Raw genomic sequence first — 1,136,809 nt, forward strand, 5'->3', positions numbered from 1 at the left:
TCAATTACCTGCATAAGCTTTCTATAGTTTTCAGCATACAGATCTTTTACATCTGTGGTTAGATTTATTCCTAGGTATTTTATGCTTCTTGGTGCAATTGTGAATGGGATCAGTTTCTTTATTTGTCTTTCTGTTGCTTCATTGTTAGTGTATAAGAATGCAACTGATTTCTGTACATTGATTTTGTATCCTGCAACTTTGCTGAATTCATGTATCAGTTCTAGCAGACTTTTGGTGGAGTCTACCAGATTTTCCATGTATAATATCATGTCATCTGCAAAAAGCGAAAGCTTGACTTCATCTTTGCCAATTTTGATGCCTTTGATTTCCTTTTGTTGTCTGATTGCTGATGCTAGAACTTCCAGCACTATGTTAAACAACAGCGGTGAGAGTGGGCCTCCCTGTCGTGTTCCTGATCTCAGGGAAAAAGCTCTCAGTTTTTCCCCATTGAGGATGATGTTAGCTGTGGGCTTTTCATAAATGGCTTTTATGATCTTTAAGTATGTTCCTTCTATCCCGACTTTCTCAAGGGTTTTTATTAAGAAAGGGTGCTGGATTTTGTCAAAGGCCTTTTCTGCATCGATTGACAGGATCATATGGTTCTTCTTTTTTGTTAATGTGATGTATCACGTTGATTGATTTGCGAATGTAGAACCAGCCCTGCATCCCAGGAATGAATCCCACTTGATCATGGTGAATAATTCTTTTTATATGCTGTTGAATTCGATTTGCTAGTATCTTATTGAGAATTTCTGCATCCATATTCATCAGGGATATTGGCCTGTAGTTCTCTTTTTTTACTGGGTCTCTGTCTGGTTTAGGAATCAAAGTAATACTGGCTTCATAGAATGAGTCTGGAAGTTTTCCTTCCCTTTCTATTTCTTGGAATAGCTTGAGAAGGATAGGTATTATCTCGCTTTAAACGTCTGGTAGAACTCCCCTGGGAAGCCATCTGGTCCTGGACTCTTATTTGTTGGGAGATTTTTGATAACCGATTCAATTTCTTCGCTGGTTATGGGTCTGTTCAAGCTTTCTATTTCCTCCTGATTGAGTTTTGGAAGAGTGTGGGTGTTTAGGAATTTGTCCATTTCTTCCAGGTTGTCCAATTTGTTGGCATATAATTTTTCATAGTATTCCCTGATAATTGTTTGTATCTCTGAGGGATTAGTTGTAATAATTCCATTTTCATTCATGATTTTATCTATTTGGGTCATCTCCCTTTTCTTTTTGAGAAGCCTGGCTAGAGGTTTGTCAATTTTGTTTATTTTTTCAAAAAACCAACTCTTGGTTTCGTTGATCTGCTCTACCGTTTTTTTAGATTCTATATTGTTTATTTCTGCTCTGATCTTTATTATTTCTCTTCTTCTGCTGGGTTTAGGCTGCCTTTGCTGTTCTGCTTCTATTTCCTTTAGGTGTGCTGTTAGATTTTGTATTGGGGATTTTTCTTGTTTCTTGAGATAGGCCTGGATTGCAATGTATTTTCCTCTCAGGACTGCCTTCGCTGCATCCCAAAGCGTCTGGATTGTTGTATTTTCATTTTCGTTTGTTTCCATATATTTTTTAATTTGTTCTCTAATTGCCTGGTTGACCCACTCATTCGTTAGTAGGGTGTTCTTTAACCTCCATGCTTTTGGAGGTTTTCCAGACTTTTTTCTGTGGTTGATTTCAAGCTTCATAGCATTGTGGTCTGAAAGTATGCATGATATAATTTCAATTCTTGTAAACTTATGAAGGGCTGTTTTGTGACCCAGTATATGATCTATCTTGGAGAATGTTCCATGTGCACTCGAGAAGAAAGTATATTCTGTTGCTTTGGGATGCAGAGTTCTAAATATATCTGTCAAGTCCATCTGATCCAGTGTATCATTCAGGGCCCTTGTTTCTTTATTGACCGTGTGTCTAGATGATCTATCCATTTCTGTAAGTGGGGTGTTAAAGTCCTCTGCAATGACCGCATTCTTATCAATAAGGTTGCTTATGTTTATGAGTAATTGTTTTATATATTTGGGGGCTCCGGTATTCAGCACATAGACAATTATAATTGTTAGCTCTTCCTGATGGATGGACCCTGTAATTATTATATAATGCCCTTCTTCATGTCTTGTTACAGTCTTTAATTTAAAGTCTAGTTTGTCTGATATAAGTATGGCTACTCCAGCTTTCTTTTGGCTTCCAGGAGCATGATAAATAGTTCTCCATCCCCTCACTCTCAATCTAAAGGTGTCCTCAGATCTAAAATGAGTCTCTTGTAGACAGCAAATAGATGGGTCTTGTTTTTTTTATCCATTCTGATACCCTATGTCTTTTGGTTGGTGCATTTAATCCATTTACATTCAGTGTTATTATAGAAAGATACGGGTTTAGAGTCATTGTGATGTCTGTATGTTTTATGCTTGTAGTGATGTCTCTGGTACTTTGTCTCACAGGGTCCCCCTTAGGATCTCTCGTAGGGCTGGTTTAGTGGTGACAAATTCCTTCAGTTTTTGTTTGTTTGGGAAGACCTTTATCTCTCCTTCTATTCTAAATGACAGACTTGCTGGATAAAGGATTCTCGGCTGCATATTTTTTCTGTTTAGCACACTGAAGATATCGTGCCAATCCTTTCTGGCCTGCCAAGTTTCAAAAGAGAGATCAGTCACGAGTCTTATAGGTCTCCCTTTATATGTGAGGGCACGTTTATCCCTTGCTGCTTTCAGAATTTTCTTTTTATCCTTGTATTTTGCCAGTTTCACTATGATATGTCTTGCAGAAGATCGATTCAAGTTACGTCTGAAGGGAGTTCTCTGTGCCTCTTGGATTTCAATGCCTTTTTCCTTCCCCAGTTCAGGGAAGTTCTCAGCTATAATTTCTTCAAGTACCCCTTCAGCACCTTTCCCTCTCTCTTCCTCCTCTAGAATACCAATTATGCGTATATTATTTCTTTTTAGTGTATCACTTAGTTCTCTAATTTTCCCCTCATACTCCTGGATTTTTTTTATCTCTCTTTCTCTCAGCTTCCTCTTTTTCCATAACTTTATCTTCTAGTTCACCTATTCTCTCCTCTGCCTCTTCAAGCCGAGCCGTCGTCGTTTCCATTTTGTTTTGCATTTCGTTTAAAGCGCTTTTCAGCTCCTCATGACTGTTCCTTAGTCCCTTGATCTCTGTGGCAAGAGATTCTCTGCTGTCCTCTATACTGTTTTCAAGCCCAGCGATTAATTTTATGACTATTATTCTAAATTCACTTTCTGTTATATTATTTAAATCCTTTTTGATCAGTTCATTAGCTATTGTTATTTCCTGGAGATTCTTCTGAGGGGAATTCTTCCGTTTGGTCATTTTGGATAGTCCCTGGAGTGGTGAGGACCTGCAGGGCACTTCCCCTGTGCTGTGGTGTATAACTGGAGTTAGTGGGCGGGGCCGCAGTCCGACCCGATGTCTGCCCCCAGCCCACTGCTGGGGCCACAGTCAGACTGGTGTGTGCCTTCTCTTCCCCTCTCCTAGGGGCGGGATTCACTGTGGGGTGGCGTGTCCCGTCTGGGCTACTTGCACACTGCCAGGCTTGTGGTGCTGGGATCTGGCGTATTAGCTGGGGTGGGTAGGCAAGGTGCACGGGGGCTGGAGGGGCAGGCTTAGCTCGCTTCTCCTTAGGTGATCCACTTCAGGAGGGGCCCTGTGGCAGCGGGAGGGAGTCAGATCCGCTGCCGGAGGTTTGGCTCCGCAGAAGCACAGAGTTGGGTGTTTGCGCAGAGCGAGCAAGTTCCCTGGCAGGAACTGGTTCCCTTTGGGATTTTGGCTGGGGGATGGGCGGGGGAGATGGGGCTGGCGAGCGCCTTTGTTCCCCGCCAAGCTGAGCTCTGTCGTCCGGGGGCTCAGCAGCTCTCCCTCCCTTTGTCCTCCAGCCTTCCCGCTTTCCGAGCAGAGCTGTTAACTTATGACCTCCCAGACGCTAAGTCACGCTTGCTGTTGGAACACAGTCCGTCCGGCCCCTCCGCTTTTGCCAGCCAGACTCGGGGGCTCTGCTTGGCTGGCGAGCCGCCCCTCTGCCCCGGCTCCCTCCCGCCAGTCCGTGGAGCGTGCACCGCCTCGCCGCCCTTCCTATCCTCTTCCGTGGGCCTCTCGTCTGTGCTTGGCTCCGGAGACTCCGTTCCACTAATCCTCTGGTGGTTTTCTGGGTTATTTAGGCAGGTGTAGGTGGAATCTAAGTGATCGGCAGGACGCGCGGTGAGCCCAGCGTCCTCCTACGCCGCCATCTTCCCTCCCTCCTTGTTCTTACAGGCTGGGTTCTTTAGAAACAGATGCCAAGGCAGAGTTTGGGGTACAAGACATTCATTGAGTAGTAACATGTGTCAAAGGCAGTGCCAGAAGCAGAATTAAGCAAAGGGTCTAAAGTCTCAATTCACAATTTCTTTAACTTTTTCTTATTCTGTCATGGTGGAAAAAAAGTATCATAGATTTGTGGGTTTATTAATTGCCACATTTACATACCTTTGTATCTTATCATTCTCCTCTGCAGACACTTAGATTTCTCTTACCCTGGGAGAAGTCCATACATCTATCTGTTCATATTCCATATTCTAATACATTCTTTACTATCATTTTCTTAGGGCTTCAATTCTATCCTCTGTATAATTTATTCAAATTCCTTCATGTGTAACATGATACTAATCTGTGCCATGACCACAGCATATAGATTTTAGCAGATCATATATTGATTTTAGCAGATCATATATTTAATAAGATTGGTGAACTCTCATGTGAAGTATGAATAAATTGTACTATTTTTCAGTTGTACTCAACTCTACTTTTTTTAGTTTCATTTTGGAGACAGATACTATAAGAACTCTAGCTGCAGAGAAGCACAAAGGAATGACATTTTAGAACACACTGAGTGCTAAAGTAGTGTTGGACTGTTTCAAAGAAGAAACAAACAACTCACTCACATTAAGATTCTTAAAAGCATCACCCAAGACAATCTTTCCTCCATACTTGAGTCAAAGGTCTAGTTTAAACATAACAAAATCTGGGCCACCTGGGTGGTTCGGTTGGTTGACAATCTGACTCTTGACTTTGGCTCAGGTCATGAGCCCCAGGTTGTGGGGTAAGGCCAATGTCAAGCTTAGCACTGAGAGTGGAGCCTCCTTAAGATATTCTCATTCTCTCTCTTTCTCATTATCTCCCGCCATCCCTCCCTCTCTCTGCTCATGCTCTCTCTAAAACTAAATTAACAAAATCCTAAATATTTTACCCAGATACTTATCACCTAGTAAAAGTAAAACTTGGCTTTCATACTGTAAACCCAGGTTGCAACTCATTCTTACCCACATGGTAATTGCTAGTCTTCATAATTCAGAATTTTCTCATTTCTGAAATAGGAAACTAATTTTATGGAGTAGAAAAGGAAGATTGTATTTCAAGAACATTATATAAAATTAAATTGTAGAAGTTTGGAAAGGAGTTATTTTATCCATAAAATTGTTGATCTGTTCAATCTTTCTTCTACTGCCCATAGATTCTTGTAGGATTGGAAATTGACAAGCCTATAATCAGAATATCTTCTATTATATTTTTCCTTTTATTTTTTTTTTTAGTATGTCACATTTCAATGTTGCATTTAAGTGGTCTTGGTGGGCTTCCTTTAACTGTTCCTATTTTTAAAGTAACGATTATACTTTTCTCCAATGCAGATATCGTTTTTTGCATATTTTTCATATGCTTTATTAGATAAAGGAAGTATCCTTTAAACAATACACATAAGCCAATTATAATGTTATACACTAGAAATAACTTCTACAAAGTATTTTTTAAAAGATACTACATGCAACAGTAAAAAAACCTAACAAAAATATGTAAGATCTCTGGGAAAAATTATAAGAATTATAAAGAATAACTATACAGATGGCATATTAAAGGATACTTATTAGTATAACTTACTATTGTATGGATTCCAAATGTTCTATAAATTCAATGTGATTCCAATAAAAGTCTCAATAGGAATTTTCATAAAAACTTAATTCAAAAATTCTACAAATATTAATGGCCAAGAATATCAAAGCCATTTCTAAAAAATAAATATTCTTACTATAGTATCATACATACTATAAATCTACAGTAACCAATACAGGATGGTATTAAAACAGAATTAGCTAGGGGCGCCTGGGTGGCGCAGTCGGTTAAGCGTCCGACTTCAGCCAGGTCACGATCTCGCAGTCCGTGAGTTCGAGCCCCGCATCAGGCTCTGGGCTGATGGCTCGGAGCCTGGAGCCTGTTTCCGATTCTGTGTCTCCCTCTCTCTCTGCCCCTCTCCAGTTCATGCTCTGTCTCTCTCTGTCCCAAAAATAAAAAAAATAAAAAAAATAAAAACAGAATTAGCTAGTGGAACAGAATAAGGATCTCAGAAATAGAATGAACCCATACTAATACAGGTGGTGGATCTTTAATATACAATAGGAATAGCACAGTAAGGTATATCAGTGGAAAGGAGTGATAATGTAATAAATACGCTGAAAAAAATGCTTGTCTAAGTAGAAAATTAAAACTGGGCCTTATGATTTATCAAACACCAAAGAAAAAATAGAAACTAGTGGTTAATATCTTAATTTTTTATTTATTGAAGGAAATCAAACAACTCCATGGACATTAACTCTAAGAGAAAATTTTAATAAAATCTAAGAATTAATTATTAACTTCTCATCAATAACTTTCCACCTTGATATTGGAAAGACAAGTTATATACTGGGAGAACATATCTGCTGAGTAAAGTTAGGGTCACCTGGGGGCTCAGTTAAACATCCAACTCTTGATATTGGCTCAGGTTGTGACCTCACGGTCAGGAGATAAAGCCCTAAGTCAGTTTTCATGCTGAGCATGGAGCCTGCCTGGGATTCTCTCTGCCCCTCCCCTGCTCGTGCTCTCTCAAAATAAACATGAAGAAAAAAATTTAGAATCTGTGACATGATTTCCTAAAAATCATAGAAGCAATCTAGAAGTCTGAAAAGCATATGAATAGCCATTTTATAGATTAATATTATATTACTAATGTTAATATCTGGCTAATAAATTCTTTAGCCCTATTAATGATCAGAAAATTACCTATCAGGACCACACAGTAAAACATAATTTAATACACACTCAATTGGTAAACATTAATACATGCAGTAACATGAGTGAATTTCATAAATATACAGCGAAATCATACATATACTAGAGAATTCTGTGTCAAGTTCAAGGTGATATAAAACTAACATCAGTTTATAGAACACAGACCAGCAGTTACCAACAGGTAACTCCCAACAGGTGCCCTCCTCAATGCCCATCACTCGCTTTCCTCTCTTCCCCACCCCCCATCAACCCTCAGTTTATTCTCAGTATTTAAGAGTCTCTTATGGTTTGCCTCCTTCCCTCTCTGTAACTTTTTTTCCCCCTCCTTCCCCCCACTGCCCCGGTCTTCTGTTGAGTTTTTCAGGATCCACATATGAGTGAAAGAAAACATATGGTATCTGTCTTTCTCTGCCTGACTTATTTCACTTAGCATAACACTCTCCAGTTCAATCTACGTTGCTACCAGTTTATTGTTTTTATTTATTTTTACTTAATTCTGTAAGAGCATGCACGCACATGAGAGAGAGAGAGAGTGTGCAGAGAGGGAGAGAGACACAGAATCTGAAGTGGGCTCCAGGCTCCGAGATGTCAGCCCAGAGCCCGACATGGGTCTTGAACCGATGAACCATAACATCACAACCTGAGCCAAAGTCGGAGGCTTAACCAACAACCACCCAGGTGCCCCTAAAGGCAGTTTAAAAAGCCAACTTTTAAAATGATTTTTTATCAATAGATAACTAAATCCCCCACATACATAATAGAACAAGAAACAATCTAATTTCAACATGACTGAAAAAAAAAAAACATATATTACTTCTGGCCGTTTATTATTTTTTGGTATGGTATTATACACATACAGTGAAGTGCATGGATCTTAAAGATACAGTTCAATGAAATGTGACAAATATACCCACCGGTAAAACCTATAACCCAGTTATACAGCATTTCATAAAAAAGGAGCTTTCCTGAGTTGATCATTCCATACTCAATTTATCAAAAATAAAATTTTAAATAAGTGAACCTCAGAGGTAAATGGGATGTCAAACTTGTGTCACTTAATATCCCCTTGGATTATGGGCAGGCAAAAACAAACAAACAAACAAACAAACAAACAAACCAAGGAGCAGGGAAGTCATCTTAGCCTTCAACTTTTTCAGTGAGGAAAAATTCCAAATTCACATGGAAAGGGGTGTGGATACAGGAAGGGATGATATTCAAGGCCATTAATGTACATTTAATAAAAAGAATCTGAACCACTGTATCTTCTAGTATCAATTTCAGCCCATAATTCTTCACTTTTTTTTTTTTATTTTATAAATTTTTTTTAACGTTTATTTATTTTTAAGACAGAGATGAGACAGAGCATGAACGGGGGAGGGTCAGAGAGAGGGAGACACAGAATCTGAAACAGGCTCCAGGCTCTGAGCTGTCAGCACAGAGCCCGACGCAGGGCTCAAACTCACGGACCTCGAGATCATGACCTGAGCTGAAGTCGGCCGCCCAACCTACTGAGCCACCCAGGCGCCCCATTTCTTCACTTTCTATTACATGATGCAACTCTGTGTCTTTAGTCATTCTAAACTTTCATGAGTAACAGGATGAGGTGAGGGATTTTTCTTAAGGAAGTGATGAGTAAGATCTTATACCATAAATTAAAAGGGCTAGCAGCACAGCATGAAAAATCTCAATATACACACGAGAGGTTTCTACAACATAAGTTTCTTAAGACGTTTTATCACTCTACTCCTGCCCCCAAACACCAACCAAAATAAAAACAGAAAGCGAAGAAGTTTGTAGTATTTGGAGTCATCATCTATTACCATGTTAACACAATGTCCCCGGTGAGAGGTGATACCCTCCTCACATGGGGGATGGGGACAGAGGTGGGAGGAGTAGGCATGGTTTCCTTATTTGATAACAAAGGGCTCCAGAAAAATCACTCCAAACTAAATATTGGGAATGCCACAAAGAAGACTGAAGTGTCTCCCATTTGGACATCTTAGATCTTGGTGTACTGCATCTGGGACTCAATGACCAGAAGAAATATGAAAAATAGGACGGGGATATAAAAGCAGGAAGAATGAAGGGGGAAACCTACATGACTGTGTTACCTATAGAAAGCATGAGGGACAAGTGGGTGTTGCAGAAAGTACCTGGGGTTGGGTCATCTTGCTAATATCTTCACCAAGAAGGCTGCTTACCAAATGAAGGAAAGGAATAGGGTGGATTGCTCTGGCAGGAGCTAATGGGAGAACAGGCTTAAAAGGAGTTAGTTCAGTCACACCATCCAAGTATATAGTGGGAAGACCACAGCATAGAGTCCTTCCTTAACACTTATATAAACACTCTCTTCCCAGAAGAACACCAACACTAAATACCTTTTTTACTCAGTGGGAATCAATGTTTCATCATTTGTAGGTAGACCAACAAGAAACTGAACAAACAGCTAATAGGAAAAAACATGGTTGTCCTTACCTAGCACCCTGTACCTGTCATGAACAAAGAAAAGGTCTCAGAAACAGACTATATATGCCATTCATTCCATATGCCAGTAGTTGTGAATCATCACAGTAAATGCCTTCCCCAAGCCTCCAGATCTACCAAGCAGATGCCCAGTCTACACTAATGAGGACCTGAAGATACTTAAATAGATCAGAGTTTCAACTGGCACTAGACCAGAAAGAAAATAGTAAAAACTGACTGGTTCTTATGAGAGATACCAGGTTGTTATTAAGAGAAAATGGATTCCCAGAGCACATTTAAAACAATGATGTGAAATATAAAACCACCTTAATGAGTTTAAAATGCTTAATAGTGCCCTCAGTCAACAGTGAGTTTAGTAGTACTTTCCTCTTAAGGATTTAGGGGTATATACTTGGGAAATTATCATGTCAAGTTCTCCAAGACTATTAGACACTATATCTAAAATGATATCACAATCCAGTTTCAAGGTATCACCATGGCCCCCTGTTAGCATGGCAGAGTATGGAGACTAGTTGATAAATGAAATTATGATTCAAGTCTAGCTCATGGGAAACTCAGTGACCCAGTGGATACACTGTTCCCAGGCCTGACTTTCTAACTGTGACAGACTCAGTGATAGCTGGCACAACACTAACAGATTCCTTAACCTGTGTGGTTAAGACCTATCTAGAGGGGAAGGCAAATTGCAATCTCCTCCATTGTATTAGTTTGCCAGAGCTGCCATAACAAAATACCACAGGCCACATGGCTAAAACAACAGAAATTTAGTTTCCAGAACTGTAAGAAAATAAATATCCAAGATCAAAGTGTTGCCAGGTTTATTTCTCCTGAGGCAAGGACATCAGTCACAATTAGGGCACACCCTAATGACCTCATTTTAACTTAATTATCTCTTTAAATGTCCTATCTCCAAATATAGTCCCATTCTGAGGCACTGGTGGTTAGGGCTTCAACACGTGAATGGGGGTGGGGGGACATAATTCAGTCCATAACATCCTCCATGACTAAACTAGTAAATCAAAAATATATGGCCAATTAATATCCAACAAAACAGGTGAGCAAATACAATGGTGAAAGGATAGTCTCTTCAATAAGTGGTATTGGAAAAATGGATCCACCTGTAAAAGAATGAAACTGGACCTTTATATCATGCACAAAAATCAACTCAAAGTGGATTAAAGACATGAAACCATAAACCTCCTCAAAGTAAATATGGACAGTAAGCTTCTTGACATTGGCCTTGGTAATGGCCTTTTTTTTTTTTTTTTTTGGATTTGACACCAAAAGCAAAGGCAACAAAAGCAAAGATAGTCAAGTGGTACTATATCAAACTACAAAGTTTTTTCATAGCCAAAGAAACTGTCAATGAAATGAAACGACAATGTATGGAATGGGAGGAAATATTTGCAAACCACATTTCTGATACAACGTTATCAGAAATACACAATGAAGGGGCGCCTGGGTGGCTCAGTCAGTTGAGCATCTGACTTCAGCTCAGGTCATGATCTCACAGTTCGTGAGTTCGAGCCCCACATTGGGCCCTGTGCTGACAGCTCAGAGCCTGGAGCCTGCTTCAGATTCTGTGTCTCCCTCTCTCTGCCCCTCCCCCACTCATGCTCTGTCTCTCTGTCTCTCAAAAATGAATGTTAAAAAAATTTTTAAAAAAAGAAATACACAATGAAATCATACAACACAATAGCAAAAACCCAATTTTTAAAAATAGAAAGGACCTACACAGACTTTTTCTAAAGAGATACAAATGGCCAATGGGTATATACAGAGGTGCTCAACACCCCTAATCATCAGGGAAATGTACATCAAAATACATCACCTCACATTTGTTTTTATGCCTATTATCAAAAAGACAAGCAATAACATCAGAGGGGGGGGGTAAAATAGGGAATAATGTCATGAGCACTGAGTGAATCATACTGTACATCTGAAACACATAACAGTGTATGTTAACTATACTAGAATTTAAAAAAAAGACAATAACAAATACTGGTGAGGATGTGGGGGGAAAAAAGGAACTTCTGTACACTGTTGGTAGGAATGTAAACTGGTACAGCCACATGGAGAACAGTATGGACGTTCAAGAAATTTAAAACAAACCTACCATGACCCAGTAATTCCACCTTTATGTATATATCCAAAGGGAACAAAACCATTATCTCAAAGAGGTATCTGTATTTTCATGTTCATTGCAGTAGTCACAGTAACCAAAACATAGAACTATCCTAAATGTTCACTGGACAAATGGATAAAGAAAATATGGTACGTATTCCCAATGGAGTATCATTGTGAAAACATGGGTGGATATTGAGGGCATTATGCTAAGTGAAATAAGTCAGACAGAAAAACATTAAGTACCATATGATCTCACTTACATGTGGAATCTAAGAAGCAAAATCTGAGCTCGTGGTTAAAGGGAACGGACTGGTGATTGCCTAAGGCAAGAGATGGGTGAAACGGATGAAGGGGGTCAAAATGTACCAATTTCTAGCTATAAAATAAATCATGAGGATGTAATGTACAGTACAGGGACTAGAATTAATAACGCTGTATTGCTTATTTGAAAGTAGCTAGGAAAATAGATCTTGAAAGTTCTCATCACAAGAAACAAATTTTATAACTATATGGTGACAGATGTTAACTGGACTTATTATGTTGATCATTTTGCAATATATACAAATATCGAATCACTACCTTGTACACCTGAAACTAACATTATGTCAATTATACCTCGTTGAAAATATGAACAATATGCTAACTCCTCAAATTCTTTGATTATCTCAAGGGAAGGAACTATAATTTACTTAACCATATTGTAGAGAACTCACAGGCAATAGGAAATAATTCACAGATTGTAAATTTTCCATGCCTTAAAGAGAAAAAGCAACCTCTAATCTTTATACCTCCTGAACTTGGCAAAAGCATGAACATCAGCATTAGAAGTAAACGTGTCAATCATTTGTTTTGTGCTGTGTGGAGTACACGCAGGCATGTTATGAAGCAGGCCCATGATCAGCCTGGGCTCAAAAGAACAACTTGGGTTCTGTTCACTTCAGAAATGCCTGAGACCACTCCAGAAAAGCCAGAGTATGGTCATCCATAAGACATGATCATGCTTATTTTTGGTTTTCAAATCTAGCCTGTATCAGAGGCCCTGGATGTGGCAAGATGTGTTAGTCATGTAGTTTTCCATCTGGTTTCTCACTGATGTGACTCCCAAGTTGATAAAGTGTTCACACCCATTGGTTGCTACCCAGAATGAAAAGGATGTCTGGATTTCTCATTTCTAACCACAATATTGTTATACTCCAACATTAAATTTACAGTTTATCTAAAATTTTTGAAAACTTGTATGTGACAGGTAGGTTTTTTAAAGGATGCTTTTAAGACTAAAAAAGCTAACAATTTTTAGTTGGAGACTCATAGCAGTTCATCAAGTGACATTCATCATGTTCCATAACTTGCCCATGCTTATTCTTATCAAAATTCTCAACTCAAAATCTCTATCTTTAATGACAATTACAAAATACATATTGAAGTGCTTCTGAGAATTAGATGGAACAGATCTGTTTAAAATGGAAGCTGAAGAAAAGGTATCCGAGACAAAAATTTTATTGCAGTAATTCATTTTTCCTTTTTTCTTATGGCAGGAACCTGATTTCCACTGTTTAACAACGCTATAGATTTTACATGTACGTGTTTTCATCGATGTATTGTTGCAATTTATTGAATACCTATGTTAGTGAACACCCATCAAAGGCCAAGGCTTGAGATGATGTTATTTAGCATTATAGGACATTATGTCTACCTCTTCCAGTCTGTGGGTTTATCTGGTGTCCTTAGCACTCAGCAGTTTCCAGAAGAGCTCTTTTTCCTTTATGATGACTTTGTTCCAAAGCTTATCAGTAGAATAAAAGCAGCGCAAGATAAATAAGTTAAATTGAAAACTTGAGGCATTATATTAGGAAATTGAGAAGGCACATAACTCTATGCATTTTGGTGAGTTTGACAATACAAATCCTTTTAGTGGTAATGGAAAATTCTTTTTTGGGATAGCCATTATCATGATTTTTTTTTATGCTCAAATGGACTTATTTATATGGACTCAGTCAAGTGTTCACACTGACTCAAGTACTGGTTTTGCCAACAAAGCTTTAAAATATACTGCCTTAAAATGCATTCGTTCTTGCTGCTTCTGTTATACATATTCTTCATGGGGGTCTCGGATTCTGCTTCTTGCCAACTCTTCGAAGTCCCACATATCCATATTAACCTCAAATGTCAATACTTCCTGGATGTGCAACATTGTGTAACTTAAGGTCTCTCACACTCAGGTTCTCTGTCCATACAACAGTTATCATAATACTACTTCCCTCAGTAGGTGTCAAGAAGGATTAAATGAGAAAGTGCAAATCAGTTTGAGTGTTCAGTAACTTCCTTAGTGATGGCACAGCAAATGATGAATGGCTTTTACCCAAAGAAATGTTTACTAGTCTGAAGAACTCTGAGGAAATGCTAATAACTGCACTTGATGTTTCAGGAAATAATAGATCTTCTGGTGAAAGACCTCTACAAAATATTACCTGTGTAGTTTACCTGATTCTAGGTCATTCCACAATCAACACATATTAAAAGTCATGAAGGAAAAGAAATTATCACAAAACCAATCACTGAATTTTAATTACAAGATAACCAGGGCATCCCTTTTGCAGTTACTATTAAAATCTACAACATGTATTTCAGGAACGTTAAATCTGGTCATAGTGGTTACAAGGATAGTGCTTAATGTGTGACTTTTATTTTTTTATTTTTTTAAGAATTTTAAATTTTTTTTAATTTTTTTTTTTTTTTTTTTTTTTTAAGGAGAGAGAGACAGAGCATGAGCTGGGGAGGAGCAGAGAGAGAGAGAGACACAGTATGCGAAGCAGTCTCCAGGCTCTGAGCTGCCAGCACAGAGCCCGATGTGGGGCTCGAACTCACGAGCCGTGAGATCATGACCTGAGCCGAAGTCGGATGCTCAACCGACTGAGCCACCCAGGCGCCCCTAATATGTGACTTTTAAACTTATCACTAACAGTGGAAAGAATAGAACATTTGGATTACTTAGGCTCCAGCTCCAGCTTCTTTGCTGGCCAGATATCTGGTTATAAACAAATCCCTTATCCTCTCTAATCTCCAATGTCCTCATGTGTAATACAAGCACAACACCCTGTGAGTATATTTATGACACAAAAAAATCTGTGGGTTTCCACCATGATGCTGCTGGGGAGTCCTGCCCTCTCCATATCTATACTATTATCCCTTATTCTGCCTCTGTAGCTAACTTGTTTATTTCTGACCATTTCTCTATGCCTGTTTCTATGTTTAATCTGTCTCTGACTCCAAACCTGTTCTTTCCCTGGGTGGAAGGTCTTCCCTGACTCTCCTACACCTACAAACTGGCTCAAAAATCTAATCCCAAATATAATGACTTGAAGTTAAGCTAAATACAGGTACCTTCTCTCTCTTCTATCAATGTAATGTAAGGTTTCCTTCTTTTCTACATAAGGGAGTAAATTCCTATCTTAATTTTTTCAAGATCAAATTCCCATCCAAAATCTTTGAATTATTTCTGGATTATTGTAAGTTTCTTAAAATAAAAACATTACATAGAAGCTGCTTTTTGGGAAGTGAAAAAATTCTGGAGTCGCTTAGGGAATAGAGAAATTCACTGAAGTTCATGCTAGTTCTGTGGGAAACATGTCCTGCCAATTGAAAGAAAGTTTACATTATGTTATAGTTTGGCATAAAAGGGATTTCTGATGATCGAACTGGCATTTGAAAAATGGATTTATGTTCTTGATGTCCAACTAAAAGGGTAAAATCTTATTACATAGTCTCTATACAGACTTAAGTATATGTAACTATAGTCACATAAATTCCTCAGGAGGAGAAAATTCTGGGATGAGTTTAGAAACTAAAATAGATTTGCTCACTCAAATCCGGAACAGGAGCATATCATGGTGGCAAATGGGTCATTTGTGACATAATCATCCAAAGACCTTAGGTTTTCCAAAAAGCACGTCACATTTATAGTGCACCTATTACAAAATAGTTTCAGCCAATGTAACCGATTCCCCTCAAAATAACATTTGCCTTTCCCTTTTAAAGGAAATACCTTCTTGATCATTAATGGGTCATCTAAGCCTCTGTTAATTCCCTGTTAGCTGGAAGTCCAAAGACCCATACTCCCTAAGGAGCAATCCAGAGATGAAAGGGCCTAAATATATTGGTTCCTTAGATGCTCATCTTTGATACACAATGGAAGACCGACCAGGTTATACGTTGTAAAATAGAAACAACTAAAATGATGAGTTGGCACCAAACCGATAGAAACCTCATTCACATTTAAAGCCAATGCTCGTACATTTTGGCTGTGGCAACACCACTTACCATCTAGCACATTCTCGCAATTCTGATTACAGATAACTCATTTATGTGCCCTGACACCCAAACGTTCTCTACCAATGTTCAAAAACTAGAGGTTATGGTGGGATGGGGGGGGAAACATGGGCAGTATATGCATGTCTATTATCAAACCAGTGGAGATTTACCGAGAATTTATCACACGCCTAACCTTGTATTACGTGAAACAGCAAAAACATAGAAGGCATCTTCCCTTCCCAACTTGGTAGTTTAACCTACTTGTGCAAACAAGATCTACATTCATCAAATTACTAAGAAATACGAAATAATATATAAAATATAAAATGATGAAGAAAGATCTCATGGTTACCCTATGTATGTACAAAGCCATTACTGTATGTCAGGTACTGTACTATAGCATTTAAACCCATTGTGTAATGTATACAATAATTTGCTTACTTGCACATTTTGCAACTAAAGAAACGTCTCCAAGTTTACACCACTAGTATGAAGTAGACTCAAGATATGTACCTGTTCTGTCTCATAAGATTATACCTTTAAGTATTATAATTTTTAGGATTATGGAAGAATCCAAAAGAAATGATAAAATAGAGAAATGTACAGGGCACCTGGGTGGCTCAGTCAGTTAAATGTCCGACTTTGGCTCAGGTCAGATCTCATGGCTGGTGACTTGATTCTCACGATGGGCTCTGTGCTGACAGCTTGGAGCCTGGAGCCTGCTTCAGATTCTGTGTCTCCTCCTCTTTCTGCCCCTCCCCCACTCATGCTCTGTCTCTTTCTCAAAAAAAACATTAAAAAAAATTAGAGAAATGTGTGAAATACATTCTGCTAATGTGCATGTTGTGTATGTGTGTGCATGTAGGTACATACATGCAGGGTGTCTTGCCATCAATGTTATGGTTAGATGGCAAAATCAGGGATTGCCTGGAGTTCTTTCATCTCCAAAGTACCAAGGACCTCCTTTGTCAGGAATCCTGGGAAAACTAGTCCCAAGAAATTTAAAAATGTGTTTAGTGTTTGCCAACATGAGTGTCTCAATGCACAGATCCATGGGAACCCCGGTAGCTCTGTCAGAAGCCCAGGAAGAACAAAAGCTCAAAACATCCCCAGGTCATTTCCACCGTCAAGTTACCATATCTTCACCCACAGTTAATTCAATACTAAAGAATATTTACTAGTATTTACTTGGTGCTACAACCATCTTGTTCCTCCCAAACACACCCCAAAAAGCAACAGTGGTCTCCTTCCTCTTCTGCAGGATTCTACTGATCCACACAACTGGTCTCAGTCCCAGAGAGCTATCCATTACTTAAATATTCTTCCATCCAAGCCCTGAATTCCCACCTTCCTGAGAGAACACTTCACCTTGTTCTGGTGAATGTGGTTGCTAGTTCCAGGATGAGAGTCAATGGATGTCCTAACCTGCCTCATGTCCATGGCCACCACAAGTAAGGCAGCTGAATGCAGCCTTAACAACCTCACTGAATAATCAAGATTCACCTGCCACTCTCACAAACTAAAGCTGAAATGTTTTCATTTGAAAATCTTAGGAAACAAGAGGTGGAAGGGGGCTGGAAAAAAAACAGATCATAAGCATCTGCCAAATGTATGATGATGACATGGACATTTATTTCCCTTGTTTTAAAAATAAAAACTTAAAACTCAAGCGACCAATTACTTTGTGACTCAGGCACCTCAACGTCAAGAACCGTTTGGCCAAAAATGATGCTTGCACCTGATGGCGGAAGCAAAGCAGGATTCTCCTCCTTTGTACATCTGATGAAATGGGAGAAAATTGATGGGACTAGCAACCACAAAGGGGCCCTTGAGAGCTGATGAGACAATTTAACCATCTGCCCTCCAGGCAGGTCTGCAGCAAGATCTGTATGTTGTGCAACTATTTAGGAAAATACTGAAAATATAGTTAACCTTCGGGGATTCCATCTATTTGACATCCATCATCTATAGGTTTTAAAAACTCACTCCTTTTTTTCCATCTCAAGATTTCTTTTTTCCTATGCAGTCCCTTTACCCAATTATTGCAATGGTTGAAAGACTAAGGTATTTAGATTCATTGGAACTCTAAAATAAGAATTCTGCTGAAGAGAAATTCCTGTTAAAGTTATTAAGGTAAAATTCATTTCCCCAGTTCTTCAAATATCCAGATGTTTGGCATCCTGTAAGGAAGAAACATCACAATAACTGCCTACATTTTCCCCTAAATAACACATCCCTTATTTAACCCATTCAAATAAAGGTTACCTGTCAAAATCTGAGACCCAAACTTTTCAAGATATCAGAGTCTGAGGTTAGAATGACTACTTCCTTAGGGAAAAAGAATATATAACCCTTGACAATAGGAGGCTTACCAAGCAATTCCTCCTCATTCAGAATGTTATAGTCCCCCAGGTAGTTAACTTTTTTTTTTTTTTAACCAATGGAGAGTGTAACTGAAGACAGGAAATGGTAGATTTTCATCCTCTTACATTAAACAGTTTGATATTGTCTCAAAATTATTAATTGGCATGATTTTCGTAATTTAAAAAGTAAGCACAATAAAAAAGTGATAGCTTTCTTTAGAGGTTTCCATTAACTATGATAATCATCAAGGACGACTAATGACTGATCTAATCATCTGGCGCAATGACAAACTGGATCAGATTATATCTCAAGTCCACTTGATAGATAATAGCCAGGAATAGGACATCACCTAGCAGAGATTAGCTCCATCTTTAACCCACAGGCCCCAACCCTATCCTGGTCTTAACCCCATCTCAATCAGGGCAGGACCCTTTTAGGAACATCCAACTTGTGGGTGTCAATTGTATAATGCTACCATTAGCTTATATGTGTTGAGCTTGGAGAAGCCCTGTATTCTTGCACACCCACTGAACCATAGCCTTCTCTATATCCCTATTCTTTCCTTCTTGACTTGTCTTCTGCCATACTTCCTGTTTAGCCCTTCATTTCCCTGCTAAGAATATATTTTTTCTCTGAAAGTCAGAGTCTGTGTCTCAATAACCTATAAATACTCTTAGCAAACCCCTCCCTGGCAAGTCGGACTTTATGGTAACCTGCTCTTGGTTGCCTTTTAGTCTAGAATATTTCATCTCATCTGATTTTGAATATTATATGTACATATACTCTAAGCCTGCAGCATCCACCAATTATAAACTCTTGAAAAAATATCACTACCTCAGTGAAGTCCAGGTTGTTTGTGCTACTTTGCACATGGTATTTTTGGAATACTTTAAAGGCCAAATCAATGCCAATATCATTTCCATACTCTGCTCCACGTCCTTCCTATTTTGTTTCATTTATCACCAGCCTACATACATGTGTAAAGAAGTTAGGTGACCACAAGATCAGAAAAGGAGATAGTAACAGGAACAAAGAAAAACTTTGGTTTAAAATATCCAAATTTAATCTGCCTTATGTAAACATAATTAAAAATATTATTTTATAACAAAATACTTCAGCACTATGATAGGCTTAGACTGTAAAGACCAGCCATATCACTAAGCCTGTCCCTCTAAGCCTGTCTCATTTGGTGCTGCTAGCCACCCATCCTCACTTACCAAAGACACAGATGACTTTGGAAGATCCGCAGCACATCCATCTATGAGTGGCTGTTGGAAGTTCTAAATAAGTAACTTCCCCATCTATAGATTAGGGATTGCTTCTGGGGGCTTTTAACAAGCAGTGAACATGAAAATCACCTGTATAACCTGGATGTACATAGAAAAATGATCGGGGTTGCCCACTGCAGGCTGAGACCCTTTCATCCCTAGGTTCCCTTGCCAGCTAGCCTCTCGTTGGAGGTCTGGCCAGTGGAAAACACTGGTAAGAGATTGGTAAGATGGGAGAAGCCATAATAGGAACACCCATCCTTGCAGCTTTATTGCTTCTAAATTGGCATCCTAATGCTTAATTCAAAGTTCAGACGTCAGGACCCACCCTAAGGAGACAAATCAACATGGAAAACCAGTCTGCCTACATCTCATGAGCATCTCTGGATAATATCCTTGCAAATAGCTGTGTTGTCTCTGGCTCCAGCTCCTGCTGGACAGCCTCTAATTCTTTGATGTCAGCTTCCACAGTAAAATCTCCACTGAGGTTCTAGCTGCCTGGACAGTCCTAGCCTCTGGGCACTGCTATACCACCTCCTATTTGTCCTGCTCTTACTAATTCATCTCTGGGTGCCTTGTTTTGTCCTATTTTTCACATATTACTTCATTAAGTTTCTTCTATTTGAAACATTTAAAGTATATTCTATTTTCTTAGCCAGATCCTGATAAATAAAGCTTTTCTACAGAGATTTTTATTCAGGAGGCCTACAATGGGATCTGAGTTAAAAATCAGTGAATAAATCAACCTCCAGTTGATCTTCCTGCTCTAAATTATGAGTTATAATGAAGTTGTAATTTAATGGCCACTTACTGAGCCTTTACTATGTACCATACAATGTCCTATGCTGTTTAGGAAATACAGAAGTTTTAAATAAAATAGAAGAGAAATAAATGCCACCATTGACACTGATGTAGCTGTTTCCCTTAGAAAATGATCACCATTGACAGAAAGATTCTTCATGCATACCAGCTTCCAGTTAAAAATCCAGTTCATTTCTGGGATGCCTGGGTGGCTCAGTCTGTTGAGCATGTGAGCACTTCGGCTCAGGTCATGAACTCCGGGTTCATGGGTTCAAGCCCTGCATCGGGCTCTGTGCTGACTGCTCAGAGCCTGGATCCTGCTTCAGATTCTGTGTCTCCCTTTCTCTCTGCCCCTCTCCCACTCATGTTCTGTCTCTCTCATAAAATAAATAGATAGATAGATAGATAGATAGATAAATATTTTTAAAAATCCAGTTCATTTCCAACTCATTTCACATCTGTTCATTTCCAACTCATTTCACGTCTCAGTATAGGTCACTTGACCATGCTCCCTCCCTATTTATATGAAAGTTGGGGGTGGGGGAGGTAAGGAAGGGGTGGTGGGGGGTGTGATTTCCTTAGGTTGGCCAACATCAAATAAGATCCCTTTTCTCACAGGTATTTTTAAACAACAAATTATATTCCTAATAAATTTAATCACCCACCAAAGGAAGAAACCAAAAAGTTTTCTAGCTATGAATCTAGCATAGACTCCAAAAATAGAAAAAATACAAACACTCCTGGCCTTTAAAAATGCTGATTCAGTAACTTACATGGGACCCAGGCATATACATTTTGAAGAAGCACAATGGTTATTATGCTTCAAATCCCTACTTAAAATCCATCATACCCAATGACCTTTAAGCATCCTCCCATCTCTCAAATGGAATGACTTGAGGTGCCTGGATGACTCAGTCACTTGAGCGTCTGACTCTTGTCTCAGCTCAGGTTGTGATCTCATGGTCATTAGATCAAGCCACACATCAGACTCTAACCTGACCACGGAGCCTGCTTGGGATTCTCTCTCACCCTCTCTCTTCTGCCCATCCCCTGCTCACACACTCCATCTCAAAATAGACATTTTAAAAATAAAATGGAATGAGTTATGAGATTATAAACATTCATATAAGTCTACAATTCCATAATTATGAATAAAAAACAAATATCTTAGAATATAGGAAGTGTTTAATTCAAGAAATGTACTGACAGTACACAATCAGTATTGAATTCCTTCCCTTACTACTCAAATCATACCCCAAATTTTGCTCCAGCCAGCATCTCAGATGGACATGACTCTTTACCTAATTTGATTCCTTGAGAATTAATCCTCTGGATTATTCTGCTGGTGAACATAGATTTAATCATTTATAAATTTATGAATGAACCTGTCAAAATTAGGAGATCTAATGAATCCCTAAATTTTTCATTTTTATCCCATCCTGCTTTTTACCAGTTGCATAAGAAGCTACACTATTTCTACTTGAGGATAAAGATTAATAACTTCAGCTAATCCCATAACCCACCCACTTTTTATCCTTCATTTACCAGTTGCATAAGAAGTTCAAAATGTCAAGATGGATGTTTGAGCTTCCATTTCACGGTGAGCACTGAATTTTTCTATGTCCCTTGGGTGCTTAAACTTATAAAGCAATATAGTCTAAACTTTCAGAAGAGGAAAACAAAATATTATGTCATTCTGCCATTTTTAAAGCCAGTAGTTTCTGGGTGATTGAGAAACCAAAGAATCACAGAAGCATTAGCTTACTATCTTACTACTTTTTCATCACAATGTGTTTCCTATTATGAAAACAGCATTATTTATTAATATGACCCTGTATTTTTCAGTAAGCCTATTGTTAGATTTGGCAAAAGGTAATAGGCAGAAATAAATGGAAATGTATATATGAATGACTATTCCAGAAATGATAAATCACTGTCCCCTCCATCATAGAAGGTATCCCATGTAATAAACTTGTCATTCCCTTTATCTGTTTTCCATGACCTATTCTAAGTAATTAGAATAGTGCCTGACACACAAGTATCACATTGAATGAATAAATGAGGAGGGCTCCATTTACATGGTTACTTGATATCTCATCAACTTACTATTCTATACTAGGACCCAGCAGCAAGCCACAAGCTATTATTTCTTAGAAGGGTGACAGCTACTTATGCTCAATGAGAATAACCTAGCTCCAGGGTTTTTAGAATGATTTTCCCCCCAATGGACCAGCTAGTAAACCAGCTTCATTAAGCATCTTGCTCCACCATAGACATTTGGAATATTATAGTATTAGTTCATAAGGCTGAATTGTAGAACTGTTTACATTGTATATCTTACATTTGGATGTGCTACTTTGAACTATTTACCATGCCTTTGACGGCTGTTGACTTTGAGTGTTTTCCAAATTAAAGAAGAATCTCCAATTGTAATACATGTTACGTTCATAGTCTAAAATGTTTCAAGAAGTACAGCGCCACAAATTGTTTTTCACATTAGAGAGAAACAAGGTCTCAAACCTCACAAAGCAAAGCTGATTTCACGGATCAAACTCTTGGTGGCCACCCAAAGAGATACATTTTCATCCAACTCACAAGACAGCTTAAGCTACTGCAGATGGCAATGTCTAAGATAGTTCACGTGGCCAGTTTTAGCTCTGCCTTCCCATTGCCTCTTGGTTTATTCATGACAGAAGGAATGACATGGACAACCTGCAAAGAGGTCCTCAATATCCTTACAAGGCTCTAGCCTAAGGAAACTGCAGTCACTGCCTCTGCATTTCACCTGTAGAAATCCATATGATCCAGCCTATGTTTACCCCTATCCTTGCCTCCTGATGAAATTTAACAGTTCTGTGCTGCCCACTTTGTCCCATCTGCTGTAGTTATCTCAACAAATCCAGAATTACTACATGATAGACCAAGTCACCTTGAAATAGAAAATCCACCCAAATTTCCAGCATTCACATGCCTTAAGTGTGAAACTCTGTTCAATCTTTTTTGGAAGATGAATTTCCCTGTGAGATGGTTTTGGTGAGAGTTAACACAGCCCTCCTTAGCGCAATGTATCATTAGCACAATTTCTGTTTTCTCCAAGTTTCCAGTCTTCTACACCTTGTGAAAGTTAATAAAGGGAAACCTCACTAAAATGGAGTCAAGAAGCCATGAGGGACAGTTCTCATGCCCTACCACTCAGTCAATCACATATCCAACAGGAAGAGATAGACTTTGTAGTTAGATACTATTTTGTTACCCTAGCAGGAGGAAAGATTTCCTCCTTCCCCAGCAACAGCCCAGCCAACAAGGGATAGCCATAGCTCAACCACTGAGAGGCCAATGTACTTTAAACTGCCAGTTTACTCCATTGGACTTTTTGTTAATAACAACCCCTCCCAACCCACACTTTCCTCTACAAAGGAGCATTCCTCTCCTTTATTTTCTGGATTTACCTATGGTTTTGCCATAGCTTGCTTCCCATGGATTGTAATTCTCTGCTCTTCCCAAATAACCTTTAAAAAAAAACCTGCCAGTTACTTTTCCAAAATGAGTTTAATAACCTTTACAATCACTTTTAGACAGACATTTTTTAAAAAAGAAAAAAAGTAATATTCTGCAATTTAACATTTCATTTTTAACTATGACCCACTTAGGGTCAGACACGGTTCAAGTTCTACCTTCAGGTCTCTACTTATGACTGAAGGAGATGTTTTGGTTTGTACAAGCTGGAAATAATCATTCTTTCCTTCTATCTACCTACTTAGCCCCAGACAAAATCCATAGAATCAAGCTTCCCTTTTGGCAATTAATTATCCCCAGATTTGCTTGCTATGCATTGATGGCCAACCATCTGACTGATGCATAACTAGGGAGTTTCCTGGAATTCAGGACTCTCACCACGAACACCAGGATCATCCTGGGAAAACTAGGTCAAAGTTGGAAACACTAGGTCCTATTCACCTTCTCAGCAGTGGTTTAGAAAATCTGACCCATTCTCACCACAAAATTGATCAGATAAACTCTACTTATGAACTTTACCAAGCAAGAGTAGCCAGATTCTGAAATACCTGGCATCATTTCTGAAGTGGTCCCTGCAAGTTTCATAGTTCATTCTAGTTAACTGAATAGAAGCTAGCCTTTCCTTTGTTTCCTGTTTTCACATTTAAGAAGTTTCTCTTTAGCTGGGCACCTGGGTGGCTCAGTCGGTTAAGCATCTGACTTCAACTCAGGTCATGATCTCGCCATTTGTTAGTTTGAGCCCCATGTAGGGCTCTGTGCTGACAGCTCAAAGCCTGGAGCCTGCTTCAGATTCTGTGTCTCCAGGTCTCTCTGCCCCTCCCCTGCACACACTTTCGCACTCTCTCAAACACTTAAAAAAAAAAAAGTTTTTGTTTAGCTATTTACCTATAATAGCAAGTCTGTTTTTATGTGCTTAATTACTAGTGAAGTTAGCCTGTTTTGGTGTTTGAATCAAGATGATCCAAACACAAATGGAGTTTCAGTTGTGGACACTAGTGTGCACTTTCCAGATCCCCAATTCAAGACAGAGACACTCATACCCCCACTGCTAGCTGTTATTGGCTATGGACAGTACACGGCGGAATCCACCTTTAGAAATTGACCGAGGGACCACAGATTTGTCTCATTAAACATCATACCACAATCCCAGGGGTAGCCCATAGGCAATAATTGACTAATGATAAATTCAAAGGTCCAGGCCCCTTGCCTCAGTTCAGGACAACTTAGCCTCAGCTGATCCTTTAGGGAGCTCTGGAACATGGGTGGTTCTTTAGCTTTGCAACTCTATCACAGTTCAACGTCTTTGCCTGATGTTTTCTTCACTTTCCTACACAGGTTGAGCCTACAAGCACTCCATAATGAAATTACTGCATGTGATTCTCCATCTCAGGAAGTGGCTTTTGATCAAGATCCACAGAGTGACTATTATATCTTCAGACTCTAAATACATGCATAAGTAAATGGCGGCCCAGATACTTGGGGGTGGGAGGTTGGTTAGAGATTATAAACACTTCCATCCACTTTCTTCGTGACTTCCCATGAAAATCGTAAGATAGAGCAAAGTTGTAACATGCAAAACATAGCACAAATCATGCATTTACAGGTTTGTGCATTTGCATTAAGACAAAAAATCTTACTGTATAACCTATACTTTAGTTACCAGATACAAATCCAGCATGAAAATTATAAATTATTGCGTTTAAGTGGGACAACTATCCTACATTGCCCACTTGTCTCAACTTACACTTGTCTGGAAATTATTAAGTGTGCCCCTTTCATTCTCAGAAAGATCCCAATTTGGAAAATAAAAGGTATGATCACCTAGTGATAAAGAACTCTCCTTATTTTACAAATAAATGAGAGCTTTACATGATACAGGGGAGAGGTGGATCAGGAAAAATTAATGTGTACTGACCATCAAATCACAACAGTAATCTAAGAATCCCTCTCCACAAACATCAGCAAATGAAGACAAAGCAGCATAAACTCAGCGACTATTTCAGGATTAAAGATTTAGATACATCTTGAGCAAAGTTGGGGTCCCCTGCATGCCACTGATATTGTTTTAATAACAGAAAAACCTACCAGTTGCCTGTGATTTTAATAGCATTGGCAAGCTTTTATTTCAAGATCAACTACACCATTTGAAAGCTATTAATATGTCACCAGTATATTACAGTTACTTGTGAAGCTGTTTTTTAGAAGTTACAGGATACGCTGAATTTTTCCACAGAACTATTGATCCTTTTGGCTTTAAAATGACTGACTTTGATATTTAGCTTCATTAAATGCTCAAAGACAAAAAAATAAATTAATTTAAAAGAATAAATGCTCACAGACAGGAAAATTTTGTATCACTGAGGACAGGGGAAAAAAATCACAAAAATTACTATTCCTCAAAAGTGAATACAAATGAGTATCTAACATGTGATATCAAGACAGTTTTAGCTTTACTGACAATGCTAACAACTGGCCTAGAAGAGGGAGGAGTATGTGCTGGGGAAGAGGTAATCAGGGAACAAAACTGTCTTCAATTACCTCTACCTTTCTACCTGATGACCACCAATGAACGGTGGCTATTCAGTTATGTTTGCCACTGTGGAATATTGGAGAGCAACTGGGCAGATTAAGTCCATGAGCAAGGGCAGTGGGAAGAATAAAAATAGAGGGTTCTTTTTTTTTTTAACTAAAAAAAAAAAAAAATACTCCAAGGGCACCTGGGTGGCTCAGTCCATTAAGCATCTGGCTCTTGACTTCAACTCAGGTCATGGTCTCACAGTTTGTGGGTTCAAGCCTCATTTCTGTCTCTGTGCTAGCAATGCAGGGCCTGCTTGGGATTCTCCATCTCTCCCTCTCTCTGCCTTTCCCCTGCTCACAGGCTCAGAATAAACTTAAGGGGAAAAAAAGACTCCAGTAAATAAATGGGGAAAGGGGAGAAATGCAAAGAGTTTCTAAAACGTCATCTACCCCTGCAAATCAGACCCAAAAATGTTTGGCAGCTGTGAAGGAAGGGAGCGGTGAGGCTCCAGCTGAAGCTGACCCCAGTAGTGCCCAGCATTCAGCATGGACATCACAGAAAGCGTACTGTCCTCTTGTCCTCAAAAACCAAACCCAGGCAATGACTCTAGCATAATGGGGCAAGCCAGGAAGAGTAACATCTCAATGGATGAAAAGATCTGACTTTGTGATAATTACCATGAGAAATAAAGATGACACAGTCTGGAGGCATCGGAATTCCCTGAAGGAAAGACCCCCTAATATTTCTGATCGCAATGAAACCCAGAAGGAAAGCCTTTGCAAATCTTCATCTGGGATCCTTTGTCTAAACTTACATTTTCCACAAACTAGCAAAGTAGGAGTTTGAGCACCATTACGAGAATAATTGGGCACATAACAGTTCACTCTTTAGGAAATTGGAGAAAGTGTTAGTAAGCGCTGTCATCCAGTGAGACCGATGTGTCCATTCAAGTCTACCTGGCATCAGCTCAAAGAAGTTCCTTCAACCTGCCCACAGCCAGAGAGACCACACACACTGTACAGAAGAAAAGAGTCTAAAAGCTTGGCAAGGGACTTACTCAGTCATCGAGGCTAGCTCCTGCTGAGGCTGAGTCATCTTTTCAGAAGACCCACAAGAATTTCACTTATCATTTTTCTGAAATTATTTTAGACGAAATTTACAATTCAGTGAAAATAGCATCTGACTTAGTGGCATTACACTCGTACCTAAGTTCTCTGGCCCTTTTTTTTTTTTTTTGACAGGCTTTGGGACAAACTTTATGATATTAGCAGCTATTACATTATTACGATCATTTTCCCTGTTAACATAAGTACCGTTTAATCACTATGTAGCATGTTTCTATGTCCCATTGTGCTAAGCACTGTATGCATATCATCTTATTTAATTCTACGATGTAGCATTATCATCCTCATTGGCCACACAAGGCGACTGAGGAACAGAAAGTTAATTAATCTTCCTGAAGCCATGTAAATAAGTGGATTTGCCAGAATTGAAACCAAGGCTACCTGCTCTCCAAGCTATTTTCCTTGTCTAATCTGATGATCTCAACAGGTGTAAAACAGTTGTCATTCAGATGTTAGATATTAATATAATTACAGCAAATAAAAGTAAAAATACTGTATTCAAAATAGTACAGAAGAACCAAATGCCTAGCATTTATGAGTACAGTGGACCAGGCATTGGGCTGGATACATGTGATTGCCAACCTCATAACCTAATTCTTCATTACAACTTATTTAGTTACCAAATAGGGTACTTTGGAATAGAGAACAGGAAAAGTAATAGGACCTTCCCATTTTCACACTGCTAAAGGGAGAGGTGAGAAAATGACATCAAACACAGCATTTCCTATCTTTCCTTTACATTATCAAGCATTAAAGTCTACTTTTGAGTGGCAACAAAATCCTCATACTTGAGAAAGGATATTATTATAAATGGCAAATGCACTGTCACACTCCAGTAATAAAAATCTTTACTCATTAAAAGCTTTTTCCTCTCTAACTAATCCAAGTGGTAGGATAACTTTTTCATCAACAGAGAATTACCCTTACAGCTATAATTTATACATCAAAATAATACCCAAATTTTAGATGTATAAAGCAGTTATTATTTTGATATGTATATGGGGACACATGCATGCTCCCCCCCAACACACACACACACACACACACACACACACACACACACACACACACGTGGAAGGGACGGTGAGCTGAATAGATCTTCAGAAAGCTGCACAATGCTAGAAAATACTGGAGTCCAAGAGTACGATTTGGAGAAACTTTGCTGAATACCCCCAGGTGTTCAGTTGGATTCCAGAAAGGTTGCACTTTAAGATGAAGTCTATTCTGGTCTCATTAGAAAAAGGAATACTATAGACCTACCCCAATAAAGCCTGAAAATTTATCTTGGCATGTAATTAATTTGCCAACAAATCAGTCTTATCCTGCTAAGGGTACACACAAAATCTCTGAAAGAAAAGGCCAGACACCCAGTAATGTAGCAATTACAACATTACCCATGCAATAAGAAAAATTGCTTAGATATTGCACCAAAAAGGCAGGAAATTTGTCATAATTTGGAAGGGAAAAATCCTGCTTTAACACAGAAATTGGAATTGACAGGAAATTTTAAGTACTATGATAAGTATATTCAAAGATAAAAACCAAAAGATAGACATGAGTGAGAAGGAAAATCTCAGCAAGTAAATGAAAAGCATAAAAGAAAATCAGACAGGAATTCAAAGCCAAAAAAAAGGTATCTGGAATGAAAAATTCACTGACAAGTCTTAACAGATCAGATATGCAGAAAAATAAATGTATTTAAAACAATAAAAGCAATGCACTATAAAATGTAGAAAGACTTTTTTTTTTAAATAAATCTCAAAAACACTACACTGAACAAAATATTCTGACACAGAAGTACACATACTGTATGGTTCCATTTATATGATCATCTAAAACAAAATGGATTTATAGTGATAGGAATCAGAAAAGTGCTTATCTCTAGTGAGGAGTAAAGAGACATATCTGTCATATGGACACATTTCTCAAAATTCAAACTTTGTTCTCGAGGTCTGTGCATTTTACTGTATGCAAATTATACTTGATTAAAATTTTAATAAGGGAGTAACAGGGACTGGAAGCGGTCCCATAAGTTGAATGGTTTTAAAGAGATAGAATGTTTTGATCATTTCTGAGCAATGTATACTTTGATGAGGAATTCTTAAGTCCCCATTTGACAGAGGAAATGAGTCTAATACCAAACTGAATATATTGGTAGGTGGGGCTTGCCTTTGAAGTCATTGTGTAGCTTCCAGACAGATGAGGGACTGGGTGTGGAGGGAAGTGAAGTACTAGCTTTGGAATCTCCATCTGCTCCCCACTTGGTGTCCCCAGAAGCCCAAGAGGGGGTTTGGCATCAGACTGACAGCAGATAAGAGGGAAGCCCTGAAAATGCTTTGTGGGGAAACAGGGTGAGGCTTCTTAGCCCTACACTCAAGATTTCCATGATAAACCACAATCTCTTTAGTCAAGTTTCCCCCTTAAAAGACTCCTTTGTGCAGTCAATCCTTTGGCATGATTCATGATGTCCTCCATCCACTACTACCCTTCATAATGATGTCTCAACTCCATGACTGGGTTAGTGCCCAACAGGCCAGATTCTCAGGCTCTAGAACAGTTCTGGGAGAACCCAGGATGGAATGGAGGCCATGTTGACCGTGCTGATAGCTGCAAATCTTTGTCCAAATGCCTGTGTCAATTTTAGGGCTCCCACATATTGTGGGTGGCCAGGAAATACATTCTTCTGTGGTTGCTGAGCTAACTGTAGGATTTCCCACTAAAAGTTATCTCTAGAGACCCTGAATTGGACACATGTAGACTGAGCTACTGTAAGAAAGCATAGCTGCTGGCAGCACATCACCACTAAGACCACGATCCACAGGAATTCTGTAGTTCAGCACAGGGGTTACCTGCTAGCTCAACTGGCTGTAGCTGGGCGGCAATACTGATCATACTTGCAGAGCGTGTGCCGGCTCAGGGAAAAGATGGATTCATAGTGATCTCCATGAGGTCAAGTAGTGAAAAACCTAATAGTATACTATGCTACCTGTCACCTCTGGTACCACTGAAAAGACTTAGGACCCAGCCATAAAGAGACATGAATTCTCATCCTGCACCTAACACTAACTAGCTCTGTGGCATGGGTAAGTTCTGCATTCTTGTGGGTCTTTGAAGAATAGATTACGAGTAAGATAATAGTTGATCTCCAACCACCACTCCACTGATACTCTGTGAATCATCAAAACTATGCCGCTCCCCTCCTAGTGTTAAAAAGAAAGCCACAGTGGGGCACCTGGGTGGTTCGGTCACTTACATCTGATTCTTGATTTCAGCTCAGGTCGTGATCTCATGTTTGTGAGATTGTAATTGTAAATATTATCAAAAAATTATCAAAAACGTCCACATATCATGTTTCATAAATGAACATTCTATGAACTCTTTCTCAATGATAATATTGCCACACGCTTCCTGGTTTGCAAACAGGTTTGGAGAAATGAAGCCCTTTGCTCTGACTGATCCATTCAACTGGAAACGGCAGTGTTGTGGCTGGTACTAGAACACAGATCTCCCTTTTGGCTCACCTGAATGTTCTCTGCTCTGTGAGGACAAGATTTCAAGTCTTCTAACTTCACAATGTTCTCCCTGTCCCTTCAGCTGCATCAATTGGTTGAAAATCTAAAACTACTGGCCATACACCTGGAGTGATGGAGACTAAGGAACAATGGGGTAGGGAGAGAATAATGGAATTCAAGTACTGAAAGAAGGGTCAGAATGGGTGATCTTTTAGGCATAGTCAAAGTCTGAAATATTATCAGCCCAATGACAAAAATATTTTCTTCCCGGGGCACCTGGGTGGCTAGTCGGTTAAGCTGCCAACTTCGGCTCAGGTCATGATCTCGCGGTCCGTGAGTTTGAGCCCCGTGTCGGGCTCTGTGCTGACAGCTCAGAGCCTGGAGCCTGTTTCACATTCTGTGTCTCCCTCTCTCTGACCCTCCCCTGTTCATGCTCTGTCTCTCCCGGTCTCAAAAATAAATAAAACGTTAAAAAAAAATTTTTTTTAATATTTTCTTCCCATTTTGTCCAGGCGATTTTAAGTTTTTCTTGTTCTTTGCTTTTCGGGTTTCTTTCTCTGCATCTGACTTTCCTACAAGGCAGAGAAAGATAAATTCAAAGACTAATAATGTGGAAAAGCTTGGTTGCTGGTATTGACCATTCCCACAAAATAGTACAAAGTCCCCAAAGCTTCCCAATTTGTTTGTGGATCCATCACCTGTCCTACCATCTGCCCCAGGGGTCCTACCCTGAGGACAAAAGCCTTAGCCTCTAGAAAGAAGATTTTTGTCTGTATGATTGAAAGGTAGAGAGGAAGGGTCATTTAGAAGTACTTGTTGTCACAATGGAACACAGAAGGAAAGAGGGAGTCAATACAGGAAAAATAACCCACCTTCTATTCAGTATTTTATAAATACTGTATGGTGCCGTTTCTCTGGACAAAATCTCTATAACTAAAATGGCTGGGACGTTAGAAGAGTTTTAAATGGCTACTGCAAATTATTGTTTATGTGCTTGGGCATGGGGCAGGTCGGGATCTTTTTCTCCTCCAGAATAGCCATCAGATGGGAGCATTAACTGATGTGAAGAGATACAAAACAACTCTAAGTTGCCATTCTTCAAATGTCCAATTAAGATATTAGGTCTGAAAAAGAAAATTTCTTAAATCTGGTAAAGATACACTCAAGAGGAGTCACTCTGCCAGGAAGGAAAGAAATAATCTCTTCTGGCAAAATACAAAAGTGACAAGTCAGAATGCCAACAAAGACCATTCTATAAGAACAATGGAAAGGTCCAGATGTGTTGAGACCAGTTATCATTAAGCTATAATCCAGGGAGAGGTAAAATGTGCAAAAAATATTTATTTTTCCACATATAAAGTCCATGCCTACACGATCTCTGTATTAAAAGCTGACTTCTATTTTAACATGATTATAGATATTGTCATCATACGTGCCAGTTTTCATAGACAAAGCCAACTTTAAATATTATGTTATGTTGAATGAACCATTACGAAAGTTTCAGTATTTCAGCAAAATGTAACTGATCAAAGTAATACAGCAAACCTTTAAATGGAAATAAACTTAAATCAAAAAGATTAAGAGCCAAGAAAAGGAGACACATAGCTTACAGAAATATCCATTTTTCAGACATGTGTTCACAATGCACACACACAATAGCTATATTGTATATGTTTCTAATTTTAAAGTGTGTGCAGGTAGCATAGCTCAGATCTTATGATTAGAAAAATACGAAGTATAAATATCCTCACAGTTGTAACTTCAGTGATTGACTTAAGTGAAATTATAATACTGGTGACCTTAACAGTGCTATTCTATTTACTTTAGCTCCAGTTTAAAATTATTTTAAGTAATTTGAAACATATTTAACTAGAAAGTCTCATTTTATAGTCCACATGAGTACAAAAAGAAAAACAGTGTATCATCAGTAAGGATTTTCAAATGTATTATCCTTCAAAGAATTGTGGAGGTCCACGGGGAACATTTTTACACTTATTGTTGCAATGGAATGAACATTGCTCAGCCTGAGAAAAATATTATCACATCACATAATCAAAGACATGCAGTTATCTGACAGCTCTAGAACATCCAGAACTCCATGACTTTTTTTTTAAAAAACGTATAAACGAAGCATTATTTGAATAATATTTTAAAACTCAAAAAACTTCATACCTTCAATTGCATCTTGAGAGAAAAATAGATGAGGAGAGGCACCTGGAAAGGTAGTGAGAGCCAAAGAATGGGGAATGTTAATTATCATAAATAAATGTGTGCTTAATACTTGTCATTCATCAAAGATTTATTGACCACCTGCTATGTGGCAGGCACTGTGCAAGGGTGTTGAGGATACACTCTTGGCCATCTTCTTCTCACTTCCTGCTCTCATGAAACTTTCCAGTACAGACATATTCCAGTGAACTAAAGAGGAAGTAATGTGGGTATAGAGAACTCCTACAGGCAAATGGAGACCATAAACATGTTTTCAGCATAAAAAGAGGAACTACTAAGAGTTTGGAAGTGACTACTAGAACCATCCTCCCCACTACCAAATTCAGAAAGAGCTGAAAGAGACACAGGAGACAAACAGAATGAGAATTTCAGCTTTTCTCTGATAAATCTGCCATGATGAAGTAGCTGAACCAGGCCCTGCCACTGGACTTCCTAAGATCCCTCCATCTATCCAGTGTTACCCCTGTGCTCCTGCTGTTACTACCAAGCATCCATGGACTTGTTCTTGGAGCTCGGCACTTTCCCCAAAAGACAAAATCATCTACCATTAAACCCTTAATTTGGATGTCACTGGCTTCGTAATTTTTATTAACTCACAAATTTACTTTGATCTTATAGCCATTTAGGAACTATAAACACGTTTACAACTAGTTATATGAACATGAATAACATAAAAGTGAAAAAATTCCATCAAGTCTGTGAGAATATTTTTGTCCTCTTAAATGGCAAATACAGGACTTGTATTTAAAAACGGTCACTCAACTCCTCAACACCTCACAAAAAAACATCTGTCTCATAGAAAATTCCGAAAGTAGTTGGTGTGGTTTCTGAAGAAGTGACTAAAAAAAAAAAATTTTGAGATTTTCATTTGAGGCTTATTTTAATAATAATGTAAGAAATGCAAAACAATAGTATTGAAGAGTGATATATTAGTAACTGGAGCCAGATGCCGTGGTTACAGGCTAATGTAAAAATGTACTGCATGATAGAGATTAAATGTAATTGACTCTCATATTTCTAGTAAAGCAATGATATCAAGGTTAATAAATATCAAAATGATTAATAATTGCTTTTAACTGCTCATAGAACAATAGAATAGGCTTCTGTGGTTCCTCCTGAGAATTAGATCACCATGTAGAAAGGGCTATGAAAACTATACTTAGTTTCTTAAAACAAAATATGTTCCATGTCTTGAAACTAATATATGTTTATGTTTTTTATACATCTATGCATACATCCTATGCATGAGCAAGAGAAAGCTACAAAGTAAGATTTCTCTGAATCTCACCATTCTCCAGGAGTGTGCTTATCTGTTGATAGGCTGACAGCCCAGCACCCCACTTCCATGGAGTATTTTTAAAGACAGAGTGAAAGAGTCTAAACTACCTACAAAAGAAAATCCTGGTTTCACATCAAGTACTTTTGTATCTGGACAGCCAGGCAATCACTAATTCTTGCTTTATCTCTCTATTCCAACGAACAATCGCTAGCAGAGGAGATAGAAGTCTGGGGTGAGGGGTGGCAGGAAGAAAACCAGGCTAGCAGAAATGGCACCTGGGAAAACCATTTGACAACGTTCTGAAAAAATAACTTGACGCCACCCAACTTTCCAGGTACGCTGATCGGTAAGTTGAAATCTAACATTAACCATTAATTATCTAGCATGTGCCAGATTTATAGCCACTCCAAAATGACTAAGAATTTTAAGATAGCTATAAAATTAACCAAAAAATACTTACAAGGGACAATCAGATTTCTAGCTTTGAAAATCTGTTTACTCATTGAAGCTTTCCACATCTGATGCAATACAAGAGAATAATGTTTTAATTATTTAACGTAAAACATTAATAACCCCCAGGATGCAATGCTTATATGAAACATTTGACAGGTCAAAATAGGAAGAAAGAATGCCCCGTTCTTCTGCAAAATAGGAACATATTAACAATCAGTATCTTTGATGGGGTTACTTGGATGGTTTTCTCTAAGGGAACTACTTTGACAACAGCCTTTGGCTGATGGGTTTTACTGTCCTATCGAGAGCTTGTTTCTCTTCCTGGGTCTGAAGTTTCATCATCCAAACTCATCCACCATTTGCTCAACAACGGGCAACCCCAGACACTGAGCATTCTATTCCCAGTGGGACTGTGGGCAATGACTATTTCCCAAAATCCCAGAATCTGAAGTCATTCATCAAAGCACCCTTGGGGATTTCCAAACTTGGTAGCTATCCACAGGAAGCTATATACCAGCCTCTAGGCACTTCGCCAAATCAGTGGTCTCTGTACATTGTGATGATGAAGAGCTCAAACCTCAGGCTCACACAGGCTTCAGTTTTACTCCTGGTGTACTAACCACACAGCCAGAAGAGATTAAACAAGTCACTAAGGTCTCTCAGCCTCAGTATCTTTATCATTAAGATGAGAATAATAGGGGCACCTGGGCAGCTCCCTTGGTTAAGCATCCAACTTTGGCTCAGGTCATGATCTCGTGGTCTTGAGTTCGAGCCCCGCTTGGGGCTCTGTGCTGACAGTTCAGAGCCTGGAGCCTGCTTCCCATTCTGTGTCTCCCTCTCTCTCTGCCCCTCCCCTGCTCTCTCACACTCTCTCTCACCAAAATAAACATTTCAAAGAAGTTAACTGAGCGTAATACCAACTTGCAGGATCAATACAAGTCTTAAGTTACCTATGGAAGCACTTCAAGTAGCTAACATAGGCCATCTGAAGGACGGAGGGCTGCTGGTGGCCAGCTCCAGCTCTGCCTGCTGGTTAATGCAAAGTGCAGGTCATGGCACATGGTTCTATTCCACATGAATCTATTGCCCAAGATTTGCCATTCACACTACACACCAAAATGAAAGCTAAATCAAGAAACGTAAAACCTCCAATGTGCAAAAAGAAGAACTTTCAGGTGGATAATTATGTGATCTCTAAGTGGTTTTGAGATTCTAGGAAGGTTTTTTAAATATGTAATTCCCTAGATTTCACAGTTTTCCATAATACATTTTTAAAAATTTTTTAAGTTGAAGAATTAAAACGCAAAACCACTACCAAAAACACAGATTATGGAGAAATTTTTTAATGTTTATTTTTGAGAGAGAGACATGGGGCAAGTCGGGGATGGGCAGAGAGAGAGGGAGACACAGAATCCAAAGCAGGCTCCAGGCTCTGAGCTGTCAGCACAGAGCCTGATGCGGGTCTCAAACTCACGAACCATGAGATGATGACCAAGTAGGAAGTCCGACGCTTTACTGACTGAGCCACGCAGGTGCCCCATATGGAGGATTAATTTGTACAGTAACCTTTTTTTCTTTTCTATTTTCCTCATTTGAGAAAGTTCTGATGTATATGCATTGCTCCATTATCTGACAGAGTAGCCAGGTAGAGTTTTCGCTATTCTAGGTCTATTCCTTCTCTGCTCCCTTGCATGGTCATGATCTTTCTCTATTCATTCCCTAGACAGGGAAGCAAATACACACGACTCTAACCATACATTTTTCATTGGCCTCAGGCCTCAAGTAACCATGGAAAAATGGCAGTGGTGGCTTCTTTCTGCCAAGGCCCTCCACATATACACAGTTCTGATCTGATGTTGAAATTTTAATTGTGAAATCTGCTTTCATCTACAATAGTCCTGTATTTGGGTAAACCCTCAAGCTTTCTAATAGTTGATTGGAACTCAGAAGTATTTCTGACAGTGGTGGCAAAACTAAACCATCTTTCCAGGTCTGTATTGAAGCTAGGTACAGAAGGCTAAAATCTCTATACCCCTAATATCAAAAACTTGCCAGAAAAGCTTTGGGGTTAAGCACTTCCCTATTCAGGGGTTCTCTAGGAAAAGCATGTCAGCACAAGACACACAGTACTCAAAATATCTGTGGTCATGTGTGGACTATAAAAAATTTCTATCTTTGTTTATAACACTCTCAGGTCTATGTTTTTTTCTGAAATATGTGGTTATTGAGAAGATTAGGAATCTAAGATTTTATCCAACCTTGGAATTTATTTCTTTTAATGTTTATTTTATTTTGGGGGGACAGTGGGGGAAGCAGAGAGAGAGAGAGAGACATAGAATCCAAAGCAGTTTCCAAGCTCTAAGCTGTCAGCACTGAGCCCAATGCAGTGGGGATCAACTTCATGAATCATGAAATCATGACCTGAGCTGAAGTTTGACACTTACTGACTGAGCCACCCAGGTGCCCCTCCAGCCTTGGAATTTAAAAAGATAATGGATGGTAGAGTAGAGAATATGAAATTCTTATAGCCACATCCCAAAAATAAAAGTATCATACTAACATATTTATCATACTAACATACTTCTAATTGAACATTTTGAGTAGTTCTCTAGTTCCGGTAGTATGGTTGCCTTTGGACAATTGAAGGTCCATTAAAATAAATTGGTGAAATACAGAATGCACATACATACATACATCCATATACACATACACATATTAAAGTGTTGATGGGTGAGATTAAATAGGTAACACACACACACACACACACACACACACACACACACACACACACACACCCTGACAACCCAGTGAAACTGGAGAACTGTGAAAAAAAGAAAAGGGATTTTAAAAATAGCCAATGTACAGATCACCTAATATCTATTGGTTACTATACTGATAGCCAACTTCTCAAGAGCAACAATGGAATCCTGAAGATTATGGAATACTGTCTTCAAGGAGCTGAAGGAAAATAACTATATACTAAGAAGTCTACACTATATACCAAGAAGTCTATGTTCTGCAAAACTCAGAACAAATTCAAAATACAGATAATTCAAAAGGAGATATAAATACAAGAATGCAAATTAAAAAACGGTTATTTTTTAATATTGTAATTATTCACATTATGTTTATAAATAATTATAGTCCAAAGTCAGTGCTGGCTTTGCACAATAGTGCAGGACCATGAAAATGACTATGCAAGCAAAAATCTTATAAAGTGATCTTAATGGGAAAAATTACAATTGTTCCATGACCTTTAAAATTGGTCAAAACATTAACTACCTTCTTCCTATCAGTTATAAGGAAATGAAAAAAATATATACATTTAGTAAAGTGTTAATTGAAACATTAGAAACAATGAAAAATGAAGTGTCATTTCTGGTAAAAACTTAACCAAAATTTACTTAAGCAATACTTGCTTTTTCATTGTATGACTTCTGGAGTGAACATCTTCGTAACACCTTGCCAACTTGTAATACTCGTGTGTCATTGTGGGTCAAAATTCAACATTGCTTCTGGAGTTGCTCTTTGCCAGCCTCACCTCCTGGTTCAAGCTTCACCTGAAGCCTGGTCATTCTTTGTCTCTGTTGCAATGTCACCCTTATTGGCCAGTTTCCTCTTCGGGTTATTTTCTTTAAATGTTGCATGAGTTTATTTATCACTGAGAGAAATGAGGAAACAACTACATGCTTTGCTCCCTATAAATGAACCTGAAGAGATGTGCTGTGAGCCATCACTTACAGACTTTGAAAGAGGTGGTAGGACTGGTCACTAATCATAAGTTCACACTTAGTATTAACAGTTACTTGTAGAATTAAGAGCTAGCAGTAAGTTTCTATTTTGTGCAATTATTCACAGTTAATACAACATGGTAATTGAAGTGTGAAATGTGTTGATGGGAGACGTGTAAACCACGATTACTGAAATTTTCCATTTCAAAAACATTCAAAGTGAAAATTGCCTACAAGTGACGATATGTATTTTCTATAACATTTTCTATATTTTCTACAATGAACATTAATTTTGTGGTAAGTGAAACAGTTTTCAGACCAAAAATTGAGAGTATGTACCACCAACAGTCATTCGGAAATGTAATCATAAAGGATTGTCCTCATAGAAAAGAATACCAAATAGGAAAGAGGAGATATAAGATGGGAAGAGAAAACATTGTAAATGTGTGCATATGTTTTTTTTAAATGAGTTTATTAAAATGTATGTGAAGGAACATGATAGAATTAAAACAAAAATTGTTATTTTAAGAAAGGTTGTCATCAGGGATAAGTTGTTCTAATATCCTTATCATACAAAAAAATAAAAATTTGATCATTTTGTTAAATGTTGTATGAATGTTAAAATGGCTGGAGTGGGCACTAAAAATAGATATATAGTGTGTACATGACAAAAAAAAAATAGGGGGAGAAAAACAGGACAAATTAGAAACAATCTAAACAATCCCAAAAAAGAAGGGGATAAATATAAACAGAAAATAGGAAAAAACATAGTAAAATGGAAAAAGATTTCACAATGCATGAAGATTAAATGCATATAAAAGTGAAAATTGTATTACAGACTTCTATCAGGTATTTGGTAAATGTAAGTTTAATCTGAATCAGGCAGTTCATCATACATCTACAAGGATCTCTCTGCTTTCATAGATCAGAGATAGAACTTAGAGCCAGATTAAACTTCAGATTAAATGAATGCCATATTTATTCTACAACAATAGAATGTGCAATTTTGAGGAATAAGTTCTCTGTACCATGTAGAGTTTGAATTTAGTATAATTACATTTTATGGAAAAACAAATTGGGGTGAGGTCTAATAGAACCCCTGATGCTCCAACTGGCTGGACATGAGAATACTAAATTCTTTAAGTTTTTTTTTTATGTTTTACTTATTTTTGAGAGCAATAGAGACAGAGCAAGAGCAGGGGAAGGGCAGAGAGAGGGAGAATCCGAAACAGGCTCCAGGCTCTGAGTTGTCAGCATAGAGCCTGATACGGGGCTCAAACTCACAGACCATGAGATCATGACCTGAGCTACAGTCAGACGCTTAACCAAACTGACCCACCCAGGTGCCCCAAGAATGCTCAATTCTTAAAACACATAAAATTCTGGCTCTAAAAGTCACCACTAGAACTCCTTAAAGTGTGGGATGCGTACCCAGTGGGGAAATACATATACAGTGCCTATCTGCCCTTTTGTAAGGTCTGCAGTGAACAAAGTTTTGGTCCTCCTTAGTTAATGACTGAGGATTCCTACCTTAGTCCAGTTATCAGATCTAGTTAGTTTACGTACCCTGTGCTCAGAGTGAGTTTCTAACAATCATTCAACACAGTAGACTGGGTTAGAGTGGACAGCTAGTATAAGGCCCAGGGAAAGTTAAAATTATTAAGTTTGGGGAGGAATAGTTGCCATGAGATACACATGAAGGGTCAGCATGGAATGTAAGAATTAATATAAATTCTAGGGATGCCTGGGGTGGCTCAGTCGGTTAAGCATCCGATTCTTGATCTCAGCTCAGGTTGATCTCAGGGTCAAGAGTTCAAGGCACAAAGATTAAATATAATGAATATAAAAAAGTGATAATTGTATTCCAGACCTCTATCAGGTATTTGGCAAATATAAATTTAATCTGGATCAGGCAGTTCAGGATCATGAGTTCAAGCCCTGCACTGGGCTGCATGCTAGGCATGAAGCCTACTTTAAAGAAAAAACAAAACAAAACTCTCCACCCCCAGAAGACTGCTGGCCAATATAAGCTTTTCAGTTTTGAGAATGTCCACAACAGTGATGTTTATAAGGCAATATGCATAGATTCCCCAATGTATAAGTGAGCAAAAATATGATCACCAAGATAAACTTCTTTCTCTTAAGACTTTTAGGAAAAAGAGAAGAACTATTTTTTTCTTCAGCACCTATTTATTATGTGGCAAACTTTGTCAGATAAGATTGGGACATATTTATATTTAGCCATGTCTGTATGTGACGAATATGTTTATGGATAGTGTAGATATGTGTGTATATATATATATATATATATATATATATATATATATATATATATGTAATTAAGCTTCAAAGCAACCCTTTGAGAATGAAGAATTTCATCTTACACTAGAGGAAATGCAGAATCAGATGTAGCGCTTAGCACTTCCCTGAAGTTCCTACCATGGCACAAGGGAGACTCCAGGACTCAAACTTAAGTCCCTCTGGTGCCAGTTCCTCCACCCCATCCTGCTGGTCTGGGTCATGAGCACACTATGAAGCACACACACCAGTTGTGTCTTTCCACAAAGTCAGCTTTATTTAACCATAAAGGAAAGTGAATCACAATTATAAAGCAGGTTCAGGATTCCCAACTCTATGACATTTCACCATGTGATTAAACTTGGCTTCTCACACAGCACACAGAGAACAGAAGACAAACAAGACACACAACAAACAAGACAAGCCAAGGGTGTAGGAAGTTAACGAAGGGAACACGCAGTCAGTCTCTGGGAGTGCACTTGAGATAAGGCCTCGGTCCGGTCTGGGTCAGCTCTCAGTACTTACTGCTTATTATGTTCAAGCAGTGAAGGGTCTCAGTTCTGTTCAGAGATCCACTGGGTAAAGGCTTTGGTGGCAGTTGCCTTTAAGTGGTCAGAGAGGTCATGTCTGAAGAGTCTGACAATTTGTTGCAAAAATCCTTCCCCTTTAAAAGGGATTTAATTGGTCTTGGGCCCCTGAAGACCTCTGGTTCTGCTGGTTATCAGTTCTGGGGTGTCAGCTGATGCTGATCCTGGCGAGATCTTGTAGCTGCAGTACCTCTGACTACCTGCTTCATTGCTTGACACAGGTCCCTGCTTGACAGGAGACTCTTCATTTTGCTCTCTACAGGTTGTTTGGACTGATCTCACCAATTTCCCAACTTGAAGTGAGAGGCAGAGTAGTGGACAACCTAAGCTTTCTAAATTTGCCCTTAAGATTCTTTCAGTACAGGAAGCAGCAAACATTTTCTGTAAAGGTCAGATAGTACTTTACACTTTGCAGGCCATGTGGTCTGTGTCACAACTCTACTGTTGGATGAAGACAGCCATACAATCGTAAATGAACGAGAATAGCTGTGTTCCAAAAACTTATGGACACTGAAATTTGAATTTCATGTGATTCTCAGGCATCTTTTCTTCCCACCCCCATCATCTAAAAATGAACAAAACATGCTCAGTTCACGGGCCATGCAAAAAAAAAAAAAAAAAGGCAATGGATTGAATTGGGTTCCGGGACCATAGTTTACCAGGCCCAGCCCTGGGAAACACGGACAGGAAGGCATTGGCCTCTGCAGCTTTTAATGCCCAGTTTGTGGAGAACCAAAGCAGTCCTCCCTGGTAAAACAGTTTAGTGAAATCAGGGCTAAAGCCTGTTGGAAACCAAACTGTTTTAATGAATAGTCTCCCTTTGTCTGAGCCAGGCAAGGTTGTTTTCAGTCAGACATGTTCTTTGAATTGAATTTAGCAGTTAGAGTGTAAACATACTAAGCATCGGTTCATTAGCTTCCCAATAAGAATCTCTTAGCATCAAGGATGCAACAGTCTGAAAATAGCCACTGGCTAGAAAGAATGAGAAACTGGTCTTTAATCCTAAATTCTTCTGAAAAAATAAAATGCCTGTCTAAATAAATATAATTGAGAAACCTCCTGTCAAAGATTAAGATTTCTGGAAACATGAAATTCATGAAAATGAAAGTTTGACAAGTGTGGACATTCTTGATCTTGCAGATTTAAAAGCAGGTGGATCTGGGGACCTGGGTGGCTCAGTCCGTTGAGCTTCTGACTTTAGCTCAAATCATGATCTCATGGTTCATGAGTTCGAGCCCCGCATGGAACCCTGTGCTGACAGCTCAGAGTCTGGAGCCCAATATTCACATTCTGTGTCTCCCTCTCTCTGCCTCTCCCCCACTCGTGCTCTCTCAAAAATAAATAAGCATTATTAAAAACAAATTTTTAATAAAAATAAAAGGAAATGGATTATATTTCTTAAAAGGTTTGGGGATTAAGAGAAAGGTATCATCATCATCAATATTAGAATCAAAATTCTCAATGGTTTCTGATGAGGGAGCATGGGGCAAGTTGAAGACAAAATACAGGCTAATAGCACCCCCCCCCCCAACCCACGACCCCAGGTGGAATATGTGTGATATTCCTCAGACACTCCTGGCTGCCCAAGAACAAAGGAAAGGGGTTTAAATGTTTGTCATAGTAATATGGGAAACTAAGGCAAATGAAAAATTAAATTCCCTTACTGCTTATGGCCCACTGACAAGTCCTTGAAAAAGGCAGAGTGATCTCCCTCTAGGAGCTCAGCTGCCCGGATGATGACACTTTCCTACAGGCAAAAGAGAACTTTAGCTTAAATCCTTTAAGTCTACTTCCTTTTCCTCAACTGCCCCAACATATATGCTGGCAATCATATTCCAAGCTTATGGCCCCCGAAATACATCTGAAGGGTCTTGTGACTGAGGTTTTATTAAATAGTAATGGTGTTTCCCTAGCAACAACTAGGCCCTCAAGGTTTCCTCCTAGAAACCTTGCTTCCAAAATACCTTAGAGACTTACTGTCCCTGACCCCCTCTCAACCTGAGGGTATAAAATCAGTTACTCGCCACAACCCCAACGCAGCTTTTCCTGCCCATGGGTCCTGCTTTAATAAAATTACCTTTTTCCACCAAAGACATCTTCAAGAATTCTTTCAGCTCCACAACCCATGAACCACCCCCATCACCCCAAAACTTCCATTTCTATCCTTTCAGTACTCATTCAAACAAAAGTTGAGACCAATGATTCAAGCCCTGTGGGGTTTACAGCAGGAAAATAGCCATTATAATTTTAGGTTTACCAGTTCGCTCCTATCTCAAAAGTTTGGCACGAAATCCTACCATAAATTCCCAACTGCTACTTAAGCTTCCACCTGCTGAATAAAAGCATCTACCAAGGACAGCTTGAGATTTGCTGCTTCCTCTAAAATCAGAGTCCTGACCCTAAACCAAAGTTTTTATTCAACAGCTACCAATAGTAGCAACCCTGCTAAGGAGGCATGGAGCTCCCTATTGCTTATGCCTCTGGCAAGAGGCAACAGGTCATTATTGGCCTTAAATATCCCTGCCATCTATTCAATAAAAATTTGTTGAACATGCATTGTGCTACTACAAATGGGTAATACACTTTATTACTGTAATACAAGTAGGCCCTTTTTTCATTCAGGTGTTTAATATATGGTCTAAATGAAGGATTCAATTAAATGAGGGAATTAGTAACTTCCCAACAAAAGATTTTGTTGCCAAACCTAGATATTTGGCAAGGGTACTGTCAACATTGGCTTGACTCCTCTTCTTGTAGGAATTCTTATGCTTATAAAATCACTAGCAATACTCGCTAGCACTTCCTTTGTGCCAGAAACTCATTTTCCCTATAGAAGTGCTAATGTGATTCTGATTTTACAGATAGGCAATTGAGACTGAGAAGATAATTGGCTAGATTGCACAGAAGGGACCCAATTAAACCCCAAATGCATTTGTTTGACCGAAAACTCTGTGGACTTGGCTACCACTCAATGCAGCCTCTTAGCCCACAGCTGTTAATGTTCCTCACTGGAGAGTCGACCAGAAAGTGATCACCTCCAACCAGTTCATGGATTCTCCTTCACAAAGCCCTACTCCCTTTCTACTTCAGGGAATCTCTAGAGAAACAGGGGATTCTCAGAAACATTCTCAAATCCAAAATCCAGGAGAATAAAAGCAACTGAACTAAGCCTTCAGGTAAACAAGTCTCCAGAAAACCTCTTCACTTTAACTTTTTCCTTCTCTGGTATTAACTATATAAGGGCTCCATTCGTTAATTTCCAGCCCTGCTCTGTCCTTCCAGCATTTTCCAAGCATGTCTGTTGCTGCCTCCTTGGCGTTTAAATCTTTCTTCTGGGTGGTAGAGGGAGAATTGGTAGAGATTGAAGAGGAAGAACAAAGATTCATTATGTACTCAGATGAGAACTTGCCAAGACTAGGATCAAAGATGCAAACTTGTGGATTGGCCAAACATGCGATACATTTGAAAGCAAAAGCTCCTTATGTTGAGGGTGGAGTGTGTAGGGGAAGGCAGTAAATGTCTCCTCTGTTCATGGGCTTTTTTTTTTTTTTTAACAGAAATCAAATCATTATCTGTGTAAGAGTGTGCTTATTAACTAGGTGGGGCCAATATATCCAAACACAGATAAGTTAGGCACCAAAAAGTATACAGGTGCAGCCAAATACAACATTCAATGGCATTCCAATTTTTAAAGAAAAAATAAAAATAGCACTCCCTAAGTTCAGTTTGTTGTCCTCTGAATGTTTTTTCTTAGATGTATCTCTTGTATAGAATCTATGTGTTTGTAATTGCCCATTCTATGGGGTTTGGATCAGATGTTAAAGTAAAAACAGTCTTTCTCAACAAAGTGCACAGTGAATGATTGTACTGTCATCAACTAATTAGGTAAAACAGAGCATACATTAGGAACCCATGGGCCTGTTTTAGATAATGAAGTTTATATATTTATATTTATATATCTGAGTTTCTAGTATTCAAAAATCTACATAAAATTCAGTTCATTGCCACACAGAAACCATCATTAGAGATCTTCTTTTTGGGCCCCAGTCAGGTGAAGCTGAATGGAGCTGGCATCCTATAGACATAATGTATATAATCCAGTTCAGCAATATGCCCAGTCTGGTGAACAAATGTACTTCATGTTCCAGGCTCTTCAAGAATTTCACTTTACAACGTCTGATGCCAAGAAAAGTTAAGGACTATTCACAAAATTAAAACTCCATCTGGGGAGAAAAGAAATCTTTACAATTTTAGAACTTGAAATTTTACATCATAGGAGAGTTTCTCCCCATGCCTAACCTTTCCATATTAACTCCCTAAAAGTTACTTCCATTAAGAGATCATATCCTTTGGGTTTATAGGAAAAGCCTTAGCACATCTATCAATACTTGAGTCAGCTAAGAAGGTTGATTGCCTGTTCTATATTCAGAAAATTTATCTCAAGGATCACTGAATATAGATAGTTCAGTTTCACTACTGGTCTACACTGGCAGCTCTCTGGCAGTTAAGAAGATTGAGCACTTTTTGTGCTGATTCTAACACTGGGATAGTAACTTCTGTATGATGAAAGAGCAATGGTTTGGAAATGTTTAGAACATAGGAAGAGTTCTCTTATAGAATCTTGTGTAGTCTAAATGTCAAACAGATAAACACAAAGCTGCTTTGCTTGAATAGGAGGAGGAATTTCCCACCTCTCCTAGAACATTTGGACAATACCTAAAAGGCACAAAAAATAAGAGTGAGAACCATGGGAAAAAATTATGCTTTCTGGTTTGTCACTTTCAGCTCTAAATATCTATACTTCCTTGACATTGGGATAACATCAGTTTCTCAAAGTCCTCTTACTGGACCTACTACCTTAGGCAGCTAACTTAATATCTGAGTTTCTTTCATTAAAACAAAAAAGGATAATAAGATCTGTCTATAATGCATGCGCCCACACACACTGTATGTTGTATATTTGGGGCTTCTTCTCTCCCCCATTATCAGCCTAATATATTCAGATGAGCCTGACTCCATCCCCTGATTCCTAATGTGACAAGACACAGGCTGAAGCTAGAAAAATCATGCCAGGAGCTTTCAGTAAAGTGCTGCTTAATTTGGATTACTGAGCTAATAGAATATAGAAGATCCAGAGTTATTTGTATGCACTTTTGTCACTAGGCAACAAAAGGCTACCTGAGAATGATTGTAAGAGAGATCAAATCAAAGCAGAGGAAAGAAGGAAATCTCCCTGGTTCTAATGCTTCAGCATCTGAACCCAGCTATGCCCAGGCTATCCCACACTTTAGGGGAGAGTCTTTATCCCCTGTGGTTACACAGGCCAATAGATTTTCTTAATTTAAAAGCTGGTCCAGTTGGAGTTTTGTCATTTGCAATCAAAAGTGCTAATAACAGGGTCCTAACTATGCAGTGGCCCTAAAGATTGAATTAAGCCCTGTAAACGAAAGTCATATGTAAGTTAAGTGCTAGTATTAGTTTCCTCAAATCAGCATTTTGAGAATTCCATCATTTTCATACAAAGACAATTTTCACCTTTTACCAAATTTCATGGAGATTACTTTTTCAGATTTAAGATGAGCCAGAAAACATTATGTCTACTTACATAATTGCTGTTTGCTCACAAGTCACGGTTATTTCAGCTTCTATTCAGTCTTTTCATGTAGAACTATGAACAGGAGCAGGTGTGCCAATACACTAGATGGAAATTCACTACCAGTGTTCGCTAACAACAAGAGTCCCAAATTCTAGATCCCTGGACTTTTTCATGCTCCTTTTGATTTGCTAAATGCCAAAGATCACTGGATTTCTGACCCAGAAAAGTCATATTGTCAGGATTCTGCTACATTTAAAAGTTTATTTTTTAATGTTAAGGTTTATTTTTGAAAGACAGGGATAGAGTGCAAGCAGAGGAAGGGGAGACACAAAATCTGAAGCAGGCTCCAGGCTCTGAGCTGTCAGCATAGAGGTTGATGCGGGGCTCAAACTCAGGAACCACAAGATCATGACCTGAGCTGAAGTCGGATGCCCAACTGACTGAGCCACCCAGGTGCCCCAGAATTCTGCTACACTTTAAAACACAGAAATAGACAAGATCAGGAAGAACATGGGATAGAATATGGAAAAAAAAAAAGTAAGACAAAACCTGATTACTTCAGGGGTAGATAGAGAGTTGTGAAGAATTTGAAATGCAGGAACATAGGTCATAGAACATAACGGAGGGGACTTCCAAGAATTTCAGAAGTTACAGAAAACACAAAGGTATGAAAATAGGAAAAATATCCACTGGTTGGTGAGCTAGGCTAGAACACATTCAGTAGAATTAGGGAGGGGAAGAGATCAGAATGAAAAAAAAGAGGAATAAGCAGAGGCAGTGATTGACTATGATTTTGGAAGTCTGAAGATGGGGGAAAAATAATGAGAAGACTAAATTCAAAAGAAAAACATTTTTAAATGAGTGAACTGAATGAAAATTGTTCCATGCCCATATATTACTCTAATTTCTTTTTTTTAATGTTTATTTTTTGAGACAGAATGTAAGTGGGGTAGGGGTAGAGGGGTGGGGGACAGTGGATCTGAAGCAGGCTCTGTGCTGACAGCAGTGAGCCAACATATGGCTCGAACTCACGGATCATGTAGGGTTTGATCTCACGGATCATGACCTGAGCCAAAGTCAGGTGCTCAACCGACTGAGCCACCCAGGTGCCCCTCTAATTTCTTATACATAGTACAATTAAACTAAAAATTGGAATGTCAAACCAGCCTATGGACTGACCTGATAATTCATGCATTTAAACAGACTACTGGTTTCTTGAAGCTAACAGTATCTTCCAATTCTTTGAATTCTCCACATTACCTGGCTCTGTGAATGGGATAAAGTGGCTACAGGTTCAAAATAACCATGTGAACAAACAAAATAAGAATGCTAATTTTGGGGCACCTGGGTGGCTCAGTCGGTTAAACATCTGACTCAGTTTCTGCTCAGGTCTTATCTCATGGTTCCTGGGTTAGATAGAGCCTTTGTGGGTTCAATCCCTGTGCTGACAGCATGGAGCCTGCTTGGGGATCTCTCTCTCCCTCTCTGCCCTTTCCCTGCTCACTCACACACTCCCTCTCTCTCAAAATAATTTTTAAAACTTTTTAAATAAAAATTAAAAATGCCAATTTGGTCAGTTAATAAAAACATTTCAGATTTTATACCTTCTGTATGAGAAATATAACCACTGAATAAACTGGACTCTTCAAATCTTCTATTGACAAAATGATTCAGAAGAACATAAGGATCAGTTATAGTAATGGCATTAATGGTTATTGCTTCTAATTTAACAGTTGAAGAAAAAGACAGTAGGCTAAAATGAGTGTTCTTTTAAAGGACAAAAACTCTGAACTAATCAACTTGGAAGAAATTTTTTTCTGGTGCAGCCGCTCTGGAAAACAGTGTGCAGGTTCCTCAAAAAATTAAAAATAGATCTACCCTATAACCCAGCAAAAGCACTGCTAGGAATTTACCCAAGGGATACAGGAGTGCTGATGCATAGGGGCACTTGTACCCCACCCAATGTTTATAGCAGCACTTTCAACAATAGCCAAATTATGGAAAGAGCCTAAATGTCCATCAACTGATGAATGGATAAAGAAGTTGTGGTTTATATACACAATGGAATACTACTTGGCAATGAGAAAGAATGAAATTTGGCCTTTTGTAGCAATGTGGATGGAACTCGAGAGTGTCATGCTAAGTGAAATAAGTCATACAGAGAAAGACAGATACCATATGTTTCCACTCTTACGTGGATCCTGAGAAACTTAACAGAAGACCATGGGGGAGGGGAAGGGGAAAAAAAAGTTACAGAGAGGGAAGGAGGCAAACCGTAAGAGACTCTTAAAAACTGAAAATAAACTGAGGGTTGATGGGGGGTGGGAGGGAGGGGAAAGTGGGTGATGGGCATTGAGGAGGGTACCTATTGGGATGAGCACTGGGTGTTGTATGGAAACCAATTTGACAATAAATTTCATATTAAAAAAAGTAAGTAAGATTTTAAAAATAAAAATATAGGGGCGGCTGGCTGGCTCAGTCACTTGAGCATCTGACTTCAGCTCAGGTCATGATCTCAGGGCTCATGAGTTCAAGCCCCGCATCGGGCTCTGTGCTGACAGCTCAGAGTCTGGAGCCTGCTTCAGATTCTGTGTCTCCCTCTCTCTCTGCTCCTCCTCCTCTCACACTCTGCCTCTCTCTCAAAAATAAGTAATAAAAATAAACATAAAAATTAAAAAAATAAAAATATAAACTACTTCTGCAAAAAAAAAAAAAAAAAAAAAGAATGGATGTGGGCTTGCTACTTTACATTAGTTCACTCAGCCTTTCTTCTATCTTCATTCTACTAGTGAAGGTGAAAAGCCAAAAACTGTATTTCCCTGACTTTCTTTCAGCTAAGGTTCTGTATTAGAAATAGGTTCTATGATATTTGGACAGTGGAAATGAAGTAAAGAAATCTTCCTGCAGCTTTTGGCTATCATTGCCCTCTAGCAGAATCATTTAAAAAACGTTAAGTATGCCCCGAGCAGAGTTGTGGATTATATTCTCCAGCTTTGCACAGGTCAAAGAGTGTCAAAAAGAATAAAATACTTAGGAATAAACTTAGCCAAGGAATAAATTTAATCGAAAGGGCAGAAGACTTATATACTGAAAACTACAATTGATAAAAGAAATTAAAGATACAAATAAATTCTGTATAAATGGAAAGACATTCCATACTGTTCAATTGGAAAGCTTTGTATCATTAAGATGTCCACACTATCCAAAGCCATCTAAAGATTTAATACAAACTCTGTCAAAATCCCAATGGCATTTTTTTAGGAAAAAAATCCTGGAATATCAAAGGACTTCAAATACTCAAAACAATCTTGAGAAAAACAAAGGCTTCACACATCCCGATCTCAAAACATATTGTAAAGCTACATTAATCCAAAGTGTATGAAACTGGCATAAAGACATAGACCAATTGTACAAAATAGAGAGCCCAGAAATAAATGATCATATATGTGACCAAATGATCTTCAACAAGGGTGCCAAGAATACACAGTGGAGAAAGGATGGTCTCTTCAAGAAATGGTGCTGGGAAAACTGCCTACCCACATGCAAAAAAGTGAATTTGGGCCCTTACCTTACTCCATATACAAATATTACTTCAAAATGGTTTAGACACCTAAACTAAGACCTAACACTATAAAACTCCTAGAAGAAAACATAGGGGAAAATCTTCATGACACTGAATTTTTAGGGAATGATTTCTTAGATAACAAAAGTGAAAATAAATGAGATTATGTCAAATTAAAAAGCTCTATCTAGTCAAGGAAATGACAGAATGAAAAGGAAACTTACAGAATAGGAGAAAGTATTTGCAAGCCACATACCTGATAAAAGGCTAATATCTAGAATATGAAAGAACTCCTACAACTACAAAAATTTGATTTTTTTTAAATCGGCAAAAATCTTGAATAGATATTTCTCCAAAGACATATAAATGGCCAATAAGCATGTAAATAGATGTTCAATCTATCACTAATCATGCACATCAAAACCACAGTGAGTTATCACCTCACACCTTCCTACTTAACAATACCTAAGGTAGTTTCTATTTCCTGGCTGAATGTGGAATAGACCTTGAACAACAGTTCAGCCAATACATTTAACAAATATTACTGAGAATCTATTAATGCCAAAAATCTATTCTATGAATTAATCCTACAGTGGTAAACAAGGCAAGGCAGAATCTGTGTTTTCATGAAGCTTATACCCTATGGGTGAGAGTCAACAAATAAGTATATCATATAGTGAAAAGTGCTCATAGGCAAAGGTTCATAGGTTGATCAGGGACATAGGCTTCATCAGTCTCTCAATCTAACTCATATACATGTAATGATGCTTGGGTCTTAAAGAAGAAACAAAGCAAGGGTATTATGATTCTCATGCCAGTCTCTCACATGCATAAAAGGCCCAGGTTTAAGAAATCAGGGGCAAGTATGTATCTCCTTCACCCTGAAGGTGATGGACAGGGGAATTTAGTACCAGGAAACTTGACTTTAACAGCCAGGTAACTCTCCAGACTGATCAGTAAACTTTGAAGTCTGGTGAAACCTTTGTAGTTATAGAGAATGGGAAGCATGACAACAAAGTCCAGGTGAAGCAAGAAAGGAAGAGGATAAGTTAGAATGGAAAAAAGGAGGAATAAAGAAGAATCTGAAAAAAAAAAATGATTCAAAAGTAAATAGGTAAAGAGAAGAAAATGGTTGTCTGCAAGTCATGAAGCTCCATCTACTGATTGGAGAAGGATTTACATTAAGTATTTATAGAATCTTCTCTTTCTGTAGGTAGTAAAATAATCCAACAAAATAATTGGAATTGGTGTCTGGGTCCCTATATTTCACTCATATATACAGTCTCAAGGAAATCAGGACTTCAATGAGCTTCAGTGGTAGAACCATTGTAGCCCTACCTCCTAGAAAGGATCAGAAAGCATGAGCTCCAGTGGTATGTACAGAACCTATGATAAATAAGAGAAGTGGGTGGTATTTCTGTGCCATTCTTCTGTCATTCTAAGACTTTTCGTGGTGCTGTTGGTCCCAGAAGAGCCTTTCCCCCAAGGCAGAAGTACCTATTTTGTATTCTGAGCACCCAAAGTTGGGCTCCAATCTACTCTGTTCCCATTCTCTCTCAATTCTTACTGCACTTATAGCCATGGCACCATATAGCATTTAAAGTTATTTTTCTTTTATAGTTTAAAGTGGATTGTGGTTAGGGGTGCCTGGGTGGCTCAGTCAGTTGGGTGTCCAACTTGGGCTCAGGTCATGATCTTGCTGTCTGTGAGTTCGAGCCCCGCATCAGGCTCTGTGCTGATGGCTCAGAGCCTGGAGTCTGCTTCGGATTCTGTGTCTCCCCCTCTCTCTGCCCCTCCCCCACTCATGCTCTGTCTCTGTCAAAAATAAACATTAAAAGAATTTTTTTGAAGTGGATTGTGGTTAACTTTCATTCATTGATTATAGTCCATCTTGTTTCATAAGTATTTCAAGACTGCTCTGAAAGCCCTACATAATAAGTGAAAGCATAAACTTAAAATATAATCTGAGAGTGGAAGGTAAACCAGGAAGAGGGACATTAGAATCAGGAATGAGATTAAGAATACCATGGCTCTCATGCTTTTGGTTCTAAGCTTTCTGTCCGATTTATGGCCCACCCATTTCCCAAAATGGTAAAACTGTCCATGAAGCTATAACAATTGCCTATTAGAAAGACAGCCACTCTTACTTTTAAGATCAGACATGAAAATCATGCTAGAAAACACAAAGAAATAGCGAACCACCTTGAAAGATACCTAACAGAAGTTCTTATTATAATCTTAAGTGTAGCCTGATATATCATGCTTAAATCCATTCAATAAAACCAATTCTGGGATGATGGGAGCAGAGGGAGAGAACAATTCTTCCATGTATATTGGGATCCTACACACTCAGTTGAAAATTTTAAGGTCACATAACAGTACTTGGAAAAAGGTTTTGCAATAAGTTAGTTCTGGATTTAAATACTATCCTTCATGGTAAATTACTTTGTGATTATAAGTAACTTTTTAATGCTACTAAGCCTCGTTTTCCACTTATAAGAGTAGGTGCCATATCCTAGGATTAAGTGATGTACAAGAAAACTATTCTGGTGCCAGTCACATAATAAATTCTTTTTTCCCTATATCTTCTACCATGTCTAGCTCAAGTGCTCACCAATGGTAGGCACTTGATAAATACTTGCCCAACTGTATTCAAGCCTCTTGAATTGAAACTCTATTCTGTCCCTAAGGCTCAGGCAGACTCAAAGCTAAATGCCTAGAACCAACCTCCAAATTCAGATTGTTCAATTTTTCTTAAGCACTGATACAATGAAGGCAATGCTGAAGATTTCAGGGTCCCTATGATAATCAGTTTCTGAAAGAGTCCACCATGACCCCTATACCTCCTGTTATTCATACCCTTGTATAATCCCCCCACCTCGAGTGTGCACTTTACCCAGTGATTTGTTGCTGGTGAACAGAACACAACAAAGGTGATAGGATAGCACTTCTGAAATTAGGTTATACGTGGCTGAATTCTGTCTTGTTAACAATCTCTCCCTCTTGCCTACTTGCTCTGATGAAACAAGCTGCCTTGTTGTAAACCACCGTGTGGGGAGGCTCATATGGTAAAGAACCTAGAGCTACCTCTAACCAACAGCCAGTAGGATACTGAACCCCTTAAATCCAATAATCCTCAAGGCATTGAATGCCACCAAAAGCCATGTGGGTGAGTTTGGAAGAAACTGATCTTTCCCTAGTTGGGTCTTTATAGGAATGCAGCCCCAGTGGCTTGACTATACCCTGTGACAAACCCAAAAGCCAGTGACCCAGTCGAACTGTATCCAGACCCTTGACTCAAGGAAACTACAACATGGTAAGTATACTTTATTGTAAATGTTTTTTTTTTTTTTTTTTTTAATGAAGCAATAGAACTACTATAGATCCTTTACTCCAATGAGTACATGCCCTACCCCTGGATCTGACCTTGATCTCCCTGCCTCCTAATGAAGACAAGATAATCACAGACAAAATAACGGCAAACAATACAATATAGCAAAACTAATTTGTAATCTGCAGTCTTCTTGATTTTATCTGGTGTCAAAGGCAGTAAGGAAAGCTCTAGGATTAGGTTTAGAGGCCCTGACCTTGCATTCATAGGTGTCTCCCAACAGGACTAATGGGAGTTGGTCTTCATTCCATTTCTCAGTGGTCTTCCTGCCATTCTCCACCTAGAGCTACCTGGCAAAGTCATTATGATGTAGCACAAGCACCATAGGCCTTTAAAGTATGGCACTACTGTTAGCCTTTCAAATGACAGAATTCCACATGTTAATAAAAATCAATCCTCAGGCCAGTCAATAAAGCAATCTTTGAGGAAAAAAGTTAAGAAGTTTTGTGCATTTCAGTAATAAACCACTGTTTCGTTCCTCCACTCTGTGGGGCCTGGAATGATGCATCTAGATCTCTTCCTGGTAATTCATTGCCACCCTATCACACCCATGTTGGTCCATAAAACACAAACACACACCTGATATTTTAAACATGGGCAAATAACCATTATAAAAGTTGAATTAGCCAAATTGACATTGCTTAAGACCAAAACCAGATTAAAATTGTCCCCTCAGGAGAAATGAATTCCAGTCCTTGCCCCTTGCCAAAGGTGCCATAACCCTCTGTGCCATCTTGAGACCCTGGCTGCACCTGGGTCAGTGCTGCACTGGAAGGGAATCCACTGAATCCTGATAAGGTCCAAGTGGCCAAGTGTACTTTCTCCAAGGATGATTTTTTTATTAAAATAAGGACAACAAACTAGATATTTACCTTCCTATAATTTCTAAATCATATAAAGGATTGTAGGTTCCTATTTGTGATTCAGTATCTTGCTACTTTTTTAGTTGAACAAATGCTTCTGTGTATTCTTACAGCACTGTATAGGCTATATCCCTGTTTAATTGATGAATATAATCAAGCAGAGAGAAGTCCAGGCCTACGCACCCAACACACAACATTGGTTCCCTGAAATCAATCATCTCTCTTTGTGGCCACAAGGTAGATTTCTTAGATTCTCTTAATGGCCACTTGAGCTCTTCTGCAAAGATGGCTTTCTCACATCTGCACAGATATTCTAGTCAATTACCTTTCTCATTAGTATTCCATCAAATATTTCCTATACTCACTTTTGTATATCATGAGAGTAAGTTTTATAGTAAGTCAGAAAGGCCTGATGACTTACAGTCTCTTGGCAATGCATTCTGGCAGCAAAGTTGCCTGAAGACTTATCAAGTTAACACGTGTGTTTCTGAATACCTCCATTCCCACTCAGAAGGGGAGATCTATTCCCATGACCATGACCATGACTATGTGTACATTAATACTGAATTAATTTGTAGGCACTTACCTTTCTAGGCAAGGGGATGAGTAAAAAAATAAAGGCCCAGAAAATCCTATTACATCAGCAGTGTGCTTATAGCATTGGCAGCCTTGGTTTATTTTTTTAACATACGTCTAAAAAGACTGTTTTCCTCATTGAGGAAGGTTGAATGAGTAGGTGTCTTTGAAGCTAGAGACCTAAAACTCCTTGCCTAACACAGTCAATGCAGACCAAAATACTACTGCAAGAAAATGAAAAGCTCTCATCATTTTAGTTCTTTATTAACCTTTTGAAATGGATATCTAAGTGTAGACAGTAATCTTCTTATTTTGCTACTGAGTATTTGGTCTTTTCAGGGAAGAATACCCAAACATCATTTCCTACCATATCCCAGATTTAGGTGTTTTCTTATCAAATTTACTAGCCCAAGTGGACAAGTCAACCAAGCTTTGTAACCCTGACAATTCTGAAGTTTTTAACATAGTGAGAAACTTAATAAAAAGAAGATGAACAGAAGTTTCTGTGTTGCATTGAAAAGGGTTTCAGGACATGATGCATGTGTCACTAATCCTCTGAGCTGCCCTATGGACATTGACTCTAATAATAAAGGTATATGACTAAAATCTCATTCTGTTCTAGAACAATCCTATAAATAAGGAATTAACATCCCCATTTTATAGATAAATGTAAGCTGATGACCCCAACTTACAGTTAGTATGGTACAGGCACCCCATTAGAATTAAGGAAGAGGAGAAGAAAAGAACAGATAGACAAGTAGTTCTAATCTACTCTCCCACCACCTTGTCTAACTGCAGCAAATTGAGGTGTACTTAATTTGGTCTTCCTTTTCCTTGTTCTGTCCCTAAAGTAGGTGCTATTTGATAATGAAATAATCTAAAAGGCAACAGGATCAAAAGGAGGAACACTATTCCAGAATAATCCAGTGGGGGTGGGGAACCTTTCTAGTGTTAGCATGACAGTAAATGCCCCTTTTCTTTTTGTTGTGGGTGGTTTAAGTTTATTTTTTCTTTGTTTTTTACTTAAATCCAAGTTAATTAACATATAGTGTAATAATGATTTCAGGAATTTAGTGATTCATCACTTACATATTATACCCAGTGCTCCTCCCAAGCGCCCTCCTTAATGCCCATCACCCATTTAGCCCATCCCCTTTACCCACATCCCATCCAGCAATCCTCAGTTTGTTCTCTATATTTAAGAGTTTTTTATGATTTGCCTCCCTCTGTTTTTATCTTATTTTTCCTTCCCTTCCCCTATGTTTATCTGTTAAGATTCTCAGATTCCACCTATGAGTGAAATTCTAGGATATTTGTCTTCTCTGTCTTATTTCACTTAGAATATACACTCTAGTTCTACCCACATTGTTGCAAATGGCAAGATTTCATTCTTTTTGATCACCAAGTAATATTCCATTGTGTGTGTTTATACACACACACACACACACACATATATACCCATACCCCACATCTTTATCCATTCATCAGTCAATGGACATTTGGGCTCTTTCCATACATGGGCTATTGTCAATAGTGCTGCTATAAACATTGGGGTGCATGTGCCCCTTCAAATCAGCACTTCTGTATCCTTTGGATAAATACCTAGTAGTGCAATTTCTGGGTCATAGGGTAGTTCTATTTTTAATTTTTTGAGGAACCTCCATACTTTTTTCCAGACTGCCCATACCAGTTTGCATTCCCAGCAACATTGCAAAAGGGCTCCTTCCCCTTTCTCCACATGCTTGCCAACATCTGTTGTTGCCTGAGTTGTTCATTTTAGCCATCTTGACAGGTGTGAGGTGGTATCTCATTGTGGTTTTGATTGGTATTTCCCTGATGACGTTGAGCATCTTTTCATGAGTCTGTTAGCCATCTGGATGTCTTCTGTGGAAAAGTATCTATTCATGTCTTTTGCCCATTTCTTCCCTGGATTATTTGGTTTGGGGTGTTGAGTTTGAGAAGTTCTTTATAGATTTTGGATACTAACCTTTTATCTAACAGGTCATTTTCAAATATCTTCTCCCAATCTGTCACTAGGTATTTTTTTTAAACAGGCACTATGGTATAGAGAACAATAGCCAGCAGACAGAGTCCTCATTTTTCTTATTAGCAACTAGCAGTGTGACTCTAAGACTGTAACTTTTTTAGTTTCATCTGTAAAATGAGATTTCTGGGATGATTTTAAGATATGGTACTGGTGAAATAGCTTGTCCAACAACTGCAACCATGCTTCCATGAAGTTCAAATTTGAGAAGTACTCAGGAAACTTTAGTCATCATCATGATCATACACCAGGACCAAAAGATTCTGGGGTGCATTTTAAAAATGGGCAAAGAGTACATGAAACAAATAAGAGTTTGGAATTTCTACTTCCAATTACATAGGGTTTGAATCACTGGTCTGGTTTCTGCATTTAGCCTTCTTCAGTCCAGCCACAATGATATTCACATGCAACCAAAGGAACAAGAGGTATCTTGACAGAAATTTCCCTTGGTTCACACAGGTTGTATTCTAGGGGCAGAGACCTTTGCAGACAAAGATATCAAAGACTCTGCTTCTAGCCATGCTGAGTAACTGAAAAGATTCTCAACATTGTTGGTCATCAGGTAAGTGCAAATTAAAACCACGAGAAACCACTCCATATCCACTAGGATAGCTAAAATTCAGAGAAACAAACAAACAAACAAACAAACAAAAAAAAAAACACAGAGCAGAACCAGACTTATAAATACAGAAAAGTGACCATTGCCAGTGGGAGGGGGAGTGGGAGATGTAGACTTCCAGTTATTGAAAAAACAAGTGATGGTAATAAAAGGTACAGTATAGGAAATACAGTCAACGGTACAGCAATAACGTTGTATCGCGCCGATGGTAGCTAAACTTGTGGTAAGCATAGCATAATGTGTAGAGATATTGAATGACCATGTTGTACACCTAAAACTAATATGAGATGATGTTTTTTTTGTTTTTTTTTTTAAACTTTTTTTTTTTTTTTAATTTTTTTTTCAACGTTTATTTTATTTTTGGGACAGAGAAAGACAGAGCATGAACGGGGGAGGGACAGAGAGAGAGGGAGACACAGAATCGGAAACAGGCTCCAGGCTCCGAGCCATCAGCCCAGAGCCCGACGCGGGGCTCGAACTCACGGACCGTGAGATCGTGACCTGGCTGAAGTCGGACGCTTAACCGACTGCGCCACCCAGGCGCCCCTAATATGATGATGTTTTAACTCTGCTCCAAAATCTCAAAAAGTAAATGGCTGGTATCTCCAGACAAGAGAGATTTTCTTCTCTCTTGGTTTGGGGCATACTATTTGAATTTTTCATAAAAATAGTTAAGTATATTTGATTAAAAATAAACTATCAGTAAGATTTTTTAAATGTAGAACTCATACCTTGCTAATGGAGACATAAAATGTTACAACTACTGCATAGTTTTTCTTTGCAACTAATGAGCAATCAGAGAAACACTTTAAGACCATGCGAACATGTTGCTCTTATAAAAATTTCTGCCTACATTAATTATTCATTGATAACTCTTGCCTAAAACAATCTTTACTATGATGACACCAAGATTATGATTAACCAACACCTGCACTTTCTACATTTACCATTAGACACAGCATTCACGGTTAGAGCTCCCTTGTATGCCATCTTTCTATTATCAGAATGCAATCATTTTTTCAATGATTGATAAATAATTCAATATTGTCAATTATCTTGTATTCAAATTGTCCCAGCTTTGGTCAGTAGTAGTATCTTCAAGTGGATTCCTGTGTGCTTGGGATATACCCCATTTTTTAAAAAAAACTTTATTACCTGTTGACTCTTCAAAACTTTTAGAAGTAAATCCAGTAGAAATGTACCCCCCTTCTGTTTGTGAACTCCTTAATATCCAAATCCTCCCACAGCCCTCATTCATGTCAGTCTTCAAGTTTTAATTCCAGTATAGTTAACATACAGTGTTATGTTAGTTTCAGACGTAGACTACAGTAATTCAACAAGTCTCTGTATTACTCTGTGTTCATCAAGTATACTCTTCATCCCCTTCACCTACTTCACCCATCCCCCAACGCACTTCCCCTCCGATAAATATCTGTTTGTTCTCTATAGCTAAGAGTCTTTTTTGCTTTGCCTTTTTTCCTTTGTTTCTTGAATTCTACATGAGTGAAATTATATGGTATTTGTCTGACTTAGTTCACTTAGCATTATACTATATATCTATCCATGTTACAAATGGCAAGGTTCCATTTTTTATGGCTGAATAATATTCTATTGTGTGTACACAATAGACACACACACATACACACACACACACACACACACACACACACACACACAGGATTTCCTCTATCCATTCATCTATCAATGGACACTTGGGCTGCTTCCATATTTGGCTACTGTAAATAATGCTGCAATAAACATAAGGGTGCATGTACCCCTTTCAAATTAGTGTTTTCATATTCTTCAGATAAATATCCAGTAATGCAATTACTAGTTCATAGGTTAATTCTATTTTTTTTTTTTGAGGAACATTCCTCCTGTTTTCCACAGTGGCTGTATCACTTTGCATTCCCACCAACAGTGCACAAGGGTTCCTTTTTCTCTCTATCCTCGCCAAAACTTGTTGTCTTGTGTTTTTTTTTATTTTAGCTATTCTGATGGTTGTGAGGTGGTATCTCATTGTGGTTTTGATATAACATTTCCCTGATGAGTGATACTGAATGTGTTATGTATCTGTTGGCCATCTGTATGTCATCTTTGGAAAAATGGTCTCTTCATGTCTTCTGCTTTTTTTTTTTAATTGAAATATTTGAGGTTTTTGGTCTTGAGTTGTGGAAGTACTTTCATGTCTGTCCTAGCCCCCCCAACCAGGCCGACAATATCCCAGAAGGAAAACAATCTTCTAACTCTATCCTCAGTACCCAAGGCACAATAAGCACTATATGCTCCTACACACAAACTTCTCTTCCTTTTAAACAATTAGAAATATAAATATAAAAAATAATCATGTCCCTGGTTCCCAGCACAGTGCTTTTCATAGATCAAGTGCTCAGTAAGCATCTCTGTGGGAAAAAATAAAACTACTACTCAGAGAGGGGCACCTGAGTGGCTCAGTTGGTTGGGTATCTGACTTCGTCTCAAGTCATGATCTCACGGTTCATGGGTCAGGCTCTGTGCTGACAGCTCGGAGCCTGGAGCCTGCTTCAGATTCTGTGTGTGTCTCTCTCTCTGCCCCTCCCCCACTCACACTCTGTATCTTACAAAATAAACATAAAAATGAAAAAAAATTTAAACTACTGACAGAGAGAGAGATCTGAGCAGCAATTCATAAATAGATCAGCAATGCTGAGCAATGAGGTGTAGGGTATGACATTAAAAAACCAAAATTCAACATGTGGTTTTTCTAATCAGCTGTCCTTTCTGTTCTGTCTTTTGCATGTGGTAGTAACAGTGATTTCTGGGGCCAATGCCCAAGTTTCCTGAGTGACTCAGCCTTGTTGCTTCACATGTTGCCAAGAGCTAATTGCCTTCATGCCTTCATGCTCTGCCTAATAGCCGTGACAACCACCACATACTGAGTGCATTTTAAGTGCCAGGTACTGAGATGGGTGGTGACCCTCCTTCAGTCTGTTCCCTAGACAGTAAAAGGAGCCAAGGAGTATACCATCATGTGGCCCCAAATTATTAGCACTAAATCAAATTCCACCAGAAAGTTCTGATCACCTTCCATGGAGCCGGTTGTCTTCCCTAGTTAACAAGTTGAAGTCAATGTGGTAATTTGCCAGGTGTCTGCTAATAATCAGTATCCTCTCCACTGTTCTATGCTCTCTTGTACCATCAGGTATAGGCTGCCTGGAGAACACACATCCCTGATCCCTTTGCCAGGAGGGAAGTTACATTCAGACAATGAGAGACCCTTGTGTGAAATTTGAAGGTGGAAGAAAAGGAAATGCTGCCACTCCACTGCCAACACCTCCAACACACACACACACACACACACACACACACACACACACACACACACACACACTCCATTCCCTAGGGGCAACGTTTTCATTGGCTTGATTCTTCCATTGCCAGGCAGCAAAGTCAAGTCCTAATGATTACTGGATCAACTGCTTTATTTTACTAATCAGGGCAAGTTTTCTAAATCAAAACATTCTGGCTGGGACACATGGACTTTTAACAAAGTGATCTTTGATTTATGACATATTTTAAGCACAAACATGCTTGCTGTTTGAAAAAATAAAGTTTATACAAATGTTTAGAATTCAAAGGAGAAAATAATCACCACCAAGGGAATTTGACACAAATGTTAATGTCTGCTTTACTTTTTTTTCTCCTAAGATTAGAGAATCACCAAAATCCCAAACATTTGAACAGGTAGATGGAGAATTAGGACATTTTAGACTTAGAGACTATCCTGACTAAAGGCATGGTGAACAAGGGGAAAAAATGGAAGGTTTTGTTTTGTTTTAAGATGCAGAGAATAAATGTGCAAATACAATTCAATTAGGAGTTCCATTCTTCCGACTTATGGCTCAATTGAATATTGTAGTATTTCAAAAAGAAAAACACAAACACAAAAACAGTTTTTAAACATTCCTTGAACTCAATAGTCTACAGTTAATGTAACTAACCACACAGGTTTGACTGGAATGGAGGGGTTCCGAGGACACAAAACTGAGTACTGAAACCAGGTAAGCTCTAGGCAAACCCAGACAACTTGTTTACCCTAAGCTGCAGGCATGAAACAAAGACCTCATCATGCCTTATGGGTTGTGTTTTACTTTACTGTAAAAGCTAGAAGGAAATCTTCTATTCACATAATCCTTTTTAGTTTGAACGTTTTCATACACATTACTTATTGCCACAGCCCTTAAGATGCGAATTCTTAACCTCAATTATGTATTAGGATCACTTTGGGAGAGATTTTAAAGGCTGGGTGCCTGGGAATTACCCCCACACAAATTAAATCAAGCATCTTCTTTTGTGGAATTCCCTGCTAAGTACAATATGCAGCTGAGTCAGTAAAAACACGATTTTGGTTTATGTCTGAAGAGTTCTATTTTACAGAAGAATAACGTGGCATTTTGAAGTGACTAAGGTCACCCCATTATTTTGTAACAGAGTTGGAACATGACCCCTCATCCTCTAGAGGGATGCAGGAGCTACAATGACACCTGAAACTGTTCTGATTCAGAGGAGAATCAAAATCTCTCCCCTGACAGACTACCGTTTGTCTGAGGGGTAGATTAAGACATTAAAGAAGGAAAACAATTGGAATAATAATACAGTTGAGCCTCATGGTTTCATGTAGACTTTCTCCTTTGGAGGAGATTTTGCTGGACACATAAGTTGTGCGCTTGGGGTAAAAGAATGAGATGCCTACCGCCTTTCTTGCTACCAAAGGGCATACATCAAGGAAGACAAGGCATTACATTTTGGCTAATGAGGTTTGGGTGTTACTGCATGAGGGGCACAAGTTTAATTCAAAGCTGACTCACTCCCACAAAACTAGTTTTTAGGAGGAGCAGCAGCAAGCAGAAGCAGGACAAAACCTCAGAGAAAAACGCAAAGGTAACAGACATTAGAGAAGATCAAATTGAGAACCTGATTCTACTTCCCTGTTTTCCTACAAAATCTTTAGTAAAATCTTCCCTTTTTCATGAATTGTGCATTTAAATTAGATTTAGAAGATGGAACTATGTGAACAGGAGAATTGTCCCATCTGGGTTATGTTAGGAATGCTTAAACACCTCTGTATTCATGTAGTAAATATTCACCAAGTATCTACTATGTACTAGAAACCAGGCTAGTATCTGAGGATAGAGAGAAGGCATGTTCTCTGCACGAAGGTTATAAACAATCCAGGGTTTGTGGTCTTACCTTCTTAGTGCAAATTTAGTGTCTGATCAATCCATCTGAAATGAAACTCTTTTAAGGACTGTGCCATCATTTGTGATAAACCAAACACAGCTCAAAATGAAATAGTGTCTCATGGTCTTATTTCTAGGTGCTTACCATGAACCATTGGAAAGAATCAGGACCTCAGCCAATGTACCCACTGAGGTAAACATTGGCCCACTGAACCCAGAACTTGCATAGGTAGCCTGGGAGAAAGAGAGGTACACTCACCTGGAGAGCAAATTTCAAACAGACCTCCCTGATAAGACAGCCATGGACAATTGTATAGTCTGTTCACTAGGCAAATGTTGAACTTCAACCAGCACTCTGCTTGGAACTTTGGTACCCTGGAGAAGAACTGCATCCAACAGAAAAAAAGACTGTTGGTTTTGGAGGTGTGGGTGGTTGGTTGGTTTTCAATGAATCTGATTTGTACCAAAGCTCAGTTTATTCTCAGTAGTTCCTGGGCTCTGGTTGGATATGCTGTAGCAAAGCATGTCTCCCGTACAACTCCCCCGTAAAGTTGGAACAGCACAGAAGAGACATTTAAGGAGCACATTTGCCAGTGTTAGAAATACATCTGAACTCTAGAAATCATCTCATGGAGTTTAAAGGTTATTTGGGAGAAGCTAAGAATTCTTTTCTAGGACTCCAACATTATTGCCACAAAAGAAAGTCTTTAACTATGTAGACTGAAAACAAGAGCAAATTTAAGAGTTATAGTCTTTAGGAACCTCCCAAAAGATACAAGCCTAGGAGCACCTGGATGGCTCAGTCAGTCAGTTAAGGGTCAGACTTCAGCTCAGGCCATGATCACCAGTCCAGGACTTCCAGCCCCACACATCGGGCTCTGTGCTGACAGCTCAGAGCCTGGAGCCTGCTTCAAATTCTGTCTCCCTCTCTCTGCCCCTCCTCCCCCTCCCTCTCAAGAATATAAAAAAATAAAATTGTTAAAATAAAAAAAATACAAGCCTCTGATTTTTCAAGATCAACATGTACACTTTAGGGGGTACCTAGAAATGGAATCCAAATTAGATACAGTCTTCAAGTTTGCCCAGTAGTCAACAAAGCAACCACCTTAGGATAAGGAGTTTGGCCAAGATCCTGAAATACTATGGTCACATACATTTTAAAGTCTAGCTATAGGGAAAGAAATTCTGGAATTTACCAACCCTACCAAGACTACATCCATGACTGAAAATACGCCATTCGACAAAACCAGACGCTAATCAGAAGAGACTACATACAACAGTATACTGGCAGAGGAGGTCTTTGGTGGTCCAACTTGCTTATATTATGTTCAAAAAAATTGTTTTATAGAGGGTGAGTCCATAAATTAGGAAGAAAAAAAAGAATGCTTTAAAACTCTAAAAGGAAAAATTGAGCCATAAAATTGAGAAGTGGAACATCCCCAGCAATGTTCAAAAATAAAGCACCACAGTAAGAAGAGCTTGAGTTTTAACTTAACTGCTTTGCTGTGAGTATAGCCGCTGGGTCTCAGTTTCCTCATCAGTTAATGCGGGATAAAATCTATAATAAATTTCATTCTTTAGCTCAGCTCCAGACAAATTTATAACAAACAGAAGCTATAAGCCATTGAGAGAATTAGGAGACAGTTGGCTCAGGTGCTGGAGGTGACCAAGCCCTGAGTTAGCTGTCACTATTGGTAGGTGGTGAAAAGATTTGCAAATACTTACACACCAGGTCAACAAATTCTACCTATAGCTGGTCTATATCTTGTCGTCAGGGAGTAAGTCAATGTCCTAGTATGAAGAAAGATTGGTTTCAATAGTTCTGAAGACCGTTACGCTTGAGACTAAAACGTAACTTATAGGAAGCTAGTTTAAGTCTTTGTCATTTAAAAGATAACTGTGGTCATAACAGGTGGACTTGACCTACCAAATAGGCTATAACTGAGTCATTAACCATGACCTTGAGATTTAATTATTTCAACCAGTAGGCAGATGCCTTGAAAATTAGGAACAGAGTTGAAGACCATTTCTGTTTGTGAAAGTTTATTTTTAGGGGCGCCTGGGTGGCGCAGTCGGTTAAGCCTCCGACTTCAGCCAGGTCACGATCTCGCGGTCCGTGAGTTCGAGCCCCGCGTCGGGCTCTGGGCTGATGGCTCAGAGCCTGGAGCCTGTTTCCGATTCTGTGTCTCCCTCTCTCTCTGCCCCTCCCCCTTTCATGCTCTGTCTCTCTCTGTCCCAAAAAAAATAAATAAAAAACATTGAAAAAAAAAAATTTAAAAAAAAAAAAAAAAAAAAGAAAGTTTATTTTTACAAGTAAAATTAAGTGCCCCTAGTAGACAAACTTTAAAACACAAAGTCTCATTTTGCCACTAGGCGCCATCCTTAGGCTGTTCTAAGAATTAGATGAGATAAAGGGTGAAAAGTCCCCTGGGGTTATGTTACCATCATGTTGGCTCCTCCACTACAGTGTTCTCTCACACCCCACTGCCCCAGATCATCAAATCTCCCTCTTCATTACACCCATCGTTCTTTACTCTGATATGTTCATTATCTAACCCTTAGTTTCATGAAAGTTTTGTTCACTCCTATAGTTGCATTTCTTAGCACACAGCCTGGCATGTCATCAGTGCTTAATACATGCTAGACTAGTAAAATACTGAAATAATCAAATCAGACTATACAACAGCCAAGCCATTTCCTCATCACAAGAAGAAAGGAGCAGGGTTTGCAATTGGGCCACTATGTCGGGAAGATGTGGAATTGTACAGACTCATCTGAAATGGGCTACTTTCAAAGTGTCTGGTTTTCATTCTCAATTAGCTTCTCAGGTTCTGCTTTCTTATTTGAATTGAAAATTGTGCCTCCCTATGTGTCTATAGCACAGACCCGTGTCCTGTTCCCCCACCTTCTGGTTTTAATAGGAAAAATTCTTGCTCAGTTGGTAACCTTTAAAGAGTTTCCTGGGGGCTAAGTAGTACAGCCATCCCTTCAAGAAGTGGATCTATCCTGCTCTCAGTAGAGCACCCATTCACTCATGGTTGGCTTCTTAGAGGTCTCAGGGCTGTGGTGATAAAGTTCTTGGGAAGATGCTCTAGCTTCTTGCCACTCTCTAGAAGCTTACACACACTATTTAACCCTGCTTATGTGCTGAAGGTGTTTGTGCTTTCATTCCTTTACTTACTCCCACTGCTTATTATGTTCTATGTATAAAACCCATGAGGGAAAGGAACGCTTTTAAGATCTAGTCTTGCATATAGCAAAAGAGCCAGCAAATATATAATTTAAGATTGTAATACATACTACAAAGCATACAGGGCACACTAGAAGAGAATGACACAAGCTAAGACAAAGGATGCAAATAAGACCTTCACGCAAAGACCCCCATGGAGAGGAGAGTGTGGAACAGTGTTCAGGCGGAAAACCTCCATGTGCAGAGTCCCCCATTGGGAAAGGGCTAGGTTATTTGAGAAATGGATTGGAATGGAGTGGTCCAGGAAGGGGTTAGTACCAAACGATGTCAGAGACATCACATAGAGCTTTGTAGAACAGGGTGAGGATTTTTTTCCCCTCAATTTTAAGTGTAATTGGAAACATTTAATGACTTTAACCAGGAGCATTTTGTAACCAGATTTGTATTTTTTTAAAAATCACTCTGGTCGCTGCACAGAAAGTGAGCTGTTGGAAAAAAAATAATTCTGTTAGACAGCAAATTTGACCGAAAGTCAGTAGGAACAATGGGTTTAACATGTGTTCCCATCATTTACTAGAGAATTCTTAAGTCAAATCTCACATCCAAATGGGAAAGGAACTGACAGAAACATAAACCCATGGGTAGCTCATGTCTATATCAATGTGTGTATTCCAGAACTGTTGAGTAAGTAAAGGAATTATAATTCCTTTTCATTCCAAGGGGCAAAAAGACTCCATTTCCTCTCCATGTTCACTACCCCATGAGAATTGGAGGAGAATGGACTGCTGCCATACTCTTTCCTTTGAATTCTGGAATCAGAAGAAATGGGGATTTACAATAGTCACATATGCCATTATTACAGACGTTTTGTGTGCATTCCAGGGGGGAACAATGAGTAGTAACATTGGATACAACTAAATGACTTATTATTAATCACCAGAGATTCAAAATATATGTGTCAGAATCTGTACTTTTGGTTTCCATGAACTACAGTTTTCCAGTGCATAATGACTGTTTTGCAATTAAGTCTATTGAAGGAACAGTTATAGGAATCATCGCACATACCTACAAACCATGCAGATCCTGGGTTCCAAAGTCAAATATAAACTAAAATATTCTACTCATTAAGTCTTGAGCCTCTCTAAAGTTTGTGATTTCATCTTTTTGGTACTAATTTTATTGAGAATTGACAATCCTCACTTTTTTAAATTTTTTTTAATGTTTATTATTTTTGAGAGAGAGAGAGACAGAGCATGAATGGGGGAGGGTCAGAGAGAGGGAGACACAGAATCAGAAGCAGGCTCCAAGGTCAGAGCTGTCAGCACAGAGCCTGACACGGGGCTTGAACTCATGGACCGTGAGATCGTGACCTGAGCCGAAGTCTGATGCTTAACCAACTGAGCCACCCAAGCACCCCGACAATCCTCACTTTTGATTTCGCATTTATCTTTGTCCTTAAGGAATCAAGGGTTCTTTTATGTTGGGTTTAATTGCGATGAATATACTTATACTAATTATTATCTAAGTAACACCAGAATGTTTGAGCATTAAACTCAGCACATACATTCTTTCTTCCAGACTTGAATAACTGAAACTTGTGATGGTATTTGAACACAGTGTCTCTCCTTAGTGGATATATATGCAATATTTTATTAGTGCAAGTTTTGATGTTGACAGAGGGCAGCATAACTGAATTTACACATATGGCCACGCCAAAGAGAAAAAATCAACTTCTCACTTCTTGTACAAGCTTTGGCCATTAACTCTAATGATGAATTAGGGAGAAGAATCACACAATAGTTTGTTTCTTCTACAAAATTCCAAATCTTAATAGTTTTCAGAAGTCACTGATAGACCACAAAAACTTAATTAGTACTCCAACAGGCCTTTGACCACTTTTCCAATGATTCCTGTGTGTCAAGCATGAAACCTGACAAAATTATTAGAAAACTTCAAAAAAATCAGAATTCCATTACACTGACTTCCTTTTTCTTTTTTTGACTAAATACAGTAAGAATTTTTATTTTCAAGGACAACTTCACCTTCTCTCTGTTGGTCACACTGACACAATCATTCTATCACAAAGAATTTTTAGTTGACACTAACAATAATACCTTCTGGTTATATAAAATCACTTAAATCCAAGTTAACTTTAGGATCCAGTTTGTTAAGAGAAATATCTAAGAAGTTCTGATTTATCAATTTTTCTTTTTCTAATTGCTTGTATCATGGACAACAGTGGGGGGGGGGGGAAGAGAAGGATGAAAAGAACAGGACGGTAAAAGAAATTAGGAAGATATATAGAAACTCGGTGGGGGGGGTGGGAATTATTTGGGCCATGTGGCTATCTAAAACTAGCCAGAAAGATTTCATTAAAAATGACTTTGATACTAGTCATAATTAAGAATAAGAAAGTTTTAAAAAGAAAAACTCAGCAGACAAAACTTTAAGTCAGCGAAACTATCACAGATACTAAAGAACATACTTGCCAAGTTATTAGGTTAGATACTAACATTCTATATATTCTAACTGGCCTTGCTGCTTTGGAGACAAAAGTGAAAAGCCAACTTACTAATAATGTGTTAGCAATAATCAGTTCAGAGTAAGAACATTTCACATTAACATTCTTACAGCATAAACCATTACAGGAGAGAGGAATAAGATCGATGCAAATTATTTCCAATCTAGGTGCACCTTGAAAAGGCTTGTCACCAGAGGTAATTTTACTGTCTAACATTGATAGTTTTTGTTGGCAAGCAGTCAGCATTTCCTTCCCAAACAGCCATGAACCTATACAACAGCTCACTCACTCAGAAAGATCAATTCAATTGTTAGAAGTAATGTTCTATTTTGATTTTTTGTAACAAAGTTACTTTAAAAATATTTGAGACCCTCATCTGATGGATAATTATGAACATGGGAATCCAGAAATTTATATTGGAATGAGAAAGACATGTGTTTTTATAAAAGTTTTGGAATGACCATAGTTTTTTTACATTTGGGCTACATCTTGCCAAGCTTTATTTCAAGATAAACACGGCTGAGATTAGAACAGCCTGACATAGAGGGCACTTGCTGAGAGCCAGGGGCCTAGAGTTCAGTCTATGGTTATTACGAGGACTTGATATATGGCCAGGGCATTTCCTCATGGAAGCTTTGACACCACCCTTAAGATAGAAATCCAAAGGGAATGTAATAGGATAATGACTCACATGAATAAGCCCATCAATCATGGGCCGGTTCATTTTCTATCAGGTGTGACGTGATAGTTTTTAATGAATTTTGCTGTATCCAAATAAACTTTTCCCTATTTATATAAAGTTTATTCCTTATATCGCTATGTATTTGCTCTTACTACAAAAATAGTCATCCCTTTGAGAGTGGAATGGCTTGGTTAAAATCAGTCACAGAATAATTCATTTTGATTTTGACCCTGTCAAACTTCAGCGATTAACATTTCATCATTTGTTCCATTGGACAATTTCTCTATATTCAAATACAAGACCTGGAAATTGGACTTGTCAGCCCTCCTTTTAAGCTTTTGGCATAGCTACAATTCTATGGGTGTGTTGGGTAAAAGGAGAATGTTCTTCTAACTCAAGGTAATACTAGAGCCCTTTGAAATAAGGACTCCAACATGTGTTCAGACTTTCCTAGTATGTGGAAACAACTGAGGAAACTCCCAGAACTTCAGTTTCCACATCAACCTGGTCTTTCACAAGAACTATATAGGAAAGCTGATGAAGGCACTTGCCCATTTTCCATTGTTGGTAAGGCCCTAACCAGAGATTTACTAAACCCCCATTATGCAAGTGATCACATAAAAGAGAAGGGCAGTGTGGGATGCTTTGTAGTTTTTTCGTATTAATTCATTTAGTCAAATACCTTGAGCTCCTAGTAGCTGTCAAGTGCTGGGTATGGCCTGGAGATAGAACAATGGACAAAAGTTCCCATTCTTGCAGATTATATAGTCTCACAGGGTAGGGAGATAAATAGGCAATTTTAATATTAGGGGATAAAGGTGATAACAAAGTTCAAGAGTAACCAGCAGGAATTTTAACCCAGTCTAAAGGTGGCAGTGAGACCTATATATATAGTTGATCTTTGTTATCTTCATTATCAGGATTCTTTCTTTATTTGCAAAATTATCTGTCACTAAAATTTGTAACCCCAAACATCAATACTTGGGGTGCTTTTCTGGTCATTCACAGACTGGCTCAGAAAATGAAAATTTTGAGTGTCCAGCCTCACACATTCCCAGGTGAGCTGAAACAAGATGGCACTCTGCCTCCCCATTTCAGTGCTTGGAGATGAGCAGAGGGTGGAGGCTTCAGGGGAGGGACTGTGTGAGACCATGCAAGACATTCTGACACCAGCAAGACCAGGTTTGAACCCTAACTCTGACACCCGTTAGTGGGGGACCTCAGGCCACACACTGAACACTTTCAAACCTCATTTTCTCTTATTTAGTATAGAATCAGTAACACCTTAGCTGTCTAACCACTAGGGTGTTTCTAAAGGGTTAAGAAAAATTATGAACTTCTTTTGCAAATGTCAAAAGTTCACAGAAAAAGATTGGTTATCAGTACAGACTACCTTTTCCTTCTTCTAAGCCGTAAAAATTGAGAAAGATTCAGGCAGATGATTACTGCAGGTATTAACATTTGCACTAAATCAACCTGTTCAGGAGACTTGCCATCCATTTTAAGAGACATTTAAGCCTACCACAAGATAAACCCATATCATGTTAAAACTGTGTTTGCACAGAACATCTAATTGGTTACATGAGGGAAAAAAAATCAACAATGGTTGATTTTTGTGAGATTTTTTGTGCTTCTGGCTGGCAAAATACAAGATTTGAGGATACAGAAGGCCTTATAGAATTAACAGGATAGATGTTTGTAGGAAGTGCATGCTTAAGTGTGGGCAGGAACTGAGAATGCAGGAGTAACAAAAGCTTTAGCCCTGGTTCTGCTGGAGAATGCTACAAGTTTCTGCTGCCTACCACCACCTAACTATTCATCCTAACTATTCATCCAACTATACATCCTAACTATTCATTCTATCACGGTTTCAAAACCCAGGTGAGTGGGTCTAAGAGGCAAGGCAAAATGACATGCCCTCACCCTGGCCACCAGAGGAAGGCCAAGAGGGGCTCCTCTCTCTCTTATGGATAGGTGGCACTGCCTTCCACCAAGACATTTCAGAACGGCAAACTTGCCACAACATAGGAAGGCACACTGGATTTATATGCCCAAAAGTAACAAATGTCCAACACATCCATAAAATGTGGAGAAGAAAGAAAATACTAAGTTACTAGTGAAAGCAGTCCCTTAAAAGAGAAGGATAACAAGTCAACTATGAGACTATCTCCATGTCTCCAAGGTTTTATGTCCTAGGAAACCAAAGGCTCTTTGGTCCAAAGAAAAACTGGAATAAGCACATGCTTTATTCATCAGCTACTGTCTATGGGAGGACACACTAAGGCATCCTTGAAGAGCTATTTCCAATTCAGACACAAAGATAAATATCTTTAATGCCAATGAATGCTTTATTGACATAACCTCACTGACTAACAGGTCCCTCTCACTTTACTAAAAGCTACTTTTTCTTCATTCTCTTCTTCCTTATCTCCCATACCTCCCCCCCACATGCCCATTCCCAACCCCAGTCAGCAAAGTCTACATTTTCAACTAGAGTTTCTTGAGTACTTTCTCTATATCAAGAACCAGATTTGTTAAAATGCTTGACTTTTTTATGCAAACAGTAGCTCTAAAATGCTCAAAGGAAACATACTCTGTATTTTTTAAGGATGGAGTAAGGAGGTTAAGTAACTTTCCCAAGATCACGTAGCAAGCATATAGGACACAGGAATTTCACATCTAGATCTTCAAAAATTCCAAAGGTATTTATCATCAACAACTTACAATGCCTTCTTTTTGTTCTTTTTTTTTTTTTTTCAACATTTTTTATTTATTTTTGGGACAGAGAGAGACAGAGCATGAATGGGGGAGGGGCAGAGAGAGAGGGAGACACAGAATCGGAAGCAGGCTCCAGGCTCCGAGCCATCAGCCCAGAGCCTGACGCGGGGCTCGAACTCACGGACCGCGAGATCGTGACCTGGCTGAAGTCGGACGCTTAACCGACTGCGCCACCCAGGCGCCCCTCTTTTTGTTCTTTACATCATGGGCAGATCTGAGAAAAGTGATTAATTTCTTAGGTTCTGTTTTAAATAAACTAGACAGGAATTTCATTGCCCAAAGTTTCAGAGTCCTACTTACAACTGTACTTAGAACTGGTTAACGAAATTGAAGAGGTCCTTTAGCCCTCCCAAGAAACAGAAGTTCTCCTCTACTTTCTCTTACTTACACTATTCTAGAAGGTAAAGATTCCTTTATTCTTTCATCTGCTTCCCAAGCAAGTTTCTCTCCAATCACTATCAGAGGCTAGATTAGTTTTGGCAGCTTCCTCCCTAGCTCAGTGCACTCAGGAAGCTACCTGTTTCCCACGTGTCTCAGCAGGATAACATGTGTGAAATGGAGGTAATTATCAAAATATTCAATAGCAGGGGTTTCCAGATTGAAAGAACTATATAATTGTTGCCATTCATCTCTGAACTCTGCCAATGGAAACAAAGACTGAGGTACTGTCACTCCCTCCAGCAAGTGGATGCTTTTCTGGTTTCCCAACTACTAAGGAGAATAACTTAATTAAAGGGTATAAAAGAAAAAAATCACCAAAATGCACTTCTGGAAACTATGGTTTGTACTATCTCTTAAGAGAGTAGCCTTTACCCTAGACTGCAAAACATGACTTATCTCTCATCTTTTCTTCCCTTCCCTTGAATCTTGTATCACATCTTCTCTCCTTACTGGACTCCGACCCTTATCACATTCTGGAGTATCTTGACTATGAGGCCAACGGGAGCCAAAGAAGCACAAAATGCACATAAGTAGATCTCAGTGTCAAATATTGATTTCGGAGATGGTACACAACTGTACAGAGCCAAACACAGGAGGGAGGTTATACACCAGCAGTGGGGGGGGGGGGGGGGGGGGGGAGGCAGCAGGGGAGGAAGTCTAAATAGCATGGACCATTAATAAAATCCCTCTCTTTCTCCTGAAGTTCCTATTAGGAATTATCATCTCCTCTTAACAGATGAAGAAATTGAGCAAGGAAGGGATTGGCTTGACCTTGAACTATGCAAGTGATGCAGGCTGATCATTCAGTTATGTGTGAGTGGGGGCAGGGAGAGCTACAATGGACAGGCCATAGTGCCTCAGGGCCAGAGCCATTCCTCAGCACCAGCAGTCTCTGAGAATGAGACTTATGACTTCCCAAAAGATTGCTATCTGAATGTGAAATAGTCTAGGTGTACTCTCTAGGAGCCAATGCAGCTGACCAACGTGGGACATTTGCCTTCCATAATTGAGACAGAGCAGATCCAAGCCTAGAGCATATCCAAGCCTAGGACTCCAGTCTTCTGGCTCTGGACCTGGTGTATTCTCCTTACACTACACTCTCAGCCAAATGCTACACCACATGTGTATGCGTAGAAGGTGAAGACAGGGCAGCCAGATGGTAGAGGGGCCTAACAAGGCAGCTCTACCAAGAGGCAGGGAGAGAACAAAAGAGGTACTTATTAAAGAAGACATTTTAGACATGACTGTCATCAGCAATGAGGTTAACTCCTCACATTTTCTCTCAACAAGATTCCTTCAACTTGATTTACTTTGGAGAAAAAGTACATAAGAGAAAACTCTTGGTTTCATGTCAGTTGAAAATCCATAGTAAAAGTCATTTGGGGACAGAAATCCAACTGAAAAGTCAGGTATATGAGGCCTTTTATTATGGATGTTTGGGGTCTCCATTTGCTCATTCAGTGCCCAGTTACTGTGTATTTCTTTAAACTAGGCACTGGGCTTGATGCAGGCAAGCTTATATGTATATTTAAGAGACTTATATTTAAGAGACTCATGCTTTAATGAGACCACAGTCATTAGAATACAATGAAAACTTCTATGAAAAATGTTTGTACTATGACCGAGACAGCCTTAAAGTTTCCTTCAGCTTGACTCACCATTAGAGTAGAGGCCCTTCACCTCCCTTTTCTTAGAAGGTTTAAGAACTTGTTCATTAGAATGTCTAGGACCCCTTGAGAGGTCAATATTCTCCTAGCTTCTTACAACCCGGAAGTATCTTTCTCAAAGACTTGGGAGCCATTCCCCTGAAATGCAATCATCAAGAGAGATAGCATATCTCCTGGCTTCTAGGGGAGGATAGGAGCCCAGCTTCAATAAGCAGCTGTTAGCAAACAGATGACCTGGTCACCTTGACAAGTCCCTTCCCACAGCATCTTCCAGTACTGTCCAGTGCTTAAAAACCTCCCCATCTTTTCAGTGGGGCTTTCAATCTTGTTCCCCTATTGCAATAGCCTTAAATAAAGTCTTCCTTGCCCATTTAACTCTTCCAGCATGATTTTTGACAGCTACTGGCTTGTGAACATGAAGGAGAGAGAACTAAGTCATTGGTAACTGGACTTCATATTAGTGGCTATAAGGAAATTTTGAAAGACAAATGTGAATTGCATTCAGACTGAGTGGCCCAGAGGCACAAAAGTGGCAGGCATGGAAAACAGCTTGAACTAAGCAGTGGGCTGTCAAAAAGCTGAAGTTATCATGGTCAAAGCTTCTGCAACTCTTACTTCTGCTCTACTTCCCAATTCTAGACTGAAGTTGGTTTTAATAGTTATCCTAATTTTTAAAAATCTGACTCTGCAGTGGGAGACCATCTCAGCAGGAATCCATGTAATTTACTAATTAAGCTACTGTTTATGGAGTGCCTACTATATGTCAGGCAAAGAGCTACAGATGCCCTTATAATAAAAAGGTTTAAGAGCATGGTTTCTGCACCAGCTCTGTGACTGTATGACCCTGGGCAAGTGACTTGGTCTCTCGTGACTCAGTTTCCTCATCTGCAAAACACTGTACATGATTTTCTTAGTTATAAAGATTAAGTGAATTAGAACAGGAAAAGCATTTGTAACGATGCCTGCACACATTACTTAACCAGTATCAGGTATTATTTGACATTTATTAAAACCAAGTTTAAGTCTTACTTATGGCTGGCTAACACATAGTTCCTAGAGCATTATTACATAATGGAGCCCTACGAGAAGGCACTACATTTTAAAACTGCCTTTTACGTACCTCCTTTCTGAATATCATCGCAATAGAGGGAGTCCTCTGCCAACGAACATCCCTAACTCTCTATTCTCTCACCAAACACACCCAAGGCAAGCTCTGGTGCTCAGTGTATCCATTTCACCCAACTCTTCTAAAGGTTTCCTCAGCGTCACTAAATTGGCATAGCCTTGCTACTTGGCTGCCAGAGTTAATGAAGGAAATGTCTGTTATTTAGCCTTCTTTCCTCAAGACCTATGAAATGGACTATCTTCATCTTTCGCTTCCATTCTGCAATGGAAAGAGGAGAAATAGAAGGGCGTGGGGAGAGCAGAGAATGTGCATGGGCAAGCAAGGGCAATCCCCTGATTAGCCTGGGATCCAGTCTTGCATCATGCTTAGAAGCTTAGCCTCTGGAGCCAGGAAGCCTAGTTTAAAACCCAGGCCCATAAGCCATGTGACCCTCAGCAAAATGATCTATGTCTCTATTCCTTAGATTTCTGATCTTTAAATCACAGAAGATAAAAGTACCCACACATTGCAGGGTTACTACAAAAAATACATTATATCACAAAGCACTCAAAACTGAACCTGACACATGTCGGCTTTTATCATTCATCTAATTAGAGTTGTCTGCCAACATTCTTCCCTTTTTCATTCTATGCTTCCCAATTCCTTTCTGATGAATTCTTCATTTGAAAAGAGTATCTTGTCTGAGTGCTGTACACTTAACTGAAACTTCTGATCCTCTTACAAACCTTGACACATACTGGAATGGATGGCTCCTTCCTATTCATGGTTCCTGCTGCTAAACCCCAAGTTCTTTATTAGACTGTGCAGTCCCACACCTGGCACAGACGTGGTAGGTCAGTAAATGTTGACTGAACTATGGACTGATATGAATACAAGTTACTTTCTAAACTTAATGATGCTGTTTCCTATGTGACATGATAGAGATGTTCACTATCGCTGTGGTAGTAATCATATTGCAATACATGAATCAAGTCAGTGTGTTCTATACCTTAAATTTCTATAAAGTTATAGGTTAATTCTATCTTGATTTAAAAATGCCATTTCAAAAATATTTCAAAACATTTCAGATTTTAAAATTTTAGACAGTAATATAATACATAAAGCAATTTAATTCCAAGAAAAATCTCAACAGAAACTGTATGCCTGAATGACACAAGGATGCGCATTTAAATTTAACATGCCCAACAAAAATGCTTGATAGTTATTAGTCTAACACAATATGGGAAGGAAGACTATACCGTTGTCCTTCCTGTGTTTTGTTGATTCCAAAGTTTCTGTTACATTTAGATATTAGTGGAGGCTTTTCTCCAAAGTTTTGTAAAAGACAAGGGTCAGCTTTGCCACCATGATTTGAGAAAATGAGGGCTGCTTTCAGAGTTGTCAGATTCCTGTTGAAGGCAACAAGAGGCACACTTGCTACACAAAAGTAAGAACGTCCTAGAGATACAGTCTTGTCTATTAGAACCACGACCTCAGCTATGAATAGTCCATCTAAAGAATGGAGAGTAGCATCTCCAGATACTCTTGAAATTAACAGAAGGGCCAGAAATACATGTGATTAGTTATTCAAATGGTCTCAGTTGGCAGAGCTGAACAGAAGATTCAAATCTAGTGCTTCCTCCTCACTGTCTGTTGATTTGGGACTTTGGGTAGAATCAGAAAGATAATGAGCACTGGAGAGGCTTCAAAGTGCAATAATGAACAAAGAATTGCAAAGATATGCCTATGAAGAGAACTTCAAAAGGATGGCAGAGAGCACAATGAACAAGCAGAAGTGGAAGAGTCAAAAACATCTGGATGAAAAGTAAAAACTATGGTCAGACACCTGAAAATTATTAAAGATGAATTTATATTTAAGGAGACAGAAGTACACGTGTGTGTGCACGTGTGTGTATATATAGTTTAAAGAAAATAGATATGAAGATTATAAGATCTACTGCACACTGGATCATGCAAATTTCTTCTTTGAGACTCATGAAAACAGATGCTGCTTTTCACCAACTCAGTACAACTCACCAATACCAGTACAATTTTTCAAAGAAAAAAACTTAAGATTCAGCTTCATGCACCTGTCAGTTTTTTGTTCATTTCCTTAAATAATGAGATACAGAGGTAAAGTTATGAGATATAAAAATAAATCACTCTATCATTTTTTTCTATAAGATAAGGAACTCCTTATAATGAAATAAAATTGCTTTGTATGTTTATCTAATTTTTAATGTTTATTTTTGCGAGAGAGAAAGAGCAGGGAAGGGGCAGAGAGAGAGAGAGAGAGAGAGAGAGAGAGAGAGAGAGAATCTCAAGCAGGCTCCACACTGTCAGAGCGAGCCTGAAGCAGGGCTCAATCTCACTAACTGTGAGATCATGACCTGAGCTGAAATCTAGAGGTGGATGCTTAACAAACCAAGTCATCCAGGTGCCCATTTAATTCTTAGTTTTATAAGGAAAAAATATAAGCCGGCAATTTAGAAAGTTAAGTCACCTCTTGATCATTAAAGTTATTCATGGGAAGCCTACAACATAAATATTTAAGAGACTTAGATTCTATCTTTTTAGACCACAACAAAGGATTGGACTACAAAACTGTCATTTTTCCCCAGACTTATTGAGTTTCTAAGACAAGAAGTTTGCTGTGCCAGGATTGAGTATCATCTACAAACAGACAGAACTTTTCCCTCATAGAGTTTATATTCTAGTGACAAGACAAAAAATACCAAGTACACCAAGAAAGAACTGCATAATTCAGACTGCATAAATGCTATGTTTATAATAGTTCTGAAATGGAACACTGGGGTAGATATCTACTTTGAAGAATCTGGAAAAGCTGCTATAATTTAAGCTTGGACCTAAAAAATAAGAAATAATGCATATCAAGGTGCAGAAGGGAAAGCTTTGAAAAAGTCTCAAAGACAAGAAGCAACTTGGCCTCAACAAGTTGGAAAACTAGAAAAAAGGTGCATTTGACTAGAATCTACCCATGTGGAGCCTCATGGGCCAATATAAGGAGTTTCTATTTTTGTCCATGATTTGTCAAGTGATTTAAAGCTTTAAAGTTACTTGGTTACATTCACTTCTGTAAGAGAACACTCTGGCACTGTACAAGAAGGAATGAGCCGAGAACAGAAGTAAAGAAGTTTATGATGAGGCTTTAGCAAGTTTGGAGGAGAGAAGTTAGTGTGAACATGGCGGGGGGGGGGGGGGGCGGGCAGTAATAGAGATAAAGGAAACCAAACAGATTCAAGAAGAGTTACATAGGTAGAACCAGAAATTTTGATAAAATAAATAGTGGGAGTGTGAGGGAAGAATCCAGGACTTCCTGATTTCAGTGTTGAGTGGAGGAGTCTGAGACCATTGATTGAATTGAAAACTGGGGAGTAAAAAGAATTCAAAGGCTTAGCTTCAGAGGTGGTAAGTTTGCTATCCACTCAAGAAGAAATGACTAATTTCCAACTGGGAATGTACAAGTCTGAAAAAGGGGCTAGATTACAGACTGATTTTGAAGTCTGTTTCTAAGTCTTCAAATGGATAGGATCATCTCATGAGAGGGTGTACAGAGAGATCAGCTTTGAGCTTCGACGAACAGCAACATGAACAATTTCTTCCACTTTTTCCCACCACATATCCTAACTTCCATTGCCCCCATTACAAGTTGTTTAACCCTACCTGTGAATATTAAGTTTTATTTCAAAAGCAAATAAACATCTTTTTCATTTCAATCCTATGAATTCAGTTTCAGATAACTAGGGTATTTCTGGTAAAGAAGATTACTTTTGTATTACAGAATATAAACAAGAAATGTTCATCTTAAATATTTTAATAGCATTTATTGAGAAACTGCTTTTGCACCAGACACTGTGCTGTTTTTCACGATTAGTTTCTCATAATTTTATCAGTAATGTAACTATTATCCTGCGCATACAGATACAGAAGTTGAGAGAGATTAAGGAAGGTTACTTATGATTTCCCAGCTAATGTGAGAGCAACTACAATTAAGTGAATGAATTATAACTGCAGAACCATATTTCACCAGTGATCTAAATCATTTTTTAAGTTTTATAACGTTTATTCATTTTTGAGAGACAGGGAGGGGCAGAGAGTGAGCAGGGGGGAGCAAAGAGAGAGGGAGACACAGGATCAGAAGCAGACTCTAGGCTCTGAATTGTCAGCATAGAGCCTGATGTGGGGCTCAAACCCATGAACCACGAGATCATGACCTGAGCCAAAGCCGGCCACTTAACCGACTGAGCCACCCAGGAGCCCCAATTGTTAAATAACTTATTTTGAACTCTAGTTTTTCGAAGTGTTTTCATATAACCTTCTAACCACCTGGAGAAACAGGAAATAGAGGATATAGATTTTTTTTTCTTTTAAGGTGCCCAAGTGCCAAGCATATAGTGTCAGAGCTGAAGAGAATACGTGCCTACAGTGATGCTTTGTATCCACACACAATTGGGCAAAGACAAGTATAGACTTAAGGTACATCCAAGAAGCACAATGAGTTTATGACTGAATCAGTGATGTTTCATACTACCTCTGTATTACAAGAAAATTCAAAGGCCTACCCAACTAAACCAAGGTTTTCTCATAAGCCTAAATATTTACACATCTCCCTACTTTAAAAAGGCCTGACATATTTCTGACTTACAAACAACTATACTCCCAATAATGGATGATGAAATGAAGAGATGAAGAAAGGGAAGGGTGGGAGGAAGGAAAGAGAAATGCTTGTATTTGCTTGATTAGAAGATTCTGCTCCTAAAACCAATATTGCACTGTATGTTAACTAAAATTTAAAAAAAAAAGAACAATTTCATACATATCCCTTACTTGTAATAATCAACTTCACTTTTATTACAACACAGTGTTTCTCAAAGAAACAAGAAAAATGGACATTTTTCAATAAAAGTCTCATCAAAGGGTTGTTTGGTCTATTGAAGGCCAAATAACCAGCTGATGAAAGAATTCTTCAGATATGCTTTATTTATTTAGGATTGTTCAGACTAGTGATCTTTATTGCTTTTGAAATTTCAGCTTCAAATAATCTTTCAGTTCCTTAAAAAATACTTTTACCTTAATTCATAAAAAATCTGTGGGTGAAATTTTACAACACGCCTGGAAACCACTAGAAGCAACAACAGATTGGGAAATCCCTGCTGTAGATGCAGCCTGAGTCACTCTGTTTTTGCTGTTGTATAGCCATTGCCTTTAGGGTCAGTGATGGATGAGTGATGGAGTCAGCCTGATTCTTTACAAAATCCATGCCTGAAGTGGCAGCCAAGGTCAAAAGACAAAGCTGGCTGGATCTTTGCACCTAGTGTACTGTTCCTGTTCTTTCAAGGGCTCTGGGGAGGCCTTTCAATGTGGAGGGGGGTGGGAGGCTGGCAGGTTTAACATGAATCCACTCTTTTCCTACTCCTCTACCCAACACACATTGTTACCTCTTTTCCACGATAAGCTCCTATGTTCTAGTTGCCATATCAAACATGCCACCCAGGTTCAGTGCCAGGATAGAAAAAGTGATTTTGTTTGGCTGAGGTAATATGAATCTATTCATAAAGCCCACATAACAAATGCAGTCTGATTCAACCACTCCATTTCTTCCTAGTCCCATTTACTGAGAAGTATACTTTGGCTCAAATGTGTATTAACACGGAAATCTATGTTTGTGGTGACCTGCTCTGAATGAGCCCCATTCTTACAGAAACTCTTCTATTATACCAAGGAAAAAAAAAAGCCTGATGGGTTGGGGAGAGTAATTCAGAGAGAAAGATGTGCTGACAGCTCTGAATGAATAGCTTTCCCCCTCTAGGGCTCCAACTCCAGTAGGCCCCCAGGCGAGGGAACTTACTCACTCACCAGAATCCCAGAACGGCAGTCACATCCAACCAAATCCTGGAAGTGATTAGAGAAGAGACCTCTTTCCTGAAAAAGCAGCCTTTCAACTAGCTGCATGCAATATTTTTTTTAAGTAAGGAGTAGAAAAAGATGAAGTTTTCAGGCCAGGTTTCACGAAGTCTCTGATTTCTCTATCCACAATGGCTTCCTGTGTTGTCTGTGTGATAAGCCTAATGGAGCTGCCATATTGGAATAGTTATGAGCTATTCAAGAGCCTATAATGAATAGTGATTCAAGGTTATCAAGTTGTTTATAATGGCAACAAAGCAGAGGGATAGAGGATGCAAACATAATTAAGCATAATGCAAACATAACATTTTCCTGGATGGGGAGAAGTCCTGCATTCAAGTTCTACTTATGGTCAATAACTCTGGGTGACACATGACAATGTATTAAGATCATCTACATCTTCTAACATCTTATTTCAAGGGAGAAAACAGATGGCTCCTTGAATCTAAGCAGCTGGCTTTCATTTATTTTATTATTTTATGTTTTAAAGAGCATGTACAACAAAAATAAATTTGAATGCTATAGGATGGTAAAATCATTCCTGTTCTCCAAAGGCCCCCACCACTGCCTTTTGGATTTTACCCATCCCACCCATACATTAAGTTTTTAAGTTTTTATTGAACATCTCTTATGTGTCAGGCACTACCTAGGCACAGGGCATTCAGCCATCTCTCTCTCTCTCTCTCTCTCTCTCTCTCTCTCTCTCTCTCTCTCTCACACACACACACACACACACACACACACACACACACACGACAAAATCTCTCCTCTAATGGAGCTCCTATTCCAGTAAGAGGAGGATCAGATTATAATTAATAGATAAGCAAGTAATACATCAGATAGCTTAAGTGTTACGGCAGAAATAGAACAGGGTGAATGCTGGAGAAAAGGGTTGGGATTTCAAGATAGGGTTCTTAAGAGAAACTGACCAACACACAGTCATCCTTTCCACACGAAGCCTCAAATTCTCTATCAGTCCTAACATCAGAAAGAAAAACCCTAAAGCAAATTCTCTTCCTGCAGGTCACAGGGATTTTCATTCCTTATCAGTCTACTCATATGGCAGATAATCAGACTAAAATTTCCCAGTTTCCAAGAACTTACCATGAAAGACATTTCCATTGGCGTAAAGATGAGAGGAAGAAAGGCAAAGGCCAGTGTCATATACTGATTTGTTCTGTTACTCATCCTTGGGCTTTAACTTACTGAAAGAAGCTTCTCTACTGAAAGAACATTTTCTTGTAAAGAACTCAGTTACAGAAAGAGCATGTCCCTGTGCAAGTGTTGAATTACTATACTGTACACCTGAAACTAAAATATCACTACATTAACTAGAATTAAAATAAAAAGTCAAAAATTTTTAAATGAAAATTTAGTAGTAAATGAAAACAGCATATTCTCACTTATGCCCAACTTCTCACCTAAAGGATACCCATTTACAGAATGCCCTTTATAGATTCACAGAATTTCCCCAAGCTCTGTTCTGGAGTTTAGGTGAACTGTCTCCACAACCAGTGTAATTAAGCTACGTTCAAGTCCTGCTTCTACCTGTGTTCTGTCAGGACTCATCAGTGCCTCACACTTTGTCCTAGGTATAATTTATATGTTCTCTATTCCCTTGACCAGTAACCCAACCATGGATTCTGCTCCTTCTGGTAACCACTCTTTAGGTCCAACTGAGAAAACGTCAACATATCCCTGCACTGTCCCAGGTCCCTGAACTCTCAGGGCATATCTGCACAGGAAAACAGGGCAAAGTGCCAAGCACAGCTCAATTCTTCCTGGTGCTCAAAATGCAGCAACATTCATCCTGGTGAGTAAGAGAATTCCACAGAAAGTAGATCTTAGAAATAAGAACTCACCTGGGAAAAAAGTCTTTCAAAAAAGGTTTCCATTTTTATCAGATGTACTAAAAGCAAAGAGATGGATTTTGGCAGGTAGATTTATCACCTGATTCCAGACAAGCAGGTAATCAGAGTGTAATGGACCAGGGCAGAGCATCCCCTAGATCTGTAAGATGAAGACAGTGAAGGGAGTGTACAGAGAGGAGATGCTATCTAGGTAGCCATCCAGATAATTTAGGGTCCACTGCAGGATAGTGCTCATGACTTCACACCTCTTTGTGTGTTTAGGCTTGTGTTCTGTAAGGCAATTCTTCAAAACACTATTGACTCCTTCCTATTTGGGCTTTGGATGCGGCTGAGATCTCCCAAGTGGAGGTGGTGTCCTGAAGGCAGAAAGGTACATGACCAGAGCATGGGCTGCAGAGTCAGCTATGAACTGGAATCCCTTCTCTGCCCCTTACCCGTATGGCCCCTGGACAAGTCACCTAACTTTTCTGAGCCTCAGTTTCACCTTTTACAAAAAAGGGATAATCGTGTCTACTTTGCAGCAGTTTTGATAGACTTACAAGAAATACCTATGAAATCCCTGGCACTCTATAGAGAGCTATTATGTAAAATTAGAACTATTTATAAGAACAGTGGCAGTCATTAAAATGTACATAAATCTTTATATCTTGTTCTTAAAATATACATTTTAGAAATATACATTTTAGAGCAAAATAAATGCCAATATGTAGCCATTATTATTCACTAGATCCAAGCAGTCATTCTCTGCTCAATGAAGCACAGCTATCTCTCCAGCTTAGACTAGAATTTTCTCAACAGAAGTTTCTTGACTTGGAGAAATCTGGGATTCTAGCACACAAAGGAAGGAATTTCATGTAAGATTCTAAGTTTTAAGAATACATTTCCATACTTTTTCCTCAGCTATGTATTCTTCACTCCTCTACAATTTTTAGACCAATCACTAATACATCATTCTATTCCTTCAGAATTTTCTTTCCCTGGACTAAAACTATCAGAATTCTGCATTTTTGCAGAAGGATACATTAAATACTTATAGTATCAAAACCTCGGGGCTCAAAGCATGCTGGGTATTTGTTTACCAGCTAAGTGGGGTAGTGAGAAAGCATACTTTATAATCCATTAAGTCCTTTAACTTCAAAATTTGACTGAGATGTGGCAAATTTACTGAGAAGGGTTTCACATATAAAGTTGCATATGTAAAGTGAAAGCCTCATTAGTGCTTTTGTGAACTTACGATTTCAAATCAGCATGACTCCAATTACATAAAGTATGATCCTGTTGATTCTATTTGGGGAGTTTATTTTTTCCTACAGATATTCCTGAATTATGTCAGAAGACCTAAAGGGTAAAACTTGCTAGACTCATGACTGAAATGTGTCACCCGCTGAGCAGACACAAGGCAAGAACACTTTCGCACATCCTTATGTCACTGCTACATCTTGCCTATTATCCCTTCATTTAATTGAATTGTAATTTAACATTTGTTATGTCTTAACTATGCACCAGGTACCCACCAAGTACCTTCACATGTATTGTCATAATACAAGATATTCTTATGATGTAAATGAACAGATTAAGTTACATAACCAAGATCACACATGTAACATGTAGTAGGAAAGATACTTAAACCCAATTCCCCTAAGTTCTGTTTTTTTTTTCTTCCAACATCCTACATAGCTCAGTGCCATTTGTTTACATATAGTTCTATCCAGAAATGGGCTTTTGGGTAGGTAATAGAATGAATAAAGAGAAAACTATAATAAAAAGCAGTTTTGAAATCAGCATAGTGTGAATTTTTAAATAACACGTTGATTAGGAAGAAAAAATTTTCAAGTTGGTTCTGGTTTAGTCCAGGAGTTGTGACAAAGTGGTTTCTTGTGCGGAAAAACATCAGTGCGGTATTTAAGTCAGGTATTCAGTGCATTTTGTTCATTGGTGGTGGGTCAGTTGGCTAATCAATTGGCTCATTGGTGGGTGAGCTGTTTTAAACCATTAGATTAAAAATTGCTATCTTTAATTCCCAGGGCTTTCTCAGGATCCCAGAGATTACTCCATTAGGAGAATCAGTCCTAGGTGCCCCCTATGTCCTATGGGGGACACAGCAGAAAGCAGGAACAGGGCTCTGTTAGTGGTCACTTTCTACATAACCTTCCCTTTTCACATTAGGATATAGTCCTGGGTAGTCAAAGCCAGCATTTTATAATGGTACCACGCTGTTTCAACCCACTCATTCCAAATAACCCTCTTAGCCTAGCCCCGTGTGTTGAATCACTTAGGTGGCCATTCTAGGTCACCCAACAAAATCATTCTCCAAAGACCATGTGCAGAAGGTAGGTACGGAGAGAGCAGTGCTACCACATGCACAACTCCAGGGAGTGATATTGGCATTGTAACCAGTGTTGCTGCAGTTGTGCACTACAGAGCTCACACAGTCACATGCGGCACTATAGCCTCGTATTGGTCCCCATCTCATGACTCCAAGAGAACACTACAGATTAGTAGAATCTTAGATCTAGAAAGGATCGTGCTGATCAGTCCAATCGCTAAACCTAACAGCTAAGAAAATGTGGCACAGATAAGTTAGATTCCTAAACACAGGCATACAACAGTAGTGAAAGGGCTGAAACCCATACTCTGGTGCCATATTCCTCCTGACTCACATAATGCCTTCGTAGAGCAACAATGAACAGTGAGTGTTTTATCTATTATTTTATTCTGAGCTTTTGGGAAGCCTTATTCTTTAAGTACTAACGCATTGTGGCAATTTAATTTGATGAGCAGCTGAGGCTGTTCTACTTAACTATAATATGGCATGATGGTTAAGAGCATGGAATATTAATCGAGTCATACAGACCTAGGTTTGAAATGTGTTTCGGCATTTACTAACTCTTACCTTTGACAAGTTCAACCTGAGTCTTTGTTTCCTCATCTGTAAAATGGGATAACAACAATACTGGCTAATATACCTCTGAAGAGGTCTGTGAGAATAAAATTGCTTAATATGGTTAAAGTGCTTAACACTCATCTGCATTATTCATCTACTCATTAACAGCAATAACTGAGAAGCTCCTATGTGAGGCCTTGGGATAGAACAGTGAACAAAGGTACAGTTGGTCCTCTCATGAACAGTGCCAGTCTGATGTACTTGGCACATGAGGAACTCATAACTTCATCATGATGAGGTCTTGAGCAAAGATATTCTGCCCATCCTGTATGAAATGTGTAGCTCCAATCTGCCACAACTCTCCAGCTCTATGGCCACCCGGTTCAAACTTCCTTCTCTCATCTGGACTCTTCCACTAGCCTCCATCCTGTACACAGAAGCCAGGATGTCCCTTGGAATGGGTTATTCTACTTTTTAAAACTCCCCAGAGAAACAACACACAACAACACAACTCTCCAATGACTGCTGCATTCAGAGCAAATCAAATTCTTTACTTGCTTTACAAACCCTGGATGGCCTGAACCTTTCTTGTATCTCCATCTTCACACACTCCTACTAGTTACTTCCGCCCTCCCACACAGCTACTTGTTACCTCTGCCCTTCACTGGACCTTGTGTTTATTGATTTCCTGTCTTATTGTTCATCTTAGAGGTTTTACGTGTGTTTGATTTTGCTAAAAAATAAAAAGTTCTCCACCTTCCCTCGATTTTATAAAAGTAACACCTTCCCATCCTTCAGCTGGGTCTTCCACCTCCCAACCCAAAGATGCTCTTCATTACATCTCCTTGGCTGCCATGTACCTCGTGCAGATTGTATTCCTACAAAAAGGCATTTAACTAAGGGAGCAGGCGTCCAGCAGGAGTTGAACTCTGTCTGCTCCCCAAGCTCTGTGCTGCTGCATGCTCAAAGAAGATGCTATTCTAATTGGCACGAAGGCACATAACAGGCCACCATCTAATTTCCTTTTTAAATTTTTCCATAGTTTTTTATTGTGGCTTTAGTAAGCTGTTTCCTTATTAATTTGTATGCCTATTTAAATCCCCTGCAAGCAAATTAAAAATAGGTCCTATGTTTCATTCACCATTGTTCCAGAATGGTCACGAGGGTGATAGTGTTTGACAGAAAAATTCCAACACACACAGTAAAATTCCTACCATGGAGGAAACATGGCACAAAGATGGCCACACACAGCAAGAGGCACAGAAGCCTACAGCTAGTGAGAGGACCAAGTTTCCCTGGCCTCGGTGTCCCCATGAGGATGCAAAGCTGCCAATGATATGGTTTGAACAAGAACACGATCTCCTTCAAACAACTGCCAAATATAACAGTACATTGTGCGCTTATTTATCAGATCCAGAAGGTTTTTTATCACCACCAACTCCTTACCCAACCCCCCCATAGAGCTCCAAATCCCTTGCTGTGGTCTTATCAGGGCATCCCAGCCCCCTACTCTGCAGCAAGGCCACCCAATGTTTTTGTTGTTGCTGTGCTTTGAGTCTTCCTGCTTTGATACTACTAGCCCCGTTACAGCAAAGGAAAAAAAAAAAAAAAAAAGCACGGTCTTTTTTAAGTCCTTCTTTGAAATCACAGCTTACCTCCTCCCAAGCCTTAGTTCAGAACAAACTTGCAACTAGAAAATACATTCTGGAGATCTACCTTACAGTAATTGGTAATGTATTACAATTATTATAGTGAACAATACCAGATTATATATTTCAGAGTTGCTGAGAGTAGGTCTTAAATGTTCTCATCGCAAAAAAATGACAATTATGTGACATGACAGATATTAACACTACAACGGTAACCATATTGCAGTATATAAATGCATCAAATGAACAACATCAAGCTACAGAGTTTCAACTTCTAGGATGTTATAGGTCAATTATATCTTAATTAAAAATATACCATGAATTTGTCAACATCTCTTGGTGAGATGGGGTGTGTTAGAGAAGTTTCCATATTCTTTGCCATTAAAGACACTTTATGTTCTTCAACCCTGTCTGTGGTCACCCTTCTGTCAACACAATTGCAAGTTCTTCGTGTACTCTATACAGGTTTGTGGAATGAGTAGAGTTCCAGGTTTCCTGGACTGGAAGCATGATGCACAGGACTTCCACCCACACTCCATTGGTTACAACTCAGTCATATGGCCACATTAACCACAAAGAATGCTGAAAATGTCATCTAGCTGTATTCCCAGGAGAAAAAAGATTTTGGATCAAGAGCTAGAGTTATGCCTGGTTTCACCTTCAAAAATCAAACAGAAGGTTTTTAACTATTTAATCACCTTGTTCCATCAAAAAGTTCATCTGAGAAACTGGAATTTCCTAAACTACATCAAAGGATACATAGGTCAACCAAATTGGGAAAACAAGCCCTCTATTTTCCTTGAACCAAAAGAATTGGTGAGAAAATTACAACTTTAAGGTGCTAGAGGAAAAGTAGATAAAGGTAAATGACTCTAGACTAGATACTAATCATAGAATGTAGTTTCAGAACTTGAAAAGAAATGACATAAAAGTCATTACCAACATGCCCTTGTCCTCTGACACATGTGCACAAAAATTTATGAGGAAGATCCATATGCTTTAATTGTTTACTTAATGAATCTAGAAAACAGCATGGAGATTATGTAGTTTGCCTAGGCTACCTCTAGCATATGGGTCTAAGGAAAGATTGGCACATTTTAAGCATGGAAAATAAGACAAAATGGGAATTATCTCATAAAAATCATTATTGTGACTTTCAAAGTGATTATTTTTAGTTTATTTTGAGAGAGAGAGAGAGAGAGCGAGCGCATGCGCGTGAACAAGCACCAGGCAGGGGAGGGGCAGAGAGAATTCCAAACAGGCACCGCAACATCAGTGCAGAGCCGGATGCAGGGCTTGAACTCAAACCATGAGATCACGACCAGAGCCGAAATTGAGTCAGATGCTTGGCCAGCTGAACCACCCAGGTGCCACTCAACAAAGTGGTTTTAAAGGGAATATACCTCAGTCTGATAAAGGTTATATATGACAAGCAGCTAACCTAATACCCAATGGGGAAAAAATAAAAGCTTTTCCTCTAAGAATCAAAAACAAGGATGTCCATTCTTGCCATTTTTATTCAAACTAATACTAGAAGTTGTAGCTGCAGCAGACAAGAAACACAAGGCATAAAAATTGGTAAGAAAGAAGTAGAAGTATTTATAGGTGACTTAGTACCATATATATGTGTGTGTGTCTGTGTGTGTGTGTGTGTGTGTGTGTGTGTGTGTATATATATATATACATACACATACACACCCTGTAAGTATATACACATATATACATACATATATGTGTGTACATATGCGCATACACATATATACATACCTATGTGTATATATATGACCCTATATATACATACATATATACATATGCATATATATACATATACACACGTATATATACATATACACATGTATATACACATATACATACATATATACATATACATATATACATATACATGCATGCATATATACATGTACGCATATATACATATACATGCACACACATGCATGTATACATACACAAACATGCATGTATATATACACACATATACATGCGCATATACATACACACATACATAGATGTATATATGCATACACATACATACATGTATATACAGATATAAACACATACATACATGTATATACATGCAGATATACACACATGTATATACACATATACATACATGTGCGTATACATGCATACACGTATACATACATGTATGCATACACGTACACATACATACGTGCACGCGTACACACATATATACACGTACACACACGTACACACACATACACACGCACGCGTACACACACACAACATACACGTACACACACGCACGCATACACACATCTACATACACGTACACATATACGCACACATATACATACACGTACACACATACACATGTACACACACATACACACACGTACACACATACACACGTACACACGTGCATACACACACATGTACACACACATACACACGTACATACACACACATGTACACACATACACACACATACATACACGTACCCACACATACACACACACGTACACACACGTGTACACACACGTCGTGTGTACGTGTGTGTGTGTGTGTGGGTACGTGTATGTATATGTATGTACATGTATTACACACGTACACACACGTACACACGTGCACCTACACACACCTACACACATGTACACACACACCCTATGTATGCATACATATACATACATATGTATATATGCATGCTTATATGTATATGCTTATATACATATATACATACATACATGTATATATACATATATACCCTAAAGATTCCACTAAAAAATTACAGTAAATGAGTTCAGCAAAATCATAGGATACAAAATATACAGAAATCCATTGTATTTTTATACAATAAAGTAGAAGAAATTTAGAACACAATCTCACTTGCAATTGCATCAAAAAATACCTATGAATACATTTAACCAATCAAGGTAAAAAACCAGTACTCTCAGAGTTCTAAGACACTGATAAAAGAAACTCAAAATTACACAAATGGAAAAATACAGTGTGCTCATAGGTTGGAAGGGTATTGTTAAAATGTCCATACTACCCAAAGCAATCTACAGATTCAACAGAATCCCTATCAAAATACCAGTAGCTTTTTTTCCCACAGAATTAGAATAATCCTAAAATTTGTATGGAAACACAAAAGACCCCAAATAGCCAAAGCAATCTTGAGAAACAGAACAAAGCAGGAAGTAAAGATATACTACAAAGCTGTAGTATTCAAAACAGTACAAACACAAACACATAGATCAATGGACCCCAGAAATAAACCCACACTTATACCATCACTTAATCTATGACAAAGGAGGCAAGAATATACAATGAAGAAAAGACCATCTCTTTAATAAATGGTTTGGGGAAAACTGGACAGCTACATGCCAAAGAATGAAACTGTACCCCTTTCTTACACTACACACAAAAATAAATTCAAAATGGATTAAAGGCTTAAATTTAAAAGACCTGAAACCATAAAACTCCTAGAAGAAAATATAGGCAGTAATCTCTTGGACATCAGCCTTAGCAACAGTTTTCTGAATAGGTCTCCCTGGGCAAAGAAAACAAAGGTGAAAAAACTACTGGGACTACATCAAACTGAAAAGCTTTTACACAGTTAAGGAAACCAGTAAAACAATAAGGCAACCTACTAAATGAGAAAGATATTTGCAAAGGATATATCTAATAAGGGACTGATATCCCAACTATATGAAGAACTCCCAACAATTCAACACTCAAAAATAAATAAATAAAATAAAATCCAATTGGCAGTGAACCTGAATAGACATTTTTCTAAAGACCTACAGATGCCCAGATACATGAAAAGATCATCAATATCAATAATCACTAGGAAAATGCAAGTCAATACCATAATGATGTAAGTCATTACCATAATGAGATGTCACCTCATGCTTATGGCTGGTATCATTAGACAAGAAATAACAAGTGTTGGCAAGAATGTGAAGAAAAAGGGAACCTTGTACTCTGTTGGGAATAGAAATTGATGCAGCCACTATAGAAAACAATATGGAGGTTCCTCAAAATGTTTAAAAAAAACCCTACAGTCTAGCAATTCCACTGCTGGTTATTTACTAAAACAAATCACTAATTTGAAAAGATATATGCACCCCTATGCTTATTGCGGCACTACTTACAATAGCCAAGATATGGAAGCAACACAAGAGTCCATCATCAGATGAATGGATAAAGATGTGGTTATATATATAATGAAATGTTACCCAGCCATTAAAAATGAAATCTTGCCATTTGTCACAACATGGATGAACCTAAAGGGTATTATAATAAGTGAAACACGTCAGACAGGAAGAACTATCCTAGGATTTAACGTAGATGTGAAATCTAAGAACACAAAACAAATTAACAGAAACTTATAAATATTGACAACAAACTGATAGTTGCCAGAGAAGAGGAGGTGGAGGGATGGGAAAACTAGAAGGAGATCAAGAGGTACAAACTTCTGGTTAAAAATAAGTCACAGGAATGCAAAGTACAGCATAGGAAATACCATCAATATTGTAACACCTTGTATGGTGACAAATGGTGACTACACTTACAGTGATGAGCACTGTGTAATATATAGAATTATCAAATCACTATGTTGTATGCCTGAAACTAACATTGTATGTTATCTATGCTTCAATTAAAAAGTAAAAAAAAAAAAAAAAAAAGAAGTAATTGTGAAAAAAACCATATGGGTCAAGTAGATAAGTCAAACTCAGTTCAGTGATGAGATCATAAAGCTGCCTGATTGGACTCCTATAGATCCCAGGCTTTCCTAGTAGAAACAAATGATGAAGGAAAACCATCATGCTTTCAGTGAGGTGTTAGATTGTGAAATTATCTTGCAGCAAGAATCATGATGGAAACCCCAAGGATAACACGATCAGGAAGCAAGGAGTAACAAAATGGTGTGCAGAAAGCACTAATCCAGAAGAGACATAAACTCGGGCCCATATTCCTACTCTTATTACATCTCTCCTTCCATGATTCCAAGAAGATTTCAGCCTTCTTGGGGCCCTCTAAATATAGAAACTACTACCTTACATGAATAAATGAATCTAGTCATTGTTGGTTTGTGCAAGGTTACTACTGTATTCCTGAAGTAATCTTGTTCAAATGTATTATTTTTTTAGTGTTAATTTTGAGAGAGAGAGAAAGAGAACATGCATGCGTATGAGCAGAGGATAGGCACAGAGAGGGAGAAAAAAATCCAACCAGTGCGGAGCCTGATGATGGTCTTGATCCCACAACTGAGATCATGACCCGAGCAGAAATCAAGAATCAGATCCCCAACTGACTGAGCCACCCAGGCACCCCTCAAATGTATTATTAGATGTTCAAAATGTTTGAACAGAAGACAAAGGACAGATCAATTATGGAATACTATAACATTAAGAAAATAATCCAGAAGAATTTTCTATACTAGGAAAAAATAGATGTTCAAATACCACACACACGCACACACACACACACACACACACTGAGTGCTGAATTAGATTCAGAAAGTGACATAACTATTGCAAGAACTAATTGTAGCCTAATAACAGTGTCTTAAAGTCCCTGATTCTCCATTTCCTCATGCTTAAATTGGTGAAGGGGAGCAATAGAGTAAATACAACCATATCCAGATTAGCCAAGCAGCATCGGAACCAAGATGGGATTGGGCACACAACCCCATACAATGCTTTTGTGTTTGAACATTGAGGAATCACTGAGCTGAAGACTGAAAAGTCTATAAACTGTGTTAAGATTTTCTGTCTTTAAGATAATCAAATCTATAATAAAATCTAGGGGAGTGAGGAATTATAAATTGTACCTGTTCTCCTTCAGAGTTGACCCTATTTGTTTAGTCTAACAAATCATCTAATAGATGTGTTGCAGAGTGATTAAAGAATACCTCCATATTAGTGTGTATACATGTATAATTGTGGGAAAGGGCTATCGGTAAGTCTAAAATCCTACCATTTAAGGCATAACTATCTGCCTTTCATTTAAATTTGTCCAGGAAATCTTTAAGGAAACAACTTGGAGATGGTAAGTAAATAGCCCAAGTCCACACCAATAGTTACAGATCTAGGCTTGGTGTCCAGGTGCTAGTACCCATGCTTTAACCTCCACACCATGACTATTTTTCTTGCTCCTGAGATTTAGCCTGGCATTAAAAACACAAGCTCAAGTAACAGATGGAGGAAAGACATAGGTACTACTGAGGACACCCATAATTGTGATCTAGAACCACATTTGCTGCAGGTAAAGCTGCCCCTTTGGGAAGCAAACCACAACCTATCAAACTGATAATACTCCCATCTCTTTCTGCAACTGAAGCAGAAGCTTACCCAAAGATTCCAGAAACTTTTCAGAAGACCAGATCCAAAGTGTGAGTCGATCCAAAGACCCTCAAGTCACCTCATCATTCATCTGGGGAATTTCTTGATTGCAAAGATGACAAAACCTTTGGTCTACTGGTAAGGTTTATAGAAACGAAGTACCTCTTCTACTTAAAGTTTAGTTTTAGCAGAGTACAATTTTTCTTCCCTAACTACCAAGAGGAAAGCCATCTTAACAATGAATCTGTTAAAGACTACCCAAAACTACAGCACTGAAAGAATCCTTATAAATTGATAACATTCACTGGTACAACTTAAGCCTATCAAGCCAAGATTTTCTCCATCAGTTGTTCTTTCTGAAATGTGTAGGACAAAAGTAAAACAATTTTTGTTTTTGCAATTATGTTCATAATCTGTTCATCATGACTTTAGCAAAACCTCCCAACTACAAATGTGCTGCAATTATAGAAAAAGAAAGAAGCAGACAGTTCATTATACTGTGGAAATGCCTGGTTACTCCTCAAAGCCAGGTAAACGAAAGAGACCAAACCTGCAATGTCCAGATCATTCTGTTTTTGCTTGGGGGACAACGCAAGTTACATACAATGCAAAAGGAGAGGCATCATGTGAACAAGAATGAAATTTCAGTAGATCTCAGACTACGTATAATGACTATTTTCTGCATCTGCATACAGGGCTCATGACCTAAGAGGCTCACTTAAGGGAAGACTTAAATACCTGGGTTCTCACCCAGCTTTATTTTTTCATGATAGATGGGTCACCTTGGGCCAGTCATTTAACTACTTTGTTTAGTTTTCAAGTTAAAATATCTTCCTATGTTATAGTTTGTCAGAACCAAATGTAGACTTAAGAGTGCTTTGAGAGTTCTGATACAGAATGTAAACTAGCCTGTCCTCCTCAATGAGGGAGAAGAGGAAGGGGAAGGAAAAAAAAAAAAAACTTTTCCAAGGTTTGCCATCCAGGGATCAAAGTGTTCTCTTTCCTCCCCATCCCACCCCCCAGTCTTTTATCCTTTCTTTAAAAATCACATGTTTCAATGAGCCAGGGCCATTCTAGCAAATCTCACCTCACTGGCACCAATTCTTTTGGCATTCCCAGACTCCATTCTAATGTGGCAGGGGAGCACACAGAACACCAAGCAATTCCCAGACACCCTGCTGGTATTGGAGAAATCAACTCAATTCTGACACTATCCACCCACAGGTAGTATCAGATCCCACAGGTTAAGACTGCCCCCCAAACACTCCATACCTCAGGCAACAGTCACAAGCTATAGGCTGTTCACTTAGTCTCTAGCTGGTTGGTCAGAAGCACAAGTTCTAATGACCATTCATTTGCTAGAGTGGTTCACAGAGCACAGGGAAACACATTTACCAGTTTGTTAAAGAATATGACAAAAGACCAATTAATAGCCAGATGAACAAATAGGGTAAGGTATAGCAAAGGGGCTAGAAGCTTCCAGGTGTGCCACTGTCTTCACATGCTAACCAACACAGAAGCTCTCCAAATCCAGTTTTGTTTTGTTTTGTTTTCTAATTCAAGTTAGTCAACATACAGTGTAGTCTTGGCTTCAGGAGTAGAACCCAGTAATTCATCACTTACATATGACACTTAGTGCTCCTCCCTGAAATTGCCTTCCTTAATGCCCATCACCCATTTAACTCATCCTCCCAGCTACCTCCCCTCTAGCAGCCCTCAGTTTCTCTGTATTTATGAGTCTCTTATGGGTCATTTTTTTTATAACTTTTTTATTTTTGAGAGCAAGCAAGGGAGACAGAGCATTAGCCAGGGAGAAGCAAAGGGAAATGGGGGACACAGACTCTGAAATAGGCTCCAGGCTCTAGCTGTCAGCACAGAGCCCAACAGGGGGCTCAAAGCCACAAGCAAGGGAGATCATGACCTGAGCCGAAGTCAGATGCTTAACCAACTGAGCCACCCAGGCACCCCCAAGAGTCTCTTATGGTTTTTAAAGGAAGCTTTGTTACACAATCATGATTGACTAAGTCACTGGCCAGTTGGCTGATTCAACCTCCAGCCTCTCCCCGCCGCACCCCAACAGAGGTCGGAATGTGGGAAAGTTCCCAGCCTTCAAGTCACGTGGTTGGTCTTCTCAGCAACCAGCCCCCACCCTTAGGTGACTTTTGGACTCTACCCTCATTAATAATAAGACCCCCATTTCACCTCTATGGCTCTGAAGCATTTTCAATAACTGAATGAAGACAATATATCTGAGAAATATAATTCAGTCATCTTAATGACCAAATATGTATTTCTTATAAGTTATTACAGTTGACCCTTGAGTACAGGTTTGAATTACGTAGGTTCACTTACACTTTTTTTTTTGTAACAGTACTGTGAATGGGTTATCCTTATGGTTTTAAGGTTCTCTTTTCTCATCCTTAGGCTTGTCTTAACATTTTCTTAGGTTAGGAATACAGTATAGTAGTTGTCAACTATTAGAGGAGTAAGGCTTCCTAACAGTAGACTACTAAGTTTTTGGAGAGTCTAAAGTTCCATGCAGACTTTTGACTGCATGGGGGTCAGCACCCCCTAAAGACCCCCCCACAATGTTCAAAGGTCAACTATATATCTCAGTCCACCCCCTGGTCTTCAAACATGGATTCCTTGTGGCAAAATGATCATATCCATCATAGCACTTACATTTGGTGTAGGTTTTTTAGGACAGATATAGCAATAGCACCAACACAAACAGACCTAACATTTTGGAGAGGTCACTATAGGGTAGGGGTGGATTTGACAAAACAGCTCATTTGTCCTATAAAGCCATAAGATTTTTATATTCTATTAGTTTATTATTCTTTCCCCACCCCTCATCTACTGCTACTTGTATCTTGTGATAGATGTAGCACAGGGATTTAGTACAGAAAGCAGCTGGTGACTAGAAAGATGCAGTTCCTCCTTGGGCCAGTCATCTTCCATAAATATTATATCCTGCGGCAGCTTTACCTTAATCTCCCAATATATTTGATCAACATCCCTATAAACAAAAGACTTACTTACATGTAGTCAAATCTTACCAAAGATGCCAGTATTACAATATGTCACAGTATGGTCATGGTGCAATTCAATTTCCTTACAGAACAAATCCAGAAAAATTACAGAGGTGTTCACTTTGCCTTCCCAACTGAAGCATATACCAGATATTAATGACAGGAGAATTGCTCATATACCAGATATTAATGACAGGAGTCATTAAAATTGGTCATGATTCAGTTAGTTCTAGATCACACGTCAGCTGGGGACAAAGCCAATCATCTCACAGGTCTGTTTGGAGACTTGTTTCCATTGTGTGTTATATAGTAGCGCCCACCCTCTCCTATAGTGAGGACACAAATGATCTATATATCCTTAAAAAAAAAAAAAAAAGGAGTCAAAGATACTGGCACATCACTAGGGTTCCAACTAGTCATTGACAATTAGTCAAGTTCATCAACATATCCGATGAGGATAAGGTCTCCCAGAGCAACGTCACTCGGGTTTGCAGGCTGCCATTCAGTCTTGTCCAGCTGCAAAAGCAATGGTGGTCTCAGCAAACATAGCTTCATCCTTCCAAGCATCTGGTATGCTGCAGATAACATTCACTCTGAGCATCCCTCGAGGTATTAATAAAATATTGGATTCCCCCTGTTGCACAACCCACCTACCCATCCCTTTACCCTCAGCTATTTATCCTTTTCTCTATCTGTCCATTATCTTTAGCCAGGCTCTTCCATCCTTGAAAGGGACATTCGGTTTGGCCACTGTGTGGACCCAGAATGCAGCAATACAAGCCTAGCAAACATCAGAACCCTCCCACTCACACAAGGTAGGGTTGACACAGGTACAGAACTAGTGTGCTGTCCCAATCAGGAGGCATCACAGCAGCATTCACTGCCAGCAACAACTCTGCCAAATGGCAAACAATCCACCCCATCAGACGCTTAGGAATTCTGACAAAGATTTAAGGGTATTATCATGGTTTCTTGCTCAGTAATCATCCTGCTTCAGGAGGCCACAGTTTCATGCCTGGCTCTGGGACCATTGCATCAGGTAGAAAAACAGTTGCTGTGATGTTGGACATAGTTTCACTATCATCCTCCCCCACCCCACTTCCCCAGACCCCCAACAAAGATAGAGGAATCTATCAATGGGGACCCTCCCTTAGCTCCCCTCAGGTTCAGTGTGAGCACACACTCTTGAAGGCATGTAAGCCAGACCTCTTGCCTTTATCTCCCCCCTTTTTAGATAACAAATATTTAAACTGCCCATTCCAGTTTTCTATCCACTACTGTAAGGAGAATCTGACCACGGTCAGACATTAGGGACTGTAGACAGAGTTCCGTGATCTGAAGAAACAATGGCGGCCATGCATGGTTGTCTGTTCTGGCTTCTTTGTAACACCAAGTAGTTGCATCTACTACAAAACCCAGTCCAGAGGCAGTATCTATTCCTATCAGGACCCATTTGGAGCCCCCCTCTCTGGGGCCACCAGCATCAGTCTGAGTTGCCAGCCATGTTGAGGGCCTTCCACCAGGGAATCTGCCACATAGCTACCTGCAGTCTTTGTTGAGGAAACCATTCTTGTTGGCATTTTGTATCCCACAGGGTACAAGAGGAATAGATCTAGATTCAGTCCATCTCTACACTGCTGCAACCCTGTGGCCATTCATTTCATGGACACGGCCACTTCAAGGTAATGCACCAGAAGGTCCACTTGGTGATTCCAATCACCTTTTGAACCTGGAAGATGGGGTGGTCTTCTGATGGGCATCATCATGTCCTACTTTAATGTGCCCCTCAAGTACCCAGAGTGATTTCCACAGGGCCATGTTTCACACAGACAACCCCACAGTAGTCTAGTTTTCTACTTCCCATCTACCTAACAAGACAGCCAGGCCACTGGCTATATCCCATGAGCCAGCAAAGACCCAAGCAGAAGGACTTTTACCATTGCTCAATTCTATCACTATCAGGGAAACACCATGCAGTTCAGCCTACTGAGCCAATTTATTCTTTCCCTCCTCAGGGAATGTTATTCACTGGTGTTAGTATGACAGCTTTCCAAGCAAGATATCGTCCATTCATCTTAGAACAGCCATCCGTAAGTCAAACAGGTGTCTGTTCAGTGAATAACTTCATGGGGCAGTGTCCACATGGCAGTTGGTTCCAGCAGTTCCTCAGGTGCCTCAAAAGTTGATCCTAGAGGAAAAGAGGCTACTTGCTCATGGATACAGTGTCTCCTTTCACTACCCTAGAAGTATTCTCCTGTACAAACCATATCTATTTCATTATGGAACTCTTCTGGGCACTGCCTTCCTTACTCGAGGGTTTCTCTGGCATCACTCAAGACATGAGTACCTCAGGTTTCATAATTATTTCATGTCTTTCAGCCTTGGAGGCAGTGTCAGTGCCCAATATCAGGCTAATTATCATCCATCTGATAATTTTCTGGTCCCAAATCTCATCAGTTGCTGCTTGCTCATGGGCTCTTGCCACAAGCCCAGTCTACACGAGCATGGGTGGCAGACACTTCCAAAATTTTATTGGGGGTTGTAAGGGCCCAAAAGGCATTGAGAAAGCTACCACCTTTTATAATTCAGACATGGCCTGTTTTTGCAGGTCACCACTCAGATACAGCTTTCTCTCAGGTGGCCTTATAGTTGGGAGCTAACAATATTCCCCGATGTGGAATATGTGCTCTCCAAAATCCAAATAAACCAGCCAAATTCTGGGATTCTTCTTTGGTCTTTGAGGTGGACAATGACCTAAGTTTACTTTTCCTTACTTGTGGGATGTCCCAGGTGGCTCCTCCCAAAGTTAGTACTGAGAATTTCACTTTTTGGGCAGTCCCTTGGATCTTTGCTGGATTAGCAAGCCCCAGACAGTCAGGTTTATCCTCATCACATTCAGATCAGTCCTCACTTGCTCTTCAGTTTCTGATGTTATCGTGGCATACAGCATATTACACTTGAGACATGCATTAAGTCCAAATCCCTGACAAAATAATCTGAGTTCAAACAACCTTGGGGAAGCACAGAAGTAAGCTGGGATCCCTCCCACATGAAGGTAAATTGTGATGGCTATTTTCTGAGAAAGAGTAAGATCAGTCACAGAACACTGGCCTTCTTTAGCCTTCCATATTTTGGTTGAGACTGTATCTGGAACTGCTGAGGCTATGAGCAGTACAACTTGATTAGTCGACTATTAGTCTCTATGAGCCATCTGGCTTTTACACAGGCCATGCAGGCCAACTATATGGCAAATTTCTGTATTGCTTTCAGTTAGCCACCTGTGTGGGCCTAGACACTTCTAATGGTTCCCACTGAGCATGCCCAATTAAATCTAGCATGAGGGTAGGCTTACGTGACCTCTGTTTTACAATCTTAGGCGGGGGAGCAATCCCCAGACATAGTATCCATCCCAATAATACATTCAGGTGAAAGACATGCGACCTCACACAAAATCTGTTCCAAAACCCCATTTTCCATCCAGACTTGTATCTTATCCCATCAACCATTATACCTCTGTATCTTCCCAATGTAAACTTAACCCCTGCTGATACATCACCAACAGGTTGTAGAATCACAGTGCACTGGGCTCCTCTATCAAATAGTCCCAAGAAAGTTTCTTCTCCTCCCCTGTGGGCCAGTTTACCCACATGTGTGCATATGGCTTTGAGTCCCTGGGTTGGGGGGTAGGGTCAGAAGATCATAGCCGCTATATCAATCTTTACCCTGATTAGTCTTCCTAAGCATTGTCCCAGGGCATTCCTAGTCAGGTTTATCATTGTAATCTTTTCCTTCTGGCTTTTTAAATTCCTCAAAATTGGGGTTAATAGAGCACACTTGTTTGGGGCCCTTTAATGGGAGTCCTGATGGTCCAATTTCTGGTAGTGCCACATCAATGCATTTGTTTGAACTCCATCAATGTCTGCATTTACTCATCCCATTTCTCAATAACCAACTGAAGTTTTCAACTTTGCTAGGTTGTGCCACTTAACTCTCCCCTTGGTCTCTATTTTCTTAATTACTTTAATGTCCTTGGTATCACTAAGACCCATACAGGGAAGCTGAGATAGCCAATCTGGTAAGGCTTCTGAAACTACTATTTAATTTTATAGCAGTAAAGTTACATGGGGAGCCTATACAATAGAGGCCTCCTTAATCACAGCGTTTACCATAACCTGGGTAATGGGCATGTTCAAGGGATAAATACTCCAATCATCTGGGGTATTTCATTTGGCATTTATAGGAGGAATTGGGCAGTCCCCCACTCAGGATAAATACACTTTATAGTGGCCCTGATCTACTCCACCAGGCTGACTATTCCCTCAGGAATAACCTCCCATGTATCTGAATCATGTACAATCATCTACAATTGTTCAGTAGTGAACTACAGGACCTGCCTCAACCCAAACATGCTAACATGCTCCTCTACTCTGAAGAGCCATCTGCCTTTTCACAAGCCATGCAGGCCCCAATTGGTTATTCTCTCAATCCATTTCAGGAAAGATTCTTTAGGAAGATGATACTGGATCCATGAAATGAGCCACTTCCTTTAGACTACAGGCATACCTTATTTTACCGCATTTTGGATATTTGAGTTTTTTTCATTTTTACAAATAGAATGTTTGTGGCAACCCTGCATTGAGCAAGTCTATTGGCACCATTTTTCCAACAGTCTTTGCTCATTCTGTGTCTCTGTATCATGCTCGGTTCTCAACATTTCAAACTTTCATTTGTCGTAGTGATCCATAATTATGACTTGCTGAAAGCTCAGATGATGTTTAACATTTTTTAAGCAATAAAGTATTTTTTGATTAAGGTATGTTCATTGTCTTCTAGACAAAATGCTGTTACACTTTAGAGTACAATTAGTGTAGATGAATGTTATATACACTGGGAAACCAGAAAATTCATTTGACTCACTTTATCATAGTGGTATGGAACCAAACCCATAGTACCTCTGAGGAATACCCGTATATGTCCTGGTTTCAGTGGTTTCTTGGTTTTGTCCTTCCCCTATTTTAAACACCTTCTTGGTGAAAAGAGGTCTTAGACATAATTAGTACTTAAGTACTTAGAGGTTCTACTGCCCCTGCATAATTTTTTCCCTTTCTAGGCAGCTTTGCAGCCTATAGCCAAAGTTCAGATCAAACTAAATGCTGGATCTTGGTTCAGCATCAAGGCCTGCCCCAACATTTTAATTTCATTTTGGCTATGAGCAGTGACAATAACTAGGACATTGTATAATCAGCTTGTTATTTTGCATTTCCTTATATATACACACAATGAACCAACTCTTCCAGAGTCTGTTCTGCTACCATTTCTAAATTTCATTGGTAACATTCACCTTTAGTAACTGATAGCACCACAGCTGCAGTTTCATATCTTGGGGGACTAGGAAGGTATCCAGGGGTCAAAGGTTCCTCATCCCCCACCTTTTATTCTTTTTCAAAAACCACATGTCTCTATGAGCCAGGGCCATTCTAGCAAATTCCACTGCACAGACACCAACTCTTTTTTGGGTTTCTGGACCCAATCCCAATGTGAGGAGGAGGTCCCCAACACATAACAGCAAACAATTCTCAGACACTCTGTTGGTATTGGAGAATTCAATTCCATTCTGATACTATCCACTTAGGGATAGCATCAGATTCTGCAGGTCATAGGTTTAGTCCTACTAGACTGCTCCCTGCACTCCACCTCCCACTTCAGACACCAGTCTCAAGCTCCAGAATGTTACCTATGTTTCTGACCAACCACCTACAGATTGGATATCCAGGTGACCTCCTCCTTAGGTTCAATTCATTTGCTAGAGTGGCTCACTGAGCACAGGGAAACAAATTCACTGATTTGTTAAAGGATATGATAAAGGAGACAGATCAAGAGCCAGATGAAGAGCTAGATAGGGTGAGGTATAGGAAAAGGGTTTACCACCCTCCCCACATCTTCACATGCTCACCAACCCAGAAGCTCTCCAAACCTAGTCCTTTTGGATTTTTAATGGAAGCTTCATTGCATAGTCAAGACTAAGCCATTGGCCACTGGCAGATTCAACTCTAGCCCCAGGTCACAGGGTAGGACTGAAAGTTCCAACCCTCTAACCCCTGGTTGGTCATCCTAGTAACCAGCCCCTGCCCTTGGGTAGGATCGAAAAGTCATTTTCATTGATAAAACTCCTATTTCACCTTTGTGGCTCTGAAGCATTTTTAGGAATTATGGATGAAGGCAAAATATAGAAATACATGTTTCCTATAAATTAAATTGTAATTAAAAAAATCAGGATATTTCACATAAAATTTAGATTTTAATTCTCTTTAAGAATCAAATGTTTTAGCAACACCAGCCCATATTCCTGTATAACAAAGTTGTTTGGAAATGAGTACCAGCCACTGACACTCAGTTTTATTCCCTGCAGTTCCCTATAGTCTTACTCATGAGCCATTTCATACATCCATATATCCCACTAGGACCCTAGAGTATTAAATTTACTTGGAAAACAAGAACATAAGGGAATATTAGGGGTTAAAACCAATAGTCAGTAAGTATCAAGAGGAAATGGCTTAGCACACAGTTATGACTTCTTATTTTGGATTGAGGACTTCACTGAAGAGGTTCCCATTAGCTTGAAAAGATGAATCTGCAAACCAATCTGCAACTCCAGTCTCTGAAATTAGTGCCATCCTCCTTTCAAACTACTGCTACCATAGAATTAGTCCATTTGACCAGGTCCAAATGTTCGTAACAACTATTTATCTGGAATTACACTGACAGGGTTAGATTTTAATTCTGAGATAAAGAATCGTAAGAGGTAATCCTATATCACACCTTGGGTTATGAAAAGGGAAAGCCCAATTTAGACAAAAGGAAAAAAAAGGACTTTTTTAAAATGTATTCAGGCTTCCAAAAAAAATATTAGGAGACTAAATATTTTGCCAATAAGCACTGCAACCACTTTTACAAATTTAACTGCAATGGTCTTTAGGGAGAAAACATAAAAGCTGAAAAACACTATGTACTTAGAAAATTACTTTAAATTCCTATGTAAGAATTCTTAAAGCAACCATTAAGTTTCAATCAGTAAGAACTTTTGGCTTTGAATTCTTAAATCACAAAATACTGTTCTAGGCAATCTAATCCCAAAGGTTTTTGTTGTTTTTCAGTTGCAAATAATGTTTTCATCTTGGATATAGTAATTAACTCTTCTTCAGTGCCCACACCAAACCCTTTTGACTACTTCAAAGGCCGGTGAAGTTGTTTACACAGCAAGTGCGCACCAACGAAATGGTAAGCCTTTGGCTTATAAACCAAATTAATTAAAATATATAGGCATTAAGTAAATAAGATATATAGATGACACTAACTTATCTAGTGGGATTTCTTGGTTCTATTTTTTACTTTTTGAGAGCGCAAGCCGGGGAGGGGCAGAGGAAGAGGCAAAGAGAATCTTAAGGAGGCTCCAAGCCCAGTGCAGAGCATGAAGTGGGGCTCGATCCCACCACCCTGGAATCATGACCAGAGCCAAAAATCAAGAGTTGGAAAACAACTGACTGAACCACCCATATGCCCCTGTTCTATTTCATTATTAACACTGTTGTCAATACTCTCAGTTCTCAAGCTTCCAAATGTCAGTCTTCCTTCCATTTGTACCAACTATGCTACAACAGCCCAAGTCTACCTTCTGTGAGAGCCTCCTTTGCCACTGATGCTCCTACTGGAGAAGCTATTAATGAGAAGCAGCAATGAACAGAAGCCCTTTCCTGAAATCAAACAGCAAGCTTCACCTGATTCCAGCTTCTTTTACAATCTCAAATGAACACAAAGACTCAACCACTTTTCTGTTCTTAAAGTGTGTTTGTCCAGAAAGATAAGCACCTGTTCAGACTCCGTGAACCCAAACAAGTCAGGAGAGACCTTAACACAGACCTCATGATCTTTCCTGGATTAAATTCAGTTGATTTTCTGCTGCTTTTCTGGTGGTGGGTAGGTTGTTTCATTAATTGGCAATTTAGTACCACAAGAGCTGTTCTGGCTATACATGACCTCCAAGTTGTTTCCCCAAGAGAAAAATCCCAAAGAGAATATAAAACCTCTCCCACTACTAATGTGTACTCCACAAAGTGAGGAAATAGTGAGAAATGCACATCAGGAAGGGAAAAGAAGCATCAGCCTTAAACTTCAAGTTCATTTTGTAGAATACATACTCATTCTTGAGATCTGGGGATCACAAACACACAAGGACAATGAAGAAACTAATGAGCCCTCTTCCTAAGAAATGCAAAATATTGGGGCATATAAGAATTCCTGAACCCAGTCATGGGACTTAAAAAGGTACAGACTGCAAACTAAAACCCACAGTAAGGAATGAGAATAGAGATTCTTCTGTTTTCAATTGAAGGTCTTGGTAAGAACGTTAGTTACACAACACAGCTAATAGATAGCCTGTAAGAGATCTTTAATTACCAACTGAGGCTCTGGAAATACAACTTGAACTCAAAGCACTGGTACACTGAAGTGATTATTATTTCCAGGTCATAAGTGAGAACAGTGAGGCCTACAAGGGCAAGTACACTCCCAAGTGTACTAGCTAGTTAAGTAGTAAAGCCAGGGCTCTAATACAAGAATCGAGGCTAGTAGATGGGCCCACATGTGTGACTTTCACCCCAAAAATATACTAGTACATACTCAAAATATATCAACATGATCCTCTACATAGAAAACCCAAAGACTCCACCAAAAAATTGCTCAAACTGATACACAAATTCACTGAAGTCGCAGGTACAAATATCAACATACAGAAATCAGGTGCATTTCTTTACACCAGCAATGAAGCAGAGGACATTATAAGTGGGATTGTTTTCTTAATTGTACCAAAAACAGTTTGACGTAGGAGTAAACCTAACCTTAAAACTATAAAACAGTGATTTATAGATGATTTATAGTGGTGAAAGAAATTAAAGATGACACAAAGAAATGCAAAGACCTTCCATGTTCATGGATTAGAAGATTATTAAGATGTCTATACTACCCAAAGTAGTCTAAACACTTAATGCAATCCCTATCAAAACTTCAACAGCATTTTTTTCACTGACATAGAACAAACAATCCTAAGATTTCTATGGATCCACAAAAGATCTGGAATACCCACAGTAACCTTGAAAAAGAAAAGCAAAGCTGGAGGCATCACAATTCCAGACCTTAAGTTACTTTACAAAATTGTAGTGACCTAAGCACTAAGCAGTATGGTGGTGGCACCAAAATAGACACATAGATCAATGGAACTGAATAGAAAATCCAGAAGTGAACATAAAACTATATGGTCAATTAATCTTTGACAAAGCAGGGAGAGTATCAAAGGGGAAAAAAACATCTCATCAACACATGGTGTTGGGAAAGCTGGACAGCAACATGCAAATGAAACTGAACTACTTTCTTATACCATACACAAAAATTCAAAATGGATTCAAGTCCTAAATAGGAGACCTGAAACCATAAACATCCTAGAGTATAACAGAGGCAGTAATCTCTTTGACATTGGCTGTACCAACTTCTTTCTAGATAGGTCTTCTGAGGCAAGGGAAACAAGACCAAAAATAAATTACTGGGACTACATCAGAATAAAAAGCTTCTGCATAGCAAAGGAAATAATCAACAAAACTAAAAGGCAACCTACAAAATGGGGGAAGATATTTCTAAATGAGGTATCTGATAAATGGTTAGTATCCAAAATACATAATTTATAAAACATATACACATACACATATGCACACACAATGGAATATTAGCCATCAAAAAAATGAAATTTTGCCATTTGCAATGACACAGATGGAGCTAGAGTATTATGCTAAGCAAAATAAGTCAGAAAGACACGTAAGATTTCACTCCTATGTGGAATTTAATAAGAAAAATGGTGGGGGAAAAAACCAGAAACAACAACCAAAAAAAGAGGCAAACCAAGAAACAGACTCTTAACCATAAAGAACAATCTGATGGTTACCAGCAGGGAGGTGGGTGGGGGTATGGGTTAGTAGGTCATGGGGATTAAGGAGTACACTTGTTGTGATGAGCACTAGGGGTCACATGGAAGTGTTGAATCTCTATGTTGTACACCTGAAAAAATATATATACATATATACCAATACATACTCCGTGGTGTCCATAAGTAGCAACGTTTTCTTTGATTTTCAAATCACTTAACCTACACATGACATTTTGTATCTACCTTAAAGGTCATGTGACATCAAAAGGAATAAGGTAACTAGAACAAGAGAGTCCATTTTTTCTTCAATTAAGATAGGAACACCATTAACTTCTTTAAAGTGCAGCCCAAATAGGAGATAGAATGGAAAAAGCACTTGGGGGTCTAGATTCTGGAGATCTTAAATTTCATCAGCCTGTAGCTAAATAACTTATCTGAGCCTCAATTTCCTGCTCGATACATTGAGGGAATTGAAGTAAATGTTTCTACAGGCCTGTGATTTCAATCTATTAGAATGTTGGAAGGCAACACAAACTTCAGGGTTCTACTAAAGTATCATTCCAGGGAGTAGTCTTTGATCATCCAGGACTGGGCAATGTGCCTCTCCTATGTATCCCTGGACTCCTTTAATTTTAACAGCACTTATTACACTTTTTAAAATCCTCCACTTATCTACCTCATTAAACAGGAAATTCTCTGAAGACAGGGGCCTGAGTCTTTTTACCATCTATTGGAGAAGAGCATATTAGGTAAGATCAGACTCTGAAGCCATACTACTTTGCATCTCAGATTGCTTTGCGTGTCCTTGGGAGAGTTACCCAACCACTGTGTGCTTTGTATTCCTCATATGTAAAGAGACAACAGCACATGACACACAATCATTGAGATTCATGTAAGGCAAGCCAGGTAAAGAATTTAGAAGGCTAACTGACAAATAATGCAGTCAGGTATGTTCACCAGTATCTGTTTCTGGCATGGAGAAGATGCCCAGATCTCTAAGTGAAAGATGGATTGATAATCATGCCCACAACCTTTAAGATCTAAACCTAAAACAGTTCAAATTAATGGCAAACACCAGTGACTTGGCAGTTTTAATCCAAAATGAGTTGCTTTTCTTATCTAGATTCAGGGTACTTGGCATTATTTAGGATGTATTTGTGCGAGCTATTGAATATGAAGTCAACAGGCTCTTGTGGCTTGTTTCCCTCCAGTGAAGCTTTCCTCAAACGTTACACATTAGAGATCATAACACAAGGAATTCTCCCCGCGCCCCCCGCCATTGCCAACCATCCACCTTAGGATATATTACATGAGCAAAGCCTATAATAGGATAGGCATATAGATGAGAGATTTGGAACTCGGTCAAAGAAAAAAAAAAACATGCTGTAATTTTCACACTGAAGCACAGCCTCAACTCTTCTACATAACTGGATACTGAGCCTTCATTTTTGGTTCCCATCTTGGTACATACCCCTATCATTTTTCACTGAACATTCCACTTCTGTTTCTACTTTTGTTACTAGGTATGTAATACCACCAACATTATGGTGCTGGCTCATTTTTAATAAACTTGTCTAGAATGCATTTGGCATGCAGATTATGTTTTGGTACACTGCCTCCTTAGACTTATATACACACAAAATTACTCTTAGAAAAATGTCTTATAGCACCATTGGGATAGATAGTTCATTTTAGTTTATCCATGCTCAGAAAAATAATCTTAATGGCAAGTGCCTATTCTTTCATGAATAAGGATAGTCCTTTAGGAAGGAGTTTTAAAAAAGTATATCTGGATAACTGTCTAAGAAATAATTGTGCTAGGTTTATTAGCTATTATATAAAGAAAATTTTGTTCCATGAACAAACACTTTCAGTAAATGTCTGAATAGGAAGGTCACCAGATAGGCACAGTACCACTCCATGGAGGCACAGACTGTTGGTTATGTAGGCTTCTTACAATTTCAGCCTGAAATTAGAGAAGATGACGGAAAAGGATATGAAACGGAACAGTTTGAGCAAGGGTCTCGCCCTCTCTGGGCTTCAGAGAGGTAGGTAACCAGAGGGCTACCAACTTACCATTCCACTATAGTCCATAATCCCATAATTTTACCACTCTCTAATGACCACATCCTGGATGTAAAAGGATTTACTTTGTCTCTCAGTGATTAGCCAACTGAACTGACAAAGTACACTGCATGCATTTTAGCTTTGAAATATTGTGCTTCCTGCATAGTTTAAAATAGTGCTAAAAGCAGCTTAATTTGTCAGTAAGTTGACATTAAGTTGTTTTCTCAGCTGTTAAATGACAAGAATCAGTTCCACATGTTTATCACCTAGCCTATGATTTATGATTCTCAAAGTGAACTTGCTGTTTTCTTTCGCTGGGATACATTTTTAAAATTTTAATTCTGAGGCTCTTGGAAGAAGGTATTACTACTTCCTTAAAAAGCTTCCTTTTTGATTCCTACCTTTTTATAGGAAGGTAGGAATCAAGTCTTCAAATATATGCTACTTCAAAACCTGTTCTTTCCAGTAAGAAAACTGGCAAAACTGCTTTAAAAGAAAAAATGCTTTAGCAATTGGTTCTGCACACTGTCACCAAGGCAACACCAAATGCTAACAGCCAAAAATACATTGTCTTTCTGTGTGAGCAGATTTTAGATAACCTTAACTGTAAAGGAAATTAGATCAGAGTCTGATTCAGTGAGAAAAGGCAGAACTGCACCCAAATTTCCCCATGCGGTGGGATGTGGTCTGTCTTCATAAGCTCAACAAGCCCTAGCCTTTCATTCAATACTCACCATAATGCCCTACATGACTTCTATTTATCCCAGAGGCCACCAGAAACTATGACAATGTGTGACTAGTCCATTAAGAAGTGAAGCAAGAGGCCTGGTGAAATCAGATGGCTAGACTAAAGTAGAATGTTCACAGACTCTCTCAAGTAAACCCTTTTCATTAGATTTTCAGACCTTTCTCCAGGGCTAAGGAGGACCAGATCCTATTTTTCAGAGAGAGAGACAGAAACTGAGAGACAGAGGTTTAGTTCGGCTACCAACACATGTAGTGGTTGAAAACAGGGAAAGGCAACAGAAGTCGACACTGTTGAAAGTAAGACCTTTACAATAATCTATAGAACATGTCAGGGTCAAACAGTTTTTTTGTTTGGGGAGGAAGAGGGGTGAAAAACATCAGTTTTCAAAGTAGGCTATACAGTTAGTTTTTCATAAATATGTTCTCCGTCCTAGAGCATGATGCTAGTGTTAACACACGGAACTCAACAGGTTGAGAGTAAGTTCTTTTATCATTGGTTTTGTGGCTATATTTACAGTTACAATCTATTTGAATGTGAATTAGTTATTCTGATGTTAGAACTAAAAGCAGTGGCTCTCATTTCACATGTTGTGAACATTATAGATTATGAAGTATTTGTTGAATAATGAAAAACTAAACCTATTTATCCAAGTTATACCTAGGTAATGTCTGCAATCTCAGATTATTGTCAAGGAACATGATGCTGATAAACACGTTCTTAAAAGAGCACACCCATGGGAAAATTCCCAAAACCTTACACATAAGAACAGGGGCAGGAGGATAAAACTGGACCACTGAAGTATTGCACAATTCCCATTAGTCTATGGTATTTTACAAGCGGTAACGTCAAGATAGACACATTCAGGATTATCTGGATGGAGGAGAAGTCATCCCTTCCTATATGAAGATGAAATGGCATTAACGGTAGCTGGAAAGTGAAGGGATACCACTAAAGAATTGTCCATTAGCCTGAGAACCCAGTAACTTGTTAATGGCTTACATGTGAATGCTTACATTGAAGCAGACATAGTGTTAATGCTTGTTCATATACTGTTTGATTCTCATAAATGTTTTGTCAAGTATTATTCCTAGTTTCTATGAGAAATTGAGTCTAGACGTAGTAATTTCTGGGAACTTATATAACCCATAAGTGGCTGAACTGTGATAGAAGCCAAGTCCAATAGAATCATATTTGTATACATATTAGCCTCTGCTCAAAAAAGAAAAGCATATACGAGATCTTAGATATTTTAGTTTTTAATTGCAATTTGTTTTTCAATAACCAATTCTTGTCCTTGGTTTTCCCAAAGCCAAGACTGAAGCAATAACATAAGATGGAGCAAATATTCTAACAAAATAAAAAAAAAAAAAAAATCAAACAGTGGGTAATACATTTGATTTGTAAACAGAGGGGGCTTCACTTGCCCAAAGAGACTTAAAAGAAAAAAAGACCCCACAAGGCATGACATAAAATGGACAAGATTTTACTCAAGACTATGAAGTGGCTCTAAACCACAATATCAACACAGAGAGAAACTGTTGAGTCATCTGCCCTTCTTAGAAGAAAAAAAAAGTTAGATCAGGTTTGGTACATGGCGAAAAATTCACGAACAGAGGAATCCAGACAGGCCACTCATGGCTGAGGCAGAACTCCTTGATCAACACAGGAAATCAGGCAAACTTCAGTATCTCAAAAGATTAAGTATTTTCACATGGGGATAGAGTGTTCTGGAATTAATTCATGTTTAGAATTTCCCCATCACAACATTGAGTTCAGTGAGAGTCCTTTTCTTTGGTAAACTGATTAACCCTTTTGACCAAAAATCAAATGATTCTTTTCAAAAAAAGAAAACAAAAAAAAAGGGCTAAGTCTTCCCTAATATTCTTGCCCAACATCTCAGAAACGGATATAGATTAAGGAACAGATATCTTCCAATCATCTGTGTAAACTGTAGAATTTTGTTTGGTTCCACTAAGACAGGAGCTTTCTTCTCAGCAAGCAATGGAAGAAGCCTCTGTCCATCTGGATACTTCACTCTCTTCTCCAAGTGAAGAACACTGGTGAGTGCGAGACGAAAATCTGAACGTCTTGCTCAGCAGCCTTTCCCTTCTATTTTGCAGTTTACCTGTTTGTGGAACTTTCACTCCAGAAAGTAAGAACTCATGGGTTACCGCTCACCTTAGAGGCTTTTCTTTCTGTCAAGTCTTTCTTTTCTTACTCTATTGGAGCTTCTAAGCTAAAGTAAGGTAGTGATTCTGCTGGTCTTCTCTGCAGAACTGGACTCCATTTGCTGGGTTTACCCAATGTCTAGAACTGGGGAGGTAGCAAAATTAGAAGGCCCTATTTCCTTGGTGAATCTAGGGAATATTCTACAATTCAGCTATACCAATCATAGAGCATTTTTTTTTAACCTTCATGTCAGTGACTCCTTTTTATTAATTTGTTCTAAACACAGAGAGGATAGAATTATCATCCCCCCCCCCAAAAAAATAATGTATCCAACACGCAGATTCAAAGTTAAGTGTAGCCAATTTAAAAAACAGGGTGGGGAACCTGGATGGTTCAGTCCGTTGAGTGTCCGACTTTGGCCCAGGTCATGATCTTGCACTTCACAAGTTCAAGCCCTGCATTGGGCTCTGTGCTAACAGCTCAGAGCCTGGAGCCTGCTTCAGAGTCTGTCTTCCTCTCTCTCTGCCCCTGCCCTGCTCGTGCTCTCTCAAAAATAAATGTAAAAAATAAAAACATTTTTTAAAAATTTAATAAAAAAAATAAGGAAAAGAAATACCCTTGGGTTTTTTTTTCCATTTATACTTGGATTCGTATTTTGTCTCTACCTCTTAGTGTTTTTTAATACACTGCCTTCCTTTTCCTGACTTTCCTTTTCTCATTTATAAGAAAAGGATAATAATTCCTGCCTCAGAAGTTGATTAAATTCAGCTAAGCACAATTAAGCATGCTTCATTAGGGGACATAATTGAGCTGAGCAGTGGCTAGCACATGTTAAATACTGGGTACCTGCTATTAATAAAGTGTTTCATCTGAACAAATATTCCAGAGTCCTCCCAGTGCCCCAACCCCCCCCCCCCACCAGGGGTGGAGGTCAACTACAAGCATTACTAGCACATTGAAGGCAAACAAATCAAGTTTTAAAACTGCCCTCAGTAATTCACCCACAGACCATTAAAAGAGGACTAGATCTGGGGCGCCTGGGTGGCTCGGTTGGGCATCTGATTTCAGCTCAGGTCATGATCTCACGGTTTGTGGGTTTCAGCCCCACGTCGGGCTCTGTGCTGACACCTCGGAGCCTAGAGCCTGCTTCGGATTCTGTGTCTCCCTCTGTCTATGCCCCTCCCCAATTCATGCTCTGTCTCTCAAAAATAAATAAACATTAAAAATTTTAAAATAAAAAATAAATGAGGACTAGATCTACACCAGAAAAAGATGTCTATTATTTCATGAACGTTTCTGGGACTCTGATAATGGTAAAGAGAAAAGAGGCCTTTACAGTAACTATAATGCACAGATTCTTAGTTTTCTTTAATAAGTATGAGGAATACTTTTAATATTTTAGACCAATTGATCTAAGGTACAGTGCTATTAAATCCAAAAGAGTTGATTAAAACAGATAGACTCAATAATTTGAATGAATTCCAAGTGCCAGTTACTGTTCTAGGTGAAGATTAAAACACTGCACAAGATACACATGAGTGTAACCATATTTGGGTTTTATTCTAGGCACTGGAGATGAAAGATTAAGTACCAAGACAGTACCAAGCAATAAGGAGTCTAATGATAAAAATAAGATCAGATGATGAAATAGACAACAGTAGAGATGCTGGTCCTTTAGACCATATTGTTAGTTTTTCTGAGGAGAGACCATTCAGACAAAGTGAAGAACAAGTTCAGGTGTCCTCAGAAGAGGACAATCTCAGGGTGTCTGTTGGAAGAAAGAAGGCCAGTGTGTACATCTTAAGGTACAAAGAAGGGAGTAGGAACAGATGGGGAGAAGTCATGGGAAGTTTAAATTTTCTTCTATATGTGAAGAGATAGGAATTTGAGAACAAAGCTTCAACAAGATACCTAAGAAATCTGAAGTGAAATAAGTTTTCAGTGGCCCATCCTTATAAACCAACCTCAAAACTCTGTAAAACACACTACCTACATTGGTTTCACTCCAGCTATTTTCAAGTCCTTTGAAGTTTAGAGATAAGCAGCTCTTTACAACCTAGGTCTTCTACTGATTCCTTACTGTTGTGAACCACCTTTGTTCAATCCTGAGCCATTCATCTGAATAGGAAAGTGATTACTTAAGGGGATACTATCCCAGCTACCTAAGGAGAACAGAGTGTCATCAATAAGCAGACAGGTAGAGAGGGGACAGCTGCCCAGAGAAACAGGAAGATCCAGGCTGGGAAGCCATGGTAGGCCACTATGGAAAGGGAGCGGGGTGGGGGCACGAAAAGTGAAGGAAAAGCACACAACAGTTCCATGTGGGACTTAGGAAGAGGTGTACTGGCTATAAAACACCAAAAATCTAGAGGAGCAAAATTGTTTTGCTAGTAACATGGGAGAGTGGAGTCTTGATCAAGTGAGTACATGACAGTCTGTACAATGGTAATTGCTTAGAAAAACATGGGATTATACTACTAATTAAATTGAAAGGCAGTACATTTTCTGTTACTATATTGCAATCCAAATAGGATTTTATTTGGATTCAACTCATAGTATAAGAAATCTGGGCAAGCTGTACTGCAAGCATCAATCCCTTATGCCTCCAGTATGTGAGAGTGATAATGGTTTAAGTTATCAAAAAGAAGTAGTGGACAGGTGATTTGGAAAGCCTAGCTTCACTACATACCCCTTGACCCACAAGGCATTGTGATAGGAGACGGTAAATGCCGCACAGGACTAGGAAGACAAGCATTCACTGCCCACTTTGACAATGGGTTACCCTGGCAACCAATACATGACCCAAATAATTAGACTGTACTTTAATTAAAGGAACCCTGAACTCCGGAGGGCTGGAAAAACACTGAAGAATGGGACAACAGTTAACACTCAGACTTTCATTGGCAAAAATGGGACCTGCCCTGCAGGATTCATCTGACTTTCACCAGGCAGGAACTCCATGACGATGGTGGCGGCAGCTACTAGCAGGAGCAGCAGGAGCAGCAGCAGCAGCAGTAAGGATATCCACCAGTATTTACTAAGGATTAGTGCTCACTGGCACTAGAAGTGCCCACTTCTCCTAGGAAGCAAACGTTATTGCATTATTGTAAGATGGGAAAACGGAGGGTCATCAAGTAGTCCGCCAATCCTACCATGAATGGGAAGCCAAGATTCAACTAGGACTGATTCCAGACCTTCACCATTCAAATTTCTTATACTAAGTCAAGGAAAAGAGAAGGTTTTCTGAATTCCACACCTCCTCTGCCCCCAAATGAAGCAGTTAACACAGAGCCCAGACTTTGAGGAGACCTCAGGACCCATGTGCCATCTAAGACAGCCACTTTTTCAAATTCATTCAACAAGCTATACTAAACACCTATTAAATGCCAGCTACCTTGCTATCCCCAGTTCAGTACAGTATGTATTATCTGTTATCATTCCTATCCCTCAGACTCTGAAATTATGTTTGTGAGATCAAGGAGATTCTGCCAACTTCCACGTATAGCCTTTACTGTCATGCTGAGACTACAATGTTCTCAGTAGTTCCAGACCTCACGTCTTAGCAACGTTTAAGTAAAGGAAGGTCTTTTCTTCCTGTGGTTCTTCCTTTAAAAGCAAATAAACTTACGTGACCCAGCTGATTTCCTCACCAGTCTCATGGTCTTGAATGAGATCATATGTCCATCCCAAATGAATCCCTTTTATACAAGAAATGTCATGCGATGATTGGTTGAGGAATCCAAGCTTAATCAATTAGAAAGGTGAGATTATCCTAAAGTTACTCAGACTCACCTCTCAAGTTGTACAAGGGTTAGCTTCCCTTGAGTGCTAGAACCAAATGGCCTTCTAGTATGGAGAAAAAAGAACAGATTCAGGCTAAGTAGCCAAGTCCACTAAACCTTGATTCCGTTGCAAACAGCTTTGCAACTCATAAGAACATCAGCTTAATAATTACTGAACATTAGTTCAAATATTTCAAGTTGGGAAAACCGTAGACCAATACCTATTTTCTCATGAAAAATACCTGGGCTCCAGCCAAGTGGGTCTATGCTGGAAAAGGCTTTAGACTTAAATCAGAGAGATGGCTAGTTGGAACTGTAAACAGAGCATGGAGAGAGAGAGAGAGAGAGAGGGAAGCCCCTAGAGGCAAAACTAAAGATGAATCCAGTATCAAGTCCCAAGGAAATAGATAAAAGTTAGAAGAGGAACAATCAGGTAAATCCAAAAGCAGAACGGCAGAGAAATGCAGCTGGGAATAAAAGCAGAACATCTAGGACTACAGCCCTTAACAGGGTTGGGATGTCTTCCTAGAGCTTGATGCTTCCTGGTTCTGGCACTTCATAGATGTGGAATTTAAGGTAATACAGACACTTTAGCTGTGAGCAACTCATTCCTCTTTACCCTGTCCATTTTGAGATCCCACAGGTGCAGAGTACTAGGTTTCCTTGAATCTACCATGCATCTAACTGACCGAGCTCTGTGAATTCAGCTCCAAAATAGAGGGGCTCTTCTAGTAATACTATCCTTATAAAAGATTCACCATTGAATATCCTTTCAGCTAAGGCAATGACGGTTATTAAAACAAATACTGTAATGTCCTCACTGATACCATGCCCTTAATAAGCAGTGGCCATGTGTAACATGTTGTACTGGGGACAAGAGATCAAGTGGCAGTCATGGGTGTTGCTTGGATATTCCTTCAAGAGAGAAGCTGAGGTTAGGATTGGAGTGAGCTGACAGCGTAATTACTGTACTCTGATGCACTGGGGTGCTCACATGGAGGGCATGCTTTCCCTCAGCTACCCCCAGTCAGCTGGTGAGCACAGCAGGAATACTGTAGCCAGGTCATTCCTGCCCAAAACGGGACTCCTCTAGCAGCTGACCTTTGCTCTGGGGTTCCCCATCAGCCCACCCGAGACATTCTCAGAGCTGCCCTGTAGTCAGACTCTTCCTACTCAGTCTCCCTTCCCTTTCTCCCCCTTCACAATGGTCAGACCTGTCTCGTTATCCAAGCCTCTCTCCAACTATTATGTGACCCTACCCTTTATCCTTCGCAGGTGTTTCTAGTTCTTAGTGTCTGTTTCCTAGAGTATCCTAACTGACACAGATCAGAGATGTTAAGATCTGTTGTGTATTCCAAGGCCCTTAACATCTATAAGAAAAACATCTTAAGAGTTTGAAGAAGCTCGAGGTCCTCTCAACCTCCTCATTAGCTCAGCATCTTCCCTATAGTATTGACAGGGGGGTATTTGAGCATTTCTGAAGATTGGAAGTTTCACCCTCAATAGAATAGTTCACTCTGGGCACCTTAGCTTCTCCCTACAGAAAATGCTCCCGTTACTCCTCTCCACTGCTTCCAGTTTTGTCCCCTGGGGCCATTCTGAATTTATATCCTCTTCAGATAGTGACCCTTCAAACACGGGAAAACATACCTGTCTAACCATCAGATCTAACACCCAATGTGATGTACTTGCTATGGTTTGCAAAGTCATGATCACTATGCTTGCCCCTCTTCAGACACTCCAATTTCTCTTTGTGTCTTTGAAAATATATCACTCGTAATTGCAAATAATCATTTTCTACTCTGCATGTCCCCTGTCACTATAAGCACACAAGGGCAGACAGCAAATCTCTACCTTTGTCACATACTTATTAATACATGACAGTAATTCAATGTACATTTATTGAATGAAGAAATGAAATGAGGATACTGGTAAAAAAAAAAATTCACTAGACCAATATTCCATCTACCAGACAGAAGTCTAGACTCCAGTCCTAGGAGGAGTTGAAAAAGATCCTAAGCAGGCATTCTTGATCAAGTGAGAGTGAACCTTCCAGATTCCTGCTAAAGGTAGACAGTCTTCAGATAGACTCCCCATCTCCTGGGTAACTGTAGGATACAGTAATTTGAGTCCTTCACATGCACATTTTATAGCTAGAACCTATGTGAGCTACATAGAACCCTGAATTGATTCTATCAGTAACAATATTCATGCTCTATTTTAGAAAGAAAATTCAGAACATTTCCTAACCTGTGACCCACAGAATACTAGTTGCATAAGCTATCAATACGTGTTGCCTTCTAAAATAAAATCCCTAGTCAAATATGTTTGGAAGAGTTAACAAAGTTAAGCTATCATGGTTTTTTTTCCTGTGGCTTTTTAAGACCCATGAAGCCCTGAGAGTTACCCCAGGGCACTTGCACTTCACTAGGTGTGTGCAACAGCAATTAGGATACAAATCAGTGGAAGAGTAGACATGTGTTGCTGAACGTAGTTGAGGAAGAAAAGTGGGAAGGACTGAACTTCATGTAGTCATACATGAAGAGAAAACCATGATTAGGGAATTATCTACTCTAAAACATAAGTGCCCAGTCTGCATAAATCTCATCCTGGACATATGGGAGATGACATCTGATACAGGGGGTCAAAGACACCGAATGATAGGCATAAAGACGAAGGGAACCCAGACTAGAGCCAAGACCAGGGATCCCAGCCAAGCATTTGCCAAATGCTAAGGGCTTTCTCTGGCCCCATGAAATAGAGGGAGCACCACAGCTAGCTTCCATTCAAGGGTTACAATAAGACACATGGACACCCTTTTGAAAGTAGATACATTGTAAAGCCTACGCACTTAAATCTGATCCAAACCAGATTCACCTGATTCCAACTGCCAGGGGCAATCATTCTATCAAAATGGTTATGTCCGTTCTGAGAGCACTTCATATTTGTCCATTTTTCCCCCTAGTATATGTTTCACGTGAAAGGTTTAGGGCCTTTTCTTCTTTCTTTACTTTTTAGGCAAATTCCATCCTTGGCAAATTAACTCAACAGGAAAAAATAAATAAATAAATTCATCTCCCTTCCTCTTACCCACTTCTCATAGTTCTGACCCACATCCCTACTTCCTTGCAGTAAGTGTATACACCACAAATTCAATATATGAGGAAGGCTATAGTACGACTGTTTTTTTCTACTGCTCGAAACTTTCCAGTGGCTTCTCTCCTTATGCTAAAAAAGGAGGGAGGGGATCCAAATGCCTTACTACAGCATCAAAGTCCTACAGGACCTGGCCCTCCCCTTGCTTCCTTCACTTCAAGGACACTGGCCTCCTTGCCACTCCTCCACTAAGCATGCCTCTGCTTTCAGCCTTTGCACTGATTGGTGTCCCTACCTGGCATGCTCTGCCCACAGAACTTTATACTCTTTTTCCTTTGTTCAGGCTCTGCTCAAAGGTCAGTTTATCAGAGGGGCTTTCCCAGACTGCTCTAGATTAAGTGATATTCCACTCTAGTCACATACTTATCCCTTGATATAATGTCTATTTGTGCGTTTGTCTCTCTACCCACGGATTAGAACTGTTTGGATCACGGAGTCTACACATAGCAGCTGAATTTGAATTGTTGAATGAAAGGCCTCTAATTCTTTCTATGTACATCATACTTGACTCACTTCTGCTATCCCTGTAAGTCACACGCAGGGAAACTTAACCGCCCCCCGCTAACCCACCACCACCCCCATCCCAGACATACACACACACACCTGAGGACAGGCCAATGGAAGTTAGTCTGCCCTCACATTATTCAAAAATCTCAGAGGGTTCCTGCCTTACATTTGTCCCCAAGATCAGACATTCTTCCTGCCCAGATCTCAGAGCCCCATCTTGCCAGCAGGACCCTTCTCCCAAAGATTCCTCACTTTGCCCACCCCGAAGTAATAAACTTTTGAATTAGTTGCATTCACCGACCTTTGTGTGGTGTGTATGGATGTGGAATACCTGAACTTGAAACAGAGGGAAGGGCAAACCCTGAAACCAGTCAGTGGGAACCCTAACACCCTGCCTCGTTCACGGTGCCCCTCCAGGTGAAGGAACCAGATGATTCCTCCTTCATCACCCTGAGTCAGAACACCTCTCAGGAGCCCTTCCTAAATCTGGACTTTCTTACTTTCAATCTTCTCCACTGCTAACCTGATTTTTCACCATGTTATTTTCTTCTTGCCTCTCCCTCAGAGAAGATGTCTGCTTCATTCACTCCTCTCAGGAATGAAGTTTGTTTCACTCACGCCCCTGCCATGGACCACATGTGATAGACGCTGATTGGGGTTTCAGTTTACCAGCACCCCAGGGAACACTTCCTTTCCCCAAAGGAACTCTACTATAAGAGGACAAGTGGAAATTTCTAATTCCATAAACAGTAACTATCTTCAGCCTTTAGTGTAGGTTTTGTCACTCAGTTAATGTTCTTTTCTAATGTAGCATTGAACTAGAGAACCCCTCCAGGTATTTCAGTGGTCAGAAATTCTAACCTCTAGCAAGCAGGCAGGTAGCCTAGGTTTTAAAAGCTGCTGGGTAGAACAAATTGTGGTCCGTGGGGCCAAAAGGGAGTACGAACCTTGTCTGAGGGCTTTCTCATTCAATGTACCTGACACCATCCTACGCTGGCCAAACAAAACAGATCTCTGGGCTGCATTCAGTTCATGGGCTCCTAGATTATAACCCCTGAGATATGGTTAATGAATGATACCTAGATCAGGGCGGGGGGGGGGGGGGGGACTAGTTATTCTGACTAAGATAGTGTTTCTCAACCTTGGCCACACAATCTTTAAACTTTAAGAGGAAAAAAGGGAAAAAATGCTAGGATCCTATCCCTAGAAATTCTGATATAATTGCCAGGTGTAGCTTGGGCACCAGGCACTTGGAAAGATCCTGAATGACGCTAACATATATACACCCAAGTAAGCACCAAGGGTCCTTTGAAGGAAACTTCCTATGCTGCTGGTAGCACAGATGAAGTCCACAAGTACAAGTCTCACTCCTAAAGTAGTAAAAGTATTCTTTTAAATAAAGAATATCATCCACTTGGAAGAAAAGCCAGTTGATTGTAAGAAACCGACAGCAAGTATTTAAGGGACAAGAGATTTCACAGGAATATAGAGCAGCATTAAATTCATAATGTAACAGCCAATTTCTAACCCAAAGTCTTCCAACAGTGCCTTAGAACAACATGCTTCAAGCACATAATGTACCCCTCTCATTGCATATCCAAATGAACTGGTATTATTTCAGGAACAACTCATCTCTAAGGGTCTGAGCAATGTTTCTGGAATATCTTAACATTAAAAGAAACCATGTTTTCTTTAGAAGACTCATGGGCATACATACCACAAGGTTCATTTCAATCCAAGCCATGGATTTACCCACAGATGTTGTAAGCATCAACCCCCTTATTGCTTTGTGGTAAAAATGATGAAACAGAAATTCTTCAACAGCCAAAGGAGAAGGAAATTTCGCTCTTCTAATGGAGTTGTGGAATGGGAGATAAAATGAAGTCCATGAACCCATAAAAGCTTTGTTTACCTATGAATCCCACATTCTTTGCAAAAAAAAAAAAAAAAAAAAAAAAAAAACAAAAACCCACGATTTGTAACAATGTTGTCCATAAATTCTCAGGACTTAACATTCTTAAAAATTGCTACATTCAGATTCCTGAATCCCTTAATTCTGGGTATTCTAGTGCCTTTTCAATCAAGCTAACTTCATCTAGAAGCAAAGAGCTCGGGAAGCAAGAAGTAGGCCATCACTCCTTTAATGACAGAAATCACTCCCTTGCCTAGATCTACTCCGTGCAATTATTAAAGGTTGTCTTAAACAGAATAATGTGAAAGAGGATGTTCCAAAGTATCCTCCGTGAAGTGTTCTCACAGTAAGGGACGTGTGAGGAGAGAAGTTTAGGAAAGGTGTGCACTATTGTCCTTTCGTAGATTCACAAGGCTCATTAGAATGAAGGGAAAGAAGGAAAAAAAAAAAAAAAAAAAAAAAAAGGTTTCCAAAACAAGAATACCAGAGTTCCTGTAAATTTGATCAGGTATCCTATTCCATGGGATTAGTGTTTTGAGGTGGGTGATATACTTTTGCAAACCTATGTTTCGTGCGGAATATCAGGCTCAACAGCAGGAAGCCAAAGATCTGGTTCCATACCCAACACTTACAGTTACAGAACCTTGAGCCAACCACTTAGGTGCTCCCCTTTCAGTAAGAGAAAGAATTCTGACTCAAATTCTAACCTGGACTTTGGAAGTTTCTGGACTCCAGTAATTTATTTACCATTCAATGTTACTTCGCCTCTATAATCCCTTACCCATAATTTCAAAATACAAAGAGGCTCTGAAAACCAGAATGTAATTTAGTACCTAAACTTGGCTTAAACCATAAGCCTGGTTATGCACTCTTCCCCACTTAGCCTACGTGTTCATCTGTTTTGGGCTGCAAAACTCAATAGGATTACAGTGTGTCCAGACCCTCCTGTAGCTATTAGGTATAAAATTTTTGCCTATAACCTTCCTAAAGCTGAAAAATTCTGAATTCCAAAACATCTGTCCCTCAGGGTTTCAGATAAGAGACTGTGGATCTATATGAACACTTTTGTCATGTACCAGGCACTGTTCCAAATGATTTAAGAACATTAACTCATTCCTCATAATAACCCTGTGAGGCAGAAACGAGCATTATTTCTATCTTCAGATGTTAAAACAGACACAAGGAGAAATAAGGTTCTCAGAGTAACACAGGTAATGCGTGATGGAGCTAGGATTCAGATCTAAGCATTGTATCCATGGTCTAGCTTTCAGACCACAATCCTAGTCTCTAAGAATTTGAGTCTCATTTAAACAACCTTTGATTTCTTCATCTGTAAAAGTAGTATTAACAGCTACCTTTCAGGGAAAACTTAAGGCCAACTCTCAATGGCTTTTGCAAAGGACAATCCATGGAGTAATCTGTAACTTCCACAGGATATTTTATTAGTCATATCCAAGACTGCAAGTGGAGACACAACTAACTGACAAAGGGTCCTACACAGGGCTGGATACTCATTTTGATCTAAAGCATTCCCACTCTCCTGTGTAATTTAGACACCTACATAAAAATGGTGCTATGCCCAGAGGCACATAACAGATTACCTAAAAGCACACTGCAATGTGCCATTTAAAATTTAAATGAAACACTATATAATCTCCAAAGTGGTTTAATATCAGGAACTGTGAAGTTTGGGAACAGACATATAATGAAAGCATTGAGGGCCCTTTTACCAGCAGCTGCTCTAGCAGGCAACCCCATGATAAACACCTAAAAATCATGCCTACAAACAGGCTACCCAAGCTGGGAGAACAGCTGGACAAGCCACCAGGGAAGTGGAAAGGCAATAAACTAAATAAGCTTGATTTATTTTTATATCTCCCCAGGGTTCTCTATATTTTAGGGTTCAAGTATATTTTGCCTTCCAGGTGCACTTGGTTTCCATCCTTGGGTCTAATCTTTGAATCCACTCTAGTCTTACCCTCTTATTTCCATACTACCTTTGCCCACAGTCTGGTTAGCATTACCCTCCTGACCTTAGGCAGATTGTCTTCAATTAAGCCCAAGGATTTCCTCTTTCTGGACCAAAGTCAGGTTACAGAACAAGAATAATAGACTGAATAGGATTCTACTGTCATAGTCAGGGCCCAGTGTCTAACTTTTGAAAACAACCTGACTTCAGATACCCCACCCCACTGGGGGACAATTATGGCAGCATGGCTGTCTACCAGTTGGGGAGAACTGGTATCTGTGCCACAAAGTTTCTTGAGGAATCTAGTTTCTCAGTAAATAACTGAGCAAAGGGAACTAAGAAAAAAGTGGCAAAGTAGGATAGGTTATAAAAAAAAAAAAAAATCTATCATGATTCATCATAATACATGGTCATTTAATGTGTTTGGAAGAAATTCAGAGCAAGTAAGTGCACTAGCTCTTAACAAATATGGACTCTAAAAGATAATGCAGAGCAATTAAGATTTAAGAGGTTCAGTAATATTCAACTTAAAAGGTATAAGGAAATTGTAATTAGAGTCCCTTATTATCATTAAAAGTAGAATCTGTGTTTTTAATAAAATCAGCATGACCAACTATCTAGGCCTTCCTAAAAAGCAATGAACAACTTAGCGGGGAGTATTTTAAATGATGTACATTTGGATATTGTGGAAAACACTCAACTATCCCATCAGTAGAAGTCCTCACAACGCTCCTGGCAAATAGGCCAACAGAAGAGTTTCTACTCTGGTTGTGACTATTAGACCAGCAAATCAGGGGTGCCTGGGTGGCTCAGTCGGTTAAGTGTCTGACTTTGGCTCAGGTCATGATCTTGCAGTCTGTGGGTTCGAGCCCCGTGTCAGGCTCTGTGCTGACAGCTCAGAACCTGGAGCCTATTTCAGATTCTGTGTCTCCCTCTTTCCCTGACCCTCCCCTGTTCATGTTCTCTGTCTCAAAAGTAAATAAATGTTAAAAAAAAAAAATTTTAGACCAGTAAATTAAAAGATGGCCAGCTTTGACCATGAGCATTTTATACACAATTTTTTCTCTCCCTTCTTTTACCCATTCCAACAAATTAGGCTACCCACCACCTCTGCACCCTTACCCTTTGCTGCCTATTTCAGTATCATTCCGGGCTGAACAACACATACTTCTATATAATCAAGTTTTTCTTTGCTGCCAAAGAAGTATACATCCAGCCTCAAATAGGACTGATTCTGCCCATCCTGTGCAGTACCTGTAGTAAGTCACACCCTCCCAAGCAGTATGGCCGCAGATTATAGAACCTAGCCACTAACGGTGTTAATACTTTGGTCTGTGGACTTCGTGCTGGTTACATCTGTCTTTTTCATCCCTGATCTCTCCATTTTCCTGATGCATTAGCCTCTTAGTTCAGACTCCCATAATGGTACCATAACCTGGGTAGCTTAGACAAGTATTTGTCACAGTTCTGGAGACTAGGAAATCTAAGACACTGGTAGATTCAGTTCTTGTGACAGCACCCTTCCTGACTCGCAGATGGCCTCCTCCTTGTTGTGTCCTCACATGGTGGGGACAGCACATAAACACATGCCAGCACTTTCATGTCTCTCCTCATAAGGACGCTAATCCCATCATGAGGGCTCCCCTGTCATGATCTAATTACCTTCTAAGGCACCACCTCCAAATACCATCACCGCGGTTAACTAGGGCTTCAACATATGAACTTGGGGTTACAAACATGCAGTCCATAACTGCCTCCTCTGTTTTGGCCCTACTCGGTCAAATCTCTTCGTCAACTACTGAGCAGATGGCCTGGTTTTGAATTTTTTTTTATATATATTAACCTTGGCACCCCTTCATGAACCAACTTCTAGTCTCTACCTTTGCATGATGAGACATATCCTGCCCCCATGCCAGCCCCAGCCTCTGCATTACTCTCAAGCAGACTTTATCTCATTAGGACCCTGTCTAAAGGGTATCATTGAATCTTAAAGCTGAAAGAGACTCTCTTTGAAATGGGCTGGACTTTTCTGTTCCCCGTAAGGATGTCTGCTGTCACGAAGTTCACAGATACCGAACCATTAGGTACCTAATTCACTGATACCTAACCATCAGGCAGGAAAACTTTACCAATTTATTTGCCCTCATTTCTATGACAGTAATTCTGTCTCACCATTTCCCTTCTCTACTTTCTCCTGACTTCTAATATACTCATCTAGAGGACTGAAGTCCAACACTGATAGGGAGTTAGCTTAAAATTTACTCTAGAGTTTTAAAATGTGCACGTGTAGAATTTTATGTAAAATACAATCTATAATCTTCAAACTGATCAGCAGCTTAAGAAAGCCAACCTGTCTCAGTGCACAGTTTTAAAAATTTCAGATTCAGCTTAAAAGATACCTATTCCCTGATGCTTTTTTAATCTTTCCATTCTAAATATTTTCTTGTTTACTTCAACTAGTCCACAAAGTCAATTAATTTGGATGGACAGATGGATGATAAAATAAGCTATTGAGAATGGCAAGCCCTCAGGTACATGGGTACAATTTCTTCTATTACTAGGGTACACTGCAGACATGTGCAAGGACACGATAACACATGGCTCTGCCTTGTCAGGATAACTGTATGACCTTCACTATATAGGTGGTAAGATTTAAGTTGCTACAGTATAAGGGTAGCTGCCTAACTCCTGAGGGTCAATCAGAATTACCTGCCTCCCTATCCCCACTCCCTTCATCAGTTTATTGGTCAAGGGGTGGGCACCAATCCTAAATTAGATCATAGTTTTTCCTCAGGATTTTTAATTGGTATTAAACTAACACTGTGGCATTAGCTCTAAGACAAAAAAAAAAAAATTAAAAACTCATGAAGTTACTGGTAAGAGAAAATACTGATGCATGGAAAGCAGCAGAAATGAGGGACAGAGTTCCAATAGTGAGATCTGTTTTCTATTATTCCCATTCCCAGCTGTTTCCAAAGCCCTGTCCCTCTGACTCTGGTTGTTGAACACTCCTTTGAGTCTAGGAGACTATGAATTCTTCATTTTAACCTATGTAAGTCTACATTTGGTTTAGGGCAGTTAAAATACAGTCTTTTGAATATATAAATACTGCTATGTAACAAACGATCCAAAATTCATTATTTACAAGTTAGGTTTTTCTGCTCTCAGCTGGGCCTTCTAAAACTTGAGACAACTGCTTTGCAATCCCCAAACTGACAAATGAGCAAAGCAACAATGGGCAGTTAAAGCTCAGCCTCAAAGGGAAGAAAAAAAAAAAAAAAAAATCAACTTCATGGCCATCACACTCCCTGTTAGAATATCTAAATGGATTAAGGCAATGGTGTGATGAACTGGCTCATACTAGCTCAGTAAGAGCTAATGGCTACGTTTTTTAAAAATTTTTAAGACTGTTGTTAAATATAGCCATTATTTAAAACAACATGTTAAAAACAAAGATAATGCTCAAAACTCACTGTCTAGTTATTTTGTGATATTTTGCTATATTATCTGTGCTCTTGAAGTTATTACTGAATTTCTGGAGGATATACTATATAATCAGTGATTGTATTATTCATGTTGGTAGCTTGAAATGGGTCATGGTGGGAGTACTTTTACCCTAGAAGTCAGCAAATGCTATGATAGGACCTAAATATTTGTGCCCCCCACAATTCATCTGTTGAAATTCGAATCCCAATATGATGGTATTTGAAGGTGGGGCCTTTAAGAGGTAAGTACGTCACAAGAGTGGGATCCTCATGAATGGGATTGATGTCCTTAAAAGAAGGGGCCAAATAGCTAGCTCTCTCCCCTAAGTGAGGGTACAGGAGAAGATGGCCATCCGTAACTCAAGAAGAGAGCATTCACCAAGAACTCTACCATTCTGACACTCTGATCTTGGACTTCCAGCCTCCTGAACTGTAAGGATTGTTTAAGTTCATGGTAACTTGTTAAGGCAACCTCACCAAAACATACTACAAATCAGGGCTTCTTCTCCAATCCACTCCACCATTACAGAACCACCAGATTAAGTTGTTTCAAAACGTTTATCAGGTACTACTCTTAAAATGTCTTAGGGGAAATAGACATCTCCACAATTAAGTGGAGAGAGAGAAAAAGAAAACAATCTAAGGAGTATATTTGTAAGAGAACTATAGCCTCTATCAGCTCATGGAGCTGATAGAGCTTCTTAATCTATTCAATCTCCATTTGAGAGAATTATATTGCTAAAAGAACCACCAGTGTGGATTATAAAGCAGCTGTACTGTTTTAAAACTTAAAACCAACTTTGAGTTTTTCAATTATCTAAATACCATTTTAGTAGGCTAACACAGCACTCAGCTCTAGAGTAGGCCATATTTTCCAATGCCTTCTTCAGATGTGTCCAAAGAGAATGGAAAATAAACCCATAGATGTGAGAGCTCAAGTTCATTAGTAACAGCTAAGATGGAAAAGGACGATGATGACCACCACCACTAAAAGAACTTTCACCACCAATGTAGGAGATTTTCAGTGTCTGCCCAGTGGGACTTCAAAACCACTTCAGAGAAGTGACTACTGTATCTTTCTTATTCTTCCCCTATATGAACAAAAGGATAGTGTCCCTGTTATACCCTTATCCTTTTTATTAAGGGGATGGGGGAAAGGGAGGGCAGAACAAGTGGTCTCTGGATCAAAAGGAACTACAGTCAAACCTGGTATAAAGAGGTCACTACACTTTCCCCCCAATGAAAAGCCACCTTACATCATCTAGCAATCATGCCTTTCAAGCTGGATGCAGGGAATGGATTGAACTTGTGAGTGGATTCCTCTGTGGAGGAGAATATGTGCATTCTCTTTATTATGTGCAGAGTATTTTGTGAGAAGCATGTGGTGGCAACTATCATTTCTGTCTAGCAAACATCCCCATATTTTCCAGAAATGTAATGTGATTGTACTTCTCCAAAACCTTGAAGATGGGTGTGGCCGTAGGACATGCTTTGGCCAGAGAAATGGGAGCACCAGTGGTATGGGTAACTAAGAGCAGTAAGCAATTTATCACTTCTTTTTCCCCTCAACCACAATGACCAGGAATGTTTCTAACAGTGACTATTCCATCAGCATGGGTCCTGGAGAGAGGAGGACGTGGAGAAAAGCACTCAGCCAACCTGGAAGAACATGTAGCATGAGCAAGAAATAAACTATGTGGTTTTAAGTCACTGAGATTTTGGCATGATCTACCCACTCTGGTACAAACACAATTCCATATTTTCTGGCCAAGCACACTCACAAGTATATGCAGTTTTGTTACATTTGATTACTGAAACACATGCCAAAGGATTTCCTATCGCATATCAGGCAATGCAACTGACAATAGGAGAAGTTGCCAAATCAAAGCAACGAAGTACCCGTGTGACCAAGTTATGCATCATTCAGGACCGCGTTATCCTGCCAATTTCAATGTGTCAAAACTTCACTGACTTTAAACAAACTGCTTAACTTCTGGCTGGCAACATGGGATTCAACCAATGGGGGGGGGGGGGGGGGAGTGGGGAAACAAAACAAAAACATGGGAAAATGCCAATATCAAAATTGAAGAACTAGCGTGAGCAACTTGAATACAGAGGATCCTAGTAGCAAAACAAATACGGAGTTTTAAAATGATTTAAAGGATATGGATGAGAAATGTGGTTTTAATACCTTAATGATATTTAATATAGTTTATTGCTTATGTATATAAAAATGATAGGACACACATCTCTAAGTCAAAAAAAAAAAGCTTAAGAATTCATCAAAATTTTAAGTGCTTGGAAAGCATTAAGTTATAATTACCAGCATCTTTTCTTCTTTTGGTAGTACAGAAAAAGTCTTTAAAAAAAAAAAAAAATCAATGGTATCTTAGAATCAATGAAAGTGTAAATAATGATCATAGGATATCGCTGGGTAAAGACAGGACATATCCAACTGAGAAAAATCAATATATTTTTCTTTATGAGAATAAGGCCACTCGCAATTAAAAAACCACTTCTCCATAGAACTGTGCTCCGAGAATATGCATACCCTATGTGTATAAACACTCACATATATCTGTAAGATGGAATTCATTTTGGATTACTTTTTCCAAGTGATTAATGGAGAGAAAGGCTCTTGTGATCAAGATATCCTCTTCAAAGTTACAAAGGAATGACATTGGATTGGCAAACCTGGCACCTCAATTTTCCCAACTATGAAACGGAAATGAGGACGACTATAATTCCTCCCAGGGAAATTTCTAAGCAAATGTGATGAAATGCCTTTGAAGGAAAAGACAGAATCATCACTGAGTCAGAGGAGGTGAATGGCCCCTAGAGACCTTCCAGGGTCCTATGTGCTGACACATAGCCTATATTTTGACTTTGGGACATTTGCTCTGAGAAGTGGCCAGAACTTGGGTGGTCTCATACATTGTATATATGATCTGCAGAGCCAAGTGTGAACTGGAAATAAAGCCAACTGGTTTTCTAAGATACTTGCTTCAAGTGGCTCAACCAACTGTGGAATTTTCTTTTGTCACTACAGGTTTCTTGGATTCCCTTCTCTGAACTTTGGGTCTCCAAGACTATGTTCTGTCCTTTGATATCTACTTTACTCCTGTGTTGGTTTTAAACACTAATTTCTCACCTGCTACTCTCCAATAAGATAAGTTCTTGAGGTTACAGAAGGAACCCACGACTACATGGTCAATTAATTTTCAACCAAGCAGGAAAGACTGTCCAATAGGAAAAGGACAGTTTTTCATCAACAAACTGTGTTGGGAAACCTGAACAGCAACATGTAAAGGAACGAAACTGGACCACTCTCTTACACCATACACAAAAACAAGTTCAAAATGGATTAAAGACCTGAATGTAAGACCTAAAACCATAGAAACCCTAGAAGAGAACACACACAGTAACTTCTGACATCAGCTATGGAAACTTCTTTCTAGATAGGTCTCCTGAGGCAAGGGAAACAAAAGCAAAAATAAACTAGGGACTTTATCAAAATAAAAAGCTTCTGCACAGTGAAGGAAACTATTCACAGAACTAAAAGGCAACCCACAGAATGGGAGAAGATATTTGCAAGTGACATATCTGATAAATGCTGCTGTTCAAAATATATGAAGAACTTCTAAAACACCCAAAAAGTAATTAATCCAATTAAAAATGGGCAGAAGACATGAAGAGACATTTTTCTAAAGAAGACATACAAATGTCCAACAGATGCATGAAAAGACATTAAACATCACTGATCGGGGAAGTGCAAATCAAAACTACAAACAGATCACCTCATATCTGTCAGAATGGCTAAAATTAACACAAGAAACAGGTATTGGTGAGGAGGAGCAAGGGCAACCCTTGTGCACTATTGGTGGAAATGCAAACTGGTGCAGCCACTCTGGAAGAACAGTATGGAGTGTCCTCAAAAAGTTAAAAATAGAACTAGCCTGCAATCCAGCAATCACACTATTAGGTATTTACCCAAAGAATACAAAAATAGTAATTCAAAGAGATACACGCACCCTGATGTTTAGATCAGCATTATCTACAATAGCCAAATTATGGCAACAGCCCAAGTGTTTATCGATTGATGAATGGATAAAGAACATATAGCGTGTGCGTGTGTGCGCACGCATGCACGTGCACACACGGAGTATTACCCAGCCATCAAAAAGAATGAAATTTTGCCGTTTGCAACAAGGATGGAGCTAGAGAGTATTATGCTAAGTGAAATGAGTCAGAAAAACAATTACCATAGGATTTCACTCATATGGAATTTAAGAAACAAAACAAACGAGTAAAGTGGACACAAAAGGCAAGGAAGTACTCTATAGAAAACTGATGGTTACCAGAGAGGAGGTGGGTGGGACTGGGTTAAATAGGTGGAGATTAAGGAGTGCACTTGTGATGAGCACCAAAGGATATATGGAAGTGCTGCATCACTGTACTTTACACCTGAAACTAAAATTACACTAGGTTAACCCATATTTAAACAAAAACCTAAAGATGTAAAACAAAAATTAAAATTCTTGAGGGTTTAAAACTTCAGCTTATACTTCAAACCTGGTATTAACAGTAATAACAGCTAACATCTACGGAACATTTACTTTGGGAGTTTCACTGGGCGTGGTTTTTATGTTTTCTCTTGTCATTTCCATAAACTTAGTCATGCAGCTGTTTAGGGTCTCCCAACTATGTCCCACTGTACTATACTCACACCCAGGCAGCGTCATTTCATACGTAAAGTCTTGATATAGGTCAATGAACATTTCAATGCACACATGAACTTGTACCAATATTAATAACTTTCCCTAACACATACCACTTAGTCTGCCACTGTGGACACTAGGCGCCTGATCTGAATACATATCTTACAATACTCTGAGTACCTTTTAGCTCAGAACTTTATCATGCCAGCAATTAAAACAATGCACTTCAAATGGACTCAACCACTACTACAGAACTAGAACCATACAGGAACATTCAGTGTACAGCTATTTGACTTACTATGAAAAAGTAAAAAGAAACATTGACATGGGGATTAAGAAAACCCTGGGGAGCTGGGAGATGAAACCACTGGAATTTACAGGCACCAAGTTAAATGCAGCATCAGGTATGTGCCTATGCTTGTACCGAACCATCACAACGTATGGTACAGGTGCCAACTTCCGACTTGCTCCACACCATACTCCCACTCTTTGTAAGCAATGTGTGCAAGTGTTAGCAAGGGAAGGTCCACGTGCCATCCACATTAGACTCACTCACGTCATTAAAATGTCAACTCCCAGGCACCACCCAAAATATCTGGTGTCTCAGCTTGCATTCCCAGCAGCAGATGCTGAGACCAGAACTGGTAAGGGATCATGAGACAGGGATGGAAAGGAGCATACACTAAGCAGGTTAATGAGTAATTCACTGCTTTGACATCCAGGGCCAAATTTCTCTAAGTCTAGGAGATGGTTTAGAGCCATGATCTCAAGTTATTTGGTCTCAGAACCCTTTATACTCTTAACACGTTATTGGAGCACAAGCCACACTTTGTGTGAGCACAAGCCAGTCTCTCTCCTCTCTCTCTCTCTCTCTCTCTCTCTCCTCTCTAACCCCTGTGGGATTCTTGCTTTCTTTCTTCCTCTGCCCCTTTGTCACTTGCACCTCTCTATCCCTCCCACCCCCCAAAAGAAGATACTAAAAAAAATTTTTAAGTATTCTCTAAACCCAACATGGGGCTTGAACTTCCAACCCAAAGATCAAGAATCACATGCTCTACCAACTGAGCCAGCCACAGGAATCCCATCAAAACTAATTTTAAACAAACTCACAAGCATACATTCCATTAGCCACCATAGGAGTGACCTTACTAGCTCTAGGAGACTCCACTGTACCCTTAGGGGTAAAAAAAAAAAAAAAATCAGCAGCAATGGAGATAATAATATCCTGGTAGTAGTTCAAAATAATTTTCAGCTCTCAAACTCATAAGAATTTAGGGTTCCCCAGAGGGTCCTAGAACATACTTTGAGAACCACGAGGATAGCCGGATCTCAAAGTTGTGTACCATTTAAAGGTTAAGGAACCGGGTTATGCTCCAACTCCCATTCCTGATGGTTTTGAGAGCGCACTAATTCCCTGGAATTTTCCAGCCTGCTGTGCATGCAGGTAAAGATGTCCCTTCAGCCAGAAGGAAAATCCAGGCAGAGAGTGGTAGATGCTTCTGGTATGGGGTCTCTGGGGGAAAACAGGAGGAAGAGGTGCCTGGGGAATACATGCAATGTACTGACAGCATCTGCCATAACTAGACACCTGTACTTTAAACAGATTCCCTCCATATTTGATGCACATTAAAACACTAGTGCACTAGGAGCACAGTCTCCTAGGTCCTAGGAGAATCCTCTCCAGCTCCATCCAACCAGTATTCCTTTTTGTTTTGATCTTTCTAGTCTGCGTTGTGATGGTTACTTCTGTATCTGAGCATTCAATACTACTTTTAGAGAACTGTCTCCCAGACTGCAGTTGTTTGAAGCTCATACTTCATTAACTACAGGGTCATTCTCAAATGTGTTTTTTATAAGTCTTTTAATGAGGTTTTGATTTCTGCAAATATGCTCTACAAAAATTCTATCACCTACCACTTCCAGTTCCAGAATTGGCTGCTTTATTCATTCGCTACTAAAACAACACGTCTCTCCTGCTTCAGTATTCAGTAAGCCATGTGTATGTATCTCTGCTATGATGCAAGGGAAATTTCCAGCCTCTGGTATTTGGGTAGATATACTATCTTCTGGATTGGGCCCAAGAAGAAAAGGATTCATTAAGAAATATTGTTGTCAGCTTCTAACACATTACTGTTTGTCCCAGAGAAAAGTGAAGGTCTCTGAATTCTCCCAATCCACTTCACCAGAGTAGTCAAGGAGACACTATTCAAGTCAGGCACTCTTTGACTAGAAGTAAGAGTGAATGTCTGGGTTCAGGTGCCACTGGCAGGCTCCGTGCACCTAAGCATGGGTGATGCTGCAGGAGGGTAAGGGGAAAGTATGTGCTGGATCCTACTTGCACCAACTCACATGAGTCGAATGTGCACACTTCTTTCCAACTCTGCCATCCACAAGGTCTCATTGGTAGCTTGAAACTAGCCATAGAAGGAATATTGCAAATATTTACACTATGAAAATTCCAACTTTTTAAAAAAGAGATCCAGTTGTTAAACACTTACCAGCACACCACAGGTAAGGAATTTCAAGAGGAGGTGGCTTCACTGGCATGAACAATGGTCTTCTGCTTGTCCGGGTAGCTTCCCCACGCTTACACACTACCCCATCTACCACCCAAAACACAGCTCCCTCCAAGGTTTTGAGATACTAGAATGGTCTGGTCCTAAATCCTTTAGCAATGCCCACACTGCTGACACCCTGTTCCAACAGCTCCGTGTACTTAATACACAGATGCTTTTGGGATCTCCTCCCATGGCAACACCATCCTTCTCTTGGTGGTGGTGGCAGGGGGTAGGGGGAATCCTACCTGCTGCTCAGGACCTAATATAAAACCAAATCTCCCCACACTTCTCATCTTTTGGGGGAAGGGGTATCCCTTCCCACCCCCCAAAGAAATCCATCCTATTTATCCTAAAACAGGAAGGGCATCTCAAGAGTCCCCAGTTTACTTGATCAGCACAAGATGGGGATGGTGGAGAGTCAAGCCTCTGTGCTGGTTCTGATAAAGGAATTCATCATTCTCCTCATGCCTGGGACAAACTTCTCTCTTTGCACATCTGTGACCCATACACTTGCTCTTTTTTTTTTAAGAAAGGAAGCCTAGAACTCAGAAAACTGACTGTAGATTATCAGGAAAGCTTTATGTTCTATCCTCTCTCAAATTCTCACCATCTCCAACAGATGCTGAGACCTAGAGAGATCATCAGCAGACATAATGTTGAAAAAGAAATGTTGAGAAAGTCCTTGAGCAACAAGATGGCACATCACTCAGCAGCTGCACGGTAGCACAGAGTATGATAAAACAGGACTAACTTCATCCTCAAAATGAACTACAATTTTATATCCCATAGCGGATTGGTCCTTCTGGAGGAAGGACAATGTGGTTTAGGAGTTGTTCTGCAACTTCTAGCCCTTTGGCTTGTCACAGAACAGAAAATCAAAAAGGTCCTGAACAACACATTTTAGGTCATTCTCAACTCCTAACTTGTCGTATGCTTGCCTGGTTGTGTGATGAGGAATGGCTTACGTCTGCAGAACTTGCAGTCACCTTGAAAGTCAGCCTTGACCAAAACAGTGGCCAAACCAGTTTTTGGAATTCTCCCCCTGACCTGAACCATTGACACAGCCTCTGTCTCCCTCTGTAGGCCATTCCCTCACACCCAGACACTGATCAACAAACAGAGATCTATACTGAACAAGGGCTGCTAACAAAGTCGTGGAACTAGAGCCTGCCAAGGGAAATCCTAGGTCCCTAAAAATACAGAGCACGACCAGGTCTGCACTAGCTCTTCATATGAAGCTATGATTCAGAAAAAGTAGCTTTTCCATCAATGGGCAGGATCTAAAAGATCAAACAAAGCATGAAGCTTGAGTCAGGAGAAAAAGCAACAAAATAAATTAACAGGTCAGTCTCAGGCTGAATGGCTAAATACACAATTTATCCTACCTTGTAGACTCAAGAAAAAAATATCTGCAATCTCTGGGCAAAAATGAGGTCTCAGTAAGATCCCAGTTCTCTGATCACACTCCCACTGGCTTGTTACATTGATGTAACATGGAGCTGATTTTAGTCTACACTGTAAGACGACTCCGTGTTGCCTGCCTCCTCTCTAGCCTCAGCGATCGATCACAGAAGCTGCAGCATATTGCGGCGCCTTCTCCTGACAGCAGTAGCCAGAAACTAAATACAGCTCTGCAGATGCATTTCACATGGTGTATTCTTGCCTTACGGAGGGAAGAGTCTGCCAAACTTTCCTGCTCCAGGTCTGAGAGCTGCATCCACCAAGTCCTGAGACCCTAAAGCTGCTCCCTCTAATCAGTCCAGACAGAACAGAAGGAACCAAGCACCTCAGAGGCTTGCCCTAAATGTACAGGCTTGGGAGTCTCTGGATTCTTGACATTAAAGCATTCAAGAAAAAAGTTCACATGCAGATGGATAGATTCAACCCTCCAACCTTTTCTCTAGACTTCCCCACTGTCTCCATCATTGCAACACATACTCTTGAAACCACAAAAGGGATTTCCCAAGGCAGTGATTCATTCCTTTTCAAATCATATTTAAACACATTTCTGCCCAAAAAGCACTAATTTGGATAATTCTCAGAGTTGACTAAAACTTAGGGAAACAGCAAACAGTTGACAAGAACTTACTGAGTCAGCCCTAACAGAGAAGAGTGGGGGCAGTGTTGTAGTCTTGGAGAGCCCAGTCAGAACTGGGTTTGCAAGCCATCTCTGTTACTAGTTGTGGACTTCGGTCAAGGAATTTAGCATTTCCATGTCCCCATACCCCCAGTAAAAAATAACACCTACTCCTTGGTTTGCTATAGGAGAAATAATTTCATGCATGTGAAAACTTACCACTTGGCCTGAGTGTATTTAATAAATGTTGTTGTAGGTCATACACTCAATACTCAGAAATGAATAGAGAAATGTCAGGGCTCTTGAGAATTGAGACTATCATAACAATGGTCTGTTTCATTGCATGAGGTCAGGTTAGAACCTTAAGAAGAGACTGAGTGAAATACTTTTGTGAACAACTTTTGGAGTTCTCTCCCCAGCCTCCAGGACCCCATCCCACTCACTAGCATGTCCTCCAACAGTCCTATCTATACCACCCAGTTCTTCCTTCCCAACTGCAGCTTAATCAATGCAGTCAGTCAGAGGAGAACACTTGACCCAGACAAAGACAATGAGTTTTTGTCTTCTAGGAATTAAAATCTCAACCAGTGTTGAGTAAGTCTCCATGGGTGGCCTGGAACAATAGGATGTTGGCCTAGGAGAAAGCATGTGGAATAGAGAAGAGAAATCTGGTCTTCAGAAGGAGAAAACTCAGCAGATATGAAGGAAATGAGATAAAGGTGGAGAAACTTTTTTTCATTCCTGAAGCCTGATTGCATTTAGATTCCTTGAGACAAGCCCACACACAACACTTGCCTTTTTCTTGTTAATGCCAGACCAAATAGGTTTCTAGTACTCCCTCGAGGAGAAGATCAGGTGTCAGGTTTAGTCCCTTTTGGTCAAGGAAGTTGAAACAGGTGCCCAGGAGGCTTCAAAGCGCTTCAATGCTTCTAGTCTTAACCAGATAGGTTGTTCATTCAACTCCCTTCAATACATTAGACCTTAATATGCCCATGTCTCCCAAATCCAGGCCGGACTTGCCTAAACTCCATTCCTGTAAATCCAACTACGTATTAGAATTAACCTAAGAATTCTTCACTGAACCATCTACTGGGGAACAAGCAGAGCACTAGGCATTTTACACACAATTGCTTAGTATGTAGATTATTCTCTTTTTACTTATATAGAGACAAAAGGTTAAGTGACTCACCCAAAGATTTACAGAAAGGAGAAGAGCCAAAGACTGTTTAACTCCCCCACAAAGCTGAGGTTCTTTTCTAATTACACCCTTTATAGCTCCTCATAATCAACAGATTAAAAATGGACTGGACGTGGCATGGGAAGACCAGGGTTCGAATCCAGTTTTGTTTCTTCACTGTTACAAGATCCCAGGCAGTCACTTCAAACTCTTAGGCTTAACTCCTTAATTTCTTTATCAGCAAAGCCAGTGCAAGAACAGCAGCCCTGCCTACCTACCCCAAATTGTGGGAGGATGAATACATATGTGGAAAGCACTGCATAAATACTGAAGAGTTACACCAATAATCCTGCTACTCAGATCATTTAGCCTTTGTGCTTTCAGCATTTGTAGGATAAAAACACCTGATCTACATTTTGTCCAGTCTTTCTGATGCTTAAATAAGATACACATGAAACTTATGAATTCTAAAGAGCTATGCAAGCTTAAGGGATTCGCATATTAAACTGATACAGATATGGTCCATGACCTCTTAAAGTATGTAGTTTTAAAAGAAGGCAGAAAGTTTAAGAAAGTAAGGGCAAGTAGGAAGCTCTAAATACAGAATCAAGTTTCTATTATTAAGTGTCCTGATCTGTCTCTATTACTGATCTCTGACCTTACCTGAGGCCTTCCCGAACCCGTGGCTTGATGTAGCCACTACTTATGTTCTCAAGTGCCTGCATACTCAAGTTTTGTATGTAACTAGCTACCTGACAGGTATCTGTTTACACCCCTGTGCTCCTCTCTAGACTAGGCTTGGAGAGCAAGCTGTAGCGTAAAATGCCTGACAACTGGCTTGATGGTAACAAAAAGCTTTTGACTGCAGAACACCCACTTGAAAGACCCATTTCCAATCAACACACTTCCAGTCACACAACTCTGAAGAATCAGCTATCCCACAGGTGAAGTCCCCCTTTTTATAAAGTCCTAGGTGACCTACGTAATTGACCTTCTGAGTGACCCCACTTCTCCCGCTTTAATTCCTGCTTTTATGTTTTTAGTTTGCCAACAGCAGAGCTCCACCCACAGGGCCCCCCCCCCCACGCACCCCTGCTACCCGCGGGCTGGGGGTGGGGGGAGACACCAGCCCACAGGCCCCTGCTGCCCAAGGCCCAGCGAGGGTGGTGGGGGGCACAAGCCTTCCCTGCTGCCCGCGGCCGAGCGGGGGACCCAAAAGCAGACCCCACCTGCTACCCACTCAGCTACAACGATGTAGCTACAATACTAAGAAATATAACAAAGATGTTATCTTACACTTCAGCAGGTCCGAAGTCCAACACGAGGTCTCACGGAGCAAAACTCAAAGGTGTCAGCAGAATTCCATTCTTCTCCGGAGTCAAATCCATTTCTTTACCTTCTCCAGCTTCTAGGGGCCACCCACGTTTCTTAACTCATGGTCTTCTTCCATCTTCAAAACCAGCCACGTTACAGCTCTCTGAGCTTCAGGTACCCACACCTTCTAACTGAGCCTCTCATGCCTCCCTTTTCTCTTCTCCGCCGCCGCCCCCACCTTTAGGGGTTTGTGATTATGTAATACACCTGGATAACCCAGGCTACTCCTGCTAAAGTCAGCTGATTGTGAGCTTAATTCCATCTGCAACCTTAATTACCCTTTGCTGTGTAACTTAACATATTCCCAGTTTCCAGAGATAGGACTGAGCATCTTTGAGGGTTATTACTTTGCCAAAGTGACACTTGAACAAAAACCTAAAGAAGATAAGGAAGCAAACCTTGTGGAAATTTGGGAAGAAGAGCTTTCCAGACAAAGAAAAGTGAAAGCCACGCCATTTATGTGTGTGTGTGTGTTCTGAACTACTCAAGACTTGCATAGACAGTTAGTGTTGAGTAAATACAAACACTATAGGGAATGAATTTTTTTAAGTATAATAAATTAGAATATTAAAGCATTGTTTTGTCCAGAGAGGTTAAACTATTTTATTCTCATCGCTGAGAAAGAATGGTAAGCCTGAAGATAACTACTTAAAATTCATAGATACCAGAACAATACTGGCTACTTGGCCATTTTCCTGTAAAATCTCACAGAATTGCAGATTATGATTGGAAGAGACTTCAGCAACCATCTTGTATCTTTTTTTTGTAATTTTTTTTAATGTGTATTTATTTTTGACAGAGAGAGAGCATGAGTGAGAGAGGGGCAGAAAGAGAGGGAGACACAGAATCCGAAGCAGGCTCCAGGCTCTGAGCTATTAGCACAGAGCCCAACACGGGGCTCGAACCCACAGACCAGGGGATCATGACCTGAGCCCAAGTCGGACACTCAACCAACTGAGCCACCCAGGCGTCCCAGCAGCTATCTTATATCTTAATCAATTAGTATATGACACAGAGTAGCTGCTCAGTAATTATTTTCTGAACACCCTCAGATTAAATGTGAGAACTGTAACACCATCACCCCTTTACCCTCTTCCCCTGTTCTCTTATTTCGTGGAAGCTGCCATATGTCCACGTGACCTCATGCCTCAACCCATAGATTATCCCCACCGTAAGCAACCAGCCCAAGCTGGGCCCATCAGAGCTTTTCCCTGAGATCTTGAACTTGGCACCCCAAAGCCGTCTCTGCTGACTGGCAGAAGTTTTAAGGTGTACAATTTGGGAGCTTTCCTGAGACAATATAAGGCCGATACCCAGAGAGAAACAAATGCAAGTCAGTGGCATCTTTGAGCACCTGATTCTAATATTTTCTGAGGCTCTGATGAAGTTTCTGTGCTTCTAAAGTCGTGTTATTCAATGTTTTCTTGGGATCCATGAGCCAATTAATTCTCCTTAGTTGTGCCTCTTTCACTGCCTAAGGACTTGCAACCTTAGACTCACATAGGGAGAATGTGGAGAGGAGAGAAGGTGAAGTCTTTTATCCACAGGTAATATCCACAGTTAGTGAAAGATCCAGGGCTCAACAAAGGTTTCTCCCCCACTGAATCCCCTTTGTGATCTCCCCACTGAGAAATAGATCCAAATGATGGACTCTGCCTTCACACCATTTCCTACATTTATTCATTCATCTCCACTTCCACAGCCACCTTGCTAGTCCAAACAACCATCATTTCTCACCTGGACTACCATTTCCTATTGTACCAAGAGGGGAAAAAAGAAAAAAAACAAAAAAACAAAAAACATGCTCTTACATTCCATGCAATGCTCTAGAATGCTTGCTTTTCTAACCCAAACCAGTCCTCCCTCCACCTCACTCCACGTGGTCTAACCATGCAGGCCTTCTTTCAGTTCCTAAACCTCAAGTCTTTTCTCTCTTAGGAGCCCTTATGTAGCTATGTCCTCTTTCTGGAAGGTTCTTCCCTGACTCTACATACCTAACTCCTTCTCACCTCTCATCTCCCTGCCTTCTTCTGAGCACCTATTAAAATAGGCTCTTCTCTTCCTTTTGTGTTTTCCATAATACTTTACTTACTGTAAACAATTTTGAATTTGGGATTAAAACAGTGTTTGCTTTTTTAAACAAATTGCTCAGTAGACTGTTAGTTCTACATGGGCAGGAATTTATTTGTGTTACTCACAACTCCACACCTAGGACTCAGCCAAAGAACCTAGCATTCAACATGATTCTTCACTTTCTCTCACACACTACATCCAACCCATGAGCAAATCCTGTTGTCACCACCTTAAAACTTTTCCAAATATGGCCACTTCCAATGTCGTCCTCAACAAAATAACCTCTTATTTCAACTAAAGTATGTCCTCCTGGAAGATCCTCCTGCTTCCTCTATTGGTCTCCTGAAGTCTATCACCCCAAAGCAGAGATCCTCCCAGGAATTCTCTTACAACATAAATCGTATCATGGCATTCCCCTCTTTAAAACCCTCTATGTCTTTTTATCACTCAAAAAAATATCTAGGGGCACCTGAGTGGCTCAGTTGGTTAAGCATCCCACTTCGGCTTAGTACATGACCTCACAGTTCATGAGTTTGAGCCCTGCATCAGGCTCTGTGCTGACAGCTCAGAGCCTGGAGCCTGCTTAGGATTCTGTGTCTTCCTCTCTCTCTCTGCCCCTCTCCTGCTCACACTCTGTCTCTGTTTCTCTCTCTCTCTCTCTCTCTCTCTCTCTCTCTCTCAAAAATAAACATTTAAAAAAATTTTTAAAAATATCTAAAACTTGGAAATAAGGCAAGATGTTCTTTGGAAATACTATGTTCTTTCAACATAACATTGTTTAACAGGTTTACCAAAGAAATGTTTAATTACCAATGAGAAGACACCTTAATTTGTCTTTGCTATTTAGTTTTTAATTAGAGCTCAGTCTGTGAAGTTCCATGTTAACGTGTACATTTCTGTCTGCTAGAAAAGATGACACCAAAGGTGTCGGTTGCATTGTTCTGTAGGATATGAACCAGTGTATACGAAATTTACTTCACCATTTTCATTGAATACTTGACTATATAAATCTTCATTTTTTTCCAATTTTCTTTTGAACAAGGTTTATCATCTTACCAGTTCCCTCATTAATTAATAAGTTGCGTAAAATATTAGATACATATTCATTTCACATGTGCCTAAAAGTCATCTTTTTAAAGTTTTGAAAAATTGAACTTGACAGTTTTGGATGTCTCACCAAGTTGTCCAAGTGGACTCATCTGTTGGAGCCAGTTAAACTGTAATTGCCCCAAAAGGCACCTGGTAAGTATTTTAAGCCCACACACATTTTTTCCCTCCTGAAATGATCCCTGAGAAGCACTACTCTTAGTCTAATTCTACTCTAACGAAGTATGGTAGACGGGGTGACTTATAAACAACACAAATGTATTCCTCATAGTTCTGGAGGCTGAGAAATCAGAGATCATGGTGCCAGCAAATGTGGCATCTGGTGAGTACCTGCTTTCCGGTTCACAAACCGCACCTCCTCACAGTGTCCTCACATGATGCAAAGGGTGAGGGATCTCTCTTGCACCTCTTTTGTAAGAGCACTAATCCCATTTCTGAGACTCTGTCCTCGCAACCTAATCACCTCCAAAAGCCCCACCTCCTCATACCATCACCTTGGGAGTTGGGATTTCAACAGATGGATTTTTTTTTTTTAATTTTTTTTTTAACGTTTTTATTTATTTTTGAGACAGAAAAAGACAGAGCATGAACGGGGGAGGGGCAGAGAGAGAGGGAGACACAGAATCGGAAGCAGGCTCCAGGCTCCGAGCCATCAGCCCAGAGCCCGAGGCGGGGCTCGAACTCACAGACCGCGAGATCATGACCTGAGCTGAAGTCGGACGCTCAACCGACTGAGCCACCCAGGTGCCCCTCAACAGATGGATTTTGAGGAGACACAAATCAGTATACAAAACATTACAAAAGTATTTTTGTCGTTTCTTTTTTACTTTTGTGACTCTGTGGTTTTTTTGTTTGTTTGTTTGTTTGTTTTGTCTTGTTTTTGTTTCTAATTCTTAGCCAGGTTTGGTTCTGGTTTCATGATGCCCTATCTTTGTTCAGATGGATTAGTTCAAGACTGAACCTCTGGAATACAAGCTTAACAATGAATTATTAGAATAATAATAATTGTATTAATAATAATACTGTCTAACTTCTGTTGAATGTTTATTATGTACATGTATGAATTATTTAATCCCCATAACAAACTCCATCAATAGGTATTGTTTTTTTTGTATTTGACAGATGGAAACAATACACACATATCATTTTATTTGTTTACAAAGCAATTATGTCATAAATTTTTCATTTCACCTTGAGAAGGATTCTATAAAATCAGAAGTGGAAGAATTCTTATTCCCATTTTGCAGATGGGGAAATAAACATTCAGGTGTTAGATGGCTGATTCAAAGTCTCAAGTTTTCTGCCTCCAAACCCAGTTATTTTTGCTTCCAAAGTCCACCCCCTTAATATAAGAGAGCAAAATTTTGTTTTAAAATGACATCAAAATGAAACTAAAAAATAAACACAAAAAATTTTTAGGTAGTATACCCAGAAGGGACATTACCTTATAATAAATTACCCAGAGCCAATTCCAAATAAAATAAATAATGACAAATGATAAGATGGGGAGCCTGGGTGGGTCAGTTGGTTAAGTGCCAGATTCTTGATCTCATTTCAGGTCATGACCTCATGGTTCGTGGGTTCAAGCCCCACATTGGGCTCCACACTGATGGTGCAGGGCCTGCTTTGGACTCTCTCCCCCTACCCCTGCACCTGCCCCACTCGCTCTCTCTGTCTCTCTCAAAATAAATACAATTTTTTAAAAATTCAAAACTAAAAAAAAAATGCTAAGTCCTTTCCACAAAACTGCTTCCTACATTTAAAACAAAAAAACACAACATACACATTAAACCAAAATATTTTAAAAGATCTCTTTATTTTACTTTGGACAGCATAAAGATGTTTTCTAAACGATTATATGTTTAAAATATCAGTAGTAGTTTTTGGTAACCTCTGAAGTGAACCAAGAGAAATCATTCTTTTTTTTTTTCAATATTTTGACAGGCTGAGACTATTCCTAAAAGTTATTGCTCTAACTTGAGACAGCGCCAAAGGGGTTTCAATTAAACTAAATTTCCCTTTGTAGGACTTAAAAATGAATGTTCACCAGACTTCTTGCCAACTCTCCAGGAAGACTTAACTAAAAGGTCCAAGAATATGCTGAACATCAGATCCAAGGAATGTGTCAGTCTGAATGGAGTGCATATCATAACCCAAGAAAATAGAATCTCAATGACATTGGGAGAATCTATAAATCCACTAAGGAATTATACCTACTGTACACTGTCATCATAACTGAGATTAAGAGATTCCCATAAGGGCAAAGCTAGACTTACAATTTCAGAGTCCTAACACTAAGAAGTGCTTGTATTTATCAAGAGTGGAGTTGAAATTCACTAAAATTGGAGTGATCTCAAATGGTTATGAACCTATGAATCTACCAAATTCTCTTAGAGAAAATACCAGTGAATGGTGAATGGCCATATACTCAAATGGTGATCATCCTTTGATTTTTTTCCTCTCTCAAATTATATACTAAAATGCTTCTGCTTTTTTTTCCAAAATATTTTTTGCCTATGGTGTTAAAAGTCCTTGGTGCAATATCTTCCTCAAATTACAACTCCATCACTCTGCTTACTTATGTATGCCAGGCATTTTTTTACTAGATTCAGGATATTTAGAAGGTCAATGTATTACTACTGCCAGTGAGCCCACTGGTGTATTATGAAGGAAACAGATGTGTTGGTACACATAACCTCACACCCATATAACAATTTGTGATAAATGCTAATTCCTATTCCTTACAGAGGTTTTCTCTGATCTTTTCACAAAACAACCACCACCTTCTCTTCTTAGAAAACATCTTTAGCTACACTTCTATTTAATTAGTACTTATCAGACCTGTAGTCACTTTTATGGCTAAAAGTTCTAATCAATGTCACAAGTGATGCAATGGAGGCAGTGGGGAGTGTATGAAAGAAACTAAGGCATCACCAAGACTAATATCAGAAATTATATTTTTATTGGGAGCAGAGGAAAGAATGGAGATCTGTTTATAAATTTGTTGTCTATGGCTTTACTTCCCAAACTTAAAGAACAAAGATTTATATTCAAACAAGCCTGCGTTCAAATTCTGTTCTGCCTCTTACCAGTAATAAGATCTTATAAAAGTCTTTATTCTCCTAGCCACAGTTTCCTCATTTGTCAAACAGAGAGAATAACACTTGCTGTGCAGTGTTGAAATATCAAATAATGAGACAATGCATGTAGGGGGCTTGGTGAAATGCCTAGCACATAATATGTATTAGTTTTACACACAATCTTGGGAGTCTTGTAGACTCTCCAAAAATAACCCATGGTCTCCTGACTCCCCCCAAAAAATCTATGAAACCTACATAAGAACTCCTGCTTACACTTTTACGAAAAATCCTCAATTACCCTGCAGGTCACTTTTATAATTCAATAATCCCATGAGTTTCAGCATAAGGATGTCCTGAAGATGAAGAGTACAATTCAGACCTAAGAATCACTGGCTCAGAGAGGCACTGACAACAGTTTATGCTGGGCTGGTAGCCAAAAGAATCAAATTTAAGGGAAGAAAAGAGGAGTTTTATATAAACTATAGGGAAAACGACCTATAACTCGTTACTTTTCTCATTCATTTAGTGCAAATCAACCGGCCACAGAGTCAGTGTTTAATTTACTCTCCTATCAGATGACCCATCTTTATAACCCCATGCTCATTACTCCAAATCTAGATGTGTGGTTTGGCTGTGTATCAAGGCTGTAACCATAAATGTCAATGTAAATAGACATTTTTTAGAAGGGCGATAAAATCAAAACAATCTATTTTCAGGAAACCAGTGTGCAAATGTATCATAATTTTTTTTCTACAATTTATAAAACTCTGGTCAAAGTACTTGTCAGGAAAAAAAAATGTTTCTTTTAGCCCCTCAGTCCTATTCCAAGCACAGGTAATGGCAGTGTTTAGTTACTGGATATTTTAATTACTGGAATAATTTGAAGTTCTGGAGCACTAAAGGTTAACAGTAGCAACACAAACTCAAATTTAGCTTACCCCTTGATGAGACCAGCTCAACCCCATACCTAATAACAGCCATACAGAAAAAAGGGCATACTCATTTCTGAGCATAAATGTTATTTATCTCAGTCTCTGTACTTCTCACATGGTGTGCAGCAATGAATCAAAATTAGGAAACACATTAAAAACAAAAATAAACTAACAAACAACAACAATAACAAGAAAAGAAGGAAAAAAAAAAAAAAAAAAAAAAAAAACCACCACTGTCAAGAGATAAAGCAATCAACAGAACCAGACTCAGATGACTCAGATGTTGGAACTATAAGGCCCAAACTTTAAAATAACTACCACTGATATGTTAAAGAATATAGTGGAAAAGTTAGAGCACATGCATGAATATAAGGGGAATTTCAGCAGAGATGTGATATAAAATAAGAATCAAATGAAAATGCTAGGATTCAGCAACTGAAGGGGTAATGAATTAGGTGATGGCTGAGCTGCTTTAACCCTGACATTCTATGATTCTAAGACAACCACACCTAGAAGGTAAGTGAAGAAAAATCAAAATAAGGAAATGCATGGTTTACATGCAGAAAATATGGGGCAGCTGATAATTTCCCAATGGGATTGTTCCTTCACATCTGCAATTTAAAATATAAAAAGAAATGAGGAATTACTGCATGCACCTCTGGTTAGGAAGTAAATTCTATCAACATAAAAAAAAATGCCTACTGGGATGCTGATATGAGCCACTAGGCTCTCTCTTCTTTAACAAAGGCAATTCATGAGGCTGTACCTAAAAGCAGGGTTGAGTCTGTACTGGTTCTGTTTAGATGAAGGCTTGGAGCATCCAAGAGGTTCCTTTAGGGGTCTATATTCCAAAGATAGAACACCCCAATTCAAAGGCCAAAGTTGGGACACAGTTACAGATTCAGGGTCTTAGAACAGGAAATGACATGGTGGCTTCAAGAACAGAGAGATGAGCTAACCCAGAAATCAAACATAGTCATCAAACATAGTCATCAAAATCCAATTATTAAATACAATCAGTAAGAATGAAAATTCCATAAAAGACAAGACATGGTTGGGGCGCCTGGGTGGTTCAGTTGGTTAAGCGTCCGGCTTCAGATCAGGTCATGATCTCACGGTTTGTGAGTTTCAGCCCCACGTCAGGCTCTGTGCTGACAGCTCAGAGCCTGGAACCTGCTTCAGATTCTGTGTCTCCCTCTCTCTCTGCCCCTCCCCCGCTCATGCTCTGTCTCTCTCTCTCTCTCTCTCAAAAATAAATAATAAACATTTAAAAAATTTTTAAAAAAAAGACAAGACATGGAAGTTGAGGTTGGGTATACCCAAAATTTGGAGAAAAGGAAGGGATTTAGTTAGTAGTTCTAAGTATAAATAGTGAGAGTAGTAAATTGACCCTAGTTGTAAACACTTTTTCAGTTTTTTCATGGAGCCCAATCCTTGAAGCTAAGGCTGACAACAGTGACTCCAGAAACTAAATCCAAAACAAAAGAATTTTTCAGATAAGACACAATGATGACCTCTACCTACACCTGCCAAAAAAGAGAACTGAAATGATTATCCTGTTGCTAACAATTTAAAATGTTTAAAAACAACTAAAGAACATGTCCAGAAAGTAAATGCATAGAAAATGCCTTATTGTTTCTCAACTAGAGGTGAAATTACCCCACTGGGAGGAGTTTTGGACAGGTAGGAAGAGGGCTGGTTATCATTAAAAACCAGAAAAATGTACTATTAGCATACAGATGGTGCATGCCATGTACTATAAATGCCCTACAGCAGGTAGGGGAGGAGAGGAAAAATGATTTTCCTACTACCCTCCTAGGTTCAATGCAGGGGTCCATGAACTGAACTGAAAAAAGACAGGTTAACAAGGAAAAAAAAGTTTTATGTTTAAAAAAAAGAAAACAACACATCCAAAATGGAGTCACTTGTGTTAACCCCATTTCAATAAAGCAAGACTTAATACCTAACCTAATTGCAATTTCAGCCTCTCCCAGGAATGTAATCTTAACCAGTCACTGTGGAATTACCTGGTCCATACTATGAGGTAATCCCCCAAAGAAAGGTGGCCTCGCCTGAAACAATCAGCACTTTGCTGCCTCCTCTTGCCCATACTCTTTAAAGCTTCATTCTATTTGCTAAATGTGATGCTGCCTGTCTCATGAATCATTGAATAAAGTCAGTAAGATCTTTAAAACTTTAAATTTTATTTTTTAACAGTACACACAGGAGTTCACAAAGAAAGATGTGGCTCAAGATGCTTTTTACCATGTTAGGCTAAACAAAGGAAAAGGGGTTTGAGGCTTCTGAGAGGGGGAGGCAAGTCATGGGAAGTTAAAGGGAGGAAAGGTTTGGTAAATAGGACTGTCTTGCTATGCAGGTGAGAGTCTCCCAGGTGATAAGAGTTGCCTCCAGGGTGTAGATCTCTTCCAAAAATGGAGCCGTTTTTACAAATGGAAAGTTCCTTTATGAATGTACATTTCCTTTAAAAGAGGGGAAAATTATACTCTATGTTAAGCAGTTAGTGGGAAATAAAGAGCTTTTCCTGCATTTGCTGGTTCTCAGTGGCCCTTACCTCAAAATGATCCCATGAAATGAAAAGTAGTCCAGCCCAAAATGCCACTATCATCTCTGTGAAGAAATCAATAGGATTGATTTGGGACTCAAGGCATAATAAAGAGGGTAAGAACAAGAGAGACTATTACCTGCCTTGGTGACTTATGAACAAATTAGGAAATGTAAATGTTATGTTGAAAGGTGGCTAATCATTAAAATTAAAATAATTCCTGATCAGGGAAGCCTTTCTTCTGGGGTGCCTGAATGGCTCAGCTGGCCACACACATGCTCTCTCTCTTTCAAAATAAATAAATAAAACTTTTTAACAAATTAATATAAATTGTTACCTAACCTCTGTGCCTGTTCCCTTATCTGTGAAATGGGAATAATACCAACTACCTAATAGGGCCGTTAAGATTTAATTGAGTTAATATATTTAAACCATTTTGAACAGTACGTGGTACACAGCAATTCCTAAACAATATTCTTTTTATTATATTATTTCTAAGAAAAAAATCAAACCACAAAAATTTCCATTAAGAAAAATTTTGTTTGAATAGCCTTGACTCCATAATGAAAGGTCTTCCCCATCAATATAGATGCTTTTCTCCTCTCTAGCTCCCTAAACCTACCCATTCAAGGAAATATATAGTGAAAGTCCTTTCCACCAAACCCCAATGCTTCTCCAAGCAGAGACTGCACAGCCCAAGGAGATTCGGAAAGAACAAGTCTCTGCCAAAACCTATTTCCCAGAAATCATGAGACTGGCACTGGCCCCAGCTATATTCCAAGGTCACAACTAACAGGTAATTAGCAGCAGCCTTTGCCAGTCCAGTAATTATAAGTCCCATTCCTCATGCTGTGCTGTTCAAAGAGCCTTGTGAGTCAACTCTGATGGCACGAGGTACAGTCTTCAATTTTGTGGAAGGTTCTTCGTTGGGTTGGTGGGGGGCACTCACAAGCAAGGTTTAAAGGGGGCTCAGCCCCACCTACCTGCACCCCAATGGCCTGGGTGTTTCCCACACTCTGTTCTCATCCTTTAACATTTCCTAGTGATGAAGTTTTGGGGTGATGGTGGGGTGGCCCAGAGCTGAAAGCCAAGAAAGAATTCTTGAAGATGTCTTTGGTGCAAAAAAGATGATTTTATTAAAGCATGGGGATAGGACCCATGGGCAGGAAGCACTGCACTGGGGTCATGATGGGTAACTCATTATATACTTTCAGGTTGGAAGGTGGTCAGTGATAGAGTAAGTCTCTAAAGTATCTTTGAAGCAAGGTTCCCAGGACCTTGAGGGGTTAGGTGTTGCTAGGGAAATGCTATTTATTACCATTTAATAAAACCTCAGTTATGAGACCCTCAGATGCACATCAGGGGGCCATAAGCTTGGAGTATGATTGCCAGCATATATCTTGGGGCAGTTGAGATAAAGGAAGTTGACTTACAGGATCCTCAAGGTTGGGATAATGTTAAGCTAAGGTTCTCTTCTGCCCCCAGGAAAGTGTCATCCTTGAGGCAGCTGGGCTCCTAGAGGGAGGTCACTCTGCCAGTCTCAAGGACTTGTCAATGGGTTATAGGCAGTAAGGGAATTTAATTTTTCATTTGCCTTAGTTTCCCACATTAGGATGGAAAGCACTTAAACCCCTTTCCTTTGTTCTTGGGTAGCCAGGAGTGTCCGAGGAATATCACACACATTCATCCTGGGGAGGGGTGTGCCAGCCTGTATTTTGCCCTCAGCTTGCCCCAAGCTGCCTCATCACTAGGACACTGCCTGCACCACTGGATGTTTCCGGTGCCCACTGCCCTTTCTCACAGAGATGCAGTCACTTGCATCTTACATGACTCTTCGGCTTCATTTTACCACAAATGAGATGATTTGGAAGATTGAAAGTCTAGAGACAGTTTGGGAAGTCAAATAATTTATATGCTGATTATGTCTTGATCCCTGGGCCCGGATAGGCAAAAGCATACCATAGAAAGAAGAGCCTAGTTTATAACCCCAGGAGCCTAACTGCAAGTCAAAACAGCAGTCCTAACAATCAGGAGTTTAAAGGGAACTGAATCCAAGGTGGAGAATATTTTCTGAATTCTGCTATAGGTTCTACCTCAATCTGAGGGGGAAAAAATTCCTGACTCTATAGAATAAATATTTTCTTCTAATTATACGTATTAGTGAGATAAAGTAATTAAACACCCAGATAAGGGTTTGAATCTTGACTCTACTACTTATAGGGGACTTTTTGTAAGTTTTTCATGTCTCTGAGGCTCAATTTCTTCATTGTTAATGATAATAGTATTGATGGGGTTTCAGAGTAATGGAGATTTGGAACTGACAGCCAAGGAAGAATTCTTGAAATGTCTTGGTGCAAAAAAGTGACTTTATTAAAGCACAGGGACAGGACCCATAGACAGGAAGAGTTGCACTGGAAGAGTGACTGGTTACAGACGAAGGAGGTCGGGGAGGTAAAGACAAGGGGAAGTTTCATATGCTAAAGAAGGATTTTCATATGCTAAAGAAGACTCACAAGATACTGGAGGCCTTAGCTATTGTCAGGCTAAGGTTGTTCTTCCCTCTAGCAAAGCTTTAACATTAAAATAGTTGAGAGTTCCCGGAAAAATGTTTTACTCTGCTGACCGCAAGTATTTGTCAATGAGCTGCAGGTTATAACGAAATTTAGTTTTATCTGCCATTTCCACATCACTTTGTTTTCCACATCAGTATTACCTACTTCATAGGTTTCCTGTGAGGATCAAATGTTATAATGTATTTAAAGCACTTAGGAAGTTCTTGGCATATAGAAAATATTCAATAAATGGTGGCTACTATTACTACAATTATTACTTTAATTAGCATCACGACCATTAATTACTGTATTGCATTGCTCCTCAACCAAATTGATGAAGGAGCATAAGGCAAGCTGAGAGCAAAGCACAAGCTAACAACACCCCCCAGGTGGGATGTGTGTGATATTCCTCAGGCACTCCTGGCTGCCCAAGAACAAAGGAAAGGAAAGAAAACATATGGTTAATTGATAGAGATCACAGTCATGCAGGACACAAGTCTCCATCAGTTTACAAATATCTTAGTAAATTATAAGAAAAAGCAGTCTTATCAATAGCCTAATCTCCAGAAACCTACAGACTCCGTTTCCTGGAACGCCTAATATCACGCTCTGCTCCATAGTGATGCAGGGAACTAACACAAGAAGGAAATGGGAGGTAAAATTAAATGTCCTTATAACCTGCAGCCCATTTACAAATACTTGAGGTGAATACAGAGTATACCATTTCTCCTGGAACCCCCCACTGTCCTAATGTTAATGCCTTACGGGGGGGGGGGGGGGGGGGGGGGGACAACTTTAGCTTGACAATAGCATGGCCTCGGGTATCTTAGGAGTCCTATTTAGCATATCAAACTCTTTCCAGAGGCCTCCTTCTTGCCTTTACCTCCCCCCAACTCCACAGTATATAACCAGTCACTCTTTACAACTCCAGTGCAGCTTTTCCTGCCCAGGGGTCCTATTCCTGTGCTTTAATAAAATCATGTTTTTGCACCAAAGACATCTCAAGAATTATTTCTTGACTGTCAGCTCTGAAACCCCACCACTCCAAAACCTCATCAAAATAATGAGAAGCTTGCTATTAGGTATATTGACAAATAGTTCTTGATCTCCTACTATGTGCTAGATATTATCTTAGGGACTGTACATAATGCAGAGAAAGTTTCTCCCCTAATGAAGTTTACATTCTGCCATGTTGTGTGTATTATAATTAAAAATAATATTTGGTCTTTGTCCCTGGTTCCTGGCATGTAATTCCCAAAACCCTTGGATTTCCTCAGTGGTAGGATTGTGTTCTGTTATTCATAATGATTCCCTTTTGACTATAACTGAGTTTATGCTAAGGAGGTGACTCAGGATTGGGGCTGGTCACCAGAAAAAATCAACCACAAGATTAGAAGGTTAGAAATTTCAGCCCATACCTGAAGGATAAGGTGGAGGGGGCCGGGGGGGGGGGGGGGGGGGCGTTGCTGAAGATCAAGTTCAGTCACCAATAGCCAATGATTTAATCAATGGTGCCTACAATAATTAAGTTTCAGTAAAAATTCTGAAATGATGCAGCTAAGGGAGCTTCTGGGTTGGCGAACATGTCAATGCTGGCACAGCCTATGCATCTCCTCCATTTAGCTATTCCTAAGTCATCATATCCTTTATAATAAGCCAGTAATTATTAAGCAAAGCACTTTACTGAGTTCTGTGAATTATTGAACTTGAGGGGAAGCTCATAGCAACTCCTGAATTTGTACTCAGCCAGGCAGAAGTGTGTGTAGCCTGGGAACCCAATTTTCAGCTCTCATCTGAAATAGAAACAGCCTCATAGGACTGAGCCCTTAACTTGTGGGGGTCTACATTTACTCCAGCTACTGTCAGAAATGAATTAAATTATTAGATACCAGTTGGTATCAAGGAATTGGAGAATTAGTTGGCGTTTCATAAAAACCACAGTGTGTATGTGTAATTGTAGCAGGATTCTAGCACAGGGAGACAGGACACTGAGGCTTTTCTGTCCAGGAAACAAGTTCATTCATTGTGCTGGTACGGGCTCAGTGGGTTCATACCCAAAAACCTGAGCCCTGACCACAGCGGGGTGTAGCCTTTTATACAATTTCTACTTTTTTGTCTCCCCTATATGGTGACATATAGTCTGACTGGACACAGTCCAAGTTATAGAATCGTGTCAGAGCTATGCATACGTTATAGGAGCTGATTGAGCCACGTTGCTTCCTTTGTTCTGAGGAGACTGCCACCACATTCCTCAGGGAGGGACTCTACCACATTATGGGGGGTGGTGACAAGATACAATAAACAGTGAGATGGACAGACAGATAACAGAGATAGGACTCACTCGTTTCAGATAATGGTAAGCCCTCTGATGAAAAGGATAGGGTAGTGTAGGGGAGGAAAAGAACTTTCCCTCTACCCTTGTCAGTTCTTATTTGACACCCCTGTAATAAAAGACAGACTTACAAAAGCAAATCAAAGTATACGTGAGAAATACCCAGGGACTAACTCCTTGACGTGGCTTAGAATTCAGACTTAAATACCATCTTCATGGGGAAAGGAGAGCAGGATATAAACTTTTTAGAGGAGAAGAAACAATGTTTAGGAAAGATAAATGGGGCCTTAGAATAGATGGGAGGTATGATAGTTTCTGTCAAAGTCTGGGTGTGGTGTTGACTTCTAAACTCCTCTCCTATCAGTCAACCTTCCCTGGTTGATGAACCTCCTAGAGAGAGGATTTGTAACAATCAAGATCCTTTGGAGGATCTGTCTGTAGGTAGGTGAGCAGAGTTCAGAGAAAACCTGTGCCTGCACTGGCTGTTTGTTAAGTGCCTACACTCAATCGATATACCAGAGTGGTATGTTTTGAGGTAGCATGCTCTGCTGTTGTTGAAGAATAACAGGTGGTGGCCACATTTGACAGGTTCATTGGGGGAGGTCTCTCAGAAGAGGAAACACTGCTAAATGCAGCAAGTATATGGCTATCACTGAATCCCTACACACCAAGCAATATTTTCTTCATTTTATAAAGAGAGATATGGGGGCAGAGTGAGATTAAATCATGTGCGTGGCCACCCAGCTCTTAAGTGGCAGACGTAGAATTCTTACCTCGTTCTGTCTCACCACCCCAACATTCCTTACCTATTTCAATCTGGTTCTTGCTGTCCAATAGAACGTTCCACAGGGACAGAAATGGTCTGTATCCGCGCTGCCCCCACAGTCTGTATGTGACAACTAAGTACTTAGAATGTGGCTAGGGTGAGAAACTGAATTTTTTATTCTATTTAATTTTAATCATTTAAATGTAAATAGCTATAGGTGCCTCATAATTTCTATCTCAGACCGTGAAGGACTAGGATGTCTCCATTGTGTGACGGCTTGCATCACTTAGGTCTATTTTGCTGACAAACCAGCACATTTTGATCCTACCTTCCTTCTGAGAAAGATGTTGTCATCTGGCAGCAAACACACCTGCTAAAGATTAGCTACAGTAAACCCTCCATAGGCCTGTGTCATTCTAATTAGTCACTGTGTCTCAAAAATACAGGATATTAATTCTGTCTTTATTTCTTTTTATATTTTACATACATGTTTTTTAATGTCGAAAAAAGGCCAGTGTTTCAGGCACACCCAAATGCCAGAAGCCTATTAAACCAAAGGTGCAAAGGAGAAAAGCTGATTGAGACCACATGGCATTTTCATAGAAAAAATCTTAGAGAAAAGAAAGGCAGCATGAAGGAAAATCCTCTGCCTTATCCAATGGCTGCAACTGTAGCAACTCAGGTTGTCAGGTAAACTCACAGACAGCGACCATGGATGAGTTGACCTACTCTTTCGGCACTAAAACCTAAAGCAAAAAGACCAGTGTTGCAATTAAAAACAACAACAACAACAGCATAGTCTAAAACCAAGCTCTGGAACCTTCTCCATTCTGACGGACTGACATGAGTCAAGCTATGGGGACACCAGAGCTAGCTCAAGAAGTGGTTAAAAATACATGCTATGGGGTCACACAGACCCGAGTTTCGGATGCAGCACTCTGCTCCTCCCTAACCCCCATCTCCTCCTGAAATCACACACTCTGGGACATTGCCACATTTTGCCATTTTAACACTAATCCTTCAACATCAGATTGCTAATCATTTACCCTGGGGGATTCCAAAAAAGGGAAGGCAGGTCCTTACTCTTGAGAAGCTTTCAATCTGGTTGACAGTATGTAGCCAAAACACAGCAAACAAGCTGAGATTAAATGTTCGCAGGCAGTGTGGATTTGTCGGTAGGAACAGGCATTTAAAGACAGGATCAGTACAAGGGATAGTTTAAAACAATAAACATTTTGTAAGTAATCTTGTTTCTCTTTTTCACCCTAGCTGCAGAAAAGCTCAGAACCAGATCCGAAGTTCAATTATTTCAAATACAATATCCCATGAAGTATGCATGCTTGTGGTATCACCATGCCCTTGGAACTGTGATTTTGGGGGCGGGGGGTTAATTTTCAATTTCCATTTTATATTTTTGCTATTATTTGTTCTCCAAGTAACAGACACCTTAATGAAATTATCTGAGATATAAATAAATGATAATATAGACAGAAACTGAGAGGCTAAGAGAAAAATTACCAGGTGTACTCACAACTGCAAAGAAAAGATCTTCCCCCCACCCCCGCCGTTCCCGAAACCAGCCAGGGCGTGCCCAGTTGTAGTCTGACATAAAGGCGGGAACCAATCAAGTTCTGCTGAATGGTTTGAAATAAAGGCGGGAACCAATCGAGTTCTGCTGAGCGTTCAAATTTAAATGTTAACCAACAACAGCTCTGTAACCTCTAAAAAAATCCCTAACTTGTTTGTGCCTGTCTATAAAAGAAGCTGTAAGATCCTTACTTGGGGCCTCTTAGCGTCACCGGCAACGAGTGCGCGGAAGACCGGGTTCCAACCTGCAATAAACGACCCTTGCCGCTTGGCTTTGACTCTGGACTCTGGTGGTTTGTTTTCGGGGGGTCTTTCGAATCGGGGCATATCAAAACCATCAGGGAATACCCATCTTTCAATTTATATACTTAAAAGGTATACTATACTTATGAAATGTTTGAAGACACTCATAAAAGTGCGCACACTCCAAAATCTGACACTTAGGCAAAAACACAGAAGAGGAATTAAGTAAAGAAAGCAATGGTAACAGAGATTTCCCGGTGCGTGAGAATAAGAAAATACTGTAATTGCCCAAAATGTATTCTCTAAATTTGATAGCAGCTCATATTTGAGAAAAGAGAAAAAAGGAGGGGAAATGCATTATTTTTCAAAGACCATATATACCAATATGGCCACCCCATACCAATCTCAGTGAGAAATCTTTGAGCACATATTGAATACCCATGACAGGCTGAAGAAGAAAATTATAACTCGTTACACCAGGAATTCACAATGAAGCAGAAAATTCGGCAACTTACATAAGCAATAATACAGTTTCAGTGCAATAGCACTACTCCTCTGAGAGGCAACACACAATTACTGAAATTTCCATGACCCCAGTCTCCTACTTTACCTGTTTTCTGTCATGTAACCCTAGCAACCAAACGAGGGGATTATTTCTCTTCCTCGTTTCCCAGAGTAGCTATGGTGGTTTTCACCGAAAGAAGTGCCGTGGGACTGGGGTCCGAAGGGATGAGTAGAAGTACCCAGTGTGGGATATAAGAAAGATATTCCTGAGGGGAAAATAGCCTGTGCTATTGCCAAGCACAGACATTCATAAATCATAGCATTTGTGGAAAGCATGTCGTGCCCTGCAGCTTAAAAGTACAGAGTATGAAGGAAAGTGGTAGAAAAGGAGATTAAAAACAAAGAAAATCATGATGTGTTATATTTCCTTGCACATGTATTGACTTCATAGTTCAACAACGACACAACAGTTATTGCACATGTCAAAAATCAACATTTGAAATCCAGAAACCAGAGGAAAAGACTAAAATATACTCATAAAATAATTCATTGTACTAAAATATTCGCCATATATGTATACACACACAAGAGATGAATATCCATAATAAAGTGTTTCTCATGCGTACTTATAGGCAAACTATCCGAAGAGGTAATTCGCAAGTGTACCAACTGCCAGCTAATACATTAAAAGATAATCAGCCTTATTAGTAATCATACAAATTTAAATTCAAACAATTAGAAACTCTTTTTACCTAATAGATGGACCAAAAAAATAAAAGATTAATATACCGTAGGGGAGGCAAAACTTCAGCTCCACCCATCTTAAGTTTTTAAGCTGGGGCTCTTTAACGAAGTGACAAATCAACAAGAGAAAAACATTTATTAACTCATGCAGTGCACATCTCCTGGGAGGAACTTAGAGGAACTCAAAGAGGCAGCCCAGGATTTCAGCATATATAGTATCTTCAACTAAAAACAATAATGTGTAGGGAAATGATAGGTCCAAGTTTTAGGCTTCCCCAATGACAAACTGTGGGATGGTGAATATGTGGGAGGAAACGAATGAAGTAAAGTTTGTTTGCAGATTCCTCTGGTGCCCTCTCTGGACTATAAGAACCTGTCTCCAGTAAAAGGAGAGTTTATATCTTGCCTCTACACAAAGGGGAGCTTTGCTCCCTTTTAATTGCCTTCAGCTCAAACAAATTTTTATGTCAAAGAGGCATATTTTGGGGTGACATATTCTGGTTTTCTTCAATATTATTTTCACAAATATTGTAAAGAAAAGGTCACTTCCTTTTTTTAAGTTTTATTTATTTGTTTTTGAGAGACAGACAGAGAGAGTGAGTGAGGGAGGGACAGAGAGAGAGGGAGAGAGAGAGAGAATCCCAAGCAGGCTCTGCACTGTCAGCACAAAGCCTGATGAGGGGCTCGAACTCACACACGGTGAGATCATGACCTGAGCCGAAACCAAGAGTCGGACTCGTAACCGACTGAGCCACCCAGGCACCCGAGAAAAGGTCAGTTTCTTTCACTGTTGGTGAAAATATAAACTACTTCAATATTCTGCAAGAGTGCTTGACGTTATTCATCAGAATTTACAAGGTCGATCCTGTAAGATGAGTAATTCAACCTCAGAGAATCTGTAAAATCCTTCCTACCAAAATACTTTCACTTGGGCACATAAATGTATACATAAGGATGTTTGCTGCAGCATCATTTACAACAGCAATAAGATAAAAACAATGGAAATACTTATAACTCATGTTACAGTCATGTTACAGCTACACTATGGAATGCAGTGCAGCCTTGAGAAGAAACTACCTTTTAAAATGAAGAACAACAAGAACAACAAAAAATGAAGAACATTTAGGGGCACCTGGGTGGCTCGGTCAGTTAATCATCCAACCCTTGGTTTCAGCTCAGGTCATGATCTCACGGTTTCCTGGGTTTGAGCCCCACATCAGGCTCCATGCTGAGACAGTGCAGAGCCTGCTTGGGATTCTCTGTCTCCCTCTCTCTCTCTGCCCCTCCCCCACTCACACTGTCTCTGTCTCTCTCAAAATAAATGAACACTTTAAGAAAATAAATAAAATAAAATGAGGAACATTTATATGTATCATCCTATGTACATTTATATGTATCACTACAATTAGTGCTGAATGAAAAACACTAATGAGTAGTATTTATAGAATGAATATACTCATGGTTCTTGAAAAACTAAATGTGTGTATATTTACAAATGTAGGCACAGAAACTAATGAAAACAAGTATGGAAGAATAGATAATGAAAGGTAAAGTCCCCATCTCTGTGGCAGGAATTAGCTGGGGAGCCCTGTGAAATGGTGCATAAGGCAGAAAGAAGAGCAAAGGGAAAAGAAAAAAGACTTTACTTTTATTCTCTATGCTTTGAAAGCACGTTAATTTTTCTATGATTAAAATGCATTCATGGATCTTACTTTTCAAAATAAAAATAAATTAAAAGTACTTATATCACAGCGTGAACATGTCACCATCATGGTCATCCTGGATTACCAAGGCAACTGCATTGCCCAGACTGGCCAGACCTCATTCTGATTTAGCCATCCCAAAGAAGCTCATCTAAGTACTTCTATATCCCTTAAGAACCATAGATTCTCAGAATTCTAATGTATTTGAAAAGCCATCTACTCACTCTCTTATTCAAGTGCTGGAGGCCCCTCTTGAACATCTCTGATCTCCCAGCTTTTACTAGATTCCTCTTCTAGTGACAAGAACCACTGCTTCCCATGGCCTCCTATTCCATCTCCCAGCATCTCTGCCAGAAAGACCTCCCTTGTATTAATCCAAAATAAGTCTCCATCCCTAATCCTGTGTGCTCTTCTGAACAGCTTGTAAGTCTCTCTTCCCTGAGGAGGAGAGAGGAGGTCAACACTATCTTCCCCAGGTGAATTAGACGAGCTTTCTCTATACTTAATGTTTGTCACACCACTAAGCATGCTGTATTATAATTGTCTGTACACAAACAGACTGAAAGCACTGAACATCAAGCACCATATTCCAAGTACCGAGATCAAGGTCAGGCTCATGGGAGGTTTTCAGGAAATACTTGACAGATATGAGGATGGGTGGATGAATGGATGAATGGATAAATGGATGGATGGATGGATGGATGGATGGATGGGTGGATAGACAGATGGGTGGATGGATGGATGCATAGATGGATGGGTAGATCGATGGACTTTTTAAGTTATTGTTTATTGAGCACTAACTTTATGCTTGGAACTCACTCCATCTGCTAAACAAACTATGAAGTAGGTATTACTATAATTATCTCCATTTTACCACTCAGGAAACAAAGGCTCAAAGAGTTTTGTTCTTTCTAAATAAGGCCCTATATTTAGCAAAGTTGGAATCTGAAATTTGGATGGATGATTACAAAGTTTATACTTTGAACTATTTCATCACAGTACCATGAATTAATGAATGAATGAGAGAATGAGTGAGTGAACCAATCTACCAAACAATTTCTTATAGAGTCCCACTGTTTCAAAAATTCTCCATGTGCTTTGGAATTGTTGTAGTTTTCAAAAGGACGTACAGCTTTGATTGGGCTAAGAACGCTTGCATTCAATCAGTTCAAAAAAAAATTTTTTTAAGGAAAAAGCCATCATCAACCAGCCATTACTCTCTATTTTTATAGGAGGTGTGAAAGTAGACAGGATTTATCTCTAGCTCACCACTTTGAATTTGGAACAAACCTCAAATCTCATCGGTGGGAATCTGACAGGTACAGCAGTGGAGTGTTAAAACTTACATGAACTTTATTTAAACTTCATTTGGGTTCCTCCCTTATTTTGGAAAGCTTTACATCAAATTTTATAACAAAAGGAGAACATGCAATTTAAATTAAAGAGTTGGCGGAGGTTTGGGTACTTTCCAGCCTGAATTAGCAAACCCCAAAGGCCTCTAATTAGCTTTTCCCTCTGTTTCTTCTTAGTCTGATCATCAAAACCATGGATGAGAATAAAGCAAATCAGCTAAACTGCCTACTCCTCCTTCAAGATGTAAGTCTATTATAGACGAAACATATCTTAAAGGACATTTTGCAAATACTTCCCAAATCTACTGGGATGGCCTAATGATCTTTATTCTAGTTTGTCCCATTCTTATAACCAAGCACAGTAATTCTACCCACAAAAACGTAAGATAATTTTAATATTGCACAGATCCTACCTTGAGAAGTGGCTTTCTTGTCTCCAATAGTGGCTGTTCAAAGTATACTTTTTGTATTCCTGAAATACAGAAAGATAAGAAACGATTTACTAATTTCAGCCCTGTATTCATTCTAATGGACACACTAAAAGATACATTTGGGGCAAGCAATGAAAAGCTGTAGTTTGGAAATTCACCTAAAAGACCTATAATCACTCTCTTAAAAATTCATCATTGGTTTTGTTTGTTTGTTTGGCTATACCTACATGGCACATACATATCTGACTTTCTCTAGAATGTCCAGGAGTCTCATTGTCTAGTGAAAAATACACAGATGGGCTCTTGGTGCTTCTAGTTCTAGGCAACATAATAGAGATCAGATTATGTGTTTGCCTCATTTTTCTTATCAATGAAATGGAGCTTCAGTGACACTCAGATTGGGATAAAGATGACTACCCTAAGACTCTCCTTCACTGTGGGTTTCCATAGTGGGAGCCATGGGCCCTGTATCATCGTCCCTATGGTTCCCTCACTCCTCTACCACCTGTTCACTATCAACCACACTAGCACGCCAGAAACAGTTATACTGGAAAGGGGAAAGTCACTATGCTGGCTCAGGGAAGCTCATCCAAGCTCAGGGAAGAACTGAATCAGTGGATTACAGATATACCTGCCTCTATGTGCCATATGTAACAGATTAAAGCAATTCATCATGTATTTATCAATACTTCTAATTGGCTTATGTTTCATACAAATTTATAAAAATTATTTTTATGAACTATATTATCATTTAAATGCTCTATGATAGCTAACTCTTCACTGGATCCTATCTTAAAATTTTTAAAAGGCAAATAAGGTGGTAAAATAGTAATGTATCAAAGTCAAATACCTCTATATAACTCAATGGGAATGTGACCACCAGGTAAAGAAGAAAGAAACATGCTTCCCAGGTCACAAATTAGTTCTGCCTGTAAAGATTCTGTTTCTTCATGATGAAATAAATAATGATGACATAACAAATGGCATGATCTAACATATAATAATTTAAACCATGGCATTTTATCATTTAATCAATCGAGACTCTCAACAGTATTGTGTAGGTTTACAGAATAGGTGTATATGTTGCAGATAAAGAAACAGAGTGTATCAGAGTGGTTAAGGGTCTTGCACAACAACAAGTGGTTAATAAAATCCACTCCTACTATTTCAAGACCAGGACTTCTTCCCCAATGTCAATATTCTACCCGCCCCGCCCCCACCCCATCAGGAGAGAATCTGATTATGGTGCTATCGACCAAGAAAGGACTCTTAAATCATTCCCACCTTCCAGGAATGATTTTAGAAACATTACAAAAAAAGATCAAGTTTAACTAGCTTGTCTGTTCTGTGCTGTTGCCTCTTCACATAGCTCCCACATTTGAAATGAAGAAATTGAGGCTTAGAAATAATAATTTTCTGGAGATCCCACAGGTTATATATACTTGTATATGTGTGAATTGGGTATCAAATCCAATCTTACTTCAAACCTATCTTACTTAAAACCATGCTGAATAAAATGTAGCAGAGAGCTGGATTTTGAATCAAGCCAATTTAAAACTCCAGCTCTACCAACTACCAGCCATGTGACTTTGGACTCCTAAAAGCCTCAGTATCATTTGCCATAGATATTAAATGAGATGGTGTATACAATATAGTACCTGTGGGGAAAAGAGTAGCTAGTATTATAATTGTGATACATCAAACTGCTTTAAAGGAATGTATCATGAACCACAGTATTTCAGGCACCAGATTTGAGATGGAGCTGAGGGGTCCTCTCAAAACACCAATATGCACATCACATAAAAAAATATCTCTTCTGTAAGAAGCAGTGAGGGACAGAACCATAAACACATCTCCAGGTTCATTAAGCCACCACCGTGAGCCACCATCTCCTGTCCTGGAGCCCAGCTTCTTTCCTGTTTAGCAGTCCAGTGATTTGCTCTATCATGAAATCACTGCTCTGGAACATGTGTAAGGCTACCAGTTTGGGAAGGAGGTTGAGAGGTGGGGGAGAGTGGTAAGCATAATAGTGCATACCAAACCAGTCCCTACAGTCAGGCTTTATGCTTGAAGATGAAAGCTTTCCTCTGAAGAGGTCACCAGAATGGCTATTGGCACTAACAATCAAAGGATAGTCTCATAATATGGGATACACAATGATAGAAGCCTGCTGTCAGAACACAAGAGGACTCAAAGGGAAGGGTGAGCTTCCTCCCAGGCTCCAGAGTCCCCAAAGTAAGAATTAACAACAGGGAAGAAGTTCCTCATTATCACTTGTTCCTCCTACATCCTTAACAGCTAAAGGCAACTGATGCCGATTCATCATGCCAGGAAAGCCTTGCCATGGTCATCCTCCAGCCTCTGATGGAAATGGAGAAAGCTCTCACAGATTTGTGTGGGAATCCCAAGATGTGTTAACTTGGATGAGTAAGCCCTCTAAGTCTCAAGCTTCATTTAGCAAAATTTGTAGTAAAAATATACTACTATTATTACTATCCACTGTTACTATTCATATTATTTTTATTATCCATACTAAAAGAGACATATTGCTCAAAATTGATTTCTCTACTATAATGATTAGAATATCTCCTACATTGCCCATTTGTACCTCAAGATCCACCCTCAACCCTTCTACTTTGCCCCCCCCCAAAAAAAATCCTCTATCAACTGTATCAACATGTTCCCTTGCTCTTAGCTTCCAGTTTTGTTCAACCAAAGTTGAAAGTCGGGGGGATCATAATATCAGACACAGAAGAGAATGAGGTTGGGCTGTTTAGTCTCCTGACATCCCCTCTGCCAAGCCGCTGTGAGTTAGCTATATTCCTCTCCCAAAAGCCACAATTCCTATCAGGCAGCTCTTTCCTTACGTCTCTCTCTCTCTCTCTTTCTCTCTCTCCAGGTTATGGTACTCATTCTTTTCCCTTTTGCCTTTTCATTCCTGGGAATGGTGATAGCTCCACGCCCTTGGTAGCCAAAGATCCTGCAGTATCCCTTGTTGTTTCCTTAAACGCTGTTTACACCTTTATAAACAGTTTCTGTATTAAATGGTCCTCAATTGTCCAACTGGAATGAGCCATCATTTTCCTATTTTCCTACCAGGGCCTTGACAAATACAAACATTAACTGGCTAATTTGCATAATATAGCAGTTCATCTTGCTAGGGCCAAGATATGGAAGCAGAGCATCAATAATTGACCTCTGCTTTTTTCATAATTCCCCTCTTCTAAGTCACCATCCACTAGTTCCTTTCAGTCATGGAGATCAACCTTCTGTCCCCTAACCATGGCCCAGACTCTAAACTTCTGTTCAGTTAACTTTAGCCTAAAATGTGACTTAACTTTTTGTAGTTCAATCATCTGTTGTATCTCTTTTTTCTTTCTTTTCTAAATAGTCCTTCTACTTCCTTCCATCTGTGCTTGCCTATGCTAGCCATTCTCCCCTTCTCCCTTGTTAATAGGACTCCAGTTTGGTGCTGGTATGAGGCACTGGTATACTCAGGGAAGATGGTTCCAGATGGATGGATCATGATTGGCCTACTCCAGCCATTGTAACCCCTTTCCTCTCTTCCAGTGACTGTTAAGGTAGTGGCCACGTGACAAGATCTAGACTATGGCAATTGAAAAAAAAAATCTGCAGAGGAATAAGGGAAGCAGTATTTTAGGAGAGATGTTCCTTCCTAAGAGAAAGAAACACAGGAACAAATGTTCTTTTCCTTCCTTCTTTCCTTCCTTCCTTCCTTCGACTTTGATGTTGTTATTGGAAGATGGACATTTGGAGCTTAGTCAGCCATCTTTTTTACTGAGAGGGGAAGTCAACACAATGGGAGAGAAGCTGATCCAGAACCTTGACATCACTGAGCTTCTGAATCAGCCATCCTCAAAATTTCTCATCCTCTTCCAAATTTCTCATTACATGAGATAATAAACTTATCTACATTAACCACTTTTATTTGATTATTCTGTTACTGATCACCAAAAGGATATTAAATGACATTCTACACCACACTAGCTGAATTCCCACTATGCAGGCATATTCCTCTTATCTATTTCCTCTATTCAAGGCAGCTGGCAGTTCCATAAAACATCAAATGTGTCCTAAAATTCCTAAGAAAAAGAATAGCAGTGGGGGACCCATGGGGAGTCTCCTTTATGCCAGAACCCACAGTCCCACACAGGTAAGACTCTGGCTTCCTATTCCAAAGTTCAGTATCTTCAAATCCTTTATCTTTCCTTTTGAGAAAATACAGATGAGACCTTTCTGTTCTGCAAATATTAACATCATACACCAAAATCAGGGGCCAGCAGTGGCTTCATATGATTTTATCTACAGGTAGCATTTAGAAGTTTTTAAATAACTAGAAGGAACTCATCACAATGGGTAAGATTAGAAAAACAGTGGACTAAACAAAATAGAAGTGTATCTCCTTTTCATGTGAACAAAGGCATGTGTGGAGCCTCCATAATTGGTAGGCCCTCCTAAGTTCCTTCTGGCTGATTGTTCTGTTATCTGCAACATGTACTTTTATCTTGCACTCTTAAGACTTCTGTTCCAGTTCCAGCCACAATTTCTGAGTTCACAGTAGGAAACAGAGAGATAAGCAGACACATCCTCCTCCTTTAAGGACACTTCATAGAGTTGCAAATCCAGTCAAAGCTTCACTTCAGGGCTGGATATTTTCTGTTTGTTTCTCTATCACATCCACTCTCCACCCTTTTCTACTCTGTTTTGTGCCTTGAGGAGTTTACCTGAATGGATGACATCAATGGGCTCCCTTGCTCTCTGCCTTTTGCTGAATGTAGCCAATGAGAGATACACTTAGGAGATGATAAGGTGGAAGATGAGAGGTTGAGGGAGCGATTTCCCCAGTTTGCTTCCTTCCAAGTGGCTAGGGGTTGGCTCTCTCCCTCCCATATAATGCATGAGTGGGAATTGCAAACACTAAAGGGTACACTGTCTGTAGGGAATATAAAAGCCATAGTAAAACCAACTAAAGGTCAACTTTTTATTATGACCGTGCACAATTCTAAACAATGCCAATGATAACACACTCTGCCTGCCAGGACAGACCACTCCCACCATCACTCCTCCCTCATGATAGCCACCGCCTCTCCCAAAGGTCATGGCTCCTGTCAATCATCCCTGTCCATGGTGATTTTCTCTAGGTTTGGTAACCTAGGAGTGGCACTAGTTGTCTGCATATGCTCCTCTGAGTTTCCAAAACTCCTACGCGCAACTTTGTAACAAATAGTCACTTTATTAATTTGGCCAATTCCCCAATATGAAGGTGTCATATATTTATTTCTCGCTGGCACCCTGGCTGATCCCACCCAGAAATAAGGGAGTCTTTATTCTGAAGGAGTCATGAGCCAAGATAAAATTTAGAAGTTCTTCACTGAGAGAAAAGGATAAACTAGATATTGGGAAAACAGCCTCCACCATCCTCATTAATGCTTTTTTCCTTATTTGAACTTGGAGATCACAGATCTACAAGATAAAATACTCTTATGATTATTCCCAGCCAAAACGCTCATTCCTCTAACCACTTTTTCTGCTTCCCTCCAAGGAAAGTTTCAAGAAAACAAGCTAGTTGGGAGCAACAGAATCGTACCTGCAGATAGCTGTCCTAAAGCCAAGTAGAAGGAATCTGATTCAGTCCTGCTTTCCATCTACAGGTGCCCTTCAGTAGAGGCTATACTCACAGCATTGAACAACCAGCCTACCAATGAGAGTGGAACCCTGGCCAAGTGGAACAGACACTGTCTTGTGTGCTATTCCCATGCATATCTGTTGGATATCTGTACTTTGCCTAGGAGAGCTAAAGGGATGGCAGTTTGGCCTCATCCCTGTACCCACAGACTCTGGGCACCTTCTAATCCCCGTGTCTGTTTTATGAAGTCAGGCCTGTCTATACTAGCCCATCCTTGGATCCTGGGCTGGATCGGCTTCACAAGAGGAAAGCCAACTTGACAGCTCCTATTTCTTAACCATGAATTCCAGCCAGCCCTCACTTTTAGCTTGTCAGCATCCACATAGCCACTTCCTTGCAGTACTGGTCTTATTGAGGGAAGACAATGTTTACAGGAATAAAATGGCCTAGGATGAACAATTAATTGGAGAACTTTTGTCTCCCTTCTTAACCCCCAAATACGGTAACTAGTAAATTTGGATTTCATTGTCTTATTACAAAACAGTCTGCCCTGAGAGAGCATTTGAAAAGAGTCTCCACAGGCAATGAGATATGCTTTTCAAAGCCTTGTGTCACTGTCATGGCAATCAGCAGACAGGCCTCTATTGTGCAGGAGCCCTGCTGCAGGGCCCAGGGAGCAGGACTTCCTGGGAGTGGGCTGCTGTTGTTGGCTTGTTGCTACAACAAAGCCTCTGAAAGAACTTCCTGGGGGGCCAATGTTCAAAGTCCTCACAAGTTTGAATACAGGTCTCCATTCTCCTCCCTGTGCTTGACTGGAAATTCCTAGCTTTTCTGAAAGAGAGACAAAGCCTTACATGGGGAAATGTGGAGGGTGAGTTTTGTTTGGGCTGGTTGTTTTCCATCTCTGTGCCAGATACTCCACACACAAGGTTCACCTTGAACGTTCAGAAAAGCCCAGCAAAGTAAGCGTGACCATCCTCATCTATAGAAAAGGAAACTGAGGCTCAGAGATGTAAATAACCATGTGGCCCCTCAGAAGCCGGGAAGCAGCCGAGCAGTGACTGGATCTCAGGCTGGCCTGACTCTAAAGCTCCAGTCTCCATCTCTGTTAGCACCTTTCCCAGAACTGCTCAGCAAGCCAGGGGTGAGACCCCATGAATACAAACCCTCAACTCTGGCCTCCACAGCAGACCAAGTTGCTGCCTTGGAGTGGAAGAAGATCATATTATCATGGTAGCGGCATGACAATGCAGGCCAGTTGCCTGGGCCGAGAGCAAGGTGATCATCAGCAGAGGATGGGGTCGTGGGATAAGATGGGTTTATCAATTATCGTTTGCTGTATGACAGCATGCTTCACAACTTAGTGGGGTAGAACCACCACAGTTGATTATTTCTTGTGATCCGTGCTTTGACTGGCAGTGCTTCTGCTCCTTGCCATGTTTCTCTAGCATCACTCAGGCATCAGTATGATGTCTGGGGTGATCTGGAAGTTCCCAGAGGCCTCTCTCAAGAGTCTGGACCTTAACGCTGGCTGTTGGCTGTGGGGCGGCAGTAGTTTGTTAGGTGGTTGGTATTTGTGTGTGGAATTTCGGCCTCCAGTATCTCTGCACATGTCCTCCGTCTCCAAGAGGACATAGCCTAGACTTCCTTACAGCATGGTGGCTCGTTCTAAGTGAATGCAAGTAGCAGCAACCAGCTCTCCTAAGGGCTAGTCCCAGAGCTAGCACAATATCTCTTCTGCCACATTCCATTGGTGAAAGCAAATCACAGGCCAGCCCAGGTTCTATAAGAGAATTAGACTCCATATCTAAGTAGAAGGAGAAATATGTGCAGAGATAAAAGAGAGGACCTACTAGCAGCCATCTTGAGAGAAAATCCACCACAGCGAATGTATTTAAGATTCTCTTTCAGGAGAAATACGCTCTGCCGAGGCAATGGAGAGAAGTATTTCTTTGCAGCTGTGGTGAACGGGCGCCAGCTAGAATGCCAACGCTGATTGGTCATGGCTGCCTGGGGTTGGTGTGCATGGAAGAGGATTCGGAGGTAGCATCTGGGTCCAGTAGGAAAAAGTCCCTCAACTGAATCATCTATCCATCCATTCCTCCTTTGTTTCGAAGATATTTACTGAGTTCCTGCCATGTGCCAAGGACTCTTCTAGGTGATGAGAGCAAAGCAGTAAAAACACACACAAGCACTACATCCTTTCTCAAGGGGTTGACACATCTGTGGAGGAGACAGGCAATAAATAAATAAATATAAAATATGTTAGGTAGAAATCAGTCCTAAAAAAGAAAATAAATGTGTATGAAAAGTAATAGGTGTATTAATCATGTCTTTTTATTTTCTGTGTTTCTAATACTTGACAATTTGGAGCCTGGTTGACCCTGGAGAGACTGTTCTTTCCTAGTCTAGCCAATTCCTGGACACAGTAAGGGACTGGCCCAGGGGCATGCCTTTCATATGCAAACTCACTCATCCAGAGCCCACAGGCTCGCCTCCCCACCCCCACCCCACTCAGGTACCAGACAATCGGGGAGAGCCCCCACACTCCAGAGCCTGCTGAAATTATTCAAACTAGCCAATCCTAAACCTGATGACCTTGCCTCACCTGTTCCTTCCCATGGAAACCACAATAAAGGTTCTGGCTCACATTTCCCCTACTCCCCCTGTCTCCTACCCACCCTCATGATTCCCAAGCGGCCTTGTATGGCATGGCATGCCCCTTCCTCTTGAAAGCGATAACAAAACTTCTTTTCAATGGCAAGTGTCTCCTGATCTGTTGATTTCACCACACCTGAATAATAATAAAACCTATATTTAAAATAAAACAATAAGGATCTTTCTAATAAGGCAATATATGAGCAGATGCATGAAGACAAGAATTCAGCAATGAGGGTAAGGTGGAGAAGAACATTCCAGAGAGAATGGTAAATGCAAAGGTCCTAGAAGACATTCTCAGGATATTTGAGGAATACTGTGGCTGCAACAGAGACAGCAAGGGGGAGTGCTGAGAGATGAGACCTGGGAGGCAGCGGAGGCAGAGAATGAGGCTCAGCCATGGGGAGCGAGGGGTGTTTCAAGCTACTCTGTGCGGGCGCTGTCCTGTAGAAATGCAGGGTGAGCCGTGGATACGAGCCACATACGTGATTGAAATTTTCCAGTAGCCACATTTTAAAAAGTAAAAAGAAACAGGAGCAAACAATTTCAATAGTATATATTATTTATTCCAACATATCAAAAATATTATCACCTCAACCTATAATCAATATAAAAATTATTAATGAAAAATCTTACTCTTCATACTGAGGCTTCAAAATCCAAGTGTGCATTTTATCCTCACTGTACATCTCGCTTCAGACCAACCATGTTTCAGGTGCTTGATAGCCCACACGTGACTAGTGGTTACCACACTAAACCACGCTCTTCCGTATCATCTAGACCAGTATTTCCTAAACTGGTCTGTCCCAGAAAACTGTTGTTATTAATAAATACATTGAGAGAACAGACAATTTTCTCTGTGCTCGCTATAAACTGAATATCTGTGTCCCTCTGCCCTAAAACTCATATGCTAAAATTTAATCCTTAATGTGACGGTATTTGGGTGGGGCCTCTGGGAGCTTATTACATCATGGGGGTAGAGCCCTCATGAATGAGATCAGTGCCCTCATCAATAGATGAGAAGGCCAGCCTTCCTAGGTGAGGACACAGTGAAAAGACAGCTATGAACCAGGAAGAGGACTCTCACCAGACAATGTATCTGTCAGCCCCTTGACCTTGGACTTCCCAGCCTTCAGAACTGTGAGAAACACATCTCTGTTGTTTATAAGGCACCAAATCTATGATATTCTGTTTTTTAAAGATTTTATTTATTTACTTTGAGAGAGCGAGCATGAGCGGGGGAGGGGCAGAGAGAGATGGAGAGAGAACCCCAAGCAGGGATTCTCTGCCAGTGCAAAGCCCAATGTGGGGCTCGAACCCATAAACCATGAGATCATGACCTGAGTGGAATTCCAGAGTCAGAGAATTAACCGCTGAGCCACCCAGGTGCCCCTACAATATTCTGTAAGTGACTAAGTGCTCAAACGAATAAAAGCAGAGAAAACACTAGTTAAACAAATTGAAAATTTTTCTTTGAAAATGATTTTCAGCTGAAAAACTGGGGCTATGCCCCCTTGTTCACTACACATTAGACAGACCCAGGATTAGAGTCCAGCCGGACCACTACTAGCTGTGACCTGGGTGATCCACTAAACGCATCTGAACTGTACTTTCCATGTATCTAATATATAGACCTTAACACCTATGCCACCAAACTGCTCCAGGGTTATTTGAGAAAGTGTCTCCCTAATCTCAAAACATTTTACAAATGTAAGAGATTGCGTGCCAGAGACAGAAATATTAACCTTACACAACAGGCAAGCTGTCCACGCCAAGGGGAGTGGGGTGGAGGAACCGCTAAGCTGGGGAAAGTGCTAAGGAAAGAAGCATCTGGACGCTGATGCCCAACTCACATCAGTGGTCTCTACACACTTACGTTGCTTACTGTACCAGTCAGGGTCCCAGAAGAAAGCGGCACACTCTGAATCATTTGAAGACAGGACCGTTTTCAAAACGTAGCATGTAGAGAAACTACATGAGGAAACGCAGTACCCCAGGACTAGGGGCTGTGAGGGCTGGTACCACCCTTAATCCTGAAGGCACACAGGGCAGGGGCAGTAGATAGAATCTGGAGGCAGAGGGAGCCGCGTCGAGAGACTCGCTAGATGTGACCCTCAGTTCAGGGACACAACCAACCCATGGGAACATGTCAGGGAGGGAGCAGATGGAATGAACACCCTGACCTCGCTCCCTTTCCTCCCTTCGGTAATCTGCCAGGAATCCACACTGGCCAAATCCAGAAATCAGAGGGCAAGGAAATATCGACACGGTTCGTGCAGAGGCACCTCCCAAGGCAGAGTAGAGGAGGGTTCCTCCTTCTGGAGGGCATCTCTGGAAAAAACACAAAGGGCATCTAGCACCGTCTCTCCCATATATAGACAGAACGCAGGCACATTTGGAAAGGCAACTGCTGCTTTTCTGAGTCCATGAGCTCAAAGGAATTTGAAAATCCTGGGGCTCTCTTGCCACCATAGGGGAAAAGCCTATCTGAGAACGAGAACAAGCAGGGGTAGGCAAAGCCGAGTGATGGAGGAAAAGAGAACTCGGATGACACACTCTAAACCCCTGAATCCATCCATACATGAAGCCACACAACCTACAGTGAGCCATAACTGAAGCTAGATTCACCAGTATTATAGGCTGATAGAGTATATTTTTCTTAAGCTAGATCACATCGCCTTCTATCACTTGAAACTAAAAGATTCCCAACTGACACTTCTTACTGTAAATGAAGAAACCGAAATGCCAAGAAACCAATTAACTTGAAAAAATTCACATGTACACTAAACGGCAGAGCTGTGATTCTATTCCAGTTGAGCTCCAAAGTCTGTGCTCTCCCCTGCAGCCCACAATGCCCTGGAGCCTCTTGTTCTCCCGACCCCTGCCACGGACGGTGATTTTCAGACATGCACGATTCTACTTGGGCCACAAATGCCTCTAGATTACAGACCCCACTGGAGCTAGAATTCCCACGGCTCCTCCACCCTCTCTGGCTTCTCGCACTTCTTTGTCATGCACCTTACATCGTCCTCCTCTCCAAAAGCTGGTCTTCACAATCTGAACAGCTCAAAGAAGAGAGCTGTGACTATGTCGTAAAGAGAGGAAAATAAATCTCGCTGATTCGGGATACAACTCAAAGGCAAATCTCCACAATAGCCCTTGGAGTAAATGACAAGATCCATTCTCACCGATGGCAGAATGCCATGTTTTGACAATGGTTTCAACATGAGCAGTCTGCTGGGAGGGCGGTCTTGGTGATGCTTCTTGAAAAATCCTTTTAAAAGATGCAGTATGCTTTCCCACATGCCCATTTGTTCAGAAAAGGGAGAAAATGTCACACAGGAAAACTGAGATGACTTTTGAAAACCTGAACAATGACAGCCATTGATAAAAGCATGAATGTAGTAAAAAAAAAAAAAAAAAGTAACACTCCCTTCTCCCTTGGTAGAAATTTCAAAACACATTATGTTCTTGGCCGTGGAGTACACTCTGTCTTGGTAACTGGATCCTCACCTTGTAGGCAAATCAGCCAGACAAGAAAAAGACATAAAACAGAGTGGGGAAACAACCCCTAAAATTCCTCCCAACACACATGCACACACACATGCACACACATGTACACACACAATCATATACACACACACCAGGAAACTTACCCAAATGCAGCAGAAACAGAGAGTGCACTGGCTTTGGAGACAGAGAACACTGGGTATGAATCTTGACTCTGCCACAATACAGTATGTGAACATATTTAACCTCCCCAAGCCTCATCTGTACAATGGAAATAATAACCTACCGCTTTGGCTTGAAGATTGTAGATGGCTATATAGATTCAGTAAGATGACATAGCTACTGACCCATAAATCATAGTGATTGTTAATTACTCTCCTTTGGAACTGCTCAGGTCAGGTCTCCCTCATAGGTCTTCAGGCACATCATAATGGTGAAGCTTTGGTTTCAGACAAATCAGGGTTCCAATCCTGATTTAGTCAACTCCTAACTGTGACTTAGCACAGTTTACCGGTTAGCTTTTGCTGCTTAAGAAACAACCACAAAATCTCAGTGGTATTCAGCAATAAGCACTGATTTCTCCTGAATGGCTATGGGTCACCCAAGAGTTGGCTACTCCAAATTAGACTAGGTGGCTCTTCTTCTTCCCATAGCACTTGCTCACACACCTTCAGGTTGGCCAGGAAAGCTTTTCTGACGTGGCTTTGCTCCACACATCTCCCTTTCCACTCCTGGGATCAGCAAACTATATTTATCAGCATCTGGGCACGTTTTCATGGCAATGGTAAAAGAACCAGAAGGCAAGCAAAAACACACAAGGGTTCCACGGTCCTAGCTAGGTACTGGCATGCCATCACTTCTGCCAAATTCTGTTAGTCAAAGTTGGCTCACACCCAGACCCAAGATCAAGGGGCTTCAAAATACTCCTATCCCTTTAGTGGGAGGAAGTGCAAAAGTTACAAAAGGGTAAAGAATCAGTGAGGATAATGTAATCTGCCTCAGAATAGCTACATAACCTGTCTTGGTTCCTGAATCTGTAAAGTACAGAGCGGATTCTATATTTTTTTGAGAGAGAACAGGGGAGAAGCAGAGAGAAAGAGAATCCTCTCTGGAGGCTGGGGGTGGAGCCTGACATGGGGCTTGGTTTCAGGACTGTGAAATCATGACCTGAGCCCAAATCAAGGGTCAGATGCTTGGGGCACCTGGGTGCCTCAGTAGGTTAATCGTCCAACTCTTGATTTCAGCTTAGGTCATGATCTCACAGTTCATGAGATAGAGCCCCACTTCAGACTCAGCACTGACAGCACAGAGCCTGCTTGAGATTCTCTCTCTCTCTCTCTCTCTCTCTCATTCTCTCTCTCTCCCCCTACCACACATGCTCTCTCTCTCTCTCTCAAAACAAATAAACATTTTTAAAAAATAAAACAAAATGAAACCGGCTTTAAAAAAAATAGTCGGCCACCCAGGTGCCCCAAAGTAGATTCTTTTATATATTAATGATGTATGTGTGGGCCACACAGTGTACAGCACAGTGCCAAGCTCATAAAGAACACTGGATAAATGTTGGCTAATAATAGTAATCAGTGTAGTGGGAGTAGAGTGATACCCTGTCCCCAATTTTCTATAGTTTTCTGGCCTGCTTTACCCACTCATTCATTTATCAACTCTAAATAATATTTCTTGACTACCCATATAATTACCATGTGCCAGAAACTTTCTCAGTTTGCTGACCACACAATAGAGTGATTTCAATTAATATTTTTATGGCATTTTCACACCCACAGTCTTATCTGATTCTCATAACTACCCTTTGCTGTAAGTCTTATTATCCCTATGAAATAAAAGGTGGTCAGCACCTTAGCTCAGGCTAAGTATCTCAATGATCTTTGGCAGACAAGCAGCAGACAAGAGGTCACAGCACCATGAGGTCAAGATTCTGTGTCCAGGCACTACCAGGCTTACTTCAGGATGGGACTGCCACTTGGAATCCCCTTCTCACCCAGAATTCATGGATTCTAAAAGGTTCTAAGCAAACATCACAGTATCCTGTGCCACGTGGTGGCATTTTTTTCTCTTATTCACTTACTTATGAAACAGTTAATGTCTGGCTTATGTTCTGAAGGATGATGGGCTTTATCCTGGAGAAAGAAGAAATGGGAGATCAGAGAAGGACTGGGCGTTACAGACAGAAGTACAGCGTAAGCAGAGGCAAATGCTGGGAAACTTCAAGGTATGCATGAGAAAGTGAAGAAGTTTCATGAGAAGGCATTCATTTCAAGGCTGGATGGAGAGAAATGACATCGGAGAAGTAGTCTGGCATTTGGTCAGAGAAGGCCATGTAGGTCATGCAAAGGAGCTTGGATGTTAGATTATAAACAGTGAAGAGTGGCTTGAAGGCTTCAAAAAGGCGCATGATGGAGACAAGTCTGAACTTTCCAACAGGCTGTGTGCCAGCTGTGCTGGTAAGAGCTCTGAAGAGTATCCCATCGTCATAAGAAAACAACCGGCAGGTATGCCACTTGGCTACACTGGAGAAATGAAGTGGATGGAAGAGCTGGTAGGGTTGGGGTCGGGCCCACCCTTAGCAACATAACAGGTGAGGGGACTAGTTCTACAAGCACGAAAGAGGGAGGGGCCTAAAAAATCAGAGTTGCATACAGCAGCCCTGAATGGCCCCACTGCAAGGAACCCTGGAAGGCATTTCACCACCCCTCTCCCTACAGGTGAGAAAAATCATTGCCTACAGAGTACATACTCCGGTCCCACAGGAGCTTCCTCAATGCCAGCCCTGTGCCTGCCTCACCCCGTCCATACATCCCACCTCCTCTCAAGTCACATAGGGCACCTGAGTACCTATGGTGTGCAGGTACTTCAGAGGTCAGAGGACCAGAGACCTTGGGACATCCTGTTACTAAGGAACCCCTGTCTGTCTCAGTGACCCCAGAAACTACGAGTAGCAGCATCACTGCTCCTCTTTCTTGGCATGGCCCCCAGCAAGCCCTTCTCTCCTTGTACTCCCTGCACTCTGGGCCCCCATGCAGGCCAAGGAGACAAAGACACCAATGGCACACAGAACCAGCATCAGCTGTCCTAAGAACAGATCCCAGGATCCAATGGAACATCTGTGAGTGAGGCTAAGGCTAATCTTCTAGGAGGAGATACTGAGATAAAGAGAATGAAAGACCTCAGGAAACCAGACAAAGAGTGGCTAAGGAAGCCCAGCCTAACCTTCCAACCTGTCCAATGGATACTACCTTAATGGTCCAACCCTTCCTGTCATAGCTTTAATCCTCACACATCTTAAAAGCCCCCTGGAAGCTGTCTTCTGCCTTCTGATCCGAGTCTTTACTGAATGAAGGAGTCTTCAGTCTGACTCTGGTTCATACTTAAACATCAATATGTATGACTTTGGCCATGCATTTCAAGGTCTCTAGGACTATTTCTCATCACTAAGGTAAAAGGCTGTTAACATCACCAGCCCACTAACTCATTCACACAATTCTCCAACACCCTTAGCAGAAACTGCGCTTAAAATATACCAAAGGGAGGCTACTTGCCTCTAGCAAAATGCAATTGTTTTCATAAATCAGAAGAAAATGGAGGAGATGATTGACAGGATAAATCTAAAGGAATACATCTGGGGTTCAGGGTCTGTTGGCAAATAATTTTGTCTCTTTCCTCTCAGAGGTCTATGGGGAATAAGGTGTATATTATTAGAGGAAAAGGCTCTCTTCAGAGAAAGATCAGCTGTGAAACAGGTAGCTCAAAAGACCAAAGGCAGGCACAGTGCCCTCTGTTCTAGCACTGAGGTGCCCCATGCAATTAATGTCACCTCTGCGGGCTGTGAGGCTCTGCTCTGGAAATAGAGGGAATCAGACAGGGTGATTCTCCAGCTCTATGATTTTAACCTGAAACCAGATTGAGGAAGATTAGAAATCAAAGCTCATGACCACAGGGGAAATCAAACAGAATCCCTAGGCTTAATTCAGTCTCTTTATTGTTTCTTTGTCTAGCTTCTGGTTTTTCTTCCTTATGGGCAATCTATCTTCCCTAAAGCTTAAAAAAAAAAAAAAAAACCTTGTTTAGTAAAAAAATAAAAAAGCTCCCAGAGGGAGGTCTGTGGGTTTGTGGGAAAATGGGACAAGGACGAGCTGTCCTAAGGTAACAGAGACAGAGAATCTAAGCGGACTCCCGCTCCAGGCCCCCTTCCAAGCTGGACATGCAGGGCAATTACAGAACATCTTGGAGGAGCCTGGGCCTCAGAACCACCCGCAAATCAGCCCCAGGACTGCTCTGGCCCGTCTCCTGCTGCTAGCTGGCTTGGCATCTGCTGTGTCAGTTGAAGCCTCGTGTGGTCTGCACGGCACACGGATGCAGAGCCAGGCTGTCACTCAGACTCTGTGACGCTCCCTTGGCACGTGAAACCCAGGGAGCCACCTCACAACAAATGCAAAATACAGGCTTCTGCTGGGAGCTTCAAGGGATGTCAAATTTTCTGCGGCTTATTTTGAAATCCATCTAAAAATCATTTTTGTTTTCCACAAAGATACCTTAACAGACCCCTCCAATTGGTTAGACATTTAGGTTTAGAGAATTTTGACACTCCAAGGTTAGCCACAAAAACTGAGTAACTGGATATTACCTAAAAGCTACAAAGATTGCTCTTACAGGAAGGGAGCTCTTATTTGCAGTGGAATTTATATGTTCTGTGCTAAGCATGTGACCCTCACAGTTGTCTCTAAGGAAGCATTTTGTTATTGTCATTAGATTTTTTTTTTTTAGCAATTTTAAGGTTACAGAAAAACTAAGCAGAAGGTACAGTTTCCATTTCCCCCTTACCCCCCACCCTGATCTCCCCTATTGTTAACATCTTACATTAGTGTGGTACATTTGCTTAAATTGATGAACTGGTATTGATGCTTTATTCTCTTTTTTTTTTTTAAGAGAGAGGGTGCAAGTGAGCCAGAGAGAGAGAGAGAGAGAGAGAAGAAAAGAAAAGAAAAGAAAAGAAAAGAAAAGAAAAGAAGAGGCTGGATTCACCAGGGACTCATGTTTCTACCCAAAGCAGGGCTCAGGCTCACCCGGTGTGGGACTTGAACTCACCAACTGTGAGATCATGACCTGAGCTGAAGTCAGATGCTTAATGACTCACCCACCCAGGTGCCCGACACTTCATTCTTTACTAAAGTCCATACATCACATTAGACTTCACTCATTGTGCTGTACATACTACAGGTTTTGACAATAATGTATAATGACCTGCAACCACCATTAGTCTCATACAATAAATAACCTCTGTGCTCTGCTGATTCATCCCTCCCTCCCCACTAAGCCGCTGGCAACCACTGATTATTTTACTGTCTTAAGGAAACATGTCCATCTACTTTCAAAGATGAGGAAACTGGGCCTCAACGAAGTTAAGAAATTCACTTACCAAGTTAGCAGGAAGTCAGAGATCTACTATGTGCCACATGATTCCAGAGTAAGGCCTACCACCATGCATTCATCCACCCGCCTGCCACTTTCTGAATACTCTTTTAGGTGCCAGGCACAGAGCATGTGCTGAGAACAACATGAAGACTACAACAGCAAAGCTCTACTTGTATGCGAAGCAGACATTAAACAAATTAATGGGAAGTCCAAATAAATATAAATAGTGACAAATGCTTAAAGGAAAACAATAAGACATAAGGTATACTAAGAATGCTCTACAGGGAGACCTAGCTTCTGTTGGAAGGTTGGGGTGGGGGTTCTCAGGGAAGATCTCTCTGAGAAAGGATGAGAAGCAATCCTTTTGGGGCAAAGCTGGAGGGTGGGGAAGAGGGGAGTGAGTGTGTTCCAGAAACAGCAGTTCTCACAAAGACCACAAGCCAACAGAAATTGGCTCTTTCAAGAAACTTGCCCTTCCCCAGACAAAGTGATCTAAAGTCAGTTTTCCAAATTTATAACTAGTCAAGAACACCTTTAAACAGATTTCTATGATCTAGAAAGTTCAAGAAAGTTCCATGAAAACTTATCCTTACTCCCCAATACTAGGAGAGATGCTAACCATTAATATTCATGAAGAGTTTTACTACAAGTTTGACAGGTTCAAATTTTATTTTTATCCCCATTTTACAGAAGAACAGAGACCTGGAGAGAAGTAATTTTCCAAAGATCATGAAGCAGGCACTGTCTACAGACCATGTGTCCTCTGTAGTGAAAGAATACCCTTCTAAATATCCACTCCTACATCAAGAAATAAGTGAGGAATGCAGTGCCTGGCACAAAGTGGTCATCCAATCAATATTTGAAGAATGAAGGCATGAATGAATGAATGAATGAATGAATGCCACTGGTATCCAAGGGCTGTCAAGAAGGTAGGTTGATAACACAGAAGGAGCAGTGGTTCTGGACTCTGTCACCCTGGCAGGCCATCTCTCCTCCAACAAATAACCTTGTTTGTCTCTTCAGCCTCAGTATCATCATCTGCTTTTTAGGAAGTATATTATTTAAAATCAACAGATGCCTGGGTGGCTCAGTCGGTTGAGCATCCAACTCTTGATTTCAGCTCAGGACATGATCCCAGGGTTGTGAGATGGAGCCCTGCATCAGGCTCCACACTCAGTGAGGAGCCTGCTTAAGATTATCTCTCTCCCTCTCCTTCTACCTCTGCCCCTCCCTTGTTCACACTCTCTAAATTAGTTAATTAGTTAATTAATTAAAAAATAAACCTTTAGGGGCACCTGGGTGGCTCAGTTGATTAAACGGCCAACTTTGGCTCAGGTCATGATCTCGCGGTCCATGAGTTCGAGCCCTGTGTCGGGCTCTGTGCTGACAGCTCAGAGCCTGGAGCCTGTTTCGGATTCTGTGGCTCCCTCTCTCTGACCCTCCCCCATTCATGCTCTGTGTCTCTCTGTCTCAAAAATAAATAAACGTTAAAAAAAGTTTTTAAAATAAAATAAAATAAACCTTTAAAAATAATAATAAATTACAACTGAAAAGATAGCCAACACATTTTTAAAAAATTAAACATAATAATGAACTACCAAACTTTGGAAAGACAAAGGAAGAGGGGAGGGAAGGCAGCCACAGGCTTATCTGGATTCCTACATCTATGGATTCACGGTTCACTCAGTCTAACACTGCAAATACTCATACACAGTCACCTCCCCTCATGGCAGACATTACTAATCAATCATGACACGCTTTCTCACTGAGCCCATATGAAACCTCTGAGCACAGTGCTCCAGGAAGCCACTAGGACACATCAACAGTGACTCACAGGATGAAATCTATTTGTGAGCACTACACCAAAAAGAGACTTCTTGATTAAGAGCAACCCCCAGTGAAAAACTGGAGACTAAGACTTGGATCTTACTGGTGGAGCTTTAGCAACTCTGAAATTCTCCACTTGGACACAGGTCTTCATCCATGTCTCAGCAGTACCTAGGTTTTCCCTAACTTTACAGCACTTTCTGTTTTCAAGAGGGTGGCAAATTAATCAGTTAAGACATCAAACATCCCCCTAGTTTGAAGTTACTAATGATCTAAATCTTGTAGTAAAATTTCATTTCCCTAGAACTGGAAGTTCCCCTCTCTGGGACTCTTCCTCTCCTTCTTTCCCTGGTCAACCACTACCTCAGAGTTACTATGCAGTCTTTCCTTTCATGTTTTGTATTCTGGTGTGTCTGTCTCCCTGTAAAACTTGGGCAGCACTTTTTACATATATGCAAAATATCACATTTTGGAGATCAATCCATGCTGATTGATACACAATAGATCGAGTTGATTTATTTTTATTTCTATAAAATGCTCAACAGTGTATAACACAATCTACTTTCCACTGTTTTGTTGATGAACTTTTATACTACTCCCAAATTTTCTCTATTACATTAACACTGCACTGAACAACCCTGCACATGTTTCCCTGTACATATGTGCAAGGATTTCTCCAAGATGTGTACCTACAAGCAGAGCAGCTGGGTCACAGGGTATATACAGTTTCAACTATACTAGAATTTGCCTAAGTTTTCAACTTGTGATTATTTCTTTACGAGTCTGCCTCCTAGATTGTGAAGTCTTTAAGTGCCTGGAATACAGTAGTAGGCACCCAATTAATATTTGATGTATAAAATATTACATAAAATAAGAGCGTAGTCAATTCCCCTAAAAGCTTATCATTCCCTCTCCACTGAAATGATTTTAATATTATTATGTGCATGTCGGTCACTGTTCTAAGAACTGGAGATGCGTCATAGAACAAAACAGACAAAAGTCCCACTGTACATTCAAATGGTGGCTTGTGGGTCAGGTGGGAAATGCTTAGGATCAAGACTAAGGCCGTATACCTGGGAATGAAGAGCAATAAATCTTACTTGACTGTATAGCTTTCAATGCAGTTGTAACAATTCATATGAAAAAATGTGTCCAGCGACCAACCCACCAAGTTCCACCCAAAGATACTGGAATACAGGAGGGTAGAGTGGCCAACGGCAGGTCACTTAGCACTCATATCAGCAATGCCATTAAAAATATAAAACAGGGGCACCTGGGTGGCTCAGTCAGTTAAGCGGCAGACTTCAGCTCAGGTTATATTTCCTGGTTCGTGAGTTTGGGCCCCGCGTCAGGCTCTTGGCGGACAGCTTGGAGCCAGGAGGCTGCTTCAGGTTCTGTGTCTCCTTCTCTCTCTCTGCCCCTTCCCCGCTTGTGCTGTCTCAATCTCTCTCTCTCGAAAAATAAACATTAAAAAATTAAAATATATGTATATATATTTAATAAAGCCCCCACTATGCCTCGGAATTACCTGGGGTGTTTAAATTACTACAGTGCAGGCCATGCCCCATGGATTCTTATTTAATTGGTTGAGAATCAAGCACTAGTTTTGTTTTGTTTTTATTTTTCAGGTGATTCTGGGGCACCTGGGTGGCTCAGTCAGCTGAGCATCTGGCCCTTGATTTCGGCTCAGGTCTTGACCCCAGGGTCGTGGGATCAAGCCCTGTGTCAGGTTCTGCACTAGGTGTGCAGCCTGCTTGGGATTCTCTCTCACTCTCTCCCTCTGCCCCTCTCCCTGACTCATGCTCGCTCTCTCTCTCTCTTTCTAAAAAAAATTAATTTTTCAGGTGATTCTAATGAGCCAGCATATTGAGAACCACTGTATCAGATCTCCCTGTATTGCAGACAGCACTAGCCAATCAGATATCAAATACAGCAGAGGCAACAGTGTCTATAAATAAAGACTTCACTCCTAAACCATGGAACCGTTGAGTTCAGAAATATCTACGTTCCCGGGTTAGAGCATCTACAGTCTGTAGACTATTCTAGCAACAAAAGGAGTCAACATTTGCTTTCATAACTACTTAAAATACTCTAGCCTAGGATTTCTGTCACTGATCAGGCAGTTGAACTTTAGAATTCAGTAACTTTTAGTTATTTGTGATATGAATTGATACAGATGATATGTTGCCATTTGGAAGTAAATATATCTAAAGCTATGTTCCTTAAAAGCAAACTTTTTCAACATGAAATACCCAGAAACCTTTCAGTTAGGTCAAAATCTCATCAAATGTTATTAAAGTTATTTTATGGTCCTTGTTTTTCCCCCAGTTTGGAGAAAAGCTCTTTGGAAAGTAATCAAGATTGTTTCTGCCATGTGCCAGGAAATGAGCATTCTTATTCCAGTTCTCATTGGCAGGAATGATTTTTTTCTAGTTGTGATTTGTTGACAGTTTCAGGGATCAATGATTAGAATGGACCGATTCAGAGGAGTGGGTAATTTTTTTGGCATGGCAGTTCTTCTTTCCTGTCAAACAAGTTAGGTGGTAATGAAGTGGAAGTCGCAGGGGAAAAAAAAGTATTTTATATATTATAAAAGAAAAATCCTTCCCTCTCTGTTGTACACCCATAGTTAAACATGTCAGCCTAGTAAATAACAACTAGCCTGTAAACTGGGTAGTGACCCATCAGTAAAAAATGCTTGACCCATGTGAGCTCATTGGCTCAGACCTGAGAAAACCTCCTTAGTGTTTGGATACTACTTGGGGAGCTTGTTTAATTACATCTGTCCTTTCTCACTTCCCAGGTTGGACAGGACATAGTCACAAAAATAAAAATGAGTATCACCAACACACACTTTAATTTTCTGCTGTCTTTATCTTACTTTTGACATCTGTGTATATTCCAGGAAAGTTCTGGCCATTGCTCCGTAAGAATGATACAACAGAGATGGATAAGGTCCAGAAAAAAATTAAACTAATGATCAAAAGATTTGGCAAGCTGCCATATGAAGACAAAGAGTCAAAAAAATAAAACCAAAACAAAACAAAACAAAACAAAAAAACACCTCACAGGCTGAGGACGGATATGGTTGAAATCTATTAAACCATCACAGATGTGGACAAAACAGCTACATGTTCAGCAGATCCCAAGTACCAGTATTAGAGAACACTCACCTTGAATCCCTAAGGAACAGATTCTAATGAACTGTATAGGAATTCCTGACGTACAAAGCAAGAATTTAGTAAAAGTGGGTTTTAGTTCCTCCATTTCACAAATAACAAACCTGAAGGTAAGATTTTAAGTGACATATGAGGTGGCACCGCTAGTGTATATGAATGTAAATAATAATAATAATAATAATAATAATAATAATAGTAACTAACATTTTTTAGGTAGTTACTATGTGCTGGCTACTGTGCCAGGCATTTTCATGCATTTTCTTTTGCCCTTTTATTTCCTACAACCACTCTTTGAATTAGGTATTGCTATCACCTGCTTTATAAGTGAGGAAGCTTAGACTCTTTAAAGAACCATATAAATATCTCAAAACTCACAGCTGGGATGTAGTGGAAGGAATTTCATAAACCAGGCCATCTGATTCCAATATTCACACTGATCAGACCAACTAACTGCAAATCCCCTGGGCCATGTTACCTCAGTGTATACACACATCCTTGTATGTATCCCCAAAAAGATTTGACTGTAGAAATGCAAATTTAGTAAGTGGCCACCCTGAGATTACAATTCAAGTCATCTGAACCAAGTCTGGTTGTTTCCTCTAAGCCAGTTACTTTATTTTGAACAAATAAAAGGGAGTTTTTACATCATAGGTAGTAAAAATCATGAGCCTTGGGGCTCTTGGGTGGCTCAGTCGGTTAAGTGTCCAACTCCTGATTTCGGCTCAGATCATGAACTCACTATCATGAGACTGAGCCCCGGGTCCTGCTTGGGATTCTCTCTCTCCCTCTTTCTCTGCCCCTTCCCCCCACTCTCTCAAAATAAATAAGCTTTAAAAAAAAAGTGAGCCTTATTAACTCCAAAGAAATGGTTCAGGCTAACATATCAAGTCACTTCAGGAAGAGTTAAAACCTATTCAGTTTGACACAGTTTATCAAGAAAAGTTAGAAAACTAAGGCACTTCTATTACCTAGGACAGTAACATCCAGGAAGACAGCTATGCCCCACCCTACCCCTTGTCAGAGACATAATACTAAACTGGGGAGCTTATGGGTCCAGCACAGAAAGCAGTTCTCATAGCTCTGAGGAATCAAAAGTCAGAACTGCACAAAGCAAAATGGAGATATGGGCCAATGTAGTTAGCTCAGCCTCTAGATGGGATCTGGTTTCCAAATCACCATGTCAGGAATTATCAAAACCCAAGATCGATGAAAATTATACAACCTTCCACTTGATCCAGTTTTAAGACTTCCCTGAGAAGAAAACAAGAGGCCCTCGAGCTCTAAAGGGACTAAGTATTCTCAAAGCTTATGCCTATACTTCCACTCCCGTCTTGGACAACTTCGTTCCTTTACCTCTTTTGATTGGTTAACTCAGGGCCACTGTCCATGTCTCCATCTTCTCATACTTCTTTCTGTTCTTGATTTCTTGGTAATTTTGATGGCTGGCTCTGATTTCTCTTTTCTCATATCCAAAAGGACTGCAGAATTCCAAAGGGCTTATGAACCACAGAAAGCCAATAAATACAACAGCTTGAGCAAAAACAATTTCTTTCATCTGTGGCTCTTGAATTTAAGGTTTATGTTAGGCACAGTTTCAGGAAATACATTTATCCCTTGAAAACATCCATGGTTTTTAGAGCAAAATATTGTCATTGACAAAAATATATAAGACCCCCCATTGAAGCCATTTGTTTCCTCAACAATAACCTAGAGAACACATCATGTGCCATGCGCTGGAAAAAGTACCATAGAAATATGAAGATGAACAAGGTATGATCCCTGTCCTCATGAGAAATCCTGCCTTGAGTAGGAAACACTCAAGTGTTTTCAGTGCACAAGTCACTAGAATATGGCCTAGAAAGTGCCAACAGGCAAGGCAGTCATGCTACCACTCTGGTGCTGTGCTGAGTAAACGTATGTAAAATTTAGTGCTACGGGAAGTCGAAGAAGAGCATGCACCATGAGAGACAAGGATGATAATCCCAGTTGTAGTGGGAGTGGGGGTGGCAGGAGGAGATTTCGAGAAGCCATTTTGGGACATAATCTTCCCAAATGCAACCAAGATGAAGAAGCTCATAGTTTCCTAAAAATTATAATTTTTCCTATCTTCACGTCTCTCCTAACTCTGCCACAATCAGTCTGAAAGGCCCTGCTATCTTCTGGAATCTTGGCCTGCCGTTAAGTGAAGAATTCAATGGGACATGCCTAAAGAATCGAGAGGTTTAACAGGAGAGAACATCAGTCATTTAAGAAGGTAAGGTAGAGGTCTTTGTAGAAGTGTTTTGCCTAGAGGCCCAGAATTTGAAACACCACCACTACTTGTAGCCTGCAACTCACAGAACAGGAAGGAAGGGTGCGTGCCAAAACCCAGGCTCCAATAGGCTCTACCCCCTTACCGCAGGCTGGAGCATTTTAGGATTGGTGTTCACCAAACATCATTCCTTCCAGTATGTGTTTTTCTCAGCTCAAGTCCTGATACTCAAAGATCTCAAAGGCCTGGAGACACCCTTAAATTGGACTGCTGGCTGCAGTCCAATGACATCAGCAAGCCCTGGACAGAAGCCCAAACTATAGCCCAAACTATAACCAAGAAGAAGAAATGTTTGTATGCAAAAGCCATTCCCCTCCCTGTCTCCTCCCTCTTCTAACAAAATCTGGCCTTCAGTATCCAGATATCCAGACAGGAGACCTGAACCATTTGGTTATATTTGTTCCTTTTCCATGTAATTTCAACATCTCCACCTTGGAGATAAGAAGAAATTCTGGAAGCAGCAACAAGTCTTTCAGCAGGGCTTCATCAGCTACAAACAGTCCTCATATACACTTCACTTCCCTTTGGTCCATACAACACTCCTGTTGGGTCCGTTTTATTCATCCCATTTTATAGACGAAGATCTGAAGCTCAGAGAGAATAATGGACTTAGGGTGGTGTGGCATTCAAATCCTCTAACTCCAGACCTCACATCCCTTTTCCGTACCCCAGAGCCTCTCTACCAACATGATTCCAGTCGGGTGGAAAGGCAAATTGAACAGGTCAGGAAGTCAACTCTTCAAAGAGAAATAACTCAAAAAGCTAAGAATTATATACACTCCTTAATATAGTATCAGTAAGAGGAGACAGCAAATGAGAGGAATATAGAAACCCTTTGGGGACAATAAGCTTCAAAGAGTTTCAAAGACTATATAATGGATTCTCACTTATTTCTCCCCTCTCTCTCCTTCTATTCCAAGACCTCAGTTTCTCCTCAAAAATATTCACAAAGGAAGCACTCGGCTGAGGAGACCACTGCAAGCTGGCTGTGTGATTCCATGCTCTCTCAAGGTGGTAATCATCATTTTTTGTATGAAAAGTTAGCCTTCTGGAGGCCTCACGGTAAGAGCCACCATGAATCAAGGGTCTGCTGCAGGCCAGGCGCTGGTAGAGAGGTTCACACATTGGCTCACGTGTCCACCTGATGGCTTTGTGCCCACCTGTCAGCAGCCTTTCACGCTGCCTGTGAAGTGGCTGAGCTTCGGAGGATGGCAGTTCAGCATGCAAGACAGCGAGGCCTGCAGGCTACGGTGCTCCCTGGACCGTGCCCACCGGGTCACCTCACCAGCTGTAGACACCCTCCCGTCTGCAACTTCTCCAAGAGAGGATCTTAAACCAATGGGCAACGCATCGGCCCAGAAACCCAGATATCCAGTCTCGTCGTGAGAAAAACAACAGACAAACCCAAATTGAGGGTCATTCTATAAAATGCTTCACCAGGACTCTTCGAAACTGACAAGGTCATGGAAAATAAGAAAAGACTGAAGAACTGTCACAGACCAAAAGAGGGAAAAAAATCGTGACTAAATATAATGTCACATCCTTGATAAGATCTCAAAAGAAGAAAAAAGACTTTGGTGGAAAAGCTGGTAAAACCTGAATAAAATCATTGAATTTTAATAACCATAATGTAATCCTCTAGCTTTGACAAATATGCCACGGTAATAGACATTAATAGGGAAAACTGGGGGAAGGGTATGAAAGCTCTCTGGACCATCTTTGCTACTTTCCTGTAAATCTGGAAGTATTCCAGAATTAAAGTTTATTTAAACAAACAGTTTTAAAAATCAATGCAAAAACCTACTCAACATCTACTCAACACCAGGCACTGTGTAAGGCACGAGAGTCACAACAGTGAACAGGAGAAGCTCTGCCCCTGCTGCCCAGGGTCAGAATCTCATGGAAAACAAGCACAACCCTAGCAACCTCAAGCACCCTGGCCTTCTAGGTCAGACTTTCCTTTAACACGGAAGTAAAATTGTTCAATTCCCACCCTTCGCTGGCTTCAAGAAATTCAGTCCCCTCACAAATATTTCTGAAAACTTTGGGAAGAGGATGAGGACACAGTGGTGGTCACCTTTCATCCATTTTGCTCCAAATTCCAGCTCAGGCTACTCTTTGATCATCTCTGGTCTCTTTGGTACCTGCTCCTTCTGGCTGCTGCCCCCCCTCTGTACTGTTCTGCATGGATACAGCAGAACCCATCCGCTTCCTTTCCCACAGTATTATTAACTCAAGTGCTAATTACCAATATATACAACTGTCTTTGCTGATAAAGAAGTGAATGACAGCACAGATCTGGAAACTCTACTATGGGCTGCAAACATCACCGTGATTAGACTACCCAACAAGGGGGGTGCCTTTCTTTCTCTCTCTGTCTCTCTGTCTCTCTGTCTCTCTGTCTCTCTCTCTCTCTCTCTCTCTCTCTCTCTCAGGTTGGGTTATTTCCCTCTAGGGCCTAGCATACCACTTGCTGCTAGATCCTTTCTCCCTGCACCAAGCCCCTTCCCTATCTAGCAAATCACCTCTCTGCCCAGCTGCCTCTGCCTACCAGGAGGAGAAGAAATGAAAATCCCTATGGTTGATTACACAAAAGGATTTTAACACTTGCTTTGTTACAACCATTGGTAACTAGACTCCCTCTGGGGCTTGTCATGGAAAGCATGACAGCTTAATGTTGTTTTCCTAAATAATGGAATAGTTCTCTCTCCAGAGAATTTTTCTCTGCCCCAATGTTAAAATCTAGGCAAGCATATAATGGTCTTTTGGTTGGTTGATTTTTGTCTTCCAAATGAGCACTTGTTCTCCATTGTTAACATTACAATCTCAGAGGTCATTAAAAGTTGCTACTCATTCATGGAATTTTCTACAGTGCATTCATAAACACGACTTCAAATATTCCTCATAATAACCCATGTGAAGCACATTTGTTCTTATCCTCATTTTACAAAAAAAAAAAACCCACTAGCGTAAGTGATTTTTCTGAACTAATGCACCTGGTGAGGGGAAAATCCCGGATCGACTCTGGGATTTTGGATTCTAAGGCTAATGTTTGTTGTACTGCATGCTTGCCGTTAGTCACATAGAAACTTGGAAATCCCAGAGTTGGAAGCCATAGTAGAGGCAAGCTATCCCTTTCAGCTGCTCAATACGCGACATGTCCCCACAGTGTCCAGTTCATACCACTTCCTGAGCTTCTCCATAAACAACGCCATCAGAGGATGCGCTCCATGACTGAGCGCTCTCATTATTAACAATAATAATCAGTATTTGGATGGTTCCTTACATCCAGGCTACAATGTGTACTGACCTCTCAGGAAATCCTCACAATCTCCTTCTACCTGGGTATTATTCAATAAACAACAACAAATATTTGCTAGCCCCTCTTGGGGCAGGCTTTGAAGCCACTAAGGTGGCTGAGTCTCACCGCCTCCAGCTACATGTTTGAAAAAGGCTTTGAAGGATAAACAAGAGTTCACCACACAAAGAAGAACTTTTAAGAAGAAAGATGGAGGGGCGCCTGGGTGGCTCAGTCAGTTAGGCGGCCGACTTCGGCTCAGGTCACGATCTCACGGTCCGTGAGTTCGAGCCCCGCGTCGGGCTCTGTGCTGACGGCTCAGAGCCTGGAGCCTGTTTCAGATTCTGTGTCTCCCTCTCTCTCTGACCCTCCCCCGTTCATGCTGTGTCTCTCTCTGTCTCAAAAATAAATAAATGTTAAAAAAAAAAATTAAAAAAAAAAAAAGAAGAAAGATGGAGTACAAATGCCTAGCCTAATCCAAGTAACACAACATAATCCTCGGCACTGTAATCTGTTGCCTTATACACATTATTTCGTGGAGCCCCTATAATAGCCCTCTTATTTAAGTATTATTAATGCTGTTTCATAGATGTGAAACTCGAGGAACTTGGAATTTACCCAAAATCAGAGAGCTAAGGAATGGCTGGGCCAAGATTTAAGCCCAAGTCTGTATGACTTTAGACCCCCATCTTTCAGCTTTATGCAGAAGGCTTCTCATGCTTGAATTCTGCCAGGCATGAGAAACTCAGGGCGGATAAGATCCCGCCCTTAACCTCAAAGACTTACACTCCAGGCATCCTGAGAACTTTCCTCTAACGTGTACCAAGAGATGTTTTACTCCCTGCACAGAAACACAAGAAAAGACCAGAACCACTAATTCTGGCTTTTCCATTATCCATGTTCAAAAGATTTATGCCTGTGTTCGTCAGTGGCATCACCACATACGCAAATAGATTCACTGAGAAGTCAAGAGGGAAGACAGGAACAGGGATTCCTGTAATTCAGAGCTGCCAAAGAGGATGCTGTAAACATAACCCACAGGAATATTTAGCTTAAACTTGCGAGGGGGATCTCTAGGAGATCACTTGAGGCTTAAGGCTTCCTCTTTCACACAGCACTTTCTTGGCCACGAGAAATCATGTTCGGGTAACAAGAACGCTGAGGCTCAAAATGTTGAGAATTGGAACCAATGAGGAAATCCAGGAGAGGGCCTTACATCTCCAGGATGATTTTTAAAATGGTACCAGGAAGTTTAACAGACATCATTACTGTACATGATGTTTGTGCAGAGTCCTGGACATGCAAGAAGGCAGGAAGCAAATACGAGAACTACCATGGGGCTTGCTAGGGCACGTGCAAGAGAAGAAGCTCCTATTGCTGTTTCAAAGAATAACATCTTCTGTTTGGTATGCATGTGCTAATTCATGAAACTATTGTAAATATGAAGTAATGCATGGATGGAATAATCTTCAGTATTATCTCATTTGAACATGTGAATGCCAAAGCCAAAGTATTTCAGTTGTCCCCATTTTCAAGATGAAGGAACTGAGGCAGGGATCTATAGCTACTAAGTCTTGAAACTGGCTCATTTCCCTCATAATGGTTCCTTTCCTGAGACTTCCTTTCTCTGTGTCTTTCCTAACACTGGGCACTGTTGGACTCTTTGATAACACTTTCTTTTGCTCAAATACAGGAGTTTAATGGGTTCAAACTGGCAATCAAACTCACAAGATGCAAAGACTATTAATCTAGTGCTATTTTTACTTAGCTTCATGGAACAATACTGCACAGAATCTTCGGCTCAGCGAGAAGCCAAGCAGCCATATGCACGTCCACAGCTGTTTTCCACCCTCATCCACACAGATGAAAGCTAAAGAGGGTGAGGGCCACCTTGACCAAAGAAACTACAGCCTACATTTCCCACCATTTCTTTCTTTAGTGTTCTAGTCACAGAGGCCCAAGGCCTATATGCTACCTCACCACTCCGCCAGACCAGGGGCTGTCCACTGAACTGCAAAGAGATGTGGCATTCCACATGTACCTTAAATCAGTAGTTTCCAAGGACTCAGAGCTGTAAGAAAGTGAAGACCAGGTCATTCTCTGAGACAGGCCTCTGGATAAGCCCACACCTGATGTCAACACTTTACTAAGAATCTTACTGACATAGAATCTCTTTTTTTTAATTTAAAAAATTTTAATGTTTATTTATTTATTTTGAGAGAGAGAGAGAGTGGCAGCAGGAGAGGGGCAGAGAGAGGGAAAGAGAGAGAATCCCAAGCAGGCTCTGTGCTGTAAGTGCAGAGCCTGACACGGGGCTCCATCTCATGACTATGAGATCATGACCTGAGCTGAAATCAGATTCTTAACCAACTGAGCCACCCAGGCACCCCTAGAATCTCTTTTTTGTATTTGAGTTCTCAATCAAGTGAGAAATAGGACCAAAGAGACTGCAGATGGGGAACTAAAGTAGCATCATTACCAACAGCATAATATTGGAAAGAATGGCTCAGATCTGCAGGCAAATGAACTCAAAGCCCTGAATCTTAGAATTAGAAAGACTTAGCCAGCAATAGCTGCTGAGACAGGACATGCCATGGTAGGGCAAGTGTCCATGCTGCAGAGGCAGAACAGCCCGGGTGCTCACTAGGGCAGGCCTACACACAAGATGAGGAGGAAGAATTCGGCATCCTGCAAGACTTCCTTTGTATCTACACAGGCAGGTGGTCAGCAGCTCAGAAGAACACACAATAATGATGAATGAGTGAGCAACGCATCTCTCTACTTAAAACGATAAAAAGTAGGAAGGGCTAAAGTAATTAAACTATTTCTCATGCATATACTCATTGACCCCACAGATCTTGATTGAGCCCCCACTGTTTTCCAGACCCTGGTCTAGGTGCTGTGACTACAACAACAAGCAGGGTGGACAATGTTCTTGACTTTGTCAAACTTGTACTCTCACTGGGGCAGCAGACAATAAACAAATACACAATTAGAAGACCAACATGCTGACATGCAGCAACCAGTTCCATGTCAGGGATGGGAAGAGACAGACGGAGCGTTCAGAGAAGACCTCACTGGGAAGGTGATGGGGTCCAGCATTCACACACACACACACACACACACACACACACACACACACACACCTAGAAGAAGAGCCTTCCAGGCAAAAGGAAGAGGGTAGGGGTTGAGACAGGAGTCTTGGGGAATGGCTAGGAGGCCAATGTGCCTGGAGCTCAGTGAACAAGGGGGAAAAAAGTCAGAGGTGGCTAGAGGCCAGGCCAAGTAAGAATAGACGATGGTCGAGGCTTTTCTCTGCTCTCTGCATGCTGCAGGAAAAGAGAGACAAGGGGACTGAACAAACAAGCATCAATAATCAGAATACAGACAACCTGGACACTCAGCATTTTAGTGGCAATTTTGAAGAAAATTGGTACATATATATTTTTTTAATGTCATTTCAATGGAATTGAAAATGTGGAATTCTTGAGGTTTGGGTATATGATGTAATTCAGAACTGAAGAGACAAACGAGGTCTCCCTGCAGTCAAGAAGGAATCTGATACTATGGGTTATTAAAAGCCATCCCTTAAGTCTAAACTAAATTCTTCCTGCTGTCACTTAGAGCCATTTCTTCATATTATGTCCTGACAGCAGGTAATAAACCAGTGGATTATTTGCAAAATACCTTCTGAAGAACTGCATTTCCAAGAGAAATTCTGCCAGGTCACATATAACAAAAGAACAGAGCAGTCCATTCCCCATATACACCCCCAGATGCTCCCAAAGATACACATATATAAATACATCCATGCACAGGCACACACACATGTGCAATTGTGCACACACATAAAACAGCGCCAACAATGACAGCAATGAATGCCAGGCTGTCTGGCTGGGTGCTCAGTTCCTCTTACCTAGCATGTTTTTAGCGCCTTGCATAACAATCCATAAAATAGAAGCTCTCTCCTCTAAGAACCTTCACCTCCTCCCACACCCCCACCCCACACTGCTTCTCTGGTAGTGCCACCTCTGTTCCAGGTCAACAACTCAATTGCTCAAGGGCTCCTGACCACAAATCCTAAGAGGGAACAAATATCCACATACACATTCTACCCATGAACTAAACACAGGACGTTATTCAGTTCACCTGATGTAGGTTTAAAGCATTCCAGAGTCGTTCCCAGGTCACCTCCAATTTTCACTGGTCCACCAATAATTAAAAATTCTCTTCTAAATCCAACACTTGGAGGCATTCTCTTTTCTTACTAATTTTATCCCTTTTAACAACTATGTGTGCTGGTTAATCTTCACTTATGACTCCAGGTTCATTCCCCACCTCTCCTACCCTACTGGCCCAAAGAGACTGACACTCTTGGGGGGCTCTATCACTCAGTTCACCCACCCTTTGGCTTTCCAGTGAGTTTGGCTAAAAGGGGCACCAGAAGGAGGAGACAGCAATAGCGCATTTCTCCCCTATCCCTTGTCCTGCCGTAACTCTGGAGCTGCAGCCAAACATTCCCTCCTCCATGTTCCCATTAGCTTTGCCAACACTATTTCCCCCCTTTTTTCCTTCAACCCTAGAGGTGGTAACAGCTTCCCATTGGTGCTAGCCCCTGGGTACAACATCCTCTGCTGATTTCCTCAACCCTCATCACACTGCGGCAGGTTGTTGTTTTATTAAAATGTGTTCAGGCTAACTATCCAAATAGGATTCTGTTTTCTTCCAGAATCCTAGGAATATACCAGACCTAATCTATTTTCAGTTCCTTCAGTCCCTGGATACTTGTTCACTTTTCCCACTACACAGAGTGTGATTCTATTTGCCTCGCCTCTAAGTCAATGTTCTTGACCATATTATTTTTTCCCTTGGCTTGATATTCAGCTTCATCCTGAGCTTCTCAGAAATTATTCATTCACTTCCTCAAATAATATTTACTGAACATATAAGGACGTCAAATAGTATAAATGCAATCATGAATAAGACACGGTCCCTGCTTTCAATTAGTTTGCTGTCCAGAGAATAAAAAAACAGGAATAAACTAGAAAAATATTAATAATAATAAGGAAGACAAGAATAAAAGGAAGAACATAAGACTCAATAAGAGGGACAGCTAATTTAATCTTGGAGAGCCAAGAGAATGGATGCCCAATGTGAGATCTCAAGAATAAGAAAAGTTGGGGCGCCTGGATGGCTCAGTCAGTTGAGTGTCCAACTTTGGCTCAGGTCATGATCTCGTGGTCCATGAGTTCAAGCCCCAAGTCAGGCTCTGTGCTGACAGCTCAGAGCCTGGAGCCTGCTTCAGATTCTGTGTCTCCCTCTCTCTCTGCCCCTACCCCCACTAATGCTCTGTCTCTGTCTCTGTCTCTGTCTCTCTCTCTGTCAAAAATAAAAAAAACATTAAAAAAAATTTTTTAGGGGCGCCTGGGTGGCTCAGTCAGTTAAGCATCTGACTTTGGCTCAGGTCATGATCTCACATTCCATGAGTTCAAGCCCCGCGTCGGGCTCTGTGCTGACAGCTCAGAGCCTGGAGCTTGCTTTATATTCTGTGCCTCCCTCTCTCTCTGACCCTCCCCCATTCATGCTCTGTCTTTCTCTGTCTCAAAAATAAATAAACATTAAAAAAAATTAAAAATAAATAAATAAAAATTTTTAAATAAAGAATAAGAAAAGTAAAGAGTAAGACTGAGAAGAACATAAGCAAATGCTCAGGATGTGGTAAGAGAGGGTATTGAGTAGGGCTGGAATAGAGAGCAAGAAGAGATAAGACTGGGAGAAAAGATAAGGCATCTCACAGAAGGCCTTGCAAGCCTTTCATAAGAGTTTGGGCTTTATCCAAAGGTCGATGTGCAATCACTGAAGGGTGTTAAGCCAAGAAATACCATAACTAGATATGTGTTTAGGGAATTCCCAGACAGCTGTGAAGCAGAGAACAGATGGAAGGGAGTAAAACTGGGCATAAAACGGGGCTGACCTGGCATACACAGTTTCAGTGAAGACTGGAAGAGGTGGGCATAATTATAAAAATGTTTAGATGTTGGGATTAATAAAACTTGGTGATTATTGGGATGGAGAAGATGAGGGAGACGGAGAAATGGACAGACACGTGCAAATCTAAGGCTTAAGTAAGAGTATGCTGGTACCACTCACAAAGGTAGGATACATAGGAGGAGGGCAAGGGCAAATATTTTTTAATAGCTCAACTGACTTCGAGGTCCTGGCTGGCCTTCCTGTGGGGGTGTATCTGTAAGCAGCTACATGCACAGGTCCAGGGCTGAGCAGGGACATGTGGGCTAAGTCATGCATATTGGTTGGCCTGTTACTCAGAGCCCTCACTCTCTCGTTTCCTCCTCTCTTTGCTCTGAATGAATTTTCAGTAGTTACCCCTGGTTCTTCTCTCACCTTGAGCTTAATCAGGGTCCTCAATACTTTCTAGACACATGGTTTTCTTTTAAAATGCTCACATCCTTTTCCAGAATGCCTACAACTATAATTTATTTAAAATACAATTTGGGACATAACCAACTTGCTTCAGGGATTCCTTCTCTCCTCACCCACCCCCAACCTTTACTTTCAGGCTGGCAAGGGACTCCTATCTTCCAAGCCCAAAGGAGCAACCATTTCCCCCCTCACACATGTAATTCAAGGTCCATCCCTGACTTTAGCCAAGGTGATGACCCCGGGTCTCCTTTAATGTTTAAGTAGGAGGTATTTTCAATAACCAAGGCCATGAGTAAAAGATAAACATTCCCACCCAGAGGCACTATCAATCATTCATTCAGAAAGGCAAGGGCTCCTGCTCAGAGAGTAAAACATTATGAAAAGCAGAAGCATCTTAGGCTAAGAGCAGGTGTACCTAAGCTTCCAAAAAAATACCCTCTCCCCCTTTCCCATTGAGCTCAGCCCCCAGAGGCCCAGGATAAATCTAAATCAACCTTCCTCCAGCCAAAGCCAAATCTCTGCCAAGAGGTAACAAACATATTCACCGGCCAAAGCTAAATCTTCAGCTCTGCTTTTCTCATCAACTACAAACTGCACCTGGGGCTGAGCCCTTGATCTCTCCCCAGTGAAGGAATGAGCAAAGGAACACACAGGTCCTTGGAAGCTGGACATCGGTGTTCTCCCACCCTTGTGGGCCAATACCTCTTATTTGCTTCACTTCAATTCACCACGCATTTATTGAGCACCTTGTGTGTTCCAGGTTCTGCGAATAGCCTTTCACACACACGCTCACAAAAACATATGTATAAGTTACCATCTCTCCACTTGAAGAGATTACTATTTGAAGAGGGTTGAAGGTGTATAGTAAGTAATTGCAACATATGATGATAAATAGTAACTGTTTAGCGGGGCGCCTGGGTTTCTTAGTCGGTTAGGTGTCAGACTTCGGCTGCCTGGGTTTCTTAGTCGGTTAGGTGTCAGACTTCGGCTCAGGTCATGATCTCAAGGCTTGTGAGTTCAAACCCTGCTTCGGCGTCGGGCTCTGTGCTGACAGCTCAGAGCCTGGAGCCTGCTTCTGATTCTGTGTCTCCCTCTCTCTCTGCCCCTCCCCTGCTCATGCTGTTTCTCTCTCTCTCTCTCTCTCTCTCAAAAATTAAAAAAAAAAAAAAAAAAAAAAAAACATTAAAAAAATTAAAAATTAATTAAAAAAAATAGTAACTGTTAAATGCCAGGAATAAATTCTCCCTGGGTTGATAGAAGGTAAGGTAGAGAGAGCTGGGGAAAAGTAAAAGGAAGGATGAAATTAATCAGATGGCAAAGGAAACAATATTAACGCACTGCGCCTGGAGCAGAGGACAGAAGGGGCTTCATCTGCCATGAGGAGGAATGTGATCTTCAGTCTATAAGCATCAAGAGCCCTTAACACAGGCATTCTCAGGCAGTCCTCAGACTTACAGAGCAGAGCCACGCAGTGCGATCCACAGACCACAGCCACAGAGATGTGGCCAGGCCAGTCCACCAAGATGAGAACTGAGAATGAGCCTTTTCAAACTCGACACTGATATGCAAGCATGTGATGAGAGGAGTCGTATCAGGGTACTGACCAGCTCAGATGTGGTCATACTTGTGGGAGAGTCTTAACCGGTGTGAGCTGGGAATAAGGATCGATTTGTGACAGATTGAAATTTTGAAAAATAAGTAAAATCTTGTCCTTTGCGACAGATATTTCAAGGATCACTGTCCCTAGAGGGGGTTGTTGGTTGGACTTTAAAGTGTCTTTGGCATTACATGTAAAACTGTGTGCAATTTGAGAGGTTCTTCCTCTCTTTCTTTTTGCTTTTTTTTTGTTTGTTTGTTTTTGAGGAGAAGTCTCATAGCTTTTACCAGATTCTCACATGGATTTTCAACATTGAGAAGGGGACTCGGGTTTGTTCTGTGTGTTCGGAAGACCCCTCCTGGCCACCAAGAGTCCGGACTGGCCTGCCCCCACAGGTGGGAGTCCCTCAGCCCCTGCTCGGTAGACGGCACCACTACTGCCATCGCCAGTCACCCAACCTCTCGATTTATAAATTAAGAATCAAATATAATGATAATAACACATCTCCAGTGTTTTATACATTTTTCATGCCTTTTTATCCCTTTGCTTTTCTGTCTGCCAAGATCTTCCTTCCCTCCTACCCTCCTGGCTGCCTAGCAAATCCTTACTCTTCCTGAAAGACCCATTTCTGGTATGGCCACCTCTGAGGAATTTCATAACACATCTCTTTGCTGTGCTCACTAAAGTCCAAGTACATACCTTTATCGTAACCATCACCGTATCTTCTTGTAATTATTTTCCTTTATGCCTACAGCCCCCACTAGAAGACTTTTGAGGGCAAGATTTGGGACGCACTCATCTTGTATCTCCAAAGGCTGGTATAAATATTTTCTTGATCCCAAGAAGGTGGATCCGATTGACTAGCCCAGGTCATAGTACTTTGTGTCCTATGATGGACAAGAGTCCTAGGAGGGTCAGAGCACCAGCGGGCACGACCTACATCAGCTGCCCTAGCTGTGGGGCATGATCAATCCTGTGGCTGTGGGGGATGGGAGGAGACACAACGACTAAGAATGGCCTGGAGGGGCGCCTGGGTGGCTCAGTCGGTTGAGCGTCCGACTTCAGCTCAGGTCACGATCTCACGGTCCGTGAGTTCGAGCCCCGCGTCGGGCTCTGGGCTGATGGCTCAGAGCCTGGAGCCTGCTTCCAATTCTGTGTCTCCCTCTCTCTCTGCCCCTCCCCGTTCATGCTCTGTCTCTCTCTGTCTCAAAAATAAAATAAACATAAAAAAAAAAAAAAAAAAAGAATGGCCTGGACACGAGGCAAGCTCCCTACAGCAAAAGCAAACTGCTGTCATCAGAGGACAGAGAGAATCCTGAGCATGAAAAACAGCATCTCCCTACTGAACCTGTTCTACTCATTTATAAAATGAGATAATTAATTTTAAAGAATTAATCACCCTATAAATTTTTGTAGGAATCTAAGTACTGTGCCACCTTTCATACTTCCTTTGAAAAGAAACCAAATATGTTTGAGTGTGGAGAGAACAAAGGGGGTGTGGGGCGAAGACTGAAGACACTGCTGAGACACATTTCATCCATGGGTAGAAGGCTGCAGTGTTTTATTGCACATCAAGAAAATCGGTAAAAATCTGGATTGGGCTTCTATCTAACCAACCGTAAAACTGTATACAGCCTTGCATCACTTATAGTTATTTCTGAGGCATTGTTTACAATTGTCTGTATCGGCTGGCCAGTTTCTTTGGTACTATTGATTCCAAGGTTGTATCATTTACCACTCATAATCAGGGTTTCTCTGTGATGCATAACAAGGGCTGTAGCAGATAAAAGGAAAATCCAGTGAATGCTGAAAGCTTGAGAAGAAGGCAAGAGTCTACATTTGATGTTTTGGCTCCCTTTCCATGGACCACGTGCTTGTCACACTCTTAGATGTGTCCTGTGAGGGCTGGGACTCACTGTAGAAGCAGTAGGAAGAATATCATAAAATAAACGTATCTCTCCTCTCCTTCTGGGCACCAGGGTCTGAAAACAATGAACAAATGTCACCTATTTCTAACCTATTTCTAACTTCCTGAGAATAAGGACCTTTTCTCTCTTACTTCCTCTTACATCCTCGGTTTCTTATCTGGTCCTTGAAACATAGAAGGCATACCTTTTTTTTTTTTTTTAATTTTTTTTTTTTAAGTTTATTTTTATTTTTGAGACAGAGAGAGACAGAGCATGAATGGGGGAGGGTCAGAGAGAGCGGGAGACACAGAATCGGAAGCAGGCTCCAGGCTCTGAGCCATCAGCCCAGAGCCCGACGCGGGGCTCGAACTCACGGACCGTGAGATCGTGACCTGAGCCGAATTCGGACGCTTAACCGACTGAGCCACCCAGGCGCCCCAGAAGGCACATCTTAAATATGTGAATGAATGAATGAATGAACAATTTCTAAGAGTTCTATCCTCTTTTGTAAAATAATCAGGCAAGAATTAAAATCATACTATGAAATTAATCAAATGTGGTTCACCGGGAATAGCTATAATATATAAATACACATAGCTTACCACATGTACCGGTGATTCGGCTACAGCTATAGAATGACTGGAGCACTACCTAAGGTGCTAGAGAAGACTTACCTAGGAATAATGAAGGTGACATCTAGTTTGGCTATGCATGTCTCATGTCCTGTAATCCACTGCCTTATTGGCTAACAGTTTGGATGCCATGGGCCAAGTAGAACTTACCACCCACCAGCTGGGATCAGAGCTGATTGCCATGTGCATTGACAAGATTTCTCAGATTGTAATCTTGTGGCTATTCAAAGTTTAGTCTTTTTTTCTTTTTATTTTGTTACCATTTTTTTTAAAGAAATAACATGCTCTTGAGAGAAATTTTATAGCCAATGGGAAGTACAGAAAAGCAGGGAAAGTATCACTTGTTATTTCTATTATCCATTCAACAAATAATTCTGAGCATTGTTCTAAGTGTCAGGGATATAAGTGTCAGGGATATATAAGATAAATAAAATCTCTGTCCATGGGGAGCTTATATTCTAGGGGGTGAAGAGGGGCAATAAACTGGCAAACAAATACAGATGTAATTATGAGGGTGGGGCTAAGGACTAGGAAGACAAATACTGAGAACTAAGGGCTTGGACAAAATTCATAAAGGGCCCTTGGAGAAGGCCCTTCTCCTCAAGGACATGTAAGTGGAAAACTGAAGGAAGGCCCAGGGAAAGCATTCCAGCTGGCAGGAACAGTAAGCACAAAGGTCCAGAGGCAGGAGCATTCCTGGCATGCTTTTGAACCATGGAGGAGGCCTGAGTGGTTGGATGTTAGGGGCAGGGTACTGGAGATGACTGAGGAGAAGTTGAGGGCCCATGGCCACTGGAAAGATTTGGGGTTTTACTGTGAGAGTGACAGAAAGCTACAGGAGGATTTTGAGCCATTTTATCTTCAAAATAATCACTTTGGAAGCTGTAAAAATAAGATCTTACAGGAGACAAGGTCTTCCAATTTGAAAGCTATTAAAATAGTCCAAGTGGGAAGAAATGGTGGCTTGAGCAAGGGGGCAGCAGTGAAAGATTGAGCTAGCTAATGTACGTAAAGCATTTGGCACAGTGTCTAGGACAAAGAAAACCCACAATATCCAGCAGCTGCTATTATTACTATTGTTTCTAGAGCTCCTCTTGCCAAGACCTGCAGATGAAAATCCCACAGATGAACTATTGGTTCCGTGGGGCCTGAATGAGCCTGCCATTTGCTCTATCTTATGTGTTCTGTTTTGTTTTGTTAATTTTTTAAATGTTTATTTGTTTTTGAAGGAGAGAGAGACAGAGCATGAATGGGGGAGGGGCAGAGAGAGAGGGAGACACAGCATCTGAAGCAGGCTCCAGGCTCTGAGCTGTCAGCACAGAGCCCAACGTGGGCCTCGAACCCAAGAGCTGTGAGGTCATGACCTGACCCGAAGTCGGACACTTAACCAACTGAACCAGGCGCCCCTGTTTTGTTTTTTTTTATGTATGATTTTGGTTGATTAGAAACCTTTGCCTGATAACAACCCGTTATTTATCACATTGTTGGAACGAATGCCATTGTAGTGTTTCTAACCAGAATTAAGAGTGTGATCCCTAGGAAGCTGCAGTTTTTTTCTTCTGGGCTGAGTGTCTGTGTGTGTGAGTGCAGGGGTGTGCACATCCAGCCCAGGACTGTGCCACAAACACCCAATAATCAGCAGAAGCTGCAGCCAGCTTCTATTTGCCGGAGCGGCCAGCATCACTGATTTCTCAGTTCCCGTTCTCATCTGTGAAATTCCATGGACTCTGTTTCGTCCACTCACCTCAGTTATCCCTTTGCCAGACACATTAACTCAGACTCACATAGCAGGAGAAACTGTCCAATCCCCTTTCCCACTTCTTGCTTTTTAGCTGTCCCACTAAGCCAGGAATGTTGCTCTATCCATCTGGTGCATAATTCCCACTCACTTTGATGTCTTCCAAATGTTATCTCATAAATGTTGAGAACCCATCTGGGCTCAGGGAAACCTCTCTGGGAAGATGCTGCTTAAGCCAATGCGGAGTAGAGAAGACTAATGACTTGCAGAGGCACTTGCTCAAAGCTATGGGCTCTGGCTTTGGGGTCTGCTAGAGAACCATGCTCATTTAGACGTTTATTTATTCTTGAGAGATTGAGAGAGAGAGAGAAAGAGAGAGAGAGAGAGAGAGAGAGAGAGAGAGAGCATGAGCAGGGGAGAGGCAGAGAGAGAGAGAGGGAGACACAGAATCCAAAGCAGGCTCCAGGCTCTGAGCTGTCAGCACAGAGCCCAACACAGGCTCGAACTAATGAACTGCGAGATCATGACCTGAGCCGAAGCCAGACGCCTAACTCACTGAGCCACCCAGGCACCCGAATCATGCTCCTTTTGATCCCCCAATCTTTTACGAGTGAATTCTTTCCCCTTCTGAAGCTGTCTAAAGGTAGTCACACCCCTGTGACCTTGTTTGTGGCCTTGTTTTGCAGCGATGTTTGCATGGACCCTCAGAGACACACAATAAAATGGGAATGATCTGGGAATGAATCTACTTACAGCTAACTCTGAGCCCGGCTCCCAGTGCCCCCCAGGAGAGCAGAGAGGAGAATGACATTATCAGAGGATGAAACGGAATCGATGGATAGAATCGTGGCATTCCAGCTGGGGAATGTGAAACCCAACGGGATGTGAGTCAAAATAAGTGAAATGGAGTCCTGGTTTCATTCTGCTGTCTATTAGCTGTGTGATCTGTATTAATTGACCTAACCCGCTTGAATCTGTTTTTCTCAGAGCTCCTCATATGTATGCAGTGCACCGGTGTGGGATCTCACAGACAGTAGGTGAGGCGCTATTTGGTGGGCCAGTGCAATGGTCTGTCAGCACTGGCTACGTGCTTGCACCTGCCTCTCCCCGAAGGGAGCTCTTGCTTAATCATCCACTTGGTTCTCAACAGTGACAACATTAAATTTGTCATCAAAAACCTTCCCATAAAGAAAACTTCAGATTCTACTTCTGAATTCTGTCAAATATTTAAGACAGAAAAATGCCAATCTTACCCACAAACTCTTCCAGGAAATACAAGAAGGGGGAATGCTTCTCCAACTCATTTAATGAGGTCAGTATAACCCTGCTACTAAAACCTGAAAAAAAAAAATTATAAGAAACCACATTACCACCAAGAAATCTCATGAACTGGCCATAAATACATGGGTACGGTTATTCATCTCCACTGTGCAGGTGAGCAAAGCAAGGCTTAAAGAAGTTAGGAGTTTGCCCAAAGGCACAGAGCTAAAAAGTGGGAGATGTGGAATATAAACCAAGATCTCTCAGACTCCAGAATTTCTACTCTCAACCAGCATGTTACAGGTTAATATGATGTAAATATGTTAATATAATGCGTACTGAACAGGCCTGAAAGAAAAAAAGAAAAAAAGAAAGAAAGAGACAGAGAGGAAGGAAGGAAGGAAGGAAGGAAGGAAGGAAGGAAGGAAGGAAGGAAGAAGGAAGGAAGAAGGAAGAAGGAAAGAAGAAAAACAGGAAAGAATTGAATGGCTACAGATAAATTTGGCCTCTGGGAGGTGAATGAGGGAGGCGTCTTGGGCCCTGGACGTGGCAGCCTCCTCCACTTGAGCATTGCATCTAACGGCTCCTCCCTTGTCCCCAGTCTTGCCCTTCCTTGTTCCTTTAAGCTCCTCTGCCTGGCCAGGACATGCCCGCCACCAAGAGACAGACTCTGGGCTTTCAGAACTGCAGAAACAGCTCAGTTAAAACCGCCAAAGTCACCACTGTTTAAGAGTTTCAAAGCCCTGGAGACACATGTGTTCTAGAAAGGCCCAGCTTGAAGCCAAATAAAAACTGAGGTGGTTTGACACACAGCCAGAGCATGTCTCGCTCATTAATGACACAGAGTCCTGCGTGCAGAAAAATGAGTGCAAGCAATGAAGTCTCATGTGCTCTGCTAGATGTGCCTGGAGTTTCATCGCCACGGCCCCATTCCCGGCCTGGTCCTTCAGGTGCCCTCTGGAGCAATCTCTCTCGAACTCCAGCAGGGAAGACAGAGAGCGGCAGAGGATTTTGGAGATGCATTTCCACAGAAGTGCCCTTCGGTTGAAGAGTCCATCACTGACCCATGCCCAGAAGCAGAATGACACCCACCCTCTTCTGCCCAAGCCTGGAAAGCCCCTCACCAGAGCAACTTTTTACCTTTAAACCCACAGAACCTTATCAGAAGGTGTCAGGAATGACACAAAATTAATAACACCCAGTTCCCAAAGCCACCCTCAATTATCCACTCACAAGCAGAAGTGAGAGGGCACTTCTTTTGCATCAAGGCAAGAAATTATCCCTAGAAGATGAGCCACTCTGAACTCTAAAACCGGTAGGGAATATGAGTCTCCAAAGAATTCAACAAGATGCCAGGACAAACTTTCATTCACTTATGTATTCCTTTTATAAACATTTGCTAAGGACCCATGCTAGAGCTTTCTCCTAGCCCATTACCCACCTTTGTATGAATTCCTAGAGTGCACCGTCCCTCCAGGCTTGCCCAGTGGAGTAGGTACCCACTCCAGTGCCTAAAGGTCTCAGGGCCCCTCCCCAATCCTCCTTATCCCAAGCAATCATAAGACTTGACCTCCAGACACTTGATAATCGAAAGCAACTGAGTCTAAAATGCCTAGGGGCGCCTGGGGGCTCAGTCGGCTGAGCATCCGACTTCGGCTCAGGTCATGATCTCGCGGTTTGTGAGTTCGAGCCCCGCGTCGGGCTCTGTGCTCACAGCTCAGAGCCTACAGCCTGCTTCATATTCTGTGTCTCCCTCTCTCTCTGCCCCATCCCCACTCATGCTCTGTCTCTCTCTGTCTTAAAAGTAAATAAAACATTAATAAATAAATAAATAAATAAATAAATAAATAAAATGCCTAATCAAGGAACAATTCAAAGCAGAATCTGATAGGCCCGTATTAGCAGTTCAGAGAGAAAATAACAAAGGAAATCCATATTAGGTGTGAACTTAATAGCAGGTTAAATGGCAAAAACAGGGCCTGTGTTGAACGTGGTAACCAGTCCCCAAGAGGGTCACCAACCATCCCTACCTCCTGGTTTTCATGCACTTGGTAGCCCCTCCCACATTTCAATGGTGCTGACTTGTGAGGTCAACAGGACACTGAGGAAAAGGTGGTGTGAAAGCCTTCCAAGGCTAGGTCATAAAAGGGCACTGAGGTTTCTGTATTTCTCTCTTAGATCACTCACTCTGGGGAAAGCCAGGATGGAAAGAAAGTTGCCACCACCCAGGTACCCAGAGTTCTGGGGCTAAAGCTTGCCTGAATTTGGAATCCAAGAAGAATTTGGTCTGACTCCACCTATACAAGATCTAAAAGAGAAGAAACCTTCACTTCATTTTGAGATGGTTAACTCGGAAAATAAGGCCAGGGGTGGTGGTGTGGGGGGGGGGGGGGGTGGGGAACAGTCAATTAATCCAAGGTTTTGAATTTCTTTAAAATATGCCTTAATCATCTGATACCTTTTAAATATATAAAGTAATATTTTATGAATGTCAGCATTTTTAGTTTAAACTGGACTATGATATGTTTACTAGTTGATTGTTACAGGAAGCCAGATTTACTTACATCACACATCATGGCCTGGCTACCCCGTGTAATTGGTAGGCAGCTAAGGTGGGGCGGGGCGGGGGGGAAGAAGTGGGGACAAAAACAGGCTACAAAGTCCAGCAGTGCAAACCTACAACTGTGCTGAGTCAGCACAGGTCACACAAACTGACCCATATGGTGTAGGAGTTTGAGCTAGTCAGGCCATCCACGTTCTTCCCCATCCCAATGCCGTAAAGACTGAAAAATCACATTAGGACAACTCAGTCATCCTCCATTTCTGGAAAAGTATTCAGTAATCTCTGAAGCCAGCAGAGAAGTGCCCAACTGCCCTGTAGGGGGTGGTATGACTCGGGGAAGGAGACTCACGTGTGGAGGGAATCGTAAAACATCAGATATTTCACTACAATCTGAAGGATCCCGATATATAAGACAATTATAAGTAACTCTCAGTCACTAACATGTGTTACTCACTGAATGGTTTCTTAATATTAATTAATTAGTGGCAGATTATATGATTGTCAAAATACTCACTCCCTCCCCACTAGGTCTATCCCTATCAGAGGATTATACCTCCCACCCCAATGGCATCATCCATGAAGATGTGACTCAGTTTGGCCAATGAAATATGAGTGAAAATCACGTGCCACGTGCCACTTTTTTTTTTTTTTTTTAGAGAGAGCACAAGCTGGGGAGAGAGTCAGAGGGAGAATGAGAGAGAGAGAGAGAGACAGAGAGAGAATGAATCTCAAGCAGACTCCACGCTCAACACAGAACCCGACTTGGGGCTTGATCCCACGACCCTGGGATCATGACCTAAGCTGAAATCAAGAGTTGTTTTGTTTTTTGGTTGTTGTGCCACTTCTGAACAGAATCTTCTGGCTCTGCATCCTGTCTTCCTCTGTCAAGATACCAGCAATATGCCTGATAGGAGCTGTCCTCCAGTCTGGGTCTCTGGGTGAAAAGCCAAAGCCAGATCAATAACAGAAATACAAGATAAGCCCCAATAAAAAGGCAACCGTCACTGAGTTTTTGAGTCATTTGTCATAGCAGAATAATGCAGCCTAAAGTGCCAGACTAATTCCTGCCTTAGGACACTAACAAAGGAATAAAGGGAAGTGAACACGTCCCTGAGCCAAATACAACTGTAATGTTAAATGTGTGGCTCCCTCCTCAACTGTGAAACACAGAATAGTCAAACTCCCAGGGCTTGTGGATTGCTTAGCAAATTTTACAGCATTTCCTAAACTTCAGACATTCTTTTACCACCTTCATAATTGTTGCATATCTGTGTACCAACCACGCTGCTATTTAATTAATATTTTAATTTACTCATGGTCATATTCTAAACATGTCAATTTAAAGAAAACTGTAGCGTTACAATACATGAAACACTACTGACATTTATCTTTTTAAATAGTTATTTTTGAGAGAGAGAGCACGTGCCCACGTGCGTGAGTTGGGGAGGGGCAGAAAGAGAGGGGACAGAGGATCCGAAGCCGGCTCTGTGCCGACAGCAGAGAGCCCAATGCAGGGCTCGAACTTATGAACTATGAGTTAATGACCCGAGCTGAAGTCAGAGGGTTAACCAACTGAGCCACCCAGGCACCCCAACACTACTGACACTGATCTTAAATAGAGGTGGAAAAATAAATATGTAACTAGTTAAAAGAATGCACCTGTGTACCATTTTGGCTATTTGCATAGCCTCACGGCCAATCTTGTGTGCTTCGGGAATCATTGCTGCAGTGGGCCAGGCATCAGGGGTCAGAGTCCCGGGTTCCAGATGATTACACAGAGGGTAATCTTGGCCAACTTCCTCCGGACCACATTTTCTCAACCATAAGAAGGATTTATACCACAAGGTCCTGCCTAACTCTAGCATTACATCATCTGCTGTCCTGAACTGTCGGACCTCCTCTTGCTACTGTGCCTGAGAACAATCCATATGTGTCAGATCACTAATAACCCTCATGGGGGGAGGGGGGAGAATTTCGCTACTCTACAGAAGGCTCCTAGTTATGCTAAGAATATAATTCTTCACCAAAGAGATCATCTCAAAACGATAAAGCCCAAACAAGGGCAAATCTTAATCTTATTTCATCTCCTTTTGTGTTATGCCAACAACTTCTACTGGTTAGAATTTTCTCATGCTTCCAAAATGGTATCTCTCCCATCCTTCCCCCAGGGTGACTTTGTCTCCCCCTGTGGCTTAGAGGAAGGAAGGAAGGAAACCACAATTTCATGCAACAGGCAGTTGCTGGCTAGCAGTCAGCAGTACATACCAACCTGCTAATGCAAAGCAAAGGAACAGTTGTCCATTTGAAGAGTAATATCCCTTCTACTAATTCCAGACCTTGAAATCCTTTTATTGCCCAAGTTCAGCAGATTCCTATTCTTCAAAAATGAACATATGTAAAACAGGCTCCCATGAAATTTACAGATTTTGGAGCCCAGAAGGAACCCTGTATCATCTGGCTCAACCGACTTGTTATACAGATGAAAAAATTAAAGTCTCAGTCATGCAGCTAAGAAGAAACGGAGCAGGAATAAGATCCAGGCTCCAAGCTCACAGGGAAGGTGATGGTGCATGCTGGAGTTACAGCCTCTGCCACCTTCAGTTTGTCGGATGTTATTCAAGTCATTCGCTTCTCCTGGCCTCAGTTTTTTCATCTGTAAAATGGGGGCCACATTATCTATCTTTTAGGGTTATTCTAAGACTCAAATGAGACACACCAGTGGGTCTCAAATCTTAAAGTTCAAAGGAATCACCAGATTCTTAGACCCCTAGAATCACTAGAATCATTAGATTCTACCTAATTCAGTAGCCAAGTTTTGGCATTTCTAACAAGCTCCCAGTTAATGCCAATCTTCTGTACGAGCAAGAATGGCCTCAAAGTGACTCCACAGGAAGGTTCATGAATTGCTGCTATCATTACTACAGCTGCTACTGCAACTGGGGTTAGGGCAGGGTGGGGAAGGGCCACCAGCGTTAAGGGTGCCACAGAAGAGATGTCACAGGGCTCTAGAATGGGGCCACTTTTCAGCCCAGACCCCAAGCAGAAGATTCTTCCTTCTGAGGAGGGAATAATGCATTTCTAACAACCCCATAACAAGCAGATACGCTGATCTTAACAGTGAGTAAAGAGCCAGGATCCCACCCCACCCTCCTCCAAAAAAAACGGAGAAAAGATGAGAAGGGAGGGGGGATGAGAGAAAGATAGAGAACAAAACTGACTGTAGCACCCTACAGTCAGCTATCATTACCTAACAAAGCAAGCACACACCATTCTCCACAGGACGAGTATTGGAGAGTGATAAGGACTAAATGTGTCCCCAAAATTCATACGTAAAACGCTGACCCCCCCCCCATGTGATGTGTTGAAATCCTAACCCCCAATATGATTGTATTTGGAGGTGGGGTTTCTGGAAAATAATCATCTAAACGATGAGGTTATGAAGGTAGAACACTTATGATAGAATTAGTGCCCTTAGGAAAAGAAACACAGAGAACTTGCTCCCTTGCCTGCTCACTGTCTCTCACTCTCGCTCTCTCTGCCATGTGAGGACACAGCAAACAGGCAATCATCTGCATACCAGGCAGAGTCCTCACCATATACGGAATCTGCCAGAGCCTTGATCTTGGACTTTGCAGCCCCCAGAACTATGAGAAATAAATATCTGTTGTTTAAGCCACCAAATCTGTGGCATTTTGTCATAGCAGCCCAAGCTAGGGCAGAGGGGAAAACATTTCTCTAGTTATAAATTGGTAAACATTTGGGGTTTAAATGCTCCGCTGTGGACAAGTGCAGGCTCAAAACCAATCATCATCAGGTGAGGGCACCCAGCCGGGGGGACGTGTTTGACAGTGAAAGCGGTTGCTACTGAGTAAGTCAGGACAACAGGAGCCAACTAATTAACACCGCCCTGGGCAAAAAGGGCCATCTGTTCACCCTATAGAAAGAATACAGCTGGGAAGACTTCTCCTGGAACTTCAGGAAGAGCAGAAGAATTTCATAAGTGTTAGAAATGGAACAATATCTACACCTATTAGGTCTGAACCCAGAGTCTGAAACGGGTATTATATTAACCAAGAGGCAGCGAGCACACTTGTGAACACCCACAAGGATCAGCAAACTTTTCCTGAAGATAATCCGATAGTAAATACTTGAAGCTTTTCAGACCACATACAGTATCTGCTGCATATTCTTTTTATTGTTTTTAACCCTTTAAAGATGCAAAAAACATTCTTAGCTCCAACGTCATACAAAAGCAGGCTGCGGGCTAGATACGATGCCTGGTTAACAACAGGGGCTCTGTACTGAAGTGGCCTGGGTGTGAATCCTGGCTCCACCCATTACACATCAGCTGTGTAAGGAGCAAGTCGCTTAACTCCTCCATGCCTCAGTTTCCTCATCTATGATGGGCAGATAATAACAGTACCTACCTCACTGGGTTGTGAGAAACAAATGAATATAAGCAAAGCATTAGAATAATGCCTATGTATATTACTTGTTATTGTTATTACTTTTGAGAACATGTATATGCTACATGTGTATACACACACACACACACACACACACACACACACAATAAAGACTATTCAGAGGAATTCAGACAACTTCCAGCTCCTCTTCTCCAGTGCTAGTGTTTTACGAAGGAAAAGGAAGCTGCAACTTTTATTTCACCCAGACTCTTCTGGAAAGTTCTGGAGATCTTTGCCTGGTGTGCTCTAAAGTGCCCTAGTCCTGTCAATATAAACAATCACAAATCGTAACCACAAATTAGGTGATAGGTCATCACTGCAGTGTGTATGATATGAGATCACATGGAAACAAAATGGATTTTCATGGATGGCTTTCATAAATAAGTTGTGTCACAAATACATTATCCCCTATCTTATGCACATAATTAAGTTAAAACGTTGCTGATCAGAGGAATGAGTAAATAAACCAATTAATTTAACGAAATGACTGCACCATGGAGGGAGGGAAGCAATCCATTGCTTTGTTGTGTTTATTTTAATTTCGTGAACAGGATGTTTCATACTGCACGGCTGGCCCAACAAGCCATTTGGGGCATGGCTTCAGGTCAAACACATGCCCTTCATCTATCAGAAGACAAGAGAGGGAGCACGTAGAGATTTACTGGCACCTGAAAAGATGCCTGCTCAGATAAGAGTCCCTGTGCACAGAAAACCCCAACTATGGAAAGTGCCATTTTCTAGGTGATGAGATCACCAGGGAAGGTGAGATTAAGGACACCATGGTTTTTGCCAGTGATGAGTGCTTTCAATTTGGGGCCTTCCTTCAGCTCAGGAAAAGTAGTTTTCAATTTTCTTTGATTGCTTCTCTAGAACTATGACTCTCACCTGGGTTCCTTTTAACACCTATAGAATTAGGGAGGTTCTTCCCAGATCTCCTCAGTCAGATTTGCCAAAAAGGGGGCCCCGGCTAGGCATGTTCTTAAAAGCTCCCATGATTCTGATGTTTTAGGGTTGAAAACTGATGTAAAAAGTTAATGAAAGAAGAATGACTGTCTAAACCATCCTGGATTTTTTTTTCAATCATGAGACTGAAGAAAAGCTTACAAGCATCAAGGCATAGCACTGAAACTGATTGGGATGGGGCAAAGCTCAAGATATACTACTTTAGGGGGTGCCTGGGTGGCTCAGTCTGTTAAGCATCCAACTCTTGATTTCAGTTCAGATCATGATCTCACAGTTTGTGGGTTTAAGCCCTACATCGGGCTCCGCATCGATAGTGTGGAGCCTGCTTGGGATTCTCTCTCTCCCTGTCTCTCTGCCCCTCCCCCACTCTCTCTCTTTCTCTCAATCAATAAATAAACTTTTTAAAAAAGATATAATACGTTAGGATTGGTGAACCCAGCACAAAACAGGTAAATTCTTGCTTGATAAGCAAACTGTCTGGCCTAGTGAGCAGGCTACGCTCTCATAAATTGATCTGTAGGAATTTCCTGAAACCAACAGTTAAGTTATTCATAGTCTTGTATTTCCCAGGCAAAGCTTTCTGGAACAACCAACTATGTCATGTTGGCATAAGTAGCTATCTCTCTCTATCAGAGTGCCCAGCATATGGTAAATGCTTATACCAGTTTAGCTACTGCTGCAAAACTGCTATATAACAGAGCATCGTAAGATTCATTTGCTTAATAAATTTTCATTTACTGGTAAGCTTGCACAGGTGTGGGTTGAACTGGATTCAGCTGATTTCAGCTGGGCTCACTCATATATATTTACCTATGAGCCAGGCTAGGGGTCCCACATAGGCTGGGCTTGTTGGAGCAGTTCCACTGGACATTCTCTATGCCTCTTCTAGGACCAGTGGCATGACCAAGGCATGGCCTTCTTATGACAATAATAGAATAGAAGAGGGAAATCAGAAATTTCAAGTCCTCCTGAGGGCAAGGCTCAAAACAGGAACATATGTACTTCTATCTCTTACTTTTGGTCAAAACAAGTCACATCACTGAGCCCAGATTCAACAGGCAAGGAAATAATCCCTGCCTTTTAAGTGAGAGGAGATGCAAAGACACATGGCAAAGAAGGAGTTACAGACAGTGGTGAAACATGGGTGCTATTAATGCTCTAAAACACAGTGCTTAGTAAAATAGTCATTGAATAAATAATCAATTGTATGGTTTGGTTTGGAAATTTGGATTTTTTTTCTTTTATCTTTATCTTTTTTCTTTCTTTTCCTTTAGATATTTATTGTATGCCATTATTAGCCTCATGCATTAAAGGTGATGATGCACACATATAAGACTGGTGATTCATAAATCATTCAACTCAACAACAGCCCCTCTGCCATGCCCTGTGCTAAGAGCTAAGCATACAGTTAAGAACAAGATAGGCATGGTCCCCATTCTCATGGACCTTTCAAATCAGTCAGAAAGACTGACTTACTTGTGTGATGAGTGGTAAGAACACCAAAGTTGAAATGGTTGTGGAAATAGTGGTCATCTTCTTGTGCACAGAATCTGTTTCTAACCAGGATCTTCAAGACAAAGTGTTCTGTGAGTGGGAAGTCTACCATTAAGTCATCAGACCGGGAGAGGACATGCTGTCTCCTCAAGTCTCAAGGCTCCCACCCTCCATGACCTGTGGACATCCTGGAGACTACGGGTGTCCCTCCTAATTCACTCCAGGTCCAGAGAAGAGACAGAGTTACTCTCCCCACATGTTTCTCAAGTGCTTGACATTGTTCATCATCCAGCTTGCTAACTGTCCAAGGCCTCCCTGCCTGCTGTGAGGTTTAAGACAAGCAAGAGGCAACAGGGAGAGAACGGTCAGACCGGCAGAGACTCATCCTCATACCCCTGAAGTTGACTCACAGTTCCAGCCCCGCAATCTGGAGGCCATTGAGGTGGTTGTTGGATGAGCGTGTGATTGTTTCAGGAAAGCAGAACCCTGAGAGGTGAAAACTTAAACAAGCAAAAGACATAGTACCCAATTTATATTCCAACATAAAAGCTTTGGGCTAAGAGCCAGATGACTTTCTTGAATTTGACTTTTTTCTCAGACTCCTTAACTTAGCCAACTAGAATTCTCATTTTAAGTATCATCCTCTGATTTTCATTTGGAAATGAAGGATTTGCCGCCAGTAAAAATGGAATGTAATGTCCTTGGCTTTGTCAACTCCAGCACAAACAGGACTATGTAGGTTTATGTGATAGGTCTGGCATGTAGCAAATGTATAGATTACAGAAAATCTGTCAGAAGTGGATGACTGGACTCCTGCTGAGAAACAGATTGAAGAGCAAGAAACACCAAGCTATGTTCCCGCAGGTTATATGCTAGATACTAAACTTGCTGTTAATAAGAAGAAGATGGTAAGCAGGAAATTATCAGTCCTCCAGTGCCCCCATTCAGTCACTGCACTAATATTTATCATGTGCCTCTTGTTACCAGGAAAAACCAAAAAGGAGGGAATAGACGAAAAACAGCAAAGTAGGAGTGAATAATGGACAAATGCACGCATGACTAAGCCATCTTACACATTTGACTTACATTACTACATTTGGTCCTCACAACAAGGTCCTGAACTGTTGAGAATTGCCCAAGGTCACACAGTTGGTCACTGTCAGAGGTGGGACCCCAACTCCTGCCTTTGGATTCCTTTGCCCTCATCCTTTTTTCTTCCCACGTCTCAGATGGAAAAGGGTTCAATGCTGTGACTCCAATGCCACTGAAGAGCCAGAGAACAAGCTATGAAACCTGGGTGGGAGACCCCGAGTCCTGAAAATCATAAAGGCTCTAGAATTGGTGACCATTGACCTTAGGTGTGACTTCTGGTTATACAAACCAAGAAACATGCAAAGAAGTAAAAAGATACACTGCAGGGTGACTGCAGAAACCAAGCCAGGAGGAAATGAAAAGTTGCTTACTGTCTCTCCAACTGACCTCCCTACTGCAAAACTTCGCACCCTGGGCATTAAATATTCATTCATTCATTTACTCACCCAAATTTCTGAGGGCGTACAAGGAGCTTTGGGATGAAGATCTGCTCCATGCCCTTGTGGAGTTTACCATCGCTTAAACCAATAATCACACAATTAAAGGCATTAAATATAAGCTGCAGTAAGTGCTTTGAAGGAAAAGTAAAAGGTACCATGAGAGCTTATTTGGGGGGACCTGATTTAGATCATCATCAGGCAAGGTCTCTCCAGGAAAGGACATTATAGGCTGCCTCCTGAGAGCTGAGTAGTACTTTATAGGAAACATGAGAAGAATGGTCCAGGCAGAAAGAACATGGTCCCAGATGGTCGCTCACTTGTCTGATGGTTAAGTGACTGCCAGTTTGAGTGACAGAGGTGGCTGGGTTGTGTCTCTCTCATTGTGCAAAAAGCTGGTAAATGTTATCACGCAGTGGTGGTGTAGACAGCAGGAGAGGACAAACTCCAAAGTGCAAGCATTTTTTCAGGTCTCTACTGGTGTCACACTTGCTGATGTCTCACATGGCCAAGTACACAGCCAATGTGAGAGGACACTGCCTGAAAACAGGACACCCAGGGCCTGGAGACAGAGAGATGTGAAGAGATTGGGGGAGTTCGCTGCAGCAATATACCCTACAAGACCAGAAGGGAGGCTTCGGTCCTGCCTGTGACTACAGGTGAGGCTTCCCAGAGGAAAGGACACTCAAGTGTGTGAAAGCACAATCACCCAAGTGTAACGTGAAAGAATGGATAGGAATTAGGGGAGTGGGAGGCAGAATACTCCTGGGACCGCCATGTTCAAAGGTTTGCAAGTGAAGTCAAAAGGCTGGGTAAGGAAATTAGAGATGTTTAGTACTGCTCAGTAGTACAGCGGAAAGTGGAAGTGGTTGAGAAAGATAAAAAGAGACCATAACAGGCTTTAGTAACATTATCAGATTTACGTTCTAGAAAGACCTCCACTGTCTCCATGTGAAGAGGTAGGGAAGCCCAGTAGAGGTATCCAAATGCAGGAGAAAGATAACAGTGGCCTCACCTGGAATAGGAGCAGTAAAGATCAGGAGAAGTGTTCAGAATTTAGACATAATAAAACGTAAAATTAATAGGACTTGATGAGCAAGTGTGTGTGGAAGGGAGAGTCAAAAGACAGATTCAGATTTCTGCTCCAGGAAACAAAAAATAGGAATGGCACTCACTGTTAGACGTGGTGGGAAGAGCAGACTAACTGGCTGGGAAGATGAGCATCACTCTGGATATTCTGAACTGGAATTTTCTATGGGACAACAAAGTGTTTTGGAAAAAAAGTTAGACCATGCAGGTCTGAGTCTTAGCAAATATGAGTGAGGGACTGTGTCAGTTTCAATTAGCACCAAGGAGGTGGGCTTACCAAGGCAAGTGCCCGAGAAAAAGCCTGAAAAAATGCCAGTCTTTGAGGCATAAGTTAGCAAGATGAGCCATCAAAGGACTCTGTGCCTTTGTCACAAAGGTGGTGAAAAAGCAGAGGGGATTGGTCACAGGGTGACAGAGGAAGAGAATGCTCCCAAAGGAGTGTGTGGGAAGCAGCACGTGCTGGTGGGCCTGAGGGGCCAGTAGGCTTAGGACTCAGTGGGAGACCCTTGGGCTAATGACTTTGGACGCGGCAACCCTAGTTGGTGTTTAGGATGAGAGGTAGGCTGGAGTAAATGTACAAGGAGGAAGAACTGGGGAAATGTCAAAAGCCAGTTAGAGAATGATTTCAACAAGTTGATGGGGAAGAGAAAAGCAGATGACAGAAGAGACTGGGGGATGGGAGGAGGATTACTTTTTTTAAGAGGAGAGAAATCTGAGTGTGTTCAAATGCTGACCAGAAAGATCAGTAGCAAAGGAAAGTATAACACACAGAAGAGAGAATGATTATCACTTTAAAGAAAAAGGATAATCATCCAAGACTTACTCCCTCCTGGACCCTTCCCTGTGGGCTTTGTCTCCACCAGTCTCAGGCAGACTGCCAGGTCTCGCCGTGAGGATCCCTGGGCAGGGTGACTGCACACTAACTATGCCTGCCATGACCTCCCGGCATGGACAGCCCCACCCCAGCCACTGGACACTCACTTCACTGAGCTCACTGATCACGTCGTTCTCATTCTGTGTGATGGGAAGGGCTATTTATCACTCTTAAACCTTGCAATGCGGACTTGAAGAGAATGGCTCTCTGACAAACTGCCCCAAGAGAGGCACCACCCAAAGAAACAAACAACCTCCACTCCCATCCATCCCACCCCCCATGATTCCTCCTGTTTTCATCACTTGAAGGCAGCCCAGCAGAAACCACACAGCAGCATTAAAGGGCTGGACAAGAACGTTTGGTTGTAAACAGGGTACAGATGCCAAAATACGTTAACCCTATTTGTGTATAATGAATGAAGACCAGGAACAGCCATCATTGTCAAGCAAAGAAAAGGAAGGAAGAAGGAAAGTGCATTTCCCAATATGCATGTGTGTCTTGATTGTAATTGTTGCTTCTCATTCTGGCTGTTTATGAATAATAGTGATCTTTGTTTCCTTAAAGACAAACTGAACAAAATGACGCATCTTGAAATGATCGCCCATTCTGCAGAAAGGGAACATGATAGAAACCTAAAAGCCTGCCGGATTGCCTTTATTCCAACCTCTCTTTGTATTTAAGAGTATCTGCCAAAACATATTTAATCCTATAAAACCCCGAAATGTACGTGCATTTTTTGGCTCACATATAGACAGTCTTACTCTATTGGAAAAAGATGCTATACATCTTCCAATTCCAAACCAAGCTTCTCAGAATGGCCTGGCTGGGCAGGGCTAGAGGAAAATCAGAGAAGGGTTGGGGGATCTTTACTGTAGTGCAAGGCTGAGGATGAGGTCAAGTTGAAACAAATCCTGAGAAATGGCAAAGGCTATTGTTAGCATGATAGCCATGGGCTCTGCCCAAGGAGATCAGGGCTCCAGGAGGGATTCGACACCCTAGAGGGTGATCCAAATCACAGGGCCAGTGGCCCCTGACTTGGAAAAGCTTCCACATACCTCCCATGGACCTGCCACCAAGGCACAGGGGAAAATCCCTTAGGCTGATTAGTTAACCCTGCTCAGATTTCCCTCGATCATCACCAGAAGTTGTACATGGCTGTAACTTCCAAATCACTTTAAGTTCCCTCCATACGGCTGGTGGAGAGGAAGGCTTTCCTCGAGCCCTGCTGAATCTTTATAGAACTTTAGTTTTCTTCTTCTCTTCTTTTTTTATCCTGAGGTTGCAGCTTCTTGGACATTGGAGAGACCACCTGCCAATGGTGGACCCTGAGAGGTGACAATGCAGGTACTCTACCCTTCCTTCTCTCCTTCTCATGTACATGTCTTTTTGCCAAAACATCCTTTTTGTGTGTCCTTGATCTTGGGAAAGCCCCTTAACCTTCTCATCTGTGACATGGGGAAATAACTGTCCCTGCTTCACAGGGCTGTGGTCAAGTTTAAATAAACGTGTGCATCTAAAACCCTTAGCACAGTGACTGACACCACAAAGTGCTCTATGTTAGCAGTTACCTTTTTTGTTATTTTTATGTTGTTGCTGCTGTTTTGCCCTGGGAACTTCAAGCTTCTTGAGGGCAGGGATTCTATTTTGTTCTTTCCTGTCCATCCCCAGGAAATGTGACAAGCACATTGTGACAAGCACAATGTCTTATGGATTCATGTCAAATATAAATGCTGTTCAAAGGAGAAGGAGGGGAAGCAGGAAGAGGAAAAGGGAAGAAGCGGGTCAGGAAGTAGGGAAGGGAAGGAAAGGGGAGAAGGGAGAGGGTGGGTAGTGAGACCAGCTCATATATACAACAGGGGCAGCAACAGGAAGTGTGAACTCTAGACTCATCAAAGCAAAAACCAAATAACCAAACTAATGGACAGGACATTTACACACAGAATAGGAGCAAGACAGAGATGGAGGTGCTAGCTGGCACTGCCACTATCTGATTGTACAAACTTGGCCAAGCCCCTTCTCTTGGGTAGACTCATTTTCCATATCTCTAAACAAAGAAGGGTGAGCATGATTTCTAAGATTCCTTCCACCTGCAAACGTCTTGGCTTTAATGCTGCCGCAGCTTTCTTGAAGTGGACACTGACCTAGCAGAGAATCCAACGGACAGCACATGGTCAATATGAATGCTTGTGGGAGATGGGCAGGATGGGGCAAGTATGGCAATCACAGGAGGAGGGGGAAAGGCCCATAGGTGAGGCACAGGGAATGAGAATTGACTCAATCCAACTTCAGGAAGAGCAAGCTGATATTCACTGAGCACTTACGATGTTCCAGCCACTGTGCAAGATGTTTTCATGTGCATTTTTTAGAAGCCAGACTGAAAAAGTCCCCGTCTGAGAAAGAGGAGGAGAAAAGAACACAACCAATGTTTCAAAGCCAGTAGTACAGATGGGAAACGAAGAGAAAATAGGAACTAGAAATCCACACATCTTTGATGACTTGGAAATAGAATAAGGGAGAAGGGAAGGGCTGCTACAGGTAAAACCATCATGGGATCAAATGACAGCTGTTGGTGGGGACTGATAAGCTGAATTATAGAGCTAGAGCTCTTAGTGTAACTAGATTATTGATGAGTTTTGGTGGAGAGAGCCAAGGGAAATTGAAAAGAGATTGACTGAGAAAGCTTTGTTTTCCTCCAAAAAAAAAAATCTGATAACTAAAATCTAACCTTTATACATGACTCTAATATCTCCCCACCTCCTCCAACCCCTGCCAAGGACCAATACCACTCTCTAAAACATAGATGGGGCCACCTTCTCTGGCTTGTAAATTCTAGCAGTCCTGGCCTCCCACCCTTTGCCTTAAAACTGTGTTCTTTTCAGTATTCCTCACTTTCTTCCCAGCCCTTCCAAATTCAAGATTGACTTGAACAGTCCGTCAGAGGCCACCTTGAATTTTCCTGTGGGCACCACATCCTGTAGCCCAACCCCACAACCAGCCCAAGCTCTCAGCAGACCTTTCATCAGCCAAGACTCTAGGCTCCAAGCTCCTACCAGGTACAAGAGTGTTTCACAAACTTCTCATGAATATTGTCATCTCATCTGGGGGTATGAGCAATGTAATGAATAGATGAACTAGGCCAACAAATCCTCATGTGGTTTGATTGGATCCTTGCCCAGCATCCAACAGTAGGAGCAAGGAGGCAAGCTTTCCAGTGGTCATTCACCCTGGGAGCAGGGAGACACGTTTTGAGCCCACCCCCTTCCACTCAACTTTTTGAATGGAGTCTTTACTCATGTACTTCCTTTTTTCTGGAATGTTCTAGTATCCACCTTCATTTATCGTTTACCTCTAAATTACCCATTAAATCCATCCTCAGCATCACCAGCCCAGGGAAACTTCCCTGACTACCAAGTCTGAGACAGACTGGTTTTCAGTACTGCATTCTTTTATTTCAAAGGACTCATCTCAGTTTGCAAATATTTATTCATCGATATGACTATTTGATACCAATCACCTCCCCACTAGACTGTAAGCTCCATCAGGAGAAGGACCTGTTTTCTTGCTAAATAACCCTGCACACTGCCAGACACACATGGTTTCAACAAAGATTTGTTGAATGAATGAAGGAACTAGAGAGACAGAGAAGAAGTATCTAAGTCACTCTCAAACTGACTGCATCACCATGCTGTCCTCAGGATGCAGGACTGAAGGGACAATAGTGGTTACCTTGTCCATCCCCCAGTTGAAGCGGGAAACCCTACCACAGCACTGACAACCCCTATCCAAAGGTTCCCCATTCACTCAACCCCAGAGATGCATGCTGAAACACTTATAACATAATATCCAAAGAGCTGGGTGTCTCTAAATAGAACTGTCTAAACATAAATTAAAATCAATTTTAGAATGCTATAAAGCAAACAACCTTGACCATATGAGATAAAATGCCTACAACTCCTCAGAGAATGTCATCAAAGTAGACTATTAACGTGGAACAAAGGACTCCATCAATGCCAGCCCTACACATTTTGATCTTTCCCAGACATCCACCAAAGGAACAAGATGCCTATAAATACCAATACTTCCGAGAGTGTTTTCACAATAGCACTAACATCAGATAAAGAGCTGTGCCAAAAGAAACACTTGATTCTCAGAATGCTAGGGATAATGGCTAAATTGTATGATTTATTGACAGGACAGCAAACCACAACAGAGCTAAAATTAGTCACTACCAATGAATGAAAATTATGTATATCAAGATAAATATACATTGAATAATCTGTAGAGAATCTGAAGAGTGCTTAACACCAACCATGCGGCCATCCCCATCAAGCCACAGTGGTCAGCACGGTAGTACAGTGTACTAGGCATTTTTACGATCAGCAGTTACACAGCTCTGTTGCTCTGATGGAACCTCTGAAAAGATTTTAGAAAGGATTTTAGAAATATTTTAGAAGCATATTATGTTTCAAGGAACACAGGTTTGGGAGTCATAATGAACTGGATTTGAATTTCAAGTGTGCTGCTTCCTAGTTTTGTGCTATTATCTCTTCAATAAAACATAGGGTCATATCAGGGATTGGTTAACTGTGGCCCTTGGGCCAAATCTGGCCCGCCACCTACTTTGTAAATAAAGTTTTATTGGGACATAAAAAAGTTTCTATGGCTATTTTCGTGTTTCAATGGCAGAGGAGCTACAAAAGAGGTCAGATGGCCCACAAAGACTAAAATACTTACTGTCTGGTTTTTTGCAGAATAGGTTTGCCAGCCTTTGGTGTAGACCGCACACATACTGTTCCCTGCTTGAAATGCATTCCCCTGTCTCCCTTCATCTGGCAAATATCTTCTCACCTTTCAGGATCATTTCTTGAGAGCAGCTTTCCCTTAACACCCAGGTAAAGCTAAATCTCTTGCTCTATGCTCCCATAGCACCTCTTTGGATAAGACTCATGACATTTGTAAATATCTGTTCACTGTGTGCCTTCCTAACTAAACTGTTAGCTATAGAAAACTCGAGATGATGCCTGCATCCTATAGCCTTACTCAGAAGATTTAAATAAGCATCTTAGGTGAATTCTACACAATCCTACCCTTCCATATCACTTCCAAATCTTCAGCACTACCCTTCCTGTAGTGATCAAAGTTTTACCTACTACAGAAAAATCCTGCTTCAAATGAAAGTCTTCAGAATGGAAGAAAGTTCAAATTCCCTACTACAATTAACAACACTGGGGATACAGGCAGTGAGCCAACACTGTCACTAGGAATATACAGCTTAATGGGCTCTTCCTAGAATCCAAAAGTCATTTCATCAAAAATACTTGCCAAACATCTGCTCTGTGAAGACACCATGTTGGTACTGTGGTACAAAGGACTATAACCCAATCGAGTCACGTCTAAGCCAAAGCGTGCTTTGAACTCAGATCATGAGGCTAAAATTTCATATTAGAATTTCCTTTGGGGGACATTATGTCCTCCCAATTAGCATACCATTTCCCAAGCAAACTAATACCACTCTATTTCCTTTAAGAATATATTACATTGTGGGGTGCCTGGGTGGCTCAGTCGATTAAGCGGCAGACTTCGGCTTAGGTCATGTTCTCACAGTTTGTGGGTTCAGGCCCCGCGTCCAACTCTGTGATGACAGCTCGGAGCCTGGATCCTGCTTCAGATTCTGTGTCTCTCTCTATCTCTGCCCCTCCCCTGCTCTCTCTCTCTCTCTCCCTCCCTCCCTCAAAAATAAACTTTGAAAAATCATTTTTTAAGTAAAAGAATATATTTTATTGTTTCCTTGTTTGAGCACCAAATGAAAGAACCAGCTTGCCTACAGAGACCATAACATGTGAAAACATACAACTCTAAATGACAGAATCATACCCAGTATGGCAGGATGGGAAATCAACTCACCAATAAGAAGATTGATATCACTCATGGTCCTCTTATTCCATGGTATGTGCTCATTGACAGAATGAGAGTGGAATTGTCCACATTGTTTAAATCTCTCTCAATCTCTCTCCCCTTCAAACACACATGCTCACATACTGCCAAAGATATATCCCTTAACTTACATAAATTAAATGTCCCTGTGATGTTACTCTACATCCATTCTTCCCCATCCAGTTATCCACCATTGCATGGCAAACTGTCCCAACACTCGGTAGCTCAAAGCAACCCTTTTGCCATTTCATGATTTTGTGCATCTAGAATTCTGAAATAATTCCATCTGGGTGTTCTGGCTGAGAATCTCACCAACTTCACAGTTTAGAAATTGTCTGGGTCTGAAGGCTGATGCCCAAAATATCTCACTCACATGGCTGGCAGCTGACGCTGGCAGTAAGCTGAGAACTCACTTAAGACTGTCAACCAGAGCATCGCCACATGGCCTCTCCATGTGGCTTGAGGCTCTCTCAGCATAAAAACTGGGTTCTGAAGGTCCCCATAAGTAGTGTCCAAGAGGTCCAACAGCAGGGGTTCCAGTGGGCCCGTTTGGAAGCGGCATGCCTCCTAAGCTAATCTCTGAAGTCATACAGCACCACTTCTGCACATTCTGTTGGTTGTAAGTTAGAAAGCCCAGCGCAAACCCAAGAGGAGGAGAATTAGACCCCACCTCTCCCTGGGAGAAGAATTTTCAGACATCCATAATCAGCGTAGGGACATTCCACACGTATAACCTTTCTTCCCTTTGGAAGCTGTCAGTGTGGAGCCCACCTCCAGGGTAGGATGGGGGAGTAGGTGGGACCCCCACCGTGTCTACTCTGCTGTGCCGAGAGTTCTCTGAGCTTTATCTCAATGAATCCCTGCAACAATTCTGTTGCTGTTCCTGTTGTTGCTATCTCCATTTTACAAAGAGGCTACTGAAGCTCAGAGAGATTAAGTAACCTCCCCAGGGTCGCACAGCAGATACAGGTCGGCCTCATTCCAACTTCTATACTGAACTGCCTCTGAGAGGCCCAGAAAGGGTAAGTGACTTGCCTGGAGCCCCCTAATAAACATCCATGCCACTATCAGATATAAAAGCATCGTCACCTTTGGCTTGTCAGCACGTTGTGCCTGTCTGTCCTCTGTCACTGAGCTCTATGCCTGGCAAGTGCAGAGCCTAATGAACAGCTTAACCAAAAACACTTGCATGGTTTTTGACTCAGCAACACACACAGTGCATGCTGTAAGTCAAAACACGTGTCATCTGTGCTATATGTTAAGAATCCCCCCAATTAGGGGTGCTCTTTTCTACCCCCAACTGTGTGGAAACAACCCAGAAGGAATCTCCTCAGAATCAGGATGTACTCTGGATACATGGAAGAGAAGGGGGCAGGGAGCACACAGACTCAGCCAAACACAGCTCTGCCATGGGCTTCACTTTTCCTGGAATTCTACTTAAGAGCCGTAGCACTGGCTCAGCACCACAGATGGACAACCTAAACAGAGAGACTGAGCAGCAGCCTGAGTCACAGGGAGAATGTTTACTGGAGAACAAAGCTAGACCCCAGAGAGTAGCTCTCGTGAAGGGGGCGGGGGGAAGTGTGGGAGTGCCCTTGGACAAGTGGGTAGATGAGCAGTTGGAAAGCAAACCAGGCAATCAAGGTAGAAAAGAACTAACACTTTTAAGCCATAACTAAGTATTCAACCCATCCCCCCCCAACTCTGAAATACCTCTTATCATGCTCATTATAAATGACTGTCATCTGATCAGTCACTTGAACAGGATCACACTGCTAATGAGATCAGAGTCCAGATTTAACCCCTCCAGAGCAGGACCGATTCCCAAAATTCATTGCATGGCCCCCATCAGGTGCTTAATGAGCATCTAAGCAGTACACCAGATCGAGCAAGCCATAGGGTGTGCCTCTCCCGGATAGGCCTGTCGCTTATTAGACATCATGTATTCAGGGCCTTGACACTGAGTTCCTGGCCCAGAATAACTCCTTCTGGAGTGGCCAGGGATTTCACAGGGAGACTAAAACCTGCCTGCAGAACCAAATGTATATAACCATATTGGAGTGGTAGGGCCCCAGGCACAGGAAATCACTGTTAGGCTTTCACAGAGAAGATAGATCTGGAAGCAAGTATAGGAGTTATCATGGGTGAGGAGATCCAGATAGAGGGACCAAGATCCAGGCTTAGGCATGGGCATGACATAGTCAAAGCTCAGTGAATAGGCCCAGCTGGCTAGACTCCGTGCTTTGTATAAAGGAGAAACAGGAAAGAAATGTAGACAGGTTGGCTGTAATCACTCTTCTCCTTGAGTATCAGGTTACAGATTTTGGAAGGCTTAGGAAATAATAACTAAAATCTAGTAAGAACTTCCCATGTGCCAGACACTGCTTCCCAGCCTACAGCAGGATTTCTCAACATTGGCCTTACTGACATTTTGGACCAGAGAACTCTTTGCCGTGGGGGACAGTCCTGTGCATTGTAGAAAGTGTAGAGTGTTCCCGGCCTCTACCCATCAGCTGCCTGTAACACTTCTGCCCTCTGGTTGTGACAACCAAAAATGTCTCCTGACATTGCCGGAAGTCCCCCCCAGAGGCAAAATCATCCCCAGTCAAGAGCCAACATTCTACATGTATTAAGTTATTTAATTTTCACAACTCTAAAAGACAGTTGCTATGATTCGCTCTATTTTAGGGGTAAGGAAACTGAGGCATGGAGTAGTTATATAATGCAGCCAAGTTCCCTGGGTTTATAAGGGGCAAGAATCAAGACACTCAGCCAGGGAAGACTGATTGAGATCCCATGACTTTATTCACTATGCTTCATTTAACATGTTGAAATATTACATTTAAAAAATGTAAAATGCAGTAAGTCTTGTGTTTGCAATTATGGGGAAATCTCTAACAAGCTGCATGACAACCAATAATAGTACACAAAAATAGCATAGTAATATAGGTTTAAATCACAGGGGTGAAATCATGGGAGCTTTATTTCTTTCTATAATAGTGTTAAGTCATATTTTTTAAATGTAGGTGGAGGGTTTCATAGACTCCAGGCAAGACTTCTAACCTTATTTCTATCTCATTTTCAAGAAGAATTGGCTGAAATTAGTTCACCCCCATTCATTCTTTGAGACTCTCGGCTCAGGCACTACCTCCTCCTGCAGGAAGACCTTAAAACAGTGTGAGGCATATAATAAGCACTCCACAAATGGTCTCTGCTATTGTTCCCTCCTGCTTACAGATCAGGAACGGAGGAAACCAGGATTCAAGACATTGCTCTAAAACTTATGTTCCTTTTGTCATTCTGCCCCCTAAATGATTCACCCACCAGATTAAGTATCAGAAAGAAGGGAATGAGTGGCTACCGCACAGGGTTAGACCCAAGTCAGCTGGCTTCAGGCCTCAGCTGGATCCCGCAGACAGAACTAAGGAGGAACCCGCTGGGTCTGGGAGAGAAACCGATGCCTTGTGCTTTGGTGCCCTCTGCTGGTCAAGGACTCAGCTGCTGGGAAGGCGCACGTGAATTTGAGGAGCAGGAGAGGAAGAGTGAACCCGTGCAGCAATTTGCAATAAAATCTCCCTAATACCTACGTCGATTTTCTCATTTTTTACAAAGAGGAGCAGAAATGTCAGGGATTCCAAAGCTGAGTAGAACACAAGCTTTAAGGGAAGAATATTTTAAAATGTTACATTTAAAAGAAAACTATTCAGACATTCCTCTGAGCAAGGTGCTGTGTAGGGTATCGTCACATCCATTTCCCTCATTTAACCCGATTTGGGCTGGCAGGGAAGGGATGTAGGCAAAAGGGCAGTGGACTTTGAAGCAGAGAAGGAGCTGGAAGAACAGTGGTCGTCGCACACTCACTGCACACACACACATACACACCTAGTCTGGTACACTAATAAATGGACTCATTAATGTTTAGGAATAGCAGCGTTCTAACACCCTAATGTTTGAGCTTTCACATCAGAGAAGTGTTGGATGGTTGTTATTAAGGCACCAAAACGGAAGAGGAGTTAACGTCCACTGAGGGTGCACACTGGGGCAGGCCCTTCACATGAGATATTTTAAAACCCTGTAAGGCAGGAATTATCATCCCCATTTTGTAAAATTCTAAACAGTTAAGTAACTTGCCCACAGCCACCCAGCCGGTGCGTGCGTAAGCCAGGTGCTGGCCCCCCTGAGTGCACATGGTTACCCCAGACTGGCCCGATCACAACGGAGGTGGGGGTGGGGGGCGGATTTTGACCAGAACCTGCAGCAGCTCCGATTCAGACAATCGTCTTGGAGCCCTTAAGGAGCAGTCTTAGCTGCGGCCTGTCAAGGAAAAGAGCAGAACACATCTTGGAAGGGGAAAAGCTGGATGCTGAAGATGAAATCAGATGAGCTTTCCTGGGGTGACTGGTTGTTCTGAATCATCCAGTGAAAACAAGCGTTTTGCCATCTGGTAATTACCTTGGGGCTGCAGTGTCAATCCCCTCGCCTTCATCCTGCCCTCCCTAGGAAAACACTGGCCCCTGGGTGGTCCAGATGGCCAGAGGCCTGAGCACAATGAACAGAGGCTCCTGCTCCACGTGAGCCTGTTTGCCACGGGAAGTCCTCCCATGCAAAAATACGTTCAGGCAGATTTCCCTCCTCCTGAATGGCTCGTTAGAGAGCCAACGACTTCGGGAAGGAAAGCATTCAAAGACCTTGGGAACTCTCTGTGCACCCCTTCCCCGTCTCCTTTTTATTAACGAGCCGAGATGCTACCATCCTCTGGCCTTACCAGCAATATGTGTACTCACGTGGGACAGCCTCAAAGGGGCCAGCTCCTTCACCAGAGAAAAAGGAAGGAGACACTCCTTCCTGTCAGTAGAAACACCCTCTAACTGGACTTTGCTACAGCCACCCGGGGATCTCTGACTCGCCTCCCAAACCGGAGAGTCCCTACCAGCCCTTGGGAGGGGGGAAATCCAGTAGAAGAGGACAGAATTCACCACAGAGTGAGGGACAGGTTTGATTACCCCTGATTCTCCACATCACACAGCAGTGAACTTGAACAGGATCCTCGGAAGTCCTAGACTGCCTCCTGCTGGTCATTTTGCTCAGAACTTCTACTGCCACCTAGAACTAAGGTGATCTATTAGGTCTGGACACATATTCTAGCAGACATGACTTAGGACTCAACCTCCCCGAGCCTTGTTTTCATCACACCTAAAAAAGGTAACTATATTTAAAAGGGATAAAAGTAACTATGTTTAAAAGGGATATTGTAATGATGAAACCCATTAATACATCTGCTTGGTATTTGGCAAGCTGCTCATTCAGGTTTTTGTATGACATCATATTGATATTAACATTGATTTTATCATGGATAGCCATTGCTATCGGCATATTATCAACATCAATATTACAAAGGTCAAAGAAGTACTCATATATATCTTTGAGCGCAAAGTATACAGTTTATCCTCTGTGGTGATAATTCTCAACCTCAGCACTACTGACATTCTAGGCTAGAAGATTCTTCACTGTGAGGGGCTGACCTGTGCATCACAGTATATTTAGAAGCATCCCTGGTTTTACCCACTGGATGCGAGTAGCACCTTCCTGCCAGTTGTGACAAACAAAAATGTCCCCAGACACTGCCAATTCAGTGTCTCCAGGTGGGGGCAAAATCATTCCCTGGCTGAGAACCACTGATCTATTCACTGTGCCACTCCTTCAACTTTCTTTCATGGCAAAAGGGAAAGAAATTCTATTTATCATTCAAATGATGACTAAGTGACAGATACTTGAATTGTTGGCTCACTTTTTTCCCTCCATGCTGTGTGCTAGGCCCACTTACAGATGAAGAAATTTAAAAGTCCAAGCCCATTTCCCTGCACAGGTGACGAGACGTAAGGGAAGGCCAGGTGTGATACCACCGGAGAAAGGAGAGCACAGAGGTTCATTAACAGGTCTTAAAGAAGCCAGAACAGGGGCGCCTGGGTGGCGCAGTCGGTTAAGCGTCCGACTTCAGCCAGGTCACGATCTCACGGTCCGTGAGTTCGAGCCCCGCGTCGGGCTCTGGGCTGATGGCTCGGAGCCTGGAGCCTGTTTCCGATTCTGTGTCTCCCTCTCTCTCTGTCCCTCCCCCGTTCATGCTCTGTCTCTCTCTGTCCCAAAAATAAAATAAACGTTGAAAAAAAAAAATAAAAAAAAAAAAAAAGAAGCCAGAACAAAAGCAGAAGTCACAGAAAGCAAACAAGAGAGTAGACTAAATGTCACAAAACTAAAAGAGACAAGGGCCCTCGGCCCAACTGGCATGTGTTAATCCAGAGGACAGGATCTGCAGGTTCTGGCCAGAGGCTCAGTTAGAAGCAAGTAACCAGCTTTGGGGGTCCACAGGGTTCTTTTAACCTAAAACTGAAGAGAACACCCTCACACTACAGAAGGAATCTTTCAGAGTCTATGAAGGTGAGTGCAACCGGCTGGAGAAAAACAGGTAGGAACCAAGCAGAGACTTCAGATAAAATCCACTGTCATTCCAAGAGAAGTTTAGGTCTAAGCCAGGTACCTGTGTTCACCTGCTTGCATGGGATTTTCACCCTGAAATCCGTTCTGCTGGAATAAAGCAGATTATACACACTGACCTATTCACTGAGACTGGTATTATTAGGTGACTCACCATGTAAAAAAAAAGAGATGGAAGAGAAAGAAACAGACCAGAGTGACTGTCTCAGGGGAGAGCAGATGAAAACAGGGATGCTTCCTGTTGCTTTAGTCATAAACATCTTAAGTGCTAAATGGGGCCACCTGTGTGACTATTTGCCCGGTGCAGAGCAAAAACTGTGGGAATGGGGGTTCAGATGAAATAGTCTGAGGGCCTACCTCTGAAACTGACTAGCTAGGCAACCCTGGGTGGCTCATTTTTCTCCTCTGAGTTGCACTTTCTTTCTTTTGGAGTCAAGTAACAGCAGTTGCCTTGATTAGCTTCCTGCGAGGCGTGGAGGAGAGAGAATTGCGTGAAAGCCTTAATAGTGACCTCAGTGGAAGCAGAGAGAGTTGTGGGGCTCTCCTCCATCACTAAAGCAATGAGACAGTGTGAAGGGCCTGCCACCTAGATTCCCAGTCTTTCGCAGAATCAACTGGTCAACCACTTCACCTAATGTGAACTTTTGCTTATAGAGTCTCCATTATTGTCTTCTGATTCTGAGAAGTTCCCTCTGTCCAGCAGGTTTATTGGAAATCTACCTTCCCAGAACAGTTTCTTGAGCACAATTCTATATCAAAGGAAGAAATAAAGCCCAACTCTAACTCAACAGTCTCCACTATCATGCCTCGAGAACCCCACATCTGTCAGATTCTAACCCCTAGTCAATCCACCCCACCCCCAGCCCCCAGCCAAAGACTGACATGGCGAGGCTTCCACCAGCCTTGCCAGTATGTAGGGGACAGAAGAGAAAGACCAGTCTCCCACTGGCTCCAGAGAATAGGTCCAAATATGTTATGGTGTTCAGAAAAATATGGTGCATTTGGTTAAGCATATTCCCCCTTCCATCTCTGAATCCAGGAGTAGCCACAAGGGACATTGCATCCATATGTTTCTCATTCATTCAAATGTAATTCACTAAAACACTGCTAAGCAGTGCAAGGCCAAGATGGGTTTGTGTGCTGTATCATTTATTAATTTTGTTTTTACTCCAGAAGCAGTAAATTATATTTTCCTGAGATCAAACACTCTCAACCCTCAAAATATTTACATTTGAGCCAAGCACAGAACCTCCACACCATACATGGTTGAATCATACAGAAACATATATCTCAGCCCTGAGTGGGAAAGGATTCTCTATTAAGTAGTTTGAAAAAAAAACATATCTAATAATTATAGTGGAATTTTACAGTTGAAAAAAAGTGTGTTTCCATGATACAAACTACAAGACTGTAAGCCACAGAAGTTGACAATATCCTTTTGATTGTTGGAAACGTACAGAAGATGTCATGACTCACAAGCAGACAGGGGGACTATGTCAGAGTTGTTGTGGAGTGGACATGTTTATGTTCATCAAAAGAGGAACTGAAATTTGAAAAACACTGGTATAGAAGAGAAATATTACCTTTTGTCTTCCTCGAGAAATTTCAAATATATTTAATATTGATGAGTTTGTTTCCTGCTTCTTAATTTTGCAGTTAAATGTTTGATTTATAAGTAGAAAATTATTTTTCAAAAGTTTCTACTGTTATTACTGATATCAAATTAGATCTTTAGTCTCTGCTTAAGTAGTAATTCTTATTTTCTTCCTTAAAAGTGTACTCCCAGGTTAGGAAAAGAAAAATCAAAGAAACTATTGAGCCAATAAGGATTCAAGCTCAGTTCAACCACTCCCTAGTTTAGATAAGTTGTTCAATCTTTTGAAATCTCAGTGGCTATATCGGTCAAATCCTTGTCATCCTCTTCCAGTGCCAGAAAATTTGTTAATCTTCTTAATGCCTTTAACAATGCATATTCTCCGAAGGAGAAAAAGATTAACCTGAAAAGAGGTAAAATCAAATATGTGAAGCAAAGGCTAAGAGCACAGACCTAATAGACCAGGACACAAATCCACATTTCCCCCACATTTCATGGTCTCTCTCAGAGTTGATGGCTCAGGTTATTATTGCTGTGGCTTATTAAGTAATGGGAAACCAGAAAGGGACATAAATTCCTAGGTTGGAGTGGTAGAAAGAATAATGCAACATCACCTCCCCATGTCCTAATCCCTGAACCTCTAAATCTGTTACCCTGTGAGCAAAAGGAAATTTGTAGATGTGATTAAGAATCGTGTGTGTGTGTGTGTGTGTGAGAGAGAGAGAGAGAGAGAGAGAGAGAAGAGAGAGAGAGAGAGAGAGAGAGAGAGAGAGAGAGAGAGAGAGAGATTGTGCTGGATTATCCAGCTGGGCCCAGCATAAGGGCCTGCATAAGTGAATGAAGGAATGAAGGAAGCAGGACAGTCCGAGAAAAATTTGAGGAGACCCTGCTGCTTGCTGTGAAGATGGAGGAAGGGGTCACAAGCCACAGAATGGAGGTGGCCTCTAGAAGTTAGAGAAGATTAATGATCAGGGTAAGGAGAGAACCTCAGTGGATGGGGTTTATTCCAGGAAAATTCCACCAGGAATATGTCACATCTTGACTGATTTACTCCAGTCCATCAATAGCTTCATTCATGTTAGCAACAATTTTGAACAGCGTAATATTCATCATTAAAATCATAAAACCGGGGCACCTGGGTGGTTCAGTAGGTTAAGCGTCCAACTTCGGCTCAGGTCATGATCTCAAAGTTCATGAGTTTGAGCCCCACGTCGGGGTCTGTGCTGACAGCTCAGAGCCTGGAACCTGCTTCAGATTCTATGACTCCCTCTCTCTCTCTTCCCCTCCCCCCGCTCATGCTCCGTCTCTGTCTCTCAAAAATTAAATAAACGTAAAAAAAAAAAAAAAAAAAAAAAAAAAAAAATATATATATATATATATATATATATATATATATATATGTAATCATAAAACCATTCACCATCTTACAATTTCTGACCAATAAAAATATTCAAGGCACACAGCAATTCTTGGTTTCACTTTGCCATCTCATGACATCTAGCTGATCCCCAAATTGAAACGAACCATGAAAGACCTCTGACACCCCAGAAATCATCAGATCCAACCAACAAACTGTTTGAAGGTGACTTCAAAAGATGAGTTTCTGATGTGTTTCAGCAAGCAGTGGTGTGGTAGGGCCACTGTACGGGGTCTAAAGATAAAGCCTTGGAAGGGGATTAATCAAGTAATGTTCATTGTTCAATCATATGTATTTATTCCATTAGTCATCAAACTTTTGTTAATCACACCTATCATAGGAAGGAGATGATGAAAGGCAGAAAAGTTTCTTATTTGAGTGGAAAACAACAGTTTCAAAGCAGAGTTCATCTCCTGACATCAAAAGGGTGACTCCCAATGGCCTAGCTAGAAACCATATGCTGGTTTGGGCACAAATGCTGCCTGATCCTTCTGTGTTATGCTCTATTTTATCTGGAGACTAAAAATACAGATGAATGGATGGATGGATGGATGGATGGATGGATGGATGGATGGATCAGCCCATGATATGGAAGATGAATATTTGTGGTCAGGAATGCAATTAGGGCAAAGACAGAATGAGACTTCATCACTGCTGTCAAACCGTCTTACAAAATATTCAGCTAAAATCATTAAATTTAAAATCACATTCACATTAGCATCACTAAGTTTACTAATTTGGCCTGTGCCTCTTTTACTAACCCCCCTGCCTTACAAGCTTTTCCTGCTTCCTCAGCCACGGCAGAACATTCTTCTGTCCTACTCACCTTCTTCCCACCCCTTTCCGCTCTACCCTCACCATATAAAAACTCAACTGAAGATAGCTAAGGCATTCCATTTATCTCTACAAATTGCCTGATGGAATGTTGAAATTCAATCACATCTATTTCACTTTGTAACTTACATCCTTCCTCTTTTCTTTTGTCTCAATGTCAGATTTCAGTTTTATCAAACACATTGTACACATATCCTCCATTTTATGCCTCAAATCCATTTGGAGAAAAATGACTGTTAGAATGACTGGTTAAGTTCCTCCAAAATACCATGGTCCTTGGAGTATCTTCAGCCATCACAATCAATTATGGATTTTTTTGGTGTGTTTCTTCAACTTGGTCTTATAAGTGACAGGCATTTATTTTTTCTAAGCACCAGACATCTGTACCATGCCCCTGTCCCTAGCACAAAATCTCTTCCCCTGCCAAAGGCCTTAGTACAGTAATAATTATATCCAGCATATATGGAATATTCACTGTGTGCCAGGTTTTGGACTAAGCACTTTCACACAAATTACCTCATCTAGTCCTCATCATGACCCTTTGAAGAAAACACTATTATTAAACCCTACTCTAAAGATCAGGCACATTGAGATTAAGTAAATTTTCCAAGACCCTAAGACTAATGAGTGATAAACCAGGACTTGAAGCCTGCTGGCCCAGGCCAGAACCCATGCTCTTGGCCAGGACACCACATGTCCTTAAAAGAGGAGTTGGAGGAGGAATGTTCTTCCTTTCTCAGACCAGTTCCTCTTAGCATTCATCATTTCAGTGAGTGTGAATGGAACGCTTCTTTTTTTTTCAAGATTTTTTTAATGTTTATTTTTGAGAGAGAGAGAGCACAAGCTGGGGTGCAAAAGCAGGGCAGGGGTAGAGGACAGAGGACCTGAAGTGGGCTCTGTGCTGACAGCAGCGAGCCTGATGTGGGGCTTGAATTGAGGAACTGTGAGATCATGACCTGAGCCAAAGTCAGATGCTCAACCGACTGAGCCACCCAGGTGCCCCTGAATGTAACATTTCATATGCCCAACGACCTTGAATTTCCTCCACTTCCTCCCATCCCATCCAAACCTAGTAATGCTGGTATCTGAAATTCACCCGTTGGCCCTAAAAGATTTTTAATAGTCCAGTATGTTTTTATTTTGTTGAAATTCTCGATCACTGACTATTTAAAACTATACCTTTTGGGAAAGCTAAAGATGGAAGCTTTATGATTATATGAATATTATACTAGGTAATTTGAAAAGTTCATCTGTAACATCTAACTGGACAATAATGGTCTCTCCCTCCTCCCTTCATGTCCCACTTGAGAACATCAGTGTTTGCAGTGGAAAGCCATAGTAGGAATATTGTACTCAAAAGTGAGGGAGGCCCAAGAGCAAGAAATAAAAGTAGAGAGTTTTAGTTATATAACTGCGATGTAGCAAGAAATTAAGAACCTGAAATATTAGGTTCAGGTAAACATTAGATAACATGGGCTGGCCTGTCCCCAGTCCTGCCTGTCTTTAAAGGATTAAGTTAAGTGGTTCTAGGATCCTCTGACCTGACTGAAGCCCATGCTCTGTTTGAGGAACTAAAGAGTTCCCTAGAAGCCACATCCCCCTACACCATCATGCATCCTGGATCTCAATCATGTGCTTTGGACCACTAGGCCACTATTTGGGCAGAATGAAGTAAAAGGAACCCAGCCAAGTCTGGTCTTTGTTTTTGTCAATGCTCAAACCCAGAGCAGCCTTCATGATCTAACCTAAGATGCTTAGACAAGTATACTTTTGTCAATGTTTATGCAAACACATATACAGTCATTTTCTCTCTAATCAAAATGGGGTCACACTGAATAATAACTACTGTTTTATAAACACGGAGTTGGGGCTAGCTTAAAGGTAATTATGCTAAATTCCGCATCCTCAGTTGGATTTTCCATGTCACATTAGGACCGACATTACAGACGAACACTCAGTCCTCCAGCCACCATGTATGGCACCCTCCCATGTACCCAGCTAGAGAGCTAAAGGCTTAATTTCCCAACCCCCTTGCAACTAGCGTTTCCCATGTGACCCAGCTTCTCCCAAGCGATGCCCTGTGAGAAATGGAGGCAGAAAAGGCAACCAAGCAGCAGAGTTGATCAGCATCTCTGACACACACAATAATGGAGCAGTTGGGTTTCCCTGTGGCCACTGTCACAGGGGTGCTAGTGTCCATGCCCAACTGTGTGGCAACAGATGCAGCAGAAAGAGCCCTGTTTGCATTCTGCACATCCTTCAAAACGTCTTTACCGTCCACACTCTCCACCCTAAAATTTGCATTAATTTTCTTGATTTGGTCAGTCATATCAAACTTGACCTCTTTCAAGCAAAACGCATTGTAGTGCCCATGGGTTCTGGACAGCTCCTTCGCTGGAATCTCATTTCTGAAGCCACCACCCACCTCCCTAAAGAGTCAAATGCAAACTAGGGAAATGTGGATTTCTTTTATTGATCTCAAAGTCACTTTAGAGTTAAGCCTGTTGAAGTACAGATTTCTGAAAGAAACAAGAATAGTGATCACTTGTGTATCATTCATTATTCCTTTATTCAAAAACATTTAATGGATGACTCTGCGAGGTGGAGGGTTATACTCCCTCCTCTTGAGGAGCTCCCAGTTTACTGAGGGAGACTAACAAGAAAATAGGAAACATTAAGTAGGAAGGGCAGAGAGCAATGAGCTCCCAGCCTAGCCTTGGGGGGGTCAGAACAAGTTTTCCCTGAGGAAGGGAAGACTAAATAGTGGCAGTGAGGCAAAAGTTAAGGAGGGCTAAGAAAAATCGTTTTAGGCACAAGGAACAACATGTGCAAAGGCCCTGAGGTGACAGGGTCAAGAAAATGACTCACTCAGTGTTCAAGCTGTCCAGAGTATGACATGGCTGTTTTATCAAGGCCAAAGCTGTTAGGCAGAGTCCAAATTATTGAATTTTTTGGACAAACTTGGTTTAAACTTGATCTATTTCAATTTGAAAGAAGAATTTTCTGGCAGAGTACATTTTAGTAAGGGAAGAGCAAGTGTAAGCATAACGTAAGAGCAGATAGGAGAGTAAACAGAAGACTGCCAGGTACTTGAAGGCAGGGAGGGAAGAAAATATTCCAGGAGAGATGAAAACTCCAACAAGGAGCCTACTGGGGTGTCATACCAGTTTGCACAGAGATGGCCCCAACCTTCTGGGGTGAAACATGGGGTCCAGACTGGTGCATAATTTCAGAGGAACCAGAATGCTCCTCCCCTCTTCATAAATCTGCCACATGATGCTGACCCAGGAGAGTGGGGGACTCAGTAAATGTTCCCCTTGCATAAATAACTTGCCCAAGCAGGGCAGAAAGACAGGTATCTGAGAGAGCAGGAAATATGCAACATGTGCCCAGTGGGAAGAGCTGGTGCTGCCCCCTGGGCCTGGTTCCTGGTCTCCCCAGGGCCTCTCCAGGCCCCTGCTGGCTGCAGCCTGAGTGACTAGTTAAGGAAGAGAAGCTCCCATCTGAGTGGTGAGAAACGAAAACCCAACACAGGGTGCTGAGTGGGAGAATTTATGGTTCATCAACTCTCTGTTCTCTATTGAGATAAATGTCCCCACCATGGCTCACGCAAAGGCAGAGTCCACACCACCGAATTGAAAGTGATGTAAAATTTAAAAGCCCTTTTTCAAAGATCTCGTTCCAGAAAGCCAAAGCCAAGTAAAATACACGATTACTTCCAAGATGAATGCCTCTCCTGGCAAGCTTTCCCGCTCTCCAGCTGTACGTTGGGGTTCCCTGTCTCAGTGCATTAATTGACGCTTAAATCCAAATTTTATTGTTCCTTGTATGAGGAAACATCTCCCAAATTTAAAAGAAAAAATTAAAAACTCCCTTGCATACAAAATGCAGCAACAACTTTGGGCCCGAGGAATTCCAAAATCGAAAGAATATCTTCTTTTAACCCCTGGCAGTTCTGGGGGCAGGCTGCATTCCTTAGCTAGGATATAAATCAAGAACATCACACTTGCAAGGAGGCTGCTTTGGGCTTGAATCCCAGCTCTGTTGCTTACTAATTGTGAGCTCTTAGAGACTCCTTCACTTCCCTGAGTCTTGATTTCATTGTCTTTAATGGAGATGATAATAATCCCTCTTTTTGGAGTATTTGTGTGGCTTCAAGAAACAGCTCTGCTGGTGCCAAGCCCAGGATTCAGCTCACAGAGAGGGCTCAACACACAGGGGTTGGCTGTTCAGTGGATCGGCTATTTCCCTGCCCGGGGAAGAATGAACTGACAAAGGCAGATGCAAGAAGAACCTGGCAGGTCATAGTCCACATCAGATTCTGATTCCCGCTTGCCCACCAGCTTCAGAGATGTTGGGCCACCAACCTCCCAAATGGTACTCACAGAAGGGCAAACAGATAGAAAATCCAAGAGCAAATGAGAGTAGTATCAATCTACTATGTGTTGCTGGTTGACAAAAGACTGGATGACTTAAACAACAGACATATTTCTCACAGTTCTGGAGGCTGGAAAGTCCTAGATCGAGGTGCCAGCACATTCACTTCTTGGTGAAGACCCTCTTTCTGGCTTGCATATGGTTGCCTTCTTGCTGTGTCCTCACATGACCTCTTCTTATAAGGATACTGGTTCCTTTATAAAGGGGACTCCACCTTCATGACCTCATCTAAACTTAGTTACTTACCTTCCAAAGGCCCCACCTTCCAATGATGCTACACTGGGAATAGGGCTTCAACATATGAATTTGAGGGGCGGGGACACAAACATTCAGTCCATGATACCATATATTAATGTATTTATGCACTGCTTTAACAAATCCCAAGGTCACTTGCAAAGGCCATAAAAGTTAACACAAGGAGAGGACAACAGCACGGTGCCTGGCTATGTGGCTGCCAATGTGAGCCTCTTCTCCACCTCTCCAACAGGGAGCTATCCTGGCAATGAGTCAGAGGAAATTCCAAGTGCTGTCATGAAATTTATAGGTTATTGCCTTCTTTTCCTATGTCAATTCAACCCTGGGCAGTTATCCTGATATAAATTGTACATCCTCCCCTAGCTACCTTCTCCCCCCTCCCCCCAAATACTGGTAAAAGGATGACAAAATTTCCTGGGGGAAAAAATTCTATAGAGGGCTAGAGTAGGTTGTAAGTCTGAGCTCATGATGTTAGGGTTCACGAGGTTTGGCACAGGCTCCTGGATATAAGGGAGAACCCTCAGGTTCATTTTTTTTCATCCAGAAACTGTGGTTATAAAGAAAGTAGAGCAGTCCCTAGCTCAGTACCTGGCACATGATAGGCTCTGCATAAATGTTTTCAACTCAGCTAAATTAGAAAATGGTTTCCAAATGAGCTCTATCGAAATATACATTCATGCACGTGCACACATACGTACATGCACACACACACAATAGGCACACACACACATACATACTCCAGCACATCATTTAAAAGGAATGAAGTACTGATAATGCTACAATGTGGATGAAGCTTGAAAACATTATGCTAAGTGAAAGAAGCCAAATTAAAAAAAGATCACATATTGAATGATTCCATTTAGATGAAATATCCAGAATAGGTAAATCCATAGAGACAGACTACAGACTGATGGTTGCCAGGGGCTGAGGGGTGCATGGGAACAGGAAGTGCCTGCTTAATGGATACCGCTCTCCTGTGGAGTGTTGAAAATGTTTCAGAACTAGATTGGGGTGGCCGTTGCATAATACAGTGAATGTACTAAATGCCACTAAATTGGACACTTTAAAAGGACTAATTTTCTGTTATGTGAATTTCACCTCAATTGAAAAACAAAAGTCTCCAGCCTAGGTTTTTAAGACCTACAATAAGTGTTCCTGGTCCCCCAAGCCTTCTTCTTCACCATTCACACTAATCAGACCCTTCAAAGAACATTTTCCTAATCCCTACAACATTTGACATAGGGGAAACTCCTTTAGAGGCAGATCAGGTTTTGGGAACCTGAGGCTTATAAAAATCAGGGAAACCATTTAAGAAAAAGAATGCAAGATTATGATACAGAATCAGGTACAAAAATATTTAATTAGCATTAGAAAAGAAATTACAGAAAAGTGCAAGTTTTCAAAAGCTAATACTACAAACTTCACAAACCCCACTGAAAAGAAAGCATGCTTTCATTAATTAATTGCCTGGCATATAGCTATAATAGTTTTTCTCCTAGATATTTTATCTGCATACCTTTAATCACCTCTATTTTATAATATTATCTGTACAGGGAATAGAAAGATAATTCAGGGGGCTCCTGGGTGGCTCAGTCGGTTAAGTGTCCAACTTTAGCTCAGGTCATGATCTCGCAGTCATGAGTTCGAGCCCCAGGTCGGTCTCTGTGCTGACAGCTCAGTCAGAGCTTATAGCCTGCTTCATATTCTGTCTCCCTTGCTCTCTGCCCCTCCCCCACTCATGCTCTGTCTCTCTCTCTCTCTCTCTCTCAAAAATAAACATTTTTTTTTTAATTTTTAAAAGAAAGATAATTCAGTCTTCATCTGGCATGCTGACTGAAAATTTTATTTTTATTGATAGTTTAGAAAAGTTCCTTTCAGCTTCTCAACCCAGCATTGGTAATATTATACATTTGGGGATTGTGCTGAAATCTGGGAAAACCTCTATTAAGTTTACTTCATGTATGAGTTGTAAGACTTCAAGATTTTAAGTCTTCTTGCATAGTGACTAAATGTAGATACCCTCACACAGCTCCTGTGCAAGAAACCCTAGGACAAGTTCAATTGTGAGACCACCTATGCCCCTGAATTTTGTGTCAGGACACCTCGTGAATCAGCCCAGATGGTAGGGTATTCCTGGAGGCCATCTCAATGGTGGGACAGCCAGTGAAAACAAAATCACACACAGAAGTGGCTGAGAACTACCTAAATGGATCGTAGTAAGCACAGAGCAGAGGGAGCCCCAACTCAGTTCCCTTAACTGGACCCTCAAAATGCGTGAAACCCCTCAAGCAATGTCCTATAGGGGGAAATGTGACAGAGGGGGTAATCAGAGTGGGAAAAGACAATGGTCTTAATCCACCTGAGTCCAAATACCTTAATTTTGCAAATTTTGTAAAAATCAATGGCAAGCGAACATTGCAGGGGCCCTCTAGGCTTTGGCAGATGAGATTTTAGAAAATTAAGCTCCACTGACTTCACTGTAAACCCACCCCTCTTCTGGATAGAGACAGGGAACATGAGGCAGCTCACCTTTTCTTTTGTTCTTTTTTCTTTTTTAAGAAACATTAAATTTATAAGAAAATAAAACATGTACATAGAAGCTTAAAAGCCAAGCAGTACTTAAGTAAATTACAAAAAGCACGTGATCTGTCCTCCTCCTAACCTACCCCCAGTCCTAGTATTCATGGTCCCCCAACTTAGACACTATATATTTTCTTTCTATTGTTGGAAATAAAAATTTAATTCTCTTTCACCAGTAAATCACCCTTTCTTCCTCCTCCCTCCATGTCCTCCATAAACCAATGACTTTTCACCAGACTTAGAATCCAAGCTACGTTTTCCTACGTGGTCTAGCCCCTGCCTTCCTCACTGGCCTCATCTCCCACCACCCACCTCCTTGCCCACTCCGCCAGCCACATTAGCCACCTTTCAATTGTTCCTACCCTGTGGCTTCTGCATATTCCTTCTCCCTGATCCTATCTCCCATTTCCTGATCTGAACATTCGTTTTCCTATACTTAGTTGTATTTGAACATCCATTCTTCTCTTTACTCTATTGCATTTTTTTTTAGAAATTGACCCTAATTTTTCTTGGAACAAGTTGATATCCTCATTCATCCATTTAACAAATATTTGCTGGGGCTTAAACTAGGTACAAGGGACACAGTGATGAAGAAGGAAGACATGTTTGCCCTCACAGCCCCTACATTTTCATGGAGAAAACCAACAGAAAGAGGAATTAACATGGGGTATGATGAGTGTCATGATGGCAGAAGTTCAGGGGAAGAGTCAAGGAGTCCCACCCCAGTCCAGGTCATCAAGGACGGTGTCCCAGAAGGAGTGGCATTTACACTGAGACTTGGAGTTGGAAAAGAGCCCAGCAAAAGTAGGCTTGGGAGGAGGGTGTTCTAGGCAGAGGGAAAAGCAAACCCAAAGAAAGAAACAGAAGAGTAGTGCAATCAAGGTATTGATACAGGTCAGCTAAATCTTCAGTGTGATATTCCCCCTGGAGAAATGAGACCGGTGCATTTTCCAGCTTATGGTTGGCAGCAATAATTTATTAATATGTGAGCCTTCAGTAAAAGCCCTCATCATCAACACTCTATGAAATAAATACACTACTAGATACCAAGAACATACCTCTGCAAGGATGAGACCCAAATCTGAGTGAAATAATGCATCCCTACACATTAAGAGATCGTTCAAATTAATCATCCTGTCTACTTGCCTTTAGGAAATAAACCATCATATCGATTGGGGCGTGAGTCTAGCAGTTTTTGTCTACCAGGAGTCTCAATGATGATACGATAAAAGCAATATTGATACTAGCGGAAGGTACCAATTTCTGAGTGGGAAGACTTCAATATTTTTCAATAAATGGCATTGCCATTTCACAATAACTCTACAAGGTAGGTGTTATGATCCTTATTTTCAACATGGAGGAAACTTGGCTCAGAGAAGTTAAGTGATTTCCTTAAGGCCACACTGCCAAATATTCTTAGCCAAAGTCCAGTCCATGATACCCCACTGGCCAAATGGGTCTTCTAGATACCTCCATTCATCTTTCTTAAGGTCCCTTTATGACCCTCTTGCAGGCAGACAGTGCCTTCGTGCTGATCCTGCTTGCTGCTATTCTAAGCAATTCCCGAAGCTCTGGAGCGTGCCGGTTTGGGGGGTAAGGAGACTTTCTCCCCATTTCTTTTCTTCCTTCCATCAAAATATACCTGTCCTTATTTTCATTTCCTTGGGACCCTGCTTGTAAAAGCAATGTAAAAAAGTATAGTGGGATTAGGAATCAGGAAACTGGAGTGGATGATGTGCATTTCCCCCTGCTAAAACACTCAATTTCTACATCTGCAAAATAAATTCTTGCGCAGATTTAGACGGGACAATAGATATAAAAGCTCTAGAGAAATCAGAGTGAGGGAGCTGATGTGATAAGCTCATTCAAATAAGGTTTTAATGGCTGCTAATGTTTTAATTATGTTTGCATTTGAACGAAGAGCCTTCAATGCCTTAAGGGGAAAATTCAAACTAGCATTTCAGACTCCTTGGCAAGCCAGTCTGGGACATCTTGGGATATATGAGGGAATTAAAGGTGTTCTATAAAGAATCCCTCAAATAATCTATAGGGAAATCAGTCCATTAACAGGAACAACCCCGGTCTACAGAGCTGATCTACACCCACACAGAAACTTCCACCCAGGGAAGATCTTCTAAAGCATGTGATTCCCCATGAGGGCCATCAAAGCACAAAGGGTTAAGGAGTCAGCAAAGGGATGAGGAGGTAGAGATTCAGGCAGGATTCAGCTATCTCATTTAAAAAAAATTTTTTTTTATTTTTTTTACTTATACTTGAGAGAGAGACAGAGTGCAAGTGGGGGAGGGGCAGAGAGAAAGAGAAACACTGAATATGAAGCAGGCTCCAGGCTCTGAGCTGTCAGCACAGAGTCCGACCCAGAGCTTGAATCCACAAGCAGTGAGATCATGGCCTGACCCGAAGTCGGACATTTAACCAACTGAGCCACCCAGGTGCCCCTCAGCTATCCCATTTAGATAATACAAGTGAAATAGTCCAGGTTAGTGCTGGGTTTACAGAATGTCAGAGCTGGAAGATACATGACATGTCATCTGACCCAGTGCCCCTTTTCATAAGAAATTAAGACGCAAAGAGATAAAGCAAATTGGCCAGATCCTTCAGTGACAGAACTGAGGCCAGGCCGAGCAACAATCTCTCCTCTCTCACCAAAGCTCTTTTTATTAATCTTGTTGCCTCGTTAAACCTCAGAAAATGTCAATTCACCACCCACAACCCATCAGACTTATATTTCATGAGTGCCTCCCTCTTCCAGGTAGTTGGACAATTATTTTCCAACACACTGACAAGCCAATCTAGTTCGTCAAGCTGCCAAACACTCAGGGTTTCACAAAAGACCAAAAGAGCCCATAGTCTATTTCATGTGTAACTCTAACTGGAAGAACCCAGGAAAGCATGATTAAACCTTCAAAAAATACAGAGACCAAAATGCTTTTCATGGTTTTATTTGCTTCTTGGGTCCTCCCATCGTTCTACAAACATTTATTGTGTACCCTCTATGTACCAGGCACTGTATTTGGCCCTGGATATGCGAAACTGAAGAAGACACAACTCCTACCCTCCAGGAATTACCAGACTTTCAAAGAAGCCCAACACTTAAGAGCAGTTCCCTGTTGCTTTTTTTTTAACATTTTATTTTATTCTTTTGAGAGACTGAGAGACACAGAGCATGAGCAGGGGAGGGGCAGAGACACAGAATCCAAAGCACGTTCCAGGCTCTGAGCTGTCAGCACAGAGCCCAATGTGGGGCTCAAACTCACCAACTGTGAGATCATGACCTGAGCTGAAGTCCGACGGTTAACCGTACTTTTCAAGAACCTGTGGCAATGTAGTGTGGAATAGAAAGGATTTCTTTCATTCATTTGTTCAATAATGACTTCAGAAAGGAGCTAATATGTGAGCTGTATCTGAAGAACGAGCAGGATTTTTCCAAGTAAGGAAGGTGAAGAAGGCCACTCCTGGCATGAGAGTTTTAATGTGTTTAGGAAACTGATGGTAGTTCCATGTAACTGGGGAGTGGGTCGCTTGGGAAGATTGATAGGAGACTGTTGTCTGTTGCTGAGCAAGAAATTACCCCCAAAACTTAGAGGCTTAAAACAATTATTTTTACTATACCTGACAACTCTGTGGTTCAGGAATTTGGGCAGAACTCAGCTGGGAGATTCTTATGCTCCAAATGACATCAGTTAGGGTCACTCATTGATATCGGTCTTTTATACTAGCCCAAATGGCTTCACTCAGATATTAGTATGCAAGGTAGATAGAAAAGGTAGGCACCACTGAAATCAACAACAGAACATCTATGCCCTTTCAGGGTAGTTGGACTTCTTACACAGCATCTCAGAGCGCTCTGAAAAAGGAATAATAAAATATCCTAAGTGGCAGAAAATGGAAACTGACATCTTCTTAATGCATGGACCAGAAATAGGCAAAGGGTCACCTCCAACATGTGACCATGGTAAAAATAGTCACAAAGCCCACTCAGAAACAAAAGGAGGGCACACAGACCCCACCTTTCCATGGGATGAGTGTCAAGGAATTTTCCACCACCTTTAATTTGCTACAGAGATGACTTTGGAGAACTCCAGGACCAATTTGAGAACCATACTAAGGGGTTTATATTTTATCCTGTTTGCAATAAACAGAGAGATTTTTTTTCCTAGGCAGAAAAATAAGTTTCCTAGAATTTTTAGAGGACAATCATTCCCAAGTCATGGTAGATGAGTGAAAGAAGAGAGTCTGTTGACCAAAAGACCACTGAAGAAGCTACTGCAAGAATCCAGCTGGACTCTTTCTTCCTAATTCTCAAGTTAACCCTGAGGCCTATTAACACAGGAGGAAGAAGGACTGGCTTTGAGCAAAGCAACCAGCTGTGAGCAACACAATCCATGAACAAGATTTAGTGATCACTTGGAATGGAAGGAGAAAAGAGGAGCAAAGGAGGAATCACAGATACCTCTAAGGTTTATAGCCTGGGAGACTAAATAAATGATGATTCCATTAACAGAGATGGGCATCTACTGGTAGTTTATTATTTTGAAGGCTGACTACTCTTGGTGGGTTTGTTGCTCCTATAATGACACTCCACTCTTATGAATGCCTATCTCTTATTCCTCCCTACCATCATTCGTTCACTTCCCCATCCCTTTCCTTCCTTGTGTGTAAGGAAAAACTCATATATGTATACGCATATGTATACATATATATATATATGCATATACATATATATACGTATATATATATATGTGTGTGTGTGTATATATATATATATATATATATATATAAATTTATGTGACATTCTCTGTGCTACCAGCAGGTCAGCACAGTCCCTTATTCATTCTCTCCAAACCTGTCCATCCCTCATTTCACAGAGAGTTTAAAACCTTCCTGCATAAAAATCAGCCAGAGGACTAATGAAAAATTCCAGTTTCTGTTGGCTACTCCTGTGGATTTTGACTCAGTGGACCACAGAGGCTACCAGGCTTAGGAACCGCCATGGCAAATGACTGATTACACTGGAGAGCAACAGTGGGTAACAGAAACACACCCAAGGTGCTGATAGAAATGGAGCCCAGCCCTGTTGGAATGCTTCTTAAACACCCTCTAGTAACACAGAGCATTTGGAAATGCAGAGCTTGGTGTTTGATGAGAAACAGGACCTTGCTGTGCTGGTTTCTTTCTAGTCTTTAAATGTGATCTTTTATCAGAGGCACATATGTTTTCTATACCTTCACATGTGGCTGCAGTTAGGCAGGAAACAAATTCCCTACTAGTTGAAAGGTTTGGCCTCTCTTTCACGCCCACCAAGCATCATTTCTATCCTCTGCTAGGGAGACCCCAGGGAAATAATTAATCAGCTTGCCTGCCTGCAACACTTCCAGGATTTGGGTCATAAGAAGTACACTGGTCCCAACAGATGGCAGAGAAACAGCCTGGACATCACCGTTCTCCTCCAGCTGCCACCACCCCTGTGGTCAACAGTGCCCAGCTGCTTCCATAAACCTCCTCCCCATATGGCTCTGTGGCTCCAAGGAGGAACTCCCTCCCCCACATATCCCCAGGTCTTCTCTCTGGTCCTGCTGGATAATTCGTGTTTCAGCTCAAGACCCAGTGAAGCAAGTATGATGGGCAATTTCATTTAAACATCCATAGCCTTCGGGAGTAGGCACAGATTTGCCTCCCGAGTGGCCAGGCCCCATTAGCTGCATAGGTTTGAGCTAAACGAATGGCACCTGGAAGCTTCACAGGCATGCACGTCGAAGCCCAGACCCTACTGGAAATCAAAGGAGGCCCCAGACGGTGCCATAATTTTAAGATCCCAGTATATTAAAAAGTGACGAATTGCCAAAGCAAGGTGGCACATCGACAGTTACCTGAGGATGCATTCTTCTTTCATCCTTGTCAGTGTGACTGCTCACATCAGCTCACCTGCAAGGATGATCATAAGTCCAAAGTGAGGCTCTTCATCACATAAATGCAACCAGTTCTCTGGTCTGGCCCCCTCTTGTCTCCCACTAAACTAGACTCTGCCTAGAAGCTCCAACATAACCCTGTACCCAGGAAATTGGTGGTTCAGGAACAAGAGATAGCACTTGGGTGGAAGACCTTATGTTTGATTTGACATTCAGTCGGAAACTCAAAGACTACCCTAAAGAGGGCTGCGTCCCGTTCTTTTTTTTTTTTAAGAGAAGTCTAAGACATATTTTTAATTACAAGCAATTGTGAAATGTCCTGTGGTAAGTATCTCTTGTGCTTGGTGTTCTGTGGGCAGTTCGAAAGCCCGGGGGACTGCCTTGCTGGGCAGGAGTTACCACTGATGTCCATGCCCTTGATTCTGCACACTCAACACCTTTTCCCTTACTACTGGAAGCCCTGTGTGCCCAATTGGTTAGCATGACTGTTATTCCCATTGTAGAGATCCTCAAGCTCAGACAGTTTGCAGAACTCAGCAATGCCACAGTGCTTGCAAAACCTGAACCAGGATTCGAACCCAGGCCTGCCTGACCACCAGCCTGAACACCACCCTTAACTGCCTGACCTATGATAAGGACTCCTAACTGGCCTGCTTGTCTTCGGTCTTGCCTCATAAATCCACCCCAATATGGAGAAATAAATGTCCAACGTGATGTATTTATTGTTCAAAGTCACACGGCTAATTAAGAACACGTGTATGACTTGAATTTCCTTCAAGTGTTCCTGCCATTGTCCTCTGTATTTGATCAGTGTGGTAAGTGATACTGAATAAATTAAGATCCTCAAAAAGACTTGCCTTGGCTTTGTGTGCAATGAGAAGTTAACTGCTTAGGGACTGATTATGAAGGTTCACCATCTTATTAGCAGCAACGTTATGGATCCACAGAATGTACTTGGGCAGAGGAGAAACTGCTGTTTGACATGAGAAGGCAACAACATCCCTCTTTAAGATTTTTTTTTTCAAGTTTATTGGTTTATTTCGAGGGAGAGAGAGAGTGCACACACAGCAGGGAAGGGGCAAAGAGAGAATCTCAAGCAGGCCCTGCACTGACCGTGCAGAGCCCAACGCAGCATACTGTGCGATTGTGACCTGAGCTGAAATCAAGATTCGGATGCTTAGCTGACGAAGCCACCCAGGCATCCAACAACGTCCCTCTTTAAATCCTTGTGGTTGTCGACATAGATGTCAAAGGTGGTGAGGGTGGGCCCAGAGGGGAGGACTGGGGCGCAAGCAACCCAGGTCTCTTGAATACGTGGCATCCGTGTCCACAATATGGTGCTCATGATTTTTCTTTTTGTTTTTTCTGTAGAAGACAATTTACAGCTTTATGTTGTCACAGAACAGTAGAAGCAACGGCTCAATTTCCCCCAATCTGCATGGCTAGGTCTGCCATGTGCTTTGGACAGTTCTGTCACATTTCCAACAGTCACAAAAAGCTTTTCTGGTAGGAAAGTGAGTCCCTTCTCCTCCCCGCTCCACCCCCACAGCCCCACTGTCACTAGGCTCGTGGCCACGGACTACCTTGACAAGATCTGGAAGGAAATCAAAGGAAAGGAACCCCCCGCTGCTCCTGGCCCCCAGTGCTTGCCAGCACATGTCCTTCCAGCTTGCAGGCTGGCACTGGTAATCACAGGAATGCTTCTGCTTTGACGACCCCTGACTTCTGCAGGAATCTCCTCTGAAATTTGTCCAGGAAAGGGAGCCGGAACCATGGGCTTAACTTCTATCCCTCCCGTACAGATTTCATTTAAAAACCCACTTGAAAAGTCTCCTTCTGATGAATCCACATACAAAGGCAGCAATTGAACCTCATGCATGGAAATCAAAGCCTGGATTACTGAATATCAAAGCTCACTGCAAGGCATTCACTGGCCCTCCAGCCTGCCCCTCACCTCATCCCCAGCACTGCCTCCCATCTGGCAGCTTCCACCTGGACTCCCGGACTGGTTTCCCACTCATAATGAAATTCAGAATGAATCTGGCTCATGAGGGACCCTCAGTAACACTTTATTCAACACCTGTTTACTGAACACCTACTAGGTACTGGGCATTCTGCTTATCTCTGAGGATTTAAACATTAGTAAGACCCTGTCCACCCCTGCTGATAGTCTAGACAATAAGAGACAGGTACATGAAAAATGACAATGTTGTGCACCGTCACCATGCGACTTAATAAGAGCTATATCAAATCTGACATGGTATTTGCTTTTCCTAAGTCATTAACTGTATGTGTGACCTAAGGGCTTGGGCTTTCAAATTTTAAAAAGAAGCATTGGAGTCTCTGCTCTGCTACCCATTAGTGATACAATATGAGGAAAATTGCTTAGTGTCTCCAGGCCTCCACTTCCTCATCTCTAAAATGGACATCAGAATGACACTAAGTGAAGAGTCCATGTAAAACTCAAATGAGGTCACATCTGTGAATGCCGTTTGTAAATCCTGAAGGATAATATAATTGCATACATCAGACTGGACGTGCCTCAAGGTCAAGGACTGAACCCTTATTCGCCACTGCAGTCCCAACACCCAGCACTATCTGGATGGTGTCTCTGGTCTACCGTCTGGCTCATGCTGCAGATTTGGGACTCACTGGCCTCCATAATCACATGAGCAAATTCCTTATAATAAATCTCCTTATATATGTATGCTATTGATTTTGTTTCTCCAGAGAACCCTAACAACTGGCCTTGGAGACAGAGTGGTTCTCACTGAAACGTGCTTTGTGCGGCACCACAGGAGAAAAACGAGCTGAGCTTGCTGAGTGTCCACACCAGCAGAACACCAGAAACGTGCGGAAGAGGGTGTGGCAGTCCATTTCCCACAGCAAGCAAAAAGACAGAGGTGTGTGTGTGTAGCAGGGGTTCTAGACTGAGCCTATGCTCTTCTCTTCTTATAGGTCTGCATACACCTGGAGGATGGGGCTGGGGGAAGGCAGCTCTCAGTCAATTTTGTGAGGGACAGAGAAACTCCCCGGAAAGAGATTCACCATCTCTAGCAAGACAGGCACACAACTTGGGTCCAACATGCAGCTGCCCTACACTGAGACAGAATTGAAGGGGAGTGACCCAAGAGTGGAGAAGGGGGAGTCTCCCCACTAGGCTGGGGACTCAGCAAGGCTTCTGCACCCCAGCTATAGCCCTGCAGGCTCAGCAGGCTGAGCAGCGTTGGCCCAGCAGTGGCTTTGATGGTAAAGCCATCAAACAGCCTCAGAGGTCTAGGCTGAGGGTATCACCTCAGGAATGCAAAGCCTAAACCAAGATTCCCAGAGACATGCAATTCTCAGGGGGCCTGGAGGCTCCACTTAACCAAGCAAGTCCGAGCCAGAAAAAAGGACTGTCCCTGCCATTATTGTGCCTTGGTTTTATACCCTCATTTCGGGGGTAGCCCAAGACACCCAAATTGAAGCTATTTACTCCTAGATGTATTAAGAGGGCATTCCTGGGGACAAATTTGTTGACTTGTGAATTCCATACCTGGGAAGTAAAGGGAAGCAAAAGAACCCCCAACATCCCCATGTTGCCTTTCCAGGCAAAGTAACAGGTGAGACCAAATACCAGGAGCCTAGTGCAGTGGCAGAGGAGGGACACAGAGGAACTCTGAGGCAGAAAAGACAAGGCAGGACTGGGAGGTAGCCACGCAGAAGGCAGCCCAGAGACAAGAGTGGGGTCCCACAGGAAGAGGACCTGGAACCGACAAAGAAGAGAAAGGCAAGGGCCTGGATGCACTTGCTTTTCCAAAAGTGCTCTGAAAAAATTCAACTTTGTATCTCTACAAGGGAGAAGACGGCCCATGGGGTTCACAGATACCAGCAGCACAGAGCACGGGGTCTCTTCACCTGCCCGCCTGCGGGAGGAAGCCAGGCATCGCTCTGCTGGCTCACGATTGGGCTCTTGTCACCTGGCTCTGGCTGGAAGCAGAGATCTGAAGGAGCTCATGCTCTGGGCATATTCCCTTTGAGCTCTCATCCCACTGTCCAGCGTCAGACATCTGAGCCTTCAGAAGAAGACAGACTGCCAGGAGGAGTTGGCCAGAATGCTTTAATAGCACAGGAAGCCACAAAGCCCAGCTATCAGCCAAGCACCCAGTTAGTGCTGATTCTTGCCTGAAGTCTGTTCAAACAGCTCCCTTTCATTCTTGATATAGAAAGGAGAACTTCTTTCCCCCATTAATTTCTCTGCCTTGTAAAAAATAGGAAGTCTTTCTTTTCTCAACAAAATGGAAACTTTCTTCAGACATTTGCGCAATAATGGAACCCAGCTCAGACAAGGCTCACGGTGGGCCTGTGATTAGAAGCCAGGTACTCAAAAAGGAGTCTGCTCTGCTCACTGCAGAATAGTTGCCCCTGAAATATTTTCCTTTCCTTCCAGAACAAAACCCTCTTCCTCTGAAAGAGGAAAAGCCATGGAGTCCAAGGCCCCAGTGAGTGATCTGCCTTATCTACTTCCATTTCCCTATAGCTTGTGCACAAAGCTCTGCTCAAGAATGCCTGTGATATTGAACTAAAAGAAGAAGAATATAAAATAATGATCAACTAATCTTTGACAAAGCAGGAAAGAACACCCAATAGAAAAAAGGCAAGTCTCTTCAATGAATGGTGTTGGGAAAACTGGACAGTAACATGCAAAAGAATGAAACTGGCCCACTTTCTTACACCAGACACAAAAATAAATTCAAAATGAATGAAAAGACCTAAATGTGAGACAGGAAACCATCAAAATCCTAGAGGAGAAAACGGGCAGCAACCTCTCTGACCTCGGCTAGAGCAACTTCTTGCTAGACACATCACCAAAGGCAGGGGAAACAAACGCAAACATATTGGGGCCTCATCAAGATAAAAAGCTTCTGCACAGCAAAGGAAATAATCAACAAAACTAAAAGGCAGCCCACTGAATGGGAGAAGGTATTTGCAAATGACATGTCTGATAAAGGGTTAGTATCCAAAATCTATAAAGAACTTATCAAACTCAATACCCCAAAAACAAAAAATCCAGTGAAGAAATGGACAGAAGACATAATACTTTTCCAACGAAGACATCCGGATGGCTAACAGACACATGAAAAGTGCTCAACATCACTCATCATCAGGGAGATACAAATCAAAACCAAAATGATATACCACCTCTTACCAGTCAGAATGGCTAAAATGAACCACTCGGGGAAACAACGTATGTTGGTGAGGATGCAGAGAAAGAGGAACCCTCTTACGCTGCTGATGGGATTGCAAACTGATGGAGCCACTCCAGAGCATACAGAGTATGGAAGTTCCTCAAAAAGTTAAAAATAGAACTACCCTACAACCCAGCAATTGAACTACTAGGTATCTACCCAAAGGATACAAAAATACAGATTCAAAGGGGTGTGTGCACCCCAATGTTTATAGTAGCATTATCAACCATAGCCAAACTATGGAGGAGGCCAGATGTCTATCAACTGATGAATGGATAAAGAAGATGTGGTATATATACATACAATGGAATATTATTCAGTCATCAAAAAGAATGAAATCTTCCCATTTGCAATGATGTGGATGGAGCTAGGGCGTATTATGCTAAGTGAAATAAGTCAGTCAGAGAAAGACAAATAACTATATGATTTCACTCATATTTGGAATTTAAGAAACAAAACAATTGAACATATGAGACGGGGAAAAAGAGAGAGGGGGGGAAAACAAACCATAAGAGACTCTTTATATAGAGAACAAACTGAGGGTTGATGTAGGGAGGTGGGTGGGAGACAGGCTAAATGGGTGATGGGTATTAAGGAGGGCACTTGTTGGGATGAGCCCTGGGTGTTGTATGTAAGGGATGAATCACTGAATTCTCCTGAAACCAATATTGCACTGTATGTTAACTAACTAGAGTTTAAATAAAAATTTGAAAAACAAAGCAAAACAAAACAAAGAATATAAAATATTCCGGAATAAAGGAGACATTACATCCTTCCTATTTCACCTCAAAGAGGTAAAGTCCTATGTCAAGAGTCAGCAATATTTCTGCAAGAGACAGATAGTGAATATTTTAGGTTTTATGGGGCCAGAGGCAAAAACACAACATTATGGGATATGTACATAACAAAAGAGAAAAAATTTCCACAATTTTTTTCCAACGATTTGAAAATGCGAAAACCATTTTAGCTGCTGAGGACTGTAGAAGAAAAGGCAGAAAGCCAGCTCTGGCCTGTGGGCCACAGTTTGCCAACCCCTGGCCTATGTTCTAGGCTACTGGTCCATCTGCCTTTTTCATGTTTAAACGTCTACTTGACTGAGCTTTGTCTGATCAAAGCGGGGGAGGATAAGACACAATGATGTGTCACCAATTTAATTTCCAATCATTAAATGCTTTTGTTCATCCCCTGTTCAAATTATAAGTGCAAACAGCCAACACATAGGGAATTAAATTCAGCTCCCAAGCCATGCCAGCTATAAATGTGCTTTAAAATGTATATAAAACAATTGTAAACTACAGAGTTTTCACCTAAGGAAAGGACACTGATCTTTTTGGAAAGATTCTAAGTCATGATAATGCATCAGGGGGAAGAATCACCCAGAACCACATCCACAAACCATTAAAATAAAGAATAATGAAGAGGTAGGGTGGTCTTGCTCTTTAGAATCAGATACACTTGGATTCAAGAGCTGACTTGTCCCTTATCACCCGTGTTGCCTTGGGCAAGTTTCTGAACCTCACTGTCTTCTCTGGTAAAAAGAAAATAACAAAACGATCTTACGGCAAGATTTAAAATAACATGGGAGTCACATTTTAAAAGTTGTAAATAGGGGTGCCTGGGTGGCTTGGTCAGTTAAGCGTCCGACTTTGGCTCAGGTCATGATCTCACGGTCCGTGAGTTCGAGCCCCACGTTGGGCTCTGTGCTGACAGCTCAGAACCTGGAGCCTCTTTCAGATTCTGTGTCTCCCTCTCTCTCTGCCCCTCCCCTGTTCATGCTCTGTCTCTCTCTGTCTCAAAAATAAATAAACGTTACCAAAAAAAATTAAAAAAAAAATAAAAATAAAATAAATAAAAGTTGTAAATAAAAAATGTAAATGCATTTTTATCAAGTACTTATTAATTAATTTATATAATTAATTTTTTAAAATAATATGGGGAAAGCAGCAGGCCTGTGGGCATTTACTACATGGTTGCCATCATTTACACTGGAGTTTTAGTAGTGAGGACACTGGGGAGCAAATGGCCTGCATCTTGACAGGTTAGACGCCTTCCTCCAGGATAGAATGTGAGAGGTGCTTGGACAGCCCCACACCCCCCCCACCAAATAGACTTCCCCACCAGCATCCTAGGATGCCAGAAACCTCCATGTTTCTCAAGACTTCAGGGGAAGCATTAAAAGCAAACTCCAGCTAAGCATCACTGATTTAATGATAAATCCTAATAAGAACTCTTGTTTACACGATCTCATATAATCCTCCCTGAAACCCTAGAAATTGGTCAGGGCAGACATTATTATTTCTATTTTATAGACCAGAAAACAAACCGAAAAATTGAACATGGAGTCAGAGAACCTGAGGTAAAATCCCAAATGTGCTATATGAGTTGCGTCACCTTGAGTTTATTTGACCTCTCTTAGCCTCAGTTTTCTTATCTGTAAAATGGGTGTTTGGCATTATGAGAGATTTGTATTTGACATGCCTGACACAGCATCTGGAACATGGCAGAGGCCAGTAAATATTAGTTTAAACTATATGGCAAGATGACAAAAATAATACTTAAATGGTGTATATTGACGTAAGCCTCTTCAGGTCATTTGTGGCCAAATGCATCAGACAAGATGACCTAAAAGTCTCACAGTCTGCAAAAATGGCTCTCAGGGGGTTGGTAAATTCTTTGAGTCTCCAATGCACAAAATTGCTGCCAAATCCCAGAGCCTGCTGACCTATTGGAATGCCTTGGTCAAATTAACAGTCTTGGATTCTCACCATCTCCCCCTTGCTTCATTCAGATCTGGAGGACTAATGCTTCTATATCACGCTACCCAACGTGGTCTAACTCCATTAGTGACCTGCAACTCAGGGGGAATACATAAAAACAAATGCCCGATCTTCTCCCATTAATGCCTTGTAGGAATGTATCCAAAAAATCACTTCCTTATTCAGCAAAATATTCCTGAGCACCTATGACATACCAGGTATACATGTTAATGACTCGAGGCTTTTACTCTGCAGGACCCAGGCTGCAGGCAGCATAGTGACATGACACGATCTGATTTTAGGAGATACCACTCTCTCCTCATTTTCCTCCAACTCTCAGATAACCTCCCGATGTCCAGTCTTCCTCCTCATTTAGATATCACTATTTCCCCACGGTTCTATCTTCAGGCCTCTGCTCCTCTTTCTCAGGCTTCAACTGATACCTTATGCTAACAATTCCAAGTTAATATCAGTGACACCGATTTCCCTTGTAAACTCCGGATGTCTATTTGTAACTGGTGAGTGGTCCTCCCTATCTCCTCGTTGTCATTGTTATTGGCACCCTATCCACACAGTTGCAGGATCCTAGGAGATTCCCTAAACTGTCTTCTCTTGGTCCCCACAATAGATCAGTTACCGTGTGCAATAACTTTCCTGTCTCTTAACTATCTCTCTGTGTCCTCTGCTTGCCCAGAATGATCAGCTCTTACCTGGATTACTGGAGTATGTCCTCAGTGGTCTCTGGGTGTTAGAGATACAGCACAAACAAAAACCCCTGCTATCAGAAAGCCTACGTTCCGGGGAGCAGAGAAAGTTACATTCCAGGAGGGTTTTACACTACTACATGGAGGCTGAGACAGAGAATCTGAAGTGTAAACTGTCCAGTCCATTCATTTGTTCCCTCATTCATTCATTCTTTGGCACCCATTTAATGAGCAACTACTCCCTGTCAGCCACTTTATTTAGACACCACACACACACACACACACACACACAAATACTGGCTTAGTGTCTGTGTCTCCTCCCCACTCCCATGCCCTCCAAAAATTGTAAGCAATGTGAATTGCTTAGTAAATATTTGTTGAATTCATAATATTTGAACAGATGGTTAACTATGAAAGGCTGGGCAGCAAGGCACAGTCTGCCCCTTCAATATGTTCTGATGTATATCAATTTGTAAGGAAAAAGTCAGAAACAAAAGTAACTGCTTGAACAGTAGCTGCCATTCTTCAAGTGCTCTCGCTTAGAGAACAAAGGAGCTGCCTACTGGGCCAGATTTGTTTCAGCAAGCAGGGCACGTCAAGTTTGCAAATGCTTTGCCCACTCTCTTCTTGAGTCCTAAAACGAGTCATATTCTCAAACCTCCCTTCTCAGAGACAAGATAAGAGCTTAAAAGGACAAGATGAGCCAACATGGCTCCTTCGCACAGAAGGCAGGGACCCTGCAAGGCCTGGATGGTGCATGGGGTCAGCACCAAAGGAACTCCAGTTCTCCATAGGGCCCTGTTCTCTAGTGAACTCTTTCCAAGGGGAAAATTCCTCAAGTTCCATCTCCTTTCTGGAAACTCTGGCACTGAATTCTGCCTGTCCCTAAGGGAGACATATGTCATTATGATCCCATGGATCCTCATCTGGGGTTTCAAATGCCCTTCCTGTGGGAGAAGAGTGACTGGAATCCTCCCAGCCCGGGGGCTCTTTGAAATTGATGGGAAATCCATATCTAATTCCAAATTCCTCCCGAGGGCTGCTCCATTTCCCCACAACTGTTCTGCCATTCTCTAATCAAGGACAGGTAGCTAAGGCTTACACAGAGGACAGGCAGCCCGGAGGAGGAGCTCATGTATTTCTTAGAATCAAAGGCTCTTAGAACTGGAAAAATCTTAAAGATCCACAAGCATCCTTTTTGCAAAAGATAAGAAAACCAAATTCCAGGTGTATTAGTCTGTGAGGGCCGCCATAATAAAAGCCATAGACTGAGGGGCTCACATAACAAAACTTGGTTTTCTCACAGTTCTGAGGCTCAAAGTCTGAGATCAAGGTGTTATCAGGGTTAGTTTCTTCTGAGGGCTCTCTCCTTGGCTTGCAGATGGCCTCCTTCTTGCTGTGTCTGCACATGGACTTCCCTCTGTGAGCATACACCCCTGGTATCTCTTTGGGCATCTCTTTGGGCATCTCTTTTTATGAGGACACCAGTCACACTGGATCAGGGCTCACTCTACTAGCCTCACTGTAACTTAATCACCCGTTTGAAGACCCTACCTCCAAGTAGAGTCACATTCTGAGGAAACAGAGGATAGGACTTCAATATATGAATGGCGGGGGAGGGGAGGAGAGAATACAATTTGGCCCATAACCCCAAGCCTCAGGTGCCTCGAGCCTTCCCACAGGTATCTCCTTGTCAGCATCCCAAGTCCAGAGTAGCCTTCTCTGGCCACCGAATTCAATACTGACCCCCTCCATCATTTTGTCCCCAAGACTATTTTCTTTTCTTCATAACCCTTATCATTTTTCCCCATGAGAACAGCCACATGGAAGCCACACAGAAGGGAATGCAAATTCTTTCTCTTGGCTAACAAAGCCCTGACAGGATACAGCCCCTGCCATCCTCTCTGGTGTCACTTCCCTCCCCCTCCACACTCCAAACACCCTGACCTTCCTTCTGTTCCTCAAAAGAACATCCCAATTTCATTTCCATCTCAGGGCCTTTGCACCTGCTATTCTCTTGGCCTGACATGCGCTTTCCTCAGATGGCTTCCTGTCATTCAAATTCAGTCATTAATATGAGTGCTTTATTTATTTTAAGTTTTATTTATTTATTTATTTATTTATTTATTTATTTAGAGAGAGAGAGAGAGAGAGAGAGAGAGCACGCACACACACAAGCAAGTGTGGGGGAGGGGCAGAGAGACAGAAAATCCCAAGCAGGCTCTACACTGTCAGCACAGCTCGAACTCATGAACCGTGAGATCATGACCTGAGCCAAGATCAAGAGTCAGATGCTCAACCAATTGAGCCACCCAGGCACCCCTAATATGACTGCTTTATAAAGGCTTCCTATGATGAGCCATTTTAATGCAACCTCCAAGTTACCTATAATTGTACCAACGCATCTGAACCTTCCACAGAGCGCTCAATACCACCTGACAGTTTCCTTGTTACTAATTCATTTTCTTGTTAATGTCCAACTCTCCTTCCTCTCCACCCTCCACTCTACACCCAAATATAAATGACATGAGAACAAGGGCTTTTTCTGTCTTCTTTCTCACCATACCCTCCATGCTTAGAACAGTCCATCATAGGTACCCCAAAAGCTTGTCGAATATGTGATAAAATGAATGCATAAATGAATAAGGTACTGGAACAGGGTTTGTTAACTTCAGTACTATTGACAGTTTAGGCCAGATAGCGCTTTGCCCCATGCACTGTAGGTTGTATAGCAGCATTCCTGGCCTCTACCCACCAAATGCCAGCCATGACCAGCAAAAATATCTCTAAACCTCACCAAATGTCACCCCAAATCACCCACTTCAGAGCCATTCCCTACGCTGTGGGCTCCCAGATGAAAGAAACTGTATCAGAAACTATCAAATACATAATATCTGCATAGTAGTTCCTCAATAAATGTTTCCTGATGAAAGATTAGTTTCACCCGTTGCTAAAACTAGATCAAGAACTGTTCCTGAGCTCATTCTTCAGTAGGATTTGGCCATTTACTATTATTGTGATCTTAAGAAAGTCATTTAACTTTGTCATGCCTCTGCTCCCTCGTCTGCTAAACAGAGATATCAAAACTTCCTAAATTGTCATCCTGCTTTCTAAACCATAAAGTAGGATACAAATGTGCTATTAATTATTTATTGATTCCAAAGCTGTGCATTTTTAACTTCACCTCTCACTAACTCTCGCCTGAGATAACTTCAAAAGAAACTACTTCCTTCTGATTGCCAAAGCCTGGCTTTAGTATTTACCCGATCGCTCCTCTCTCAGCATGTGGGGGCACTTCCTATGTTTTATAAAGTCCCGTCCCTCCCTCTCACCTTGTTCCATTTCAGTTCAGACTCACAAAACAAGGTCTTCTCATCTGCCTTGAGCACTGTTATCACTGGACAACCCGGGTTGTTTGCACTACTCCTATTTCACAGACTTCAGAAAACGTACGTTCCACCGTAAGTATTATCCTTTCTTTGGGCCCCACTGATGTCTCCATTGTCCCTCAAGGAGCTTCCAAGCAGAATCAACCTCCTCCTCCCTCAAACAATGATACACTCTTGTTTTTCCCTCACCGTCTACCTTGTGTCACAGAGTGGGTGGATCTTCACTTCCAGCTGGACTGTGAGCTTCTTGGGGATGGGGTGAGACCCAGGGGTGTTTGAGCAGAGAGATCATAACATGCACCCTACCTCTCCTTGTCACTGCATCCCAGGAGAAGAAAAGAAGGGAGTTATTACAAACGTAGACATTTCTCTGGGAATCTTAAAAGTACATGAAATCTGCTTTTCAGATTAGGAAAGACAAATCGTATTTCCATGAATTCTAAAACAGGATATAGTTTACAGTATGCGTTTTTAATCAAAGGGAAAAAAAAGGCACACGGGCGCACATGAAGACAAGCTGTGAGCACCACCTCATGGACAACTCACCCTTCGCCCCATCAGTATATGCCCTTCTGTTCATTCTCTGGCCTCATCCAAGGACAGTGGGGGCGCAGGGCACGACTGCCCTGACACACTTTTCTTCATACACACACAGACTTGTTGGCCCTGTGGCCTGATGCCACAGTCAACAATGACAGCTATGCCTGTCACAGTCAACTTCAAACCCTCATGCTCTTGTCCAGATCAGGCCAGCAGTCCCGCAGCAACATCAGGCAAGGTCTGAGGTGAATCTTGTTGCCTATAGTTGACTAGATGATGCTGGGATGAACCTGGGCTCTCCACATGACCCCTAAACCACAGAAGCTTAACTCCAGCCACCGTAGTTTATTGTGGCCATTCCTTAGGCCCAGGTCCCCTCTCCATTCAACCTTTCCCTGACCCTGAGCTTTGGGAATAAAAACCCATACCAGTGTAGCTCACGCTGACTCCGCCCTGCTCAGAGCCTGCTGCCCAGAACCCCTAAGGGCTCCTGAACCCTCCCACGGCAGCAGGGAGACCTCACTTTCAGATGGAACCTCCCTGTCCAAACATACACCTGCACAAACACACGAGAACTCACCACATTCACTGGACATCTTGGGGCCATTGCTCCTGCAGGTTAATTTTCCCCTGCACCCATCTGCTAAGTCAGGCTTTCTCTCGGGGTCATGCTGTCACAGCCCCAACTGGCCTCACACGTGAGCCCATATGAGCTCCTGCACATCCATCCAAGTCTAAGACCCCAATGTGCCTTATGTTTGTTCTCTAGCCAGTTCATGGTAACAGAGGAGACACTTGAGACTAGGAAAGGCACAGTAGGCATATTTGCCTAGAAATTCATTTGTTCCCAGCAAATCAAATGATCATGCAACGTCCAATGATGAGGAAGTCTTACACGTGATCATGAAGAGCAATGCTGGACTAAGGATCACAGACTCAAACACCTCCAAGTCAGGAAGATGAGTGAATGAATGGTTTGGCTCAGGTGTCAGACATGAACTTCTATGTCAACTTGTCGAGATATATGGTTAGACATTATTCTAGATGTCTTTGTGAAGGTGTTTTTTGGAGAAGTTTGCATTTAAATGGGTAGACTTTCAATAAAACAGATTGGTCTCCATAATGTGAGTACACTTCATCTAATTGGTTGAACAAAGACAGACCCCCCTCTAGCAAGAAGGGACTCTGCCAGCAGACAGCCTTTGGACTCAGAGCCCAACTCTTACCTGGGTCTCCAGCCTGCTGGCCCACCCTGTAGGTTTTACACTTGCCAAGCCACCAATTCCTTAAAACACACACACACACGCACACACACATGCATGCACGCACACATATACACCTTGTTGGTTTGGTTCCTCTGTAGAACACTGACTAATACACCCACCAGCTATTACTCAGATTCAGCTAATCCTGGGGATCAAACAAATTACCAACTACCAACCAGCCTGGGAGCCATCAGTTAGGATGTCTGAGCTAGAAATGACACAGAACCAGTGCTATTCTTAGGCAAAATTGCAGCATCTCTGCCCATCCAACTCAGACACATCATACCCTCCTGCACCCATACCTCCTACATGCCCACCCTTCCTATTCCCCCCTTCGAACCATGGTTCTCCCACCTTTCCTCAGCACTGGTTCAGGAAAGAAAATAGGTAGCATAATATTTATACAGGCCAGGAACATAATGATCATGATAATCCTGTGCAGTAGACACAATTATCCTCCTCGGCTGACAAATAAGCAACAAGCTTAGAGAAGTTCGGCAGTTTGGCCAAGGTCACACAGCAAACAGAAGAGCAGGCAATCAGACCCTGGACTGTCTGGGTCCAGAGCTCAAGGCCTACCAAGCTGGCTTAGTGGAGACCTTCTTAAAAACATCCATTTTCCAGCAACTCAGGCTGGTTTGCTCATCTTCAGTAAAGGTGATAACAGCCTTCTGCCACAAGCCAGAGGTACTGTCAGTGTTCACCGCATAAAACAGGCAACACACATGTGAAACTCATTGGGTCTCTCCAGCAGAATGACAACTTTATCACCACAGTGTAACCGGAACATCCTCCACACAGCTGTGGCCAGAGCAGTAAATCTGAAACTGAAATTTGATCCTGACACCGCCTGTTTAAACCCTTCCTGTGGCTGAAACACCTCCTGCTTCTCATCGGCATTTGCCCTGAGAGCCAGAATGGGACTGAATCTTCAGATGGAGATCAAAGTGGCCATAGCAGAAGGGATAAGAGGTGATGCAGAGGCTGGGCCAGGTAAGCCACGGGATCAGGAGATTTGAAGGAGAAGGATAGGTGACCATCTTCCTTCGTTGTTCTTCTTGCTAGTTCTGAGGATGGGCTGTGGCCTGGCTCCTCTGTTCTCTGTCCCTTTCCCAAGCTTCCAGATGTAATATTCCATCACTCCCCTTCCAGGAGGATAAAGCCACGGGGATTTACCTTACATTCCCCAAAAACACAGGTGGGGAGAGGTCCTCTATCTCTACATGGACCTTGTTTCCCATTTTAGGTGGAAGAGTTAGTCCGACCCAAGCCCGTTCTCAAGTCTGGCCTCATGAGACATCACAGGCCCTACAGGTTGGCTCCAGAGTGATTTTTGGCAAGACAGGACTAAAGGAGGCCAGGCTTTCTGCCAAATTCTGTTCTTGTGAAAAATCAGTTAGCCCATTCTGACCAGACATATAAAATAGTCTGTAATAAATGTTTCCTGAAAATGTCAGGGGAATTTTTCCATCTTTACATGCTAAGGTTATAAGAGAGTCATTGAAGCACAGAATTAGTCATGCAGGCTGTGGAAACCAGCTATCTAATCAAGCCAAAAAAACAACAAGAAAAGAGAAATGCCCAAAAGCTCTGTTCCCCTTCATCTATGTTCCTTTCTAGTTGTTGCAAAGGTCAAAGAGTAACTTCATAAATCTGTTTGATATGCTGAGATGAGAGTGCCACAGAATCTAATTGCCTGGAAAAGATGGTTTGATTGATATCTTCAGAAACACATACAGCTTCAGTTAGACAATCATTTCCACCCCCAGAAGGATGCCTGGAAATCAGACTATGGGTGCCAGAAGGGCCTCAGCATTGTCTGAAGCAGGAGGAGACTGAGTCCCTTGTGGTTAAGTAATTTATTTACGGGAATATAGCCAGTTATGAGCAAAATGAGGTATTCTGATATTAGGGTCATTTTTCTTTTCCAGTTACCAGTGGTCTTCAGACTGTCATTCACACGACAACCTCACGAGGCATATATGGGCACAAATGAGCTCATTTTAGGAGAGGCAAGTTTCAGATCCCCAATTTCCAAATGTGTATTCTATAAAATTGAGCTATGTAAGAAAGCACTTTGAAGCAGCATGTCTATTCTTTCTTACTCTCCCTCTCCATTCTTCGCCCCTTCAGCAAAATTGAACAAACAAAACAAAACAAAACAAAAACACAATTTTCAGCCATACGACGGATGCAGCAAACACAAGGTGCTAAAAAAGGGACAATTCAACATTCTGACATCTTCAGAGCTTCCCTGAATAGGGAAATATAACTTCTGCCCCGTATTTATCATTAAGAGAAGCATTTCCAGGGGTGCCTGGGTGCCTGAGTTGGTTAGGCATCCAACTCTTGGTTTCAGCTCAGGTCATAATCTCACGGTTCGTGAGTTCAAGCCCCGCATTGGGTTCTGCACTGTCAGTGCAGAACCTGCTTGGGATTCTCTCCCTCTCTCTCTCACCCTCTGTCTCTCCCTCTCTCTGCCCCTCCCCACTCATAACGTGCGTGCACTCTCTCTCAAAATAAATAAATAAACTTTAAAAAAAGGAGAGAAGCACTTCCAATAATATTTTACTCGTATGACCAGTATTTATTAAAATGTACAGTACACACACATATGTTACTTTGATCAATTGTGAACCCATAATAATTATAATGATAACTCAATCCAAGAGAAATTTGTTTTGAAACTTAGAGCATTTGGAGTCACAGGCAATAATTTTTGTTTCAATGTTTCAACATATTTTTGTTGCAGAAAAATTTTATAGGTTGATCAATAAAAGACCTCCAACATGAAAATATGTTACAATCAAAAAAAATTCTTATTGTGACGGAAGAAGAACAGAAATGTGATTTTTAAGGTAGAAATATGTGAAAGAGAATTTTCTGCTGTTAAGTAAAAGCCTGTTCGTATGTGCATTTCTTTGTTTCATTAGAGGATAGTGGGTATCAGGTGACTGTGGGATCTATGCCATTGGATTAATTTAAAAGAGTAATGCATTATTTTATATTATTTACAATATGTTCAATATTTATAATGTATATGTGTACGTGTATACAAACATACACACAGCATTATACACAACATACATATGTGTACATATAATAGTTGTGTCCTCTGCAATTATTTAAATTTATGAGAAAATACTTGTAAGTTAACTTAAGAAATATGTAAGGGGGTACATAATTCTTCAAAATACTTTTAGGGCATAAAGGAGCAAAAATCAGAGCACCTGGGTGGCTCGGTGGGTGAAGCGTCTGACTTCAGCTCAGGTCATGATCTCACAGTTCATGGGTTCGAGCCCCACATCAGGCTCTGTGCTGACAGCTCAGAGCCTGGAGCCTGCTTCGGATTCTCTGTCTCCCTCACTCTGCCCCTCCCCTAATTGTGCGCTCGCTCGCGCCTGCTCTCTCACTCTCTCTCTCTCTCTCTCAATCAAAAATAAAGAAGTAAACATTTAAAAAAAGGAGCAAAAATTGTTTATGACAATTGCTTTTTACTTTCTTTTTGGATGAGCAGTAGAATAGGTAGGAAAGAAAGAACACTGGCTTTGGAAGCATACCGTGCTATTGGGCCAGTATGTCAAGCTGAGTAGGCTGTTTGTCAACAGAGACCAGCTAGATTCCCAGCAAACCATTTCTTCTTCCTGGAGACACTGCTAAACCACATTTCCAACACTCTACATCTGGGTAAAAAAAAAAAAAAAGGTCTTTTCTATATGGATAAATTCATTTACTTGCCTAACAAAGTTAGACAGAAATTTGCCTTTTAAAAAAGGACCTTTTCAGAGCCTTCAATAGGCTAATATTTAATTAAAATCCTAGCATCCCACTAAGCTTATGTACAAATGGCACCCTTTTCCCCAGAGTATATATTTACATGTGCAGACAGCTGGATTCCTCAGAAGCATCTGAAGATGCCCCAGGCTGTCTTCTCTCTAGACGTTTCCTGCTGCTGCTCCCTTTGTAGTGAATGCACCTCCATTCTCCCGACCTGTCTCCCTGGGTCCAACACTTCCCTGTCCTTCAAGGTCCCTCTCTATCTCGTTCATGCAGCTGACCTTGGAGCCTCCCTGCCAGCCCCAATCTAAACCCGCCACGGCGCTGCTCTGCCTCCCACAGCATCTCCGTTGGAGCCTTCCTCACATTCTACCTCATCTAATTGTGCCATCACATCTTATCTCCTACACTAAGTGGCAAGGTTTCTGAAAGCAAAACCAAGTATCATTTATCTTTGTAGCTACTCCCCCCCAAACATTTATAATACAACATATGCTCAATAATTGTTTTACTGTAACGACTGACACTTGAAAACATAAATCAACCCAGCTAACTTCTAATGATCTACCTAACACATATGGTCTGACTTTTCCATTTATTGGGTGACCCTAAAATTTTGCAACATTCAGTACATGCTGGCATGCCATGATAAGGCCAAGTTTCCTTGAGCAATCACTGGCAAGTAATGCCTTGGAATATAGGTGAAAAAAAATGTCATTGCCTCATTAATTCAGCTAAATATGTTTCTGGCCAAGAAGTCATTTCTTGAGTCACAAACCTCTTTCTTATGGCACCAGTAGCCACCTTACCCAATGTACTAATGAAGAACTGTCATGTGAAGCAGCAACAAAAGAAAGATCAAGTTCTGACCCATGCTGAGTTTTTGGAACAGTTAGACTTCCTGGAAGCCAGGCCCACATTGCTGGGAATGTTTGTTCTGGCCCCAACTACCCAAGTCTTCAAAAAGAGGAGCTCAAATTTTCCCCTGCCCTTCAATCAGTGTAATGGTTTAACAAATGTTCTAATTCAATAACCCAGTTGGCATTTTCTGAGCATCTGAACAGTTAACTATATGCCCAGCACAATCACCTGTGACTGCTAGCTGCTTTTTAAGAAGGGTGATTCTAACACAAATAGTCTTATAAAGAGATATGCAAAGGGCCCCTGGGCAGAGGCCATCACTTGTCCATAATAAGCATTTTCCCCTTCCTCATTAGAACAACGTCCCAATTTTATTGAGGGCAGAAATGTACCCAGCTAAAATTCTAGATTTCCTGACCTCTCTTTCAGCTATATGTGTCCATGAGACTAATTTTGGCCAAAGACAGTCAGCAGAAATATGGGGTCTTCCAGCAGGATTGCTTAATAGGAGCTGACTCATCCAGGAAGCTCACCCCTTTTGCCATTTCTTCCCTCCTCTGTCCTGGCAGGACTTGGGATGCTGCTGTAATAACTAGCACTCCAATACCCATCTTGAACCATGGATGACTCTGAGATGGAACCATCTTGAACCATGAGATGACCCTGAGATGGAACCATCTTGAACCATGAGATGACCTTGAGATGGGACCATCTTGAACCATGAGATGACCTTGAGATGGGACCATCTTGAACCATGAGATGACCTTGAGATGGGACCATCTTGAACCATGAGATGACCCTGAGATGGAACCATCTTGAACCATGAGATGACCTTGAGATGGGACCATCTTGAACCATGAGATGACCCTGAGATGGAACCATCTTGAACCATGAGATGACCTTGAGATGGGACCATCTTGAACCATGAGATGACCTTGAGGTGGGAGCCTTGGAGCAGAAAGATAGAAGGATGCTTTCTCACTCCCAGATGATCCTATAAGGACACCATACCAGGCCCATCACACCTATCTCTCATCTTCTTTAACATGAGAAGACAAAACCTTTAAGACAAACTATTGATTGATGGTTTCTGTCACAAAGAGCCAAACTGAATTCTTGGCCTTGGTCTGGGAGTCCCCCAATGATTCAGGTGAGGAAAACTTTCCAATATAGCCTCCAGCATGATAAAAACCCCATCAAATAAGTCAGACCTTTTTGCCTAGATAGCATTTCAGAGGCAGAAAATCTAGACGTCTCTGGATTGACAGGCAGATGCCAGAGCCATCACATACAGTTGTACAAGTTACACACTGCACCATTCAGGTCATATTCTATCACATGTGTATGAATGGTCTATGCTGTATAAGTGGCCCTGTACTCACTGTTTAGGGGACAGTGATCAAGAATGGGAGGAGTAAGTGCCAGTAGCATGCAGGCTTGATGGCCCAGGTACATATGGATAGTGTGGTTCCTAATGCAGAGACACCTGAAATAAAGTGTAAGTGTAAGCCTCAGGACCATCTCCAGAAAGGTTCTGGACCAGGGCCAACTAGATTTTAACCTCAGAATACTCACACCTGCCCTCCTTCTTCTCCCTTCTTCCTACACCCTCCAAACACTCACAAACTCGTGTACACACACACACACACACACACACACACACACATACACACACACAGTTTACTCCTAAGAAGTCAGCCTAAATGAGCAAACAAAGGTCAGGAAAATCTTAAGAGCAAGCAACTTACACAAAGATTATGTGTAGAAGGAGACGTGTGCGAACACTGGACCAGGGTGGCTCTCCCAGCTTAGCCTTTGTTCAGAGCTTATTAAAGAAAAGAGGATTTTTTAAGGAAACATTTTTATTGGACTTGACAGGGAGCCCCAGGTAGGCCAGCAGAGCAAGAGCAGACTCTGAGATCTGAGAGGCCCCTGAGGATTGAACAGCAGAGTCAGAGCTATCACACAAACAGCACTAACATTTGCTCCAGCCCAAATCGCACAGCTCAGCCTGAAGCTAGGACCCAGAGAGCACATCGGGACAAGAGGAACAAGGCACATGAGGTCTCAGAAAAAATGTGTATCAGCCCAGGTCTCTGTCTTTAGCAGTTCTTGGAGACTGTCTTGGAGCATGTCTTGGAGACATGGCCTTTGTCACCACAGACCTTTTAAAGGTCATGGTCCAATCTCATCCACCAACCAACCCACCATTCCCGGGGGGGAAATGAGCTCCGAAAAGGTGATGTGGTTTGTTCAAAGACAATGCATGGTAGACTCGTAACCAGAAGTCAGAGTCTTAAATAATTGCGAGAAACCTACTTCCTCCCCCTTGATAACTGCCACCTAGAGATGCCACCCAGCTTTTTATGACTGCTCAGCATGTGGAGACTGCCATAGACCAGTGTCTGAGACAAGACTGGGTGTGGCTGCACATAACAGAGAAGCTACAAATAGGAGTGCATATTGCTCAGTGCTATAAAAGAAGTCAAGAGTAGACAGTCTAGGGGTGGTATGGAAGCCATGCAAAGTTGTCTGGAACTCAGGCTCCTACCAGCTCACCACACCACCATCTCTGGAATGTAGCTCTTGTTCCCATGATCCAAGATGCTTGCTAGAGCTCCAGCTTATACCTTTGACAACAGAATGGAGGAAAAGTGAGAAAAAAGATCCGTATGCTTTCTGTAAGGACATTTCTTGAATTCGCTCACAAAATTGATTTTGTTGGCCAAAACTTCAGTCAATCAAAAGGCACCTTCCCAGCTATAAGGAGACTGAGGAAGGCAGCCATTTAATCATTGGCAATATGCCCATCGTTGGCAATATGCCCATCTCCTTAATGATGAAGGGAAGACAGATATTGGGGACAACATGGGTCTATGCCATACCCAGGGCCAGTCATTTAAGTCCCCAATGGAAGGGAATGGGTAAGAGAAGCCACAGGAGTAAATCAAAGAAGACTCTGCCCTAATGGCATCTAAAGTGAGAAGAACAAGAATTAGCAGCAGGGAGAATGGAGAGAGCTTTTCATGGAGGAAATCTCACAGGCAAAGGCCCAGAGGAGGGGATATTAAAAGCTAATGCAGGAACACCTGGGTGGCTCAGTGGGTGGAGTGTACAATTCTTAGTATCAGCTCAGGTCATGATCTCACAGTTGTAGCCCTGCATTGGGCTCTGCACTGAGCATGGAGCCTGCTTGGGATTCTCTCCCCCTCTCTCTCTGCCTCTTCTTTGCTCATGCTCTCTCTCTCTCTCTCTCTGTCTCAAAATACATAAATGGACTTTTTTGAAAAAAAAAAAAAGCTGATTCAGTAGAAGAAATAATTCTTAGATCAATGGCAATGGACAATAAGCTGAGGAACAAGCTGGGAGGTAGGATGGAGGGGGCATTTGTAACTTTTCGAGACCTAATACCAATACCTAATTTTAATCATCCATTCGACCAACATTTATTAAGAACCCACTGTGTGAGAAGACCTCTGCCTACTTGAGGAAAAGAATGAAAAAGACACTAGCCTCATGGGTCTTAACACTCCAGAAGAAAAGAAAAACAAACAAACAGGTCATTATAGTACAGGCTGATGAGGACTTTACCAGAGAAAGTTCTGTGCTACGTACACAAGCACTGAGAAGAGGCGCCTAATGCAGGTGCACCTTAGAAGAGGCACCTTAGAAGATCGGGGAGGCAGAGGCCACCTGGAGGAAATCTTTAAAAAGCCCTGTAGCACAGGGATAGGGGTACAGGCTCTGCATCTGCTTTTCCACGTTCAAATCTTGGCTCTACCTTTTATATTAGCTGTATATCCTGGCAAGGCATTTATCTTCTCCGAACCCCAACCATCTGACAGACAGATGCTAATGATGAGAGTAGCACCTACTTGCTAGGGTGGCTGAAAGGATCAAATGAGATATTCCCTGTGAAGCCCATAGCATGGCATCTGGCATATAAATAAGTGCTCTGTATAGATGAGCTATTAATAACATGACTATGACCAGTGTTAAGCTAAGAGTTAAGGGTAAGTAGGAGTTGGTGGAGAAAAAAGAAGTAGATGTCCAGAGAGAAGAGATAAAAATCTTCGAAAGACCTGAGTCCCAGAGGGTCAGGAGGAAAGGGCGTCTGTGGGGAGCACTAAGCGAGGAGAAAAGCCAGGCCAGCTTAGGCGGGCCAGGTGAAGGCATTTGGACTTTAATCAAGAGCCGTAGGGAGCCATCAGAGCAAGAGAGCTGATGTAATCAGGCTGTCACCTTAGAAAGATCACTCTGACTGCTATGTAGTGAATGGATTGACCAGACGCAACACTGAAGGTCCTGTGCCAATCAGGAGGTGGTAATCCTTATGACAGATAGTGGCGGCTTGAACCAAGATGTTAGCGATGAAGGTAAAACGCACGGATTCAAAGGATGCCAAGGAAGTGGAATCTATAAGATCTGCTCATGATTATATCCCACTTGACGCATGCCCTTGGTACAGCCCCTTGAACAACTGAACTCCTGCACAAAGCTTGGAAGTTGTTCCAGTACCTGTCACCCTGGTCCTTCTCATCAGAAAGAAGAGTGTCACCTAGAAACAGCGCAAGTCTTCAACAGCAAAGGGCACGTGTAATTTCTAGCCAGTAGAACTAGATAATAACCAATCGGATAAAAATGATTCAGGAATTTAGAAATACACTACTGGGAGATGAACCAAAACAAATCCAGAGAAAAATAACCCTGTAACAGCCCTCCATGCCTAGGGAAATGCTCCACTTCAGCCCCTTATGGCTTCAGATGAATAATAGCATATATGTGTATATGGGATGCTACTTGGTGACACCATCATTTATCCTCCAGACTAGGACATTTTTAAGAATGGAAGTGGTCTCTTTGATATTACATCAGGGCAACAGACAGAAAATGGGGCTCTCTGCCAGCCAAATCTAGTTTTCCCCGCTACCCAAGTGTGGAGCATTCCTAAGAACTCTTTGATAAACCCAAATGGCATAAAACCAAGAAGCAGTTTCCATTAATTTATATGGAAGCATTTTTGAGCATTCTCAGACCCCAAAAACAACCTCTCTCAGACTTTCCTGACACCTTAGGACGCATTTTGCTAATAAATACACAAAAATACATTGAGATACGGCACAGACGCTCACCAGACCAGGTCAGAGCTCGGGCGGCTGGAGGCCGAGACAAGACCCTGCCTCTCAGCGCAGCTGCGGCTGCGTCTATCTCTACGTGTACGACGACTGCTGCAAAACCGACGCTGAACACGATTTTCGCTTTTCGTCTTTTGTCGTAAAAATGAAACTCTCCTTTGGGCTTCTTTTCATTACGGAAAACGGGTACTAACACAGGTCCTTCCTAAAAGCGAAGTGGCATAGCGGGAACTTTCGAAAAGCGGAGGATACCTGTAATTGCTCTCCTTTTTGGCTGCCTAATATTCACCACCCCCCAGCACACACACACACACACGCGCGCGCGCGCGCGCGCGCACACACACACACACACACACACACACACATTTGTGTGTGTGACAACAGTTCCTAATGTCCTTATGAGGAATTACCTATCTCCAATAGCAAGTGGTTTTATTGGAACTGTCAATGCAGTTGCCAGGGAGTGGGCCCATAACGCCAAGGTAGGCCAGCTGAACTCAGGGCTTTGAACTTGATCAGAAATGGAACAAAATATAAAACACCAGAAAAAGGCATACCCACATTCCTTCTATCATCATCTCCTAGTGAGGCCATTGAAACATTCCTGCTTCCAGACCCCTGGTGCCCTGAATATCTGTCCTTTGATGAGCCTGTTCTCCAGTCCTTCCCATCGATTCTGTGAGTACCCGATGCCATTGCAATAAATTCCTTTTCTGTTGTTAAAAATCCTAATTGATACAATTATCCTTGAGTTTTAGAACACATAATTCTGACTCTGAATTTCACATCTGGCATTCACTAACTCTGTGTCTTTGGCTTTAGTTTTCTCATCTCTCAAATAATATTATACATACCTTATAAGTTAGTTTTAGAAATATATAAGATATTATATGCCAAGCACTTGGCTCAGTACCTGGTTCAGTAGTAAGCCATTGGCTAATATGAATTTCCTTCCAACCTTTCTTTCTCTCAGCTAATGTTACGTAGATTTGGTTTTGATATTTCATTTCAATATTTAGAGATGGGGTAATTTCACAGTTTGTGAGATCAAGCCCTGATGCAAGGAGACAGCGTGGAGCCTGATTGGGATGTCTCTCCCTCTCTCTCTGCCCCTTCTCCCCTCTAAATAAATAAATAAATAAGTTTTTAAAAAGTATAAGAAAAAATGTAGATGAATGGGACAGATATCTAATTTTCCTATCAGTAGGAATAGAGTAGGTTCTGCTGTTGTAACAAACAATGGCTTTTAACAACAAAGGTTTATCTCTTACTCACTCTACATTTCCAGTATGAGTTGGCTGAGTTCCTGCTCCAGTTCATCCTCACTCAGTGTATTAGAGAAAAACAAAGAAATGGAACCAATGGGATATATACATAGAGATTTATTTTATTCTAAGGAATTGGTTCACATGATGGTGGGGCTGGCAAGTCCAACATCTATCTGTAAAGCAGGCCAATAGTCTATTCAGATAAGAGTTGATGCTTGTAATCTTGGGTAGGAATTCCACAGGGCAGCAGGCTGGAAAACTCAAGCAGGGTCTCTATGTTACAATCTAGAAGAGAATCCCTTCCTTTATGAAAAACCTCAGTCTGCTGTTAAGAACCTCAAGTGATTGGTTGAGTTCCACCCACATTATGGAGGATAATCTGCTTTACTCAGAGTCTCTTGATTTAAGTGTTGATCATATCTTTAAAAAAATACCTTCACAGCAATATCTAGACTGGTATTTGACCAAACAACTGGGCACCATTGCCTAGCCAGGTTGACATATAAAATCAACCATCATACCCAGTCTAAAAAAATTATCCACTCTCTCAAATGTTGCCTGACGCTGTGACAAAGGGAAAGAGAACATGGCAAATCCTACTAGCTCTTAACATTTTCTACCAGAACTGATATATATCACTTTTCACTCCCCTTTTATTGCACACAGCACATCACAGGGCCATGCCTAGCTTTCATGGGAAGTACAATCCCACCGTGACCCAGAACAGAACCAAAATATTTATGAACAGCCTTAATGAACACCACAGGCTTATAATCTCATCCTCTTGATTTTTACAAAGAATACCATTGTCCTTAGTCCTTCCCTTCCTGACTATACTGGATGAAGCTTTCTGCTATCATAGTACACCGAGATCCCCTAAAGGAAGACAGGACAGGGACAGCCATTATTAATATGAGCATGTCTTGTCGGGTGCCTGGGGGGCCCACTCACTGAATGGGCCCAGAGCCCCTCCAACTTCGGCTCAGGTCATGATCTCACAATATGTGGGTTTGAGCCCTGCATCAGGCTGTGTGCTGAAAGCTCGGAGCCTGCTTCGGATTCTGTGTCTTCCTCTCTCTCTGCCCCTCCCCCGCGCTCTCTCTCTCTCTCCCTCTCTCCCTCTCTCTCAAAAATAAACATTAAAATTTTTTTTATTTAAATTTAAAGAAAATATATGAGCATGTCTCATTAGACTTCTTACCACAGGGTTATCAGCAATCAGAAAAGGGTCCAGGAGGTTTTGGATTGTCCACCGTGAAGCAGTAATACCTCTTACTCTATATACCATTCTGGAGTCTTCTAGTGCTTTGAAAATCCTATAAGAAAGAGGGTCATATTTCTTGGCAGAAATGGGACAGATGGGAGAAGCATCTAAGTTATGATTTCTGAAAGGATTTTCAAACATCTTTATCCTGCTCTAGGACTTGTGCCAGATTTCCCTCCTGCGTTCATCTAGAGGAATTTTCATAGACAATTTATATGAAACAAGGATCTGTCTCTTGGTGCACAGTCAGCTCAGAAGTAGCCTCTTTCCCACCTTCTGCTTCCAAAAAGTGGATTGGTTGATTTATTTTATCCTGCTGAGGCAGCCAACCCTAATTAGCATCATTGGTTTCAAATAATCTGTGTTTCTCTTTAAAAAGAAAAAGGTCATCTTGCTACAAAATGTATGCAAATGTTGGGCTAATCGTTTTTTGCTTGACCCCCTTGTTGGCAATAGGTGACATTGATAACCCACTGCGAAGGGTAGATAGAGGTGATTCCTCTGCCAGTGATAACATGGCAGTGACACCTCCACGCCATAGGGGTGCAGTAAGGATCGAATGAGCTAATGTTTGTGAACGGCTTAGCACAGTGCCCAGCTGCAACCACACTCAGTGGACAGCTTAGGTTCTTATGGGCACTTCCGCTGTTTTCCTGCAGGCGGCTGCCTGCTCAGGGTTCAGCTCCTAGAGACAGATAATCCAGAGTTTGATTCCTGACTCAGCTGCGCGGTCGTCATGAGACCTGGGCGTGTTACTTAACTCTATGCTTCAGTTTTCTCCTCTCTAAAATAGAAGTGAGCATAGAAAATACCACATAAGATTATTATGTGGATGAAAAATTGATATAAGCAAAGCCCTTAGCATAGGACTGGCCCAGCCTATGTGCATAATACATGCTATCAGCCACAACTAATAAGGGAATCAGGCCCCCGGGTGGATTGTGGTCCCTCTGCTCAGTTCTTTTCAAAACAGCGTCATCCTTTTAGGGGCAATGGCTTTCAAACTCTGCCCAAGGAGCCTACGCCCCACCCCCAAAGGAGGAAGAGGAAAGAGACCATAGGGTTTCACTCCTCCTACAGGCAGAAAAGTTCTTCTTTTATCTGTTCCAAAAATTGAGATGCGGCACACAGTTTCTACTATGGAACAGTATTTGAAGATATGTTCTCCTCTGTCACGCCTCACCTTCTCATGCTTGGGTCAGATCAACAGAAATAATAATTTGTATTTGATTCTTGTACTCATCCACTTATTTATTCATTGTTTTCATTCATTCATTTGTGCCTTTTTTTTTTTTTTTTTTTTTTGGCCACGTCCCCAGAGTTGTAGCCATGAACAAATAACACAGCTCTGGGGTGGGGCACGCAGCCCACTTTACAGCAGGAGAGACAGGTAAGGAAACAGGCTGTGATGCCCAGAGTTACAGGAATCATGATGTAGACAGGTATGTGATATCGAAGGAAAAGAATACCCAAAAGCCTTTGGGGTCAAGAGACACTTCTGAGGGGAAGACGCCTAAGGGTGTATGGCAGCAGAAGAGGTGGCACATTTTCTAGCAGAGACAGAAAGGCAAGAAAGAACATGGAAATTCAGGAAATGCAGGCTGAGCAGCAGTTGTGAAGGCCAATAGGTAGGACAAAGGAGAAACAAAGTACTTCCAAAACCCAAGGCCAAAGCCCTGCCATCAGGATGGACGCTTCCTGGGGCGCCTGGGTGGCTCAGTCAGTTAAGCGCCCAACTTCAGCTCAGGTCACGATCTTACAGTTCATGGGTTCAAGCCCTGCATCAGGCACTCTGCTGTCAGTGTGGAGCCTGCTTTGGATCCTCTGTCTCCTTCTTTCTCTGCCCCTCCCCCCCTTGCTCATGCACACATGCTCTCTCTCTCAAAAATAAATAAACATTAAAAAAAAAAAAGGATGGATACTTCCATTGCAGCCGATCAAGTATAAATTCACTTAATGACTTTAGCCAAGGATCTGGCATCCCAACATGTCCCTTCCAGGGAGCAGATTCCTGAAAGATTCTTAGTCTCTTTAGCAAAAGGACACTCTTTTGCAGCTTGGGTTTAAAGGCACACTGTGGGAACAGACAAGGACAGGCACCCTGGGAGAACGTCTCCTGAGGAGACACGGCTGCAGCTGACACAGCTTTCTCCTGCCTTTCACTAGAGTCCCCGCTCCCAGCAGGGCCAGGTCCTGAATGAAGTCACCGGGCCACTTCGAAGAGGCCTTTGCAAGACTTTTCAAAATTGAGCTGTTCCCAGCACACAGACCAGGGCTGAAAATGCAAAATTTGCTGGATGAATCCAAGCCTCTCCAAGCAGGTGTGACAAGTGTGAATGTTCTCAGATTGTGAATGAGGCCATGACTAATTCTCACTTCATCCACCCAGACTCCCAGCCAAGAGTCGAGAGGTTCACTTCTTCCTGCGCCTCGGTGACAAGCAAATGCAGGCCACCCCTTGGGAAGGAACCTGGGCATGATATCAAGGTGGAGAAGTGTTGTTATCCTAATGATGTTGAGGTAATAATAATTACAATAATAGTAATAACTAACATTCACCAAGCACATACTCTGTGCCAGGTGCTGTAATAAGCACTTAGCATAAATTAAATTAACTCATCACAGGAACTCCATGGAGCCAGTAACACCACTACCCCAATTTTACAAAAGCAAAACAAAAACAAAAACAAAAAGATGTCCGGAAAGAATAAGCATAGATGGTGGATGTAGGAGGTAGAATATTACAAAGAGTTTGCAAAGGCTCTAAAACAAAATAAACAATATCCATGCGTTACAATGCTAGCATTTTTTTACCAAAATTGACTGCACAGACCTCAGATTACCCGTCACACAGGAAACTACCCAGAGGCACCTATAACATATCAGGGGAACCTGTATTCAAATGAGCAACTATAAAATCCATGAGAGACGTTCAAGAACAATGCTTTGGCTTTCAGAGAGAATCTATCCAGCTAGAAGCATTAGGGAAGGTTTTAGGGCAGAGGTGACCTCTGAGATCTTAAAGAACTGGCAAGATGTCATTCCAGGTTAAGGAACAGAGAGAGAGAAAGCAGGGAGGGGCAAGGATGGAGTATGTCCCAGGAAGAGCAGAAAGTGGATTGTGGGTAGAGGCATGGTTCCCGGGGATTCCAAGCACACCCTCAGAGCCACAGTAGTCTCTGAACCCACTCCCCCTTCATCTCAGCCTTTTGTTTATTTTACACATTGAGCTTCTACATCATTTGAAGAAACAGGTCAGCTGATTTCCATTTTCAGACTACAGCACCAAAGGGTAGGGAAAGTATTGAGGAGGAAGGGAATGGTAGGTTGAGGAAAGAACACTAAGGGCTTCAGTATGAACATCAAGCCGACTTCATACACGCCACCCCTCTCCATTCTCCACGCTCAGCAGACTAGTGGAACATGTAATTCTTTCCCACTGTTCCCAGAGACTCAGAGTCCTTCCGTAACCAGCACCCCAGACACCAGGAGTGGCACATCATACAGCTAAGCAAGGGAACGGGGGCTTTTTTCTGTAGACAACAGAGAACCATATAGTTTTGAACCATTGTCCCTAAAGGTTCACTTAAGGTATTGCGATGGGGCCATGAATCTGTGGCCAGGCCCCACCTGTAGGCAGACCTTATCTCAGTGAAACCTGCATAGGTGACTTCCTCAGTTCCTTGAGCTCCCCCACAACAACATAAGCTCCGGATCCACAGCAGTGGAATAAGAAGTGAGAGAGGGCTTTCACAGTGTCCGAAGACCCACCTGGGTGTGATTTCTTCAATTATTAGCACACAGTGTGAAGTGTTCCTCCATTTATCACATGGGTACCAGGAAATTTGGGGATCCAGGAGTGGAGGGGAGTAAAAGCATCGGCCTCATGGCCCATAGATGGCAGCTGAGTGATAAGACCCCTTTGGAGGAGGGGTAGGAACCAGGGTGACATGAGCAGTAAGAAAGGAGAAAGGACTGCATTAAATACAAACTTCACCCACTCCCTTTTGTAGAAAGAACAGGTTCTGGAGATGTAACTTTGCTCTGCTATATATAGCTCTGTGGCCTTGGGTGAGTCACTTCACCTCTCTGGGCCTCAGCCTTTTCATTTATGCCATGAAGGTAATCATTTCATTTACAGGGAACATTTGTTAGTTATTCTCCTTTCTTCTGTCAAGAGCATTCAGATTTTGCTTTGGATACAGCCTTGAAGGACCTGTACATCAAGATGCCTCAATATTCCCCCAGTCAAGGAGTGTCTATGTGCTCCAGGCTCAGCCAATCAGACACCCTCAGTCTGGAACAGGGAGCCTAAGCAAAATAACATACTGGAAAGAGTGCAAGACAAGGCAGAACAAAGGCAGAGACCTTTCATCCCTATTGTCTTATCCCAGAGCCGCTCTGGGTCCTGTCATGGTGGGACCCCACCTGCCCCTTTCTAAAAAAGTCCTCTCAATGCCCAGGTGAACCGGAATCACCTGGAACCCTGGCTGATACAGGAAGTGTCAGATGAGGAGAGGGTATGTGGGAAAGTGCTTAGAGAATCTAAAGGAGATAGACAATGCTAGGTGGTGTTTTCTAGAACATTCCGTAGTGTCTGCTACCAAACAGTTTCATTACATGATTATTGAACCAAGTTTGTTGAGTGTGCCTCCTGTCCTTGGACACAACCTTCCAGAGGGCGGTTTGTTCTGTTTTGTTTTGTTTTGGGGGGCCTTGTGTTCTCCTGGACAGACCTACTCATCATTTTCCCCTTTGCATCATTTGCAGGCCACAGGGCACTGAGTCACCAGAACGTCTTTATCACACAATGGTCAAAACCCTCTGTCTCTTCTCTCTCTGCTTTACCTCCTTTATTCCAGACACTTCCTTGGCAGACTAATATAAAATGAACGGCCATGGGGAAAAAAACACTTTCACCTTCAGTTCACACCAGAAGTCTGTGGGATATTGAAAAGTGATGACCAGATGCCTTTGGGGCTTTGTTATTAATCAGCTATGTGACAAGGCAAGTCATTTGCCCCTCCGGACCTCAGTTCTCTCGTCTGTCAAATAAGAGTTCTAAATGAGAAAAATCTCTAAAGATTCCTCTCGAGCTGAAGGTCTGTGAAATGATTTGGCCCCACCTGGCTTTCATGCCCCTTCATTTCATGTGCCCCATCTTCGGTGCAGAGTCCAGGAACCCCGTCTATGCCTGTGCCATTATGGATCTATGCCAGTATTTCTAAAACTTCTTTAAGTTCTGGAATACTATAGATGTTTCACCGTAGATCTTTCCTCAAGGAAAAGATCATATCTTAAAAGAAATAAAACCTCTACAATAAAAAGTAAATCAAACGATTTAGAGATCATAGAAAAGAAATATAGAAAAAATCAGATTTTATTACAGAAAACATATAACTGAGAATTTTCCCAAATGCTGGTAGCATATTTGCAAGCTGTTCAAAAAAAGAAAAAATGTCCCACAGCACAGAGTTGAGAAATAATAATAAATGGAACTGTCCAACGTTTCACAAATACATCCATCCCTCTAAGACGCCTTGTCAAAATAGATCATTCTATCTGTCTCAACAAGTCAGGCTGCCCTAGTGAGAACCACGTCTCCAGTTCCTGTTGCTGTAGAAAAGGAAGCACTGAGCTTTGAATGGCCTCACACTGAACCATCAAAGTGGTTGGGGGCCCCTGATTTTAGAGAGGGAGAGAAGGGAGCAGAAGATGAAGTATCCTTTATTTACTAGATCTGCATTTCGGGGCTTCCCGTGTGACACCAGGGCAGCCTCATCACCAGGTGGCCAGCCCTTTAAAACCCCTCTCCTCTACTCCTAGGACAAACCCATATGTCAGCACCGCAGGAACAGCCGGGGTCCCAGGAACTGAGCAGTCCTGGCCCCACAGGAGTGGAATTTGCTACCAAAGCCCTGACTGTAAAAGCTGCATCAAGCAAGGCAAGAGCAGAACCAGAGCTATACTGGGATGTGAGCCCTGAGGTTGGCGGAGCCAGTGCTGACCCCTCGTGAGGGCTGTGGGCTGGGTTGCATTATCTTTGGAGGGCAGGAGAGGTTTTTCCTTTGCTTTTGGGTCCCCCTAGTGGAACACTGGCTGGGTCTCCTTAAAGGAGGTGTGTGGGGAGATGGAACCGCCTGGGAAAGTTAAAACCAGCCGCCATAAACTTACGGCTGCCTTTCCCACCACCCTCTGGGCTGTGAAGCCAGCCAAGCAACCAATCAACACATAATTTACTCCTGCTGTTTACCCAGCAGTGCAGGGTGAGTTAAGTGCAGGAAGAATGGGGCATCATCCCTTTCTCTCAAGGTACTCATAATGTGGGGGAAAGAGACAACAAAACGATAACCAGCAAGACAATGACCAGCAAACACTATTACACCATAACCCATAATGGCAGACATGTACAGAAGGTCACGTTATAATAGGCGACTCAAAATCAGACTGCCTGAGCTCCTATGCTGGCTCCTTCACTCACTTAGCACAGTGAACTTGAGCTTGTTTATTCAACAAATACATACTGGGCACCTAATCTATACCTACTACTGATCTGGGCACTAGGGATATAGACAAATAAAAATTATCCCCCCAAAAAAAATCCCTGCCCTATGGACCTTACATTCTTCATCCGCGAAAGAAAGGACATACAAAGCTCCTATCCCATAATATTGTGAGGTTAAATAAAATAACCTTAGCACTTATGCCTGGCACATGATAAAATCTCAGTAGTGCTTGCTCTTGTTATCATCCTGTTGATAGACCCTGGAGTCTTTATTTTGCTTCAGGGTCCTTCCAAAGTTGTAAGTCAAGGGGGAAGCCATCCTGGGCTGGAGTTGAAGCAGCTCAACTTCTTAGGAGTCATGAACCCTAAATGTCTAGAGGTCTCAATTTCCTTATAAGTAAAATACAAGTGGTCAGAGGAGATGCTCAGCAGCCTGAGCAACACTTCTCTAGGAGTGGTAACCTGGTGAGTCAAGCTCTCAGACTTTTCTGGGCCACACTTAGTAGATGAGGAGTTCCCTGTGTGAGAATACATTGTGCATATATCTGTCTGTCCAGCTCACTTAATCCCAAAGTCCCCCCCCAACCCCCGTCTGTCCTGGTTATGAGTCACAGTTATATTGTTCCTCTCCTCATATAAGCATGCTGACCATGGTTCCTGACCCCATTAGAGTGGACATAGTGAAGTAAGATCCCAACATATAGATTTGAACTTGTTCTGAGGTGGGAAACCCCACAGCCTAAGCCTAATGTGTGAGCTCTAACAGAGCTTTGCAGGAGTCACTGTCCCAAGTCATAACAAGGTCGTATCATTTAGATATTTCTCACCTTCAGAACATCACTGGGAAGAGGATTAATTGAATTGGCAAGATCTAGCATTTCTGGGTCCAGTACTCAAATATCATTACACATATTTAAACCCCATATCTAACCTTAAGAAAGGAATTGGTCTCTCTCTGATATCTTGAGTCCCTTTGAGGCTTTATACTCTAAGACCCAATGTTAAGAGGTCAGGCCTATAGGCAAGAGAAAACAGAAGAAAAGGATAGAGAGCATAATTGTTTTTCAGGGTAGGTTGAACATTAGAAACTGGAATAAATGTGGATAGCTTTCTGTATATACTTAGTAAAAATTAAAATATGGGTCACAGAGAGGCATCTGGCTGGCTCAGTGAAGTGGATGACTCTTGATCTTGGGATCATGAGTTCCAGCCCCACATTGGGTGTGGAACTCTCTTTTAAAAAAATGTGAAACAAAGAGTAAAATGTGACCATTTTAATCAGAAATTGCCATTGAAATCAGAAATCTAAACTCAAGGGGCACCTGGGTGGTTCAGTCTGTTAAGCATCTGACTCTTGATCTTGGCTCAGGTCATGATCTCACAGTTCATGAGACTGAGCCCCGTGTCAAGCTTTGCACTGACAGTAAGAAGCCTACTTGGAATGCTCTCTCCTTCTCTCTCTGACCCTTCCCCACTCGCTCATGCTCTTTCTCTCTCAAAAATAAATACACAAGGAAGGAAGGAAGGAAGGAAGGACGGAAGGAAGGAATGGAGGGAGGGAGGGAGGGATCTAAACTCAAGACCTAATTCTGCTTTTGTGGTAGAAAATAGAGCTACTCACCTATGTTTCCATTTCTCCTTCCCAGAACATTGGGGAGATCACCCTTGCCTTCTCCCTTGAAGTTAGACGAGGTCATGTGACTTCTATGACCAATTAAATGTGGGTGGAACAAAATGATTCATTACCTGATGAAAGCCTTGAAGAACCAGTGCACGATTCTGTATGTTTTCTTTTCTCTTCTGCAGCAACTGCAAAAGCAATATAGATATATTTTTATAAAGGCTGAAATTCCGAACCATCACATGGAGAAGAGCTTCTCCAGCAGGTTTCCCAGACCTACAGTGGATTTTACAGAAGTAAGAAATAAATTTTTATGTTGTTAAGCTACTGAGATTTTTAGGATTATTTGTTACTAAGCATAACTTAACCTATTCTGACTGATACAGGCTCTTACCATAACCATATGATTTCAAGTAAATTACTTACCTTCTCTAAGGTGTCCTAATTCATAAATGGGGTAATAATAGTTCTTAGCATTCTTATGAGAATTAAGTGTTAAATGTATCTTCCATGACTTACTAAACTATCAAACATTATGCAAATTAAATAAATTAATTTAACTGAACACCTTCTGTTGTCCAGATACCATTCTAGACAGAGATAAGTGAGATCTCAACCCTATAGGAATTCACAATCTTTGTGTAAATCACTCTGCTTGTTCTCCAAGTATCAAAGGCAGAAATACAGTCTTGGAAAGCTCACGGTCTCAGAATAAAAAAAGACAAGAGGAATCCCTCTCTCCCACCAAAGAATCAAAGGAATAGAAGTGAATGGTATCATTCTGTCTGGTGTATTCAGACCTGCAAAAGGATGCACAAATAGCGTAGCAGCTGCCTGCAAAATGTGCAACAGGTCCATTTAAATTTATCCTTGAACTCCATTCTCTATTTTTACCTTAATCTCATTGATTCTTTTTCTCAATATATGTCTCTAACCTGTAACTCTTTGGCAAGATTCGGGCAGATGATCCTAACTACCAGTTTGACATTGCCAACTGGATGTTTAAGAGCATCTCTAGCTCAGCAAATCTAACACCAAGTTCAGCATTTAGCCCTGAGATTCTAGCTCCTCTTCCTCCTCTGTTCCCATACATCCAGTCTCTGATATTGGAAAACTCATTGTCATCTTTAATTTCTTGTTTTCCATAACCCGAGTCCAAATAATTTTCCAAGTCCCAAAAACATCACCTCCAAAATCTTTTGCTGAGGGTGACTGCCTTTCTCTGCCTATCAACAGACACATCTCCATACAAAAAAGAAAGAGTCTCACTTTAGTGCACTCTACATTCTTCTCTAAGTACAGCCCTGATCTTCGGTTATAAAATCTTTAATAATTTTGAGTTTCTTACTAAATTAATTCAAACAGCCTGTCAAACTCAAATCCCTCTACAATCCATTCCTGACAATGTTTCAACAAATATTTATCAATTGCCTTGTGTGCCAGACCCACCTACTGTCTAAGCTCCAAGGATACAGAGCAAGACCAGTCCCTGTCTTTAAAGAGCCTGTAGTGTCCATGGCAATACAGCTCTCCAATCTCCTTTGGGAGAACGAGAACCTACTGCAAGGAACATAGTTTCCCTCCATGGATACTGTGAAACCCAAGGGTACTCCCAGCCAGTGGCCAAGCATAACTGGGGTACCAGAGCCAGCCCATTCCTACGCAGTGTGGGGTTCTTCTAGTGAGCAACTGTGGCTCAGCATTCCTCCATTGGCCTGGCCAAAATTCTCTCAGAACCATCCTATGGTCTTTGGCTTTTTCTACCCGTCCTTCCCTCCCTCTCTCCTTTCAATTTGCAATGGTGGGTACTGTGTGAGAAAGGCAGGCACAAAGTGATATAAAGGAGAAGAACCTCAAACTGAGTCCAGGGAATGGGGACTACAGGGACACTAGGACATGACACCAGACTGAACCATGAAGGATGCAAAGTTGATTTCATTTTCCTCTACTTTGTTACTAGCACCCTACACTCAAATATAGCTTATAAATGAAGAGGCTGAACTTTTGTTCCATATACCCACAAATTTCCTCTACCATTGTTGACATTTTGAGGGAGCAATAAATAGCTCCGTGTTTCCACATTTGAATTCTAAATTGGAAAATAAGAGTTCTAGCTGAGAGTTCAAAATACTCCCTCTACAACTAAAAAGATGGGAAAATGAAGCTTCCTGTGAGAGCCAAATGGATCTGCTGGCTGTACTCTCTTCCTTTGGGATCTCCTGAGACCAGTGGTGGACACCACCGGTGGTAGACAGTTTAGGTTTTACTTCCAGAAGTTTCTGAAATGGGTTAGAAAAAAACGTGAGTGAACCAAGTGAACCAAGTGGACGTATCCATCCTAATGCAGCAGCTGGGGTGGTTAGGACAAACCTTCCCCCAGAAAAATTAAGAGGAATACCTGCTGCCTGAGGGAAGCTCATTCCCAAGGGGAAGAAAGGTAAATATGACCCAGACATGCCCAGTTCATTCTTCCCACAGCTCCCAGTCAGACAAATCACCCTGCCTCCCCCGCAGCAGAGAGAGAGCAGAAATCCAATTGAAGTTCTTTTAACACAGAAGGAAACATCAGAAGTGGGGAAGAAATGTTCTCCCCTTTCTTTAGCTTTTTGCTCTCAACTCAGCCTGCTTCATTGTTTAGAAAAAAAAAATTATGTTTTATTTATTTTTGAGAGCAAGAGAGACAGAGCACGAGCGGGGGAGGGGCAGAGAGAGAGAGAGGGAGACACAGAATCCGAAACAGGCTCCAGGCTCTGACCTGTCAGCACAGAGCCCCATGTCGGGCTCCAACTCACAGACCGTGAGATCATGACCTGAGCTGAAGTCGGATGCTTAACCAACTGGGCCACCCAAGTGCCCCCAGCCTGCTTCATTGTTAAGTCAATAGTCAACTACAGTGTAGCAGTGGCCCTCGGGAGGAGATCACCATAACAGGAGACTGCACCTTCAGTACCAAATGGCACTCCTGGGGACCACAGATGAGTGGTTTACACATTGCTTCCAGAAGGCTCTGAAATGTATCAGAACAGAACCAAATTCAATCAACGCCAGACCCAAGGCTAAAAATTCCCTCTCTGTTCCATTTTCCAAATCACAATATGTGCAGTCATGCTGTCCAACACAGCATATCCAAGATTCAACAATGAGATTAAATGACACCCTTATAATGCACCAATAATGAACTACATGAAGACACTCACATAATGAATGATTATAACCCAGAGATATCCCATTATCAAATTCTTAGAAGAAATACACATTCAAAAATCAAATCCTCCTAAAAAAGATCAAGTCCTCCTGAAAGTTAACTCTAAAAATGTTCAAATCCAAAGGAATTAATATCCAAAACCAAATTATTTTGTTCTTGGGTGTTAAAAGCCTTGTCTCCTTGATTTCTATTATACTGGGCATGTATATTTCTAGCACCTGACATGCGTCTGTCACCAAGACATCAATAACATTTTGTTTCATAAATTTATGAAATGAATAGGTACTCACTGCTATAGAACCAACCTAGCTAACTTCCACAGCAAGGTAAGAGCAACCAACAGAATGGTAACTGAATGGCATTTCTGTTTATCCTTCTCTCATTAAATTTAATTATTTTAGGAACTGCTTCTTTGATTATAATCACTAGCAAATGAAGCCAGGCTGCTTAGCATAGCTCCTGGCATATATTAGATATGCAGTGTTATTTGGATTGGATTCTAATTTCACAAATCTTATATTAGGTAGAAGCAATAAGCATGATCAAAACCTTTCACCATTTAGAAAAGCTAAAGCTACTTGCTTTTCATTTTTGCAGCTCCAGGGGGTGGGGGGGGGAATGATTTTTTACATCAATAACCAAGAAAATAAAGTCAGAGGCTTTTGCTTCTGCCTGATCCTTTCCTCGGGCCACCTCTTCAGCTTTCACTCTTCCCTGTCTCCCTTGCCCTCTGAGCAGCTTGCTCCTCGCTGGCCTCATCCCTCTGCCCTGGCACCTGCCAGAGAAGGAGCAGATGCTCATCTTGGCCAGTCATGTTTGACCACAGCAGGCATCCTGCTCCTCTCCCCACCCCCTGCAGCATGTGCATACCCAGCCATGACATCAGGGAACTCTGGGAGCTAGAACAAACCCTTCCCGAGTCAGTCAGATGTAGGCAGATCTCCAGAGAGTCAGTCCCAACACTCTGGCACCTTCTGGTCTTCTGCACCCAGGAATCCCCACTCACATGCTACACTGGCCTCTTCAGTGTCCTCAGACCTCTGACTGCACATTTTCTGTTCCCTCCTTGCTGTGGGTAACCCCCACTACCTCTGCAATATCTCATGAAGGCCTCTGTCCCTCCATCTCTCTGGCTGGGCTGTTTCCTTGGAGAGGACAGTATAAACTGAGAGCATTAAGCATGGGAAGCATCTCTTCTGAGGAAGAGGCATGAGCTCCCTCTGTCTCAGGAGCTCCACACTCCCACCTGTGCTCCAGCCACCTCTTCTCCCAAAGCACAGCCTTCCCTCCTTTTCCGAGCAAGCTTCCTTCATCCTTTGCCCAGGCTTTCCATCCTCTCCTCTAATCCCAGTACCATTTCTACCTCTCCAAATGCCTACCATCGACCAAATAACCCCTCCCCTGTAATCCCACAACAGTTTGCATTTGTGTATTGATCAGGTTCCTGGAAACAGATTTTGAGATGGAAATTGACATGCAGGAAGTTTTTTGGGGTATGCTCCCAGCATCGACACCTAAAGGAGTCAGGACTGGGCAGAGGAAGAAGCTGACCTGGCCATTCAGATCTGTCCCAGTTTGAAACGTGGGGACCAAGCCTTTGTAGCTTGTATTGCCCAGTCATGGGCTGCCCTTGGAGACAGAATATTATCTTGAGTGAAGCTGCTTTCTTCCACAGAAGGCAATTTTTGGAGAGAGTCTCAGCTGAGAGCCACCAGCAGCCAGCACTCCCAAGAGGGAGGAAAGAGTGGCCCGGTCCTGGAGGCAGATCTCCGTAACACACACTGCTTCCACTGCACACTTACCACGTTAACATGCAGCATCTTCCCCCTTTCTTTCATTCCACAAATATTTATCAAGCATGCAGGGCCTTGGAGATGCACCAGTAGGAGCTCTCTCTAGACTGACAGTCCACCAAGAGCGAGAACCATCTTTTTTCTCTCTGTCTCTATGGGGCCTGTGCCTGATACATAATGATCACACAATAAATGGTTCCTGCTAAGCGAATAACAATGGGATTGAAGAGGGCTGGGTAAATGAGACTTCTTTCCCCACCAAGGTTCCAAATGATTTGAGAGCTGGATGAGATCAGACCTAGGGAGGCTGAAATATCACCTTTATTACTAACAACAGGAACTACTGGAGAATGTGGGAATATATAAGAAATAGGAAATAGGTAATAGGAAAACTCAGAGGTAGGCAGACTTTTCCACCCAGTCCTGGACAGTATTAGAAGACCACAGGCCTGCCCCCAGGGACATGGAGGGACAGAGAAGGGCGATCTTCAGTGAGAACCAAGGAAATAGAAAGGCCGAACTGAGAACAACACTGAGTTGGTTCTCCCGGAATTTATGATCAGAAATAAGTGCCCTCCTTGCAAACTGAAGGACAGGGAAAATCCAGAGTATGAGCCTAGTGATACCACCTCCATAGCTAAGCAGGCACCAAGATTAGGGAAGCTTTTACTCCTAATGTATAGGTATTGAGTGGACTAAATTCTGAAAACTTTCTAGTCCCTGATTCCAGTTATTATGAAAGCCAGGTTCATCCATGACCCTCCCATTTTCCTGAGCCGATAAACTCTTTTGCTGGTAAGCAAACACTAACAGGGTTCACCTGCACACTTGAGTTCTCATGAAGATAAGAACTTTTTAAAAATGTAAACATGGAAATAGAAAATCACATGGTTAATTAGTTTAGGCTTAAATGCATGGGTAGTGAATTTGCAGTCAATGATTGACCCAGCCTAAGTGGTTACTTTAGCAAGAAACACTCCTCCAAGTTCCTGTACTGGGTACTGGGTACTGGGTACTGGGAACAGTTTCTCTGCGACCCATGTGAATCTCTGGTGTGAGGCACATGGCCAAATGCCAGGGAGGGCCACCTTCACGGCAGTGATCGTATAATACTCTTGACAGTATTACAGGATTGAGAATTGGCAATACTCAAATCAGAATTAAACAGAGTGAATTCAGTTTGTGTGTCAGGAAAAACAAAATCAGATTTCTCCCCAGCACTGTACCGGCGACCAAAGGAGCGTCACTCGGTCCCAGAAGAATGAGAAAATGAAGTTTGTACAAGGCCTGGGGCAGAGCAGGAAAGCAACATGGTTTCTAAGCACAGTTCCAAGCCTGAGGAGAATCTCAATTTATGGACTCATGACAATGGCTTCTCTGCTTACAATTAAGGTTGGCAAAAGTTAACGTTGGCTTGGTTCAATGTTTGGGGAAAGCAGGTAGTTTCACAGATTGTTCGCTTAAATGGCAAGCTAGAGCTTTCATTTCCCAGAGATTTGGTAGCATTCACATTCCGGTACTTTCAATTCTAGCTGGAAGAGGAACTTCTGGGATTTACATTGCTCCTTGGCTCAAATTAAATCAATCCAGGCCTATGACACCTACTAGTTAGAAAGCTCCCTGTGGCACACAGCTTTCTAGAGAATTACACACAGAGGGGAAGGCTACACCCTTGTACCTTCAGGCAGTGTGCTGAGAGAATTAATATGACTACATATTAATAAAGTGCAAATTAAAGTGAGTCACATATTTCTGTCCTTATGGTGAAAGACCATACCGCACGCAATCTTCTCTCGGCATACTTGTCCCCTTCTGGAACCTGGTTCTAACCATGACCGTGTCTTGAATTAGTTCCAAAACCTTTGGGCAAATTGCTCAGCCTCTCTGGATTTCTCATTTCTACCATTTATAGCATCTCTCTGACAATGATAGCTCAAGTCTTTCTATTCTAATATATTTTTTAAAAGACATGAGATGGGGTTGTCTCTCACTGAGTATAACTACTAGTTAAATGAAATAATGAATAGGTGAAAGGAAGAATGATTGGAGGAACAAATACCTTACTAAATGGAAGCTCAGTAACTTGAGAAGAATATCTCTGCCCACATAGCCATTCTCCGTCAGGTTTCTGTAAGAGAATTAAGGCTTAATGTCCTAAGGCATCCACTGTAGCAGTGAATTAATTTCTCTATATTAACTTCTCCATCTATAATGGTGCTAACTACATACCAACTTTGGGAGAATTGAGAAATAGTCATTCACATCATTGTCCACATTCTGTAGTCCAGTTGAGAAAGGTTTTATGATTGTTGAATAGCCAACAAATTTCTCAAGGAACCAGAATTTGCTGATAAGCCCAGGAACATGCTGAAATCCCCCATCACCAACTCCTACACGTGCTATAAGACCTGCAGACTGGTCCTCCCACCAGCTCCATGGTACGTAGCATGGTACATAGAGAAGAATGTGGGCTCAGGGCACAGAAAGTCTGGGATTTCCCATCTTTGTCCTCCCCTGCCCAAGATGTGCAACCCCCTCAAATCACTTTGTCTCTTAGAGCTCTAATATCCTCCATTGCCCTAGTTTTAATATCCCCCCATTGTCCTCCAAACAGAAACCCCAAACAAGGATTTTGGTGCAAGTAATTTATTTGAGAGCGAATCCAGGAAAGCATGGCATAGCATGAGTTTCTCAATTTTGGCACTATCGACATTTGGGGCCACATCATTCTTTATGGTGGGGGACAGTCTTAATTGAGCCGTATCGAATGTTTAGCAGCATCCCTGGTCTCTACCCACAAGATGCTGGTAGCAAACACCCCTCTAGTTGTAATAACCAAAAAGTCTCCAGACAATGCTAAACGTCTCCTAGGAGACAAAATCACCCTCAGTGGGAACCACGGGTATGGTGGTTAATATGGCATATGGCCCAGATCACCCCTTCAGGACCCATTACCCCAGCAGCTGGGAATGTTGGATGCTGACTGCTGACAAAGGCACCCCCCTCTAGAGATTGTCCTTGGTCAAAAGACCTGCCTCACCCTTCCCCCTTATACCCACTCCCCAGGGCCAGCCTATATCCTGTGACTGGTCAATGCAAGGGCGCAAAGGCCTGACTCCCTTTCTCCAAGGCAGGACAATCATAAAATGCCACCCCAGCTCTGGAGCTTGCTGTATGATTAGGAGGTACTCTAGTACAACTACATCATAGCTGATGCTCTCCCTGTGCCCAGTTCTGCTCCCTAGCTTTTCTACAGGTGCTATTCCCAAATGCATTTTCCAATAAAACTTCTACATGCATATCTCCACATCAGAGTCTATTTCTGGGGAACATGAACTAAAACTTATTGTCAGGAGGTGTCCTAGGAAGTTGATTCCAAAATGAAATTTGGGGAGCTGGACCCCCTTCTAGCTAGCTGACAAAAAGTACCCCATCAGCAGTCATCAGTGGAGAGTACTGGGAGCCCCAGCATGTTGGAATTGCAGTTGTTAAACATGTAATTGCTCCAAATTGGATGGGATCCCTCCAGAAGGGAATGTGCTAGCTGTGAATATATAAAGCATTCAGCCTGCACAGGGCCAGAAAAGTAGTCATTCTAAGTACAGTGGACTCAGATGGCTGCTGCTCCTTGCTAAAAATGCATTAGGGAGAGACAAGGAAAGGCTGAGGTGATTCATCATCATGAAAAGGTAAGGAGTGAGGGTCATAGTGCCACCCTGGCATCAAGTAAAAGGAATCTCATCTCCTGCCCTCTTTCTGCAGAGGGCAGAAAAAAACTGAGCATCAGGCCCAGGACTTAATTATAAGGTTGGAATCCCAACCGCAGCAAGGCTGCTGCGTCCAGGTTTGTGCTCTGACTGGGAAGGAATGGGACCTTACACTTGGGTGGTGACAGCTGGACCAGTGCACCCAGAAACCCTGAACCATCATATCCTCCTGAAGCCTCTGGGCCTGAAGAAGTAGCCCATCCCTCATTACACACCCGCAGCCCTTGCTACAAGGCAGCTTGAATACAGAGGTCTTCACTTGCAAGACAACACATGCCTTCCCCGATCTCACCCCACCTCCTCTGCTGGCCACCAGAACAATAAGTGGCATCCAGCCACCATACTGTCAGCCCAGGGAAGGGCTGAGCCTGCTACAAGAGGCGCACACACCAAAGAAGATGCCGGAAGTAGCCAAAACTCACCAACACAAGCCAGGAAGGTAGGCAGAGGATTGGAACACTGAATATGTCCGAAGGGGACGGGGTACAGAGCTGGATAAGGAAGAGTTTATTGACATGGCGAGATGGTTTAACACCCTGACAAGAGCGGTAGGGGATGGCACAGAGGTGCATCTTGGATGGCTCTCGTAAACTTGGGGAAAGTGAGGTAGTGCGGCAGAAATGCCAGAACTCCTGCAGCCGCGAGCAGAGGCAGGCATAAAAGGCTCAGAGAATCAGGCATGTGTGGGGGGGGCAGTTCTACTGCTTACGGTGGCACACCCTAAGGTGACCCCAGTGAGGCACACCCTTGTATAATCCCCTCCCCTAAGCACAAGCAGAAACTGCAACTTGCTTCTAGCCAACAGTGTATGGCTGGCAGAGGTGATGGGACAGTCACTCCAGTGATTCTGTTAACATATAACAGATTCTGATCATATAACATCGTCTCAGCGTCTCGAAGGGAGAGGTGCCACTGCTGGCTTGACAAAGGGAGCTGCCCAGGCAGCGAGGAAGTGCGGACCTCCAGGAATTGGAAGCAGGCCCAGATGACCGCCAGCGAGAAAATAGGGACCTCGGTCCCACAGCTGCCAAGACTTGGATTCTGCCCACTACCAAATGTCCTAGAAGAAGCCGACAGCTTGCCTGCAGCCTTGTGGAACCTGGAACCAAGGACCCAGTGAAGCCATATTCAGACTCCTGCCCCTCAGAAACTCTGAGATAATAAATGTAGGTTGTCCTAAGCTATTCAGTTTGTGGTGTTGTTATGCAGCAATAGATTACTAATACACTCAAGGCTGGGAAACTCACAGCCAGTGATGTCCCATAGGAGGACCCAGAAGACACCTCATTTACCAAAGCAATAAGAAGTATGTGGGGCAGGGCACCAGCATTGCCGGGAAGCTCGATAGTGATTATCCTCTATGGGTCATGACTGACGCTGCGACAGACCCCTTAACTGCCAAAAAATAAATAAAATAAAATAAATTTGACTGAGTCTTGAAAAACGGAGGCCATGTGGCAATGTTGAAGCATTAAAAGCAAAGCAGTCACAATTATCATAATGAGTGGCAAAGTTGAAATGTCACCCTCTAAATATTCCCCTCTGCTGGCTTTTTTTTTCCTTCATATAGGTAGAGAGGAAGGAAGGGAAAGATTTCTAAATCAAATAGCAAAAGGATATCACAGCCCATAAAAGGTAAAATTTACCAGTTAATATGCGCATGCAGAAAATGTTATGGAGGCATCCTCCTCACAACTATTAAAGAGGCAGTTAACAAATGATATCTGCAAGGCAACAATTCTTCTAACTCACCCAACATAAATAGCACTTGCCCTTGCGACTGAGCAATCAGCTCTTTGCAAGACTGTATCATAGCAACATTCAGCCAGAGAACTTCCAAGAGTATTGAAGCGTCCTTCTGGTGGCTACAGTCGTCCTAGGAGCGAGATGGAACAGAAAGAAAATTCTCAGCCAAGTGGTCAGAGTACTAGATCTCAGAGGCTTGAAGCTACCACTAGCTTGATGCATGACCTTGACCAATCTCTTGATTTCTCAGAGCCTTGATTCCCTCACCTATAAACTGAGCACTTGAACTTCATTCATTCATTTATTCTTTCATTCAACAAATATTTGCTAAGCATCTGCTAGACCAGTTTCAGAGCCACTGTGCAGGAAAGGAAGGGGGTCTTTTTCAAGGTCTTTTTCAAATCTAACCGGGAATTTGAAATGGCACATCTATAGAGATAAGGGCACATTTCCCCAAATCAGTATCTCTTGCACATGCCATCCACATGCCATCTCATAGCCAAACCCTTGATCCTATTGTTAATGACCCTTTTGCAACACTGTCTTTCTTGGTAAAAGAGAACACAGTTCAGAGTCCTCCCCTTGCCCACTGAGAAGAGGTCACAGGGGAAAGGAGCAAGGAGGGAGGCATGTTTGACAGAGTTCACTGAGTCAGCTAGACTCCTCCTGTCCCTCCCCAGTCTGGGCTCCTCACCTTCCTCTCTTCTCCAGAGAGGCACACCCCCTCTGCCACTCTGCTGGCCATGAAGCTGATTAGCATTTTGCACTCCAGCAAAATGAGCTTTGGAATCTCACTTGTCCTCTCAGCAAAATATCAGATGGAAGTGGAGCAGATTTTAATGCAAAGGACGATTACATAATTTGCCTAAGTCCCAGCACAGAAATGCCACATGACTATTTGCTTCTTCCCTTTTGTCCTTTTCCCTAGCAAGCCCCAGAAAGTAATTCCACAGCCTAGAACCAAGCCCATGCATAACCTTTGGGCAGCTGAGGATGCTTTCTTCACATGCTGGGAGATTGCAACATAGCTCCAAAACAAAATTCCTTTTGCTTCTCGTCACTACATTAAGGGGTTGAGATCGTGAGATATAGATAGATAGATAGATAGATAGATAATTATATCACTATATATATGTTTAATTGTGGCCCCCAAATGGCCATCATTTTATTTTCTATACCTGACTTAATTTATTCATAAGCCTCATTCTACAAGGGTGGAGGAACTCACCAGCTGAAGGCTTCTCAAACTCCTCCAGTTGAAAATAGCATCTTCCGACCTGAGCCCCTGGAGGGCAATGCTGGGTCTCACAGGCTTCCTCCTTGATGGATGCCATCTCACCCTGACTGGAAAGGAACATGCACATCTTCCCTAGGGGAACTTCTGGGCTAGGCTGGAACCCTGGAGCCCAGCATAGATATGTCCTCGGGCACAGGAGTCCCTGACCATCCTTTGAGGCATTAAGCTGCCACAATGTCCTGAAGTCTGTGATCATGGCCCTTTGCCTCCAGTTGAGAAGTCTCTAGGTCATTGGTCCTGAATCCAGGCCTCTGCTGGGCCCACAGTTTTTTCAGGCTCCACTTCTCCCCTGCCCTGTTAGTTTCCTAGGGCAAACCAGGTGGCTTCAAACAATGAGGTTTATGCTCTCATAGTTCTAGACGCCAGAAGTCTGAAATCAAGGACCACACTCCTTCCAAAGCTCTAGGCTCAGAGGGAGGAATCCTTCCTTGCCTCTTTTAGCTTCAGGTACCAATGGCCTCCTGGGCCTGTGACTGCATCCCTCCATCTCTCCCTCCCTTCTCAAGTGGACTTCTCTATTTGTCTCAAACCTCCCTCTGCTTTCTCTTACAAGAACACCAATCACTGGCCCACCCTAAATCCAATATGATCTAATCTCTACATCTTTAACTTGATTATATCTGCAAAGACGCTGTTTCCAAATGAGGTCCCATTCACAGACACAAAGGCTAGGGCTTGGACATATCTTCCGGGGGCCACAATTCCACCCATTGTGCTTTCCAGAGGCTACCTGAGAGCTAGCAAATCTCTCAGTTACTCCCTTTGCCCTATTCACAGGCCACAGAGAACCAGGGCTGCAGACCCCAGTCATCTGTGGAGACACTGCCCCCTGTTGTTTTCCACGCACACCAGGTGCCATGACGAGGGTGGGCTTCTCTGAAAGGCTGTGCTCTCCAAGAGCACACTCTGGACAAGAGTTGCTTCTGCTATGAGAAGACGAAAAAGCCATCTGGAGTTTCTAGCAAACCCTCCCATGCCTGTTTCTCTGTCCCTCATCTGCCACCTTTCTTCCCTACACTGAGGCTGAGATAGGGAGGTGGAAGGGCATCCCAGACGAGGCATCACTTAACAGAGTTTTGAAGTAGAGTCAGGAGTTAGACCGGAGTTGGGCGGGGAGGATTTTCACTCAGAGAGCAGCCTATACAGACATGAAAGTGGAAGAAATTATGGCAAGAGGTTTGTGCAGCCAGCGCAGGGGCTGTAAGGAATGGAGTTCTGCGAAATGAGGCTAGCCAGATAGGCAGGGGCAGGCCAGCAAAGGCCTTGAATGCCATGCTAGGGAGTAGCCTGAAACCTTGGGGACCCATGAGGGATTTCAAGCAGGGGGCTTTAAACTCTGCAGTAGGTCCCTTCACATAATTCATCTTGAGGCTGAGAGCTTCCAATGATGATCACCAGTAATTCCTTGCCTCTGTGTGCACACATGATGTACTCCCCACAAAGAGGTGGGGTCAACCTCCCTCCCCCTTGAATCTTGCCCAGTTTCATGATTTTCCTTGTCCTGTAGAGTATGGCAGAAGCAATGCCTTCCAGTTCTGGGGTTAAATTAAAAAATACCAAGACAGCTTCCTCTTTGGCCCTGAGAAGCCAACTATCACCTTTAGAGAAGCTCAGCTCCCTAGATGAGAGGGAGCTTCCTTTGTGGGAAGAAAGAGGCCAGGTAGAGGAGCCAGTCATGTATGTGTGTGTGAGGCCTTCCTAGACCTTCCAGCCCCACCCAGGTGCCAGATGGATGCAGCTGAGTGAGCAGCCCCCAGCCCACACCACGTGGAGCAGAAGGCCCTCCGAGCCAAGCCCTGCCTGGATTCTTGACCCACCAGTCATGAGAAATAATAAATCATTGTTGGTTTAAGCCCCTCGGTTTTTGGATGATGGGATAGATAGCAAAAGACCATTGAAACGCATTTCATTTCATTTTGAAAATAACCACACAAGGAAATCATCTTCTCTTTTTTTCACATACAAGGAAAATCAGCCTTAGCAAAGCTTGAACTTGCTCAAAGACAGGGAGCTACAAGGGATTCTAAGAAACAACAAAGATCTAACTCAGCTTTGACCAGATACAGGGCCCCTGTTCTTTTCACTAAACACGGAGAACTAGCCAAGTATTCAGCTAAAATGTTGGGTACAGACAGCCTCTATTCTGATTTGTCTGGTGTTTGTTCCAATTAGTCAAGGTTTATTCTTTACCAGATATTAAATATTTGGAAGACTGCCCTTGACTGGGAGCACACAATCATAAGAGGTAAGCATCACAACCAACTTCGGAAAATGTTGGAAGTGTTTCAAGTTTATAGAAAATACCCCCCAGCCTTGCTTTCCTGGCCTTACCAACCTGGCTTGCTTTGGATGTATCAGTACCTGAGGCCAAGGCACAGAAGTGACATCTGGTCCTCCCATGTGTCCGTGGTGAATTTCATGCACAACCAGAAACAGTTTTCAGCAGGCATGCCCCACAGACTGAACAAAAATGCATGTGGTAACATGTGCACACTTCCTTTTCCTGTGCATATCCCCCTTTTTCTCCCTTGGTTTCATAGTTTTTGCTTTCGGGTTTATTACTTTGGAATGCCCCTTGGAGTATTGTTCAGAAGCAAAATTACCTCATTTAATTCAATGTATTGCTCTTGGAAGCAGGTTTTATTTCCTGTACTTGATGCAGGACAGTAAACAAGATGCTTCTGTTTTTTCCAATCCTACTTCTCTGCCCACCCCCCACGCCTTGTGTCTCCATGGTGAAGGGGACTATCATTTATAACGTGCCCCATCATTTATGAAGACTTGGCCTGGAGCCTGGATGGAGAGAAACAGAGAGATTTCTACAAACATTTCTTCCACATACTCACAGAAGAAAAGGCAGTGAACCAGTTATGTTCAGGTGGTTGTATTAAAGTTTTTAGGGAGTTGTTTCTCCATGCTAAGTGACTCAAAGAATAAGGTACAAATTCTTTAATTCCCTGACATTTTAGACAACTCCATTCTGTACATGAGAACCTTCCATTCTATGTAGTAAACCAATGGAGGAGCTAGACTTTGAATCAGAAGGACAAGTGTACTCTTCCCCACCCATTCCAATACAGCTTTCACCCCCAGGTCTCCAATGACATGTCAAAGTCACCAGTGTGTGCATCTGGCCAAATCCAACAATGGATTTTAATTCTCATCTTAGTATCTCAGTAGCAGTGACACCATCGATTCTTCTCTTTGTGAAACACTCTTTCCCCTTGGCTTTTGGGCCATCCCACATGTTTTCTTTCCCTCCTCCCAATTTGGATATTCCCTGTCTTTTGCTGGGCTCTCCCCTTCTTCCTGACCTTTACATGTTGGCACTCCCTCCAGCTCAATCCCAGCCTTCTGGTTTCCTCTGTGTGATATTCTCCAGTCCTGTGGCATCAAAGGCAGCCTATATGTTGGTGACTCCCAAATTTTAACTTCAACCTTGACATTTTTCTTATTGGGAACCTCAAATCCAATGTCTCCAAAATGGAATTCCTAATTTTTCCTCTTAAAGCTACCCCTCTTTTAGTCTTCTCCAACTCAGCAAATGACACCAAGGTGTTCAGACCAAAACCCTGGAATATTTCTTAACTCTTCTTTCTTTCATGCTTCATATTTACTGAACTAGCGAGTCCTCCCAACTCTGTCCCAAATATGAGTTCTTTTTACATCCTGGACTGCTACTATTTTTGCTAGCTTCATTTTTGCATTGATTATTGCAATAGCCTCCTGTGGTAGACAGTTCCACGGTTTCCAAGCATTCACCACTCCTCATGGTGGAGGATTATACTTCCCCACTCCACTGATGTCAGGCTTAGCCACATGACCTGATTTGGTCAATGAAATGTAAGGGAAGTGATGTGTGTCATTGTCAGGCAAAAGAGCTCATAGTTAGCATGTGATTCACCGTGACCTCTTTTGTCTCAGATATAAGACCAGCAATGTTCCAGATAGCGGAGATGATGTGTGGAAGAGCGGCAAAACATGAAACATTTTTGCCATAGCATAACTCAGCCCATTCTGACTCATACAGTTATCAGCTTGACTCCATAGTTCTATGTCCTGGCCCTCCCCTGCTACCTGCCCAGTAAATTATCCACATAGTAGACAGAAGCCATTGTGAAAGAGTAAATCAGCTCATGTCATTTCCCTTCTCAAAGTCCTCCAAAGGCTTCTCATTCAACTTAGAATAAAGTTGTTTATTATTCTCATCTTGTTCCCTAAGCCCCTTTGTGGCCGAGTCCCAGCCCATCTGACAGCATCTCTTGCCAACCTGCTTCTTGCTCACTTCTCTCAGTTCACACTGGCTGAGATGATCATGTGTCAACTTGACTAGATCACAGGATGCTCAGATATTTGGCTAACATTTCTGAGCGTGTCTGTGAAGATGTTCCTGGATTAGCATTTTTTAAAGTTTATTTATTTATTTTGAGAGAGACAGACAACACAAGTAGGGGAGGGGCAGAGAAAGATGGGGAGGGAGAGAATCCCAAGCAGGCTCCACATTGCCAGCACAGAGTCTGATGCAGGGCTCAAACCCATGAATCCATGAGATCATGACCTAAGCCAAAACCAAGAGATGCTTAACCGACTGAGCCACTCAGGCATTCCCCTGGATTCGCATTTGAATCAATAGACTAAGTAAAACAGATAGATTGTTTTCCCCAGTATAGGTGGGTCTCATCCAATTGATTGAGAGGCTGACTAGAACAAAAAAGGTAGAAGAAAGGAGAATTTGCCATCCTCTGCTTGACTATTGAGCTGGAACATTGGTCTTCTACCCTTCAACTGGGATTTACACAATTGGTTCGGTTGAGTCTCAGTCCTTCAGACTGAGACTGAGTTACACCACAGGCTCTCCTCAGTCTCCAACTTGTGGAGAGAAAATTGTGGGATTTCCCAGCCTCTAAAATCACATGAGCTGATTCTTATAATAAATACATAAACATACATATATATGATACACATATAGAGAAAGAGATCCTGTTGGTTCTGTTTCTCTGGAGAACCTTGACTAGTACATTTCCTTTCCTGATGTTGCTTAAATAAAATATATCTACTCCAAGAAGAAAAAAAAAACAAAAACAAAAGCAAAAACAGATGGGCTGACAGGAAAATTCTCCTGAAGAATCAAACCAACCAAACCACCTTACCCTTTACAATTCATTCTAATGAAGTCCATGATTAACAAGTTCCACCCACACACACAGAGCTTCCGGTTAGCTTTTAAGCGTCCTATTTTAAAATGTGAGCATAAGCCAGTGATCACCAGACCCCCAAGGAAATTCTCTAACCTGAAAACTAGAGGTCAAATTATTGGCGGTGTGTGGGAGGGGGGTGGGATAAAGAAACTTATATAAACCTATGGAGGAAGATAACAAATTGAGAGGAAATTATCATTAACATCCTCAGAGAAGTAGAAGTTATAGTATTATAAAAACAATTCTATCAAAAATAAAACAATTATAGACCAAAAGAGACTTCTTAGAAATTCAGTTAAATAGAATGAAAATTTCAGCAGAGGGATCAGAAGATATAGTTACGAAAATTTATTGGAAAGTAGAGTGAAAAGTCAAAGGGATGGAAAATATGGTGGAGAAGAAACTTTAAAAATCAGTCTAAGAGTCCATCCTCTGAATAAGTAAGTAAAGTTTCAGAAAAAGAGAATATGGAAAATAGAAGAAAGGACAATGCAACAAAAATAATTCAAGAAATTTCCCAAAACTAGAGGGCATGAGTTTCCAGTTAGAAAGGCCATGTTAGATACCCAGAATAATAGATAAAAACAAGTCCATACTAAAACTTATCATCATAAGTTTCCAGAACAATAGGGACAAAGTAACAATTTTAAAGGTTTCCAAAAAAGTAAAAAGTGTCACTCAAAAAATCAGAATAACTATGGATTTCTCAGTAACCACGCTAGAAGCAAAAAACTAATGTAGCAATGACTTCAGAGTTCTATAGAAAAAATCATTTCTAGCTTAGAATTCCACATCCAAAAAAGTTATCAATTCAGTGTTTGGGTGAAATACAAACACTTCAGACATGATAGGTCTCAAAACATTTACCTCCCATGTACCCAATCTCAAGAAAATATTGGGAAGTTCATCCAAAATGAGAAAGTAAACCAAGAGAGGGGAAGATATGGCATCTGGGAAATATAAGCATCCAAGAAAGAGCCAAAGGAATCTCAGGGATAAAGATGAAGGGAGATCCAAGAAGAACAGCTGCACACTGAACCTAGAAAGAAAACAGTCCAGATCGGAACAGCTTAGAAGAGCACAGGAGAGAAGACCAAACAGATGGCCTTGTAGGAATAGAATACCTGATGTGAGTGAAAGTACCAAAAGGAGATTTAAACAATTAAGGAGAGAGTTTGGGATGACTTGGTGTTAGAAAACAAAGCAAAGGTGGAAAAAAAAAAAACAAAAAAAACAATGTAACTGTTAACTCCAGAAAAACCTAACGGTCATACAAGAAAACAAAAATTATGTCCAGCTGTGAAGCGTGTTTATGTAGATGGATGATATACACACTAATATTAACCTAAGAAAAATTGTGAAGTAATAATAGTGAGATAATGGGAAGGTGGGAAGTCAAGAATTATACACGGTAGAGCAGGGCAGGGGTGGTAAAAGAGAGCTGTCATAGTGGGAAGCTAATAGATACTGCCTGAAGCTGAAAAAGAAAAAAGAGTGTAGTATTGTAATCATAGTATAGAGATAAGGAGATAATATCAAAGTAAGCAATTAAAATCATTAAACATGTTGATTCTAGAAAGCAGGGAAATGGTAGAGCAAGGAGGAGCTACTTCATTTTAGAGTGCCTTGTGAAATTATTTGGCCCCTGCTATGGACTGGATGTGTCCCCCCAAATTGATGTGTCGAAGCCCTAATCTCAAATGTGATAGTATTTGGAGGTGGGGCCTTTGGAAAGCAATGGTTTGGATGAGGCCATGAGTGGGAGGGTCTCCATGATGGGATCAGTGTCCTCATTTAAAGAAGAAAAACTAGATCTTTCTCTCTCTCTCTCTCTTTCTCTCTTTCTCTCTCTCTCTCTCTCTCTCTCTCTCTCTCTCTCTCTCTCTCTCACCATGTGAGGACACAGAGAGAAGTGAAGCCAGAAAGGAGCCATCATCAGGAACCAAATCTTCTGGCACCATGATCTTGAACTTCTCAGCCTCCACAACTGTGAGAAATAAATGTCTGTTGTTTAAACCACCCAGACTATGGTATTTTGTTATGGTAGCCCAAGCAAACTAAGACAACTCCTAAAATTATGTAAGTGCATAACTTTGATGAAAATGAAAACTACATTTTAAAATGATCATGCATCAACAGTGAATTAAAAGGATGGTTTTAATTTGGCTTCCCTTTGTTATGTGCACACATAGACACATAGCACCATTTGGGCAATACATTTTGCAAAGCATCTAAATGCATGAAAATATTTCAGGGAAGTGTTAATGATGGCCTGGGCCAATCTGTCTGTTGTAAATAGTTCTCAGGAAAGTATACTAATTAGAGCTAGGATAGGCAAATGATAAAACAACCCATCAATCAACAGCACTTGCTGCTCAACTATTGAATATGTAGCAATGGATAGTCAACATTCTGTGGGGTAAACAACCTAGTGAATGATAGAGTTTCTGGCACTGAAGATTTTATTATTCAGGGAATGACACAGGACATAAACTTCTGTAAAGTTAAATGACAATACAAATTTATAAATAATGTTTCATTAAAAAGCAAAAAGATGTCACAAGATAATGCATGACCTTTGTTAAATATATACCAGAAACTATAGATGTGTTATTGTTTACAAGATGTGTTATTGTTTATGATGCAGGGAAGGAATCTCAGAGGAAAGATTAAAAGTAGATCTTGAGGGATGGGCTGGACTTGAATGGACAGGGGGAAGGAGTAATTCAAAATGTGGGTCCAGGAGAGCAAGATGTGGTCTGGGAACTGTGCAGAAATTGCAGGGTCTAGAGCCAAGGCATTTGAATGAATCCACTAACTAAACTGTGAAGGCAAATTTTAGCCTTTAGCCTAAGCAAAGCCACATATTCAGAAAAAAATAATTCCATCACCACAGTGAGGACAAAAATCCAATCCAGTATTCTGCTAGGAAGTGTATCCGTCATTTCATGAGATCAAAAAACCCCAGAGATGGTTTCTGATCCATGTTATAGGCCCGAATTCCCCGCAAACAGAAATTACCTCTTATAAAAATCATTAATTAGGACATTGCCTCAATTCTATTGTGAACAATGAAAATATGTTCATGGACCTGTGTACTTGGATTAAAGCACCAGGGTATGATTTATTGGGAAGACTATTCTCCAAGGGAACATAAAAATGTAAGGCTTGCATTTTTATAAAGTTCAAATGCATTACCTCTTCAATGTTGAAATAAACTAAAGTGACCTCCATTCAGACAAATTAATAAAATAGCATGCAAATTAGCAAAAATTAATGTTCTGCCATTTATGCAGCACTTGGAGCCTACAATGAAAAATATATAGAACAGTGGGAAGTCAGAAGCATTTTCTATATGTAGCTGTTACCAGACAAACCTACACATATGGTTGTCACTCAAAAAAAAAAATAACAACAACTTCTGCTTTGATTTGTTAAGTAATTAAGGGAGACCTAGGGGCAGATATTAGAAGACAACCCACAGCACATCATGAGGCTGAGACTAGTTTATATCCAGTTCCAAAGAGCAGGTAGCTGTACCCACTAGTGCCCAGAAGAGGGCAGACAAGAGCTGCTCAGGTGGAATCTTCTTTAGAGGGACACCCAGTTGGTACCAGTCAGGGAAAACCATCCTCTCCACCTGCACAGGGAAGACCAGAATCAGCCCAGAACTGACTGGTGAAAGAGGTGAGGCAGGAGAGAAGCAACGGTGGGTAACATGGACCAAAGTAGCTGAGATAGATGAAGAGCCAGGCCAAGAAGAATCATGGAGAAGCCAAAGAATGGAAAATAAAGACAGACAGTGGCCAGGGGTCAAAGGATCTAGACTCAGGACACAGCAACTCGAATCATGCCACTCCCTGGCTCAACGGCTTTCAATGGCTCCCTATTACCATAAAACAAGCCTGAACTCCTTAGCCTAACTTTCAAGGTGACCCTACAATCTAGCTCTAACCCACCTTAGGATTTACTGTTTTTTATAATCACAGACCCAAGATTCCAAGCAAACAAGAGGTGACTTCCCTCCTCTACATTTTTGTTCCTGCAGTCCCTTCATTCATTCATCCACACACTGAGTGGACACGACACAGTAGTGATGGGAGGGATACAGGATCAGTAAAATGAAGTGTCCACTTTTGAGGAGCCAGAGGCTCAGTGAGAATAAGCAAGGGAGTCAATGGGGTGGAGAGAGGAGTGACTAAATCAGACCATCAGGCAAGGCTTCCTGGCAGAGGGGACTATCTCCCTGAAAATGCCTCTCTCTCCTTTCCCCTTGCCTAAACCTTCAGTGCCTGCTAGAGAGCCATCTGTTGTTTTCACCTGCTGCCCCACCTTTCCACCCTCTTCTCCTTTGGAAACTGCTTCTCATTCTCTTTTCCAGGTGAGCTTAGGTGGCACAGACCTGGCCAATCATATGACTTCATCCTGTTGTCCATTGTCATTGAGTTATCAAGTCTCCTCCAAACCAATCACATTTCTCCCCTGGATTTTTCCCTTCCCTTTTGGCAACAAAGGGGTAGCTCCCTCTTCCTCCTGGATTAGAAACTGTCAGATTGGATTCCAGAGCTGCTGGTGCCATGTCCCTTGTCCCATTAAGGATTCTGAAAGAATGAACTAGAGAGAAGACAGAGAAACCCAACACTATGAAATCCCAGAATCAAGGTACGCTAAATCAGACCCGACCTGTGTTTAACTGCTTGTAATAAGAGCCCAGCTCCAAGACTTAACCAAAGAGGAATTTATTTTTCTCAGGTGACACCTGACTGAAAGGCTGGCAAGAAAGATCCAGTTTGCAGGCTCCGTGGTGACAGCAGAGACCCTGGCCTCTCCTGCCATTTTACTCCACTGTCCTCATCACCTGGCCATCCTTCTCATCTGCCAAGATGATTCCTGCATCTCTGGGTGTCATATCCACATTCCAGGCAAAAAGGACGAGCCTCATATGCCAGCTAAGTGTCAGGATTCCCAGAAGTGCCACCTGTACATATCTGCTTAAAATACAGAGAACAAACTGAGGGTTGACGGGAGATGGGTAGGGTAGAGGGGAAAATGGGTGACGGGCCTTGAGGAGGGCACTTGTTGAGATGAGCACCGCGTGTTGTATGCAAGCGACGAATCACAGGAATCTACCCCCAAAACCATGAGCACACTGTATACACTGTATGTTAGCTAACCTGACAATAAATTATATCTTAAAAATAAAAAGTTAAATTAAAAAATGAAAAGAAAAGGGTCACATGAACACCCCTAGCTGCAAGGGAGCCTGAAGAGCTGAATGCTTTCAGTTGGGTGCACTGAGATGATAGAGAGAACGTACATTGGGTAGGCAGCTGGCGGTGTCTGTCACGACTCCCCAGTCACCACGTTTGCCTAAACGTTTGCCACAAATCCTCCTTTTTCCTTAAGCGAGTTTGAGGTAGGTATTCATAACTTTCTAAAAAAGCCGCGGTTAATATGCCTGCCAAATGCCACCACCACCACCACCTGATCCAACTATATCCGAATAATCTTGCCTTCAATATACAGTTATAATAAATGCTTTTCCCACAGTAGCCTGACGAAGGGCAATCACGGGGACAAGGTTAACCCCACAGACAGTCAAAGCAGGCAGAAGGACCCTACAAGCATGATGGCTGGAATGCAAAGTCCCTCCCCCTTTGCTTGGCCTGTAGAAGATTCAGGAGGCGGCCATCTTTAAAGCCAACAGTGTGATGAACGTCTACCTAGGCACTGCTATTGACCCTGTTCCCTGAGGGCTGCAATGCTACCCAGGGCATTGCTAGTAACAAAGAGGTGACAGCAACAGCCCTATTTGCCACTATAATGCTTAAATACAATATGGGACATCTAATTTCTATGTGATGGGACACTATACCACAAAGAAGAGAATGGGGGGAGTTCTGTATGTGTACTGATATAAAACACTTTCCAAAAGGCATTACCAAGGGGCAGGGGGAATTGCAAAATGACATATATAGGAGGTAATCATTTGTGTTAAAGGAAGAAAAAATAATATATGAATAAATATTTGTTCCTGCCTAAAGTATCTCGAGAAGGACATATAGTGCAAGAGATTGGTGCCATTAGCTGCCTCCAAAGTGAAGGACAGGGAGCCTCAAAAACAGGAGGGAGGCATTTCTTTTCCCAGCCTTTACACCTTTTGAATTCTGGACCTTGTGGAATCTATCTAAACCTACTTGTACCTGTTTGGATCCTGTGAGCCTATTTGAAAAAGAATGAAAATATGTTTCTTAAAATAAACACATTTGTGGTCTGTGGTGGTAATGCCTAGTCTTTGATTTGGTTTGGTCTGGTTTTTCAAGGCAGAACAACAGGAAGAAGGAAACGGGCAGTCAGGGCTCGCAAAGAAAAAAAGAAAATGAGCAACCATTTAACAATAAAATAGAAATAACGTATTTTGATTAATGGATGTTTTTTTCACATTATTCTCAAAGCATTTACAGACTTTGGCTCACTCATCCTCTCTCTGTTCCTCTTCTACAAGGTGTGGAAAAATTGATTCAATTCCTTTCCGTTCAGAAGTGAGGAGAGGCGTGAGGAGCCCAGGCTGGGAGCCTGGCCTGCTACTCTGTCCTGGAATCAGGACACCAGGCCTTTGCCCCCCACTGCTGCCTGTGTCCCGAACTGCCTTTCTTCAACTCTTTATTCCCAGAAGCCACTCCCGTGTGCTTCTCTATTGAAAATAGCTGTTCCTTCCTTTAGAACAGGGGCCAGAAAACTTTTTCTCTAAAGGGCCAGATAGTATTTTAGACTTTGATGGCCACTCGCTCTCTGCAACTACTCAACTCTGCCATTAGGGGGCGAAAGCAGCCTCAGACATCACACAAACAAACAGGCCTGCTGTGGGGCCAATACAATTTCATTTACAAAAATAGTCTGTGGGCTGGATTTGGCCCACAGGCTGTTCTTTGCGGACCCCTCCTTTGGACCCCAAGGAAATCTGCCATCAACTAGCATCATGCTGTGCATTACATTTTGGTTAGCGGTTTACCCTTCTGTCTTCCCCCAGATGCAGACTCCTTGAGAATGAAGACTTTTGTCATCCTGGTGTAATGCCCATCCACTAGCCTGAATATCCACTGAACTGGCCCAGAGTCACTCAACCCACCTGCCGAAGAGAGAATCCAGCTCATAGCTTACTTTTCCCGGGGCACGTCTGTCACAGCAGACGCCAAGCACTCGCACCCCACTCGCTGTCCCCAGGCCCTCAACAGCAATGTCACTGTCTGCCCCACTGCGCTGGGTTCTCTGGACCCAGAATAACTCAGAGACCCTTCTCTAAATGTTTGGTTGCATGTCTGGATTAAATAACGTTTAGGGGCACCTGGGTGGCTCAGTCGGTTGGGCGTCCGGCTTCGGCTCAGGTCGTGATCTCACAGTCCGTGAGTTCGAGGCCCACGTCAGGCTCTGCGCCGACAGCTCGGAGCCTGAAGCCTGCTTCGGATTCTGTGTTTCCCTCTCTCTCTGCCCCTTCCCTACTCACACTCTGTCTCTCTTTCAAAAAAATAAAATAAGGACATAAAAAATAAATAAACAAATAACGTTTAAAGCTATCAAATTCAAAAAGCAATGTTGCTGAATGTGCCAGGTTTATGATTTTGAACATCATGAAAAGACATTCAAGGTTGGGGGACGGGGGATGGATGCCTGGGTGGCTCAGATTTCCGCTCAGGTGATGATCTCCCGGGGTGTGAATTTGAGCCCCAGCTGGGCCCTCCCCCCCCACCCCCCCCCAGCCCCCCCGCACTGACAGTGTGGAGCCTGCTTTGAATTCTCTGTCTCCCTTTTCTCTCTGCCTCTCTCTCTCTCTCTCTTTCTCTAAAAAAGATAATACTAATAAATGTTTTTTAAAAAGTGTTTTTAAAAGACATTCGAGGAAAGAAGAAAAAACTTTTACTTTCCATTGTAGAACCTTGAATTTTTGGCCATTACATTATTGCTTCCAGTTTATATTTTCGAAGACTCACTGAAGGGACTTAGTATGCCATTTTTTAAAATGTGTATTTCAGGATTCCTAACAAATAATTGTTGGCTAACTAACTCTAGAGAAATACAAAGTTGTTTTGAGTTTGGAAATCACAGAACTTTATTAAATCATCTTACCCTCATGTTCTCCTTTTCTTTTTGTTTTCTTTTTATTTCTTTTTAAGTAAGCTCTACAAGCAACTTGGGGCTCAAACTCGCGACGCTGAGATCAAGAGTTGCATGCTCTAGGGACTGAGCCAGCCGGGTGCCCCTCTTACCCTTGTTTTCTAAGATTCATTTCTGCACTCGCAATCCTATGCTTCCAAAGTCAGGGACCTCTGTGTTCTGAGTCTTGAGAACCCATAAAGGATCCAGCCTTTCTTTGGCCCCCGCCTGCCACACTCCACCGGACCCAGACCACTGCCTCCTGGACTTGAAGGGCAAGTCTACGAAAGGCAGCCTCCACCCAAAAACACTGTGGCCTCTGCAGCCAGGCAGGACTGCTATTCCTTTGGCTCCAGGTAGGAGGAGGAACTGTTCCCTCCTTCAGCGCCGGGGGCCTCCTCAGCCCCCAGCTCTTCTCTGTGGTCCCTAGACCTAGGAATCCCTCCCCAGAGTTTCAGTCGTCCGTGTCCCCCAGCAAGACATGGCCGACTGAGTTTCCTGCTACCAATGAAAATGCAAAGAAATGAAATTCCGCTGCAGACTGTCCTGGAAGTCCGCTGAGCCGCCCACTAGGACTGCCATCCGCCTTCAGCCCCTAACGTCTTAAGGAAACTTCATTGAGTGCAGTGTGTATTTGGATAAGCAGAGGCGATGAGTTGAGGCTTCCCCCAACCTTGAGAGCCACTGGGCTTTCTTCCCTGATCCAATCACTTCTTCCCTCACCTCCCAGCCCACCTTCTAGAGCCTGCATCGGAGTTGAAAAGTACACTTGAGCGACTGGTGTGACTAGGAACCGAGTTTTTACTTTCTTTAAACTAATGTAAATTTACAAACTGATACTTAATTCAGTTACTGAAAAACTTTAAGTATGTTTGCAACTACATAGGTGGGTAAATCTGTTTTTTCAACCGCAAATTTCATGAAATTGAAATACACATCAAGTATTTTCAATGAAAATTGAGTGTCCACATTGAGATGTACTGTAAGTATAAGATACATGTCAAACTTTGAGTGCTTCGTACAAAAAAGAAAAAAAAAAGAATGCCAACTATCTCATTCACGATGGTTTACATTGATTGCATGTGAAAATGGTATTTTGGCTATCTTGGGTTAAAAAAATATATTATCAACATTCATTTCAACATTGCCCTTTTTTCACATTATTTTTCTATCCGTCAGCACTGTTCTAGACCCTCTTTCAGTTTTCCTTTGCACTAGGAAACTGTCCAGAAAGTCTGGCCACCCCCTGGCAGGGCTGCCCTCCTGGTGTTCGCAGGATGGCGTTTTCAGAAGAAAGTGCTCACCTTTCTGAGGCTCATTGTGATGAAAGAGGAGAGAAGGGTGGTCAGCAGGTAGAGCTAGCTGGGTCTGACTTCCTGTAGAAAAGCCAGCTCGGAGGCCAGTGTGGCATCCCACAATGGGATGATAAAAGCTTGGCTCTGGCCCTCCAAAGACACAGCTTGGTGGCGGGCTCCCGCAGCGGAAGGCTGAGTGCAGTGGCATTGGTACACGCAGGAGCATCTAACTCAACCTGAGGAGCAGGGAACTCTCCCCGGGAGAGGTAGCGTTGCAAAGCTGGAGCAGATTCAGATATCTCTCTGGCTAGCCCGTGCGGTGGCTCTGCGTGGCCTCAAGGTGGCCACACCTATTGCTGAGACAGATGCACGGACCCGGGCATCATTACCCTCTCTGAGGCGTGGTTTCCATCCTGTCCAAGAAGAGGGTTTGAGCAGACTCTACTGCGAAATGCAGTCATTCAACACAACTGCCTGTTTTGTACATGGTGTTGGCAGAGAAGCAGGGCGCAGTCGGGCCGAGGCCAGGCCTTTCTTTACCTTTCTCCCATAGAGTAGGGCTTCCTTGGAGTCCATCTCCATGGCCAGCACCAAGCCCAGGTCGCTTCAATGAAGAGACACAGAAGGGAGGGTGGCTGGGACCGGTAGTGCCAGCCCTCCTCAGCAGGACCAACGTGGGGACGGCAGCTCTCTGTAGCTACAGCCCTTGTCTCTGGGGAGCACCTCCCCTCCAGGAGACTTTGACTTGGAAACACACAGGATGGATTTGGGCACACAATCCCGGCTGCGAATGCCAGCACTTTCGGAATACCCAGCAAAGTGCTTTCCGGGCTTCTGGAAACACCTGGGAGGAGGGGGTGAGAGAGCCCTGGAGTCAAAACCCAGAAACCCAGCCCTAATGCTGACTCAGCCAACAACTAACTCAGTGCCTAGAGTCATAACAACAGCAGCAGCAGCAACAACAACAACAACAACAACGTGGTATATGTGTGTGTGTGTGTGTGTGTGTGTGTTACTCACCATGTGCCAGGGGAAACAGGAGTGTAGATAATATGCAATAGTGATGAGAGATGACCTGTTGACCTCCAGTTTCAGGGATCGGGAGGGACTTCCTGACATTTGGGAGACGAAGCAAGTGCAAAGCCTGAAAAGAGAGGCCACGGAGACTTCAATGAGGCATGTCTCCCCTTGCTGACTGCCAAGTTCACTGTCCATCTACCTCCTCTCAGACACCCCCTGCAGCAGTGAGCTGAATCATCTCCACTCTCTGAGACAAAAAGCTTGTCCAATACAACTCAACACTTGATTATTCACACTTACTGTTATTATATTTATTACTATCAAGAACATCTCTTTTTTTAAATCTTTACTTATTTTTGAGAGAGAGAGACAGAGAGACAGAGTGCGAGCGGGAGAGGAACAGAGAGAGAGGGAGACACAGAATCCTAAACAGGCTCCAGGCTCTGAGCTGTCAGCACAGAACCCAACGTGGGGCTCAAACTCACAAACTGCGAGATCATGACCTGAGCCGAAGTGGGATGTTCAACCAACTGAGCCACCCAGGCGCCCCACTATTAATATTTTTGATGGTCTACTGCTATCGTGCTTTGTAAGTGGCTTGTCTCTCCAACATCACAGTCAGTGAATATGATCGATACTTTCTTGTATTGCCTGCCAGCCTGCCACACAATCTCTGGATTGGAAGGGAACCCAAAGATCATTCTATCCAGAGCCCCACTCTCCTCTCTCCCCAACATGCCTCTGCAAGACCGATGTGCATACTGTCTACCTCTTTATTATGTTTGTGAAAAACAGAATGTTGAAAACAGGTTCTTTCTGCTTCAGTATCAGCTGATACTCCAAAACAAGAGCTGACTGCTTCCCACCTCAATGACAGGTCAGACCACCAGGACTTAGGGTAAGACAACCTGACTTAATCAGGTTTTAAAAAGCCAATCCAGGGGCACCTGGCTGGCTGGGATGGTAAAGCATGAGATTCTTGATCTTGAGGTCGTGAGTTTGAGCCCCACATTTGGGGTAGAGTTTACTTTAAAAAAAAAAAAAAAAAAGCCCAATCTACCCACCTGTGGAAGCTTAAAGTTGGAGAGGCAAGATAAGGGTTGGGGTTAGGTAAGGATTTGGGGAGAGAGCTGTCAGTGTCTAGGCTCACACACTCCCTGTGGGGGCTCTGTCTTCCCACCAAAAACCAAGGCACAGGGGCTTCAGTGATACCTCTTAGAGGCTTCGGTGCATGTTCCCTGGAAAGTGCAGAACTCAGTAGACTGGTGTCCGATCATGCTGAGGAATCCGAAGGGCTAGTGACTATGGCTGACTAGCTGCACTGAGGGTGGAGTAAGGAGTTGTGTTGAGGGTGGCTTTATTTCCCCAAGTCGTCAGGGCAAAGAACGTGTGAAGGTTTCCACAAGCCAGAACTGACCCAGGAGGTGTGCAGCCAGGTGCTGGGGCAGCAGGGGAGGGAGAAGCGCAGGAACAATCAAAAGAGACACAAGCTCTTGGTCAAGCAAACTGCAGGTGCCCACCAGGAACAGGAGGGGGCTGGCTGCAAAGGACCCATGAAGGAAGGCTCGAGAAAACCCAGGTGGCTAGGACAACACCAGTCGAGTGAGTCTTTTCCTGCCCCTTTCTTTCTCTCTCCCTCTTCCCAATTCTGGGGGAACCAGAAGAAGCCCCGAGAGTATGGGGGAAAGGAGCAGAGCACCCAGTGAAGAGAAAGAGACACAACAGCCCTCTACCCCTTCTCCCCTCCACCCAGCCTGATGCAGCTGAGGAAGAAAAGGGAAGAAAATTTCATCTGCGGTGAAAATTGGAGAGTTTGAGCTCTTACACTAGAGTGGGCACGTTAATTACTAAGTGGAGACCAGGTTTTCTGAGAGCAGTGACTAGATGACTTTTTCTTAGATAAGAGTGACCAAAGAAAGCCCTGGGCCTTGCCCCAGTTTTCTCAGGGTGCAAGATAAAAACTCCAGGATGAGCTTGATAGGACAGCAGGAGACCAAGAATACAATTCATTTCCACTGCATCCTGCAAGTACCTTCTTGTCCAGTATGATGATGAGATATACCATTTCAAAAATTCGGATCATACTCTATATGGTATCCAAATGTTTTTTCTTCAAAGGATAATATATCATGAAGGTTTTTCCCTTGGAAGAAAATATTCATCTATGAGTTGAACATTCCACCATATGGACATGCCGTAATTTATTTATCCAAGATCTATCCAATGTTTGCTCTTGCAAATCAAGCTAAAATCAAATACCCTACGCATAAATCTTTGTTCACATATTTGCTTCCTTCCTAAAGATAAATTCCAAGGAATGGAATTGCTAGACTAACAGAAATTTGTAAGGCATTTTAGCTCAATCACCAAAGAGCACAGGGTCCAGAAATACATTTTCGCTGACTGGATTGAGTGTCCAGACCAGCCCTGCAGAGGCTGAGGACTTCCTACAATCTGTGTATCTTCCCTCACGTGACCAGGGAAATACTAAATGTGACTATTAGAGGAAGTTCTTCTCATGCACAGGGACGTAAGGGGAGCAAGCATCACATCTGAACAAGCCTATTCTTTTTTTCTACCCTAACACACACACACACACACACACACACACACACACACACACAGAACTCATTGCATATACTTGTGTAGTGTCTCCCTTCCTGGCTCTCTCATGGGATTAATTTCTTGGGGAAGCAATATGGAGTATGGCCAAAAGCATGGATTCTAGAGTTGGACTTGGCTCTTCTGCACAGTAAATGTGTTACCAAAGCAAGTGTTACTTCGCCTCTGTGTCCTGAGTTTCCTCATTCATAGACCTCGTATTATGACTGAATTGTGCCCCCCTCCATTCATGTTTGAACTCCTGACTGCCAGGACCTCAAAATGTGACTGTGTTTAGAGAATTGGTTCTTAAAGGGGTAATTAAGTTAAAATCGGGTTGTTAGGGTAACCCAAAATGATGACCGTCCTTAAAGAGGGGTTTAGGGTACAGACAGCACACAAAGAGGAAAAGCCTTTTTTTTTTTAAGTAGACTTCATGCCCAGCGTGGAGCCCAACATGGGGCTTGAACTCACAACCCTGAGATCAACACCTGAGATGAGATAAACAGCAGGAAATTTAATCAACTGAGCCACCCACGTGCCCCAGAAAAGACCATCTGAGGAGATAACCATCTTCAAGCCAAGGAGAGAGGTCTCAGAGAGGTCTCAAGCCTGCTGACATGGTGACCTCAGACTTCCAGCCTCCAGAAGTACGAGAAAATAAATTTCTGTTATTTAAGTCACCCAGGTTGTGGTACTTTGTGATGGCAATACTAATACTAACACTAATATTAGTTTTAATACACCTTCCAAATTAGATTAATTCCTAAAAGTACTTAACAAAGAGCCTCAAATTCAGTAAAATGCTTCATAAATAATATCATTAGTTAACATTTTCTGTTCTCACCTTCCCGAAAAATTGAACCGGGTTCTCAACAGGGAGTGATCGTTGGCAATGTCTGGAGACATTTTGGTTGTCACAAACCGGGGAGAGGAGTGTCACCAGCATCTAGTGGGCAAACACCAGGGATGCTTCTAAACTTTTATGGCCAGGACAGGTCCCACAACAAAATGTCAGTATCACTGAGGTTGAGAAGCCCTGAGCTAAACCAATCCTGACATTCACCTGAGTGCCAGCTCTTCCATCCAGATAAGCCCCACATCCCTGTTTTGGGGGATCCTGCTTTCGTGTGGCATTTCCCTCACATGATCTCGGAGGCCATCTGGTACCCCAAACAGGTAGGCTTGGCCATACCCCCAACCCCCACCATAAAACATGCACAGTGTGACATTACAGAGAGGAACCCAAAGACCAGGCATATTAGCAAGCTTCTACCACGATGCAGCTGCCTGACAAACAATTCCCAATCTGTGAGGCAAAGAAAATACACATTTATTTATTGCTCACAGCTTTGACAGGTGGCTGGGGTAGTTCTGCATCCACCTGTGGATCAAGTTCAGGTCTGCCTCGTGCATCATACCTCATGCCTCATGCCTCATTCTGGAGCCCAAATTGAATGAACCCCCAGGAACTGGGGCATGTCCTTCCCATGGTGGAAGGTCCCAGAGGGGCAAGCGGAAAGAAAGGTGTCTCCTTCGGCTCAGAACTGGTCCACTTACCTCAGCCCACATTCCATTGGCCAAAACTTGCTGCTGGTTCCTGTTACCTACAGGATAAAGTCCAAAGTCTTAGGCTGTCTTCAATTTTGTATTGAAATCAGATAGACTATAATAGAAAAGCATTTTTCAGATGTTCGGCAGCACAGGAAAGGGCTTCGTTGTCCAGCTCTTTAGCTTTCCTCTGGTTATGCTTACAGTTTTCGAATGGGTCCATCATACTATTTCACACCAACAGGACTTTGCGGATGCAGTCTTCCCAGCCTCCCACCCAGAATGCCTTTTCCCAATCTGCACTTGGAGAATTCCTCATCTCCATGTCCCAGTTCACGTGTCTCCTTTTCTGCAAAGCTCCCCAGCCCAACCAGAACTAATTTTTTTTCCTTTGGCTATCACCGGACGTAGACTCATCTATCAGGTCACTTCCCACATGTCATTGCCCTTATCTCTGCACACTTAGGGAGCATTCTACAGGCAAAAACAGTGTCTTGTTCATTCTCAGCTCCCTGGGACCTAAGTACTCAATATTTGTTGAATTAATGAGTGAGAAAGCAAACAAATGACTCAGTGAGTGAATGAATGCATGCATGCATGAATGAATGAATGCTGTGTCCCATTTCAAAGTATGTGCACTTATTAATTTACTCAGACAGGGAATCACCTCCCAAAAGCCATTCTCCCCTTCTTCCTTATGATCCAAAACCTAAATTTTAAACTGAGAACATTATCATTCACTTCTCAACCTCCCTTGCAGTGAGGGTGTGCCTATGAAACTAAGTTATAGTCCATGATATATAAGCTGAAATATTGTCTGTGACATCTTGAATGGCTTCTTAACAGGAAAAGGACAGCCTTTTTCCATTCCTCCTTCCTGCTGCCTAGAATTTAGATGTAATGGCAGAGCTTTGGCAGCCATCTTGGACCATAAGAATGGAAGGTACACATGACAGAGCAGAAAAATAGAGGGCATGTGGGTGCCTGACAATTCACGGAGCTGTCTTAGCAGCCCCCCACTACTTACCTCCAAAATTCTTTTACATGAGACAATAAATTCTTATATGTTCTAGCCACTGTAGCTGAGCCTCTTATTAATAAGTAAAATGAATTCAAAAGCACATTCAGAGGTTCCTGAGTTTTCACTGGTTAAACACATTTTTATCTCAGTACAATAGACATTCACTTTCCTATCAGTGGTTCTGGCATTCTCTACACAGTCGTAAAGAACTGTCGCAAAATGAAATCCTCTCGTATCCAGCTCAGTCTTTGCATTGCTGCTACCGTTCCCTCTTTCTACTGAAAACTCGGGGCGGGAGAGTGGAGTCAAGTTTTACCACGAACATATTACCAGGAGATTCTTAGGAGTGCAGTTACTAAACTTTCTGGCAACAGGTAGATTCGGTCACCTTTTTTCTGAGCAATGTTAACATTTTACATATGAAACCAAAGTCCTTGAGCATGGCTGTCATCCTCCACTGTTTCTCTAAACACCTCCCTATCTCACATAGAGGACAATCCTTTACAGCCCACACTCTCTGCAGACTTTGCACGCATAGAGGTCCTTTGTCTGCGGGCCTCTGCCTACTTACTCTATGCCGGTCTCCTCTGGCTGCTCTCCCACTGCAAGGCCTCCCTACTTTCTGCACCAGCCTCGATGCATCCAGCCCTTTAATCACTGACTCTCACTCCCCTTATCAGCACCTGCCCTGTACTAATCCAGTATCGCCGTGGGAAAATTAGGCTTCCAAATAAAGATAATTTCTTCTGCGGCCTCTTCTCTCCATGGACAATGGACTGATAGATAAAGGTATAAAATAGGGCAGAGGTCACAGAGTTCATCCAGAGCAGTGATTTTCAGAGTATTTCTATTTTAAGCCTGGAAGTCTTTGTTCGTCTGAAATCTTAGGGGGAGCCAAATATGCAAAGCAGATAAAGTTAGAGCCACTTGAAATGGGAGGGTGATTTGAGAGAACCCAGAGACCTACTTGCTTTCCCTCCCCACCCAGCAGTTTTGGGGACCTCTCAGAACCCCTGGTCTCTACATCTCCTTCCTTTTGCCCAAGTGTGCCACCACCAGGTGTTTGCATGGATCATCCTCACTCTCCAGTTGAGTCCCTGAGCAAATGTCACCTCTCCTGAGGAGCTTTTCCTGCCACTTATCCAAAGTAGCTCCAACCCCAAGTCACAGCCTCCTCTTTCAGGCTGCATCAGTCTTCTGTTAGCCCTGGTCCTCTAAGAAACAGATGTCAAGATGGAAGAAGGAGTGCAAACTTATCAAAGGGAACGTACGAGAAAGTAAAGAAGGGGTGTGGGATGGGCTGGCAGGCTGCAGTGAAGGGCTGCGCCTGAGAGAAAGAGAGTGGGGAGCCGGGGTAGGCAAGAGAAAGAGATGGCAAGAAGTCTTAGACCAGGGTACATTTCTAAGAAAACTTGGGCAAGACCATCAGAGAGTATCCAAGTACAAGTGGAGTCCTACATCTATGTCAGTATTTCTACCATGCTCAGTTATTGGCGGGAAGCGGTCCCAGAGAAGCATGGTCCCCATCAAACACAGTGATGGATTTCAGAATATAGTGACTGAGGCTCTCTCAGTCACTTACACACCCTGCAGCATGAGATCAGAGAGGCCCATTCGTGTGGCTGCCACAATTTTTCTTCATAGCACCTTCACCATCTGACATTACATTTAGTGTTTGTTTATTGTTGTCCCCCAGCTAAAATGTAAACTCTATGACAATAGGGACATGCCTGGCTTGTTCACCACTGTATCCTCAGCTCCTAGAAAATCTGTGGCAGACAGAATGTGCTCAACAAATATTCATTGGTTGGTTGGATGGATGAATGGATAGATCGGTTGGTTGGGTGGATGGGTGAGTGAAGGGATGGATGGAAGTTGGGTGCATGGGTGCACGGGTGGGTGAGTGGATGGATAGATAGATAGATAGATAGATAGATATAATGGGCCACAAAGGAGGTGTTACATGAAGGGAACAGTATAAATATCTCAAAGCTGTGTTGTTGATCAAAGAAAAAAAAAAAATCTTTCCATTATGGGTTACCAGGGGAATTGGAAGAACAGAATGATATTGAGGGGGCTTCAAGAATATTGTTTCCTCGGATAAGAAACAAAATTCAGGGAAGCCATACAGGTGAGGGGAATTCAGCTAAGAGTTTAAGAATACAGGCTAGTTTGTTGGCCATGGGTTGGAATTCATCCGGGCTGAGAGACTTGTATTTATTTCTCTGAAGATAAAGGGAAGCAAACTGATGGACAGGAAAAAAATGAAAATGTAATCTAACCTCCTCTCCTTAGAAGACACACACCCCACAAACACTCAGACACTGGGCTTCTCTTGTATGTGATCGTTAATGGCACACGTCCCCCACCACCATAACATTGGTGTTGTATAAGTCGCTTTCCTGACTACAGAGGCTCCAAACTCCAAGACTCTGTATCACCTGGGAGCTAACTCCACTATCTAGATTTCAGTCAAGAAGATCTGAGGAGATCAGGCTTAAGGTGTCAGCATGGATGTGAACATGTGAAAAGTGGAATGGCTTCTCAGTGAGTCAATACTGAAATCTAAAGTGATTTTCCTCCCTTATTGGTAAAAACAAAATAGCACACACTCCATAAAAGAATACCTGATCTTAGTTTACGGGGCTTTCCAAAATACATGGGCTTTCTCTGATATGACAAGTTCAACTGATTTGTGTAACAAACCATAAAATTAAATGTATGTACTTAGGGGACTGGGGCTGCCAAATGGATCCTCCAAAGTAACTCTGCCTTTTTGATTCACTGCACCATTTTTAGCTAAAGCTGGTATAATGCTCTGAACACTTCAATAAAAATGGAATCTCACAAACCTCCAAGAAGCTAAGGGCAACCTCCAACTTCTAATAACAGAGTTTAGGCAGCCACTAAGGACCAAGAGAAGTCCACAGGGTTTGATGGATTTGAGTTTATGAAAGCAGCTATCATTTTTGTCCCATTGACTCAGGGATGGGGTCAGACAGGGGCCTAAACGACCACAGCAGGAAATGAGAAGCGGTAGCATGAAGGAGGGGGCTGTAAGCCCACACCATCCCTTTCCTTCTGCAAGCAATGCACCACACTTTCCTCTGACATGCACACTAGGCTTTGTAGTAACTTTTCATATGGCCCAAATCAACAGTGTGAATAGCACTAGTCACTGAGATGATATAACATTTGTATCAGAGCCTTTGTTCCCGTAAATCCCCAGGGGTTACTCATATACGATTCACTGACATATTTCTCACTCCTCAACACTAAAGAGCTATATCCTAAATAGAACACACAATGCTTGGCACACACTGTTTACTGTAGCTCTTGGTGGAAAAAGTTATGAAAAATAACTACTATTTCGATGAACATTTATTGAGTTCTGACCCTGTGCTAGACATCAGGGATATACAGATGAGTACAGGATCATCCCTCCCCACAAATAACTTACAAAATAGAGGAGACACAAAGGCAACATGATGAACATATATTGAATCATTTAGGATGTATTCACCTGAAAGTAACAGAATATCCCCCAAAATGTGACTTAGGCAACAGGGGGTTCTTTCTGGATCTCACATATCAAAAAGGGTAAGGGAGAAAGTTCCTAATGTGGTTCTGCAGCATTCCTTCAGGATGGGAGGGATTTGTTTCCCTCGTTCTGTGATTCTCTTGACTTTTCCCTCATAGTTGCAAGATGGCTGCTCCAGCTCCAAACATCACTTCTCACAGAACTGCATTCAGTGGCAGAAATGAAAAGGGAGAGTGTTCTCTGCATCACTCTTTTGTTGTCATGGAGGAAAATCATTCCCAAGAATCCCTTAGTAGATTTCCTATCCAATCCTTTTAAGTAAGATTGGATCACATCCCAGACCCTACCTACGAGGCAGGCTGGAAAAGAAAATGTCAGGATTTTTTTAGCCTTTGTAGGGAGAGGCAAATTCTGCCAGCAAGTCAACAGGAGAAGGACCCATTGTGGGTGAGCAACCACCAGGGTCTGTCAGGCACAATGACAAAGAAGTCTAAGTCCAACTAGGGGAGCATGGAGGAAGCACACCCGTCCCACCAAGAGGAGAATCCCTGACATGAATATGAAAGAATAAATGGAATTTAGCAAGGTGAAGATAAAGATGACGATAAAAAGGATGGGTGGACCAGGGCTCCAGGCAAAGGAATGACATGAGCAAAAGCACTGAATCCTGAAGGAGCGAGATGTCAGCACCAACTTAGCAATACTAGAGCATCTAGCAATAGGACATGAGTCTTAACGAGTGTCAGAGGCTTGGTCACTAAAGCTGCCTGGGTTTTAGGCAGGAGCTTGAACCTGCAATCTAGGCCAGAAATTGCAGATTCCACAGCCAGGGAGGCCAAACCCCACCTCCAGATGTGTTCTCTTTGGCAAGCACACAGCGTCTGCGTTCTGAATACAATGGCTACAGGCAAGGCTCTCACTTTCCCACCGAACCCCTTTCTATTGTCTTCCACCTGGCCTCCTTCCTTCATTTACATTGCTTCCCTGTTCCCTTAAGAATTTTGAGCTTGTCTCCCCTGAGCAGGCTCTGGGGAGCCATCAAAGATCTTGACTAGGGAAATAGTAGTGCCATTTCTGCATCTTATATTAATCCCTCTGAATGCAACAGGGAAGTTGTAGTTACGAGAACCATAGTGGAGACAGGAAGAGAGTAGAAGGTATATTGTTCAGGGTTCTTGGTTGCAAGTGTCAGAAACACAACTCAAACCAGTGTAAATTATTTAAAAGGATATATTAGTTCACACAACTTTTTTTTTTTTTTAAGTAAGCTCTACACACAACGTGAGCCTCGAACTCATGACCCTGAGATCAAGAGTCCCATGCTCTACCCACTGAGCCAGCCAGGCGCCCCCCCCCCCATCTTTTTTTCCCCTAAACCAGACAAAATCAAATTTAATAGGTAGGCCAGACAGGGAGTCCACACCAACAAAGAATTCCAAATTCAGTGAGGCAATATGAAGCTTATATGAGCTAAGGAAAAAGAGGAGAAAACTCATTAGCAAGAGAGTCAAGTTTGGAAAAACAAGATTGTTCTGTTATGCAGATGAGTTCCTTGGTAAAGAGGGGGCAATGTTAACGATTCTTTTCCCACTGCAGGCTGTGTTTTCTGATGTAAATTTAGGCAGTAATGGGAGAAGCAGGACCTTTCCTGCATCTGCTGGGTTTTTATTACTTTTCACTCGAAATAATCTTCATGCCAAAGTGGCACATTTGTGGGCAGCCTGCCCCGGGCCCCTACAGCTCCCCCATCTGGAACTTCTCTGGAAGTTCCACATATTAAAAATTGAGCTAGTAAATTATTCCATCTCATTGAGCAAGTCTTAGAACCATAAGTCTATGATTCAAGAAATCAGGTATTAAACAAGAGGTATTTCTTTAGACACAAAAGAAAAACCTTGGTTAGTGATTAGGTCATAATATAAATCAGTCTTTGAGTCCTGAGGATGACTGGTGGAGATTTCTAGATGTTAAGCCCGAAGCATCTTCAGGCAGTGACAGTCAACAGATTTTCCTGGTTTGTAGTTCAAATGTCTGAAGATCTTTGAACGTCCCACACAGCAACAGGCACGAAGACAGCCTACATGTAAGCTGTTGTGGTCCTTTCTCTGAAGTTTACCACCAAGTCATTCATATTCAGTCTGCAGGCCTTCAGGGAAAAGGGCACTTTTAGTTCTCAAATTAATCCAGCTCAAGGGTGGCAGAAAGATAAGAAATGTTAGTTTGGAGAGTGGTAGTCGGGTTCCAGAAGAAATCAGGATCTGGTCTAATTTGTAACGAACAGTATTAGAATCTAATATTTACTCAGATGTGTTATTAAAACATTTTTCTTTATATAATCACCCTCATTTTTACCAAAGATAGCCATATTAATATGTTTTTGCAAGATAAGTCTAGTTTTTAACAACTTGGTCTAATTATATGCATAAGCACAGCAGGAATAGTGATTGGCCATACGAGTTCCTTTAAATCTGCTTTGCTAGAATTTTTCACAAGGAATTTTTGGATTGAACTTTTAAAAGCCTCTCAAAGCTAGAAGCCAAACCAATACTTGCATCAAATGCTTGCCAGAGTTTGCCTACTATATCTATAGATTTGGATGAATTCCTCTCTCTTCCAGGTCCCCAACATATCCTGAGGCTCCTGCACCTGCCAGGAAATGACCTTCTTTACGTACCTGGTAAGGCTGCTGGAAACTGTAAGTAAGGTATCAAGCCAACATCTCCAAGGGGTTCTACTGGCCCTGTAAAGTCAACATTAGTCCCTTACATCTGTCTGGTCATATCTGAGTCTATACATGTCTCAAATAGCACATTCCAGTAAAAGCCTTGATAATATAACCAATGTTTCCAATGGTTACAAGGAGAACAGATTCTTACTGAACTAATATAATTAAGTATATTGCCATAAAAATATAAGGACACTAAATATATATATATATATATATATATACACACACACACATATATATATGAATGCTCACTGAGGGACACCTGGGTGGCTCAGTGGGTTAAGCAACTGACCTCAGCTCAGGTGATGAGTTCAAGCCTGTGGGTTCAAGCCCTGCATCAGGCTCTGTGCTGACAGCTCAGAGCCAGGAGCCTGCTTCCAGTTCTGTGTTTCCCTCTCTTTCTGTCCCTCCCCCACTAGTACACTGTCTCTCTTTCAAAATAATAAATAAACCTTTAAAAAATTTACAAAAATACTCACTGAGCTTTTGAATTCTAGAGAATTCAGGTAAAAAGAAGAAAAATGTTTCAATTCTGCTTATAATGGTATAATTTATCAAATTGCTATAGGTCAGTTAAAGAGAAAAGATTTCCTTACATCCACACAAAAAAAGGAAACATTTTAAAAAATCATCAATGTTTTAAAGTCATAACAATTACTATTCTCCTCTTTAGTTTATTCAGTCCCATGTTATTGATTGTTGTTTTGCTTGAATCCAGATTTTTCATTAGTTTCAGAAATTCTTTAAGTCAGTTTTATGATCTTAAGGTTATTAGAAACTGGTACTCAAGAGTTTTTTTTTTTCCTCTAAGTCTCACTGAAGATAAAACACATTTGTAATAGTATCCATGTAAACAGGAAAGTAAAGGACAAGACTTAAAATGGCCATGGTTGGGGCATCTGGGTGGCTCAACTGGTTCAGTGTCTGACTCTTGATTTTGGCTCAGGTCATGGTCTCATGGTTTTATGGGTTCCAGCCCCGCATCAGGCTCTGCACAGCTCTGCACACTGACCGCTTGGAGCCTGCTTGGGATTCTCCCTCTCTTCCTCTCTCTCTCTGCCCCTCCCCCACTCTCACTCTCTATGTCTCTCTCAAAATAAATAAATAAACTTTGAAAAAATGGCCAGGGTTAAAGATTTTTTTAACTTTTATTTATTTAAGTAATCTTTACACCCAACATGGGGCTCAAACTCATGACCCCAAGATCAAGAGTTACATGCTCTTCCAACAGAGCCAGCTGGTGCCCCAAAGGCTAAAGATTTGATATGAGTTCATTATGATGCAATTGGCAAGGAAATTTAGTTATTTCTATGGCATACAACACTCAAAATAATAATATATCAGGATATTCAATTTATAGTTTTATACAGTTTTTAGAACACTTATTTTAATTACGTATCTACACAAATATAATCTTCACAGAGATTAGTATCACTTATTTGACAATGCTTCCTATTTAATTTAATGTACCAGATATGTCTAATTTTTCATAAAACCTTTGAAATCTTCCAGGAACTCTGGAACAGCTCAGAATGTGCTCAAAAGATTTTATTCTATAGAAAAGGAAAGAAAATTTCCAAATTTATTCTATGAGGCCAGCATTATCCTGATACCAAAACCAGATAAAGACATCACAAAAAAGAGAGAGAGAGAGAGAGAGAGAGAGAGAGAGAGAACTACAGGCCAGTATTTCTTTTTTTTTTTTTTTAAATGTCTTTTTTTTTTTTTTTCAACATTTATTTATTTTTGGGACAGAGAGAGACAGAGCATGAACGGGGGAGGGGCAGAGAGAGAGGGAGACACAGAATCGGAAACAGGCTCCAGGCTCTGAGCCATCAGCCCAGAGCCTGATGCGGGGCTCGAACCCACGGACCGCGAGATCGTGACCTCAGGCCAGTATTTCTAATGAACATAGATGTAAAAATTCTCCATAAAATACTAGCAAATCATATCCAATAGTGCATTAAAAAATCATTCACCACAATCAAGTGGGATTTATTCCTGGGTTGCAAGAGTGGTTCCATATTCACAAATTAATCAACATGATACATCACCTTAATAAAAGAAAGGGTAAGAACCATATGATCGTTTCAATAGATGCAGAAAAATAATTTGACAAAGCACAACATCCGTTCATGATAAAAACATTCAACAAAGTAGGCTTAGAGAGAATATACCTCAACATCATAAAGGCCATATGTGAAAAACTCACAGTTAACATCATCCTAAATGGGGAAAAACTGAGAGCTTTACTTCTATGGTCAGTAATAAGACAGGGATGTCCACTCTCACCACTTATATTCAACATAGTAGTGAGAGTCCCAGCCTCAGCAATCAGACAACAAAAAGAAGTACAAGCATCCAAATCAGAAAGAAAGAAGTAAAAACTTTTACTATTTGCAAATGACATGATACTATATATAGAAAACCCAAAAGACTCCACCAAAAAACTGCTAGAAATGATCAACTAATTCAGTAAAGTTTCGGGATACAAAATCAATGTACAGAAATCTGTTGCATTTCTATACAGCAATAATGAAACACCAGAAAAAGAAATTAAGAAATCAATCCCATTTACAATTGCACAAAAAACAAGAAGATACATAGGAATAAACCTAACCAAAGAGATGAAAGACCTGTACTCTGAAAACTATAAAACACTGATGAAAGGAATTAAAGAAGACACAAAGAAATGGAAAGACATTCCATGCTCATGGATTGGAAGAAAAATGTTGTCAAAATGTCTACACTACCCAGAATAATCTACACATTTAATGCAATCCCTATCAAAATACCAGCAGCATTTCTCACAGACCCAGAGCAAGCAATCGTAAAATTTGTATGGAAGCACAAAAGACCCTAAGTAGTCAAAGTAATTCTGAAAGACAAAAACAAAGCTGGAGGCATCACAATTCAAGTTCAATTACAAAGCTATAGTGTTCAAAACAGTATGGCACCAGCACATAAATAGACACATAGGTCAATAGAACAGAATAGAAACCAGAAATGAACCCACAATTATATGCTCAATTAATCTCCAACAAAGCAGAAAAGGATATCCAATGGGCAAAAGAATGTCTCTTCAACAAATGGTGCTTGGAAAACTGGACAGCAAGATGCAAAAGAATGAAAGAAAAATTCAAAACGGATTAAAGACCTAAATGTGAGACATGAAACCATAAAAATCCTAGGAGAGAACATAGGCAGTAAGTTTTTAAAAAAAATTTTAAATGTTTACTTTTTTTATTTTGAGAGAGAGAGATTATAGCTGAATAATATTCTATTGTATATATATATATGACATCTTCTTTATCCATTCATCAATATGTAGACCCTTGGGCTGTTTCCATAATTTGGCTGTTGTAGATAATACTGCTATAAACATCAGGGTGCATGTATCCTTTGAATTAGGATTTTGTATTCTTTTTTAAAATTTTATTTAAGTAAAGTCTATCCCCAATATGGGGCTTGAACTCATGACCCTGAGATCAAAAGTCACAGGCTCTTCTGACTGAGCCAGGCACCCCAGGGTAGTTCTATTTTTAACTTTTTGAGGACAGTACATATTGTTTTCCAGAGTGGCTACATCAGTTTGCATTCCCACCAACAGCATAAGAGGGTTCCCCTTTCTCTACATTCTTGCCAATACCTGTTGTTTCTTGGGTTGTTGACTTTAGCCATTCTGACAAGTGTGAGGTGATATCTCATTGTAGTTTTGATTTGCATTTCCCTGAAGATGAATGATGGTGAACATCTTTTCACGTATCTATTGGCCATCTGCATGTCTTCTGCCCATTTTGTAATTGGATTTTTTTTGCGTATCAAGTTTTTTAAGTTTGTTTGCTTTTTTATTATTTATTTGTTTGTTTGTTTAATTATTTTTAGTAAGCTCCACACCCAATGTGGGGCTTGAACTCATGATTCCAAGATCAAGAGTCACATACTCTACTCACTGAGGCAACCAGGCACCACCGAGTTTTATAAGTTCTTTTTATATTTTGGATATGAACCCTTTATCGGATACGTCATTTACAAATATCTTCTCCCATTCCACAGGTTGCCTTTAAGTTTTGTGGATTGTTTCCTTCACTGTGCAGAAGCTTTTTATTTTGATGTAGTCCCGATAGTTATTTTTGATTTTGTGTCCCTTGCTGCAGGAGACATATCCAGAAAGAAGTTGCTATGGTTGATGTCAAAGAAATTACAGCCTGTAGAGGTGCTTGGGTGACTCAGTCAGTTAAGTGGCCTACTCTTGATCTTGGCTCAGGATATGATCTCAAGGTTTGTAGGATTGAGCCCCATGATAGGCTCTGTGCTGACAATGTGGAGCCTGCTTTGGATTCTCTCTCTCCTTCTCTCTCTGCCCCTCCTCTACTCATGTACTCTCTCTCTCTCTCTCTCTCTCAAAAATAAGTAAACATTAAAAAAAATTATTTTTAATTTTTTTAATTAAAAAATATTTTTTTAACATTTTATTTTAGAATTTGATTTTGAGAAGTATGTCCAAAAAATCAAAACTTTTGATTAAATAGGATCACAGATTATTATAAAAGAACATGTAATTATGCATTTCACCAAAGTGACAACAAAAGATATCAAAAACAAACACATAAAGTTACACACTTAGGAACAAGATATAGTTGGGATTTTTTTGTTGTTATTGTTCTGTGTTGTTTTTTAAGTAAATCAAAGTCCTGATTAAACATAGGAAATTATTTTGGCAAATCAGATTCCTTGCTTTTTAGGCAGATAACATTAAAGAAAACAATATTTACAATTTATTATTAAGAACAGATCAATAGTTTTTTTTTTTTTAACTTTATTCTTTTAACAAAGAGAAAACAAAAATTTTAATTTTTGCACCAGTGTATTTTTTATATTAAAATTAATTTACTTACTTAAATGTATTCTAATTTTCACCAGTGTAGACCACACACAGAATTCCCTTTTAAAGATTCCTTTCCCAGAAAACTTCTGCAACTTTCCTGTTTATACTCAGTTTGTCCTAAGCTTTTCTTCTTTAAATAACTAGTCTCATTTCACTTTCTTTTCCCTCAACAAAAACGTATTCCCATTCCACATATTTTTCCCCAAAACACATATCTTACTTGGCCTGTATGCAGAGTTCTCTTATTTCTAGTGGTCTCAACTTCATTTATTAGAATTCGTCACACTTAGGAACCTTCATTTCTAGTGTAAACTAAATAGTGAATAATTGTGAATCGTTTCTCATACCAGTATTTTTGGTTAGCAAATTTATGAGTATATTTTATAATTTCTAAAAATATATATTTTCCATAATATAATTTTTTAATAAAGCACAAAGTTTACTAATAGAACTATATTCATCTTTTTTTTTATAGAAATCTTTTTTTTAAATTTTTTTTCTTTAACATTTACTTATTTTTGAGACAGGGAGAGACAGAGCATGAACGGGAGAGGGTCTGAGAGAGAGGGAGACACAGAATTGGAAACAGGCTCCAGGCTCTGAGCTGTCAGCACAGAGCCTGACGCGGGGCACGAACCCACGGACCGCGAGATCATGACCTGAGCCGAAGTCGGCCGCCCAACCGACTGAGCCACCCAGGCACCCCTAGAACTATATTCATCTTTAGTTTGTTTGCAATAAGCCAAAAAACAGACAAACCTATGTTTAGTACTTAATATTTCATTATTTTATCTTATTTAGAAATGATCTAGCTATTCACACTCAGCTCATCATTTCACTCAGCAAAATGCCAAAATTTCAGGTTACCACCCAAAAGTTTACCTATAAACATTTTAATCTTATTTACATCTATTTAATCTACTTGTTCTTAACAATTACGTTAAGATTGCCCACAAAATTTCATGAGGCATTAGACAAAGTCAACCATTATCCTAATTTTTTGTGACAAATTTGCAACAGAGAAAATAAGAACCCATTTGACCTTTGTTAAACATGGGTAAAATAAAAGCCTTACATGTTAATGCATAACTCTAAAGACAATTTTATTTTAATTAAACCAACAGCCTTAAATTGGCTTTGGTACCAAATACTATCCCAGATTCATGTGAACTTGAAAAGACATTTGGGTTAGTTTGACTTTTGGAATGCCAGATTCTTACAAGGTGTTGCCTTCAAACCAACTAAATAGAGCTCTTATACACATGAATTTTAGCAATAGCATCCAGAGGTAGAAAAAATATAACACAGATAGATACACATACAGACGAGATGGATGGAAACACAGATGAGATGCAAATAATCTTCTAGATTTTGTTTTTGCTAATATTTGTGGGAAAGACATTAAAAGCTCAATTTCCAAGTATCTCCCTTTCTCTCTCTCTCTCTCTCTCTCTCTCTCTCTCTCTTTTTAATGAAAAATGTTTCACCAAAGTTCCTAATCCTTTTTATTTCAAAGAATTGCTCTTAGGCCCTCTAAAAGATGGGGGCAGAAAATTTACATCACCAAGGCAGAGAGAAAGCATCTACATTTTATCCAAGGTAAAGATTTGGAGCATATCTGTCTAAGAGATGCTATTGTCTGGCACAAAAGCCATTCTAGAAGTTAGTATTTTTTGTAATGTTTATTTATTCTTTGAGAGAGAAAGAGAAAAAGCACGAGCAGGGGAGGGACAGAGAAGGAGACACAGAATCTCAAGCAGGCTCTGGGCTCTGAGCTGTCAGCACAGAGCCCAACGTGGGGCTCAAACTCACGGACTGTGAGATCATGACCTGAGCCAAAGTCGGACGCTTAACCGACTGAGCCACCCAGGAGCCCCGAGTTAGTATTTTTTTTTTAATTCTTTTCCCCTTTTATTTCTTCAGTTTCAGGTAGTTTTCTTTTTAAAGATGTAAGATTTATAGTTTCATGGCACAGAAAGAGTGCAAAACAGTTTTTGGGTTTGTTTGTTTTTTTCTCAGAGTTTCAGGGTAATTGCGATTTAAAGTTCACCTTCCTTTCTCCTAAGTACAGGACAATTTTGTTCCAATCTTGATCTTTTTTACAATATCCACAAACATTTAAGAGGAATAGGCAAGTTTGGGGATTGGTAAATAGGTGGGACTTGACTCGTTTCTGTAGTTCCATTTGGGTCTCATATAGATTTGCAAGACAATGAGTTGTTTTTAATTGCCCAAAGAACTAGATTACAGCCTGAGTATTAAGCGATTGGCCTGTCTTTTTAACAAAACCTGCTTCCCTATATTAGAGAGATTTTTAACTAAAATTGGAATCAAAAGGTTTTTGTCTGTATAAAGCATTTCAGTAAGAGCTTTCTAATTCAACCTTGGCTTCTATTAGTCCGTAACACTGGTCTTTTCACAGATCATTTGTAGGAGGGACGAGGAGAAATGTTGGTCCCCTTTTCCTCTGAAGGGAAAGTAGTGAATAAGTCATTAACCTTTCAAATTTCTCTCTGCATTTTGTAGGACATTTTAAAAGTGGAAGTAAAAGGGCTTATAATTTAAAAAGATATCGCCACTCTCCAGGAGACACAAATTCCTTGGCACCGGGGGGTGGAAGGGTGTCTAGGATGCACCTGCAAAGGGCATCGCATATGAACGTCCAAAGCTGGCAGAGCCCGATTCTCAATCCCTGGAAGGTAGGAGCCAGTCTCAGATACTTTTGTTAAATTTATTTCCTGGCTTTCAGCGTTTACATGAGCAACCTGTACACTTTGAACCTAGAGATTAGGGCTGAGTGCTCCCTGTAAATCTCATAGGGCAGATGAGGCCCTGTAGGCAAATGAGGCCAGATTTTAAGGGAAATTTACATTGGATATGGACATTTATTTCTGAGTCTTAAGCCTAATTTCTGTCATTTTATCTCGTCAAGGGAGTCCCCAACGCTAGCCAGAAGAATCTAAAAGGTGGGTATGATGACAGATGTCTCTCAGAGTAAAGTTAAATATTCTCAGTGAAATATCTGTCAAAAATAATTCAGTGTGGACATAAAGGCGGCCTTTATTTTACCTAACACAACAACTTGGGTCACCTTGTCAATGAAAAAAAAATCTCTATAAAACTATGATACAGTTCCACAATCCAAAAGTTCATTCCCAAAATTAGCCTAAGAGAGCAAATATCTTCATTGCACAGATGGTAAGAACGATGTGGTGAAAATGGTGTCTCAGGTCTCACAAAATTGTGAGATGCCTCCGGTCACAGACTTGCTAACCTGTAACACCAGGTAGGCAATACTGGAATGGGACTTTCCAGCACTAACAAGCAACAAAAGTTTAGACAACAAAGGTTCCTATGGGCTGGAACCTCTCATGACAAACACCCCTGAGAGCTGGCACAGTTGGACAGAAAGAGAGAGAGAGAGAGAGAGTCAGAGTTGGTTCCCTAGTCTGTTTGGCCACCAAAGTGCACCCCAGTAAGTACACCCTACAATGGTGGAAAACGAAGAGAATATTCTCATTGGTCACAAAGCCAAGCTCTGAGGATATAGAATGAGACAAAAGGAAAATATATGCATATCAACAGTCTTGGTCAAGCCTGAGTCTCTTGGAACCATGCTACTACCTAAAAGGGATGTGCCAGGGGGTTGGAGACTGTGTGATGTTTTACAGCGTACCTTGATGCATGGAAGTTTTCTTATTTTTCTTTTTTTTTTAATGATATTTTGGGATTTTTAAAATAAGTTTTAAATATTTTTTTAAATTTTAAACACAATCTAACCCCCAACATGGGGCTCAAATTCATGACCCTAAGATCAAGAGTTGCATGCTCTAGTGAATGAGCCAGTCATGTGCCCCCACAGAAGTTTTCTTGAGGTTGGTAGGTGACCTAGTGTCAACCTAATCCATTCCACGACCAATTTATCCTATGACGGGAGTCTTCTTGAAGTGGTGAGCACTCTAACAGCTTTTAAGTTCTTGACCTGTGCCCACCAATTTTGCAGCTTTGGCTTCCAGGATGGCCCTTTGCAGTAACCTTTACCTCATGTGCACATCACATGACACAGACAAAAAAATACAAAGACCATATCTGGGAGGAAATGGATCAGTAACCAAAAAGTACTCTACCAAATTTGGCCAAAGAGTCACTAGGCCCAAGGAACTAGTTCCACAAATATTTTCTATTGCTAACCTAAATCTTGAAAGAGAGAAAAGGACTCTCACCGTTCTTGCTCCTTTGGATTCTGCAGATGGAGATTCTTGAAAGCTAACATGGTGATATGGTACGAAATCTCACCTTCTGCCAGCTACTTGTCAGATGTCCCAAGGATCTCTCAGCTCCAGCAGAGTCCAGGGTAAGTGGTGTCCAGCAAGTTAACATCATCCTGCCAACTCCACCGACTGTCTGGGAGGCAGAACTTCCTCTGTCCTATGGTCCTTCTAGCTAGACTTAGAATCAGGTTGACATGATACAGATTAACAGGCAAAAATCAGGGTTTGACTGGTTCAGTCAGTAAAGCATACAACTCTTGATCTTAGAGTTATGAGTTCAAACCCCACACTGGGTGTGGAGCTTACTTAGATTAAAAAAAAAAAAAAAAAAGAAGAAAGAAAAGGAAAAAATCAAATTTAATAGGCATTCGTACAGGGAATCCACACAGACATGAAATTACCAGCTCATACAACTTTAGAGTCAGGATTAATTTAAGCCTCAGATATGGCTAGATCCAGGGGTACCATGATAACAACATGTCTCTCCACTCTGCTTTTCCATGTTCTGACTTTATTCTCAAGCAGGCTCTCCTCCTAGAGAAGGTAGTCTCTCACAACTCCAGACTAATGTGATACTTAAAGCCAACTGTCTCCAAAAAGAACTTGCTTTCTCCATAATTCTAAAATTCCCAGGAAAGTCTTTAAATGTATCAGATGCTGGCAGGACTCCCTATCTCCTTCATTTTCACGGAGGCTGAAGAAATAGGAAGTTTGTCCAGCATCTGATATATTTATTCTTTCCTGCATTCATTTATTCATTCAACAAATGTTATGAAGCCACTACCTGGCCAGGCACCAGTCTAGGTTCCAGTGATCCAGCAGTGAACAAAACTGACAAACAAAATCATGGGTATTAGATGCCCCTGATACATGAGTTTGGGCTCTCCTAGGGAATCTGAGCTATGCACTTGACTCCCAGCTCCTTCTGGGCCCTCAGGCAGGTGTTCCTGGACACTGGGCCCCATCTCTGGAAGTTGAGAGGTTAGTCCCCTAAACCTCATAGCTGGCAAATCACTTACCCGTTAGCTGAGCAAAGAGAGAGATAATTTCTGTATTATCCCTTCACAAACTTTTTTCTCTTCCTTGTAGAACCCAGAGGAGGTCAGGGAAAAATAAAATTTCCCCCATCCTCAGCTGCCAGTAGTATTCCCAAAATAAGATAAACTTCTCCAGGGGACTCACCTAAAAAACAGTCCAGACTTCTGTGCCCCTGAGAAAAACAATAATGAGTAGCTATTATTCTGGGCTACAGGTGGAGATTAAAGATGGACATTCAGCTTAACAGGGGCCAAGAGTGAGCGGAGAATATGAACTTCAGAGTTCCAATCCTGGTATTCCCACTTAGCAGCTTTGACACCTTGAGCAAGTTACCCTGCCTGAGGAGAAGCCCACCCATTTGCAAGTGGCAGTAACAATAATGATGGCACCTATATCCAAGAGCTGTGCGCAGGAGATGCAGTCATTCACTCAAGTGACCACAGGGGCTGAGGGCCGGGTGTGGTGCACTGTCACATCAAAGTTGGGGGCTGCAGCCAAAACGGAAAGACAACGAATGTCACAAAAGCAAACATCCAACGCTGTGAAACAGTATTTACCTAATAGCTCACCCTCCTTCCAAACAGCTCAGCCTGGACAGGAGAAGCAGGAAGAATAAGATTTCTTTGTCTGCTTCAGACACCGAGGCTGGTACAATGTGTACTTAATTCTTCGTTCTGGGGCCAATTGGCTTATGTCATATATTTAAAGAAAATCTATCTTTCTCTTAAAAACATAACTTGGTGCAAACGTTAGGTCAAAATTTCAGCTAAAGATTGGTTTCCTGCAAAATGTCAAGTAAAGTGTCCTACCATTTATGACAGGACAGCTGTTGCCTCTTTTTCCAAGAAGGAATTAAAGGATCTTATTACCCTAAATGAAAATGACTAAAGCATGATTATTTTCCTTTTAATCTTTTTTTCCCCAGTGGAAATTTACATAAGATGGAGTTGTAATCCGTTCCTTTCATGCCAGCAGTGTGTCAGAAAATCTCTACACTTGTAGTCCCCGTGGCAGCAACCCTTCACCTGAGCTGAGGCTGCGTTTGCCTCATGGAGTAGAGCTGGCTTTTATCTGGTGAATGCAATCAATGTAGACAAGTGCATTGGATGACTCAAACTGGAGATTATTTCGGGTTTTGAATTCCATGTGTATTTTGGCCCTCTTCTTTGGCTAAATCCACTGAATGAATTCAAGTCTGTTTGTTACTTGATGTTGTGGTGAAATGGCCTGAGAACCCTCCTGACATTAGGAATGCTGGCTTTCATCACTCCATACTGGTGATGGTGCATTTTCCAGTTTTCTAAGAAGGGATGATTCTCCAGACTCACTTCCTGGATCAGTGAGGACATGCCCTTTGAACCGTTCTCTCAGTGGTGGACCACTCTTTCACAGCTCATCTTTTTGCGATGTTCTGAAAAACACTGATTTGTGGCCACTGAATAGAGTTAACCCCTGGGGGGCAGGGGCATGGGGGGTGGAGGGTCAGCCATTTTAAAGCTGAATGAGCACACCTAAATGGGAATGAGACCCATGATCTGCCCTCAGGAGCAGCAACCAATGGAGTGACCGTGTCCAGCACTCTCGAGTAGAGGCCAGGCTTTTCTAAATGGGAATTTAAAACCTCCACTCGTTTTGTGCTGCGAAGGACCCTGTTTAGAGGATGAACAAATAAACTACAGCGTAGGAGAAAATATTTGCAAGTCACATATCTGATGAATGCCTTGTATGAAAACTATATAAAGGCCTCTCAAAACTCAACACTATAAAAGCAAAGAATCAAATAAGAAAATGGCCCAAACACATGAACAAATATTTCAAAAGAGAGGAGTTACAGATGGCAAGTAAGCACAAGAAAAGCTATTGAACATCAGTAGCCATTAAGAAAACGCAAATTAAAACCACAATTATATATCCCTACACACCTATTCAAATAGCTAAAATAAAAAAAATAGTGATAGTATCAAAAGCTGGTGAGAACCCAGAAAAACTGGATCTCTGGGGTATCGCTAATGGCAACGTAAAATGGTACAAGCACTATGGGAAACAGTTTGGCAGTTTCTTATAAAACCAAACATGCGCTTACCATATAACCCAGTAATCACACTCCTTGGGCATGTATCCCAGAGAAACGAAAACTTATATTCATGCGGAAACATGTACACAAATGTTCATAGCAGCTTTATTTAAACTAGCAAAATACTGAAAACAATTGCAATGTTCTTTTCTGGGTGAGTGGTAGAGCAAACTCTGAGATATGCATAAGGAGGGAATACGGCTCAACAAGAAAAATGAAGTATTGGAATGTGCAACAACCTGAATGATCCTCGAGGGCATTATGCTTAATGAAATAAGTCAGTCTGTAAAAGTTGCATACCTTTTGAAGTATGACTCTACTTCTGTAACATTATAAAAAAAATGACCCCAAAACCCCACATGGAAATGGAGAGTAGATTGATGGTTGCCAGGGGAGGGAAAGGATAGGAAAGTGGGAATACAAGAGGTAGCATGAAGGAGTTCTCCCATGGTGACAAAGCGGCTCTGTGTCTTGATTGTGATGGTAGTTATATGAATCTATTCACGAAATACAATTACATAGACACGGACACACACAAATGAATGCAGTCTTCAAAAATGATAAAAACAAGGGCACCTGGGTGGCTAGGTCGGTTAAGTGTCTGACTCTTGATCTCAGCCTAGATCTTGATCTCAGGGTTGTGAGTTCAAGCCCCATGGTGGGCTCCACCCTGGGCATGAAGCCTAGTTTAAAAAAAATTATAAAATGTGCTCGCTTCGGCCGCACATATACTAAAATTGGAACGATACAGAGAAGATTAGCATGGCCCCTGTGCAAGGATGACACGCAAATTCGTGAAGCGTTCCATATGTTTTAGTACGCGAGGGGTGTAAAGCGTATCGAGGAGGGTTAATAAAATTTGGAGGAATAAGAATCCAGAATGGATTATAACAGTGATTACTTTCTTAGCCACAGCTCATAGGGTTTTTGTTCTTTGGTGGTGAGGAATAAAAAATTTATAGCAGACTTTGACATACTCATTATAATTTATAAAATACATTTGTGGCAATGTCATCTTCATAATAAACTACATATAAAATCAAAAAAATTATAAAAGCAAAATGAGGTCTGTAGTCTAGTTAATGGTAATATACTAATGTCAATGTCCTGGCTTTGATATCATACTACAGCTTGTTATCACCATTAGGGGAAGCTGGGTGAAGGACATATGTGACTGTGCTATTTTTCGCAACTTCCTATGAGTCTATAGTTATTTCAAAATTAAAAGTTACAAAAAGCCCTCTATTCGTCATTTTCATTTATCATTTGCTTAATCATTTATTCATGGTGTTAACTCTAATGATAACCCTCCGTGTCAAAACAAAAACAAAACGGGGCGCCTGGGTGGCTCAGTCGGTTGAGCGTCCGACTTCGGCTCAGGTCACGATCTTGCGGTCCCTGAGTTCGAGCCCCACGTCAGGCTCTGGGCTGATGGCCCAAAGCCTGGAGCCTGCTTCCGATTCTGTGTCTCCCTCTCTCTCTGCCCCTCCCCCGTTCATGCTCTGTCTCTCTCTGTCTCAAAAATGAATAAATGTTAAAAACAAAAACAAAAACAAAACAAAAAACCCAAACCCTCAAATAATCAGCAGATCTCCTTGTTTATTCTCAAAGCATTGCTGGGAGCTGTCCCGAGCCTGCCCGTGATCCTTCTGAGCACTTGTCTTACGCTCCATCTCTGACAGAAGCATTGAGGGTGGACGCGATTGTCCTTTGTTGGCAGGGCTTCATCTAGACCGTCCTCCGGGGTCAGGAGATTCACTCTTGGTCTGTCGTCCGTGAATTTACGCAAATTCTTAAGGACTTTATCTTTTCAAACACTGTTCCTTCTAAAGTCACTGAATTTCATGTGTTTATCTCCATTGTTTAAAACACTCACACTCAATATTTGTAATTCTTTTAGTCCTTTGAAACTTCATGGGTGCCCCTCTTATTTGGGTCCATTGAAATTTGGTCAACAAGTTTATTTACAGGCATACTTTCTATGTCTTTCATGAATTCATAGCATTTGCTTATTTCTTCAAAGCTTTGGTCTTTCCATACTTGAATCCATACCTTTTGAGCTCTTGCTCAGATGTAGATTCCTCTTAATAATTTAGTTTGCCTCTTCTGATGTGTCCTCTACATGCCCTTCCTTGAGTGGCGGAATGACTAAAATCACACACATTCCTTCAAGTGCTGACCCATCTAGGTGTTGTACAAGATAGATGGAACCAAACTTTTAGAATCCAGGACCGGTGAAAGGCTCTTTTACATGCTAAGTTTTACAGGTGTAAATTTTTCTTCTAGACTTTTTTCTTCACTTGTACTTTTTTTTTTTTTTTTTTTACCAATTGAAATATGCATAAAAGGAACACAGAGGGCAGCCTCTATCAAAGGAATTGAAAGCTTTGCCCGAGAACACCAGGCACTGGGGAGAAATGTTTCCCGGGCGCCCATAGCAGGCAGAGACAGTGAAAGAGGAAAAGTGAAGGTAGCAGACATTTACATAATGACATCAACATATTTTAGCTGCCAGCTGTGAGCTGTCTCCAATTCTTCTTTCACGAGCTCCTCAAAGTGCTAGACCCAGAGTGACCCCTGGGTTTTATTGGCCCCAAGGGCAACTCTGAAAGTAACTACAAGTAAGTTTCCTTTTGTTTCTAATGCTGCCCAGAATACTGAGCAGGATTTTCTTATCCTGATAAGAAAAACACAGCGCAAGTATTTTTGGCAAATAATCTACAGTGAATACTATATCTGTTCTCTGGCAACTGATGGCCATCATTGTATGGTTTGACTTGTTCAGATCTGTCCGCTTTTAATGTGTTTTTATACATTTGCCTATCACGCTTTCTCTCTTTTGCTTACTCAGTTGTTCACTGGTTTCATGTCATTTCTCATTTGCTTATTATTATGCACGTCCCTGGGTTATGCCCTGGGAGCACACCACAAATATCACTATGACTGAGTGCCCGACACTCAAAAAGTAACTGGCATTTGGTAAGTGGGGCACGTGACCCAGCCCAAGCCAATTAGCGTATCACATACTCCTGGCTACAGTGATTGGTCCACAGACAGCACGTGTCCAAAGACAGTCCAATCAGAGCCCCCAAGGGCTCTCGTGTGAAAGCCCCAGGATGACCCAAAGCTCTCCTACCTCTTTCTCTCTACATCCCCAGCACGTAGAGGAGCCCTTGACATGTAGTGGCCCCTCAATAAGTATTTTTTGAATTATTGAATGCTATGCCTTTCTTTCTTATTGTACCAGAAATCTGAGAGGACACGAGAGGCTAGACCTGCCATCTTACCCCCTCAGGGAGCCTGAGACTGAGCCAACAGAGCACAAAGCATGCGGCAGGCAGAGACACGTGATTACATCTGGGAGCCCTGAATCTTGCCATGCCTGAAGCCAGAGCTGCCCTTGGTCTTCTCACTTCCATGAGCCAGTAAGTTTCTGTTTTGCTTAATCCGTGTTTAGTTAGGTTTATGTTATGTCACTGTTTACTGCCGAGTCCTAAATGAAAAAATTAAAAGAAGGGTCATGCCCCGGCCTTAAACTGGAGCATTTCAGTCCCTTGGAAGGTGAAATATGGAGCACAGGCACGTGGGATGGGAGTTTGACGGAGGTGCTTTCCATGACGATGTGCTGATGCCTGTGGCAGAGGGGTGATGGCAGCAGGCATAGAGACAGCACTGGCGATGGTGATGATGCTTGTAATAATGGTGGTGAAGGGGCACGTGGGTGGCTCAGCCGGTGAAGACTACAACTCTTGGTTTCGGCTCAGGTCATGATCTCACGGTTTGTGGGGTTGAGCCTTGCAGCAGGCTTTGTGCAAACAGCATGGAGCCTGCTTGGGATTCTCTCTGTCCTTCTTTGTCTGCCCCTTCCCCACTCGTGTGCAGGCTCTTCCTCTCTCTCAAAATAAATAAACATTTAACATGGTGGCAGACCCAGTGGTGTTGGTGATGCTGCTAATGGTTAAAAAGGGGGGGGGGGGGGGGGGTGGGGGCTGGGATGGCTGCAGTGGTGGCCATTAGCACCAAGTGACTCTCCTCCTGTCTCCTCCAACACTCAGCACCACTGTAAACTAACCTTACAACTTCCTCCAGAATAAGAAATCTTAGAACTGAAAGAAACCTCAAGAAAGTATCTAGTATGAGCCCCACATTGTGCTGAGCATGGAACCTGCTTGGGATTCTCTCTCTCCCCCTCTCTCTCTTTCCCTCCCCTGCTCGTGCATGCTCTCTCTCTCTCTCTCTCTCTCTCAAAATAAGTAAACTTTAAAAATTAAAAAAAAACAACTGATCTTGAACTTCTAGCCTTCAAAACTATGAGAAAGTAAGTTTTTGCTTACCTACTTTGTGCTACTTTGTCATGGCAACCCTAGAAAACTCATGTAGGGTCAGTGAACTAGTATTTCTTAATTCCCCCCAGTTTGTTCTAAGACTCAATCAGTGTCTAGAATAATTGCCTTAAAAGGTAAACTTACATTTTGCAGCCCTCTTTCGAGACACTGGCCACACTTCACCTGTCCTACCACAGGTCCAACTTCCCTATGAAAGTTCCTAACCTCAGTTAGGACCTTCACTGCACCATCTCTTAGAAGTACCATGCCAGTGCCAAGAACTCATTTGCTCCTGCTAGCTCTTCCCCAACCCCAAAGTTTTCACCTCTCCCTTCCCCCAAACCACATGCAAGTCAAGCTTTTATCAAGCATTTACTAGGCAAGGTGCCATGATGCCTAACCACATAATATATTTTTAAAGAAGGGACTTTCAGGGACCTTTTCTCCTGAGCAAGGTGGGGGGGTGGGGGTTGCGGATTCAAGCTTTACACTGCACCTCTCAAGTTATGCCAACCGGGAACCTATCTAAACCATTGATGCTAAGTTCTCAGGGAGCTAGAGCAGGAATTTATTTAAGATTTTGTTTTTAATCAAATCTCTACGTGCAATATGGAGCTTAAACTCACAACCCTGAGATCAAGAATTGCATGCTCTACAGACTGAGCCAGCTAGACAGCCCTAGAGCAGGAATTCCCACCACCGGCACAAGGAAGGGAATGAATCCTTGGTTCAGGCAGCACCATGAATGAGTTGGTAAATTCACCTTGGCAATCTTTGAGCTGTGTTCTCAGTTTCTGTGCACAATTTTCTTTGTCTCAGACTGCCTTGCTACTCTACCAACTAATGCTAGTGAGAAGGTATGTCCATTAATAGTTAAGAGCATAAGCTCTGCACTTGGAAGAACCTGGTTCAAATCCTAGCTGCTCCACTTTGTAGCTCTCTAGAACAACATCCTAAACTTGGGAATATGCAGAAGAGGTTCCTGGGTGTTCTTTTGGTGCAGTTTTTGGACTTGACTTTCTACTGAGTAGGCAATTTTTGTCTCTGTAGGGGCAGAGGTTAACTTTTAAATTTTGGTCCAGTTAAGATGCAAATAATTTAACTCTGGTGGTAGAATTGGTTCCAAGGGTTATGGTTTATGGCCCTGTTGGACATTAACCAGCTTTCCATCTAATCCAGTAATATTTCTGTATTGATTTCCTGCTGCTGCTATGATAATTTACCACATCTTAGGGCTTAAAACAACATAAACTTATCTTAGTTCTAGAAGTCAGAAGTCCAAAATCAGGTTCATGGGCTAAAATCAAGTGCCAGCAGGGTTGGTTTCTTCTGGGGGCTCTACAAGAGGATGTGTTTCCTTGCTTTTCCAGCCTCCAGGGTCACCTACATTCTGCAGCTTGTGGCCCCTTCCTCCATCCTCAAAGCGCATCACTCCAGCCTCTGCTTTCACTCTTCTGTCTCTCACTCAGACACTCCTGCCTCCCTTGTATAAGGATGCTTGTGATGACACTGCACTACCAGATAATCCAGAATAATCTCCCCATCTCAAAATCTACAACTTAATTACATCTGCGAAGTCCTTTTTACCTTTAAGGGGACGTATTCACAAGTTCTAGCATCGGGATGTGGACATCTTTGGAGGGTGGGGAGGCATTATCTAGGCTACCAGGCTTTCCTTGTATTTCTTTGTTAAATCATCTGCATATACCTAAATTCTCTAATGCTCTTTGGGTAAGCTTTAATATCCTACTGGTTCTCACACAAATTAAAGACTAAAAATCTTTGACATGTGATCATTTAATACTCACCTGAGAATCACGATGCACATTTTGTAAAAATACACTTAACATAGCTTCGTGACCCTAGGCAAGTCACTTAACCTCTCCAAGTTTTACATCTCTATAAGCAAGGATGACATAAATAATAATAACACTTAATTTGGGGGGGTTGTCATTGTAGGGGACAAATGAGACAATGTATGTACAACAATTGGTTCAGCGCCTTGTGCATCATAAGACCTCAATAAATGTTACATGCTGATGCCGATAAGAACCCGGACAAGTACTGTGGCCCCCTGTACCTCCACTTGCCTAAAACCAGTGCTGTGCTTAGCGCCCTCTATTTGCCTTTGTAGCTCCCTCTAGCTTTAGGACCAGTTAGCAAACATCAGGTAGTTTCATTCAAGTTGCAAAAAGGCGCCCCCTCTCGGTGAAGAAGGCATTGCAACTCCAGCCAGAGCACCTGACCTGGCAAAGGGGTGCTGACTGGTTTTCAGTCTCCACTTGCCCTTCCCCAGCCGGGTCCCTTTGTGGCACACACAAACTGTACACTCCGCGTGGGGAGTCCCTGACCATGATTTTAAAACTAATTGATGCTGGTGATTATCATAGGAAGCACTCCACATTGTTCTCTGGACAGAAGGAGAGTGATGTAATAATAACCTGAGCAGAAAGACAGGACTTGTCTTTGTACTGATTTCATGCCAAAACATGTCAAATTGCAACAGACAATTGCCAGGAAACTTATTAGCATCAATAATAATATTCTTGCGCGCACACACACACACACACACCCCAAAACCAAACAAAACTAAATCTGCCCAGAACAACGGACAGTCATCATTCAACAGACTACAAACAGTTCCTCCCGTGGCATGTATAATGATGGATGAAACTTGGCACAAATGTAGTGTCCTGCAGCTATGGCTGCACTGACCCCAGAACTGCTTGAACTCAGGGTCATGTTTACACTGTAAATATGTAAATATGCTATGCAAATATGTATACTCGCTCCATTTCTTAAAAAAAAGAAAACAGAACCATGCTTAAGGTGAGCAGAGCAGCCTTGCCACTCAATGTGTGGTCTGGATCGCCAGCATCTACATGACCTACCTGGCTGCTGGTTAGAAATTCAGAGTCTCAGGTCCCCCAGACCTGCTGGATCCAAAGCTGAATTTTAACAAGATTCCCAGGCAATTCAAATGCACATCAAAGTTTAAGAAGCTCTGCTCTAAGAACTTCTGAGTGAAAGCGGTGGGTGGTAATATCCTTCTGAATAGCTGTCCCTCTTTGTAAGGAAAAATCACACCATTGCTACCAACCAGCAGGGATGTCAGAGAAGGGAAGTCACTGAAGCCATCTTTCTACACAAACATTCATTAGGGTCTGTTGTATGCCAGACATTGTTCTAGATGCTGAGATACAGCAATGGAAAAGAAAGAGAAAAAGAAAAAGAAAAACCCTGCCCTGGAAGATCAAATGAATAGTCTATAGCATGTCAGGTGGTGGTAAATACTATGAAGAAAAATTAAAACAGGATAGGGAGGGTGACATTTTTGCACTTTTTTAAAAAAAATTTAAATCTTTCCTTTGTTTTCACATTTTTGCTTCTTCTTACTTCCAAAAGTAAAGGAGATCGTAGCTCTGCAGTTTTTGCACTCTTCAACATCATGGTCAGGAGAGGATGCTTGTGCAAAGATCCAAAGGAAACAGAGACAAGCTTTGCAAATATTTCCTGGAACAGCATGGCAAGGAAAGGGAACGGCACATGCAAAGCCCCAGGGAGCAGAAATTACAGCATGTGTGTATGTGGACGAGAGTGACCCATTGATGATTGATCGAGGGAGAGGGAAGAATTGCTGATGATGTATGTTCTCATCAGTGGAAGAGGATGAGACAGAGGACACAACAGAGGCCAGTCCAGTAGGGGAGTATAGAGTCTGACCACTAATATGAGGGAAGGTAGAACACATGTGCCCAATGTGGGTAAGCTGGTAAATAAAGTGGCAAAGCTCCCAGAGGTTTCCTGTAGGGTTTAAGATTTCTCCTTGTAATAGGAGTCAAGTTCATGAGTTGAGAGAGAGAGAATACTAGAGGTATAGCAGAGAGGGTAGCGTTTGAAACGGCTGGAAGAGTGAACAGACCAGGGAAGCGGGTGCTTGTTAAGTAGCACTGATTCCTCCTGGTGACACAGCAGCTGTCTTTCTCCAGCCACGTTCAGCATCAAGTGGAGACGAGGAGAGAGTGGGGGGTTGGCAGTGAAGATAGGAGCGGCCTTCCCCAGGGAACAGGGGGCTCCCTCTTGACTGCTTGAACCTACAACCAGAAATGCTTAGTGTTGGAATTTCCCTGGAGATGGGGGCTGCTGGAAGCAGAAGCCAAGCTTCAGGGACCCCATACTGGAAACCTACATGAGTTCAAATCCTGACTCGGTCACTTACTACTCTGCATCCTGGGGTACGTGTTCTCACTTCTCTGAGTCTGCACCCCTTCTCTTCAGGCTCTGCTTGTGTTAACGCCTCTGCCCAGAGGCTTCCTCTCCCTTTACCAAGCCAAGGAAATGGTCCTGGTCTGCTGCTTGAAGATACACATTTTAAATATTCAAATGACTGTTCATGTATTCATTCAGGGAATACTAATAGCTCATATTAGGAGAAAAAAATGGATAGGGGCATCTGGGTGGCTCAGTTGGTTAAGCATTTGACTCTTGATTTTGACTGGCGTCATGATCTCACAGTTGGTGGGATCAAGCCCCGCCCTGGGCTCTGCACTGACAGTGCAGAGCCTTCTTGGGGTTCTCTCCCTCTCTGTCTCTGTCTCCCCTTCTCTCTCTCTCCCTCTCTCTCCCTCTCTCTCTTTCTCTCTGTCTCTCAAAATAAATAAATAAACAGTTTTTAAACAAAAAAGGACAACAAGTGGATAAATCCAGGTTCCAGTAGAAGTTCTACCAGTTACCAGTTTTATGAAACACACAGAAATAGCTGCACCAGAAAGTTTCTAACTACGCCAAGGCTCATTTTTCTCTGCTGCAAAACAGAAACGTTAACACAATGTTCCTCACAGGGCTGTGTGAGAAATAAGTGAAATAATCAAGCTCACCCACAAAGATACTTAGTGCAGTGCCCAGGCACATAGTAAAAGCTCATTAAGCGTTAGCCGTTATTAGTCACAGATATGTTTTGCTAGGCACTGTGCTAAGAGCTGGGGATGCAAGGATAAAGGGGGTCATTTGTGTTTCACACGATTCATATTATAGTGAGGGAGACAGTATCTAAACCAATACATTATAATCGTGATGCAATTAGACACGAGCTCTGCCAAAGACGTGTATACAGTTACCACTGACGGGTAATGAAGCAGAAGTTTTCACTGCACCTTGGGAAGATGAGAAGTCTTCCTGGGGTGATATTTGGAATGGTCTTCCAATGACGAGACATTTGCCAGATGGAGGAGGGGAAGGGCATCCCACGTTGAAGGAACAACGTGGCATCTTGAAAGGGCATAGTGTATCCATGAAGCTGTGCGGAGCCACAGTCACTGGAATGGAGGGGACATGGAAAAGCAGAACAGCAGATGAAGCCTAAGAGGCAAAGGTCCCACGTGGGGAGGGCCATGTTTGCCACGCTAGCCCTTCCCACGTGATCTGATAAACCATGGGCAACTGTGTTCAGGTTTTTAGGCAGAAGAACAAGATCAGGATCCTGGCATTACAATGGAACATAGATGAGAGGAGAAACAAGGCTGAGGATGGGAAATGGGAAATGGCCAGGAGGCCATTGTAATAATGCAGGTGCGACATGATAAGAACTTGGACAAGGGCAGTGGCAGAGGGCATAGAAAGGAAGCTAAGGATGGGAGAGACCGTTCAGAAGTCAAATCCACAGTACTCAGGAATGTGTTGGGGCTGGATGTGGGGTAAGAAGATGAGGGAGTCATTCACCATAGCCTATTAAACTCACATAGCGATGGGTTAGTGAAGCGGAGTTTAAAAATGTTTTAGCAAGTGAAGGCTCCAAATCTAGGGCAGCTTGAGAGTTACCTTGGAGCATATCTTCTTTGACTCCCTGATGAACACTTGAGCATTTCCTGGTAATCATGTAATAGTAAAGCAAATAGCACCCATTGCCCTCAAAAAAGACTATATGACCATGTATCTATAATGCAAATATAATATTACTATAATATTAACCATTATGCCATGTGCGTGCTACAGGAGATATGGAACAAAGAATACAAGACCTAGCAGAGAGAAACATCTACTCCTTGGAGGCACTCAACCATGAGAACATTTTTGAAAGATAGAGATGGGCACTGAACGAGGGAGGAAATGCCTGAGCTGAGCAGGTGAGCAGGAAAGCATTTTTCAGGTGTGTTGTGACAGCCCTTCATCCTGTGAGCTGTTCCAGAACGAAAGGATCCATGATCAGAAAAGTCTGGAGATTCAACCCCCTGTCACAGCATGTCTCACAATTCTCTTGACATATTAAAGATCCTGAGAAGCCCTGCAGTTAAAAATAATTTGTCTAGGGGCGCCTGGGTGGTTCAGTCGGTTAAGCGTCTGACTCTTGATTTTGGCTCAGGTCATGATGTCACAGTCCGTGGGATCGAGCCCCATATCAGGCTCCACACTGACAGCAGGGAGCCTGCTGGGGATTCTCTCTCTCCCTCTCTCTCTCTCTCTGCCCTTCTCTGCTCATGCACACATGCTCTCTCTCTCTGTCAAAATAAATAAACTTAAGAAAAAATAATTTGTCTAGTGAAAAAAGCAAGTTAATGGTTACTTGAGACAGGTGGTAGGGATAGGGAGGGGCACAAGAAAACATTTTGGGGTAACGTACATGTTCTATATCTTGATTGGGGTGGTAGGTTACATGGATGTACGTATGCGTCAAATTCATTGACCTGTACACAGAATGTAAACATTTTGCTGTACATTTTATGTGTAAATTATACCTCATTTAACTTGATTAAAAACAATAACAATTTGTTGGGGGGCCTGGGTGTCTCTGTTGGTTGGGCATCTGGCTCTTGATTTTGGCTCAGATCATGATCCCAGGGAGGTGGGATGGAACCCTATGTTGGGCTGAGCATGGAGCCTGCTTAAGATTCTCTCTCTCTCTCTCTCTCTCTCTCTCTCTGTCCCTCTATGTCCTGCCCCCATTTGCATGCTCTCTCTAAAACGAAAATTGTCTAAAAATTATTATAACTCGTCTTTTTTTTTTTTTTTTTGCCTTGGAGAACCTTTTTATTATTTTCATTAATATTCCCTCAAAAGGCCTATTTCTCTGAACACCATCTGGAGAAACACCAGTGTGTCCATTTCCTATGGCTGCTGTTACAAATTACCACAAACTTAGTGGTTTAAAACATCATAAATTTATTATCTTACAGTTCTAGAGGTCACACATCTGAAATGGGTCTCACTAGGCTAAACTCAAGGTGCTGTGTTTGTTCTGGAGGCCCTAGGGGAGGAAAGATCTGTCTTCTTGCCTTTTCCATCTCCCAGAGGCCACCCACATCCCCTGCCTCAGAGGGTCCCCGTTCCTTCATCTTCAAAGTCAGCAATCATATCCCTGTGACCTCTACTTCCTTCCCCAGATCTCCTTCTCTGACTTCTACTTCCCTCTCTCACTCACTAGAACCCTTGCGATTACCCTGCACCCACTCACATCATCCAGGATTACGTCCTCATCTCAAGCTACTTAATTGGATCACATCTGCAAAGTCTTTTTTGTTGTATAACACTGCCAGTTTCCAGGAATTAGGACAACTTGGGAGACTGGGGGCATTATTCTGCTTAACATAACCAGTTTTTAGTGTAAAATAAGAGGGGTGAATAAGAACCCCAGAAATGAAGGTTGAGGAGGTTGAGGTCAGATCAGGCTAAAGAATTTGGTAAGCGACAGGCAGAATTTCTTTAACCTTAAATTGCTACATTTACATGTTTTAAAATATGAAAGCTATCATCGGGTATAAAGAGTTTTTCCTCGGATCACCAGCCATCCAGTTCCCCTTTATGGGACCAACAAATGTTACTTACCACTTTCTTATATGTTATTTCAGACATAACCCATGCCTACATAATTCCTTTACACACATGGTAACATAGTATAAAAATTGTCTTGGTGACTTTCTAACTACTACTCAGCAATATAAGTTGGATATCACACCAGAACAAGACAATGAGAGCTTTTTAAAGAGTTTATTTATATTTTTTAGTAATCTCTACACCCAATGTGGGACTCGAACTCGCAACCCCAAGACCAAGAGTCCTATGCTTTACCAACTGAGCCAGCCAGGCATCTCCAAAGAGAGCTTCTTTATTCATTTCAAATGGATACATAGCATTTAATTTTATGGACTGGTGATTCTTCTCATGGTTGTTCATTGGAATGGCCTAGGGAGATTTTGAAAGATCCCCAGGAGTTCCAGTTATCTTTTCTCTGCAACAAATCACCTCAAAGGTTAGAAGCATAAAACAATGACCATTTTGTTATGCTCACAATTTGGGGGGGGGGGCAAGAATTCTTGTAGGGCACAGTGGGGACAGCTTGTCTCTGCTCCACAGTGATGGGGGGCTTTGGTGGGGTGACTTGGATGGCTGGGAGATGGCAGGAATGGTTTGATTGGAGCCGTGTATCTGGGGCTTTGATTTTGACATCAGTTGGAATGCCTGGTTACTATCCACATCATATCTGCAGAGGCTGAAATATCTAAAAACGATTCCTGACTCACATGCCTAGTGCCTGGGCTAGGATGGCTGTAACAGCTGGGGCTGAATGGACCTCTCTCTCTCTCTGTCTCTCTCTCTTCTTTCTTTCTTTCTTTCTTTCTTTCTTTCTTTCTTTCTTTCTTTCTTTCTCTCTCTCTCCCTCCCTCCCTCCCTCCCTCTCCACCCACCGCCTGTCTTCATGCAGCTGGTTTGGGCTTCCTCAAAGTATGGCGGTCTCAGGCTAGTCAGATGTCTTACAATGGCAGCTGGCTCACCTCAGAGCTTAAGTTCCAAGAATCAATGCAAAAGCTACAAAGCTTCTTAAAACTTAGCCTTTGAGGGGCGCCTGGGTGGCTCAGTCGGTTAAGCGTCCGACTTCAGCTCAGGTCACGATCTCGCGGTCTGTGGGTTCGAGCCCCGCATCAGGCTCTGGGCTGATGGCTCAGAGCCTGGAGCCTGCTTCCGATTCTGTGTCTCCCTCTCTCTCTCTGCCCCTCCCCTGTTCATTCTCTGTCTCTCTCTGTCTCAAAAATAAATAAACGTTAAAAAAAAAAAACAAAAAACTTAGCCTTTGAGATCTCAGACGACCTATTTGATCCCCTTCTATTGGTTGAGCAAGTCCCTAAACAAGAGACTATCCCTGTTTAAGAGAGGGGGAATTAGACTCTACCTCTCAATGGGAGAAGTGGCAGAGACTTTCAGATCATCCTAATATACCACACCCAGGTGACCTGAAAGTCAACCAGGCTTAAAAACCACAGTTAAAATGGAATACTACGTGGCAATGAGAAAAAATGAAATATGGCCTTTTGTAGCAACATGGATGGAACTGGAGAGTGTGATGCTAAGTGAAATAAGCCATACAGAGAAAGACAGATACCATATGGTTTCACTCTTATGTGGATCCTGAGAAACATAACAGAAACCCATGGGGGAGGGGAAGGGAAAAAAAAAAAAAAAGAGGTTAGAGTGGGAGAGAGCCAAAGCATAAGAGACTGTTAAAAACTGAGAACAAACTGAGGGTTGATGGGGGGTGGGAGGGAGGGCAGGGTGGGAGGGAGGGCAGGGTGGGTGATGGGTATTGAGGAGGGCACCTTTTGGGATGAGCACTGGGTGTTGTATGGAAACCAATTTGACAGTAAATTTCATATATTAAAAAATAAAAAAAAATAAAAAAAATAAAAAAAAAAAACCACAGTTAAAATGTTCCAGCCCTTATTAGCCAAGCCCTTATTGATGAATATGCTGGTTGCTTCAGATTTGCTGCTGCTGCCAGTGATACAGCACTCAGTATGAACGGCAGTTGTGATCTCACACATGGGCAGATGTGTCTGGGGTAAATTCCAAGAAGTGAAACTGGTGTGGGCTAAGGACACCGGGCTGGCTTGGCTGGTAGAACACGTGACTCTTGATCGTGGGATCGTGAGTTCAAGCTCCACAGTTGGGGGGAAACCAAGGGAAATTGGTGTGGATTACGGATTAGATACTAGAAGTTTTTGAGTGATAATAAGGTGACACAACCAAGGTGGAACTTTAGAAAATCCAGTCTGTCTGCACTGCCCGGGATGGAGCAGAGGGATGCAGGAATTGTAGACAGAGACCAGGTTGATTGTGGCCAGACCGTCTGGCGGGGACAGATCATAAGGTAGAAGTACATCTAGAAAGCGACAGGTGAGACAGAGCTCCCGAATGCTATGATTCTCGTTACAGGTGATGGAAGACAGAGGGTGAGGGGGTGATAAACTTATCAGTAGGGACAATATGCACTGGAGTGCTCATGGCCAGTTTCTGAGAAGGGGTGGGACTTCAGATGCAGCATGTAGGATGAGGGGAATTTTAATAGGCAGCAAGGAAAAGGGAAGACAATCTGGTCAGCAGCATTTCATGAGTTAGAAGCCACGGAGAAAGCTCCTTCTTGAGATAGATAATCCAGCTCAAGCACTCAGGGCTTAGCTGTTACCTGTCACACAGCAAGTATTCAAAACGATGATGCATTATTCTCAATAATAGCCAGTAAGGTCTACTAAAAGCTTAACAAATTGGAACAAGACTTTGGATGACAACTGTCAATGCTCTCATTATTTCTAAAGAGATCTACACGGAATGGGAAAAGCTTTGGTTCGGCCATCGATTCTTCAACCATAGGCCCAATCCGAAACCGAGAGGGGTTTCCTCATTCTGTCCTAGAACCCCTCATCAGCTTCCCTTCCTTCCGAGGGATGATCAGTGGGAACTGACGCTAGCTGCACAGAGAATCCCTAGAACCCCATTCCTGACCCACCATCACCCACTCAGCCTGGTGCTCCTGGTACTCCTCTCCTTGCCATCTGGTGACGGGCCCAGGAGTTGATGCTCTTTGGGGTGCATTAACAAAAGATCCCAGAGCAACTCTGAAAAGGGTCTCGCTCTAAGTGCTGGAAAGACCTTCTCTGAAGACTTGATACAATTCTGGGTGGTACATGGTAATGAAAAGAAGTAACATCTGGATAGTATATTAGGATATGGCTAACTTCAGTCATCCTCTGGGTCTCAGCTTAAAAAGTCACTTCCCATGGGGTGCCTGGGTGGCTCAGTCAGTAAAGTGTCAGACTTTGTCTCAGGTCATGATCTCACGGTGAGTGAGTTTGAGTCCCACATCAAGCTCTGTGCTGACAGTACAGAGCCTGCTTGGGATTTTCTCTCTCTGCCCCTTCTGTGCTCTCTCAAAATAAACAAATTTTTTAAAAAATCAATTCCTTGGGGCGCCTGGGTGGCTCAGTCAGTTAAGCCCCAGACTTCAGCTCAGGTCATGATCTCATGGTTCGTGAGTTCGAGCCCCACACCAGGCTCTGTGCTGACAGCTCAGAGCCTGGAGCCTGCTTCGGATTCAGTGTCACCTTCTCTCTTCCTCCCCACTGCTCGTTCTCTCTCCCTCTCTCTCTCTCTCTGAAACAAATAAACATAATAAAAAAAATTTTTTAATCACTTCCTCCACAAAGTCCTAACAACCCGGACACTGTTTGAGTGCCCCCAATATGTACTTTCCTATACTCTAAGCAATTATGACACTATTGTTATTCTTGTGTATACGTCTCCCTTATATACACACTCTCTCTTATAAATGAACTCTTGTTTGCACATCTCTGTGGTAGAGAGACCCCAGTGACTCCCACTTCCGGTTTTCTATGCCTTGGTATAATCCCTTGCCCCTTGACTATATAGCCAGGACCTGTGACTTGCTTCTAATCAGTAGAATAGACAAGGTCAAGGGATATCACCCCCAAGGCTGTATTAGCTTATATAACACTCCATCTCGGCAGACTGGAGCAGGAGACTCTGCTGGCTGGCTTGATGAAGTCAAGCCGTGTTGAAGAAGCCGCCGTGGCAAGGAGCTGCAAGTAGGCCCCCGTTATCATGGGCGGCCTCTACGGCCTGCAGATGGAATGCAGCTGACGGCCAGCCAAAACCGAGGCCCACGGTCTTACCGTGATAAGAAAGTCAACTCCTCCAGCAAGCTGAAGAAGCTTGGAAGCAGACTTCCCTCCAATCAAGCTTCCAGATCAGAACGAACCCAGTGGACACCTTGAGTGCAACCTTACAAGACCCTGAGCAGAGGAGCCAGCTAAGCTGTGTCCAGACCCTTAACCCACAGGAAATGTGATATAAAAATGTATACTTTCAAAGCCTCTAAATTTCTGATAATTTGTTACAGCAATAGAAAACAAATATATCCCCCACTAGACTATAAGCTCTGTGCGGGCAGGAACCACCTCCATGGCGTACCCCTCATTGTACCTCCAGCAACCTACAGCGTGCTTCACAAATATCTGTGGACTGGATGTACATCATCCCTACAACACTTATAAGCACTCCATAAGGAGGATCATTTTTACTCGAGTTTTTTCCGAGTGAATCCAAGATTCACACAGAAAGAGAAGAGACAGGACTTGAACGAGCATTTCCTCAGACCGGACCCCAAGCTCACTCTCTCACATCTGTAGGAACAGTGCGGGCTTTCCATCCCGGCAGGCCCAGTAGAAGCCTACACGCATTACTGTCCCTCACCCACACTCACGGCAGACATCACGGATAAATCCCTGTATGCTCTCAGGCTGAGTCCATTGCAAACCTTCTCAACTCAGCATTTCGGTAGCCACGAGCAATTGATCAGAGCTGGCCCAGGAGAGGAAACCTATTTATCATCTGAGCTCTCAGCTCCTAGTTCTCTCCATATCTCCGTGCAGCTGAATTTGGGATCTATCCCTAGGAATGTGCAGGAAATAATAGGAAAGCAACGAAAGGCTGGGCATAGATAGAGTGGTACCCAGGAAAGAAAAGTCGAGAAAAGAAAAGGGAGCTAGGGGTGGGGGGGTAGGGGGGCAACGTTCCTAGAACTTTCCCTGCAGAGGAAAGCCCTACAACATTTCCAGGCAGGAAATTCCACTAATGACGCATGCTACAGCTGGGTTCTCTCATGGCTGAATTCCCTAAGTTAGCTGATGGATTCTTCCTTGCACAGAAATTGGATTCAACAATTCGAATCCTTTTTTAAATTATTATCACTGCCATGCCACCCCAGCTGATGACTACACCAGGGGAACAATGGACTGAACATTTGCCATGGCTGATATTTTTGTTGTTTTGACAATTAAGGTGTTATGTTTGCCTGAAGGGTTATGGTTTTGATATTTTAAACATTAATCTCCAGAAAAGAAAGCTAACTGTTCAAACAAGGAATACCTATGCTGACATAAATATGATAGAGCCTTGAAGTAAGAAAAAAGATTGAAAAGTGAGGAAAACAGTCAATGAAACAGTTGTCTGGCTTTGACTTTATTTGTTAGTAAATTGAGTCAATCCACTTTGCTCTAGGCATTAAATAGACCAGGGTTACCAAAGATATTATGCTGACAATACCACCTCTCCTGCCATGGCAGGCATTACTAATTAATCACATCATTCCTTCCTCCCTGAGTCCCAGCTTGGTCTTGGGAACCTTCCCAACGTGGAGCTCCAAGCAGCCAATAACAATCTATCATGTTGGATCTCCAGGCAAAACTACTTGCCGTCCAAGATTATCGGCATAGCCCCAACTCACAAGTTAGCAAACAAACAAACAAACAAACAAACAAACAAAACCAGTAGAGTGAAGCTTTAAGATTAAGAACACAGAAACTGGACTAAGAGTGTCTGGATTTGAAGCCCATCCCTGCTATCCATTAGCCATTCCATGCCTCAGTTATGTCAGCCATCAAATGGGGATAATAACGGCATCTACCTCACTAAGCTACAATGTCGATGACATGAGTTCAAATACATACAGATCCTGGAAGAGTACCTGGCAATGGCACTGGCTGTTCTTATATTTTGATTCCCTTTGTTCCATGTACAAAATCTAGCTCTTCTATCGGACCGTAGTTGTTCAAAGGTAAGCAACATGCTTTTTCTTCTTTGCATCCCCAGCGTTTAATACACAATAGGAGCTGAATCAGACTCTTCCAGCCAGACCGGCAGACTCACCATTTCCACCCTTGCACCTTGTGCATTTCTGCTTCCGTCTCTTCCACAGCTTCTCGCCTCCCCCACTGCTTCCCATCCCCCCACCAGCCTCCATGTCTTTACGGCTCCCCTTCATCTTCTTCATCCCTCGACTCTCCCCACCAAACCCACCCCGCCAATATTCACCTGATCTCTAGCCATCCTTCAGAGCCTACCCACCTGGAGTCCTTATTCATCTGTTCACCAAATATTTCCAGCTCCCTGCTTTCTGGGCTTGTAGTGGAATTTTACTTCCTGCCCTGCCCCCTGTGGTGGGGTGCAACCATATTAAAAGGTTGGCCCATGAGTGGAGAATTTGATTGCTGGTGTGAGACCCTCCCAATCTCAGATCCGTTTCCTCTGCCACAACAAGAAGCAAAGATCCAACCTGAGGCTGCTCTATCTGTCCGGTCTGGAGTGAAATTAGGGGAGCAGAGCCACCAGCTGACCCATGATGGACCAATAGCATGAATGAGAAATAAATCTTCATTTTTTTAAGCCACGGAAATTCATCATTACTATTTCTGCCACCATCACCTGATCTATCCTGACAGATACATTACCTTAAGGTCAGCGCCCTCCTACAAGCCTGCTCTAGGCTCCCCTGACCCACAATTTCTTCAAAAGGGCAGGAAAAAAACTCTTACCCATTTTTATCCCCAAATCTAACATACTGTCACACAGTATGTTACCCATTAACATAAGTTGGGTTTAATCTCTGGGCCTCTAGTTTTTCAATCTATAAAACAGGATAATGAATTTCTTGCTGTTCTTACTTTGCAGGGCTGTTGTGCTCCTAGAATGGAATTATGTGTAAGACAATGCTTTGTGAACTATAAAATGATGAACTCATCTCAAGCATTACTATTAGATAATAAACTACTGAGAAACATTCTCGGAATTCATCCATTCATCTTATACTTGGTACCGTTCCATTTTGATCATTAACTACCTACACACACGTCACTTTTTAAGTTCTGTAACTGTTCTTAAACTCAGGAATGATAACAGTGGTCAACACCTATTGAATGGTCAATATATGCCATGCACCGTGCTGCGCGTGCTTTTCATGCCCTTGTCTCTATAATCCTCAAAGAGTCCTAGGAGAGGGACACCATATGCCTATTTACAGATGGCAAAACTGAGGTTCAAAAGAGTTAAGTATTTGGCCTGAGGTCAAGTGGCAAGAAAGTTGCAGAGTCATGAGCTTGGTCAATAACCCCAAGTATTTGGAGCCCTTGGAATGGAAGCTATTAGCCACAGCACTATTCTCTCTCCCAAGGAAGGTATGAACCAAACGTTCTTCAAACCGGGCAGGAAGGACCACTGCGTGCTCAGGAGTCCCTGGTGTGGCCACCGAACAGACAGCAGAGACTCCGTGTATGCAGACTGCCAGACACTCCACTCGCTTCCCCCGAGTCACACGGGCTGAGCTGCTGCTGTGTTTTAAAATACATGCATCCAGGGGTGCCTGGATGGCTCAGTCGGTTAAGCGGCCGACTTCAGCTCAGGTCACTATCTCGCGGTCCGTGAATTCGAGCCCCATGTCGGGCCCTGTGCTGACAGCTCAGAGCCTGGATCCTGTTCAGATTCTGTGTCTCCCTCTCTCTGACCCTCCCCCGTTCATGCTCTGTCTGTCTCTGTCTCAAAAATAAATAAACGTTAAAAAAATAAAATAAAATACACACATCCAGGAGGGAGGGGAGGGTGGGTGATGGGTACCAGTTTGACAATAAACTTCATATATTGAAAAAAAAATTAAATAAATTAAATAAATAAATAAACATAAATTTAAAAAAATACACACATCCATGTAGATGAGTCCACCCCCAGTTTAGGAAACTCAATACATACAAGACACACACACACACACACACACACACACACACACACACACACAAGCATGCTTCTCACTTTAGAAATATATATGCCATAAAAAGCATTTAAAATAGTGCCAGCTTTGTGAACATCTGCCTGGTGTGGTCACACAGGCCCAGCCCGCAGAGGCCCCGTGCCTGGTGTTTAATGCTCTGCAGTCACCATCTTGAAGTTCTCAGATTCCACCCCTGAGTATGTGTTTTGCAAGTGAAGTTGGATGGGACGATGGAGCATGCTTCAGAGGCCTGGAGCCTTAGCTCACACCCAGTCCCAGCTCCTGCCACCTCGTAGCTTCCCAGGGGAGGACTCTCAGCTGCCCACGCTCCCACCCCACATGCTCCAGAAGCCCCTTCCCTATCCTCACCTGAGTGAGTACCCACGTGGAGACGGCTGGGCCAGGCAGCGTGTGGGGCAAAGTACTAGAATCCACATCCGGGCATATTATCTAACCTCTCTAAGCCTCAATTTCTTCATCTGTAAAATGAACAAAAAACCAATACCTGCTCCATGGGGTTGCTAGAAGAACTAAATCTGAAAACCCCTGGAACGTAGCACGGTACTTGGGACATAGCAGCGGCTCAATAAATGGCAGGTGTTACATTCTCACCACAAGCTCTGAGACTGGTACTGTGACCCAGGTGTCAGATGACACTGACTGTCAGTCACAGATGTGACTCAGGCCTCAGAAGATCAGGCTCCGCAGCCAGGGGCCCCCTAAGTGGGAGAGTCCAGATGCACACCTACGGCTGCCTGCCAGATGCCAAAACCCATGTGCTGGACCACCATCCCCCACTGCCTCTATCACAGAGCGGGGCCTGTCTTGATGGCCAATGTCACACTCCAGGCCTAATTCTGAGGTCCTCAAACCACACAGCCCTCCCAACAGAACCTTTGTAGCAATCAAAGTCCTGGTGGGGATCAAGATAGCCCTGCTAGGTAGCGACCGCGACCACCAAGTGCGCCTGCCCCAAGAGATCTCCCGTCTGTCTGACTTCCCTTCCAGAGAGGCTCATACAGTGCCACGCCCAAACGGGTACTTGATGAGCTCCTTTGATACAAATCTAGTAGCTGATAAGGCTATACAGCACCTGCCTAATATTTGATGCTGATGCTGAACAGTAGGAGGCATCCAACAAGAAAAACCTAGGAGAATCTCAATAGAAACTAAAGGCAAAGGAAAAAAAGTGAAAAAGACAGACCAGGCACCAACTGAATGTTTGAAACCAAGGCTTTTATGACTTTGAAACGGAATCCGGGGAAAAGGCAGCAACGCCTGCAGACAGTTGGAGGGCTTTTCTCCCCTGGATTGTTGCACCGCTGGGGAGTCTCCGATGTCGAATCTCACAGGTTGGAAGCACAGCCCCGGAGTCCCTGTGCAGCAGGGTGCGCATGAGTCAGCCCTGGAGCTGGCGCGGCCCCAGGGCCTCGCGTGGAGTCCAGACCCATCTCTGACACATGCGGGAGAGCAGAGGCAGGAGTGGGTGTTTGCTGACAAGCAGCTTCATGGGAACGCTTGCCTTGGCATTTCTCAGTGCTGAATCAGGGAGAAAAGTTGGGCAGGGTGCCTGCGAGGTTCAACGGACTGGGGAGCAGGGAAGGGGAGGGGGGGAGAGACCAGGGCCCGAGGCGGGAGGGTGGTAGTCGCAACAGCAAAATGACCACCCCTGGCGGCCCAGGTGGGTGCATTCCACCCTCTGTCCTGTTTGTCCTACCACAGCCCTAGGCGGCGAGGAATCCCCTGGGGGAACTCTCTTATTCTCTCCTGCTCAGGAGGAAACCAGGGCTAAGAAAGACCAAGGGCTGCACAGCTAACTAGTGGCTAAAATGGAAAACACACTCCAGTCTAACCAAAGCCTGCCATTCTCCCACATCTGACCCATCACTTGGCCCTACCTCTGATACGCCCCGTCTCACCCTGCGCTCCCCTGCTTCTCCTCCAAAGCTTAGCGAGAGCCAGACAGACGCAACAAATGTGGAGAATGGCATTCACCTCTCGCACAGACTGGGAGGGAGGGAGCGGCCCCCAAAAGCAGGGGCCTAGGTGTGTTTTGCTCAGCCCTGAGTAGGGCCATCCTACACCTGTTGATCCAGATGAAGAGAGAAAAAGCCAGACCTCCCCATTCCTCCCTGATTGTGTCATCCTGAGCAGCACCGTCCAATCAAAATATCATCCAAGCTATGTGTTATGACTTTCTAGTTACCAGATCTTTAAAAGGAAAAAGAGGTGAAGTTAATTAACAGTATGTTTTATTTAATCAAATCTATCCAAAACAGTACTATTTCAAGACGTAATCAACATAAAATATTATTGAGATACTGCATGTCCTTTTTTTTTGTATTAAGTCTTCAGAAACCGATGTGCTCGTTATACTTGCTCAACTGGGACTAGCACACATGAGTCGTGGCTGCCATATTGGATGGTGTAGACCTACAGGGCAGGAAAATACTTAAACGAATACGCACGCTCCATGATGAGAAGGGTTTTTTAACTGTCATACAGGGAGGTTGACTTTTTTTATTTACAGTTCTATGAATTTTAACACACGTATGGATTCATGTAACCATCACCATAATCAGGATACAGAGCAGTTCCATCCCACCAAAGAATTCCATCCTCCACCCATGCCAATGGTTTTTCCGTGCCAAACTTTCCATCCTCCCCCAGTCCTGGTACACATGGAATCATACGGTAGGTAACGTTTTGAGACTGGCTTCGTTCACTCAGCGTGATCCCTCCGAGATTCATCCAAGTTTGTTGTGTGCCTCGATGCTTCGTTCCTTTTTACTACTGAGTTTTAGCACAATGTATATATATATATACACCACAATCTTGCATATCCATTCAGCTGCCGACGGATGTTGGAAGTGTTTCCAGTTTGGGATAATTATGATCAGAGCTGCTGTAAATATGTGCACAGGATTTGTGTAAACATAAGTTTTCATTTCATATCTCAGGAATGGAGTTGCTGGGCCACGTGGTAAGTATATGTTTAACTTCATAAGAAACCACCAAATTGTCTTCCAGAGTAGTTGAACTATGTCTTATTCCCATCAGCAATGTGGGAGAGTTCCAGCTGCTCGGCATCCTTTTCTGCACTTGATGTTGTCCGTATTTTTATTTCAGCCGTTATGATAGGTATGTAGTTGTGTCTCGTTATGGCTTTAATTTGCTTTTGCTTAATGCCTGATGGTGTCGACATCTTTTAATGTGCCTCTGTGCCCCTCCATACGTCCTCTATGGTAATATGTCTGTTCACATCTTTTACCCATTTTTAAATTAGGTTGTGTGTTTTTAAGGTTTTGTATATTCTAAATACAAGACCTTTGTCGGATATGTGATTTGTATAATATTTTCTCCCAGTCCCTAGGTTGCCATTTTATTCTCTTAACACTGTCTTTCACCGAGCAGAAGTTTTCAATTTTGATAATGTTCAACTTAACAATTTTTTCTTTTATGGACTTTGCTTTTGTTATCAAGCACTCTTTTGCCCAACCCCAGGTCATGGAGATGTTCTCATATTCAGTCTCTGAACAACAAATCACATGTTTCATATGCAAGGGGTTGAAACTCCTTAAAGAAGTTCAGCTGTGGGTTTTAGTTGTGAAAATCTACCTTGTCATGTGGATTCATTCATCCACTCCGAAGATATTTAGTAAGTGCAAAGTCATCACTAGTAAAGCAGAGATGATTAAAGTTTGGCTCAGGATAGTGGCTGCCATGAATTGAAGATCTAGGGCCAATGGCCATGTCAATATCCTCTGCACCCTCAAATCTGGCGTTACTATCCTCATTTTATAAGAGAAGAACCTAGAGCTTAGAAAAGATAAGTAATTTTCCAGTAACACAGGCAAGTGGCAATAGAGTTAGGATCAGCTGATTCCAAAGCCCTCAGGTATGGGAGGGTTCTTTGGTTTCTAGCAACCGAAGGGGTAAATAATAACAATAATTAATAATAATAATAATAAAGAAGTAATCCACAGGTATTTTATAGAACCAATCCAATGGTTCAAGAACCAAATCTTGAAAGGGGGAAAAAATAAGGAAGTTCAAAGATCTAGGTAGCAGAAAACATATATATGTTAATGTTCAGACATCCTCTTTGAATGAAGCATCTTCAACTAGTTTCAGCCTTTTCATGTGTCCTCTCTAGATTGAAGTTCCCTGGAACAATCATCTGACTGACCTGTCATGGGTCACGAGACCATCTTTTGACCAAGAAATGACGCAACACCTGGTTTGATGGTCGCATCACAACTGTGTCCAATTAGGGGCCTAGTCCCCTTTCCTTGTTGAGATGAAAACTCAGGTACTATTACTGCAGAAAAAGGGAAGAATGGATCCTGAGAAGACAAAAACCACAGAGGCCCACAATGGCAGCCTTCAAAATTTTTGAGCATGATCCATGTTGAGAAATATATTTCACCAGCACGTGAGCATATTCACACATGACTGAAATGAAGTTTTCATATAACAGTAGGTACCCTTACAACGAGTAGCATACTTTACTATGGCACATTCGCTTCCTTTCATTTTTTAAAAATGGATGTTGCAGGGCACCGAGGTGGTTCAGTTGGCTGAAAGTCCGACTCTTGATTTCAGATCAGATCATGATCTCACGGTTCATGGGACCGGGCCCCATATCAGGCTCTGTGCTGACAGCATGGAGTGTGCTTGGGGTTCTCTCTCTCCCTCTCTGCCCCTTCCCCACTCACAGACTCACTCTCTCTCTCTCCCTCTCTTTCTCAAAATCAGTGAATAAAAATGGACGTTGTAACTCCCTCATGGGTCACAATCTACAGATTGTGAAGCATTGTACTTACCGTGCTTTCCTTCCCCTCTCCATCCATGAAGACCCCAGGAGGGAAGTGAGACAAGGAAGGAAGGAAAGCCAGCAGAGGGTTCATGATGAGGGGCTTGTCACTGTGGCATGTGGGGCTCAGTCACACAGGAGACTTTCTAAGAAACTGTGCAGAACATGCCTGAGGACTGTTCCACTGAAGGGCAGGGAAGCTGGGGTGTTCATCTGCTAACTGACATTCCTCCATATGAAGGTGGCACCCAAGCCATTAATTTCCCAATACTTCCAGCCCTCCATCAAGTGAGGGCCAAGCTCCCAAGGCCAGAGAACACCCCCAAGCAGAGAGGGGCAGGAAGCTTCAGACTGTATGGGAATTATCTTTAGAAGACCTCTGGGTGGATCAAGAGTATAGTTTGACAGTGTCCTCCAAGACGTAACTGGGAGGAAGAAGGACTAACTCGGAAAGCCATTTTCAGCCATAAACACCTGCTTCCCTTCCCGAGCCACACGTCACAGTCAGGCACATCCTGCCCCGATCCCCTGATTTCTAAATTCACCATGTTCATCCTGGCCTGGCTGCCCGGTTCCCTGCTTCAGCACTGCTGAATGCAGACAGGAAATCTGCCCATCTGGTTCGCCAGCCCTACCTGGACCCACTGATTCTCAGTCACTGTCCCAGAGAATGTCTCGATTTCAGCCAATCATCTCTGCCACAACATTTCAGTAAATCTTTACCCACCCTTCCCCTCCCCTTAGTGCCAGGAGAGAATATGTCCCCGCTCCTGTCAAGATGCCAGTGAAAACAAATATCCTGGGCTCAGGGAGGGATCCGGCACACAAACCTTGATTAATCATCTGCCTTTTGTCAGATTAAAACACAGAAGACAAACTGACTTTTGGAGTCGGGTCCAATGGGATGGGAATCGAAGCAGCACTGGGTTCGGAGAGCAAAGCCTTACTCAGCAATGTCTGAGGGCAGTGGGTTTTCACCCAGGCTGCACCAGTCACCTGAGGAGCTTTTAGAGCATACTGATTCCCACTGGGAGATGGGGTGGATCCCAGGGATCCGTAAGTGTTTTCAATCCCCCAGATTGTAATACACAGGAAGTACAAATGGGACAAGAAGGAGGAAATAATTTTCCTTGGGGTGGTTTTCTTTTTGAGCTAACCTTTGTATCTCATCGAATTATCTCAATAATGCTACAGTAGCCTCCCTTATCTGCGAGGGATATGTTCCAAGATGCTTGGCAGATGCCTGAAACCACAGTTAGTACCAAATTCTATATACACTATGTTTTTTCTGTGCCTACATAGCCATGATAAAGTTCAATTCATAAATTAGGCACAGTAAGAGATTAAGAACAATAATCTAATAGAACTATAGCAATATACTGTAATAAAAGTTATATGAATGTGACCGATCTCTCTTTCAAAATATCTTACTGTCCTATACTCACCTTTCTTGTGACGATGTGAGATGATAAAATGCCTGTGTGAGGAGACGAAGTGAGGGAGCAACGTGTGCATTTCGACATAGTGTTAGGCTACTTGTGACTTTCTGATTATCCGTCAGAAGGGGGACCCCTCGTTTCCAAACCGCTGTTGACTGCAGGTAACTGAAACGGCAGAAAGCAAAACCAAGGATAAGGGGGAAGGACTGTTTACATTATGGATTACTGTACCCATCTCAAAGGTGAGAAGACTGAGGCTGAGGGAAACCAAGTAACTCACCCAGGTCCCCATTGTTATGAGCGAAAAGACCACCATCACCATGCAGGATGGAGTCCGAAGGCCACGACTCCTTCTACCCCGCCGTGCTATCCCCCGAGTAAGATTTTAAGAAGATTAATGATGAAAGGAAGGGAGCAGGAAAACATTTGAGGACAAGAGTGTCACTGGATAAATCAAGACTGGGCCAGGGGAGGCATGTGGGAAGGGCTCTGGAGGCAGGGCAAGCCCTAGATACCTGCTTCAGGAGAAATGAGGCAAAGCCACCAAAGGGGAGGCTGAGTACCAGCTACCCTGCCCTGTCCCAGTGTCCCCTGAGGCTGGCCCTGGTCTCAAGGAAGTCTTGCATTCACAGTTAGCTCAATGGGCCAATTTCTCATCAGACCTGAACTATGACACGGAGCGCCCCAGCCCACCAGCCCATGTGAACCTTCCCCCTCTTGTCCCCGCCTCCAGGCTGACTACATTCAGCTGCGAGAATAAGCCGACATCCGGCGGCCAGCCTTTCCCCATTTCCGCCCTTGATTTCTCTATTCTCTGTGACTGCCTGGCTCTCCAGGCTCAGAGGCCCATCTGGTTGAAGGGACGTCCTGCTGTTTCCAGCCTCCTCTGGGACTGCTCAAAGACAAGGGAAACCCTATCCGTCTCTACTCCTCTGTGTCTGCTCCATGAAACGGAATTTTATTTAAGCATCACATTTGGGGAGGGAAAAGGAACTTCAGTCTGTTCTTTCTTGATTGTATGTTTCAGCAACAAGATGCCCAATAAATTAAGGCAATCTTCGGAGGGAAAACTTCAAAACCAAGGTCTCCCCAGCACGCTGTGCTTCCCAAGTCCACGAGCGTCTTTCAGAAAATCCTGGAAAACTATAGGGCTGGAAGGGGAGGCTGAAGGCCCACATGGGAGAGCAACCTGCCCGATATCATGGCCTGAGGTGACAGCAGACGAGGGCGAGGGTCTGGAACCTGGGGCTTTGACCTCCTGTCTCCAGATGGAGTGTTACTGGCAGCGACTGAGGAAACACAGAAAAGCAGCAGACTGAAGGTGGTCTCCCTTGGGCCCACCACGATCCATGTTGAGGAATATATTTCGCCAACATGTGGGCACATACACTCATGGCTGAAACGTGTGTGTAGAAAGTACAGCCGGTGCCAAGAAAAACAGCGAATGGAAAACATGCAGGCTCAGCCCCAAGTGTGAAGCAAACAAAGTGATCCTCACTATTTACCAACCCGTCCCTCCCAAGTTGACTGATCGGAGGGGGCCACCATACGACACGACTCCAGGGGGCATACCGCACTCTGTACCGTGAATCTGTGTTTTAGAAAGGCAGAAGAGAAGAGCTGAAATATTAGCTGTTATTTTTCTCGCTCTGCATTAACAGCAGGAACCGAGGCATTAATTGATAACTACAGGATTCATTAAAAACAAATAGTAACTTAAGAACAACCCCGGGAGACTTGGCTTTCGAGATACAAAAGAACGAATCTATAAAAGCAAGTTAATCACCAAGATGCCTGAAAGGACGTCCAGAAGGAGCGGACTTAAGCACACACAGGTGTTGGCTGTGGTAGGCATTGTTCTCAGTGCTTTGTGTACATCGAGTCTCCCAACAACCGTATGACATGGTTACTATTATTATCACCCATTTTACAGATGGGGGGACTGAGGGGTACACCTATCAACTTGCAAATCACATAGCCAGGAAGTGGCCAGGCGTGATTCAAAGGCTGCCAACGCTGTGTGCTCGACTATTTACCACATCGCCCTTTGCAGGAGCCGGCTAATCAATGTTACTTGCTATCAGGAGCTGGGGGCAATTGACTCCTCTTGCTCTCGCGTCAGTGCAGGTAAGGAGCGTGAAGTTTGCAGAGGGGCCACAGTGAGGAAGCCATCCTGCTCCAGGAGATCTGGGAAGGAAAGAGGATGTCGTAGCAGGGAAGCACAGGTCTGGACAAGAGTCTCAGCATCCCCGAATATTGACATGGGAGCCTCTGGGAATCCTCCCTTATCCCCAGGCCCAACCTTCTTCAGGGTGAGGCGTGAAAAGAAGGAAGAAAGTGCTTTAGCTCCTCCCTTGGAGGCCCAACAGAGTAACAATTCTGAGTAACTTGGGACCTCCTCCACTTCTGAAGCCAGTAAGGAGAGAAGAGATACTTCTTTTTCTTTTTAAGGAAGAAATTCTTTTTTTTTTTTAAGTTTATTTATTTTGAGAAAGAGAGAGAGTACCCACGTGCATGCCAGCAATCAGGGGAGGAGCAGAGAGAGGGAGAGAGAAATCCACGCTGTCAGCACACAGGCCTTGATCCCATGAACTGTGAGATCGTGACCTGAGCTGAAATCAAGAGTCAGTTGTTCAACCAACTGAGCCACCCAGGCGAGATACATTTTAATTCATTGCTCTCTGCTACCTGGAGCAATTTACTTAATGCCTTCCAGCCTCAGTTTCCTCACCTCTACCCTAGAGTTCCCGCCTGCCACACTTACCTTAATTAACTTGAGTTGGCTGGTGAAAGGGCTTAACACAACGCTTACCGCCGCTAAAAGACCAGCTGAACCGATGAGTGACCGTTCTCTTCTGCCCCTTTGGGATAAAAGGGCACAGTTAAATTCCTACCCAATACTCCTAATTTTTCTTTCCCAACAGACCCCTGATTTGATGCAGGGCTTCGATATGGCCAAATAAGAGGATGGCCTTCCCAGGTTCCTTTGTGAGTAGGAGTGGCCATATTTCAGTTCTGGCAAATGAGATGTAAGGAGAAGACTATTTGTGGGTAGAGGACTTCCAGGACATTAGTTACCTCCCAAAAAACAGGGGGAACAAACTCAGCTAGGATTTCCCTCTACCCTTCCCTCTCCTTCCTTCTGAAGGTATAGCAGCCAACTTTCTGCCATCAGGACAAAAACCACAGGCTGACGGCCTGGGTGGTTCAGTCAGTTAAGCCTCCAACTCTTGATTTCAACTCAGGTCATAATCTCACGGTCTGTGAGATTGAGCCCCATGTCGAGCTCTGCACTGACCTGCTTGGGATTCTCTCTCACTCTCTCTCTCTCTCTCTCTCTCTCTCTCTCTCTCTCTCACTCTCTGCCCCTCCCAGCTCATGCTCTCATTCACTCTCTCTCAAAATAAATAAACTTTAAAAAGAAAAAAAAAAAAACCCACAGGCTTATGGCAAAAACAGAGGAGCCTGGCTCCTAAATAACATCCCAATTCTTGACTCCCTGCCTCTTGGTTTGTCATGTTAGAAAAATAAACTCTTATCAGGTTTTCCATTATTTGTAGCTAAACACATTCCTAACTGATATTTACCAATTTCAGTTTGATATATTGAAACAAACAAAATACAGTGTTTGCCTAAGGTCATATCATGAATTGATTGATGGCAAATCCAGGCCTGATGAGTATCTTGAGTATCTTAAATTCCCACTCCAAATATTCTCCTAATAGACTACATGCCCATGAAAATCATATTTATGGCGAGAATCAGAATGAGCAATTATAAAATATTTATATGGAAGCCAGTTGTGCCCATGTATAAGAAACTCCCATCAGAGCACCTGGATGGCTCAGTTGGTTAAGCGTCGGACTGTTGATCTCAGCTCAAGTATGATCTCACGGCTCCTGGGTTCGAGCCCCATGTCGGATTCTTGGGGTTCTGTGTCTCCCTCTCTCTGCCCCTCCCCCGCTCTCTCTCGTTCTCTCAAAATAAATAAGTAAAGTTTAAAAAGAGAAAAAAAATGAACTCCTATCTAGAAATTTAAGTAGCCAAATTTATTTTTGAAAACCGTGGATTTCATTTAATCTGTGCAAGTGGCCTTTCAGTCTTGGGGCAAATCACGCAAGGAGCTGACCACCTACAGAGCCTGACTTCACCCCTCGGTAAACACAAGGAAGTACCTTTGCACATCACACTGTGAACTCAAACCCTAAAGAGCCGTCTGCCCTGAAATCTATCCTAAAGAAGATACTGAATTTGCAAAAGCAATGCTTTTGAACCACTAATAAATATTTTATAAGCCGATCACTTAGGAAGTCAGGACTGAAAAGCACTCTTATATAAATATAATCTTTGCATGGCAAAATTGTTTGAGCTTAAGGATATCATCTGCCTTGGATTGTTGTAATTTAATGAAAACTGCTGGACTCGAAAAAACGCAATTAATAAAATCATATTCAAATGTTCTTGCTGTGAATCTGTATCTGCAATAAAGCTGCAGGGTGTGAGTTTGGTCAGAATCTCTGGAACTTCAGGATCCCTGGGAGACGGAAGCCTATTCCTTTCCTTGGGACAAGCTATGTCCTTGGAACTATCCAGGTGGATGTAGGTAGCGGTGCTTAGAACTTAATTCTGCCACCAAGCAGTTAGACACCAAGCAAGATGGCTTCATAGAGATTCCCCCAGTGGCCGTGGCTGTGCTCATGTCCCTGTTCCCCTGGACAGATCCAGGTTGTCCAGTGTAAAAACAATGTTGGGCCAGATTCTCTCTCGTGGGAAGTCAAGACATAAACAAGAAGTCATAGTGATGGGAGGTTTTTACACCCAAGTCACATGGCTGTCAGCAAATGAGAAAGTGAGCCCACCGAATGCTGCCGGCAGCTCAGGTCCCGGGGGCTTGTCTAGTTCTTGCCCTTCCTAGGACGGGCTGATTCTGTGAGCTCTCCCAGCACTTTTCCAAGAAATACTTCATTTTAAACTTGAGCTAGATGGAATCAGTTCCTGCTGCTTAAAGAAAAAGTATCTTCGCGAATACATTTGACATTATTATGCACTTATTTGTAAGGTCACAGAATCAGAAAGACTAGCTCCTTCCCACATCCAAACAGAAATAAGCAGTCCTACTCTTGAAAAGACAGGAGGTGACAAGAGGGGGTGCCTGGGTGGCTCAGTCAGTTAAGTGTCCGACTCTTGATCTCGGCTCAGGTCACGATCTCGCAGTTGGTGGGTTCGAGCCCCACGTTGGGCTCTGTGCTGACAGCTCAGAGCCTGTTGGGGATTCTGGCTCCCTCTCTCTGCCCCTCCCCCCACCTCTCTCTCAAAATAAATAAATAGACTCTTTAAAGAAAAGGAAGTGACAGGGAATCTCTACCCTAGTGTCTCTAGGCCTCTCAGGACAGTAGTTTCAACATCTGCCCTCATACTATGCGCCAAACTCTTCTTTGCCTTGTCCCTTCTCCTCCCTGCTGTGGTGCCAGCAGTGTGGCAAGTGGTTCAGGGTGTGGGCTTTGGAGCCGGACCCCCTGCGTTGGAGACCTGACACTGACGCTTCTAGCTGTGGGACTTAGACTATTGTCTGACCTCTCCAGGCCTCAGTTTCCCCATCTGGAAAGAGGGGAAGACACCACAGCACTTACTTCGTGGGGTTGTCATGAGGACTGAGTTAACCCAGATGAGTGCTCAGAATAGCACCCCATCCCTAACTCCTCCACATTTCTCCTCCCGTATCCCAGGCACACCAGCCTGCCTTTCAGAGACGTGTACTCTTCTTCCCACCTGGGAATCTCACCCCACCCAGACCGGTTCCCTCGCATGCTCCCCATTCCCACCTAGTGATATATTGCAAAAAAAAAAAAAAAAAAAAAAAAATGGGCCTGGTTCTCCACCCCTCTCTGTATCCGCACTCACCGTATGCTCTGTGATTTCACAGCCCTTCCCATCCGGAGTCTGTGTTCCCTGTCCCTTGGTCCTGGGCTTGCTTTAGCTAATAGAATGCAGCAGACGTGACCTTCACCAGTTTGGAGACTGGGCCTCAAGAGACCTGGCGTGTGTCCAAGCTCCCTCTCAGACCCCTGCCCGGCCACAAACCCAGGCTGGCCGACTAGATGATGAGACACAAGTGTGCCAGTCTCCACCCTCACCCCAGCCTACAACCAACCAGTCCCCTTGAGTGGGGGCACCTCCTCGCTGACCAGCATCCGACCATAGATGCGTGATGCTCTCCATGGCCCCGCTGAGACTAGAAGGACTGTCCAGGGGAACCCAGCCCAAAGTGTCAACTCACTGCACTGAAAACTACATGAGGGTTTGCTGTCTCAAGGCACTACGTTTGGGGTGGGTTGCTATGTTGTAAACGCTTACTGATAACACACCCTCTTTAGGCCCGGCTTCTTCGATGATATAACTGACATAAGGAGTAATGAGACCTACCTCCTAAAATAAGCGTGAAGATTATGTGACATAATGCTTGTAAAGTGCCTATGTGACATCACCCAACTGTTAACTACCACTGACACATTAATGATTCTTTGCCTCTTGTCTATAAATGGGGAAATAATATCTAATGAATAGGGTTGCTGTGAGGAATTGAGAAAATACGTGTCATGCGCTCAGCACCGTCTTAGACACAGATCAGCAGTAAATGGTTATAATTGACTTGTTAACATACTATTGCACAGGCTTGACTCGTTCATTCTCTTCCCTGGCCCTTAGACACAGTCCACCACCACCATCTCTTCGCCTACCCCTAGCTTCAGTTTTCTCGCCTTGATGATTAGACCTGGCCTCCCAGCCTCACCTTGGGGCAGCCCCAGGCGGCACGGCCCCGGTCGTGGGAGGAGGCATCAGAACCCAGGGCAGGAAGGTCACCTTTAGTCTCTGGGACTCGTTGAACTTCGGCCCTGTGCGGACCTTTGCCACTAGGGGGCCGCCTCCCCCTCCAGCCACACAGAAAGCCGGGGTCAGCCCGTGGCTCCTTTCTGGTTCTGCGACGCACCGCCCACCTTGTCTCTGGGCCGCTGGGGGGCCCATTGAATTGGGGCCACACCCGCACTGTGATCACGCACCTGTCCACAGACCATCTCTGCCGACCGGGAGCCACCCCACCCCCAGCCAGCCTGCAGAGACACTGGTGGCGATACTTGCCCAGCTCCGGGCAACCTCTCAACCTACGTGAGTGGTTTCATAATTCATGTCTGCCCATCAGCGGACAGATTTAGCCTGCTGCCTGCTGAGTCTGGAAATACTGAATATTAAAATATCCCAGCTCGCCCTTCTGACGCCCTCGCCTCTCTCAGATTCGCATGCAGTTGGTTGCACAAACAATCCCAGAGACACACATCAATTTGTCAATTAAGGATTTTGAGTACTCACATGTGTAACTTTCATTGAAACAGGGAAAGGAATATTCAAGGCCCCGGGTTTAGGTGCCTGACCTTGGAGAAGGCCTAGTGCTCTTGCTTCAGAGCCAGCAGCGTATTTTCCACCGCCCCACATTGCTGCCCAAACTCCCTGGCCCGTTTTGTAGCACCATGCAATAAAGGGATGCAGGAATCCTAAAGGATTTTACTGAGCAAAGTAAAGCAAAAGACCTCTCCATCCACCCAGAACAGCAATAGAGAGGCTCCCAGGAATTAAAACCGACCATTATCCGAGGATTGAGGAAGCAGAGAGAATCTTTCATATTTGGTAAAGAGGTGTGTGTGTGTGTGTGTGTGTGTAATGTCACACCCCCTACCAAAACTCTAGCCAACTTCCCTCATGCACATCAAAGACTACCAAGTATTTCCCACCTTCGATGTTGAGTTTTTAAAACTTTTACTAAAAAAATTTCTAGGCTAATACACCCACCTTTGCTGTGATATCCAGTAGTGGCTAACTGCAAAAGTCAGTTTAGGATTTCAGGGAAAGGAGGTGGGAATTTCCCACAGATTGAAAATAGAGGAAGGAGTTTCCTCTTTCTCTCCTGGCAGATTTCATTGTTTCCTCTAGGAGGAATTTGGTGAGCCTCTAAAGCAGGCTCCAGGTACTGAGCAAAACTCAGAAGGAGCCATTGTTACCTCTTAGAGAGCATGATCTAATTAAAGGGGCAAGAACTCCGTGGGGGAAATGACGGATAAAATCCAGGCAACACAGGGAGCATGTGCGGTAACTTAACGTAAGCACTGTAGTGGGCAGAGTACGGGTCTCCACAGAGGGAATCTGAAATTCCTCTATAACATATTCAGCAGGAGAGTACTTGAGGTCAGGCAAACCTGGGTTCGAGCCCTGACTCTGCCATTCACTATGGGACTTTGGACAGTGTACTGATTCCCTCTGGAGCCTCAGTTTCCTCACCCATAAAGTGGGTATAACAATACCCACTTCAGAAGCTTGTCATAAGGGTTCACTTAGGCCTTCTTTAGGGCATTTTTCCTCCAATGCTTCATTAGGAACTTCACCTGATCTTAACCTAAAAATGATTTAATCACAGCTGATGGATAAATTGCTAATTGGATTAGTAAACAGTTAAACTAAGCATGATGGCTAACTGTAAACAGGTGGGCTTTGCCCAACGCCTCTCCCCTCGCTGAGAGAGGTCACAATATTCTCTTTTCAAAGGTGCCCTGCCAGGAATCCAGGAATATCCATTGTATTAGTTTGCCGTTGCTGCTCTAATATAGTACCATGAACTTGGTTGCTCAAAACAACACAAGTTTATTATCTTATAGTTCTAGAAGTCAAAAGTCCAAATTGAGTCTCAGTGAACTCAAAATCAGAGTATTGGCAGTGCTGAATTCTTTCTAGAGGCCCTGAGGGAGAATCTATTTCCTTGCCTTCTTCAGCTTCTAGAGCATTCCTTGGCTTGTGGTCCTTCTTCTGTCTTCAAAACCAGCAGCATCGGGCTTCATCTTTCTCGTGCTGACATCTCTTCTCCCCTGCCTCCCTTTTCCAGTTAAGGACTTGGGACAGCACTGGGCCTATTGGATAATCCAGGATAATAATCCTATCTCAAGGTAAACAGATTAACAACCTTAATTCCATGGGCCTTAAGTGCCCTTTACCACGTGATCTTACATATTCACGAATTCTGGGGGCCCGGGAGGTAGACATCCAGAGGGGTCATTGTTCTGCCTATGATACCTAAAGGTGTTCCAGAGACAGGCAGAGAGGAGCTGGTCCACTTCCCATCAGTGGTGGTGACTGAGCAACCTTGTGGGGATGAGAAGGGTACTTACTGGTCAGGGGGTCAGGAGGTATGAGGTCTGGCCTGACTTGGCTACTCATTGCTAAAAACTTTAGGCAATTCACCCTTTTCTAGGTATCAGCTCCTCATCTGTAAAACAAACTACCCCTGCCTACTGCCCCTCTATCTTCAAGAAGGCTCGAATGTAATCCTCCTGAAAGCGTCCTATGGACCAGGCAGTGTGGAGGATGCTGAGGCGTGGAGAATGCCACACCTGCCTCCGGGGAGCTCACACTCCAAGGTGTCATCACCTGACCAATATTCATTATTCTCCTCTCCACACGCCTCAGATGTGCCTACAGATTGTAGTTTCCTTGTCATCAGGAGCTCTGAGATACACATCCAATGCCAAAAGATTAAAAAGAATTTTATCCAAATATTTTATTTGAATTTTCCTCTAATTTACCTTCATTGTCAAATATTTTACTACTAATAAAGATTCTTTAAATATTTCCAAATCCATTTTATGAAGCCAGCATTGCCCTGATACCAAGACCAGATAGGGACACAACAATCAACCAATCAATCAGTAAATAAATAAGCAAACAAACAAACAAACAAACAAATAAATAAGTATACAGGCCAATATCCTTGATAAACAGATGTAAAAATCTTCAACAAAATATTAGCAAGCCATATTTAATACTTTAAGAGAATCATAACTATGATCAAGTGGGATTTATGTCAAAGATGCAAGAATGTCTCAACATCCACAAATCAATCAATGTGATACACCACATTAACAAAATGAAGGATAAAAATCATGAGCATCTCAATCGATACAAAAAAAGCATTTGACAAAAGTCAACATCCATCTATGATTTAAAAAGCTCCCAGCAAAGTGGGTATAAACGGAACGTACCTCACCATATAAAAGCCATACGTGACAAGCCCACAGCTATCATCATGCTCAACGGTGAATAACTAAAAGGTTTCCCGCTAAGATCAGGAACAAGACAAGGAGGACTAATCTCGCCACTTTTATTCAACATAGTATTGGAAATCCTAGTCAGACCATTTTGGCAAGAAAAAGAAAGAAAAGATATCCAAATTGGAAAGGAGAAATAAAACTGCCATATTTGCAAATGACATGATTTTTTTTTGACATGATTTTATATATAGGAAACCCTAAAGACTACACAGGGACACACACACACACACACACACACACACACACACATTATAGAACTGCTACATGAATTCGGTAAATTCACAGAGTACAAAATCAATATACAAAAATCAGTTGCATTTCTATACACTAATAACAAATTATCAGAAAGAGAAGAAAACAATCCCATTTACAATTACACCAAAAAAAATACCTACGAATAAATTTAACCATGGAGGTAAAAGATCTGTATACTGAAAATTATACATTAATGAAAGAAATTGAAAATGACACAAAGAAATGGAAAGATATTCCATGCTCATGGATTGGAAGAATTAATCCTGCTTAAAAGTACATATTACCCAAAGCAATCTACAGATGCAATGCAATCCCTATCAAAATTCTGATAATACTTTTCACAGAAGTTTTTTAAAAATCCTAAAATTTGTATGGAACTACAAAAGACCTTAAATAGCCAAAACAATCCTAAGAAAGAATAACAAAGCTGGAGGCATCAGGTTCCCTGATTTCAAACTATATTGCAAAGCTATGGTAATCAAAATTGTATGGTATTGGTATAGAAACAGACACATTAATCAATGGAATGGAATAGAAAGTCCAGAAATAAATCCACACATACATAAGTCAATTAATGTATCATAAAGGAGGCAAGAATATACAATGGGGGAAAGACAATCTCTTCAATAAATGGTGTTGGGAAAACAGGACAGCAACATGCAAAAGAATGAAACTAGCCTACTCTCTGACACCACACACAAAAATTAACTCAAAATGGATTAAAGACTTGAATGTAAGACCTGAAACCATAAGACTCCTAGAAGGAAACACAGGCAGTAAGCTCCTTGACATTAGTCTTGGTGATGATTTTTTTTTTTGGAGCTGACTCTAAAAACCAAGACCATAAAAGATAAATAAATTAGTGGCACTACATCAAAACAAAAAGCTTTTACACAGCAAAGGAAACCATCAACAAAATGAAAAGATAACCTACTAAATGGGAAAAAATATTTTCAAATCATGTATCTGATAGGGGGTTAATATCCAAAGTATATAAAGAACCCATATAACTCAGCATGCCTGGGTGACACGGTCAGTTGGGCCTCCAACTTTGGCTTAGGTCATGATCTCTTGGTTCATGAGTTCGAGCCCCATGTTGGGCTCTACGCTGACAGCTCAGAGCCTGGAGCTTGCTTCAGATTCTGTGTCTCCCTCTTTCTCTGCCCCTCCTCTGCCCATTCTCTCTCTCAAAAAAAAAAAAAAAAAAAAAAAAAAAATATATATATATATATATATATATATATATATATATATAAACACATTAAAAAAAATTTTTTAGGGGCCCTTGGGTGGCTCAGTTGGTTAAGCATCTGACTTCAGCTCAGGTCATGATCTCATGGTCCGTGAGTTTGAGCCCCGCTCGAACTGAGGTCACACTCTGTGCTGTCAGTTCAGAGCCTGGAGCTTGCTTCAGATTCTGTGTCTCCCTCTCTCTCTGCCCCTCCCCCACTCACGCTCTGTCTCTCTATCAAAAAATGAATAAATGTTAAAAAAATTTTATAAAAAAATTTTAATAGCAAAAAAAAAGGTTTGCTTAACAAATGGGTACAGGACCTAAAAATACATTTTTCCAAAGAAGACATACGATGGCCAGCAGGCACATGAAAAGATGTTCAACATCACTAAATATTAGGGAAATGCAAAGCAAAACCACAATGAGGTATCACCACGTTAGAATGGCTAAAATCAAAAAGACAAGAAATAACAAATGTTCATGAGAATGTAGAGAAAAGGGAACCCTTGTGCATTGTTGGTGGGATGGTAAATTGGTGCAGCCACCGTGGGAAACAGTACGAAGGTCCTCAAAAAATTAAAAATAGAACTATCATACGATCCAGCAATTCCACTTCTGGGTATCTATCCAAAGAAGACAAAACACTAAATTGAAGATTTAGGCACCAAAATGTTTGTTTCAGCATTATTGATGATGGTCAAGATATGGAAACAAACTAAATGTCTATCGATGGATGAATAAAGAAGATGTGGTATATATAATAGAATATTACTCAGCCATGAAAAAGAATGAAATCTTGCCATTGTGACAACATGGATGGACCTTGTGTGTTTTATTCTGGGTAAAATAAGTCAGACAGAGAAAGACAAATACTGAATGATTTCACTTATATATGGAATGTAAACAAACAAAACTCATAAATACAGAGGAAAGATGGATGGTTGTCAGAAGAGAGGTGATAGGACGATGGGCAAAATGAGCGAAGGGGGTCAATAGGTACAAACTTCCGGTTATAAAATGAATATGGGGATGTAATAGTCATTGGGAAGGTGAGATTCTAAGCCAAGACTTGAAGGAGGAGGAGGGGCGTATTCTAAGGGACTCTCTGGGGAAAGAACACTTTTAGGCACAGAAATAGCTAAAGCAAAGGGACTAAGGTGGGGCCATGTGACTGAATGGGAGTCAGGAGACCCGGGCTCTCCTCTTTGGGCCTCAGTTTCCCCATGTCTTTTAGGTCTCTTCTCTCGAGGTCCTGTCCAGCTCAAACATGCACACCTCCACCAACTTCATCCCTCAGAACTGCCCGCCCACTCCTCACCCACCAAGAGGAGGCTTCGGAGATCTCTCCGGTTGTCTGAATCCTAGAAAAGTCTTTACCGGGAGCATGGGGGGAGGGGTGGAGACAGATAAGGCTTATTTATAGATCAGGACAGTCTGTGGGCTGCTCTGCAAAGCTGGCTCATCTATAGAAAGAGCAGCCAGTTGCTGAAAGGGTCATCCCAGGGGACCTGCTCGGCTCCTTTGCCAGCCAGACCTGTCTCCACAAAGGGAGTTGGGAGAATGGCAGGATCGAAGCAAATCAAATCACAATCGCTCCCTAATTGGTTTCCCTGCCACCTTTCGCATCCCCATCCTTTCTCCTCTTTGCCACACCGGTCTGAGCATGGCATACTGTGCTGAAAAGGGCCCCATGCAATCGCTCTAAGCCCAAAGATCTTAGTAGGGTGAGTGAAGCCTAGAACAGCCTGGCCCAGCCAGATGCTTCCACATCTTTCGTCTATAGCGTCCCTTCCCAACACGCCCCAGTCTCCCCTCCCTTCTGCAAGAGGCACTGTGCCCCCAGCATGCCTTCGCTGCTGCTCCTCCCTTGTCCATCTGGCAGAACCCCCCACTCCTCCTTAAAGGACCGGCTCAGGTGTCCCCTTCTCTGAGGACACAGGTGTCCTGGGGTCAAGCTTCAAATCCCAGCTCCGTCACTTCCTACCAGGTGTCTAGAGCAAGCTCCCTGACCATCCGAGGCTTCGGTTTCCTCACCCATCAAGTGGGATGATAACAAATAGCACATGCTCGTGGAATTGTGAGGATTGAGGGTCCTAACGCCCATGAAGAGCTCGTTGCAGAGCCTGGCACACACTAAGCACACAGTAAGCCCTGACGCTGTTACCACCTGTCAGGATTTTTATTATTGTTACTTTATCAACAACTGCTGCTTACCACCAGTGCTCCCTAATGTGGTGGCCTGAACATTTGTGTTCCCCCCAGATTCGTACATTAAATCCTAAAGCCCACCAGGATAGTATTAGAAGGTGGGGCCTTGGGGAAATCATAGGTCATGGGGGTGGAGCCCTCATGAATAGGATTAGCGCCCTTACCAAAGGAACCCTGGAACACTCCCTAGTTCCTTCTGTCATGTTGGGACACAGCTGGAAAGCACCATCTGTGAGGAAATCAGCCCTCACCAGTCTCCAAACCTGCCAACGCCTTTTTCTTGGACTTCAAGCCTGGAACTGGAAGCAATAAATTCCTGCTGTTTATAAGCTACCCAGTTTGCAGTATTTGTTACAACAGCCCAAAAGGACTAAGTCGGGCAGAATGGACCCTCCCCTCCAGTGTGTTCCTACACACCTTAGTTAGGGTTCCCTAAAATTGGTGCTGGTTCTCTCAAAATCAGGCTCTGAGATAAGGACTTCAGTGAGAGGAGTTTCTTTGGGAAGCGATCCTAGGGGGAAGACAAAGGAGGAAGAGGGGGAAATGAGACACCGAGAGAGAAGAGCCAATAGAGATGTATGAACGAGATGCACCTTTGTGGGAAGTGAAGCTCATCCTCTAGGGAGCCCCCTAACAAAGAGCCACACCCATCATTTAGACAATGACGTGCGGACGACCCGACACGACCCGGTCACGGGATGTTTCTGAGAGGCTGGACCATGGCTGCAGGGAATGAGTACAAGGTGGTGTCAAAGATCTGTCCAAAGAACCTCAAAAGTTTTCCAACCCTTTGACTCAGCGATTCCGTTTCAAAGAATTTATCCTAGGTGAATAATCATAGATGGCCACGAAAATATGACTAAAACCATTTTCATTTCCAGAGTTGTTTATGACAGTGAAACACTGGACACAATCCAAATATCCAACAGGAGGGTGGATAATTAAACCATGGCTTGTCCCCACACTGAAATCCCCAGCAGCCACTGAAAACCATTTTATATGAAAATGTTTAATGTGACAGAATACTGACCGTGATATTGTTCAATCGTTTTTAAAAGCAGATACATACACACATAAACTAATATGTATGATATGACTTAATAAGAGCTGTAATGGGATAAGCACACACACGTGCACACACACACGCATGCACACAGGCACATACGCGCACACACAGGCACACACATCCACACACAGACCTGGAAAGATAATGGCTAAAAAGGATGACAGTGATAATAGCTGAGTGGTTGAATTGTATTTGAATTTCCTTTTTTTCCCCTTGTCTGTATTTTTTATTTAATTTTTTTAATGTTTATTTATTTTTGAGAGAGAGAGACACAGAGTGTGAGGGGGTGAGGGGGCCAGGGGCAGGCAGAGAGAGGGGGAGACACAGAATCGGAAGCAGGCTCCAGGCTCTGAGCTGTCAGCACAGAGCCTGACGTGGGGCTCGAACTCACCAACCATGAAGGGCTTGAATTCACGAACCGTGAGATCATGACCCAACCTGAAGTCAGATGCTTAACCGACCGAGCCACCCAGGCGCCCCTCCTTATCTGTATTTTTAACATGTTCTACAGCATGCATGTGCTGTGGGGCTGCTCTGACGCACCAGGCTGCCAACACAGAAGGTCTGCAAGAAGGTAGAACACCACTCAGCTTGCTGCCTGTCCACGGAGGCTTGCATTGTTCTCTAATATGAAATGTCCTGCGATCAGGTGCCTTGGGGGACAGGCTTGCCTCCAGTCCCTAAGTAGTCCATCTGAGACATGTGCATCCCTGAAAACACACAGGCTTTTCCAACGAGAAGATACAGCCCATGACCAGAAAAGGAAATTAAATGCTTTTCCCTGTAAATTTTTCCACCTCCAAATTGTAATCATTGAACTGGGGCTACCTGCTGGTTTATGTTGTTTGAGGACTGATTAAAATATGTTGATTCTGTGAAGCTACCAGTAGATTTTAACAGAGGGGGAAAATGCAGTATTTACCCTGGGTTTTCTAATGTCTGATCTTCAGTTGCTTTTGATATCATTTTGTGTTCTCTGACTATCCTTTGAGGTGGGATTCAGGATCTAAGTAAGGAAAGGAGGAGACTGTTAGGGAGAATCTTTACAATAACTCAAAATATATTTTCTGATTTTTAGAGGAGGAAAGCCTTCTGCCTTTCTCTGGTTTTTCTCTCTCACAATAGGATTAGAGGAATTTTCATCCCTTTTATCACTTCTAGTGCCTCAGCCTCCTCCGTCCCTTAATAGCTTTCCCCAAAGAGAGGGACAAGCTCCTGTCATCGATCAGAGCCTGGCGTGATCATTGGACCATGAGTTACTAGAAGATGGACCTACTACGCCCTTCACATCCCGCATCCATGAACATAGCCCTCTTCACAATTCCTGTGTCGCAGGGAAAAGCCTGCTGGACCCAGCTCAGCCCCAGTGCCTGGCTCCGTGCCCACTCCTGAGCTAGGGTGCAAGCTGGCCGGGTAAATGGGCCTAGAGCTGGCTCTACAGACCCAGCCGTTATAGATAGCAGGGAACAGGGAGAAGAAAGCCCCAGTTTTTTCTTCTGCCCCGAGGCCCGGACCTCCTCCAGCTTGTATCAAAAGACACCTTCTTTGGGGGACTTTATGGTGCCTGCAGATCATTAAGCAAGCTCGTACTTTGTTCCCCATTTGACTACTGTTCCTTATAATGATTTGGCCAAGAACCTATGGGACAGCAGGGATGAGTGGGAGGATTTACTCTCATCCTACGAGCTGCAGTATAAACACCTGATATGTTCCAGGGATTGTGCCAGGTCCTGAATATACACGGAAGTACCCACTGTTGCCCCCGAAGGGCTCTCAGCCTGTGGGAGGAGGCAGATATGTAAGCAAATATGTGTAATAATAAGTACAATCTGACGTGATAAATAATATAAGGCAAGAATGTACAACGTGCCGGTGAGCATAGAGAAGGGACAGCACGTCCCATTGTGATAGAGGGGATCAGGAGGAGACTGAAGTCTCCACAGCAGAGCAACATTTAAGCTGTGCCTTGAAGAATGAGAAGAGCAAAGGAAGGAGATTCTGGGCAGAGGGAACAGTATGTGCAAAAAAAAAAGAGTGGCGTCACTTCCAGGTGTGGTAAGTCATAGACTTTTGGGGTCAGAGTGATTTTCTTATTAGTTTGCATAAGTTTTTTCTAAAGTAAGGCTAACATTCCCTTGTCTAGTAGTGTTGCGAGAGACTTAATCTGTCATACTGTATGGAGTTACCATGGGAAAAAGCTGAAGATAAAGCATTAGTTAGGAAGTTGTTTGTCTACTTAAGAGCAATGCAGACTCAAAGGAGAGACGCCAGAACAACGCATCCCACGTGAGCGGTCCAAGGTCACACTTCGGTATATGGTAAATGTGCAAGTCAAACCAGAAGGTTAATACACCGCGTTCTACCTCATAGAAGGTGCAGCCCGGGAGGGTCTCAGGTAATGATAGGATGTCTCTGGAGCTTTAAGAAGAAAAATGAGGGAACATTGAAAAGAAGTGTCTTCACAGCTTCCACTGAAGTCCTCGTCTTCTCATGGACTTCCACGTACCCACATTTCAGTTGAGGAAGCCCTGCTAACCAGGAAATCACAGTCGCTTTTTAAAACGCACAACGTGGGGCGCCTGGGTGGCGCAGTCGGTTAAGCGTCCGGCTTCAGCCAGGTCACGATCTCGCGGTCCGTGAGTTCGAGCCCCGCGTCAGGCTCTGGGCTGATGGCTCGGAGCCTGGAGCCTGGAGCCTGTTTCTGATTCTGTGTCTCCCTCTCTCTCTGCCCCTCCCCCGTTCATGCTCTGTCTCTCTCTGTCCCAAAAATAAATAAAAAACGTTGAAAAAAAAAAAAATTTAAAACGCACAACGTGCTGGACCATTAACAAGGGCTTCGTGAGGAAGCTGGAACTTAATCTGGTCTGAAAGAGTAAGATTCGGGTAGGGGGGGGGTGCTACGACCTGGTCTGAATGTTTGTGTTTCCTCCAAATTCATATGTTGCAATGGTGACAGTGCCTAAATCCTGAGGGTACAGCCCTCATAGGTGGGATTAGTGCTTTATCAAAAGGGCTCCAGAAAGATCCTTAGCTCCTTCTACCATGCAAGGATACAACGGAAGCGTGCAACCTGAAGGAGGACCCTTATTTAACCATGCTGGCACCCTGATCTTGGACTTCCAGCCTCCAGGAGTGTGAGGTAGAAATTCTATTGTTTATAAGCTACCTGGTCTGTGATATTTTGTTACAGCAGCCCCAATGGACTAAGACGTGGGAAAGAGATTGACGTAGAAATTCCAGGAGAGGATTCCGTCATGCTGCTACTAAACTCAGGCCAGGGTTACCACTCTTTCTCAGGTAAGCCCTCTTTGGTTCCAAGTAACAAAAATCAAGTCAGTGTAGCTCAGTGAAAAGTGGAAAATTTATGGAAGAGATAGATACTTGGGCATCTCACAGGCTATCACCGCATCACAAAGCTGACAGGATCTCTCTGAATCCCAACTCTCAGAAACAGATCTGACTGGTCCAGCTTGTCTCACATGATCAAACTTCAGCCAATCAACTCTTGCTGAGAGTCCAGATCCCATGGGGTAAACATGGCTGCTTTGAGTAACTCTCAAAATAGACAGTCCATGTTGATGGCCTGGATAGCTCCATTGGTAGAGCATTTGACTCTTGATCTTAGGGTCCTGAGTTTGAGCCCCACACTGAGTATAAAGTTTACCTTAAAAAAAAAAAAGACAGTCACTGCAAGCCAGACTATAGTCCCCAAATTCAAGTTCCTTTCATATGCTAAAGATTCCTTTTGTTTTAGAACTAAAGATTCAGCTGAAATCTGTGAACAATTAAAAATTTTAATTCAGTGTGGAAAGCAGGGTTGTCAGATTTAGCAAATACAAATGTAAGGTGCCCAACAAAATTTGAATATTTAACAAAAAAATTAGTATGTCGTATGTGATGTTTGGGACCTACTTAACTAAACTACGCTTCACGGTCTGTCTAAAATTCAAATTTAACTGGGCATCCTATATTTTACCTGCCAGCCCTGGTGGAAAAGTGGTACTTTTGCAGGACTCTGAATTCTTGACATTTCCAAAATAATGATCACATCTCTGGGAATTTAAATGCCCAAGACATATGTAAGGGTTTTCAATATGCCAAATCGAGGACACCGTGAGCGAAGCTAGCATCCTGAGAGTGAGAGGTAGACCTGCGCAATTGTCAGGGAGTTAAATTGCTTTGTCGTAAAGAGTCGGCTATTAAATCTGCATTTCAATTTTGGAGGGGTTGGCTGAAGAACTTGAGTATCAACAGATGGGAAATCCCTCACTGCAGCCGTGACCTTTACCTGTCATGCTAGCACAAAGGACCACAGGCAAGAAGACGTTATTATACCTCCGGATGCCATTCTCCACAGCCTGTGGACGGAGAGCTCTGGGCTCCCCTAGGCTGAGCTGGGAAGGAGGAGAGCCACAATAGCTACCTAGATGCATGCATGGCCTCTTTGGCATATGTGGGTATTTTCTGTTCTTTTCTTTTTTTAAGTTTACTTCTTTATTTTGAGAGAGGAGAGAGAGAATCCCAAGGCCGACATGGAGCTCAAACTCACAAACCATGAAATCATGACCTGAGCCCAAACCAAGAGGCTGATGCTTAACCAGCTGAGCCACCCAGGCGCCCCAGATATGTGTCTTTTCATAACTGCATTGTTGTGTCTCTATGAAGAGGACGTTGTTCTTAGTGTTCAACAAACTTAGGTCCTAGGCCTGCTACTTCTTACATGCTACCTTTTCATGAGCTAGAGCAAATCATAAAAGCACTGTAAGCCTCAATTTCCTCATCTGTTAATTGGGGATAATAATATTACCCATCTTACAAGGTCATGGGAAAGGCCGATGATCTCCTGCCTATTTAAGCGTCAGATTCTGTGGACTACAGTCCCTCAAATTTGTCCCAGTCCCTCTGCTTCCTATTATCCAAAGCCCCAAGTTCAGTCATTAATAATGTTCTCCCAGCAGCCTTAAAATAGATGTCTTGTCCACAATCCTACTCTGCTTATCACCAGCTTTAGAGATTTGTTATCCCACTGTCTCTACCTCTGAGCTACTCGGCATAACTCGTAAGTCATGTTATCAAGTCAAATCAGGTCATCGAGCCCCAGGTGGGCTCTCCATGTCTTCAACAATAATATGCTTTTACTCTTTTCCAATGGCTGAGGGGTTTCATGACGACAATAGAAGTTGGGGCTTTGTTTTCACATCACACACGTGACAGGGAAGAGGAACAGAAAAGACCAGATCTAACCCTTGGAGTCTTGTCTAATCCGTAAGCAGAGAGATGCTTTGAGAAGAGCTGAAAAGGCTGGTTTCCTGAAGTATTTTCTGCAGTAGGGAGCCCACACGGCACCTGCTGCGGGACCTAGGAGGCGAAGTAGAACCAAGTGTGTGGTCCACAGGAGTAGAGCACAGCAGATTCTGATTCTCCGTTCCCTCGTACTGGAGCGGAGCCACGTGACCTGTTCTGACCAATAGTGTGAGCGCAGATGCTGTGCGTCATTCCCATGCCCAAGCATTTAATTGCCCCTTGGAGCCCCTCCAGAACCCTCTTCTCCTGGCATGTCTACAAAGAGGCTGAATGTTCTAGACAGGGAAGCTCCAGCCAGAGGACGGTCCGTGATCCTGGATTGCATAGTTGCCTCTAAATTACTCTGGATCCATACAAAACACTGCAGTCCACACGCATATATGTGTGCGGGTGTCATCAGAACAAAAATTTCCGAGAAAAAACCCAAAACAAAACAGACACACACACACACACAGTTTACCTTTATTTACTACATCCATCATGCTGTAAGAGTTTTCATTTCACTTCATTTTTTTTTTAATGCAGATCAACCTCACTAAATAGATTTCCTGATATGTGCTCTGATCTCAGACTTCCCACTCTGAATTCAGCCCCCTATTATTCTCTCGCATGGGCAGCACCGGATTCCTTCTCTCTGCCGCCAGTCTGTAATCCCAGATCTGTTTATGTTTGTTCAATGCCCACTTGTCCACTAGACTGTAATTTCCATGAGGGCAAGGCCAGGTCTGTGTTATTCACTTCCTTACACCCAGCACCTGGCACTCAATGCGCCCTCTTAAAACCCTCCTTGACAGTTTTTTTTTTTAATTTTGTTTTTTTAATGTTTATTTATTTATTTATTTGAGAGGAAGAGAGAGACAGAGCACAAGCAGGGGAGGGGCAGAGAGAGAGGGAGACACAGAATGCAAAGCAGGCTCCAGGCTCTGAGCTGTCAGCACAGAGCCCAACACGGGGCTCAAACCCACAAACTGTGTGATCATGACCTGAGCCAAAGTGGACGCTTAACTGACTGAGCCACCCAGGTGCCCCATGCAATTTTCCTTTAAAAAAAAAAAAAAACCTGCTGGGGCGCCTGGGTGGTTCAGTTGACTTCGACTTGGAACTCAACCTCTGTGGATATGAGAAGACTACTGTATAATACTTCCCCTAATGGGTTGTTTTAGTCACTAAATAAAATAAAACCTGGAAAAGCATACTTCTTTAACTGTAAAGCCCTATACAAACTAAGTTCTTACTAGTTATTTGTGCTTTTCCTTTTCCTTAATTAGTATCCACACTTTTACATTCATATGAAACAGATCGCGTTGTCCATTCAGGAGAATTAAGAAGTAAAGTTTATTTCAGAAAGACTGTGGGATGTTGTTGGAGGGATGGCATTTCTTTTCTGTCCTTCCAACTTTGAAGAAATAATATGCAAATGCCATGATCGTGCTAAGGTTTTTCCATACAAACCAGACTTGGAAATATCTTGCACCTGAACAGTACAGGTATGTTTAAACTGTAAATAATAACCTAGGGGAATAATAAGGTGAGTGAGGAAGGGACAACATGTAATTACAACTGGAATTTCACTAGGTGAGAATCCAAAGCAGGCAGAGCATATAAATCAAATCTTTCCTTTTTTAAAAAAAAATTTAACGTTTATTTTTGAGAGAGACAGAGAGACAGAGTGCAAGAGGGAGAAGGGTAGAGAGAAGGAGTGAGACACAGAATCTGAAGCAGGCTCCAGGCTCTGAGCTGTCAGCACAGAGCCTGACGCGGGGCCAGAACCCAGAAACTGGTGATCATGACCTGAACCAAAGTCAGTCACTCAACTGACTGAACCACCAAGGCCCCACCCCCAAATCTTTCCTTTTTTTTCTAATTTTTTTTAACGTTTATTTATTTTTGAGACAGAGAGACAGAGCATGAACGGGGGGAGGGGCAGAGAGAGAGGGAGACACAGAATCGGAAGCAGGCTCCAGGCTCTGGGCCATCAGCCCAGAGCCCGACGCGGGGCTCGAACTCACGGACCGCGAGATCGTGACCTGAGCTGAAGTCGGATGCTTAACCGACTGAGCCACCCAGGCGCCCCCCAAATCTTTCCTTTTTAACTAACAAGGTGTGTGTGTGTGTGTGTCTGCACCCACAGTGTGTGTGTGCACCTGTGTGTGTGTCTGAATGTTTGTGTGGGTGTATTTTTTCCTAGTCTTTTTTTTTATTTTAAAAATTTTATTTAAATTCAAGTTAGTTAACATATAGTGTAATAATGATTTCAGGAGTAGAATTTAGTGATTCATCACTTACATATAACACCCAGTGCTCATCCCAAGAAGTGCCCTCCTAAATGCCCATCACCCACTTAGCCCATCCCCCCCAATACCCCTCCAGAAACCCTGTTTTTTCTCTATATTTAAGAGTCTCTTATGGTTTGCCTTCCTCTCTGTTATCTTATTTTTCCTTCCCTTCCCCTATGTTCATCTGTTTTGTTTCTGAAATTCCACATATGAGTGAAATCATATAGTATTTATCTTTCTCTGATGCTCTTATTTCACTTAGCATAATACACTCTAGTTCCATCCACGTTGCTGCAAATGGCAAGATTTCATTCTTTTTGATCGCTGTGTCATATTCCATTGTATATGGAGGCCACATCTTCTTTATCCATTCATCTGTCCATGGGCATTTGGGCTCTTTCCATAATTTGGCTATTGTTAACAGTGCTGCTATGAACATTGGGGTGCGTGTGCCCCTTCAAATCTGTATTTTTGTATCCTTTGGATAAATACCTACTAGTGCAATTTCTGGGTCCTAGGGCAGCTCTATTTATAATTTTTGAGGAATCTCCACACTGTTTTCCAGAGCTGCAGCACCAGTTTGCATTCCCACCAGCAGTGCAAGAGGGTTCCCGTTTCTCCACACCCTCGCCAGCATGTGTTGTTTTTGCCTATTTGTTTGGTTTGTCTGGGGTGGGGGTATTTTACTTTATTTTTGATAGAATAATACATGCATGTGGTGTTAAAATCTAAGAGACCGTCTATTCTATGGAAGGTTGCTCCCAGCTCTCTGGGGTTAGGCTAGAGAGGACACAGACTGGCTCTAGATGACGGTTCCAGAAGTGGCAGAGCTGACAGGGGAGACAACTGTTTTCCTTGAAGCATTCTTGAGGTGGAAGGAATCTTAAAGGTCACTTTACCGATAAGGAAATGGAGGATGACCAGAGAGGGAAAGTGACTTTCCCAAGACGACAAACTCTTCAAGCCCTTCCTAAGCATCTCTCACATGCAAGCCTTCATTCTGTCACTTGAGGTGGGTCCAAGATGAATAAAGCATGGTCTCCATACTCAAAGAGGTGACAGACTAATGGAGGGGCATTAAATGTCCTATAACACAAGGCACAGTGAATCAAGACTAAAAAAAAAAAGTGCTTAAGAATACTGGAAGAACTAAAAAGAATTTCTGAGTGGGAAATTAGAAAAGGTTTTATGAAGAAGGTGGCATCTGAGCTGGATATCAAAGACAGAAAGATCCAGGACAGTAGCACCCACGCTGGTATAGTTATCATGTCACCTGCTGTCTTAGGCATCCATTTTGGAAAACAACATCAAAATACCAGACTATAAAACAATAACAATAATCCGGCACAAGGGAAGCTGAGAAGCACAGGCTGGGACAGGACGAGCAGCATGAAGTCACATTTCTGAAGGCGACAGGGGAAAACAAAACAGGGAGTACCTGCTGATGTATCGCTTCCATTTAAAATGCAAAAAGCAAATCAAAGGGTAAATATTTTCTGATCATGCTAAAAAGTAACAATAAGTCTGTAGGTTTTTTTTTCAACTTTTTTTTTTATTTTTTTTAATTTTTTTTATTTTTGGGACAGAGAGAGACAGAGCATGAACGGGGGAGGGGCAGAGAGAGAGGGAGACACAGAATCGGAAACAGGCTCCAGGCTCCGAGCCATCGGCCCAGAGCCTGACGCGGGGCTCGAACTCACGGACCGCGAGATCGTGACCTGGCTGAAGTCGGACGCTTAACCGACTGCGCCACCCAGACGCCCCTGTAGGTTTATTAAACATGAATATGGTGCACCGACCTCATATATAAACTCATATATAGTTTATAGTATATAAACTATAGGTTAGAGGCCTGCTTAGCTTGAGGTAAGGCAAGGGAGAGCAGCTAAGGGGGAAAAATACAAAGAAAAACAATTTTGAACTAGATTCCAAAATGGGGGGGGGGGGGCGTGGAAGAAATGCCACTGTAAGTGTGGTGACACTAAGTCCCGCCTCAGGGGGCCAGGCCAGCAGGTAGAATAATAATCTGTAAAATTAACCAACGTGATGCCATCACCTTGAGTAATTATTGAAGCCCCAGGTTTGGGGTGAGATGATCCAGCAGGCGTGAGGGTGAGTGCAGGGTGCCAGGGAGACTGGGCCAGGACTCTGGAAAACTGTCAAGGGCAGGATACGGCACGGAACAGTCAATAGTGACTTGGATGGTTACAGTTTCCTGCCGTGGTGGGAGCAGAGGGCAGCTCTGTGGTTTGGGTAGATGTAAAATTGTTCTTCTTGTTTCTTTTATGTTTATTTAGTTTTGAAAAAGAGAGAGAGTGTGTGTGTGAGCAGAGGAGGGGCAGAGAGAGAGGGAGACACAGAATCTGAAGCAGGCTCCTGCAGCCTCTGAGCTGTCAGCGCAGAGCCCGAGCCCACGAATCGCGAGATCATGATCTGAGCTGAAGTCGGATGCTGAACCGCAGCCACCCAGGGGCCCCCATGCAAAATTGTCCTTAAACCTGTCCTCCAGGGGGCTGGGCCCTACTGCAAGCGGGAATGGGTATAGCGTGAGCTCGTGTGGGGGCAGACCTTGCAGAGCAGGACACTCACAGGCCAAAGGGGAGGGTCTCTCAGGAAGTTCTGGGAAGGTTATTTGCCCTGGGACAGCTAAAGAGCCTCACAAGAGCTTCACTCCCTGTCACGCTCCCAACCACACACACCTACCTCCACCACCACCAACCATCACCACCACTGCCGTCACCCAGAAATAAAGCATTTCATTAGGGGAGCAAACATCACAGTTTACACCTGCTGTCTTAGCGTAATAATTGAGGGCATCCCCTTTCACTCCCCAGAGTGTGCCAGTTTGGAAGACGGATGAGTGGTGGCAAGGGTGAGGGAGGGTGGGGACAGGGCGTGGGCCTGACTATGAAGGGGAAGCAAGAGGAAGGTCAGTGTGGTGATGGGAGCATTTATATCTTGATGGTGGTGGTGGTTACACAAATCTACACATGCGATAAAGGATATAGAGTGATATACACACATTGTATCAATGTCGCGCTCCTGGTCACTATAGTTATGTAAGATGTCATCTTGGGGGAAAACCGGGTAAAGGGGACCAAGGTCCTCTCTGTATTATCTTTGCAACTTCCCGTGAGTCCATAATCATTTCAGAAGTAAAGGGTTTTGTGTTTGTTTGTTTGTTTGGTTGGTTTTTAATGCTCTAGCAGCATCCACTGTGATAGAGCAGGCACTTCGCAGAACTGAGATTGGTGCAGCCAGCATTTGCTTGGATCTTACAGTTGCTAATAGGAACATAAATTGCATCCGTTACAGGCATGGTGCTGGAGGAGACTCGGTTCTTTTGAGTTGGGAATTACAAGACAGGGAGACCAAGAATTCTCTGTAACTCTTCCATTAGCTCTGTGACAAGAAGGTAAGTGTTCCAGCATGAATCAGCAGAGATAGATATACCCTGTGGAAATGGATCAGTGGATGGCCCAGAACCGGCTCACAGACAGCAGAGGAGATCAGGAAGGACCAGGACAACAATATTCCCTGGCCATGAGCTGCACCAATGTTCAGGAGAGCAGAGAATTAATAGTTAAGCCCAGACCTGCATGATAGGATAGCTGTATATAGTTTGGTAAACTGTTTTAAGTTTACTCCATATCTTGACTTTTGTTGTTCTCAACTGCTCAGTTTTGCTTTTCAGTGCCACAGTTAAAGGAATCCCATGAAATGTTTTTTTTTTTTTTATTTTTTAACCATTTCCATTTATTCAATGTCATATGTCCACACCATTCACATGACATTTCAATCTTCCCACAAGCTTACCAAGTGGATGTTACGATTCCCCACTTTGTATGTGAGAAAGCTGAGACCCCAAGAGGTTAAGTATCTTACCCAATATCACACGGATAATAAAGGGCAGGGCAGGATTCCAGACCAGGTCACTTCAACTCCAAACCGGTGTCATCCCCACTATGCTACACTGCCCCTCCTGGGATGAGTGAGGCGGGGGTAAGGAGAGTTACAGGGTTCCCTGAGCTAGGTAGAGCCAACTGCCATCAGTCACGATCCCATTGCTATGGTGGAAATGCCACCCCTTGGAGAACAGCATCAGAGCCCGCACTGTGCTCCCTCTACTCCCTATCCCCCCAGAGTTGGGGTTGGCGGGGGGTGGGGTGGTGAGGAGCCCTTTGATTCATTCTATCTTTGCTTTTTTTCCCTGGAAGTCTGGGTGAGGAAGAGAACCCTCCACCCATGCCAGGAGCCATGTGCTAAGCTCTTATCTCAGAGCACCCATGGGTTCCATGCAGACCCACTCATTCTGTTGCCCCACCCCTGAACTGCAGTACATTGGGTGCTACTGAGAACCTTATGGGGTGGCCAGAGGTCCTCAGTAACCTTCAATACATAATAGAATCTGGGAAACCCAAACACCATGTTTCTTTCACTGCATCCTTCAGGTAAATGGCATCCTCAAGAGAAAAGAGAGAAAAGAGAAGAGAGGAGGGGAGGGCAGGGGCGGGGAGAAGAGGGGAAGGAAGGGAAGGGAAGGGAAGGGAAGGGAAGGGAAGGGAAGGGGAGGAGAGGGGAGGGAAGGGAAGGGAAGGGGAGGGGAGGGAAGAAGGGGAGGGGAGGGAAGAAGGGGAGGGGAGGGAAGAAGGGGAGGGGAGGGAAGGGAAGGGAAGGGAAGGGAAGGGAAGGGAAGGGAAGGGAAGGGAAGGGAAGGGAAGAAGGGAAGGGTAGAGGAGGAGAAGAGAATATTTCTGGCCTGAGAACATCTCCAGCAAGGGCTCCACTGGGGAAAGCCTGCAAAATCTAGATCTCTCACAGAGAAATCTGAGGATACCCGGCCAAGTCATTGGATTGGAAATTCTGAAGCCGAGAAAGGAGAGAAAGCAGCCCAGACGGCTGACATCTTGACCGCTTGGCTCTGCAAACGCCAACGAGGATTTTGTCTCCAGTTCACGTGACTCCAGCGGGCAAATCAAGTCTCAGTGTCAGACCAGAAGAGGGTCAGAATGAGGTTAAGCAGCTCCAAGATCTCTCAGCCTTTTTCCTCAGACATGGTTACAGAACAAAGAGAAGGACTAAGAATAATTAGTGGCCTCAGGCGCCTGGGTGGCTCAGGCAGTTGAGTGTCCTACTTCAGCTCAGATCATGATCTCACAGTTCGTGGGTTCCAGCCCCGCATCAGGCTCCCTGCTGTCAGTGCAGAGCCCGCTTCAGATTCTTTGTCTCCCTGCCTCTTTCCCTCTCTCTGTCTCTCTCTCTGTCTCTCTCTCTCTCTCTCTCTCTCTCTGAAAAATAAATAAACATTAGGAGCACCTGAGTGGCTCAGTCAGTTAAGCATCGACTTCAACTCAGGTTATGATCTCACAGTTCATGAGTTCGAGCCCCACTTCAGGCCCTGTGCTGACAGCTCAGAGCCTGGAGCCTGCTTCAGATTCTGTGTCTCCCTCTCTCTGCCCCACCCCCTCTCACACTCTGTCTCTCTCTCTCTCAAAAATAATCATTAAAAATAAAGAAAAATAAATAAACATTTAAAAAAAGAATAACTAGTGGCCTAATAAAAGATACTTAGAAACTAGCAGCTACAATTTCTCCACATTTACTTGCAGGCCTGGCATAATGCCTGATATGCATGTATCTCACTGCAAGCTCACGACAGCCATACAGATCATTGTAATGATATCCCCATTTTACAGGTGAGGAAACTGAGGTTTAGAGACACCAAACAACTTGTCTATGGTCCCACTGATAATCAGCATACAGACAGGATTTGAATCCAGGAAAACTCACTCCTGAGCCATTTTTAATGGCTCTTATTCTGTCTCCCATGTGGATGATAGTGGGATATTCTAGGAGCAGGGGCAGAACTAGAACCCGGGGTTGCCCAGCTCTGTTGTTCTTCCCTACTCAAAATATTCCATATGTGTGGTCACTTGGGTGTGGCCCACACATGCGTGTGCACAAAAGCATTCAGCCAGGAGGTGAGTCTTCGCCCCGCCCCATCTCACACACCTTGCCCTGAATCCTTGCTTTGAATGTCTGCCTCTTGTGTGTGTATCTTTACAATGTGGCTACATTGGAACTACAAGCTCAGCATTTTGGAAAACCCAGAGGGAAGGGAGGGAAGGTCTTGGGGCTACCTCCACGTGGCCCTACATCAGAAGAGTTGCTTTGGCAGATGAAGCGCATAGCCTGTCTGAGCAACCAGGTAGCAACCCATAAATTCCAAGGCTGGGGTCACCCCCAGAAGCGGATCCCATGTTTGTGCAGGGATTTAAGTCCCAGCTAGATCTGGGCCTTGCTCTGGCCTCCCCCAGCCCCTCCTTCTCTGTGGCTGTGTGATATTGGGAAAGTCATGACCACAACACTCAAAATCAATAAGTGGTCAGCTTTTCCAGTCAGGTGCCTGGTAAGCTCTGTAGGACCTGGACTTGGAACAGCAAGTGAGGCAAAACCATCACTGAAATACAAACCTTGGGTTTTATTTGCAAAAAAATAAAACTCTAGGGGCGCCTGGGGGGGCTCAGTCGGTGAAGCGTCCGACTTCGGCTCAGGGCATGATCTCGTGGTCCCTGAGTTCGAGCCCCGCGTCGGGCTCTGTGCTGACAGCTCGGAGCCTGGAGCCCGCTTCAGATTCTGTGTCTCCCTCTCTCTCTGCCCCTCCCCTGCTTGCACGCTGACTCTCTCTCTCTTAAAAACAAATAAACGTTAAAAATAAAATTAAAAAAATAAAGCTCCAAGAAGAGCAGGGGGTGTGTAAGATAACACAAATGAAATAAAGGAGAAGGGAAGGGTCTTGGAGAAAAGAGCTAGTGACAGGGGAGAAGTGCCAGGTGGGAGGAAGCCACACACTGCAGGAAGGAGGACTGGGGCACCCCAGGAACAGCAACCCAGAAGGGAGCCAGCCACAAACACCAAGCCTGCCCAAGATGGCAGCTGGGAGCTGGCCTTCATGGGGTTTGGTTCATGGCCCTATTGTAGGACTCTGTGCAATGGCTTCTGAAGCAGACAGGAAAGTTGCTCAACCCAAACATGAGTCTCAGTGCCATGAGACTCAATGCAGTGCCATTGGGCCCAAACCCTGGGCACCTCGGCAGTAGCCTGGGAGACAGAGGCCCTATGGGTCACCTTGCAAAGACCACACCCCTTTTGCCTTAGAGTCTAGGGAAAGAGCTTTGACCCAGGCTCAGTGACTCTGCAAGGGGTCTGATCTGGGCAGTATTGAGATAATAATAATAGTAGGAGAAGTAGTAATAATAGTGATCGAGTTTAATCATAAGACTCTTTGGGAACTTAGAATGTGCTAGTTACTGCTCTGAACACACATATAGTAACTCATTTAATACATCTACTAAATGGAGGTAATGTACTCATGATGCTTATCACATGTTAGGAATATTATCAAGATGACACATGTGAAACTGATGATAAGGATGATAACTATAGAAATAATAACAGTGGTGTTGATGGAGGTGATGCCGATGGAGAGGTGCTGTTAATAGTGGTAATGGCATACACATTACAGTGCGGCAGGTAAAGATATAGATTTGGAGTTTCACAGGGACCTAGGTTCAAATTCCAGCTCCATACTCATGGTATGATCTTAGGCAATTAACTCCAATGAGTCTCAGTTTCTTCATCTGTGAAATGGGAATAATATTTCCCTCATGGTGCTATTGAGAAAAGTGCATGTCAGTTTCTCAGCACAGTACCTGACACTGGCTGCACCCTGGCTGCTACGGAAGAGGGCACGGGGCTTGGGGGGGGGGGGGGGGGGAGGGGAAGGAGGGGCAACAGCAGCAGTAAAAATAGCAAAAATGGGGTTTCCCGAAAACTCTCTTGCACTGTTGGTGAGAATGCAAACTGGTGCATCCCCTCTGGAAAACGGTGTGGAGGTTCCTCAAAAAATTAAAAATAAGACTACCCTACGACCCAGCAATTGCGTTCCTAGGTATTTATCCAAAGGATACAAAACTGCTGATTTGAAGGGGAACGTGCATCCCAATGTTTATAGCAGCACTATCAGCAATAGCCAAAGTATGGAAAGAGCCCAAATGTCCATCGACTGATGAATGGATAAAGAAGATGTGGAATACTAGGCAGCAATGAAAAAGAATGAAATCTTGCCATTTGCAACAACATGGATGGAACTGGAGGGTATTATGCTAAGCGAAATAAGTCAGAAAAAGACAGATCTATGATTTCATTCATATGTGGAACTTGAGAAACTTAACAGATGAACATAGGGGAAGGGAAGGAAAAATAAGATAAAAACAGAGAGGGAGGCAAACCATAAGAGACTCTTAAATACAGAGAACGAACAGAAGGTTGATGGGGGGGTGGACGGTGGGATAAATGGGTGATGGGCCTTAAGGAGGGAGCTTTTCGGGATAAGCACTGGGTGTTGTACGTAAGAGACAAGTGATTGGGTTCTACTCCTGAAGCCAAGACTACACGGTATGTTAACGAACTTGAATAAGAATAAGAATAAGAATAAGAATAAGAATAAGAATAAGAATAAGAATAATGAAATTCCCGGTAGATGTCAAGAGGTTCTCCCAGGCAGGGAGGGAGTCACCTCCTGATCACACTCTGCACAGCTGTTCCAGCAGAGACAACCTTAAGGGCCTTCACTTCACTTCGAGAGGATGTTTTTAATTTGGCAACGTTTAGACTCCAGTATGCAGGGAGGCCTTCTACACTCACCACAACTCAGGCGCCACTCCTTAAATATTAACCAAGTTGGCTCCAGCCAAGCAAGGAAACAGACAAAGGTTATCTCTGGAGATGTTATGTCACCCTCTCACCTTGGCCCTGGCACCGCATGGCCTGAGCCTGACTCCTTGTCTGCTGGGACCACAATTGCCTTGCGCCATTTCCTTCCCCCTCCCAGACCCACAGACTCCCAGACCGTTGCTTTAACCCTTTTATGTCTAACCAACATCTGTCATTTGAGATTCTATGACATCAAAGTGAATGATCATAATAATCATAAATAGCTTGCGTGTACTGTGTCTGCTATGCTGCATGGGTTAGTTTATTCGGTCCTCACAACTACCCTGTGAGTTGGGTAGAATTATTAGCCCCATTTTGTAGGTGAGGATACTGAGGCTCAAAGGGCTAAGTAACTTTCCCTAGGTCATACAGCTCATAAACTGCACAGTGGGTACGTTATTTGACATACGTTCGATCTTGGATCCCAGGCTGATTCTTCCATATGATGCTGCCTGTCTTTCGAAGACTGAATCCACAGGAGCGAGAGTTAATTGAAAAGCCAGGATGGAGGGAGAGTGTCGGGGCTGGGAGGGGAATGCACTTGCCTGATTCTCAGATTCCCCCTAGGAAAGCAGCTCTCCTCTACCACCTTCTCTCTAGACATTGACCTGGCATTACCATGGTCCAATTGACGTGGTCAGTGTCGGTCTTAGAAATGATGCGTCATGCTTTCTGAAAAGACAGACTTAAAAGATAAATAAATAAATGTAGCATGCCCTTTATCTCAGCAGCTCTGCTTCTAGAATTTCATCCTTCAGACATACTTGCACATGTGTGAATTGACATATTTACAAAGTTATTCATTGTTTGTAACAGCACAAATTTGGAAGTAGCCCAAATGTCTGTCATTGGGGAATGGTTAAATAAATTGGGGAATGTGCATATGATGAAATACTCTGCTGCCTAAAATAAATTTAAGAGTAAAGCTCTATCTGCAGGGATATGGAAGTGATTTGTAGGAATACGTAGGAGATGAGAATGTACAACACATTGCTGAGGAAGGAAAGTAATAACAGCATGTATGTTATGTTGCCACTATGTGAACCATGGGGAGGAAGAAGGGTAACTCCAGATGTTTTCCTGTATATGCATAGATGGCCTCTAAATGGGTACGTAACAAACTGGAGCCATCAGTTGCTTTCAGAAAGGGCTCTAGGGGCTCGGAGGCAGAGGTGGGACAAGGACTTTTTGCTCTGTACCATTGTGTACCTTCTGAATTTAGGCACCTTTGCCAAAATTAATTTATCTGTAAAAACATGAATAACCATAAGGGAAGGTTCACGGCACATCAATAAAGTCACTGGACATGACATCAGAGACCTTGAATTTGATCATTGTTTCTGTCACCTTGGAAAAGCTGCTTGATGTTTCTGAATCCAGGTTTCCTCCATTATAAGGCTGGGGGTGGGGGCGGGGGAGTGATAACTACTTCCTAGGGATGATCAAAAAGATTAAGAGGCAAAGTGTATTTGGTTATTATTCACTCTCCAGATATTTGTAGAGCACCTACTCTGGGTCAGGCCCTGAGCTCATACTATATATTAACAAGGCTGGCTTCCCCCCTCCTGCATCATGGGGTTACAGTCTAGTGGGGGAGAAGGCCATGAAATCAATACAGACTTGTGCAGTAGCCTGTTGTCATAAATACTGCAGCGGCTCTGCGAGACAGAATCCCGCTGGGGTTACAGAAGGCCTTTCTGAGACAGGGACACTTAAGCTCAGACCCACAGGCATCTGCTTAGCCAACAGAGGAGGGAGGGGCATTGCAGGTGAGAGGTCTGAGCCAGAAATAAACTTGGAGAGTGCAAGGAACCAAAAGACAATCAAAATGGCTGGAAGCAGCGAGCTCTGGGGGAAGGGCTGGAGGCATGGGGGAATGAAAACATCCTGAGCTTCCAGAAACCATGGCAAGGGCCACGGGTATGTTCCAGGTGCAGCGGGAAACCACTGCGGTCCTACCCAAGGCAGTGTGGCATGGCAGGGAAGGGTGTAGGCTCAGACAACCAGCTTCAAGTCCTGGCTCTCTCTCTTTCTGGCTGGGTGCCCTGGGGCAGCCCCATGCTTCTCAATAAGGAGGCAAACAGTGCCTCTGGTACTGTGTGTGAGGTTCAAGTGCATCCCAGGGGAGCTCTTAGCTCGGCGCCTGGTGCCTTGTACACACTCAGCAGATGGCTTCGCAGCAGCAGCAGCCATAACAGCAGTTGTAGAGCATTTCTGAAAAATCCTTCTAGAGGGACGCTGGGCAAACAGTGGCCCCTGGACCAAATCCAGCCCGCCTCCTATTTTCGTGCTGTCCGGAAGCGAAAAATGCTTTTCACATTTTAACATTGGCTTAAAAAGAAGAAGAAGAAGAAGAAGAAGAAGAAGAAGAAGAAGAAGAAGAAGAAGGAGGAGAATATTTCCTGATGCGTGAAAATCTTATGACATTTACATTTCAGCAGCCATAAATAAAGTTTTATTGAGACAAAGCCACTCACATTCATTTATGTATCATCTAAGGCTGTTACTATGCTGTAATAGGATAATTCAGGAGTTGAAACAGAGACTCGTGGCCTGCAAAGCCTAAGGTATTTGCTATCTGGCCCCCTATGGAAAAAATTTGCCAACCCCTGCTCTAGAGAATAGATAAGAGATGCCCAAAGATACAAAGAGCAAGACTGGTTAGGAGGCCCTTGTAGAGTCTGAGCAAGAGATAACAGAGAAAAGGGAGAGACAGAGGGTCTGTAGACAATTTTTGGAAACTAGCAAGGGCTCAAAAGTATTGGGCTTTACCGTATTTGCTACATTAGACACGGTTGTGACTACATCTATCTGTAAGATTTGAGAAGCTTTTGAGGTTTGGTTATCAGCTCCGACATGTTGTAATTAGAGGGCACTTGAGAACAGCAGAGGATGACTCCAGATTCCGGCTGACCGACAAGCTGATGGCATCACAGATATGTAATGTGGGCATCTTCTGGGCAAGCCCAGCATTGAGCTGTATAAATAGAAGCCAGTGGTCATCAGGAAGTATTCCTGGGGCTGAAGTCATCCTCCTTTTACACTGTCACGGCAGACCCCAGGCAAGTGCTGGGTTCACGTCTGTGCCCACAACCAGCTTGGGGCAGGAGAACACAGTGGTGTTGAGAGAGAAGCCAGAACGCTGGCTGAATAACACCTGTGAAAAAGGTAAAACAACTGGGATTATCCAGTAATGGTAGGTACCACGTATTAGGCACCCACCACGCCCCAGTGTGGCTGCAAGCTCTTCACGTGACTCGTTTCATTTAATCCTCATGAGGACCATTAATTACATTGTCACTACCACCATTATCTCCATTTCACAGATGAGGACAAAGAGACACAAGGGGAACTTGCCCAAGGCAGCAAAACTAGTAAGTGGAGGGGTCAGGATTCCATTCCCAGACATCTGGGTCAAGAGCTCCCATACTTAACCACTGTGCCTCATTACCTCTCTTTTCCAGCTGTCAGGGAGAGGAGAAGACTATGGGTCATTTCGGAGTAACATTTAGGCCCCTTTTGTTATTTCCCCTCACAACTCCCAGGGATTAAAATATTTTGTCTACCAGATAGCAGTTATTATGTAATGACCACCTCAGTGTTTTCTTGAAGTCATATGTGGCCATTGATCCTTGCTTATCAGCATGTAATGCCAACCCTCCCCCCTCCCCAATATGCACATGAGTGAGTGAGCAGGTGCGCGTGCACACACACACACACACACACACACACACACACACACAATTCAGTCTTATCAGGGATGGATTAGGATTTCCAATGGGCTTTTTTACAACCTGCAGGTAACTCTCAAAGCACAACCTGCAGGTAACTCTCAAAGCACCCACGTCACCATCCTATGGGCTCTAGACAAAGGACCACTGCCTGGGGGCGCCTGGGTGGCTCAGTCGGTTAAGCGTCCGACTTCGGCTCAGGTCACGATCTCGCGGTCCGTGAGTTCGAGCCCCGCGTCAGGCTCTGGGCTGATGGCTCGGAGCCTGGAGCCTGCTTCCGATTCTGTGTCTCCCTCTCTCTCTGCCCCTCCCCCGTTCATGCTCTGTCTCTCTCTGTCCCAAAAATGAAAAAATAAACGTTAAAAAAAAATTTAAAAAAAAAACAAAGGACCACTGCCTGGATACATAGCTCAGGCCCTGTCCAGCTCTTCCTGACCTATCACCACTTAAAACCCAACTGAGTGGTATGGGTATGATTATCTGCATAAGAAACAGAAATTAGACATACCACCAACAAGAATAATAATTCTAACCGCCATTTATTAAGTGCAATGTGCCTTCAATCTAACCCTCTCAACAACCTGTGGGTTGAAGTAAATTGGTGGATATTGTTAGCCCTATTGTGCACAAAGGAAACAGAGCGTCAAAGTTGTCCTTACCACATGAACATCAGAGAGAAAACGTCTGCGTCAGTATTTACACGCAGGACTGCCTGACTCTGAACCCTGCTCCTAACTCCAAGGCCACAGCAAGGAATTCAGAAGTATCCCAGAAGGAGCTCAGTTCATTAGATATTTACTGATCACATACTATGTGCCCGGTACTGTAGCAAGTCTTGGAGATCCAATACGACAGAAACGGTCCCTGCCTCATAAAATTTAGAGTTCAATTAATACAACTATGGAGTTTATTCATTCAACAAACATTTATTGAAAGTCTATATGCCAGATCCAGACACAATTCCAAGTGTTTGAAGATGCAGCAGTGAATTTAGAGTCTTATGCTTGGACCTCCAGATGGGACGTGCCTGCCCAGCCCTCCCGGGAGTCATCCAGCTGTTGGCGGGAAGTCTGGCCTGCTGTGGGGGCAGTCACCCATCCTGGCACTTACCAAAGTCACAGCCCAGGAGCAGGTCAGAGAAGGGCGGGCTGCTTTACCCCCAGTTGTGCTGAATCCCTGGAGCTCTGCAATTATCATGAGGGGTGTGGGGAAGTTCTCTTCACAAGGGCTCCAAAGGAGACGAACCCTACTCTTTCATGAAAAAGTAACTGTGTCAATGTGGTGAGCATACCAAAAGGTATAGAGTCATCCAATCACTGTGCTGTACCTTGAAATGAATGTAACATTGTGTGTCAACTATATCTCAATTAAAAACAGCATCACCCTGTCACAGGGAAGGGGAAGCAGAAGATTCCAACCACAAAAACTAGAAATCAATTACAGTGAGATAACAGAAAAATTTCCAAATACTAGAAAACTAAAAAAAAAAAAAAAAATTTAAATATAGAACTTCATCAAAATTTAAATTTTTGCTCCGTGAAAGACCATGTCAAAGTATAAAAAAAAACAAGCTAGAGAGTGGGAGAAAATATTTGCAAACCATATACCCAACAAAGGAGTGCTATTGAGGGTATATAAAGACTTCTCAAAACTCAACAGTGTAAAAACATACAATCCAATTAGGAAACGGGCAAGAGACACAATGAGACATTTCACCGAAGTGAAATGAATTTGACATTCACAGATGGCAAGTAAGTGCATCAAAAGATGTTCAATATCATTAGCCATTAGGGAAATGCAAATTAAAGCCACAATGAGATACCACTATACGCCTATCAGAAATGCTAAAATAAAAAATGTTTGCAACACCAAATGTGGGTGAATATGCAGAAACGCTGGGTCACTCATACATTGCTGGTCGAATTATAACATGATATAGCCACTCGAGACACCAGTTTGGCAGTTTCTTACAAAACCAAAAGTGCACTGGGGCGCCTGGGTGGCTCAGTGGGTTAAGAATCCGACTTCAGTTCAGGTCATGATCTCGTGGTTCTTTGAGTTCAAGCCCCGCCTCAAGCGTGCTGACAGCTCGGAGCCTGGAGCCTGCTTTGGATTCTGTGTCTCCCTCTCTCTCTGCCCCTCCCCCACCTCTCAAAAATAAATAAACATTAAAATAAATAAATAAAATATTCTTTAAAAAGCTAAACTAAAAGTGCACTGATCATATGACCCACCAATCTCACTCCTGGGCATTTATCCCAGATGAATGAAGTCTTAGGTTTATACCAAAACCTGTATACAAATGTTTATAGCATCTTTATTCATAATAGCCAGAAACTAGAAAAGACCCAGATGTCCTTCAACATGTAAATGGTTAAATAAACTGAAATGCACTCATATCAAAGAATACTACTCAAGAATAAAACCTGGGAATGCAAGCTGGTGCAGCCACTCTGGAAAACAGTATGGAGGTCCCTCAAAAAACTAAAAATAGAACTACCCTACGACCCAGCAATTGCACTACTAGGCATTTATCCACGGGATACAGGTGTGCTGTTTCGAAGGGACACATGCACCCCCATGTCTATGGCACCACTATCCACAATAGCCAAAGTATGGAAAGAGCCCAAATGTCCATCGATGGATGAATGGATAAAGAAAATGTGGTATATATATATACTCTGGAGTATTACTCGGCAATCAAAAAGAATGAAATCTTGCCATTTGCAACTCCGTGGATGGAACTGGAGGGTATTATAGTAAGTGAAATTAGTCAGAGAAAGACAAAAATCATATGACTTCACTCATATAAGGACTTTAAGAGACAAAACAGATGAACATAAGGGAAGGGAAACAAAAATAATATAAAAACAGGGAGGGGGACAAAAGAGAAGAGACTCATAAATATGAAGAGCAAACTGAGGGTTACTGAAGGGGTTGTGGGAGGGGGGATGGGCTAAGTGGGTAAAGGCACTAAGGAATCTACTCCTGAAATCATTGTTGCACTATATGCTAACTAATTTGGATGTAAATTTTAAAAAAGAAAAAAGAAAAGAAAAGAACAAAACCAAATTATTAGTACATGCAACAACCCGTTTGAATCTCCAGAGAATTATTCTGAGCAAAAAAAACCCCAGTCCTAAAAGGTCACATACAGTATGCTTCCACTGAGATAAGATTCCTGAAATGACAAAATTATAGCAATGGTGAGCAGACTGATGGTTGCCAAGGAAGAGAAGTGGGTATAGATGTAAAAGGGCAAATGGGGGACCCTCTGCTTGCGAATCTATAATTATCTCAAGATACAAAATCTTAAAGAAATAACTACAACATAAAAAAATAAACTTCAAATTTCATAGAACAAAAAAAAATGTTAAGAGTGCATAAGAAAAACCTAGTGAAATCCAAATAATGCCTATACTAGCATTGTACCAACATCAACTGCTTCCTTTTGAAAAATGTACTAGGATCGTTGGGGGAAGCTGGGGGAAGATTCCATGAGATCTTCCTATACTATCTTTGCACCCTCTTGGGAATCTTAACCTATTTCAAAATAAAAAGTTTTAATTTTTAAAAACCACCTAATAGTCTAATGTTCTTACCTTCAATCAATTCTTAAAAGACCACACACAAATGCAGGTGTCTGTATGTCCAGGTGTCTGTATGTCCAGGTGACCACTAGATAGACATACCCACTACACTGGAAAATGTCAGTTATAAATCAGAAATCTCAACGCACAAGTTTCTCTAATTTCTCTAATGCAATTTCATTTGTATTTTGAGCTCCCGTTCAGCCAACGTGGTAGAAATAATCTCAGGCAATTCAGCTCCTGCCCCTTCCTACTTTCCCTGGGGAGATGGCCCAAGTTTTGGGAAACTTACAAAAAGTCTGATATCGATGTAGGGTGAGGGCGGGGTAGGGGAGGAGCACCTTCCTACCTTCAGCATCTCCTGTGCAGACTGCCATCTTCTGGGGATCTGTCATCCATCATCCCTGAGTTACTGGTCCGCACAGATCCACACCCCCCGGGCTCCACCTGTAAGGCTTCTTGCACCCAACAACACCTTCTAAACCACCTGTATCCGTTTCCTACTGCTGCTGTGAGAAACTACCACAAATTTAGTAGCTTAGAACAGCACAAATGTATTGTTACAGATGTGGAGATCGGGAGGTCAGGAGGCTGAAAGCAAGGGGTCCGCAGGTCTCCATTCCTTTGTGGAGGCTCCAGGGGGGAATCCATTTTCTTGCCTCTTCCTCTTTCCACAGGCTGCCTGCATTCCCTGGCTCGTAGCTAAAAGACTCCGACCTTACTCATCCATTGTCACATCTCCTCTGGCTCCAACCCTTTGCTGCCCTCTCATAAAGACTCTTGTGATGAGGGCAGGCCCACCCCAACGTGTGCGCACAAACAAGTCATGCGAGCACACGATGAGATAGCAACTATCCACAAGCCAAAGAAACATGCCTTAGAGGGATGCCTGGGTGGCTCAGTCCGTTATGCGTCCGACTTTGGCTCAAGTCGTGAGTTCGAGCCCCATGTCAGGATCTGTGCTGACAGCTCGGAGCCTGGAGTCTGCTTCAGATTCTGTGACTCCCTCTCTCTCTGCCCCTCCCCTGCTCGTGCTCTGTCTCTCTCTTTCTCTCTCTCTCTCTCTCTCTCAAAAATGAACATTAAAAAAACTTAAGAAAGAAAGAAAGAAAGAAAGAAAAGAAAGAAAGAAAGAAAGAAAAAGAAAGAAAGAAAGAAAGAAAGAAAGAAAAAGAAAGAAAGAAAGAAAAGAAAGAAAGAAAGCAAGCAGCCTCAGAATGAAATCCACCTTGCTGGCACCTTGGTCTTGGGCTCCTAGTCTGCAGAACTGGGAGAAATGAATGTTTGTTTTCTAAGCCCTCCACCCCCATCCGTGGTGCTTAGGTATGACAGCCGGAGCAGACTACCGTAGTCGGCTGGGTGTGTGGGCTGCGTCTCCAGCACCCAGAATGAGGCTGACACAAAGAGGAAGGGAGTGTTGAGAGGAGTGCCCCCACCCGTGCTAAGACCAGAACAAAGGAGACCCGTGCTCTCAGGGGAGGAAGTGTGAAGCTGGGCCAAACTCGTCCAGAGACCGAAAGGCAGAAGCAGAAGGCAGGAGGTTTTACCGACAACCCCTCCCTCCTCAGGGGAACTAGGAGTGGGGAGAGGCATCCCCTCCACTGTCCTCTGTGACCACGAAAAGTACATGTTCCCATGCATTTATTCATTCAGCATTTACTCAGCATCCATCCTTTATCAGTCTTCTATTGGCGTGTGAGGAGTTACCAGACACTGAGCAGTGTAGAACAGCACAAATTCATCACTGCACAACATGTAGGGCAGGAGTCTGGACATGGAACCACTGACTTTTCTGCTCGGGGTCTCACTGGGCAAAAAGAGGTGTCAGCCAGAGCTTCAGGCCTGGTCTGGGTCCCAGGGTGCTCTTCTGAGCTCAGTGGCTCTTGGCAGAATTCATTTCCTTGTGGCTGGAGGACTAAGGTCCCCGTTGTCTTGTTAACTATCAGCCAGGGCCTGCGCTCAGCTCCTAGAGGTGGCTCCCAGGTCCTTGCCACATGGGACCCTCCATTGCAGCCACGGAGAACTTCCCCTGTGTGAAATCCCTCTCCTGCTTTGAATGTCTCTGACTTCTTCTTCAACCAGCCAGAAAAATTTGTCTGCTTTTAAAGGGCTCACATGATTAGATCAGGCCTATCCAGATAATCTTCATAATCTCCGGATTTTAAGGACAACTGATCTGAGGCTTTAGTTACATTTGCAATACCTTTTCACAGTAGTGCCTAGCTTAGTGTTGGAATAACCAGGGGCGAGGGATCCTGGGGCCATCTCAGAGTTCTACCTACCACAAACTCCATGTTAGGTAAGGCACGAGGACAGGGATGCCTGGCAAATTACCCATCCCTGAGGGACTCACAGCCAAGTGGCCATGGTAAATACAAAGAAGGGAGTGGATTGCAAGGCAGCAATTCTAATTCAAGGAAAATGCAATATTCCGTAGGACTTCAGAAGAGGCAGGTTTCACTCTCCTGGGAGGAGTAGAAGGCTTCCCAAAGGAAATGACGTTTGATTTGAGTCTTGCAGCATAGGAAGCGTGAAGGCATTCCAGGTAGAGGGTGTTCCATGTACAAGGATGGAAAAGACTAGCAAATTTAGGCAGTGACCAGGAACCCAGCGATGCTGAGTCTTAAGAGGACAAGGTTAGAAGAAGGGAGAAAGAAGACTGGGCTGGAAAGCTAGACTGGCAAGATGACCCGTGCCACCCTAGAGAAATGGGAAGCAACGGCCAGATTGTAAGTGGGGAAAAGACCTAGCAAGCTCCGTGTTTTCGGTGACAGCAGGGATAATGAGGGCAGATACGGGAGCCAAGAAAATGAGTTAGTTGGCGTCTACCACATTTCGAGTTCCTCAAACTAACCTTATGCTCCCAGAGGGAACGATACTAACTGATGGATCCAGGAGAGGCAGACAGGTGTCAGCGGGGTATGAGACGTGCAGTGCTGGTAACACGTTTGGCGCATGGGATGCTTTCAGATGATGCACGGACACAGCAGTAAATGGCTCTGACTGAGAGAGAGAGCTACTGCTTTTCCATTCTCTTTCCATCCTTTTAATTAGCCCCAAAAGAACTTCTCGCTTTGCAGGTAGTCTGTCTTTAACACCTAACACCTTTATCCTCGGGTTCTACCTTCTGCAAATAACAGTATCTAGCTAGATTAATAGCACTGTGTCTCCCCATAGATTACTTTTACTGTTCCTTTCATTTGCTACAATCAGTATTGGATTTTTTCCACTGGGATAAAAAGCTTTATTATTATTATTATTATTATTATTATTATTATCATCATCATCATTATCATATAAGTATGTTTACATTTCAAATGTGATCCAATATAAATTTAAAATGTTCTATAAATAATACTGCAGATGTACGTATGCTGCTGGGGCAAAAATTGTGAAGGTGGTTTATGAATGAGTTAATTTGGGACACAGGTCTAAGAGGGAGCAGGCAGGATTTGCGGTCAGTCTAACTTGGGTACAAGTCCCACTTCTAACTTACTAGCTGGACGACCCGTGAATGAATCATAAACCTCTTTGTGCCTCAGTTTCCTCCTTAAGGAGTTGACGCACCCTCTCAGAAGGTGGTAACGATTAGATAAAACAAAATGAAAGACTCTTCTAGGTGCCTCATACATAGTAGGCACTTGGATCTCCTGGTGTGCATCTCTGAAGAAGGAAACCTCAGTTTGGGGCAACACCAAAAAGGACTTGACTCCAGCACTTACTGAGTATCTGCGTTTGGTAAAAATTACCTGAAGGCATTCATCGGCTTAGTATCTGGGACCTGTGGGCAGGGGCAGTTTTTAGGCTGAATCCAGCTGTTTTGAGAGAAACAATTCATATTAGGAAAAGGTTTTGACTCAGGTTGGCCAGCGCAGGCACCCAGTGCCTTGTCCTGACCTTCTCTATGATCTCAGAATGCTTCTTCCTGCACAGATCAGCTGGAAGTGCATCTGGAACCTTCAGAGATATGTGCAAATGAAGATATGTAGAAAATACTTCCCATTTTAGGTATCTAGTGCCGTGTAATTAACCACCCCAAAACTTCGTGATGCTGAATGTCTACCATTTTGCTATCATCTCTCACAATTCTGTGGGCTGACTGGGTTACACTGGGTAGTTCTTTTGCTCTGTGTGACATCAGCCAGGGGTGTTGTCACCTGGAAGGCCAATTAGTCTACAGCATCCAAGATGACTCACGTGGCTGTAGTCTGACTGGGTGTTAGCCAGCAATCAGCTGGAGCTGTTGTCCCCTGAATCCTGGTTTTCTTCCATGTGGCCTCTCCATGAAGTTTGGGCTTCTCACAGAATGATGGCAGGATTCTAAGAGGAAGGAAACAGAAACTACCAGTCTCTTAAGGCCTGGGCTCAGATGTCCCAGAATATCATTTCCATTCATTCCAAGCAATCACAGGACTAGTCCAGAGTCGAGGGAAGGGGATATAAACTCCACATCTTAATGGTGAAGTATTTTTCATACAGGGAGGGAAAGGATTGATGGAAGCCAACTTAGAAGACTGTACCACACCTCCTAAAGCTTTCACTTTTTGCAAAGGTTGTCAGTCTAAAATTATGTGTATATTTGAACCCAGCAAACATCTATCTAGGAATTTATCTTAAGGAAGTAATCATGGATGACTCAACACAATGTTGTCCATTGTGGGGGGTGGGGATGAAATTACCTAATATTCAACAGTACTGGACCAGTTAAATTCAATGGGGTTTGAGGACAGTGTTTTGAGTGTCTATACCCTGGAAGCAGACAGAGTTAAGCTTAAAGCCCAAATTCACCACTTAAAATTTGGGCGACTTAACTACCCTCTGTAAGTCTCAGTTTCTATAACTGTAGGAGATAAAATATGGGTTTGTTGTGATGAGACATGGAAAAGATTCAACACATAGTGAATGATCACTAAATGTGAATTGCCGTTATTGTTTGTAGTCATTAGTGCTATGATTTTAGTACAAATATTTCTAGATCCCCCCATCTCCTGGCACATAACACTTCTATGTCTCCATGTGGGTAACTTTGTGACTAGTTCCGACCAGTAAGTAATAAGTAAAAGTGATATATTACTTCCTGGCTGAACGTTTAATTGTCTGTACAAGATCGTTTTCCTCTTCTAGAATGATTGGCAAAGTCTGATGCACGTGTTGACTGCTTTGTTAGCTGGAGTCCCTGAGTGACTGTGATGGTCAGAGTCTCCTTGCTAACCCTTCACAGACAAGTAGCAAAAGCAAGAAATACAGCGGTTTTAAGTTACGGAGCTCAGGGGGTTATTAGTTACTGCAGCATATTTTAGCCTGTCCTGACTAGTCAATGCTGTTTTTGTCATTCAACCTTGCAGTGAACAACAGTATTATGATCCCATTAAATGTAGCATATAAAAAAGGTATTTAAATTCTCAATGACAACGGGTGGCCGGGTGGCTCAGTTGGTTAAGCGTCTGACTCTTGATTTCAGCTCGGGTCATGATCTCACTGTTCGTGAGATCAAGCCTCAGGTCAGCTCTGTACTGATAGTGCAGAGCCTGCTTGGGATTCTCTCTCTCCCTCTCTCTCTCTCTGCCCCTCCCCTGCATGTGCACTCTCTCTCTCTCTCTTTCTCAAAATAAATAAACTTAAAAAAATTCTTAACAAGAAAAAATAGTCCTTATATAAGGGCCACCTTCACTATAGAGGGTCCACTATACACAGGGACACTTAAAATATGTTTGTATTTCTCTCCCACCAGATTCCCTTCATCACTCATCCAAATATCAGCTCGACAAAGAGGCTATTTCTTTCTGTCCTTTTACCAAGCTTTATTCATGTTCATGGAATTTATCACTACCTGTTGTATCACCTATTTACTTATCATCTGGATCCAATATAAGCTGTGTATCCCAGGTCCTAAAAACAGTGTGTGAAACAAAGTAGACAATTTTTTAAATTTAATGTAGGCATACATATATAGCAAAACGTTCATGGTGCTTTTTTCGCGGTTGTAAAATTGAGTGCTATCTATCCATTTCTCTAACGTATTTATTTTCGCTACACATTCTTGCAACAAATATTTTATTTATGTGAATTTTTGACATTTTCAATGATTAATATGTATTATTTTCACATGAGAAATGATAATAATAGGTAACATTTACTGAGCACTCACCATGGGTCAAGCACTAAAGCTCAATACTTTACATGAATTATCTCAACCTCCCTGGGAGTCAGGTATAATCATCATCCCCATTTAGTATTCACAGATAAGGATACTAACATTTAGAGAAGTTAAATGAACACCGGGGCTGGAATTCAAACCCCAGAGCCTCTACGCTATAGCCAAATAACTAACTTGACAATGTATACATCAGGATGCACATATAAGCTCATTATAAAGAATAAATAGGAACATTCACACACGTTGTCTCATTGGAAGCTCACAAAAATGTTATGAAGGTAAGCCAGCAGGCATTATGATCCCCACTTCAAAGACCGAGTCTTGGGCCCATGTGACTGTGTCTTGCCATCTGCCTCCTACCACATCTTTGCAACAGGTGTTTCCTCCTCCCCCGCCCCCATCAGCCTTCGCCCCACCCCCCCACCATACTTGGCTATGCACATCTTTTTTAGCTCTGTTGCATACTGACAGAAGACACAGTTCTGTTTCTCAGGGGCAAGCTTGGGGCTTTGTTGCTTATGAGCAAATCTGCATGGGAATTAATATAAGCCAGAAGTTAGGAGACCCACGTTCTGGTCGTGGCACTGTCACCAACTGAGAGCCTCAGTTTTCCCGCCTGTGAAATGAGCTGGTTGAAGAAACAGATCCCTAAGGACCGATGCCGAGGTAATGCTTTGCAGGCTGAGAATCCAAAGGAGGAGGGACCAGTGATGTTCTTCCACATCAGACTCAAAGCCCAGGCACCCCATAGAAATAGAAGCCTGGACCACAGGAAATGAAGTGCTTAGCAAAGATCATTCTCGGTAAACAGAAAATGTATAGTCTCTCTCTTTTTTAAAGTTTATTTATTTATTTTGCGAGAGAGAGAGAGAGCAAGGGAGGAGCAGAGAGACAGGGAGAGAGAAAATCCCAAGAAGGTTCAGCACCGTCAGTGCAGAGCCCGATGCAGGGCTCAAACTCACGAGCGGTGAGATCATGACCCTGGCTGAGATCAAGAGTCAGACGCTTAACTGACTGAGCCACCCAAGTGCCCCAGAAAATGTGTACAGTCTTGAACAGAATTGACTCCCTATTACTGGATGAGCCCTGACAAGAGCACACTTCATTCATTCATTTATTTCACAATCACTTATTGTGCACCTATGTACAATGCCCCAGGCAGGCTTTTAAGCACAGGAATATGATAGTGAATGAAACAAAGTACCTGCTTACAGAAACCTTACGTTATAGTGGAGAGACGACAAACAAATGAATATGCACATATAAAATACCATATGATAACAAAGACCTTGCCAGGTGATAATTCTCTTCCAGGATATTGCAAAAGAGAGTCTGATAGGGCCATACTTTGGTCCCCTTTTGATACAATAGCAAATGATGAAAAAGGGCACAGAAATAACATTAGCCTTGCAGTTAGAAGACCTGCTGTCAAATCGTGGTTCTGCATTTAGTCTGAGAACTTGAAAACTACTACACACTGTATACCATCATTGCAAATTCAGCGACCTTCTCTGTAAGACGTAGATGGTAGTATCCACCGTGCTTACCTGACAGGAATGCTGCAAGGATCAAGCCAGACTGTGAAGTCCGAGAACTAGCAAGCTCTGAGTTTTCCCGACTTTGTAAACTCTCTGTTCTACACTCCTTGCAGGTTCAGATTTCTGCTAAGTCAAGCTCCTGCTATAAACTTGAAAACGTCAAGTCCCAGCTTTGATCCTACCAAGGATATGGGATTCCATCTCACAGCACAAGACATTTTGTATCAAACCACGGAGTGAGGGGTTGCAGACATGTGAGGAAACAGCATCTGTCTAGCTTGCTTCCTTTTTTCCTCCACTTGCAGGTATTTGGCAAAGCAATCTGAATATTCCAAAAGGTCACCCTCTATCTCGCTTCTTTATAAGTTGTGTCCGTAGTGGCTGTTCTGTGCTACAGTTGGTAAATTGATATTTAATACTTTTCACTTCTGAATCTTATAATGGAAAAATTAAATAAATGTAACATGTCCAAGGATATATACCAAAATTATAACCAGTACCTGTTTGGACTGCTGATAATTACTTTCTTCTTCTTGCTGACTTCTCTGTATTTTGTGCTTTCTTTTTTCATTCATTTAAAACATATTTACCTAGGGATCAGACAGCTGGAAGGGGCGATCCTGCAATTCACATCTTAATTCCAAATCTTTCTGCTCTGCCACCTTTCCTTTGTGTTTATAAACCAGTGTGGATTTGTTGTCATTTGATTAGGGGCTTCTCAGGGATAATGCTATGTTTTTGGTTTCTTCTCCTCCTGCAATTTCTAAATTTGCAAGACTTCTCAGCCGGGCCTGGTTCTCACCCAATTAAGAACAGAAGCTGTTTTCTCCCCACTGGGCATCTATAAAACACCAGGATGGACTCTTGTCCTTCCTTGGTTTTGAAGCCACTAGACGAAGATTTGAATCCAAATTCAAATTGGCTGGGTGACTTCGGAGAAGCGTCTTAACCTCTCTGAACAGCAGTTTCGCCATTTGTAACATGAGGGAGACAATACACGCAGGGTAGGTGGTTCTAAGGATTTGACAAGATAATGCATACAGGAAGGGCTGGCCCCTAGTAGAGCCTCAATATGTGATTGCTGTTAATGAAAGTAGTCTTGGGAAACACTAGATGCCGTTCTAGGCTGGGGGATAGGGGAGAGGAATTCAGATTGTTACCAAAAGGTAGAATCATGCAATCAAGAACTCTGGCTCAGGCCTCTAATGAACTCAGTTCTGAGCCTCGACTTCCTCCTCTGTAAAATGGGCATGATAATGTAACTTACCTTAACAGTGGTTCTCAAAAGGTGATCCAAGGACCCTGGAGGCCCCCAAGGCTCTTTCAGGGGTCCCTGAAGTCAAAAATCATTTTCATAATAGGGCAAAAATATTACTTTCCCTTTTCACTCTCATCCTCTCACACATATACAGTTTTCCCGAGGCTCTGTGACCTGTCATGGTTGTCATTGCTCTGACGGCTAACGGAAAGTGTGTCTGTAAATCCCTGTTTTTGTTTTTTTCAATTGAATTTCTAATACGGTAAACGTCAATAGGTATACAGCTCACATGGGCAAAAGCTATTTGGGGTCCTCAATAATTGTAAGAGTTTAAAGAGAACTGAAACAAAACATTGTAAGAATTGCTGCCCGATGGAGTTGTTGGAAAGATTAAGTAGCAACGGGCATATGGCGGACAAAGCACTGCATAAACATTACCTTTATCATCATGGATTCCAAAGCTCCTGAATCATATCAGATAAGGGTCCATCCACTCCACCTACGCGTAGAGCAAATTGAAATCATAGCACTTAATGCAAAGTCACCCTTGGTTTATTCCCTGCTGTTTGTTTAGGTAGTGAAGGTTCAGTCCATGTTAAACTTTGAACAATTTGCAGACAGCAGCACATCAGAAACCTCCACAGTGTCCATGACATATAAGTGACCTGTAGACAGGGGGACTTGGTGGACAGTCCAGAGGACTACCCTGCTTGGCTCAACCCTGCCCCTTCCCACCCTGTTAATCTCTCACCAGCCAGAAGCAGATGGTAACAAGGTAGGGGCACAGGAAACTTGACTTCTAGAAAATGCTCCTAAGTGATGGACCATCAAGAGGAGATGCAGTCTCAAAATGGGAACAGTTTCCTTAAGGCTTCCATAATTTCCGTGGAAACAAACTGAGAGCTGCGCTTACTTTGGGGCACGGGGAGCGAAATGACCTGGAAGAGTCAAGGGTAAGCAATATAAAATTATTAAATTTGGCAGGGGGGGTCCTTTTTTCCCCCCCTGTATTCTTCTGGCACACCCTTGGGGGAAGAAATATAAAACAGTGTTCTTAGATTCTCGTGTTTATGGCAAATACATTAGGATCTTAGAAGTTATCAAATGAGTCTGAGAAAGATGCAACACGATCTGGGTCATGGTCTGCGATGAAGTTCTTAATGAATACGTTAAGAGATGCATCAGCGATACGATGCATCGCTTCTTGGGTCTGTGAGCGTCACACAAGAGACCCCTCCCAGGCCAGGGCCTTGTTGTCTGCGTCATTAAAAAACAAAACAAAAAAACCAAAAAAACCAAAAAAACAAAAAACAAAAAACGCCACCAACAAAAAACCAAAACCAACAGACAGACCCTACATGAGCAATAACCGAACAAACAGGTGCAGACCAGTAAGAAAATTTTGCATATGAGCTATTTTTATTGTCAAAACTTCTGGAGACCCAAAGAGCTCTGTTAGAGAAATTGGAGCCCCAAGGGAGACCGTAGAAAAACGTTGTTCAGCCAGTTTCTTGTCCCCAGTCTAGAAAACGAAAATGTCAAAAGGTCACCCAGTGCCTTGGCCACGCAGTCAGCCCCCTAGGCCAGCCGTCCCCACTCCAGTCCCCGTCCTCGCCTCTGGCCACTCCGCCGCGCACGGCCACCTGTTGCGGTCCTGGCGCCCAGAGCTGCGTCGCAAACCGCCGCTAGAGTTCGTTCTAATTCCCCGGAGCAGAGGCTGGCCGGGAAGCCCCGACGCTCCGCGCCTGCTAATCCTCAGGGCGGGCGGGGACTCCGCAGAGCCTCCCAGCCCCAGGCTCCCTTTGTTTTCTCGCTGCGCTCAGACTGTCAGAAGTAGACCCCAGACAACATCCCTCGGCCCGGTTCTGCTAGTGCACGCCCGCGCCCAGCTCAAGCCGGGAAAGGCTGACGCGTCCACATGCCCTTGGAGGGAAACCGGGTCCGTCCGGGCAGGAATGTGCGGCGCAGACAGGTTGCCCGCTGAGATTCCGAAGCGTCCCCGGGATCCGAATTCCTTAGGGCTCCTCAGCGTAGCACTGCTGCAGGAACGCCGCGCCCAGAACGCAAGTTCACGGGTACCGCGCCGCAAGCGAAGGGCAGCGAGATCTTGGCCCGCCCGTACTCTAAAACGCCCGAGGGGAGCCAGGGGGCGGCAGTTAGGGATCTCTTCCCTCCGGGAACGCCAGAGTCCCAGTTCCGAAAGCGACCCGCCCAGCTTCCGAGGGACTTCCCTGCGAGCGCCGCAGGGGTGTGCATTTCTCCGAGTCTGAGAATCCCAGCGAACGGCGGCCCGACAAGAGTTTAAGTCAGCTCCCGGGGCGTCTGTTTGTTTATTGGCTCTTAAGGGAAAAAGTTTGAGGATCTTTAACTAACCTCAGACCTGGCGCAAGCGCAAATCACCGAATCTCCCCAGCAAAAGTCATCTAATTTCAAGTCGTTATATAAGTGGGGGCTCTTTCTCACCCTCCCTACCCCAAGCCCTCTTATTACTATTCCAGGAGCAAAAACGTGTCTCGCTTTAAAAAAAAAAAAAAAAATTTTTTTTTTTTTTTTAGTTATTATTTCCCTGAGTCGGGAGAAGGGAGAAAGCGCAGGCAGCGGCCTGGGCGCGTGGCGGCCCCACCCGAGCACGACCCCTCGTGCTGCGAGAGGGACGCGGGGATCTGGGGTGCCACCCGCTCAGGGCCAGCAGCCGCGCCCCGCGGTCCCTCCGTCTGCCACTCCACGTGGTCAGGATCAACAGTTTGTTGAGCTCATCAGTGACACCTTGAACTTTTCATAAAGAAAATGGGTATTGCACCAGGAGGGTTTGGCCACGGCCGCCGGGCCGGGTCGTGCTTAATATTCAATGATCTCGCTCGCGCCTCCCCCTCCTCCCCTCGCAGAAATTCCACCGAGTCCGTTACTGGGCTCAGACTTTTAAGTTAATTTACTGCCCACCCCCCCACCCCAACCTCGGCTAGTAACCAGCGCCTTTAGGGCTAACCTCCCCCCCAGCTCCCGCCTGAAAATGACATTTCGCCGGCGTCTCCGGAGGGGGCTGAATTTCACTTTGTAACTTTCTGCGGAACCCGAGCCCGGGTGGCAGCTCGGGTGGTGGTATCGTATGCAAATACGCATGCTGACGTTACAGATCATGTGGGTTTTGGCGTAGATTCCCCACTGATCGAGACATTTTTTTTTCCCCTTTTTTTTCCTTCTTTTTTTTTTTTTTTTTTTTTTTCTTTTTAAAATTTTGGCCACTGTTCCCCGTACGGGGGCTTTTCCTGTCCGTCTGTCTGGCAGGCTGGCCGTGCCCCTCTTTCCCACGGAGCCCGAGCCCGGCGCCCAGTGGGGAGTGGGGAGTGGGTGGGGGGAGCCAGCAGAGTTCCATTTTGGAACGCCCGTGCCGCGTCTCCACGCTCCCAGCCCGGGTCCCCGCGTCCCCAGCCCCGGCGCAGGTAAGAAACTTCGCCTCGGCGCCCGGCACCCCCCGCCCGGCGCCGCCAGCCCCGAGCCCCGCACGCCGGGCGCCGGCCACTCCAGCCCAACTTTCCCACCGCCGCCGCCGCTGCCGCGGCTCCCGAAAATGTGTTGTTAATGGGACTTGGCCGGGTTTGTGATTGGAAGAGGGGGTGCGGAGGGGGGGGGGGGTGCGGGCCCTTTCGGCGGGTGGGAGGAAAGAAGAGCATCCGGAGGTGGGGGGAGATTTTTTTTTAAGAGTTTTGATTACAAGTTTGGATAAATGGGAGCCAGACCGAGGAGGAGGAGGAGGAGGAAAAACATGTCTACGTTTCCCTATGTCGACATAAGCCACAAAAAAATATGGCGTCCGCTTTCGACAGGGCGTTACGTAGACCCGACTCTGTTTTTATTTATTTATTTCGTGGCCGGCGCCCTCCCCTCCGTGGCCCAGCTGCGGCGCTTTGTGCAAACGGGGCAGGTCCCGCGGGGACTCCGGCGGGACGTGGCCCCGGCCCGGCGGGTTTGGCGGGGGGGGGCGGGGAGGGGGTCTGCGTGTGCGAGCTGCCCTCCCTCCCCCGCGCTCCCCTCTTCTCCCCTCTCCCGGTGACGATTCGCCGTACTGTGGTGGCAGGAAGCATGACGCCGTGGGCTGAGGCTGCCTCTGCTCTCGTCGCCGCCGGTGGCTGCGGGCGGCCGCCCGAGCTACCTGCCGGGGGGCAGGGCCGGAGCGCGGCGCGGGCCCCACGCCCGGCTCAGGTGGCGGGGCGCCCGCGTGTGTGGGGGGGGGGGTCCGGGGGTGGATCCCCCCCCTCGCTGTCCGCCGCCGGCCGGCCCACGCCCGCGGCCGCCTCTGCCAGCCGAGCCCACGCTCGCCCCCGGAGCGGCAGCTGGCGCTGTGGCGTCCGCCCCACGAGAGGTTCATCTTTGTTGGTGTTGCGGCGTCTTTGTGGCTTCCCCGGGACTTGGTATCCTCGCCTTTGCAAACTTGCCCTTTCCCCCGGCCGCTCTGCAGGAGGCTGCGGAGACGGAGAGCAGCGGAAAGTTGGAAACCAGTGAGCATCACAGGACGGTCCCCTTGGCCCCGTAGCTGTGCGGAGAGCTCGGAGGCGGAGGAGGAGGAGGGTGGCTCGTTAGGCTGGGGAGAAAACTTGGGGAAGCCAAGTTGTGATTTGCTCGGGCTTCCACCTGATTGATCGGCTTCAAAGCCAGTGGGGTCTCTGCCTGCCTTCAGCTGTTTGGGGATGGCCTTTTGTTTGTCCGGAGGTGGGGAGGGGGAAGGTGGGGGAATGGTGACTTTCCCTGGACCCGTCCCCTTTGGAAGAGGTATTGCCCGGCGGGCCCCGGGGTCCCCTGAGTCTTGTCAGGCCCTAGAATTCTTCCCCCACCTGATCTCTGATGATCTCCTTATCTCCCAAGTTAGCAGCTCACCAGGTCTGAGGCAGGCCCCGATGGGCAGGTTTTGGAGGGGCAGGAAGTCCCCCTCTTCATCCCCTGGGTAGTTCAGACCTACACTTACCCTCTTAAAACATCACACACACACACAGGCACACACTCTCAGACTTGCAATACACTCACACTCCTTTATGTAGAGCAGAAATTAATGCCTGTTGAAGTGAAGGGGGTGAGGTTCTGAGGGCTCTTCAAGATTTCAGTCAAAAGGTGATTTTCTATTTATGAGGGCCCTGAGTTTAAGCAGTTCAGTCCCAGGGCAGTAATGTCAAAAAGCATTTGGATGACAACCAAGTGGAATAAATATCTTGTAAAATGGCGTGTTTAAAAGTAAAAATAGATTAATGGAACCCTCAAGTGCTTCAATGGAACTAACATAAAGGGTTGATTCAAGTTTAAAGGGAAAATTATATTAAGCCATATACACATCTTCTTTCACTGCCCCGGGGGGTGGGGAATCTACAAGTAAGACTGAAATGTGTCACCGACAGGAACAGGGACCTGTGATCCGTGGGAATCTCGTTGGTGTGGAAACGCTGTGCTCTTTGATCGTTCTTGTGTGCATGTACCTTCTGGCCAGGTTTGATGTCAACTAGGATCCAGCTGAAGTTAACAGCTCTTAAGGGGCAATTCAGAGGTCAGTGATTTAGGGGACATCAGATGTATTAACCAATCCCCATTTAAAGGAAAAGATCAAAATGACAGTGTTTGTGGGCACTCCAGAAGGGTATTCTCCCGATGTAAATGCAGCGTATCTTGACGTGCGGAAAGGTGATCCCCATACCAAGGGTCTCACCTCCATCAGGGCTGTGGGATTGAGTGGGATGCCTGGTGTTTGGCAAAAAGAATAGTGACGATATTTGATAATGACTGCTAGTGTTTACTGTTTTCATATGCCAGGCACAATGGTTAGTTTTTTGTGTGCTTTATCATTTAGTTCTTAGCATAACCCTGTGAGATAAGTGCAATTATTATCCTCAGGTTACAGTTGAGGAAACTGAGGCTCAAAGAGGTGAAGGAATTTGCCCAGAGCTGCAGAGCAGAAAGTGAAGTCAGTGTTCCGAGCCGGGCCCTATTTCTTAGCCTTAAACACTCCTGTTACAGCAGTTCTCATTGGAACGAGTCCTCATTAGAAGGGAAAAGTAAAGGGACAGGTGTAGTTATGAAAAAGAAGGAACAGTGACACTGCCCTGGGGTCTGAACTCCAGAATTTTCCTGGGTTTTATTCCTTCATTCACTTATTTAGCAGCTACGTGTTGATTTATTTGTTCATTCAGCAGCTGTGATAGTCATCATCCTAATAAGAGTGCAGTCATTAAACACTTTTATATGCCAAGAACCCTTATAAGTGCTCGTGATTATTTTGTCTTCGTGACATCCCTGGGGGGTAAGTACTGTCAGTCTCTCCTTTTTATGGATGAGGAAGCAGAGGCACAGAGAGCACAGAGGTTGCCCAAGACCAAACAGTAAGAGCACCAGACCCCAGAACACGCACACTTTGACCCCAGAACCAGCTCACTCCAGTGCGCTGCGCTAGACATTATGGAGAGACTGGCGACAGAAAGCCCCCTAACCTCAATGCAAAACCCTGCTCCAGGCACTGTGGAGGTGCTGGCGGGGTCCAGACCCCCTACCCCCGAGGAATCTGAGCAGACCGGCAGGCCCAATCAAGCAGGATTAACTAAGTGCTGTAATTGAGAAAAGTACTGCGGAAGCACAACGAAGGGTGTAATTATTGTGCTCTGAGGGAATCGTGGAGGTTTTCCTAAAGGGGGTGGCATCTGAACTGACCCATGGAATGAGAAGGACCAATGTCTGGAGGTGTGTCAGATATGATTGTATTCAGCTGTTAGCAGCAGCGATCCTGACCACTGGTGAGGTAGCCAGATGGGGGCTTACTCGTGTCAGACAAGAGGGGGGAGTGGGACGATGCCTGGGCTGTACCACTGGGGACCCAGGCTCTGTCTTTCCACTACACCATCCTTAGCTGTAGGCCTCCGATCCCAGGTGTGTGTTCTTGAGGTGGAAAGGTGGCTGCCACGTGTCCGGGCTTCACATCTCCATCCCAGGAAAGAGAAAGCAGGATGAACGAGGCATTGAACGTGTGGCTACTAGGGCTTTACTGTTACATTGGGAAGAGATGCCCCTCTCAGGGACTTCTGTCCTTGGTTCATCAACCAGAACTGCACTGCCCGGCCACCCACACGTACCAGGGAGGGCAGCCCTGCATTTTTAAGGTAGGCACATTGCTTCCGTGAACAAACTGGGGTGAATGGTGGGATGGTTGTTGAGTTGGCAGATAAAGTGTGTGTGGCCTAAGAGGAGAAGAGGAAGAAAGGTATTTCTGGTGAAGGTAAAGCTGTGTCCTGGAAGCAGAGCATATTCTGAGGAGGTGGAGAGGGGGATGGAGGGACAGTTGTGCAAAGAGATGATTGCAGACTTGAGGGTGGACGTGGAGGAGGGTGGCTGGTAATCCATAGGTACTGGGGAGCTATGGCAGGTTTCCGAGGACGCGTGTCAAGCATTTAGGAAGGTAAGACTGACAGCAGTGTGCCTTGTGCAGACAAATCAGCTCGGTTCTGGTTTGAAATAAAAAGTTTCAGACCAGGGGACCAGTTTTGCCTTAGGGCAAAAAGAAGACAGAGTGCAGTAAGAAAGTGAGGGATGATGGGGAGCTTTTCTTTTAGGTCCTGCCAATAGGAATCCCAAATTAACCCAATGCTAGTCAGCTGTTACGAGGATGTAAGTAGCTCTCCCTTTTCATAGCTCAGTTACTGAAAGCTGTGGAGGTAGGTACCATTAGTCCCCAGACACTACAGTTGGCCTTTGTCCTGATCCTCAGACTGCTAGGTATTACCTGCATCAGAATAACTTTGGTCATGACCGTTCACCTTTGCTTTAAATGGACAGGATGATATCAGGAGGCCTCAGAGGCCCTTCTGTTAGGTTCCCCGCTCTGGATTCCTCCAGCAAGGACTGATTCTCTGCTCAATTTATTAGCTACTCTCTAAACCTCAATTTCCTCATCTCGAAAATAGAGATCGTTCTAATAGCTGCCTGATGAGTTGTTGTGAAGCTTTGGAAGAAATTTGTAAAAGAGCTGAGCACAGCGCCTAACACTGTGTTCAGCAAATATCACCTGCTGTCACCATCATCACCACCAGCATCATCACTGTCACTGCCACAACCTCTGGCATGTGACTTTATTGTATCCTTGAGATGCCAAGTGATTAACATACATGGATTTTATCATTGATTCCAAGACCCAGACTGCCCCCGTCTTATTGCATTCCCCCCCCTCACGCATACGCACTGGTTAGTGGCAGGTCCGAGTAACCACTGAAATGGAAAGCCTTCCCAGAAAATCGCCGTGAGACCCCGGTGCAGTGTTCAGGTAGGATAATGTGCTGTGTCATAGTCAAATCCAGACAGCGCGGTTCTGAAAGGATGCCTGACTACTCACATGGCCCCGTGGTAGACGATAAAGTAGACATTGTTTTTAGTAGTGACAAGGTAGTTTCGTTTTTAACTTGGGGGGGGGGGGAGTCCCTCCTGGTTCCCCTCCCCCACCCTTCTCTAAAGCCCCCTCCCGGCATCCAACAGGTTGTGATTTTAAGAATCACCCACAATGTGTTTCCTGTTCCTATGCTTATAGTCTTACTTTTAAGAGGGGCCGATTGGGGGTGGTGTGAGTGTGTGTGTGGGTGTGGGTGTATAACAGACCCCCACGGAGAAAAACAGTCGTGACAACAGTGTATCAGTTTCCACCCAAACTTTAAAATGGAATAAAAGAGGCCAGAGCCAGACCTGATTTTCTTGCTTACCCCTCTTGTTTACCACCCTGGTGAACAATTTTCAGTAAAAAGCCACAGTGCACACACACTTTCTTCCTCCCCTCTGCCTGCCTCCACACCTCTAGTACTAGAAACACTTAGTGGACATTAAATCTTATTACAGGGTGTTTTGCTGCGATAGAGTTGCCACATAGAATCTGCAGTGAATGAAATACTTGTACTGTTGATCCATGGGGAATCAGTATTTGTAAGGAGCGTGCCCCCGGCGTTCACTTTGGTGTAAGAGATTTGTGGTATGTTTTGGGGGTGCACAGGCTTGGTTTGGGATAGAAAAGTGAAAAGCGTATGATGGGTTTACTTTTGAGTGTCAAGCCATGCTTGGTTTACCCCGCAGGGGGAAACCAGCAAAATCTTGGGAACCATTTGCTGTCCAATTCAGTGTGGGCAGTGGACTCATGGATCCCTGGGGCCTCAGAGAGTGTCCAGATTGAGTTAGCTCCTTCTTTGGGAGGGAATCCTCCCTGTTGGGGGCCCTGGACAGACTGTGGGAGAGAGGAGTCTGCTGTTGAGAAAGGAAGAGGGAAGACGTGAGCAAGAGCTTCTGGGCTCCGGGTTCTCCTTGGCCCGGTTGGATGCCTGCAGCTGCAGCTTCTAGACTCCGAAACATCTGCAGAAAACCAAGGAAGGACCAGAAGTCTAAATTGAGGCAGCATGCGTGCATGCCCTGGCTGTGCAAACATTATGGTTTAAGTCAGTGTTGCAGAAAGACTCCAGGAAAACACTCCTCGGTGGGGCTGACGTCCATGCCCCACCCCCAGCTGTCTTGCTCCCCCTCCCGCTTTGTCCCCTCTGACTGGTGAGGCTGAACGAATACGAAGTTCCCTATACCCCCAGAACACCACAGACACACAGTGTTGCTGCCTTAATCACAGCGATGCGTCGCCCAGATTGAGCACCTGCTGTGTACCCGGCCCTCTGCTAAATACTCTCACTATGTCATTCAGTCTGACTATGAGTAGTACTTTGAGAGCAGGGTCGTAGCCCAGTTTTAAAGACAGGAAACCAAAGCTCAGAAAGGTTAGTTACTTGCCGAAGGTCACAGAGAGAAAGTAGCCAAGTCAGGATTCAAATTCAGATCAGTCTGATCCCAAAGCTGATGTCCTTTTTTTTTTTAAGTAGTTTTTTTTTTTTTTTAATTATTTTGAGAAAGAGAGAGACCGAGCACACAAGCCGAGGAGGGGCAGAGAGAGACAGAGAGAGAGAGAGAGAGAGAGAGAGAGAGAGAGAGAATCCCAAGCAGGCTCCACACTGCCTGCTTACAGGCACTGCCACAGTGCCAAGCTGGATGTGGGGCTTGAACCCACGAACCGTGAGATCATGACCCGAGCCGAAGTCAAGAGCAGGACGCCTAACCGACTGAGCCACCCACGTGCCCCGCAAGGCTGATGCTGTTAGTCATCACCAGGTCTTTCTGAAATCTTGTGGAGGTGCCCCACCCCAGCCTAGGAGGAAGTATGGGGAGAAGGGACAGTTTTAGAATGTGCTTCTAGACGGTCTGATTGCTTTTCTGCTAAAGGGGTATAGGGGTGTGGGCGTTCATGCATGCGTGAGGATGCGTGTGTGTAAGTTTAGTCAAAACAAGAGAATTCCAAATCCATGCTTGTGATCCAACTGCCCCACCCCAAAAAGACAACTCTAAAGCCTCCAGCAGTGTCTATGACAGAACATTCCCCAGGGGGCACTGCCCCCTTTCTACCCTCTCCTTGGCTGTAGGGAGGAGGAATCCCAGCGGGCTACAGGCTGCACTCCCGGGACTGATGAGAATCCGGGTGCTACTTTCAGGATGCTGAACAGCCTTTCCAGCCAATAGGGGAAGGAGATGGAGGGAGCAGGCGTTGGGAGAGGAGATGGCTGTGTTGCTGTTTTTATACAATAAAAGAGGATCATTGTAATTGGGAGCCCTTGAATCATAACACGTCTGCCTATGGCTCTCTCCAGCTGCAGAGCCATTTAGTTAAATAGCGCACAGAAAACTCCTTTCAGCAGATATTACTTTCCCGCTGTTCTTAAATACAAGACTGAGCTGAATTGCTGTAAGGACAAAGCCATCTCAGCGCCCCCCCCCCCCCGCCCCCGCCTCCCGCCCTGGGTGTACCCAGAGCCCTCGCGGAATTTCCCTGGCCTGTGGAGGAGGACATTTAGAAATTATTTTCCTTTGCACTGCACCCTTGCCTTTTTGGAAGCAGCTCCTTTAAGATATTTGCACACAGTCTGGTCAGAGTTGGATGTCATAGTCAAGTTGTTTATGGGGGGTAGTGACCCAGAAGGGGCAGAGAGAGGCCAGAATGCCAGTGCGGGTAGAGATGGGGTGTGTCCTTGCTTTTGGAGGAGGGCGGTGGGAAATGGAGAGATACGGACCGACAACTAGAAGCTGGGAAGACTGCCCCCAGGTCAAGAAATTTAGAGGAAGGGATGGCAGTGGCTCCAGGCAGGAGCAGAGAAGAAGCACAGACCCTCACCTAACCTCCCCTAACAGAGCGCCGAGGGCTCATTACCCTGTACTTTCTTCCCGGGAACTTTGTGTTACAGAATTAATTAGGAGAATGCGGTGAACTTCTGCCAGAGCCGCGCAGTTCAGGAGAGTGGAAGATTTCACAGCGTTCCCAGGAGCAGGGGCTTTTGGGCGCACAGAGCCACAGAGTGGACACGGTTTGGGTCACTCCATGGGTTAATGGTAGACATTCCAAAGATGGAGGGCTGTATTCAGCAGCGTGAAATTGAACACGGCCTGACGTCAGCACTTTCAGAAATGGGATTTATGGGTCTTCTGGTACAAACTCTAATGTCCTCTGGGGTCCCTGGAGGACGATCGTGGGGACCGGGGGATGAGTCTAATAGCAACATGGTGCATTAGTGGGATCAAGGAATGTTCCGGCTGGAAGAAACTTCAGGGAGCACTTAGTCCATCTTAGGGAAACTGAGGCCCAAAGAAGTAAGGGATCACACGATTATATGGCAGAGTATTACTTTCCTCTTCTATAGCTTGAGGCTCTTCGGTTTCCTCGAGCCTTCCCTAACCTAGCCTCTTTTCCTCTGTCCAGTCAACGAACACCTGCCAGAGGATGAAAACGACATCCCTCAGGAAGTCCTCAGTCATTTGGCCCTTAGCAACTGCAGTGATCGTCGCACTGACATTATAGGAGCAATGCTGAGCCCTTTTTGTGGATTAGCTCGTGAGAATCCCAAGAGATACAAGAACCCTTTTATTTCCACTTAACAGGCGAGGAACAGCAGAGTGGGAAGCCCTCTGTCCGAGGTTTCTGGGAGCCAGGCAGTCTTCTTCCGTACCGGTGCTCCCCAGGCATGGGCCCATGCCACCTGTCCTGCCCTCTGTGCACCTGTGGCTCCTCCATATCTGATTAGAACCAGCGGCCAAGCCACCAGCCAGCGCCGAGGGTAACACAAGGGTGCACGTGCAGTTAGGGCTTGACAAAGGGCTTTTTTAAAAATGGTCTTTATTTATTTTGAGAGAGTGTGTATGCATGGGAGTGGGGGAGGGGCAGAGAGAGCAGAGAGAGAGAATCCCAAGCAGGCTCTGCAATGTCAACACAGAGCCCGACACGAGGCTCCATCTCACAAACCGCGAGATCATGACCTGAGCTGAAATCAGGAGTCAGACGCTTAACTGAGCCACCCGGGCAGACAAAGGGCTTTCTTGTGCATAGTTGGTTTTTTCCCCCCAGTGTGTCGAATGCCAACTGTATGTAGGTTCCTCACACCCTCACACCATCGTCCAGGTCGTTTGCACAGCAGCCCTGCTGAGCAGATAGTGTGAAGGTCAGGGCCAGGATTCCAGCACAGGTCTGTGGAATCCAAGACTGGAGCAGTTCTAGCCACATCAGGCATGCTGCAGCCATAACCCACTGATTGGGAGAACTCTGTGGGCAGGGACAGGTCACTTAGGGATACAGAATCACCAGTTGACTGCCCAGGTTAGTTTCCCTGATGTCCCCCTAAAAGTAAAGGAATCTGAGGCACTTCAGGCAACTTGCAGCTGAGCAGCAGATACTTCTTTGAGCATGTTAAGAAGTACCAATTATAATATATGGGGCAGTATGTGCCAAGCCCTGTGCAGCTCTGTACGTGGGTCCTAGAGTTAGCCCCTATTTTAAAATAGCTTACGGTGTAGTGTAGATACCTTAGAATTCACCCAGGTATAAGATGTACAATTAACTGATATCTAGTGTATTTACAGTTGTGTAACCATCACAACAATGTAGTTTTAGAACATTTCTGTCATCTCAAAGACAGATCCTGTGTCCATTAGCAGTCACTTCCCAGCCCCCTCCCAGCCCCCTTCCCCAAGCCTTAGCAACCTGAGCTACCTTCTGTCCTATAGACCTGCCCTTGTTGGACATTCCACATGGGAGAAACCGTGTAATCTGTGGTCTTCCCTATTTAATTTCTTTCGCTTCACATAATGTTTTTGAGGCTCATCCGTATTATAGTATGCATCTGTACTTCATTGTTTTTATGGCTAAATAGTATTCCATTGTGTGGCTATGCCTGCGAGGGCTGCCATCACAAAATGCCACAGACTGGGTGGCTTAAACAACAGGCATTTATTTTCCTACAGTTCTGGAGGCTGGACGTTCAAGATCAAGGTGTCAGCACATTGGATTTCTTCTGAGGCCTCTCTCCTTGGCTCGCAGATGGTTTCCTTCTCACTCTGTCCTCACACGGCCTTTTCTCTGTGCACACACATCCCTGGTGTCCCTCTGTATGTCCAGATTTCCTCTTAAAGGACACCAGGCACATTGCTCTAGGGCCCACACTAATGACTTGTTTTAACTTAGTCACTTCGTTAAAGGCCCTATCTCCAGGGTCATTTGGGTGGCTCAGTCGGTTAAGGGTCCGACTTCAGCTCAGGTCATGATCTCACAGTTCGTGGGTTCGAGCCCCGCGTCAGGCTCTGAGCTGCTGGCACAGAGCCTGCTTGGGATTCTCTCTCTCTCCCTCTCTCTCTGCCTCTCCCCTGCTTTCTCTCTCCCTCTCTCTTAAAAATAAATAAATAAACATTAAAAAAAAAAAAAAGGCCCTGTCTCTGAATACAGTCACATTCTGGGGTCCTGGGGATAGAGCTTCAATGTATGAATTGGGGGGGGGGGGGCGCGGAGCACACAATCCAGCCCATATTTTGTTTATCCATTCACCTGTCAACAATTGGATTTCTACATTTGGGGCATTATAATAATGCTGCTGTGAACACTTGTGTGCAATGTTTGTGTGGAGGTGTGTTTTCATTTCTCTCGGGAGGATACGTGGGAGTGGAACTGCTGGATTGGATGGTCACTCTATGCTTTCCTTTTTGAGAAAACGCCAAGCTCTTCTCCAAAGTGGCAGCACCCTCGCACACTCCCAGCAGCAGTACATGAGGGTTCTGATTTCGCCAGGTCTTTGCCAGTCCTTGGCATTGTCGTCGGTCCCATTTTACAGGTGAGGAAACTGAGCACAGCGTGGGGAAGGTCAGTCACATGCCTAGCGGGCAGGGTTCACGCACTGGTCTGACCAGTGAACTACCCGGGGCCTGGACTGGGTGAGGCAAACGAGGCACCCAGTGTGCAAAATATAAGGTGGTGCTCGCTCCCGGGCTCCTGCAAATGCAGGGTCAGCGCTTGAGAGGGAGTGCCTCCTTCAGTTCTGCGTCCTGGGTGCCTAGTTTGCCACTGCCTCACCCTTGTCCTGGCCTTGCCACTGTGTGTAGGGTACTGTGCTCAGTATTGGGAGCAGGGGAAGGGACACAGATGACCAAGCCCCAGCCTCTTCCCTGGAGGTGTTCTCAGTCTAGCTGGGGAACGTGTGCATTTGCTGGTCTACACAGTGGGCCTAGCTGGACTTGCAGGCCTGGAACCCCTGCTGCTAAGGCCGCTGTGTGAATTATAGGGGGTAACACCTGTAAAGTACTTAGCACAGCACCCGGCACCTAGGCAGTGCCCTAGAAATGCTGGCTCATATTGTTTTGTTATCCGACATATCTCTGACCTCATGTACTATGAGGCTGCCTCTGAGTCACTGTGGTTTGAGGGATATCCCAGTGCCATGAATTGATGACTGGGGGCCACACCCCTACCCCACAGAAGTGGCCATCACCCAGCGAGAGCAGGAACTGGTCATCCAGGCTCTTCAGACCTGCCGAGCCTGTCCTGGCGGACCCTGGTGGGTCCTGTCCCCAGAGCCCAGCGGTGGCTCCACTCGAGCTTCTGGCATTTCCTGGCTGGGCTGTAGTGACGCTCTTGTGTCTGGCTGTGTTACCTCCAGAGCCATAGTGTGATTCCTGTGCTCCCAGGTGTGAGAAAGTACCTGATGGGTAGTGCTTGGGGCCGAGGTGAGGCAGGGAAGGGTGGCTTCCGGTCCTTTCTGCTGAGCTGACAGTCCCCTGGTTTTCTCCAGCTGGGAGAAAGAGCCCTGTGTGTGGCTCCACTTATAACCAGATCAGCCTGCGGGTCTTTCAGGGTTGGGAGGGGTGCACTGATTGATCCTGGTAGGGGATTTGTGGAATCAACTTCAAGATTTCTGGATATAGAAGATATGTGCCAGTTACAAAAATGATAGGAATTTGCAGTCCTTAAATACCACATCTGATCGTGTTTCCTTACCCTCCTAAAAAGCTCCCCATGTCACTGGTTGTCCAGGAGTCACAAACCCAAATGCTTTCAGGGGCTTTGAAGGTAGTATAGAAGAGTGAAGGGGTGAAGTATAGGGCAGTAGAAAGCAGTGGGGAATGGGTCAAAGTGGAAAGCATATGCCCAGTCTAAAGGCATTCAAAATCAATTTTTTCCCATTGTGCTTTCCTGTCTATTCTGAGGACTCCCACTTAGTAACTTCTAACCCGTAGGATCAAGTCCAAATTCCTGACCCTAGCATGGTGGCTCTTGGAGAGCTGACCTCTGCCTACCAGGCTTATTCTACCGTAACTAATTCCCCCGCCCCCTCTGCCATATGCCCCACCCTTCGGCCAGACAAGACTGATGCCTAAACCTTGTGTGTCATCCTTTCCTTGTCATTCCTTTCCACACATAGATTCTTTTCCCTGGAGAGACTGCATCCCCCAAACTTAGCAAGACCTACTCATTCCTGCTATAGAGATACTCGCTCCCTCCTCCGAGAGGCTAGTGTGCCATAGAAATAACCCCTTATAAATCTTAGCAGATAAAACAGAAAAAAAAAATGGAGTTTTGTCTGTTTGTACATCTGTCTCCCTGGAAAACTGTGAGCCACCCCCACCCCCCAACCCTCACCGCAAGGGAGACTTTCCTATTTGTCTCCACGTTCCCAGCACCAGCACAAGCCTGGCCCACTTAGTAGGTTCAAAATGAATATCTCTCATGTGATTGGATTGTTACTGAGGATGAGTAAAGGACCCTTTACTGTTTGGGAGCCTGTGCTCTCGGTCAACACAAGTTGGCAGCCAGATGCGTTGCTGCTCGCTGCTGCCCCTGGTGGCAGGTCCTTGACACTGCCTGGAAGGACAGTCAACTGGACCATGTTGTAACAGGAAGCAGTGGAGGAAGCTTCCGTCCCAGGCTGGTTTTGTCCCGGATCCAGGATCTTTTGGCCAAACTCTGCCAAGCTCCCTGCCTCCCTGGCTCAGCCCTACTGCCTCTTCTGGATCTCTGGCCTATCTGTGCAGCCTGGATCCACTGCCTCCCTCCAACTTGTCCCACGTGACACCTACAGCACTGTCACAGGTGTTGTTGCAGGGTCTTTCTACTACTTTCACTATTAAACTTTCTTTTATTTTTATGTTTTTTACAAAGTCTGAACTTGAGACCAAACTCTACTGTAAAGGTGTTAGAGAGGAAGGAAACCAAACCGATTGAATGCTACGTACCAACCATTGAATCTTGTTTTAAATTGTTTCATTTTCCCAATAACCCCACTTGGTAGACGTTTTTATACCTATTTTATGTATGAGAAAATTGAAGTTTTAAGAAATTAGCTTGCCTGAGTTATACGGGAAATGGCCGAGCTGGGATTTAAAGCCAGGTCTGGGTGACATCAGACCCCAGGGGATCTGTGGCCACATCACCATGTTGGAGTGTTAGGTAAAGAGTATTAAGAGTCTGTGTTGGGGCACCTGGCTGGCTCAGTCCGAAGAGCATGTGACTTCTGATCTTAGGGTCGTGAGTCTTTGAGTTCCACGTTGGGTGTGGAGATTATTAAAAAAAAAAAAAAAAAAAAAAAGTCTGTGTTAAGTGCCTTAGCACATGGGATCCCAGGGACACTGGTTCTGTATTCCTTTCCAGAGTTTAAGATTTTGCTTATGAAAGCCTGCACAGGTAGAATTAGCAACAGGAGCGTCTTTTTCCTTTCCCTTACCAGGTGCTTCTTGGCCAGTTTCTCATTCTCAAGATATTTGTCCTCTCACAGTTTCGTCAACAATTTTTCCCTGCTCTGGGGAGGCGAGAAAAAAATACCTGTCACGAGAGAGATGGCCAGATTTACTAAATCTTCATAATCTTGCTGGACCATCTTATGTGATGGGAAGATGGTCTCACTGAGATTTCAGTGTACTGAGTGTGTGGTTGAAAATAACTGGCCATCCTGTGACAGACATGCATGAGCCTTCTGGAATAGGGGCTGAATAAATGTACATGAGTCGTCGGTTCTGATGCAGTGACCAGGAAGCCCCAGTATCCTAGTGGCTTAACAAAGCAAGGTCTATCTCTTAGTCTTTGGAAGTGTGCTGAAAGGCAACCGGTCACCAAGGTAGCTTTCTTCGAAGCTGGGACTTAGGGATCCAGGCAGCCTTGACTTGGTGGGCACATCATTTGAAACAAGTGGCTTTCAGGCTGCTGGAGCAGAGGAAAAGAAAATTAAATGGTCACGTACGCACTCCCTAAAACTATCACCTCTCCTCACCCTGCCTAACTCTAGGATGCTGGGAAACCAGGGGGTGGGGAGAGTGGATGTGAATATGAGTGTTTGGTGAGCAGTACATATTTCTGACCTGTGAAGCCCTGGACTGGCCGTGCTATTCCAGCAAGTCATTGTTCCTCTAAGCCTGGCTGGGGATCAGGGAGTAAAGAGGATCAGCGGCAGAGCCCAGACTTGAACACAGCTTCCAGACGCTTAGTCCGGTGCCACTTTGGCTCTAAGGACAGTGCTCAGTTGTCTCTGTCAATTGGGATGTGGAGGAGCCGTCCTAATGCTCAGAAAGGCCACCAAACACTAAAAATAATTGTTTGCAACATCTTTACCTTTCTTACATTTTGTAGAATACCATTGCAGTTTGGATTTACATTGAACATCCAATGTGGGGTAAAGAAAATGAACGTTAATGAGCCCACAGCTGCTGCCAAGCACTAGTGAGTAACTCTGATGGCCAGCATTTGCCTCGAGAGTGCGATGTGCCAGGCGGATTCCCAGCTCTATGTGGACAAATTTATGTACTCCACCCAGCTCCCCTAGGAGGTCCTTTACTGTTAATTTCCTCCTGAGAGAGGCCTGATTATCTGTATATAACAGATGAGGAAACTGAGGCTCAGAGAAGTCACATGGCTAGGAAGAGACAGAGCCCAGCCTCACAGGCAGATCTAGCTGATCCTCAACCCAACACTCAATTCGTGAGGTTTGGGAGTATGTTGGGGGATGCAGGAAAGGCCAAGGATTGCGTAGCGGTGCTATTCAGGTGAGTAGTCGAATGTTTTGGGGGTATTCTGCCATGCCTGTCTATTCCGAGGTGTGCCGGAAGCGTTACGGATGCTGGACGTTTGGTTTATTCGTACAGGAAATATTCAGGAACCTACTATGCATCAGACACGCTGGTAAATACTAGAAATACTGAGGTGCTTTCAATCTGATTTATTTCTCCGTGGGACTTTCTAGATTTTCAAAAATGTCCTTGAAAGATAACTTCAGGACCTCGATCATTCCTGCCTGGGAATGATCGTGTATTTGAGTTTTGGCTTCAAGAACATGGCCTGTGGCACCTGGGCTCTGCTTGGAAAGCAAGGACCCCCTTCAGCCAATTGATCCTGTGATTGAACAGCCCAGCGTTTGTCGGTTACCAACTTCGCACTAGTTCCTGTCTCAGACGGTCAGCCAGCCAGTGATAAAGCCAACATTTGAGATCACCTAGTCCACCCCTCTGAGGTTTTATAGTAGAGGAAACCAAGGCTCTCTCTAGGTTGTGAAATACTCTAGGCCCTTTTGCTTCTTTAAATGTTTCAGTCTCAAAGCGCATTCCAGAGCAACAGATTTTACCAGTGATTCAGGGAACCAGGGACGTGTTCCTGCCTCTACTGCGCTTCCATTCAGGAATGTTAAGGATACAGGGTTCTACCCCTCTTAGGCACTTTATACCTTTGACAGTATGCCTTTCCATTTACCCCGGGTGCCTAGGGCAGGAGCGCTGACCAGCCTCATCTCCCGCCTAGCCCCCCGATTTGAGGGGGTGATTGAGGAAGCAGTCCCTCCATCATGGAGAAGGTAAAGGACACGTACAATGTCAGATGATTAGCAGTGGAACCTGGGCTTCAACCCTGTGCTTTTTGCTTGTGCTTCACGTGTGTGTGTGTGTGTGTGTGTGTGTGTGTGTGTGTGTGGTTTTCTTGCTTGTTTTTCGGTATTAGAATTTTATGGCCAAGTTCTCTGACAAAAACTAATCATTTTAGACTTTCAGGGTGGGGGGGTGGAGGTGGGGGAGGTATATGTCTGGGGAAGTATGTCTATTAAATAGTTTTGGTTTTGGTGAACGTCACATTTTTTCACTCAGGGTTTAAATTGTGGAGTTTGGGTCTCCGAAAGTAATGGCATAACTCGGTTATCTCCGCGGTGAGGAGAACTTGGCTTTAGTGATCCTGGTAATCCGAGGAGAGGGCCTGCAGGGCTCCTTCTTCCTGACCGTGAGAAGTTTTCCATCCAGGTGACAGGGCTGGATCCGGGGCTGTGGGCAGCCTCCCTCATTCCGAGATTTTGGAGGAGTCCTGTCCTTCTGCCCGCCCACTAACCCTCCGCCTTTGCTTTGCACAAATGACAGGCATTTGAATTTACTTACCAGAAAAACAAAACACTTTTGACTCCTGTAGCTCATCTGGTGGGGCAAGCGTCCGTCCGTCTTGCAGTTCAGATGCCCTTGATGACAGAGGACCCCAGCCACTATTACATCTCTTTCATCGCGGCTCCATCACATCCTGCCCTCCTCTCCCATCCTGGGTTCACATGGTAGCTGTGTGCCAGGCCTGCAACCCCTTCCGAGAGGGGCAGGAACCGTGTCCTGGACAGTACGGTGGAGCCCCAAGCTCTAGTGGCCACCCCTTGCGCAGAGTAGTTGCTCAGTAAATATTTGTGGAATTTCTGAGGCAGGCAGCACTAGTGAACCCACAGTGACCCTTATCCGGGACACAAGCTGTTGGAGATTTGGCACATGGGTCATTTGTTCTGGCAACTAATGAAACATCTTTGCACCATGTGCTATCGGCAACCCTAAATGCAGGTTAACAGCAAATGCTTGCATTAGTCATGAGGATAGCTAGTGGTCACTTCGTGCCAAGTCTTTTCCCAAGGGAGGAGAGAGCAGTGGAGGGCGGGGAGGCAGGGTGGGAGGGAGAGAGGATGGAAATCATATTAAACCACAGGAGTAAAAGAACAAAGAACACAGGTTTCCCCCCCCCAGTGAAAAACCATGTGAGAGGCTTGCCTGCAAGACTTGTAAAAACATAACAAAAACCTGCAACTGGAAGTTATATCTTGTGTAGACAGGTGCACATGCACACACATACACATACACAGGTCATACACAGGTGCACACGCACAACATACAGCTAAAACATAGTACAGCTGAAAAGTTTAATTTGTGAGTCTTTGACAGGACATAGGTATTGTGTACAACCTTAGTCGCAGAAACTACACATTGAGACTAATTGTTTTGTAAGTTCTGAGCTGTAGATACTCTGTGAATCAAGGCTTTTAATGAATGAAAAGACTGTTTGTGTAGGGTTGGTTAAAATAACAACCCATGAGAAAATTCTTAATCCTAGGTTTGCAGAAGGGGACTATTTATTCCCTAATTACCTACTTCATTGTGGGTGCCTATAATAAAATTCTCAGGTTATCTTGGGCAAAATTGGGCAAAGTGTAGTTTTTAATAAAATAATTTTTTAAGTAAACATGTTCCTGCAAATTTCCCATAATGCCCCTTTTTGTGAAATGAGTTTCATAAGTTGGGACTTGACATCTTTCCTCATGAACAGGATTTTGACACGGAGCTTCTATTCAGGGGCTCTGGAAACACAAGGGGAATGTTTTCATTTCAGAAGAGAAATCTAGAAAGTTAGGAAGCAGAAATGTTTGGCAGTGTCCTCCCATCCCCCCCCCCCCCCCAAATCACGTTTGGAGGAAGGTGACTGCCAGTTCTGGACAGTCACTGTCTTTCTGTTCAGATGAGTCCTCGTGGAACTTCCCCACGATTCTGGAACAAGTATGTGGCCTGAAAGAAATTCCATGCACAGATGGGAATCAGGAGGCCTGGAGACACCCAGGTCAGCCACCCACTGCCTGCTGACATTGAGAGGGTCGTTCTTTCCCTCTCCAGCCTCAGTTTCCCTGCTTGTAAAGTAGGGGTGACCTTACAGCCTCTGAGCCACTTCTCTAACCTGAAGTGTGCAGGGCAGGTTGTCTCTGCCCACTCCAGGTTGGCAGGACTTCTGCAGGTAGGGCCGGCTGTCAGAGGCCTGCTGCCACCCTGGCTGCCTCCGAGCGGCCAGTTGACTCAGACCTTTCTAGAAGCCTTGTACAAAAGAACTCGACTTTCCACCGAAATTGCCCGTGGAACTATGGTGACGTTTCCTTGGAAAACCCACGTGGTGTTGAGCAAGCAGGCTGCTCCGTGCAGCTGCTGACAGTCCAAACTCCCAAGGCAGTGGGTCTGCAACTGATTTACAGGGAAGCACCGAGAAGGGGCGGCTGGTGGGGGGTGGGGGTGGCTGGAGAGAGGGCTGGCAGGTTCTCAGGTCCCAGTGCCTGGCTGGAAAAGTTAACCGGCCATCTCCTCGAGGGGGACAAAACCATCTCCGCGAGGGGGACAAAGCTGGCCAGACCTGCCCTCCCACCCCTCCTCCTCTGGAATGCCGTGTTTATTTATGGCTCTGTGGATCCCTGTTTCTCTTGGGAAATCACTTCTCCCAGGGCTGGGGGAAGCTGGCAGGATGTCTCCAAAGCAGGCTCCTTCCCCCCGCCCCCAGCAGTTAGAGCTTTTGGACACCAGGGATTGGGGGTGGGAGATGCCTCAGGAGAACGGGAGGAGGTAGGCCCGCAGGTGGTGTTGGGGACTTCTGAGTGGTCAGCCTGGATTAGCACCCTCTCCTTCCCCCTTTCCGGTTCGGTTTGGAGCCTGGAAAGAGGGTGGGGACTTAAAAGTGAAAGCAGCCAAGCAAAAGCAGCCGAATTTCCCTCTCCCTTCCCCCGCCCCAGCGAGCAACCCCAACATGATGCCAGGAGCAGAGGTGCGAGGGCTCTTAGGTTAGTAGGTGGTCAGAGCCAGACTTGGTGGTTTAGCCATCTGGTGTCTTTCTATTCGAGGCTGTGAGGGTGGCTCCGGGCCCACCTCACATTCCAGAGGCTTGTGCTAGAACTCACTTTCCAGCTCGACCGTCGCCTCCACGGGGAAGCCTTCCCTGAAGTGGTCTCTGCCCCTGCCCCTCCAGACCAGGGTTTCTCTGCGTCAGCACTGCAGACATTTGGGGTCAGGCAGTTGTCTGTCGTGGGGGCTGTGCCCCTTGGGGTGTGGAGAGCACCCCTGGTCCTCCTCCTCCAGATGCCAGCAGCACCTTCCCCAAAATGCCTCCAGATGCAGCCAAATGTCTCCTGGGGGGAGACTGTCCCCTCTTCCCTCCCTCCCCCTCCACTGCCAACCTTGGGGCCAAATCACATGCCCTGTTCTGTTTCCTTCACAACCCTCTTCCCTCCCTGACATGATCTTATTTTTCTCTCTTGATCCTGCTGGTGCGCAGCCCTGGCGGCCCGTTATATTCACCTGAGAAGCTTTAAAAAAATCCCGACGCCAGGCCCCACCCCAGGTGATTCCACCAGAATCTTGGGAGAGACTCCTTAAAAGCTTCCTGGCTTGGTCTGCTGGGCAGCCTGGGTCGAGAAACGTTTTGCTCTGTCCCTCTGGCGGGTAAGCCACCACGTGAGGGAGGAGCACGGCGGCCTTGACCACACCTGGGAGTCCAGAGAAGGATGCCCGGCGCACAGTAGGACTCGGCACTGAGATCCCACGAACGTGCAAACACTCCAGACAACCCATCGTCACTAGTAGGTGTTCTTTGTTCTTTCGCTATTACCATTTGTCCGCTCAACAAACATTCATCGAATGCTTGCTGTGTGCCAGCTGTGGGGGTGCTACATGCTGGGGATGCCAAGCTGAGCAAAACTGAACCCCCCGTCTTCTAGGTGCCTCCAGGCTCCTAGGAGGCAAATATGTAAAACGCGAGGTTGCCCATAGGATGTGATCGTTGCTAGACTGGCGGCGTGCAGAAAGCAGCTAGAACAGAGAACACGGAGTTCCTAAAAAGACACGAAAAGGAGCCTCGTTTCTCTTAGCGAGGTGTTTTCCTTAGTTTTGACACTTGGGTGACATCACAGCAGCTGAGCCAGCTGAGGTCCTGGGAGGCCACCTAACTTCCAATAGGAGCCCCACCTGCCTAACGTGGCCCCGTCTGGATTCAGACCCAGATCTGCCTTCCTCGAAGGCCCGTGTTCCTTCCAGGAGATGCTACTGTGTCCAGAGCTGAGACTGGAACACAGGACCCTGGGTTGGTTCTGGGTGCACAGCAGCCACTCGGTGCCCTCAACCAGCACGTAGGATGCCCGCCGCTCCCACCACTAACCTGCTGTGGACCATCCATCTCCTGCCCCCGAAGAGTTTTACCCCCGAAGCCCTTTCAGTCTATGAAACCAAGAATCAGATGGTCTTCGTTTGGCTCCTCAGAAGGAGACCCCAAGACAAAGATTTAAGTGAAGGTGGTTTGTTTGAGAAGTATAGGAAGCTCTGGCAGGGAGCCAGGAAGGGAGCCTAGGAAGAGAAGTGGGGGGGGGGGGGGCACAAAGTACTTTCCAGCAAGTTACCACGGTGGGCACCTGGGGCCGCAGCTCATGGGACCGCATGGCCCACCCAAGGGGTGTGACAGGCATGGGACTCACCAGTACCCACTCAGGAAGCAAAGTGGGCCCGGAAACCAGAGAGAGCCCCCAAGCAAGGAAACACAGGTGTTGGCAGTTAGAATTCTATGAGGCTCAAGTGCGCGGAAGGGGGCACGCGGTAGGGCACGGGCAGCATCTGTTCAGACCCAGAGGAGCGCTTCTCAAATATCATTTTTTTTTCAGTTGTCAGTCTCATTTTTGGGGCACCTGTTGTATACAGAGCTCCGGGCTGGGTTTGAAGGTTTGAAATAGACATTCTGTCTCGGAGGGGCTGGCAGTCACAGACAGGTGACCAGAGCACTGTCTGTGTAAGCCTCACTTCTGCAAACACTGGTGTGAAAAAGGTCCAGGTCCTCAGCCCAGCATTCGTGGCATTTCCCTGGGCAGGACGCAGCCCCCTCTCGTCATTCCCTCCCCCTGGAGCGCTCTGCTCCAGGAGTTTTGAACTGCTTGCAGCTCCTGAAAAAGCGTCTTCTTTCTCTTCTCCCTCTGGACCTAAATTTATACGTGGTAGCCCTTCTTTGTTGCCAGAATAACTCCCCATCGTTTACGAGTCGGGTTAATATCTCCTCCTCCGGGAAGCCATCTCTGACTAACACTCCAATCCATGTGCCCTTGGCTGTTGTCAGGGTCACTATTCTTATTCCTATCGGAGGAGTTGTCATAGAAGATTGTCATCACATCTTCTCTGTAAGCTTTGGGGAAGCCATGGATACATGTTTCCTTTTCACTGGGCGTTAAACTAGGCCTGGGTGTGAAAGCTAGGGCTGAATTTCAAACTTAGCTGAACAGCTTCCTAATTGTGAAACTGGGACTGGATTTCAAGCCTCAGTTTTCTAGTCCTTAGAAATGGGTACAATAATGCTTCCCTCACAAGAGTGCTGGAAGCATTAGAGAAATTCATGAAAACTGCCTAGGACACAGTACATACAGGCATCTGAGTCAGGGCCCCCGACAGAACGTGGAGTAGTCACGGGAATTAGTGAATGGACCGTTCACAGGTAGGTGCACAGGGATGAGTAGAGCCAGCAGGAAATGGGGAGGCCCTGGGTGAGCGACAGCTGCAGGGCCCGATAGAGCAAGTGGAGGGGTGGCCCCTGGAACTGGAGAGAGGCTGTCTTACGTGATAAGTACCACCTAACCTTGACTGTGCACCTGCTATGGCCACTGTTCTAAATCACTTAAGCCGCATTTATGGGGTATTCCTGTTTGTCCCATTTGACGGATAGGAAAGGTGAGGCTCAGAAAGATTCATTTTCTCTGCGTCTCGAAGTTGGGGTGGGACCTTGCTGTCCTATGACCCTCTGATCTGTGTGGTTGGTGAGCAGGAGCCATGATTGCTTCTGCTACTTTGTCGCGGTGGCTGGGCCCTAAAATGTGAGGCAACGTGGGCTCCTAGGCGGGCTCAGACGCTTTCCAGCCAACTTATTAGCTACAAATTGTAGCCATCTCACCTGGGCCCTAAATGGGCATATTTATCGAGTAATGAAATTGAAAGTCTCATCCCGTTAAGCTTCTGGTAACGTAGGACATGGTTCACTCCTAAGAGTTTTAATACTCGTGCATATTTGTTGACTCCATGAATTCTTTTTGACATTTATTCAGGATTTCCAGGCTGTATGGGAAGGAAAGCAAAACAGTATCGTCAGTGTTGTAGGTAGAAATAGAGAAATAGGGTTTTCCATTCAGATTGAAATGTTAGGCACTTGCAGGTGGCCTTTGAATTTAGATGGCAAATTTAACACTCCTGTCGGAGGCCACCCAGCCTGGTAACCACAGCCAGCATCCTGCCCAATGGGCACCCCACAGTCAAGGTAGGGATCATGGTACCGACACACAGGGCTTAGGGCGGACCACGTGAGGCTCCGTACTAATCACTGATGTTGGGCTTCTGCGTGCCCGGCCTCTTCCCAAGATGTTAACACAGGTTTACTCATTCAATTCCTATAACTACCTTCTAGGGTGGGGTCTTATTAGCCCCATTTTGCAGATGAGGAAACGGAGGCACCAGGAAATTAAGTAATTTGCCCGAAGTCACCCAGGTGATGAGTGGAAGACCGCTGATTGAAATCCAGAGTCTGACTCGGGATACCTTCTCTGAACTTCAGTGTTATTGCCTCTCTGTAAGATAAGGCCCTCTTATTTTACGAGTGAGGCTCAGAGAGGTACAGTGACTTGTCCGAAGTCACCCAGCCTTGTTAGCAGGAAAGTTCAAAAGGGTTCTTAGTGATTCCTTTGGACTCTGGACCATCCTGTCGCCTTTTTTTTTTTTTTTTTTTTTTTTTTTTTCAGTTTTCTTACTCATCTGTAAAACGGGCTAATAATTATACCTTTAAATATTTTGAAGAGACTAATAATCATTTCTGCACTGACTCCTTATAGATATGAGGACCACATACAGTGTATGTGGGCACCTCACGTAAACTGCAGGGTGCTAGAACAGGTTTCTAATAAATGACAGCACTGGCCTTGGTCAGCAGAGTTCAAAGCACATGTATTAACCCACACAGTTCATCCTTCATAATCCATAATCCGCAGCACGCCCTTTCAGGTTTGCAGCTGCAGAATCAGTTGTAGGAAGGAGAGTACCTTGTCAGGATATGGAAGCTAGTGAGGGCGCTTTCTAAGATTTGAACCTGACCAGTCTGGGTCGGAGCTCCTTACCAGCAGCTATGTTATTTTTTTTTTAATTATTTTATTTTAGAGGCTGCACACGTGAGCAGGGGAGAGGGGCAGAGGGAGAGAGAGAGAAAGAGAAGAGAATCTTCACGCTGAGCGTGGAGCCCGATGGCTTGACCCCACAACCCTGGGCTCATCACCTGAGCGGAAACCCAGAGTTGGATGTTCAAACGACTGAGCCACCCATGCGCCCTCACCCCCAGCAGCTATATTATTAACAAATCTTGTCAATGTTACATTTTGCACCTCACACACATTTTCTCAAGCACTAGCTACAGCCACAAAATAAAGGAAAATCATTTCTTTATAAAACCCTGAATCTGGGAGGGACTGGTCTTTTTTTTTTTTTTTTTTTTTTTGCAACATCCTAACAGAGATGATGACAAATGCCCTCTGTACCACCTTTCAGCTTGAGGAAGCTTCTAGAGGGAAATAAGGGCCTCAGAGACCCGCCCTCTGAAGTCCTATTAGCAGTTGTATCACAGCAGAAGGGGCAGAGACGGCTGAAGTGGCTAGAGGAGGAAGAACCCAAAGAAACTAGAAAGAAGAGCTGAAAACAAACCTCCCAGGGGCAAAGAGAGCTCATTTATGCGCGATCCCATGGTGTTACTTAGTTATGTCCGCTGGAAGTGATTTTAGACCTTAGGTAACCTCACAAGCCATCGGGGGCACATGTGCCTGATGTGACCTGAGCCACATCCTTTACTAGGTAAGCTCCAGACAGGCTGGCTGTGGGGTGTGAAGTTTAAGAGTAGGATCAAGGGGTGCCTGGGTGGCTCAGTTGGTTAAGTGTCCAACTTCGACTCAGGTCATGATCTCGTGGTTTGTGAATTCCAGCCCCGCGTCAGGCTCTGTGCTGACAGCTCAGAGCCTGGAACCTGCTTTGGATTCTGTGTCTCCCTCTCTCTCTGCCCCTCCCCCACTTGCACTCTGTCTCTTTCTCTCTCTCTCAAAAATAAACATTAAAAAAAAAAAAAATAGCAGGACCAAGAGTGAGGCAGACCTGAGTTTGAATCATGACTCCACCCTTTTCCAGCCGTGTGACCCGAGGCCACAGTGTGCCACCATTTCATCATCTGTAAAGAGAGGTAATCACTGTCTACATAATACAATATTTTTGCAGATTAGAGGAAATCCTATACTTGGAGAAGTGGCTGCCAAAAGAACTAGAAGTTTCTAACTAGAGTTAGAAAAGGTTGCCTCTGGGGACTATGTTGGAGGGGGTTAACTTTTATCATAAGCTGGTGGTTTTCATTATAAGCCTCTGTAGTATTTCATTTCTTAACTATGAGCATGTATTTCTTTGCTAAAGATGGTTTTAAGGCATTTTATGAGGGGCGCCTCGGTGGCTTAGTTGGTTAAGCGTCCAACTCTTGAATTCAGCTCGGGTCATGATCTCAGTATCCTGAGATTGAGCCCTGTGTTGGGCTCTGCGCTGACAGCATGGAGCCTGCTTGGGATTCTCTCTCTCCGTCTCTCTCTGCCCCTCCCCTGCTCAGTTGCTCTCTCTCTCCCATGCTCTCTCTCTCTCCCAAATAAATAAGTAAACTTAAGAAAGATAAAGCATTTTACAAGATCGTGTAAACCCAGCACTGTGCAAAATGCTTGGCAAATAGTAAGAGTTTAATAAATGCAGGCTGTTTTTCTGGATTCCGTAAATGACTTGCTGTCACTATTTCCTGAATGCTTCAGGAACGCAGTCTGGGGTTGCTGTTTCAGCCTAGAGCAGCCGAGTGCTCCAGAATTACAACAGGCAAGTGGTTTGGACAGATCTCTTCTTGCCAAATGAATCATTTTGCTTCCTGATTCTAATGCCATCTCCCCTCCCTGCCACCAACGTGCTGGAGAAGGCAGACAGTGCCTCACTACAGGTCTCCCCTCACCCCTGGATTCAGCTAGTGGTGGACCTAGCTTCCTTAAATCTCCAGGTTCCCTGGACTCTTCGGCCAGGGCTGTGAGAGGGAAGAACGGTGGTCAGTAGAATCCAGCATGGACTCACCGAGATCAGAGTGAAGCAGATTCGCTTCATTTCTTCAAAAATGGCTTTTGAGCTAGTAGATGAGGAAAACGCCCCAAGTCAGGCATCTCTGGTATTAATCAAGGTGTTTGAGAAAGCCACTCATGCGTTCTTTGGAAACATGATGGAGAAATGTTGGATGATGCCATTGGATAAGTTTGCAGGTTAAATGACCGCACCAAAGGGTATTGACAGATCTGAGTAGAATTGTCCGGACTGAGGTTCCTGGTGGCGAGTCTGGCTCTCTGGGCTCACCCCTATTCTAACCTAAATGCTAGCCCTAGGAGTCATCCAATGTGTGGCCTTTGGAACTCACACTGCTTCTTACAAGCTACAGTGATACGTGAAGGTGCTTCACTTCTGAAAACCTCAGTTTCCTCATCTGTAAAATGGGGGATAGTAACGCCTGCCTCATCGGTTTGTTTAAGGGACAAGGCAAGGAGAATGCCTCGTGCCATGCCCGAGACCTTGCAGACCTTCGGGCAGTGGTTACTTGCATTTCACTGTGGTCAGAAATAACACGAAGGTGGGAGTATTAGTGGGTTTATTGGATGACAAGCACAGCCATTTAGAAGATCTCAAGAAGAATGAGCCAAATCTAGTGACTTGAAGAACAGCATCAAGTCCCACGAGAGAGCGGGAGACAGAACCCTGAGGCACCGCAGATCCTGGGTGGGAAAGGCTGTATGGGCTGCAGGTCCCGGAAGGACTAGCGGTGTGAAGAGGGATGTGGAGATAGTTTTTAGCAGCATTGGGAACAGTGTGTGTCCAGAGCGAGCCAGTCACAAGCCTCCTCACAGAATTGTGCTCAGCAGTTTGCAGTATTGTGTGCAAAGTGGGACATTCTCACACTAATACGTGGAAGGAGAGCGACTAGGATCGAAAACAGTCTGGAAACAAAGAACGTAAGGCTTCACTCGTTAAAATTTGGAATATTTAGTTGAAGTTTTAGGGGTCAGTAAATGGCACAGCGCTGTTGCTTGACCAGGTTCAAGACCAATCAGGAGAGATACAAGTCGGGGCACCTGGGTGGCTCAGTCGGTTGAGTGTCCCGACTTCCGCTCAGGTCATGATCTCATGGTTCATGGGTTCAAGCCCCGTTTCAGGCTCTGTGCTGACAGCCCAGGACCTGGAGCCTGTTTCAGATTCTGTGTCTCCCTCTCTCTCTACCCCTCCCCAGCTAGTTCTCTGTCTCTCTCTCAAAAAAAAGTAAACATTAAAAAAAAAATTGTTTTTAATGTCCACTTTGTTCCTTACAGAGCCAGGCTAGTGAGCATGACTTACGTACATCTGTTGGCTAGAAGGTCTTTCTAACGCCCCCTGTCCTGCACCCCACCCCACACAGAACCCAAGGAGGGAACTGTGAGCCTGCAAAGCAGACTCACTCACTTAGAGCATTGCTCTGTCTGATGGCAGAGCCAGAACAGGCAAAGAAATTGCATCTGTGAAGTTTGCAGCTTAACTTCATTGAGTCAAGAAATGGACCAGTGACTCATCCGCCAGCGAGATGCTTTACTCCACTTCTAGGCAAACGTGGGTGACAGGGATGGAAACAGGTCCAGGGTGACTCAGTAAGGATCCTTCCTCATGGAAAGAAGGCAGGGGAGGAGTAAGAATCTCCCCCTAACATTTAGGAAGGCTGCCCCAAATTCAGTAAGCACCTTCTTGCTGTACAAAGTGCTCTTCATTCATTCATTCATTCGTTCATTCAGTAAATATCAAATAGTTACTGATCACCTGTTATGTGCCAGGTAGTCTTCTAGGCTTTTGGGGGACAGAAACAAAATAGAATCCTGCCCTCATGGAACACACATCCTTGGCCTGGGAGGAGACAGACAATAAAGGGTAGTAGTCATCATAAGCAAGGAAATCGTGCACTATGCAAGAAAGTGATAGTAGCTGTGGAAAAAATAATAATCCAGTATTTGAAAATGGTGTGGGAGTGAGCCATGGGACTATTTATGGAAAGAGCATTCCAGGCAGAGGAACAAAGCTGGGGCAAAGGCACTGTGATAGCAGTGTGCCTGGGGAGTGGGAGAAAAGCCAGGAGGCCAGTGTGCGGACCAGAACAAGTGAAGGGAGAGCCGTGGGCCAGGAGACACAGGAACTGGATGGTCCAGAGCCTTATGGGCCATGCTCAGGACCCTTGTCCACCTTTACATGGGATGCGTGATTTGGTTCGCACTACATGATGTGGTGTTATAGGATAGTTATTCCTATTATCGTTGTTTACAGACGTATAAATTGAGATTCACAACCAAAGTCCCCTATTTTTACAGCTGAGAAAATTAATACCCAGAGAGATGAAGTGATTTGCTCAAGGCCACAGAGTGGGCAAAATGGCACTGGCCTAGGACTTGGGCCTCTCGATTCTCAGTCCAGAGCCTTTTTCCCCCACACCTCTACCCTGGAAATGAACTGCCCTTGAAGGAGGTGACCCTGGGCCTCTCTTGCAGATTCAGGTATATAGATCATGGAGTTCTTAATACTGTGTTTTGTTTTCAGATCTTCTATGTGGACTAAAGAATCTCCTTCCTAGTAAGGGGGTCGGTGTGGAAAAGCTGTTAAACATGCATGTTAATGAACACGGGATGAGGGGAAGGCCAGTGACTATAATATGGCCATTGCAAGCTGGATGCTAATTGCTTCCTATGTACCTGGTCCTACTGTGAGCTTTGGACGTGTATTCGTTCATTCATTCCTCACTAGCACCCTAAGGGGTAGGTATTGTTATTACCCTCATGTTACAGATGAGGAACTGAAACACAGATAACTTGTCCAAGATCACACCATAAGTAAAGAGCGGAGCAGTACTCAAAGTTCAGGAAGTCTGGCTTCAGAGTCTGCTCTTAACCCCCTCTGCTCACACCGATGGACCAGGACCGAAGGAAGTTACACCAGCTGCGGGATTGGGGTCACCAAAAGCATTTCCCGTGGGCAACTGGGGAGTGGATGAGAGCCATCTTTTACTTTCCCACATTCTCACCTGGAAGATACTCCTTTCTCGAAGCTTCCCTTCAGACACAGGGACTTTCAGAGCTTAATTGGCAAGACGACTTTCAAACACCTCCCTAGGAAAGAAGTCTCACCTCCCCTCTGTGACTGAAAGCATGACTGTTTCTGCTTGGAGTTATTTTAGGAGAGAGAGAAGCCATTCCCATGGATTGAAAACAGCACTCAGTATATGCTGATCTGTTAATAATGATAATGAGCATTTATGTGGTGCTTACACTTTCCAACAGGCTGTCATACTGAGTCATTAGATCATTCAGTCCCACGAGGGTTCTAGGTTGTCACCATTTCATAGACGAGGAAGCTGAGATGCACTGGGGAAGGTTAAATGATTTGCTTAGTCACACTAGTGAGAAGTGGAGAGAGACTTGTACCCAAGTCCATATCGAAAGTTCTAGCTACCACTCTGTGCTGGCTGAACAGCCACGCTCAAATATAGCCACTAAGACTTCAAGTTTCCCCCACTGTCCTGGAGTAGAGTGTTCCTATGAAACCTGTCGTGAGCAAGCTGAAGCGGCATAAAGCAAAGAAGCAATTACCATTCATTTGTATAGGAACTTTTTCAGCTCCCCAAGCCCCCAAAAAACCTCTCAGGCTTTTCTGATACCTTAGGACACTTCTTGCTACAGGATGCACAAAATAAGTCAAAGCACAGGCAGTTGATGCCGAGATTCTAAGTGTAGGTCCCAGGGAAGGATCTTGGTGGGGCCACTCTCCCTGCTTGGGGTGCAGCTATCTCTTTAATGGCTGCTGCAAAACTAATAATGCTATTTTCATTTTTTGCCCTTTTTTCCATAGAAAGTCCGTTTTGCATTTCTTTCCGTTAGCGAAGCCAGGTACTAATGGAGATCTCTCATAAAGGTGAGGTGGCATAACACAAACTTTCAAAAAGGGGAAAGCTGTATATTCCTGAATCACGTGAGTCCTTCAACCCATCTTTTCTCCTGAAGACAAGCGTAAAGAGCCGTGGCAAATTCCTGAGGGTATTTACTTAGACTTGAAAGATATTGGAGAAACCAGTTTCTAGGATTGAGTCTCCACTAAAAAAGATTGTTTTTATTCCCTAGGATCTGGCTGGCTGTGTCTGTTTTACTAAATTAGGTTGCCGACGGATTGACACCCATTGGCCACGTTTAGGAGTTTGTGTTGATATTACTGTTGTGAAAAAGCACATATTGGTCCCCACCATCTATATGCCTGTGACTAATTTTTTTTTCTCTCTTCCATTTCGTGCAACTTTTGCTTACAGCCTTCTTGGCGTAATTGACACATTGGCTCGGGCCTCCAAGACTGCCAACTTGGAGCCTTGAATCAGTTAAATCAGTTATGACAGATGTGATTATTTACAAGAAAATAGAAGTCACTATAATTAGACCTTCTAAGGAGTACATTTGGGTGGAGAATGAGAAAGCACAAGTCTGATCTGGCATGATGTGTTTGGATTTCAGCCCTGCGCAGGTTCTTCTCTGCTCTATGAAAGAAGGTGTTGGGGCGTCTGACACCCTCCATAGACACTGCCATGTATCAATTCTCGTGACAGAGCTATTGATAGATGGAAAGGCGAGGTGGTAGAGGGAGCATTAGATTTGGCCCCAGAAGTGGTTTCAGTTCTCAGCTCAGCCGCTTGTCCTTACATCAGTATCTTTTTTTTTTTTTTTTCAGTCATACAATGGGGATTAAAAAAAAAGAATCCCTATCGTACCGCGTTGAGAAAATGAAAAGTAACAAAGACAGGTGTCTAGCACTCTGCCTGATATGAGGCACCATGCACGGGGCTCCTACCCCTCTTGAGCATGACCCTTGACCTCTCCGAGCCTCACCTTTCTCATTGGAAAATAGAAGTGAGAATCATTTCATACAGTGGACGTGAGAGTTGGAGGAAATGAAGTATGTGAAAGGGGCTTCATGACCAGTTGTTGCTATTTCATGCTTCCATCTTCCTATTTTTTTTAATCCATAATAGTTTTGGGGGACCTGGGTGGCTAAGTTAGTTAACTGACCATCTCTTGATTTCAGCTCAGGTCAGGATCTCACCATTTGTAAGTTTGAGCCCCACGTTGGGCTCTGTGCTGACAGTACAGAGCCTTCTTGGGATTCTCTCTCTCTCTCTCTCTCTCTTTCTCTGCCCTACTTCCCCTCTCTGTCTCTCAAAATAACAAACTTTAAAAAAAAAATCCATAATAGTTTTGATTCAGTGCATGCATCATGGGCCAGGCATGCTGGGTCATCTTCTCCGTTAGGTACATAGGCATAACGCCTAGTGCCCACGATATTTTCAGAGCCCCAGAAAATGTTTGATTTTAATTTCCCTTAAAGTCAGAAGGAAAAAATGAACATAATAATAATGAATATAAAATCAAATATAGAAATAAGAAACAATAATAAGCATCATGATTTATCTGGCCTGGATTGTACTCCTCTTTATACCGATGTAATATTAAAAACCCAATTTTTTCTGTTTTTTTATTTCTATTATTTTTTTTTTTTAATTTAATGCAGGAAGGGACCGGACCCATAAAGGCAAAAATGTGTAGGGCTCACAAAAGTCATAATGCAGCCTTAATTGTGAGATCTTCACAAATGTTAGCCCAGTCATTCTCAGGAAGGTTTTTTAAATTCTCATTTTACAGATGAGGAAATTGGAGCTTCAGGAGGTTAAGAAACTTATCCAAAGCCACATGGCTAGTAAGAGACTGTATTAGGTTGGGCTAACAGCGGTAACCCCCAAATTTTAATAGCGTAACGCTTTAGGAGTTTATTTCCTGCGAACACGATTCAGTGCAGATGTTTGGCAGGTGGTCTTCCACACAGGGATTCGGGAACCTGGTCCTGGGAGCACTCTGGGTCAATTGGTAGATGAAGAACCACATGTGGGAGGTTTTCAGGGGCTGGGCCTGAAATTGCCCCACATTACTTCCGCTTTCAGTCCATTGGCCAGAGTGTAGCCACGTGACCATCCTAACTGCAAGGAAGACTGGGAAGTGGAGTCCAGCTGCATGCTTGGCAGGAAGAGAACATGGATAATGGGGAACCCTCTCAATCCCCCGACATGGTGACCGTGTTGGATGCCAGCCCACATCTTTTCTACCCCAAGTCCATGCTCTTTCCACTCTAATTAGCTGATTCTTGCCACAAAGCCCCTTTATGGGCCCTTTAATCCTGCCAGACTTGCCCGTTTACTGCGCCCCGCACCAGACCTTTGCCTGCCCCGTCCCCCTTGCCGTGGTCGGCGCTGGGAAGAGAGATGCATTGGGAAGGCGCTGCTCCTACCCTGGAATTGCTCGCAGGCTACCTTGAGAAGACTGCAGCCTGGTGCCGTGTGCTCCGTGTCTCCCGGTACCCAGCCCAGTAGTGCTTCTGGGCATGTGCTGAAGCCAGAGAATACCTCCACAGTGTGAGAAAAGGAGGCTGCGCAGAAGGTCTCAGAGAGCAGGAGAAAAGAGGTTTGAGCTGGAGTCTTGGCTGGACCGGGAGCCTTGGGCAAGGCATCGGCGGTAAGGGGGTGGTAGCAGGTGATCTTGCAGCACTAAAATGCTGCAGTCCTGGTATTGCTAGTTATTTGCCAAAAGCGAATTGTGTGGCCCTGCCCTTGAGCTGTTAACAGTGTTGCCTTTGAACCCCCGTGTTCATAAAGGACAAAACGGCTGGAGCCAGCTGGAGGCCAGATGCCCTGTGGATGTTTCTGTAACTGTTGGGCTAGCCCAGTGACCCTGGCGATGTTCCAGTAGTGCTGGTGTTGGTGGGCACCCAGGTCCTGCAAGATCAGGCCAACACCATCAGTCAGGAGACCGCTGAGTTGAATCGGAATAACTCCCTCCTCCAGGAAGCCCTCGGTGGTCCCTACCTGCTCAGAACTCAAGGCACTTGTTGCCATGCCACCTTAAGGTCCTGCATTGCCTCCTGACACCTGGCTCACAGCTCTCCTCCCATTCCCCGTTAGTCTCTCACGCAGGCGCAGAACCCCGCTTAAAAATGTGTCTTGCAAGGAGACTTGGCATCCAGGACGCGCCCCGGGAAGAATTTGTTTTTGTTTTAATGCCGAGGACGTTTGCATGAAAACAGGATCTTTGTTGCTTAGGAATTGATCAACTCCTGCTGCTTCTTCTCCCTGCTGAAGTGCCAGCCCCATATTTGTCACAGGCAAGCAAGTAACGGGACGGCTGGGACCTCCACAGATAGAGGGTCCTGGCTGTTCAGGGAGGGCTACAGAGGCCATGGGGTCCACAGAGAATCCAGAATCCTTCCTACGCTGAAAAGAGCTCACAGGTGAGAGGTGCCCTTGGCCGAAGAACTGCCTCCTGAGTGAAGATTCTTTGTGGGTCTAGTTTGTCCTAGATGCTCAGGAGAGAAGAGAAGGGGCAACACATTTAAGAAGGGGCCTCCACCTGCAAGGAGAAAAAAGGAACAAAGCGCAGACGCAAGTGACAGGAACTGGTACGTAGAGCAGAGAGGTGGGAAGTGAGGAGCTGGACAGGCGTGGGGGTCTACTACTTACCCGTAGGGTAAGCATGGACATGCTGCTTCACCTCTCTGCACCCCAGTTTCCTCACCTGCAGAAGAACATCCATCTCTTGGGGGTGTTACGAAGATTAAATGAGATGCTATATGTTAAGTGGGTGGCATGGTGAACACTCAATAAAGGCAGACTCTTATTATTGATATTAATAATAACAATTCATAATAATACCAGATGCTCTCCATCCTAAGGAAGAGATATCCAGATGGCCACAAAAGGCTATTTAGAGAAAGGACTTGAACTTGATTTGACACAGCTGTGTCCACTGCAGACCATTCTTGAGGAGGTTGGAGAAACAGTCCACGAAATCGAAGTAAAATCGCCCACATGCCCGTGGAGGGGGGTTCTCCAGGCCCCCCCCCTCCCGCCCATTTGTGGCCCCGGCCTGGCCTGACAGGCGTTGGCCTAGAAGGAACAGAGATGAGAAAAGCCTGGAGTGACAAGTCAACCCGTCAGGCCCTTCCTCTTGCCTCAGTGCTTGGTTTCTGGAGGGCAGGGGGGCGTTTATGTCCAAATGCCCACAAGAGGCCGGACACCTTTCTCTCTCTGCGCCCTTAATATATGCTAATCAAAGCTGAGAGCCTGCAGAAAATATCTGCTTGGCAAAGCCCTGCTCCCTCGCCTTGGCTTGCCCACCCTCCCTGGGCTTCCCCTCCCATCTGCCTATCCAAGGGCGTCCATAAATCCGGCTTTCGGAGCCCTCGGGGGCTGGCAGGGCTGCCGTGGACCTCAGTCACATCTCGATGGAAACAATTGAAAACCACTTGGCAAAAAACAAGGGGTGACCTAATGTTTCGTAGCAAGAATACATTTTTTCCTCGCCATTCTTATTCAAGCCCTGGAGAGAAAGCCGGCTGCTCTCCAACTCCTTCGGGCTGGGACCTCAGGGTTTCTTATTCCTTTCTCCCCACTTTCTGACCACCCCCCAGGGGAAGCACGGGGAGGCCAGGCTCCCGGGCTGGCTGTGGCCCCCACGGCCATGGAGGAGCGGATCGGGCCTTACCTTCCTGACTTGCCAGGCGGCCTTGGTCCCCTCAGAGGCAAGGCTATGGGCACAGGGGCCTGTGAGAGGCCCATATATGGAGCCTGGGGAATGTGGGATCTGGCAGTCCGCCTGGAAAAAATGGCCGTGTTCTGAGGGCCAACTCTGCCGAATTATAAATAGCACTGCCTCCCTCCCCTTCCAGCTTGCTGTGTCTGTCACCGAGCCTTCATAGAGTAAGTTGGAGAGGACCGGACAGGACAAAGGGGCAGGCGGTGGGGAGGAGGGGGAGACCTACAGGACTACAGGACTTTCGGCTGCTGTCTTGAGATCGATAAAGAGAACTGTCACCAGACCGTGGGGCTGAGAGTAGACACATTTGAGACAGCAGAGTGACTACTGATTTAATACGTTTTTATAAGCCAAATAAATATGGGGGGGGCGGGGGAGAACTAAGGGAATGTTTAAGTACAGGAGATGGCTTTAGAGGAGGTTTTGGAGCCTTTAAAAAAATAATAATAATCAATTGTCTCAATATATGAAAGCTTTCTCTCTGGCTCCAAAAGGCCAGCTGTTGTGGCTTCCAGATCGGAACCTTTGGACAGGTGCCCACAAAGGCCCATCCTGGGAGTCTTCTCCCAGATGATTTCTCTGTGGGTTTTGGTATCTCCCTGACATAGGGGAAGCAGGGGCACTCACCCCTTCCCCACAAATGTCTGCACGTTCTTTTGCTTACCACGTCGAGGGTGATGAATTTGGAAGGTGTTAGAAAAGAAAGAAAGAAAGAAAGGAGTGTGCAGCTCTGGCTGTAGAAGGCCCCCCAGCGATTCACACCTGGGTGATAGTGATCGGTAGGAGGTGTTCCAGCAAATTCTGAATTCTGGAGGAGGGGTGGGCTACTACTGCAAGGACCCGAAGTCCTCGATCGTGCCCGTGACCGTGCTGGGTGCTCCTGGGGACCCGTGGCCAGGTCTGCCGATTTGCTGCCCGGCCCTCCGCGGTCAGAACTCCGAAGTCGGGTCTAGGGGGCTCCGCTGAGGACGATGGGACTCAGGCGCCCGAGATGTGTGGAGGGCCAGCACACCCCCACATGGGTGTCCGTGCCTCCTCTGTGAGAGAGCGGGCAGCGCCAACAGCGGTTGCTTGTGTCCTTTGCTCCAGTGCTTGTGGCCCTTGTGTCCATATCACAGATTTGGAAGTGGGCTCACCGATGGGTCTCTCCTCTCCTACCTTTTTATGATCCCCCTTTCGTGCGTGCTCCGGAGCTACGTGTGAAATCAGACATGTTGAAAGAAAGCTTAAAGAGGAACAGACAAACCTTTGTGTCTTTTGGACACTTGTCAGTAGAAGATCTGCGGACCCCACAGAATTCAGGCAACCAGTCAGCATGGGGTGTGAGTGGGTGGACTTTGGAACTTGCCCTAGTGTTCGATTTGGAAGGCCCGTCCCAGGGAGTGGCTTGAAACCCGTGCCTCTGGAGCCCTCGGCGGGGGAGGTACCTCAGAGGCTGGGAGACAAAGGGCTTCCAGACTTTGGCCCATTTCAGGCAAAGTAGCTCCGCCCGTTCCCTGCTTTAGGATGAGACAGCATCATTTGAAAAGGGATGGCATGTCTTCAAAAGTGTGGAAACCAATACTGTGGCTCTCTCTGTCATTTCAGCGCTAAGTAAATGAGTGTGACTCTTGTCTCAGGAAGGGAAATCTCAGAGCACGGGGACAGGGAGGGAAGCACAGTGAGCATCTTTTCACCTCCCTTCCTTCGGCAACTGAGGCCCGGGGAGGTGATGGGATTTGTTGAAGGGATGTGAGTGGCAGGACCTGGGACTCAGAGCCACTGCAGGTGCTCGTCAAAGAGGCACGATGTGCCCTAAGCACCCCCAATGGTGGTATTTGATCCGATCAAGACAGACAGTTTCCCAGAGGAAGTGACACTGAGCCAAGATGAAAAAGATGGCAGGTGACAAGAAGGTGACGAGGGGCAGGAGGATTATCCAAGCAGAGGAACCACATGGGGGCTCGGGCAGGCAGTTCAGGGAAGCAGAGGCTTGGGAAAGGCGTTGGCTTTCATGGGAAGACCCGCCCCCCCCCCCCCATCTGTCTGAGCTCACATCTCGCCTAGGGAACGAGGAAGGTGAACGGCATTACCACCTGCCAGGCGAGGCCACGTTCTGTGGGCTTTCAGAGTGGTTCCTCTGGCCGACCCGGAGCCCAGCTTACCACGAACAGAGCCTGCTCCCCAGAGAGGTGTTTCTGCTGGAGCCCAGGCAGGATGGCGTGCTGGAAGGCTTGCCGCAGCAGGACTTGAATACATAATGTGCCTCCTCTGACTTGAGCTGTGAGAAAGTCCAGACGGCCTTCTCTAGACAGGAAAGGACATCGCAGGGACGGTGGGGTTTGCTCGCAGTGAAACTCCCTGTGGCTTCCTGGGGAGAATATTGGTCTTTTTCTCAGGGTGTGCGCTTTGCATGAGCGTCGGCCCTGTTCGGGCCCCAGATCTTGTTTCTGGTCCCAGGGTGCACCATTTATTCCTTAATCAGAAGTGAAGGGGGACTTGGCTAAAGATCCCCGGAAATGTGGACATTGATCGTTGTCACCCAGATGATACGCTTGAAAAAACAAATACATGTTCTTTGCAACATAACATCCTAGAAAAAGGATTCCTATTCTTTTATATTCTGCTCTCTGGGGAAAACCAGCACGGGCTAGTGCCGACTCATCCAATCATGGGCTTACCTTATCCTCAAGCTTCATGAATCCCGCAGAACCGAGGGGGAGTCTGGGATGGCTCAGGAGAGCATGCAGAGCTTTACTAACTAGCAGTCAAGCAGAGAATTCCCAGTCACTCCCACTTGCTTTTTTTTTTTTTTTTAAAGTAGGCTCCGTACCCAGCATGGGGCTTGAATTCACGACCCCACGACCCCAAGATCAAGAGTCACATGCTGTACTAACTGAGCCAGCCAGGCACCCCTCTCCTACTTTCTGATACGCATTTGGAGGCGGGGACTTTCTGCACAAAATGCCTTACTCTGTATTCATGAGATTCATAGTCTCCATCCTGACATGCTAGCCTCGGTCCTGCGAGAGTGTGGTTCATGCTTCAGCTGTCTCTGGGCCAGGGTTTCTCAAAGTGTGTTCTGAGGAGCCTGTGTCCTGCGTGATGCTCTGGGACAAAGGGGTTGTGTTGTCATGTTAGTTTGGGAAATGCTGCCTACCGATTCATCTTGCATGTTAATTCTCTGTTCAGATGTCTACGCCAGATATCTTCCCAGACCACCATTACCACCGCTGTCAACACCTATCCCCATACCCGTTCTGTTCCTCAGAGTCCTTTTATTTTTTGTTAAGTTTGTTTCTCAATTTTGAGAGAGACCGAGATGGCACCAGTAGGGGAGGGGCACAGAGAGAGGGGGAGAGAGAATCCCAAACAGGCAGCGCAGAGCAGAGCCCGACGCGGGGCTCAAACCCACAAAGCTATGAGATCTTGACCTGAGCCAAAACCAAGAGTTGGACGCTCAGCTGACCGAGCCACCCAGGTGCCCCCTCCGAGTCCTTTTATATCCTGCTGTTATATTTATCTGTTGAGTTTTGTATTGTCTGTTTCCCCCACACTCACAATGCTCCACGTGCCAGGGACCTTGCCTGTTTTGTTCAGTACTGTATCCCTTGTGTCTAGAACACTGCCTGGCTCAATAAAATAATGTGTCACTGGACAGCGAACACATGAACCAACTGATATGTTCAAACCCTCAGGACTCTTCCATATAGAATTCTGTTTAATTTTATTTAGCTCAATATTTTTTCATACTTCTTCCCCCTTTTCTTCAAATGCCCAGCTCATCTCATCACATAAGCCCAGGTCGAATTTGACCCTGAGAGGCCAGCTCTGACCGTTCTACCAGGAGAAGCTGGCCTCCTTGTCCCACACTGTCTCATCACCAGGTTTCATTTTCTTCGTGGTATCATGACCAGTGGAAATTGGCCTGTTCATTAGTTCTCTCCTAACAAAGAGTGTGTTAGTTCACTTCTCTGATCTGAGCTCTGTGAGGGCAGGGAGGTCATCTGTCCTGTTCACCACCGACTCCCCAGGGTTCAGAACAGTGCCTGGTAAGTGATGGGTAATAATTTGCTGCATGAATAGCCCTCTTTTCTGACTGACCCTTATCAGCAGCCCGTAGAATTTAAATTCCACCAAACACGCTCTGGGACAGGCTGTTTTCTGTCAACCCTCACAACCAGTTGCCAGTCATTACATTATGGTAACTGCTCCTCTTCTTCATAAAACCACCAAGTGTCAGAACCAGAAGGGACATCAGAGAGTGTCTACACCCAGTGCTCTTGGTTTATTGTTGTTGTTGTTGTTGTTGTTGTTTTTAAGTAAGCTTCACGCCCATTGAGGGGCTTGAACTCATCACCCTGAGACCAAGAGTTGTGTGCTGTAGTGACTGAGCCAGCCATCCCTACCCTCACCAGTGCTCTCGTTTTTCAGAGGGAGAAATAGATAATAGAGGCTTTGAGAGGGCAAGGGCTGCCGGTTCAGGACTAGTCCCCCAGGGCTCCTGTGTCCTACTCGAGTTATCCTCCATTGTCTGTGTTCTAGGGCTGCTGTACCAAACTACCACAAGCTCGGTGGAGGTCACAAGTCTGAAATGGGTCTCACGGGGCTAAAATCAAGGTATCACCGGGCTGTTCCTTCGGGAGGCTCTAGGGGAGAATCTGTTTCCCTGACTTTTCCAGCTTCTGGAAGCTGCCTGTGTTCCTTGGCTTATGGACCCTTCTTTCATCTTCAAAGCAATGGCCTATTGAGTCTTTCTCAAACTGTGTCACTCTGACTCCCTCTTTCACTTCTGAGGACCTGCATGATTACATCGGGCCCGTCCAGATAAGCCAGGATCATCTCCCCATCTCTACGTCCATAACCTAACCACATCTGCAGAGTCCCTCTTGCCATGTAAGCTAACATATTCACAGGCACTGGGGAGTAGGGCGTGGACATCTTTGGAAGGGACGTTTTTCTCTCTGCCTCTCATCACACCATCTGCCCCTTGCTACACCCTCCGGCAGATGCACGTTCTCCTCCCCACTGGGACTCCCAGCACTTTCTGCATCTACTTGTCACATCACTTTATAGCTCGTCCAGTGTCTGGCTGCCTGGCCAGGCTGTGACTTCCTCATGGGCAGGGCGGTCATCTCTGTACCCAACCGTTAGCCCATTCCTGGCACTTAGGAAGCACATAGGAAGTGCCGTTGCCTTGGCTGAGATGGATGTAACCCACCTCCATTTACTACACCAGCCCCCTGCTTCCATTCACTGAACTGAAGGGGCCCCCCAGCAGCTTCTGCTGTTTGCGTTTTGCCATGGGACCAGTCCACAAAGAGAGCAAGAGAGAGCCTGGCCCCAGCTTTGGTCTTCTGGCACATTAAAGTATGAAAAAATATGAGAACTGATTACCGTAAAACCTGCAAAATCTTTATATCAGCAAGTTTACTCTTGATATCCAGAATACTCTGCTATAGAACCGAGTTGTGAGTTTAGCACGAGGTTTACATTTAAAAGACTTTAAAAACTTTTTGAAAATTTTATTTATTATAAAGAGAGACAGCAGGGGAGAGGGGCAGAGGAAGAGAGAGAATCCCAAGCAAGCTCCACACTTCACACAGAGCCTAACACGGGGCTCGATCCCACAACTCTGGGACCATGACCTGAGCCAAAACCGAGAGTTGGAGGCTCAACCAACTGAGCCACCCAGGTGCTCCTATATTTAAAATACTTAAATTCAGGGTATTGTACAGGTCTTAGAGTCTCTGATTCAGACAGCCTCATATAGTTTTGACATGGACTGTGTCAAAAGTTTCAATTTATGCCCTTTTGTGAGTGAGAAGCCTGGTCTGAAGAGCCCTCCTGTTCACACCCCCAGGCCTCCAGACCTTGTGAGAGGTTCCACTTTGGAATAAAGGCTGAAGGAAAAGGCCCTGGGATGTGGCTTAATATTCAGTATCAGACCTTGAGCAAGTCACATTCTTCATCCGAACGTTGTATACTCAGCTGTCAGCGAGGGGCTTGGAGCCCATGACTTTTAGGTTCCCTTTTCACCAACATCCTGTTACCTGGAGGGATCTGTGATAGATGCCGCCACCTGGTTTCTGGTCCGAATGTAGCCATGAGGAAGGTTTTGCTTCTGGCCCGGGCCGGTAAGTGATGGCATCACTGTCCTGCCTTTCACAGAAATCCCGGAAGATTCCTTCCGCTCTCCACAGTATTCTGAACCTGGCAGAATCCTAGAGGTTCTCCACCCTGGAGAGATCCTGTCCCTCTTCTTCTTCTTATTTTTAATGTTTAATTTTTTTTGAGAGAGAGAGACAGAGCACGAGTAGGGAGGGGCAAAGAGAGAGAGGGAGACACAGAGTCTGAAGCAGGCTACAGGCTCCAAGCTGTCAGCTCAGAGCCCAATGCAGGGCTTGAACTCATGAGCTGTGAGATCATGACCTGAGCTGGCGTCGGACGCTTAACCGACTAAGTCACCCAGGCTCCCCAGAGGTAGGGTGGTTTCTTATCTGGGGTGAGTGCAGACTGAAAAAAAGCCCTGATTTTGAAGCATCTTTGATGGCTTTTAGAAAGAAAACAGGACCAAAAAAAAAAAATCATAAACAGTTGAAAACAATATGTATGTTTCTGTGTTATGTGGTTTTCTATATGTTCTGTTTCACAATAAAATACATTTTAAAAGTCACAAGCAAACAGCACTGAATAAACGGGGTTTCAGGTCCACAAGGCAGCCAAGAACCCGTTACTCCCTTTCTAAGACTGTTCTGTTTTAGGCTGTTGTTCTTCCGCCCCCCTCCCTCCAGCCCCCTGCCTCACCCTACAGCAGCCATGTCTTGGGCTGGTCCATCCACCAGGTCATTATGATGGTCCTCCTGTATTGAAAACACTGTGTACCCCCAAGTTCCCTTGATGACACACAGTGTGATGTGGGAAAAACAGCTCAGACCCTGATGTCCAGCAGAAACCTGGATTCAAGTCTGCCCTTGTCTGCTGTCTCTTCACCTCTCTAGGCCTCAGGTTCCTCACTAGCAAAGCAAGGGGCCTATCCTATGTTAGGCTTGCAAACTCAAGTGCATATGAAGTCAGGCAGGTAAAAGGAATGAGGAAGGCGAGCCAGAAGTAAGGAATGGGGAGTGTGGCAACTTTGACAAAATCGAAAATTCCACGCCCAGTCCAAAAGGGACACTCGCCATTGAGCCCCAACAGACTGTTCCCAGGCAGGAATATGGACTTAGGGATGCCAGACAGCTACCTTTTGTTTGTTTTGTTTTGTTTTGTTTTAATTTTTTAATGTTTATTTATTTTTGAGAGAGAGGGAGACAGAATGCGAGTAGGTTAGGGGCAGAGAGAGAGGGAGGCACAGAATCCGAAGTAGGCTCCAGGCTCCGAGCTGTCAGCACAGAGCCTGATGCAGGGCTTGAACTCACGGACTGCGAGATCATGACCTGAGCCGAAGTCGGACACTCAACCGACTAAGCCACCCAGGTACCCCTACCTTTTGTTTTTCCAAGGAAAGTTGGAAATCTTGGTTTAAAAAAAAAATGTTTATTTATTTGGAGAGAGAGAGAGAGAGAGAGAGAGAGCATGAGCGGGCAAGGAGCAGAGAGAGGGAGAGAGAGAATCCCAAGCAGGCCACGTGCTGTCAGCACAGAACCCAACCCGGGGCTCAAACTCACAAACTGTGAGATCATGACCTGAGCCGAAATCAGGTGTCAGACGATCAACCAACTGAGCCATCCAAGTTTCCCTGAAATCTTGGTTTTTATAAGACATTTCCAAAATGCTTAACGCATAGTGTAGCTCAAAGAAAACACGTCTGAGAGCCAAATCCAGCCCCAGCCACCTGTTTGCAAGCCTCGGGCCAGAGATTTGGTAGCTTGCAACCCACTCTGATACATGGGAATGCCGCCATGCATGCCTTACTTTCTGTGTGCCTGGATGTGTGTTTCTCTCATTGCAATCAAGGCACGTATTGTCCCTGGAAGATAGTAGGTGCTCAATTAATGATAGCCATAAAGTTCTAGATCCACGTGTCGTACTCCCGTGTACCACCCCACACGAATACACACCAGGACTAGCACGCGTATACAAGTAGTCCCCAGGCGTTTCTGCTTACTAAATACGCAAGAACAGCAACCTTTAATGATATCGTGGAATCGTAATGATGGAATTATGGTAATGATACCGTGGAATGATATCATGGAGTAGACTGACCTACAGCCTCTAAGAGGGGCCCCGCATGTGTGGTTTATGTTCTTCCTGATGTAGTTTATGCAGGTAAGAGAAATGGAGTCCTGCTGGGTTATGTCCTCTGTCAAAGGCCATGGTGCAGCAGCCCCCTCTCCCCATCTGGCACCCAAAGAAACTTATTCGACCAAGCCATGAATTTCTCCCTCCCCCTTTCCTTTCTCCCTCCTTCACTGTCCCCTACTCACCAGGAGGAGGTAGCAGACAACTCAAGGACACCTCTCACTCACCAGGGGCGGGACATGGGCTTCGGTGGAAAAGAAGCCCATTATACCCCAGATCTGTGGCTGTGAGGGTGAGCGCACCTTGTGCAGCTGAAGGGAGCACAAAGAAGCACTTGAACCCAGTGGCATCAGCCTGCCTTTCTTCACTGGAGGGAAAATGGGCCATTATTCCCACTGTGCCCTATTCCCACCAACTCTCCGCCTAACCTCCAAGCAAGAGAGGCCCCACTTTCCAGCAGGTTTCTCTGCTGGACACTCCAGCAACATATTAGCATATTTTGCATTAAAAAGGACTTGGAAAATGAATTAAATGATTGGCATGGTGTTTTCAAAAGGGTTTTCCAAACTACTAGTAATTGTGTGGTGTTAAAATTCACCACTCCTGCCTGAAATGCCCTGAGCCTGGCAGCCAACTTAATCAGGAGACATCGCACCAGGCGGGGCGTATTTTAAGGCTCATGATACCCGGGGATTGCCTGAACAGTACCTGGAGACTTGCTAAAGAGAACCTTGTCCTAGTTTTTCAGCAAGCCGGCAGTTCATTTTCCTTCCTCACGGAGCCGAGATTTACGCCAATTCAGAATCTCTTTTTATGAGAGGGTCTGGGTCAGCTCCGGAACAGTCTGTTGAGGCTCCAGGCTGTGTAGACAGTATCCAAATGCAGACAACAAGCTAACAGAGGTGGAGCTTGGGGGACGGGTACTAGGTTGGTCACTCATGGCACTGCTCTGGCCACGGGGGCTCTGTGTAGGGGCACGAGTGTGGCAGAAGCTTCTAGAACGCGCTTTGAGAAATGCTGCTCTGGTCCAACCTCTTTATTTTTCAAGTGAGGGAGATGAGACCGAGAAAGACTATTACTCGCCCGGGGTCAGAAGCCGTTTTTATTCTTCCTCGAAAGCGGGATTCGGATCCCCTGACTCTTAATCCAGGTTTGTCGTTTTTGCGGGTGCAGAGGAAAGGAAAATTAAGGGGCACCCGGCTGGCTCAGTCAGTGGAGCGTGTGATCTTAGGGTTGTGGGTTCAAGTCCTACATTGTGTGTAGAGATTACTTAAAAAGAAAATCTTACAAAAAAAATTAATTGGGAAATAGGGGTGCGGGGCTGGGTAGGACTCCCGGAGGGACATTAGGAAGTCCAAGATGGAGGATGACAAGCTGTGGGGAGAGCCTTAGGCTTTTTAGAATAACAGTTGTTACTAACATCATAATTAACCGTGATAATGGTGGTAGTTGCTAACACTTGTGTGCTTTCTCTGTACCAAGCGCCATGCCAAGAGCTGGCCTGTATTACCTCATTTGACCCTCCTAACAACTCTGTGAAGCAAGGGTTAGTACTCACGCAACCCCGTTTTACAGATGAGAAAACTGAGGCTCAGAGATCAAGCAACCAACCTAAGGTTACCCAGACCTGCCTGCAGCATCAGAATCTGTACAGAAAAAGAGAGCGTCCGTAAGCAAATGATCAGGAAAAGGTAGTATGAGGCACACAGCTACCAGACAGTATTAAGAACAGAGACAGGATGAGGGAGAAAAGAGTGGGGACCGAGGAGAGCGCCAGGGGCACCCAGAAGGTGCTGGTCAAGAAAGCAGAGTGAGATGCGGTGTGGATGGAACGGGGCTCTGTGACCTGGGCTCCCATGTCTGTGCAGGGAGCAGCTTTGGCCCAAGAGCAGAAATACAGACCTGGAGCTCAGGAGAGGAATCACACAAAAACTCCTGGTTTTTCAGGAACTGGAGGGGGGAAGGAAGAGAGAGAGTGCCTGGATAATAGAGTGTGTGTGTGTGTGTGTGTGTGTGTGTGTGTGTGTGTGTGTGTGTAGGAGGACCATATGCATACACACCCTCACACACATCCCTCAGGAGTGACTTGTAAGGAGAACGTGTCCTCAATCCAGCTCAGCCTGGGATGAAGGAAGAGGTGCCTGATCAGAAGGGAGACTGGAATCAGGGAAGACAGGGACAGCCATGCCCCATGCCTGTATCCACCAGGGCCTGGCTAAAGGGATCTCAGGAAGTGTCATCCTCTAACTCCCCTTGTCTGAGCAGAGAGGCCCCCCGCCCCCTTCCGCGTGCTGTTGGGAGAGGCGGCTCAGTGGGTGTGGGCTGAAGCAGGCTGCAGGACAAAAGACGGAGGGGTAGAGGGCTGCCCCCTGAACGGATGAGTGGTTTATCTCATCTCGTGTATTTTTCCCTCCCTTCTTGGGGCTGATGGATCGTATATGTGAATGGGCTTCTGGATGACTAATGACAGATGATTCTCACTGGGAATACAAACAGTATAGTGGGTCTGGGCTCTACCAGGGTCTTGTGGGCTGGCTTTTATTTCACACGGAGTATCTGAAGATGGCAGATAACAACTCATATACCCTACACATTGAGGGCACTGATCTTTTTAAAAGTAATTAAGACGCTATTTCAGCAAAAAGTTGGAAAAATGTCCTATTGCCTTTTAGTCTCATTAAAGGGCCTCAAGAACTTTTAACAGCGGTTAGAATTTCTGTGCTTCTCCACGTTTACTTAACGTGCTGATAGTCCCTTCAAAAGGATGTGCACGGGTACACATGTAAATTAGAAAGAAAGGAAGAGGAAGAACAGTATGAAAACCCTCCCAGCTCAGTCTAGGAGCTGGGCAAGAAAGCCTCTCTACCTGAGCTCTGCTGGGGTCTGCGTCCATTTGGACTGCTACGGTAAAAGTACTATAGACTGGGTGGATTGTAACCAGCAGAGACGTATTTCTCACGGTTCTGGAAGCTGGGAGTCCAAGGTCAAGGCACTGGTGGATTCAGTGTCTGATGAGAGCCCGCTTCCTGGTTCATAGACAGTCGCCTTCTCACTGTGTCCTACATGGCAGGAGAGGTGAGGGGGTCTCTAATAAGAGGTGATAAGGGCACTAATCCCATTCATAAGAGCTCCACGACCTAATCATCTCTCAAAGTCCTCACCTCCTAATACCGTCACACTGGGTGTTAGGATTTAACATAGAAATTTTAGAGGGACACAAACTTTCGGTATAGCAGGGACCAAACATAGAAGACTGAGTCCACCTTCAAGTGTTAAGGAACGTAGGGTTGGAAACCAAATGTACAAGCAAAGGCATGGGACAGTTGCAAGGCGATAGCCCCAGGACTGAGGGCTCCGAATTTTAAGAGTTCAGAGAGGACACAAAATAAGTGACCCCAGATGGAATTCACCTTGACAGGTTTTCTGCATATAAAAGGTAAAGTTTGGAGTGCTGTTTTGAAGGAGGAATGGCCAGCTGAAGGAAACGGCACAAACAGATTGTAGAGAACCCATTGGTGCTGACGATGTGGGTTTTGCTCTCTAGACCGGGAGAATCTGAACATGCCATTTTGACGGACTTCTCATGTTCAATTTTGAGTGTGACTGAACATCCAAAAGAAAGGCCCCCGAGCAATGAGTCTCAGAGCTCTGTTTGCTCGTATGGAGTCCGCTAGCCCCCTGCAGCCCAGCATCGTTCAGATGCCTGCCCTCCTTTCTAAAACAAGAGCCAGTTTGGTGAGGTCACCTGCTGGTCCCCTCATTTGCATTTGGTGGTCAGAGCTGGTCAGGGTGTCATTCAGACAAATTAATTTTGCAAAGTCCTCATGGGTTTACAGGTAGGGGGATGGATGAAGGATGAGAATGTGAGATGTAAAAAATGCATTTCAGAAATGCCATCCCATTAGAGCTTCATTTCGGTCCCTTGGGGTGGCCACCAAGTAAACAGCTTAATTTCCATCCCTGCTGGAGGTGCCGAATGCAGCATTCACACTTGCCAACAGATAAATGTCTCCTGTCTCTGGCGGTGCTTAATGGCTTTTAGTGGAGTTAAGGCTGGGAAGAAAGGGACTGACTTTCTCTTATTGGGTAAAACTGAAACACTGGGGAGACAATCCCTTTTCAGACAGATCCTTTCCTTCTCAGATTACTGAGCCACAGCCCAGCCAACTCCTTTTCAGCTCTCTCAGGTAAAATGGGAGACAGAAGCCACCCAACTGGGGTGCAGGCGGTGGGGGGGCTGTGACATGCTGGTGTTTGGGATTTGTCAGCTGAGAGATTTGCATTTCTAATAAGGGCCGAGTCCAAGTGTGCCTCAGCCCTGTGGCTGCCCTGTCTCTTTAGCTCTCCGAGTGCTCAGTTTGCTGGCACCCAGGGAAGGATCTTCAGCATAAATAAATCGCTGTGCAGAGAGAGAGGAAAGCAGAGGGTGGTGGGCATCGGGGGCGCTTTCTGGCGCGAGCCTTGAAGGTCCCGTAACAAGCTGCAGAGCGCCCTGGCGAATATTCCCTGTGCACCTGTACCTCACATGCCCTTTGTCTACATTTGTTTTTAAAGATTTTATTTATAAGTGATCTCTGCACCCGACCTGGGGCTCGAACTCACAACCCCGAGATGGAGAGTCGCCTGCTCTACCAAATAAGCCAGCCAGTGCTCCAAGAAACTTATGAAATGTTGCTCTCTGAGATTGTGAGATTCATTGTCATTTCTCTGAAAAGAACCAGGCATGTCTATCCCAGTCTTATCTACATTGGCAGAAAATTGGGAGAAGGAAACCTACGTCCTCCAAGAGATGAAGAGTAAGACAAATTCAGTGGTTAAATAAATGAACGATTAAATAAATAGCAGAAACCAATACAGCAAGTCTACTTAGTAGTGTGATTTTTTTAAAAGTGTTAAACGCTAGGGGTGCCTGGGTGGCTCAGTCAGTTGTGTCCGACTTCAGTTCAGGTCATGATCTCATGGTTCGTGAGTTCGAGCCTGGCATCAGGCTCCATGCTGACAGCTCAGAGCCTGGAGCCAGCTTCTGATTCTGTGTCTCCCTCTCTCTCTGCCCCTCGCCCACTCGCACTCTCTCTCTCTCTCCCCCCCCCCCAAAATAATAAACATTTAAAATTTTTAAAAAATAAAAAATGTTTAAAGATTAAAAATTAAAAAAAATAAAAGCGTTAAATGTTAAGTGAAAAATGCAGGATATGTACTGTATACTGTATATAGTTTTTATTTTTAAAAACACGATGTAGATGGAAATACAGCAAGACGTTCAACAGTTAGTTCCTAGACATGACATCAGAGATGATTATTTTTCTTCCTTTATTGCTATATTGCCTACAATGGCTTTTTTTCTGATTCTAGAAGTTAAATGTCGAAGCAGGAAACTGTCAGATTCCCTCTTTTCTTTTGTTTCTTTTCCTTTCTTATCTCCTGGCACGAGAACATCAGCTTTGCTGTCACTGGGACCATCTAGGTGCTGCCCAGCCAAGCCTTCAGTTGCTAGCAGGGAACAGAACTACAGGAGCACAGGACAAAACTTGAACGTACCTAGTCCCCCTCACCTGCCATTTACTCTGCCTTGAGTTCATCTAAACCGTTCTTGAACTTGTTTATATTTTTAGCTCATACTGCCTCTCAGGCCCAACAAGTTCCATGTGTTTTCCACCCGCCGTGTGAAGTGGCCGAGGCCTGCCTGTCGCGTATCCTCAGATGACCTCCTTCCCACGCCAAGGGGTCCTCCCCGGTTTTGCACTTCTAGCGAACAAAATAAGAACAGCGAGGACACGTGCACAATTAGCAAAGCACCCGTACAGACATAATCGATTTTGTAGAACTGTTGAACCTGGTGTTGAGAGAGACCTCCGAAATTGTTGAGGCCGGTGTTTTCCTCAAAATTCACATAATGACAGTCACTATTTCCAGAAACCAGTGGAAATTGTACAGTACCCAGGATACGGTGGCACTGGCTGCCTAAAAATATCACAGGGCTGTGTGTGTGGTGGTGGGGAGGGGTATTTTGGCTTTGGCTCTGGGCAGGAATCGAATAACAATGGTCACCTTGTTTTGATCAGGGACTCCGGCATTTCTACAAGTGCTTTGCTATTTTGTTAATGGAGAAACTAATTAATGTATGAGAGACAGAATCTTTAAAAATTTGGCACGTGGAAAGGAGGACATTGACGGGACTTTGCTAATCTGGGCCAGACCTGTGAGGCGGAGAGGGCAGGAATATTCCCGCATGCCGGACAGAGGAGCAGGAGGACCCCGGAGCGGCCACCTGACCCCAGCTGAGGAGGCCAGCGCACAGAGGCATGGGCCTGGACCCAGGCTGTCCAGCTGTAAGGCCTCGGCTGTCTCCAGGTCGCCTCTTCTCTCTCTGTTTAAACCAAGCCCCTGAGATACGTTACCTGCACTGCGAATAATTTAATAGACTTTGGATTCGGGCACGCTCCAACGGTGGTCTTCCTGTCCAGACTGAGTCGTCAGTCTGGAAAACGATTGGTTAGTTTCATGGCCTTTCTAGATCCTTCAGTCTTTCCCAACTGTAGAAACACGGGCTTCCGGGTTCAGTAGGGTACAGAGGGAAAGAAGGTGGGCTCTAAACTCCGAAAGCCCGGGTTCAAATCCTGCCTCCCTCCCTCACCGGTCCACAATCCCAGGTTAAACTTCCCAACTGTAAAATGGGAATAATGATAGTATCTGCCTGAAAGGGCCTTTGTGAGGATCGGGCAACACACTGAATGAAAAGTGCTTGTCCAGTGCCTGGCGCCCAGTATATACTCCGTGAAGATGAGTCGTGGCCTCTGATGTCATCATTGTTATTGTCGGTGTCCCATGAAAGGACCATAGTTAGGACACAGTGCCAGCTTTGAACCCGTTTTGCTTTGCCAGACCAGTGGCAGTTACCCCATTGGCTGTGTCGCTTCCTTTATCCTTTAGGGGAAAACAACCCAGTAGCTCCTCATTCACCCAGTTCCCGTTTCAAAGGGAGCAAAGCAAGGCCCAGTTGACCTGCCCTACATGACTTGCTCAAGGTCACACGGCTCGCTGGGGCAGAGTGGGAGAAAAGAGCTAAATCTAGAGCTCTTCACTCCGCAGTGCCCTGTTCCCTCTACGTGCCTCCTTTAATCCTCCAGACCAGGAAAATAGGGAGAAACGAGAGAAAGAAAGAACCAGATCCCCAGGAACCCTTGTTTGGATCACTGAGCAGTCACTGCATGCCTGCTGCTTGGTTAGTGTCTTTCTTTCATTTAGGAGCTTTAGATGCCGGTGAGGGTGGGGGCCCCCGATGGTTCCCGTTTCGCTTTCCTCCCTTCCTGCCTTCACCTGACTGCGCTCTGCATGAACCTCAGAACCTTGGGCGGTGGGTGGATGACGGACACAAGGAAGAAGCATGGAGTTGGCTGGTGGTTTCTGGTTGGTATTAAGCCCTTGTCCCCGCGTGCTGGCTCCAGAGGGGCATTACAGGAATCCTCTGAGGCTCACGCCCATCTCAGGCTCTGCCGAAAGCCTCCTTACCTGAACCAGCCACTTCCTGAGCCCACCTTTTTTTGAGAGAGAGAGAGAGAGAGAGAGAGAGAGAGAGAAGAGAGATAGCACGAGTCGGGGAGGGGCAGAGAGACAGGGAGACACAGCATCTGAAGCAGGCTCCAGGCTCTGAGCTGTCAGCACAGAGCCCAACATGGGGCTCAGACTCTTGGTCTGCAAGATCATGACCTGAGCGGAAGTCAGACAGTTAACCGACCGAGCCACCCAGGCGCTCCTTCCTGACCCCACCTTTGAGGTGTCAGACATCCTGGGGCCACAAAACTGAAGGAGCTTCACTTCCTGCCTTCCAGGGGCTCACCAGTGGGGCAAGTTAGGCACAGACTGTGAACCAAATCACGGGAGGATTTGTGCACATAAGGGTTTGGGGAAGTGCATTCCAGGCAGAGGAAGGTTTGAGCAAAGACACTAAGGTGTCACCTTGCACAAAGTGCTTCAGGGTTGTCTGGTTGCTTTGAATATGTTTCTTCTGTCCCGGCTGGACTATAAGTGCTTCTAGCAAGAAATCACAGCGAGTCCTCCTCTTTCTTCTTAGCCCCTGTGTTCGTGGGGGCTGTTGACAGATTGGAAAACACCTTCAGCTGTACAATTCTTACTTGACTTGCTCAGCAGCTTTGTGGGGTTAGACTTTATTTCCATTTTAGAGATATTTAAACTGAGGCCTTGCAAAGGTGACTTGGTGGCTCAACTCCTTAGTGACCGAGCCTAAATTTGCACTCGAATCTGAAGTCTGATTCCAACTTCGCCATGGATCTCACCTTTAATTGGTCAACACTCGGGAAAGGGGCCTGAATTCAGTTGTTTGACTGAGAGGGAGACACAGGAGCAAGAGTCATGGAGCTCAGTAGAAAGGGCAGTGGCTTCAGAAGGGAGGCCCCTGGGGGCACCTGGGTGGCTCAGTTGGTTGAGTGTCCGACTTCGGCTCAGGTCATGATCTCGTGGTTCATGAGTTCAAGCCCCGTGTTGGGCCCTGTGCTGACAGCTCAGAGCCTGGAGCCTGCTTCCGATTCTGTGTCTCCCTCTCTCTCTGTGCCTCCCCCACTCATGCTTTGTGTCTCTCTCTCTTTCTCTTTCTCTCTGTCTCTCAAAAATAAATTAACATTAAAAAAAAAAGAAGAAGGGAGGTCCCTGGCTTGGGTCTCAGCTCTGCCAAGCATGAGTTGCAGGGACTTAGGATAGTCACTTCTCTTTGAGACTCAGTTTCCCTGGTTGGAAAATGAGAAGGTGGTAGGAGATCCCAACTCATAAATCTGTAGAGCTGGGATCAAGAACCTTGGTGTTCAGTAGCTTTCTTCTGTCTCAGCCCCCAGCCCCTCCCTAGCTGCCCCCAGCCCCTGGTTCCGTCCAGCCCCTGTGATTTCCCCTCTCCAACAAACCCCACCTCTATCTAGCTCAGTGGAATCACCCAGGGAGCATGTTCAAATGCTGAGTCTGAGGCCTTTTCCTAGAACCTGAGGACTCTGAGACCCTGGAGATGGGCCTGGGAACCTGCATTTCTTCCCTAACCACCCCCAGGAAATTCTGATCATCAGCCAGACTTGACAATTTGTGCCTAAGCTTGGTAGTTCTCAAACTTGAGTGGGGATCAGAATCACTAGGGGGGCTTATAAAATGACTGAGCCCAGCTCCAGAATTTCTGATTTCGTAGTTCAGGAGCAGGACCCACCAATTTGCATTTGGAACAAATTCCCAGGTGAGGCAGCGGCCACCCTTTGACAACCACTGCCCTAGCTGATTCTCTGAGAGCCCAACTAGCAACCAGCAAGGGAATCTTTACTCATGGGGAAGCCCCGTCAGCACATGAACTTTTTTCACAGAGACCTTTATAATTATTTAGATGACCAGAATAGAAGCTAGTGTTGGCTGTGACATATGCTACATACCAGGCCCTGTGCTAAATGTCTGGAGTCAGTTTCTTGTTATTATATAGGATTTTGCAGATTCAGAATTAGAGGATCCATTAGATTGAGTGCTCATCTCAGATTGCACCTACGACCAAGACAATCAGGACTTTCTAGAGCAGTGTTCCGGCTAATTTCCTTACCCCACGAGGCCTCTCTGTACTGTGTCAGCCATGATGGATTCTGTTACGGGCATTTCAAGCCAGGTCCAGAGAGGGTTCACCGTGCAGGTTGGGAGCGGTACTGCTGGTCAGAGGAGCCTGGAGCCTTTCGTTAGTTCCCCACAAATGGTACCCTGCTGTTAGTGGCCTTTGGCCCATACCTGCGGGACAGCACGACTGCCCCTCATCTCATCATCTACCTAGCCCACTTCTAGGGGACCCTTCACGGACCCACAGGGTGTTGCGTCTGTAGCTCGTAGCTCCTGGGGTAAAAAAACCGGGCTCTGCTGCTGGGTCACAGAAGACCACCAGCCGGTTGGGACTCTGCCTGGGTTCTGGCCCGGCTGATGTTCCGTTTGCCCATAACAGCCTTGGAAAAGAACTGTTGGTGTGAGATCCCAGGAGACATTCAGCAGATACAGATGGAGAAGGTTGCATCATAACTCAAACTCTGGCGCGTCTTTATTGGCGAGCTTCTTTCCCCCTGACTTGTGAAGAGTCTTCCATTGTTTAGCAGCAGGTTCCCTGATTTGTGAAGAAATGTAGGACAGAGTAATTAGAGAGGAAATCCAAGTGGTCATGAGGGCTCGTTCCACCCTTAGGTCTTTATTCTCACAGTTTGCCAACACACACACACACACACACACACACACACACACACACACACACATCATGCTTGTGTGCGTGGTCTGTTATTGTTTTATTTGCCCAATTATTTTTACATCTGGCAGGAATCTCAGGGGTCTCAGGAAGTCATCCAAGTTGTTCTTGCCTTTCATGCAGTGTCTTTTACTTCTCCTACCTGTGCTCTTGGCTCTGTGGAGAAAAGGAAGGAAGGAGGGCAGGAAAGACACTGATCCTTCAGGGGGGCCAGAGGCCTCCACACAGAGGCTCAGAGTGTTATCCTTTCTGTTTTAAGCGGATTGACATGCCCCCTTGAAGGCAGCTTGGCAGAGTCAGCTGACTTTGGAATTGGCTTTGAACGCTACAGCTCTACTCGGGATCCTCCACTGAACCAAGCCACCTTCTCCGAGCTTCAGGTGGCCAGTCTGACCTGCCCGTCTCCTCTGAGAGGTTGTGAAAGAAAAGAGATGATGGCTATGAGAGCATCTCTCCCGTCTGAGAGGGGAAAGGGATTCTAGAAACCTAGGTGTTTTACTTTACTAATGAGAAAGCGGGGCACATGGTGGTCCAGCACTTCCGGGGCAGGAGAGCAGGATTGGAAGCAGAAGCAGGGCATTGCCATGGTTGTGTTTCCTTCCATGATTGTTTTGTAAACGGCGAGCAAAGTGAGTGCGGAAGCAGAAGGAAAACGATAGGAATCTCTGGCCGGAGCACCTTCCCCAGCTTCTGAGACAGCGTGTCATGACCAATCACTCGGTTTCTTTGTGTGTGTGTGTGTGTGTGTGTGTGTGTGTGTGTGTGTGTGTGTGTGTGTGACTCTCTGTTTCGGTCTGTCGGTCTCTCTCACACACACAGACACATCTCTTGGTTTAAATAGAAAAAGGCAGTGACTGCTCTTCACAGGAGAATTACTCTCTTTCACTGATCAGCAGGAAATCCATTGGGCATCATCTTACTCGGCAACGTATTTTCTAAGACATGAAGGAGTAAAGCTTCTAGTCGGGGAGAATCCACTGCCTGAGCTCTCTGGCATCCATGGGCTTGTGGCCTTGTACTTGCCTCAACCCCCAGCCCCCTAGTTCCCCTGTTCCCCTCCCACAGATAGACACGTTCCTGGTCCTGTTGCCCCCAAACACACATAGGGTGAAATCGGAGAACATGGGCTATTAAAACAGCCAGAGGATCAGAACTCTGTTTCTCACTAGCAGTGTGACCTTGGGCAGGTCACTTAACCTCTCTGAGCTTCAGCTTCCTCATCTGGACCATAGTAATAGCCCATTACATTGAAGTGAGGCTTCACCTTCACAGCGGAGAAGGATAAAAAGTGCTTAATACCGGGACGGGGACGGACACAAAGTAGCGGCCCAATAAACATTAATCTGCCACTATTGCAAATGTTGGAGGGATCCTGAAGATCACGTGATTGCGGTATCATTTCCGTAAGGGAATTGACTGGTTTATCATGTAAATGAGATCTCACTAGGCCTCCAGCAATCTGGCTGCATAGTTAAAGCTCTAATTTTCTACCCAGGGAAGAACAAATATTGTCCAAGTGTTAAGCACTCCATAGCTGAGCTGTTATCTCTGCAATACTGAGATGCTCCCGTGGTACTTTTCAATGCTACCTTGTGCGCATAAATATCCTTGTATCTGAAAAGGATATAAAATTGCAAATAATAAAAGGATACCGATACAACAGAACTGGACACCATGAAAACAGGAGTAAAAACACAAAAGCCCAATTGTCAATGGGAGAGAGGTTACATTATGCTGCACTTTCTAGTTTACAAAGCACTTTTTTATAATCCCCATGCCCCAGCGGCCTCACAGCCGGCCTGGAAGGTAGATATCATCTCACCCAATCTGCAAGCGGGAGAACGGGGTCTCAGGAGGAGAGCCGTCATGTGAGTAGGAAAGACAGACAGCAGCCACATCCTCCCAGGCCTTGTAGGACTTAGGAAAGGAATGTGAGTAGTTCTGAGTTCAGTGGAAAGCCTTCGAAGGTTTAAGCAGGACAGTGTTGCAATGTGGTCCACGTTTTCAGATGACATCTTGGTGGGGGGGGGGTGGAGAAAGAGCAAAAGTGGAAACAGGGAGGCCACTCGGGAGGTGGCTGTGGAAGTTCAGGCGAGAGATGTGATGCTTGCAAGAGAAAGAGAAGTGGATGGGTTGGAGATGGAGGCCAGGAGCCAGCCTTCCGGTGGACTAGATATGGATGCTAACGGAGAGGGGAGAAGCAAGGATGGCCCCCAACTCCCTGGTGGGTCGCTGGGTGGCTGGTGATCTGATGGGGCATCTGCAGAGGAACAGGTTTCTGAGGTGGGGGGCGGGGAATCGGGAGATCCATTTGCATTTATTTTGGGAAGGAGGATGTATTTCCCCAAACACTTGGTCCTCTGATGGCAAAGAGCTGGTCGTATTCACTTGCTCCTGGATGTTGAATAAATGCTTTCAGTGAGCAGGGTGAGCTCAGGCCCATCCCCAGCAGCCTGTCTGTAAAGAATGCTGCCCCTGGCAAGGCTCCATGTTCCTTCAGCCGCCAGGGAACCAGGGAGCCATTCATGACCCCTTCTCAGAACATTGGGCCCGATACAAGAAACAAACAAAAAACCCCAATGTCCTACCTTCTAATGTTTCAGGCTTTCGGTAACTTTTTCTTTCGCCAATCTCCACGGGATCTTTCCTCAGCTAACGTTTGAAAGTGATTCTTTTTTTTTTTTTTTTTTTATGTTGTGCTCAGGCCTTAAATAACCTTTACCCCGTGGTGGCTTCCAAATAGATGAAGCCTGGTAAAATTACAATAATATCAACAACAATAACAAGCTTTTGTAGACTTCCATTTAATTAAAAGACCTTGTTATTTTAGCCTCAGGAAAAATCTCTGAGCTAAGATACATGGTGAGTTTGTTTGGCTCTGTTTGAGAAGCCAAGGAATGTGGTACCCAAGAGCATGCAAAATAATAATAATAGTAATAGTGTTAAATTAAAAGAGTTAAGGCACTCGGAACAGGGCCTGGCGCATGAACGTTAGCTGTTGTTTTTATGATCAGTTTCTAGATAGACAGACCCAGGCACAACGAGGCTATGATGTACCCAGTAGTGGAATCGGCTCCCGTGCGCTCTGCGATATTCCCGGATGCTGCTCTCAAAAGGAATCTATGTTCCAAAGTGATCTTCAGGTGGACGGGAAGGCTGCTGCCAGGGGTGGGTCCCTATGAAATGCTCCTTTTCGGCCGGCCAGCAGTCACCACCTGTCTCCCTTGCAAATCGGTTTTCTACCTGAGGTCTGGGAGCAGGCCACCCGAGAGCCTGTCCTCTCTCCACTGCCTCCCGCCCCAGGGGCTCCCCCTCTGTCCATCATCTTTTGCTCCTTCCCATTCTGGGAGGTAGAGCACAAGCCCCGCCTCCACCACCTCCTCCTCCCCTGACCTCCACCCTCCCGGCACTCTTCTCCAAAGGGCTTCTGCAGCAGGGCCACCATGGGCACCATGGAAGGGCACATGACCTCATCTGCCCCACGTGACTTCTCACATGTAAGTCTTGCCCCCCCCCCGTTGAGTAGATGGAGACAGAGGGAGGCCTTGTCTTGTACCTGGTGACTCTCACTGCCCGGTGTTCCTGGCCCAGGGCCAAGCCAAGAGCAGGTGCCATGACATCATACGACTGACTTCTGAAACAATCACCACAATCATCCCTACAACCCACCTTTGCCAATGGGTGGTGAGCTCATCCAAGTCAACCCCTTGGGGAGCTCACCTCTTATTACAAAGGTGCCATGGCTCAGAACAGCCCAGACCCCCCGAATATCCCCCCAACACATTCTGAGCCTTGAGCTTGGCAAATCAGTGTCCTTTGAAGGTGGTTCCACCTGTCCTATCTGTGGAACCAGGAATGTGACTTACTTTAGAAATATAGCTGGGGAGGCAGGGGACAGGTGTTGAGAGTAAGGGACAGTTATACCATAATGTGCCCAGTTTGCTTTTTGCCTACAACCTGACAGTGAAGACAGCTCCAGAAAAGGGCTTCCAAAGGTGTCTTAAGCAAGGGTCATGTCCCTGAGATCGATAGGAAAGGTCTGCCACGGGGATCCTGTGGAAACAAAGGTTCACTTTGGGCTGAGTCAGTTCTGTGAGTGTGGTTACAGTTTGTCCACAAAGAGGAATGAACAAGTGAGTGAGCCTTTGGGTGAAACCTCATTATCTCCTGGCCAGAGTGCGTGTGTCGTTGTATTTGTGTATATTTGTGTACATGTGTGCCTCGGGAGGGGAGCCTGCAGACCCAGCCACCCCGAAAAAGACAATCCTTCTTTGAAGCAGATATAATGCTCATTCCTTTGCCTCTTGCCGTCCCTCACAGGGCCCCCAAATTTGTTTCAGCCCAGTGACTCCCTCCACTGACCTGAATTTAATTATTTTATTCTTCATAAAGAGAACACCTCCCCCCCGCCCCGATTCCCACCCCACCCCCAAAATTAACTGACCTCTCCTCATTAAGTGTTCTAACAACACGGTTTTGTGTGGGAAGAGACGTGGGCTCTGTCCACAGGCCCCGCCGTTGATCTCTGTTAAAATGATGAAAATTTGACAAGGCAAGGGCGGGTGGAGGTTGGGAGGGTGTTTTCCCTAGATCCCCAATATTTGGGTTTTGTCCAATAAAATATTTTCCTGGGCATCAGAGGAAGAGGAAATGGACAACGTCTGTTTCTTCAGAGACCGATGTTGGCCTGCTGGCGGAGGCTCAGGAGTGGCCTGTGCACCTGCCCCCAGCACCCTTCTTTCCCTATCCTCCTAGTGGCCCGGGGTAGGGTGGGAGCCAAGAGACTTTCAGTGTGCATATCACGGGAGAGGAGGCAGGTTTAGTAACCCGACTGGCTGCAGTTCCTGAGTGATTGTTATGAATCCTGAGGCACAGCTGAAACCTGTTTACTGAGGCCACTACCCCCCCCCCCCAACCCAGGATCTCTTTGTGGCCGTGTGCATGGGGGGACCCAGAGGCTGTAACTTGAAGTCACCAGATTGGACAGAATTCCCAGCAAAGCCCCGGGTCCTGTGGTGGCTGCCAGGAAGCAGTGGAGAGGCTGGACAAGGGCCATTCTGGGGTTTTGCAAAGTGGGGACGTGGGGGTCAAGGGCAGGAAAGGCATCTGTCCCCCCTGCTAGAGGCCCCAGGGAGCCTGGTGCTGCCATTCACCAGCTCTGTTCCTGGCACATCCCTGTGGCTCTGATCTCCACTTCCTCATTGGAAAACACGGGGATAACAATACCTGCCTACAGAGTGAGCGGCTCTGGAGCCAGGCATTTCCAGCTCTGCTCCTCGATTGTTGTGTGACTTTGGGCAAGTTACTTCACCTCTCTGGGCCTGGTTTTGCTTGTCGTATTCACTTCCTGTGGTTGCTGTAACAAATGACCACAAACTTGGTGGTTTAACACAACAGAAATTTCATCTCTCACAGTTCTGGAATTCATGAATCAAGTGTCAGCTGGGCCATGCTTCCTCTAGAAGCTCTAGGACAAATTTTTTCCTTGCTTCTTCCAGCTTCTAGAGGCCGTTGACGTTCCTTGTGGCTGCCTCCGTCTTCGCATCACCTTCTCTTCTGTCTGTGTGTCTCTCTTCTGGGTGTCTTATGAAGACACTTGTCATTGGATTAGGGCCCATCTAGATAATCCAGGGTGATCTTCTCTTGAGATCCTTAACTTAATCACACATGCAAAGACTCTTTCCAAATAAGGTCACGTTCACAGGTTCTGGGGGCAAGGACATGAACCTATTATTTTGGGAGCAGGGCACAATTCAACCCACTATGAATGACTAAAGTCCTTCAGCCAATGCCCACAAACACTCACCATTTGCTCTTCTCATAATCCTCACCAATCCACTGTTGCCTTCGGGGAGCACCACGTTGCACCCTCCAAGGGGCACCCGCCCCATTTTGGTGGATGCAAATGGCCCCTCTAGAGTTACACGTGAGCACGTGCTCGCAGACCCCTGGGTGGTGCTGCTTCTTGCCACGTCAACCGCCGCCCCCCAGTCCAAGCCCCCGTCCCCTCTCGAGTGGACCATGGCAGTGCCACTGGCTGCCCCTCCCCCTGCCCTCCCTCCACTTCCTGCACACACCCCACAACTGTCTCCTCTCCCCACAGCTGCTTTTCCAAATGATGGGTCAGATCCTGTCAATTGCCTGCCCCCAGCCCTCCACTCGTCCCCCCTTCTCAGAGCAGCGGCCAAAGCCCTCATGGCAACCCCAAGGCCCCCCCATGATCACCTGCCCTCTGCCCCCTGGCTCTCTGGCTCAGCCTGGAGCACACACACACACACGCACGCACGCAGACACGCACTGGCATTTGCACAGGCCGTTCGCTTAGCCTAGAACACTCCTTCCCAGTGGTCTGTACTTTCCTCGCTTGTTTCACTCAGGTTCTGCTTCAAAGTCACTCCCTCAAAGGGTCTTCCCTGACCACCACAGGGTCGTAGCTAAACTAGCACCCCATCCATCTCCGTTCCCTTACCCTGGTTTTTCTTTAAAGCACACAGTGTGCTTGGCACTGTACGTTTATTTGCTTGTTGAATGGTCTGCTCTCCTCATTACGCTCAACTCCATGAGAGGAGGGAGGGTGATCAAGCCCTGCTGAATCCCCAGCCCGGGCACATGTGAGGCACGTGGTAAACATTTCTGGGATGAGGGGATCTTACCGGCCAGGCTTTGGCTCTGTATGCATGACCTAGTATCTCCCAACAACCACCGACGATGGTGTTGTTCTACCCTCACTTGTTGGAGGTACAGAGAGAGTAAATAAATGTCCCCTCTCCCCATGGGGAGTGATATCAGCAAGATCCGAGCTAACTAGCCTTACTCCAGAACCGACTTTCTGAATCACCATCTGTCATGAGGCAGACATGAAAGACTAGGTGAAAGGCCTTTGGAAGTGAAAACGTGCTATGTGGAGGAAGCAGGATGACAGGCAGTAGCCGAGCCCTAGCCGAACAGATCGCTCCACGTTGCTTTGGGTCACCTTCTTGTTTAATTTTTTTAATTTTGAGAACCATTTTTGGCTGCCTCCCTGGATTATAATGTGAAGTGGTAAGAAAGGTGTCTGTGAAGTATCGTGGTTCTCGTCTACTACTGTCCTACGTGGGTGGTCTAGAATGTTCTAGAAATGGGGCATGCATGCATAAAGGTGTCCTTTCTTCCAAAACAATTCAGTCCGTTTTTCTGCCATCGGTGAACATAGCATATTGATTAGGATAAAATATCTTGGTGTGGGGCCGTGCAAAGAGCATACTTCCAACTCTACTGCTAAAAACACCCTGGGGCCTTGAATCATAACAGCAGCTCTTCCCCCAGGTGCTAGGCACATTCCAAGCTTTATACTTATTGACTCATTTCATTCCCCTAACCACTCTTGGGAGTAAGCACTCTTAATAACCCCAGTTAATCCCCATCACAGAGACACAGAGATGTTAAGTAACTCGGCCAAAGTCACCCAGCTAATAAATGGCAGAGCCGGGATGTGAACTCAGGCCGTCTGTCTCCTGAGGGTGAGTTTTAACCAACTCTCTTTCGTGACTCAGCTTCATCTGTAAATTATGGGGGAATGCATCCACTCATGTTGCCAGCTTGAAATATCTATACTTTGAGGTGGAGAAGCTGGTAGTCGTTTTGAGTCACTGCTGTGAATGCAGAAGATGTAGGCGAGCAGGGCTGGAAGCAGGGCTGAAGCAAGGAGATCACAAGGGAAGGTGCAAGATGTGGGCTCCTGTCTGTCAGGTCCCGGCTCACATCTTGCTGTCCCGTCATTTGCTACTTTTCTTGCCTTGACGGTTTGCGGACATAAGAACACACAGGTGCGTATCTGCCCCCAGACGGCTTTCCCCTGTGTGTGGGAAAAGGAAAACGAAACTCTTACGGTCGACTCGGCCTCACATCTCTTTTCTTGTTTAATTCACACAGAAACCCTGTGTGGACAGGCAGGGAGAGTCCCATTTTACAGATGAGGAAACAGACAGAGACAGGTTGAGAAAACAGATCTCAAGGTCACATTTCCCTCCTCCTGCCCTCCTACGAGTATTTCCTGGGTCCTTCCTCGGGGTTTTTCCTACCTTACTGTACGCAAATACCTTTGATTGCTTCCAGCCACCTCCCACACTGTTGCCACCACTAGATTGGTAATAAATACCCATCATGAAGACAGCTGTCCTTTATTTAGTGCCTCCGGTGTGTCAGGAACTATGCCAGGGGCTGTCGCATTTTGTTTGCTTCTACTCCCCACAGTACCCCTCTGAGATGCAGCCTTATGATGCCCATTTTATGGATGAGGTGCCTGAGGCCACATAGCCCCAAGCTGACCCTTGCATACAGTCACACAGCTAGGAAGTGGTAACCCCAGCATCCCTATGTGTTAACCCAGGTTGTCTGATGTCCCTTCCCCCCTCCCCTGGGGGACTCGTGGTCATGGACGATGTCCAGTCTCCTTGGCATGGTGTGTAGGGCCCCCACTCCCCGGCCTCTGCCCCTCTATCCCACACGCTAGCTCCACTGTCCTCACTGGCATCCACTCTCAACCACCTGCAGCTCTCTGCTCAGGCCATGCCCTTCCTCGGGACCTCACTCCTCTGTTCCCCTCCCTGGAATTCCCACTCCCTCCCATTTCTGACTGGTGATTTCCCACCCATTCCTAAGAGAGCGGGCCAAAGCCACCTTCTTCAAGAAGCCTCCTTCATGCAGACCCGCCATCTTCTGTCCCCTACTCCCCACCCAAGCGTCACTGTGTCCCAGGGCACCCTGTACCTCTCTCCATTCTGGCATAGCTCACAGGGTGTCTCCCACAACTAATGCAGCCTGTGGATCTGAGGGACATAGGACAGCAAGGAGCAGTATGGCTTATGGAAAGAGTGGCGAATTCGTGCCCCGCCAAAGGGCATTCTGATTCCTTGTTGTTGTTGTTGTTGTTGTTGTTTTAAGTTTTTATTTATTTTGAGGAGGGAGGCAGAGCCAGAGAGAGAGAATCCCAAGCAGGCTCCGGGCTGTCAGCACAAGCCCAATGCAGGGCTCGAACCCATAAATGGTGAGAGCATGACCTGAGCTCAGTCAGACACTTAACCTACTGAGCCACCCAGGCACCCCTGATTCCTCATTGTTTTTAAAAACACCATGCCAGCCAGCCCAACAAAACAACTTTGTGGGTATTTGAAACCTGAGCCACAACTGTGAGACTCCTGGGAGCCCCTCAGGATTTTCTACATTGTCAGTGCTTAAATGAGGGAGTCAGGGAGGGAGGAAGAAAGGATTTACTTTCCTAAACCTGGCAGTTTGGTATATTCTATGTATGGTATATTATACTATTATTATATTATGTATTATACCAGACTGCCATAACAAAGTACCACAGGCAGGGTGGCTTAAACAACAGATATTTATTTTCTCACAGTTCTGAAGGCTGGAGGTCCAAGATCACGGTTCCAGCCCATTCTGTTTCTGGTGAGGACCCCCTTCCTCACTTGCAGACAGCCACTTCCTGCTGTGTCCTCACGTGGCCTTTCCTCAGTGCATGATACAGAAAGAGAGAGAGCAAGCTCTCAGGTGTCTCTTCTTACAAGGACACTAGTTCTGTGGGATCAGGACCCCATTGTTAATGACCTCATTTAACCTCCCTTAGAGGCCCCCAACTCCAAATGGCCTCCGTCCCACTAGGGGTCAGGACTTCAACATATGAATTTGGGGGAGACAGGCATAAACATTCAGTCCCTAACGCATGGCATTCCAGATCATTTGATCCATGAGTGTTTCCTGTGTCCTTACTATGGGGATTCTGGAAACACTGAAGGCAAGCAGGACCGTCCAGTGGTCAAAAGCATGGGCTTTCAAATCAGAGAATTTCAAGTTTGAAACCTAACTCTGACACTTATTCTCCAAGTGACTTAGCCTACAGGGCCTCAGATTCCTCACTGTAAAATGGGGCCACGACACGAACCACACAGGGCCGGAGGATTGAGATTAATGCATATCCACAGTGCCCGACAGCACCCCTGTGTGAGTTCGGGGAACACTCACGGAGCACAGCTCTGTTCTGGCCGCCCTGCCAGGTGCTGGGAATCGGGTGGTGAGCAAGATAAGCAGATCCCTGGTTCTCACACTTACCGGACGAGCCAGATAATAAGTGAATATGTGATCAGATAACCAACAGGTCAGTCATTTGAGGACAGGGCATGGGCCGTGAGGAAATAAAACAGGTGGTAAAATAAGGGCACCTGGGGAGGTGACTTTGTCAAGAAGCTGACGGCCACACAGAGACTCAGGTCGGAGTATTCCAGTCGCGGGAAGAGGACGCACACAGACTGCAGGTGGATACGCTCGGTGCCTGCATGAGCTGTTAATGCTTGCTGTGATTGTTGTGTTTATTCTTGCGTGTGGCCCCACCTTCGGAGTCCACCTCGCTTGTGGGGACACAAGACCTCTGCCCAGCCCTTCAGGGTATAGTGCCCCCTGAACTGGGCCTTCAGAGGAGGGCAGCTCAGCGAAGGCTGGAGTGGTCAGGAAGGCCTCCCCCTCTGTTGGTGCAGAGGGGAGGGTGCGTGGGGAGGGAGGCCAGCATTCCAGAGGAGGGGGAGTTTGGCTAAAGAGCCTGGCATCTGAGAGGGACCCTCGAAGACTTCCCCGGCCAGCGCCAGGTCTAAAAGAAATGCCCAGGGCGCCACTGGGTGACCTCAGTGTGGGCTGACAAGGGCAGCGGCGGCCTCCGTTGTCACGGCGGGCTGGGCAGGTTGTCAGTTCGAGAGATTAGCTCCCCACTCAAGATGTAAGGCCCTGGGCAGAAATCCAGCTTTGTGAGTCACAACCAGATGCACATCTTGTCAGAGAAAACCATGGCCACAGAGCACTGGTCATGGTTTCCTGGAAACTTCCTGAGCGTTGGGGGAGGGGGCCCTCTGAGGATATAGGTGCCAGCCACAGCTGAGAGTGGAGGATGTGCCGTGGGCAGGGCCCAGGCTGGAGGCCTGGGGCTGCACCTTCCGGGGTCCACAGCCAAGCCTTCCAGGGCCCCCCCGGAACAGTCAGAGCCTCAGCGAGGCCAGTGGACTAGCTGAGGCCCATTTGGGGTCTCTGTCTCCCCTCCCACAGCCGGCCTCCTCAAGCAGGCCCGCATGCCCCTTGTGTGGGTGCAGGAAGAGCATTTATATGGGGAGAGGTGCCCCTGAGTCCCCATCCCACCAACATGGATTCAAATCCAAGGACTTCGACTAATAGAGCTTCTCTGGCCCTCAGTTCTCTGGTCTACCAAGCAATAGGATAAATTGGGAGCTCTCCAAGGTTCCGCCCAGCTGCAGTATTCAGACACTTCCTTCGTTTTCCTCCGTATAGATAAAAGAAACTGAAGCCCAAGAGAAGGGGTTTGCTCGGAGTCAACCCAGTTGAAGGTGGGACCGGAGCTCCTGCTCTGGCCAGATCTGCACCCTTTCTCCAATGCCCGGCCTTCTCTCCTCAGTCTCCCTCACCCTGGACACCTCTTTCCCTCTGTTCTTTCTACCTGTGCTTCCCGCCTGCCAGACAGAGGTTTTCAGCTACTCCAAGAAAGATGTTCCCACCTGGGGGGTGGTAGGTCTCGAATCAGAACCAAGATGGGAACATCTGTGTGTTCTCACCAGTATTAAGCAGGCAGGGCCTCGTCTGGCCACCTCCTGTCTGAATCCTACACATCCTTCAATCCAGCTTCAATAACACCTCCGCCAGGAAGCCCTCTGGCAGATCACTGCAGCCAGAGCTGTCACCTTCCCCAGCCTTCCTTCCCCATGCACGCCACCTTATAATCCTGCCATTGGCATTTTCACTTACTTTTGTTGTGATTATTTGTGCATACATCATAGCTCTTCTATGCAATTTCCAACTCACTGAAATCAGTAACCAAATTGCCTACCACCAGCCTCCCTTGGACATCTGGTGCAGTGTTTGTATTCTGAGTGTTGGGTAGATAATTGTGGAATAAATGGAGTTTTCTTTCTTCATTGCAGAAGGGTTCTTTCCTTTCAGAATGAATGGCTGGGCGTGTAAGAGCATCTGTTCTAGAACTACAGTGGGTTGAATCTTAGCTTTGCCATCTGCACACTGTGAGACCTTGGGCAAGTTACTAACACTTTTGTACCTCAGTTTCCTCACTTGTAAAAGGAGGCTGACTGTAACCACCCCACCAACCAGGGTGGCTGTGCAGGTACAGTGCCCTGCATAGACTTTCGTCAATAAATGAAGTTGTTAAATTTCAGTGGCCCTCTATGCAAATTTTTATTTGATGTTTTGGAATATAGCACAGCCTTGCAGAGTTCAAGTTTGGATTTAGATAAGGTGCCAAATCCTTTTTAATCCTTGCAGTCACTGAACCTGCTTTCGGGTATTTGGTACCCATTGTAGAACCTCCCCAGGTCCCTGGAGTAGGAGCGGGGAGGGAGGGATGGGGCCCCGAAGCTAGCGTAACTGCTCGCCAGCCTAGGACTAACAGCTACATTAAGCGCTTTTATTCAATTCATGTGACTCCACAAATTTGGAATGTGTTAGGGAGAGTTTTTCCAGCTATGAGTCAGTACATTTATGCTCTCTCACACACACATAAAAAAATTTTTTTAAAGAAAAAGAGTTTAGCAAGAATCATTTATGAGTGCAAAGTGGAAATCTGTGGAAATTTTATTTTGACCCTGAAGGCAAGTAATACTCAAGAATTTAATAAAGGGCTTGAAACAGGATGCAGTAGAGAAAAAACACAGCTAACTGCCTTTTCCTTCCTTCTGTATTCTCAGCCACTGTGTTTCACAGAGGAAGGTCTAATTTGCATGGGTTTATTAAGCACCTCCTGGATACCCAGATTTGTGCTAAATATGGTGGGGAAGAGAGGAGAAGAAGAACCAGCATTTATTAGGCACCTATTATGTGCCAGATAACCGTGATGGGAGGGGAAGAAACAGGTCTTCACTTCAAGAGGCAGTGTGGGAGAAAATGGAACAATTGTATTCAGACACATGGGTTCAAACCCCAGCACCCTATATTCGTAATACCATCTAATCCCCATCATATCCATTATATGGATGACAAAACTAAGGCTCAGAGAAGGTAAAACATTTGTCTATGGACACAGAACTCTTAAATGTTAGAAACCATATCCTAAACTGGGTCTTTCCGTCTCCCTATCAGGGTTAATGTCCCTAGGAGCTGGATAGGAGCTGTTTCCCACCAGGGAGGGAGGCAGACACACTCGTTCTTGGAGATTGTGTCTGCATATCATAACCAGGTACAACCTTCCTGCAGACCAGTCTCTTCAGCCACTTTCTGCCACTTGCTTTTAAGTCCTGCAGTTAGGGATTATCAAGAACCTGCTTCTCATTCAGGCTGATCCTCTTTGCTGTTGTTGTTTATTTTAAATAAAGAAACCACCGCCCACCCAGAGGGCTTGTGTTTCTAGCTCACTTTCCTCTCTTTTGCAAGGGCTCATTTTCATAGAATCCCGATCACCAGGGAGCTGTGTTTTTCCCTCTGAAACATGAGCTGTAATCAAAGGTGTATTCATCCCCAAACATCTGCCAGGAGCCACCTGAGCCAGGGTTCCCCAAAGCCTCGAGGCTCAGGCCAGGTTCCCGGGGACAATTTTTCCCTACACAAATCCGATTGCCCTGTGGTTGTCCTTTGTAAAGATGGCAGGGTCCCAGGCAATGCCTCTCAGATTGCTGGAGGATGTGAAGGGGACCCCGGGGTAAACAGGATTCCACTGTCCATTCGGCAGCTACTTTTGAGGGCCACCACGTGCCAGGTACGGCAGGCATGGAGAATCCCATCACTCACAGGTATAAGGACCCGACTTCTTGAAATGCCTGCAGGGCTCTGAAAAGTCTGGCCCTTGCTGTTTCTCTGGCCTGCTTGGCTATGGCCACTCCAGCCCGCTTCCGGTATCTGTGTCCAGCAGGGCTCCACACGCACCCTTCTCCAGCTTTTTCGTCTTCCTTCCCCTCTTCGCCTTTCAGATGTGCCCCCCTCTGCTATACTCCCGTGTGCCTCTCCTGGTGCTCTTGCTGCCATTGCCATGTGCTTCGTTGGCACAATAATGTCTTTGAAGTCTTTATCTCCAGCCCCATTGCAAGGGCTCACCTTACCTCCCCAGCCCTGGTCCATAGTGCCCATTGTTGGAAGAATGAGGACAGTAGTAAGCAAAACAGACTGTGCCCTGCCCGGTGCTGGGCACATCTTCCTCGAGTGTTCATTGTGCTTAACAGTTTTGAAGAGGAAATATTTGGAAACAAATACAGATCCATTCTAGAGCAGAATTCAGTGTTCTCATTCAAGACGTCAAGCTGCACCCACACACTACAGGGAGGTTATGAACTCAGCATTCTCTGTACTCGTGGGGGTCTTAGTAGAAGAGTAGGTTGGACTTGGGGGAGAGGTAGCCCAGTTTGCCAGCAACTCCAGCCATGGGGCCAAAGTTTAAGAGGCCAGTATGGGGGTGGGGGGGAATGGAAGGACTATCCAGTCAGGCCAGAGTTCAAAACCCCAGTGCTGGATTTTCAACTCTTGTGACATGGGGCAGTGTATCTGATCACTCTGTGATTCAGGTTTCCATCTATAAAATGGGTACATGAATACATGCTCCTCAGAGTTGCCGTGAGAGAGAGAGAGAGAGAGAGAGACGGCCCCTGGAGGACTCAGCTCAGTACCTGGCACAGAACAAGAACTCAGGAAATAGTGGCCGTTGCGTTAGTCACTCACTAGTGATGCTCTTTTTGAATTAAAGGCTGTTGTTGGTGATCAAGGTGAAACATTTTCTGGAGCAGAGACAGGCAACTTAAAACTATACTTCCAGCTTACAGAATGATGGCTTCTCAGAAGTGACTTGTAGCTTCCCACCTTCTTTGTACTTGACCTTTGTCTCATGTCCAGCCTGGACTGGCCCCAGCCAGAGCCCGTCACCCCCTCCCCTTTATTCCATGGGTTCCTTGCCCTCTCCTCAATATGAGGCCATCACCGCGGGACATAATGACCTGCTTACCAGACCTGGAGTTTCTTACTCATCTGCTAAATGTTTGCCAAATGAAGAAATGGAATGGAATAAATTGTGTTAGTGGGGGTGACCGTGGAGGGTGGGGGGTGTTTTTCTCCTACAAACGGTTCAAGTAGCTTCCCCCCCCTTTCCTCCTTCAGGTGTCTAGCAATCCAGGAAGCTTAAAGTAGGCCACAAGGGAAAGAGCAGGGGAGCTGGAGGGAAAATCCCATGGGCAGATTTTTCTTTATTGGGATTTTGCTCCATATGACCAACACTTTCTGGTGAAAGGAGTCCTGAGCCAGGAAGACTGGAAATACCTGCACGTTTCGAGGCTGAAGAACATCGAAACGTCCTTTAATTCATTTATAATGCTCCTAACGGGAGCTGCCGTTTTCCTCACGCAGGAACGGTGCTCGGCACCAAGGTGTTCATTCCCTGGTGCAGCCCAACGAAGAGGTTCTGATAGAACCCCACTTGGTTGGTGAGGAATCCAGGGTCCCAAGGAGTCGAGTCCTCGGTGTGAAGGCACAGCACAAGGGTGTGAGACTCAGACTCAGAAGTCCTGTCTCCTAGACCAGCGCTGTTCCCCATGCTGGTTAGGACCAGGTGTCTCGCAGGCTGGGTCCGAGGGTAAACAGGGAAAACAGGACTGATTCACGGAGACCCCTCCCAGCTCTGGCAATAATCCGCTGTGCAGCCCCATTGCAAGTTGCTCTGCTTCCCTCTGCTCAAGAATCACCTGGCCAGCGGAGGAGAGGGATCAATGTCAGCAATAATAGTAGCTACCATACCTGCTGACAAGATTCTAAGCGTTTTGTGTTGCCTCCCTCAGTCCTACAGGGTAAGTTGGGGTTGATTAGGGGAAGGGGGAGGACAGGGCATTGAAGGAAGAGACTAAGTGTAGCCGTGTGGCTGCCTGAGGGATGGTAGACGGATTCAAGAAGCTTGGCAGTCAGGGATCCCAGAACACATGGAGTGAGGCGAGGCAGGGAGAGATGCGCCGATCTGGACCTTGGAAGCCCTGGGGTAAGGAGTGTGGTCTTTATCCCGAGACAAATGAGGCATCTATTAGCTTCTTCCCCCACCCCATACTACCTCTGTCACATTGTCCTTTCTCAGACTCACTCCATTATTGATTTTTTAAATGTTTATTTTTTATTTTGGCGGGGGGGTGGTGGTGTTGGCGAGGGCAGAGAGAGAGGAGACAAAGAATCCCAAGCAGGCTCTGCAATGTCCATGCAGAGCCTGATGTGGGGTTCTATCTCACGAACCGTGAGATCATGACCTGAGCCAAAGTCAAGAGTTGGACCCTCAACGGTCAGTCTATTTTTTATCTTCCTCCTTTTTTATACCGTGAATTTCCTAAAGGTAGGGACTGAGTCTTCTTTTTTTATGTCTATCTGGTGCTTAGCACAGAATCAGGTATATATGGGTACTTAATATAGACTGTTAACCAAGGGGCGGCTGGGTGGCTCAGTCAGTTAAGAATCTGACTTCAGCTCAGGTCACGATCTCACGATTTGTGATTTCTAGCCCCACATCATGCTCTGTGCTGACAGCTCAGAGCCTGGAGCCTGCTTCGGATTCTGTGTCTCCCTCTCTCTCTGCCCCATCCCCGCTCATGCTCTGTTTCTCTCTGCCTCTCAAAAAAATGAATAAACATTAAAAAAAAATTTTTTAAGACTCAATCAAACGTTTAATGTAGTCAGTATTCAGTATTGACATGTTCGATATTCAATAACTATATATAGTATACGTTATATATAGATATTAGTACCTATAATGCAACTTACATTCAGCTGGATGATTGTAATGATAACTGAAAATTCAAAAATCGCAGCACCTTGGGGGACAGTTGGGGGACAGCAGAGCCGACACTCTCCATGCAACTCTGTAATAAAGCTCAATCCTAGTATTGAAACAAACACAGTTCAAAGGGCATGCTAGATTTTGAATTAAAAAAAAAAAATCAGTAACTTAGGGCCCGAGTCACTACAGGGGCTATATTTTAAAAAGGAAGAGGGGGGATTGATGGGAGGGGCTAGAGAAGGGTTGAGGCTGCAAAGGCAGGAGGGGACAACGCCTTTGTCAGAAGTTCCAGGTGAGGACAGCTGCAGCTGTTGCCACAGGGTAGCAGAGACGGGTGGTCTAGCCCTTGGCCTTTGCACAAAGATCCGTGAGGCCCGAGCAACAGGAGCTTCTAAGACAGCATGTGGCCACGCTGAGTCAAGAGGAGGAGTGTGGAGCACGTAGGGCGACTGGACAGCGAGGCCTCCAGGCTTGCCTTGCTCACTCAGGCTTCCCCAGGGACCGGGGGGGGGGGGGGGGGGTGTGCTTTGCATCCGGCTGGCGTCACTGGGGCAAGGCATTCGTGTACTGGGAGCGTTTGCCTGTGAACTGCTGCCACCTCCAGATTTTGTTGACATCCTTCCCCTATATAACCTGTGTGAGCTCATCTGCTGTATGGAAGCCAGTGCACTAGAAGGAACGATACATAGTGTAATACGTGACTACCTGATAAGCCAAGAAGGCCAGCTGGCCAGTTTCCATGGAGAAAGGTAACAGTCACACACCCTGTGTGGGCTGTGGACCATTTTCTTCTTGGTCCATGAGTCTATTCAGCAAACCCTTTCTGTGAGCCGAGTGTAGAGCAAGGCCATGGGGAGTTAGGCAAAACTAAGTGAGAGCATCATAAGCCTGTGACAGACATGATCTCTTTCCCCATCAGGAGCAGCTGAGCCATCAGAGGACCTCAACCCCAGCCTGCCCACAAGCTGTGTGACCTCAGGAAAATCACTTAACCTCTCTGTGCCTCATTTTCCTCAACTGCAAAATAGCACTGATGACACTCTCCCAAGTTCTTTTTTTTTTTTTAATTTTTTTTAATGTTTATTTTTGTGAGAGAGAGACAGAGTGCAAGCAGGGGAGGGGCAGAGAGGAAGAGAGACACAGAATCGGAAGCAGGCTCCAGGCTTTGAGCTGTCAGCACAGAGCCCGAAGCGGGGCTCGAACTCACGAGCCTTTGAGCTCTGAGATCATGACCTGAGCCAAAGTCGGCCGCTTAACTGACTGAGCCACCCAGGCACCTCTCCCAAGTTCTTTTAAGCGATTAGTTAATGGATAAAAAGCTCTTTCTAAACTAAAATGGGCTTCACAGAGTATTGTCCCTCCCACAAGTCAGTGCCTGGAATACTAAGGCTAGCTGGTCTCCCGGGACCTTCTTCCACTGGATGGTTAGTTCTAAGTGCAGTGGGCAGGAGCCCCAAACTCCCTGCTATCCAAATAAATTAATCGCTGGGATTAACACAGAAGCTTGAATTCTCCTGCAGGAGGAAGGCCCAGAACCTTTAACTGGGAAATTTTGTGGGCCCTCACAAAAAGTGAGGAGGAGGAAATCAGTGTGCAGCATGCAACGCCTCCCTCTCTGAAGGCTCTCCAGGACACCCAGGACCCTCCCTCTCTGGGGCCTGAGGTCATCCCCCGGCCCCCCACTGCCCTTCCCCAGCCCTCCCACCCGGCTGGGCCTGCCCATCCCTTCCCCCTCGCATTCTGCTTCCCCGAGATCACGAGATCACGCAGTGGAAAGGAACACCGGCTTGGGAATCACACGAGCACGGGCTTGGCTCAGCTCTACCAGTCACCAGCAGTAAGCGAGTTGTGGCCTCGTGAGCCTGTTTCCTCACCTGGAGAATGGGCTATGACTTCCTTCCTTCCACGGTTACTGACGGATATTACTATTCCTTCCGAGATTATGGATGAGAACCTGGCGGGCTTTAGTATGCCCAGAAATCACCCGAGAGGCTTGTTGGGAGGCAGGTTCTGACGCTGTAGGGCTGGGTGGGGTCTGCGACGCTGGTCTCTCCACCAGCTCCCAGGTGACACGACTTCCCTCTTGAAGAACAAGAACACAGAGCAGGTGTACGACGGCAACTATTGCCATGAAGATTCTTTTTTCTCCCCGGTGAAAAGGTTCTTCCTTGCAAACAGGCGTCGATGAATAAGAGAAACCTCTGCTCACCTCTGAATTCGTAGGGAAACAAGAAAAAACAAGTTTTGCTTTAGAGGCGGCCTGGGTGTGGGGAGTGAGGAGAGTGGCCTCCACGGCTCATCAGCACGCAGCTCCACACACACACGTGCGCCGCAGGTGGGCCTCCGCCGGCTGCAGAAACCTCTAGAGCTCAGGCCTCAACTTGCCATGCTGGGAACGCAGCCTCGGAGCCGGGCACACGCCTTATTCCTCCGGCTACAGCTCTCCAGAGGAATTTTCAAAGCACACGGGGTTCGCTTGGCAGGAGCCTCCCAGGATATAAATACGCATTTGGGGCTTCTGCTTTAAGGACTGCGGTGCCTTTTTGACTGGAGGCCTGTGCCCAGGCCTCTTCCCCCTCACCTTCATCAAAATGGAACCACGGCCGGCCAGCCGCTGCTAGGAGCAGACACCCAAGACTCCAGGAGAGCCGGAGTGAGGATCGGGACACCTCCCCACCCCACCCCATCCGATCCTGCTTTTGGTTTCCCCTCCTAAAAGGCCTGCTTCCCAACAAGCTGCTGACTCACCCAGGGTGAGGGGCTTTTTGTTTCTCCCCTCTCCTCTCAGCATCCCCACAAAGCCCAGAGGTTTTGAGGTTGGTGTCACGAGCAGCTTTGTCCTTATCATTTACTTTCCTTTCTCCCCGCCCCCCCCCCCACCCCCGTCTCCATCCCAGTCTCCCAGTCCTCCATCCGCCTGGAAAGAGAGTTGGACCCCCAGGTGGTCGGCCCGGCTTTTAACACTGAGTTTCTCCTCTTCGTAGGTCTTGACACACTGGCTGCTCTTGGAGTTCAAGCATACCAAGATTCCCAGGATGTAAGCAATCCGGGACTGGTGAGTGACAATGCGTTGGATGCAACCTCAGCTGGATTTCAAGAAGGGGAAGGGGATGAGCAGGGGGTGCGGGCGGCCGGTCCTGGAGCCTGTCCTGAGGGCGTCCGACTTTTGCAGCTTCAAACCGCTTCCCTCCAGGTGCACCTGGAAATGGCACAGAGAAGCTAGGTGTGAGTCCCTCGCAATTCAGAGGGGTCCTGCCAGTCCCTCCCTAGAAGCAAACAGAGTGTGTAGGTAGGTGGCTGGGTTTCCTTTCTCTGCTCAGATGCACCATCCTGAGGGCCTGGGCCTGGAATTGTTTTCAGGGAGCCTTTAACCAGGATTAGGGAGGTATTCTTAGAAGAGAGAGGACATTACCTGGTCCCCTCCAGTTTGTAACCCATCGTCCTGCGGAGACCTGAGGAGGTGAGGTGAGAAAGCCACCTTTGCACATACGAAGGGCTGTCATTGAAGAAAAGTGGGCAGCTGTTGACTCAACCTAAGGAAAAATTCCTACCAGAAGAGGCATGCAAAGGTGATGTAGGTGTCCACTGGAAGTAGTGAGTTCCCTGTCACTGGCAGAATTCAAGTGCAGGTTGCAGAAGCATCGGTGTTGAAGGAAGGAGTGGTTTTGACTAGTGTTTTACAGACTGTTCCATGATGACCTAGAACCCCCAGGGGTTCTAGGGTGAGGGGTAGCGGACTTAGGGAGAGTGAGGGGGCTTGTGAGTGTGCACTCTCTCAGCACTACCTGTTTGGTGTGGTTCTGCTGTAAAACTGTTTGGAAGTTGCTGGATGAGATGATCCTCAGCTCTTCTATGACTTGTCCACCGGCCCCTGCTGTACCTGAACTACCACCAGACAGATACACATATCACACAGCACGTTGTGAACGTGATGGGGTGGGCAGCTCTCCAAGTGTGATGGGGGTTTTGGCCAGAGGCTCCTGTCCCATGCCAGGACCACCGAAAGATTGACTGGCTAGTCACACCATCTAGAGCTTTGATCCAGGCGACACAGACCCGAAAAGAAGGCGTGGGGGACACTGGAGCCCCCCCAGTCCCCCAGGCTGTGGGGGGGACAGTGAGGGTGGCTTCCTAAGGGGGGTGGGGCACTTTGGCAAGACCAGTACCCCAGACTCAAGCTAGCGTGAGAAGAATTGCACCCAGACCCAGGTGGGGACAGTATGCGCGAGGGACACCCACTGTGAAGGGGAAGGTCTGAGTAATGAGCCCCCAGGCTTCCTTTGTGCTTTGTCACTGGGCCTTCTTCCCCTGGGCCTGGGTCAGCTGCAGCTGTAAATATTTATCAAGGGCCCCTGAGGGCAGGGTGCAGTGGGAGGCCAGAGATGGGGTTTTTCTTTAAGAAACTGACAGCATGGATAAGATTGAGTTTGACAGTCGCTGTGCATAGGCTGTCTGTTCAGCTGAGTCCTGAGCGCTGGGAGTGGGGGGGTGCTGGGGGCGGTGGAGAGGGGGTATTGAAGACCAGCAATGGGAACAGAGGGCTGAACAATGCTTTTGAGCCATGGCTTGATGCTTCCTTGGCAAATCTTCAAACAGGAGTGGGGCTTTGAGGACAGGGGCTGTGTTCTTTGATTCACAGGAGCTGGCACATAGTAGGTGCTCAGTAAGTGATTGTCAGATGACTGAAAGGGATAACAACGAGGAGGCACCCGGGGAGGTGATGTCTAGTTAAGAGGAGCGGGGCCCCCGGAATCGATCTTCCCAGGTTCAAATCTCGCCTCTTCCACTAGCTGCTGGGCCATAGTCCAGGACATAGTAAGTGCCAATAACCCTGAGCCCTATTTTTGTTCTACATGTGGGGCATGACCCTGAATTAAGGTTCAGTGTTGGGACAGGACAGTGTCCAGTGTTGGGGCAGGCTCAGTGATGGGACAGCATGAGTCAGAGGAGAGAGCTCTGGGCTGGGAGTCAGAAGACCTGGCTCAGCTGGAGGGCGGGGGGACAGGGAAGCAATCTCACCCCTGAGCCCACTCTCTAAGACGGTGATGCTGTGAGGAGGTGATCAAGGCGGCTCTATTTTTCCTGCTCTCCCTCTGATGGGACATTGTAGTCCTGGCACCCTTCCAAAGGCAAGGGCAGCTCAGCCATTTATTACTTGTTGGGGGCCCTCCTGGAAAGTGGTCCAACGTCTCCGGACCTCCCTGTCCCCCAGTGAAAGGGAACCCAGTGCAAGCCTTCTTCTTTTGCAGAAATGGTCTTAACAACTTGAAAAGCACTGTACAAAAGAAAGATTCTGTTGATGCGGACAGAAAACCACTAAAGATGGGAGCTCGGGTAGCATAATCTCAAGCCTCCCAGCCGAAGCCCGTTCCCTGTCCCCTCCCTGGTGACGCCGCCTCCACTGGGAGACCAGTTCTCCGAACGATGCAGGCACCACCCACTACACCAGGACCTGTAGCAGGTTCCAGATAAAAATTTGCACTTGCCTGAACTGGGTGTAGCTGGCATCTGCCTAACTCCAGCCTCAGACTCCACAAAATGCCCATATTTGCCCTGAAAGCAGACCTAGGAGAGTCTGGAGGGCATTTCCAGGGAGGGCCCCTGTGGGCTGGTGTGGGTACACACCCGTAAGAGACACCGAGGCAGCCTTGACTGCCGAAGACTAGAGTCGGCAGTCAGGCTAAATGGGGGCGCGCTGCTGGCACCTTCGAGCGGCCACCTCTGAAACCATGTCTGAGGCAGGATACAATGGCCCAGGATGCTATCCGGCTTGTTCCGGTGTGGGTCGGGCGCCACAGGCAGAGAGGGTCCGGCATCTCCAAAATGGGTAAAGGAGGGCCTGCTACATGTGTGAGTCATGCAGGTGTGGGGAGCCAGGGACCCTAAGGAGAGCCAGCTGTGCAGAGAGGCAGGGTGATGGTGTTATAGGCAGGTTAGAATAGGGATGAGGGAACAATAAAAAAACAGGATGTCATGCATTAAGCAACATTCAGCCTACAAGTAGTCAGGGACCTGACTAAAGAATAAAATGCCCAGGCTCCTTTTTTGTTTTTTGTTTTTGTTTTTTTGAGACCCACGCATGCGCATAAGTGCCTTAAAGGACTGAGAACGACCCGTCCACCAGGGGCACTCAAGGGCACAGAGTATACTCGATATTCGGGGTATACTCCTGGCAAGTGCCAGGACACATGCATCAAGTGACCAAAACTAGGTATGTGCAAAGTCCCTCAAAGCTCCTCCAACATTAAAGGAAAAAATCCCCCATCCCTCCCGTGAACATTCAACGGCTCCCTTTAACGTCCCAGTAAGTGGGTGAGACCCAGGCTTCCTGGGGTGGCTCCCTCTCAGAGCTGGCACTCCCTTCTTGAGTGTGTGCTTTCCCTTTCAATAAACTCTTTGCTGTTGCTTTTACCTTAAAAAAAAATTGCATTTGCCTGAAACATTTATCAGGCTTTAGTAATAGACCTGGACTGCAGGATGGGCTTGCTCAGGGACCCACCTTTCGCCTCCCCTGCCTGTCACACCGTGATCCTAGCTGGATGGTAGGACCGTAGTGAGCCAGAATCACTTAGCGCACAAGCACTGCCCCTGTGCCTAGGGGATCTTCAAAGATGTCTAACATTTTGCCAAGTGACCTCAATTTTACTTCTGCCTTTAGTGGGAAGGATACAGGGAGGAGGGGCTTTCCTGGCCAGCTTCAAAGAGGGAGCTCCATCAGTCACACAGCTTCTCTCAGCTTCTGTGCCACCTCTATTTAGATGAGGTGACCAGGCTAGGTCAGGGATGGTAAATAGATTTCATCTTCTGCCAACGCTGATCAACTAACTGGTCTTGGCTGCCAGGGGCAGGATATTGAGAAGGATTCTGAGGACTATCTAAGAAATGGTGTGGGGCAATGGATTAGTGATGTCTGCTCAGGCAGAGGACAGTAGCATCTGTGGCAGTTTTTGGCATGCCTGCACTCCCCCACCCCCCCCCCCCCGCACCCCACCCCGTGCTTCATGTTTTATATCAACAGCCTTGTTTTGCATCAGAGAGGCACAGCACAGCAAAACCTCATTAATCTGGCCCACTTTAGAACCCACCCGAGTGAGTGAAGAGTCTTAATCTTTGGGCGTCTGCTACATTCAGGAGCTTTGTTACCTTTCGGTGAATGGAATGAAATGAACTCGCAAGTAGTTCACTGGTCCCAGTACAGGGGCCACAGTGATCTGTGCTTCGCAAGTCTGACCGTAGGGCTGAGCGCAGCTGACCTGTACTTCTGGCACGACCTACTCTGTTTGTGTGCAAAGTATGGATACCACCAAAAGAAACTCTGATAAAGGCAGAGTGTTTTTGAGGTACAAAACCATTCAATGGGCAGCTTGACTTCTATTTCAAATTGCCAGAGAATTTGAATTAGAGTTGGCTGCACTAGCCAGGAATAAGCTGTTTTTCCAGAATTATATGCACAAGATGAGACAAAACAGTCCAGAACTAGATTTTCCCTGAGCTTCCTGATCTGTAAAATGGGGAAATAATACACCCCATAGGGCTGTTTGGGAGAGTAAATGAGATAAAAACGCAGAAGAGACCTAGCAGGATCGTGCACACAAAAGCTGGTCAAAAAATGCTATTTCTTCTCCCCTGTACCACCTCCTATCTATAGTCCCCTGAAAGCATAGCTTTCTTCTTACAATATGTTCGAGAAAATGCTGTTACAGATAGATTTTTTTAAAATAGTATCATACTTTTCAAATGACTCCTGTTTTTCAGAGCCTCTTCCTTTTTATTTCCAATGATTTTTCAATGGGAAAGTCCACTTAAACCTTCAACTGGAGTTGCTCTCGGTCGTCTGGGTGTAGGAGCTGATGCTCCAAGGGTCCCGACGGGCACGTGCGTGAAGGCTGTGGTTGCAGGTCTCCCTAGAGGATGACTAGACCATGTCCCCTGTCTTCCCTTTAATTCAGCAGGTGTCAACACCCAAATACCGCTCCCTCCATAGGGAGAGTCGGGACAGTAAAGGTGGAAAAATGCCGAATTGATACCAAGTGAATTTGGGTGTGAGCGTGTCAAAGAGGGGATCTACTTGTTAAAAATGGGTAGGAAATTGGAAATGGAACTCCAGTTTGGGCCTAGTCCCTGAGAATCTTCAGGAGAAAGAAGTTCTCATTTAAAGAAATCAAGACCCATTGAATCTGTGAGAGGCAGGGAGAGGAACCCACGTGGCCGGAGGGTCAATACTCCCCAGTCACAGGAGCCCAGGGTGGGGGAACAGGCCTGGGAGGCCCAGGGGAGCTGGTCAGGACTCCTGGGTTGTTGGCTGAGAACAGAGGTTCTAAGGGGGCACTGGGCAAGCGCGCGCCCTTTGTTCTGGTGCCTGGAGCGTCTGTCCCGCCTTCTCCGGCCCCGGTGTGGACAGCCTCGTGCTTCTCCTTGGACTGGAACAGAACCGCTCTGCAGCCCGTGCCCTGCTCCCCTGCCAGAAGCCTCATCTTCCCTGCCCCAGGAGAAGGCCTGGCCAGCAGCCTGCCCACTGCCCCACAGGCAGGGGAGGAGGGGCATGGACCCCTCACCCTCCCTCCCCTTCTTTCCCCTGAGCCTCCACTCCCTGTGTGATGACTGTGCTGTGGGTCCCTGTCCTCATCCTTGTCCAGCCTCGTCTTCTCCCTCCTGAGGATGGGGCTGAGAGTGCTTGGAGCAGAGGGGAGGCCTTGTGGTTGGGGGGGAGGGGGGACAGCCAGCATAGGCTCTCCTGGGGAGCTGTCACCTGGAGACCTGGGCAGCCAGGGCTGTCTCCTTAGCACTTGAAACTCAGCAAGTCCTGCAGCTTCCTCTGAGGCCCCTGTCCCCTCTTTGGATCCCCATGGACCTTATGGCCCCACCACCCAGTGTGAGGCAGTGCCACAGGGTCATTAAGACCATGGGCTCTGGAGCTGGACTGGCTGGGTTAGCATCCCAGGTCCACCCTCACTGACCCCAGTGTTGGCCAAGTTATTCAACTTCTGTGTGCATCAGTTTCTTCATCTGTAAAATGGGCCAGCTCACAGGGTAGTTAGGACTCCTGAGTTTATGGTATGTGCTTAGAACAGGGACTGGCACAGAGTGAGTAAATCAAAATCAGTAAGAAATGCAGAAATCAGTGTGTCATGTGATAGCCTGATTGACACCAGCAAGATTTTAAGTTTCTGCCCACAGAAACAACATCCTTCCTTCTGCCTGTGGGTTCAGGAGGCTTTCAACTAGAGCCTGAGGGAGGGGGAGAATTTCTGCAGATAGGTGGCTGTGGAATCATGGGCAGAGATGCAGAGGGAGAGGGCACCTGGGACATTCGGAGGATGCCAGAAGTCCGGCGTTGCTGGAGCAGGTGCAGCCTGAGGGAGGAGCACGAGGCAGTTGAGATGGGCAAGCTTGGATGAGTCAAAGTCTGGAGATCCTCAAACGCCATGGTCAGGATTGGACTCCGCAGGAAGCAGTACACAGCTGTCGGAAGTTGGAAACCAAGCAGGTGATGTGATGCACGACGTGGTCACGGTGCAGGGAGTAGGCTGCAGGTAAGACAGATCACAGGCAAGACGCAGTTGGAGGCAGCTGCAGAGAGATGGCCCTGGAGAGAAGGTGTGACTGTGTGAACTGTGACGGACAGTCACGGCAGAGGCGAAGCGCGGGGAGTTGCCCCCAGCGTACCAGTTCAGAGAAAGCATCGACTGGTCTTGAACACAGAAAGTGGGGACGGAGGAGTCCAGAGGGAGCCCTACACTCCTGGCTTGGGAATCTGAGGGAGATCCTGCTGAGCGTGGTAGTGAACAGATAGAGAAAACGTGCCAGTTAGTACAGAAGGCGCTGGGAAGGTAGTAGCTGACGCACTTGTGGGACGCCCAGGGACCGGGGTGGGCAGCGTAGAGCAAGTGGTCAGGCACGTGGTCTCGGGAGTCCACATGGCATGAATCCAAATCCCAACTCCACCATTTGCTAGCCGTGTGACCCTGGAGGGGTCATTTCCTTTTCCAGAGCTTCAGCGTCTTCTATATAATGGGGATTACACAGTTATTAGCTGCCTGAGAGGCTGTTCGGTCAGGACATGTAGCGTTAGGAGCTGTGCTCACAGAGAGTGCTTAGTAGGGGCAACCTTGCCCTACGGTAGCAGTGGTCTTGATATTAACTTTTAGTATTAGTATTCGTGTCCTCATCCTATTGGGGATGTCCAACATGGGCATAAGCGAGCCCAGGACAGGAGGGCTTCATTCCGGAGTCCTCCACCCAGAGGTCAGTGGTTGTCAACCTGACGGGTGGTCCTGGGGGAGGAAGAGAAGGCCATCAACTGGGTTGTTTACAAATTGCATCACCCTCCCCAGCTGTGGCCTCACCATCCCGTGCCCCCCCGCCCCTCCCCCCCCGTCCTGTGAAAAATCAACATGGGCGACTGTCACCATTCCCAAAGGGCATGTGCCACGTCCCTCAGGCCTACTGGGAAGGAGTGAGATAGACAGACAGCTGACAGAGGAGCAAGGCAAGGCCATGGGGTGATTGCATTCTCTCTCAGGGACTGCTCAGAGCAGGGGACAGAACCCGGGGACACTATCCACATTTAAGAGGCAAGACCGGAAAAAACAACTCAGTCAGGAAACGGAGCTACCGCTGTCCCAGGTGCCCTGCCCGACTGGACATAAAGACCCCATAAAAGGCGGGCGGTTCTGCACAATCCAGGTGCGGGTTCAAACCACACTCCCACTCAGCACGTGAGGGGTCCTCTGCTCCTTCCTCCAGCAGCAGTAGACTCTGTATCTGAGTTGAACAGGAGAGATGGCCTCCCACCTTCCCCTTCTGTCCATCTAACACTTGCCCTGGTGCCCTGCCCTGAACCCTGTTCCGTGTTATTTCAGAGCCCACAGTTTATTGGCCAAGGAAATGATAACACCTGGAACTGGGAGGTAACAAGGCTCAAGTGGATATTCAATTATATTAGTCAGACTTTTGGTTACAAGCTTAGAGATCTAATTCAAATTGACGGAAGTATAAAAAACAAAAAAGCAGTTCATGTAATTGAAAAGTCTGAGCTGCTCTGGCCCTGAGCCCAGCTGGATCTAAACAATGTCAGCAGGCATCGCTTCTCTCTGTCTCTAGACTCAGATTTCTTGTGTGGGCTTCGCTCAGGCAAGTTTTCCCCCCCAAAGATCCAGCAGCTTCTCTCGGCAACCCCCACAGAAAGAGAGCTTTGCTTTGGTGGCCATCCTAGCAGATGCCCTGGGGTTGAGGGGTTCGGGTCACGTGTCCATGCCTAAGCCAAGGATTGCTGTTTGAGCAGCATCAGTGAGTGTACAGGGGAGGCTGGCTCACCCACCAGCCTGGGCAGGATGCTATCTTTGCTTTAAGCGAGCTCTCAGCTGATGAGGCTTCTCCTTTGTATGGCCAACAGGGTATCTGTTCCCTGGTTCCAATCGCTCTTCGTGCCTGAAACCACTCACACTGTTCTCGAGGTCAGAAGTCTGAAATGGGTCTCGCTGAGCTAACATCAGGGTGTCAACAAGATGCATTCCTTTTTGGAGACTCTAGTAGAGAATCCATGGCTTGCCTTTTCCAGCTGCTAGAAGCTTCCCTATTCCTTAGTTCATGGTTCTTCCATCTTCAAAGCCAGCAATGGCCAGTTGAGTTTCCCTCCTGCTGCATTACTCTGAAGCTGACTTTTCCGCATCTCTTTTCAATCTCTAATGACTCTTGTGATCCAGGATACTCCCTTTATTTTAAGGTCAGCTGATTAGCCACCTTAATTCCTCTTTGCCATTTAAAGTAACATTCACAGGCTCTGGAGATTAGGGCCTGGGCATGTCTGGGGGCTGTTTTTCTGCCTGCCACAGCTATTGTCATTAGTGTTGTAATATTTAGGCAATATTTGCCATGACCAAGGCCATTTGCTAAACTCCTAACCACCCAGAGGCAGGGTACAGCAAATAACCCCCATTTTACCATCAAGGAAACTGAGGCACCAAAAAATGAGTCACTTCCAAAGTGACACATTCAGTGACAGTAGAGTTGGGGCTGGATCACAGGTCTGCCAGACCCCAGAGTCTGGCTCTTTACCAGGTCAGCTGGTGGAAGATGTCAGGAGTGTTGGAATAACAGAAAACAGAGTGGAGGCAGATGGATGGAGTGGTGGTGAAGTTCTCTGGCACCAGACCCCCTAGGGTTTATGTGCCGGCTCTGTCCTTCACTAGCCGTGTGACCTTGGCCCCGGTCACCTCACTTTTCCATGCCTCCCTTCATAAACCAGAAAACGAGCCTTGCAGGACTCCCAAGAAATCACCAGGGCTGGTTTTATTTTGATTTTTAAAGTAAAATTGCCGGACCCAAGTTTTTCTTTTTTATGTGTAGCTTCAGCCCACTTTTAGTGGGAGAAAAAGCCATGTATACATCTCCTTTAACTTTGCTTTCCTTTTTTCCTGTTTCCTCATAAGACAGCATGGCAAGGATCAGCCAACTATGCCTATCTCTGAGCAGCCTGTGAGCTAAGAATGGTTTTATATTTTTAAAGGATTTTAAATACACACACACACACACACACACACACACACACGCAACAGAGAGTGCATGTGACCCAGCAAGCCTAAAATATTTACTATCTGGCCCTTTACAGGAAAAGTTTGCCAACCTCAGAAAGAACAAGGCAGTTGAGTCGACCAGACCTGGGTTTGCATCCTGTACTATATGGTCATGGTCCACTTAGACCTTTAGACCGTGAAAGCACCATGGGGCCCCCTTGGGGTTTTCCCCTCCGGGTGGGGGCGAGAACACAGGGGTGGTGGTCAGTATGTGATTGGGCACCTACTCCGGGTAAGAGCGTCACCTGTCGTCCCCTCACCAGCCAGGTACACCCATGGAGGAGAAGCCACTTGGGAGAGCAGGCCACTCGCTCACGAGTGACACAGTGGGAGGAGATGGAATGGGGATTTGAACCCAGGCAGTCCGAGTCTGCACTCGCCTGCCTTGCCTCCCTGTTGTTTCCATTGATTTTTTCAGGCAAGGGAATCATTGGCTGTGCCTTCCCCCTTCTCAGACTTTCCCCAACTCTCTGCAAAATTCCTTCCCACTGTAAAGTGGGAGAGTGGTCAGAAACAGCTCTCATGAGAACCATTTAAAATTTTGGTTCTGGCATTCATCTGTCCATCCATCCGTCTATCCAGCAAACACAGCACAGCACCAGGAATGGGTGAGAGAACATGCCTTTTTAAAAAACAAATTTTAATGTTTATTTTTGAGAGAGACCGAGCATGAGAGGGGGAGGAGCAGAGAGAGAGACATACAGAATCCAAAGCAGGCTCCAGTCTCTGAGCTGTCAGCACAGAGCCCAATACGGGGCTTGAACCCACAAACCATAGGATCATGACCTGAGCTGAAGTCAGATGCTTAACCGCTTGAGCCACCCAGGTGCCCCAAGAGAACACGTCTTTAAGAGTGACAAAGACACAGCCCCAAGTCCTTGGGTCCTCTGCGTTCATTGTTATGGGGAGGCATACAGGGAAACTCATTAAATAGCACCACGCACTTGATTAATAATATGCTGTAATTCGGGCAGCACCAGACTATTTCAGCACCCCTCCCCCCACCCAGTTACCATGACAACATTATTTCAACAAACAGCTCCTTAATATTTAACAAAAATTATGCTCCTGCCAGGTGAGCAGAAGAACCACCACACTACAAAGGGCTTAGGGGGGTTTACAAAGACATTTTATATGAAGCCATCAGTTTCCCCTGATCCTTGCGTGCCATCCGTCGCCAGAAAATGCAAGTGTTCTGGGGGCTGGGCGCCAATGTGATGCCAGGCCTCCGTTACATGCAGCAATTGAGAGTTGTCACTTTTTTAATGCAGAATGTCACAACGGCTCCGTGAGGACGGGTAGCGTGATAGCATTATTAAACGCTTCTTTGTACACCAATCTACTAATTTCACCCCAGCTCGCCTGAGGCTGCTGAAAGCCTTGTTTGCTTCCTGTGCCTTGAATCAGGCTGGATTGCGAGACGGCGTGTGGAGAGCCCAGAGCGTGTGTGCGCCACTGTGAGAAGGGGCTCGTTTCCTCTTCAAGGCGCCATCTGGTCCCACCCGGTCGATTCAGTAAGGAGCAGGTGCAGGGATCAGGAGACCCAGTCCTCTGCCCTCAAGGGGGCTAGAGATGAAAGAGAAAAGACCAAGGAGACACGGAACATTCTGTGGCAGCCTCCACCAATATGATGGTCTGACATGTGCTGAGCATTGAGAAGGCACAAATTAATTACACATCCCAGACCCCCATTGGGAAGGATGGGTTAATAACTGTAATAAAGTAGGGAGAGTGGAGAGTGCTATCATGGTGATCTATTAGCTGTATGCTCTTAGGTAGGTTACTTAACTTCTCTGTGCCTCTGTTTTTTCATCCATAAATTGGAGATAACACTACCTATAGGACAACCTAACTGTTGTCATGAGGTTTAAAAAATGAAATAAACGTATAAAAAGCACTAAAACGGTTCTTAAAATACTCAAAACAGTAGGCACATGGTAAGTATTAAATAACTGCTAGCTAGGATTTCAGGTTCCCATGGTACCATGCATACAATTATAATAATAGCTCACATCTATTAAGGGCTTACTGTGCCTCGCACAATGCTGAGCGCTGGTGCTGTACTATCTCATTTAATCCTCACATTCGTCCTGTGAGATAGATACTCTCATTATCTCCACCTTGTTGTAGACGAGGAGGCTGAGGCTCAGAGGGGTTGGGGAACTTGCCTGAAGTTGCGAGGCTTCTTGTTTGTAAGAGGGGCTGTTTGTAAGAGGGGATTGGAATTCAGTTTGTCTGAGTTTGCCACCTAACAAAACGCCAAGGGCAGTACCACACGGAGCACACCGGTGGTGCTGGGGGAGCACGGGTGCCCTGCTGGTGGCTCCAGGGAGGGCTGTCTGGGGGCAGCGGCTGTAGGTACTTTGAAGGCTCCTGTATAGTCGTGGAGAGAGGATGGGGTTTGAAGGCAGAGGGGCAATTCTAAGTAGGAGGACTAAGTAGCTGCATTTGTAGGAGAAGCACTGTCTTGTTGACCATCCGAAGGGCAGATTCATGGCATTGAGTGGGACCTTATCTATCTATTTAAAATATACATTGGGCTTTTATTTAAAATAAGTGGACTGGAAGAGGAAGCATGAGACCTAAGGGGGGGGGGAGAGAAGCCTTTAGAATTTTCCATTTTCTTGGATCAGGATTTCATTGGAATAATATGACTGAGTCTACATCGAGTGTGCATGTCTATGCAATATGAAAACATTTTGACCCAGTTTCTCCAAAAGCAGAGAAAGGAAGGTTTAGATTGTGTAGCAAATTATAACCATAGCCATAATGCACTGTATTTTTTAATATATACATATGTATGTGTGTATCAGCTATTTATTACCACAATAGTGCTTCATAACAAGCAACTACCAACTTCACCCATGAACAACAAGAAGCATTTATTTAGCTCATAATCTACAGGATTTAGCCTTCATGGATTGGGTTCACTCATGAACCTGAGGTTAGCTAAAGGTTATGTGGCTCTGCTGATCATGGCTGGATTTACCCGCATCTTTGGGGTTGGCTGATCTAAGATGACCTCAGCTGGGATGACAGGGGTGAGTGGATAAAGCCCCACACATGGCTGACCCTCTAGTAGTCTTGCTCAGGCATAGGAGCAAGGGTGCAATCTGAAAGGTGCTTGTGCTTTTGCAAGCCTTGGCTTGCATCCTGTCTGCTAACAAACCTCCAGTTGGACAAAGCAAGTCACATGGCCAGAGTCACAGTGGGAGAGCTCAACAAGGTTACATGTCCAAGAGTATGGGTTGGGGGGGCGCCTGGGTGGCTCAGTCGGTTAAGCAGTTAAGCTTCTGACTTTGGCTCAGGTCACGACCTTACGTTTGTGGGTTTGAGCCCTGCATCACTCTGTGATCTGACAGCCTGGAGCCTGCTTCAGATTCTGTGTCTCCTTCTCTCTCTGCCCCTCCCCTGCTCATGCTCACTTGCTCTCTCTCTTAAAAGTAAATAAACATTTAAAATTTTTTTAAAAAAAGAGTAGGATGGATACAGGGAAGGATACAGAATTGGGACCATCAGTGTAACCAGTAACATGTTTCCCAAAATCCACCAGATGAAAGCATCAAGCCATCTGGGAGGAGGAATCCTCAAAGGCAGACTTGGAATAGTCATATGATTTCTTCTGGTCTGAGAGCTACAAGGTGACCTTGACCTCAGAGTGAGTCCTCAGTGCATGGCATTTAAGCCAGCGTCTGTGTCTTCAACATCATACCTAATCCCTGCCCCGAGGTGTCTGCAGTGACAGGTAGAACCTGTCACTACAGGGAGGGGGACCTGGTGCACCCCCGGTAGCACTTGGTTTGGATGTACTGCTTGTCCTAAGCTGCTTCTCTAGACAGCAAGGACAGCGCAGCCCTGGGAACTCAAGGTTGGCCATGTGTCTCCTGGCAGAACTTGGTACCCAAGGTTTGCCCTAAAGGCAGTCTGTCTAGAAATATAGGTCAAATGAAAGGAAGGTCTATCTAAGGAATTCTTCTTTCTTCCACATCATTTATTTAATAGTAGCCCAATACCTTGACTTTGCACTCTACTGGATACTCATAACAATAAGGACTAGCATTATTCCATTTCACAGATGAGGAAACTGAGGCCAAGAGAGCTGAAGTGACTTTGTCAGAGTGGCAAAGCCAGCTGTGCAGCCCAGCCCGCTCTCTCTCTCTCACTCTCTCTCTCTCTTTACCGCCAATGATCTGCAGCCCAGCCCTAGGGACTGTGTTCACATCCCCATTCTGCCTCTTGCAGACATGTGGCCTTGGATATGTCACTCACCTAATTCTCTGTGCCTCTGGAGAGAATCTTATCTCCCCGATGGGGCTGTTATGAGAAGTAAATGAGTTTAAAATTAAGGACTAAGATTCTTGAGTACTGCCCTGAAGTTGGACACATTCCTAGAACTCTCCCTGAACCCTCAAAACCACTCTGAGGAAAGTACTGTTCTTACCCCACTTTTACAGATAGGAAGCTGATGTTCAGGGACAGAGTGACCAGCCAGAGGCCCCACCAAGGTGGCGCTGGGGCTTGGACACAGGCTGTTGGCCTCCAGAGCCTGTGAACGTCTGCTTCCCGTGCAAGGATTCAGCAAGGACACCATAGTAAATACTAGCTGTCCTTGTCCCTTTGGACGCCTGAGATTGAGAAGCACATTGGGGAGAACATGCCACAAGAGAAGCAAAGGTGAAACCCTGGCACCACTCTAAAAAGCATCTAAAACAGATGCTGCCCCAGCATTTGGTCCCTTCTGACGACAGGAGCATCATGTTAGAGAGCCCCTGAGGTCATACCCCAAAACACACACACACACACACACACACACACACACACACACACACACACACACAACTACCAAAGCGTGCGTTCACTGAACCCGGTGACTCAGAAGGCAGTGGCACCATCTCTGTAAATCCGAATACTTGATTAACACTGAATGACCTACGTGACCAAGTTCATCTGATTGAGATGCATTATCACCACCAGTTCATTTGCTGGGCGCGTGAGTGTTGCTCACAGGCTCCAGCTTGAGCACACAAACCCTCCATCGTCATCCTTATGCACCACATACCTGTAAAGCTTTCTAAGCACCTTGACGTGGGGCCTTTTCACTCCTCGAGGGAGGTTAAAGCAGGGATGGTACCTGTTTTCCAGTTTAAAAAACAAAGGCCAGAGCAGTGACACTTTGGCTGCCGGCCCTTAGGAGAGACAAAAGAGGTCCAGGCCAACACAAACTAAAACTGTTCCTTTGTGTTCAATCAGAATCTTGGGTCCACATTTCTTTTTTATCATTTACTGTCTGTGTGACCTTGGGGAGGTTACTGTATTCCTCTGTGCCTCTGTTTTCTCCTCTGTAAAGTGGGGATAATAGTGTTTACCTCTTAGAAATGGTAAGAGGATTCAGCATTTCATCTATGTCGTGTGCTTACGGTAGTACCTGGAACGAACATACGAAGGATGTGGTAAATGTTGCCTATTGCCATTACTGTGTGCATTTTTGATTAATCATAAATGGAAATTAAGTAGGGTTTGATAAGTGTAGCTTGTGGACAAAAATCCTTATCGGGCGTGAGGGTGGAGTCACAACAGGCGTCTTGCGTGATGAAAATATTGAGGAGTCTGTTAGGATACATGGCCAAGGTCACCCTGCTGGTGAGAGGCCCCGTGGAGATGAGAAGCCATCTGACCCCAAAATCTAGATCCTTCCTGTTTTACCAGGCTGCCTGACTGTCCTTAGCAGGAGATCTGTCCCTTCCCTAAGTCACCCATCCTGTCACTCCATAACTCCGGTGTTGGCAAAATGCCTGGGCTCACGTACCTAATGGAAACCTCCCCATCTCCTTAAAACTTCCAGCCAGCAAATGTAATGGAGCTGTGAACCCAGGTTTGCATTAGCCATTCAAAAAGGATACAGTTTGTATCTGAGAACACTTAATTAAGCACTAGGCTTAATTAACTTAAATCAATCTCGCTCCTTACTCCCAAGCCCCCCTCAAAAAAGAGGGCTGCGTAAAGTATAGTCCTTAACTGGAAGTTCTGATTTTAGCTGTTTCTAATCAGACTCAAAATTGCCAGCTTGTTGTCTTAATCTGCCCCTGAGATATCAGCCTTCCCTGTGTGATTAATCTTTCCTTTCTTTGGCCACGTTTCAGACCTAGACAAGCATTGCACTGCGGCTTATCATGTTGTGGTTATTGTTCCCTGAAAGGGATGAATGGAAGCAACCGCCTTTCCTTGCATAATTTGTCAAACACCCACACACCCCTCTTTTTATTTCTAATTCCAAAGCCAGCCGATGAGCTTTGCACTTTTGCAACTTTGCCTCCACCCTCAAGAATCTTCATTAATTAAAAAAAAAAATTTTTTTTTTAATGCTTATTTATTTTTGAGAGACAGAGTGTGAGCAGGGAAGGGGCAGAGAGAGAGGGAGACACAATCCAATGCAGGCTCCGGGCTCTGCGCTGTCAGCACAGAGCCCGACGCGGGCCTCTAACCCACGAACCGTTAAATCATGACCTGAACCGAAGTCGGACGCTTAACCGACTGAGCCACCCAGGTGCCCCTATTAATTTTTTTTTTATGTGTTTTCTTCCTTTCGCTAGAGAACAGTGACTTGCCCCAAACTGCAAAATAACAAAATGCACAAAACCGGACCGTGGGTCCTGCAGAACTTCTCCCTTTCCTTCCATGTCCACAGGGGCAACTGTGATGCCTGCCACCTCCAAGGCCTCCTCTGCCACCCTGGCCCAGACCTCATCTTTCACCTGGGCCTGATGGGCCCCCCTTTCCCCCCTTACAGTCTTGCTTGCAATCCACCCTGCACACCTCAGCCAAAGTTACCTTTTTACTATACAAACCAAATCACGTCACTCCCAAGGATTATAACCATCCAGTAGCTTCTCCCTGCAATTCAGCTGATGTCTAGACTCCTTTCCCCGGCTGACCAAACCTTAAGTAAAAGATCCCGCCCTTCTCTACCCATCAAGCCCCTACCGTCTCCTCCACTGAGCATCTGCCATGCTGGCTTTCTTCCTGTTCTAAGGGACCCCAAGCCCGCCTTCTCCCTGGTGCACTTGCTGTCCCCTACATGTGCAGTGTTCTGTCCTGGGTTCCCAAGAAAACAGAGGCGGAGGCACAGCTCCTAATGGCCTATGCGGGGATGGGGACAGATGTGCGATCCCCAGGAAGCAACAACGACAAGGCAAAAGGGAAGTTCAGGTGAAAAGAGAAAACAGTGTTCGGGGTGCGTTGTTCAGCTGACTGGCCGCTTCACGAGGAACTCCGGCCCGCTGCTGTGATACTCGGATGGTGGTGTGGGATGTAGTCAGCTATACTGTGATGCCCCATCCACGTTCCTCAAATCTGCCACACTGTGCAAAACCGCACAGTAAAAATCACCGGGCCCAATCGCGGGGAGGATGAAGGTAGGGCCACAACTCTCAAAAACTTTGTCCTAGTAAGAGCAGTGGCACGGTTTTACACGTTACACATGGTTTAGAAGTGCACAAATACTGCAGTAAATACAGCATTTTTCCTTGCCACGAGACCCGTGTGTTTGAGGAACTGGGTGGCAGAAGGCGGCAACCTGTGGGTCACCGTGGCGTAGTAGAGGGACGAAAGCTGTAACACCAGCTGTGACGGTTGTGACTCGTCACGCACAAGGTAAACTGAGGTAGCCGGCACTCATTTGAGATGTGTGTATGTGCGCGTGTCGTGTCTTTCTGTGGATTTCGGTTCAGGTGGGTGAGGTCTGTTCACCTGTGGTTTCTCACGGATGACCTCGGGCACAAGCATGTGCAAAACCCATGGCTTACTCCACCGGGGTCCTGTTGCAACAGATTTGCATTTTCCAGACCGGCACTGCAGCCGACCTGACAGGGCTGTGTCCCAGAAAAGCCCGTCGGGGGAGGATGTCAGAGTTCCCCCCCGTCAGCGCTGACTCTCCGTGCTCAGGGGGCTGAGCCTGAAGGAGGAGCCAGAGCCCTTAGGCCTGGTCAGGTGGGACCCGAGGCCAGCGGAGGGGGTGATGTTGGCCACGCTGAAGCCTGCCCTCACGTGAGAGAGCTGGGGGGACACCCGGGGCCCCGCGCAGCCCAGCAAATCCAGCACCGTGCCGGGCCCGGCACCTGCTCTTGCCTCGTCCTTACACGTCCCACCGCTGGTGGTTCATTCTTCCACTTAAAGACACCCCTTTGGGGTGGAGGCGAGGGCCGCAGGCAGACTGGCAGCAACACCGGGGGGCTCCAAGCAAAAATGGGAAGCCGCGGGAGCCGGACAGACGTGGTGGGATTTGGATGTGTTAAATCCTGCCCTACAGCCGTGCGGGAACTGGCTCACTGGGGAGAAGCCCAACTAGGAGGGCGATGACAGCTTGGACCAGGGGTGCAGGAGTGAAGCTGTGGGAGGCGGGCAGGTGGGGGGTGTGTTTTGGAGGAAGAGCCGACAGACTCACTGATGGAGAAATGGGGTTGTGGCCTGTCAGGGCTCCCCCGGTGAGACCCTCCTGGCTCATGAGAAAGTCCCCAGATTACCACCTTACCACCGTCAGGAGACAGGCAGGCCCTGGTTCAGTGTGGTATTTGGCAAGTCGGTGACAGCTTAAAATCATCTAGACGTTGAATTTGTCGTCTCTGGAGTGCTTGGCTGGGATCAAAGCAGACACACCCAACTCTGGGGACATGCAGGGGCCTTGGGAGGCCTGGGGGGAAGGCCCTAGTGAAGGGAAGGCCCCTCCCAGGGGGTGAGGTTTTATGTGGGAGATTTGGGGTGGCATTGAAAGTTCTCACCTTGAGAGCAGACAACAAAATGTTTAAAACAGTGCTTCTCAGAAGTGGGAGGCATGAGGGAGCACTTTTGCTCCCCACCCCTGCCCGGAGGACATTTGGCAGCATCTGGACACTTCCTTTTTTTTTTTTAATTTTTTAATGTTTGTGTATTTTAAAAAAAAAATTTGTCTAACATTTATTTATTTTTGAGACAGAGACACAGCATGAACAGGGGAGGGGCAGAGAGAGAGGGAGACACAGAATCAGAAACAGGCTCCAGGCTCTGAGCCGTCAGCACAGAGCCCGACGCGGGGCTTGAACTCACAAACCGCGAGATCGTGACCTGAGCCGAAGTTGGCCGCTTAACCGACTGAGCCACCCAGGTGCCCCAATGTTTGTGTATTTTCGAGAGAGAGAGAGAGAGCATGAGCTGGGAAGGGGCAGAGAGAGAGAGAGAGAAGAAAACAGAATGTGAAGCAGGCTCCAGGCTCTGAGCTGTTAGCACAGAGCCCTACGCGGGGCCCAAACCCACGATCCGTGAGATCATGACCTGAACCCATGTCAGACGCTCAGCTGACTGAGCCACCCAGGTACCCCTGGAGACATTTTTGATTCATCACAATTTCAGGCAGGGTTGCTGCTGACATCTAGTAGGTGAAGGATTTTTTTTTTTTTTTTTCTATTTTAGAGAGGGCACGTGCAAGTGGAGGAGAGGGGCAGAGAGAGAATCTTTTTTTTTTTTTTAATTTTTTATGTGAATTTTGAGAGAAGAGAGACAGAGCATGAGTGGGGGAGGGGCAGAGAGAGAGGGAGACACAGAATCCAAAGCAGGCTCCAGGCTTTGAGCTGCCAGCACAGAGTCTGATGCAGGACTCGAACCACGAGATCATGACCTGAGCCAAGGTCAGATGCTTAACTGGCTGAGCCACCTGGGCACCCAACAGCAGGTGAAGGATTTTAGTGCGCTGCTAAACATGCTACAATGCACATGACAGCCCCCCTCGCCTAGAAGCTAGTTGGCCCCAAATGTCACGTATGCCAAGGTTGAGAAACCCTGATTATGTCCCGAACACCCAACACTGGGGGGGCGGGGGGGGAGCCTTTTCAGGTCTGTAACAAAATCCCATAGTCTAGAACACTGATCATGTGGCTGGTGGGTCTGGTGTCTACACCTGATACTGGAGTTTATCGCTCTGTATATTCGAAGTACGTTAATGGAGAGTTGAGTACACATATATTTAGCTCAGCATTTCTGAAAGGCTGCCAATTCAGGGGAAAAAAATCAATTAAAATGCACAAAAATGCCATTAAAAGTTAAGCAGTGTGTGCCAAACACTGGACACAAGCAAGATGCCTCTCCGTAGGTGAATGGATGAACCAAGTGTGGTATATCCACCCACTGGAGTGTTATTCAGTCATAAGAGGAAATGATGAGCCAAAAGGCCAAGAAAAGATTCGCAGGAACCTTAAGTGCAGATTGGTAAATGAAAGAAGCCAGATGAAGTGGTTGCATATTGTAGGATTTCAACTTGGTCACATTACCTAGTAGAGGGAAAACTATCCAGACTCTAAACACGTCAGCAGTTGCCAGGGGTGAGCAGGAAGGGAGAGAGGGGTGACCAGGTGGGGCACAGGGAGGGTTCATGGCAGGGAAACCATCCTGTTTGATGGTTGAATGGTGGACTCATGTCCCACGTGTGTCAAGACCCATTAAATGCACAACACAAAGAGTGAAACCTGGTGTAAACCGATGAACTTCGGTTAATAATCACTTTGGTTGTATCAATATAGGTTCATCAGTTGTAACACATGTACCACACCAGTGCAGGAAGTTACTAGGGGAAACAGAGGAAGTGGGGAGAGAAGAGTGATATGGGAACTCTGTACTTTCTGCACATTTTTTCCAGAAAACCTAAAATTGCTCTAAAAATTAGTCTATTGATTTTTTTAAACATTAAGCAATATAACAGAATTAACAAAATTATTATAATTATCATAATAACTAACACTTACCGAGTGCTTCCAAAGAGGCAAACACATAATAAAAAGTCGTCACTGTCATCATTGGTTAGGACGTAACAGAAGAACTGAGTAGGAAGAATGGCTCTCACTTGAAGAGCACTGCTTAGGTCCAGGCAGATAAGATGTTGAACCTTATACATTTAACCCCCTCTACCACCCTAGGAGGAAGGTCCTATTATCGTCATCTTCATTTTATAAAACAAGGAAATGGAGACTCAGGTTAAGTCACGGGCCCAGGGTCCCAGAACATCAGAGGCAGGATTTGAATCAGATCTCATTGACTCCTGGGCTTATGTGCACACATGTGGGAGTGTGTGTGTACGTGTGTGTACCACATAGAAGGAGAAGGGTGCGGTGATTAGTGAGTGACTGCATAAAAGGAAAGAAGGAAAAGCATCAAAATAACGGAAATACACATACACACAAATGAAGTTTCTCCCCTCCCCCTGCCTTGTGTCTGGGTCTCTTCCTGTGGGTGTTACCGCCCTCTACCCTGCCTGCCCACCAGGGCTCATCGTGGGATGGGGTGTGGCGGTGACCCAGGCTGACCAGTGTTTCCACTGGGCGCTGGCCAGCCTGAGAGTTGCATCTGAAGCCAGCCTCCTGCCCTGGGTGGTCCTGGATAGCTCCTCTTGCCCAAGGTTGTACAGAAGTTTCCAAGCCAGCAGCGGGAGCCCCTGCCCCTTTCTCCAGGAGCATTCTCTTTTGTTTTTGTTTTTTTTTTACTGTTTATTTATTTTTGAGAGAGACAGACAGAGCATGAGTGGGGGAGGGGCAGAAAGAGAGGGAGACACAGAATCCAAAGCAGGCTCCAGGCTTCAGGCTCCAAGCCGTTGGCACAGAACCCAACGTGGGGCTCAAACCCACGAACCGTGAGACCATGATCTGGGTCGAAGTCAGATGCTTAACCAACTGAGCCACCCAGGCGCCCCAGCATTCTGTTTTCAAGAGGAATGCGAGGACCAGGCAGCAGCCATCCCATCCTTAAATGGGGACAAGCCCCTCATAGTCCCGGAGAGCTGCCTGTAGTCCTGCAGATTCGTGCCTGCTGCGTTCAGAGTCCAGAAACAGCTACTTGTCTCCTTCAGAAGGTGCTGGAATGAATTGTCCGGCACCGCCCAGTTTCCTGAGGGCGTCTGATCACGTCACTCTGGACCAAAACGCGAAGCAAAGATCCAGCTGCCCCATCTGGCTGGCATTTTCATATCTTTATAAGGTGATGTCATGCACGAAGGGAAGGTGGCATCACTCTCACCTGATTCTGCCTTATCTCTTTTTTATCCACCTTATTCTGTCTAGACCCCCATCCTGAACCCACTGGCGGAGAAACCCACCTCAGGGCGTGGATTTCGTCCTGGTCTTCTCTGTCTTCCTCTGTGTCTGTACCGTGCCTGACAACGGCATGTCCTCAAGAAACGTTTGAGTGGCGCTACCCCGAATAAATCTCAACTGACCACGGACCGAATATTTAAAGAAGCATTTTTCTGCCCATTCCAGAAGATTTCAGTATGGGCCCATCATTCTCAGATTGTTTTTCAATCACCAGAATTGATTTCCGTCGTCCCCCTCCGCAGGGTCGTCGCCAGTGAAGTGTATGAAATTGCAATTAATGTTGGCATTTGTCCCCGTCTCCCTCCCTTTCCTTAAAGGGGGCACACAGGTGGTGGCAAATTGACGAGCCAATAGTAATCACATCATAGGGGAGGTGTGAGCACTGGCAAGGGCTTTTGCAATTAAATTAGGTGGAGAAATTCGCTTTCTGAGGAAGGGACAGCAAGGAGGTGCCCCTGCCGCAGGGGAGCTGGCTTGTCTTCAGAGGCGCTGCAGGAGGGTGGCTCCGCAGAGCACAGGAAGAGGGCGTGGCCGCTGGGATTATTTCCAGCCTAATTGGTTTTGCACGGCTCAAGTTTTAGCAAGCAATTTCTATAAGTCCTTTTACAATTGGAATTCATAAGCAAGTCTGTGTGCGCTCCCCTGAGTGGTTTTTTTTTTTTTTTCTGTTCTTTCTGTTTCCTGGTCCCGTCTCACTAGTACCTAGTAGCATCTTTCACCCGATCCCAGAGAGATCCCTGGTCTTCCCACCTGTGCCAAGCCAGACCCTTCCCAAAGAATGGGTTTCATTAAGAGTTTCCATCAGCCCAGTCTTAATTTTGTTTCTCTCCTGCAATCAGCGATTCATCAGCCTGCAGTTCATTAGGATACTCTTCGCACCAAGAAGAGCACAGCTGGGCACTCGCTGTCTGGGCCGAGCTGCGGGCAGACGGGAGGGGCCGATGGCAGGGGTGGGGACTCTGCCATGCCTGGTCCGTGGATGCTCCTTGGAGGCAGAGGACTTAGGAGGGAGGCGGACTAGTCCATCAGTCTAGACCCACAGCCCTTCTCTTCTCCGTGGACTCCCTCTCAAACCTTCCTACAGCTCCTTGCTGGGACTCTGGTTTTAAAGGCACATTTTTTTTTTTTTGTTGTTATTAAAAGGGATGAGCTCCCCTCTGAGAATTCTTTTACTCCCTGCCCCCTCTTCTCTGGTCTTCCCCTTGCACGAAATGGGCATAGTCAGATCTATTCCATAGGATTCTTGGGAGATGGTGAATATAAATGCCTGGGACATGATGTCATTTTGAGCAGTTCTGTTTTATGCACCATGCATACAGTATCTCATTTAATTTCTACAGAAACACTTTGAGGTGGGTTTTTTGGTTCATATGTTTATTCTGTAAAAACCTTTTATTGAGCATCTACTATGTGCCGAATAATATTACATAACCTGCTGGGGCTCCAGCCATGGACAGGCAGATTTCCCTGCTGACAAGGAATTTAGGTTCTCATAGCTGCTGTTACACCATTTTACAGACCAAAACACTAATGCTCAGAGACAGTGTCACTTGGTCAAGGTCACACGGCCACTTGTCTGGCTCTGAAGACATTCCCCGCTCTTCTGTCCTTGCTGCCTTCCTGGGTCTGAACCCAGCACTAGGCATGCACATAGCTTTGTCAATGTGTGGAGCTTCCCCCCACCGTACCCTCACCCTGTTTCAATTAGGCTGGATTACATGTCACTGGGGAGGGAACAGTGCCTGGGAATTAGGAGATAATCGTGTGACCTCAGAGAAGCTGTTTAACCCCTCTGAGCCTCAGTGTTCATGTCTGTGAAATGGGGATAAATCTAACACTTCAGGTTATGATGGACTTCCCAACACCCAGGATATGGGGACCTACTTTAAGGGCTGTGATGTCCTGCGCCAGTATGAGTTGTTTCTTTGTGCCCTAGTAGCCCCTGGGTGTCTTGGGAGCCTGTTCAGCTGCCCTAGGCCCTGGGCACCTAGTTTCTTCCAGATCATTAGAGGGAATACAGGCTAGTGGTTTTGACCGTGGTTAAAATTCCAGCTCCGCATTTGCTGTTATGCCACCTGTGAAATGGGAATATCAAGAGCATCTGCCTCAGAGAGTTGTTACGAGAGTGAAGTGATCCTTTCCTGACAGCAGTGGCCGCCATGACTCAGTGATGTTCACCCAGTGGCTTCATTCTTAAACTGCTAAGCAAAACCCTATGATTCTGAAACATCTCTGAGGATTACATTTCTTGGTCTGAAAATCAAATCTAATTATTTCTGTGAAACATTGCATCCCTCTATTCAGTTTTGGATTCATCCCCTTCAGACTAGGTGGTTTTTGTTTTGTCTGTCCGTTTTGTTTCTTTCATGTGATGTTCCGAAATATAACGGAGCGATTTCATTTCCATTTAGCGAAGTAGATTGTTAAAGGAACAGGAAACCTGACGACGAGGTTCTCCTCCCAGGATGTTACCCCACACGTGGAGTGGTTTTCGTGTTTTTCTGACAAAGAACTGAGAGATTGTTTTTCCTTTAAGCTGCTCAGTGGTAAAGCCTCTTCTCTTAAACCCGGGTCAACTCTGTATAACCAAACAGCTGGAAGTGTGGGCCAAGAGAGTGAGCCGTCTAGACACAGGGACAAGTCCCTGTCCGTGTGTAAAGGACAGCTTTGTTGTTCTTGCCAGGCGCAATGGCCCAGATCACTGGAAGGCCACAGTTTGGCTTACTGGAGGCCGCAAGCAGTCTTGCTCAACCTGGAAACCCACATTCATGAGGAGAAATCATGGCTGTCAGTCCTCGTGAAGTGAATGGCACATTTCAGGACCTTCAAAGGGAAAATCAGCAAAGCAGAACTCACTGATTTGTCCCCACTGTGCAAATAAGCTACCATTTATTCAACGTCCCCATGCACGTGACCAACCTTTCCTAGGTGCTTGGAACACGTCATCACTTGTTTTTGCCCCAAACCCACCTATTGTAGATCAAGAAACTGAAAGTCAGAGAGGTGAAGTGACTTGCCCAAGGTCACACAGCTCTGACGACGCGGAGCAAGGTCCTTTTTATTCCCAAACTCTTGTCGTTCTGGGGAACCATTGGGGGAAAAATTAGGGATGAGAACACAGTAGAAAAAGCCTGGTGGTGATGGTGGCGGAGGAGGAGTTGGCGTTAACCATCGGTAGAAAATTGTTGCCGCTTATCATGACAATGTTGTTAACTATTCACTTTCAGAAAAGGACCTAAAAATGGACTGACAGATACATATTCAACTCTGTTTAAAAAAAAAAAAATGAAAAAGAATGAAATTGGCAGGCATGAATTCCCAATGTCAGAGGCAGAACCAAGCCCGGTCAGCCTGCTTCTGGATTTCTTTCCTCCTTACCTTTATACTTCACAAGCGTCACGTTGTATAATTTTTTGCTTCTAGTCCAGATAGGACTAAGCCATCCCATCATGTGGTGCCCCCAGTAAAGTAATAGCAGTTAATACTTATTTAGCACTCTCTGTATGCCAAGCCTTGATGGAACCATTTATATTCATTTTTTTTAATGCTTCTTTATTTTTGAGAGAGAGCGAGCATGGGGCAGGGGCAGAGAGAGAGGGAGACACAGAATCCGGAGCAGGCTCCAGGCTCTGAGCTGTCAGCGGAGCCTGGCGTGGGGCTCAAACTCACGAACCACGAGGTCATGACCTGAGCCGAAGTCGGTCCCTTAACAGACTGAGCCACCCAGTCGCCCCCACCTATATTAACTCCTTCAAGCTTCACAAGAAGCTTGTGAGACAGATACCATACTCATAATCATTTCACAGAGAAGGACACAGAGGCAGGGAGAAGCTAAGCCCGGTGCCAGGGTCAACTGAGCTGGAGAGTGGCCGTGGGGTTGGGCGCCCAGGCAGGCCGCTCCCTACTGCACCTGTGGGCTCCTGCCCCAGCTCAGCACAACCTGCTCCTGACCTTGTTCTTCCAGTTGCCGCTTGATTTCGCCCAGACTTGTCTGATACTCACTCACTGGGTCTTCTCACAGCTTTGCAAAGTCCTGGGTGTCCAGGGTGAGTGGTTTCCGTCAACAGCCATGGACCAGCCATCCATTCAGCAAATCCGTACTGAATCCTTGCTGGGTTCAAAGCACCGAACTGGGCACTGAGTCTGGGTCCTCGTCCTTGTATTCATGGAATTCCAAATTCCCTGAGGGCTAGGGTGTGTCCTGTGTTTGTTTTTCCTCCCTCTCCAGACCTAGAGTCCCACACAGACCCTCTCCCACAGCACCAAGAGCATTTCTTCTTCCTGACATTTTAACGTTTTCCTCCCCACGTGATGAAAAGCAGGAATTTTGGCCTCAATACATGGAACCTTGCATTTATAGAAGGTGCTCAATAAATGCTTAACAGTCATAGAAGGTGCTCGATAAATGCTTAACAAAGTGGATCCCTGGTATTGTCTTTCCAGCTAGAGCCAAACAGGGCTGGTTTACAATTGCACAAAGAGAAGCTACTTAAATCACAAGCCATAAAAGGCTGCAGAAAGAGGGTATCCACTGTGGCCCCCTTCAGGAACATCCTCTTGAGTTTCAGATTTTGACCCCAAAGACAAATGCCATCAGGGAGGGGGGTGGGGGACGCTGGCTGCATCTGTCTCACCGTGTCCAAAAATGCTATTCCTTAGCCTCTTTTCTAACCACCTCCCGCCCCCACTTCCCAATATCCTGACTTACATGGAAAATCAATGTAGTTCAAGTAGGAAACAAAGAAGAGAGAGGTTTCACCTGAGGTGGAAATTATGCAGGCAGCTTCATGCAAATTGGAGGGAAAGACAAAAATAAAGCCGTGCTAGGGAATCCAGGCACCCTGGTAATTCCGAGCTGCTTTATTCGCTGCACTCGTAGCGGGGCCGGCTGTGTGCAGGACCCAGTTAAAACTAACATCATGTCAGGTTTAGGCTTTCTGGAAAAGAATGTGAATGGAAAAACAAACTGCAGATGTTTGTTCTGATTTCTAGCAGAGACGTGAAATGTTCTGTGCCTTTCAGTGTATCAAGCTTTTCCCTCTGTCCACGCCTCACCTAAGGAGGGCGCCCTCTGGGAGCCAGATGATATCATGGAAGCCAGTTTGTGGTTGGAATGACTTCTCACATGTGGCTTCCAATTTCTGAGGCTCAGTGACATTCAACATGGGCTGGTCCTTCATTTTGTCCTAGCGCTGGGTGTGACATGTTTTGTTTTTTTCAAAGGCTCAGAAATGGTGGTTGGCAGGTCTCCGTAAGGTCACAACGTCCTGGTCAGGCGTGAGCCTTTGCCCACTCTAGTCCTCCTCCAGGAAGCCACGGGGTTTGTCATCCATCCCTGAAAAGGTGGCTCTGACATTTCAAATGTCTGCTTTACAGAGCATGTAGGTACTCCTCCTAGTCGTCTAGCTAACTGTAATTGATTTCCCATAATGCACTGCTTCCTACACGTACTGCATGTCTGTTTTAAGTGGCATAGACAAATATTTCATGCTTATGCATGTATTCTCAGGAGTATTAGGGAAAAAAATGTAACTAAATAATTTTTAAATTATTGAGTAAAGAACAGTACAAGTAGTATTTGTCTAGGGCATAACTCACAACGTGTGGTAAAAATGACTGAAGTTTGAGGAACTGGGGGGCTCCTGGGTGGCTCAGTTGGTCAAGCGTCCGACTTCGGCTCAGGTCATGATCTTGTGGTCTGTGAGTTCAAGCCCCACATCGGGCTCTGTGCTGACAGCTCAGAGCCTGGAGCCTGCTTCCGATTCTGTGTCTCCTTCTCTCTCTACCCCTCCCCTGCTTGCACGCATGCTCTCTCGCTCTCTCTCAAAAATAAGCATTAAAAAAATTTTTTTTAAGTTAGAGGAACTGTCCTAGAATGTGAGCATTTTCAGTCAACTTTCTAAAAACTCACATGCATGTGGTCTGTTTACCTCTTCTCCTAGAAGAAGGGAAGAAAACATTGCAGCGTGCATCTGAATCACGGTGGGGTGTCCTAAAAATGTAGATCCCTCATACTCTCACCGAGAGAGCCTAGTTGAGCGGGACTGAGGTGAGGCCCTGGAATTTGCATTTTAATTAGCTTCCAAGGTGGGTTTGTGGTAGGAGGTCCTAAGGCCTGAAGTCCCAAAGGACTGCCTCAGAACAGCTTCCAAACAAAGACGGTTCCACTCCGGCACAGAACGTTCGCTTTCATCTTCCCCCCCCAGTGAGCCGTGCCTGCTCTCTGGGAATAAAATCTCATAAAACCTAATTTAATTGTTGAGCGGTGCTTCCTCTTTCAAATCACTTGTACATGCAGATTTGGGGGCTGCTTGGCTAATCAGGATTTCTCAGCCTCAGCACTACTGACATTCTGGGCTGGCTAATTCTTTGTCGTGATGGATTATGCTTCCATTGTAGGGTGTTTTAGCAGAATCCCCGGCCTCTACCCACTAGATACTAGCAGCACACCCCACACCCCCACCGTTGTGACAACTAAAAATGTCTTCAGACACTGGCAAATGTCCCCCGTGGAGACTAAACCAGCCACCATTGAGACCCACCCGGCCACTTAGCTAACTTTATTCCGCTCGATAAACCTTTCCAGTCACAACCGGACTCAGAAGATGATGGTGAGGGGCGCCTGGGTGGCTCAGTCGGTTGAGCCCCTGACTCTTGATTTTGGCTCAGGTCATGATCCCAGGGTCATAGGATCAAGCCCCACGTCGGGAGCTCTGGGCTAAGCGTGCAGCTTGCTTAAGAGTCTGTCTCCCTCTGCCCCTCCCCCACTGGCGCGCTCGCTTTCCCAAAAAAAAAAAAAAAAAAAGATGATGATGGTGATGAGGGTGAAAAAGGGATTTGCTAGCTTCCCACGACTAGGACTGAGTTCCTTGAAAACGCAGGTCCCTGGTGGTGAAAAAATATGCTCCAGTAGAAATTATTCATAGCTCTCTGGCCCTGGAATTTGAATTCTCTTTTTTCAGGAGCCCTCGGCCCCATGAAAAAAAGAATGTTTTATGAAGTGCATGAAGCAGAACGAGTAGCCTGCAGCCTGGCGTAAACCTACCTCAGGTCAGCTGTAAATTCAAGGGACTTCAGAGAATCAGTATAGCTGGGCCAGGTCAGCTAGTGGTCTGCCCTTCCAGGGGAATTCAAGTGAACCAACAGGTATTAGCAGCTTACTTTGTGCTGGGCACTAGGGAAGCTGGTGAGGGTACAAAAATAAGGATGATCAAGCCCTTTCCCTCAAGAGGCTTGGGTCTGTTAGAGTTCAGGCAAGTGCCCCAACAGAGGCAGCATGACATAACGGTCCTTAGCCATCTTGCCTGACTTCAAATCCTGCTCCACTTACACCAGCTGTGTGGCTTTGAGCAAGTTCCACAACCTCTCTGTACCTGTGTTTCCTCAGCTGTAAATTGGGGGTAGAAATGGTACCTACCCCAGGGGTTGTTTAGAGGGTCATATGTGTTCATATTGTAAAGCACCTAGAAAGGGCTATGTTAGAAAGCCCAGCGGTGAAGGGCAGACCTTGGAGTCAGGAGGCTTGGGTTCAAATCCTCACTCTTCTGAGCTTTGCCAGGCTCAGAGCCTCAAGTCCTCCATCCATGAGATGAGACAATCTCATCTTGCCCCACAGGATGATGGTAAAGATGAAATGAGATGATCCATGAAATGCCCAGGCCAGCCTGGCACACAGTAAGCACTGAATAATTTTAGCTATTTTGTATGGTTATTAGAAATGGATTTTTACCAACCAAATTCATAAGAGATCAGAGACCATTTATCTGAAGTGAAAATTAAGAGAGCCAAGGGCCCAGAAAACTGCATCTCTTGGGTCAGTTCCCTGACACTGTCCAGCAATGGCATTAAGAGGCTGGATTCCAAAGGCCACCTGGGTGAGCACAGAATCCACTCAGGGAAGGTAGTTCTGGAATTCATATATGCACGCTCCCAGCCCGGCATCTGTACCACCTGCCTCCGGGCTCTGGGGGCTTTCCCCGGACAGGCAGACAGGGCACATCTCCTAGCTGGGTGACTCTTCTCCTAGCATTCTTCTAAGCTTACTCTTTATTTAGATGTATTAATAACTTTGCTTATTAGTACAGACACTCTCTAAACTCTGCCCATCCTGTCTCTTTCTTATCTGCGTTTAAGACAGCTTTGCCCAGAGCTCATCTGTCTTATCTACTTGATGCAGAATTTCTGCCAACAGACTCACACGGACAGGCAAGAGCCTTTGGTCACTCTCTCCAAAAAAGTATTTATCATATCTCATTGTGCCACAAGGCAAAGATGTATCAAGCATGCCCTGGCTCTTTAATGAAGTTAAAATCCCAAGTGATGAATTAAGTCACACACCTTCAGTGATTATCAATGTCTGAGTGCCAGGTCTTGGGATGGGCTTCAGTTTCACCTGGAAAGTCTTAGGAGATAATCACCATACTACCCCAGCCACATATCCCCAAAAAACTGTGGCCCGGCCCCCACTCTCGCCAGCAAAGAGTAAGTGGGGAACCCAGATTTCCACCCTCCCTTGGTAGCGAGGAGCCCCAACCTTGCCTCCGCTCCCGCCCCCACTAGGGTGGTGTCAGAGAAGGCAGACTAAGGAGAGGACACTTTTCACCACCGCCAGCCGAGGGTAACTACACCCACCTTGGTGTCAGTAAAAGCCACACAGAAGGAGTAAGAAGGCACTCCTAACCCTTCCCAGCTAGGGAGGTGTCAGTGGAAGCCTTGTGGGGAGCTGGAACTCCCATTCCTGCCCAGTGGGGATTTGAGTGTCCATGAAACCCAAATGAAGAACCTGGCCGCGCACCTGGCAGTAATGAGGTGCCCCCCACCCTGTCAGAGCAGTATCCAGGAAAACCAGCTCAAACACGTTTAAGAAAGATCCAAATTCTCATAATATCCAAAAGGCCATATTTCAATTAAAAATCACTCATACCAAGAATCAAGATCTCAAACTGAATGAAAAGAAGACAATCGATAGATGCCAACACCAAGCTGACACAGATGTTAGAATTATCTGACAAAGATTTTAAAGTGGCCACTATAAAAATGCCTCAGTAAGCAATTATGAAATGTTTGAAATATGAAAAAAAATAGAATGTCTCAATAAAGAAATAGAAGAAAAAAACACATAGAAATTTTAGAACTAAAATATATAATAACTAAAATTAAAAATTCCTTGGATGACCCCAATAGACTGGAGGGGCCGGTGGGTGGGTGGGGCGGTGGGGAATCTGTGAACTTGATGATTAAACAGTAGGAGTTACCCAATCTGAACAGTAAAGAGAAAATAGACTGGGGGGCAGGGGAAGGGAACAGAATCTCAGGGATCTATGGGACTATAACAAAAGGCTTAATATTCATGTCCTCAGAGTCATGGAGAGAGAAGAGAAAGACAGTGGGACTCAAAAACTATTCAAATAAGTAATGGCTGGAAACTCCCAAATCTGGCAACAGACCTGCAGACTCAAGAAACTGAGTGAATCCCAAATGAGATAAACCCAAAGAAGGCCACACCAAGACACCTCAAACTCAAACATCTAAAAACCAAAGACAAAAGCTCTTGAAATCTCTGAGAGAGAAATGGTACCTTACTTACAGGGAAAAACAACATGAATGGCAGATTTCTTACCAGAAGCCACGGAGACCAGAAGGAAGTGGCATAGCATTTTTGAAGTAACTGTCAACCCAGAATCCTATATCCAGCAAAAATACATCCTGCGGGAATGAAAGGGAAATCAAGACATTCTCCAATGAGAGAAAGCTAAGGGAATTTGTTGCCAGCATATATACCCTAAAACAACGGCTAAAGGAAGTTCTCTAGGTAAAAGATGATTAGGGGTAACTGGATGGCTCATCAGGTTGAGTATCTGACTTCGGCTCAGGTCATGATCTCACAGTTTGGGAGTTCAAGCCCCGCGTCGGGCTCTGTGCTGACAGCTCGAAGCCTGGAGCTTGCTTCGGATTCTGTGTCTCCCTTGCTCTCTGCCCCTCCCCCCCTCCCCCCACACTCATGCTCTGTCTCTCTCTCAGAAAATAAGCATGAAAAAAAAATCTCTTTAATTAAAAAAAAAGAAAAAATTATTAAGGCATCTTTGGAACATCAGGAAGAAAGAAAGAACACAAACCTGTTTTCTACTTTGCCTCCCATCTTGAAGGAAAAGGACCACAAAAAGCAAAGCAGGGCCTGAAGGTTTTGAAAAAGGAAGACAGTCGGAGTCTTAAGGACCCTTGAAGGAAGAAAGGATGATTTGGATTCTGCCCGGGACAGAGAAGTAGTCTGGGGACCTGATGAGGGGACACAGTCTGCAACTGATGTCCTCAACTTCTTGTTGTTTGAATTAGAATAAAATGAGCTAGGAGAGAAATGTAAGGCTGTCCAGCTTTTTCCTTTCTTTATGTTAGACTAGAGTTAAACAACTTGTCTTAGAAACCTACAACCCACAACACACCCTTACTTACTTTAGACTGCCCCGTAGTTTCCTGCAAAAACCGAGCTGCAGTTAGAGAACGAGTCTGAAAATTTGGAAAAGTAGTATCAGTTCAAAACTTTCCTATCTGAACCCAATTTTGGTATTGGATTAGGTACCTGTAACACCTGGGCCATGAAAGTAACCGGTTTCCACAATGAGCAGGAGACAGACGTAACTAACTCCAGCTCTTAGAAATGGGCACTTGCCAAAAGAATTGAATGGAGGCTGGTAGTTAAATAGAGCCATCTAAGGCTAAAAAATTGGTTAATGTTTATTGGGAGCTTGTATCTCAAGCATGTTACATTTACAATTGTGTTCGGTGCAGAATTAATGAGAAGTTAGAGACAACTAAGAGTCCATCGGTAGGGGAGTGGTTTATGCTACATTGAGACCACGAAATCTGTCCAAGAGGATAAGGATTCCTCCTTACGTGTGGATGAGGAATGATAACTGGGATACACGGTTGAGTGAATAACGCAAGTTGCTGAATAATGCATCTAGTGCAATCCCATTTGTGAAAAATAAATTCCCTGTGTGGGTGTGTTTGTGCACGGGAAAAGGATATACATTAAACTGTTAAAAGCAGTTACTTCTGGGGAGTGGAAATAGAAAAGAGGTGGGGGATACAGTAGAGATTCCTGTGTCATCTAGATTTTTGTAGGAATTATAGGCTGCTTGTGTGATGCAAAAATTAGAATGGTTTCAACTTAAAGGGGACAGAGGAGGGGAGTGCCTGGGTGGCTCAGTGAGTTAAGCATCTGACTTTGGCTCAGGTCATAGTCTCACAGTTCGTGTGTTTGAGCCTGCATCGTGTTCTCTGCTGTCCGCACAGAGCCTGCTTAGGATCTTCTCTCTCTCTCTCTCTCTCTCTCTCTCTCTGCCCCTTCCCCGTTTGCAGTCTCAAAAAAAATTTTTTTTAATTAAATAAATAAATAAATAAATAGGACAGAGGGCATGAAAGCCAACAGCATCCCGGTGGTCAACTTGCCTAAACCCCCCTCTAAGCCTTAGCTTCCTCAAAATGGGAAACCCCCCAGGAGCGTTGGGAAAATGAAACAGGAAAAGCTGCATGGAAGGGGCCCAGCCAGCGTGAGGCTGGCGTCTGGATGCCCAGAGCCACTGAGTCGGGTCAGAGGATATTTCCCCATGTACAGAATGGCTGAGGACAGCCATCTCATAAGGGCGTTGTGAGGGAGTAAATGAGGTCAAAGATGTGCAAAGTGCCTGGATGGTAGGTGCTCAGAAGTGCAGTGGCTGGTGTCTTTATTTATTTATACCAGCCCCGCCAGCCCCCAAACAGAGCCTTGCAGGAGGCACATGACAAGCTATCCCGGGGTGTGGGAAATTTTTTTTTTTAATCTGGACCAAACGGGTTGTAATGCCTGTCGCTGCCTTTCCCAAATATGCATATAAGGGGTTTGTCTTGGGTGACAGTGTGCAGCGGGGACAGCCAGCAAAAGACAGAAGACTGGCCTCCCTATGGGCCCCGTCACCCTACAGTTGAGTTCACAGAGGGCTGCGGGTTCTATGTGGGTGGAATTGGGATGCCAGGCCTTAGCCCCTCTATCTGGCTGTTGTGAACACAAAATGAGAGGCTAGTGTGAGAGCGTTGTGTAAACCGTAGAGCTCTGTCCACATGGAAAACCCTTGTTATCTCCCTCTTCTCTTCAATCTGACCTTAAACTGTGAGCAGTATGTTTCCCATGCCCACCCAGCATTCAAGTATCAAAGACAGATTTCAAAATTAATTTTTTGGAGTATGTAAAAACACTTTCCAGGGGCGGCTGTGTGGCTCAGTCAGTCAAGCGTCAGACTCTTGGTTTCGGCTCAGGACATCATGATCTCAGGGTTCGTGGGTTCGAGCCCCACATCAGCTCTGTGCTGACAATGTGGAGCCTGCTTGGGATTCTCTCTTTTCCCCTCTGTTTCTGCAGAGCACTCTTACGTGCTCTCTCTCTCTCTCTCTCTCTGTCAAAATAAATAAACTTAAAAAAAAAAAACAACAGAAACACTTACCAGTGGATGGCTATGGCTAGGGTAATAACCATGAAGTAGGAAAACACATCTTTCAGAAAAGAAGGCAGTTCTTGGCATTGTTGTTAGAAGTAGGTGTTTGGCTCCTGGTCTGATCTGAGTGCCCTTCCTGGGCCTACCTGAACTCCATTGGCAGCTGGGAACTTGGCTTGCCCCAGAGAGGTGGGGGGTGAGGGGGGTGTTAGTGGATTCATCACCTTTTCAAATTTCCTTTGTGATTTCCTCCCTTCCATAGATGTCACTTAGTTCTAACTTGTTCTATAATTTAACATTTCTTCCACCTGGTTCCAGAAACCTATGGTGCTGAGCCAGCAAAGGTAAGGACTCACCTGCATTGTAGCTTAAATAAAGTTTATCTGATTTGGGTTTAGTAGCCAAAAGGAGTTAGATATGGTTAAAAAAAAAAAAAATAGGACAAATGAATACTCATTGCTCTTTAGGTTAATTTATAGATTTTGCATCCCTGGAGATTTCTAAAAATAGACTAAACACACATCATTCTGATTCATTCGCCTCGAGGGGCCAGGCCAGATTATCCTCCTCCTGCTTCCCCAGACCTGTTCTTCCTCTTGATCCCACTGCTCGGGGCGGAAAGCTGGGAGGTACCGCCCATGTGTGCTCCAGCCTCCTGGGTGACCCTCCTCCATCAGCTTTCCATCCCCGCGGTCACTCTCTCGAATTCGGGGCCTCATATCGCACACCTGGTCTCTTCCAGAGCCTTCGATTTTACCCTCTCCCATCCATCTGCTACCTGCAGCCAAGGTGATCTCTGAAAGCACAGGTCTGATCATGCTTTTCACCTGCTTAAAATCCTTTCTGCCTTCATTGGCTACTGGGTGAGTCCAACTTGCCTGGGGCCTCTCCTCCCCATGATCAGGCCTCTCCCATGTCCAACCTCAGCCACCCCACCTCCCAGCGGTTCATCCTACACCCCCCACCTTCCCCACAGCTGTGCACACTCTCAAAACAGATCTGCTCTCATGTTCCCTTAAACATACCACGCCTCAGAACCTCTGTTCTGCAGCCTGTCTGCCCAGATAACATCCTTCCCTTTCTTACTCACCTGGTAAACTCCTGCTTGCTCCCCAAAACCCAGTTCAAAAATCCCCTCTTCAGAGAAGTAAATTAACCTGGGAAAAATCAGAGCCGGGCCAAAGACCAGAGGGGCCTAACTAGTTTCTTTCTTAAATTCGGGGCGCTGCCCTTGCACATTGCCTTAACTTAGTCCCTGCCCCAACTCTAAAGGTAAGTCCCATCAGTATCCTGGTTTTGCAGATGAGGTCGCAGAAGTTAAGAGTTTAGTGACCTGCCCAAAGTCACGCAGCCAATTCATTGTAGAATTGGGGTTTAAACTTCAGTGTGTCTGACGAAAGCTTGCGTTTAGTCACTTGTGGCCTTCTGCCGTCCAGTGCAGTGTTTTTTCAAGCTGCCAGTCACAATTCATTAGGGAATTGTGAAATCGGTCTAGTAGGCAAAGCTGGCTACATAATTTGTGGGGCCCGGGGTGAACTGAAAACACAGGGCCCTTGTTCAAAACAACAGGAAAAAGCTTTTCCCCCTCATCTGCAGTCTCTCAGGCTGTCATGGTGTTTTTTTATTCCCCACCTAACATCACACTCCCTCAGGCACATGGATACTCGTGGGAGAGTGCAGACCCTCTCGGGGCACCACCAAGGACAAGGCAGTGGCCGTTGCCGCGTGGGGGCAGGCAGCGGATGGCCACGTGTCCTGTCCGACTCCACTTACAAAACCCGAGTCTCAAGATAAAATAATAATAATTAGTATCACCATCATTCTCAAGTTTGTTAACATACAGTGTAGTCTCGGCTTCAGGAGTAGAACCCAGTGATTCGTGTCTCACAAAGGAACCCAGTGCTCATCCCCCGTCTGGCCCATCCCCCCACCCCCACCTCCTGCCAGCAACCCTCAGTTTGTTCTGTGTATTTAAGAGTCTCTTATGGTTTGCCTCCCTCTCTGTTTTTATGAAGATAAAACTATTAAAAACGTGGAGACAGTGACCACAGAGCATAAAAAGAAGGTATTAGAATATACTGTACATAGTGAGAATATTATTTTGTTCACTCTGTTTTTTACACATAGGTCTGCACACCCACAGGATTACCACATGAAATGTATTTCTTTTTTTTTTTTTTTAATTTTTTTTTTTTTAACGTTTATTTTTGAGACAGAGAGAGACAGAGCATGAACGGGGGAGGGTCAGAGAGAGGGAGACACAGAATCTGAAACAGGCTCCAGGCTCTGAGCTGTCAGCACAGAGCCCGACGCGGGGCTCGAACTCACAGACCACGAGATCATGACCTGAGCTGAAGTCGGCTGCTTAACCGACTGAGCCACCCAGGCGCCCCGTGAAATGTATTTCTTAATGTTACTCTCAGCCAAAGATGTCTGAAAACAGTCAACTATCAATTGCTCACTTTATTTATTTTTTTAAGTTTGTATTTATTTATTTTGAGAGAGACAGAGACAGCACAAGCGGGGGAGGGGCAGAGAGAGAGGGAGACAGAGAATCCCAAGCAGGCTCTGCACTGTCAGCTTGGAGCCCGTTGTGGGGCTCGAACTCATGAAACCGTGAGATCACGACCTGAGCCAAAACCAAGAGTCGGACGCTTGACCGAGCCACTCAGACTCCCCTCAACTGCTAGCTTTAAACTGTTCCCCTTCCCCGGAGTGCACAGAAGAGGAAAGGGGCTTTGCCACGGTGAGCAGTGGACGGAAGAGTGTAGAGGTGTGGGTGGACACATACCCTCTTCTTCCCCTCACCTCTCTCCCTGCTCTTCTTACACTAGGGGCTTCTCCACGAGGAGACCCAGGTGCCTCTGAGGAATTGTCCACCAAGGTTCTGGGAGCCCAGGTATGAGCAAGAGACAAGAGACAGGCTCAGGGTTCTAAATATTTGGTTCTAGATATTTGCAAGTTTCTTTTCACATTTTTGGCAAGACAGCTTCATAAGGATGGTGGCCTGGCTTCCAGGGGTCATAACCTTGACCCTCACACAGCTAACTGTTTTTGCAAATACTGCGCCTTCTCTGTGTGTGCCATTAACACGCAGCATGGCCTCAGAGCTGGTGTCAGCCCTGACCGGCAGTGACAGACACAGTCTGGGACAGGCTGTCAGACACATCTCCAGATAGAAACAGAAAATCTGGTCTGACGTGTCCACCAGCCCCCTGCTGGCCCGGGCCCTCGGCATTGGTCAGCACGTGAGTGTGTCCTTTCAGAGCAGTCTCCAGCATCATGGCATCGTGTGGGCTGCCCCGTGTGACAGCATGGCCACTGGGCTTTAGAAGGGACATGTGATGGGAGGTGGGGCAGATGGCTAAGAAACCATACTCCCCAGGGCAGGGGACCCCTTGTGGAGCCCTGTCAGTGGCACTGTGCCAGGCATCCAAGGAGGACCCTTTCCTTGCACCTCAAAAGCCTTGTCTCCTAATCGGCCCTTTGCAGAAGGCATTCTTATCCCCACTTTGCTGATGCAGAAACTGAGGCTCAAAGAGCCTACAGGGCTTGCCCAAGGCACATATTCATTCATTAGCAAATACGAAAGCACCTACTAGGCACCAGGTCCTCAGAAGACAATGGCACGGAAAACAAAGGGGTCCGTGCCTTTGCGAACCTTACAGGATAGCAGGAACCAAGAAGAGGTGGGAACTCAAATTTTTTTGTGGATGGTTTTATTGAGATGATAATTCCCAGACCATACAGCTCACTCAGAAAGTATACCACCAATGGTTTTCAGTATATTCACAGGTGGGCATCCATCACCATGAGTTTAGAATACTTTCCATCACCTCCAAAAAAAAAAAAAAAAAAGAAGAAACCTTGTATCCACCTGCAGTCACTTTCCACTTCCCTCCAGCCCCCCTCCCTCTGTTTCCCTCCAGCCCCAGGCGACCACTAGTCTGTCGCTCTAGATTTGCCTACTGTGGACATTTCATACAAATGGAATCATGCAATACGTGGTCTTTTGTGACCGATTTATTTCACTTAACATGATGCTTTCAGGGCGCCTATGAATTGTAGCATGTCAGCCCCCACCTTTTTTTTTCTTTTTTCTTTTTCTTTTTTGCCAAGTGAGACTGCATTTTATGGATGGACCACATTTTGTTTACCCATGCTCCATCGATGGACGTTTCCACTTTTTGACTGTTAAGAATAGTGCCGCTATGAACATTCAGCATTTGCATAGCAGGACCTCAGATTTGAACCCAGTTCTGCCCGTCTCTAAAGCCTAGCACTGTGCCCCTCAGCAGCTTCCATGCCCCCAAAAAGCTTGCCTTCATGAGCCTCCTGCCTCGTGTTTTGAGAGAAAGAATTCATCATCATGTACCACAGCCTTAGCAATATGTCGAGCCCGGTCGACGTATTGGCAGGTACGAAACTCCCTCTGAGCTCCTGGGAGTCAGGTGGTCCAGGAAGTTCTCCAGCATCTCTGTCACTCTCCATCCTGGCCCTCATGACAGGGACAGGCAGAAAGCAAAGGCTGGGGCGCTCTGTCCTGAGCAACCCTTAACTCAGGGGACTCGCGGGCTGAGAGGTTTGAGCCGCATCAGCAGTGGAACTTGAATGTGGCCCTCGTCTGCATTGGGCTTGCTCAGTGATCACATAGCCTGTGCTCCAAGTCACCTCCTTACCTGGTTCTCTCTTATGACAAAAGAAGGGTTGTAACACCATCAGTTGTTGATTGAAAGGAAAGGGAGGCCATGTGCATAGGGCACAGCAAGTTACCAAGCCCGTGGGTGAATCCATCCTATAACTATGGCCTTAATGAGCTCAGCTGTCTCCTAGGGCAAGCCTTTCCTGATCTCTACCCGTAAACCCACACACTCTATTCTCTGATTGTCTGTGGTACTTTGTGCTCCGTTCACTCACGGAAATTAATCCATTGTTTCATCTCTGCCTGTGTTCTTACATGGCTCCTCCTTGAATCCATGGAGAACAGATAGCTCACGGCCATACTCCAAACACCCAGCCCAGTCCTTGGTGCCTTGGAGGTGCTCAGGGGAGGCTATGGAAGGAAGCAGGCCAGCCAGAAAACAGCACTGAGGAGCTGATGCTCTCATTCTGCTGCCTGATCCTGGCAGCTAGTTCTCTGCCAGGCTGCCTGGGTCAAGATGGCGGAGTGAACTAGAAGGAACAGAAGAATGCTGAAGGATCTTGAGTCTCACAAGCCAGGGTCACCATAACCGCAAACGGTGAAGTGGGGAGAGAATGGGGTAGCGGGGACAGCAGCCAGAACAGGTGGCATCTGCCTCCCACCGACAGGCATGAGGGCCCCACTGGTTATTTCCCAGCCCCGCCTGCAGGCCTCGGTTCAGCCTGGCCTACTTTCAAGCTCATTATATGCTGCCGCCAGAGCGAAACGCTCCCCCTGTCCCTGGTTCCTGAGACCTGCCCTTTCAGACCCATCGTGTGGCATTTTACTGCTTCCAAGATTCACCACTTATCAAAACCCCGACTAATTAAAACTTGCAACCGATTTCCTTTCTTACACTGTGGACCTCTACTCGCTAATAAATCTTACAGGTTAATTCAGATACGTAAGTCCGCTCCTGCAGAAGTGGTTTTCTCCCTACTGCTTTGTTATCTGAGCCTTTTCAGCTCTCTCTTGGATTTTTGTGATGTTCAAAGCCTGTGATGCACTTATTCCCAGAGAAACTGCTTCGCAGTGGCCCATCTCTCTAAGATTATTCCTGCTGCAATGAATAGTTTTACTGTTATTCCCAAAGGGGAGCATGTTGCCTTTCTTCTCCGCCTTCCCCAGACTTCACTTTAGGCTGGGTCTGTCACGTCAGGTTCCTTGCAGCCATATCGGGGCATCTTCTGGGCCAAGTCCCCTGCATGTTGACTGCAAGATGAGGCCCCTTCCCCCTTCTGAGAACGGCTATTAGCATCTCAGAGTCCTGGCAGGCTGCAGCTGAGCCCCTGAGAGCTCATCCATCCAGTGTCCACGCCTTACAGGTCATGTAATGACACCTGTTAGGAACAGGACCCTGAGTGGCAGGCAGTCAGGTCTCCCAAATCCCCTTCAAGGGCTCTTTCCATGGGAGGCCTTGCCAGAGTTACTGCAGATCAGCGAGGCCCGCTGGCCTGGGAACGCAGCTGGTCAGTGCCCTGAGCTCGGCCTACAGCTCGCTCTTCTCTCCACTCCGCTTGCCTGGTCTCCCACCATCTCGGTGTTTCCTACCCTGAAAGGATAGTCTCTTCAAACTCGGAGGTTTCCCCGAGCGCTCCTCCTCGATCATTTGTGAAAAATACAAAGTAAACTGAAAGATGGGGAGCCCAGGTGGCTCAGTCGGTTGAGCATCCGACTTCGGCTCAGGTCACCATCTCGCGGTTCGTGGGTTCGAGCCCCGCGTCGGGCTCTGTGCCAACAGCTCGGAGCCTGGAGCCTGTTTCGGATTCTGTGTCTCCTCCTCTCTCTGCCCCTCCCTTGCTCGCTCTCTCTCTCTCTCTCTCAAAAATAAATAAACATTTAAAAAATGAAGAAAAGAAACTGGAAGAAATTTGTAAGGGAGCCTACATTGATCATTTGGGAATTTCATTTGGAACATCATCCACCTCTTTCTGCTTTTGCTTCCTTGGCTTTACGCTGCAAGAAAACATTTCCTCTCCCAGTTATGGGTGATTAATGGAACCCTGTCTGGGCCTTGGGTTCTAGCGGAGTTGCAGAATTTCTCAGGAGAGCAAAGAAAAGCAGGAAAACCTCCATTAGTGTCTTATCTGAAGCAGCCTCATTCTTTTCCCCATTCTGGAGGAGTCTTGTTCTGTGATGGCCATGAGAAAGGGTGGTTTGTCGATGGTTGGTACTTTTCCCCATGGCACAGTAGTCTGAAGACCAAAGAAAGTGGTGAATCGATTCTGTGTCAGGTAAGGAGAGGGAGTGATGGATATTTAAGTCTCCAGCCCTCCTAAATGCAGGTTCCGGGCCTGGGGCTTTGGTGATTCACCTTCTCCTCCTCGTCCTCCTGCCACCCGCCTGTGGGATGTGTGACCAGCTGACTCTGGTCCCTAGACACAGGCACTGGCAGGGAAGGGCGGACAGGCCCCTTGCCTTGGTGGGTTTCAAACCGCCTGCCTTGAAGTGCAAATGGCAGGTGTTGGCTCCTCTGTGCCTTTTAGAGCATCCGCCTGGCTCTTTTATGAGATTACAGGCGCTTTCATCTCGGCTTTGGCCCCGTTTTTCCTCCTTCTCAGCAAGGCTCCAAAGACAAGCATCGAGGCGAGAACAAGGAGAGGAGGCTCATTGGTGCCTGTGTCCCCGCTGGGCAGGGCGACCTGGCCTGTGCATCTTCCAGCCGCGTCCCTTTGAGCCGTGGAGGCTGGGAAGGGAGCGCCGAGGACCAGGTTAAGAGGGGTCCTTCCCCCTTGGTGCTGGGAGGAAGTTGCATTGCATCCTGGGAATGCTCTAATCATCCCTTTTGCTTTGTGCCTTCCACTTCAATCCAGTGGAGAGGGGCTTCGGTGCCTTTGCTTCCCTTTTTCTTTTCTTTTAAACCTAGAGGTACTTTTTTGAGGCTCAGGGCTGAGAACACAGCACATGTCTTGCGCTTTTGCTTTATGTCTGCATGTACACACACACCCTTCCTTCGTGGTGGCTGTGTTTCCTCACAGGTCTTGCTTTTCAGGTTCCCTTTGCTTGAAAGGCCCAAACGGGCTTTCCTTTCCATATTGCTCTCAATGAAAGAAAGGCGAGTTTCTCTCCTGCCCGAGATGCTAGAATTCCTTCCTTCCGTCTATCCGTCCTATCATTTAAGCGTTTCTTATGGAGCCTTCCCTCTGGGCCAGGAGCTGGGAATGTGACCATGGATAAAGCAAAGTTCTTGCTCCTAATGGGCATGCTCCTTGCAGCCTGCCTTCCCCGGCCCTACCCCTTCTAGCTCTGTCTCCCACCACTTGTCCCCTGAGTTCCATCCGTCCGACATCCATGCCCTTTGCTGAGCCAGTGTCCCCTTCCTGTCTCTGCACTTTGGCTCAGGCATCTCTATCCGTCCAGGGTGCACTTCCTCTTCCAGAGCCCCACCCACAACCTCACCTGCCTCGACTCTTGCCTCTGTGAAACTTCCTCACAGCTCTGCCCCCACACCAGACAGCGAGCAACTCCCTCCTCCGTGCACTTGGGGCTATAATGCACCCCATGTGGCATTATAGCTATGACCTGTCTTTCTCAGGGCTCCCAGCCCTGAGCTCACATTTGGGTCACTATGCATAAGGCTTTGTTCCCATGTACCATGGTGGGCCCTCCAGGCCCCCATCACCTCCAGCACCCTAAGTATTTCTGGGAGTCCTCAAGGAATGTCTCGGTGTTCTTCACTCTGAGGAGCCACTGTGAGACCCTGCCAGAATTGGACCCCCTGTCCTTGCCCCTGTGAGGCCACACAGCATCTGACAGAGTGCCCAGATTACCACAGTGTCCCCCACCCCCACTGTGCCCAAGCCCGTGGAGGGCTGTGCTGTGACAAGGAGAATCCTGCCCCCCCCCCCCACACCCCCCATGTGTCACATTCTACCACAGGGCCTCTGCTGCCTCACACAGAGATATTTGTTGAAACAACTCTGTCTGTTCTTTCTTGTCCCCACCTCTTGGAATCAGACATGGATCCCTGGGATCTCGGCCAAAGGGTGATCTGCCAAAGATCAGGCACCAGGCCGCAGTCAGAACTGCATTTCCTTCTGATGACTAAGGCACCGTTCTTGAGACAGGGTATGTGTACTCCCTAAAGATACATTGCTTCCCAAACAACCCTTGGGCCTTAGAATTCAAAAACTTATTGGCAGGCCTGTCCTGCCAGAATTCCAAATGTGCCCTGACATGTTTGAGTCGTAAAACAACCAACATAGGCTGCGGAAACATACGCCCCACTGTTGTACTTTCCTGGTCCAAAGCAGACATCACTAATCAATCACAGGATAGTTTCTGCCTCGTGACACCATTAGGATTCTTCTCCGTTCAGCACGCTTAAGGGACCACAGAGCACACCTCTACTCTGAAGGCTTTAAGGATCCCTTCATTAGAAATATTCACTATTTCCTCTATCTAATATCTAATATTATATAATATATAATATACTAATATCCACTATTCCTTTACCTTTCAACCCCTCCCCTCCCCTCCCCCCCATTCTTGTCTGGGCTCATCCAGATTGCAATAACACAGCTAATGGCTAATATCTTCTGAGCTCTTCCGTTGACTCGGGCAGTGTTCTGAGTGCCTGTCATTCATTAAACTTAATACTTACAACCATATGATGCCGGTACCATTACCATCCCCACTTTACAGATGAGAAAACTCAGATACAGGAATTACAAGAGTTCCCCAGTCACACCCTGTGTCCTGCCTACCTTTGTCGCTTCTGTCATTCCGCCATCATTTTTATCAGGCACGGATGTGGGCCCGGCACAGCGGTAGGCCCTAAGGACAGAAGTAGAACCCAGCACGCCGCTTGGGTGCAGCCCTTAAGAAATCATTTATTTCGAGGCCACGTTCATGGAGAGAAGAGAGGATGGGAGCTAGATTCAAGAAGTGGGAAGCTGAATGGGAGACTGAAGGAGTGAGCTCATTCAAGGAGTTTAAAATGAATGAGAGTGGAGAGAATAGAGCTGGAGCCTGACTAATGTCTTTTATTCCCGGACGGCCCCCGCTGTTCTTGTAGAAGCTTCCTCCTCCCTCTCGACACCCCCAAGCTTAGCTGAGGGCATCAGAATTTGTGAAAAAACCACGGCCCCCTGGGCGGGAGCCCGGGGAGGGCCCTGGCCTTCTCATCCCCCGTCCCCGGGCCTCCCGGTTCCACTGTTCCGACAGACAAGGGCGGCTCTGGCAGCCCTGCACAGGATGTGGGAGCCACTGACGACTCTCCTGCAGTCGTAAGGGGAAGGGCCGTCGCCGCCAGGCCCCGCCAGGATTGGTGTCAGCTGGTCCAGACCCCAGAAGCTCTGTCGCGGCAGCAAACCCAGCAATGCTCTTTTGCTTTCCTGGAAACCAAGCTTCCTTGCTGGCCTCCAGCGCCCTGCGCCCTCTCCCTCCTCACCTCCACCACCTTCTGATCCTGAGCGCCTTACCTGTCCTCTCTGTTCCTTGCTTGCCTGCACCCTGCTTCCTCTCTTACATCCAAACCACTTCTTACCTGGCCCTCCGTGGACACCGCACTTTTTTCAGACCCGTGAGTCTTGGCCTAGACCAAGGGTCAATCGGCCTCCTCTGTAAAGGACCAGAGAGTAAATATTTTAGGCTGCGTGGGCCAGAAGTTCCCTGTTGCAACGACTCGATTCTGCAGTGAAGTGTGAGTGCACACACGGGCACGTCTGTCACGTCCCAATAAAACTTTATTTGCAAAAGCAGGAGGCGAGCCATAGTTTGCCATCCCCTCGCCCAAACTGTTCTCTCATCCGGAATATCCCCTCATTTTGTCACATCTACTCCTTCCTGTCCTTTGGGACGCAGGAGTAGTCTCACCTGGCTGGGAAAGCCCCCTCCCGACCACCTCACTGCCCTGTGTGCTCATCACCTCCTCACCCAGTTCTCTTTGTTTCCTTACCAGTTTGCATCTAGTACCCACCGTCAGTGTCCTCAACTGTGCCATTAGATGTAGCCACATTCTGGGTTCATAATCCGCACACGGAACTAGCTTCAAGTATTAGTAGCATGAATGTGTAATGACGCCGTGCTTGGAAAACCACTAAATTATGGGGCGCCTGGGTGGTGCAGTCGGTTGGGCGTCCGACTTCAGCCAGGTCACGATCTCGCGGTCCGTGAGTTCGAGCCCCGCATCGGGCTCTGGGCTGATGGCTCGGAGCCTGGAGCCTGTTTCCGATTCTGTGTCTCCCTCTCTCTCTGCCCCTCCCCCGTTCATGCTCTGTCTCTCTCTGTCCCAAAAATAAATAAAAAACGTTGAAAAAAAAAATTAAAAAAAAAAAAAAAGAAATGAAAGAGGGGCGCCTGGATGGCTCAGTCGGTTGAGCGTCCGACTTCAGCTCAGGTCATGACCTCACCATCCATGAATTCGAGCCCCGCGTCGGGCTCTGTGCTGACAGCTCAGAGCCTGGAGCCTGCTTCGGATTCTGTATCTCCCTCTCTGTCTGTCCCTCCCCCGCTTGCATTCTGTTTCTTTCTCTCTCTCTCGAAAATAAATAAACATTTAAAAAAAATGAAAGAAATTCTCAGAGGTGAGAGGGTGACAGTAACTACTAGTCGAGCTAATTCTTCCAATGCTCTACATCTGTTATCTTGTTTCATCATAGTCACAGCTCTCCGAGGTGAACAGCATTAGCCCATTTTACAGATGAGAAGGCTAAAGTCAGAGGCTTGTGGCCGGCTGGAAGTCACACAGCTTCCAGGAATTGGAACTGTTTCAGCCACGTTTTCTCTCCCAAAACAAAGTAAAACCACTTTTCTGCTTCTAAAGGTAATAATCTGGGTTATTATACAAATTGTTGAAAATATATAAAGCAGGAAATAAAAAATCATAATAATCCCTATGCCATAAATAGCCAGTGTTACCATCATCTGTATGTGGTTTTTTTTTTACAACTGTTTGTGTTTTTGCAAAAAATTGGAATTCTACGTATCTGTGTATAGCTGCACTTTTTTTTTTCGCCTTTTAAAAAATTAAGGTCCAATTTGCCTTCAGTGAAATTCACCCTTTTTTTAATGTATAGTTCTTAGAGTTTTGATAAATGCATGCAGTTGAATAACCACCACCGAAATCAAGATATAGAACAAGTCTGCAGCGCCCCCCCGAAATTCTCTTGTACTCCTCCTAGTCGCCCCCACCAACCTTCAGCACCTGGAACGCCCCCCCCCCCCCCGGTTTTTGTCTCTACAGTTTTGCCTTTCCAGATGTCACATAAATGGAATCATCCAGTGTGTTGTAGCTTCGTGTTTCACTTAACATCATGCGAGTATGTTCCCTCGTCATTATATATTCTTCAAAAGTATTATTTTTTAATGACTGCCTGGCACTCTCCATCCCCCATGCTCTCCAGCACGCCACAGCAGCCTCTTGGAGAATAGAAATGAGAGGTGCAAGGTCACGTTGGAAAGAACAAGGGCAGAATAGATCTGCTTCCTGCTTGTCTCCCGACAAGAGGTGCCGGCTCTTCTGACTCCAGGCCGAGGTGGCCCAACTCCACGTGGGGACACGGGTGATACCAAACCGCAGGTTAGAGCACCAACATTTGCACCCAGCTCTATGCCTTTACAGCCCTTGCTTGGACTTGGCGCCTTCTGGATTCCTGGGTTCAGATCCAGAGTTTCCCCCGAGGAAATGGCAAGAAGAATGCCCACCCCACAGGGCCACCGGGAGGAGGAAAGGCGGTGGCGTGGGTGAATATGGGGACCACAGGGCTGGGCGTTTGGGCCGGTTTTCCTTTCTCCCCATTCTCCGGTCCCCTCTCCAAATGTCTGGATCCACCTTCACTAAAAAAGAAGAGAGGAGTTGAGATTAATGAAGAGTGTGGAAGACCGGTTTTCACGTGATTGAAGCTGCCTCCTGACCGACAGCAGATGGGGAAAGGACTGAAGGAAGGGCATACAACTGTCAGAGTCGGGATCTGTTGGGAACAAGTACACGGAGGCCTCCAGAACCTGCCCCCTCCCCCCAGGTACAGGAGACACCCCCTGAGCACACGGCACGGGAGCAGGATCTGGGATGACGCTTGGAGCTCTGAGTACCAAAATGGCTCCGGGCCTTTTCCGCCTGCCTTCTAGGTGATGAAATTTTAGCAAGTTCTTCACCACCCAACCCAGCATTTTCATCTCCCTCCTCCTGGGTCCTGCTTAGACTTCTCCCAGCAAAGTGCAGTCAGTATCCTAGTGTGTTGCTATGGAAAGAATGGCAATATCACTTCGAGTTCATGAAGAAAAAAAAAAAAATAAGAAAGAAAAGGAAAAAAAAAAATAGGACAAGCAGGATTTTTTTTTTTAAGTGTTACGAAACTGGAAGAAAAAGTGTTCCACCACTAAATATATCCACTTACAAAATCAGCAGATGTTAGGGCTTACACAGCGTCGGTCTCTCAGGCCTGCAGAAAACTGCAAAGCATTTTCACGCCGTCATCCCACAGAACTCTGAGAGGCTGTTGGAGATTTCTCGGTTGGTGGCTGGAACCTTCCATGTTGGCCAAATGGATGACATGTAGCCTTTCAGGGGGTGCCTTGGGATAACTGGACTCCATTGTGTTTATTTCTTTTAAAGGCCTTACTCCTGTTCCCTGTCCCCACCCCCATTTTCCGTGCCAGGTCATTCAAATTCCGACCCCCTTGGGTACCTTCAAAAAGCCAAGCCTTGGAGCCTGAGTCTGAACCCCAGCTCTGCCGTGGACAAGCTCTGGTCCTTGGGCATGTCCTATCCAACGTCTCTGAGCTGCCGTTTCCATATTAATAAAACACCTGCTTCCAAAGGCTTGTGAAGTTTAGCAGTAACACAGGGAGCATCTAGCATCTGGGGGGCAGCCCAGAGCTATGACTAGTAGTGGGGTGGTGTGATAGAAGTTCTCGTGCCTTCTAGCCACATTTTCTCTCTGCCCCGGGGGCTGTCAGGGACCGCAGAAGGGGCAGTTCAGCTTGCGTCTGTCATCGGTGGCCCATCCGGAGTGGAACCGCACTCAACCTCAGGCCTTTCTCAGTGTCACTCATTCATTCATCACCTGTTGGTCTAGATAATCCGGATGTAGAGCATCTTCTCACACTCTTGGTTGATATCTTGGGTCTGCCTCTGTCCCAACTATTGCTGCCTAAAAACTCCACCAAAACTTAGGGGTTTCAAACCGAAATCTAGTACATGTCACAAATCTGTAAGTGCGAAGTTCAGAGTGTAGCAGTTGGGGCTCACCGGTGCTCTGTGATGTCTGGGGGCCTCAGTTGGGATGGACTTGAAGTGATGGGGCTAGAACAGCTTGGGAGAGTTGAGCATCTCTTTCTCCACGTGGTTAGCTTGGGCTTCCTCACAGCGTGGTGGCCTTGGGACAGTCAGGCTGCTTACACAGGGGCCCAGAGCTCCCAGGGGAAGGAAGTGGAGATTGCATGTCCTCTTAAAGGCCTTGGTCCAGAACTGTCATGGCGTCACTTCTACCACATTCTATTGGTCAAAGCAGTCACAGGGCAGTCCTAATTCAGGGGTGCAGGGATGGATTGGGTCGTGAGCCCCACCTCTCAGTGGGAGAAGCGTCAATCTGTGGCCTTTTTTTAATCTGTCACAGAGTCACCACACCTGCCTGCCTGCTTGCCCTAGAAGGAAAGTCTGAGAAGCTGATGGTGGAACCTGGGAGCAGAACCAAAGGGCAGGATAAGCATTACTGATCGAAGGTGAAGGTGGAGTTCAGATAGCACACTTTTCACGGGAGCTGGCTCCTTGAAGAGTTGGGTGCAAACCAGAATTTTGGAATAGGCCCTGTGAATGCCCCCTGGGCATCCTCTCTGGCAAATTCCTATCCATAGCGCAACCAGCCCTCAATTTCTCTTGCGTGTAAGTGCCTAGTGCACACATCAGGTTTGCTTACGGTGAGGCATTTCCGTTTCGAGTCACTGTGCTCTTTCCTAATGAAAGTGGGTCCATATTTTCCCAACTGGCAGAGGCACCCAGGCCAGGCTTCGCCAGCTGGTCCTGTAGGCCATGGCCACCTGGAAAGAAAAGATCTCTGCTTTGGGGGGGTGTATTAGTTTCTTAGGGTTACCACTAACAGAGCACTACAAACTGGGTGGCTTAAAACAGAGGAAACTTACCGTCCCCCAGTTCTGGAAGCCAGAAGTCTGAATCAGGATGTTGCCAAGGACATGTTCCTCCAGAAGGCACTAGGGAAAGCCCTGCTCCAGACCTGTCCCCCGGTTTCTGATACCCTCAGACGTTCCTTAGCCTGTCACTGGTCGTTTTCCCCTGTATCTCCTCACATTGTCTTCCTTTGGGTGAGTCTGTCCCTGCCTCCAGATCTCCCCTCTTTATAGGGACACCAGTCATTTTTTTTTCATTTTTATTTTGGAGAGAGACAGACAGAGACAGAGTGCAAGCAGGGGAGGGGCAGAGAGAGAGGAAGACACAGAATCCGAAGCAGGCTCCAGGCTCTAGCTGTCGGCACAGAGCCCAATGTGGGGCTCGAACCCACAAACCATGAGATCATGACCTGAGCTGCAGTTGAATGCTTAACCGACTGAGCCACCCAGGTGCCCTTGGGACACCAGTCATATTGAAGAAGAGCCCACCCTTGACTTTTGTAAAGATCCTATTTCCAAATACACTGACATCCTGAGATGTACCAGGACTTAGGGCTTCAACGTATTTTTAGCAGAAACAGAATTCAACCCACAACAGGTGGTGAACAGAGGCACACTGGGATCAAATCCTGACGCTGTGGCCATCTCACTCCCAGCCTCTCTCTGTCTCTAGGGGTCATGACCCGGGCCTCCAAAATAGAAGCTCTAGAGGGCAGCGTTCTCAGCTGCCCAGAGCGGTGCTGGCACATATTAGGCCCTCAATAGATATTTTATTAAAAGAAAGGAGGGAGGGAGGCTGGAAGGAATACATGAACCAGTCAGCCAGTCATTGAACAGCCAGTGGCCCTGACAGACCAGAGGGGCCAGCATGCCCCTTACCCCTTGGGTCCTGATCCTAAGTGGCCAAGGAGTTGAGGGTCTCGGAGTTACTGCTGCAGTTACTTTTGCTACTGACAATACAGGACTATTAACAGGCCCCTCGTTCTCCTGTGAAGCTATGTCAGCACATTCTGCTATTGGGAAAAATATGGGGGGGGGGGGTCCCACTGAAAAGCTTACAGAGGCTTCAGCCTGACCTCTTGGCATTTGAGATTTGAGTCTGTGGAGGGAGTTAAACTGATTTGGATAGAATTTAGGACGTGGAGGGTTGTTGCAAGGAGTACTAATTTGCTGTCCCCCTTGAAATCAGATAATTACCAAAAGAGGTTCTTAGTGGGCCTGCCTTCCGCAAATCGCACTAGGCACCAAGGAAGCATGCAGGATAGAGGATGAAGTAATGGAGTGTGATCGATGTTCAGAAAGCGGCACCTGGGTTCAGAACTGTGGGAGAAAGGGGAATGAAGATGACAAGGCCCTGACCCAAAATGAGCTCTTGACCCACCAGGGAAAAGACATACCCAGACAGGTAACTAGTAGACCCCTAGGGGAAGTTCAAATTGTGTTATTTGAGAATAGGGGAGGGAGCAAACCATGTGACCGAGAGAAACCGGAGAGATTCTTCCGGGAGGAGGGATTGGAGCTAGACTTTGAAGACAGGCTGGGTTGGCCTTCAATAGAAATATTTTGGAGAGAGGGCCATTCCAGACAGAACAGCGTGAGCCAGGCCCGGAGGTAGGTGAGGGCAGGGCAGGTCCGGAAGCCGTGAGCACACTCCAGGCCACATCAGCAGGGCTTTGAAGACGATGCTACGGAATTCAGACAATATTTGGGGAGCAGTAGGGAGCGAGGGAGGATTTAGAGGAAGGCGTGCCTTGATCTGTTTTTTAGGCAGATCACAGGGGCAGTTTGGACAAGGCCCCGGGAAAGCCCAGTGGCAGAGGGTGGAAGATAATTGGAAGGCCTCCTAACAGTGCAAGTGACCCAGGAGGAATGCCTGATGGGGGTGGAGGGAAGGGACATGGGACGGAGGGGCAGATACAAAGAGAAAGGACTGGACTTTCTGATGACAGCCCAGAATATGACCACACCTAACAGGGAAACGGTGCAGGAACAACCCCCATCTCGGAGTGTCCCCCAACAGAAGCAATACCCACGCTCCCCAACTCCCCTCTCCTGGGAGGTGACCCGACTGAGACCAGGGCTTCTCAAACCAGGCTGCACTTTGGAATCCTTTTAAAAATACGCATGCCTGGATCCCACCCCCAGGAAATCTGGTGTAACTGGCGTGGGGTGCGGCCTGAGTGTTGGGGTATTTAAGAGTTCCCCTGCTGCTGCACAGGAGAATGATCTCCCTGTACAGAGTAGGCTGTCCAGCTGCTGTCAGTTTGTCATTAGCTGTTAATTTGAAGGATTTCTTAGTTAAATGCTAGGTCTTGCACTAAATGGTAAATTCCATGAGAACGGGAATTATATCCGCTTCCTGCGACTGCTGTAACTGAACCTTCGAAAGGTCATTCCACCGATCTGTCAAGCCAGCTGCTTGAGGGCTGTGGGGAACACAGGAAGACCAGAGAATTCCGTGGCCCCTTGCCGCACTTTCGGACAGTTTGTGCATCCAGCTGTGCAGAAGCATCTGTAAACCAGGCCCAGTGTGTTCTCCTCATCCCATGGGTTATGGGAAACTCCCCAAGAGGCCTACACTCCCTGTGGAAGCTCCAGGGGACCATCTGCTGCCTTGTCTTTTCCAGCACCTAGAGCTGTGTTCTTTTCATTCCTTGGCTTGTGGCCCCTTCCTCCATCTTCAAAGCCAGATTCTTCTCTCTGACTCTGCTTCCCTCTGCTTCTGTCACATGGCCTTCCTCTCTTCCAACTCACATCTCCCACCCCCTCCCTCTTATAAGACACTTAGGATTGCATTTAAGGCCTATCCAGATAATCCAGGATTATCTCCTCATCTCAAGATCCTTAACTTAATCACATCTGCACAATCCTTTTCGCCATGTAAGGTAACATTCACAGATTCCAGGGATTAAGACCTGGATTTCTTTCAGAGAGCCGTTATTCAGCCTGCCTTGGGGGTTGTGTTATTTTTGTTTGCTTTGGTAGGCTTACAACCTAGTGCAGTGCCTGGGACATAGTGACATAGTGACGCAGTGAGATGGGTGGAGAGCATAAGCTCAGTGCACTGGCTGATCGAAGTCACATTGCAGTAGAATCAGACTCCTAGGGATGCAGAAGGAGAGCTGAAGGTAGACTGTGGAAGGAAGTGCCAGACATAGAGGGATTTAACCTGGTGCCTTCTAAAATGCACAGCAGTTCCTACCGTGCATCCCTGACTTCTCCCCCTCCCCATTCAGTGGCTTTCCATTACCCTCGGGACAAAGTCTAGTGAGGCTCCCCCCTCAACTCTCCCAGCTTTCTCTCCTGTCTCCCCTGGCACCCCATACTGTCCCTTAGATTGTGCCTGGCATTCTTGCATTATCATTGCTTCTGTAATTTTCTTTCTCCTCTACTAGACTTAAACTCCAGGGGACAGCTGTAAGCTTAGCTTGCCCCCCGTCCTCTTTACTTCCAGTCTCCAGGACAGAACCTGGCACTTAGTGAGTACTCACGTATCTGTCAAGTGAATAAAGGAACTACAAACTAACGGGCTATTAAGAGCCAGACAGCCTTGCTTCTGAGAATATTGGCTTATCAGGGGAAATTGGACTGTTAGTTCATTCCCCAGTGCCCGGACTGGTGGCCTGGCTGACAAGTCATTTAAAAATATTTGGCGGGGGGTGGGGGGGTGGAGGATGCAAAGAGTCTGCCAGAGCAGAAGAAGGTTCAGGGAAAAGAGTGTGTGAGTTTTGGTAAGAGCCTTGGAATTGTGTCGTGGGAGACCCCAAAAGCTCGTCAGATGACATTCAGCAGATAATCGGGAGCCACAGCTGGCCATTACTGAAATCAGAGATGGAGGGAGATGTACCCAGCAGCAGGCAGCAAGGCACAAGATGATGGAAGGAAGGAAAGTTATTCCATTTCAGTAACCCAGACAAGGTGTGATGATAGCTTGAGTATGGAACCATCTAGAATATTACAAACAAGTGACAGAGCTTAGATTCAGATTGAGGGAGAGGGACAAACTCATGTGCTAATGTACCATGCCCTGGGCACACATATGAAGAATGGCACAGGAGGGAGCATCCAAGGTGACTTTGTGTTTGCCAGCCCCAGGTGACAGAGAGCTTGATGCCCCCACCTTGTGGCCCATTCAGTCATCCAGGAAGTGACCCCATTTCTTATTTGTGTGATTTTGCATCTTCATATCATCAGCATCTGTTACTTTATATTTTGACTAAGCTCCTGTACCCTGGGTCATAGCGCATTGGCACATTAAAACCGTCATTTGGATGGGGCGCCTGGGTGGTTCAGTCGGTTGAGCGTCCGACTTCGGCTCAGGTCGTGATCTCGTGGTTTGTGAGTTCAAGCCCCACGTCAGGCTCTGTGCCGATAGCTCACAGCCTGGAACCTGCTTCGGATTCTGTGTCTCCCTGTCTCTCTCCACCCCTCCTCCACTCGCACTCTGTGTGTGTGTCTCTCTCTCTCAAAAATAAACACTAAAACAAATTTAAAAAAAAAACAAAACCCGTCAGTTGGAAATTCCTCTGGAAAAGGACAAAATCACAATAACAGGCCCCTCATATCTGAGGAGAAATTCACCAAGTATTTTTTTGTTTCCTGTCCTTCTGCCCCCATAACACACTTGTGTACCCATTTCTCACTGTCATCTGTAGAGCAAGTAGTTTTGCTGGTAGAGATCGAACTATCTAGGAAGCTGCAGATGCCACGCGGTTGGTTCTGATGAACTAATGTTGCATCGGCCTAAAACGAGGAACCACAGAGGCAAAAGAAGAATCCAGCTTGGGCTCTTCCTTCAGTTCAGCAGGCAGGCCCAGCGCTGTGTCTCCTGTTTGTACAACAGCAGAGAGCTGGCATATGGAAGGCTCTGGATCGGATCACAGAGGAAAACCTCTTCTCAGACTCAGTGGCCTCATGGGGAAATAGAGGCTGTACTATTTCCTGCTCTGCCTGCCTCCTTGGGCATAGGAGCTCCTACGGGATGATGTCCGTAAAAGTGCCGGATTGTGGTGCACAGTCCAGACCTGAGGGGTGCTTATTACCATCGCGCCATGACCATTATTACCGTCGGTGTGGAGGAGATGGTGAGGATCGTTGGCAAAAAGGAACAAGCAGGCCAGTGATTTTCTACCAGAGAGCAGCAGTTGGCACAATTGCTTAGAAAAAGTGAAAGAGGAATTCTGGAAGAGTGGGCAACCCCTACATGTTCTTTCCCAAGTTTAAATTGTAAAAAGAAAAGAAAGAAAAGGAACGAAAGGGGGAAAGAAAGGAAGAAAGGAAGGAAGAAAGAAGAAAGAAAGAAATGAATCATGATTTTCTAGAGTCCTCCCATACTGGACTCACTTGGTAAGAATTTTGCCCCCAAGATAAAGGTGATCCCAAAAAGGACCTTCCCTTCCTGCGTTCCTTCTGCGTCTCAAATATGTTGGCAGTGGGGAGACTGGGAACACTGCCAGGCCCATGTGTTGGAAGAGGGAGTGGGCGGTCAGCCCTCCCACAGCCCCCATCCTTGGTCCATCCACCAAGACATCCCATCAGCAAGGTCCACCGGAACCTTCGCCCTTCAGTGCAAAGCTGGTCCTTGGTGTTATCATGGGAACCCTCCCCGGTCAGGGGGCTGTTCCAGGCCCAGGTAGGGCACACCTTGCCCCTGGGCTGCCAGAGGCCACGTGGTCTTTTGCACAGACCATGACACTTCTCTACGCCTCAGTTTCCTCACTTGTAAAATGAGCGGAGCGAGACAAGCTCAGGTTCAGGTTTGTAGTCTGTGATCCGTAATTGTCCAGGAATGCTGGGTTTCACTGAGTTCATCTGCGACAGGGCCCAGCTGTGCAAGGGACCCTGCACCCCGGAAGCCCAGAGGATTTGTGCAGGAGCTGTAGCTGCTGGCTGTGTGGGAGAAACTCAAGTCCGTGCTGTGGGCCCTGTGCCTCTCTCTCCATTAGCCTTCGGCCCATTGAGGAGCCTGCCTCCGCTTAGTGACCTACTCTAGGACATTTACTCCTTAGATGACCTTTAAAAGCAGGAAGAAAGGGGCGTCATGATCTCATGGTCATGAGATGGAGCCCACGTCAGGCTCCCACACCAAGCATGGAGCCTGCTTGGGATTCTCTCTCTCCCTCTCTCCCTCTTCCCCACTCATGCACACTGTCTCTCCCTCTCAAAATAAATAAACTTCAAAAAAAAAAAAAGCAGGAAGAAAGGAAAGGGGAGAGGGTTGGGGACAAGGATGGGAAAGGAAGGAGGGGAGAGAGGAAGGGATGGGGAAGCGGAGAAGACACCTTGTCCCCATCACCTCATCCGATTGTCACCACAGCCCTGGGAAGCGAGAAGGAACATGTGTGTGAGGTCACCTTAAAGACAGTTCAGCTCAGGGGCGCCTGGATGGCTCAGTCGGTTGAGCGTCAGACTCTTTGATTTCAGGTCAGGTCAAGATCTCACTGGGGGTAGGGTGAGCAGCCATGCCACTGCGTGAATGGGCGTGCTCACACGTGTCCCTCTGAAGACTGTCATTCTGGAATGTTCTAGCAGAGGTAATCATCCTAGCTGTGGCAACTTTATGGAGACGGGAGGCAGCAAGCGCTGGCCTTGTGGATCTGAGTCCAGCAGGGTTTCCAGCTTGTTCCAAAGAGACAGCAGCCCAGCTCTCTCCAGCCTGGAAGCAGGAAGGGGTTCACCAGAGAAGTGGCGTGGGGTGAAAGGAAGGTCATGGGCCGCAGCCCTGGCTCCCCTGGCCCTGTGTTCATGTCCTGGGCCCGCCGGAGCAGACTGAGTAGCCCCAAACAGCACAAATGCCCATACGGTTCTGGAGGTCAGAAGTCAAAAGTCAGATTCCTCGAGCTAAAGCCAAGATGTGGGCAGGGCCAGCTTCCCCTGGGGGTTCCAGAGGAGAACCACTCCTTTCTTCCCCAACTTCTAGTGGCCGCCTGCATTCCTTGGCTCATGGCTCCCATGTCCACCTTCAAGGCACGTCTGACCATCTCCATTTCTGCCCTCACATCATCTTCTCATCTGTAGTCAAGTCTCCCTCTGGCCCTCCCCTTGTAAGGTTATATTGAGACCCACCTGGGTAACCCGGGACAGTCTCTCCATCTCAAGGTCTTTAACCGAATCCCATCATCCCAGTCCCTTTTGCCATATAGGGTCCCATTCACAGGTTCCAGGAGTTGGGACCTGCGTATCTTTGGGGCCATTGTTCAACCTCCTACACCCTGAGTCCTGTGCAGAGAGAAGCAGAACCGTGGCCCCTGGATACAGTTTAAACCCATGTGATTTTCGTCCAGGATTTGAGTGGCGTGGATGAATGGCTTTGTGGAGCACGTTCTATCAGAGAGCAAGAGTAAACCTTCAGTCTTTATCCAAGGCTTTGAGATAAAGGGAAGTCCCTTCAAGGTAGAGATGAAAGGTTCAAGAGAGAGCTGTGGTTTGGGGGATGCACAGGATGAGCTGGGGGGCTGCAGGCAGATTGGGGGACAGAATGGAGAGAGGGATCTGACAGGAGACTATAAGCGACTGCTAAAAAGCCCTGTGTTGCCCTGATCCACGCGTGCCTGGGGAACAGAGAAACCTCACTCCTCTCCAGGCTCCAGGAAGATGGAGTGAGCACGCATCACCCACGAGGAGGGAAATGAAAAGGTTACACCGGGAATTGTCGATATGATGAATGCCTGTGGTCTCACAGCCTCTCTAAATGTTTTGATAGCAGAATTTGATGGATTGTAAATCAGAGCAGGCCCATCTTACACTTTTCATGCCACCTTATTTATTTATGTAATGTGATGCGTAAAACCAGAATCGATTCCTTTTTCTCTGTCTCAGCGAGCTTTTTCTCCCCCCTGCTTTCAGAAACCCATCACTCTGCTCCCAGCCCTGGTTTGCCATGTTTGTGGGTGTGTGGGTGTGTGGGTGTGTGGGTGTGTGGGTGTGTGCCTGTGTCTGGTGGCGGCTGTTATGATTCTTTCTACCCAGAAAAAGGATGCTTTGCCTTGGAGAGGATGATAGCACCAGGAATTAACTACAGAAATAACGAAGCCACTTTGCTTCAACATGTGTCTTAATCTTGTTGCTGGTTTTTGTGGGTTTTTTTTTACAAGATTATTGCTCAGAGAAAGAGAGGGAGTAGAGATGGTGCAGTGTGATAGGTTTGTGATACGAAACCCAGGCAGACACGAAGACAGTTTCCCAATCATCCTGGCTTGCCTCTGAGCTCGCTTGAGCCCCTCCGGGGGAGCCGATTAACCTTGCCTTTGACGTATGCTCTCTACCGTAATAATTACTGGTTAATAATACATCGTAGAGGGGCGTCCCTTACTTCATCATCAACATTGCTACCATTTGTTGAGCATTTACAGGTGCCTGGCATTATGATGGGATCTTTACAAGCATTACCCCATTTATGACATCCTCACAATCCTACGAGGTAGGCATTAGCTCCATAGTTACAGACAAAGAGACCAAACCTAGGAGAGGTGAAATATATTGCCAGTGTCATACAACTGGTAAGAGGTAGGTGGGGCCTCACTTCAAACCCAGAGCTAGTGAACTTATTCACTCTACTTGTTCTAATTCCAATTCCAAAGCCAGTGAACTTATTCACTCTACTTAACTGGCTTCTCGGCTCAAAACTCCTTGACGTCACCATGATACTGAGGACAGACAGCCACCCAGCAGAACCCATCACCCCAACACAACTGCCCTTGAGACACTTCACCTCCCTGCCCGGGAAGATGGGCCACTGAGGTCTTACCATGATGGTGAAGGATAGGATTCTGTGTCTTCTCGCCATGCTTGCCTTCTGTCTGTGACCACATCTCCTGGTTGACTTTACCTAATGGATAGACTTGGGTCACCTCTGAGAACCTTCCAACTTTGATGCCCAGTGGACCTTCTCGATTCTGGTTTTTAGCCTTTGGCTTCTTTCACGAAGAAAGCAGAATATGGGGGGCACCTGGGGGGGCTCAGTCAGTTGAGCATCCCACTCTTGGTTTTGGCTCAGATCATGATCTCACAGTTCATGAGTTCAAGCCCCATGTCACGCTGTGCTCTGACACACGGAGCCTGCTTGGGATTCCTCTCTCCTCTCTCTCTCTGCCCCTCCCTGCCTTGCTCGCTCTCTTTCTCTCTCTCACTCACTCACTCAAAAACTAAATAAACATTAAAATCTTTTTTTAAAAAAAGAGAAAGCAGTGTATAGTTTTTGGGTGCAAAGTCTTTATGTATAAGCCATCAAGACAATGCTTCATTTTAACTACTTGAAAAAAACTATTTCAGAAACCAAAAAAAAAAAAAAAAAAACCTGTATGCTATAGTTTTGGTTTTTTAAATCACTTTTTTAAAAGAACACCTGGAGATTAAAATTTTTTCTAATATTTTATCTAGACTCACAGATGACACCCCCCCCCAACACTTTTTTTGGAGCTGTTTGGAGCTCTCCACTTATCTCAGATTCAACTATTCCTCAATTGTCTTAAGTAAGGAAAAGAAGAACTTTCTTCCATGGTAAAACTATTGAAGAGTTTTGTTTTCATGTTAGTAAGTGAAAAGTTGTATTTCTCGATGAAGCTTTTTAAAGCCTTTCAAGAAAGTACTGTTGGGGAGAACAGAATTTTTAAATAACAACTGAACAATTTGAAAATTACTTCGCGGCAAGCATCGAATGTTGTCAGCAGTCAGTGAGTCTGCCCCTCTGTGGTCATTGATATACACAATCACGTCAAGGCAGCTCGTTCTCGATAGAGTTCTAGGCCCAGAACTCAACTCCTTGAGGAGGCATCCCCTGATTATCTCTCTGCCAGGGCTGTTCAGTCACCATCACATCATTTTTCAAAACTCTGTGCAAATCACTCAGCACTATCTAGACGTTGTTTTCCATTTGTTTCCTGTCTTCCCCTCCTTGATCATAGATGCCTTGAGAGCAGGAATCTTTTGTCTTATTTCCTTAGTATCTAAAATTTTTTTTAATGTTTATTTATTTTTGAGAGAGAGAGAGAGACAGAGTGCAAGCAGGAGAGGGGCAGAGAGAGAGGGAGACACAGCATCTGAAGCAGGCTCCAGGCTTTGAGCTGTCAGCACAGAGCCCAATGTGGAGCTCGAGCCCACGAACCGCAAGACCATGACCTGAGCCGAAGTCAGACAGTTAACTGACTGAGCCACCCAGGCGCCCCTTTCCTTAGTATCGAAAGCGGTGACTGGGATATAGCAGACCTGAGGGACGGAGTGAATGAACGACTGAGTGAATGAATGAATGAATCAACAAATATATAAGTTGCGTTCTCTTTTCCAAGGCCCATGTTTCTGTTGCTAAAAAAATAGGTCCTCTGCCGTATTTCCCTTTTAAAATACCAGGAAGTTTCAAGGATGGGAAGGGGGTATCCAAATGGAACCGGGTGGTGAAAAGCATGTCTCACAACCAGCTCCCCCTACCCCTAACGAGGCTTTCAAGGCAAGGATGATGTGGTCAGATCTGTGTTTAGAAACATGATGTTCAGTCATGGCATCAGTTGTGAGGTACGTATTATCAAGAAGTATTGCTTCAGAAGTAAAGTAGTAAAGTTTGTGAATGACTGTCTTTTCTTGATTAGCAGGGACGCAAAAGTGACCCTATATGAATGTCACTCCCGCTCACATCCTGCGAATCTTCCTTAAGTGGGAAGGGATGGTGTGGAATAATGGCCATCACAACAAGAACGAGAGAATGTTGCAAATGGGCATGTCACCCAGCATGTCTGTCATGGCAGGAAAAGGCTGAGAATTGCTGTTTTAGGAAGAAATGGTGGCAGGGAGGAGGTTGGCCTGAAACTGTGTCTCTCGAGATGTTTTCAATTACAGGTGACAGAAAGCCCCATCAGACTGACATAAGTATGTTGGATTCGGGCAGAGCGGCATTCAGTGGGATGTTTTCAGGACTCACTGTCTGCATCTCTCAGCCCAGCGTTCGGCTCCACTCTCAGGTTTGTTCCCCCTCGCGTGGCAAGAAGGCCGCTGGCAGTGGTGCGAACTGTGTGCTCTCATCCAGTCGGCTCGGCAACTCCACCAGAAAGGAGCACGTGTCTCCCAGTGGTTCCGGAAGAAGCCCCAGAGGGAACCCCACTGGTTCTGACTGCTTTGCTCGGGCCATGAGCGCGTTCTGTAATGACTCGCCGTTGCTGGAGGGCGTGGGGTTCTGAGCGGTCAGAACTAAGTCCCACGCCCACTGCCGGAGGGCCCACATGGACCAAGAGTGGGTCCTTTCTTGGCAAAGAATGAACTGCCATGGCCAGAGGAGGCGGGAAAGGCCGCTGGCAGGTGAAGCTCAGAGGCCAGGCCAGGATAGAGGGAGTGTTTGCAGCTGCTGAGGGAGGGCGAGAGGAGAACCTGACCTCGCACAGAGGCATGAGGGCCTGGGAGGCATGGTAAAAGCAGCAGAGTCAGGAAGACCCGGTGTAATAAACTAGGCGGCAGGGGGAGGACAGGGGAAGGAGAATTTGGGTTCCCAGCCTGAATAACGGACAAGATTATGGGACTTTTATTTGGAAAGAGGAGCATTACAGAAAGACCACGTTTGGGAGGGAAGGGATCAGCTTGGTTCTAGAAGGGTTCAATTTGGGGTGTCCGTGAGACTCCCTGCGATGGTCACAGAGGCAGAGAAGACACACTTAGAGGAGACTCTGAGGCCATCCAGCCCAGCCTCTGCCAAATTTCCCCATCAGCTACACCTTCCAGGAGGGGTGACTGAATAGAATCTGTTTTCCAACTGAGCAGGGATGGATCCTCTGGTATTTAAAAAAATTTTTTTTAACATTTATTTATTTTTGAGACAGAGAGACAGAGCATGAACAGGGGAGGGTCAGAGAGAGAGGGAGACACAGAATCTGAAACAGGCTCCAGGCTCTGAGCTGTCAGCACAGAGCCCGACGCGGGGCTTGAACTCACGGACCGCGAGATCATGACCTGAGCCGAAGTCGGCCGCTTAACCGACTGAGCCACCCAGGCGCCCCGGATCCTCTGGTATTTTAATTTATTTATTATTTTCCTTGGTTTTCGTGAATCATCTTGGCCTTGTTAAAAAAAAAAAATCCGGTTTCAGTGGACAATGGCCCGTCCAGCCTTTGTCCACACAGGCTGGCCTCACTGTCAGCCAGCAGTCGGAGCAGAAGGTCTGGGGCCCTATAGAGAGGAGCCAGGCTGGGCGGGCTGTTTGGTAGCTGGCTGTCCACCAGGATGCATGTAGAGTTTTGGGATGGAGGAATTGGAGGAAGGCAGTTTGCCCCACAGAGTCGGGGATGGTGGGGACAGATTTGGCAGTTTGAGAGAAAAGCATCAGCAGAGCAGGGAGGGCAGAGCACTCAGAGGTGAGGGGCGAACGGTACGGGACTGGAAAAGGTGAGCAACAGTCATCCCAAACTTCGAGAGCTTTGATGGTTGCACAGTCTCAATAACACGGATTGCAAGCTCAACGCTCACACCACGTCGGAGGCCCAGAGCCAAACCTAGAGGCCAGGGCGTTCCCTGGATGCTCTTGGCAACCCTTTGACGTGGGTACCGTTTTCATGCCCGAATTACAGACAGAAAGGCCGAGGCTTCAGAAGCCTGACATAAGTTGTCCAGGCTCACACGGAGACAAGTGACAGGAGCAGTCTCTCCTTCACTGGGGGCCTGAGCACCCCACCTCCACCATAGAAAGCGAGAGTTGGTGCGATAATGTGTAGACCGGGGCAGAATTGAGCGGCTTTGGGAAATTCGGTGTTGCTTTTTACTGTTGTTTTGCTTTATTTTTTTAGGGAAATGGCAAATGGAGGTGTTCCCGGAGGGAAGGGGATCCAGGGAAAGGAGGGGAGTTGAGAGCACCGATGAGTGCTGGGCTAGAGTCCCTGAGGAGCATCGGGGCCCGCAGGCCAGGTGGAGGGGTTAGCCTGGTAATGGGGAGACCCACTACCGCCTCTGAGCTGGAGAGAAAGAGACGAGTGTGGAGATGAGGAAGAAGGTGACCTTTGTCTCGTGACCTTGATCTTCTCAACAAGATGGAAGGCAAAATCTTTAAAATAGACAGGCAAAGTTAGGAAGATTAAAAATATTGGCACAGTTGCCATAGAAATTTCTATGGGCACGAACAAAACATGAGAAAGAAAATCTCGGAGCAGCAAGACTCAGATGAGCTGGGTCACCTTCCCTGGGGGTTGGCAGCTGAGAAGGGGGACTTGGGGAATGAGGTCAGGTGACCCGAGGGCAGACTGAGCAGGGTGTGTGTGCAGGATGAATGGCACAGCTTACCCTCACTTCATTGCTAATACCAGCTCACTAAAGTCACCTGTTTGGGGAACCAGACCACGCCAGCGGTAAAGGTTCTCATTCAGCCCGATCCTGCCGCTGGAGAATCCCCCCCCCCCCCCATTTTCTAAATGTGGAAACTGAGGCTGGCCCTTGAAAATGAGTCTGTTGCATTTGGAGCAGTCCAGGCTGCACGTGGGTTTGGGGTGTGTGAGGTGGGCATTCGGGCTGTGGCCCGACAAGGAGGGACTTCTCCATCAGTAAGCGGCAGAGCCGGGATTCAAACCCGGGGAGAGCTAGCTCCAGCCTGGGTCCGTCTCCACCAACCAGGTGGGCACTAACGGTGAGGACCGATGGGGGGGAAAGACAGCCATGAGGCTAAGGTCTCACCTGGCAAAGGAGCTGTGGAATTCGTTGTTTCTGAGTCAATGAGTTAATTCTGGGGTCTGGGCTCACATGGGCCCAGAACGGATCTTCCGTCCCAGGCATCGCTGGCCTTCTTTGCCTGAGTCCTTACTGCCTTGTCTCAGGTCGCCACTTTTCCTCACGGCTAGCAAGACACAAGCCTCCTCTCGGAGCCCTGTGTTGCCTAAGTGCACGATGGCGCTGATGGGGGTGGGCCACGTGCCCCGGCCACAGACTTCATTTCATCATTTCATCCCCCTGAAACGTTTTTGGCTACAGGAGGCCATGCAGGCTTTTTCCGAGCTCAGAAGAGAGCATCTCCGAGTAACAAGTGGAAAAAGACATTACAATTCAATTAAAATCGTACTCCTTCGAACACTCCCAGAGGGAGAAAGCCACTCAGAATTTGTGAGAAATCTAATTTATAGACTCAGTGTCAGGAAATGGAATTGTTCACGATTAACAACTGTGCGTTCCGGGGACCAAGCAGTGGGTGTAGGGCCAGGATTGTCTGGGCTCTACCCGCTTCGGCAAGCCATTTAACCTCTCTGAGCCTCCGTTTCCTCATCTGTGAAAGGGAGATCATAGCCGTGTGCCGGTGTTGCAGGGATAATACAGATTATGCCTCTAAACAGTATCTGCTCACACCCTTAACCAGATCAGCAAACGCCTTTTCTTTAAAAAAAAAAAAAAAAAAAAAAAAAAAAATTGTCTGGCTGAGCAACGGAGCCATAAAAACACGAGAAGTAGCATCATTTTTTTTTTTTTAATGTTTATTTGTTTTTGAAAGAGAGAGAGACAGAGCATGAGAGCAGGGGAGGGGCAGAGAGGGAGAGAGAGACACAGAATCTGAAGCAGCTCCAGGCTCCGAGCTGTCGGCACAGAGCCCGACGTGGGGCTCAAACGCACAGACCGTGAGATCATGACCTGAGCTGAAGTCGGTCACGTAACCGACTGAGCCACCCGGGCGCCCCAAGAAATAGCGTCTTAAAGTTCACCTCCCCCAGCCACCAGTTGCGCTGCTCTGGACCTGTGGTGTCTACAGGTGTCCTATACTGCGTTAGCAGGCATCCAGCATGCTGTGTTCCCTTCTCCTCCTACGGTTCTTCCCCCACGTCTGCATTGTCCTCCAAACTGTCATCGCCCTTGGGGACATGCCGTTCCTCTCTAGTCCAGCACAGAATGCAGCAAGAAACCTCTCCAGTCTTCATGGCACAGAACTGGCCTCCCCCTAGCCACTTCTGCAGCAGGAGAAGCCGAGTGACGCGTTCCTGCCGAGGCCACCAAACCTGGCTGCCCGTCAGTCACCGTGGCTGCTTGTTAAAAGTAAAGACTCCTGGGCCTGCTTTCGGTTGTCGGGTTTTAAAGTCTGCATGGGGGCGCAGGAAGGGTATTTTCTACAAAGCACCCCAGGGGGTACCTGACGGTTTGGGAGCCACATCGTAGGCTTTCCCCCGCATTAGATTTCAGTAGGCTAGGGAGAAATCCGTAAAACTCCAGGAATTAACTCAGGGTCTCCTGAGTGACGTTTCAAAAGCGATTCCCATTTAACAGATGAGAAAGATGGAGGCAAATGGAAGCAGACGAGCAAGCTGGGCAGCCAGGAGTGCAGAGCAAAACCCGAGACCCCTGCGTCCAATTCCTTCCTCCACTCCACCCGCCAGCCGCCACCGCCACAACGCGCCTACCCTTCAGGATTCCTTCTCCCTGGGCAGCGGAGGGGTGGGGGGATGTTGTGACTTGAGAACATAAAGGAACAATCACACGTGTGCGCACACGCACACGAGGTCTACCCTTATGAGCTGAGGTGATATCTGTTAACAGCTCTGTCAGAAGACCTGGCAGAGCTAAAAGCATCTTTTTTGGCTTTGATGTCTTGACAGGATGCTTCCTTTGAAAGCCCAGAGACAGCCCTGTTATTTCCTCTGACAGCCCCAGTGAAAAGCCCCGAAATGAGAAGTGGCATCCTCGCCAAAGCCCGAAGGTTCAATTCCTTAGGAGCGGCCCATGTGCTCCCCGCGTAGGCGCGACGCAAAGCCTGCCTGGGAGGCCCGAGGGGCCCGGACTCCTTGACTTGCTCTGACCTCTGACCCTCCTTGGGCTGGAGACCACCCCCCACCCAGCCACAGGCTCTGACTCTCCCCTCCCCCACGTGCCTTCCTCCGGAATGACAGCCTGGACATTTCTCTCATCTGACAGCCAGGCTATGTGTCAGCCGCCTTGCAAAGCGATTCCAGGGGCTGGTCTTCTGGTTTGACCCGTTTTTGGTTCCCCTGAGGGCCACAGGCCACTTGTAGGGAGAGGTCGGGAAATGCTACCACCCCATCTCTGGAAAGGAGAGGGGGAGAGAGGGTGGCAGTGGGGACTTGCTTCCTTGGGGAGGCTCCACGTGTGGCCCACCTATGCGCTCTCCTCCCCTGGGGCCCGGTTAGAAATGCAGAACCTCACTTCCACCCCAGACTTTCCAAATCCGAATTCTGTATTTTAGCAAGGTCCCCATAAAGCTTGCAGCCCAGCTCTGCTGCTCCGGGCTGTGTGACCTCGGCCAAGCTCCTTAACCTCTCTGAGCTTCGGTGTCTGCAGAGGGTTTTTGACAAGTGAGCCACTGAACACCTGGAATGTGCAAGGACTGCGGTGAATGCCAGCTGCCGTTGCTGTTGGGAAGACGATTAAGGGAGAATCAGTTTTACCACATTTAAACCCGAATCATCCAGCTATCCTTGGGGGGGCGAGTGCAAACTGAATGGGAGAAGGTTCAAGATGAAAAGGGAAGGGCCCTCAACATCTGCTTAGAGAACAAATGTAAGGATAGAGGGAGGCGTGTCTCTGGCAGCCCGGGCCCTCACTGTTTAATTTGGGGGTAGTCAAGACTATTGTTCATCTGCTTGGCTTGGGGGTTCTTACCTTCATTGACGTGCCTTCTCGTCCTGCCATCCCTACCCCACCACCCCACGAACTGCTCTCTAAGACCCTGCTGCTTCCATGATTCGCCAGCGGAATGAAATTGCAGCTCCTTAGTGTGACATTCAAGGCCCTCCACAGTCTCTGCCTAACCTGACTTGCCAGCCTCTTCCCAGCTTCCGCCCTCTTGCCCTGCCCTTTGACCTCAGTCCTGTCCATTCCTCAGATATTTCCTTGCTCCTGCTCTCTCCTCTGCCTGGGAGCATGTTCCTCTGATTGGAGTCACCCTTCCCTTTCTCTGTCCTCCAGGATCCTACCCCACCCTTGGAACTCTGCTTAACCGGGGGAGGCTGTGTCATGTGCCAGGAGCACGTGTTCAAATCCCAGCCCTACCGTGAACTCACCGTGCAACCTTGGGCAAGGCACTTAGCCTCCCTGGCCTGGGTTTTTCTTCCATAAATTGAGGTTCATTACAACAGCCCTGCAGAGTTGTTGTGGGGCCTCATCCACATAGTAAGGAGAATTTCAGTTAATCAAAGTCATGGTCATTTTATTTCTTTAAAAAAAAGTTTTTTTTATCTTTATTTCTGAGACAGAGAGAGACAGAGCATGAGTGGAGGAGGGGCAGAGAGAGAGGGAGACCCAGAATCCAAAGCAGGCTCCAGGCTCCGAGCTGTCAGCACAGAGCCCAATGCGGGGCTCGAACTCACGGACTGTGAGATCATGACCTGAGCCGAAGTCAGTCGCTCAACCGACTGAGCCACCCAGGCACCCCTTGGTCATTTTATTTCTAAGACGATTCCCTCCTCTGTGAAGCCATTAGCCATCCTCCTACCCTGTCTTAAGGAATTAAGCACAGCCTGCTCTGTGTTTCATAAACTCTTTCTCCTTCCTGTCTGTGCAACGTCCCGATGCTCCCCTGGCTTCTCGTGGAGGGAGGCCCTGACCTCCCCGTTTAAAGTCGCAGGTCACCGCACTCCCCACCCCAGCCTCATCACTGCTTGACTTTTTCCCCATAGAGCTCATCACCTCTTGGGCTTCTGCTCATGTCAGCTTGTGAACACGAGTCCCACCAGAGCAGAGATTCCTGTGTATTTACTCGTGTGTCCTGGGGACCCAGAACCACATCTGCACTCATAGTGCTCGGTATCTGTCGTCTACACGAATAAATCACTTTTGCACCATGGAGGGTATTCGGTGGGCACTCCCCTGCCTGCCTGTTACAGGCTGAAATGGGTCTCCCCTGCCACCTGCCAAATTCACGAGTTACAGTCCTACCCCTGAGAATGTGGGGTATTTCAGAAAAGGTTTTTAAAGAAGTGATTAGGGTTAAAGGAAGCCCTTGGGGTGAGCCCCAGTCCAGTGTGACAGGTGTCCTTCTGAGAAGAGGCGACCAGGCGGTAGACACAAGGAAGGACGTGCTGAGGACAGGGCAAGTAGGTGGCCGTCTGCAAGCCGAGGAGAGAGGCTTCCAGAGAAACCAACCCTGCAGACACCTTGGTCATGGACTCCCAACTGCCAGAACTGTGAGAAAAACACTCCTGTTGGTTAAGCCTCCCCGTCTGGGGTGCTCCAGCCCTGGCTCAGTAATAATGCCGGCTGTGTGCTCCCTGAGGACAAGGGCACGGTTTCCTCCTCTTTGTGGGCCCCGTTTCCACAGCCAAACTCAGCACACAGGGGTCTAATCGAACTGCGTTCCACGCACAACACAGAGGGGCTGATGGAGAAGCAGAGGCGCCAAGCGGGGAAGGAGGAAGAGAGCCCAGGGGACGCCCGGAAGGGAGTTGTTCGTGATGGTCTGTAGAGACTGGCCGTTTTCATCCCATGTTACTTATTCCAAGATTTTGTCCTTTCTCATTCATCATTGGATTTCTTTGTGGTGAGTGATGGATGTCGTGGTGGATAAAAGGAAAACCGAGTGTCAGAAACACGCAAAGGAGGCAAGGGTCTGTGTCGGTGCCTTGGCTCCCTTTCCGTGCACCATGTGCTTGTCGCGCTCTGTCCTAGTTGTCCTGTGAGGCCTGGGATGCCTGGAATGTCACAGACGAAGGAGATTTCTTTCCTCTCCTCTCCTTCCGGGCGCCAGGATCTTAAGCACAAATGTGCTCAGTCCTAACCGGCTCTGGCCACCCGCCCCAAGGCAGGATCGTGTCTCAGGCCCCACTGCTGGGCATCCAGGGGAGAACTCGCTGCCGCCCAGAGGTCGAATGTTCTCAGGCGGGCACAGAATGCGCCTGGGAAGCCGGCCGGGGTGAGACCGGCTGCACAGGGCTGGCAGGTGTGATGCTCACCTCCCCTCCCCCAGCACGGAAGCGATGTGCTGGACTTTTAACGTGCATTTTGACATCTTTATTTTTGCCAGTTCTGGCAGGTGTCCGTCCGAGCCTGAAGACGGCTGGCAGTACTGTAGCCTTCGTGCAGGTGAGGCCCAGGCCTCGTGGGCGCTGGTCCCGATCCCGCTGGCGGCTCACAGACTTTCAAAAAGGCAGACCACGTGCTTCTGCTGTGCAGACACTCACCCCCTTCTGGTGCCGGGGTGATTCTTCCCAGGGCCGTGGTTCTTGTGACTCCATCACGGGGACCCCCCCCCCACCACCGAGAGATGAGTTCTTCAAAGGCTCCGTGTTTTCTGCGCCCTGCCCCCACGTCTGTCTTCTCTTCCTTCATCTTTCCTTCTTTTTGATCTGCTGTGGTTTGGACTCCTGGTCGCCAAATGAGTTTTAGAAGATGCTGTTTATTCTGAACCACGGTTTTTGGAACACTGAGAAGTTTTAGGATGTTTTTACCACAGTTTGGTTCACTTCTGGGCCCCATTTGTCAACAGATTTAAGTCATTCTACGTATGGGGAGTTTCTCTAAGAAGAATCTCTTCCCCCTCCCTCCCCTGCACCCATTCCTGCACCGATTTCTTTGTTTTGCAGGCGAAAAGTTTCCTTTTGCTCCCTTGCTTAAAAATTCTATTTCAGGGGTGCCTGCATGGCTCAGTCAGTTAAACATCTGACTTCGGCTCAGGTCATGATCTTGTGGTTCGTGGGTTCGAGCCCCGCTCCGGGCTCTCTGCTGTCAGCACAGAGCCTGCTGCAGATCCTCTTTCCCCTTATCTCTCTGCCCCTCTGCTGCTCATTCTCTCTCTTTCCCTCTCTCTCAAATAAATAAACATTTAAAAAATTTCTAAAAATTATATTTCAGCTTCCCCAGTCTCTTGGCTAGTGTGTGCAAATGTAGCCACCAGCTGTCACGACAGGGACACCCTCTGTGGCACTTTAGGACCTCCTTCCCCCTCACAGAGCCCCTCTGCTCATGCCCCCAGCGCACACCCACGCATACACTCATGCACGTGCACGCACACACAAGGGTGCCTACACGTGCACACACAGCAGGACATTTTGCCACGCCTCCTCTCTCCGTATCAGCCACAGGCCCCACGAGGCAGCCATCCTGAGTTAACTTAATTATTCAGCCAACATGCATAGGAAGCTTACTACGGGCCAGGTATGGTTCTAGGCTCTGAGCAAACCACAGTGAAAAGTTTCTGCCTCTATGGAATCTATGTTCTAGAATAGCACTGTCCAGTAGAAGGTCCCTCAGCGATAGAAAAGTTCTGCGCTGCTTCATACAAAAGCCACCAGCCACGTGTGGCTACTGAGCACTTGAAATGCGGCCAGTGTAACTTGAGGATCTGATTTTTTTTTTCATTTTCTTTTATTTTAATTAAGAAAGAGCCGCATTTAAATTCGAAGAGCCACGTTTGCCTAGTGGCTGGCATATTGAAAGTCCTAGAGGAAGAAAAAAGTAGATAAATGCTCTCTCCTCCCTCCTTCAATCACAAAATGTCTAAGTAAATTTTAAATATTGAAAAGTGCTATGAAGAAAGCAAAGCCAAGCAGAGTAAGGAAACAGAGTAATGAGGGAGGCACTGATTTACTTGGGGTGGTGGTCAGGAAAGGTCTCTCTGTGGGAGGATGCCTTTTATTTTTGTTTTAATGTTTATTTCTGAGTGAGAGAGTGAGAGTGAGGGGAGAGGGGCGGGGGGGGGGGGGAGAGAATCCCAAGCAGGCCCTACACTGTCAGCACAGAGCCCAATGCAGAGCTTGAACTCACGAACTGTGAGATCACGGCCTGAGCCGAAACCAGGAGTCGGCCACTTAACCAACTGAGCCACCCAGATGCCCTGAGGATGACTTTTAAATGGGGACGTGAGCACTGAGGAGCTCGGGGGTGGGAGGTTAGGGCAGAGGTCCTGAGATGGAAGGGATACCCCTGCTCCAGCAGCCGGAATGTGACGCGCAAGGGGGAGCAGGAAGTATGGGCCAGAACGTGCCGGGGTTGCAGGCTGTTATAAGGGCTTGGAGAAAGGGCTTTGTGCAGAAAGGTGACATGAACTGATTCTTATCTTAAAATATGCCACTGCTCCAGAGACCCTTGAGAGGCTGCCACAGACTTCCAGGTGGGAGAGGACGGTAGCTTAGACAAGGCAGGGGCAGGGGGATGTGGAAGTGGTGCGAAGGGTCAGATACTAGATTTATTCTCAAGACAGAGTCAACAGCATTGCTGACGGATTAGTTGGGGTGAGCCCAAGAGAGTTTGGGCCGGAATGACCAATGGTGGAGCCACTGACAGAGATGAGAAGCTCTGGAGGGGGTAACGTTATGGCCGAGGGGGAAACCAAGAGTCTCAGCAGCAGGGACATGGAGGCTGAAGATGTCAGTTTGGGTGTGGTCAGCAAAAAGACAGGGTCCCCTCTGCTCTGCTGTGCCCGTGTCCTCTCCTCACCAGTGCCCGGAGGGACACTCACCCACTGCTGATGACGTTGTCCAGCGTGGGAATGCCAGGGCTCCTCGTTAGAATAACTGGGTTCTGGCTTCACAGGGGGAAATGCCCCTCCCCAAGTCCTGCTCAGCTTTGTCACCTGAGCCCCTAAGCAGATGTGCGTGGGCACAGTCCCGCAGGGTTGCTCATAAAAATAAGTCTCCACTTCCACCCTTGAGCACTCTCTTCAGTGGAACTCAACCCCAAGGCAACGGGAGGGACAGGAGGTAACAGCCATCTTTTCCCTTTCCCTTCTCCCCAGGTGTCAGCTCTACTCCTTTCAAAACACATCTCCCTTCTCCTTTAACCACAAAATGAAAGATGCCCTCTACACCAGCCCGTGCATTTACACACTGGACGCTGCCACTTCCCCGACTTTGCTACTCCTGATAAGCAAATTGTTCCTGTACTCCCAAATTAATATTTGTTTAATGCAATTCCAATCGAAATTCTAACAGGATTTTATTTTGCAGATGATTCTGATTTATGGGAATTGATTTATATGAAGAAATGACCAAACTAACCCAGAAATGTTTTGCCAAAGAAGAGTGATAAGGAGGAGCTCACTCTACCAGACATTAAAACATACTCTAATCTACAAAAAAAAAAAAAAAAAAAAAAATAAGTCGTGTGTCAATAGCTAGATAAGAGGCACAGAATAAATGACCCAGAAACGCCCTAGTATATGTAAAAATGTAATGTATGACACAGATGATTTCACAAATTAGTGAGAACACAATACATGCTATGAGATAATTGGTAACTCTCAAAAAAAATGGTTAGAATTGTATCTTACAGCTTAACCCAAGATCAGTTGAATTCCAAATGCGTTAAATGTAACAAATAAAGCTAAAACACTCTGAGACAACATAGAATGATATGTCTCAGCTATCAAGGCAGGGAATCACTTTTTTTTTTTAATGTACAAGTGATTTTTATTTATTTTCTGTTGAAGTATAATTGACATATAAGATCCTGTTAGTTTCAGGTGTGCATCAGAGGGATTCCATGTTTTTATACATCATGAAATGATCCCCACAATCAGATAGTTACCATCTGTCACCATACAAAGTTAATACAATATTATTGAGTATATTCCCTATGCTGTACATTACATCCCAGGCCCTTTTTTATTTATTTTTTTTTACAACTGGAAGTTTGTACCTCTTAATCACCCTTCGCCTACTTCATCTGCCCCTCAAACCCTCCCCTCTCTGGCAACCAGCAGTTTGTTTCTTGTAACTGGGAACCACTTTCTATATATAAAATCACAGCGAAAGGAGCCACAAAAGAAAAAGGTTGGTAAATTTGCTGCCTAAAACGTAAAACTTTTGCATGTAAAAACACGAAAAATGCCATATACGAACGAACACGAATGAACATAAAAGGTAAATGCTCAACTAGAATCATTTTGCAACGAATACAATAAAGTACTGATACTCTTAATATAGAGGCTTGTAAATCAATAGTAAAACCACTGAACATCACAAGAGAAAAATAGCATGAATAAACAATTCAAAAGGAAAGAACACACAGGGCAAGTAAATCTATGAAAGCAGTTCAACCTGATTAGCAATGAAGGAAAGCACAAAAGTATATTAAGATCGTCTAACCCTGGGGCACCTGGATGGCTTAGTCAGTTAAGCATCTGACTTCGGCTCAGGTCATGATCTCACGGTTCATGGGTTCGGGCCTCCCACCGGGCTCTGTGCTGACAGCTCAGAGCCTGGAGCCTGCTTCGGATTCTGTCTCCATCTCTCCCTGCGCCTCCCCGGCTTACAGTCCTTCTCTCAATCAGTCTCAAAAATAAATAAACGTTAAAAAATTTATTTAAAAAAAGATGGTTTAACCCTATCTAATCAGCAAGGCGTTTTCATGGTAATATTCCATGTAGGTCGAGTGGTAAGTTGGGCATTCCCGTTCATTGCCAGGGGAAGGGCCAGCTGATGGAAAAGTTGGCCAAATGAGTGAAGAGAACTTAAAATGCACATATCCTTTAACCCAGTGCTTCTGTGTCTAAGCATTCATCCTAAGGACTTACCGGAAATAAGGACTCACGGTGTTGCCTGCAATTTTGTGGAGAAGAGCCAAAAATTGGAGAAAAAAAAAAATGTCCAACAAAAGCTGAATGACTAAATGTATCACATGTGTATATCCCCCCAAGGTGGTATCATGCAGCCATTTTTAAGTCATTATTTTGCTCATTATTTATAGAAAGGGAACATTTCAAGTGAAATAAAGGAACTACAGTATTCAGGGTGATTTTTTTCTCCTTTATACTTGAAAGCATTTTCTGGATTTTCTATACTGGTGACTTTACTTCTGTGGTAAGAAACAAGAGTTGATATCCATTTTCTAACACCCATATAAACACCATTTGGTGGCCCCAGGTAAGCATCTTGCTTCTGATGTACCATCAATTAAGGCAGCTTGAGAGCCCAGCGACATCTCGACATCTCATCTCCGCCACCCCACCCACCACTTCAGAGCTTAGAGCCTTCATTGCATTTCTGTATCTGTTTGCCTCTAAACATGAACGAATGACCTGCACCCTCCTTTGCTTGCGTTGGGCCGGTTCCCACTGCCCTTCCCAAAGAAAGGAAGAAAAGAATGTGATCTTTTATTTTCATGTGCACCCTCTCTCACTGTCTGTGCGTACCTAGGTGTCTGCTTTATTGTGGGTGCCAGTTGGGGTGGGTTAGAAAGAAATGCTAGTTTCTTCTGCCTTGTGGAAAAACACTGACCCTATCTTTGTTCTTGTCCCACAGATATGATGCTGCCTCTTGTGTTTAGCCATTGGAGCAGTTACAGTTTTTTGTGCTGAGATCATTCTGAACACTCAAACACTAGACTTCAGCATTCAAGGGAAGCCAAAGCCATTGGAGGGGGAATAAAGCCCAAAGCCTTTTATCTGATTTGCTCCAAAAATTTCACTGCCCCTTCCCTACCCGCCCCCCTCCCCAAATTTAAGCTGTTGCACACAGACAGACGGCATGGCGAGCAAGCGAAAATCCACAACCCCGTGCATGGTTCGGACATCACAAGTAGTAGAACAAGATGTGCCCGAAGAAGGAGACAGGGCCAAAGAGAAAGGAAACAGCACAACACAGCCTGAAACAACCAAGGACAGTTGGACAGTAGAACCCGAGAACTCTTCCAAAGAAAATGAAGTGATAGAGGTGAAATCTACAGGGGAAAACCAATCCAAAAAACTCCAAGGTGGTTATGAATGCAAATACTGCCCCTACTCCACGCAAAACCTGAACGAGTTCACGGAGCACGTTGACACGCAGCACCCCAACGTGATTCTCAACCCCTTATACGTGTGTGCCGAATGTAACTTCACAACCAAAAAGTACGACTCCCTGTCTGACCACAACTCCAAGTTCCATCCCGGGGAGACCAACTTCAAGCTGAAGTTAATCAAGCGCAATAATCAAACTGTCTTAGAGCAGTCCATCGAAGCCACCAACCACGTCGTGTCCATCACCACCAGCGGCCCCGGAAGCGGCGACGGTGATCCCGGAATCTCAGTGAGTAAAACCCCCATCATGAAGCCAGGGAAACCAAAAGCCGATGCCAAGAAGGTGCCCAAGAAGCCGGAGGAGGCCACGCCCGAGAACCACGTGGAAGGGACTGCCCGCCTGGTGACAGACGCGGCTGAGATCCTCTCGAGACTCGGAGGCGTGGAGCTCCTCCAGGACACATTAGGGCACGTCACGCCTTCTGTCCAGCTCCCACCAAATATCAACCTTGTCCCGAAGGTCCCCGTCCCGCTGAATACTACCAAATACAACTCTGCCCTGGACACGAATGCCACCATGATCAACTCCTTCAACAAGTTCCCTTACCCAACCCAGGCAGAGTTGTCCTGGCTGACGGCTGCTTCCAAACACCCAGAAGAGCACATCAGAATCTGGTTTGCCACACAGCGCTTAAAGCATGGCATCAGCTGGTCCCCGGAGGAGGTGGAGGAGGCCCGGAAAAAGATGTTTAATGGCACCATCCAGTCAGTACCCCCCACGATCACCGTGCTGCCGGCCCAGCTGGCGCCCACAAAGATGTCACAGCCCATCCTCCAGACAGCTCTGCCGTGCCAGATTCTCGGCCAGACCAGCCTGGTGCTGACTCAGGTGACCAGCGGATCAACAACGGTCTCCTGCTCCCCCATCACGCTTGCCGTGGCCGGAGTGACCAACCATGGCCAAAAAAGGCCTTTAGTGACTCCCCAGGCCGCCCCCGAGCCCAAGCGTCCACACATCGCTCAGGTGCCAGAGCCCCCGCCCAAGGTGGCCAACCCTGTGCTGACGCCAGCCAGTGACCGCAAGAAGACAAAGGAGCAGATTGCGCATCTCAAGGCAAGCTTTCTCCAGAGCCAGTTTCCTGACGATGCTGAGGTCTATCGGCTCATCGAGGTGACCGGCCTTGCCAGGAGTGAGATCAAGAAGTGGTTCAGCGATCACCGGTATCGGTGTCAAAGAGGCATCGTCCACATCACCAGCGAATCCCTTGCCAAAGACCAGTTGGCCATCGCAGCCTCCCGACACGGCCGCGCGTACCACGCGTACCCGGACTTTGCCCCACAGAAATTCAAAGAAAAAACACAGGGTCAGATTAAAACCCTGGAGGACAGCTTTTTGAAAAGCTCTTTCCCGACCCAAGCAGAACTGGACAGACTAAGGGTGGAAACCAAGCTGAGCAGGAGAGAGATCGAATCCTGGTTCTCAGAGAGACGGAAGCTTCGGGACAGCATGGAACAAGCGGTCTTGGATTCCATGGGGACTGGCAAAAAAGGCCAAGATGTGGTGGCCCCCAATGGTGCTCTGTCTCGACTTGACCAGCTCTCCAGTGCCCAGTTAGCCAGTTCTCTGCCCAGCCCTTCACCAGCAATTACGAAAAATCAAGAACAGGTACATCTCCTGCGGAGCACGTTTGCAAGAACCCAGTGGCCTACTCCCCAGGAGTATGACCAGTTAGCAGCCAAGACGGGCCTGGTCCGAACTGAAATTGTGCGCTGGTTCAAAGAGAACAGGTGCTTACTAAAAACCGGAACCTTAAAGTGGATGGAGCAGTACCAGCACCAGCAGATAGCGGGAGATCACGGTTACGACGCCCCACCAAGGAAAGCAGTGAAAGCCGTCATCGCTGAGAGCCCAAAGAATGGAAGTGACGTGGGTCAGCAACATTACAAGGACCCCAAAAAGCTCTGTGAAGAGGACTTGGAGAAGCTGGTACCCAGGGTGAAAGTGAGCAACGAGCAAGCCAAGGATGGTGTGCTGGCCAAGCCTTCTGAAGCCACCTCGGACAGGTCGGAGGGCAGCAGCCGGGACGGCCAGGGCAGCGACGAGAATGAGGAGTCGGGCGTTGTGGATTGGGTGGAGGTCACGGTCGGAGAGGAGGACGCCGTCTCAGACAGGTCGGATAGCTGGAGTCAGACGGCAGCCGAAGGCACCGCAGAACAGGCTGGCTCGGACTCCGACAGCATCCCTGCCGAGGCTGGCCAGGCCTAACAGGTAACCCCCTCCCTGCTCCCCGCAGGAAAGAAGGCGAGGATGCTGGCTTGCTTTCTCCGTATTGCCAGAGTCCATATAGGTTGTAGGGTACGGAGATGTTGACACAGATGATGAGTTCCTTTTAAAAGTTCTTGTTTGAAAAAGGAAGGAAACCAGGGATGCTGGCAGGCCAGGTCAGAGGACCTGGAGGGGGTCCCGCAGGACCAGTCAGAACGGTCCTTGGCTTCATGCAGGATGGAAAGCAGGTGTGAGCCAGCAGGAGGTGAGAGCAGAGTTTACTGAAGGGAGAGAGAGAGAGATTGAGAGCAGATACGGACGGAGCGTCTGGGAGACTTAAGAAGGAAAGGAGCAGGAGTCTCATCTTTGCTTGGGGTCTGGAGATTTTATTGACCATTGCGGTCTGGAGCACATGTCCTCTCAGGCATCCAGGAACTCAGGGTCCAGGTGTCCATCATAAGTCACTCGTTCCCTGGAGTCAGGGAATTTTGACGACGAGATGTCTAGAGTCAGTGGTCTGCAATAGGCAGGCGTGTGCCACATGATGGCCTCGCCTGGTCCTTCCTGAGATGTTATCTACTGTGCTAGAAGGCCCCAGAGAAATCATGAACTCCTGGTCCTCCTTGTAAGGAGGACATACGTTAAGGCATGTGCGGGGCGGGGGGTGCAAGTCCTAGCGAGAGAGAATAGAAGCAGGAAAGGGAGCAAAAAGCAGATTCATATGGAGCCCTTCGGTTTCCTGGTCTCACTAGCGGCTGGTGGATTTTGTGTCCTCGTTTGCAAGGCCCTGCCCGTGAGTGACAGCGCTGTGGCATATCTTGGACGCACCCTCTGGGGCCTCTCCGTTCCTCAGTCTACAAGCAGTTATAGGGACACAGCCTCTGCCTGCTTTCTGTTTGCTGCTGTAAGAAACGGACCTGAAAAGGATGTGTCTTTTCCTTTTTCTTTCTGTGTTGTTTTGTTTTGTTTTGTTTTCATTTTCTTTCCTTTCTTGGATTTTTAAGGGTAGTTAGCCAAGCTTACTGGCCAGAAATTTGGGGTTGTTTCTTTCAACCTGACAGGTTTTGCTCTTTGCCTAGTCATGGCTGAAGGAAGGCGAGTTTCTCACTATATAACACAGCTCATAATTGTGCTGAGTGGGTCCCCAGAACCCCTTCAAATCTGGAAGAGACTGGTGTAAATTAGGCCTGTGGAGCCACAAAAGCCTGGGAAGGGAGGTTGCCATGGTTACTAATGGCCGTGTCATCAACATGATGGGACATGCACCCAGGCCCTGGTGTTTGTGCTTTCACGAGAGGTCTGTGCAAATCAAGGCCTCAAAACACAGCAGCTTGCTTGGTGGTAGGTTTAGAATAGAGGGGGCAGCGGAGAGAGGGGTGCAGGAGGCAGAGAGCCGACCTTGGCCAAAGCCGACACATTCCACGGGCAGCTAGGAACCAGGAGGGAGAGGTGTGATTTACGCTCTGCCCAGATTGGCTTCTCCAGAGGTCACTTAAAAGGCAACAGAAGCCCCCTCCCCCCCCCCCCACATCATGTCATCTTTAAAAATAATGAAACAAAGGTAAGAACCTCCAGAATGATTGATAAGGTCCCGAAGGGAGCCCTGGAAATTACCATGCTTCTTTATTAACGACTTCGGGCAACTTTGGCTGGTCATGCCCCTCATCAATTCATTTATTTCATAGTAAGAAATAGCAGTAAAGAAATAAATGAAAAAATAAAGTCTTCTTAGAAACCGTATTTTAGCTGGTTCCATCAGTTAGTGAAAGAGCAGTTGAAGGAACAGCCAATCAAAGATGCCATCAAGGCTTCTTCCTGCCGCCCCCCCCCCCCGACTTTTCAAGAGGGAATCGTAATGGGGTACAGGTGAGGAGGCAGTCCAGAGGGGAGGGGCTAGTGGCAGGAGGGGGCTAAAGTCCAATAGTACCAACTGCCCCCCACCATCTGGCTACCTTGGTTCCTCCCTCTGGCTATTCTCGTACCTTCCTTTGAGACCTAGCTTGCCCTGTCTTCTATCATTGACCTTTTCCAGTGCATGACATAAATTTACACGATTGCTTTTTCCTCCTGCCACAGAGTAGACAATAGGGTTCAGTTCAATCCAGCAAATACATTCTGCACACCTACCATGTGCCAGTCTCTATGCTAAGTGACAGAGATAACGGGATGAAGAAAGCAGATAAGAGTCCTTTCACGTGGTGCTCAGTCAGGCCAAGGAGAGAGGAAATTGCTCTTTCCTTTACTAGCCGGGGTGATCCATGGTGTGATAGGGACACGCCCAGCTGTGCACTGGAGCACACAGGAGGGGCATCCAGAGGTCAGGGCAGGCTTCCCGGAGGAAGGGATATCTGTCTCAGAGACTAGCTGAAGGGAAGGAACTGGCCAGTGCACTGACAAGGAAGAGTGGCTCATGTGGAAAGGGACGGACAAGGAAAGTTCCAGAGATGAGAAAAGGAATCGTACAGTTGAGGAACCAAGAGAGTTTGGGCACAGCCAGAAAGCTGAGTTCGGGGTTCAGGAGTCGATGAGAAAAGGCAACTCAAAGAAATGACTGTGGTTTTCCACAGCAAGCAAAAGCTATTCTGAACCAGCTGTGTTAGCCGAGTTTGAGTAGAATTGTGAGTGTCCCGTGTCCCAGAGTGAGCTGGGATGGCACTTCCAGGTCCCCATGGCTGAGTGGGGTTTGTCTAGGGGTAGCAGCTCCCCAGGGGCCCTGAGGCCACCTGTCCCCATCCCTTCTCCCCCAAGCTGTACCAGCACCGACAGGGGAACATGCCCAGCTCTTCTGCCTACCATCGGGCCTGTGCCCCACGAGAGGCCCAAGAGAAACATAAAGGGGGAAGCAATGCTAAAACGATAAGGAGCAGCTTTGGAGGGAAGGGAGGAAGGATGGAAGGGTGGGTGCAGGGCCTCCTGAGCACCAGAGGCTGAGCTAAGTGCTCTGGCCCCAGATGGTCTTCCTTGGTGCTCCTAGTGACTCCGAGAGGTAAGCTACTGTATATTTTCATAGGCCCAGAAACTGAGGCTCAGAAACCAAGAAGCGTACCCTCCTTCTCCCAACCAGCACCTTGGCTCCCCTCCACAGCCCCGCCTCCTACTGCTGTCTCTGCCTCTCTGTTTCTGACAGAAACTCCCTGTCTCTGGATGACCCCCAGGGTGGGGTTGGGAGGTGGGTGTTTAGATTTGACAGTTGATATTAGATAATTCAGAGATGAAGGAACTGGCTGTTTTCTACCTCCCACCCACACACACACACAAACCCAGAAATACCGTGGAACCCCCTTTTATGTTTATTTATGGCGAATGCCCTCAAGTGTGAGCTGAAAAATGTTCCCAAACAAGATGCTATGGTCTACTTCACACCGGGTAGCACCCAGTGTCCCTACTGGCTTCCTGATGTTTCCGAGGTGCTACCGCATTGAGAAAAGGGCTGCGGGTCTGGCCCGGTGGTGGCATCCCGGACAGAGGCACCCACTTAAGGGGACCTTTCAACTTAGAGGGAAGAAATCCCTCCAAATTACTTCACAGCTTTTATGAACCGAACACATGGGTCTCTTGAAATTCATAAATATTCAGTGATGCCTTTATTTAAACACATATTTATTTAGGAAACCGCAGTTGGGTTCAGTTGTTACACATACGATAATCCTGAAAATAATGCACAGTTGCAGCTTCGTAAAAGGTGTTATGGGATGTACGTATGAGAAAGAGAAAGAGAGAGAGAATGAACTTGGGTGAGCAGCTGAGAGCAAACTCCAGGGTGGGGTTTCCTCCTCTGCTGTGGTTCAGCATCCCCTCTGCCGAAGCTTCACAAGCTCACGACAGCGTTGACTCGGGCCAGGTTCACTCAGCCTTGAGGGCCGACAGAAAGGGACTCCTTACCTTTGAATTGTGTTGTGATGATTCATCCTCCGCGGCCAAACAGTTATGGAGCTATCCATTGAGAGACCTGTCGTGGTAAGAGGCTGAACAGTAAATTCCTCCTTTCCTAAAAATGAGTCAGAATACTTGAGCCAAACATTGCCAGACATATGCCTCAATGTTTGGCCAGATGGAATATCCCAGTACTCCTACTACTAAGAATTTCTATATACCGGTATATGCCATGTACTTGGCATTCTTCTTAGCACATCCATTAAACCATTTAAACCTCACTTCATCCCCGTGACACGGGTATGGCCTTCTTCCTGTTGTGCAAAGGGCAAAACCGAGGCTCGGAGAGACGCGTGGGTTCCTCAGCTAGCAGCTGGTGGCACCCGGAGGCCACCTCTCATCTGTGAGGCACCAGTGCCTGACCCAACCACGGTTGGTACCACTGCCACGGGTCAGGGCAGACCAGCAGGACTTGACTCTTTCTTAATACTATAGTCAAACACGAATACACAGTGACTCGTGCACTAACTTGGCTACCTCCCAATTCCTGACAGTTTCCAACTCATGATTAGGGATGGCTTTGGACAAGAGATACATTTCGTGAAAAATATTTTCCAGGGTTCAGCTTGCTTAAAAAATTCAAGGCTACCAACTGGTGCATCCTGGCTACACTTTAGGATCCAGGATATGCGTGCCCCACAGTCTGTTCAGATTAGCTGTCTAAATACAGATATTTGAATGAGTGGATGGATGGATGGATGCATGCATGGATGAAACTGTAATTATCTGTTTCTCTGTCTCTCCCCACCAGACCCTTGAATGTAGGGACCATATCCTATTAATCTCTGAGTCCCTAGTGCCTAATTTGGAGGGGGTGCTTAATAGCAATGTATTGAACCAACCTGAGAATTAACAAACATAGTTGACTTTCAGTTGTCTGGAATCTGGTATTTCAGTCCTTTGCTCCTCGTCCTCCTCCTCCTCCCCCTCCCCTACCACCCCCTCCCCACTCCCTCTTCCTTTCACTTCCTGTCCTCCTTCCCTTTTCCCTCCTCCTCATTTTCCATCACTCATTAGCCTTATTAGCTGACAGCTGACAGAGGAGAGAAGTTGGGGACAGTTTGCTTTCCATACATGTGAGCAGCTCCAGGAAAAGGTCTGCTGGAGAATCTCACTGGTTATTTACTGGGTGATGCTTCTCAGGGACTGCCCATTAGCCTCGCAGCCCTGGCACCTAATGGAGAGTTAACTGTTACCACTTCCATTTACCTAATTCTGGAGCTTCTCACGCTAGGAATTCTCACTGTGCTTTGGGCAGCTTGTAGCAATTTAGGAATCATGAAGTCTAAGTTCCCTCATTTGTCAGAGGAAGGATGTGGGCCCCAAGGAGAGGAAGTAACTGGTCCAGAGACATCCATAATAAGTGATTCGACCCATTTATGCATCAGGTTATTTGTGGGATGCCTCTGGCGTGCCACACTCCTGGTGTGTTCAAACTCTGAACATCTGTGGTACCCAGCATGTTCCTGCCCTCATGGAGCCCACAGTCTAGTGAGGGATGAAATTTTAACCAAACAAAAAGGAGAGATTGCCATGCTAACGGGTTTTTTGAAGGAAAGGTACACAGTCTGTGGGAATATACGATAGGGGAATTTGACTTGATTTGAGTGGTTGGGGGAGGCTTCTCTGAAGAGATAATAAATGAGTTAAAATCCAAAAAGTCAAGTATGAGTTGGCTGAGCAAAGAGGGGGAAGTAGCCTTCCATGCTGAAGATACAGCATACTCAAAGGCCCTGAGGCCAGGGGGAACTTCACATCGGGGGACCTAAAAGGTGGCCATTGTGGCTGTGATTTGCCCAGTTCACACTTCACAGAAGTTCATGGGTTAAAAACCAGAGTGGTATGTGACCTACAAATAATCCAAATTTCCCTTGAAACTCCTCTACCTCACCAGTAAAGAAGACTGTATATGATTCAGTGTGTATGATCCTGTAGAGAAAGTTTAGATGCTCTGAGATACTCAAGGAAGGAGTAAAAGGAAGTCATGTTGCAGATATCTGGGCATTCAGACCTTCCTGCCATAGTGGTAAATGGAGGATGGATGCTGGAAAATTCTAGAGCATCCACATGGCCATATGTTTTACTTTATTCTCTATTATTAGTAGGTCTCTATAACTTTGATACTTAACGATATTAGTCAACTAAGGCTGCCAGAACACTACAGATTGAGTGGCTTAAACAACATTTATGTCCTTGCAGTTCTGGAGACTGAAAGTTCAAGATCAAGTTTCCAAGCAGAGTTGGTTACTGGTGTGGCCTCTTTTCTTGACTTGCACGCAGCCACTTCTCTCTGTGTCCTGTCCTTTCCTAGTCTTTCCTCTGTGCCTGTGCCCTCCTAATGTCTCTTCCTCTTCTTCTTATAAGGACACTAGAGCCCCACCTCATGACCCTCATTTAGCCATAATTACCTCTTTAAAGGCCCATCTCCAAATACAGTCAGATTGGGGTTAAGGCTTCAACATATGAATGGTGGGGTAGGGACATAGTTCAGCCCATGGCACTAATAAAATTGTCTGTTGTTGTTAGGATTAAATGAAATAATACAAGTGAAATCCCCTAAACAGGGGCCCAGCATTAGCATCAGCAATTGCTTAGTTGCTGGCTCTGAATTGACAGTCTTTTTTTTTTTTTTTAGTATATTATAATTATTTTTAATGTTTACTTATTTTGAAAGACGGTGGGGAGAGGCAGAGAGCAAGGAAGAGACAGAGAGAATCCCAAGCAGGCTGCACACTGTCACCACAGAGCCCGATGTGGGGCTTGATCCCATGAACCATGAGATCATGACCTGAGCTGAAATCAAGAGTTGGGTGCTCAACCGACTGAGCCACCCAGGTGCCCTGACGCTTTTTTTTTTTTATGGAGAAGAACTTGGCTGAATGCCTTCCAACTTGGCTTTTTCAGTTGGGGCCCCACTTGTACAAGCTCATGCTGTTGTGTATTAATTGCATCTCAGAGGGGTGGGGGTGAGGATGGGGGGCAATGACAAGGGGTAACATTTGCTGAGCCCTTACTGTGCCAGGCACTTTGCATGTGTTGATGACTCTCTGAAGTCAACACTATTCTTTTTCATTTTATGGCTGAGGAGAACGAAGCACAGAAAGGTAGCTCATCCAAGATCCTTCAGCTAGAAAGTGGGGGAGCTGGCATTCAAACCTGAATCCACATGCATAAACACGTCAGGGGTGTGCCTAGTGAGTTTAAAATATGATTCTGTTTGCCCAAATTCTTTGGACTCCTCTAGATAATATCCTCTGATGGAAAAAGGGCAGGAAGAGCCAATAGCCCCTTTGATTCCTTCTCCCATCGAGCCTCCTTGCAAGCAGCCTGGGGGAGACTTGCCTGGCTTGTAAGTCTCAGCAATTTCCCCAAGCCCAGAGGCTCCCCAGACTGCTGCGGTGTAAGAGCTTTGGCCAGATATGCCAGAGTTGACCAAGGCCTGGCATGGGAACGATTTGAGATGGGATGGAGTCTTCCTGGTCCACTGGGAAATTGCTTAATCCCTCTCCCTGCCACCATGTTTTCCTTTTCCCAATTCTAATTAAAATCAGAGCATGCCCCCTATCAAGAAAAGAAAGTTTGGCTCAAATATTATTAAGATAATAAATCACTATCACGGTGCTTGTTTTTCTGTCTCACGGAGTACAGTATTACTCTCTCCTGAGTCTGCGGGGCTTAGGGAAATCCCTACAGGGCAAATTAAAGAGACACAGAAACAGGTATCACATGGGAAAAGAATTCTAATTTTTTCATGTTTCCCCAATGGGTAAAGTAGTAAGCAGATTTTGCTAAAGAATTAGACAGTACTTTTTAGCCTTCCAAGTTGTCCCCAAGATAGAAAGGGACTGCTATGAAGGCAGAGGGTTCTCTGTCCTGGGCAGTGTTCAGGAAGAGGCTAGACATCCACTTGGTAGAATAGTGGCCATAAGCACAGGGCCCGATGATCTTGCTGTTTCCTCCCAAAGGGGAGATTCGGTGCTCTAGGATCAAATAATCCATCGGGTCACTGGTTCTCTGCCCTGGGGAATGTCTCCGTCCTAGTGGTAAGATTGCGGATAGAGGCCCAGGGGATTAGCAAGAGGCCACACAGTCAAAATCACTGTGCTACTCTAAAATAAAAACCCGAGATGGGAGTTTGTCACCAACGTTGTGTAACCAGCCACCCCTCTAAGAGCAGCGTGCTTGTCCCATTTCTCTTTCACTAATGAACGCCGGGGCATACTGTGTGGGCCAGACCCAGAGTGGGGCGGGGGGCCAGGGGTCAGCAGTGAACACCGCGGGCCCCATGCGTGTCCTCAGAGGACGTACAATTAACCAGGCAGTTTGAAGACTGCATGATACAGTTGTGCTGGAGATCCCTGGTGCAGGGGCGTTTGACAAGGAGACCTGAGGGGGCTCGGGGGCAAAGCCTTCCAGGGAAGCAGCCTGTGGCTAGGACGCCCTGCCCAAGGGGAAGTGACTGGGCCACCGGCTGTGTCCCTCATGGGGAAGGGAAACCGCCCCGCCTTCTGTTCCCAGCGGCTTCCCACCCTCCCTTTTGAGAGCATTGCCAGCCCCCGCAGTCCTGCCTGCTGCCACGCACCCTGAGAGAGGTCAGAGGAGAGCTGAGGTCCCAGGGTGCTCCCAGGGCCCAGAGCCACCCACGGACATCTGGGGTCTCTGCAGAAGCAACTTGGTGTCCTTTTCTCCGGGTCACCCTTTTGCCCTCTGCAGTCCGTTTGGGAAGGGGGTGGGGGGGGTGGTAAGGGCTTTGTTCAGTATTTCTTTTCTTCGTGAATACACCTGTTTGGAGGCTTATGTGTGTTGGTGTCCACAAGAAATGACACAAGGGAATCATAACACATCGCCCGATGAAGAACCACCTTCATATTGAGGCATATCTAAAAATGTGAGTTTTTGCCATTCGCTTGAAGAGACAGGGTTCAGTTTCATTTTTGAGAGGGAGAGAGAGTAAATACGTGTATACACACACACCCCTAAGGCCCCAGTTTTACACCTGGCCTTCCTCAAAGGAAAATGAAGCAGTGTTTTGGGAGCACCTGCATACCTGGCACTCCCCACCTGTAACCCCCGCCCCCAGCGGCCCAGCAGGTATGGGGGGATGGAAGTGAGTCTCAGGGTGGTTAAGGAAGTAACACGGACACACAGCTAGGAAGTGGCAGGCCCTGGATCCCAGCTACTCCGACCCCACGGCTCTTTCCACTCTGACCCACCACAGCCAATACCCACAGTCATGTGCTGACCTGATGCTCTGCAGCCTGGCTGGGAGAAGGATGAAGAGTAGCGGTCTACCCCCCCTTGGGCCTTGTTTCCCGGGCTCTTGAGAACCGCTCAGGTGGACACCCCACCAGAGGCACCCCCTTTGCAAGGGTGGTGAAAGACCCTGCTTGCTGGGGGAAAGCCAGTTCCTTGGGGAGCACAGGAGGAGCCTGGCTCTGGTCCCTGTGCCCACCCGGGGGTGCCTGTGGCTCTCCGTGGGATCAGCAGTAGGCACGTGGACCTCTCTGGGTGCCCAGAACCGCCAGCCCCTGCCTTTGAAGCAGACGTGCTCTCCCTGTCCCCAGGTGTCTCCATGCAGGGGGAGACTGTGTGAGTAGGACAGGGAGCCTGGAGCCCCATCAGGTGTGGGAGGAGCCACTGAAGTTGGACTGACCTTGGAGGAACGCAGGCTCCACCACTCGCTACATGCCTGACATCATTTAATCTCAGCCCCTGTTTCTTCACGCCACGGTAGGCTTAACGGTCTGGTTACTATAAGGAGTGGACGGGATGCGTTAGCATTAGCACCTACCATTGGGCCTGGCTCGTAGTAAGTGTGAGAGAAATATCAGTTCCTGTCACTGTTGTCACAACCAAGGTCATTACTGTGACTGTGCCTCTGAGAAGTCTCGTGATTTGGGGGATTCGCCTTTCTTCCCGGAGCTTCCCTCCTTTTCCTTGTGAACTGAGTGATGTGACAGCACCACCTGTAAGGACCCCTGTGGTTCTTACAGTTCAGTGACTTTTGCGGATCACTTTCAGGCGGTACCAGATCCCAAGGACACCCCCGGAATCTGGTTTCATCCACAGACGTTTCTCTCACAAGTTGGCTTCTTAATTCCAGCATTCATTCTCCTAGTCAGAGCACCTAGGAAATGTGGGGGCAGCTGACCTCCTGACATTAAGAAAGAATGACTGTATAGATGACCTGCTGATACCTCTGGCTGAGAAGTCAAGTCTGCTTGCTCTTGGGGTCCCCTGTGCTAAAGGCACTTCTTAGGGTCCTCTCCACTAGAAGCAGCCATTCCAAGAAGGAGGCACAGAAAAAGCCAGTGGCTTCAGGAATCCACAGATCTGATAAACTTCCAGCCCGTCATGGAATACTAGCTGTAGTCCTGGGCCCTCCCCTCGGATTCCTTTCCCAGGAGCTCCAGATCCTGGGAGCCCACAAGGGTAATCATGGCGGTCTGTCTTTGCTTCCTCGGGCTGCCTTAAAGTACCACAAAGCGGTGGCTTAAACAACAGAAATGTATTCTGTCACAGTTCTGGAGACTCGAAGTCTGGTGTTGGCAGAGTTGGTTCTTTCTGGGGGCCGTGAGGGAAATCTGTTCCACGCCTCACTCCTAGCTTCTGCTAGGTTGCTGGCAGTCCTTGGTGTCCCTTGGCGTCCCTTGGCGTCCCTTGGCGTCCCTTGGCTCATAGATGCATCACCATGGTCTCTGGCTTCGTCTTCATGTGCTGTACTCTCTGTGCGAATCTGTTTCAGTGTCCGGATTTCCAGTTTGTAACGTCACCAGTTCTGTTGGATGAGGGGACACCCTAATGACCTCATTTTAACATGACTATTTATCTCTGTAAAGGAATTTCCAAATAGGGTCTCATTGTGAGATACTGAGGATTAGGACAGCAGTATATCTTTTGAAGAGACACAGTTCAACTCACAAGAGGGTCCTTGTGCCGTTTTAGTAACGTCAAAGAACATAAGAATTAAGCATTTCTCCATTCGGACTCTTAATACTGTTGGTGTGTTATAAGCAGACACTCTGGAGATTGCCTGGGTTTGAATCCTGACGGGGCCACTTCCCAGCTGTACAATCTTGGACAAAGTGTTTATTAGCCTCTCTGTGCTCAGTTTCCTCACCTGTAAAATGGGAACAATGGTCACACACCTCTGAAGGTTGATATCAAATTAAAAATACACTTAAGGGGCACCTGGGTGGCTCAGTCGGCTAAGCATCCGACTTTGGCTCAGGTCATGATCTCGTGATCTGTGAGTTGGAGCCCCACGTCAGGCTCTGTGCTGACAGCTCAGAGCCTGGAGCCTGCTTCGGGTTCTCCGTCTCCCTCCCTCTCTGCCTCTCTCTCTCTCTCTCTCTCTCTCTCTCTCTCCTCTCTCTCTCTCTCTCTCTGTCTGTCTCAAAAATAAATAAACATTAAAAAAAAATTTTAAATACACTTAAAATGTTTCATCTTGTTATCACTGTTCTCTACCTTACCATGCTTGGAAAAGGCTGCAGCCAACAAAACAACAGAAGTCTGTAATACTATGTAGTATTGTCAGACTCTGGAACTTTAGGAGCCCCTGTGACTGGCTCCCCCTCCAGGAATGAGAAAAAGGCCTTGTAATGATGAAAAGAATCACAGGCCACCACCTCCACTTGCCCAGAAAGTCATCCTATTTTCAAAGGTCTCTTTCTGGGGACGCTTCCTGTGATGTCAGACGTACTCGGGAAAATACACTCTTTTAAAAAAAAAAACTGGGGCGCCTGGGTGGCTCAGTCGGTTAAGCATCCGACTTCGGCTCAGGTCATGATCTCACAGTCCGTGGGTTCGAGCCCCACGTCGGGCTCTGTGCTGACAGCTCAGAGCCTGGAGCCTGCTTCCGATTCTGTGTCTCCCTCTCTCTCTGACCCTCCCCTGTTCATGCTCTGTCTCTCTCTGTCTCAAAAATAAATAAAACATTAAAAAAAAATTAAAAAAAAAAAACTGGCCCCAAACCGGGGCACTTATCTCTCGTCTAAGCCCTAGGATGGCTTTGGAAGGGGTCGTCCCCAAGAGAGCCAGGAAGAGTGACCCAGCCGCCTTCCACCCAGAGACTGATCATCTCCTGACATCTCTTCTCTCCGGTTTTGCGTTGTCTTTCTAGGGAAGTCCGTCAGAACTGCATTGCTGATAAAGGGGACGCTCTGTCTTTGAGGAAGGAAGAGGACCTCCCTCCCCGGCCGTGGGCCACCCTGGCCAGAGGCTCCAAGTGGAACCACTTAGCCGGCATGTGGCTGCTGGGTGCCGGAGCCCCAGCCTTCACACACACCCCGCCCGGAGGACCGGCGGGAATTGTTCATAGTGCCAAAGTCCTACTACTGCGTTTTCAATGGGTCCTTGTAAATAGTTTGCTCCTCTGCCCTGGCCCCCACTTCTTGCTATACTGGAACCAATTTGTACGATGTGGGAATTTTGTTACCTTTTTAATCAAGGGCAACGTCCTTTTCCAGCACTACCATTGTAAGGTTTTTTCCAGGAGGGAGGGCTGATCACATGTGCTTTTCTCTTTTTCCTTTTTTTTTTTTTTAATCTTTATTTTCTTAATTTTGGGGAGGGGGGGAATGTTAGCATTAGTGCCATTATATCTACTGGATTTTAGGTAGGGAGAGTTCGTTTTATTAAAAGTAGTTTGAAATTTGGGAGATTTCTCCGTGGGAAGGGCTAGGATTTGGGCTTCTGTCTGAACTTTGAGAGGGTTTTACAGATGGCACATCTTCCAGATCAAGCCCATTTTTGGTTCTCCCTCCGCCACCAGCCACCTCTGGGGTCCCTGTTTAGCCACGCACAGGGCTTTCCGAACTGCCAACAGGTGGATCTGGTTTTCTCCGCCGCCTGGCCTCTTGGGCTGACCTTGGGCGGAGCCAGCACCAGAGAACTAGGGAGCAGGTGGCTCCCTCTTTCAGCGTCTTGTTAGATACCAGCAGAAAGGGCTTCCACATTTCTAGCATTATCGTTACTTTTGTGAAACTCCAACAAAAAGAGGTCTTCCTATCTAGATGGTACAAAGATGAACAACTTTGGTTTTGATTTCTGTTCCTAACTGCCTTTTCTCAGTGTGGTATTTGACAAGATTTCAGCCTGAAGCCTCACCATGATCTGATTTTTTTGTTTGTGTTTGTTTTTGGGCCAATTTTAGATTCCTGAGTGCACTTTTGTTTTTTGTTGTTTTTTTTTTTTTTTCCAATTAGTCCTAACTTTTAAAGAGGAAAAACCAAGAGACATATCTGGTGTAAATGTTGCAATATGAATTGTGTTTGCAACCCCCTCCCCACCCCCCCCCCCCCGACCCCCCATTTGGGTATACTGCACAAATAAAATGCTAGGGAGTTTGGAAAAAAAAACATTTTTTCTAACTTGTTGCTCATTTGTTGTAACTCAATAAAGCAGAGACTAAACATTTTTATAACCTTTCCTCTGCTCCTTGTTCTTCATTGCTGCCTGGCTTCGAGGGCATGAGGTTTCCAACTCAGCCACCTCTCGTTTCAAAGCAGTATGACAGATTCATTTGACATTTCTCATTTTCTGTCTTGGTGAGGTCCGACAGCACAAACGGGACTTTAAAAACAGGGCGTACATGTTGATGTGGGAATCTGTCACATCTCTTGGACACAGAGAAGTAAGTGATAGGTCCTCCCTTCTCCAGGGTCTTCACAGATAGATTCATAAAATACTGCGGAGAACAGCATGAGTGGGAAGGAAATCTGCAGGCCATGTGCAGGACCACTGCTCGCCCTCCGGTGACCCGAGGTAAGTCACTCCCCTCCCTGGGCTGCTGCTGACAGGTGACTGGGACACTGCCATTTCTCAGAGAAGGCTGGCTTTTGTGTCTCTGCCCAGGTAAGGTTTAAAGAGTCCCTCACTGTTCAGGGGTGAGGCTCACCTGCCCGGGGATTTTCAAGCTTGGGCAGGCACCAGAACCACCTGGAGGGGCTAAAGTTTCTGATTCGGTAGGCCTGGAGCAAGATCGGAGAATCTGTGTTGCTAACAAGTTTCCAAGGTAAGGCTGATGCTGCTGGTCTGGGAAACCCACTTTGGGAATCTCTCGTCTAGATATTTGATTTTCCAGGGATGTATGGACTTTGGGCCAGTTTATCTAAACTAAGCATGTGTACAAAGCATGTGGAAGTATATTCTTCAGACAGCCCTCCCACTTCCCCAAACATAGGAAACATTGAAAAATCGGGGATTCTGAATAAGTTGGCCTTCTCTGGAAGATGTCCTCTATCTTGAATATTGTAGAGTTCTGGCCTTTGGCTACAAAATCATGCAGTCCTGCAGCAGCCATGGTCTGGGGCTCCGGCCGCCTGGGAGATACCTGCCCACTAATCTCTGCACCCCCTTTTCAATCTCCATCCCCTGGTCCCCTACCCAGTCAGGAGGCAGAGATGCCTTCTGCTTAGCGGAACCTGCTCAGTCCCCACCAGGCACCCCAAAGCTCATGCTCCAGATACTACCCTCCCACCGGGACCACTGCAAAAGCACCTGTTCTCTGTTGCAGTGTCGCCCACCCTCCAAGGCTCCCTACCTACAAGACAGGATGAGACGGAAGCACACAAGCCACCTACAGGTGCAAAACATAAGGAGCCAAGGCCGTGCAAGTGCCAACCCCGAACGTGCGGGACCCCACGAGTGGCTGCCTCCTTAAGTTCTGTGTCCTGGGTGCCACACTTGCCTCGCCCTAGCCCTGCCCTGTCTGCCACACTTGCCTCCAACCCTGCTTCATTTTCCTCCATCTTATTTTCACAGCGTGTCATCATCTATCTGTTTACTGTCTTTCATATCCCACTGCGTTACAAGCTAGCTTCAGGAAGACAAGAATTGTGTCTGGCTTGTTCCCTCTCCCACATCCTCTGGCCCTAGCACAGTGGCAGGATGTAATAGGTGCTCCCTAAATATTTGTGGGATGGATGGATGGTGGGTGGATGGACAGACGGATGGATGGACAGATGCATGGATTTAGAGTGCCAGCTCGGCAGTCAGACAAACCCAAGTTTGAATCCCAGCGCTATGGCCCACGAGATGGGTGATCTTGTGGGGTTTATGTGACTCTTCACAACGCTGCTTCCTCATCTGAGGCATGGACGTGCAGATCTTTGCCACGGGGCCAGTGTGAGGATTAACTACACTCAAGTACGCAAAGTGCCCAGTGCTCTACAAATGTTCTTTCCTCTTGTGCTGCTCTGACCGAGGAGTGACAGCGGGCCAGGCAGTGTGATGGCTGTGCCTTTCCGTGCCCGGATGGGATGTCCATGTGAGGAAGGCACACAGGAAGAAGCTGGATGAAGTTCTAGGAGATAATATTGCAGACACCTGTGCTTCTGGCTTTGGAGACTTTGCCATGTGTAGCTAATACTCTCCTTCCTTCCCTTGACCCCCAAACTCTCCCTACACCCCTCTTCCAAAAAATCCCCAAAATCCAACATACAATTTTCTTATTAGAAAAAAAAAAAAACCGTGAAAAGTGGCTGTAGCTCACTCATTCTCGGTCCCCACCTGCACTGCCTTTCCTGTGCGTTCCCAGCACTGGGCCTTCCACAGACCGCATCTCCCCATGCCGTCCTGTGCTTCCAGCCCATTAACGAATGTCGGACCAAATCCGGCTTCCAGCTTCTCCCTTGGCAGGCATCTGCCTTCCGCTCCTGCTATTTACCGCCCTTGCAGTCGCTTGTCACTCTCGAGCAACGTAAATACATTCTTCAAGCAAGGCAGCATGAGATCAGCCATCAAATGCCTGAAGAAACCAAAGGGAAAACCAAAGCCAGAACATTTGTCTTTTTATTTTAATTTCTGCATCGAAGACAAAGCCTGGATAATTGGTTGCAATGCAAATACACAGGGAAGATGGTTGTGCTCTTTTAACCATCCAGCAAAATACATGTCAAGCCATCTTTGCCCGCCTGGGGGCAATTAAAGGTGGCAGAAGCTAGGAGAGGTTCTCGGGGGGAAGAGATGGACAGGATTCTCACTGAGGTGGACGAGAGCCGTGGAGTGGGCTGAACAGCTGTAGCTTCTGTCGGCCCCATACCTCTCTGCACTGCTGCCCCTTCCTCTGGGGTTCACTCCTCTGACTCCGGGGGTGGGGGCTGCCCATCACGGTGACCAGCCCCTCCCACAGGACGTGCCAGGGCACCCCAGCCCCGTGGCAGTGCGCTGCAGGAGTGCTCTGCGCTGGGGGAAGAGCTCCCTTTTCCCATCTAGATGACAGTGTGTTATTAGCCTGGAGGCGCCAGCAGCCGGAGCCCCTGCCAGAGACAGGAAGCCAGTAGTTAGAAGCCAAAAAAATCAAGAAAAGGAGAAGAGCAGTGAAAGAAAGAAAGAGATGGTGACAATGACAATGCAACATCATCTGAGTCCCTGGACCCTGCCATTCCCAAGGCCAGCATCCTGCCTTTCCAGTTTCATCAAAACCAACATATTTCTTTTTGACTTAAGCCAAAAACCCATTACTAGAAACTCCGTTCTGATGGGTTGATGATATGACGAGATAAAAATCAACGGAAAGACACTGAATGGACATCGCCACCCGTGGCTGGTGTTTCCCTATTGGATGGCTGGCCTCTGAGTCCTTGCTACTCAAGTGTGTTTCCTGGATCAGCAAGCGGCCCCGGCCTCAGCCTCACCGAGATATTGTGAGAAGTGCAGAATCTCTGGCTGGCACCCAGACCTGTTGACACCGAATCTGCAATTCGATACTGACCTTAAGGTGATCCACGCATTCATTCAAGTCAAGAACATCCCCCCCCCCCCCCCCCCCCCCGCTCGACTCTGAAGGCACTGAAAGTCTCCTTCCCCACCTCCTGCAGCACACTGGCCGGGGGTTGGTGGGTGAAATCGAATGCTACATCACACCACAGAAACTGTTTTCAGAATGTAGACTCCAGGGCCTTGAGGAGCGAGGAGGCGAGGTCGGGAACAGGATGGAGGGCACGTGGTGCCCCAGGTGTGGGCACGCTTGTCCTTCTAGGCCACCTGGTGCACTGCCGCTTCTAACCAACAGCTCTCGGAAATGACAGCTCTCGCTGGCCTGCCACAATACAGGCTGGAGAGAACCAGGAGGATGTCAGTTCCCTCCTACTGATTCCTGAAAGCTCCCGGCTGGAGTGCCTCGCAGCTGGATGTACTTACAAACCACAGCAGCGACACCATCTTTGTCCCTGAGGGGTTGATCAATAAAAATCAATTTTAAAAAAAAGGACTTTGGTGCATCCCAGGACACGTAGCGAGTCGGGCATCCTGCAGAGTGCAGGAGGTGCACTGCCCTTGACTTTGAGGAGGGGGGAAACAAAGGTGTCCATCAATAACTCTATCACCTTCACCCAGAACAAGCCCCCAAAGCGTTACACACTTCCTCAGTCTGGATCCTTGGAGAAAAGAGAACACTGAGACTGGGTAATTTAGGGAGAGTTTATGAAAAGTTTATTGTTTACAAAGGTGTGGGCAGAGTTTGGGGAAAACAACAAGGGAGGATGTAGGGAGCTTGGCCTGAACGGGTAAGGAATAGGGCAGTTACTGGCACCCACAGAGGGCAGATGTACAGAGGAGGCTACCTGAAAGGAGATGTGACCTTCAGCAAATAAACCACGGTGACCCAGCAGGCACAGAGTCGGGGGAATAAATACCCTGACATCATTCTCCTTCTGTCCTCTGCCCTCCTGCCACTGCCTTCCAATGACCAAACCCAATCAGACGTCAGAAGGCAAGGGGATCTGTCGATCCAGCCCATCAGAGACTGGCTCCCAACACACAGAGCAGGTGAGGTAAGGGTAGAGGGAGGAAACAGATGATCCCACACACAGATCAGTCTATTGGCTGGACCAAAGATGGCAAATATGCACCAAGCATGCCTTATGCCCTACTCCACACCTGTGACAGACATTAATAATCGATAATCGATGTGCCTTTCCCTGCTAGGCTTGGACAAACTTTCAAAATATTTAACACAGAACTCTACCTCGAATCTATTAATCTTGGAACGTGGTTGCCTAGCTAATATCCATCCCCTCATTCCTCCTTGCTCACAGAACCAAGATATTGCCCAGGCACTAACATACCCCAGCTCCCCAGGTGAGAAACTCAGTTTCCCCTGCAGCTAGGAATGGCAAATGACACAAAGGCAGCAGGCCACTGCATAGTTAGTGCCACTCTCCTTTCTTCCTTCTGACCTTGTATGCACTGGTGATCTTTAGACTGTGTCTCTGAGAGCCTCATTGAGCCCCCGAACCTGTGCCTCAGATGAAAGTTTCAAACTATTTTTTTAATCGAATTATAATTGACATACAATATCCTATTAGTGTCAGGTGTACAAGATGATGATTTGATATTTTTTACATTGGAAAATGATCACCCTGCCAGGTCTGGTTACCATCCATCACCATACAAAGGTATTACAATGTTATCGACTATATTCCCTATGCTGTACATTACATTCCTATGACTTGTGTATTTTATAACTGTACATTTATCCTTCTTTAATCTCCTCCACCTATTTCACCTGTCTCCCCACCCCCTCCCCTCTGGCAATCACCAGTTCTATCAGCGAGTCTGTTTCTGCTTTCCGTTGTCCATTTGTTTTTTTATAGACCAAATCTAAATGAAATCATATGGAATTTGTCTTTCTCTGACTTACTTCACTTAGCAGAATACTCTCTAACTCCCATCCATGTTGCCACAAATGGCAAGATTTCGTTTTTTTCTGGCCAAGTAATATTCCATTATATGTATACTGTATTATACATTATATATCATATAATGTATTTTTATATATTATAAATATATATTTATACATTGTGACATTTATATTTAATATTTCTATATTAATATATAATATTTACATATAATGTAATTATACATTATATAAATAATGTGTAAATAAAATTATAATGTATAATATATATACACGCCACATCTTCTTTATCCATTCATCTATCCATGGACACTTAGGTTGCTTCCATATCATGGCTATCATAAATAATGTTGCAGTACATTATGCAGTACATAGGGGTACATATATCTTTGCAAATTATGTTTTTATTTTCTTTGGATAAAGACCCAAAAGCGGAACGGCTGGATTGTGGGGTAGTTCTATTTTTAATTTTCTGATAAAACTCCATACTGTATTCCATAGTAGCTGCCCCAATTTACATTGCCACCAACAGTGGATGAAGATTCCCTTTCTAAACTTCTTGATATGAAAAGTAAATCTCTGTTTGACCCACCACCCATTGGATTTGTCTGATACTTGCCATCAAATGCACTCATAACTGACACAAACCCTGTGTGCCATACATTCTAGAGAGATGTGAATCCCTTCACTCACACATGTACTTATTTATCCCTGTGCTAACTGCCAGGTGAGAGACAAGTGAGGCATAGTCTGTCTCCTCTTCAAGGAACCTTGATCTACATTTTGAAAGATTAGTAGGAGTTTGCCAAGTGGATAAATGAGAAGAAGGCACACGAAGCAGAAATGAGTGTATGCAACGTCGGAATGTTAAGTACTAAGAATCCATCTAGCAGTCTATGATGTGTAAAAAAAGAAGAAACCATCCCTTTCGAACAACCAATTCTGAAAAACAACCAATTCAATTCAAACCCGGTCGTGAAAAAAACAGAAGTGATTATCTACTTGGAAAGAACCTGAAAAACAGCCAAAGATTATGCTATTTCCTTGTATGATGGGAAATCAAAAAGTGGCTTGGGATTTCCCAAAACAAATAAAATTTTATATAAAACAGATGTAAAGTGAAAACAAAATGTATTTGAAGTCTTTTACCTCAGACTCGCTTCCCACAGCTGAATTTGGGTCACAAAACTTGGAATCAGGTCGGTACTTCCAAATGTATCCCCCAATTCCTGTGCATGCCCTTTCTGTGGCCACACTGGTCCGCCTGCTGATTACTGAACACTCCCTGGGTCCGTACAGTTTCCCAGCTTAGAACCCCCTCCCCAGTTCTTGCCTAACCCCCTGTTCTTCCAGGCCGAGGTGAAGATCCACCAGACCCAACAAAGGTAAATCTTGGGTGACAGGAAGCTGGGTTTAAGGAAGACACATAACCCCAGGCTCTCAGAGAGCCCTGCTGTTCTGAACTCCAGGAGTTCACCATCAACAAGATCTATTCTAACCACACATGGGTTTGTTGTTCACCTTCCTCTTTGTGTGATGCTCCTGTAGTCAGGAAGTGGGCTGAACATCGTTTGCTTTTCCCTCCCAGCATCCCTTCCGCTCCCTTTCAGCCACACTCACATCCCTCCCCACTGGGGACCCCTGGGCCCTACCCCTTCCCCACACCTGCTCTCTCCCGGGTGGCCAACTACAGGCCATCAGTCTATGGGCATCAGCACACAGCAGCACCCTCTAGCCATGGGGAGTCATGTGACTCAGGCCTAGCCAATCGCAGCACTCCTCTCTGACCCCCACGGGGGGGCCCGCCAAGGGGTACTCACGTGACTCGAGCTGGACCAATCAATGATTTTCTTGAGGTTTATAAAAATTTGAGCAGCGAGGGACAGGGGGAGAAAAAAGAAAAAGAAGTGCGGGGTCATTAGAGTATTCAGATCCAGCTAACCCTAAGGTTAGGTTCACCCATGTTTCCCAGTTAGTGAGCCAATAAATCCCCCATTTGCTTAAGTTAGTTTGAGTTGCCTTACTGTCATTTGGAAATGAAAGAGTTGCGAGTAAAACCCGTACTGTTACCCCACTGCCCAGCACGTGTCTGCGGAACTGACCACAACTGGAAATGCAAGGGCAGATTAGAGGACATTTAAAAATGTATTCGCTATGATTCCATGTATATGAAATGTCTGAAATGGGCAAATCTATAAAGATAGCGGTGGGGTGTAAAGGAAGGATTAGGGGTAAGGGCTAAGAGCTGTGAGAGTTCTTTGTAGGGTAATGAAAATTTTGCAACATTGATTGTGGTGATGGTTATACAACTCTAAATATACTAAGAGCCATTGAATTGTATGCTTCAAACAGGTGAATAGCGTGGCATGTAAATTATATCTTGGGGCACCTGGTGGCTCAGTTGTTTTAGCATCAGACTCTTGATTTCAGCTCAGGTTATGATCTCATGTGAGTCAAATCTGGAGTTGGGCTCTGTTCTGACAGCACAGAGCCTGCTTGGAATTCTCTCTCCCTCCCTCTCTGCCTCTACGCCACTCATGATCTCTCTCTCTCTCCCACATACACACACACACACACACACACACACACACACACACACACACACTGTCAAGCCTGTCCTGAACCACACCCTCCAGGTTTTCTCTTGCTTGGTGCCTTTGTATCTGAACTTCCTTTTTCTTCCTTCTTGTTGCCGGAACTTCCCTTTTCTTCCTTCTTTACCTGGCAAACTCCCCATGACTCATGCAAGTCCCCAAATGGTATCATGTCTTCCAAGAATCCTCTCCTGACCCCTTCCAGCCAAGTCCTCTGTGCTCCTAAAACCGCTTTTGCATGTCTTTATTATAATTCTAGATACTGTCCCTGTGTTTGTCTGCCATGTAAGCCTATGGAGGCCTCCTTGTAGACAGAGTCCAGCCCCATGGGGACAAGGCAAGCATGCATTCAATTGTGTGTTGTAGGAATAAATCTACACTAGCAATATCCCCAGCTTAATTAGACAAGGGATGGTAGTAAGATATTTGAAAAAAAAAATTTGTGGGGAAACATCCATAATGGGATAAAATGTATAAGTGTCCACAAACTTCTTCCCTTCACCCACCTGCCCAAGAGAACCTCTCTAATTGGCGGCCTAATTCTCCTTTCTCCTCTGTCTCTCTCAGAGACCAATTTCTACATTTTTTTTGGTTAAGGGCCTGGAATGAGCAAAGAAGGACAGCAGCAAAGGTGTCAATGGAGGAGTAGAAGGACTTAAGGAAAAAGGTCTAATCAACCTGTGTAATAAAGAATGGAGAGAGAAAAGAGACGAAGTTCAGGGAATAGAAGTCACTGGGCTAGTGGAAAAGAAAGAATTCTTCGAACAGCCTCAACAGGTCAAGAGTCAAAACAGCGTACAGGGCGTGCTGTACAGGGTCATATATCTGGAAGCCTGCCTAATGTTCTTTCAGAAAGATGAGAACAAAGCTAAATTCCTTTTTTGTCATGTTTTGGCTTATTTGGACTGTGCTTCTATAACTGGTTCTAGGACTGGACCATATGGGTCACAGTTTCAATAGGGTTACATGAAGTTTCAGTAAATGCAAAATGAAACTGGAAAACCAACTGAAAGCATTTCCTGCTATTAATAGGCTAGAACTCATTACCCATTTCCATGGACCATACTTGTCTTCACATTTCCTCATACTGTTCTGCCTGGTGAGAATTGTGCTTCCTGGAATAGCAGAAACGTGGTTGAGCAGCAGAGGACACAATCATATGACTGTCCACGACAAGGCCACCCCAGGATTCAGGATCCTGGATCCTGACCCTTGTTTTACCACAAGGGTGTATGACCCTTGGAAAGTCATTGCTCCTCTTTAAGCCTCATTTTTCAAATGAGGGGGTTTAGACCAGATGACCATCAACTGTTCATTCCAACTCTGAAATATGATTATAGGAGCCTGGGCCAATATCCGTCTTAAAAGCCTCCAGATTCCAGCTCCCAAACCCCCTACCCTCAACTGAAGGTTTTGGGGAGATTTTTTTAGGACAGCAGTGAGCTAAAGAAACTTTAGGGCAATAGCCCTAAAGCTTTGGAGCAAAGATTGTCAGTGAGCAACCCAGGGAGGGAACTTTGAAGAAGCATATGTGCCCACAAACAGCATTTAATTAAAGAGCAGCAAATGGCAGCATGGAAAAGCGGAAAGCAGGCTGTTCAGGAATATTTCTCCAAATGCAGAACATATCACTCGATATCTCTTCTCAAGCCAAGCAACGTTCACAGTGGCTTTGTTAGAGACACAGGGTGCCTTTGGGGTCATCTAACCGGTTGCTCTGGGCAGGCAGCTGCCCTCGCCCTAGGCCTGGACACAGTCTCCTAAGCCTGGACATAGTCTCCTAAGCACGGTCTTCGCCTGGTGAGACTGGGGACTAAGTTGACCTTAGCAAGACAAATTCCTCTTTAAGGGATTGCTAAATCCATGTGTGCTCCAGAAGTTTCCTGTGGTGTTTCTGACTCGTGTGTGGCAGATCGTCAGCAGATTGTGTAAGAATGGCTAGGACCCCAAGAAAGAAGCACTTCCAGAACACACGAAAAGTGCACAATTTTCCCCACCAGCAGAGTAAAGGCTAGACTTCAGAACGATTTCCTCAAGATTGGATTTAGGAACGTGCCCAAAGCTACAGAAACTAACAAGTGTCAGAGCTGGAATTCGAACCCAGGGTTCTCTGAGACCAAAGCGCATGCTTTTATTTATTTATTTTTATCTTAATATTTTTTAATGTTTATTTACTTGTTTTTGAGAGAGAGTGTGAACGGGGGAGGGGCAGAGAAAGAGGGAGACAGAGAACCCTAAGCAGGCTCCGCGCTGTGAGCACAGAGCCCGATGCGGGGTTCGAACCCACAAGCCATGAGATCACGACCTGAGCCGAAATCAAGAGTCAGACGCTTAATCACCTGAGCCACCCAGGTGCCCCAAAGCTCAAGCCATTGCCTCCCATGGCCGATCCTAACCAGGAGCCAGTGACAAAGGACTCTGGGTGATGCAGACCCACTCAGGCGCACGTTTCTATGTCAAACGTCATGGCATCAGAGATGCTGACTGCCTTGAGCAGCACATACAGCAGAAGGGAGTGGTGTTGCAAGGGTGCGGTATAGCCAGGTCACCGAAGAGGTCCAGGCTTGAGGAAGGCAAGTTCAAACGGACTCAAGTGGATTCTGTCCGGGAATCCAGGTAAATGAGCCATCGATTCAGAGACATCCAAACGCAAGGTGCTGGAATTCATCTAACCCATTCCCCTTGGTTTAGAGATGGAAAAAAAAACCCAACCCAACATGAGTAATTTGCCTAGTATCTTCTTCTAGCTAGTTACACATCCAGGGCCAGAACTGAAATATTATGACTCCAGAACCAGCTTTTTTTTTTTTTAACTACGCACATTATTACTGCAGCCATGAATCAAAGTTGTCTTTGGCAGAGCTATCAGTGCACTTATTCCGAAAGTAGCTGAGCCATAAAAGGTTAATTATCCCTTGTAAACTGTGCCCAACAGACGCTATGAGAGACCAAAGTAACCTCATCTTTGGTGGGCTCAAGCTAGTAGGAAGTACAAACAGTCTTCAGAGCTCAAGGAATAACGACGGGCAAACTTCCTCCAAACTCAAATTCTCAGGAATTTTATAAATACTTCCACAATGCCAACACCATTCAATATTCACTTGTTGAGCATTTACCTTGTGTCAAGTACTTTAATTGCTAGGGAAACAAAAGGGATTACATGCTGGCCCTGCCCCAAATGGGCCCCCCTGTCTGTGCCCTCAGTTGATCCTAGGTCATTCCAGGACCTTGACCAGTCCAACCTTGGTCATAAGGACCTAGCATATTCTGGCCCATATTTACTCTGGCCCAATTTACTCTTGTTAAACATAATGAGGTCGGTCGGTCTAATGGGGGAGGCAGACAAGTCAACACCAAAGTCAACAGTCAGACATATACACAGAGAGAACTGGGAAAACAGAGCAGGGGCATCATTTCCAAACAGGGGCATGGTTGGCTTCCTAGAGGAGGGGCCACCTGAACTGAGTTTTCTTTTTTTAATATTTCTTTATATGGGGGAGAGCGCAAGCAGGGGAGGGGCAGGGAGTGGGGGCAGAGGATCCGAAGCAGGCTCTGAGCTGACAGGCTGAAAGCAGAGAGCCCGATGTGAGGCTCGAACTCACGAACCACGAGATCATGACCTGAGCCAAAGTTGGATGCTCCACCGAGCCCCTCAGGTGTCCCTGAGTTCTGACACCCATAGAGTAATGCACAAACATGGTGTCTGGGTGACTCGGTTAAGTGTCCGACTTCGGCTCAGGTCATGATCTCACCGTTCCTGAGTTCGAGCCCCTCAGCAGGCTCTGTGCTGACAGCTCAGAGCCTGGAGCTTGCTTCAGATTCTGTCTCCTTCGATCTCTGCCTCTCTCTCTCTCTCTCTCTCTCTCTCTCAAAAATAAATAAACATTTAAAAAATTATTAAGAGTAATCCACAAACAGGAGACTAAAGGAGATGGGGTTTAGTAGAATCAATCTGATATAGGCTTAGATTTTTCTCTCTTCTCATTTTCAATTGTACTTCCACCTGCCTCTCCTTAGCTGATGGGGCTTTTGCTCTCTGATAAGAAAACAACCTTCCGTTGTCCCATAGAAACATCGGTGTGAGCTTGTTCTGGTCTCCTTATGAAAACCACCTGTCTGGAAGGCAGGTGGAAAATCACAGGAGTCACGCCTGCCTGGCCTGACAGGCGTGAGGAGAGAGGGCATCGGAGCCTGGCCAGGAGCAGGCCGAGAGGCGGAAAGAGGGTAGAGAAGTTCCTAGCAGCTCCCGGTCCTGACTTGCGCCTGCTCGCTGTGGGGCACAGGATTGGGGCCAGAGTCCACAAGGTCCCCAGGCGCAGCCTCTCCTCTCAGCGCAGGTTACCATTGGACAAAGGCACAGAGAGCGTTCACCCCAGAGCCTTACACGCCTCAGATTTCAGAACAGGTGACAGCCACTCTTGTGCTGGGAGCTTATAAACCAGCCTGCAGCTGGGCCCGGGGCCGGCTGTGTCTCTCCTGGGGCACTGTGCCCAGTGAGTCCAAACCCCATGGCAGGACATGATCGGCCTCACTCACCCTTGAACCCATTGCCCCCCACTGCCCACCCTTCGCCTACACTCGCCTCCACCTCATGGACACTCCATTCCTCTTGCCTCCAGACCTGTGCAAACACTGTTCCCTCCACCTGACACTCTGACCCTGGCCCTGATCCTTTATCTCATTGACCCCTGCTCCTCTTTCAGGTCGAAGCTAGAAATCCCTGCTTCTAGAAGTTTCCTGTGATCCCACCCCCAGGTCCCAGGGAGCTGCAATTGCCAGACTGCGTGCCCATGTCTCCCTCAAGGGCTCCTGCAGGGCAGAGACTGAGTCCTTTCATCCCTGTATCCCCAGCATCCAGCACACCGCCAGGCCTGTGAACGTGCCAGACCCGGTGAATACATCGCTTCTCTCATGGGAGCCACTGAAGGACTGATTCCAGTCAGCAGGATGAGAAGGCCAAGGTCATTCCTCAGCTGAAGGGTCCTTGTGGGGGGGGGGGGGAGGGGGCGGGGGTTTGATGCTCAGAGTTCTCCCTTTGCATGAAAAACCACTCCCTTCTATTTGCAAAGGACTTTCCTCTGCACCACCCTCAGGGGTAGGTTTTAATCTATCCACTTCCAGATGGGGAACCCGAGGCCCAGACAGGTTCGGTGAGTTGCCTGTGATGCACACTCCGAGGTGACAGAGAGCGGGCCAGCCCCGGGGTCTCTGACTCGGGTTCACCAGCACCTTTGCTGGCCTTCTGGCATTGCCCAGGGGAGCCAGCCAGCCTGAGTTCCAGGTGAGGAGTCGTTGCTTAGGCCCTTCCTGTGACCTGTTAACTACTCTACAAGGGGCCCACAGGGACTGCCTGACCTACTCCATAGTGGGGTACAAACGGCTCAACGCTCCCCCAGCCAGCCCTCACGCACACATGTGTGAGCCCCACCCCATGGCTTTTAGGTCCATGGCCCTCAGGAAAACGGGGGTAGGTGGCCACAGAGAATTCATGACACGTGGTGGGAGGGTCGAAGGCACAAACGGAAGACAGTGGTATCACCCAGGGCCCATGAGCCCAGGCATCCCTAACACCGAGGAAGGACGACTCCTCCCTTCTTCCCGCCTCCCAATCCCACACAGGTGCCTTTTGTTTGTAAAAACTAACTGGGACCCAGCTGGCAAGAGAGTCTGGAAAATGTAGTTTCTCAGTCTCGGGAGTGCAGGGAAAAGATAAAAGGGCAGGTATCGAGCTGGACAGCAACAGGTAGCATCTGTACACCATCAGGGCCACTAGAATAGGGCGATGTCTCCAAAAGGCCCTTGTGAAGGGCCAGGAGCACAGGGAACGTGCTGAGTGTCCTGCACCTGTGGGCATTCTCCTTACTTTGGAGGGGGTCCTGCCTTCTACCTCCAAATAGAAGTGAAGATCTCAGCCAGCCTCCCTTGCGGCTGGGAATGGGGCATCGGCTCCACAAATCAAAATTGCCAGCAGGATCTATTGGGATAGAAGCGGTGATGTGAGGGAAGAAGCCCAGGCAGCCTCCATGTGCTGGGAGGCAGCGGCGGCTGCAAGGCCTGGCCTGTCCGGAGAAGATGCATGAACCCCTGCTCAAATTCCTGGCGCAGCAGTGACTGTTCCCTCTAATGTTCACCGGGGGCAGTCTCTCACCAGATCGATCCTGCAGCAGCGTCCTGCGTGTCACTGCCAGGGATTCAGCCTCAAGCCGGATCCCCCAACCTTCCCAAGATCCTCTAATTTACCCATCTTTTTACACAAACATTAAAGCTAAAGTATAAGGTCTTTACAAAGCGTATACAGATCAGGAGCATACAGCTCAAGAAATTTTTATAAAGTGAACCGTCACCCAGAGCAATAAGTAGGATATTACCAGTACCGGCAGGTGCACCCCCAGGGGCCCTCTCAGAAACTGCCCCCCCAACTCTAATCGCTCACCCGACTTCTGACAGCATAGATTCTTTGTGCCTATTCTTGAGTTTTATAGAAATGGGATCATAAAGCAGATATTATTTGCATCTGGCTTCTTCCATGCAACATTGTTTCTGAGACTCCCCAACGTTGCTTTCTGTGGCAGTGCTGTGTCTGTGTTCCTAGCTGTATAGTATTCCATCAGAGGAGCAAACCACAGTTCACCCATTCGGCTGCTGATGGACTTCAGGTTGCTTCTAGTTTAAGTTTATTAAAAATAATGCTGCAATCGGGGCGCCTGGGTGGCTCAGTCGGGTAAGTGTCCGACTTTAGCTCAGGTTATGATCTCGCGGTTTGGGGGTTCGAGCCCCGCCTCAGGCTCTGTGCTGACAGTTCAGAGCCTGGAGTCTGCTTTGGATTCTGTGTCTCCTTCTCTCTCTGCCCCTCCCTGCTCACGTGCTGTCTCTCTCTCAAAAATAAACATTAAAAAAATGCTGCTATCAACGTTCTCACATGTGTCTTTTATGTGCATTGCAGTGCAAGGCAGTCCTAAGAGGGGAACAGAACTGAGGCCAGCTGAGATTTTTGTAAAGAAAACAAGTTATTAAAACAAAACACACTGTCCCCAAATGGCTTTCAACTAAGTAGAATCATTTCTAACAGAGCCATTTAGGGTGATTCCCTGGGCCCACAGCATCCCCTGTAATCAGCACCACCTCGGGGGCATGTGGGTGGCTCAGTCGGCTAAGCGTCTAACTCTTGGTTTCGGTTCAGGTCATGATCTCATGGTTCATGAGTTCAAGCCCGTGTCCAGCTCTGTGCTGACAGCACAGAGCCTGCTTGGGATTCTTTCTCTCCCTCTCTCTCTCTCTCCCTCTCTGCCCCTTCTCTGCTCGAGATCTGCACATGCAGTCTCTGAAAATAAATAAAATAAACACATAAACCATAAAAAAAAATCCACCAGCTTGGTGGCATCCTGGTGCTAAATGACACTGCCACTGCTTCACTGCGCTGTGACACGGCAGGGTGACAGGGTCCCCCCTCTGAGCCTCAGTTTCCTCACCTATAACAATAACGCCAACCTCATCAGACCATTGTGAGGATCCCAGTGATGACTGAAGGACAGGGGAGGAAGGCAGGGGGACAGATAGCACTGCAGACTGGCTTTGTAGCAGATGCTTCCGCAGCATTAGCTCAGGGGGGTGTCACCATCATCCTATGAGGTGGGTCTCACCCTTCTCTTCGTCAAGCTGAGGAAACTAGAGCTCTGAGGTTTATGTGAGGTCGTAAATGTGGCTCGAGGTCACAGGCCTGGTGAAGGGCAGTGTCAGCTCTGCCCAGGTCTGCCCGCCCCCCCCCCCCACCCCAGTCCACATAGAAAGGGGACTGGGATTCTGCCTCTTGCTGGTGAGGGGAGTCCTTCGCCTCCTCTGAGCCCCACGTGTAACTCATGGGCAGCACGAGGACAGTAAAACCATCACAGGGCAGTTGTGAGGACAAAATGAGTTGGTGGTTGGGAAGGGGAGGGACACTAATGTGTCTGAGGAGAGCCAAATGATTTACACAGATTGAGGTAATTTCCACGACAGGCTTCCAAGGTGGGAGTCCGGTTACTTCCTTCTAGCTAGGACGTTCGGGTGTGTCATGAACTGTGACTCAGAAGTCCCAGAGGGATGCCAGCCCCCACCGGCCTCATCACCCTGGACATTCCAGTTCCTGCCCAGGGAGAAGGGTCCAGTCAGAACTGACCCCCGCAAAGTGGACAGTCTCCTGCTGCTGAGGCCAGACCCATAACTCCTTCAATTGTCTTTGTTCCTCAGACCCTGAAGCCAGGCCTGCACCCCCCACACACACACACACACACACACACACACACACCCCACAGGCCCGGCACAGCAAGCCCCCTCCCAGCCCCCACTGCTATCAAGAAAGCCATTGTCAAATGCACACACTCAAAATGCTAAAAGACTGCGTTTTTATTTTTCAAGGGCCCATTGCTAATCACAAGAGGCCACTTAGTCTGAGTGGGGCCCAGTAATGTTGATTAATGATTATGCATTTCTCAAGAGAGTGGGGACCGCTCCACTCCTCTGTCTCCTGCCCCATTGCCCGCCCCGGGTGTGCGCATTAATCAGGGCGACCGCGGGTGAACTAGAGCTGTGACCAGTGACCTTTGGGCAAGAGCGCCGCAAGGCCCCAGCACCGGGTCGCTCTTCGCTCTTCGTTTCCAGGTGCGTTTGCTCCACACCCTCCTCAACAGGGCCCTACTGCCCTGTGCCCTGCCTCACCCCTGCCAGGGGAGTCTAGGGGGGTGGCTTTTCCACTTCAGTGCCCGGATCACCCCTCCCATCACACGCCACGTGGATGTGAATATTAATCAGGCCCCACACACCTCCAGATAGTTCACCGTAATGATTTTAAGGGTTTTCCTTAATTTCCTTTCTCTGTGTGACAGATACAGACATTCATGAGTGAGGGTTCCCAGCCCCTCCCCCCCCCCCACTATCTCTAAAGGAAATTCAATCTTCCTGTATTCAGCCCCGCCCCCAGCCCCGCCCACGTCCCTCCCACTCCTTTCTGTGGGTTCCCTTCTGGCCAAGCCCGGCTTGTGCCACGTTTTCGGAACACAGAATCCGGAGAATGGGCTGAGGGCGACCAAACTGGAGGCAAGGAGAGAGAAAGAAGGCGGGGAGGGGTTGAGATTCAAACATGTCACTTAGGGGAGCAGTTTTCTTGGAGTGGAGGAGTCGGGGGGACTCTCGAACACCCTCAGGTATGAGGGACAAAGTGGAGCAAATCGGCAGGAGGGCTTTTAAGAAGCGGGGAAAGGCTGACAACCAAGGGCTGGCTTTGGAAAACCACTCCGTTCTACTCCTGCTAGATGTGCGGGACTCTGAGGCCAGGCAATGCTCCCTTCTAGGAATTAGGCGCCTTACCCAAAGGATATGTGTGTCACTATGTTCCTCAGAGTACGTGCCCCGGAATATTCACAGCAGCCTCCTTGTTATATCCTGAAACTATCCCGATGCCCACCAACAGCAAAGTGGACAAGTAAATCATGGTGTATGCGGACCATGGAGTAAGCTTCAGCGATGAGAACAAAAACACTACAATTATACACAACAGGAATACTCTCACAAGCATAACGTTAAGTAAACGCAGACAGACACAAAAGAATATGTACGGTATGGTTCTATTTGTAGAATATTCTAAACCAGGAAATAACTAATTTACTATGTGGTTACGAGTCAAGACTGTGGCTCACCTGGGGTGGGGCTTGGTGACTGGGCCAGGGCAGGTGTTCAAGAAGGCTTCTGGGGGCTGGAGATGTCATATTCTGATCAGGGTGCTAGCTACCCCAGGTGTGTCGGTTTGTAAACAGTCATCCAGGTGTGTGAACTTTTCTAAACACAGAGTATACAATATTTATTTTTAACAATTTTTAATAATTTATTTTTGAGGGAGAGAGAGACGGAATGTGAGCAGGGGAGGGGCAGAGAGAGAGGGAGACACAGAATCCAAAGCAGGCTCCAGGGTCTGAGCGGTCAGCACAGAGCCCGACGCGGGGTTAGAACTCACAGATCGCCAGATCATGACCTGAGCCGAAGTCGGACACTTAACCGACTGAGCCACCCAGGCGCCCCAGGATTTATTAAAAAAAAAAGAAAACAAAAACCAGCAGCATTGTCCTGGATCTGTTCTTTAGACTTGTTAGTAAAGGCCTGAACGGCCGTAAAATCGCTTTGCTTGGCTGGGCTGTGTTTCTGTGAAGGCGGTACTGTGCTGAGACAATGCTTGGTATTCTTTCAACTTCGTTTGCTGTTCCACAGGGGCCTTCAGGAAGACTTGTGTTTCCGAGCTGCCCTCGTGATTCGCTGGGACCCCCGTGAGTGAGTGCCGGCCAGCAGCTTGTGGGCAGAAATGATGTAGGCCGCTTGCAGCCTGGACCCTAAAATCGGCTGCGCAGTCCTCCACTGGCTCTTCCTTGAGCGGCCACCTCCAGAGAATTCAGTGGAGGACTCTGGGGTCCTGGGAGGTTGTGGAGCCGCTGAAGCCCAAAGCACAGCACACACGGAAGTTTGAAATCCCGGCACTAATTGAAAGGACGCGAGTCATTGAATAACTGCGTGGAGCAGACCCCCCTCCTCGTTCTCCACTCCCCTTCCCGGCCCCCACCATCCTCCCTGCCTACCCGCATCGGCCCATGACTTGGACAAGAAATGGAGCTCTGCTGTGATATGCAGCGGGGAATTGGTGATTGGTTGCTGGTTACAGCTATTAGTCTAACCTGACTGTCTGACTCATATTACACGTTTCAAAAGAAGCCATTTGGGGCCCGGGTCTCCATCTTGTAAATGGGAGTGGAGGTGAACACGCTCAGGGAGAAATACTGGTTCCTGACCCCTTGCACTTCCATAGGGAGGGAATTTCCCAGGGAGGAAAAGTACACCAGAAACTCTAATTTTTCTCTCAAAGGAAGACTTATGTGATTGGTGAGCCAAGGAAGGGACTGAGCTCCGTCCTTGTGAAGCCAACCGGGCCCCCTGGAAACCACCTTCTGGGCTCTCCCCACGGTAAGCTTGCAGCAGGAGACACCCCTGTCCTTGTTTTGCTATGCCGGTGACCAGGGCAGTCTTTCAAGTTCTGGGGTTCCTTTTTAGGACATCTTTGTAACTGCACCCCTATGACGTATCTTCCAATCCATCCATCTTTTCTCAAGAATGAAGCTGTCATTTTTACCTCTAATAACAGTGATTATCTCTCCCTTGGCTCCGAACCAAGGAAAAGGGGAGAGTGATTTACTGGTCCTCTAAAATCCAACAAAGACTAGGAAAGTAGCTGTTCTCTGTAGCAATGGCCCAAAACTGAGGCCAACTCCAAAATATCACTGTAAAAATTTTTTATTTATTAGCTGCGCGTAGGGCGGCCTTTTCCCACGTTCACGTGACCCCGGGGGTTGGACTGCGGGTCTCCTTGCAGGGCAGCAGCTCCAGAGCAGATCAGGAACTGCAGCGGCCGGAGTCATGGCAGAACAAGCATTTAGAAAGTGTCTTCCCCTCTTTGACCGAGTTTCAGTTGAAAGGAGTGCAGCCGAAACTGTAACCGAAGGAGACATTATGCTTCCGGAAAAATTGCAAGGAAAAGTTCTGCAAGCCAACAGTGGTGGCTGTGGGATCAGGCTCCAGAGGAAAGGGGTGGAGAGATTCAACCAGTCAGTGAGTGTGAAAGTTGGAGATAAAGTTCTTCTCCCAGAATATGGAGACACCAAAGTAGTTCTAGATGGCAAGGATCGTTTCTTATTTAGAGATGGTGACATTCTCGGAAAGTACGTAGACTGACATAAATCATTATGGAAATGGCATGAAGGGAAGCTGCCCATTCCGGCGAAGTTGTGAAATCTTTCATCATGTAAATAATTTTCATGTCTCTCTTTTATAATAAACTAATGGTATCCAAAAATAAATTTTTTTTATTAAGTTTATTTATTTTGAGAGAGAGGGTGGGGGAGGGGCAGAGAGACAGGGAGAGAGCAAGCAGGCTCCACACTGTCAGTTGCAGAGCTGACATGGGGCTCTAGCTCATGAACTGTGAGATCATGACCTGAGCCTAAATCAAGAGTCAGACGCTTACCTGACTGAGCCATCCAGGCACCTCTTGAAAAATCATTTTGAACAATAGAAGTCAGGGAAATTTCAAAGGATTTGTAAAAAAAAAACAAAAACAAAAAAAAACAGGCAAAAGGGACTGAAATGAGGGGTAAGTTGGGAAAACACTAGCTGTGACCCCTCTTTTGATAAAGAATTTAGATGAGCCTCACTTCTGTCTTTTACATACTAGGATTTGAGATCTCATTCGAGCAGAGAGTTCCATGCCTAAAGACCATTTGCAAGTCTGATTTAGATAATCTTTTAGGTACCCTCCAGCCCAAAGGATCTCTGACTTATATAAGAAATCCCAAATTCCATTTTTGTAATGTTTGCCAATGACAGTAGTCTGTGACAGACACAGACAGATGACAGGCTGGGATGCAGAGAGAAGTCTGAGGGTCGGCTTCTAGATGAAAGTTCTTTTGGAAGCAAAGAAGAGATGCACCCAGGTGATCTGAGCTGGTGGGACAGCGGTGCCCAACCTTTCTTTTGTCTTGGGCAGAGTCTGATGGTCTCACCCGAAGGGTTGAAAACGGATTATGAATACCGCGTGGGCCAGAGACAGCGTGGACAGTGTTCCCGCTGCGAGAGGCAGGAAGGGCACATTGCGTTTAAGGACCTGAGAGAAGGTGGTTGGGAGGTGAATTCGCTTCCTACGGCTGCTGTAACGAGTCCCCACAAACTTGAGGGCGTAAAACAGAATTTTATTTTCTCGCAGTTCTGGAGGCCAGAAGTCCAAAATCAAGGTGTCAGCTGGACCACACTTCCTCCAAAGGCTGGATGAGAGATTTCATTCCTTGCCTCTTCCAGCTGGCGGTGGCATCAGGTGCTCTTTGGCCCCCCTGGTCTGGGGCCCCTGCTCCAGGCTCTTCCTCCACCTCCCCATCACCTTCTCCTCTGTGTGTCTGTGTCTTCCCCTCTTCTGCCAAATATCCCCTGTGTGGCCCTCATAGGACACTTGTCATTGGATTCAGAGCCCACCCGGGTAATCCAGGACGATCTCCTCATCTCAAGATCCTTGATTACATCTGCAGAGACTCTTTCTGCAAATACGGTCATATTCATAGGTTCTGGGAACTAGTATATGGATGTATCTTTGGTGGGGGGGGGCACCATTCAAACCTCTGTAGGGGGCGTATCACAATTTTGAGGAGTATGTAATGAACATTTGAAATAATGTTCAAAATAACTTGAAATAGTGAACATAATGAAGTCACTTTTTAATTTTTTTTTTTTTAGTTCATTTATTTGAGTCATGTCTACACCCCAGCGTGGGGCTCAAACTCACAACACCGAGATCAAGAGTGGCATGCTCTTCCGACTGAGCCAGCCAGGCACCCCAAAACCATCTTAATTTTTCAGCTACAGAATTGCCCTGCTTCCCTGACCCAGAGCCTCGCTTTGTGTCCGGCGAAAAACTTCAGTAAGCCTCTCTAAGGTGAGTAGGCGTGATTAACTGCAAAGCTTTTATTTTGCGGAGTTTGGAGTTTGGGAGCCAGAGCTAAATTGACCAAGACAGACGGGACTGGAAGAGCTATGTGGAGAAAGGATGGAGAGAAGGCAGGAAGCCAGGTGACCATGCTAGAGAATTTAGATTATGAAATGGATCCATTCCTTCAACAAATATTTATCTCAACAAGGCTGTGTGTGCCAGCCTTTGCACTAGGTGCTGGGGATATGGCAGTGAACACACACACAGTCTCTCCTCAAGAAGTGTGGGCAGTCACTTATCCCTGTGAGGTTCAATGCCAACACTTCCACCTTCTTTTCCCCAAATCTTCAGCAAAATCCACAATGCTTGCTAAATGCTCTGGAGATGAACTTGCGGGAGGAGATGGGAGGATATAGAGTCTCGTTCCTGGGTTGGAATGAGGCAAAGCCAGAGGCCCCTCCAAAAGGCCACATGTGGTTTCCATGCGCTAGTGGGCCAACTGGGGCTTTTTAGGCACATCCAGCATCTACTTCCCCCTTCTCATGAAGCAAGAGCACTTTGATTTGCTTTTAAATAACTACTTCTCCCCCTTTGCAGTCTTAATGGGACTGTGAGTCAAGTGTTTTTCCCTCAATTCCTAGTCACAAGAGGGTCACAAGGGCCAAGCTAGGCCAGTAAGACTTGGGAGATGAACCCTAAAAGGAGAAACGCAAGCATAGAATAAAAAGTGGAGCTGATTTAGCCCAGCAGCTGCAGTCAAGATTAGTTCCTGTTCCCCGAATCCCTGGTACCCCTTCCTATCCGGTGTCTCCGCGGCCCCTTAGAATCTGTGACCTACTCTGTATCCTTCCAATAAATTCTCTTTTGCTAAAGTCAACCAGAGTCCTTTTTGGGTACCTGTAATCAGAGAAGCCTAACTGATCGAAGTGATCGAGAAAAGTCCCAAGCCCTCCTACCCAGTAAGAGGTCTGGGCACCTGCAGGGGATGAGGGCATGCTGTGGTGACAGATGCATCTCACATCCTCAGAGCTGGGTTTGTGACTTTTCTCTCAGGACAGTTTCGACCAAAATCTAAAGTCTCCCTTAAGCTAACAGTGATTGCCCTTAATTAACAAGGACACTCAGCGTATCAGTGCCAGCCCTTAGAAAAAGGCCAACACGATGCCAGAGAAGAGAGAGGGATCAAATTCATCTAGGTCAGATAAAGGCTTCCGATGAAAACTTGAGCTTAATAAACATTCCCGAGTGATCCTTAAACCTTGCACCTGAATTCAGTTCTGCACTTCCTGTGGCTCTTTCTGGCCCTGGTGACAAGGCAGGGCCTTCTCCTCCATTGTGCCCATGCATTCATACAGGCCACAGGGGAATTCCTCAGGGGAGAGAAAGCTAAATTTATACCTTCAATTAATCTTCCAGTGTTCTTGCCCGCCTTCAGTCTATACGGAGTCTCCTTTTGCCCCAACCACTAGGATCACACCTATTAGCAGATAATTAGCCATTATAGATAGAAGCTGCTTAGCTGCTTTTTAAAAGTACTTCAGTTTTGAATCCAGTCTTCCCAGGATCTCAAACCTCTTCTAATACCCTCTTTCAGAGAACCAGGATTCCGCTCTATGAACAAGAAGTCCTTTAAGACTCCCAAGAGACCAGGCCATCGGCTCTCTCCCTAAACAGACCAAATTCCTACCCAATCCATTACCCATTCCAGTAGAGAGCACACACCCTGAAGACAGCTGGTCCTAAGTGCATCTGCCCAAGCACTACTCAATAGACACCTAGTTTTTATAATACATATGTAGACTTTATACATTTACATAGATATTTGTAATTATATACATATATACATATATATATATATATACATATATATATACACACACATATATATGTGTATATATGTATGTGTATGTATGGGTATATATATATAATTTTTCCCCTTTCCAAGCCACAAGGCAATCCCCCCAGGGATGATAGAAAGCTAATTTATACCTTCAACTGAAGTTTCCAAACGTTCTGGCCTGCCTTTAGCCTGGCAAGAAAACAATCTTTTTTTGCCACTTAATGCCAGATTCTGACCTTTGGCTTCCTCAACTGCAACGCAGCAGCCGAGATCTTAACTCAGAGCTGGGTTCATGCCTTGTTTTTGGTGCCTTGTAGCTGCTTGGTCTTAAGTGACTTAACCACGCTGAGTCTTAAGTTTCCTTACCTGAGAAATGGGAATAATGCTATCTATTTCACAAGGTTGTTCCCAAGCCCAACCGAAATACAGAATCATTGGGAACTTTAAAAACATATAGAATGGGGGTGCCTGGGTGGCTCAGTCGGTTAAGCGTCCGACTTCGGCTCAGGTCACGATCTCGCGGTCCGTGAGTTCGAGCCCCTCGTCAGGCTCTGGGCTGATGGCTCAGAGCCTGGAGCCTGCTTCCGATTCTGTGTCTCCCTCTCTCTCTGCCCTTCCCCCATTCATGCTCTGTCTCTCTCTGTCTCAAAAATAAATAAACTTAAAAAAAAATTAAAAAAAAAACATACAGAATGGAAGCAATGCAAGAAATCTGCATCCTTAAAAATCCCAAGTGATTCTCCGGTACAGCCACATTGGAAACCATAGATTGGAGGCTTACATTAAATGATCCAGAAAGTACCAGTCACATTCAGCAGCCGGTTGTGTTTCTGGAAATAGGGTTCTACCCTAACGGAGTTGTGAGGATAAGGGGAGCACACGGAGAGTCATTCTGGGCTTTCGCCATACATGGAAGGAATTGCATGGCAGGATACTCTCCCCTAAATTGCATTTGCAATCACCAGAGCCACTCGGAGTGAAAAGCAAACAAGTAAACTGCCAGGAAGCACTTGTTTTCTCAGCCCAGCCTTTGGAGACACCAACGGTATAAAGTCCAAACAGAGGATTAGATGTTTCCCAAGGTTAAGCTTTGTTATTTAGTTAATGCTGGAAATGTTAAAGGGGAAGGGACCTCAGAAATAGAGTTGTAATGAATGAAGGGGTGGCAACCACATCACCTGTTCAGTCAGTGTTCCTCAAAGCAGCTCAGAACACGGGGATACTGGCGATATACTGTCCCCCCGAAATAAGCAGGATCAGGGCGCCTGGGTGGCTCAGTCGGTTAAGCATCTGACTTCAGCTCAGGTCATGATCTCGGGGTCTGTGAGTTCGAGACCTGCACCGGGCTCTGTGCTGACAGCTCAGAGCCTGGAGCCTGCTTCGGATTCTGTGTCTCCCTCTCTCTCTCTGCCCCACCCTGCTTGTGCGGTCTCTCAAAAATGAATGTTTAAAAAAATTTTTTTTTTCTTTTAAAAAGTAGGATCATTCCTTTCTAGCTTTCTGCTATTTCTCCAATGCCAGAAGAGGGGGGCAGCGCTCCTCCTTCCTGTCACCCCACCTGGTGATGAATGATGAGGGCCTACCTAAAAGGCCTGGCTGGTTCCAGCTCAAGAAAAAAAAGGCTAACAGCATGGCCTCTGCCTTCCAGGCTCTAGGTTCTTATCTGGTTAATTCTGTAGGGTTCCAGGAGTCAGACCTGCAGGCTACAGAAATGCCGTAAGGCACACAACTGGATGGGGCGCCCAACTCAATGTTCGGAAGCACACGGCTTCATTCCAACCAAAACCCAGAAACTGTGCTTCCGGGAATGAATCCTACAGCTAGTCCCAACACATGAGCTAGTCCCCTAAAACATGCTGCATTGCTGTGATTGCAAAAAACCCTGGACACTCCTACAGGCCCGAGAAATGCCTGGTCACGTAAATTAGGTAGTGTCTAAAAGAGGCAGCAGGGTAGGTATACGGAAACTTCAGACAGACGACCGTCAAGTTGTACATTTTAATTTACAATCTTTACCAATAAAAAGAATTAGTTACAAAAGGGGAAGTTCTCTATACAAAATAAGGATTTTTTTTTTTTTTCCCCACTCATAAAGAGAATCCACTGTCATGTCCTGCCTGGCCAAATCAAATCTCAACTAGCTTGCTTAGCTGAATTATTCCAAAAAGATAGGTAATCCAGACAAGATTCATAAAATCATCAGCTCCTTACATGTGTTTAAGAAGAATTTAATGAACATTCTGCCTTGAACGAAGGTATTCTAAAGAATACTTGTAACCTTTACCGAAACTACTGCTCTCAGGCAGCTGAATTGCTAAGAGAGCATATACAAGGGCCTCGAGCTCACTCGTCATGAGAATCTTCTTACGCTTACAATGAGTTTCCACTCCTGTACGATGAGGGCACATGTGACATAACAGGAATAATGGCTTCTAAAAGTTTACAAGTAAATTTTATTGTGGCCACAACAGCACAAACACACGACAGTTAAGGTTCAGAGTCTCTCCGCCTCCTTTATCGTGTAAAATTAAATAAGGAGAGGAACACACAAACTTTTATTAAAATCAAGCTGCTTTCAGGTCCCCACTTCCTGGTGTCACACACGTCACTGTTTTCAGGGTGGGGCAAAGCACGGTCACACTGGTAGAGCACAGTGTTTCCTGAGAAGAAACCAATCAAAATGTTCAAAGCCAAACCACTCAACACTGCTCCTAGGCCTAGCAGTCTGCTTTCAGAATAAAAACAGAAAATAAGAAACTGTGAAACACCATAGCCTTCAAAAAACTTTATTGGGGGATAAGCCTAGCTCTGATGGAAAAAGCCCCTACGGGGGAAAAAAAAAGTTGTGGGTATTTAAGCTGGGATGATGTACATTCATGACTTCTACATTCATGGCTCAAAATAAAGACCCTCAAACACAAGTGATTCTAAAGCCATTACAACCCAAAATTATGTGATTCACTTAGATGTGCTTAGATTAGCTCTTATAATATGACCTATGTACAGAGGAACTGTGTCCTCACCATTAACTGAAGCATGTGGCCATTCAAGGTGGCGGGAGAGGCAAAAAAAAAAAAAAAAAGACAATTTAAATAGGGTATAAGGTTCTCACTCCACACTATTCAATAAACATATATCCAGAATGAGAATGAAATGGAACCGATGCCCAGGTGCCTCTCAAAGAGAGCGACTCCCCGGGGCACGTGTGATTTGGAATTTCCTAGCACAACACACCCCACTACTCCGGGGACACGCAAAGCCAGCGTGCCCTACATGAGATGCAAAGGGACTATCCCTCGCACAGTTTGCACCTAGGCCCCGTGCAAGACGCAGCTCCACTGAAGTTGTGATCCCCTCGCTTAAGGAAGAAAACGCCTAGCAACAACCTATGCCTCCTTAACACCAATCTGTGTCCTCACGGCCTCAGTGGTGCTGGTTTTTTTTTAATAAAAAACATCTGTAGCAGTGGCAAATGGTCACAACTGACATCGGGTCCCAGCAATTCCAAAAGAGAAAGCTCTCCAACCGCTGGTCCAGTCTTTTCCCCTATTGTTATAGTTCTGCCACCAAGGGGAGAAAATGGTGGACAAGTTCTTTGAGCCCAAGCCTTGGCAAAAGTCAATAAATAAGAGAGCTTGTCAAAGGCAGAACCATCTCAGGGGCAACCTCCCCCAGCTGCAAACGTGGGGTTGGAAAAAGAAGGAGGGAGGCAGGTGTGCAAGAAAGAGGTAAGAGTCCCTTTGCCAAGGGTTTAGTGACCCAACCCCAGATTCCCAGTTTGGTGCCAGCAGACCAGGACCTGCCAAAACCCGTTATTGAGACAGAAAAGGAAGAGAAGACACCAAAAAAGAGAGTCAGTTCTGAAATTTGCACAGTTGGTATTTGTTCTTCGTAGCAGTAAGGACTTGAATGAGAATCACGAAACTTGAGGAACACTTATATTTTTCTTCAGGTCTTAAAAAATTGTGTCTTGTACTGAAAGACTACATTCAGTGTGGGTCAGGTCCAACAGCGTTTGCTAGAACTCGGTGGTTAAGCACGCCCAGCACTGGAAGGAGACTTCATCTGAGCAGAGTGGCTGGTGGGCAGGCCAGAGGCCGCTCCTTCACTGGTCTCCAAGCCGAAAGCCCTGTCCCCAGTTGTGTCTCCCACCTCCGCCATTCTGATCAGCAGCCCGCCTCATGCTGGCGGGGGGCACACCGAATCCTGACACCCCTCCTCTCCTGCTGGGCAGCCAGCGGTACCTGGAGCGGGGGTAGGGGGGAAACAAAGGAGAGAAGACGAGATGATCACTTCCGCACGGTGATCTGACCATTCAGCACGTCTCCCTTTCCTGCATCCCCATGGCATCTGTCACACTGAATTATATTAGTCTGGCCAATGGAAGACAATGTCTTACTTAACTCTGCCTTCTCAGCACTTAGCTCGATGCCCGGACCACAGACTGTGCTCACTTTACGGATTTCTTTTTTTTTTTTTTTTTTTTTAATTTTTTTTTCAACGTTTTTTATTTATTTTTTTTGGGACAGAGAGAGACAGAGCATGAACGGGGGAGGGGCAGAGAGAGAGGGAGACACAGAATCGGAAACAGGCTCCAGGCTCCGAGCCATCAGCCCAGAGCCTGACGCGGGGCTCGAACTCACGGACCGCGAGATCGTGACCTGGCTGAAGTCGGACGCTTAACCGACTGCGCCACCCAGGCGCCCCCGGATTTCTTAAATTTACTACGTCTCCAGCCAAATTCACACTCTAAAAAAATTCGTTTTCTGATTACAAAAGCAATTCATACAGAACAGTATAGAAACAAAAATATTACTCCCACAAGCCCAACAACCAGAAAGAACCACCTATACATAGCATTTTGATGGATCTAAATAGGGATCAACCTGGATCAAAGGAGGTAACAGAAATTCACTTGCAAAGGACCAATCTGCAGCCTGCATGTTGAGGCCCACACGGCACCTCCACCCACACCTGGGCCCCACGGCCGTCAGGGGGGACTGGAGATGCCCACTTTGTCTTGGAATCTGGGGTGTTTTTTAATTTTTGCATTTATACATTTTTGAGAGACAGAGAGAGAGAGAGTGAGAGAGAGAGCACACGCACAAGCGGGGGAGGGGCAGAGAGAGAGGGAGACACAGAATCTGAAGCAGGCTCCAGGCTCTGAACTGTCAGCACAGAGCCCGATGCGGGGCTCGAACCCACAAACCACAAGATCATGACCCAAGCCGAAGTCAGACAGTTTAACCGCTTAACCGACTGAGCCACCCAGGCGCCCCTGGGGTGTTTTTTTAAATGTTCATTCCTAATCTGTCTTCTGAGAGCCTTCTTTCCATCTCAAAGATGGTAGCAAAGCTGAAGTCCAAAAAGCTTACCTGACTTCCCACCTTACAGATTAATGACCTAAGAGTCCCAGAGCAGCTAAGAAAACTTAAACCCAGGTCTGTGTTCTCCATAGTCTTTCCCTTCCTTGTCTATTAGTAAACTGAGAACGTGTTTTGTTGTTGTTGTTGTTGTTTAATGTTTATTTATTTTGAGAGAGAGTGAAAGATCAAGTGGGATAGGGGTAGACACAGAACCCCAAGGAGGCTCTGCGTTGTCAGCACAGAGCCCAATGCAGGGCTCGAGCTCACAAACCACGAGATCACGACCTGAGCAGAAATCAAGAGTCGGATGCTTAACCGCCTGAGTCACCCAGGCGCCCCAAGAATGTGTTTAAACCTATTCCACTTAGATCCTAGTGTTTAAAATTTTGTGAGAAGGCAGAGGCCATCATCTGACAGCCCTGTTCAAAACCCTCACGGCACCAAGAGCAGACCGTGAGTGGTAACATGTCCACATCCGTATCATAGAACGTTTTGCTTCCACCAGGTGCTGCATAAATTCACCTCGTCTTTACCACAACCCTATGAGCCAGGCACTACTATTACCCCATCTTGTAAATGAGAAAACCAAGGCAAGACTAAATAAAACCCTTCTAAAGAGTGAGTGTCCAGATTCCAACCCAGGCAGCCTGGTTCCAGAGTGTGTGCCTGTACCACTTACTGGACTACAGGCTTCGTGCTACAGACGGGACACACGGGGTGCGATTCAGGTGACCGCAGTTAGGGACTGGAGTCCTCATTTGTTCACATCATCCCTGACGCCTTTGTATTCCTGCCGAAACCAGACAACGAACCCCTTTCACACAGAAAAATAACTACGTGCAGAAGACGATCTACTTTTCGAAATGCAATGCAGAACAGTGATACATCTTAGAATTCTAGAACTCCCCATCTTCCCTTTTAAACAAATACGGCTTTGTTTTCAAGTCAAAACGTCTGTCCAACTCCTGACTTCTCCACATCCACGATGTTCTGGTACAATAATATTCCTCCAAAGTGTATAATGAAACAGAACACTTAAAAAGGGCTGCCTTGCTTTGCTTCTCACTGTAAGACAATATGGGAGCCATCGCCACTGCTTAGACGGATAGTGAAATTAAATGCAAGTAATTAGTACAAAAAGACACCCAATTATACATAATCAACAAAAATTTATGGTAATTTCAAAGCAGTTAGTGCTTTTGCAAGGAGCTGCATTTTGTCATCTGATCTGTATGCAAAATTTAACAGAAGGGCTTTTCCACCAACAGAGAGCGCTCAAACGGAAGGCAGGCTTTGGCATGCCACTGATTTTTGCCACTAGAATCTCACATGCTTTGTTGCCTACAACTGAGAACTATCTCCAAGCCGTGAAGTCAGAACACGGCCCCTGAAAGTAAGAGAACCGTTGGCCGCCCACCAAATGACCAAGTTGTGTTTTAATCAATTCATCTGCCATCTGACTTGATAAACCTAGACCAAAAATCCAAACCCGCTGCTATCGTGTCCTTTGATAATCAGAAAGCAGATTGGTCATTTGTTTTTTTAGCCTGAAGGCAACTCAAGGCTCAGAAGACAAACAAGTTTCCTTTCATGCTCTTTAAAAAAAAAAAAAAAAAAACACAACAAAAGTGTACTTCTCTGTTTGTATATAATACGTCACAAAAGGCTTTTAAAACCCTACCCCTAAATTACAAAGGGGGTACAGGGTGAAGGGGCCTCAAGTTTTACTGCTCTCACTGACCCCTTGGAAGAATGATGAATCACAAAACATTAAAATGAGCAAGATGAGAAAGGGTTTTCCTTCTTTAAAGCTTTTAAATGCAAGCTATTATCGCATATCCCAGACTGGAGATTAGGTGTGATTGTCGGGCAGGCTGTGACACCCAGATGGTGATTTCACTGGTCCCTTCTTCAACAGCCTTTTGCCTCACTGACAGAATGGTCCCACTCCTGACATGCTTAAGTGTGTCAGCATCTCTTCTGGCTCGTGAAATCCCACCCTAGACCCAACTTTAGGAACAAGGCTAAGAACTTGTATTTACCGAACACCCACTACTGTGCGGCCAATAGCCTGCCTTACCACCCGCAGCCCGATGAGACCCGGCTTCCCCCCAGCGTACAGGCTTGCAAGTTGAAGCTCGGAGGTTTTATTAAGCAACTTCCCCAATTATCAAAACTGATGAATGAGGGGAACAGGATTCCAACCCAAGTCTGTCTCAAAACCAAAGCTGTGCCCTCAGCCTCCTCACCTGAGTAAACCCTAGGAGTGGCAGAGAAAGAACCAGCACACATTCCCATGGTGCCTACACTCTACAAACCTCAGGTTTCCCACTTTCACTTTGAAAAGTTCCAGAAATTTTCCATTCTATAATATCTGATAGAAAAAATGTTTGGGGTGCCTGGCTGGCTCACTTGGAGAGCATGCAACTCTTGATCTCAGGGTTCAACATGCCCTATGTTAGGTGTGGTGATTACAAGGGAGGGAGGGAGGGAGGGAGGGAGGGAGGGAGGGAGGGAGGAAGGAAGGAAGGAAGGAAGGAAAGAAGGAAGGAAGGAAGGAAGGAGAAAGAAAGGAAGGAAGGAAGGAAGGAGAATGGAAGGAAGAGAAGGAAGGAAGGAAAGAAGGAAGGAAGGAGAATGAAAGGAAGAGAAGGAAGGAAGGAAGGAAGGAAGGAGAAAGGAAGGAAGGAGAATGGAAGGAAGGAAGGAAGGAGAAAGGAAGGAAGGAAAATGGAAGGAAGAGAAGGAAGGAAGGAAGGAAGGAAGGAAGGAAGGAAGGAAGTTAGGAAGGAAAGGAAAGGAAAGGAAAGGAAAGGAAAGGAAAGGGAAGAAAGGAAGGAAGGAAAGGGAAGGAAGAAAGGAAGGAGAACGGAAGGAAGGAAAGAAGGAAGGAAGAAAGGAAGGAAAGGAAGGAAGGAGAATGGAAGGGAGGAAGGGAGGAAGGGAGGAAGGGAGGAAGGGAGGAAGGGAGGAAGGGAGGAAGTTAGTTAGTTTGAAACTGCCAACCAGTGAGGTAGCTTTATCCCCCTACCTCTTCTCTGGCCAAATCTTGTGTAAAATTGATGCTCTGAGAGCATATACTGTTGTCCTGTTACTGTGTCCAGCCCCCTGGCGCACTGTGGGCCGCGCTGGAGCTGCACATGGGGCCCCACTTGTTCAGCAGAGCTAGAACGTTCCCTGTGATGTCTGACTGGAGTCAGCAGCAGCCCCTAGCTAGAAGGGCTCCAAGGAGAAGACAAGGCTGTGGCTTTGATCCCTGACTTCCTGTGACTGTGGGACCAGGACAAGTCTGCTGGTTCACATTTCTCCATCAGCCGCAGAGGTAAATCCGACCCCTCGTGGAGTTTGATTAGGATGCCTAAGACACGGGTGGTGAAATAAATGACTGTGACATGAGAGAGAAAAATACTTACAGAAACTGAGGTGTAGACAGGAAATTCCTTCCTCCCAAGTCCATCGGGTATCTGAACATTAGGAAGAAATAAAGATGTCCGACAAGATTTCCAATTAGCTCATTGATCACCCTGCAAACAAAGAGGCAAATTAGTTTCAAGATATTCAAGGGGCGCCTGGGTGGCGCAGTCGGTTAAGCGTCCGACTTCAGCCAGGTCACGATCTCGCGGCCCGTGAGTTCGAGCCCCGCGTCAGGCTCTGGGCTGATGGCTCGGAGCCTGGAGCCTGTTTCCGATTCTGTGTCTCCCTCTCTCTCTGCCCCTCCCCCATTCATGCTCTGTCTCTCTCTGTCCCAAAAATAAATAAAAAACGTTGAAAAAAAAATTAAAAAAAAAAAAAAAAGATATTCAAGCAGTGAAGTGAGATGTGGCCGGTTTTAACTAACAGCAAGGGAAAACAGCCTTCCCAGCGGCCCATTTCTGGTCCTGGGCAGCCCGTGGTGGCTCTACAGGGAGCCCTTTTGTGGTCTGCGTGGCAAATGCATTCTGAGGGGAAGGGAAACCAGTCCTGCTGGGGTCCGTGCTCTCCAAGGGCAGCTGCCCTCCGACATCTCTTTCAAGCCCCATCTCATCCTCAAAATCTTGTTTTTGCTACTTCCTCGCCTCCAGAGTGGCAAGCTGCAAAGCTTCTGAATGCTTCAGCCATAAGTACTATATTTGCAAACCATGGGCAAATGGGAAGGCCAGCGAGAGAGAAGCGTGGGGAAGGTGGGGGGACAGTGCAGGCCTGTTCGCACATTCCTGGAGCCACAGCACTTGCCCCTCGCCTCCTGCGTCCTTGAATGTAAGACATCACAAAGATCACTTTGCGTGGCTGACCTTGTAATCCTAAAACACACGCTGCCTTCAGTTTTTCCTGGCTTACGTACAGGCCCTCGAAGGTTCTATAGATCCACTCCTACTATCAAATACCCTGCGTTGTCCTCTGCGGCCACATGATTCCTGTCAGGGACAAATCAACATCTGCAGCCACTCCCGGGCTCTGCCCTTGGCAGCTTCAGCACGCTCAGAACTTGCTAGGCTCTAAACAGCGTCGGTCTGCTTAATTCACTCATTTCTGTCAATACGCTGCAGACATCAGGACCACACAGAGCAGGTATGTCAGACATATTAAGAACAAGGACCCTCAAAATCTGTTAAAAATGGAAAATACTTTGTAGTATAAGTGGGAGTTCACAGAACAGTTGCATCTTGAGATCTTCCTTTTAAAATTCTGACTGGATACATTAAAGGTTTTCCTCTCAGCTCGAATTCCAGGCTGGAAATGTGACCCTATTTGGCTATAATTTCTGTACTATCAAACCGCTTGCAAAACTACTTCCCATCTGAGAATCTGCATTTTGATGACTGGTGAGCAGTTTTCAAGGCATTCTGGAAATGCCTCAAGAATAAAAAACATAGTAATTTCACGCATAGTTCTTAGAGGAGTCAGCCTAGACACAAAGTAGCTTCTGGTTTGCTCAATCTGGACAGTGAATCCAGAAATACTTTTCAAAAGCACATACATGGAAGTATACTGTGCCTAACGATGAGCTAACAAAATAACAATCGTTCAGTGCTAAATGTGCTTAAAGTCCCGCAATGTAATCAATTACATCAAAATGAAATTACAGTGGACCCTTGAACAACACAGATTTGAACTGCGTGGGTCCACTTGTATGTGGGTTTTTTCATGTATACAGTACAGTTCTGTAAATGTATGTTCTCTTCTTATGATTTTCTGAATAACATTTTCTTTTCCCTAACTTACTTTATTGTAAGAATACAGTATATGATACATATAATACGTTACAACCTAAAACATGCATCAATCGACTGCTTATGCTAGCAGCAAGGCTTTGGTCAACAGGAGACTAGGAACAGTCAGCTTCTGGGGGAGTTAAAAAATATACACAGATTTCCAACTGTGCAGGAGGTTGATACTCCTAATCCCCGTTGTTCAAGGTCAACTGTATTTCATAAGTCTGAGGTTCCAATGCATCGACGCTGAACTTCTTTAAAGTTTCATAAAGACTAGAGAAGACAAAGAATAATGGAAGTCTTTTAAGCATTTGTTTCCAATTAAATAAATCGAGTATTTACTTACGAGCCTCCGATGATATAGTTGAATCCAAGGATCACCCAAGGTAAATAACAGGCCTAGGAAAACGTAAACACAAACATGAATAACCACCCCTAAGAAGGACGCAGGTGCCAGGGGGCTAGAACGGGTAAGGATATACTGGTAAGAGCTTTATATAAATCCTACGGAAAGTCACCCCCAAAATTTGTCAGACCAATCCATCAGTACTGTACTTAAAACTTCCAATCTAAAATTCGTATATTAGTAACTGGAGGGACAGAGCACTGTGCCCATGGATCAGATACGATACATGCCCTGCTGAATGGATACTAACAAACAGCTTCACAAAGGAGCTGGGTGTCCTATGGACACTCATGAAAACATGACCCATAATAGAACCACATTAAGACTCCAACTAGCAAACTGTTGCCAATGAACTAAAAATATCCCACCTTTTTAGGTTCTTCTCTTACATACTTCACAAAATTACTTGGGATTTTTATCTCATTATACACGGATGTCCTGAACTAATACTCTCCCAAATGAGAAAGCTCCCCAGTTGAATTCAACATCTGAGCCTCTGTCCAGATTCAACACATCATACCAAGAGCTAAGGGAGCTACAAGGAACTTCACAAAGTAGTAAAGAAAGGGTTCTACATAAATAACTTGAAGGCAGAATGTGGTAAATATTCTGGAACATAAAGTACTGGAGAGCCCCAAGGCAAGACTAATTCCAGGCAGGAAACCCAGGAGTATGTTCAGTCCCAACTCAAATGAAGACCAGGTAGGATTTACAAGAGGAAGAAAATCAAAGAGATGTTATGGGTGGAAAAGTGTGAGAGAAGGAACTAACGGAAGTGTCTGGGGGGAAAAACAAATCTGTTTTAGCGGAAGTGTAAAATACATTAACAGGGAATGATAACAGACTTTAAAAGGAAATGCTCCCCATGAGTATCTTTCCTTCCCTCTATCATACACGCAGACACAAGACTGTTCGGGGACACATGCCTAAGGGGCCAAGAAGTAACAGTCAGCAAAGGAAGGATTCCAGGTGGGCTAAAGAAACGCAGGGCACTGACCAGGGGACTGAGCAGGGGAGGGGGGCTTGCCTATGGTATGTTGCTCTGCAGTGACCTCTTCTGGACGAGTCAGAAAGTGCACCTCTCGGATGAAGAGGGATTTCTGTGGAGACGAACGAAAAGGAAACTTTTCCAACTAGGTCAAAGTACCTTAAATCGTGTTCCAAACCAAAATGATACAATCATGTCTCTGTTCAGCTGGGCCCAGACATAAAGTACGGACATGATCAGAGGAATCATCAGCAACTGCAAAAGAAGTCAACGTGTAAACACAAGGCTCCAGAGGCACTTCAGAGGCTTACCGTGAATCTACCAGGTTGGGTTTTTTTGTTTTTGTTTTTGTTTTTTTTTTAACCTCTCCCCTCCAAACAAATTCTCACATGGCTATTCAAAAACCAAAAATAAATTCAATCATCAGAATTACAAATTGATCCTTTTAGTTAATCAATTATACAAAGCATTCTACAAAATCCTGGAATAAAATCCAACAGAATTATTTGAGATGGATTCAGAAATATCAGGATCAAGCTCGGGTACTTGAGAAAAGGAGGCAGTAGGGGCGCCTGGGTGGCTCAGTCGGTTAAGTGTCGGACTTCAGCTCAGGTCATGATCTTGCAGTTGGTGAGTTGGTGAGTTCAAGCCCCCACATCAGGCTCTGTGCTGACATTTCGGAACCCGAAGCCTCTTCAGATTCTGCGCGCGCGCGCGCGCGTGTGTGTGTGTGTGTGTGTGTGTGTGTGTGTCTGCCCCTCCCCCGCTTGTGCACTGTCCCTCTCTCTCAAAAATAAACATTAAAAAAAAAAAAGAAGGCAGTAAAGCTTTACTTACTGTATATTCTCAACTTAAAAACTACATATCCATATAATGCATAGAAAATACTGGAAAACCATCATTCTCAATGCACAAACATAATGAAGAACCCAGAAATGAGCAAGGAAAGTAATGGTTTAGATAATTCATGTAAGACCTTCAAAGAAGTTCTAATTCTATAACTGCAAAATGCAATTTAAGTTTCTCTCAAAGGCCATGAATAAGTAAATCTGAAACATGTAAAAGGGCAGTTTCAAGGGACACTTACCTGCATGTCCATTGCTAAGCCAGTAATCTTGGTTTATAAAGTTAAAGATCAGATACAAACAAAGCAATTCGCACCTAGTATAAGTTCATTTCATTCCTGTGTTCTGAAAGAAAACACTTTTCTTATAGTTCAAACTGTTTAAAACATTCCAGAATCCCAAGTTATCGAATACTCTCCATTATGAATATTCTTTTAGACTATAGGATGTCACGGAAATGTGAGAATTTAACTGCTTTGGCCCACGACTCAGTTGGCCCTCTTGCATCCTCTTTGCCTTGCCCTGCATTTTAGCACCTCTTCTCCAGCTGGAAGATGATGATACCTGTGCCCTGAAACAAATAATGATTCTACTCACATTCAGGGCTCCACAGCATGGCTGAGGTCCAAAACAATTTTTTTTTCTTCCCTTAAAGGAGGGGAAAGGGCATCCAAAGTGCCACATGTCCTGGCTCCCGGCCAAGCTTCAATGGCAGCTAAGCCCCAAAGCAATTCTGAGCTCACCAGCTCCGCAGACTGAGCCATCGTGCCCTTTCTGCTGCTCTCACCATCTGTAAAGGTCCGCAGCTGGAAGGCTGCTGGCAGCGGGGGCTGAAATACAGCAGAGACATGCTGTGGCCCTTCCCAGAGCCGGCTCCCCCTGGATGGACTGAATGACTATGTAGGCCCCGAAGACGAGGACGGCAACGAAATCAGAAAAGGCTGCTGGCTGTAAATTAACTTTCTGATAAGGAGCACAGATTCCAAAAGCTGTCTCATGGCACGGAATCTCTCTGCTGCAGTCAACGAGCCGTCACACATGAGAACACAGAGAACTGGGAACAAGAGGGACAGCAATACAATTGAACCAAATGTGGAAAACCCCACCAAGGCAATGGCAAGAGAATGCACCACTCAAGGGCCGTATGATTGACTACGGCTCTCAAAGCGAACTTTAATTATTCTTAATTATGAACTGTAGTAAACAAAGATGCAAATGCTATCATTTGAACTGCTGTACACAATACCGTCTACTTTCCCAAACCTGAAAATAAAATGGTTTCTTTCTGGCCCAAAGTCACAGACTAAAGGATACCACGATGCAAATCCAGTTAAAAAGGAGCATGAATAAATAGTCTGCAGGCCTCCCATCAAAAGCTCCTAGAAACAAAAATAAGCCAAATGTCACGGTCCAGAATTTCAGAACAAAGTGATTTCTATGTAGAGAAATGCTTCAAAAAATTCTAGAGAAAGCCAAAATGAGAATATTTTTAAACTTCTCCTCACAAGTAAAAAAAAAAAAAAAAAAAAAAGAAAATTTTTAAAATACCTAAAACCATGTCTTCCAATAAAGCCCTGAACTACAGTCAACTGAGTAAGGCTAATCTGTGTTCTCCTAACCGAATTCCAGTAACTACCATCCTCCAACTACCACAAGCTGTAAGACCCGCAGGGAGGGCAGTCGGTTTCACTGCCAGTGAGCTCCCATCCCCTGAAGGCTTCACAACTAGTCGGCCTCTCCTTCCTGGCTCTCCTCGTGGCCCGATGACACATCTGTGATCACTTGTCTCCCTCCTCCCTCTGCGAGACCATAAGCTCTGATACTGGAGGGACCCCATCTGTCTGGCCTGCCACTGTGTCTCCAGGAAGACTATGCTGGGAGAATCTTACTGTTGTTGTTATTATTAGATACACACACACACACACACACACACACACACACACACTCTCACACTCACACACTCTCTCTCTGACACTGGGCTTTCTTGAGAAGATTCAGTCTCCTTCTTCTGGCTTACATTCTAGCAAGGGAAAACAATGCTGGAGGAGGGGAAGAGTGAGGGCACGGCCAAACCTTCCCATAGACTCTGACTCTTCACCTTCAGACCACATCCGGGAGGTAGAAGGGAAAGACGAGGAAATAAAGTTACATGACCTGGACCACATGGCTTGTTAGAAGCAGGGCGAAATGTAATTACTAGTCCAGTGCCCTTGTCACCACACCAAACGCCAGGCTCCGTCTTATTCCTGGACTGAACAATCAACACTGGCCCTGCTCTTCCTTCTAAGGGTGAGCCCTCATACCTTCAGGTGGGAGACCAGAAGAGAGGCAGAGACCACACGCAAATGACTGTAAGGTCATTCTAGCTCAAACAGCTACCTTCCCTCCCCTCCACACCCCCTCATAATCACATGATATGTAGTCAGTTAAAAAACAAAATCCTCTCTCTCTCTGTCTCAAAAATAAATAAAAACATTAAAGAAAAATTTTTTTAAAGGAGGGGGGTGCTCCTGGGTAGCTTAGTCGGTTAAGCATCTGGCTTCAGTTCAGGTCATGATCTCACAGTCCGTGAGTCCGAGCCCTGCGTCAGGCTCTGTGCTGACAGCTCAGGGCCTGGAGCCTGCCTTAGATTCTGTGTCTCCCTCTCTCTCTCTGCCCCTCCCCTGCTCGTGCTCTGTCTCTCTCTGTCTCAAAAATAAATAAAAACATTAAAAAAAAATTGTTTTTAAATCCTAACAAGTCTCAGAAAGACAGGGAAAAAATTCTATCTAAAAGAAAACAAGTTTCCGGCAAAAGTCTCTCCTTCTTTCCCCAATTTCTCCCCTGGTGTCTCAAAGGCACGCTTTAGCCACAGTGTTAAGGAAGCTCAATGATGGGGATCCCTATGATGAATCAAAGCTAATTTCTGAATTTTAGTAAAATTTGCTTTTCTTTTTTTTTTTTTTAAGTAGGCTCCACGTCCAGTGTGGAGCTTGAACCCGTGATCCCAAGATCAAGAGTCGCATGCTCTACCAACTGAGCCAGCCAGGTGCTCCTGTTGACTTTGTGATTCGGAAGCATTCTTCGGATTGAATACTTAAGCTACTGTAATCACATAAATTACAATACTATATTATTTGGCAAGTGTGCAACTGGGAATTTATAAAGTAAGTGGTCTCAAACTGCAGTCTTCCAGTTCAAATCAGAAACCTTATAAATAAGCCGACACTGCTGTATATTTCATTGACTCAGGTAGGAAAATATGCAGGTGGCAAACACATTGTCAGGCTGTTACCGTGAGGCTGTATGGCGGAGGGAAGACTGGAATCAATGAACCAGGGCTCCAGTCCCAGACATGTTATCTCAAATAGCTTTGTGACCTTTGGGGCATGTCACCACCTCTCCAGACCATTGTTTTCTCGTGGCGCAATCTTATTTTAAATGGGCAGGTCTCAAAAGTTCCTCTCAACATGAGGGTTCAGAACCGCATTATTCATAACAGTGAAAAACGAATACAAGTCAAATGTCCATCAACTGATGAGTGGAAACACACGGGGCACGTGGGTGGCTCTGTGGGTTAAGCATCCTACTCTTGGTTTCGGCTCAGGTCATGATCTCAGTTTTGTGAGTTCAAGCCCCACGTCAGACTCCGCACTGACAGCAAGCACAGTGATCCTCTCTGCTTCTCCCCGACTCGCACTCTCTCTCAAAACAAATGAACTTAAAAAAAAAAAAAAAAATGGAAAAATAACCATATAAGGGAATCTCATTTGGCAATAAAAAGGAATGAGGTACTAACACATGCTACATGGAAGAATCTTGAAAACACTAAGTGAAAGAAGCCAGTTACAAAAGATCACCTATTGTATGATGCTGCCTATAAGAAATGCACAGGATGGGCAAATCTAAAAAGGCAGAAAGTAGACCAGTGGTTGCCTAAAAGCTTAAGGGGACGACCAGGTTGAATGGAAATGGGGAATGGCCGTTAATGGGCACAGGGTTTCTTCTTGTGGTGACGACATATTCTCAAGTTAATTATAGTGATGATTGCACAAATCTATGAATACCCACTAAATTGTACACTTTAAATGGGTGGAACTGTATAGTATTTGAATTATATATCAATAAAACTTGAAATAGTACCTCTCAGCTCTAGAATTTCAAAATGCTCAGTAAGGAATGGGGGAAGCTTAAAAGAATTAAAGCGAATAAAAGAGATCAATGGGCTAATAATCCTACAGATTGATCTTCAGTGTTATTCAGGTATTACAAATTAGTTATATTACCTGACTAGATAGGAGGGGTGGGTAAGTGGGTTCCAGGGCCTCAAGTAACGGAGAGAAAACAACTTACAAATAAAATATGGTCATGGCATTATTGCAATTTAGGCTTCATAACGGTATTAGAATTATTTTTAAGTCCTTGAATTTCAGAGATAAATATTAGAAAATGTACCGATGAAATGATATCATGTCTGCTATCATTTGCTTCAAATAATCAGGGGTGGGAGGACAGACATGAATAGAGATCAAATAAGATCAGCTAGGAGATAACAGTTCAAGGCGAGGAGTAGTTAAAAAGGGGTTCTTGCAGGCAGGTGGACACATACTACAACATGGGTAAGACTTGAAAACATTCGAAGTGAAAGAAGCCTGTCACAGAAGGACTCATAAAGTGTCCCAAATAGGCAAATCCGTATGCATAGAAAGTAGCTCAGTGCTGGCCAGGAGCTTAGAGAAAGGGGGGGATGGGAGATAGAGAGTAACTGCTTTGGGTTTCGGGGGGCGATGAAGATGTACTGAATTAGACAGTGGTTGGTAGTGGCTGCATAACCCTGCAACTAGACCAGAGACCACAGAACGGTACACTTTAAAATGGCTAAAACAGGGGCGCCTGCGGGGCTCAGTGGGTTAAGCATCTGGCTTCGGCTCAGGTCATGATCTCACCGTTCGTGAGTTCGAGCCCCCCTGTCAGGCTCTGCGCCAACAGCTCAGAGCCTGGAGCCTGCTTCCGATTCTGTGTCTCCCTCTCTCTCTGTCCCTCCCCCACTCGTGCTCTGTCTCTCTCTTAGACAATGAACAAATGTTTAAAAAAAATTTTTTTGTAATGGTTAAAACAGTCACTTTTATGTTCTGTGAATTTCATCTCAACAAAAAGGAAAACAAAGGTTCATTAACCTTTCTCACTACTTTTGTGTACATTTGAAGTTTTTCTGTAGCAAAATTTTGAAAAACTAGTCATGGATCATCCACACTTAGAATCTCCTACTGATATAAAATAATACTACTCCAATAGCTCAATCCTCAATGAAATTACACCAGGGGGTAGAATGCTACAGCATTACTAGCAAGTTCAACTGGGACAGGGGAGAATAAAAATCACATATGCTGGGGGCTTTAGGTCCAAGCCCCCTGCTGTGGTCGCGAGACTGTGGGTCAGTTTCACCTCCGCCAAGCCACTTTCCTTCCCCGAATCTCCTCTTTTTCCTCCATAAAACTAAGGGGATGGGCTAGGTCCCTTCCGGTGGTAAGAGTCGATGACCTGACACTTAATGTAGTGATTTGTTTTTAAAAAGCACCTTGCGCAAATGCCAATTTAAGGAAAACACATTTGACACCAAATGCCCATCCTTCTACTTCCCCACAGTTATGAGACTGATTCTCAATTCTCAAACTGACTTAGATTTAAGGGTGGTTCAGAATTCTCTACCCTGAGCTAACAGCCAGCAGGTTTATAAGGTCTCTGGAGTCGGCCAACCTTTTCAAAATCATTTAGGCTTAATAAAACTTTGTTCACATTTTGACCCAGCAGCATCAATTTACTGCTCTCAGGATAAGCAACTCAGAACAGCACACGAGGTATTGTACAAAGGAAATAACAATACCGAGAAACTTTTAAGAAAAGATTTTTGTAAAAAACCAAACAAACAAAAAAACTTACCCATAACACCATATGGGCAGTCCTATCTAATAAACTACCATATTATTAAATCCCAGTTATATATTTCAAAAGTGAGTAATTCAATCACAGAGAATAACTTAAGGCTTTCATAGTATGAAGAAGTGTTTTTCAACCCCAGTCTGGGAGATATATACACTTCAGCCCAGTTGACATTTAAGGACAAGGACTGGGGCACCTGGGTCACTCAGTCAGTTAAATGTCCAACTCTTGATCTCAGCTCAGGTCTTGATCTCAGGGTTGTGAGTTCAAGCCCCACAGTGGGCTCCAAACGGAGTGTGAAGTCAACTTAAAAAATAAATAAAATAAAGGACAAATGAGTGCCATGTGACTGAAACGGGTGAGAAGTCAAATTTAAGTGAGAGGCACACAACTCAGCCACTAAGGACAAGGTAGGGACAAGATGTATTAAGCTCTGGTCTTTCATTTTTTTTCACCTATAAAATGGTGACACTGTTACTTATGCTTCATGATGATGTCATGAGGATTAAAAATCAAATAAACGAAGTGCCTAGTACAGTCCTGGCACAGTTACTACTGAGCATTTACTATCATTATGCCATTTCCTTACAAGCTAACTGCCCTCAAAATTCTTCCAATAAGTAACTGGTAAATTAGAACTGGTGAATTAGAAACAAATCTTAAGACAACTATGGACAACATACCTGTTTCAAGACGTGTAGAATACTGATATAAGAAATATAAATTGACCAAATAAAGAAATCCAGTTCCTGGACCCACAGGGAAATAAAAGGTGGCAGTGATTGGCCTCCAAATCTGTCCAGATCAAAACAGACACAGTGGTTAGTTTCTCCAAGCCTGGTTAAAATTTTTTTTTTTTAACTCAACAAAATTCACCCTTGCAAAACATTCTCCTCTGTGATGAAAGCAACCAAAGGGATACCACCAATATAATTCAAGAACACTGAAGAAAAGCTCCCATCAGCTACCATCATACCAATCTGCAAAGCGATGGAATAAAATCATGTAATATAAGCAATAAATATTCCTAACCAAGTTGAAAAAAATCAATACTAAGGAAATATATGGTTAGTCTTTACTGGGAGAAGGGCCATAGTTAAACCTGTCAAAAATGAATTATAAAGACAGGCTCCGGCTGCACAGTAATATCTCCTTTTGGGAGAAAGAATATACCGGGGTGATAAACCTTACCAAAAAATGTCATTTTCAAAAGGTAAAAGTAAAATAGAAACGTTTTTATTCAAATCACTGTGCTATTTAGGCAATATGGATATATGACTTTACAACTGTCCCATCCCCTCAACACACACACACACACACACACACACTTACCAAAAAGTCTACAATGAGAAGGAAGTCTTCCTCCTGACCTTCATCTCCTGATTCCCTTTCCATCAACATCAGTTTCTTGTATTTCTTTCAATAACATTATGTGTTACTACTGTTCATTCTTTTTCATCCTACCTTGTATTGCATGGTTCTATGCCTTATTTAAGTCCCTTGACAAGATATTTTTATTGGCTGTAAAGTATTCCTTTTATGTGAAGGTCCAAAATTTGTTTAAACTGTTACAAGGCCGCGGTTGAATATTCTCGAATATCCTCTTTATACACTTACATATAGGATCAAATCCTGTGAGTTCATCTGCTAAATTAACAGACTTCTGCATTTAATTTTGGTAGACATTGCCAAATGCCTACAAAAATGTTTAACCAACTCCTATACTTACTCCTAAAATGTACATTAATGCCCATCTTCTCTCCACGCCGTCACCATGTAGTGTGTGTTTACGAACTGTTTTTAAAACTTTAGCACTTCCTTTCTTCATTTTCCTGCCAGATTTGCATTTCTTTATATATTATGGAAATTCCCCTTTCTCATTGTTGCAAATATTTTCTGGCCATTCATCTATGCTTTTACGGTATTCTTGCCATATTTTGACATGTAAAAGTGTAATTTAAGGTAGGCAAATGTATCCGTTGGGGGTACTTGGATGCTCATGTAGCTCACAAGCTACGTCTCCACTTAAGAGTATCAAAATGTTCACAGTCCTACCGTGGCACATTCATGTCCGTGGCACATTCATGTTCGTCTCAGGAGTAAGGAAGATAACCTACTTCTTTTTCTAGGTGCTCACTCAGCTTTCCCAATCCCATTTACAGAGTAACCCATACTTCCTCCATTCATTTGAAACACTACTTTCTTTCTTGTTTTTTTTAAAATATTTTTTAATGTTTATTTTTGAGAGAGAGACAGAGTGCGAGCCAGGCAGGGGTAGAGAGAGAGGGAGACACAGAATCCGAAGCAGGCTCCAGGCTCGGAGCTGTCAGCACAGAGCCTGACATGGGGATCGAAATCGTGAACCACGAGATTATGACCTTAAGCTGAAGTCAGACACTTAACCAATCGAGCCACCCAGGTGTTCCGAAAAGCTATTTTCATTATCTATTTATTTCCTTTTATATTAAAACCTATTATTATATTAAAATGCTATCCTGTTTGGAACTGAATTCCCCTATCAATATCAAGCTATTTTAATGTCTAGTTTTATAATATGTAACAATATCTGGTAAAGTGATATGATTAAATAATCCCCCTCCTATTTTTCTTCCACATTTGTCATGATTTTCTCGGCTGGTCTCAACATTTTATTTTCTCAAAAGAACTAGAATCAGCATCTTTATTATATCAATGTGATAACCATTCCCAGCCAGGAAGAAGTCTTTCACAGCTTTTAGAAGTTTTCTTTGAGCTATGCTTTCTAGCTCTAATACCAAACCACCAAAGCCGAATTACCTTACTGTTTGTAGTATTAGCTGGATTACTTTATTGTTTGTAATAGATTTGAAAACTGAGCCTCTCGGGCTTTCAAAGTATACAACTCTATCTGTAAATAAAATTTTGTATCTCATTCCATTCTGGTCTAATTCACTGGCTAGAACCCCCGAACAACCTTAAATAATAATAGTGGTTGAAGTAGACGACCTTCCCAGTCCTTCGGAAATGCCAGCATAATGCTGGCTTTTGCCTGGAGAGCTGTGTGTCTCGCTTGGCAAGCATGAAAGACCCGCCCCCCAGCATCCAGATGTTCTCGGTAGTGGGTCGTGTGAAGAAGCAAAGAGTGAGCACGAGGGAGGGGTGGTCTGGTCTTGGGAAAACGACTAAAGTCCGAGAGAACTGCAAGAGCACTGAACAGGTACTGCTGACAGTGTGGGTGTGGCTGGAATGGGGGACACTGGCGGTGGCACCTGGCCGGACACCGAGCTGCCACGTTACATGCTCCGAGTACAGGAATGTAGCCCTCACGGCTCCGTTCCCTGCGGAAGAAAACGCGCTTTATAAAAACACCCAGAAGAGTGACTTTGCAAGAACCCTCTATTAAACCAGTAAAACAAAATAAGTTAAAACTCATGTGGATTTATTTACAACTTTAACATAGACGCATCATTTAACGGAAAAGATTTGAGGACTGTGAGTGAGAAGTTCTCACCAGAAGTGATTTGAGAACACCAAGATGTTAAGTGTCTGGCTTAAGCTATCACTTCCGGGCCTCAATTTCCATCCGTAAAAGGGGAATGATAGACTAATACTTGCCCTATTCTGATGGGTGGTTAAAAAAAAAAAAAAAAAAAAAAGTGTGCTATTCTGCTCATTTACACGCACTGACTCAGGGGGCAGATTTTACAGATGAAGAACAGAAATGAGAAAAGGTTAAATAATAGCTAGCAGGTGGGGGAGGTAGAATTTTATCCCAGACAGCTTGACTCCAGAGTTTATGACACAAAACCCCTGTTTTTACAATGTCTCTCACACGTGGCATCATTACTATGAGCTATAATTAAAATTAGTAAAAATTTTAAGTCCTCCTATGCTTGTATAATCCTGATTCTTCCTGCTTACGAAAAGCACTGGGGGCAAAGACCAGAAGCAAGCTAGCCCTGGCCTTGGCTCTTAAGTAGCCGCAGGGCCTTGGAAAAGTCTAGACCTCTGAGTGTATATCTTCATCTACCCGGTGATGTCTGTCCTATGACTCTGCCCTCCTTAGCTCACAGATTTTATAAAACGTTGGAATTAAGAAAACGGATTACAAAGGTGCTTTGAAAAAAAAAAAAATTGTACGTGTAGGTGTATGATGATTACAATCTCTTAGAAGACACACACTGACATAGTTTTTACAAATTCCCATTTTAAGCTACCTCCATATCCCTGCAAATTACTCAGGACCTGATTTTGGAAAAGAAATCCTGTTTTTTTCCGACTACATTTTCCCCTAACACTGACGCCACCATGCTATTTTTAGCCCCTGTGTGCACCTGTGCTTTGGAAATCAGTGTCTGTCAAAATATCTCACTTCTTTTCCCCGCTCATTAAGCTTACCCTTGAGTTATACTTGGCTTTCATTGATCTAAGAGACTTGATATTATTTTTGTATTACTTTAAAATGATAATTTGAAAACACCAGGAGAGAACTTATCTCTTCAGAAAAACACAATGTAATGTATTTCTGGAATCCCCAATGAAGGGGCCCAGCTAAATTCCCTCCTTTCCTCTGACATGCAAATAGTTAGAATAAGAAAATGGATTTTCAGGGCTGGGAGTGCAGACATGCTTTCCGCCCTGGGGAGCCTGCCCCCACCCCACAATGGGGAGCCAGGTGCAGCACCGAGGGCACAGGACCGGCAGGGGGAGGGGAGGGGAGCAGCTCATTTTATCCCCACAGCCTCCCAAGGTAGGAACCATCATCACCCCCAGCTTTTTCTTGAGGAAAGCTGGGCCCTCATGAGAGTTTAGGTGATCTGCAGAGTCCCTCACTTAGAAGGAGGCCCATAGCTGCACTGGCATCTAAGGCCTCTGAAAAGGGGTAAGACATTGTTCTTTACTTACTGGTCCCACAGCTTCTGTTGAGAGAGTGGGTGGCAGCCAGCCTTGAACTAAAATTCTCCCAAACAATCTGCTGCCGAAATAATGACAAACGCCACCCAGAGTCTAAAGTGGGGGGAGTTTTTAAAGTACCAAAAGCAGACTTTTTTTTTTTTTCTGAAATGATACAAATTGATTGCTTTGGAGGTAAGAAACTCTACACAGGTCACCAAACAAGAAAGAAGAGGAGCATCCATGTGCCAAATGCTGATGTTAGCAAAGTGTGGCTTTTTCTTTTCTTTTTTTTTTTTTTTTTTTGACATCCTAGGTAGGCAAGAAAAACGAATGAAAAATGAAAGGCACCGAGGCTCAACTGTGGACTGTAAAAGAGCTATTGGAAGCCATCTATCCTACCCCTGGGTATGTACTCAACAGAAACGCATACCTATGTTCACCAAGACATGTACCAGAATGTTCACAGCACTATTCATTACAGCCAAAACCAGACACTATCCAAAAGACCCATCATCAGTAGAATGGGGTAAAGAGATGGTGATCTAGTCACACGATGGACCAATATGAGGAGGAACAATCTATACCCATGAGCAACAGTACTAGTGACTCAAATGCACTGTTAAAAAGAGACCAGACACAATAGAATACATACCGTAAGATTTCATTCACAGAAAGTAAAATAATTGGCAAAAGCAATCTGTGATACTAAAAGGTAAGATAGTAGTTACCCTTGGAGGGGGCAGTTACCAGAAGGGAGCTACAGGAAGGTTTACTGGTATGTTCTGCTTCTTGATCTGGGTGCTGGTTACACACAGGTATTCAGTTTTTAAAAATTCAACAACTTGTAAATGTATAAAGCGGACTGAAGTGGACAGGACTGTTAAGGAAAGACATTAAAGCTATACATACCAAAACACTAGCCACTTAAGTTCTAATCCAAACCTTGAGGCTACTTCCATGCTCAGCCTAGAGACCAAGTTCATCTCCCTTCTGGTTATGCATGTATAGGTTTCTCTTCCCCAGTGTGCTTTTTTTTTTTAAGTTTATTTATTTTGCGAGAAAGAGAGAGAGTGAACAAACGTGAGTGGGGGAGGGGCAAAGAGAGGGACAGAGAGAATCCCAAGCAAGCTCCCTGCTGTCAGCACAGAGCCCAGGGCAGGGCCCAATCTCACAAACTCTGAGATCATGACCTGAGCCAAAATCAAGAGTTGACACTTAACCAACTGAGCCACCCAGGTGCCCCTTCCCTAATACGCTCTTAATTCAATCTGCTAGGGTTGCTATCATTGGGTTGAAGGTAAATAACATAAAGCAAAAGCTTGGCAAATATAAGCACAAGGCCCAAATCACAGATTTGGCGGGTGCCATTTCTTCTCATTCCTGAAAACAAATGAGGGAAATTGAGAGTTCATCTCTTCCCACTTGAAGTCAGGATGCTTTTAAGGGGGCAAAATACAGGATAATCATCCAGCAGTCACATTTCAATTTCAGTTACAAATTAAAATTAGAATCTCGGGGCCCCTGGATGGCTCAGTCGGTTAAGTGTCCAACTTCAGTTCAGGTCATGATCTCACGGTTTGTGAGTTTGAGCCCCGCATCGGGCTCTGTGCTGACAGCTCAGAGTCTGGAGCCTGCTTTGGATTCTAGGTCTCCTTCCCTCTCTACCCCTACCCCTCCCACTCACACTCTGTCTCTGTCTCTGTCTCTCTCAAAAATAAATAAACATTAAAAGAATTTTTTTACTAAAAAATAAAAAAAAATTAGACTCTTACTGCCCAGAGAGAAAAGGCAGTAATGGAAGGAATTACTATTCACTAGAAAATAAAAATGGACACTATTTTTGAACAGCTTATTACGAGAATATATACTGGGAGCTTTACATTTTGCTATGAATTTTACATGACAGAGGCATGAAGTAGATAACATACTTCTTCAATTTGAAGATACTCATTTTTGTGTTTCTCAAATTAGTATGTGGCTTATAATCCAATACATTCATTTAATGGAATTTCTACTCTCCCTCCCCTCCAAAAAGTTGTATTAAATTGATGGTGCATCTTATAATCTATGGAGTTAGATCAGAGTTCATACGGTATTAAATGACCCCCACTTTTAGGTAACAAAACTGAGGCTCAGAAAGAGTACTAAGTAACTTGCCTGAGGGCATATAATGAGTATGGGGCTGAGCCAGGTCTTGGGGAACCATGACTCAACTCCTTGAAATCCCTTGGTCTTTCTATTTTAAGAGAAAGTAGATAACTGACTTGGAAGAAATCACCCTCAAAAATGTTTGCTAAACACTTAACTGTGTGTTTTGGTAGATTTGATGTGAAGGAGTTGAAAGAGGCAGCTCAAAACTATCTGACTCACCAAAGTAGAAACCGGAACTGGAGATGATTACAAACCGGAGTGATACTGGTCTCAGGATGCCCGTGGGAGCTGAACGAGGTGGCGTGGAAGTACAACAGAGATGCAAGGAGGTGCGGTGCCTCTGTCCAGAGAAATAGACAGCCCTGGGAGACACGAGCTCAGAAAGCACGAGGGCTGCAGGACTAGGTCATCAAGGACCAGCAGGAAGACATTTATTTCATCATTATGAAGTAGCTATCTGATCAATGCGTGTTGAACGTGAGGGACTAGGAACTTTGGATAACGGCACAGTGAGTCTTAACATCCCATCCAAACTAAGAAAAATAACACTTTAAGCTCTGCAGTTCCAAACCAACAAGCTAGTCAGATGAAGCCTAAAGATAAGGAGGAAAAGGGACTTTCATCTCTTCCAACATGAATCCGCAATTCTAAATCAATCATCCCCAATTTTTTTTAAGCTGTTCAAGGCTCAGCTTCGAAGGAAAAGATGAGCCTCCAGCAGAAAGCACACCGCATGCTGTTTGTCACACACCGACCTCTCAGATGCAGGTTTTCTTTCAGCTGCTTCATTTGCAAATGAGTTCCTCTAGGTGGGTCTGAAAGCTAAATTTGTCCAGAATGGGCACGAGCCAGAGTAGCAGAGAGAAGGTCTAGATACTGGCCTTTTCCCATCTGGACAACCAGCGCACTGTCCTGCCCCCCACTGCTTCTCCCAGCTCTCAGGACGACGAAACAATGTAAGGAAGATGGGAAAAGCACGGGAGGGGGGACACGAATGATGACTCTTCTAATCAAGGCACATCTGTCAACATTCACCTGCAGTCTATTAGAAAGGCTTTCTTATTTTACCAGTCTGACAACACAAGTGAGCAAGATTTTGCAAGGAGGGTCAAAGAGCCAGTTTTGACCAGATCCTTCTCACAAAATGACTTACAACCACCGCTCCTCCTGCACACATATTACCCAGCATGCCACCCACCAGGCACAAAGTGCACAACAGCCACTAGGTCACAAATAATAACCAGAGCTGGCAGCAGGCCCACATCATTTTCTAATCTCCAACTGCCTGCTTAACTTCTGCACTCAGATGCCTAAGAAGCATCTCTAGACGTAACATGGCCAACACAGAAACTCTTCATCCACACCCTCCCCTGGCCCCCAAACCTATGCCATCCTAAACATTTCCCACTTGTTAAAGGACTCCACCATCCACTGTGGAAACAGCGGCATCTTTGAGTCCTGCTTCCTTCAGCTACTCCCCTGCCACATTCATTCAGCAGCAACCTTGTCCACGCTACTCCAAAATCTACCTACTTCTACCTCTGCAGTCACCCGGACCCAAAACATCATCTCTCTTGCCTTCTAACTGGATTTCTCTCTCTCCCCCATCCCAGGTGCTAAGTCCGTCCCACAGAGCGGTCAAGCAATCTTGTCAGTTCTCTGTTCAAAATGCTCCAAAGCCTTCCTGGTGTCTTCAAAATAAAGCTCAGAGGCACCTGGATGGCTTAGTCAGTTGAGCGTCTGACTCTGGCTCAGGTCATGATCTCACAGTTGTGAGTTCAAGCCCCACAAGGGGCTAGCTGCTGTCAGCCTGTCAACACAGGGCCCGCTTCGGATCTTGCTCTCCTCTCTCTGCCCCTCACCCATTCACATGCTCTCTCTCTCCCAAAAAATAGATAAAACATTAAAAAAAAATTCTTTAGTAAATAAATAAAGTTCAAAGCACAAAGTCCTGTACAACCCAAGCCCAGCCCACCTTTCCATCCGTGCTTTATCGTACTCACCCCTGGTTATCTCTGTCTGCATCTGCCAATCCTCATCCCTACAGCTGACTTGTAACCAGCTATCCGGTCTTCCTTCCGTTTCTGGGGCCTGCCTCCCAGCCTTCCTCTTGCTAACCCTTGTTCTTAGAAGGCTGTCCCCAGAGCCGGATCTTCCCAAAGCTGGCACCTCGGCATTCGATTTCAGTTCAGGCATCTTCTCCGAAGCCTTTCTGGAACACTCTATCCAATGTTATATGCCTTAAGTCACCCTCGATCATATGCCTCTCTCTTATTTTCTTCATGGGAGCTGGGACTTTCTGTCTTATTCACTATTGTAGCTCCAGTGCCCAGCACTGGCAAGTGCCAACTATTTCCATGCATTCAACCAACATGAAAGCACCTACTATGTGCCAGGCCCTATTCTAGGTAACAAAGACGGTGGTAAACAAGTCAGGGATCTGGTTCTCGTGGCGCTTTCTTTTCTGAAGGGAAGCTGACTAACCAATGCCAACAGGTGACATGTAGCAAGTACAATTAAGCATAAAGGAGATGGAGTGAAGGAGGGGTATTAATTTATGTAGGGCAATCCATAACACCTTGCCAATAAGGTGGCACCGGGAAGAGACTTGAAGAAGGTAAGGAGGTAAATCAAGGTTATCGTCCTCAAACAGAGAAACAACACATGCTAGCAACCCGAGGAGAGGGCGTCAGCTGCTGAAGGAAGAGCAAGGATTCCACTGCGGAGCCTAAGGTGCAAGGTGGACAGTAGCAGCAGTTAAGGCCAGAGCGGCAGGAGGGGGCTTTGCAGGCCACTGGAAGTACTTGCATTTTATACATCTGATTTGAGAAGACATGGAAGGTTCAGGATAGAGGACAGACAGTCTTGATTTATATTTCAAAAGGATCACTCCAGCTGTCTACAGAAAAGACGGAAAGGACCTGAGCTGGAATGATAATGGCTTGCAATGGAGAATGAAAAGGGACCTGTTACTCTGGACGTATGTCTAAAGTAGAGCAAACTAGTAGCTGGCAAATTATGGGATGTGGGAGAAAGACAAGTCGACGATGACTCCATAACTGGTAGCTTGAGCTCCTGCAATAATGAAATTGCTCTTTACTTCTAGGGCAAAGGAAAAGGGTAACCAGTTTGGGACATGTTAAATTTGAGATGCCTATTAGTCATCCGAGTGGTAATTTCAAACAGACAGTTGGATATCAGGAGACAGATCTGGACTGAAAATATGTATATTTGTATTTGAGAGTCCTCAGTTTATAGAAAGTATTTAAACCCATGAAGCTAAATGAGATTTCCTATAGCTGGGGACCGGTAGAGAAAAGGGCCTATAACTGATCCCTGGGGCACATCACAACATTTAAAGGTCAGGATGATGAGGAACAAGCAGCAGAGACTAAGAAACAGTAAACTGGGGGGAGACAAGGCAGGTTATCCACATGCCAATTAATGTGCTCAAATTAATGTAAAATCTTAGTAGCTGACCTGCCACTGAGTAAAGATCTAAATCACAGAATCCAGTGAATAAAGATAATCTCCGGGAAACTAATATTCCCTTGCCAGAAATACCCTGGAAAGTTTCCTTCATGCTTAAATAGCAAGGCCTTCTATTTTGGGAACAATTTCCTCTTTACTCCTCCCTTCATACATTCTACTACTACATGTCACATACTAGGTCGGGGCTAGGTGGAACGCAGATAAACAAACCCACTCTTTGCATCTGACCACAAACCACTCCCGCAAAGAAAAAAAAAAAGCCTCTATTAACATAAGAAGTACTCGGCTGAATGCTGAGTAAATTGACATCCTCATGGCACCCACGTGAGTGGCAGAGGAAGGTCAGAGGGCACCTGCTCCGGGTAGAACCAGGGTGCTAATCACCGGCGTCCAAAAGATTAACAACGATCACAGAATTACCTTCCCACTGGCTCCTTCTCTGAATGCAGAGGGCAGGGAGCATAATCTTAATAGAAGAGCAAAATCAGTCCCTTCCCAATGGGCCAAAGCCACTTCTCCAACCATCCGTGCCCTAGCTCCAGACCCCTTTTTTGCCTCCACCCCGCCCCCAAACCACAGGACCTCGCCCTAAACCGCTGGAGCCGTCGCACTACAAATCCCACCAGGCACCGCGCGCCCACGACATGCCGGTCTACGCTCCGTCACCGCCGGGCCTCCTGGGACCTGTAGTCTCCACGCCCCTTCGCGCTGGTCAGTACCTGGAAGCGATAGAGGAAGGCTTCAGGCCAGAGGAAGAAGTAGGCCGGGCTGATGAGACCGAGTTTGCCGACCAAGGGCACCGCGACAGTGGCGGCGAACCAGTAGCGAGTGATGGCCGGGATGCTTCTGAACCAGTCCCCGATGTCCGACATCTTCACCTTTTAGGTGGCCAGGATGCGCACAGCCGCCGACTCCCAGTCCCTGGCCCCTCACGACACGGCCCGTTCAGCGAGTGGAAGGTGTCGAGGCGGAAGCCGCCCAAGCCGCCGATAAGAAGGCGGAGATCGGCGGACGTGGCGCCACCGAATTCGGACGAGCGAGGGAGCGTTCGGCAGCGAAACTTCCCCTTCCGGCGGCCGCGGAAGACGTTGACCAGAAGTCCCGCCGCTTAAAGGGCAAGCACCGATTTTACCACAGGGCCGCGGCTCCGCGGTACTGGGGAAGGACGGTATGGGGCGGGGCCAAGCGGGGCGAAGGCACAACTGGTGGGAAACAGTGGTTGCCAGGGGCAACGGCAAATACTCCAGCCAATGGCGAGGCTGAACGCCTACTACCTAGTTCAAGCCGGAGTTGTAATCCAGGTGGGTGCTCTTGGATGATGTTTAAAAAGGAAGGAGGAAAATAAAGTACACAGTTCCTCATCTGTTCTTTCATTTGACAAATGTTTGTTGAGGGCTAAGTGCCAGGGTTCTAGGTAGGGTTCTAGACACCGAGGATCCTGCGACTATCAGAGCTGTTGTGGTACCTTCTCTCCTAGAGCTTACATTCTGTTGGGGTTAGACAACTACTAATAAGTGCAAAAGATAATTTCAGAGAGTGGGGGGAAAAAAGGAATATAAAATAGGATGATGCACTAGAGTGACGGGGTGGGAGCGGGGAAACGTGGGGAAAGATGACTACTTTAGATGAGAATGGTCAAGGAGAACCTGGATGAAGTGTCCTTTGAGCTGAACCACCCCCACCCCCCAGGCAAGAACTGGGGAATTTTCCTTGCAGAGAAAACGGCCACTCCTGTTAGCTTGGAATGTTAGAGGAACTGAAAGCAAAGTTATATTCTTAACTATGAATATAATTCCTCAAGCAGGATTTAATTACAAGTAGATGAGAATCCTTATTCTTAATCTGTAAAAAGGGAGACAAAACTGTTCCTGTTATTTTCAGATGTAAGTCCTGCAGTTTAAGACTGATCAAGCTAAAAGGGGAAAGAAAAAAAAAAAAAAAGATTGATTAAGCCATCCAGTAAAGACCACTAGAAACAAACCTGTAGCCCAGAGTTAGTTTTATTTACTTTCTGCAGCAAGGCATACTGGACTCCAGAGGAACCTGGACCATCTCATCAAGCAAAAAAAGAATAGGGTCATTATTGGATTGCGAGGAAAGGTGAAGTAAAATTTTGGTGAAATTTAAGTGAAGCAGTGTTTTGATAGGCTCAAAGCAAAGCAATGCTGTGTGTAAAAGTGTTAACATCAAGCCTAGGCCTGAGGGGCACCTGGGTGGCTCAGTCAGTTGAGCCTCCGACTTCCACTCAGGTCGTGATCTCGCGGTTTGTGAGTTCGAGCCCCACATTGGGCTCACTGGTGTCAGCCTGTCTGTGCAGAGCCCATTTCAGATCCTCCGTCCCCCTCTCGCTGCCCCTCCCCTGCTAGCGCTCTCTCAAAAAATAAATATTAAAAAAAAATAGGCTTAGGTTAAATTCCAGTTAAAAAAAAAAAAAAAGCCTAGGCCTGAGCTTAGAAGCAAGTTCAGGGTCCTCTTCCCTTTGAAATCTCAAATTTAGGTTAGACGTGGAATGTTGGGTCTGAAAACTCCTTATTTAAAGTTTTGCAACTAGATTGAAAATCGTGTGTCAGAATGACCCATATAGCTCAGATCCTTCAGGCAAGAATGGGATTTTCCATCCACACCAAAAAAATTTCAAACCGTGAAGTGTGTACAACAATGTATTATTTTAAAGAAGATTTTTCAGCACAACATCCCTGATGTTCATTAACAGAAACCGTATTTACAAAAAGGCACTAAGTATTCCACAGACTGATAAAAGTATACAACATTTGGAGACCTAATCGATATCAGGCATAAAGAATATATAAAGAAACCCCTCATTCATACAAAGCTGGTGAGAATATAAATTAGTACAACCTTATAAAATAATATTGATATAAAAGCTAGAGGGGCCCCTGGGTGGCTCAGTCAGTTAAGCAACCGACTCTTGATTTCAGCTCAGGTCATGATCTCATGGTTTGTGAGTTTGAGCCCTGAGTTGGGCTCTGTGCTGACAGCACGGAGCCTGCTTGGGATTCTCTCTCTCTCTCCCTTTCTCTCCCACCCACTTCTTTCTCTCTCTCTCTCTTACTCAAAATAAATAAATGAAGATTTAAAAATAAATAAAATAGGGGTGCCTGGGTGGCTCAGTCGGTTGAGCTTCTGACTTCAGCTCAGGTCATGATCTCACACTTCACAAGTTCGATCCCTGCATCGGGCTCTGTGCTGACAGCTCAGAGCCTGAAGCCTGCTTCATATTCTGTGTCTCCCTGTCTCTCTGCCCCTAACCCACTCGCATTCTGTCTCTGTCTCTCTCAAAAATAAATGAACATTTAAAACATTTAATTAATTAATTAATTAGTTAATTAATTAATTAAAAGCTAGAGCATTGTATAAATAACATAATATTTGGAGATATTGCCTGAGCTCCATTCTCCGCATCTCCCTATCTTCTTGTACCCACTACACATTATATCCAAGATAGAATAAGAGGAAATGTGTTATCTAGTTTAGGTGGAAAGCTAAGGAAGGTTTCTCTGATGAAACTAAGTACAGGTGCTGCCCCCCCCCCAAAAAAAAAAACCTACGAAGAACAAAACAACACATAATGTTTGGCAATATTTATTTCTAGGTTGTGCTCTAAAATTCAGAGTGCACAAGCTTGAGAGAACTGAATGCTAGGCAAATAACACAGAAGGGCCAACACAAGTAATAGAAGTCCACAGAAGGATTGCCATCGGCTGAACAAAAGATTCCCTAGGAATCATGTCTACATGGGACTGTCAGGAACAGACAGTACCTTCATGAGCAGAGCTGGGAAGAGAGACCAGAGGAGAAAATTCCAAATGGGGAAGTGTTTGGAAGGGCCTTGGGTCTGCTGTATACTTGGGACATCAATTTTCTCTGGTTCCAAGGTACAGTGCTCTACTTTATCACCGACCAGAAACTTTCTGGATGCTGGGGTCTTGCTCTAGATTAATGCAAACAAAAGCATTATGGTATCAACTTTGTCTACAAATTTTGTTCTAATTGATCAAATGTAATTTCTAAATTTGGATGAAAAAGTACGTGTGTATTATCTTTTAAAAAATCCCAATGCAAAACTGTAGCCAGGTTGATTTGTTATAACCCAATAAAGAGAGATAGATACTGCCAGCCATAAATGATAAAAATTTCCTTTCAATGAGCATTGGCTAACAGTCCTGGGGCTGACAAAGAAAAGATGTGAGAAGGAATGAAGTTCTTAGAAACATTGGGAATTAGCGTCATTTTATTTTAAACTAGGTGGATTGGTTTCCCTGAGTTTGACTTATGAAGCGGTAATCCTAGGAGAAGTCAAAAATCTAAATGAAATCAAACTAACTGTCAAAAGTACAGAAGGAAACTGCTCCGTGTATCCATTTGACTCACGGATTTGTTAACAGTCTCAATGTCTTACCAACCAAAATGTTGCCTTTTTAGATTAATTTATTTTTGAAACAGAAAATATTTATCATCGAATAAAAGTTTTCTATTTCTTTTAAAAAAATAAAATAAAATAAAATAAAATAAAATAAAATAAAATAAAATTCAGAGTGCATGCTCTGGAATTCAACTTCAGGCTTTAGAAATACTAAAGCTTAAGTTGTGGTTACACCACTTATTAGCACTATCATGTTGTAAAAATGACAACCTCATGGTGCTTCAGTTTCTTCACCTATAAAATGTGAGAGGAAAAAGTAATAGCAATACTGCTTTCAGAGGATTGTGAAGATTTAAATCAGATAAATTCAGGTTTAGCACTTAAAGCAGCATCAGCATTATTACTCTTCTCTTTTTGCTTCTCTTTTTGAAATGTTTTACAATGAAAGCATATCGCTTTTAGAAATAGAAATCTGGATTTTCAACAAACCCTATCCCTCCCACCATGTGATTCTGATCCAAGTTATCTGCCAACCATTCTTTGAGAACCATCAGACTAGATGGACATTCAGGATTTTTCTGTTTCTCTTTATAAAATCACTATATATTGTGATAAATTATTCTGGGCATAAAACACAAAGGTGGCTTATTCTTAGCCATCTTCAATAGAGGACTTCCCCCAATGCTCCCAAATAGCTTGCTCTAGAATTTAATTGCTTGGCTTGTGAGGAAGTCCTTGTGTTACTGCCATCAACACTCATCATCATTTAAAACATGCAGGTAATGATTGGGCTAAGTTCTAGGAAAAATTGTGGAGGTGTAGGGGAAATAGGTGATCTCATGAATTATTGACAAGAATATACATCGGTACAACCTCTCCAGCAAGCAATTTGGTAATATTCAAATGCATTTCTAGGAATTTAAGCTTTAGATAGACTCCAACTTTTTAAAAATGCACAAGGAGAGGGGCGCCTGGATGGCGCAGTCGGTTGAGCGTCCGACTTCAGCCAGGTCACGATCTCGCGGTCCGTGAGTTCGAGCCCCGCGTCAGGCTCTGGGCTGATGGCTCGGAGCCTGGAGCCTGTTTCCGATTCTGTGTCTCCCTCTCTCTCTGCCCCTCCCCCGTTCATGCTCTGTCTCTCTCTGTCCCAAAAATAAAAAAATAAAAAAAAAAAAATAATTTAAAAATGCACAAGGAGAGTCATTACCACATTTTTTTAAATAGCAAGAGATTGGAAATAGCTGAATAAGTATCAATATGAAACTGATTAAATGATGGCTTATCCATATGGTCAAATACTATCAACCTTCATTAGAAAAAAAATAACTTTGTACACTATAAAATAGAATGCTAATAACATATAGCATCAAGGACACAAGAGTTACAGTACAAAGTTCACACTATGCTGTTATACAGTTGTACAGAAAGCACACACACAAACACACACACAGTATTTGCTTGAAATAGTGGTTGTCCCTGGAAATGGAAACTCAGAGGATGGGAGACAGGAGTGGGAAGGAGACATGTTATTGCATGTTCTTTTATCCTTTTAAATTTTGTCCCAACTATGTGTACTACATATTCTAAAATTAATTTTCAAAAAATGTAGAAAGGCGGTTTGTTCAGAAAGGAACAGGTTCAATGCCAAAAACTTTAGAAAGATAGTTAGAAAAGACCTTAACTCTGTCTTTCCTGCCATATTGATGTATACTTCCTATTGTTTCTGTTAAAAAAGGATGTTAAGGAAACGGTGGGGGGGGGCGGGGCGCTTGGGAGAGACGGCCATTGAGAGCACAATATTGCCTATAGCGCTGAAAATTGGCACTGCGCCTCAGAGTAATGTTGACTGACGTTGTGGGGGGGGGGGGGCTGACGACTCAAATATCATCTGTCACAACAGTCATGCAGGAACACCATCCTAATGGGTTGCCTGCCATATAAGTGGCATCTTCAAAAATTCAAAGCACATTGCAAAGATGTAATTAATTCTTACATTAACTAGTAGGCAGTTTCATTAGCCCCATCATGCAGGTGAAGCTATGGCAAGAATAATAATTTTTCTTTTGTCATGCCTGGCAGAACCTGTCCTATATTTTTAGTCCTAAGTCTGGGAAATTTTAAAGATTTTGGCACACTGGGCTGGGAAACAAGGCAGTTACTAAACAGTGGATAGATTATTCCCCATTTGTTATTTTGATGCACACGTGCATGCGTGCGTGTGTGTGTGTGTGTGTGTGTGTGTGTGTGTGTGTGTACTAAAAAGTCAGCCTTAGGGGCGCCTGGGTGGCTCATTCGGTTAAGTGCCCACCTTCAGCTCAGATCATGATCTCACAGTTTGTGGGTTCAAACACCTTGTTGGGCTTTCTGCTGTCAGCACAGAGCCTGCTTTGGATCCTCTGTCCTCTCTTTCTGCCTCTCCCCTGCTTATTCATTCTCTCTCTCTGTCTCTCTCAAAATAAAAAAATAGAAAATAAATAAATAAAAATAAAGTCAGCCTTTTACATACCATAAGGAACGAATCTGGATTCCAGGCTTGCCTCTGTCTTTTGCTGATTGTGTGACCTTTGCTGATTGTATGTGACCATGGGCAGGTCACTAAAAACAATAACAATATTACCTGACACTACAGCAAAGTTGTTTGTTGTCCGTTTGAATTGACAGCCTGCTGTTAACCAAGCTCTGGGCTTGAAGTTTCCATGCATCATCCCCCTTAATGGGCACACTAACCCCCATAGGTAGGTACAGAATTATTATTATTATTATTATTATTATTATCATTATCATTATTATTATGGAAACTGAGAAACAGATTATCATCTAACTCATCCAAGGTCCCATAACTGTAAGTGGTGATTCCAATCCAGGGCTGTCTGACCTGAGTCCATCTTTTAACTGCTCTGCTCTACCTCTGTGACAAATGTAAAAGTTCCTTATAAACTCCAAAGCATCTCACAGATACTAGTTTTACTCTAGTAACTAACACAAAGGACCAGCACATGGGAGGCAATTAATGTTGTATAGATGAGTAAAGCAGGCTGGCTGAACCAAAGTTTATGCAAGAAGTATTTGGAATAAAATAATCCCTTTAATATCAGACTTCTCTTAAGTAACAATTCCACATGCCAAAATCATCAGAGAACAGTAATCCAAGCAATGATTACAGCTATTAATAACATATTCATCAGTCATAGTTTATATTCATAATCAGAACAATAGTAAATGATACTCATTCAAGATATGCCTTGGGGAAGGCCTGCAAGGATCTGACATACCTTCCTTCTAAATCAAAGAAAAAACTCCTCCGTGTTAGAATGTGAGTAATATTTAAATACAGGATTCTTATCAGTTGGCTTTGGATCCAAGTCATCACCCATGGTGTAGACATTCCACTAGAATTAAGGCTCAAGCAAAACTCTCAAAAGCCTTTAATTGGAGACACATCCAGAGAAAGGCATATTAACCAGAATCCTGAGCTATTGCAAAGACTTGAGGCCTGTTTCCATCACTATCAGGAAACAGCTTATTACCAGTTTGTTATAAAGGATACAACTCAAGAAAAGCCAAACGGAAGAAATGCACAGGGCAAGGAAGGGAGAAAGTATTCAGAGCCCCCATGCCTTCTCTGGGTGCACCACCCTCCCAGCACCTTGATGTGTTCACCAACCTGGACGCTCTCGGAATCCCTTCGTCTTGGGTTTTTATGGATGTTCCATTACCTAGGCCTGATTGATTAAATCATTAGCCATTGGTGATGAACTAAATTCCCAGCCCCTTCCTCCTCCCTGGAAGGTCAGAGGGGTGTGGCTGAAAGTTCCCTCCAACCACAGGTAGGTTCTGCAACCAGGCCCCCATCCTCCTAGAGTCCCCACAATAGCATAAACTCAGGTCTGATAGAAAATGATTATGGATAACAAAAGGTGCTCCTTTCATCCTAGCACTCAAGAAATGAAGTTCTGTGCCAGGAACAGGGACAAAAAACAAATAGATGTTTCCCATTGTACCACAATATCATGCAGCTGTTAACCAAAATGTAACTAAGACTATGAGTTTTGCAACTAAAAATTTTAAGGGTAGGTTGTTTTACTAGGAAAGAATAGAGTAAGTAGAACAGGATGTAGGGGAGGGAGGATGCTTATTGAAAAAAAGAGAGAGAGAGAGGCACCTGGGTGGCTCAGTCAGTTAAGCATGGGACTCTTGATATCAGCTCATGTCATGATCTCACAGTTTCTGAGTTCAAGCCCCACGTCGCACTCTGTGTGGACCATTGGAGCCATCTTGGGATTCTTTCTCCCTCTTTCTTCCCCTCCCCCACTCTCTCTCAAAATAAATAAATAAGCTTTAAAAAAATAAAAGAAGGGGAGAGATATAAAAATTTACTATCTTCTAGTTTGTTTGTTTGTTTGTTTTCCATATAATACTGTTCTTTTCATTTACCTTTTCATAAAAAGAGTCTTTCCTGGGTTGCCAGGCTGGCTCGATCGGTAGAGCATATGACTCTTGATCTCAGGGTCATGAGTTTGAGCCTCACGTTGAGTGTAGAGATTATTTAAAAATAAAATACAATTTAAAAAGAAAAAAGAGGCTTTCCCTGTTTCTACAAAGTTTTCATAATTATCATTCTGTTGACTAAATAATATTCTACTAGCGATATAGCATAATCCTTTGACCATTTTCCTATTTCGGATGCCTGTTTTGCAATACCTAATACAGCTTGAACATCTTCATGTGTATACATTTTTGCATATGGATAGCTAGCTTCTTTTTACTAATAATACGTGTTGAATATTAATAAATTGAAACTTTGTGGGCATGGTCTTAATAAGTCTTCACAAGAACACCTCAACCCTATGAGGTACTTTTATTTTTGTTTATAATTGAAGAAACAGCCTCAGAAAAGTTAAGTCACTTGCCACTTGCTAGTAAGTGCAAAGGTAAGACTCAAACCCAGGTCTGTCTAGAGCCAAAGGTGGTACTCTAATTCAGTCATCCAACAAAGTACCATAGTCTGGGTGTTTTATAAACAACAGAAATTTCTTTCTCGAAGGTCTGGAGACTAGAAGTGCAAGATCAGGGCACCAGCACGGTCAGGCTCTGGTGAGGGTCCCCTTCCATCTTGCATTTCTATCCTCACATGGTAGAAGGGAGAAGAGTGGTCTTTCAGGTCTCTCTTATAAGGGCATTACCTTCATTCATTAGGGCAGAGCCTCCCCAAGGCCCCACCTCCTGATACCATCACATTAGGCGTTAGGATTTTGACATCGTGGGGAGAATTTGGGGAGACACAGTCAGCCCACAGCAACTTGTTAGGTACCAGGTACTCTTCCTGGCACTGTGGATGCAGCAGTGAACCAAACTGACGAATATCCGTGGCCTCTTAGAGCTTACATTCTAGAGGAGGCAGGAAGACTATCGAAAGGGGCAGAAGTTAGATGCACAGTAGATGAACCCTTGACACGTGCCTGGAGCCAAAATAAAGCGAAGGAGATTTGGGTTGGTCAGGGAGGGCCTCACTGTGATCTCAAGGGACGCTTGAATAAAGATCTTAAGGAGGTGAAAGAGCAAGCAATGCAGACAGCTGGGGAAAACCATTCAGGCAGCAGGGCTGGCAAAGGCCCTGAGTGGAAGCGTGCCTGGCAGGGAGGCCTCACAGCACCAAGCCCAACGTGGCTGAGTGGAGAAAGTCGGGGGTGGGGAGTGGTCAGAGAGAGCAAGGAAGGAGGGGTACTTAGAATCAGGCAGGACATTGCAGGTTATGGAAAGGACGTTGCATTCTATTCCGGTCTTTTTTTTTTTTTTTTTTAAGATTTTATTTTTATGTAATCTCTACACCCAACTTAGGGCTTGAACTCACAACCCTGAGATCAAGAGTCACATGCTCCACTGACTGAGCCAGCCAGGCGCCCCTATTCTGCTCTTAACCACTCCACCACATTGCCTCTCAATAATTCTACTGGACAGGGACGCCTGGGTGGCTCGGTCGGTCGGTGGAGCATCCGACTTCAGCTCAGGTCATGATCTCACAGTTCATGAGTGTGAGCCCCACATCGGGCTCACTGCCGTTAGTGCAGAGCCCGCTTCAGATCTTCTGTCCCCCGAGTCTCTGCCCCTCCCCCACTTGCGCGCACTCTCTCTCTCTCTCTCTCTCAAAAATAAATCTTTAAAAAAATAATAATAATTCTACTGAACAGATTTCCAGGAGGGGGATTCTGACGTGAAAGGATGTGAGCTGCCTAGTCAGATTTAGGCTACAGGGGTCCTCGCTTACTTGGGCACTTCCAAGGCTCTTGCCTAACTTTCTTAAAAATGAGGGGAGGGGTGACTGGGTGGCTCAGTTGGTTAAGCGTGCAACTCCGTTTCAGCTCAGGTCATGATCTCACGGTTTGTGAGTTCTAGCCCCGCGTTGGACTCTTTGCTGACAGCTCAGAGCCTGGAGCCTGCTTCAGATTCGGTGTCTCCCTCTCTCTCTGCCCCTCCCCACTCTTGCGCTGTTTTTGCTTTTGTTTTATGCTTATTTATTCTTGAGAGAGAGAGAGAGAGAGAGAGAGAGCGCGCGCGCGCGCGCCAGAGTGGGGGAGGGGCAGAGAGAGAGAGAAAGGGAGACATAGAAACCAAAGCAGGCTCCAGGCTCTGAGCCGTCAGCAGAGTCCAACGCCGGGCTCGAATTCGCAAGTGTGAGATCATGACCTGAGCTGAAGTCGGACGCTTAACCAACTGAGCCACCCAGGCGCCCCTAAAAAAAATTAAAATTTTTAAATTTTTAAAAAATTAAAAATTTTAAAATTAAAAAAAAATTTTAAAGAAACAGTAAGTATATACGCCTTAAATTTCCACAATGATATATGTCAAATGTATTTAAATTAAAAAACAAAGTCAAACAAAAAAACAAGTATAATCATGTCTCAATTAGTACAGTAGCTATATTCCAGGAAAATTTAGAGTATATTAAATCCCTGTAAATATTCTTCATGTTTATATGTAAAACAGAATTAGGTGCTAGTTCAGCTATTACAAATGGGATTTTTACTTACAGGAATGTATTGGAAATGTTCAAAAGGATGCGGGACCATTTTATACATTGTAGGATGTCTGCCTAACATCCCTGACCCCCTTTCCTAAATTCCTGTTGTGCCCTTAGTTATTGTGATAACCCAAAACAATCATGTTATGAGTTGAATTGTGTTCCCCAAATAGATATATTAAAATCCTAACCCCTGGTCCCAGTGAATGTGATGTTATTTGAAAATAGTATTTGCAGATGTAATCAAGCTTAAATGAGGTCATAGTTGATTAGGGTGAGCTAGTCCATTGGATTAACAGTGACTTGATATACTTATAAAAGGAGAAAATGTAGACACAGACACAGGGGGAGAAGGCCATGCAAAGACAAGGGCAGAGATCAGAGTGATGCATCTATAAGCCAAGGATTGCCGACCAGTACCAGGAACTAGGAGAGAAGCATGACAGACTCTCCCTCAAGGCCTCCAGACTTTGATTTCAGACTTCTGACCCCTGGAACCATGAGAGAATGAATTTCACTATTTTAAGCCACCCAGTTTGCAATACTTTGTTACCGCGTCTCTGGGAAACCAATATAAATGTCTTACATAGCACAATGAAGACACTGTTGAAAACCTGTCTTTGTGCCTCCTTCCTGCACAGTGCCCAGATCTCTGCTTAGATAATACCTGCCAGCAGTGCCTTCCTCGAACACCTTAATCCAGGTATCACCCCGCCCATCCTGCTCATTCCCTTACCCCGCTTACATTTTTCTTCATTTTTCATTACCTGACATGATATACTTTATTTATTTTCTTAGTCGTTGTCTGTCTTCCCAACTAGAATGCAAGTTCCAGGAAAGGGCAATTTTGTCTTGTTCACTGCCATTCCCCAGCACCCGGAACAACCCTTTCCCACACAGGAGCTCCACTGACATTTATTGAACTAGCAAATGAGGATCTCCTTTGCAGAGAGAGGACAAATGCAATCTTAATATAATGAGGAATAGAACAGAATAGCTTACCTGGAGAAAGCAAAGAGACATAGCAAAGCACCTGAGAGCTGGAAGACTTGGAGGAAAAGTAATTCAAATGTTTTAGTGAAAGTTGGATATACAACCTCTTTTGATCACGGGATGTTATTGCTGATGCCGCAGATGTAATGTGCAAATATGCATATGCTTGACTGGCAAGGCATTGGAGCCAAAAAAGCTACATCTGTCACGCTTGTCTGAAGCCAGTCCAAGTAGGCTGAACATGCATTTAGAGAGCTCTGAAAGCATTTTATATCTGGTACGTGCTGTCAAAGGCAGTAGGAAAAAAAATGTGTTGGCAAGGGACAGTACATACTAACCAGCCGAGTTCGTGCGTGCATTAGGTTACATGCAGGTGTCACAGCTTCGGCACTGTGGACACTTCAGGTCAAACAGTTATTTGTTGGTGAGGGGCTTCCCTGTGTGTGGGAGGATGATTATCAGCATCTTTGGTACCATGTGACAGTAGCACCCACCTTCTCAGCTATGACAACCAAAAACGTCTGCAGACATGGCCAAATGTCCTCTGGGGGCAGTCACCCTTGGTTGAGAACCACTGAGTTACATGTGATGCTTGTCCACTCCCCCTCCTTCCTTGGCAACTCCCCCTTATGCCCCCAACACACACACACACACACACACACACACACACACACACACACACACTGAAACAACCCTCCCACCTCCCTGTCCTCAAAGGATGATTTATTCCTATATGTTCTCCCACCGAATGTGCCTCTGGGACTTCCTGAGGTCATCCGTGGTCAACCATGACATTAGAAGCCTCTAACAAAACACATCTCTTAAGGTCATGAGAGTGTCTAGTTCCGTTCTATATTGAGGCTAGACTTGACCATGTGACTTGCATTAGCCAATGGGACATTAGCTGGCATGGTGATGCATGCAAGTGAAACACTTCCACACTCAGGCTTGTCCTACTGAAACATTCCTTTCTAAGAGCCCAGGGCCGTGTAAAGAAGCTCAAGCTAGACTACTGAATGATGAGAGGCCGCGTGGACAGAGGCACAGGTAGGTGAGAAGCCATCTTGGATGTTTCAGCCCCAGGTGAGCCTTCAGCTGCACGCAACCACGAGTGACCACGGCTGTATCATGGTGAGTCAGGCTATATCGTGGTATATCAGCTGGGCCCAGTCAACTCACAGAATGGTGAAATTTAGGAAATCATTTTTGCTTGAAGCCAATGAATTTTGAGGTAATTTTTACACAGCAACATACAACTGAAACATCAAATGTCTAAGTCGTTGAAATGAGTAGGAAGCGGTGCAGTGCTAGAGCAGGCTCGTATTAGCTCGCAAGAGCCAACTGTTAAATTTTCCGGATTTTTCTGAGACGATTATTAAATACAGCCTTTATCAAAAATTGAATTATATAAACTTAGATTGAAATAAATTATATTTAAAGGAAATACTCAAAACATATCATTTCTTAAAAAACATACCATTTGGGGCACCTGGGTGGCTCAGTCAGTTGAGCGTCCGACTTCGGCTCAGGTCATGATCTCGCAGTCTGTGAGTTCGAGCCCCGCGTCGGGCTCTGTGCTGACAGCTCAGAGCCTGGAGCCTGCTTGGGATTCTGTGTCTCCCTCTCTCTCTGCCCCTCCCCTGCTCATGCTCTGTCTCTCTCTCTGTCAAAAATAAATAAAACATTTTAAAAATGAAAAATAAAACATATCATTTGTTAATTCCTTTACCATTTTTTACTATTATTGATGCTCTTGAGGTTTTCTATGTCCATCGTATCTGTATGGTGAACATACTATGTAATAGTGTACTATTGCTCACCTCTTTCCAATGACATCACATTGGTAGCTTGAAATTGGCCTTGAATAGTAGGAGTACTTATACCACAGAAATTACCAAATGCTACAAACCAGGGCTTTATTTTTGTCCAGAGAGCCAGTTGTTAAATTTATCAGCACATCACTGGTACTCTCCTTAGAGGGGCTTAAATAATAGCAATAATACAATATTTAGGGTGTGTGTGTGTGTGTGTGTGGTGTGTTAATGGGGAATAAACAGGATTATCATGCAAATAATGAATTCCCTTCATAGCTTAGCAGGATATGCTATGAGAATACAGATGAAGGCAGCACCAGAGACTTTCTGGGTGTACAAGTTTTTATTGGACTATTGTTTCTTGTATATCTACAGTGTTAAGTGATGGTCATGGAGCCTTCCAAGTAATTGCTGTGTGCTGTACTGCCAGTGAGAAAAGCATAATGTGGTTGCCTATTTCTTGTCTGTGGGTAAAAATCAGCAAAGTCTGGCATTCTGGACGGTTTAATGAAGAAAGATACAAGAAATAATAATAGCAGTAAGAACAGCTAGCATTCACTGAGGACTTCTGTGTGCCAAAGTTGTTCTAAACTCTAAACAATTCTTTGGGGTTGCTCCTATTTTTATCCCAATTTTACAGATGGAGAAATCAAGGCACGGAGAAGTTCAATATTATGCCCAAGGTTAGAGTACTAGTAAGCAGTGGACTCAGGCAACATACTTATGGGGAGAACAGGGTGGAATATGTGAAATTAGGACTCCGTGTTCACAGTACTCATGAGTTAGAGTCAAATTTATTTACTCCTATGGGAGATATTCCCAGCATTCTCTGACTCCACAGCCCTCTGCCCAGCAAGGCCTTTGTAATAGGCCTGTTTGGGCAGAGTAACACCCTTCTAAGGTCTACAGGTGAAGGTGGTAATCCCTTGGGGTTGTGAGTTTGAGCCCTACACAGGGTGTAGAGACTACTTAAAAATAAAATCTTTGGGAAAAAATTTTTTTTAAAGAAAGTTGCTTGCAGTATTTTTCAAAGCCATCAATATAATAAAACCCAAACTACTTGGGTAAAGGGGAGAAGGGAGGGATGGATGAGCAGAGCACAGAGGATTTTTAGGGCAAAGAAAGTACTCTGGATGATATTATAATGTCCAAAGCCACAGAATGTATAACACCAAGAGTGAACCATAGTGTAAACCAGGGGCTCTGGGAAATTATGATGTGTCCATGTAGGTTCATCAGTTGTAACAAAGGTATCACTCTGGTGGGGATGCTGATAATGAGGAGGCTGTGAACGTGTGGGGGCAGGAGGTATGTGGGGAAATCTCTATACCTTTCCTTTAATTTTTCTGTGATCTTAAAACTGCTCTAAAAAAATTCTTTAATTTTTTTTAATTTTTTTTTTGAAAGAGAGAGAGAGACACAGACTGCGAGTGGGGGAGGGGCAGAGAGCGAGAGAGACAGAATCTGAAGCAGGCTCCAGGCTCCATGCTGTCAGCACGGAGCCCGATGTGGGGCTCAAACCACGAGATCATGACCTGAGCTGAAGTCAGACCCTTAACCTACTGAGCCACCCACGCTCCCCTTAAAAAAAAATTCCTTAAAAAAGTATATTTAGGGGAGATGGTTTTTACTATTGAGTAAGGCCACATAAAAACCAGAAGAGACCGAAGTGCCTGGTCTGTTAGGTGTGGATTCCTTACCAGTCATCCTCACTCGGCTCTGTGGCCTCTTTCCACATGCTACCCAGAGTGGGCACTGGACAAAAGAAGCCACGCTGCCCTCGAATACTTAAATGGACAATAAATGCTTTGCTCAGTCTGCCTTCCTCCCTTACAGCAATTAGAGGTATTTTACTCACGGTTTATGGCGTCCTGTCACACTTGATTGATAGCCTGTCCTCTGAGCCCATAAATGTTTTTAGGAGCCTGTGAATCAAAGCTAGTTATTCAGTCCTGTGGGAGATATTCCCAGCATTCCCTGACTCCACAGTCCTCTGCCCAGAGAGGCCTTTGGAACAGACCACCACTGACAGAGCATAATTTGGAAGGTTTAAGCTTCCAATAGAACCTTTCCAAGCGACCTTAAACTAGCGCCTACAAGAGTACAATAGTACACTTAGGTGTTAATTTCTCCAGCATCAAGTTTGCAAATAATTTTTTAAACCCAACTGTCAACAACAGAGGGATTATAAAATCATGCCACACCACACGTCCATAAGATGGGATATCATGCAGTTGTCGCTAAGACAGAGGTAGCTATAGGCTGTCCTTCTTAGGACAGTTGTGGACATGATGGGGGCCGAGATTTCCACACGCTCCTCCTCTCCTGGCCACGTGGAAAGGCTGCAAAGACTGGAAACTTGCAGCCACTGCCCATTCTGTCATGTTATGGTCTCCTCCTTCCTTTGACTTGCAGGAGGTCTTTTAAAAAAACCACAGTCTATGGCAGCAGTTTCTCATCGTACGTGGGAATGATCTTGCTGCCTGTCAAAATCAACACCACACCCCCCCACACACTTTGATACTATACAATTCCAGCTGTAGTTGTCAAATCCTTTTGATTACACACGAAACACTGCCCTTGGTTGCTTTCATGTATGTTTTATGAGGACACCTAGACATGAATATTTATTTAAGCAACTTGGAGCATGTCTCTTTGATTTTCTTCTTCTGTTCTGAGTCATGTTAAAAGGGTGGGGCAGGTGCACCATGTCGTAGCTAACCTGTTATGGCTTTTGCCTTACTGCCCGCCCCCACCCCCCATCCCTACCACACCAGACAGCTGAGCTGTCTAGGAAATGAAAAACATTGCCTGGGTTTGCATCAGTTAGCAGTATGACACGCATCCCTGTGTTACCGATGAAACAGAACTCTTTCTTTGCAGTGTCAGCTTACCCACACAATATGTCAATGTACCCTTGTCATTTAACTATTGCCTGCTTGGATTCCTTTTATGGTGGCTGCCTTGGTCAACCCTTCATCACTTTTGTCTCACCCTCCTTCTGCCTCAAGCTTCAAATTCTTTTTTTTTTATGTTTATCTATTTTTGAGAGAGAGAGAGAGAGAGAGAGAGAAAGAGACAGAGTGTGAGTGGGGGAGGGACAGAGAGAAAGGGAATCGCAGAATCTGAAGCAGGCTCCAGGCTCTGAGCTGTCAGCACAGAGCCCAATGTGGGGTTTGAATCCACGAACTGGGAGATCATGACCTGAGCCAAAGTAAGATGCTTAACAGACTAAGCCACCCAGGTGCCCCTCAAGCTTTAAACTCTTAAATGATCTTTCTACTACAGAGGGATATGTCTAGAAACCACCAGTTTCCCTAGAACCTTTTAGAATAAGATCCAACCTCCTTAGAATGGCAATATGGGACTTTTATATTCTTAGTTTTACATGTGTCTCAGTCTTCTGCCTCTCACCCCCACAATAATAATAATAATAATAGTTATTGCTATTATTATTGAGAGCTTTGTAGGTGCTAAGCATGTTACATGCATAATAACTCCTTGTGCATCTGTGCTTTGATTGCACTCAGCATTTCTAGTTTCTAGAAGGTTCCATGTTGTTTCACAAATGCCCCTGCCTTTCTGCAGATGCTGTTTCCTTCCCTAACTTCTCTGCCTTATAACCCCTATTTATCCTTCAGACTCAGCTCAAGTATCACCACCTCCTGAAGCCTTCCCTGACTTGTTTTTCTTCCAATTACCTCTACTTTAGAAAATAGAAGGCAATGTTTCTGCTCAAATAACCAGAGTATAGGAAGGACAGGAGTCCAGATTAGCTTCTGGGACAGTTAGAACAAGGGACATAAATGCTGCCAGAATGTTCTTTTACTATTTCTGGTTTTCTTGCCCCCCTTGTTTTTGAGTTTCAGCTACCCTCTCTCAGACTGGCTCTCACCACAAAGTTGGAGGTACTGTCTCTGGCAGCTCCCAGTCTACCAGAGAGGGAGGAAACTTGCTGGCCTTGGTCTCAACTTTAAACCCCTCCCAAAAGGGCTCTGGTTGGCTCAGCTGAGTCAGGCCCCACCCCTGAGCCAATCATTTGACCAGTGAGGGGTGGGCTAGAAGCATTTCTCAGAAGTGTGTGTCATACTACGTTTGAGGAGCTTGGAGGCGGTGGGGGACAGGGGTAGGGACAGTGCTGGATAGACATGGATACCCATGTCTACAGTCTTACCGTACCCTTCCCCAACCCCACTCAGTGCTTTATTGTTTTTAAGTGCTGTCAACATCTTTGTTTACCAACACTCCTTTTAATGTGCAAATAAACCCTTTTTCCAAGGAGATAAAACAGAATCTTGTTATAATAGTTCCCAGAGTCTTTTTTTTTAATGTTTTTATTTTATTTTTGAGACAGAGACAGAGCATGAACGGGGGAGGTACAGAGAGAGAGACACAGAATCGGAAGCAGGCTCCAGGCTCTGAGCCATCAGCCCAGAGCCCGACGCGGGACTCGAACTCACGGACCGCGAGATCGTGACCTGAGCTGAAGCCGGACGCTCAACGGACTGAGCCACCCAGGCGCCCCAGTTCCCAGAGTTTTTTAACCCAAGCTAGCAATAAATTATTTTCTGGTGCATGCCATAGGTCTTTTGCAAGAATTCAGAACCACACCAATGGTTCTGAACCATTAACTGACTCTATCAGTTAACTTTATGCTGCAGTTAACAGCCTGGCCGATCCCAGATGAGTGAGCAGTAAATGTTTATTGTTGCATGCCACCGAGTTTTGGTGGTTGCTTTTTCACAGCATCGTTGCAGCTACAGATAACTAACTTAATAGGATTGCACTTCCGGCCCCTCGTGTTTGGATGGAGCCACAGTTCTGGTAGTGAGTTGAGAGTAAAGGTTATAGTGACATTTCTGGGCTAGAGCATTCATTTGGTGGTATGAGACCCTCTAGAACTCTCTTTCCACCCCCTGGACAGCAACCTAAACTTTTGTAATGGTGGCTACTCCATCGGCCTAGCTCCCTTAGAGACAATATGAGCTAAACACACCACTGAGTTGTTTTAAGCCTGAGTTTTGGAGTGGCTAGTTACTGTGGCATAACTTAATCTAACCTGAGTGAGGTGAGAAAGGGTATTTGAAGAACTTTGCTAAAGGTTATCTATTGCTTTCTACTTGGTGCTCTTTGAGAAATTGCAATAAATGTTTGAATTGTATTTTCAGTTCTTGGTTATCATCCTGGTTTGACTTGCTTGCTCACTCTTGACTGGCTTAGGTTTGGGCATATTAGAGAACTGGTTGCCAAGAAATTGGGAAAGAGAATAGCTGCCCCTCACCTTCTAAATATCTTGGGATTTTTCCCAAACAGAAAAGGTTTTCAGATGTTGAACATTCCAAATGTCCACTAAATTCCTTCTAGCAAGGCAGATGAAGTGAGGGCGCCTGGGTGGCTCGGTTGAGTGTCCAACTCTTGATCTCGGCTCAGGTCATGATCCCACAGTTTCATGGGTTTGAGCCCCACATCAGACTCTGTGCTTACCATGCTCAGAGCCTCCTTGGAATCCTCCCCTTGTCTCTGCCCCTCCCCTGCTCACGCTGTCTCTGTCTCTCTCCAAATAAACAAATAAACTTAAAAAAAAAAAGTAGACACAATGGAAGTTCTTCTCTTTCTAGATTATATATTATCACAGCAAAAAAGAAGGCTTCCTTCAACAATGGAAGTGGGATAGGCAAGAGGACAAAGAGGAAGGACTTTGTAAAGCAAAACCCAAAAATCCCTTGGACATGCACAACTTTCCATTCCTTTGAGAATGTAGTTGAAATACATACAAAGAAGAAAACAGGAGGAAATCTTTGTGACCTTCAGTTAGGTAAAGATTTCTTAGATATCACACCAAAAACTCCAAAACACTGTTGGGTTGATCTTGAACACTAACATCATCTACTCATTGAAAGACATTGTTAAGAGAATGAAAAAACAAGCCACAAACTGGGAGAAAATATATGCAAAGTGCATGTATGATAAACGGCTTGTATCCACAATATGTAAAGAACTCTCAAAGCTCAATAAAAAAAAAAGACAGTTAAACAATGGATAAAATATTTGGACATATACTTCACCAAAGATATATGCAGAAGGCAAATAATCACAAGAAAAGATGCTGGACATATCATTTGTCATTCCAGAAAGGGAAATTAAAATCACCAGGAGGGTACCACAATACTCCTAGTACGGCTGTAATCACAAAGACTCATCATAGATGTGGAACACCTGGAACTATCCTACGTTGTTGGTGGAGATGTAAAATGGCACAACTACTCTGAAAACATTTGATGCTTTCTTAAAAAGTTAAGCCTACACCTACCATATGGCCCAGTCATTCCACTTCTAAGAATTTACCCAACAGAACTGAGAACATATGTTTACACAAAGACTTGTACAGGAATGTTCATAACAGCTGTCTTTGTAATAGCCCCAAACTGGAAACAATCCAAATGTTCATCAAAGGTGACTGGATACATTAATTGTGGTATATCAATACCATAGAATATCAATGATAAAAACACACGAACTGTTGATATACCCAACAACATAGTGATTCTCAAAATAATTATGCTAATTGAAAGAAGCCAGGCCAAAAGAAAAAAAAAAGGAGTACATAGTTTAGGACCTATTTACATCAATTTCTAGAAAATATTAACTAAGATACAGAAAGCAGATTAGTGGTTGCCTGTAGGCAAGGTGGGTGGGGATAAAAAGAAATTGGATTCCAAACAGGCAAGGGGAAACTTCGGGGGGTGATGGCTATGTTCAGTATCTTGATTATGATGATGGTTTCATAGGAGTCTATTTATGTCAAATCATAAAATTATACAACTTAAATATGTACAGTTTATTAAATGTCAATTACACCTCAATTTAGCTGAAAAATATATGTGTAGAATGCATCAGTTATTGACTGAGTAATGATTCAGGAAGGAACTACCAAATGGTCTACCAACTTGGGTTATAAAGATTGGGAAATTACAGTAAGTAGAAGGTTGGCAGCTACAGGTGCATGTTTCTTCAGTTGCCAGCCTGACCTTCAGATTTGGCTCAACTAAATCCAAAGACAAGTGCAAAGACAATCCAGTCTTCTGGGAGTCCAGAAGATCTGTAATATAGAAACCTCTTTGTCACATACCTGAAATTGAGTAGGATGGTCGCATGGGCTGTGACAGCCGATATGAGCTTGACTGAAGACAGGTTAAACCAAAGTAGTTCAGGAAATCATTCAGCACATTTGTCTCTGCTACTGATAAAAATGTTGCTTGGTTACCTGCATGGGATAGAAAAAAACCTTTATTTCAAGTTAAGCACCCATAAGTTTAGCACCCTAAGTTTCCTGAATAATAATGCAAACATTCATACACATAACTTATTATCATCTCCAATCCAATAAATAAAAATGAGGAACGTGATTGTCTCTTCTGCAAAAGGTTATTAAAAGTTGTATGGTCTTAGGGCACGTGGGTGGCTCAGTCACTTAAGCATCCCATGTCAGCTCAGGTCATGATCTCATGGTTTGTGAGTTCAAGCCCTGGGTCAGGCTCTGTGCTGACAGCTCAGAGCCTGGAGCCTGCTTTGGATTCTGTGTCTCTGTCTCTGTCTGCCCCTCCCCAACTCATGCTGTGTGTGTGTGTGTGTGTGTGTGTGTGTGTGTGTCTATCAAAAATAAATAAACATCAACAAAAAAATTTTTTTTAGGTTGTGTGGTCTCTCAGAGCCACCCCTTGGTAACAACACAAAAAGTTTTAAAATCTGCATTGGAAAATTTTTGTGAGAGTTTTGCTTTTCTGGTAAAGTTTGAGCTTTTCAAATATGATGGTCATATAATTTTGTAAAAATTTATTTTTCTGTTGTAGAAGAACATGGGGACCAAGAATGAAAAGACTAAAAATCTAATCCTGGCTCTCCTATGAACTCAATTTCCGTGTCTGCAAAACAGAGATACAAGAAGCACCTACCTGTAGTAGGTTTGAACAGTGGGCCCCCAAAATACATATCCATGACCTAATCCCCAGAAAATGTGAATGTTACCTTATTTGGGAAAACAGTCTCTGTAGGTAAAATTAAGGATCTTGGAATAAGGAAATCATCCTGGATTATCTGGGTGGGCCCTAAATCCAATGACAGGTGTTTTATAAGAGAAAAGCAAGAGAGATTGGAGACTGAGGGGGAAAAGATAAGGCAATGTGAAAATGGAGGCAGAGAATGGAGGGATGAAATGGAACGATGTGGTCCCAAGTCAAGGAAACCAGTAGCTGGAAAAGGCAGAGAATGGAATCTTCCCTGGATCCGCTGGATTCAGTGCTCTGCCTACACCTTGATTTCTGACTGTGGCCTCCAGAACCATGAGAGAGGACCTTTTTTTTTTTTAAAACCAATTTGTGGTAATTTATTACTGCAGCCTCAAAAAACCAATACATTAGCTCACAGAGCACCAAAAAATGGGAATAGTACTACCAGCATTGTAGGTTTGCTACGAGGATTAAATGAGCACTTAGAAGAATGCTTGATACCTTGCAGGCAGATAGAAGTGCTGAGTTGTTTTTTTTTTTTTAATGTTTATTTATTTTTGAGACAGAGAGAGACAGAGCATGAATGAGGGAGGGTCAGAGAGAGAGGGAGACACAGAATCTGAAGCAGGCTCCGGTCTCTGAGCTGTCAGCACAGAGCCGGACGCGGGGCTCGAACTCACGAACTGTGAGATCATGACCTGAGCCGAAGTCGGCCGCTTAACCGACTGAGCCACCCAGGCGCCCCAGGAGGGCTGAGTTTTTACAAAAAAGAACTCTGGCGTCAGTGCAGCTGATTGTTGATGACATCGCTTTTCTGGTCCGTGACTGGTGGGCTAGATTCCATAATACTGGTGCACCTTGTTAGATTACGGAATTGAAAAACTAATCACGACGATGGTGAAAAGGCCAAGAACGCACCCTATAGAGGTTCTTTTCAAAGGAACACTCTATAAAAGAAACACTTCAAGTCTCAATGTATTTGGGTCCTTCTCTTTAGTTGTCTCTACAACCCCTTAATCCCTAAACGCAGTGTAGAAAGGAATGTACAGACCACAGGAGAAAACCATTTTTATTGCTTCCACCGGGAGCGTAAAACCCCACGGCGCCCTCGGAGTGCAGAGTTCTCAAGCCGATCGCTGATACCCCGGTTCCACACGCAGAAAACTACAATTCCCAGAAGGCTTTGGGCCCCGGCGCTGGTGGGGTGAACCTCTAAAAGGGGCGGAATCTAAGAGAAGGTCGTTGGCCGGTTCCGTCGTCCAGAGCGGCAGGGGTCGCTTGGGCGGAGTTGGGAGGAAACGCGCCTCCATATTGGCTGGGAATAAAAAGGGCGGCGTTTAGCGCTCGGTTGGTCGTGTGGCGGGGATCCAGGACGCCTGGGCCCGAGCTCAAATTTCCCGGGCCGGGAGCGCGGGGCCTGCTGGGAAGGCGCCGGGTCGGTTGTGTATCGGGCGGGCGGCGGCGGCCGCGGGGGGCTTCGCCATGCAGAGCACAGACCTGGGCAACAAGGAGAGCGGCAAGTTGTGGCACCGCAAGCCCTCCCCGGCCGCTCGGGACGGGTAAAGGCGATGGGCTGCGGAGGGGCCTGGAGGCCGCGAGGGGCGGGTCCGCGTCCTAGGAGAGGCGTTGGAGGAGCTGTTGGGGATGGTCTTGGGTAGGGGTGTATGGCGCCGGGTAGAAGGGCGGGTTCTGCCTCTGACCCTGCCCTAGATCCCTGGCCTGGGTGATCTGTTGAAAGGCTGGTAGCCTGAGTCTCGCTGTGCCCCGGAAGCCGAGGTCTCGTCAGAGATCTCTTCCCGGTCCTGGGGGCGGGGGTCTGGGCAGGATTAGCGTGGGGCAGGAGGCAGGTGGTTGGTGATGTGGGCGAGACTTTGTGCCAGGACTCTGCCTAATTACCATAATAGCCCTGTAGTATTCCCGGCGCGCAGTAGATGCTCAGTAAATGTTTGTTAACTGTTGCAGCTGGAAAAGAACTCACGAGGAATGATGCAGGGGAAGGGGAACAGTGCACTTCGACCCCTTCCAAGTGCCCCAAGTTACCCATCTTGTATCATGGGTACAAGATACCCATGTATCTTGATCTTACCCATCTTGTATCATGGGTACAAGACAGGCATGCATCCATCAGCTATTTGTTGAGCATCAACTCTCTCCCAAGCTTGGAAGCTCTGGGGGACGGCATGGGAACAAAACAAACTTCCGGTTTTCTGGAGCTTACACGTTAGTGTGTATGGCAGGGACGACAGGGGGTTACAAACTACCAGTGCAAGGTGGCCTCCTAGTACGGCCAGCCCTGCTGCTGGGTTTTTGTTTGTTTTTTAATAGACTTTCATTTTCTTAGGACAGTTTTAGGTTCACAGCCAAATTGAGAGGAAGGGACAGAGATTTCCCGTGTACCCTCTGCACTCACACATGCATAGTCTCTCCCCCATTATCCATATCCCCCATCAGAGACGTATATATGTTGCAGTGGATGAACCTAGGTTGACACATCATTATCACCCAAAGGCCACAGTTTATGCTAGGACTCACTCCTGGTGTTGTATTTCTTTGGGTTTGGGCAACTGTACAAGGACCTGTCTCTACCATTATAGAATCACAGAAAGTATTTTCACTGCCCTAAAAATCCTCTGTGCTCTGCCTGTTTTTCCCTCCCTCCTCAGCTTTTCTTTTCATTTTGGTCCCAGATACTTAAACCGTTTGAGTCTTAGCCACTCCGGTGTGACTTTAATGGAAACCTTTGCCCCAAGTGGTGCCATCTTGGTTCCAATGGTGGCACACAGATTGATCTTATTGCTTTTAATTTCCCAGAATTTCATAGCCTTTACCGCATCACTTGGATTCATGTTTCTTGTTCTAGTAACTTTGCTGTCGACCCTTTGGTTGCTCCTCAACAAATCAACAGACTTTAAGTGCCAGCTATGTTTGCTCAAAGCCTGGTGCTGGACGTCCCACTGGCTGCTTGTTTGGTTTCCGATTACTGTCAGCCTCCTAGCAATGCTGCTTTCCCATCAACTCCGTTGAATAAAAATTTTTGTTTAGAGTAGGGATTCTTCAGCAGGGATTTTCATTTCCAAACTTGGAGTTTGTATAAATACTCCCCTTCTTCTGATATTTTCTAAATGGTCTGAAAGTTATTGCCAGCCCACAGTAATTCTGTTTCTTGCTGTTAAAAAAAATATCTGGATATACATGCAAGATTCGAAAACAAAAGAAACAAGTTTTATGCAAATGTTATTTGCTGCTTCCATGAAAATGTAGCTTTCTTTTTGTTCATTAAAGCTCATTGTTATCGCGTGGAGTCAGATGGACTTTAGTTGAAAGTAAATGTCCATTTACTAACTCGGTGACCTTGGGCAGGTTAATCACTAAGACTTTAAGTGAAGCTAATAATGCCTACCAGACAGGGTTGTCTTAGCGCGTTATAAAGACTTTAAAATAGTATCTCAAGCATCTTGGTGTTTGGTAAATATTTGATTTTTTAATTATGTTTAAGGACTGAGAACCTGTCAGGCAACCTATGAGCAATTGAAAGGCAGTTGTTCCAAAATAAATGCTTGAGTTATATGAAAAACCAAAAGGGCAGAATGTTGCTATTAATTATGATTATATCTAGGTGGTAGGGTTATAATCAGATTTATTTATTCATTAGTGTTTTTCTTTACCTTCCTTATTTTGAACAATGATCCTGTAATTTTGTGATCCCAACCCATAATAAAATGTTACAGAAAAAAGAGTGGAGGGAAAAGTCGTTGGCTCTGTCTGATTTTAATTGCTGGAGAACATTTTTATGTTATTACACATTTATTCTCCCCCTCTCCCCTTTGGGGATGTCAAAGGAAAACCAAATCTGGACAGTAGTTAAAGTGGTAAAAACAGATTTTATTCAGGAACTATTGCAATAGAAGAGAGGAGACCTCAGTATAGAAATGGTCTCAGCTCTGAATACAGCCTGGGCAAGTGAGAATGTACAGCCAAGGAGCAGGGTGGGAGTCAGTGGGTAGAAAATTACTAAGATGAAACATCTAGGATAATGGGTTTCTGCCTAAACCAGCCTCTAAGGAGATTCTTGATGAAGATAGGCCAGGGTGATCAGATTGATCAGTTATCAAGGGTGATCAGGTTTTGAGGGTCAGGGGTTATTTTATTTTATTTTAAGAGAGAATGTAAGCAGGGAAGGGGCAGAGAGAGGGGGAGAGAGAATCCCAAGCATGCTCTGCACTGTCAGCACAGAGCCTGATGAGCTCAAATCCATGAACCACAAGATTGTGACCTGGGCTGAAATCCAGTCAGACGCCCAACGACTGAACCACCCAAGCACCCCAAAGGGTCAGGGGTTCTAATTTTTTTTTTTTTTTTTTTTTTTTTTTTTTTACATTTTATTTATTTTTGACAGAGAGTACAAGTGGGAGAGGGGCAGAGAGAGAGAGGGAGACACAGAATGTAAAGCAGGCTCCAGGCTCTGAGCTGTTAGCACAGAGCCCAACGCAGGGCTCGAACTCAACAAACCGTGAGATCATGACCTGAGCTGAAGTTGGTCACTTAACTGACTAAGCCACCCAGGCACGCCCAGGGGTTCTAATTAAATGGACTGAGCAGGATTCTTGCTAAAATTAGATTTTACAGGGAAGCACACAGATGGAGGAGTGCCCCTGAGTGTCTCCCTCTCTCTCTGACCCTCCCCCGTTCATGTTCTGTCTCTCTCTGTCTCAAAAATAAACAAATATAGCTGAAAATAAAACTCATTTATGCTTAATTCACTTTGGAACACTTCACTTTATATTACAGAAACAATCTCATTAAGATATCTTTAAGATATTGAAATTTTTCTTACATGTGGTAGCTTGTGATTTATATGAAACTACTTTTCGCTAATTACATGATTGCATTACATGTGTTTATTGCTTAATGTAACAGTTGACTATTCAATCAAAAATACATTGTCTTATATCTTGTTATTGTCTGTCAGTTAATCACGATTTATGAATCTTCATAAGTGTGCTTATTTAAAAAAAATTTTATTTTTTTAAACGTTTATTTATTTTTGAGACAGAGAGACACAGAGCATGAACGGGGGAGGGCCAGAGAGAGGGAGACACAGAATCCGAAACAGGCTCCAGGCTCCGAGCTGTCAGCACAGAGCCCGACGCAGGACTCAAACTCACGGACCGAGAGATCATGACCTGAGCTGAAGTCGGCCGCTTAACCGACTGAGCCACCCAGGTGCCCCTAAAAAAATTTTTTTAATTTAACATTTATTCATTTTTGAGAGGCAGAGAGACAGAGCACAAGCAGGGGAAAGGTAGAGGGAGAGGGAGACACAAAATCTGAAGCAGGCTCCAGGCTGTGAGCTGTCAGCACAGAGTTTGAACCCGTGAACCGTGAGATCATGACCTGAACCGCAGTCGAACGCTGAACTGACTGAGCCACCCAGGCGCCCCTGAAATTTTTTTACTTCTAAACCAAAAGCTCCATGAGGGCAGGGCCCATGTCCATCAACTACTTTTAGGTCCCGGCTTGTTCAATGTCTGACACATAGTGAGTTTCCAAGTACTTGATGAATATATGAACAGCAGCCATTTTGATAACAAATAACTTTCTGAACTGCTTTTAGAAATCACTGTCGGATTGCTTCTAGGAGAGCAGCGGGAGGAGAGGGAAGAGCGGATAGGCAGGAAACTTCAAAGTCAGTGAAGTATATTATAAAACCCGTATTTTTCATAGTAACAAGTAACGCTTGACATACAATTAAATGTCTGTTTGTTTTTGACAGAATTATAGTGAACATCATTCACAGCTCTTCTGATTACCTTCCCAAAGTCTTGCGATTTTTGAACGTGGCTTTTGATAGCTCAGGTGATTGCTTAATTGCCGGGGACCATCAAGGAAATATCTATGTTTTTGACTTGTATGGAAACAGGTGAGCAGATACTTTTGATATATACTTTATTTAACAAGTTATTCACTGCCAGTTTTAGTACCTGCTATTAATTATTCATTCAGCAAGATTCATTAAGTTCTGACTGTATTTCAGGTAACTTGTAAAGCACTGTCACAAGTGCTGACAGGAGAAAGTGGGAAGGCATGGGAAATATGTTTAGATTTTTTTAGAGAATTAAAGTTCCGGTTGGAACAGTATCTCTAGTAGCATGTTTTTCCTTAAGTTTAAAAATTTACTGTTGCTAACTTATCAACATCTGGTACTTTATCAGGCAACTTAGAAAGAACTTTACTTTGTACGTTATTGTCACAGTTTACACATGTAGCAGTTTTAAAGAATTGTTCCTCACTCTTCCGCCTCCTCTTCCTTTGCTGAACAATTTAGTACAGAAGCAGTTAGGTGGGATTGATCGAGGGAGTCATCCCTGCAAGGGGGGTAGGTGGGAGGGAGGCCTGTCTGCCTGGCCAGAGTCAGAAGTTACCTGCATGGGGGATGGGGCAATCACGGGCAAGGCAGAGGGCTTTGACGGAGTGAGTAAATACGTTGAGGATAACGGGGCCAGGTTTCTAACAATCGGAAAGGGGAGTTACAAATATGGAAAAGTAGAAAACTAGAATGAACGCCGTGGCACTGGATTGATATGGGATATATCTGTCTGTACTGCTGGTTTTGAATATATAGACATAGAAATAAATAGAAATGTATATGAGAGAGTGAACGAATTTTCTTTTTTTGAGGGGAGGGATGTGTGTGAGGGAGGGGCATAGAGAGGAGAGAGAGAATCCCAAGCAGGCTCCATGCTGTCAGCACAGAACCCGACCTGGGACTTGAGCTCACAAACTGTGAGATTGTGACCAGAGACGAAAGCAAGAATTGGACGCTTAACTGACTGAGCCACCCAGGCGCCCCTGAATTATTATTATTTCTTTAATATGTTTTTTGAGAGATGGGAGAGGGGCCTATAGAGCGAGAGAGAGAGAGAATTCATGCTGAGCATGGAGCCGGATGAGGGGCTTGATCCCAGGACCATGAGATCATGACCTGAGCCAAAATCAAGAGTCAGATGCTTAACTGACTGAGCCACTCAGCACCCCAAGAGTGAATGGATTATAGCTCTTTCCTAGCTTTGCCTGCTCATAGGACCTGGGAGCAACAGCACCCTGGTAGCAATGAATGTACCCAGTGCCCATTTGTTTTCTAAATATCACATTCTGCTCAAAGTAATTGGATCCTTGCGGAAATGGCCAGTTTCAGGATGGAGGCAGGGAAAGTACAAGGTGAGCCTGGAACGTTATGTAGCCAGAAAGAAGGAATTATTTAAAGAAAAAGTATCAAAAGGATATAAATGTCAGCCTAAAAGAGCTCCTTTCCATATTGGAGACACTTTGAGTATCAAAATAAAAAATGATAGTAATGGGTCATAACCCATTGAGTAAAATAGAAATCTATAAATTCATGCTGTAATCAATAAACCGTTTCATGAGAAGGGATATTCACATAGTCACAAAGCACCTCCCCACAAAATGCTTACTAATTATAGAGGAGAAAAAGATTAATTTTACACTGAAGAAGTCTAGCAAACACCACACTAGTATCAAATGATTAAAGTCAATGAGTGGAGGGACCAATCACTGATGGGGCGCAGGGAAAACAACAGTCTCACTTCTATGGTATTCCTGCCAAAGAAGTGGAACCTGCATCTAATCAGTGGAGTCAGACAAAGCTAAATTAAGGGAGTGTGTAACAAGATGGCCTATAATCTTCCCAAGGGTCAAGGTCATGAAAGTTGTAGAAAGACCAGAAGATTGTTCCAGTCTGGGAGAGACTAGAGACATGACAAGTAAAGGCATGAATCTGGACTGATCCTTTTGCTGTTAAGGACATTACTGGGGACAACTGGCAAAATTGAATGGGGTCTGAGGATTGGGTGGTGGTAACATATAAATGTAATTTTCGTACAGTTGTATTGTGATTATATGGGAGAATTTCCTTGTTTGTAGGAAACATGATCATGGTAACTTACTCTCAAATCGTTCAGGAAAGGAAGAGGTCTTATGTAATTAATTTATCTGTGATTTATTAGGTAGAAATCTGTTAATCATTGTTTCTGCTCTTTACCAAAAAAGTAACAGTCACAATTCTCTCACCCTTTACTCTTGCCTAACCTACCTACCCTGCCAATCCTCAATCTTAAATCAATACAACTGTCTCTTCTTTGCTCCCACTGTTAAAGAAAACAAAAATCACTGTTGATTGATTCCGTTACAGAATAATGGACTTCAACGTTAATGATGCTTTCATTTCATTTGCTCATCAATAGTTATTACTTCTCCCACTCTCCTCCAGCATTCCAAACCTTTGCCTGCTTCCTTGTCTCCTTGTGTTTGACCCCACTCTTACTTAACTCCGTGGCCTCCTACTCATTAGAAAACAGACACGTTTAAGCTTCCTTTCCTCCTCCCCAGAGCAGCCTCAGATATATAACCATCCATATCTCTTTGTCAGTTTATTCATAAAAATAAGTGATCCTAATTTCTTCCAGTGCTAATCTTGATCTTCTATAGCCGCCCCTGAGACTTTGCACCATGAGTGTTCCTCTCTTTTATTTTGTTCACTGTCCCTTTTCTCTCCGTCTGTAAAGCAGAGAGGTTAAGTGGCAGAACTGAGACTTGAAATCGGGCTTGTCTGATTCTAACACCCACTACGTGGGGTTCCCTCAGAAATCTTACTTGCCTAATCTACTGGTCTCTTTTCAATTTTCATCATACTATGTACTTTTTTTTTTTTAAAGACTTTATTTTTAACTAATTTCTACACCCAGCATGGGGCTCAAACTCATGACCCTGAGATCAAGAGTCACCAGCCAGGCGCCCCTCTCATCTTACTAAATACTCATTTTCCCCTCCTCCCTGGAATTTTTTTCTTTTGCTTCAAGGCACAGCTCTTTCCTGATTTTTCTACCCGTCTGATCATTTTCCCCCTTGTTTTGCTGACTCTTCTGCCAGTGCCTTCCCCTTAATTGTGCTGCTCAGGCATCTGTCCTTGGGCTGCTCCCTTCCATGTTCCCCATATTCTCATTCGTAATCTCATCAGCCACAAGCCTAAGCTTTCAGCTGCTGTGCAAATACTGTTAACCCAGATCTGCTTCTACTACCTGCTGGATGTCTTCTATATTAGGCTGTCGCGTGCAGGAGCCACGAGCTGCGTCGAGCTCTGGAGCCCTTGAGAGTTGCCGGGGGCACTTGGGTGGCTCGGTCAGTTAAGCGTCCGACTCTTGATTTAGGCTCAATTCACGATCTCACAGTTCGTGAGATCGAGCCCTGTGTCAGGCTCTGCGCGGACATCAGGGAGCCTGCTTGTAATTCTCTCTCCCCCTCTCTTTCTCTGCCCCTCACCCCTGTCTCTCTCTCTCAAAATAACTAAATAAACATTAAAAAAATAAAAGAAAATTGGCCAGTTCAAATTGAGATGTGTTGTTAGTATGAAAAAAATAACGTAAAATATCTCAATAATTTTTATTGATTAAATGTTGAAATGATAATTGTATATTAATTAAATAAAATATGTTATGAAGATTAACTTTACCTTTTTCCACCTTTTTCACTGTGGCTCCTAGAACATTCTAAGTTACACCTAAATGGCCTGCATTACATTTCTTGGACAGCACACCTCTAAATGTTTTGCAAAGGCCTTAAACTCGACATATTTAAAACCAGGCCTATTTCCTGCCCCCAGACTTGTCCCTCTTTTGCCCAATCTTGAAAACTTGATTTTTTTAGTAAATTAAACTCTAGCTATGTGCCAAGTACTCTGCTAAGCACTTAGCATATGTTATTTCATTCAATCAACATATTCTCTCACTTAATCATCACAACAAGCTTATGAGATCTCTTTTCTCACCCTCATTTTGCACGTGAGGAATTCCTGATTCCTCCCTCTTCACCTCATGTTTGCTGCATCACCAAGCCTCTCTCCCGCTTAACTCCTGACACTTGTCCTGTTTGTCCTTTCCATTTATACCCGTAACTCTGATTGAGATGCTCTGTAGTGGCTTCCTTCTTTTTTGTTTTTATTTTATTCTATTGTAAAGTTTATTTCTTTATTTGGAGAGAGAGAGAGTATGCAAGAGGGGCAGAGAGAGGGAGAGACAATCCCGAGCAGGCTGCACACTGTCAGTTGGGGCTTGAACTCACGAACTGTGAGATCACGGTCTGAAACCAAGAGTCCAACGTTCAACCGACTGAGCCACCCAGGCGCCTCCTTAGTAACTTTCTTCATGGTTTCTTGTCCCTCTATCCATTTGCCATTGCTGCCAGAATCCTCTTCCTAAAAGACATGTCTCGTCATAATTCTGCTATGCTTAAAACCTGGTAAGTAAAATCCAGATTCCTTTACATGCATACAGCACTCTTCATAATCTATTTTTGGCCTACCACAATGGGCATTCATTTTTCTGCATTTCATTTTCTTCATCTCTAAGGACTCCTCCAGCGTAAAATTTATGATTGTTGGAGAAATTTCTGATACTAATGCAGTAATCTCTTAATAGGTTTAATCTTGTTCAGCGAACGGCACAAGCTTGCACAGCTCTGGCCTTTAATCTCCGTAGGAAGTCTGAGTTCCTTGTGGCGTTAGCTGATTACTCTATTAAATGTTTCGATTCAGGTAAGAAATCCTCCTGCTTATCTTCTGAATATGAGTAGAATTTAGACTGAAGCACTGCAAGGAATTTGCCAATCTGTATCATCTGAGGGGGTAGTCCCCACAAGACAGCACTCACTTCAGACATTAGCAACAAGTTTGGGGGTCCCGGGACCACCCTCACGTCAGATCAGCTGGCTACAAATTCAGGGTTCCCCACAGCTACCTTTGGGTTTGATATTCACTAGAATGACTCAACAGAACTCAGGAACACACTCCACTTATGATAATAGTTTAATGCAGCGGAAGGATATAAATTAGAACCAGCCAAAGGTAGGACACACAGGGTAGAAAGTGGGAGGCTCCCAAAGGAGAAGCTGCGGTTAACCCTAGGGACGTAGTCCCCTCCCAGCATCAATATGTGGCCCTCCACACTGAGTATTGCCAAACCAAACATATACCTAAGCTTTGATGTCCAGGACTTTTACTGAGGCTCCGTTACACAGATTTATGACCGATTGGGTTATTGCCCACCTGTTTGAACTCAAATTTCCAGCCTTCCTCCTCTCTCTGGAGGTTGGGTGGATATCACGTGGCTGAACGCCCTAACCTTCTAGTCACTCACATGATTAATCTTTCCCGTGTGGCCAGCCCAGTCTCTGAGGTTCTCTTCTTAGATAAGCCATCGGGTGTTGTCTGAGGGACCTGCCATGAATAACAGAGACACCCTATCACTGGGGAAATTTTAGGGGTTTATAGATTGTCTCCCAGGAACCTAGACAAAGGCCATACCTCTCTTTGAAGCCCCAATTCCTTACTATGTAGGTACAAGAATAATAACTTTCTTAATATAACCTATGTGTTTTATACTACATTGTGTATTTTTAGAACATTTAGAGTTCTGTAAACTGAACCTCTTATTAAGAGAAAAGATATCTCAACTGTATTGTTTTTTTCTTGATAGAAGGACACCTGGGTGGCTCGGTTGAGTGTCCAACTTGGGCTCAGGTCATGATCTTGCGGTTCGGGAGTTCGAGTTCCGGATCGGGCTCTTTACTGTCAGCACAGAGCCCTCTTTGTATCCTTTGTACTCCCTTATCTCTGCCCCTCCCCGACTCATGCTCTCTCTCTCAAAAATAAATAAACATTAAAAAAGTAAATAAAGTAATTGATAGAATATTTTAAAAGATAGTAGTAACAATAGTAATAACAGTGATAGTTAACACTTAATAGTGTTTACTCTTTGCCAGGTGCTGTTCTATGACTTTATACATGTTAATTTTAATCATCATAAAACCCACAGACATCGATATTGTTAACTCCATTTACAGATGAGGAAGCTGAGGCACAGAAGTAACTTAACCAAGGTCTCTCACGGCTTGTAAGCAGTGGAGCCAGAATTCCTAACCTGGAAGCCTAGCTCCAGGGTCCCTGCTCTTAATCACTACTACACTCTCACTGTGCACGTACGAAGACAAACCAGTCGTCCTTCAGTGATGCCCAGACACAGTCTGTGTTTGTACAGCAGGGACTTATCTTTCTAGTCTGTTTTCTCTGCATATGCCTCTTTTCCGTTCTAACAAATATATGATCATATCTATATTGTCGTGTGGAGTCATTTCCTTTACTTCATTAAAAATATTCATACAGAATTTTAAAATCAGTACAGAATATTCTACTCTATAGATGTTTGCAGCACCATAATTATTAAACCTGTTACCTGTCAGTGGCCTTTAAACTGTCTCCAATTTTTGGTGTTAAAAAAACACTACTGTCACAGAAGTTCTAAAAAAACCAAATGTTTATACTCATCTGTGATTGCTTCCCTTGGATTCCACCCATTTTCTTCTTCTCTCTTAGTTCCATCTGTTTACAATCTGGTCTATTGAACCCCCCACCCCTACCAATGAAGCCCCTTCTTTAAGATGTTTTCTCCACCTCCCCAGCTACCTCCCTCTTCACTGCTAAATCTTGCTTCTTCACGGCACCCATTGGTGGATTCTGATTTTTGCTGTCCCCACTCCATGCTGTTGAGACTTCTCTAAGGCCATTAGTAACCTCTGATTGTTTAAATGTTTTATTTATTTTGAGAGAGGGGGAGAGTGTGTGCGTGCACGAGTGGGAAAGGGGCAGAAAAAGAGGAAGAGAAAGAATCCCAAGCAGGCTCCACACTCAGCAAAGAGCCTGACATAGGGCTTGATCCCACGACCCTGGGATGGTGACCTGAGCCAAAACCAAGAGTTGGACGCTTACCTGACTGAGCCACCCAGGTGCCCCAGTAACCTCTGTTTGCTTAAGCTCTCTTTATACTTTTCACCCTACCCCTCAGTAGCATTTAACACTTTGCTTTACATTAAGACCTTAGTTTTCATACTCTTCCCTCTCTTGGTTTTCCTCCTACCATTCTGACTGCTTCTCAGTAGTCTTTCCTGTGTTCTTTCAGTGGTCCCTAGACTTAGGGAGTTTTTACCCAATTAAAAAGAAAGTAGAGGAACAACAACCCACATGGGTTGTCAACTTTTAATTTTACCGACATAGGAAAAAACGATAGAACTTCATTTCATAAAACAAGAGATTGTTTTTAACATAAAGCAGCTTAGAAGGATAGAAGCTAGATTAAAAGGTAGTACTCTCAGTTTAGCTTTATGAAAAACTCATGGCATTGTCCTTATTTTTCTCATTTCACTGAAGACCAATGAAAAATCGATCATTAACTAATACCAGACTTCAGACCAGTGTTTGGAAACTACTACTCTCTCCCCAAGGGTTTCTCCGTTCCTCTGTTCCTCTGTTTTCGGTTTTGACCTACTTTGTGTCTTAATGCTTCCCAGATTTACATCTTGCTTTCTGATTATTCTCCTCAGTTTCATCTTTCTGAAAGAAAAAATTCTGTTCATAAAAGTAAAACATGTTCACCACAGCAAACCTGGAAACACAGGAAAATGTAAAAGAGAACATAAAAATCACTTATAATCCTATGACCCAGTGATAATTGTAATGAAGTTTTTGGTGTTTTCTCTGCTGGGCTGTTTTCTGTGCTTCTCTCACATGTACACACGCACCTCAGGATCCATTTTAAAAATCAAATTCATGATCTCTTCTTCCCACACTGCTAAATCTGTTTCTCCATATGTGTTTCTTAAATCAGCTAATAGTATCGCCATCTAGTCATATAACTAAACTAGCACCATTGAAGTCTTAACTCGTCTTTTATTTCAATACATCTAGTTGATCACAAAGCCCTTTGAATTTCTCCTTCATAACTCTTGACTTTCCTCCTTTCTCCATTGCCACATTTGTATTTTAGACCTTCCTTATCGCCTCCTCGGATTATTATAGCAACAGATAAATTAGTTGTCTAGTCTCTTCCTTCTTTCCACTGTATCCCTCATGTATCTTCAGAGTGCTCTCTCTGAAATACACAACAGATATGATACTCTTCTATGTAAAACTATTACAAGAGAAAGCCCAAACTCCCTACCACATCTAAAGCTGTTCTTAAACTCTTTTTCATTTAGCCTCGTCTTCTCACATGTCCATGACATTCGTGTAACTAACCTGTTCCATTGTGCATTTTATCAACTGGCCGGCTTCCATTGTTGTAGATGTTAACGAAGGTGTCTCGTATAAATACCTAGCTATCAGTTGAATCAGTCCTTGGATGATACATAGTGTTTTCCCTATATGACTCTTTTACTTTTTACCACAGTTACCAAGGAGCTAGTTAGCTGGATGAGAGGACACGAATCATCAGTATTTTCGATCTCTGTGCACGCATCAGGGAGATATGCCATCACTACTTCTTCTGATACGGCACAGCTGTGGGACTTAGACACCTTTCAGAGAAAAAGAAAGCTGAATATTCTACAGTCTGTGGGAATACAGAAGGTCAGTGAGTGCGGGGCACATCTTGGTCTGTTGTGCTTCTCTGACTCGTTTCTCGGTTAGCAGGATTTATAGATGATGTGAGAGTAACGATTTACTTTGTCCCACATAGCCGTGTTCTTATAACTCAGCAACAAGTGAAGCAGAGTGGCCCATGCGATGAAAGATGTTGCTTGTGGCTACAATTTCTAACTTACTGGGTTTTTGTTTTTCAAAAAGTTCAAACACGGAGCAGATTTGTAAGAATTTCACAGTGAATACATGTACGAACACCATGTAGATTCTACTGTTAACATGTTCCTATACTATCCTGTACTGTACTTTTGTTATTACGTTATTATGTTGTTATAACACCGTATTAAGGTTCTATCCATCTTTCTGTCCCACTGTTCATTCTTTTCTTGCTTTTCATTTTAAAGTGAATTGCAGACATTAATGTATTTGCCTGTAAATACTTAAGACTGAATTTAATTGACTATGGCTCAGTATCTGTTGATGTGAAACTTACATATAATGAAATGCACAGATGTTTGTATTCATTTGTTAAGTTTTGTCAAATACATATACCTTTGTAACCTGTGCAATCCTATTATTACCATCATCCCAGAAAGTTCCCATATATCCCTTCCCGGGTAAGCACTATTCTAATGTTTTTTTTACCGTAGATTAGTTTTGTCTGTTCTAAAATTTCAAATAAGGGGCACCTGGATGACTCAGTTGAGCGTCCAACTCTTGATTTCTGCTCAGGTCATGACCCCCAGGGTTGTGGGATCAAGCCCTGCCATCAGTCTCCATGCTGAGCGTGGAGCCTGCTTGAGATTCTCTCTGTCTCCCTCTGTTCCTCTTCCCTGCTCATGCTCTCTCTCTCTCTAAAAAATAATAAAATAAAATTTCAAATAAATACAACTAGTCACTGTTGGTATGCATGAAGCTTTTCTTCTTCAGCATGATTTTGAGATTCACCCATGTTGTTGTATGTACCAGCAGTTCATTCCTGTTTATTTACTTATTTATTTTTAGTGTATTTATTTATTTGGGGAGAGAGGGCAGAGCACATGCAGGGCAGGTGCAGAGAGAGGGAGAGAGAGAATTTCCAAGCAGGCTCTAAGCTGTCAGCTCAGAGCCCAATGTGGGGCTCAATCCCACGAACCGTGAGATCATGACTTGAGCTGAAATCAAGAGTTGGACGCTCAACCGACTGAGCCACCCAGGTGCCCCATTCCTTTTTATTGTTGATCAGTATTCCTTTCTATGCATAAATCACTTTTTAAAAGAATATCCAATTCTTTTGCTTTTATGGCTTAATTTTTTTTCCCCCATGTGATTAGCTAAATACTATTTTCAAGATTGTCTGAGTCTCCTATGTGATTGCCTTAGGTTATATTATATGTGCGATATTGCTTTTAATTTCTTGGTCATTAACATGAACAGCTAGCAGGGCATGTCAACCAGAAATTTATTTTGTAGTCTCCCTGGACATGTCAGAGTTCTTTAGATTGCCTTTAATAATTAAAAAAAGATAAAAGTTGTAGCCAGCTTATTCATCAGGGATTTAGGCCAAATATCTTAGTAGGTCTTTTCTTCTTTAATTGCTTTAGTGCTTAACTTGAATTTTAAATTCTAAAGAAGAGTGCCTTGGAATTGAACCCACAATGGAAACAGTTATGAAACGACACAAAAACCATCTGTTCTTTTTACCATGAAATTAAAACTAGTAGATGCTGGATAGTTGCCAATTCTAACCTTGCATTGTCATTTAGATATTTTAGTTTAAAAGATAGGACTCCAAAAGTTAGTGATAGGAGAATAAGATTTAGAAAACATGTGTATAATATGCAGTATGCATGTAAGTATTGTTCTAAAATAATAGGACATTATGGTCTGTTACCTGCAAACGTTTTCTCAAAGGACCAGATAGTAAATATTTTTGATTCTGCAGACCAAGAGCAAAATTGAAGATATTACGTATATATTTACATGACTGTCTACAGTGAAATAATTTTAAAAAGGTAAAAAAGAAACATTCTTAGGTCCAAAACAAGAACCGAAGGAGGGCCCAATTGTTGCCACTCCTGGCTTATTCTGTTGAAAACAGGAAGTAGTTGTAAGCTAATCTTAAAGTAAAACTTTTAGGGGCACCCGGGTGGCTCAGCTGGTTAAGCGTCTACTCTTGGTTTCCGTTCAGGTCATGATCTCATGGTTTGTGAGTTCGAGCCCCACATCAGGCTCTGTGCTGACAGCGCAGAACCTGCTTGGGATTCATTCTCTCTTTCTCTCTCTCTCTTTCTCTCTCTTTCTGCCTCTCCCCTGCTCTTTCACTCACTCTCAAAATAAGTAAAAAAATTAAGAAAAAAAAAAGTAAAGGTTTTATTCTTACCAAGTGTTTACTAAGTCTATGTATTTATTCCAGTTTCTGATTCTGTATTTCAAATAGAACAACTTGTGGGGTGCCTGGGTGGTTCAGTCAGTTAAGCTTCCAACTCTTGATTTCGGCTCAGGTCATGATCTCACAGTCATAAGACCAAGCCCCGCGTCAGGCTCTGTGCTGGGCGTGGAGCCTGCTTAAGATTGTCTTAGGAGTGCATGTGTGCTCTCCCTCTCTCAAAAGTAAGTAAATAAGTAGAACTTTTGTGGCTTTATTTTTGGTGATACATGGTGACAAATGATGCTGTGAGTTTCATTTTATGATGGCCCTTTTTTTTTCTTAATGTTTATTTGTCTTTGAGAGAGAGAGAGAAGAGCATGTGAGCAGGGTAGAGAGAGGAGATAGAGACTCCCAAGCAGGCTCCGAGCTGTCATGCAGAGCCCGACTCAAGGCTTGAACCTGCGAACTGTGAGATCATGACCCAAGCTGAAATCAGGAATTGGACACTCAACTGACTGAGCCACCCAGGCACCCCTATGATGGCTCTTTTTAATCTAAAATAGCCTTCTGCCATTTTTGTCCTGTGACATTATTCTTATTTGTTTAAAATTTTTTTTTCATGTTTATTTATTTTTGAAGGAGAGAGAAACAGCATGAGCAGGGGAGGAGGAGGGACAGAGAGAGTGGGAGGCACAGAATTCAAAGCATGCTCCAGGCTCCAAGCTGTCAGCACAGAGCCCGACACAGGGCTCGAACTCCCCAACTGCGAAGTCATGACCTGAGCCGAAGTCGGATGCTTAACCGACTGAGCCACCCAGGTGCCCCGATTTATTTATTTATTTATTTTAACGTTTATTTATTTTTGAGAGACGGAGACAGAGTGCAAGTTGGGGAGGGGCAGAGAGAGAGGGAGACACAGAATCCTAAGCAGGCTTCAGGCTCTGAGCAGTCCACACAGAGCCTGATGCGGTGCTTGAACCCCTGGACCGTGAGATCATGACCTGAGCCGAAGTCGGATGCTCAACCGACTGAGCCACCCAGACACCTCTCATTTATTTATTTTGAGAGCAACCAATCCTGGAAAATGCCCCAAATTCTGGATTTGTTTTCACTCTTCTTCATTATTTCATTTAACTTATTCTCTCATTTGTATTTCTTGTAAGCTAAAAGGCTTGACTAGATTCATGTTCAACATTTTCAATGAGCCGAGCCACTAACCTTACGAGTAGGATGCAAACAGTAGCAGCATTCGCCTTAGTGTTGGCTTCAGGAGGGAGGGGGATGGTGCACACAGAGCACAGTACAAGTCAGCTGCAGCTGCTGCCGTTTCTGTTGTCTGTTATTCTTACCCGTTTTCTGGTTCTGTTACGGGATTATCTCAGTCCAGTCAGATGCCTGTTTAAAAAGGCGCAAGGTAACTGTGTTGTATTTCTTTCGAACTACATGAAATGGATGAACGATACCTCATCAGCAATTCAGAAACCCCAAAGTTTTTAAATAACTTACTTGGCGGCCAAATCCGATCTTGCCTAAATTCATTTGGCAGCAAAATCTGAACCGAATTGACATGAGGCTGAAATATTAATATGTTTGAGTATGGAGTATTGCCCCAGGTCACCCAGGGGTTCCACACATAATGTTACAAAATACGCATCATATTACCTTTCTTAAAGTGGAAGTAATTCTGAATTCTGGAACATATCTGGCACCAAGGGTTTCAGATAAATAACTGTGGACCTTTGATTTCAAAATGTTTTTAAAGAACCTGTCATTCTGGGGCACCCAGGTGGCTCCATCAGTTGAGCGTCCAGCTCTTGGTTTCGGTTTGGGTCATGATCTAACGGTTCGTGGGTTCGAACCTCTGCTGTCAGTACAGAGCCCACTTGGGATTCTCTCTGCCTTTCTCTCTCTGTCTGCCCCTCCCCCGCTAGCTCTCTCTGTCTCTCAAAATAAGTAAATACACTTCAAAATAAATAAATAAGTAAATAGATAGATAGATAGAACCTTTCATTCCAACATCTTTAGTAGCAGTAATTAATGCCAATAACAATAGATAACCCATTGTTGAGTATTCACTGTGTACCTTACACTTTATTTAGTTATTTTTAAACTTAAGTAATTCTAAAAGGAGATATCATTCTCATTTTGCAAATGGGGAATCGGAAGTTCAGAAACACGAAGTAATGTGCCCTGGGTCACATAGCTTACCAAAGACGCGTGGTTTGACTGTAGGCCCGTCTTACCCCAAAGTCATTCCAGGATACCATACTGCCTCTCAGGCAAGCCAGCCATACCTCTTCCTATTAGTAGATTTTGATTATTTTGTTGATGTTTGAGGTAGAATATTTAAATTAAATATTTAGTTGGGGATTTTTGAATAAATCCTAGGATTTCTGATTACTGTGGTTCAATATATGTCAGAGAAGGTGTTCTGATGGATGTAAGAAAACTTTTGACAAAGAATGTGTTGCCAAACTTAATTCACTTTTTGTGCACAGTTGGCGCTTGCTAGATTTTTCCTCAATTGTACGTTTGACTTAATTGTACATTTGCTCTTATTTACCATCCTGAACTCTTAACTTTCAAAAGAGCTCACAGGCCTCTCAAAAGTGAGTTGGACGTGGGTTCGAGCCCCGCGTCGGGCTCTGTGCTGACAGCTTGGAGCCCAGAGCCCGCTTTGGATTCTGTGTCTCCCTCTCTCTCTGTTCATCGCCCCCACCCCCCACCCCCCCCCCCCCGCCCTGCCACTCGCACTCTCTCTCTCTCTCAAAAATAAATAAACATTAAAAAAATTTTTTTAATTCAAAAGTGAGTTGGAAAGCCTGGATTTTCCTATTTTACAAGGAAAACTGCAGCCCCGCCCTGATACCCAACCCTCCAAAAAGTATGTTTTGCTAGTGCTTTTGAAGTTTTTTCTAAGCTTTTTATGATTGTCAAGACATGACACTATCTAAATAATGACATGATTCATTAGGAACAATTTTATAATCATTAAAATCTGGCAATTAAAATCACAAATCTAGTAATGAATAATCATGTAGGCAATAATCTATCACAGCTCTTCCCCTAAAATAGCAGTTGGTACTCATTAACTTTAAAGCTTTTGCTTCTCCCAGAAGGAATAAACTTTATTACTTTTCTAGAAAAATATTGCTAATTATAATAAAAATCTTAAGTTACTTTTTTCCACATTGGTTTTGAAACAGCGTCTCAGCCTTCATTACAGACCACAGGGTATTCACTGCACATGCTTTCAGTAAGAACTTCTGGTTATAAATCTTCCTGAATCTGTTGGCGAATGATGTACCAGTGATTGTCTTTGATAAAGTGGGCCAAGGACAAAAGTGAGGGTTGAATCCGGCAAGGGCAGCAATCAAATTAGCATTTTTTATTGTGTCTTATTAGCATTAACACTGAGTAGATTGTTTCAATTAACCAGTATGTCCCATAGTGCACTATGTATGTATGTGTGTAAGGGCTGTGTTTTTTTATCACTATTTGTTTTTGAAAAAAGATACTATTATATGTATATCAGACAGAACAGTTCATGATAACAGCCTTCAACTATTGTTACAAAAATAACAGGTTTCCATTCCCTGAAATTTTTATAGTAATATCATTAACTATTAGAATCATTTCTTAACTGTGTATATATAATAGCTTGGGTGAAAACATAAATTACATGGAAAGTTGCAGAAGTATTTCATATAGGTGCCTTATTGATTTATTTTTGTAACACTGGAAACAGCCACAGTTGATGTGACGTTGATCCTGCTTTTCCCCTGGACCTTTTTGGCCTGCTCCCTCTCACTATTGTGATGACAGCCATATCCTGATTGTAAATACTCAAGAGACGCTCCAATCCAGTGTTAAAAACGTTGAGCGCTTCCTCCCCGAAGAATGTAGCATTTCAAGAGAAAATAGGCCTCCTTCTGACACTAGTAAATTCTGAAGGTGTGTGACAAATCAGGGGTCAGAATAGAGACTACAGATTGTCCAGGGGGTTCTGCCTTCTCGGTGAATCCCTGTTCCTGTCCAACACAAGAACAAATCCTATGTTCAAATACAAAGTATTACAATAAGCTTGGATGTAGTTAAGTCTATTCTAGATGGGAATGAGAGAATAAAGAGCTAGAGATGTAGCTAAGGATTAAACCATGGGAAATATCTCAGGCTATTTGAGGAGATGTATTTTGAGAAGATGGGCAGGAATATTTTGTTCTTAGGGTATTGGTTTCTTCCATTTTCTTCTTTCTTTTCCTTCCTTCCTTCCCTCCCTCCCTCCCTCCCTCCCTCCCTCCCTCCCTTTGCGTGCTTTACACAAATGACACAAAATTTTATTAGAGGCCATTGAAAGTCTTATGAGAAAATGGTGAATTTTGACTAAAATTTTATATTATCAAAATTAAGCAGTGTTGGGGCACCTGGGTGGCTCAGTCCGTTGGGTGTCTGACTTCAGCTTCGGTCATGATCTCATCATTCAGGAGTTCAAGCCCCTTGTCGGGCTCTGACAGCTCAGAGCCTGGAGCCTGCTTTGGATTCTGTGTCTCCATCTCTCTCTTCCCTCTCCTGCTCATTCTCTGTCTCTCTGTCTCTCTCTTTCTCAAAAATAAATAAACAGTAAAGAAATTTTTTTTAAAAGTAAGCATTGTTTAATGTTTATGTATAGAAACTAGCAAAAAATGGTATTTTCAAATTTGTTATTAAGTTCAATCTCAATTGTCCATTAAATAGTCATGAATAAAATACCATGTTTTTGTTTTCAACTTTTTACTTTTATAAATAATGCTCAACAAACATTTATGTACGTTTATCTCAAAGCACTTTGCTGATTTTTTTCCAAAGGATTAACTTTTAGAAGCCGACTGACTAGTTTAGGAGTGATGTGTATTTTTAAGGCTGTTGAAATGTGTGGTACAATATCTGTAACCAGTTTTTATTACCAGCAGCCATGTATAACAGTGCCTGTTTCCTATACTCTCAGCAACATTTAGTATTTTTAGCATTTATGAGTAGCCAGTATTTCATTGCGTTTCTATTAGTATATAGTTTGTAAATAGAATACATATGTTAGCATATGTAGTTTGTGTGCATATATATGTGTGTGTTATTTTTACAGTAAATTTGATACTCATAAAATGCTATCATTGTTTTCATTTCAATCTTTTGTAAGGTTAAATGTTTTAAAGTTTTTACTTAGTATTTTATGAATTGCCTAGTTATTTTAGTCCCCTATTTTTTATTTAAGAAACTTTTCCTTTTAGTTTATGATAGTATATGAGATATCAGTATTATCCCATCATATGTTGTAAATGTATTTTTTTTCCAGTTTAAGGAAAAGTAACTTTTTTTTTTAAGCTTTTTTTTTTTTTTTTTTTTTTTTTTTAGGGGCACCTGGGTGGCTCAATCGGATGAGTGCCCAACTTCGGCCCAGGTCATGATCTCATAGCTCATGGGTTCGAACCCTGTGTTGGGCTCTGTGCTGACAGCTTAGAGCCAGGAGCCCACTTTGGGTTCTATGTCTCTGTCTCTATCCACCCCTCCCCTGCTTACTCGCTCTCTCGCTCTCTCTCTCAAAAATAAATAAACACTAAAAAAAGAATCTTAAAAACAATTTTTTTAATGTTTATTTATTTTTGAGAGAGGCGGGACAGAGGATCCAAAGTGGGCTCTGCACTGAGAGCACTATGTGGGGCTCGAACTCATGAATGGTGAGATCATGACCTGAGTCGAAGTCAGACGCTTAACCAACTGAGCCACCCAGGCACCGCAAGAAAAAGTAACTTTTTAAGAGAAAAATTGACTACTTGTATTACTTTATTTTATCTTATTTTTACACAGAGAGAGAGCATGCAGGAGGGAAAGAGGGAGAGGGAGAGGGAGAGGGAGAGAGAGAGAGAGAGAGAGAGAGAAAATCTTAAGCAGGCTCCACACTCAGTGTGGAGCCCGACACGGGGCTCGGTCCCACAACCCTGGGATTACGAACTGAACAGAATTCAAGAATCGGATGCTCAACTGACTGAGCCACCCAGAAGCCCCGACAACTTGGATAATTTTTTTTTTTTTTTTTTAACGTTTTATTTATTCTTGAGACAGAGAGAGACAGAGCACGAACGGGGCAGGGGCAGAGAGAGAGGGAGACACAGAATCCGAAACAGGCTCCAGGCTCTGAGCTGTCAGCACAGAGCCTGACGCGGGGCTCGAACTCACGGACCACGAGATCGTGACCTGAGCTGAAGTCGGACGCTTAACCAACTGAGCCACCCAGGCGCCCCAACTTGGATAATTTTAAATTTAAAGAGGGCTATGGGCTATATGATCATTATGTGAACAATAATTGTTTTTCTCCTTCTTTAGGTTTTCTTTTTACCATTAAGTAATACCATCCTCAGCTGTTTTAAAGATAATTCCATCTTCGCCTGGGAATGTGATACTCTTTCTTGCAAATATCAACTGCCAGCTCCACCTGAAAGCTCTAGTGTATTATACAAAGTGTTTGCCGTGACCAGGTAATGTGCATTTTACCTTTTTATTAAGTTTTTTGGGGGTTTTTTTGTTTGTTTTTTTGTTTTTGTAATTTCTACAGCCAACATGGAGCTCAAACTCATGACCCTGAAATAAAGAGTCACACGCTCCTTTGACTTAGCTCCTCCTCCCCCACAACACTGAGAATTTTTAAGAAATCTAGCTTCCAGTAAAATTTTACAAATTTTCATTCCGTTTTCATTATCTTACGGTCATATGAGAAAAGTTTCCTTCACACTGACATATGATCTGTAAAACTTTTTACTGTATTGTGGCAAATTTCAAATCTACAGAAAAATATAAAAATACATGAAGCCCTAATTAGATTATTCTTTTTATATTTTTTATTTAAAAAAAATTTTTTTTAATGTTTATTTATTTTTGAGAGAGAGAGAGACAGAGCATGAGTGGGGAAGGGACAGAGAGAGAGGGAAACACAGAATCGGAAGCAGGCTCCAGGCTCTGTGCTGTCAGCACAGAGTCCGACGCGGGGCTCGAACTCACGGACCGCGAGATTGTGACCTGAGCCGAAGTCGGCCGCTTAACCGACTGAGCCACCCAGGTGCCCCCCTAACTAGAGTATTCTTATTAGTTGTAATAATCAACTAATAGCCACCTCTATTTTATCTGTAACTCCACCTATTACTGCCTCCTGCTACCTACCTCGTTGCCTTAAAGCAAAGCCCATGCATATCATTTTATCCGTAAGTATTCCAGTGTGTATCTCTAAAGGAAAGAGTCCTTTTCGAACATAACCGTAGTACTATTATCACTTTTCTCCCCCAAGTTTTTATTTAAATTTCAGTTAGTTAACCTATTACCACACTTTTAAAAATGAATAATTTCTTAATAGTCTCACGTATCTAATCTTTGTTCAAATCAGGAATCAAGGTTCACACAGTGTCTTGGGTAATATATCCCTTTTTAAATTTTTTCTTTGCAGCTTATTTAAGGAACTGGTCATTTGTCCTATAGCATTCTCTGTATTTCCAGATTTGCTTTTTGCATCCCTGTGGTGGTGTTTAATGTGACCCTCTCTCATCTGTATTTCCTGTAAACTGCTTACACCTATATTTTTTGTAAATTGGAGGCTTGGTCTGATTCAGGCCTGATTTGGGGGCAAGAAGCATGATAGGTAGTTTGTGTACTTTCATCAGGAGGAATGTTTCTCTTGTGATATTAGTGGCCATCGATGGTCATGACTTAGATCCAATATTGCATTTGAGGTTAGCAAAATGGTGCTATGCTCATTCTGTCATTCCTTCTTCCCTTATTAACCAGAATCTTTCTAAAGAAAAAACTTCCTCTCATTAACTCTCTGGTTACTTTATAGGTTTTAATGAAATGCAGGATAAATGCTTAATTTCCCTTCTTTTAAAAAAAATTGTTACGAAAAATAATGAATTGTTCATTGGCATCTTCCCAAGGTAGCCAGTGAAGGCTTTTGCCCTTAATCTTTGTGAATGAATGGATTTAAATAGTCGACTGTGATTTAATCCATTAACATTATTCTTAGTGATGCTGCAGTTCTCTCATTGTTGACCACTGGGATCCTCTTCAAGTTGGCCTTGAACCTTTTTGATACAACTCCAGTTGTTTGTTTTGAAAGCTCTCATTGTTTCTAATCTAACAAAATGTTCCAGGCTTATCTTGTATATTTTCTGTCCCAAACCTGGTATCAGCCATTTTTCTAAAGAGCCTGGGTTTGTTTTTTGTTTTTTTCTTAAGTTTATTTATTTATTTTGAGAGAGAGCATGAGCGGGGGCGGGGAGAAGAATCCAAAGCAGGCTCTGGGCTGTGAGTGCAGAGCCCCATGTGGGGCTCGATCCCACAAACCATGAGATGATGACCTGTGCTGAAATCGAGTCCAACCCCTAACCCACAGAGCCACCCAGGTGCCCCAAACCTGGTTTCATTTGTGTGGGTAATGATATTTCAAGACCCAATCTGGATGCTAGGGGACACTTCTTGTGACTGATTTGGTCAATGTCTCTAGGCCTTTTCAGTGGAAAGTGCTAAAAAATACATATTATTTCCTCATTTGCTCTTACCCACTTCTAAGTCATGAGTAAATCCCATCAATTCCACCAAATTATATCTTGAATTGGTCTGGTCTTTTGTGCATTGCCACAGTATCACCTACCTCCAACTATCCTAGTCTCTTTCAGGTTCCTGTAATAGTCTCCTTATTTGGTCTCAATGTTTTCAATTTCATTTCCTAAAGTCTGTCTCTACATAGTAGATAGAGTGGTCTTTTTAAACCATTAGTCAAATAAGTCAAATCATGTCAGTTCCCTGTTGAGCTCCCTTGAAAGGCTTTCCCTGATATTTAGAATAAAATCCAAACTTCCCATAATATTCCTGAGACCTCTGTTATCTGGCCTTCGTCTCCCTCTCCTTTGTCCTATTTCCTTTCCCTAACATGGTTAGGACCACACTTGAGTGAGGCTTCTCACTCTTCCTTAGGTACAACCTTATTCCTTTCTCACACTGTGCACTGCAGTCTGGAATACCGACCAGCATGGAATTCTTCCTCCACATCATCCCGTGACTGGCTCATTCACATTTTTTAAATGTTTTTTTAATGTTTATTTATTTTTGAGAGAGCATAAGCAGGAGAGGGGCAGAGAGAGAGCAGGACAGAGGATCTGAAGTGGGCTCTGTGCTCACAGCAGAGAGCCCAATGCAGGGCTCAGACTCATGAACCTTGATCTCATGATCTGAGTCGAAGTCAGACATTTAACCAGCTGAGCCACCCAGGTGCCCCTGGCTCATTCATTTTTTAGGGAGTAGACCTTTCTCCTTTCCCAGCTCTGTAACTCCCATCTCATTGTATAGTTCTTTATAGAACTTATCAGCTGAGATCAAGTTCATTTATTTGTTTGCCTTCCTCTAGACTGAAAATCCCCAAGAGCAGGAATCTTCCCTGCCTTGTTCACCATTGTGTCCCTGGTGCCTGAAATGATACCTGGCTTGTATTAGACACTACAAGTCCTTGGTGAATGAACGGGCAACAGCCTTGCAAGTTAATACAGCTTATTCTTTTTGTACCTTTCTAAAAGTAGCTTTCTTTGAGCAGGAAAAAAAGTTGGGGCTTCTTGAGTTTTCGTGTAGCAGCGTTGTACCAGTTCAGTATAGTCATGTGTGAAATATAGGAAGTTGGAGGGTGTTAACTTTGAGATTATGCTATAAAAGATAAATGTTACTCAGAAATTCTCAATCAAGTCATCGAACAAACATATGTTAAGCTGGTGTCTTAATACAATAGGTAAAAAAATATATGCTATAAACCTGAGCTTTCTTATGTGGTAGCTACTGGGTGCATGAACTACTTCATAAAAATTAAATATGGGGTACCTGGGTGGCTCAATCAGTTAAACCTCTGACTCTTCATCTCGGCTTAGGTCATGATCTCACGGTTTGTGAGATCAAGCCCTGCAACTGGCTCTGCGCTGACAGCCCAGAGCCTGCTTGGGAGTCTCTCTTTCCCTCTCTTTCTGCCCCTCCCCTGCTTGTGCTCTCTCAGTCTCCCTCTCAAAATAAATAAACTTTAAAAAATAAGTAAATAAAATTAAGAATTTATTTCTTCAGAAGCATTAGCTACATTTCAAGCTCTCATTCACATGTGGCCAGTAGTGACCATATTGAGCAGTGTAGATACAGAATATTTCTATCATGTTGGATCATACTGGACATTGCTACCATAAGCAATTCACGTTAGGGGTGCCTGGGTGCCTCAGTCGGTTAGGCGTATGATTTTGACTCAGGTCATGATCTCACGGTTCGTGAGTTCCAGCCCCAGGTTGGGCTCTGTGCTGACAGCTCAGAGCCTGGAGCCTACTTCGGATACTATGTCTCTCTCTCTCTCTGTGCCCCTCTCCTGCTTACACTCTGTCTCTCTCTCTCTCTCTCTCTCAAAAATAAATATTAAAAAAATTTTGAAAACTATTCACGTAGTCCTAATTTCTCACCTTCTGTTATACAGAGATGGTCGAATCCTGGCTGCTGGGGGTAAATCAAATCACCTTCACTTGTGGTGCTTGGAAGCTAAACAGCTATTTAGAATTATTCAGATGCCTACTAAAGTTCGAGCCATTCGCCATCTAGAATTTCTTCCTGATAGTTTTGATGCTGGTTCTAATCAGGTTAGTAATATAAATAAATGTAGGACATTATACTTTCTGAGAAAGAGCATATCAATTTCTGAACTATATTAATAGCTCTCCTAGTTAACTTGTACCCTCGTTGTTACAAAGACTTGAAATTGCTGATATTGCGAAGTCTAAAATTGAAAAAGTTTTAAAGTATTAGGTTTTGTGTATTACTGACAATTTAACCTTTTTCTTAAATCTATATACTTTAAATTTATGTCATACTTTATGACTTACAGGGTGTTTTAACATATTATTTTCTATTTGCACACAGGCATGGAAGGTACTCTCTCCGTTACATAGACTGACATTAAAGCTTAAAAACATTAAGGGACTTGTCAACATTCCTATTAATTGTAAGGCTTAAAAAGGGGGAGCTAAGATTAAAATTTTTCTCCTTGTTGGGGCGCCTGGGTGGCTCAGTCGGTTGAGCGTCCGACTTCGGCTCAGGTCACGATCTCGCGGTCCGTGAGTTCAAGCCCCGCGTCAGGCTCTGGGCTAATGGCTCAGAGCCTGGAGCCCACTTCTGATTCTGTGTCTCCCTCACTCTCTGCCCCTCCCCCGTTCATGCTCTGTCTTTCTCTGTCTCAAAAATAAACATTAAAAAAAAAATTTTTTTTTTAAACAAAATAAAATTTTTCTCCTTGTTGTACTGTGTTCTACCTACCATAACTGGTTGCCTTAGTTTTATGAAACGTGTTTTCTTTGTATCTTGCCTTAATTTGCAAAGTACTTCCCCCTCTACACACCATTTAAAATTTTTTTTTCTTTGCTTATGTATTTTATCTTATCTTTTTCATCTTTTTTTTTAAGTAGGCTCCGTGCCCAACATGGGGCTTGAACTCATGACCCTGAGATCAAATATCACATGCTCTACCGCCTGAACCAGCCAGATGCCCCCACACCATTTTTATTGTTAATAGTTGAGTAGTTAAACCTTAATGTTCTTATTTTAAATTGACTATTTTGAGTCTTGTACTTTAACAAGTTATATATAACTCATGACCCTGCGATTCAGAGTTGCATGCTCTACTGACTGAGCCAGGTGGCTGCCTCCAACTTAAGTTTTTGAATAGATAATGCATTCCCAAGGTGGAAAACGTAAAAAAAAAAGACAGTAAAGTGAAATCTCTTCTTTTCCATTTGTCCAGTTATTCTCCATAACTGCTACTGTTATAATAGTCCACTGTTTCTGCCACTTTTTTTTCCTAAAGTTTATTTATTTATTTTGAGAGAGCAAGCGAGCAGAAGCAGGGAGAGAAAGAGACAGAAACCAAACGGGCTCTGCACTGTCCACACAGAGGACGCAGGGCTCAATCTCATGAACTGCCCCTCTGCCATATAAAAAATGCAGCTTTGTACATTGCTTTTCTTCACTTTTTTTTGTTTTTGTTTTCTTCACTTCGCTGCCCTCGAAGATTGTTTATTCTGTGTCAGTACAGAGCTTCTTCTTTTTTTTTTTTTTTTTAACAGCTGCATAGTATTTTATAGGTTTTTAACTAGTCCTTTGTTATTGGGCACCTAACTTGTTTTTAGTCCTTCTTTATTACAAATAATGCTGCACCAGGGTTGCCTGGGGCTGGCTCAGTTGTGAAGAGCATGCTACTGTTGGCCTCAGGGTCATGAGTTCAAGCCCCACATTGGGTATAAAGATTGCCTGAGTTAGTGAGTGAGTAAATAAATAGAATAACTGAATAACTTTTTGCATGTACCATTTCATACATCCTGTCTGTAGGATAAAATCCCAGAGCTGAAGCAGTGGTTCTCAGAATCAGGTACATCTGTAACTTTGAGAGATCTTGCCAAATTGCCCCCCAGAGAGGTTGCATCAGCTGTGAATGAGGGGGTTTCCCACAACCTGACCCAACAGAAGAGATTGTCACCTTCAAACCGTCTCCAGCTACTGCCAGACTGTCGTCTTCCATCTAACAAATGACATGAGCATTTCATGCAGTCACATGGTGGCACTGCTTACCAGCCAGCCGCACTGGGAAAAGAGCCTGTGCATAGATCAGGCAGTAGAGGAGTTTATTGTTTATTTGCTTATGCTTTTTTAGTACATGTTTTTAATTTTTCAAATTGTGTGACTTAAGACTAAATTTTTCCCCTTAAAAGCCTGGTTTCCTTCTTACCCTTCTACTGTCTGTGCAGCCCACAGACTTTCTTTCTTCCCCCAAATGTTTGTTACCACTGCCCAGAGCTGGGTGCATGAGGAGGCAGGGGGACAGATGCCAGTTCTCATCAAGCTGTGGGTGTGGTGAGCGAGAGCAAGCCCTCCCCTCCTTGCCTCTGACAACCAGTGTGGGGGTCCAGGTGAAGGCCTGGCTGATCATTTGCCATAGTCTCCCAGCACAGGCACCTTACTGGTTTTGGTCAGAGCCAGGCTTACCTGGACCTGAATAGGGCAAATCTACATGAGCCATAATTAGGAATTTTGAAATATATGATGGCCCTTTGTGAATATAATCTCTCTGACTGTCCTCCCCTCAAAACAAAAACAACCAAACCCCGTATATAAATACATACATATATGTACATGTACGTGTGTACAGTTTGACTTTCAGAGAGTTGACTTTTTTAAAAATTGATGTATAATTGGCATAAAAGATTAGCTTCATGATGATTCGATATTTTGATTGCAAAATTGCGATATTCGATCATTTCGATTGCGAAATGATCTCTATAATAAGTCTAGTTAACATCTGAGACATTTGACTTTTTTAAATGTTTTTTATTTATTATGAGAGAGAGACCGAGAGAGAGTGAGTGGGGTAGGGGCAAAGAGAGGGAGAGAGAGAATCCCAAGCAGGCTCCACGCCGTCAGAACAGAGCCTGATTTGGGGCTCGATCCCACAACCACGAGATCATGACCCGAGCCAAAATCAAGAGTTGGATGCTTAACCGACTGAGCCACCCAGGTGCCCCAAGAGACATTTGGCTTTTAAATGTGTTTGGGGGCGGCCTGCATGACTCAGTCGTTTGAGCATCTGACTCTTGATCTCGGCTCAGGTCATGATCCCAGGTCAGGGGATGGAGCACCATGTCTAGCTCTGCACTGGGTGTGCAGCCTACTTACGATTCTCTTTCTCCCTCTGCTTCTCTACCCTGCTTGGGCATTCTCTCATTCTCTCTTAGGAAGGAAGGCAGGGAGGGAGGGAGGTTAAAATAAGTATGTTTTTGGAACTCATATATTATTTCTCTCTACTCTTAGGTTCTTGGAGTGCTAAGTCAAGATGGTATCATGAGATTTGTTAATATACAGACTTGCAAACTTCTCTTTGAAATCGGGAGCCTTGATGAAGGAATTAGCTCATCAGTAATTAGCCCACATGGACGGTACATTGCATCCATTATGGAAAATGGAAGTCTGAACATATATTCAGTTCAAGCTCTAACACAAGAAATAAATAAGGTATGTTTTCAAGTAAAGAACATCAAGTTTTTTTAAGATTTAAATGTTGTATCATCAAAAATAAAATCTTTATGCTCCGGTTTTCTAAATTCAGATTATCCTGGATTGCTTATTCATACTTCTGGGTATGTATGTACACATACTTCTGTGTACACACACACACACACACACACACATATACATACATACATATATGTATACATACATGAATAATGAGGATTGACTCTATACATTTACAAACATAGAAAAAAAGACTGGGAAAATACACACTTCAGAACCATCTGAGAAAAGAGACTGATTCTCAACTGTTTGCTTATCTGTATCTTTTTTTTTTTTTTAATTTTTTAAATCCAGATTATCCTGGATTTATAATCCTCATTATTCATGGATTCTTTAAATGTGAACTCGCCACTGCTAAAAATATACTTGCAACTCGAATCCGTACTTGGTGCCTATTCACAGGGATTCGTATGTGCACAGCAGTGCAAACCGTGGACTGCCCGTCGTGCAGGCTCCCAGCTGAGGCCAGACAGGGCAGCGCATGGCCTTCTTACTTCAGCTCCCGTGACAAGTGTCCTTTCCGTGGTCTAGTTATTGCTGGATTCTTTAGTTTTGTGCTTTTTGTTGTTGATTTTGCTCTTTTAAATGGCCCCCAGACATAATGCTCAAGTTCTGTCTAACATTCCTAAGCATAAGAAGGTTGTGATAAACCTAATTCAGGTACAAGTTACAGTGCTGTTGGCATGAGTTCAATATTAGTGAATCAACAATATAGATGAAATAAGTGTTTTTAAATGGGCACCTGGGTGGCTCAGTTGGTTGAGCATCTGACTCTGGCTCAGGTCATGATCTCTCAGTTCATGAGTTCAAGCCCCATGTCAGGCTCACTACTGTCAACTTGTCAGCGTGGAGCCCGCTTAGGATCCTCTGTCCCCCTCTCTGTGTCCCTCCCCTGCTTGCGCTCTCCTAAAAATAAATATTTTTTAAAAAGTGTTTCTAAACAGAAACACACACTAAACATAGTTATATGTTGATTGGTTGACATATTGTGATCTCTGGCTCACAGGGACCTAACTATTTCTCCTAGGAGCAATGATTCAGTATTCACTAACTTGGTATTTGCAGCTTCTTTATAGAACAGAACTACCATGAATAGTGAGGATCTACTCTGTGTGTGTGTGTGTGTGTGTGTGTGTGTGTGTGTGTGTACGTGTGTGTGCACGCACATGACACGCATACATTTTCTTCAACCATATGGAGTTATACTCTACTGTTCTTGTAAACTTTAAACATTTTAATAACATATTATTTGCTCTTAGAGTTTTCAGCTTAGCTGAACTTTACAAAAGCTAGGGAAATGTTACTAATGGAAGCAGGGAAAGATCTGAGAAAAATCAGAATAAGTCATTGACTTCCTCTCTGGTATTTGTTAAGCATTCAAGTAAGATCATATTGACCAGAAAACTAACCTATAATAGAAGTAGGAAATCTTTTTTTTTTTTTTTTTCTTTCTTTTTGGACACATTACCAACACCACTAGTGTCTTTATGGCTATTCTAGGCTTACACAAACGCTCCAGTCTGTGGTCTCTATAAACCCCACCCACGTCCCATTCCTTCAAGTCCTGTTTATTGGGCACTGGAGAATTTCCAGTATTATTCTAATAAGTACACTAATTCCTACTTAATGTGTTGAAGTTTGAACACTACTAAGGTATGGCAATTCAGGTCATATCTCAGGCTCTAACCTTCAGGAGACTGTATTTCGTGGAAGCACATGGAGTTCAAAAGGAGAAAATGTGGCACTAGAATAACAATGTTAATAAAGATTTGGAAGGATGGGTTGAGGTTAGAGAGAAGATCATTCAAGGATATTAAAGATGGGCAATATTCAGAAGTGAGACCTTTTCAAAATTTTTTTCTTTTTTTGAGAGAGCACAAGCAAGGGAGAGATGCAGAGAGAGAGGGAGAAAGAATCCTAAGCAGGCTTCAAGCCCAGTGCAAAGCCCAACATGGGGTTCGATCTCTCGACTGAGATCATGAGCCAAAATCAAGAGTCAGATGCTTAACTGACTGAGCCACCCAGGCACCCCAGAAGTCAGACAGTTTTTTTTTTTAAGTTTATTTATTTATTTTGAGAGAGAGAGCACCTAAGCAGGGAAGGGGCAGAGAGAGAGGGAGAGAGAAAGAATCCCAAGCAGGCTCTGTGCTGAGAGCACAGAGCTTGATTATAGGGCTTGATCTCTTCAACTGTGAGATCATGACCTGAGTTGAGGTCAAGAGTTCAACGTTTAACCAGCTGAGCCACCCAGGTGCCCCCAGACTATTTTTAATTATATTTCATAGAGAAAGAATTGAAAAATTAAGTCATAGAATAAGTGGCCATTTTACTTTTTTTTTTTTTTAGCAGAGCTATTGTTACATTTTGTATTATCCTTGTATTCTTTATAGATGTGAATAAATAACAAGGTATCCTAGAAAAATACTAGTTAAAAAGCCTTAGAGATACAGTGACAACTTTAAAAGTTTCTTATAATAATTTTAGGACAAAAATGCTGTATCTATACATACATGTACATTATTTCATTACCTACTCGACACATTTTACAGTGTTATGTATTCATCATACTGCAGCTGACAATAGGGAAAAATTCTTTGGACACTTACAGTAGGCTGCAGGTTTCAAAAGCAGAAGTCCTAAACGTATGAAGATAAAATGAGAAAAATCTTTGAAACCTCAAAGTGGTCTTTTAGTCGTCTATGTTATAAAAAAGGGTCAAGATGTTTGCTTTATTCTGTTTTTTTCTTTCAGAGATGAGAGGGGAGGAGGTCAAAAAGTTTGATTTCCTCAGGGCACCTGGGTAGCTCAGTCAGTTTAGCGTCCAACTCTTGATTTCAGCTCAGGTCATGATTCCAGGGTCATGGGATTGAGCCCTGCATTGGACTCCATGCTGAGAGTGGAACCTACTTGGGATTCTCTCTTTCTCCCCCTCTCCCCTGCTTGTGCGCGCTCTCTCTCTCTCTCAGATAAGTAAGTAAACATTTTTAAAAGTTTGGTTTCCTCTTCAAAGAGCTTTCTTGAGGAGTGATGATTCATTTTCATTATACATGATCTTGGAAGAACACTGTTCTGGCCTTCATGACACTTTAAACGCAAGGTAATGTGTATAAATTGTGTTTTTCTGAAATCTAATGTGTTCATTTGAACATGTGGGGTATTCCCTGTGTTCTTGTTCTCTGTTCTCATATGAAAGGAATTGGCACTTTGGCTTCCAGAAAAACATTTTTAAAATCACAAATCCACCTTCTCTTTAGCAATAATGGCCTCAAGCATTTATTTTTTTTTTTAAGCTTCTTTATTTTGGGAGAGAGAGAGAAAGAGAGCACGCAAGCTGAGTGGGGGAGGGGCAGAGAGGCATAAAGAGAGAATCCCAAGCAGGCTCTGCACCATCAGCATAGAGCCCGACGTGGGGCTTGAACTCATGAACCCATGAGACCATGACCTGAGGCAAAACCAAGAGTCAGATGCTTATCTGACAGAGCCGCCCAGGCGCCCTCGCCTCAAACATTTAAATGATCTCGGGAAGCTGAGTTATCTTATCTCCTCATTTCCTTTGAACTCAGGGAAGATCTTTTGATTACAAACAGGTATTATTCATAGAGAAACTGTTTCAGTGAATCATTTTCCCTTAAGTAAATTGAAGTTGTTGGGGTTTATTTTCCCATAAAAATGAGGGTTTAGAATTTAAGTTGTGCTGTCTGAACTGCCTCTCAAGCTGTGGATGCGGTAGGGGACTAACAGCCATCTCTCTGCAGATTAAAAAATGTAACCAAGGACAGAGAGGCAGGTGTCCCAGGCTTCCAGAGGGAAGTCATTTGACAGCTCTTCAGAGAAAGTTCACTTGAGCCCGAAGAATATTAGGGTGCTTCTCTCAGCATTCTAGAGGGCCCTGTGTCTAACTGTGGCTTCTCTGCTACAAGTTATCACCAAACTACTAACTTTATCATGCAAAGAATGGACTGATATACTATGATTTAAGGCCAGTTTTCAAGGGATAATTAAATTCTATTTATTGTTGCTATTAATTGTGTATCTTTATTGTGTTCTTCTAAGGAATTTCGCAGAAATTGGATTTGACAACCAGGAAGCATTTCTTGAATATTTTATTTACACTTTTGCTTGAAGAATAAGGATGTATGTTAAGGCACATTATGCAACTGTTCAAAACATGTCTTGGAAATCCTATGTGAACAGGTCTGTTTTCCAAGGATAGCCACTGGATTTTATTTTTTCCCCCTTTTAGCCACCTCCTCCCTTAGTGAAAGTGATTGAAGATTTGCCTAAGAGTAAACTGAATTCTGGTGGCCTTAAGATGAAAGTCACATCAGGAAGAGTTCAGCGGCCAGCAAAATCAAGGGAAAACAAAATACAAGCCAGAATATTAAAACAAGACCTGACTGGTAATTTTGAAAATAAAGAGGTAAGAATATATCATAATTATGTTTTTGTCTGTCATGACTCTGCTGGGGACAAGATTTATGATACTTAGGCCATCATCACTCTTCCCTCGCTTAGAAGTTTTTAAGAAAGATATGAAGAGAAGAACTGAATAACTGAAATTATAATGTGCTTTCTAAACTTTTAAGTATACAGTTAGTACATGTTTATGGTTTTTTAAAAAAGTCAAACAATACAGGGGCGCCTGGGTGGCTCAGTCAGCTAAGCATCCGACTTCAGTTCCGGTCATGATCTTGTGGTTCACGAGTTGAAGCCCCGCGTCGCACTCTGTGCTGACAGCTCAGAGCCTGGAGCCTGCTTCGGATTCTGTGTCTCCCTCTCTCTCTGCCCCTCCCCTGCTCGTGCTCTGTCTCTCTCTCTCTCTCTCTCTCTCTCTCTCAAAAGTAAATAAACATTTAAAAAACATTTTTTTAAATAGACTATTACCAGCACCCCCAGAAGACCCCCTTCTTCTCCCCTCCAGACCTTTGCCCCCCTTACCCCAAGGATCACTACTCTTCTGACTTGTAACACCATAGGTCAGTTCTGCCTTTTTTGTACTTACATAAATCAGGTCATTCAGTTTGTACTCTTTTGCGTCTGGCTTCCTTCATTCAACATTAAGTTCGATTTATGTTTGAGAAATCCATGTAGTTGTAAATCATTCACTTGTAGCTGTGCAAAATTCCATCATGTGAATAAACCATATTTTATCCATTCTGTAGTCAGTAAGCATTCGGGTAGTTTTCTAATTTTTTGTGCTATTAGAAATAGGGCTGCCACTATTCTAGTACATTCTACTACATCTCTGTGAACATAGGACACATTTATGCCGGATATAAACCTAGCAATGGAATTACTGGCTTATTAGCAATGCGCTTATTCATCTGTAGTAAGTTGTCAGTTTTCCCAAGAAGTTGATTGAAACCATGCGTATTCCCACCAAGAGCTCTAGTATTTGAGAACTCCAGTGCTCCATGGTCTCACCAGCACTTGACATTTTTCACATTAATTTTAATAACCCCTTTTTTTCTCTGAGCATTTGAAAATTGTGAAACTCGTGTAAAAAATATAACGTGTTGTCTACAGGGAAATTCATTAGAGAGCCAGTGCCTGGAGCTTTTAGTGGAGGCTGGCTATGTAGGCATTCTCTGTTTAGTACATGTCAAAATCCCAGAGTCTACATGGAAATTAGGTATTCAGCATACATCACAGCATACAAACAATTCAGGCACAGTGAGCCGCTCTTACTGGTTCTGGGGATAGTGGGAACTTTCTCGAAATCCAGGTTTCTAGGCACTAGACAAGGCCAAACCTTGTAAGTATGCCTTTCTAAGGGTAGCATTCTCAGACCTGACATGTTAACACTTTTCTGGGCATACCCAGATCCTCATTAAGAGCGTGTTACCCATGGCTTTGAAGCTCCTGTGTGCGTATCCCCACCCACATCTCTCTCCCTGTCCCAGAGATGTAACTATTGTCCTCGCTTTTGTGCTAATTGTGTCCTTGATTATCTTTATAGTTTTATCATCTCTACCTGTAACCCTAAACAAAATATTGTTTAGGGTTTATTTATTATTTTTTTTACTTAAAAAAATTTTTTTAATGTTGATTTATTTTTGAGAGACAGAGAGACAGAGCATGAGCAGGGAAGGGGCAAAGACAGGGAGACACAGAATCCGAAGCAGGCTCCCGGCTCTGAGCTGTCAGCACTGAGCCCGATGCAGAGCTCAAACCTGCGAACTGTGAGATCATGACCTAAGCCACAGTTGGACACTTAACCGACTGAACCACCCAGGTGCCCCAGGGTTTAGTTTTAAAATGCTAAGTAGCAGGCACAAATCTAGCTGTGTAAAGATTGGACAATGTTGTTCCTATTAGTTGATGCTCTAATGAGAGAATAAGCTGAATGTTAGCTCTGAGACATGGTCTGACTACAGCTTTCCTGAGAATTTACAGGAGCCTTTTCTGGGAAAACTGTGGCCATGATCCCAGTTGACTTCTGGGAAATAAAAGAGACATCACAGTCAGGGCGTCTGGCAGAGCTCTAGTATTAGTGAAATTTGGAAATCCCACAGTAATACATCAGGGAGCAGTCTGCTTCTGAGCAACCCTCAGCCAGCGCTAAGAGTAGGGCGAAGGAGAGCACTTGTGCACGGTGAGATGTATCTCTTCAACGATCAGTGTCAGGACCTAGAAGCGGAAGTGGGATCTTTACCCATAGATGGTCCAGATGAGAACAGATCAAACTCAGGCCAAACTCACCCGGGCATTTTATCTTTGTTTAAAAAGAGGTTGCAGTGGCAGCAGGTGTCCTGCAGATGACAAAAATGAATACATCTGTTTCATAGATCACACTGCTCCAGTCTTGCCCAGTTGCCCTCAGTGTCTGGTGCATGGCTCTCAAATGGGGATCTTCATTCACTATCATCTTGGGTTTTCCCTTCACCCCTCTCACATTGGCATTGAACTAAGTCAGAAAATCTGGCTTTGAGTCTTTAGCTGAGACTTATTCAGCAAGTTAGTGACCTGAACTCACAGGTTCGTGGCACTGAGCTCTGACCTTCCCATTTTCTCAAAGAAAAGAAAACAGCATCCCATCCGTTTCATTGAGTTGTTAGTATCAAATGAAGTAATCTGTGAAACTGGCTTTATAATCCAAAAATTTATGAAGTATTTTTCCATCAAGATAAAAATTGACTTAAAAGTAAGGCGGGGAGGGGCACCTGGATGGCTCAGTCAGTTGAGCGTCTGACTCTTGATTTCAGCTCAGGTCATAATTTCATGGTTCGTGGGATCGAGCCGTGTGTCAGACTTTATGCTGACAGTGTGGAGCCTCCTTGGGATACACTCTCTCTCTCTCTCTCTCTCTCTCTCTCTCTGCCCCTCCCCTGCTCACACTCTGTTTCAAAATAAATAAACTTTAAAAAAGACCTTCAGATTTCCATTAAAAAAAAAAAAAAGCAAGAAGATGGAAAAAAAGAGGGAGAGGGAAGAAATTGACTGACCATTTACAGAAAAGTTTGTCAGAATTGGACCTAGAATATGTCAGGAACTTTATCTGCACACGGTATGCACACTGGAGAGAGAGAGAATAGAAAGTCTCAGGTGTAAAAAAAATTTTTTTTTACTGTGTGTTGTGTTCTGAAGTTGGAAAGCCACTGTGGGCTGTGTTACCTTTTCAGTTTTGTGATTACGTCATTTATCGACATTATTTTTTGTCTTTAAGAATGAGGTGTCAGATGGATTAAACAAAAAGCGTTTACAAATCTTATTAAAAGGCTATGGTGAATATCCAACGAAATACAGGTAAAATTTATATTCTTTTATGTGAAATCAGTTGCACCCCCCAAACTTCTCTTGGTTAAAATTCTATTTTTATTTCAGAATGTTCATTTGGCGCTCCCTGCTACAACTGCCTGAAAATCATACTGCATTTAGTAGCCTGGTGGATAAAGGTGTTCACGTGGCATTTCTCAACCTTCAGAAGAAATACCCCATCAAAAGTAGGAAACTACTCAGAGTATTACAGAGGTATGCTCAGTATATTGCAGCAGTATGGAATCTTCCTCGAGGTATTTATTAATTACGAATGGGAAGATAGTAATTTTATAGTAGAGAAACTCAGTAGAGAAACTTAGCCAAATAGTCAAATTTAAAGTCGCCAGTAGTAACACACATCAGTATGTTGCCCATAACTTTCTTGATATTCTTGCCAAACATTTATAACGTCCGTCCAAATCATGAGAAAACGTCGAGGGCCAATCTATAAAATAACTGGTATTCCTCAAAAATGTCAGTGTCCAAAAAATAAGAGACTGGGGAGCTCCCGCACTGGAAGAATCTATGGTGACTTAGCGAATGAATGCAGTGTTATATCCTAGACTGGCGAGATGAAAACCCAGCACACAGGAAAATGGGAACAATGATAAAAATCTGAATGAGTCTGATTTAGTTACTAGCATAGTACCAATGTTAAATCCTAAGTGTTGATAACTACTGTGTTTATGCAAGATGTTAACATGAGAAGAATTTGAGTGAGATATACAGGAACGCTCTACTGTTTTTGCAACTTTTCGTAAACCTGAAACTATTTCAAAACGAAAGGTTTAAAAAAAAAAAAAGACAGACAAACCTTAAAAGTATCAGAAGTAAATACGGGAGAATTGCAGTCCTAGAGTAAGGCAGGCCTTTTTTGAGCATGACATATCTAGAAGAGCTTGATATGAACAGAAATCTCTACATGTAAAAAAATTCCCCAGAGACATACATGAAGCCGAGAAAGTACGTATATATACAAAACATCAGATAAATAAAAGGCTAATTTCTATATGATGTATTCGTGTAAATGAACATGGAAAGGACCAACCAATAAAAACCAAAAAGGATTGAATGTATAGTTCATAGCTGGGGATATGGTTCTTAAACATGTAAAGATGTTGTACCTCCCTTATAATAAATGCTAATCAAAATTACATTGGAGGGGTGCCTGGGTGGCTCAGTCGGTTAAACATCTGACTTGGCCTCAGGTCATGATCTCGTGGTTTGTGAGTTCAAGCCTAACAGCTCAGAGCCTGGAGCCTGCTTCAGATTCCACGTCTCCCCCTCTCTGTGCCCCTCCCATGCTCATGCTGTGTCTCTTTCTGTCTCTCAATAATAAATAAACATTACAAAAAAAAATTTTTTAACAAAAATAAAATTGCATTGGAAAAAATGTGTAAATGTGTGTATATATATATATATACAACCATATTGAAATACCATTTTGCATCTAGACTAAAAGTATAAAAAGTAGGTTGATAATAAAACATGTTGGCTAGAGTGAGAGAATGGGCATCCCCTTAACTCTGCTAATGAGAATGTGAACAGACACTATTTTTGCAGAGAAGAATTTGGCACTGGCTATTGAAATTAATGCACATGTCCTTTGACTCAGCAATTCCATTTCTAGGAATTTATCCAAATCTATATTCCCACATTAAGAATGATGTAAATACAACAGTAAGCATGGCATTGGTTATAAAGGATTAGAAACAAATGCCCAGTAAGGCCACATTAAAGAAATTAGGGTATATTTATACACAACTGTCTTGTGTATCAAAGCTCCACATATACTGATAATGAACTATTTCCAAGATACTATTTAAGCAAAAAATGCAAGGTGCAAAACAACGTTTACGTTTGTGATTTTTAAAATCACAATATTTTTTTGTAAAGTAAAGTAAAATCACTATACTTTTTGTCAAGTAAAATCACTATACTTTTAACAGTGGTTCTGGGGAGGTAAGCTACATGATAAAAGTAGGAGGGAGAATTTTCGCCAAATATCCCTTCTGCATCCAATTTTTTTTTTTAATTTTTTTTTAACGTTTATTTTATTTTTGAGACAGAGAGAGACAGAGCATGAACGGGGGAGGGTCAGAGAGAGGGAGACACAGAATCCGAAGCAGGCTCCAGGCTCTGAGCTGTCAGCACAGAGCCCGACGCGGGGCTCGAACTCACGGACCGCGAGATCATGACCTGGGCTGAAGTCGGATGCTCAACCGACTGAGCCACCCAGGCGCCCCTGTATCCAGTTTTTTATCATGTTGATATATTACATAGATAAATTTTAGTAGTAAACTGCTTCCTGGTGTGCATTTCCTTGTCTGATCCACAGAACCCTCTCCGCATTAGCTCACTGGTCTGCCATCTTTAGCGACACACCGTATCTTCCACTCTTGGCATTTCCGTTTGTAAAATTATTCCAGAACAACCAACTCATCTGTTTTGAAGTTGTTGCTACTCTCATAAGTAAGTAAGTGTGTAATAATGAAACCAAGAGTGGGTCCCTGTGTATTTTTCTGCTGTCTTTGCAACTTTGCAACATTCAATAATTCTAGTGGGAAGCAAACAGAGCACAAAATGGACAGTTGGGACATTTATACATAAACTTTTTTTTTTTAATTTACAAGAGAACTTGGATAGTTACATTTTATTTTTTATTGGCAGGGAGGAGCAGGGGGACAGAAGGAAAGAGAGAGAATCCCAAGCAGGCTCCACAGTCAGTGTGGAGCCTGACGCAGGCCTCAATCTTATGACCCTGGGTTCATGACCTGAGCCAAAATCAAGAGTCAGATGCTCAACTGTTTGAGCCACTGAGGGGACTCAGGATAGTTGCATTTTAGAAGATAACATTATAGGCCGGATTTTGGTGGTCAGAAGGAAGCAGATGCTTCACTTACTGAAAGTCAGTTATTATTCATAGGATTTTAGTGAGAACGTAAAGCATTTAGCACACAGTGCCTAATGTGGCAAGTTCTGGCTGCTATCCTCATTCTCATTATTCGTACTGCGCATTTATTGAGAACTTTCTCTTTAACAGGTAGCATTCTTATTATTTTGCCTTTATTAACTTCTTTAAATCTTGCAACAGTCCTATGAGGTGGGTGTTATTATATCCTTCTTATAGTTGAGGAAACTGAGGCACAGATAGCTTAAGTTCCCCAGGGTAGGTTAGTAGCAGAACAGGGATGTGAACCCAGGCAGTCAGACTCTAGCCTGTGCTCCCAACCATTGTGTTACCAGCTCGTCTACACTGAAAACTGAATCCTTTCTTCATCTTAATATAATTGGGTCAGCTAAACAGTTGATAAACCAGATCCAATTTACATTGGTTTAACAAAAATAACCAGTTTCATTTGTATTTTAAATTATTTAAAAAGGTTTTCTTGTACAAAGGAGATAAGCACTTAACTATAACAGTAAAATTCTGAAGAGTAGAAATAAAATGATTCAAGCATATATATTGTGAATATTTTAGTATACTTTATGTTTTTTTGTTCATTTAATTACATTGCATTTGATTTGATAACTTTTTCCTGATCATTGGAGAAAATATAGGAAAATATACAAAAGAAAATTCACCAGTGTTCCTCCTCCCCATTTATAATCTTTGATAATACATTGATGAATTTCTTTTTAATGTTTTATTTATTTTTGAGAGACAGAGCATGAGCAGGAGAGGGAGGGGCAGAGAGAGAGAGGGAGACACAGAATCCAAAGCAGGCTCCAGGCTCTGAGCTGTCAGCACAGAGCCCGACGCAGGGCTCGAACTCACAGACCACAAGATCGTGACCTGGGCCAAAGCCAGACGCTTAACTGACTGAGCCACCCAGGCAGGCACCCCCATACACTGATGAATTTTTTTAAGTTTTTAATTTATTTTTGAGAGAGACAGAGTACAAGCAGGGAAGAGGCAGAGAGAGAGAGAGAGAGAGAGAGAGAGAGAGAGAGAGAGAGATATCCCAAGCAGGCTCTACCCTGTCAGCACAGCCAAACGCAGGGCTCAATCTCACAAACCATGAGATCATGACCTGAGCTGAAATCAAGAGCTGGAGCTCAAATGACGAGCCACCCAGGCACCCCTTGATGAATTTCTTGTAAGAGCATTTCCCCCAAATCATTAAATATTCTTGAAAAACATAGTTTATTCCCTGCATAATGTAATATTTCATTATACAGGTATATCATAGTTTAGTGCCAACTGCTAGACTTTTAGTTATTCTGATAATTTTTCCATACTTAAAAGCAGGTTTTTAATTTTTATATTTTTATAATTATACTATTTTATTTAATATGTATATTTCTTTTTATAAACTTTATAAATATTTTAGTGACTGTAATATTCTTTTTTTTCCCACTTGATTATAATATTCTCTAATGTGAGTGTACTAGTTTGATCTGTTGTTGAACATTTAGGTTATTTTTCATTTTTACCTAGTTAAAGAAGCAGTGTTATAATCATCTTCATGTATAAATATTTACAGTATTTTCTCTTGGTCAGATTCCTACAATTGGTATTATTAGGTCATAAAATATGAGTATTCCAACTGATTCCTCAGAAGGGTTTTACTAGTTTACTCTGGCAATAACACTTAGAGTTTTAAAAGGAAAAGAAGCAACTCAACAACAAAAAGACAATCCAATTTTTATATGGGCAAAGGACTTGATTAAACATTTCTCCTTAGAAGATACACAAATGGCTAACGAGTACATGAAAGGATCCTCTGGATCATTAGTCATAAAACCACACACCAGGATACCACTTTATACCTACTAGGATGGCTATAATTAAAAAACAGAAAAAAGCACAAGTGTTGGCGAGAATGGAGAAAAATTGGAACCTTCGTACACTGCTGGAAATGTAAAATGTACGTTCACTGTGGAAAATTGGCAGTTCTTCAGAAAGTTAAACATAAAATTACCATATAACCCAACAATTGCACTCTTAGGGATATACCCAAAAGCACTGGAAACAGAGCCCCAAGCAGATACTTGGATGTGAATGTTCATGGCAGCATTATTCCAAACAGCCAAAAGATAGAAACAGCCTGAGTGTCACCATCACCATCCTCATTATGTTAACGTCATTGTTGTTAACAGGTGAATGGATAAACTATATCTATCTATCTATATATATAATCAATGGAATATTATTCCATCATCTAAAGGAATGAAATTCTGATACATTGTACAACATGGATGAACCTTGAAAGCATTATGCTTAGTGAAATAAGCTAGGCATAAAAGGACAAATTTATATGAAATATCTCAAATAGGAAAATTTATAGACGTAGAAAGTAGATCAGAGCTTACCAGGGGCTGTGGGGTGGAAATACGAAGTTAGTGCTGAATGGGTACAGTTTCTTTTTGGAAAAGGATTTTGCAAATAGTGATGGTTACACAGCACTGTGAATATAATTGATGGCACTGAATCGTGCACTTAAAAATGGTTAAAGTGGCACGTTATGTTTTACCATAAGAAAAGCTTATTATATCTAGGTAAGCGTGCAAAACTAATTTATATTTCCAGTAAAATCTTGTTACATCCCTGGAGTATGATTGTGTGCTAGGGAAATTGATTTTCTCTTCTAAACCTGAAATCTAAATCTAGAAGATCCATCATGATCAGCATGAGTAGCTGTGAGTTTTCATCAAGGGTCTCAAACTAACTTTATTGCAAGTAAACATTTACTGAGCTCCAACTAAATGTTAGCACTGCTTGCAATATGCCGTTGTTCTGGCTTTTTAGGTTCACAGTCTACTTGGGACCTAGGGGAAAATTTGATGGAACACGGTCACTTTGATGTAGAATTTGGAATGTTTATAAGAGTCTTCTGTAGGCACTCTTTATGGTCTTTTATGACCAAGAGGAAGTTGTTGTGGTTTGGTCAGGGATCTCCACGCAGGTATTTCTCTTTATCCTGCTCCCCGTTCTGTCACCGGGTCCTCTACGCACACTCTGTTGTGGTGACACCGAGCAGAATGAAAGAAGAGAAGGCAAACAGTTTCCGTGTAAAGCGGGGTTTCCCTCGTGCCTAAATGAGAACACTGTTCTGTTGATGAAGATTTAGATACAGGAATCAGGGCTGTGTGTGTGTGTGTGTGTGTGTGTGTGTGAAAATTCCTAGCACTAGCGGTGTCTGAGACGTGGTAGGTACTTAGTACATGTTGCTGAACTGCATTTTTTTCTTTTTTTTTTAAATTTATTTATGAGGGAGAGAGAGCTCATGAGCAGGGGAGGAGGAGAGAGGGAGAAAGAACCCCAAGCAGGCTCTACACTAACAGCACGGGGTTTGAGCCCACAAATTGTGGGATCGTGACCTGAGCCAAAATCCAGAGTTGGATGCTTAACCTACTGAGCCACCCAGGCGCCCCTGAACTGGATTTTTCTTTTAAAGTTAACTTAAAAGCAGCAGTTAAAGAAGTTGAAATAATGTCTTTTAAAGTTTAGTCTTTGCAAGAGTTTATTAATGCCTTAATTATTAACTCAAATTTACTTTCTAAAAAATAATTGACTTCTGGCATTAGTGAGCCCTTTATAAACCATATGTATCCAAAATTCTGCTGATCGAAGCCTTCTTTTGCTAATATGAGAAAGAAGGAGATCTTATCATCATTGGATGAAATCACAACTCAATGTTTAAAGTAAAAAAATCTGAATTTAATGATTAAGGAGCACTGTGGTGGTTATTTACACTTCATTGAGTGAAACGTACTGATCTTACCAGGGTTTTTGAGAAGAATGTTTTGGGGGTTGCAGTGGTTACTTGGTGAGTTAAAGTCAGCTTTATGTTAGTTTTTTTTTTTTTTTAAACATTTTATTTATTTTTGAGAGAGGGAGAGACAGAGCATGAACAGGGGAGGGTCAGAGAGAGGGAGACACAGAATCAGAAGCAGGCTCCAGGCTCTGAGCTGTCAGCACAGAGCCCAACGCAGGGCTTGAACTCACGGACCGCGAGATCATGACCTGAGCCGAAGTCGGCTGCTCAACCGACTGAGCCACCCAGGCGCCCCTAAAGTCAGCTTTAGAAGCATCTTTAGCAGAATGCTTTCCACTGGCTGACTTTCAGAGGATACCGCTGTCACTGTTTGGTTTTCAAAGGTAGGTCAACTGAATAGGTTGTCATTGATGACATAGATTTAAAAACAATGCTGGGGGCTGTGGTGCGCCTGGGTGGCTCAGTCGGTTAAGCCTCCGACTTCAGCTCAGGTCATGATCTCACAGTTTGTGGGTTCGAGCCCTGTGTCAAGCACTGTGCTGACAGCTCAGAGACTGGAACCTACTTCAGTTTGTGTGTCTCCCTCTCTCTCTCTGCTGCTCCCTGACTCTCTCTCTCTCTGTCTCTCTCTCTCTCTCTCTCTCTCTCAAAAATAAACATTAAAAAAAATTTTTTTTAATTAAAATATAAAAATGAAAACAATTCTGGTGGTTACTTGTTACCATGGCTGTGGAACAGTCATTCTTGTCCTAGTAATGGAGACGTGTTTATTCTCATATAACATTTCAAGAATAGGGATTTGATACATGCCCATTTTTTTAATGTATTGCTACTGATGCATAAGAATGTAATTTTTAACATTTCCCGTGAACTTTTCTAATTTTGATTAGGTATGAATTTGAGTAGATTTCAGGAGATTGGCACTTAACATTCATCACATTTAATGAAGACTTAAAAAGGAACCTTTTTTAGAAGGGTCATTTTGTTAACCAGGAGAAGCAGGAAGCAGAGTGCCGTGTGGTGAGGATCAGGAATACTTTGGGAAGTTTTGTTTGTTTTAATGGACACTTTGTCATTGACCGCTCTCATTTGGAGAAATTGGCCAGTTCTCTAGACCTAAAATACTAAGCTAACATGATGGAACTTTAAAATCGATTATTCTAGAATTTAAAGAGTTATCATGTTTTCTTTATTAATGGGCATATTAAGGACATAAAGAGTGGATACATTTAAGAATTACAAAGTCCTCTGATAATACAGAATGGTAAAGATAAATTTCCCATTTTTTTCTTCATAGTCAATTGGTGTCAACACTGGTTTGAATATTTTCCTAATCCTCCTATCAATATTCTCAGTATGATAGAGAATGTTCTGGCATTTCACGACAGAGAACTACTGCAGCATTTCATAGATCATGATATAACTTCCCAGGTAAGAAGTAAAAGGTTTTTAGAATAACATGACTTATTTTGGAAGCTCACGTTGGTTCTGGTATAAATATAGCAGTATTTTCTTGAGCGTATATAATAAAAGACCGGTCACCTCTTATATTTTGGAATAAAGAATGGAATAAAAAGTATTCCATTCTTTTTCTCCATTCAACTGCTCTCCTAAAAATCTATAAAGAAGGGTTCCATAGTGAGGTAGTTCTTTTCATGATTGTTTTTGATATAACGATCTTAATAGCTACATCAAATGTAAGAGAGTATTAGCAGTGAATGACTTACGGCTTTTCTGTAGAAGACTGATCAATTTTTCCTTATTGATTGTAGCTGTATGCATGGCCTCTTCTTGAAACCGTTTTTTCAGAAGTACTAACAAGAGAGGAGTGGCTAAAATTATTTGATAATATCTTTTCCAACCATCCTTCATTCCTCCTGATGACTGTCGTGGCTTACAACACATGTTCCAGGGCTCCTCTGCTCAACTGCAGTCTCAGAGATGATTTTGAGGTAAATATCCTTGTTCTCAAGTAGCAGTTCTCAACTTTCATGTATTTCAGTTGAAAACTCCATTCGCTTATTGAGTACCTGTTGCACGTCCGGCGCCCGTGGAACGTGGTAAACAGTGGAGAGCAAGTTATATCACATCCTCACCCTGACGTAGTTGGTAGATAATTCAACAGACAGTTACAGCAGACTAACTGTCTTAAAATCATCCCTTTAGAAAACAAACTTGGTAACGCTGGAATTTAGTGCTTGTTGCCTACGGAAAGGATGTTTACCAGTTGGGTCGTTGTTAATTCTGTGCGTGGTTTTATCAGCGATCCATCTGGTCCGTGACAATCTGCATGCTTATTACACACACATACAAAGCGGTAACTAGGAGAATTCTGAGACTTGGCCGGAAAGTTGCTTGACAGCATTAGAGGAGGTTTTTAAAGGGGGAGGTTTTTTCGGTAGATGGGATGAATTGGGTTTGTTTGTTACTTATTTTGTGGTTCCCGTCAAACTTTATTTTTACTTAATGTTTGCAGGATACATCCATGTATGTATGTTAGAGTTCGGACCTGCCAGCAGAACAAGTTAATGTGGAAACAGTTCAGATGTGTTTAATGAATCAAGCTAATTTATTTTCAGTTTTATTTATTTTGGATTTTGAAGGGAAAAGAATGCAAGCAGAAAAGTTTATTCCATTGTTGGGTGAAGCATTCTTCTTCTGATACAAAGGAAGCCTTTGGTTTGAGTTCAGATTTTCAAAGTATTATTTCAAATGTTTGGTTTTGAAATTTTATTTGACTTTGAAAATATGAAATTGGATCTTCATTTTAAAACTTAGGATAAGAAAAGCTTCAGCGAATTTGCCAAAAAAGAAAGAAAGGCAGTAGGAAGGGAGGAAGGAAGAAATCCTCCTAAAGATAAATTCACATTTACTTTTTAAACTCTTGTTTTAATTCTACGTCATAATGGCTTTGTTAGGTAAATCTCAACTTAAACACAAAATTTTCTTACAGTATTTTTTTCATCATCGGAATAACCTGGATATAAGTGTTGTGATTAGAGAAGTTTATCATCTCATGGATACCACTCCTACCGATATTCATCCGAACGGCAAGCTTGATGCTTTTGTGGCGTTGACGAAAGGGCAATATCCAGTATTTAACCAGTATCCAAAGTTTATTGTGGACTATCAGACACAGGAGCGAGAACGAATAAGGAATGATGAGTTGGACTTCTTAAGGGAGAGGTAATCATAGAACAGTTGTTCTTTGTGTGATAGAAGCAAAATCTGTTAAAAATACAGACAAGAAAATTTTTTGTAAGAAACACATGTAAATTATTAAGTATTTGTGTAAAATCAGAGTTTGAAGGCTAGAAATATCTTTAAAGATATTTAATTCTTGCATATAGAAGTAAAATAATGACATTTTGATCTGGTATACATTTTGTGTTTTAGTTGTTCTTGGATTTTAAGTTACTCCGTTTTCTTTGCATTTTTTTGTGAGACTTGTGTAGGGCGTCCTTTTCAATGCTTTTTTTTTTTTTAAGTTTATTTATTTTGAGAGAGAGAGAGAGTGTATGCATGCAAGAGAGAGTAGGGGAAGGGCAGGGAGAGAGGAAGAGAGAATCCCAAGCAGGCTCCGCTCTGTCAGCGTGGAGCCTGATGTGAGGCTCGAACTCACAAACTGTGAGATCATGACCTGAGCCGAAATCAAGAGTCAGACAATCAGCCAGTCGAGCCACCCAGGCGCCCCCTTTTCCATGTTTTCTACTACTTTAATGAGCTAAAATTTTATTTGTAAAAGTGAAAGGCAGTAATTCAAGGTCTCAAAGGGAAATAGTAATTTACCCTTTCATAACCACACATGCATACTGGGGTCTTGTTTGCATCTTGATATAATAATAATATTATCTATTTAAGGCAGATGGTTGAAGATATGCAAGCTGAAGTAGACCAGCAAAGAGTTGAAGATGAAGCTTGGTACCAAAAACAAGAACTACTTCGTAAAGCTGAGGAGACAAGGAGAGAAATGCTCTTACAGGAGGAGGAGAAGATGGTACAGCAGAGACAGAGGTGTGTGTCGATCATTTCGCAAAACTCTGGACATGGGAGTCAGTTGGATGATTTTTACTTTCTTGTTTCTATATACAACATTACCCAGCCATGGCATGCCCATTAAGCAAATATTCAAGTTAGTAAAAAGATACCTGCATATACCACATTTCAAAAAATTGGCATATAGTGAAATGTAATTCCAAAACTACATTGAAGATAACTTTGCACTGATTTTTCAGACGTAATACAAGATCTAATGTTCCTTGGAGGACATTATGAGAAACACCATTGTACTGTAGGCAGAAATGCTTTGTAATACAGCGCTGGATAAATCACCTTTAGGGGAGTATAATTTTGAAAATTATGTTTTAAACATATCTGTGTGACTTGAAAATTGGAACATAGGGGCGCCTGGGTGGCTCAGTCGGTTAAGCGGCCGACTTCGGCTCAGGTCATGATCTCGCGGTCCGTGAGTTCGAGCCCCGCGTCGGGCTCTGTGCTGACAGCTCAGAGCCTGGAGCCTGTTTCAGATTCTGTGTCTCCCTCTCTCTCTGCCCCTCCCCTGTTCATGCTCTGTCTCTCTCTGTCTCAAAAATAAATAAACGTTAAAAAAAAAAAAATTAAAAAAAAAAAAAAAGAAAATTGGAACATAAAAGGATTATCTCATTATGCATTTCATGCGTTGGAGGCCAGAGGAAGATGTATTAAATGCTTATTCAAAAGTATATTCATAAAACAAAATGTTTAAACTAAGATTATGGGATGAGCATTAAGACTATGCCAAATTGTGGGGAAACTCACTTCTGTAACTGTTTACTTATTTTTACTTTTGATTGGGACTTCATGAAACCGATTTCACGTGTGGGTTAAAAAGAATGACTGAACTGAGCAGTAACGTGCTCCTAAAATTCTGAAAGAATAAGCATACATAATCTTTGGTAACACTGGAGCGTTTTTTGGCATTCTTCCTTCAGATAAAGGATATCGATTATATTGAGATGATCTGAGTAGACCTGTTAGGAACTTTTAAATATGAAAAGAATAGCCAGTTGTGTTTGGACCGCTTGTCATTTTCACAAATGCAGACATGGGCGTCGTTTGTTCTGTGTGTGTGTGTGTGTGTGTGTGTGTGTGTGTATTACTCCTGCAGCTGTGTGTGGTACAACAGCAGCTACGCTGGGGATGTGGGCCAGAATGGGGGGCAGGCCTTTCGTTGTTGCAAAACGTAGCATTTTTCCATTTAAATCCACATTGGGAAATGTTTTCATGCTTTCCTCTTGACGTATTTTGTGTTTAAGACTAGCTTCTGTGAAAAGAGAGCTGAGAGCGAAGGAAATGCACTTACAAGATGCTACAAGAAGGCGCTTTCTGAAGCTTCAGCAAGATCAGCATGAAATGGAACTAAGAAGACTGAACGATGAAATCGAGAGAAAGGTTCATGATTCTTCTCTTAGTACCCACACATGATCTCCATTCACTCTCACTCAAATGTCATGACCACCTTCAAGTTAAAGGTTATTGCCAGGATCCACAATGAATACTAAATAGACCCTTTGATTTTATTTACTTTTTCCCTCAGCTTTTCCTGATCTCTTTCATTAATAGTTTTAAGTTTTCAGAAATGTCAAGAAAATTAGTCAATTTGACTGGTGTCCTTGATGACTATTTCTCTAAAAATAGAAGAATCAGTTAACCACTAACTGAAGTAGGGGAAGTACTCTTTTTTAATATAAAAATGTACACATGGCCAGTTTAAGAAAATTTCCATTATTAAATACATGGAGTCAAAAATAGGCCTTTCTCCTACTTTTTCTCATTTTGTCCCCAGAAATAAAATGAGAAAATGGATATATGTCTTTTTCTTTTAAAGATTTTTTTTAAGTTTTTTTTTTTATGTTTTATTTTTTATATCTGAGAGAGAGAGACAGAAACAGAGAGCGAGCAGGAGAGGGGCAGAGGGGGACAGAGACAAAATCTGAAGCAGGCTCCAGGCTCTGAGCTGTCAGCACAGAATCTGATATGGGGCTCAAACTCACGAGCAGTGAGATCATGACCTGAGCCGGTCAGACACCCAACCAACTGAGCCATCCAGGCGCCCCAAAATTTTATTTTTAAGTAATTGCTATATCCAACACGGAGCTCAGACTCACAAACCCTGAGACCAAGAGTCTCATACGCCACTGACTGAGCCAGCCAGGCACCCCCTATCTTTTCCCTTTTTTATGGTTGCATAGTATTCCATTGTGTGACTGTCATAATTTATTTAACCAATCCTTTGCTATTGGACATTGACGTTGTTTGCAATGCTTTGCTCTACAAGATGGTGCTAGGTTGTATGTTCTCAGTACAAACCTTGAGTTGCAGACACAGTTTTGTTGAGTAAATTCCAAGGCATACCAAATTATCCTCCAAAAATGAACCCACCTATGTTATTTTAAGTGCATATGTAAGAGTGCCTATACCCTAGTCAATTTGGAGTGCATCAGTCTTAATATTTGCCAGTCTGCTGGGTGGAAATTATATATTCTAATTTGCCTCTTTTTTCTTGCTAGTGAGGTTAAATATCTCTCCAGTTACTTGTCTTCCATTTGTGGAAGAAATATAAATTGTATATCCATTATCATTTGTCCGCTTTTCTATCAAGTTTTCTCTTATCGATTTACATGGGCTGTTTGTGCCATTTGGGGCAGCACTATCCAGTAGAAATACAATGTGAGCCACATAGGCAATTTTGTTTTCTTTTTTTAAAATTTTTTTTTTTTTTTCAACGTTTTTTATTTATTTTTGGGACAGAGAGAGACATAGCATGAACGGGGGAGGGGCAGAGAGGGAGGGAGACACAGAATCGGAAACAGGCTCCAGGCTCCGAGCCATCAGCCCAGAGCCTGACGCGGGGCTCGAACTCACGGACCGCGAGATCGTGACCTGGCTGAAGTCGGATGCTTAACCGACTGCGCCACCCAGGCGCCCCGGCAATTTTGTTTTCTAATAGCCACATTAAAAAAGTAAGAAGAAACAGATGAAATTAATTTTAACAACACTTTATTTAACTCCAGATATTTGCAAATTATTTTAATATGTAATTTGTATAAAGACATGGTTAATGAGCTGTTTTACTTTATCTTTGAGGGGTGCCTGGGTGGCTCAGTTGGTTAAGTGTCCAGCTTCAGTTCAGGTCATGACCACACAGTTCGTGGGTTCAAGCCCATGTTGGGTGGCTCTGTGCTGACAGCTCAGAGCCTGAAGGCTGCTTCCGATTCTGTGTCTCCTTCTCTCTCTGCCCCTCCTCTGCTCACTCTCTGTCTCTCTCTCTCCAAATAAACACTAAAAAAATTTTTTTAACTAAATCTTTGAAATCCAGTAGTCAGCTTATAGGACACCTCAATTTGGACTGGTCACATTTTAGCGCTCAACAGACATATGTAACTAATGGCTGCATACAGCATAGAGTTAGGACAGTAACCCTTTTGTTCATTGCGAATGTTTTCCTCACGTCAGTGTTGCTTGTCTCTTAAGAGTGGCTATCATGTCTTTTTTTAATCATGCAAAATACTTTAATTTTTGAATAACTTTTTATTAATTTTTATGATTTCTAGGTTTCATGTCCTATTTATTTATTTACTTATTTTTATTTTTTTAAGTAGGCTCCATGCCCAGTGTGGGGCTTGAACTCATGACCCTGGGATCAAGAGTTGGATGCTCTACTGACTAAGTCAGCCAGGCACCCACCGTGTCCTATTTAGAAAGACCTTGCCATTCTAAGATTACTTTACCATTTATGCATATTTTTTCAAATTTTACGTTTTTTGTTTTTTGGGTTTTTTTTTAATGTTTATTCATTTTGAGAGAGAGAGGCAGAGCGTGAGCCAGGTGGGGGGCGGGGCAGAGAGAGAGGGAGACAGAGAATCTGAAGCAGGCTTCAGGCTCCGAGCTGTCAGCACAGAGCCCAACACGGGCCTCGAACCCATGAACTGCGAGATCATGACCTGAGCTGAAGTCAGACGCTTAACCGACTGAGCCCCCCGGGCACCCCTCTGTGGTGGGTTTGTTTGTTGGTTTTGATCTTTGATGTGTCACAAAGGTCAGCAAATTATAAAGCACCAACGAATCTGGCCTGCTACCTATTTTGTAAGGACCCTGAGTAAGAATGGTTTTAACTTTTTAAATGGTTAAAAGAACTCAAGTAAATAATAATTTCTTGACATGAAAATTATATGACATCTTAAAAACAATGAAATTGATACTTCAGTATCCCCAAATACGGTTTTCTTGGCACACAGTCACACCCACTCTTTGACTAGCAGAGTCACTTGCCAGCGGATGGTTACTAAATGTTCTATCCCCGCACGCGCTTTATCCCCTCCAACACCACACTGAATGGCAGCTTTGTAACATTTTTCTGACTAGCGGACCTAATTCCCACTATTAGTCTGCCTTTTCATAGTTTTCTTCCATATTCTCAAATGTGTATCATTTCAAATAGACTTTGAGAATTTTACCACTCTTTCTGTGTGAATCCTTACCTCCCCTGATCCTAACAGCATTTTTATTAGGATTGCGTTGAATGTATAGACTGATTTAGGGAGTTTTAAACCTAATTTTAGTAAAATACTAAATATTTTCCAATCTTTGAAAGTATTTTTTTAATTTATTTTTGAGAGAGAGAGAGAGAGAGCATGAGCGGGGGTGGCAGAGAGAGAGAGAGAATCCCAAGCAGGCTCCATGCTGTCAGCACAGAGTCCAATGTGGGGCTAAGTCCCATGAACCAGGAGATCATTACCTGAGCCAAAATCAAGAATCGGGCGCTTAACCAACTGAGCCACTCACATGCCTCTGAAAATATTTGGATTCATATATTAGAAATCTGTCATCTCTTTTTTTATAGCATCAGATAGTAGTTTTTGTTTTGTTTAAAGCCAATTAATTTTAAATTGGTTTTTGAAAGCTATCATTCCTTTTATCTCATCTAGCAAATGAGGTTGATAATACATTATTCTAGAAGTGTCTGTGTTCTCCAAAAGTAATACAGGCTCAGAACTCTGCCCTCTTTATTCCAAACTCTTTGAGATGGTGAAGGCAATTTTTTGTCAAAGAATCCTGGAAAGTTCTTTCAGGTTGCATGATCTGGCCTCTGCCCACCCTTCCAGCCTTCTGTCCCTCATCTCCTTATTCCGATAGCAAGCTCTGACCCTGCTAACCTGCCAGAGCTTTCCTACTCAGAGTTCAGGCACCAGCAGGAAGACTGGGTCCAGCGCGACACGTACAAGTGACTGCACGTTCGGTAGCAGTAAGCAGAGTGGATGTGCGTTTGCTCTGGCACAGAGCTAGGGGTGTGTCTAAAAATTCATAAACAGAAGAGCTTTTCTAATTGAAAGTCCTAAAAGGCATTATTAACTGTGCCAAACCTCTCCTCCACCTGTTGGCATTTTTACTCCTCTTGTTTCATAAACTCAAGCATCCCCACCTTTGAGCCAGCTGTTTTCTCAGGAACCTCCTTAAGTTGAACTGCTTGCCAGTCAGTGGTTTATTTGCTTCTCAGGTGTATATCCTTCTTGTACACCCCACCATGTTTTCATTTTTACCCTTTGTTTCTCCGATGAGAGGTATTTGATGGTGTGTCTTTTATCTTTCCAATGTCTAAAAAATAGGGATACAACTAGTGATGCAGTCATTAAATGTTTACTGAATAAATGAATGGGCTGAGATGACTGATGGGCAGTTTGTTTGGTTTTCTTTCTGAAACACGTATCATGCCTAAGAAATGGGGACTTTGGGAAGCCAAGTATTGTATTAAGAGAGCTCCTCAGTTTCTCTGTCTACCTCAAGAAGGCCTTATTCAAACCCTCTAGTGTAGAGGAGTGAAAAGCTTCCAAGTAATCAAAATTTGGGGAAAGGTAAACTTAAAATTAACTAAGTCCAAGGGGCACCTGGGTGGCTCAGTCAGTGAAGCATCAGACTTCAGCTCAGGTCATTATCTCATGGTTCGTGGGTTCGAGCTCCACGTCGGGCTCGGTGCTGGCAGCTCAGAGCCTGGACAGCTGTTTTGGATTCTGTGTCTCTGTCTCTGCCCCTCTCCTGCTCACCCTGTATCTATCTCTCTCTCTCTCTCAAAAATAAACAAACATGAAAAAAAAAAATTAAGTCCAAGCAGGGCACATTTAAACTTGGAGTTCCAAAGTGAATTTACAAAAGTATAGACATTTAATCAAAAAGAACATTAAATAATGTTATATTTAATAAGATTAAACATTCTATATTTTTAGCCACCGCAAATTTATATTGCTCAAGTTTTTCTAACACATAATATTGGCTGATATAATATGGTAAGAGCTCCCATCTGTTCTCCCAGTCTGGGTAGATGAGCATATGGTAATTGTACTTTGCTTTTTAGAAAATTAAGCTTAACTTTAACTCAAACATTATTCCTAGACTCTACAGTGAGTGTTAATATACTGTCAATTACTCTGGTATCAAAAGCCCAGTACTTCTTATTGTAAATGCGTTTAGTGGGTTGTTTGGATTTCAAGATTACCAGATCTGTTAAACAGAAATTATCTTGTAAATTCCTTTTGGTGTTCACAGTTTGTTGTTTGGCCATAGGTACATATGAGAGATCAAGAAATTGCTACTACAGCGAAAGACCTAGAAATGAGACATCTGGAACTGGAATCACAGAAAAGACTTTATGAGAAGGTATAAATCATCTGTTTTCACTGTAAGAGCAGCAGGGTTTATACTCTTTTTAGATTGTATTTATTCATGATTTTTTAATGTTTGTTTATTGTTTTTTTTTTTAAGCAGAATATAATGTCACCCAGGATTGTTAAGATAGCCAGAATGTCTGTAGCCAGAATGTCTGAATGTACAGTTTGTTGTAATTCTTTAATTCACCTTTCTCTTAGCAACTTAGTCTAGGGTCTGAAGCACCAGATGTAAGCCCCAGATTTTGCCTCAGGATTTTCTATCGATGTACTAAGTTTCCCTCTATCTGTATAACAGTGACTACAGAATTATCCTGGTGCTTCACAAGGGTTTTACGAGGTAAATCAGACAAGAGCTGTACAGTACTTTAAATTTGAATCTTCTGGAATCAAATTGTCAAGTATCTACTTAGAGTATATAATTTAGTTTCCATGACACTGGAAAAAGGAATTTTGTTAATATAAATATTTATCATTTGGGAATAGCATTTTGTTATTCATTTATTTAATGTTGAAACCATAAGTTTTCACTTCCCTCAGCCTCTTAAAGTGAGACTTTGAGTTTGAAATTAGTGATAACTGCAAATATGTAACAGGTAAATTGACTGTTATTCACATTAAATAAGGTTTAAAACATATGGCATCCATTCATATCTGCAACACTTTTAATTACCACACTGAACTACTTCTAGAACTGAGCCTGGGATTCACACTTTGGCTAAGTCTCCTATGATTTTGAATTCATTTGGACCAAACCTAAATTTACTTTTTACTGTCTTTCCTTTGGGGGAAGTGGGTGATGACACCACGGGGGCATGATTTCTGAATTAACAGAAAATTTGCAAGTAAAATACTAAGAATTTCCAAGTCTGTTTCTCTCATTCTCAAATATTAACATTTTGCTAAATTGGTATTATCCTTCTCTTTCTATCTGTATACTAATACACACGTAGATACATTTTGTTTTCTAAACTTTTTAAGAGAAAGTTGCAAACGTGATGCCCTTTCACCCTTAAATACTTCAGTGTATTATTTCCTAAAACCAAGGAATCCTTAATACATGACCACAGAACACTTATCAAAATCGGGAAATGAGCATATCATTATCTGTTGTATAAGCCTTATTCAGATTTTATCAATCATCCTAAAAATGTCCTTTAGAGCAGGGGCACCTGGGTTGCTCAGTCAGTTGAGTGTCCCGACTTCAGCTCAGGTCATGACCTCGTGGTTCATGAATTCGAGCCCACGTCGGGTTCTGTGCAGACAGCTCAGAGCCCGGAGGCCGCTTCAGATTCTGTGTCTCCCTCTGTCTCTGCCCCTCCCCCACTCATGCTCTGTCACTCTCTCAAAAATAACCATTAAATAAAGATGTCCCTTAGAGCAAAAGAAAATCTAAGATAATCCATTTTTTCAGTTGTCCTGTCTCATTAGTCTCCTACGGCACCATTCCTGAGTTCTTCTTTACTTCTTTATATTTTATAGCAATGATGTTTTTGAAGCATTTGACCAGATATTTTATAGAATGTCCCTCAATTATTGTTTGTTGCTTCCTCGTCCAAGGTTCAACTTACACACTTTTGGCAGGAATGCCTCAGAAATGATGCTGAGTTTCTTTCCCCACATCAACGTATCCATACCATTTCTGCCCTCTTTTGAAGGAAGTATTTATTAAGCAAACTATTAATAGAGTTAGAAAATACTGAACCTACTCATCAAAACTATATCTTGAATTTTATCTGGTCCGTTAGATTCAGACATTCAGATTAGCTGTGTGTATTTCTAAACCAATTCTATCCTAGAAAACAGACAATATTGTGTTGCCCTCTGCTGGAAATGCATGCTCAATATTCCATATATATCTACTTTGAATAAAAAATTTTTTAACAGAAGAATAAAAGCACAAACAAATGAATACTGACCTCTGATCCAGATTCCGTCCCCTTCATCTCTTAGGACCTTGTTACATCAGATCCATTTTCTGCCTCTGCCGTGGTCTCTTTCTCATGCATATGTACCTTCTCCTTGGCATAGGCCCACCCTTGTCAACATTGCTGTGATGATGAAATGAGTTATATCTAGATGTCAGCGATAGGAGTCTCCAAGACTACCTCAGGTTCAGTGATTTGCTAGAGGGACTCACAGAACTTGGAAAAGTTGTTACACTCGTAATCACGGTTTATTACAGTGGAAGGATACAGATGAAACTCAGCAAAGGTAGGAGACGCCTGGCTGGCTCAGTTGATGGAGCATGCAACTCTTGATCTCAGGGTCATCATGAGTTTGAGCCCCACACTGGGTGTCGAGATTACTTTAAAAAAAAAAAAAAAAAAAAAAAACCTCAGCAAAAGTAAAAGGCACACAGTGTAGAGTCCGGGAGAGACCAGGCTCATGCTTCCAGTCATCCTCTGCCAGTGGAGTCATACAGACAGCGCTTAATTTTGCCAGCAAAGATATATGACAACACATGTAGAGTATTGCCAACAGGCAAGCTCACTCGAGTCTTGATATCCAGGGTTTTACTGGGAGTCAGTCACATAGGCATGGAGCGTCATGTGGCTGAACCTGGATACTTACTCTGCGGAGCTCAGGCTGATCTAGTGTGGCCCAAGCCTCCTGCCATGCACCATTATTAGCATAAACTGTCTGGGGGAGCCCAAGGCCCCAGGTATACAGACACACTCTTCAGGCACCATATTCCAGGGGTTTAGAGCTGGTCAAGGGTTAATCTTTGCTTCGGAGTGTGTAGAATTTGAATAGCTCAGGCTTCTGAGTCACCCTTTACTGCTCAGTGTCTGATATTGGCACATGCCGGGTAGATATTAGTTTCCCCTCATTCCCCCTGGCCTAAAATGCTCATTTTACAAAACGAATTGACAGCTTCCTTCCCCCACCCGCTTCTTTAAACCACCGCCCTGTCGTCTTTCCTCTTTGCTGTTGGTAGATTCCCGTTGTTTTCCTCCTAATCCCTAGTCTCTACACATACATTGTTTTGCTTCTTTATGGAGTATCTAAGATTCTATATTCTGCTTTTCATTTTTACTTACTAAAATCCTTTTTCTAAATGACTGCATATCTTCATATTGTCATTTGTCATAGTGATGAACCATAACTTTGAATAAGTTTTAAATAACTTTAAATAAGCTAAATAAAAAAATAACTTTTTTTTTCTGTTGTTGGATGTTTAAGTGGTTTACAATTTTGGCAATAAACTTCTTCATACATATATCTTCTCTGCATATAATTAGAAAACATTTTTATTTTTATTTATTTATTTTTTTAATTTTTTTTAACGTTTATTTTTGAGACAGAGAGATACAAAAGATGAATAGGGGAGGGTCAGAGCGAGAGGGAGACACAGAATCGGAAGCAGGCTCCAGGCTCTGAGCTGTCAGCACAGAGCCCGACGCAGGGCTCAAACTCACAGACTGTGAGATCATGACCTGAGCTTAACCAACTGAGCCACCTGGTGCCCCACATTTTTATTTTTAATTATGAAGGTAATTGTGTTGCCAGTGGATAATTAGAAAAGCAGGAATAAATTCCTGAATTAGGAAATAACTGCTAATATCATCAGTAAGGATAAGTGAGATTATTTGGTACATACAGTTGCTATTACGCGTCTTTTTAACTTAAATCTTCATGAATTCTGTTTGCCGTCCTTCCCAACACTACTTGTTAGCACTCCCTCCCCAGCCCCCTGACCCTGGCAGACACTTATTTACTTTCTGTCTCTCTAGATTTGCCTGTTGTGACATTTCATATAAGTGAAACCATACAATGTATAGTCTTTTGTGACTGGCTTCTTTCACACACAAGTTTTCAAGGTTTGTTCACGTTGTGGTGTGAGTTAGTACTCCATTCCTTTTTATGGCTGAATAATATTCCGTTGTATGCTAAATGTTTATCCATTTGTCAATTGGTGGATATTTGGGTTGTTTCTGCTTTGGGCTGTGATGAGTAGTGCTGCTCTGAAAATTCATGTACAGCTTTTTGTTCGAACATGTATTTTCAGTTCCCTTAGATCTATACCCAGGAGTGTAGAGTTCTCCTTTCTCTACATTCTTGTGAACAGTTGTTATCATCCGTCCTTTTGATTCTAGCCTCACCAGTGGGTATGAAGTGGTGTCTTGCAGTTTTGATTTTCATTTTTCCAAGGACTGGTGATTCTGGGCATCTTTTCATGTGTATATTGGCCATTTTTATATCTTCTCTGGAGAACGTGTGGCTAATGTCTATTCAAAGTCCGCACAGCCATGCTTTTGGTTTTTAATATCTCCTGTCATTTTTTATTGAAAACTAGATATTTTAGGGGTGCCTGGTGGCTCAGTCTGTTGAGCACCCAACTTCAGCTCAGGTCATGATCTCACAGCTTGTGGGTTCAAGCCCCGCGTTGGGCTCTGTGCTGACAGCTCAGAGCCTGGAGCCTGTTTCAGATTCTGTGTCTCCCTCTCTCTCTCTGCCCCTCCCCCGCTCATGCTCTGTCTCTCTCTCTCAAAAATAAACAAACATTAAAAAAAAAAGGAAAATTAGATATTTTAAATCATGTGATATGACAGTTCTGAAAATCAGATTCTCCTCCCTCCTCAGCATTTCTTGTTTCTTAGTGACTTCACTGAGTTGATTTGGTAAAGTTGAATTTACAGAGAACTCAATTAAAGTCTTCACTTGGTTTTAGCGACTGGACAGAGATTTCCTTAAGTTGCCTTGTACCAGTAAAGCCTCTAGGTCTTTGCCCAGAGGCTCTGTGTGCATCGTGTTGGAGCCTGCCTTCAGCGCTTCGCTTCGCAGCTTACAACTCCAGAGTTCCCTTCCTGACGATGCAGAACCTCCATTCACCAGACTTAAGAGCCCTGCGCTTCCTCAGATCTGAGCATTCACATAGCCCTGCGCATGTGTACAGCCTTCCACGTGCACATGGACTTTTAGGTCTCCAGGAATCTATCAGCTTTTCAAAGTGCCCTGCAGACGTCTAATTCTTCAATGTTTTCTGTAAATACTTTTTGGTTAACTTGTGGTTTGCACTGCGATAGGCTATCTCCAGCAGCCAAGATCCAGGGTCCTCTCATGTATTTCAGCAAATGTCCCCAGGGAAAAGGCAGTTCAAGGTCGTGAGTTCTGAGTCATGACAAATAAAGACAGCTTTGGGAGTACGTTCTTCCAGAACCACCGTATCGGTCAATGGGGACCGTTACTGGACAGTGGGAGTTTGTAGGAGTCCCACCTCCATTCTGCCCGCTCCTTTGGCTGCCAGGTTGCTGGTCTTAAAGGCTAATGCAGAGCTTAAGGGTAGGGTGGGACTAGGGATGAGGCAAGTTAAAAATGCCCTAATGCTTTCTGTTCTTACCAAGATGGAGCCATTTTTATGAGTAAATGATCCTCAAATTGCTTCAAGCCTTTGGTTAATTTCCAGAGTTCTGAAAGAGTTGGTTTTGCAAGTGTTCTCAGTGCTTTTTTGGATGAGAGTATTTTCAGAGGTCCCTACTTTTATTTTCACTGATGTCACTGCTGTTTCCTTTCTACTTTGAAAATTAGGTGACCACAGTTCTTATTTGTGTGCTAGTATTCTGGGGGGGGTGGGGAGTCATTTTGTGTTCTAGCATTATTATATAGATTTGTGTTTTCTCTTTTTTTTTTTTACAAATTTTTTTTAACAGAATCTTATTAGAAATCAGGAAGCTGTTGCAAAAGAAATGAGAGAAGATGCAGATACCTATAGACGAAAAGTGGATCTTGAAGAACACATGTTCCATAAACTGATAGAAGCAGGTCAAACTCAGAACCAAAAAACTCAGAAGGTAAAAATATGGTAAACTTAGTGCACATAGAGGGGGAAGTTTCCATCTGTCATCCTTTTCTGTGTTTATTTTTCCCTGCCCTGCCTCCCCCATCTGTCATCCTCTCAAAGGAGAAAATTCAAAATTGAACTCTGCAAAGGAGTTAATTCATTTCTTTGCTTCAGTTATCACAGCTCTTAGAATCTCACATTATTTTATTTATAGGCTACTTACTTCACTGCCAGACATATACAAGTATCTTTTATATTTTGAGAATTTTAAGATCTAGAAGATACAAGGGAAATAATAACTTCATAAATACTAACCTACTGTGTTATGTCTCGGAAATTATCCCTGAGCAGATTAGTTGCAAAACATCAGGTCTTTGCCTGGTATATAAGCCAGGGTTTCCAAAGTATATTCTGTAGTATATTAATAACTATTATTCAGTAAAATAGGTGGCAACTAAGGATTGGAAGTGCTGTTTAAAGTTAGGATTTTTCAGGGCACCTGGGTGGCTCGGTCAGTTTAGCATCTGACTCTTGTTTTCTCAGGTCATGATCTCACGGTTCGTGGGAGTAAGTCCCACATTGGGCTCCATCCGTGTTGACAGTGCTGAGCCTGCTTGGGATTCTCTCTCTCCCTCTTGGTTTCTCCCTTGCTCTTTCTCTCTCTCTCTCTCTCTTTCTCTCTCTCTCTCTCTCTCTCTTTCTCTCTCTCTCTCTCTCTCTCTCTCTCTTTCTCTCTCTCTCTCTCTCTGAATAAATAAACTTTAAAAAAAGAAGTTAGGATTTTTCATGCCAAGTTTGAGGATATGGTACATTGTGAGGCTTTAAGAAAATTTTCCAAACTTATTTTGTACAATTTGTGTGGAGTACCCTTTCAGAAATGCTGGCTCAAGTGAATTGAAATAGAATTTGAGAACTTCAAGAAAGAACTTTCTGTATTGTCCAGTCAACAAAATGCTGAGTAGGTCTGTGGCCAGGCCTGGCCCTGGTCCAAAAGCCAGCAACAATGTAAGACTTCCCTGTCTTCTGTTCAACAACCATCCCTTAGCTGATCCCATCAGCATAGCCCACCATTGATTTTTCCGTATAGGCTTTTGTTCAGTCTGTAAGAATGGGCTCTTCTGACTCCTTTTCACGGGTTGAAATATGGAAATTGTTTAGTCCTACCCATTCCTGAGCCTAGAAATTCTCAGTCTTGGCTATGTATTAGAATCACCTTTGTAAAAGTTCCAACATCTAGCCACCCCAGAAGCTGATGTAATTGGTTTGTGCTGGGTCCTGGACGCCAGTTTGTTTTAAATACCATTAGGTTGGGGCGCCTGGGTTGGGTGGCTCAGTCGGTGAAGTGACCGACTTCAGCGGAGGTCATGATCTCACAGTTCGTGGGTTCGAGCCCCACATCGGGCTCTGTACTGAACGCTTGCTCGGAGCCTGGAGCCTGCTTCAGATTCTGTGTCTCCTTGTTTCTCTGCCCCTCCCCTGCTTGTACTCTGTCTCACTCGGTCTCTCAAAAATAAATAAATGTAAAAAAAAAATAAAATAAAAAGTGAAAGTAAACACCGTTAGGTTACAAACAGCTACCCTAGAAACTTGGTTACATTGAACAGATATACCATATTTTATATATAGTCTGACCTTGTTTCTGAAATTTACAAATATTTCTTAGTTAATTGAAGAAAATTTGGCAGAAGCTGAACAAGCATGTCTAAATGCCGACTGGCGAATTCAAGCTTTACATAAACAAAGATGTGATGATCTACAGCGGAACGCATGTTACCAGGAAGTGGCCAAACTCCTTCGGGAAAACAGAAGGAAAGAAACAGAAGTATTGAATGCAATGGTGGGGGAGGGAGCTAAAAAGGTAAGAATGGGGTTACAGATTTTTTTGTTATTCATCGTATAAATTTTGAAATATAATCAAACAACAGACGCATCAAACCAGATAATTCCTCTTGGAAAAGCGAATCTAATTTTAATAGGTATACACAGAGAAGAAATCTAATACGATACCTAAAAATGACTAGGCATCTTTCTCAATGACATTAGTGCCTCTCAAGTTCTCAGCTTCCTGGATTGGGTTTGTTCTGGCTGATTGGATAATATTACTATTTAATTTTACCTAATTTTTGATTCTTACAATGTAGACAGCTTTAAACGGTTAGGAATTATATGTAGCTACTACTAACAAAACCTGAAATAGTAGTGACAATGAGCAAGATGTAAGTGTTTTTCTTTTTCATGTGAAAGAAGTCCGGGGGTAGGAAACCCAGGGCTGGTTTCCTGGCTCCAAGGTCATTAGGGAAAGTGCCTCCTTCAGTCTTTCTGCGCTATTTCTTGGTGCATGGCTTTCGTTCTTGAGGACAGCTTACCACCCAAGATGACTGCTGTTTTCCAGCCATCACATATACATTCCAGACAGCAGGAAGAAGGTAGGGCAGAAGTAGAAAAGGGCCCACTCCCGGCTGAGACAACTCTGTAACTCCTTTCTAGAAGTCCCACATCACATTCTAGCCACGTTTGTCTGCAGAGGATGTTGGGAAATGTAGTATTTTTAGCAGGGAGCATTATCATCCGAAATAAAATTAGAATTCTACTCCTCAAGAAGAGTCAGAGAATGGATTTCAAGGAGGCAACGAAGAGCATGTCACACAGACGAATCCTTTGGTGGATCCCCCCCCAGTAGCTCTGCCACCCGTGCTCTGTCGATATTATCGCAGACAGAGCGGACTTCCCCGAGGACACTGCAGAGCTAGGGAGAGGTCAGGAACCAGAGAGCTGGCTGTAGCTCACTCCTCTTCATGCTGCTCTGTCGTGATGTCTATTCTGAAAGCTTTTCGTAATGTATTTCCTTCAAGTGACCGTTCCTATTCATTTTCCTCCTACCCCATGTAACGTGGCCCTGTGTGAGAACACTTTCAGTCAAGGACAGGGAGGGGCGGGAATGATGCCCACTGAGGCTGTTCTCAGGAACGTTACGGTGGAAGCCCCCGTCTTCGAGGATTGCTGACCTTAGCGCTGGACTGCACACTGTTAGGTGCTGCTTTAGTTTGGGTGAAACAGTGTGTTTGAGGGTAGACTCGGGATCACCGTAAGGGCTCTCCTCCTTTGTATCTGGTGTCCTGGCTTCTAAAGCTAGCCTGATTACTGAGAGGCCTTGGGAAATCACTAAAACTCGGCCTCCTTATCAGTAATGGGAAAGGCCTGGATTTCTCGGCCCCTAATGATTCCTTAAAATTGTGTCGTTTCACACATATTTAATGCGTTAGCATTTCTATAACAAAAATTATACTATATGTTAACTAACTGGGTTTAAATTTAAAAAACTATATGTTTGCATATAAAAGCTACAGCATAGAACATTGATGAACTTTAGGAGTTGTAGAATATCTTAAATGTGTTATTTTTAGTTACCCTTGAGCTAATCTTAAGATAATTGTTTTCTCACTGTAGGAAGAGGAAAGGTAGGGGTTAATAGAAATTCCTTGACTTCCACGGCAGAGCTGGGCAAAGAATTCATTCTCTGAACTTTGCAGATCTTACTATTAAGCGATAGCATGCAAATTAAATAACAAAATTATCATTAATTCTAAAAACTACATCCTACAAGGTTTGACATGTGAAATGTGTTGAAATGACTTGTTATTGCAAAGACAGTGGGCGCCTGTGTGTGTGCTCTGTGGCCCTTGGAGGTACTGAGTGGTACGTCACACGTGCCTGCGCCTTCAAGTTTCCTCAGCAGCCTTGGGCCGAGACTGGCACCCAAATTACCCCAAAACCAAACAGATCCCACGCACCATGGGAATCCCAAAGGAAGTGGAGTAGGGGAGACGGAAGGGAGTTATTCCACTGTAGGAACTGACATTACCCCGATTTTTAGGTGATTTTTGTTTTTCATTTATTTGCGTATAGTGGGAAGAAGCTAAAGAAAAAGACTTTCATCTGAAGTCAGAAAAGAAAGCTTCGGCTCTCTCAGATGCATCTCGAAAGTGGTTTCTGGAGAAAGAGCTAGATGATGCTTTAGAACATGCTGAACATCCGTATAATACAGGTGCGTGTCCATGAGTGCCTTTCTCTTCATGATAGTACACATTCATCCATCACAGGTAGGCTGTTTGCTGTCGTGAGCAAATCCCTGAGCTGTATTTTGGCACTTCATTCAAATGATTGCTCAACTAAAAGGTGATCACTAGTCATCATTTTTGGGGTTGCTGGGGCTTATTAAAACAAACAAAACAAGCAAACAAACAAAAAAACCCAGCTCCAGTCAAGAAAAATCTCTCAACCGTCCTGTAGAATTCTGTTTTATTCCATGGTTTCATGGTCCTTGGTTTCCCCTTCATCTATCAGGATATGATTTGTTCCCAAAGTGCTATTTCTAGTTTATTTTGGTAGAAATTGTGCTTTGCCAATAGCCGGTCCTCAGAACAACAGTGTAGTAAAGTAGCACAAGGAAACTTGTTATAACCAAACGTTAGGTTTGGGCTTACAGGCTTGCAGTGGCATCAACTGAAAACCTAAACTACTGTACTTAGAATTCTAACGTAGGGGCGCCTGGGTGGCTCAGTCGGTTGTCAGTTGAGCGTTCGACTTCGGCTCAGGTCATGATCTCACATCTCACAGCTCCTGAGTTCAAACCTCACATCGGGCTCTGTGCTGACAGCTCAGAGCCTGGGGCCTGCTTCAGATTCTGTTTTCCCTCCCTCTGCCCCACCCCACTTGTGCGCTCACTCTCTTTCTCTCTCTCTCAATGATAATAAACATTAAAATATATATATATTTTTGGTGCCCTCAAGTAAGCCCTGTACCCATTTGCATTCACTGCCCATTTCCCCTCACTCCCCGCCCAGCCCCTAGCTCCCACTAATAAACTTCCTGTTCCACCATAGATTTGTCTACTTAGGAAGCTTCCTATAAATGGAGTCCAATGATCTATGGTCTTTTGTGTCTGACTTCTTTCCCTTCGCCTAATGTTTTAAGGTTCAGCCATGTTGCAGCATGCATTAGGATTTCATTCCTTTTTAGGGCCTATATTGCGTTGTGTAGGTACTCCACATTTCATTTATCCATTTAGATGGTGTCCACTTCTTGGCTTTTATGAATAATGTCACTATGTGCGTAACTTTTAAAATTCACAAATTTGAAAAGTAGAAATGTAGGTCAGGTGCATCATCATCTAATTATGCCTACTTTTAAAACTCCTCATTAGCCCTCGTACTTTTTTGTGTGTGTGTATTTGAGAGAGAATGCGAATGAGCATGGGGCGGAGGGGGGCAGGGGGAGAGAGAGAATGTAAAGTAGGCTCGTGCTGTGAGCACAGCCCAATGCGGGACTCCATCCCACAACCATGAGATCATGACCTGAGCCAAAATCAAGAGTTGGATGCTCGACTGAGCCACCCAGGCACCCCAGCTGTCATACTTTAGATTTAGGTCCCAGATAGCACCCCAGCCCATGAAGAAGCAGGGAGAGAAGAGTGTCACTCGTTGCACAAAGTAAATATTTACAGGGCTAGGTGGCTCAGTTGGTTAAGCGTCTGACTTCATCTCAGGTCATGATCTCACAGTCTGTGAGTTTGAGCCCCGCGTCGGGCTCTGTGCTGTCAGTTCAGAGGCTGGAGCCTTCTTCGGATTCTGTCTCCCCCTCTCTCTGCCCCTCCTCCACTCATGCTCTGTCTCTCAAAATATGAATAAACGTTAAAAAAAAATTAAAAAAAAAAAATATTTACAACTGGCCTACAGAAGACAGTAACCAGTGGAGCCGCGACCTGTCACTAACCCTCTCACACTCACCCCTCCTCCAGGAAGAGACAATTCATGTGGCTTTTAGAGAAGCTATGGATTTAGAAGTACAAAAAAGGAAGAAACTACAAAAAGCTTCTTCCCCTTCCCTCATCAGAAATCAGTAGTCTTGCATATTAGCCCCTCTGCCTCCATGGGCTCTTCCCACCATGCTACCTAACTTTTTTGGAACTTTCCTAAATTTCACCAACGAGAGACCATTTGGTTAAGAATCATCCATTTTTCAAAAGGCAAATGTGTAAGGATTTGTCATTTTCTTAATCAGGGTGTATAAATGAAATCGGTCATTTGATCTTAACACTGGAAGATAATCAGCTGTAATTAGGAAAATGGCATTTTGATTGGAGGCGCTCAGCATTGGTTTGTCACTCAGGGCCTAGAATAGAGGAGTATGCAGTAGGAACCAGATAAGAGTGTGCCAGTGACGGGTCGTTTATTTCAAATTTTTGCTTAGTGTCAAATCTTCATTAGCAGTGGGGGAGGAAATTCTTATTATTTTCTAGAAAACAGAACCTTCTGGACAATGTGAATGGCCCTTGCTACCCCTAAAATCCCAGGTCCATAAACTTACATTGTAGCTGAATAGTCACGTCCTGTAAAACAGTATTAGTCCAGAGTTGTATTTTTTTATTTTTATTTTTTTTTAGTCCAGAGTTTTAAATGGGCAAAAGATACGAATTTACAGTTCTCCAAAGAAGATACACATGACTACAATACACACATGAAAAGCTGTTTAACTTCATTAGTCATCAGGGAAATACAAACCAAAACCACATGAGGAAAACATTTTTTAAATACAAAAACACAGTGAGATACTATTTCACACCCACTAGCATGACCGTAATTAGACAATAATAACACGTGCTGACGAGGGTCAGAGAACAATTGGAACAGTGCTAGAGGGGATGTAACGTGGTGTACTGTGGGAGACAGTCTGGCAGCTTCTCGGAGGGGTAAGTGTAGGGTAGCTTTGTGATCCGGCGGTTCCATTCGTAGGCATGTGCCCGGGAGATTCGGAAACACGTCCACACAAAAACCTGTACGTGAATGTGCATAGCATCATTATTCATAATAGCCAAAAAGTATAAACAACCTGGATATCCATCAGACCAGGAATCAGCCGACAGAATATAGTATATCCATACGATGGAAACTTCCATAGCAATAAAAATGTGGGTGAATCTTAAAAACCTTATGCTAAGTTTAAGGAGCCAGACACGAAAGTACACATATCCTATGATTTTATTCATGTGAAATGTTTAGAACAGGCAGATCCATAGAGGCAGAAACTCGACTGGTGGTTTCAGGGGGATCGGGAGGGTGACCACAAATGGCTGCGAGGAGTTGGGATGATGAAAATGTTCTAGATCAGTGGTGATGGTTGTACAACTCTGGGAATATTGAGAATGCTGAATCGTACACTTCACCAGGATCAATTTTCTGGTATGTGGATTATATGTCAGTGAACCGTTATTTAAAAAAAGACGTTAGTAAGTGCTGTTCCCAGGTGGTAACAGGTGGGGCCGTTTGACCAGGTTTTAAATTACTGGGCCTTTAAAAAGAGGACAGGCCTTGGGGCGCCTGGGTGGCGCAGTCGGTTAAGCGTCCGACTTCAGCCAGGTCACGATCTCGCGGTCTGTGAGTTCGAGCCCCGCGTTGGGCTCTGGGCTGATGGCTCGGAGCCTGGAGCCTGTTTCCAATTCTGTGTCTCCCTCTCTCTCTGCCCCTCCCCCATTCATGCTCTGTCTCTCTCTGTCCCAAAAATAAATAAAAAACGTTGAAAAAAAAAATTAAAAAAAAAAAAAAAAAAAAGAGGACAGGCCTGGTGCCACAGGAACACACTCAGAGGGAGGGTTTCACCGTGTGGCGCAAGACCCCGGCCCGGGCAGCAGGCGCACTGGGTCCTAGTCCCAGCTTTATGGTCCGTGAAACTTGGCCGGAGTCACTAAGCTGTAGACCTCGGGGCAGTTTATTTAGCCACTTGTGTTTCTTCATTTGGATTTGTTCCGAAATGTTGACTGGTCTTCACTTTGCTCATTTGTAAAATGAGAACGTAGAGACCGGGTGATGTTCCATTTTGTTACGGCTCTAGCATGGCGGTACACCATTGTCTATGGCAAAACCATGTACGGTCCGTAGGCCCCTCTGAGAATCTTCCCAGGAACATGCGCACACACACACAGAGTGTTTTCCCTTATAATTGTTGTGGATTCACCAACCAAAGCCTCCATGAACTCCACTCATACATGATAGAACATGTTGGATGCAATTAATCCATGGGAGAAAGTTGCCCGTGGTGGTGACAGAAGTTAGACCAGCTGGAGCAGTTATCGAGACCACTGAAGAAGACAGGGACCATCAGTGCCAGGCTCAGGAATCGGGCCACATCCTGTTTGCCAACCTGGCTACACAGCAGAATGACCTGGAAACACTAGTGTAGGGCTTACCTCCTGGGGAAGGAACTTGGTGCGCAGGGTTACGAAAAGGAAGGAATTGTAGTACGTACCTTTTATTCCTTTTGGATTTTGTGATACTCATAATACAAATTCAGTACATAAATACTGATTTAAACTAATATGAATCACCTTTGGGGCTTTAAAATATATTACATTAAGTGAAGAAAAATAATAAATTGTGGTACAAAAAGTACATGAAAGGAACTTTTTGGCTTTTTACTTTATGCGTTCAAATTTGTTACAATTAGCTTTTTTTTTCTTTTTTTTTTTTTTTGGTAAATTACAGATTAAAAAAATACATACTCAGGACCTCACCTACAGTGATTGAATTAGGGAGAATTGGGATAGAAGCTAGAAAGCTGGATTTTTGTTGTACAATTTCATAGGCGAGTCTGCTCAGCAGTGTGTGAAACATGGCTGTAGGCAGAGGGGACCATTCGGCACTGGAACAGGTACCTCGTGTTTACACCGTGGCCCTTTGTGAAGGGGACGTAAACAGCCACGGGCACGATGGGTTTTAGAGGACGGATGCGAGACAAGGCACAGTGGGGTCTCAGACTTGGAAGGATCTGGAGAACCAGGGCCTGCCGTGTGAATCCTCTCTGCGACACTACAGTAGCGAATAGTGCGTATCTAGCTTATGCCAGAATATTACGGAGCTGGTGAGCTCACTACCTGATTCTATTTCTGCCAGTATTTTATTTAAAAGCTATGTCTTCCTTCTGTAAAGTTGAATAGGGTTTGTGTGTGTGTGTGTGTGTGTGTGTGTGTGTGTGTGTGTGTGTGTGTGTTTTAGTAAATTCTCTCATTAGAAACTGTTCTTTGGAGCAAATGCAGATTATATCTATTACCTCTGCCACATGACAGCCCTTCAGATATTTTGAAGATGAGGCTTACATTCCATTTCCCCACACCAGTTCAAATTAGTCATTTGATAATTAGCCCCAAATAGTCTTAATGACTCATTGAACCATTAGCTAAAGCCCTTGAGACCAGGTAAAAGGCAGGCATCTTAATGAGTCAGTGTAACTCCAGTGGGCCTGACTCCTGGAGGCTTGGACCCTAGTAATGGGAGTAGAAAGGAAGGAACAGTCATGACTCTTGTGAGGATGAAAAATCAAAGACCTTGGTGTCTTACTGGATGAAAGGCTGTAGGAGTTGGAGAACAGAGAAGACACAGCTGAGGGGCAAATATAACTTTTGAGATGAGAGTGATTCAGACCAGGGGAGGCCCCAGGTCGGTTCTGGAACACTGCTGTGCCAGCTGCTCCGGAAGGTCTCAGGGGCGCCTGCCTCTCGCAGCTTCTCATTTGCTCTCTGCTGCTGAGATTAGGCCCCGCGTGCAGGAAGCCGCCAGAGGTGGGCTCCCCGTAGTCCTCGGGGAGGGCTTGCTCATCACAGTTCATGATCTTTTCCAAGAAATGTTTGGGATTTCTGTCCTAACGTCGCTACTTTTGAATTCTTTGTTGGCTTTTTGTTTTAGCTAAAGGTGTCTTTTTTTTTAAATGTATTTATTTTGAGAGAGTGGGGGGGGGGCAGAGGGAGAATCCCAAGCAGGCCCTGTGCAAGCAGAGCCCAACAGGGGCTCGAGCCCACAACCCGCGAGATCGTGACTGGAGCTGAAATCAAGCGTCGGACGCTTAACAGACTGAGCCACCCAGGGGCCCCTTGGGGACATATTTTAAAAACACCTTTAGCGGCGCCTAGCTGCCCTGCCAGTGGGATTCTCTCTCTCTCTCTTCCTCTGTCTCTGCCCCTCTCCTGCTTAAGTGCTCTCTCCCTCTCTCAAGAATAAATCAATTAAAAATAAATAAATAAAATACGTCACCAGAACTTCAGCTCTTCACTGCACTTACCCTGCCTCCAGAATGGTGATGGCGCTCCTCTCGATAGAAACATTAGGGGCTTTCATCCTTGGCAGTTGTAATTTCCTAGGGACGGTTTGCAGTTACGAAAGGCTTCCTACTCGCTCCCACATGTCTTCTCTATCTCCTCACTGCTGTGACAGTGCCCAGATGCCAAAGTGGACAGGCTGCCTCAGGCTATGTGCCTAGAACCTCACAATTAAAGGACAGTTCTGAAGTGGATTCCTCAACACACAGTAAGTTGATAAGCAATAAATATTTCTTCTATCATTTATCATTCATTCACTTATTTGTTTAAAGTTTTATTATTTGAGAGAGAGAGAGAGAGATCACATGAGCTGGGGAGGGGCAGAGAGAAAGGGAGAGAGCATCCCAAGCAGGCTCTGCACCGTCAGCACAGATCCCGATATGGGGCTCAAACTCCTGAACTGTGAGATCATGACCTGAGTGGAAGTCAAGAGTCACCCAGGCGCCCTGATTAGCCAACCTTTGATCCCTCCACTTGATCCACTGAAGTTTTTATTTTTGGAAGGGACAGGGTGGGTCAGAAATATGGTCATTAACTCATAAAGGAGCTGACAGTTTTCCCAATAAAGTATTTGATTTCTTTTTAAAATGGGGGAAGGAACAAGAAACCCTGTTAGACTTTGATTTCCACCGACTTTTTCAATAAAACTGTCATATAGAAGAAGCAGAATTTAACAAGATCTTTTGAGTTCTTTTAGAAGAACAGATTTTTAGGGGCACCTGAGTGGTTCAGTCGGTTGGGCGTCCGACTTCGGTTCAGGTCACGATCTCGCAGTCTGTGAGTTCGAGCCCTGTGTTGGGCTCTGTGCTGACAGTTCAGAGCCTGGAGCCTGCTTTGGATTCTGTGTCTCCCTCTCTCTCTGCCCTTCCCTCACTCACGCTCTGTGTCTCTCAAAAATAAACATTAAAAAAAAAGAACAGATTTTTATACAGTGCCCTCTAAAGACAAAGAAGCTTTATAAGAAATATACCTAATAAATAACAAGTCATGAGACTCTAGTACTGTATATCTTTGTTAACTCATACTTTACATGTATCTGTAAATTCTGTGTCAGAATATGAATTAAACCAAAAACCATGCATCAGTCAAATGAAAGTACACGAGATTCTCAACTGTTCTCTATGCTGACATGTCAGAACTTAAATTTTTAGTTAGATAATTCTAAATTAGAAAATCAAGTTCAAGACATTTGGTTAGTTTAGGTTCTTTAGCAGCAAAATAAGACCATAAACATTGTATTCCTTTGGAGGAAAATATAGTTTTCTGGAATTGGAGCTGACTGAATATGTAACTACATTTAAGAGAAGTGGATTTTTTTTTTTTAAGTTTATTTATTTTGAGAGCGAGAGCATGCATGTCAGGGAGGGTCAGAGAGAGAGGGAGAGAGAGAATCCCAAGCAGGCTCCACACTGTCAGCGCAGAGCCCACGTGGGACTCAAACCCATGAACCATGGGATCATGACCTGAGCCGAAGTCAGACACTTAACCCACCGTGCCACCCAGGTGCCCTGAGAGAAGTGTATTTTTAAGGGGCTTTTTTTTTTTCTTCAGATTCCAGTGTTTACTAGCCACCCCCCCCCCCCCGCCCCCAACTCAGTATGAAATGGCTGTTACACTTGGTTAGACACACTGTAATATTTTAATTTGACTCTCCCTGTGTTGGCCACTATTAAAACCATTTGATTTATTTGTATTTAGTCATTGGGAAAGTAGTCTTGGTATACATTTCTAAATATTAATTTTGGCAACTCAGAATGCTTTGTTTCAATACCATTAAGCATCATAGTGAGGAAACTTACTGTTGCAAAGAACTCACTCATCCTCTCTGGGACAAGATTTGTTCCTAATTTAAAAGATTGACGAGGTGCCTGGGTGGTTCGGTCGGTTAAGCATCCAACTTCGGCTCAGGTTTAAGCCCCGCGTCGGGCTCTGTGCTGACGGCCCAGAGCCTGGAACCTGCTTGGGATTCTGTGTCTCCCTCTCGCTGTCCCTCCCCCACTCTCTCTCTGTCTCTCTCAAAAATAAAATTATTTATATTATTAAATAATTAAAATATATTAAATAATTAAAAATTTAAAAAATTAAAAAAATTATTTTTAATAAATAAAGATTGTCTATCTCCCCCAAATAAAAAACAAATGGTAAATAACCAAAAGTAGATAAGTTCTCTTTCTCTGATAACATTCATTCAATTCAACAAATAAATACTTGGCTTGTAAATGAAACAGTATAGGGAACAACACATTAAGCTTTTTGTTAAAGAAATTTGGTTCTTCAAATATCATTTCATTACTGATTTTTTGCAACGTTTACCTTTAAAATCCATGCTGTATCGTTGCTAATATCAGAACGTTAAACTATTGTTATCTTAAAATTTTGTTTTCAAGTTTCTTTAAATCGAAGAAGAGTACAATGGGACACCATGGAACAGGATCTTATGGAGAGAGTGAGAAATCTTCGCCAGAGGCTCACGGCCCAGGCTCGTAACAGATGCCGAACACCTCATCTTTTGGCCACGTAGGAAGCTGGTCACCTTGAGGTGGAGAGAGAGAAACCTACTTGGCAATCAGTGGCACTGATTTTTACATTATTTATTTTATATCCCTACAGAAATCAACTTTTTGTATAGAAAAATGTATGTATAAAAATTATGTGGACTATTTCATTCTGATGCTTTTGGGCTTGTAAATGTCTTCTTGTACTTTTCATAATAAAATTTGTGAAGCTATTAAAGCTCGTATTAGGATCTTTCAGGTCACAAGGACCAGCATAAACCTCTAACTTTAGTTGATGAGAGTTTATTTTAAAGATAAACAGAAAAGTAAAGAACAGGAAACCATCTCAACAACTGTCCAACCAGAACTGAGGGGGAAGGCAGCAGGAAATTTAGGGCACCGACAGTGTGCACCACAGCGTGCTGTCCCCCGGCGGCGGGGTCTCCTTTTGGCTGGTGAGCCCACCCTGGGGTCTCCGTCTCTCCTTCTCCGGACAGCACTGGCTGCTCTCTCACTTGGGCCCTGAGCTCCATAACAGGGCTCCTCACAACTTCATCATCTAGGGCAGATTACTTCTGGAACCTTCCCTGAACCATTTCTTTTTCTTTTTTTTAAAGTTTATTCTGAGTGCATGTGCGTGCGCAAGTTGGGAGGGGCAGAGGGAGAGGGAACGAGAATCCCAAGGCTCAATCCCACAACCTTGGGATCATAACTTGAGCCAAAATCAAATGCTTAACCGACTGAGCCAGCCAGGTGCCCCCGTGAACCCCTTTATAAAAGGAAGGTAAAGGGGCACCTGCCCTGCTCAGTTGGTAGAGCATGTGACTCTTAATCTTGGGGTTGTGAATTCAAGCCCCATGTTGGATGTAGAGATTACTTAAAATCTTAAAAAAAATAAAAGGAAAGATAGAAATAGCTCAGGGACTTGAGGTGAGGATTAAGATAAAGTTCTGGTATTGTGCTTGACGTATAGTAAGCATGTAATACGTAATAGTAACTCTTGTTTCTGTGGTCATAAAGCCTAATCTTATAGTAAACCAAATACTTCAGTAAGCAAAATGCTCTCTTGGCTAATAGGCAAAGTCCTGAGGCAAGGCATTGGTTTCCCAAGAGCACTTTCTTCAGTCTACTTTTCTGTTCATTTGCAGGTCGTCACAAACGTGCCTTCAAGGGCCAGGCTGGTATGTGTTTGGCAACAGGGAAGTCACAGAATATAAAATGTATAATGATGGGAACTTTGGTGAACTAGAAATTGCTTGGTCACTGAAAAGCATTCAAATTCTAAAATATTCCCAATCCTGGGGCGCCTGGGTGGCTCAGTCATTAAGCGTCCGACTTTGGCTCAGATCATGAGCTCACAGTTTTGAGTTTGAGCCCCTCATCAGGCCCTGTGCTGACAAGCCCAGAGCCTGGAGCCTGCTGCAGATTCTGTGTCTCCCTCTCTCTACCCCTCCCCTGTTTGTGCTGTCTCTCTGTCTCTCTCTCTCTCTCTCAAAAATAAACATTAAGAAATAAATTTTTAAATATTCCTGATCCTGCCAGCCAGAATCAGCTGTATAAGGCCCATTTTTACCTCTACTTCAGGTCCCCTTCTGTGAAAACTTAAACCTACTCAGACTGGTTTTGCAACTACCCACATCTCTTTTATAGTATTACAGTATTTCATTTAAAAAAAGCTTCCCTTTATCCAGTGAAAGTGAGTTATGCATACTAACACCCAAATGAAGTTCTTATCACATTCTTAATTTTCTCTGAATCTACAGTTCTCCCTGCTAACGTCACTGCCTTAGCAGATTTCAGATATTTGCTTGACTCTCCAGTCATATGTGCTTGGTTGGCATTTCAAAGGCTATCACACTTCATAAAATACATAAACACATTTCTGATTATCCCTTTCTGCTTCTTGGCATAGCTTCAACTTACCCCCAGATTCTTTATAATGTAAATTCTCTGGGAATTGAATAAAGGTTGAGCTTAGCAAAAATTCTTCCCACTCCTGGTATCTTCTCTCTGGTACTCCCTTGAATCCTTGAATTTGTGAAAGCAGAGCAGTTTCTAAAAGCTTTTCATATTTATTACATTCATAAGGTTTCTCTCTGGTGTAAATGGTTCAGTGTTGGATAAATTCGGGGCTTCAGCTAAATTCTCCACATAGGCTACACTTAAGCACTTCTCTGCAGTATGAATTCAGTGGTGTTAAATAAATTAACCCGTTTTAACGTTTATTACATTCATATGGTTCTTGTCTAGTATGAGCTCGCTGATGTTGAGCAAGACTTGAGCATTTGCAAAAGGCCCTTGCACAGTCACCCACCGCCCCCGACCGTCACAGCAGCAAGAGCCGCTACAAAGACTGCGAGCAGGTTGATTTATTAGTAGGAGTGCATCCGGCACAGCTTCTGGGGTTACTATCTGGACCCAGTTAGGAGACCCACGGCATGCTGATCTTAACAGGAAAACTTTAAGATACAATGAGTTATTGAACTATAAGCGAGTAGCTAACTTAAAGACGTATAGATGTAAGGGTACCCAGGACCGAGGGAGAGTAAATGAAGGACTAACTCGGAAAGGAGGCTCCTCTTACTCCTGGAGTGTTGTCGGCGGGGGGGGGGGGGGGGGGGGGGGGGGGGGGGGTGCCCCGTCCTGCACTGTGCATGTTGAGAGGGCCACGGGAAACCACCCTCCGGACACAGCAAACCGAGGCTGGAAGGCAAGTGCCGAGAGCGGGTCAGGGGCCGCTTTCTGGCTCCAGACCTGGAACAGGCCCTCTCCGTGTTGGGAGGATTGTGGCAAAGTGGTCATCGGGCCGAGGCCCTGGAGTCACTGGGAGATTGTGCATTCAGGGCACACGGCTGCGGCGGAGTACCCCGGCCATTCCCACACACTCTCACTGGTTATGAGAAGCGGGGCAAGAATAAGCAGCACAGCACCTGGGAACTAAGGGAGGCCCATTCCTCCTGCCACTTCCTCCAGCACCCCCTGCCCGACAGCTTGCTGTCCTGCACACGTAGGAGGGCTGGAGTCCAGGGGGTTATTGCAGGGCAGGTAAGGAAGGGTGACGCTGGAGCTGAGAATAAACTGGTAACTGGCATTCCCATCAATTAAAAGTGGTTCTCACACTTTACTTCATTGGTTGACAGCAACGTGGACTCAATGTTTGCCTTTTTTAAATCAAATTAAGATGCCAGAGTTTGCCTGGCATGATGTGGATGGCAGAATCCAAAAGCTCAGGGAGGCAGGAATGTAGGAGTGGATTTATTACATACGAACTTCTGGCTCACTGCCCAACCACATGCTCAGCCCCAAAGACGCTCCCTTCGTTAAGGCACCGAGTGAAGGAGTATCTGTGAACTTGAAAAGCTCTGGGGTGGCATTCTGTGGGTGATGGGGGAGGGTGAGAGATGCCATTGTTGATATGCCCCCTGATTTCAGTGCAGGTGACGTGACGGGATTCCGTAGTAGCAGAGGCTAAGTGGCGGCATTCAGCTACCAGAGACAACCATTTAGAGCAGTGGGCAGCAGAGAAGCTGCAGTAGTAGCGGATTTGGGCTCTTGGTAATGGATTCCCTCGTGCCTAAGAAGGAAATAGTTGCGGGGCACCTGGAGGCTCAGTCGGGAAGGCCCCCCGACTTCAGCTCTGGTCATGATCTCTCAGTTCGTGAGTTCGAGCCTGCATCGGGCTCCGTGCTGACAGCTCAGAGCCTGGAGCCTGCTTTGGATTCTGTGTCTCCCTCTCTGTCTGCCCCTTCCCCTTCATTCTCTCTCTCTCTCTCTCTCTCTTTCTCTCTCTCAAAAATAAATAAACATCGGGGCACCTAGGTGGCTCAGTAAGTTAAACGCCTGACTTCGGCTCAGGTCATGATCTCCAGGTTCATGAGTTGGAGGCCCGCATCGGGCTCTGTGCTGACAGCTCAGAGGCTCTGTGCTGACGGGCCTGGAGCCTGCTTTGGATTCTGTGTCTCCCTCTCTCTCTGTTCCTCCCCCACTCACATTCCATCCTCCCCCCCACTCACACTCTGTCTCTTTCTCAAACACTAAAAACAAAAATCAAAAAAAAGAATGAAATAGTTGCCAAAGAAGAATGAAATAGTTGCCAGCCTACTAAAATGTTGCTTGCTTGATATATGTAACAGGGAAACTTCAGATCTGGTGTCCGAAAACCTGACTTGAGCCGTCACAGTGGAGACCCATGCCTGTCACCCTTTCCAGACCTACACTCATTTCCAGATCCAAAGCCATCTGACTGAAGGGGGGTGGGGCAGGTCCCCTTGAGGAAGGGTCCTGCAGGAGTGAGGGCCACATATTATGCTATAAATAATCCCCCAAGCTTTTCCAAAGGGGCCTGTTGCCATTTACTTGAAGGATTGGTAGTAGGGAAAGAAAAGCACCCAGCCCTTTCAGGGGTCCCTAGACATTGGCTCTAAATTGACACCAATTCCTGTGTCCACCAAAGTTAGAGCTAATGGTGGCAGGTGATAGGGTCTTGGGACAAGTCTTGAATCCCAGCGGAGGCAGTAGGGCCATGAAGCCACTGTGGTTCTTTTCTGAGTACCTGAATGCATACTCGGAATAAACACATTCTACAAATGGCAGAATCTCCGCAGTGGCACTACGACTCGCTGACCAGGGTTCTTACGGTAAAAAGAGCTAAGTGAAAGCCTCTGGAAGGTGCTTCCTCTCAGGATAGTAAACCAAAAGTATTATCGCATCCCTGATAGGAGAAATTGCAGAGGTTAGTGCCGCCGTCAAAAACTTGAAAGGTGAAGGGGAGATACCAGCTATCACATCTCATCTAAGTGGCTATTTGACCTGTGCGGCACGATCAGAAACTTAGCTGGTGACGGCTGCAATTGTAGCACGTGTTTGGACGCAGTTGCAACACGGCCCCCGTCCCGCTACGCCGCCCCAGCGGCCACCGGCACCAACTCCCTAAGACCCCTCTCCCTCCCCTCTCGGGCGCTGCCCCCTCCCAGCTCCGCAGCCCACACTGCACGGCGGTGCTCGGTGCCCCGCGCAGCCTGGCCAGCTCGCAGGCCCACCCTTCCCTGCTGTCGAGCGAAAAGGACCAGCCCCCTCCCGGGACCACCTGTTCCGGCACCTCCCCGAGCGAGCCTTGCGCCCGCGGCGCCCGCAGCGCACTGCTGGACCCCGAGCACCGGTGCCGCCGAACCCCAGACCGTGCGCCCCGCCGGCGACTGCGGGTGCTCCGGGGCCAGGACAGGAGGACGGGGGAGAGTGGCACGGCAGGGACGCTGCCTCCGGGGGGCCCCCCCGCGCCGGCCGCGCGCGGGGGGGCGGAGGGGCGCGGTTCTTTCTCGAGGGCTTACGAGGTCTCGGCCCACCCGGCGCGGACCAGTCTACTAGTGTGCCCCCGGGTCATCGTGCCTCCGCCTTCCCGTCCTCGGTCCCGGACCCGAACAGAGAAGGGAGGCTTTGCACTAAACGCAGCGTCCCTGCGCCGGTACTTCGGGGAGGCAAGACCGAGCCTAACGACACACTGGAGACCTCTTTGCGGAAAAGAGCAAAAGAGCGGACGTCGGGGGGTCTTTCTGTCCTCAGAAAAGCAAATAAAACCCTTCGTGCTGGCAGGAGTGGAGATGGCAAGAGAACAAAAGTATTGTGCCCCGTGTGAGGATCGAACTCACGACCTTCAGATTATGAGACTGACGCGCTACCTACTGCGCTAACGAGGCACCTACAGGCTGTTTGCAGCCGTAGAATAATGAGGCTAGTGCGGGGGACCGGGCGCGCATGCCCAGAAAGCTGTGGCTTTATTTCTGTCTGCGATGGGTTGTGAGACCCCACAGCCGACGCTGGCGCCAGACCCGCGTCCTTGGCAACCAACCACCGGCGCGGAGTTTTCCTCCGCCTGCTCCGCTGTTTGTCAATCAACAAACACTCTGGCTTGCTTGACCCCACTGCGCTGAGTAGTGAGGACACGGAGGAGTGGGATTCTTCCTGCTGCTGTACTACCTTACTTTTGTATAGTGCTTACAAAGTGCACACTTGTGATCAAGTGAAACACTTATTGGGCACCTACTGTATTCCCGGCCCTGTGCTGAGTGCTGCGTTCATAGGGACTCCCAGCCTCAAACTTGGGAGTGGAAGCGCAGATGCATAACGATTTGAAAACACACACTTACAGGCAAGCACCCATGCACACCTTTCCGGCCCCACCGCAGATCCCCGATCCAGCCTGCCCAGCCCCTCCCGGCGCCCCAGGATTGCACCGCGGCCCGGAGCTCGCCGGCTGCGCCACTCTTAGAAGCGACAGCAGCTCAGGAAACGACACCTCGCCACAGCCTCAGCTTCTTGGATGTCCCCTCTCTTCCTTTGCCCTCCCCTCCCCCTAACCCTTTACATACTACATTCATTGTTAAAGGAAACTATGTCCCTATCATACATGGAAAGCGACTGTTTTTTTTTAATACACTTTAAAATAAATACATAACTATTAAACTAGTAAATACTTTTCCATGTACCATCTGGCACACTTACCATTACGGCACACTTAAAATCTGTATATTTCGCTGTATGTGAATTTTACCTTAAGAAACGTAAATTAAGAATGAACTCCAGCCAACGACCGGCGTGCAGAAGGGCTTTGGGGGCATGCACTGACGGTTGGAAGTTTGAAGTGCTTCAAAAACTCGGGCAGTTCGCTGGCGGGCCAACTTCAAGGACAGCGAGGTAGAGATTCGAAGTCTGCTGGAGCAGAGGGATGTTAATGTAGATCTAGGTGGTGGGCGTACTGACACTCACTCTACAAGTCTTTCAAGGTTTTCTATTTTTCTGAAACTTGTCATTATAAAATATTGCGGGAGGAGTTTTTTTTTTTAAATCCCCCAGAATTTGGGAGATACGGTGGGATGTTAGGGGCGCGAATGGCAAGGTGGGGTGTGAGGAGGTGGAGAAAATACTTTCGTCTTCAGACCAGGCACCAGAACTCCTGAGAGTTGGGGGAAAGAGAGTCTCTTTTGTTGGGGGTGGGGTGGGTGGCAGATCTCTGTATTTTGGAGAGAGACCCCTGGAGTGCGGGAGGTCAGCGAGACCCACATGGGGAAAGACTGCGAGCGAGCTCCAGGGCAGATGAGGCCGGGGGACAGGGGTGGGCTCTTAAGGGCATCGAGTCTCTTTAGGGGGAGTCGCGGGTGGTGCAGGCAGTCTGAACCCAGACTCGCGGAGGGGTTCCACCCAGTCCCAGGGGAGTTCCCCACACTCACTGTTGCGGGTGGGAGCCCCCACGACTACCCAATCCTCGGGGCAGCTCTACCACCCACGCTCCCTGGGAGTGGGGGGGATCCAACACAGGGGCGGTGCTCAAGGTGAGGTCGCTGCACATCCCCCTACCCTCCCCCCCCCCCCAACCCGCGGGTGCAGGAGCGCGGAGCCGGGGGCAGAGTGGCTGGAGAGGGAAACCCCCAACACACACCCTCATAGGAACCCTTGTGGGGTCCCTGTCTACCACTGTTACAAACTGAGTCGCTCCTGGGTCCCGCAGGCCAACAGATAAACTCACCCACTGTTTGCCAGGGTTATGCCCTCGGTTTTGTCCTCAAGTCGTGTTAGGACTGCAAGACATCGCAGAGCCCAAGTCCATGAACAGGGAAGTGGCCACAGGAATGAGGGTCTTTCCAGGCTGAAAACAAGAACACAGAACGCTCTATGCCTGATATGAAACAGGTGAAGAAAGCAAGGGCAGAACTGGGTGTGGGGGTGTGCCGTCGTTACAGTATGAAGTGGGGGTAAGAATATTCATATTTGCTGGTATTTGCACCCTACATCTCTGAACGGATACACAGAAAACTAAGATCAATGATTTTTATGTATTGGGAGTGGGTGGAAATGATGGTTAGAGGCAAGGATAGGATAAAGACTTTTTTTTTTTAAAGTAAACTGTTACTTTTTAACAGTTTTAGATTTATGGAGAAATTAGATAGCAGAGTTCCCATAAAGCCCGCCCCCAGTTTCCCCTATTACCAACATCTTACGTTAGTGTGGTACTTTGGTTACAGTTAATGAACCAGCATTGATATATTATTGCCTGAAGTCCATCTTGCCTCGGATTTCCTTACTTTTCCCCAAATGTCCTTTTTCCGTTCCAGGATCCCATGCAGGCTCCCACATCACATTTAATGGTCATGTCTCCTTAGGCTCCTCCTGGCTGTGGCAGTTTCTCAGTCTTGCCTTGTTTTTGGTGGCCTTGACAGTTTTGAGGACTGGTCAGATACTTTATAGATGGTTCCTCAGTTAGGGGACTTGTCTGATGTTCTTCTGGGGTGAAGGCTTTTCACTGTATACCTTTGAATAGTTGAAAATAAAATACTTGAAGTGTGTTAATCTATTGCCTATTTAAAATTATAAATCAACAAACCTAAAAGAGACCCAAACTGCAGGAACTAGGAAGGAGGAGGAGGAGGAGAAGGAAGGAGGAGGAGGGAGGGGAAAGGGGGAAGAAGGAGAAGGGAAAGAGGAAAGGAGGGGGGGGGCGACAGGTGAAGACAAGGGAAAGGAGGGAGAAAAGAAGGAGGGGAGGTGGGGGAGGGGGAGGGGAGGAAGGCTTGGGGTGGGGGGCGTGTTTGCACGGGGCACCCAGTCTTGGCCGAGCCCGATAGCCGCGAGGGGGAGCTTTGCCCAACCCTCTCCGCCCTCACCCAGCCGGCCTTCGGTTTGCCTCGCGCCGGAAGGCTGGATAAGGGAGGCGGGGCGGTCCGTTTGGTTCTAGAACTTCTTCTGGCCCTTGGCCGGGGCACAGGGGCGGGGAAAGGGGAGCGGACGCGGGGATGGTCTGGGGGTGCGGCCACTCGATCTTGCTGGGGACACTGCGCCACGACTGCGTGCGGGGAACCAGGCTAGGCCCCTACACAGGGGACCCCACATCATCACCCAAACGTACTTACGGATAGTAGATCGCAGGAGTTGGGCGGGGCAGGGGGAGGAGGTACAAATATTCCACTAAAAAAAGTGTCTCCATCTTTCAAATACGTGTGTCACCAGTTCTCAAAGACTTTTCCGAGCGAGTCCCTGTACTGAGACACACAAGTGCTTCCTCCCTGCCTCCACGAGGCCCACGCTCTTGCAGAACCTGGGCAGGCGCCGGGTCCCCACTTGGCACCTCTTGGATGCGACCGGCTGTGTTCTGATTGAGTCCGGAGGAAGGGGTGGTCAGTGTCACCTGCCCACCAGGGTCGCAGACTCAGCCCCCCCACCCCCACCCTAGGCCTGGCTGGTAGTGGGTGACTGATGGCGGAGGCCTGGCAGGACCTCAGGTTGTGCCAGCGCCGGAGGTGGGGGTCGGGGGGGAATCCCCAAACAAGCCCTTTCCACCTCCTGGCCTTTAGACGGGCTGTTCTCCAGGCTCGCATGTTTTTCCCACTGTCAAGCACCTTGTGACAGGGACCTCTTCCTTGCCGTTCTTCAGCCAAGCAAAAAGTCACTCCCTCTGCAAAAATCTGATCCCCCTTTCCTTGCTCATCTGCTTCTTCCCCCACTCCCTGCGCCGCTCCCTTGGGTGGATTCTGGCGCTTCTTCCTCCCAGCGAACACTTCTCCCGAGGCGGCGCATTTACTCCGGGAACAACCTGAAGGGGTCAGCACCACCCCTGTTCTGCAGCTACAGGTGCGCAAACTCAAATTCAGGGCGATTAGACGACCGGCTTAAGTTGGAACCGCTGGTAGCAGGGCCCGGGCGGGGGCAGGGCGTCAGACAACGCTGGGCCTCTCTCCCCCCACCCCCAGCAGCAACTGGAGAACGTGTTTCTTCACGTGCGCCCCCTAAAATAAATTGGAAACATTCAGGCACCTCCTTGAAGAATGTTGATGTCTAAACTTTTTCATTATAATTGCAGTCACAAAAGATGTAATTTTCAGTGTATGCAAATTTTCTAAAAATAATACTGTTTTTTAAACATATATCCAGTGAAATCAAAATATCCTATGAATTCCATACAAATAATAAGCTATTTTGTTTTCTTTTTAAGAGGTGGGGTTTTTTTGTTTTTTTGTTTTTAATTTTAGAGAAAGAAAGAGTGAGGGGAGGAGCAGAAGGAGAGAAAGAGAGAGGAAATCTCCGTGCTCCACACGGAGCACAAGCCCGAGGCGGGTTTCCATCCCACGACCCTGGGATCGTGACCTGAGCTGACAACTAAGAGTTGGACGCTCAACCCACTAACCACCCGGGTGCACTCTGCCCCCCATAGTCTATTTTAAATATATATGGACAAGCTCCCTTTTAGCGCTGGTTAAGTTTGCATTTATTTCACCTCCCTGCCCCGAACTTCTATTTCCATTTTATTCCCTGCCTCCTAGAGTTTTGACCCCATATAATACATATTCTGATTAATAACTGTAGTCGATCGCCTTAACATGTCTCTCAGCAACAAAAATAGGTACATAAACTGCAATCTTCTTGTTTCTTCATGACCATAAGGCTCTAAGGGCCAAAAATTACTTCTAAATTGACATACTGCTATTTTTATTAGTACCGGTGAATCAAAAAAATATCTAGATTTGAAGAATAATTATTAAATGAAAAAAAATGTAAAACTTAATCCAAAACAAATATCCAAGAGATGGATGCAACATTCTAATCCTCTGTAGTTCATAGAGTGTATGACTATTACTTTTTGCCAGAATAAGATGGGTTTCAACATTAATTTTATTCCTGTTTTTCATATCACAAACAAAAAAAACCCCCACCTCTTTTTAAAAAATTAATAAAACAGCTTATTGTTTGTATGGAATCCATACAAACTGTTCACATAAAGAAGGAAAAAAGGTGGAAAGGGTTTCATTTCAGCACTAAAACTCAATTCCTTGAGCATGTTTCAAGTTGTAGCCTAAAAAATAGTTCAAAAATCATTTTCATCCATTTAGCAGCTTGGTTGGTCCTCTTTCAGTTTTGAATGGAAAGCCACAATAATTAGTCATTAGAATTTTTAGTTTTCTCAACTTTTTTTTTTTTAATGTTTTTTATTTACTTTTGAGAGAGAGGGAGACAGAGCATGACTGGGGGAGGGGCAGACAGAGAAACACAATCTGAAGCAGGCTCCGGGCTCTGAGCTGTCAGCACAGAGCCTGATAAGGGGCTCCAACCCATGAACCATGAGATCGTGAGCGGAGCTTAACCAACTGAGCCACCCAGGTGCCCCTAGTTTTCTCAACTTCTAAGTAATGTTGAATCGAACAGTCCCCTTACTGGAGGTGCCAGAGGCTTCCACACCCATATATTACAACCCTAAAAGTGGAGTCAGAGCAGATGGGAAACAAGCCATGGAGAAGGAGCAGTGGCCTAACCCACCCCTGCCCCCCACCATCCAGCTGATCAATTTTAGGACCTCTTCGTATACCCGTGGGTATACTGACAGGCAACAGAGACTGTTGTAAATCCATTTTACAGAGTGGAAAGTTTGTGTGCTTGAGTGTGTGTGTTTTGAGAGAAGGCCTCAGGGCCAGCTGAACAGGGTAACTTCATGGAAACATATTCAAATTATTGCTCTCCCAGGGCCTGGATGGACCCAGGCAGAGAGGCCACCCGGGAAACCCACGACACAATCCAGGCCCAGGGCGACAAAAGCCTGACCAGGGGATGGCTGTGGAGACTAAGATTAGGGAGCCAGTGGAGACATGTACTCTAGGAACAGCCAAGACTTGGGGTCTGGCTAACTGCCAAGGATAGAGAAAGAAGCCAAGAGGCACTCGAAATTAGGATGAACAATGTCCAGAAAAGTCCTGGTGCCATCAGCAGGCAGGAAAACAAGAAAGAGGGGCCTGTTTAGGGGAAACCAATAGATGCTGATTTTGCATATTTTATATTACACAAATAAGACATGTTCATTATAGACTACATACCTACACACCTACTCTATCAATCTAAAATTGCCTTATTAGTGCTACTTAACGAATTCTTTAAAACTCAATGGCTTAAAGGGCAAGCATGTATTTTTCTTTTTTAAAAATATCTTTATTGAAATGTAATTCACACACCATCCAATTCACTACCCATTGTGCTAAATTCAACGATCTTTCTTTCTCTCTTTCCTTTCTTTCTTTCTTTCTTTCTTTCTTTCTTCCAGAGAAAGAGAGTGTGTGCACAAGCGGAAGAGGGGCAGAGGGGGGCGGGGGGGAGACACAGAATCTGAAGCAGACTCCAGGCTCTGGGCTGTCAGTGCAGAGCTGGATGTGGGGTTCAAACCCACGAACCACGAGATCGTGACCTGAGCTGAAGTCGGATGCTTAACTGACTGAGCCACAGAGGTGCCCCTACATTATTTTTTTTTAATTGTGGCAGAAGATAGATACACCAAATTTACTATTTTAACCATTTTAAGTGAGCAATTCAATGGCACCAGGTACATTTACAATGTCAGGCAACTGTTAGAACTATCAATTTCCAAAACCTTCGTGTCACCCCAGGCAGAAACTGTACCCATTAAACAATAACTCCCTCTTTCCCCCACCCCCTTGTTCCCGGTAGCCTCTTATCTAGTCTGAATGGATTTGCCTATTCGAGATAGTTCATGTACATGGAATCATACAATATTTGTCCCTCTGTGTCTGGCTTATTTCACTCAGCATAACATTTTCAAGGTAAGGATGTATTTTTCTTGTTCGCAGGTATGTGGGTTGCTGGGCTTGCTCTAGGCTGAGGTTGAATTCCGCTCTGCTCATTGTAGTCCCCACCTTCTCCGACACCAGCCTTTCCCTGGGGGTATATTCTTCTCACTGAAGGTCTTGGCAGCCCAAGAGGCCAAGCTATGCCAAGCAAGCACATTTAAGGCCTCTGCTCTGGGTGCATCCATCAAAATTCCACTGGGCAAACCAAGTCACCTGGCCAAGCTCAACATCCATGGGATAGGGAAATATACTCAGCTCCCAGCCAGAGAGGCACAAAACCCGGGCAAGGGAGGGAGTGAAGAGGTGAGAACAATCATCCAGTCTGTCACATACATACATACATACATACAGAAGTAAATAAAATCCCCCTTGTCCCATCCTGGCCCCTAATCTGTTCCCTTCCAGAGGGAACCACTGATACCAGTATCCTATTGCTCTGTGACTGACTTTGTTCACTAATAGTAAGCTTGGAACTCTTTTTCTGCCAATACATATAGATCTTCCTGTTCTTTGTAACCACAGCAGAGAAGAGGGGATCAGGCCGTGCACCCACAAGGGGGAGACTGTATGAGGACACAGGGAGAAGATGGCCGCCTACCAGCAGAGGAGAGAGGCCTCAGAGACATACTCTGCCAATACCTTGCTCTCAGACTTGCGGCCTCCAGCACTGTGAGAGGGTGCATTTCCGTTGTTTCAGCCACCCAGTCTGTGGCGCTTTGTTGTGACAGCCCCAGCTGCCCCGGGTCTTCTGATTCTGGAACATCTCATGCTTCCCAGTCAGTAACAAATGCTGCCGCGAACCATTGTTGTGCCTGTGTTTGACACACTTGTGGAGGGACCGCCAAGACATTTGTTCTGTCCTGGCTTCTGGTGGATTTGCTGTTTCGCCCCCAAGGGAGCACATACAGAATTTTCCACGTACCTGAAGGTGAAGACCAGAAGCCCCAGGATTTGTCTGTGCGGGGCCATTCCCAGCTGTGAAGAGCTGGGACTTCTCTTTCCACCCTGACCTCTCCCTGCACCCATCCCACCCACGGGGCCGCTGACTCCATCTGCCTGGCAGGGTCACCACCACGCTGTGGGCCCCATCTGACCTGACCGCAGCCCACAGCCTGTCTTTCCTCAAGCAGCTCCCTGCTGTCACTGATCTAGTTGGGCAGAAGTCCGGGTGAGCAGGTTGTGGGGCCCAAGCTCACTGCGATTCTCATCTCCTTTCCAGCTCTCTCTGCTTTATGTATACATATAATATATCATATATATATACATGTAAAATTATATTTTATAATTATATAACATATAATTATATATACTACATTTAATGTACACATATTAACAAAAATGAAATATAGAGGGCTGAGTGAGGGGAAAGGCTATCGGGGAAGGGAAGGGGTTGGGGAGAAAGGCCCCATTTATGGTGTAAGTTTGCCTGCGGCACTTTGGGAAGCACCAGGGACTTCCCAGGCCTGGTCCCTTCCCAGCCAGGACTTGGTAACTGGCTGCAGGCCCACGTGTCCCATCTCATTATTCTGGCTGTGACAGGCCAGGAGCGAGGGCACAGCCAGCTGGGCAGGTCGAGGAGAGACTGCGAGAGGCAGAACATCGGGCCAGAGGGGGCTTTTCCTCAGACTTCCTCTGTGGGAAGTCATTCTGTGCCCTCAGAGGCCTGAGCTTTGGAGTTCATCTCTTCCCCCCACCCCCCACCCTCTGCACAACCTCTACACAATGGGAAGGGGGTGCCCATTCCCTCCCACCTCTCCCAGCTCATTCCTAGCGCCCTGCTGGTCACGGCCTACGTGTCATGACCTGAGAGAGGCCTCCTGGCTGGGGCTGGGTCAGGCCTCTCTGTTCTGCAGAGAACATAGCTCTCTCTCTTAGCTCCCCTGACCTTAACACTTCAAATGAGCAGACGTTGTGACTGCTCATTTGCCGTCTTTCCCGTGGAAAGGTAGGCACCACCCCAACAGGGGTCTGCTGTAGGCTCTGTAGAACCCATGGTGGACCTTCCAACGTTTGCTTAGGAGAGGAAGCTTCTCATATTCTACTGTAATTGCTTGTCTTTCCTGGAGAGCAGGGACTGCTGTTGGTTCATTTCTATATCCCCAACTTTTAGTCTGATCAAAAACCTATTTGTTAGTTCCAAACACGTGCAGGATCTGATTTAATAACCAAGTAGGCCTTCCCATGACCTGGCCAGGAATGGACTCGAAGATCCATTGCCCACTTCACATACGGGGCGGAGAGGACAGCGAGGTCCCTTAGCCAGAGGAGAGGAAAGGGTTACAGCACTCACTTCTCAGGGCCTCCCCACTCCTCAGGTGAGACAGGTGGTGATGGGTGTGGTCCCAGCAGCCCTGGGGCCCCAAGGAGGTGGGCCTGCCCCTTCCAGGTTCAGACCTGGAACAAGACAATGGTTTTGCCTATGGTTCCAACAGACACAATGGCAATGACAGAGGTCACACTGTGTGTCCTGGCACAGCCCTGAGACACACAGGCATGAAGCCACCTTCGTCACAGGGCCAATGGGTGTCATGGCTCCTACCTGCAGTAGGTATCCAGGGACTGGCCTGCTTAAACATCAATGCTTTCAAATCATATCACTAAAATCTACTCCCGCACCTGTATTTTAAACATAGAGTTTGTGCCTGAAATTGCACAACCACATAATGGAAAGGTTGCATCATCTGGCTCTTAATTTAAGGCTTAGAGGCTTGAAATGATTTAGATGACAGTCTGATAGCCAAAGGGAGAAAGTCTGATTACAAAGTGGATTTGACTGGGAGGTCCAGGCCCCCTCCTGCACTTCATGCATACATACATCAGAGCAGACCCTCAATCAGAGTTTGTGGAATGAATGAATGAATGAATGAGTGAGTGAATGAATGAATGAATTTGGTATTCTGAGTCTGTGGGTCTTTTTATTCAGAAAAATCTGTCCCCACTTAACACATACAGACACACACATGCTCATCACAGAGCAGGTCTTTGCTCATTGAAGGGAAGCAAGGAATTGGCCACAGTGAGCTCATTCATCTGCACAACCTTAAGTCACTAGACTCAGAGGGGTGCAAGTTGGTATCTTCCAATTCATTGCTTTTCTCTGCAGAAGAGGCAGTCAGCAAATGTTGGCGGGGAGGGAACACATGTAGAAAGAATACCCCCTGACTTGATCCCCAGGAGTGGCTGGTGCTGGGCTAAGTCCTGCTGGAAGGTGACCAAATATCTCACCGGACAGATACTAACCAAGCGCTGCCCTGAGACAGCCACTGGGATCCAAGTGGTGAATGAGACAGAACTGGTTCCTCCCTCATGAAGACACATTAAGTGGTAAAGGAATACATACACAAGGCCATTCCATTTTATGGTAAGTGCTCTGAAGGAGGTTGGGCAGAGTGAAGCTGAGACCCCAGGAGAGAGTTCTTCACTGCTGACGACAGAATCTACTCTAGCTGGTTAAGCAGGAGGGTATTTGTTGCAGAGTTAGCTCATTACAGAATTTCCAGGAGGGCTGGGGAACCATGCTTGGACGCTACAGAGGCAAGGGCAACCCCAGGAAGATGCCCGGCCACACCACGGATGGTTCCAGTGGAAATTCGGTACCGGCACTCTCCACCTCTGACACCGGACTGGAGCCTGCACTCAATCCTGCCTCAGCTGCGGCTGCAGAAGAGCCGAACCCCCAGCATGGTCCTGGTGGCTCCGATTTGCTCACTAGCGCCTTCCGAGTCCCGGGAGGATGGCCCTGTCCCATGAGGGTGCTCCTGTCCCGGGAGGATGGCCCCTGTCCCACAGAGCTTGGGTCCCATGCAGAGCTCTGGCTTTTGGGAGGCCTGGGGAAAAAGGGAGACGTACACACTGGAGGGAGTTTGCAGTGGATCCTGAGACGTCTAATCTACACTGTTGTCACACACACAACAAATGTTAAAAAGTATGTCAGTGACGTGGCTATGGAAAATAGGGTGTTTGGTTTTTTTCATTTTAATGCATTTTACTTATTTTTGCCTGTTTTTTTCACCAATTTTTAATTTTTTTAATTAAATTTTTTATTCTAGAGAGAGAGAGCACCACAAGAATGGGTGAGGGGGCAGAGGGAAAGAGAGAGAGAGAGAGAGAGAGAGAGAGAGAGAGAATCTTAAACAGGCTCCAAGCTCAGCACTGAGCCCGACTCGGGGCTCCATCCCACGACCCTAGGATCATGACCTGAGCTGAAATCAAGAATCAAACGTGCAACCGACCGAGCCACCCAGGCGCCATGGTTTTTTCACAAACTTTTATAATGAACATGTAATATTCACAAAACAAAGGGCAAAGCCACCAGAATTATTTTCCAAAACAAAGAGACAGGGTGGAGTCCCAGAGAGTTTCCCCGCCCAGCTTGGAGGGAGGGTCCCTCTGACAACCCACACCAGGCCGATGGGCACCTTGGGCAGGTTCTGACCATTTGCTGACCTGCACCAGGCACTATGTGAAATTCCTGATAATCATTTCGAAGTCAGTGAGATGCTGCTGGGCTGACCTACTCATACATTCCTTCCTTTACCAGCTGATATCCCCAACCTTCCTACCGCAGCCACTCCCAGCCGTGTGTAGAGGGGAGTAACGGGGGAGCCTCGGCGCTCGTCCCCACTCCTGCTTCCACACAGAGCCAGAGTGGTGCCGGAGCTTATCCACTGCAGTGGGTTTCTCTGAAAACCAGCTAGAACTTTCTGAGTGCCCATAGGAGTCCTGGCCAGGCCAGGGGCTGTGATGTAATGAAAGAGCAGAAGTTGTGTTCTTTTTTTTTTTTTTTAATGTTTATTTATTTTTGAGAGAGAGAGAGAGAGAGAGAGAGAGAGAGAACTTGAGCGGGGGAGGGGCAAAGAGAGAGAGAGGGAGACACAGAATCTGAAGCAGGCTCCAGACTCTGAGCTGCTGATACAGAGCCTGACGAGGGGTTTGAACCCACGAACCATGAAATCATGACCTGAGCCGAAGTCGGATACTTAACGAACTGAGCCACCCAGGCGCCCCCAGAAGTTGTGTTCTTTATTCTAGAAAAAGGAACAATTTCACTAGAGAAACAAAGCATAATACCCCAAATAATGTAATTAGCTAGAATCTCAGGGATTGATTTTTTTTAATATTATAAAAGTATTTTAGTGGTATCACAAATATTTAATTTGCTCACACAGGTCCCAGGCTCAGAAGGACCCTGCACTTGGTTTAATACTCTGCCGTCACCATCTTGAAATTCTTAATAATTTTATCATTGAGCTGCGGTTTTTTTATTAATTTATTTTTTTAAGTGATTTATTTTGAGAGAGAGCACGCAAACAGGGGAGAGCAGAGAGAGAGCGGGAGAGAGAGAATCCCAAGCAGGCTCCACGCTGCCAGTGGTGAGCCCGATGAGGGGTTCAAATCCATGAACCACGAGATCATGACCTGAGACAAAACCGAGAGTCAGACGCTTAACCGACCGAGTCACCCACCCAGGCACCCCTGAGCTGGGGGTTTGTAAGTCAAGTCCAATGGCGGAGTGAGCAGAACAGACGTGTGTACTGTGCTTGCCTGCAGTTCCTTGCTGACCCACTGGCACAGAGCATTCACAGTGTCCCGTGAACACTGAACTCTGGTGGGTCCATGACGCGTGGAAAGTCAGTGAGACTCCCAGTGAAGACCGGGTACATGCCTTACATCTGTGACTGAGAGAGGCAAGACGAGACCCGAGAGGTCACGCTTTCTGTTGGCACCAGAATTTGCGTCGAATGCAGCAAAGGGCGATCACGTCCCAAAAAACAACCAAGGGATTTTACATATGCTTACGGAAGGGAAGAGAAAGAAATACTTCCTTCTTTCTGTCCTTCCATATTCACCGGTAAGCCAGAGGTAGAGACTGTTAGTAGAATACGCACGTAGCGAGAAGTGGAATAAAAACAGGTGAGCTCATTTTCTGCAGCATTTCCACTTTCTGGGAAGAAGAAAATACATATGCATGCACAAACAAAATACGCATTGTATAATTTCAGTGATTCTACATACACGGTAAATGCTGTCATAGTGGCATTTAAAATGGCATTGCACCAGGGATCGGGGGTGGCATGGGCTAAATGGGTAAGGGGCTTAAGGAATCTACTCCTGAAATCATTGTTGCACCATATGCTAACTAACTTGGATGTAAATTAAACAATAAATAAATAAATACATACATAAAGGCATTGCACCTAATGAAGATGAAAGGTAAAATTCATGCTAATAATTTTGAATTTTAGTATTTCTTTACTTAAAACATGAAATAGCAAGTTAAAAAAAAACACCATGAGAAGTCGAGAAAGAAAGACTCTGTGGTAGAAAGGAAAAATCTTTCTATTTTAATGCCATTAATGGCAGTTTTTTCCTTTTGTTTGGCTCTACGAGACCCCATGTTTTCATTTTGCATGGGGCCCCGAAAAATTATATGGCCGGCCTTGCTGTCAGCAGCAATGGATATGATTGTTTTTTGAAGTCTATACCCTGGCATAAATGCAAAGTTCCTGAAAGTCTCATACATTGCTGGTGGGACGCAAAATGGTACAGGACTCTAGGAAAGAGTTTGGCAATTTCTTATAAAGAAATTTATAAGAAATTTATAATTTATAAGACCCTGCAACCTCACCCCTAGGTATTTAAGTGAGTGAAAACTTAAGTTCATTCAAAAGCTTATAGATAGGAGTGCCTGGGTGGCTCACTTGGTTAAGCATCCAACTTCAGTTCAGGTCATGATCTAGCGGTTCATGGGTTCAAGCCCCATGTTGGGCTCTATGCTGACAGCTCAGAGCCTGGAGCCTGCTTCAGATTCTGTGTCTCCTCTCTCTGCCTCTCCCTACCTCGCACTCTATCACTCAAAAAAAACATTTTTTAAAAAGCTTATCGATGTATATTTATAGTGGCTTTATTCATAAACACTCGTAACTAAAAACAACCCCGTGTCCTTCACCTGAGAAACAGATACACTGGTACATCTATATTATAAGACACTACTCAGCAATAAAAAGTAGCCAACCACTGGGGCGCCTGGGTGGCTCAGTTGGTTGAGCGACCGACTTCGACTTGGGTCATGATCTCGCAGTTTGTGAGTTTGAGCCCTGTGTCGGGCTCTGTGCTGACAGCTCAGAGCCTGGAGCCTACTTCGGATTCTGTGTTTCCCCCTCTCTCTACCCCTCCCCTGCTCATGCTGTCTCTCAATAATAAATAAATGTTAAAAAAAAATTTTTTTTAAAAAGTAGCTAACCACTGAGACACATGCCACAATATGGATCAATCCCAAATGCATTATGCTAAGTGAAAACAAGCCACACTCAAAAAGGCTCACCCTGTATGATTCCATTCATAGGATATTCTGGAACAGGCAAAGCTTTTGGGAGAGATCATTGATCAGTGGTTGCCAGGGGTTGGGTGTGGGGAGCAGTTGACTACAGGAGAGCGTGGGTGATAGAAATGTTCTAGATCTTGGCTGTGGTGTGGTTATATGATTGTGTGCATTTCTCAAAATTCATAGAGGTGAACACTAACAAGGGTAAATTTTACTGCCTCTAAGTTATACCTTAATTTAAAAACAAAAGCATCTGCAAATTTACTAGCTCCAAAACTGGGAGCTCCCACAGTTTTTACGCACGTTTATAATGGTTTTAATGCACATCGGAAATCTTGAGCCACAAACTGAGAATTCAAACTCCAATGGGACCCTGAAGGAGGCGAAGGGACTGTGCAGCTGAGGGTCCCTGGGCGGTAAGCTGTGCTTTTGCTGGGTGCCCAGGATGGAATCCCTGAAGACAGCCCCGGAGAGGCCGTTCCCATGAAAAGTGAATGTAGAAGGGCATGTGGATGGGGTTTGGGGTGCCCGGCTGGATACTCTGCCCGTTTCTGCTCCTGCCCCAGGCCCTTGCCTGCCAGCGGAAGGCACAGCTGCCAGGGCTCCCAGCCTGTCTTCGAGGGGCTGATTAGATGCAGAATGGATTGATTGGTGTTGACAGGGAGCTATTTACTCGTCTAATTAATTATGCCAACTACTTTTCAACTTAATTGCACTTCTTGGGTCACTGGGTAATGAGACCGTACAGTTTTCATGCTGCTGCAGGCCTTGATGGAGAGGTGTTGGAGAGAAGGCGGCAGCTGCTCCTTAAGGTCGAACAGGCATCCTGTTCCTCCCGGGTCCTGGGCCCAAGGCCCAGGCTCTCAGCCCCTAGCCTCTCCGAGACAAGTTCTGGAATCCTCTTTGTGACATCCTGAGTGACCGGCCTCTGTCCCAGGAGCACTTAGCCACTCATTTGCCTACTACGTGCCAGCCCCCAAGGGGCATAGGCACCGGGAGTGCCAAGAAGCTAAGTCAGGCCTTGCTAGACCCCCATCCCCCACCCACAACTGCTCACAGCCTAAAGGAGGAGAGCCTCACCTGAACCAGTAAGTACAGAATCTGGCTGCAGATTGGAGCAAGGGCTTTGGAAGCTCTGCTGTTGGGCCATTGGGCAATTTACTATGTATGTGACGGGACTCTCCACACCCCCTTCCCCAGGTCCCAGTCCTCTCCCCCATTCTCCCACCTGCTGGTCTCCTAGAATGCTTCGTAATCTGGATTTATCTGATTGTTTCCTCCTTGCGGGATCACCTAAACACATTTTTTTAATGTTTATTTATTTTGAGAGAGAGAGCACAAGCAGGGGAGGGGCAGAGAGAGAGAGAGAGAGAAAGAGAGAATCCCAAGCAGGCTCCACACAGAGCCTGACATAGGGCTCGATCTCATAAACAGCGAGATCATGACCTGAGCCGACATTGAGTCGGAAGGTTAACTGACTGAGCCACCCAGGTGCCCCTCACATAAACACATTTTTAAAAACCCAGTCAATGTTTCCGATTCTGTGTCTCCCTCTCTCTCTGCCCCTCCCCCCTTCATGCTCTGTCTCTGTGCCAAAAATAAATAAAAAACGTTGAAAAAAAAATAAAAAAAAATAAAAAAAATTAAAAGGGGCGCCTGGGTGGCGCAGTCGGCTGAGCGTCCGACTTCAGCCAGGTCACGATCTCGCGGTCCGTGAGTTCGAGCCCCGAGTCAGGCTCTGGGCTGATGGCTCGGAGCCTGGAGCCTGTTTCCGATTCTGTGTCTCCCTCTCTCTCTGCCCCTCCCCCGTTCATGCTCTGTCTCTCTCTGTCCCAAAAATAAATAAAAAACGTTGAAAAAAAAAATTTAAAAAAATAAATAAATAAAAAATAAAAACCCAGTCAAAATTCAGGTGATGTATTTTTGGCAAGAATATCATGAGAGCGATGCTGGGTTTTTCTCACTGCATCCTATCAACTGGCTCCAGGTTTTGATTTGTCCCATTATCGATGAGGGTCACTTTGATCACGTGGTTAGGGTGTGGCTGATGGGGTCTGTTGCCACAAAGTTTCTTAGTCCCTCTTTGTACTTACTAAGTATTTCATGGAGAATTTATTTGAAACTGTTTAAATACCTGTTCTTGGGGCACCTGGCTGACTTCGTTGGTGGAGCAGGTGACTCTTGATCTCAGGGTTGTGAGTTTGAGCCCCACGTTGAGTGTAGAGATTACTTTAGAAAAATAAAATCTTAAGAAAAAAAAAAAAACATTTGTTCTTCCTCAAACTTCAGTATCTATATTTTTGTTCGTATGGACTCATGGTTTTCTACTTTATTTCATGTATGACAATCCTTTTTTACCATTATTTTGATACTCAAATTGTGCCAAGTTTAGCCAGTGGGAACTCCAAGCTGGTTTCTTCATATTTTTGACATGTCTGTGTTATTCTTTCATTTTTTTTTTTTTTTACATTTATTTATTTTTGAGAGAGAGAGAGAGAGAGAGAGAGAGAGGAAGGGGCAAAGAGAGAGGGAGACACAGAATCCGAGGCAGGCTCCAGGCTCCAAGCTGTCAGTTAGGCATCCCATTTTAGCTCAGGTCATGATCTCATGGTTCATGAGTTCGAGCCCCACATTGGGCTTTGGATTCCCTCTCTCTCTCTATGCCATCCCACCCCCCCCGCCCCGCCCACCTAGCCAAAAAAAAAAAAAAATTAAGAAAAAAAATAGTCCTTCCCGGCCCTGGAGACCTACCGCTGCTTCAGGCGTCCCTCAGTCATTGACTAATCTAACAAAGAGAATTGGGCCTGGGTGAGAAGAGAACCCCATCATGTCCACCCACTTCTTCCATTCTCTCCTGTATACATTCTGGAACTCATAAGATGATGGGGATTGTTCTGAGGATAGAGGGGAAAGGGGAGGGGAAAGGAAAGGGTGACGCTTGGCAGAGTGGAAAACACATGGGCTTTAGGGCAACAGTGCCCAGGCTATGCCACTCACTCGCTGTGTGATCTTGGACAAGTCACTCAACCTCTCTGAGCCTTAGTTTCCTCATCTGTGTAATGGAGTCCACTAATCTGTGTCTCCCTCAGCACAGATGGCCAGCATGCAGTGAGCACTCAATTATGGCCAAGTATAGGAGAGGAATGGAATGTTCACACAGGTCCCAAACATGCAGGACCTCAAACTCGAGACTCAGGAATGGGTACTTAACATGGCGGGCAATGGAGAGTTGCAGACAACTGTTGAGCCCTGGCATGAACCAGAACAAATCCCAGGGATTAGTACTTCCCTCCCCAGGTTGGTCTAACCAGACTGGGCACTGGACTGAGGCAACGAGAGAAGGGACTGAGGAGGGCCAGAGAGGAGACAAGCTCAGAGGAGAATGTGGGAAAGAGGTTAAGTCAATTTGCACAAGCAAGAGTTGGCCAAACAGAGAAGAAGAAAGGCACGGAGCCACAAGGGCAATAGGGGGAGAGTTTGTTGGGTTTGTTGTCCTCAACGTTCCAGGGATTGAGGGAGGAGAGATAAAGTCTAATAAAGGGAGGGCTGCCTGAGGGCATGAATTGGATTTTCTTCAACAACCTTCAAAAGTAGAGAGGAAATTTCTTTTTGTCTTCTTTGGACTGTGCTTTTATTATTATTTTTTAAATGTTTTATTTTTGAGAGAGTGCAAGTGGGGGAGGGGCAGAAAGAGAAGGGGCAGAGGATCCCAAGCGGGCTCTGTGCCGACAGCAGCGAGCCTGATGTGGGGTTCAAACTCACAAACCGTGAGATCATGACCTGAGCCAAAGTCGGACACTTAACCGACTGAGCCACCCGGGTCCCCCTGGACGGTGCTTTCAAAAATACTATTCTCCTGGGGCACCTGGGTGGCTCAGTCGGTTAAGTGTCCGACTTCGGCTCAGGTCATGATCTCTCAGGTTGTGGGTTCAAGCCCCACATCAGGCTCTGTGCTGACAGCTGGAGCCTGGAGCTTCAGATTCTGTGTTTCCCTCCCTCTCTCTCTCTCTCTCTGCCCCTCCCTCACTCATGTTCTGTCTCTGTCTCTCTCAAAAATAAATAAACATTAAAAAAATATACTATTCTCCTACTGGACTGAGCCACTTGGGCCACAGCTTTGGTGGGTTACAGATGTAACAGCAATTCTCCTCCAAAGAATAGATATGCCACAGGCTTCTGGCTCTCCCTATCTGCCAGCTGTGAGGACCACACAGTCCCAGTTTTTTAGTTCCCTGAGCAGACATTGTCAGGGTCCTACTCCCGACCGACAGCACTCACCACTCCCGTGAATCTCTGACCGTGCACCTGAGAGTCTGACCACGTGCCTCCTCTGACTTCACGGCTGTGCCTGGTGAGCACACAGGGCAGGCCGGCCACAGGGGGCTTAATGTGGGCCCAGGAGCAGCCCTCCGCCAGTGACAAATGGAGGTTGGTAGATAAATTCTCACCCTTTGCGTAGGAAAACTCCAAGATGTATTGGATACCATCTCCCAGGGGGCCCGGCAGGACTGACCCCAGATGTCCCTCGTTAACGTGCCCCGTGGCGGCTCCCTCGTACTTGTACTCCAATCCTGTCTCAGTCTGTTTCTGGCAGAACCCAAAGACGTACGTTGCATTCCATCGACATGGACTTGACCGTGACCTGACCTGGAAAGAAAATGTGGCTTCTCCCTTAGCTGTTCCTACACTTCAAACACACCTGCTGCACCTGCCGCCCCAGCTCACAGACGGCCGGTCCCATCGGCCCAGAGTCAGCCGCAGACTCCTCTCCAGGCGGTACTCCAAGCAGGTCGTGCAGCGGGTCAGTGCTGGCCCCCAGACTGGAGCTTCTCTGGGCGATCTGTTCAAACATGACTTTGACAGACAATAGGGGAGGGAGGGAGCAGAGAAAAGCTTTTTCAGAGGACCGGAGGCTGGGGACTCGGGTGTCACTGGGAGAGAGAAGTGCCTGGGGGACAGTTCTGGTGGCCCGCGTCCAGCCTCCCTCCCCATGCTGGCGCAATCTCAGGGGCAGCATCTTGCCGCACAGGGGAGTTCTCGTCTTGAACCAATGGCATTTGAACCGAGAGCACGGGAGGAGCCGAGGCCCAGGGGTGCAGGGAGAGCCTCCCCGCTCTGCACCAGCGGCCGGCCAGGGGATCTGGAGCGTTGTGCAATGAGCGGAGGCAGGCTGCTGGGAGGAGAGGCCAGCTCCCAGGGCTGAGTGTGCCAGGGCGTGACTGAGCCGGCCCTGCAGCCCTCGGGCAGGGCGGTGTCGCCCAGAGATAAGCCAAGGCCTGGCAGTGAAGTGTTACTCAGGACAATGTTAAATCACTTCCTCGGAGCGGGTGTGAGGGGTGGCAGGTGGATGCTGGGTGCTTCCCAGGAGTGCTGAGGGCTCCCCATCCCCGCTCCGTGGCTCACGTGCCCTGCCATCAGGAGGAGCTCAGGCGCCGGCCTCCCCACCACGGCCCAGGGACAGGGCAGCATGAGCCGGTCAAGGCATGTGGGCAAGATCCGGAAACGCCTGGAAGATGTCAAGAGCCAGTGGGTCCGGCCGGCCAGGGCTGACTTCAGCGACAATGAGAGTGCCCGGCTGGCCACAGACGCCCTCCTGGATGGGGGTCCCGAGGCCTACTGGCAGGCACTTGGCCAGGAAGGTGAGGTAGACTTCTTGTCCTCGGTGGAGGCCCAGTACATCCAGGCCCAGGCCAAGCAGCCTCCTTGTGCCCCGGAGCCCCCAGGAGGGGCAGAGGCGGGTCCCAAGGGACTCGACTCCTGCTCCCTGCAGTCCGGTACCTACTTCCCCGTGGCCTCCGAGGGCAGCGAGCCGACCCTGTTGCACAGCTGGACCTCAGCCCAGAAGCCCTACCTGAAGGAAAAGTCCAGCGCCACCGTGTATTTCCAGACGGACAAGCACAACAACATCAGAGACCTCATTCGCCGCTGCATCACCCGGACCAGCCAGGTATCGGTGGTGGGGCCTGCGTCTCCGTGGCCATGGGGTGGGTTCCGGTAGAAGAGAAGAGGGGCGCCTCCTGCTTTAAGGGATGGAGTTCAGAAGACTGGGGTTTAGGATGGAGTCAGGGATGTTGTTCTCTGTCTCACCCTGGATCACTGACTTTCTGATCCCACCTGTCACAGTCTGGGTCCAGGCCACCACCACCCATCACTGGAAGTCCTGTGATAGATTCCCGCCTGCCCCTCCTCTTCCATCTTGACTCCCCCCAACCACCCACCCAGTCGCCGTGTGGCAGTAGAGCACTTTTTCTATACTTCAAATCTAACTTGGTCCCTTCCCTGCTTAGAGCCCTCCGTGGCTCCCAATTGCCCAGAGTGAGAAGAGCAAGCTCCTTATAGTTCACAACCCTCTCCAGCTCCTCTCCCAGCTCTTGCCACTCAAAACTGAGGGACACGCAGATTCTCCAGCCCAAGGTGCTCTGTCTCCAGGCCGTTGCATGTGCTGTTCCCTCTGCCTGGGACCCTCTCACCTTCCCTGCTTTTCACCCAGCTGATGCCTACTCCTTCCTCAGGACTCAGCACCCAAGTCCTTTTCTCAGGAAGGCTCTCCTGAACTCCCCCAGCTGGGCCAGGTGCCTCCCCTCTGTGCTTCCGAATGAAGGGGCCCGTCCACTGCAGCATACACGTGTCCCCTGTCCCCTAAGACTCTGCTTAGACCTGCCTGCCCACAAAGGACTGTGCAGCACCTGAACCCAGCTGGTGGTCAGGTAGGGGACAGAACAGGCAGAGAGAAGGCTTCTCTCTCCCCAGAGTATTTACATTTTAATACGTGACTTTAGAAGAAGAAAGAATATTTCATGACCAGAGGTTGGCTGGTAGAATTTCAGGCACGGTGACTGGCATTTGGTCAGGTCTCCCTATGCCCCAGAATCACAGGCCACACTGGCTACCTGCTGCAGCTGGGGAATGGACGGTAACTCATTCTACGGTGTGTAAAATAACTATTCCGAATAGAGCTTCAGATGCCCACTCCTCCCTCCTGAAGCTGCAGAGGGGCAAGAATAGGCTCAAAAAAGAACAAGCTGATGTTTAAGCTCATTTTCTGCTAGGATCCCCAGTCTCATGACTGAATCCCCTCTGAAGTTCAGTACTGTGTGAGATCTGAAGGCTGGGGGGGGGGGGGGGGGGGGAGGGGGGAGGGGGGGATGGGAAAAAGCCCGCATAAGGTGGAGAGGCTGTGGGTGGATGGGGGAGGGAGGGAGTGGAGTTCTGAAAAGTTAAGTAAGGTTACAGTGGGTGGAGCATCGGCTTTTCAAGTCGCAATGCTGCTTCAGAGCAGCATTTCATGTTTCAGTGACATGTCAGCATTAGAAATTGACAGATGGACCCAGGCAGGCAGCCAGGAGGTCTGGCACGGCCTGGGGCTGTCTGTGTGACCTAGGGCAAGTCCCTTGACCTCCCCAGGCTTCAGATTCCAGGCTGGACTAAGGACTCTTCCAGCTCCCAGGGCCTGTTCATAAGTGCGCTAGCTCTGGTCTCTCTGCGTGTGAAGTTCAGTGCCCTCCTGATGCGTGGGGACCAGTGGTATTAGGGAGATTGTCAACCACAGCTCCAGGGAGTGAGGCTCCCTGGAAAGAAGCCAGGTTAGGGCTTGTGAAGCAATCCCCTGGCTGAGTCCCTCTTCTTCCCCCTCCTCCCCACCCAGCAAGGCTTCCCTCCCCTGTGGCCCTGAGACTCCTGATGTCCTTTGTTTCACCAATACAGCACGTTATGCATTTAAGACAACACTTAACAATCTGAAGATGTCACCTGAAAGTAAGACTTTCCAGCTCCACTTAGCTGGTGGGAAGGGCTGGCTCTGTGGTGCTAAGTGGCAGCCACCTCTTTGGGTGAGTTCCCTTTGCCACAGTCCCCACCACACCCTCTTGTCCCAGGCCACGCTCATGGCCTTCCTGAGCTTCACCCATTTTGTTGCCCATCAACACACACACGCACACACACGCGCACACACACACACACACACACACACAGGCTCGGGGCTGTCCTGGGCCCACAGAGAGCCCAGGGGGCCTGGAACCCAGTCACAGGCTGTGCCCCCTGCCTCGCCACTCAGAACTGGAGGTGGTCGGGTTTGCATTCTCCTCCTGTGGTTTCAGCCTTCTGAAAGAACAGACAGAGCCCGCTCCGTGTTTTCCAGACCAGTTTGCACCAACTAGCGGGAACCATCCCTCTTTCCCTCCATGCTCACACTCCTTTATCCCATGAAGCCTAATTCACGGCCAGGCCCTGCAACCAGATGGCAGAGCAGAACAAGAGGCCTTCCTGCCTCTGCCTGCCCGCTAGAGGAGAAGACATTGGTGTGAGCAGCCCTCTGTGCCCGGGAGGGGCCGGGAGGGTGACTAAGGCAAGCTTCACGGAAGAGGTGGCCTCTGAGTTGAGTCTCAGAGGCTGAGTAAGGAGTCGTCAGGCAGAGAGGGAAGGGGAAAGGATTCCGGGCAAAGGTCGGGAGGGGGGACGGGTTGGGTGTCCCAGGGGTGGGAAGACACGCAGGCACAGAAATGACCGGCACGAATCGAGAAGTTTTTACTCACAGTTCCCTAGGAGCAGGACGCCACGCAGGACCACACAGGAAGCACCCGGGTCCGTCGGGAGGCAGACAGAGCCAGGGGAATGCATGGGCACAGGCCCTTACTGTGCTTCTGCAGGAAAGGGCGGGCAGGCAGTGTAGCTGGGGCCATCTCAGTGGGCTCTGGGCTGCAGGTGGTCCCTCGCTGTCCAGGACCCAGCCCTGGGGTCACGTAAGGCAGGGGGACTGTTGGCTTGGTGTGTGTTAGATAAAGGAGGGGGTTGGGTTGCTTGGTGTGGGTTTCAAAGGCTCCTAGGCAAGGTGTTTTTGCTAGTCTTCAGGAATCAATTAACCCTGGATGCAAAGCATCATAAAATATGGAAAAAGCATGATTTTAAAAAAAATGCTTATTTATTTTTGAGAGAGAGAGAGAACACGAACAGGGAAAGGGCAGAGAGAGAGGAGGACAGAGGATCTGATGCAAGCTCTGGGCTGACAGCAGAGAGCCCTATGTGGGGCTTGAACTCATGAACCCTGACATCAAGACCTTAGCCAAAGTTGGACAGTTAACCGGCTGAGCCACCCATGAGCTCACAAGAGCTGAAGTCAGACACTTAACCGACTGAGCCACCCTTGAGATCATGACCTAAGCCAAGGTCGGACACTTAACCAACTGAGCCACCCAGGCGCCCTGGAAAAACCGTGATTAATCATACATCCTCCAAGTGTGGTCAGGATCCCTGAGGGTTCCAAGATCCTGTCAGTGGGCCTGGGAGGCCATGCCCTCTCTAATCACTTATCTGTGTGAGGCCAGATTATCTTCATATGCTTCCACCCACACAACACAGCACAACAGATTGCTGTAGAAGCAGATACGAGAAGCCAGCTGTCTTCCATTAAGTCAGATACCACAGAGACTTGCAAAACTGTAAAGGAATGCCACTCCGCTCTCTGCGTGTGGCTGTTGTTGTTTTTGGAAAACAAAGGAGCATCAGCAGATAGAAGAGAAAGAGGAAAGAATAGAAACAGAAGCATTGAGTGGGGGGTGGGGTGGTAAGTGTTCCCAACAACTGTCCCCGACATGCCTGGGCCCCGCCAGGACCCAAATCCCATTTCCCGGTCTACACCCTGCCCTTCCCGAAGCATCAGGATTTTCAGCCCAGGAGGAGCTCACATCTGTCTGGCAGGTTGTGAGAGATTCTCAACCAGGATTTGAGGTCCCCGCAGGATGACCCTTGCGTATGGGTATTGCCCCAGCAGCCCAGCAGCCCCCTGGTGGGGTTCCTTGGTCTCACTGCGGCTCAGATACCCAGAGCTGGCCTGCCACACAGCACTTCCTCCCTTACAAGATGTCATCAAAGTGCTTCCTTCTTCTCAGCTAACCACACCCCGACGTGCTGGTCCAGCCGATTGGCCTACTTTATTTCTTTTTTATGTCCGTAGAGGTGTAGGCACTAATTTTAATCCTCTCCCATAATCTGGACTAAAACGTTTTTGCATGTTATTCTAACAGTATTCATACTTGCTCAGAATGCATATAAAAATCATAGTCATATTTAAACTATAAACTAGAATAAAAACCTATGCTTTTTGCACATGGTTTCATTTCTATTATCTGGGCTTAGGGTTGGATGCACCTTGAATGATAGCTGATGCTCTATTTTTGAGCAGTGTTTTATCAGTAAAGAAACTGAGGCCCAGAGAGGGTATGTGGCTTGTCCAAAGCAGTCACCTCATCTCCAGTAGGACGGGAGCTGTCAGGGGCGTCTGGCTGGTTCAATCCGTTAAGCATCTGACTCTTCGATTTTGGCTCAGGTTATGATCTCAAGGTCATGAGGTAGGGCAGCACAGAGCCTGCTTCGGATTCTCTCTCTTCTCTCTGCCCCTCTCCCCACTCTCTCTCTCTTTCAAAATAAATAAACGTACATGCATACATACATACATACATAAACGAAGCTGTCACTTGGGCCCTACTTCCTCTGAAGTCTCTAAGGGAGGGTCCTGCCTTCCTCTCCCAGCTTCTGGTGGCTGCAGGCATTCCTCAGCTTGTGGCCACTTCACTCCAGCGTCCGCCTCCATTTTCACCTGGACTCCTCCTCTTCTCTCTGTCTCTCTCCTGGGTGTCTTTTATAAGGACATGTGCCACTGGATTTAGGACCTACTAGATATCCTGGATGATCTAATCTTGAGAGTCTTAACTGCACCCGCGAAGACTTCTTCCAAGTGAGGTCACGTCCATAGGTTCTGGTGGTTAGGATGTGGACATATCTTTCTGGAGTTCCTCATTCATCCTGCTATGCCATGTAAGGTAGCACATCCACGCAGGGGACTGAAGAGGGTATTGGCCTTGAATCAATCCAGCTGGGAAACAATCCCAACAGGAGGCAAACGGGATAAACCTAGATGTTGTGACCCTGTATTTCCAAGCATCCCTTAAATCACTAGGTGGGGTTATTTGCAAAGCTGCTCCCTTCTCTGTTCAATCTGTCACCAACCTCATCTCTGGGAAACAAGGACTCACTGGAACACAATGGGAGGATTTACTGATCTCCTGGGGAGAGAGAACTGTCCCTTTTGTCAATATCTCCCTCAAGGAGGAGGCATTTATCTTTTGGCAGAGAGGGTCTCAGCTGTCCTTGGTACCATAAGTTTAAATATGTACAGACAATCCTATGATAACGGGGCCATCCCTGGCTCTAAAGGAGTGTGGCCTCCCTATTAGAGCATCTTTTCTGATTTCTAACCCGGGCAGTTCCTTCCCCTGTCCAGAGACCCACATCATCTGAGCAGGAAGTCAGCTCCAAGTGGGTACCAGACATCTCCTTCACCTGTTTCGGTGACCTTCTTCTTGTCCTTGCTACTTCCCAGATGTTGATGGCCAACAAATCTCTATATCTCTATATATACTATAGAGAGACACAGAGTATACTCTCTATATATCTAGAGTATACTATATATACACTATATATAGCATATATACTATATATAGCATATTATTATACATTAATATATAATAATATACTATATATATTATTAGAAAAATGGTGGAACGTTATTACAGGGAATGCTGAAAACTGCCCTAGTGCCCAGTCCAAAGTCGACTGCTAGTTTTGGCTTTGTGCTGGCTGATGTGCGTACGTACTACTGTCCCTCACTGGCAGTCCTACTGGACATACTATCATTTTGTTCTCTGTTTTCCTTTTTTAACTGAATTCATTATTTGCCAATACACGTGTTGAGCATGGATGACACAGCAAGTTTTACCTCCGCATTTCACCCTGTCTTACAGTTTTCATGTAACCATTATAATTATCATTTTTAATGGCTGCCTAATGACCCGCTTGTCAATATGCCATGATTTGGGTATTGGGACAGACTTTTGATAGGGTGACAGACATCTGATTCTGCTCCAGTCCCACTGTGGGGGACTCTCCCATCATTCAGCAATTCTCTGACACCAGCTGGGTGTCTTACAACCCAACACACACCAGTCCCGAGCCAAGATTGTCATCTGTGCTTCTGACCATTCTGACCAATCAGCTCAGACTGGACACTCCAACAGCCCCCTCCTTGGACTTGATCAGCAGGCTAGAGTGGCTCAAAACAAAGAAACTTTTCACTTTCTAGACTACCAGTTTATTATAATGGATAGAACTCAGGTACAGTCAGATGGAAAACAGGGCAAGGTATGGGGAAGGGCACAGAACTTCCATGCCTTCTCTGAGCACCCTGCTCTGCCCAAATCACCAACCCAGAAGCTCTCTAAACCCGTCCTTTTGGGGTGTTTAGTGGGCTTCATTACACAGGCATAATTGATTGCATCATCGGCATTGGGGGTTGATTCAACCTCCAGCCCCTCTCTCTTTCCCTGGGGGGAGGGTGGTGGGAGGGACAGAAAATTCCAACCCTCTAATCACTGAGTTGGTTCCCCTGGCAACCAGTTCCCATCCAAAAGCCACCTCATTAACATAACAAAGGATCTCTCTCTCCTTCAGCTCTCACCACTTAGGAAATTGCAAGTGTTTTAGAGCCTGGTGCCAGAAACAGGGTCAGAGACCATACATTTCTTTTTATACATCACATTACTGTGGAAAACAACCCCAAGCAAGTTTAAGAAGAGGAACATGTACTGACATCTACGGTGGGAAAGTGAAGGGTAGGACTGGCTTCATTTTCGGGCAGACTGTCCCCACGTGATGGCGAGCTGGCCGCTAGCCGCGGTAGCTCAGAATCTAGCTCTGAGTCGGTTAGCTGAGCCACCCCGGTAGCAAGAACGCCTCCTTTCCCCCAGAAGTCCTGAAGTCCTGAACCAGCTCTTCTTAGAATAACTTAGATCATGTGAGCGGCCCCGGTCCAATCACTGTGGCCAGCAGGGGATGTAGTGCTCTCACTGGTCTGGCCTTGGTGATGTGCCCTCCCTGTGCCCAATCCAGCGCAAGGCAACGGCCCCACCCAAACCACATTGCTTGTGGAGCAGAGGGGATTCCTTAAAGCGAAGGTTCGGTCCTGCTGGCTGGAGGAGGAATGGTTGCTTGGCCCAGCAGGCACACACTCGTGGCCCCCGCTTTGCTGGATGTCTCGAGCTCCCTCCTCCCCAGGATTCCGTTATGATAGAGGAGGCAGTAAACTGCTGGCTGAGCAGGACTCCCTTCTCCATCCCACTGGGGCAGCTCAGCCTAGTCTAGTCTATAATAGGGTCTCCACGGGGATTTTGTTTGAGGCGAGGATTGTGTGGCTTACCGCCATTTGAAGGCCAGTGGCCTTGGAGCGCCTTCGAAGGCGCTCCACATGACTGAGCAACTATGTCGTTAAATCTATCTCTCCGCCCAAAACATGCCTGGCCACCTCCTCTTATTCTTCTCGTCCCCTCCTTGCGGTCGGTCTCTACCTTTCTCCTTCCTCCTGTGCCTGCTGCGCCAACAGTGGACCAAGTGGCCACAGGGTGTGTGGTTGGACTGGAGAGATGGAATTAGCACAGAGGCCTCCACAACGGCTCTTTCCCTTGAATGCTGCCCTGGCAGAGCAACCCCCCCCCATCCCCGTTTCTTTTTCCTGCAGCCCCACAGAAGTGAGAAGGGCTCTCTTAGCCCCACTGGGATTTAGGAAGTTGGGCTGCAACCATTTAGCACGGGGCCCCTGACTCTTTGTTTCCACCTTTCCGCCCTGGCCCAGGTCTTGGCCATCCTGATGGATGTGTTCACGGATGTGGAGATCTTCTGTGACATTCTAGAGGCTGCAAACAAGCGCGGGGTGTTTGTCTGTGTGCTGCTGGACCAGGGAGGTGTAAAGCTCTTCCAAGAGATGTGTGACAAAGTCCAGATCTCTGACAGCCACCTCAAGGTAGGGGCTCCCAATGAGAATCCAAAAGGTATTTTGTATTGGGGTAGTATAGCTGGGGGTGCTTGGGTGGCTTGGTCGGTTAAGTGCCTGACTTTGGCTCAGGTCATGACCTCACAGCTGGTGAGTTCGACCACCGCAAGGGGCTCTGTGCTGACAGCTCAGAGCCTGGAATCGGCTTCAGATTCTGCCTCCGGCTCTCTCTCTGCCCCTTCCCCACCTCAAATATAAATAAACATTAAAATTTTTTTAAAAAAGGATAGTATAGCTTATGCCACGCTAACAGATCCCCTCATCTCAATGGCTTAACGTAATAAAGGTTTATTTCTTGCTCAAAGTCCAGTGTAGGACAGACCGCCCTCCCCATCTTGTAGCTACGCCATAAGGAATACATGGTCTCCAAGATGGCAGCGACAGGGAGAGAGAGAACAGGAGGACCCCGCAGCACTTGACCGCGAACGGACTCCATCACTCCCACATATAGCCCTTTGGCCTCACACAGACACACGGGGGCTGGGAACTGCAAGGAGCCCATGGATATCCCGTGGGCAGCAATCTCTGCAGATGCTTTTTCTCCCCTTGGCTGAGAGCCAGTGGCCACACGTCATAGGCCAGGGCGACAACATCCAGGCCTGCTTGGTGCATGTCTAGGACTCCCCAGCCCCACCAGAAAGCTGATCCTCTTGGACTGAACCCAACTCCCCACTTCCTTCTTCTGGCAATCAGAAAAGAAACCCAGAGATGAGAGTTCATTTAGTCACGTCACATTTAGGGCTTCATCTACTTCTACCTGGGCCAAGTGGCCATTCTTCTGTTCAAATCTGGTTAATCGCATGGACTGTGTCACACACCCAGTGATCCATCCAAAAACAAGGACTGCAGCCCAAATTCCAAATACCAGAGACTGAAATCTTCAGCCTTGCCTAGGGGAACACCTCGACCTTTGAACCTTTATGGTGTTGTTTTGTACAGGGCATTCTCTGTACGAATTTGTTGTGGTTATAAAACAATTAGCAAAACAGCTTACATTTGTATTTATTTTCTATTCCATATCTCTACCCCATGTTTTTCCTCCTCAAAATCCATTCCTTTCAAAAATAAATCTGTTGGAGAAGTGAAAAAAAAACAAAAAACAGAGAAGGACATTGCGGCCCATATTACGGCCAAATGTAAATTCAAGGTCAAATGTAAAACCACCCAGTTTTTATAAGCAGACCCAGCTGAACAGCACATGGGTAGTTCCTTTGGCGACTCTCCTCTAGCTCAGGCAAGGTCAGCCTCCGGGAGAGAGACCCTGCTCTCCTCACTTCCCCTCCTCACTACTTGGGATGCTGCTGAGTTCAGGCACCTCCTGGACCAGCAGGCCTCAGGGTCCTCTGATTACTGCGTCTGCTTGACGTTACCTGGATCACACCTCCTCGACATGAGGTCATCAAAACAGGCCTACAGAGTCAGCACAGGCCTTGCCTCCATGGCCCACATCAGCTACACGCAACAGTCCTCTGACCACCAAGGGATAGTGGGATGTGGTCCTCCCGTCAACATGTCATAGAGCTTATGGAGAGGCTGGGAGTCACTGTTGGAGGCATTAAGCATCCCCTTCCCAGAGCCCGCACAGCCACTAAAGACATTCATGGGACCCCACCAGTATCCTACCTTCCTTGGAGACCCCTGTGATTTGCCTGTCTTTTCATTACTCCAGCCTCCCAAGGGTTCTGGCTGATGGCCAGGGGAGCAGGTGTTCCTGGGGGAGAAAGGGACAAACAGAGCCACCCCTTCTGGCTGCACTTCCCTCTGACTAGCTTGGGGTCGGGGACTCATGTCACTTACAAGGCAAGGCTGGGCTTGCCAGGCCTCTGGAGTCCATGGGAGCCTAGACTAAGGGCTGTATGGGCATTAGGCCCTCATCTTTCTTCTATTTTCTGCTTTGTTTAAATTCTACCATCTCCCCTTTCCTTTTTTTTTGTCTTTCCCATTACTCACATAATATCAGGACAATGAAAAGAATTTAGAAAATTCAGCCAAGGGAAAAATAAAAATGGCCTATGATCCTACCAATTAAAGATAACCCCTCCTGTTGATGTCTTAGTGAGCATCCTTCCAGATGTTTTCCTAGAGAAACATGTATGTGTATACATAGTGAGTGACAGCTTGATTCTCCTTGTGACAACAGAACATTTCCATCCGGAGTGTGGAAGGAGAGGTATACTGTGCCAAATCAGGCCGGAAGTTTGCCGGCCAAATCCAGGAGAAGTTTATCATCTCGGACTGGAGATACGTGCTGTCTGGATCGTACAGGTGCGTGCCGGGTTTCACCTATCGAAGGCCTGGAGGAGGCCCAGGCTGAGCACGGTACAAGGCAGCCCCTGCCGCTCGGGCCCACACACCCCTACCAGTCCCGTGCCCGGCAGGGCTGGGACTTTATCACATACATGAGGCGGGAGGCAGTACCAGTCTGGACAGAAGAGGGAAATCTGGACCCTTTCTGGTGGAGCTTCAGGCTCCAGAGACACTTCCAATTTCCCTTCGGATTGCCATAGGACATAGAATCTTCTTTATCCCTCCTCAGCTCTCTCAGGCACGATTGTAAAACTATGCAATTTGCTTTGAGCTGTGTGTATGTGTGTGTGTCCTAGTTTATTTTCAGAAGTGTGTCCAAATTCCATGGGACCTAAGGCTGGTGCTAGGGACAGGAAGTGGCAGCAGCCCAGACTGGAAGTCAGACGACAGAGGTTCAATTCCCAGCTTTGTAGCTTCCTGGCTGGGTGACCTTGGGCAAGGCACCACACTGCTCTGTTCCTTCATTCATTGGACAGCTACGTAAAGCCCTCCTGGGTACATACCAGGCATGCTCCGGGCTGGGGTACCCTTCTGGAGCTCCCATTAACACCAAGGAGATAAACAACAGCCAGATCAGAGGCACCTGACTGGCTCAGTCAGTAGAGCATGTGCCTCTTGATCTCGGGGTTGTAAGTTCAAGCCCCATGTTAGGCATAGAAATTACTTAAAAAAAAAAAAAAAGCAGCACATAGAGAGTGATGGGAGCCTGGTAAGAGGTGGCTGGGGTGGGCTGAGGTTCCCCTTTGCTCTCCTCTGGGCCTCTCTCTCTCCACCTTTTCTGGGTCTTGTTTTCCTCAGCCGTGCAGCACCAGAGCTGAATGCAGTGTGGTCCGTCTGCAGGGGGACGTGGTTGTTTCATGGCTTCTATACCGGGAAGGGCTCTGATGAGAGACAGTCCTCAGGGACCACCTCCAGCGTCCGGGGGTCACTGAGCCCCAAGGGCATTTCTATCCACAGCTTCTCTCCGCGGCGTTGTGCAAAAGGAAGGCCACCTGCTTCTGATCCTTGGGCCCTGCATCCAGCACTCGGTTGTTCCCTAAGAGGCTGAGGTGGGGCTGAGCTACCCTCCCCAAGTGGCCAAAACCAGCTTCGCAGCTTTTGTCCATCAAGGCATAAAGCTCTAGCTGGGACCCAGTTTGGCCTCACACCCCACATCAGGACTTGAGGCTTCTGACCTTGGCCTCTGACCTTGACCAAGCTGCCACTAGACCTGTTTTGCCACCTGGATGGGAAGGGTCAGATCTCTATCTGGGCAGCTGCCCCAGACCCAAGGAGCCAAGCCTGGAAGCAGGGGCCCACCATAGCTGAGGAGTTTTCTCTCTCTCTCTCTCTCCCTCCCTCTTTTTTTTTTTTTTACAGGGAAATTCACATAACATAAAATTAGCCACTTTAAATGTGTAATTCAGTGGCATTTAGTACATTCACTGTGTGTGCAACCATTACCATTGTCTAGTTCCAAAATATTGTTATCACCTCCAGAAAAAACCCATACCCACTATATGGGGAGGAAAAACTTCTTTTTCCTATTACCCTTCTAGGTTTTTTTGCCTGGGGCCTGTAAATTAAACAAGATAAGGTAATAAGAGAAAAGCATATGGATTGTTTATAAGTTTTATGTGGCATATGTAGCCTCCATAAAGAAATGATCCTAAGACATGGTTGAGCCTGAGCATTTTTTATATGAGATTTGATGAAGAGTAGAAAGTCCTGGAAAGTCGTGGAAATTGTGGTAGAACAAAAGGGTATAAGCTCCAGGTGGTTACTGGGGAAATGTAGCAAAAGGCCTCTTCATTCGATTCTTCTGCTGACTTCAGGGACAGAGAAAGAAATTCTGAAAGAGAAAATGAAGAGGAGGAAAAGTCTCTCCTCTTATTCTAAATAGGGAGAGTTAAGCCTGTTTTCATTTGTATTTGCTCTTACAGGGCTCAGCACGCAGGGGCGGCCCTTGCCCTTGGTAGGGGCAGAAGGAAGCAGAGCCAACCTCGTTGAGCTTTGTGCCAGACCCTCGGCCAGGTGTGGTCAGACATTTCGTAAGGATTGACAAGCCTTTGAAGGAGGCATTATTCCTCCAGTTGACAGATGGGGGAGCTGAGGCACAGAGAGGGTGGGTGATTGGCCCAGGGTCACCAGTTTCCTTGGCTAGGATCTCTGGCTCTCCTAGAGAGAGCTTGTCCTCGCTGCTACTGGGCTTGTCCTCCGGATACGGGAGGTGTCAGGAGGAGGGTGGCAGTGGGCTTGAAGACATGCAAGGCCGTTCCTGAGAACTGAAGAATCTGGAGAGAGTGCAGGGCGGCAACTATAACTTGTTTTGCACTCAGCCTTCAAGGGGGACCTGTTTGCCAGGCTTTCCGAAAATCCTTTTCCTTGGGACTCTCAGAGTTGTCTCCAGTTAAAACACAGTTAAAGCAGTCTCTATTTCATTCTTTCAATCCAGCTATCCCTGGACTTCAGATATTTTGGCCCTGGTTGCACCCAGTTCAAACCGAAGAGCTCTGTCCGCATCTTCAGCCGAGGGGTGGGGGTGAGGTTGGGGGGCTTGTATGTATTTCAACATTTAAGCTCTTGTAGAAAGTCTTACCCCAGCACAGGCACTGTGCCAGGTCTGGGGACACAGAGCTCTTCTCTGTCATCAAAAAATATGGATAAATGGCTGTAGAGCGGTGTGATATGTGCTGTAAGATCAGCATGAGCTAAGAAGGTGCTCGGGGAGTCAACCAGGAGGAAGCTCCCACTTCCTAATGGCAGGTCCAGGGGTGGGGCCTTGGTGGGCACAGCATGAGAACCTAACTGGCCCTGATTCCATTCCTGCCCCGAGCCGCCCTTCCACCTCTGGGCTTTCTCCACCAGGAACAGAAAGATTTTTAAATTCAAACCAGATCAAATCACTTGCATCCTGAAAATCCTTCCAGACTTGTCACTGCTCCTAGAAATGAAAAAAAAAAAAAAAAAAAAAAAAATTCATTCTTACCATGGCCTCTGTCTCAGCAGGATTTTCCTTCCCCTCCACTGTGCTGTGGCCACACTGTTTTCCTCCAGGTCTTTCATGCTCTTTCACACCTCAGGGCCTTTGCACTTGCTGATTATTTACTCTGCTGGAGAGGTCATTCCTGCTGTCTTTATCCTGCTAATTCCTTATCTTATAGCTTCCAGATCATCCCCTAGAGAGCTTCTCTGTGGACTTGTTTAGCCAAGATGGAAACATGATGTCAGAACCCGGATTGGGTCTGTTTTCTTCTCAATTGCATTCCTGGCGTGAAGTACAGTTAATCAGGTGCCTGAGTTTCATATATGACCACAAATATCTGTTGAACGAATGAATGAATGAATGTCCACATTAGGTTCTGGTCATCCAGTGTAGCTAGAGGAACAAAGTTCTTCAAACTGTGTGCATCATCAATCCCTTAGCAGGATAGGAAGTCAATTTAGTGGAGGATGCCTGGAGTTTTTTTTTAATAGTGAAATAGGATAGAGTAAACATAATGAGAGCAGACCAAGGTAAGGGATGTTCTGGAAACTGTTGCAGGGGCATGTATGTGTTTGTATGTGTGAGTAGGTCATGACGTAAAATGTATTTCTCCAAGATTAGCTGAGATAAGTCTGAAGAACAGGCAGGGAGGACTTGCCCTGCCAGAGATCAAGACTTGTCATGGAGCCTGAGTGATGAAGACAATGTGACTTTGGAGGAGCAGACTGACAAGTGGAACAAAGCAGAAAGCCCAGAGAGAGACCTGCACATGATGGGGCATGTCAGGGCATGGGGAAAGGAAAAAAAATCTCCATACAGAAAATATATATACAAAACACATATACAAAAAAAAAAAAAAAATCACCCTCCAATAGATTAAAAGGCCTTAAATGTCAAAAACAAACTTTAAAACTCTTAGTAGAAAAGAATACATGAATATCATTTAGACCTTAGGATAAGGATTACGTGTCTTTTTTTTTAATATTATTAAATTTTTTTTTTTACTGTTTATCCATTTTAGAGAGAGAGAGAGAGAGACAAAGCACAAGCGGGGGAGGGATAGAGAGAGGGAGACACAGAATCTGAAGCAGGCTCCAGGCTCTGAGATGTCAGCACAGAGCCCAATGCAGGGCTCATACCCACGAACTGCGAGATTATGACCTGAGCCGAAGTCAGACGCTTACCCAACTGAGCCACCCAGGTGCCCCCAAAGATTAAGTATTTTAACACAGACACCCCTCTTTTGTGTTAAGCAGAACACAAAAGAGCCTTGCCTATAAAAGATTGCTAAATCGGACTATATTACAATCAAGAACTTTGGTTCATTGAAAGATATCTGGAGGAAAGTGAAAAGTCAGATTACCAAGTGAGAGCAGGTTTTCATGATGCCCTGAGAAGATTTGTGTCGAGAACCACAAAGAACTCCTAGGAATCACAAGAGCAAAGCAGGGCAAGGAAAAGTGGGCAAGAGGCATGAGTGGGCGTTTCGGCCAGGAGCAAACATGTGTGAAAACATGATGAGGTGTTCCGCATCATCAGTGACCAGGAAAGTGCAAATCAAGGCTAGAATGAGTTGCCATTTTATTCCTTGTCAACAAGCAAAAAAGATAAGACCGACAATACCAAATGCTGGATGTACAGGATCTTTTCTACATTGCTGATGGGACTGTAAATCTATACAGTGACTTTCAACAGAGTTAGGAGTTTTCTCCTAAAGCTGACTATTCACCTGGTTTATAATCCAGCAATTCCACTCCTAGGTGTATTTCCAAGAGAATGAGTCCATGGTACAGTAAAAGACATATGTAAGAATGTTCATTAGAGCACTGGTCACAGCAGAAATATAGCAGAAGCAATCCAAATGCCTGTCAATGGGAGAATGGAGAAATAAACCATCATGTAGCCACTAGTGGAATATTAGACAGCAATCAAAAATGAATGGAGTACTGAAACAGATAACATGGCTAAATCTTAGCAATATAATATTAAGTGAAAAAAATCCCCAAATATTACATATACTTTAAAAACAACTAAGATATTTTCTTTCCAGAACACATAAAACTTTTTTTGTTTTTTGTAATAGAGAAAGGAAAGTATAGGAGCTATGCCACAGGATTCAGGGTAATGATTCCTTCTTTTGGGGGGCCCTGGAAAATGGGTTGCTGGGAGGGACCCTTATGATTAGATGCTGGTTGTCGTCAAGATGCTGGCTTTTTATTTTAGGTGGTGGGTTCATTGGTGCCTATTACATTATTTAAAATAACCAAGTAAATAGCTACATAAGTTAAAATGGGCCAAGAATAGACCAGTCATGAGAGTTGCTCTTGAGCCAAAGATTGTGAAAGTCATTTCCATGTACGAAGTGCCAAAAAGCAATAGAAATGAAGTGTATGTCTTACCATGGGTGGTGATAGAAAAAGAGTAAAAACTAGAGCACAGGACGAATGGCCATGTGGGGTGTGCGGGAGGGGGACCCCAGCACAGTGCGCAGGCACGCGGGGGCTACAGCGACCCACAAGGGACCTGAGTGTGGGGTGCAGGGGCCGTGGGGGTCCGAAGAGTTGCTAAGGCACCTTTGCACTTGTTTTGTCGCGTAAAGCATGCAGCAGCTTGGCCTAATCTAGTCTGATTTCAAACTACACAGGGCGATTGATTTCTTAGCATAGCCAAGGGTCCCCTGTCCCCATATTTGCCGCCTTCCCTGTCACCTGGCTGGCCCTAGCCCAGCATCAGCTGCTCACTTCTCTGGGGTGTGTGGGAGGCTCCTCCCGGGTGGGAGGCGGGGTTTAAACAAAGCCTCCTTGTTCTTCCCAGGATTGCTGCAGCCCGCTTGGGCCCTGCCCTGCCTCACCGGGAAGGGACTCTGCAGGCTGGGCTAGGCTGGTGGGGGGGTGGCTGAGACCATTGGTGGGGGTCACTCCTGTCCCCCCCCCCCCCCAGCGACCATGTCTCCCTGTGACCATCCTGCAACCTTTGCTCTCCACACCTGGGTTCCCATTATTAGGGACCCAGAAATCTCTAACCTGACCCTTTTGGTGCGTCTTCTGTGCTGTCACCAGGCACAGAAGTGGGTGTGGATGTGGGGTAGGGAGAGATAATGAGGGGGCTTTTCCATCAGAGATAAAAAGGAATTTGGTTCAATCACGGGATCGTGAAAAGTAATCCATAAATGCCTTCAGAATTTTATTTTCATTTAAGACCAGTACACAGAGGGAGGGCCACGGTCCCTGCTGGAGGGTGTCCTCCCTGGGGGTCCGGGCGAAGTGTGCTCAAGTTGTGTCATTCTGGTTCTTGTGGGCCCGCCTTGTGTTCTCCCTTCCACCTCCCACCTCCTGAACAGCATGTGATCCTCCCTCCCCTCCCACCCCTTCGGGTCCAGGTGCTTGAGCTGGGCCCACACCCTTAAGGCTTTCAAGAGAACACAGCCCCTGCCTTCTAAGGAGCGGCCGCTTTCTTGCGGTGCCTTCCCCAGATGCCTATTCGTTCAGAAGAGGCAGGCGTTCCCACATTTCACAAGTGGCCTCAGCAGCTAGGGGACCGACTCATCGGCACAGAGCTGGGGACACTGAGACTCAGCTGTCAGCCCTTTTGTGCTTCCGCAGGGATGGCCAGCATCTGAGCACTGGGATTCAACCTGGTGTCTTTTCCGTTCACCTGCAAACGTTTGCTGGTTTCTGAGCTTCGGTCTTGCCATCAGTGAGGGGGCTCCCACGGCCACCCTGCACGGGTGCTGCCAGGATGAAATGGGGTCCTTCCCAGAGCCCTGCGGTCAGCCCACCTCCCCATTCCCACCCCTCACGCTCCTCTTCCCCTGCAGCTTCACCTGGCTCTGCGGCCACGTCCACCGGAACATCCTCTCCAAGTTCACGGGCCCGGCGGTGGAGCTGTTTGACGAGGAGTTCCGCCACCTCTACGCCTCCTCCAAGCCCGTGATGGGCCCAAAGTCTCCCAGGCTGGCGGCCCCCCTCCAGCCCAGAGCCGGCCACAGCCCCCCGCCCGGCCGCCTCAGTGGCAGTAGCTGCTCCGCCAGCGACCACACGTCCTCCAACCCCTTCAGCAGCCCCTCGACGGGCAGCAACCCCCAGAACCGGACTCTGTCGGCGTCGTCGGGGCCAGGCAGTCCCCTGGCTCCAAACCCACCTCCGCCCCCCAGGCCTCAGCCCCACCACGGCCCCTGGGGGGCCCCGAGCCCGCAGACCCACTTCTGCCCGAGGCCCCACGACAGCACGCTGGCTCCCTACAGCAACCTCAACGCCTACAGGCCCACTCGGCTGCAGCTCGAGCAGCTGGGCTTGGTGCCCAGGGCGGCCCACATCTGGAGGCCGTTTCTACAGGCCTCCCCTCATTTCTGAAGGGTCGCTTCCTCCAGCAGCACACCCTCCCCCCCACATGCCACCACCCAGGGCCGGGGCCGGGCATTCCTGGGCTGTCTGGCCCAAGGACCCCACCTCAGTACTAGCAGCTTTGAACGTGCATCCCTTTGAGCTGAAAGTGCTTAGACAACACTGTCCTCTGTGTTTGAATGTTCCCAGGCCTGAGACCATTCACTGGCCGACACCCACCAGACCCTGGGCTTCCCTCTCTAGTTTGGCCTGTGGAGCACATTCCAGAAAGTTCCGGGTTGGGGGGTGGGGTGGGGAGCTAGAGAACAAAATCATGAAAATAGAGTCCTTTTCCTCCAGAGAGCAGCCAGTCCTTTAATAATAATGTTTCCTGAATCTCTGAGATGTAAGAAGGGGCGGATGCAGCCCCAGTTTGACATATGGGTAAACTGAGGCACTAAAGGTACGCTGAGGGTGTGACCAAGGTACTCCTGTTTCCCAGCGCTCGGGAATGGCCCACTCTACAGAGATTCCACAGGTATGGGAACATCCTGAATGTCTCTGGGAAAGTATCCCTGGGCCCCATGAATTAGGCCCCAGAACGTGCCGCCGTAAGCAGTGTGGGGCCAGCTGAAACTGTAGCCACCAGGGATGGGGTGAGCCAAGGTGATGAGGGGATGAAGTTCTGCAGCTCAGCTTCTGGCATCAGGGAGCCTTGGGCTGGCCTAGAGTCCCCCCAGTCCGGGCCAGTCCCTGGGGCTTGAGTTGTCAGTGTCCAGCACGGCCTTGAGCAACCATGGAGGGCTCAGCATTGATCCTGCAGCCCCCTCACAGTCAGACCCAGGAGCCTCTGTCTGGCTCATTGACATCCTGAGAAAGGGTGCTGGGCCCTCACAAGCCCCATCGTTCATTCATTATCAGAGTCACAGCACGTCCTTTGTTCCTGAGGTGGTACCAGATCTCGAGGGCACAGCCTAGCTGGGGTACAAAGAATACATACAGCAAGCTGAGGGAGCACTGGGAGGGCCAGGCAGCCCACTTTGGGGACCTCAGGGAACACGTGGGAGGGAGGTGACAGGTAACGAGGCCCAATGAACAAGGGTGTTATAGCTGGGAGGAGGGATGGAACCCAGGCTATTCTAGCCCGACAGAAGCAGCCACACAGACCCGCAGGCAACTTCCTGTTTCCACGCCCTCCTGCCATCAGCTTATCTCAGCAAATGTCTTGCTGTTGCCTGTTTCTGGCTCAGAAGCTTTGCTTTTGTCGTGGAGGGCTGGGAGGACAGAGCCCTTCCTCCCGCTGGCTCCTGAACCCCGACAGCTCATGGCGCCCCAAGTGACGCTCTACAGAGAGAACCCCCCTTCAGCCCATCCCTGTTTGTCCAGTACTCCTGGCAAAGGCACCTTTGCTTCTGTTTTCTTTTAAATAGCATTCCTGTCCTCATTTTACTTTTTTCCTCCTTAGTTCCCTGGAAGTCCAACCCAAAACCCCTTTGGTTCCTTAAGTTTCTTTAAACCCCAGTCCTGATGTGCTGTCTTCCTGCTGACCGCGGTGACGAGGCTAGAATAATCAGGGGCTGCAGAAGGTTCTAAAGTGAGTTCCACAGTCTGCTGAGGAAGTTTCAGGACGGTAAAGACTTCTGGGGGCCAACAGCCCCAAAGGACCGCTCCTGCCTCTGTCTGTGTCTGGCTTGGCCTGAGTGGACAGGAGCAAGCCCTCTTGCCCCCCGTCACTGTCCACCGGCCTGTCATCTTAGGGGTTCACAAATACTGTTCCTCCTCCTCTGGACACCTTTGCCACGTGTGACCCCTGCCTGCTGGGAAATTAGCCGTGGCTGGTGCAATACGAGAAATGTTGAGGATCACTTCCCGGCAGAAGTTTTAAGAGCCTGGGTGCAGCTGGCTATGCACGAGCACGCCTCAGATGGAGCCCCCTCCGCCAGCCCAGATTCCTGAGACCGTGGTGAGCAGGACCTCCCACTTCTACCCGACCCGCAGTGGATAAGCAGCGTGAGCCAGAAATAAACCTTTGTGTGTAAGCCACTGAGATTGGGGGTTATTTCTTCCTGCGCCATGATCCAGCCTAGCCTGACACAAGGTTGGGACCCACTCACGTGAGGCCGGGCCTTTCCTTTATGGGACTGGATTTCCAAGGGCCCCCAGCCCTGAGCTCTCATTCCGAGACACTATTTCCACCAGAGACTGGGAGGGTTTTACACCCATGGCAAGGGGATGGCCGAAGATCAAAATAAACCCTTATTGGAGTTTCCAATGCTCCCGAACTCACTTTGCCCCATCTTTAATTCTGCTCTGGACTAGAATCACACCTGCACCTGCCTTGCAGGCCTGCTTGCTGTGGGCCGTCCCAAACATGGCGTCTCTACTGCAGCGTGAAACTCAACACCAGCAATGGAGCACCCCCCGTGGATGTGCCGGGCACCATTCTGGTGCCAGGCAGAGACTCAGACTCACATCTGTCCTGGAGAACTCCCAAGTCAGCTGAGAGGTGACACCTACATGAACCACCACCATGAAGAACATGAGAGAATGAGAGAAATAGTTCAATAGTGTTCATCCAGGGGGCATGGCAGAGATGGGAGGGGTCTACTTATGGCCACATGCACACCCCATACCAGGGATTAGGGATCACATTATCCACCTGTACCATTATCAGCCGGGACCGGAAGTGTTGGTTCCCCAAGGCTCCCCTAGGAATTATCTGTACTATTCATTTGGTCCTCACCAGATACTGATCCCCCATCTGCACTGTAAGAGCCCAGAGGCCAAGGGTATCTTTGCAGGCCCAAGGGACCCTAACCTGAGTGCCTCGGCTGGTCCCAGTGCACTATGAGTGCCGACCGGCTGGTCAAAGAGCTCTCTCTGCTCCTGCAGGGGACACGAACACTCAGACACTGCAGGACGACTTGTACTCTTCCCGTTCCTGCTCTCACCTTGACCTGGGCTCCCTGCCTCCTCCCTGCTTGCCCTGCTGGCCCGTCACAGAGATGCCAGAGCCGCATCTCCAAATGCTTCATTTTCTGGACTTGGTCCAAGAAGTGTTGGGACACAGAGAAACTGTCATTCACTTTCTCAGCTTCTTCCTGAAGAGCGTATGTGTGTCAGAAAAACTGTTACCAGGGTATATAAATATAGCAGACACACATGTACGAGCATAAACACAAACTCCTTTTTCTCGTTGTTCCCTGTGTTTTGACCGAGCCAGACATGTGGCTTCCGGAGGTGCTCCGTCCTTCTTCCCTCGGCAGGGTGTGGCGAGTGAGGGTGTCCCCACGGTGCTGTGTCATGCTGACCGGCCAGCCTGAAGAGAACGAAAAGGCTGACCCTTCCCTGAGTCAGACAGTATTCCTCCTGCCTCGCTGCCTTTGAACTGGGCCATAGGTTTTTCCTGCCATCAGACTCCCAACTGAAACAGCGGTTTTCCCTGGGTCTTCAGCCTGTTGGCCTTTGGGCTGGAACCACACCATGGGCTCTCCGGGTCTCTAGCTTGCCAGCTCGCCCTGCGGATCTTTTCAGCTTCTATAATCACCAAGCCAACCCATGTACTAAATCTCTCTCTGTTATACAGATGATTAGAGCTGTAGATAGAGATACAGGTGTAGATATACACATCCTACTGGTCCTGTTGCTCTAGAGAATCCTGACCGATACAGATTTCGGTGCCAGGAGGTTAAAGGCCTTATCTCCAGGGGCGCCTGAGTGGCTCAGTGGGTTAGACGTCTGACTTCGGCTCAGGTCATCATCTCACAGTTCGTGGCTTCGAGCCCCGTGTCGGACCCTGTGATGACAGCCCAGAGCCTGGAGCCTGCTTCCGATTCTGTGTCTCCCTCTCACTCTCTCTGCCCTTCTCCTGCTTACTCTCTGTCTCTCTCTCTCTCTCTCTTTCAAAAATAAATAAACATTAAAAAAAAAAAACTTTCTTAAAGGCCTTATCCCCAAATACAGTCCCATTCTGGGTTAGGGTTTCAACAGGCAACTTCTCAGTGGGGGGACATAGTCAAGCCCTGACAGGCAGGCCTCCCCTGTGGGCCCACGTGGCCGAAGGGGCCCAGTCTGTACATCTGGGCTGCTCCTTCGACCCCCGCTGCTCGCTCTCCCTCTGTCCCCACGACACTCGTCGCCTGCTTTGCTGTGGAACACCCAACAGCTGAGTCAGTTCAGCCAGGTGTCTGGAAATGGCTGTTCTCCCTTCAAACTGTGTTTCTTGGCCAGCAGGGTCAGAGGCTTGCTTCTGGCGGCTGCTCTTCGAGAACGGCACTTCCTGACTTTTCTTCCAAACATCCACACGTGTTTGCTCCTCGCAGAGGCCTCGGCAGGCAGCGCAGCCTGCTGTTGAGGGGCAAGCCCGGCACTGCTGTTCTGGGAACCCTCCCCTCAGGCACAGCGTGAAGAAACGTCCAGTTCACGTCTCCTTGAGGAATTACTCTATCCCAGGCCCTGCGAGGCCAGTCTTGGCTTCCATGCCAAAAGGGCCTGGACTCGTGTATCTAATCACACGTTCGCCTCCCGCCCCAACCCGTGTGCCAAGAGCTGGGTGGTCAATACAGATGGAAGCAGATGTGCTCCCAGTTTACATCACAGCGTCAAGAGCCTCCCTGCCTCCGGGGTTTGCACCTTGCTAATGGGCGGTTTGTTGGGTCTGAGAGTGACAGGGGGCAGGGAAGGCCCGTGTGAGGGGAGACAGGAGCGGAGACTGGAACACGAGAAGCAGTCAGCCATGCAAGAGGCAGGAAGAGTGTGCAGGACAGCAGGCAAAGGCTGGCTGGAGTCTGCCTTATTCTAAGTGTAACGGGAAGCCCTGACGAGTAACAGACTACGATAATGTAAATTCCGTAAGGTGCTCGGACGCCTTGGGTATCTTGAGCCCACCTCCACCCTCCATGTTAGTGCGAATATCTGGGGCTTTCCTAGACCCAGAAAACACATACTGCCTGAAGCTCAAAGCCTTTTTTTTTTTTTTTTCACGTTTATTTATTTTTGAGAGAGAGCAAGAGTGGGGAAGAGGCAGAGGTGGGGCGGGGGGACAGAGGATCCCAAGCAGGCTCTGCAAGTGCTGAGTCTATCGCGGGCTTCGAACTTACAAAACATGAGACCATGATCTGAGTTGAAATCAAGAGTTGGAGGCTTAAAAAAACCGACTGAGCCACCCAGGCATCCCTACAGTCAACCTTCTTACCCCAGCATGGACAATCCTCCATAATTTGATGCTGGGTTACCTGCCCTGTCTCATCACCCACATCCCTTCATGCCCACTAACCTGGACAACCAGTCTTCATGTCCTCCACGTGGTGGCTCCTTTCATCCCCCTGCTGAGAAACCCAACATGCCTGCCTTTCATTCTCCACAGAGCCTGCTACAAACTCTCCCCTTCCCAAGGTCCAACTCAGATGTTACCGCCTTCATGAAACTTTTCACTTATTTTTTAAGTTAATTTTTAAAAATATTTTTAAAGTTTATTTATTTATTTTGAGAGAGAGAGAGAAAGAGAATCCCAAGCAGGCTTTGCACCGTCAGCACAGAACCCGATGCGGGGCTCGAACTCACAAACTGTGAGATCATGACTTAATCTGAAACCAAGAGTTGGACGCTTAACCGACTGAGCCACCCAGGCGCCCCCTTCATGAAACTTATTTGAGAGCCCAGCCTTCCTCTGCACTTCTGCCATGTCCAGACCACCCTCCTACCCCTTATTTACTACTGATGTGGATGTCCTATCACCTCTGCTGGAGAATGGAAGATCCTGAAATCAGGTGCTGCGCCTTTGAGATCTACAATAATCTCTATCAAGCTTTCACAAAACAAATTCCTGTGTAAAAGAAAGTCTTCTGAGAAACAAAATCTTACAGTACAACCCAGACTGAAAGGGCCCAAGTAAAAAAAAAAAAAAGTAAAAAAAAAAAAAAAAAAAAAAAGAAAGGGCCCAAGTGGCCTCTGTTAGGATTCTTTGGTTACAATAACAGAAGCTAAAACTAGCTTAAGCAGCCAACTTAGGACCACAAACATCATCGCTTAAAACAACACAAATTTATTACCTTATGGTTCTCTAGTTAGAATTCCAACACAGGTCTCACTGGGCTAAAGTCAAGGTGTCAGCAGGGTGTGTTCCTTCCTGGACACCCTAGGAGAGAATCTGTTTTCTTGTCTTTTCTAGTTTCCATATGCCACCCACATTCCTTGGCTCATGGCTCTGTTCTCCATCTTCAAAGCCAGTAGTATAGCATCTTTCTGACCCTCACCCACTTCTTCTGCCTCCAGATGATAGCTAATTTTATGTGTCAACTTGACTGGACTAGGGGATGCCCAGATGGCCGGTAGAACATTATTCCGGGTGTGTCTTGAGAGTTTCTGGTAGAGATTAGCATTTGAATTGACAAACTGGGTAAAGAAGATCACCCTCCCCAATGCAGATGGGCATCATCTATCCTCATGAAAGCCCAAATGGAACAAAAAGGCAGAGGAAGGGCAAATTTGCTCTCTCTGCTTGAGCTAGGACATTCATCTTGTGCCCTTGGAGATTGGCACTCCTGATTCTCTGGCTTTGGACTCAGATCAGGACATACACCATTGGCCCCCTGATTTTCAGGCCATTAGACTTCTCAGCCTCCATAACCATATGAACCAACCCCCATAATAAATCTCTACGTGTGTATATATACATATACATACATACACAAATATACATATACATACGTACACAATACCCACATACATCTACATATCTGCATACTATCTATCTATCTATCTACCTATCTATCTATCTACCTATCTCCTGTTAGTTCTGCTTCTCTGGAGAGCCCTAATATACTCCGTCTTCCATTTGGAAACACTCCAGTGATTACACTGGGTCCACCTGGATAATCCAGGATATTCTCCCTATTTTAAAGTCAGCTGATTAGCAACCTTAATTCCCCTTTGCCACGTAACCTAACGTATTCAGTTTCCGGGATTTAAGGCGTGTATATCTTTGGGGAGCCATTATTCTGCCTACCACACTCCAGGTGTTTCATGGAGACCTCGGCCAAGAATGTGGCTAGGGCTAGAGAACAGGAAGGATTTGCAATGAGGAAATAGTTGGGCATCTCCTTCATTTTCCTCCTTCTCTCTGTAGACTTGCTCTCTGCTCCTCAGTCCACTTGGAAGAACAAAACCAGCCCCAGGTTTTGCCCTTACTGGTTTCAGACACAGGAGAAGAATCTTTCATTTCTAAATCTCTTGAGAGTCTGATTGGCCCAACTTCAATCAGGTAAACCCTCCTTCCTCTCTCCAATTAGTTAGGGTCATTGAGTATAAATATGGCTGCCCCCGGTGTGGGTGAGAGGGCACTTCCCAGAGACAGGGGGCGGGGTGGTTGGTAGCTCAAGGGCTGAGTAGACACAACACTGAAGCTTTAGGTGATGAAGCCACTCTGCCAAGGAGGGAGAAAAGGACAAGTGTGAGCCCCAAATAGACAAATGCCTGCCCTCTGTTTTTCCTGACCTCTTTACCAATGCCTGGTGGACACACTCAGATTAGATTGGAGCCAGGCCTGGTCTGCCCCTCATCAGGACTTGTTTCACAAGCTTTGGTGGTTTTATACAATCCTCCTTGGTTTGTGCTTGTTTGCATATTGTTTTTGTGATTAAGACCTTGGAAATCAGTGTATAAACTACGTTTACAGATGAAATTGCAGAAGTATTAGAAAACTGCAATTTAAAACAATCTGTTTTTGTAAATAGCGGCCTTGCGTTTGTTTCATAGATATTTCTACCCAAGATTTTCTAACATGAGGCACATCTTTGTTGAAATGCAGTACTGTGCTGGCAGGCAGGGGGCCTGTGGCACTGACAGTGGATCTCAGTGGGAATGGGCTACACGGGCTTCTGGCTCACCAGGCCTTTGGTGGCCTCTGCAAGGCCTGGGCCTCCAGCGAGGCAGCAATGGGCAGAAGTCACGGTGTCCAGTAAGCTGGGCTCTGCCATAAATGGGCAAACCAGAGACACAGTGCTAGAGCTTATGATCCAGCAAAGTTTCAGACAACAAAAATTCAATTATAATCCTATTAAACACTCTGCGGGGGAAAGCACGGGTACCATGACATTTAAAGGAACCTGAGCAAGTCTGGGATGGGGACCATCTGGCCAGAGAATGACCCAAGCTGAGATCTGTGGGAAGGGGAGGCTTATGGCAGGGTTACGAGATTGCAGGGAAGAATGTTCCAAGTGGAGATAACTGGATGAACATAGGGCTTGGGTGCAAAGATGCTTGAAGAGTCCAAGGACATGAGAAAAACCAGTGAGCCAGGGCGAAGTGGGCCAAGCCAGACCACACAGAGCCTCACACACGGGCTTTGTGAAGGAGTTGGGAAATCACTGGATGACTGAAAACAATCTTTATAAGATCCTTTGGCTCTGTATGAAGACTACAGAGGTGTTAAGAGTATGAAGGATAAAGGACTCTCACCAGCTCGAATACCAGGTATAAACCCCCCCTTGGGAGAAAATGTTGAAGACAGGCCTTTTGGGAATCACAGGAGACAAGAATCACCGTTGGGTCCCACCCCACCCACCTGGAGTGCAGTCACCTCTGTGGTTCACATTTGCTCACCTTCCGAGTGATTCATTCACTGACAAGAGGGTGGGGTGTCTAAATAGGCAGGCCTGAGATTTTTCTTTAGCACAATTGTTGCTCAGTTAACCCTACCCTTCACCATCTGTCCTGGAAATCATCAAGATGACTTGGGCGTGATGAAACTCTGAGGTGGCCGGTATTCCTGAGTGCCCTTTCCTGCCCTGTATTACAGCCAAGCATCATAGTGCGGGAAGCTGGCTTCTCACACACATCACCATGTTGCTGCCGGGAACGTGAGGTGAGGCAGGAGTGAGAATGTGGGCGGATTCACGAAGACCACTCAGGCAGTTCAGAACAGCACAGACAGTGGATCTGGGAGGACAGCCAGAGGGCTGAAAGCTAACAGCATGGACAAAGTTAGAAGGACACTAGGATGGAAACAGGAAGCCAAGCCAGGCAGGGAAGAGGGCAATAAAAAAAAGTTTATTTGAGGGAGGGGGAGGGGCACAGAAGGAGAGAGAATCCCAAGTAGGTTTCATGTTGTCAGCACAGATCCCATGAGCCATGAGATTAGGACCTGAGCCGAAATCAAGAGTCAGACGCTTAACTGACTGAACCACTCAGGCGCCCCGAAAAGGGCATCTCTAGGAGGCCCAGACTAACAGGAAGAAGGCGTTTAGCTCCATTGAGAGAAACAGGCAGGGTGCTCTGACGGCCTCAGCACTGTGCTGGATCTTTGGGGTGCAAACAAAGTAAGATGCTCGCCAGTTAATTCAGAAATTCAACCAATATTTAATGAAATGCCGGGTATTCTGCCCTGATAGCAATGTAAAAAAGACTGTCCTAAAGTCTATCGTGACAACAGAGCAGGAAGAATCAGTATGGGAGTGAAACAGTAAAGGAGCAGGAAAGAGGGAAACCTACAGCCACCTGGAGGTCAAGACTCCTGGGAAGCCGTAAGGAGGTGGAGACCTGAAAGGTGAACAGAATTAGCCCCATGATGGGGGGTGGGGAGGGGTACCAGACCAAACTGCCAGCGTGAAGGCCTAAAGGCGAAAGCTAAGGCACAGCTGGGGAGCAAGGAAGGAGGGACCTGGGAGCCAAAGACTATGATGAAGGGTTTGCCAAACCACGGTTCAGCTTGGGCTCTATCCGGAGGGCCGGTCACAGCTAGACCGCTAACTCCCTGAAAGCCAGGGTCTCCACGGCAACCGCACCATGACTGTCACATAACACATAACACAGTGATGGTTCGTGACTCCATGAATAGATGGAGGCCAATGGGGAGCTGTTGAGAGGTTTCCATACTTTTTACTGGTTCCTAAAAATCGAAATGTCTACTAATCATACCAATCTTTGGTTTCACATTAGAGAAAAATGACAACTTGCAGTTGCTAGTCAGGCTACTGTACCTACTAAAAGAGCAGCCAAAATAGGAACACAATGAGATGTTTGTCTGTTTTGGAGAGGGGCCTGGAAAGGGGAGAAGCAGCAGGTGGAAGGGAAATCCTGATGACTCCACCTCTTGACCCAGGGCTGGGATTCTTTTCCCTCTGCTGAGAATAAAAAGTTGTGCGGGACAACATTTGATGATGTTTTGGTTTCCTATTAAATTCCACTCCTCATAAGGGAGCTCTTGTATCTCAGATGATTCGAGTAAGATGTATCGGAGATGTTAGAGACTGTGACTGTAATTCGTGTGGCTGGAAGGACAGGACCATCGCCCTGCGAGACGGTGCTCTGTGGGCCTCGTGATTCTGCGCCGTCTCATGAGCAAGGCACCAAATGCCCTTCATTCCAGACCATCTTTTCAATGATGTCTGCATAGCAAACAGCCTTACAAAAGAGACGGTATCGTCCTCTGGAGCGGGAGGCAAGCATGCTGACTACTGCCTGTTAGAGAAGACCTGTGTTTCCTCAGCTCAGGGCTCTTCCCCTGTAATACAGCCCACCCCATGTGTACTCTTTTGTTTAGGCCCACACGCAAAATCGCAGATCTTGACACACCCTTCTTAGAAATGGTTTACTGCTACATCTCAACATTCTTGTTCTTTCCTGAATTTACCTAAACAATGTGGCCACTTTTACTGCTGATTATAACACAGTTCCTGTTTCTAAAAGACTATAATACCTAAAAGGCTCTTTTATACACTTCCAACAGATATCTTCTAAAGGGGTAGTAGGTCTAAGATAAGTGAATGGCAAAAATCTACAAAGAAAACAAACAAAAAATCAAGAAACTGAACACAGTAGAAATAATCTGAAGAGAAGCCGTTTTTATAAAACAAATAATTATTTCAAATCCATTATATTCAATGAATGGCAGTGCATTCTATCTGAAATAAACAAGAACAATTAAAACAGTACAGGATTTTTTTTTTTTTTTTAAAGGGACCACTAAACCAAGATTTGTATCTCTGTATGGAACTGATTTTCAAAGGGACAGAAGTGGTCTTTGATCTTTCTGAACCATTTGTCTTCAAATTCTTTCGAAGATGCAATCACCAAGGCAGTCAGGGCTGTAGGGCCAACACACTTCACCTCTGTGTGAACCTCATCTTTTATTTTTTCTGGGACGATATCTTCTCCCATAACCTGTAGCAGGAGGGAAAAAAAACCCAAAAACCTGTCCCAATAAAAGGGGCAGCACGCGCAGAATGGAAGACTATGCTATTCATCAAGGGTAAAGGATTTCATACCAAAAAAAGCAGAATACTTTAGCAGCCAGGGGACAATTCCAACAATTCCAACATATTGAAAAGCTGTTTGTTTAGAAGTAGCGATCCAAGGACCACATGTGTAAAATACCCTGTATTTCTCCTCTTGTCTTCCCAAGTGAACAAATCACTGAACTACTGATGTGGCAGCTATCAGCCTAGAGAGAGCGCCCGGTCAACCTTCTTAAATCAAAGAGCATCTTCTGTTGGCAAGACCGCATCTGCAAGCAAGTCCTTCTCCCTCACTGTAAAATAACCAGAAAACAGAGCTGGGGCAGAATACAGCTGCTGGGGGTGGGGTGAGGGCACAGACTCTTCCTCTTAGAAGTTGTCCAAAAAAGTCAAAGACTGTGAACAGTCGAGTAGCAAGCAGCTGGGCCTACCCTTTCCTGACCCAGAAAGACTCAACCCTCGGGAATTGCTGCACATGCCCTCTGAAGGCACAATACTGCTCCCTACTGGTCAGAGTCGGGCCCAGATCTGGTGTTCGCTTCTCCGGTAAGACAAGCAAAAGTTGTGGAAAGCCGGCACCTGAACCCACTAAGTGATCAGCCCATCTTCAGTAAGGACAGTGAACTAAAATTAAGTCCCAATACATTTCATACCACTGGCATGACAGGCTAGGGAGCCACCTGGCAGGGATGCTACAGAAGGAATTTAAGTCACTTGGGATTTGGACTAGATGATGACTAAGTTTCCTGTAAACCCTGAGATCCAGTGTGTTGATGAATACGCAAATTATAATGGATTAGAAGCACATTCAAAGAATCGTTTCCTCTGGCTTTAAATCTTCAAGGGCTACTTATTACTTGAGGCAAGAGCTAATGAGATGAACAGCTTAACCAGGCAACTGTCCACATTTATTAAAGCATTTTGTTTTTGTATTTTAACGTTTCTGACATCAAGAGGTATCTTATAACACAGGTGTGTCATGGTATAAGCGGCATCTTGCTTTTCTTTTGGTGACCCGTCAACGATGTGGCTTACAACTGGTGACTTCTTGGACTCAACGAAACGTAGAACTTTAAAATCTGGGATATAACACCAAACATCTTTTCTTTTTTTTTTAAATTAAAAAAAAAGATTTGAATAATAGTAATATCCAAATGTGCAATATTCCAAAAAAAGGGATTAGCAGGTACATCATTCACAGGTTCAAAATATCTGCAAAAATATTTGACCAGGGCGCCTGGGTGGCTCAGTCGGTTAAGCGTTTGACTTCAGCTCAGGTCACGATCTCGCGGGTCCGTGAGTTCGAGCCCCGCGTTGGGCTCTGAGCTGATGGCTCAGAGACTGGAGCCTGCTTCCGATTCTGTGTCTCCCTCTCTCTCTGCCCCTCCCCTGTTCATGCTCAGTCTCAAAAATAAATAAACTTTAAAAAAAAAATTTTTTTAAAAATTTGACCATATAAAAAAATTTAAACTTCTACATACCAGAAAAACATCATACACTTCAGAAAATACTGCAAAAGGGGCACCTGGGTGGCTCAGTCAGTTAAGCATCTGACTCTTGATTTCAGCTCAGGTTGTGATCTCATGATTCATGGGACCAAGCCCTGCTTTGGGGTTTGTGCAGAGCCTGCTTGGGATTCTCTCTCCCTCTCTGTCCCTCCCCTACTCATACGCTCTCTCTCAAAATAAATAAATAAACACTAAAAAAGAAAAGAAAATACTGCAACATATAAAATGTTAGTAACTCTAGGATAGAGAGCGAGCTCTTAAAAATTAGCAAGAAAAACAGAAACATAGAAGTAGAATAATGAAGAAAAAGCATGATTGGTATTTCACATAATAGAAATGGCCAAACATATGAAACATATGAAAAACTGTTTATCTTAATAGTAATCAAACAAGAGGGGCACCTGGTGGCTCAGTTGGTTAAACATCGACTTTGGCTCAGGTCATGATCTCACGGATCATGGGTTCAAGCCCCGCATAGGGCTCTGTGCTAACAGCTCAGAGCCTGGAGCCTGCTTCGGATTCTGTGTCTCCCTCTCCCTCTGCCCTTCCCCTGCTCATGCTCGGTCTCTCTCTCAAAAATAAATAAAACGTTAAAAACAAAAAAATAGTAATCAAACAAGTAATACTAAAACATGCCATTTTTACCAAATTGAAAATTTCAAGAAGTAAAAAATACTACAGAATTGTCTTTAGAGGTATAAAGGATCAACTATTGACAATTTCACATGGTGCAACCTAGTATCTAGGATTGGAGAAGGGAAATCAGTATTCTCATACAGGATACATAAAGTGAACCAACCTTTCTGAATCACAGTTTGGAAATGAGCTTCAAGTCTTTAAACTATACTTTAGCCTAGTGATTCTGTTTCTAGTAATCTATTCTAAAAGGGACAAATACATACAATGATTTATTTTGCAAAGACTTATTAAAATAGGTACTTGATATTTGTTAAAAATGTTCAATATAGAGGACTTAAATAAATAAATGATAGCTCATCAAAAGCTATAGTTAGACTACTATCCGGCCATCAAAAAGTACATACTCAAACAGTATTTACAGACACGGGGTCATGATTATGTCACAATGTTAGGTAAAAATAACAGAATATAAAGTGAAAAGTACAGTTTGGCAGTTCCTCAAAAAGTTAAACACAGAATCACCACATGACTTAGCAAATTCCACTCCTAGGTATATACCCCAAAGATTTTAAGTCAGGAACTCAAACAGATAGTTGTATGCCAATGTTCATGGCAGTATTATTCACAAGAGCCAAAAGGTGGAAATGATGCAAATGCCCATCAACAGCTGAACGGATAAACAAAACGTGGCACATATGTGCACACAATGGAGTATGATTCAGCCACAAAAAGGAATGAAGTTCTGACACCTGCTATGAATGGATGAACCTGGAAAACATTATGTTAAGTGAAAGAAGCCAGATATAAAAGGGCAAATATTATATGATTCCACTATTTGAAACATCTAGAACAGGCAAATCATAGACACAGAAAGTAGATTAGAGGTCACCAGCTGTCGAAGGGAGGGGGGATGGGAATTATTGCTTAATGGTTACAAAGTTTCTCTTTGGAATGACGAAAAAGTTTTGGAAATAGTGGTGATGGTTGCACAACACTGTGCGTGTAAGTACTGAATCGTATACTAAACAATGATTAAGATGGCAAGTTTTAGGTCACGTATACTTTTTTTATCTTAAAAAAGCAGAGAAGGGGAGCTACTACAAAACGAAAGATACATAAGAGACAGAAGACCAAATGCAGTCTGTGGACCTTATATGGATCCTAATTCAAATAAAACAACCTAAAAAGGAGAAAAAAATAAGAAATGAAAGGACATTTAAGGGCACAGGATCGTACTCATGTCACAAAGTAAAAGAGCACATAGTGAAATGTACATTACAATCCCAGTGAGAGCCCAGACACTTGTCTTTTGTAAAAAGCTCCACAGATACTTCACATACGTTGTGCAGATGGAGAACGACCATTCCACTCAGTCCACAGGTACATCAAGCACCGCAAAGAATATGAAGATGTTTAAGACATCTTGTAAAGATGCCTTATATCTTGCCTTATAAGGAAATCTAAAACCTAGTTCAAAAGATAAGATATATTCTTGTTTGGTTTTTTTCGGGGGGAGGGGGGCAAAGAGCTATCTATTCAAGGATTCACTCTACCCGAGCTCAGAGGAAGGAGCCATTGCCACAGACAGGGACGTTCAGGGAAAGCTTCCTAGAGGACGCGGGACTTCGGTGGGGTCTTTGAGGACGGGAATATAGTAAGTTGGTGGAGATGAGAAAACCCATGACAGGTCTGTTAGATGTGCAGATCAGTCTAAAGGATGTACGAGATTTGCGTAAGGAATTACTAGATCCTAGGTTTGGGGTTACTCTCTGGAAGGCGCCTAAATCAGACCTGACCTCTGAGGTGATGGTGGAGACAACTTCCGTTTTGGGGCATCTGGTAACGCGTTCAAAGCAATGCTGTGAGGTAAACCTGGTAGCAGCAACGTCTGAGACAGATCTGAGGGGAGAAAGCAAGGAAGCGAGGAGAGATGAACCAGGAGGTCACTGTGAGCCAGGCACCAGGTGACGGGGATGAGGGTGCTGGCGGTGCCAGAGAAACGAAAGGTGACCTGAAGGAAGGGTGGGCCGAGTGCCCCCTAGAGATGAGACTGGAGAAGACAAGGCCCACAGCTGGCGGGGTCCCAGGTCTGGGTAAGAGAAGAATGACAGACAGGGCTGATGAAAAGAATGAAGTGTGGAACGCAGAGCTGGTTCTCTCCAACTCCTCTCCGCTTGGTACTGACAGAAGACTGACTGGAAAGTGTTCTGACGAGCAGCTCCACTTTAGACACTTTGTCCTTGAAATGACAGGAGGATATCAGCACTTTCAGATTAATACTCAGTAGGTAACTAGTCTGAGTGTTTAAGATGAGACCAGGGACACAGAGTGGAGGGTAATCAACCAGGAGGTGACAGCTAAAACCGTGAGTGGGGTTAGGACTTCTGTGGGAGACAGGCAGAGAGGAGAGAGACCTAAGTGGAACCTCAGAGAATGTTGGTACTTAAGACACAAAGGAAACCAGAAGTCCCAAGAGGCAGAGGAATATCAAGAATTCAGGAGAAAACCAGACTGGTGTGGCCTCTGGAAGTAAAGAGAAGAGGGAACAAAAAGTGAGTGGTCAGTAGGTATAAACACCCCAGAAAGATGAAGGAAAACAAAGAGCAAGGAAAGGCTACAGTAAACTTAGGAGGGACAGGCTATCCGCACACATCTGTGGGCTCAAGGAGAAGGGCCCATGGAAGGGGAAAGGTTGAAAAAGGCTCAGAGAGAACAGATAGAGGGGCGTGGTCCCACCAGAGGGAAAACAGGGTCCAAGTGGGGGCTTAGCTTGGAGAAGGAGGGAGCCTGGCAATCTAGATATGCAGTAAGTGTTTCTTGAAAGAAAGACATTAGGATGGATATGGGTAGAAGTTCTTTCATGGGATGAGTACCTGAACTGTCCATTTCAATTTCCTACTAAAGGGAACTAGTGTGAATAACTTGAATACAAACACAGATAATCTCCAAACTCTATCTTAAGAAATTTCAACATCCTATTTTAAAAAAAGCTAATGAAGGTTAAAAAAAAAAAAAACAACAACACTGACATTTGAATTTCTCAACCATCGAGGTAGTAGGAAGGTGGAGCAGAAAGAAAATGGACTTGTAGCCGGATGGGCTTCAGTCTAGCTCTGCCACTTAAAACCTGGCCTTAGGCAGGTCCCAACCCGTCCCAACAGATGTCACTCCCAGCTCCACCTGTCCCATAGGCCGTTAAGAGTGTCGGGAGAACAAACGGAAGTAAAAAGGCGCAGAAATGCTGCCAAGAATGTCAATATTCATTCGTTTAAACAGCACTCAAAAAACAATTTGGGGGCATTTATGGTGTTCAGGCAGGCATGTACTAACAAGCACCAACAAGAAAATGAAACTGAGCCCTTGCTTCTAGCATGCTGCAGGAGAAAGATGACGAAGAGGCCGCTTTCCGGGATTAAGTGATCAAACGGCATGTAAAGCAGGGAGAAAGGGTCCTTTTAGATGAGATTTGGCTGTTTTTTTTAAAAACGGTACCAGAGCCAGGAAAAATACCTCTGATGACTCGGTTCACATAAAGCCCTAGGGGTTTATGCGAACACTCACCTCAGCTATCAACAGCAAAGTGTCTTCTTTGAAGCCGAACTCTTTCATTTTATCTGCAATTTCCTGCTGAGTCCTTAAATTCCTCTCCAAAGCAAACGAGGTTTGCTGAGACTCGGTGAGCTGAAGCAAAAGCCTGAAAAACAGAAGTCCCAACGTGTGGGCACAGGTAAGGGAAAGCAGTGAGGAAATGTTCCCAGAGAGCACAGGCATGCTGCCGGATGGGAGTCCTACCAGGCTTGGAATGCACTCGCCTTCATTTGAATCCCTAAAGCTTCTTACTTGAGCAAACTGCCTTGGAGAGTCATCTTTTCTAAAATTCGCAGACTAAAGCTTCTCAAAGAAATCTTTAGAAAGCGAAACCTCAAAGGGCTTCCGGTAGGAGTCAAGTGATTGAAAGCACAAACAATTTGGAGTGAAAAGGACAAGCTTCCCAATCAAAGGCTCCTCCCCACAAAGTGCTGGGATGTGTTCCTTTGAAGTCAGTGTTCTGTGACCCTTCAATCTCCCAGAACCCACAGCAACGTGACCTCAAGGACTAATTAGATTCTCCAGTGTACTTCAATTACCCAAAGCAGGGTCAAATCTCTGATGAGCCTCTGGTGACCACTTTGCAACTGTCTCACTGCTAACTTTCCCATCATGATCATAATCTGGTCTTCTCTTTCCTCCTCCCTCCTGTCCTCCCACGTGGCCCCTTCTCTTCATTGTTTTTTATTATTTATTTATTTAAATTTTTTTAGACAACATATCCCCTCTTCTTTAAAAATTTTTTTTTATGTTTATTTACTTATTTTGAGAGAAAGAGAGCACAAGCATGGGAGGAGCAGAAAGAGAGAGAGAGAGAAAGACAGAATCCCAAGCAGGTTCTACACTGTCAGCACAGAGCCTAAAGCAGAGCCTGATCTCACGAACTGAGAAATCATGGCCTGAGCCAAAATCAAGAGCCAGGCTCCACTGAGCCACCCAGGTGCCCCACTTCATTGTTTTTTTAAATTTTTTTTTTTTTTAACATTTATTTATTTTTGAGACAGAGAGAGACAGAGCATGAACGGGGGAGGGGCAGAGAGAGAGGGAGACACAGAATCCGAAGCAGGCTCCAGGCTCTGAGCTGTCAGCCCAGAGCCCGACGCGGGGCTCGAACTCACAGACCGTGAGATCGTGACCTGAGCTGAAGTCGGAAGCTCAACCGACTGAGCCACCCAGGCGCCCCATTCATTGTTTTTTAAAATATTGAATGTGTAGATTTTTCCAGTTCCCCTCAAGCCTGACTGGTCCCTACTGCTATTCCCAGAAGCATTCAGCTCTCCTGTTTGTTCATTTCAGGTCTTAAAGAATGGACCGCTCACTACTCTAAGCATTAGGAGAAACTGGTGAGCACAACAGACAGGTGCCCGTTCCATGGAACGGAAGACGAGAGATCACAAATAAATAAGACGATTTTAGGCAGTGAAGGAAGGCTTTTCTGAGTTACCACTCAAGCTAAGACCCAAATAATGAGCCAGCCACAAGAATATCTGGGGGAAGGAGCCCTGACACATGCATTAGCTTGATATGTTTGAAAACCTTGGAGATCACTGTGGCTAGACCAGAGAGAAGAAAACTAGTGAATGAGAAGAAAGGCAAGGGCAATTCCATAACATTTCGCAGCCCGTGGAAAGCACCACAGCATTTACGTAGGTGCAGCAGGAGGTCACTGGAGAGTGTGGTGAAGAGCATGCCTTGACCGACATTGCCCTGACTCACTCAAACCTGCTTACGGTACCAACTGGCCTCTGGAAGCATGGACATTTGTGACTCCTTTGATCTCTTATGTACTTGCTTTCTCCCTCTTGCTCCTGAAAGTACTCGAAAATACAACTTACGTTCACTCCTTCGTGTCATGTTTGTTTAGCCCTCTGCCATCTGCCTTGTCACCCGTCACTACTGAAGCTGCCTTCTCAAAGGCCACAAATGACCTCCTCAGTGTCAAATCTCCTCAGAGGCCTTCAGACCTGACTCCTCACCATCATCCGGTTGCTAAACTCCTTCATCTCTAGCTCCCTTCTTCTGAGCTCAACTCCTCCTGGTGAAAAGCTCCAGTTGGGTGTCCTACTGGCACCTGAATCTCAGCACATTAAACCAAAATCTTAATTCCACCCTCAGTCTGCTCTGCTCTTCCTCCTGTGTGTTGTGTCTCAGCAGAAGGTGCCACCACCTACCCATCTACCCAAGGTAGAGTCTTGACTCGTCTTGGACTCCTCCACTCCCCTCTTCCCTCCGTCTTTCCCACAGCCTCAGCTGGTCCCCAAGTCCTGTCTATTCCTTCCTGCAGTGATGCTCATTTCCTCTTCTTACCACTGCACTGTCCCAGGTCAGGTCCTCACTGCCACCCACTGATGACGCCACAGTTCCTTCACGGCATCCCAGGATCCCAACTCCTTCTTCTAATACATCCTCCAGCCACCAGATTCGCTCTTGAAATCACAGCTCTTGTCACACCACTTGGGACATTTAAAACTTTCAAATACTACTCAGGCCTTCAGCTTAAGAACCAAATCCTTTAAGATGACATTTAACATCTTATGCCAGTAGAAGTACAACCTTTACCAAATGCTCACCAACACGGTGTGCACTATACCAAGTCCTTCACTCACTCTCACAACCCCACGAAGAAGGCATTTCCCCATTTCTCCACGAAGGTGAAGATGAAGAAACCGGAGGTCCGAGAGTTTAATTTGTGCGAGGTCAGACAGCTGACAAGTAGAGGAGTCCAGATTCGTTCACTCAGTAACAATTTATTAGGTCCTTACAATGAGCTCTGCCCCCAAAACAACAACAACAACAACAACAACAACAACAACAACTCCTCCTCCTCCTCCTCCTCCTCCTCCTCCTCCTCCTCCTCCCCCTCCTCCTCCTCCTCCCCCTCCTCACTATGCCATCCCGGGCTCGCTGTCTCCAGCCTGCCTCTCTGGCTCCACCATCAATGCTCTGTCACCGCAGCAGACCACGTGACCACACTGCCATACAGTGCTTCCACCCCATGGACCCCCCTTTCTTTCTCTTTACCCAGCGTGCCTCTTCTCAGCTGGGGAACATTGCACGGAGTCGGCAAGATACCCTGGAAAGAACACAAGCTCTGGGGTCAGAGGCCTGGGTCAAGGTCACGGCAGCACTTCATAGCTATGCCACTCTGGGCAGAATTCTACGTTAGTCTCCTAGTCTCCAGGGTGGGAATCCAACACCCGCCCTGGGCAGTGGTGCGCACGGACGCGAAACAGCGTACGCGAACCACGTGGTACCCATTTCTCTGTACAGCTGACCGAGGTCCCCAGAAACATTCAGCAGAGGCGTCACTGCCCCTGCAAAGGCTTCCTTCCTCCTGCTACACCGAACCGCTCCCGTCGCCGGCCCGCAAGGTTCTGCTCACACTACTGACACCCTGTTAGTGCCTGTGCCACCTGTCACTGACGATACAGTGTTTCCCTCAGCACAGCACACAGCGAGTGGTGGAAAGAAAGGGCCTCTTTCTTTAACAATCTTTATGATCCCAGCCTCAGGCAGGTGCCTGGCACACCACTGCCATTCAATGCACTTCTGAATTAAAAGTAACATAGTCGAGACTATAAATCTGCTGAATAAAGTTTAAAATCTGCCAAACAGATACACTTCTCAGTAAGCCTCACTGTTAATCGGTATTTCTTGAATTCTCCAGAGTTAAAAATAACAACAACAACCACACCACTCTGTTTTTTGGCACCGTTTGAGACTTCCGCAAATCTGTTTCTCTCATAAATTACAGAATTGGTAAAGTGTATGCTCCCCTTTCCCTTAAACTCTTACTACTATGGATTTAAAGTGTTCAGAGTACCTAAACCATGGGAATTCTCTGCAGAATGAGTTAAATACTGTTTATTCATATTATTAATAGTGATTCAAACACAAGAGCAGATTTTTTTGTCTGCAGATGTCTGTGGAACCTCCCGGTGAAAAATTCCTGGTTTAAAATACCTCTTCCCCTTTGTCAATGTTTTATACATTTAATTTTCTTTTCTTAATTTTACTGTTTTATAGCTTTAACATTTTATCTTGAGTAATGATATAAATCATATTCTCGAGCAAATACAGGCTTGTATCTAAATCTTACATACTAAAAGGACAAGTTCAAAAGATTCACCTAGACTATAGGAAAAAAATCTCAAAAATCTACCAAATGTCCCGCCTAGAACTTTCTGAAGCTTAAAATTAAAAAATAATACCTTTACTCTAGGCTCAGTACCATGTGGTGTTTAATCTATTCTTCATTTACCTGGTTCGTACAAAGGAGGCACACGCTTTCAACTGAGTCTCTAGCAACACTGCTTCTCTCTTTTCTGCCACACAGTTCTGAATATTTTTCAGAGCTTTCTCATTCTTCTGGTTATTACTGCTGCTTGCTTCCACAGAAAACACAGGGCTCTCAGGCAACGTTTCAGGAAAACACAAAACACAGTCTTTTCCTGAGTGTGTAAAGGAGGATTTGATGGTTTTGTCACTGGAGGTAAAACCGTCCTGTTTTTGAGATGACGCACACAATGTTGACAGAGCTGGCCCCAGACTCAGGTAAGCCTCCGCCAATTTGCCCCAGTTCCAAGGATCAAAAGGATGCAAAGAAATCAGTTTCTGTAGGCAGAGGATTGTTTTCTCCAAGTTCTGCAGACTTGAACAAATAGCAAATTGGAGGTAGAGCACAGTGGTTAAATGGTCTGTATTAGTTGCTTTATTTTCCTAGGGAGAAAAAAAAAGTTAAAAACTTTATTATTTTTTTAAGATTCTATTTTTAAGTAATCTCTACACCCCATGTGAGGCCCAAACCACAAGCTCCACTGACTGAGCCAGCCAGGTGCCCCCAAAGTTAAAAACTTGAAACAGCAGAATCTTTTCCATGTGAAAATGCAGATGCCTAAAAACCCAAGTTGCATATGTTGTAAATCAGAATTATCTTTCAGCAGCTACAGAAGGAGAGAGAACGAAGTTTGAAGTTGTAAACGTAGAGAAACATATACTACCTACCAATAACCATCAGAAATTCCCAAACATTCTTGTCATAACCATAACATAATTCCCGGGACAACGTCCTGACAAAATTCAGCATCAAAAACATAAATGTCAGTTTATCTTCAAGTTTTATTGTAATCTTTATTGTCTTCAGCCAGGTAGCTGAAAGACCCAAGCCAACTTTTTTGTACCCTGGGCTAATGGTTCCATTTTAATATTCCAGGCTTTCTAAAACTCCAAATGGTAATTTCCTTGAGGATTCGAATGGATTCCATTTCCAAATCTGACTTGGCTTAGACATCTTAAACAGGATAGCCCTGAAGCTCTCAGTGCTTCATGATGCGTCATAATTGAATCCAAATGCCGTCCCTGGTAACTATTACGAAGGTCAATTATTTTTGGCCAGAAGGGGTTGCCTGGTTTCCTTCTGATCAGAAAATCCTTTTCAAGTCTCTTTAACCAGAGTTACCACCTCTTGCCCAACTTGCCATATGGCAAAAGCCCTGTGGGTTAGGGAAAACAGGCTTCTTTTTCTAAGTTAAAGTCTATAAAGAGCAGATGGCAGACTAAAATTACCTTTCAGTTAACTTTAAGTCTAAAGAAAACCTGGTCCTACTATAGCCTCCGGATCAAGCTCCTGCAAAGAATTACACTGAGCAAGAAATACAAGTAAAACTACCCAGTATGCAGACTGAAGAAACAGGCCAGAGAGGGAAAGCTTCGGGAGGATTCCAAATATTTACACATTACGTGAGAATATAGAAAATAAAGCTCCATGCAACCTATTTAGTGATACTGCACCTTCTCGATGACAGAATACATCTGGTTTTATTACCATTGTTTAGTATTCTGTCCTTCCTAAACATTAGGTTCCATTTTTTTTTTTTTTTACTTTTTAAAACTCATCTATTTCAACCTTAGTCCTGACCACACATAAAATTCTTTCCTAAAGTTTTCCTTCAGAAACTTCTACAATTTTCTTTGCCTTTTTTACTGTAAGCTTTATTTTAATTCCAGTTGGTTAACATACAGTGTTGTATTAGTTTCAGGAGTACATCACCCTGTGCTCATCACAAGTGCATTCCTTAATCCCCTTCATCTATCTCACCCATCGCCCACCCCTCCCCTCTGATAACTATCAGATTGTTCTCTATAATTAAGAGTCTGGTTTTTGTTTTGACTCTTTTTTTCTCCCCCAAAGGTTTTAGTGTTCAATGCTGAATTCCTAACAGAGAACACAGCACCTCGGAACTAACAGATGTTTTAACTAAGTAATACGTCTTCATGTCTTCTATGTATAAGGTGAGCAAGAGACTTTGAGAGAAGCTACCTTTCTTCTACAAGTAGTCTAAGTGCTTTATGCTGTTTAATAATATTTCGTATTAAGAATGTATGGTGGGGTAGAGGCTGTTACATACAAACCATGGTTTTGATGGGAGAGTTTTTATAGCACAGGTAGTAAATAACTCTCTGGAAATTAAATTCCATTTAAATGACTGTATGGGGGTACCTGGGTGGCTCAGTCGGTTAAGTGTCCAACTTTTCATCTCAACTCAGGTCCTTTTTTTTTTTTTAATGTTTATTTATTTTTGAGAGAGAACACGAGAGAGCGAGAGCAGGGGAGGGGCAAAGAGAGAGGGAGACACAGAATCCGAAGCAGACTCCAGGCTCTGAGCTGTCAGAACAGAGCCCGATGTGGGGCTTGAACTCACAAACTATGAAACTGTGACCTGATCTGAAGTCAGACGCTTAACTGACTAAGCCACTCGGGTGCCCCGTCAGCTCAGGTCTTGATTTCAGGGTCCTGAGCCCCACACTGGGCTCCATACAAGCTGGATATAAAGTCTACTTTTGTTTTTTTTTTTTTTTAGAGAGAGAGAGATACACACAGTAAGAGAGAGGATCCCAAGCAAGCTCCACACTCAGCATGGAGCCCGACTCAGGGCTCGATCTCACAAACCGCAAGATCATGATCTCAGCCGAAATCAAGAGTTGGATGTTTAACTGACTGGGCCGCCCAGGCCCACCTGGGCGTGAAACCTGCTTTAAATTAATTAATTAATTAATTAAATAAAAATAAACGACTTTGTGTGATTTTTCCAGAATAATGCAACTCCGTCTGAAATGCAATAATGATGAAGACAGTTAATATTTATTGAGTCCTAACATGTACCAGGTACTATTCTAAGTGCTTTACTCATTTAATCCTCATGATGATCCTTTCAATTTTTTTTTTTTTTAACATTTAATTGTTTTTGAGAGACAGAGAGAGGCAGAGTATGAACAGGAGAGAGGCAGAGAGAGAAGGAGACACAGAATCCGAAGCGGGCTCCAGGCTCCGAGCTGTCAGCACAGAGCCTGACGCGGGGCCCGAGCTCACAAACCGTGAGATCATGACCTGAGCCAAAGTCGGATGCTCAACCGAATGGGCCACCCAGGCGCCCCACATGATGATCCTTTAAAATAGATTCCATTATTATCCCCATCTTATAGATGAGGCAACTGAGTCCCAACAGAAAAGTTAGAGAACCTGCCTGAAGTCACCCAGCTAGTAAGCAGCAGAGCTACAAGTCACATTAGAAGTCACAGAATAAAGGGCTCTTTCCCTCTCTCTTTCTATTTATCTAAAGCAGACTTCATGCCCAGCATGGAGCCCAATGCAAGGCTTGAGCTCACGACCCTGAGATCAAGACCTGAGCTGGATCAAGAGTTGGATGTTTAACTGACTAAGCCACCCAGGTGCCTCAAGGGTACTTTCCAAGAGCAGACGTGTGTTTACTTGGTGAACAGTATATGCACAAGGTATTTATATGCTCCATCTGTCAGCTTAGCATTGAACCTAGAGCCAGGCACGGGGTGGGACTGAAATACATGTTTGTAGAGTGCAGAAATTTATTTATTTATTTTTAATGTTTAGTCATTTTTGAAAAAGAGATAGCATGAGCAGGGGAGGGGCAGAGAGAATGGGAGACACAGAATTGGAAGCAGGCTCCAAGCTCTGCACTGTCAGCACAGAGCCTGACATGGGACTCGAACTCCAAGTTGTGAGGTCATGACCTGAGCCGAAGTTGGACACTTAACTGACTAAGCCACCCAGGTGCCCAAGAGTGCATAAATTTTAAAAAGAGTCATTTACCATCAGAAAGCAATGTCCTTACCACAGCTTATCACATGAGTGCATCAGCTATTCTAAAATGTTTAAATTATTTAAATAAGAAATAAGAAAATATAAATAAAATCCATTACAAATTCTGCTCAAAAATCATTAAGAAGAGAAGTGAATTAGAAGTTGTGAGCATGAAGGGCGCCTGGGTGGCTCAGTTGCTTAAGCGTCCAACTTCGGCTCAGGTCATGATCTCATGGTTCGTGAGTTCGAGCCCTGTGTCAGGCTCTGTGTTGACAGCTCAGAGCCCGGAGCGTGACTTCAGACTCTGTGTCTCCCTTTCTCTCTGCCCCTCCCCAGCTTGCGCTCTGACATTCTCTCTCTCTCTCTCATTCAAAAATAAATAAACATTAAAAAAAAAAAGTTGTGAGCATAAAATGTTCATATCCTGATGGGTACTCCAAGATTAGCTGTCTACTTTGTTCAATGCTGTATTCTGGCCTGTCCCCCTACAGAACAGGAAAGGACAACAGCCACCAAGACACAAACAGAAATAGACCAGAGTTAATAGCAAAAGAGAAGGGTCTATAAATAGGGAAGAAATTTAAAAAATAAAATATAAGGTACCAGGAAATGAGAAACTATATAAATCGGTAGGGTCCACTGAGATCATGTGAAGAGACCCAAAGGAAGGGTAAGGCCCCTGGCCTGCACTGCTGGTTCCTTCCCCAACAGGATGCCCAGAAGCCTGATGAATAGTTCCCAAAGTCCTGGCAGGGGAGCTGAAGGTCTTCTGCCTGGTCCTTTCCCCTGCCTGGTAACATCCCAAGCTCCGGAGACCTTGCATCTGCTGACTGGCAACAGATCTTTCTCTGAGCCACAGAAACAGACTAACTAAGCTGGAGGGAACCACAAAAATAACCCAGATGCTAAAGCCACCGCCACCGCCTTCAGTGGGTTAGGCGGGGACAACGAGCACAACAGAGATGTGCAGACGTCAGGAAGAGAGAGGTGACGGGAGAGCACGGAACAGGAATGAAGGACAGGTGACTGATGTCTAGAAAAAGTACTAAAAGGGCCAAAGCTGTTGTTAATTTGTAGACCCGGGAGACTGAGAATGAACACTGTTAAATTCCACCAAGTTCACTGTGCCGTGCACTTCCTCAACGAGGTAATTTTACCTTCCAGCTTCAGAATTAACCCACACTTAGAAGAAGAGCAAGACACAGCCGTTTTCCACATTCTACACACAACTTTCAAGGTTTCCTCTCACCGCAAGAGGCTGAAGTACTAGGCAATGAACCCCATCGGCAAGCAAATTTAGGGACTTCTCTTAGTTAATGACATGGAAGAGGCCAGCTCAATTGCATGCATACTTTAGGCTGACCTCTGTTTGGCTTGATCCATAGGGTTCAAGATCAGTGCCCTAGTGCCTCATTAATTCCCTCTGAGGAGGTAAACTGGCCATCTATAAACTAAGATTGGTCAACTTAGACCAATCCCATATAAAATTTACACACCCACACAAAACAGAAGTAAACCCAAAATGCCATCACCTTTATCCCTTAAAAAGGGATTCTAAGGGGCGCCTGGGTGGCTCAGTCGGTTAAGCGTCCGACTTCAGCTCAGGTCACGATCTCACGGTCCGTGAGTTCGAGCCCCGCGTCGGGCTCTGGGCTGATGGCTCAGAGCCTGGAGCCTGCTTCCGATTCTGTATCTCCCTCTCTCTCTGCCCCTCCCCTGTTCATGCTCTGTCTCTCTCTGTCTCAAAAATAAATAAACGTTAAAAAAAAAAAATTTAAAAAAAAAAAGGGGGATTCTAAAAGGCTGGGGAAAAAAAAAGAATAAAAAAGGCTGTCAGGCTTGGCTCAGTTTATATTTAGGTTTTTTTGGGTTTTCTTGGTAACTTTTTTTCCTGTTTACAAAAGCAATCCATGTTCATTGTAAAAATTTTGAGAAATAAAATCTAAAAAAAAAACTGAAGAAAAAGTCACTGATGATCCCTCTACTCTGAATATTTACTCCTAACAAGAGTAAAACCTTTACAAATGAGATTTTCAGGCAATGAAGAATTTTGAGCCTAACACAGGAAAAGAAAAAATATTACAAGAAAGTGATTGTCTAGAGCTCTGAACTGTTCATCATAATAAAGTTCTTACACCATTGACAATTTTCATCTGCTTATCCAAACCCAAAGATTTTGCTGCAAGCAAGAAGTTGTTTTTTGTTTTGTTTTTTAGAAAATAAACTATTCAACAATCTGCGGACCACAAATGGAAAATAAGCAATGAAACCACTTACCAAGTTTGCAGCGATCTCCAGGGCTTCTGTGTGCCTTCCCAGGTGAACCAGACACCGCGCCTGGCCTTCCTGGACATCCCTTTTCATGGCAAAATTTGTAGATGGCAGTTTTTCAGAGATACTCGAGTACTCTTGCAGTGCTTTCTGCATATTATTTATTAAACAAAGGAAATGAAAAGAAGGGATGAAAAAAGAGGTGAAACTATAGTAGAAAAAAGGATTTAGTTATAGGGATGATTTTTTTCTTGGCAGAAGGTAATATTATAATGGACTCTACAATGAACAGAGGAGGGCTTGAGCATTTGTCAGTACTATTTTCTAAGAAGTAGAAAAGAGATGGCTGGAGAATATAACCACTACTACCATGGAAAATATCACCATATGGTAGGAAAGCATTCTGGGGCCAAACAGACCAGGGTTTGAATCCTGGTTCTGCCACTAACTTGCTATATAGCCTTCCTTTTCTCATCAGCAAAATAACAAAGGGACTCTTGTGAAGAAGAAATGAGATTTTATATGTAAAGCAAGCTGGGACCTAACTTAGTTCTTTCTTTTTCTTACACATTTTGGGGTGCTTTGCTCCCCTGACCCCATGAGGCATCTGCGCTACAGGGTCCCACAGAATGAGGAGACACACAGCCTGGGGAAACAGACCTGCAAGGATCCCAAGAAGATCCCTATATTGTAGTTACAGGAAACAAAGCAAATGGCAGAGAGCCATGTAGAAAAGGACAGAAATTTGGGATTCTGAGATTACAGACCCTTACCACAAAAGACTAAATTCATCCTCACAAACAACACACTCATAACTGATATGCTGTAACTGATAGAACAAGAACCTATTTCAGGCAGTGCAACCTTAGATATGTTCAATTCTACCTGATACTCTTGCCGTCTGTAGGCGAGGTCCCCTTTGAATTTCTTCAGAGTTAGAGCTTCGACATCATCACTGCTCCCCGTTTCTTCATAAAACCACTAGAAATTGTGAAAATAGCACATTACAGAGAATTAAGTGATACTTTTCCACTTCACACTCAAGTAGAAGTAATTTCCCATATATTATTGATTAGACCTCAAAAAAAGATCCTTTTTTAGGATGAGACTCACAGGAAAACCTATGACGAGAACGACGATTTTAGTGATGGCTCAGTTTTTTTAAACTTATCATAAATAACAAACGTACTCATCACATGGAACCTCTCAACTGAAAAAGAAGCACAGGCCTATTTGGTTCTATCTATAGCATTTCAAAGTGGGGTTGTGGTGCCTGGGAAGCTACATTTTAATTAGGACAGTTCAAATGTTGTTGTTGTTGTTGTTGTTGTTGTTGTTTTTTAAGTTTATTTACTTATTTTGAGAGAAAGAAATAGAGAGAGAGAGAAAGAGAGAGAATCCCAAGCTGGCTCCACACTGTCAGCACAGAGCCCTACACCAGGCTTGAACTCACAAACCATGAGATCATGGCCTGAGTCAAAAGCAAGAGTCAGACGCTTAAGTTGACTGAGCCATCCAGGTGTCCCTTGAATGCTTCTTTAGGCTGACATATGTTTCCCTGTAGAGACATTTTTAGAGTGGTCAGAACAGGTATTGACAACTCTTTATGGAAAGGACATAGGGAAGAAGAATTATCTTTATAGTGCTTATTATGAAAATGTTGTAAAAGCAGAAGGTAGAATCTAACCAAAAGAGACAGAAATTAAGGCTGAAAGTAGGTTTCCATGCAATCAAATGCCAAAGACCTGTAGAAAGCAAGTCTGAGTAAATGCCCATCTGGCATATTTTATTCCGTTTTCTACTGATCTAAACCTTATGGAGAGGAAGGAAAGTGAACTGGGAATTTTTGGTTAGTGAATCAAGAACATGAAGATGAGAAAACAGGTGTAACAAAAAGCAGTCTGTATGCCAGTTTTTCCAGCTCCAAAGCGGTAACTCAACCTCCCTTTTCCTCACAGAAAAACACACCGAGTCTGAATGTAGTCTATCCCCAGGTAAGTGCTATTAAAACGCCAACTGCATTTGGGATGGTTCTACCATCACGTCCAAATTGCTTGGTTCCATTTCTAAAAGAGTTGCCCGGGGTATCCCTGCCCTCCTATTATCTTAGTAAAATCGTTTCTCTCCTTAGCCTCACCCATCACAGCGAAGAAAGCTGGCAACTGCTGTTTTTCTGTTGTCCCCGGAGGACTGCGTAAGTCAACAACAGTGCGTGTACTGAACCCACAATTCCTCTGCGCTCTGCTGCTCTCCAGTCACAGCGCCAATCCCAACTGCCTCACTGCAAACCTTCATCCAATGTTCATGATCCCACTGGGAAACGATCACGCAAAAACTGGCTTTCAAATGATTGTCTTTATGCTCCCCTGTAACCTGCAGGCCTCCAACAATTCACAACCGGGATGGCTTCAAACTCCCTTTTCTGGTGAGAGGAAGGAGGGGAGATCTGTGAACAAGGGTGGCCCTAAGAGGTCAAGCGCTGGATGCGGCCCACCTCCGTCCCACACCGAACCTGAGCAGGGACAACAAATCCTCTAACCCAAATTCCTGGTGTTACACCCAAAGAAACCAACGAGACTTGAGGAAGGCCTTTCTGGCTTCACGAGCAGTTATCACGTACCAAACAAGTCCTAAAGACAAGCGATTTTTGGTTTTGACTTTTCTAAGCATACAGCACATCACACCTGACAGTCTCTCGCCCCCTTCACTCCACAACAGCCCTGGGAGCCAGCAAATGCCATTTTTTCCCAAATGACAAAGGAACCGACACCTTGAAAGGCAAGTGGTAAAGCCCAGGCTGGAATTCAGGATCCTATCTCATAACTATCCGTATGTAGCTTTTGATGCTGCATCACTATGACTTCCCAAGCCCGTTCCTGTTTTTAGTCTACACTGCGATCAACTACTACAGGTAACGCTGAAAGAATGTACAGATAAGGAGAAAAGGAAAGTGAAATAAAACAAACGTATTTCCGTAATTACTGAGCGCCTGAGATCTCTACAACGGTTTCAAAGAAAAATGAAGACAATACATATAAAGGAACCTAGCACAGTGCCGGGAACAGGTTAAGTTTTTGATAAATAGTACGGTAGTTCTTATACCTCAGGTGAGATTTACACCCATTGAGTAACACAAAGTAATATTCTACGAAGTCAAAACATTCACGGAGTTGCTATTAAGAACAAAAACCGCCAGGCGCTGTAGAGGACATAAAGTCAAGCACCCACTCTGCTGAGATCATTTAGCACTCCCAAGAGCTTGACGCTCCTGACAAGGGACGTAACACAAACTGAATGGAGGGGGAAAGTAGTCAAAGGCAAACGTATTTCCTTGGAAGGAGGAAATCAGAAAAGACTTCCTGGAAGAGGCAGCATTCAAGGTGCACTCTAAGAAATGGCTATAATTGAGCGATTTGACCCTGCGAGCGAGGCTGACGCGGGCTGGAGGAATTCACTGACCATGGGCAGACCAGTGGGCGGGACGTCGCCGTTTGCAGAGCTGCCAAGAGTTCAGTTTTGGAAAGTGGGCGGGAACCGGATTCTGAGGGTCCCGGCTGCAGAATCAGTGTGGGCACACGGAGTTCCTGAAGATTTCAGGGCAGGGGGCGACGTGAGGTCAGCGAGCCTTTGGAGAGACCCGCTAAACGCCCGGCACGAGTTAATCGCTGCCAGCGCGGGGCCGCCGGACCGAGCCCACCGGTGGGGCTCGGGAAACGCACCGGTCTCGTGAGGACAGGGGCAGCGCAGCGGGAGGGGCGGCCCGGCGAGGCGGAGGGCGTTACTGCTGCCAGGAGCGCCCCGCCTGGCACCCGCGGAGGCCGAGGCCGGCGGCCCGGACAGAGGCCAGCAGGCCCCGCCTTCTCACCTGCGGCTCGCAGCGCTTGGCGCGATAGGACGCCGGCAGTCCAGGCCGCCGCTCCCGCCTCTCTTCGAACACCGAGTCCTCGAACTCTCCCCCCAGCAACCAGCACCCAGTCTCCATCCCGCGCCAGCCGCCGGGTTTCGGGAGTAGGCGGAGTCTAGAGCGGCGCCCACGTGCGGGCCAATGCGGAAGGGGCGGAGCCGCCAGAGGCCAGAGAGCGGCATGCTGGGGCTTGTAGTCTCTGGAGGAGGAGTGGCCCAAAGCGGGAATTGGCCAGCTGCTGGCATGGAGTCCCGGTGGAACTAGGATTTTTATCTCACAAACTGACCGAAGTCGGGAACGGAGTGTTTGACTTATCCGTTTCAGGAGATGGACAGAGATCCTCATCTGCACGCATCAAAAAGCAGGCTCCAGGGTAGCTTTTTAAAATTCAAAGGTAGTATTTTTTTCACCACTCAAGATATTTGTGGCATTGTGTTAAGCGCAGTTTTTGCACTTTACATCCTCTCTTAACAACTTATGAAAGGCTCAATGATTCCCACTTTGCAAATGAAGCTGTTGGGGCTTAGAGAGAAGTTGCTTAGGATCAATTTTTACGTGGCTAAGAGCTGGGAAAGACAGAAACGAACCTCTAGTCCCCACGTTTCCAGAAAAGGGACACCACCAATAACAAAGACCAGAGTAATTCACGCATTTATAGAATGGAGGACACAGGTTTACTCTGGATGCTCGATCAAGGACCATTAATTTTATCTGGAGAAAAAAACACCAAATCCCAGAAGTATAAAACTAACATTTACTAGAGTTCTTATACTTTCAAGATACTCCTTGAGACTAGAAAATCAAAATTACTGACAAAATACCGGCCAATATGCTACAGCTCAATATTACTGTGACATATTACACAGCAGGTTTTCCCTGGTTTTCCTATTTCTCCCCACTCACCTGTTCCTCTTCCACCATTTGTCTTACAAGGTTCTATCTTCAACCCAATTTTCTATTCCACAAACTTAACCTGGGGGAACCTAATCCACTCCCCAAGGTTTCAAAATCCGTCTCTCTGCTGATCAGTCCTCAAATCTAGAGTCAGTCCATATATCCAACAACCTTGAGTGGAAGGCTTTATCAGGACAGGCTGCAGACATTAGCTACTGATGTATTCATCCATAGAAGGGCTGTTAAAAAAAAAAAAGAAGAAGAAGAAAATGTTTTCTTATCAGAGATGTTATAGTACTAGTTAGGAAAAATTTAGAAATTATAGAAAAATAGCAGAAAAAAAGACACCCATAATATCATCATCCAGAGGCAATGGAGAGTCTATAAAAAAGGTAAGCGTATTTGTCCTAATGTTAATAAGTCCTGTTCTAGCAGAATAAGCAATACAGCATAGTGTTGAAACAGCCTCATACACCAGATTTCTCTGCACTCATGATCCTGGTTCAGTTATTCACTAGCAGTGTGACCCAATTTGTCAAATGGGCATTAATTAAAATAATGCATGTAAAATGCCTGTCAGATAGCAAATGAGTAATACACATTCATTCAAAATCCCTGTTTCAGGAGCAAAGTAAGAACAAAGCAAAGGCAGGCAGGGATCATTTTTTTCAGCCTTTTCTTTTTAAAGGCTATTTAGTTTTGGCACATCCAATCCTCTTGGGTTCTGTGCCCCCACTTCACACCCCCCACATCCCCACCCCGCCCCTGCCTCCTCCTGGCCCAACAACTACCTGAGCTAAATCTTCTGCTGCAATGGTAAAGAAGCCACAGAATTGCTGCTTATGAGTAAGAGAGAGTTCTTTGCCCTTTGAACTCAAGATTTCTGAGCTCAGGGGATTCCAGCATTTTCACCACTAAGAACCCTTTCAGTTATTTTTCCTCAAAGTTGCGGAGGATTTGTGCACACAATAAAACTGCGTTAATTAGTAATTGCTTTGTTTTCCTTTAAAAATTTGAATCCAAGTTCCTATATAACAGCCAATACAAGCCTCTGCCCAGCCTGAGCCTACTGGCATTGCCTCATTGTGAGTTAGGATTTTAGTTGAAAGCAAGGAAGTAGCAGTGAGGGACTGCAGAAGGCCTGGTGAAAGGTTAAACATGATTAACATCGGGCCTTTGTTAACAATGAAAACAGCACAAAGGCCCCTATCACTATTGAGGACTCAGTATCTGGACCCCAATTTTAAACCACTGCCTCACTGATAGAGAGGATTTAGGATACTGTCTTTTTTATTTATTTATCTTTTAGAAGAGAGAGCACAGGGGAATGCGCAGAGGGAGAGAGAGAGAATCGTAAGCAGGGGGCTTTATGATTCCCAGTCCAAAGTGGGCTTGATCCCAGAACTCTGGGATCATGACCTGAGCCTAAATCAAGAGTTGGACACTCAACGGACTGAGCCACCCAGGCACCCCGTAAAGATTTTTTTAATTTAATTTTTTAAAGTGACCTCTACACTCAACGTGGGGCTTGAACTCACAACTCTGAGATCAAGAGTCACATGTTCTACTGACAGAGCCAGCCAGGTGCCCCTGGATAATGTCATTTTTAAAAAGAGGAGAGGGGCACATGACTAGCTCAGTGGGTAGAGCACTAGCTCAGTGGGTAGCTCAGTGGGTAGTGCTCTTGATCTCAGAGTTGTGCGTTCAAGCCCCACATTGGGTGTGGAGCCTACTTGAAAAAAATAAAAATAAGTAAAAAGAGGAGAGTAAACCAGGAAGAGAGAAGGGCACTTTGTAACTATTAAATACAATTTACATACTTAGGAAATGCCAGATGTTAGGCACTGTTAGGGAGTAAAAGGGAATTTTGCAAGAGTTTAAGATTGTGTGGGTTGCGATAAAAATCTGTTTTTATAGATTTTTATTTATAAAAATCTGATTTTTGACTGAGGGGGTGATTGAGTTCCCCACTGCAAGGTAGGGATCACTTACTCCAGGCAGCCGTCCTTCCTCTTTCCTGTAATTCCTCCATGCTTTTATCCGTTGTGGCATTTATGACGCTGTGGACTGTTGGAGGTTAGAGATGGTGTCTTTTTCACTCTTGGAAACTCGGCCCTCAGACAGGGTTTGGCCCAGGGCTGCTCAATCAATGCTTGTTGAATGGACGGGAAATAGCAGAAGGAGCAGACAGAAGCATTTCTCAGCTTGCTTTTTTTTCTTTTTAAAATTTGTTTAATTGTTTAAAGAGAGCAAGTTGGGGAAGAGAAAGGGAGACAGAGGATCCGAAGTGGGTTCTGTGCCGGTAGCACAGATGATGCGAGGCTCGAACTCAGGAACCTCGGGATCATGACCTGAGCTGAAGTCGGACACTTAACCGACTGAACCACCCAGGCGCCCACTTCTCAGTTCTAAGTCACGTAGTCAGGTCCTTGCTGAGGGGGAGGGAAGGAGCCAACATTTATGAGCATCTATTATGCACTAGGTTGTGCTATGAACACTCTATTAACTTCCTTGTAATTAACTCTCAAAATATCTCCCTCAGAATTAGACATTACTATTTCCATTTTTTGTAGACAAGGAAATAGGACCTGACAGGTGACTCGCCCAGAGTCCCAGATAGTGAGTAAAAGAAACCAGATTAAAAATCAACTTTATCTGACATCAAAGTCTGTGTTCTCAACTATCTCCCGAAACCAAAATAGCAGGGTTTCAGAAAGACCTGGAGAACTGAATCTGTCACTGGCTGGCTCTGCCTGCCTCATGTTCTGGAGGCTTGGGGACTCTTCATTTCTTTCTGTGTGTCTCTGCAGAATGGCTTTCTCTGCCCTGCTTGTGCACATTCCAACATGACCTCTGAAACCTGGGCAATTCAAGCCCCCAGAAGAAAATGACTAGCATCACTGTGTGTCCAATTCCAGGTCACCTGCCAAGAGACCCTACTGGCCAAAGAGTGAGAAGCCCTCGCTGTTTCAAAGAGCTGAAGGCTGAAGATTCTGGTGCTCTGCTGGTGGCTCAGGGGTGGCTGTGGGACCGGGAGGTGGCAGGGAGCCAACTAGACATATATGTGTAGTCCGTGGGATTTGCAGTCACTGTGCCAGGCAGTGTGGGGTCTTTGCTTTGGTCTTGTCTGGAAACCCTGGTCTAGGGTCTAGCCTCTTGCGTACATCATCCTGCAGACCCAGGGGTGCTTCCAGAGTACGACTTTTCTCACTGTACTTAGAAATTACACACCTCCACACCCCTCTCAGTCTTGAGCCCTGCTCATTTTCTACTTCTACCTCTCAAAGATACTCCCGTCCAGAACACCAAAATATTATCTTTGACCACAGGCTTCAACCAAAGATGAGGAGACCGGTTGTTTTCAAATTGTTTTCGGAATTACCCAGAAATCCAGACGTTCTGTGAAGCCAGAGAAAGTTTTATCCCGCACTCCAAGATGCATGTCTGAGGTTACCACTTTCCTTCCTGGCCCAATGGAGATGTTGGAGGTGCTTTGAAAAAGCCTGACACCTTACTAACTACACATCTTTACTCAAGCATTCAAAACCATCTACGGTTTGTTACCAAACCAATTCATACTCTTTTATGTATGTATTTATTTTTTAGTGTTTTTGTTTCTACAACTTCATTGAGGTATATTGGACAATTAACTGCACACATTTAAAATGAATTTTGACCTAAGTATATATTCTGTGAAACTTTCCCTCTACTCGAGGTGATGAACACATCCATCACCTCTAAAGGTTTTATCCCTCCCCTACCTCACTGCTCCAACTGAATCCTGCTCTGCAACCAGGCTGGTCCTCTCCAGAATGGGCCTCCCCGCCTCTCCCCCCAGGTCTTTCCTTCATGCTGCAACCTTCCCTGCCCCTCCCAGGTCTCAGCTCACCACTTCCTTCGTCAGGAAAGCCCCTCCCAGGGCCCTCCCACTATACCCAAGTGGGATTTATCCTCGGAATACAAGAGTGGTTCAACATAAGAAAATTAATCAATGTAATACATCATGTTAACAGAATGAAGGGGAAAAAAGCCAAACAATCATCCCAACTGATGCCAGAAAAGGCCTTTGACAAAATCCAACACCCTCTTATGATAAAACCTGTCAGAACACTAAGACTACAACTTCCTCAACATGATAAAAGACATTCATGAAAAAAAACCCAGATAATGATATTTGATGGCAAGACTGAAAGCTCTATGATCAGGAACAAGACAAGGATGCCCTCTTTCACCAGGCTATTCAACACAGTATTAGAAGTTCTAGCCAGAGTAATTAGATGAGAAAAAGAACACTAGGCATCCAAAAGAGAGTAAAGTTATAACTGTTTAAGGAGGACATGATCCCATATATAGAAAATCCTAAGATTCCACAAGAAAACTACTAGAGCTAATGAATGAATTCAGCAAAATTTCAGTTTACAAGATCAACAAACAGAAATTAGTTGTTTCTGTGGGGCACCTGGGTGGCTCAGTCTGACTCTTGGTTTCGGCCCAGGCCATGATCTCATGGTTTGTGAGTTTGAGCCCTGTGTCGGGCTCTGTGCTGCTGGTGCAGAGCCTGCTTGGGATTGTCTCTCTCCCTCTCTCTCTGCCCCTCCCCTCCTTGTGCTCTCTTCCCCACTCTCTCTCAAAATAAATAAATAAAACTTAAAAAAAATAGTTGTTTCTATATACCAGCAATAAACAATCTGAAGAACAAATTAAGGAAGCAATTCCAGGGGCCCCTGGGTGGCTCAGTTAAGCATCTGACTTCGGCTCAGGTCATGATCTCATTCATGGTTTGGAGGTTTGAGCCCCGTGTTGGGCTCTGTGCTGACAGCTCAGACCCTGGAGCCTGCTTCAGGTTCTGTGTTTCCCTCCCTCTCTGCCCTCCCCTGCTTGTGCTCTTTCTGTCCTTCTCCAAAGTAAACAAACATTAAAAAATTTTTTTAAAAAGCAATTCCAATAACAATGGCATCTAAAAGAATATCTTGTACACTGAAAAGTATAAAACTTGCTGAAAGAAATTAAATAAGACATAAATAAATGGAAAGGAATCTCATGTTCATAGATAGGAATATATAATATTGTTAAGATGTCAACACTATCCAAAACGATCTAAAGATTCTAATTGCTTCCATAGTTCATAATTCAAACGTCCAATAACTTTTTCAGAAATGGAAAAGCCAATCCTCAAATTCATTTGGAATTGCAAGGCACCCCAAAGAGACAAAACAATCTTGAAAAAGAAGAAAGTTAAGGACTCATACTCCTGATTTGAAAACTTACTGGAAATCTAAAAGAATCAAAATAGTGTGGCATGGGCAAAAGGATAGATATACAGACCAAGGGGATAGAAGTGAGAGTCCAGAAATAAACCTTCACATATACAGCCAACTGATTTTTTTTAAGTTTATTTTCAGAGAGAGAGAGAGAGAGAGAGAGAGAGAGGGAGAAAATGAGTGGAGGAGGGACAGAGAGAGGGAGTAAAGCCCAAGCAGGCTCCGTGCTGTCAGTGCAGAGCCTAACACAGGGCTCAATCCCATGAATTGGGAGATCATGACCTGAGCTGAAATCAAGAGTCAGGTACTTAACCAACTGAGCCACCCAGGAGCCCCTAGCCAACTGATTTTTGACAAGGGTGCTAAGTCCATTCAATGAGGGAAAGATAGTTGTTTGAACAGATGGTGCTGGGATAACTGGATTACCACATGCAAAAGAATGAAGTTCAACGTCTATCTCATCATACACAAAAATTTACTCAAAATGGATTAATGACCAGGGTGATTGGGTGGCTCGGTCAGTTACTAGCCGATTTTGGTTCAGGTCATGATCTCATAGTTCATGAGTTCGAGCCCCACATTAGGCTCTCTGCTGTCAGCACAGAGCCCCTTTCAGATCCTCTGTCCCCTTCTCCCAGTGCCCCTCCCCCACTCACTCACACACTCTCTCTCTCTCTCTCTCAAAAATCATTAAAAAAAATGGATTAATGACCTAAATATAAGAGCTGTAACCATAAAACCCTTAGAAGAAAATGTAGGAGTAAATCTTCATGACCTTGGATTTGGCAATGGAATTTTTCTTATCAGGCAATCTTTATGCCTGATGTGGAGCTTAAGCAACATCAAAAAGCATGAGCAACAATAACAATAAGTTGAACTTCATCAAAACTGAAAATGTTCTGTGCATCAAAGGACACTATCAAGAAAGTGAAAATACAATCTACAGAAGGGAGAAAATACAGGCAATTCTCATTTCTCCTACAATAGTTAGTTATGTTCTATAAAGTCACCATGAACACTGAATTAGTGAATACTGAACAAATGCTCCTAGGGGTGAGAGCCTGGGAGCTTCTGATCATAACCTTTTCATAAACTGGTCAATACATAACCTTGTTTCATGTGCTTTTGTTTAAAGACACCTTATTTAATATACATTGTTAATGCATTAACAGTGAACTCTCAGCCAACAGCACTATAACTCATGCCTGAATAAAACTTGTCGAACATGTATTTTCTCCATAAGGCACCTCACAGACTTCTTGCATTTACAAACACCAAACAGCACATCAGGACTACACTTAGGGGTCATTTTAAACAGTGAAATCACCACCAAAAGACACAAAAATACTTCAAAGTGGCACTAACAGACTACAAAAAAGATGATTCTTTAGATTCTGAGAGCTGAAATAAGAGGCGAGAGGCAAAGCATCGTTTTTGTTTGTTTTGTTTTTTGTTTTGTTTTGTATTTAACCCCACACGGGAACATGCAGATTGGAACTCAAATGTTTCACCCCCATTCATATGTGTGTGGATGAGCACAAAAGTGCCATGAATATTGATTTGGGGGTTATAAATAAATTTTAGTGAGTAGTCAAGTTTCTACATACAGAATCTGGATAATGAGAATCGATGGTATTTGCAAATCATATCTCTGGTAAGGGTGTAACACCTAGAATATACAAAGAACTCCTAAAACTCAACAGGAGGCAACCCAATTACAAACCTGGCGAAAGATTTCAATACACATTTCTCCAAAGAAAATATAAAAATGGTCAATAACCAGATAAAAGATGCTGAACATCATTAGTCATTAGAGAAAGGCAAATCAAAACCACAAGATACCACTTCGTACCTACTAATACAGGAATAATAATTAAAAAAACTGAAAATAAAATGTGTTGGTGAGGATATGGAGAATCAGGAACCGTTCCTTGTACATTGCTGGTGGAATGTAAAATGGTTACAGGCACTGTGGAAAACAGTTTGTCACTGTGGAAAAGTTTGATGGTTCCTCAAAAAATTAAACATAGAATTACTTTTTGATTCAGTAATTCCACCCCTAGATATACATCTGAAAGAACTGAAAAGAGACTCAGATACTTATATGCCAATGTTTAGCATAACATTTTTCTAGCCAAAAGGTAGAAGAGACAACCCAAGTGTCTACCCATCAACAGAATAAACAAAATGTAATTGACAGTTGTTGAATCACTATATTGTATATCTTAAACTAATGTAACATCGTGTGGCAACTATACTCAAATAAAACAAAAAACAAAACCAGAGGGCTATAGGTATTGTTAGAAGGGAAAAAAAATTGTGGTACACTGCCCCTACCTTCCTGCAGCACACACTGAAATATATTATTCAGCCATAAAAAGGAACAAAGTTCTGATATATACTGCAACATGAATGAACTTTGAAAACGTTTTGATACATGAAATAAGTCAGATATAAAAAGACAAGTATTGTATGATTTCACTTATTTGAAATATCAAGAACAGGCAACTTCATAGAAGCAGAAAGTAGGTTCAAAGGTTACTAGGGGCTGGGGGAGGGGGGATGCGGAGTTATTGCTTAATAGTTACTGAGTTTCTGTTTGGGATAATTAAAAAGTTTTAGAAATAGTTGTGATGATTGCCCAACATTGTGAACGTAATTAATGCCATTGAATCATATACCTAGAAACAGATATAGTGGCAAATTTTGTTATGTATAGTATACCACAAGTTTTAAAAAACTCAGTTAATAAAATGGAAAAAAAAAATCACTGAAAACTACAAATCACTGCTAACTTTTATTCCGTATTCAAGGACATAATTAACCAGGAGAAGAGGGTTTTGCTCTGTCAAATAAATATATTTAAAAGCTAGCAAACATCAGAGCAGAATGAAGTGCCAAGTTTATAAGAGAAGATGGTGGGGGGGGGAGGGGGGAGGGGGGATTACTACTAGTTATTTACAGCTATACAAAGTTAATATATTGCAAGGGAAGCATAATATATACCCAAAGGCTTCATTTCCAATACTTGACATTTCAAATCTGAAAATATTAAAATTGTCAAACAAAACTCAGACATGTTAGCAATGGTTTAAAAAAGGGAGCAATTTAATCATTATAATACAGAGTGCTTTAAGAAGTTTTTAAATGTGTAAAAGAAAGAACAGTTTAGTGCATTAAATTGTTACAGTCTTTACATTGCTTCTTCTTAAAAAAGTTAACAGTAGTATGAAAAAGCCACCCACGAAGCCAGCTGTCTGAGTGAAGAAATCAGCTACATTGCAGCATTTTGGAATTACTAATAAAGCTATAGTTAAAAAATAAAAAGTTTATAAAAATGAAAGCAGCATGCATATTCAAGGCTTTTTCATAACATTTCATTAGCTGACAAACATTTAGGTAAAAACAAGAGCTTAATATTATTCATTAAATTAGACAAAAGAAACTGGCCAAGCCCACTACATCCGGTCATTCAGAAAAACGTTTTCAAATGCAGAGCTAATTAAACTGAACATTTTTCTATGAAGAAAGCACAGTTTGAAAAATGATCCTATAGTCACAAAAAAAGGGTCCTTCTCAACATGAATGAACAGCACCTGTCTTTACAAAGTTTATAAGTTAGTATGAACTTTCAGTCTCCTGATATGGCAAGAGTTAACAGTTAACACTCCCATAATTCATAAGTGAAAAGCTAACCTTTAACTCATTATGATCAGTTCAGAATTTTTTCTCTATTCACTGAAATTGCTACGTACAGTAGAATTTCACTGAAAGATAATTCTTGAAAATTCTGATCTGATACCTGTACAAACATTTCTGTTTTCTATATGATTGTAAGAAAACACTAAGTATATATTTACTACATGGTACTTCTTCACATTTTTGGTAAAATATTTATTTCAGAGTTTCACCCTATTCAAATTCTTATGCCATTTTCTTTTCCTTCAATACTGATTATCTTCAGTTTACTACAAAGCAAATTCAGCTTCTAATGAAAAAAATGAACAGAGTATTACAGAGTAAGAGTGGTATCTACGAATGTGTTCAATTAAAGATCCAATCATTAAGGGCCAAAGATACCACAAAATCTTAATGGTTCCAACGCGTGTCAATCGGCTGTTTTACATTAAAATGGTATAAGCCCACGTACAAATTTTAATCTTAGTGCAAGGCCTGATAAATAAGACATAGAAATAAATCAGGTTCTTTTTTTTCCCGTTTCTAATAATTTTTACTCTGTAAAATGTTTGGTCACTCAAAGCTATAAGCTTAATCACGTATCAAAGAATACAGGCAGTAAGGCCCATCTCACTAGACATACAGTATTAACCTGGACAAAAGATGAGGACAAGCTCTAGTGGTCATTAAACCCCCTCAGAAAGTCTAAGAATCAGAACGTCTCCATCATATCAGAATAAAAATGTACTATATTAAAATTTGAATTTTTACAAGTTTTTTTTTTTTAATTAGTGTTCTATTTACATTGCAGAACTTCCGCCAAATGCAGTAGTTTAACTTTGGCACAACATTAAGTTCCATTTCTTTTGGGCACTGGATCCTATCTTTTGAGAATGTGTATGCCCCAAAACGTTTTCAGTGTCATCAAAGTTTGGGCCCATTCACAGTAAATCAGACATCTTGCGTTGAAGAATTGATTCTCATCCAACATTTTAGGCAGCTATAAAAGAAAAACATAATAAAAAACTAAAATTTTAAAGAAAACAATATTTTAATGTTTACCACTTTAGAAACAAAAATTATACAAATTAGCCATGAAAATACATCCTCTGTATTCGCTTATTAATACAGAAATCACTTGCTATATACATCTTATATAAAGCACTAGATTTTGTGAACAACTCCTATGTATATATTCTGCATATAGACATTTCACCTATATGTAATGATTTATTAAAAAATTATTAGTAGGAAGTATATATTTCATTTTCAGTATTTGTTTTTTTAAAATTAACTAACATATATTTTGAGAGAGAGAGAGAGAGCGTGCACACGCAGGGGAGGGGCAGAGAGAGACAGAGACAGAGAGAGAGAATCCCAAGCAGGCTCCATGGTCAGCACAGAGCCTGACATGGGGCTCAAACTCACAACCGTGAGATCATGACCTGAGTGGAAATCAAGAGTCAGACGCTTAAGTGACTGAGCCACCCAGGCGCTCCTCATTGTCAGTATTTGTAGTAAAAAGACTGAAATCTAAAGGCTCTTGTATTTTTTTTCTATTTATATACAAGGCTGGCTTGTGCAAAACATATTCAATGTATCTCACTTTCTGCAATAACTATTTTGGAAGTTTTGATTACTTATTTTTGGTAAACTGAACCATACTTAAATGGAGAAATAGCTATTTAGAGGAAACTCATGGTGAATCCTTTTATAAGAGGAAAAAGTATTTTGCTAAGCCAACAATAACTTGTTAGTTAATGTGTTTCATAATTTTCAACTTAATATTTTAAAAGGCATGCCTGAATATGTACCATGAAAGTACATGTATATTATATATAATATTTTGAAAACGGTGGCTTTGTATGAATTTTCTGACCACAGTATCCATTAGAGTATCAACAGAACATGAGAATTATCTACACTAACTTAAAGTCAAACCAAACTGTACAAAAAAGTTCCTATTATTTTTGGAAGATCGGCGCTCTCTACAGAATCACTGCTGAGGTTACTACAGCCGCAATGACAATTCACTGCAGCAACGCATTTCTTGCTTTCATCTTGGCCAAGTGAGAATTCTTGTGTTTAGCAATAATAAAAAATGCCTGTTAAAAATATTTTATGCATCTGGGTCAGAAGAAAGCCTGTCCTGAAAATTTCTGACATTAGGAAGCAGAGGGCTGCACACAGAGTAAACCTGCAAAAACCGTTCAGCTGCTTACAACCCGGAGCGAGGCTTTATTCTAAGACAGGTGCGTTAAAAAAATAATATAAAATAGGTGCATTTTGAGTTTCATCTGTTTTTCTGCCTGCAAAAAAAAAGTGTTAACAGAAAGAAAACTTGGAAGAGGGCTGCTAAGCAGTAAAAAAGGTGCCTGGTACATATTAAGCTCTCTATAAATAATTGCCTAGCAAATAAATAAAGCCAGGGAGGAAGACATGGAAGAATTAAGGAAATAGCTGGCAGAATAACAGAGCATAAAAGCAGAGGATGGGGTAGGGATGCAAAAAGCTAAGGAAGTAAGTAAATATGCTCATATGATAATGAGGGTCTATGCCTTATTGCCTTCTTTACTGTGTGAGAACAGCGCAGTGACTTCTGATAAATAAGGTGGTTTGGGACTACTGATAGACATACACAAACATTTCGTGACAAGTGCACTGTTCTCAAAAAAAGTGTAAATTTGATCCTGGAATACTCCAATACAGAGAGTAGGAAAGAACAGAACTATGCTATTGAATTCCAGAAGTATTAAGAATTGAAATCCTAACTCTGAATCCGGTATCTGATTTGCAACTACAGTGGAATTTTAATTAACTCAATCTATGAATTAAAATTTAAGGAACATGCCAAACCTTCAGATTTAAAGCATATTTACTTGTGCTTTTATAACAAGAGATACATTTTTAACCAAATACAGTGTTTCTGCTGGTAGCAGGTTTGTTTTATATCAAAGAGTGAAAAGATACTTTACGCAACTGAGTTAATTTAATATCAAATCTGTTATTTACCTTTTGATCTCTGAGACAGAAATAATTTATATCACAGTTTTTCAAAAACAGATGCCATCTAAGCAAATGTGAATTTACATAGAGCCTAAAACAGACCTTTGGCTTTCAAGAGAAAAATTACTGAATAATTTTAACACATAGAGCATGTTAAACTATAGTTAAAAACCTAATAGTTTGGGGGCAATACAATGAATAAAAAAAGATACCCATTTTCACCTAGTTTCCTAAAACTGAGCAATCCTCACCCCTGTGGTAAGTCTTTCCTTCGGTATACTTTTCCCCTTCTTTTTAGTTTTCGTTTTTGAATTCTTTCCTTAAATAGGCAAAAAATGAAGCTTTAGTGAAGGAGGGTTGCAAGCAATACATTTTAGTTATCTTTAGTATTTGTGAATCCACCCCCCCCTCCCCGCTGCCCCATCTCCCTTCTCTGAGAATGGGCAACTTTCCCTTAAGACAAAGTAAAAAAACATTTCATGTAAAAAGTAAGTAATTAAACCAGCATTAAACTCTACATAATAAACCTAACAATCATAATAATCAGACTACACATAATAATCATGTATCTCTTGGCTACAGTCATGTCCCCTGGTCATCTTCTTAGCTAAAATAAAAACCATTTTAGAAAAAAAAAAAAAAAACTATCAAAAATGAACGTTGTCAGGTACGAGGCAACTATTCTAAAGGTATGTGGTTGACGAATGTACGCTCAGATTAAAAACTTACATGTCAGTCATCTGATTTAGAAAGCTTCCGCTTCACATGTCGTGGGGGTTCCCAAGTGTCACTATCATCGGTTTCTTCTTCGTCCTCTTCCTGATCATCGATGACTTCATCTTCCTCCTCATTTTCCTCAAATAATTCTATACCTAACTCTGATCTCCTCTGTCTTTCTGCAAACCACTCTCTGACCTGCTCGTAGCCCATATGTGATTTGTTAACAAGTTCGTCAAGGTCTTGCTCGTTAAGAAATTTGTGCTTCAGGTAATAATCCTTAAGTATTGCAGTTCCAGTTTTAAATTTTATGAGTGATGGCCCCCTGTCCCAGTTGTTCATCCTCTTGCTCCCTCTTGGCCGCCCGCGCGGTCTTCCTCTTCCCCTTCCTTTGGGCCTCCCTCTCCCCCTTTTCCTTAGGGAAGACAGGCCATTGACACTACTCGAATTGGCGCTTTGATAGTAATAGTACCATTTTAAGTTTCCATTTTTCCAAGCATAACGGGTGTCCCCAAACCAACTAACTATGTCTGTTCTCGCAAGCCCGCTTTCTTCAGCCAGCTTGTCATACTCCTCTGGCGACGGCCACTGCGTTCGGACAAATGCACTTTTAAGCATGTGCAACTGCTCGGGTGTTTTTTTACACACCTTGCCTGTACTCCCCGGCTTAGGTGCACCAGATTCATCTCTGGGAGAAGCTTCTCCAGCTTCTTCTTTGGAACTACCTGCATTACTTTCCTCTATTTCCATTTTCTCTTCCTTTAAAGCTTTTGATTTCTTCTTCTCTGTAAACCAAGCGTCAATCTCCCTTCTGGTAAGTTTGGTTTGCGCTCTTAACCTATTTAATTCTTCATCTGTAAGTGCGGAGCTGTTGAGAAAACTTGCCTGAAGAGCACGAAGCTGCTCTGCAGTCTTCTCTTTAAACTTCTGGGGAGTAAAGTCGGGAAAAGGATTCCAGGACTGTTTGGGCTGTGAAGTGACAACGGTTGGGGATTCCGCGGTTTCGTCGCTGGAGTCTATGACGATCGTGGTGGAGGAATCGTTGTTGAGATGCAAGCACTGGTTACTCTTTGAATTTCTCTGGTTGTACCTTGTGTCGCTAAACCACTTTTTAATCTCTCCTTTAGTCAGGCCTGTGATCTTCATAAGTCTGATAATTTCTGAATCGTGGGGAAACTGATTTTTAAGGTAGCTAACTTTCAGTTCTGCCAGTTGCTCTTTCGTCTTTTTTGCCCGAATGCCGAACGAATCAGGGTTGGCCACCGCGCTTTCATGTTTGACGAGCTGAGGAGGGGGAGCGGCTGCCGTCGCCGGCTTTGTCTCTGCAACGGGCTGCGCGGCAGGTGCCTGACTCTTTTGCACATTTGTTTGATTCGGAACCCCTGCCACTGTCAAGGCTATAGGTGCTGTCACCGGCAGGGTGTTTGTTCCCGCCACTTGTGTAAGGACCAGACCTGGCTGACCAACTATTTGGCATGTCTGTAAAATGGATGGTAAACCGTTACTCCCTGTGGAAATGTGGGTGGGAATAACAGTTATGGTCTGAGGTACAGTGTGTACTGTTCCGTTGAATTGTTTTCTTCTCGCCTCCTCTACTTCCTCAGGAGTCCAGCTGACACCATGTTTTAGGCGTTGGGCTGAAAACCATATCTTGATCTGTTCCTCTGTGTATTTTGCTTGAGCAGAGAGAACAGTAATTTCTGACATTGTCGGGTAAGGGAATTTGTTGTAGGTGTTAAGCAAAAGGGGGTTGTTATCCAATGCAGCATTGTAGGTAGGAATGCTATTAACAGGGATTAAGACTTTGGGAATCAGATTGGAATTCTGCTGGGCCGAGACGGCGGTTATCACCTGTGCTAACCCAGGAAGAACCGCTGCTGGCGTCACGACGGTGCTGGCAGCACCTGGATGTATTCTGTTCGCAACGGAAGTGCTCGTGTTAGACTCAGAAGCCGAAGAACTTGGATTTTCCACAGTTTCTTCACGATCCGGTTTGATTTCATTCTCTTTGTCTTCAGGAACATCCTCCACTGAGTTGTGGTGAACTGTGATCCGTTTGGTCTCTACTTTATTCTTCATCATTTTCATAATTGGAGTTTTACTGATAGATATTCCTGAAGAGACTTCTGTTGGTTCAGCTTGCTCTGAGTTCTCCTCTTTAACAAAACTCCCATCAAAGGTCAGATCATTTATTGTCTGTTCAAAGATTGTCTGGTTATTTCGTTTCACCATAGTCAACTTAAAATTCTCCTCTCCTGGGTGATATTTCAGATTATGCTCAGAAAGTGCATCATACCTTTTGGTAAGAAAATTGCATTCGACACAAACATAGGATGAGTTTAGCACTACGTTGGGATGTTCTGAATCCACATGAAAAGTAAACATATTTAGATCTGGGGTTTGAAAAGTACAATATTTACATTCATAGCCACCTTCAACTTTTTTATTTTGCTGATTGTCAGAATCCACAGATTCATGAACTTCTTCATCGCTTGAGATACTCTCTGCCCTGGTGTTGTCTACAGGTGTAAGTACAGGAGGACCGTCATCCAAATCTGATATCAACTCAAGGTCTGGATCTTGCTCACTGGCAAGGACCATGCAGGGTGTTGTGGATTTTCGCCTGCTTGCCATTCTGATGTTATGAGCAAAATCTCAGTGGTGATTAAAAAGCACTGAAGCTTAAAACTGTTCAGAATTCTTCATTTGAAAACAATGGCTTTTGGTTCTTCAAGTCCATTTTTGTGTTCAACAAGTTTCATTAGCAGCTTTTTCATGGTGCAATCAAGTAAAGAGCTTATCGTTGGCAGATAAAATACTGTTGGACTGCTGAACTTTTTGAAGCACAACTCCAATCACCTACATTAAAATAAATTTAAAAATGTTTCAAATGCGTGATTATGATCTTTTAAACAAATTGCAGTTATATTTCACTTATACGAAGTTGTTGGATAGCTCTGTTATAAAGATCTAGAATAAGACTAGAACCAGGAAAAAAGTCCTCTAAGGAGGATTATTCCAAGCCAACTCACTGAAGGTCACGTACTATACTAATGGTCAGCCCCCAGGCTTGTTGCTTGGATTTTTCAGCCAGCTCTATAATAAAAGGGAAGTAGGAGAAGACTCTGCTTTGGTAAGCACACTGTTATCAATGTGAAATGATAAGCTGTTACTAAAGGAGGAACTTTAAAACTATAAAAAGCAGTCACAGGTACTCAGAGACTCTGGCATTAAGTGTATATGAAATTCAATCCATCAGTTACGCTTTCTTCCTCCCACTGGTTTGTTTTATCATTCCAGTAGCATGGCCAAGTATGACAAAAGCAGCAAAGATGGATACGAATGATCATAGTTTCAGAAACATTATTCTTAATCATTCTTCACAATGCTACCAGAATTTATAAAACGTATCTGATCATATCAGTCCCCTGACTTAAAGTTTCCCCAATGTCAAAAGAATGAAGTCCAACCTCCTTAAGCCACATGTAGTTCTTACCACAACTTGGCCTCGATCTCGATTTTCTTCCATCTCTCTGCTGACTCCTATTGCCTGATGCTTTGGGCACAGTAGACACAACTGCCGTTCCAGGGACACACAGTGAAGGCTGTTCCTTAGGCCAGGACCCTTGTTTGTGAATGTGGTGTGATGATCTTGTCTTCTAGATCACCTTCTCCCTTTAACTTGGCCCGATCTCCTCCTCGGTTTATCGTTTGGTCTAGCACTTACTGTGTTGTGGCAGAGGAGTGTTACATTTCTGTCCTCCAACCTCTCCGTACTCCTGCTCTCCTTACTAGAAGTTTGTGTCTCATTCTTCCAAGAACCTTTATATCTTCAATCTAATGCTCTCCCAGCTTAACTATCTTGGCTGACTTCTCATTTATTTCTGCATCCCCTTTGCATACAAGAAGCCTAGAAGTAGGGACTCACAAAATGTTTTTTAACTTGAACTAGAACAAATAGGAAAATAGTCCTATGAAACTCAACATGCCCAGAGAATATCACCACAGAGAATAGCAGCTGAAATTTACAAGAATGACTGTGACTCATCAAGAAAAAGTGAATTATGCTCATACACATACATTTTAATAATTTTCTACCCAAATATTTAAAAAAAATTTTTTTTAATTTTTTTTAATGTTCACTTATTTTTGACACAGAGAGAGAGAGAGACAGAGCATGAGCAGGGGAGGGGCAGAGAGACAGGGAGACACAGAATCTGAAGCAGGCTCCAGGCACTGAGCTGTCAGCACAGAGCCCAATGCAGGGCTCGAACTCACAGACTGCGAGATCATGACCTGAGCCGAAGTCGGACGTTCAACCGACTGAGCCACCCAGGCGCCCCTAAAATAAAATTTTTTAATGTTTATTAAACGTTAAACATCTCTCTCTTATTTTTGAGAGAGAGACAGAGACAGAGAGAGAAAGTGCACAGGAGGAGCAAAGAGAGAGGGAGACAGAGGAGTCAAAAGGGGCTCTGTGCTGACAGCACAGAGCCTGATGCAGGGCTCAAATACAGGAACTGTGAGATCACGACCTGAGCTGATGTAGGACACTTAACTGACGGAGCCAGGTGCCCCTAAAATACAATTTTAATGCTACCTCAATGAAAGGTGGTGTGCTTAAGTCTAAACTAAATGAAAATGGAAATGAGTTAAGCGGTCTCATTTACTCTCTACCTCAAGAACTATTTTCATTCACTAATATAATCCTTTTCCTAGCTGAACTGAGAAGAAAAAGTTTACTTCAAAGATTATAAAGCAAAACCTGGTCTGTCTGAGGAGATATACTGACTCAGTAAAAGAAGAAAACTTTTTAGGAAACAGAACTGTCCAAAGAGAGAATGCCCTGCCTTTGAAGGTGGCAAGATCCTCTGCACTGGGGTTATTCAAGTACATACTACATATCCATTTGATGGATCCAAGCAACAGACGGAAAGTTGGCCTAAATACCCCTCGTGCCCAGACTTCCAATATTATAAAATAAAAAGCAGGGAGCCTGGGTGGCTCAGTCACTTGAGCATCTGACTTTTGATTTCAGCTCAGGTCATGATATCACAGTCATGAGATCAAGCCCTGTGTGGGGCTCTGCACTGGATGTGGAGCCTGCTTAAGATTCTCTCTCTCTCTGTCCCTCTCCCCTGCTCTAAAATAAAAAAATAAATTAAGTAAAGCATCAGCTTAGTAATAATAGTATCCTATTCTCAAAGAATCCCTATTCTCAAAGGTGTCTTTTTTGTTGTTAGTTTTTTTACTCTGGAAAATGCCTTTGATTTCTAAGGGAATATAAAGAAGTCACTGATATTTAAAACTATTTCTTAACTGAATGTTATAAACTAAACTAATGCCATCTCTCCTATGCAATTCAGTAGGATTTGAACTATTTTGTTCAAGTGCTAGAATAGCTGTTTGATTATTTTTTGTGATTAGGAAGAGGTATTTCCTCAACTAGCCTGCAGTAAGTGGAAGAGTAATAAATGAGCAAAACCCACATTTTTGGCAGTGAGGGAGAACTGCTGAAAGGCAGGGGAGTAAGCTATTTTGTAACTGTTATTCTCCCAGAATCTCAGATTATATTTAAATGGGTATATACTAATAGTTACAAATCAAAGATGGAAAGGTGGAGTTTTTTTTGTTTTTTGGTTTTTTTTTCTGGAACTACCTTTCCTTAGTGATGGTTTTCAAACTTTTTGTTGTAAGCAGGGAAGCCCTTTCTTCAAACAAAATTCTAGGAGAAGCCCTGGGGCAAAACGGACAAACAGCTGCCTGGCTGGAGAAGCAGAGGCTAAACTACTTCCTGACCCCATCCCATGGATCCCATAAGCCCTACTTGCACCTCTGATAGGTTCTGAGATGTGTTTGAAAGCCTGTACCTTAAAAACTTAAACACTTTCAAGACAATGTATGGGTGTCACCAAAAAATCCTTCTCAGTTTACCACTGCTGAGCCGTGAAATTTGAAAACTAATGTGAATTTAATGTGTCCTTCAGGTTGTTTCCCAGTGGAAGGCAGGGCCTGGGCACTCAGGGCTAAAACAGAGTAGCCAGTACTAATAAGAGATACAGAAGGGAAACTTGAGGAGCTAAGATCCCCTTATTATTCTGGCTCTCTAGGTCTTAGGTTAAACTGCTTACTTTTCATTTTATGTAGCTTAAAAATAGGAATTAGCCAAATTATTATTTTTATTTCTCTTCCTTATAGCTCACTCTTAAATTCATAAGAATTTAAGCAGATATAAACAAATTTTAAAAGCTTAAATATTTTTTGATAAAGTCATAAAATTACAAAATGTTCACACATTATTTTACAATCTAATGATGTATATGCACAGTTGTGCTTTGTCCTTTGAAAGCATTGGTCTTGGCAATGTAACCTTAAACAAGCTACTTAAAAGAGAAGCTTTTTGAAATAAAGTCTTCAGGCGGCACCTGGGTGGCTCAGTTGGTTAAGCGTCTGACTTCAGCTCAGGTCATGGCCTTGTGGTTCATGAGTTTGAGCCCCGTGTCGGGCCCTGTGCTGACAGCTCAGAGCCTGCAGCCTGCTTTGGATTCTGTGTTTCCCTCTCTCTCTGCCTCTCTTGCATTCGCGCTCTGTCTCTCTCTCTCAAAAATAAATAAACGTTAAAAAAATTTAAAATAGGGGCGCCTGGGTGGTTCAGTCCGTTGAGCGTCCAACTTCAGCTCAGGTCATGATCTTGCGGTTCGTGAGTTCAAGCCCCGTGTTGGGCTCTGTGCTGACAGCTCAGAGCCTGGAGCCTGCTTCACATTCTGTGTCTCGCTCTCTCTCTGCCCCTCCCCTGCTCATGCTGTGTCTCTGTCTCAAAAATAAATAAAAAAACATTAAAAAAAAATTTTTTTTAAATAAAGTCTTCAGTAAAGCAAAAGACTCAAACCTGATCATCTTGGGCATTTAAGACTGCCTCAAGCTCAGGTTACTTATATACCCAACTACACAGACCTGAAAAATACTCTCTCTTTCCACTGTGTTCCTGAAAACTGTTCGCTTACATTTTCCTAACAAAACCAGAGTCGCTATATTGTTTAACATATTTCTAAAGGGAGACTGAAAGTTCCCAAAAGATCCTCAAGATGTGGTCCAATGGCTCAATTTTACTATAATGTATATAGCTCAAAAATAGACCAAAGCACAAACAAAGGCATCCTCATGGTACTGATTATAAGGTCATAATTTTCAGGGAAGCAGGGAACTCAGTACAAATGCCCCACTTTTATGACAGAAGAAACCCAGGCCCAAAGGAATAAATTCACAGAGGCTCTGTGATATAAGACAAAACCACGTTCTGGAGTCTCCTCTGTCACTCAGTAGTTCAGTGACTGGAAAAGTTACTCAGTATCAACCTCAGTTTTCTCACCCATAAAACCAAGATTCTTCAATTCAACAAATTCACTCAACACCTATTTGCTGAACGTCAACCATGAGCCAGGCCCTGTGTTGGCACTACAGTAAAGTGACGATCAAGACAGACTGCCTCTGGTGTGTCAGATACGAGCAGTCGAGCAAGAAAAACAGGCAGTAAAAATTACTTAAGATAACTGTGATCAATGCAATGAGAGAGGAAGTATCAGAAACTCTATGGGCACATTGCAGGAGGCTTCTAGAAAAGCAGCAGAAAAGGCTACCCTGGAGAAAATAAGAATGGTGCCATCTACCTCAGAGGCTGATTGAATAAGTGCTTCACACACTGTGATACATGGTAGGTGCCTAATTAATGTTATTTTCCAGTCTCTGAAAAATTCTTTTGGGAGATGAAGAAATACCATTTATTTAGTATTATTCCCTTTCTCTCTTTCAAGTAACATAATCAGCTGACAAGGCACACAAATTGAATGAAAAGCAGAAAGGGTAAAAAGACAGAGGGAAAATATCTTTGGTGTGGTTCCAATTTATCTCCTTTTATCATTAAAGTGCAATAGGGCTGAGACAGGAAAACTGTCATATAGAAATTGCTATTAGCTGATAGTCATCCTCTACTTGAAGGTCAACAGAACTCAAAATCAATTTGGGGAAACTTGCACTATTTACCTGTAAAGGAGAGTAGAGTTCAGTTGCACAACTGAGTAGCTAGCTAGGTGGCTTTGCAATTTAAGCACAAAATGAAGATTGCCAATAAAATAAAAAATTATGCTTTAAATGCATTCAGCACTGTAGATATAATTATACTTGAAAGCTATTTTCAATTAACTTTTCAGTAGAAAAATGGTAAAAAGAAAAAAAAAACAATAACAACAAAACAAACACCAAACATGATCAATTAACTGTTACACTACCCTTAAAAATGGTAATCAAGAGCAATTAAGGAATATTAAAAAATATTTATCCATTTACTGTTACAATTTTTAAAGATCAGAACAAAATTTGCATATTAATTATAAAATAACTATGGGAAAATAGGTATGTATATGGACAAAAACTAGATGAGAATATAAAGAAATGAAATTTTCACATGAGATTATGGGTGAAATTTTTATGTGTGCTATTCACAAATTTTAATGTTGTTATAATATTGCTCTATTGGAAAATGCAACAAACACTAATTTCTTTTTTTTTTTTTTTCTTTTATTTTTTGGGACAGAGAGAGACAGAGCATGAACGGGGGAGGGGCAGAGAGAGAGGGAGACACAGAATCGGAAACAGGCTCCAGGCTCCGAGCCATCAGCCCAGAGCCTGACGCGGGGCTCGAACTCACGGACCGCGAGATCGTGACCTGGCTGAAGTCGGACGCTTAACCGACTGCGCCACCCAGGCGCCCCAACAAACACTAATTTCAAGGCCTTAAAATTGCAAACAGGCTAGGATATTTTGGTGGTCCCTTGTCTGCAGCTGGAAACAAAGTTCCCTTTCTATGGCAAAAACATGGGCTACATAAAGGTTTTTTTCAGGCAAGCAGAAATCCCTGAGTATGTATAACACCCAGACATTTTTGGGAGCTGCTTCTCCATGGCCTGAAAAATCAAACGAGTTCTCAGAGCCCTCAAGAACACTCGGAGTCTGCAGCATATGGATCTAGGCCAAGCCAATTTCCATGGTTTTATCTGCATCCTGGCTCTTCTGCTGAGGGTAGGATACTTCTCACACAATTCATGATTCTTCGCTCATCAAAATAATTATGACAATGTTTCCTTACAGGAAAGCATTTAATGAAAGCAAAATTCATTTTATCAGTGTATAAAAACTGAGACAGTTCTACCAGCAGTTCCTACATGGTCAAGAAGAATGTCCACGCAGTTCTCCACTATATCCCCAGGGCCCAACACATTGCCTATCAAGGCCTCAATAATATTTGCTGGGGGCGGAGGGGACCTTTAACACTCATTTATAGAGGAGTTATAAAGTTATAAAGAACATCTGACTTATTTTATAGATTATTTCCAATGGTAAAATCCTTACCAATAACATTACCTTAGTCACTAGAATATTAAAACAACTCAAATATAAAACATCCTATTTATTAAAATATAGCAGTGAATATTCAACAAACATTTACCAACATGTATAATTCTGTTGTAACAAATCAGTTTTACATATGAATAGTACATGTCTATTGGACTGCGTAAGAATGAAACAAGGGAGACATACTCATTCGCAGAATTAGTCCTGCAGTGAAACTCAGGAGAAAAGCGTTCTTGTAAAAATAGCAAATGCAAATCTGAACTTAGAATAATTATTTTTCCGTTCCAGGAGAAAACTGTACTTTAATGGTGCTCTACATTTTTAAAGAGATTAAAAAATAAGTTCTCAATGTAATCTACTATAAATAGTAGATTGTTTTAAATTCTATGCTTAGTGCTACAAAAAAGCCTAAAAATTTTTATAGTTAAGCAGAACTATACTGAATTTCCATGCCTCTATGTTTTTGGCTGTCTTGTACTTCAAATTAAATGATTAATAGATAATAATTTATTTTGCTAGTTAGCCACAAGAGCATGTTATACTGGTATTTTATGTGAATAAAAACTATTTTTTATACCAATTCTAAGTCAAATATGAGTACTTATAATTTTTAGGGATTATGTTAGTTTTGAGTTGGTACTAACTAAAAACTGTTCTCAGGGTAGCTAAAATATAAACTGAGACTCCTTTGGGATGTGTATTCATACCTATACTGAGAATTCTTAGAACTCTGTATTCTATTTAGTTTCACTTCTTACTCTCTGAGTCACAGTTCTGTTTAGCCAGCTGAAAATACTTATTTTTACATGTTTATATTCAAACTAAAAGTTACAAATCCACCCAAATCACAGAATGCCTGAAATAATAATAGGAATAAAGAATAATAGAGTATAACTAACTAGAATTTAAATAAAAATTTGAAAAGACAAAAAAAAAAAGAGTAATGGGATTAAAACAAATATTCACTTTGTTAAAAAAAAAAAAAAGATGCTTTTTTTCTTAAAACATTTATTCATTTTTCAGAGACTGAGAGAGACAAAGCATGAATGGGCGAGGGAGAAAGAAAGAGGGAGACAGAGAATCTGAACGAAGCAGGCTCTGGTATCTGAGCTGTTAGCAGAGCCTGACACAGGGCTCCAACTCACGGACTGCGAGGTCATGACCTGAGCTGAAGCTGGATGCTTAACCAACTGAGCCACCCAGGTGCCCTGAGGATGCTTTTTTTAATTAAAAAAAGGAAAACAATTTTGGCCTCTATGCACTTGAGCATTTAGAAACAATGCTCAAGTTCCTAAAAAATATTAAATGAGAAATCTGACAACCCAAATCTGTACCCACAGCAAATGTTTTTGAGAATTCCGGTAACCTAGAATCATTACCTAAGAGATAAATCTCAAGAAAATTGCCAATGGTCTCAAGACAATCAAAATTCAAGTATTAAGGTGAATATAGACAGGAGTGAATGTGATAAAAATGGAAGCATCTAAGAAATTAGCCAAAGATCATCTAATTTAAGAAGATCCTTTTGCTAATGCTAAACTAAGGCTTAAGGGTTTAGAAACTCCATCTTCTCTGTTTTTTTCCACCTGAGAAAGCCAACCTTAAAAATGCTAAAGATTAAAAGAAGATTTCAAGCTGGATAAATTTCTCTTTGCAAGCTCTGACCCCATATTTAAGGAGTGAAATGTCTTTTTGAAAGGTCTCTGCTGGGTCACAAACGTGGCTCAGTCCGTTGGGGGTCCGACTTCAGCTCACGTCAAGATCTCACAGTTTGTGGGTTTGAGCCCCACATTGGGCTCTATGTTGACAGCTCAGAGCCTGGAGCCTGCTTTGGATTCTGTGTCTCCCACTCTCTGTACCCCTCCCCTGCTCCTGAGTGTTCTCTCTCATTCTCAAAAATAAACAAACATTAAATGCAAAGAACGGTCTCCAATATCCTGGTTTTCTACCTTCTGTGGCATTAGGTAGGTATATAACATATTGAGAGTGATATACAAGTAAGTACTATGGTGGAATCTCCTGTATTTATTATTAAAGTTTATAGTAGTACCCCAAAGTAATTTTTTGCTGCAAATAGTTTTTCCCTAATTTTCTCAAGGAGGTGTGTTAACAAGTCTTTCACAGGCAATGTAACATAAGAATGCTATTCTTGATTGCAAGTGAGATTATCACTGAGAGGCTGAAAAAGCATTCATCTATCTGTTACCTTCCCCATTTATAAAATAAAATGTTACCTGTTTCACTCAGGTTATAATCATTTAGTTATAAAAAATACTTTGAAAGACAACAGTAATTAGTATTGGTAATGTCAACTTCTAAGGACTCTATCAATTTTTAAAAAATGAAAGTTGAACCACCACATTAATAGTTATGGAATCTTTCCTAGTACTTTCTGAAATCATCTAAAATGACAATTGGAATAACGTGTAAATATTTCAGCACTATAGTATGTAATCTAATGCTTGTTATAAAAGCCAATTTATGTCAGGCAAATAAAATATAAAAGTGATTACGTATAAATATATTCAAATATTTAAAAACTGGCATGCTGCACCTAAAACAAAGTATTTAATCATCAATATCCTAATTTTTATATTATAATTAACTATTATTAATAGATTATATATTGTAAGTATATTTTCAGGAACTGATCTTGTAAGTCTTGAAGCATTTTTCTGGATATAGGCAAAAAAAAAAAAGGTAAAATTTCTAAATCAATTTCCCTACACTAAAGGTCTCTGCCCTCGCAACCTTAATTTGACTTGTTTGCCACTGTTACCACAGCACCAGGTACAGTGTATTTCAGCAATTAGTCGAAAAATCAATTATTAATATACCACCACACTATCATGAAGTGTGATGCTGTTTTCTTTGAAATTAATGCAGCCGATACGCCTTTATTTTTAAAGCTTGAAAGTACATTTCTTAACAAAGTGTCAAGACTAAGTCTGCTGCTTTTTTAAGAAAAGCTTTTAAAACGTTAGGCAAATATAGTATCATGGAATCTAAAGTGAGCATTATTCAGAATACGAGTTTTATCATACCCAAACAATGAAACACATACTTGCCATAGCTTCCTCAGCATTCTGTTCTTTGACAAGGACAGTGTCCCTTCAAATTAGGTGTTTAGCTCAGGCCATCATTACCAACAGGTCTGAAGTACCTATCTGCCATCTCCTACAAAAAAAAAAAAATAATAATAATATCACTTTATCATCCTAGATATAATTCAGTCTTAGGACTTTAAAGGTTATGCCTTGGCTTTTTAAAAATAAATATAATTTTGAAAAAAATTAATTTCCTCATAGAAATTGTAAAAGAATCATTTAAATGCCAAACCCAATATTAGTAAGAAACACAAAATTTAAAACATTTTCCAAAATTCTATTTATATTATATAAAACAACCAAGTCATATGCTATTTTCACTATTATACTATTTTCAGTAAAAAATTTTCAAAATTTGAATATATGCAGGCTATAATATAAAAACTGAGGTGAAGAAATTGGGAATTGTAAAATATTAGTACACAAGTTATGAAAGACAATTTAGTTAAACTAAGAGGTGGGAGGAAGTGTATGTTTACATATTCACACAATAAACCCACTGATACTTGAATCCTATTTTACTATGTAATAATTGGAATGGGGTGGATTATTAAGCTGGCAACAAGCCAGTACAACTTAAATAAATTAGTGGTACTCTACCCCAAAGCATGTGGTATGTAATAGACTGATCTGTGTTTCATTTTTGCAAGAAAGCTACTACCAAATGGCTTTCAATCAGTGTGTTGTGAAGCATCAGACTGTACAATCAAACAAACTGAAAATCATCTGCCGAAATTGAGATATGTGTCCAAAAATGTTGTGGTGTATTATTTGGAGCATTTAAACCAATAAGGAAAATTTAATAAGAGCTATAATTGCTTCTTTTAACAAATAACAGTAAATAGTGCTTCTGAAGGGTTGAAGCATTTTTGTTGTTGTCTTGAAGCACCGAAACTCCATAAACCACAGTGAATAAATATTAAGGAAGATTATTTCCTCCAAATAACTTATTCTTTGATTCCATATGTTATTATATACACGTTCATCAAGAGGCTCTCAAGAAATAATGGAAATACACCAACCCTTTAGTAAAATATTTCTAGGTTAAGTTAAAGCTTAGGCTGAATAGTTAGACTATTTTCATGAAAAGCAAAAGAGCATTTTCCTGGTAGGCCCACTGGAACATCCTGTTATCTGCAGCCTGGGATTTTACAGTTTCATTTCCTGGTATCTCCTTGTTTGGAAACTCCTGAGCCATCCATATACAGGATGTGGACTAGAAGAGAAGATAGGAAACAGCTGCCAAAGAGGGGAAGCTATTTTCCAAAATGAATTATTAATAATATAGGAAATTGGTAACCTATTTGAACTCATTCTTAAATCACACAGTAAGTACAAGACGTTTTACTGAATAAGAGTCTCTTGAGAAGAGCTGCTGAGACACGTGAAGGCACAAGGCAACTAGAGGAGCAACAAATGAGCTCCGCCATACTTCTGGATGAAAAGCATACTTGCCTGACGTTATTTCAGTTCCTGGTACTGGGATTATTTTAGAACACTTCACTCTAACTCAAAGTAACTTTAACAATTTTAAGATTAGAATGAACTTCAAAAACTAAAGAAGTCATCTTAGCCGTATACGTTATACAAGAAAACAGATCAGTTGTTTTGGCAGAAGATGGACTGCAAACAAAGATGAAGAGCTTGGGCTTTGGAACCAGACTGCATGGGTTCAAATCTCAGCTATGTCACTTACTAGCTGGGTGGCCTTAGACAAGTGACTTAGCCCGTCTATGCCAATGCCCCTCATTTAAAATGGGTCTCTATGAACATGTATTTAAAATGACACATGTAGGGGTGCCTGGGTGGCTCAGTCAGTTAAGCGTCTGACTTTGGCTCGGGTCACGATCTTGCACTCTGTGAGTTTGAGCCCCACATTGGGCTTGGTGCTGACAGCTAAGAGCTTAGAGCCTGCTTCAGATTCTGTGCGTCCCTCTCTCTCTCTGCCCCTTCCCTGCTTGCACTCTGTCCCTCTCTTTCTCTCAAAAATAAATAAACCCTAAAACAATAAAATTAAAAAATAAAATAACATATGTAAAGAGTTTGGAATATCTCCTGGCACTCAGTAAGTCCACAATTACATTTTTCTGACATTTATTTATTTTTTTTTGAAGAGAGAGGGTGCAAGTGAGCGAGGGGCAGAGAGAGAGAGACGAGCAGGGCTCACCTGAAGCACGGCTTGTGTTTTACCTGAAGCGGGGCTCGAGTTCCCCCTGAGCTTGCCTGAGGTCGCCCGATGTGGGACTCAAACTCATGAACCTGAGCCAAAGTCAGATGCTTAATGACAGAGCCACCCAGGCACCCACATTTTTCTGACTTTTATTTAAGGTGTTTATTTTAAGTTACACAACAGAGGAAGTCTTTGCACAAACCATGCTAAATGTTGAAACATTATAAAATAGTTTATTATTATTATTTTTATTTTAGAGAGAGAGACAGGGAGGGAGGGAGGAAGGGGGAGAGAGAGAAAGAATCCCAAGGAGGCCCCCTGCTCAGTGCAGAGCCCAACTTGGGGCTCGATCCCATGACCCTGGGATCCTGACCAGAGCTTAAATCGAGTTGGACGCTCAATTGACTGAGCCACCCAGGTGCCCCAAAACATTATGAAATATTTTAAAAGTTTAGGCAACAATCAATCAATTTTATTTCCATTTCGTACCTTTGAGCATATTTAGCAATGCTACAAGTTGGGTTTAACAGATTAATAGATTAATAGACATTAATCAATCATAATTTTATACCCCCCACTCCAACATACACATACTTTCTCTGACCTTAGCTTCAAGGACAATCTTTAATATATGACTCATTTTAAAAGGTGTTTCACAGAACTAACAAAGCTCTGATATAAATCACCTAACTGTAGAATTTCTCATGAAGAGAAATTGTTCTGTCCTCACCATGCCCTCACTCTCCAGGACAGTCCACGCCCAGTAAAGTTTTAACACAATTCTTTTCGACAATATTGGAAGGTAAAAGGGAATAGACTAAATATAGAAGAAAAACATCATTATGAGTGAAGTACTCAGAAATATCAAAATCTTTCCATCTCTTTTCATTCCTCACAAGAACCAAACAAAAAAGAGAAAGAAAGGCCTTTAGAAAGGGAGAAAAGGGAGTCAGAAATCCCATAGGAAATATGAAACCACTAAAATTTAATGACAAAGTTCTTTTACTTAAAATGCTAAATATGTTATGTCTATTACTTTAATGTTTTGATGTTTTAGATTTTGAAAATATTATTTTTTAAAAATCTAAAAACTGAAAACAAACATCCTTCATAAAAATTCTGACTGCCTTGAATGTCATTCTTAAACTGCTCATAAAACTTCTTTTTTAAAGTACATCATCATATTTGTTTAGATCAAAGGTATATATTTTTGTATCTCTTGAATGCATCATAGAATATTGATTATATAAGCTACAAAAATTCAGCATCCTTTAAGACCAAAACCTGGCAACTACCTAAAAATTTACATAAATATTTACTTTAAAAATTATCTGTATGAAATACAGGTCTCCAAAATGTAAACTCACATGTATATCCTGATTAATAATCTAAATCAGCAGCCTCAGTCAGGCAAATTTGGTCACTCACAACCACAAATATATCAGAGCAACAAGGATACGATAAAACAGATCAGTAATATTATGGAAACATCGGCTATTATTCAAAGGCTATCAGCACAGGGTTTTTTTTCCCCCCTTCAATTAAGTGTAATTTAAATTACTTCTGAGATTACATAGGATGATTTAGAAGGATTTTAGGTTAGAAAAAATTTAGATGTAAAAGTGAATGTGCTACACTGGCTACTAGCTACTACCATAAACAATGCAATAGATATTTCCAAATACCTCCATGAATTAATGAATATGATATTAGATTAAAACCTAGCTTAGGCACTGAAGTTTTAACATGGCTAATATTCAAATAAGTAGAGTCTCTTGAGCCCAAATCCACAATGATGCAATGTACATAAAAAGGTTATTTCCTCAGCTGCATTTGTAATCACTTTAGTAATTTTAAGAGTACTTCCATTTAAATATAAAACCATGATTTACGTCAAACTAAGTCCCAAATAACCTATTTTTTGTGCCCAATTAACATTATAAGGAAGAAAACAAATACATTATTACATCACCTTTCAGTCTTAATGTAAAATATAATAAAAAAGGGAGAAACTGCAAAATGAGCCACCTCACCTATGCTATTAAGTTCATTAATAAAATAACATAAAACTTGGGGCGCCTGGGTGGCTCAGTCGGTTGGGTGTCCGACTTCGGCTCAGGTCATGATCTCGCGGTCCGTGAGTTCGAGCCCCACGTCGGGCTCTGTGCTGACAGCTCAGAGCCTGGAGCCTGTTTCGGATTCTGTGTCTCCCTCTCTCTCTGACCCTCCCCTGCTCATGCTCTGTCTCTGTCTCAAAAATAAATAAATGTTAAAAAATAAAAATAAAAATAAATAACATAAAACTTTATTCACATTTATTGAAAAAAAAAAAACCCTGTAAGTATCATCGAAGGTGAAATAATTGTGAAATCATCAATGGACAGTCCTCCAAATCCAGGGACATAACAAGCTCACCATAAGGGAGAGACATCTACTACTAATGAGTGCTCACCAGCACAAGCGCATTTATGTTTTCAATCCTAGCATATTTTCAAACCATCTGGCATCAGTGCCACTCTGGTTCATCCAGCCTCATCTGTTCAGAACTGAATACAAAACTAGAGCTACATGCACTTTGGGGACACCAAAGAACAGCTCACATGTATAATAATACTCCAAATGCACATCTCTCAACTAGTTTATACTTGAAATGTGTTTGAGAAGCCATTTCCCTGACAGACGTTAAGGCTCTTAAAAATACTAGAATGGTTCAGAAAACCTGTATGAATCATAGCTGTCATCAGTTATCCAAGTCTTACTTTCTTTTTTTCTCATTTTATTCGCGATCATGAAATAGAGCATTTGAAGACGTACTTCTACAAAGATTCACTGATAAGTGAAATTCTACCAATTCCATATTGAAAGACCATAAGATTTTACATTTTATTTTGCATTTTGCACAAGATTAATCAGCTTTGCCCTAAAATGCTTAGAGCAAGGAGGGACAGATTAAGGGGGAAAAACATTCGTGAAGGCCCTTTTACATCCTGTTATGCGTTACTGTCTTTCACAGCGCCCACATTTCTTTTGCTTGAAATCAAGAGTCAGAATTGCTACTTGAGAAAATTTTTAAAAATCTATGGATATACTGAGGCCAACATCCCTGTGAGAAACAACGTTCATTCATCCTCACTGTTGGCATAAGAACAAATGACTTTTTGGGGGTAATTTTTCAGAAACAAAGGTAATTCACGTAACACCATATAACACCAGTTGAAGCTTTCAGACAAAGACTAAGAAACAATGACCAATACCAACAAATCTAAAGGTGCACTTATGTAGGCACGTACACACACACACACACACACACACACACACACACACACACACACTCCAAACCCACAAACAGGCACTATTCCTGGAGGGAAGACTGCTTCTTCCTAACTGTGAACCCTGTATTTTCCAATCCTCTGATTTCCGCTCCCCCCCTTTTCTGTTGTCCTCTTGGCCTCCAAGAGAACTGCTTTTTCCTTTCAAGTTACATGGAATCCCAACCTAATCACATTACAAACTATCACCCTTTCTTTACCACCCCCCTCCCCACCCCCACCCCCACCCCCACCCCGCAAAAGATCAGCTCCTCCTCATGTGTTTCTTCAGCTCCGGGGTGTGATAGAAAAGCGCCGCAGAATTCCCACTCTGCCCCATCTCTATCCTGTATCCCTCCTCTATCCACCCCTTTCCCCGCTTCCCACTTCCCCTCCCCTGAGTCTTTCACTGAAGCCTTGCCAGAGCTTGTTCCTTCGCTAACCTAAACTAAGGATATCAAACGGAACCTTCTCCTCCTCTGGGCTTTTGCTCTTTTCTTACTGCTACCTACGGAGGGGAGAGGTGGAGGGAGATGCACGAAACAAAGAATTTCAAGTCCCTGTACCTACAACTTTGGCGTAAATCCACAGGGAAAGGGCAACCGCCAGAGGTCTTCTCGGCCATTAGACCCCGCTCCCGTTCCCCTCACAGCTCCTTCCCAGCACTTCATTCCCCGCCAAGATTGGGAGATGGTTCCCGTTAGGCCCCAAGGCTCGGAGGAGTCCCCGGTCGGCCTCTCAGTCTCCCTTCTGAAAGGGACGGATAACATCTCCATTCTCTTTAATTAACTTCTCCCAGTCTTCCTCAAAACGGAATACAGTTCTTAAAGACTCCATTCTGAGTCTTGCCCCGAAGAGGGGGAACGGCCTGACCCCGAAATGGATGCCCAGTCTTCTCCGAAGTGGGGTACAACCTCGCCGGAAAGGTTTCCCGGGGCTCCAGCCCCAATGCCAATGCGCTCAGCTCCAGCAAGACGATCTTTCCTTACTCTCCGAGAGACAGTCCCCACGAGGCCACGGGCCCCCCGCAGGGCAGGCCTTCCGACCTCCCCTAGGACCCTTAACATCGCTGGGGTCCTCCGTCCGTGCGGCGCCCTCTCCTCTCCCCCCCTCACCACCCCCCCCCCCCCCGCCCCAGGAAGCCCCGTCTTCACTCCCCTCAACAGTCCCAAGTTGTTCGGTGCTCTCATAAGGACCGGGGCTGGTATATTCCCCTACAGAGCCCACCCGCAGCTCCTTCCACGGCCGCAGACACCCCGAAATCGCGAAGGACCCTCGGGGGTCTGTCCCTCGGCGGCGATACCCCCGGGGCCAGCAGGCCGGGTCCCTCCCCCTCGGACGCCCCGCGCCGGGTCCGCCCCGCCGCCCGCCGCCGCCGGCGCGCTCAGCCCCCGGGGTCTCAGCCCTGGGGCCGCCCTCCTCCGGCCGGCCCGCGCGGCGCTCGCCTTCCCCGGCCGCCGCGCGGCTCGCGAGCTCTGCGCTGCCGGTTCCCACCCGCAGTCCCCGGGCGTCCCGGCCCACTCGTGGCGGAGTCGGCTCGTGCCGCTACCTGCAGGGGCCGCCGCGCCTCTCAGCGCCCCGCCGCCGCCATCTTGCATTTCAAACCGGCTGCACTTTTCAGGGAGTCAACTCTGACCTGTGAACCCTACACCCGGAACCGCTCGGCGGGCCGGCACACGGCCTAGGCAGCTCGGCGGGCCCTGCAGAGCGTGGAGGGTCGGGGGTGGGGGTGCGAGGCGAGGCGCGCGCCCCAGCGGCCGACCGGGGGCGGGGAGGGAGGGAAGGAGCCGGCCGAGGCGGGGCCCTCCCGCGCGCGCGCCGTCCGCGCGCCCCCACCCCGCTCCGCGCCAGGCTCTCTACTCACGGACCCGGCTGCTCCCCTGGGGTTCGACCCGGGTCTCTACCCTCTGGATTGGCGCACGGGGAGGTAGGGAACCGCCCCGCCCCTCTGTCAACAGAATCCCCGCCCCGGCCGGCTCGGAAGCCCCGCCCTCTGTCAGCAGAAGCCTCGCCTCCTCCAGGTCTCGAAGCGGCCCCGCCCCTTGCGGGCGGTAGCTCCACCCACCAACAGAAGACTTGTCTTTACTCAGGTCAGTCCCCGCCTTCTGTCACTTGTGGCCCTGCCCTCCGGGCGCTCTGCCTTGCTAATGTCACCGCCGGATCCTAAGAAACGCCCCTTGTCATCTTAAGCCCCATCTCCTGGTGGCAGTCCACCCAAGCCCCGCCCCCTTCATCGGAATCCCCGCCCACTGTCAAAAGAAGCCCCGCCTTGCTGAGACCAGTCTGGATTCCAGCCCGAAACCCCACTTTCTGTCAACCGCCGGCCCGCCTCTTCTCGCCTGCGGGTGCCTACCCCAGCACAAACCGCAGCTCCACCCGCTGACACCGAAAGTTCAGTTCAGCCTCACTTCGAACTGCAGTTGAAGACGGAACCACCCTTTGCTTCCCAAAGTCCTCCTTTCCCCCCATGCCTGCCCCCTCCCCCCTCTCCCCCCACCCGCCGCCCCGCTCACGAGCCTCTCCGCTGAAGGGCTTTCTTTTAAAGATATGGTCTTCACCGGACAGCTTCAATGGGAGCTAGTCCCGAAGAAGATGCCAGCCAAGGACCCAGGCTTTGGGGAAAACCGGACGGCGTCACCGCCCCTCCTCACCTCCGCTTCCCTTCCCCCCACCCCCACATCCTTTTTAAAATTATGAAACGTGCAAACCAAAGCGGAGAGAAACGTCTCACCTTCCAAGCTGCTCTGCACAGATTCATGGGCCTGGACGCTCAACCCTCTGTGCTTTGACAGTAGTACTCCACTGAGCCACATTAATCCTAAAATGTGCAGTTGCTTAAAGTACAACCCTGATTGTTGAAATCGATATGCAGCAGTTTCTTTTTATTTATATGTTTTGTCTTAGAATCCTAGAACTTGGGGAAACAGAAGCAAGTAAAGCTTAATGATCTTATAAACAGAGGTACTCAACCCTACCATACTCAACATCCTGTATTTACAACAAAAATGTACCACCACTTTGCTCTCCTGGAATTAAATTCGCAGATAATGTAAACTACACAAATAAGTTCAATAAACCAGTGTATGTTATAAAGGTGGAAAAAGAGAAAGTAGTTTATTCTAAAATACTATACTAATACCTATAAAAATAATATGTGTTGCACTATGTAAATACTTTAGCCCCAATGAGAACTACGGAACAAAAACTGCCCCCACAAAATCTCAAGACGCCCCCTAGGGGGCAGTACTGTGCCCACTGAGAAACTGCTTAGGACTTCTTTCTGAGGAAAGGAAATGCTTGAGCTACAGAAATTCATTCTTTTGTTCATACATTAAACAGCTAGGTTTTTGAGCACCAGCATATGCCAGGCACTGTGGGAGATGAAAACTGAGTCCGGCAATATTTTTGTCTTCAAGAAGACTACAGTCTAGTAACCCAGCAAAAAACATGAGCATGAAAACATCAACCAAGGTGAGAAGTGAGAAGAGATCAAGGTGGGATTCAAAAAGAGATCCCTTTAAGGGTACGGGCTGATGAACAGAAATCTCACCTTTGCTATCTCCCTCTTTTCTCTTTTCCTCTTTCTCCTTCTCCCTTCTCTCCCTCCTTCCCTTCCTTCCTTTTCTCCTCCTCCTCATCTTCTTTAGCATCAGTTTATAGAGTCACCTCCTTCTCACTAGAAGCTGTCTGCCTGGTTCGCTGCCCAGTGCCAGCAGCCCAGAGTCCTCTCAGTTTAGGGCCATGCCCACAGGGCAATTCTGTCCAGGAAAACAACTTCAATAGCACGGTGCTTAGAACAGTGTCCTTGGCTGAATTGCTGCCAATTATTTGGTATCCTTGAACAAAGCAAGACTGTTATCACCCTCAAACACGCACACGCGCACACACACACACACACACACACACACACACACAAAACTGGTTGCAGTCCTAAGCAATATGAATATATGTTTAACATAGCAGATTGTGCCAGCCCACATAAATCTGTTTAGAGATCATGCTCAGAGTAACTTGTTTTTATTAAAATAAACTCATTTGTAAAAATTGTAAATATGACTGATTTCAACAGCTGTGTGGCTCCAGAAGTTAAGTTTTTAGCCATGGATTGGCACAGTTAGAAGAGTCTAGATTTTTTTATGCATATGTTTTGCAGTTTGTCACACACAGTCTGCTATGGCAAAACTTCAGTACTGCTAGAGATGAAAAGTTGTCCAGCAGGTTTTAAAAAGCACAGCACTTTTGCTATTCAGAGTCTCTTCCATATTTGGAACAGTGAAAAAAATATTTGTAGGAAATGAAGAGCTTTGAATCAAAAGTTCTCAGCACTGGTGTCATCTGAAGAGGAATAGGCTTCCAACAGCACTTTTGGTAGTAGTTTCCTTCTGTTATTATTTTTCTCCTTTTTCTTCTTTTGGTGAGCAAGTCTTCTAAAAAACATATCATGAAAACAGATCAGCCTAAAAGACATCAAACAAAGACGCTTTAAGCTTTTAATTACAGGTAGGTGAACTCAAGAATTTTGACCTAGTGAAATGCTCCCACAATTCTCTCCAATGGCTAGTTCAGAAGGTAAACAAAAACGTTCTTGCTAAAGCTAGCTCAGACTTAACAAACTTCCTTTCTTTTTTTAATGTTTATTTTTGAGAGAGACAGAGCATGAGCGGGGGAGGGGCAAAGAGAGAGGGAGACACAGAATCCGAAGGAGGCTTCAGGCTCTGAGCTGTCAGCACAGAGTCTGGCAAGGGCTCGAGCCCATGAACTGGGAGATCATGACCTGAGCCGAAGTCAGACGCTTAACCGACTGAGCCACGCAAGCGCCCAAGACTTAACAAACTTTTAAAGTTAATTTAGGGTCAACTCATTTCTTATTCCTCTCAATGCTTGCCTTGTAAAAACGGGAATGTTGTTGATAATAACAACAGTAAAAGCAAGGTAGTATTCTAAATAATGCCCTCCCCATTCCACTCCTCCCCGGTTTCTGTATCTAGCATAAGACTGCATGTAGGACTATGGGACCACAGATGCAAAACAAGAAAAGCAGGAAAAACTGACTTTCCAGTATTTATTCAAGGAATAACATGCTGTTACACTTTAGTGGCTCTGTCAACGCTATCTCTGAAAAAAAAAATGGTGCCAGTGTTATCTTTTTTGACCTAAAGTCTTAGGACACAAGTAACTCTAGAGGAACACCCAACTTGCTACAGTGGGAAGATGCAACCCTTCACTGGTTTTCAAAGACTTAGTGGAAGAGTCTAGGGCAGCGGTTCCTAAACTTTAATGGGCGTGGAGATTCCCTGGGAACTTTAAAATGTAGCTTCTCAGGGGCACCTGGGTGGCTCAGTTGTTTGAGTGACTGACTCTTGATTTCAGCTCTAGTCATGATCCCAGAGTCATGGGATTGAGCCCCACATCAGGCTCTGTGCTGAGTGTAGAACCTGCTTAAGATTCTCTCTCCCTCTGCCCTTCTCCCCAACTCACCCACTCTCTCTATATATAAGTAAGTAAATAAATAAATACATAAATACATACATACATACATAAGATACAATATAATACAATACAATACAATGTAGCTTCTCAGACTCTGCTCCTGGGAGAGTCTAATTCAGTAGGTCTGGGGTGAGGTCATGAATCTACCTTTGGCAGGCAGCTGGTGACCCTCATCTAGGTGACCCGTAGGCTTCACTTTGAGAAATAGTGATCTAGCAAAATGCTTATAATTGAGGAAAAACTTACTGCATTCTTGTAGAACTAAGGGTTATAAACTACCAAGTCATTATCTCTAAGAAGAGATATTCTAAAGCTGTCAGTTGGTTGGACATCAGCACTGGAAGGGAAATTCTACTTCGGTCTTCAAGAACCTTTAAATCCATTACAGACGTCCATCTTCCAGGCAAACTCATGCGACTCAGTAAACCCTGGGCACTTTAGATAGACTATTTCACCTTCCTGGTGTCTCTGTGAAGTAGTTGGTTTTGCTTGAAGTTAACATAATGAGGATGCCAAGGTTTGGAGAGGTTAAGCTGCCAGTCGGTTGCCCAGTTACCTACAAGGTAAAGGGTTTTGAACCCACCTTGACCCTTCCTAAAGTCTAATGAAGATGCTCCATAAACCCTTTCTCAGAAAGAGGGTATTGCATTAGCCAGGCTACAGTGTGCACAGAATTTGAAAGCCTTCCCTCGTGTTGAAGTCAGACAGTCTTCTTTCTGTTCAAGTCCCAAATCCTCTGCATCAACAACTGTTGCTTCATAACAGACCACACAAACTTAGCAGCTTGAAAGCCCAAGCAGTTATTTAGCCCATAAGTCTGTGGGTCAGCTGGGTGGTTCTGCTGATCTGAGCCAGGTTTGGCTGATCTTGACTGGCCTCACTCATGCATCGTGGTCAGCAGGTGGGTCGTCTGGAGGCTGCCTGGTCCAGGATAGACTCATTCATGTAGCTGGAAGTTGGCTGATGGTCAGTGGATCATCTAGGTGCTGGCCATCTAGGATGGCCTCAGTCAATACCTCCAGTGGGTGTCTGGCTATTGATCATAGGGGTGACTGAGCCACATGTGTCTCATCTTCCAGGAGAAAATAGCCTGGATTCCTTCACGTGCAAAAAGTTATAAGAAACTGAGAAGCAGTGTTTGAGACTTCTTAAGGCTAGCCTCAGAACTGACACACTGTCATTTCTGCCATAGTCTACTAGTCAAAGCATCACAGGGCCAGCCCAGATTCCACCTCTTGAGGGGAACAGATGCAAAGTCACACTGCAAAGCCTGAAGATACAGGAGGGGCAAACAGTTGTGGCCATTTTTATAATCGATTTACCACAATAACTATATGGCTCAAGGCACGTTTCTCAACTTCTATTTCTACTCATCTGCAAAATGAAGATATTACAATTGTTGTGCCCTATCTCAAAGGGTTGATAGCTCATGCAAGAGGCCTGGCTTGCGTTAATTTTTCAGACAATATTGGCCACGAGAATGCTGATGCTGTCCTCTGGGGCCTTTCTAGCCTGAAAGTCTTATGAGTCTGCATGGCAGAGAGAGTAGGCTGATTTTTTGATGACCTCGCAGGGCAGGACTTTGGACCTGATTTTTTTTTTGTTGATTTCATGCTGCCCCACTTAGTACTCTTCTGGTTGTGGTACAGAAACCCATTCAAGCTAGCTCAATTAAAGAAGCCAAAGCTCCCGTTTGTCCCCTGCATGTTCACTCCATCTTTTCCTCCCTCGACTCTCCTTTTAAGACTCCTCTAGAACATGCCTCAGCCAAGCAGCCTTAGCCCTGGAATCCGATATGACTGTTCAGCTTTGTTCATTAGAGCTCAATGGCCTGGTTCTCAGTGTCCCGATTCCAAAATCTAAAGAGAGAAACTGCTTGGTCCAGCACTTCTCCTCGCAAAAGGTCAGTTTAGTCTACTCTGCCATGGCAGGAGGGGTGGGCAGTCTTGGGGAGAAGGGGCAGCTTTATGTGGGCAGCAGAGGCTGTGAGCAAGAGCAGTTCCTTCAGGAGATGGCTGTGAGCCAGCAGACACAGTGATTCACATTTCCTGGACACAGGCAGCCTTCTCTAGTATTTTCAATTACCTTCCCATCAAACAGCTGAAGTACACAATTTCAAGGACTTGATAAAGATCCATCTCCTCTCTGAATAGCTCTTAATGAAGTGGAGGTAGGTGGCTCTTTCTCCCACTCACTCACCAAAAACCTACCACATGCTTTCGCTGTAAGCAGAGGTGTATTCCTTTTTTTAGGGCTGCTGTAACAAAGTACCACAGACGAGGTGGCTTAAACAACGGAAATTTATTTTTCTCACAGTTGCAGAGGCCATAAATCTGGAGGCCAAGGTGTCAGCAGGATTAGTTTCTTCTGAAGGTTTTAAGAGAGAGAGATGTTTCATGGTGGGGTTTTTTTTTTTTTTATATGTTTATTTTTGAGAGAAAGTGTGAATGGGGGAGGGGTAGAGAGAGAGGGAGACACATGGATGCAGGGCTTGAACTCGAGAACTGTGAGATTATGACCCAGGCCAAAATTGGATGCTTAACCAACTGAGCCACCCAGGCACCTCCAAATTCCTCCCTTATAAGAATACCAATCATATAGGATTAGGTGGGTTTGAGCCCTCATTTTACCTAATTACCTCTGCAAAGATCTATCTCCAAATATAGTCACATTCTGACTAGGTTAGAACTTCACCTTATAAATTCTGAGGGAGACACAATAATTGAGCCCATGACAGCATGAAAACAGTCATTACTATAAACAATGTCAATGGTAGCTGAGCCTGTTCCATTGCAACATCCCTGGTCTTATCTACAGTTCTGCTTATCGGAATGCCCTTCAGCCCCTGAGAGCATCCAGTAACTACTTATTGACTCTTTTCGTCTGTCATTTATAAATAAGCCTTCTTTAAAGCTCCAAGTCTGTGAAAAAGTGGTCATACTGTGTACTTTTGAAGTCACTTTTGAAAAAAAAAACTCTGTCATCAAATAGCATTTTGTTTATACATTGCCTAAGAAAATGGTTCTCAACTCTGGTTAGACAATAGAATCATCTGGTGCTTTTAAAAAACAGTCTCCACCTCCCACCCCTGTACCCCTCACCGGTCCTATCTCCAAAGATTCTGATGATTTGGTTTAGGTTGGGATACAGGCACTAATTAAAAAAAAAAAAAAAAAAGTTTCCCAAATGATTCTAAAATAAAGTCGGTGTTGAGAACCATTGGCTTCAGATAAAGCTTAGGGGAGGCAAACAACTCTTAGAAAGCACCTCTGTCTGTCCGGCCCTGAGCTAGGTGCTTTGCTATGTAATTTAATTTTCAAAATAATCCTAGGAGTATTAATGCTACGTCCTCGATTGTATAGACAAGAAAACTAGGCTCAAGAAGATTGCCTTACTCAAGTCCCACAAGCTGTGGAGGCAAAGGGTTATTCAGGTTTAAATACCGGGTAGCAGGAGCCTAGATAGGACTAGAGGCTGGTCAGGGCTTTTACACTGGAGAGACAATCAGCACAGAGAACAATTTTTGGCCATTTTTTCCCCTAAGTTTATTTATTTTGAGAGAGAGAGAGAAAGCACAAGCAGGGGTGGGGCAGAGAGAGAGAGAGAGAGAGAGAGACGAGAGAGAGAGAGAGAGAGAGAGAGAGAATCTCAAGCAGGCTCCAAGCTGCCAGCACAGAGCCTGATGCAGGGCTTGATCCCACTAACCTCGAGATCATGACCTGAGCTCAAGTCAGACGCTTAACCGACTGAGCCACCCAGGCATCCCAACAATTTTTGTCCACTTTTTTTTTTTTTTTCAACATTTTTTTTTTATTTATTTTTGGGACAGAGAGAGACAGAGCATGAATGGGGGAGGGGCAGAGAGAGAGAGGGAGACACAGAATCGGAAACAGGCTCCAGGCTCCGAGCCGTCAGCACAGAGCCTGACGCGGGGCTCGAACTCACGGACCGCGAGATCGTGACCTGGCTGATGTCGGACGCTTAACCGACTGCGCCACCCAGGCGCCCCATGTCCACTTTTTAAAAACAGGTCTGTTTTACCCTCACATTGATTCTTCCACCACAGGCTCAACAACCATCAAGGGAATATAGTATCTGTTTGTCAGAACAGACAAGGCTGTGCTGCTGTTAACAAACCCAAATAAACCTTGGTTTATTGAACACATCATGATTTATTTCTCATTCATCAAGTTTTCTTATAGCTCTCAGTGACCTCTGGGTCACCTCCTGCCAAGCGGTGGCTCAGGGATCCAGGCTAACCCCTCTTTTTGGCTGTGCCTTTTGGAATACATGTCTTCTAGTTTGCCGACGTAGGAGGAAAAGGGATTTCCACGACTTATGCAACAAGTGTTGCTGCCATGTTACCTTAACAAAAGGCATCTCTTTTTTTGGAGAACATGTTCAAGAAGGTTGGAACCCATGTTTGACTCCACAGGCCCTCCTTTTCCACTGCACAGTCCATTCTTCTGTGCCATGGATGGTAAAGAAAGTAAAAGCAAACCTAAATTCTTTACTGAGGTAGGGGGCACTTTAGGCGTGTTGACATGTGATTTTGTCGTATTATACCTTTCTTATGAGGCAGAGACCACACATCATTTTTCTCTCCTCTAATGCATTGTACGCAGTAAGTCCTTAATAATAGTATGTAGGTGCACATAAACATAAATTCAGCAAATATTAATTGGACAAGACAGACCGAGTCTCTGCCCTCATGACTACAATTAAGATACCCTGATAATAATATACTGGTTTTGTGTCTTGTCATTTGTAATGTACTTTAACTATACCATTATCTCATTTTATTTATGAATGTCATAAATTGAACACATCCACCAATCAGCTTGGGCTTCTCATTAATTTCTCGGCTGGTTTGTAGGTCAGATATTTTATAATCTACCTCCTCCTTACACTTCTTTCCTTCCTGTTTCATAGCTGGGTGAGAGGAATGCCTTTTATAGCCAGCAAGGTGATACACTGCCATGCTTATATTATGCACATACCCAGAGGTTCAACACCTCTTTTCTGATCATGCAGAGATATGCTGACTTTTAGCAACTTTTTCAGAAATACTTGCCCAAAGACCGTTGAGGAACAATATAAAAATATAAGAAATACGCATTTTTTCAGTTTAGACACACAAGATTTTTTCTGATTTTTGCCTCCCTTTAGATTTTGCCTCCACGTTTCATAATCAAGAATTATGAAAACAACTTTTAAATTTTTATATTTGCACTACCAAAGGAATATAATAACTTTGCAAACACTTCAAAAAAGAAAAAACAGAGGTAAGAACCCATCTACAGTTCTCCCTAACTACTATTAGCATTTTGGTGTATTTCCAGATTAGCTATTTTTAGATGAGAGAAAATGTTATCTTTGTTTCTTCTTCTGCAAGGTTATTTCATGTAATAATATTAGAAAACTGTCATTTTGGATAGACATTTTCATTTAGCTAGTATTTCAGTGATTATATTTCGTGCAACAGCTGTGAGGTGAAGGTTCGGAAGAAACCAGGGAATTCATTTGAGTGATGATGGTAAATTACATTTTCTCCCTAGTGGGGTGGGGAAGGAGACTTAGGAAAAATTTAAGTAAGAAACAGAAAAGAGACATATGCTCTGGTCCTAAATATAAAACATGTAAATTGAATGAAAAAAGTAATTACAGAACATAAGATTGGGGTAACTTATTTTTCTTCCTAAATAATTAAAGCAAAAGCTTGTGTCTTTTTTTAAGACCCTGATTTTCCTAAACATTCACCACAGTAAATAGCTATAATTAAGATTCATCACACGTAATCAGTTTCCAAATTATTTCATGAATACATTATCTATTGCAACAGGCCCCCCTCCTTCCCCCCCAAGTCAATCTTTAAGCAAGCTGAAGTTTCACAATGGTCTTTTAAACCAATATTTGTAGCTCACAGCGTCCTCATGTCCAGGGTGCCCATGTTTGGCACTCTTCGATCCAGTAAATGTTTTAGTCCCATATATTTTGGATGTTTAAATCATTTCGATTTGGCATGTGGTCTGAAGGTAGTGGTATTCCAAGAGCCCTCTCACTGCATGTTAAGTGCTGTTCTCTGACTCCCAGCCAGAGCTTGGATGTTGGCAGGGTTGATTGCTCAAATGTAATGATTTCATTTCCAACCTTTGCATACTAAAATTACATAGCCCAAACATGAAGCTTCCAGATTTTTCCTCTTGAAAACAGAATAGAGACATAATTTAACATGACTACAAAACAATTATGACAATCTTTGAAATGGGAATAAATTTGAAAATTGTTAAGCTGTCACAATACTGAGGAAATGAATGCTGATTTGTAAGGTTCAATAACAGCTGAGAAACATAAAAAACTTATAGTCGTTGTTTAGGGAATTTTCATATTTTTCTTTCACTTTATATATAAAGGGAGTGTCATAGATTCAGTTCTCCTTAAAGGAGACCCTGAATAAAGAAATGTGAGAGTAAATGGTTATGTGGAAGGCGATGCCAAGAAGTACGGGCAGGGGAGAGAAATGAGACAGGGAAGGAAGCTACAAGGATAGAGTGCAGTTTTAAGCAGTCTGGGGCTTGAATAGCCCTCAGTTTCAGGATCTAGGGCTCAACCCCAGTGGAGACTAGAGACAGTGTAGAAGACACCTCAGGAGCAAGGGAGACGGGGTGTTATTATTCATCAGTTTCTACCTATGTCTTGTTGGCAGCTGATCCCAGGGATGTTATACTTTCTGTCACTTTCAGCCTACATCCAGCATGGATCACGAAAACACCCTCGGGTGGGGTTACAGATGTTTGCAGGAGGTTGCCAATGGCACATGCCAGAATGTTGAATGCCAAGAGCATAGGCGTAGGGCACCACAGTGTCTGTTTAGGGGAGGTAGTTAAGAACATAGGTTTCAACCATACACACCTAATAGAATCCTGCTTTTGCCACTAATGTGTGAAATTGAATAAATTACCTATCTACCCATTAAACTTGTAAAATGAAAATAACATAGAATATACCTCCTAAGGTCATTCTAAGGATTAAATAAAATACTGCATGTACATTACATACAAGGTGAGAGTTAACCATATGTATTAACTGGCTCAAATGCGCATTAGAAATTATGTCAGTAAATTGTGACTTTGTTAAGCTTTATGACAGCCTCTTGGGGTGGCTTCTGGGTTGGCACTTCCTTGTAATGGCGATTTTCTTTAACAGTGTCTAAATTATGTGACCCTGGCTTCTGGCCATAGTTAGGGGGAACATTAAGACCAATCCAATTCTTTGGTGGGGGGAACTCTGAAATCTAAAATGGAATCAATGAGGGGCACCTGGGTGGCTCGGTCGATTGAGCGTCCGTCTGGCTCAGGTCATGATCTCATGGACTGTGAGTTTGAGCCCCATATCAGGTTCACTGCCATCAGCGCAGAGCCCCCATCAGGTCCTCTGTCTCCCTGTCCCTCCCCCACTTGCGCTCTCTCAAAAATAAATTTAAAAAACACATTAAAGTGGAATCAATAAGCGTGGGTGTCTTTGTTGAATTATATTAATAGCAACTATTTTAAAAATTCCTGCAAGAGCTTGGAACAGCCCTGGTTCTCTCCACTGACTTGGTTAAGACCACCCGTGAGGTAACTTACATCTTTTCAAAAATATATGCCTTTTTTTTTTTTTAAAGTTTAGTTATTTATTTTGAGGGAGAGAGCAAGCAGGGTAGGGGCAGAGAAAGAGGGGAGAGGGACAATCCTAAACCTTCTCCACACTGTCAGTGCAGAGCCCGATGCAGGGCTTGAACTCACAAACTGAGATCATGACCTAAGCTGAAATCAAGAGTCGGACGCTTAACTAACTGAGCCACCCAGGCACCGCAAAAATATATGCCTTTTTGCTAAAGTTAGCCAAAGAGAATTTCTGTTGCTTGCAATCAAAAGAATCTTAACCAGTAAAAACCATCTGTTTTTTAAATTTAAATTTTAGTTAACATATAGTGCAATATTGGTTTCAGGAGTAGAATTCAGTGATTCAACACTTACAACACTCAATGCTCATCACAAGTGCCCTCCTTAATACCCATCACCCATTTACTCCATCTCCCACCCACCTCCCTCCATCAACCCTCAGTTTGTTCTCTATCATTAAGAGTGTTATTTGTTTCCCTCTTTTCTTCCCCCTCCCTTCCATACGTTCATCTGTTTTCTTAAATTCCACATAAGTGAAATCATATGGTATTTGTCTTTGATTGACTTATTTCACTTAGCATAATATATTCTAGCTCCGTCATTGCAAGTGGCAGATTTCATTCTTTTTGATGGCCGAGTAATATCCATTGTGTGTATGTGTGTATATGTATGTATGTGTGTGTGTGTGTATATATATATATATATACACACACACACACACACACATATATATATATATATATATACACATACATATCTACCACATCTAATTTATCCATTTATCAGTCAATGGACATTTGGGCTCTTTCCATAATTTGGCTATTTTTGACAGTGCTGCTATAAACATTGGGGTGCATGTAGCCTTTCAAATCTGTATTTTTGTATCCTTTGGGTAAATACCTAATAGGGCATTTGTCGGGTCATAGGGTAGTTCTATTTTTAGTTTTTTGAGGAACCTCCATATTGTTCTCCAGAGTGGCTGCACCACTGTGCATTCAACCAAGCGCAAGAGGGTTCCCTTTTCTTTGCATCCTCACCAACATGTATTGTTTTTTCGTGTTATTAATTTTAGCCATTCTGACAGGTGTGAGATGGTATCTCCTGATTTTGATTTGTATTTTCCTGATGATGAGTGATGTTGAACATCTTTTCATGTGTCTGTTAGAAAAGTGTCTATTCATGTCTTTTGCCCATTTCTTTTTGTTTTTAATGATTTTTATTTTATTTTATTTTATTTTACTTTATTTTATTTTGAGAGAGTGCAAGCAGGGGAGGGGGCAGAGGGAGAGAATCTTAAGCAGGCTCCATGCTCAGCACGGAGCTTGACATGGGGATTGATCCCACTACCCTGGGATCATGACTTAAGCCAAAAATCAAGAGTCAGATACTGAACCAAATGGGTCACCCAGGCGCTCCTCTTCTGTCCATTTCTTAACTGGGTTTATTATTTTTGGGTGTTGAGTTTGATAAGTTCTTTATAGATTTTGGATACGAACCGTTTACTAGATATGCCATTTGCAAATATCTTCTCCCATTCCGTAGGCTGCCTTTTAGTTTTGTTGGTTGTTTCCTTTGTCGTGCAGAAGCTTTTTATCTGATGAAGTCCCAATAGTTCATGTTTGCTTTTGTTTTCCTTCCCTCCGTGATGTGTCTAGCAATAAGCTGTTCCAGCTGAGGTCAAAGATGTTGCTGCCTGTGTTCTCCTCTAGGATTTTGATGGTTTTCTGTCTCACATTCAGGTCTTTCATCCATTTTGAATTTACTTTTGTGTATGGTGTAAGAAAGTGGTCTAGTTTCATTCTTCTGCATGTCACCGTCCAGTTTTCCAAAAACCCATCTGTTAATTCAACACTTTAACTGGTTTAACTGCTCTCTCTCATCAATATTTATATATAAACATAATTTTTAAATACATATACAACAATTTAATTACATGTGAATTCTGGTGTATGCATAAACATAACATATTAAATGTGAATATTATTTTAAATATGTAAATATTCTAGAGCTAGTGAAAAACAAAATGAAAATCCCCACAATCTTCCTTTCAGTCTTTCCAGTCATTGTACCGATGAACTGTTATCATCAGTTGCAAAGCTAAGATAGAATCATTAGTTAGATGGGTTTCAATCTCATGAGAATGCCCAATATGTGAACAATTAACTGTTAGCAAACTGAAGTGAAAAATCTGTTCTTTTACAGCCTTGGAGCTGGATAAATCTAACAGATGCAACTTCTAAAAATATAATGAAGATGATTCTGTATCTTTTTGAAAATTAGATGCTATTAGCTACATCCTACTCTTTGTCTGAGGTATGGGCTTCCCTTCTCTATAACCCCCAAGGACCTCTATTTTCTGTCAGCTTTGTTATCTTCCTATCCTGCTCCTTAATGTCCTGCTTTCCTTATCCATTACCCAGTCATTAGGTCAGTTGATTCTTATTTAGTGGCAAATATGGACATTATGTAAGTTCTGGATCTATAATCATAAAACAAAAATAGTTCCTGACTTAAAAAGTCAGGATGAGTTTTCCTCAGAAAATGAGGAGGTTGGGGCACCTGGGTACCTCAGTTGGTTAAGTGTCTGACTTTGGCTCAGGTCATGATCTCACGGTTCGTGAGTTCAAGTCCCACATTGGGTAGCTCAAGCTCCGCTTCAGGTAAAAACGTGAGCCCCACTTTGAGTAAAAACACGAGCCCCCACTTCAGGTGAGCCCCGCTTCTCTTTCTCTCTGCCACTCACGTTTTTTCTCTCTCTAAAAAAAAAAAAAAAGAAAAGAAAAAAGAAAAAAGATAAACAAGAATTTCTCTCTCAAGAAGTCCAGATTGGAAAAAAAAAAAAAAAAAAAAAGCCCAGACGTAGTTAAGGACTTGAATAGCAATCCCCTAAAGTTATTATGAGCAAGGTTCTTTCATCTTATACTTCTATGAAGCAGGGCATGGGTTCCATCTTTAAGGTCACCTCATGGTCCAAGATAGCTTTTGGAGTTCTAGCCATTTTATGTATATATTCTAGGCAGCAGGTAAAATGAAGCACAGGTCAGGAAGTGTTCTCGGGGTACCCCCTCCCTTCCTAGCAGCTCTCCTAGAAATCGTGCACACTTCCCTTTGTATCTCATGTGGTCACATGGCCACATTTTGCTTCAGCGTTAGCAAACATAATCTCCCAGGACAGATTGCTCTGGGTATTGTGATAAGCAGAGAGAATGGATATTAGGAGGCAAAATGCCTATCATTTCCTCTATGTCCTAATATAGAGGTACTTTTTATCCCCACAGTATCCCTCAGCAAGAGGTCGTTCCTCAGGTCCTAACAAAGTTAGGGGCAATCTCTCAATTGCAAAGAAGTAATGTACATGTGTGGGTGGGAGGGTGGCAGGGAGAAGACAAGTAAATCTGAAATAACATCAACTAATCCTACAGTGCATACCAATCGGGATCCCTGAAAAGATCAGTTTTAAGAAAGGCAAAAGGGGAGACAGGCCCCCAATCCTTAGGAGTGGGCTGTGCACAGTGATCTTCCAGAGTACAGTACTGAAAGGGAAAGAAGTTACTTTACAATGGAGAAACCTGAGAAACACGATTTCTGCCAGGTGGTCAAGGCCAATCAACAGCCATAAATCACATTGATAGTGTGTAACCTGATATAATCACTTTACTTTTGTGATCTTCCTCCCCCAAATCTGTAATCCCAGTCTAATCATGAGAAAAACAGGCTAATTCCAGCAGAGGGGCATCTTCCAAATATTTGACCAGGACACTCCTCAAAATTGTTAAGTCATCAAAAACATCCCCATCTATTACCGAATTGTCTTTTGGTTGGTGAGCTTTAATAATCCTTTGAGATGATAGTATTTGTACAAGAGACATGAAGGTTTTCATTGTGATGAAGTCTGATTTATCTAATTTTCTTTTTGTTGCTAGTGTTTTTTGCCACATTTAAGAAATCATTGCCAAATTCAAGGTCATAAAGATTTGTCCTCGTTTTCTTCTATGAGTTTTATGTTTTATAAATTTTTTTTAATGTTTATTTATTTTTGAGACAGAGAGAGACACAGCATGAACGGGGGAGGGGCAGAGAGAGAAGACACAGAATCGGAAGCAAGCTCCAGGCTCTGAGCTGTCAGCACAGAGCCCGACGCGGGGCTCGAACTCGCGGACCGCCAAGATCGTGACCTGAGCTGAAGTCGGACGCTTAACCGACTGAGCCACCCAGGCGCCCCAATGAGTTTTATGTTTTAGCTATTAAATTCAGGTCTCTGATCCATTTGTGTTCATTTTTGTACATGGTGTGATGTAGAGGTCCAAACTCATTCTTTTGCATGTGGATATCCAGCTTTCCCAGCACACCATTTGTTGAAGGGACTATTCTTCCCCTATTGAATGGTCTTAGACATCATTTTCAAAAATCAATTGACCATAGATTAATGGATTTATTTCTGGACTCTCAATTCTATCCCATTGATCTTATAGCTATCCTGTATGCTAGCATCACCTGTTTTGTATATAACTTTGTGTTAAGTTTTGGAATTGGGAGGTGTGAGTCTCCCAACTTTCTCTACTTTTTTCAAGATTGTTTTGGCTATTCAGGGTCCCTTGCAATTACATTATGAATATAGGACTGACTTTCCTATTTCTGCAAAAAACCATTGGGATTTTGATAGGCATTAAACTGAATCTGTAGATTCTTTTGGTGAATACTGCCATTTTGACATTAAGTCTTCCAATACTTGAATACAGGATGTCTTTCCATTTATGTAGGTCTTATTCAATTTCTTTCATCAAAATTTTGTACTGTAAGTGTACAAGTCTTGTACTTCCTTGGTTAAATTTATTCCAAGGTGTTTTATTATCTCAGACGCTATTGTAAATGGAATTGCTTTCTTAATTTTCTTTTCGGATTGTTCATTGCTAGTATATCAAAATACAACTGATTTTTATGTTGACCTATTCTGCCACTTTGCGGAATTTATTAGTTCTAACAGATATTTTGTGAATTCTTTAGAAATTTGTACATACAAAATCATGCCATTTATGAATAGCTTTACTTCTTCCTCTCCCATTTGGATGCCTTTTATTTCTTTTTCTTGCCCTAATTACTACAGACTGATTGCACTTTTAAGCAAAAAAACCCCACAGAAAACAAAAAACAAAAACAAAACAAAAAAGATAAAACATCCTAGGCTTGCAATTTCAGCATGGTTTTGAAAGTCTGAATAGGAAACATAGACAAATTATTTCCCTGTCCATAGACAGTGTGTCTGTCACGAAAAGGACAGGAAGTATGTTCATCTTTGTAGCTAAAGTACAAAGATCATATCAACATTCCAGTGTGAACAGCATTTTAAACTATGCACAGTAATAGATTTTGTACTTGTTTACACTGGATTATCTTTAGGATATTTTGAAATAATGAAGAAATAGAAGCAAGTCTGAGAAGCAATTTTCACCTTTAAAATTTACTACCGAAGCTATACATAAAAAATGATGCATCTGGAGTTACAGAAGATGCATCTGGAGTAAGTTATAATAAGCTTTAATAAAAATGAGTATATGTGTATGTGTGTATACTTAAGTCCAGAAATATATGCTACTTTACATTTTTTCAGTGACTGGCATTGTGTTATGCATTATATAGACAGTATCTATTAATTAAGGTATCTAAATTACTGGGTTTTAAAAGGCTTAATTTAAATACAGTATGCTGATAAATCAACAAAAGGCAACTCACCTCTGAAACTTTTATTTAAAAAAAATTTTTTTTACATGGTCATTTATTCTTGGGAGAGAGAGAAAGTCAGAGCATGAGCGGGGTGGGGGGGGGGGCGGGGAGAGGGGAGGGCAGAAAGAGAGGGAGACACAGAATCTGAAGCAGGCTCCAGGCTCTGGGCTATCAGCACAGCCCGATGCAGGGCTTGAACTCCCAAACTATGAGATCATGACCTGAGCCAAAGTCGGACGCTTAACTGACTGAGCCACCCAGGCACCACCGACCCCCCTTTTAAAAAATGTTTATTTTGAGAGAAAGAGAGCAAGAATATGTGTGTGCGTGTGTGGGCATGCGTGCAAGCTGAGGGAGGGAGAGAGAAAGAGAGAGAGAGAGAGAAAGAGGGAGGGAGGAGGGTCTGCAATATCCCAAGCACGGTCTGCACTGACAGGGCAGAACCTGACGCGAGGCTTGATCTCACAAACCATGAGATCATAACCTGAGCCAAAATCAAGAGTCGAACGCTGAACCAACTGAACCACCCAGGTGCCCCTGAAACTGTTTTAGAATTCAGAATCTCTCATAGGAGATCATTATCTCCTATTCCCCTCTAAAGAAGTTTCCAACTATTTTTACAAACTAGAATGTCTCTTTAAAAGAACAAAACAAAAGAATATGCATGGTAGTGAATAGTTTTATTGCTTTAAGGAAGAAATTTATTTTTGGTATCATTAATACAAAATTTATAATATTTATCTTTATATAATTGTATATAAAAGCTATCTATAGAATACAACCTAAACACAAACTTAGAAGGATATAAAGAGTTTTCAAATATAAAACTTTTGTTCTATTAAAAAGATATTCAACAAAGTAATTATTAATACATTTGTGTGTATAATCATAAAAATAAACCAAAAATATTTAAAATCTTTATTAACCCAAATTAGAATTATAAAAATGTTTATCTAAAAAGCATCAATTTTGACATTCATGTACAGAAGTTGTTCAAGGACCTTCCCACAAATCATGACTTGAATCCTGGCTTTTAAGTAACTGGGCAAAGAAAGCTAAAGGAAAACGAGAGATGGGAATTAAAAAAAAAAAAAAGAATGGAAAGACACAATGATTAAGTTTCTAGTCTGATACAAGAAACTATTTTTAGGAAGGAAAAAACTTAAAAGTGCTCAAAACAAAAAATATCAATGTCACTAATTACTCTTAAGTGCCATAAAACATTAGTTATCAAAATTACTTTTATTAAGAGTTGGCCACACTTCATATGCTACAGAATTACTATTACTACAGTGCCTTTTTCAATCAAACTTTCAATATTTATCAGTTATCTCTGTAATTTATCTTACACATGTACATAAATACCAAGAAAGCTTAAATATTTTTATTTACTATTTTAATCTTTTCCTTAAAGATGCAGGATTTCATCTCGCACCAGTTATACGGACACAACAAAGGTGAATTAAATAGGAACTGAATATAAAGAATATTTGATACCAAGACATCATGATCTGGAACAACTGAAGTTTTCTACCTCTTGCTCCATTTTCTAGATAAAGAGTAAGAAGGAAAAATAGTAACTTTCAACATGAAAAAAGCTAAAGAAACATTACATCTATTTTGTCAACAACCTCAAGAATATTATTAACCCATATATGATAGTGAAAATAGAAATTTAGTTCAGTATTTAGGACTATCACACAAACTGATATCACCAATGGGACTTCATTTAAATCCCTTTGAAATGAGTCTGAGATGCATTCGTCTTATGTTAAGTTCAAATAGTTATAATCAAGGCACTAGTGTATTTCTAGGTATTAATATTTCATATTTTGTAGGTACTAACGTTACATACATATTATGCTATTTAGGTACCATGTTATACTTAGTAGATATACTAATTACTAAGTATATTATATACTAGTAGCTATACTAGTAGGTACCAGTAGTGTGTATAGTATACTATATTATCATCCAATATCTATTTTTAAAAATTAGTACCAATGCTCACTATAAAGAGTAGGTAAAGACACAGATTGATCCATCTTAAGTCTTATCTTTAAAAGAGCTTTATATCTTCATCAATACACACACAAAATAGAGATGTTTCATAGTCTTCTAATACAATAATTGCAATGATTTTTGAAGAAACACAAACTAGTGAAGTGCTAGATTTCAAAAAGCACAGAACTTGGCTGTGTCTAGAAACAGTCCATAATCCACATATTAAAAAATGGTCTTTAAAAATTCTTATCATCTTATAATTCCTTATATAGATTGGTTTACCTGAATAAGTGCCGTTTTGTCATAGTCCATGCGATGCTGATAAATACATTGGCTGATCACTGCATATAGATTCTCCAACTGAAAAATATTGTATTCTCGACTTTTTTTAACAACAGTCTTCAAAAGATTCTAAAAGAAAACATGAGTGTTTATATATATGAGAGATAAATTCCATGAGACAAGATACTGTATTTTTGAAGATGTGGGGAATTTTTAGCATGTAAGCCAGAGTGAGGCCAGACCTAACTATCTGGTGAGACGTGGTGACACTGCTAGTGGCTCTGACCGTTAGCAACAGTTAACTCAGCATCATCGTTCTGCAATCCTGGCCTCTGCCCTGGGGAACTCCCATCCTAAAAACTGTGGCTGAGGAGGTGTCCAATTGCAACTTTAGCTAGAAATCTCTACGGACAAACTAAAATATGTCAAAGAAATCTCAAAGGTTAATAAGCAAAAAAGCAACATTTTTGCAGGGTATTTTATGGCACTGTAGGTACCTTATAAAGTGAAACAAAAAGAGCACATAAACGGTGAACTACCTCACTACTTCAGTTTTTTTTCTTATAAAAAGGCTGTTTCATATTTGCTCAATGTTTTTTCTTATGACTGGAATGGACTCACTGGGTATCTGTGATGCTTCAAGTCTGGCCCTACAAGAATATGCCATGACCCCTCAGTTAACCAAAAAAAATGCCAGTAGAGTTAAGTAAAAACCAACTAAAATGCTCACTGGTGATGGCCATAAAAACAATGTATAGGATCAATAATGCAGACAAGTATGTTAAGAACTACAATATCAATACACTAGCCATCTCTAACTACTGCTTTTATGAAAGTTATTCCATACCAAGTTCATCCTTTCATAAAAGGTCATTATTTATTGCCAAATTGATAAAATATACTATTACAAGTCATTTTTGGTGGGTTATGTTACTAATTGCACAATGAAAGCATTACGATTTCAATTTGCATACTTTTAATCGCTCCTGGTCCACAACAAGTGAGGGTGTAGGCTGGGAAAGAATTGCCAAAGCCTTTTCAACACTGATGAGTTGCTGTTGCTCTACTTGGGAACGTCTAGCTCGAGTCATTCGCAGAATGCACATTTCTAGGATGAAAAATGAACTATTATTTGGTTCACAGACATTATAATGCTTAACATAAATATTAGGCAGATTACCTAGCAGGACATATTTACTTAATACAGACACTGATTCTGGTTGATTTGCTTTATTGTAAAATTAAGATGCTGCCACTTACACACTCAAAAAAAAAAAAAAAAAAAAAAAAGGAGAGAGAAGTACTTCTCAAATTGAGTTTTTCAAAGCATCCTCAACAGGTTGAACTATTCTATACTTAGATACAAGATTCATAGACTTTAAGAGCTGGAAGGGACCCCAGTAATCTAAGAATTGCAAACTACCACCCATAGGCCTAATCTGCCCTACGGCTATAAATAAAATCTTATTAGAACTTATTAGAACACAACCATGCCCATTTTACATATGTATGTCAATGTTACTTTTCTAACAGAGTGGACTAGTTGTGACAGAGGCTGTATGGCTATTTACTATCTGTCTCTTTATAGAAAAAGTTTGCCTATCTCCAACCTAGAATAACCTACTCACTGATAGATAGGAAAAATGAGGTCAAGAGAGGTGAAGAGACTTTTCTAAGGTCAACATACCTAATTGTCGTTAAGAGCTAGGACAAGAACCCAAATCTGCTGATATGTAAACAAGTACCTGTACCCCATTAAATAGTATCCTTTTTAAAAAGATGATAAAAGAAAAAGAAAACTCTGAATCCACATAAAACATACTGCGTCATATAGCCAGAGGACTAACACCTAAAATATCCACACTGGAAAGGCTATATCCTAGTCCATTATGCTATGGTTACTCAAACACACTAGAACTCATTTCAAGGAATTGCTTGATAAAAGGTTTCCCTACAGCCTATAAGCCACTGGGAAAAAAAAAGTCTCATTAACATTCTCAATACTTGTTTTTGACCAAAATAAATTTTGACTCTGTTACCCCTCTTTTTGCTTTTTAAGACTAAATAACGTTTGGCTTTTCCAAAACCCAAACAAATCTACTGCTAAAGATCCAAGAAGATTCAGACAGAAGACAATTCTAAATGAATAACTTTGGGAGCAGGATCATTACAATAAATAGAAATAATCTTGGACTTAACCTTTAAGAGAAGCAGAGGAATGATGGGGGTGAGTGATGTTCTACACCACTCAGCTAGGATCACAGAAAACTGCTTCTCTTGCTTAAAAAGAAGAGGGTATCCTGCCAGTTTTTAAAAACTGTGTAGCCAAGTACTTTGCTACATGCTTTAGATGAATTCTTTTATTCAAGTCTCAAAGTATTTCATTACCTGACTACCATCCACCCCAATTTTGCCGATGAGAAAACTGAGACTGATAGGTCAAGACCTTGCCCAAGGTCACAAGCTACTAAGTAGTGGACTAGGGGTTCAATTCCAGGTCTATATGATGCCACACTATAGTTTTAGCAGTAATTTACAAGCTAAATAGCAAGTAAAGTTAATGCTAATTTGTTTCTAATTAACACCTGCATTCTGAAAGAAAAGGAAAAGGAATAAACTGAAATGGTAATCAGTCATTTAAGAACTTTGAGTGAAACATCTTTTAAAATTATAATTAGTAAGTTGCTTGAGAAAGCCTTACCTTTAGCTTCATTTTCATCAGAAATATCTATTATCTGAGAGCCAGAAGCATCTCCGTTGCAAACAATTTTATCTTTCCTCAGTTCTGTGCATGCTGTAGTTTTCCCAGATTCTTCAAGTTCATGCTCAATATCACAAATACTTGAGTTATTATTCCCCAATTCTATTTTGCTTTCAGAGGCATTTTGCTGTTTCTCATTTTCTTCCACTGAGGACTCTCCTGTGTTTCCAGTCTCATTGTGGTCTACACTTGTGTCTTGATTTTCCTCTGTATCACTCTCAATTTTGTCATCTGTGACATTTTGGCTCTCATCTTTCACCTGTGAAATCCTCCTTCGTTTTGTTATGGTGCCTAAGTACCACTTTGACTTTTTGCGGATTTTCCTCTTCAACTGAGCTTCAAAGAATTTAAAGAAAAGAATAGAAGAACATTCAGCAATTTTCTAAAGTCCAAGTAAGTGGGGAAAAAATACCTCCTGATATATAAGAGGGTAGAGAGCTTGAGAAGCCACTACAGTCTTGTATGATTGGAACACAGAAACAAAGGTAGAGAGCACTGTAAGAAGAAGGCCAAAAGAGGGCAATCACCTGTCACTCTAAGGAGCTTGGATTTTACCCTGAATAATTTTTTTAAAATCTTGAATAATTTTAAGAAGGGCAATTATATGAATTGTCCAATGACTGTATTACAAAAATCATTGTGGGAGGAGTATGAAGAATGAAGTGGAGGAAGGGAGGGCAAGACTAAAAACAGCCTATACTTATAGTGCCTACCATATAGTGGGAACTCTTCCAAGCTTTTTTTTTTTTTTTTTTTTTTTTTTAATTTAAATCCAAGTTAGTTAACACATAGTATAGTAATGGTTTCAGGAGCAGAATTTAATGATTCATCACTTATCTAGAACACCCAGTGCTCATCCCAACAAGGGCCCTCCTTAATGCCCATTGCCCATTTAACCCATCCCCCTACCAACACCCCTCCAGCAACCCTCAGTTTATTCTCTGTATTTAAGAGTCTTTTATGGTTTGCCTCCCTCCCTGTTTTTATCTTATTTTTCCTTCTCTTCCCCTGTGTTCATCTGTTTGGTTTCTTAAATTCCACATATGAGTGAAATCATAAGATTATTTGTCTTTCTCGAACTTATTTCGCTTAGCATAATACCCTCCAGTTCCATCCATGTTGTTGCAAATGGCAAGATTTCATTCTTTTTGATTGCTGAGTAATACCTTCCAAGCTCTTTATGTGTGTACTGACTCACCGAAATCCCACTTTAACCTGATCAGGTTTGCGACCATTATCAACATCATTTTACAGCTGAAGAAACTAAAGATATACAGAGATTAAACATTCTGTTTGGGCTAGAGGCAGGATACCTACACTGAAATATTATTATGCTTGGGAGATGCATCCATACTGTGGCACACACTTCCAAGTTTAGTCATTCTCACTGTTGTACAATAATTCATATTTCCCATTCTATTGTGGCTTTTTTAGTATTTATTTTTTATATATATTTTAAATGTTTATTTATTTTGAAAGAGAGTGCAAGCGGGGAAGGGGCAGAGAGAGAGGAGAGAGAGAGAGCCCAAGCAGGCTCCACATTGTCAGCACAGAGCCCAATGTGGGGCTCCAACCCACAAACCAAAAGATCATGACCTGAGCTGAAATCAAGAGTCAGCCAGCCCGCTCAAAGGACTGAGCCACCCAGGCACACCCCCATTCTATTGTTGATGGACATCTGGATTGCTCCCAGTGTTGGACTATTATGAATACTAGTTCCATGAACATTCTTATACATGTCTTTTGGTGAACATAATGTATGCATTCCTGATGGGTATATAGCTAGGAATGGGTTGTTTTAAAGAAGACATTTTCCACGTCCTCAATTTCCACACACACACACACACACACACACACACACACACACACACACACTCAAAACTCATTTGACCAAGAGCATTCTGGTAGGTCACCTTTGTTGCTGGTTTGCCTTTCTCATCCTCTTTTTCCCAGCTGCCTCCTCACATTTTTACAAAAGAAGGGGTTACTCTATCTCAAATCACTTACCCCAGGATAGGCTAACCGGCAATACAATAAGGGAACATCCCAACCCCTGCAAAACACACACACACACACACACACACACACACACACACACACACACAGAGTTTTAAAAATTTTGTTTAAAAGCATCTGAGATCTAACAAGGCACTGAGGAATTATGGCACCGGAATCTGGGAGAACAAACGAATAACTGAGAATCTAAGATCTGAGGACAGTCAGACATTCATGGGGCTCAAAGAACAAAAATTAGAATTAATAAGAGCCTTCCAAGGAAGGGAGGCCCTGGGAAAACCCATAGGCTTTGGATTAGTGCCTGGTGGAGTTATACCCTAAGAATAAGGAGGAAAGGGACACAAACTGGAATTTACAGAAATGAAACTCAATTTCAAATCAGTCAATCCTGCAATTAGATGAAGGTGAACTGGGACTACAAGCGGTATATCACTATAAACCTGGATGTATTTCAACAATGCAAAGTTGCCTTAATACTAACAAAATCAAGGTAATTCACCACATTAATATAAATAGAGAAAACTAAAGAGAAAGTAAATGGCATCAGTAGAGAATAAAGGCTAGTTTCGTAAGTAAAAATTATCCAAGTGCACTTACCAGGAGTACTGCAAGCCACAGGAGTACTGGGTGTCTTTAGTTTATCATTCTGCTCTGATTCTGATCTTTTATCACCAACAGAGGTGGAATTTTGCTTTGGCATCACATGATAGTAAGATGGGGCGTATTTGGAGGAGCTACAACCTTATAAGTAGACATGGAATATCGAGTCAAATGTCCAGATCTCAAAATTACACGAAGGATTAATTAAAAGAACTCAATACACTAAATGAGAAGCATCTTTTTCTGATGCCAAATCATTTTCCTACCTCTCTTCTTTCTAGATTCCTGAATTTCTTCACAAAGCTGCTCAAAGTCTTCATCAAGTTCTTCTTTAATTATTGCATAAGCAGTATCTCTTAAAGCACAGGCTCTATGCCTAATTAGACGATCTGAGAAATGAACAAAGAATATAATTTTAAAATTTCTTTTTAATAATTTTCCAAAAATAAACTCAACATGTTGGGCTAAAATTGTGGGGGGGGGGGAAGAAAAAGAAAAGAAAATCAAAATTCCTTTTTTACTTTTACCAGGAAGACTAAAAGTTACTGGAATTGTATTGTTCTGTTTTTGCTGTTAATCTAATGTTCTGGATGCCAGATTTAATTCAGCAGACTAAACCCAAACAATTTTATTGCTCTGTCCTATCTAGCTCCCTGTGAAATATCAGAAAAAAAATAGAAGAATCAATCAACAGCAAGACTATATAACAACAGGACAACAACAAAAACAGCAAGGAAGGCTGTATCATTAGTGAGCCAGGGATGTAAAAGAATTTTAGAAGCTATAGAGACGATGTTACTGCATTGACAGAGAAACTAAACAGAAAGACAATTAAATAGCAACCCTATACAGGAAACGCTGGAAAAGCCCCCTAAACTCAGAGTCCAAGCACTAAAAACTGGAATATGCTTTGAGGCAGACGGCAGGTAATAACTGAATGTAAAATTGCTTGAACACCTGGATCAATTCCCTCATAAGGCAATAGGCAATATTCACACCCAGGTTAAGAGTTGACAGCAATAGCTATAATATCAGAAAGATTCCTCAGGGGATTTCTAATTCGGGCAGAGGCAAAAGTCTAAGCACTGATTCCCCAACTATGGTAGCATGAGCATCACTTGGAACCTTGTCAGAAATGTAAATTCTCAGGCCCTACCCTACATCTACAGAATGAGAAACCATGGAGATGGGGCCCTACAAGCTGCATCTTAACAAGTCCTCTAGGAGACACTGATTGCCTGCTAAAGTTTCAACACCACTGGTCTCAAGTAATTTTAGATTGTCATGATGGACAGAAGCAACAGCAGCAGTATGACTGCAATGAAACAGAAAAAGTCCTCAGCCTTCACTGTAAATGCTTCCTTCTTTCGACAATTAAGAGGTCTTCTCAGGTTGGTAACCTGTTTCCCAGGGTTTACCTATAGAATTCTGAATTACAGGGAAATGCCTAGGGAAGATGAGGGTAAGGACTGGGAGGGGAAGAACAGAGAGCTTTTCAATTGTTGAACAAACTCTCAGTAGGTCCCTGTGCTAATCAGGCCAATTTATAAACACTTCCAATTAGAAAACAGAAAGCCAATGTACTGGAGAGAGAGTTAACAGGACTATTAAAAGAAAAACCAAAACTATCCACTGAGGGTAAAGGACACTAGCCACAAAAGAAAAATAGGAAGCTAAGAAAAAGAAGCACCTAAGAAAGAATATTTTTGGATATGAGTAAGTTTATATTAGATATATAGATAGATAGATTACATATATGAACAAGTGCCATTAAAAATTCCCTTATTTTATAAATTTTATTTATTTTTTAAAGACTTTGTTTTTAAGTAATCTCTGCACCCAATGTGAGACTCAAACCCACAATCCCCAGATGAAGAGTCACATGCTCTACCGACTAAGCCAGCCAGGTGCCCTTACAAATTTTATTTTTTAACTGCCTGTGTAGGTGAGGACAGAATGAGTATATGTATAGAAAAGATCTAAAAAAGTTATCCCCAAACTTAATAGTGTCCACCTTTGGAGAGAGAAAATGGGCGACTTATTTTTTATTGAAGTGTAGTTAACTTAGAATATTATATTAGTTTCAAGTGTACAACACAGTAATTCAATATTTATATACATTATGAAGTGATCACCATAATAAATCTAGGAGGCTTGGTTTTAAAAATATAGGGGCACCTGGGTGGCTCAGTTGGTGAAGCGTCTGACTTCGGCTCAGGTCATGATCTCGTGGTTCGTGAGTTCAAGCCCCACATTGGGCTCTGTGCTGACAGCTCGGAGCCTGGAGCCTGTTTCAGATTCTGTGTCTCCCTCTCTCTCTCTGACCCTCCCCCATTCATGCTGTCTCTGTCTCAAAAATAAATAAACGTTAGGGGCGCCTGGGTGGTTTGGTCGGTTAGGCGTCCGACTTCGGCTCAGGTCATGATCTCACGGTCCGTGAGTTCGAGCCCCGCGTCAGGCTCTGTGCTGACCGCTCAGAGCCTGGAGCCTGTTTCAGATCCTGTGTCTCCCTCTCTCTCTGCCCTTCCCCTGTTCATGCTCTGTCTCTCTCTGTCTCAAAAATAAATAAATGTAAAAATAAATAAACATAAAAAAATTTAAAAAAATTATTAGCAAGTATTATATATTACTTTTGTAATAAAAACTGCAATGGTCTAAACTAAGAAAACTCTTTTGAACCTTTTTTATTACAGGGTGTTTATTTTCTACTTCGAGACAACACTGATAAACAAATGAAAGAAGTGAGGTTGTTAGTGATTCTGTGTCTCATTAGAGGATACATCACGCAACAGTTAATAAATACAGGCATTTTGGCATCAAAGAAACATGCATTCAAATTTTGCCTCTGTCACTTCCTGGCAGTATGATCCTGAATAAGTTTTCTAACCTAACTTCATTTTCCTCAACTGTAAAATGAGAATAATGCTGTATTCAATGGCATTGTGAATGTAAAATGTTTATAGTATATTACCTGGCATACAGTCAACCCTCACTAAATGTTAGCAGCCCCTGTTCCTGCCCCCTCCCTGGGGAAAAAACCCACTAATGCTTACCTCCAGGATCCCTATCCGGATTGTATTCTAAAGCATTACTACAGATCAGATCAATATCACTCAAATAGTCTTTCACAGTCAGATACTTGTGGAGATCAATTTTACTGATTACAGATGAAAGGTCCATTGGTTGCTTTATCACAGTGACATAATCAGGAACCTAAAATTCAAGCAAATCACTAAATGAACTCTGAACATAAAAACACTGGAGTCTAGTTGCTCTGCCAGGCAATACAGGGGTGAGAGAATAAATCTATAAGAAGTAACGATAATATATTAATATTAAACCTTTGACTGTATTTAAAGCTGGTTTTATTTTGTATTTACTCTTGTTCTTGGGCACCCATATCTCCAGTAATATCTTATACCTCTTTCCTTGTCCAAACGCCACCCATCCTTCAATGTCAACTTAAGATTTCACTTATTCAGCTTATTATTATTTCAGCTCATTCTAAACCGTGTAGGTTACAATAATATCATGTAGCATTAAGTCATTCTTAAATCACAAAGTTCATTGGCTACTCTCTGGAGGAAAGAAAAATGTGTTACATAGTTCTTAAGTCTCCATGTGCTTAGGACACTACTCCATATATTCCACATAAAGGAAAGAAGTTCAGAGTGTAGACAGGGAACCACATAAACTATTCAAATATTCTCTAATAATATTATAGTTTAGAACACATTTGATCCAAAGATTAAATCAATACCTCATCAGGGTCAACAGGTTTAGTAAATACTCTGAATCGCTTGTCAATAGCAAGCCTATGTGTAACATTTCTCAAGAAAATCCTCAGTTCTCTAAATGTATCTTCTTCTTGTTCTTCTAGTCGTTTCACTTCTTCTGCTGTCAGAGGTCTTGGCTCAGGTGGTGGTGCCACAGGGAGAACCTCCAAGGCCTGCAAAACTTCACATGAATGGAAGATTTTAGTTACTACTCTCTCATCATATCAAGGACGACAAATAATTTGGTGCACACAGTAGCCAGGCTTTCAGGGGTTATCCTCCTTATAGACCCCAGGAATAGAGGATTTGAAACACTAAATTGTTACCATAATCTCTATCCCTACATCCCTTCCTACAATAATTGGTAACTTGTAATTTGGAATGCGAATTCCTAAATCATTACCTCTTTTCCATTTTAAGATCACTTATGAGGCTATTAAAACTTTGAAAATGCATTATTTTCAGAACAAGAATATTCTACTAAAAAAAAGCTTTTTACTAGTTAATTTTTAAAGTAATAAAAAATTGTGTTATGTTTCAAATGTAACAAGTTTAATTTTGTTTAAACAGATATGTACAAGTACTCAGGATTAAAAAAGGAGTATGAGAGTGCTGCCCTAATAAACTGGCAATCTACTAAAGGAGTAAGTAACAGATAATTATCACATCTCTGTAATGTGATATTAGTAGTATGAAAAAAGTACAGTGGGTCATAATGATAGAAAATTAATTTTGCCTAGATATGTTAAGGAGTGAAAAATGAGTTACAGTAGTAGGACAAATGGGTCCTTAGGCAGAGATAGGCAAATGGGGATAGAAGCATTACTGAAAGGGAGCGAAAGAATGAATGGAATTAGAAAAGGCAGGAATATGTTGCATGTGGTGTAAAGTTAGAGTGCTTTGCAAAGAAGGAGGTGGGGGAAGGAGGGGAGAACGAAAGTGCCGAAAATGGGCTGGGGCTTTACTATGAATTCCAGCTGCAATTCTACATGGACTGGGAGTATACTAGGAAAGAAAGGCCTTGTATGCTTTAAGATCTTCAGTCTACTTTAATGGGAAGCACAGAGATTTATAAGCAGTAGAGGTATCAACCTAATGACTGAGGTTTTGAGTTTGTGTTAGAAGATGACGATGCTATTAATATTTTATTCCCACTGTCTCGGAATTATTATGTATTAAACTTTGACAGAGAAACTAACCTGCTTTCTTTTTTGATACAGGAGGCTTAGCAGCTTGCTTTAGAATTAAATCTTCAAAAAATTTTGTCCGTTCTTCTTTACCAGGTAACTGGACATTAAAAATTTCTCCATAATCACGGATAAATAATTCTTGCACCTTAAAAGAGAAAATACATGCATTATATATGTGAATACACAATACTGTGTATTAATCAATGCAACAGTAGGTTATTATACACATATTTTTAATAACCTGAACTATGCAATAAAGAGATGTTTTTAAAACACAGATCTTTTACGTACGCTGGAGTTACATATAAATCGTGTATGCACAGATTAGCAACTAAAAAATATGGGATCTTCTTTAAAACTCAAGACTCCGAAGTTCACATGGTAACTGACATGGCAATGTTTTATTTCCAGGGTTTTGTTGAGATCAATTAATTCACTTTCACAACCCAAAGTGAGATAGGAGAAGGAGTGGTTGTTCAGTAAAAATAAAGGCTATAACTTTGCATAGGGTATCTGGGTGGCTCAGTCAGTTCAGTGTCATGTGGACTCTTGATTTTGGCTCAGGTCACGATCTCAGTTTGTGAATTTGAGTCCCATGTCGGGTTCTGTGCTAACAGCATGGTACCTGTTTGGGATTCTCTCTCTCCCCCTCTTCCTCTGCGCATGTGTGCTCTTTCTCTCTCTCAAAAGAAATGAATTTTTAAAAAAAATTGAAAAAAAAAAGGCTAGTGGCACCTGGCTGGCTCAGTCAGTGGAGTATGCAACTCTTGATCTTGGGGTTGTGAGTTCGAGCCCCACGTTGGGTGTAGAGAGTACTTACAAATAATAATAAAAAAAATAATAAAGGCTAGAAATTAACAAGTGCTAGTGAGGATGTGGAGAAATTAGAACCTCTGTGGTGGTATGAATGTTAAAATGGTGCAGCCATTGTGGAAAACACGGAGTTACCACGTAATCCAGTACAGAAGAATTGGGGGTAAAAAAACCACCACGCAACCTGATACTTGTATACCAATAATCACAGCAGGATTATTCATAGTAGGCAAAAAGTAGAGACAATCCAAATGTTCATCATCAGATGAATGGATAAAAATGTGATACATAAATACAATGGCATATTACTCAGCCTTAAAAAGGAGTGAAATTTAAAAAATCTCTTTTAACGTTTATTTATTTTTGAGAGACAGAGTATGAGCAGGAAAGGGGCAGAGAGAGAGGAAGACACAGAATCTGAAGCAGGTCCAGGCTCTAAGCTGTCAGGAGAGAGCCCGACACAAGGCTTGAACCCACGAACCAAGAGATCATGACTCGGGCCAAAGTCGGACACTTAACTGGCTGAGCCACCCAGGTGCCCCAAAAGGGAGTGAAATTTTAACGCACGCTACAACATGGACAAAATCTGAAAACATGCTAAGTGAAATAAGCCAGTCACAAAAGGACACATACCATATTATTCCACTTACACAGATATGTAGAATAGGTAAATTCATAGAGACAGCAAGTTATTATAACAGAAGTTACTGGGGGGGTTTGGGAAAGGAGGATATGGAGAGTAACTGCTTACGGGGTATAGAGTTTCTGTTTGGGATGATGAAAACGTTCTGGAAATGGATATTGGTGATGGCTGTACAACACTGTGAATGTACTTAATGCAATGTACTTTGTCACTGAACTGCACACTTAAAAGGCGTTAGTGTACAGTTCAGTGACAAAGTACACTGCATATTTTACTGCCAAAAAAAGGGCAAAAGAGATCCCCAAAGGATGTTTCTAGCCAACCTCTCAACCCTTTCCAGTATTATTAGAGAATAATATTTATTCCTTGTGCGATGCTTATGCACCTTGTTTTGTGTATCTTTGACATCTAGAAGTTTACATTCATAGCTTTTGCATAACCTGATTCGCAGGGTCTTCCACGCTCCCATATTTATGAAAATGTTCCTAGTATGTTATATGAAACTTTCCTCCTGTTGTCCCAACGTCATTTATGAAATGTCTTTATTATTAATTCATTTACTAAATTACTATGTAAACAAGAGTCTACCAGTGGACTATGTTACATTAATTTGTCCATGCTGGCCCAAATTCCACAGTTCTAATTTTTAATTTTGTGGTATGCTTTAATATTTGATGGTCTTAGAACCTCCTCATTGGTTTTTCAACATTTTCTTGGAAATTCAAGCACTTATTCCTTCTCTATTGAATTTTAGAATCCACCTATTTTGTTGGAATTTGTACCCTTTCCCCCTCTCTCATGGATTGTAAGATATATGCTGTATTTCTATTTTTTATTGTTAGAACTGTTAACAGAAATACCTAAGTTTCTTTTTTCTAGCAAACTGTAAGGTTAATCAATATCTAGATATCAGACAAAAATCTGAATGTGCTTTTATTTCCTTATTCTCCATTGCTATATCGTTCTTGCCATTATCAAGTTCAGACTAAGACCAACTGAGATTTAGTTTCACATTCCTTAAAAAATTTTTTCTATCACAATTTTGTGACAATAAGTTTTACTGTTTTCTTTGTTCACTGCTTCTTATATGCCACTTCTACAAAATAAAAATCCAAGACAAATAATCCTTTAATAATTCTTTCAATCAAGGGTTTGAGTCATTGGTCATAGTTTCTTAGGCACTGCATATTCAAAAATATCTTTGTTTTGCTCTCTCATTCAAATGCTAACTTTGTTGGGAAGGAAATTAAGGTTTAAAATTATTTTCTTTCAAAACTTTGAAACTATAGCTCAGTTGTCTCCTTAGTAGCTAGTGTACCAATGAGAAGGTAGAAGCAATTTGATTTTTAGTCCTTTCTAGTAGTATTTTTTCTCTCAGAAGATTTAAAAATTTTCCTCTGTACTTACATTTTCTCTTCTACATTTACTTTCCCTTCCCTATCATAAAGCCCATTAAACAGGTGTTAGACCTGAATTGATCTCCTGTATTCTAACTTTTTTTCCTGATTTTTCAAATCTCTGTCCTTTTGTATCAGATAGGGTAAGAATTCCCGGTGTCACGATCTCCCATCTTGCTAATTCACTCTTTATCTGTGTCTGCTCTTTTTCAAAAGCCTCACAGAGTTTTTTACTTGGGGGTGCGGAGAGTTACTTCATTTATAACATCTCCATTTGGTTCTTTTCTACAACAGTCTGTTGGTGATACATGGATATGATTATTCATTGAGCTGTCCTTCTCAAATGCTTATTTATAAGCTCCTCTTTGCCTGCCTTTGAATTCTTGACTGTCCATAGCTGTCAAGCTATTCTAGCTTCTACTCCCAGTGATTATATGAAGAAGCTAGCCTATACTAGAAATAAAATTTACCTGTAATTTGCTTTCTGAGCACAGGGTTTTCCCATTCCTCCTGATCTTGACAGCCACAGATAGTCACTGTTCTGACACAGTAGTCTTTGGGCCCAACCTCACTGCTCTAGCTGAGGATGAACAGCTTTGCTGACTTCTGCCTGGTATGGCCAGAAGTGAAGAAAACTAATTAACTAAAAGTTGTCCAAGGGCTCTTTCAATTCCTTTCCAGCATTGCCTCAGTGCTAGAAACCATTCCCATCTTGGAAAGCAGTCCTCTCATGCACATGCTTTGAACTGTGGTAACCCTCATCAATCTAATCCCCACTGCTCTTTCATGGGTTCATGAAAGTTGCTAATCTATTCAGAACATTCTTTCTCATTTTTCCCATGCTGCTAAATTGTTAAGGGTTCACTAGTGCTCATGGATATAGGTACTCTGACTACAATTCTGAGATGGACAAGCTCCAATGTAGCTAAAATGGTACACACGGTGTTCTCATTTATTATATAGCCCAATGCTATACAGACAGTATCAATGAACCACTAAAAACTATATAAGGCTCAAAGTGGACTTGCTTATAAATTACATTATTCATTTTTTAAAATAAGCAATCCATGGTCCTGTGCCCACTCCACCCTACCATGCAGTGTGATACTGGGATGCTTTACTCAGTTTACAATTATATGCTTAAGAAATATTACCCCCCCAAAACAGAGAAACTATTCTTCAAAGAAAGATCTTTAAGTGCAGAATTCCCACATTCTTGACAAAGTTATCTCAGATTAAACGGACTGCAGATTTTCAACCTCTCTACATCCATATTAAGAACACTCAGCTATTTTGTCTTGTTATCAAGAGTATAAAATTATCTTCCAAATTTCAAAATGATTAACAATGTTTTAACTGACAGTGAGTACAATAAGCCAATGGTATAATGTGGCTACTAAATAGTAATTCTTCTTTACTTTGTTAAGCAGAACACTGCTAGAGTACTTAATTCATTCTGGGTACAGCTTTTCAAAGGGAATATAAAGACATTCAGGAGAGTGACAGAATTCTGAAGAAACTAAAAATATGTGATGTGTGGCAGAGCCTATTATCAGGCCCATGTCCTCTTCTTCTTAGGCACACTGCTCTGTCATACTTCCTAGTCTCCCTTGCTGTTAGGTACAGCCATGTGAGGTTCAGCCAATGGAACGGGAGAGAAAATGATACATATCTTTCGGATTAGGCACATAAATGGGCCACTCCTTTCAGTGGGGTGGAGTAAAAGCAGGCTGCAAAGTCACGTGATGAAACTGCGAAAGTTCTCTCAGCCTGAATGTCTGGAATGACTACATGGGAGGAGGCTAAGACCTGAATGTAGTCACCTGCATAGTATAGTTAAGCGAGTGAGAAATAAACTTCTACTATATTAACAACCCTAAGGAATATACTGTTATCACAGAAGAAATGTTTAGTGTGAAGAAGTTTGAGTCAGAGTGGGGAGATGCAAATAAACATAATAGAGCATTCGAATATACAAAGAGTTGTCATGATGAAAACAGACTTGACAGGTTCTAGATAGCACTCAGAAAACAGATAAAGAAATGGAAGCCTCTCAAAATAAGTTGATTTTTTAGGAATCAGAGCTAACGAACTGAATAGTGAAGAAAGTGTTTCACCAAAAGTGGAATATCCACATAAAAGATCAAGTATAAAGGAAGAGTCCAGAACTAAATTAACTAAACTAGAAGCCATTAAGAGTCTATAACATACACTTAATATCTGTTTCCCAGCTTGCTCAAATTCCAGCTGAATACCTCACAATTAACTATTAAAACAGGGCCATCAGGGACATCATTCTTGTCCTCGGATAACTCAATCTCATTTCCTTCTACTCTGCTCTCTACTCACTTGGCTCTAGCCACCCTGGTCTTCTTAAGCTATTTTTCTAACACATCAAACACACTTTTGCCTCAGGGTCTTTGCACTTGCTTTTCTTCTGCCAAGAACCTTTGTCCCTCAGATACCCCAAATGGGTTACTATTTTACCTTTTTCAGGTCTTTGCTCAAAAGTCATCTTCTTAGGCCTTACTTAAGACTATTTATTTAACACTGTGACCCTACCACACTCTCTTGGCATTGCTTAGCTAAATTTTTCTCCATAGCAATAGGTTAATATTATACATTTTATCTATTTATTTTTACTTTCTCAACTAAGGTGTGTGTGAGCCCTAGGAAGATAGAGAAATTTTTGTATTTTTCAACGCTATACTCCATTACCCAGAACTATGCCTGACACAGAATAAGCACTCAATAATATCTCTTTAATAAAATATTTGAATTTATCTTCCTACTCACGTTCTAAAATATGCAAACCAATTTTGTCAAAGATATGGAAAACTCATTAAATTCAGTCATTAAAAACAAAACAAACCACAGAGAAGCCTACAATATACTTATTATGTACTCTGAGAATTGAAAGGTGGAGAAAAAAGTCTCTTCATGTATTTTACATTTCACTAGGAGACAGACAGGCAAACATAAATATTTAATGGCAAGCAGTGATAAAAACAAAATACAGTAAGGGAAAAGAGAGTGATGGGCAGAGGAGCTAATCACTATAATTGAGAAACTGATCAGGGAAGGCCACTCTGAGGTGACACCTGGGCAGAGACCTGAGAAAAATAAAGGATCACAACAGGCAAACATCTAGAAGAGTATTTCAGGCAGAAAAAGCATGAACTTTTGTCCATGGTAGCTGTCTAAACAGGCACTAACTTGAAAATACAGTAATTTGGTACAAACAAAAATTCTAAATGTGCATACTCTTCAACTAAGCTACAGTTATTCCACTTTTAGGAATGGATGCTAGAAAAATCCACATAGTAATGCTCATACAAAATAAGCTCAGGGGCACCTGGGTGGCTTAGTCATTTAAGTGTCTGACTCTTGACTTTGGCTCAGGTCATGATCTCATGGTTCATGAGATCAAGACTTGTCCCTGCTTGGGATTCTCTCTCTCCGTCTCTCTCTGATCCTCCCCTGCTTATACTCTCTCTCTCTCAAAATAAACATTAAAAAAAAAAAAAAAAAAGCCCAAGGATCTCACTCTAACAGTTCAATAGAAACAAAAACTAAAAAACAACCAAAATACCTATGAACAAGAATCTAGATAAATTTGGGTACATCAAGACAATGGAAAAAGCCATGCTGCTTTTAAAAGGAATGAGACTGTGTATTAAAAAAAAAAAAAAAAAGTGTGTGTGTATACACACACACATACACATATATATGGCAAGTTGCAGAATAGTATGCATTATATAACCCCGTTTTTGGAAGAGAAAAAGATTTATAATGCAGCCTTACTATACACACATATAAATACACCCACCATCCTTCCCAACAAGCCCATATATCATATGTACAGTGACTTTCCCCTCTACAAATTACCTCTTCTGGCAGAGCAGAATGGGGTTTGTCAGAAGTTGCAAGTAGTAAAACTGGAGCAAATGAAGGAATATTCTGTAACAATGTAATAAATGTGGCTTTCAGTGTTGGTCCAACTATTTCCCACCACAAGTGGATATGAGGAACATATACTATACTTGGTGCTGTTCTCTTAGCTTCACGAATCATCTAGTAGAGAGGGAAAAAAATTATATTCAGTTAAAGAGTTAGTATGTTAGTAATGCTTGCTTTTTATTGGTCTGGAACAATGTTTAACTTCCCAGAATTATTATATAAAACCCTCAAGATTTTAAAATGCTTTCCCGTTTCGGTCTTATTTTTAAATGTTTTGTAAAAGTCTTGTAAAGTTCTAGTAAGAGGCAAAAGATTTATGCGATATGAAGAGAAATCAGAGTATTAAAAGTCTTATTTTTAGGAAAACATAATTGCTTTAAGCAATTAGGAAGAAAACAGCTTAATACATCTAGAAGACTTCTGTTAAATGCAAAAATAGAAAACTTAGATTTGAAAAATTTTAATATAAAGATAGCAAAAACAGAAGCAGCAGAATATCTGAGTGCTTACCATGCAGCAGTCACTGTTTTATTTTATTTTTTTTTTAAATGTTTATTTCTGAGACAGAGAGAGACAGAGCGTGAGTCAGGGAGGGGCAGAGAGAGAGGGAGACACAGAATCCAAAGCAGGCTCCAGGCTCCGAGCTGTCAGCACAGAGCCAGACGCGGGGCTCGAACTCACAAACCGTGAGATCATGGCCTAAGCTGAAGTCGGTCGCTCAACCGACTGAGCCACCCAGGCGTCCCAACAGTCACTGTTTTAAATACTCTACCCACTTAATCCTCACAGCAGCCATACAAGGTAAATACTATTATTATCTCCATTTTGCAAATGGGGGAAACAAGGCAGAGATCTAATAACTTTCCTAGGTCACACAGATATTAAATGGTGGAAATGTGATTTAAACCCATACTCTTTAATGACTAAGCAATTACATATAGTTCTATTTCATAAACCTGGAGGTAGAAATCAGAAAGATAAAAAAAAAGTTCAAAACAGATAAGCAATTCTAGACTGTGTCTCTGGAAGACTGCTTCTCTTACAGCTTACTTGTCTGGGCAATAATGAATTACCTGGGCACACGTTTCTTCAGGAGATGTAGCGCTGACTCCAAAAAGAACAGGAATGTCTAAGGTATATACTGCAAATTTTTCCAAAGCGTGGATGACAGCTGGTGCCAAATGAGAACCTTGCCCAAATCCTGGCTCTCCCACTATCAATATTCTTGGTCGAAAAGACATAGGTTGATAACATGCATTTCTGAAAGAAATTAGCTGTATTTTAGAAAAAGCAAAAGTTAAAATTTTCCTCCTAAATTACCAATTTTTAACTTTCTTAAGGCAAAATTTTTGACTATATGGCTGGTCAATCCATAACAGTATGGTTCAAGTGGTCTTTGGAAAATATCAACCTCCACAGATTTTAGGACTACTTTATACAGTGTAATTTCTATTATGGTGACAACTGTAATACCAAAAAATTTTTGATATTTTAACTTAAAAAAAGAAGATCAGTTAGCATTCTTATATTTTCAACCACCATCTTTTAGTTTTTAGGAATTTACACACAAGAAATTATATATATTCATTTGCAAGGGAAATATACCTATTCAAATGAAGAAAATTAAAATTTTCTTTTGCCTTATTAAAGGATTTTTGAGAAAGCCCATTTTCATATACGGATGGAACATCATCATCACTGTATGCCAAGTCACTTTCTAGCAGAGGACAAGAAATATCTACAAAACAAAAAAATTGTACATTAGTAACTTTTCTGGATTGCAAAAAGCAAACGTTTATGTAATGCATTAGTTAGCAAATCAATGTCCATGAAATGTAGAACAAAATTTAAGAATCAAAAACATTTGTGTAGATATGAATAACAAATATAAATGCACTTCAAATTCAAACAGATCTAATTAAGGGCAATCTTTGAAGTAAGTTTCCTTCAAACATCCAGGCAAGGCAGGACTAAATTCCTTTCAAGAGGCTGTTTTCTAAAAAAAAAAAAAAAAAAACAAAAAAAAACCCACACAAAAAAACCAACCACAAAACATTTCTGGGATGTATAAAACATTTAGTTTTCCTGATTATTAAATGGCCGATCAAGTATCATACCTGAGTCTAAAGCTTTATTTGTTCTGATTTCTGCATGTGGAAATACTCTCTGCAGGGCTTCTAAGATCTGGTGAACAGTACTTTGTAGGAGTGGTTTCACAACAGTGGACAATGCCTGCCCAGGTGATGTCACAGCTCTTTGGGCAGCTGGTATCATCTTTTGCATGGCTACCTCAAAATCCTTAGCTGAGATGGTAATTGAAGAGAGATCCAACTGTAGTTTCTCACTAGTGGTATAAATTTGTGGGTAGCGTCGACGCAGAGCACATAAAGCGGCCTCAGAGCATATTGACTTAATATCTGCACCACAGTATCCTATCCAAGGCAACCAAAAAAAATGTTTTAAAGTAAATCATCATCCTATGAGCATGACTATGGTTAAAAGAAAATTAAAACTCAACATAGAAATATAGTAAAATATTCAGAGTAAGGATAAAATCTCTCATCCACTCAGTAAACTTGTAACGGTTAATAACCATCAACAAATCAATCAACTTTTGCAAGTGAAATGTACAAACACTAAATGTAGCACAGCGGTCAAGAACAAGAGTTTTAAAAGGACAGACTAAGTTCAAACTCCAGTTTTTCATTTACTGCACATATGATCTTTGGAGAATCATTTATGCTCTTTGTTAAGAGCATCTATGTTAAATTCCTACATTAACATTTCTACATCTGTAAATTGGGGATAATGCTACCTGCAGGACTGATGTGAGAATTTCTCGAAATAACATATATAAAATACTTAACAGAATGACTAGAAAATGTAAACAGCAAAAGACAGCTATTATTATTATTGTCTAACATTGCTCTCAAATTCCCCAATAGCCAATCATCAAATATCTCTATTTAATATCCAGGATTTTTAAAGAAAACATGCCACAAATAAGAGACCAAAACAAACAAAATCTGTATTTCTTTAAACATAACCTTGCCCAAGACTACAACTTAATTTCTGAAATGCATGCATTTTATCTTTTAATGCCTAAAGCAATGTTTACCAACACAGTTTTCTGCTAGTTCTTCTAGAAATATGTCCAGTGGTTTAGGATTCCAATCTCTTGTATGAATCTTAAGAATTTCTTTTCGAGCCTGTAAATAAGAACAATTTTAATTTTTTTATAATAAGGCGCTATTCAGATTTGAATAATTTCAATTTAAAATAGTTTTATCTAAAAATCATAAAGAAATCAATACCTACTATAACAAAAAACAGTAAAAGTAAAAAGAAAAAGATGCACTTGTAAGCATTTAAGGAATTTATGTTAAAGAAGATTCGTATTTCTAGTGCTTAAGTTCTAGGCATCATAAATGTGAATGAGAAAAATTAATAATGATGGAACTATTGTTCATTCTGGTCTATATTAAGAATTATTTAAGAGTACTGACAGCACTACTCATGTTTTCCTCCTTGGTTCTCAAGAGATTAAGTGGCTTTAAAACAACTAGGTAGGATTGTATGGTAGTGTCCATGCAAAAGTCAAGGCTAATAAATTGACTAAGGATTAACTGTTCATTATTAGGCTACATGCTCTGAAGCAAAATAAAGTCATATGGTAACATTCAAAGGCTATGCTCAAATTGAGAAAAATGTAAAAGTGCATTTAGGGGGGCATTATTTTAATTAGAAAAAAAAAGAATTAAAAAAATCCATATTCTTTTCTTTAAATAAAATAAAACCTCCCTAAGAATACATACATTACCTCTTTGGATGTTAATCACATTTGACTTTGCTTTAGAACATACAAAACTCAAACTTCAAATTTTCACTGTGCCAAGATTTCCTATGATAAGAGCAACATAGTCTGTCAAATTCTGAATAATGTTAAATTCCTACATCTTTGTCAGGTAGGCTGAAAAGGAATTCTCTGTCAAAGCGACCAGGCCTTCGCAAAGCAGGATCGATAGAATCCAGTCTGTTGGTAGCACCAATGACCACAATTTCTCCTCTGCTGTCCAATCCATCCATAAGAGCTAGCAAGGTGGAAACAATGGAACTAAATGTAAAAATAAACGACAAGAGATTAAACATATGATGCTGAATATATTATTCCTTCTTGTGCTAAGACTTAATATATTAAACATGTGAACACATATTCTCAGAGCATGCCATTACTTCCCACAGATTTAAAAACCTTGTAAAATAACATACTAAATGGCATGTAGAGGTTAAAATCAATGAAAAACATAAATGGTTTTTAGAATGCCACTAATGGAAGACATTTCATAAAGCGTAACTTCACATAGAACTTAAGAGTTCCTCAAAAAGGATACTTCAAAAAAAAAAATACTAGATAAACTGTATCTAAAAAGTGGTCCATTGTATACACATTATCAACAAAGAATGCCCAAATAAAATAGAATATACATAAAGCATTGAAAGAAAAAGAACTTTAATTACATTTTAATTATGGAGAGAGAATAGTAAAACAATCTCCACATTTTCATCACCCCTTTTTAATAATTATTAATGTCCTTTCAGGGCGCCTGGGTGGCTCAGTTGGTTAAACGTCCAAGTTCGGCTCAGGTCATGATCTTACAGCTTGTGGGTTTGAGCCCGGCATCAGGCTCTGTACTGACAGCTCAGAGCCTGGGGCCTGCCTCAGATTCTGCGTCTCCCTCTCTCTCTGCCCCTCCCCTGCTCACACTTTTTCTCTCTCAAAAATAAATAAGAATTTAAAAAAAGTTATCAGTGTCGCTTTTTTATGACTTCACCCAATTGTGTTTTTCTCCATCCAACAGATTTTAAAGAAAACCCCAAAAACTTTCCACAGATCATTTAATCCATAAATATTTCATATTAAATACTTCATGTATTTATTTCTAAGATAAGGACTTTTAAAAACTCCCACAGTACCAGGACACCAATGGAAATGACAATAATTCCTTAATATCACCTAATATTTAATTTTCCTAATTGTTTCAAAATATCTTTTCTACATTTGATGTTTTTAAGCCAAGATCCACACACCTTGGGGTCAAATGTCCCTCAATTCCTTAATAGTCCCCATTGAACCTTCTTTTTTTGCCTTCATGCCTTTTATTTGTTGGAAGAAACTGGGTCTTTGCCTTGCAAAATTTCCTTCCCACATTCTGGATTAGGCTAACTTGTTTCCTGATAGGGTCATTAACTTGTCCTATATCGTTCATATTTCCTACAAACTGGCAGTTAGATCTAGAAGCTTAATAGATGCAGGTTAAACTACTTAGGATAGCATATATGATAGGAGTATTCCATGTACTTCCTATTGTATACTCAGCAGGTACATAATATCAGTTTCTCATTTAACATCAGGGGATTGGGTTTACAAGAGGGGTTATCAGCTTACTACATTCATCCTAAACTTCGCCATCAACCTTTTTACTTTACTGTTTTTGTAGCCACTTACAATTATTGCTTAGATCAAGTTTTCTCAATCTTGGCACAAATGGCATTTGGGTCAGGTAATTATCTGTTGTACAGAGCTGTCCTTGGCACTGTAGAATGTTTAACAACATCTGTAGTTTTCACCCACTAGATGCCAGTGATACATCACTCGCCTCCAATTTGTCACAATCAAAAATGTCTCCAGACATTTGTCCCATGGGGGGCAAAATCTACTCTCAGTTGAAAACCACATGGCTAGATCTACTATGTCATAAGGGGTTGCAAAATGGTGATTTTTCTATTTCATAATTTCCTCTGTATTTATTACCTATGATTTCCCTATAAAGAACAACGTTACTTCATCAATTACTCTCAATCATGGCATGAATCATAGTTACAGGACAGGAAAAAGAAATGCCTGATTCATTTTGTTTATCAATTTTCAGAGTAATGAGTCACTGTTTTAGCACCCTTTGGAGTGACCAATTAAGTTTTTATTTTTTAAAAAACGATCATTAAAAACTGACAGTTTTTATGTATTTGATGCTTTTCGCTCTATTATAATCATTATTATTTTTTAAAAAAATTTCTTTTGATGTTTTTATTTATTTTTAAGACAGAGCATGAGCAGGGGAGGGGCAGAGAGAGAGGGAGACACAGAATCCAAAGCAGGCTCCAGGCTCTGAGCGGTCAGTACAGAGCCTGACGTGGGGCTTGAACTCACAGACTGTGAGATCATGACCTGAGCCGAAGTCAGACACTTAACCGACTGAGCCACCCAGGCGCCCCTATAGTCATTATTATTTTTGATGCTCTAATTATCCCATCTTGGCCAACTGAAACTTTCAAAACTGACTATGTCATTCTGTTATGACCCTAGTAGTTTTCAATTGCTTCTTTGCTTCCAGGCATCACAAGATATTCCAGGCTAGTCTTGCTTATTTCCAAACTCATTTCTATTATCCACCATCTCTCCTCTAAGTGCTAGTACCACATTTTGGGTGCCAGGGGTGTGAACTGCTACTGGGTTGTAGTAACTCCTAGGCATTTTTAAGTGTCCAGAGCTACAAACTATTTTTTCTTAAAAAAATTCATCCTGAGAGGCACCTGGGCGGCTCAGTCAGTTAAGCGTCTGACTTTGGCTCAGAACATGATCTCGTGGTTCATGAGTTCAAGCTGACAGTGCAGAGCCTGCTTGGGATTCTCTCTCTTCCCCCCTCTCTCTGCCCCCTCCCACTCTTACTCACTCTCAAAATAAATAAAGTTAAAAGTAAAAAAAAAAAAAAAAAAAAAAAAAAAAAATCAATCATCATGAATTCATATTGATACTCCCAATTCAAAGTAAAGATTTTAGGGTTTTAATTTATTTTATATTTATATCCTTTCTTAAGCTAAAAATCGTATTTTCTACGGCATTCACATACTTACTTGTATTCTCTTTCAATATTATTACTAACAGATAAAAATTACAGTTTAATAATGTTCAATGTGCTAACTTTTAAAAATGCTTAATTTAACAAAAATGTTTATGCTCAGATATTTTAAATCTTTGGTTAAAAAATTGCACATTAAGTTTCTCATATCAATATATAAGCCACCCAGTTTCCCAACACCATTTACTGAAGAAACTGTCTATATTCTTGTGTACAATATCCCCACTGCATATTCCTGCTTTTATCAGAGATTAATTGATCATATATAAATGTGGGTTTATTTATGGGCTCTCTATCCTATTCTGTTGATCTATTTTTGTGCCAGTGCTATACTGTTCTAATTACCATAGTTTTGTAGCATATCTTGAAATCTGGGATTGTGATACCTCCACCTTTGCTCTTCCTCAGGATTGCTTTGGCAATCTTTGAAACTGGACCATTTTCTTACACAATTCACAAAAACAAACTCAAAATGGATTAAAGACCTACATGTGAGACCAAAAACCATAAAACTTCTTAAAGAAAACATAGGGAATAATCTCTTGGACACTGGCCTTATTAGCAACAGTTTTCTAGATGTGTCTTCTTAGACAAAGGAAACAAAAGCAAAGTTAAACTATTGGGACTGTATCAAAATAAAAACCTTTTGCAAAGCAAAGGAAGGTATCAACAAAACAAAAAGGCAACCTACTGAATGGGAGAAGACCTCTACAAATGATGTATCCAATAAGGCATTAATATCCAAAATATATAAAGAACTTACACAACTCAAAACCAAAAAAAAAAAAAAAAAAATTACCAAATAATCTATTTAAAAAATGGGCAGAGCACATTCTTTGAAAGAGCAAACACTTTTCTAAAGAAGACATACAGATAACTGAAAGACATGTGAAAAGATATTCAACTAGCCATCAGGGAAATGAAAATCAAAACCACAATAAGGTACCATCTTATATCTGTCAGAATGGTAACATCAAAAGACAAGAAATAACAAGTGTTGGTAAAGATGTGGAGAAAAGAAGACCCTCATGCACTGTTGCTGGGAATATAAATTGTTACAGCCACTATAGAAAATAGGATGGTGGTTCTTCAATAAGTTAAAAATAAAAATACCATATAATCCACTACTGTTTATTACCCCCCCCAAAACAAAAACGCTACCTGGAAAAGATACATGTACTTCTATGTTTATTGCAGCATTATTTACAATAGCCAAGATATGAAAGCAACCTAACTGTCCATCAATAGATGATAGATGAGTAAAGACGATGTGCTATATATGTATACAATGGAATATCAGCCATAAAAAAGAATGGGATCTTGGCATCTGAGGCAACCTAGAGGATGTTACACTAAATGAAATAAGTCATTCAAAGACAAATAACAAATTATTTCAGTTACATGTGGAATCTAAAAACAAAACAAATAAACACCACAGAAACAGAACCATAAATATAGAACAAACTGGTAACTGCCAGAGGAAGGGAGATTGGGGGTGTGGGCAGAATGGGTGAAGATTAAGAGGTACAAACTTACAGTTATAAAGTAAGTCATGAGAATGAAAAGTGTAGCATTGGGAATATAGTGAATATTGTAATAATGCTGTATGGTGACAGATGACAACTACACTTACCTTGTATGAGCATAGCTTAATATATAGAATTGCTGAATCATTATGTTTTACACCTTAAACTAGTAACACTGTAGGTCAACTATCCTTCAATTAAATACATGTATGTACTTGAGAAGGCATGTGCTTCCCAAATTATAATTTTTGTTGCTAAAATTTCCAATTCCTTTTAGAACTATTCCAAAACACAGTACTCAATTATTTGGTTGCAAAGTAATGGTAGTATTGTTAAATATGTTTGATCCTACCAATACAATGAATACAATATGGCTGCTGATGAAATTTGTCATATATAAAAAGTCTGTATGATTACTGTAAGTTATTGCAGACACAACTATTTTTACCATAGCACTTAACATTTTGATTTACTAAGAGCAACAAATGAAATAGCATATAGTATCAAGTCAAAGACCACCAGACTACAGTAAATATTGTTAGCTGTTAAGAAAATAAAAACCTACTTCTCACATTATTATGTCTTATTCCTCTTCATATTATTTATAATAAAAAACAATACTGGCATATATGAAGACATGTCAACATTTGCTTTAAAGTATCCAAAATGAATTAAGCAATTACAGATAATACTTGAGACAATTTGAAAAGAGGGTTCTGAAAAACTGAAGATGAACTAGGATTAAAATTTAGATTCAAGTTGAGGCAGTGTCACTAAGGACAAGTGCCCCCACCTTGGCAGTCAGTTTATCATAGAGGAGATGCAATTCTCGTTCTGAAAATTAAAAAGTTGGGCTAATAACTGAATCTCAAACTAGTAGTCATGCACTAAGACATATTTTGTTTGGCCAAAGCAGTATCTTAAAAAGATCTGAATTAGTTGGCAACATTTAAAAGATATTTAACACAAAAATTTGAATGTAACATTTAAGAAAGTGCAAATTTATTTTTCAAGTCTGAGTCAACTTCTGCACTTCAATAATAGGTTTGGGCTAAAAACAACTGGCTATGCTCTTATGATTAGATGCTCAGCCACACTCCAAACCATAGTCCCACTCTTACTACTGGCTTGCCTCACTCATTTCATTTGCCTTACACCTCACTAGCCAGTGGACATTTAAGTTTGTATCATGAATTAAACCTGTAACCAAGATTTTAATACTGTGCTTGTGAATACCTTGCCATTCAGAACAGGTTCATTTTTCTTTTTGTACTATATATTGGGGTTCTACCAAGAAGAGGAAACTGCTGGTTTGTGAAGTATCTTTCACTATTTTAATATTCTATCCCTTATGCAGTATCAGTACAGCTCAGAAAACAGGAAGAAAGACAGAAGTGCTATTAAACAAATTTTACCTGTGAATCTGATCTTGCCTGCTTGATCGTACAGGAGCCAGACCATCAATTTCATCAAAAAAAATAATGGATGGGCGCATCTGATAAGCCTAGAAAGCAGGTCCAGTGGTTGCATGTTAATATGAAAAACTTCAAATATATACACTTAATATGAACCATTTTAATCTGTTTTCATTCTAACTTGCTTAGGAGAATTAATTTCTAATTTGTAAATCTAAACATAAATCTAAGAACTATATTTTAAGAACTTACATATCCAAAAATATAATGCAAACAATTTAATTTTTTTGCATTCTCCATTGGAATTATTCAAAATACATACTCCACTGGTCACATACCTTGGATTTCATATAGCTATAGTTATTGGGACACACAAAATATATATTTAAAATCAACTGCTAAAACAAGACAAAGAACAGAAGACAATGACATAGCCTTCCTCCATGTCAGGATGGGAAAACACTTAGCAAGATGCCATTTTTTTTTTTAAAGTCTATTTCAGTTAAGTTAAAGAAACTCAGTGTGTTCTATAAAGAGATTTAAAAGCATCTGCAGCAATATGCCTTAGTAGATCAGAATGTATTATCTTACAATGTGCTGTCAATACAATCTGGGATATGAAATTGAAAGCTAGTCTAGGGCAGAACTAATCTTCAACTCACATACTGAGACATAACTCACTACTGTTAAGTATGAGACTACCAGCCTCTCTCTGGATATGAGACATAAGACTCCAAAGAACTTAGATCTTATTATTCCTTTCTCTTCTTCCTATAAAACTGTCTATCATAAGTCAGTATTATCTTAATAAAGAATATTTGGTCTAATTTTTCTGAAAAGTGATTAAATGCCACACCTATCTAATCCTTACATACTTACACCCACATTGATTACAGATCTATATAGCGAAATTTTAATATCATACCTGATCAAATAGCAATCGTAGCTGTCTTTCAGACTCTCCTACCCATTTACTCAGACAATCAGCACCTTTCCTCATGAAGAATGCTACTCTTTTATCCCCTTGACTGCACTCATTGGCAAGTGCTCTAGCAACCATAGTTTTTCCAGTTCCAGGTGGGCCATAAAACAAACAACCTCTATAGAAGAATAAGTGTTATTTTAGTACTACATTAAAAAGTAGACTATTTAAACTAAATTAGAAACCAATTTCATGAATACAAATTAGTGAATAAAGTAAGACAACTATTGTTTCAATCCACAAAGCACAACTTAAAACCTGAAAATTAATACTGATACTACAAAATTAATATTGAAACTAAATAAAACCCTTTATTTTAAACATTTTCTTTTTTAAAAATTTATTTATTTATTTATTTATTTATTTATTTATTTATTTATTTATTTTAAGAGAGCACGTGCACGTGTGTGAGCAGGGGAGGAGCAAAGGGACAGAATCCCAAACCAGCTCCATGCTCAGCACAGAGCCCCACATGGGGCTCAATTATGACCCAAGCTAATATCAAGAGTCAGTACTTAACTGAGCCATCCAGGTGCCCCAAAATAAATTTTCTTTTAGTCATTCATCATGCCCATCATATTACTTTACCTTGCATAGAAGTCAAGCTTAAAAAGACTTGATAGTTTACTTTTGTGACATACCAAGGGAAAGAATACATTTCATCTACAACCTTTGGTCTCAGCGTCAGTAACACAACACCAAAAGTTGTGCAAGAAAACATGTTGGGAATGAACAGAAGAGAAAGTAAAGTAAAAAAGAGAGAGCTTTAAGAAATAATTGTGGTGTTTAGGTGGTAGAGATTAGGACAATGTAAATAATTTGACATCATTCTTGGTGACATCACTGTCATGGGGTAATGTATAATTTTTCATTTATTTCTAAAGTTATTCATTGCTCTTAGAATAGAATTCTTAAAAAAAATGGGCTATATCCATAACTCTTTTTTCAAGACTTATTTTTAGTATTTATTTTTGAGAGAAAGAGACAGAGCGTAGTGGGGGAGGGGCAGAAAGAGAGGGAGACAAAGAATCTGAAGCAGGCTCCAGGCTCTGAGCTGTCAGCACAGAGCCTGATATGGGGCCCAAACTTGTGAACTGCGGGATCATGATCTGAGCTGAAGTTGGACGCTTAAATGACTGAGCCACCCAGGCACCCCTATACTCTTAATTCTTGTTAGAAATGTAAAAAGTATATAGAAATAGAACATGTCATGGATTAAGTGCTACCAAAGTAACATGAAATAATCAATTTCAGATCACCATATAACTGCTCTTGAAAAGAAACACTAAGGATAAAAGCCATATATGAACGACCCAACGCTAATATCATCCTCAATGGGGAAAAACTGACAGCTTTCCCCCTAAGGTCAGGAACAAGACTGGGATGTCCGCTCTCGCCACTGTTATTCAACATAGTATTGGAAGTCTTAGCCTCTGCACTCAGACAACCCAGAGAAATAAAAGGCATCCAAATCAGCCAGGAGGAGGTCAAACTTTCACTCTTTGCAGATGACATGATACTCTATACGGAAAACCCAAAATATTCCACAAAAAAACTGCTAGAATTGATTCATGAATTCAGCAAAGTTGCAGGATATAAAATCAACGCACAGAAATCGGTTGCATTCCTAATACACCAACAATGAAGCGACAGAAAGAGAAATCAAGGAATCGATCCCATTTGCAATTATACCAAAACCCATAAAATACCTAGAAATAAATCTAACCAAAGAGGTGAAAAATCTATACACTGAAAACTACAGAAAGCTTATGAAAGAAATTGAAGACACAAAAAAATGAAAAAAGATTTCCATACTCCTGGATAGGAAGAACAAATATTGTTAAAATGTCGATACTACCCAAAGCAATCTACATACTCAATGCAATCCCTATCAAAATAACACCAGCATTCTTCACAGAGCTAGAACAAATAATCCTAAAATTTGTATGGAATCAGAAAAGACCCCGAATAGCCAAAGGAATCTTAAAAAAGAAAACCAAAGCAGGAGGCATCACAATTCCAGACTTCAAGCTATACTACAAAGCTGTAATCATCAAGACAGTATGGTACTGGCACAAGAACAGACACTCAGATCAATGGAACAGAAAGAGAACCCAGAAACGGACCCACAAACATAAGGCCAACTAATCTTTGATAAAGCAGGAAAGAATATCCAATGGAATAAAGACAGTCTCTTTAGCAAATGGTGCTGGGAAAACTGGACAGCGACATGCAGAAGAATGAACCTGGACCACTTTCTTATACCACACACAAAAATAAACTCAAAATGGATGAAAGACCTCAATGTAAGACAAGAACCCATCAAAATCCTCGCGGAGAAAGCAGGCAAAAATCTCTTCGATCTTGACCGCAGCAACTTCTTATTGAACGTCTCCAGAGGCAAGGGAAACAAAAGCAAAAGTGAACTACTGGGACCTCATCAAAATAAAAAGCTTCTGCACAGCAAAGGAAACAATCAGCAAAACTAAAAGGCAACCGACAAAATGGGAGAAGATATTTGCAAATGACATATCAAATAAAGGGTTAGTATCCAAAATCTATAGAGAACTTCTCAAACTCAACACCCAAAAAACAAAGATTCCAGTGAAGAAATGGGCAAAAGACATGAATAGACACTTCTCCAAAGAAGACATCCAGATGGCCAACCGACACATGAAAAAATGCTCACCATCACTCATCATCAGGGAAATACAAATCAAAACCACAATGAGATACCACCTTACACCTGTCAGAATGGCTAACATTAACAACTCAGACAATATATGTTGGCGAAGATGCGGAGAAAGAGAATCTCTTTTGCATTGTTGGTGGCGATGCAAGCTGGTGCAGCCACTCTGGAAAACAAGATGGAGGTTCCTCAAAAAATTAAAAATAGAACTACCCTACAACCCAGCAATTGCACTAGTAGGTATTTATCCAAGGGATATAGGTGTGCTGTTTCGAAGGACATATGCACCCCCATGATTATAGCAGCACTATCAACAATAGCCAAAGTATGGAAAGAGCCCAAATGCCCATCGATGGATGAATGGATAAAGAAGATGTAGTATATATATATAATGGGAGTATTACTCGGCAATCAAAAAGAACGAAATCTTGCCATTTGCAACTACGTGGATGGAATTGGAGGGTATTGTGCTAAGAGAAATTAGTCAGAGAAAGACAAAAATCATAGGACTTCACTCACATGAGGACCTTAAGAAACAAAACAGATGAACATAAGGGAAGGGAAAAATAATATAAAAACAGGGAGGGGGACAAAACAGAAGAGACTCATAAATATGGAGAACAAACTGAGGGTTATGGGAGGGGTTGTGGGAGGGGGGATGGGCTAAATGTGTAAAGGGCACTAAGGAATCTACTCCTAAAATCATCGTTGCACTATATGCTAATTTGGATGTAAATTAAAAAAAATAAAAAACAAAAGTTAAAAAAAATAAATACATAAATTAAAAAAAGAAAAGAAACATTAAGATTCCAGAAAAGCAGAAATGGTGGGAAAAATTTCACATGTGATGGATGAAATCTATTAGAAGTTAAGAATAAAATACAAAAGAGGGGTGCCTGGGTGGCTCAGTTGGTTCAGCATCTATTGACATTGGCTCAGGTTGTGAACTCACGGTCGTGAGATCAAATCTCCCACTGGGCTTCGAGCTGAGTGTGGAGCCTGCTTGAGATTCTCTCTCCCTCTCTTTCTGCCTCTCTACCCCTTGTGAGCATGTGCACACATGCACTCTGTCTCAAAAATAAATAGTAAAAAAGAATAAAATATAAAAAATAGTAAGAAGTTGACATGATCAAATGCAGAGAGAAAAAAAACAAAGCAACTGTTTAACCACCAGACAAATTGAATAAATAAATGAAAATTTCAACATACAAAAACGAAGGCAGGAAAAGAATTTAAGAATGTGTGTACTGAGCTAACAATGCTATTTGTGAGGCTGTATCTTAAGAGGTAATTGAGGATTCATACAAAGAGGAAGCAATGAGATATTCATATTAACATTTGTGACAATAATAAAAAAAAATCAACATAGTCAGCAATAGCAGAATTGATTTTAAAAAATGATACATCCACATTATGGTATATTATTCAGCTATTAAAACAGAAAGAGAACCACATGAAAACAGCAGGTTAATACAATTATAAATTTATTATAAGGGGAAATGTTTGTTGTAAGGAAGGAGAAATGAGAAAACATCGGGAGAGTTGTTTTTTTCATATTTACTAAATTACTTTTTTTTTACAGTAATACAGTATTTTATTCCATTAATAACTAATATTTGAGAGCATTTATATTAATGGAACTTAATCTAAGAGAAGTTTGACTTACTTTTTTTTTTTAAAGTTTATTTATTTTGAGAGACAGAGAAAGAGAATGGAAGGGGCAGAGAGACAGGGAGAGAGACAGAAAATCCCAAGCAGACTCCGCGATGTCAGCACATGATGTGGGATCTGAACCCCCGAAGTGAGGGATCATGACCTATGGACTTACTTTTTAAGGTTTATTTATTTATTTTGAGAGGGAGGGAGAGCAGGGGAGGAGCAGAAAGAGAGGGAGAGAGAGAATCCCAGGCTTTGCCAGCACAAAGCCTGATGTGGGGCTCAAACACAGGAAACTGTGAGATTATGACCTAAGCTGAAATCAAGAGTCAGATGCTCAACAAACTGAGCAACCCAGGCGTCCCTTGACTTACTTTTTTTTTTACATTTCAATATCAGGTATCAGTAAGAGGAAAAATATGGTCAAAATTACTATGTCAAAAACTTACAATAAATGCTTGATGTTAGTCTAAATACAATTCAGTTTTTGGCATAAAGTTCTTTGGCTGCAAGGAGAACATTTGGTTTACTTCTCTAATAGGAATATCCGCATTTAATGCTGGGATAGCTTCTTCTTGGTATTTGTTCTGCTGTTGATTTTTAGCACAGTTATTTATAATTGTATGAATGGAGTGGAGAGAGGTACTCATGATATCATGAGGTACTCTAAGTAAGAGTACATAACTATAGTAATGAGGAGGCAGACAGGCAATGCGACTGCCCTGTATTTTTGAGGCCAACAGGTTAAACCTAAGGAGTTTACTCGATATTCAGGAATAAAAGCCCACACAAAATATAGTATGAAGCCAAATTGGGAGCTTAAGAAAAGAAAAAAGCCACAAATCACTCTCTGTGGCAATGGCAATGATGAATTTTCCACCATTTTCACTGTGACTTCAGACAATCTTGGGTCCCTGAAATGACCACTCAGGCCCCTCCTGACAGCTTGGCCACCTCAATGGTGAGTCCCCTGTCCAAGCACCAACAAGGAAGCTGCAGAAGGGGTTAAAGAGGGAAAACTGAGGAACAAGCTAAGTCACAATGGCACCCCTCTTCCCACTTACTAAATTACTCTAGGTGCTTCCAATGCTTCTTCTAGAAAGCAAATGCTATTATTTAGTATCAGTATCTTTCTAGTTAAAAAAATTGTTTTTAATTCACCAATGTTCAACTGTGATTGATGTATGCTACATAACTTTTATAATGGAAAAGCAACAAAGCTTACCAATCTAAAAAAGTGTACTTAAATTAACATTTCTATACAGGTGATTCAGGAAAAGTTGCACAAGGAAAAAGGAATCAAGGACTAGGGTTTATAAAAGGGTGGGGGAATGTGGGTAAACAGGTGATAGGCATTAAGAAGGGCACTTTTTGAGATGAACACTGGGTGTCTTATGTAAGAGACGAATCACCAGGTTCTACTCCTGAAGCCAAGACTACACTGTATGTTCACTAACTTTAAATTTTAAAAAATGGGTTAATAAGTGAGATATAAACACTAGAAAGAAAAGGACCAAAATTGGGGCCCTGGGTGCCTCCGTCCGTTAAGCATCTGACTCTTGATTTTGGCTCAGGTCATGATATCATGGTTCATGAGATCAAGCCCCAAGTTGGGCTCCACACTAACAGCGTGATGCCTGTTTGGGATTCACGGTCTCCCTCTCTCTCTGCCCCTCCCTCACACGCTCCCTCAAAACAAATAAACTAAAAACAAACAAAAAATCACTGAGACCACCCTGATCCCTTTTACTACTCCACACAGGCAACTTGCTTGGATAGTTTACTTTCTGGTATTACACAAGATGAGATGCTGCAGAAATTAAGTTAAAAACTCCATACTGAAGAGGAGACTACTAACCTTTGCTCAGGCCTACTGCTAAAATTCTGGCAGCCAAGTTCATAAGCTTCCAAGAGAAAACTGGAGGATTTGTCTCTGGGGGGAAAAAAGGCCCGACTAGATACTGACTTTGAGGACCTCTGGTAAAAGAATCAGCATCCATGGGGGCGCCTGGATGGCTCAGTGGGTTAAGCCTCCAACTTCAACTCAGGTCATGATATCATGGCTCATGGGTTCCAGCTGTGCTGACAGCTCAAAGCCTGGAGCCTGCTTTTGTCTCCCTCTCCCCCGCTCACACTCTCTCTTAAAAATAAATAAAAAGTTAAAAAAAAAAAAATCACCATCCACCAATCACCCTAAGGTGAGGCCTACAAATTAACAAGCCCTACTAGTGAGCTTTTAAAAATAAATTAAATATTAACAGAAAGCCAAGGATCACTAGACACAGAAAGCCCCTAAGATCAAGAGGGATGAAAACAAGAAAAGAAAAAGAAAAGTACATTAATCTAGAAAGTCCAACAATCAACTGACATGAATTGAGGGAAAAGGAAAAATGGAGCAGAAAATTATTGAAGAAGTGATACAAAAAAACCTTCCCACAAACCAGACATTTTTCCAGAAGTATATAATAGCACAATGAAAGCAGGAGGGGAAAAAGATGCATCAGCAGAGTGTGGTTACATGACCATCCTCAGAAAGAAAATAAAAATAACCTCTTGTGCACTCTTTTTTCTTAAGATATTCCCAGATTGTACTCCATCAAAACACAGCTGTAAAAAAAGGTCGTAGGGCACCTGGTTGGCTCAGTTGGTGGAGCATGAAACTCTTGATCTTGAGTTTGTGGTTTTGAGCCCCATGTTGGGTATGTAAATTAAAAATAATTTTTTAAAAATCTTAAAAATAATACTAATACTAAAAAAGGGGTCTTAGTTGAATCCAGGAAGCAGGGAATCCAGCACTAAAAGGTACATAAAGGAAATCTCATTGATGGTGATGAGAAGTCCCAAAGTTTAGTTGTGCTACAAGACTAAGAATAACCCGTATGGATGGAAGCAAGAGAACAAAAGCTCCAACAAGATGTGTCTAGAAAAATGAGGAGTCAATAAATTATTTGATATGTTTAACTATACTGAAGAGTTTTCTCTCTAGCAAACTCTGTGGATGAACTGATAAGCACATATAAAATTATTTTAAAAACTCTATAAAGAGCAAAAAAAAAAACCCCTCACCCACAGGCAGAGTATTAACGCTGAGGGGAAAGAGCAGGGTTGTAAAAAAGAGAATAGTCATGATATACTATATATGGCTCAGCTGTAAAAAAAACATTTACATTTACATAATCATAAAGCACACACTGAAAATTGATTCAACACTTATATTTGTGCATAAAGAAGCTACTGGGAGCATATGAGGACACGAAAAAAATGTGTATATATGGAGAGTGGGGAAAGCAAAAGAACCAAATAGTCACTATTCATGTTAGAACCCTACAGAATTCTGTCTAAAACAGAAAAAAACAAAAATTACAGTATAAGCATATTATTTAAATCTATATAGGTAAATACCTAACAGCTAAAGGAGTTGAAAACAGTTGGCTTTGGAAAGTGGGAATTGAACTGGAGGAGGAAGAGTAGTGGGAGGACTACTGCCACTACCATTTTTTTGTTTGTAAGACTTACAGTACTTATATGACTTAAAATTATGTATGGGGTGCCTGGGTGGCTCAGTCGGTTAAGTATCCGACTCTTGATCTGGGTTCTGGTCATGATCTCATGGTTCATGAGATTGGGCTCTATGCCGCCAGCACGGATCCTGCTTGGGATTCTCTCTCCATCCCTCCCCCGATTGCGCGCTCTCTCTTAAAATAAACAAAACTTTAAAAGTATTAAAAGTATGTACATATATTACTTTGATACAGACCTGAAACAAAATTGTAAAAGTGAAAGAAAAAACTAAAAAGTATAGGAGAAATTTCAGTAAATACATGAAAAGCATTGGAAATTATTTTTCTTTTCGTGGAGGATCAATTTTGAAACCATTTTTCAAGTTAAATATTAGAAAAGTAAAAATATTTGAAGTACCCAGAAAAGCACAATAAATTACTGTAGACCTAAAACATTTCAATGGAGAAATGTTATCTTTCTGGACAACAGCAGCACAGCCCACATTTTGGCTAAAATAAAATTATTAAATTACCTTGGAGGTTGAATTTTGAATTTTTCAAAGACTTCTGGATAAAGTAATGGAAACACCACCATCTCTTTTAGAGCTGCAATATGATTCGACAGGCCACCAATGCTATCAAATCGTACCTGATAATGGAAGGGAAACATGGACATTCTCAGATTTGGAATCAAAATTAAAATATCACTCCATTTCTATACTAGGCTCAACCTATACACAGCCAACTGAGTAACAGCATTTTAGTTGCAGCCTGAAAAAGTCTGTAAAGTTTCGGATTTAAAGAAAAATTGGTTAAACTTTAAAACTAAATTAAAACAGTATGTAAGTTCAAGCATACAAGATCGTACTCACTGAAGAATCTAGTTGCATTGGATCAACATCTGCAAGACTTGCTCCAATCTTCATTCTATCTTTATAAATTCCTTTTAATTCATCTTTCCGAAAATTTAGTGGGAGGCACCTATTTTTAAAAAATTAAAAAGAAACACCCATTAGGGTGTTGGGTAGCTCGGTCGAGCTTTCAACTTTTTTTGTTTGTTTGTTTATTTTTGAGAGAAAGAGAGAGAGACAGAGGGTGAACAGGGGAGGGACAGAGAGAAAGAGAGGGAGACACAGAAACCAAAACAGGCTCCAGGCTGCTCCAGGCTGATGTGGGGCTTGAACCCACAAACTGTAAGATCATGACCTAAGCTGAAGTCTGGCGCTTAACCGACTGAGCCACCCAGGCACCCCAAGCATCCAACTCTTGATTTTGGTTCAGGTCATGACCTCAAGGTTGTGGGATCAAGCCCACTTTGGGCTCCATTCTGGGTATGGAGCCCACTTAAGATTCTATCTCCCTCTACCACTCATGCTCTCTTTCTCTCTTAAAAAAAAAAAAAAAAAAAAAAAAAGACAATAAAAATAAAATAAAAATAAAACTCCTATCAGTTCACTTTATCCCCCAAATTCTATGTCAGAATATGGACATTTTTCCTAAAAATTTAAAAACAAGTTGGGGTACTTGGGTGGCACAGTCAGCTAAGCATCTGACTCTTGGTTTCAGCTCAGGTCATGAACTTGTGGTTTGTGAGTTTCAGCCCCTGCATCAGGCTCCATGTTGGCAACGTGGGGCCTGCTTGGGATTCTCTCTCCCTCTCTCTGCCTCTTCCCTGCTTGTTTTCTCTGTCTCTCAAAATAAATCAATGAACATTATAAAAAATAATTTAAAAAATTTAAAAAGTTAAATTTCAATCAGCAACTGTGAAATTATGTATTTCAACTTCATTTTCTTTATAGGTTGAGAACTTTAATGTTAGAAATATTTATACCTAAAGTTTTATTATTAGAGATATACAGTCAAACGAAGTACCAGCGTTCAAGATGCCACAGCATCATAAAGTAATTCATGGTTAGCAATTCAGACTGTATCAATATACTTTATAACGACTGTGCTTAACATATACAGAGTATTTACTACTTGTCAGGCTGTTTTAGGTGCTTTATATGTAACAGTCCATGAAATCCTCAAAACAGTCATTTATTGAGTAGCTACTATTTCTCCTATTTTAAAAGAAAACTGATGGGGTGCCTGGGTGGCTCTGACTCTTGGTTTTGGCTCAGGGCATCATCTCGCAGTTCATGAGTTTGAGCCCCGCATGCTGACAGCATGGAGCCTGCTTGGGATTCTCTCTTTGCCCCTCCTCTGCTTATGCTCTCTCTCTCAAAATAAATAAATAAACCTTAAAAAAAACCTGAGGCACAAAAAGATTAACTGAAATGCACAAAGTCACAACTGGTTAAGTGTCAGTTCCTGGACTCAAACCAAAGCAGTGTCTCCAGACCTGCAATAACTCTGCTACAGTACCTCTCAGCAAAATATTCATAGTCCACCAAGCATCTTGGATCCACATCAACCATCTCAAGCAAGAATGAATCACTACTTTCCTAACTACTTTCAAAAACAGTTACAGTAGATTATAAAAAATACACCTAGAAGTACCTGCTTGTTTTATAGATGGAGAGTGGAAACTGCTTATGTTAGAGGTTAAGACACGTTGGAATGCCTAAGAAAAGAAATACAACTGAACACAAGTAAAAGCACACCAAACTCACCCCAAGTGACAAGTCTTGGTATCTCCAGACTCCACAAGGAATTTATACTGTGAAATCTAAGATGAACACGTTTTCAATTGTGGCTTTTTAAAAGGTATTTCTCAAATAACTTATTTATTTATTTATTTATTTATTTACATTTATTTATTTATTTTCGACAGAGCATGAGTGGGGGAGGGGCAGAGAGAGGGAGACAAAGAATGTGAAGGAGGCTCCAGGCTCTGACCTGTCAGTGCAGAGCCCGGTACAGGGCTTGAACCCACAAACCGTGAGATCATGACATGAGCTGAAGTTGGACGCTAACTGACTAAGTTATAGTTCTTAATAGAAATATAACTGCATGATATAGAAACTACAGGATTAGATGTACATTTCTATGAATGAAGGCAAAGAAACATCAGTCTAAGTAATACAGGTTTTCGATGATCTAACTCAGTGCTGCCAACAGAAATGAAATGTAAGTCAAAGATGTAATTTAAAATTTTCTATTAGATACACTAAACAAAGAAAAAGTAATAATATATTTCACTTACCCAACTTATCTAAAACATACCATCTCAATATGCAAAATAAATATTTAAAAAACTGAGATATTTTACATTCTTTCTTATACTAAGTCTTTGAAATCCAAGAATGTGTTTTTTTTTTTTTTTTTTTACAAAATTTTACAATATTTCTCAATTCAGATTAGGTACATTTCAAGTGCTTAATAGCCACATGTAACTAGTGGCTACCATACTAGGGCAGAGCTAATGTGGTAAAAGAATAGAGCTTAGGATACAAAGAATGGTCGGTTTGCACGTCCCTTCAATTATTATGTTTCTAATTGCTTCACCATGCAGTTTTTACTCTATGAGAATATTACTTTATTAGGATACAAGCCCTGCATTTTTTTCACTCCCCTGACCACATCTGTAAAATGGGTATGATCCTTGCTATAAACTTATATATGAACTTACACGAACTTATATTACAAAAAGTTATGAAATAAGTAAACCCATTTTCCTAAAGAGTTCTATAAGAATGTATTATTATAATTATTATAAACAGAAAAAAATGTATTTGAAGTGAAAAAATTTCAAGTTTCCTCAAGTCCATGTTTGTCAAGCACCATTTGAGCTATACAATGGCTGTAAAAGAAAATGTTCTAATGTATTTTAAGTTTCAAATATAGATGTTTCAAACAAGATGGCATTCTAATTTATACATTAACTTTTTGTAAAAATTTGTACATGTTTATTTATGGGGGGGGGGGCAGAGAGAGAGGGAGAGAGAGCATCCCCAGCAGGCTCTGTCCTGTCAGTGTCGACCTGACGTGGGGCTCGATCCCATGAACTGTGAGATCATGACCTGAGCCGGAATCAAGAGCCGGATGCTTAACTGACTGAGCCACCCAGGTATCCCAAAATTTTAAATTTGGTCAAGCTGTATCTGCTCCCAAATTATTCAGCCTTCTCACCACTTACAAAAAAATAGCTTATAGTATTAAAAAGCATCAGTAGAAGACTTACCTGTTGATAGCTCTATTGCGGCTCCTTTTCCTCCGTCTCTCAAAGTGCTGTTCATCTTCAGAAGAGGAAGACGAAGTAGAGTCACTACTGTGGATTGCATGCCTTCGCCTAAAGTAAAGAGCAAAACTGAAATCATGACGAAGGAGGGCAGGAAAAACAGAGGCATAAGATGCAAACATCAGAATTACCTAAGGATCCAAAAAGATTTATCAAAAAATTAATACATTTGCTGAAGCAATGGAGTAGGCTTTGATGGTTCAATCTTTTGGAAGGAATATAATACATGGATAACTGAGAGGAAGGGAAAGAGATAGGTGGCTGTGATAGAGCTGACAATCAAATGTTCGTTATGATAGAATATGGTCCAAGCACAATGACTTCTTAGTCTTGATGTAAATCAGTTACCCTCAAAGAGAAAGGTGGGAAAAAGAGGATATTAAACTCTTTGGGACTATAACTTCAGAAAGCATTTTCAATATTATACCACATATAGCTTCACATTTGTAATATTATACTATATATAATTTCACCTTTTGAAATGTCAATCTTAAAAGGAGAACAGGAGAATTTTTATGCAAACCAAAAAGGATCAAGAAGAGTTTAAAAAATACTAGGAATACAGTGAGAAATAAGATGACCTTTTATCTACAGTACCATCACCTGTAAATTTACAACTGTCATTTACTGCTGTGTCAATATGGATGTATTACTTAACCCATATAAGCCTTAATTTTCTCACAAAAAGGAGGTAAGGATATAATCAAATTCTTAGGCTGGTTGGTAGTACTAAATAAGACACCAAGTGCTACAAATACTGAAAAAAAATTTCAATCACTTCTACCTTTGCATTTGTTGCAAAACACCCATAGGAAAAACAGAATCTAGCTGGGAAAACCTTTAATCATTGGCTCAGGGTCTAGAGCTTTTCCTGAGTCAGAGTGCAATCACAGTAAGTAGATATTTCCAAAAATATTAAAGGTTCACAGTCTATTATTTCCATAACATAGGTGCAGAATCTTATACTCTGAGAATAAGTTTTTCCACTATTCACTTACCAGGATCTGAAATGTCATAAAGATGGGGGGGAGGGGAAAATGGGTGATGGGCATTGAGGAGGACACTTGTTGGGATGAGCACTGGGTGTTGTATGTAAGCCAATTTGACAATAAATTATATTCATTAAAAAAAATGAAATGTTGTAAAGGAAATTCAGTCTCTATTTGTCCCACTTACTATGATTATTCATATGTTCTGCTATTACACATTTGACTAGGCAGTGCTGGCCCACACACTCCTAGAGATGTTAATGTTATACATTACCTTTGTAATTCCCCCTTCACCCCAGTCTGAATTATGAAACACAAATGGCCCCACAGGTTTTGGATAAGGGGTTTCTCACAGATATATAAATGAGAAAATAATCCTCCAATGTCCACCTCCCCAAACATGCCCAAGACTATTCTTATGATTGGCTTGAAACTAAAACTATCTAGTACAAGTCTGCAATTTTATATGAAAGACTAATTTATTTAATATTACCATTAATATTACAAAACAACTCTAACCTGGAGGCACATAATTCACATAACTGTAAGTGAATTCCGTATGTATTCACATAATGAAGACTAACTTCACAATAAAAAGGACTAACATTTATTAAATGCTTCTTGTACCAGATAGTAGATATATTATCCCACTGAGTCTTAATTAAAGCTCTGGACAAGTACATATCAGCAGGCTCACTTTAGAGTTGCAGCCAATGTGACTGGCTCGTAGTTTAAATAACTTGCTTAAAATATTAGAATTAGGCAACGATGGTGTCAGAACTCAAACCTTTGTCTATTCAAAAAACCCACTTTCTATATACACTGGTAATTTCCAGTTGTTTATTTCACAAACCAAAAGAATTATAAGCAAACAACAAAACCTGTGGACTGAAATAAATTTTCCAATGTTTGAAAAGGAATTAAAAGAAAATTTTTTTAATGTTTATTTTTGAGACAAAGTGTGAGCAGGAGTGGGGGATGGGGGGGGGGGGGCGGCGCAGAGAGAGACGGAAACACAGAATCCGAAGCAGGCTCTAGGCCCTGAGCTGTCAGCACAGAGCCCGACATGGGGCCTGAACTCATGAACTGCGAGATCATGACCTGAGCTGAAGTCGGACGCCTAACCGACTGAGCCACCCAGGCGCCCCTGAAAAGTAGGGCTTTTAAGCATTGTAGTTATAACAAAGACATAGAGCACTCAATACATGCCAAATAGTAGTTTAAATGCTTTTCGTGTATTAACTCATCTAATTCTCACATTACTGTGAGACAGCTAATATCATTCTCATTCTATGGGTCAAAAAACTGAAATGAGAGGTTAAGTAACTTGCTAAAGGTCATTAATAAGTGGTAGGGCTGGGCCTGAAACCTAGCAGTCCTAGTCATGGGTCCAGGGTTTTCACAATTACTCTATACTGTAGAAAGGCCATTTTTTCAGTTTTAAAGAGATTCTATACACCCACACCCACACTCACTCTTTATTTTTCATTTTACTAAAACTGTTTGAAATTCTGGCATAGACAAGTGCTGGACCAGCACTGTGAACTTAATCAGTGTTTAGAGTTGCCAGTTCTAGCACCTTGACACCAGGTAAGGGGCACTCTGGAATACTGGTGAAGCAACGGTACTAGGTTACCTTCAGGTTCAAAGGGATTGGGCTTGTTCCAGAAATTGCAGACTGAAACTAAAGAATAAACCTTAGATGAGTAGAGGTGAGTAATCATAAGAAAGAAAATCCTGCTTAAAGGCAGCATTCCTGAACCTCTGTTATGGTAAGCACGCCAAAAAACCCTTGGAAGATCCTGCACTGTGGCTGCAAGGTTTTTCGACCATTTGCCATGGGTACCGAGAGCAATGCCCAAATGATTCTCTGGATGTGTGCTCTGGTCCCATGCCTAAGTAGGTGAAGTAGGACATGAATATAAACAGAAGCTGGTCTCTTTAAGAAAAAGTAAAAAGGCTGAGCAAAATGACCATTACAGTGTTAAAGGGGAAGAGATGTTCATATCACCTTGGTAAGAGTGTTAGGGGGAAAAAAAAAAGGTTTAAAGGGCTACATTCAAAAGGTCAGATAATATTAACAGTTGAAATGTGGAGAAATTGGAACATGCATACATTGCTTGTGGGAAAGTAAAATAAAGCAGCCATTCTGGAAAATAATTTAGCAATTCCCTGAAACAGTAAATATAGTTAGCATTTGATCTAGCAATTCCATTTTTAGGTACATACCTAAGAGAAGTGAACACATAAGTCCATACAAAAAGTTGTTCACAAATGGTCATGGTAGCATGATTCACAAAAAGTAGAAACAACCCCCAAAATATGGTATATTTATACAATGGAATCTTATTTGGCAATAAAAAAGAAGGAAGTACCGATACATGCTAAACGTGGATGAACCTTAAAAATGTACCAAGTGAAAGAAGTCACTCACAAAAGAGTCCACGTGTATGAAATACTCAGAATAGGCAAATCTACAGAGACAGATAAAAGATTAGTGGCTGCTCAGGGCTGTGGGGGATGGAGGGACTGGAGATAACTAAAGAGTACAGGGTTTCTTTCTGAGGTAAGAAAAATGTTCTAAAATCGTTTGTGGCTATAGCTGCACAACTGTGAAAACCCCTTGAACTGTACATTTTAAACAGGTAAACTATATGGCATGTGAATTGCATCTCAATAAATGTGTTATCAAAAAGAAAAAAATTTTTACAAAGCTATCAAAACCAAAATCAGTCATTAAGTCAAATAATGTGACTCAGGGTACAATTTAAATATCTTAGTTCATACTTTAATTTAAATGTGTCAGAATGAATAAACAAACAAAAAGCAGAATCAGACCAATAAGTACAGAGAATAAGCTTGATGGTTGTCAGACGGGTGGTGGGGGGGTGGGGGTGGTAAGGGAGGATGGGCAAAATGGGTGACCAGGAGTGGAACATACAAGGCTTCCAGTAATGGAATGAGTAAGTCACAAGAGCAAAGGTACAGCATAGGGAATACATCGTCAGTACTATTTTAATACCGCTGTTACGGTGACAGATGGTAGCTACACTTGTGGTGACCAAAGCATAACATATACAGTTGCTGAATAACTATGTTGTAAAATTGAAACTAATGTAACATCATGTGTCAACTACATGCAAATAAAAAATAAATAAATACATAAATACATAATAAAATAATAAATGTGTCAAATCTTCCACTAGTCTATGAGATCTGAGGGCAGGAATCCTGACTTAAGTCATTTTTATATCCATAGTGCTTAGTACATGGTAGTACTCAAACATTTGTTAATTGGAGAAAAAAAAAGTCCTGCACCCAAAGAAGTATGAGACACTTTACATAAATAAACGGTAGACTCTGTGAACCAAATATGGGAACCTGAGCACCAAAGGAGCAAAAAAAAAAATTCCTACCTGCTGCAAGATCCATTATAGGTGGTGACTACAGAGGCAGTCATTAAATACATTACTTCCTCATTAAATACATTACTTCCAGAAACATATACCCATTAAAAATGGAAGAAGAAATTTAATCTCAAAGGAACTGCTGGCCTTTTTCACTTCTGTTGGATCTAGTAGAGGTTTATCCTTTAAGTCAGGCAACCAAGACAGCTGCCCTGGGCCTTATGCTTGGTGGGGATTCCAGGGAACGTTACACTTTACCCCCCTTTTCTGCAGATCATTAGATTTCACTATCAAAATACTGGTCTTTAACAATATTCCAAAGGGGCCTATGAAAAGTAATGATAGTGTGGCCTCCTTTCAGGTGCAGTTTATCTTGGGCAGCTCTGACAGTTGCCCTCCTGACCCTCCATCCTTCTGGGCTCTGGTTTTATGGAAAGGGATGATGAAACAGGAAATCTAGGATGTACGCTTGTGATTTTGACACTCTGAAAATGAAATTAGAAGACGTAGGGACACAAGCAGTATTTCATATTTTTCCTAGAAGAATGTCAGTATTTACAAAAGTGTTGCTTTCAGTTATTAGTCTGCTTCTATGAGGAGACTTCCAAGAACTGTTCAAATAGTTGAAGTCTCATAGGATTTCAGTCTCACCTCTGAGGAAATTAATATTAGAAAAAAGTACCATTTCCACACAAATGTCATTTTTTCCCCTGTCTCTTTAATCTTCACCACGAGCTCTCTCATTCATGAACTACTATAATGTTATTATTACCCAGAAAGTTTTAATGAATCAGAAAGCCTTTTTTAACTTGGGAAAATGAGGAAATAACAAGAACTACCTCTTTGGACTTAAATATGACAGACAACCAGCAAGTGTTATGATGTAGAAGGAAAAGAAACCCACAAATAATTTTAATAGTCAAAGAAAATTAATGTTTCTTACTATATGAGAAAAAAATTTTTTTAAAGTGGAAATAAAACCTCAGGGAAAAAACCAGATCCAGAAGAGGATGGTTAGCATCGTGAAAAGTCTAGAAAGCTATGTAACTTAGAATGTTTGTCACAGTAAGAAAATATGTCTGTGATACTATGTGAAATAGTAGACTTAACCTACACTCTAACTTAATGTGAAGATTAAATAAAACAGTCTATGTGAGATGCTTATTAACACCAAGCCAGGAATACAGTAAACACTGAAGCAAAGGTAGCTCTCTATTAGTAAAGTGTGGAACAACGAAATAAACTACCTTACCATGGTAGTTACTAACTACCTAGTAATGGAAGCAAAAGCAAAAACTAGTCAGTGGTAGCAGGGATAAGAGCACTACAGGCATAGAGAGAACTCTCCAAGATACAGGATTCTAGAATTCTATCTGGATACATCCAGTCCTAAAACTCTAGAATCCTACCTATCACAGCCACAATTACGTTGTTATAAATCAATCAGTACTTCAGAACCAAACCTGTTCATTCGTTTACAATAAGGACTTCTTGGTCCCGCAGAAGATAATCTATATCTTGGTCTTGCAGGAGAAGCTGGGCCAGTGTAAAATATGTTGGGCTTTCTCTGGTGACGAGGTTCTAAAAAGAAGAATTATAGGTATGTGACATATTAAGTAGTTATGAAGATAATTTTGTTCTTCATCTAAATACTTACAAAGGTGCTGCCTTCCATGAAAATACTAGTACATATCTACCACAGACTATTTTACTGTCCACGTTTAAAGTCATTTATGTCTGCAGGGTTGCTATTGAAAATTATATAAAGCACAGACACCCACCCAACCAAAACACACACTGGCCATAAACAACCATTATGATTGTACTGATGCATAACAGCTGGTTATCAGCCCTGCATATATATGCTCATTAGGACTGAAACACAACTGTAACATAAATCAAAAGCAGTCTTATTTACACAAAGTGAAAAAATAAACTAAGTTGAAAGCTATAAAATCTAAAGTAAGTAAAGACAGACATGAAATTTCAAAACGGCCCAATTATTTGCTTTGGTCAAGGCTAACATCTAACTTTCTTGAAGTAATGACTTCTTGCACATTTAGGATAATTTAAGAAAGACAACAGCCATGGATATTCTACAAAATGAAAACATGAAAAATAAGAGCAGAGGAAAAGCAGTAAAGATAAAAGTAATATAATTACATCTTCTCCTAGGACAAATATATGTAACACTTACTTTCCAATGGAGCCTGGTAATAAACAGTAGCTTTTCTCTGTCTAAGATAATATCGTTTCTGATTATCTTCTTCCCCATCTTCTTCATCTTCATCGTCATCATCTTCATCATCTTCGTCATCATCTTCACCGTCATCTTCATCTTCTTGGTCTTCACCCTCTTCAGATGATTCTACAGTTAAGAAACATTTACTTTCAGAATACTCACCAAAATGTTAACAATTTTTAATAAAGGGGAATTGAAAGAGAAAGAGACCCTCCTTTAAAAATTTACTTCTAGATTGCTCATAGAAATGATTCTTTCGCAGCATTAAATGAAGATTTTAAAAAATGAAGTAAATTATAGAATTAAAAATAACTAGAGGAAGGAAAAAAGGAAATAGGGAAAGATGTTTAAAGGCTACTGTCAGTAGTACCAAACTAAAGTTTATGGTATTACTGCTGATTTCATTAATATAAGTGACTATGCTTAAGTTTCCAAGTTAATTTAACATGTTGACAAATTAAAGTATCTCCTCACTTAGCTTTTTCCTTTAATTTTTTCATTTTTACTTATTTTTAATTTTAATTTTTTAAGTAGGCTTCACGCCCAGTGCAGAGCCCAACACAAGGGCCCGAACTCATGACCCTGAGGTCAAGACCTAAGCTGAGATCAAGAGTTGGATCCCCAACTGACTGAGCTACCCAGGCACTCCAACTTTTGCCTTTTAAACTTAAGTTTTAAATTCCATCCAGCCCTTCTGGCTGTCACTGAGCTACACAGAGCATAACTCAAATATCTACTTACAAAAATGTAAAACACCTCACCAAATATTTAAAATCCATTTCAGAAAACCGGTTTTCACTCAAGAAAAGTTCTAATAAATTACAGTTGTAATTCCTAACAGAAGAGCAAAACTTAATTTTAATCACCTTTCAACTAAAATTGGTAGAGATGTGTTGTCTATAATGCATTATATAAGCAAACCAGGTTTATTTGCTTTAGATTTGTAGATTTCAAGTACTTTCCCAAACAAAACACACTATCCTTTTAAGCTTTCCCCTGCCCTCACTTTTATTTCATTTTATTTTTTCATTTTTTTTTTTAATTTGAGAGAGAGAGAGAGAGAGAGAGAGAGAGAGAATCTTAAGCAGGCACCATGCTCAGCACGTGACCTGAACCGAAATTAAGAGTTAGACGCTCGGGGCGCCTGGGTGGCTCAGTCAGTTAATTGTCTGACTTCGGCTCAGGTCATGATATCGCGGTCTGGGAGTTTGAGCCCTGCGTGGGGCTCTGTGCTGACAGCTCAGAGCCTGGAGCCTGTTTCAGATTCTGTGTCTCCCTCTCTCTCTGACCCTCCCCCATTCATGCTCTGTCTGTCTCTGTCTCAAAAATAAACGTTTAAAAAAAAAATTAAAAAAGAAAAAAGACGCTCAACCAACTGAGACACCCAAGCGCCCCTCCCCTGTTCTCACTTTTAAATTATGACCAATCCTTTGATCTCTCGCAAAATACCAATAATGTCACAGCTTCTGAATAGAAGAGCTGAGCTATATTCTACTAAATAAAAAGTGCTGAAATTCAAACCCAGAAGTAAAACAAAAGACTAACCCACACTGCCTTCTTGATTGTCAGTTGTTTCCTCATCAGTTCTTTGAATACCTTTTTGTTTTCCTCTTGTGTACATATTAAGATTCTCCTAAAAATGTTTAAACAGAAACCATTAACATTTAGCATATTTATTTAAAAAATTCAGTAGGACCTTCCTATCTTGCTTAATAAAATGAAGATATTTATAGCTATAAACTGTTAAAACTCCAGCAGTATCTAGTAACTGATCAAACAAATGCTGAACAGTTTAAAGATGTTGAAAACAATGAATAATTTACCAAAAATGGATAGGTACTATAGAAAAAAGGTTAAATTGGAGATCACTAAATCAGCTGTGAAACAGGAGGAGATATTCTTTTTTACTGAAGTGTAGCTGACACACAATGTTGCATTAGTTTCCAGAGTGAGGAAGGAAATATTTACTTCTTCTGTTTCATTAAACACTCCCAAGTCTTCAAGTTCCCTCATTCGCTGTCTACGCATCTTCTTCATGTCATCCATTTTTTGAAGTACGGCTTCAGCAGTGCTTTAAGAAAATTGACATAAATATAAGCTAAAACTGTAAAAGAGTGGTACAGTTTTAAAAGCTTGATTTTTCTCCCATTATATTTTTTAATTGCTGGGATTTTAAATATCTCTATACAAGGCACTGATTTACCTGTGTAAAAATATTCTATAATTTTTTTCCAAGAATTTAAAGATCTATATAGAATCATTCAAAGTCCTCTAATAATCTTTCTCCCTTTTGCTTTACACAGCTGAATGCACTCAGGCTAAACACTCAGGCTAGTTGAAATTTATGATCCTTCCCCAACAACAAATTATGCCACCTAAATCATCTTGATATAAATAATTTTTACTTACTTTGTTATAAGTTTGTCAAACAGCACAGATTGGTTCACACTACTGTAACGACTTCGAATCCTACAACTTCGGCGAACTTCAACATCACCATTCTCTTCATGCAGGCGTTCTTTAGTTTGAACAATGTTTCTAGTCCTCAACGACCGAGTAACCGGAACCACTTTGTCTTCAAGATGTGTAAATGAAAATAAATGGAAAGATTTTAAATAATGGCATTTATAAAACAGTTCTAAAATGAACAATTGAATAGCTACACTTTCATGTAACAAGATCATAATATCTTGAACTGACCTATCTTAAAAATATTAGGAAACAAAAATAAAGTTACAGCATACACCTACCATACGATCCAGCCATTCCACTCCCCAGAGAAAAGGAAAGATATATAGTACAAAGATTTGTGTTCAAGGCAGGTTTCTGATAGCCCCAAACTGGAAACAACCCTAATGTCCACCAAAAGATGAATAAACAAATTGTGGGAAATAACCTAAGTGTCCATCAATGGATAAATGGATAAAGAAGATTGTAAAAATATACACACATAAAAGAATACTATTCAGCCATGAGAAAGAAGAATATCCTGTTGTTTGGATATTCTTCCAAATACCCAAGGTCCATGGATGGACCTTGAGGGCATTATGCTAAGTGAAAGAAATCAGTGAACAAATACTGTCTAATATCACTTAAATGTGGAATCTAAAAAAAACCCAAAATCGTAGAAACAGATTAGGATGTTGGTTACCAAGGCCTGGGAGGTGAGAGAAAAGAGGCAATGTTGGTCAGAATACAAATTTCCAGCTATAAAATATATAAGCTCTGAGGATTTAATGTACAGTATAGAGATTATAATTAATATATATTGTATTATATACTTCAAAGTTGCTGAGAGTAGATCTTAAATGTTCTCACCACAAAAAAGAAATAGTAATTATATGACATGATGTTGGTGTTAGGTAAAACTATGACAGTAATCATTGTGCAATATATAAATGTACCAAATTAACATTTGCTGTACACTTTAAACGTACACAATGTTATATGTCAATTATATCACAATAAAGCTGGGGGAAATACACAAATTGTGGTATATTCATATAACAGAATACTCAGCAAGAAAATGCAACAACATGGATGATATTCAAAAGTAATTATACTAAAAGAAAGCCAGACAAAAAAGAGTGCATACTGCATAATTTCATTTACATAAAACTCTAGAAGATGCAAACTAAACTATAGTGATAGGAAGCAGACTGGTGATTGATCAGGAATCTTGGGGTGTGGAAAGCCTGGAGAGGAGCTGGGGGTATGATCATAAAGAGGCCTGAGGAAGTTTTTGGCAGTGATAGTTATCTTTACCATCTAATTGTGGTGTGGTTTCACAGCATACATTTGTGTCAAACCAAACAAACTGTATACTTTAAATATGTACAGTTTACTGTGTGTATCTCAATACATTTGTACACAAAATATGAACTACAGGTTTTAAATCTGAAATGACTTTAACATTATTTACCTTCTTTGCACTCTTCTTTTTTCTTATCAGCCTGCTGTCTGGCCAATTGCCTATATAAAAAAAACATATTAAAAATTTTAAAATAATTGACATAATTTTAAATCCCATATTTTATGATAACTAAAAAATAGGGTAAAAAGTTAAATCAGCTTAGAGAATACTAAGATACGTAAAAGGCTAAAAAACACTGAAAAATAAAGATCTTTAGAATATCTATGCTCATGTATGTTTAGTTACGGCTAAACAAACTCTGAGAAGCCTGTTGTGAAATGCAATGATACATGCATGAACTCTTAAACAGAATTAATCAAAGTATCTTAGTTAAAACAAGAAATTATATCATTAACCTAAGTATTGGGGTATAACTGAACTGTAAGTATTGAGCAAAAACAAGACAATGTGTTTTATATCATAGGAATATAGTTATTGCACATCCTTGAAATATTTGTAACTATAAACAGAACTAATGTCCCTTAGTGATATGTTAATTTCCTTCTAAAAACATTTGCTGGCTACTAACTTTATGACCTGCGTTATCATTCACCTGCAGAAACAGTCCCATTTATGAATCAGATATCCCACTTACAAACTGGCAGACAGAATCTACTGAGTTGGAAATTAAACACTTTCAAAGGCTTAAAAAAAACAAGTACCCTCCCCTAATATTTTTTCCAAAATCCACTGAACAAACAAAACAGTTTATCTCATTAACTTATTTTTAGGGACACAATTTTCCATACCTAGATAGCTACATCTATTAATCAACCTATATGTCAAGCTATTTGCAAGTGGGCTGGTTATACACATGGGATTTCAAATGTGACATTTTAAAATAAAGTGGAACCATCTTATCCAAAAGTTAAATCATGTGTCCTCACAATAATGTAAGTCATCATGAACTCATTATCTCTTTTGGTAAGAACCAAGAACAAAATAAAAACATTTGAGCAATCCATCAACAGGTCAGGGCTAGCTTGTTCACAGGCTCATAGACATTTCTCATAAAAGAACCCCTCCCTCCATACCATGCAGGTCTGCACTTCCTATTAGTCCCTATTAAATGCTAGAACACAATGATAAAACAATGTTCTGGCCCCCTCCTCTCCTCTCCTCTCCCTCCTCTTTCTCCCTTTCTCACCTCCCTTCCTCCCTCCCTCTCTTTTTTCTCTGCCTGTTGGGGAATGGGAGCACCTCTCCCCTTGCAGGGGTTGATAAACTTTTTCTTAAACAGTTAGATAGTAAATATTTTAGGCTTGTGAGTCATAGTCTCTGTCACAAGTACTCACAAAAACAATTCTAACAACGAAGCAGGAAAGCAGCCATAGAATGAATGGACATGGCTGTGTTCCAATGAAACTATTTACAAAAACAGGTGTCTGGACTTTTCTCAACTCCTGCGAATCTGATAAAAGCTACAGATCTTTTCTACCTAGAAAACTGCATATACACATACAAGTTTATATCTTCTTTCAGAGGTTTCATATGCCCCCTGAAAACTATGATTATTGGACCATAATCAAGAACTACAGGACCAAAGAAATAAAGATCCTGCCCTCAAGGTACAGTTACTCAAATCTTTCTATATTAGTCTAACAGTCTTAGTCCCCTGGTCTTTGAGCCTCAGAGAGAAAACAAAAGAGATGGAGGGACATAGAAAGAAGTAAAGAGATTACTACACTCAGGCAAACTAGCAACACAAAAAGGGTCACCCTGGTAAGAAACAGGAAACTACATAAAACAAAATTCAACAATACTGTAGGCCACTTTATCTAAGTCTTATAGAAACAGATCCTGATGTTATCACTATGTAAAATAAGTCTTTGTAATAATGATCTTAATTCAGAGATTATATAAGATAGAAATTCTTCCCCTCAGAAGGCATATAAATGGCCAATAAGCACATGGAAAGATATTCAATGTTATTAACCATCAAGGAAATGTAAATCAGAACAATGAGATACTTTCACACCCACTAAAACGGCTAAAACCAAAAAAAGATGGACTATGACAAGTGTTGACAAGGATGTGGAAAAACTGGAACCCTGATACACTGTTGGTGGGAATGTAAAATGGTACAGCTGCTTTAGCCAACTGTTCAGCAGTTCCCCAATGTCCCAGCAATTCACTCCTAGGTATATACCCCAAATAATCAAAACCCTATGTCCACACAAACTGAACACGAATGTTCACAGTATCATTCATAACAGCCACAAAGTAGAAACAATCCAAATGTCCATTGTGCAACAGAATCTTATTCAGGAATAAAAAGAATGGAGTGCTGATGGGTACACAATAAAATGAACCTTCAAAACATACCAAGTGAAAGAAGCCAGACACATAAGGCCATAAATATGATTCCATTTACATAAAATGTCCAGAATAGGCAAATCCATGGAGATGGAAAGTAGATTAATGGTTCCTAAGGGGCCAGTGGGGAGGGAGAAGGAGGTGGGAGATAATATAACAGGATTTCTTTCTGGGGTGGTGAAAAAGTTCTGAAATTGGACAGTAAGCGATGGTGACACAATATTGTGAATATTCTAAAACCACTGAACTATATATTTTAAAATTGTGAATTTTATGGTATGTGAATTATATCTCCATAAAGTTATTATTTAAAAACAATCTGAAAAGACAGGAATTCAATATATTTTAGAAGGAATCAAATTTAAAAATACCAAGTCACTCATCTTTAATTCTAGATTAAAAAAGTACCTATTTTAAAACATTCCTTTATACATTTTGAACATAAGGTCCAGCACAACTTGAATAAGGTACAGATTTTTTATTCATGTTTCACAACTTGAATAAGGTACAGATTTTTTTAAAAGATAAAGACTTTAAGGACTTCCAACATTAAATTTTTTTGACTATGTACAAGCCAAACGAGACATAGATTTATTTACATTTTATACAAATAAAACTATGAAACTGAACACTAACAAAAATATTAACATGAGGTTTTGCTGAAATAAAATAGCCATTTGCTGTGTGAATATGGTACAGACTGCTATCAGTTTCTCTTAAATTTGGTTTGTTTTATGTCATGACTCAATTCATCCACTTCTCTTTTTGAAGTATTCCAAACCTTCATTTCAACAGCAGGTCATGACATCACATCCATGGCTTTCTCTTCAAAGCATCATTTATGTATTATGGTCAGACTCAGTTTTTATCTCATGAGCCTGAGATAATTCAAGCAGTACTAGTTACTGCCAACTAGTTGTAAGCACAAATGTAGGGCCTGAAATTTTATGACTATTCTCTGCAAGGTAGCAATTTAGATGATCCAGAATGTCAACTTTTACTTCAGATCATGAAATAAATTTTAAAATTCTCACACAGAATCCATGGGCCACTCCCCACACCCCAAGAAGACTTGAAGTTTCAGAAATACTGGGGTAGTTTAAATTGTATTTCAATCCTGTAAGTTGTACATTTCTCCCCCCACTTTAGCATCTCTGAAATTAGAGATGGGTCTTAAAATTGATGGAATGTTTAACTTTCGGTGTTTTTTTTCTCTTTTACTGTCTCATGAAATAATGAGTGTTTAAATTGCTGCTATCTTGGATCCCATGAAATACAGTAGTAAACATGCCATAAATAATGGATGAAAAAATGGATGCAAATTTTAAAATGTGTAATTAAAGACTATTTAAACAACAGTAGCAAAAAAAATAGTAACAAAAACAAATTTAAAAGGGCATGATGTCATTTATCTGGAAAATCTGCTACATAAAATAATCAAAATAAACTTAAGAGGAGGGTTCTAGTCCTATAAGTCATTATGAGAAATTTATGAGAAGAATTAATATATAAAACAATTATTTCATCAAAAGAAATTTATTCTAATTAGCACTTTCCCGCTCATTTATGTTAGGCCCACCAAAGTGGGAGGAAAAGTAAAGGTTTTTAGCTAATTAAATTTAAATCTGCCCCTAACCAAACAAATCCAAGTTCCCTGAATCACCTATCTAAATTCACTAAAACTAATTCCTTGAGTATTAAAATGGAATTCATGCCACCTACCTCAGGGTTCTTGAGAAATGAAATTTAAGTATGTATAAAGCATCTAGTCCCCTTAGACAAGTAAAAAAAAAAAAATCATGTTCTGTCTCCTATGTGACTGCTCTAGAAGCATACTAACACAAATTCATAAATAACTCAGAATTGATTTGCTTGATAGCAAGCAAACAGAAATATAATTCCTATTCTGAATAAAGGCTTTGTATAATTATGAACAAAACCACATATCATAAACAAGTTAAAATGAAAAAGTCACAAATATACTCAAATAGTTTCAAGCAACTTTGTCAGCTGCACTCACACATATCACAAATACTCTCTGTGAACAAGAAAATAAAAACAAACCTGGTACATATTAAAATTTTAATTCAATGATATTCATTTGTGGTAATTTCATTTCGTCTTGATGATTGGTCAAGAATACACTTAAAAATTAAATGCAAATCCTAAGTTACTTTAAAACTATTTTGAATTGGAATTCAACCATCTTGTATTACCTTGTAAAATGCCTTCCATTAGCACGTTTCTCTGTTATTTCCATATTCTTATCAAAACTAGAATCTGAAGAATTCTGTGCATTTTTTCTCAAAGACCTTAAGGCACGCGTCCGGTGGTAGGTTTCAACTTCCTTAACTGAAGACCCATCCTTTAAGAAAAATTAAGAAAGCCATCTAAGTTTTTCTTCAAACTCTCTAGTTAAACTCCTAAGAGTTTTCTTTGATTACAAGTTTTTAACAACTGCTTTTTGTGCAGAATCATTCTGCATCTCCCCAAGAAACTACAATAGTATCTAAACAATCATTTCATGATAAACAAATACCAGCAAATTTCATGATAAACAAATACCAATATCTATGAAATAGCTAATATAAAATTTATTGATGGTTTGTGGCTCTATTTCATAGCAAGTACTCCAGGGAATAAAGTATATAGTTTACAACAAATGCTCCTTTTAGGCTATGGAAATCAGAAAGACCCACACACAAACCATTGCCTGTCATGCAACCACTGGCAGCAACTTTAAGGTAACTGGACCATCAGAACTGTAATTTGGGCTTGGATGACAAAAGGAGTTATTACCATCTCTTTCACAGTTTCACCCAGATGATGCAACACTTGAATTAAAAAATTGTTTATGTATGTTAATCTGTTATAAAAACCATAGTGCTCTACGTAACTTTATTATTGCTCAATAGACTAGAGTTTCTCTTAGTGAGCTGCTTTATGAGCTACAGAGCTTGTCATGAAGTATTCAAAAGTTCATACATATCTCTCTGAAATCATATAAAGGCTACTTTCACATAAAAATAAAAGGCCAAAGTACCTAACAAGTCTCTAATTACATGCCATACTACTCTGAAGATTGGTAATTCTAGAAAAACAGGCAGTATTTTTAAAAACCTGCAACATTAGTGTACCCCCAACCCCTTAGGCTGGCTTTACCCAGTCATTTCATTTTGTTTTATCAAGACATTTGATCATTTAATTTTGCTTTGAGCACTGGTTCACAAGTAAAATAAGGATATGTAAACCACAAGGATTTGTGTTAAGAATTAGGCGGGTACTTCATAAAACGTTAAGTGATACCACTTTTATCAGTGTACCTACATGTAAGGATGGTTGAAAAAGGAATACCTTACACTTTTAAGTAGGTGTCTTATTTTTAAAATGAACAGCTACATCTTAGATGGGTATAGTATAACAAGACTTTCTAAGAAAAATTTTATGGGAATCTATTTCCAGATTCTCAACTTCCATATGTACTTAAAAAAAAAACAAAACTGATTTGCGTGAAGGCATCCTCTTCCATTTACCTCTCTCATTTTACAAAAGAAAGTCATGTCTCTCACCCATTCTCCATCTTACCATTGTGGACTGCCTCAAGGCCTTAAAAACCTTCCTAAAGCCAAAGAAAAACACTAGTGCAGGTGTTAAGAAAGTGAATGACAAAGCAAGGCAACAAATCCTTTGTTAGGTAAGGTAGTTTCTAATTTTCTGCTTTCAACAAAACTGAAAGGAGACCTAATCAAGCTAAGAGACCATGAAAAAAATTTTTGGGCTAGTGTTTTTCAGCATACAAGCCAGAAAAACCGAGTGGCACTGCTAAACTCCTTTCATTACTGTCTACTTACTTATGTGAACAATGTTTCTCATTTCTCAGTGCTTGCATTTATAAAAACAATGAAACTAATGACAAACATGATCTTCAGCAGTAAGATTCTTCCACAGATATATGGGTGGGGGGACTTCAACCACATGAAATCCTAATGAAATCTTACTTTCTATGTTTAATCATTTTTAATCAAAACAGGTATGTTTTTGCTGTTTGAATCAATTGAATATTAATAGATTGTATTTCTTATAGCCTTGTGATCACAAAAAAGTGTAAAACACTTCGAATTTTTACAAGTACAAAAGGACACTTAAATTACTTTTAAGTACAAAAGTATATCAAGATAAAATGCTGTGGGTTAAGTGAATTGAGAATACAAATTAAAAGAGAGGAAAAAAAAGAATTAAGATAAAATTTCTGGCTGTTAAAGGAATGTGTTTATGTATTTTTTTAACGTCCAAGACAAATATTAAATAACTACGGTTTTTAGATTCCAGTGGATAAAAAGACCGATGTAGTAGTTTTATTTTTTTAATGTCAGCACTGTAGGATGACAGAAATGATCCCCTTCCTAACTACTTAAACCAATCAGGATGGGATAAACCTCAGATAGCAAAACATTTTAAGGGAAACCTTTAAAAGTACAAGAGAATACAGAGAAACTCTTAGAATAAAACATGGGCAAAAACTTTCATAACATTGGATTTGACAATGATTTCTTAGATATGACACTGAAAATACAGATAACTAAAGAAAAAGATCTGGAATTAATCAAAATTACAAACTTTTGTGCCAAGGATACTATCCACAGAGTGAATGGAAACCCATGGAACAGGGGAACATATTTACAAATCCAATTAACTGACAAAGGATTGATATCCATAATATATAAAGAACTCCTATATTTTAACGACAAAAAACAATAAAAGAAATGGGAAGAAGACTTGAATAGATATTTCTCTAAAGAATATATACAAACGGCCAATAAACACAAAAAGATACCAAACTAGTCACAGAGAAACACAAAGCCAACCTACAAATGAGATGTCACTTCACACTTGCTAGGATGGCTATTATAAAAAAGAGAAAATAAGTATTGGTAAGTATGTGGAGAAATTGGAACCCCTGTACATTGGTGGTAGGGATGCAAAATGGTACAGCCACTGTGGAAAATGATATGGCAATTCCTCAAAAAATTAAACACAGAATTACCATATGATCTAGCAATCCTGCTTCTGGGTATTTACTCAAAAGAAGTGAAAGCAGCCATTTGTATACTCATATTCACTGCAGCATTATTTACAATAGCCAAAAGTAGATGCAATCCAACTGTTCAATGATGAATGAATTAAAAAACTGTGGTACTTACAGTAGAATATTATCCAGCCTTTAAAAAGGAAGCAAATTTCAATACACTGCTATAATGTGGATGAACCTGAAGACATTAGGCTAAGTAAGATAAGTCACAAAAGGACAAATATTGTATGTTTCCTCTTATGTGAGGCTCCTAGGGTAGTCAAATTCATAGGGACAGAAAAGAATGGTAGTTCCTAGGTGCTGGGAGGAGGGAAGAATGGGGAGTTACTGTTTAATGGGTACAGAGTCTCAGTTTTAGAAGATAAAAGATTCTAGAAATGGATGGTGATGATGGTTGCAGAACAAAATGTACTTTAAGGCTACAAAACTGTACACTTAAAAATGGTCAAAATAATATTATGTTATCAATGTTTTATTACAACAAAAAAAGAAAGTAGTATCATCATACTCCTGAAGATAATAAAAAAGGTTTGTTTCCATAGGAAAAAGGGAGGGAGGTGCTAACTACTGGGAAAAAAGATTCCCTGAAAAACTTGGAAGACTTAATTTTGTAAGTGGTATAAGTCAATCTTTGATTTGCATAGTGAGTAGCTTCGTTCATACTCCCTAAATAAGTGCTAGGCATCAAGAAAAGCTTTCCTTAACTGTTTGGAGAAAAAACAAAACAAAACAGATTCTTGGGGAATCACCTACATAGAGGTACATAATGGGGAGTTTTAAAATATCAGTTTTCAAAAATGTTTCTTACAAAAACAATATAAAAATAAAAGCAATACATGCTCATTATAATTGGAAAATGAAGAAATGCACAAAGATGAAAACATCACCTTTAATTCCAGCTACCCAGGATAAATGTCAACCTTCTGGTGTATTAACTATTCTTTTCCTATGCAAACATATTCACACAATATTTAAATTGGACTATTATTTATGTTTTGTAACTTTTTTCTAGTAACACAAAACATTTCCCATGCCCTGAAATACTATTCTAAAAATCTTCTAAAATGAATGACTAGTATTCCAGCCATTACATGAATCAATTTAATAAACTGCTTAATGAATTATATTTAAATTATCTGCAATTTTTCGTGTTATAAATACTTCCAGATGGATTATCTTATAAACATCTGATTTCCTAAGGAAACTAGCACAGTTGTTAAATCAAAGTCACAGTTTAATATAGCTTATCAAAATAATTCTCAAGGGGTAAGTTAAATGCCAACTGTGCATTAACATTTGATGATAGAAATGAGTACTTTCACTTTCTATTTTTTACATTTTACAACATGTATTACTAGAAAAAAATTTTCTAAGAAGTAAAAAGCCAAGAGAAAATGTGCTGAATCTGAAAACTAAACCTGGAGATGTAATGTCCTCATTTATTTTTTTTTTTAATCTACTTAAATAATGAGAGCACTGATAGTTCTTTAAAGTAGAGTTTTAAAAGAGGAAAAAAATATTTTGTTAAGATTTTTCAGTCTCTTATAATCTTGCAGAATCAGTAAGTTAGTTCAGGGAAGAAGCAACAACAGAACAAAAGCTTTTCCCCAAAGTAGATACAACTGCGTAATAGAAATATTCTAATATGTTTTCCCACAAAAGACCAAGCTCATCCAACCTTTAAATTCCTAACAAAAAATATGTATGTGGGTCAGTTGGTTGAGTCAATTCAAGTCTCAATCCAACCACTGAAGTGTAAACAGGATTTTTAAAATCACAGTCAAAATACTGACGTAAAATGTATTCATATAGACATAGGACCCCTTGAAAGCTTGATCAGCATATTCTAATACACAATGGTACACATGTTATACCTAGTATAGCAGTGATATCCCTCCTAAGCTTCATCTTTTTTTTTAATGTTTATTTTTGAGAGAAAGAGGGAGGGAGGGAGAGAGGGGGAGAGGGGGAGAGAGGGGGAGAGGGGGAGAGAGGGGGAGAGAGGGGGAGAGGGGGAGAGAGGGGGAGAGGGGGAGAGAGGGGGAGAGGGGGAGAGAGGGGGAGAGAGGGGGAGAGGGGGAGAGAGGGGGAGAGGGGGAGAGAGGGGGAGAGGGGGAGAGGGGGAGAGAGGGGGAGAGGGGGAGAGAGGCGGAGAGGGGGAGAGAGGGGGAGAGGGGGAGAGAGGGGGAGAGAGGGGGAGAGGGGGAGAGGGGGGGAGAGGGGGGGAGAGGGGGAGAGAGGGGGAGGGAGAGGGAGAGGGAGAGGGAGAGGGAGAGGGTGAGAATGTATGTGTGCACACTAGCAGGAAATGGGCACCGAGAGTGGGAGACAGAGAACCCAAAGCAGACTCTGTGCACCATCAGCACAGAACCCAATGTGGGACTTAAACCCAAGAACCGTGAGATCATGACCCAGGGAAAAGTTGGACGCTCAACGAACTGCGCCACCCAGGCACCCCTCTCCTTAGCTTCATCTTTAAATAAAGGTGTGTGGGGTCCAGTCTTCATCATGAATCTATTCCACAAGCTCCAGCAATTTGATTTCTACCTCTTCAGCTCTTAAAATAGACCTAAAACTATCTCCCAATAGCTAAATCCAATGGACTCTGCTCTACTCCACTGACTTCTATGGAGTTGATCACTCCCTTCTTTAAGTGCTTTGATCCTTTGGTTCACATGATACTTAAAAAAAAACAAAACACCATAATTCATTCCCTTCTCATCCTTAAAATATAGCCATTACTGCGGATCTTCTTAAATATATGTTTTGCTATGTCTTCTATTCAGCTTCAAGAATTCAACTATCACTTCTATACAGGTTGACTACCAAAGATATATAGTTCTAACTTCTCCCCAAACTCTAGCATACTCCCAAGGGTCTACTGCACACCTCTTTCGCTGGAAACACTGCCTTCCCTCTCTATCCGAATAACTCTCAGATTTCTTGCAGTATAATTTGGCATTTTTCTCTCTGTTCCTTCTAGTATCACTTTAACTTAGCCTCTAGTTTTCTCTGCTTTGGTTTATTGTATTAATAGTGTACCAATTAGGAGCCCAAACTCTTTTTTTAAGTAGGCTTCATGCCCAGCAGAGAGCCCAGTGCAGGCCTTGAACACATGACTCTGAGATCAAGACCTGAGCTGAGATCAAGAGTCAGATGCTTAAGCAACTGAGCCACCCAGGCGTCCCAAGAGCCCAAACTCTTAAAGACAGACTGTCTAGGATTGATTCTTGGCATGTCACTTAGAGCTGTACAATTTTGTCCAAGTTACATAAGGTCTTTGTGCCTTGGTTTCCATATCTGCAACGAGGATAATAATAGTTACTTGATAAGGCAAATGTATGTGTGTATATTACGTACCATGCCTGGCACGTAGCAAGTGCTATGTGTAACTGGTAGCTATTAATATTATAATATTTTAACTGGTCTTCCAAACTCCAGATTTGTTGACTATAATCCATCTTTTTTTTTTTTTTTAAGTTTATTCATATATTTTGAGACAGACAGACCATGAGCAGGGGAGGGACACAGAGAGGAGAAAGAGAATCCCAGGTAGGCTCCACACTGACAGTGCAAGACTTGAACTCACAAACTGTGTGATCATGACTTGAGCTGAAATCAAGGGTCAGATGCTTAACCACTGAGCTACCTAGGCACCCCAATTATAATCCATCTTAAACACTATTTTATCAGATTCCTGTTCCAAAAGTTGCAACTTCTAAGCATAAAATCAAGGGCCAGTCTTTAACAGGAACTAACAAAAATGGACTACCTACTGTTCCTTCAAAACAAGTATACTCTCTTGAATTCAGAGCAGCCATGTCATTCAACTTCAGGGTGCAACTTTCATTGCAACATGTCAAAATATCCCTATTCATGCTTTGGGATACTTCACTAAGCTGTACACTTTCCATTTTTCTGTGTTGTGTTATACTTCAAGTTTTAAAAACTCTTCCATATGTTGTACATCAGTGTCATTTGCAGTACTTTTCAAACTTTTAAATAAACAGACTTTAAAAGTACCTTCTACATACCACAGCATGTTTTATTTTACCTAACATATAGAACAAAAATGTAAACACAAGCTAAAAGTAATGTATAATCATCTACCTGCTACTACCTATGAGATACTATCCCCTACTATTAGCAAGAAACAACCCTAAATTTCGTGAATCAAAGAGCCTCGGAACTGTGAAAGCACAGAAATAGGCAATGGCTAGTCTGACTCTGGGGGAAAACGAAACCACAAAAAGGGCATCTGAATGGGTGAAAATGCTAGATCTTGTGATCCAAATACGATGAAAATAAAAGCTTAAAAAACAAAAAAAAATTTAAACAAAACTTCAGAGAACACATACAAGTCAGGAGAAAAAAACCCCAGCTGAGTGAGATAATATTCAAAATGTGAATATAGAATGTGGTTTTAAATAGGTGACTATTAAGTATCTTCAGAAACCGAAAATAAGGTCAGCTTCTGAGATGAGATGAAAATACAAGTTAACAAATTAATATGAATAAATTTAATCATCTTTAAAAGTAACTTACCCTAAGAAATGATCTGTCAATAAATATGTGGCTGAAAAGACAAGAATACCTAAATACTCAGAGTGATCAAGAAGTTAAGTTTCTGAAATGCACGACTGATGTCAAAAGCAACCTGTAATAGAACCAAATATATTGAATGTAAGCCCCCAAATTAGAAAATATTCCAATCACAAAGGTATGTTTCATTTTTGGTATTGGTGGGCTTTGTGAGGATGAATACATTAGCCCTTAGGACTACCCTTTTTTTTTTTTTTTTTTTTTTTGAGCCAATCCCATGAATTGTAACCCTCAGAATATAATTTGGTCTATGGAGAATTTATAGAAGACAGGAATACTATGGCTCAAAAAGGCATAATCCCTACTAGAAATCCTGGCCTGGGGAAAAAAGTCCTTTTCATTCTACCAAATCCATCTGAGTGCTAATTATTCAACCACCACATACCACTGATATGGCAATTATGGCATATAGTTCTGTACATTGATGTGTTAGGTGTCCTCTGCTAGACTAAGTTCCTTCAAAGCAAGGACAGTCAACAATAAATATTTATTATGTATCTAATACACTCTAGGTTCTATTCTAGGTCCTGGGAAAACAATGCTGAACAAAAGGTCAAAACCCTGAACTGTACAGAGTTACATTCTGATTTAGCAAGACACAAAATGTTTTAAAAGTAGAAAATTAATAGAATATGTCAGAAAGTGATAAGGAAACATAAAGCAGAGTAAAGAGAGAGATGAGAGCGATCTGTAATTTTATTATTTTGTGTGTGTGTTTTTAAGTAGGCTCCATGCCCAATGTGGAGCTTGAAAGCATGACCCTGAGATCAAGAGTTATATGTTCCACTGACAGAGGCAGCCAAGTACCCCAAGAGAGGCTTGTAATTTTAATAAGGTGGTTAGAGCAAGCATCACTGAAAAGGTGAAATTTTAGCAAAGACTTGAAAGAGGCAGGTTCTCCTGTGTAGAACCTGGAGTGACATCGCTTATCATAAAGGTGAATTTGAGCAAGTTATTTTAGTCTCTCTGCCTCAGTTCTCTCATCTGAAAAACAAAGATTATCATATCAACCTCATAAGAGGATTGAGTTAACAGTTGTGAAATTCTTGGAACACGTTAAGTACTATAATTTCTGAGATTCTTTTTATTAAAAAAAATGTAAAAGGTAAAGCAATGGGTCATGCAGATATTCAGGGGAAGAGTACGCCCAACAGACGGTAGAGAAAGTATAAAGACCCTGGTATTCAAGGAGCAGGTTGAGCAGTGTAACTGGAATACATTAGGTTTTGCAAAAAGGAAAATGGGAGAAGACGCCATCATAAAGAGAAAGGGGCACCCAAACTTTTAAAACTTTTAGAGATTTTTGAGCAGAGAAGTGATCAACTGCTTCTGACTTTTACAAAGATCACTCTGGAAGCTATACTGAGAACTGATGATTGTGGAAGAGGATCATTATACACTAACTAGGGTGGAAAACCAGGAGGCCAGTCAAGAATCTATTTTAACAACCCAGGGAAGAGATAATGGCTTGGGGCTACTATGGTGAGAATGGAAGAGCTGAGAAGTGGTCAGATGCTGATTGTATTTTGAAAGTAGAGCCAACAGAATTTACCAATTTGAAATGAGGAGTCAGGAGTCTCAGGTTTTTGGCCTGAAGAACCGGAAAGATGGAGTGAGCATTAAAATGGACTGTGGTCTTAATTGCTGACAGTGACTGAGTCCTAACTATACGCCAAGTGTTCAAGTTATCTCCTTACATGCATGATCACACTTAGTCCTCACTACCCATGTGGTGAGTATCACCTCTTAACAAGTTTATAAACCTGATTATTACTAAGCTGAGATTCAAAACTAACAGTTGTCTTAAGCACCTGTATTACTTATGTTCAATACGTCATTACAACCACAGGATCTAGCATTTTCAGAAGACAATAAATATTCAGTAAGTATTTATTGAAACAATTAGATTTTCTGAACACAGGTTAATAAGTGACCCAAGTTCAGCGCAGAAGTGTCTGGCCTCCTCAGATCTCAAGCTCTGTCTGTGATTGAGAAACAGATCCTGAAAGTCAGGAAAAAAAAATTTTTTTCAATTCAGAATCACAACTTCAGAGATTAAACAGACTTTTTCACTCCCCTCCGTAGAGGAACAACTAGTACAGGGTGCCTAGAAAAGATACGGATAACCAATCTCATACCGCGATCACTCCCTTAACTATGTTTTGTCACTCTCTCCCCCTTGGCCTCTGACTTTCCAGCTCCTAACCCTCTCTCTGGTGCTATTTTTCTCAGCCCTATGTCTACCCTCCCTCAAACAGAACTAGACTACTTCCTGCTGCCTTAAGTTTTCTAGTGTTGCTTCCTTAACTTCTCCACCCTTTTGTTAACGCTGTCTCCTCCACCTGCGCCTCCTCCAGAGGCTGCTGCAGGGGGGTGGAGGGACCCTCTCTCCTGGCCTTAAATCTACACATCGAAAATCCTATCGTACTCCAGATCTCGAAGGAGAAGCAATTCTTTCAAGACGACTTTATTGCTCCGCCCCCTTGGAAACTTCCCCTATAGACATCGTTTATAACTGCAGCATGATATAACAGAAAGGGAAAGAAAGGTTTTGGAGGCAGAGGATCCAAGTTCCAATTTTAGATCTACCACTTACTGGCTACCTTCTAAAGTCCATTTTTTTCGTCTGTAGGATAGATAGGCATAACTACCCATTTTCATGGAGCTGTTACGAGGCTTAAGTGAAGAAGGTGTACGTGAAATGTTGGTCTCCGTCCCTCCACATTATGCAACCCGGTGTTATTCGCTGTGCTATTACTGAACCTCTCTGGATCGCAAATGAAGGTCAGGGAACCTGAATGACCATCCTTCTACTCCTGTGGCCCCTAAAACATCTATTGTGCATCCAGTAGGGCGTCCGTAAACGCGTGCGAACCTACGGCAGGCGCCTGGGCGATAGGTTAGGGAGATGGGTGAGATGGGGGTGGGGGCAGCCCGACAAATCAAGGTTCCAGAGGGCTTCGGTTTCCTCGTTCGCGAAATGAGGTAGTGTCGAACTGCTCAGCCCTCTTCTACACGGCCCAATCTCTTGCCCCGACCCACACCCACCGGGGCTCCGATCTTAGGAAGCCTTCCATTTCACTTGTCCTCCGCAACATTCCTCCCACCCCCCACCCCCCACCAACTGTCACCCGGACCGCGCCGCCCACCCCCAAGCCCCACCCGGACAACCGGCCGCGGGCAGTCCCGCAGGCCCGGCCCCAGGGGCCCGCCCCGGCCGCTACTCACACTCGCCGCGGTAGCGGTGACGGCGGACTGCTCAGCGGCGCGGGCCGAGCGGAGCCGCCTGCGGCCGATCTGCTCCAGGCTGAGGAACTCGTTGGACAGGTCCAAGGGGTCGGTGGCCGAGGAGGCGGAGTGGCTGTGCAGCTCTAGGCTGCTGCGGAGGACCACCATCTTCCCTCTCTCCTCGCCGGGCGTTCGCGGCGGGAGACGGGGTCCAGTCGGTCCGGCAGCCGCACAGGCTCTTCCGCGCTACGAATTCTGGCGCCACAAGCTCCGCGCCAGCCGCCGCAGCGCGCGCACCCGGAATCCCTCCGCCTCCTGTCCCGCCCACGCCGCCTCACTAAAACGGCGGACTCGAAACTTTCCGCCGATCCGCTGGGCGAAAGACTTCGGGCCGAAGTTGAGGAGGACCTGCACCGACAGTGACCTGGACATGAGCGGACGGTGGCGGGAGAATGCTGACTTCTTTTTTTATATAGTTCCGGCTCCCTGAACTCAGCGGAGGGAGACGGCCGGTAGCGGCACGAGGTCCCGTTTGGAATTTTGGCGCGTGGATGTCAAGGGGGGGGGGGGGGGTTAGGGAGGCTCCTCCGGTTCTGATTGGCTGGCAGGGGTCTGGCGGCTCCTCCCAGCCCCGCCGGTCACCTGCCTTCAGCTTCCCGCCACGCAGGATTCAAATGCAAAATGCTGAGTCCTTGACTGGAGCGGGATAAAGCCCTTGGCTTAAACAGGTTTTGACTTTGATCCTTAAGAGCTTTTTACAGATAGCTTAACCAAAACAATTTACCTAGCAAAAGAAAACAGAAAGGGACCTAAAAGCTAGCCTGCAGAGTGCTGTAGTTGAGGCCAAAGATTCTCTACCCAGTGCTGCCGCATTCCAACTATACGCTCTTGAGTAAATTATTCCTTTGTGGGTCTTAATTTTCTCATCTGTAAATCAACTGTAATAGTAATAATAGTAATAAGAATAATAATACCTGTGGATTTAAGATATTCTACTTTAGAACCGTGTTTGCACATAGGAAGAACTCAATAAATGTTTGCTACTATTAAACAATTACAGAAAATGGCTTCTCTAAGATACAGCAGTTACTTGACTACTTTGAAATAGATAACATGCTGAATGATCAGAATGTGAGAGAGGAGTTCTGGTGAAACTGAAAAAACCTTTATTGATTTGGATAACTACGTTTCCTTAATTCGACACTTATTAAATATTTATTGACAATCTATTTTGTGCCAGGCAGTATTCTAAACATCGGGGATGCAGCAATGAATAAAAAGAACAAAAATGCCCTCGTGGAACTTAAATTCTGGTGGAAGGAAAAAGACAAGAAACTAAGTAAATGTTTGTTACTGTAAGTGTTGAAAAGAAATATAAAGTAGGGAAGGGCAAGGGGAGAGGGAAGCGTACAATTTTAAACAGGATGATTAAGGAGGGTGTCATGGATAAATGTAAGCAAAGACCTGAAGAAAAGGAGAAGGGAGAGGAGAGGGAGTTAGACACCAAAGAAGAAAGAGCCTTTATGAGTAGATCCTGAAGGGCTGTGGGCCTCAGCTTTAAGATTTTCTCCTTTTTATTACAAGTGACATGTAAAGACATTACAGCATTTTGAATAGAGGGGTGACCTTTTCTGACTTCTTCAAAGAATCCCTCTGGCTGCTACATGGAAAATGCAATCTTTGGGTTTATTTAAGCTAAAAAAAAAAATGTTTATCTGAACTTCCGATTTCAACGGCTGTCCTGTATTTTTATTTGCTATATTGGGCAGCCCTCCTTAGGAGGCCACTGCAGTTGTTCAGGCAAGAGATGATGGTGACACAGACCAGTGTTAGAGCAGTGGAGGTAATTAGTTGAATTCTGGGTGTATTTGAAGTCAAGAGACAAGTGAATTTGCTGATTAATTGGATTTAGGTGTGAGAGAAAGCGAGGCATCAAGGATGACTGTTTTTATTTTTTGCTTTGACCTAATGGAAAGAGGACACTGCACTTAACTGGGATGGAGAAGCAAATTTGGAGGGAATGTCAGGAATTCCTTTTGATGCACGCTTAAGATAGACAAGTTATTATATATTATCTATGTTCTGTACTTAAAATTTGGCCTTTGAAAAAGTTTTCACACATATATGCATTATGCTTACCACAGCATTATTTGTAATGTCGAAAAACTGAAAACGGAAAGGTCCTTCAGTGAAGCCTCACTTAAGAAGGATGCTATACAGGGGCATGTGGGTGGCTCAGTTGGTTAAGCCTCCGGCTGACTCGTGGTTTTGGCTCAGGTCATGATCTCACAGTTCATGAGATGGAACCCCACAGAGGGCGCTGTGCTGACAGCAAGGAGCCTGCTTGGGATTCTCTCTCTCCCTCTCTCTCTGCCTGTCTCCTGCTTGTGCTGTCTCTGTCTGAAAAATAAGTAAACACTGGAAAAAAAAAAAAGGATGCTATGCAGTCATTAAAATTATGTAACTCTGTTAATTTAATTCTATAAAAAGTTGGGCACAGTGCATTATAGCTTGCTAAGAAACTGCAAAGAAGCATCATACGGTTCCATCTTTGTTTTAAGAAAGTATGTGTGTGGGGGTGCCTGGCTGGTTCAGTCGGAACATGCAACTCTTTTTTTTTTTTAATTTTTTTAATGTTTATTTATTTTTGAGAGAGAGAGAAAGAGACAGAGCATGAGCGGGGGAGGAGCAGAGAGAGAGGGAGACACAGAATCCAAAACAGGCTCCAGACTCTGCGCTGTCAGCGCAGAGCCTGACTCAAGGCTCGAACTCACAAACCACGAGATCATGACCTGAGTCGAAGCTAGATGCTCAACCGACTGAGCCACCTGGAACATGCAACTCTTGACCTTCGGGCCCCATGTTGGGTATGGAGATTACTTAAAAATAAAATCTTAAAATGTGTGTGTGTGTCTGTGTATTCACATTGGAATAAAAACCAGAATAAACTATAACAAAATGTTAATGGTTAATTTCTGGATGGTAATACTATGGTTGTTGTATAGTTTGCACTTTTCTCATTTTTTCTGATTTTGCAGTAAATATGTGTCACTTTTATAATAGAAAAAACGTTTTAAGGTGATTGTTTACCCAATATAAATGGAAGAGAAAAGAATATTTAGAGTAGCATAGTCTACCCTTATGTGCGCTTTTCTTTATGCATGTTATACCTCAATAAAAATTTATAAAAAGAACTTCCACCCAAAAGACATATATGCATTTGTGATTGTGTTAGATATCATCAGATTGACCTCCACAGAAATTATAGCAGTCATTTTAGTTCTTTTAAAATAAGTAAAGGGGCACTTGGGTGGGTCAGTCCATTAAGTGTCTGACTCTTGATTTCAATTCAGGACATGATCTCACAGTTTGTGAGTTTGGGCCTCTCATTGGGCTCTCTGTGCTGACAGTGCAAAGCCTGCTTGAGATTCTGTTTCCCTCTTTCTCTGCCCCTCCCCTGCTCTCTCTCAAAAATAAATAAACATTTAAAAGATTTATAATAAAATAAGGCATAGAAATTTAGAACACCAAGAGATAGAGACAGCTAAAGGTTTTTCTCTGTTCCTTTATTCTCTCTCCAACAATATTAAGAATAACCACACTTGCTTCAGCCTTTGGCTGGTGTAGTCAGTTGAACCGTGTACCCCAAAAGGAGATGTCCAAGCCCTAAACTCCAACACCTGTAAATGTGACCTTATATGGAAGTAAGGTCTTTGCAGATGTAATTAAGGACTTTGAAATGAGATCATCCTGGTTTATGGTAGACCCTAAACACAGTGACTGGTATCCATTGTGAGAGAAAGGAGAGGGGTGTTTGACACATAAACACACACGTAGAAGAAGAGAATGTGAAGATAGAGATAGAAATTGGAATGATGCATCTCTAAGCCAATGAATGCTAAAGATTTCCAGCAACCACCAGAAGCTAGGAGAGTGATACAGAACAGATTCTCCCCCAGAGCCTCCAGAAGGAACCAACCTTTCTGACACCTTGATATCAGGCTTCTGGCCTCCTGAGAATTAATTTCTGGGTTTTCTTTTTTTTTTCTTTTTTTAAATGTTTTACTTATTTTTGAGAGAGACAGAGAGACAGAGAGACAGAGTATGAGTTGGGGAGGAGCAGAGAGAGGGAAATACACAATCCGAAGCAGAGCTCTAGGCTCTAAGCTGTCAATACAGAGCCCAGTGCAGGTCTCGAACTCGAACTGCAAGGTCATGCCCTGAGCTGAGGTCAGACACTTAACTAACTGAGCCACCCAGGTGCCCCTCTTTCCTTTTTCTTTTTAAAGCCACTTAGTTTGTAGTAATTTGTTACAGCAGCCTTAGAAAACTTATGGGTTGGTCTGGAATTGGTCTTTGGCAGGTGATATTTCTTTCCTTTTAATTTTAGCTATTGTAGAAAGGAATTACTTGATTTAGGAAAAAAGGGGCAGTGGAAACATGTTCTTTCCCACAGCCCCAGACTGCTTACAGAGGATCAAGTGTTTTTACCTCACATGTGAAAGAAAAGAGGACTGAGGTAAGGGCTAAGCATAATTCCATTACCTCATTTTCAAATGAGGTTATAGGTGGGTCCCTTTCTGTTCTTTGGTAACAAAGTTACAAAGTAAACACCAACTTGGACAGGGATTTCTTTCAGTAATGTTGTAAATGTGACCTTACCCAATTCAATAGCTAATCTCATTGATTTCTATTAAAAGAAAAAAAACATTAATCACATAGAAGCGTGGGGGGGGGGTCATAGTTGCCATTTGCCATTTTTTAACTACTCTGAATTTAAACAGACACATCCACATCTATTTCAGAGATTTTGAGTGGGTCTGGGTTAGTTAGGGTCCCCCTCCTTTTATGGAAATCCTACGAGGACAGATACTTCATTTCCCTGTTAACCTGGCAACTAGGACTCAGGCATGTGACCTCAGCTCAGTCAATGGACGGCTCCCACCTCAAACATTCATTGCCTCTTGAAGGAGTGACCCAAAGATGCAAGGGCAGAGATTATTCATGCAGCAGCAGATGGTACAGAGACAGTGGCATTAATGGTGGCATCCTAACCAGCCGATTCTTGGAATTTTGGAGAATTAGATCAGCGTGACCTGGCTGTGCTTCCTCTCCTCCAAGCCCTGCCCAACCTCCCTCTTTCCTATCCTTCCGGTAAATTTGATTTCTTGTTTCAGTTAGCTAGAGATGATTTCTGTCATTTGCAAACAAGAACTCCGTCTGGTATAGAGGCTTCGAGTCAGAAGGTAAAATTTGACCTGTGGTTTCCTACAATGGACACTGACGAAAAGAATATTGGGAGGCTATGTGAGACACCCCTTTCAGATCTGGGGGATAGAGGGTTGGGAGAGCGGGTATGCAGGCACAGGAAGTGAGCTGGGAAGAGATCTCATAATTTTGTGATGTGGTTTTCAGACTTTTTCTCTTTATCAGCGTCCCCTGAATATACTTAAACTTCTCAGTTTTCCCACTTAAGGTGTGGTACACAGCCCTGAGTCTAACATCACAGGCACGGGCTGGGCCTTGCAGAGGGCCCTGGGATTACTGCCTCCTTCCCACCCCATTCTAAGTAAGATGAGTGAGTAAATAGTAGTATTGAATTCCAACCCAGCCCAGCTCCTCACCCCTAATGGCGAGGTGCCCCCCCTTTCCAGCTCCCCCTGTATATTGCCACCTTAGTTAGCACTTTATATTGAAATGGTCCCTTTAACACAGGAAAGTAGTAATCAGAAAAAATAACAATGGGAACTCCAGGGGTGGGTTTTTCTGCCTATTTCTTTTTTAAGTTTATTTATTTACTTTGAGAGACAGCGCAAGCAGGGGAGGAGCAGAGAGAAGGAGAGACAGAATCCTAAGCAGGCTCCGCGCCATCAGCGCAACTCATGAACCGTGAGATCATGACCTGGGCCAAGATCAGGAGTCAGATGCTTAATCGATTGTGCCACCCAGGGGCCTTTTTTATTTTATTTTATTTTATTTTATTTTATTTTATTTTATTTTATTTTATTTTTTTCAGGGGCCTTTTTAAAAAAATACTCAATGTAAAAAAATGTGATATTTAAGTATAGGTGTATTTCTTTCTCTTAGTAAAAAAAAATTTTAATGTTTATTTATTTTTGAGAGAAAGAGAGAGCATGAGCAGGGAGGGGCAGAGAGAGAGAGGGAGACCCAGAAACTGAAGCAGGCTCCAGGCTCCAAGCTGTCAGCACAGAGCCCTACACAGGACTCCAGCTCAGGAACTGCAAGTTATGACCTGAGCCAAAGTCAGATGCTCAACTGCCTAAGCCACCCAGGCGCCCCTAGGCCTATTTCTTAAAACCAAAACAGCAACATAGGGGCACCTGGGTGGCTCAGTCAAGCGTCTTTTTTTTTTTTTTTTTTTTTTAAGTTTATTTACTTATTTTGAGAGAGAGCACAAGCAGGGTAAGGGCAGAGGGAGAGAATCCCAAGCAGACTGCCAGCACAGAGCCTGACATGGGGCTTGAACCCATGAACCCTGAGATCATGACTTGGCTTAGCCAACTGAGCCACCCAGGTGCTCCATCTCTTGATTTGGGCTCAGGTGATGATCTTACAGTTCGTGAGATTGAGTCTTCCATCAGGCTCTGCGCTGACAGCAGGGAGCCTTCTTAGGATTTTCTCTCTCCCTCTCATTCTGCCCCTCCCCACTATGTGGGTTGGGTGTGCATTCTTTCTCTCTCTCTCTAAATAAACAAACATTGAAAAAAATAAAAGCAATATAGTGACATGCATCAAGAGACCTGGAAAATATTTAAAGCCATTGGCCCAGGAATACCACTTCTAAGACTCCATCATAATGTTATCCGAGGCATATACCAAGATTTATGTACAAAAATGATAAGTGCAGCTTTATTTACAATAGGATCTGAAAACTAAATATACAAAAGTAGGGGAAAAGTTAAATGAACCATAGTCTGTCCATGCAGCTCTTTGTGTTGAAAAATTTGACTTTTAAGACTTTATTTATTGACTTAAATTTTTTAGAGAGAAAAAAATGGAAGGGGGGCGAGGAAGAGACTCTTAAGCAGGCTCCATGCTAAGTGTGGAGCCCAATATGGGCCTCGATCCCGTGATGCTGGGATCATGAACTGAGCTGAAATCAAGAGTCGGTTGCTCAACTGACTGAGCCACCCAGGCACCCCAAGACTTTATTTAAAAAAAATTGTTATTACAAAGTAATACAGTTGGACAACATGGGGCTTAGGGGCACCAACCCCAGTGCAGTAAAAAATCTGCATATAACTTTTGACTCCTACAAAACATAACTACTAATTGTCTTCTGTTGACCAGAAGACTTATTGATAATATAAACAGTTAACACTTATTTTGTTTATTATAGTACTATATACTGTATTCTTATGATAAAGTAAGAGAAAAGAAAATGTTAATTAAGAAAACCGTAAGACAAAATACATTTGCGGTACTGTAAATACTGCGTATAAGTGGACCCACGCAGTTCAAACGTATGTTGTTCAAGGGTCAACTGCACACGTAAAAACGTCGAAGCAGCACAGAAATGTAAAAAATAAAGGTACAAGTTGCTCTGTGTGATTGCTATGAGGAAAAGGGAGTTTTCTCTTTCCACTGGGGTTGCCAAGCCTGGAAAATACGAATATGGGGCTGCCAGTGGCCGTCCTCCCCACAGCAGGAAGTGAAGTCACCTCAGGATGGAGCCGAGCACTGAGAAGCACACTGTGGGGAAAGAAGACCTGGGGAAGTGGATTCTGCTTCCGGTCCCTTGAGACCCTGGTTTCTGCAGCTCATCTTTCGACTCTGAGAGCCACTTCAGTGTCCTTCCCATTAAACAAGCTAATAAACAGCCTTTCTGCCTTGACTCCTATCTGAATGAGTCATGACTGATACTGGGCCAGCTGCTTTGTTAGAATCAAATTATACGGTTTATGCTATAATTCTAGTCTAATGATCAATTAATTCTTTCAACAGCATGAGATGAGGTCCATTTGGCATGAAATGGGCTTGGTAAACCACTAAAGGCCCCTAAATTATCACCTCTTCTTCATGGTCACAATTCATCCTGGGAATAGGCATCAAGTTCACAGAGTATAGCATCTGGAATACATATTTTTCCTTTTTATGAAACTCAAGACAGCAAGTATTCATATTTAGTCTTATGTCATCTCCTCCAACATATTTTCTCCAAGATCCATAATAAAGGCTTTGGGGTCATAATCTAGAGTGCTTTCAGTATGCTGGGATGTATCTCATCTGGGTCCAAAGATTTGTAACCCTGAAGAGTTGTAACCCTTGTAAGGCAAATTGGTGCTTTCTGTCCCTGCACCTATCTTTAATTTCCTCTCACCACTGTTTCCCTTATTCTTTACAGCCTGAGGGTCATTTTCTTTGATAAAGAAGAGAGAAAACACAATCAAAATAGACTGTTGGTTTTCTTTCACTTACATGGTCCCTTATCACAAGGTCCCAGGTGATAGTATTATCTTTCTTTTTCTTTTCTTCTAGCTCTTAATATTGAGGATTAAAAATACCTCCTCCCCCAATTTAAAAAACTCTTTTTGTGGTTAAACCTCAGTGTATCATGTGCTGCCTGCTTCTTGATCTCCCCTTTCACATCTGTGGCCCTCTTACACTTTCCTTTGTTCTGTGTCCTTTTCTGTAAAACACAGCCCTTTGGTATCCTTATTTCATTGGGTTTTGGGTTCTTTGAGTGCACTCTTATTTCTTCCTCATCTAGATCATTGGAGTTTACAGGTCAGAATCTAGTTCTAAGCATTAGAACCTTATTCCTCTGAAACCATATTGCTTTTTGATAGTCTCTACTATGAAATCACATGAATTTTAAAAATGATCTATATTTTTAATCAAAAAGTTCTTACTTAGAAAGCTTGAAGCGTATAGAAGCATAAAGAAAGCACATTGTAGCAGAGACTCCTGGCTCTTCTTTACCCCCTTCTCTATTGTTTGCCCAGCTACTCAGACTTCTCTGCTCTCTGGTAGGCAACCCAAGCCTTCTCCAACCGGGTGCATACCCCTTTCAAATTTATCTTTCTTGAGTACTTGTCCTCAGCCCTAGGTACCATAGTTTCCTTATGTCTTTTGGTTTCACTTTTATCATAGTTAATTCTTGAAATTCAACTTCCTTTAAGTAGAGAAGAGGGTAGAGGGAGCAATCACCAACCAGTGGTGTAGGGATACCTTAGTACTCTGGGAGCCAGCTGGGGTAGAAGGCTCTCAGAGTGCGTAGGGGGAATGGAAGGGTTGTTGTCTTGAGTTTCATAAAAAGGGAGGCTTGGTGAAGGACTGATTGCTCAGCATGTGACCGGCCGTACTAGCCACAGGTTACTGTGCATAGGCCATGAAGGGCTTCTCTAAGAAGTATGGGCAAGTGGCTGCCTGCAGGCCTCACAGGGGAGGGGACTGGTTTCTGTGTGAAGAGGGCTGCAGGAAGGTTATTGCCAAACTAAAGCTGTAAGGTCACAGAGGCCTGAGCCCAAGGCTGGGGCAGACTCCACTGGATGTTCTTAGGACCACACTCCACAAACTCTTCTACCCTCCCAGAAACTGCAGAAAGCTTCTTCCTCCAGCACACTTTACTGAGAAGGCTTACCTTGGCGCCTACTTTAAAGGAGAAATGCTTAAAGGAATTCTGTTATTTATCATAGAGCCTATATTGAAGGGTGTATTCAGAGCAGAGAGGCAATAAATTGATGACTTACCAAGGACTTATGCTCAAAGTCTTTAGGATTTATGTATGGGCTTTTGAACTCATGAGACTGGAAAAACCTGACTGCACATGGCCTATAAACCAACTAAGAATTTCAGTTTTCATAATGGGAAGTACCCTGATCAGTTACATTTGTTCATTACAAATATAAGACCATTCAGAAGGCTATTAAGTATAAAGTGATAAACTCATCATAAACACTGTTTTAATAATGTGGTGCCTTTCCTTCCAGATTGCCAGCAAACATGATTAACACAAAATGAATGCCATAGGAATTCTTTTTAAAATTTTTAAAACTTACTCTATCAAGGGATCAACGTATCTTCTGAGTCAATACACATAGTTCTATTAAAATCAAATGTTACAACACGGTGAGATTTGGGGGTGCTATTCCTCTCTAAAACCGTCCGATGCGGACATATTTGGAATTAACTCCCCCTCCTTCCCCCGGCTTTCGCGGCTTCTAGGATAAAACTGCTAAAGGTTCGTTTTTCACATACACGGTTCTCTCATTTCACTTGCTTTTCCGCATCTCCTCTGGTTCCTCCACAGCCGGCAACCTCAACCCTGGGTTGGAAGAGAGTTTCACACGCCTCCGGGACACTGTGGAAGCCGAGTTCAGGATAGGGCGATTTGCAAACTCCACGCCCTCCCCGGACTCCTGCAAGACACCCGCAGGCGACCTCTGTCCTCCCCAGCTGACCGGATCCTCAGGGTTACCGGCCCCCAGAGCTCGCCCGGCTCCGCCCCTATGGACCCGAGCTCCCCCAAGGCCGCTCGCCCTTGGTCCACCCACCTGCTCTGGCCCCGCCTACCCGGAATTACACAATCCTCCGGGTCCCGGCATCCGCCCACTGGATATCCACGCCTTTCACCAGCCCCCCGCCCCCGGGATCCTCCCACTTCGCTCTAGCTCCACCCCCCCGGAAGAGCTCGGCGTTTCCCGCCCGGGCTCCGCCTACCTGTATCTGCAAAACCCGCGTAGCCTCGGGCTCCATCCACCCGGAACTTGCACCTCCCTCCTCAGCACTGCGCGCCCGGAACCTGCGTCGCTCGCTCCGCCCAGACTCCGCCTACCCAACCTTGGCTCCACCACCCGGGAACTGCACCAGCTGCCCCGGGCTCCGCCCCGAAAACCCTCGCGGCCTGGCCTGCGCCGGCTCCTCCCCCGAATCCTGCACAAGGGGCTGGTCCAGTGGGTCCGCCTCTGGCCTGTCCCCTGGCCGAAGCCAGCCTGCCATGGAGGGGGATGTCCCCGCCGCTGCAGCCGCCTGCTACCAGCCGGCCAGCCCCCCGCGGGACGCCTGTGTCTACAACAGCTGCTACTGGTGAGGGGGCGCGGGTGCAGCCCCCCGGCGTCTCCCTGGCTCTCTGGGTCTTGGCGTCGCAGCCAGGCCCCGCCTCCTCCCGGCTCCTCCCCGGGGGCTCTGGGCCTCGACTGGCGGGTTTTCTGGCTTGGGGGATGAAGGGAGAGGGAATGGCAGCTCTCGTCTCTTGAGTGTAGACTTTGGATGGTGGGGGTGGGGTGGGCGGAATTCCCAGGAATGGTAGGGTCGGTGGTGCATTACTAATGCCGGCGCTTTTCGCTTGGCCGTTTCTCAGCAGATCTCAGGGTTTGGGGGCCTGGAAGGGGAGGTGGAGGCGGAGGGTGGAGCGTAGAGAATCTTTGCAAATTACTCCGCTCAAGCCTTTGTGGTTTCACACTGATGGGAAAGTCATTTTAATTTTGGAAGAGAGTGGAAGAACGGAGATTTTGTAATAACTTTCCCAAGGTCGTTAGCTAATAGCATCCAGGAATCCAGTTCAGGCCTTCTTGTAACCAGAAACCATGAGCTTAACCACCATGTTGTCGTTATCACACCCGTTACATTTACATAGCATTTGCTACATGCCCAAACATTGTTTTGTTTATGTAAACTAATTCATTTGAGTCCCACAATTATCCTAGGAGGTAGCTACTATTGTTACCCTATTTTAAAGATGAGAACACCCAGGCACAGAGGGGCGCAACTAATTTGCCTAAGGCCACATATCTTGTGAGTGAAGGAATGGGGGTTTACCTGCAGGGTTTGGCTCTGGAGTCCACACACTATACCCCTATTCTAGGCCACCTGTGTGGCTGAATCACCACTCCCACCTTTGTCTTTTCCACTCCCACACCTATCCTTACCTTCCCCGAGTAATGACTTCTTCCCCAACTTCCAGTCTCTGCAAAAGAAATCTTAGGGCCATCTAAAATTACCTTTCCCTCCTTTAGCTGGTCATCAAACCGCCATCACCAAGAGTTTAGCGTTCGTTCAGCTCTGACTGCTTGTCAGGGCCAATGCTAAATGTTTCCCTCCATGGCTAGGAGATAGGTTTTACCATTTACCTCATTTTACTAATGAAAAGACTGAGCCACAGAGAGGCTGTGTCCAAGATCATACATCTAGCAAGAGACAGTGCTGAAACTGGAACTTCTGTAATAGAGGAGTCCATGCTTCTTCCATATATATATATATATATATATATATATATATATTTTTTTTTTTTTTTTTTTTTTTTTTTTTTTTTAGAAAATGCACATGCAAGCAGGGTAGGGGCAGAGAGAGAGGGAGACAGAGAATCCGAAGCAGGCTTGAAGCTGTCAGCACAGAGCCCAATGCAGGGCCTGAACCCACGAACAGTGATCTCATGACCTGAGCTAAAGTCAGACACTTATCCAACTGAGCCACTCAGGAACCCCCAGGAGTCCATGCTTCTTAGTTACTGCACTTTGTTTCTGTCTTACCTCTCACCTGAATCCTGTTCTTGTCCCTAATGCCCACTCATTGTTTTATGTATTCAGTCAGTAAATGTTTTTTAGGCAATTGGATCGTGTGATGCACCATTTTAGGCCCTTGGAATACAGCGATGAACAGAGTAGACAAATTCCCTGGTAAGATCTCATGGTTCTTCTGTTTTGGTTCAGGGAAAGCAAGCAAAGCCAAGTAAACCATATTTGGGTGGTGTTAAGTGTTACTAGAAAAATAAAGCTAGGTAAGAGACAGTGATTCACTATTTCATAATGGATATTTAAGGAAAGCATTGTTGATAAAGAGGTATTTGAGCAGAGATCTGAAGGAAAAAAGGGTGGGGGCTTTGTGCATTTGGAAGAAAATCATGGCAGGCGGGGGAGCAGTTGGTGCAAAGGCTCTGGGAAGAAAGTGTGCGGGAGTATTCTAGGAACAAGATGTCTGGCACAATTGGAGTGAAGCCATCTGGTGGAAGAATGGTAGGGGGTGGGCTTCTCTTCAGTAGATTTCTCCTTTAAGTTCCTTTAGCCATTGGCCCCGGGCCCTCCTTGGCTATCAGGGGCCTGTTCAGGTCCTTCCTTACAGGCCTCTGCCCAGATCTGTCCTATCCCCTCAGGTCCTGAACCTTAGCGGGCTTCACACTGCTGAAAGCCTTTCTAAATTCAGATGAGCCCTAGATCGCCTAGGAGCTTGTAAAGCATGCACATCATAGGGCTCCACTCTAGAGAGTCTGGATGTGTGAACTCTACAGTGGAGGAGTCTTAACGCTGGTTCGTTGATCCCATTTCGAGGAATACAGGCATAGACGATTTTGTCTCCTGAGCATTGCAAGTCCTTTAAGATCTGGTCACCATGTGTTTCTCCAAACCCATTTTGAACCTGCCTACTGGGCTCTACCCCAGGGTTTCTCAGCCAGGGCTTTGTCGACATTTTGAGCTTGCTAATGTTGTGAGGGGGCTGTCCTGTGTATTGGAGAGTGTATAGCAGCATCCCTGGCCTCCGCCCACTAGATGCCTGTAGCACCCTCCCGCAATTTGTGACAACCAAAAATGTCTCCAGATAGTGCCACATGTTCCCGGGGGAGCAAAACTGCCGCTGGTTGAGAACCGGTGTTCTACCCTGTCAGAACCTTTCAGGTAGGTTCTGCCGTGAAACTTTGAAATAAATGCCTCTTCTCTGCTTCAGTTAGCTTCTGTCAATTGGTACTTATCTCTTAAGACTCAGCTTAATGCTGATAGTGGTAACCAATATTTGTATGGCACTAGGTTCTTTACAGAGCACATCTGATTCTGTTGTGATTGTTTTGTATTCTTCAGATGTTGGCTGAGTGCCTGCTGTGCCCCAGGGGTCCTTTCCTTCTGCCTGCTTCTCTGATCTCAGCCCATCACCGGTAACCCTTGCAGAATCTTATTTTAATGCTGCTCTGTTAGACTTTCTGCTACCAAAATAATCATCCAGTAGGTTGGAACATTATTATCACCATCCCCCCTCTGCCCGTTTTTAAAACCAGTTAAATGGATGCTAGGGCTCACACCCAGTCTGTGCTCTTCCTGTTCTAACAGCAACTCCCAGCATTTCCAAGTATAAGGCCCTCCTTTTTTTTTTTCCTTCTTTTTTTTTTTTTTTTTTTAACATTTATTTATTTTTGAGACAGAGAGACAGAGCATGAATGGGGGAGGGTCAGAGAGAGGGAGACACAGAATCCGAAATAGGCTCCAGGCTCTGAGCTGTCAGCACAGAGCCCGACGCGGGGCTCGAACTCACGGACCGTGAGATCATGACCTGAGCCGAAGTCGGCCACTTAACCTACTGAGCCACCCAGGCGCCCCAAGGCCCTCCTTTTTTATTTTCATTTATTTAATTAAAAAAAAATTTTTTTTACTGTTTATTTTTGAAAGAGAGAGAGAGAGTGCGAGCAGGGGAGGAGCAGAGAGAGAGAGAGAGAGAGGGAGACACAGAATCCGAAGCAGGCTCCAGGCTCTGAGCTGTCAGCACAGAGCCTGATGCGGAGCTTGAACCCCGAACTGAGAGATCATGACCTGAGCTGAAGTCGGATACTCCACCGACCGACCCACCCAGGCTCCCCAAGGCCCTCCTTTTTTAAGCGTCAGATGTTTCTTGAGATTCTCCTACATGATATTAATTGTACTTTTGAAAAAAAAATTGATGATAAAAAAGGACTATAGGTTCAATAACTCTTAACATTTAATTTTTTTCCTCCGTGTAACATTTACACATATTTGAAAAATAAAAGACAGAGTATGTCCAGCCGTATACGTATTCAGCCTGCCAACAGTTCTTGGGGTATACATGGATTCTCGAAGTCTTTGTGTTAATTCTTTGCCCATCCTTGGGACTGGGAGTGGGGGAACAAACAAGGAGAAACCACTGACCTATACCTCCCCAATCTTCCTGTGTGCCTCAAAATTAATGACTCCCTCTTCTATGCATCTTTTATGGCCATCTATGATGCTTGCTTATTTATGGATCTGTATGTCTCCTCTCACTGTCTGTGAGCTCTAGTTTATCATTATATCCTCCAAGCACTTAGCACAGTGCTTTTTACATCACAGGCTCTTGAAGATGTTTGTGAGCAACTCCAGAATTTCTGCAGGCTGGACAAACAAATGTCTTCTGAAAACTTGGTCTTAGAACATCCGGGTTTAAGAAAATTTAGTTAATACATGGTTTATGTCGTATCGAAACAGTACATTTTTGCTATTCCATACTACATATCCTATGGAAGTAGTGAGTGGCAATCTCCTGTTTTTACCTCTATCACTACTTTTTCTGTGAGATTTCTTAGGTATTTTAGAGAAAAAATCATAGGAAAAAAACCACACTCAGCTTTAGTACTTTACATGGAGTTGTATGGAGCGTTGAGACAGGTAGACAAGGTCAAAACTGTGAATCGGAAGTTTGTATTGCCATAAAATGGTGGCATTCATCAGTGCCATTCATGCCTGCCTTCATTTTCAGGTAGCATGGTGTAGGTGTTTGGAAATTAGGCTTTGACAGATTGAGTCACAAGTATGAGCTGAGTACTGAGGTAGCTCATTTTGAACAAAGGTGCTGTGTGGCTCATTAGGAAAAGATAGCAATCCTGAGGCTGAGCTATGAATACTGACAACAATGACTGTTTTTGTCTGTGTGGGCGTGTGCCTGTGGCCGGCAGGATGGCTTGGTTTCATGCACGGGGCATTGATTTACTTAGGTGGTTCTGACTACTGCTTTAAATATCTGAAGACCTGTCACGTAGAAAAGAGATTCACCTGGGGCAGAAGTATAAGAAGATGGGGTTCAGCACAGTATGAGAAAGAACTTTGTAAAAGTCAGGGCCTGACTTGTACCAGAGGGCCGCAGGGAATACCACTCACAGAGTCTCCCTCCGAAAGAATTCCTAAGCATATCACATAGCTGCCCCTGGTCTTTTCTAGCCGGAAGCCCACCTACCCAGAACACTCATCCTGCCCCATTCCTAAGGGGAGCAGTGAACCAGTGTTAACTAAGATTTGTCAAGTGTTTACAATGTGATGTGATTATCCCCATTTTACAGATGAGAAAAGCAGATACTCAGGTGAAGATGTCTAAAGTTTCTTACCTCGTAAGTGGCAGAAAATTCCATAAGTGGAATCCACTTGTATCTCAAGTCCCTGGACCCAAAACTTGTGGAGTATTGATGCAGCATTTTATCAGTTGTAAAATGCCTCCATGTGCAGAGCAGTGCTGGGGCAGGTAATGAGCACTGTGTTAGCAGAGAGGTCAGCACACAGTTAGGTAACACCTTGTTGAGGGTGTTTCAGAGGAGGCTCAAACATCAGCCCTTTGCTGGATGAAATCGTGTTTAAAATCTCTTCCAAACGTTTTATGTCCTCGTCAGTCTTCTGTTCAAATTTGAATGACACGGAGCGTTATTGTTTAATTATATTGGTCAAACTATTATTTTGTTTCAGTGAAGAAAATATTTGGAAGCTTTGTGAATACATCAAAAACCATGACCAGTATCCTTTAGAAGAGTGCTACGCTGTCTTCATATCTAATGAGAGGAAGATGGTAAGTTGGTGAGTGATTGCAGAAAGAGAACAAGAGATTTAGAATGACAATAGAAACTCAATATAGTATGGGGTTAGCACCATCCTAAAATCTGCTCTATAAAATACAGCAACATTTTAAAGTTTGTTTTTGGAGAGAGAGAGACAGTGCTAGCTGGGGAGAGGAGCAGGAGAGGGAGACAGAATCTTAAGCAGGTTCTGTGCTGAGCATGGGCTTTGATCTCATGAGCATGAGATCATGACTGAGCTGAAATAAAGAGTTGGAACCTTAACCAGTTCAGCCACCCATCTGCCCCTAAATTTATTTTTGAATGAGATATTTTTTCCTTTCAGAGCACAGTTGAATTAGAAAAGTTTAATCACTTATTTGTAGGCCAAGAAATAGATGATGGTATATTTACATAGATTAAATCCCTTTAGGTATTAGGTTAGAGCTTTTAAAATTGCTGAGACTAGAGCCACATACTGTCAGGTTTGTCTCTGGAGTTTAAATAAACTAATGGTAAACTTACATGAGGTATTAAAAAAGCAAGCCTTTAAAAAATAAAGGAAGCCCTTAATATTTTGTGAAGTACTTTTTTTTTTTTTAAGATCTGATTTTTTAAGTAATCCCTGTACCCAGTGTGGGGCTCGAACTCACAGCCCCAAGATCAAGAGTCACACGTACTACCATTTGAGCCAGCCAGGAGCTCCATAAAGCACTTCTGTAAGCATCATTTCATTTGATGCTAATGGAAACATGGTGAAGTAGGCAGGGTTCAGATAGTTGGCTCCATTTTATAGATGAGGAAATAGAGACCCATGGAGGTCCCATGAATAATGATGGGAAAGCAAGACTTGAATCTGCCGGCCTTCTGATTCCCAGTTGAGGCCTCTTTCTGCTTTCCAAAGAACATCAGATAATTAATTTTTTGCGTTTTCATTGTTAAAGACACTTGGAAGGATTTAGATTTCTTCTTCATTCTTTTACCTTGATTGTTTGTTGCTTGGAAATATTTTTAATTTATGTATTGCTTTAAAGAATTCAGTAGTGGTTTAACTGCAGTTGTGGCTTATGAAATTGATTGTATTTTATAGATACCTATCTGGAAACAACAAGCAAGACCTGGAGATGGACCTGTGATCTGGGTAAGATGGTCAATACAGAAGCCTCTGGTGCATTAGTACTTGCAATCCCTGAGTGGTTTGGTAAAGCAGAAGTGGCAGGGTGGTAGAGACTGGCTCTGATAATTATTAATAATTGACCTTTTGGGAATAGATGTTATTTTGTCTAAGGTAGTACTTATAGACATGTTTTCATTTAATTTTATTTTAGGAAAGATTTTATTTGTGTATTTTTTAAGTTTATTTATTTATTTTGAGAGAGAGAGAGAGGGAGAGGAAGGGAGGTAGGAAGGGGCAAAGAGAGGGGGAAAGAGAGAATCCCAGGCAGGCTCCACACTTTCAGCAGGAGCTCTGTGTATCGCTTGAACTTATGAACCATGTGATCATGACCTCAGCTGAAATCCAGGGCCAGATGCTTAATCAACTGAGCCACCCAGGCGCCCCTATAGGCAGATATATTTGTGGTCTCCTAGACTCTTATTCATTATACTGGAAGGAACTTTAGCAATATCTAGTTCAGCTGCACTTTAGAATTATCTGGATATTGTGTTAAAACTGTAGGTTTCTGGGGGCGCCTGGGTGGCTCAGTCGGTTAAGTGTCTGACTTCAGCTCAGGGCATGATTTCTTGGCTCATGGGTTCGAGCCCAACATCGGGCTCTGTGCTGACAGCTCATCCTGGAGCCTGCTTCATATTCTGTCTCTGTCTCTCTCTGCCCCTCCCCTGCTTGTGCTGTCTCTCTCTGTCTCTCTCAAATATAAATAAACAAAATTTTTAAAAATGTATGTTTCTGATTTAGTTGATCTAGATAGAGAAGGGTTCAGGAGTTAGTGTTCTTAGCAGACTCCTAAGTGACCATGCATGACTAGCATTTGAAAAACCCAGATCTACTCCAGCCGTTTCATTTTTCAGGTGAAGAAATGAGCCCAGAGGCCAAAGTGAGAAGCTCAAGGTTATCTAGCTGATCAGTGGCAGGACTAGGTCTTAGGCCCAGGCCCTTTATAGTACACATCTATGTGTTACATTAACCTATCCCCTGAAGAATTGATGGGGCTAGTAACATGAAGATAAAATAAAAGAAAAGCTTGTTTCTGATACTTATTTAAAATAAGATATCGTTCGAATTGGCATCATTTTCCTTTATTTAACTCGTATTTACTGAGTGCCTGTTATATGCCAGGCACAAGATAGGCCAAAATCCCTGGCCTCACAGAGCTCACATTCTTGCCTCCTTCACCAGCGGGTGGTTTGCTGCTCTAACATTAAAGCCAAAATCCAGTTTTGGCCCAGTTAATCCAGTTAAGGCCCAACTGGGGTTGACTCCCAGTACTGCCACTGGTGGCTGTGTGAGCTGGACATGTTACTTGCCTTCCTTGTGCAGCGTCCTCCTCTGGTTAGTGGGGTAGGGAGTCTTTTAAATGAGATAATGTGTGTGAAGCATTATCCTGGCACGGGGTATGGTGTCTGGTTCTGGTGCTCGAGAAGTGTTAGCTTCCCTCGTTAGCAACGATGGCTACAGGACCCCTGTTGTACACTGGCCATCGGCCCTAGAGGTCGTCTCCATCGCTGAACCACTCAGCTGATTTTGAGTCATGGTCTTCTCCTTTTAGACAAACTTGAAGAGAAAGGGCCTGTGGTCATGTCCCCCTAACCCAGCATCTCACGGCAGCCCAGGGTGGCGACTCCTCTTGCAAGAAGTCCCCCCCCCCCCCCCCAACATCCTCTGGCAGATGTATCTTTGCTGCAAGGCTGTCTTGTTGTAGGAAGTGGGTAGGCGGCCCTGAGTGGGTGGAGACACCCAGTCCCAAGAAGCGGATCACCTTCTATGTGGGCTTCCCTCCCCGAGCCCAGCTTGGTCTTTTCCGGGCATCTGGGCAAGCGCTGAACCCAACTCGGAGAGTGAGGCTGCTCCCGCTTGATCTGTATTCCTTGACTCCACATCTGTGCTTATAAAGGCGACTTGGAGTTGAGGCCTACTTTCCTTCTCAAGTTCATCAGCCATCTGGGATGTAGTAAGTGAGAGATTGTGGGTATTCATGGCTTATACGTTTCCACAAGCTGTACTTTGTTGCTGGAACACTGTCCCCTCAGGCAGGACTCAACAGTGGCAGCCTTTCCTCAGTGAAACTCTTCCTTGGCTGTTGGGCCCCCCTCCCCTCTGTTTCTTGGTTGGCTTTTATAAATTTTTTTTTTTTTTTCAAATTTGAGAGAGAGAGAGAGCTGGGGAGGGGGGCAGAGGGAGAGAGAGAGAGAGAGAGAGAGAGAGAGAGAGAGAGAGAGAGAGAATCTTAAGCAGGCTCCATGCTCAGCATAGAGCCTGACATGGGGCTCAGTCCCATGACCGTGGGATCATGACCTGAACCAAAACCAAGAGTCAGACGCTCAACCGACTGAGCCACCCAGATGCCCCCCTCTTGGTTAGCTTTTAAAAAGTTTTTACTTACATAATCTCCTTAATTGTCTCAGCAACACTGAGGTGGACAGTGCACTTAGCTCCATTTTATAAAAGAGGAAGGGGAGGGGCCAAAGTTTGACCAGAATGTCTTCGCCTGCAAGGCTCCCTGCTGTCTGCCATCATCACACTGTCCCTCCGGTAGCACTTGGCTGTTTCACACTCTGCTGTGGGGACTCCTCGGGGTCAGGACTTACCTTTCTCATCTTTGCATCTTTGATATTTCAGTAGCACTGTTAACTACAAGTAAAAGGGAGTTATGCACTCTTCAAAACCCCTGTAATATGAGGTAGAAGATGTCAAGAGAGAAACAGATTTGGGACAAGGCCAGAGACTGCTTCTGGCAGGAAGTAGGAGACTCATGGGAAGTGAGCATGTGAGTGGGCACTCGAGGGATGGATATGGGGAGAGAGGTGGAAAAGGTTGCTGCAGAAGGATGGGAATAACACATACACAGCCAGGTGTGGGCTGGAAGGTGGGTTGCTCCTACTTTATTTCTCTGGAGGGCAGGATGCATTAAGGGGCGTGCAGGGCAGAAGCGTCCATTTCTGATGCTATTTCTGCTTTATGAAGATAGCATTGGAGCCAAAGGAAGCTCTTAGGCTTTGATGGCACAGCATCTCCAGTCTTAATTAATCACCCCCTCCTCTCCATAGGGTCGATAAAACAACGTTTGAGAAAGTGCTCTTTAAGCTCCGAAGTACTAGAAATATAAGGTGGTGTTACTTATGTGGTACTAATGTGATTGAGCTTTTTATCTCCCAGTGCTGTTCTCTATGAGAGCGCTTTTCTTTCAAGGGACTCAGAGCATCAGACTGCCCTCCTGCCCCTCGATAACTTCCCTGACATCCCTTCTAGCCATTAACTGGTGTTGGACAGTGCCCACCGTCTGGGAGTGAGGGATACACCATGGCTGAGCCACAAAGGAGAAGCTGTCTTCATCTTTCCCCTAAATGGCTACAGATTAGGGCTTGGCTGATTTAGCAACATCGTATAGTCCTTCTTTCCCATTCTAGGCTAACCCAAGCCATCCTCTTTGTTAAGTTTGGAGGATATCCTTGCATACTTTTTTCTCAATGCGTATACATGCATGTGTACTTCAGAATGTACATGTGTATGTATACACAGAACTTTTTATTTTATTAAAATCCAAGTTAACATATAGTATAATAATGATTTCAGGAGTAGAATTTAGTGATTCATCTCTTACGTTTAACACCCGCTGCTCATCCCAAGTGTCCTCCTTAATGTCCATCCCCCTACCAACCTCCCTTCCAGAAACCCTGTTCTCTGTACTTAAGAGTCTCTTATGGTTTGCCTCCCTCTGTTTTTATCTCATTTTTCTTTCCCTTCTCCTATGTTCATCTGTTTTGTTTCTTAAGTTCTACATAAGAATGAGATCATGTATTTATCTTTCTCTAACTTATTTCCCTTAGCATAATACCCTCTAGTTCTGTCTACATTGTTGCAGATGGCAAGATTTCGTTCTTTTTGATCACCAAGTAATACTCCATTGTATATGTATACCATATCTTCTTTATGCATTCCTCAGTCGATGGACATTTGGGTTCTTCCCATACTTTGGCTGTTGTTGATAGTGCTGCTATAAACATGGGAGTACATGTGCCTCTTCAAATCAGCATTTTCTATATCCTTTGGGTAAATTCCTAGTAGTACAATTGCTGGGTCATAGAGTAACCCTATTTTTAATATTTTGAGGAACATCCATACTGTTTTCCAGAGTGACTGTACCAGTTTGGATTGCCACCAGCAGTGCGAAAGGGTTCCCCTTTCTCTGCATCCTTGCCAACATCTGCTGTTTCCTGAGTTGTTAATTTTAGCCATTCTGACAGGTGTGAGGTGGTATCTCATTATGGTTTTGATTTCTGTTTCCCTGATGGTGAGTGATGTTGAGCATCTGCATTCTTTCACGTATCTGTTAGCCATCTGGATGTGTTCTTTGGAAAAGTGTCTATTCATGTCTTTCGCCCATTTCTTCAGTGGATTATTTGTTTTTTGGGTGTTGAGCTGGATAAGTTCTTTATAGATTTTGGATACTAACCCTTCATCCGATATGTCATTTACAAATATCTTCTCCCATTCCACTGGTTGCCTTTTAGTTTTATTGATTGTTTCCTTCACTGTGCAGAAGCTTTTTATTTTGATGAGGTTCCAATAGTTCATTTTTGCTTTTGTCTGCCTTGCCCCCAGAGACATGTCTAGTAAGAAGAAGAACCTTGCTCATCTGAGGTCAAAGAGGTTGTTGCCTGTTTTTTTTCTCCTCTAGGATTTTGATGGTTTCCTGTCTTATATTTAGGTCTTTCATCCATTTTGAATTTATTTTTGTATACACATAGCTTTTAAAAAATAATATGTAGTACATATTTGCAGTTTATTTTTCCTATCCAACTATGTAACATACCCTTTTTTCCATTTTCTTTTTTTTTTTTTTTAATTTTTTTTAACGTTTATTTATTTTTGAGATAGAGAGAGACAGAGCATGAATGGGGGAGGGTCAGAGAGAGAGGGATACACAGAATCTGAAACAGGGTCCAGGCTCTGAGCTGTCAGCACAGAGCCCGACGTGGGGCTCGAACTCACGGATCGCGAGATCATGACCTGAGCCAAAGCCGGACGCTCAACCGACTGAGCCACCCAGGCGCCGCCCCCCCCCCCCCCCCCCCGCCTTTTTCAAAATTATTTTTATTTTATTTTTGAGAGACAAGAGAGCATGAGTGGGGGAGGGGCAGAGAGAGAAGGAGACACAGAATCCAAAGCAGGCTCCAGGCTCTGAGCTGTCAGCACAGAGCCTGACATGGGGATTGAACTCAAACTGTGAGATCATGACCCAAGCTGAAGTTGGACACTCAATTGACTGAGCCACCCAGGTGTCCCCACTTTTTTTCCATTTTCTACATAAATTTACCTAAATCTTTTTAGTAGCTGCGTTGTGGTTTATTTCTCTCTAGTGGACTTTTGACTGTTTCTGAATTTTCACTATTATAAACAGTGCTGCAGAGATTTTCTTTGCATATATACCTTTACATGCATATGGCCATTTTATCTGTTGGATGGATTCCTAGAGGTAAACTTGCTAGGTCAAAGGGTATACATTTAATATATATGAACATTTTCAGTACTTATTGAAGTGTTCCCTATCACCAGATGTTTAGTCTTTTTTTAGGGATTAGCATTTGCTTTATTTTGCTACTATAAGAAGAACTGTGTTAGTTTTGTATTTTTAATGGTTATATATATATATATATATATATACACATATATACATAATGTATTTTATGTTTTATATATATTTGTATATAATATATCTTATATGTATATATTTTATATGTACCATTTTAATGGTTTTATATATATATATATATAAAAATATATGTATATATATGAAACCATTAAATGGTACATATAAAATATATATAAATATATTACATATAAAACATAAAATCCATCATTACTGTAACCTATAACACTGTATTCACAATGGTGAAGTAACTTGGTTAACTTCAGCAACTTTTATTTCTAGGATTACCATGTTGTCCTGCTTCATGTCTCAAGTGGTGGACAGAGCTTCATTTATGATCTTGACACTGTCCTGCCATTTCCCTGTCCTTTTGACACTTATGTGGAAGATGCATTTAAGTCTGATGAGGACATCCATCCACAGTTTAGAAGGTGAGGAGATTTAGGATGGATTTACCTACTTTCTGAAGTTAAACCTTGACAGTTGTATGGAGTGTGTGTGTGAGATTTTGTGGGTTTTTTTGGCATTTGTTTCGCAAAGATCACTTGTTTTGGCATCACTATTGAGTTGATACTTGAAAATGATGTGCTACACAGAAGATTCAAAGTGTTTTGAAGTTTTAAAGGTTGTCCAACATATAAAGGTTGACATCTTTTAAAAATGTGTGTGATGAGATCCAAGGTGTTTTCTGAAAGCCAGTTTGGGGATTTCTCTCGTGTGTGTGTGTGTTTGTGGGTATGTGTGGGTGTGTGGGGTGTGGCCTTAATGATGACACAATTGAGAGGTCTGTGATGGTGGTGCCTAAAGGTTATGCCCTTTGTCCCTGGCATACAATCGAGTAAATAAAGACAACTGGATGTATTTCTGTGCCTGTGTAGTTTTTTTATTTCAGCTGATCCTTTCTTGTGGCTTCTTTAACAGGTTATAAAGCTGCATCTATATTTGTGTATTACTGGTAGTACAAAAATGCCTGGGTACTTTCGTGTATGTCATTGAAAATGAGTCTGTATAAAAATTGAGTTAGAATTTCACTGGGAAACCTTGCTAATGTAAATGAATGTTGCTTTATTTGCAGGAAATTTCGAGTGATCCGTGCAGATTCGTATTTGAAGAACTTTGCTTCTGACCGATCTCACATGAAAGATTCCAGTGGGAACTGGAGAGAACCTCCTCCATCATATCCCTGCATCGAAACTGGAGGTGAGCCAAAGGTGCCTCCTCAGAGAGGTTTCCGGTCACCATGCACATCAGCATCGCCCCTTAACCAAGGACAAAAATTGTGTGTTGGTATTTGTATGAAACTCCCTGAGTCGTAAGAAGATGAGAGGGAGCATAGATGTGCGTATCTGTTAGATTCAGGAATCGAAGCCCAGAGAACGGGACTGGAAGGCACAAGACCTCACGGCAGAGGGGAGGTGTGCAGGAGCAGAACCATGATACTTGCACACCACCAGAGTGCAGGTTGGTCTGCTGCCAGGACGCTGGGCTTCAGGAGGTCTGTGGGCTTGTCCTTCAACACTGGAGCTAGTAGCACCTTGCCTTGGTGGGGTTTTCTGTTAAGGTGACAGCAGCCCCTAGGGCATCCTTGCGGTATGTGAGATGTCATTTCCCTGGCTCTCTGATAAGACCTGCAGTAGAAGGAAGGGAGAGCCAGCAGATTTTCTTGTACCACTCATCTCCTTTATGTGCTTTTAGGCATCAGTCCAGTTAATAATTTTCTGAGATTTAAGGAGATAAAGAGTTCTTCACCCTGTTCCTGTTGTTTGGCGTTGGCACGAGCTTGAAACATTGTAAGTAATTCGCACTGTCGCCATTTCTTGCGGAGGCCATCCCGTCCCGTGGATGAGCCTTCTGTGTGAAATGCTCTTGTCAGCTGTGCAGCGTGCCAGAAAAATAGGGCAGTAGCATTCGGAGCTCAGCAAGGAAGAAAGTAAATATAGTTGGTGTATCTGAACACCAAAAGAGGATTCAACTGATGTTTGAGGCCCTCTGTGAAAGGCTGTTACGATTTTAAAAATTTATCTCAGAGCTGCTTTTTGGTCCGCCAGCCTGCTTCCTAGTCTGGGCGTCAGAAATGGGATCGCTCCTGGGTTGGGAGAGGGCATCACAGGTCTTCCTTCTAGTCTCGGACAGCCTGTCATATAGGCTGTGGTCTGGGACAGTGTGCCTTCAGCCACCCCCCGTTTCTCTTCTAGACGTGAGCACCGACGCAGAGCCAGCCCATGGCAGGCACTCAGTAAACACCAGCCCGCCAGCCAGTCATTCCTTTCAGTTTCGATGACTGCTGCCCAGTAGATGCTATTTTGTGCTGGCCGCTTTACGTATTAGCTTAGTTTTTACCACAACGCAGGCCAACTTTAATTTCCTCACTTGATAGATGCATGCATTTAAGTGCATTAAGGTTAAAGTGAGCCCTTTGCCTCCGATGCACAGCTGGGGAGGATGAGGAGGGGGATGGTGGTGTCTCTTTCTGCCTTGTGTGTAGTTAGTTCATCAGGGACCTCCTGAACTTGGGGTGGAAACAAAAGAATCTGCTCTGAAGTGTGGGGTAAACTGACTGGTTTTTCATGTCATAATTTAACCACACCGTGATGTTCTGTCAGGTGGTAAATTAATTACTTCAAATCCTGTGTTTATCAAAGGAATGTATTTGAAGTTAGGATAAGTGAGATTTACGTGTAGCTAATTGGTAGTGTTTTATAAAAAAATCAGGATAAAAAATGGTTCAAGAAAATATCCAACTTTGGAGTGTTTATGTGGCTCAGTTAAGCATCTGACTGCGGCTCAGGTCATGATCTCTCGGTTTGTGGGTTCGAGCCCCACATCGGGCTCTGGTGACAGCTCGGAGCCTGGAGCCCACTTCAGATTCTGTGTCTCCCTCTCTCATGTGTGTGTGCTCTCTCTCTCTCTCTCTCTCTCAGAAAAAAATTAACGTTAAAAAAAATGTTTTTTTAAAGAAAGTGCCAAATTTTAATGCATGTTTTAGGTACTTTAATATATATCAGCTTCACTCAGAACCCTGAGTTTAGTTGTGGAATTAACTCTTATGACTTAAAGTTTAGTACATTTGATATGTAGAATATTGGGATAATATGTTTAATAATTTCGGTGGCCATGTGTCTGCAAGATCGCTGTTTTCTTTTAAAAAAATTCTTTTTTAATGTTTGTTTATTTTTTAGAGAGAGATAGAGAGAGCGTGAGCAGGGGAGGGGGCAGAGAGAGAGGGAGACACAGAATCCGAATCAGGCTCCAGGCTCTGAACTGTCAGCACAGAACCCAGCCCGATGTGGGGCTCGAACTCACGAGCCATGGGATCATGACCTGAGCCGAAGTTGGATGCTTAACCAACTGAACCACCAGATGCCCTGTCTTTTTTTTTTTTTTTAAGTTTATTTATTTTGAGACAGAGTACATGGGGGGAGGAGCAGAGAAAGGAGGAGAGAGAAAATCCCAAGTAGGCTTTGCACTGTCAGTGCAGAATGCAGGGCTCGAACCCAGGAACTATGAGATGACCTGAGCTGAAATCAAGAGTTGAGTGGTTAACTGACTGAGCCACCCACACACCCCAAGACCGCTATTTTCAACTCCGCGTTTAATGTGTTTTAAAGAAAAGATCTCTTTTTTTTTCCTGATGAGAAGGAAACTGAAATTCACGGTCATATAGCCTTGCCCTGAAGAGTCAGTTCCAGCACTAGCCACTGATGTCTCAGTTTTAAAAGACATTTTCTTAGGCTGAACTATAGAGTACACCAAATTTCCCCCTCTCTTTCTAAGTCCTTTCCTGCCTCTGGTCCACATACACTTCTCATCCTCCCGCTTCCAAATGTATGGTAACACTGGCTACTTTGAGCCAAGCTGGAGGACCGGTGTTAAGTAAACAAACAGAAATGTTGTAGTGCCTCGTGGGGAGATTAGAGGCAGACGTTTATTTGTTTTGCCTTGATCTTTAAAAAATTTTTATTTTTGGCGCACCTGGGTGGCCCAGTCGGTTAAGCGGCCGACTTTGGCTCAGGTCCGTGAGTTCAAGCCCCGCGTCGGGCACTGTGCTGACAGCTCAGAGCCTGGAGCCTGTTTCAGATTCTGTGTCTCCCTCTCTCTGACCCTCCCCCGTTCATGCTCTGTCTCTCTCTGTCTCAAAAATAAATAAACGTTAAAAAAATTTAAAAAAAATTTTTTTTTAATTTTGTTTTTATACATTGATCTTGTACACAATGAATGGTTGCAGATAGTAGTCATTTTTTCTCTGATGACATTAAAAAGTCTTAGAAAACAAAAAAAAAAAAAGGGAGGGAGGGGAAAAACTCTTAGAAAACAAATACAGATTTTTTTTAAAAGTAGTTTGTTAAAAAAGTTCGCAGACTTACTGGGCTCTAATGGAGTTTGACACCTACCCAGGTCAGCAAGAACTTCCGCCCCATCTCACCTGACAGATGCCTGTCTTACCTTTATTTCCAGTTGCGTTCCTAGCTGTCTGAGGACTTCAACAAAAGTTGTTTATTTAGCTTTTTCATTATAAAGGTGTTAGCGAATCTGTTTCTAGTTTTCTATATCCTAAGTGCTTGCTTTCATTTTTAAAGATACAGTGTTGGGTAACGTATACTAGATTTACATGTTTTTCTTCTGTCAGTTCTTTAAAGACGTCTCTCTTGTTTTCTGCATGCACAGGCTCTGATCTCTTATTCATTACTCTGAATGTAGTGTGTCTTTTTTTCTCTGAATATTTTTTAAGGTTTTTCTCTTTATCACTGGTTTTTAGCAATTTGATTATGATGGACTAGTGTAGTCTCCTTTAGGCTTATTCCACTTGAGTTTTTTGTTTTTTTTTAAGATCTTTAGATTGATGGATTTATAGTTTTCATCAAATTTGAGAACATTTGGCCGTTATTTCCTCACATTTTTTCTGACCCCTTTTTAAGTTCGTGTCCTTCAGCTACACATTGGTTAGATGGCTTGGTATTATTCTCAGAGGTCAGTAGGTCTGGTTGTTTTTTTCATACATTTTATGTATGTGCTTCATTTTGAATAATTCTTTTATTTTGTTGCAAATTCATTGTTCTTTTTTTTTTTAATTTTTAAGTTTGTTTATTTAGAGAGAGACAGCATGGGTGGGAGAGGGGCAGAGGGAGAGGGAGAGAGAATCCCAAACAGGCTCCGCACCATCAACACAGAGCCTGATACAGGGCTTGAACTCATGAAACCATGAGATCGTGACCCAAGCCAAAACCGAGAGTCAGATGCTTAACCGACTGAGCCATCCAGGCATCCTGCTCTTATCTTCTGCATTAACTACTTTGTTGTTAACTTCATCCAGCACATTCTTTTCATTTTACATATTTTATTTTTTTTATATCTAGACATTCCATTTTGGACTGATTTAATACCTTTCATTTCTCTCTCTCTTCATTATGCTCCTGTTTTTCTCCAACCTTTTGAACATAACCCAGGATATTACATTTAGTTGTCCCGTCTCCTCAGTCCCCTTCAATCCCTGGCAATTTCTTTGTTTTGTTTTGTTTTGTTTTTTTTCTTTCCTTTTACAACTTTTACACTTTTGAAGAGTCAGTTATTTGTAGAGTGTCCCTCACTTTGGGTTTCTGTGATGTTTTGTCATAATTAGATTGAGGTTATGCATTTGAGACAAGAATACCACAGAAGTGATGTTGAACCCTTCTCCATCTGGATAATTTTCCCTTTTTTTGGTCTTCTGGGTTGTTGTATTGCTGTTAAGCCAATAAACCAATTGTGTTTTCAGTGAACATTTCTTTCATGTATTTTTTAGATTCCAAAATGAACCTGAATGATTTTATCAGCATGGATCCTGAGGTAGGATGGGGAGCTGTCTACTCCCTGTCTGAATTTGTACATCGGTTTGGCAGTCAGAACTACTGAAAGGGACATCTGGATGTAAACTATGGAGAAATTCTAGGACATGAACAGTCCAGTCCATCTCTTCATTTGGGACAGCAAACACTATGGTACATTTGGCTTGGAATTATATTTTCTTCTTTTAATTCAGTTGAGTTGAAACATGAATGAACAAAAAAATTAATAAAAATAATTTTTTTGAGGGGTGCCTGGGTGGCTCAGTTGGTTAAGCTTCCGACTTTGGCTTAGGTCGTGATCTCATGGTTGTGAGTTTGAGCCCCGCGTCGGGCTGTGTGCTGACAGCTCAGAGCCTGGAGCCTGCTTTGGATTCTGTGTCTCCCTCTCTCTCTCTGCCTCCCCTCCCCCACTCATGCTTTTTCTCTCTCTCTCTCTTTCTCTCTCTCTCTCAAAAATAAATAAACATTAAAAAAACTTTTAAAAATAATAATTTTTTTGATATGTCAGATTGAAACTTGATGCAGTGTCTATTTGCTAAGAAATTCCAATGCTCATTTGTTAAAACATGTGACCACTCATGCCAGTCATTCCTTCTGTTATGATATAGATGCGTGTATTTCATGTCTGTTTCGGATGTTTCCTTCCTCTCCCATTGCCCTGTCAGCTCCTTGAGGGCAGGGCGGTGGCTCATTGCTCTGTGAACCTCTAATGCCCCCAGCAGGTGCCCATAAAATGTTTGCTGGTGATTGTGCTGCTGCTTGAAGAGGGCTGATACTGTGAGCTGAATCAGCAATAAGTATTAGTCTTTTTGGACTACGATGTTCTTCAGAAAAGACTGCAGCCCTCTCAGGCTTGAGTGTTACTTGGCCTATTTATACATGTTTTTAAATAAAATTGATTTAAAAGTAATTTTGTTTTGAAGATTTTGTGTTGATGATCTGAGATAACCAAGAGTGTCTCACTTGTAGATGCGGACCATTGCTTTAAAATACATGCATCAATCTCCCTTCTTGAAGATGTTTTGGAAATTTGGCTTTCATCGTATAATTCCACATAAAAGATGTTTGGCATTAAACTGGCATGGCATATAGCACCAACTTGCATGCGTGTCTTTATGATTCTACTATAACAATGAGCGATTTCTTAAAGCAAGGATGTCTAGGTTTTTGGTCTTAGACGAGTTTGCTGCTTATTGAGAAACTTTCATTTAATGTAGATCTTCTGCCTTGTGCTGTGGAGGGACAGCTCAGTTGTCACGAATCAGTCAGAGGAAATGTCATGTATCCGTTTGGTACAGCTGACCAGGAGGATTCTGGGAGAAAGTGAATGAACCTTTGGTAAGAGGAATGCAAACACAACCTCTTAAGTTATTTTATAATTTAGAACCAATTATAGACCTCGCACTTACATATCTTTATTTGACTTTTCGATGGTCACTTAAAAAGCATGTGGCTAAAATGATGGAACTACTTTGTCTTGAGCAGAGAATTTCAGAGGGACCAAAGATTGTAATCAGATTTACAAATTGCATTTTTGGAGCGTTTTGTTTTGTTTTGTTTTGTTTAGTTTAGTTTTGTTTGCCAATTTATGAGCAGGTTTCCAATCTGGTATTCATAGTTGTGTCTAGTACAGACCAATCAGACAATGTGTGTGTGTAAGTTTAAACTTCCCAGCCACCTTTGTCTTGAAATTGAAAACCCCTTCTAGCCAGTGTTGGGAGCAAGGCTTACAGTTTTAAGCCTGTTAAAATGTCCAGTGGTCATAATTTTGAGTTGTTAGAAGGAATAGAGAACGTTTGTTGTCTTTTCTACTTACCACTCCTCACTTCTACAGCTCCCTTTGGGGAATTCATCTTTGTACATTTCATGTCCTTGTGGCCTGTAAATGCAGGTATATAGCTTAAGCGGGGCCAGGCTTGGAGCCCACTCTGGACAAGTCTAATGACCTGTCACAGTGTTCTCTGGATTTGCTGTATTGATGTCCAGAGAGAGAAAAAAATCTCTCCCTGAGGAGTGCTAAACTAGGGGCCTGGGAGCTTAGGGCATCCTGACTGCCTCCGAAGGGCCCAACTGCAGAATGCAGCCCAGCAGAGCTGAGAGCAGAGCAGGAGCCCTGAGGGCATTTCGGAGCGCCTGGATCTTTCTGTGCTTCAAGTCGGCCACAACTTTTGAACTTCCCAGTTACATAAACTAGTGGATTCCTTTTTCTCTTCAGCTTGTGTGAGTTGGATGGCCATTAGTTTTAACTGAAAGGTGAGTTCCCTTTCAAGACTTTTCTTGAAAACTGTCAGGAACTGTATTTTTGTCTTTCTATGCTTAATGTTTCTCTGAGGTCAGATTAGCTTTTCATTACACTCAACATGTGAGAGAGAACTAAATAAAATACTGATAAATCCTGTGTGTTTGGAAAGAGGAACTTTCAAGAACAGGGGAATTTGTAAGAATTTGTAGAATTTGTAAGTTGACTATGAAAATAAGAGAAATAAGGCATCTCTGAGAATCTGACATGGGATGGAGCAGGGAAGCACCATAGAAAATGGCTCCTAGGTCAGTAGAACTGACTATCTGATTGGAGATAGTTTTTTAAGCAAGACTATATCTTTCAGAAGAGGGGTTGGTTTGCAATGGAAGTAAAAACCTGTTTTGTATATGTGGTTTTCTCAGTTTAATTTTTATTTAAAAAAATAGGTGGTGCATGCACATTGTACAAATTCAAAATATATAAAAGTGTATAGTAAAAAGTCCTCTGTGCTTCAATCTTCTGATCTCTCTATCCAGAAACAGCTCATTTTCAGTTTCTTTTGTATTCTTTCAGGAATTTTTATGCCCATGTATGCATGTAGGTATTATATATTAAGTTCTGGTTTTTTTCCTCCCCACAAGTGGCACCAGTCTAAACATTTTTCTGCATTTTACTTTTTAAAGTTAATACACTTGGATATTTTCTAATCAGTACATGTTGAACTTCCTCATTCTTTTTAAGGGTTGCATTGTATTGTGTGGTATGCACGGTCCATGATTTCCCAGTCCTTTTAAAGTTGTTTTTAGTCTTTTGGTATGACAAAACTGCTTGACAGAATATTTTTTGTCTATGTGTCTTTCTAACAGTTGTCGAGATAAATTTTGAAAGTGTAGACTGCTACTTGTCCCATAGTATGCATGCTCCTTTTTTTTTTCCTAAAGAAGGGAATAGTAAATACTATCTATAAAGGGCCAAACAGTAAATACTTTAGACTTTGCATGCCATAAGGTCTTTGCCATAACTGCTCAACTCTGCCTTTGTAACTGGAAAGCAGCCATAGACAGTATGTAAACGAATGGATATGTTTGGCTGTGCTTCAGTAAAACTCTGTTTATAAAGCCAGGGGACTCAAGGATTTGACCGTTGGGCTATAATTTGCTGTCCCTTGTTCTAGAGTAAGCGTTGTAGCTGGTGTGTGGCTGCTTTGCCAGGGACTGCAGTTCCCAGTCTCCTTTGCAGCTAGCTGTGGCCACGTGATCAGGTCCTCACCATTGGATTGTAAGGGGCTGACTTGTGAAACACTGCCTACCCGGTCCGTCACACATTTCCCCCCTACTGATGAATGGTTGAGGACTAGAATGATCTCAGAAGCTGTCCATTGAGGATAGCAGAGCACCATCAGACTGGATTCCTGAATGCCCTATGAAGCTGAGCCTCATGCCTACTTGAAAAGTATATTGTGGAACTGATCCACAGAGACAAACTTGGGTGTTTCTTTAAGTCACAGAATTATTGGCGAGTTTTGACTTAGCAGTTTAGCTCTCCCTAAATAATACAGTGCCCATTTAGGCATTTGTAACAGGGTATTTTTTGACTGGGTCAGAGATTGTGATATTCTGTGTGGAGTCAGATCTTCTGTGTGCTTGTGCAAGCCACCCTCTAAGTGTCCTACAATGTGTGTGGAATTATTGCCCTTCACAGAATGTTCAGGAACACTGAAAACAGATGTCCATTAGTACCTCTTGTTTTGCGTGTGGTTCCGAGCCTTGTGGGAAAGAAGCCACATGAGCCCTGTTCTCATATATGGTTCAGACATGTTCGGGACCGTCTGATAGCCTAGGAGCTCTGAAAGCAATCCTTGCTAGATGAGAGACAAACAGGTTCCTGAGAATAACACCTGAGTGGGGGAGATGTGGCCAAGTGGCTCCGACTGGATGATGAGGACTGGAGGTTGGAGGGATCTCAGGTGGCAGTTGAAAATGTGAGGCATGCCTCCCCATTGCTCCCCCTTCGCCGTGCACTCTGGCCCTCCCTCCGCCATCCTCTTGAAAGCCCTGTCTTTGGGGAATGAAAACAAGGAACTGTCCATCGGGGCCCAGCATGGCTCCAGGGGAACCTTGGAGGGAGCTGGCCTTGGGCAGAAGGAGATCAGCAGTCTGACAAAGGTTGGAGTTTTGGCGGTTCAATGGTTGGCTCAGAGCATCGGAGCAGCAGTGTGATGTAGCCTGAGGCTGTGGCTCTGCTTCTCTGAACCCCTGTTTCACCGTGACTTTGAAGTAGAAAATGACCTTACATGGGACTCACAAGCTAGTGGGGGCTTGAGTACACGCCACTTGTAATGGTGAGCACCCCTGATGGGTCGCAGAAATTCCTAGTGGAGAATGCTTTTCTAAAAAGCTGGACTTAGTGAAGATGTGTTGAATTCGTCAAGGTTTGGGATTACTATAAATGTAATGGGTTTGTATTTGTGGTTGGAAGCCTGGGACGTACCAGACACATCCCATTAAGGGAAGGAGTCATACTCATTTGCCTTCAATAAGTTTTGGAGAACAGAGTTAGAAGTTACAAGGAGGTAGTTTCCCTTCCTCTGTCCCTGCCTCCTTCTCTCCATCTTCCCTCCATCCATCCATCCGTCCGTCCGTCCATTTACTCCAGGTCTATTGCATGCCTACCACTTGCAAACTTGGGCCGTGACAAACGAGACAGAACTGTCTAAAAGAAGACAGATGCAGAGTGCTCATGTTAAGGGACAGAGGGCTGCCACACCCCTCTCATTAGCAAGTAAGCGGAGAGCCAGCCTTTGTGGAGCCTGTTCCACAGAAATCTTTTGGTAAAGACTTGGCACTTAGAAGATTGCACTTGAACAAATATGTAAGCCAAACTGAAGAACTGTCCTGTAATTACTTAAAAGGGCCTTAAGGAAGGAAGTGTCTGTTGTAGTACAGGTGGTATAGAACCAGAAAATTTGGAAATATACGAAGACCCTAGGATCAGAAAGAAAAGTTGAGCCTGGACCACAATTATTCACTTAGTAACCCCTGGTTAGGGGTTATCGTCAGTTCTCTAGCGAGGACTTGCTGAAGACTCATATTGGCACCTGCTGCTTCTTCCGTGTGGTTGGATGTAGGTGTACGTGTTGAGTATACAGTACTCATTCTGGAAGTTAACGACGGTCTTTGCAAGCAAGTCCTGTCACCATAGAACACTTGAGATAAAGAAGCTCTCCAGTTGTAACTGCAGTGAGTATCCTGGTTGAGTACTGGAGCTATTACAGTCCAGTGTCCCATGCTCACAGGGGACAAGGCGGGCTAAGTAGTCCCCCGTATGAAATTCTCTGCCGTGTGAGGCACGTGGTGGATGCTCAATAAACATTTCCTGAAGGAACAAATGTATGTTTCTGAGGCTCTCTACATGTGTTTCTGTTAGCAGTGTTCATTATAAAGTCAATGAAATGGTATGTAGTTGTGTACCCAAAACATTGTGGCCAGTTGGTTAGATTGAATTTGGTGTGGGACACACAACTTTATCACCTGAGTCATTTTCTCTTGATGAAGAAATGACAAGAATGCTCTGTGGGTATTCTTTTGCCCTTTGTCCCTCTGTGCTCCCCCACCCGTCTTGTTTACACATTGTCTGTGCCATTTCTGAGAGCATTCAAAGTATTCCCAACTAATTAGAATATTCTGTCAAGAGATCTCTTTCCCTGTGTGCCACTGCCGAAGAACTTAGAGAGAAGGGATGATATTCCTGTATTTCATACTGTTTGAAACCACAGGGTAAATTTAGCCTGTTGTAACATAGCAAGGGTGCTGTAGTCTGAACGTCTGTGTCCCTCTCCCTCCCCCCAAATCCATATCCCCCCACCATGTTCATGAATTTTATTTATTTATATTTATTTTTTTACTTCAGTAATAGAATTTAGTGATTTATCACTTAACATGTAACACCTAGTGCTCATCCCAACAAGTGTCCTCCTTAATGCCCGTCGTCCATTTAGCCCATCCCACCCCTGCACCCAGCAACCCTCAGTTTTCTGTATTTAAGGGTCTCGTATGGTTTGTCTCCCTCTCTGTTTTCATTTTATTTTTCCTTCTATTCCCCTATGTTCATCTGTTTTGTTTCTTAAATTCCACATAGGAGTGAAATCATACATTTGTCTTTCTCTGACTGACTTATTTCACTTAGCATAACACACTGTAGTTCCATCCATGTTGTTACAAATGGCAAGATTTTATTCTTTTTGCTCTCCAATACTCCATTGTGTGTGTGTGTGTGTGTGTGTATAAATATATATAAAAATATATATTTAAAAAATATATATATACATATACATATATATGTATATATATATACGTATATGTATATATATATACACACACACACACACCACATCTTCATCCATTCATCAGTCGATGGACATTTGGGCTCTTTCCATACTTTGGCTACTTATTGTTGATAGTGCTGCTATAAACATTTGGGGTGCATGTGCCCCTTCGAATCAGCATTTTTCTATCCTTTGGTAAATACCTACTCGTGCAATTGCTGGGTCCTAGGGTAGTTCTATTTTTAATTTTTGAGGAACCTCCATACTATTTTCCAGAGTATTGAAACTGGCTGCACCAGTTTGGATTCCCAGCATCAGGGCAAAGGGTTCTCCTTTCTCCAAATCCTCACCAACATCTGCTGTTTCCTGAGTTGTTAATTTTAGCTATTCTGACATGTGTAAAGGTGGTATCTCATTGTGATTTTGATTTGATTTGTATTGTGGATTTGATTTGATCACCACTGATGATGAGTGATATTGAGTATCTTTTCATGTGTCTGTTAGCCATCTGGATGTCTTCTGTGGAAAAGTGTCTGTTCATGTCTTCTGCCTATAGGTTAAAATCCTAACCCACAAAGGTGATGGTATTAGGAGGTGGGGGCCTTTGGGAGATGATTGGTTCATGAGGGTAGAGCTCTCATGATCTCGGTTATTAGCACTTCTATGAAAGAGATCCCATAAGTGTCCCTGGCCCCTTCTCATATGAGGACACAGTAAGTGTGCAACCTATGACCTCTACCTGGCCATCTAGGCACCCTGATTGGACTTCTAGTATCTAGAACTGTGAGCAGTAAGTCCTTGTTATTTTTAAGCTGCTCAGTCTGTAGTATTTTGTTCCAGTAGCCTGAAATGATTAAGACCAAGAATTCCTAACCTGGAGTCCCAGCACACGTTGTGTGTGGTTATATGAGCACATTTTTCTGGAGAGAGGACCAATAGCTTCTATTGCCTATTTATTCATTTAAAAATATTCATTAGTATTTTTACTTACTGAGAGGTCACTCTCTGCCAGGCTCCAGGTTAGATGCTGGTAACCAAAACCAGAATAGCACCTACTTTCCTGTAGGCTACTGGCTGATGGTGGAGACTGACGTGAATCAAAGAATCACGTAAATGACTAGTTGCAATGTGCAACGTGATGTCAAGGAGAGGCATTAGTTCCGTGTGGACATATAATGGGAGAAAGAGCCGGTTAAAAGGGGGTGGGGAGCCTTCCTGGAGGAAATGCTTCATCCGTTCAACAGATAGCTCCTACTCTGTGCCAGGCACTGTTCCTGCCCCTGTGATTCAGCAGTGAAGAACACAAAGCTCCTGTGCTCATAGAGCTGACATTCTGGTGGAGAAGACAGACAGAGAACATATACTATGTGTGGAAGGATGGATGCTATTTATTGAGTTTGGGAGCAGTTTGGGGGAGGGAGATCAGGGGTTTCATTGTGGACATGTTAAATTTGAGATGCCAGTTGGATGTCTAAGGAGAGGTCAAATAAGAGTTGGATAAAGGAGTCTGGGGTTCAGGGGAGAGGTTTAGGCTGAGAATATACAATTGGGAGACATCAGATGGCATTTAAAGGCACAGAGCTCTATGAGATCATGGAGTCACTGAGTATAGATGGGGAAGAGGTCTGGGGATTTAGCCCTGGGGGCTTTTACATTTAGACATCAGGAGACAAGGAGGCACCAGAAAGGATGGGTTGGGGGAGGAGGAGAAAGCAAGGAAAATCCAGAGGAGATGTGATTCCAGAGGAAGAGAAGAATCAGTGACATTGGATGTTACCAATCAGTCGAGTAAGCTGAGGACTGAGGGGACCGTTGACTTTGGCAACATGGAGGTCTTCAGAGCAATTTCAGTGGCATGATGGGGATGGAAGGAATTGAATGGAATCAGGAGAGAATAGGAGGAAGGAGGCAGAGTACTGTGGGAAAGGGAGCAGAGAAATGGGGCAGTGCTGAGCTGGGATGGGGGTCAAGGGAGAGACTGCTGTGTCCCTGGCCCTTGTGCAATTCTTCTTTTATGAACAGAAGAAACATTTCTACCCCTCCAAAGAGAGCTCTGCTGACGTCAGAGACCTGTGCTTCAGGTCTGCTTCCTCTCCCGCAGGGCTAACACGACTCAGCTTTCGATCTGGGGGTTATTCCCTTTGACTAGATCTGTCCCTTGGCTCATACAATCTTTCTTGGGCATTGACATGGCGGAAAGAATGCTGGAGGGCCTGTGGGGGTATTTCATCCAGGTCAGGGAGAAGCCTTGGGCACTAGCCCTAATAAGACCCCCTGCTTTTTTATCTTGTCTCCCTCCCACCTTGTAATACATTCTCCACAAAGCAGCCAGAGTGGTGTTTTAAGAATATAAACCAGAGGGGGCGCCTGGGTGGCTCAATCGGTTAAGCATCCAACTTCGGCTCAGGTCATGCATGATCTCACAGTTTGTGCGTTCAAGCCCCACATCGGGCTCTGAGCCTGGAACCTGCTTTGGAATCTGTGACTCACACTCTCTCTGCCCCTCTTCGACTCACGCTCTGTCTCTGAAGAAATAAATACATATTAAAAAAAAAAAGAATATAAACCACAGCATCTCACTCCCAGGCTTTAAAACAACAAGCAACCACCACCACTACTCTCCAATGGCTTCAACATGAACTTAAGATAAAATCCACTGCCCTTTCTGAGGCCCTCAAGGCCATGTGTGGTCTGGACTGTGGCTGCCTCTCTGATTCCAGCTCCATGACTCCCTGGTCCATTCCCCATCCTGCTGCCCTAAGAGTTTCTGTTGCAGAGCTGCTGAGCTCATTCCTTCCAGAAGGTCCTTACGTTCTGTTTGCCCAGACTTGCCCCTTCTTTCCAGTACCTTCTCTGGGCTGACTGCTCCCTGTCATCTAGGTCCTAGCTCCAAGTCTGCTAATTCAAGTTGCTCGACCCATCAAGGTCACGTTGCTTCATTACTTCTTTCCTTCATAGCAGTTGTCACTAATGCAAATGACCGTGTGTATATATTTATTTAAAAGCCAGTTTCCTATCTCCTTCCACCAGACTGTGAGCTCTAGTTCTGCCTTATTCACGCTCCCATGTCTGACCCTGTAGGTACTCAGCAAGTATTCTTCAACTGTTTCAAGAAGGAGCAATTCCTGTTATCAATGGAGTCAGGAACGTCAAACCCCCCCAACCACCAGGTCTCTAGATAATGCCAGAAAAATGCTGCTAAATTCTGGCTGTTTGGATTCCTCGCTCTGACTACGTTCTGTTCCCTTTTTAGATGATGCTGTCCTTTTCCACGTGGCTTTCTTTCCCAGACTCTCAGCCCTGGCCTTCCTCTTTCACTTCTTGGTCTGGACAGTGCATCACCAATGAGTTCTGCAGGTGGCCAGGACCGTCGTGAGGTGATTTATTAGCGTCAGCCACATTCTCAAGTGGGCTTGTCACTCCAGCCTCCTATTACAAATGTACGTGGAAAACACCTTGTGTCTGACCGTGACAGTGGGGTTCAGGTGATGTTGTTCCCCTTTCTTCCGAGCTGACCGCACAGCCTGACACCAGAATGGACCATCTCATTCACCCTCTCAGCCAAGAAGAATGGGACTTTGGCTGTGAGCTATAGCAGGCGTCTGTTGGGGCCAGGCTTTTAATAACATCCATTTGTTAATCAAGGGAGCAGTTGTAGCTGAATTTCACTTAGAGTCAACAGGCAGTCTTTCCTGAGGTTTCCATGGGGACCTGGTGTTTTAGAGCAATTTCTGGGAAGAACATTGGAAAAAAATTGAGGGACAAAGTGTTAGTACACTCACACTGTTCTGGCACACACTGTTTCTAGAACCATGGGCGATAGAGAAGTCACTTCCCACTCAAGGCCCACAGGGTGCACAGCTGTGTGTGGTCTCTTTAAGGCCAGGTGTAGAGGATGCGTAGTTCTTGCCCTCAGAGTACAAGAAAAATCAGGTTTCACTTCGTAGTCCCCAGTACAGCTGTGCTTTTTGTTCCTCACTTGCTGTGTTACCTTGGGAAGCCACTTAACATCTCTGGGACTTGGATGCTGCGCTTAAGAAGGTTACTTTCTGAGATTATGTGTGTGTGTGACAGAGACAGAGATACAAAGAATGTTTCATACTCTGAAAGGTAAAGTGTTTTAAATTTTTAACTAACACGTTGCATGGCTAGTATGTGCAGTATATATTTTTTCTTAATGTCATTTTATTTTTTTTTCTTTTTTTTTTAATTTTTTTAACGTTTATTTATTTTTGAGACAGAGAGAGACAGAACATGAACGGGGGAGGGTCACAGAGAGAGGGAGACACAGAATCTGAAACAGGCTCCAGGCTCTGAGCTGTCAGCACAGAGCCCGACGCGGGGCTCAAACCCACGGACCGTAAGATCATGATCTGAGCCGAAGTCGGACACTTAACCAACCGAGCCACCCAGGCGCCCTCTTAATGTCATTTTAAAATGATTCTTTTACTTTCCCATTCTCTTAGCTCTGTCACTTAAATGACTTTGCCATCTATTGGACTTCTGTGCGTCATGGAAGCTTAAATCAATTTGGTTCAACCTCTATGGAGGGTAATCTGGATGGATATATATTTATTTATTTAATTTATTTTTTAAATTTACATCCAAGTTAGTTCGCATGTAGTACAACAATGATTTCAGGGGTAGATTTTTTAATGCCCCTTCCCCATTTAGCCCATCCCCCCCTCCCACAACCCCTCCAGTAACCCTCTGTTTGTTCTCCATATTTAAGAGTCTCATGTTTTTCCCCCTCCCTGTTTTTATATCATGTTTGCTTCCCTTCCCTTATGTTCATCTGTTTTGTATCTTAAAGTCCTCATGTGAGTGAAGTCATATGATATTTGTCTTTTCTCTGATTGACTAATTTCACTTAGCATAATAACCTCTAGTTCCACCCATGTAGTTGCAAATGGCAAGATTTCATTCTTTTTGATTGCCAAGTAATACTCCATTGTATATATCTATACCACATCTTCTTTATCCATTCATCCATCGATGGGCGTTTGGGCTCTTTCCATACTTTGGCTATTGTTGATAGTGCTGCTATAAACATTGGGGTGCATGTGTCCCTTCAAAACAGCACACCTCTATCCCTTGGATAAATACCTAGTAGTGCAATTGCTGGGTCATAGGGTAGTTCTATTTTTAATTTTTTGAGGAACCTCCACACTGTTTCCCAGAGTGGCTGCACACGTTTGCACACCCACCAGCCATGCAAAAGTGCATCCTCTCCAACATCTGTTGTTGCCTGAGTTGTTCATTTTGGCCAGCCTGACAGGTGTGAGGTGGTATCTCAGTGTGGTTTTGATTTGTATTTCCCTGATGATGAGAGATGTTGAGAATTTTTTCATCTGTCCGTTGGTCATCTGGATGTCTTCTTTGGAGAAGTGTCTATTCATGTCTTTTGCCCATTTCTTCACTGGAATCTGTTTTTTGGGTGTTGAGTTTGAGAAGTTCTCTATAGATTTTGGATACTAACCCTTTATCTGATATGTCGTTGCAAATATCTTCTCCCATTCCGTTGGTTGCCTTTTAGCTTTGCTGATTGTTTCCTTTGCTGTGCAGAAGCTTTTTATTTTGATGAGGTCCCAATAGTTCATTTTTGCTATTGTTTCCCTTGCCTCCAGAGATGTGTTGAGTAAGAAGTTGCTGTGGCCAAGGTCAGAGAGGTTTTTGCCTACTTTCACCTCTAGGATTTTGATGGCTTCCTGTACATTTAGGTCTTTCATCCGTTTTGAGTGTATTTTTGTGTATGGTGTAAGAAAATGGTTCAGGTTCATTTTTCTACATGTTGCTGTCCAGTTTCTCAGCACCACTTGCTGAAGAGACTGTCTATTCCATTGAATATTCTTTCCTGCTTTGTTAAAGATTAGTTGTCCATATGTTTGTGGGTCCCTTACTGGGTTCTCTGTTTTGTTCCTTTTATCTGAGTGTCTGTTCTTGTGCCAGTACCATACTGTCTTGATGATTACAGCTTTGTAATACAGCTTGAAGTCTGGGATTGTGATGCCTCCTATTTGGTTTTCGTTTTCAAGATTGCTTTGGCTATTTGGGGTCTTTTCTTTCTTTTTTTTTTTTTTTAATTTGTTTTTTACATTTATTTATTTTTGAGAGACAGAGTGAGACAAAGTGAGAGTGGGGGAGGAGCAGAGAGGGAGGGAGACACAGGATCAGAAGCAGGCTCCAGGCTCTGACCTGTCAGCACAGAGCCCGACGCGGGGCTTGAACCCACAGACTGTGAGATCATGACCTGAGCCGAAGGCAGATGCTCAACCTGGGACTGAGCCACCCAGGCGCCCCGGGGTCTTTTCTGAGTCCATACAAATTTTAGGATTGTTTGTTCCTGCTCTGTGAAGAATGCTGGTGTTATTTTGATAGGGATTGCATTGAATATGTGGATTGTTTTGGGTAGTATGGACATTTTAATGATATTTGTTCTTCCTATCCAGGAGCACGGAATATTTTTCCATTTTTTTGTCTTCTTCAGTTTCTTTCATAAGCTTTCTATATTTTTCAGTGTATAGATTTTTCACCTCTTTGGTTAGATTTATTTCTAGGTATTTTATGGGTTTTGGTGCAATTGTAAATGGGATTGATTCCTTGATTTCCCTTTCTGTCACTTCATTATTGGTGTATAGGAATGCAATCGATTTCTGTGCATTGATTTTATATCCTGCAACTTTGCTGAATTCATGAATCAATTCTGCAGTTTTTTTGTGGAATCTTTTGGGTTTTCCATATAGAGTATCATGTCATCTGCGAAGAGTGAAAGTATGACCTCCTCCTGGCCGATTTGGATGCCTTTTATTTCTCTGTGTTGTCTGAGTGCAGAGGCTAAGACTTCCAATACTGTGTTGAATAACAGTGGTGAGAGTGGACATCCCTGTCTTGTTCCTGACCTTAGGAGGAAAGCTGTCAGTTTTTCCTCATTGAGGATGATATTAGTGTTGGGTCTTTCATATATGGATTTTATGATCTTGAGGTATGATCCTTCTATCCCTACTTTCTTAAGGGTTTTTATCAAGAAAGGATGCTGTATTTTGTCAAATGCTTTCTCTGCATCTATTGAGAAGATCTTGTGGTTCTTATCATTTCTTTTATTGATTTGATGTATCAGAATGATTATTTTGTGGATATTGAACCAGCCTTGCATCCCAGGTATAAATCCCACTTGGTTGTGGTGAATAATTTTTTTTAACATATTATTGGATCTGGTTGGCTAATATTTTGTTGAGGATTTTTGCCTCCATGTTCATCAGGGAAATTGGTCTATAGTTCTCCTTTTTAGTGGGGTCTTTGTCTGGTTTTGGAATCAAGGTAATGCTGTCTTCATAGAAAGAGTTTGGAAGTTTTCCTTCCATTTCTATTTTTGGGACAGCTTCAAGAGAATACGTATTAACTCTTCCTTAAATGTTTGGTAGAATTCCCCTGGAATTCTGTCCCTGGACTCTTGTGTTTTGGGAGATTTTTGATTACTAATTTGATTTCTTGACCAGTTATGGGTCTGTTCAAATTTTCTATTTCTTCCTGTTTCAGTTTTGGTAGTTTATATGTTTCTAGGAATTTGTTCATTTCTTCCAGATTGCCCATTTTATTGGTGTATAATTGCTCATAATATTCTCTTATTATTGTTTTTATTTCTGCTCTGTTGGTTGTGATCTCTCCTCTTTCATTTTTGATTTTATTTATTTGGGTCCTTTCCTTTTTCTTTTTGATCAAACTGACTAGTGGCTTATGAATTTGTTAATTCTTTCTAAGAACCAGATTCTGGTTTTATTGATCTGTTCTATTGTTTTTTTTTTTGTTTTTTTTTTCTTTCTGGTTTTGATAGCATTGATTTCTGCTCTATTCTTTATTATTTCCTGTCTTCTGATGGTTTTGGGTTTTATTTGTTGTTCTTTTTCCAGCCTTTTAAGGTGTAAGGTTAGGTTTTGTATCTGAGACCTTTATTCCTTCTTTTGGAAGGCCTGGATTGCTATATACTTCCCTCTTATGACCACCTTTACTGTGTCCCAGAGGTTTTGGGCTGTGCTGTTATCATTTTCATTGGATTCCATGTACTTTTTAATTTCCTTTTTAACTTCTTGGTTGGCCCATTCATTCTTTAGTAGGATGTTCTTTAGTCTCCAAGTATTTGTTATCTTGCCAAATTTTTTCTTGTGGTTGATTTCAAGTTTCATAGCGTTGTGGTCCGAAAATATGAATGGTATGATCTCAATCTTTTTGTACTTGTTGAGGGCTGATTTGTGTCCCAGTATGTGATCTATTCTGGAGAATGTTCCATGTGTACTGGAGAAGAATGTGTATTCCGCTGCTTTAGGATGAAATGTTCTGAGTATATCTGTTGAGTCCACCTGGTTCAGTGTGTCAAAGCCATTGTTTCCTTGTTGGTTTTCTGTTTCGATGATCTGTCCATTGTTGTAAGTGGGGTGTTGAAGTCTTCTAGTATTATGATATTATTATTAATGAATTTCTTTATGTTTGTGCTTAATTGATTTATATATTTGGGTGCTCACACATTTGGAGCATAAATGTTTACAATTGTTAGGTCTTGGTGGATAGACCCCTTAATTATGACAGAATTCCCTTCTTCATCTCTTGTTACAGTCTTTATTTTAAAGTCTGGATTGTCTGGTATAAGTATGGCTACTCTGGCTTTCTTTGTTGACCATTAGCATGATAGATGGTTCTCCATCCCCTTACTTTCAATCTGAAGGTGTCTTTAGGTCTAAAGCAAGTCTCTTGTAAACAACATTTAGATGGATCTTGTTTTTTTAATCCATTCTGTTACCCTATGTCTTTTGATTGGAGCATTTAGTCCATTGATGTGTAGCGTGAGTACTGAAAGATATGAATTTATTGCCATTATGTTTCTTGTAGAGTTGGAGTTTCTGGTGGTGTTCTCTGGTCCTTTCTAGTCTTTGTTGCTTTTGGGTTTTTTTGGTTTTTTGTTTGTTCTTTTGTCTTTTCTCTCCTCAGAGAGTCCCCCTTAAAATTTCTTGCAGGGCTGGTTTTGTGGTCACGAACTCCTTTAATTTGTCTGGGAAACTTTTGATCTCTCCTTCTATTTTGAATGATAGCCTTGATGGATAAAGAATTCTTGGCTGCATATTTTTCTCATACGGCACATTGAATATATCCTGCCACTCCTTTCTGGCTTGCCAAGTGTCTGGGGATAGGTCTGCTGCAAACCTGATCTGTCTTCCCTTGTAGGTTAAGGACTTTTTTTCCCTTGCTGCTTTCATGATTCTTTCCTTGCTTGAGTATTTTGTGAATTTGACTATGATAATGCCTTGCTGATGGTTGGTTTTTGTTGAATCTTATTGGAGTCCTCTGTGCTTCCTGGATTTTGATATCTGTGTCTTTCCCCAGGTTAGGAAAGTTTTCAGCTATGATTTGCTCATATAACCCTTCTACCCCTTTTTCTCTCTCTTCATCTTCTAGGACCGCTATGATTCTGATGTTCCTTTTTAACGAGTCACTCATTTCTCTAATTCTTAAATTGTGCTCTTTTGCCTTAGTCTCCCTCATTTTTTTGTGCTTCATTAGTCTCCTTAAATTTCTCCTCTATATTGCTGATTTACTGTTCTGCCTTATCCATCCTTGCCACCATGGCATCCATTCAAGATTGCAGCTCAGTTATAGCATTTTTTATTTCATCCCCACTAGGTTTTACTTCTTTTATCTCCACATAAAGGATTCTAATCTATTTTTGACCCAGGCTAGTGTTCTTATTATCGTGGTTCTAAATTCTAGTTCAGACACCTTGCTTGTATCTGTGTTGATTAAGTCCCTGGCTGTTGTTTCTTCCTGCTCTTTCTTTTGAAATGAATTCCTTCATTTCATCAATTAGAAGGAAGAAAAGGAATTAATAAGATAAAAATACAGATAAAAAAATTAAAATTAGAAAATTAAAAACAACACACACACACAGAAATCAGTTACACGATCCTAGATCCTATGTGTGTTTTGGTCTCGTTATTGAAAGGAGCTTGATAGATGAGAGAAAAAAGGGGGGGGGGAGGAAAAATAAAGAAAAACTAGAAAAAGAAAAAAAAGGAAAATGTTTGAAAATTTGAATGAATACATTGAAAATGAATACAATGAAATAGAATGAAATGATGGAAGTGAAATAAAATTTGAAAAATTTACAAAAAAATTAAAAATATAGTAGAAAAAAATAAAAATATTTTTAATAAAAATTGAAAATAAAAATAAATTTTTTCTATTTTTGTATTCAAGAAAAAGAAATGAAAAAGGAAAAATGAAGGAATATTGAATAGATGGACCAGCGAACAGACTGAAATATGATAGAAATTACATCATTTTCCCCTGGAAGTCTGTGAAGCGCGTTATAGTCCATAAACTAAGCAGGGGAGATTTGTGGTGTTCCTGAAAAACGAGATAGGCCCAGTTGGGCAGGCCTTAGCTTAACGGCTCTGTTCTCCACTAGATGGCTCTGCTTAGCTTACTGGGGTAGATTGTTCTGGCGCTTGTAGGTGTGTTTGCACATGCGTGGGAGGGGTGAAAATGGCGTCAGTCTCTAGTATTGGAACTCTCCCTGACCAGCAATCGCACACCCATCCTTCTTCTCTGGCTTCCACCCATTCCCCGCTTTTACACCGTCTGTGACCAAGCCGTCAGGTTGCCAGGCAGCACCTCCCTCCTGAGTTTTATTTCAGACGCGGCTGTGTTTCCTGACCCCTCACTTCTGAGGGACCACGGCTTTGACCCCGCTCAGATCCTCTGCGGGAGGGTCTCACCAGCACCGGCCGGATGCCGGCCGCACCCAGGAACGTTGGCGGGACTGTGCCGCTGCCGATGCCCAGAGACTGCGGCCGGGTGCCAGCCTGTCCCAGAAAACGTTCACGCAATCGTGTAGCGGCAGCGTTTCAGGGATTATGGAAAATCACAACACGCATCTGGCACCGGGCTTCACCCTTAATGACTTTGTTCCAGCACCAGCGAATGTGGTTCTCGGGTCTGCTGGTACCGGGTGGCTGCACAGCCTCTACTAAATGTCTTTCCAGCAGTGGAACCGCTTGTCCCCATGTGGCCCAAGGACCTCCCAGACCCCACTCTGCTCCTGGGGATTCACCCTTCCCACCAGAGCACCACCAGGTATCGAGCTGCAGAGTTTCAAATTCTGCCTTCTCCCTGTATAGAGTCTTAATGGAATTTACACCCTCTCTTTTCTCCTTTCTCCTTTCTCCCTTTTTAGTTCAGTCCCTGTGGCTGTTTCCACTTTTCCACTTTCTCTCCAGCTGCTTTTGGGGGGGGGGTGCTTTTCCCATATCCTCCCTCCCCCCCCCCCCCCATCTTCATCCTCTCTCTGCAGGCAAAAACAGCTCCCTGCCCTCCGCGGCTTCTCTCTCCCCAGTTCACCTCTCTGCGCTGAGTACCTGCTGAGTTCTGTGGTTCAGGTTGTGCAGATTGTTGTGTTAATCCTAAAATCAGTTTTCTAGGTGTGCAGGATGGTTTAGTGTTGATCTGGCTGTATTTCATGGATGTGAGTTGCAAAAAAAAACTTCCATGCTGTTCTGGCATCTTTGGATATATATATATATGTGTGTGTATATATATATATATATATATATTATAATAATATATTAATATTAATATATATAATATATTAACATATTATATTAATTAATTATATTAATAATAATTAATATTATATCAATATAATTATATATTATAATAATATAATATTATAATATTATATTAATATATTAATTATATTATTAATTATTATATTATATTAATTATATATATATAAATATTTATTTAGTTTGAGAGAGAAAGAGTGTGTGGGGGAGGGAGGGGCACAGAGAGAGGGAGACAGAGAATCCCAAGCAGCCTCCATACTGTCAGCGCAGAGCCTGATGCGGGACTCGATCTCACAAAATGTGAGATCGTGACTTGAGCTGATACCAACCAACTGAGCCACCCAGGTGCCCCCGGATATTTATCTTTAAAAATGACCCATGAATATACTCTTTGACTTAGGTAATTCTCAGGTGGGAATTTATCTTCCAGGTATACTGCACTTATGTAAGAGACGGATAAACAAAGTTATTCATTGTGGCATGTGGATAACAATGCAAGATTGGAAACCACCTGTAGGCTTGTTCGTTTGCTGGGGACTGATGGAATGAATTATAATGCCGCTGCAGAGGAAAATATTGTGAAGCTGGGAGAATCAATGAGGAACTTGTTCTTTAAGCTGAGTGGTGATGTTTTTATTTATTTATTTTTTGTTTATTTATTTTGAGAGAGAGAGAGAGCACAAGTGGGGGAGGAACAGAGAGAGAGGGAGAGAGCGAGAATCCCAGGTAGGCTCTGCACTGTCAGTGCATAGCCCGATATGGGGCTTGAACCCACGAACTGTGAGATCATGCCCCTGTGCCGAAGTTGCACGCTCAACCAACTAAGCCACTCGGGTGCCCCATATTATTTTATATGAACTTATATTCTTTGCAGTACTTATTTAGTAAAGTCAAGTTTAAAAAGCAAAGGAAATGATGTGTATTAAGAGAGAAAAATACATATGTATTTGCTAGTATTTGTACAGATTATCTACAAGAATATCCAGTGTCCAAAAGAAACTGATAATATTGGTTGCCTGTGGAGAGGACAACCAGGTGGCTGGGTCAGGCAGTGAGGGAAACTTCATCGTGTACCCTTTTCTGTTTTTAAGAGTTGTTATCTCTCTGAATATATTGCTTGTTAGAAATAGATTTAAAATAAAAAAAAAAAAAAGGTGGTGCCTGGGTGGCTCAGTTGGTTAAGCGTTGACTTTGGCTCTGGTCATGATCTCGCGGTTTATGGGTTCAAGCCCTGCATCGGGCTCTGTGCTGACAGCTCAGAGCCTGCAGCCTGCTTCGGATTCTGTGTCTCCCTCTCTCTCTGCCCCTCCTCCCGCTCATGCTCTGTTCCTCTCTGTCTCTCAAAAATAAATAAACATTAAAAATCCCACACACCTTTCCCCTCACACGTTTACCCACGTAACTTTTGTTTTGTCTTGTTAAACAAACATAACTTTTAACAGGTAGTAGCTTCAGGTACTCTCTGTAGTGAAAGTTGCTTTAACCAATAGCTGGAAAAATCAGGATGTGTGGTGCATCCTTAGAGAGCTCGAAGGTAGTGTTTGCACGAGGAGAGCCTGAGGAATGAGGAAACAAGCCCCGAGTGTTCTTCCGTTATACAGCTCTTAGCCTTCTGGTCTACAGCTCTAACCTTTGATTTTGCCGCCTCAAGTGCAGGTGAGGTCGCTAAGCAGCTAAGGAGCCGTTTGGGTGCTGGTAAGGCATGTGTTCTGGGCCGTATGTGGCTTTGAGCTGCACTTTGGGTACAGAAAGGCTCAGGAGGCCCATGAGCTCACGCAAAGAGAAAAAAATCTCAGTAGTTTTCTCGTTTTAAGAATCTTGACACCTAGAGGAAAGCCATAATGATAGCTAACATTTACTGGGCACTCATTTTGTACCCGGCATTGCTGAAAGCTACCTATAGTGCATAAAGTTATTATCTTTACAACACGCCTATGAAGTAGGAATTGATATTATCCCCATTTTTCAGATGAGGCAACAGACATGGGAAACTTGCCCAAAGTAGCACAGTTAATACGTGGACGAATGTGATTGGGCTCAGGGTCTGACTCCAGAATTATACCTCATAAAATGAATGCAGGTACATTAGAAGAAATCCAAAGGCAAAATTAGGGCACTGTTCTTGGAGAAGTGGGGTGAATTCTAGAATTGAGAACCTGAGGAAGTAATGGGGTGGCCTATCTTGGGCACGCGGGGTGCCTTGACTACTAGAGAGCCTCGAACCACAAGATGAGCTTTAGGGTTTAATCCTGTTGAAGAAAAGAGGCTGTGGTGGCAAGCTCTTGAGCAGGAAAAGGCTGTGGGAAAACCAGCGTTTTGCGCAAGTGTCCTTTGACTGTAGTTGGCAGGTTGGGGTTGGCAGAGGAGGGAGAGGGGAGCCCGGGGGGGAGAGACTTCTGCAGACAAACTAATGGCGTCGGGACTAGGGACGGTGCTGTGGACGTGGGAGGATGGATCTGGGCAGTTTCTTCCTGAGGATTTGGTAGGGTTTGTACTAGTGGAAGGTTGAAAAGGAAGCAAGGAGAGAATAACACGGTTAGCATGTTCTCATGCAGGGATGGGTCATCGAGGAGGTCCTTTATCCCTATTTTTACATTCTGGTTCATTCAATGCTTCTGCCAGGAACTCTGCTCAGGGCTTTCGTGGTCTATCACTTGTCTGCCTGAACAGTTCTTCTGGAAGGCACGGCAGATGTTGCCAATCCCCACCTCGCCTATAGTACCCAGCTCCCCCTTAGTCTTCTTTACTAAGGGAGGCACGTAAGCCTCCACAAGAGGCTTTCCCTGGTGCTAACAGGCTTGGCCGGAAGTGTGGAAGAGTTCATATGCCCCGGAGTAGGCTGTAGCAGCTGATGTGCGGGAGTTGGTGGAGGAATGCTTCGACTTTCTCGTTCCTCAGAGGCTACCATTCTTGCGTGAGGTGCTGCGGGTCTCCTGGGGTCCCCAGCAGAGTTGGTCTCCAGCTGCCCACGTGGCATACCTGCTTGGCACCTGCTCAGAAACCTGCTTCCTTGCCTCTCCTGACTCACCTCCCCACTCCTTGCTGGTGCTTCCCAGGATCCCCTCTCAGATAAACCACTTACACCCTAATCCCTGGCTCAAGGTCTACTTTGGGGGAATCCAACCTAAGGCAGTTTACAGATGACACTATCTAGGCCCAGAGAAGTGATTTCACTTGTTCAAGTTCACACATCAAATCTGTAGCAAATCTAGGGTTTTGATCCAGGTCTCCTGAGCCCAGCGGGTTCCTGATCTTATTGTCTGCTAGACCATGTTTAGTATTTGCTATAATGCCTCCCTGTTTTTGCTTGTTTTTTTTTTTTTTAATTTTTTTTAACATTTATTTATTTTTGAGACAGAGAGAGACAGAGCATGAACAGGGGAGGGGCAGAGAGAGAGGGAGACACAGAATCCGAAACAGGCTCCAGGCTCTGAGCTGTCAGCACAGAGCCCGACGCGGGGCTCGAACTCACGGACCGCGAGATCGTGACCTGAGCATAAGTCGGCCACTTAACCGACTGAGCCACCCAGGCGCCCCTGTTTTGTTTTTTAACATAGCTGGCTTTGCTACTAGAGTCTGGCCTAGTAGACTCTAGTATACACTCATAAAAGGCAGGAGCTATGGTCTTGGTAATTTTGTACCCAAGACCAGCCAGAACTGTGTCTTTCAGAGACTAGATGCTCCATGAGGATTTGTTGAAGAGATAGAGCAAGAGATAGAGGGCAGAAGAAAGAAGAGTAGGCAATTGAGTGCATGACCTTGGGGAACAAAAAAGAGATTCTCCTGGCATCTTGACATGGGACATGAGAGTAACTTACCTTGGAGGGAGACCCTGATTGGATTGTCAGAAGCAGAAGACGGAGAGGAGGCATAATGGTGAGCAGAAAAATTGGTGGAGAACTCAACATGTCCATTTTCTTAAATATCACTTATGAGGAAATGTAACTGGTGAAATAGTTCTTTTCAGTGCATGTATCCCTGAAAAGGAGTTTTTTAAGTTTTTAAAACTTTTTTATTATTTTTAAAAATCTAATACTTTATTTTTCATAATTTACATCCAAGTTAGTTAACACATGGTGCAACAATGATTTTGGGAGTAGATTCCTGAAGCCCCTTACCCATTTTGCCCATCCCCCCTCCACAACCCCTCCAGCAACCCTCAGTTCTTCATATTTAAGAATCTCTTCTGTTTTGTCCCCCTCCCTGTTTTTATATTATTTTTGCTTCCCTCGTCTTATGTTCATCTGTTTTGTATCTTAAAGTCCTCATATGAGTGAAGTCATATTTGTCTTTTTCTGACTGACTAATTTCACTTAGCATAACACCCTCTCGTTCCATCCATGTAGTTGCAAATGGCAAGATTTCATTCTTTTTGATTGCCAAGTAATACTCCATTGTATATATCTATACCACATCTTCTTTATCCATTCATCCATCGATGGGCATTTGGGCTCTTTCCATACTTTGGCTATTGTTGATAGTGCTGATATAAACATTGGGGTGCATGTGTCCCTTTGAAACAGCATACCTGTATCCCTTGGATAAATACCTACTAGTGCAATTGCTGGGTCATAGGGTAGTTCTATTTTTAATTTTTGAGGAACCTCCATACTGTTTTCCAGAGTGGCTGCACCAGTTTGCATTCCCACCAGCAGTGCAAAAGAGATCCTCTTTCTCCGCATCCTCGCCAACATCCGTTGTTGCCTGAGTTGTTAATGTTAGCCATTCTGACAGGTGTGAGGTGGTATCTCATTGTGGTTTTGATTTGTATTTCCCTGATGATGAGAGATGTTGAGCATGTTTTCCATGTGTCAGTTGGTCATCTGGATGTCTTCTTTGGAGAAGTGTCTCTTCATGTCTTTTGCCCATTTCTTCACTGGAATCTTTGTTTTTTGGGTGTTGAGTTTGAGAAGTTCTCTATAGATTTTGGATACTAACCCTTTATCTGATATGTCGTTGCAAATATCTTCTCCCATTCCGTCGGTTGCTTTTTAGTTTTGCTAATTGTTTCCTTCGCTGTGCAGAAGCTTTTTATTTTGATGAGGTCCCAAGAGTTCATTTTTGCTTTTGTTTCCCTTGCCTCCAGAGATGTGTTGAGTACAAAGTTGCTGTGGCCGAGGTCAAAGAGGTTTTTGCCTGCTCTCTTCTCTAGGATTTTGATGGCTTCCTGTACATTTAGGTCTTTCGTCCATTTTGAGTGTATTTTTGAGTATGGTGTAAGAAGTGGTCCAGGTTCATTTTTCTGCATGTTGTTCTCCAGTTTTCTCAGCACCATTTGCTGAAGAGGCTGTCTATTTCACTGGATATTCTTTCCTGCTTTGTCAGCGATTAGTTGGCCATATGTTTGTGGGCCCCTTTCTGGGTTCTGTATTCTGTTCCATTGACCTGAGTGTCTGTTTTTGTGCCAAGGAGTTTTTTTTTCTTATTTATTTTTTGCTTTCAACTTTCCAGTTAGTAAGCATAGTTTTGTAAGAAAAACGTCAGATGGTTTCTTACCAAAGATTAAAGGCTACAGGTCAGGGCAGTATTTTTCAAACTATGCTCTACAAGGCAGTAGGACTTCCAAGAAACTCTCTCTTAGAAGCCTCCTCAAGAAGAGGTTAATAGGTCATAGTAATTGATTAATACTTACTGGACTCTAATTCTTAAGGGGTGGGCCATGCCCTAGGCTATTCTTGCTCTGCATTATCTCATTTAATTCTCCCAGTTACTCTTTGATAATAAGTGCTGTTATTATCCCTTCTTCTGAAGCTGATGCTCAAAGAGGTCACACAGCTAGTAAGTGGACAAAGTGGGATTCATTCTCAGGGCTATTTGACTCTAGAGCACATGCCCTACACAGGCAAGACTACAGTTACCCTCCTCCCCACCTATGTCCAGACAATGCCTTCCCACCACCAGACCTGAAAGTCCGATTTTGACACCATGGAGAGCGAACTGGGGGACGGGAACTACACTATTGGTTGCATATTGGGAGAAAGCACATCAAAACGTGCCACCCTGTGATTGCCTTCTGTAAAAGTCTTGGAGTCTTGCTTTCCCACTGGGCAGAGGAGGTTTAAGTGCATTTTGATGAATGCCTTCTGCTCTCTTGTTGTACACAAGGGGGAGCATTTAGCACAGAAATGGGAATAAGATCACTGCAGGGAGTGAGTATTCTTGCTCTTTGCAGGAAAAGAGTTCTCCCTCTCTGTTGATCACAATTGTTTGATGAACCACTTGAAAGCAAGTTGTAGACATCAGCAGACTTCAGCTATAAATACCACAGCAGGATTTCCTAAGAACAAAGTCACTTTGCTACATAATAAAGATATTATTTTCATGTGCAGGAAATTTAACATTGATGCAGTGATATTATTTAATACACATTCAACGTTCAAATTTCTCCAAATATTCCCAAGATGCCCTTTAGTGCTTTCCCCCCACTCCAGAATCAACATTTATTCTCATCATATCATGGTCATTTTCCCAAGATACTTTGCTGCAAAATGTTTATAACTTTTACTGGCTATTTAATATTCCATGGAGTGGATTTGCCATGATTTATTAATAAATTTCTCTTTGGCTATTCCTATTACAAGTGTAACATGATGTTAAGTGGGGCTTTTCCTCCTTCACGTTTGACTCAGGCACCAATTCAATAGATATCAGATTCCAAAGTGAGGGTGAGGCTGAATTCACCAAGTTACCCTTTGATAATAAGTGCTGTGGTCATCCCTTCTTCTGAAGCTGATTCTCAAAGAGGTCACACAGCTAGTAAGTGGACAAAGTAGGATTTCACCAAGAGTCAAAGGTCAGGTTCCCCAGGAGGCTCTGTGATGGAGATCTGTGTACAGGTTCACTGGGAAGTGCTTGGGGATCAACACCTGTGGGGGAATAAAGGAAGAGGCTGGTCACAGGGAATAGTCACACTTTGATGCGGCCACTGCAAATGTCTCAGCCCCTCCACCAGCTCTGAAGCTGAGATGGTCTTGCAGAGGGTCCCCTATTGAGGCAAGGAGGCCAGGTCTTTATGCCTCTATGTGGACCAGTCATTGGGTGCAGATTGCCCCTGGGAAGGGGATGTGTCCTTGGAACTTTCTTCAACTGAGAGCAGTTTTCAGAGAGATTCGAGTGGGAGTGAAGGCTGTAGTCCTGAGGGGAGGTCTGGCCAGACACCAGAGCATCCACTACACCAGGGGAATGTTCACGAGCCTGTTGGCTAAGTCCTTGACCTCTGCAGCCAGACTGAATACACAAGCAGTCAGTGCATCGCATGCTGTGACTCTTCCCTTCCCCCCGCCCAGGGGAAAGGCCTTCTTGGAAAGTGTATGATGGGGGTTTCCTTAGAGCCACATATGCGTTTGAAATATATTTTCTACAGTTGGGGGCAAAGAGAACTGGCTGAAGTGGTCTGTGGCAGCAGGGTGGGGTTTGGTCCTGCCCTCCCAGGCTCTGTTGGGGCAAAGGATGAGAGAATGCTTCCTGGGGCTCAAAGGTGGGCCCCCTGCGCCAGAGCCATTTTAAAAAACTTAAAAAAATTGTTTAAGACTCAAAACAAGTTGCAAAAATAGGGAGTTTCCATGTGCCCTTTGCCAGTGATAGCTTTCTCCAGTGATAGCATCTTATTTAACCATAGTACATTTTCTAAACTAGGGAATTGACATTGACATTGGCATCATACTATGAACTAAGTTATAGACTTTACTTGGGCTTCATCAGTGTTTACGTGTACTTGTGTGTGTGTTACTGTGCAGTTTTATCACATGTACAGATTTGTGGATTTATGTAATCACCACCACAATCAGGGTATGTAATTGCTCCGTTACTATGAAGAAACTCCCGAATACTACACCTACCCCTGCAACCCCTGTAACTTAGTATCTGTTAACCTAGTGGTCAATATAACGAGTGGTCTATTGTTCTCCCTCACTGTAATCTTATCATCTCAAGAGTGCTATGTAATGACATCAAGCAATATGTAACTTTTTGAGACGGGCTTTTTCCACTTGGCATAACATCCTTGAGTTCCATCCATGTTGTTGCATGTATCAAGTTGTATAACTTAGTAGCATGCAATTGTATACCCACACACTGTTTATCCATTCCCAAGAGGGCCAAGAGGACCCTCTGGGAAGGTGAGAGGAACGTCAGGGATGAAGTCAGATCAGGGATGAAGTCTGAGTGGAGAGGAGTACTAGGGACCAGGGCACAGGAGCAGTGGCAGCTGGGATAGACTGCTTCTCGCTTGTCCTGAGAACTCAAACTAGAGAGGTCCCCAGAGATGGTGATCTCCCAAGATCCCATGTGGAATGCCCCAAACAAGAGTTGGAAAGCCCAGTGAGCATGAAGTCAGCTTGCAGCACTACCCATCACAAGCCAGTGAGAGTATTTCCAGACGTAACCACTTACCTCTTTGCCTTCCATCCATTTTGACGTGGTCTTCAAGACAGCAGCCAGTGAGTGACAGAGGGAATGTGAAGGGGGGTGGGAGAGAGAAGTTGACTGCATATGAGCCCCCGCCCCTTTCCCTTGTGGCTCTCGCTGAACTGCTGGCTGTAGCTCAGAAGTGGGAGAAATCTTTGGAATGAAACCTGAATTGTTGGCTAATATAATGAATGTCACAACACGTTGAATTACTACTCTATTAAGACCAAGTCTGTGACTTGATGTGACCATCAGACTGTCATTACTTGAAAGTGACCAGAGGGGTGCCTGGGTGGCTCAGTTGGTTAAGCGGCCGACTTTGGCTCAGGTCATGATCTTGCAGTCCGTGAGTTTGAGCCCCGTGTTGGGCTCTGTGCTGACAGCTCAGAGCCTGGAGCCTGTTTCAGATTCTGTGTCTCCCTCTCTCTGACCCTCCCCCATTCATGCTCTATCTCTCTCTGTCTCAAAAATAAATAAAAATGTTAAAAAAAGATTAAAAAAAAAAAAAAAAAGAAAGTGACCAGAGCAGGCAGGGTCCTGTGACAGTTGGCATCTAGAATCAAGGACAACCTCCTTTCTTCTTCCTAGTGTCCCCACAAACTGAATACATTTTAGTGGGATGGTGGGAGAAAAATGACAAAGTGTGCTTTGAGAATGTCCACGCAGCAGTGCAGAAATAACTTGGAAATAAATGTCTATGCATAAGCCTTTTTTTTTTCTTTCATATTGTAATTTCCTTAGAGCAAACTCCTGGGAATGGGGTTAATAGGTCCAAGGGCATGGATATTTTTATGGTTTTCAAAACAAATTGCTAAATTGATTTTCTAAAGATTTTTACCGATTTATATTCCCACCAGATACCGTATGAAAGTTTCATCACATATTCAGTGGTACAGGATAGTATCATAAGATTGTTTGTTAATGTAATGAGTTTTAAACGCTATTTGATGTTTGGGGCACCTGGGTGGCTCAGTCGATTAAGCATCAGACTCTTGATTTTGGCTCAGGTCATGGTCTCACAGTTGGTGGGATTGAGCCCCACACTGGGGCTGTCAGGCTCCATGGGGTGGAGCCTACTTGGGGTTCTCTCTCTCCCTCTCTCTGCCCCTCCCCTGCACATTTGCTCTCTCAAAGTAAATAAACTTAAATAAAAATGCTATCCGGGGGCACCTGGGTCTGACTTTGGCTCAGATCATGATCTCGCAGTTCATGAGTTCAAGCCCCGCATTGGGCTCTGTGCTGACAGCTCAGAGCCTGGAGCCTGCTTCAGATTCTGTGTCTCCCCCTCTCTGTCTGCCCCTCCCCTCCTTGTGTGCACTCTCTCTCTCATCAGCAAATATTAAAATTTTTTAAAGTGCTATTTGATGTTTGGAATAATTTTTAAAATGCTTTTTGTTATATGAAAATTTTTTGCATTAGATGTTTTATCAATCTCTTTAAACTTGGCATTAATATCTTGAGTATAGAATATTGTTAAAGGTCTGATTTTATAAATTAATCACTGGATATTCATATGCAGCTTTGTCGAGGGGCTTTCCTGGAGCACTTAGAAAAACAGCAAATTCTGTAGGATTTGTGAGCAAGGAAGAAAGGGAGAGGTGAAGGCCAGAGGATCAGTGAATGAAAACAAGAGACAGGTTTAAGAGCTGTAAGCGAGAGGTAACAAATGAAATCAAGGGACCAAGAACAAGGAGGTGGCCATGAGGTCAGGAAGTGAGTTGAGAAAGGAGCTTGGGAGACAAAGATTGTGGAATAGCCTCCAAGTAAGGTAGTAGGGTAGGGAATATGCCTTTCCCCCGCCAAGTATCAATGGATTAAAAATTCATGTATGCGTATGTTTTATATAACAAAATTTATTATCTTAACGAGTTTTATGTGTACAGTTCTATGGTGTTAAGTATATTCACATTGATTTGAAACAGATATGCAGAACCTTTTTATCTTGCCATGGGAAATTCTTTACCTGTTGAAGAATAATACCACTTACCTCCCTCCCCTGGCCTCTAGTGGACACCATTTTACTAATTGTTTCTGAGTCTGAACTACTTTAGATAACCTGATATAAGTGGAAGTGTGTAGTATTTGTCCTTTGGTAACTGGTTTATTTCATGTAGCATAATGTCTTTGAGTTCATCGAGGTGGTGTAGCACTTGCCATAATTTCTTTCTGTTTTTAAGGCCGAATAACATTCCATTGTGTGTATATACCACATTTTGATTATCCATTCATCTATTGATGGATATTTGGGTTGCTTCCATTTCTTGGCTATTGTGAATAGTGCTGCTATGAATATGGGTGTGCAAATAACTCTTTGAGACCCTAATTTTAATTCTTTTGTATATATATCCAGAAGTGGGATTTCTGGTTACAAGGTATTTCTATTTTAAATTTTTCAGGAAACTTCATACCGTTTTTCACAGTGGTTAAGCCATTTTACAGTCCCACCAACAGTGCACAAGAGCTCTAATTTTTATTGTTATTTTCTATTTTTTTTGTTTTGTTTTTGAATATTAGCCATCCTAATGGATGTGAGGTGATATCTAATTGTGGTTTTCACTTGCATTTCCCTGATGATTCATGATGTTGAGCACCTTTTCATATGCTCATTGCTATTTTTATATCACCTTTGAAGAAATATCTAAGTCCTTGTCCATTTTAAAATCAGGTTATTTGATTTTTTTGTTGTTGAGTTGTTAGAGTTCTTTATATATTCTGGATATTAACGCCTTATCAGATACATATTTTCTTCTGTTCCACAGGTTGAATTTCACTCTGTCGATTGTGTCTTTTGATGCACACGAATTTTTAAGTTTGATGTAGTCCCATTTGTCTGTTTTTGCTTTTGTGGCCTGTGCTTTTATTCTCGTATCTAAGAAATCGTTGCTAAGTCCAATGCCATGAAGTTTTTCTCCTGTGTTTTCTTCTAGGAGTTTTACAGTATTAGGTCTTATGTTTAGGTCTTTATTCTATTTCGAGTTATTTTTTGTACATGGTGTAAGATAAGGGCCCAATTTCATTCTTTTCCTTATAGATATCTGGCATCAACACTAACACCATTTAAAAAAATTTTTTTAACGTTTATTCATTTTTGAAAGACAGAGACAGAGCACAAGCAGGGGTAGGGCAGAGAGAGAGGGGGCCACAGAATATGAAGCAGGCTCCAGGCTCCAAGCTGCCAGCACAGAGCCCAACACGGGGCTCGAACTCACCAACCACGAGATCATGACCCGAGCCTAAGTCGGATGCTCAACCGACTGAGCCACCAGGCGCCCCAAACTAACACCATTTTTAAAAAAAATTTTTAATGTTTGTTTATTTTTGAGAGAGAGAGAGAGACAGACAAAGTGTGAGTGAGGGAGGGGTAGAGAGAGAGAGAGAGGGAGACACAGAATCCGAAGCAGGCTGCAGGCTCTGAGCTGTCAGCACAGAGCCCGACGCGGGCTTGAACTCACGAACCACGAGATCTTGACCTGAGCCTAAGTCGGACGCTCAACCGACTGAGCCACCCAGGTGCCCCAAACTAACACCATTTTTAAAGAGATGGTTCTTTTCCCATTAAGTGGTATTGACAACCTTGTCAAAGATCATCAAATATAATTTTTTATTGATGGAAACATGATAAAGTCACAGACTTATTCTTTGTAAGGCAGATTTGGGGGTATATAATGAGTTTTTGAGTGAGGTAGAAAGGCCAAAATAAAAATACAAAAATGTGAATAAAACCATGAAACTATTGGATGGGGACTTAGTAACTAACACCTTTTCTTAAGATGTCATCAATGCCAAGGAGTAGGTGTTGATTGACTAATTAGTTCACCACATAAGTGATTATTGAGTGCCTACTATAGAGGCACTAACCAGGCCAAAAGAATACAGGTGTGTATAAGAGACAAGTCCCTGCTGGGGTACTTGGGTGACTCAGTCGGTTGAGTATCCAACTCTTGGTTTCGGCTCAGGTCATGATCTCATGGCTTCATGGATTCAAGCCCCGCATCAGGCCCTGCGCTGACAGCACAGAGCTTGATTGGGATTCTCTCTTCCTCTCTTTCTGCCCTTCCCCCAGTCATGCTGTCTCTGTCTCTCTCAACATAAATAAGTAAACTTAAAAAAAAAAAAAAGAGACAGGTTCCTGCTATGTGTGTTTCTGTGTAGAATCCTATTTTCTGTTAGCAGCATCAACAAAAATATGTATTTCTGCCCTTCCTCTGCTGGGAGTTTGGAGAGGCATAAAGGACGTGAGATGCTTTCCATGTCCTCAAGGACCCATGTGTGCTATTTCTTACCATGGCCCCAGAGACCCTTTGTGTCCTCCGTTCTTTGCTAAGGGCTAATACCTGATGAGATGGACACTTCATAGCTTAGAGAATGAAAGGGATGAGGCCTTAAAGACTGAGGGTTATGTCTGGTACCTGAAGGAGTCAGTGTTCCCTCTGAAGCTGCTCTCTGTAGGACTGTTCCTCAGTGCCTCCCCAAGGGCATTCCACTTTGGTTGAAACCAAAGGTTTTGTCCTTTCAGTAACCTGAGTGCTCCATTCAAGAAGCACAGAAAATAGGGTATAAAGAGATACTGTTTTTGCAAGCCACTGAGATATTCAATAGCACCTTCATTTGGGCTGAACAATGGCGATTGTGTAGGAGTGCAGGTAATGCTTTGTTTTGCTATGACTTGCCTGGGTGTTTTACTTCTGCCTGATGGAGTGGGCACACATGTGTGACTGGAGTATCTTTTGCATTGACTGTTCTCTCAGTACTTTCCCAGCTCTGTTTGAAGGCTTTTTAATTATCATTGGCAAGGCTTATCGAATTTATATAAGAATCCCAGCTTGTAATATTTATTGTTGTAAACAAATTATTTATGCTTACTCAACTGTTCCTTGACCTGCATATAGTTCTCACTTCATGATGTAGGTCTAATCATTTTTTAAAATAAACTTTTTCCTTTTGTGATATTTTGGATTTGCAGAATAGTTGTAGAGTTCCCATATATCTCTTACCCACTTTCAATTTCCCTTGCTGTTAACATCTTATATCATCACAGGACTTTTGTCAAAACCAAGAAACCAACATTGGTACATTACCATTAACTAGGTGCCCCTGAAGAGGATTTTAATGAAGGGCCTATATATCCAGGTGGGACAGTGTTTTAGATTGAGCTACTCTAAAAAAATACCACAGATGGTGGTCTGGGTGGCTCAGTTGGTTAAGCGGCCGACACTTGATTTCAGCTCAGATCATGATCCCAGGGTTGTGGGTTCGAGCCCTCCATTGAGCTCTGTGCTGTCAGTATGGAGCCTGCTTGGGATTCATTCTCTCTCCCTCTCTCTCTCTCTCTCTCTCTCCCTCCCTCTCCCTCCCTCCCTCTCTCTCTCTCTTTTTCTCTGTTCCTCCCCTGCTTGTGCTGTCTCTCTTTCTCAAAATAAATAAACTTAAAAAAAGATTTAAAAATTTTTTTTAAATGAAAAAATACCACAGATTCAGTGGTGTAAACAATAGACATTTATTTCTCACAGTTCTGGAGGCTGGTAAGTCCAAGATCAAGGTGTTGGCCAACTGGTTCTTGATGAGGGCTTTCTTCCTGGCTTGTAGATGGCTGTCTTCTCTCTTTGTCCTCAAATGGAGAGAGATAACTCTAGTCTCTCTTCTTCTTTTTTTAACGATTAAAAAATGTTTATTTATTTTTGAGAGAGAGAGAGAGCGAGCACAAGTGGGAGAGGAACAAAGAGAGAGGGGAGACACAGAATCAGAAGCAGGCTCTAGGCTCCGAGCTGTCAGCACAGCCCGATGCGGGGCTTGAACTCATGGACCACGAGATCATGATGTGAGTTGAAGTTGGATGATCAAACGACTGAGTCACCCAGGTTTTCCTAGTCTCTCTTTTTCTTAAATGGGCACTCATTCCATCACGAGGACCTCACCCTCATGACCTTATCTACACCTGTTTACCTCCCAAGTGCTCCACCTCCAAATACCGTCACATTGTGAGTTAGAGCTTCAAAATATGAATTTTGGGGCGATAAAAACATGTATTCCATAGTACGCAGGGATAGAGGGAACCAAAAGGGATGTTGAGGCTCTCAGGGACTGGCAGCAGAGGGAAATTCTTTTACCCCAAGGAATGAAGGAACAAGGGGAAGAAGTTGTGTCATGGAGCTCAGAGAGAGCTAAAGATATGAGGTGACGGTGGGCAGGGGTGCCCAATGGGAGCTGTAGTAGTAGAGAGATGGAGACATTGCCAGAACACCGAGACAGGGAGAGAGCAAGAAATCTCCAACTTTATGCCTTCTATACTCAAATTCCCAGTTGTTGTCTCTCACCGGCCAAACCCAACCAGAAGCTAAGGACAAGGGAGCCTGGATACTGCAGTCCTTGGGAATCAGCCCTGCAGGCCACAGAGAAGGTAGAAAATAGAGGAGGGTATGTGTAAATAGAGAACAGCCATGGGGGACACTTACAGGTCTACTTACGCTGACTGTATCCACTTATATCGTAATGCACACTTTTGGAGGGCAGGGACACCACCTCTTAAAACTTAGCCTTACTAAAGCAATTATATATATTTCCTCGGGCTGCAAAACAAAGTCCACAAACTGGGTCAAAACAACAAAATGTATTCTCATGCTTATGGAAGCTACAAGTCTAAAATCAAGGTCTCATCAGGGCCATGCTCCCTCTGGTACTGGTGGGAGAGAATCTTTTCGTGTCTTTTCTAGCTTCTGGTGGTTACATTCCTTGGCTTCTAGATATATCACTCCAGTCTCTGTCTCCATGGTCATGTCATTGTCGTCGCCTTGTGTTCTGCCTCTTCTTCGTATAAGGACACCTGTCATTGGGTTAAGGGCCCACCCTACTCCAGCATGATCCGATCCTGTCTTAAATTAACCATATCTTCAGTGACCCTATTTCCAAATAAGGTCACATTCTGAAGTACCTTCAACCTATTAGGACTTCAGCCTATCTTTAAGGGACTCATGCCCAGAGAACATTTTTTAGCTGATGATAGAAGGATCAATTCAAATCTGTATTTACTACTCAGTAGTGTTATTATTTGATAGGGGTCTTTTCCCACTCTCACTCCTGAAATGGATAACAGGGGCTGTTTTCCAGAATTTTAGAGTTCCTGGTAGTTGGGCAGTGACTCAGAGCACTTGTGGGTAGGGACAAGGCAGGAAGTGTGCCAACTAGGGCTAAAATATCCAAAGCTAAGAAACAGTGTAATCAAGCCTGACCTTCCTTCTCCTTCCTCTTGACTAAAGCAGAGCCATGATGTGGCTGAAAGATGATTAATTGCCCTCTGCTAGTCCCTTTACATACATTGTCTCCTGTATTGTTTACTCTGAGTTTCCTAGAGCTGCCAAAATAAATGATCACAAACTCGGTGGCTTAAAACAACAGAAAGTTATTTTCTCACAGTTCTGGAAGCTACAAGTCTGAAATCAAGGTGTCAGCAAGGCCATACTTCCTCTGAAGGCTCTAGGGAAAAATCCTTCTTTGCCTCTTCCTAGCTTTTGGTGACTTCTGGGGTGGTGCTGTTTGTCTGTCTGCCCTCTCCTCCCCCTCCCCCCCTCCCCCTCCTCCTCCCCCTCCTTTTTCTTTTTTTAAGTTTATTTATTTATTTTGAGAGAGAGAGCACAAGCTCAGAGAGGGTCAGAGAAAAGGAGAGACAGAATGCCAAGCAGGATCTGCACCATCAGCAGAGAGCCCAATGTGGGGCTTGAACTCAGTAACTGTGAGATCATGACCTGAGATGAAGAATTGGAGCCTTAACCGACCGTGTCACCCAGGTGCCTCTGTCCTCTCTTCTTATAAGGACACCAGTCATAGGAGTTAGGGCCCAGTGTAATCCAGTCTGACCTTATCATAATTTATTTACATCTGCAAAAACCCTATTTCCAAAAAAGGTTACATTCTGAAGTGGTGGGTGGACATGACTTTGGGGGTACACTATTCATTTCCACTACACTTATTTAAACTCATTTTGTTCAGTTGAGGAGAACAAGTCAGAGAAAATAAGCCGCCAGCTCAGTTAGAAATGTGCAGAGCTGAGGGTACGTGCATATTCTTAATTACTAATTAGCCAAATGTCTTTCTTCCCATCTGCCTGCCCCCTTGCTGTCACCATTACTTTCATTACTTATTTGTGCTTTCATTACTTACTTGCTCATTCAGGGATACTTTGGGTATTGGTTTATCTTTTTCTTTTTAAGTTTATTTCTTTATTTTTGAGAGAGAGAGAGAGTGCAACTCGTGTGTAAGTGGCTGGGGAGGGGCAGAGAGAGAGGGGGAGAGAGGGAGAGAGAGAATCCTAAGCAGGCTCCACACTCAGCGCAGAGCCTGATGTGGGACTCGATCTCACCAACTGTGAGATGGTGACCTGACCCGAAATCAAGAGTCGGATGCTCAACTGACTGAGCCACCCAGGCACCCCTGGTATTTTAGTGGAAAAAATGATTGGGATTGTTAGCTGCTGGGCGTGGGGGATGGGAAGACATTACTGTGAGGTTTGCTTATTGGGGATTTTCTCTATCCATAATGCCTTCTGCATTTATTAATTATAATTTCTCTGTAAGGAAGAGTTGTTCCTCCTCACTCATTTATATTTTATATTAGGATAGGCTTATGCATATTTATTTTATTTTATGGGTTACAGTCTCATACTATTATTATTTATTTTGTTGCTCAAGTTGTCCCAGCTTTGCCATTAGGAGCTTAATTAGTTTGGTCCTGTATCCTTTCAACATGCTCCATCCTTTGTTGGTACCTTATTACTTTTTGGCACTTCCTATTTGTTTTTTCTAGGCTCACCTTGTATTTTCCTTGTCCCAACCCTGGTATCAAACTTTTTCCAAAAAGTATTGGTTACTTTTATCAGAGTATTGGTTTTTAAAAAAATTTTTTTCTTTAATGTTTATTATTTTTTATTTAAAAAAATTTTTTTAATGTTTATTTATTTTTGAGACAGAGAGAGACAGATCATGAACGGGGGAGGGTCAGAGAGAGAGGGAGACACAGAATCCGAAGCAGGCTCCAGGCTCTGAGCTGTCAGCACAGAGCCCGACGCGGGGCTCAAACCCATGAACCGCGAGATCATGACCTGAGCCGAAGTCGGACGCTTAACCGACTGAGCCACCCAGGCGCCCCAATGTTTATTTATTTTTGAGAGAGATAGAGACAGACTGAGTGCAAGCAAGGGAGAGGCAGAGAGAGAGGGAGACACAGAATCTGAAGCAGGCTCCAGGCTCCGAGCTGTCAGCACAGAGCCCGACACGGGGCTCGAACTCACGAATTGTGAGATCATGACCTGAGTCGAAGACAGACGCTCAACCGACTGAGCCACCCAGGTGCCCCCAGAGTATAGGTTTTTGTTGTTGTTGTTGTTGTTGTTGTTGTTGTTGTTTTGTTTTAGTTTATTAATCTTGAGAGAGCGAGCAAGCAGGGGAGGGGAGAGAGAGAGAGAGAGAAAAAGAGCAAGAGAGAGAAGAGAATCCCAAGCAGGCTCTGCACTGTCAGCAAGGAGCCCAATGCAGGGCTTGAACTCATGACTGTGAGATCATGACCTGAGCTGAAATCAAGAGTCGGACAGTCAGCTGACTGAGCCACTCGGGTACCCCATTACAGGAGTTAAAAAAAAATGTGTTTTCCAGAAAAATTATATGTTCAAAACAAAATATTTGTCAGACAACTTTATGGAAGGGGAAGATATAAGAAGAAAAAGTAAACATGTCAAATCCATATGGATTTTCTATTGCACGAATTTATTTGGGGGTAAATGTTGGTCTGTGCAATAACCTGAAAACTTAAAAAGAATTTTTTTAATTTTTATTTATTTTTGAGAGAGAGAGAGAGAGAGACTGAGTGCAAGCAAGGGAGGGGCAGAGAGAGAGGGAGACACAGAATCTGAAGCAGGCTCCAGGCTCCAAGCTGTCAGCATAGAGCCCGATGTGGGGCTCAAAGTCACAAACCGTGAAATCATGACCTGAGCTGAAGTCAGATACTTAACTGAGCCACCCAGCGCCCCTAACCTGAAAACTTTTAAGTAAGTGTGACCACATTCCTCATTAAGAGAAACTGCCATAAGTTAGCCTTCAAATGGCTTTTAAAACCTACAGGGAAAAATTGCATTCACTTTATTGAGGGGCAAGTATATTCTTTAGGGAAAAAAAGGTGTTCTCTACTCCTGCCATTGAAATGCAGCTTTACAGGATTTAGGGAGAAGCTAACAACAAAGACAGAGTCCTGTTCCAAAGTAGTCATTTTGTGGATGAAGGTAAAACCTACAATCTTTCCTCCACCACAGGATTTCATATTTAAACCTTCTATTTTTAACATGATGGTGGGATTCATGGCTAATGCTTATGAGATCTGTGTCTAGACAGTTGAGAAAAACAGGAAATGAGTTACATTGTCGTAGCTTAAGAGAATTTAACCTTTTGTCTTCTAGCTCCAAGCTGTCCCTGCTTTAAAAAAACATCCCTTCTCTCCTGAGAATTTCAGGCCATTCAAGGGACTATAATCATCCAGGGCCTCTTCAGGGAGCAGAGGTAGCTATTTTGGTGGAAAAGGAAATGAGAACATGGGTTTACTGTGCTCACACCGTAAAACGAATACAGCCATTTAGAGGAACATGCTTACTGTCTGCTTTTGAATTCTAAGTATGTGCTCACAGCTGTCTCTGACTGTGTGCTCCCGAAGGGCAGGAGCTCAGCCCGGATCACTCATTCTCCCACTGTGCATGCTGCATAGTTAGATGCTGCTAGCCATAACATGTCCTGCAGAAGAGCAAGTTAAGAAGAAGCATCTGGCATTTATGGAACGCTTTCAATGTGCCAGGCACTGAGCTAAGCACATCACACACACTGTATCTCATTTAATCCTCTCAACAACCCTAAGATGTGACTACTATTATCCCCATTTCACCCATGAAGAAATGGAAGCAGAGATGTTAAGGAAATTTGCAAGGTAGCAGAACTGTCATTTGAACCCACATCAATGTGATTCTAGAACCTATGTTCTTTGTTGGTATGCTATACCATTGTGGGGCTGTTGTGAGGATTAATGAGATGATGTGTGTAACAGACTTATCACAATTCCTGGCCCCAAATAAGCATCATAATGAATTCCTGATAGTATTTACATGTATAAGTAACATAATGCTGTATTAGGCAGGTGATGTACTTATCTCTGCTATGTAAGACCCACCATGCCTAGTGTTCTAGGTAGCTATTGAATTGAAATGAATAGTGGCGGCAAGGATTTCTACTCAATGTATATAATGCGAGTGGTGTTGTAGTGAGAGGGTTTGTAATCAAGTAAAGGGAACTCTGCAGCAAAGTCTGCAATCTTGGCCTGATTAGCCATTGCCTCTTAGAGAGTCTAAAAAATGACCGTATACCACATACAACAGATATGATATTAAGAGCCTGCTTTGTGAGACTCAACAGCTCTAGGGATACGATATTTGACAACACATAATCCTTGTGCTCAGGGAATTTGTAATCTAGTAGGGAATATATTAAAACCCAAAGAAACAAATGAAATCGTTACAAATTGTAATAATAAGTGCCACCAAGAAAATAATCAAAGGATTGAGACAGAGGAGAATGGAATTGGGACAAGGTAAGGGAGGTCAGATCTGACTTTGCATGGGGTAGGAAAGAAAGGCTTCCTTGAGTGGGTGGCATTTAAGACCCAATGATACGAAGAGCCTAGGAAGGGGGAACAATCCAGACAAAGGCTTTGAGGTAGGAAAGAGCTTGAAAAGGTAAAGGGGCTCAAAGAGGATGGGGTATAGTGGGGTGAGATGGGACCAGAAGGATGGGCAGGAGCAGACTCTGATGGCCTCATCCATTCTCAGTAAGAAATTGGGTTTTATTTGAAGTATAATGGAAACCCACCAACAGGTCCTAAATAGATGAGTGACGTGATCGGATTTGCTGCTGTGGACCAGACAGGATCAAAATTCTGCTGGGGTGGGCTGGACCAAAGTCCGTGGCGGCTGAGACCAAGCAGCCCTATTAAGAGGGAGGGCGGATGGTCAGAGACAGAAAAGGAGATAGGGTGATGGAAGCAGAAGTCAGAGCAGTGTGGGGTCAAGAGCCAAGGAACACAGGCAACCTCTAGACACTGGAAAAGGCAAAGAAATGGATTCCCACCTAAGGCCTCCAGAAGGAATGTACCCCTGCCAACCCATTTTTAACTCCTGACCTGCAAAACTATACTGTAATAAATTTGTTGCTTTAAGCCACTAGGTTGGTGGTAGTTAGTTAAAGCAGCAATAGGAAAACTTGATTCCTAAGCCTAAAGGAATAAGGGGGGTGGGGGGGAGGCGTGACCAGATGTAGGGAGAAAGCTACTGGAGAGGGTCACCTGACAGCCCTGTGGCCTTCAGGAGGGGGAGGCAGCTAGCCCATGGCCTGGCGGGGAGGGGCCAGAGAGAATAAGTACTCTGCTTTCACCCTGCCCCACCCCCCAGATCTTTCTGTCTTTCTTTCACTGGGCTTATCTAACCAGAGCTGCAGACAGGGGACCCACAGATGCAGTTCACATGGGTCAGCCTCTCAGGTGACAAAGAGGATGGAGAAGGGTAGATCTGGAGCAGCAAATGGAAAATACCCAGACTGGTGTGGTTTGAGTGGTTTGCCCCTTATCTGGAGCTTATAACAAAGTGGGAAGTTTGGAGTGGTTCCCTCGCTTACCTGGGCCTCCGCTTTCACGAGTTCTCTCTAACATAGCCTTCTAACTTCTATGGGTTTTCCTCATATTTTTATAGTGCAGATAAGTGATGTCAGTGCACCTGTTTCTAATAATCTAATTCACCCCTCAGTGTGATGCAGCAAGTTCTCGAAGTAAATTATACATTAAAGTTAGTCCATCATTTACTGTAAATATAAGACCAAAACACAGTGCTGATATCACAGTATCATGAATGAATTGACCTAAACTTTTTTGTATTTTTCCCTAAAATAGAGGTCCCCCAACTTCTCTCCTGGGACTGATTACATCAGCATTCCCAGGGATGTTTTAAGATTTTATGGATTTGGGGATTCTATCCTTGGAAATTCTCATTTAGTATGCCTGGGTGAGAACACTGATCTGTTTTCTTTAAAAAAATTTTTTTAACGTTTATTTATTATTGAGAGACAGAGACAGAGCATGAGCATGGGAGTGACAGAGAGAGGGGGAGACACAGAATCTGAAGCAGACTCCAGGCTCTGAGCTGTCAGCACAGAGCCTGACGTGGGGTTGAACTCACAAACCACAAGATCATGACCTGATCCAAAGTTGACCGCTTAACTAGCTGAGCCACCCAGGTGCCCCATCTGTTTTCTTTTTAAAATGTGCTCCCAGGAGCACAAGGTACCTTCGAGTTAGAATATTTTTTAGGGCAAGATGACTAAAGACTTAGTTATAAATTGTGTAAAAGCAAATTTTTTTTAGTTTAACTTGTTTCATTTTTAATTCTTAAAAAGTTACATCCAAATTAGTTAGCATATAAGTGCAACAATGATTTCAGGAGTAGATTCCTTAGTGCCCCTTACCCATTTAGCCCATTCCCCCTCCCACGATCCCTCCCGTGACCCTCAGTTTGTTCTCCATATTTATGAGTCTCTTCTAAACTTTTTCTAGTTTCAAATTACCTTCTTCAAAGCTTGCTCAGTTCTACTTCCAGTCATCTGGATTGTGACTGGAATTAAATTCACCAAGCAGTTTTGTGACTAGGAAGTCCGTTTCATTAATTTTAGTCACACTGTATGTATATAAAATGAACCACCAAGATGTGGCAGCCACTGAATTAGACACTATGGATACAAAAACAAATGAATTATAATATGGATTTTCAAGGCTTTAATCTGTTTGGAGGGATAGCTCTGCAGACAAATAATTATAATACAGCAAGATCAGTGTTATGATGGAACCATGAGCATAGTGTCTCAGGAATTGTGTGTATGGGGGGGTGGTGATGCTCAACGAAATCTTTACAGAAGAGGTAGCATTTGAGCTGGGCTTTGTAGGGAGAGTAGGAGTTTACAAGGCAGGGAATGGCATTCTAGAGAGCAGGAACAGTGCATGCAACAGAGGCATGCGGCTGGTGGCTAGTTCCAGGAACCGCATGAGGTTTGGAGGAACTGGAGCAAAGGATGGTTGCCTAAGGCTGTTGATGAGGCTTTGGGGAGGCTTTGTGCTGGCCATGACAGTGAGCTTGAGTGTTAGGCCAGTATTAAAGAGATGCCTTGGGGCACCTGCGTGGCTCCGTCAGTTAAGCATCCGACTCTTTGTTTTGGCTCACGTCATGATCTCACAATTCATGAGTTTGAGCCCCTCATCAGGCTCTGCACTGACAGCGTGGAGCCTCCTTGGGATTCTCTTTATCTCCGTCTGTCTCTGCCCCTTCCCTGCTCATTCTCTCTCTCTCTCTCTCTCTCTCTCTCTCTCTCAAAATAAAGAAACTTAAAAAAAAAAAGAGATGCCTTGAAGTGATTTGAAAAATTGTTATAAAAATGACAAAAGTAACTCTTGCCAAACTTACAAACAACCCAGATTATTTTACAGTTGAAGGGTGAGAGTCCCCAGAGAAAGACAACTATCCTATGATTTCACTCATATGTGGAATTTAAGAAACAAAACAGATGAACATAAGGGAAAGGAAAGAAAAATAAGATCAAACAGAGAGAGAGGCAAACCATAAGAGACTCTTAAATACAGAGAAAAAACTGAGGGTTGCTGGAGGGGAGGTGGGTGGGGGATGGGCTAAATGGGGGATGGGCATTAAGGAGGGCACTTGCTGGGATGAGCACTGGGTGTTACATGTAAGGGATGAATCACTAAATTCTACTCCTGGAACCATTATTATACTACATGTTAACTGATTTGGATTTAAATAAAATTTAAAAAAATAAAATAAAATAAAAATAAATAAATAAATAAAAATAAAAAATAGAATTTATTTTCAAAAATAAAATTTTAACTAATGAATGAAAGGAACCAAAACCAGACAAACAAAACGGATGAAAGTCCCCTTTCATGGCTCTCTTCTATGTCCATCCAAATCAGCCTCCCCACGCTCCCAACACAGAGTTTGCTTTTGTTAATAGCCTGGGGCATCCTCACTGTCGTGTTACAAGTTTTATTATGTATATTTTCAAACCTACTGCTGTGGACTGAATTGTGTCCCGCTGCAGTTTGTATGTCGAAGCCTTAACCCCTCCAGTGCAACCGTATTTGGAGACAGGAGGAAATTCAGATTAAATGAGGTCAGGTGTCTGCCACGTGAGGCCGTGGTGAGAACACCGCTGTCTGCAAGTCCGGAAGAGAGCTCTCACCAGAAACCAGACACTGCCAGACCTTGATCTTGGACTTTCCAGCCGCCAGACCTGTGGAAAAACGAATTTCTATTGTTTAAGGTCTCTGTCTAGGGTATCGTGTTATGGCAGCCCGAGACCAAGACACCTGCCCAAAATAGAAGAAATAGTGAAAAGGGTCTTCATTTATCTATCACCCAGATCCAACAATTAAGTAGGATTAGATATGCGTTCTAGAAGCAGCAAGATAAATGTGTTGAAGGGGTTCAGGCTGGAGATGGGGAGACAGGTTAAGTACCTCTTGCAGACTTCCAGGCAAGCGATGCTGACAGCTCTAGTGAGGGGAGGCGGTGGAGAAGGAGGGGGGCCATCAGGGAGAGATTGAAGAGTAGAATTGATGGGGTACGTGAGGTCCAATCATGAGTCTGTGCTTCATTGACTCTAAGATGCCATGGGTTATATGATGTAGCTTGAATTCAAAGATACTAAGAATGAAAAGGGGTTCATCTTAGAATTGATGAAATGCCGTAGAATTAAAAGCTGAGACCACCAACTCCGCACGGGAACACCGAACAGCAGCTCACAATTTATTAGTGTGTAAAAGAGAAGCAAGATTTTGATATCTGGAATCTTGATACATGGTATGGATTAATGAGCATGTCTTATGCTTCTCAAGTTGAACTCTTGCTGTTCTCGATTAAGGAACAGGTTTAGGGGGAATTTATGGGATTGGGAACTTAAAGGAGCTTTCAGTTTAACAAAATACTACCCAGATGTGATGATGTCATTTGCAAGGCCACAGTCACGCTCAGTTTAGAAGCAGCCAGATTCTGTTTATTTAATAAAAATGGATGTTTTGAACGGCGGTGCTAGGGGATCTGGCCTCCTGTGTCCTTTTCCAGGAGCTTTCTTGGGCTTCTAGAGAGAATTTAGATTCCACAGGCAGATGGAGCTATTATCCCTGTTTTTCTCTCCCCAGCGACAGGATACCCGCCTGTAATTATAGAGTATCAGCATCCCTTGTTTTGGAGCTGGGATGGTTAGATAAACACAAAGAGCAGGCATTGCTTGCCCAGGCTATACTTCGAGGGCCTGAAATTCCCCTTCGGAGGGCCTGGCATCCACATCAATCAGGGCACCTGGCAGAGGGGCAGGATGTAGCTTTCTGCAGGGTTGAAGGATCAACATGCCAGGGTGGGCCCAGTCATACTGGCTGGGGAGCTTGTACCTGCATGCCCGGGACCCCAGAATGAATTATTGCCTTTTGTAACTTGAAACAGGATTGAAGAATCCATGCAAATGGTGTTCTGTTTTGTTTTTTTTTTTTTAAGTTCAGGCAGAGCCACAGACTTCTTTGTTGCAAGTTATTTTAGGACTGTGTTTTATCGGTCACTGTTTTGGAAAAACTACTTTAGCCTTTCCGTTCCCGGAAGTACCCGACAAAACTGGCCACCCTAAACCCCTGAGCTACATGGTGAGTGCAGGCCCTGGATGTGGACAGCCTAAGTTTGAATCCCAGCTCTACTGTGTGTCCTCGGGCAACCTGCTTATCCTTCCTGTACCTCAGTTCTGTCTTCTGTAAAATGGGAATAATAAATAGCACCTATTTCATAAGAATTGTTGGGATTATCAAGCATTTAGGGGGCTTGGAACCGTGCCTCGCCTTTCAACATAAAATAACAGTAATAACTACGATATTGGACACTAACATGTGTTCGGTTTACTGTGCCAGCTGCTGTTCTACCTACAATAGCTCATTTAATCCACAATCCAACCAACCATCCTATGAGGTGGGTGCTATTGTTATTCCCATTTTATGGATGAGGACATTGAGACATGGAAAAGTCTATTTGATATAAGTATTATTGTGTGTCTGCTGAACCCCATGTATACCTGATCGTAGAATACTAAAATTATTGGTTCATACATCTCCGTCTCCCCCATAAACACGTGGGCTCCTGAAACAGGATGACTCCAGCTGTCTTGATAGACTTGATAGACTTGATAGACCTAGGACCAGGCACACAGTAGGTAAATAATATTGAGTAAATTGGAACTGGCTTCACGGAGGTCTCATTTGAGGGTATCACCATGAAAAGATTTTTTTTTTTTTCAATATTGGCTCCCAACCTCTTCCTGAGGCTTCATGGGAATGTCTCCCTTGGTGACCTTCAAGCCAAGTCCTGCAGCTTTCCAGCTCCTGCTGGTTATTAGCAGTCTCATGCCAGTGTGTGAGCCTCAGTCTGGTTAACTGTATAGTGTCTCTCCCAGATGTGAGTTCTCTTGTCTACCCCGCTAGGGCAGGAGGAGGTGGTGGCTGCCGTGGCCGCTGGTTTCCTCGTGGCTGTCCCTCTTCCTGGAGCTTAGGTGTGGTGGGGGGGGAGGTGGGCGTGGGAGGGTGGGAATGGGGAGGGGGCAGAGGCTCTTCCTTACAGAGTCCAAGAAGAGGTATCCACCCTCTCCCCATGGGTTGCTGCTTTTCTAGCTAACCAGTTTGTGGTCAGTTCCCTCGGGGACAGGTTCTCAAGCCAGCTCTCCTGTGGGCTGTGGGAGCAAGTCTTTCCAAGGCTCCCTTGGAGACTCTCCCCACACACTTCCCTGCATGGAGACCTGGCTGCAGCAAAACCTCTTCCCCCGACTTTGCTTTGGTCCTCACCCCCTTCAGTGGCTACTGGGGCCACTTACCTGAGGGGCACGCTCTTAATGAGATGCAGGAAAAGTGGCTCGAGCCTAGTTACCTTCTTAGAGTCCAGTCCACCCAAGGAAAACTTGTACACCCTGGCATGCCCCTGGGTATAGTGCAAGCTGCCTTGATGCCCCTCTGTCTCACAGACCAGTGTCCTCTCCTGGGCCCCTTTCCTTAGCCCCAGGCAACATTTGCAAGCCTGTTGCCCAAGCAGTCATCCATAGGGAATGAAATGCCAGTATTCCACATGGCTGGAACTCCTGGGGTTTATGAGTGATTCTCTTAGAGTCCCTGCTATGACTCCCAGGAGGAGACAGGCTCTTTCCATGAACAGTCCTCTCTTCCTGCCTGAACTCCTCCCTCTTACTCCTTGTTTTATATTGATTCAGGGGATGGAGGGTAGATTCTGGCCTTTCCATAAGCCCTGCAGGGAGGTAGCTGGCTCCCACTGTTGGACTTAGAATGTCAGGATACTCAGTGCCACTTCTCCTCTGCATTGGGTTTTATCCAAAGTTCTGGGACGTCATTGCAGCATTGTTCACAGTAGTCAAGACGTGGAAGCAAACTGAACATGCACTGTGGATGAATGGATACAGTAGATGTGTGTGTGTGTGTGTGTGTGTGTGTGTGTGTGTGTATGTGTGTGTATGTACATATATATAATGTGGTGTATATATACATGTGATTGAATGTTATTCAGACATGAAAAAGGAGGTCCTGTCATTGGTGACAACATGGTTGAAACTTGAGGGCATTATGCCGAATGAAATACGTCAGGCAGAGAAAGGCAAATACTGTATGATTTCACCTAGATGTGGAATCTGAAAAAGCTGAACTCATATAAACAGAGGCTAGAATGCTGGTTGCCAGAGCCGTGGGGCAAGGGAAATGGGGAGCTATTAGTCAAAGGGTACAAATGTCCAGTTATAAGATGAATACGTATGTATGAGACCGAATGTATAGCATGCTGACTGTAGTTAACAATAGTATATTATATATTTGAAAATTGCTAAGAGAATCCTAAAGAGTATCTTAGAATCTTAGAGAATCTTAGAGATCCTAAATATTCTCAACACACACACATACACAGTAATTATGTGAGTTGATAGAAATGTTAAGTAGCCTTAACATTGTGGTACTCATTTTACAGTATATGTGTATATCCAGTCATCAAGTTGTATACCTTAAACTTACACGTTATATGTCCCATTACATCTCAATAAAGCTGGAACAAAACCGAAAGCAAAACTAGGGGCATTTCCAAACTTAAAAAATCTTCCAGAGATAACTTAAGAGACGTAACACTTTATTTCGTAAGTGGTTCTATGAAACAGACCATAAAGCCAATGTATGTCATTCTCTTTTCTCTTCATGCCTGAAGCTATGACTTTGTGAATTATATGTCTTCAGAAATGAAAGAGTAATTGGAAGTTCTTCCAAATTATATACGCAGGCAATTTTTGAGCTTAGGAATGTGGCACGTTAAAAGTATTTCAAAGACACAGATGTCCCCAGAACTAGGAAATGAGGTGATCTATGTTAGTGGAACTAGTTAAAATCAACACATAATGGGAAAAAACAAAAGCAACATTCTGGGGCAAGGGAAACCCCACTCAATATCCTGTTATAGTAATTATCAAATCACAAATTGTTGTTCTGGGGGCAGATACTGAACATTCCTAGGTCTCAGTTGTCTCAGTGAAATGGGGAGTGCTTATAGGAAAATTGATAGAAGCTGGATCAGATCACCTCTTGAGGTCTCTGTCAGGGTTAATGTCTTTAAATCTGTGAAGTTCATGGCTTTAGCTTGCCTGAATTCAAGGTTTCTCCTCTCTGTCCTTTGTTTTGACTCAAGTTAAAATCTCAGTCATGTCAATGCATTTCCTGGTTGTGAAGCCCGACCTAGAAAGGGGGACCGTCCTAACTAGGAGAGAAGAGAGTATTGTGCTCACACATATGAGGGAATGGAAACAAAGCCGTGCTCTGTGTATAATCTACTCCCATCTACCGGAGTCAGGGCTATTATAGCACAAGCCAAAAATTCTTTCAGAGTTATTTGTCGGCAAGTCTTCATCTAATAGAAAGCCCATTTGAGTGGCAAGGCTAATGAAAATTTATTCTGGAGACCTCTGGGTAATCTGGTACAGGAAACATCTGTTTCTTAATGACTTTTCCCAAGTCACTGTATTAGGTGCTGCTCAGGGAAGACAGCTGTAGTGTCGTAAAAAGCACCCTGGGTTTAGGATGAGACAGATTTGAGTTTAAACTGTAGCTCTGTGGTTTCTTAAGCATTTACCATCATACTATGGTCACACAGTACCATAGTATGATGGTAAATGTTTAAGAATCAGCTCTGTAGAAGGAGGAGGGGGAGGTCGAGGAGGAGGAGGGGAGAGGAAGCAGCAGCAGCAGCTCTGATTCGTAGCTCTTTCTGATTTCTGTGGTGTCACTAGGCCGATTTTAAGTTACTAACATGCCAATGAATGTGGAGTTGGAAAGAGACAAACACGTGCAGCTCAGCTCTCATGAGCCAGCTCTAGCACACCGCACCGTGTGATCTTGGACAGATCATTTAATTTGTCCGAGCCTCCTCAGTTTCCACATTTATGAAGTGGGAGGATACTAGCATATACCTTACAGGGGTGCCATGACAATGAAAAAAGAATAATGTATTTGAAAACATAGGATTCAATTTATTATTATTAGAAATATTAAAAAAAATTTTTTTTAATGTTTTATCTATCTTTGAGAGTAAGAGACAGAGTGTGAGCTGGGGAGGGGCAGAGAGAGAGGGAGACACAGAATCCGAAGCAGGCTCCAGGTTCCAGGCTCCAGGCTCCGAGCTGTCAGCACAGAGTCTGATGCAGGGCTCAAATCCATGAACTGTGAGATCATGACCTGAGCCAAAGTCCGACACTTAACCGACGAGCCACCTAAAAATTTTTTCTTCATGTTTACTTATTTTTGAGAGAGACAGACAGTGCGTGAATGGGGAAGGGACAGAGTGAGAGGGAGACACAGAATCCGAAGCAGGCTCTAGGCTCTGCGCTGTCAGCATAGAGCCCGAGGTAGGGCTCGAACCACAAACTGTGAGATCGTGACCTGAGCTGAAGTGAGATGCTTGACTGACTGAGCCACCCAGGCACCCTGGATTTAATTTATTATTGATAATATGTCTGGGCTTTCTTATTTCTTGTCACTTAGGAGTTTATAAAATTTAAAGGATTTTCACCCAAGAAACACTTTAACCAAAGGAGGGTGTATGTGTGCTGTGGGGATGGTGTTGAAGAAGAAAAACAAAAAAGAAAACAAAAATACCAAATAACATAGTTTCATCTGAACTTCTATATGACTTCCTAAAATCACAAAAGGACATTTGAGCTAAAAAGGACCTAGAGAGTGGCTGATCCAACATACCTTCATGTTACAGATGAGGAAACTGAGTCAGAGAGCTGGAATCGCTTCCCGCAGTTTCAGCCTGGTAGGACAGCACCCTGAGTAGAAGCCAGCAAGGTCTGCAGGGTGGCTATCTATCCAGGGGTCAGTCTGTGAGCCCAGCCCTTTTTGGCAGGCCTTCAGTGGCTCGAGCAAGAACTTTTCCTCAAAGAGCAATGGGAGAAATGGGAAATCTAAGGTTTATACTCACACTGGTCAGGAAAATTATTTGGCTTAATCTTCAGAATAGCTGTTTAACTGGTGGTCTCTGAAGTGAGGTGCTGGAAGGAAAAAATGAAAAGTTCTGTTGATTTCTTTATTAAAGAGGAAGAAATAAAGCAGTCATCAGTGGTTTTGGACGGGAAATGATCTCCTTATGTAGTTCCAATAAAGGGACATTAGCGAAGGGACTGCTTGGAGAGGTGTGGGTCGGGCTAAGGGAGCACAAAGGTGCTGAGGCCCCCAGAGGTGAGCAACAAGAATTACTTCTCCCAGGCTTGGAGAGGAGGCCCTCGAGAGCCAGAGCCATGGGGAGGCTTTATGTGGAGGAAGGATATCGCCCTTGTGAGAGACTAGTGGGCCAGCCAGGAGGGAGGTGGTAAGAAAGACCCCAAACTCTCCCTCTCTGTGTTCTCTGGCCTCTGTCAGCAGCTCTCATTGGGCAAACCCAAACACACACCAGTCCAACCAGGCAGTAGAATCTGGGGGATGCAGCTCTTTTGTTTAAAAAAATTTTTTTAATGTTTATTTTTGACAGAGAGAGAGAGAGAGAGAGAGAGAGAGAGAGAGAGAGAGAGAATGAGCGGGGGAGGGGCAGAGAGAGAGAGAGAGGGAGACACAGAATCCGAAACACGCTCCAGGCTCTGAGCTGTCAGCACAGAGCCCGACGCGGGGCTCGAACTCACAGACCGCGAGATCGTGACCTGAGTCGAAGTCGGACGCTCAACTGACTGAGCCGCCCAGGCGCGCAGATGCAACCCTTTTCGTTCAGCCCCCCGGGGCACAGAGCTGGGCATGGATCTCTGGGGACACACAGAGCAACCAGCGCAAAAGCTTTACAAATATTTAATATCCAGATTGATACTGGTTCCCTCTGCCCACCGATCAGACATCAGGTGTCGTGTCCTTACCCAAGGTGCCTTGGCCCCAGTGCAAAGTGGAGGCCAGTCATTCCTTTGTTTTCGGTGTATTGTGACATACTACAACTTCTGACTGCCTGGCTAACTGGATTCATGGATTATAGTTTCTAGTTTTAAATCAAACCTCACAAAATGGGCACATGCTTTAAGGTGGTTCTTGCAAAGAAACAGCAGAGTGAAGATACTGTGATTACATACATAAAGGAACAAGAAAATGTCAGCATTAACATGGCCCTTCCTAGGAGGGCCTCTTCACTGGCTGCAATATCAGGTGTAAACAATGATAATCGAACGAAATCTGACCAAAAATTGACTAGAACGTTCGAAGTGGTCACAACTATTTGAAATGTGGATTTATATCCATCATTACTAATGATGACTGTCCTCCTAAGAGTTCATTATGCTTGAAATGTTAATGATAACAATGCCTGTCTATAATAAGTACACATATATTGGGTTTGTTTTAGAAATGCTTACTGATGGGAGCCGCTTGAGTGGCTCAGTCAGTAACGTCGGAGTGTCCGACTTTCGCTCGAGTCATGATCTTATGGTTCGTGAGACTGAGCCCTGTGTTGGGCTCTGTGCAGACAGCATGGAGCCTGCTTAGGATCTTCTCTCCCCCTCTCTCTCTGCCTCTCCCCTGCTTGCACTCTCACGCACTCTCTTTCTCTCTCTCTCTCAAAATTAATTAATTACTTAATTTAAAAAAACCCTATCACCTCACACCTGTCACAGGAATGGCAAAAATCAACAACACAAGAAACAATAGGTGTTGGTGAGGGTGTGGAGAAAGGGGAACCCTTATGCACTGTTGGTGGGAATGTAGTTGGTGCAGCTACTGTGGAAAACAGTATGAAGCTTTCTCAAAATATTAAAAATAGAACTACCCTATGATCTAGCAACTGTACTATTAAGTATTTACCTAAAGAACAGAAAAACACTAATTCAGAGGGATATATGCACCCCAATGTTTATAGTAGCATTATCTACAATAGCCAAATTATGGAAACAGCCCAAGTGTCTCCATCAATTGATGAATGGATAAAGAAGATGTGTGTGTGCGTGTGCGTGTTGGGAATATTACCCACCCATGAAAAAGATGAAATCTTGCCATTTGCAACGACATAGAGAGCATTTTATGCTAAGTGAAAAAAGAGAAAGACAAATACCATATGACTTCGCTCATGTGGAATTTAAGAAACAAAAACAAACAAGAAAAGGGAAAAAAAGAAATAGGGGAGGCAAACCAAGAAACACACTCTTAATGATAGAGAACAAACTGATGGTTACCAGAGAGGGGTGGGTGGGGGTATTAAATAGGCGATGGGGATTAAGGAGTGCACTTGTGATGAGCACCGGGTGATGTATGGAAGTGTTGAATCACTATATTGTACATCTGAAATTAGTCTTATGCTATATATTAACCAACTGGAATTTAAATAAAAGCTTGAAAAAAAATAAAGTTAGCTGACAGGTCAACTGGGTGCTAGCTGATATGGAAAGGGTCACATTTCTTTCATAAAAAAAAATAAAATATAATTAAAACAATTGAACGTTTAAAAAGTACAAAGAAAGGGGAGCCATCGCTTTTATGTAGGGTAAGAGGGACTATTTTGCTGCCCTCTTTGGCATCTGCCAAATAGGATTTCTCAGGATGTGGTAATTGGCTGACAGCCTCTTCAGCCACTAGATTCCGATCTCTGGTTTTTCTCCCTTTCCCTCCTGCCCTGTGAAGCCTTCCTGTAGACTTTCCTCACCCTTGTTCTCTTTCTAGGAGCTTGTATTAGTCAGGGCTCTCCAGAGAAACAGAACCAATAGGATGCATCTCTGTCTCTCTCTGTCTCTCTCTGTCTCTCTAGCTCTATATAGATATACATATATTTTATTCTTTTATTCTATATATTTTATTCTTTAAAATCTATCTATCTGTCTATCTATCTATCTATCTATCTATCTATCTATCTATCATTTAGCTAGCTAGCTAGCTAGCTATCTTTACTTAAAGGAATTGGCTCACACAATTGTGGAGCCGACAAGGTTGTAATTGGTGAGGAAAGCCGACAGACTTTCAGAGAAGAGAAGAGCCTACGTTGCAGTCTTGTGCCTGAAGGCAGTCTGGAGAGAGAATTCCTTCTTTCGGAGATGGGGGGCATGAGCCTTTTTCTCTTACGACCTTCACCAACTGGCTAAGGCCCACCTACATCAAGGAGGTTAATCTGTTTTATTCAAGGTCTGCTGATTTAAATGTTAATCGTACCCAGAAACTCCCTTCACAGCAACGTCTACATTGGTGTTTGACCTAACAAGTGAGTGCCATGGCTTAGTCAAGTGGACTCAGAGTTGATCATCACTGAGTTCTTTGAAGCAACCTGGAGTTCACTGCGCTCTTGTTAATTTCTGAGAACAACAAGGCTCAGGCGCTGGGACCCCGGGGAACACCAAGAGCTTCTTCAGTTCCCCTCAAAAGGGAAATCTGCCCCCCCTTCAGTGTTTTCTTCAAAAAACCGATTGGCACCACCAAACAGACTGGGGTGGTAAGTCTTGGTCTCTGGCTTTTAAGCCACAGCGTCTGGCTTCCAGATTCAGGAGGAGTGTGTTCTGGGCTTTTGTCTTCTCCCACATTGTTCCTTTTCAGAAGCATGAACTCACTTCCTCCCCTCTGAATTCCTCTGGTGCTTTGTACCTCACTCGGGGCACCTGCAACTTTGGATCTTGCGTTGTAGTCGATGTACATTCTCTTGCCCCACCTAGGCCCCCGACCAGATCTGTAACAGTTCTTGAAGGCAAGGGTGGGGCTCATACTTATGAATGACTGCTCTAGTGCCGGGACACTGCTGCTTCATAAACATTGCTTATTGGAGAGACTTTGAAAGGCTGATCGTCTGTGATGTTTCTTGGGCAGGAATGTGATTGGTGTTAACCTCAATTAAGCCTGTGTAAGAAGGGCAGGAGACAACTTTACGCCTACTACACTGACAGGCAGAACTCTCCTGTTTGGCTTTGAAGGTCATATACCGGGGCAGTCAACATAACTCTTGTTGCTGAATTAGGCTATAAAGACAGCTGTGCCTTTCATTTGCAGAAAGACCTTCACTCAGCTTGGGATGGGGGACATGCCACAGAAGGGTCAGAACTGATAGCTTTTTTTTATTTTATAAAGTTAAAAAAAATTTTTTTTAATGTTTATTTTTGAGAGAGAGAGAGAGAGAGAGAGAGTGTGTGCACAGAGGACGGGCAGAGAGAGGGAGACAGAGAATCAGAAGCAAGGTCCACGCTTTTAGTGCAAAGCGCGACGGGGTGGGGTGGGGGGTGGCTCAAACCCACAAACCATGAAATCATGACCTGAGCCGAAGTTGGACCCTTAACCGACTGAGCCTCCCAGGCGCCCTGTAACCGATAGCTTTGTAGGGCGGGCTGCTGGACGTGCTGGCAAATCTGTCAGATTAACTATGTTAGTTCCTGTTAGTGCTGTCACAAATCACCAGTGGTTAAAACAATGCAGATCCATCAGAATTTTAGAAGTGTGACACAGATCTCACTGGGCTAAGTTCAAGGTGTTGGTAAGGCTGTGTTCCTTTCTGCAAGCTCTGGGGGAGAATAATTTCCTTGCCTTTCCTTGATGATATACAGTGCTCTCATTCCTTGGCTCATGGCCCCCATTCTCCATCTTCAAAGCCAGCAATGGTGGGAGGGCCCTTTGTACATCACATCACTCTGTCCTCTAGTGCTCTTCTCTTTTTTCCACTTTTAAGGACCCTTGTGACTGGGCCCACCCAGGTAGTCCTGGAGAATCTCCATCTCAAAGCACTTACCTTAATCACACCTGCAAATTCTCCCTTGCCATGTAACATGGTCACAGGTTCTGGGGATTAGGATGTGGACATCTTTGGGGATCCATTATTCTGCCTACCTTAGTAGTCCTATGATTTCCATTTAAAATAAGTAACTAGTATAAGATATGATTTTAAATGGAAAGGTATAATGATTTCACTAGTTTTAACAATGCTAGGGTTTTTGAGATATATTTATGCTTAATTTATTAAATGTAATAACTTATTCATTTACCTGGGAGTGTTTTACTTATTAGGGCTGATGCCTACCTGAGCAAAAATGTGAAGTGCATATATATATATATATATACATATATATCACATGTGCTAGATTTACAATTGTAGCTTTAACATGTTTAAAGGAATTTTCATTAAGTGTATGAAAGGAACTGGTTTTTTAAAAAATTTTTTTTAATGTTTATTTTTTGAGAGACAGAGAGAGACAGAGCATGAATTGGGGAGGGGCAGAGAGAGAGGGAGACACAGAATCAGAAGCAGGCTCCAGGCTCTGAGTGCTCAGCACAGAGCCCGATGCAGGGCTCGAACTCATGAACCGCGAAATCATGACCTGAGCTGAAGTCAGCCACTCAGCCAACTGAGCCACCCAGGCACCCTGGGACTTGTTTTGTAAAAGGACTTTGGCCTGTTCAACTTACATTTATCAAACAGTAATAAAAGCCCCTCTTCTTTTGTATGAAAATTTACTAGACTTGTAAAGATTTAGTTGAACTCAAAAAAAAAACCTTAATGAAAACTAGGTCTCTACATTTGTTATTTTTTCAACTACCGTTATTTGTAACTGAGAAGCTGTAAATAGTTCTATGTCCATCAACTCACACTGATTCTTATTCGAGTGGAGGGTAAGTATGTGGTCAGTGAGACTTCCAAAAGCATTTTGTGAATGTATGTGTGTGTTAATTCATTCAGCCCCTGCACTGTGCTGGGGACAAGGATATAGCCCCCACGTTAGGCTACAGTGTAGCAAAGTCTAGATGCAGGGAAGGGTTATGGGAGGTGAGATTTACGCAGTTGGGGAGGCTTTAGGGAGGAGGTGGCCCTAAGGGGTAATAGATGCTTATCTGTCAGAGGCAGAGGAAGAGTATTCCAGGTGGATGGAGTAGTCTGAGCAAAGAGTGCATGGGATATTTTGCGAATGGTGAGCTTTTGTGATCCTGGTGGAAATTAGGAAAAAAAAAAATCTCTTGGGGCGCGCCTGGGTGGCTCAGTCTGTTGAGCCTCCGACTTGGGCTCAGGTCACGATCTCCCGGTTGGTTCATGAGTTTGAGCCCCACATCCGGCTCTCTGCTGTCAGCGTGGAGCCCGCTTTGGATCCTCTGTCTCCCTGTGTCTCTGCCCCTCCCCTACTCGCTCTCTCTCAAAAATAAATACACATTAAAAAAAAATCTCTGATTACTCTCATGCGCCTTTTACGTCGTTTTCCGATGGAGAGTTAGTGGCAGGCAGGATCAGTGTGTGTTCCAGAGTAAATGTGTTATTCAGTCAGTCGCCATGTCGGTCACCCGAGCATATCACACCTGACTAGAGAGAGACGCAGAGCAATTCCCAACCTAATTCTCAGACCCTTGTCGCTCAGGGACTGTTAACTGTTAACATCTAATGAGCATTTACTGAATGTGTGTGTGGCTCCACACATTTTACTTGTAGTGGTTCACATAACCCTCCCAACCCCAGTCATAGATTTATTTTCACCATTTTGGAGTCTAGGACGTTGGGACCTAGAGGAGTCGAGGTGGCCAAGGTCACACTGCAGGTAAGTGGCAGGACCATGATCTGAACCCTGCACAAGCCATTCCCTCTTTCTGAAGTGCTCATGACCTCACTCTTCTGGAGGAGGCTCTTTCTCACATTCTGGACCTCAGCTTCAGTATCTCTTGTTGGAGAGACCCCCCCCCGCCCCCGCACAGCTGGTCCAAAGCAGGTCCCCTTGACATTCTGCATCTCAGCCCCTTGTTTATTCTCTTTATAGCACTTATTATGAATTGAATATCTTCCCACTTGCTTTGTGTGTGTCTGTCTTTGTTTTTCCTGCTAGAATCTAAATTCCATGAAGGCAGGGACTGTATCTGTCTTGTTCACCATGCTATTCCCAGTGCCTCGCACAGGGTCCAGCGTATTGTAGCTGTTCGATAAATGTTGATGAAAAAGTTGATACTGATTTCACATCTCACTAGTCCCCCATCATTCTATTATACACAAGTAAGTGGAGATATCCCATTTAAGCACAGTTCTGTGTTATTGACTGAGGCTGGTACTCAGCAGCGAGGTCATTTTTCTACATATCCCTAGACATTTTACACCAACGGTAACAAGTTCCTGGGACAAGGCATATAAGCCTTACGAGGCAAAAGGTAAATGCAGTCCGTGTGCTCAGAAAGCCAACTTGAATTGGCACGCACCAAAATGCACCAGCGTGTTGTTGGAAAAACATTTATTGCAATTCAGTGTCAAAAAAATCTTTACAAAAATATGCCACCGTCTGGTACAAACAACTATAAAAAAATCAATTCATCATGCAAGAAAAGTGTGCAAATAATTTATACAGGAGGGCTTAGCTCACACAATATTAAATAAACATTTTTTGTATGTAATTAGTCTAACCTCATACTTTTAGTTACAACGTTCAACCCCTTATAGCATTTTTTTATTGAAAGGAGTAAAGCTTCTCGACTTAGGACGTGGACTTGAATATACACCCCCTTTAGCCAGGGTTATTGGCACTTGGTAGAATAAAGATAGTGCCAAGAGTTCGCAAGCATAGACTAGTAGTTGGAGCCTTCTGTTTAACAGACTTGTACATCGTTAATTAAACAAACATTGCTATACTCAAAGACAGAAAAAGTCATGTTCAGACTCCAGAAGTAGTGTTGTAGCAGATGGAGTTTTAAGAAGTTCAGAGATTTGGAGCAGCTATCCATTTTTGGACAAATGGAGCAGGACCTGAGTTTTGAGAGATTTCTCAGGAGGCTTTGTTTGCTGAGTTCAGAGACACTTTGAAAAATGTCCAGCAGACAAAGTCAGAAGTATCTGTGGTCCCTCGCTCTTTGCTGCCTCTTGGAATAGTCCCTCTTTGCTTAGCGAAGATGAGGTTTAGCAGAGAGCGGGAGGGTCTGCACTGGGACAGAAGCTCACTGGATCTCATGCCAGGTGCCGGAAGATGGGGAGATGAGGGTATGGATTAAATGTACCTCTTAGTCTAAGAGAGGAAATATCTGCTTGGTTCCCAAGCTTGGTTTCAGAACCTCAGTTTCTAGAAAGCAAGCTGGCCGCTCAGCCGTTTTCTGTCTTAAGGGCCACTTTTGGAATTAAAATGCAAGTACCCAGGGAAAAGTAAATTTGTCAAAACATGCTGCTTACTTTATGGCGAGCAGGTTGTACTCACTAGAATGCTGTCCTCACAGTAGAGTCAGAGGTTTGTAAAAATGTTAAGTGGCTCCAGGGAGAAATGTGAATTTCTCCATAGAGAACCAGGGGCTTAAAATATTTGGAGAAGATAATGGCCACATGTCTAACACCGGACTCTCATGCTTGCCTTCCACGGCGAAGGTGTTGAGAAGATTCAGGTCAGGTAGCACATGTCTCCAGACATAGCAAAAGATGCTGGGTAGGGGGCACAAAGTCAAGAGCTCAGAAAGTCCCAGGTTTATACTCGGGTCTACCACTGAGTACCACGTGGGCTCAGACTTGTCCCCTGAATATTGTGGACCCACTACCTCATGCTGAAAGGCAGAAGGAATGCCAGACTCTACCATCTTTCACTTCCCTTCTAGCATTAAAGTCTGGGATAGGAGTTTCCTTCCTTTGGAAAATCACAGAGGGTTTACTCTTCTTAAAAATAAAAAAACAAAAAAATAAAATTAAAAAAAAGAGAAGAAAACCTCTAGAGAAAACGTGGAGTTTAAAGGAGTTACGATCTTGTTTACTGAAGACATCAAGAGCCCAAGATACATCAAAGAGCCACGGCTTTGCGTTTGTCTAGAGGTTCAGGGTGTTTCTGAGGTCTGTTTAAACACTAATAGGATTTTAGGCCAGCATCCAGTCAGAAGGATGGTTCGCAGACTCAGATAGTTGGAAACAGATAAAAACAAAAAACAAAAACAAAAAAAACCCAGATGTCCACATAGAATATGTTTGATATAGTTTAGTTAAAAAAAATTCACACATAAAATTACAGTTTAAAAAAATTCACACAAAATAGAGTGCATAGCAAAACATTATTGCCCTATAGCCTGGCAGAAAAATATAAACTCAGGTGCATATTTTATGATAAACATTGTATTGAGTGCTACAAATGATACATTGTTGAACATGTCTTGAAATGATTGACCTTGTGAATCACTCCACTTGCTTAGACAAATGATACTCTAAGCCCCCTCCCTTCTCCCACATAGAAAACAACAGAAAAACAGAGCCTCTGTTAATTGTAGGCTCCTTATGAGCAAAGTTTTTGAATCCACGGAGAGTCATGGTGGTAACACAGTACACAACTTGTTACCAAGTCATGTCCCCAAGGAAGGCCCACTGTTGCTGAGTGTTCTGCAATGTCAACCCAGCGCATCTCAAGTATCTCCTCCCAGCCACTTCAATATAAAATTGATCATTACTGAACAAATGTCATCTCATACCCGATGCCCTGGGGATGTTTTTCACTTTGTATTTTATGCCACTTACCCTCCCACGCCACTGATCTGTCTCCTCAGAGTAATAGCATTAATAATGCAACCTGGCTTAAGATGTCATTGGACCTTCTTCCGGATCTTGCTATGAAGTGAGCACTCACATATTCTTTCCCCAAACGTTGTGCCTTACTCTTAAGAGACTCTAGGCTCACTGCTCATACACCTTTATGTTGGACCAGCTCATCATACAGAACATCCCTGTGGACTTCCTCACACTGCCCTGGACACACTCCTTCTTTCTCTGGAAGTCCGCATTACTTCATAGTCGACATCAATTTCAAATTCTACATCACAGGATTGGGGTCGGGGGTAGTAGGTAGGTACAGCAAAGAGAGGAGAGCTTTCTATTTCTTCCAGCAATTTCCATCGTCCTGTCCCTCTGGCTTTTAGACCAGTAGTTTGGAAGACAGGGATTCTTTGTGTGTTTTGTTTTGTTTTGTTTTGAGGTTAGGTTGTCCCGAGAGGGTTTGCCAATAGAAATTCTATAGATGATTGGTACCCAGGGAACAAGTATTTTCTTTTTCACTCACTCTACTTACATGGGAGGCTCTGACCATGCTTAACAGCTGCCATGTGGTGCCAACACAGATGCCCTGCACCTACTATGTTCTTCTCCAATGCCTTCATACAAACCACAGCATCAAAGATAGGCCATTTCTATTCCTTCCCCCGTCCCTCTCCACCTGCCATTTCCTTTCTTATTCTCCTCTCCCAATGAAAGAGAACCAAGAGCGTTGGTTTCTTCTCTTTTCTTCCTTAAAATTTTTCCTTGACTCTGCTTCACACCACCTCCAAAAATGCCAACAGAGATGGGGAGAGCCCAGAGGCACCATCAAGGTAAACATCTCAGAAAACCATAACCCCACCGCTGGGTAGTAGGAGTCATCCTGCACAGATGTGCCTTGCTGCCTGGCATATGATGTGCAATCGTGGGCATTGCACAAAGTCCAGATGAGACTGGTTTGGCAGTTTTGTGCTGACGGTCGAAAGCAGGCAACAGTTCCGGGACTGTAAACCTGAGGGTACCCAGGAGTTTCCACCTCCCCGATCAGCACGAAGGGGCAGAGGTCATGAGTTGATGGGCAGATGTGGAAGGCCATGGATGCCTAAACCTAAAAATGTCAGAGCTAAAGGTTCCAGCATCTAGAGACAATTAACCCAGCTCTGCCCCACATCTTTAAGGAAGCCGAGACATTTGGGGGCACGTCTCTGAATTATAGAAGTGCCAGCTTTTTATTCCCCACTTAGGCCCTGCATCCTCAATGTGACTCTGACTCAGGGGGGAAGGGGAAGCAAAAATCCCATCAGGTCATACAGGGGTTCCTAAAGCTCAACCTTACCCAACAAAATCTTATTCTTTAATATTTGTCACAGTGGGGAGAATTTAAATTCAATTTAATTTTTTCTTCTGTCAGGGGTGATGAGGAAAAGAAATGTGGAGACACCCTGGGGTGTAGACACAGGCATTGCAAAGTGAGGGGACTAATGGTTGACTTCTCTTTGGGATGCTGAGTCGTGGACTGCGCACTGACGGATGGGCATGAAGGGACTTCGCATCACTGGCCGGTCCCTTGCCTCGTTTCTGTACGTGCTTAACCATCTCTCCCCTCATCTGGTCACCCCAAGGTTCAACCCCTAAGGATACCCTGTTCTTCAATGTGAACGTGAGCAAGTTTCCTATCTCTGCTTCACCTATGTGCCAAGGCCATGCAGAGTGGCAACTTTATTTGCGTGAGAGAAAAAAAAAAAAAAAGCATGAAGCAGATACAACTGCCAAGATATGTACATTGTTGTAGAAAAGCAAAGTTCTATAAAAAGTAAAAAAAAACACCAAACATCCCCTACCCCCATCCCAGGAATATTTGACAATGAACTCATTAAGTCCTGAGATTCCCTTTCCTCTACACAGCTACCTGCTGATAATTTGCCTCGCAAGATCCCCAGGGGTATGTAGCAAGTGTAGGATGAACTCACAGTACTTCTGTTCCCTGTGATTGGAACTCCAGGCTTTCTCTTGTCATCCTTGCAAGAAGTGCTAGCTTAGGTTGACTGAATTTTGATGTTGGGCAAAAAGAAAACAAAGCCCCTCAACTCATCCCCTGTCATGAGGAACAGCAGCTGGAAACACGTTTAACTGATATGTAAAACCTGTTTTACAAGCTTTTATCGGCACTCTGGCTCCGACCAGTCCACAGATATGCTTATCCGTGAAGATATTCCAGGAAGCCCAGACAAACCAAGAAGTTAAACAGGAATAGAAAGTCTTCACAGCTATTGGGTGACTGATTCTATCTTTTCTGCGGCAGGACTTCCTCTGGGACTGTTTTTAATTGGCCTTATGTTGCCCTGAATGAGCTACAGCACGAAAGGGAAAGAGGCATACGCGCTGTGGGGCCGTTCTAGAAAAGAGGCAACTCTGAAGAGGTGCTTATTCGCCTAAAAGGGAAGTCTCAAGCATGATGAGGATTGCCTCCAGTATCCCTTTCCTATTTAAACCACTTTCGGGTGATGAAAAACCAAGAAAAACAGACACTGCCTACTGGACAATGCGCTTTGTCAGAGAGGGCATTGCATACTTTCCGAGGTAGACTATTGTGTGATATATTTGCAAGATAAGGCCTTGTGCCCACACGGGTTAAGATGGGTGGTGCTTCCTTTGCCTTTTTAAAACAAACCCCCCAAAATCGAAACCAAAGCGCGGGGACTTCTCATATATAATGAAGTTTTCTTCTTCTCTTCCTTTCTTTAAGCAAATTTTCACATTGTAAACAGAGAGTGTTCTATCTTGTATTCGAGTTCTGCCCTTTTCTTCCACATCCCTAGGGAACTACAAAGGCGTTTCAGTGAACATCAAGGAAATTCCATTTTCACCGATGAAACTGAATTCCTGCCCTTATAGTCTTGCCGGCAAATAGTTAGGGAAAAAATTTATTTACAGTATTTCTGATTTTCCATACCAATTCTAATGAGAAGTCCATAGTCTTAAATTCCCAGCCAGCAACTGCATCTCTCCCCTTCCAACATCCTCTCAGTGACTTATCTCAGAAGTTTTGAGCCAGCATTTCAAATGTACACTATTTACAAATGAAGTGTCCAAACTCTGTATTCCCAAGAATCCAATCAGCCGGGGAACCCGTCTGAAGTGTCGTCATGTGCTGGGATTCAGAACTTGAACAAGTTGATAAAGTCCTGGGGTGAAAGGGAAACGGAGCAGCTCTCTGGGTTATTGGCTGTGCACGGGTGGTCAGTGCCCTGGAAAGGAACATCATGGGTAGGTTTAGGTTCTCAGAAGCATCCTGCTGGCTTGTTAGCACCGTGAGTCATTTCCCAACCTCAAAGCAACATTCCTCTGTCAAGAATGCCGTGAGTTATGCAAAACTAGAGAGCTGTGTGTGTGTGTATGCCTATGCCCAAAGAGATGGGAGAATTTGCAGGTGGGTGGGATGCATAAAAAATATATATATACACATAAAATATACATACATAAATATAAAAAAATATATATGTAAGGGGGTGGAGGAAATGAATGTCTTTGAAAGTTTTTTTCCCCCAGGCACTGACTCAGTTTCCCTACACCTTCAGCTGGGGGCTGCAGAGGGGAAGAGCAGGAAAGGAGTAGGAAAGGCTTTGGCAATGCTGCTGGCTCCCAGGGGCTGGGCTGGGGGTCTGTGGCAGCCACTGGAGACACATACCTTCCAGGAGAGAATGTGACAGTGTCTGCAAAGCTGAAGGGTGTCTCCATACTGCTCTTTCCGTGGGTAACATCGCACAAGTTTAAAATACATCTTCTTCCAATCCAGCTGTCCTTTGTCTGACAAAATTAATCGCTTGCGGATCTAAATTGCAAACAAATACAGATAGTTGCAGAAGAGTTCATCAAGAACATGGCTTGTGGTTTTCTGGTTCTGAAAAGTTCTGTTCCCACCCTCCTTCCCCCTTTTTCATCTGTGTCCTGCAATTTCCAGGGAAAAAAATAGCCAAGATATAAAGAGGGACCTTCTGAGCTCTACCCAGTTAAACGGTAGCTTTTACCAGTCTTTAAAAGAAACAGGTGGATGGTGACATCTTACTAGTGACCTCTACTAAATTATATTTGGATGGTCCTTTAAAGTTTAGGTAATCTCCATAAACACCTTCAATCTTTTCTTAGCCGTAGACTTGAGTGATTATTTCCCGGGAGATGCGGTGACTCCTTGGCATAGTGCCTCTAATCTAGATCTAAATATTAGTGGCTTCATGAACAGAACTTGTTGAACTCACACGTCTATATAAAGAAGTTGGGGAAAAAAAATCTGAGGCAGCACGAGGAGGGGAAACAGGACTCCTCGGGTGTCAGAAGGCCCCACTTCAAATTCAGATTCAAGGCCAGTTTCTTCACCTTGAGAGCCACTCCCCTAGTTTGGACAGTCACTTAGCCACCTGTGGTCTGAGCCCCCTCATCTGTTTAAAGTGAGTCTAATGATACCTACTCCACCCTGGGTCATTAGACTAAAATGAAATAATATCTGTAAAAGTACATCAGCTGTAAAATATCATGAAAATAAGTGACTTTTGTAAGTTACTTTGTTATAGAAAAGGAGGATTGATGCCACTTTAGGAACTTTTAAAAAATGTTTCTTTTTGAGAGAGAGAGAGAGACAGAGAGAGAGAGAATGAATGCAGGGGAGGGGCACAGAGAGAGGGAGAGAGAGAATCCTAAGCAATACAGAGCCTGAAGCCGGGCTCTATCCCACGAACTGTGACATCAGGACATGAGCCCAAATCAAGAGTCAGATGCTTAACTGACTGAGCCACCCAGGCGCCCCCTTTATGAACTTTTTAAAGCAAATTGCAAAGTGTGCATATAGGTTAAAAATGTAAGTTGGTGGGGGAGCCTGAGTGGCTCAGTTGGTTCAGCATCCGTCTTTGGTTCAGGTCATGATCTCACGGTTCGTGGGTTCGAGCCCTGCACTGGGCTCTGTGCTGACAGCTCAGAGCCTAGAGCCTGCTTCAGATTCTGTGTCTCTCTCTCACTCTGCCCCTCCTCTGCTCGCATGTTGTCTCCGTCTCAAAAATAAACATTAAAAAAAAAAATGTAAGTTTTTTTTTTTTTTTCTCATCAAAATCACCTTAAGGGAAACCCTCACGTACATTATTTAGAAACTCCCTGTACTGTTGCTTTCCAGTCGGCCAGGAAGCCCTGGAGGGTGGGCACCCATGCCTAAAGTGCGAGAAGAATGCCAAGGACATCTGAGGGTGGGGGACAGAGAAGGGAGAGAAGGAAGGACTGCCCGCTGGGCCCCCTGACCTGCCGCTCAGAGAAGTGGTATTGGCAGAGCTTTTTCCACAGCAGACGGTCCTCACTGAGCACGTGCAGGTCAGGAGCCACCTGGCCCAGGCTGACCAGGTCCCGCCCGTCACTCAGCCTGTGCATGATGTTCAGTTGTAAGCATAAAGGCAGGTCGGTGAAGGTGAGGCCCTTGAAGGCAGGCTGTGGGGAGAAGGATGATGTTAAGTTGTGGGTTGCAGGGCGGAAGGGCAGCGGATCACCAGGTGACACCCTCCAGGGATGCAGCTGTCCCCTCGTCCTCTACCCTCAAGTTGGTTTTTTGATCAGAGATTAGAAGCAGCAATTCTCCCCGCTTTAAATGCAGAAATGCCCTAAATGCAGGACCCGTGGCCGAGACCCACAGGAACAGCCCTGAACAGCTCGAGCTGGATGGTGCCAGAGGGATTTTCCTGAGATTGACAAAGCTTTATACTTTTAACGATCCTCTGAACGGCACAGCACATGTTCGATTCCGGTGCTCCACTCAATTCACTCCGCGACGAGATTCGCTACCTTCTTAAAGGGCGGGGTGCCTGGGACAGGGCGCCACCCGCCCCTGCCGCCTCAGTTGGCTCTGTCACTGCCCCTCCTGACAACCCATCTCTAAGCGGGCTTTCTCATCTGTGCCCAAACATGCTGCCCGTGGGCCCTGCTCTCCCCAGGCCTCTCTGCCCATCCCAATTACTTTCCCTCAGATCCAGCGTCTACTTGTTTCCTCCGAAAGGCCTTTTCTGCGTTTGTGACTACCCCAGCCCTCTTTCACTGCATCTTCCTGGAACTCCCGTGGTCTCTCTCGGGTACTTTTGGAACCAGCGCCTTTTTGTTATGTGAGGCATTTTCCCAAAGAAAGCTTAATGGAACGTTCCTGCTGAAGGTAAGCTCCACGGGGGCCGGACTTTTTGTCTTTTGTCATTGCTGTCTCCTTTGTGCCTAGCATAGAGTGGCACCCAATAAGTACCTGGGGGATGAACAAAATCTTAATAATTAAGGAGGTAAAAAAAAAACAGCAACAAAAAGACCCTGTGCCTGGGTGTATGTGCACATGCATGTGCGCTTTGGGACTAACTTGTCCAGAACCTTCTGACCTAAGTGACACCATCCATTCCATCCATTAGAGCATCTCTCTTCAAACCTAGGGCTCCATGGGACATTTAAAAAACTCTTTGTGGATAATAATACACAGGCGATTAATCAGAAACCTCTACTACAAGCCTGAACTTTAATTTTGTATTTACTGTTTAATTTTACATTTATTGTTTAAATTTTGATGGGCTTATGTTATCCCATCTACACTTTGAACCTTGAAGGGGGGGGGGCGGGGTCTAATTTCATATCCCTTGCAGACTAGCCCAGCACAAACCACCTCTTTTGAGGGCCTGCTGTGGCCTGGTACTGGAGTCGGAATGGGTTCCTTAGGCTGGCAAGATACTCAGAAACATAAGCAAATAATTATAGAGCAGTATGTTAAGTGCTGACCAGGAAGTAAGCACAGAGTGCTCTGGGAACAGTCTGTACGGAGGAGGTCCTCAGTAGTATTTGCTGATATGCCTTTAACAGCATCTGGATGCTGCCATTTGGATATAGAGTCAGCACAAATCATCCAAAATTGTGGTTCTTTGTCCTTCTCACGCTAGACCTGGGTGTGCTCTTGATTTTGGACTATGGACATTTTTAGCTCAGTGCTCTGTCACATCTGGTGGGGGGGGGGGGCGTTCAAGGGAAAAAAATAGAGGATGAAGAAGCCCTTCCTTAGCTCAGGGAAAACTATCTTGTCAAAGGGTACTGAGTCCCCTCCTCAAATTTTTAGGGAACTACTCTGTTCGAGGGACATCAAAGCCCCCCCGCCGCCCAGGATTCCAGGGGGTATGCAGTCGTATTGACTCCCACCTGTGTCCCTTGCCAAGCAGGAGAGGTGTGTAGAGGGAAGGTGGGAAGTGGCAGGGGGCCTTGGGAAGTTGGACTGTGGAGAAGAATGGCAGGTGACATGGGAGATACACCGAATGGACAAGCAGATCTGGATCCCAGGTGTCCTTGGGAACTCTGGGTCTCAGTTTCCCCATGTCCAAAATGAATGAGCTTAGAAGACTCTGAAGATCCCTTCTAGCTCCGACAATCTCCGATATGGATCGGCTTCAGCCTCTTAACTCATCAGAAATGTCTATGACTTGACAATTCAAATTGTTCAGGCTGCTGGGCTGAACTTTCAATTGTTTGCAAAATTCAGGACTTTGCCGGGCTGCTGAAGGCTCTAGACCTATTTGTCGTTTATCATCTGCTGGTGATCATGTGAGCTAATGAAACTGCCATGAAATGTTCTTTTTGTTTCCAGCACTTCAAAGCATCTACTTTTTTGGTTAAAACTCCCAGGCCAATTATTACATGAACTCCTATTAAAGTCCACTTGGCAGAGTTCACTCTCAAATTTTCAAACCTGAACTTTTCCAAAATATTTGCCCAGACCCCATGCTGAGCCCTTACTCCTGATAAATGGTTAACTGCTTATATGCCTTCTTCTTTTTGAATGTAAATATATAAGAAAAATAAGTCACTCTTGCTCTTCCAGTCAAGCGTTTGGCTAAAATCCTTTTAGGGGTGCCTGGGTGGTTCAGTCGGTTAAGCATTTGACTTCGGCTCAGGTCATGATCTCGCGGTTGGTGGGTTTGAGCCCCGCATAGGGTTCTGTGCTGACAGCTCAGATCCTGGAGCCTGCTTCAGATTCTGTCTCCCTCTCTCTCTGCCCCTCCCCCACCCATGCTTGCTCATGCACACTCTCTCTCTCTCTCTCTCTCTCTGAAAAATAAACAAACATTGGGAGAAAAAAAATCCTTTTATGGATTCTCTATATCCTCTACATGCTCCCAAACCCTGCCTTGCCCACAGCACTCTGTGGTTCTATTTGATTTTTCTCCCCTCCAAACCAGTTCTCTTTTTTTTTCCCCCTTCATCCTTTATCCTATTAATTATTTTTTGCCAAACAACATTGGCTCCATGTAATTAGAGATGAAATTTTGAAGGGAAACGAGATTATATGCCGGGAAGATAGTGCTAGGACTTTGGCAAATAGAAAGCAATTAGTGTGAATGTCACCTTAACATTTTTGTGTGATAGCATACTTCTCTTTGGTCCAAACTGTTAAAAAGTTGGCTTTAAAATACAGTCCACACTGAAGTAACGAAGTCCCTTCTCTCTTTCTTCCCTCCAGAGAGTTGGGCATTTGTGTGACAAGCTCTTTAGGGCTCCATGGGTTCCCATCACTGCTCTCAAAATCACTGGCTCAGAGCAAGGAGGGCTGGGAAGGAGGGCAGAGGGGAGCAGAGAGTATGGGTAGAGGCGCGGTCTCTGTAGCCAGGCCTGAGGTTCAGTCCCCATACTGCTACATCTGATCTGTATCAAGGCACCAGCCAGCTCTTCTTACCTACGCAGTCTAATTTTTCTCATTTATAAAATGAGGAAAAGCATATCTTATAGTGTTGCCAGGCAGGGTGGAAGAGATAATGCACAGAAGTACTTAGCCCAGTGCCCAGTGAAAATGAGCTATCGTAAAGACCCCTACTTACAATTATTAATTAATACAATATGAAAGACTTGGAAGAAAGCCGGCCGCAGAGTGAGCCGTTAGTAATAATAAGAGCTGACACATTTAAAGACTTACTACATGTCAGGCACTGTTCCAAGTACTTTCTATAGGTTATTAAATCCTACACTAGTGCTAGGAGATCAGTATTACTGCCTTTATTTTCCAAATGGGGCCCGGAGATGCTGACTAACTCACCCCAAATTCTGCAATTGGTAAATGTTTATCATCATCCCTAACCCAGGGCAGTATTTTCCATCTATATGCCCCCAAACACTGCACGAGTTATTTCAGGCAGGTGGTGGGGGACTTCCCTTCAATCGTTCATCCATTCGTCTCAGATTTACTGACTGCCTTCTGCTCTGAGCAAGAAAGAGGGAACAGAGAGGGAGCAAGATGGTGGGGTCTTTCCCTGCGGTGCTCAGAAGCCAGTGGATGGAGGCAGGGAAGTGGAACCAGGCAGGAGATAATTTCACATAGCAATAACCCCTCTGAAGAAGGTGAGGGGAGAGTGGTTTCCGTGGATCGGATGGTCTGGGGAGGTGGGACCAAGCTTGGAAGGGGCAGGGAATAGCTTGGCCTGGCTGTAGTGCCAGGAGCAGAGGGGCGAGTGAGATGAACTTCCGTGTCTGATCTGTTCTGCACAGGATTGCGCTGGATTTAAAAGGTTGCGAAAAGCTGGATCATGGAATAAATAGTTGGAAGAAAGCTGGATTGAAAAGAAGTTTGGAAATCTCTGACGTTAAGAAAGCTTTGCCATGTGAGGAATAGAGAGTCCCGGTTTTGGCCTAAGTCATTGGGCTTCTCTGGTCCCCACTCCCCTCTCACTCCATGAAGGGTTAGAGTAACTACAGTGGCTATCTTCCGGTGTCCATGGGTCAATTAAGGGGGTGGTTCTAGGTAAGTAAGCCCATGGGGCTCCTGTGGTGTGGACAGAGGGAACAGAGGCAAGCTCTAGGCAAGTGTGATCATCTAAACAGTGTCCCAAATTCCCCTGGGAGAAGATGCCCTTGAGACAAATGGGACTTGCTCATTTAGATCACTGGCTGGGTAATTCTCTCCTGGGCTTAGACCAAAAAAAAAAAACAAAAAAAACAAAAAAACAAACGTATTAAGTCCAGGCTACACAGAATACCAGAAATCAGGTAGAAGGTGTGAGTGAATTTTCTGGGAGAGATAAGCTGGGAATCTGGGTCACAAGTTCACGTTGTCAAACTATGCCCATACCTGAGAGAAGGGATTGGGGTAAATTATTAGAATAAACTAGGTAAAGGTTCAGAATGTACTCTCTTAAAATAGTCAAATAATTGAGATAGCTTTTGAAAGATTATCTGGGCTTGAGCTCTGCTGTGTGTGTGTGTGTGTGTGTGTGTGTGTGGTTATGTGTGTGTAAGTGTGGGAGTTGTAGCCTACGTGACTAAGGAAGTCACATAATTCTGAGGCTTCTAATTATTCCCCTTGTTTCAGGGTTTGAGAAACTAAGTCTTAGAGAGGGTGTTAACAGCAAAGTCAAGGATGCTAGATTTTGAAAACTATGTTAGTAAAATAATTATTTAAAAGAGGTCAAACAGGTTTTTTTCAGGCTACTGTCTCGAGAGATGGGGCGGACCCAAACTTTATCAGCTTGGGTCCCGGAACCACTTAGAACAGTGCGGTGGGTGATTAGATACGGGAGTCGAGCGCTATGTGAGCGGTCTAAGTATGCCTGTCCATTAGCAAGCCTTAGAGATTACAGCAGTGTCTTTCTCACATTTTTGTGTGCCTTAGTCCTGCTGCTCACTATTAAGAAGACAAGAGCTGGGGGCCAAATTATGTTGTAAAAGTCAAAAGACACTACTTATAGTAGTTTTGTTGTAATATAGGGCTTTTTTTTTTTTTTTTTTTTTTTTGCTTTGAGTTAGAATTACTCTTCTCTTTCCTACATGTATGTTCACAGTCTTTAACCAAAGGCTTCCTTGTCATAATTATTCATTGGAACTAGAATTTTCAAAGGTTGGCACCAGTTTTCCAAGCCACTGCCATTGTAGCTCTATCCTATCCAAGGCAGCATTCCTAGAGCTATAAGGGACAGGTTCTTTAGGAGGAAATGGACAAAGAGGAGAGATTCCCCCCGCCCCCCACCCCAGATGGAAGTCTCCAGTTCTCCTACCATGTTTCAGTTCCCACACTTTGATCCTGTTTTGCCAAGTTCTGCTTCCCTCTCCTGGGAAGTTCTAGCCCACTCCCAGCACCCAAGTAGAAAGCATCAGATCAGAATAGCTGAGACTCTTCCACCACCACGGTGGATTTAAAGTCCTGCCTCGCCGTGGAGGACCTGACTAACGTCTTTACTGCCAGAAGGAAGCCGGGGCGCTGCTGCTTACCCTGGTGATTTGGATATTGTTCAGCTGCTGCTGCCAGTGGAGAATGGTCTCCATCCGGTACACCCACATGTTGATGTTCCCGACCAGCACAGACTTGCCGACTCTCTGGACCAGCGTACATAAGGACGTGTAGAGGGTCTGGAGTAGTTCCCTTATTAGCCTGATGTTTTGCTGGTCTTCGAGGACTGGAGTGGGGGCAGTGGGGGTGGGGGGGGGAGAAAAAAGTATTAACAGTCGTGATACTGGAAACACTGTATATTTTATAAGTGGGCCTTTCTTCTCGATTCTGCTCATGTTACGTGGGTACTGCCTCCGGGGATGTGGTTTTCTTTCTCACTGTTATTTATTCTACACTTGGCCAAGCTTCTACACTTGAGGTTACTGGGTAGAGTTTCCATTATCTAGGTCCCTCTTTGTTCTCTTCTCCCTAGTTTTCGACAAAGACTCTTTCTCCCTTCACAGTTTTGCCAGCACCAATGGCTCACCTGATTTGAAGGCAGTTTCTTTTGCCCAGCAGTGACATCCTGCCCAGCAAGTGGTCACTCGTCAGGAATGTGAGTTCCGATCCTGTCTGGCTGAGTCTTTGTGTGATTATGGATAAATTACTCTTTCTTACGGGCCTCAGTTTCCCTCTGTGTACAACGACTCAGATGAGCCAAAGATCTAAAGTTTCTTTTAGATCAAATAGTCTATGAGTCTATTCTGCTTCGTATATAGCTCAATTTTCTAGGAATTTAGAATCCAGAGGGCTTGGTTAGCCAAGGTTGGGATGTGTGCCCACATTGAGAAGTCTGAGAGGCTTATAGCAGGGCAAATGGATACTCCTAATAAAAGGATGGGAGGGTGATGGTGTCTCCCCTTTTCACAAGTGACCCTCCTTTCTGAACTGGAATTTGGCAGAAGTGCATCTGGAGTCATTCACTTCCATCCATTCACTCTTCCTTAAATCTAATGACAGGTCCACTCTATCAGAAAACCCATCTGCCCATCCCCATCTCTATAAAAAGGGGTGAGGGTGAGAGAGAGAGAGAGAGAGAGAGAGAGAGATAGATAGAGAGAGAGAGAGAGAGAGAGAGACAGAGCGTGCTCACCTTTCAGTACCACTTTTTCCAAAATGTTCATGAAGTTCTTTTGGGCGATGCCACTCAAGGATGTGAGCTGTGACTTTGCTATCAGTTCCAACAGCTGTGGATAAAAATAGAAGTTGCCAGGCTTAGAACACAGAGACATTTTTCTCCTCTAATCTTTGCTTTCGGGTCACATGACACGTAGAGACAGATCGACAGGGAGAGATAGATGGCAGGCGGGCCCACAGTGCAATAAAAAGCAGATGCTCAAAGTGAAAGACAAATGGGGGGTAATTCAAAACCCAGGAATCAGGCTGAATATTTAATTGCTTTTGTTTTCTTTTCAATATAAAGAGTCTTGCTTCAGCCAGGGTGAATTCATTCTGCCTGTCCTACTTCAGCAAGTGAAGCTGAGGAACTCTAAAGGGAACAAAACTTCCAATGACCTGCAAATGTTGGAGTCATACACAATCACTCCCAGCAAGAATTTTTCTACCTCTACTTGAACTTCTTCCCCACCAGCACCAATTACTCTCAAGGCACATTAAACCTCATGGTCAGTAAGATGCACACTTTCCAAGGAAGGGGAAATTCTTATCCAGAAGTCTCCTGCTCCTGCAGCATTCAGTAAAAATGTCTGTTAATTAGAATCTTCCATTGCACTTAAATTCCTGTGGAAAGAGGCCAATCACAGGAAAAGAGAGGAATTCAGGGTTGTATCGTATATCTACATATTTCTGCTTAGAGGCTAGGATCCTTATAGCTCCTAACCTTGGGTTCAATTTTTGATTTGACCACCTATTAGCCCTGTGGCTATGGGCAAGTTACTAAATTTCTTGGTGCCCTGGTTTCATCATCTGTACTAATAATACTCAGAGTCGTCAAGATTGTTGAGAGCTTTGAATGAGGGAATGCCCATAAAGCACAGTGCCTGGCACAAATTAGGTGGAAAATAGAGGTTGGTGTTTATTGAAAGACTGTGTCCCAATCCCACGACCCCCATTATTGCCAAACACAAAGAAATGAAGGTAATAATTTAAGTTGGTGCATCCCTAGTCTGGTCTTTCTTTGGTAGCAAAATTCTTTACAGATGTGGCAATATTTTTAAAAAATCTATTAAAAATTCTATTGTTAAAAAACGAAACTTAAGACTGGAAGGGCATCTTAGAGGTCATGTAGTTCAACCAACTTAACAGATGAACAAAATGAGGCTCAAGAGACTATCAATTTACTGAGAGCAAGGAGAGGACTCAGCAGAGACCTCAACACACTTGATGCTTTCACGGAGTTGTTGAACAAAAGAAGTTGATGTAAAATGAAAATAATCTCCCCAGAGCCCAGCAGGCCCCCAACGCACTCACCTTAGACTTAGAACCAAGACCCCTCTTTGACATTAAAGCTTGAATTTCTGCTCCTAGGAAACTTTTCAAGAGCGTTTCATCTCCTGGCTAGGCCCCAGCCCAACTTCACTTTGGGTCAATAAACATCGAGTGTGACACTGTTGGAAGCGTTGGAATCAAGGCTGAGGGAACTAGCAAAGTGACATTCTAAGAAGTAGGCTGCAGAGGAGAACCGAAACTTCTGGATCAAAGCCCTAGGCAATTGAAAGAACCTCTGCTTCCAAGACATTTGTTTAAAACTTCTGTCCTCCCGGAGCCCTTTTGGAGCCTGTCAAACCACATACAGACTTTTAATTTCCTGAACATAATTTTACTTTTAAGTAAAACAAAGCAAAACAAAAAAACCACCCCAAAACCTTTTCCTGCCCGGCTTCTGTATCTCTCACACATGCAGGGAGAAGGAGGTGAGGCAAGGCGGAGGCTGGTTTGTTAAGATTAGTGCTGCTGATCCAAAGATGGAAGTAGGAGCTGATCCAGTGCCCACTGAGAGAGGCGAGAAGTCAGTACATCCGTAGAGGCCACATCCATGGGTGGTGACCACACCCGATGACCTCTGCTTGTCTGGTTCAGCTCTGTCACCAACCAGCACGTGACAGTCAAGAGAGGAGTGACAAATGGCACCAAGGGACCGGCCAGACCTTGCATTTATCTCCCTGACCAACAACAACCAGATTGAGAAGGCCAGCCCGATGGTCTATTAATACACTGTGCCTCACATGACCAGCATAAAGCAAGATGAAAGAAAACAAAAGCCTTGAGTGGCTCTCGGAACGGCAGTTGGCTGTGCACTGTGACTCATCGTGTGGTGGAATGGGGGAGGGCGGGCAGAGCTCTGCCTGAAATCCGTCCAAAACCCAGATTCCACGTGACTACCATCTCTTGAGGGTGTCAGTTTTAATCTTGTCTAAAAACGCACCAATCACATGGAGAAGGCAACTCGCAAGGCTATGACTATGCATCTGAGGGAAAACAAAAAGCCCTTTGGTCAGATTGAGACGATGTTTGACTAAGGAAGAAGAGTAATACGGCAGCGAAAATTTCTCAATCGACATCAGGATGACATGTCAACTACCCTATGTTTAACCTGATCTCAAGAAAAAGTCCCTCTTTTCACTGCCAAGCAGTTGTGGGGTCAGGAGAAAAAACCCTGCAATAGGAGCACACCCAGCTTCTCTAGCTGGGTGACCTCTACAACTGTCTTTCATTAGCAAATATTTTCTGAGTGCCCACTCTGTCCTAGCATTGTGGCAGGTGACGTGGATATGACAGTAGGGTCACATGATAGCTAGATGCATGGAGTTTACTGTCTAGCCTGTGGCATAGGTCATTTAACCTCTCAGAGCCCCATTTTCTTCATTTCTGAAATGGAAATGAAAAGACTACCTACTTTACAGGGTTGTTATAAGAGTTAAAGAGATAAATGTGTAAAAACCCATTCTAAATACCAAATTCAAGGCATTATTACTATTATAAAATATTATTTCTTCCTATTCCAGACCCCAATCTTTTAGTGAAGTTTACAGCTGATATCAGCGTTTAGCAAACTTTCTGTAAGGGGCCAGAGAGTAAATATTTTGGGCTTTGTGGGCTATAGGCTCTTTGTCACAACTACTCAGTTTAGCAGTTATAGTGCAAAAGCAGCCTTAGGCAACATGTAAATGAATAGATGTGGCTGTGTTCCAATAAAACTTTATTTACCAAAACAGGTGGGAGGCCAGATTTGGTCCTTGGGCCATAGTTTACCAACTTTACTTCGTGCCTCAGTTTCCCCGTCTGTAAACTATGCATAATAATAGTACCAACTTCGGAGTTGCAATGAAGATTGTGTTCATAAAGCATTCAGAATAGTGTCTGATACAAAGAATATACTCATATTATTATTAGTTTTTATCATAATACAGCGAATATCACTAGGTAAAATTAATGCCAGGGAGGGCATAGTGAATTAGTAAAGTACAGATGGTTTAAAGATCTTTCGAATCCTTGTATTTCAATTTTATGTATTGTCAACCAAATGCTTAAATGGTTTCAAATTTTAATATCACTTTCTGTCATTTTTATTATGTTTGTGATACATTTTAATAGCTCCCTATCTGTTGATGAATGTTAACGTTGATACGTTTTACGACTTACATAGTTGCATCTACGGTGAGGTCTTATTTTGCTAACGATAAATGGGGGTTTACTACACATCAGTGACTGCACTAAGCACTTCACATGTATGATCTCGCTTAGTCCTCAATGGTAACCTGAGGAGTTAGGCTCTCCATTTGAAAAAGAGGACACTGGCTCAGAGAAGTTAAGTCAAATACCTAAAGTCACACCAGCAGTAGTTAAGTGGTGGACTCTAACCAGATGTGTCTTAACAGAAAACATGTTAAGGACTCCAGCTTTTCAGGGTCGATCAAATTTGCATCTATGGCCAAACTTTAAAACTAGTAGCAAAAAAAAAAAAAAAAAAAAAAAGAGGTTAGAGTGGGAGAGAGCCAAAGCATAAGAGACTCTTAAAAACTGAGAACAAACTGAGGGTTGATGGGGGGTGGGGGAGAGAGGAAAGTGGGGGATGGGCATTGAGGAGGGCACCTGTTGGGATGAGCACTGGGTGTTGTATGGAAACCAATTTGACAATAAATTTCATATATTGAAAAAAAAAAAAAACTAGTAGCAATATCACGTATTGCTATACTCTGGGAGACAGGGTCTGGAAATGCCATATCAATATTACATTGTGACAGGTAATCAGCTTTTACTACTAAGGGAGAAATAATCCGCAGAAAGTGTTAACGACATGACTGGGCTGGGGCCATTGCTTTGGGTAAACCACTTAGGTCTACTTTCCACATCAGCATAACACTGCAGGCCCCAAACCAGTAGGTAGTATGGTGTGGAACTAGTGGTAAAGAGGACTTAAGTTGATTAATTTCACTTCTGTGTTAAGAGAGCTGTGTGCCGAGGGGAGCAGGACTACATCTGGCAGTTTCTTTACCAAGATGACTTAGCTGGCTGGATTCTTTGCCCCCAGCCACAAGAGAGCAAAGGAAAATGTTCTGTTGGGAAATGGCTCTTTCTTTTCGGCCGGGCAAATTTTAGCCCAGGTGCCAGTAATCTGTGCTGTGTTTAAGGAGAGGCAGGAGGGTAAGGAGGAGGAGGAAGAGGAGGAGCAAGACGGCTCTCAGGCCCCTCCTGAACTCCATGGTGTCATCGCCGCGTGGGCAGTCTGGGTATCCGGAGTGATTTGCAGTGACTGGTTGTGCAGTGACAGGAATGGTTCTGGGCTACCAGAGGAAGGGATGGTGGTCACCGCACGCCGAAACCACATCCTGCCCTTCAACTTTGGCTCGTGCTCATTTTGGAGACGTCGAGTAGGGGAAAAATCTAGTTGCAAGCAATATCGTATAGCAAATCTTGGAGCGGTTACAACCACAGTTTGAAGTGGCGTGTGGAACATGACTGGGCAGAAGAGATATTCCCCTCCTATCTCACTTAACCGAAGAAAGGACAGGTTTCTTCTCTCACCTTCGGTTCCTCATAGCATTCATACTTAAAATAATCAGCTTATGTCACTTCTCTGCTTGAAACCCTCAAACAGCTTCCCTTAGAAGAGGATCTAACCTCCTTTCCGTGACTGGCAAGGTCCTCCCTGATCTGGCCTGTGCCCCTCCTCCAACTTCATTCTGTTCTAGCCACAAGGGCCGTCTTTGGTTTCCTGAACAGGCTCAGCTCAGTCCCACCTCCCAGCCTTTGCCCTTGTCACGGCTTCGCATGCTGGCTCTGACCCACCCCTCAGGTCTCATTCAAATATCACCTGCTCAGGGAGGCCTTCTGTGACCATCCTCTATGGAAACCTCCCAGTCGCCATTTTTATCTTACTGTGGTTTCATTGTTCCATTTACACATCTCTGAAATGATCTTGTTTCCTTATTTGTTGACTGTCTAGTTGGGATATGAACCTCAAGACTGCAGGGGTTGTTTTGTTTACCAATCACTCTACCCCCAGCCTGGCACGTTGTAGGCAGTCAACCAATATTTATTTTCTAACACATTTGTCTTTTAGAATCAATGAGCATTGTAGCTGCAAGGGACCTGGGAAAGAGTATACCCAAATTCCTCCTCTTTAGATCAGGAGGCTCATGATGGTCAAATGACACAATCACGGTCAGTGCTAGATCGTCTCGACTGTTAGGCTGGAACTCATATGGGGTCTGGTTCCAGACGAATTCTTCAGGAGTAAATTACTTATAGCGCAAACAGATCACCCTTTCCAGGAAGGCAAGCAGCTGACATCTAGAGGAACGGTAAATAAATTGGGCTTCGGAAGCATCAACAGAAAGCAGTAGCTTCCCCGTGTGTTTGTTTCAGACCAAACCACACAGGGGTTAACAATAAGGCTGCTGCTGGAGCATACTCTGTCTTGCATAGGATATTGTTAAGAACATAACTTATCTCTAAATTCTTCCATCTCCTGTGACTATGGGCTCTGAAGTTTGAATTATAGGTGTGATGGAAAACATGCCTCAGGGTTATCAAAGGCAGGAAAGAAGCTTCAAGAAGCCCCTGCCATTTCTCACGTGTTCAATACCCAAGCTGGGTACCTATAGGAACATTATGTCTTTTTCAAGAAACCTTTGGTTACATCAGGCAGTGCCTCTGCTTGTACCGAGTGCCATGTACTTTCAAGACCCTTATTTATTCAGTGGATAACACAGATTAAAAACCTGGAAAGTTTTGTCCTGACTTTGAGCTTGAACACTGACAGGTTGGAAGAGAGAACATTGCAGCTACATTAATAATCTTCAGGCATGTCAAGATTGGGTAAATATTATTTGCAAGTGAAACATCTCTCTCTAACGGAGTGTTAAAATCCTAAGAAGGAGGGCCAAGTTTACACAAATTAATTGTATTCTCATCTGAGAGAAACTTGCCTGTCTTCTATCCATCCCAGATATTTTTGAACTTGTAATGGTGTCCCGCTCCCTGTTTGCATCAATTTGAGCAGCTCTGTTTGCTTCAGTCATCCTGCTTTTAGATTGGGCTTCTCGTCTACCCTAGCACTCCTAACCTCTACCCTCTGATTTCATGAGGCTGGATGTCACATTGCCTGGGCCTCTGGTTGACCAGCACTCCCCTCCCATTCTTTCTCATCTCCCGGTTTCTGCTCACGGCATTTGTCCCTGCAAAGCCTTCTTCCTGCCTCACCACCTAGCCAGCTCCTGGAAGGACTGGTTCTTCAGTCCTTCTTCAGAGATTCTACCTCTTCCAACAGGCTGTCTCTGGTGCCCGCCCCTCCTCCAGTCTCCTAGACAAGACCAAAACCCAGTCTGCCACTTCAGTAGTTGTACCTTGTCCCCCAAGTAGCCCAGAAGATCCTGATAAGCAGGGACCAGGTCTTCGTTGATTCTCGAGTGGTTATGGCAACACTAGGTAAATGTTATGGATTTCATTCAGAAATACCTATTTAGGAATTTGAAAGCATTCACCGGAAGCAGTCTTTGATCTATGGGGACCTAGCAGGGGGATGCTGTCACCTCCTTGCCTTTGGAGCTCCTCTGTCTGTGGACTGGAGGGGCCTTTGGGTCCTAGCTCACAGTTCCTGAAAACAAACCTTACCCTCAGCCAGAGCACTTGGAGTACAGTGTCCAATGCTCTCAGGAGCTTACCTCCTTGCATGGGAGAAAAGTCTGCTGAACTGGCATTTTAAACTCAGCTCACCTGTCCATTTTAGCATATCCCTCTGCATAATAAGCACCTGATAATGTAGAAACTAGACAGAATTTTTGTATATTTATGGCCCATGGTGGGATAGGCTTAGATTCTGAGTTCTCAAAACAAATTTGATCTTGAGGTCTTCAAAGTGGGATAGGAAAGGAAATCTGGCAGAAAAAGTATAAAACATCAATCTCTCCATTTTATTTCATCTTTAATCTCTATTGTCTATTTCTATAATCTATTTGTGTGTTTTCTAATGTCTGTAATTAGGACCCTAAAGATGAAGATATTAATGGCAACAACTGATTCTCATCGAGTGCTTACCACATACCAGGTCCTGTTGGAAAGCACTTAAATTTAGTTTTAATTCCCTGAGCAACATGATGGGACAGATACCATTATTAGCACCTTTTATAGGGATGTGATTCACAGATGAATTTATGAATATACGTAAATTGAGAGTACGTACTTATGTTATTTGTTTAGGAGTCCATGGTCAAAAACACCACTGTTTTGGTCTCTTGGCAATGCCTCATTTTTTTCAGGTGCCCCCCCCCCCCCACCTTCGATGGGTACCTTTCTACTTTTGAATGTATCCCATTACTTCTGTGGGTTATGTAGGCACCCCTATTTCTTCAGGTAGGTCCCCACTTCTGTGTGTGCTCCCCTACTTCTGTTTGTGAGTGTTCCCTCTTCTGTGGGTACTCAGACATTACAGTATCTGCTTGCCTCAATGCTTGTTAGGACTGAAAACCAGGAATTCTAAGCGGCACAGACTTTCTCCTGTAAGATCCCTGGCAGCCTAATCAGCATTCACTGAAGGACCCACCCTGTGCCCTCAAATGTTAATGCCCCACAGTAGATTCTCACAATTCCAACCATTTCTGTGAGTCATTTTCAAATAGGCTCATGGCTCTGTTCTTTTGACTCTGTGGCCATTGGGGTGGCTGGCCTTCCTCCCTCCAACCCAGCTTCTCTCTCCCAACAGAAAAAGATACCACTGGTTTTAAGACCCAGGTGGCAGGGGCCACCCTCCATCAGAGGAAGGCGCCAAGTATGTGCAGTGCTAAATTAATCCAAGGTCACTGCGGCAGAGGAACCTAGCAAAGGGGCCAGGCTTCTCTTGCACATCACGACCCACCAACAGCATGCCCTTAATTGAAGGCATTGGGTTTGAATTTGAGTCATAGTGCCATATTTCAGTCTTTTGTTTGCCAAGCCGCCAGTCAACTTAAACTAAAACATGTTTTTGGAAAAGACTTTTAGGGGTTGTAGGAATGCAGTAACTTGCTGGAAACATTCAAATGGACTTAGGGTGGTAACGCAGAAAAAAATAATGTGCATTGGTTTAGGCTGTGATTTTCTTTTGGGCTGCAGAGGGATAGAGAGTGGGGTTGCAAGCTTTTGCTTGTCCTTTCTGATCTGCTAGCACAGATGGGCCAGTTCTCTCCAGTCAGGAGGTGGTCCTCAAGGTTCTCCAGAACCTTTCTCGTCTAGAGGTGGCATCTACATCCCACAAAGAGAGCTGGAAGACCCGGTCAAAGGGCATCCTGGCATTAAAGCATGAAAACCCTTTCCTGCATTTGTGCCCTACTGTGTCTTGTTTAAAAACGCAATGTGTAAAATCCAGCATTTGGGCTTCCAATAGTTTTTTGAGCTGGTTCCCAAACTTAAAAACACAGGGGTCCCCCAAAGGGCAGATTTAAGTAGCAATGCATGGACACCACCTTCAGTTAATTAAATCATATGCCCGAGAAGTGGCCTTCTGTAGAGAAACAAGCTTTGCAGGTGATTCTAATGTGCAGCCAGTTCAAATGAGAACCAGTGGGCCACAGCAGGCTTAGTTCAGACAGCTGTGAGTTGATGTGTGGTCTCCAAAACCCTCTCCCAGCTTACTGGAGACCCACTTTCTCCATTGGCCTTTCTGTGCCCTAGCTGAGTTAGTCAGCATTCACCTCCTCATGGGGACCAAATTCCAGCCCTACCACCAGCCCAGCCCCTGGAATGCTCACCGGCTTCCCAAGGGAGTTTCCAAAATGTGTTGGTCTTCAGGCATGGTGTAAACCAATTTTTAAAATGACCTTTCATAAATGGGTAAGTTGTTGCCTCTAATGATTTTAGATCATCCTTAAAAACCACAGTTAAAATTGTACTTAAGCCATTGGGGGTGTGTGTGTGTAGAGAAGGGAATGAAGGCAGCGGGTATAATCTGAAGCCTATTAAAATAAGGTACAGATACTATATGAAAACCTTTCCTTCCCAGCTTCTATTAAAAACTTTTGACTCCATAAATTCCACAGAACTCTTGTACTTACAGATAAAAATTAGACAATTTTGAGATAGTGGTGTTGGCCACCTCTTTTATTCCCTCTGCGTTGTCTGTTTCTGAAGAGGGAAGCCAGCATGAACACATTTTGTAAAAAATGTACTTGGCTTTAGGGGCGCCTGGGTGGCTCAGTCGGTTAAGCGTCCGACTTTAGCCCAGGTCATGATCTTGTGGTTCGTGAATTCGAGCCCCACATTGGGCTCTGTGCTGACGTCTCAGAGCAGACACTGGGGCCTGCTTCAGATTCTGTGTCTCCCTCTCGCTCTCTGCCCCTCCGCACTTGCACTTTGTCTCTCTCTCTCAAAAATAAACATAAAAAAAATTTTTTTTTAAATGTACTTGGCTTTAAAGAGATTAAAAAACATTTTTTAAAGGCCTTCAAAGTTGGTTCAGTTGTTCACTGGAACTAAGGAATCACTATGGTACTATATTAGACCATTATGTCCAAGTGGTAAGATGGGGAGGACATATCGGCAAGCTACTTTGCAAAGTTGGCTTAAGGGTAAGAATATATGACATGTGCATTGACTTCCTTAGAAGAAAACCCTCAAAGCGCAGTGCCTATCATTAAAATGTTTTAAGCTCTTTATAAAAATAACATTATTTCTCAAATTATAGAGGACTCTTAACAGTGAAAGGGGAAAAAAAAAAAAAAAAGATTGTTCTTTCCAAAATAGAAACACTTTTCCACTATTGCTGAACCTGACAGCTCTGAGAGCGTTCAGCAGTTTCTCTAACTTCAAGATTATTTGAGGGAAAGTGCTCACATTTTATAATTAGATACTATCAGATACAAGTCCTCTATGCTGAGTCTTAATCAAGTGGCAGATTTCCCATTAATCTTTTTTTGGAAGTAGAAAAACATTTATCAACTGAATTGAAAAGGCATATTAGGGAGAATCAATGATAATTTAGGTGAATAGGCAATAATAAATATTAGTAGCTGACTCTGAATAATTGATTCCGATTTGCAGGGTATCTTCATATATAACATTACTGAGTTCACAGCTACCCTGTGAAGTTGGGGTTGTTCTAAATCCTTCTTACGGAAGGGGCGGCTGAGCCTTAGGCTGTAATAGTATGAAAGTTGCGGGGCTGGGGCCTGACCTCAGACCATTGTACCTTCAGTCCTCTGCTTGCAGAGAACTTACTGTAGCAGTGAAGAGTGTGGACTCTAAGACTGACCAGGTTTCAGATCCCGATTTTGTCGCTTATGTAGCTTTGTGACCTTGGACAAGCCATTTTACTTTGCCGTATTTCCGTTTATTGAAACAGATAATAAAAGTACCCACACTTCATAGGGTTAATGGACGAATAAAGGTGAAGGCACATAATTGCACGAAGATAGAGTTTTGCTATTACGACCTTGTTCCTTTGCTGTATTTCTTGTGAAAGGGAAAACAAGTAGGAAGACCCATCTACAAACTGTTTTGCTGATCAGTTTGTAATTAAGACATCAGAACTGGGTGTCCTCCTCTGACACCTAGAAGATGGAAAGTATTCATATTCTTAGCAACAGAGTTTCCAGCTCTTGCTGGGCCTGTCTCCAACCAGCCTGGGCTGGGTTGCAGGCCACAGTGACCTCCCTGAAATGGCAAAGTCACACTGAATGACGTGAACATTTCATCAAGAAGGTCTCTTATTTTCATCCCTTTTGGATTGGAATAAGGGCTCAGCTGAAAGCTGACAGATTTACTCATGTGGTCGCAGGCTCAGCTCAGAGCTTCTAACCTACAAGGAGGCTTGAGTTTTTATCAGGTCAGCTGGGACGGCCAGGCCAGCATCTGCCCTGATGACAGGTGAATGATCCAGGCCTCAAGGGGCCTTGAATGTCATTGCTCTGGCTGAGCCGTGGCAATCATGTGACTCAGTGACGGGGCACTGAGAAGCACAACAACCCAGGAAAAAGAAGATAAAAACCCAGCTACCCAACACCCACAAGTGGTAAATTCCCTCCTACGTTTTTTAAAAATTTGTTTTTAATGTTTTGTTTTGGTTTTTGAGAGACAAAGAGAGACAGAGTGAGAGCAGGGGAGGGGCAGAGAGAGGGGGAGACACAGAATCTGAAGCAGGCTCCAGGCTCTGAGCTGTCTGCACGGAGCCTGATGCAGGGCCTGAGCCCGTGAATGCAAGATCATGACCTGAGCTGAAGTCAGCCGCTTAACTGACGGAGCCACCCAGGAGCCCCTAGTCCCTCCTACTTCTGAGACTAAAACCCAAACAGCTGCTACCTCTCAGGTTGAACCACTGACAGAAATGCACAACAGAGCTAAGGGGGGGGGGGGGGGGGGCGGGAAACAACAACAATAAACCAATTAAAAAGAATCACTGATTTGGAGGGCATGTTTAGACTTATTTGCTTTACTACCTTCATCATTAATATCTTGCCAAAGCTCCTTAAAATTTTTTTTCCCAACATGGGGTTTCAAATGTAAAGCAACGGACCTGAACAGGTAGTTTCACGCTTTAGGTGAACAAGAGACTGAACGTGGGGTGGGAGGGAGTCACAGGAAAGATGCACTGAGGTGCTTTGAACTTGTCTGGTGTTGTAGCCTAAACCAAGAATGCCGTGGGGTCACCTAGAGTCTGCTAACGCAGGACAAGGAGGAGGACAGTGAGAACAATCAGAGGTACAGAAGGTTTTAAAATAAGCCATGGTGTTTTTTGGCTTTCTTACTACTGAATTCTCTCTTGCTAATGTGGCTGCCAGAGCCCTTGCTGCCTGCAGTGTGTTCCCATTTATGGTGGGGGGAGGGAAGTGGCTCACATGAGGACTATGGCCGTTCCTGTCTGTCACAGTCAATCTCAGGGACATCCTCACGGGATCCACATAAGGACTCGAAGTAGATCTGGACAGAAGGGAGTTGAGAAGTCTGTTTTCTGCTTTCCTCAAAATTCCCAGTGTCCTACAGAGTTATTCTTTGGGGGGGGAACTATCTCAAGAGAACCTGAAAAAGATAATTCAACTGAGACCCTGGGAACCTATAGAGACTTACCCGTACGACGTAGTTAAATCTTCTGGAGTCCAGAATGGCAGTTGAGAAGTCCAGCCTGTTGAAAGCTTCCCCCAGAGTGCAATATCCATGGCGCTGAATGTGAAAACGGGGGGGCACAGAGGTCATTCTCCAGAACGGTCCACCTGGACTCTACTGGCAAGCTGGATGCCTGTCTTAGGTAACCTGTGGCCATATGCTGTTTTCCTGGGCCATGATAAGCTCTTTCTGGGAGCCCCCTGCGAGCCACAAAGATGGACAGTGCAGCTAGCAGCTGCTTTAGTCTGTGACTCACATGTTAAACACCCCTCTTCGTGACTTGCACCATTTGGACCCTTGTTCTCCGCATGAACTTGAATGGGAAAATCCTAAGTAGTTGCTTATCCGGGAAAGGGCAGGAGTTGGACATAGGATGGGAGACGAAGATAGCTGGTCACTGTAGCATCTCCTGGGAGGAGAATTAGACTTCCTTGTGTCAACCCTGCCTGCTACCTTGCCTCGCATCTTTACTGCTTTTCTCATTGGGATCATCAGAAACATTTTTTTTTTTTTTTTTTTTTTAAGGCTTCATGAGGAGGCAAAAGAACTTTTGATTTTTTTTACCTATGAACGCACAAGCACTGGGAGCAGAGAGCCCTGACTCACAGTCTCAGCTCTGCTCTGAGTATCTGGATAATGGCGGGTGTGCCCTTGACCTCCGCGGGGCCCCAAACCACAGAGGGACTTATGTATTCACCAAGGTCCCTGACAGTGGTAGAAATTCCATCGTTCTACCACACTGCTTGATAACCTAAATATCTGAGCAGATGCCTGTGCAGGGAGAAAATGTACATAAAAGGGTTTTATAAAGTGCCAGGCAAATGTAGTTGTAACAGTGCCTTGTCCCCTTCTAGGTCTAGCTCAGTGTCTCATACTGAGCAGACATGAAAACTTCTGCTGTGTTTAGTGATTAGCCCCTCCAGGGCTAAAACTTAACAAAGTTGGAGTCTGAAGAGATCTCAGAACAAGAAAGAGGCACTGTTCTCGGGGCAAGGCCAAGGCTTTATAACAATACATTTGAGATGGGTATACTAATCTTTATAAAGCACTTTTACATACGTGATCTCACTGAATGACTGGGGAGTCCACCTAATGACTTTGGCTTCTCACTCTCTCTGATGGTTGGGTAGGTGGTGAGCTGCTAGCCACTACCCCCCACACCCAGCCATGATTTGAAGTCATATTCTTGCCCACTTTCCCTCCCTTTCCTGTTGGGAGAGGCATAAAGCTAAGCATATGCTTTAAGGAACAGATGGATGCTCACCTCTTTAGTACTTCCTTTGTGAACATAAATCCATTTTTCTTGGTGGAAATCTACAGAGGCAAAAAAAAAAAAAAAAAAAAAATTAAAAACAAAAAACCCCACAGCTTTAAAATTTGCAACATGCCCCAAATTTTAAACTTGTTTCTTTTTCATATACTCCAAAGTGTTAAAAAAGTTTTAACAAAAAAAGACAGAGACTCTACTGACAATCTAAGAAACGCAAATGCCTAATTTCTGCAGTGTATACATATCGGAGTTATGCTTACCGGGTCTGAAGCTCTCCAAATCTTTGATCATCAGATTTAGTATACCAAAGCTCCAAATTGAAAAAAATCAAATACCCAAGTACAAGTTTGTTTTAAATGTCAAACCTACAACTTATACAAGGCCATAAAAAGTAGAAATAAAGCAGATAACATGAAGAGATCATGTAGTATGGGTGGATTAAACTAAAGATCTGTGATTCTGGCTTATTTCTAGAACTTTATACTCTTACACCCAGCATCTAGAAATGTAGTAGTATTTAGACAAGGAAAGAGGGAGAAACAAATCTATTTTCAAAGCCTCACGACACAGTGCCAAATAAAAGCACATGCTGGAACTGATTCAGCTGACCGTATCACTGTATAATAACTAAATTAACTACGTCAAATATTAGTGACAAGTGGGGGGAAAAACCCACTCTGACTAGCAACTGACTTATAAATAAGACTATAAAGAACACATTGATCTTGCTTGTAAAATGCACGGCCGGGTGTCTGAGTGCAAAGTTCCCAATGACCTCTGTCAATGACACAGTAAACATTAAAGCAGATGTCTAACACTCGAGGTCTGATTTTCTCCCCTCCCCCGCAAAGAACCAATCCTAGCGATCTTCAAACAGCTTTCTTTTAAGTTCAAAACAAATGGCTTACACTGGGTTTTGGTTTTGCTATTCAGCATGTCCTTCTTTCTCTTCTTGGCTGCAACATCATAGTTCAGGCTGTTGAAAAGATTCTCCTTATCGTATACTTCCTTGTTGCAATAACTAGGAATAACAGGAGAGGGGATGAGCTATAACAGCTATACTTTAATAAGAGCTGTTTCTATAAATAACTTACCAGGTTCTAAAACACAAACATACATCTTCTCAAACAAAACAATAACCCCGTCAAAAGAAGTCTGTTCAGGCACAGACCTCCCTCTTTGGGGATGAAATATTGTCACATCTCTGTGGAAGGCAGGGATGGGGGCTTCTACTGCTTTTGAATTCCCAACAGTGCCTGCCATTGTGTCTGACACACAGCCCTTTACCCTTTAACTAAAGGCAATGCCGGGCACTACAATATTACTTTAAGCAAAAATGACGACTGCAGGGGGGAGGGAGAGGGATGATTACTGCTATCACTGTGGTACACAATGCCTTCATTTTGCAAAAGCATCCACCCTAAGCTGCTTTCTAAGGAAAAAAAAAAAAAGTCTTTATGGAGATATTATTCACATACCATACAATCCACCCATTTAAAGTGTACCCAAGCTTCTTTTAACTAGCATGCTTCCATCATGCCTTTGAAACATGATCACATTAACGAAAATCTGACTTACACACTCCATTTCTAGGAGACGTTGAGCATACAGTGCTAATTGTTTAGATTTCATGGAATTCTGTGACTAACACTCAGCATCATGCTGCGAGGTGAAGACCTTGGGTCCTAAATGAAACCAGCTGATTTCACAATTCATAAATTTATAAGGGCTGAAAAAACAGAACTGCCCAGTTCACAGGTCCCTGAAGGACGCACACATTCACCTTGGGTCAGGTGCATATTTCTGCCAGTAGGCTGAGCTATCATTTTGGGGAGCTGAGTTCTATTCTGTGATACCACATAACTTCACAGTAAATCTCTGAAGAGTTTTCATTGAAAGGATGCTGGAGAAATATTGAAGTATAGTGAGTAGATCCCCCGAGCCCCATGGGGATGTATGTACAAGGCAGGATTTAGAATTCCCACTAGTAAAGCATAAATCAGGGGCTTTTTCTTGTATCACCGATATATCAGAGCTCTTTAATTTTCTGAGTTCCTTTGCTGAATTTAAAATGTGGTTTGCTTTACATCTTCTTTGGACATACATCTGTTGGATAAAATGAGGTACACCTGCACTTCTCTATTCCACAGACATTATGCAAATGGCAAAAGAGAAAAGGGGGTTTGAAACAATTTCCAGTATCCTGTTGCTACAATCGTCTCAAGTAGCACTTCAATAAGTACAATAAGTATCTTGCTACATAAATGCTTACACATGATATCACCAACAACGTGCTCAGTGTTTCTGGACCCAGAGGAATAAGCTTGATGGATAATCTATCATTTGTTAATCTGCCCTTGTAAGGCCATGTTTAATACCACTTATTGAGATTTCTAACATCTCTAGCCTTCTTTTCATTTGGGGAAACTGGATATTTTTAGGTTTCATAGAGATTACTGCAGAAATGTCTTCTCTTAGAGACAGTTTCTTAAACGAGCCAAGGGTGAATGTTTGGGGCCAGGCTCTGTGTCACGCGTGAGCGTGTGTTTGTCTACTTGCATGACAGCAGTGTACAAAACCACCGACTGGTCAGTGATCTGCTCCAAGGTCAGCAAGAAAAGAGAGAACAAGGGAGCGCTGGACTCTGAGTCCTTAAAGCCAACTTAAGAATTTCAATCAAAGTTGAGAAGGGGAAAACATGGAAGGTTACTTGACTGGTCCATGGTGTACCAAGCTGAGAACAGCTTTAGAAAGCAAAGTTAAGAACGTTTTTCATGTAAAAACACCACGCGAAGGCTTATTTTTAAAGAAAACACACTCCTACACCATGAACGAAAACCTAGAGCTTAAATTCCACCTGTAGAGAGCCATAAAATGAAGCGGTCTTATTCTCAGTCACACTTCTGAGGTTTGGCAGAAAGTTTTCAGAGCCTGGACCTTAGATTGTGGCCATTCCCCAGAGATTTTAAATATTTACAGTTCATCTTACTCTCTTCTAATTGAGAACATCACTCAAAGGAATTTGAGCACCTGCTTTCCTCATAGAAATGACAATAATCTGCTTTAAGCCTGAGCGACTCATTTCCAAAGTTAGTTGAAGAAGAATTTGACATCATTGATGATGTTCTTCCACTGTAGAATGTAGAAACGCTTCAACCAAAGACAAACCCTGCATTTTTCTCTTGATTATTAGGTTTTGGACTTCAGAGGTAGGGCCTGGAAGGAAGGGCTAGGAGGTTTATTTGTGTTGTCTGCTTGTAGCTTTTCTTTCAAGCAATAACATACTCAGTTAGAGGTTATTCTGAGAGTTCAATTATGTCCATCCATTTCAAGGAAATGCAAGGCCAAGAGAAAATTACAACTGAAATTTTTAACAAGAAAAGCTACCACCATTTAGGAACCATGACATTTAACTTTTTTTTTTTTTAAGTAGAACTATTTAAGGATGCTAATTACCTCATTAAATTCAAGAATAGCCACTGAAGTTGCCATTTGGTGGTTAGTTTTTACTAATCTTGATTTTTATAGGCACAGGCACAGAATAAGAAAAAAGACCTTGCCCAGCCTTATACTATCAATATACACGTACCTAGATATTTAAAGACAACTTTAGAAATGATGGAAAGATTTCAAAATAAGACCATTTGGGCAGAGGAGATAAGGGCACCGGTGGGGGGAAAGGCCTATTTCTCATTTTGTTCTGCAATCACAGGCCATTTAAGAAAGCTATGGAGGGCCTAAAGGGTTTGGTTGTGGATTAAAGCTGGTGAGATTTCTATGCTAATTTGCTCCAATACGGACGCAAATCGTCAGACTCCCTACCCAGATTGTTCTGGTGAAACAAACAGCCTACTATATGAAGCTTGTAGAACAGTGCCTTGCACACAGTAAGCACTCATAAAAATTTGACCTATTATTTTTGTCTTCTGCACTACTCGTCCAGGGCACCAAGCTTCCTGCTTCCTGGTTCAGCCTCAGCTATGTGCAAAGCAACATTGGAGTTTTCAGCCGCAGGCCTGTAGACTTGGAGAAGAGTGGCCTGAGGTTCAGATCGCTGAGATGACTCATTCTGGGGGTGGGGGAAGCTGGAGCGTTGTTGGTGAGGCTTGGAGGTACCTCAACTACCACTTCCTTGAAGCATTCTTGGACCACCCCCAATTCATGCCAAGCGCTTTCCCTGAACTTTTCATCTGCCCACCCACGTTTAAACTGGTCATTCCTCTGCTGTCTTATGCAAGTACCCCTTTTAAATGAGGGGTACTGCTTTAAACTTATCCTAAAGCCTGCCATGATCTCTGTTCATGGCTGGGATGGGCTTTGTAAGGTTCTGCTGTTGGAAGGGGACAGGGCCCAGAACACAGAATGGCCAGCAGAGTCCAGAGAAGGCGTGCCGTCCAGACGGGCTGGGGTCAACTGTAAACACTCTCCCCAGGTCGGAACACACCAAATGTACCCCTCATTCCCGACTCTTGTTCAGGCAGCTCACAGAATTGAACGTGGAATCAGAGAAGTGTAGCAGGCCTCTGTTGTCCTGTTTCATTACCTCCCCTCCCCCTTTGGAAAGGGCCGTGGGCCTTTTGTTTTCTCCTAACAGGAGAGGCATTCACCTGTGTAGGCAGGCGGTCAGCCCAAACCTTACATCACAGAGAAACATGACCAAGACTAAAAACAGTGGGGATATTTGAGACTCCAGACCTAGGTCCAAGAAGGCCAACTGCTTTTAAGAAGTTGGCAGACTTCTCATGCTAAGTAGGGAAGGGATTGTTTACAATTGGTGGAGGAAAAAAATACTCCGCAAACAAACAGCCAGCTGCTTTGCCAGGAGCTACCAAACGATTCCTAAACTCTGACTCCTCCAAGAGCCACAGGTGGCCACTGTATTGATCACCACTTGTGGTAACTATGGCGGTGCTACGGCACTGGCTCAGAAGGCACGAAATGGGAGGAAAGAAGGAGGCTCATGGAGGGGTCTGAGGGGTGTGAAGCTACGTGATCCCAGCCTAGGTTAAACTTTTGTGGTAAGTTAAAACCATCTTCAAGGTCTCCCACTCTGTGGCGAGAGGCACCACTATCTACTATCTGCTTCTAAAGGGGAGTGATACCAGCTTATCTCTTGGAGCAGATACAGTGTGAATATTTACGTGAACCAGAGGCTCAGTATCTTGAATCCTCTATTGCTGAACGACTGCATCCTACTGACGAGCAACCTATAATCATATTTGGGTGAGCCGCTGGGACATCATTCAGCAGATCCTTGCTGTATTTCCCCAGAAAGAATCTGGACTGTTGTACAGAAATAAAAGTAACAAACTATCAAGATCATCATTCCTTAGGAATGAGGAGGCAGGAAGGAAGCTTCTATTCTACTAGAAGCAAGCTTCTAGTCAAGGGAGAATAATTTAGGCATAATTGGTAACTCGCATCCCTAAAAGGTTAAGAGTCTAGTGACAGCAATTGGTCTGTTTTTCTATTAAGTAAATTATCTGATTTGCAATAAGACTTCTTATTTGCTCTCCAAACTCTACAGTTTGCCTCAAAATATCTTTAACATAAGGGTTATATATGCTTTTGTCTCTCCTGACAGACCCCCAGGATTAAATGCTTTTTTTTTTTTTTCCATTGGAAGACTAAAGGAGTTTGATGTTTTACAAATAACAATCAGATGGGGGGGGGGGGGGCGCGCTCTGGAGGTCAAGCTGTCAAAATAACCACACTTTCTTGACAGTTTTCTTAAAATTGAGTGCCAGGGGGCTCAGCCACAAAAACCACTGGTAAATCTCAGTAAGTGGGAACCTGGTCAGGTTACAGAACTCATCACCGGAATCAATTTAAGGGTTCTGGTGCCAGTGGTTTCAACCAAAGGCTGCACGAACAGGCATCCAAGGGTGACTGGGCTGCACTGATCGCCTCTGGACCCGCTTTCATTGCCCTTCCCACCTGTTCCAAATGTCAGGGATCTGGAAGTCAACTGTTGCGATCCGGGACTGACAGATTCCAGACCACTTCACTTACTAGACAGCGCTTCTGTGTTATAACCAAACGGAGCGGACCTCGGGTTTTCAACCAGACTGACGGGGCTCAGGGGGTGGGGGGTGGGGTACTTTTTGCAACCGACGGGCATCACTTGAAATTATTTCGCCCAGAAAACTGACCGAAAGGGCCACTAAAGAAACAGGTGCAAGCGCTTCGTCCTTTCAGAAGCAGAAGGCTTGTGGGTGGCCTTCCCGCCTCCCTTCCCTCCTCCGCAGCTCCGCAGTCGCGAGTCTTCACCCTGGTTCCGCCAGTCCGCCCCGCAAGCGCCGGTGCCCCAGGGACCATCTGTCCGCCCCTTCCTGGTTACTCATCCTCCCTGCCCACTCTGCGGTCGCCCGTGCGTGGGAAGAGCCTGGAGGTGCTGCACCCATGTCCGATCGCGTCACCCGACTTGTGCCCACGGCGCTAGGGTGCTCCGAGCCCCGCCACCCCCAGCGGTTGAAAGGTGCGAAGCCCACTCGCCCGCGCCCCCGCCCAGGCGGACGGCGCGACTCCAGTGTCCTTAAGGCAGGGGTCCCCTGAAGTTGTATGCTTGAGTTTGAACGTTTGCGGACAAGATCTGCGTCTGTCGTCAGATTCCCAGAGGGACCCGGGGTTCTGTAAAGAGTTGTGCCCACTTGGAGACGCAGACCCTGAACAATAAGAGAAACCAAATTCCCCGAATCCCGTGCTCTAGCGACCTCTGCAGAAACCCGGTCAACTTCTCTCTCCTCCCCTGCACTCCGCCGCCCCCACCCCCGCCGCCCTCGTCCAGGGGCTTCCTCCTCACCCCGTTCCAGCCCTGCGTGCCCCCCACTCTCCCGCCCCTGCGCCCCCGAAACCAGCCCAGGTCTGTTTCGCGGGGCTGCAAGTTGGTGGCGGATCCACTCACCTGCTGAGGTCGCTCACGAAGCTGCCGCTCTTCTCATCCAGGAAGCGCTTCCAGCCATCGGCCGTCTTCACCCAGCTCTGCCCGGGGGACCGCCAGTCCTGCCCGAGGAATGGCATGGCTCCGGGGGCGACGCGACGGTCGGACTCGGCGGACTGACGGACAGGACCGGCCGGGCGGCCTCGCGGACGGGCTGCCCTGGGCGGACGCTCAGGGGTGCTGGGGCCGACGCGGGGGCGGCTGCAGGGAGGCGGCGTGGAGGGCTGCGGGTTCGGGGGCCGCGGAGCCGAGCGCCTGAGCTCGGAGAGGGCGCGGCGCCGGGGAGGGCCGCAGGGCGCGCGGGGCTGGCCAGTGTGCCGCGCCGCCGTCCCGGCCGCAGTATTTATCGCGGGCCGCCGGCCCCGGCCCTTTGTTGCCGGAAGAGCCGCCTGCTCTTAGCCCGGCCCCCCCGCCGGAGCCCACGTGGCTTTGTTTATGGGCTCGGCTTGTTTTCCGAGGCGCCCGCGGCTCCCGCTCCCGAGGCTGTTGCACAACCGCGCGCCGGTGGAAACTTGAAGCCGCGCTGCCAGGCCGGGGCTCCCGCCGCCCCTCCGCCCCTGGCCCCCCGGCGCCCGCTCCCCGCCCCCCAGGGCGCAGCTGCCGCCGCCGCCGGGAGAGCGGGGCCCGGCGCTCGGGAAGCCGCGCCCCGTCCTCCCGCGGCTCCCGGGCTGGCGCGGCGCAGAAAGGAGGCCCGAGCGGCGTCTGGGTCACTGCTGGGCGGGGGTGGGGAGGAGGGAGAGCTCCCCTCCCATCCCCGAGCTGTCACTGAGCCCCGCGATCAGAGCAGCTCTTCCGGAACTGGGGGAGCACAGCGAGGCCGGGAGCAGAGCGGGGGAGGAGACCACAGCCTCCGAGCCTCTCTCGCAGCCCCAGTCCCGGCTCTTGGACGGAAGAGGGCAACCCCCACCCCACCCTGCCCCCGAGCCGCCGTCAACGTGTCCTCTGCCAGGCCTGTCTCCGAGGGTGCCAAAGAGAGGACAAGGACAGGGAGGCCGGGCGCTTCTGGTGCCTGCGGGGTGGGAGTGGAGAGCAGGGACAGTCCCCCACCCTACTCTCTCTCTCAGCACGCTAAGCGAGCAGCGCCGACCTCTGGGGCACCAGGCCGCACGTTAAAGGTGTCCGAGCCTCGCTCCAGCTCCCGGGCTGTGCCCGCCTCTCCTTCCCGCTGTTCAACATCCTCAGGGCTGTTAATTTCTCTCCGGGAAATACTAGGCCAGGAGTTACGTTTTAGTTTTGGTGTGCGTTGAGGGCGAGGGACGCAGAAGCCCATCCACCCGACCGATGGGGGTTAAAGGAAGTGCGGTGAGCTGGCGGTGCCCCAGTGCAGGTGCCGAGACCCTCAGGGACTAGCTTGTTAACCCGGTCTTCATAACCTCGGGCAAGCAGCCAGTGTGGGAGCGACACGGGTTTTCCAGATGAGGGCACTAAGGGCCCCAGAGGAAAGTTAAGCCGGTGACTTACCCAGGATGGCAAGGCTAACTTCTTCACAAGCCTTAGTACCATCTGAAATCACCCTGTTCAGTTTTAGTTTTAGTTTGTTTGTAATAATCCATTCCTCTCCATCCCTCTCTGCGAACGCAAACTCCTTGAGAGCTCCTAGGTCTTGTTGGAGGGATATCCCAGCACCTTGCCAGGCCAAGAGTAGACTTTCAATAACTATTTGTTGTAGGAATAGGCGATCGGATGTGGGAGGCTGCTGGCTCGGGGTAGCTCAGGAAACCCTTCGTGACTTCTAGTTATGATGCTTCACAGTCTGATCTGTTTGGCAATGAGAAGGCACATAGCAGTTGTAGCAAGTAAAAATTCCACACTCAAGAATTAGTTTCAAACTTGACCCCTCAATATTCCTTCCTCTGCAGCCATCTACAAGTATTTTCTGTTCCACAGACTGTGCAATCTTTAAGGCTTAAAGTAGGCAAAATGATCGTGTGAGCCTTGGGAGGGGTGCATGGTGGAGGGGGAAGGAGATGTTTTTAATAAAGTCTGTTTTCAAGTAGCCAGAGTTTTCTGATTCAGGTTTCCCACCATAAATAATTTATTAGTGTGGTAATAGTAAAAATAGCTTGTAAAAACAGCACAGAAGATCCTAAACAAATGATAAACACAGTGATCATGCTAACAGATGAGACAATGTTGAGTCTGGCCTTTGCTGGACAGAACTGATATCTGCAAGGGAGCGTAATTGAGGGATGTGATTATTAAAGATGCCTGCTAGTTACATGTCCCTAAGCTACATCACTGTAGAAACCAAAGAAGGCAGAAGATTGGAATTCCAATTCTGCTAGGGCAACACACTGCTGTCTGATGTGGATGAATGACTTAAATTCTGGAGACTCAGTTTTTTGAACAATCAAGAAAAAAATAGAGCCTCTAATGCGTCCCTCTCTGGATTGAAAGCATTGTAAATGGGATTATCGGTACTAGTTCTTTCATCCTCTTTGATGACGTTACACATCCACGGGGCCCATGGCCTCCTAGTGATGTGTACTTCTCTGATTCTTGATGTTGGGCTTGGCTAGGTGACTTGCTTTGGTCGGTGGGATGCCGGCGGATATGACATGAGGAGATATGGTGTGCATGCTTGTCTGGTTGATTTTGTGTTCTTGTGTTTCCGTGGCAAGGGTATACCCTGGGTAGCCACTGCTAGAACCTTGGTCCCAGGATGGCACACAGGGAGCAGACACCTCAGTTGCCCTACAGATATATTAGCAAGAAATAAATGTTTATTCTTGAATGCCGCTGACATTATTGTCTTTGTTACACAGCCAGTAGCGACAAAGGATTGAGTGGCTGAAAGTTTGTCAAAGTTTTTTTCACTTCTAAAATTCAAGCATAGGAAGGAAATCACTTTTTTTTTTTTTTGCTAAGAATTAATCTCAGAGAGCCTCAGTGTTTGTTTCTTGTACTTCAGCTCTATCTTCCTTCTAAAAAAAAAAAAAAAAGAAAGAAAAAAGAAAGAAAAGGAAAGAAAAAAAAGTTGTGGTTATCCTATCTAACCCAGCCTTCTTCTGAAGTGTCAGTGACTGCTTTAGATTTCCCACACCATTAAACATCTAACTCGACACTTCTTCAAACATATGGTTTCTGCTAGGAAGCCTTTCAATGCTGAGCCCCTCAGGATAAAGAAAGTGCTAGACTATCTTTAGAACAGTTAGCTTCATATCAGATACTGGCTGGACTTTGCAAAGTCTTGCGATTGGAGGCCATATCGAGACTGAGCATTTGAGAACCACAAAGACAAGGTATCAGCTAAGGTGTCTTAGCTTCCGACTAAAGATGCAGAGGCAGACGGATGCTCCGAGAATTTCACAAGGCACAGGCCGGGGAGGACCCGCATGGCCTGGTTTGAGCAGGGCACACAATGCGAGTACGTTTGCATGGACACTGGGCCACTGCCTCTCCTGACCAGCTTCCTACAACAGATTGCCCATGTGACATGCTGGTATTTGATTTTTTAAAAAATATTTATTTTTGAGAGAGAGAGGGCGTGTGAGAGTGGGGGAGAGGCAGAGAGAGAAGGGAACAGAGGATCCGAAGCAGGATCTGCACTGACAGCAGTGAGCCTGACACGGGGCTCGAACTCACAAACCGTGAGATCATGACCTGAGTGGAAGTCGAATGCTTAACCAACTGAGCCACCCAGGCACCCCTGGGTATTTGATTTTTTTAAAAAAAATGTGTGCTTCTCCTCTATGGGGCTGTGAACTCCTTGTTGGTAGGGCCGTGTCTTCGTGTTTTAGTCACCACAGTGCTTGTCATGGTGTTTGGTACGTGACTCTCGCAATCAGTAAATGACTCAATAAGTGTTGAACTACTCAGGATGCTGTTATTCCCCTGTCTTCTCCTGTTGACCCCTAATTCCTCCGAAGGACACAGCAGGGTAGAGAGGAGGGAGGGTGGGCAGCCCCGAATCCTAGCCCGCATAGCTGAATCCTCCACAAGTCGGGCCTTACCAGCTAGTGAGGCAAACAGGAAAGGAGGTCAAAAGGTGACATCTTAGAAAAAAACGTTTTAAGTGTTTAAACACTTGTTCCCCCATGGCAGAGGCTAGCCATGCTGAAGACACTGTGTCAAGCACTTTGCAAACGTGATCCGGTTTAATACTCCTCACAAAAGCCTGTGAAATGGGTGTGATCGTTCCCTGTTTTACAGATGAGGAAGCCGAGGCTCTGAAAAGTTAGGTAGCCCGTCTTGAAGATCAGCCAGCCAGGAGGGTGAAACCCAGGCTCGTCCCCGGGTCTGTCTCCAACCCCGACGGGAGCCAGATTGGGTTCGAATCATAGTTCCCCACTTAAATAGCTGTGTGGCCTTGGACAAGTTACTTATCCTCTCGGTTTCCTCATTTGCCAAATGGGAATCATGATAGTACCCACCTCAAAGGGTGTAGTGAGGATTTATTGAGTTAATGTGTATACAATATCCATAAAGGTGCCAGCACCAATGGTAGAGAGTATTATTATCTTTATGCAAAATTTGCACCTCCATCTTTTATTTGCTTAAGTCTATGTCTACCACCAAATTTTAACTTTCGAGGGCATGGAGCATAGCTCACCCAGCTAATTTCCAGATGTGGGAAAAACTGTCTATACTGGAGCAAATTGTACAATGAAATGATAGCTTGCCTATTACTAGCTGCAATTTCTTGCACTTAAACTATGGAAATGGGTCTTATTCTGCTCAGAAGACTACATTTCCAAAGGCAAACCCAGCATAATTTTAGCCTGCCCACTGCCTCATAAGGCAGTTTATAGAAATTGTTTGTAGAAAGGATTGATAAATACGAAGTGCTCTGTTGTTTCTAGCCCCAAATGACATTCGTTTATGGTTTTGGCTGAGGGACTGACTACTTCTCACTAAAATGCAATGCTGTTTTGTTTTTTCATAGTTTCTCTTTCTGAAAGGTTGTGTTTTTTTTTTGTTTTTTGTTTTTTTTAATACTTATCAGCAGTAGTTGTAAGTTAAAAATAGCTTGTTGGGTGGGGCGGGGGCTGGGATCAACCAAATCTGTTGGCTCGCTCTGTCCAAGTTAGAGTGCATTTTGTAAAGGGGGAGCTAGAGGAACTCAGGATATTAAATTCAACCTGTCAGTGCTGTCGCAGGACCGTGTGTTTAATGCCACAACAATCTGCGTATGACCCTACACCCTGTCTGTCTAGGGTGGGGCATCCTTGAAACAGTGTGAAATACGTCTGTTAGGTGTGTTTGAGCAGGAACTGCTGGCTGTGTGGTATTTTTGGGTCTCTGGATGCCATGAGTCCTGCCAACTAAATTAAAGTCGGTCAGACACATGTCACTGAAAATATTCTCATTACTTTAATGAGAATCATTTGGCATTCCTCAAATGTGGGCCTGGTTCTGTTTTTGAGAGAGGGTCAAGGGCATTTTGCTATAATCCTCCTTCTTTCATAGCCCAGTTGTTCAATTTTAATGAAAATTCTTTTTCTTTCTTTTAATAAGTAGTAAATAGGATTTGGAGGCAAGGCTGCTAACTTTTGTACAATATAGAGAAATGAATGAAACGACACTTACGAATAGTCCAGACTTCTAGTGTCTTTTTATAAAAACACATTTTATTTTTATTTATCATTATTATTTTTAAATGTTTATTTATATTTTTAATGTTCTTGTTTATTTTTGAGACTGAGAGAGACAGAGCATGAGCAGGGGAGGGACAGAGAGAGAGGGAGACACAGAATCCAAAGCAGACTCCAGGCTCTGAGCTGTCAGCACAGACTCCGATGCGGGGCTCGAACTCACAGACTGTGAGATCATGACCTGAGCTGAAGCCGGACTCTCAACCAACTGAGCCACCCAGGTGCCCCAAATGTTTATTTACTTTTGAGAGAGAAAGAGAGATAGAGACAGAGACAGAGAGTGAGTGGGGGAGGGTCAGAGAGACAGAGAGAGGGAGACAGAATCCTAGGTAGGTTCTGCACTGTCAGCACAGAGCCCCACACGGGGCTTGAACCTGTGAACTGAGAGATCTTGGCCTGAGCCGAAATGAAGAGTCAGATGCTTAACTGACTGAGCCACCCAGGTGCCCCTAAAAACACATTTTAAAATGAGGATCTTAAATTTGTTATGGATGTCAAGTTTTAAATACACTATTAGTGCCTGAAATTGGTTACAATCATCCTATCTATAACCTTTCAGATGGTATCTTGAATAGTTGAGTAACAAATTTTAGTTCTGAGATTTCTCATATACAAAAATAGCTTGGACTGAAATTCATCTAGACATTGTATCTCATGGTTACTTATTATTATCACTAATGTTCATATAATTTTGCAAGGTAAGTATTTTTATCCCCATTTAATAGATGAAGAGACTAAGGCTTAGATATGCTAAACATTTACTCAAAGTTCTGCTTAAAAATCAGAACAAACTTTTAGAGAGTTTACCTAATCCAATTCCCTCCTTTTACCCTTGAAAAAGCTAAGTCTCAAAGAAGAGAAACTCTCTTCTTTGGGCACCATGAGACCAAACCCACAGTGTTTGAATGTTCCAGTAATCTTGCTGATCAATGTCCCTGAGAAATGTACTCTTTGAAGTAAAATTCAAATCCTCTGTGATTTGATCCAGTGATCAGATCTTATTAGGGCTTCTCATCAGTGAGTTTGTTCCAGAAGGTACAAGAAAAACAATTTGATCCCCTAGAGATGCTACTCTTCAAAGTCAACCAGGATCCTAGAGAAACGACAGAATTGAAAAATCAGCATTTACCTGGCCACCAGATTGAATGTGGATTTATTGCTTGTTACCTTTTGACAGATTGTGGTAATCACTGCAGGTTTTGACTGGTCAGCCCTGGGGATTAGAATGGTTGGTGAGTCATGAGGTGTGTTTCCTCATGTGAGTTAACTACTGACTTGTCAAATCCTGGAGAAGTCACTTAACCTGTTTGGTGTTCAGTTTTCACATTTATATACACACGTTATAAAGATGGTTGTATGATTCTATGGCATCCTTGATTGAAGGGTGATCATTAACATGATTACAGATTTTCTTTGGGAAATAGAAAAATACAACTCTCTCCTGTCTTTCTTGTTGGGTGGCTGCCTGTCACCTCCATTAGAAAGGAAAAGTCTAGGGGCCCCTGGGTGGCTCAGTCAGTTGAGCGTCCGACTTTGGCTCAGGTCATGATCTCACAGTTTGTGAGTTTGAGCCCCGCGTCAGACTCTGTGCGGGCAGCTCAGAGCCTGGAGCCTGCTTCCGATTCTGTCTCTTTCTCTCTCTGCCCCTCCCCTGCTCATGCTCTCTCTCTCTCTCTTTCTCTCTCTCTCTCTGTCAAAAAAGGAGTAAACAATAAAAAAAAAATTAAAAAAAAAAGAAAGCAAAAGTCTCTAGAAGTGTTCTGCTCACTGTTGTATGCCTGATGCCTGGTGCATATCAAAGATCAAAGTGCTAAGGAGGTCTCAGTGTAGGTGGGACTGAATTTCTAAGTCGTCACCTAGAAATTGTGGTCCATGAACTGAAAACCATTTTACTGTTTGTCTCAGATGATTCAATAAAAATAAAAATAAAATGAGCCTGTGATTTTTTTTTTTTAAAACAGCAGTACATTCATTTCAGGAAGAAGAATGTAATTTAAAAATAAGTACAGAATGTTCATCTTCTTTCCCATTCTGACTACAGCCTGAGAAATCCAGTCCCTTAAGGGACATAATATTTTCAACCAGGGTTTACTGTTGATAGTAATTTAAGAAATAATTTAGTCTTTTAAACATCTGCTTTCCTAAAAATGGTATTGCATAAAAGCTTTTGCTAAATGTCTTCAAATTGTGTATCTGTTGAAGAGATGGGGCATAAATTAGATTTTTCTCTCCTCTGTCAACTAAGCAAAAGGAGTGGTTATCTTCAGTTCTGATTTTGATCATTTTACAGGCTGTAAAATCTGTTGTCGAATATCATTCATTCACTGTCTCAACAGGGGTATATCATGCCTCTGCTATGTTCTGGTGCTCTTCTGAAGCAACTTTGGGAACACAAAAATGAGCATTTACTCTCAGGGGGTGTATAGGCCGTAGGGAGAGAGACATATACAAATATGTATTCCTAATACTATGTGCCATGTATAGTGATTGGGATTTGCACAGGGTTTGTTGGGACTTTACCCACAAGGGTAAATCACATGACTCAACCTGGCCTGGTCAGGCAAGGCTGCCAGGAGTTGCTCCTGAGCTGGATCTTAAAGGATGAGTAGGAACTGATGAAGTGAATGGAGATAAAGCATCCAGGTAGAGGAGACGGCAGGAACAGTGACAAAAGGGGCGGAAGAGCCTGGGGTGCCTCGAAGGACAGAGCGTGAGCAGATAGTGAGAAAGGCTGGGATGGAGGGGGTGGAGGCAGATTGCAGAGGGTTCTGTGAGGTCTGGTAGAAAGCTTGGGCTTTATCTGAAGCAGTAGGAGCCGCAGAGAGCTGTAAACAGGGAATGACGCAGGTAGGCTGTGCTGTAATAGATAGCTCTTGGGGGGGGGGAGGGCAGAGGGAAGGACGGAAGAAGCACACAGAACGGACAGGAGTCAGGAGGATGTCACTGTTTGCAGGCAGCAGCTGATGAGCATCACAGCCAGGAGGGTAGTAGCTGGGGCGGTGAGGAGGAGACGAACTTGAGACTCCTGTAGGAGGCAAACACCCAGGACTCGGTGATTGATCAGGGATGAAGAAAGGACAGCACCAAGGAAGAAGGAAGGCTTTCCAGATTCTTCTTCCTTCCTTCCTTCCTTCCTTCCTTCTTTCCTTCCTTCCTTCCTTCCTTCCTCCTTTCCTCCCTCCTTCCCTCCCTCCCTCCCTCCCTTCCTTCTCTTTCTTTTCTTTCCCTCTCTTTCTTTCTCCCTCCCTTCTTTCCTTCTTTTTAAATTAAAAAAATTTTTTTTCTCTTGTTTTTTTGAGAGAGACAGAATGCAAGCGGGGGAGGGCAGAGAGAGGAAGACACAGAATCTGAAGCAGGCTCCAGGCTTTGAGCTGTCAGCACAGAGCCTGATGCGACCTCGAACCCATGAACTGTGAGATCACGACCTGAGTTGAAGTCAGATGCTCAACTGACTGAGCCACCCAGGAACCCCCCTTCCTTCTTTTTAAGTAAGCTCTATTATGCTCAACATGGGGTTTGAACTCACAACTTCAATATCAAGACAGATTCTACATTAGGTGAACGAAGAAACCAACGGTTGGGGTGAGGGTCTGAGGACTGTCTCACTGTTCTGAGTGAGACCTCACTTTCACTCATTTTAGGGCCGGGAACAGGACAAACTCTACATTTCCTCTTCCCTGGGGACGTTGCCTGTGTTGTGGAAGGGACTTATTTCTAATTGCCAAGGCCTGCCCAGGGAAGAGGAAGGAGCTCCATTTGGAACAACATTCAAAAGGGATCTTCTTTTTTGTCCTCCATTATCTGATCCATCTTGAATAAGATTGTTTTTTCTACCAGTGGTGATAGCCCTGTCCCATGACAGTCCTGTCCCATGAAATGAAATGTTCCATTTTCACCTGTCTTTAAAAATGTTATGAATATATAGTGCCATTCTCACTACAAATAAGAATGAAATTGCCTAAAACCAACAAGTGAATGGGTGGGTGCTGAAAATCTGTTTTATGTAAATATTTTTACCATCCAGTTTGTACCGCCTGTGAGCGCCCTGATGTGGGGGACAGGGGATGCCTCAAGTATGGTGGGAGGTTGTGCCGACTTCTAAATCCGGGATCCAAAGGGACTTCTCTCCCTGCTGTGGTTCAGTCAGGGGCAGGATGTGACTTGGGCTGCACCAATCACACACACTCTCCTGGAGAAGTGCTGGAAGGAGGTTGGCATTTCCTCATTGGAGGGATGCTGACCCTGGCTGGCCCCTGCTGTAGCAGCTTTGCTATGATCCTTGCTATCTGGCCCTCTGGGGGCCCTCTCAGTTCTTGCCTCAGTTTTCCATGCCTGTTTCTTCAGCCTTTATGAACCGATAGTCTTCCAGTAAAATCTTTGTGCTTAGAAGAGTTGGGGTCGATTTCTGTTCCTTGCAAACAGTGACTGCGACAGTATGGAAGCTCCATGTAGGAGGCATTTGGGGCCTGGGTCACATACGAACACACTGTCTCCTCTGCCCATCACCCCTCCAAGCACCTGTGGTCTCATGTGCTTATGTGTGCACTTGGGCCAACAGTTGAATTAGACCAGAGAGGATGATTTGTAAGTATTAGGACTTACCTAAAGAAATCATCCACTGAGAAAACTGGACTCAAGCCCAGACAGGGGATTTTGGCTCGCACAAAGCTGGCGGATTTAGAAATGTGGAGACCGGGAAGACTGCTGAACTGCCCATGTGTGAAAGTGAAACAAGAGGAATTCAAAAGCTCAGAGCTGTAGATTTTTCTTATAAATCCATGGCATGAACCTCATCAGGGCAGCATGGCTGAACCCAGAGAATATCTTCTAAATTTCCCTAAGGTACACTTTTTGTTACAAACCATTTCCTAAATTGATGCTTCAGATGTGGAATTTAGCTTGAAGGCAGGAGGAAGGAAGTGATATTTATTGAATACCTGTTGTCTGACTTTTATCTACATTGGTGTATTTAACGCCTCCCCCCCCCCCCGCAAACAGTGTAAGGTATCATACCCTATTTATTCACAAAGAAGAAATAGTCAGACTCATAGTTAGACTCACACAGCTTATGCATGGCAGAGCAGGGATTTCAATCCAGGACTTTTAACTCCAAAGCTTGTGCTCTTTCTAGGAAACAATTCTGCCTCCTGAAGCTTATGTGAGGGCAATAGGGAGCATAAGGGCAGAGAAAGCACACTTCCAGACCTTGGGAAGAAAATTCTTCTTTCATGCGTGTGAGACTCAGGACCACAGACATGGCTAACGGTTTGTGTCGTAGCGGCCATTGTGTAGTCTGGAAAGACCGCGATTGGATTGGTATTCTACCTGTCAATAACCAAGGGACTCATTTTATGATAAAAGAAGTATAGCACTGGGTGCTTGCTGGCAAAGTTAGCTGATTTGACTATGTGACCCATCACTCAGAAGCGTCACAGAACTGTAGAATGACCTTCTAAAGCCTGCTGGGGAATAATGTTCTAAAAGCTTGGGGCTCCTATCTTACAGAATGCAGTAAATACAGTGTTTCCACCATGTCCAGAAGTGGGGAGGTGAACGTAGCCCCCATCTCATTTTTAGGCTATTATACCTAACAAGCCACCTAGAGAGCTTTGGCTTCCCATCCCTGAAATCTTGGGTTGATGGGTTTAGATGTTCTGGCTTCCACCAGAAAGCACAGACATGGTTCCATTGAAGTTGAAGCTAAAACTGTCCTTAGCCCTTTGAAGCTCCTCCTGCCACTGAATCAACAAGTAGGCAGGAGGTAACTGTATTGATTGGAGAGACTGATCCTAATTATTAATGGAAATAGGTTATTGCTACCCAGTGAAGGCGAGAGAGACCATATCCAGAGCCCAGAATGCTCACCAGGTCACTTCTTAGCACCACAATAATAATGGTTAATGAAAAACCGTGATAATATGGTCAGTACAGGGCCACTGAGGGCTCTGATCCTCAGGAAATGAAGAGTTGGCTCATCCTATCGTCTAACAAACTCCAACTAGCTGAAGTGCTGAGGGAGAACGTAGAATAGTGGTGGTGGAGAGATTGCTGATTTTTGTCCCATGACCAGAAGGTGACGTTGGGATTGTTGTTGGTAGGCATGTCTTCTCTAATTGATTATGGTCTTCTTTATGGGCTTGACTTTCTGCCTCATGTGAAGGGCATGTTACAATATCGGTTCCAAGTGAAAGTGTGACTGTATTGATCTCTCCTTACCATGACAGCAGCTTATGGGACTTTGGCCCTCTGGGATGTTAGGGATGAGTTTCTTCATCTGGATGAGGTGCAAGATGGATGCTGAGTAAATGCAAAATGGGGGAACCATTCAGGTTTTCCCCAGCATCCCTCCCCTTCTCTTCCCTCCAGTCCATCCAGACCACCTCACCTGGGCTTCCTCGTGCTCTGGTTTCTGGTTGGGTTTGGTCAATGAAAGTTACTGGCAAAGGATGAGAGAGAGAGAGAGAGAGAGAGAGAGATTGATTTCTTCCTCTCTCCCTTTTTGCTTTAGCATCATATGCTTAGCCCGTCCACAATTTTAGTTCCTGCCAGGCAGCTGCTCTGCCCTGATTTCAACTCTCATTGGGCTCTGCAAAATCACATTCTTCCTCTTGCCCCTAAGACCCAGAGGTAGTAACAGCTTCCTGCTGCCCTCACCTCTTGAGGGCTCCCTTAACTCTATCCACACCTCTGTAACGGATCCCTTTATTAAAACCTCTTAAGTTAAACCATTTGAACAGAGTTTTGTAACCTGCTGGGCCCCTGTGTGATACAAATTGGGAGATGACTTCATTTTATTGAAGCATAAAATTATCATTTTACTGGAGCAGTCTTGATTTTCCCAAAGGCTATGCAGTAGTGTTTCTTGAAAAATCAAGGGTTCCTACAATATTTAAATCAATTCGACCTACAAATGTTTGATTTACATGGAGACTTCCAGGAAGAAGTCATGCCAGAAATAATGCAAAATAAGAGCAGGGCTATTTTAAAAGTCTCATTTACCTTAGAAAGTTGGGCAAATAGACTTTCCTCCTAGCATTACTTATGGCAAGTAACATCATTTTTATACTTTAAATGAGAAAGTTGATTTCTATAGACATGTGGTAGAATTTAGCTGTGACTCTACCTTTTTTTCAGTTGCCTGTCATCAAGTTATAATCCTTTGGGATATGTGTTCCCCAAACATTCATTTATTCCTTCTCTAAGCTTTTATTTTGTACTTACTGGATGCCACATAAAGTCCTGCCATTGGTAAAACAAAGATGAATGGGGTGTGGCCCTTGCCCACCAGACACAGGCTGAGCACAGTGAGAGAGCCATGGGTAAACTCATTCCAGTCTCTGCTTTTGAGTGTCTCCATAAGTTAAAAAAATTAAAAAAAAGCCAACTTTCATTCATTCAGCAAGTATTTGTTGAACACTTGAAATGTGACAGTGCTATGTATCAGAAGTATAAGACTAAAAGGAAAAATGCATAAAACAAACTGTCCAAATACACAAAACAAAAGAAAAATAAAGGCAAAAACAAAGCTAAAAAGGGGAAAAAACAACAACAACAACAACAGGGGTGCCTGTGTGGCTCAGTCGGTTAAGCATCTGACTCTTGATTTTGGCTCAGGTCATGATCTTACAGTTCATGGGTTTGAGCCCTGTGTTAGGCTCTGTGCTGAGAGTGTGGAGCCTACTTGGGATTCTCTCTCTCTCTCCCCCTCTCTTTGCACTTCCTTTGCTCTTGCTCTCTCTCCAAAAATAAATAAATAAACTAAAAAAAAAAAAAAAAGAAAAAACCCAACAAACAAACAAAACCATTCCCCAAAACCAGCACCCAAAACACATACTCAGGTGGTCTCTGTAATCATGGCATTTACAGTTTAGGACCTAATGAAGAGCTGGTGTGAGAATTAAATGAGATGTTCATGGAGCCACAGGCCCATAATAGATGCTTAATGAATGCTAGAGATTATGAGCATCTACTGGGGAGACAGACTCATTGCACTAAAATGTAACGTGTAGTATATCTGGTGCATAGGGGAGATAGGCACTTATCCTGTTATGGGGAGGTCATGGAAGTTTCCACAGGAGAGGTACAGCTGAAGGACAAGCCTCACTTCACTGGAGAAAGGACAAGGAGGAAGACATTCAGGCAGAGGGCAAAGCCATGTGGGAATAAGAGAGCCCAGGGTGTTTGGGAAACGGTGCTGACTCAGTGTTGCTGGAGCAGAGGTTGCATGAAAGGAGACAGGAAATGAATCTGGAAGGCAAGTTAGAGCCTGAATTTGAAGACCCTCCTCTGCCATATGGAGGGCAGAGAGCCTTTGGGAGGTGAGGTGAGCATCTTCCATGGTGTTTGATCCTATAGCACTGGAGACATGTTTGAGCCAGCGTGCCTATCCTGGTGGGTGGAGCTCTCCATGTTCTTGGCTTTCAACAGTTTTAAAGGTTTTATTTATTTTTATTTTTATTTATTTTATTTATTTATTTTTTAATATGAAATTTATTGTCACATTGGTTTCCATACAACACCCAGTGCTCATCCCAACAGGTGCCCTCATCAATACCCATCACCAACCCTCCCCTCCTTCCCACCCCCCATCAACCCTCAGATTGTTCTCAGTTTTTAAGAGTCTCTTATGTTTTCACTATTATGTGGGTCCTGAGAAACTTAACAAAAGACCATGGAGGAGGGGAAGGAAAAAAAAATTTAGAGAGGGAGGAAGCCAAACCATACGAGTTTTAAAGGTTTTAAAGGCTGAAGCAGCATTAGGAGCCCCTAAACCTGGGGAGACCAGTGGGTCCAGAGTGCTGTTACAGAGTTGAGTCTCCAAATATTGGTGCAAGATCACATGTTTCTTTGTTTATTGATTGATTGATTGATTTTTTTGACTTTAGGGAGTGGGGGAGAGGGGCAGAGGGAGAGAGAGGGAATCCACTAAGTGTGGAGACTGATGTGGGGCTTGATTCCATGACCCTGGGATCATGACCTGGGCTGAAATCAAGAGTCAACTGGCTGAGCACTCAACTGGCTGAGCTAACCGGAATTCAGGATCACATGTTTATTTTTTATTTATTCTTTAAAATGTTTATTTAGTTTGGAGAGAGTGCAAGGAGAGGAGAGGCAGAGAAAGGGGGACAGAGGATCCAAAGTGGTCTCTGCACTGACAGCAGCTAGCCTCATGTGGGCCTTGAACTCACAAACCATGAGATCATGACCTGAGCTGAAGTCTGACGTTCAACCCACTGAGCCACTCAGGCGCCCCTGGGATCACATGTTTAAATGGCACCCCTCCTTAGCAGGACTCTTCTAAAGAAAGCACGTAGATGATGTATGATAAAATCAGTTTCTTTTTGTGACCTATAAAAAAATACAAGATACAACATAAAGAACAGCACTATAAGCTTCTGGGTTTGGTTGAAGCTTAATGCCAAGTGCTACCATATTTTTCTTATCTATCTTCCAGAACCAAAGGGAAGGAACAAGGGCCAAACAATAGATTGACAATCCATAAAATAACATTTATTGAGTACATACTGAGCTGCTGTTGACTCAAAGATGAGTAAAATTACATCCCTGGCCTGGGAGTTCACAGACTAGTGAAGGAGATAGTTGTCTTTAGACTGAGTGCCTGCCGTGTATCAGGCAAGGTGTTGGGCTCCATATGTTATCCCATGATGACCATGAGAGGCAAGTATAGTTATCTTCATTCTCAGTTGTGAGAACTAAATTTCCTGGAAGCTGAGTTATTTGCCTGAGGTCCCATAGCTGGGTTATCACTCAGATATCTCTGCAGGGAACAGATGACACACTTGGATGGGGTAAGGGAGGACAGTCTAGTAAAGGGACAGCTTACAATGGCATCAGCAGGTAAGGAAAACCAACGAGGGATGGTGGGGCACTGTGGGGATGGCAGTGGAGAGGAATATTCCTACTGCAAGGCCCCCGGGGCAAATGGAGGGAGCAGTTATGGGAACCTGGAGAAAGGAGCCATGGTTGTAGCAGAGGGCCACCAGATAGGAGCTGTGGCCTTTGGTAAAGGATATAGCCAAGTGCCAGTGACTTGGGAGAAAGGTACCAAGAGCAATAAATACCCTGACTGCACTCTCTTCCTTTCCTTCAGTCTCCTACCTGTCCCTGCCATTGAGAAACCCAACTGGAAGCTGGAGAGCAAGAATGCCCACTGATGCAGCCTGCTGGGGCACAGCGAAGGCAGAGAAGGGCAGAATGTTGAGTCTGGAAAGGCGGTTGGGAGATAGCCAGCACAACTGGTAAGAGGAGGTTTAACTCCCTACTTTTTCTGACTTCATGACTTCTACTCACCATGTTAAAGCAGTAGCTCTCTCACATTTACATGGCCCACCTTCACAATTACCTGGAGGATGACTGTCAGCAGGAGTAAACAGCACAGAAAGGCGGGATGGATTTCTGTTGTTTCTGACATCCTTTGTCTCCCTTCTTTTGGCAACGGCACCCTTCCTTGATGCTTAACCCATGTGCATGTGAGGTGACAGGGCGGCCATGTGGCCCAAGTGAAGCAGTCGGCGAAACTGACCTTGAATGTTAAAAATGTCACAATTTTCTGTGATGAGCCCAGAAGGTTCACGCTCAGCAAAGGGAACCAGGAGGTTTCAGGCTGGAGGATGTGCTGGGAGAACTGTGTCTGTAGGCACCCCATTTCCTCTTAGGAGATACATTTGGGTTTGAGGTGATGGGATTCTGCCTGTCCAGGGCGAGGTCTTATCTGAAACTCCCGCAGTGTCATTTTATATGATGGCAGAGTGCCTGTGTCAAGAAATGTCATGGAGATCTGACATGTAGGTTCTGTGAACAATTTCTTATGGGTCACCAGCACCATCTTGTTATACAGTTATATATCTCTCAATCATCTTATATAAATATAACTTGTTATATGGTTCCAGGCATCACACATGGGCATCAAATTACAGCCGTGAGATGATGAACAGCGTGTGGACTTCTGTAGCCATTTCTCTAGAAGGTCCAGGAGGGGCTGAACACAATCATCTCTTGCATATAGTGAGGTGTTCAGGGCATGTGACCCAAATAGACTGAATTGCAGGACTTGTGCTGGTGGTATTGAAAAGTCTCTTTTCTGCCTGGGTTGCGGAGAAGGAGGGACGTGAGAGAAGCTGGAGAGAATGGAGTTAACACAGAGGATGGCCTGGCTAAGATACAGACTAGAGTGATCAACTGATCCCAGACTGTTCTGGTTTTAAAACTTAAAGTCCCACATCCTAGGAACCCCCTCAGTCCTGGGCAGACTGGGACAGTCTCTACCTTAGGGACAGAATGGGAGTATGTCCTGATCATGTCACCTGAGCCCCAAGTCCCAGCCCTGCCTGTGAACTTTCATTGCCTTCTGTCTTTTGCGCCCAAATGGGTCCTGACTGAGCCAGAAATGGGCAGCTTAGGGGACCAGGGGCAACTGTGTGGTTTTGACCAAGTCACTAAAGTCTTCCAGTACTCCTTGGTTTCTCCATCTTTCAGATGAGTGGCTGGATGACTTTTATGTTTTCTTCTAGCCCCATAAAGTTTATGCATGTGTGTCAGCCCAGTCTTGCAACCCTACCTCCCCCACCTCTTAACATCAAAACACAACAAAACAAACCCGCTGTGCAGAGTGTTCCAAGATGCAAACAATGTGCTTGAGCTGATGTTATCATCCCTTGGCACAGTTTTACCTAGATGAAAGTGAGGACTATTAAAATATCTCCTTGCAACTTTTATGTGGGAAGAGGGCTGGAACACTGGCATGAAATGGTATTTATTTTGCTTGTGATAGGAAACAGCCGGAGAATCTTCATGGATCAGGTATGTGGCTCATCCGCAGTGATGGGTCTCAGGGTGGGGCTTCGGCAGGCAACCTGGGGCCGAGTGTGTTCTAAGCCACAGCTCTTCAGGCCACACAGAGACCTATGCCAGGGGGCAGGATTCCTGGGTCCTAGAGTAATTACTTCATTACTTATTGGTTTTGAGTTGATGCTACATCTTAACATATGTTAACATATGTATTCCCTCCATCTTTAGCATTCTTTTTCAGGTACTGGCTTTTGTTTTGCTAATTTCCACTTATTCTCTAGGTCTTTTATTAAATGCTCTTAGGGAGATTTTACTGGCATGTGTATAGAACAGCTTGGTTTCCATAGTGATCATGGTGAAACAGGATAGATATTATTGGTTGTCAAGCTCACCATCTCATCCCTCCTCCCTTTTAGTAACTCCTCCTCCCTTCCTTTGGAGGAAAACTCCCCCCTTTCTACGTGGTTCCAGTGGGGCTGTTAATCTCTGTGCCCATTTACCTCCCTACAGGGGTTACCAAGTAACCAAGCTGGGCCAGTCGTAGTCCCTAGCCCTCACCCCTTGTCCCTCACAACTATTAGTCCAGTGGGCATGCGACCTAAGTGGAGCCAGTCAGGTCTTCTCTGGAATTGATTTAGAGAGCTCTGGAGAGAGGGAGGGTCCAGTGATGCATCTGCTAAAGCAGAAGTGTGTGCATCTAGGGATACCAGACGCTCTCTTTCTCAGCAGCGTTGGGAAAAGGATCAACATTAAGGGAGAAAGAAGATAGGGCACAAAGGGAACAGTGGTGAGGAGTGGAATAAGAATGAGAGCCCTCTTTAGAGACATACTCCACATATATCCACAAATGGGCCCTTTCCAAGTGTACAGTTCAGTGGTTCTTAGTGTGGTCACAGGTTAGTGCAGCCGTCGCTGCTCTCTAATTCCAGAACATCTCCATCACCCCAGAAGGAAACTCCGTCATCATTGGCAGTCACTCCCAAATACCCCCTCCTCTTAGCCCCTGAACACCACTCATCTACTTTCTGTCTCTGTAGATTTGCCTCTTCTGGACATTTCATCCAAATAGAATCATACAGTATGTGGTCTTTTGTGCCTGCCTTCTTTCATTTCCTATGATGTTTTCAAGGTCCATCCATACTGTAGCATGTATCTATACTTCATTTCTCTTTATAGCCAAATAATATTCCATTGTATGCACATACCACATTTTGTTTCTGCAGTCACCAGTTGGTATACGTTTGGCTTGTTTGGAGCTATTATGAATTATGCTGCTATGAAGTTTTCATAGCATCTTACATAACTGTAATAAATTATTTCCATGATACTTTGTTAATGTCTCCCTTTCCCATTAGACTATGAATCTATGAGTGCAGGAAAGCTTACACAATGCTTAACAGCTGGTAGCTGTTCGATGATTACGTATTTGCTGAGTGAATAAATGGAAGACATAGGAGTATGCTCTCCATTTTATAGACAGGGAAGCTTAGTCAGGGAGATTAACTTGTCCAAGGCATACGACTAGTGTATCCATCACAATTCCTAATTATAAACAACAGAAGCCAATTCTGGCTGATTTAAGAAGAAAAAGAACTTACTCGAAGCCTATTAGGGAGCTCACAGAATCACCAGGAAGACCTAGGCTTAAAAAAACTGAGCCAGAACAAGGGAGACAAGATGGCGGCAGGCACCAAGGCCCAAATGGTGCCTGAGAAGCAGCCTAGTGAGGACATGGCTGACATCCCCCCCTTCCCCCTGAACAGAGGACATTGCCAGCACAGCACTGCTAGCATCACTGTCTCTGGATAGCAGACATTGCTGCTGGTCTCCCCAGAAGGCCTTTTCCATCGGCCCTACTTCTTTTCATTACCAGCATCTGATTGAAAGTCTGTCTGATTGAATGTGGTTTAGCTGCAAGGGAAGCTGGGAAAATAAATGTATGGTCTTTTAGGCTCTTATAGTGGAGGTGGGGTCTCCCTTACTCTTAGTAGGGAACTCTTTAGAACAGGAAGATTTAGCATTGGGTAGCAAAAAATAACTTTATTCTGGTAATAGGTAGAAAGCCAAGTCTCTCCAAACTGAATACATTATAGTTGTTTGATAGCTTCTGACAAGACGCTCAGTTCACTGAACCTTTTGAGTCAGTGAAAGCCTTACTGTGTTATTTTTCATCTACTCCCCACTCTCCACATGTCAGGTGTCAAAACTATGACAGGTCGTCATGTACTGAGGGAGGCCTATTAGTTTCTTATCTATTCCCCCACGTTTTATTTTAAAAGCCAATCCTGCCAGAGCACAGTGCCCTTTTAAATGTAAACAGAATTGAGTGCCTGGAAAAGAAAGAAGAAAGAAAGAAAGAAAGAAAGAAAGAAAGAAAGAAAGAAAGAAAGAAAGAAAGGAAGAAAGAAAGAAAGAAAACCCCCAAATACCTAGAAGAACATGAGGACCTCAGCCTCTGATCTGGCCATGCCCATATAATTGGGGAGTTTCCCAGTTGCTTTAGACCTTGAGAGGAGTAGTCTGATGGCTATACCTATCTGCCACCCTCTGCACCAAAGGGGACTATATTGAGAAATACATGGCTTTTTCTTTGGTTAATATCCCCAGGACTTTTCAGTGCCATTTCCTCAACAATACTTCAAGGGAAGCCAGCCCCAGACCATCCATCTGGTGCTCACGGAAACATTTGTTGCCCATTCTGAGAGCCCTCATTCTGAATCAAGCAGTCTTTGATTAGATCTGTGTAAAAATGCACCCACTCTCCTTTGCCCCTGAGTGCATGGATAATTAAGCCACCTAATTATTCACAACCCCTGAGGAGATGCCAGCCTCCCTGTGTTTAAGCCAAGAGACCTCAGGTTTGTCAGAACACAGGGGAAGGACATTCCAGAAAACAAGGCTGTCTCTCTTTATTATCTTGGGTATTCCAGCTTGGGGAATCTTAGAATCTAGTTCCTCCTTGACTATTTTACAGAAACTGGGGCCTGGAGAGGTAAAGCACATGCTCAAGCTTACACAGCTCAAAAGTGACAGGGCCCAGGCAAAGCTTTGGTTCTCCATCTCCAAAATTGAGGTGTAAAAATAATAAAATACTCGTTTGTGAATCACAAGCTTGTTATCGCAACAAAGAAGAAAATATATATGGAAGCAGTGTTATACAAATACTAGGTAAATTTAGCAGACTCAGAACAAGTGCTTCATCTATCTGTGCCTCAATCTTATCACCTGTGCAATGGGAATAATCTTATCATTCCTGTGTCATCCAGTTGTATGAGGACGAACTAAGTTCAAATGTGTAAGTTGCTCAGGATATGACTTGGCACATTGTGTGTGCTGAGTGAATGCTAGTTATTATGTTGGTTTATTGAATCTGTCACCCAAAGGAACCTTCGGTTAGGTCCTGCTACTTGACTAATCAATTAAAAAGTTAATTAAGTGGCCAATTACTCCCCTCCAAATTTTCTTGTGGAGATCTATCCAAAAGCTAAGGTCTCACTGTTCTATTTTAATGAGAGCCAGGAGCAGTAGAAAGGGCTGACATGGAAATTGAGGAACTTGGCTGTGCAGTCTTTCTGATCATGCAACCTCTGGGTACTGTCCTGAGTGGTGAACTTGTTTCAAATCCTGGCTCTCTCAGTTGCTAGCTAGGTGCATATAGGCTGACCCTTTCCTTTCTTTGGGCATCCATTTCCTCAACTGTAAAAAGAGGAGGTGAATAAGCTCTTCTCAATTCTAGATGTCTCTGTCAAAGGTATAGACGTTGGATCTGATTTTATTGATTTCCTGGAACAGGATGATGTAAGTTAAGCTTATGGATCCTTAAGCCAGAGTCTTGAGAGCAAGGGCACTCTGCATGACTGGGCAACTGACACTCTAAGCCTCAGTTTTCTGATCTGTAAAATGGGGATTATAACAGTACTTCTTTCAAGGGTTGTTGTGAGGATTAAGTTAGATAGTGCATTTATGCTACTTTTCATGGCATCTGGTGCCCCGTGAGCTCCTAGTAAGGATTAGCTATAATAACAGCCACTGGAAAGTATTTGTTTCTAAAGCTAAACCGGTCTTACCTTCTCCCCTCTGCGGTCTTAGTCTTTTCCTTTGAACTCAAGTACAAAGTTTTGAGTAGCTGAGGTTCTGGTGCGTTGAAGGCTGGTTATTCAAGAGTTGGCTCCTCTCCCGTTATTGCGGCCCGTGCATATTTATGGATAGAATTTGCAAGGGGGCTGCTGGGCATCAGATGGCACTTGTCTTGAGTACATTCATTCTGAGGGAAGGAAATCGATGTAGGTTCCCACACAATGGCCACCACTCTGAAATCATTAAGACAAGTCGGCCTCTGGGAGATTCAGGTTGGATAATATCTTACCAGAAGTGGAAGCAACTTCTTCAGAAAAAGAAAAATATCTCTTCTATCACATTTTGTCTGAGTGCTTCAGAGAATGTATTTTTCTTGGAGATAAATAAAAAAGAAGCAACTGTGCCATCCATACAAAAGTTATAAATAGTTTTGAAATCTCCTGTGAACAGCCACTTCTTGGTAATCTGGACTCAGAAGATATGGGTTCAAAGTCAAAGGTAGAATGATATTAGATGCATCACATAAAAACACAAAGAACATGGAGAACTGGTTATGGATTTATGACATGTTTATGAGGCGAAACATTTGCCTTTTAGAGAGATTCCTTCCCATGGCTTTGCAAGAAGAGGCAGCTCTAGGTAAATCTTCTCCTTTGCCTCCTGGAGGGTGATGGGGGGAAAGAGCAGGGAGGAGGCAGAAGGGTGGTTTATCTGGTGATGGGAAAGCAAGTGAACAAGTGACCTTGCTCGAGTCCCAGCTGCTCTGCATAGAAACTCAACTCAAGGGTCTTAGGTCAGCATCTGGGCAAACATTCCTTCTGGAAGAGAGGTCTTACAGTGAGTCCTGATCCAGGTAGCTCTTGGGTTCCAGGCCATGGAGTCCTTGGCACATTGGTGATAGACACATTTGTCTTCTGTGGCTCTCAGTTCTCCTTCCATCGCCCATGGTCCACTTTGTAACCTCCTTGCCCACCTCAGTCTCAGGCCATCCAGTCTCCTAAGAGCACCCTCCCCTAGGCCTTCCTTCTGTGCCTTCTCTGCCCTCATCATCCTCCCACTCATGGAGCCCATCGCTCTGTCCCAGATCAATCAATTTTAGTGCCTAACTACTACCAATACCACACACTGTGCGCTTACTGTGTGCTCATTGTTAGGTCCTTTGCAAATTATTATCTGAAATAATTATCTGAAATAGAGATGGGTATTCCTAGCTCCATTTTTCATATGAGAAAACTAAAGGTTACTTGGTTGCTTGACTTGTCCAAAGTTTCATGACTAGTCAGTAGCAGAGCCAGAATTTAATCCCAGACCCTCCCCCTCTCTAAGAGGGGGTACCCCAGGACTGTGTGGTACCACAGGACTTTTCTCAGAAAAAATACATCATACAGAAGACAAATGGCTGGAGGTGGTGCTGTTCCATGGAGCACAGGGATGGGCACTCATCATATGCTGACGGCCTTTTGTTTTGTGTTCACTTCCAAGGTAACTTTTATTTATTAATTAATTCAGTGGGATTGAATTTTTGATTCTTTGAATCAAAAGAATTCTTTGAATTCTTATTGTAAGCAACTAACTTACCCTCTCTGTGTTTGTAAAATGGGAATGATAAGGCCTCCATATGTTGTGGTTACGTTTAGAGTAGGAAACAGTGTAAGGTGATGGTATGTGGGAGACACTCTGTAAATGGAAATTGTTACTATGATTTCATAGTTGATTTGAGTCAAAATTCCAAGACTATATGGACCCTGATTTCTCATTTGTTGAATGACCTAAGAGGTGTTGCTTTCTTTAAAGACATCAGAATCCAGGTGGGTCTTAGAGGCTCTCCAGCTCTGCATAGCAGAGAAGGTTCCACCCAGCTGGGAAAACATAAAGGGAACTGGTGAATGTTAGGTCTGGGAAGAGATGTGCACAGCTGCTCCCATGAGCCAGCCAGGCATACTACCGGTGGGGGATTTTGAAAGGGGACATTTATATTCCAACTTCCCAGGTGCTTTGTAAAATTCTTTAGTTTCATCGCTCCTTATGACAAGTCAGAAGGCTCTGATTCTGATGTCATCCTAGGCAGGGGATGGTTAGGGAATGGTTATTTCTCCTAAATTTCTTTCTCACTGGCTGGATTCCCTAAAGGTAGTATTCCTGCTTCAGGTTACACTTTAGGGAATGTCTTTCCCCTGAAACAGAGCCATGAGTTGGACTGCAGAGAGGGACTCAGGCCAGGAAAGCTGTGCTAGGGATGGAGCTGCAGGAGAAAGGAAATAACCACAGGCTCTTGCAGCTGTCACTCAAAGAAAGAAAGCTGTTCTTTCTCTCTTACCTCCTCTCCCTCCATATGGATGTCCTTAGAAGAGCCATGGAGGTCTCTAGTTACCCTGGAGTATTTGTTAGTGTTTCCAACAGATACATAAGAAGTAGAGTTGCCAGAAAGAGCCTCTGGTTACACAGACATTTCCGATGCAGAATAAGTGACTTGGGGAAATTGTATATGCCTCTGGGCTGAGCTAGGTCAAATGAGGCCAGCATGTATGAGTACCTGCTAGGGCATATAAAATCTGGAAGGGTCTCATGGGTCCCAACCAGTGACTTAGAGTCAGAGCATTTGAGAGCTGGGATTCAGGAGACACTCCAGGGCTCTGGGAAGCTGTGACTTGACCTGATAGGTGTCTCCTGAATTTATTAGTCAAGGCACTTGGCTGCAAGTGAAAGAAACTTGAAATTATTTAACAAATAATAAAAAAGCAGATGGAATTTATTGGCCCATGTCCATGAAAAGCCCAGGGGTAGCTCTTGGACTATGGGCATGGCTACAGATCCTCTGTGCCTCTGTCTATCTCTCCATTTCACCTCCTTGCTCACCTCTGTGCTGACTTCAACCTCAGGCAGGCTTTTTTCCATGGTGACAAAGGTAGTCAGTGGCACCTCTCAGCTTCAGTTATCCCTAGAGCTGGTGATCCTAGAAATAAGGGAGAGCATCATTTCCAAAATTCCAGCCCACATGCCAGGAATGGCATGATTGACCTGGCTTGGCTCACATGCACATCTCCTGAAGCAATTACTCTACCTAGGAGAATTCTGACTGACACCATCAGAAGCTTGAGAGGATAGGGCTGCCCCACCTGAACTGTGTATGGGGGAGGGGAATCCCTCAGAGGTCCTGGGAAGACAAGAATGCTCCTTCACAATGAGTACCTCTGTGCCATCAACGTGGCAGAACTGAAGGCCCATGATACCTGCTCTCTGAGATCATTGCCTCATCTTTCTTGTATAGAGATAGAATTGGTCACCTGTGGTAAGCAGAATAATGCTCCCCCCAAGATATCTATACCCTACTTCCCAGAAACTATGAATATGTTATGTTACATGGAACGGGGGGAATTCAGGTTACAGATTAAATTAAGGATTCTAGTCAGGTGACCTTAAAATAAGGAGATTATTCTGGATGATGCAGGTGGGACTAATATAATCCTAGGAGTCCTTAAATGGGGCTGGGGGCAGGGAGAAGGTGACAAAAAAGTCAGAATCTGAGAGATGGCATTGGGAGAAAGACTTTCCTGGCCAGCACTGGCTTTGAAGGTGGAAGGGACCATGACCTAAGGAATGTGGGTGACCTTTTGAAGCTGGAAAAGACTAGACATGGATTCTCCCCTAGAGTCTCCAGAAGGGAACCCAGTCCTGCCGATACCTTGATTTTAGTCCAGTGAGACCCGTTTTAGACTTCTGACCTCTCGAACTGGAAGATAATGAATTCGTGTTGTTTTAAACCATTGCATTTGTGGTAATTTGTCACAGTTGCCATAGGATATGAACACACTGGCCAGAATTAAAAGGACATTGCTTAAGCTTCTTGCACCCAGGGGTGGCTAGGACTGAGTCCTGGGTGCAGGGGGAGGGGCTGTGTGGCAGTGCCTGGGAATCTCAGGCAGCAGAAAGTGCCCTCTCTCTTCCTCCTTCATCTCTTCCATCCTGCTCCCTTAGACCTGGTTGCTAACTGGACCACCAGGATGAGGCCATACCCTAGAGAAGGGGGGAGGTATGAGCTGGAAGCAGCAGTCACAGGGCAGCCTTGAAATGTCTACCTTTATACTTTGACTTGAATGAGACATACATTTTTATGTTGTTCAAGTCACTGTTATTATGGGCGTGTTCAAAACTCACAGCTGGAGCCAAACCTAATTATTTTGGGAAAAAAAGGACATTAACACTGACCTTTCAGGAAGTCCAACAGATCCAGTCTCTACAAGGTGAGAGCATCCCAAGGGTGTTCCAGTGATGATTCGGGGGCTCCTCCCTGATCGCTGACTCTTTCCCCAGGGCCCCCCAGGGCCTCTTCCATCAGGTGCTGCCATCTTGGCTTTGCAGCCCTCAAATCCATCCTGTCTCCTGCCTTTGCTGTAGATGTCTGTTCTTCAGCAGCAACCCTAACCAATTCTGATTCAGCTTGACCCTCTGGCTCTCCGAACCCCAGTCTGTTTTGGTGAGCATCTATGACCCAGTTCTGGCCCTAGGAAACTCACTCCTACCCTGGCTGACTCCCTCCCCCCAACATCCTAAGAATGCAAGATTTAATTTGCATTGAAGACCTTGTCTCTAGGTCTCTGTGTATGACTTCAGAGGAGATTACAGTTATAACAGTTAACATTTATTGAGCACTTACCATGAGACAGAAAATTGATTAAGTGCTTTATATTTTAACTGCATTTAATCCTCAGAACAACCCTAGGGGAGGGTACTAGTGTTATCTCACTTTACATGTAAAGAAACTGAAGTTGTGTTAACAGAGAAGTGAAATAATTTGTCTGAGGTCGTTCAACCCAGGCAGTCTGATTTTGGAGCCCATGCTGTGATACATTAGGTGTACTGCCTTCCAAGCCCAGCTACTTTTGTTTTCTGAGTAGCACTTAGCAAAATGTTTAGAGGATCATGATAATGGTTCAGGGAACCAGGTAGGGTCACCTTGTATGGTTGTGTGGACTGTGCACGGCACAACTCAGGAGGTGCCATTCACATTGTCATCGATGTTAACTGTAACCCCTGGAATTGTGCAGTGGACAACCTACATTGTGGCCACTCTGAGGCCTTGGGGCTTACATAAGCCAACAGCAGAAGGTCACATGGAAACTCCAGCAACTCAGTTGGGGAGCTATAAAAAACTGTGCTTGGGTGTTAGTGTTGAAGATTAGGAATCAGGGACACAAGCCAAGGTAATGGGAGACAGGAACGCAGAGGACTCTTGCTGGGGCAGTCTGACAAAACCCGCTGGATGGTTTCTTTCACACCCAGAACTGCACCAGATAACTCTTTAAAAAGGGGGGAGGAGTTAGTTTTGTTGTTGTCATAAAATCAATACCTGTCATAAAATCAATACATTGATGGACATTTGGAAAATACAGAAAAGTTTAAATAACAAAATAGTAACCATCCATTGTCCATGACCTAAAGAAAACCACTGCTAATATTTTCTTATATTTTCTCCAGACTGTCCTCTCTGGTTCTTGATGGATGATATACACGTAATCGAGAGAGAGAAGGGGGGAGAGAGAGAGAGAGAAAGAATGACGTATTTGTACATGGTTGATCATGTTAAGGTATTAGCTAATACTATTTGTATCATTTTCACTCAGTCTTCTAGAATGGTTCAGATAGGACTGGGCTGACTCTGGCTTGTCCTGGAGCATCTTTAAGGCTCCACTTTGCTACTAACACAAGCTATTGAGTGATCCTTTTCAAAACTAATAGGATTGAAGGGGAGGAGTGGGGGTGATTCTCAGGATAGAGAATGCATCACAGTCAAACCCAGGGGTCTTGAGTGTTGAGGGCCAGCACACAGAGCCATGAGCCTGCTTGTACACCTGGGAACTTGGGGACCTTGCAGGTGATAGACTGGTCCTCCTGAAACAGACCTTTGAGTTGATGTGGTCCAGCCTCCTCCTTTGGCTTCATCACTCTCCTGCCCATTGCCCCCCTTTGACAGCACAAACACATTTTCTAATTGAGCAAACTAAGACCTAGGGAGGTAACTTGACCTTTTTGAGGTCATGGAACAAGTCACTGATATACTGGGATCAGAACTTGAGGCTCCAGACTTCCTTCTAAGCATCCAACATGTCCCAAATGCATGCTGGGGAAGGCCAGACTTACCATATATTCTGGAATAAATACATGTTACATGCTTAAAGCAGCATTTTGGTGAAAGGCTGGATACTGTCACCCACTCACATTCACAAATACGTTAACTTCATTAAGGCTCTGAAAAGGCCTGCAGCAAAGAAACCTATTGGAATTGGCTCAGTTCAGTGTTTCCTGAGCTAGTCACACCCTAAGGAACATCCCTGGGGAGAGAGAGGCTGTGGTACACTATACTGCCTGTTCACTTAGGCCAGAAAGGATACCTGAGGACATAAGCAATGTCACACTGGGTCAGAGCCATAGTCCTTCGAGGCCAAGAATGTACTCTGTGATAGGGCCACCAAGGAAAGTGTTGCAAGAACATGTGGCTGCCCTCTGCTGAGCCCAAGCTTGGAGGCCAGAGACTGGGTTCTCCTTAATGGCCTAATAGCTTCATATGACACTGTTGTCCCCAGATGGATTTAAACTTTTGAAAATCTCAAATACCTTATACTAAATAAGTTCCATTGAAGCAAGTTCTTGTGTGTCTTCTTCATGTCTGTATCCTTAGTGCCTAGAATAGTGCCTGGTACACAGTAGGCACTCAATAAAGACTTGCAAAATAAATTTCCAATTACTTTTGAGGGCTGAAGATTTCCTCTGTTTGACATAAACATTTTTAACTTTCGCCCTTCCGGGCTTTGACTTACAACTTATTATTCAGATGAAAAAAGTTTTTAATTTATGCTTGTTGAGTACTGAATGTAAGTGAACCCTATCCCACACATGTTCCCGTATAAAGAAACTCTTATTTAAACTTTCAATGATCCTGTAAAGTATGATCATCTCCATTTTTCAGGTGAGGAGGCTGAGGCTTGGAGGTGTTAGGTAACTTGGCTAAGGTCGTATTCTAAAGTGGCAAAGCCAAGATTTATGACCCCATGGCCGGAGCCAGGCAGAGCTCATTAACGACACTGGCCTCTGGTGATTAGGTACACATGAGGTGAATCGAGAAGAGGCAGCCCCAGATGAAGATTCCTCCCAGTTATAAAGGAAGGCACTTCCTCTTCTGAAAAGTTGTCTGCAGCAAGGACTGCTCATTAAGGCTGTTGTGGGTGCTAAGGAGGGACCCTGGGCCACCTGTCATGTCTCTGTGTGGAAAACAATCCTGCCAAAGGCAGAGTAAGTCTGAGAATTGAGAAACATGACTAGGTCTCAGCTGATTGAACAGCCGAGGCACTAAGCCTGCCCAGGCCTTGGTTACAGCAGCACAGTGCCATTGCACTGCAGCGTGCGATGCCCTGTCCACTCAGCAGGTTGATATTTTCCCTTCCATTCAACCCTCTGAATGCTCAGGCATTGGTCTTGTTAGCCTGAGCTTTTTTCAAATTAATTTAAGAATCAAAGAAAACCATTATAACACATGGTTACCCTCTGAAAATGTTGTCTAGAGCACAGAGTGGCTAATTAAACTGCATTTCAGGGAAAGTGTCTAGTTGGATGGGAAGACTGGTGGATGGAAGATTATGTCCCAGCAGATTCATAGGGCATCAGAGCTGGGAGGAGACTATCTGGTTCTTTATTTTACAGAGGAGGAACCAGAGGCTCTGAGGTCACACAAGCTCACATAGTTATTGACCGGTGAAGCTGGACTTCAGACTCAAATCTCTTGATTTTTGGTGCAGTTTTCTCTAATCGACAACATCCTGCTGTCTCGAGTACAAGCTTGGCTCCATCGTTCATGCTTTGCGATCTAACACAAGTATTTAACTTCTCTTCTTTGCTCATTTGTAAAATACAGGCAGTCGTAGTTGCCTACCTCATGGAGTTATGGTAAGGAATAAATGAGACTTTGCCTGAAAAGTACTTTCCCAAGTGCCTGGCACACATAACATGAGATTTATTAATCAGTAAATTCAAGATTTAAAAAAATTCCTAAGGAGATTATTAGTATCCTTCTGTAATTTAGAACAGCACAATTTCCCTAGAGAATGGTCTTATGGGAAGGAAGGGACATCTGTATCTGCCTGATCCTTACAGCTTGGGGGTGCTGCAAGGGCACATCAATGATGTTTGTATTTGGGTCTTTCCTGCATGTCAGTTTTCATGCTTTGCCAGACAAACATTGTATATTTCTTGCGAAGCCCTCGGCATTTCCTGTCACTCAGAAAAACCCACTCGCATGAAGGTGACAGTGATGTTTTACTCCTCTCAGAATGCCTGGAAGGCGATTTAATGCAAAGTAACTCATTTCCAAGGGAGAGAATCTCAGATGACAGTGCCCAGTGGATGGGAAAAAGAATTTGGACCTTGGGGCTTGGTCTTCCTGGAGCCCCTACAGTCAAACAACAGGAGTGGTCATCTGCTTGGTCCATATCCAGGGCTCATCTCACTCCTCTCTCCCCACCCTCCCGATATGTGATAGGCTCCACATTGAGGACTTTCCATCTGGGAAGCTGGTTTTTGGTGGTGGGAGGGGAAGGACTGACCACTCACCCGAGACAAAGCCCCTGGGATGTGGGCTGCAGTGCAGAGGGTTGAATGTGCAGCTTGGATACTACAAGATATCCTGTCTCCTAGGCCTCTGCCCCAGTCTGTCTGTGCATAGCCTGGGCTCAGGGTTCAAAACTGGAAGTTTCCCCCTAGTGAAACTAGCTAAATGAAAACCTGGTACAATTTCTCTCAGTGGAGCTATTAGGAGACCAAAGCAGGGAACAGATCACCATAAGCACTGGTAGTATGAACGATCCACTTAAATAGCACACATAGGTTTCAGTTTTATGTCAGGGTGCTGATTTTATTCAAAATTTGAATAAATACATGTCCTTTGTATAAGGCACAGCCCTGCACAAGCAGAAACCCAGGAGTGGTCTTGTGTCCTTCTTCTTCTCCACCCCTGTGTCCAGTCCAGTGCACAGTCCATGATGCATCTCTGACTGTCCTGAATCCATCTGCTTCCCTCCCTCATCATTATTGTCACCCCACCATCTCTCCGGTCCATGCTGCAGGGGCCTCCTGTGTATCTTTGTTGGGCCCCTCCTAGCCAGTCTTTATTGAAGCATCTCTAAAACTTTGCACACAATATGATCCATTGAAGTGTCTGCGGAAAACATGAGAATTTTGATTTTTTATTTATTTTTTAAAAAAGAAGGAATAAAGCTTTACGAATAAAGCTTATTGATATTCAACAAATGGATGCACCTTGACCTCTCACCCAGTCCTAGTGTCAGATAGTCACATGTCACGTTTGGTTCAAGAGGTATCCTGGAGGCTGAAGCTCATGGCGGGGTTCAGGGGGTGTCCTCATGGTTTCTGCTCTTTGGTTTGTTTTTTCCCCAGTTGTACTGAGGTATAGGTGATGATTAAAAATTGTATATATTTGGGATGCTGGGTGGCTCAGTCAGTTAAGCGACCAACTTCAGCTCGGGTCATGATCTCAGGGTTTGTGGGTTCGAGCCCTGCATCAGGCTCTGTGCTGACAGCTCAGAGTCTAGAGCCTGCTTCAGTTTGTGTGTGTGTCTCTCTCTGCCCCTCCCCTGCTCACACTCTGTCTCTCTCTCTCTCAAAAATAAATAAACAAAAAAATTTTTTTAAATTGTATATACTTAAGATATGCAACTTGATGTTTTTATACACATACATTATGAAAGATTCAGAACAATCAAGGTAATTAAGGTATCCATCACCTCAGATAGTTACTTTTTTCCCTATGGTAAGAACACTGAAGATTTGCCCTCTTAACAAATTCCAAGTACACAATACAATATTGTTAACTATAGTAAAATATATATACATTATTGTACATGAGATCTTTAGAACTTGCTCATCTTGCATAACCAAAACATTGTACACCCTGACCAACATCTCATTTTCCCCAGCCCCTGGCAATCACCATTCTCCTCTATTTCTATGAGATTAACTATCTTAGATTCCACATATAAGTGAGATCATGAAATATTTGCCTTTCTGCATCTGGCTCATTTCAGCTAGCATAATGTCTCCTAGGTACATCCGTGTTGTTGCAAATGGCAGGATTTCCTTCTTTTATAAGGGCTGAATCATATTATGTAATATGTATATTACATTTTCTTTATCCATCCATCCATTCATTCATCAGTGGACTTTTGGGTTGTTTCCATATCACGACTGTTGTGAATAATGGAGCAATGAATATGGGAGTACAGGTACGTCTTCAATCTCTTCAATATTCTGTTTTCATTTCCTTTGGATGTATACCCCAAAGTATACCCCAAAATGGGACTGCTGGATCATATGGATCAATTTTTTGAGGAACCTCTATACTATTTTCCATAGTGGCTATACCCATTTACATTCCTGCAAATGGTGTGCAAGAGATGGTTTTTTTTGTTTTTTGTTTTTTGGTTTTTTTTTTTTTTTTTTTTTTGCCACATCCTTGCCAACACTTGTTATCTTTGGTCTTTGTGATAATAGCCAGCCTCACAGGTATGAAGTGATATCTCATTGTGATTTGGATTAGCATTCCCCTAATGATTAGTGGGGTTGAGTACCTTTTCATAACTGTTGGCCATTTGTAGGTCTTCTTTGGAGAAATGTCTTTGGAAAAATTCAGATCCTCTGCCCATTTTCTCTCAATGTGTTGCAATGTACTGTGGCTTATAGCTTCTCCAGGGGAAACCCACTTCTGGATTACATTAAGTAGTTTTCATTAAATGAACTTTCAAAAAATGGACAAACAACTTAAAAGGATTCCTGCGTCACATTTGTAGATTGAAGATAACACTAAGGGCAAGCAAGAGGGAACAAAAAGCTAGAGGCTGAGCTGTTATAGATCCTAGAATCCGTAAGCACAGTGATGAACTAATTATGTCTGACATTAAGTTGGCTTCCCCAAATTCAGAGTGATCAAAAATATCAAATGAAGTATAGACAAACATCTATGATTGTTGATCACAAACCTCACCCTAAGTGTATATTATGCTTTGGGATATTAACTAATGATAGGATGTAGTCATCATAATAATTTTTGAGATGTAAAGAAAATCTTTTCTTTGTGGACCTCTTCAAACATATGCAAAAAAGAAAATATAATATTGAAACTCCATGTGCCTATTGCTCAGCCTCAATGATTATCAGCATTTCGTCAAGACAAAACTTTAAAAAACATTTTCAAGGGGTGTCTGGGTGGCTCAGTCGGTTAAATGTCTGACTTCAGCTCAGGTCATGATCTCACGGTTCGTGGGTTCCAGCCCCGCGTCAGGCTCTGTGCTGACAGCTCAGAGCCTGGAGCCTGCTTCCGATTCTGTATCTCCCTCTCTCTCTGCCCCTCCCCCGCTCACTTTCTGTCTCTGTCTCTCTCTCAAAATTAAGTAAACATTAAAATTTTTTTTTTAAAAAAAACATTTTCATTATTAACTCCCTTTTAAAAATTTCTGTGTTTGTATGTTTTATAACGTACATGAGCTCTACAGTGTATACAAATATATAGTATATAAATTTACACAAATCAAAAGCGTGTACTCAAAACATTTTCACTCATGAGGGCTCGTGTAATCAAATGTTGAGAGAAGGCTGCTCCCCGATGCAGTCAGATCTTTTCGATGAGCAGATATGATTATGCTGCTATGTGCTGCACACCCCTTAATGGCTTCTCATTGTTTTTAAGGAAAGCTCTACAAGGATCCACCTAAATCTCTTGCCTCACTCCCCTCCCGCCCTCCTTCGCTCTCTCTACTCTGGTGCCAGGACCAGTTTACGGTACGGACTTTGCACAGTGCACATATTGAGCCATGTATCCTTTTGCCCGGGGCCTTTACACATTTTCCTCTGATTCCCTTCTCAGCTCCAGTTCTACTTTCTTTGGGAATCCTTTCCTTCCTTCCAGCCCAGGCTGACTTTCCTGAAGGTGATCCATTCTCATGGAATTAAATTATTTTCCTGCACTTGTTTCTGTCTGTAATAAATAACTATAGGCTCATTATATAACCATATAGACTCTATGTAATGATAGGCTCCTTTGAATGATGGCTAATGTCTGTCTCTCCCTATAGACTAAAATCTCCAAGAAGGTTTACTCCCTAGTATTTAATGCAGTGCCCAGCATGCAGTAGATAGTCAACAAGTTGTGGACTAAATGAAGTCTATCTTATAATGCAAGTTTAAAAGAGCACAAGGGTGAGAGGTGATCCCTATAGACCAGTTGGTAGATGAATCATCTACCAGTTCAACATTGCAAGAGAAAAGGAACAATGCAAAACAATAACATGAGTTCACAGGCAGTGCGTGGTTAACTGCCAAACAAGTGTAGTGGATGTCAAATGCATCAAGTTCAAAGAGAGAACACTCTCCATGGGGTGGGCTGGGCTGGCTTCAGACAGTATTATCCTTTGGAATATAAAAGCCACATGTGAACAAACATACTGACATCCTGGAAGCTGCAATTCTTGCTTGTGATACTGTTAATTTCAATTTACAAGAGTCTCCAATTCAACCCTGAAGTCATAATGATAATGTCATCTTCCTAGATCATTTCGACATGAATGAACCTGCCCTTTTCTCAGGCTCTGCCTTCTTTATAGCCTTGGAGATAGAGCTGTGATTTATTAGCAGGAACATCTTTCCTTAGGTCTTGCAACAGTTTCTTCCAGTCTGACTTTTGACTGGGCTCTCACCTGGTATTTGTTGTGGTTTTGTAATAAAGGACTTGTTTTAATATAATCTGGTAAATGGAGAACCAACTTTTGTTATTAATTTAGAAGACTGTAGGCTGATTTGTGAAGCCAAGCCTGACATTCATATGATCTGATTTTCTTTTTGTCCAAGAGAAGCTCTGTTTGCATCTGTTTTAGTTTCAACACACACTTTTTTATTTTTCTTTATGGTTTCTTACTTGTCTCTCATCATTAGAATATAAGCTTCATGAGGGCAAGGGCCTTAACTGTTTGGTCTCCATTAAAACCTCAGCACCTAGGACAGGGCCTGACACAGAACAGGCATGCAATAAACGTTGTGTTTTCAAAATCTCTAGACCTACCCTTTGACCCAGCAGTAGCACTGCTAGGAATTAACCCAAGGGATACAGGAGTACTGATGCATAGGGGCACTTGTACCCCAATGTTTATAGCGGCACTCTCAACAATAGCCAAATTGTGAAAAGAGCCTAAATGTCCATCAACTGATGAATGGATAAAGAAATTGTGGTTTATATACACAATGGAGTACTACGTGGCAATGAGAAAGAATGAAATATGGACCTTTGTAGCAACATGGATGGAACTGGAGAGTGTGATGCTAAGTGAAATAAGCCATGCAGAGAAAGACAGATACCGTATGTTTTCACTCTTATGTGGATCCTGAGAAACTTAACAGAAACCCATGGGGGAGGGGAAGAAAAAAAAAAAGAGGTTAGAGTGGGAGAGAGCCAAAGCATAGGAGACTCTTAAAAACTGAGAACAAACTGAGGGTTGATGGGGGGTGGGAGGGAGGGGAGGGTGGGTGATGGGTATTGAGGAGGGCACCTTTTGGGATGAGCACTGGGTGTTGTATGGAAACCAATTTGACAGTAAATTTCATATATTAAAAAAACAAAAACAAAAACAAAACCCCCAAAAAACAAAATCTCTAAAGCTTGTAAGTAACTTGAGGAGAGAGGACATTTTTTTTCTATCTCTTTATTTCTTATGACATTGCCTAGTACCACATACTTGTTCATGGTAGGTGTTCAGAGGACATCGGCTAAATGGAATCAAAGAGTTTCTGCTTAGTTATTTGACCGTGGTAGAGAAGAGAAGGAAGGACAGGTGGGAGAGGACTGGCTTTAAAATGGATGGACCTACCATGGAATCAAGTTCCCTTCTCATTCACTGAGTGACCTTGGATATATCACAGGGTGTTTCAGCCTCAGTTTACTCATCTGTATAACAGGATTGTTAACACCAGTAGTCCTCGTCCCAGGGCTCTTGTGAGACATTTTGTCTGGGAAAGGTTCTGTAAACAGTGAAATGCCTAGAGATATGAGTTGTGTGGACTCTGGCCAAGGCGATTAGGAAATGCTGGAGATTCCCATAGGGCTCTTGGCAGTGTCCTTGGCCTTCAGACAGACAGTGGCCTCAGAAGCTGAACCTGCTGGGTCCAGATTTCCAGGTCCCTACCTCCCTAAGCTTCTCTTGTCATCACCTTCCCTTCTACCCTGCTCTCCCCTGTGGCCTTTTCCTCCTTCCCCCACCTCCAGTCTCCCTTTATGCTGGCTCATCCAGCCTGTCTGGACTGCCAGATGAAATGTAACTCGATAGCCTGAGTTATCTAGAATTACATTCCAAAAACATCTCTGCACTTCCTCAGGGGAGAAAGGAAAACAGGGACCAGGGCAAAAGAGGGCATAGAGGATACTCTAACCATGTTCTACTTTTTCTCTTGTGAAATTTGGCTTGTGGTCTCCTAAAGAAATTTCCCCAATCAATGCCAGCCCTGCAGGTGGAATGAGTCTCCTGCTCGGTGTGATTTGAGGGGAAGTCGGAGATCCAGCCCCAATTTCTCTTACTGGCATGGGATTCTCCCATTACCTGCACTTTTGGTTTTGAAGCCAATATATTTTCATTGAAGATCATCATTAACTGTTATCACTTGAGCTCCAATTAGGGTTATGTCAGACTCTAAAGGCCTAGGACACAGAAGACCGAAAAGGCACAATCAGAAAAGGAAACCTTGAAAGGAAAACATGGACAAGAGCCCAGAGTAGCTGAGGGAATATGAAGCCTCACGAACTAAGTTGGAGGAGGATGGAAAAATGGTGATGGGCTATAGGGAGAAAGGGGTGGAGATCTGGTTGTGCCATGGATCTGTGCAGAGTAATTCCACTCTCCCTTAAAAATTTTAAGCCTCAGTGAGCTGGCTCATTATTGTTCAATTATTATTAATTAAGGTTAGTGGAAGTGTGGGTTTGTTTTTTGTTTTTTGTTTTTTTTGTTTTTTTTTTTGTTTTTTTTTTTTTGTTTTTTTTTTGCTTAAATTTCAAGGTACTCTTTATTTCGTCAAAATGAAAACAGTCCTATTGACATTTTGGATTTTCACAATATCTCATTATCATTATATCATAGGTTCATTATCATGAAACAATACAGAGAAGAGTGAGAGCTCCCTGGGAATTGCATCTGGCTTCTGTGCCTTATATTCTGTCTTTGTGCCCATGGTCCTGCTCCCTGTCCTGGTCTAGCTCACCTCTACACCTACTCTTGGTCTTTTCTCTCTCCCTGGAACTCCCTCATTCTCTCTCCACCAGTACCTGTTGGAATCCCTCAAAGCCAAACCCAGACTTTCTCAGCCCATGAAGTTTCTCATGATTTCTGTGCCAGGCTCTGAGCTGTGCTTATGAATTTGCGTCTCACGCACCCATTTCACTCTCTCTGTCAGAGGTGAGAGTGGTGTACTTCCTTTTCCACTCGGCTCCCTGCCCCATCCCTCTGGCGGGGTGAGGTGCATAAGAGACTGTCATCCTCATCTTGTAGGGCCTCAAAGGGTGCTTTGTAATGTCTGTTGAGTTGATGGTAGGCAGCTGGTGCACAATGAATTTCGATAGTGGTTTCAGAAGCTCCGGATGGAAAGCATCCCACTCCCTGTCTGATGACTGAAATCCCCCCTTACAACTCATGTAAGGCTTTCATTTCACTTCAAGCAATGTTTACTTACAAAAAGGGCTACCAGGTTTTTCAGCTGTCCTGGAAGATCTGAATTATAGATAAATATCCTAATCACAGAGGTCTGAGGTGTTCTATACTGAAACATATACTGTTCACCGGGCACCTGGGTGGCTCAGTTGGTTAAGCGTCTGACTTCGGCTTAAATCATAAACTCATAGTCTGTGGGTTCGAGCCCTGTGTTGGGCTCGTGCTGACAGCTCAGGGCCTGGAGCCTGCTTCAGAATCTGTGTCTCCCTCTCTCTCTGCCCCTCCCCCACTCACACTTTGTTTCTGTGTCTCTCTCCCCAAAATAAGTAAACATTAAAAACAAACATATACTGTTTATCTAAAAATATACACTGTATTCCATATGCTATGCTGAGAGGTTGTATAGTGTATCAGTTAGTCAAGTTCATTTCTGGGACCAGTCCCTCTGGGTTCAAGTAAATTACTAATCTGTATAGTTCCTACCACATAGGCTGTGGTCATATGAAAAGGGTTAATGGTTGAGTTTGTAAAGCTGAGTAGAGCAGTGCTGACACACGGTTGGTGCTCAGCCGGTGAGGTTGTTATTGTTGTGGTGGTATTATTGTTATTTTTCCTCTAATCTGAATGTGACTGTGTTCCTTTGGGCAGCCCCTTCTCTCACTTTTTACCCACCTTGAGACCAAATGTAGCACCTTACTGGATTCCCTCCTTCAAATCAAATTGAACTATAGAAGTTTTGGCGAGAAACACAGATTTTACTGAAGAATTACTTGGGGAAATCTGGATCATAATACTGTATATAACCAGCAAAACTTGCAAAAAAATTCTTTTTAAACGTTCCTGTTCTTTCCTGAAAGTTCCTCTCTCAACACTAGCAACCCCATTTCTCCCCTCGCCCCCCCCCACCCCTCAAAAAATTTTTCCCACCTCTTCTGGTAGCTTGTCCTGCTATCTGGACACATCCTCTTTAGGACTCGCCCTTCTTGGAAGACAAATAATCTTTTCCCTTCTCATGTCTAGAATGTTACTTAACAGAAAATGCTATTTATTACCTATGTCAGACTAAGTGTGAATGCTAGATGCTCAGAGTTCCTGGGTGATCCCGACCTATAGAACTCATTCGGGTTACCTACTAAGGTCAGTGGTATGCTGGAGCCGGTTCACATCAGCTCAGAATGCCAACTGTGAGCATCTCTTCCCAGCTCTGCTTGCAGCGATGTTTACACAGGTGACTTGAGATTGGCCTTGGTGGGAGTATTTACACCATGGAAATGGGCGAATGCTATAAACCAGGGCTTTCTGCTGAGAATGGGTTGGTAAACATTTATCAGCACACCACTACTGCAGCCACTGACGCTACACCTTTCTCTGGCTCTCACGCAAGACCTCAGGGAAGCTCTGGCTTGGCTTTCTGCCTCCGAGTTCCTGGTATTCTGTAATAGGCAGTGAGTCTAGAGGGCTAAGGAGACTTGTTTTCAGTTCTGTGTGCTCTACCTCATCTGGTCGTCTTCCCTCTTCTCTTTCTTGGCTTTATCTCTACTTGTTTTCCCTGGAATCTGAGCTCTTCTTGTTTCCTGGTAAATGAGTCTAGATCACACCTCAGACTGGTTCAGGGTCTCTCTCTTTCTCTCTCTTTCTTTTTTTGTCTAAGTTTCTGGCATGCTACATGTCAGGAGTCTTATCAGTTATGACATAGAGGGTGCAAGATTTGATCACAGGAAGGAGTGGGTTGGTGAGTCCAGAGAACAGGCATGAGTGCAAAGATTTGGGCTTCTAAGAAGTCATGATTTTGCTGTCTTCTGGGCTCTCACTGCAGGCCATGATTCAGTTCTCCACTGTAGCTGCACATCAGAGCCACCTGAAGAGTTAAAAACTCCCAGTGCTCAAGTATAGCCCCAGCCAATTAAATCAGATGGACCCACGTGTCACTGTGCCTCTTCAGATCTAGATGAGATTGAGGGCCCAGGCTCCTCCCTCTCACTATTAATTTTATATTCTGATGGCCACTTCTGTTCCTGAAGCCCTGCCTCTGCTGTGTTGGTTTGGTTTAAGAATCATCTTACCAGCCTGCAGGATCTTCTCTGCTTCAAAAGTACATCTGAATACCACTCTCTCAGGGAAGCCTTCCTTAATTCTCCAGACCAGGTCAGGTCTTTTTGTTACATATATATATGTAACATATATATATGTGTGTGTGTGTGTGTGTGTATATATATATATATATATATATATACACACACACACACATATATCTTATATTATATACATATATATCATATATATCATATATATATGATATATATATCATAAATATATGTATGATATATATGATATATATGTATATATGTATATATATATATACATCTATATCTATCTATCTATCTATCTATATCTATATATCTCACTCTGCACTTTTCACTTTTCTGCACTATATATATCACTCTGTACTTTTCCTTCATAGCAGTTAAATCAGTTTGTGATTCAATATTTAGTTTTGCATTATTTGATTGATTAGACTATACCCTCTATGAGGGCAGAGATTATGTTTCTTTTTTCCCAACACTTAGGCCAAGTGCTTAGACCCTCATGCTTGACACACAGTAGGTGCTCAGTGGATAATTATTGAATGTCAAAGAGGTATGTGTGGGAGAGAAAAAGACTGGGCCTTAGGAAGGGGCTGCAACAAGGAACAGAAAGGCCAATCCAGATGTCTCAACCCAATGTCTTTGGTTGCTTCTCCTTTCTCTGAAGACCAGACCTCTATGCTTCCCTGTTTACTTAGTAGGTAAGAGGAGGCCACCAGACAGCTGCTTAATTTACATCACTTCCATTTAAGAGACTGACTCAGACTGAGTTAGACTCTGTTAGTCCCAGTTCCCAGGTGAAAGAATGTGTTAGCTGCAGTTGGTTCAGGGGTCCAGTCCTGGTCCAGTCAATACTGGTGAGGGGCTGGAGTATGAGGTATGCTGGTAAGTGGTATGCTTAAGGAGTCACATAAACTGGGCAGCTACCCCAAAATATGTCCCCCATAGCCTATACATAGAGTCACTGTCAAAAATAAAAATTAACCTGCAAAATGTGCTAAAAAGAGAGAAGAGACAGGTGGGGCCAGGTAGCTCAGTGAAAGCAAAGAATCCTTACCAAGCAATAGGGGAATGGGTTGTTAGCTTGTCTCCCTGGATCAGATTTTTAGACTCTAATCCCAAGGGCCTGAAAAGGCCAAACATTCCCAAGACTGATTTCCTGGCTGGCTTTGGATGTCTCATGCCAGTGGAGGGGAGAAAATCAGATGGACCAGTGCCCAGTCTGCAGAGAGGAGCTGGCTGGCTCCGGTATGGGTTGGCATTATCCAGATCTCCTCTGACTAACATGGAGTTGTTGACAATGAGGGAGGGTAGAAATTCCTAAAAGAGAGAGACAGGGAGCCCGAAGAGGCATGGAGCTCTCAGGATGAGAGTCTGCCGTGGAATGAGCCTCCTGGGCCATGGGCGTCCCTACTACTCTGTGAGCTCTGAGAGAGCAGGGCTCTGTCCCTGTTCCTGATTCTATAAATGACAACTTATGAGGCCAGGAGATATAACAGCAGACACAACATGACCTCTGCCATCATGGGACATAGTCTAATGGGGGAGAGAGAGACAAAATCAAGTTGTTATAGGACAGTGTGGTTGGTGACTGATCTGAGAGGCATCAGGTGCTGAAGAGGCACAGGGATGGGGGAGAAGGCTCCCTGGAAGAGGTGATATTTAAGTTGGAACAAAATGCATTGGATTTTTCCAGGTGAATGTGGGTCATGGTGGGGAGAGGAGTGAGGAATGGGATTTCAGGCTGAGGAAATAGTATTTACAAAAGCCTACAGATGAAAGGAGCATGGTGTCATGCAGAAATTACAAGGTGTTCAGAAGTCTGGAGCACTGACCAACAGGCCTTCCTGCCGTGGTGCTATGTGTGTTGTGCTATTCTCTCATTGTGTCATGGATGGGAACCTACAAATGGAAGGCATCCCAAATATCATGGGCTTTGGTTTCTATGAGCACAGAGCATGAGGGAGTCACATCTCAGTTACCTCCTCTGTAAACTGCCTCAACAAAGAGTGTGAGATCCATTTTCAAATGGCAAGGAGTATCACTGCTTCTCTTGGGCTCCTCTGAGTGCTGTGCTGGAGGCTGCACTGTCAACATGCTTTGGATGGTTGAGTTGTTCATTTGACCAGATCTGTTTTTTAGAGCTATTCTCACATCCTGCCCTGGTGTGTACCTGACCTGCTCATCAGTGCCCCTGGTGGTGCTAATGCCATGGCCTTCTCTCTGTCCCCACAACCTGCCCAAAACTACTTCTGGTGGTTCTGAAAATCTAGGTGCACGGAGCTTCACTTCTCTGGGTATGGGGGGTAGTCCATTCTGTCATTGGTGACTGTGGATCAGCAGGGTTGGTTGGCAGGGTGGGGGTCCCCTCTCTCCTGCTGCTCTGGGCATACCACCCCTGGAGCTGCAGGACAGACGTAGAGAGGGCCAAGATGGAAGAAGACAACCTTCTCTGCTCTGGGAAGTGCACTCTTTGTCAAGGCTGAGGAAGTAATTGTGTTCTTTGCTAGAATCTCATCATCTCCCCGGGCTCCAGTTTCCTTATCTATAAAACAGGGAGATTAGATAGATGCCCTTTGACTTGTTTCCTGACCTCCTGCTCAAGAGTCCAGGAGGCAGCCTGGGCACAGGGAAGGGAGGCACATGGGTAGGGAGAGTTGACAGGAAGGCTATGTATAGGCCAGGATGGTCCTCAAGTCACAAGAATCAGAGTAATTGAGGGAAGCAGAGTGAGCCTCAGCTGCTCCTTCTAGATGGAACATGAGCTCTCCAGTTTTCCATGGTCTCCTCCACAGATTCCACCCTCCCCAGACACCCCCTCCCCACCATGCCTCCTTTGTTCCATCTGGCCTCCATGGTTGGGGCTATACAGCTGATTCTCTGGCTCCAATTTCCTCCCTGATGTCCTTGCCATTCCCTCTCCCAGCTTCCTCATGGTCTGACTCTGGGAACTTTTCCAAGCCCTCTGAATCATAATGGCTACCTACACTTGTTGAGCAACTTACATCTGTTTTGTCTGGTACTGAACTAAGATTTTCCGTACTTTATTTCATGGGGTCCTTATGAAATACCCTCTCCCCATCTTTGCATGGCTGGTTTGTTTCCATCATCGGCTATCAGCTCATTTGTTTCTTCTAATGTTTCACCACCCCCCTTCCCCCATCAATTTCCCTTATACTATCCTGTTTTATTTTCTTTGTAGCATTTCTTATGGAATTTATCCTACACATTTCTTTATTGCTTATCACTCTTACCTAGGATGTAAACCCCCCAAGAGCAGTGACCACGAATGTTTTGCTCACCACTGCCCCCCCCCCCAGCATCTAGAAGAGCACCTGGCATATACTAGGCATTCGTCAACATTTGTTCAATGACTCAATGCCATCATCACCATTTCAAATATGAGAAAATTGAAGCAGAGAGAGGCTGAGTAACTTGCAGTTAATACAATAGCAGAGCTGGGGTTCAAACCCAAGCTGCCTGTCTCCCAAACAGACACCCTAATCCTGATGCATTACTGGCCTCATAGTGCTGTGACCTTTCCCTGTCAGATTTCTTCTTCCGGACTAAAATGAGCCAGATTACTTTTCTGCTCGGCATGCTACCTAATTGGTGCTGGGCCTTATTTTTCTTAACATGGAACACTATCTCCCTGAGCTGTGCCTCTCATCTCTCCCTGCCCCCCTCTGTGTAAATAGTCCCTGGCAAGGCCGAGGGGTTTTGCCATGGGCCTGGAAAGGGCAGGAACCAACACCATGTCTATCTCTCCAGAAACCTTTCAAGAGGGCTTCAAATTTGCCATCATGTTGGGTCTTCCCTCCTTAGATATGGTGGTGCTGAAGATGAATATGAAAAGATAGGCATTTGAGTCCTTGAAAAATAGAGAAGAAAAGAGTGAAAATCCAGAGCCCATTTCTCTTGGTCGTTTTTAGAGGAAAATGTAAAAATAGAAAAACTTGTTCTGCTAAAGAGCTATTTAAGGACAAAAGTACAACAGGATCACGTATAGAATTGGGTAAGGGAGGCAACCACAGAACATGGAAGCCCGTCCCAGTTCTGGGAAGAATCAGAGGAAAGGGCTGTGTGTAGTTCTGTCCTTTCTCACGTTTGGTATTTCTGGCATATAAATAAAGAGGGGGTTAGAAGGGAAGAGATGGGAATAAGGAAAGAATGCAGGCTCCCAAAAGATACTGAAATGAGATTTATGAAATCCTGACTGCAACCCCAGAAGTGTTTGTGCCTCAGAAAATCCTAGACCTATCCCAGTACAGCGGGATCCATCGCTGGGACCTCAGAACCGACGTGGGAAGGAAGCTCCATATTTCTTGGGCAACTCCCACCATGCCTTCTACTTATGAGTCCTCTGTCCCCGACACATTCAGGCCTGATACGTGCTTTACATGAGCCATGATTGAAACAGGCTTCTTTATTTAAAAATCCCATCCCCACTGAAACATGAAATCCCTTAAATAAGAGCAAATAAAATCCAAGGGAAGTCTGATTTAGAAATGGATACTCCCACGCATTTTTACCCCAATTTCTCTTTTGCTAAGAGAAATTTCTTTACAAAATAAAATCTCAAGAAGCTATATGGTTTGAAAGCAAAATGAGCCATGGGATTGTTTTAACTGAAAGCCTGCCGGAGACAGTGGAGGCCTGGCCCATCACTCACTCTTCGGTGTTGCTGCCTGAACTCAGCTTGGGCACAGGCTGTGAGCTCCTCAGTGCCCATGGCTGGCAAAGGGTGTCTTTTAGACCCTGGGAGTGTAAACCGTGCACTGGAGAAGATTGGGTAGACACAGGAGGCACCCTAGAGAAAGATGATTCTCCAAAGAACTTCTTGGAACATTTTTCAAGCTCAGGGAAATACTCTCCACGGACAAGATGAAGGAATTGCAGGAAGCTGTTCTTTGTATCGTGGAACATGCCTGGGAGGACAGGGAGCCAGAGGATAAACTGGCATATCCTCCCAAAGTTTGCTCTTTAGGATTTGGGAAATTGACCTGCTTTTTGTTAAAATAAATATAAATGTATAGTATAGAGCAGAAGGCAAAATCACGTGGACTTTTAAGGTAAGAGACGTCTTCAAAAACAGGCACTGGGGCTTTGCCTCTCCCAGGGGTCACCAGCTTCCATGGCTTTATGCTCTTCTGCAGCTCGAGGCCACTGGCGTGTTTGAGAAGCGTTAACACAATGGACGACATTGGTGTCTCTGGGGAAAAAAAGCGTCTGTCAGAATGGGAACCGTTAATCGGCGTGGGCCAGAGGGGAAGGGGCTGGCAGCATCCAACCAGGGATTTTCCTGGTGTGAGGGTGGTGCCCCAGTCTTTCCCAGGCTACAGCCATCAAGTATTTAAACTACATATGTATTTATTTTTTTCTTCAAAAAACTGCCTTTGTTCTGACTTCTTACTCTCCCAGCAGCCTCCTGTTGTAATTTGGTCGTCCATGTCATTTTCCTGCAGGGATAGCAGTGACGGCGTCTGGTTTTCTTGGCAGTTACATTTCTCACTGTAAATCAGTGGTTTCAACCAGGGACATTTCTGGCAACATTTGGCAATAACTGGAGACATTTTTGGTTGTCACGATGGGGGGAGGGATGTGATACTGGCATCTGGTGAGTAGAGGCCAGGGAGGCTGTGAAACATCTCACAATACCCCCATCACAGGCCGGCCCAAGTGTCAATAGGTTGATAGCGCAGAGGTTGAGAAACCCTGCTGTAAATGATGAATGGTTATCTCTCCCTCCATCTCTTGCAAGCTTAGCTTGAATTGAATTCAAGTTAGCTTGAATTCGCTGCTGAGACACTAAACAACTCTCGTGTCTCTTAGCCTGTCAGGCTGGAGACCGACACCTGGACTCTGCCACGACTCACCAGTTAGAGCTCTGGGCCTCTCCCTTGTCTCCCTTGACTTAAAAGTTCTTTCAACTGCCTGTTTTAAAGTACTTTTATTTTTCTGTCACTTCCAAAAAATTTAGTGAGTGAAATGTGAACACATGTTGCAAACTTCCAGACAACAGGTAGGCAACCACTGTCTCTTATACATTTGCATTCCCACAATGCAGAAAAAATTTTAAAACATTCATAAGATCACACTCTGTTCTATTATGAAACTTGCATCCTTCATTTATCCTTGTGTCTATGACTAGATGAAGAGATTCGCTGCCTTCTTTCTAACTTTGCACATGGTGGTATTCTGTAGTATGGATACATTCAGCTGATCTCACCATTTCTTGATGGATGGGCATTTTGGTTGTTTACAGTTTTCTGCTACTGTACACATCTGTGTGAGCATTTTGTCCATACGTTTTTGTGCAAGGACGCATTTACTCATATGTCCTTGTGGAGTCGCACATTGAGGCTTTGAATTCCTTCCAGCTGCCCCCTACAGGAGTTTAAGCTGGGTCACCACTCGTTCAGTGGTGAACGAGTGCGTCTCTGTCCTCACATCCTCAGCCTCACTGGATTTTCTCCGCCTTCAGGAATTTTGCCAATCTGACGAGTGAAAAATGGAAGCATGAGGTTGCTATTTCAATGGTAACCAGGAAGCTTTCCTACGCATAGGACCATTTGCATGCCTCTTGTATTCAGAAGCCCTCAGTTCATGAGAAAGAATAGGACTCACTTGTCCGGTTAGACTGCCAGGGATCTAGGTGTTAGGAAGACTAAAAATGTCCGTTGGTTGTCTGACTCCTAAAATAGCCTGGCTCTAGGGAGGCAGGGGCAGGGAAAGGATTTCTGTCTGTGTCTGGACCCTGGGCTCTGCCTCAGCCTTGATCTGGCTGGAGTAGGATGACACATGGGAAGAATTGAGGGGAGACTTTAGGGTCCCAAACCTCTGGACAAGTGGAAGCAGCTTCAAATTCCCTGCCTTCCAGAACATCCCTCCCCATCAAGGAAGAGCTCACACCTGTGATTGGTTCTACTTTCTGCGGTCTTGGGTGATTGCCCTTTACCTGCTTCTCCACTCACTGCATTTGTGTTGGGTTGTAGTCAGCCATCGACATTTTTGTCCCTGATCTTGATCAGAAGCCCTTGGAGTTATTCATCTCTCTGTCTCAAGGCCTCACACCATGTCTTGTGGTACTTGTAGCTGCTCCATAGCTATTAGCGGGATGGGTGTTTTTCTCTCTCCACCTACAACCTCTTTGACTAGAGGTTCTCAGAGTCACTGGTTTTGTTTTGTTTTTTGAAAGCATACAGATCTTGATTAAAAAGACAGCATTAGCTGTCTGAAAATAGACACCTATAGGGGTTTTACAAACACCCTCAGAGAAAAAAATGTATCGGAAAGGATGGTTGTGTGTGTGTGTGTGTGTGTGTGTGTGTGTGCATATTCATGTGTATGCATGTATCCATGTACACATGTGTATGGACATTTGCACACATGGATAGATAGATTTATCTATAAATACATTAAGTTTTGGCCTTTTAATATTTCTATTATAGTAATAGTACATATTCTCTGATTTAAGAATTCAAGTAGTATAGTAGGGTGTATGGAAAATTAAAAAGCTTTCTGTTCTCCTCCCAACCCACCACTCCATTTCCTAGAGGGACACGTTACCCCACCTCCTGATACGAATTTTTACAAATTAATGTTATGGCTACAACCATAAACCTATATGTTATTATACTCTTATTTTTTTAAGTTTTCTTTCTTTATTTTGAGAGAGACAGAGACAATGTGAGTGGGAAAGGAGCAGAGAGGGAGAGAGAGAGAATTCAAAGCAGACTCCTCTCTGCCTGTGTAGAGCCTGATGTGGGGCTCCATCTCACAAAGTGTGAGATCATGACCTGAGCCAAAACCAAGAGTCAGACACTTAACCAACTGAGCCACCCAGGCACCCCTATACCTTTATTCTTTGATCTGTCAATATTATTTTATCAACTGGACAATATCTTGTGGCATCTTAACAATTGTAGCTGAAATTTAGCACAGTTATATGACCTACTTCTCTTTCTTTCTTTCTTTCTTTCTTTCTTTCTTTCTTTCTTTCTTTCTCCTTCCTTCCTTCCTTCCTTCCTTCCTTCCTTCCTTCCTTCCTTCTTTTCTTTCTTTCGAGACAAAGAGAACATGAGCAGGGGAGGGGCAGATAGAGAGGGAGACACAGAATCCCAAATAGGCTACATGCCTTCAGTGTGCAGAGCCTCATGTGGGGCTCAAACTCACGAATCGTGAGATCATTACCTGAGCCAAAATCAAGAGTCAGATGCTTAACTGACTGAGCCACCCAGACGCCCCATACTTCCTACTACTTCTATTTTTTTCTCCTTTCCCTGCCACAATTTTTTTTTTTTTTTTCAGAGACACTTCTTGATGGTTGCCATCCACACCACAGCCAGACTCAGGAAGACAACTCTCTGAAAGCAGGGAAATTCCTGGCAGGCCAGATCATTAGGTAGAAATTTTACTGGGTTCCCATTTCCCTCTTCCCAAGAAGAGTAGTTTTTGCTTGATATATTGTACTTCTGGTGGAAGATGATCTAACCCAAAATGTCTTCTTCATCGGACTGTTGACAACAAATCAAATTCCACCCTTAGGCATGCAAGCTCTCAGCTTCATTGAAATAATTTTCCTTTATTTATATACTATCATTCATTTGCCCATGTAACCAGCTCCTACTAATGATATACTCTGCTTCCCCTCCATAGGTTTTCTAAAATATAAAAATATTTTAAGAGAGGGAGGTTTGGCACTTTAAAAAGTTTCTAAAAAAAAAAAAAAAAAAAGCAACCTAAAAGTACTGATCAAGAATCACATTAGAGGGACAGCTGGGTGCCTCAGTCAGTTAAGGGTCCGACTTCGGCACAGGACATGATCTCATGGTTCATGAGTTCGAGCCCCACGTCGGGCTCTGCGCTGACAACTCAGAGCCTGGAGCCTGCTTTGGGTTCTGTGTCTCCCTCTCTCTCTGACCCTCCCCCGCTCTCTCTCTCTCTCTCTCTCTCAAAGATGAAATAAACATTGAAAATTTTTTAAAAAGAAGATTCTACACTCAAGTTGAATAGATAAAAGCACCACGGTCGGAGACATGAAGGCATAAAGTTTTAGAGCGGTTAATTTTGGATCACAAGACAGAATTTAAAGATGCTGACAGATGTTCCAAAGTGGTTATTTGTTAGGGGTTATTAAGAATCATTTCTCCTTTGACGACACAGCCGGAGCTATGAGACAGAGCCATGGGTATAGCAAAGGGCGTATGCAGGGTGCTCTGAGCAAGCTCTACCATTATTAGCTGAGTGATTTGGGGCAGGTTATTCAGCCTTTCTGTGCCTAGGTTCCCTGTGCATCCTTGTAAATATAAAGGAAATAATGAGTTTAACAACAGTGCTTGGCACAAAATAAGCTGCTATGTTTATTAATATTGTTATTGTTCTTATTACCTTTGAGGCAATTAACACCAACAGTCTATTTTATGTAAGATTCAGAACAGCCTGGAGTAGATCCGAGAATTAGTTGAACTTGGCTGTATAGTAATATAGTGATAGGGTATTTAAGTTACTTCTCTGAGCTTTGTTCTAACATTTATTATGTTGTTGCAAGAAGAAGCTGAGATTAATAAAAAGGATGCATTATTCCATGAATGGACAGCAGCTCTATATTTGGTTAGAAAGTGTATTAATTCAGAGATAGGATGCACATCCCTATTTCTCAGTGTTGGAGGTGTCAAGATGCTGGATGTATTAACAAATGCACCTATAGTGACTACTCAGAACTCAGAGAGTCTGAGTGGAATTAATGAGTCTTGGAAAGTCATGGGTTGTCATCCCAAACTTTTCAAGTGGTGGATGACCCAAACACATCCCATATATCCTATTCATTGAACATGAATTACTTTGTCACATTCTTTCAGATACATACCCACCTGAGAGAGTAGCTCTGTAGAAGCATCACCCATGGGTCAGGTGTGATGGATCCAGCCTAGGACTCTGTGGAGAGGTTGGCAGAGGTGGGTGGGGGGAGTTGGAGTAAGAGAAAGGAACTAGAACTGGGGAGGGTGGGAGAGAAGAAGGAGATAGCATTCCTGGGACCTTTATTTTTAATCTCATCTGAGGAGGAAGGAGGCGGATGGAATGTAAAATGATTGGAGCAGAAAGTAAGGTTTCTTTAGACTCAGAAGTAACCAGAAAACCTGTGAACTCAAAACTAAGATATGACAATTCCTATACAAGTTGGCCTCAGATAATTTAAATTTTTGCTCTTACATTTTACTGTTGTTTTTCCTTTTTAATTGATCATCAAATTAAAGTTGACTCATTATAGAAAACTATAGAAAAGTTACTAAAAGGAAAAAATTTATAACCTTACCATGTAGACAAGCCTTGCAAACTCTCTGATAGTTTGTTTCCAGCTTCTGTTCTAATATAAATATTTTTTATCTGTTTGTGATTACTTTTTTTGCATAACATTATGTCACTGCATTTTCCTATAGCTTTATGATCTCTTTGTGAACATTATTTTTAATGGCTGCCTAATATTCCATCGTATCAATGAGACATGTTTTACTCAGTTATTTCCTTAGTGTTGAACCTCAAGTTGCTTCCAATTTTTTCCTGGTTATAAATAACATTAACATGGATATTTTTATACATAAATTGTTGTCCCTATTTCCCATTGCTTGCTTAAAAAGATGCTTAGAGTAGAATTACTGGGTCAAAGGGAATCCAGAGTAATTTTCAGAAAACTTATACCAATTTGTGCTCTCAGCTGGTTTTTATAAAGCATGGGAATTTTACAGGCTCTATTTATGTGTCTCCTCAGATTCTCAGCTCCCAACTGCATCTCTCCTTCCAAAATCACTCAAACCCTGCTCCTTTCTTCCCTTGCTTTCCCTGCCCTGCCTGGGAGACATTTCGGAGTCATTGTCCTCCTACAACATAAAGCTTGGCTCCTACTGATTTCTTAAAGCTTGGGATTATGGTATATTTTCTCACATTCCCTAAGGACCTCCAGATGTAGCCAGTGAAGAAGGAGGGAGGGTTCTCATGCTAAAACAACAGTAACAACAAATTCACAAAACCCTGAAGCTTGTATACATATAGTTGTCCTCATTTTGCAAACTTTCTCTCCTTACTTTCAAGTTCATCTGAGAAGTAGTCAAAGGTCACAAAAGAATGAGAATGCTGTCTTTCCTCCCTTCCATACTTCTTTCCCTCCCTCCTTCCTTCTTTTCCTTCCTTTTTTCATTTATTCATTCACACACTGATTATCTATTAGATGCTGCGTACCCTGCTGGATGCTGAGGTTAAGAGACAGATGAGAACAGATGTCACTCAGTGTTCCTAGTTATAGCCCAGAATCTGACTTGAGCTAAACTTATTTATAAAAGGGATGTGTCAGAAGGATACTGGTCACTTCTCAGAGTTGATGGGGAGCTGGAGAGCAGGGTTGGGCACCAGGCAGGGACCAAGGAAGCCAGGCTGCTAAGAACACAGTCAAGGGCTCACTAGAGACAGTCTGCTGGTTAGGACTCACTGCCAGCATCACTCTGCTGGGCAGCTGACACCAATGTCTGGAGTGTGAATAAACTCTGAGTGAGCCTGGCCCTTTGTTTTCCTCCCTCTGATTGGGTAAGGCCAGGTTATGTGGTTATAACTTCAAGGGAGAGTCTGTCTGGCTCTCTTGGCTTTTGCAGGGGGAGTCAAAGGCCCTGCCTTTCACCAATTCTCGCTCAATGGAGGATCTTCCCAAAATAACAAGGGAGTATTCAGATTCTGGAAATTACCTCCTTCTTCCCCCTCCACACACACACACAGATAGGTGTCAATATCTCAGGTCTTTGCCATCATATGACTTGTTGTTTAGTTGGAGAAGCAGAAAAGTAAATCGATGACTGTAATACAACAGGAATGATGGGTGCCACATTCCTCAATCCAGGTGGGGAAAGAGAAAACTGAACAGGTAAGAGATAATAAGGAGATAGGACTTGGAGATTCATTGAAAGTGGGAAGCAATGGAGAGCAAAGGAAAATAGATATGACACCCAGATTTTGGGATTAAGTAAGGCAATGGATGGTGGAGTGAATCAGCAAAATGGAGAACACAGGTTTTGAGGGGAAGATTGAATGTTTGGTTTTATACTTTCTGAGTCCAAGAAAGCCCAAGTGAAAATGTCTAAAGGCCGCTGGAGGCAGGTTTATTTATTGATTCAACAGATATTTATTAATCACCGTTATGTTCCAGTCACTATTTCAGGTACTGGAGATGCAGCAGAGAACAAGAGGTAACCATTCTTGCTCCACGGAGCTTACATTTTGGGGGAGCTCAGGTCAGCAGCACAGGAGAACAGAAGAGCTGGATGTCTAGATTTGGGGTTCATCCACACAGGGGTGGTAATGGACATGTGGGCATGAATGGGACAGCCATCCATGTATAATGTAGAATGTAGGATGTAGAACGGAAGAGAAGAGGGCCTTGGACAGAACATGGGACACGTAGGACTTAGGGAGGACGAAGAAACAACAAAGGAGTATGAGAAGGAGCCAGCATCTTCCATCTGTGGCCTCTCTAGTTCTGAAAGCTGTGGCTGGGATCTGCTTGAAATATCTTAAAGGAGAGACGTGCAAGGGTCCTGGTGCTTCTGGACAATAGATGGTGTGGGGCAGACTCTTGTGAGTTGCTGTGGTCCTTGCATGGATTTCAATATCAGCCTGTTCCCGCTCTCCCTCCCTCCTCCTTTTCCCCAAACTGTGTTTTGCAGAGACAGTCTCCTCATCTCTTCAGCAGCAGATGCTCTGATCTTTAGCAACACCTCATCAATCATGAGCAAAAACCCACTTCCTGCCTCAGGGATCACAGTTTTATAATGTGGCAAGTAGCTGGGGAGGTCCCAACAGAAGATGGCAAACCTCGTGGAATGTGAAGCTGTCTTTATAACCTCCCATTTTGGATTTCCTCTTGGCTGCATTCATATCAACTTATCTCTCTCCATACCCCCAGAGTACTTGGTGTACCAGTTCTGGAACTACTGGTATTTATTGCTGTGCTGAGGAGTCCCATTGCATAAGTTCTCCTGAAAGAGGACATTGTCCTGATCACTTTGACATCCCTGCCCTGGGGAGCTGCAGACTGAAAATGGACCTAACCTTCCCCTCTGCTACCATTCAGACTTCTGGCATCTTAAAATTGGAAAGGTGTTTGGGGGTTGTATTAGTCAAGGCTCTCCAGAGAAATAGAACCAATAGGATGTGCGCGCGCACACACACACACACACACACACTTTTTTTTTTTTTAAACAATTGTCTCCTGCAATTGTGGAGGCCTGGTAAATCCAAAATGAATCTGCAGGGTAGGTTCGGCTGCAGGCAGGAGACCCAGAGATGAGGAGACCCAGTTCAAGTCCAAAGGTTGTCTGTTGGCAGAATTCCCTCTTGCCCAGGGTAAGTCAATCTTTGTCTATTCAGGCCTTCAGTGGATTGGATGAGGCCCATCTACATGGTTCAGGGCAATCTGTTTTATTTAAAGCCCACAGATTAAATGTCCAAAATCCCCTTACAGAAACATCCAGAAGAATGTTTCACCACATACCTGGGCAGTGTGACCAGCCAAATTGACACATGAAATTAACCATCATAGGAGTCATTGAGTCCAGCCCCCTCGCCTAATGGATGGGGAAACAGGGATCAGGGAGGTCCAGTGATGTGCTTGGAGTCAGGCAGCGATTCAGTGGAGGGGGCAGCACGGAAATGCAGGCCCCCTGGCTGCAGTCTTGCACGCCCATACAGCACCACTCACTGGGGCATCTCCCCACTGGGGCTGAGGGGAAATAACAAGGAGATTGCTTGTTGCTTCGGCACCAAATAAAGGAAGTCTCACCACAGCGTTATTCAAACATGTTAGACTGGCTTGTTTATAGAGTTGCAGCGTGTGTTTTACAGGAGAGGTCTTTGGAAAGCTCAGTGTGTGTCTTTCGGGATCCGTCAGCTTGGTACCTCAGTCCAAATTCCAGGAAATTAAGTAACTGAAACCTGAGAGTGTTTTTCTGAAATGAATGCTTTTAATCAAGCCATAAATCGCCTCTGCAGTGTATATCCCATTGTCTCCCTTATTTTCAAGGGGAATTTTACAGTACAGTTTTGAGCCATATACCTTGATACATACCTGTTGGGTGATGAATAATGTAAAATCAGTCTTGACTTTCAGCCCAAGTTGGGAAGACAGGGTGTGATTCTCTACCACAGTCCTGACTCATCTTCTGAATGGTGAATCTAAGTTCTGCCTCTTTCTCCACGTAACCTACCAGACACCTGCTTCTTTACTAGAACCTGCCATTCCCCTCCCACTCTGGGAGCATACCAAGCCAGAAGGAGTGTAGTCCCTAAGTCATTGAAGGTGAGCGGACTGAGAAGTACAGGGTCTGTCTATGCCCTTGTGGAAGAGCTGAACTTAGAAGCAACAACTGTGTCATATAATGATAATAATAGCCACCTTTCATTGAGGAACTAATAGGTATCAGCTACTGTGCTAAGTATTTTCTATTTATATGTTCACAGGTTCCAATCTCTCCTTTGCCTTTATGGGCAATTGTGAAAATGGGTTCTCAGAATCAGGAGAAGTTTTTTCACTGAAGCAGAGCAGAATGCCCAGGACACAACCCAAAATGGTGTTAATACAACATATTAGAGATACGAATCATGGGTTGGCCAAGGGGGGCTGTAAATATGGTGTTGAACTGGAGGAATCTATGAGAAGCATTTTCTGAGCCATGCTGGGCTAAAGGCCCTTCATTTGTGAATTGTGTTGGCATCCTTTGTAGAAGAGACTTTCTGGAAAATAGTAGAGGGACTCAACTTTACTGTGTATGTCCTAATCCAAAGTAATACACTCATAAGTACCCAGAGATGTGGCTCCCTGCTCCAAGTCATGAAAAGAACAATCACAGGAGCTTGGAGTAAATGTAATAATAACTAATATTGTTGACTCAATTAGGGATGCTTTGGGTTGTGAGTGGTATTTGATCAACAGTGGATGAAATACTCAAGCATGTATTATCTCACTTAAGAACTCTGGAGGAAGGCATTCTGAGGTTGGTTTATCAGCTCTAGGGTCTCATCAAGAATCTAGGGTCATTTAACATTTTGCTTCTCTATCTTTAGCTTTTGAACATTGCCTTCATGCTTGCCACTTCATGGTCACAGGATGGCTACCACAGCTCCAGGCATGATGTCTGAATTCAAGGAAGAAGGATGAGAGATAGAGTATGTGTTTACATGTGTGGGGTGGGAGCACTTATGTGTATTATCTCATTGCTGTCCCCTTATAGGAAAGCAACGAATTTTCCGGAAGCTCCCAGAAGATGTCTTTTAATTTCTCATTGGCCAGAATTTGGCCATTGGTCAGATGAACATTCCCAGGCACGAGAGGGTCTGGGAAGGTGAATCTGGAAGAGAGGATTAGGATCAACATGACCATATCAGGTCAATTTTAATTCATAGCCTGGGGCAAGCACAGTGCTTTCTTGAACAAAACTGGGGTTTTGTTCCCCACAAGGAAGGGGAGTGTCTGTGTGGAGATATCTTCCATAATAATAGTTAGAATCATTTCATTAAATCCTCACAATAATCTTTGTGTTGGTGATTACTGCTATCCCCATTTCACTGCAAGGAAGCTGAGAGTTAAAAGGTGATGATTTGTCTGCGGTCACACAGGATATCAGGGTGTCCTTATGGGGTGTCTTCATGTCCTTCAGGGCCAGCCTCTATACTTCCTCTGCACTCCTCTTAGTGCCTATGTAGCTTGGCAAGCACTCACTCAAAGCTTGCTGGTTGAATAATGGAATGATGGCACATCCACTTAAATTAGAGGGTCATGCATTAGGATCATATACTGGGAATATGGGATCATCAGACTTTTGTTTCACTGGAGAGAGAAGTTGCTTCCCTTGAGGAAGATCCCCTGGACTTCAGAGAAATAACTAGATAAGGATCTTCCTTGGGAAGGGGTTTCTGACCATACACAGAGCTCTGAGAGAGGCTTCTAGATCCTGAGGCCATTCTGTATTTGCTGCTGCTGACTTCCTCAATGGTCCCCATGGTGTGAGGGGTACAATTTCCTGGTGTGATCCACAACTCTGGAGAGTCTCTGTTTCATTTGAGGGAAACTGTCCTGCAGTAGACGAGTTGACTTCCTCTGGGTCCTTCCTGAGAAGAGAATTAGAATAAATCAGAATGAGAACCAACTTTTCAAGAAGAGTATTTTATTGGGCACAAAGCATAGATGTTGGCAGCAGAAAGATCTTGATCAAATTAAGGTTGTCCAAGTATAGAACAGAATGTCAATGAGATTGAGATCTCCTTATTACCCAAGCACTTAAACATTTAACCCATTATTCAGCAACCACCAACACCAACCAAATCAGCCAACAGTTATTGAATACTTATTCTAAGCAACTCTGTCTTTTACTGAATATTTATTTTGTGCTGGGCACCGTGCTATGCATTTTACATGAACTTTCTCACTTGATTCTTTACAGGATTCCAAGAAGTAGATACTATTGTTATAGATATTTTATAGATGAGAAGACGGAGGTTAAAAGAGGCCAAGAAAACTAGCCAAAGTCAGTTGGTGATGGAGATGGGGTTTGACGCCAGATTTCTTGTCATGGCTGTATTGTTAATCAGCAGCACACGTGGTTCTCTGAAATGGACCCTTACATGGATAGGGATCGCATAAGATAGTGGTTCCCAGGCGTTCCTATGTCTTATCAGTTATTCTGTCAAACACCAGGAGCCTATCATGACAGATCCAAAAAGTCCAGTTTCCCCAAGGACTTTCATATCTTTATAGACATTAGAAAATATATTCAAAAGAAGATAAAATACTATGCCTTATTGAGGCAAACTCTATTGCTATGCTTTAAAACACAAGTGAAAAGAATAATTGCATTGGTAGTTGAAAATGGTGATAACAGTGAATGTGAAGGTTGCTACTCTCTGTGCTCCCCTCCTTGTGCAGCTCAGAGCCCATGGTCTGCTGTGGCGGCCACCCCCTTGCACCTTCACCCCCTGTTAAATTCAGCTTATTAAGCTCCAGCTCTCCTCTGGTTCTTTACCTGCATCAAATAGCTGAACAAGCCTGGAGGAAAGCACTCAGTATGTTGACCAACCTCAACTTAAATTGGGGACCCTAATTTTTAAGAGGTCCCTCAGGCATCCATAGCCATTCTACTGTATTTCTCTGGTCACTTTCCATCCCATTCACCCAGAGGGCTATTTTGCCACTTCCCCCTCCAATCTCAAACACCCCCTTTCTCACTCTCTGAGAAAAGAGAACAATTGCAAGAGAACTTCCTCTTCCTTCCGTTACCAAACCTATGACCTCCTGGCCATTGTCCCCATGTGCTCTGCCTTTGCTCCCTATGGTCCTTGCTTCTTGGCCCAGGTGCAGCCTTGCAGTCATGCATTGACACCTGCTCCCGTCACCTTCTCCAGAATGTAGCCTTTCCAATCATTTTCTCTTCCTGCTAGATCACCACATTTCTCTCTCCCTTCCAGATGATTTCCTTCACCATACGTATACACCATAACATATACCATCTTAAAAAAGAAAAAAACTCTCCCTTGATTCATCATCTGTCTCCTGCTACATTTCTATTCTTCCCTGAACAAAAATCATGGGAATAGGTGTTTACCTCCACTGGCTCCATTTCTGCTCTTCCCATTCTCCTTTTTCCTCCATGGGGAAGATAGGCTATTGCCAAGTAAAAGGTGAATGATCATGATGCTTTAATATAGTGAGAAAAACTACAGAGGAATAGAAGTGATGATCTTGGGCTAGTTTAGCCTGAGTGGTTCCAGAGGTCTCATGAGGCAGTGACTTCTGACTGTGTCACAGCCAGTGATGGCATAGGATGTGGCCAGTCATAACCATGCTTAAGACAGGTTTTTAATTGCTCTTCCTCATTTCTTTTTTAAATGGTAAGAATAGCATGCATGAGTCCTTAAAATCTATATACGACATACACACACATGCACAAACAATTCAAATAATAATAATATAAAGCCACCCTTTATGTAACCAAAGGCCAGGTAAAAAAATAAGACATTGCCAGCATCTCTGAGTCACCCCATACATTTGCAATATACTCCTTCCCTTCTAGGGCTGATAGCTATCTGGTTTTTTTTTTTTTTAATATAATAACTTCCTTGGTTTTCTTTCTGAGTTATATCACTTAGGCATGAACCCTTTAAACAATACGGTTTGGTTTTTCCTGTTTTAAAACTTTCTATGAGTTGAGTTGCATTCTTTTTATCTCATTTATTTTTATTTTATTTTATCTTTTTAATGTTTATTTATTCTTGAAGGAGAGAGAGACAGAGCATGAGCAGGCGATGGTCAGAAAGAGAGGGAGACACAGAATCCCAAGCAGGCTCCAGGCTCTGAGCTATCAGCACAGAGCCCAATGTGGGGCTCAAACTCACAAGCCATGAGATCATGACCTGAGCCGAAGTCAGACACTTAACCAACTGAGTCACTCAGGCACCCCTGTATCTTATTTATTTTAAATGTTTAGCATTATGATCATGGTGTTTTTCCGTGTTGTCTCTGATAGTCTATTCATTTTCATTGCTGCCCATTATCCCATTGTATCAATATACTCCAGTCTGTTATCTATTCTACTATTGATGAACACTGGGTTGTTTTCAGTTTGGGGCCATTATGAACATTCTTATATATGTTTTGTGGTACATGTGTACTACATTTCCTCTGTGGTAGATCTTAGAAATGAAATTGCTGGATTATGTGTTATGAGAATCCACAGCTTAGCTAGTAGTGTTAACTTTCCCCCATTCTTTCTGTCTTGAAACTACTCTTTTAAGAGTATTTTCTATCTTTTTTTAAATGTTTATTTATTTATTTTGAGAGAGAGAGTGAGCATGAGTGGGGGATGGTGAGAGAGAGAGAGAGAGAGAGAGAGAGAGAGAGAGAATCCCAAGCATGGAGTACCATGCAGGGCTCCATCTCACGACCACGAGATCGTGACCTGAGCTGAAATCAAGAATTGGCAGCTTAACCAACTGAGCCACCCAAGTGCCCCTAGAGTATTTTCAATCTTAAAACACTCTCTTCAGGGTCACCAGCTGCCTCCACATTGCCAAATCTATTCTGAGTCTTCATCTTGACCTATTAGCAGCTTTTGACACAAACACATCCTTCACCTGGACTCCGGATGATTCTTTTGCCTATTTGCTGGACTAATGTCCTGCTCCCAACCTGTAAAGTCTCACGTGGGAATGCCAGGCTAGTATTGTCCAGTCTTCCAATTATTCCAGGAAGCTAGAAGCCTTATATTTGAGTGAAATTTCTCAATTTTTAATGTTGGAAATGAATTTACAAAATTTTAAAAACACTACCCAGGTCAAACAAAATGTATCTGTTGGCCAAGGACCTCTTTGAAATGATTGGAAGAAGGAGACAGAGAAGAAGTGGTCAGACAGGTAAGAGGAGAACCAGGAGATTTTAGTGTCATTAAAATCAAGGGAATGGAGAGTTTCTAGGAGGAGGCTATGAGCACGAGTCAAATATGAGAGGGAAGTTGAGTCAGCTAAGGTCTAAAGATTTACCAGTGGATCTCTTTTTTAGGGGGACACTGGGGATTGAAGAAAGAATGGATTCAGTGGCATTTGGGGCATGCACAATCCAAACTGCAGTGTGTTTAGGGGTAAATGGGTATCAAGGTAAGGAAGACATCAAAATGTCTGTATCAGGATGTTTTCAGCTATAAACAATAGAGAACCTTACTTAAAGTGCCTTTAAAAATTAGGGATACTTATTAACTCCTATAACAAAAGTCCTAAAAAAGGGGCCATTTCTGGATTGGTTAATTCTATGGCTCCATATTATTATTGTCGACCCAGATTTTGCCTGTCTTTTGGCTTTGCTACCCTTAGTGCATATCATTCAATCCAACTGACATCCGCGTTACAAGATGGACACCATTTTCAGAAAACACATCCATATACACCAATAGTCAGAATCAGAAATCCAGTGTCTCTTCCTCTTCTCTTCCTTCCCGTGTGTCTTTCTAGGAGCTAAGATATTTTTTTCCATAAGTTACTTCTCCCTATATCTCATTGGTCAGAATTATGGCATGTGCCCATGGCTAAACCAAGACTGGCAAGGGCAGTAAGATCCCCCTGACATGCTTGGACCAATCCTGACTCCTAGCTTGGGCCTGCCCCCCGCCCCTGGCCATCTGGGGGCAGATACCTGGAAATCAGCTACTGTGTTCAGGGAAGGGGAACATGGCTACTGTGTAGATGAGTCCTCTTAAGGTCCTCATAGGACCTTCAGGAGGCAGTGCCATATTCCAAGGGAATGATTTTCACAGCACTTGCTGAACTTGGGGAAGAGCTATTTTGAAGTCGGAATACGTTTTAGTTCCTTCAGCTCACACCATTTGTTATGGTAGGGTGGCCTCCCCCACCTTTTCATCAGGCTAATTCTGGGAGAACTTAGCATAAGCAAATAGCCCATTTTATTTTATTTAAAAATTGGCTTTTAAAGTCCATACTCACATGTGTTTTATCCCTTTGAATTGTCTGTGGATGGTGGTGGTCTGATCGAAATGTTCTTCCTAGTGATTCAGTCTTGGTTGGTGGGGGTGGGGGTGGGGAGAATGATATGTCTACCACGGGGAAGGTCAAATCCAGCCAAGTCAGATGTATTTGTTCCTTTCCAAACTCACAAAGGGAAGTGAAAAGCTAGGGACAATTATTTCAGGAGAACCAGTCTCTGAATCCTAGTTCACAAGGAAGAGAAATCCCTTATTTATTTATTTTTAAAGACTGAATTGGTCCCAGGTGTTTTCCACATTTTTGAAACTCACTAAATAATTTCTCTGCTGCTGACAGAGCCACCCTGTCATTTTAGTTTAGAGGCTTCCTTACCTTCCTTAGATTTGGAACTGATCTCCAGTAGCAGTGATTTTTTTCTTTGCTCTCTGATTGGGGGTGTTTGTTTTAAAATTCACACCTATGAATCCCAGATCACCTGCACCCTGAACCCCAGGTTGGCTGTACTCTTAATCCCAGGTCAGCTGTACCCTGAACCCCAGATTATCTGTATTTAGCATCCCAGGTCACCTGTATTCTGGGACCACTTCCTGCCTCAACAGGAGGTTTAAAAGATTCTCTAGGCTCAAGCCTTAATGTAGCCCTTGGCCTTTGTCCATGTTGTTCCTCTGCCTAGAGTGTCTTTCCCCTTATTTGGAGGTGCTCTCCTATTCATCCTTTAAGGCCAAATGCATTTGCTTTTTGCACACTCTGCCAAGGCACCTGGCCCAGAGGGTGAGTGGCGCCTGAAATCTGGCCCATGTTCCTCTCACCAAGAGTTGACTCTGTGTCAACCCATAAGTAGGAGCCTCTTTTCTAATTTGTCTCCCTTTCCCAAATTTGTTCAGACCAGCTGAGGCCCTATAGATTGACCTCCGACATTGTCCCCCTGCACTGAGCCTTCCCTGACTGTCAGGCAGAGGATACTTCTCTTCTTGCTCATTCCTGGATTGGAGTCTTTAGGAAGTTGAATGATTTGGCCTGTACTCCTGTGTCTGTCTTATTCATCATGACATTCCCAGCTCCTAAAATGTGGCCTGGACAGTAAGAGTTTGTTCTATATTTGAAACCTTTGTGTGCGTATGTCTGATTGCTGATGCTGGGACTCAGATGCCTGACTCCCTAAAATCCTGTCTGGTCATATCTTGGCCTGACTGTGACCCCCCATCTCCTCCTCTACTCTGGTATATATGCTTCACTTCTCTGGAGACTCTGTTCTTGAGCTGCCATTAACCTGAGGACTTGAGTTCATACAGACAAGCCCCCTTTGCCTGCAGACACTCAGGATATAGGATGAACATGACCTGGGACATCATAATGCAGATACATGATACAGGAAGCCTTCCCTTACTTCCTTCTTTGTTTTTCCATGAAACCAGTCTGGATCAGATATTTTTTTTCCTGGCCTCCATAGCACCTGGTGCTTATCTATTATAGTGTTTTATAACCATATATGTAATAGGCACAGACTTTTTTTTTATTCAGATAGTAACTGATATATAACATTATATTAGTTTAGGTGTACAGCATAATGATTCGATATTTGTATACATTATGAAATGATCACCACAATAAATGTAGTTAACATCCATCACCTTACATAATAGTTACACAGTTTTTTTTTCCCTTGTGATGAGAACTTCTAAGCTCCACTCTGTTAGCAACTTTCAAATATGCAGCACAGTATTGTTAACAATAGTCGCCATGCTTTATGTTACATCTCCATGACTGATTTATTTTTTAAATTTGGAATGACTGCCCCCCTTTTTTGTTTCATGAAGAATCATTAGAGTTGTCCTCTTATTTATGTGAATGTAAAGCTAGTGGACACCCTTGGTCCAAAGAGCAGAGTGTAAGAGGACGCTTTAGCAAAAGCCGTCTTTTTACTAAGGCACAAAGTTCTGGGGGAAGAGGTGAGACACCTACTTGAGTAATGAGTGGGACCTTCAGGGAGGGAAGGGGCTGATATCTCAACTTCTGAAGTCTTGAGACTGGAAGTTAGGGAGCTCTCACAGAATAGACTGGGATTGCTCTGATCAAAGCTTGCAACAGAAAATGGAAGGGGCAATGTGGCTCTTGAAATAAAATTACCTCAAGCAAGGGGGCATCTAGGCTGGGCCTCCAGCTACATGCAGGATCTGAGGGTTGGTGTGGGAGAGAGGGACCAGCACTGTCTTCCAGCTGATGCTGGCAGGTTCTCTAGACCAAGCAACCTGGGCTAGCCCTGGGCCTAGGCTTTGGAGAATAGTGGCTTAGCAGAGGTATGGAAACCATAGAGAGGCACCTGCTCAGAGGGCAGTCTTGTGGGGTGGGCAGGATCCATGAGTGCAGTACTGTGACAGCAGACAGCACCATCTGTTCAGCTGTGTGGGCTCCGTGGTCCACAGCAACACCGGAAGGAGTGGGAAGTGGAGGGATGGCTTCAGTTCTTCTCTGCTTGATATGGAAAAGGATGGATTCTGCCTGCAAGATTCTGCCTCTTCCCCCCAACCTCTTTAGACTAAGTCATGTCCTGAAGGAGATACCACATTTTCTGCCAATATTGGCATGTGGGGGCTGAGTTACTAACTGGGAAAACAAAAGTACATGCGAGCATTTCACCACCCTAAGTTGATGAAGCAAGTTGTACTGAATAGAGATGTACATATTTATAATTACCTGCATCGGTGTCTTCTTCCTCCACTAGGCTAAGACTTTGGGAAGGCAGGAATCATGTCATTCACATCTCTGAATCCCAGCACCCAGTATGGTTCTTGCCCCTCAGTAGGCACTAAATAAATGTTTGTAGGACTAAGAGTAATTAATAAATGTTAGCTTGAATTTTGCAGATTTAAAGCCAATGCATTGTAAGGCTGGGGAGAATAACAGGAGTGTGCCAGGTGCTTGTAGTGCCAGGCACTGTGTGCCGGGTGCTTGTAGGTCCTACGGAGGATAGAGAGGTGAACCAGCTTTAGTTCTTCTTGACGCAGACTCTCCCTACTAAAGTATGATAAGATCTATAGTAATAAATCAAATTAAATATTATGGAATACAACAGGGGCAATTTATTTCCACCTGGGACTTATGGAAACCTCCAGGGTTATTTTGAATAGGGCATTATAGGATGAACCTAATTTCAACATGTGGTGAGGAAAGGCATTTCAGGCAAGAAAATGGCCAAGCAAAGACGTGAAGATATTATTATTCAAAGGTATTTAAAGTATATCTAGGAAGAATGAAAGGCAGGTGGCAGAATGCTATAACCAGATAACTAATAGACCAGTTGGGAGAAAGACTGGAATATCTGTCAGGAAAAGAGGGTGTATCAGTCAAGATAGGCTAAGTTATGCTGTAGTAACAAACAACCCCAAATCTTAGTGGCTTATAATAACAAAGGTTTATTTCTCACCCATATTATATGTATATCTACTGTGGATCACTTGGAGGCTTGGCATCCTGCCAACTCAGGATGCCAGAGAAGTCACCGATTTGGGTGTAGGTAATCAATGAGGCAGAAGGAAAGTGAACTTTGGAGAGTGTCATCTGGTAATGTCTCCTGGAATATGTCACTTCCGGTTGCAACTGCTTGTCTGGAACTGGTCAAATGACTCTACTGCCCACAAGGGGGCCAGGAAGTACATTCCTCATGAACCCAGAAGGTGGAGAGCCAAAAATATCCAGTAAGCAGCACTAATGTTTACCCTGGATTACAAGAGGGTAGGGTCATGGGCCTGAAATTCCTTCTCTGCTGGTGGGGTGGTAATGGTGGAAGGTTTGTGTGTGTTGAGAAGATACAGTGCGCAAGTGTATGTGAGGGGAAAGGGAGGCTTGTCTCCTTTTTTAATTTTTACTTTTTAAAGATTTTACAGTTTCTTACTATGTTATATTTTTGTACCAATGCTAAGCAATACACCTGACTTCAATTTCCTCATCATGGCCATTCCTCATCTGAACTTACACAATATTTTCAGCTTTCCCTCCCTCCTTCCTTTCTTACTTTCTTCTCTCCCTTCTTTTCTTCCTTCCTTCGATTATTTATTTCAAACAAACCTTTTATTTTGGCATAATTTTAGATGTATAGGAAAGTTGCAAAGATAGTACAGAGAATCCCCATGTACCTCTTACCCAGTTTCAGTTTCCCCTAATGTTGTCATCTTACAATTCTGTGGTACTTCTTTAGGTTTTAGGTTTTAAACCCACCAAGGACTACATCTTGCACGATCTATTATTTCCCTGTGTCTCTCAGAAAACTGTGGCTGTTGGTGGTCCTAACTTGAAGGTTAAGCATGTCTTCTGTTGACTGCAGACATGTCTAGGCTTGTCCAGAGGCCAGTAAGGCCCGTCTTCCATGGGTCGGTGAATAGGAGGGATTGGGGGGCCCTTTGGGAATGAGAGAGAGGGAGGTGGAGGTGGCCAAACAGTTGACTCAAAGGCCACGGGTTGGTGTTGGAAGGAAGGAGGCTTCTGAGCTCAGCAGGAAGTATGTGGTTCAAGAGCTTTCTCTCTCTCCTGGCTCTTTGACCAGGGGGAGGGAGATTGTTATATGACAGAGTCAGAATCTGACCCTGTGAAAAGCAGCGAGCACAAAGACTGTGAAGCAGAACTCAGTGGGGCACGGAAGTGGTGTGGGTGAGAGAACGCTATGCATCTGAGAATCAACAGGAGGAGAGTGGCCTGAACAGAGGGCCAGACCAGCCTGCATCTGGATGGAGAAGGAGTTTCAGGGCCATTACTTTGTCAGGAGACAGACCCCATAGGAGAGCCCAGAAGACAATGTTCTCTAGCTCACATGAGCACGTTCTTGAGGGCAGTCTGGGAAAGAGCTGGGTGGATGTGGCAGTTTCAAGGAGTCACAAATTTCCCCCCAAATTTTGTGTTACTGTTGTCGTCATTGGAACCCTGTTGCACTCTCAAGGCAGATTGGCTGGGCAAATATGAGTGACATGCATGTTGGAGTCTGGATGTTTGGTAATATTGTTGACTCACTGCCCATTACCCTTTCACGTAAGGGAAAGTCCCCAGAGGCCAGGGCCCAAAGAGGTGAGTGTTTCCTTAGCCTGTGCTCCTCAAAGATATAAGTCACTCACTTGAGACAGTTGGGCACCAACTGGAGGCCAGTAATACACACCAATGGTCTGACCCCAATGCTCTCTGACTGAGAAGAAGGGCTTTCATGTGGGAAGGGAACACCAGGCCCACCCAAAGGAGGAGCTCAGGAGGTGGGGAGGTTTGGTGAACACCACCCTCAGGAATGAAAACAGAGATCCAGAGTTTCCAGGGACTTTCAGGGACTATCCCAGGGAGGAGTCAAAATTGGATGAAATTTTGTATATTTTAGAAGATTATCTGTATTGTTGTCTGTTGCTTAGTGAAGCTGTGGGTTTGTCTTTGGGAGCAGCAAAGGGTTGGGACACAAACCCATTCTCAGGAGAAGGTAAATGTGTAGGGTTAGCTGTGGCACAGCAGTGTGAAAGAAAGAAGTTACTATCTGAATAAAAAAAAGTCTGTGCCTATTACATATATGGTTATAAAAAACCAGGTGCTATGGAGCCCAGAAGAATGTGGCTATTGAAATTAGCTATGACCATTTATTGTTTACTGTCTGTCGGCCACTATGCAGTTGGAAAGTGCTTCACATGTGTTACCTAACAATGCTAGGAGGTGGATATTGATATTTTCTCATTTGGTTGATATAGGAACTGAGGTTTGGAGAAAACATTGAGTCACTTGTTTAAGGTCACACAGCTCATAGATATTGGAGTGAGAATTTAAATCCAGCCCATGGTACATAATGTTTAGCAGCTGTTTGACTCTCCTGCAGGATACCAAGTCTTGGGCTCAGCGAGGTCAGCTCCCTCCTGATAGTTCTGGCTGAATGGATCAACTGAACTTTCAGCCATTTGACACATTTAGTTGATCCTGAGGCTCTGCTACATGCTGTGGGGCCCCCACAGGGTACGAAGAATTACTTTCTCTCAGATACAGGGTAATTAAGGAAATAACTCATTTGCAAGAAACTGTAATAACTCACATGGGATTGCTGGGAGTTTTGTTCTGTGGGCCCATGTGTGTGAGGCTATGTGTGAGTGTGTACATGTGTGTGTAATGGGAGAAAGGGTGCGGGAAGAGAAGGCAGCACTATGGGGGAGAGGAAGTGATGTGGCTCTAGCACCTGGTTCAGAGGGCACAGGGAACTCAGTGTCCTGCCTGGATGGTGAGATAAGAGGATTCTATGAGCGATGGTGATGTTCGAAGTCAAGTGGCAGCACACTAGAATACCTTGGGAACTTTTAAAAATACCAATGCCTGGGCCCTGCCTGAAGAGACTGATTTAATTGGGCCAAGTGGGGGATTGGAGATAGACAAGTAGTTTCTAGACATCTCCTTTGAGATTCTAATGAATATCTGGACTGAGAAGTGGGCAAATGCATGCTTCTTAGCATCTCCTGGGCTCTCCCTGCTTTGAATCCAAGCCACAGATCTTTCAACAGACTTCTTGGTGCTGGGCCTCCTTGTTCTCCCTTTCGTGTGACTGCGAGGTCAGATGACCACGTGTGTGCCTGCAAGGAGAGGCCACCACCTGTTGCTGTAAATCTGGTGCAATTTCATCATCTCTTTGCCCCATGTATTTTCAGTATCTCATAACTACATCTGGATGGATAATCTGTTGTTTTCTGCCTTGTAGCAGCTTGTGCAGTCACAAGGGGATGTGTGTTGGGGCTTTTGCCCTGTAAATATAGACTGGGTGAGTTTATTTATAGGAAATTACGAAGATTACCTTTGATTGTTATTGGCCAGGGAAGGTTTTCATGTATCTCATCTGTCCTTAATTTGTTATTGGGACAAGACTTTCAAATAAATCACTTTTGTAAAGGCCAAGTAAATTCTAACTACTTCAGAGAAAATTCCCTATGTGGCAGCTTCAGTGAGGTCTGAGGGAATGGTCAGAAATCCTCCCAGAGCAATGAGAAAGATGGAAAAGCTGGGAGAGAAGAGCTTTGTCAATGTCTTTGACAATGCATGAAGGCAGTTGTCCTCAATCTTGGCTGTATGTCAGAATCTTCCAGGGGGTTTAAAAGCAAAAACAAAGACAACAAAAAGCCCAAACCCCAGGCTGTACCCTGGAATAATTGAATAAGGGTTTCTGGGACATAGGAGCTGACATCAATATTTTTTAAAGCCTCAGATGATTTCAATGTACAGCCAGGGTTAAGAAGCACTGTGTGAAAGGATAAGAGAGGTTTAACGAATAAGAGGGTGCCCCTGTGAGTTGCAAGGAAGAAAGAAGAGTAAGAAGTCAAGGTTAGAGAATAGTCACATACTGCAGCTTTGGAATGTAATAGTTAAGTCCAGCCAGCTCCAAGAACTCAGCTTAGTCTTAAGAAACTGATGGCCCATCTCCAACCATCCTTGCAACCCCCAGGTCACGAGTCATTTGCATCACGAGGCCTGGGGTACATGTGACGGCTGATGATGAGAGCAACACCTCACTTCTTCTGTGCCCCTTGGCCCCGGGGAGAGGGGCGAGGGGACTTCAAGATCATTCTGATTCCTTATGCAGCCAGTCACCCAAATGGATAACTGTCAGAGGGTTGGGAAAGTGCTGTGGGGTGGGGAGGGTATGGCTGAGAGAGCACTGGCAGACGGATCAAGGGACACAGACAAGGCACAAGTCCATCATCCAAGGCCCTAGTGAACAGGTGTAGTCCGTTTGGTCAGGATGTAAGCAATCACCCAGAGACACTTTTAAAAGATGTTTTATTTTGACATAATTGCAAAGGTACAAAAGAGTTGCAAGATTCTCCTCTAAAGAACCACCCCCCACCCCCGACCTTCAGCTCAGATTCACTGCTTGTTAACTTATAACCACATTTACTTTATCACTCCCCCTCTCTGTCTAGATGCACACATATTTTTCTGAACCTTTGCCCCTAAACACTTCAGCACATGTTTCCTACGAACAAGGACATTTTCTCATTATAACCACAGAACTGTGGAAATAAAGGAAGACCCACCAAATGAGAAAAGCAAAGGCTCTTTATCCTGGCTATAGCAAGGGAGTTGTCCACCATCACTTGAATTTTGGCAGAGACTCAAAGGTAGGCAGAGGAATGGGAAAGCTTTATCCGAGACACAGCAGAAGGCTTCAGGTGTGCCCTGACTGGAGGCTGTGGGCACGAGGAAGGTGGAGATGGGCTAACGAGACGTGGAGGATCCGTGTGGTTGGTCAGCGGCGCATGTTTGACTTTCCCTGCTTGGCCCTAAGTTGGAAGCAGGGACAAAAATCAGGGAAGCTGTCAGGTATGAATCAAGTCCTCACCCTTTGGGGGCCAATGGTTACAGAAGTTATTGTTGGGTTTTCTGGATTGTCACTGGAGATGGCAGTCTGGCTTCCTGCAAGTCTGGCTTCTAGGGCTGTTTGCTGAAGATAAGGGGCTGGTTTCCCAGGCAGGTGGCTGCAGGTTGTCAATCGGAGTTCTATTTTTATTATTTTTTTTATTTTTTAACGTTTGTTTATTTTTGAGACACAGAGAGACAGAGCATGAACGGGGGAGGGTCAGAGAGAGAGAGGGAGACACAGAATCTGAAACAGGCTCCAGGCTCTGAGCTGTCAGCACAGAGCCCGACGCGGGGCTTGAACTCACGAACCGCGAGATCATGACCTGAGCTGAAGTCGGACGCTTAACCGACTGAGCCACCCAGGCGCCCCTCGGAGTTCTATTTTTACATACAGTCTGGCCACTGTCCATTTGTATATTCAGTCTCACAATATAATGATTAGCTTCAGATTTAACTTTGGGTAAAACACTGTTATCTAGAATACACTCCAATATGCCAATAAGTTCCACAAAGAAAGAGTGGTCCTAATTATGGCCATTTAGTTGTAAATCTGTGTTTAATCCATGAACAAATAATTGATACCTAGCATATTCTAAAATAAAGCAAAATCTACAAGATACTGTAGAATTTCTTCATTCTGATAACTGTAGTGTAATTATATAATAGAAAGTAATTCCATAAGGGAATGTCCTGTTTTTTGGACATTTTGGATGTACACAATGAAGTGTTTACAGGTAGAGGGGCCTGACATCTCAGTTAAGTCATGAATGGTTCAGATAGGACAGCAGGAGAGAAAGCTGATAATACATCAAAATGTAATCAAAAGTGAATCTGGATAAAGAGTGCACGGGAGTTCTTTCTACTTTTCTTACAACTTTTTGTAAGTTTAAAATTATATCAAAGTAAGAATTACACAGGCACATGTACACGTACAGGCATAACCAGGCAAATTGAATCTAAAACTCAATGTGAACACTGAATGCTAAAATTCAGGGTGATTGTTATCTTGGATGGCAAGAGTGGAATTGGAAGTAAATGGTGACAAGAAGGGAGAATTATGGAGTTTTCATGGGAAATCTCGATGTTCTATTTCTTAATCAGCATGCTGATTAACAAAAGTATCATTCACTTGATGAAATTTCATTAAGTTGTACATTGATGATCAGTATGTATGCGTTGCCATGTTTTCTGTATATATGTTATCCTTTAACATAAAGTTCAAGAAAAATACTACCAAGAGATGAAAAGTAGAATACACTCCGTATTCAAATTTTCTCAGTTGCCCTAGTCATATCCTTACTGGCGATTTCCCCTCCTAGTCCAAAATGCAACAGAAGATGATGCGTTGCATTTAGTGGTCATGCCTCTTTAATCCTCTCTAATCTGGAAGAGCTCCTCAGCTCTTTTTTTATCTTTCACAACACTGACTTTTTAGAAGTATACAGGCAGTTGTTTGTGGTGGGGAGACCCTTGAAGACACACGTGTCCCTGCTGACGGTGAAAATGTGTCCACGGCCAGAGGCCCTCCAGGTCTTGCTCCTTAGTCCTGTCCCGGAGACTCCAGGAATTGCTTGGGTTTCTGCAGCTGAGGTAACCAGCTAATGAGCCCTTTATCGAGGACATGGAAAGTCACGTCTCCAGGCAGGGCAGAGGAGAAGCTTGTAAACAGAGATTGGTACCCACGGTCATGTCCTTTAGCAGCTAATCCTTTGCAAGGCCAACAGCGTTTGTGAAATATGTTTTGGTTCCGTTTGCGGAAATATGTTCTTTCACTAGCTCAGCCTCCCTCTGCACTTTGCATACATAGACACTGGGTTTTCCCCCTCTTCTAACCTCTCCCCTCCGTCTCCTCCTCGCTCCGGTTTCCCATCTCTGCAAAGATGCCAGAAACATTTTCCAGGCCCTGAGGGGAGAAGGTCAGGGTGCTGTTCCTGCAGGATGGGGTACAGTGGCAGCTATTTGTCCCAGGACAGTTGAAATTGGTGCGCACGCGCGTGCGTTTGTGTGTGTGTGTGTGTGTGTGTGTGTGTGTGTGTGTGTGTGTGTTTGAAGAACATCAGGGACACAGAGAAGGTCTTGTTTAGGGCCTGAATAGCTTTGAGGGCAGGCCTGCCACTCTGAAAACATTCACCCCTCAGTCACTCCCAGCTGCTGTCAAAGAGTGATTTCTGGATCTGTCAACAGCCTGGATGGTAGTTAAAATTCCCTCTATCTTCATCCCTGCTAATACATTGAGCAATAACAAGCTTTTATTTATAGGGAATTGGACTAAAATAAGTGTGCTCTGTGTAGCCGAAAGATTATGGTCTTTGGTGTTTGATTGTCTGGCTTAACTCTTTTCTTTGACATCTCACCATGTGTCCCTGAACCAATTGCTTAACTTCAGGTTCCTTAGAAGTGAAATTGGGTGATATTAGTTCTTTCACAGTGTCACAGTAAGGATTAAATGTCATGATAAACGATGGCATTTAGCACAGTGGTTGGCAAATAATAGGCCCTCGTCAAATGTTAATTGTTATCATTACTTTGCTTATCACTTAAGTGGAAAGTTAAAACCCATTTGCTAAAACTTATTTTCCATGGCCATTGTGGAAAGAATGTTTTGCTGTCACTGAGGTATGGATTTAAATCCTGGCTGTGCCCATCACTGGCTAGATGACCTTGGGCAAGTGACACTTCTCTGAGTCTCAGTGTCTCCCATATGGAATAGGAATAATGTCTTCCTTGCAAATAGGTCATATCTAACAAGAGAACCCAGCGCAGTGCTTAGTGCAGAGTGGATGCTTAATAAAGGTAACTGCTCATTATTTTCTTCCTTCCTCTCCCCACTGCCCCCACATCAGCTGAGTCTCATTTCTCAAACAGGAAGGAGAACAGCTATTTTGACTTGTGTCAGGGTAGTGATCGGGCTAGAATTCCTTAGGTTCATCATTATTGGAGTTATTTACCACTTAATAAGCGTCTACGGGGGTCTAAAAGGCTCTCACCAGGACCAACGTCTTGCAGTTTTTCTTTAGGCCCAGCCAAGGGAAATAATGGGAAATGGGGAAAATTAGTTTTTTGTGCCTTGTTCCTGACTTTCTTTCCTTGTGGTGCCTCCAGCCTGGGGGTCCGGAGTCTTATGCTTTCCTTTGGTCCAGCAGGGGCCTCCCACCAGATTCCTCTCCTTCCTTAAGAAACCCCCATCTCCTAGATCATTCCCTTCTTATCACCCTACTTAAATTACTGGTCTTTTGCAGTATCCTCTAGGACCTATGAGAAAATGGGTAAGCTAAGCCACGAGGCTCATTTGAGCTAAACGGTAGTGGGTAATTGTTGATTAATATGTTGATTTTGTTTTCAGGGTATTTACTTGTATTTTAAACAGAGGCCTTTAATCTTGGGTTCCTAGTTATTTTAGGATTAGAGACTTTTCCAGGTTTGTACTCCTCATTTTCCTGTGAAGGTCAAGACCCCACAGTTAACAGCAGAATGTGGGTCAGAAGTCAGGTTTTCTGATTTCTAGTCCAGATTTCTTCCTGCGAGAACAGAGTCACTATGGGAATCTTTGGTTCCAAGGTAGGTGAGCTGGGAAAAGAACTTTGGTCAGCTGGGCTGATGTAGTACCTCCTTCTTGATGAGCGAGGGCCAAGGGCTGTGATGTGCCTTGAACTTGAACCACCCACCAAAACTTTGCCAAGAATCAGCCAGTAACAGCTTGGAGGGATGAGTGTCAGACTTCCATTTTTTAATTTAATTTTTCAGGTGGTTTTATTTTCTGGATTAAAAAAGAAAACAACTTTTATTCATTTGCACAGGGAAAAATAAATAGATTCTAAGTTACCGGAAAGGTCATTTTTATTCCAAAATCTAGACATATTCAATTACACCCTCATTAAGAGTGAAATCTCCCCTCCCCAGTAACTAAGTTTTTCTCAGGGGCTCCACTGTGGTACCTGTGATTCCTCTGAGCCTCTATGTGTGCCTGGCACCGAGAGGGGGCCATGCATTGCTTTAAACCCTCTCAACTCACTGCCAATGAGCCTAACGCTTCAATCACTTGGTGCCCCGAGGGATGGCATCTTTGCTGAAGGCTAATAATAAAATCATCACCTATTAGTGCAGTGGTGAGGCAGTGGGAAGGGTCCCTAGGGCATGGGAGATGGGAAGGGTAGGTTTTGATGGAAGGGATGGGTTGGTTAAAAAAAGAAAGAAGGGAAAGGAGAAAACACTTCTAGAACTTAAGTTATTTCCTGAATAAGCCACTTGTGGGTGGGGAACCTTAGTTTGGGGAACAAGCGAGGAATGGAAGGGCAGTATGAAGAACAAAGGCCAAGGAAGAGAGAGGTCTTACTAAGAACAAAGTTGAGAGAAGGCAGCCAAAGTGAATTTCACCCACTTCCTGAGTTTGCTGGCATTGCCTCCATGGTTGAAAGCTCCAGGCTCCTCCCTCTGAGACCCGTCAAATGCCCCCTTCCATAGTATTTGTTTTTGGGGCCGGCTGTGGGAAGAGATGAATAGTACACCAACTTAACTTGCAGAGATTTTTTCCCTCTTTTCCTTGTTCCCAAATAAACCTTCAAGCAAGAAAGAACACACAGACCTTGACCCGATTCATGTCTCACCAAAGCAGGACTGTGGGAGTCCAGTGCCTATAAATCAGCTTCCCTCTCTGAACTCCTCAAAGAAAATCTTCCCCGAGGCAGTCGCCTCATGCCAGACTTCACACACACACTGACCAGCCCTTTGAAATTCTGTCTGCAGATAATGGCAGTTACAGCCGGCTTGTCTTATTGAGAGAATCGTGTTGGCTGTGATATAATCCAGAAGAATCCCCAAGGTGGCTGATGAGATTTGCCTTTTGGAGGAAAAAATATAACAAGGACTATATTGCATTTAACATTGTAGTTTAAAGACGTCTCTAGTCTTGCAGCCCTAGATATTTCAGGTTTCTAAAATTAGGCAGGTGATTGTCTTCAAGCTCAATTTAGAAGTGAACTGGGGGTTAGTGAGGATTCAAGTACCATCTCCTCTACTGGGTTTTTTATTGATGTGGGCTTTTCTTAACCTTGGGGTCCAACCAGACTTCAGGCTACAAATAGCTAACACTGGATTGTCAGGGGCTCAAGTCAAGGCCAGTTTGGGGACACAGGGTGAGGGAAAGTCTAAGTATATATGTCTGTTAGCTCTCTAAGTTGTGTATCCAAATCATCGTTTTAGTCCATGATATCAGAATCACCTGGATGCTTGCTTAAAATGTTTGCTTAAAATATTACCAGGCTGTACCCAATCTGACTGGTTCAGAAATTTGGGGGAAAGGTGACAGCCTGGAACTTTACATTTTATTTAATTTCTCCATGTGAATCTAACGCACATCAAGGGTTGCTTTTATAAGATTCAACTCCTAAAAATTTTAATACCTGTTTACAACCTAAATTTCAAATTCTTGGGAGAGAAAAACCATGATTGGTTTCACGTTCCAATGATCTTTTGCTGAACAACAAATTACCCCCAAATTGTTTAAAAAACAATTCTATCTCATGATGTATGGGTAAGGAATTTAGGCAGGGCTCAGCTGGTGGGGCTGATAGCAGGCTGAAGGATCCATTTCCAGACAGTGCATTCCCATGACCAGCAGGTTGTTCCTGGTTGTTAGCTGGGAGTTCAGCCAGATCACCAATGGAGAGACCTCATTCTCTTTCATATGGGTCTCTCCATGGGGCTGTTTGGCTTCCCCACAATACAGTCGCTGGGTTCTAAGAGCAAATGCTTTGAGGGACTAAGATGGAAGCTGCCAGCTTCTTCTGACATAGTGTTAGATGTCAGACAGCGTCACTCTACCATATACTGTAAGTCAAGAAATTAACTACTCCCAGCCCAGATTCAAGCATAGAATGAAACACACCTCCCCCACGATGATGTGAAGAATAGCATGTGCATAGAGAGAGGAAAGAAATCAAGGGTGCGCATCTTTGAAGACTTTTCTACTATGCCTTGCTTGGCTCAGTTGTTGGCTCCTGCACCAATCAATCATGGACACAGGGATGGGGACATGATACAGATTTAGTCACTGGGGGCTCAACCTGGCATACTGAGGAGGGCACCCATTAAAACAGGCATTCTAAGGGATGTCTGATGATTATAGAATCTTATAGATTATCTAGCTTGAGCATTTACTCAAATTAGGAACTGCCCTTAGGCATTGGCTATCCTTTCCATAAGGCACCCTGTTCCATTTTCAGACAGTTATAGCTATTTAAACCTGATTCTGGTTCTCTGTAATACCCATCTATTATCCATTAGAATAACACTCAACTATGGATTGTTTTTTTAGACTGCAAGTTTCTCCATCAGGCTTAAACTCTTTAAGGCCCGGGCCTGTGTATTTTATGTATCCAGCCTCAGTCCCTGGCATACAGTAAGTGCTAAGTAAATGCATGTTGAATGTTCTTGAATGAATAAAAACATTTACTTTCCCCATCTACATAGATAGAGTTGAGTTTGAGTTTGATGTGGATATTGAGTTCCTATCTAATAGTTCGTTATTGCTCCCATATTTTTTTTTAAGCAAAAATCATCTGAAGTAATTTATGGTTAAAATGTAGGTGATAAATCAAGTGAACACTGTCCTAAATATTGGCAACTGAAGCTAAATTCTTTAAAATCATAGGGAAAAATTTATCATTTTGGAGCCAGGGTTGAAACAGCCATAAACAAAAACATTATGTGCTTTGTTGTTGTTTAATTTAAAGGAAAGTCAGCAAACTATACCCCCCACCCACCCTGGGCCAAATCCTGCTTGCCACTTGCTTTTGTAAGTAAAGTTTTATTGAAATACAGCCATGCCCATTTGTTTCCTTATTGTCTATGACTACTTTTGTGCTTCAACAGAAGAGTTGAGTAGTTGTGGCAAACTATGTATTCTCTCAAAGCCTAAAATATTTACTATCTGGCCTTTCACAGAAAAAGTTTGCTAACCTCTGATAAAGGGCTTGTCTTACTCCATTTGGTGTCATGAGAAAAATGCCATAAACTGGGTGACTAATAAGCAACAAACATTTATTTTTCACTTTCTGGAGGCTGGAAGTCTGAGATTAGGGTGCCAGTGTAGTTGGTTTAGGGCTGTCTTCCAGGTCATAGATTCTTACTGTATCCACATAAGATGAAAACTGGGCTAGGCAGTGATATGGGGTCTCTTTTATAAGACAATCCCATTCATAAGGGCTCCACCCTAAGGACCTAATTACCTCCCAAATGCCTCACCTCCCAAATGCCTCACCTTCTAATATTATCACATTGGGCATTAGGATTTCAACATGTAAATTTTGCAGGTGGGGGTGGGGGCAAACATTCAGACCATTCTAGGGCTCTTCATGACCCTTTGATTTTGGTTATTTTACTTGGCAACTTTGAAGGAGTCTTATCTCCACATTTCACATTTCCAGACTTTTTTTTCCCAGCCAAAAAGAACTCTTCTCCAGCTTGTCCATGGTGGGGTCTCTAATAATGCTGAACTTTTAGGTAAAAACAAAGTAATGGGATTTTTAAAAATTGCTTTACTTGGACAATTAATAAGGGTAGATCATGAACCAGCATAAGGAGCAGAAGACTTTTAACTTAAGAGAATGGGTTTGGGACCCATCCAATTAAACCCTGTAATAGACATTTATTGTTCTTTGGTTGTCTAGGTTGCAATTCTCCTTTCTTTGGGTAATAGCAACTTATTTTTTTTTATTTTTATTTTTTTTAGAGTTTATTTATTTTTGAGAGAGAAAAAGAGAGAGAGGGAGGGGCAGAGAGAGAGAGGGAGACACAGAATCCGAAGCAGGCGTCAGGCTCTGAGCTGTCAGCGCAGAGCCTGACGCAGGGCTTGACCTCAGGAATGGCGAGATCATGACCTAGGCTGAAGTTGGATGCTTAACCAACTGAGCCACCCAGGCACCCCAATAGCAACTTATTGACTTCTGGGTAATTATCTCTTTCCACTAAGCGCTGTCTTGGTTGAATCAAAGTACCTCACCTTACCCTACCCAAAGTTAGATATATGACTCAAGCTAGGGCTCTTTGACCCAAAGATGAACAGAATGTTGAAATTGATGCATCCTAGTAATGGTGGCCTACAAGACATCCTTCTCTTTCTGTTGCCTAGGGTCCTGGGGATGCTCTGGTCCCTGCCAGATTTACCAAGCTTTCCTTTAATTCTGTGAACCACCTGTATTCTTTCAACACTTCCCTGTCTAATTAAAATTAGTCAAATTCTGTTTCTTACAACCAAAGACCCTAAATGATACAAATAGACAAATAATAAAAATCATATGAGAAAAAGAAATGTTCCAAAAAATGCAAATAGAAATAAGTCTTTATAGCCTATAAAATTAACAGAGATTTAACAATTGTATCAAGGATGTAGTGAGATACATGTTCATGCAAACTTTCTCTGATATTGTTAATTGGTGTTTCCTTTCTGGCAATTATTTAAAATATTATGTGTCAAGAGAATTGAAAAAGTTCATATCTTTTGACCTGGCAATTCTGCCTCTAGGCACTTGTGCCAATAAAAGAACAAGATATGGAGGTACAGATTTATGTAGAAAGTGTTCAGTGTTGTTTATAGTAACAAGAAATAGGAATTTACTTAAATTCAACATATTAGGAGGATGGTTAAGTAAATGAAGGAGGTGATATTATGTAATAATTTAAAAAGTATGGACTCTGGAGTTGGTCAACCTGGATTTAAATCCTATTCTGCATCTGACCAGCTGTGCAACCTTGGACCAATTGCTTAGATTTTCATCTGTAAAATGTAAACAAATGATTTTATCTAATTGTGGTTGCCAGCCTTCCAAGATGGTCCCTGTTGATAACTGCTTCCTGGTATTCATGTCCTTCCGTAGTTCCTTCTCACATTGGAGAGGCTGACCTGTGTAACCAGTAAGATATTGTGAAAATGACAGAATATGGTTTCTGAGTCCAGGCCATAAAAGACATGTGGCTTCCATCTTGCTCTGTTTTGGATTACTTGCTCTGGGGAAATTGAGTTGCCATGTTGGGAGGGCACTTAAGCAGACCTCTGGAAAGGTCCGTGTGACAAGGAACTGAGGCCTCCTGCCAAAAGCCATGTGAGTGAGCCATCTTGGAAGTGGATCCTTCAGTCTTGATGAAACCTTCAGATAAAACATGCTGGATAACTGGTTGACATCTTGATGGCAATTTCACAAGAGACCTCTAGCCAGAACCACTCAACTGAGCTACTCTCAAATCCCTGGCTGTGAAGTAACAAACGTTTATTGTTGTTCCAAGCTACTAAGTTTTGGAGCAATTTGTTATACAGCAATAAATAACAGGTCATTTAACTTCCCCGAGCCTCAGTTAATTCATTTGATAAATGGGGACAATACTGCCTGCCCTAGCTTTTTGTGCAGAACAAATATGATTAGTGAAGAATTACAGGTCTACCATTATTATCTGAAATCTTAGGAACAAGATATGTTTGGGTATTAAGAATGTTTCAGCTTTTATTAAAGTGATAAGATGCATTATTTTTAAATTTTTTTTAATGTTTATTTATTTCTGAGACAGAGAGAGAGCATACCCACACATGTGTGGGTGGGGGGGGGTGCAGAGAGGGAGGGAGACACAGAATCTGAAGCAGGCTCCAGGCTCTGAGCTGTCAGCACAGAGCCCCACACGGGGCTCGAACCCACAAACTGCAAGGTCATGACCTAAGCCAAAGTCAGTCACTCAACCAACTGAGCTACCCAGGCACCCCGAGATGCATTATATACTATATTCTGAAACAACCCATTGGGGTCTGATTCAGCACCTCATATTCTGGCATGAAAATGTATGAGTATGCACCTGAAATGGAGAAATAAAGACTAAAAATAGTCTCATGTCAGTTTTTCCTGTCAGGATTTGCTGCCAAATGAATTCACTGCCAATATACAAAAAGGAACAAAGAAGCAGAATTGGTTTTCAGAGCTTTTTTGATTTCAGAAATGTGGTAGGAGACTGTGGATTTCTATGCTTTTTATCATCTAGGTTGATTTCTTTCCAAACACTAACTCCCTATCTTACATAGTTGGTCTCTGGTTATTTTTCACCCATTTATTTAGATTAATGAGGAAGAGACCAAGGTGGCTTCCATCACTCTTTGGAAATCCAAGGGGTGGTAGGTTGAAGCACTGGAAAAACCAGAGTTCCAACAAGAGCATCTCTCCCCTTATGAATTTAGTTCTCATTTCTGGGTGAACACCTGATAGTCATGACCCCAGAGGAGATCAGTGAATCATCCAGTCATGGGGTTTAGAGATGATTCAGCAAGATTGAAGTGGTATCAGGAGTGCTTTTGGCTGAAGATCTGGAAGGTACTGATTACACATCCAATTATGTAACTAGTCCTGAGGCTCACATTGTGGTACAACCTGATTCTCACCCAAACTAAGCATGAGACAGGGCCCTCACCTGGTAGGGCATGATTTCCTGGTAGATCCCAGGCCCTGGGAGTCCAGGGAGATTGTTCCTGCCAAGATAGTTCTCTTTTCTCTCTGTAGAGAATGGAAGATGGACTGAGAGTCAGCCCTGTCCATTTTAACCCTCTCAACATCGTCCTCTTTCTCTGAGGCAAGGCCAGGGGTGATTTTGGGGAACCAGAAACAATTCCCTTGTCATATCTTCTTGAAGTGTTGTCTTCAAAACAGGTCTATGAGTGGTATTGGAGGAGGACTTCACTGTGCTGAATCAATTCCTAATGTCCAACATTCAATAATTAGAGACTCATTCAATTAAGACTTATTCCCTAGTTCTCATAGGTAGAATAATGTACTAGAACTAGAAGTCATGAGCTTGGGTTCAAACCCCATTTCTGCTGCTGACCATGAACTTGGCCGAGTCATTTTATCTTCCTGAGCTTCATTTTTATCAATCAAGTAGGGGGGAAAAGGAAGGGGCTCTATTAACTTTAATATTCTACAATTATCTTTGGGAATCTATGTGTGAATCCCTTATGTGAACTCTCCATTCATCCCACAAGTATTTGTTAAATACTTATGGTATGTTTTATTCTAGGCATTGAAGATATACTGTCTCGGCTGCTAATTTATATCCTAATATGATAAGGCAGAAAACACATAAATCTTAAAAGAAAAAGTAGAGGTTGTGATAAGTGCTACAAGTAAAATAAAGCAAGAGACTAGAGAGTGAATGTGGTGTGGTGTGAGGGAGTACCCATGACTACACTAGGCAGTGGTCAGGGAAGGATTCTTAGAGGGAGCTGAGATTTGAGAAGGAACCTGATTATCACTCGATAGTATTTGTTAAATGTATGAATGAACAAGAAGGAGATAGTCATGGGAATATTTGGAGGAAGAACGTTCCAGGCAGAGGAAACAGTCAATGGTAAACATCCTGAGTTGAGAATGACCTTGGCATATTTGAAGATTAGAAAGAAAGAGGTGGGGCTGAAACATAGTGAGTAGAGTGTCACTATGAAGTCAGCAAGAAAGCCAAGGTAACCAGGGTCTTGAAGGTTTGATTCTGAATGCTAAGGGAACCATTGACAGAGTGACATAATCTGATTTACACTTTAAAAATATCATTCTGCAATGTGATACCAGTTCCCACCCACCAGAATGGCTAACATGAAAAAGAAAGACAATATCAAGTATTGTTAAAGATGTGTAGCAGCTGGAATTCTCATACACTGCTGGTGGAAGCAGAGACTGGTATGACAAGTTTGGAAACTGGCCATATCTATAAAGCTGAACATATGTACACCCCATGACCCAGCAATTTCATTCCTAGTTACATACTCAACAGATAGGTAAACATATGTTCACCAAAAGGTATGTATGAGAAAGTTTATAATAGCTTCAAATGGGAAACTACATAAATGCCCATCAAGAGTAAAACAGAAACGTGAATTGTAATATCGTTGTATGGTCGAGTACTATAAGCAACAAGAATGAACAAACTATAACTACACATAACCACATGGATGAATTTCACAAAGTTAATGTTGAGCAAAAGAAGCTGTACTGAAGAGTTCAAACTATCTATTCCCATTTATATAAACTTCTTAAACAGGCACAATTAATCTGTGTTAGAAGTCCAAATAGTAGTTCTTTTTGGAGAGTCTATTGACTGGTAGAGTTGTGAAGGGGCCTTTTGGGGTGCTGTAATGTCCTGTTTCCTGACCTGGAAGCTGGTTATATGAGTGTGTTTGGTGGCTTTCTCTAGTCATCCCTTTATTCTTGCTTCCCCAGACTAAAAGGATGTTGAGCCTAGAGGGGTGGAGTGAAGAATGTGGGAGGGTATTTTTTGCTGACCATCATAGAGCAATGTCTTCTTTTCCCTTTACAGTTGCGATTTTCTTCTTCTTCTTATTTTTTAAATGTTTATTTTTGAGAGACAGAGACAGAGTGCGAGCAGGGGAGGGGCAGAGGGAGAGGGAGACACAGAATCTGAAGCAGGCTCCAGGCTCTGAGCTGTCAGCATAGAGCCCAATGCGGGGCTCGAACTCATCAGCTGTGAGATCATGACCTGAGCTGAAGTTGGACACTCAACCGACTGAGCCACCCAGGTGCCCTGCGATTTTTTTTTTATTAATTTTTTTAAATGTTTATTTATTTTTGAGAGAGAGAGAGAGAGAGTGTGCACACGAGAGGGGGGGTGGGGAGGGGCAGAGAGAGAGACACACACACAGAATCCAAAGCAGGCTCCATGCTCTGAGCTGTCAGCACAGAGCCCGACGTGGGGCTTGAACCCACAAACTGTGAGATCATGACCTCAGTGGAAGTCGGACACCCAGGTGCCCCGATGTGATTTTCTTCTTTTTAAAAAATGTTTATTTATTTATTTTGAGAGAGAGAGTGCTAGTGTGCGATCAATCAAGTAGGGGGAGAGGAAGAGAGAATCCCAAGCACCTTCTGGGCTGTCAGTGTAGAATCCAACACGAGGCTCAATCTCACAGTTAGATCATGACTGAGCTGAAATCAAGAGTCAGATGCTTAATTGACAGAGCGACCCCGATGCCCCAACAGTTGTGATTTTCTCAAGAGTGTTTGGCAGATGAGATTCATTCATTTTACAGGCAAGGACATTGTAGCTTAGTGACCTGCCTGAGGAATCCATCTCTCTACAGGGAGAGCCAAACCTCAAACCTAGGTCCTCAGATGTTTTTTCATGAAGCCCACTGCTGTTTCTGTTTCTCCATGTTGTCTCTCTGGATTGGACCAACTGGTCACCCAGGCCTCCTTCCAACTCTCTGACTCAGAAATGTTACATTTGCATTTGAGAATTTGAATCTTGAAACTAATCTAAGAAAGTACAGTGCTTCGACCATTATGTTTATTTATGGAGTCTTATATCTAATTATTTTTCAAAGCAATGTTTTTAATTAAGGAGATAAAAATATTATAAGTTAAAAAAAAAGAGGTGGAGAGATCTGTTAAACTTTGGGGGAAGAAATGATGGTTTTCATCATTAGATTTTCTCAGCCCCACTGCACGGACATATGGAATTGTGTGTGACACATTTTTGCTTTAACCACAAAATTTCATGAATTTTCAGTCACTGAATAATGAAATGAATCATCATTCTAGATGAAAAGGAGGCAATTTTGAGGGCAAAAAAATATTTCCCTGAAGACATTTTGAGAAACTAAGGCCTTGACCACATTCATCAGGACTGAGCCCTTCTGGGATAAGTGTACTGTGCCTTTGGCATGGAAGAGCAGGTCACGGTGTCCCCATCAGATGAGGAGCTGGTGGCCAGGTATCTGAGATCTATTTAGTCCCTTTTTCTATGTATCTACAGCTATAGCTAATAGGTAAACATTCTTTGTTAATAGGCAAGTAAGAGTTTTCTTTTTGGCCAGTTGAACTGGGACTGTGGGGCAGTAAGGAGAATAGCACTTACTGAGTTCCTATTGGGTGGGTCCTCCACTACCATTTTATTTGTTACCTATTCTGGTGGAGGCTATTTATTCTTCCACATACAAGGACCTCATAGGTATGGAAGTGAAGCTTGAATTTTTTGAGGTGGGAGACCATTGAAGGGGTTTAAGCAAAGAAGAGATCTGGCCAGGTTTATCTTTCAGAAAGATAAATGGATCTATTGATTTTCCCCAAGCCCGCTAGGATTGCCCCTAGCAGGGGACGGGGAGCTAGAAGAGGAGACTTTGGAGCCAGGAAGAGTGGTTAGGGGGCCTGTTGTATAGTCTGGCGAGAGATCATTGCATCCCTATGCAATACACCCATGAAGCTTTGCCACCTCCTCCCCCCCATCCTTTCTGCTACCATTGTTATTTACAATGTCATTGTAAATTTAAATTTTAAGTGTCACTGACATTCAAAATGTCACTGTACACTTTACTTCTACATCTGTTATTACCCCCAGCGTTCATAGTGGCTACTGTTGCTTTAGACATTTAGAAGGTCATCTCAGGTGCTTCCCCCTCATCAAGCCCTGAGAATGAGGAAAATATCATAATGCCTAAAATATAATTTGGCAACTATGTCCTAGTGGGGTAAGTGATTTGCCTGGGGTCTTCTTTCATGTGGGAGGATTTAGAGGGTGACCGCTTAGGATTTTGTGTCTCATCATTATGTCCAGGGAGGAGATGGGTTACAGGCAAATGCCCACTGTCCTCTGTGACGGGCACAGACATGTGAAGACTTGTAAACTATTAGTGGCCATACCTCATCATCCTTCCTGGGGATGGGAATAGCCTGCCATCTAAACTTTCTGGACTTCTCCATGCTTCCACTGGTTGCCGGCAGAGTGATCTTCTTACAACACTCACCTGGATAAAGACCACTGTGCCCTCCCATGCCAGTCAACCACTTCCCCATATTTCTCCCCTTCTCCTGTGTCATTCCCCAAACTTACCTTCTCTCTTTTACGCTCATCCTAAATGCCTGGATTGCCATTCATTCAATTCATTCATTCATTCATTCATTCATTCATTCATTCAACAAATCTTTGTTGATTGCCTTCTCTGTGTCAGGTACCAGGGAAACAGATGTGAACAGGGCAGCCATTCTCCATTCTCAGGGATCTTCCATTTGGGTGGGGATGTCAACTAAATAAACTCAGGAAAGCAAGTAAGATAATAAATAATTATGATTAAAAGGTATGAAGGGAAGAAATAAGGAGCGCAAGAGGACAATGCAGTGGGTGGGATGGGGGCTAGGTTAGGGTGGTCAGGAAGGGTGCTGAGGAGGTGAGAGAAGCTTCTTGTGTTAACTGAGCTGGGTAATGCAGGTTCAGTGCTTAGTAAATGGGCAAATCCATTAACAGCTTTAGTTTACTCTTCAGATAAGTAAGCCAAATGAATCTATACTCCAAGTGGGGATTAATTCTGTTTTTTCTTTTTTTCTCAAATACTCGACAAAAGATAAATGTCTCAGAGACTCTGCTAATGAATTCTGCTATTTTTCTCCTTGGTCTTATCTTGAGCATAGATGTCTCTGCATTACTTCCCTCCCAACCCCTTTTGGAAGGTTCTGATTTTGCAGTTGTCCTGAGGTGGCCCTCTTGTCTCTGAATGTGTGCGGTGCTGATGGGACTGTTGGGGAAACTACAAAGACAGACTCTGATTCTGAATAGGACAGAATTTCCTGTCTGTATCTTTCTAACTTAGAAACACCTCACATTATTGAATCCCTGTCTGTGTCCTCAAAGCACCATTTTCCTGGACAGCTGGCTTGTTATGGGAGAATTACTGGGGAATTCTGGATTGCATGCCCTGGAATTCTAATTAAATCAAATAAGTGAAATCAGGAGGAAGAGAGACTCATGGATGTCTTTAGGGAAAGCAAAAAACCAAATTCCCCACATGAAGAGAATAACGTGGCATTTGAACAGGAGCCTAGAATTCCTATAAGATTGCGTGAAAGCTGACATTTCAGAAACCAGACTTCCTTCTCCCCAGCATCCTTAGCATCGGATTCACTCTCATGACATCACCCCAAAGGCTTATGTTGGCAAGATCAAAAATAGGACATTATGGGTGACACTGTGCTAACAGATTAGTTCTCTCAGATAACTTCTTATGCCCGACCCTAATTCCTTCTTTTTTCTTTTACTGTTTATTTATTTATTTTGAGAGGGAGAGCAGAAGAGGAGCAGAAAGGGGTAGAAAGGCTGGAGAATCCCAAACAGGCTCTGTGCTGTCAGTGTGGAACTTGATGTGGGGCTTGATCTCATGAATCGTGAGATCAGGACCTGTGCCAAAATCAAGAGTTGGACGCTTAGCTGACTGAACTCCCCTGCACCCCCCCCCCCACCAACCAATTCCTTCTTGATTGGCATTTGGAAGGTATCATTCACCTTGTACTCTTGGGAAGCTGCTCAGAAGCTGTGTCTTGTGCACATTAGTCTCGGAGTCCATACAATGTTTGCTAGTCCCTGTGAAATGGTTGGATTTAGCTTATGCATGTTCACTGAGTGTCTTTGCAGTGCCAGGCCCTGTGGGGCTGGAGTGGGGGATACAGAGATGAAAGACACAGTCCCTTCCCAGGAGGTGCTCCTGATGAGATGGGGAGAGGAGGAGTCCATGCCACATGGCTCCACCTGGGGTGAGGGGGTGGTGGTGGTGAGAGCTCATCAAGGATGCCTTCTTGTGGGAGATGGTATCTGAAACAGGCTGAATTGTGTCTCCCCACAAATGCATGACCACCGGGAACCCAGAACGTGACCTTATTTGGAAATAGTGTCTTTCAAGATGTAATGAAGGAAGGGATCAAGATGAGATCAAACTAGTTTAGAGTGTGCCCTAAATCCAATAAGAGACAGAGGAGGACTTACACAGAAGGAAGCCATGTGGTGCTGGAAGCAGAGACTGGGGTGAAATGCAGCTAAAAACTAGGGAATGGCAGTTTGCCTGATAATTAACTCCTTCTTTCCACCCAGAGCAGTCCATATACTCCAGTGATGTGTAGGGCCCTTTCACTTGTGCACCTGCTCATTCATTCTGCAGGCATGTCATCACTGTTTGTGTGCCAAGTACTGCCTGAACCTAGAGGTTCATAGGGACCAAGACTCTGTCTGCTCCCATGAAGAGCTTTCCTTCCAGTTCCTTTAACAAGTCTCTACGGTGCTATGATGTAGAAGGAGCTGGAATAAAGGGAGGGGGAGTGCAGAGGTGGGTAGAAAGGCTGGAGAAGGCTCCACAGAGGAGGTGAAGGCTGAGTAAGAGTTCACGAGGCAGGGCAGGGGAAGGCGTCATGGCAGAGGGAATGACGTGTGCAGAGGCACAGAGACATGGACAAGCATGGCATGTTGGAGGGGGGCAGCGTTGTGTCAGACATCCTGAGAAGGATAAAGGGAGTAAAAGCAGTCATAGTCCTTGTCCTCTGGGACATCGCAGAGTTTTGTTATAGGTGGCGAAGGTAAATTCAGCCACTTTCTTCCTGCCAACACTGTTTTCTCTGCTGACTCCTCTCCAGCTCACTGGTTTATGTTGGGACAGAGTGTTTGATATTTTTGTTATCATTTTCTTGCATAGCCCTTGTTCTGTCCACTTCATTTCCATCCCCCTCCCTTGTTGCCTGTTGCAATGATTAGTCAAGCTATCTGACATTTTTTACTTATAATGTTTTAGGTTAACTGCTGCTGGCTAAATATATTTTGACTTCATCTCTGGATTGTGACCCTCTCCTTAGCCAGTGAGATGCACAAGCCTCATGCTAAAACCTCTTTCTTTTTGGACTGTGATTTCCTTAGCAGATTCCAAAGGGTCCCTTATGACAGAAGGGCATTTCCTAACTCAGATCAGATATGGGGTTTGGCCAGGTGGACGCCCAGGTATGTAAATGCACCTGCCACAGAGACCTCTTACTGGACGCACAAAGCTGGCCTGCCGTGTGTGTCCCAGTGTGTTCGGCCCTGGTGCCATCTTTCTTTATACATTCCAGGGGACAACTTACTTAGTGCTTCTGTGCCCCAGTGAGACTCATACAAGCTCCAAGTAGCCACAGATGCCAGCAGCTTATTAAATTTTGGATTAAGATGAAGGGAGAGAAAGCTGAGGCATTAGCAAGTCTCTGACAGAAGGAATTTTGGAGGCTGCAGGAGTTTACAGATGGCAAGACTCTCACTTCCAATTCCAGACAAACAGGACCCTCTAGGAGAAGCTCTCATCCTCTAGGCCTGACATAGGTAGGCCATGCTACATCTTCCCCAGGGTGGGAGAGAGAAAGAGGATAAAGGAAGGACACAGTGATTCCTTAGCAGAGGATCTGAGATGCTTTAACTAGGGCCTATCCACACTGACCTCTGAGTCTGAGATGGATTTTAGAGACAGTGTGGATTCAGCAGCCTCATTCTTTTATCCATTCATGCTATATTTATTGAGGACCTACAATACATGTAGGCAATGCCAAGCCCAGCCCTGGAAATGTGGAAGAGATTGGACAGATATGAGCCTGGAGGGGAAGATAGCGATCAAGTAATTACAAGTAGGATAAGGGTCTCAAAGAGGGTGTATAGGGACAATGGAGACATTTAATAGGAGAGAGAGCTGACCTAGGCAAGGGTGGGGTACACGGAAGTCCTCTGATGCAGTGATTTTTAATCTGGCTGGTAAGGTATGACTTGAAATTATGTCAGGTGAAGAGGTGAGAGAGGTGTGTATTAGACCAGAGCAAAGACCCAGAGGCAAGAGAGAGGAGGGGGAATAATAAAGGCAGAGGCAGTGGTGGGCACCGTGGGGAGCAGCAAAAGGCAAGGTCAGAGACACGGATGGGTGCTGGGCAGCAGAAAGCCCTAGAGGCTAGATAAAGGATGGGGGGCTCTGTTCAAAGGTCTCTGGGAAGCTGTAAAGTCATTTAAGCAGGAGAGGAACATGAACAGTTTGTGTTTTTAAGATTAACCTGGCTGTTGTTTGGAGGGGACCCTGTAGGTGTGGTATCCTGGGTCAAGCGTGTTTGGGTGGAGAGCACAGCAAGTGTGAACACAGACAGTGGAAACGATGTGTGAACCTGGAGGCCAGTGGGGCTGATGCTGAGTTGGGGGACACGGTGCGGAGTGAGAGTAGGGGGGCAGCAGTGTGGGGTCGCAGAGCAATCTTGCAGGTGTCTGAAAGTTGTCTGAGAAAGCTGGGACGGCTTTGGAGAGGTTGGTTTTTTTTTAATTAAAGACATTTTTTAAATTAAGTTTTCTACTTAAAATTTTTTTCTAACTTTTATTTATTGTTGAGAGACAGAGAGAGACAGAGTGCTAGTGGGGGAGGAGCAGAGAGAGAGGGAGACCCAGAACCCAAAGCAGGCTTCAAGCTCTGAGCTGTCAGCACAGAGCCTGATGCGGGACCTGATGCCACCCAATAGCATAGGGGATTGAACTCACGAGCCATGAGATCATGACCTGAGCCAAAGTCGGATGCTTAACCAACTGAGCCACCCAGGTGCCCCAACTTTTCTACTTTAATTCCAGTATAAGCTTTGCAGAATTTTAAACAAGGGAAGGATCTATTCTCACTTATAAATTTGTGAAAGATGCTCCAAGCTGATGGGTTGAGGGAGATTTGGGGGCAAAGGTGGAAGCAGAGACACCAGTGATGAGTTCAGATGAGAGAAGATGGCAGCTTGGACCATAGTAAGAGCTGTGGCTGGTGAGGCGACTGGGCTCTGTCACACCTGAAACAGATGGAGTTGGGTGTGAGAGACAAGAGCCAAGAGTAGCATCCGGCCTGAGAAACTGGGACACAGGTGTTTCCCTCTCCCAGGATGGGGAAGCCTATCACGGGAGGAAAAAGTGTTCTTGAACATGTTTACATTGAGGTATTTAACATCCAAGTGGAAACATGGAGCAAGCTGTAGACTCTGGAACTGGAGAACACTGGGAAGTCAGCAGCACATAGCTGGAATGATAAGCCCTACACTGGGGCAGGGGGGTGTCTCTTACCTTGGGAGTGAGGGTAGATGCACAAAAGGTGTAAGGGCTGAGCACTGGAGTGCACCTCCATTTATTAGTTGGGAAAGAAAGAGAGAAGAATGAACTGCACGCAGTAGGAAGAGACAGTGAATGGTGTCCCAGAGGCGGAGTGAGGAAGACATTTCTAGATGGAGAGAGAGTCATCTGTGTTGAATGGTCAAGTCAGATGAGAAATCAAAATGGACCTGCATTTAGGCACTGGAGGCATCACTGGTTACCTTTTGCTGGAAGAGGTGGGATTGAGAGCCTGAACAGAGAGGTTCAAAGAGAATAGGTTGTAGTAAGAGGCCAGCCAACTGCTAAGGTGATAGTGATCATGATCAAGAGTAGGGGCTGATAATCTGGGCCAGGTGTCTGGACCACAGCCAAGACACCTGTGGCTCGCTCCCACAGCTTGCTCCCCAGACTGGGGAGCAGAGCAGAGCTTCAGACCCCAGCAGGAGAAACTGAAGGGCAAAAAATACAAATTATGAAGAAAGGGTAAGTCCAGAACATGAGCCTGAAGAGCAGGGTAGGAGGAAGGCTCCAGCTTGGGGTCACTCTGGTGCCAGGTTCAGGGCAGTGAGACCCATTCCAGATGTTTCCATTGCTAGAGAGAAGACTTTACCTATGCTCTTGGGTGGCGACAGGGCTGGCCAGAACATGCTGGGAAGCGGGTCAGCACACGAATGTTTCAGTACCTGCAGCTGAGCAGGACAGTGGTTCTTGTTTTTTTTTTTATTTAATTTTTAAAAAGCTTATTTATTTATTTATTTATTTATTTATTTATTTATTTATTTATTTATTTATTTATTTATAAGAGAAAGAAAGTAAGAGAGAGCAGGGGAGGGGCAGAAAGAGAGAATCCCAAGCAGGCTCCACACTGTCAGCACAGAGCCTGACAAGGGGCTCGATCCCACAAACTGTGAGATCATGACCTGAGCCGAAACCAAGAGTTGGTCACTTCATGGACTAAGCCACCCAAGTGCCCAGGATGGTGGTTCTTAATCCTGACCACACATTTCAATGATCTAGGCTCCACCTGAGAATCCCTGTCTGTCCCTCCGGAATGCGGCTCAGCCCCATTTTCAAACAGCTTCCCAGGTGATTATAATGTGTCACCATCTTCAGTTTATTCTTGAGCTTGGGATTGAGCCAGCATGGGAAGAACTTTGAGATAAAGAGGGCTAGGGGATATTCAGCCCTGGCATGGAGAGGGCAATAATTGCTGGAATCTGTGAAGGAATTTGTTGGCTTGCCTCGGAAGAGCAATTCTCATAACATTTACAAAAATGAAAATCCTGATTAATTCTGCAGGTTTATAGCTCCCCAGAGGCTGGAGGAAAACATCCTTTGGCACTAGAAACAAACTTTATTCTGGCAGCATAGATAATTTTGCAAACCCTAGAAACTGAATTGACATATTTCCCTGGAATCCCAATGTACTACATCCATAGAATGCAAAGAAACGGGGTCACAGTCAATGTCTCACACTGCCACCTGGACCACATGCTTCTAGGGACTCTTCCCGGTCTCTCAGCCCTTTAGTTCTGGGTTTCCATGATGATCTGGGCAGATGTGGTTTTGGTCAGCCCAGCAGTTCTTCCTTTGGGGAAACTGCCTCTATCTCATCATGTGCAGTGGATAGACTGTCAGTGATAACAGTTAACATGACCTCAGCCTGTAGGGACATGATCTGGGATTACACAGTAGCACAAGCCCTGGAAACAGTGATTGACTCAAGAGGAAGCCATGGAATTAAAAAACGTCCAATTAGGATTATTTTCAGGATTAATATATGGATGATGGTCAAGTTCTGTCTTGAAGATGCAAAGTTAGAAAATGTGAGTCTGAGTTTATCAGTTGCCATTGTCTTCATAATTTGTGGATCAAGAAACTTGTTTGTAGAATGAAATCTAGTAGAGATGAGGTAGAGAAGGAGGGAAAGTGAGGAGAAAGAGAAAGGGGGAGAGAGAGAGAGAGTTGCGGTGTGGACAGAGAGTTCTGGCAACAATATGTCTGGTTTCAGGCCTCCGGGCTCTGGAACTTTCAGTCCTGTGGGCACTCCCTGCATCCTTTTAGGGTTAAGCTCCTTGGAATTGGGTTTCTGTCCCTTGCAACAGAAAGCATCTTGACTAAGACCAACAGTTTCTCGCCGACTTCATGAGAAGGTGGGAGTGTGGGGTATGCACTGGAGAGTGAGGCAGGCGTGATCAAAGAGTTTGTGAGGAAGCTGTCCCTGGGATGTCCAGGTATCCGTCTCAGGGTCGTAGCAGTCAAAGGAGGCCAAGTCCTCGATGTTGCAATCTGTGGTCAGCCGCCGCCCACCCGTTACATAGATCTTGTTCCCCATCACCGTGGCCCCATGGTGCATCCTGCGGTCTTTCATGTCCGCACACTTGACAAATTTGTTGGATTGAGGGTCATAAGCAAGAATCCTCCTCGTGTAACCTGAAAACCAAATGGCATATCGGCAAGCTCAGTGTTGCTCACTTGGGAATGGAAGGCTGCGGTCTGGAAACATGGCTGATCTCTGCCATTGCCCAGTATCAAGGCTGCACTCTGAACTAAGGTGTAGTATGCTTTGGTAACCTGCCCAAGGTGTGGGCACAGCTGGGGTTTGGACTCCAATCTGTCTGATTCTGGCCCCTGAATCCTTAGCCGCAAGTTAAGGCAGCATTATATTAGGAGCAGCCTCCTGATTTCAGTGGCTTTCTCAGCCTCAATGTCATTTTCATTTCTTTTACACACTCCCCACCTTCCCCAAGAGCCTTATCAATCCAGAGAAGGAGACTTTGGGAATTCAGGAATGATTTCCACGACAGCCCTACCTGGTCCCTACCAGTCCCCACTCTTAAGATCCCCATTTTACAGATGTGCAAATGGAGGCACAGAAAAAAAAAGATTAATAAATTGCCAGAGAGTATACAGCCAGTGGCAGAGTCAGGATTTGAACCCAGGTCTGACCCTAAAACCAGTCCTCTTAACCAAGACACTATACTGCAATTGCAGAGAGATTATCTCTTAATGGCTGATATTATGAACAGTAGCAAACATTATTTTAGTATTTGCCATGTACCCGGGAGAGTGCTAAGTGCTTTAGATATATGAACACATTTTATTATCACAACAATTCTGTGAAATAGGTATTATTTCATTCCCTGTTTATAGATAAAGACAGGGAAAAACTTCTGGATGAGAAAAAAACTTTGCCAAGTCGTCCACACTCCCCTAGTTGGATGGATGTGCTTTTAACAGCACTGTTTTGTAGAACAACATCTGTCTATTAGTGACCCATTTTCCACGGGAGATGCCAAGTTTGTGTCCAGCCTCACGATCCTCTGTTCAAACTCACCTCCCACGATGACAATACGCTCCCCCAGCACCACTGCAGGGGCACACACATTCTTGATCATTCTCGTCTCCATTTTGAACCATGTGTTTCTGGAAATGTGGTAAACCTGAGGGAGAAATATAATCATGGTGCTGCATTGTAAAGGGATATATATTTTTAAAAAGATAGAAGTAGTAGTTAAGAGAGTGAAACAGGAGTGATTTTTTTCACTTTTTCCTAGTTTTTGAAATGTAGGTAGGTATAATACCTATTATACCAAGCAATATTGATATATTGGAATATACTAAGCAATACTGATATATTGCTATCAATAAGATATAATTAAATAACAGAAAGAATATATTACTAGAAATTGGTCTTTATGTGAGCCCATGAGATCCTTGGCTATGTGTCTATAGAATGGACCAAGAGTTAGGCATTGTAGTATGTGTTTTCTTACCTTGCTTGGAACATTTTTCTTCTTTTAATGGGAAATGAAGCAACTTGGGTATTCATAAAACCAATGATTTTTCAATCATTTCTATTTCCGGCTCATGTTTAGGTTTCTAAATGTTCCAGTGTATCAGAGAGGGCCTCAGAGCCAAGAATACATTTGGGGCTAGGAGAGGAAGGCTTTCGAACAGTTTGTGCCTGAAAGTCATTAGAATCAGAGAGGAAGTATGAGAAAAGAAAAAAAGAGCATAGAGGTGGGGCAGGACTCCTTGGCCATGCTCTGAAATAGAGTCACAAATCATGATTTCCAGAACATGTTCCCCTCAGTTTAAATAAAGTTCAAATATCAAATATAAATTAATTCAATGTTAGCAAAATTTAACACAAGAGATTTAGGATGGACTCATATAAGAAAAGAAGGGGCAAAACATTTACCTACAGAAGAAAATGGCAATTCTTTCTATATGAAGTATAATTCTTTGCTGGCAATTCTTTCTATATAAAATATAATTGCCACCATATGAAAGACTCTATGTTTTGTTAGTTTACCAAATTTGGTCTTCACAATCATCCTGTGAAGTAGGTACCATTACTTGCCTCCATTGTTTTCAGATTAGATTGAGGCTTAGAGGGGTTAAGTGACATGTCCAAAGTCACACAGCTAGAGTGAGTGGAACAGCTGGTCTGGTTGACCCCACCCGGAGTCCATGTTCTTAACCACCACACTCATGGCTCTGCCTGGGGCCATGTAAGTGTTGCCTTTCTTGATGGAGCCTTTGAGACTGGAGACCTCTTAAGGTCTCTGTCGGTTCTTGAAGTTGGTGAAGCATAGAGGAGGCCATGTGCTAAAGACAGAGGCAGTCTTGATGGCTGTTAAGCCTCATGGTTTCATCTGAAAATACGTAGGTGACACTTTGGAAAGTAGGATCCTTGGAGCAAAAGCAAACACTGAATGAGTAATTGCCTCCTGACTTTCTGTTCTCTGTCAGCTTGGGGTATGGTTTCAAAGATAGATTAAACAGTTGCTCATAATCCTCATAATACCCCTAGAGAGGCTGGGGCAAGGATAACAAAAGATGGTCTTTGACCTGTGGAGGAAGTGATGTTATGGTAAAGGATTTGCTTAATGCCCTCCAGAAACAGAGGTAGAAAGAAGGCCAGGGAGAAAGGTACACATACACACACAAAGTGCACAGTAACCCCACTGCGGTATAGTTCCTCAAAGAATGCATGCCCGCAGAAGAACCATCCATTAAAGAAAACTCTGAATCTGTGCCAGAAAATCCAACCTATTCCATCAAGCAACCCCCAGCATTGATTTTACACTCTATTTGAATGAATAAAAATTTCGTATCAAAGTTAATGCTAGGTAGACAATAAAGGTTTCCATGAATACTTTTCCCCTTTCCCCCTTCTCACTACGGCAGTATAAAAGGATCACTCATTTGTTAGTGGATATTTTTCTGCCTTTGCAAGAGTCTTGCTTGATGGTACTATGCATTTTTTGATGTGCCAGCTTAAAAGCTTTTCTGAGCCTTGTATTTATTCTTAGGAAATCAATAACAATTTTGCAATGTGAAATACTTAGCATAGTTGTTGACTTTATTTTGAAAAATATTTTTTAAAAGAGGGAGGGGCTCTAGCTTTACATAGAAGCACTTTGTTACATCTGAATTGTGTGGCCAGGGCTTGGTGGAGAGCAAAACATGTCTCTCCTGGCTCAAATAAATCAGTGGGATTTGGAACAGACTCAGAATCTGCCTAGATGGTCAGGGAGGAGCTGAAAATATGGGCTGGAGAAGTGAAGGCAAGAAAAAACAGAAATTAAATTGGAGCTTTTCACTTTTCTCCATCTCCACCGGCACCAGCTTAGCCCAAGCCACCAGTCACCCTGGCCTGGACCTCTAGAACAGTCCCCAGCTCTCCTCCTGTTGTCCACTTAGACCAGTCCTGTCTCCCCAAGCTATCTAAAGGGAACTTCTAAAAATGTAAATTTGATTACTTCAGCCACACTCTTCCTCTCAGGCTACGACCCCAATTCCTTGACAAGGTCCAGAAAGCTGGCCAGGTCAGCCTCATCTGCACAAACACCCATCCCCTAAGAATGTTCCAGAATTTCTATAGTAGGGGCTCAGGGGCAGCAGTCTGGGTGGAGAGCACATGGGGACTAACCCCCCAGCCCTGCCTGGCATACCACCTTTCTCCTCCTGCTCTGTGTTGCAGCTACATTCTCAGGCTTTCAGTGTCTTCAGTCCATGGGCTGTGCCCCTTTCTGCTTCAGGGCCTTTGAGCAGCTGCTCCCTTGCCCAGCTTCACCACCCTGCCCTCAACAGAGGACTCTGCCTCTGCTTAGAGAAGCTTCCCGTCTCCATCCATGTCAGATCCTTCTATCCACCCAGGGGTTCTCCCTCTTCATTTACTCCCCTTCTCTCTTGCCTCTCTGTTCAAGTCAGCAGACCAACCTCGAAAGTCACACCATCCCCGATTCCTTCTAGACTGGTTTAAGGCACTCCCCATGCTCTTAAAGCACCCCTCCATTTTGCACCTGAATTGCAATTGTCCAGCAAGCTCCTGGAGTGTAAGTGCACTTTCTTCCTCATGCCCACATCCCCCGGGCTCTTACCATGGCTGGGGCTCAATATAGCTCTTGAATAAAACAAAGATAAGGAATTTCCTTATCTTTAAAGATAGGCTCATTATTCAAGTTTTTCATATCATTAGGTAAACTGCAGAGATTAGAACTTGCATGAAACACTTCATGTTCTGACATTTTGGCCTCTGTTAATAATACTTCTAAGAGAGCTTGCTAGTGATATTAGCATCTACTTATCATTTAAGGCAAGGTTCCCCAACGTGGCTGCAACTGAGAATCTCCTGGAGATGTCTCTGATGTGTAAATGTCAGGACCCCACACAAAGAGATTTTGATTCCGCTGATTTGAGGTTGGGTTCCCAGGGATTTGGTCATGGACTGTGGACCAATGCTTGGGAATCTTACAGGGCCTTGCTGAATTGTTAGAAGCATCTGCAAAATTCCTATAGAATTCCACTATCAGACATTCAGTGTGTTCTAGCTTGGACTTTCAGATATACTAATTTTTTCCTCCAATGAAGATAAACTCTTTGTGTACAGGGATTGTATTTGATGTTCCTTTGTATGTGTTAATCTTATACAACAAGAATTCATAAATGGATGAAATCTTGCTGAATTTAAACTTTCTTCTTTCCTTCCTCCCTTCCATCCTTCCTTTCCTCCCTCCTTTACGCTTCCCCTGCAAATGATAAGTGTGTATATATGTATTATATGTATGCATGCATGTACTCAGCATGCATGTATACACACGTGTATATGCATGCATGTATATACATGTGTGTATGTATGCGTATATATATGCATACGTGTATAAGTATGTGTGTGTGTGCATGCACTTGTGTGTATGTGTGGGTATACACTCATGCACTTACATGATGGGAAGGACCAGTCATTTACCTGGATAAGGCGCACAGGATTCTGCATGATGTCCTCTCCCCCAAAAAGGTAGAGTCTTTGGTCTTTCACAGCGACTGCAGGGTGGAGAACCCCCACTGGCATGCTGGCCATACTCTCCCAGATGTTCAAGATGCTGTTGTATCTCTCCATGGAGCCCATGACTTCCTGCCCTTCTCCAATCCCCCCAATGGAAAAGATGAAGTTCTTATGGGTAGTGCTTTTATGCGAGTAGCGGGCGACCAGCATGGGCTGCCCCAGCCTCCACTGATTGAGCTTCAGGGAGTAGATGTAGATGTTGTGGCTGGGCATGTTCTTCCCTGTGCCGATAGCCATGCCTCCCAGCACATAGATGCTGCGGTGCAAAGTGACAGCTGAGGCCTTGTACAGCCGGGTCGGGAGTTTGGCAAGGTTCTGCCACTGGCCGGTCTGTCTGTTGTACAGCAGAACGTCCCTGGTGGTCTGCTGGCTGTCCTTCCTTCCACCCAAGAGGACGAGGAAATCTTGGTAAGAGGTTCTTGGGGGGACATGCCATGGAGGTTGGAGGTCTGGGGCACTGGTGGCACTGTGCAAAGCAAACATCTGCCTCTTGGCTGTCTCCAGGATGGTCTGGCATGAGGGCGAGGACTGAAGGAGGGCATTGTTGGCGATGAAATGGTGGAAGAAGGCCGGGTGGATGTACTGAAGCCTGACTTGCTTGAACAGCTCCTGCACGTGTCGTTTCCGGGCCTGGAGGTCATGCTTGACCCAAACCATGAGGGCCTCAAACACCTTTTCCTCCTCCGCACAGAGCCCGTCGTCCCCCAGATAGTCTCTCAATTCCAAGACGCAGAGCTCCTTCAGGTCTGCCGATGCAGCCACCTCTGGAAAACACGTCAGGGCCACCTCCCTGGCTTTCTTCTTGAGGCTCTCACAACTTAAGATTTCAGAGAGTCTGATCATGCCCAAGCAGTTGCCGGGGGTCAGCTGGCTCTGGAGGTAGGAGGAGCAGGCCTCCAGAAGCTTGGGATACTGTAGCATGGAGGCTGCCTCCATCAAGGGCAGGACGTTCTCAGCCGTGATGTGCACCTCCCCAGTGTACACATACGAGATGATCTGGTCCAGAGTTGGGGGGTCGATGCCCCTCAGCTGGACTTTGGGCTCGCTTCTCTCCCGGAAGTTGCTGCAGAACATGGCCCTGAAGTAGGGGCTGCTGGAGGCCAGCACGCTTCGGTGGCAGGGGACCTCCCAGGTCCCGGTACAGATGCTCACATCAGTCAGCATCCTGTTTTGCCTTAAGCCATTGAGCTGCCTCAGTAAGTCAGAGGAGAAGTCATGGTCTTTGAAGAGCAACTCATCTGGCAACTCCTCATCCATTCTACAAGGTGGGGAAGAGGTCCCAAGGGGAAGCATGTGCTGAAGTGTTTAACTGTGTTGGCTCCAAGACTTATAGCATCTATGTCTATTCACCAAGATGCTTGTGGATAACGCCAAGAATGTTGCTTAGTGAAGATTGGAAAGAGAGGCCACCTACACCCAAGACCTCACAGCCAACACCTCTCTTTTTGGTTGTGATTACTCTCAAAGGTAATAGGCAAATAGCATCTTCAGATAATCTGAGAAAAATGAAAAAGAACCACCAATGTTGTTGGAAGTTACTTGATTGTCAGGGGCTTAATTAAATGTGAGCCTGAAGCAAAGTGACAGTCCATGCATTTGACCAGCTGAATTCTGTGAGCTTCTCAGCATATGTGTTATTTAGTAAACCCATCTAAGCATCTTTCTGGGTGTTAGTCATTCCCCAAGGATGTCATTCTGGGGGCGTGGCCCTCGGGTAACTAGACAGTACTAAAGGATGAAAATGGGCCTTTGCAACTTATTTTTTAAAACATGATTTCAGACAGTCTTTGGGGTTTTGTTTTAAACATGTGATAAACAGAAAGCAGAGACCAAACAGTACCCTGGGCAGGGTTTACTGGATGACATCTGGCAGTCTACCCACAGAAGAATTAAACATTAGAGATATTTACCTTCATTTGCTGCAGTGACATCCACTGATGATGCCTGGTCCGGCTGGTCCCTCCGGAGAGCTTCCACCTCTGGATCCAAGTGAGACCATAAACCCAAGCCTTTCCTTCAGTTGGCAGATGATTTGTCCTGGGAGAGTTCTGGATTTGTTTATGCTAACGGTACTTTCACAGTTTTCTAGAACTTCGGGAAAGAAGCACTGGGCAGGGAGACAGTGTATACATTCCAGGGCTAAGAATAGTTGCATATGTACTTTCCACTGTTATGACATGTGACTTTTCAGTTGCCTTTTGCAGCAACCCGAGGGACTGTGGGGCCGGCGCATGCCCACATGCCTTGTTTCCTTGGCAAGTGTTTACGTCGTCATAAATAGATCTGGAGGAACAGCTTCTCTTAGAGAAGACTTTGCTGCCCACTTGGACACATCCTGAGTCCCTTGTCCTAAAAGTGCCTGGGAATTCTAGATGTTTGTAAACAGGTTGCTGTGACCTGGGGAGAGTCACTGGAGATAGTTTGGGGCAAGCTGAAGGTGGTGGATGGCCTTAAGGAAGCCGGAACATGGGCCCAAGAGTACTGGTCGGTGGGTTTCTTATTTCCCATTGTCTGTTAGCAGGATTGTTGGAGAGGGCTAGGATTTCCTCCTGCAGGCTCCGAGGTGATGGAATCTGTGACAAAAGTTGTTTTTAATATTTGTGGGGCACCCCGGAGTCTCCAGACTCTGGAAAACACAAAACTTTGTTGGTTTTCTGTTTTCTCCCATCAGGGAGTCTTGAGCTGGACGCAGGAGGCAAGGCGCATCTCTCCAGGGTGTGCCAGAGAGGGAGGGGAAGGGAGGAGGGAGGAAAAGGAATAAGCAAGAAGAGAAGGAAGGAGGCAGAGAAGGGAGAGAAAGGGAGGGAGGGAGAAGAAAAAAGAGAGAGGAGGAGGCAGCCCCCAAATGTAAGAATCAGAGCCACAATGGACAGCTAAGGAACCACAAGGTTGATGCCAGCTCTGTCCTGCCTCTGCCCCCAGGGAGATGCTGATTTGACTGCACCAGCAGTGAGTGGCAGGGGAGCCTGGTTTTCTCAGTCTTGCTCACACTGTGGCAACAGCCTCTCCATATTGACTTTTTCCTTTGCTCCCAGTCTCTCTTCCTCTAATACAATCACCTTGAATAACCAGCAGAGTAACCCCGAGGAAGGCAAACTGGAATCTGCCAGTCCCCTGCATCATGCCTTTCAGTGGCTCCCCGTGTTGGCAGGATGAAGCCCAGACTTTAGCAGGAATCAGATTGGTCTGCTGCCTCCCTGGAGAACCATCTCCTGCTGCGTCTCTCTCCCACGTACATTTTTTATTCTAGCTCTAGTAGACGAAGTGCAGATCTTCATATGTGCCCGGTCTCTGTTGGGGAGGCTGGGCGGGCCTGGCCTTTAGGGCACCACAGAGCATGGTGGAAGGAGGGGTATCTCTCCTTGTTAGTTGCAGATCGCAGAGTGGGTCCTACCCCAAAGAGTCTAGAAGATCAAGGTCAGGCAAGTAAAACCATAGCATGTCATTAGGGCCAGACGCCCAGAGGCCAGAACTAGGAGCAGAACACCTGAGCCAAGGGGGTCAGAGACCCATCGGGGTACATGCAGGGAGCTGGAGAGAAGAGCGGTTTAATAGCTATCAGAGCTGGTGATTATTTCTGCACTTCGGAGCCAAGCTGGCGATATGACAGGCGAGTAGCCAAATTCCTTAAAAGGTCCGAGGCCCCTCTGTTTTGTGCTTCTGTGCCTTTGCTTGCTCTCCCCTTTGCCATCTCTTCCACTTTCGCCTCTGAACTCCTAGCCATCCTTCAAAATTTGATTTGTAGATCAGCCTCTCTGAAAGTCTTCCATGACCCTCTCACATCATTAATTCCCCAGCCTTCTGTGTTATTTCCATTCCTATTGCATACTTCTAACATTACATGCCTCATTCCCTCAGTGCAGTCACATTTACCTGACTGTGCCCCCCGTCTTAGAGTGGCAGTGTCTGGACAGCAAGAACCTTGTCTCAGTCGTCTCTCTATCCCTAGTGCCTAGCACGGTGGCTGACACATAGTGGGTAACTTATGTATAGTTCTTGAATTGAGCATAGCAGAATGGAGACTAGGGAAAGAGGGGGAGCACTGTTGGGTGGACTTCATACCCCTCCCCCCTCACCATACAGGTGTAGCAGGGCCTTCCACGTGCAGCTTGGCACATGTCCATTAGACTGCAATGTAAACAGCGCTCTGGAGCCATCTGGATGTCCCTCATTTCAATAAAATCCAATAACGTGATAAAGAGAAAAGCAAAATAACTGCTTTATACCACAGAGCAAGAATTATGAAGCTCAAGGTTGGGAGCTGATCTTCCCAACCCCGTGCTAGTGCTTTAGTCCTTGGCCTCAGAGTCAGCACAAGGGAAAAATAACTTTTTATTGCTCTGAAATACCTGCATCATTTCTCTTCCAGCTAGTGATCAAGCCAAGGGTTTGTTGTGAGGGCAATAGGTAGGGATTTCTGGGAGTGAACAAATACGGCGCCATCCATGGCAAGCATCTTGGAGCTTCCTCTATGTTCCCTAATTAATTAGAATTTCTGGAATCCAGCCCTGTCAAGAGTTCAAATGAGCCCTGGTGTGCCGTATCAAGGTCTGACCAACTTTAATAAATCCTTTGGATCCTAAGGTTTAGAAAAAAATAGGCCCATTCCATTGGCCTGGCCTACTAAGAGAATTCTGACTCTGCATTAAACGTCTGGAAAAGTCAGGTTGAGTCTTGGTATTAACCTCATAGCAAACACACACAAATAACCCAAGTCCAATCCAAAAAGCATATCTACCACCCGCATGTAACCCCAACCAACCCACTTTCAATTCATGAATCTATTTGTCTCTGAGAGTTCTATACTTTTTGTCTTAACTTTGTGTCTTGACTTTCTCTGGAACACATCTTAGTTTAGGGTCTGAACATATGGAAACCTAAAATAAATGAGGACATTCAGCTCCTTGCCCCTCCTTTTGATGGAAGTCAGTACCATAACGAGTCAAGATGCAGGCTTTGGGGGCAGAAAGACTCAGGAGAATCAACATTTCTTCTCAGCATCCGTATGGTCTTGGGCAAGTGATTTATGGTCTTCCAGCCTTAGTTTATCATCTGTTAAATGGGGATAACCAACCTTGTCACAAAGAAATAATGTATGGGAAGCATCCAGTAAAGTGGCTGGCATAGTGTGTACGTTCACAGTAAATTATGCTTAGTATTATATTGTTACTCGGAAAATAATCTCATTAGATTCCTATAGGTCTTGGTGCCTAGTTTTCAACATCTAATTTGATCTCCTTTCACTCTACCTCTTTCCTTTGCCTTGAACAGTTTGCTATGCTCCTCATTATCTACTCAGCCTTCAGGAATCCTGGATTTGTTCCAGTCCAGGTTCTGGCATGAACTGACTGTGTGTCTTTGGACAAGTCACTTAACCTCTCTGTACTTGCTTTCTCACCTGGCTGTGACGGTGTGGGCCAGGTGACATCTGAACCCTGCCTTTTCCAGTTCACCTTGTGGTTTGTGTCCTGATGTGGCCAGAGAAGAAACTGTTAGAGGCTGTGCCTCAGCAAAGGGACCTCCTCTGAGCTTCCGTACATCTCTGGCCTGAAGCCAGAAGCTCTGGCCTCAACGCCAGTCAGGCTGCCAGCTGGTATTCTTTATTATTTTGCCTTTTTAAGTAAATTCATAAAGCCTTCAGTTTCCTCATAGAGTTTTGCGTTGACAATACAGGGCACTTCGCCTCAGGAGGCCTCTCTCCTGTCTGGGTGCCCTGGGCCCGGATTCCTGTGGAAAGGCAGGCTGATTCGAGTCAGCCACAGATCTGACAACTACAGTCTAGGAGGCCACAAAATGTGCTCCATCATGCCCAGGCCTCCTAACACCCTCTGGGGTCAGACATCACTTTTACCAGCAAACCCTCGCTGTGGCAGTGCCCAGGAGCTGGGCTGCAAGAATGCACAAACGTGCATTTAAAGGCTTTGTGACAGCTTCTTGGTGACTGGAAGGCTGTCTCTGCTGGCACCAGAATATTTCCTGTTGCCACAGTCTGCAGATGAAGAGCAAAATGAGGTTTCGGTGAACTGGATCATTAAAAGCTGTAGGAAGGAACTTGACTCTTGCTATATGATTAAAAACTTTTCTGTGAATGTGAGTGCCTGTCTATCAGTGTCTGTATCTATCTGGCTGGATGTGTTTTTTTAAACCAGCTTGTGGAAAGCTGAACAGGGACTTTGTACTCCAGACAATGGCCAGAAGAGGATCTACTCCCTGATCCCAAGGTTGCCATGACGACTGCCCTTTGAGAGCTACAAGTGCAACACTACTTTTACTAGGCCAGCAGTGCAAATGACTGCATCCACAACTCTTCCTCCACCCTGCCTTACCACCAGAAAATATCTTTTTTCCCCCTGGGAGGGCAGAGACGAAGTCAGGGCTGTTGGTGGCTTATTGGTATATAACCCAGCTGTCTACCCTGCCTTTTCCCCACAAACTAAAGTCTGACCTCACACAACATTTATGCCACAGATCAGCTTTCTGGGCTCTAAGTCAAATTGGGAAGAAAAAAATGTGATCAAGGATGCATTCTTACTCTCCCATTTTAGCACTGTGAGTCACAAAGAATAATACACTGCCTTGGCCTCTCTGCTCCCCAGGGCAGGTGCCCCCTGATGGTGAGAGAGGCATTTAGGCAGGAACATTACTCCCTCCAGGCTCCTCAGCCGCGGTTTTGATTTGCTGCTGTGGTATAGAAGAAGGTGGGTGACCTGCAGAGGGAGGGTGAACTTTATTCCCTTAGAGGCAGGATTAACTAGGATCCCTAAGGGAAATGTAAATTGAGCAAGGTAAGGGTCTAATTAACTGAAGGTCCATTCATCTATCTGTCTGTCCATTTTCCATCCATCCATCCATCCAACATCCATCCATCCATCCAACATCCATCCATCCAACAATCTATCTAGTAAGACACTAGGGAGACAAACAAGTCCCTGCCTTTGTGGAGCTTGAGTCAGTATAGAAAACAGATGAATAAGTAATTTAAATGTTCTAAGTGTTCTGAAGGAAAGCCTTACCCAGCCTTCCTCCTTCCCACCTCACGCACCACCCACCATGAATTCTAAGACCCCATAAATGGAGAAATTAAACATATATCTTTGAAAAGCTCTCATATCAGGCAAAATGTGTTTCCATCTCTCTCCTGTACCTCCTCGGGGGCAAGGATAAGTCTTAACTCCCTGCCTGCTTTTTAGGAAAGGTAGAGAAGTATAATGGAATTGGTTGACAGAGACTGATGCTGGAGACTTTTTGCTTACTTTTGACTTTTTCAGACTATTTATATTTTTACTAGTGGCTTTCTTTTAATTTTTTCCAAAAACATTTTTTAACGTATGTTTTTCTGGTGATCATAAGTAAAAACAAAATAATGCTTGTTGACTCCCTGCTAGGTAGGAAAAAGAATCTGAAACCCATTTACTTCTTTCTTCCTGGCTTTTGTAAAGATGACCCAGAATTTAAGGCCCTGATTATTATCACCAAATTACTTTATATTCTATATCTTATCTTTTATGAATGGCTTTACTATTTGCTTTTGCATCCTATTTATAACAATTATTTAGACTTAGCTCTGTGTTTGGCTGGTTTACATTTTCACTGCCAGTTTCCCCATTTATAAATGTTTAATTCTGACTCATATTTTGATCAACTTGAGTTCATTAACTTGCAATAGTTTTTTAGAGAGAATATGAGAGAGGTGCATTTTTCCAAATCCTTCCTTATCAAATATTCTCTTTTCATTTCCTATCATCTACAAGCAACAACTTGGCTAGGTATATCATAGTTTAGGATCAAATATTTTTTTCTTCAAAAATTTCTGAAAACCACCCATTTTATTCTGGGAAGGCTACAGAGCTAGGGAGTAGAAACTTGATAATTGACTAATTTATATCTTTTTTTGTTTTTTAAACTCTTTTCTTCATCCTTTTAGTTAAAAAATGTTTCCGGGATGTGCCCAGGTACATGTCCTTTTTAAAGCATATAAAATATAGCTGTTGATTTGCCTATAAATCATAGGCATTGATTTGTATACTTTGGCCTTCACTCAGCATAGGAAAATTTTCTTTAATTATATCATTGATTATTACTTCAATTGCATTTTGGTTTCTTCATGTACAACACCTATATATTTTTAAACGTGGCTTCCTCATGTAAATTTGTATCTCTTTAAATATTTACTTGCTTGTTCTTTTCCCTTACATTCTAGAACACATCCCAGATTTACCCTTTGTACTGTTGGTGTGCTTTTCACAGGGTTACTTTTTCTCTTTACTCGTCCTAATGCAGATTTGAAATATGTTATTGCATTTTTATTGCTCCAAAATAATCTCATGGCTCTTCTAGCTTTCTTTGTGGTTAACTTTGATCTTTATGGATTTCTGCCTATTTTACAGAAGAATGTCATTTTTCTTTCTACTGATGCTGAAGTTTTTGAAAACATTTCTTCTGGATATATACTTGGGTCTTCAGAATGGAGTTGTTTTCCTTTGTTCTGCAGTGTTTTTCCATAGTTTGCCTCTTTTCTTTCTTTATTCATTTTTTTAGTTAAAAAGACATAATTCTTTTATTTTATATTGCAATAAAAGAAATTAACATTACAGAAATGGAAGACTAGAAAGGGGAATTGAAGAATGCCGCTTGAAGAACAATTGAAGAAAAATTTCCTGGGCTGAGTAATGGCCAAAGTATACAAACCAATGGCCATATTTTATAGGCAAATCAACATCTTGTCTAGTCAGCCATTTTATCAAGGCACATGATCAATGTGGTAATACAATGGAAATGATGGCTATTGTGCCTTGTTTTACTTAATCATACATTAAACAGACCTGGAAATTAATGGAACTATTACTCTTAAATCCTATTTACATTGTATATTCCCAAAGATTAAGTTTTACTTCAAAAAGTAAGTGTTAATATTATTTTCATGTACTATGGGAAAATACAAATAGGTTTCAATTACTGGGTGTTTATAAGTAAGGAGTTTTACCTACTAATTCATCTTTGAATGAGAAGATTTATCCAGACTCAGTGATGGCCAACCAACAGGCTATATGTAGCTTGCTCCTGGAACCACTATCCATCCCTTTGGGTGCTACCAGAATATCCTTCTTATACTACCAGTTGGAGGGATGGCTGATTGTTCTTCCCATTCCCTCACTCCATTCTGAAGAATCTAGTGGCATCCATGTAGTTTGGCACTGCTGGATTGGGGTGTGATTTTATATCTCTACTGTATGAGAAACTGTAACCCTCAACTTCTAACAAATATCTGCAGTAGGCTCTTCCAGTCATCCCCACAGCTTTTAAAACTTTATTTATACTGACTCCATTCCACCTTCAGGATCCAAAGGGACTCCTGGCAAGGACACTCCCCACCATTTTCCACCTCTTACCCTGTTGCTTGTTTGAGAGTTGCCATCTGTGTACAGATATGGAAAGATTTTGTGGTGTGTGTGTGTGTGTGTGTGCACAAACAAATGCACATGTGTGTATAAAACTGTACTCTGGCTGTTGTAAAAAAAAATATCACCCCAACAGTAGAGGATAACCAGCTAGTTTTAAAACTAGAAGAGAGTTTTAGATCAATGTGTGTCTCAGTGTCTATGAGTCAAGGAGCAGGAATGTGGAAGAAATATCTTCTTGCTGACTTTCAGAGAATTAGGTTTCTTCTCTTCCACAGGATAAAGCATGAATAGATCAATCACTATTTCTCTCAAGTCAACTGCATCTGCTTCTGATATCAGGTTGGTTCTAATACTGGGTTGTAAGCAATCCTAGTCTTCCAAGTTGTGGTAAATGTTCACCATTCCTTGTAAATCATTTTTGATGGGAAATAGAGGCTATAGGAGAGATACTGTTTTCTATTAACTTTATACATTGTTCTTGAGGTTTCAGTCCTCAGAGCCTACCAGAGGTTCAGGAGCCCCTGAGGTAGAGGCTTCCCTGTCACCTCTTTACTTTCTTCTACACCTG

General features: G+C 43.6%; 10 protein-coding genes, 7 long non-coding RNA genes, 2 other non-coding genes and 2 pseudogenes across 45 annotated transcripts; 8 read left to right on the plus strand and 13 right to left on the minus strand.

The window, feature by feature from the left end:
* Positions 1-331,346: 331,346 nt before the first annotated feature.
* LOC128775387 (U6 spliceosomal RNA) lies at positions 331,347-331,453 on the plus strand. Its single transcript, XR_008420111.1, has one exon. It is a non-coding gene; the product is annotated as a U6 spliceosomal RNA (small nuclear RNA).
* A 2,312-nt stretch (positions 331,454-333,765) lies between these two features.
* Positions 333,766-350,491, plus strand: LOC109273208 (uncharacterized). Of its 2 annotated transcripts, none has more exons than XR_002082917.2 (3): positions 333,766-334,064; positions 340,956-341,086; positions 349,755-350,491. It is a non-coding gene; the product is annotated as an uncharacterized LOC109273208 (long non-coding RNA). The 2 variants fall into 2 exon arrangements; XR_002082918.2 differs by lacking the exon at positions 349,755-350,491 and adding an exon at positions 346,754-347,117.
* A 2,588-nt stretch (positions 350,492-353,079) lies between these two features.
* On the minus strand, positions 353,080-365,143 carry LOC109273207 (uncharacterized). 2 transcript variants are annotated; one of them, XR_002082913.2, is made up of 4 exons: positions 364,942-365,143; positions 359,136-359,286; positions 357,106-357,264; positions 353,080-353,277 (listed from the first exon to the last, which is right to left on the minus strand). It is a non-coding gene; the product is annotated as an uncharacterized LOC109273207 (long non-coding RNA). The 2 variants fall into 2 exon arrangements; XR_002082914.2 differs by lacking the exon at positions 364,942-365,143 and adding an exon at positions 364,158-364,237.
* Positions 365,144-390,797: 25,654 nt separating this feature from the next.
* On the minus strand, positions 390,798-394,264 carry LOC109273206 (uncharacterized). Its single transcript, XR_002082912.2, has 2 exons — positions 393,207-394,264; positions 390,798-391,522 (listed from the first exon to the last, which is right to left on the minus strand). It is a non-coding gene; the product is annotated as an uncharacterized LOC109273206 (long non-coding RNA).
* Positions 394,265-397,310: 3,046 nt separating this feature from the next.
* On the minus strand, positions 397,311-405,354 carry LOC109273205 (uncharacterized). Its single transcript, XR_008419984.1, has 5 exons — positions 404,649-405,354; positions 399,844-400,006; positions 399,584-399,636; positions 399,436-399,501; positions 397,311-398,689 (listed from the first exon to the last, which is right to left on the minus strand). It is a non-coding gene; the product is annotated as an uncharacterized LOC109273205 (long non-coding RNA).
* Positions 405,355-407,609: 2,255 nt separating this feature from the next.
* On the plus strand, positions 407,610-569,202 carry ZHX2 (zinc fingers and homeoboxes 2). 6 transcript variants are annotated; one of them, XM_053896414.1, is made up of 6 exons: positions 407,610-408,079; positions 477,989-479,822; positions 480,054-480,124; positions 544,501-544,601; positions 553,096-555,840; positions 567,896-569,202. In XM_053896414.1, exon 5 carries the CDS (start codon positions 553,321-553,323, stop codon positions 555,835-555,837), a length of 2,517 nt encoding a protein of 838 aa, XP_053752389.1. In that variant the 5' UTR covers positions 407,610-408,079; positions 477,989-479,822; positions 480,054-480,124; positions 544,501-544,601; positions 553,096-553,320; the 3' UTR covers positions 555,838-555,840; positions 567,896-569,202. The 6 variants fall into 6 exon arrangements, with proteins under 6 accessions (XP_053752389.1, XP_053752388.1, XP_019315478.1 ...); XM_053896413.1 differs by lacking the exon at positions 544,501-544,601; XM_019459933.2 differs by lacking the exon at positions 477,989-479,822.
* LOC109273204 (uncharacterized) lies at positions 440,236-441,884 on the minus strand. Its single transcript, XR_002082908.2, has 3 exons — positions 441,758-441,884; positions 440,734-440,839; positions 440,236-440,623 (listed from the first exon to the last, which is right to left on the minus strand). It is a non-coding gene; the product is annotated as an uncharacterized LOC109273204 (long non-coding RNA).
* Positions 569,203-587,864: 18,662 nt separating the features above from the next.
* LOC109273269 (10 kDa heat shock protein, mitochondrial-like) lies at positions 587,865-588,878 on the plus strand (annotated as a pseudogene).
* A 5,440-nt stretch (positions 588,879-594,318) lies between these two features.
* Positions 594,319-622,655, minus strand: DERL1 (derlin 1). Its single transcript, XM_019459929.2, has 8 exons — positions 622,288-622,655; positions 611,734-611,845; positions 606,446-606,510; positions 605,374-605,400; positions 604,446-604,541; positions 603,239-603,291; positions 601,114-601,224; positions 594,319-596,578 (listed from the first exon to the last, which is right to left on the minus strand). Exons 1-8 carry the CDS (start codon positions 622,438-622,440, stop codon positions 596,440-596,442), a joined length of 756 nt encoding a protein of 251 aa, XP_019315474.1. The 5' UTR covers positions 622,441-622,655; the 3' UTR covers positions 594,319-596,439.
* A 123-nt stretch (positions 622,656-622,778) lies between these two features.
* On the plus strand, positions 622,779-718,602 carry TBC1D31 (TBC1 domain family member 31). Of its 10 annotated transcripts, none has more exons than XM_053896529.1 (22): positions 634,879-635,010; positions 649,557-649,703; positions 654,274-654,389; positions 658,075-658,253; positions 666,973-667,124; positions 671,126-671,285; positions 674,503-674,703; positions 679,007-679,183; positions 682,430-682,509; positions 682,588-682,734; positions 684,860-684,993; positions 690,541-690,674; positions 691,016-691,195; positions 692,197-692,429; positions 693,105-693,257; positions 694,538-694,673; positions 699,840-699,932; positions 705,595-705,735; positions 707,389-707,583; positions 709,632-709,770; positions 715,985-716,077; positions 718,257-718,602. In XM_053896529.1, the coding sequence occupies exons 1-22, from the start codon at positions 634,883-634,885 to the stop codon at positions 718,388-718,390; spliced, it is 3,252 nt and encodes a 1,083-aa protein (XP_053752504.1). In that variant the 5' UTR covers positions 634,879-634,882; the 3' UTR covers positions 718,391-718,602. The 10 variants fall into 10 exon arrangements, with proteins under 10 accessions (XP_053752512.1, XP_053752513.1, XP_053752504.1 ...); XM_053896530.1 differs by lacking the exon at positions 634,879-635,010 and adding an exon at positions 645,096-645,342; XM_053896537.1 differs by lacking the exons at positions 634,879-635,010; positions 654,274-654,389 and adding an exon at positions 622,779-622,869.
* Positions 712,239-727,706, minus strand: LOC109273200 (uncharacterized). Of its 3 annotated transcripts, none has more exons than XR_002082902.2 (5): positions 727,265-727,706; positions 726,356-726,665; positions 725,884-726,003; positions 724,912-725,069; positions 712,239-712,557 (listed from the first exon to the last, which is right to left on the minus strand). It is a non-coding gene; the product is annotated as an uncharacterized LOC109273200 (long non-coding RNA). The 3 variants fall into 3 exon arrangements; XR_002082903.2 differs by having other exon boundaries at positions 727,261-727,706; XR_002082904.2 differs by lacking the exon at positions 712,239-712,557 and adding an exon at positions 718,294-718,402.
* Positions 723,985-724,057, minus strand: TRNAM-CAU (transfer RNA methionine (anticodon CAU)). Its single transcript has one exon. It is a non-coding gene; the product is annotated as a tRNA-Met (tRNA).
* Positions 727,707-743,365: 15,659 nt separating the features above from the next.
* Positions 743,366-762,097, plus strand: FAM83A (family with sequence similarity 83 member A). The gene is made up of 4 exons (XM_019459920.2): positions 743,366-744,249; positions 751,981-752,148; positions 754,319-754,443; positions 761,268-762,097. The coding sequence occupies exons 1-4, from the start codon at positions 743,770-743,772 to the stop codon at positions 761,800-761,802; spliced, it is 1,308 nt and encodes a 435-aa protein (XP_019315465.2). The 5' UTR covers positions 743,366-743,769; the 3' UTR covers positions 761,803-762,097.
* CUNH8orf76 (chromosome unknown C8orf76 homolog) lies at positions 756,081-793,161 on the minus strand. 5 transcript variants are annotated; one of them, XR_008419893.1, is made up of 7 exons: positions 792,994-793,161; positions 790,014-790,109; positions 789,135-789,278; positions 783,003-783,460; positions 778,715-778,847; positions 757,454-757,787; positions 756,081-756,316 (listed from the first exon to the last, which is right to left on the minus strand). XR_008419893.1 is itself a non-coding variant. In XM_053896124.1 (6 exons), the coding sequence occupies exons 1-6, from the start codon at positions 793,108-793,110 to the stop codon at positions 757,400-757,402; spliced, it is 957 nt and encodes a 318-aa protein (XP_053752099.1). In that variant the 5' UTR covers positions 793,111-793,161; the 3' UTR covers positions 756,081-757,399. The 5 variants fall into 5 exon arrangements, 4 of the variants coding, with proteins under 4 accessions (XP_053752099.1, XP_019315462.2, XP_019315464.2 ...); XM_053896124.1 differs by lacking the exon at positions 757,454-757,787 and having other exon boundaries at positions 756,081-757,408; XM_019459917.2 differs by lacking the exons at positions 756,081-756,316; positions 757,454-757,787 and adding an exon at positions 772,594-772,932.
* Positions 793,162-802,272: 9,111 nt separating this feature from the next.
* ZHX1 (zinc fingers and homeoboxes 1) lies at positions 802,273-826,243 on the minus strand. 3 transcript variants are annotated; one of them, XR_002082897.2, is made up of 5 exons: positions 826,131-826,243; positions 819,061-819,173; positions 806,601-809,447; positions 806,123-806,190; positions 802,273-803,865 (listed from the first exon to the last, which is right to left on the minus strand). XR_002082897.2 is itself a non-coding variant. In XM_019459916.2 (4 exons), exon 3 carries the CDS (start codon positions 809,220-809,222, stop codon positions 806,604-806,606), a length of 2,619 nt encoding a protein of 872 aa, XP_019315461.1. In that variant the 5' UTR covers positions 809,223-809,447; positions 819,061-819,173; positions 826,131-826,243; the 3' UTR covers positions 802,273-803,865; positions 806,601-806,603. The 3 variants fall into 3 exon arrangements, 1 of the variants encoding a protein (XP_019315461.1); XR_002082896.2 differs by having other exon boundaries at positions 806,094-806,190; XM_019459916.2 differs by lacking the exon at positions 806,123-806,190.
* Positions 826,244-826,471: 228 nt separating this feature from the next.
* Positions 826,472-827,674, plus strand: LOC128775264 (uncharacterized). Its single transcript, XR_008419892.1, has 2 exons — positions 826,472-826,671; positions 826,772-827,674. It is a non-coding gene; the product is annotated as an uncharacterized LOC128775264 (long non-coding RNA).
* A 16,689-nt stretch (positions 827,675-844,363) lies between these two features.
* Positions 844,364-912,059, minus strand: ATAD2 (ATPase family AAA domain containing 2). 3 transcript variants are annotated; one of them, XM_019459914.2, is made up of 29 exons: positions 911,556-912,059; positions 900,853-901,001; positions 896,330-896,379; positions 894,817-894,982; positions 894,376-894,478; positions 893,953-894,040; positions 892,363-892,533; positions 891,629-891,746; positions 885,713-885,820; positions 882,459-882,567; positions 882,120-882,235; positions 873,685-873,859; positions 872,760-872,848; positions 866,856-867,015; positions 866,020-866,110; positions 865,019-865,333; positions 864,507-864,639; positions 863,975-864,161; positions 862,830-863,015; positions 856,098-856,233; positions 854,883-855,079; positions 854,176-854,335; positions 851,389-851,511; positions 851,120-851,263; positions 848,447-848,842; positions 846,720-846,853; positions 845,746-845,874; positions 844,957-845,008; positions 844,364-844,514 (listed from the first exon to the last, which is right to left on the minus strand). In XM_019459914.2, the coding sequence occupies exons 1-28, from the start codon at positions 911,721-911,723 to the stop codon at positions 844,964-844,966; spliced, it is 4,146 nt and encodes a 1,381-aa protein (XP_019315459.1). In that variant the 5' UTR covers positions 911,724-912,059; the 3' UTR covers positions 844,364-844,514; positions 844,957-844,963. The 3 variants fall into 3 exon arrangements, with proteins under 3 accessions (XP_019315459.1, XP_019315458.1, XP_019315460.1); XM_019459913.2 differs by having other exon boundaries at positions 844,364-845,008; XM_019459915.2 differs by lacking the exon at positions 911,556-912,059 and adding an exon at positions 908,271-908,384 and having other exon boundaries at positions 844,364-845,008.
* On the minus strand, positions 878,349-880,250 carry LOC109273192 (phosphatidylinositol N-acetylglucosaminyltransferase subunit P-like; annotated as a pseudogene).
* Positions 912,060-922,392: 10,333 nt separating the features above from the next.
* NTAQ1 (N-terminal glutamine amidase 1) lies at positions 922,393-941,648 on the plus strand. The gene is made up of 6 exons (XM_019459910.2): positions 922,393-922,604; positions 928,004-928,103; positions 929,180-929,230; positions 935,199-935,347; positions 935,992-936,116; positions 940,696-941,648. The coding sequence occupies exons 1-6, from the start codon at positions 922,516-922,518 to the stop codon at positions 940,803-940,805; spliced, it is 624 nt and encodes a 207-aa protein (XP_019315455.1). The 5' UTR covers positions 922,393-922,515; the 3' UTR covers positions 940,806-941,648.
* Positions 941,649-996,139: 54,491 nt separating this feature from the next.
* On the minus strand, positions 996,140-1,032,025 carry FBXO32 (F-box protein 32). The gene is made up of 9 exons (XM_053896383.1): positions 1,031,353-1,032,025; positions 1,025,357-1,025,469; positions 1,024,443-1,024,492; positions 1,023,143-1,023,235; positions 1,010,739-1,010,832; positions 1,009,648-1,009,832; positions 1,003,690-1,003,872; positions 1,002,095-1,002,238; positions 996,140-1,001,654 (listed from the first exon to the last, which is right to left on the minus strand). The coding sequence occupies exons 1-9, from the start codon at positions 1,031,466-1,031,468 to the stop codon at positions 1,001,565-1,001,567; spliced, it is 1,068 nt and encodes a 355-aa protein (XP_053752358.1). The 5' UTR covers positions 1,031,469-1,032,025; the 3' UTR covers positions 996,140-1,001,564.
* Positions 1,032,026-1,120,820: 88,795 nt separating this feature from the next.
* On the minus strand, positions 1,120,821-1,129,028 carry KLHL38 (kelch like family member 38). The gene is made up of 4 exons (XM_019459905.2): positions 1,128,751-1,129,028; positions 1,126,745-1,128,336; positions 1,122,824-1,122,929; positions 1,120,821-1,121,919 (listed from the first exon to the last, which is right to left on the minus strand). Exons 2-4 carry the CDS (start codon positions 1,128,131-1,128,133, stop codon positions 1,121,630-1,121,632), a joined length of 1,785 nt encoding a protein of 594 aa, XP_019315450.1. The 5' UTR covers positions 1,128,134-1,128,336; positions 1,128,751-1,129,028; the 3' UTR covers positions 1,120,821-1,121,629.
* Between the last annotated feature and the right edge of the window lie 7,781 nt (positions 1,129,029-1,136,809).

This window comes from Panthera pardus, unplaced genomic scaffold (assembly GCF_024362965.1).
Source record: "Panthera pardus isolate Hobbes unplaced genomic scaffold, ASM2436296v1 HiC_scaffold_7, whole genome shotgun sequence".
NCBI lineage: Eukaryota > Metazoa > Chordata > Mammalia > Carnivora > Felidae > Panthera > Panthera pardus.

Coding starts and splice junctions, on each gene's coding strand:
- ZHX2 (XM_053896414.1), top strand. CDS start 553,321: ATGGCGAGCAAGCGAAAATCCACAACCCCGTGCATGGTTCGGACATCA.
- DERL1 (XM_019459929.2), bottom strand. CDS start 622,440: ATGTCGGACATCGGGGACTGGTTCAGAAGCATCCCGGCCATCACTCGC. Junction 604,542..605,373: donor GCTTAGCAATGGACATGCAG/GTAAGTGTCCCT, acceptor CTTCTTTTGCAG/TTGCTGATGATTCCTCTGAT. Junction 601,225..603,238: donor AACTATATCATCGGAGGCTC/GTAAGTAAATAC, acceptor CTTTGTTTGCAG/GGTGATCAATGAGCTAATTG.
- TBC1D31 (XM_053896529.1), top strand. CDS start 634,883: ATGCAAGTGAAACACTTCCACACTCAGGCTTGTCCTACTGAAACATTC. Junction 679,184..682,429: donor GTAATTTTGAAAATAAAGAG/GTAAGAATATAT, acceptor TTTGTCTTTAAG/AATGAGGTGTCAGATGGATT. Junction 699,933..705,594: donor AGAAAAGACTTTATGAGAAG/GTATAAATCATC, acceptor TTTTTTTAACAG/AATCTTATTAGAAATCAGGA.
- FAM83A (XM_019459920.2), top strand. CDS start 743,770: ATGAGCCGGTCAAGGCATGTGGGCAAGATCCGGAAACGCCTGGAAGAT. Junction 744,250..751,980: donor GCATCACCCGGACCAGCCAG/GTATCGGTGGTG, acceptor GCCCTGGCCCAG/GTCTTGGCCATCCTGATGGA. Junction 754,444..761,267: donor GTGCTGTCTGGATCGTACAG/GTGCGTGCCGGG, acceptor CTTCCCCTGCAG/CTTCACCTGGCTCTGCGGCC.
- CUNH8orf76 (XM_019459917.2), bottom strand. CDS start 793,110: ATGGAGACTGGGTGCTGGTTGCTGGGGGGAGAGTTCGAGGACTCGGTG. Junction 789,279..790,013: donor ACAGACGGCAAGAGTATCAG/GTAGAATTGAAC, acceptor AATAATATGCAG/AAAGCACTGCAAGAGTACTC. Junction 783,461..789,134: donor TGGAGATCGCTGCAAACTTG/GTAAGTGGTTTC, acceptor TTTTCTCCCTAG/GAAAATAAAGCAACTAATAC.
- ZHX1 (XM_019459916.2), bottom strand. CDS start 809,222: ATGGCAAGCAGGCGAAAATCCACAACACCCTGCATGGTCCTTGCCAGT.
- ATAD2 (XM_019459914.2), bottom strand. CDS start 911,723: ATGGTGGTCCTCCGCAGCAGCCTAGAGCTGCACAGCCACTCCGCCTCC. Junction 851,512..854,175: donor TCCGGATAGGGATCCTGGAG/GTAAGCATTAGT, acceptor TTCATTTCTCAG/ATCGTCTAATTAGGCATAGA. Junction 851,264..851,388: donor GGAATCTAGAAAGAAGAGAG/GTAGGAAAATGA, acceptor TCTACTTATAAG/GTTGTAGCTCCTCCAAATAC.
- NTAQ1 (XM_019459910.2), top strand. CDS start 922,516: ATGGAGGGGGATGTCCCCGCCGCTGCAGCCGCCTGCTACCAGCCGGCC. Junction 922,605..928,003: donor GTCTACAACAGCTGCTACTG/GTGAGGGGGCGC, acceptor ATTTTGTTTCAG/TGAAGAAAATATTTGGAAGC. Junction 936,117..940,695: donor TCCCTGCATCGAAACTGGAG/GTGAGCCAAAGG, acceptor TGTATTTTTTAG/ATTCCAAAATGAACCTGAAT.
- FBXO32 (XM_053896383.1), bottom strand. CDS start 1,031,468: ATGCCATTCCTCGGGCAGGACTGGCGGTCCCCCGGGCAGAGCTGGGTG. Junction 1,009,833..1,010,738: donor GGAAAAAGTGGTACTGAAAG/GTGAGCACGCTC, acceptor CCCCCACTCCAG/TCCTCGAAGACCAGCAAAAC. Junction 1,002,239..1,003,689: donor ACCACTTCTCTGAGCGGCAG/GTCAGGGGGCCC, acceptor TTTGCAATTTAG/ATCCGCAAGCGATTAATTTT.
- KLHL38 (XM_019459905.2), bottom strand. CDS start 1,128,133: ATGCTTCCCCTTGGGACCTCTTCCCCACCTTGTAGAATGGATGAGGAG. Junction 1,122,930..1,126,744: donor ATCCTGTGCGCCTTATCCAG/GTAAATGACTGG, acceptor TTTCTCCCTCAG/GTTTACCACATTTCCAGAAA. Junction 1,121,920..1,122,823: donor GCGTATTGTCATCGTGGGAG/GTGAGTTTGAAC, acceptor TTTGGTTTTCAG/GTTACACGAGGAGGATTCTT.